At 42.6% G+C, this 1,153,433-nt stretch overlaps 4 protein-coding genes, 2 long non-coding RNA genes and 1 pseudogene across 18 annotated transcripts; 3 read left to right on the top strand and 4 right to left on the bottom strand.

Moving 5' to 3' along the window:
• Positions 1–133,972: 133,972 nt before the first annotated feature.
• LOC125113049 (uncharacterized) lies at positions 133,973–148,321 on the bottom strand. The gene is made up of 3 exons (XR_007131316.1): positions 148,090–148,321; positions 134,833–135,064; positions 133,973–134,196 (listed from the first exon to the last, which is right to left on the bottom strand). It is a non-coding gene; the product is annotated as an uncharacterized LOC125113049 (long non-coding RNA).
• A 75,056-nt stretch (positions 148,322–223,377) lies between these two features.
• Positions 223,378–242,732, top strand: LOC125112438 (M-phase phosphoprotein 6-like; annotated as a pseudogene).
• Positions 242,733–341,425: 98,693 nt separating this feature from the next.
• LYPLAL1 (lysophospholipase like 1) lies at positions 341,426–411,829 on the bottom strand. 3 transcript variants are annotated; one of them, XM_047755016.1, is made up of 6 exons: positions 411,703–411,828; positions 407,639–407,738; positions 390,848–391,017; positions 381,192–381,307; positions 380,300–380,416; positions 341,426–341,915 (listed from the first exon to the last, which is right to left on the bottom strand). In XM_047755016.1, the coding sequence occupies exons 1-6, from the start codon at positions 411,794–411,796 to the stop codon at positions 341,850–341,852; spliced, it is 663 nt and encodes a 220-aa protein (XP_047610972.1). In that variant the 5' UTR covers positions 411,797–411,828; the 3' UTR covers positions 341,426–341,849. The 3 variants fall into 3 exon arrangements, with proteins under 3 accessions (XP_047610972.1, XP_047610970.1, XP_047610971.1); XM_047755014.1 differs by lacking the exon at positions 341,426–341,915 and adding an exon at positions 344,083–344,401 and having other exon boundaries at positions 411,703–411,829; XM_047755015.1 differs by lacking the exon at positions 341,426–341,915 and having other exon boundaries at positions 379,907–380,416.
• Positions 411,830–411,894: 65 nt separating this feature from the next.
• LOC125112663 (uncharacterized) lies at positions 411,895–825,039 on the top strand. Of its 8 annotated transcripts, none has more exons than XR_007131216.1 (16): positions 411,895–411,984; positions 413,317–413,410; positions 522,142–522,255; positions 553,601–553,682; positions 590,998–591,112; positions 620,503–620,636; positions 648,330–648,406; positions 667,539–667,631; positions 686,146–686,484; positions 702,577–702,687; positions 752,686–752,841; positions 762,522–762,681; positions 763,024–763,172; positions 781,615–781,694; positions 823,797–823,892; positions 824,917–825,039. It is a non-coding gene; the product is annotated as an uncharacterized LOC125112663 (long non-coding RNA). The 8 variants fall into 8 exon arrangements; XR_007131213.1 differs by lacking the exon at positions 763,024–763,172 and adding an exon at positions 585,664–585,823; XR_007131211.1 differs by lacking the exon at positions 763,024–763,172.
• Positions 825,040–975,942: 150,903 nt separating this feature from the next.
• On the bottom strand, positions 975,943–1,060,913 carry TGFB2 (transforming growth factor beta 2). Of its 3 annotated transcripts, none has more exons than XM_047754924.1 (8): positions 1,059,830–1,060,913; positions 1,044,816–1,044,899; positions 1,005,545–1,005,708; positions 983,916–984,048; positions 983,686–983,796; positions 982,024–982,201; positions 980,434–980,587; positions 975,943–977,186 (listed from the first exon to the last, which is right to left on the bottom strand). In XM_047754924.1, the coding sequence occupies exons 1-8, from the start codon at positions 1,060,173–1,060,175 to the stop codon at positions 977,028–977,030; spliced, it is 1,329 nt and encodes a 442-aa protein (XP_047610880.1). In that variant the 5' UTR covers positions 1,060,176–1,060,913; the 3' UTR covers positions 975,943–977,027. The 3 variants fall into 3 exon arrangements, with proteins under 3 accessions (XP_047610880.1, XP_047610882.1, XP_047610881.1); XM_047754926.1 differs by having other exon boundaries at positions 982,024–982,086; XM_047754925.1 differs by lacking the exon at positions 1,044,816–1,044,899.
• LOC125112437 (translation initiation factor IF-2-like) lies at positions 1,060,789–1,063,053 on the top strand. The gene is made up of 3 exons (XM_047754624.1): positions 1,060,789–1,061,278; positions 1,062,431–1,062,576; positions 1,062,800–1,063,053. Exons 1-2 carry the CDS (start codon positions 1,060,789–1,060,791, stop codon positions 1,062,493–1,062,495), a joined length of 555 nt encoding a protein of 184 aa, XP_047610580.1. The 3' UTR covers positions 1,062,496–1,062,576; positions 1,062,800–1,063,053.
• Positions 1,063,054–1,075,127: 12,074 nt separating this feature from the next.
• Positions 1,075,128–1,113,101, bottom strand: RRP15 (ribosomal RNA processing 15 homolog). 2 transcript variants are annotated; one of them, XM_047754945.1, is made up of 5 exons: positions 1,112,924–1,113,101; positions 1,101,074–1,101,348; positions 1,098,563–1,098,660; positions 1,095,743–1,095,944; positions 1,075,128–1,076,530 (listed from the first exon to the last, which is right to left on the bottom strand). In XM_047754945.1, exons 1-5 carry the CDS (start codon positions 1,113,066–1,113,068, stop codon positions 1,076,387–1,076,389), a joined length of 864 nt encoding a protein of 287 aa, XP_047610901.1. In that variant the 5' UTR covers positions 1,113,069–1,113,101; the 3' UTR covers positions 1,075,128–1,076,386. The 2 variants fall into 2 exon arrangements, with proteins under 2 accessions (XP_047610901.1, XP_047610902.1); XM_047754946.1 differs by lacking the exon at positions 1,075,128–1,076,530 and adding an exon at positions 1,095,173–1,095,454.
• Between the last annotated feature and the right edge of the window lie 40,332 nt (positions 1,113,102–1,153,433).

The following is a 1,153,433-nucleotide window of genomic DNA, read 5'->3' as shown; positions in this document are numbered from 1 at the left end:
CACTTTGTCTCAGAGAAGTTAGTCAACATATAAATGGAGATGAAATTATATCTTCATATAAAGATAACTGTACTATTTAACTGAGTTAATATGGTGACAGTGAAAGAGTTAATACATGTATGAAGCACTTAGAAAAGTGGCTGGCACAACACAGGCGCTTAATAAACATGAGGTGCTATTACGAATCAGGTGGGCAGTAAAATAAATGTTTGTATTTGCACCAGGATCACTGGGGAGAGGGTGGAGTGTGTAGTAGATGCAGATTCTTGAGCCTCCACCTCAGAGTGTTTAACTTCGCAGAACTGGATGGAGCTTGGAATTCTGCAGTTTTAACAAGAACTCTGGGTAATTTGGATGCAGGATGTTCATGCTTGAAGGAGCTCCGGTATGTTGAATACAGAAGCAACACTGAGGAGGTGGGATAAGACTTTGTTCAGGGATGGAGTCAGGAGAGGCTTCAGTCACTCCACATGGTATGAATTCTGGGTTTTGAGGGATGCATAGGAGTTCAACAGGCAGAGAGAACATGTAGAAAGACAGAGTTATGGATCACTGTGATAATTTTTGGAGCATTGGTTTTTCCATGCTGTTGGCAGTGGTTAAAGTGTTGGGTGATTGAAGGAAAGCTGTAGGGGATGAAGTTATAGAAAGAAGAATAATTTCTGGAGAGCACCTGGCCATAATTAAAGAATTTCAGTGCATAAGTGGGTCAGAATGTTTTCTGATATCATTTGGATGAAAATGAGGGATTGAATAGATGTTTACTTGTGCAAATAGTTCTGGTGGTGATAAATAGAAACAGTCATCACTGGGACAGTTAATCTTCATGTCAAATTCTGTTCCAAAAACCAGTGCTGAGCTGATTAGGAAGAATTTTTAGGAAGAATTCAGCTTAGACCTTGGTAGTTGGGGATATTTAGACTTAGCAACAAGTTAAAATAAGGATGTAAGGTTTCTTCTTCTTCCTCTGGTGGACATCTTCAAATCAAGTAGGCTTTCACCCGTCTGTGATTTTTAAAAAATGCTTTGGATATTTTAGATATTTTAGATTGGGATATTTTAACCTTTGAGGAATAATGACATAGTGCCACAAAACCCCTTTTACTCCATAAAATGAGAAGGGATCGTGGGGAACACAAATGCCCTTGTCTTCCCTTTTTGTCAGTCCCAATGCAATGATGAATACCGTAGAGGAGGCCGTGGTCTTATATTACAGATAAACAAATGAATTCCAGGCAGAATAGGTGACTTCTTGCATTGTGTTAGATCAGGAAGATTTCATGAGTGAAACTGAGGAGGAAGACAGTTCCACGAAGATGTGGCTCCACATTGCTTTATGGTAGAATGACAGTTTTTGGTAACTGGTGAATTCCATCAATCTCCTGATCCAATGGGGGAGACTTACTGGCGATGTAGTGTTGGTGAGGCAAGGAGAAGAAGCTAATATAGTAGCTGGAAACCAACTCACTGGCATAGAAATTCAGGAGTCAGCTTTCCTTTTTTTTCTTTTTAAAAATCCTCATGCTTCTAAAGTTCTATAGATATTGTTTATTTATTACAGTTTAGAAGAAACTTTGTTTCTGCTGATTAGAAGCTGCTCTAAAAAAGAGTTACGCAGTCAAACCAAATCCTCATCAGATTTCACTGCAATGAGAAGACTTTCCCCACCGTGGGCTGCTTCATTTTTACTCTATCACCTTTTAGCAAGAACCGTATCTACTTGGTGCAAAAATGGATACTTGGTAAAGGGAAAAGAAGGCCTATTCTGTGCACAGGGCAAGTGAATGGGAACTTGCTTAAAAACCCTTCAGGAGACACTCTGGAATATCTTTTGGCAACAGTTTCCCTTTAGGTACAGCAGCCAGAAGGTAGTATCAGAAACAGGCAAAAGGTCTTTGGGCACCTGGATCTGTCTGAGGGAGCCTGTGTGTAGACTCAGGAAGGACAGAGTGAATAGTGGGCCGTGATGGGTGGTCAAATCCTTTGAAACACAGTAGCCCTATTGTATATCTAAAAGCTATTAAATTCAAAGCAATCCGTGGCTTGGATGCTTTCGTAAATATACAGGAGCCCTTAAGCAAATAAGAAATTACGACTGCTTTTATTTATTTTTTTCCCTTAAGGGAAGGAGAGAGAAAAGAGATGAAACAAACAAAAAGCACCCAGAGCGCTTTCTTTTGCAACTCTAACGTCTTTTCCTTCTGACGTTGTTTTTTAAAGTGGCAGTGGTCCTGTGCGAATGAATATGTATTTTTATCCCTGAAAACAGACGCCTGCTGTCTGATGCGGGCTTCTCTTCGCTGTTTGATTGGCAGAGCTTTCTGTCTCACTCCCATTAGAGGAGAAATACTGTTCAGATTTCCACACAAGATACTACCAGTGGAATCAACAGTATCATTCTCATGATAAAGTGGATGCTTAAGATTAAGGTTTTATTTAAGTTTGCTGCTTTCCAAGCTTTTCCTGCTGAGCATACAGAAGCACAGTGTCTGCAGAGATTCTGTGGTAACATTGTTACTAGGAGAACTCAACACACATAGCAATCACCTTTTTCGGGAGATGGGGTGTCAAACCCAGAAGGTTTGGGTAAGACAAAGAGAAATGATAGGAACGGCAGGGGGCGCTCTAAGACAGGCTGCGGTGCAGCAAGCCGGCTGCACAGTGTGAAGGCAGAGGCTGTCAGAACAGTTACTTGGCTTCCACGCATCCCCTTTCCTTTCCCCTTTTAAACATAGGGAAGGAAAAAGAAAAGAATCATCCCCCAGAAAACAAAGGGCTCCCGGGACAGAATAGATGCAGCTGAAAACCTTAAAATTTTTTTTTAGGGGACCTGAAAGAGAGGAGCCTTGATGGTCCCCTTCTAGCTGTCAGATGCTTTGCAGCTGTCCTGGGCTAGGGTCTCCTCCTTCTCCAGCCGCACCCCTTCCTCCCCGCCCCCGCCCCCGTTTTGATCTTCTCTGATTTCGTCGGCTCGGAAAGCACCATAGGCTTCCTTTGGGAAGAACCCTGGCCCGCACTGACGTCATCGGCTCTGCAGCAGCAACATTTCAGTGCGTTACCTGGGTAGTGCTGACTCAAGCACGGCTCCTCTCTCCTGTGCTAAGGGGTGTCCCTTTCAACACCTCCCCCCGCTTTTTTTGCTAAAGGATGTGAAATTCTTAGAGCAGCTGAAGTCAGGACACCTAGTTCTTAGCTCCCCTCTACTCCTGGTGGGGATGGGGCTCCCTTAACCTTCCTTGGGCTCTTGTTCTTCATTTGTAAAGTGAAAGAATTGGACTAAATGGTCCCTAAGTGCTAAGGTTATGTCTGCTTGTAAATTAAGTGAGAGGCCAAGGCAGTAAACCAAAGAAATCAACCGCAAAGCATGATTTTTTAGTGCAAAGTTTTGAGGTCATCCAAACCAAAGGTTTTTTGGTTTTTTTCGTTTTGTTTTGTTTTGTTTTAATTTATCTTCTGGGGTCTGAAGGACATGACTATAGGTCCTCAATGTTTTCCTTCTATCTCTATGGGGGATCAGTCAACAGACTCATTGACCTTTTTACTCTGTGGTCGACACAGAGATGAGCAGATTAGGTGATTATATCTTAATGGGCAGTTTTTCTTTTTGCTAATGGCTTATTTATGAGTTAACAGCAATTTCTTCATTAAGCAAACCCAACAAAGATATTGCTCAGTAAACAGACGTATTATACTGCATTTGCTCTTGTGTTCTCAGAACAAACTTTAAATATACTTTTGGGGGGATGATCCAATTTAATTGGCCCTAATGAGAACCAGGTTTCTCACTAGGATGAAAAGGAAAACATCACTGTGTATCCCACTCATTGGGCTCAGTGACTAAGAGGGGGCCCCAATATGGCAGAGATATGGAATGTAGATATTCATCTTAAAATGACACGTCCTTCCGTTATGTTCAAGCAAAGGGTGCAAAGACACTGAGAGACAGCCTTTGATGAGAGATTTAGCAATGATTTTCTCAGTCCATGACTGATGGAAACTTCTCAGCTCTCCTAGGAGCTCTCTACGCAGTAGGTGTCGATTTTGTAAAATTAAAAAAAAAAAGTGTATGATGCTTCAGGAGAAGGCCAAGACGTCACTTCCATACAGATAAGCATTTTCTCTTTCACTCAGGAAAAGGAATGCCCCACAGTCTCATTCTAGAAGGTCAGTGTGGCCCATTTCCCCTTAAATATCCATGCCAACAATTAGATAAGTTCCTGGAGGGCACATGTTGAAATCTCTTTGTCCCGTTAGTGCCTGGTTTGCATGGGGGCTTTTGCAGTCAGAGGCGTTCAAAGACAGTTGCTGAGCTGAGAGTTGACATTCATCTTTTCCTCTTTAATGCATCATTACAGCTACAGAAACCAACCAACCAAAAAAAAAAAAAAAAAGTCCTTGCATGAAGTCATACCTTGGATCATCCAAGGTGCTGAGTCCATTTCCAGTTCTGACAAGTGGATGCTCAGCACCAGCTTGATCCAGGCTGCTGGGAATGGGCTGCACTGACGGGGAGCAGAGACTGGGAATCGCTTGGATGGTGAAGCATGAGTGTGCTCAGCACCAGCCCTCGAGTTCGGTGCAAAAGCCTTTGGTTACTCCTTAGACCTGGCTTTCTGAGTTTCCAAAGGTATTGACTTCTATTAATATTAATGTCCTTTTCGATGTGGGGTGCTTCCGCAAACGAGGTTGGTGCTGGGACAGTGCGGAATGTGGTTTTGTAGCATCACTGACTCAGGATGAGTAGCCGTGTGGCACAGCGTTTAGGTGGGTCAGAACCACATGGGATTTTATTTCTAATCACATGTGCTGGCTGCATTTGGGAGGAAGGGCTTTTTTGGTGGTGGTGGTGAAGCTCTCGGCACTGGAGTAGGAAGTCCAGTGTATGGTGTGGTTGGTATCTCTGTCCGGTTATTGTTTCATCTCCCTGAACCCTTGATGCTTCAACTATAAAATGGGATCTCTTGAGATGTTTGAGAATTAGGTGAGACTGTATAGGTAGACTTACTAGCATACAGTAGGCACATTCAATATAAGGCTATTTCTGTTTTGAAATATGCCCTAGAAAGCCCTCTTCTTCCCAAGTATGTTTCCAAGGAGCTACTAAAAAGTGTACTGGTTTTAGATGAAGACTGAGGCTCTCTGGAATTACTGGGACAGAAATACTACTCATTTAGAAAAAAAAAAGGATGAAATTCCTTTGTGCCCTCAAACTTTTGATTCTCTGCCTCTTCCTCTCTTGTCCTTGCACTGCTCTCCTCAGAAATCCAGAGTCCAAATTATGTTTCTACTCTACCTAGTTTCCTTAAGAGTCTTTTTTTTTATACTTTTATAAAGAATAGTATTTAATGTGCTAATGTTCCTGAGAATATTTAATTATTAGCAGATAACTAATCTCCCCACGAAGAAATAAGACATAGAATGGGAATTTCAAGCCTTGGCCAACATGTGGAGATACGCTTTTTTTTCAGGGTGTTAGAAGCTTTCCCGAAATCAAATTCATTGCTGGTAGCTAAAGCATGAGACAGATCATCTATGAAGTCATCAGAGCTTTAAGACTAAGTAATTTGGAGTTCCTGTTATGGCTCGGTGGATAAAGAACATGACATAGTATCCTTGAGGATGAGGGTTCGATCCCTGGCCTCGCTCGGTGGGTTAAGGATCTGGCATTGCCATAAGCTGCAGCGTAGGTCACAGATGCAGCTTGGATCTGGTATTGCCATGGCTGTGGCTAGGCCTCAGCCACAGCTCTTATTCGACCCCTAGCTTGGGAACCTCCATAAGCAGCAGCTGCAGCCCTAAAAATAAAGAAAAATAAGATTAAATAATTTGTCACACTAGTTATTTATCTAGAAAGTCCATAAGGGAAGAAATATGTATAGTCATTCTTTTTTTTTTCTCTCTCTCTCCTTTTTTTTTTTTTGGCTTTTTTAGGGCTGCACTGGAGGCATATGGCAATTCCCAGGCTAGGGGTCGAATCGGAGGTACAGTTGCCAGCCTATGCCATGGCCATAGCAGCATGGGATCCTAGTCGAGTCTGCAACCTACACCACAGCTCATGGCAATGCCAGATCCTTAACCCACTGAGGAGGCCAGGGATCGAACTCACATCTTCATGGATACTAGTTGGATTTATTATCACTGAGCCATGATGGGAACTCCCTTTTCTCTGTTTTTAAGTGAGAGATTGCTATAGGCAAAGAACTTTTGGCTGGAAAGTCAAGGCCTGAGGCACCATCTTTGTGCAGGGAGCTCACAGTCCAGGGTTAGACAGAACAGTGAGGAATCACAATGCAATGATAACCTGGAAGTCAAGTGGACGTGGTCAAAAGGAAGGTTGTGGAGGGCCAGCACTGAAGCCCCGGCCTTCAGAAAGCTCTCTGCTTCCCCCTGGGGGGACAGGGCCACACTGGCCACGCCAAGTATCTCCTGCACAGCTGAGAATTTCCTGCAGGGCCCTGTATTTGTCAGTGACAAAGGACTGAGTCTATCTTTTTAAGATGTGATCTGGCCAGAATAATTTTTATGCAAGAAATGCTCTCAAAGCACAAACACAATTATAGAGTCAGGGAGATCATCCACGTGACCTCTGTTTAACCTTGGGGCTAGGTATGATTTTCAACTTTTTCATGGCCTGGGCGAACAGGGGAAAAGTCTTCTATTTCCATTCCTATATCCTCCATCATACTAATTGCAGGAAGAAGGCTTCTGAAGTCCACCATTAAAAGCAGTAGAGAAACTCTATCCATGACATGAAACACTACACCAAGCCTATGTAAAATTGAGTTACAGGCTCACAGGATTGCGGCCATTATTTGAAGTTGTCAGCTGTGCTATTGTGGGTGAACTCTTCTGAAAGCATGCTTTTTTCCCCCTAAGCGGTAAAGCTGTTTCTGTAGCCTTATTTTATTTGGTGACTATGCCGTGCTTAAATATAGTTTGTGGGTGAAATTCTTATAAGTTGGCATTTGTCCTTGATATGGTTTTGTGCTAGGAAACCTCAGTTCAAGAAAAGCGCTCGCTTGGAACTCCAGCACACACTGCTTCCTCAGGGCATGCACTGTAGGCTGTCACCATGGGACTTTCTGACACCATAAAGAAGCCATGCAAATAGGAAGGAACACAGGAAAGCTGAGCACCATAGGATCCACTTGGCTCCAGGTCTTTAGTCCGTCAATTTTAAATTCATGAACTTCCTTGTAAAGTACTGTGAAAAATATTTATTTCTTCTGACCAGGCAGATACTGAGTGGATCTGACGAAGGAAGTTTATCACTCAAGTAATCTTACATACATAGGAACCTCCTAGAGTTTACATTGCAGTCGTTATCAAATGTTTCTTATTTTGTGTATTTCAGTTAATATATGTTAAACATTACACAGACTTAAACTTTGTATTTCAGTACATGATTGTGAGCTATACAGTCTGGACTGGAGATGTTACAGTTGCCCAAGTGTGAATGGAAGAGTGATATCATGGTAAGAAACACATACACATTAGATTACAACCTTATGGGGGTATTTTCTTTGTGGTTGCATGGCTCTGTGGAGTCATCAGCTTTGTGTTCAGATCACTACATGAGAAGACAAAGGCAATAACGTTTGTAATTGGATGACTTTTTCTGTTGCCTTCAAATAAAGCCCAAAGCTGAGGACAGAGATCTGTTAAGAATTTCACATTCTAAAAATGGAAACCAACAGTTGGGAACATAAACCTCCTTTAGGGCTTCTAGATGCTGGTAATTCCATCTGCGGCTCTACCATCTTGTGTTTCCCAAATCATCCTGGTAAAATACATCATCTCCACTTCTGTTCTATTGGTGAGAATTAGTTTCCTGGTTAGCCTAGCTGCAGCCAGGCCTAGCCTAGCCTGTCTGAGAAATGTAGAGGAGAACATGGAAATCTTTGAGAATCAGTAGTTATTGCAATAATTAACATCTTTGGAGGTACACTGACTTCCTGCACATTTTCAAAATCAAGGGAGTGAGGGCTCTAAGGATTCACTGATGGAGACTGAGGGTAACTGAGAAAATGAAAGCCTGCCCCTGATAGGTCACTGGCTTAGGTGATACTTATTGAAGTACCCCTTGTAGATAAGCATAGGAAAGACAATTAATGAAGAGTGATGGCAAGACAAAGAGAGGAGATAGTGTTGGAGTCCACACCTACATGGGTTAGAAGGCCGAAAATGTAGGGGAAAGATGTGGGATCTTCTCAGGGGCCAGATGGACTCTGAAAAACGTTGTTGTCTGAAGCCTCCTCCCCATTCCTCCCTCAAGAGGATGGGCCACGAGGGACGGGGCATCAAGAAGCTGTGGGCTGTTCTGCTGGGTCTGAGAGCTGTGAGCAATTGGAAGATGTAGAGCCAGGGCCAGAATTCCCAGCGCAGGGAACTGTGCAGTGTGGATGGACTTGCAGCTGTTCTAAAGAACTTTCTCTTGTCTTATGAAAGAGCAGTATTGAATGTTTGATCACTCAGAGGGCTTGGAAGCTGGTCAGCAACAGGCATATGTGCGGCAGAACCCAACAGAGAGAAAATCGTGATGGAGAGAAGATGGCAGTTGAGTAAGAGACAGAGGTTTCTTCCTTCCAACCTTCAACATCAGGAGAGTAAAACCTTGGGGAGGGTGGCGGAGGAGAGATGCCAAATCCAGAATACACTTCCATCTACTCTAAGGAGAAGGGCTGGGGGAGAAAGAAAAGAGCAGATCTTGCCTTTGTCTCCCCAAGTGATGATGGATGAGAAGTTCTGAGTTTGAAATTCAGCTGAATCCGAAAAGGAAAACAAAGGAAAAAACCAGAATCTTCTGAAGTTTGGGGGGCTAGAAGGAGCGCTTCTGCAGAGCAGGGTTGAATGCAATGGCAGGAAAATAAAGAAAAACAATTTCAAGTGGAAACTCCCACTGAGAGGAGCCTATTCAATAAACTAGTTATATATGGACAAGAGCCTACCAAGGGACTTGTTAATGATGCTCCTGTTTCTGATGGGTGAGACCAAGGACTTGAATCTGATTCAAAGTCTGAGAGACAGAGGTCTTGGAGTCAAGGTGAGATGGGGTTGGACCCATGTTATTATGGGTGGTGAGAGCTGGAAGGGAACTCCGTGCACCCTAACTCATTCCACTCATCATTCACATGAACAAACTTGGGACCAGAGTTGGCACCTGGTTGGCTTAAGTTCAAATTGCTGCTAATAACAGAGATTGGTATCTTGACAATCTTTGAAGTATTATTAAAATTAATTTAATTCTGAAAAATTCTTAAAAAATTTAATTTAAATTAAAAAATTTCTTAAAAATTTCCATTATTATCTTAAATTTGGACTACTTTTTCATTTTATTCCAGACAGTGGAATATTATCCAGGGAAGTTAGTGCATTTCTGGGCATCATTGTTAGTGTTAGATGATATTATGAAGAGAAATCTTTAAACATTTTGTTTAAGTATAGTTGATTCACAATGCTGTGTTAGTTTCTGCTCTACAGCAAAGTGATTCAGTTATACATATACACATATCTGTTCTCATATAGGTTATCACAGAATATTGAGTAGATTTCCCAGCTAGAGAGTAGGTCCCCACTGATCATACGTTCCATGTATAATAGTGTGCATATGCCAATACCAAGCTTCCAATCCATCCCCCTCTTCCCTCTTTGATAACCATAAGTTTGTTTTTGAAGTCTGTTAGTCTCTTTCTTTTTTATAAGTTCATTTTTTTTAGATTCCACATATAAGTGATATCATAGGATATTTGTCTCTTACTTCACTTAGTATGATAATTTCTAAGTTCATCCATGTTGCTACAAATGGCATTATTTCACTCTTTTTGATAGCTAAATAATATTCCACCATATATATATATATATATATATATATATATATATATATATATATATACACCACATCTTTACCCAGTCCTCTGTCAATGGACATTTAGGTTGCTTCCATGTCTTGGCTATTGTAAATAGTGCTGCAGTGAACATTGTAGTGCATGCGTCTTTTCAAATTATGGTTTTTCTCTGGATAGATGTCCAGGAGTGCGGTTGCTGGATTATATTGTAGTTCTATGTTTGGTTTTTTGAGGAACCTCCACAGACTTTTCCATAGTGGTTGTACCAATTTACAGTCCCATCAAGAGTCCCTTTTCTCCACACCCTCTCCTGCATTTATTATTTGTAGATTTTTTTGATGATGGCCATTCTAACTGGTGTGAGGTGATACCTTATGGTAGTTTTGATTGGCATTTCTCTAATTATTAGCAGTGTTGAGCTATTTTTTCATGTTCTTTTTGGCCATTTGTATGTCTTCAAGAGGAATTTTATGTACTGACTGCCATATCCTTCTGTGTTCCTCCAGATAGGAAGTCTCATGTATCCTAGGAGGACTATTTTTTGCAACAATTTGTATCACCATCTAAAGTACCATATACATTCAGACAAACCCACCTTGATTCTCAGCATCTTATCTCCTCATGCATAGCATCTTTATGCATAATTGTCAAAACCTGGAAGCAACCAAATGTCCTTCAACAGGTAAATGGATCAATCAACTGTGTCATATTATTCAGAGCTAAAAAACTATCGAGCCATGAAATGATATGGAAGTTCCATAAATCATATTGCTATGTGAAAGAAGCCCATCTGAAAAGGTTATATTTTGTGATTCCAACTGTATGACATTCTGGAAAATGTAGATCTATAGAGAAAGTAATGATAGCAGTGGCTTCCAAGGGCTAGGGGATGGAGAAGGAGAAATAGGTGAGTACAGAGAATTTTAGGGCAGTGAAAATATTCTGTATGACCCTGTAAGGGTGGATACATGTCATTATAAATTGGTCTAGACTCACATAGGTGCAACACCAAGACCATAGCACTTTCAGTGTTGATGAGTCAGTGTAGATTTATCAGTTGTGACAAAGGTGCCTCTCTGCAGGAATGTTGATGGCGGGAGAGGCCTGTGCATGTGTGAGGGCAGGAAGCATATGGGAAATGTCTGTACTTTCTTTTTTTTTTAATTTATTTTTTATTGTTATTTCCCCCAACACACTTTTTTCCCCCACTGTACAGCATGGGGACCCAGTTACACATATATGTATACATAACTTTTTATCCCATTGTCGTGCTGTGTTGTAAGTATTTAGACGTACTTTCTTTTCAATTTTGCCATGAACCTAAAAGTACTCTAAAAAGTTCTAAAACACACACACACACACACACACACACACACACACACACACACACACACACACACACACACATAAAGTAACAGGTTGTATAATTATTATGATAAAAATACTCATGGAACAATTACCCAAATTGAGAAATGGTATCTAGTCTAAGCTCTAGAAATCCGCAAGATATTTTTCTAAGTGGTCTTTCCATGACCACTATCCTGAAATATACAGCAATCTTTTTTCTTTCCCTTTACAGTTTTATCACAAATGTTTCTTAGCGTCACAGTTTAAATCTGTCCAGCTATAGATTTTTTTATGTTTATCCTATTTGGGATTCACTGGTGCTGTTGAATCTATGGATCCATAGCTTTTATCAAGTCTGGCAATTTCTCAGGATTCACTGGTGGCTTTGAATCTATGGAACCAGTAGGTTTTATCAAGTCTGGCAATTTCTCAGCCCTTATCCTCTCAAATATGGCCTCTGCTGCACCTCACTTTGCCTTGTGGTTGAAGTTTTCCAAAAGTATAAACAGGTGCAAATGCACGAAATTGCCAGTGCTTTTTAAAAAGTTCACGCAGTATGGGTTGGTGAGACAGGCAGGCATTTTGACCTCACAGTCTGACATTACGAGCCCTAGGAGACCTGCAGGGTGGGGTTTGGCTGAAGCAGGAATGCTGGTCTCTCTGCTGTTACAGCCGCAAAGCTGGTGAGGGGCCAAGCTCACTGCCCGATATCAACCTTTCAACAGACTCAACTGTTCTTTGCTTATTGCCACGGGGATGTTTCCCTGGGGTAAATTATATGCTATTCTCAAGTTTGGGGATTCTTGAAGATCTTGGCTATTTGTCTGGGTTCTCAAGAGCTGACTGTATTTTCTTAGTCACTCCCAGTTCAGGCTACTGTTTGTCATATGTCACAAAGGAGACATTTCTCCCTGTCTGGACCATACCTGTCTGTCTATCCAGCCCCTCCTGAAATATGTAATGAGCCACTTCTGGAGAGCAGGGAAAACACAGGACTTGAGGTGAGGAAACCAGATGTGGGTCTTGGCTCCACAACTGACCCAGTCTGTGAACTTGGGAAGGACACTCTACTTCGCGGAATCTAAATTTCTTTATCATTAACATCACCGTTATAATAAATACCTTCCTCATAGAGCAGCAAAAATACCTGAATGAGATAAGACATAGAAAAGTGCTTTCTAAACTGTACAATTATTACAAATGCAATGTGATATTAATGGCAATCAATTTAGAAAACTGAGACTACAGAATTTGCCTATCTTATATTCTCTTTGTAGATAAAAATTGGATTGGTTGTTTTGGAGTTTCTGCTGTGGCACAGTGGGTTCAGAACCTGGCATTGCCTCTATAGCAGCTCAGGTCACTGCTGAGGCTTGGGTTTGATCCCTGGCCTGGGAAATTTCATATGCTGGGGGTACGGCCCCAAAAAGTGGTTGTTTTAGTCTAAAGTTTTCTTATAACTTTCATAGCAGATTGAATAGTAATTCAGCCATTTTTAAATTAGAGAATTATTACTAAGCTTTCAAAATAGCATCTTGAACAGAAGTCATCAATCTTCATTATAATAAACCAAACAAGATTGTGTCTTAGGGCATTAGTGTACATGACATCATCTGTCACTTGCTTGTGTATTCACTCATTCCCCAACAAACTGCTGGAATCGTGGTGGCTGTCATGGAGGATACAGCAGGAATGAGGCAATATTCTCCAGGTCTTACTGCTTACTAGCTGGGAGGCTGGGACACAGGAATCAATTAGCAGTGAGTGATGGTTACCAAGTATTCAAAGACTGCTCAATTCATATAGTTATTTAAAAACATTAGAGAGCATCTTTTAAAAAATTGGCTTATAGCATTTCGTGTTCTACGATACTATACTTTGCCTTGTGTCTACACTGCAAGGCACTCACCACCTAAGGTTTAGTTTCCATCTGTCACCAAACTGTTGACCCCCTTTACCCAGTTCACCCTCCCAGCCTCTCTTAACCAGACCCCGTTCTCTGTGTCTATGTGTTTGTTTTGTTAATTTTATTTATTTACTTATGTATTTTTATATATTTCCCATGTGAGTGAAATCACATGGTATTTGTCTATCACCATTTGAATTATTTCACTTGGTAGCATATCCTCCAGGCCTATCCATGCTGTCACAATTGGCAAGATTTCATCCTTTGCTGTCACTGCATTGTATTGCATGGTGTACACACACACATACACACACACACACACTTTCTTTCTCGATTCATTCGTCCCTGGGCACTTAGGTTGTTTCAGTATCTTGGCTATTGTAAATAATACTGCAGTGAACATAAGGGTGCATATATCTTTCGAATTAGTGTTTTTTTGCTTTTTTCAGGTAAATATCCAGAGGTGGGGAATAGCCAGATAAAAATAGTAGTTTAATTCTTAATTTTTTTAGGCCTTTCCATGCTGTTTCTGTAGTAGCTATACCAGTTTCCGTTCTTACCAATATATGAGGGTTTCCTTTTCTCCACGTTCTAGAGACACCTTTTTTTTTTTTTTTTTTCAGGCCCGCGCATGGACGTTCCCAGGCTAGGAGTTGATTTGGAGCTACAGCTGCTGGCCTACACCACAGCCACAGCAACACCAGGTCCAAATTTCATCTGTGACCTATGCTGGAGTTCACAGAAACGCCACATCCTTGATCCACTAGGCAAGGCCAGGGGTCGAACCTGAGTCTTCATGGATGCTAGTCGGGTTCATTTCTGCTGGGAACTCCTAAAGAACATCTTTTTCTCCAAGCTTTCTGTACATTTAAAAAATATCACCTTAATTTTACATCTCGATTCAGAAATCTAAGCAACCAATAGACACCATTCATAATTTATTCTAGGTCTTCTTGCATTTCTGGTACTGTTTCTCCACAGAGCTTTAATATCTGAAGAAGCAGCAAACTTTTCTGTCCATTAAGTAAATTCCATTTTAATGGAATTCCTCAACCTCCCCTCTTTATTTTTTAGTTTTGAGACTGTAGCTTGAATTCTAATTTTTGTGTGCAATGTCGCACAGCTGGAAGGAGAGCAGTTCTAAGCATCTAGACTTTTGGAGCCAAAGAGGACCGCCTCTTCACAGCCACCACCAGGGTGGGAAGGGTTAATGAATTATCTGGCTCCTTGCTCAGCGTCTGGGGGTAACCTAAGTCTATTGGAACCTCACAGATCCGTACTCAGGTTGTCCATCATTTATATTTCTGCTGCCTGAAACAATGTCCTTAAAACGAAAGGAGCCTTCTTGGCAAAAACAGAAACCTACTGTTTGGATGAACTTGAGAAGCCTTTGGTTTGCTTGAACAAAATAAATATTTTTGTGGAAGAGTAAATTTCAGGTCTGAGGAGGACCGAGGTAGGGCTGGCTCCATGGCGTGTTAAGCCAAGATATTCAGGACAATGGAAATAGATGGCTCCGTAGGAGGGGAAGGAAGCGAGAGGGAAGCTCTGAATGAGATCATTGCTTAAAGAAAGTACGGTTTGGCCCAAGGAACCAGAGTTATGCTCCCTAGGTAGATCTAAGAATTGGATTTGCGGGCAGCTGTGGTTCACTTCGCAGAGGATAATCCTGACTGGAGTCACCGTTCGAGTTTTGCTTCCAGCAAATACCAATTTTACATGTTTAGCCAGTTAAAAGGCTGTCTGTATATAGAGTATATAGGTGAAAAATATTTTAAGAAGGCTTATTGCCAAAAATGGGAAGAAGAGAGAACTAAAATTTATGATATCCTTGCTCTATGCCAAGTATTGAGCAAACATTATTTTATTTGCTCCTCTGAGTTATCTTATTATTACTGTCTTACGGAGGAAGAACCTGAGGTCGAGTGAGGTTAAGTAAGTTCCTAAAGGAGACAGAACAAAGAAACAACAAACCTAAAATTCGAATCCCAGTTTGTCTGCTTCTAAAATCTAGGTTTTCCTGAGTATAGGAATTGGCTTTCCAATAAAATCTAGGTTGTCCTGAGTATAGGAATTAGCTTTCCAATAAAATCTAGGTTTTCCTGAGTATAGGAATTGGCTTTCCAATAAAATCTAGGTTTTCCTGAGTATAGGAATTGGCTTTCCAATAAAATCTAGGTTGTCCTGAGTATAGGAATTGGCTTTCCAATAAAATCTAGGTTTTCCTGAGTATAGGAATTGGCTTTCCAATAAAATCTAGGTTTTCCTGAGTATAGGAATTGGCTTTCCAATAAAATCTAGGTTTTCCTGAGTATAGGAATTGGCTTTCCAATAAAATCTAGGTTTTCCTGAGTATAGGAATTGGCTTTCCAAAGCCTGTTTTATCGAGGATTGTGCCCTCCACGCTCTGTCATGCTACTTGCTGTCCTTTACCAGGCACTACAAGATGCATTTGGCATTTATCATTTGTCATCACAAAATCATGAACACGAGTTTTATTATTCTTATTTTAGAAGGAAATTGAAAGATGGGCAGGTTAAGTTGTACTCAAAGGAATGTATTGGGTAGAAGTGATATCCTGGTTTTATCCTAATTTGTCTCCCTCTGAAGGCCTTGTTGACTTTTGTTTTCTATTTTTTTAGTGAATTATTTAATTAATTAATTAATTTATTTTAATGATTTTTATTTTTTCCATTATAGCTGGTTTATAGTGTTCTGTAAATTTTTTACTATACAGCAAGGTGACCCAGTCGCACGCACACACACACACACACACACACACATATATATACACATTCTTTTTGCTCACATTATCATGCTCCATCATAAGTGACTAGATATAGTTCCCGGTGTTATACACCAGGATCTCATTGCTTATCCATTCCAAAGGCAATAGTTTGCATCTATGAACCCCAAATTCCCAGTCCATCCCACTCCCTCCCCCTCCCCCTTGTCAACCACCAGTCTGTTTTCCATGTCCATGAGTTTCTTTTCTGTGGAAAGGTTCATTTGCGCCCTATTGATTAATTATTTTAAATATAGTGATTCTAGATACAGTGACTCTTCTGGATTGAATGACCTTGCACAATAAGATTTTGGGCTCTTATCAGCCATGAGTCCCTGTGCTTATATGGTTGTCAGGAAGATAAGAAAGGAGAAGAGGCATTTCAGCTGTCTCTCTCATTCTCTCTCTCTCTCCCCTCTCTCTCTCTCTCTCTATCTCTAATCTGCCATCAAGTAGCAACACAGCAACTATTCCCTAACTGTTCATCCCTAAATTGAAAGTATAGTTGATTTTTAAAAATTCTTAAAAAAATTCTTAATAGGCTCAAAAAAACCCCCCAATAACCTATCAATAAATGGACTCAGGAGTAAAACGAGGGATGAGACCAGAGGCTGAATGGACCCAAAACTTGTCTTTTTCCAGATGAGTTTAGTTTCTTCCTCCCAGTTGCTAATGTGTGACTGAGAATCAGGGCTTCCACTTTTTAACACCAGATCCCACAGTCTTTTAATAAAATTTAATTTAATATTACTGTTCCTTTAAGAAACTTGTATTGGGAGTTCCTGTCATGGCGCAGTGGAAACGAATCTGACTAGGAACCATGAGGTTTCAGGATCGATCCCTGGCCTTGCTCAGTGGGTTAAGGATCCGACATGGCCTGTGAGCTGTGGTGTAGGTTGCCGACACGGCTCAGATCTTGCATTGCTGTGGCTGTGGTGTAGGCTAGCAGCTGCAGCTCCGATTAGACCCCTAGCCTGGGAACCTCCATATGCCACGGGTGCAGCCATAAAAGGACAAAAGACAAAAAAAAAAAAAAAAAAAGGAAAAAAAAGAAAAGAAAAGAAAAGAAAAGAAAAGAAAAAAAGAAAAAAGAAATAAAAGAAAAGAAGCACATATTGGGAGCTTGTTATATGCTGGATGCTGTTGATATACAGCTTTGGAAGACTCAGTCTCTGTCCTCAAAGAGCTCACAGGTTAGTGGTATATAAACTTAAATTATGTAGGATGCCTTCCTTCCTAATTCAAAACTCCAAAAATTCAAGGGCCACAGTGTACAGCCAGTCAGAGATGTCTTCCAAACTCTTGTCTCTGGTACTCAACTGAATTGAAGCTCAACTTTAGAGTTTAACTAGTCAAAAAAGAGCCTTAATCCAAATCACTGAGTTGTTCCTGTCAGAGAGAAGTTATCCTATTCTGAAGCTCATTACAATCAAGCCTGAATTCTTTCCTTCCCTCGTACAAAATCTATTTTATTTTATTTATTTAGGGTTGCATTTGTGGCATATGGCGGTTACCAGGCTGGGGCTGAATCAGAGCTGCAGCTGCTGGCCTACACCATAGCTCACAGCAATGCTGGATCCTTAACCCACTGAGCCACTACAGGAACTCCACAAAATCTATTTTAATGTAACCAAAATACTGATGGGGAAATTCCTCTATATAGATGTATTCCAGCTAAGAAATGCAGTAGGAATTATAGAATTATGTAGTGGTCTTATTTGGGTTTTGCTTCAAATGACTATACTGTAAAAACAAAGAATTGCAGTAAAAAAAAATAACAACCCACAATTAAAAGCAACTCAAATGGTCAATGAATGGGTGAACAGATCAACAAATAGTGCTACAATCTTACAGTGGAATGGTGTTCAGCAATAAAATGGAATGAAAAATTATTGATTCACTCAAAAATGTAGCAATCTTAGAAAAATTATGTACAATGAAATAAACCAGTCTTTCCTCCCCCTCCTCCAAAAAAGTACAAATGGTATTATTTCATTTATGTAAGATTTTAGAAAGTACAAACAAATCTGTATTAACAGAAAGTAGGTAAGTGGTTTCTTGGGGATGGGGGTGGGTTCCTGGGAAAAGGTCAAGGGATAGATTACAAAGGGTCACACGCAAACATTTGGTGATAAGATATATATATATATATATATATATATATATATATATATATACATATATGTATACTTTTTTTTTCTTTTTTTTTAAGGCCACAGCCACAGCATGTGGAGGTTCCCAGGCTAGGGGTCAAATAGAAGCTGTAGCTGCCTGCCTGCACCACAGCCACAGCAACGCAGGATGCCAGCTGCATCTATGACCGACATACACCACAGCTTGCGGCAATGCTGGATCCTTAACCCACTGAGCAACGCCAGGGATCGAACCCGCAACCTCATGGATACTAGTCAGATTCATTTCAGCTGCGCCACAACGGGAACTCTGGGAGTGATAGATATATTTAGTATCTTGCTTGTGGTGATGGTTTCATGGATGTGTCTGTTTTTCTACTCTTTTCTCTGAAGAAGAAGGATCCCTAAGATTTCACTCTATTTCACATTCGTGTGCCTGGATCTTATTATTTCCATGCTTGTGTCATGGGATAGCTCTTGGTCAAATGACTCTTGTTTGGAAATGCCAAAAAGATGTTTCTAGTCCTCTCCTAGGGGATTCCATCAGTTCTCATTTAATGGAAGTATAAAAACAAGAGGACATAAATCCTACATCCACGACCCCCCTACTATAACCCACTCACCTGCCTACCTTTAACTCCCATTGCTCTTACAAGAAGGGCAAGGAACGAACAGGTCAGCCAACATGTGGACTTTATAATCCCCGCTGCTTGAACATTGTAAAAGACTCAGTGTAACTTTGGCAAGCTGGTTAGAGCTCCGCAACTATCCCTTTGATTGCAAAATACACAGGAGCTTGCTCTTGACTGGAGTATTGTTTTTCCATACACAAATGGCTTTTCTTTGCAAAAAGTGCTCAGGGCAAATGTCCAACACCAACCGAATTCCCATGGTTTTGTACCCACTGTTCTTCCCTATGAGGGAGAAACGTTTAGTGTACAAAACCAGGCACCATTCGAGGATTTCTCATACTACCACTGCCAACCTGGCTGCAGCATCGTTCTTAGTAAAGTGACCTTTGTGTGAGAGTAAGTTGCAACTATTTTACTCCTGCATTTTCTTTTATAAATACATCTTATCTTTTCCTTCCCCTCAGGCTCAAGCTGTTCAATCTAATAGACCCGAATTGTATTCTTTTCTATTAGCTGACATTTTCTAAGTTCACCACTACTGGCACAGTTATCTGTTTTAGGTATGGAATTGTCCACAGTAATTCCTACAATGCACAAGCCGAAGTGGCTCTTTGGAATTATCCTTGGATATTGTTTAATCCCAGGGTTTAACTCCAGTCCTTAGCAGGCTGTGGTGGTAGGGGTGGCGATGATATTTATATATTTCTGAGCTTTTTTTTTTTTTTTTTTTTTCCCAGTCCTACTGTGGTCTCAACTCTGGTATGTTTCAGGAAGATAGCGGAAAACCTTCTTGCTGAATATCACCAAGGATTCTTGCTGAATATCACCAAGGGTTATGTCTGCTAGGAGATGGGTCTTTGCAGTATGATCCTGTGTTGTCATCCGTCATTATTTTTCTGGGCATGGAGATAAATTTACTCAGAGTAGTCACTTGGAAAAGGATCTTATCTTGAAAAGCATTATGTGAATAAAGACAACCTAACCTGGCACCCCTCCAAAAAGTGTTCCTCTACTCTGATTTTCAACCCCAGAAAATGTTTCTCCTTGGAATTAGTGTTCCAGGAAGAACAGAAATTCAAGTTCTGAACAAATGATTCTTTCTGAAATCAAGATATCATAGTTTTGAGTAATTCTCAAAATATTTGATGTGTATGTATCCCGTCCTCACATAATTATGTTATTTGAAGAAACGGTAATGATCTCCCACTGTATTTCCTGTGGTGGTACTGCTCCTGGAAGAGTCTTGGCCCCAGTGTCTCACATTCTTATGTCCAAAAGGAAGATGTCCTTTAAAAAAAAGACCCAAACAAGACGTGAGCAGCATGTAGGCTTCACCTAATATCTTCATGTAAATGCAACCCAAGAGGTAGATGCATGGAACCTTTCCATTTCAGTGATCTTTGGTGAATAAGCCTGGCCCAATTTTTTTTTTTTTTTAAAGACTATCAAATTCAGACTTAACATTTTCTAGGTAGAGAATTATATGCTCCATAATTTATCTGGTATCTTTTCAAGAACCTGATGGATTCAGGAAGATAATTGCTAAAGGATTCATGAACTGTAGGAGATGTTTAGGCTCGTTGACTTGGAATTTACATTTGACTTAAGCGGGTAATTGTAAGTACACCGACTTTAGAATAGTCCAAATTTTCCTAGTTGATATCTATTAATCTAGAGGTCCCCAGAACTTAAGTTTTCCTCAAAATGCTCCTTGGTCTCATTTCATCCATATATAACATATGACAGTGTGGATATCAGTATTTTCAAAATGTCTATATAGTGCCAAGTGATTAATTATGAGATAATGTATATTTTCACAGCTTCTAAAGGCAGGTAGGCTATGAGCATATGGCTGCTCTTGAGCTTGAAAGTAGGGAGTTCCTGTTGTGGCTCAGTGGTAATGAACCTGACTAGTATCCCTGAGGATACTGGCTCGAACCCTGGCCTCCCTCGGTGGTTGAAGGATCTGTCATTGCTGTGAGCTGCAGTGTAGGCCTGGATCTGGTGTTGCTGTGGCTGTGGTGTAGACTGGCAACTGCAGCTCTGATTAGACCCCTAGCCTGGGAATTTCCATATGCCACAGGTAAGGCTCTAAAAAGAAAAAAAAAAAAGAAAGAAAGAAAGAAAGAAAGAAGAAAGAAAGAAAGAAAGAAAGAAAGAAAGAAAGAAGAAAGAAAGAAAGAAAGAAAGAAATACCCGTGTGTATGAGAAGGATCCTCTGTATTGCCTAATGACTATAAAGAAATGATTTAACTCACCACTAAACTGTAGTACAGATGAAAATTTTATCATGAGGTTTGTGAGAGTGGTAATAACAAGTGGTAGAATATTCTTAAAAGAGTGTGGCTAAATTCTTAGGATGGACTTACATACTTGGTTAATTTAAGAGGTGAACTGATGGTGTGATTCTCAGCTGGGCAAGTCTGCCCTGCAGGAACTCTTTGGCCTTTGACAATGTCTGGAAGCATTTTTGGTTTTGTCACAACTGGGAGGTCCACTGCTATCTAGTGGGTAGAGATCCAGGATACTGCTAAACATCCTGCAATGCACAGGACAGCTTCCCTTCCCCAACAGAGAACTGCCTTGTCCAAATATCAATAAAACCAAGAATGAAAAACAGCCCTGGCCCTTTTGGAGACATGACCACAAGAAGCTCTATTGTCTAATGGGCTAAGTATTGGACTGGGCATTCAGAGTTCTACATGTGGGTGCTCATTAATAGCCCAGAAAATTTGTGGAAGGGCAGCCTACCTTATTCAGTTTGTTGTATATAAAAATGAGAATTTATTTGCCACTTTTGCCTTATGAAGTTGAGATAGCCATGTTGGGATAATCCTACTGAGGTAACTGAGACAGAGAGGAAGGTGGAGTGAAATGACGAGTCTGCACGAGCCCTGCTGTGGATGGTGGTGCTCTCTCGCGGGCAGGGGAGCGGAGAGATGCATTGGTCACCCTCAGTCAGGTGCAGGTCAGTAATCACCTGCATCTTCTCTCGGTGAAACCTGGACCCAGCAATTGGTAATTGCTCCAGCATTCTTCTTTCTGACAGCTCACTCGGTCGCCAGGGTTGCGATCATGCAGGGATTAGGTCTTGAGTTTTCCATCCTTTTTTGGGGATTTTGTGGGAGGAAGGAGTTCCCTGTGTGTTCACGTCTTGGCATGCCCTGCGGATTAAGACCACACGCTATTGTTTTGCTATCTGTAGACGAGTGCAAGCATCTTGCTGTGGCATTCTGATGGGATCAGCCACACAGTGTGGGGCTGGTAATTGGTGCTTAGCGTATGGAACACATTGAAGAAACTCTGGTCCAATGATGCGTGTTTGAAATTGATTTTCCTTTATAGCTGGACGTTGAGGTTTAAAAATAGCCTGTCTCAGCTTTTGCACAAGTAGGAGTACTGAATGAAGATCCAGTATCCAAATTTCTTTTTCTCATACAGTTTCCCCCTTTTCTGGGTCCAGAATGAAAACACAGGCTTTTAGCCCTTTGGGGGGCTGCAGGTTAGCTATGCAGCATTCTCCATTACACCCCAATTTTTATTGCATGTACAAAAGGCTAGACAGACAGTTCAGAGACAAGCTCGTTATTGTTTTTAAAATGAAGGTCAGAAATCACCCCAAGCCTTAATCCTTCCATGTAAAACAGGAAGTTTAAACTTTTGATTCAAAGACAAAATTTTGCTAAGAAACGTCCCCTTCTTGTCCCACTCTTTCAAAGGCCCCAGCCACATACGCTTGGGCTGCTGACTCTCCTAGGCTCCCAAACATTTCTTATTCCCACACAGATGGAGAAACTGTTTGCTTGAAGGCACTGCTTTCCGATAACAAAAGGTACAAATACATTTGGACTCCTTCTAAATCACACAATTTAAGCTGTATTTTTTCTCTCATTTCTGTGGTCTTAGGTATCCTATTCTAGTCTGCTAAATTGTTTGATTTAGTTTCCACTCTTTGGCTGATTCATTTATGTGAAATGTTTTAAGCAGCAAAAGCGCACAAAGCCCTAATCTGCTCTGTTCTGAGCAGATAATGACTATAGCATGATGGCTCTGCCCCTCCTCTCTTGTACAGCTGCTCAGGATGTTCCAGGTTTGCATTTTTTCCTTGGAGCTTCTTTTTCATTCATCCTTCCTAAGACCTTTCCTATTAAAATACTAGTAAGTGAGCATAAATTGGAAGGGAAAAACCAGTGGCTGCCAACATTCTTACTTTATATCCCATGCATTTGGATGTGGAAACACCCCCCGCCCCCTTTATTTTCTTTCTTCTTTCCTCCTTGGTAAGAATGCTAGATATTTCTGGAAATGGACCACGATGTCCTGGGGAAGCCTCCTCATTATATAGGTAACTTTTGAGTAGTTTAGAAATCTTGTTGCCCCACTACAGTCTAAGACATTCTTCTTTAACATTTAAAATAGTTGAAAAACAGTTTAAGTCTTTCTGTATTTTTATGTGATTACATAATTTATAACACGTGTTAAAATGTTTTTCCTCATTTATTTGCTATCTCCTGCACTTTCCTGCAGCCCCAGAGATGTCTCTGCCACCAGGTCAAGCTTTCCCAGACTTTTACAAATGTAGTTATATATAGTCTTGCCTCTTTTCCCTTCCTTCTGGATGAACTACTTATTAGGTAAATCAACCTTGTCTCTTGGGTGTCTTTCTCATGTTCTGCTGGAGCATTTTCCCTTACATTCTTCATAGCAAAGGAGGTTATAAAAGTCGAACACAAAAGCAAGGATCTATCTTTCTTGGAAGGTGGGTGAGGGAGGAGGAGGTGAGAAAGATGACAAGCATATAACTTAAAATATATATTTATATATTTACTCCCTGTCACATGCAGGAGTTATAAATTGGAACAATATGGTTCTTGATCACTGAGCACAATTGAAACTCAGAAATAAGAAGAACTCCCTCCCCTCTTAGAAATCGGTGGCTTAATTCGCAATCCCTCACCATTCCCCATTTCCCTGGTATCTCAAACTTATCTGCCACTGCCCTTATGTCTGTGCCCTTCAATGGCAGAATGTTGGGGTTTACAAATAGAAATCACCATCACCTTCCAGCCAGACAGCTTCATTCTCTAGCAAGGGTGATTTCATTTGTTTCAGTTTCTTATTTTCAAATGCGAAGAGGATCACATCACCCTTGCTTTTGCTTGACACGCTTTGTTTTCTGTTGCCTTTGGAGGGAGGATGCCCCACTGCATCACCCTGCATTGAGATCCTCTGCCATAAACTGCTGTCTTGCTTCCACCCCATGTCCCCATCAGATTATGCTCTCCAGCCACAGCACATTTTTTTCAGTCTGGATTTTCATGGTCCCTCGTCCCGCCGAGACGTTCCACACCTCACTGCCTCTGGTGAAACATCCTTCCTGTCCCATGCTGCTTTATGTGGCCAGTTCCTGTCCTTGCTTCAAATCTTGAATTAGACTTTATTTCCTCTAGGAAGCTCTCCTTAATCCTTCTGGATTGGAGTAAGTGGCTCTGTGATGAGGCATTTCTTCAGTCCTCTCCACTTGTCACGCTGCTGGTTCTTTGGCTTGTAAAATTCAAACGCTCCATTGTTTTTCTCAATGTTCTATTCCATCCACATCGTGTGGCATGAATTAGGCCCTCAGCACACATTTGTTGAAAGCTATTGAAGGAAGGAGCTAATGTTTGTGGAGCAGCTTCTGCGCATGGCTCATCATGCTAAGAAAGGTATTTATCAACTTATAAAGTTCCTTCCCTGGGGTGACTCTGAACACTCTCCCTAGCGTCGTGGGTGAAGCTGTCGCTCTGCCCCACACTCTCATCTGACATTCCCATTGTGAGCTATGAATACAGATGCTAAAGTTCTTATCTCTTACCACCTGTCAAGTTTGTCCTTAGTGCTTTACATGAGCTACCTTATTTAATTCCCATTCTGGGAGTTCTTGTTGTGGTGCAGCGGAAACAAATCTGACTAGGAACCATGAGGTTGAGGGTTCGATCCCTGGCCTCCCTCAAAGGGTTAAGGATCCGGCATTGCCGTGAGCTATGGTGCAGGTAGCAGATGCAGCTTGGATCTGGCATTGCTGTGGCTGCGGTGTAGGCTGGCACCTCTATATGCCATGGGTGCGGCCCTAAAAAGACAAAAAGATAAAAAAATAAAAATTCCCACTCTAATTTTTTGGGGGCAGCCCTCGAACCTGAAACATATGGAAGTTCTCAGGCTAGGGGTCAAATCAGAGCTGCAACTGAGGCATATGCCACAGTCACAAGCAATGCTGGATCTGACCTGTGTCTGTGACCTACACCACAGCTCTCGGCAATGCCAGATCCTTAGCCCACTGAGAGGGGCCAGGATTTAAATAGAATCCTCATGGATACTAGTCCATGAGGTTCGTTTCTGCTGAGCCATGGCAGGAACTCCCCCCACCCTAAATATTTATTGTTTAGTAATTTGTGAAGTAGGTACTGTTATTATCACTTTGTTTTTGGAAGAGCAAGTTGAAGCTACAACTTCACTCACTACATAGTAAGTTGTGAAGCCAGGCTCCAAGCTCAGGAGTTTTGAGTCTACTCTGCTAAAGTGCTTTTAGTGAACTGAAATGGTGAGATAACTTGGGCCGTTATGGTGAATATGATGATAATCATAAAACCTTATCATTATACATATATTACAACCATATCTCATTTGCTCCTTGGAACCATATTTTGAGTTATCTAAACTGGGTTTTACTTTTCCCCTTCGACTGCTGGTGAAACCTGAGGACAAAATAGTCCAATGGTTATACTCAGTCAGCTAATGAGAAAGAATGGAGTTCTGGAACCCCGCTGTCTGGACTAGTTAAATATTTTCACTGGTGCTCTGTGGCCTTGAGAATAGGCACTGAATTTTTAACAAGGTGATCATGGCTCACGCTACCCCTTCTAGATTCAGCTTCCACCAACTTTCCCCGGGGACCTTACCTTCAACCAGACGAGACTGTCATTTTTTCATACACCTAATACATATTCAGAACTTACCTCTGGATTTACACCTCTGTTTTGACACTCAAACAAGGAAGATTAGCTGGATGGCAGATTCTTAAAAAGAAGGAGGTACTGCCCAGATTAATTTAGACAAATGAGAGTTTACACGTTGTGATTAGTAAAATGGGACCACTGTAGCATTTCTGCTTTCTGATGCCAGGCCTCCGCCAAATCATCATAGCCTGATCATTTCCCATCTTTCAATTTGTGGTTTATTTACCCCGATGGTCACACGCTTGCAAGTGACAGATGGACAGTAACTGTGGGGAATCAGGGAGTGAAAAGAGCCTGTTTCTTCAGTCAATAATTGAAACATCCTAACCGCTCAGACACATTAATAGACAACATCTGCTAAAATCAAAAGAAAGAGTGGAAAACAGGATATGAGGCTTTGGGGATTAGAATGAAGGGCATCCACATGGACAGAATTCCCATGACGTGGGGCCTGAGGCCAAGCGACTCGGTGAGGCAAAACACAAACAGCCGAGAAGAAACTATTGAACTGGCACAGAATTAATTTTAGTCGTTTTTCAGCAGTCTCTTTCAGCCGCAGAGATAATAGAGAGAGACAAAATGATTTTGAGTCAAAAAGGAGCGTCAACTGGTCCTCAGGGAATGAAGTTTAAAAAGCTAGAGTATAAGTCTTTTGATTTTGCTTTTGAAAGTCGAAAGGGAAGTAAAAGAGACCCCTTGAAATGTCTTAAAGAAGTACCGTTGAAAAGCATGATGGCCTTTCCACAATCTTCAGGTGACTTCTAAAGAAACGAAAATCAGTTAATGCGGGTTGTTTATACTTAGTTCTGAGGAAAATCATACCCTCCGGAAAGCAAGCCATGGTGTCTTAAATGTTCTTCAACCAAAAGCCATTGCAGCGCCAACTTTTATTTAGACTCTGTGAGGACCAAGACTCTTCATGACCTTGGCCGGGATGAAAGACGGGAAAATGGCGGCTGCCCCGGAGAGTCGATTCTGTGAGGCAGAAGAATGCGTGTACTTCTGGAAATATATCATTTTACCCGTGATCATTTAGAGATTTTTTTTTTTTTTTTAAGAGGGGTCTTTCACAGTTCCAGAGGCAAGGTAATCTTGTTTAGAAGAACAAGTTATGACTTATCTGAGGATCAGCAAGATTTTTTTTGGTAAAGGACCGGAGAGTAAGTATGTCTGGCTTTTGTGAATTATATGGTTTCCATGGTAACCACTCTATTTTGCCTTTGTATCGTGAATGCAGTCAGTGAACAAGCATGCCTCTTTTCCAGTCAAACTTCATTTATAAATATAGGCAGTAGACCGAATTTAAGGACCATAGATTGCTGTTCCCTGAATTAAGCTAAACATGGCCCCATATTTGATGTGAAAAAGCAAGGTTTTGTTTTTTTTTCCCCCACTAAATTCTGAGCAAGTTTCAATAATGACTTCAGCTTTTCTATTTGAATATATTGGTTTAAGTGGCTGCACAGCATAAAACAGTCAAAAAATTTTCTTTCTGATTATAAATGGTGGAAATTATAAAATGTTACTAGAGGTTGCTTTTTCCTTTGACTTTTAAACCTGTGCCAAAACCTCACTCTCATGTCTTCATGTTGAGTGGAATCCAGTGTGAGGCAGGCTAATCTTGGACACAATTCAAGAGGCGTAAGGACCAAATGGGCCAACGATACCTCATTATAAGGTGGCATTACTTATGGCGCGTGGACCTCAAGAGTGTTTTTGAACAAGTTTGCTAACGTAGAGGGCTGTGTATTTTTCTTTTTTTTTTTTTCCCCCAGAGGGATAAACCTGAGGAACACATTATTTTTTTTCCTTTCAAATGTCTTGGAGTAGAAAAAAAGAATAGACTCTGTTGTATTTCTGAATCTACTTCCAGCCTATACTGCTTGGATTCCACCCACATGGGCAATAGAGCACTTTCGTCTCTGTAGCTGAGCGATCACCTCTTATTTTTATTTTACCCCGAGGGATGGGATTAACCCTGCCCATTGCCCTCCTCAACTCGTGCAAAGGAGCTGGGCCTCCAGATGCTTTTAGGAGAACAGTAACTCATTAAGCCATTCCCGGTGAGCTTCCTGAAGCAGGTGTACTTATGTTGGTGTGTCTGCTGCCATAGAAGTCTCGTCTGAATTTAGAGCAGCTTTCCCTAGAGAGGAGCGTAGTTTTGAAAGCACTGGAAAGAGGGAGGTTTTTTTTTATTCCTCTCTCTCTCTTTCATTCTCTTTCTTCTCTCATGACTCTCCAGGGCCTGATAACATACGATCATTCTGCATCATTAATCACTTCTTCATTTCCAATGAAGAAACTATTATATAAGAAAGATAGCGAGGGCAGCAGTAACAGGTCATTTGTTTTGCCTCTCAGGCTCCACCATCAGCGTTGTAAAAGTCTTCATTAATATTTCCATTTGGAATTTGAACTGCGTGGGCTTTCTCGGTTCCTTTGAAGTGAACATTCTGAGATCAGAGCAACATTAAGCAATGGTTTTGAACACAAAGCTGCATTGCTGGCTGTGGCTCCCTCACGGTTTCCACGAGGATGGCCCTGGAGATTGTTCTGCCCGTGGCTGCCTCCCCCCAGGTAGGTTCCGACACGGCTGCGTGGCACACTCACCATCCAGCATCTGTCCAGTTGCGGACTTATTTTCCCAAGCTCTGTGGTCCAGGGCAAAATGCATTTGTAGGTGATAACAGCCATGAGGCTTGTGCTCCTGCTCTGCCTAGGATTCACTCATGCTTCTCATTTTATTATTATGGCTAAGAGTTCAAATCACGAGAGAACTGGAGGAGATAATAAACACTCGTGTCCAAATCCTCATTTTGTCTGATCCTCTTTGACTCAGTTCGACAAGATTACAGAATACACGCTGTGAAGATGGGTAACGTCCTGGGACGAAACAGTGCTCTGTTTCCTCTGGAGCCGCTTAACGATGGTACTTTCTCAGATAATAAAGAAACATTTCCTTTCCTTTTCTTCTTCCTCTCACTGCTTTGGCTCTACTGGTCCTTGATGGGAGGAGAGACACAGATATAAAGGGAAAAGATTGCTGGAGCGCCCATGAATGTTTATCCCTTCAAATCGGCACCCCGTAGAAACTTCCTCTGTGCATGTCTCTTGGCTCTTCAGTGGAAAACATATATCTTATAATTTGCCCATGTAGGAGTTACTCTGTCACGGACTTTCTGGGCTGATGGCCATGCCACTGTGCAGAGTTTTGGCATTGTGTCCTGAATTTGGCTCTGATGACTCACAGGAATGCCCCAGGGCCTAGGATAATCCAGGCCTCCTGGAAAGCAGGCATTTCAGTGAAAGGCTAGCAGGAAGCTGCAGCGTCAGGGATCTAGTCCCATCAGTGGATAATGGGCCGACTCTCTCTCCCCGGGGCTGCAGAGCCGTCATCTCCAAAGACAGGGGTGACAGGAACATGGCCAAAAAGAACTTTTCAGAAACTCGGCCTCAGAGTTAGTGACTTAGGGGAGGAGGGAGATTGCCAGTTTCACTGGAAGAGGAATTTTCTTTGTTGAGAGTTTGGGTAAGGGTCACATCCTGGATTACCCTTGATTACTCATTCTTGTTTGTATGCCCATAAAGTCAAAACTGCCTAATTTTCATCCTATCTTGGTAATATGTGATGTCGCAGTTAGTGGGTAGAGGAAAAGCTGCTTTTATCACAGCAAAGCATGGCAGCAGAAAGCTGTTAAATACTCAAACCCCCCTTCCTGTGGACCATGGCTATGCAACACTCAAGGTGGAGTTCCCATTGTGGCTCAGCAGTATTCATGAGGATGGGGGTTTGCTCCCTGGCCTTGCTCAGTGGGTTAAGGATCTGGCATTGCCATGAGCTGTGGTGTAGGTCGCAGATGTGGCTCAGATCTGGCGTGGCTGTGGCTGTGGTGTAGGCCGGCAGCTGCAGCTCCGATTTGACTCCTAGCCTCGGAAACTCCATATGCCTCAGGTGCAGCCCTAAAAAAAAAAAAAAAAAAAAAGAACGCTAAAGGCACAGACTAACAAGACTACAAAGGAAATAAAAACCAAGATTGAGCTCTAATTCTTCCTGCTGTAGTCGTCTTTTCCCGTTCTTTCCCTCTATTTACTTCTCTTCTTTGTATGAAACTCTTTCTTTGTAGAGCTCTGTTTCTTTTGTGCTTCATTTTTTTTTTGGTATAAACTTTTAATTTTGGAACCATTGCAGAAAAATTGCAAAGGTAATAAGGAATTCCTACGTCCTATCCTCGGCTTTGCCTAATTTCGCATCTATGTAAATATGTAATCATAGTATATTTGTCAAAACTAATAAATTAGCCTTGGTGCATCACTATTAATTAGATTACAGAATTAATTCAGATTGCATCAGTTTTTCCACTAATGTCCTATTTAATTCCAGGATCGAATCCAGGCTATCGTATTGCATTTGGTATACTTCTCATCCCAGCTGAGGATATAGCTGTGCTTTTTGGTTGGGAAAAACCCAGTCTGTTTCTCTATAAAAAGAATTTACTGTATTTACCGTATCTCTTCTCAAGACATGTGCCAAAAGCATCAGGATTTGTTTTTGCCCCAATTTAATGCCTTCTAACAACTCTCTCATATTTTTCCATGTGCAGATGTGTCTTTTTTTTTTTTTTTTCGTACACCTTGCTCTCCATTCTGTTTCAAACCCAATGGAGATCAAAATTAAGATACCACATTTCCTGCTGAGAAAAGCAGTCACGTGGAGAAGTGAGATCAGCTCCAGAGGCGCTGCAGGCCTGGAGTATTTAAAGATGTGCTACGTTGGGACAGGAAAAAGTGCAAATGGTTGTTGGTTAACAAGTATTCATTATGGCCTTGCAGTGCACACAGAGCTCATGAAAGCCGGCATCACCGATTTGTAAATGCCAAGGCTGGTCAGAGGCGTAGAGAGACCTCCTTTATCCCAGTTCTTTTTATGGAATTGCAAATGGGGGGCAGGGGGAGCAGAGAAGGACCGGTCTTGACCAAGTTCCAATGGAGAGTAAAAGCTAGAATCCACTTCTTTGGTCCTTTGGTCCTGTGCTTCTTAGGTCATTTCTGGCAAGAAAAGCCCTGTTATACAATGCTATGGGGTAAGTATTTGACAGGTTAATTAAGTCATTGAAAGCAGAGAATCATTAAAAGTGATGGCATGTATATTTTAACATCAACATTTTATTTTATCATGAAAACATATAAGTGAACACATAATAAATGGCTTAAAAACATTCATGGCCAAGGATAATTTATTTTTTTCTGTGTATGAGTCCAGGAATTAGAGCTCATGTTGTCTTCATTTGATTAGCCAAGATTTCCAGTTGGATTTCTACGTAAAAACACTGAAACTAAAACTAAACACTAAAACACTAAACACTAAAACGAAAACACTTAAAAAAATGATGTTAAAATAAATTCAACTGGTATAAGATTTTCATATTTGAAAACAAGACAAGCTACCTACACACTGAAAGTGATCAGCTGCCTGTGGGTATCCGTCAGCTCACCTGACAGAGAAAAGAGAGTGTGGATCCAACTGGGAAGTCATTTTGATGGAAAATTAGCTAAGAAATAAATCGAGAGTTCCAAACTGTGTCTCAAAACCTGCACTAGGGCTTTGAGCGCCCCACTAGTCCACAGACATCCTTGCTGTCCCTGATTTTTCTTCTGCACTTATTCACTCCATCACATTGTGGTTTGTCAGAAGCTGTCTTACTCTATTTCTTTTTTGTTTGTTTGTTTTTTAAGTTTACTTTTATTAGAGGATAGTTGATCTGCAGTGTTGTGTCAATTTCTGCTGTTCAGCAAAGTGACCCAGTCATACATGCAGACACATTCTTTTTCTCATACCATCTTCCGTCATGTTCTACCCCAAGAGACTGCATATAGTTCTCTGCTGTATACAGGAGGACTTAATGTAAACATGCTTCATTTTTACCTAGAATCTTTTTGTGACTTGAAGCAAACAAGACTTATACTTTTATTGTATACCTGCCCAGCATTGAGCTTAGAGGTGGGCAAAGGGGAGTCACTGAAAATGTACTTAGCAAGTTCAGTTGAATTTGATGCTGACGCCTTTTGAGATCACCCAAGGGCCCACGCGCCTCTTTTGCCCACCGTCAGAGGAGCCACGTGGGTGCTCTTTGAAGAGTTAGCCCCATAAGGGGGCACATTAGAGAATAAACTAGAGAGGACACCACTATAGCAGGGTCCAAGTGGCTACTCATCAGTAAGGAGATCAAGGACCACTTGAGGGTATGTTGTGCATCCTCACGTGTCTGGAGAACGTTCTGAACTTGATGTACAGGCTTTGAGCCTCTGAAGAGAAACTCCCTGACAGTGAAGATTGCTCAGTCCTAGACCTGACTACCAAAACAACTTCAGGGAGTCCTTTCCCACAGACCTTGATAGCAGGATGGATTCATCTCTGTCAGGCATCCCTGAGCTACAAGGTCCCCCGTTCTCCACTTGATTCAAGCATCCAAGGCAAAGGCACAGCTCTTGTCTTGCGGGAGCTCTGCGGGAAGGCAGGCTCTACGACCTCCTAGAAGAGAGCGTGTCGGTGCTTTATCCCTCAGACCTTGAGAAGACCTTCTTTTATCCAGTGGCAACTCTCTGGCTAGACCCTAAGTTTATTTCCTTTTGTGGGTTCTCTGCGGACACAGAGCCTATTTATTTAATCTAATCACTTACTGCTTTCAGAAGAGAAATCTCCACGGATGGAAAGATTGTGCTCAGGGCATGCGCTCTCTTCTGGAGGTAAAACGCCTCTGTCTGGTTCCTTCAACCTTTCCTTGTGGGAACTGTTTCTCATCCCTTTGCTCTTCTCTTGCCAAAACAGGGGGTGGGAGGCAGCAGATTACTTCATGCTGGGGCAGGAGGAGTCCCTGCTGATATGTGGGTGACACATATGACGCCAACAATCGAACTTCAGTGACAACGCAGCTCTTGGATCATTCAGGGTGTGGTGGAGGGTAAGACGAAGGAGACCGAGCAGGTTGCAACACTTAGGAAATGTCTTACTCGAGTCTCTTTAAAAGACTTTAAAATGTGCTGTTCTGTAGTCTTACGACAGTGTTTTTTTTTTAAATAGTTCAATATGGTTTAAATATGATACTATTCCTCCACTTTGAAAAACTCAGACTTTTCTCCTGGGTATAAAATGTTCCCAACACTGAGCACAGTATCATAAAAATACAGTTCGAAGAAAAAAATAAAAAATAAAAGCATGCTGATGCTGTAAAAAGTAGTCATTTTCTTGGAAGTGGGGTCTTTTTGAATTCTCACAGTGGTAAACTGAAGAAAAAAATTGACTTTTTTTTTTTTTCCTTTGCTCTTGTAAAGTTAGTTGACTTTCTTGTCTTCGTTTTCCTAAATGGAATACTTTGGATGGAACACACAGTGAGTTCTCACCACCAGGCCCTTGTCATCCGCATGCCCAGTCTTGTATTCTGGAACTCTTTAGGTCACAAGTCCTAATGGGAATGTGGAAAAAGAAAGTGGCCAAATGCTCAACCTTTAAAGTAGTTACCTAGAAAGAGTTTTCCCATTTCTTTAAATTTCTAAGAAATCATGGCTATTATTTCTTCAAGCGTCAAACGTATTTGCCACTTCTTGCTGCTCAATTCAATAATGAAAAATCCCCATAGGAGAGAAGGGATTGGTTCTTAGATTTCTTTTTTTTTTTTCTTTCTACTGCCGCACCTGAGGTATGTGGAAGTTCCTGGGCTGGGGTGGAATTGGAGCTGCTGCTGAGGCCTACATCACAGCCACAGCACTGCCAGATCCTTAACCCACTGAGCGAGGCCAGGGATTGAACCCACATCCTCACCAACACTATGTCAGGTTCTTAACACGATGAGCTGCAATGGGAACTCCCTTAGATATTTTAAAAAGACTCGGGGGAATATGCCTATGTAAAATGCTGCAGATTACAAATTGATGAAATACTTCAAGGTCAGGCATTGATGTCATCTTTTAATCTCAGAGTTGACTTCCTTGTGGTTGGCCGTCTCTCTTTAGAAGAGCCTGCGGAAACCAAAAACAAGTCAGAAAGTTGGTGTCATAGCAGGTGCCATTGTTGAGGCTGAACGTTTATACCGGAGCTCTCCAAACCAGCTGTTAGTATTTCTAAATTTCTAAACCAGCTGAGTTACTCTGAAGGAAAAGGGCTGGCTAGGTCTTGGTGGAATGATAAGCAGAATCTCAGATCTCGAAGTTTTGAGGATGAGCTAGTCCACTGGTATAATCCTGACTATGAAGTGAGTTAGTGGTTATTTATCCGTCCACTTTATTTGGAGAGTGGTCTTATTCCCCCCCCCCCCCCCGCCAAGCTTTCTCATCTTCAGGCTGAATTGTCCCAATTTATTGTTATTTCTCCCAACACAATTTTTTTTTCCCACTGTACAGCATGGGGACCCAGTTACACCTACATGTATACATAATTTTTACTCCCATTGTCATGCTCCGTTGTAAGTATCTAGACATAGTTCTCAGTGCTACACAGTAGGACCCCACTGTTAATCTATTCCAAAAGCAATAGTGTGCATCCATTAACCCCAAGCTCCCGATCCATCCCCGCCCCCCTTGGCAACCACAAGTCTGTTCTCCAAGTCTGTGAGTTTCTTTTCTGTGGAAAGGTTCATTTGTGCTGTATATTAGACACCAGATATGAGTGATATCATGTGGTATTTGTCTTTCTCTTTCTACACTATCGTTATTTCGATTCTTTCTCATCTAGATTCCTCTCCTTTGGAACCACTTTAGTTTGGTGAGGTTCCTCTCAAACTGTGACTTACTAAGAATGCTACCCTTTGCTGTGCATTTAAATATCTCTATATAGATTTTTTTCCTTTACCCAAAGACCACACTTTAATTTTTCTTTATAACTCATTGTAACTCAGGGCCAGTGGATAACGGGGAGGAACCCTACCTGCTGGCTGAGTTCGGCTTCTAGTAACACCTGCGAAAAAGCAACCCAGCCACCTAGGCAAGACTTGTTCTTTCTTTATGGCACTAGGAAACCTAGTGCGACATCATGGATGTCCACCAGAATGCATGGCTTTGAACATTTGAAGGGAATCTGAATTCTTTCTTCAAGATCGAGTCGCTTGATAGTTGGCGCATGCAACTTCCTTTTTTATGAGGAAAATGGATTTAAAATCTTGGAGAAAAGATTCCAAGAAATCTTTGTGGACAAGAAATTGCTCCTGGAAAACAATATTCTGATGACCAAAGCGTAAATGAATCAGGATCACGTGGGTTGCATTTCTGCTCAAGCACACACGGTTCAAGCGTGAATGGAAAAGTGGTTACGTCTTGTGAGCTTCACAGTTTTCTCTCTTTCTGAGCCTCTGAGCTTCTCCCCTTACATCTGGGAAGGACGAGGGAGGGTTTGAGAGCTTCACAAAACCTCAGCTACACCTGGCTTTCTTCTTGCCACCACTGAAGGCTTTATGGATGAATTTTTATGACATAAATAAATGTAGCTCTGGAAAACTAATAAACAGTCCCTGCTTTACCAGGTGGGTCGAATGTCAAAAGAGCCCAGTCTGAGGTTTTCTTGATTTTTGTTTCTTGTTTCTCTATTTGTCCAGCTTTCAGATTTCCCTGGACACTTAAAATCTCTCTGTCCTCACATACTCCCAAGTATAATTAAATCAACCCTGCTATTTCCTTGAATAACTTATAATTCTAAAAAAGTACATTCTTCCTTGATAAGGAGGCAGGGAAAAAAACTCATTAATTTTAATGATCTCTTTTGCACCTGGGAAGGGAGGTGAGCCACAGATAGAAGTCATTGCAGGCTCTTAGACGTTGTGTCGCCCCCTGATTTTCAGAGCTGGGTTGTAACACTCTCTGGATGGCCAGACCAGCCCATCCTGACTTCGAGGGGGCCCTCGGTAATTAATAATTAAGAATGTCTTGTGGTTAGTCCAACTCAAATTTTCTATTTTTTATTTAAAAAATTTTTTTTAATAGTTGATGGAAGATGTTCTGTCAATTGCTGCTGTACAGCAAAGTGACCCAGTTATACACACATACATTCTTTTTCTCGTATTGTCTTCTGTCTTCTTCTTTTACAAGTGATTGGATATAGTTCCCTGTGCTATACAGCAGGTCCAACTAAAATTTTAGCAATAGGTCCCCCAGTTATTGGCTTCCTATCTTTTCTAAATCTCAGTAGAGCTGAGTTTCTGTCTTCTGGTCAACATTCCAGTGAACACATTTCCCTGCTTGTCCCCATTATTCTTTTTTAAATTTATTGTTTTAATTACAGTTCATTTACAATGTTATGCCAATTTCTGCTGTACAGCAAAGCGACCCAGTCATACATATATATACATTTCTGTTCATATATTACCTTCCATCATGTTCTATCCCGAGGGACTGCATAGACCAGAGACAGTTCCCTGTTCTCTACAGTAGGACCTCATTGCTTTCCCCGTCATCGTCAAGATTTCTGCCTTGGAACCTTAATCCTTTGGGTGACCAGGTGCTTATCTGGTAGCCTGTACCCCAGGGCCTGCATTTATTGCTTCAGAACCAAGGTCAGCACACTTAGGCCTCCCAGAAGCTGTCCTCAGTGTGCGTGACATCCATTCGTTGCCTCCCACTTGTAAATTCTCAGTCCTCCACTCCCCCCTCAAGTCCTGCTTTATTCATTTTGATTCACGGACTTGTTTTCTATTTAATTTGTTTATTCACTCAGTGTATATCAACTGCCTATCTAGTTATTCCAACGAGACTGGTGTGGTGTGAACAAAGTAGCATGTAACCAGGTGCACAGCAGGGTGGCGGGCGGCATTGTCGGCGAGGGAAAGAGCCCTGGTCCTGATTCTGGATGGATGTAGCACAATGAAAAGGGCAGAGGGAATCCTTGCCCTCAGAGAGCTTGTCCTGGAGTTGTTAGATGATGCTTTTCACTTGGAAGTTTTGGTCAAATTACAGATTCACAGATTCTTTCCCTGGAAATTCTAAAGTGGTTGATCTAAAGAAGGACTTGCAAATTTGCCCATTAACAAGCCTTCCCGGTAATTCCTATCTTCACCAGGTTTGGAAAACTCTGCAGCATGGACGATACAAAGGCTCTAATTGTGAACAGTTCCATCTGACTGGATGTAAGGTGTGGGATGGGAGTTGATGAAAGATCAGTTTGAAAGTAAGCAGGAGCCGTATCACAGGAGAACTTGGATGGCAGCTAAGGAGCCTAGGCTTTATCTAAAAGCTGTGGGAGGCAGTGAAGGGTTTTTTAGAGGGTGACTATAGGACAATTTTTCAAAGTCTCCTCTTTGGCATTTGAATGGTCAGGAGAGCAGCAGGGATGGGAGGAGGGAGATGAAATCAGGATAGACAAAGATGATATCCATAGGTACTGAGCTTCCTGTACAGGTTTGGGATGGAGATATGAATTCCAAGTCACTTCAATACACATAGTAATTGAATAAGCTAGGCAATTTGCATCTTTTCAATCTCTTTTTTCCAACACATGTATCGATCTCCTGGTTTCCTAGCTAGCTATCCATGTGTGATTTTGTCTCAAACCAAAAAGGAAGGTAGTTATTCCCTACATTAGCTGTTCTTAACTTAAATCCAAACCCTGAAACCCCCTTGCCTATAATGCCTGCCCTCCACCCTGCTTTTCATCTGGTTAAATCCTATTTTGTTCACACCACACCCCCTATCATTAGAGTAACCCAAGAGGCAGTTGATAAGCATGGAATGAATAAACAAATTAAAGAAGACAAGTCAGTGAGCCAAATGCATGGAGCAGGACATTTGAGGCGGGGGCAGGGACAGGATTGAGAGTTTACAAGTGGTAAGTAATAAAGAGAGGTCGACAAATAGATTTTGTCTCAAACCTGGGACCTTGTGCCCCTTTTCAGGTCCCCGGATCCGGCCTAATTTTCTGGGTCTGCGTGAACTCCTGCTCCAGGCTTCCCCGTCTTAACTAGTGAACTGGCTGGGAGCTTGATCCTCAACAGGCATCCCGTGCAGGCGAACAGGATGCTCTTTTCCCATCTTATCCCATCTGCTTGGTCGTATTTCTCTGGGGGCTGGAATCCTTTCTTACTCATCTAAACCTCTGTGGTTTCCTGCAGAAAAATGGAGTTAGGCTGCCTTCGTGGTAGGAAGTGTCACCTACCTCTGCCTGATTAGTAGCTAGAAGAGTCTAGACCAAAATGTCCTTTAGGGTTTTGAATTTAGGGTCAGAACAGGTAATTTGGGAAAGACTACCTGCCTGCTCCACCTCTTTCCTGTGACCGGACCTGTAAAGCCAGACTGTTGCTTCAGAAGCACAATTTCTATTGATGTCATGGTTTTTAATAGTCATAATGATAATAATAATGATAATAATAATAGGAACTAGAGTGTTGCAAGCAGCAAACTATATGATTATTATTTTTCTCACTGTCTCTTTAAACCAGATCTGTGGGTGAGTTTATCCCTTCTTTTTGGTTGAAATCCTGACCAGCCTCCAGAAAACTTTTCAGACACTTTTAAATGATAAAAAGCCCACAAGTCACTTTCAGCCCCAAGACACACAGCGGAAATTTGCTGTCCAGTTTCCTAGTTAGCGTGGCAATGCCAAAACCTAGTATTGCTTTGGTTTGGAAAGCCTCGAAGGTGAGGGAGGTTCTTTTTTTTTTAATTTAAAAACTTTTTTCTTTATTGTTATTTCCCCAATACAACTTTTTTCCCACTGCACAGCAAGGTGACCCAGTTACACATACATACGCACATTCTATTTTCTCCCATTGTCATGCTCCATTACAAGTGATTAGACAATAGTTCCGATCACTACAGAGCAGGATCTCATTGCTAATCCATTCCAAAGGCAATAGTCTGCATCTATTTACCTCAAGCTCCCAGTCCATCCCGCTCCCTACCCCTTCCCCTTGGCAACCACAAGTCTATTCTCCAAGTCCATGAGTTTCTTTTCTGTGGAAAGGTTCATTTGTTCCATATATTAAATTCCAGATATAAGTGATATGGTATTTGTCTTTCTCTTTCTGACTTACTTCACTCAGTATGAGTCTCCAGTTCCATCCATGTTGCTGCAAATGGCATTGTTTCGTTCTTTTTTATGGCTGAGTAGTATACCATTGTGTATATATACCATATCTTCCTAATCCAATCATCTGTCAATGGACACTTGGGTTGTTTCCATGTCTTGGCTGTTGTGAATAGAGCTGCAATGAACATGCAGCTGCATGTGCCTTTTTTAAGGAAAGTTTTGTCTGGATATATGCCCTAGAGTGGGATCTATACATAGAACTCTATACATGAGTTCTATGTATAGATTTCTAAGGTACCTCCATGCTGTTCTCCATAGTGGCTGTACCAATTTACATTCCTATCAACAGTGCAGGAGGGTTCCCTTTTCTCCCCACCCCCTCCAGATTTGTTATTTGTGGACTTATTAATGATGGCCATTCTGACTTGGGTGAGGTGGTATCTCGTGGTAGTTTTGATTTGCATTTCTCTCAGGGGACAACTAGCAAGCTCTCTGCGTGGCCTCCTTTGCACTCCTTTCTATAGGACTGAGATGTAGGGCAGATGGTCTTACTTTGCCCCCGGCACCATACAAACACTTTTTAGGGTGTTTATTCCTTTCTAACTTTTATACCCTTGAGGTGGGTGATAGGCTAAGGCTGACCTAGCCAGTTGCAGAACCTAGGCAGTCCGATCTCTCACTGTGGGCTGTGGGAGTTCAAATTCTTGGCGTCTAGAGGTCTGTCTTGGTCATTCTGCCTTAGCAAAAACTAAGTGCGAAAGTGCCACCGATGAGAAAGGTTCTGCTCACAGGGTGATTTTGGCCAGTGCTAATACTTTACACAGTACTTTTACATATATTAATTTCATTTGTTTTGTAGCAGTTCCATGAAATAAGCAGGACAGAAATGGTGATGGCCAGGTAGGTTAACTGGGGTCTGTGAGCCTGGAAGATAGTCATGATGGAATTTGAGTTGAAACCCAAGTTTTGGGCTTTAGGCTGTTTTAGATTTGGCTTTTGGAAATGGAAATACAATGTTTTAAAAATGGGCCCAGGAGTTCCTGTTGCGGCGCAGTGGAAAGGAATCTGACTAGGAACCACGAGGCTGCGGGTTCAACGGCCTCGCTCAGTGGGTTAAGGATCCTGCGTTGCTGTGGCTGTGATGTAGACAGCAGCTGCAGATCTGATTCAGCCCCTAGCCTGGGAACCTCCATATGCTGTGGATGCAGCCCTAAAAAAAAAGCAAAAAAAAAAAAAAAAGAAAGGAGGGGCCCAGATCCAGCTTTACTCATTACTATATTGTGACTTGTACATAAATTTCTTAACCTTTCTGATCCTTCATCTCCAAGAATAAAATAGACTCAATACCGTGTATATCCATGATTTTGGTGAAGCAGTGCTCAGGGTCTTGTTGCATGCAAGTCTGAGTGGCACCTGAGATTCTGAACCTCTGACAAGCCCCCAGATGAAGATGCTGCTGCTGGTTTGGAGGCCAACCAGGAGCAGCAAGGGTCTCATTAATTCACACCACAAGATTGGTACACGGTAGACATTCAATAAATAGCAGTTTCCTTCTCCTTCCTCAGTAGTCCATCTGCTCTGCTTCCCATTGGATTTTAGGATCCACTGTAAATTGACTCAGAAGGTCCCTTTGTGGCTTGGTGGTAACAATCCCGGCTGGTATCAATGAGGACTCAGGTTTGATTCCTGGCCTTAGTCAGTGGGTTAAGGATGCTGTGTTGCCATGAGCTGTAGCATAGGTTGCAGATGTGGCTCGGATCCTGTGTTGCTGGGGCTGTGGTGTAGGCCGGCAGCCGCAACTCTGATTCAACCCCTAGCCTGGGAACTTCCATAAGCCACACTTCTGGCCCTAGAATGAAAAAAAAAAAAAAAAAAAAAGACTCGTTATTTTGAAGAGTCGGGGATAACATGGAATACATTTTAAAAAGACCCCCTCACAGACCCCCTCTTACCATCCTCTGTGAAGGCAGTTGAGAGCAGAATGCACTAGTGAAAGAATATTCTAGCTTTCAGCAATATGGCACCGGCATTGTTAATGTGAGAAAAATTACCCGGATCAGAGGGGACGCCTGACTCCAGGTTCCCAATTACTTTGTCTTCACTGAGCTAATACGTAGAAGACTTGCCAGAAAAGTGTGAAAGATGTTTTTTGAGAGTTATTTTAAAGAAATGAGATAGTTGTAACAAGCCTGGACAAGGCTCGTGGCCACTCCACATGATGGTCTAAAGCCATAATCCAGCTGTAGTTTGCACAGTAATTTTTCCATTATGATCTACTGAGAAGGGAAGGACAAAAATATCTTCAAACCCCAAACCTGACTTCCACTCCTGAGCACATCTGCTGGCTCTCTGGCATGGCAGCATATTGGCATTTGTCTAAGCTCATTAATCTTTAAGAAGGTGTAAAGAAATAGTGGAAAAAACTTTCTTGCCAGCGAAGGGCTGAAAATCAGGCCTTTAGCGTTCAGTGCCTTGGCCTGATAATCAAGCAACATCTTAAAGTGTCTCCAATTGCAAAGATAAGCCTATGGGGGGAGGGGGGCATTTCTTGGATCGCTTTTCTAAATTTATTTGTGATACTTGGCATTTCCTCCTGAGTGAAGACACCCATGCTAACACCGTGAGCATCTCAGCTACCAAACTAGCCTGGGATGAAGTCACATGAATTGCTTCCCTGTGGACAAAATCAGAGGGGACGCTTCCACTTCCCCAGGTGGCCGTGCGTGGTCTGTGGCTTGCGGTGTGTAGGAGGGAAATTGACGTACTGGACACAAGCAGTGGAAAAAGGAACCAAGAGGGATAAAATTGTTTGTGGTATAGGAAGGCACTTTTTGTTTATTAATAGAAGAGATGAGAATACGCAGCAATTTTCTTGCAAAAGTTACAGAAATTTATAGAAGCTGGAAGAGTACAACAGAAGAATTTGTTGTCCCTGCAGTGTTTTTTCATTACCAATAAATGCAGACCATAATGACATGTTTACTGTTTTTTTCCATTGCAAAAGTAATACTTATAAAACAATATTTGGAAATATAGAAAGTCGGTGGAAATATATCCATAATTTTGGCATTTAAAGGCAACTGGGTTGAACATGTTGTAATGTTTCTTTCTGGCCTTTCCTTGTGAAAAAGAAAGGAAAAGAAAATTTGGTTTCTGAAAATGTTTTTGACCAGACCGTGTGGGTTGATAGCCTCAGACCCATCAAGAAATGAGGTAATTGGCTTCTCCATCATAAGATAGTGCTACTTTGCCCGAAGTTACCAAGAAAGGTTAACTTTCAACAAAGAGATTCTTTTTTTTTTTTCAGTTTTATTTTATTTTTTTTAAGTTTTAATTTTTTCCTGGGATATTTGATTTACCTTGTTCTGTCCATTTCTGCTGTACAGCAACAAAGAGATGTTTTTTTAAAAAATAGATTATAGTTGATTTACAGTGTTGTGTCCATTTCTGCTGTACAGTATAGTGACCCACAGTGTACATAGATGTACATATACATTCTTTTTCCTGTATTGCCTTCCATCACAGTCTATCCCTAGAGCCTGGAAATAGTTCCCTGTGCTGTACAGGACCCCATTGCTGGGATGGATGGGGAGCTAGGGCTTAGTAGAAACAGAGAGATTCTTAATGTCTTACATCGCTTGCCAAACAGGGTGCCTCTTTTAGAGGGTCTTTGTGATTTATGGACAAATACTCTGCGCTCTCTCTAGCGTGTGCTATTGGTCCCTCTTTGAAAACAGCCTTCCTAAGGTCTCCTCTCTTGGGGTGACCCAGTCGCCCACCTCCCCTGCTGAGTGTCAGGCGCTCTCCCTCTACACATGACTCAGGAAGAACCTCCTCCCTCCTGACCAGACACACAAATTCTTGGAAGGGTCTTAATTTGAACTCGTGAGTGAAAGCAAACCTGTAATTTTCAAGAATTAAAGAACTGGTAATCCCTGGCCTCTGGCTTGTAAGCACCCCTCCTTCCTTCCTGCAATGTGAGCTTTATAAACAACAAGGTCACCTTTAAGAAAAGTCTGCGTTTATGGTTTTTATTTTCTGCAGAAAAAAGGCAGATGTCCTCTTGAAGTGTCAGCTATTGCATGCTTCATTGCTCTGCTTTTGCATGTCAGTCAAAAGTCAGCTGGGCATATTTGTGTGTCTCTTTCTGGGTGCTTCAGTCTATCCCATTGATTTATGTCTCTGTCCCTCTGCTCAACCACGCCGTCTTGATTACTTTAGCTATAGGGTCATTTGGAAATTGGACATGCTCATTCTTTCTACTTTATTCTTTTTCAAATCTCTTTTAAGCAATTCTAGTTCCTTTGCCTTTTCCTATAAATTTTAGAATAGTCTTATCTATGGCTAGAATAGTTTTATCTATATCTGCAACAAATCTTGCTGGGATGTTTATAGGAGCTGTCTATCTTTATTTCAACTTTGGGGAAAAACCACGGGCTTCTTTAGTATTTTATTATGATTTCATGATTATTATATATGAAGACGCTTAAGTCTCTCCATTTATTTAGGTCTTCTTTGAAGTCTTCCATTTGTATTTGTAGTTCTCAGTGTATAAGCTCTGTGCATTTTTTTTTTAAGCTTTATACTAACTATTTGGTAGAATTCTCCAGCAAATCCCACTGAGCCTCGAGTTTTTTGGTGGTGGTGGGGAGGAGTCTTCAAATTAAAAGTTTAGCCTGTCGTAGGACTCTTCACATTATCTAATTTCATATCAGGTGAGTTGTCATAAGTTGTGTTTCCTGAGAAATCCATCCATTTACTAATTGTCAAGTTTAAATGTGTAGAGTTTTGGGAAGAATTCCCTTCTTATCTTTTAGATGTCTTCCATCTGTCTTCTTTTCAGTGATACCTTCTTTTCTTCTTGTTATGGTGATTTATACCTTGTTTTTTTTTCAGTCTTGATAAAGAAAAGCTTTTTGTCAATTTTGCTGACTTATTTTCAATGAGCCAGGTTTTTATTTTTGCGTGTGTGTGTTCCATTTCTATCCTCATTATATTCATATTTTTATTTTTAAATTTTTCAAATTTTTTTTTGTCTTTTCTAGGACCGCACCCGTGGCATATGGAGGTTCCCAGGCTAGGGGTCCAATCAGAGCTGTCCCTGCCAGCCTACGCCAGAGTCCTGGCAACATGGGATCCAAGCCGCATCTGCAACCTACACCACAGCTCATGGAAACACCAGATCCTTAACCCACTGAGCGAGGCCAAGGATTGAACCCGAAACCTCATGGTTCCTAGATGGATTCGTTAACCACTGAGCCACAACGGGAACACCTATATTCATATTTAAAAAAAATCATTGTGGAGTTCCTGTTGTGGCTGACTGGAAACGAATCTGACTAGTATCCATGAGGACACAGGTTTGACCCCTCGCTCAGTGGATTAAGGATCTGGCATTGCCATGAGCTATGGTGTAAGTCACAGGGGCGGCTCGGATCCTGCGTTGCTGGGGCTGTGGCTGTGGTGTAGGCCGGCCGCTGTAGCTCCAATTTGGCCCCTAGCCTGGGAACCTCCATATGCTGTGTGAGCAGCCATAAAAAGACGTAAAAATAAATAAAAAAATAAAAAAAGTTGAATTTTGTTTTGGCAGGGAGTTAAGTGACTTGCAGCTTGACCTGATCCCTGTGAGGCTTGTTTTACGATTTCTTGGGGGGAGTCTAGAGAATGTCTTCCTTTAGGGCCAGTTTAGGGCCATGCTTCTCCTTATGAAGCATGTCCCTGCGGGTGGCTTTAGTGTATGTCGGGTGCCCAGCAAGTTCTCTCCATCCTTACCCATCGCAGCTGAATCTTAGAGCTTCACCTTGTGCAAGCATAGCTCAATATTCAACAAAGGACTCAAGCCACCCTCTCTGGGTCTGAGCTCCTCCTCTCTGCTGCCCTGCCCCTCCCATTTCAGCTCTCTCAGCCTCCTAGAATTCTGACCTCTCTTTCCTAAATTCAGTGTTCTGCTTGGGTTTAAACCCTTTGTGGCAGTCTAGGACACAGCTGACTTCAGCCAGAAAGCCATGTTGATTGCAGGACTTATTTCTCTCTCTGTTTTCAGAACTCACTGTCTTGGGCTCTATTTCCCAGTGTCTGAAAATACCTGTTTCATATATTTTACCCAGTTTTCCAGTTATTTACAGCAAGGGGACCATTTGGTCCTAGTTAAGCAGTCACATGCGGAAGTGAGAGTCCCTAACTCTGCGCCAAAAATGTTTAGATTTATTGAGAACAATTGATGTTTCTTTCTTCAGCTTCTTGTAGATCTTTGGAGGGGCTTCCATTCATTTCTTCTCAAATACATCCACGAATCACTTGGACTATTTTAACATGATGTACAAATGTCACTCCTCCTTTGCTCACCATCATCAGCTTTCTTTCCCTAAACGAGCAGGACATGTTTTTCTGAGGCTACGGCTTTAGTAGGTAGGGCAGAACATTCCATTGTTCTCCCCTCATTGCAGGGGAATAAAATCCTAAGAATGGGCAGCATGACAAGACCTAATGTTGCCCAGCAGATCCCTTGGCACCTTGGAGCCTCTTTCCCCAACCCCCTTCTCTTTGCCATGGGTCGGGGAGGGTCATGAATAAAGGGCCCTTTCACTCACATCTTACCTGCCATGAGCTTGCCTGACAAGTTGAAACTGCCTTTCTCTCCATAATAAAATTCTCCAAAAAGTTTCACCAAGGATATATCAGTGGGTGTTTAAAAAATACTTTTATCAATCAGCTTCCTAATTACATGGTAAGATCTCAGTATTCATCCAAAAGGGACGTGAGCCAAGATGTTTTAAGGAAACATGGAGGGGGAAAAAAAAATCTCTCTTTTCATGAGCTCTTCAGAAAACATTTCCCCCTATTTGTCAGGGATGTCAGGGTCCACAGGTGGAAGTGGATGCCCAGGCTCGGTTCAAGCTTCCAGGAGTGACAACAAACGGAAGGTCTTTCCTCTTTTTCTCCATCAACCCTACACTTTTGAATTTTCTCTTACTTAGAAAAACCGGAATTCTGGAATTGATAAAGTGTTACAATTTGAATTATATATTGTCATTGAAAGAGGTATGTTGTAACTAATGATTTTTTTTTTTGTAAATCAGTTTAAGATAACTTAAGAAGGGAGTTCCCGTTGTGGCTAGGGGAAACGAATCTGACTGGTATCCATGAGGACGTGGGTTCGATCCCTGGCCTTGCTCAGTGGGTTAAAGATCTGACGTTGCTGGGAACTGTGGTGTAGGTCACAGACATAGCTCCGATCCCAAGTTGCTGTGGCTGTGACGCAGGCCGGCAGCTACAGCTCCGATTGGACCCCTAGCCTGGGAACCTCCATATGCCTCGGATGCAGCCCTAAAAAGACAAAAAAAAAAAAAAAAAGGTTGCTTAAGAAGGGCCTCGCACTCAATATTATATTACAGGGTAAGAAGGTTACATGCAGTGTGAAGAAAAATTTCTTTTGATTTTCTGAGGAAGGTTACATCTCTGTAACCAGTTACAGTTTATACCAATTTCAGAGCAGACAATTGAGGCTCTCCGGGGGCAGCAGTCATGCCCTTTGACTGGGGCGTCTCGACTGGCCCTTCATGAGGGCGTCTCTTGATTTCACAGCTTCTCTCTGTGATTCTCTCCAGCCCTTGACCCTCGGCGAGGACAGCAGACAACGCCCATGGCCTTGCAGAACTCCAGCCACATGGACGCAAACCCTTTTCTCAGGCCTCTGAGTGCATTTTGAGCCCTCAAAGTCCAGGGACTCCTGATCCTCTCTCTGGGGATATTTTCAGGATCATGTAAGTAGGGCTGGCGAGGGATTATGCTGGAGTCAGCCATGGCCCCATCCTTTCACCTCGCCTCTATTTTTAGGTGCCCTCATTCCCTTGGTGATCTCATCTTTTGTCGTGGCTTTAAAAAGCATCCCGGTGCCGGCAGCTCCCTGGTTTATATCCAGGGAAGTAATTGGAAAGTTTAGAGTGAAAAAAAATGGTGCCATTCAAGGCAGGCTTAAAGGATCAGCTCAGAATTTCCGCTCTGACTCCACAGCTTATTCAACCCTCTACCTAGATGTCCAGTAGGCAGCTCAGACACAGTGTGTCCCACACGGAGCTCCCTCTCTTACCTGTGCTCCCTGCTTTCTGCTGGTTTCCATATCTCAGCCAATGGCCACTGCCTCCTCCCGGAAGGTCAGGCCCAAAATCTTGGAGTCGTTTCTGATCTTGTCTTCATCTCATATCATGTGTTCAAACTATCTAAATAGTTAAAGATCTGTCCACTCAATACTGTTTGTCTCTACCTTTTCTATATACATCCAGAATCTGATCACTTATCATTGCTAGGCCGCCAGGGATTTCCAGTAAATATTGGCTGATTGGATGATATGCATGGCTGGCTGGCTGGAAGGGAACGGCCGAGGCCTGCTAAGCGTGGGGACTCTAGAGCCCCCAAAGCGTCTCTTAAGGATGGAAGCAATTGCTTGTTTGTTGGGTTGAATTCTCACTCCATATTTTGAGCTATATGTGGTCATTCCCTGAAAGACAGTTGGAGTGACTCCTTATTTACTTCTTGGCCAGCAGAGCAGTTTTGTTCCCTTTCCCAAACATCCAGTTTTTCAAAGAAGATTCATTACTTGCCAGATTCTCCCCACCTCCTTCATTCTCTCCCCCTCTACCCTCTGAGGACAGTTTGGGTCTCAAAAGTGATTTTCTACACCTGCGTGATGACTAATCAGAGTATGGACCAGGAGATGGGGAAGAAGTGACAGAAAGATGAGAAAAAGGAGTTAGCTAGTGAGGCGAAGAGGCGCTGCTCAATAAGGCAATACGGGAGAAAGAAAGAGTCGAGAAGATAAAAGCTGAGTGGACAGAGATGGAGAGGGAGCATGCGGAGAGCGTCCAGAGGCAATGCGGTTGAGAATGCCAAGAAGAGAGAAGCAGATATGAGAAGGGTTGCCAGAGCACATGGATTGACTCAAATTTAATATCATTTAAGAAATCGGAGTAAAGAATGTAGTTCTATTTTTTTTTTCTACAGTGGTCCCTGAAAAGGTCACCACACAAACCGCAACTCTTTGCCCTTGATAGGGTAGGAATAATAGAGCACTATTAACTGCTCTGTCACTGTGGAAAGTCCTCCAGGAAGAAGGACAAATTGCCAGCTGCTATGCTGAGATTTCAATATCACCTGCTTTCATTTGTTATTATTGCTGCATGAGTATTTTAAAGGGAAATTTTATATTTCAAAGATTTTTAATTTTTAAAGTTGTATTGAAGTACAATTGATTTACAATGTTGTGATAATTTCTGCTGGACCACAAAGCAGTTCAGCTATACATGTGCATACATTCATTCCTTTTCAGATTCTTTTTGAAGACAGCCATCTCTAGTAGGAACTGCTAGCCTGATAACATTTTAACTAGTTTTGCTTTGGAAGGGAAGAATGTTACTGGATTGGAGGGTGTAGGAGGGTAGCCCATAATGGAGAAACATCACTCAGAAGCACCCGGAGGCAGGTAAATCACCGATAGAAGGCAAAATACATGCATTGTTGTTGCAATGAAGAGCAAACTATGGTTGGTCAGGGCACCACAGTTAGCATTTCAGTAGAGAAGGAATACCTGGTCAAGATTTTCCATCCTCCCATTTCTGGGTCCTGTGGGGTTAGACGTTCTTTTCCTCCAAGGGAGATGTTTCTGCCAGGGGCACAGCAGGAGCCTCGTTTCTACAGCTCCTGGCTGGAGACTTTGGGTTTCTTGTTCTCGGGGACCAACAGGCAAGAAGTGGAGCCACCATCTTGGCAGAGTCACAGGCTTTGATCAGGCCAGGAGGCAGAGTTGCAAGAAAGAAGAGTGTGACTTCCAAGCGAGTCCACTTAGGCGTCTATTGTACTTGCCCAGTTGTGATGGTAGATGGCCAAGTGCCACAGACTCACCTGAGAAGGACAGGGGACCCAGGGGCCCAGATCCCTCAGAGACAAGGCTCTAGTGCATGCCACCAGAATAGCCAGACACCAGCCAAGATCCTGCCTGGGATGAAGAAGACCTAGACTGGACGATGGAGAAGAGAGATGATGAGTACCAGCTGCAGCACGACCAGGGGCAGGGGTGGGGGCTGTGGTTCATCCCAGTGACTTTCATCTTGGTTTTCCCAGGAAGTGATGCTTGGTTAGAATGGAGGAACAACTGCTTCCTGAACGTATATGAAGACGTGGCTCCAAGTGGCACCAGGAATAGATTGTGATGGACCTGGAGATGTGTACCCCAAACCCTGCTCTGGGAAGGATGTGTCTCTGGCTGTTATCCTCAACAGAGATCCTACAGTTCTCAGCCCCTTCAGAGATGGTCTCAGCTGCAGAGAGCTCCCTTACCTAAGGTCACCCCCTCCCTTCCGTGGGGGACAATGACCAATGGAGGTAGGGGTGTAAAGGCCCATCCATTTCAACTCTGAGTGAGATAACCCAGGCTCCGGGGCTCCCTGTGGGGTTGGCTAAGGCTGTCAGGTCTGTATCACAACCTGTATTCCTTTGGCTCAATCCTTCTTCCCCCCACCCCAGCCTCCCTTCCACAGGTGTTGATCCTAAGGGAACACTCTGTATCCTGCTTACTAAGCTCTACCTCAAGTCTGCTGCTGGACCACCTAACCAATAACAGTGCTGTATGGCTGAGGGGATTTTTGTGGAGTTAAAACTAGGACAAGGGAATGAAAGCCTGGGAATTCTTTATTTTTAATTTTATTTTTAGCAGATGCAGTATTCTGAGAAAGGGATTAACATGATTAAACATGGTGGCCAAGAAATATGATTCTTGTTGCTATGTTGGAAGACCTGGACGTGTAAGAGGCTAAAATATAAACCAGACTGGGAATCTGTTTCGGGAGTCTAAGAATGAAATCCACAGGCTAACGGAGGGCTGTAGTTGGAGGGAAATACTTAGGCTATTTTTCAAAAGAGAATTGGAAAGATTTGGCGTTGACCTGGATGTGAGGGTGCAGATGAGCCGGCTGGAAGAAATATTGATTCCAAAGCTGAGAGCAGAGGTTGTCTGAGAAGGCCGCTGATGGGAACAGACAAATGCAAAAGGGTTTAATGAAGAGGACAATACCCTCAAGTTTTAACATCTCAAAATGTTGACATGATGCTTACGTGGGCATTTCTTTGTGTTGGGCGCCACCTTAATTATCCGGCCAGATGGAGGTACCCCGTGTACAGAGGGGCAAGGTGGTACCAGCACTAGGCATCATGCCCACAGCTGAGTGGAGGCTGAGATCTAGCCTGGATGGGGCTGTGTCTGCTATAGAGGAGGGGTGTCTTTCTGATCCACGCAAATATGTTGCATGAGCTAGTCAGGGCCCTGGCTATTGTCTTGAAATCAGAGATAGATATACTGTGATGTCTGACAAAATGCATGAGTTTGATTTAGGTTAGAGGTGGAGAGTTCATGGAGAAAAAGCTTTAAGAGATTATGTTTCCTAAGGGTCTGAGATTAGGCAAGTCACTTAAACCTTCCGAGTGTCATCTTCCTTATGTGTGTGGCAGGATGGTTTGCGTCTCTCTACTTGTACTCCCCGCCCCCAGGTTCTTCATACCTAGCGATGACAACCAAAGGAGATGTTTGGCAAGGCAGAGAAAAGAAGTAGAGATTCTAAGCCCAATAAAATGCAAGACTTAACGCCAAGAAATGATTCAGTTTAGCTGTGAAAGTTCTTACCTTACAGATACTTTACTCTAAACCTGGATAAGTCCATTTCCTTCACCCCCTTCTTGCATGTGCAGGATTTAATTGTCCTGGAATATGCAGAGGGAAAAACCAAATGGGGTGCAGAAGTCCCACTGGCCTTCAAGAGGATGAAGTGGGACTCTAGGGAGCCAAGACACGGCACGTATGGGTCAAGAGTGCAGCTCTGTCACTGTGGATCTGAGGGCTAACTGAGAGGTGGGTACCAGCCAGTCAGCATTGCTTGTGGTTCACAGCGAGATTGATGAAATGCGCCTTATCTCCGTGGCTCTGGGGTTGGGCTGGTTGTAAGGCAGGAATGTGCCTCAGAGACCAGCAGGGTCTAAAGTGTTCAGAATGAGGCTCCATGTTGGCTTCACTGTTCCATGGACACACTAGTGGTTCTTTTTGAAAAAGACTTTAACTTTTAATCAATATTCTATCCCTCAATCCTCTCCTCTAGGCAACCTGTGATCTTATTTCTATGCCTATAATTTTGCCTTTTTCAGAACGCCATATAAGTGGAATCATGCATTTACAGGCTTTTGTGTCTTAACTTCTTTCATTCAGCATAGATTATTTTGTTGTGAATGATTGTGCTGTTGCATGTAGCAATAGCTCAGTCCTTTCTTAAATGATGAGTATTTTCCCATGGTGAGGATGTACCACAATTTCTTTATCAATTTATCAGTTGATGTGCATTTTTTTTTTTTTACAACTCTTGGCTCTCACAGATAAAACTACATAAACATCAAAAAAATTTATTGAGGTAATAATGGTTTATAACATTATGTAAGTTTCATGCGTATGGCATTGTATTTCTACTTCTGTCTGGCACCAAAGATTGTTTCTCTCTGATCCCCTTTAAGCATTTTTCACCTCCCCTCCCCCCTGAAAACCCTTTTCTTGTGGTAACTACTACTCTGCTCTCTGTGTTTGTGTTTTTGCTGGGTTTGGTTTGTTCATTTATTTTTAATATATTTCACATAGGAGTGAGATCATATGGCATTTTTCTTTCTTCATCTGACTTATTTCATTTAGCATAATACCCTTGGGGTCTACCCATATTGCAAATGGCAGATTTCATCTTTTTTGTGGCTAAGAATGTGTGTTTGTATGTGTATATACATCTATCTATCTATCTCTATATAGCTATATGAATATATATCTATATTGTTAATTGAACCACTGAGCGATAAAAGAGATGTGGTATATACACACATGCATACATATAGATGTGTGTGTGTATGTATCACATCTTCTTTATCGACCAGTGGTTCTTGTTCAAGAAAGAGGCGTGCCCTGGTACTTCCTGAGGGCGGACAGTTGGAGCACAGCCTGGCCCCTCCAGACCCCTTGCTCCGATGCATAGCTTTACTTGAACGCTGCTGTTCTGTTTTACCCTGTTCCTGAATATCCTATCCTTGTTGGATCCTGTCCGTTGGATCCTGTCCGTTAATAAGTGCCGGCCATCGGCAATTAAATTAATTTGGATCACTTGAATAGCGGCCTGGTGTGTCTTGTGCATAGTTGATGCCCTCAAAATGTCAGCTGTCTTTACCCTTTCCTCCCTTTGAATTTCAACATCGCATTTTCTTCGCTTGTCTCACTTTTCCCCTCAGAGATTCTGACTTTTCTTGCTAAGCAGATATAGGAACCTCCTACGCTCCCCAGCCCCTTCCTCTCTCACCCCCTTTTCTCTCCCTCCCTCCCTCTCCTCTTCTTTCTTCTCTTTCTCCTTCATCCTCGTTCTCTCCTTGTCCACTTCCTCTTCCTTTTTCTTGTAGGTATGAGATTCACTGCCTAGGACTTAGGTCGTCTTGTTGGGGAGGGGATATAATACATCAACAGTCATAGTTTAAAAATATCAGTAAGCACATACATGTCAAATACTGGACGTGATACCCACACTGTCATCTTAATTACTATCACATCTCGCTCAGGTAAGAATGTCGTCTTGTGTCTTGGAGTTGAGGGAAATGAGGCAGAGGAGCGGCAGTAACTCGCTCAGGGTCTCACGACTAAGAAGCGATGGTATCAGGATTTGAATCCGGGTCTGTATGCCTCCAAGCCACTTGTTCTAAGGCCAGGCCATTTTGAAACCTGGGCTCAGCCTTCTGTCCTGGTTGACCAGACATGGCGGGGTGTGGGAGGGTGCGAGGAGGAGAGGGGTCTAGAATGATTTCCAGGTTTCTGATTTGGGTGGTCTCTTGGACAGTGAGTGGAGTGGTAACTTACCCAGGATACCCTGACTCTAGAAACAGTCCCAGCCTCTAATTAACATCAAGATAATTTTTTTTTAGGTTAATAATGAGATGTTGACTGGAGTTATGGGAGTTCTTGTTTTAATCCTTTATTTGGTTTTGCTCACAATAGTCAAGCGAAATTGTGAATAAGAGACCTCCTATTAATTTGAAACTGTCTTCAATGCAAAGCAGTCAAACTATTAAGCTAATGAATGAGCAGAGTTCCTGTTACCTTTCTATTCCTGCCCCCAGAGTCTTTTTCCCCGACGGTCACCAGGTATCATGTTCTAGCAGTGAAAGCTATTAGGCAGTGGTTACAGAAAGTCTGAAAAGCAGAAAAGTCAAGCACACTGGAGGAGCCCTGGCCGATTAAGGAGAGAGAAGTCTGGTTCTGATTACTGATAATTATAGATAAGCTGGAGCCGACAGTCATTTTCTGACCACAAACTCAAATCAATCAATTAAAAACTGCATGTAGCTGCACCACGGCTAATCAGTACCAGGCACTTCAGGATGATCCATTAAGTCCTAGTTTCACCGTGTCGTGGTTGCTGTGTTCCATCTGCTACTCCGACAGTAGATCAAATACACACCTCATTTTATACTCTCCGACTAATCAAGAATGCTGTTAGCAGGGTTAGCCTTCCATCCATTTACTGAAATCACCCGCCTGGTGATTGAGTCATCACTTCCTTTTTCCAAGCCCAGCATGCAAACCTAAGAAAACGTGTTAACTAACGAGGAGAAGCAGTCGTAACTGAAGCATTTTACTCATTGTGTTACCTACTCATGAAACTGATGAAGGAAGGACTTTCTCGGAGGTGGGGGGCTGGGACAGTGGGGGATAGAGAAGCTAGGGTGCAGAAGCTGCAGTTGATGTTTCAACTAAGTCTCATAAAAGGGAGTTATTGGGGGGACATGAAATCTAGCTTCCAAATAAGTTGCATGGAAGAGAGATAGTAATTCTTGGTTACTCCAGGTGCATGGAGTTCCAAGGAAACAGATTTCAGTACAACCTAAGGAAGAAGGCTTTTATTCTGAGGTTGCACATGGGTAGCCTGGATGTTAAAACCTGCTAGCAGATGTGGCTCGTTGTACCCACAGAGTGTTTAAAACAAAATTGGAATTAGTTGCCAACATTTAATGATCAGGGATTGGCCTAAGACTTTGGCTTTTTTTTTTTTTTTTTTTTTTAATTTGAAAGATTCAGCAACATGGACCCGAAACTCCCCCTCCCTCAGATGGAGGCTGTTTCCTTTGGAAAGGGCTCGTGTTTTCCACTTCACCACATCTCCACCATTCGCTTTGGACCTACCTCAGCCTCCTCCACTCATTTATGTTACTTCCTGACTCTTGCAGCTTTTTTGAGTTTGTGACCCTTACTAAATATTGAAGCACCATGGGGAAGAACACTTGCTGGAGATAGGCTTTTCGGTGTGTCCTTGGATGAAAGCCACCAGCCCCCTGCCCTGGCTGCCATGCTTTAGAAGGCCTGTGTTGGTTCTCTTCCAACTGTGTGTCACCCCATGGGAAGACTGGTCCATAGGGTCAGAGGGACAAGTCCTCCTAGTCCATAGTCCTCTGGACACTCACTGTTCACTCAGACACCCAAGGCCACCAGAGGCTCCTCCATGTTGGTCCTCCTGAAGACGGACACACACTTAATTGTGAGAGGTGAGCAAGAGGGGATGTTGTGAAGACGCATTTAGTGTGTGGATATGTGACTCACCAGTCCATAGACATGCATGCGAGACCCTGCCAATGCAGGACAAGATTGAAGGTGAGGAAAGAAGGTGAGCTGAAGCCTTCTCCATTCCTTCCCAGGGCTTGCTCTGAACTCATATTTTTTGATATCAAAATGTAATTCATTTACTGTGTTTCAGGTGTCCAGCAAAGTGAGTGATTCAGTTATACATATATGTATCTATATCTATTCTCTTTTTTGGGCTACACCTGCAGTATAATTCCCAGGTTAGGGGTCAAATCGGAGCTGCAGCTGCCAGCCTACGCCACAGCCACAGCAAGGCCAGATCCTTAACCCATTGAGCAAGGCCAGGGATTGAACCCACATCCTCTTGGATACTAGCTGGGTTCGTTACTGCTAAGCCACAACAGTAGATATAGGGAACTCCCTATATCTAGTCTTCCTTGGATTCTTTTCCTTTATAGATTTTTACAAGATATTGAATATTATTCCATGTGCTATAGAGTAGGTCCTTATTGTTTATCTCATGTATGTATAGTAGTGTTATATGTTAACCCCCAAAATCCTAATTTGAACTCATATTTTCAAATGCTGTGTCCCTAAAATTCTCTTATGTTCTATCAGTGGCATGAATCCTATGGTAGGGAAAATTCTGAGTAGAGGGTGTCCTCAAGAGGGGTTAGTACATACCATTTTAAAATATGATAGCTTTTCTTGGCATGAAGAAGTGAAAGAAGAAACATTATGTCTTAGAGTGACTCCAGGCCACTTTTATTAGTTCTTTTATTATTTATGAAGCATTAAGTCATAGGATGTGGTACTGCACTGGCTACTCCGAGACCTATGGTCTTTAAACCCAGAGAGAATGGTATTTTCTCTCTTTTGAGCATTACTGCTTAATTCTCATGGCTTTTCTCTACTTTATCAGATTATGGGCACCTAGACTGAGCATGCTTTCCTGGTTAGTCTAACTCGCTTTTGGGCCCCCCCCCACTATTTTGATCAACTATATTTTTGTTTTAGAACTAGAAGAACCATCTGCTAAAGCAGCCAGGGGTTTGCATGGTTCCCATTGCTTCTTGGCTTTAAAGAGGCAACCAGTCTCATCACTCCAATTGTTTGCCAGATGTATATGGGTTTCCCATCCAAAGGCCATCACAGATCTGCAGTGTCACCATAGTGCATGCCTCCTCCCATGAGAGAACTTAATTTTGGTCACTTCTGCATCATCCCTCAGGTTATATAAGAAACACATTATCCTTCAAGAGGGGGAGGGGAGAAAAACCATAAAAAACCTGGGCAACTGGGCAAACAGATTTGATTACAGTTGTTTTTATCAAAATTCACTTCTAGCAAAAAGGGGATGAATGAACTGATCAGTTACTAACTCAGTCAACTCCTGTCAAACTGGTTGGGCTCATAATCATAGCCCTGGGCCATCAAGGTTACACCATTGCTTCCAACTTCCAAGGAGGAGAGCCATGGTCCCAGTGCTTCAAAAAATGCCCCGTTTCAATCCTTTGCCTTTATCTCTGATCATTTTGGCTGTGCTTAAAATCACCACACCATCAAGTAAACGTCAGTATCTGGACCCAAATCACAGAGTTGTAGAAACGTTAATAGCAAATGGACTCTCATCACTTTCCATAATTAGCGGAATGGAAAACAGATATCCACAAGCCATTTCTTTGCCAACTTATCCTTGTCATCTAGGTTGACCTCAGGAAGAAAATACAACCCTGCCTATGGCAGTATTGGCTTATCCATTTGTTGAAAGGACTGAAACTTGTTATGGACACATAGTTTGTGTTTGGACGTTTACCATAAGCCATTCCTGAAAGAGACATTTCTTTTCCACCTCAAATTAAAAAATATATTATATATATATATATATATGTGTGTGTGTGTGTGGGTGTGGGTGTGGGTGTGGGTGTATATAAATAGCTATTATTTTTCTTATTCATTTTCATTCTAAAAGATGATATATTTACCAAATATGTTAGAAATCACTCCAAGTATCATTGCATTATTTTGCAGAGACAGGAAATGACTCTTAAAATCACAAAAGGTGGTGCTACCATCCCCCTGAGTTTTATCAATTCTCAACCTGGGTGGTACATTGGAATCTGGGAAGTTAAAAAAAAAAAAAAAAAAAGATGCTTATCTCTAGGCTTCCAACCCAGAAAGTCTGATTTTATTGGTCTGGGTGTGGTGTGGGCATGAGCAGTTTTAAAAGCTCCCCGAGATGATTCTAAAGTTCAGCAACATCTGAGAATCACTGATCTAGTGTAGCTTGATCCGTCTCAAACTTTCATGTATATACAGCCTGTTAAACTCAGATCTCTGGTCTGCACTCATGGCCATTCTGATCTCCAGGGCTGAGTGGGACTCGGAAACTTTCCTTTCACACCAGATTCCAGGGGATGCTATCTGTGGTGAAACTTTGAGCAGCACAGGTATAGCCCCTCATCTCTCTCTCTCTCTCCTGCATCCAGAGCAGGCGAAGATCGTGGAGGAAGACGAGCTGTCAAACGGGTTCGCCAGCGTCTTTTAAAGGATAATCCAGCTCCTATAAGGGGACGCTTCAAATATGTTAGATTGTATTGGAGAAGGTGCCAAGCCAGGGAACAAGCTCCTGAAACCCTGTGGGATTGTTCTAATATCTGCAGTGTCAACACAAAGCTTAATGTATGTTGGAAGAAAACTGGGAATGAACAAAAGGAGAAAAATCTGATCAAATGGACTCCAAATTGTCAAAATGCTTTCTAACCCAACAACAACTAGGAACAGAGGAAGAAAAAAGGATGAGATTATGAGGGACCTGAGACAAGGACCTTTTTTTTTTTGTTGTTGTTGTTTTTAGGGCCTCACACTCAGCGGCATGTGAAAGTTCCCAGGGTAGGGGTCAAATCGGAACTGCAGCTATAGGCCTAAGCCACAGCCACAGCAATACCAGATCTGAGTCGCATCTGTGACCTACACCACAGCTCATGATAATGCTGATCCTTAACCCACTGAGGGAGGCTAGGGATCAAACCTCATGGATTCTAGTCAGGTTCATTACCACTGAGCCACAACGGGAACTCTCCAGGGACATTTTTATTACAGGGGAACATCTGAATTTTTTCTACGTGTACTTACACCTGGATTCTGCATCTAGAAAGATGTCAGTTTGAATTTTTTTTTTTTTTTTTAGATTATGAGTTTTGTGACCTGATGGGGTGACCACCTATCAGTTTGTTCAGGACTTTCCTGGTTTTGACACTGACAGTCCTACCTCTTAGAAAACCTGTCACTCCTTTGCCTGCCAGAATGGTTGGTCAACCCTAAAATGAGCAGGTGATTTCATTTATCTGTAGCTCATTCTCTTTGCCTCTAAACTATGGATAGCAATGCTTGTCTCAAAGAGTTGTTGAGAGCATTAAAAGCAATAAAGCATAAAGCACACAGCACATCTCTGGCTCATAGGAGAAACTGAAAAATATTGGCTTCAAGGAATAACTTTTTCCTGGCTTCATAACAGGGAGACTTTAGACGAAATACTGTGACAGTTGCTTTCAGAAGCACCTGTTTTGGTCTGACGAACTGCTTGGTGATGACAAGGAATAATGTTTTTCTAGACTGAAGGACAGTTCTGAACATTTCCTGGTTCCCCCTTAAAGTCCTCTCGTGGTGAATTTGGGGTCTTTATTGAATAAGATATGTTATGAATCCAAAATTTAAGTTTCTAGAAGTTCTCCGAGGAGCCTATGCACACAGTAGCCTTCCTGAAGAAAGCTGGTAGGAGAAATTCAGACTTCAAGCGGATGGATGTTGCGGTGTTTGTCCCCACTCTGAGGATCCTTCCTATTATTCATCGCAGGATTTCCTCCCCGGATGGACTTCCTCTTGTAGCAGCTTTGTGCCTTGATGCACGTACTCTCTGTGCTGTCCCCTGTGGCACCACAGTCCGCATGTGACTATCAACCCTTTGGGTGTGGCTATGGCAACTGAGGAATAGGATTTTAAACTTTGTTTAACTTCAGTTAATTTAAGTTTGGATTGCCTTCCTGTGATTAGTGGTTGGATTGGAGGGATGGGGCTTCTAGTAATATTTGATAGAGCTTGTGGTAGATGATTAACAGAGAAACTAAGGACGAGTGAACATGGAGACGTGATAATTCTATTTTAATTAGAATGGGGAAGGAACTATTTCTGAAATTTTGTAACTCAAATGACAAATATTTGTTGACCCAAAGGACACCTGTAAACAACTTTTCAGACTGGTTGTCATGTGTCCCAGTAGCATGGGTGAAAGACATCTAGAAGAGGCTGGAAGCCAGCGAGTGCGAGTTCTAGTTTTGGGTCGGGTCTGAGCCAACCTTCTGTGGCTCCTTGGGCAAACCACTTAATTGCCCTGGGTCATTTTTCTCTGGGGTTCTTTAAAATCCCAACATCTTTTGAAAAGAAGGGCACCTGCACATTGTAACTTTTTTTTTTTTTTTCAGCCATTCTGATTCCAGCATTGTTGAAAGAGTAGGGACAGAGGGAAATTTACAGGCAGATAAATCTTGTCTCTGGAGAGAACATGGGCTGCCATAACTCAAATCCATAAACATCCAGTCTTTATCTACTCTGAACACCATCCCATAAAGAATGGATAAAATACATTCTCTGTTCTTTTATTAGTTATAACCTGGTTGGGGAGGGAGGTAAGTAAGACAGCTCGACATGATCCAAAGCAGAATGAAATAAATGTGCAGTAAACGTACACATATCATGGGATGAGGCTGCAAAGAAGGACAGTTTTTCTTTCATCGGGATTTGGGCAGCCGAGTGGCACTTGGCCACTCAGGCTGAAAGAAGGGTCTGGTGCTGTCACCAGAGAAAGAAATGAAAGGCTTGACCAAACCAGCTGGTTTAAGGGCACAGAGCATGTGTGCGTGGTAGTGTTTTATTTTTTATCACACAGAAACAATTCAAATTGTATATTTCTGGAGAACAAACAGAACCGCAACTTCTGCTCATTATTTGCACAGCTCACCTCTTTTATTGTTGGTAATTCCAGCACATTCTGTCAACCTACGTGCCACTCCCTTCCCAAACGCTTCTCTGCGAGAAGGGCATTCTAGGTGAGGGAAAGCGGTGAGAAAAAACAGGGCGATATGAGTGATGATTTCTGGCATGTATGCTTGATGATGCAATTTTCACTCACCAGAGCCATTTTGAGGACCTGTGGCGAAGGCTATAATGGGATTTTACCTGTATTTGATCTTGCTACCCCAAGTCAGCTGCTAATTAGACGGCGTATTTATCTTGGTCTAAGTGCCTACTGACGCTCCGGTGCCCACACACAAAACGCCGATGCAAACAACGTCAACCAAGGCTCCTGTGCCTTCTGGTGGCTTTCCAGACCTCCCGCACACAATTTTCTTAATTATATCTTCCACCAGCCCCAGCTGTACCACTGGAGCAGCTGCTGCTATTCCTACATAAATATTTCCTGTTCTTCTTAGCAACAATTAAACCCAGCTTTTACCAAACCTTTGACATCTGAGGCGCACACCGGTGGTGGTGCAACAGTTGCTTTTTGTCCTTGTAAACTGAGCAGCGATGAACTCTAGTCTATTCTTACTAAAGTCCTTTGTCTTGAAACAGAAGCGCCTCAGCTGATATGTCTGTAATCTTTTGGTTACGCACAGTGAAAACGGTCCTCTTAGAAAATCACTCCCAGGGACGTTCTGCCCTTCAGGCCACGTAGAAACAGGTGGGCTCTGTGCCAACCGAAATGTGTCAGCTCTAGGATGGGGGTGTTCATGGGCTCTGTGCCAACCGATGTGTGTCAGCTCTAGGATGGGGGTGTTCATGGGCTAGCTTCCAGGAGCCTGGAGCTCGTGAGGCCATGCAGAGCCTTCTTCCAACCTCTGCCTTTCCAGCAGACCCTGATGGCCTGAGCATTGGTTTTCACACCTGGCTTCTCTCAGGAGTCACCTGGATGGTTTTAAAAAATGCTGATGCCTGGACCCACACCAAGAGACCTGATTTAATTGGTGGTGGAAATGACCACAGGTTTTCAGAGGCTTAAGAAGCCTCCAGGTGGAGTTCCTGTTGTGGCTCACCTGTTACGAACCCGACTGGTATCCATGAGGATGCAGGTTCGATCCCTGGCCCTGCTCAGTGGGTTAAGGATCTGGCATTGCTGTGAGCTGTGGTGTAGGCTGCAGATATGGCTTGGATCTGGTGTGGCTGTGGCTGTGGTGTAGGCCGGCAGCTGCAGCTCCTATTCAAACCCTAGCCTGGGAATTTCCATGGGTCATGGGTGTGGCCCTAAAAAGCAAAACATTAAAAAATAAAAATAAAACTTGAAAAAGCCTCCAGGTGATTCTAATGGCCACAAAAGATGAAATCTGCTGGCCAAAACTTGAACTCCCCCCATTCCTCCCTCTGGTCTCTTTGGATACATTTTTCCCCCCTGTAGCTGTTCCCTTGATGGGCAGCAAGACCAAGGCAGAAGAGACTGGGCTCACACTTGAGCTGGTGGCTTGGCTCTGCTTCTAAGAGCAGAACCAGCCAGAGGAAAGACTGTAGCTGGTCATGTTGCCTAACCTTCAACCTGAACCCCCGGCCCCGCCTTTGCTTTGACTTCTCAGACACGCATTCCTGCCCCCCAAGAACTTACCAAAGAAGCACGTTTGATTCAAAGAGACTCCCAAGGTGGCAGAGAAGGCAATGTCTCCCCAGTTCCCAAGCGAGGCTGCCACCATTTAATCCTGAACAAACCCCTGGAAGAGTGTGTTGCTTGGCGGGCAGCATCATTTCTGTACAGGCTGAGCCAAGCTGGGGCACTGCCTGCAGGACCGAGTAGCCTTCGTGGGACACATCGGGGCCTTTTCTCGGCAGTCTCGCCGTCCCTTCTCAGAGGCTTTCTTGTTGTGCTTTGCAGGCAGCTTTTGGTGGGGCTCTCCTTGTCTCCTTACCAACCTGGAGACAGTGTGTCCCGTGAGGCGTGTGAATGCGGATGATGTACCCCCATTTCCGGTGGCCCCAGGCAAGCTCTGTTCGTCCCCGTCTCCCAGGCTAACCGGCAGCCCTTGAAATGTTTGCTCGGAGAAGGAAAGGTCCACTGGTTGCAGAAGGGCCATTCTCACAGTGGCAGCTCATCCATCATTTTCCCTTTGTTCCATTTACCATAAGCACATTCAATTCCCCCTTTAATTAAGAAGCCGAAAAGCACACGATGAGGCAGAAATACAGCCAGCGTGAACCTGGGTAAAAGTCTCTATGCCCTTGACAACAAGGGCACCTTGAGAATTTGGTTTTGCTGGGCCGTCCCACATGGGGGAGGCAGGACGGCAGGTGCAAACTGCCGGACCTAAGGGTGGTCCCTCTCTCCTGGAGTCTGAGCTCCCAGTCAGTCAGCAGCACTGACTGAACCCCCACACATGGTGGAGCCGTGGAAAGCTCTAGGAGACATCAACAATGCGTGCCTTGGGGTGCACCCTGACTCCTCGGAGCCAGCGTGTGAGGGTGTGTGGGTGTGTGTTCTTCCTGAAACATATATGAGGTGATACTGATACCAGAAAGATGATACCTGAATCCGGGTTCTTGTTCACAGCAGTTGAAGAGGGAACTCTCTGAACACACAGACAACAAGCAAGCAAAGTCTTTATTAAAGGAAAACAAAAAGTTCCCAGGGCTTCTGGGGGCGTAGAAGAGCCCCCTTCTCTATTGTCCAATAGGGATTTTTATCTCTTAAAGATGGGGGGGCACCAACGTGGGGTCCAGAGAGATGTGGTCTTCTCCCATTGGCCTTGCCCAGTGACCTATATCAATCCTTGTCCAATAGGGGTCTTAGGGGTGAAAATGTCCCGTCAGTCTCATGGTTTTTTTTGTCCTTTTCTTCTTGTAAACGGAGTCACAGGAGATTGGGGATTACTGTCCATCTGGGTGTAGGTACACTCCCTACAGTAAACAGGGACTGTGGGGATGTTTCTCCCTGGAGCCCTTAAGCCACACATATTCATCAGTGGCCACATCAAAGAATGCATCCAAGCCCAAGCTCCTTCGCTGACTCCCTGAGTTAGAATTCTGACTCAGTACCATAAGCCTCATGAATCCACTGATTCAGCAGCTTTTGAGTCTCTACTAGTGCCAGTCGCTGCTAGATTCTGAGAGAGAAACAGAAATGAACCGGACAGGCTTTAGACCCACAGACCTTACAGTAGAGCAAAATAGGGAAAGACAAGTCAGATATAGTGGAAGCCTCGTCCTTCACTGTGCCATGTTCTGGGCACTTGACATTCTTTAGTTCATTGAAATCTCACAGTAACCCTTTGAAGTGGATGCTTTCCACGTACCCCCTTCTTCCCAGTTGAGAGCTTGAGGGGTTTGAGGCTGAGAGGTTGAGAGCCTTAACCGAGGTCGCCAGCCCCTAAGTGGTGGACGTGGGCCTGACCTTCTTTCTTCTATTAGTGCTTCCATCCATTCCTTCCTAAGAGCATCATCGGGGAGGCAGAGAGAATCGAAGGGCCTGAGGAGGAGGGAGACACTGCCTCCAGGTTCCAGGGATTATGGAAGACCTTGTTACAGATGGATACCCCCGAACAAAAACTCTCCTTCCTTGTTGATGAGGTAACCCTAGAAATGCCTAGTGTGAAACAAGAGGGGTCTTGAAAAAAGAGAGGGAAAGAATGAAGAAGGAGGTAAGAGCGAAAATAAGAAATTTGAGAGAGACACAGTGCGTTGACAGCGAGCTGGTGCATCTGTCAGCTGTGCGCTCCCCCACTGGTGTTACTTAAGCATTCCTAAATGGGTGTTTCCCCCTTACCCACTACAACCCACTCTTAATCTTTATATCAATTTACCAAACACTCTAATGATAAGACTGATGGTGAAACCTCTTTCCTGAGTGCCCTGCAGAAGCCTGGGGGAATGTTTTGGATGCCTGCTCTGTCTCAGATCTTTGAAGACAGACTCAGGAACTCCCCACCAGGGAGGTGCCCCACCCTGCCTTCAGGAGCACACAGCCCTATCCCAGGGCAAAGAAAGGCACCTGGAGGTCTTCAAGGTGAATTCCCGGCCATCCACTACTGCCATGTGGAAAACGTAGAATCCCTTCTTGGTTGCGTTCCTTGGTTTGGCTTGGAGTCACAGTGTCTTTTCATGACCCTTGTGCAAGTTAAAAAATAAAAATTATTTGAGCAGACGTTTCCATTTAGATTAGCCAAGAAGATCCAAACCCTCTATTACCTGCCCCCGACCCCATCCCATTTTTCTTAGAGTAAACTCAAAGCCTTCACAGAGGCAGACCTGCCCAACAGGCTTGGCATCTGCTCCCTGTTACCTTGAAGCCCTGCATCATCAGCTTTCCGATCTCATCTGGCATTGCTCTGCTCTGGATCTCAGGATCCAGGTATACTGGCCTCCTTTCCATTCCATGCACATGCCAGGCATATTCTTTTCTCAGGGCCTTCACACTAGTTGTTCCCTCTCCTGCAGTGTTTGTTCTCCAAATGTCAATGTGACTCTTTCAGTCCTCACACCTTCTTTGGGGGGTGGGGGTAGAGGGGGTTCCCCGATTGCTTCATTTAAAATTGCAATTTCCCTCCCTCCTATTCCCTTTCTGTGATTTAGTCTTCAAGGGCACTCATCCCCTTCTAATAAACGAATAATCTATTTTTTCCCTTATTTTTTCCTTTCAAACTCTTACTCTTAAAATGTAAGCTTCATGAGGGAAAATCATAGGTGTCTTAATCATGGCTGGGTGTCCAGTATAGTTTCAAACACGATGAATGTTCAATAAATATGAACAAAAAATCTTTACCTGATCTTAAAGATAGAGCCGGAGTTCCTATTGTGGCTCGGCAGGTTAAGAACCCGACTAGTATCCATGAGGATGTGGGTTTGCTCCCCGGCCTTGTTCAGTAGGTTAAGGATTTGGCATTGCCTGTGAGCTGTGGTGTAGGTTGCCGATGCATCTCAGATCTGGTGTTGCTGGGTCTGTAGCATAGGCTGGCAGCTGTAGCGCCCAGACTCCTAGCCTGGGAACTTTCATATGCCTCAGGTGCAGTCCTAAAAAGAAAAAAAAGAAAAATGGAGCCAAGTCAGCCCAGTAGCAATGAGCATATCTAGCATTCAGAACTTGGTTTCTAACATTATCCTCCATTATCCATTAAAAAGAACCAGGGCTCTTTGGAGAAATGGTCGATTCTAGGACTTGGAAGGAAATATAGCTGGACCTCTCTATTGACATCCGCAGATTCAATAAACTACAGATTCACAATTAGTTGAATCCTCTAATTAGTATAGTTGAATCAACTATACTAATTACTGTACATGAGGAACTGTAGCATCCACAGATTTGGGCAACCAAGGAGGGGTGTGGGGAAGTCCTAGAACCAATGTCCCATGGGCACCGAGGGATAACAGTTTACAAGATGAGCCTGGAGTCTCTTGTCGTGCCAGAAAGTAAGGCAGTACTTAAAACACAAAAAACAAACCTGCAAATAAACAAACAAACCAAAAGACCCCTACATTGATGGGGGTGTGTCAAAGAGACACAGAAACCAGTTGATAGGGTTCCCAATGGCCAAAGCTGGAACCATTGGAGCAACAAAATAAATACAGTAGTAGTGAATTATAGCCCAAAGTATAAAATACATGTATGTGAGTCCACACTGATATAAGTAATGCGGAATAAATAAATAAGAGAAAAGACAAACCCTTGCAGAAGAAGTGCATGTTTATGTAGGTATTCTATCATCGAGGCGGGAGACCATCAGTTCCTGCGCTTTAACTGTCGGCTGGACGGAGTGATTGCCTTTGAAAGAAGACGGTATTGGGAGGGGAGAGAGAGGGAGGGCGAGAGAAAGAGCGAGAAGACAGCGGAAAGTTCTGCCCCCCAACCCCTGACAAATGCGACTTGAGCCTGATATTCAAGGTCAAGGTCAAGGTCAGCAGTGACACATGGCCATGAGCATGGGTGGCCTTTTCTAGGAGATGATGAAAACGGCACTTCACCTCTCTAATCTTCTTCCCCCAAACTCAGAACCCGTCTAATCGTGAGAAAAAAATTCGACAAATCCTGATCGAGGGACATTCTATGAAATTTGGGAGCAGTCCTCTCAAAACTAGCAAGGTCCTCAAAAGGAGAGCCTGGGAAGACTCGGCAACGAAATCTAACGTGGTGCCCTGGCTGGGATCCGGGACAGAAAATGACGAAGGAAAACAAAAGCAGTCTGAATCACCCGTGGACTTCGTTATAGGACGGTATCGACATTGGTCCCTGTTCCAACAAATGTACCACATGATTGGAAGGCATTACTAACAGAGGAACCTGGGTGTGTGCGATCTTTGTGAGTCTTCTGAAAAATCCAAAACAGTTCTAAAAAAATAAAGTCTGTTAAAAGAACAGAGCCAAGTTCAAATTAGGTAGGAAGCCAGAAAACCATTATTATATCTTGAATGTGTCAGCTCCAGTTGGAAAAATGCCAGCTTTCTGAGCATGATTACACGGTCAGCTCTGTGAATCTCCTGATAGCAAACTCCTTTTCAATTTAGAAATGAGGTAAATGGTCATTTTCCCTCCCACCACCTTTTTTCCCCTTGCTCTTTGTATTGTAGCCTTGAGGAACTTTTTATACCGCTCCTATTTTCCAACGAAGGCAATAATGAATAATTCTCCTTTTTATTTCTCAGACTTGGTATTAGGTACTTTCCTCTGATAATTTTTATTTTATTAATAATTTATCGTAAAATTGTTTTTTGTCTCTTGTATATAAAATTGGAGGTGGGTCTTCGTCTTCCCTGGGGGCAGGCTGACTCTAGGGAAACTTGCAGTCTATGCCTGTGTATAATTTTAACCTAACATGTTCAGTATAAATTGCCTATACGCTCTCCCTAGGTGAAATTTGTTCTTATAGAGAATAATAATGCAATGACTCGCTGTGTCATAGTTTTGCTCCAGTGTCCACATTTTCCTCTGGAATGAAATTCATCAATAGAAAACTGAGTATGTACTAATAATTAGTCTGTTATGTTTTAGATGCTGAAAAAATTCCCATCCAAACAAAGTCTTTGGCTTTGGTTTCTCAGCATGTGGCTGTGACTCAGTTGTTCTCCTTTGATCTCCTATCTTTAGTACTTTATTTTTTCTGGGAGAAAAAAAGTGTAACAGGATTGGCTTCCTTCAGGTTTCATCTTTTTTTTAACCATGTATTTTAACTACACCTGAGACTGCCAACCTTGGGCTTGTTCGGCTTTTCCGGGGTGTGAAAACAATGTAAAATAAAAATACTGGAATTCAAGGGCAAAATCCAGTGGGGGCCCCACTCCCTGCACTTCCAAACTATGTGACCTCTGCCAGGGGATTTCACTGCTTCAAACCTTGGTGTCTTAGCTTGAAAAATGATGCCTGTACTGTCTCTCATGCCCACATTCCGTGTTTGATTAGGAAGAAAATAAGATAAAAGATGCAAAAATTTCACACAGACCACAGGCACAAAGTAAAGGCAAATAATCCGAAGTAGAAATATTTTCGTTTATCAATATGTTGCCTTGTCTTACAGCTTTTCTAATATAACTTTTGGTTCTTTGTAACTGACCTAAAACACTGTATCTGCTGTGCCCAGGCTTTTATTTCACCTTCCCTCCACGGCTGGCCCTTCTCCAACCTCTGGTTAGCTTTTCCTTGAAGATCTACTTTTCCCTGATTTTTTTTTTTTTTCCCCTGCCCATCAATGCTTTCCATTCAGCAGACACACTAAGGAAATTTCTTTCTTGGTTTAGATATTGATTTCACTTTTCTGAGCTTTGGTCTCCACATCCATTGAATGGGGGTAAGAATAAGGCCCACCATGTTGGGTTGTTTGGGGCTTTGAGATGGTATATTTGAGGGGAGAGTCTCATAGGCAAATATTTGTGGAATAAATGAATGGATTTCCTTCAGTGGATTTGCAGGTACCCTGTGCCCTCTGGGCAGCTCGTTGTCCTGGTTCTGATGGTGAATCCCACTCTTCACCACCTCAAGAGGGGCCATGGCCAGAGCCTGCTACACGGGCATGCAAGGAGACCACGTGGATGATGGTGAGAAAATAAAATCTATCATCTAGAGCAGTTCCTGATCAAATGCTTTCCTTTTTTGGGGGGAGGGGGTCAAGCCTGGGTCAGCTCTGTCAGAAAGAGCATGTTGTAAAAATTCGGAATTGAAGTAAGGGAAACTGTGGGAAATTGTGTGCATCCCCCCTCCCCCCTCCGCCCATCCCAGCTTCTAACTGCGTACAGCCTATGTCACTGATCTGATGGGGGTGACTCAGGCTCCTGAGCTCTGCCTCTGCTGTGGATACGACGTGGGTGTGTCCTTTCAGCATCATCAGGAGAAGGGCCGAGCTCTGGGGAACTTTTCTATTAAACCTCCAATCAAAAGATCTTTCAATAACGGTCAAAGTCAGACTTGTGGAGTTCCTGCTGTGGCACAGTGGGTTAAGAATCCAACTGCAGCAGTTCGGTCACTGGGGAGGCATGGGTTCAATTCCCAGCCTGAGGGCAGTGAGTTAAAAGGATCCTGCATTGCTGAAGCTGTGGCGGAGGTCACAGCTGCAGGTTGGATTCAGTCCCTGGCCTGGAAACTTCCACATACCTTAGGTGAGGCCATAAAAAAAAAAAAAAAAAAAGTAAGACTTGTGTGTGGTAGCCCAGCCCCAGAGTTAAATGTGGGCCAAAAGTCACTGTGAACAGCAGGAAGGAACGGAGAGAGTGGCTGGAAGGAAGGAGAGAAGGAATGGTGACTTAACCTTTTCTGAGTGTGTGGCATGTGCCAAACACTAGACTAGGTCCTCCCAACCTGTTACTTTGGGGCTTATCCTCAGTATCTCAGCACTAAATTCCATCTCATCGGGATTGTTTCTTTGATTTCCTCATATGTTGCATCTGACTGTCTACCTACAGAAATACAAGGGGAGTTCTTTTAGGCTGTTGCGATGTTTTCCCTAAGCACTCTATGGAGACAAAGCCCAGGACACCTACAGAAGGGACTCGGTAAGCCCACGAGGACAAGGGAGAGGATGCCTAGCTGTTGCCATGATGGAGTCCAGGGCTCTGACCCCATGGAGTCTGCCTAGGCTCTCCCCCGCACAGTGGGACCTCAAAATGCTATTGCTTCCTTTTAAGGATTTATTATGATGAGGGAGATCTCTAGGGATCCTAGGAAATGCTTCTAAAGGGAAGTCTTCTTCTTGTCTGGACTTTTTTTTTTAAAGTATAGTTGATTTACAATGTTGTGCCAATTTCTCTCTACAGCAAAGTGATTCAGTCATACGCACATATACATTCTTCTTTAAAATATCATTTTCCATCACGGTCTATCCCAGGAAATTGGATATAGTCCCCTGTGCTGTGTATCTGTTGTAAATGTCAGAGTTTGCCTCTATGAACCCCAAAGACTTTTTCAGTATTGGCTCTTTTCATGATCCCTGCCTTTCCTGGGGTCGGGAGGAAGACCTCTCATCTCCGGTGATTTTTGAAGCTCTCATCCTCTCTGGAGAACGTGCAGTCCCCAGATTTACTCCCATGTCACTATGGATTGGTGACCCAAGCCTTTGGTCAGATCTTATTCTCCCACATCTTTTCACATCGCCACAGTTCGTGGGCACCCATGTGGCTAATTTTAGATCTCCTTGAGGTGGGGAGACTCTGGGACATGCCTCAGTGCCTGTATGGTATTTGTGTTACGTGTATGTTTCATTTATTTCTCTGGAAAACTCCATGCTTATCCAACAGGTGCCATAAATCTCTTCCAGAATGTCACAGCTTGGGTTAAGTTCAGGGCTATTAGACTGCAAGGGCTGTGTTAGCTCAATCAGACTCTGTCTTGGTTCCTTCTGTGCCATCCCTGCTAGGAGTGCATTGCAATTGAAAACTGTGGCCTGCCTTTCAATATTCTCTTAGTTTTCTGGCTGCATCTTTGGGACTCTGGGATGCAACAGGGAGCAATAAATAGCTAACATCAACCTCCTCGGCAGTATCTGAACGGGTAGAGTTTGAGGACGTTTGAAAAGGCTCATTCAAGCAGCATGTGACCCAGAGATACCTGGAAAAGAACTTTTAGTAATATTTCTGAATTAGATTGCAAAGCTCAATATTCGCTAAGCCGAAAGTCTTCTTTCTTCCTCCCTCCTTCTTCCTTCCTTCCTCTTTCTTTCTTTCTTTCTTTCTTTCTTTCTTTCTTTCTTTCTTTCTTTCTTTCTTTCTTTCTTTCTTTCTTTCTTTCTTTCTTTCTTTCTTTCTTTCTTCCTTCCTTCCTTCCTTCCTTCCTTCCTTCCTTCCTTCCTTCCTTCCTTCCTTCCTTTCTTCCTTCCTTTCTTCCTTCCTTCAGTTTAACAGAGAGAACGTCAAAGCATCCACCAGCCAAAAGGTGGCACTCGTCATCCACTATTCAGTTCCTTCCCAAGCGAGACCATCTCTACGTGTTCTTCTGTTCCTTCTATTAGTTGTTTCATAATAAAATATTATACCCTCATCCTCTCCTGGTAAAACACAGCAATAAAACCGAACTTATTCTCTGGGCTGATCCGTGTTTTGATATATGCCAATCCTTATCCCTCTGGGTGGACAATGCATAAAGTAAACTGTTTGTATTTTCAGTGGAGCTTGGCTTATAGCTCGGCGTATCTATATGACTGTGCCCTAGAACTGAGCACCTTTATTATAAAATCATCTCTGACCAGATCCAAGATTTTAATTTGTCTCCAGAGGTTGCCTCTCTCAATTTCATAAACCGTGAAAACACAGCTGGAGCAATTTACAGACTGTGGAAAAAGTCTTGAGTATTTTAGCTGAAGTACTAATTCAAGGATCACGCTTTGTTATTTCCTGTTTCATTGTTGTTTGTAAAACCAGTTAATGGGCAATGGGCTGTTTCAAATTTGCCAAGTCCCGCCATACTGTTGTGTGCACCTCCTGGCGGGGCATGGGGCATGGCATGAATTGGGCGCGAGCGTGACAGAAAAACAGCATTGATTTGAGAATGAACTAGAGAACGCATCCGTGAGAGTGAAATCAGAGCAACGATGTGGAAAGAGCTGGGCTTGTGTTTCTTGAGTTATATGAATGTGAGGCCAAGGCTTTTAAACAATCAAATCTTCCTCTGTTATAATATTCACCAACCCCAAATATTTTTTTCGGATATATTTTCAGAATCTGCACTGGGCTAGTCACTACAGAGGCAAGGAATCTTTTGCAGCCTCCTGACTTATGAGAAGCAACGACATAGAGACGGAGGGAGAGCAGTGTGCCAGCACAGGGGAAAAATATAAAGCAAAAAGATGAACTCCAGGGATGCCCCACTCACCTAGAATTTGGAAATCTAGAAACCTCAGGTATCTAGGACACAGGCACAACAGCAGACATAAGTTAACAGAGTTCCGGGACACTGGTGAAAAGCATTACCATAACCTGTGAGCATTTTTCTCTACAGGAATAAAGCCTATAAGGGTTTGAGGACTTTCATGCCTGGTGTAATACACATTAGGTACTCAGTAAATATTTCTGAAATAGATGGTCAGTGGAGACAAGCAGAACCTGAGGAGGGCAGGCTTACTGAACTCGATGCGGTGAAAGGATGCTATGAACGGACCAGGCAGTGGAGGGGACGATTGCCTTGAACTCCCGAATCGTCTCTAAAGCCACTCCTAGAATAGCATGATTAAACAATGCAGGGTTTCCATATAAACATTACTTGTTGACAAAACATGGAATTAATTTAGAATGTCCTGTTCCTTAAGATTGCAATGTATGTGATACGGAGGGTCAAGATTCGAAACAACTCTTGCTGTTAAAAGCACATGCTCTAATTATTTATTTTGAATCCTTATGATCGGTCAGGAACTGAACTTGATTCTCAAATACAGTGGTAAACAAGGTATCTGAAATGTTCACTTGCATTATCTATTTTGTATTTTTATGGTGCAAAAAAGAGACAATACATTTTATTAGAGTTCCCTTCATGGCTCAGTGGTTAACGAACCCAACTAGGATCCATGAGGATGTGGGTTCCATCCCTGGCCTCCCTCAGTGGGTTAGGGATCCAGCATTGCTGCGAGCTGTGGTGTAGGTCGCAGATGTGGCTTGGATCTGTCATTGCTGTGGCTGTGGTGCAGGCCATCAGCTGTAGCTCCAATTTGACCCCTAGCCTGAGAACTTCCATATGCCAAGGGTGTGGCCCTTAAAAAAAAATCAAAAACCAAAAATACATTTTATTATATGTATGAAGAGCAAGTGGCTTTGAGAAGAATTGATCCAGAATACTTACAGCTCTAGATCAAGTCCTCTGCAAAACAGTGATCAGAGGAACATATGCAGTGCTACATCAAGCTTGATTTTGATTTTTTTCAATTAAAATTTTTAATTGAAGTATTGTGGGTTTACAATGTACTATTAATGTCAGGTGTATAACAAAGTGATTCCGTTATCCATATATACATATATTCTTTTTCAGATTCTTTTCCGTTACAGATTATTACAAGATGTTGAATATAGTTTCCTGTGCTATGGTAGAAGTTTGTTGCTAATCTACTTTATATATAGTAGTTTGTATCTGCTAATTCCAAACTCCTAATTTATCCCTCCTTCCTTCTGCTTTGGTAACCACAGATTGTCTTCCATACCTGTGAATTCGTTTCTGATTTATAAACAAGTTCATTCGTATCGTTTTTAAGATTTCACAAGTAAGTAATATTATACGATATTTGTCTTTCTCTGACTTACTTCACTTAGTACAATATTCTCTAGGTCCATCCATGTTGCTGCAAATGGTATTATTTCATTCTTTTTTATGGCTGAGTAATATTCCACTGTATATATATATATATATATGTACCACATCTTCTTTATCCATTCCTCTGTTGATGGACATTTAGGTTTCTTCCTGTGTCTTGGCTGTTGTAAACAGTGCTTCAGGCTTGACTTATTATATGGATTTGTCTCTACTGGCAGGCTTTCATAGACCTTTCTTAGAGGGTGTGATCTCCACTAAAATAAGAGAGAAATTAGGCAAAATGCTAAGAAGCCATGCCCCTCATCTCTCTTATAGTATAGAAGAGCTGCTTTATGAAAATTATCTTGTCTTTCAGTTAGCTTATGACCCCAGCAGATATTGTGATTTCTAGGACTCTCTAGGTTGGGTGAAAGATCTCATGGGACTTGGTGTGAGGAGGATGAGTGCCATTGATTAAAGTAATGAAGTGAGGTGACTTTAGTTCCCCTAATCCAAAATGTTTTCTCACCAAGATCTAGGAAATATTTCTAGAAAGGCCCATGTGGTTAGGTTGGAACAGATATTCAGTAGTTTGCTTTACCTCTTTAAATGTTTAAGAACAAGACTTCAAATAGTGTTCCAATTTTATCAACATACTCAACCATTGATTTCCCCAATCATCTTAGCAATACTCTTAGCACACTTGTAGTGTTCTTTATTATTTCCCTTGACTTTTAGAGGTAAAATTAAGTTGTCACTCAAAGGATTTGCACATTCAGCTTCAGCCCACATTAAGTCACAGAGCAAGCGCAGGACAATGTGTACCTTTAGATCTTTCACTGCTAGGGCCCAGCTCTCCTGAGATTCTACAAAATCTATACATTTGCTAACTCTAATTTCACAGCTTCCAAACTAGAAGACGATCCTTGGTGCCTTGAGTTGGTTTCTTAAGTGTAGATTTTTCTCATCTTTATAGGCTGACGTTGAGTTTTCAGAGTGTTCTCTAAGTGGAAAAGTCTGGGTTTCTCCAACATCAACTCATTCTTGTGTTGCAGAAATGAAAGAACATGCTGCTTATCTAAATTTTTAACTTTCCCATCAGTTTTCATAGTGATTTTAGGATCTAGCCTCATCTCAGGACAACTCCTATAGTAAAGGGATTAGTAGTTTCTGCACTGCTGTTCTAGGTCATGCCTCATTTCCAGCTGTTCCAACTCAGAGAGATTCAAGAAAGAAATGCCCCTATTCATGCCACCAAACTAAACTCTTGAGTACAACTTATTTTCTCTCTACAAAGTTTTTTTTTTTTTTCTTTTTCTTTCCCCATTGACCATGCTAAGTTCAGACAGACGGAAAGCTCACTCTGGCTTCTATTTTGAACATACATTATTGTCCCCAAAGATGAATGAAGTTCCAAAGCTAGAAGAATCCTAAGCCAAACGTGTTTAAAATAAGTCTACTTCTAAAATGTTCACATATTGATTTGAAAACCTAAATAGAAAATTATTTCTGGATTACTTATTCTATTGGTGGGACAATTAAGAGTCAACTGTATGTATTTTTCTGAACCACTAGTCCACCCACACTGTCCAGATTGTTTTTAAAACTATGGAAATTTCCATCCAGGTTGCATTTTCTTTGCTTGCTTCTGTCAACATTTCTTTTGCCCAAAGTTTCTTTTGTGGTTCAATTTTTTCCATCTTTTTAATATAGACGGTTGATCCCAGCTGTAATTGTGCATGGTTATATACTGACAACCCACAGAAACAAACATCAACAAACAAAGTCTTTTGATAGGGTGATGTCATCACAATTGGAGTTTCAAAAGCAAATACCAGCGAGCAACTTGGACACCTGTGTCAGCTCTTTTTAAGTCCTCCCTCCCCTCACCCTCGATGATGAAAGAATTATCTTTACTGAAGGTGGAATGCTCTGTTGACACCAGCTCGCCTAGTCCCAACCCTGGAAGATCAATTTCATGTCAACTTGTTTAGATTGATACTGAGGCCACCTGGGCTTCAGCTGTCAGGAAACCCAGCGCTTTGCTTAAGCAGCAGGCAGCTATCAAAATAGGGAGGGGAGGGCAAGAGAGAAAGAGAGGGAGAGAGGGAGAGACAGAGTGTGAGGGTGTCTGGCTTACTATTGGCACACATTAGGGCTGGAGAACTCTCTCAGGTCGGCTAATGTTGCCATTACCATTCGTCAGGTGTACAATCAACCTGGAGAATAAGGATAATGGAGCCTTTGTAGGTTTCTGGATCAACATCCCAAACAATGCCACCGCTGTTCACGGGTTAGAGCCACAGCTCCCTGACCCTTCTTTCCTCTCTTCTCAAATAAACCCCTACTCCTCCTGCCTCCCAGGAGCATTACATCAATCGGCATATTCACTTTTCCTCAGTACGACCGCTGGTTATGTGACACCGTGAGAGTCCCCGTCTTAATAGCTGCTGTATAGAAACAGCTGCTGGAATGATTTTTCATGTTGTTCAACCTTGTGTCCAGCATCAGAAGATGGAGACTTTGTGCATTTTTGGAGAGACGTTTCTCTTTTGTTTTACATTTATTTATTGACGAGAAAAAGTGAATGTCATTCACTGTGAAAGAAAGAAGGAAAGAAAGAAAGAAGGAAAGAAAGAAGGAAAGAAAGAATAAAAGAGTAAAAGAAAGAAAGAAAGAAAAAAGAAAGAAGTGGGGGGTTCTTTTGAAGTTTGTATAACAGTCTTTTTATTCTTTTATTTTACGACATTTTTTGGTAGCTAAAATCTTTTAAAAATTATTTATTTTTTATTAAAGTACAGTTGATTGACAATGTTTCTTCAATTTCAGTTGTACAACAAAGTGACCCAACCACACCCAGCTCCCTGTGCTGTACAGGAGGGCCCCATGGCCCATCCATTCCAAATATAACAGTTTACACCCCCAAACCCCAAAATATATAACAGTCTTTTTCATCACTTTCATTTTAGCATTAAAAATGGCGCCTGTCATGTCTGCTTCCATGATGAAAAGCCAGAGGGCAAATTGAGCTTGGCTGTGACGGTTCCTTGGGCTGCCTCTGCCGTGGACTTCCTCAGGAGGCTCTGCTCAGTGGTATTTCTTCATCCCATTCCATCTTCTACCCTGGCTCCATCTTCTCCTTCCTTTTGCCTCTCACACGTCCCTCCCACCCTTTTTAAACCATGATGCCAAATCTAGAACTCCCCTGGAGGGATTTATTTTCCTCTCTAATAGTCCAGGGGAAGAAAATGGAAGTAACTAAAATAGTAGCATCCAATAAAGAAAATCTACCTTCTTGCTCACTGTAGCCAAGACTCTCACATGGCAAGTCTGGGAATATGATTATAGATTTCCAACACTCAAAAATTTGAACCAACATTGGACTGACAAATGGACAGTGGACACCAAATTACGTCCTTCAGTTTTTCTGTATTGTAGCCCAGGAAGAATTTTCCAGAGCCCTCAAACCCTTGTTTGGAAAATACATGTAATATAGTTGAAGTTTTTCCAACACCAGGAAGAACCGATGACTTCTTGGCAGGGCTTCATTTCCAGAACATGCACTTTTGCCTCCACCTAATTTTTTTTGCAAAGGGGATTGGTTCATTCAAGGGAGGCTAGCATGGTGTAGGTTTTTAATAGTGCCACTTCCCCAAGCCTTTCCTCAGGGCTTGGAAGGTTTATAAAGAGGTAGTCGAAGTCTTTTCTTACACACTTAGACATCATTTACCAACAAATATCTTAAGATGTAACTCATTGACTTAAGTTAATGGCACATCTTCTTTGTGTCTAAGACAAGAGAGAAAACTTGGAGGTGCTGCATCCCATAGGGTGTGTTGTGTGTATGTGTGACTTGTGTTTGAATCCACCACTGTTTGGGTTTAAAGACAAACACTCCTAGTATTTTGTGGTTCTAATTGTTTTATCATGGAAAGATATTTTGGGCCCATTTCTGGGAGGCTCAAAGCAATGTATCTCCACTGGAGAACACTTTATCACACCCATTTTACAGCAGGACCCAGCAGCAAATTAAAATTTTTTCACAAAGGATTTGGTCAACGTAGCCAACAAGGTCCCTTTGAGGCAGCCACCTTATGAAATGTGTAAATTAGCAACTGATGTTGAACATTGGAATAAAATATGTGAGAAACTCAATGTGGGCATTCCCTGGCGGCTCAGCAGGTGATGGGATCTGACGTTGTCACTGCGGTGGTACAGCTTTGATGCCTGGTCTGGGAGTTTGCATAAGCGTGAACAAAAAAAAAAAAAAAAAAGGAAATTCAATCTTCAGTATACCCAGATAGTCACTTCATGAACACAATTGTTGAATGCTGGTCATGTTTATTTAACAATGGGAAAAAAAATGTCTCATAAACTAGAAATCTAATTCTGATGTTGTCTTACAGTAACCCCCTAGTTCTTAGATATGGGATATGTGGAATTTTTTTTTAATGTATTAGTTGCTGCATAAGAAGGAAGATTCAAAATATAGCAACTCCTTGGGTACTTGTTCACCATGCATATGTGAGTGGACAAAAGAGCAAGAGCTAGGAAGAGGCGGAAAGGAGGCTGGGGGGTGGCAGTGGCAGGTGGAGAACAAGAGGGAGGGAGAGACTGGTTCATTATTCAAAGCCTTGGGAGTCCCTTGGTGGTTCATTTGCTGTGAGGAGCCAGAAAACAAATCCATCCTCAACTTTCTTCATCCTGGAAAATTTTTGAAAGCTGAGGTTTCTCTGCTGACTGTGCATATGTCCTTTTATCATGTGTTTGGTTTTTCAACATCAAGGCATTTCAGCAAGAGGAAAACAGTTACTTGCAATTAATAAACCATCCTGCCATTACTCTTTGTTCGTAACCATGTGAATGCTTCTGTCTGGACGGACAGTAGAGAGCTTACCCATTAAACAGCTCTCTCCACCAGCTTCCCAAAGCTGTTTCTGCTCCTCCCTGTGTTTTCAGCTCTGCCCTGACACTAAGGGTGTGTCTGCTGACGGCCAGGTCTGCAGAAAGGCACCTGCGTGAACACACCGCATCTCAGGTTCATTCACCAACGGAGACTAAAGATCATTCTTTCCAAGGCCCTGTGAAGAGTTTCAACTTTGATGCCTGTAGATTAGGTGACTTATTTTCACGAGTTTTAATGGCTATCTCCTTGTGTAAAGTAGAGGGATGGTGTGCAAAGAAACATTCATTGATTTTAGTGCCCTGAGGGCTTATTTGGAAAACAGCTGGTCCCCTGCAAATTGCCTTGGTCGTTTGAGTCTGTGTTGGAAGCTTAAGGCCTAAGCAGACATAGAATGAATTGTAAGTCCCTTGAGGGCAGCAGTGAATCTTTCTCATCTTTGTGTTTCCCATGATTGAAAACAGGGATGTGCTTGGCCATGATGTCTAAACATAGACATAGTGTAAATAGAGAGATAACACAAACCGGTACATTCAAGCTGGGCTGCCATCACCTAAAGAGAATGAATATGCTCTTTCCCATTCCTTTGTAAAAAATTTTTTTTCCTTTTACGGTCACACCCGTGGCATACGGAGTTTCCCAGGCTAAGGGTTGAATCAAAGCTGTAGCTGCCGGCCTACACCACAGCCACAGCAATGCCAGATCTAAGCTGCATCTGCAACCTATGCCACAGCTGGTGGCAACGCTGGATCCTTAACCCATTGGGTGAGGACAGGGATTGAATCCACAACTTCATGGACACTATATTGGACTCCTAACCTGCTCAGCCTCAGCAGGAACTCCTCTTTGCTGTTCTTTTGTCTACTTCCTTTGAGCCCTTCCCATACATTTGAAACCAGCAGGTCAACACCCAACTTTCCTTCCTTTCTATTATCCTGGGGAAAATGCTCAAGAACTAAACTAGTAGAAAACACACATGAACATCAACCTGGATGCGTACTGAAAGCACAACTCAAACTCTGAAAAGTTCTGCCGGTAACTTACCTGGTTTGTTAAGTTAAACACTGGCTATTTCTCTAGGATGTCCAAAGAATATTTATTTGTGGGAGACAGGCATTTTCCTAGCACAGCCTAACCAACAAAATTCCCAAACAAAAGAAATTTGTGATTATTATAAAAAGTTCAGGAGTTCCTGTCATGGCCCAGCAGGAACAAATCCAACTAGGAACCATGAGGTTTCAGGTTCAACCCCTGGTCTCGCTCAGTGGGTTAAGGATCCCGGCATTGCCGTGAGCTGTGGTGTAGGTCACAGATGCGGCTCAGATCTGGTGTTGCTGTGGCTGTGGTGTAGGCCAGCATCTGTAGCTCTGATTAGACCCCTAGCATGGGAACCTCCATAAGCCGAGGGTGTGGGCCTTAAAAAAAATAAGACAAAAAGACAAAAAAAAAAGTTCAGCAAATATAAAAATGTATAAATATGACAACAAAAATTACCCATGCTCCATCCACGTATAAATCACCACTGAAAGAGCATGCTGTGTATTTTTGCAGGTTTATTCTACAGATAACATATGAATGTCTATCCATCCTTCATCAGCATCTATCTCTATATAGCATATTACGCACATGGTTTTTTAACTTCATTTTCCCCTAAACATTACAGATGTTTGCCTCACCATTTAATGGCTTTCTAAACAGTCCAGTAAATGAACATATGTAATTAACTTAACCAATTCCCTACTCGTAGACATCTAGGTGGTTTCCAATACTAATATGATTTTCATACTTTTAAAACATTGAAAATGACACTGGAGCACACAAACAGGAATACAGAAAGTTATCCTGGCTGAATCACAGCCTCAACATCTATTTATAATTTGACATGACACTTATATATTAAAAAAGTGAAAATATTATAATAACTGAAAACTTAGGAAGAGCTTCCATGTAAATTGGCAGATTTATTGTACATAATCAAAAGTATAGCTTACTCACTATGACCTATAAACAAGTCATTAAGTACTTTTATAAAAGTATAATTAGCAAATTTATAAGTGAGGTAAGAACAGAGAAAGAGCATTAATTAATTGGGGCCCAAGCATGCAGGAAATATTTGGGAAGTCAAGCTAGAAATCATAGCCTTTGTGTCTATATTCAGACATGTAGAAGTCTGGTCCAAGCGTTTTAGTTTTTATCATTGCCATTAAAATTAATTTTAGGGGCATATTGGTATTTTTTTTTTAATGTTCTCTATTTGGTGTTTTTTAGCTTGACAATGTTTTTTAGCTTGCAAATGTTCATAAATTTTGCAGTAAATGTTATAATACAAAATGAAGGTGTAAAATGTAAAACTAAATTTCCCAGGGCCACCATGTATGGTTGAGGATGTTGTGCACTGCACAAGAGCACCACACTAATAGGGTTCCAAACATACTACAGGTAGTGAAAATTTTCCTACTTATTGCAATGATTTTTCTAGCAGGTGGAAGTATATTATAAGGACACCCCAACAGATAGGAATAAAGGGTCTTGAATAAGGAACATCTTTCTCCAATGGACAGCATCTCTGTTTTTTTCTCCAAACTCAGGTCCCCTTGGCCTGCTAATATATTGCTCAATCAATATGGAAATTCTTCTGGTCAACCGATGCAGTTCTAAATCATTCTTTTTAATGGACGATAAATATCTCATATACAGCTTATATGAAGAAGTTCAAAGACATAATGGGATGTAGTAGCTACTGATAATTGGTGTTTCCAACAACCACATATATTAAATCATAAGAATTTTAATGTTTGCCATATAATTCAGTTGGCTCTTTCTATAATTGATGCCTATTCATGGCAGAGGGAGACATTGCAGCTTCCTAAAATACTTTCTAAACCCTCAGAGAATGAGTAAATTGTGTTCAAGATTGTTATAGCATTGAGTATTTCTTCCACGTTCTTTGAAACATTCATCTATTGCTTATATAGGTGATGCTGCTTCATTATAATAAATTAAACTACGTTTTCATGCAGGGATTTACTGCTTCCAAGACACCTTCCCGTAATTTTGGTATTTGCTCTTCAAAATTACAACACTGTGAGGCAGGAGGTGTTAGACTCCTAATTTTCCCATTCGGGAGGTGGTGGCCTACTTAGGAAGGCAGATGTCTTGCCCAAGACACTGAGGTCCTATAAAGACAGAGAGTCAGGGTGGATACTCAGTTAGTGGTCTTTACATGACTCCACTGCTCTAGAAGGTGAGGTTGATCAGAATCCACCACTTTCTGCTCACCATAGTTGAACAGGGTTTTGCTCTGCTTTGGGTACCATAAAATATGTCAGGGCAGCTATGGGGTCAATGTCCTTTCCTTTGTTAGAATAGTCCCCTGGACACAGTTTTCATTTCTTCCTCCAGATTTCTCAGATGCTATAGGAACACACTAGTCCTGACTCTTCTCCCTAGGCCACCAATGTCCTTCCCCACCACATACTCAGACACACACACACACACACACACACACACACACACACACAAAGGCTAAATGAATCCATCAATGATATTAACTACTGAAATGCAATCTCATAGCATAACAGACCGTTACTTAACGTTAATCAGCAATGCACCCTGGTTCTTCACATCTTTCCATTGTGCATCTCTTGTTCTTGTCTAGACCAAGTTCATAGCTGTGGTTCTTTAGGGCTATGAGCATGCCACAGTTTAAAGATTTTTTTTCATTAACATTTAAAAATAATTTCCTATTGGGAGTTCACATTGTGGTGCAGTGAAAATAAATCCGACTAAAACCATGAGGTTGTGGGTTTGATCCCTGACCTCGCTCAGTGGGTTAAGGATCGGCATGCCATGAGCTGTGGTGTAGGTTGCAGACATGGGTTGGATCCTGTGTTGTAGGATCCAAGCTGTGGTGTAGGCTGTGGTGTAGGCTGACAGCTGTAGCTCCGATTCAAACCCCTAGCCTGGGAATCTCCATATGCTGCAGGTGAGGCCCTACAAAGCAAAGAAAAAAAAAATTCTTATTGTTGGACACAACTTTAAAGAAGCCACATTGTTTCAGCTTCTTGAAGGGAGGAGAAGGTAGAATCAAACCATTTCTTTACGATGGCTCTTTCAGGTCACGTTATTTTGCCAACATCTGAAAGATACCACCACCAACAAAAAGCAAAGCATTTCCCTTCTTAAATGAAATAGTGCACAGTTGGAGCTCTTTGTCAGGAGCTGGTAGGTCAGGTAACTGCACTCATTTACATTTTAGCATTACAGGCAAAAGAATAATGAACCGGTTAGACCCTATGAAGTAGACCATGGCAATCTGCAAGGATCAACCAATTAATTAGTGATTCCCATCCATTACAGTTTTATTCTTTGCCTTGGAAGCTCTTTATTTCAGCCTTTAAAAGTTCCAGAGCAGGGCTGTTCATTCAGCTTTCTGAATGGCTGAATAGAACAATAAGATTGTGTAACCACTGGGACGAGTCAGTGCCTCCTTCAAGGGGATAATGTAGCTATAGAAAGGCCTTTTCATCTTTTAGCAAGGGCCCATTATTCCTATGTATCTCTCTTCTATGCTTTATGAAAAGGTTTGTACAGTAAATAATGACTGACTGTGTAGTAGTTCTTTCTTCTTTTGCCAAGCTCTTTTTAGCTTTGGCAGCAATTTTGTTTTCCCTGTCATCATCTAATGTCTATTTATTTTACATTGCTACAAAGCCAGTGAAATTCCCTTATAAATCCCAGGTCATGAAGACGAAGCTGCAACCCGATTCCTTTTATTAAATGTCTCCAGTGTCCTCTGCTTTTTCTAATTAGGTTCAAAGTGGTCAGTGGCTTGCAAAGGCTCTGGGCAGGAATCAAATCTGTTTGAACAATGCATTCCTAAAGGCCGTGCATAATGGATGTTTGGATTTAATTAGAAGACAGGTATCAAAAGTCAGACACTCTCGGGATGCGCTGGGGTCGTCACCACCAGGGCCTTTTCCTAACCCAGCAGCAGCATCGCAGGGTTGCCCTCCCTCTGTTCCTCCCTCCCACGTGCATACGATTGGCAGTAGGGGTTTAGAGCTTGGGGCCATTACTCACCACTGGTTTTCCCGAGCTGGCAGTTTTTCTTTTGTCAGCACTGCCACAGCATGAAGGTGAGAACAAGAGACTCTGAAACTGAAAGGGAAAAGATAAAAGGAGAAGTGTGCCGAAGAAAAGAGAGGCCCTTTGACGGCTCTGTCAACCCAATTTTTCCCTCTTCTCAGCTGCAGGCATGTTCTGAGGATAGATGGGCACAGGCACAGCTGGTACCGGAGAGCAGCTGTGGTTTCCATCTGGGTACCATTTAGCAGCAGATAGATTTTTCAGGCCCAAGTCTCCTCCCATCGTTGTGGTTAGAGAGGGAAAGTGAGCGGCCCCGTCGCGTTTTCTTCCACCTCAGACGCTATGGTTCCAAACCCTCGCCTCTCTCTCTGGTTGGCTCGTTATCAAAGAGAGAAGAAGGATTTGATGGTGAGGTGAGTGGATGGGGGGGGTGGGCTGATGAGAGCTGGAGGAACTTGGCACCAAGCATCTCATGGAACACATTACCTATTGAGCTCTCCGACCCATACTTCTCATAACGTTGCTCATTACCACCCCCCGCCCCCCCAACCAGGGGGCCATCAGGAAAGACGGCGCTTCTCTGAGGAGGAGGTGTGTCAGCGTGCCTGCTTGCACGGTGCTAAACAATGGGTTGAAATGTGGAAAATTCAATACGTTGACCACCATGCTTTTTCGGTTGGGCTGGGCTAAGAGCCTAGATTGGGTCACTTCTCTTTACCTCTAGGACAGAGTTGACATGAAATGCCAGGACAGCCATCTTGGCCAAGAGGATTCTTCTGAACAAAAATCTTGGAAAATACTGTATATTTGAAAAGTTTTTGTAAAACAGACTCTTTTTTTTTCTGCTTTTTTTCTTTTTAGGGCCATACCCACAGCATATGGAAGTTCCCAGGCTAGGAGCAGAATCAGATCTGTAGGTGCCGGCCTACACCACAGCCACAGCTACTACACCACAGCTCACGGAAATGCTGGACCTTTAACCCACTGAGCGAGGCAGGGATCGAACCCACATCCTCATGGATACTAGTTGGGTTCATTACTGCTGAGTCATGAAGTAGACTGTTTGATTAAAAGTGTCCAAAAATCCCATCTGCTAATATTTCAAAATATGGACCTTGATGTTTTTCAACTAGTTGAATCAGTGTGCCGTGGGCACGGACTCAATTCATGACTATTTTGGAGTGGATTTACTCTACACATGGCTGTTCTGCAACTCGTCCACCCCTGTGACGGGGGCATCTTCGGGGATCAAACAGGAGGCTGATTTCATGCTTTTAGAAGATTTGGGGGTGCTGGGGTGATTTTTCATGACGTGAAATGCTTCTTTTCAAGGAGGCAGCCCCTATGGGGTGCTAATGGCCCCAGTTCTTTTATGTCATTTGAGACCAGAGGTGTTTCATAAGCATTCACAAGAATTAGCAAACGTGACCCAGAGAGAGATTGCGATATCTTTTCTGGCAAACCAAGTGTCTTTTTTCTTGCCAACATGGACATTTTCCAGCGTTGGCCCCGGCTCTTTGGCTTTCCTAGTGTACTCAAGGTCACTGTTTCTCTCCCTGAGGAGAAACCATCGCTGAGAAGCACAGTCAAAGTTGATTTTATCTTGCCCTGATTTTATTATTGCCCTTTTACCTTCAGAAGTGCAGAATGCATTTTAGAACATGTTCATAAGTATGATGAAAGCATACTTGACGCTAAGCTGGAGTTTAGAAGGAAGAACTCAATGGGTGGGACGGGGTGGGGTGCTGTTGGTGGGATGAGGCGTGTGAGGGCCGTATGCAAATGGACATGAAATGCAAGCCACAAGTGCCATTTTACATTTTGTAGCAGCCATGCTAAAATTATAAAAAGAAACTGATGTAATTAATTTAAATAATTTATTTTATTTAGCCTTATATAACCCAAATAATATCACTTGGATGTGTAATTCATATAACAATTACTTTTTAACATTTTTTAAGAAGTATAGTTCATTTACAATATTGTGCCATTTTTTGCTGTAGAGCAAACTGACTCAGTCATATATATATTCTTTTTAAAAAATATTTTTATTTTTTCCATTATAATTGGTTTGCAGTGTTCTGTCAATTCTCTGCTGTACAGCAAAGTGACCCAATCACACACACATATATATATATTCCTTTTCTCACATTATCCTCCATCATGTCCCATCACAAGTGATTAGCTATAGTCCCCTGTGCTCTACAGCAGGACCTCATTGCTTATCTACTCCAATTGCAAGAGTTGCATCTATTAACCCCAAACTCCCAGTCCATCCCACTCCTTCCCCCTCCCCCTTGGCAACCACAAGTCTGTTCTCCAAGTCCATGAGCATGTAACAATTATTAATGAGCTATTTTATCTTTTTTATGTACTCAATCTTCAAAATGAGGTGTCTTTTATATTCACAGTACATCTCAACTTGAACTTGCCATATTTCAAGTGCTCAATAGTGAGGTGAGGTCAATAGCTACTATATTGGACGGAGTGGATCTGAAGGAAACAGACAAAGAAGGAACTAGTTTATATTGACCATTTCTATATACAAGGCACTGTGATAGCGATGAATGTACATCATGGCCAGCCTTCACACCCCCTTGTGAAGTGACTGTTATCTTAATTTTATGAATTAGTTTAGTGTTCAAACGGGAGTCCTTGTGGAGTGATAGGGGGCTTTTATTCATCACTCTAGGACAATAGGGTTACCCTGGGACTGTCCCAGGCAAACTGGCATGAACAAGCAACAAGGGAGAGTGAATTAACTAATTTGCCCAAGATCGCATGTGGAAGCACAACCTAAGATTTAAAGCCTGATCTCTTTGTCTCAAAAGCCCACGCTTTAAATGTGCTTCTGGCATCCTTCTGGAATCCTCCCTTGATGGTTTGGTTAACCATGCAAAGTTGGAAGCGTTGCTTTCAAAATTTGCTGGCAGCATAGCATGGTTCTCCATGAAGCACAAAAGACTCAGCTGGTTTCTGTTCTTAGAAAGGTCCCTCCTAAGGAAGCAGAACATGCACAGAGGCTGACTACATACCTTTCCTTTTTAGATGTTAATTATGACCACGCTTAGTAATTAGATGAGCAGCTAGCTTAGACCCCCAAGCTGTGTCTCTCTGGTGGCAGGTGTGGGAAGAGGGTTTTGCAGATCTTTAGCAATTTTCCCTGAAATGCTCTGGTTGACTAAGTTCTTGCCCCATTGGGAAACATGTCATTGGAATCTGTTCACAGGCATGAAAGAGGGCAAGAAATGGAAGCATTTGACTACTTTCTCCAGCTCCCCCTAGATCTCCAGAAAAATGGAATTTTGCCTCCAGTGTAAATGAGTGGGTCCTCTGATCCTTGATTGGTGTTTCTCTATTTTCTTGTCTGTTCCTGACATGACCTTTTTCTCAGAAATCCATACATTGTCCCCTTTAAGTGATAGCTAGAATGAATGAGGGCTGCAGAAAATCACAACACGGCAGGAAAAAGATCTGGGAATACTGCTGATAATGAGAGCTAGCACTTACTGAGAGATTACTGTGTGCCAAACACTGCTTGAATTGCTTTATATTTATTAACTAATTTCATCCTAACAATTAGACCAGGAGATAGATATCAATGATTACCCTATTTTTACAGATAAGGGAGCCCACTCAAAGACTTGTCCAAAGTCATATGGCTACTTAGCGCCAGAGCTTGGTTTCAAACCTTTGTTTGGCTGATTACAAAACACTCATCTGACACTGAGTGAAAATCAAACCCACCTGCTTTCCCAAGACCATTACCTGGAAATAGTCCATAGCGTGCTTTTGCCATGTTGTCTATTAAATCTCTGTTGTCCTGTGATTTCCTGAAAAACATGTTATTAGAAAATTGAATGAAAAAAGTAACTTTGGGGTTTGTATTTCCTTAATGGTACCAGTTCTTGAGAGACGCTGTGGACACATTCTGGGCATTGGTAAACACCTTTCTATCCTGAGGGTTGAGTAGCGTCTGGCTTGCGTCTCAGTATGGCTGGCAATCTCATTTAGGAGAGAAGATTAGCTCCCTTTCTCTCTGTCTGTCTCCCTCTCCACTTCTTTCTAATTTTCTGTACTTGAACATTTTAGAGGTTGATGAGCAGTGCCATTTTTCTTCTCATTTACCTTCTCCTAGTAAGAAGGTAGATTATCTAAGTTGTATGATTATAGATGTTGACCACATTACTCAATTAGCTGCTGACAAGTGGGATAACAAAATAAGGTCCCTTATTAAAAAATACATCCATTTTCCTCCTGCATTTGCTGTCAGGCTTCAGGAGGATGCCCAGGTAAAGCCACACATCAGCGTGGTCTCTGCTTCCCTGTTCTGGAATAGTACCTTCTTGGACCCTTTGGAGCACAAAGGAGAGATGTGAGCAGAATGTCATACACTGGAGTTATTGTTTATGTTGGACATATTTCAGAACTGCTTGTGACTTTAATGTGAGTGGTTTGGTACTGAGTTTTATATTCTAATTGACATTTAAAAAAAAAAAAAAAAAGGTCTTTCCCAAAGGTTGAATTAGCCAAGGGTCTTATCTGTTCTTTCTGTTAATTGTTGATAATGAGCATAAAACACAATGGCAGACACTGACCAAACTCTCAGATTGTCCCCAGCTACAAAAGGGCTGGGTCTTCATTAGATGGTAAAAGTAGAAGATTAGATCCACTGACAAGCAAAAGCTATCAGGGCGGTTCCAAGTTATGCTCCTTAACGGCATGAGGTGGGTCTGCAAAATGTCATTGACAAGTACCCCCCGAAATAATCTTCCTCATGTTCAGTCTTTGTAGGAACCCAAGAGCTGGGGCGGGGGGGGGGGGAATAAAATAAAAATTGCATTTACAGGCCTGGAAAAAATAGGGGATTATTATCTCCCTCTTAAAACCAGCTTCTGAACCTGAAGTTGTATTTCTTCCAGACTAATGTTTTACTTTATCTTTGATCATTATAAATTATTCTTTTTTATTTCTTACTTTTTAGAGTCCTAGTTGAAAAAGTAGCTTGGCAGGCTGTTCCACAGGAGATTAAATGGACCTATTTACTGAAAAATACTCAAAAGTAAAAAATCTAAAGTGCCTCCCACTGCACTCATCGGAACCCCCCAAGTTCCCTGCATGGAACTGTCTGTGTGGAATTATGGGCAGAATCAAGTAGCCACCTCTGGCTTCAGCCTCAGCTTTCCACATCTCTTAGCGCCAAATACATTTGCTTACTCAGATTTTTGCTTGAATCATACTGTTTTTTTTTTTTCCCCTTTTTTCTTTTTGGGTGATCCCAATTAGTGAGATGGTTGGGGCACTTAAAGGAAGGGGGTCTGAGAAAAACCCATGAAAGCTGGGGCAGAAGGAAGGCAGCCAGACCTTTAGGCCTTTCAGGTGAGGAGAGGTGACTTTTCCACAGCGGAGGTGACATCAAAAACAGATGTCTTTTGCAATAGGAATGCATGGGTGTATTATCATTGACTGATAATTTTTTTAATAATTTGAAGTATAGATTTACAATGTTACTTCAATTTCTGCTGTACAGCAAAGTGACCCAGTCACATATATATACATTTTCATATATGTGTGTACATTCATATGTATCTATTCTTATATATGTATATACATATATATTCTTATATATGTATATATGTGTCCGTGTGTGTGTGTGTGTGTGTGTGTGTGTGTACACATTCTTTTTTTTTTGTTTTTTTAGGCTGCAGTCATGGCATATTGAGGTTCCCAGGCTAGGAATCAAATCAGAGCTTATAGCTGCCAGCCTACACCACAGCCACAGCAATGCAAGATCTGAGCCTCCTCTGTGACCTACACCACAGCTCTGGCAACACCAGATCCTTAGCCCACTGAACGAGGCCAGGGATTGAACCTGTGTCCTCATGGATACTAGTCGGGTTCATCAACTACTGAGCCCCAACGGGAGCGCCCATATTCTTTTTTTCATACTATCTTCCAGCATGTTCTAACCCAAGAGATTGGACATAGTTCCCTGTGCTGTACAATTGGTTGAATCATGTCAGTGAGAGAAAATTCCTTTTAGAGTCAGCGGGGGTCCCAGTGGGCTCTTAGAAACATGACAGGTCTTCTGGGAGACTGGATCAGAGCTGGGGACCTTTCTCCTCTGGTTTTCTCAGTAGTTTTTCATGCCATACTTTTCTGAGGCATCGTAGCCTAATCTGGAACTCTCAGCAGGAAGCTTGGTGACTCACTGTTAGTAGTAATGATACCAATAAGTAAATTACTAACAATAGTAAGAATCAGTAACACTTAGGGTTTTATGGTTTACAAAGCATTTCCTCATCCAGGACAATGACCGCTCTGTCGCAACGAGCGGCTCTGGAGACCTCTCTCAGTGCCCTCTTTCTTGGATCAAAGGAGGAGATTTGTCAGCCCCTGGGAGTGACAGTGAAGTGAAACTCCAAGGGCTGTAGCCTGGCCACCCCAGAGAGCACAGGCGGGAAGAGGCAGGGATGAAGGGAGAGCAGAGGGTTTGGTGCCATTATGTGGAGGGGCTTTGTATCTTCCCCCATGTATTTTTAACTGAACCCTTGGGACTTGGGGAGGTGGTTGGATGATCACATGCTCATTGAATGCTGTATTGTGTTTGAAACATAAAGCGGCTCCATAAAAAGTTTGTATTGTGAAATGTCACGTTTTTGGCATGTATCATATTTGTCAAATGAGGTTATGTAAGCGTAGCTTTCCAGCATGGCCTCCCCTTCTCTAGCACTGGAGAAAAGTTTCATAGAGGAGAGCCTGAGCCATCTGAAGCCACATTGTGCTCAGATTCCAAAGTTGTAAAGAAAAAAACCAGCCCAAAAGAAAATATTTGAAAAGAGAAATGACTACATACTAGAACACATATTAAGACCTATGGCATGTGCTTATGTCTTGGGACTATCAGGAATTGGGAGAGTGAGGGGTCATAAGTCATGGCAAATCCAGGTAGGGAACTGGTCAAGCTATTTATGTGTCTTAAAGATGGAGCATCGGTTGGTTAATTGCATTCTTCTCTCCACCCCCTGCCCCCCAGCATCCCGACCCCCAAGTCATTCAATTGTTTGTTGCATACGTAAATCTTCCAGCCAAAGCTTTGGTGGTGAATAAGGGGATGGATGGAATAATTGATGTAGAATCCCAAACTGAAAACAAAATCTGGTTCTGATTTGGGAAACCAGCACCTGTTGGCTGGCTTGTGTTGAGTTTAGAGAAAATAGGATTAGAATAAAGTGAGAAGTGTCACGACAGGGCATCTATAAGATTCCACAGCCCATGTCTCCTCACCTGCCGTGCAAAGAGAATATTGAGTTATTCTTGATTGCACAGTTCCTAAAATGGCATGGAATAGAGATGAACTCTCCGGCTTGTTCCCTGGGTTAACTCCACATACCTCCACTAGTCAGAATGATCTGGGAGCCACGAGAAAGGGCGGTCTGCAACAGATCTTGCTCTTTAATTGCAGTAACTCTTAATGATGGCTAATGATTTCCACAAATCTGACCCGAGCTACGGTCTGACCCTCCCAGGTACTAACCTGGATGCTCATTCTCCTGTATTTATCCTCATTCTTTGGGCTTAACCACTGATAGGTGGGCTTCCTCTCCGCTCTCATTCCCTTAACCACCCTAGGTTGCCCTTCTCCAGTCTCTGACTCTCAATAAGCTGAGTCTTTCTCTTCTAGTGGGAACTTGAACTCTGCTATTACAGATCTGTCACTTCATCCCCTCCTTCCACTGTAATGGAAAAGAGAGGAAACAAAGAAGGCAGGCATCAATTTCAATGATAAGCAAAGAAAGTTATAATAAAAAACATCTCCTTTCTGAATGCAGTTATTCAGTCTGTTTGTTTATTGCTTGAATAATAATAAACAAGGACTAGTTGATTAGCTATGATGATGGGACCATGTCATGTTTTTTGGACACTTTATAAAAACTGAAGTTGGGCCCAATCTAATAGACAGGAGAGAGTCAACATATTTAGTCAAAACCAGGCACAAGATAGATAAATACCCAAACCACAACAATGCACACTGAGAAAGGTGGATTCGGGTTACTGCTGTGGGTTGGAGCAAGATCAATAGTAATGAAACAATGCTTCCCAGCAGACGACCAGCTTGAGATATGTTTTAAAAGGAGTGGTGCAATTTGTCGAATACAAGGTCTCGTGCACAAGCTAAAAATCGATTCCACATTCTTAGTGCTTTTTACAGGGTGTTTGCTCTAAAAGTGGTAGAGTGTATTTATTTTTGGGCAAAATTCAGTTTAAACGTGGGAATAATTGAAAACATCATTTTGAATGACGTGGCTCTAAAAACCGAATTAAAAAAATGTTGACAATCCTTCTGAGTCCCTGCCATTGCTTTGCTGCAAGGGTACTTTTGAGACTAAAATTTCTTTTGTTTCTGAGACACACTTTACAGTTCCTTTTAAAAGTCTGCATTGTGTTGACCTAAGTCACGATTACCTTCAACTCCTAAGCCCATAAACCAGTCAACAAATTCCTGACTCTGCCTTCTAAATGCTTACAGTTAACTTGGACCAGGATGAGGACACACCCATGCAGAAACTTACTGAATATCTAGATGCCCAGCCATTCACAGTATCAGGGGACACATAAGAATGCTGCCTTTTTTTAGTTCCAAAAAGAACTTGTGTTGTCCTAGCCATTCACTCTTGTTTGCCAGGAAAAATTCCAGGGTAGAGTTTTGCCTCAGTGGATCTGGAACATAAATTAAGTGGCCGTCGTATTAATAATGTCCCCGCCTACTTCCTGGCAAGACTTCCTGAAGTCCTTACCTAAATTCTCTCCCTTCTAGAAGCCCGAGAGCTGGAGTACTCAGGAGTCTTGCAATTACCCACTCAGGAAAGACCCAACTCTCCTCACAGCTAGGACCTCTTTTTCTCCTAGAGTTGCCCTGACCAAATGAGTCCAGCTTGTGCTCCCTTCTTGCGGGCTCTTAAATTCTTCCATCTCTTCACCTGCACTGACATCTTTATCTGTTCTTACCTGGATTATTCAAATTACCTTCAAAGGGGATTCTTTCCTCTTTCAAATCCATTACCCACACTGTTCTCCAAGTTTAAATGCCAGCCTGTTTAAGAGCCATCAAGGACTCCTTATCACCTTCAGAATGTGTATCGGACTCTTGAGCAAAGAATGTAAGCTCCTTTATGCTCTGGTCTTTCCTCAATCTCACCTCTACTTTGGTGATGTATCTTCATATTCTCTTTCATAAAGCCAGGTGGCACAAATGCTCTTGTCCCTAAAAGGGTCATGTTCTTAAACCTCTATGTCTTGAACTGAACCCTCTTCCTTAAAATGCTTCCCGGAGTTCCCGTTGTGGCAAAGCAGAGGCGAATCTGACTGGCATCCATGAGGTTGCGGGTTCAATCTCTGGCCTTGCTCAGTGTGTCGGGGATCCGGCTTTGCCATGAGCTGTGGTGTAGGTTGCAGATGTGGCTCGGATCCCGTGTTGCTGTGGCTGTGGTGTGAGCCAGCCACTGCAGCTGATTCGACCCCTAGCCTGGGAACTTCCGTGTGCCGCGGGTGTGGCCCTAAAAAGCAAAAGCAAAAAAACAAAAACAAAAAACAAAAACCTCTTCCTCAGTTCCCTGCCCATCTTGTCTAATCTCCCCTAATTGTCCTTGACTAATCAACTCAAGCCTGCCATCCTGTGGGGCACCTCCCCGTACATCCCAGGGAAGTGTGTGCTCATCTTGCATGCTCTCCTCTGCGCTCACTCAGTGGTCCATCTACCATCTAATATCACATTTTCAGGCTGTTATTAACTGTTCATCTCTTACCTGTGTCTTCCTAGGCACTTCAACTGGCTTAACAAGAGACCCTGGGTCTTGTCAGCCTCGTTATCCACACTGCCTACCTAGCACTTGGCACAGTGACATACAAGGTCGTAGAGAAATAGGTCGTGTGTAAGCTGAGGCTTTGCCAGTTTCCAGCAAAGAGAAAATTTGCCCACGTTTACACCTTCTGCTGGATGAAGCCAAGCCTCCTCTGGCATTGGGCATAGGTCACGGGAGCCAGGTTCTCACAGTCCCACGCTGGTTTGAAAGACTGGAGCCAGCCATTAAGGTCCTGTCTTGAGCCCATAATGATCTTTGAATTTCCACAGGCTTCAAAGATCTTCACTGAATATTACCAGTGACTTGATTAGTGCTTTACAATGTTCAAAATAACATCTTTCATAAATAATATCTCTCTTTCATTCTTGCTTCAAACATATGAGAGCAATTGAGCTGATATGTTTATAATTCACATTTTCGAGATGACAAAGGGGAGGCTCAGAGAGTTATTTAACCGGCTAGAGGCCACGGAGTTGGTAAATGAGGACATAGAGCTACTCTGTTGGGGTGAGATATTTGTTTTCCATGCTTAAAATGATGTATGTTTATTATCTCGTGGTTTCCGTGGGTCAGGAGTCCACGTATGCGTTAATCGAGTCCTCTGCCTTGGGTCTCATGAGGCCGAAGTCAAGGTGTCAACCAAGTTGTAATCGCGCTGGACCCCAAAATTCCTTTCCATGTTCATTCATGTTGTTGGAAGAACTGCTTTTTGTTTGTTTTTTGTGGCTATAGGAAATGAGGTCCCATTTTCTTGCTTGCTGTTCACTGAAGGTTGTTGTCAGCAACTAGAAGCCACCCTCCTGTTATAGCCACATGGACTTCTGTGTACGTAGAAGTGTGCGTGGCTGTGTACTTCTTCAAACCCAATAGGGGAAGCTCTCTTCTGGTCTTACAGTGGATTCTTATAGAATAACATCTAATCAGTGGAGCTGTTATCCCATCCTAGTCACAGGTCCCGCCCTCACTCAAGGGAAAGGGGTTATAAAATTATATTGGATATATATGCCAAGGGGCAGGAAACTTGGAGGGCCCCCTTAGACCTCTGCCTGCTAGACACCCCCTTTCATCATTACATGAAAATGCCGAGACTCCATGGAACTGTCAGTATCCTGGTCATAGGATATGCCACTAAAAATGTTGCCATCTGCTCTGTGGTTTCACTTGGGATCATTTATGCTGAAAGAAGAATGATCATGTGTACTGTGGGCAATTTTTTTGTTCTGGGTAAAATGGAATCCATGACCTGTGACATGGACAGAGACAGAGACCGTTTTTACTCTTCTGGGTCTAAGAACACCTCAACTGGGTGTTCCAGGCAGTTCCTAAGGCCAGGAATAGGCAAAGACAGAACCTCGTTTTTTCAGTTTTCTTTGCGCAGATCTTAGCTGGGAAAATCCCAGAGGTCATGGCGAGGCTGCTGGCTGGGATAGAGACCTCTGCGAGATTGACAGTTAAGGGTGTTGAGCCTAAATGGGGTTGTATCATCTTAGGAGACTGAGTTGGGTCCAGAGTCCTCTAAGTACCTTGGCTTTGCAGGTCTTTGGTCTTGCGTCCTGGATGGGAATTAGCTGGGCATTTACCCATTTGCCCTTGGACAATTTGTGCCTTTAGCTCTTCTGGGTAAAACGTGTCTATTTTTTGCTTTTCAGATGTCACTTTTTAAAAGAGTCCTTTTCAGGGTATGTTGCTGTTTTTTTTTTTCTTTGTTTGTTTGTTTGTTTTCTGGTCTAGTGAAGAGAAAGAGTGGTCACATGGACCTTTGGGATGGCCTCCTTGATTTGACCATATAGATCCAAAAGTATGGAATAGAGGGAGAGCTGCTTCTCTTTCTGGCACTCAACGAACACATTTTTGCTTACAAAAAGCCAGAGCAGCTATTGTTTAATTTCTTTCATTAGGAAACTCACCAAATGTTTGGCCCTCAGTTCTCTCCTCCTTTGAGCCAGCTGGAAAACAGCACAAGCTGCAAGGCAACACTAACCCACTAAATTAGTCACACAAAAAAAGCTGTGTATGTGAAGTCTCTCCTTACCCAGTTCTTGCCATTTGCTCCTTTGATTCCACCTTAACGAGGTCTTACTTACTTTCTTAGAAAAACGGAGCCTTTTGAGAATTTGTTTTAGTTTATACGCACCAAGAGACCAAGTGATATGGATATGCCGCATGTCTAAGCCTCTGATAATTGATTGACACTGTGTCCAGTATGCAGGTTCCTCGGGGCGAAGCAGATCCCATAGGGAAACTCTGGAAATCTAGGATCAGGATAGTTTTGACCCAGTGTGGGTTATTAACCTAGGCACTCTCTACTAAGAAACAGCTTATTGAGAAAATCCATTATAATTGTAAATAAGATGAACAGCTAATATTTATTGTTGACTAACTCTGCTGTGGGATCTGCCCTGCAGTTTTTACGCATTACTTCATTTAAACCCCATGGCCTCTATGAAGTAAGGACTATGGTTTCCCAAATCTTCTGTTAAATGCTGCTATTTATATTACCTAAGGGAATAAGCTTGTGAAGTATGCACATGACTTGAAAAGTCAAACACATTTCTGGTGTGATATTTATAAAATATTCTTATCTACTCATTATAGAAGGTCTTTGAATGTTTTATTAGCTACAATGTACACACTGTGAGCTACAGAATCATTCCATAGTTGGCTGGAACAGTCTGTTAATGCGTCCATTTCTAATTCCTACATCTATCAGTAAGTCTGGTCCTTTCCAAACCCATCGAACATTCTTCTGTTCTCAACCAACCATCAGAGGGATTTCCATAGTCACAGGTGTGGAGAGTTGGGAAGGAGTCAGAGTCTCTGGTTCAGTATTTCTCGGAAGAATTCCTGCCAAGAGTGTTCAAACAGATGGTCATTCAGCCTCCATGAAATAATAGAGTCTCTTTCATTAGAAGGTCCTTCTTGGTCTTAAGCTGAAGTTTCCCCTTCCATAGAGCAGTCGTAAGTGTCCTTACAATCCCCAGCCTGAACTTTCGGCTCTTCTGTTATTAAATATTCTAAGGATAGATACCAATCCATCTGCCCCCCACTATGGTCCCCTGTTTCAATTGTCCGATGCATCTTCATCACTAAAAAAGTGTCTCAAAGCTCATGTTCCCCTGATGGCTTATCAGTGACAGCTGTGTTTACACGGAGGCATGCACATTGTATCGCATAAGCTCCTTTAAACACATTTAGAATGTAGGTGTCTTTTTGTTTTTGTTTGTTTTTACCATTTAACTTTGGCCATTTACAGTAAGTTGAGTGGGCCTGGTCTTGAAGCTAATGATGGAAACAAAGATGGGATCAGAGGGTGGAGAAGTGGCTGGGGGATAACAATGCCCAGGAGGTGAAGCGCTGGAACCCAAGGATTGGGGTGTCTGTTATGTAACTTGGAAGACGTCTATTGCATCGCCCAATTTTCGCAAAACAAATGGCTAATTCTCAGTCACGGGTGATGACAGCAGGATTGCTTCAACAAATGAACTGGACTGGGCACCGCCTGCAGCCCCACAGCTTCTTGCTCCCCTACAGGGAGGGCTCACGCAGCTGGATTTGTGTTGTGCAATGACTTGGTAGATTCAGGGAGAAGAAAACTGGTGAATTCCATCAGGAGTTTCCCAGAGGTCACGTTCAGGCCTATGTAATAGCTGGGAGTGCCATCCAGTCACGTACACCGCACTTGTGTTGAGTTCGCAAGGACTGGGTTGTCAAAATACATTCCTTATTATTTCGTACCAACCCATCTCATGGAGGAAGAACTCACATCTCACAGGCATGTGGCAGAAGTGCCCGTGTATGCGGTGGGGGATGGTGGGGGGAAGTTCATTAGAAAATTCCTCATGCTCTGCCTCCTCTGAGGTTTACAGATGGTATTTCCAACCTAAACCACTACCCTTTGTAGATATTTAAAGAAGCATAAACCAGTGAGAAGCTATTGTGCCTTACCTTTTCAATGTAAAACATTTGTATTAGAAGAAGAAGGAAAAAAAAAAAAAAAAGCATCTGTAAGAGGAGCAGAGCTTCCAAGAGTGAAATCATCGTCCCAGCACACAAAGCCAGTTGGGCGTGTTTGTATTCAGAGCACTTGTGCCTGTCAGTGTCCTTAGTTCACGTGTGGGTGAACCCTGCCTGGGCGTTTTACTGCAGTTCTTTATATGCATTTTAAACTCCATCAAAACTTCACTGAACGACTCAACCTCAGGCAGATGTACTCAAGGATCTGTGAGGAAACGGACAGCACTTTTTGAAAATCCCATCCTGTTTTGCAGGCGGCCCAGGGTGGCCGGATTTGTGCGGCTCTCATGTGTGAGTGTCGTGTTCTAGGTGGACCTTGATTTGAGGAAGAACAGACCAGCTCATTGGATGATTAATGTTCAGTTCCAGGAATGAGAGAATTCCAGCCCAAATGCATCACGTCCTCACTTGCTGGACTGAAATTTTTTTAAAAAGGACTGATCCTTTTGTCTGATCACAGAACTGCCTTGCGTACACCAGCATAGGAAGCCCCTGAGGAATCTTAGGAATTAGGCAAGGAAACTTATGAACCCTAGAGTGTTAGGAATTCTATTTATTAGACAAAGATTTGTGGCTCTTACCCATCTCTTAAGGACTAATATAGTGTGGTGGAAATCTTTAAGTGTGGTGAGGAAGAGGCCCAGGAACATTTCTCAGGTGCCAGGTGTAGAACTTCAGAACCTCAGCTTAGGTGGGTTCAGCCCAGGTTTTAATGTAGTGAATCCGGAGGTTCTCCATATACTCTCAGCATACCGTCGTATATTTGTAATTGATGGTTTGATATGCATGGATGTTGTTTTCTTGGCAAGGCTACGAGTTACTGGAGGGTGAGCATGAGTGGCGTCTTCTCATTTCCCCAGTTTTAGCCGTGGATGACTTGGCTGTCCCTGGCATTGAGGAGTTTGGGGCTAGGAAGTTAGAGTCGCTTCCCAGATCTCTGAAGGTGTATGTTAGCTAAAGCTAGCAGCTATTCTGAAGATGCTGGGCCATTTCCTCAGAACAAGGGTAAAAAATGAGTTTCCAGATACGTATCTTTATTCGAGTAGACTCTGAACATTAAAGAGAAAAAAAAAAAAAAACCCTCAAAAACAAGAGAAAGGAAGGGAGAGAAGAAAAGGAAATGAAAGAGAAGATACTCTTTGGTGCCTGGGAAGGAGGCAATTTTCCTGAGAACCGGGGAGTATGAGTTCTTAAAAGAAAACAAAAAAACAAAAACTATCCCACTTGATGGTCTCCTATTCCTCACAGTTTTCCAGAAGTACACCTCCAATGGAAAATGACACACAAAACTTGGGATTAAAAGTAGCTCTTTTTTTTTTTTATTATTTTATTTCTGTCTTTTGAGGGCCGCACCTGCGGCATACAAAGGTTCCCAAGCTAGGGGTCGAATTGGAGCTGTAACCACCGCCTACACCACAGCCACAGCCACGCCAGATCCGAGCCTACACGATAGCTCACTGAAACACTGGATCCTTAACCCAATGCTCAAGGCCAGGGGTCGAACCCGCAACCTCATGGTTCCTAGTCAGATTTGTTTCCACTGAGCCATGACGAGACTTCAAAAGGAGCTCTTTCTCAGATTTCCCTGGAAGCTCAGCAGGTTAAGAATCTGGCATGGCCACGGCTGTGGCTCCGGTCACTGCTATGGCATGGGTTTGATCCCTGGCCCAGGAACTTCTACATGCCAGGGGTGTGGCCAAAAAATAAATAAATAAAATATATAACTAGCTCTTTCTCTCTCTCCAAGAGTGAAGGAACCTCCTGGGAGAAAATGTAAGGCTCCCCTGAAACCCACTTGTGCTCAGGACCTTGTCTGCCAGCAACTTGAGTAGTATTTGAAACTCAGTAATTTATATACAGAACAGACACCAGATACCTTTTTTTTTTTCCTTTCTGAAAATAGCAAATAATTTGGAATGGAATTCCAGGCCCAAGTGTAACCAGCACAGAAGCCATTAGATGCCGCCCGAGGCAAAAAAAGAGCCCATTGGAAAGGAATGGCCTCTGTGGACCCCATGACCTCCTCCTGTTCCCAGAGTTTCTTGCATCCATGTGAATAATGAGTGAATTTGAGACCACTATCCACCAGGGCATAGATCTGTCTGCTTTTTATATTCTTCATTCGCTATTTCCATATGGTGAAGTAATTCTTCAAACATTTAGCCCTGGTATATTCACGGGCCATTCTGGGTGGGAAGGGAATGTTAGGTTTATAAAACAGCGGGTAGGAGTTCCGGTCATGGCTCAGCAGAAACGAACCTGCCTAGGATCCGTGAGGACACAGGTTTGATCCCTGGCCTCCTCAATGGGTTAAGGATCCAGTGTTGCTGTGAGCTGTGGTGTAGGCCAGTGGCTACAGCTCCGATTCTAACCTCAGCCTGAGAACCTCCATATGCCACAGGTGTGGTCCTAAAAAGACAAAACAAAACAAAAAAGCCGATAACAGAGTCTTGCACTGGGCTTGAACACAATGCAATTGTCCAAAATTGATAAAAGCGCATGAGATAAGCTTGGTTGACATTGTCCAATTCAAAGTCAAGGCTGCCCTAATCACTGAAGCTGGTGCAGGAGTCTGTAGATGTGTGCATGATAGAACAGAGACCATGCTCCTTGTAATTTGGGTGTAAGCTGTTCATATAATTTCTCCCCCAGTAAAGAGTAGAACTGCCTAGATGTTCCTTCAAAGGGAGCTGGGTGGGACCCAGAGGCTTCTGTGCTTTTGCAGTCTCAGGGCAAAGAGGTCGGTTTCCCAGATCACCAGACCCCAGCAGAAGCCAACTCTACACCTAGAACAGAATCAGAAAAAATAGAAACAGCCCGCCTTTGTCACTGCAGCCGCACTGCTGAACTTCACGGGCAAAGAGGATCATCCCAGTCATCAAAAGCCTCTTCCAATAAATTAGATTTATGGACACTTTCAGTACTGTTAATATCTCAAAGTGGTAGTGCACTGATCTTTTCTATTCTCCTCAGAAAATGCAAAGTTGTGAAGCCAGTATGTTCTAGTACTGGTCAATTACCAGGTGAAATAGCTTTGCCGCGGTAGTCTTCATGCCATCATGCAAAGAGGAAACCCATGGGGGCGGGGAGGGGATGTAAATATGATTTCCATCCTTCAGGAAGTGGCTTTTGCCACTGTGTTATCCAACTGCATTTAATTATTAAGGTTTCTTTGGCTCATGACATTGGCTGGGGTTTAGGGCAGAACAATCTAGCTAGAGTCAGATTCCATTCTTCTGAAACTTAGTTTCTCGGGATTTTTATGCTGTTTGGGGATGGGATTAACCTCTCCAAGGTTGGAATTTGCCTGCTTTGGATAAACTAACACTTCCAGCGGGGTTTTTATAATTTATCCAATGCCACCCCTGGAAGCATGGGCGGGGACGGTGTGCACTGAAAAGCCAGGCGGGGCTACGTATGGTTTAAAAGAACAGAGTTAGGAAGGGTTGAATGACTGGTCTCAAGCCATAGAATCCATCTATCTTTGAGATAATAAAGGAAACCAGGCTTTTCAAATTTTCCCTTTTGGTAAATGCTGACCTGATTGGACAGAGCAGGAAGAGGTGAGGCCAGAGGGTGGATTGCAAGGGATGTGAGCTTTGGATCGAGAAAGCAGTCATATGGCCGAGTAGCAGGACCTCTCTAGGCTTTATACAAATGGACAACCAAGGCCTGTTCTGAAGGGCCCCAGAAATCTAAAGCCTGAGGGCAGAGCTTGGAAACTCGAACTCATCAGAGCTACGAGACGGTGATGGGTTGCAGCTTGGCTCCAGTTGTGCTCATAGCTGTTCTTGCTGATATGGCTCATGGGTTTTAACTCAGCCAACCTTGTGGTAACCTGGATCCAGGGCCCTTTGAGAGGCTTCTAAAAGTCTCTGATCTCACTTCTATGTGGAATCTAATATATGGCACAAATGAACCTACCTACAGGAAAGAAACAAACTCTTGGACATGGAGAATGGACGTGTGGTTGCCAAGGAGGAGGGAGAGGGAGTGGGTGGACTGGAGGGAGTTTGGGGTTAGTAGATGCAAACTGTTGCGTTTGGAGTGGATAAGCAATGAGATCCTGCTGTAGAGCACAGGGGACCCTATCTAGTCACTTGTGGTGGAACATGACGCCAGGTAATATGAGAAAAAGAATGTGTATGTGTGTGTGTGTGTGTATAAATATAAAACTGGGTCACATTGCTATACAGCAGAAATTGACAGAACATGGTAAATAAAGTATAATAATTTTTTTTTTTAAGTCTCTGACCTAACCCTGTTGAGATTGACTTCCTATGTGCTTCTGAAGGAAGAGGGTTTTGGCTTACAAAGATCACCCTAAAACAACCATGCAGGAGAAAAAAACCAAAAAACAAAAAAACTGCTAAAACCTGAAGATTCTGATTGCCACTGGGTTGAGGAGGATTTTTTTTTGCTCTCAACCTCTTGGCAGAAGCAAGTAGAGGAAGGCCAGCCATAGCCTTCTCGTGTCATTTCCAGCCTCTTTGTCACTGGGGCCATGATTTCATTGGGAGCTCATTTGCTCTGGCCAGAAAGTACCTGGGTGGTCTCTTAGGTTGAAATAGTTAATACGATAATGTGATAGTATATTTGAGAGTAACTGATGAATTGGGTGGGTCTCTTGCACCTTTTCATTTTCTCTGACTTCTATTTTTCCCATCCTCCCTAAATAGCATTTAGGGTTTCAGTGAGGATCTTAAATCTGATGCTCGAGATAGGCAGATTTCTCTTTCCCATTTAATTCTACCCGATTAGGGTGGGAACTGATGTCTAATGTTTCCTATGCGCTTGTGTGCAGGGACTCTGTAAATTATAATGACCCAGGTTCCACCAAGCAGGAAGGAGGCTGAAAGATTTTTCAGGCTTCTATGGGTGAGAAATTAAGCCAAGGAGATAATATTATATATACATATTTTTTCTTTTTTTCTTTTCTTTTCTTCTTCTTTTTTTGTGGGGGTGGGGCTGTCCTACAGTATGTGGAGTTCCTGGGCCAGGGATCAGATCCAGCTGCAGCAGTCCTAGATCCCTAACCCACTGTGCCAGGCTGGCTGGGGTGGAACCTGCGTCTCGTTGCTGCAGAGAGGCTGCTAGTCCCACTGTGTCACAGTGGGAACTCTGATACTATTTTATATTTATATGTATTTATTTTTATCCTTACGGTAAACACAAGTTTGCATTCGAGGGGGGTGGATCTGTTTACTTATGCCCCCTTTCCCCTCAGGGTCATGTGATAAAAGCGCCATTGCAGGCCTGTGTGGAGGGGCGGGAGTGACTAGGACAGGAGCTGAACCCTGAAATGATGAATCTTGGCGCTTCTATAGCAGTGGGTATACAGGTGTCTTTAATTCTCTCCTGGGAGAAGGACAGAAATGTTTGCTCTCTGGTGTAAGCAAATCTTCTCGGCAGAGAGAAGGGAAAGGCCTCTAGGGTGTTACGACCTCTTGGAAGGAGGGGACATAGATAGCTCCAGGGAGATCCATTCACACGTCTCTCCTGGGTAATTTATTCTTTAACCTTAACTTATTTGCTCTTCCTTTATCCTTTAACCCAGATTGCTTGGCGAGCCTTCAACATGCAGAAACAGGAAAATCTCCACGTTGTTTCCTGACAGCAGGGAACTCAACGAGGAGCCAGCCAGTGCCATGGATTTAGAGGCCGGCAGAAACTCAGACAGAGGTCAGGGCCCGAAAGAACAGGACTAGAGGTCACTGAGGCCAGGGAAAGATTGTTTTCTCTCTGTCTGTTGGGCGTGGGTGGTATTAATAAAGTTAGTGGCCTGTTGGAAAATATATTGCCCTAGACTGGGAGGATAAGGAGAAGAGAATTACCTGGTAACTGCTGCCAGTGATGGCAGAGGTCGCCTGGTGTGGTTAATGGAGAGACTGCAGGATGACCAATTAAAGGATGGGAAAGAAGAACTCCCATTGTGGCTCAGTGGAAATGAATCCGACTAGTATCTATGAGGATGCGGGTTCCATCCCTGGCCTCGCTCAGTGGGTTAAGGACCTGGCATTGCTGTGACTGTGGTGTAGGCCAGCAGCTGCAGCTCCGATTGGACCCCTAGCCTGGGAACTTCCTAATGCCACAGGTGCAAGAAGAAGGGAAAGAAAGGTAGGATTTATTAATTTATTATAACAACAATATGCTAGATACTGCATTATATAAAATACCTACAACCCCGTTTTGCTGTTAAGAAAACTGAGGTCTATCCTGATAAACAACCTTCAGCATATAGAGGAACAGAAGATGACAGAGCTAGAATTCTAAGCCAAGCCTGCCTGGATCCGAACTCTGGGTCTGGGTTCTGGCTCTGTCCCACACTACCTGTGTAACCCGACACACATCACTTAACCTATCTGAGCCCTTGGTTTCCTCATCTGTGAAATACAAGTAAATAAAAACCACAAATTGGTCTGTTTTTGGTTAGGCTGCTTGCAAATCAGGCAATGTACTTGCAAATGTTTTTTAAAGGAATATGATCCATGAATTCTCATTTTTATTATTAATGAAATCCAGTAAACTATTGTTATGATTTTAGCATTTTGGAAGTTAAACTGTTTCAAATTTTTTACCATTATAGCTAATGTCCTAATGAGCATTTTAGCTCACATGGCTTTTTTCCTCCTCCTGTTTAATTAGTTTCTTATATGTGGACAAACTGAGATCCAGAGGGAGTAAGGGACGGGTTGCAATTCCACAGTCGGTTGGTTTTCCCACATTACTTAAAATTGTGTTCTTACTGTGGGATTAGACATTATTCTGTTTAGGAGGTTACTGAAAAGATTTCATCTTTAGCCATCGCTCTGTATACCTCTAACTTCTAGGTAAGTGGGTAAAATCAATTCTATTTCAAAATTGGGGTGGATGGGTGTTATTCAGCATCATATTGGAATAAGGAGGAAGAGGATTCCTGAGGGGGTCCATCTGAACCCATGGAATAGTGACGCTGGTCTTTGCTGCGCTGTATTAATATTCTTGGCTGTAGAAAAAAAAATTAATTCTTAAGTGATGCAGTTTAAATGGCCTGGGAAGCCCCAGGAGAGATGGGCGTGGAACATGCCAGGGAGAACTTTTCATAAATTAAGAGAGCGCGAATATTTCGTCACGTGGTGGGATTTCTGTCAGGCCTGCTGCGTAATTTGTTTCAGCTCACTCTTCTGGCACCCAGTTGCCTCTTCCTCCCCGTCTCTAGGGGCTACAAGGAATCCAGTTTTCCAAAACCATGTGCACTTGCCTCAGAGTCATCCCAAGGCCCCAGTGAAAAAGCAAAGTCCAGAGTGGTTCTCTTTTGGGTTTTAAAAGAGGATGCAGCCCAGTTTTCGAAGTGCTTACCTTCTGCTGTGGCCTGAAATCGGGATCCTGGGGCATAGCATTGCAAGGACTTGTTTTCTTGTTTATAGAAATGGATTTTGGAGTTCCCATCATGGCGCAGTGGTTAATGAATCCGACTAGGAACCATGAGGTTGCAGGTTCGATCCCTGCCCTTGCTGAGTGGGTTAACGATCCGGCGTTGCCATGAGCTGTGGTGTGGGTCGCAGATGCAGCTCGGATCCTGCGTTGCTGTGGCTCCGGCATAGGCTGGCAGGTACAGCTCCGATTGGACCCCTAGCCTGGGAACCTCCATATGCAGCAGGAGCAGCCCAAGAAATGGCAAAAAGACAAAAAAACAAAAAAAGAAATGGATTTTGCAGGAGCAGAAGGCCATGTGCCGTGCAGGTGCCTGATGACATGCCATGGGCACTCCTACATGTAAAACCCTGAAGACAAAGGCCGGGCCCCTTCGATGTGTGTGAGTGTGGGCATGGGCCTTAGGGTTTTTAATATTTTTAACTTTCGATTGAATTCTGATGTCCTACGTTACTACCGAAGCTCCATATGCCAGCTAATTAAGAAAAAACGAGACAGAACTATGTAGGTCTACTTCGGATTCTCCCCCCCAAAAATTTCAGCCAACGGCTAGAAGTGTAATTGTGCCGATGGTGATAAAACCCACCTTCCCTTATCAAGACTCCCAAGACTCTTGGGGACCTGGGCCTGCTTCTTTCTCCGGTACCAGCTCTCACCACTTCCCTACTTCCCTCTGCTCACCTTCCAGCCGCCTCCTTGCTGTTCCTCACAACCTCTGCTCTTCCCACATTTGGAATTCTCTTTGCTATTCCTTTTCCTTGCTAACCAAGAAGGTCATGGCTCAGTAGGGCCTTCTTTAGAGAGGCCACCACAGCAAGCTGGCCCAACCTCTCCCAGCTACTCCCTGTCCCATTACCTGATTCGTTTTCTTTCTAGTGCTGACCATTGCGTGACCTTATTTTATGCATCTGTTTAAGGTTCATTATCTCTCTCTTCTACCAGAATGTTACTCCATGAAGGCCGGGCCCTTGTTTGACTCACTGCTATACCCACAGTGTCTGAAACAGTCCCTGCACACAGAGGATTCACATTTATTCACTTGAATAAATGAATAAGTAGAAAGAAAGATGAATGAGGTTGAAGGAGAAACAGTCAGAGCTATTTTCAGTGACATTATTTCAAGGCTATTTTATTGCACTGATGAAAATGGTTCTCGCTAGCCTAACTGACTAATTTCTTTTCCTCTTAATTGCTGAGATAATTGTTGAATTAATCCCATCTCCACTCTTTTTTTTTTTTTTTTGACACCATTAGACTGAACGAACCCAGGCTGAGGAGTGTTTCCTTTCCCGACTAGGACTGGTCTGTTTTATTTATAAATGTTGTTTATTTATTTTGCAGATGTACTTTTTATTGGATTTTATATTTTTGAGTTAACTGCTTAATCTAGATCTTTTTCTGTTGGCATCCAAAGTCAACATATGTGTAGGTTTGGACATACAAGTTTGGGAGAAGTTGCTCAGGACAGCTGAACCTCTCTGCATAACAAGTGGGGACTCAGGGAGTTCCCATTGTGGCTCAGTGGTTACAAACCTGACTAGTATCCATGAGGATGTGGGTTCAATCCCTGGCCCTCCTCATTGGTTAAGGATCTGGTGATACTTGGCTGTGGTATAGGCCAGCACAGTGGCTCTGGATGTTCCAGACAGAAAGTGATTCCAATTAGTTCATGGCTGTGGCCTAGGCACCAGGAGGCTGGCTGCTGCCACACCACTGTGGTCCCTTCTGCTGCCATAGTAACTGCCTCTGGATACCCAGAAGACTTGACATCCGTCACTGGCCTCCTGCACATGCCAGCAAAAGGGCTTCTCAGGAGTTACTTCTCTGTGACCTGGTTTGCCAGCAGGACTTTGGCATGAAAATAGGAAATGGATTCTTATCTAAATCTTGGACTAATGCACGCATCTAAATGTAGAACCTAATTCATTGGTTGCTAAGGAGCCTGGGAAATGTTGATTTCAGTTCACTAACCTCTATAGAACCAGGAAAGAGGGCTGAATGGAGGCTGAGAAAAGTGTCGGCTACACTCTCTTGACTTTTATTTTGTTTTTATGTAGTTCCCAGCCTAGGGGTCGAATCAGAGCTGTAGCTGCCAGCATACACCACAGCTCATGGCAACACCAGATCCTTAACTCACTGAGCAAGGCCAGGAATCAAACCTGCATCCTTAGGGGTACCAGTCAGATTCTTAACCTGCTGAGCCACGAGGGGAACTCCCTCTCTTGACTTTTAAATGCCATCTGCCTTTCCACTCCTCACCCTGCTGCAGCCCACCTCCAAGGCTCCAGATTAGTGTCCCGCGCCTGTCCTAGTGCCCACCAATGTCCTGTACAGTCACCACAGCAGAAATAAGGGTTATTTCTCCCTGAAGGAGTAACATGGCAGATCAACAGAAAACTTAGGTATTTGGAAAGATGTATAAACCTCATTTTGTCACCAGAAGAGCAGAAAACATATTTGGAATGTGATCATTCATGAATAGGGTTGGTCCTATTAGCTAGTTTAAAGCTTCTAGAAAAATCCATGTTTTCCCTCTGGAGAGACTTGAAAGCTATAACGAGCTCAGTGGAAACCTTTTACTCAAGAGGAGGCTCTAAAGGTAGGACTTGGAATTCAGAAATATGCTAAATGTTGCAGAATGCACGCTGCTCTGTCCTCTCTGAAAAAAAAAAAAAAAAGAAAAGAAAAAAATCATGCTGATTCTGCAGTTGAGTGTGGCCTGAAAGAGAGCTTGTCCATGTGGAGGACACAAGCCGCATCCTTAACCACTTTTCCCTTTGCACAGCCTCATTCTGCAGGAGGCCACAAGTACAGCATGTTAATTCAAACTTTTCAAAACCATGAAACCACCACGTATCTCAATACCCGCGCACGGACTCTCATTTGCCTCCTCTGTGTTAACAGAGAAACATTTGGTTTTAAACAAGACTTTATTTAAGGGGAAAAAGAGTATAGGATTACATTTGAAAATGTAATTACTGAAAAGATAAACCATATGTCGCAGTCTTTGTTTTACCTTCTCACTGGGGCCTGCCTTTGAGAGTTCATTGGGGGGTGTATGGAAATTCTAATTCTTCTGCCACCAAGCTGGATAAGCCCAGCGTAGCTTGCTCACCCGTCCTATGTGTTCACATTTTGACGTCGTTACTGCCAAAATATCTTATAGTCCAGTGAGACAGTCTTCCTGAAAAAGAGCACAAAATACTGGCTCAGAGATATGCGTCTGAGGGTCTTTCCTGCCCCTCGCCCTGCCCCCTGCCACCTCCTCAGGACATTGGCTAACAGGCGGTGGTGATAAGGATATAGAGTCTAGGGGCTGTGGGTAGGGGACATGGTGGGAATAAATAAAGAATAAAAACTGTGTTTTCTGGTTCCTCTTACTTTTTTATTTTTTAAGGGCTGCAGAGCAGCACATGGAAGTTCCCAGACTAGGGGTTGAACCAGAGCTGCCGCCACTGGCCTATCCCACAGCCACAGCCACAGCAACACTGGATCCTTAACCCACTGAGCGAGCGTGGCCAGGGATCAAATCCTCATCCTCACGGATACTAATCAGGTTCATTTCCGCTGAGCCACAATGGGAACTCGTGGGTTCTCTTACTTCGGGTTGAGTGGGTCACATCCATGCCACAGTACAATTAGGAACAGAGGGTAAGTAGCCAGGCTGGGTCCGCACGGATCCCTTAGAGGTCAGTCCAGATTTTTTACAGCGGATACTTCTCACTCTCGGTAAGCAGAATTAATAACCCTCTCTCAAAGGAAGAATAGACAAGGGTCAACTCTGATATTAATTTCTGCTTGTCATGAAGTTCCCTGAGTTAATTTGGATAAGCACAATTCTGGGGTTGTTTTTGATGTAAAGGCAATTACCCCAAATGTTTGAGGTTGGTAAGGGCTACTCTTCTTCCCCATCTCTGCTACAAGGTTGTAATGAAAGCAAGCTTCTGAAAAATGTTATCATAGATCCAGACATTTTATTTTTTTCTGTTTAGGGCTGCACCTATGGACATTCCCAGGCAGGGGGTCAAATCGGAGCTGCAGCTGCCAGCCTACACCACAGCCACAGCCACACCAGATCCAAGCTGTGTCTGTGACCTACACCTCAGCTCATGGCAACACCGGATCCTTAACCCACTGAGCAAGGTCAGGGATCAAACCTGTATCTTCATGATACTAGTTGGGTTTGTTAACAGCTGAGCCATGATGGGAACTCCAACGGACATTTTTAAACAAAAAAAAATTTTTTTAAATGGTCACATCCATGGCACATAGGAGCCCCCAGGCCAGGGATTGAATCTGAGCCACAACTTCGACCTACGCCACAGCTGCAGCATTGCTAGATCCTTTGACCCACTGTGCCGAGCTGGGGATTGAACCTGCACCTCTGCAGTGACCTGAGCTGCTATAGTTGGATTCTTAACCCACTGTGCCACATCAGGAACTTCTTTTTAAACAAACTTTTATGAGCAAGCAAGCAAAAGACAACCTGTTCTGTAAGCTCCGTGCGGTACAGTTCTTCTTTTGTTTACTCTGATCAATATCTTGCAAGAAAGTTTACCCCAAGGAAAGCTAGACAGCCTTTTTGAAGCAGCCATCTGTTCCCCGTTTTGCAACGAGATGAAATCCTTGAAAATCAGTGGTTGGAGATAGGTCTATTGAAAGGAAAATTGTGGAAGACTTTTAGATAGACCAAAAGATTACCAGGTGTTTTTAGTAGAGAGCTATGTTTAGAGTGTATTCTTTGGGGTTCTTTGCTTTTCTGGGGTTTCTGCCAGTCATTGTTTTGAGCTCTCCCATAACTCTGTAGATTTAAGCTGTAGAAAGCTGATCATGCAAATAATTCTTGTCTGTACCCATTCAAAGACCGTCTGTCCGGTGGAGATTCAATTGACTTTCATTTTCTATAGTAGAAGAAGCCAGCTTTGCGCTTATAAAGAAAATTCATTTTATAACCAGTGGACTTATATATTTATATATTTATCTGGTCTTTGAGGTTTCCTTTGAACAAATTGTAACTTCTATTCCAGTTTCATCATTATTTAATGAATCAAATGAAATCTTCAATACATGTTCATTTTATATCATAGAGTCCTGATTTTAACTATTTAAAAAAAATGTATCTGCACCACTATCCTGAGAGCTGGTAAAATTCTTATGTACAGTTCACCAGAGAGTAAGGAGTGAATTCAAAATATTTCATCCACTTTCCAATGTACATAGCTTCAATACCTTTAATTAATAAAATATTTCACCCCATCTCAAATATATTTAAATTTCACTGATAAGCATCCAATTGTAACATTCATTCATCCAAATACTGACTCTAAGAATCTGATATGTATTATGTTGATTATCAAAGTCTCAGAGGTTGTTCAAGATATGAATAATGGCAGTACTTTTAGTACACACATGTAGCCTTTCTGATACAATGCCAGTTGGTTTTTCCAGAGTGCAGATTTTCAGTTGGAGGAAGTGACTGTCCTTAGAGCTGAAGCTTAAGTTCAATGGCGTATTTAAAATGTCATAATAAGGAGTTCCCACTGTGGCTCAGCAGTAGCGAACCTGACTAGTATCCATGAGGATGTGGGTTCAATCCCTGGCCTCACTCAGTGGGTTAAAGACCCGGCGTTGCCGTGAGCCGTGGTGTGGGTCACAGACAGGGCTCAGATCCCGCATTGCTGTAGCTGTGGCATAGGCCAGCAGCTGCAGCTCCAATTCGACCCTTAGCCTGGGGACTTCCATATGCCACACGTGTGGCCCTAAAAAATTTTAAAAATAATTTAAAGAAAAGCAAAAAAGAAAAGAGAATGTATATGCTGAAATATTTTAACATAAGCTACAAACATCACAACACTGCCCTTTAAAGACATTAAGAAAAACCCTCAAAGTGGAATGTTTCACATTCTGTAGCACAAAACACAAAGTAATTTGGCACTTACATTGTTAGAAAATGAAAAGTTGGTGAAATTTCAGGGTCATATTCATATTCATATTCACAGAAATCTGCAGAAAAAAATGTGCGTATTGAACTTTAATATAAGTATGTGTTTTTTTGAAGAGGGAAAGGAAAGAATTATACTAAGTAGGTAGTAATTTACATATAATAACAGTGCTTTGCATTTATATATACCACTGCTAACCATTTCAAAGTGAATTTGTGACCTGGCAACAGCGGACCCAGAACAGCTAAACAGTAGAATTTCAGGCCAATTCTGTTGAAAGGGTAAAAGCAATTCCTTCTTCAATGGAACATCTGTAATGTGGGGTAGGAAACATTTAAAGGAAAGGTCACTCGAGTAATGGGCAGACGACTCAGCTCACAAAGTAACCCATCTGAAAACCAGGAGAGTTTCCCTCTAAAAGTCATAGGACAGAGCCCCCTTGAGTTTGAGAGGGCCCTAACCTCTTACAGGTTTAACGTTGCGTGGAATTGTGCAATAAAATACCAGGAACAGGAGTAACATGCAAAAGCAGGACATGTTCTGCTGCACATCTTAGCACAGTTGAAGCCAAAATCCCGTGTCTTAAGATGGAAACCTGGAACCGGTGCAGAGACTTGAGGACTGAGCCCTCTTAGGAGGGAAGCAATCAGACCAGCTTGATTCAGTGAGAATCGCAGCCACATACGATTTGGATTGGAGACAGCATTGAGACAACAGAAACAGGAAATAGGGCAAAAATATTTCTCCTGACAGCTTGGCCAAGGGACTGATACACTAGAGAAGGGATTTGATTAATTTCTACATTGTTCTTATATCTGCAAGTGATTTGTAATTTGCTGTACGCTTTTTATGCTTGAGCTGTTAAAAGCTCATGTTATTCCAGGGTATAGTTTTGGTTTACGTAAATTTTTAGAAAGTAGTCAAGTTAAAGAAACAAAACCTTAAGTTAAAATAAATCTCCTTGGGTTATGTTAAGAAGTATTGAAATCAGGAGAACTGAATGGACAATTATAGTTTCTATTTTCATAGATCTATCAAGTATCCTTTATAAAAACTGATGAGAACACGGCTGTTTCATTGGATCCGTCAACTCTCATTTAACTCTTTTTTACCTCTGTCCATTTGCTGTTGCCACCTAAAGAATGTTGCTTGCCATCTGGATCTACGAGGACTGAGTCATTGGCCACTGCAGTCTTTGACCTTCAACGCACCCCGAAAGGAGTTCAGGACTGAGATCAGAAATGAGACACTCTGGGAAAACTGGCTGAACAGGCCTTCTGAGAGATATTTTCAGTAGAAAATTTTATAAACCACATTTCATACATTTTCTCATACTTAGAAAAAGCACCAGTCATTGAATAAGATATCTGTTCCTCACGACTTGCGGCGAATTTCTACCGAGATGTGAGCTTGACTGCATGTACACCTTCTCTGAAATCACACAGATGCCGTCACCCCCCTTACCTCTTCGGAGGAGCTCTCAGAGCTCTCTGAAATGCTGTCTCCTGGGCTGTAGTCCTCAGTAAGTCCCCAAATAAAACTGAAACTCATAGCTCTCACATTGTGCGTTTTTATCTCAGTTGTCACTATGAATCCGCCTTTGTCTAAAAATCACATTCTTGACTCCAGTGGCACCTCTCCCCCTTCCCCTCCCTCAAACACTAGGGGAACTTTTGCTCATCCTCCCACACTTGGCTGACCATTCAATTCTCGATGGACACTGTCACTGATCCATACTGCATGCTGCCCTGTGCATAAGCCTATCATTATATTGCCACTTTTTTTTTTTTTTTTTTTTTGACCTGCATCTGCAGCATATGGAAGTTCTAAAGCTAAGGGTAGAATCAGAGCTGCAGCTGCAGGCTTACACCATAGCCACAGCAATGCCAGATCCGAGCTGTGTCTGTGACCTACATCGCAGTTTGTGGCAATGCCAGATTCTTAACCACTAAGCTGGGCCAGGCAGGGATCAAACTCACATCCTCATAGATACTGTTTGGATTCTTAACCCACCGAGCCACAGCGGGAACTCTGTATTGCCTCCTTTTATCTTGTATTTCCGTCTCTCTCTTCCCAACCTAACCGTGGACTCTCTGTGGGCAGGTACCATATCTTATCTATCTCTGTGTCCTTTGCACCTTGTACCGTGTATCCAGCACATAGTAAGTGTTCAACAAACACTGAGGGGAAGACCGAAGGATTGAACTGCAATTGAGTGTTTATCAAACTCAATAAGTCTACATTACTAAGAGAAAACAAAGGCCAGACCCAGCTGCCTTTTTCTGGCCTTGTGTTAAGATAATGTTTTTAAATTTTTTTTCTCACTTGTTAAAGTTGTACTGAAGTATAGTTGATTTGCAATGTCGTGATAATTTCTGTTGTCAACAGAGTGATTCAGTGATACACGTACACACCTCCCTTCCTTTTCAGATTCTTTCTTCACGTCAGTCCTCATGGAATATGGGGTAGAGTTCTCTGGCTCCGCAGTAGGGTCCGCTGGCCAGTCGTCCATATACCTCGGTGCCTGTACGCCCGTCTGTGTTAGGATGATCTTCTACAAGACACTTCGAAAAGGTGTGTAACGTGTCATCAACCTTATCTCCAATGTGTAAAGTAGCTGTGATTACTAGGGACTAACTGTAAGTGTCAAGTCGAAACCAGCAGGTGAAGGGTCCTGGGTTTCCTGAACACTTCTTTTTTTTTTTTTTGTCTTTTTGCCATTTCTAGGGCCGCTCCCCCAGCATATGGAGGTTCCCAGGCGAGGGGTCTAATCGGAGCTGTAGCCACCGGCCTACGCCAGAGCCACAGCAACGCGTCTGCAACCTACACCACAGCTCACGGCAATGCTGGATCGTTAACCCACTGAGCAAGGCCAGGGATTGAACCCGCAACCTCATGGTTCCTAGTCGGATTCGTTAACCACTGCGCCACGACGGGAACTCCCCTGAACACTTCTTAACCTAAATGCCAATTTTGAACATTTGGTTCAGGTTGAGAGAGAATCCAGGGCAAGGCCTGGGCCCCGGGGGGCTCAGAGGCGGGGAGAGCTGGGCTATCTGAAGGTTACACCTTTCCAAATGTGGACTGAGAAAAAAATCCCAAGAAAAGGAAATGATAAGGAAACTTGTTTTTTTTCTGTTTGGGTTCTGGTTAGAAAAACAAATTTCCTGGCGGTATTTAATGTTGACCTGCCATCATATGGGTTTAGGGCCAATGGTCTATTACCTGACCTGTAAAGCACAAGCTAAGGTATTAACAGGATGCTCACCAGCATCCTGGGGTGTCTGACCGAAACATGCGAATTCCCACTGGAGGGGCAGGTGTCAACGCTGATGATACACTCCAGCCGAACACAAACATACTAATCACGGTTTATGTAACACACAGAGAAACAAATATCCATGAGGCAGACTTGTTGGGTAAATAACATATAATGAGTATGCTTAAAATGTTTAAAGAAAAATGAGCCCACTTTGGTTAGGTAGGACTCAGCAAATCTGTGGCAAAAATCTGAACTATATTATATCCAAGGCTAGCTGCATAATTTGCATGGTCCAGTGCATAATGAAAATGCAAGGCTCCTTGTTCAAACACCAGGGGGAAAAATGTCATTAAAAGCATGAAACTTAAAAGCTTTTTCTTTGCAAACAGTTTGTTACTCCTAATGCATAATAGAGATAATGGCGATGCCTGAGTAGCAGCCCAAGCTTACAATGTGCAATGGTAGATCGGTGTCACAGTTTTCAATAAATTATACTTTACTAGTGTGGTATCTTGATTAATCACAAAGTTGTTCTGCAAATGTACTAGGTCATCAAAATTTATACTTTTAGAAATTTCCTTTGCAATCGATGTACTTGAAAGCAGTGTCAGTGCTCTTGGTCAATGCAAGTTTGCCAATAATTTCTGCATATTCAATTTTAAGACGAATTTTTTTCTGTTGAGGCAACTGTTATTGGGGCTGTTAATAGTATTTTATAGACTGACAACATGGCAATAAATTATCTAGAGCTGATAACTCTTAAGGAATAACTTTTTAAAAAAGAATTAGGAGTTCCCGTCGTGGCGCAGTGGTTAACGAATCCGACTAGGAACCATGAGGTTGCGGGTTTGGTCCCTGCCCTTGCTCAGTGGGTTAACGATCCGGCGTTGCCAGTGAGCTGTGGTGTAGGTTGCAGACACGGTTCGGATCCCGCGTTGCTGTGGCTCTGGCGTAGGCCGGGTAGGCCGGTGGCTACAGCTCTGATTCAACCCCTAGCCTGGGAACCTCCATATGCCGAGGGAGCGGCCCAAGAAATAGCAACAACAACAAAAAAGACAAAAGGCAAAAAAAAAAGAATTAACTTTTTATACACATCACGTAAGTCCGAATTTAAATTTAGATGTAAATTTATACGGCGGCATTTTATTGTTTTCTCTAACATTGCCTGTAACTTGCAGAGGTCATATGAAAAACCAAAAGTGGCTACAAGATTGACATACCATTTGGAATGTTTGTTTCTCCACTCTATTACAACATACACAATTACAAGGGGAAAATAATTTTTAACATGTCTTTCCTTGTTCACAGTATCCGAAGCTTCATGTGAGAATAAGATTCTTTTTTAATTACATTTAACTCCTATATCTAAGTTTGTGGAGATTTGCTTTGCAGTGCTGTAGAGGTTTTCAAAATCAGAGATTCTGCATCCTTTGAAGCATTTTAACGATTCGCAAGCATGGTTTTTTGCAGTGTCCCTGTGCATAGCCATGTTCTCTAAGCATTTACTTATAAAGCGGACAGCTTGAGCATCGGTCTTTCCTATTCTAGTCCTCAGACTGCAGAGTTAGGTTTGGTACAGATGCTGTAAGGACAGTGTTTGGGGGTGAATGGGCAAACCGACCTCTCACCTCTGGTCGTGGGTCAGCCACTCTGCAGAGCCCCTACCCTCGGCCTGGGCCATGGCCATGGCCTTGGCTGGCACCCCTGAGGCTTCTGCCCTTGTCCACTCTACCAGAGGAACCAAGTCTGCACACAAATGTGCTGATGCCTGGCGTATCTCTTCTGCTCATGCTTCCTTCCCCATCAGACTGCATGGGGAAGGGCAAAATCATACAGAATTTCAAGTCGGAAAGCATTAGACAAAGTGCTTGGCTCTTCTGAGAGCAGGACCCTCAACAGCTGTCCTGGTTGTCCTCCCAGAAAGCTTACCCTGATTACATAATTTCATTTTATTCTCCCAGCCCCCTCCCAGTAAATCTATTCTCCAGTGAATATTGGAAAACCCATATAGAGAATATAATTGGTTAGCTTACATTCAAACAAGGTAGTAACCAAAAAAAAAAAGGGTAGAACCTGGACTGTTTGACTCTAAGCTTGAGGTTGTTTTAGACTGTCAAGGCTGTAGTTCCACAGGCATGTCAAAAAGTGCATATGTTTCCTTAGCTTACATTTTGGGTGTTCACCAAAGCTCCCTTCAATTTAATACTGATTCTATTAATGAGAAATGAAAAACAGACATGCTATGGATTCGACTTAACCCTACGTGTAGCACTGAAAAAAAAATCTCACAGATGATGAAACTCAAAGCGTGATTTATTGTTCTCTATGGTGGCCTTGCATCACAGTCAATACTATTAAAAAAAAAATCTGCAAAAATGAATGTGGATATCTGTGTCGTTGTGGGCGTGTTATACCCTGTGAAGAGGTAATCGCTTACTCAGATGAGATGATGTTTTTGATATTTCTGTATGTCTTGTATGGTCTTTAGATGCATATGGAATTGATAGGGATGGAGTAGACACAGGTAGCTGTAGAAGTCCTGATAAAGGACCATATTTAAAGAGGGAAACTTAGGGGACATTGGGAGATCTCTGTAAGTAAATAAATTGCTCAAAAAAGCCATCAGAACAAGGTAGATTTCCTTCCTTAGTGGAGCCTTGAGAATTGCCTCAGGTCATTGGGTGGGGATGGGATGAGGCCTACATTCAGATTCAGACCAAGGGCAAGAGTTTGAGGACCAGCCTTCTGTGGATTTGAATACACCTTACCGGATACTAAGGAGGAGCTACTACTCCCAGAAAGGAAGAGGTGGGCTTTTACAACCCCCACTCCCTTTGGAGGATAAAACCGTAGCCCACTGGATCTTCAGGGCAGAGATTCTGTGCCTGCCCTCTTGCATCTCTCACAAGCGTCCTATCCTAATAAATCCATTTCTTGCGTATATCGCTTTGTCTCTTGCTGAATTCCTTCTGCAGGGAGACATGAAGAACCTGAACCCCAGTGAGTCCAGACACAGGGTGAGTGATTCTAATTTAAAACTTTGGGTTCAAGTCCCAATCTGTGTTCTGGCTGGGTTCAGGATGTTAGTGCTGTTGGTTTCAGAATGATCCTGAGTGTTGCCTGGTAATTACTTACAACAGATTAATAAGGCTGGTCCACAACCAGTTTCCAAGGAGATTCGTTCCTCGTCCTCCTGTGGGATCTCTCCCCACTTCTTGCTCTTCCCGTCACTGTCTGAAACTCACTGAACCTGGAGTTGAGACCAAGAGCAAACTTACAGGAGAATTTTTGAATCTTATTCTTCATGAGGATTTGAAAGAAAGGTACATTAGAACTGGGCTTTGAGAAGCTGGATGATTGAAATGATATCCTAACGGCACTGTGGGAGGCTTTGGACATCGCTAAGTCAACCCAGTTGGATGAAGGGTAAACTAAACTCATTCTTTCCAGTGTCTTGTCTATCAGGAAAGAAAACATAAGGGCTACGTCTTCATTTTTAATATGCTATGATAAACACAGGAAAGGGAACAGCATTCACTCTGTTTAATATTCCATGAAGGTATTTGAGCAAGGGCATGTTTTATTGTCTGAGGATATAACAAATGTCTTTGTCATTTCCCAATAACAAAACATGTCAAGAAATGATCATTGCTTGGGAAAGTAGAGTTTAAAGAGCATGCTTTTGCTAAGAAATCACAGAATGTAACATAATATGGTGTGACTATGGTAAACAAACCATTATATCTATGCATGGAATCTGAACCAAAAGAGAAACATACAGTATTTTGCTTTGCTTGGGACGCCACCCCACACTCGCACACTCACGTGAGCACACACGCTCACACGCATGTACGCACACATCTCACGCATCCACACCACATCATGCTTAAAGATCAAGGATGTATTGCTTGATGGCCCAGAGACTATAGACCAGTGGAAACGCAGTTTAATTGGGTAAACTCTGCCCTATTTTCCTCTGCTGAGTCTAGATATATATACACCATACTCCAGGGGTGGAATTTAGAAGACGTCTGTATATGGAGCCTCTTTGCGCAAACCCTAGAGTAGAGTAGGAGTCGATAGCATTGACTGTGCCGTTGAAGTGAATATCAAAAGCCCCACCTCCCTTCCAGCCCCCGCATATGCCCTTACACCAACTTTCCTACTTAGAATCTTCAGGCTTGATGTCTCCATGCTTATCTCAAAATGTGCCACTTCCCTTCCCCTCAGTCTTGGAGAGGAGGTAAACCATACAGTGGTTTTTACACAGTAAGTATACAATCAGTGTGTATCATGGAAACCCATGAAACGTTTTCCTGAAAAGCAAATTATTTCTTCCTACAACATTTACTCTTTAATGGATACCGAAGCAGAGACCTAAAGAGGTCTCTGAATAGATTCAGGTATTCTTGACTTGCCTTGAGAATTTCTGAGGCACCAGCTCATTCATTCTGATGTGCTGTCCTCAGAGGCCAGGTCTACCTGCTTTAAGGTCTGAGTGAGCTGTGTAGGGGTGTGTGTGTGTGTGTGTGTTGGGGAGGGCAGAAAGCATTCTCAGCAGGTCTGACAGCATTTTCGAAATGTTATTACTGTTGGCAAAGTCTTATCTTAGATGAGGTGGTAAATTAGCAAGCTGCCATGGAGAAGTATGATTTTGTAAAATTAGATGGGGTATAAAGGAACACAATTAATTCCAGACCCTCAGGCAAGAGAGACGAAGTAACTGGAGTCTTTGTTCTCTCAGATTATCAGCTCTACCATCTTTTCTTCTGAGTCATTGCAGACACTCTCTGGCTGTCAGTTGAAATGCCAGGTATTCACTTGCAACGGGGACAAGGCCACCCTAGGATTACATTTTGTTGTCTTTAGGGGGAAAATGTGAATCACCCTCCAGGGGTCTGTTTCCTCCCATTAACCCTAAATCCCAGCATCACAACTTGTTACAAATGACCAAAGATTGATTACCGGCTCCAAAGTAGCCAGTTAAGATCCACAGTGAAACACCCAAGAAGCCCATCAATCTGAAAATATACTTTAGGCACATGAAGGGTCTTGAATTTTTATTTTTTATTTTTTTTGTTGTTGTTTATTGTTTGTTTTTTTAGGGCCACACCTGCAGCATATGGCAGTTTCCAGGCTAGGGGGCAAATCGGATCTGCAGCCGCCAACCTATGCCACAGCCACAGCAACCAGGGATCTGAGCCGTGTCTGTGACCTACACCACAGCCCATGGCAACGTTGGATCCTTAACCCACTGATTGGGACCAGAGGTCAAACCCACATCCTCATGGATACTAGTCAGGTTCATTACCTTTGAGCCACAAAGGGAATTCCAAGAGTCTTGAATTTTAAGGGATATTACTGGAAAGATTTTAGAGAGATGGAGATTGAGAAAAGCCCTCTTTGTTTTTGTACAAACCCTCAGACTGAGAAAGAGAGAGGTGATAAAACAAACATGGACGAATAGGCAACAGAGGAGTACAAATTCATCCCACATTCCATGGGCCAATGCAATGCGAGGACCTCAAGGGAACTAGTCTATGGACCATGCAAGATCTGCCTTCCATTTGCTACTGGATCTCAGTTCTCTTTGCATCTTCAGAGAAGTGAGTTCCCACTTCATTCAACCATCAATCTCCAAAGTGCTATGCAGTAAGGCAAGATCACCTCAAGAAGATGCCATAGTCCACACTGATTTTCATTCTTCCCCAAAACAACTTAAGATAGAAACCCAATTGAATTAAGAATTAGAAGGACTTACCTAACTTAGGATAAAAATCTCTAGTTGCATCGATGTTGCTGCAGATGCCATTATTTTGTTCTTTTTTATGGCTGAGTAGTATTCCATTGTGTGTGTGCACGTGCGTGCGTGTGTGCGTGTGTGTGTGTGTGTGTATAGTTCTTTTTTATGGCTGAGTAATATATATGTGTGTGTGTGTGTGTATACCACATCTTCCTAATCCATTCATCTGTCACTGGGCATTTAGGTTGTTTCCAAATGAGATCTTACTGTACAGAACAGGGAACCATATCCAGTCTCTTGGGATGGATCATGATGGAAGATAGTATGAGAAAAAGAAGGCATATACATATATGTATGACTGGGACACTATGCTGTACAGCAGAAATTGGCACAACTTTGTAAATCAACTGTATTTAATTAAAACAAGAAAACGTACGAGAGTGAAAACAATGGGGCTTAGAGGTTAAGCACAGTTCAGCCTCTCACACAGAACGATAAAAAATGCCCTTTTCAGAAATGTGGTAGAAAATATCCTCAGAGGCACTTGTTAAGAAGAAAAAAAAAAGAAGAAGAAGAAGAAGAAGAAGAAGAAAAGGACTTTGTCTTTAGGCAGAACCTTTCTGCGGAGAGGGAAGATTTACAACTCTCTTAATCTAATTCATAACATACATGGGAGTCACCAATATGATATCTCAACACATGGCCTCCACGCACATTAGCCAACCGTTTACTCATTTAAGAAATATTGATGGAGTGCCTACAGTATGCCAGACAGTGCTCTGAGCACTGAGGATGTGGCTTTGGGCTCCTCTTTGGGGAGAAACATGAAATAAATGAGTAAACAGTGATGGGAGTTAGTTATTTTATTTTGAGTGATGAGGGAAAGACTTTCCAAGGAGGAGAACTTGATTGAATTTCAAGGACAAGCCAGACAAGAGAAGATCTGGGAAAATGGCATTCCAGGCAGAGGAATAGCCTAGTTGGAGGCACTGAGGCAAAAGCAAGTTTGGTGTGTTTAGGGCACAGAGTCAGCGGCAGAGTAGGAAAGGGAGTGAGAAGCAGATACAGTGGGCCAGAACATAGCCAGCCTGATGGGCCATGGCTGGAATTTTGAATTTAATTTTCTTGCAACGGGAAGTCCTTGGAGGATGACAATTGGGAATTTTGTGATGTGTTGGAAATATACCAGTCTTACTGCTCTGTAAGTAAGAGGTTCCAGGGGCAAGGGAGGAACGCAGAGAAAGAAAAGTATTAAAGTGTTTCATGGAAAAACTATCCAGGTCCTAGATTACAGAAGCGATAACAGGAAACACTTATAAAAGGTGTACCATGTGCTAAAGCACTGTTGTAAGCATTTTCCGTGTGGCAACTCACAGAATCATCATCGCAATCCTATCACTAATCCATTTCACAGGGGGGAGCACGGAGGCACAGGAATTTTGAAAGGCTTGTCCATAGCAGTTAAGAGGCAGAGCTGGAATGCAAATACAGATAGTCTGGCTTCAGAGTCAGTGCTTTCAACCACCCCTCCGTTATGGTAGACACAGAGGAAATAGAGAAACTTCAATTAGTGTATTCGTTTCCTGTTGCTGCTATAATAAATTGCCACAGCTTTAGTGGCTTCTTCATCGTGTTTACTACCCTACAGTTGTGTAGGGCAGAAGTCTGAAGTTGATTTTATTGAGCCAAAATCAAGGTGTTGGCAGGCCCGCCTTCCTCGTGGAGGCTCTAGGGGAGAATTCATTTTCTTGCATATTTCAGTATCTAGAGGCTGACTTCATAGGTTGGCTTGTGGCCCTTTTCTCCCTGTACTTCCATTGTCACTTCATCACCTTTTCCCTCTCTCTGATCTGACCCTCTCTTATGAGGATATGACCTCGGGAGACATTACCTTGAATCTACCAGATAATCTAGTATAATCTCCCCACTCAAGACTGCAAGGTTCCCTTTCCATGTCCTCGAACATAGTCACAGATTCTAGAGATGAGACTCTGGAAATCATTCTTCAGCCTGCCCTCGACAAGTGCAGCATCCATCGCAAAGCAGTGCCACCAAGCCTTTGCTGACCGATGGTCTGAGTGGAATGAGAGAAGGACTCATGAATCAAGGATATCTCTGAAGTGTTTTTGGTTTGGGCATCTGGCTGGATGATATTACCATTGATCAAGATGAACAAAAGCCTAGGAAAGAAGCCATTTCATAGGGGTAAATTGAAGAGTTTGCTTTTGTTCATGATCAGTTTGTGCTGCTAAGTTGAGATCTCAAGCAGTTGGTTACATGACAGTCATCACACACATTTTAAGTGTCATGGAGGGGACAAGGCTAGAGACATAAGTTTAGGAATTGGCTTTTTTTTTTTTTTGGTTTGTTTGTTTACTGAAACCACAACATGGGTTAGATAATCAGGAAAGAAGGTGCTGCTAGATAAGAAGAGAGATCCAAAGTCTAGTCCTTGTGACACTTACTCCTAACAGATATTTAGGTGTTAAGCAGAGGAATAGAAGACAGTGAAAGAGGCAAACGAAATGGCATGGAAGGTGAGAAGGAGGTCAAGAAAGTGCAGGTATGGAGAATTTAAGAGAAGAGTGTGATGGAGAATAAGCGTCCGCGAAAATCCATTCTCTTCTTCTTCCGCAGAGTTAGAACAGTACTTGGGCAAATGCCTACCCTTTGAAAAATTGTATTTGCAAGCACCTGTTGCACTGAGGTATGGCCATGTGCTAAATGCCTCAAGTGGAACGTGAGCAGAAAGGCATATGCCATTTCTAGGCTGTTTCCTCATCACATTGCACGTGCACTCTCCCGTGCTCTGTCTCCAGATTCCGTCATGTAGATAACAACAGTGCCCTAAGGATGGTAGGGAAAGAAGATGGAAAGATGGAGGAGAGCAGCTCAGACTGGGACTGTTGATGAGAGAGAAATGAAGACTTTATAGTTTAAGAGGTACTACTCTTAAGGCTCTTTGATCTTTAAGACACTGTATTGTTTGCCCAACTGTATCTTAGTTAACTCAGACATCGGCACTACGAGTGGGGTTCTTCCCAACTTAACCAATATACATGGCGTTGGCTTAGTGGTCAGGCACCAGGTGGCCTGGAGATGCCAGCAAGCCTATAACCTTTATAATGCTGTGGCAAAACAGTTGATAAAGCTGTATCCTGCAATAAATTGTATGGCCCATGTCCACTGAGGCTGTGGGTTAAACAGAAGCAATAAAAAGCCAGAATTTTAGTGTGTGTTTCCAAGTCTTTGCTGCTTTAGCAAGGCATTTCAAAGAAGATACAATCTCAGAAAAAAAAAGTGGCTCATTTGAAAACAGAAAAGAAATAGACAGTGTCTAGAAATTTGGAGTCTCTCATTTTAGGAAAAGCCAACTCTTTATATACCTCAAATAGAAGAGTCATTATATGTAACCTTAAAAAAATTTAAGCCCATCAAGGGGACATAGGATGGACAAGGAACAGACCAAGGGTGTGGCCTTTCCAACCAGACTTGTGGTTCAGAAGACCTCAAAGTAGCTGTCATTCAAGTGAGCAAGAGGCATGTGTCACAAGTGGAAATAGTGAAGTAGGAATTAGAAATATGTCCAAAAACGTACTTTAGGTAGTTTGCTGACACATGAAACCAAATGGAAGCAAAAATATCTAAAGTCTATTATTAATTTTTTAAGGGAATTGTATTGTCAAAGAAATGGAAATTGAAGCTTTAGCCAATTCACAGAATGAAAAAACTGCACCAGCAGGAAATACCGTATAAATGCTGTATAGTCGCCAAGAGAACATAGCTCGCAACATCTATTTTAGATGTGGCCTTGAAGGATAATGGGCTAACAAGAACTTACCAGAATTTTGAAAATGCAACCATAGATTAGTGGAACAGAATAGAGAGCGCAGAGATAAACCCACATATATACGACCAATTAATTTATAACAAAGGAGCCACGAATATACATACAATGGGGAAAGGGCAGTCTCTTCAATAAATGGTGTTGGGAAAACTGGGCAGCACATAAAAGAAGAATTAAACCAAACAACTATCTTATATCATACACAAAAACTAACTCAAAGTGGATTAAGGAGTTAAATAAGATTCCAAACCATAAAACTCCTCGAAGAAAACATAAGCAGTGAACTTCTTGACATTGGTCTTGGCGATCATTTTTTGGATTCGACACCAAAATCAAAAGCAATGAAGGCAGGGATTCCCTGGTGGCTCAGTGGGTTAAAGATCTGGTGTTCACTTCTGTGGCTGGAGTCACTGCTGTGGTGTGGGTTCAGTCCCTGGCCTGGGAACTTCCACTTGCCATGGGTGTAGCTGAAAAAAAAAAAAGTAGCTAAAGCAGAGATAAACATGTGGGACTACATCAAACCAAAAATTTCCTTCACAGAAAAAGGAATCACCATCAAAATGAAAAGGCAACCTACTGAATGGGAGAAAATATTTGCAAATCTTATATCTGATAAGGGGTTAATAACCCAGAACAAATAAAGAACTTAATGCAAGTCAGTAGCAAAAAAAAAAAAAAAACCCATAAACAATCCAATTTAAAAATGGGCGAGGATCTGAATAGACATTTTTTTCAAAGACACACAGAATAGTCAATAGACACATGAAAAGTTGCTCAACATCATCTCACATCTGTTAGAAAGGCTATTCTCAAAGAGATAAGTGTTGGTGAGGATGTGGAGAAAAGGAACCTCTTGGTTGCTGTTGATGGGAATCTAAATTGGTGCAGCTCCTACAGCAAACAGGGTGGCGGTCCCTCAAAAACATTAGGAGCTGGACTACCTATGATCTGACCCTCTCATTTCTGGTTATACAGGCAAAAGAAATGAAAATAGCTTATCAAAGAGTCATCTGCCCTCAAGTTCTTTGTAGTGTTGTTCACAGTAGCTAAGATCTGGAAACAATCTAAATGTCTACCAACAATAAGTGGATGTATACAAAAGATGTGGCATGTGTCTACAATGGATTATTATTCAGCCCTGAAAAAGTAAGGAATCATGGCATTTGTGACAACATGGGGGACGCTTCAGGGCATGATGCCAAGTGAAGCAAGTCAGACAGAGACAAATACTGCATCGTATCCCTTATATGTGTAATCTTAAAAAAAAAAATCAAACTCATAGAAACAGAGCAAAATGGAGGTTTTCCAGGGGCTGAAGGATGGAGGAAATAGGGAGAAGAAGTTGGCAAAAGGGCACACACACATTTGGGGCTATAAAATGAACAAGGTTGGGAGCTGATCTAAAACATGGTGACTGGCGGATAACACTGTATTGTGTCATGGAAATTTTCTTCTTTGTAAGGAAGTAGAATTGAAATGTTTTCTCTCACACACATATAGATAAATGTTGTGTTGATGATATGGTAACGAAATGGGGAGAATCCTTTCACACTCTATCCATCTATCAGGTCACCAAGATGTACACTTTAGATATCTTACCATTTTATTTGTCAATGACAGCTCAATAAGTCTGAAATCAACACGGAGAGAACTTACCAGGGTTCAGTGTTGGGGAGGATGAAAAACGTGATCATGCACGTTCCTCTTTGTGAGCAGAACGAGTGTGAACAAAGAGATTATCTCTGACCAGAACAGGGAGACTTCAAAGTCCTACCCGTCAGAACTCTATACTTCCCATAGACCAGCAACTGGTATCTATTCCCATTCTTGCCATTTAATTATTTTTCTATGTTTTTATTTTGAAATATCTTTATTTTTTATTTAATTCAAAACAATTTTTTAAATTAATTTTTGTTTTATATTGGGGTATAGTTGATTGACAATTTTGTGTTCGTTTCAGGTGTACAGCAAAATGATTTAGTTATATCTATACATATATCTATTCTTTGTCAGATTCTTTTCCCAAAGAGGTTATTATCGAATATTAAGCAGAGTTCCCTTTACTAATCAATGGAGGTCCTTGTTGATTATCTATTTTATATATAGTAGCATGGATATGTTAATACCAAACATCTGATTTATCCCTCCCCTCCCCTTTTCCCCTTGGGTAACCATACATTTCTTTTCCAAGTCTATGAGTCTGTTTCCATTTTGTAAATAAGTTCATTTGTATCATTTTTTAGATTCCACATATAAGTGATATCATATGATATTTGTCTTTCTCCATCTGATTTACTTCTTTAGTATGATAATCTCTAGGCCCATCCATGTTGCTGAAAATGGCATTATTTCATTCTTTTTTATGGCTCCTATTTCACTGTGCATATGTACCACATCTTCTTTATCCATTCCTCTGTGGATGGACACCTAGATTGCTTCCATGTCTTGGCTATTGTAAATAGTGCTGCTGTGAACATTGGGGTGCATGTATCTTCTTGAATTATTAATGTCTAACCATGAGCTAGAGGATTTAAACTAAGATGAATAGCACAATATCTGAAATAAAAAAATACACTCAAGGAGTCAATAGCAGGATAATTGAGGCAGAAAAATTAAATAATTTTACAATTACCAAAAAGCTGCAAGAATGTCAGGTTCTTTTATACCTCTTGCCCAGCTCCCCCCAAAGTTAATATTTTGCATAGTCATAGTACAATGATCAAACCTAAGAAATTAACAACATATGAAGTAAACTAGAGACTTTATTTAGGATTTCATCAGTTTTTCCACTGATGTCTTTTTGTTTGTTTGGGATTCAATCTGGAATCCTACATCGCACTTGGTTGTCATGTCTTATTTATTATCCTCATAATGTGTGACGGTTCCTCAGTGTTTTCTTCTCTTTCATGACCTTGACCCCCCTATGAAGTACTGTTCAGTAATTTTGTAGATTTTTCTTCTATTTGGATTTGTCCAATGTTTTCTCATAATTAGATTGAGGTTACACATTTTTCACCAGAATGCCACAGAAGTGGCACTTAACCATGGCACCTTACATGGTTAAGATGGTATCTGATGGGTTTCTCCACTGTAAAGCTGCCACACTTGCCTTTATAAATAAATATTTTCTTAAAATTTTTTTTTTACTTTATTTTTTAGCCATTCCGGGGCCAGGGATTGAATGTGAGTCACAGCTTGAACCTGTATCACAGCTGTGGCAGCACCAGATCCACAACCCACTGCAAATGGCCAGGGATCAAACCTGCAGTTCTGCAGTGACCCAAACCACTGCACTTAGGTCTTTAATTCATTGTGCCACAGTGGGAACTGCCACCAATACATGTCTTGAAGAAATATTTTGAGATTGTACAACCAGGTAGCAAAAGAAGAAGTCTCAAAGAGTCTAAGCATAAAGAGGATTTGAGATGCGTTTACTTGCTTGAAGATGGAGGGGTGAACATGACAAGGATTGCAACTGACCTCTGTAAGCCAGCAAGAAGAGGAAACCTTTCTGCAACTGTAAGGAATTGGATTCAGCCAATAACCATGTTCGATTGATAGCAGATTCTTCCCTGGAGTCTCCAGATGAAAGCTCAGCCCAGCTGGCACCTTGATGAGATATGAGCATAGGTGTATCCACTAATACATACTATTCCACTAATACATACTATTTTAATTATGGGATATGTATCTTGAATTTCTGGGATAATCATCATGTGATTATGGCATATTAACCTTTTACTATATTGCTGGACTTTTAAAATGAATATTCTTGTTGTGGATTTTTAGGTTTATGTTCATGAAGGGTATTGGCCTAGAGTAAGTTTTACAGTAAGTTTTGACATGAGATAGTGTTAGTTCTTTAACTTTCTTATTTTTCAAAACTCTTTTTGCTAGTCTAATTTTCTTTGGCTTTTTGTATACATCTAGAATAAGTGTGACAATATCTATAAAAAACCTGCTGGGATTTTGACTGAGAATGCATTGAATCCATAGAATGATTTGATCCGAAGTAATACCTTAGCTATCAATATTGACTCCTCCCCTTTATAAACAAGTTCTCTCTCTCCATTTATGCAGATCTTGTTTGATTTTGATAAATGCTTTGTACTTTTTAGCAGTCAGGTCTTGCACATTTTAAAACAGATTTGTACCTAGGAATTTCATGTTTTTGGTGCTATCGTAAAAAGGTACTTTTTTTGAACTTCAAATTCTCACTGTTTATTGTTGATTTATTGAGATACAACTGATTTGTATCTCAATTGACCTTGTTTATTGACCTTGTTTCCTGGAACCTAATTATTAGTTCTATTACCTTCCTTAGATTCTATGTGGACAGTCACTTTGTCGGTGACTCGAGGCCATTTTCTTTTCCTTTTTTTCTAATCTGTATACACTTTATTTTTTTTTATTTCATTGATTTTATTGCACTGATTAGGACATCTAATATAATGCTGAATGGGTTCAGTGAGAGAGGATATCCCTGCCTTGTTTCTTATATTGAGAAAACATCCTGATGTTGGAAACGGGTTTTATTTTGTTTTATGGATGCTCTTTATCAAGTGTGTTTCTCTTATGGTTCTAGTTTGCTGCGATTTAAAAATCATTAATGTGTTGAATTTTGTCAGATAGTTTTCTTCTATCTACTGAAATGGTAGTATAGTTTTTCTCACTTAGTCTGTTAAAATAGTGAATAATATTGGTGGATATTTCACGTGTTGAATCAGTCTTGTTATCCTGGCTAAACACCATTTGAGCATGACATTGCATCTTTTTTATATGTTGCTGGATTTTGTTTGCTAATATTTTACTGAGGAATTTGTGTGTATTTTCATGAGCGATATTGACTTGTAGTTCACTTCTTTTATAATGATTTGTTTGGTTTTGATATTAGGGTAACAATGCTCACATTAAGTGAGCTGAGGAGTTCTTCCCCTTCTATTTTCAGGTAGAGATTTTTCATAATTTGTATTATTTTTTCCTTAGATTTTTGATAGAATTATCTAGTAAAATCATCCAAGCTTGAAGTTTTCTTTGTGTAAAGGTTTGTAATTTAAACTCAATTTCTTCTTTTTTTTAATTGAAATATAGTTGATTTATAATGCTAATTTCTGCTGTTTGGCAAAGTGATTCAGTTTTTTATAATATATATTATAAATTATATATTAATTATAAATATATATTTATATATAATATATTAATATATAAGCATGTGCTATAAATATACATATTATGATATATATTTTTTCCATTATGGTTTATCACAGGATATTGAGTATAGTTCCCTGTGCTATACAGTAGGATCTTGTTGTTTATTCATTCCCTATAGCATATTTTGCATTTGCTAATCCCAGTCCATCCTTACTCCACTCCTACCCCCTTGGCAATCATAAGGCTGTTCTCTATGTCTGTGAGTCGGCTTCTGTTTCATAGATAGGTTCATTTGTGTTATATTTTAGATTCCACATATAAGTGATGTCATATGGTGTTTGTCTTTCTCTTTCTAACTTAACTTCATTTAGTATAATAATCTCTAGGTGCATCCATGTTGCTGCGAATGGCATTATTTCATTCTTCTTTATGGCTGAGTAGTATTATGTTGTATATATATATATATATATATACCACATCTTTGTCCATTCATCTGTTCATGGACATTTAGGTGGTTTCCATGTCTTGGCTACTATAAATAGTGCTACTGTGAATTCAGGGGTGCATGTATCTTTTTGAATCATAATTTTTTTTGGATATATGCCCAGGAGTGGGATTGCTGTATCATATGGTACTTCTATTTTTAGTTTTTTGAAGACCCTCCATACTGTTTTCCACAAAATCAATTTCTGTAATAGATGTTTCTTATTATTTACTTCTTCTTGTATAAATATCTATAGTTTGTGTCTTTCAAGGAATAAGTCAGTTCCACTTCAATTCCAATTCAATTTATAAATCATTGAATTTGGGGGGCATAGAATTGGTTGTAGCATTTCATTATTTTTTTGTTTATGGGATCATGAGTGATATCTCTCTTTCTTGATATAGGAAAATTGTAATCACAGCTTTCTCAGCAGCCAGCAGATGTTGTTACATTGCAGGTCAATTTTTTTTCAGCTTAAAGTATTTTAAAATTTCTCCAGATCTTCTATCTGAATCATGGGTTATCTAGACATGTTTTTTAAATTTCTAAACACTTAGGGATTTTTTTCATATATCTTTCTGTTATTGGTATCTAGTTTAATCCTTTATGATCCAAGGACATACTTTTTTGGATTTCTATTATTTTAAATTCATTAACATTTGTTTTATGGCCAGAATATAGTCAATTTTGCTGATGAGTCTGTGTGAAATGAAAAATAAAAAGTGTATATTTTACTGTTGTTGTCAGTGCTGAGTTTTACACAGCTTCAAACTGAGCATCCTTGTACAGTCTTTATTGCTTAGCATAATCTGCCTTCTCCGGTAGAGAGAATTATAAAGACAAAACTGTGTGCTTTTTGGTAAAGGCTAAAGTTAGTGGATGAAACAAGCACCCTTACTGAAGGAATACTATAATGTAGAGCAAAGGAAAGATCCTCCTTTCAAAACAGCCTTCCCTAGTAGATAGAGTCTGATGGTCAGGTTTTGCCTACTTTCTACCCAGATTCAAGCTCTGCTTCTTCCCATAACCAGGGATAGTCAACCCCAGCCTGACCCCAGCCATTGCACAGAGCCTTGGGATCAGTTCTGACCAAAGCTGATGGTAGGATTAAAGTGATTTGATTCTTCACTGATTCTGAGCTCCAGGTCTTCCTTATTGTTGTCACACAGTACTTCCAGCAACTTTAAGTTCCACCCCGAGGCCCACTTGGCTGAGCATTTATGATCACAGGGCACGACAAGAGGACCCCAGCTACTGCAGAGGGGGCTTCCCACGCAGAGACTGCGACGTCTTGAGTCAAGCAGTTAACTTGGCAAAGCCCTCGCTACTTGAAAAACTAGCAACATCTCTGAAGAGCAGATGGAATTTCCGAGTAATACATCTGGGAAAGCTGTAAGCACAGGAATATATCTGTTTCCATTGTTATAGAAGATAAACAGGACCAGACTCAAGACACTGTGGGAAAAAGAACAGTTCTTGCTTGCTTACTGTTTACTGCTTTTCTGGAGGGAGAAATAAGCATGGACGTGTCACACGTGAGGACAACATCGGTGTACAGGACAGTCGTCTCCGATACGTCCTGGGAGGAATTAAAAACAAGGCTGCCTCGACATGGCAGAAGAATGCTCAGCTGATTACCTATTTATTTATTCATTCATTTTTGGCCACATTGTATCAAATTCAAGAACATCAGAAAATTCACATTTAACTTTGCATTTTGGCTTTTGCAGCCCTTCTGTATGAAAATGTGGTGACTGTCCTTTTGGATGTTAGTCTGGTTATGGATGATTTTGGGACATGCTAGCTTTTCCACAAAAAAACCCTATTGGATTGATTCACAGTAGATTTATCTAAGGCTTTCTTAGAGCAGCTGATATTTTCAACCCACGCACTGTCTTGGAAATCATTTGCTACTTGCTATTTGAAGAAATATTTCCTTTATTTGCTTGAAAATGACTGGTCTGACTGGTTTTTTTGACTGAATAAACTGGACGTTTTGGCATGTTGAGGAAGTCAGAGGTTGCCAAACAATCTAGAAGAGCAAAATTATATTTTCCTTCTGGGGTAAAATTATGACTTTTTACCAATTTACCAATTTAAAAACTTCGGTCTCCAAGTGACCTTTTGAGCCAGGAGCCATCCGACAAACGGAGATATTAGTTTCCATTGGACTTTTTTCAATGGTCCGGTGAGAGAGAGTGAGCCTTCCTCTCTGTTAACCCTGCAGGGTTCACACTGGCCAAGTCCAGACTGAAGACATATTCGTCCTGTCTGACTGGAGAACACACACTGTATCAGTGGCTTTCGAGGTGATGGATGGGCATCTGATATGCTATTTGTTTCTCCAGACAATCCCAGCACCTACTTTCCACCCAGCATCAAATAATCAAGGATCCACAAGTTGAGGGGTGCCAATTATTCAATTGATGGATTTGTGTTAAACCCTAGGACCAGTACAGCCTAATGAATCAGCCAGTGGAAGCATGCCCCAATTAGAGACAGAGCTCCTGGCTGCCAACAAAACCACATGCTGTTCCCCTTGCTTGAGCAGCTGGGCTTTGGGCAAAGGCCTCATAAAACTCAGGGACAGCTAGAACTGTGAGCAGTGTGTGCTCGAAGGCTCTTATGATGTTACCTCCCCCTCCTTAAACTCTGTTCAGCGTTTGTGACCCCCTGCTTGTCCTGGCCACAGATTCAGAAGAGATGAAAGCCAGTGGGCTTTTCACCAGCAGGGTAAATAAATGAGGACTCAACTTAGAGAAGGGCTGCCCTCTCTTCTGCTTTCTGCACCACTGCTGGGCATTCATCAGTAAATTGAAAGAGAGTATGAATGACACAGAAAATAGGATGACCCGTCTCGGCCAACAGGGCTACCTTTCAATGCGTGGAAAGGTTTGTATGCAAGATGCCACGAGAGAGGAAACACTTCTCGAATAGACCCAAATGATCTGTCCTATGGCGCTGAACCTTTTAAAAATATACATCCATATATTTACTTATTTGTGGGGAATGCTAAAACCACAAAGTTCCTGTTTGCTCTGTTTCTTAGGGATAAAGTTATTCTGTGGTCAGCGATACCTAAGACCATCAGGCACGCACACTGCAGATCTGAAGAAGGTCTATTTACTCGCGCTTCCAGGAAAAATATTGACAAGGCAGTAAAAATACTTTCCTTGATTACTCAACCTCGTATTTTAAACCTAAAATTACAGGAACTTTTCTCTTTTAGTCATTTATTTTTAGCTTCTCTATTTTTCCACCTTTGTGGGGGAGGGTGTTCTGGCTTACCTTTTAAAACACGGTCTATTTATACTGACTCTGAAAGTTGAGGAACCCCAAACCCTTTAAAGCATAGTCACTCTTTCCTTCTGACTAGTTTTCGGGGTACTTGGGGACAAGTGCATCTTAGCTTCTGGAGATAAATGGATAAAGGAGAGTTTATTCCAGGGCTGAAAGAAACTTCAGAATGTCTGCTAGTGGGGGGTTTCAGGCAAGCGAGCATGTCTGTCAACCATTCCTTATGTCCCTCCCTTTGAGCCAAGGTCAGGCATAGTTACAAATCTAGGAGGGTGGAGTTAAATCTGACTCCATCAATATCAACACACAAAGGGATTCCACTTGACTCCATCATGGTGCTCCAGAAACAAGGGGTCCAGACTAGTCTGTCTCCCCTGACCCCTTGCTGCAATATTCCCAACCCCATTGTCTCTACATCTTACCCTGTTCCATTTTCATTCACTGCACTACCCGGAATTGTACCATGTATTTGTTTGGTTATTGATGTGTTGTCCGTGTTCACCAGATTTTAAACTACAGGAGGGTGAGGGGCTTCTCACTGCATCCCCTCCATGTGGAGAGGGCTGGGGATAGATGCTTTGCTGTAAAGGTTCAAGAATGCTTTTATTCTTCAAAGGATAAGTCTGAGTTTTTCAGGTGATTTGCATTAAAAAAAAACTCACCTAGTTTTTCATTCATAACCGTCAATGCTGTCTCTCTCTCATGTCCCATTGACAGAGATTCATCTTTTCTCCCAAGATCTAAAAGGTCCATGGACTTGTCAGAGTTTGAGAAAACCACGCATAGAAACTCTTGTCAATAATGCCGAGTTCTGCCTTTGAATCCTTGCTGAAAATACCCAGATCATTTTCAGAGTGAATGAATGAATTTGCCTATCTTGGAAGCTTTGGCTGAGTATTCTCAAGGGTTAAATTCTGTTTTTGTTTTTGTTTTTTTTTTTAGCACTTCCCCCGGGTCCCCTGTGGTACTACTGCTGCTTCAACTTGTCAGTGTGTATTTGATGTATCATTGCATTTGCTTATTTTATGCTCCACCATAAAAATATGTATACTTCTGAGGGAGTGCCGTCTAGAACATACAGATGACTTTGACAAAGATAAAAGATCAGTTGGGTCATCTGGTGATGAAACACAACTGCTCGATCCTGGACTGAATAACTGATGCTCAGCAGAGAAAGACATTTGTTGGATTAGGAGGGAAAGGGTTGTTACCTAGCACTGGGAGCCCCGAAGAAATGCTTTCCTAATAAAATATGTCCATGCGTCTTTCACTATTGGAGACATAGGCGCATTGTGGATTAGTCATCTGAAAGTTTTATGCCCCAAATCACAGGATTTTAAGTCTGCACAAGGCCAGCAAGGCTGGCCTGTTTTCTTCCTATTTGGCAGTGTACTGCTGGGCCATCCCCCTCACCGATAATTGACTAAGCTTGGAGAATGCTAAGCCTGGGCAACATACTTAGAAACGTAAATCCCTGGAAGCAAGAATTAAATGCAAACATATAGTTCATTCCCATGATAGAGAGATGTCTGTGTGGTTACTGTTATTGGGGATATCTGTCCAGCTACTCTGATGTGTAGTAAACATGATAAAGAGATGACAATTCTTAGATAAGCATGAGGGATATTTGTTGAGCATTTACTATGTGACAAAGGCACAAAATGCATTCAAAATGCTCCAAAGCCCTTTCTTACTTCTCATAATATCTGAGATAGATACTCTCATCATCTCCATTTAAAACAGGGGGAACAGGGATTTCCCCACTGTGGCTCAGTGGGTTAGGAACCCAACTCATGTGCGTGAGGATATGTGCTCGATCCCTGGCCTCACTCAGTGGGTTAAGGATACAGTGTTTCCACAAGCTGCAGAGTAGGTTGAGGATGCATTTTGGATCTGGCGTTGCCATGGCTGTGGCTGTGGCTGGCAGCTTGCAGCTCCGAATTGACCTTCCGTAAGCCAGGGGTGTGGCCCTAAAAAGACAAAACACACACACACACACACACACACACACACACACACACCCAAAACAAAAAAACCAACAACAAACCAGCAAATGGGGGAACAAAGATGCAAAGAAGTTAATTTCTCTGTGGTCACCAGGACTTGAACCCAAAGGGCTTTTTTTCAGAGCCCACGGAAGGACGTTTCCAGTCCTGACGGTGACTGAGCGATGTTTGTACAGCCTGCGAAGTATCTTCCCCAAGTGAGTCATTCTCATTCAGCTTCGAAGATTTGGCCACTTCTCTATTTTCGATTCCACAAATATTGTAATTTCCACGAGAAACCTCAGAGGTCCCATTTCTGGCTCAGGAGAGGGTTAACACACACTCCACCCAAGAGTCTCTGGTACTGGGCTCCATTCATTTTCCAAAATGTAGCCTGTTCCGTTGATTAGTCTGCTCCATGTCATTAAAGCAAAGCAGACCCACACCCGGACAGTTAGTGGGACCCCAGCCATGTGGTGTTGCAGTGACCCTGACCACACTTGCCCCTCAAGCTCTAGGTCTTGATCAATTCCTAGAACCCGAAGCTCTGGCATAGTGGTCTCTGACAAAAACAAACGAGGGTGTTTTGGTGGCTTACTTACAAGAAATCAAGGGCTCTCTTCTGATATCTCTCTCTCTCTTTTTTAAGGGCCACACCTACAGCATAAGGAAGTTCCCAGGCTAGGGGTTGAATCAGATCTGCAGCTGCCAGCCTACACCACAGCCACAGCCACAGCCACACAGGATCCAAGCCTCATCTACGACCTACACCACAGCTCACAGCAGCACGTGATCCTTAACCCACTGAGCAGAGCCAGGGATCAAACTCACATTTTCATGGATGCCAGTCAGATTCATTACCGCTGAGCCACAACCAGAACTCGGTGATACGTCTCTTGATATCCATTTACCAAGTTTTTTTTTTTTTTCCACACAGTTTCCAGGAGAAAATGAGTGGGGATTTTAAAGTAGACACATTTATTTGCCAGGCAGAGAAAAGCTGCACACATCCTAGGACGTAAGGAATGCTGGGATGGGACCTCGGCCCCAGTGCTCCCTCATGCCTCTGCCTGGTTGCATGAGAGCTTCATGCCTATGGGATCACTGGCTTCTGCTTTGGGAATCCGCATGCAGACATCTCTTGAAGAGGTAACCCAGGAAGCTGCTGTCAGTCTTCAACGCTATTTCGTGATTCAGTTGATCCTAGAAGAAATAGGTCATTGGATCAGTCAGAGTTCATCAGGAGAGATGGGGGGAGAGAAAAAGGACCTCGGAGGAACCGAGCCGATGGAAAAGACCTGGTAGATTTGGCCATTGGAGACCCTGGTGGTGCTGAGGAGGGCGTCACACACTTGCTGGAAAGAAGTCTTCAGACCCTGGCTTTGGAGCCCTCCCATTGGGCTTCCACCCTCCTCAGCATTAAGCCTATTTGAGTTATGACTTTTAACAAGTGCCCGTAGGAAGCCGGACCTGAAATTCTGTTAAATTCAAAGCAAAGCTGGGCCTGAAATTTTATTTAATTTAAAGTGACAGGTGGGGGTGGATGGGGGGTTTGCAGTTGGCATATGCACACTGAGGTATATGGAATGATTGGCCAGTGGGAATCTGCTGTAGAGTACAGAGAACTCTACCCAATATTCTGTGAAAATTTATGTGGAAAAAAAATATGGAAGAGAACAAATGTGTATATATGTATTACCGAATCACTTATGTTCATTAGGCTGAATGCGAAAAACCACAAGCCAAAGAGGGCATAGTATATCATTGCATTTTATGAAATTCTAGAAAAGGCAAAAACTGTCTTATAGTGCTGGAAACTATGTGAACATAAGACTCAACTATGTTGTTGCATCAATCTGCATTTCTTTTGAGAAAGGGTTCTTTTTTTTCTCTCTCTCTCTCTCTCTCTCTCTTTTTTTTTTTTTTCCATTGCATAGAGCAGGAAACTCCAACTTGAAGAGTTGAGTGATTTTTTCCTGAAGGTCTCAGCTTCCAAGTAGCCCATCCAGGACTTCACATAAGATCTTCAGCATCTGAGATTACTTCTCATGATGTTGCTCTTGGTGCTGAACTGAAAGGAAGAGAAAACACTCACTGCACGTGGGTAGATATTAAACATAGGAAGAAGGCACTGCAGGCACAAGGAAGAATATATTCTGATACTTGATATGAGGGTGATTCTTTGACTTAGCACTGGCATCTGATACAGCCAAGCCAGTCCAAATTCTTTACCTGGGTTTTCCAACTGGGAATAAGGAAAAGGGTAAAACCTTTTCTGTTGTTAAAAGCTGCAGCACGTGAAGCCTAGGACTGGCCAGGGGCTGTATTTCCCTGCAATTTGGAACAAATTTGGACTAAAAGAGAGGGAAGCCAACCTACGGGGGAAAAAAAAAATGAAAGCTTAAAAAACAAAATGAAAGAAAATCCCAGCTGTTTTGAAACTTTGGCTCCATTTTTTTTCTTTTTAGGGCCACACCTGCATTATACAGAGGTGCCTAAGCTGGGGGGCGCATCAGAGCTACAGTTGCCAGCCTACATCACAGCCACAGCAATGCCAGATCTGAGTCCTGTCTATGACCTACATTGCAGCTCATGCAACGCCGGATCCTGAACCCACTGAGCAGGGCTAGGGATTGAACCTGTGTTCCTCATGGGTACTAGTTGGTTTCCTTTGCAGCTGAGCCACAACAGGAATTCCTTCATTTGTTTTTGAGGGGCTAACAGCATCTGTATCATTCCAATGAATTGGTTACTTAACCCTTCATTTGATAACCTGAGATGTTTCAGTATCAACCAGTAAATTCCCTCTAAATGAATTTGAGTTAGGTTTCTGTCACTTGCAATCAGAAGAACCTTGCCTAACACATGGTGCTTAAAAGGATTTAAGTGCAACATTAATTGCATAATGTTGCCACATCTTGTAAAAAAAAAAAAAGGTAATATTCATAGTAACTCTAGTTAAATATACTGCACAAGTATTGTGCCAAGAAGAATGACAGCGCTGTATTTACCTTTTCAGACAGTCTTTGTTTCCATTTGGCATATACAGAGGTTGAAATATTAACAGTGGATCTCAGGAGAGAAACCCAGCTTTGTAAGGTCTTTGGGTGATAAAATATATTATATAAATAATCTGTGTTCAAGATCAGCACATTCTATACATTTTTTTGCCTGCTGGGAGTTACTCATTTTTATGGAATACAACCTGGCCCACTGTAATAAATGTGAGTAAAACTGCCAGGGGATCCCTTTTTTCTCATTTTCATATCATATGCAGGTAGTGAATAATGTCTTGTGTATTTGAGGATCCCACTTTCAGAAGCAGAACACTTGCACATGGGAAAGACCGGAGCGGGTAAATCTCCTTTTAAGAAGAAAACAGGCCAACAGCAAAAAGAAGTCCTTCTGAACTCCTGCAAAGACATCCTCCCTTTTTATGAGGACCAGTTCCCAAGAATGCTATCAGCACCCCAACCCCCGCACCCCCAAGAGCACTCAAGGAGCAGTAGAAATTAGCACTTGGTTAAAGTTTCTCTTGGCTTGGCTTTGTTACTCTGACTCTTCTTCCTGCTTTTGGTTTCTCCTTTGTCTGCTTTTTCCTCTGTTACTGTTTCCCTTCCTTCCCATTTCCCCGGGGGCTTAACTGAGGGTAACGCCAAGTGCCCTTTCCTCCTCCTTTGCGCCTCTGTGAATTGGAGAGGGCCTGACCTCATGGCCGTCCCCATGCAGGGGGTGGGTTCCGTAGTTTCCAGTTTGAACTTCATGCTTCAGCGTGTCCGGATGCTCAGAGGAAGAATGTACGAGAAACAGGGGATAATTGAATTACAGATTTCTGTTGTGTTCGGGATGTTAGCTCTTGCACACATGTAGCAATTCTGGATTGCTTAAGAGGTCCCTGGTGTGTTTTTGGCAAATGGAGACCTTTACATGGGCCCGGCTCAGGTCCAAGGGACATGCATGGCGCTGGGTTTACTTAACTACTCATCTGCCTGCATTTTCTTCCAATTCCTTAGAAAGGCAATTGAAAAGGAGAAGAGAGAAAGAAAATGGGTGTAGGCCTCAATGGCCAAAAGAATTCCTTTGAGATAAATCCCAAGACGAGCTTCAAGATTAAAAAGCTAAGACATTCCTCAATGGAATACTTGCAGGAAATAAGATCCTCATCCAGGCAGCTTTCTTTAAAAAACAAAACAAAAAGGACTGACACATGGACATGTGTGTGTCTGTTCACGTGTGTGTATGTTTGATTTCATATTGTGAGCTGAATAGTGACCTATAATGACTTTCAGATTTGCTTAGCATGAGGGACAGAGGAAAAATTATCTAGGAGAGAGGCTGCCCTCATTAGCGATATACATTGGTCTCATTTAGGAAGCATCTGTGAGGTGTAAAGAATGAAAAAATAAAACTGACAGGAAAAAAATTAAAAATTCTTCTTTCTTTAGAGCATATTTTAAAGGTACAAATAGAAAATGTCATGCTTAGTATTAATTACGAACAGCCAGGGTGAGAATTTGGAGTTCCAAACTGAGAGAAGAAAGAGGGGGGGAAGAGAACGCAACTTGAAGCCACACAGATCGGCATCCTGGGGGATCCAAGCCCCTTCTTTCTCTCCAGTGGGAACCCTGTCTGCCTTCAGTCCTTTGGGGTTCCCAGAGGACAGGTGCACAGCCCCCCACCCTGGTGCTGGAAAGCGTTATGTCCACCTAGGGCTCGCTGCTCCTGGTGCTCTCTAAAAGGAGTGGTCCCCTCTCTCTCCTAGATGATGTATCAAGGACAGCAGCTGGCACGTCAAACTCTAAATAAAAAAGGATCAAGAATAGTAATGGGATTTGGTGTTAAATGAGGAGGAGATGATGGGATGAACAGCCCTCCGAAGCTGAGAAAGGGGCCTTTCTTGTTCTATCCTCTGGTTTAAAGATAGTGTTGCAACCACCAGATCCATGGTCAGGGTACAGTCTTAGAAGAGGATAGAATGTTTCAAAGCTGGATAGTCCACGGAAGGTTTGAAGGAGAAAAGGAAAATGAAGGTAGGGGATGCTTGAGTGTCATCTGGTTTAAGTGGTATTTTTTCCCAAACACCTCGCTGACTGACATTGAAGAAATGCGGGTGTTTTGGGGGAAGGGCTCAAGTGTGAGACATAATTTTGATTGTGAAGCCCTTCAAGGATGGATGGTGCTAAGTGGATTGTGAACCATCCAGATATTGGCTTTCAGCATCTGCAGATCAAGGGAAAGAAGGTGCCATTGCATTACAGAAAAAAATGGTAGAAGAGGAGAAAAGAAAACATGAAGCCGAAAAGAAGTTCAACAAAGGAGCTGAATAAAGACCCATCAAAATCTGCCTATGTTTCGAGCCCTCTCTGCTATCATTCATATTGTGACTATGATAAAATGTTTCTTTGTTTCATATAAATTCTTTTTTTCTAATATTTCCTAGGATACTGATGACTCCATAAGGGTGGGGCCATGCGCTGTATGCCTCTTGTATTCTGTTATGGCATTGCTCTCAACCTGATGCCAGGAGCAAAACAAGGACTCCACAAACACTCATTTACGGAGGACCAGAGATGCCTAAAGGACCAAGCTGCAAAGTAGAAAAAGCTAGGCACATCAATGATGCATTTTAGAGAAACCGCTGTTTCATCTTTACCCTATTTTTTCAAGGGAATTTTTCTTCAATGTAAATTTGGCTGTTACAGTTATTAAAAAGTGAGACAAAGAGGTGAAACTCATGCAACATTTTAGGGAAAGTGATTCTTCAGAGCCACCTTGCCCTCACACTTGCTTTGGGGGCTCTTCCTTCAGAACAAAAATCATAAGCTCAAGACACAACCAGGCACCCATAGGGTTGAGACAAAACTCTGCCAAAAGGGAGACGTCAGGCAAGGGATTCATGGGGCCGCCACTTTATCGTCACTTGATGTTTAATAAAGCCACATGGCACTGGTCTAAACTGTGCTGAGAGGAAGGGCTAGTTCAGTGTGATGTGGTTCTGAAAACACCAACTCTGACAAGTGGTAGAAAATTGTTTAATTCGCAAAAGATGACTGAAGCACCAGATCTGGGCAAATAAAGAAAGTGGACGTTGCCCCTTGACTCGATAGTTACATGAGCCTTTCTCATCAGTCTCCAGGAACTTTACGGAGCAGTCAGATTTCCTGGCGGGGGGTCAGGGGTGGGGCAGGTTTATGGGAGCCACAGGGAAAAAAGGGTGTTGGAGTTTTCTCTCTCTCCGTTTCTTCCCTCTACCTGTCTGTATGGTTGTACTGAGCTTGTTCTGAAGTCCTCCGTGCAAAAGGCCGAGATGATCAAATGTGATATTCACGTAAGATTGTGGCACTCAGCCTCACGTTGGGGAGTATACAGGGCTTCAGTGTTCCTTAAGAAATTACCTCTTGGTGTAGCAATTAGCCCCCTTCTGTGAAGGTCCAGTGTTTCCTTGGGCTCCTGCCAGTGCTAACAGCTATGGCTTAGCATTCTTTTTAATGGGCTGCGATTACTGCTGAGAGCAGGGAAACATAAAATATTCACACTTAAGCATCTTTTACCCTCCTTTGAACGTTAGATTATGTTGAAAATATAACTGACTTTTCATTCTTAAACCTGATATTTGCTTAGAATTCCACAGGACCCATGAAAACGTTTCAGTAAGTGGTTTCTGTTGATTTATTAACCCCCAGGAAAGCTTCATGGAAATCCCTTGCTGCCAAATATTGAATATGTTTTATGCACCCTTACAAAAGTCTTGTTTACCAGTTTGATGGCTTTCCCACCTTTTAGAGAAGAGAGATGATTTGGAGCATGACCTAACGTGAGTCCCATTTTTCTCTTCTGTGCCATCTGTTGGGGAAAGAGAGGGCAGAAACTTCAAACCATCTGTCTGTGATGTGCAGTAAGGTTGCACTGGTCTCTTCTTAAAAACCTATTCACAGAGTTCCCATCATGGCTCAGTGGTTAACAAATCTGACTAGGAACCATGAGGTTGCGGGTTCGACCCCTGGCCTTGCTCAGTGGGTTAAGGATCCGGCATTGCCGTGAGCTGTAATGTAGGTTGCAGACGTGGCTCAGATCCCGTGTTGCTGTGGCTGTGGCGTAGGCCAGTGACTACAGCTCCAATTCGACCCCTAGCCTGGGAACCTCCATATGTCGTGGAAGCGGCCCAAGAAATGGCAAAAAGACAAAAAAAAAAAAAATTCACTATTATCTTCGCTTAAATTACTTTGCATTTTCTTGGTATTATCTGTTGATGGGATGTTCTAATGAGATAAATGATGTGGAAATATTGGTAATAGGTACCTTACCAATATTAGCCTCTGTTCTCTGTACAGTAGATATATATATATATGTGGAATGCAATATATATGTATATATGCACCACACATCCTGTATACACACTATATATGTATAGATTTACATTCATATACTACATATATCTTGTACAGCATATATGCTATGTATACTTCATATACCATCTATATTATGTACAGCATACATGCTACATATACTTTATATACTATATGTACTATGTACAGCATATATGCTATGTATACTTCATATACTGTACATACATAGGATATACACAGTGCATATATATATACACTACATGTTATGTATAATATATGCACTGCATATATACTCTACAGAGAATAGGGAAAAATAACTAATGTACATATATGTATAAAATATATGTACATATCCTGTGTATACACACACACCATGTATACATATATGCATATATATGTGTACATATATGTGTGGTCATTTTGGTGCCTGCTTTATGGAGTAATAGAGCTATAAATTGATTTTAAGAAGTTATATGAACACATTCCATGATTTCAGATGATTAAAAGGCTAAATCTGTTAAGACTAATCTGTTTTCTTCTTTGTTATCTCTAGAGACGGCTCTCAGATAGACTTTTAATTATGCAAGTAACCTAAGCCCTCTTAACCATGGAAGCATTTTCCTCACCATTAAATAAATAGCAGTACTAACTAACCACATGATAATTTCTCATAAGTGAAATATGTTTAACTTTCTAACATTCGTTTTTTCTGTTTCAATTTGTTTCCTAATCTTTGTATTTCTCCAACAGGACTTACAGCATTAAACATGTATAGATTGATTGATACTGAGTTTTACTCGGTTCTTATTATTTTATGTGCTAATATCGCCTCTGGAGTACGTTCCAATGTTTAGTTAATCTGACAGCTAAAAAAGTCTTCCTTATGAATTACTGGATTATTTTCTCATTTAGCATAAATCCTTTTCTTCTTACCATTTATTACATTTGCAAGTAAGAACAAAAATCATGTTGACCTCTTCCCTTTTTAATCATAAGATTTAGATATTACTTAAATTCAAATGCATCTTTTTTTGTTGTGTGCAAGTGTAGCATCTTTTAGAATTTCTTCAATGAAATGGAACGATTTCAGCCCTCTAACACAGAGATTGACAAACTGTGGACCACAGTGCAGGTCCACCACTGCTTGTTTTTGTAAATAAAGTTTTATTGGAAACAATCATATTCATTCATTTATATATTATCTATGGCTGCTTTTGTACTTCAAAAGCAGAGCTGAGTAATTGTGACAAATTCCATGACCCACAAAGCCAAAAATAGTTACTAAATAGCCTTTACAAAAAAAGCTTGCCAACTCCTGCAGGTAGATGGACATTTAGCACTATTAATTATGCTGCTATGGAAACAAGCATTCACATAGTATTGTTAGCTGTATAAATGTTATCACATCTAATCACGGAAAAATTTCCATATGCATTTGAGTATTCCATAGCAAACATGTTTCTATTTCATTGCCTGTTTTAAAGATAAATATCTGCAGACCTGGAATCTGCCAACCTCTCCTTGACTCCAAAGTTCTTTTGTCTTTTCTTTGGGTTATAGAAATATCACAGTTTACATGATGATTAAAAACATGGTTCTTGGGGGAGGGGGGGTGGCTCATAAGTCATGATTCAAAGCAGAGTGTGTCACCTGCTAGGTACCCAGGGAAGAATGTCTGATCTTGAGTGTGTCACTTGAACATCTTATTTCTTCATTTAGAAAATAAAAGTAATGAGGATATTCATCTCATGTGTTTAATGTGAGGATTAAGTAAAAAATGTTATAGTGGGTTCAGAGATTACACCAGAGCACATGATGTATGCCCCATAGTGGTTTTTTTGGTGAAGTAAATGTGCAATAAAAGTAAATGTACAATAACAATAATAATTTGATCATGTAGTAGATTATATTTTATATGGGACATATAACCCTTAGTCTTGTTCCCAAATCCCTGACTCTGATCACTTCTTTGACTCGTAATGAAGCTTAGCAGTTCATTCTGAACCATAACGATATGATGTGAGGCAAAGCAGAACTCCAGGTTTATTTATGTTTCTTAATTAGCCTCCCTCACTGAGCCCCTCTGTCTCCAAGCACAATTAAAATGTTCTGTATTTCTCTAACACACCAAACATTTCTCAGTCCCAAAGCATCCTAGAATCTCAAACTGATGAAATGATTAAGGGCCATGAACATCCCAGAGGTGCTGATGGTGGTATATAAACCTCAGGGCTTATCAAGAACGCTCACATTCACGTTGCCCCAGGGGCAATCCAGGGCACTGATCCTTGGCACTCTGCTCAAACACTGTCAGGCAGACTCTTATCCCTGCAGCAGTTTTTGTTGTTTTTACTTACACTGGGCATTTTTACCTCTTACACAAGCTTGCCTTCGTATCTCAACTTTTACCATTAGAAAGTCATTTATTCAAGGAGTTTCTTTCCACTCTCTATACAATAGTCAAGTAACTCATTTTTGGAGCAAAACTTTCTCCCCAGTGAAAAATAATTTCTCCTTCCTTTGAAGTCTGCCTTTGGCTCACTACAGATCCATAGCCTTTGTCACATATTACCTTATAGTTATTTGCATAGTAATCTGAATTGCTTGTCCACCCTCTCCCCATACCTGTCAAGAGACCTGGCTGCATCACCCTCTCTATGCCCCAGAGTGCACCTGCACACAGGCACTTCTCAGGACAGTCAGACCCTGAAAACTACTTGTTTGCTTTCCACAAGACCACGTCTCTTTAAAAATAGGGTTTATAAGAATTCTATTACCAATGAATAAAAGCTATGAGATGCTAATCAAATAGTCTTTTCTGCTGTGGAATGGATGTCTGTGTGCCCCCTCCCAAAATTTATTGTGGAAACCTTCATCCTTATTGTGATGGTATTTGGAGGTGGGGCTTCGGGAAGGGAATTGTTAAGTCGTGGGGCCTCGTGATGGGATTAACGTCCTTATAAAAGAGGAAGGGACAAGATCTTTCTTTTCCTACTCAGTGAGCATATAGCAAGAAGCCATCCATTTGCAAATCGGGAAGAAGACTCTTATCAGGAAGTGAATCTGCTGAGGCCTTGATGCTAGACCTCCCAGTGTCCAAAACTATGAGAAATAAATGCCTTTTGTTATAGCAGCTAGAACTGGCTAAGAGCCTCTTTAACTGAATATTTACTTTTTTAGCAGATACTGTTGGTTGACTATCTCTGTGCCCAATCCTGATCTCCTTCTCTCTTGCCTACTTCCACCTATAAAAGCTGCTCAAAATATTGCTTTGTCTTTGCAGCCTTTTTTTTTTTTTTTTTTTTGTGCAGCTAGATGTAGCCATGTGACAGATCTGGGCAGAATGTCAAAGCAGTCTCATCTGAGAGAGCTTTTGATTTTCTAATTAAGTGGATGAATGCCCCTGGTCCAGACTCTTTCCTCTTTCCGGACCTGAACATAGACCTAAGGCTTGGAGCTCACTCTTCTTTCATGTTTCCCTTTTTTTTTTTTTTTTTTTTTGGCCATGCCCTCTGCATGCAGACATTCCCAGGCCAGGGATCGAACCTATGCCACAACTATAACCAAAGCCTCAGCAGTGACAACCCCCCATGCCTCTGTGTGGAGGATGGTGAATGGACAGAAAGAGCCTGGGTCCTTAATGACATTGCCAAGCTACTGAACCTACTTCTGTAACCAGTTACCCCAGACTTCATGTTATATTGGGCAGTGAACCTCTTTCAATTTGTTTAGGACATTTAAGTGTATTCAGTGCTGTTTACAGCCAAATGTTTTCCTACCTGTTCAATAGATGATGACAAAATTGGCAAGAGTTTGGCTATTAGAATTAATTATAATTAAAATTAATGATTCCAACTGATGAGAATTAACATCTCAATTGCCCGCATTAATTTGAATCACCCTATCCATTCACAGAATGCTGGTTTTTCCTCTCGCCTACTTGACATGCAAAGATTTTATCTGTTTGGAGTTCCTGTCATGGCTCAGCAGCTTGAGGATTGGATGTCCTCTCTGTGAGGATGCGGGTTTGACCCCTGGCTTCACTCAGTGGGTTAAGGATCTGGCATGGAAGTAAGTTGCTATGTAGATGCAGCTTGGATCTAGTGTTGTCGTGGCTGTGGTGTAGGCCACAGCTGCAAAGGCGGCTGTTAAAATAAAGAAAGAAAAAAGGTTTTGTCTTTCAGATTCAGATTAAAAGAGAAACAGCACCTTCATTGCCTTTTTTTCTTCTACTTAGTGTGGAAGAAGGCTCATTCCTGGTTACCATAGCTCAACCAGGAGACATCAAATGGAAGAAAGGTATGATTTATATGAAAAAGAATGAAAATAAAAATCACACCCCACTTAGAGGAAGAGCCTGGGACCGAGTCAAAATAGCCTGAGATGAAAGCGTAGCAACTTTGCCCATTTTAAGCACTGCCTGGAATTCTGACTGATGGGATATTCTGGAAGAAGCCTTAAGCAAATAAGTATGCTAAGAGGAACACTGAAGTTGTTTCATACTGCGGCGGTTTTCATCTTTGGGCATGAACTAGCAATTATTTTCATAGGGAGTGGGGGGAGAAGTAGCCAGGGGATTTCTGGGCCGGTAATGGGCTTCTGTGGTGTGTGCTGAGGATTGAATGTTAGACCACAAGATTACAGGACTATCCATCCCTTCTGACCAGTGCAGATTCGAATCCACATTCCAGCCCCCATGTGTCATCTTAGCTGGAGTCTTTGGAGGAGGCTTTATCTTGCAGCTCAGTCTTTGGAATAAATAGGTATTGGCCATTGTCTTAGAGGTTGAATGACTCCATGGCTTCGGGGGATGGCGGCACAGAAGATGCCTTTCAAGTCTAAGGTCTAGCTCTCTCAGGTAACTGCAAAGCCAAAACAGATTGAAAAAGTAAAAAATAAAAAAACAGAAATAAAAACAAAAACAACCCAGAGTCTCTGTGACTGAGAAGAAATGATAAAGCATCCAGGAAAGTTCAAAAATAGCGAATTCCCACGAAGCGGGGGTCTTGTCGCATCAGTCATGCATCTTCCGATGTTCTTTGGCTGGGAACCAAAGCTGAGCTGTCCAGTCTGTCCTCTTTCGTGGGGGGGGGGGGCGCAGCTTTCTTGAAACTGAAACCACCGTGAGTAGGTTTCGTCCCAGTGCCTCGTGCCCAGAATGGTGGTAAAATTGTCCATATTGAAGAATGAAGAGGAACAAACCCCTCAAGTTCCTGGGTGAACCTCTTAATCTCTCATTACATTCTCCTTTTATTTCAGACAGAGTCTCTCTTTTTTGCCCCTAAACCCATGTATGACTTCTGTGCCACCTAATTCCTCTTTATCTTTCCATGGCAGGTACAGGATATTAAAAATAATAATGTCATTCTGCGGTTTACTGGTTTCAAAAGGAGGTTTTTCTGCAGCTCACGCATTTGCTGGGCATTTGATTGGGAGAAGATCTTTTAGGTGAAGTCCTGTACGTATCATAATTTCCTTACACAGCGGTGCCAGAGTAACCTTCCTGGAGTGTGATTTTTGCTGCGCCATAAATGGTTTCTCCTGTCGGTGGCGTGTCGTTCCCTTCTGCAGTTTGGCCAGCTCTGACTTGAACTTAGCCTTGCTCTCTCCTGACTCTTCTTCTTCTTCTTGAACTAGTTACTAAGGCTCAGTCAAACTTGGTGTCGGGATCATTCTTCCAGACTTCCATGTCATTCTGCCTTTGCATTCCTTTGCTTGTCCCCCAACTTTGAGATGACCTTGTCAGCTTCCTGTGTGTCCATCTGGTTTGCACGTCACGGTGTAAAGGAGAAAATGTCATCCTGTAAGAAACCTGCGATGGTCACAGGGCAGATCTGATATCTTCCTCTTCTAAACTCCTGGTGTTCCCTTTGTACCACAATTAGTTCATTCTTCACTGACTGCCTTTGATTAAGCTCTTTGAAGACGTACCTTCATTAATTCAAGGTGCGGTTCTTGAGCGCCCTCTCTGTTTCAGTGACTGTTGTAGGGAAAGGGCATACTGCAGCCAGCAAAACAGATGTGAGCCCTAGACTCATGAAACTCCAGGGTACCCCTTTTATTAGGCTGAACTCCTTGAAGATATCTATTCCACCTTTTCATTTTATATAAGTCAGTGCTTTGAACTTGGAAAGTAATTACTAATTTGTTTTAAATAAGTAAACCCATGGTTTCCAACACTCTCAGACACAATGCCCCCTTATAGCCAATATTTCACATGTGCTTTTTTTTTCTGTTCTTTTTAGGGCTGCATCTGGAAGTTCCCAGGCTAAGGGCTGAATCAGAGCTTCAGCTGCAGGCCTACGCCACAGCCGCAGCAATACTGGATTGGGGAGTTCCCACTGTGGCGCAGTAGAAATGAATCCAACTAGGAACCATGAGGTTGCGTGTTCGATCCCTGGCCTCACTCAGTGGGTTAAGGATCGGGCGTTGCCATAAGCTGTGATGTAGTCGCAGACACAGCTCGGATCTGGTGTTGCTGTGGCTCTGGAGTAGGCCGGCAGCAGCAGCTCCGATTTGACCCCTAACCTGGGAACCTCCGTATTCTGCGGGTGCGGCCCTGAAAAGACAAAAGACAAAAAATATATGTGTGTGTGTGCTTGTGGCAGTGCTGGCTCCTTCACCCACTGGACAAGACCAGGGATCGAACCCGCATTCTCATGGACCCTACATTGGGTGCTTAACCCATCGAGCCACAACGGGCACTCCTGTCACATGCTTTTCACTGTGCTGAAAGAAAAGTAACAAATGATATCTATCTACACACATAATTCAAAAACACTAATATAGGGAGTTCCCGTCGTGGCGCAGTGGTTAACGAATCCGACTAGGAACCATGAGGTTGCGGGTTCGGTCCCTGCCCTTGCTCAGTGGGTTAACGATCCGGCGTTGCTGTGAGCTGTGGTGTAGGTTGCAGACGCCACTCGGATCCCGAGTTGCTGTGGCTCTGGCGTAGGCTGGCGGCTACGGCTCCGATTCGACCCCTAGCCTGGGAACCTCCATATGCCGTGGGAGCGGCCCAAAGAAATAGCAAAGAGACAAAAAGACAGAAAAAAAAACCAAAAAACAAACAAAAAAACCTCTAATATAATCTCCATGTAAATATCACAAAAAGAACAAAATAAAAGAAAAGCAATTTATGACAACATGCTTTCATTATGTAACGCTTGCACAGGGCTACTTAGAAGATAGTCCAATGAGTGAGTCTGGATTCTCAGTGAGTAAAAAGATAAAAAAGTCTGCCCTGTATGAAAAGCAGGAAAATGAAATAGCAGAGGTCTGAGTGACACTAAAATGAAAACCAGTGTTTGGATAGGTTGTAATGACTTCGATTCATTCGTGTATAAGGGAGAGAGAAATAACCTTAATTGAAGCTGGGATAACATGCCAAGGAAAACTGCAGAGCAACAGAGTAGAGAACGGGGAAGTGTGACAGTCTGACAAATGAGTTAGATCTCACTTGTAAGAGGGGGGTCAAGATAATTTATACGGAACGACCTAAGGCAGAGTCGTGACAGAGTAGCACAGAAAACATATCTTCTAGCTTAAATTCCTGCCACGTGTTGGGGAATACTTTCAGTTTCTGCTATTTATTAAGACTTGAAGGCTAAATATTTTGGCAGGTGGTAGGGAGAAGAGGAGGGATTAAGAAAAGAAAAGGGTAATACACACAGGAGGCTGTAGAAGACTGTTTTATGATCTGTTTCTTGGGGAAGTATAAGAGGAAAATCAGAATTAATAGGCAACTCACCTCTGCTTCCAGTCACGGTTGAGGAGCTAGTCCTGGAATAGCCTTCCGGCTGTCAACAGCGCATATCTGAACAAATGTGTTCTGATGTTGGATGAGAGCCAGTGCGATTCCCGAGAGATGGGAAAAAAGTAAGGCGTGTCATCTGATTGCTTTAGGTTTTGGTCTCAAGCCGGGTTCTGGACTATGGCACAGTCAAGCTGGGTTCTGAACCACAGCACGGGGAGGCACAGCCTCCAAGGAGCCCAGCCATCTTGCTGAACCTGGGCCTGAGATCAGAGCTCAAGGAGGCTGAGAGAGATAGAATGTGCAGGGCAGAGACCCAGACAGAAAGGAGAAGTCCAGAGAAAGTGCCAGAAATTTTGCACACAAGTCCCCTTGAATCTTGGACTGAATTCCATGAGGCTGGATAAAAGCATCTACTGGGAAAAGAGAAGTCCCCAGGAGCTATAGGGTGAGCAACTACTAGTGCATGTGCAAGCTTGATGACAGTTTGAATTTGGTCTAATCAGAGTGGAAGGACCTCATTAAACATGTGCAGTATTTAGGAGAGGTCCCGGAAAAGCCACACCCTAGAGTAGGGCCAAACCAGGTACTTAAGGTTTGACCCAGTAAAACTGAATCTCAAGACTCCAAAGACCTAAGCTAATCCACGTGTAATTTAACTACTGCAGGAGCAAAAATTCCACACTCTTGAAAGGAAGACAGCAAAACGAAGAACATTGACATTATAACATTCACATCATTCCAAATAAAATCAAAGTGTACTCAACGTGAAAAAGCAGATTCCCAGTTTCCCTCTTGATCATCTGAAAGGTCTAATAAATGTGTAATTTGGGGTCCCAGGAAAAGAGACTGGGAGAATAGAAGAATGCCTGAAGAACATTAAATCATGTTTTAAAAAAATTCCCAACTTGATGAAAGTTATTAATATACAGGTTCAAGACATCAAATGAACTCCAAATGGTAGAAACACAAAGAAAACTGCAAAGGGGCACCTTATAATACAATTCCTGGAAACTGATGGGAAAGAGAAAAATCTCAAAGGCAGCCAGAGGGAAAAAAGACATTTTCTGTACCAGGAAACAGAGATAAAAATTACCACTGACTTTATGAGAAACAATGCAAACCAGAGGACAGGAATGATATTTTGAAAATACTGAACAAAGCAAAACAAAATTCTTGTCAGTGAAGAAGATGCAAACAGTTACATTTAGAATGGATAAGCAATGAGTTCCTACTCTGCAGTACAGGGACCCATACTAATCTCTGGGGGTAGATCATGATGAAAGAAAGCACGAGAAAGTGAATGTATATATATGTATGGCTGGGTCATTAAGCGGTAGAGCAGAAATTGGCACCACACTGTAAATCAACTATACGCTAATAAAAATAAAATTGTAAAAAAGAATCCTAGAGCAGCAAACACATCCTTCAAAAAAAAAAAAAAAAAGAAAAAGAAAAAAGAAATAGATATTTTCACCCAAACAAAAGCTGAGAGATTTTGTTCTCTAACTTTTATAAGAAATGTTAAAGGATGTTCTTATGTCTAAAGGAGAAATGTACCATGATCAGATCTACATGAAGGAGTTAAGGGCTTTGGAAATAGCAAGTATTAGGCAAATATGAAAGATATTTTCTAATTTTTCCAATTACTCCAAATACGAGTGACTGTTTAAAGCAACGTAAGTAACAATGTAGTGTGGAGTTTATAATATGCACAGAAGTGAAACATAAATTACAAAGGATTGGAGGGGAAAATGGGAAAATACGACTCTAAACTTCTTATGTAACTCATAAAGTGAGTATGACATTATTTGAAAGTAGACTGTGATGAGATGCACATTTCATGTAAAACATAATTTTCTAACAAAACAACTGGCTCAATAAAATACTGCATTTCTCAGAAAAAAAGGCAACCCAAACAAAATAAATATGCATTTTTTCACAATGTTGTTTTATTACTGAGTTACTGTATATACATGAGTAATAGCATGAAACATTTCTCAAATAAGCTTTAACACATAGTACAATTAAAGTTTTTCATGGAACACTGCACTAACTTAGTAATATTTAGTTCTAATTTGTTAAAACAGTTAGTATCAAGTTTATTGGATGTTTTTAAGTGTATTTACAGTGACCATTGCAATAGTATGATAACTGTACATTGTAGTAACGGTGAGATAGTGCTGGAACTCTTTCCAAGTAAGCAGGCAGTTGGAAATGCCCTAGTAAGTAATTTAGCTTATTTCCAAAGAGGCAGGTTTAGAATTCATAACTTTGTAATTAGGCTGATTAAATTCTTTGGCCTCTGTCCTTCCTTCCTTTCTCAGGTAAATGCAAATGTTGACCAACCTGTCTCATTCCAAGAAATAAAATCCCACTCAATCACTAATGAAAAGTCACTCAGCTCTTTATATCTCATCTTTTGGGCTTAGTCATTTAAGCGGAATATATGCCTAAATCAGTATTATTACATTTAACCCAAGCCAACAACTGGAAAGAACAAGGAAAATGCTTGGTGACAAAGGTGATTTTAAAATAAAAATTTGTTTATTGATAATTTCTATTAAAATTCCTTTTACTTTAAGTTGCATCTCAAGGATGTCTCATTTAACTTCATCAAGAACTCTGAAACATAAACACATCATTTGGCAACCTTTTAATTTTGGCGTTGAATTTGTCACTAATTTGTCATTAGTTGAATGAAATAACTCTACAACCCTATCATATAGTGAACAAAATATTTGTAAGCAGCTTCGTTTGAGAGCCATCACAAATGCAGGAAAAAATTATTAGTACATCAGATAAATTTTTAATAACTTTGCCTTGACACAGGTTTCTAAATAATTTGTCTAAATAATTTGTTTGCTTTTTTGTTTGTTTTGTTGTTGCTTTTTAGGGCCAGACCCTTGGCATATGGAAGTTCTCAGAGGTAGGGGTAGAATTGGAGCTATAGCTGCCAGCCTATGCCACAGCTCACAGTAATGCCAGATCCTTAACCCACTGAGCATGGCCAAGGATCGGACCCACATCCTCATGGATTCTAGTGAGGTTTGTTAACTGCTGAGCCAGGAAGGGAACTCCAAAGGATTAGTTTTAATTTTATCAACTTAAGGTTGATCAAAACATCTATTCATTTGTGAAACGTTTCACCAACATCCTTGTCTACTGGTTCTCTATGAAAAATAGAATGAAGTGCTAACACATCCTGATACTTAAAACTGTTTATAAAACCTTGTTGGTGATAAATCATAGCTGGTCTATCTATGGTACCAAAAATTATGTTGGAAATGAGGGTTTTTTTCTGTTCAGTATTTTAAAACTTATTTCAACTATTGACATCCTTTTTTTGGTCTTCTATCAGTAATTTTGAAAATAATAGTTTCTCACAACTTTTCTTTCCTTGCAAATCTGTGAGCAATAAATCTTTATTTTCTTACAGGATACTTTCATGTACTTGTCCAAAATTTGCTTGTTGCAAGTTCGTTACAAGGCTAATTTTTCAATACTATTGGTCATCTCATCATGACTTCTTGAAATAGCAACATTGCTTAATAAAAAAGTAAAACATCACTATTCTAGTAAATTCTTATACTGCTAGTAAGATTAGCTTTTCTCTAGTAGTGTATAGATTAACACATTTTATAATCACTTGTACTATTTTCTAAGATTTGTTCTTTTTTGATTAAAAGACTATTTATGAACATCCCAGAGACAAGATAACCTGGAGATGCGGCATATCTTTAACAATTTTATTAAGATGTTCTGTTGTAAAATGTGTCTTTGATCTTAAATGATTTTGTTGCTTCATTCAAAAAAAAAAGCACATAAGACTTGAGGCACAATGATGACTTTTATGGGTAAAACTATAAAACTCAATTTAAAATAGTCAGCTGGATATTGTTGTCACTTTCCTTTATACTTCATATTTTGAAATAAGATCTAAATAAATTTGTATTCTACATATATTCAATCAATAGAACAACTAGTGATACAGACTAATACAAGAGTTTTGTGTTAGAAGCACAAATCCTATGACCTGCGTTTCTTTTCATTGTGCTATTTTCCAAAATATTGAGAAAAATCTTTGTAAAGTAACAAAATACAGTCATCTCTTAGTTTACACAGTAGTTGCATTTTTGGAAAAGGTAATGCATATAGCAACTGTTAAATAAATTCTTTAATTTATATGTCTAAAGAATTCAGGTCAAATTCAGGTATTATAGCAGTTAAAAACATATTTTTTTTAACCTGCAGAATGTGGAACAATTATTTGTCATTTAGCACCACCTAGAACTAAACCAGTTAGTTGCAAGACATCGGACACCTCTGGTCCCTTCTTACCCAATGCTAAAAACTTCTCAAACCTTGTCTCAACCAAAACACCACGGCAAATTTCAGCAATGTCCTCTAACGTTCCTTAGAAACTTCTTTGAAGGACCCTGGGGTAGAAGAGGAGTTGTGAACTGACTATGGGCAAGCCTTTAAGGTTATAGGTGCAGGCTGCGTATTTCAGACGCTGCCCGTAAACACCTGGTGGAGGAAGCAGAGATCTGAAATCCAGTCTGCGCTCCATCCTGCCTGGAGGAAGAGGCAGGCACCTTTTTCTTTCCGAAAAGTGCAGCTTTCCCTTGCCAGGCAATGATCCTGAGAGCTCACTTTTCCTTATTTGTACAAAGGCACCAGAAAAGCAAATAATATACCAAACGGTCAATCAGGAGACTCCCACATCTCATTCAATATTTCAAATAAGCGAGCAAACAAAAGGGAAAAGAAGAAAGAAAAAGCAATTCTCAAGATGGAAAAAATGATAACGCCTAACATTTTATTTCCACATTATCATAATTGCAGATAACTGTGTATTATAGCTTCTGATGGATCATTTCAGAGGCATGGAGGTCTGCGAATGAAGTCGCATTTCACCATCTTTAGCATGGACTCAGAGCTCTGACCTTTACTCATTTGTACTATTATCATATCTGGTTTTCTAGCAAAAAATCAACACATCATTTACTGACCGTTGATAGTTTCTTTGTCCTAAACTGGGATTAAGCATGAAGATGAACCTTTTCAAATATGTAAATAGATTGTGTTTTGTAATCATTCTCTATTAAGGGCACCACATATGTTCTATTTCTGTTTTTGACTCTGATATTCGTGCTGATTACACTCTCTATGAAATCCTAATTTGCAGCAAGGGTGGAGAACCTCTGAGCTGGAGGGATGGGACTGAGTAAAACAGTGAGCCTGGAGTGGAGAATTACATGCATCTGGTGTCTCCTCCAAATGGCAAGCATGGTGGTTGCAGAAAATTGGAACGAGTGTGGCTCCACCTGGGTTAGTGAGGCATTGCCACACGACGAGGGAAAGCATCATGGTGACGAAGTGTATTTTCGACTATTGTTTTCTGAGTTATCACTGCCACTGAAAAATAATAGCAGCGAGCCACAAGGAAAGTTTTATTTGGCTGATGTGCCCACCCAGACCCAACTCTGAACACTACTAGACATTGTTGGTAACTTGGCCACAAAATATCTCCTGTCCGTGACCTTGAATACATAGGATTGCCACTCTGTGGTGCCTGGGTCCAGGCAGGACACAGATTTGGCAGAGCCTCTACCGGGCTCCTCCTTCTACCTGGCTAATTTCCTCTGGTCCAGCCTCTCTCCCAGTTCTCCTCCCAACAATGAACCATAGGTACCACTTTCTCTGAAGAACCTGCTCACTGCCTCTGCTCCAGACTCCTGCAGTCACTTTGTCACTTTGTCTCTTAGCCAGAAAACACAGTGGTGGGGAAATGGGTAATTGTTCCAAGTTGCAATTCAGGAAGGTAAAGGGGTAACTCTTTCTTGAATGGGTTCCTTGCCTTTTGAAGCCCCGAGTCAGAACCTCGAGGACTATTATGTGTTGCTAGGCAGAGAGAAGCCTCAAGCGCCAACAAGTACTGAAGTGTGTAGAGTCTAACCTCAGAGAGACTTGAATTTGAATCTTAACCCTTTCCCTACCTGCAGGAACCGGCCTTCCTAAGTCGCAACTTCCCCAGGACCTGAAGCCAAGGCCTCAGACATCCTTCAGACAGGTGAGAACCACATCAGACTCCCAGGTACACAGACCTCAAGCAGAACAAGTAAAAACATCCCAGGAGAAGAAGCGTGCTGTGACTTTATGAAGTTGTCGGGAACTAATGTCATAACTCAAATTCAGGCTTTTCTTATTTAAGCTTTTAAAGTGGAATTGACATCCTTGTAGTTGTGGTTCCTTATTGGATTTAAATTTAATAGTGCTTTGGGGGGCAGGGGGCATGGCATGGAACCCGATATACTCTACTGCCGTGAAAGCAGGTCTGTGGTCTGTATTTCTTGGTCCGAGGGTGCGCGCGGCAGAAAAGCCCTGATCAGCGCATCCATGTTTAGGACAATAAATGCATTGTGATGATTCTGCTTCTTAGACGAAGGCAGATTATTTTGCTAATTGTCTGGCCCCAAGGATCACCTGATGCTAATCATCTGACACAGGACCCCTGGCAGCTCTCAGCCTTGCTGTAGGGTGATGGAACCAGGGTTGGACCCCGGCTTTCTCCTTCCCCCGGCCCCACACTTGTGTGTGGTTTGGGGTTGCTTTTATGAGAGAGATTTTCTTTCAGGAAAATATGGTGAACTGAAAAGTCCATTGTATCTTCCATAACCCAGGGAGAGGGGTTTCAAATCTCCTTAGCCTGGGAGGTGAGGGTGGGTTGAAGGCTAACAAAGGAAGCCATTTTAAGCTTGATGAGCTGAGAGAAGCAAGACTATTTGAAGCTCTGGAAAAATCCCAGAAGGTGACTTTCCCCTTTTAATATCCATGTGTGACTAGACTCTAAGAGCCAGTTTGATCTGTGTGTTCCCAGTGGGTACAGGTCTTAAAGGCTGCTACTGTTAGCAGCTAAGTGCCTTTTGCTCACCTTCTTGATTCCCAGCCAGCAAGCAATGTGGCTTTACATGTGGGACAGGTTTATGGACGGTGCTAGAATAATCTCTACAATCACCTAATTAAACATAATGTCAGCTTAGAGTGCAAACACATTCTGAAAAATCTAACACTAATTCTGAAATGGGACAAGAATTTTTTTTTTTTTTTGCTTTTCATAACAACATATTCCAAAGCTTTACATTTTTCATGACAAATTCTCCTCTGATATTTTCCTAAGGTTCTAGAGTAATTTCCAAAGCATTCAAAGAAATCTGGGGCTTCCCACCTCTTGCCACCAGCTCCCTGCTTCTTCCTCTGCCCTGGAATAATATCATGCCATCCTAACTCTTGGGGAAGATCTCTCTCTGAACCACTGCTGGGAACCTGGAGTGTATTGATTATTTTTGCACAGGGGCATTAAGATATCTCAACATTTTTGCACAGGGGCATGAAGATATCTCAACATTGAAGAGGCAGGCTTCAGCCCCTTTTAAAGATTTTTGAGAGTGCAAATTGTGGAAACGCAAGAGCTATATTTCTTTAAATAAACCCCCTCCTGGTTCTTCTGAAGATGGTTGTGGTTCTCTAAGAAGCAGTAACTTCTGCCTCGAGGGAATGGTGCACCGAAACCCTCCCCACCCTCACTCTCCAGCAAGTATCCAGTCGGGTGGGTGGGTGGGGCTGCCGTGGCAATGGCACAGATTAGGTAATACCCCCCATTAGACTGCAGATGTGTGAACTAGTTTAAAACTTTTATTAGGGCTTTTATTAGCCTCCGAGGCAGTCCCAGCCTCTTTACAGTTGCCAACGTAGCCAGTCGCTCACAAGTTATAACAAATTAGGAATACCTAATGCTTAAGCTATTCTTACGCTTTGGGGGCAAAAAAATCCCAAACAAATCATAGCCTTCCTTGCGAATCCACTCTCCCTCTTAGAAATTGCACTTACAGGCAGAATGGCACTTGAGCCAGAATTTCCTTATGGTTTTGTGGTTCAATTCTCTTAAGCACATAAAACCCAAGACCCTTTATCATTTTCTGCCTGCCCAAAGTCTGCGTCTCTTGAGTCTTTGATAGTTTTCCAAAGTCCTTTTTTTCCCCCTTTTTATTGCTTATATTACTTAAGTGACCCTAATACTTCTGTGAGTGCTGGATTGGCATTTCTGAAAGCTGACATTGCCTTCTGTTCCCCAGAATAGGTCTGGTGAAGCCGAAGCTCCCCACCTTCCTTCTGCTTGGTGGGGGTGGAGTGGGGGCGGGGAGCCCCCTTACTTAGGGAGCTATGGCAGCCTGGTCCTTGGCTGCCAAGTTTTTATTACAAGCCAGTGAAAAGTGTACCAGGCTGTCTAGCTCCTTCATCTGAGAAAGCTATTACTCTCCTCACATTTAGACTGACTGACAGAGGCGGGAAGAAGCACAGAACAGCTTCCCTTCCTCGTGTTAATGGTGTGCGTCCAAATGAGTGTGTCCATTTGTTAGTCTGCAGACTTTTCCCTTGAAGTTTCAGTCCAGACACCAAAGTGAGATTGCTGTGCACTAACAGCTGCACTGCCCGTAGCCTCTGAGCAGATGAAGAGATAGGACATGAAAATGAAAATAATTTGTAGAATTCCTGTAACATTTTATTTAAACTTCCTACAGATGTCTTTTTTTTACCCTTATAATTTTTTAAAAATTGTATTGAAGTATAGTTGATTTACAGCATTGTGTTAATTTCTGCTACACAGCACAGTGACTCAGTTACACATACATATATATGTGTGTATGTATATATATATATCCTTTTTCATATTATTGTCCATTATGGTTTATCACAGGATAGTGTAGCTCCCTGTGCTATACAGTAGGACCTTGTTGATACCCATCCTGTATATAATAGTTTGCATCTGCTAATCCCAGACTCCCCACCCCACTCCCCCTTGGCAACCTCAAGTCTGTTCTTTATATCTGTAAGTCTGTTTTTGTTTTGTTATATTGATTTGTGTCATATTTTATATGGTATTTGTCTTTCTCTTTCTGACTTACTTCACTTCGTACAATAATCTCTAGGTCCGGAATCCATGTTGCTACAAGTGGCATTATTTAGTTCTTTTTAATGGCTGAGTCATTTGTGTGTGTGTGTGTGTGTGTGTGTGTGTCTATGCCATATCTTCTTTATCCATTCATCTGTTGACGGACATCTAGATTTTTTCATGTCCTGGCTATTGTAAATAGTGCTGCTATGAATATAGGGGTGCCTGGATCATTTTGAATTGCAGTTTTGTCTGGGTGGATGCCCAGGAGTGGGATGTGGGATTGTTGAATCACATGGCAACTCCATTTTCAGTTTTTTGAGGAACCCCCAAAGTGTTTTCCATAGTGTCTGTACCAATTTACATTCCCACTAACAGTGTAGGGGGGTTCCCTTTTCTCCACACCCTCTCCAGCCTTGTTATTTGTGGACTTAGTAATGATGACCATTCTGACTGGTGTGAGATGGTACCTCATTGTAGTTTTGACTTGCGTTTCTCTAATAATTACTGATGATGAACCTCTTTTTTTGTGCCAGTTGGCAATGTGAATGTCTTTGGAGGAATGCTATTTAGGTCTTTTGACCATTTTTCAACAAGGTTTTGTTGTTGTTGTTGTTGTTGTTGTTGTTGTTGTCATTATTGAATTGTATGAGCTGTTTGTACATTTTGGAAAGTAAGCCCTTGTCTGTCACATCATTGGCAAATATTTTCTCCCAGTCTGCAGGTTGTCTTTTGATTTTGTTTATGGTTTCCTTTGCTGTGCAAAAACTTATGTTTGATTAGGTCCCATGTGTTTACAGATTACAGATCTCTTAATGCGATGTGCAAGGCATCTGTGTAAAGATCACCTGCATTGTTCATAAACAATAATCAAAGCTATTAACTCAATTTCGTATACTTAATAATTTTGCCTGTTTTTTCGGTCAGTTTCTGTTTGACTTCCTGCCATCATGGTTACTTCCTGTAGTAACAGTCACACATCGGGGAATAGCTTAAATTGAAAAATTATGCAGACATTGAACCATTTGCATCTCAACCCCTTTATGTCATAGGTAAAATTGAGACCCAGAAGACAAAAAATTTTAATGGCAGTTCTGTTTCTGCCACCTCCTCACCGTTCGGCCTCTGGTAAAACCTGTAGCCCCTCTCAAACTCTGGGGCCTCCACTGTGAAAAGGAGGCAATATTAACAAGGGTAAAACTGTTTTGCTGGTTAAGTAAACAGCAGGTGAAGGGTCTGGTACAGAGGAGAGGCTCACCACACCTCTATCTGCCTTCTCCTTTCCTAAGGTCTCACTGGGTGGTTATTGGGGTGTCTGGAACCAGAACCCAGGATTCCTGCCTTGCAACCCAGGGCTCTTCCCATTCTGGTTTCCTAATGAGACCTATTAGGAAACTACCTGGTCGTATAGGGGCTGCTTCTCCCTAGGCCATTTGTTGGGAAGATGGTGTGAATGAAAAGCTGAGATATATCACAAGCCCTGACCACCATGGTGGCCGAAACAGAGGAGGGCCATTCTTTGCAACGGGGAGGAGCTGTTGGTAGCTTCAGGATCCACAGCTGGAGGTCCCTTTGAGTTTCCAGAACTACACTATGCAAGGCGACAATGTGTCGGCTGTGATTAAGCAGTAAACATCCCTTTCTAGCAGGCTTCCTGTCTAGGGCTTGCCTTTCCTAATAGATTTTGGGTGGTCTTGACATTTGAATGCATTCATTATGCTCATGGAAATTGATGGCGACTTCAGTCTACTTTGAATTCTCCTGGGGAGTTTCCTGAAATCATTTCTTCAGAGGAATGGTCTGGTCTTCCGGAGGACCAATGCTTTTTGGTCTCAAATGTTTACAAGTTTCTATTAACTAAAATAAGTGCCTTCCCAGCTTAGTTTCTCCAGTCCTTTTTGACACCTGACCTGACAGTCCTTCAGCACATGGTACCTTTGGTTTAAGTCAGTGAGGATGCTTGCCTTTGACAGTCACTTTTCTTTTTGGCCTCTTCCTTTAATGAGATTTTACTGGTTCAGTCAACACACTCTCCAATCTGCTGTCATGATATTCCTGGTTCACTTTACTCTCTCAGCACAGTGTGATGGTTGTCACGTTAGAAGTAACATGCTAATATCATGTTTGTGTGGGTTAGCTTCGACAAATGAGCCAGATGCTTAATGGAACTTAAAGAACCCAGTAATCAGAGGATCAGTTTCATGGAGGGAAGTAGATTCCACAGGTCACCAAAGATGCCCCTGAATCTTGGTGTGACATTGGGGAGGGTGCTGTGCGTGGACTTCAAGCTAAGGAGGTTACTTAACTTTAACTTTATTTACTTTTGAGTCAGGTGGGCTTGGGGTACATATATGTAAATTGCAAAAATTTATAAAACTTATTTAGAGTTTTGTCTAAAACAGGAAAGAAAAAAAAAAGAGGACAGACTCTTAGCTCATTTGCAGTGGAAAAAAACAGTTGTCAGCGAAAGGCTGGTTATTCCATCTAGATTTTCCTAGCTTCAAATATAATGAAAGAAAAACAGACCAACTAATACTACGTTTATTTGGATAGGTGAGCTCAGTGATCAGATGTCAGCTCTGCAAAGTTATCATTCAGCCTAGAAACCCAATTTAATTATTTGCCATTAATTCTCCTACTTTGTTTTGGAAAAAGATGACTATATCAGTTTTACTTAGAGTCTCCAGTTGAAAATGTACGTTTTCCTTCTGCTGGTGACTCAGATACCCTTTTCGACGATTGCTAATGTCTTTTGGGGGGTTTTCATGCAGGTAAGCCCAATGTCAAATAAAGACATGATTTAAAAAGAATTAGCAATTATTAGAGTTTAAAATATAGGTTTTTTTCTGGGGGTTAGGGATAAACTAGGAATGTGGGATTAACATATACACACTACTATATATAAAATAGATAACCAACAAGGACCTACTGTAGAGCACAGGGAAATCTACTCTAGATTCTGCAATAAACTTTATAAGAAAATAATTTGAAAAAGAATGTTAATATGTATATATGTAACTGAATCACTTTTCTGTACACCTGAAAATAACACACCACTGTAAATCAACCGTACTTTAATAATTCTTTTTTTTTTTTCCATTTTAGGGCTGAACCTGCAGCTTATGGAGGTTCCTAGGCTAGAGGTTGAATTGGAGCTGTCGCTGACGGCCTACACCACAGCCATGCAGGATCCAAGCCACGTCTTCGACCTACACCACAGCTCACAGCAACACCAGATCCTTAACCCACTGAGCAAGGCTAGGGATCGAACCTGCAACCTCATGGATACTAGTCAGATTCATTTCCGCTGTGCCACAACAGGAACGCCTAATAAAATTATTTTTTAAAAGAGGACGAGACAGCAGAATACACACTCTTTCTGTCATGTGGGGCCCAGTGAGAAGGCAGTCATATGCAAGCCAGGAAGAAAGCACTGACCTGGAACCAAGTCAGCTGGCACCATGACCTTGTACTTGCTGGCCTCCAGAGCTGTAGGAAAATAAATGTCTTTTGTTTAAAAAAATATATATATGTATATGTATGTATATATTCAATCTTAATTTAAACTTAACTTTGAAGACAAAACTGACATTTTGGAAAAACCTAAATCTTTTGAGGGAAATAAACTTATAAAGCAGTCCAATGTGCATGATATGAAGTCAAGAAGAAAAAAAAAAATCCCCAAGTCCCTAAAATAATACTAGTTTTTATGTCAATTTTTCTTTAAAATCAACCTCTTTTTTTGACTGTTTTATTGAAAATTCTACAGACAGTAGCTTATTTTTCCACCAACCTAAGCACCTGAGACTTTTGGCTGATGGATAGAAGACCAATAAAATTGCCTATAAAATGAAACTTTATATCATAACGTAAACAATATTTGTAGAATATACTCCAGCATTTACTTTTTTTGAAAAGCAAAAAATCTCAGTGTTTGTATGTGTATATTCATTACATCACAATGGAAAATGTAATAACCTGATTCTGAATAATGATAACACTTGCTCCAGTGTCATGTTTTTAGGACATTTTTATACACACTAATCAATAAATCTAAACTGAGGAAACACTGATCTCACTTAGCATAAAGTTTTTCTGAACCTAATATGAAGGAAATAGAGTAATATTTTACTGGAACATGTGTTATTAGCTTCATTTTCAAATGCCATGGTAAAATTGTTTTTCTGACTATACAACCTAAAATAATAGGGCCAGCAGGTGTGGCTGATATTATTTGGTACATTTGTCAAGGTTCTCCAAAAAAATAGAACTAATAGGATGAGAGAGAGAGATTTATTCTAGAAAATAGGAATTGGCTTATATGCTTATGGAGGCCAGGAAATCCCAAGATTGGCCATCAGCAAGCTTCAAATATCATGGAAACCCAAGAAAGCTGGTGGTGTGAGTCCCTCTGAGTCAGCCTGAGAATGAGGGGAGCCCATTGGGTAAGTCCTGGTCCAAATCCGAAGGCCCAAGAACCAGGAGTGCTGGTGTCCCATGGCAGGAGAAGAGGAAAATCCCAGCACAGGTGGAGAGAGAGAATTCACCCCTTCTCCGCCTTTTTCATCAGGCCACCAGCAGATTGGGTTGCCCACCAGCTTTGGTGAAGGTGCCCTCCTTTATCAGTCTACTGATTGAAATGATGGTGTCTTCCAGGAACACTCGCAGACAGACTCAGAAATAGTGTTTTAGCGGTCATCTGGGCATCCCTTAGCCCAGGCCAGTCGAGGCATAAAAGTAACCATTACATCTTTTATCTAGTGTGCCCCACACGCCCCCCCTCAGGGTTTCTGCCAGGAGTGGTATTCCTTCAGAGGTCTGGGCGGCTTCAGCCTTACCCCCTTTATACTTTGCTCAGTATCACCTTCTCAGATGTCCACAAGCATCCCAATCAAAATGACACACTTGGAGTTCACATCGTGGCTCAGCAGTAACAAATCCGACTAGCATCCATAAGGATGTGGGTTTGATCCCTGGCCTCGCTCAGTGGGCTAAGGATCCGGCATTGCCGTGAGCTGTGGTCTAGGTCACAGACAAGGCTTGGCTCTCCTAGCCTGGAACTTCCGTGTTCTTCAGGTGTGTTCCCCAAAAGACTAAAATAAAATAAAATAAAATAAAATGACACTCTTGCCATCCAGCATCTTTCACTTCTTTTAGTCTAAGTCATTTTTCTCTAAGGCACTTATCACTTCAAAATCCCATGTAATCGCAATATGTATTATGTCCATTCTCCGCCGCCTCACAGGAGATGATAAAATTCATGATGGGAAGGATCTTTTTCCCCATTACTATATTACCAATGCCTATAACCCTATGTATAGTAGGAGCAAAGTAAATACTATCATATCCATGAACAAATACATGAATAAACAGGTGTAGATTACTTTCTCTGCGTAGTTGTTGTAGTTAATTCCTTAAAAGTTTTCTTAGAGGAATTTTAGCATTTCATAAAAATAATAGACCTGCCACAACTGCTGCTTATGCTGATGACTATGAATATCATGATCATTTAAAGAAAAATCCCAAAGATAGAGAGTAAGAGAAGCCAGTAATAGAACAAGGCAAATTTGCTGAGGATCATAGGATTCTTCTCAACCATAAAAAAAAAAAATCAATAAGTACTATTATTCTGCCAAGTATGACAGAACCAGAGTTGTAAGAATTTGACTCATTCAGCACAAGGAAATTGATGTGGAGACTTTAAAAAGAAAGACTTAGTGGAAATGGGATTTGTTACTTATCCGCCAATATCCTCCACTGGAGTGACTGAATTTTCCAAGGCACACACTGACATGTGTTGTGGGCACTGGCCTCCTTCTAAGGTAATGGAAACCAGGTAGAAGCACAGTCGCTTGCCGTGTGGATTTGGAATTGATCAAGACTTGACGGGAAACAAAAGGCGTTGTCCCTGTGGCTCAGTGAGGATGAGGCCATGGTCTCTGCGAGGATGTGGCTTCGATCCCTAGAATGATGCCTCTTAAGGATTTGGTGTCGCTGTGGCGTAGGTTGCAGCTGCAGATCTGATTCCATGCTGGACCGTCCATCTGTCACAGGGGTGGCTGTAAAAAGAAGAAGAAGAAGAAAAAAACACGCTTGAAGGAGACAATGGAAAGTGGGCTCCCATCAGAGGAGCGTGGAGATGATGCTCGCTTTTCTCCTTTTCTCTCTCTCTTCACACCAATTTCTCCCTCGGTCCAGTTCTACCTATTCTCTGGCTCCCTCCATGTTTGAGCCCCAAAGGGAAAACATAATATTGTTTTTGCAATTTTAATGAGTGTGGTTTTTTGTCCTTGCTTAAGATGAATATTTGTTGAGGAAGAAAAAGCTAAAATCGGCATTTGGAAAAAATATTACGGAACGGTAAAAGAAATTAAGCAGTGGAAATGATGGCTAAGGGGGGAGCAGGGCAGAGGAACTTGACTTTTACAGCTATCATATCCTACCTGCCAGCCCTGAACCATTGTTTCGTTAGTTCTGCCGTATTAGATGTTCAAATAAGGAGCTGGAACGTGTTCAGGAGGGAAAAAAGTATTGCAATCCTATCACTAGCATGTGCCAAAATGTTGCATGTGCTGCAAACCCCGTATTGCAATACCTGCAACAATTTCTCCATCAGAATAAAGTTGCGTTGTTGTCATGGCACTCGGCGTGTTTAGTGAGCATTCTGTTTACATTAGACCAAATGCCAGGACCCCAAAATGTGATAAATGACATGGACAAGAGGGGTAGGTACTGGTTTTCACTGGACTATTGAGTATTACAAGGCAATCTGTTCTGTTTATGTCTAAGGACTGAGTCCTCTAAAATAAGATCCACGTTTTGTTTGTTTTAGGTTTGGGGGTGTCTACTTACTTAAATACCTTCTCCCCTCTTCTTTGCCAGCATTCCCTCCTTTAAATCCCTCTTCCATGTAGCAAGACATTTATACCGGAAAAAAAAAAAGGACCTACTTCGACCATAGCTTTAATTTTAAACACATTTGTGGGTTTCCCAGATAATAAAAGAAATGGGAGCTTTTTTCACACTACTAAGAATTCCGTACAAGTAATCCCACTATAATAAGTGTGGCTTCTACACAGTGGGTTTCACAAGAAATCAGAAAGAGTTGGGTAAATAGCCCTGGAAATTCCGCCTCTCTGTGTCTTTGTCTCTGTCACACAATTTTACATGTAGTATTTCACTTTACCTTTTCTACGTTAGTGAAACTGCTTCGTCATTAATTCCCTTATAGTGTAGGAATGGGTTTAGAGACGCTAAATAATTGACACAGATCTATAGCTAATACAAGGCAGAGATGGAATTCAAACTCAAGTCTACCTGACTTCAAGGTCAATGTCTGTTCAGGAAAGGGAGCACCTATGTGATACGGCTGTAAGGGAAGCAAAGGCGTGTGCATCTTGATGGGCTGTCCCAAAGGAGAAGCCTTCCCCTGGTTTATTTTTAGAATGTCCCATGTCACCACTTCGCTGACTCCCTACTTGCCAAGCACCACCAGCTCAAAGACCACGCCCTCCTTCCTTCCTGTTTTCACCTTTCAGCTGCACAGATTTTATTCGGCTCTGTGTGAAAGTTACTTGCTGCAACAACGTTCCCACAAGTCGTGGTGTGTGCAGCAAAGGAGGGGTTTCACCCTACTTATTTCTCATTTCCTTCAGGGCAAAGCCTGGTTCGGTGCACATCGTAGGTGTGCAATAGATATTAAAAAATGAAATGGCCTTTCTACCTGAGTGCGGAAAGCCAGGGCTGTGAATCTCTTAAGTCCTGTGACATCTGTATTAGCATAAAAGATAGAAGAAACCAAGTTCTTGGCGTTGCAGTTTAGTCTGCTCCAGCCAAACATAGAAAGCTGTCATGTGAATATTTTTGAACCTCAAAAACAATTTTGGTTGGAGTCAGGGAGGGAGGGAGGGCGGGGGTGGTTCTTATTTCCCCCACACCAGTCCACCCATCCCTTATTAGAACATGTAATTCCAACAGTGCTGACTGTCTTAAATTTTGCGAACAGAGTGTACTCTGGGCACTGTTTGGTACTCACAGTGCCTCTTTAAGATGCTTACTTGGAGCTTGTAATTAAATTAAAGGACCAGCAGCTGCTGAAAAAAAAAAAAAAAAAAAAAACAAAAGTGTAGCCTGGAGGCCATGTTTATGAGTTTCTCAGGCAAGGGGTAGTCATGTCAGAACTACTATTGTTGTGAGTCTGGATGTTTCCAGTGAAGTTTGCACGAATCATTTGCTTAGCCCTCATTCAGTCATGCCACTTGATTGCAGCCATTTCCTCTTGAATTGGCAAAAACAACTCTACAAAGGAAAGCGTTTCATAAGAAAAGTCGTAGGCTTTTGGTTTATAAACCCTAGCCCTGGACTCAGGGGCCAGCTCTGGTTCCAATGGCCCGAGGAGGACCACAACAAATCCTTGAGCCTCTGTGAGCAGAAAGCGTGCTTCTTCTTTTCTTGGTTTCCTTATTAGAGTATTTGAATAAATCATAGGTAGAGGACTAGCTGCCCTGGTTTGCCTAGGACTGTCCTAGTTTTAGCCCTGAAAAACCTCATATATTTTGTGAAAAAAACCTCAGTCTTTTTTTTTCTTTTTCTTTTTTTCTTTTCTTTTCTTTTTTTAGGGCCACACCCACAGCCTATGGAGGTTCCCAGGCTAGGGGCTGAATCAGAGCTGCAGCTGCCGGCTTACACCACAGCCACAGTCACACAGGATCCGAGCCACGTCTGTGACCTACAACACAGCTCACAGCAACACCAGGAACCTGCATCTTCATGGATACTAGTCAGGTTCGCTACCACTGAGCCACAACAGGAATATTCCCTAAAACCTCTCAGCTCTGATTATACTGGGGGCAGTGGTCACCCCAGCATTAAGTGGCTCATCAATGCTGTTAACCAAGAAACTCACTTTCTGGCATCAGTTTATTATCTAGGAGGTTTTGGACTCTGGTGCTCAAATCACAAATCAGTGGTTAAGTCCTCGTGTATTTATGCTAAAAATTGGTCATGGAATCCCCAGTGGGTCCGTGAACATCCTTTGCTCCAGACCTTCCAAACGTGTGTGCCCAGGTGTAGGTGGTGACACACTGGTGTGCTACCGATGAGCCCAGATGAACTGAGATAATGATTTCCTCAGCCCTTGGACTGGCAGGGCAGGCTCTCAGGTGCCTTTAGCCCTCAGGTGTCTCCCTCCGCACATGAGCTGTCTTTTCGCTTTGTGAGCTCTACAAAATAATGCCCTTTTATATGTGTGCCAGAATGAGAAAAAGGTCACGAAGAAATGTTTAAATCCAACCCATTAATTTTAGGGATGAAGCCCAACTTTGGTCATTTCCATTCAATTCAAGCTGGTCCCAAGCTGAGGCCAAACTGTGTTCAATTTGCTTTGTGTTCAGGTGGCTTCAAGCTGACTTAGATCACTGCCCGGGAGAACCGAGGTAGTGAGTGGTAAGTGATAGAATCAGCAAGCAAATGGCCTGTGCTGCACTCTATGCCTTTGCACCAAAGACACACAACTGGCTAAACGAGGACAAAAATAAACAATTACTTGAAGAATATCAATAGACATTCCTACATTGCTTCACAGACCTATGTTTTCCGTAAACATACACCCTCTAAGTCTGAATTACCTTTAAGTTCAAGTTACCTGTCTAACCCTTCCATCCCACCCTTGACTTTGTACAGATGCAAAGTTCTAATTTCAAAAATCGACACGTTTGTAAATGTGAAGACAGCTAAGTGAGAATTGTATACTTAAAATTCCAAGGCCCAAGATGACGGGCATCGCACTTTTACTTATTTATTCTGTAAAGGCTAGTTCAAGTTCAAAATGGAGAAAGGATTCAGGGAGAAAGGCAACATGCTTGTGAAAGTACTAGTTTCGAATCCGTGATGTCCTCGCCGTTCCTCCGAGGCAGTGAGTGGAGAAGGGACAGATTTTGTGTATAAAGCTGGGCCTTTACAGATCAGAAGTTTACATGATGCCAAACTCAAACCCTGCCCCAATTCTGGCTCTTGGATTGCTTAATACATTCGTGGCTATGTTCCAGTTCCCAGTGGTTGGAGTTCCACATCACACAGTCACTGTCCCATCTGGTGCTAATTGGCACCCTTGTTGGTAGTTTCCAAAAGCAGAACAGGAAAAATACAAAGGACTATCTTTCTATCCTTAGACGCTAGAAGCTCAGGACAGGCAGTCCTCAATTTAAAAGGAGCTGTGGAGTAAACTATTGTATGTAAATCAGTTGTTTCAAACTCAGAACAAATTTTTCTAATAAAGTCACGTCTCATGATTAGTTCCCCAGGTCATCCCAGTTCACAAAACTCTCTCTGACCCGAACGCAGTCAATACACAGCATTCATCTTCCTAACGTAGAACCATCATGGGTGAACCAAGAAATGGGGATGGTGGTGAAACCAACGCCACCTTTGGCGGCAGAAAGCCAGGCTGTACTCTCATCAACCCTGTGCCTTTGGACAATTCCCAGAAATCCTCTTAGCCCTAAGATTCTTTAACTTGATAAGGAGAGGAGGGCAGGTAATCAAAGTTGTTTTCCATCCTTCACTGGGTGGTTATTGCAAAGATCGAATAAGACAACATATATGAAGCCATTTGAAAATGAGTTCACCTTCCCCTCAAATAACAGAACCACAGGTTCCCCTTCCGTTTCCTTGCTAAACCTCATCAGTAGCAGGGGTGAAGGGCTCCTGCCTGTTCAAGTTTCTCCATATGGTCCCAATCTGGAGGGAAGGGGTTGAGAGATTGGAAGATGACGCAGAAGTAGAAACAGAGCCTACTGAGGAATGAGACAAGAGCCTGGCTCCTTCGTAGAGAAGACCTTCTATTCCATGGGCATCCTCAAAGATCATTTGTTGGTCCAGGCTTCTCTCGGTCACCTCCATGTTTTCTTCCTAGAACCCTGTGGATTGGCCTCCTGGTTTCATTGTCAACACCAGTTGCTTCTGAACATCAGAACTTTCTCCTCAATTTTACCAAGGACAACATCCTTCTTAAAGTTTCATGGTGAATGTGATTACTTCATCATGAGAGAAGGGAAATAGAAATACAAAAGCCTCACTCCTCTATTCTATGTATCTTTCTATAATTGTACTAAGACCAATGAAAAATAAGACCTCTCATACATGCTAACTTTATATTTTTGTCATCTAATAACACATGTCTTATCTATATTTAAAAGAAGGAGCAGACCTGGGGAATTTCATCTCAACATGTGATGCTGGAGCTGCGAGAACAACAGGCTTGCACCTTGCATAGGGACTGCATACAAAACCAGCAAGGCATTGCTGAGGCTCAGGAGCCTGAGAAACAAGGTGGACTGCCTGGAGGAAGGGGGAGGGAGGGGTATTCTGGGGTGAGACGATTGCCCTTTCCTGATCTCCTTAGTTTCCTCCCTGTGCCAAAAAGAAGGAGATGCCATCACAAGGGGACCCGGTGTGCCATTGACTGTAACTGCAGAACTTTGCTCCCTTTGACCACTTCCTGTTCTGTTTTCATCCTAGTGATCCACTGTCTGGTCATCCTCTTGTCTTTCCTGCAAGGAGCCCCGCATCATCCTCTGCCCTTGTCTACAATCATGCCAAGAAATCTTGTCCCCTCAGTTCCTTCAACTACCAATAAACTTGCCCTTCATCTCCCTACCTCTTCTTCAGACACCTTATTTGCCTTCTATGGTTCAGTTTAATCTAACAAATACCCATTACTCCATTAAAAGGATGACATTAAGACATAGTTTCTATCATCAGGGAACTGTCACAATGGAGGAACAGCGTGATACACAGCAGGGGACATGAAAGTCCGTTCTAAGGACACAGAGGAAGAATGATGAATTCCAGAGAATATATGGATTTTCAGGTGGAGGGGGTATCAAGGCAGTCATCGAAGAGGCTGGGTTTCAAATGATATAGAATTCAAAGGGGAGAGGACCTTTGAAATAAAAAGAAGACACCCTTGAGAAAACTCCAGTGTAATTATCACATGTAATAAAAGATCACAAATTAATAAGCCCACCACCCCTCCCCAGGAATCTGTGCATTATTTTATCCCAGGACAAGTGAAAGAGAATCTTTAGGCTCCCAAGGAAAATCTCTTATAACATAGGAGTGGCAGAAACAGTTGGGCCACGTGAACGAAATCTCTCTTTTTGACTTCAGTATTTGGACACAAGCCCCTAGAAGCCTCTAGAAGCAACCCATTAAAGCAGAGCTCATGAAGAAAAACTGCACATCAAGAGTGTATCTCAGCCATGCCTGGATCACTACCAAAGCAGCCCTACAGTCAAGAATACTGGCTCATGCTAATAAATTCTCTGCTAACCCCCCCAGTGGAAAGGTTGTAATCATGTGGTTCTATTTAATGCGAGTATAAACAGAGGCCATCTCATTCTAATTTAGAAGAAGAGGAAAGTTAGGATCGGGGGTTCTCAGAAGGGCAGTGACTCAGACTCTGAGCCATTAGCTCAAGAGCGAGCCTGTGTTGACATGTGCAAATTGGGTGTCTGTTTGGACTTGACTGGTCAAGGAAACAGCCAGGTTAGGTTTAAAAAAAAAAAAAAAAGGAAACAATAGCTGGGACAGTCAAGAAATAGTCAAGCTGATGGTTTGACAGATGATTATTCTGTCCGTTTCGGTCTGTCACTTCTGTCAAGTAAATCACACCCGTTAAAACAGATGAACTTCACATTCAATAGACTCTTGGTGGAGGTCACCCCCCTCATCTCATTCATGTGGCAACTCCAAACTTCCCATTTGGCTCTTTCTCCTCTACTTACTTATTCTTCTATTTTTCTTCCTTATTCTGGTTCTCATTTTTGCTTGCATTCCTGCTTCCTTCACTTCCCGCCATGTTTTTCTTTATCCATTCCTAAAAGAAAACAAAAAATTGTGCAACCTTTTACTCTTCTGAAGCTGAGTGTAGTGTCGCTTCTTGTTTTTAAGGAGCCACATTTGGAAATCCATCCAGGAATTTACATTTTCAAGCTGATAGAAATACATGTATACCCATTTACGTTCAAGGAGAGAGCAGTTTGACAGTTCTTAAATTTCCGGCTTGATTTTCATTTGTACGGAATGCCTAAAGGTAATTTACTGACACTATTAAGGAATCAGAAGGTCTAGGCTTATTCTTTCTCATTTGGTTTCCCTGAGGACTCATGGTGCTATTCAAAGGGCCCTGGACCTGAAGTCAGATTTCTGCTCTGCCTATTCCACCACTCCTGGGTCTCACTCTCATTGTTGAACATCCGATGACCGGTCTACTTGATGTCTAACTTTGTGACCCACTAAGGTTGTGATTCTCCAAGGCTTCTGTAGAATAAATAACATCCTGGGGCATTTAGACACTATTTCTTTATGCATGCTTAATGCCATTTTTGACTTCACTATAAACAGAATCTTAAATATCATGCTAAAAGCATTCTTTTCTCTAGTTGGAGAAATAACTAATGTACAGCCTAGATTTCTCAAGACCTCTCCTTCTTGCAGATAGCCCAGGGTATGATAATGTTAAACACTTAAAAAGTTGTCACTATTTCATGTCTGTTTATGTGGACATAAGACCTCCCTAAACCTTTGGAAATTCTTGCCCTGCAGGCGCTCTTACCCTGCATTCTAACGTGGCCACAGAGTTGGATCTCATGGTGCTGAGCAGAGCAGTTCTTAAGCTGAGCTTGCTGCTGCTCTCCTTGGCATGACAGGTACATTGCTGTTCTGCCAGCCTTGGCATTTTTGCTTGTTGTTCAGCAGTATTTCACTGGCATTTGCTAATGCTGAGCTGGGTATAAAAGCCTGTGTCAGATGCTGATTCCACTGCCAGATACCTTGTCTCTGTTATTGATCCAAAAGCATGGCATTTCCTCCCAACTGACCATCCTCAAGACTATTGACAAGGCATGGTAGACACAGTGCTGGCTCTGCTGGACACCACACTGGTGTCTTCAGGGCGCCAACCCTGTGTAACGACCTATGTAAAACTGGTGGAGAGTGACTTTCCTTTTCTGTTCAGTTCTGCTACAGGGATCCCAAAGCGGATCTGTTTAGGTCACAGATTCAAACAACGATTTTTGCATTTTCTGAGAACTGCGGTAATATCCTGACAAAGCTCAACTGGGGTTAAGAAGGGGCTAAATCTCAGACTCACTGTGTTCAGAATTATCTTCCACATCCAATGACTAAGGCTCTCTGACTGAGTCACTATATCATGTCTGGATTGTCCTTCCCTGGGACCAGCTCCCTTCCAGATTTCTCAGTCTTCAGCAAATAGATTTCCAGAGGCTGACACTGCCCTTTTTCCAGATGTCCCCAGGCACATCTGAATCTCTTTTAGTCTCAAGCTGAGTTCGTTATTATAGTTGCATAAAAAGCTGGATAGTGTTCAATTCCTGACTGTATTTTCTGATTCCCTTGAAGATGTCTACTCCACCTTCCCATGCAGTTCATCCTGATGAGGACCCTAAAGCAGCTTGTTCATAAGCTTTTTCCTGGTTTGCTGTATCTGGTCTCTCCTTTGGAGTTGTAACCTTCTTGAAGACAGATCTTGCTTTCCTCTTTTAGGTCCTCTGCTATGTTTTGCAGAGGGCTGCTCACATACTAGGATTTTGATTAGGAAAGAGATATGCAAGAATATCACTGAGGCTTTTGTAATATTAAGTTAATTTTTCCTCCTTGCACCACAAAGGCTCTCTGTTCTAAGGATACTGGGACTTGTCTCCTCAATCCCAAAGAACCAGATCTCATAGTTAGGTAAAGTATAGAGAGAAGTTGGGTTTTCTTCTTCAGCTTTGACTCACTGGACTGTATTTTGGTGGTTTAAAATACAGAATAACACACTGGCAAAGAATCCTAAGGAGGTAAGCAGGAGGAACTGGGAAGATTGTAATTACACAGAATTTTAGGGGACTGGAACACTTGGGCTTAATGTTATGGTTAATTGCAGGTTAGTCAGAAAATCATTCTTAATGCAGGTTAGTCAGAAAATCATTCTTATTTCAAAACTTTTCAAATAATCCTTATAAAATGCCTGCAGCAAAATTCCATGTAGAAAACACAGCCACGTCTTTCTTTGATCTCTGAGGATTCTTAGAACCTGTAGGTCCATATTAAGACATATACTTTCTTTTTTTTAATTGATACATCACTACTTCTAATTTTCAGACCCCATTTAAGTGTCACCGATTTCTTCAGTGCTACCCCTCATGTTTCTTTCTGCTCTCAGGTCCCCACCCTCCTCTGGTTCGGAAGAGTACCACAGCCTTCATGTGACTTTACTAACCCGACACTTTCGATGATTGACAGCTGGTTACATTGTAGAATGCTTCCGATTTGGGTTGTTCTGATGACTTTTTCATGATTGGATTCAAGTTATGCCTCTTTGTCGAGCTATCACAGAAGTGACACTGTGTTCTCACGGCATGATTTAGTAATAGGTGCCCGTGATTTCAATTTGGCCCATTACCAGGAATGTTCACTTTGATTATTTGATGAAAATGGTGTTTATAAGTCTCTCAACTGTATAGCTACTCTTTTCTCCATTCGTAGTTAATGCATCTTTTGTGGAGGGAGGAAATAGGTTGAAACCATGTAAACATCCTATTCTTTTGTTTTTAAATTTACTTTATTGAAGTTTAGATGATTTGCAATGCTGTGTTAATTTCTGCTCCATGGCAAAGCAATTCATTTATACATATGTGTACATATATATATATATATATTATTTTCCATTATGGTTTATCACAGGATATAGAATATAATTCTCTGTGATATAAAGTAGGCTCTTGTAGTTTATCCATTCTCTATATAATATTTTGCATCTGCTAATTTCAAATTCCCAATCCATCCCTTTTCCAGCGCTCGCCCACCCCCTGGCAACCGCAACTCTGTTCTCTGTGTCTGTGAGAACATATATTTTCATTTTTGTGTTAGGGGGCAAAGATGATGCCGGACATTGGCCTTTGCCTGAACCGGTCACTATATATTTCTAAGCCATTGCTTTAGATAAATCTTTGATCTTGTTAATTTTTTAAATGATTTTCTTCTTCATTGTCACAGTCTCCAAATTAGACTTGTAATATTTTTATGGTTAAAAACTATGCCTACAGGAAAATATCACCCCAAATTTCTCCCTCTATTCAGATATAATTCTTTTTAACATATTTCAGTTCTGGGCTTGTTTTGTTCCTGTGTTTCCAATTATTTTTTTTTTCCCTATACATACCCATTTAAATTAATCTTGGCATCAACATATCTGCAAGTGACAAAAACATTGAAACTTCACGGAAGAATGAAAACTGTATGGTTTTTAAAAAGCCCCCCTCAGTAACCCTGCCAACTAAACACCGTCACTTACCATCTAGTTCTATAGGCATGAAATCACTAGCCACTTTGGTCGTTGAGCTTCTGACACCTCCTGAAAGGAGTTCAGGGTGGAGGTCAGGAATGAGGCACGCTGTGCTCTGGGACCAACTGGCAGAACCAGGCTTTAGGTGGTTAAGTATTTTCAGGATGTGGGTTTTGTTTTTTTCAGTTGACAGCTCCCATTCCTCAATACCATCCTTTTTTATTAGATTCTGTCTTTTATTAGATTTCTACTTTTCCTGATGTTTTAAAGGAGATTGTGTATGGTAAAGCCACTGATAGAATATTCTTCAAGGGGGCTTTGGAGGAGTGACATCATGTATGCTTGTAGGATCAAACTGTAAAGAGTTGCCCTCAATCTCCCTTACAGCACAGGGAACCAAGTTTCCTCTCTAAATCCAAATATGGCGGCTTCTTCTCTAAAGAAATGGAATGAGCCATTTAGGAAAGTGCCTAGAGTGCAGGCTGACATCTCAGATTTCAGATCTTCTCCTTACGTTCTTACAGGGATAAAGAATTTGACAGTGTTTCCTCCCACTCTCGCACAGGAAAGCCAATCCATTACATCCTCTGCTCTGTCTCATGCTTGGGAACTAGGTATATTTTCTTTCGAGAGATGCTGAAGGAGAAAGAGAAGCAACAGCAGAGGAAATCCTTATTAGCCAAGCAGTTATTTCTTAAACATGAAAGGGCAAGTAAGAAACAAGAGATACATGAGAACAAATGGCGTGAAAGGGAAAGGTTAAAAAAAAAAAAAACAAACAGAAACTGATTACAGAGAAACAATATACTATTCAGGTAAACAAAAGCAACACAAATATAATTAGAGTACTTTGAAATTTTATTACATCCACAAAACATGTATAGGATCCTCTTAAAAAGTCTGAGGACAAGATAGTCCTAAGGAGTAATAATATGAATATCCAAATGAAAAGCAAAACTCAAGTTTCATGGAAAACAAAGCTAAGGGAGTCACCCAGTACATAAAACAAAAGTGGCTGAAAAAGAAAAAGCATGAGAAAAAAATATAAAAAACATAAAAGACCTTTGCTATTTCCAGATGAAATAACTGGGAATATAGAAAATCCAAAAGAAACTACAAAGAAACTGTGAAAGGGAGTTCCCGTTGTGGCTCAGCAGAAATGAATCTGACTGGCATCCATGAGGGTGCAGATTCGATCCCTTGGCCTCAATCAGCGGGTTAAGGATCTGGTGTTGCAGTGAGCTGTGGTGTAGGTCTCAGAGGCAGCTCGGATCCTGCATTGCTGTAGCTGTGGTGTAGGCTGGCGGCTACAGCTCTGATTCCACCCCTAGCCTGGGAACCTCCATATGCTGCGGGTGTTGACCCTAAAAAGACCAAAAAAAAAAAAAAAAAACCAAAAAAAAACCCCAACAACAAAAAAAAAAGAAAGAAAGAAAAGAAACTATGAAGAATAACACGTGAAGCTAGCCTGAAGCTAGTCTGAACACTGGACGTAGACTCAATATACACAATTCAAATATTTTATACACTAGCGAAAAATAAATGAAAAATAAAATCGAAAATTTGCCATATTTAATAGCAGTGAAAATTATCCAATACCTTCGGGGTAAATCTAAGGCAAAACCTACAAAACATTGCTGGGAGAAAATAAATATGTCTAAAAAAAGTGGAGCTTTATAAAGGGCCGCACCATATGCATGGAAGTCTTTTTTTTTTTTATGATCTCAAGTCCATCCAAATTGAATTGTAGTTTGAATGCAATCCCGATCAAACAGTGGCCTGACAGTTCGTGGAAATTGACAAGCTAGTTTTAAAATACATAGGGAACCATGAAAAAACTTAAACTCACCAAGACAATTTTGAAAAAAGTTAAAAGGAAAATATGGCAGCACTTATCAGATTATATGGTTCATAGTAAAAACGGTGATTAAGCACTATTGGGACAAGGCTGGGCTAGTAGATCAATAGGAAAGAATGGAGAGTCCTGAAGAGACTCATGCATATAAAGACACATGATTTACAGCGAAAGTGCTACTGCCCTTCAGGGGAGAGAGTAAACTTTTCAATAAAAATGGTTGTGGGGCACTTACATATTTTATGGGAAAAATGAACTTGACTTTTGTCTTGTATCACACACAAAAATTAATTTGTGATAGATTTTAAACCTAAACAGGAAAGGTGAAAATAAATAAATAAATAGAGCTTTCAGGTGAAAGCCTCTTCTCCTATAGGAGAATATCCCCATAAACTTGGGGGTAGGGAAATGGCTCTTAATAAGAACACACAAAAGCACTCATCGTAAATGAAAAGTAGAGAACTTGGATTTTGTAAAAAATTTAAAACTTCTATGCATATAAAAAACCCGTAGAGGGAGTTCCTGTCGTGGCGCAGTGGTTAACGAATCCGACTAGGAACCATGCGGTAACGGGTTCGGTCCCTGCCCTTGCTCAGTGGGTTAACGATCCGGCGTTGCCAGTGAGCTGTGGTATAGGTTGCAGATGCGGCTCGGATCCTGCGTTGCTGTGGCTCTGGCATAGGCCACAACGCCTAGCCTGGGAACCTCCATATGCCGCGGGAGCGGCCCAAGAAATAGCAACAACAACAAAAAAGACAAAAGACAAAAAACAGACAAACAAACAAACAAAAAACCCGTAGAGTTAAAGGACAAGGCACAGAATGCAAGAAGACAGTCAGGATACATACATCTAAAAAGCACTGGGTGTCCAGAATGTATAAAATGTCCTACATAAAAATGAGAAAACATATATAGCTCAATATTAAAATCGACCAATGATTTGAGCAGACATTTCATAAAAGAGGCTATCAGAAGGCCCACAAGCATAAGAAAAAAAAGTGTTCCGTGCCATGACTCATCAGAAAAATGCAAATTAAAACCATAATGGAATGCCATTTTACACCCACCAGCATGGCTAAGATTAAAAAGACTGACAGTGACACATGTCGGTGAGGTCCTGGAGTAACTGGAATCCTCGTTCGTTGCTGGTGGGAGTGTGCACTGGTGCAGTCACTTTGGAAAAATGTTTACCAGTTTCTAATGAAGTTAAATATAGTGAGCCAGCAATTGCATTTAGAGACATATCCCTTTAAAAAAAAAAAAAAAAAAAGCACAGGTATCTATCAACAGCCATGGATAAGAATGATCACATCTGCATTTTGCAAAATAGCCTCAAACTGGGAACCATCCACTCTGTTCATCAACAGGAAGACAAAGAGGTAAATTGTGGAGCACGGAATATTCTACAGCAATTAAACAAAGAACCAATTGTTGACATTCCCAATCATGTGGCTGACTCTCACAGACCTCGTGTTGAGTGAAAGAAGCCAGACAAAAGAGTCTGTGCTGTATTATTCCATTTACATAAGGTTCGAGAACAGGCCAAACTAATTAATGATACCTTGAGTAATGAGGGTATTGGTGTTTGAGAGGCTGGAAGCGTTCCATGTCTCATCTGTGTGGTTATGTGCATATATATGTAGATCCACTTGAGATCAGTTTACTTTAAGATCTGTTTACTTTATGGTACATACGGTTAAACAAAATAAAAATTAAAGAACACAAAACCAAGAGACTAATTCAGGTGGTCCCAAAGGAACTATATATGACATGAAAAAAAATTAGAGAAAATGGGAGAAGATTATATTTTAAAATATCGCAAGAGACTTCCTGGAATATTTAGACAGAAGGAGCTCACCAATGGCAGAGCAAGGTGGCTTTAATATATACAGATTTTATGTGAATATATTGATTAAGATGAATTATATATAATGTTCTGATTAAATTATAGTGCATCAAGGATAAAAGAATGTTTGTAAAATCTCTGGTAAGGAAAAAAAAGCCATATGTAAACCAGTTAGGATCAGACTGATACTGGACTTTTCAAAAACAACCGAATATTACATGACAAGGAAGCGATGTTGCATCAGTGTTCTGAGAAAACATACCAACCAGGTGTGAGAGCAGAATAAAGGTATCTTCTGACAGTGAGGAAAGGTAGTATTGACTTTTTTTTTTTTTTTTTTGGCCAGGTCTGTCACATGTGGAAGTTCCCAGGCCAGGGATCGAACCTGCGCCCCACAGCAGCCTGAGCCACCTCGGTCACAACGCTAGATCCCCAACCCACTGCCTGCAGGAGAACTCCTGTATAGATCTTGTAATGATGCTTTTTCAGGAAGTTAGAAGTTGTGCCATTACTCAAGCAACTGGAGGGAAACTACAAGGAATGGAAGATGAGAGATTTAGAGAATAGTGGACCCAACACAGAAAAGAGAAGGCAAGTCTCCAGGCGAGCATCGTAAGTCAGACCTAGGGAGAGCCCTGCAGCTTGCGCCGGAGGATAAATGATACATACACGCCACTCCTGGTAACACAGGTGAGCAACAGGGACCTGTGCCCAATATCTTACAATGACCTGTAATAGAAAATAATCTGAAAAAGAATACGCTCAGACACGTGTGTATAATTAAATCCCTCCACTGTACACCTAAAACTGACACGACATTGTAAATTAATTATACCTCAATTTAAAAAAAGAATCCCCCCCCCAGAAAAAAATCCATGAAGGAGGTTTCTGGTGGGCGGGGAGGGAAAAGGAATTACAAGCAGTCAAAGGTATAAATGAAGGGATAATCACAGAAAACGAGGACCGCTAGAAACTCTAAGGGAAACGGAATCCCTAGTAGAAAGCTATGATCCCAATACTACAAAATTAGAAGCACAATTGAAAAAGTACGATACACAGATTCCATTTAACCTTGCTGCTCATGCATGTTTTACTTGAAAGGGTGTCTACTGGGAGGAATGCTGGACACACAGGAAAGGAAATATTATTCCAGCACAAAATTAGACCCATGGTAAAAAAAAAAAAAATAGTTTTTTTTTCCCCCCAAATTCAACTTGTAACATGTGCAGAGCAGGAAAGTCTTACTTATTGTTGAAGGCAAGAATATGAATGTTCACAATGCTGGCGACACAAATATCAAAAGAGATTTGGCAGAACGGGGCCGAAATTCTTCAGGGAGAAAGTTGAGATACTGATGAAAATTGATGGAAATGTATATAGATACATTGTTTATGATGTTTATTTTTTAGTGGCGTAGAGTTGATTCACAATGTTGCGTTTATTTCTGAGCCAAGGCAAAGTGACAGAGTCCTACACATACATACACATTCTTTTTCTTATTCTTCTCCATCATGGTTTATCTCAGGATATTGACCATAGATAGCTGCCTGTGCTCTTCAGTAAGACCTGTTGTTTATCCATTTTCTCTGTGGTAGTTTTTTTTTTTTTTTTAATTATCGTTGACTTACAATGTTGTGCCAATTTCTGCTGTACGGAAAAGCGACCCAGTCATAGATATATGTGTACCTTCTTTTTCTCCTACTATTTATTTATTTATTTAGTTTGCCTTTTCAGGGCCGCACCCTCAGCATATGGAAGTTCGAAGGCTAGGGGTCGAATGAGAGCTGCAGCTGCTGGTCTACACCACAGCCACAGCAACACCAGATCTGAACCGCGTCTGTGACCTTTACTGCTGCTCATGGCAACACCAGATCCTCAACCCACGGAGCGAGGCCGGGGATTGAACCTGCGTCCTCATGGATACGAGTCAGGTTGGTTTCTGCTGAGCCACGACGGGAAGTCCCTCATATCATTTTCCATCATGGTCTATCCCAAGTGCCTGGATATAGATCCCTGTGCTGTGCAGAAGGACCTCCTTGCCCATCCATTCTAAGTGTCACGGTTTGCCTCCACTCACCCCAACTCCCCATCCATCCTCCTCCCTCCCCCTCGCCCTTGGCAACCACGCATCTGCTCTCTATGTCCTTGAGTCTTTTTCTGTTTTGTTGATAGGTTCCTTTGTGCTAGATATATACTTTTTTAAATCACAAAGGTAAACAATAATGTATTTTAACATAATAAAATTGCTATCAAACGTTGAAATACGGAGTTCCTGTCGTGGCGCAGTGGTTAACGAATCCGACTAGGAACCATGAGGTTGCGGGTTCGATCCCCACCCTTGCTCAGTGGGTTGACGATCCGGCGTTTCCATGAGCTGTGGTGTAGGTTGTAGACGCGGCTCGGATCCCGCGTTGCTGTGGCTCTGGCGTAGGCCGGTGGCTACAGCTCCGATTCAACCCCTAGCCTGGGAACCTCCATATGCCGCGGGAGCGGCCCAAAGAAATAGCAGCAACAACAACAAAAGACAAAAGACAAAAGACAAAAAAAAACAACGAAAAACGTTGAAATACGTCGTCAGAATGAAGGTGTATAAATTCAGTCTAGCGGACAACGCTCACGGCATAAACAAACAGAGGTTACAAAGCCGTTTAGAGTGAGGACAACAGCTGCCAGGAACATGGAATATTTCTGTGAACGTCCCTCTAGACGTGGGACGGGGGTTGATGAGAGCAGCTGTTGCTTTTTCCATTCTGAGCCCTTTTTTTGTGACTTGCTCTGTGGCCATTTACCTAGTGTTATTTTATTTAAAAAATTAAAAGAAAGATGTAATGACCATTTGCCATGGGGTCCCCTGCCTAAGTATTCATTCTCTGCTTCCTTATAGGAAGTCCCCTGATTTTTCACCCCTGCACAGGTTCCCGAGTGTTAGAGGAGGGGGTCTAGCCTCACATATGCCATCGCGTGCACCCAGTGCTGGGTTGGGGACCAAGAATGTGGCCCTGACGAGGCCCGTGAGACGTGAGAACCCTGCCTGGGGGGTCTGTCTGGGGAGGAATGTCCCTTTCGCCTCTGACAGCCCCTGGAGGGAAGCTGTCTTCAGGCTGGATGTGAACAGCCCCAGGAGCCACGGACAGCCCCCGTTGTGACCAGGAGGCCTCCAAAGGAGGCGGCACGGCAGGATTGGGGAGGAGCAGTGGAAAAAGCTTTCTGGGAATCTCTGCAGAGTCACTGTTGGAAGCGTCCCCCGAGGGCAGCCCTACCCCTGGAATATTTGCCATGTGGGCGGTTACATTTTATTTTCAAAGCCAGTGTAAGTCAGGTTTTCTGTTGCTGACAACCAAAAGAGCTCGAAAAGACAAGAAAATAAAAGAAGAAAGGAACATTTGAGAGCTTTCATCAAACAATTAACAGGAGAGAAGTTTTTATAGAATTTTATGGATGACAAAGCATATCCATTTGATCTTCACAGAATCCTTGTGAGGGAGGAATATATATATATAGTCTTTTTAGGGCCACACCCGCAGCATATGGAAATCCTCAGGCTAGGGGTTGAATTGGAGCTACAGCTGCCAGCCTACACCACAGCCCTGGCAACACCAGATCCGAGGTTCATCTGTGACCTACACCACAGCTCACGGCAACCACCACTGGATCCTTAACCCAGTGAGCAAGGCCAAGGATCGAACCCAAGTCCTCATGGATACTGGTTGGGTTCCTTACCTCTGAGCCATAGTGGGAACTCCCTGAGGAATTGTTGTTCATGTGTTACAAGTGCAAAAATTAAACAAAGTAGTCAGATGACCTGCTCGAGTTCCCTTGATTATGGGTGACAAGATGGGACTCTGAGCCCTGTGCTTTTATCAGATCACCACACTGCAGGTACAGACACATGAACCACTGGAATCGAACAGAAAGAAAGCCCAGAAATAGATCCATGCATATGTGGAACTTTAATGGGGGCAGATGTGGCCTGACATTTAAGTGAAGAAAAGAGGGATTATTCAATAAAAGGAGCTGGAAAAATTGGTTGTCATTTGGAAAAAAAAAAAAATGAATTTGGAGTCCACCCTTACACCATACCCAAAAATCAACTCCAGATGGATTAGAGATTTAAATGTCAAAAGCAAATTTGAAAACACTCAGTAGAAAAATATAGGTGGATATCTTTCTGACCTTGGGGTAGGGAAGTGTTTCTTAAACAGCCACAAAAAGTGCAAACCAGAAAAGATTTATGATTTTGTCTTTATTAAAATTAAGACATTCTGTTCATCAGAGGAAGGTGAAACAGCAAGCTATAAACTAAGAGAAAATCATTTGTAACACATAACTGTCAATAAACTGATTCTTTAGTATCAAGAATATGTAGACTCCTACACGAAGGAAAATTCAAACAGCTCAGTAGAAAGATTTTAAAATGAAAGACCCTATGGGAGCAGACACATCACAGAAGGAGAAAAATATATATTTGAAAACACATTCAGGAGACTTAGCATTTAATAGCAATAAAGAGTAGCAAATCCAGATAGCGAAAATCAAGACAAGGCTCTAATAGACACCATTTTATGCCCAACTTATTGACAAGACTTGGGGATTTTATTTATTTATTTTTTTTGGGGGAGGGGGGTCTGCACTTGTAACATGTGGAATTCTCCAGCCAGGGCTCAAACCCATGCACAGCTATAACCAGAGCTATAGCAGTGACAACACCAGATCCTTAACCCCCTGAGCCACAAGGGAAATCTGAGAATTAGGAATTTAAACTAGACCAAAAGTTGGAGAGTTTATGGATCAACCAGATTTCTTACATATTGCTGGTATAAACCGGTTAATCACTCTGGAAAACTACTTGGCATTATTATTATTGTTGTTGTTATCGTTATTATTTGCTTTTTTAGGGCCATGCCTGCAGCATATGGAAGTTCCCAGGCTAGAGGTCAAATCAGAGCTGCAGCTGCCGGCCTTCACCACAGCCGCGCAACGCGGGATCTAAGCCCTGTCTGCAACCTATGCCACAGCTCACGGCAACACCGGATCCTTAACCCACTGAGTAAGGCCAGGGACCAAACCCACATGCTCATGGATACTAGTTGGGTTCGTTACCACTGAGCCACAAGGAGAACTCCCAGCATTATTTTTAATGTTGAATATTTACCTACCCTATGACCCAAGAGTTTCCCAGGCATTTACAAAAGAAAATTCTTACATTTGTTCACCAGGAGATACATACAGAAAATGTTCATAATGGCACTATTTGTGATAGCAAGAACAGATAATAAATGACTATGCATAGGGAAATAAATATTTTGGAATACATTACACCAGTGAAAATGAATGAACCACAACTATGTAGTAATATGACGCCGAGTAAGTTCTCAGATGACCACAGCATGATATTCTTATAAACGTTCAAAGATTACTAAAATTAAACAATACAATTTTTAAGCAAACATACATGTACTAAAATCTTTCTTTCTTTTTTTTTTTTTTTTGATCTTTTTATGGCCACACGTGGCACATGGAGGTTCCCAGGCTAGGGGCTGAATCGGAGCTGTAGCTGCTGTCCTACACCACAGCCACAGCAACGCCAGATCGGAGCCGCACCTGAGACCTACACCACAGCTCATGGCAACTGAGCTCAGCTGGATCCTTAACCCACCGAGTGAGGCCTGGGATCGAACCTGTGCCCTCATGGATGCTCGTCAGATTCATTCACTGAGCCATGATGGGAACTCCCTAAAATCATTCTTACAAAGGAACAAAAAATGATAAAAACACACAATTCAGCATGTCGGACCAGTGCCGCAGGGTCGTGGGCCAGGAGCGCATGGCAGAAGTAGATGGAAATATTGCTCAGTCTCTAACTGTCAGATTGTGTGGTTGATCTCGTCACTAACTAGGCAAAAGCAAATGGATAAACAGGAGTAAGTGAAGAAAGAGTCATGCACAGGGCTGAAATGACAGTGCATCAGAAATCAAGTTTTCTCATCCATGAAGGGGGGTTCATAGTCATTTCTCCCCTAGAGCCGTCACGAGGACGGAATTCCCTGGAGCAGTTCCTGGCGCAGAGTGACTTTTATATTCGCATTTGGAAAAAGTAGAAAGGGAGGGATAAAGAAAGGAAGAAGAAGGAGAAAGGAAGGTGGGAAAGTCTTATGAACAATTCAGTTCTGGGCACTTGAAGTCCATATTGGGAGGGGGGAGGAAGAGGGATGGACGGGGGGGTTTGGTTGGGGGTTGGTAGATGCAGAGTATGACATTTAGGATCGAGACGCAATGAGGTCCTGCTGTACAGCACAGGGAACTATATCCAGTCTCTTGGGATAGATCATGATGGAAGCTAGGAGGAGAAAAAGAATGTATATAAAGGTATGATGGGGTCACCACACTGTAGAGCAGAAATTGACACAACACTGTAAACCAATGATACTTTAATTTTTAAAAAGTGAAAAAAAAAAAAGAGTCCCACACACGTAGGTATGAAAGAGTGCCAGAAGGTGGGCTTAATCAGGAAAATTCTCTAGAGGAGGTGAATTTTGAAAGCATTCCTTTAAACATAAAAGTGTTGCTAAAATATAAATACACCAGTGGATTGCTTTCCTAGTGCATGGGTTAAAGTCCCAGTTTCTATTTTCAGAGTGGAACTTAGTTGCCACGATAATAGGAGGTGACATGTGTTTGATTTTCCTCCTTCAAGTTGTGGAAGAATCCTATAAACTCCTCTATAAATAACCATGTCGAGGCCGAAAGGTTTCCTGTAACTTCCAGCCTGAAGCCAGTAACCTCTGATGGCAGGCTGAGTGGCGGCTGAATCAGCAGGGTGGCAGCCTCCACCAGGGAGTTCCCTCTCCTCCATCCGGGCTGGATCAGGCAGGAGTGTCCTCAGGGTGGTGCAGGAACAGCCAAGACACTGGAAACGCTCCACGCAGTACCTAAGAGCACTGGAGTCCACGAATAAAGCTGCACCTCTTGTAACCAAGCAGGGCCCTGTGGGGTCCTGGGCACAAAAGCCCTTCTGTGGCCCCCATTTCTTGTTCTTAGGAGATGGGCCTCTTTCAGCCTCCACAACCTTCCCTGAGTCTCAAGGGGCAGGTTCAGACAGTTGCTGATCAGGGAAGGGCGGGGATGCCGAGACCAACCAGGGGGGAGCAGTCAAGAAATCACGGTGCAGGAGTTCCTGTTGTGGCTCAATGGTCAGGAACCTGACTAGCATCCACGAGCACATGGGTTCCATCCCTGGCCTCACTCAGTGGGTTAAGGATCTGGTGTTGCTGTGAGCTATGGTGTAGGTCACAGATGTGGCTTAGACCCCTCGTTGCTGTGGCTGGAGGATTGGGAGGTGGAGCGGGAAGGCCGTGTGTCCTGGGGGCTGGCGTTGAATTGCTACTGGGTCTGGGCTGCGTACAGAACGCATGGTTTGGACCGCAAGATAAATGGACAGAAGTTTTCAGCTTCTTCACCTTGGCCCCCGAGCTGCCTTTGCCCTTTGCCTTCTCTTCCTGCTTCCTTCGCTTTCTTTTCCATTGTTCACCTTCTTCTTGGCGTCTATGGAGCAGGCTCAAGAAGGAAGGAGAGTCAGGGGGCTGGCTCTTTGCCCACCTTTTGGTTTTTTTACTGTCCACATTACTCCCTTCAGGTCACGAAGGGCTATCACTCTAAAAAAACAGAAAAACAAAAGCCCCCCAAACTCCCATAAACCTACGTCCCACAACAAACGAAGGTCCAAGTCGGGAGAAACATATGAATATTTTTTAACTTATACTTTTTTACCTCCTGACAGGTATCTACTTAAAAATGTTTCATTTGAATACACAGACATTAAAACATACAGAAATTATCGGGCTCCTTTGGTCAGGCCATCAGAATTGAAAATGCTTTCTCAAGTTTGTGTACTTCCGCTCGCCAGTTCCATTTGATCCAGGAATATTCTTTTCCTGCTCAGCCTTTCCAGCAACCTAATTTATGGAAAGACCAACTAAGAGTTACAAATAGAAACTTGCCATTTAAAAAAAAAAATCACACTATAGGCACAAAGTCTTTCCCCAAATCAAAAGTAAGGCAGAATGGGAGTCAGAGATAAAGGCATTTCAAGTTCATGTGAAAAACCAAAGTCCTGTGTCTTACTGTTCATTTGCCACAGGATTTCTTTTCTTTTCTTTTCTTTTCATACTGCACCGTAAAAAGCATATTGTGATTTGGTATAAGAGGCATGTTCCCACGTGTACTTTTAACACTTTCAATGTGCTTTGGATTCTGCCTAAGTGAATTTTAGTTTGTCCATAATTGGAAACCAGCTTAAAAAAAAAAAAAAAAAAAGAGTGGATAATCCAGACTGTGTTTTCTATGGTTTTTGTGACTCTCACTGTCTCGGGCAGTGAAATTCTGGAGACAGGGGCGGGAGTTCTGCAGAGGCTTAGTCCCACATCCCCAAAGCCCCTCTTCTCCCCACGTGCACATTACAGTATCTGCTTTATTAATCAGAGGGGAGTCTATCAGGAAGGATTTAGGGGGGATATTTATGGCGTCTGTAAGCACAATGGCCTTGCCTTGTGTGATGGCAGCTATTCTCTTGAGGAGATAAAAGGCCACAGCCGGTAAGGGAACAGACCAGGAACCCTTTCAGAATTTCAAAACAGAAGGCCTTGCTGAAGAGGGGTTTTAAACAGCCTTTGCTTTTATTTCATTCCTAATAGGATGAACAGGTGTGGGAGTCAATTCGAGAGGGATACCGAAATGACCGTGGAACAAGGGGCTGACGGATTGGGATGGCTGGGAAGAGCCGGGGATTTTCAAACTTCCTATGAAGCGGGTAGCGTCAGCTCTTTCCACCTGCAGACACCGAGGCATCAGAATCCTAAGTCAAGGCAAAAGAGGAGGGAGTGTGCTGGGCACACTCGGTATGAAGTTATGACATCCTCCTAGCTGAACAAAATAAAAACCACTCGGAAGTTCACTTACGATGCCGTGGGTTAAGGATCAGGTATTGCTGCAGCTGTGGCACAGGCTGAAACTGTGGCTCAGGTGCAGAAAAAGAAAAAGAAAACTGCTCTGTGACACGTGTTTGATGTGAGCACACACGTGTACGCGTGGTCTGACGTGTCTGGGGAAGTTAGGGTTTTACTATTTCTTGAACTCATAGGCTGAGTATCTTAAACATATTATCACCTGGACGAAAGGATGAAATATAATGGTTACCTAATTTTTTTAAAAAAATTTAAAGTCCTCACATTCAATTTGAAGAACTATTAAAATGACTTAGGACACATTAAGGCACTGTGAAATGTGAAGATGAATAGACATATTAGAGGTGATTAATTGCATTAACATATGAGTGCTGGCATGTATATTTGTATCGTCGTCGCACTGTGGCTCTGTACAGGTTCTTACGCATGGAGAACCCTCACTAAATATTTGTCCAATGACTAGATAAAAAGTAGTTACGCTTATTAAAGTGGCTGCAAAATATCTGAACCAGAGAGGACAGAAACATAAGAGAATAATCTTGCTTTATGAATAAAGTATACTATTTTATTTTATTTTATTTTCCCACTGTACATGAATAAAGTATAGATCCACTAGGTGTTCGATTTTCCACTTGTTCATTTTTCAGCACAAACTTTTGGGGAGATTGCATAGCATTATTTTAAATAATTCCTCTTAGAAGCCCATTGAGTCAGCTTTTCTGCTGACAGGTTAGATGTGTTTTACAGCTGGGTGGTGTTCAGTTCTCTGAATTCCGGACCCAAGGAAGAAAATGCTCGGCCTGTAGAATATCTGACCTATAGATTGCTCATTCTCTCAGTGAGTCAATCTTTGAAGTCCAAAGACAAAAGTCATCATTTGTCACACAGCGTTCCTGTAGTCATAAAGACAGATGCTCCAGCCCCTTTCCAAAATTATCACACTGACTGGCAGTGGGAGAGACCGACCCAGCCGTGGTGACTTTATGACACAGGGCTCTTTCCTTCTGGCCTATGCTGTGCATGGACAGGCAGGAAGAAACTACTTAAAAGTCAGTGAACGGGGCTGAGTCAATCCAGCCCACAGCAGTCAAAGCCTGAAGCGCCACCTGACTCTGAGGAGATGCAGGTGGGACAGGCAGGGCTCTTTCCTCCTGGGGAGCGATTTCATGAGAAGTCCTGACTTCAATAAAACAGAGTCTGTCTATTGCTTTATTGGGCAATGAAAGTTCCCATCATACTGATCAAAGGCTGAGGATTTGGTACATGTGGGAATGCTTTAATATCTCACCTGTGGTTGAGAGAGATGTGTGTTTCCAAATGCTAATTTCTTTTCCTGTGAAGCCAGGTGTTCAAAAAGAGCTCAGGCAAGAGGCAACTTTTTCCCCCCTGTAAAAATGTGGATTCGATTCAATCCAATTCAATTCCAAAACATTTTATTTAATTTGTGTTCCTTAAGTAAACAGAATATTATCCTGGGGAAATAAAGGAGGTAGCAACCCAAATAAGACAAGAGGGAAGAGGGGATGGAAGGAAGGAAGGGAGAAGGGAAAAGGAGGAGGAAGGAAAGATGCTAAGAGACTTTTGTGCTAATTCACAGACCAGCATCCTTTTGGTCCTCATAGCAGGCTTTATTTAATCATCCTAAAGAGGAGGAAAATGCAACCCAGGGAGATTGTGACTAACATAGTGAGGTAATCATTGTTCATCTATTTTTGTGTCCAGTGTCTGAATTTCTTTCTATATTTTGGGAATCACTCACTCTCTCATTACTCAGTCCATAGTAATGGGGAGAAAGTAGGTAAAACCTTCTTGCTTTTGAAGGCACTATGGACAACAGCCAAGTCATAGATGTGCCCTAAGGGTCCATCCACAGATGAATGGGTAAAAAGAGTTGTTATACACACACACACACACACACACACACACACACAAAATAGGATATTACTCAGCCATAAAAAATGAAATAAAACCATTTGCAGCCACATGGATGGACCTTGAGATTGTCCTACTATGTGAAAGTAAGTCAGGTAGAAAAAGACAAGTATCATGTGATGTCACTTCTATGTGGAATCTAAAAAAATGAATGAAATGAACTTATTTATGAAACAAAAACTGAAACACAGACTCTAAAAATAAACATATGGTTGCCAAAGGGGAAAGGGGATATAATTGGGAGTTTGGGATTAACATATGCCCACTACTATATGTAAGATGAACTACAGGGATTTACTGTATAGCACAGGAAATGACACTCAATATCTTGTAATAACGTATAATAGAAAAGAATCTGAAAAAGAGAATATATAGATATACTTATATAGATAGATACATATATGTAGGTATAAGTGAATGACTACTGTACACGTGAAACTAACACAACGTTGTAAATCAACTGTTCTTCAATTAGAAAAAATATTCTCGCTATTGGAACAGAAGCTACTAGATGCTGACTTTCCCCCACTTTGCTAGGCTCATTGGCAGCTATGGCCAAGATTCTAATACTCAGAGGCATCAGTTCTAGAGTTTCTCTCAGAAGTTCCTGAGAGAGGAGAAGGAGAAGTGAGCCCTTCCTCTCCGGCAACGAGATTCGTCTGTGTGTATGTGTCTGTCTGTCTGTCTCCGTCTCTCTCTTTTCTGTCTCTTTTTCTCGCTGGCTCCAGGAACAGAGCAGAAGACTCTAATGCTTGGTGGTGTCTGCCGGATGCTCTTCACTAAACTTTGTCTGAGACTTGATTTGGGGTCTTTCCAAGAAGCTATTTTGCCTTGATTCTCTGGCCCTTACAATACTTTTTTTTTCTAAAGCTATCCAATACCTTTTTTTTTTTTTTTTAAAAAAAAAAAAGCTTGGGAGTTCCCATCGTGGTGCAGTGGTTAACGAATCCGACTAGGAACCATGAGGTTGCGGGTTCGGTCCCTGCCCTTGCTCAGTGGGTTAAGGATCCGGCGTTGCTGTGAGCTGGGGTGTAGGTTGCAGACGTGGCTCGGATCCCGCGTTGCTGTGGCTCTGGTGTAGGCCAGCAGCTACAGCTCCGATTGGACCCCTAGCCTGGGAACCTCCATATGCCGCGGGAGTGGCCCAAGAAATAGCAACAACAACAACAACAACAACAACAAAAAGACAAAAGACAAAAAAAAAAAGCTTTATGAGAGTATTTTGACTATTTAGTCGTATGTGAGAAATAATAGGACTATTTAGCATACGTGAGAGTAGAGAAGAGTATAACAAGCCGCCATATATCAACTACCTTCTTGAATGGTTATCAACCCAGGGATTCCTTCTGTGGCTCAGTGGGTTAAGAACCCAACTCGTATCCATGAGGATGTGGGTTTGACCCCTGGCAACACTCAGTAGGTCAAACACCCGGTGTTGCCATGAGCTGCCATAGGCTGCGGCATAGGTCACAGATGCAGCTCGGATCCCGTATTTTTGCAGCTGTGGTGTAGGTTGGCAGCTGCAGCTCCAGTTTGACCCCTGGCCTGGGAACTCCCATGGGCCACGGGTGTGGCCCTCAAAAGAAAATAAAAAAATAAATACCTAAGTAGTTAGCAGCACGTGGGTGATCTCCATCCCTACTCACATCCACCCTCTCCCGGATTATTTCAAACAAGTCTCAGACCGCGTATCTAAAACGTTTTCAGTCTTTATCTCTAAAATATATTCTTTCAAAAATTACCACCATACCATTATCCAACTACTAATAATTGTTCTTTGATGTCATTAAGTATCTGTATCCAAATTTCTCTGATCGTGCTATAATTTTGAGAAGCTTACAATATCTTCAAAGCAGAATTTTAAAAAAGTTCTTTTAGGAGTTCCTGTTGTGGCGAAGTGGAAATGGATCCGACTAGTACCCATGAGGAGGCGGGTTCAATCCCTGGCCCCTCTCAGTGGGTTAAGGATCTGGCTGAGCTCAGTGGCTGTGAGCTGTGGTGTGGGTCGCAGACATGGCTCAGATCCCGCGTTGAGGTGACTGGCGAAGGCCGGCAGCTGCAGCTCCGATTCGACCCCTAGCCTGGGAAGTTCCATGTGCCACGGGGGGGGGGGGGGGCTATTAAGCAAAAATAAATAAATAGATAAAAATAAAAAATTAAATTAAATTGAAAAATTACTTTAAATCTCAGTTTATAAATTCAGTCTCCCTCCTACCCTTTCTTTTTTAAATTTGCAGCGAAGAAGACATGTTGTCTGTCTGCAGTGTTTCCCACGGCTGAGATTTGCTAACCGAATCCTTTTGCTTCATGCATGACATCCTCTGCCTATTCGCTAGATCTAGAGGCTCAATCAGACTCAGCTTGGGTATATTTGACGAGTCTACGTCATGGGCAGCACTGCGAACCTCTACTAAGACACATAATGTCTTTTGTGATGTCAGCAGGGATTGATTATCGTTGCTTAGATACATTATTTCATTGGAAGTAGCAAAACAGAGATGTGACAATTCCGTCATTCATTTGAAATTTTTTTTTTTAGCTGGAGTCCTTCTAGAAAGAGAAAATCCTTCTCATCAATTATTTAGTTTCCTTGAAATATATGGTGTAAGAAAGTCAGAACCAATGCTTAAGTTTTTTATTCATCGATTTTCAAGATAATTTAATAGTTCCCTAGTCAAAAGCGATCAATTGCTTTTTTTATTTCTTTAGTCACTATGAACTGAGAAAGTGAAATATATTGATGTCTTTCAATCTATTGCATTAGGACTGAGGTTTAAATTGACCCATCTTTGACCTATGGGACAGCTTCTGAATCCTTTTGACATAGACTTAGTAGATTTTGATAGTGTCCTTTTTCTGTGTACAAGGTAATTCAGGCTCATTTTGTTCAATTCCTTCCCAGATCTGACATCAGCCATTTCTTCGGGGACATCCTCTTGGACTGACATTTGTTTTTAGACATTTTCAATGGACAGAAGTAATGAATATTTTTTTCTCTATTTTTTTTTTCTTCTTTAGGGCCGCATCTGCAGCATGTGGAAGTTCCCAGGGTAGGGGTCAGATCAGAGCTGCAGCTGCCAGTTTACACCACAGCCACAGCAACACCGGATCTGAGCTGTGTCTGCAACCTACACTGAAGGTCACGGCAACGCTGGATCCTTAACTCACTGAGCAAGGCCAGGAATTGACCCCTCATCCTCACGGATATTACATCAGGTTCTTAACCCACTGAGCCACAACGGGAACTCCTAGTGAATATTTTTTAAAGATAAAATTATCATGAAGTCATTAATATTTCCAATTTAAATTCAAGACTAAAGGGTTTCTGCTTCATCTAATTTAATTTACATCTGTTTCTTCTTTTTCTATATTCAAAATACTGAATTTCCAATGAATGAAAAGCAGCACTGCTACTAATACAGTTACTGAAAAGAATTTGTCTGGGGTGTGTGTGTGTGTGTGTGTGTGTGTGTGTGTGTGTGTGTACAAATACCCTTGCTCTCTTTCTTAAATAAATGTGTGAGCTAAAAATTGGCCCTTGCCATCTGCCTCCACACCGATTGAATTGGGAGCCACTGGAGCTGCCAACCCTCAACACCCTCAAAAGGAGCTCAGGGTGGAGATCAGGGGTGAGGCGCTCTGTGCTCTGGGAAAACTGGCAGAACAGGTCTTCCGATAGATATTTTCAGGAGAAGATTTTATGAGCCCAATTTTTGCATCACCTCATGTGTAGAAAAGCACCGAAATCCTTCATGGCGACGTCTGCTCCTCGTGAGTAGCAGTGACCTTCCTGGGACTGGCAGCAACCTTCTGCAAAATGTGTGTTTGTTTGCATGGACCTGCCCCTTCACCAAATCACAGATATACCGACCTCCCCTCCCATCCCTTGGGAGCGGTTTCTCCGAGCTCTCTGAAAGGCTGCCTCTCAGGCTGTAGACCCCATTGTGCCCCAAATAAAACTTGACTCTCAACTTTGAGGTTGTGCTTATTTTTAAGGCAACACATGTTAGCTTCCAATACACACTTTCTCGACTTGGTTTTCATCAGCTAACCAGCTATTCTGGAGATCACAGCACGGCGATACGTCTAAATATAGTCCCTGTTCCTTTCTAGGCTTCATAATACTCCATTGTGTGGATGTCCTACAGCTTATTCACCCAGGCCCCTAGTGATGGATGTTCATTTGTTTTGAGTCTTTTATTTTTATAAATAGAGCCACAATAGCTAGCCATGTGCATACTTCTTTGTATATTTTTGCCACTGAATCTCTTGAATAGGTTTCAAAAAAATAGAATTTCTGGACCAAAGGATAAATGCATATGTAGTTTTACTACAAGCTGTTAAATTTATCTCTGTGGAGATCATACCTTAATCACTTAGAGCAGAAATGTAGTTCATACATTATCTAATTCTTGAATTTTTGACAATCTGACAGGCAAGAAGTCATATCTTGGAGTAGTTTTGTTTCCATTCCTGTTGTCATGAGCATGTTTGAGCATCTTTCCATTTGTTAAGAACCATACTCATATCCTTCCCTGTGAACTGTCTGTTCACACCCCTTGATTTTTCTTCTATTGGGATTTTGTTCATTTTCTTCTCTCTTTCCAGATCTTCATCTGTGAAGGTTAATAGCTCTTTCTCTGTTGCAAAAGTTGCAAAAATTTGTTTCAAGTTTTTCACTTTATTTGCCCATGGTGTTTCTTTTAACCCTATAAAAAAATGTTTTCTTTGAAAACTTCTGCATACTCAGATATTGCACCAATCTTTTCTCTTTTTGCATCTTAACTTTCAGAAATAGTGAAATTATCCACTTCTGTAGAAAAATTAATCTATGTCACCTTTCAGTACTAGTACATTCTAGATTTTCTTCACTTATATCTTTGATATATTTCACTTTTATCCTGATATGATGTGAAGGAGAGATACAATTTTATGCTTTTTAAAAAATATGGCTACTCAGTTTATCCTAAAATGCTTTATTAAAACTGATTTGAGATCCTGCCCTTATTTTGTACTAAATTTGTTTGCATTCAAATCATTTTCAAAAATTTATATTTTTATAACTGGTCTGTTGATCTTTTCACCCACTCATATCACACAGTTTTAATCATAATGGCTTTATAATGTATTTTAATATATAGTATTGCTCTCTCCTTCCATTGCTGTCTTTGCAGTTATTTCTGGATATTTTTACTTTGTTTCTTTTTCATTCAAATGATTTTGGAATCAGCTAGTGTGATGATATTTATATTGGTATCATGTTAGCTTACAATTTAACTTAGGGAACATTAATATCTTTATAACATTGAGCCTTCCTTCTAATAATATGTCTATTTGCTCAAGTCTACTTTTGTGTTTTTTCGTGTTACAGAGTTTTCATCATAAAAGTGCTGACATTCCTTTCTAAGTTTGATCTATCTCTCTCATTATTATAAATGGAATTGTCTTTTCTACTATATAGTGTAAGCAGCCTTTTTTTTTTTCTTTTTTTTCTTTTTGCCATTTCCAGAGCCGCTCCCACAGCATAGGGAGGTTCCCAGGCTAGGGGTCCAATCGGAGCTGTAGCTGCCGGCCGATAACAGAGCCACAGCAATGAGGGATCTGAGCCACGTCTGCAAGCTACACCACAGCTCACAGCAATGCCGGATCCTTAACCCACTGAGCAAGGCCAGGGATCGAACCCGCAACCTCATGGTTCCTGCTCAAATTCGTTAACTACTGAGCCACAACAGGAACTCCTAAATAGCCTTTTTGAATATATGTGTGGATTATTATCTTTTATGTTGATCCTGTAGCTTATTTTTAAAAATAAATTTTCCTATTGTTTGCTGTGGCTTTCTTCTTTATTATTTTGCCTTTTCCAAAATCATGTCATCTGCTTTCTATGAGTGTGAAAATGATCATTGATCTTTTATTATTATTATCATTAAGATAACATTGGAAACTAAACCCATCAAAGAGATGCACATTAAAAGCTAATAACTTTTCAGTGAATAAATTAATGCTGAATTTTATCTAATAGCTGCCATTTATTTTTCTCTCAAAGAAGAAACTGTCTTTGTTTAGGAAAACATCTTGAAAAGCCATTGAAGTAGAAAGGTCTAACGTGTTGAGAAAGGGAGAAGAAAACAGAATGTTCCTGGGTCCTTGATGACATCCCCGAGTCACTAGACCATGCCTGGAATCCCCTTGGAGTTCAGTTTTTAAATTTTCTTACTGTTCAAGATATGTTTGATTGGAATTTTTATTTCTCGTGTGGATGAAGAACGCCGCCTGCCAGATCAGATTCACTTTGCTGTACACCTGGCACTAATGCAATACTGTAAGTCGAATATACTCCAATAAAATTTAACAAAAAAAAAAAAAAAAGAAAAAAAGAGACTTCCTGTTATGGTGCAGAGGATTAATGATCCGGCTTGTCTCTGTAGAGGGGCTGGTTCAGCGACTGTGGCATAGGTCACAGCTCAGGCTCAGATTCAATCCATGGCCCAGGAACTTCCATATGGGGCAGGTATAGCCAAAACAGAGGGAAAAAAGCCCAAATTCATTAACTTAAGATGTCTGGGTCTTCTTAATTGACAACAATCTTTTGATGTTCCTATTACCTGGTTTTTGTTGCAAAACTCCCGTGCGTCCTGGCTCCTCCCTGACCGCTTCAGAGCCGTCCCTCAGGGTAATCTGAGAGGCTGCCTTCCCGGCTTAAGTCTTTAGTCTTGTCAGCCAAATAAAACATAATTCTCAACTTTTAGGTTATGCTTTTTTTTTTCAGTAGACTCTTGCCTCAAAAAGGATGACATCATAGCTCCACGAACCATCCCCTGGGGGTCCTAGGCTCAAAGCAACATGACATCATTCTCAGAGAGGGGAAAGACCCCCTCCGAATCCCCTCTCCTAGCTTCATCCAACAGTAGAACAAGCCTGCCTCCCTCCTCCCACCATCACTGTGTCTCAACAGTCAGGTGACACTAGCAGAGAGAAAGACATCCCTTCAGCATTCTTCTTTCCTAAAGGAGCCTCCTCTTTTCCTGCAAGCGCTTCCAGGATTTGTAATTTTATATCTATTTGTTTATTTTTTCATTGTCTGTTTCACTCCAGTTGACTCTAATCACCCTGACAGCAATGATGCCGCATCTCTTGTGCCCCCAGGAATACCCAGTGCCTACCAGGTAGAGCCTGGTACACAATAGCTGCTCACTAATTATCTTCCATAGCAAAGAGCAAAAGCAACAAGAGGCAAATGCTTTCTCCCAGCATAAGGGGTAATGAAATCCAGACAAGCTGGACCATTATTTTAGGTCCAAAGCCCTGCTTTCTTATTCTATGCAGAACAGCATCCCATTTGGTTATAACGGTAGGATTGCTAAGAGTGCCACTGATTAGGTCGTGGCTGTAGAGGGGCTCCCTAGCCCCTCCCTCTCTCGATGGCAAGTCAGCCCTCTTCCAATCTCCATTCAGACTGCAGATCTTCTCATCAGTTGGCACGTTGATCTATCACCGAAACATCGGGGAGAGCTAAATTAATCCTCAGCTAAACTGGGATAGTGCCGATAAGTCAGCCTTAAGAGTCGAATAACACAGAGTTGCTGGGGGGAGGGCATTGTTTTCAGACAGAGTGAGGAGGCATAATCTTCAGCGAGGAGGCTTCAGTAACGACAAGAGCGTAATGGATTTTTTAAAATTGTTTTCATTTATGTTTGGCTTTTTAGGGCCACACCCACAGCACATGGAAATTCTCAGGCTAGGGGTCGAATCAGAGCTACAATTGCAGGCCTACAGCACAGCCACAGCAATCGATCCTTAACCCACTGAGCAAGGCCAGGTATCAAACCTGCATTATCATGGACACTAGTCTGGTTTGTTTCCACTGGGCCACAGTGAGAACTCCCAACAAGAGGGTAATTTTAAAGAAAAGTGTTAGCTTGAGGAGTCCAACAGTTATGCTTGCACCAAAGAAACTCCGAGGTGAGCGCTTTGTCTTCTTTCTCACCCGCACAAGCAGAAGCCAAGCTCCGCCTCTGGATGCTTAGGCCGAGGTTTACTACTCCAAGCCTCGAGCTTATCCAGGGAAGCTCAAGCGTTCCAAAAGCCTTTTATGGGATTCACCAGAATAAACAGCATCTTAAATGTATGTTCTCAGAGGTCAAGCCTCTGACCCAAATCTGAGCATTGAAAGAATTGCTTCGCTCTAATCATTCTGCTTGTTCCCCGACTTCCCACAAACAATTTATTCCAGAATGTAAAACTTGAATAAATAATCTTTTATCACTTGCAGTTTTGTGGTCATTTAGAAAATACAGGAGCACCCTGTTTTAATTTAAAACTAAGTGATAAGAATAAGCCTTTTAATGGGTTTTCTAGATAATAGTAAGATTAAAAACAACAACAAAAAACCCACCCCTCTGACTGAAAGATATTTTGCAGTAATTTTTTTTCTTTTTACATGGCATTTTAGAATCCTAATAGAAGTATTTCTGGGATTTTTTTTTTTTCTTGCTTTTTAGGGCTGCACCTATGACACAAGGAAGTTCCTAGTCTAGGAGTGAAATCAGAGCTGTAGCTGCCAGCCTACACCACAGCCACAGCAATGAGGGATCTGAGTCGTGTCTGTGACCTACACCACAGCTCATGGCAATACCAGATCCTTAAGCCACTAGTGAGGCCAGGGATCGAACCCATGTCCTCATGGATACTAGTCAGGTTCATTACTGCTGAACTACTACAGGAACTCCATGAGTAACTGATTTAAAGGGGACCTCGTTGATGAAACCAATGTGTCCTTAGTGTGTTTGTCCCACAAACTTTTGATGAGTTCAGTTGCAGATAACAGAAGCCACTCAACTAAGTTCACCAGAAAGACATTTAATACGTGGGATTAGGGGCTTACAACATAGAAAGTTCTGGAAGCCAGCGCTCTAGGACAATACCCATATAGCTAAAGCCTGGAAACTGGGACTCCAGTTGCCACAGAAAATACAGGTGCATTTATAACTATGCTGGTGGCAAGAGCATGGCTCTACTACACAATCCTGTGATTTTCAAACCTCACTTGGGTGGGTGGGCTTCTTAGAAGCTGGTTCAAGAGTGGACCTTGGCTCCAAGAGAGCCTGCAAAACTACCCTAACATTGTCTTTCTGGCCTCCACCAGAATGTGGTTTTCTGTAAGAAGGATTTATTTAAGAGAGTTAAGCAAGTCAGATGCGTAGTGACCAGTGTACCCTCTGACCCTTCCCCAGACACACAATGAATAAAAACCCATTTCTGTCTTTAAGGAGCTCACAGCCTAGGAAGCAAACCCCAAACTCATGAACACAGGCTACTGCCATGCTGCTCATTGCACTTTAGAGACAGGTGCTAACAGGGCTCCCGAGGAGCCATATTTTGCATCTGGGTTTTGATGAAACATGTGAAAAAGAAAGTTAAAGCGCTTACCTTTAAAGGGAGGAATATTCTATTATTAAACATAAGCCCTTCAAACAGCCAAGAGAATTAAGGGAAGACAAAGTGATGGCTCCTTTCATCCACAAGCCCAAAGAGACCCTGAGACTGCATGTGTGGTCCTCCTGCTTCCCCTTCAGGAGACACCCAGGGCCACCTCTTCACCCACTCAAAGGAGCAGAATGGGTTACTTGGCTGTGGTTAGTCATCAGGGCCCTGGCAGAGCAGACTGGCACACGGAAAGCTTGGGCTGAATTTACCGTCAGTCCTTTGACTCACAAAGCCCCCACCTCCTCCCGCCCCCAGTCTGAACCCACAGTCCTGTTCAAAGATGTTTCCTCTTCTTTTTGACTTACCTTCTGAATTCATTTAGGAAAAATGTACCAAGATCCTTTGAATCCTCCAGGAATGTTGAACTCGGTGAAAAGTGGTGTGGTTGAGAAAGCAAATAATGTGCCGAAAGACGCTCATTGGAAGTGGCTGGGGACATCAAAGAGATGGATGAATCTGCATTTCAAAAAGCTGGCAGGGGGGCAGCATTTCAGCTTACCTCATATCCAGCTCTCATATCCATCCTGCTTCTAAAGTGGTATTCACTGCCAGTGATGTTTCTTCTTTCCCATCAGGATAGAATACTCATATAGCTAACCCCGGGAAAGAGATGATGGTACTGTCTTCTTAAATCAAAGCAGTTCAGTGCAATGTGTGCCTTTTGTGAACGACAGAACACAGTTGCTAACAATGGGGGAACCCCCTCTCTGATTCAGGCACCATGCTTCAGCACTTCACATGTATTACTTCACTTAATCGTCATAGCATGAAGTTCCCGTCATGGCTCACTGGTAACAAAACCAACTAGCAGGCATGAGAATGCAGGTTCGATCCCTGACCTCACCTAGTGGGTTAAGGATCCCATGTTGCGGTGAGCTGTGGTGAAGGTTGCAGACGTGGCTCAGATCTGGTTTGCTGTGCCCGTGGTGTGGGCTGGCAGCTGTAGCTCCCAGCCTGGGAACTTCCATATGCTACAGGTGTGGCCGTAAAAAAAAAAAAAAAAAAATGAATACCAAGGTATGGACCATTAAAAGGGTTGAGAGTGGAATTATAGCTTCCACTAGTTGGACACCAATGTCTGTCCTTTAATGAGACCTAATTTACAATAGTATTTTGAGTCACTGCGTCAACTAAGCCTCTAAATCTTTTTCACACCAATGGCCACTAAGCCACAAACCAAAGGACGATCACCAGAAAGGCATGGATGGGAAGGAATGTAGGTTTTTGAGGCTTTCCTCCCTCGTTTTAGCAACTCATGTTAATGTTACCTATTCATTCATTAATTTCCTAACTTTTCATCCCACAGGCATTTACTAAATACTTAAATCTGCCCAGTTACGCATAACATACTTGGGTGGCCTGAATGTGGAAGAATTATGAGACATTACTCCCTGCCTTCAAGAAATCCACGATCCAGCTAGGGAGGGATACAATATCTACAAGACAAGGGTACGTTCTCAAAGCATCAAAGAATTGAGGCAGAGCCCCTGGGTTCTAGAGAGGATGTTGGTTGAAGCCAGTCCCATCACCTCCCCAACCTCCATTTCCTCACCTGAATAGTGAGACATTTGGATTTTGGAGGTTCGTTCTGGTTCTAAGGACAAGCTTAAGGGCAGGAATTATACTTCATGTGTCGGTGAATTTTCTATTAAACTATACAAGGTTAACCTGGACTGTCACTCCACTCTCTGCTATGGCTTATTCAGCTTGGGGAACAAAAGATACCACAAGGCAATCCCAAAATAGGCATGAGAGTTTTGACTTCAGTTGTCGCTATGTGATGGTCCAAAGATTTGCTTGTGTGGTCTTGATGCTCAAGCAAAGAGATGATATGATCACTCTCACGCCCGCCATGGTGGGGCACGGGGAGCGGGATCCAAAGAACAAAGCAGGTGCATGTACACTGCTTTCTGTTTTTCCTCAAGGCTCCTATCCTGTCTCTCTTGAGGTCTTTCCATCCCTGGATGGACAATTTGGAGTGTCCACCTTGGCAACTCAAGAAATATTGATTTACCTTCCCACATGTGTAAAATAGGCTCAATGCTAGAAATAGCATCGTCTCCCTGATAAAGCCAGATTTCAGCGGAGGCAAACACGTGTGTGCGCACACTCACACACACACATATGTAGATCCATATACATACACACACACAAGGTTAGTGGATTGTCACCCTGCTAGACTAGTCTTTACCTAGCTATTGATCCATACATAAGAAGGCTGCAATAAAACTATTGGCAGGATAATGTGGCAGGTGGAGTGAAATTAAAAAGGTACCTGCAGTTGGGAAGTTGAGTTTGAGAAAGTGGCTTGTGTGTGAAAATGGGAAGGTAATAGCTAACGAATTTTATGTTGACATAAGAGGGAACCCATGCGGGATCTTCAGCCACCCTAAACATACGACATATACAATTAGTTGTGCCCAAGTCCCAAATCCTTTTTGGACTGTAAGCTGCTGTAGGTCAGGGACTGTGCTTCTAAAGCTGCAATGGAAAAACACAGGAAGCAGGAAGACTGGCAAAGAGCTGGTCCCCCTCTGGTGGGGTGGTGCAAGGCTGGTCCTTTACGCTTTTAACGAGGAGATGTGCTGTTGCAGAAAATAAAAACTATTGTAAGCGATGGTTAAAATGGCTACTTGAAATTTACAAAGCCTTGGTTTTGAAAACAACTTAGACCTTAGGAGTTGTGGTTCCCTGGTAAAACTTGACTCCCACCAGCGTCCATGTGAGACCAAGAAATAAAAGCTCATGAAATTTTGGAAACACTTATGCAAATGGCATTTCGATGAGTTAACCGTAAGCAGATCAGGAACACATGGATTGAATCTTCCACAGAGAACCCATTGGCTTAAAAAAGCGAAGGTCCAGTGTTGTTGACATCATGGAGTTTGGGTTTTGCTGAGCCCTCTATCTTTGGAAAGTCAGTTTAAGACTGTCATCAGATGTATGCAGCTGTGGGTTTTGCTCAGATCTGCTTTATGGTTTTATGGCTTTCAAAGTGAAGCCAAAAGTCTTCCAACAGTCATGGCAAGATGAAGATCTGGAAATTTTTGAGAGCATGTTCCCAGGCAGACTGATCACGGCCACAGCCTTTTATAGCTGGTACCTGCCTAAGGGCCAAAGTTACAAGAAAGCTAATTTGGGATTTTGTGTTGAGAGACAGTCCTGGGTCACACACTTTGATGGAATATTCTAAATGGGAAAATTGGCCATTTCTGGTTTTCCTACACATTCAAAAGACAATTAAGATGGAAAATAAAACTTTCAAACATTCCTGAGCTCGTGAATGCTGTTTTGCAGCTCAGAACAAGAAAGGGTCATGGAAAAAGAGTGAAGCAGAACTTGTTGGTTGATGAGCATCTCCTATAACCATCATTTTCTAACATGGGCGAGGGCACCGGTGACAACCAAATTCACTGTCATCTTCCTGCAGGGAGGTCGAGGGGAGGAAGGAAAGGTTGGGCAACTTCCAGGTTTACCTTCTTAAGCTGCAGAGCAACTTGGGTGGGAATAATGCATCTCACATTCCGGAACGCAAAGCTCAGTTCACAGGGTGCTGCATCTGCAGCATTCCTTGTGCAAAGTATCTGCGCAAAAAATTCAAACCCTCACATGCAAAACAACCTGACATTTTCAGAAGAGGTGACTCGTGGGTTCCTGTTTATGTTATGTCTCTAAGATCACATCTTTTTGGACATCTTACAGATCTGACCATACTTAACATTTATTAATGGAAGAAAAGCTCTTCCATTTGAGCTCAGCACTTTTACACTAGAAGAGATGGATGCAAAAGCTACAAATTGTTGTATAAGCATCAGCTTTGGCAACATCAATGAAGGGGATTTTAATTTATTCTTAATTTTTTTTTTTTTTTTTTTGGCGGCACCCATGGCATGTGGAAGTTCCTGGGTCAGGGATCGAATCCAAGCCACAGCTGCAACCTACACCACGGAGGCAGCAAGGCCTTGTCCTTACCTCGCTGTGCCATGACAGGAGGTCCAAGAAGACTTTTATTAACAAGACGAGGAAGGTCAAGAGATCCGTAGGACCAAGTGGGAAACCTTAAAAAAACTTGAGGGTGTTTTAACACTGATTTTCGTAAGACTAATGATTATGTAAACCAGGGTGCATGTTATTAGAATGGGATTGGGAGGTGGTTGAGTGATCGCAGTCTGATTCACCTTTTTGGTTCTTTCTAGACATACTGCGTTGGCAAGATAAATAGCCCCTCTAAGACTTACTTTTCTTTCATAAAAGGATGCAAAAGAACCCGCTTGATGGAGTTGCCGTGGCAATGAAATGAAGTAAAATACTAAAGGTCTCAGTCATCTTGGACTTTACTGCTGCTCATCTCGATAATTCCGTGGCTCCTATTACCGAAACAATGGTGACAAGAGCTAATGAAACGAACTTCCATGACAAAAGCCAACCCTGAGTCATGCCTTTGTTTTCTCACTATGAACCTGCTCTAATGTGAGTGGTAACTTTGCAAGGGACAGAACTGGAAGCTGAGAGCTCCCTAGGAGGGCGAAGCGAGAGGAACCATTTCTATGTGTAAAAAGGGCTAATGACAGGAGGTCCCTGGTGGCTCAGCAGGTTGAGGATCCTGCCTTGTCACTGTTACGTCTCAGGTCACTGCTGTGATGCCAGTCTGATCCCTGGCCAGGGAAATTCCATGTGTAGAGGTTGGGGCCAAAAAAAAAAAAAGAAATACTAATGACATAACTTGCTAGGGACCAGAATCCTTTATAAAATCTCTCTCTTAGGTCAGCGCCATCGGGTGGTTGGGTCAGAAGCGTAGATGCGTGCGGATGTCATCGCCGTGTTTCATCTCTTGCCTCAGCTTCTCTGCAGACGAGCCAAGATCACCCACGGCTCCAGGAAAAGAGTGTAAAGCCCCACTTAGGAGACTCGGGGCTCAGTTATGTGGGGCTCATTTGTCTACACTGAGCTTCTTGTGATGTTTCTTGTAAGATGTGGATCTTACAACGTTACAGAAACAGAAAAGCCATTTTTAGCTGTTCTTTAAAGTGACTGATCCGCTGGAATAAAAATGCTTCCGTAATGAATGTGGACCTCAGGGGCTACAGAATTCTCCGGAAATGGTAAGCCTTTTCTTTAACTGTCTCAATTGGAAATTTTTCTTCTTTGTGGGCTGCCTGAATACAGGCAAGAAAGAAGACGGCTGAGGTGTAAAGACCTAATTAGACAGGAGATGGCATCTTTGTATGAAGGATCAAAATGGTAGAGGAACGAACCACAGGATAAATGCATCCTGATCACCAGAAGTATGGATGCTGCAAGCACCGTGAATTCGGCTCTCCCTGTGCTGAGCCCTATACTGAAGGCTCTGTGTGTGTGTGCCTCCCTGATCCTACAAAGAAATCAGTGACGTAGGTGCAGTGGTTACTGTCTGCATTCTACAAGGGAAGTGACTGAGGATTAACGAGGTGAGATGACTTAAGTCTAGCAAAGGGGACAGACATTAGACTAAGAGTCACACAGAAAAATAGGATTTTAAACTGTATCGGCTTTACAGCTAAAGCCAGGAAAGCACAGAAATGAAAAATCAGGATACGGGCCTTTCACTGCTTGTGTTTGAATCTTAGCTCAGCCACTTATTAGCTATGAACTCGGGTTAGGTCCCTTAAACAGTCTGTGGCTCAGTTTTCTCATCTATACCATGGGGTGATACTGGTAACAGTTGTGTGGATTAAAGGAGCCAATACATTGAAGTGCTTAGAAGAATACTTGGCCTATAATCAGCCCTCAAGGTATATTAGCTGTATGACCTTGGCGCAGTTACTTGAGACAAAACAGGTCAAGTAACTGTGTCAAGGTCACATTACTGGCTGCAGGGAATGAAGGCTTGAACTTGTCCGTGTTGGTTCCAAGGCCTGCTCTCTCGTTACGCTCCTACGGAAGCATCAGCCCTAACCAAGGGGACAGGAGGTCCTTCCAGACAAAGCAGGCCGTAGGGTCAGGCTATGGTGAAGAAGCATAGCGAGCCGAGCTCCACATGTCTGGCTGTTGGTTTCTGCTGCTCTGCATGGAAGTAGCGACGGCGTCAGTACACGGATGTCTCCTGGACACGCAGGCGGGCTGTCCTCCTCTGACCATCCTGCATTGTTCCACTCCTGGCGGGGTCCAGAGATAACAGGGAGGCCCCAAAGACACCCAGTTCACCATGATTATGAGCAACTGATGCGACAGGCAGAGGGCTGGTGGGACGTGGTCTAAGTCTTCCAACTGCTGCTGAAACCTGGCCTCTGCCCACCAGGGCTGAAGAGACTGTGTGGAGACAGAGCTTTGGGTGAAGGAGAGAAGGATGGCTTTACTGTTTTGCCAGGTAAAGGAGGGTCACAGCAGACTTGTGCTCAAAACTGTACCCCCTTGGGAGAGGGTAGGGGGTGGTTTTGGAGTTTGGGGAGTGGAAGATAGGAACACAGATAAGGATCAGGATAGAGGCGAGCTTGCACTGTTTCTCAAAGCTGGTGTTTAGGGACCTCGGGACTGGCTCTGTGGTCCTCCTTCTTTCTGGAATGGAGAATGCTTTGTCAAGGAGTTAACATTTTCCACTTATTGGAGGTTTTATTTCTGAATAAAGGCTCAGAGAGATTGTTCTGTATATTCCTTGAGGAGGAACCAGGACCCTGCCCCAAGTCTGCACCATTGTTTCTTGACTGTTCCTTCCTGGTCTCTGCCTCCCCTCCCTTCTCTAATTAGCATCTGTTTCAACTGGCCCTTTGGAACTCAGGGAAGGTCATGGAGGCTGAATCTGATTCCCTAAAATCAGAAAACGAGGCCAACAGAACCCTGTCCAATCACACATCCAGCTCTCTCCCAAAGTCTCAGATATCAACTGACTACTTTCGCGACCAAATTTAGGTGACCTTAACCCTTCTGAAATATTTCAGAAAGTTTTATATCAGAACCCTTGTATATTTGACTTTGCTTTCAGAGTACTGCATGGTCAATCTAAATGCTCAACGCTAAGTTTATAGTTTTCCTAAATGAGATGAGTGATTAAATGAAAATTATCTGGAATGAAATTCTTTTACATGACTGTCTTTCTTCCTAAATTTTCAGGAATAAAATTTTCCTTCATATAATTTCTTCCAATAAATCCAGTGCTTTGTATAGTGATCCTAGTTTTTTTTTTTTTTTCAGTATAAATAAAATAGACTTTAGAGTATATTAGCTTTAGGATAGGATTTATTAGGATAGTATTTATCTTTCACTTAAAAGTGGCTAAAGTATCTGAGGGAGGGAGGGGGAGAGAAAGGGGAATTTAGGGACAGAAAATCTCTATTTTCCGTTGCCTTATTTTTCACCACCTTTTAAGTATGGTGTCTTAGTAATGGCATTTAAACTCTCTGAGGTTTGGATTTTCATCTGTAACTTTCTTTGGTATCCTTTCAGGGTGCTTGTGAGACATAATACCTAAAAAGTTTCTTCAGGAATGCTATGTGATTGTGAAAAGAACGGCAATTCCTAATGTGTGCTGAGCCACTGCTTTTACAGGTACAGTGGAACGAGGTCCTTTCGGTGGACACTTAAGACTCAATCTCAGTCTTTGGAGAATGACATGGAGCTTTAATGCGCTAAGTTCTAACAGCTTTATAAATCCCAATAAGACTTTCACGTATACATTTGATACTTGCTTCTCCTCAAAACACGAGCCCTGCCACAGCCACACCACACACTGCCACACTCTTCACGGAGCGGACGAGGGCAACAAGGACATAGCACAAAGTTGCCTGGCAACAATGCCCTGGGGTGAGGGTGCGGCTATTTGGGGAGCGGGGGGGCGGGGATGAGGGGGGATGAGGGCCAGCGAAGTGCTTTTCGTTGGTATGAGCAGAAAATGGAAATGTCCAGCAATGCTCTGTGAAGAAGGAGGGCTTGCCCGTGGGTTCATGGTAATGGTATGATGGGTGCCAGAGCCGGGAGTAAAAAGAGGAAGGATGAGTAGAGAATGATGGTTCTAGGGGGACCAAGCTCTCTGAGTCCCGGCGTGAAGGCAGGAGCTCTTGGGATGGCTCTTTCTCCGAGTACCAGCTGGGGGTTTCCTGATTTGTGAGCTTGCTTGTTCCTTCATGGGTTCTTGTGGGAAAGAGGGGCAACGTGCAAGCCCATGGATTTTCACTTTGAAGACTCCAAGCAAATTATTACTCATTGAATAAGTGAATGACTAAAGATGACTCATGCTTGCTGTATATACACCAGAATTTGTAAGTTGCTAGAATTTCCTCAGGTCTATAACTCTATCCTACTAAGGAGTCTGAGTGCCAGGATCAGGTATCTGCTGTCTTTGTGGACACTCAGATAGGGGGCACACCATCCTGCTTCCACAGCCACGGCCTCAGTTTCCTCCAGAAGTAAAATAACTATTTGTGCATTTTAGGTGTTGTCTAAAATTGATTATGGCCTTTTTTCTTTCTTTCTTTTTAGGGCCTCATCTGTGGCATATGGACATTCCCAGGTTAGGGGTCTCATCAGAGCTGTGGCTGCCAGCCTACACCACATCCACAGCAACACCAGATCAAGCTGCATCTGCAACCTACAGCACAGCTCATGGCAACACCAGATCTTTAACTCGCTGAGCAGGGCCGGGGATTGAATCCAGATCCTCATGGATCCTAGTCGGATTCCTAACCCACTGAGCCTCAATAGGAACTCCCAATTATGTCTTTTAATTTTTGCCCTTTCATAATGAATTCCTTTTAAATTTACTCCTGTTTTATTTTTTGACTCTTATATATATAATTGCTAGGCTTTTACCATTTTGATGACTCAAGTTTTTTCTAGGACTTCCCACGGTGGTGCAACAGGATCAGAGGCATCTCTGGAGCACTGGGACAAAGGTTAGATCCCCAGCCTGGCACAGAGGGTTAAGGATCCTGTGCTGCAGTGGCTGAAAAAGAAAAAAATTTTTTTTCTCTCTGTCTGATCACCAACTTCTCTTCTTCTTGACAAAGGGAATAGGGGAGGTAAATGAGGCTATGAGTTCTTGTCTTAACGTAAGATAGCTCTTGCATCCTGTGTGTGACATTGGTTTTACTACACTGTCCTGCTGCCTTTGGATAAATCTTGTTATCTTTCAGGAAGGAAACAGACATAAAGGTAAAATACAAAGGTTTCGATTCTCTAGAACAGGAACTGGCTAATTATGGCCCATAAGTCAAATCCAGTCTGCTGTATGTTTTTACAAGTAAATCTTTATTGTGACACAGCCATGCCTACATTAATATAGGATCTAAGGCTGTTTTTGCACTTCGGTGGCAGAGTTGAATCGTTGCACTGCAGTCTCAGAAACCTTAAAGTTTTACTCTTTGTCCCTTTACAGAAAAACATACTTGAGAATGTGGAAGTAAAACTATTTCCAAAATGGAAATCTGATCGCTTATTTGGGGGAAAAAAATGGAACACGGACATTTCTAAGAGGTCAGTCGGAACAGGTTGTACTACTTCATTGAACGATTGCTTCGAAACTCAGGGCAAACGGACCACTTTAGGAAAGACTCTATTTCATAGTCTCATCCTTGGAGGGCACAATGAAGTCTTTGCTGGTGAAACAGCAGTACCCAAAACACAAGTGATTACTTGACGAATATTAGTAAAACATACCAGTATAAAGTTAGTAATCTTTTGACTTTTCAGGGGGTTCCCATTCTTCCTAAATCCCTCCTTTACTTACTTTGTTCTGAGTCATCCTCTACATCTATCTCATCTTAAAATTCCCCCATGCCTCTCTTCTGTCATCCTCCTCCGCTTCTTATTTATTCCTCCTCCTCTTCTGTTTTGTCGTGCATACACTCATGACAGGAAATACTCATATGTCTTCCATTACAAGAAGTTCTCAAGATGTTTTTTTGGATGGTCTTAAGGATGACTCTTTAGAGGCAGGGCTTAAGTCTAACTTTTAGCCACAGGTTATGGTGTCATTCATTTAAGTCTGGCATAAACACTGCTTGCTTTCGATAGCAAAAATACCTTAAAGGCAACAGCCTCGTGAAATATCTACTCAAGTTTTCAGGACATGGTGTAGCTTCTTTAAATGCTTGGACGTGGCAGAACTGGCTCTGAGTGGATTTGACACCACGCTGTCCCCCGGGGTTGGTAGGAAGCATCCTCGACTTGTTCACATACGTTCTGATGTTCTTAGAGAGATGTCACCAACTTTCACCCTGAAAAACATGATAGGCCCCTGCCTTGAAGAGCTGAAAATCCGTTTTGTAGTCGTGCTGTTTAACTCCGACAATTCTGCAGCTGGATTGATTAAATGGCCCAAAGAGTTCGTAAATTGGACTGAATTCTTTATTTTAAAATTATTATGAAAAGTTTACACTCTGTCCACCCAAAATTGTGAAATATTTCAGATAATATTGGGAGGTATTTCTGGTTTATTGGTCATGTCAAATGGCCAAGCAAATTGTTTGCTTCTCACTCAAATTTTTATTTAAAAATCCAAATTTCACAACCGATCCAGATTTCCCAAAGAGTGTTTGTTCAAAGTGGATTTCATTTAGACATACTTGACGTATTTCTAAATTAAAAGAACTAACCTGCAAGCATCAAAAATTCAGAATACATTTAGATGACTCTGCTGTTTTGAGAAAGCATACTACATCTACTTATATGAAATCCCACATTACAATTAATTCCCAAAGCTTAGAAACCCAGCATTTATCTAAAAGGATTTTGTAGTTAGGGAAAAAAAATGCCACAGTAAGGGAAAATACATGGTTCTAATTACTCTGCTTTTTTTTTTTTCTTTTCTGAAATGTGTTTTTCCATGATATTTCAATATTTCTTTTGCAGGTGGTCAGCAATTTTATTAACAATTGGCAAAGCTACTCCTACAAAGGCAACATTACCAAATTATAAAGCAAGTCATTGAAGAGGAAAAATTAGGCACTGGGTAAACTTCTCATGGGATTTGCGAAATGATCAATCTTCGAACTGTTCTGAGCTGAACTGTAGATTATAATTTTAAGAGGAGTGGGTGGGTGATTTCTACTTTCTAAGAACAACTTCCAACTCCAGTTGCGGAGCTTATGGACATTGAGAATACCCTTGATTTTGTAAAGCAACTATTGCCTTTGCTCAGGATTACAAAAGAGTAAAGGATGCAATCAAAATAGAGTGCCAATTATTAGCAAAGTGACCAACAGGAAGAGTCCAGGCAGGACTGGACAGAGAACTCACATTTGAGTGACCAGGGAGGTGTGTCTAAAATTCTAGGACCTTTGTCAGATGCCGTCATCGCTGAGATTGCATTGATTCAGAATCGGATTTACAAATTTAGAGAAAATAAACACACCATTTATAGAACATTGGAGGTTTTGTTTGCAAATTTTTACCCGCAATGTATACCCATACCGTGAAAGACCCTTCATAAAACATGACACAGGGCAGTTCCTTAGAACTGCAGCCCTCAAGCAGCCCAGGTTCAAACAATGGCCTTTGTTATAGATGCATAATAGGCCCATTTCCTTAGCTTGTCCAAAAAAAGGAACACCAAAGACCAGGGCCTTCATGGCTTGCAATTGAGAAAACTGTTTGCAAAGTTACAAACAGAAATAAACAAATTTAATCTAGAAGCATACTAGAAAGATTATTCACTATGTCTACATGAGATTTATGCTAGAAATACAAGAATGGATCATCAGAAGAAAATCAGTGTAAACTATCACCATAATAGAATGGAAAGAAAAACACCATGATAAGCTCAATTGGTTCAGGAACTTTTTCTGAAAAATTTTAATACATTTTTACGATGGCAGCTCTGAGACAATTAGAAAGAGAGGAGACATTTTCCCTTTTTCCATACAAGGTAAACAACATAGAAAAAAATTCCAGGATATATTACGAATTTTTAAAAAGGAAACTCAAAGCACTTTCTGTATTTATTACACCACTATACTTGATGTATGAAAGGAGAAACTGGAAAATATTTATGCAGGTACTAGTATTTGCTTATACTGGCATAAAGAAACGTTTGAAGAATACATATATCAAAAAAATATGAAAATGTTTACCTATAGGAACAAGGAGGAAATGGAGAGGGGGAAAAAAATGGGAGAGGCAATGAAGTTTTTCACTGTGTATTATTTTGTGTGTCTTTGGGATCTTGCAAACACGTTACCAACTCAAGAATAAATGTAAATAAAAATTCAATGTGCCTTTTATCATATTAAAAAAAGAAAAAAAAAGAGAAAGCTGCAACTTTCACAGAATGTTTTCCCCAAGTTTCTATTTCGCCCGTGGAAGTTTTAAAATGTCAAGGGTACTGGTTCAGCCCCCACATGATGATGGTGACAGACACTGTGGCGCTGCCACTGCGACCACTGCTTCATAAAACCCAAACCGTAGACGAGAGGGCTCGCCCATGGAGAAGAATTCCCAACAGCCTTTGCGACCACACTGTCCTCAAGGAGGGGAAGAGTCCCCTCCCCTTTAAGTGTGGACTGTGCATTGTGACTTCCTTCCGAAAGTCTGGAACGGAGGAAAGAGGGTAGCTTGACAGTGGCGTAACCTGGCGAGCACTACCTCAGCCAGGTGAGCTGGTTACTATTACTGATGCTGACAACTCCTGATGAGGGTCCCTCCCTTCGGAATGGTGTGCGGCAAACAGACTTCACCTCTCTTGCCTTCCTCCTAAAAACCCACACCCCGGTCTCATCGTGAGGATAAACATCAGACAAATCCCCGTCAGGGACATTCTACAAAATACCTGACCAAGACGTCGCAAAACTACCAAGGTCAACAGAAACAAGAAAAGACAGAGAAACTGCCATAGCCAAGACGAGCCTAAAATGACATGATGACTAATTCATGAACAGAACAGAAAAAGGACATTGGCAGAAAACTAAAGGAATCTGGGAGTTCCCGGTGCGGCTCAGTGGAAAGGAATCCGACTCGTATCCATGAGGATGTGGGTTCGATCCCTGGCCCCGCTCAGTGGGTCGGGGATCTAGTGTTGCTACAAGCTGTGGTGTAGGTCACAGACATGGCTCAGATCTGGCGTTGCTGGGACTGTTGGTGTAAGCTGGCAACTCCGATTCCACCCCTAGCCTGGGAACTTTGATATGCCGTGGGTGCAGCCCTAAAAAGACCAAAAAAAAAAAAAAAAGCAAAGAAAAAGAAAAAAAAAAGAGAGATCTGAATAAAACATAAACTCGATTAATAATAATGTATCATATCTGTTCCTTAGTTGTGACTAACGTACTATACTAATGTGAGAGGTTTATGACGGGGAAACTCATGTGAAACACACAGGATCTCTCTGTACTATCATCTCAACTTCTCTATAAATCTCAACTATTCCCAGAAAAAGTTGATTTTAAAAAAGATCGGAATGAATCAGAGCAAAAGCCACCAGTTCCAAATGGATAATATTGCGCAAAAGTCCTAAAAGTTCTGAGAAGGATATTCAGTTCATTCATTTCTATGGATAAATTGATACAGTTTCTTTACATCAGAGAACTTCAGCCTGCTGAAGGGCTTTTTGGGATTTTGTGGTAATGAAGAATTTTGTACATTCCATATTTTATTTTTCATAGCTGCATATAAAATTAGATTAAGAAGCTACTTTTGAATTGTTCTAGTGGATACTTATTTTATAGAAATGAACCTTTATTTTTCTTATCAGCCTATCTTTATGAATATACAAAGCTACACAGCTGGTAAACTGCAGAATTAGGATTAAAAATTAGACCAGTCCTTTTCCATTATATCATATGCTTTCTACCCTCAAGTTATTATTGTTATAATTCGGTAATTACTTAAATACTCTTTATGGTCACAGGAAGATTCCAGTCTATGTTTAATTGTACTAAAAGTCTTAGAACACTGTAAAACAGCTATAATGGAAAAAATAAATATCATTAAAAAATAAATTAAAATCTTTGAAGTAATGGAAACCCAAATATTTTCAACACTAGTTTCTTCCTCTGTTTTCCCTTTGAATTTTCTATTTTATTTTATTTTATTTTTTATTTTGCCTTTTCTAGGGCCACTCCCATGGCATATGGAGGTTCCCAGGCTAGGGGTCGAACGCCAGAGCCACAGCAACACCAGATCTGAGCCATATCTGCGACCTACACCACAGCTCACAGCAATGCTGGATCCTTAACCCATTGAGCAAAGCCAGGGATCGAACCCTCCACCTCATGGTTCCTAGTCGGATTCATTAAACACTGTGCCACGACGGGAACTCTGAAGTTTCTATTTTAAATAAGGAAATACATGTACACAGTGAAAATTTCAACTAATACCAAAAGATTTATAATGAAAACCAATAACCCCTGCCTATCATTTCTTACCTCCCTGTCCTGTCTTCTGAAAGAGCTCACTTTAAACTATTAGCTTCCTGTTCCTTCTAGCAGTTGCTTCCACATTTCTCAATAATGGGTTTATACTGCTATTGCTTGATTTAAATATTTTAGATAGCACCTAAAAATGACAATATTTTATTAGATAGGCATTTAACCTTATCACCAGCCTTCTAGTCTTTCCTTCTATTCTTTCAATCTCCATAGCACTAATTTTAGTAAATTCAGCAGTGGGTGTAATTGTGGGCTGAATTGTGCCCCCCTAAAAAATATGCAGAAGTCCTAACTCCTGGTCCCAGAGAAGGTGACTTTGTTTGGAAATCATCTTTTCAGCTATAACTCCACTAAGATGAGGTCATGAGAGTGAACCTAGTCCCAAATGACTGGTATCCTTACAAGAAGAGGGAAACCGCATATGAAGATACAGTCTTCAGAGGGATGGTCATGTGACCACAGAAGCAAGAGATGGGACTCCTGCAGCTGAAAGCGGAGGAAGACCAAGGATGGCCGGCCACCGTCCAAGCCAGGGCAAGGAGAGGAAGGGTTGGATTCAGCTTCAAAGAATGCACTGTCCTGCTCACATCTGGACTTTGGAGGTCTAGCCTCTGGACCTGTGAGATAAGTTTCTGTTGTCTTACGTCACCCAATTGGCGGTACTTTGCGACAGCAGCTCTAAGGACCCTAATTCAGCTGCTTGGCTCCTTTCCCTCTGCTGATTGACCTAAGGTTTTCACTTACAAAATTTCTGTGCACGTCCTTTTTCAGACGTTCCACCGGACCACCTGGTCCCTCAGGTTCTCCCGTTCTTCATACAGACTTCTCTTCCAGAAGTTTCTGCCCCCTTGCTTTGATCCGGAGAGTTAGCCTCCTACACCTGCTTCACAATCCTCTCCCTAGTTTTCTCCACTTTTTTTTATTGAAACCCCTGTTTCCTGGTCGTCTTTTTTTTTTTTTTTTTAATCCTCATTTTGCTGGCTCATGTCTTCCAGCGACGTCCTGATAAACCATAATGGGAGGCAAAAGAGTTTTGAGGGCATTGAGCATTGGGGTTGCTGGTGAGCAGACTCTTGGTGTTCGCATTCTGTTTCTTCATATATGACCTATTTTTATGTTTTCACTTTTAAAACCCTCAGGATACTCCTGGCATACTGCAGTATTGGCATGTTGAGCTTCCTTATGGCTTTTTTCCTTTCGTGCGTTGGATACTTCAAACACCCATTCTGCCTGGAGATGAGTAGCCCCTAATTCTGGATCCCAGTGTTTTCTTGTGCTGCTAATATTCCTGTGGGTAGCACCCTTGTCTGCTGTATCCTCACTGCCTGGCACACTCTTCCGTATACTTGGCATTCGATTAAATTGTTGGATGAATGAAGGAATGAAGAAAGGAATGATGGGCGTTCCCGCTGTGGCCTCTCTGCAGCACCAGGATGCAGGCTCAATCCCCAGCTGACACAGTGGGTTAAGGATCCAGCCTCACTGCAGCTTTGGTGTGGTTTGCAAATACTGCTCGAATCCAGTCCCCGGCCTGGGAATTCCATATGTTGCTGGGCAGCCAAAAAAAGGGGAAAAAAAAAACATAAAAGAAAGAAAGAAAGAAAGAAAGAAAGAAAGAAAGGAAAGATGGTGACTGCCTTTGAAATGGTCCCTCAGATATCTCTATAGGTTAAAAGAAAAATGTACTTCCACTGGAAGGGAAGAGAGCTGATGTGTCAGTCACCTTCTTCTAAAACGGGTAGCAGCATCTCACCTTACAGTGGAAGAAACTAGGGCTCAGGGTGTTGGACACCGTGGAGCCAGAACTTGGGTCGACTTGCTTTCATCGGTTCATTTATCCAACTACTATTGTCACGGCTCCATTCTGTGGCAGTTGTGCGCCAAAGCTGTTTTAAGTCCCAAACCCATGACTTTTCCTCCATGTCTCGTCTCAGAACAGTGCAAGTAATGAGAAATCGAATAGCCAAGAAAATATAGCTTGGGGCACCCATGAAGAGACACAAACACAATCGCGTACTGACAGTTACTGTAAAACTAAGGAGTGACGGTAGAACTGGAATGCAGTGATGGTGGGAGACGTTGCGAGGGCCTTTGGAGGGGGTCTGGCCATTCTCAGACCTTCCCTACGCGCTGCTGCATCCATCCTGCCCTCTCGGAGGCACTCAGCAATGTTTCCGGGCACTTTGAAGATGCTAAGAAGTTTTAGGAAAGAAAAAATTGTATCTGTGGTATTTAACTCCCTGTTTCCCACGTGCTTGTGTTCACAGAACTCCCTTTTTTATTTACATACGGCAATTTGTGTTGCACAAGAAGCTGATTTCCCAAAAGACACTTTGGAAAGTCCTCTTTCACCAAGGGGTTGCCTAATGCAGTTAGAATGTAAGTTTGTGAGAGCAGAAATGGTTTCCAGCGCCTGGCACACTCCTTGTGCACCATCAGAGCTCAGTAACTGGTGAATGAATGAATATGGGAATTGTGAACACCTGGGAGGGGCTAACAGATATAAGTGGGGTTTGTTTTTGTTGCTTTGCTTGCTTCTTTTAAAGGACAGGAAGCCCCCCGGAGCTCTTCAAACGACAAATAGGTGATTGCTTACTTATCCTCCCCCCAGGACACGCAAAGAGAATGAGATTAAATACCTCTTTGTTTGGTAACCTTTCTCTCAGGCCTCAGTGATTTCAATTACCCAAATAAACAGGGGCTTCTCTTTCCCTACCAAAGGATATTATGGGTTATCTGATTCTTAAAACATTGCTTTAAAAGGAGCTTATCCCAAATGGATTGAGTCTGGAAGGTGTTTTGTTTATCTGGCACAGGGCACAGCTGGCAGTTAGCAAGCTCGAATAAAAGAAGATGAAGATCCCTTATCTGGGTGGAATTTAATTACAAACAAAGAAGAAGATGGCTACTATTTTAGGATACTTTCCTTTCCATAAGGAAGAGGATATGAAATCTTTGCAGACTCCAAAATTCAGAGATATTCTATACCACATTATTATTCCCAAAGGTAGTTTTTTTTCCCCTACAACCTTCGATTTTTTTTTTTTTTTTAGTAATTTTTTCTTCGACACATGAGTTCCATTAGCTGATTCAGTTACATTCTGCCCAGTATCTCTATCTAGTTCATTTTGACAACACCAAGAGCTGGAACTCTAAGCCAACAATTCCAAAAATAGTTTCTTTGAAAACAAAGATGCAATCACAATTAGATTGGATTGAAAAGCTCCCTGGATAATGTCTTATGAGGTTCCTTTAAAAAAAAAAAACAAAAAACAAATGTAATGAGCCAACTCATCATACCAGAAGTCTCAAGAAGTAAACCACAAAAATGCATTTATCTCTTTGGTTGTACTTAATGTAAATTCTTAGCATGGAGACTTCATTTGGGTCTGTCTTTCCTGTGCATCTCGCATGTCTTGGTAACACTGGACTTAAATGCAGACTCCCAAGGGACACGCTTCTCATCTCCTATCACCATTCGAGAGAGAAGTAATAGCACTCTTTGAGATAGGACCTCCCAATCAGGGAAGGGTCTGTATAAACTTGAGGAAGGATATGGATTCTTCGTGACGATTTTAAAGGCATTTGGAGGCACCTTCTTTTCATTCCCTCTGAGCAAAAACAGCAGACAGTTACACATTTATGGCGTTTTCACCATGTGTCAGGTATCCTGCTATGCGTGTAATTTGCAGTGTATTGTTTAGTTTTGATTATAATCCTGTGAGGTATGTACTGTTATTTTCACGATTTTACAGATAGAGAAGAAGTGATAGTAAAAAGGGAAGCTTGCCAAAAGTCATAGAATTCGAGTCAGGAGTTAGGTGCAAGCTGAGATGAAAAACTACCTAGTGAAATTGGGTTTAACGCCAAAATGCATACCTATCACATGACCCAGAGTACTGCTTTTCACCTTAGAATTTGGGGGGATAAATCTTTTCCTTCACTTTTTCTGATTTTGCTCTTTGATCCACACTACCCAGTAGCCCTACTTGCCTGTATCCCCAAGCAATCCTGAAGTGCAGAAATCAAGAAATTCTTCAACATCAAACCAAAGAGAAGTCACAAATTAAACATCGCTTTTTAGAAACTGCCACTGAACTCCCCAGCACCCCCAAAGCATGTACATTGCACAAAGAATCCCAACAGAGAATCCCATCTGCTTCCTAAACTTAAAATAGATTTTCATTGGCAACTAGCATACAAGAAAAACAATTATTTGATTTTGTTTTTCAGTAGGGTTTACAAGTAATATAATTGTAATGCTGCTTAGTTTTCCAGTGAAGACACTGGAATGGGGAGCGGAGGAAGGAACACCTGAAAAATAGCTTGGGATCTCACAGCGTGAGTCTGTAGAAGCTCGAATGTGGAGTTCCCATCGTGGCATAGTGGTTAACGAATCCGACTAGGAACCATGAGGTTGCGGGTTCGGTCCCTGCCCTTGCTCAGTGGGTTAACGATCCGGCGTTGCCATGAGCTGTGGTGTAGGTTGCAGACGCGGCTCGGATCCTGCGTTGCTGTGGCTCTGGCGTAGGCTAGTGGCTACAGCTCCGATTGGACCCCTAGCCTGGCAACCTCCATATGCCGCGGGAGCGGCCCAAAGAAATAGCAATAAAAAAAAAAGAAAAAAAAAACCTCGAATGTCAGGTGACATGGTTAGACTTAACCCTTACTGGATAAAAAGGCAGTTAGCAGAAAATATTTATAACTAACCCAATCCATTTCATGGTTAAAGATAGAATGTATCTTTTTTATTTGCAATTCCTTCTCCAGCATGATAATTTTCTGTATTTTTTACTCTTAACCGTATAAAGAGTTTCTGACAAAATAGTTAGGTTCACCTCATTTGACGCAATAGATAAGTTTTTGAAAAAGATGCAGTGAATGTGACATTGACCTATTAAAATGTAGAGAGGGATTTTTATATCACAGAACATTAAACAGAAAAGTGGTACAAATAGAGCATTGTTTCATGTCAAAGTATACAAACATTTCTTTTATAAAGTGAATGTGGGAGAGAGTGCTGGCTAGTCATCAAAACAGAGTTGGACTCAGGAGTTCCCTGGTGCACCATGGGTTAAGGATCTGCTGTTGTCACTGTAGCAGCTTGGGTCACAGTTGCAGTGGAGGTTCAGTCCCTAGCCCAGGAACTTCTGCATCCTTTGGGCATAGCCAAAATAAAAAAATAAACAGACTCAGACACGTTTGCTGCTAGGACTGGACTGTGACTGAGTTCTGGTCGATGGATTGAGAACAAAAGAGGTGTGGGCTACTTCCAGGTCTGGCTCACTGAAGCCTCAGGCTCAGCCTCGATGCCCGTTCTGCTGGCTGGACGCAGATACCAAGAAAGCCTGAAGTCATAGAAAAGCCACACTATTGAAGAGCTCAAGTCCTCGACGAACCACATCGAAGAAACCCATCTCGCTAAAAGAACCAGAAGAACAAGAAGTAAACACCATTATGCACAAGTGCAGAATTAACATAGCAGTTAGTCCACGTTAATCAATCAAAGTATAATTTCACCCCTTTTCAGTCATCCAGTTGCAAAACCTCGGTGTTTACTTCTCTTTTCTTTTTTCCTTTTTTCATTTTTTTGGCCGCTCTGCAGCACATGGAGTTCCTGAGCCAGGGACCAGATCCAAGCTGGTTGTGACCTACACCACAGCTGCAGCAATGCCGGATGTTTAACCCACTGTACCGGGCCAGGGATCAAAACGGTGTCCCAGGGCTCCAGAGATACTGCTGACCCCATTATGCCACAGCAGGAACTCCCTTTAAAGTTTTTTTGAAAAGTCTTATCTTTGCAGTTCTGCTCACATTGATTTCTTCCTTTATGTTCCAGTTGCCACCTCAAGGTCAGCCTTTACTGCCCATATTTTAAGTATAAAATAGTATTTCCAAGCCATTCTGGTGCCTTAAGTTTCTTTAAACCACTCTATCCGTCATCTTACCAGCACATTTAAACATTGCTCTCCTCATTGCACACTGACATTCAACCTCTTCAAAACTTTCTATTCTCAAAGGAAAAAATTCAAATGATTCTGTAGAGAATTCTCTTAGAGCCATACTACTTTTCCAAACATTTCTCATCAGTCTCTAACTGAATCCTCCCTATCCGACCACTGTTATCCGCATATGCCAGTTGTTTGTTCTCACATTTTTCCCTTCAGCTGGAATATTATTTTGCCTAATTTCTGAAAGCCTTAAATAACATTTACATTCCATCTCAAATTCAGTCTTCTCCACAAACTCTTTAAGATCCCCCTTCTGGAAAGTTTTTTTCTCCTCTGAACTCTTCTAAGAACTGATGGGTTTTTTTTTTTTACTGTATATTGTATATTTCTTTTTAATTTTTATTTTAAAATTTTATTTATTTATTTATTCATTTACTTTTGCTTTTTAGGGCTACACCTGCGGCATATGGAGGTTGCCAGGCTAGGGGTCTAATAGGAGCTATAGCTGCCAGCCAACCCCACAGCCACAGTGATGCCAGATCTGAGCCGCATCTGTGACCTACACCACAGCTCACGGCAACACCAGATCCTTAACCCGCCAGGTGAGGCCAGGGATCGAAACTGTGTCCTCATGGATACTAGTTGGATTCATTTCTGCTGCTCCACAACGGGATGTCTTGTTCATTGTATGTTTATGAGACACTTCCTTGACTTGTTAATCACCTTCTGCTTCATTGTGCAAAACAGGGTACCATCTTCAAGGTAGGACTTTGTTTGTGTAACAGTGTGTCTCATATGCTTCAACACAAACTCTTCATGTGTTTTCAACTCACAAGCCTAGTCATTTCTGCAGGGCACCCACAGCCAGTTTCCATATGGCTGGTTTAAGAGGAATTCTGGCACCATCCCCAAGTTTCTTCTCTCAGATAATCCAGATCTTGGCGTTGAGTCTAGGCTACCTGTCTAAGATGCAATCTTCAATCTGACGTATGTCATTAACCTCTCAGCATCAAAGAAAAACCTGAATATAGTTCCCTCCATGTCTTCAAGGCAGTTCCTCTTCAGCAGACTCCAAGATAATATACTCATGGTTATGTGGAGGTGACACAAAGACCCCATCTGCCTAAGGCATCTTTCTCCCTTACAGCAATAGATATAACCATTTGCCATATATATATTCATATATTATTTTGCCAAAATTAATAAAGTCAGCTCCAAATGTGAATCTCTTTCTAGAGATATGGATGCAATATAGATTTTCCTTTTTTTTTTTCTTTTTACACCCACACCTGCAGCATTCAACCAGGTCAGGGGTTGAATCAGAGCTGCAGCTGCAGCCTACACCACAGCCACGGCAACAGGGAGTCCAAGCGATATCTGAAACCCACACTACAGTTTACAGCAAGGCCAGACCCTTAACTCACAGAGCCGTGCCAGGGACAGAACCCGCATCCTCACAGAGACAACGTCTGCTACTTAACCCACTGAGCCACAATGGGCATGCCTGTGTTTTTTAATTAATATTTTCATAAATAAAAACCAAAGAAATCTCTCCCATCTACACAGTAGCTAGTTACCCTAACAAACATACTCACAAAATCACTTGGATATCATGTTTACTCGTTCCTTATTCCTTTAATGTTACTATGAGTGTATAAATCATATTTCTTATTTATTAAGCACTAACCGTGTCCCAGTTAATGTTACATATATCGTCTCTAATCTTTATTATAACTCCCTGCAGCAGACAACCTAGGTGTTTACTCAAAAGCCATTTTCTGGTCTGATTTTTCCTACTAATAGAATCCCCAATTTTTAATTTTTGTTTTTTAGAACCCCACATTTGCTTGGGAAGAAAATGTGTCCTGATTCAGACAATAAATCACCATTTCTCTGAAACATTGTAAGGATCTGGGCGGTTTCTTGTCTTCAGAGCCTCCAGAGGGGTCGCGAAACACAGTTCCGGCTGATAAGACAACAGCAGAAATCCCAGCGTCTCTGGAAAAGGTTTTCATTTGCTGATAAAAGAAGACAGACACTTGTTGCTTCTTTTTTTTTTTTTTTTTCCTTCGATTGCCTTGCATGGACTGTGCTATCTGGAATTGTAGGAGCTATTTTCCAACTGTGAGGGGCCATCATTAAGAAAGATTAAAATATTGTGGGCTTGTCAGCTCTTGCTCCCCAAGTTTGTGACCATCTGTAAATTCTGCCTCCAGACTCAGTTGTATTTGAGAGAGTCCTTTAAGGTCATTCAGATTTTCTGTTACTTGCAGCCGAAAACACTCTCCACTGATTTGCCTTATAAGATGAGTATCATTAACCCCTTTCACTGATAAGAAAACAGAGGTTCAAAGAATAGGGTGTAGTAGCAAATGCCATTTTTTTCTTCATTTAAGATATAGAGTTATGCATCTACCATGTCCTTGGCCTGGGGCCCACTGCTAGGAATAGACAAATTAGACACACTCCTATAAGCATGGATAATACAATCTAAGGCCAGGACAGAGTTTCATCATAAATAAAAAATTGTTTTAAATTTCATTTTCCTTCCTCTACATCCTAAAACATCAGCCCCCAAATATCGAAATGGTCATTCGAGCTTGATTTTAGAAAAGCACAATCTCTGTGGAAAAAAGGAACCTTGAGTATTGCCAAAGATGAGGAGCTCCTGGCCAGAAAACAAAACCAGACAAGTGTGTTCAGTTGCTAAGCTTATTAACCTAACCAGTGACACACAGTCTACCCAAACTTAATGAAATCGTCGAGTTGTTTGACTTTGGTGGGTACATACCTGAACCACGGAGATAAACTTGCTTCAAATCCTGTGATCTATTTTTCTAAGCGTTCGTGCCAAGCATAATGGCTCCAATTTCCATCTCAGTTTCAAAGCTTTTCTTTCTTGAATAGGACACAAACTGTTGCTTTAAGTTTTCGTAAATTAAAATCAGTTAAGAGTGCCTGGCCCCAAAGCAGTGGTTTGCCTAGTAACTGATTTCCCCTTTTTAAAAGGTGGGCTTCTTCCTGATGTCTAAATGCACTGTAACCTTTGAAGAAAAGGGAGGTCTCAGATCTCAAGCTTATTGGGTTGCAGCTGGCACCTGTGCTGGGGACACGCATAGAGCTTGTGAATGTCATCGGCTATAATGAAAGCAAGCAGGGCCGTGTGGGTTCCTGAGCACACAAGCCTTTCTGTGTCCCCCATCTCTTGTTTTCAGGGAGTAAGTTTCAGGCTCCATGAGCCTCTACTCAAGGGAGGGAGAGGATGCAGAGACGAGGGCAGAGCAGTTAAGCTGCAATAGTGCAGCTTTGGAGCAGAGTCCTGGTCCCTCCGCAGGAACTAAAACCCCCAACAAGTGGACAATGTTAATGAAGCATTCTTTATTCAGGAAAGAAGCCCACCAACCCACTGAACACCAGCTTCGAAAGCAATGCAAGATTGCCTCTACCCTGGGCATTACCTGGGGCCCTATGTTTCACTCCCCACACTATAAAACCACTTCCCAATCTCTCCTAAGGGGGATGCAGTCTTCGAGGCATTAGCCTGCTGGGACCCCCTTTGCCTGGCAAAGCAATAAAGCTACTTTTTCTCCTTCACCCCACACTCTGTCTCCACATTTCTATTCAGCCCCAGTGAGCAGAGGCCAAGTTCTGGCAACAGTAGGTCTGTCAGAAAAAAGAGGCTGAAGGGACAGTGTTTTATTCTAGGAAGATCACTGAGGCTGTCCACCTTTCAGCTCCTCGACCCAACAGACCGAACACCTCTCACCACCTAAATGTGGCCTTGGCGCCATCCTTCCATCTTCAAGGGTTATTAGAAGGGATTGAAGCAAGTGATCCTTCACGAGTAGGAATCGAGGCAGCCGCTGAGCCTCCCTGGAGGTGCTGTGATCAACTGGCCTCAGAAGGTCTTTGATGCAGCTTCGCATACTGTGTGTGAGCTTTCTGCTCAGTCATTTCCGCTGCACGTCGGTAGCACAGCGTGAAGTCGGCTATGAGAAACAAGGTTTATTGCTGCCTTGCAAACATTTATTGGGTACTATCTAAAGCATGGTGTCAAGTTATAGTAATGCGCTGTTCCGGAAAACTTTTTGAGAACTGAAGTGTTTCAGAAAATGGTCCTTTGAGAATTCTTCTGTTTCAGAAATGAAAAGTACACACACACACACACACACACACAGAGGCACATTCACATATTCTTTGATTCCTTGGTAGCAGTATACCATTTTTCTTTCAAGAGAAACATCTATTCCAAGATGGATTGTTCTTGAACTTTTCAAGTACTATGCCTTGGAGAGCAAATATCCAGATTTGCCACTTGCTGGAGAGGTTATTTGCCTGTATTTCTCCCAGGTCAGTGACATGACACACATTTTAATTAACCACCGAGAGAATTTGTTTGGCATTGTTCTTTACTCAATCCAGCTCAAGTGCCTCCTCTTGTTCACAAGAAAATAGTCTGATATCAACTCCATGCGGATTTTTTTTTTTTTAATGTCACAAGAGAAGACGAGAAGCTTCTTTTAATCATTGTGATGGAATCGTATACGGTGACATCCGATTACGGCTGTGCGGGTCCTCTCCTGCCCCACAAGCTCTGGAGAACACCTTATGTAGGGAGGTGCTCGGGAAATGTTTGTTGAGGAAGTCGGTGAGGATGAAATAGGTGTATAAAAGGTGAAAAATACTATTAGTCTATGTATCTGCTTCTGGTTTGACATTAAGAGTCTACCAATTGACATGCAGTTGTTTTTCACAAACAACAAAGCGCTACACCCGATGTAGTGATGAAAACGTAGGAGGGACTTAATCCCCGAGGTCTAGGAGGACTGAGTTGGGCTGAAAAAGGAACAAACAAGGAACGCCAAAGACAACCTCGCGCCCCCCGACTTTCCGATTTGATTTCTTGCAGCTTTCGACTTGGAGAACTGCTTCCTGCTCCCACGACGCACCTGCTCGTCCTGACTCCCGCCTCATCCTCAGACAGGCTCGCGGTGGCACCGGCACGTCCTCTCTCCTCTTCCTGTCTTCCTGTCCCACGTTACCGTCCTAATTCCAGATTCTCAGTTAACCTTGAGATTCCGAACCCCCACCTCCGGCTTTCCTGTCCATTTGTGTGTGTGTGTTTCTAAATGTAAGATCATCGGCACATTGTAAAACGCCAGAGACGTTTTTGATTGTTATTGTTATTATTACATTATTCCTGTTATTATGAGGATGCTTGCTATTCTACTTTGCAAGAAAAATAAGTGATCAACCGAAGAGACCTTCTTCTGTAGCACTAAAATATTTAAAGATGATAAGGAACAAGACAATGTTCGCTTTCTTTGTAAAATGACTGAGTGGAATGGCCTAGATGCCTTGCAACTCTCCTGAAGGGGGACTACTTGTTCGGACGTTAGTTATATCACTAATAACTCATCTACAGTGTTATGAGCTAAATTACATCTGCTCTACATTCACACGCTGGAGCCCTGACTCTCAACGTGATGATTTTCGGTGATGGGAGCTTTGGTGGGTCGTTGGGATGGATGAGATCGTGAGGGTGGGATCTTCAAGAAAGGACGGGCACCCCTCCTAGAAGAGACCCCAGCAAGCTTGGGCTCCGCCCCAGCTGTGTGGGGATGCGGAGTGAAGGTGGCTGTCTACAAGCCAGGAAGGAGCCCTCACTGGAGCCCTACTGCGTTGGCATCTTGACTGTGGGCTTCCAGCCTCTAGAGCGGTGAGGAAATAAATTTCCATTGATTAACCCACTCAGTGTGTGGTATTTTGTGATGGCAGCCATGGTGGACTAAGATGTACAACTATACAGAGTCCATTAGAGGTAGTTTCTCGTAGGCAGGAAAACTACATTTTTATTTTTAATTTTTAAATTTTTTAAAATTTTTTAATTTTTTGTCTTTTTTGGGCCCCACCCGTGGCATCTGGAAATTCCCAGGCTAGGGGTCGAATCAGAGCTGTAGCCGCCGGCCTACACCACAGCCACAGCAACGCGGGATCCAAGCCGCGTCTGCAACCTACACCACAGCTCACGGCAACGCTGGATCTTTAACCCTCTGCGTGAGGCCAGGGATGGAACCTGCATCCTCATGGATACCAGCCGGGTTTGTCACTGCTGAGCTACAACAGGCAACTCCAAGCCTATGTGGTTTTTTTTTGGTTTGGGTTTTGGTTTTGGTTTTTTAGAGCCATACCCGCAGCATATGGAGGTTCCCAGGCTAGGGGGTCTAATCCAAGCTGTAGCTGCCCGCCTACACCAGAGCCATAGCAAAGCCAGATCCCAGCCACGTCTGCAACCTACAGCTCACAGCAACACCGGAATCTTAACCCACTGAGCGAGGCCAGGGATCGAACCCACAACCTCGTGGTTCCTAGTCGAATACTTTTCCCCTGGGCCACTACACAAACTCCTCCAAGACTATGTTTTTAAATGAGTGATGGACACCTCTCACTTTGTGGAAGATAAATCCAAAACTGAGGTTCTTATACTTCAGACAATAAAAACAAAGGGCTTGGTTCAGCAGCCTCATAACAACTTTCTGCTCCCTCCTTGCTCCTTCAACTCTTCTCCACGCACTGTATCCAGTCGCATGGGTGGAAAGGTAAATCTGGATCATATTTATTTTGCTATTCCACTTAAAACCCCTCCCTGGTAACCCACTGCCCTAAAGCATAGTGTGCTATTGCAGTCGATGCATCTGAAATCCTCTCTCTTTCCTCCAAGACTTTGCATAAACTACTTACTCCTCTTGTAATCCCAGATCCCTCACTGCCACCCACAATCAACCAATTCCACTCGGTCTTCAGAGTTCAACCAGGACGTCACATCTTCTTCGAGAAACTCCCTTGGTTTTCTCAATGTTATAACCATTCCCTTTCGGCTCTTATGTTGTAAGCGGCTGTCCCCCTGCCTGTCTCTGTCACTGTATAGCAATGTCTGAGGAGGTCAGGGCTCTGTCTTCCCAATAACTGGCCTGTGTGTGCACTCAAGTTTTCATTGAGAAATTGAGGAAATGGGTCATTTACTTTCTGGATCTTTCTCCTACTAGCGTTATTATGATGCACGGCCACAAGTTCAAGACTGGTCCTGGCACCTGAGGATTGCACCTCTCTAAGGGTCACGAGAGGTGACCCTTAGATTTCAGGGCCCCTCTGCTGTCTTCCGATCCTTTCAGATATAAGCACAGTGTGAGGCGCTATGAACTCTGACATAAACGTGGGAGGCAGGAAAGGAACAGATTCCAGGAAATCCGTCGGGTGCTTCTGCTGCTATCCCTCATTCTCAGGACAGGAGAAGTGTTGCCTAAGGTTTTTGGCTCTCTCCATTTTTGCTTCTTTCCCCTTATCATAATTAGATGAGAGGAATATCAATTAACAACTCCCAGCACTCCTTAATCTTAGTAATTTTTGATGCATGCTCTACAACAGAAAGTTCCAAGTGTTCTTTCATGAGCCTTTTCGCTTGGCTCCTGACAGAGCGTTCCTTTAGATGGTACCGTGATAAGGACAACCCAACTCTTTTCTAAACCGTTTTAGTAGAAACTCCCTAGAAGACAACCTACCCGGCCAAGATCGATTGACTCATCGACTTTAATGTTTATGAAATTTTATAATGTTATGTTTGATGCAAAGGCTTATTTTAGGGGAAAATGCACGTTTCAAAAACTGATCATGTTTAGACAAACTAATTCTAGTTTTAAACATGATACTGAAAAGCAAAACAAAACAAAGCCATCAATTTTTATTTAAGATGGTGGGCAATTTGCTTTCTTTTTGTCTGGGATCTGATTCAAATGCCTCAATTCAGCTTATTGCAGAACTAACTAAACTAAAACTCAAAGGAAAAAATTTTTTAATGATTTTTATTTCAATGACATCATTATAGAAAATGTTGGCATTTCATATTTTCCAAACAGAAACTTGGAAATAACAGAATACAAGTTAAAATTTAAAAGTTGAAATGAATCCAATTCTCTATTTTTCTTTCCATTTTTTTCTAACCAACCTTTTTATTGCAGCTTTTGCTTTGCATAATAATATATGATGAATAGTCCAGGAAAGACCCAGTGGGTACATTTCTCTTAGAAATAAGCTTCACTGTAATAGAAGGCCAAGTTCTAGGGCAGCATGCTTATATAATCCTGTAAGATTTTCCTTATTGCTGAACAATAGACCACCCTAGGCATTTGTGAAATATGTAAATCATAGAGGCACTGGTCTCCAGAAAATTGAAAACACAAATTATCCTGTTCAAATGCATCCTTATTTCTACAGAAACAGTATCAATTCCAAACACACATCCTTCTAGCAAAGTACTAGCAGTATTATCTTGGTATACTGAAGCTACATATTAAACATTTTAGTACTTATCTATTTAATTACTCCAAATCCTTATACACATAGGTTCGAACTGGGGACTTTAAAATATGTTGCTGGCCTATCTTTTTTTTTTTTTTTTTGTCTTTGTTGTTGTTGTTGCTATTTCTTGGGCCGCTCCCGCGGCATATGGAGGTTCCCAGGCTAGGGGTTGAATCGGAGCTGTAGCCACCGGCCTACGCCAGAGCCACAGCAACGCGGGATCTGAGCCGCGTCTGCAACCTACACCACATCTCACGGCAACGCCGGATCGTTAACCCACTGAGCAAGGGCAGGGACCGAACCTGCAACCTCATGGTTCCTAGTCGGATTCGTTAACCACTGCGCCACGACGGGAACTCCTGGCCTATCTTCTAAAAGAATTTTCAGAAGCTATAAATCTCCTTGTAATTTTGTTTGACATGTAAAATATTTCAGTGTAACTTAGAACAATGGCCAAAGATAGAATTCTCATTGTAAATATTACCATTATAAAATAATTCTATACGTGGATTACAAAAACTAAAATGCATTTTTGTAAATAAAGATCAAGCAGAAAAAGGAAGATTTATTGGAAATGTGTCTCTTTAGAGATGTATTAGGGTTTCTCTCACTCAATTATTCTGTGAATTTGGGGGTGATGTGATTGTTATCAGAAGGAGGCAAGGTGAAGTGGAAATGAATAACAAACAGAAGATAAGGCACTGGGCCATTAAAAGTGGGTGCCCATAAAAGGTTATCAATTATTTTTTGTTAAAAACATTATTTATAAGAGCATCCAGAGTGCATTTCTATTAAAGTATGCCAAATCTAATAAATACAGAGGAGAGATAAGTAAGATCAAAAGTTGATGCATGAGAGCAAATTTTGGATACAAACCAACGAAAGCATCTCTCTTATGAGTCTGAAGAAATAATTAAGAAAAGAGAAACTGTTTCACCAACTACATAGTTCTTTTATTTCAAAATATAATGTTGACCTGTAAGAAATAATTATGAATCTTTTTATTTCCTTAAAATCATGCAAATTTTGCAACAGAGGCATGAGATGAATGAACGTATTTATCAAGCAATATGATTCAGTATGGGTGAGAATTCCTTTTCTTTGGTACACAGGGATGATTATGATTTTGTAAGGGGACCAGGGAGTAAGAGAACCTGGCTGATGCTGTGAATCCCAGAAAGTTCTCAGACATCGGTTTTAAAGAAGAGTAAACATGGAATTTGAGGACCTAGAAATTGTGTCTCTTAACACCATTCATCACTGTATACTCCTAGGAAAGTCTCTCTAGATCTCCAGGGGTTCAAATAGAATTTATTGGTCTATGCATCCAGAAAATTTAGAGGTAGAGTGAGCAGGAACCAGGGTTGATGTGATTTAATGCCAGCTGGGTTCAGGAAACTACCCTAAGTGTCAAGATCTGAGCTCTCTCTGGATGACTTTTGGAAACCCTTTCATCTTCCTGTAGCCTACTTTTCTCATTTACGAACTCTAGATATCATTTTTATGTTTGTCTCCCAGATCTATTGAGCAAACAAAATAAGGCCTAGACACACATAGAGCAAAAACCAACCTTAGAAATTGCCTAATCCAACCCTTAAGAGGTCATTGATGAGGAAATGAAGAATTAGGTGACAAATCAAATAATAAATTAAATTCTAAGGATTACTGAAGGCTTCTAATTTTCAATCCACTGCTTTGCAGTCTTTGCAAATATGACACTCTGTAGTGGAGAATGCTGCTATTAAATCTGTTACAGATGTTGCTTCTGTCACCCTTTCCTGTCGCATAACCTATTCAGAGAGGCTGCCTATAGCAAATGTCAGTTCTATGGGGTAGCTTACTCTTTACTCTTTGGAATTAATCTACCTAACATATTAGACCTTGAGTTTAGCGTAAGAACTCAGATTAGCCTGCTGCTGCTGAGTGTTACCTAACATTAGCTTTCAGTTTCTTCTAGCAGACCTTCATAAATCCAGGGATATTTCTAAGAGTAGGGTTTAGTAACATCTTTTAAGAAGTAGGACTTTAGTCCTAACATCTTTAAGAAGGAGCTTCTGTTGTGGCCCAGTGGAAATGAGTCTGACTAGCATCCATGAGGATGCAGGTTCGATCCCTGGCCTTGCTCAGTGGGTTAAGGATCCAGTATTGCTGTGAGCTGTGGTGTAGGTCATAGATGCGGCTTGAATCCTGTGTTGCTGTGGCCGTGAAGTAGGCCAGTAGCCAGCTCCCATTCAATCCCTAGCCTGGGAATTTCCATATGCCATGGATGCGGCTTTAAAAAGACAATAAATAAATAAAAATTTTAAAAAGAAGTGGGACTTAACACAGCAAATTAAATCACAACTGTGGGACATTCTACAGACGGAATTGCCCAGGAAATAAAAAATGGAAATACTAATATTTGCATGGTACCTATAATTTATAAAGAAGTATTTTCACAATACTTTCTAAGATTTCATTTTATTCATTTCCTTATTTATGCTTTCACATTATTCTCTAATGGCCAAAAGTGCCCTCCTGGTTCTAGGCACACAAAGAGAATATGATACAATCTGTTCTCTCAGAGCTTATAGTTTATTGCACATTTAGAAGCTTTTGGTCTATAGGACCATTTGAAACTCAGATACTCCATGAAAAAAAAAAGTACATTCATGTCTTTAGAGTTTTGCTGTGACTCTAAATGATCCATGGGTTATCTCCCCAGCAAAGCTACACTTAGAGGTTCTAGGGAGTATGGACTTGCATTTCTAGAGCGCAACACTGTACTGTAAATAGGGCAGGTGTTATGATTATTATTATTTTAGAGAAGAATAAACTAAAATTCACAGAAATAGCAAAGACACACTGGGGCATAGGGCTCATAAGTGAAAAGAATCCCACTGACCCTATTTTCATTTTTTTTTTTTAATTTTAGAAAATAGACTCATGATAAAATAAAAACAAACAGAAAACCCACATATATCAAATACTTCAGAAAGATGCAAAATGGGAACTGCTAGTTCTCATTTCTGACGCCATCCTACAACCCAGCTTCACTAACAGGTAATCATTATTTATATTTTCTGTTTATAAAGCAAACATGCATACATGAATGTGGTCATACACACTATTCTGAAATGGATTTATTTGCTTAAACATTTTCCCATATTTATGCACATGTATCTACTTCACTCCTTTTCATGAATGTGCCATAATTTATTTAACCAGTTCCCTCTTAAAGGAAGCTAGGGTGCTACCCTGCTTTTTTTTGTCTTTTTTTTTTTAATTTTAGGGCAGCACCTGCGGCATATAGAAATTCCTAGGCTAGGGGTCTAATTGGAGCTGCAGCTACAGGCCTACACCCCAGTCACAGCAATGCAGGATCTGAGCTGTGCCTGCAACCTCCACCGCAGCTCACGGCAACACCAGATCCTTAACCCACTGAATGAGGCCAGGGATTGAACCTGCATTCTCATGGATACTAGGTGGGTTCATTTTCACTGAGCCATGACGGGAGACTCTGCTTTTAAATCCATGCTCTTTTCATTCCGCTTGAAATGGAATAAAATCTCAGTTTCTTTGCACAAAAATAAAAACTGGTTCCACCTCTGCTTTAGTCTCCAAATAGCTAAATCTTGGATAATTCTTTTGTTTCCCCCCAGCAGTCCTCATACCGTGAACAATAAATAATGTCCACTGTCTAAATAGACGTGTCCACATCTAACTCACCTGCAGAGAGACAAGTTTTAAACTTGGTCTACACAAGCTAAGCAGTTTTAACCAGACAATATTGTTTGTTTCCAGAAATGTCTCGGTCCATATTTAAAAGATTTTGGTTGCATATGACAAGAAACAAATCTGTCTCACTTAAGTCAAGAAAATAAATATACTAGTAGGAATGGGTCTGTCACAGCATCTGAAAAGTAAATGACCTCCAGGCATTTCCATTAAAGTGATTCACCTGGAACAACCCAGACTTCATATCTGCTGGCTCCAGAGTTCACATTCTTGGGGCAGGACTGGTTGCTATCCTAGAGCTCTCTCTGGACAACCAGTTCTCTCCAGAAGATGGGAACACACTGTCCTAACACAGAGCTCCGTGTTTCAACCAGGAAGCTGGGCCATAGTACACAGTAGGCTGTTCCTAGGTCAAGTACGCTTGGCCAGTACAAATACCAAATACCCATCCTCATGGCAGATGGGATAGGATGTGCTGACAAATCTCAAGCTGCCATCTCAACCAAGGAGGTGGTGGTTCTCATCTCAGTTTTGTTTTCTTTGTTTTTTGTTTTTTGTTTTTTTGTTTTTTTTTTTTTGTTTGTTTTTTTCCTTTTCAGGGCTGCAACTTCAGCATATAGAAGTTCCCAGGCTAGGGGTAGAATCGGAGCTGCAGCTGGCAGCCTACGCCACAGCCACAGCAATGCCAGATCTGAGCTGCGTCTGTGACTCATCTCAATTTTAACACCTGGCTTTAACATCTAATTCAAGAGCTGGTGTTCAGGAGTTCCCATTGTGGCTCAGCAGGTAAAGAACCCAAATAGTATCCATGAGGATGTGGGTTCAATCGCTGCCCTCAATCAGGGGGTTAAATATCTGGCGTTGCCGTGAGCTGTGGTGTAGGTTGCAGATGCAGCTTGGATCTGGTGTTGTTCTGACTGTGGTGTAGGCTGGCCCCTGCAGCTCAGATTAGACCCCCTAGCCTAGAAATTTCCATATAAGGCATGTGCAGCCCTGGGGCGGAAAAAAAAAAGATTTAGTGTTCATTTATTACTTGCATAAGCTCTTATGCCCCTCAGTCATGAAGTCTAGAAATGACGGAGGAATTCTAATGAGCTACTAGTTATATGGCCACCACAGATTTTCCCATTCTAAGGTCAATACACCTCAGAAGGAAATAAATAGGCTTATGATCTACTTCACCTGTTGGCTGCTATTTTTCTCATAGGTAAATATTCCCTCTATAATAGTACATAGAGATTCATTTGTTTTATTTTATGATTGACTATACATGGGCTTCAAAAATACGAAAAAGCCATGAAGGTCATGAAAATAGTTATATGAGAGTCCTCAAACCAAGAGATTTTAGTAAAGATTAACCTATTAAGTATCTGTTGAAAATGAGTTTAATGTTTTTTGACAAATAAAGTTGTGGCACTAAAATTTTATTTGAGGGCATTTAAAAGTATGTCATTTTGTACCTATGATCACATGATTACACTATGTAACTTGTAAGACTTAAAAATATATTCAGCCTAGATTCTGGAGAATTAATTTCAAAAATAACCAAAATAAAATTTATATTTTATGACTAATAGTCTTTTCCTATGATAGAAAGCTAGAACCCAAGTTTGAAAATATTTCTGGGTTTGACATAAATTCTTCTGAATTGGGTACAGAATGACTTCTAAATTTAAGATTATTAAAATTTTAAAATTAGAATCTCAAAAACATTTAAATTAAAATTGAATGTTAATTTAATTTTAAATCAAATTTAGACAAAATATTTTTTTAATCTTTAGAAGTTCTAGTTTATTTATTTTTTTCATTTTTTTATTACTCGAATGAATTTATCACATCTGTAATTGTGTAATGATCGTAACAATCTGATTTCACAGGATTTCCATCCCACAGCCCAAGCACAGCCCCCCACCCCCCAAACTGTCTCCTCCGGAGACCATAAGTTTTTCAATGTCTGTGAGTCAGCATCTGTTCTGCAAAGAAGTTCAGTATGTCCTTTTTTCAGATTCCCCATATCAGTGAAAGCATTGGATGTTGGCGTCTCATTGTATGGCTGACTTCACTTAGCATGATAGTTTCTAGGTCCATCCATGTTGCTAAAAATGCTGGTATTTCATTCTTTTTGATGGCCGAGTAATATTCCATTGTGTATATGTACCACACCTTCTGGATCCACTCCTCTGTTGATGGACATTTAGGTTGTTTCCCTGTCTTGGCTATTGTAAATAGTGCTGCAATGAACACTGGAGGACATGTGTCTTTGTGAGTCATGGTTTTCTCTGGATAGATGCCTAGGAGTGGGATTGTTGGATCAAATAGTAGTTCTATGTTTAGTTTTCTGAGGAATCTCCATACTGCTTTCCACAATGGTTGCACCAATTTACAATTCCACCAACAGTGTAGTAGCGTTCCTTTTTCTCCACACCCTCTCCAGCACTTATTGTTTGTAGACTTTTGGATGATGGCCATTCTGGCTGGTGTAAGGTGGTACTTCAGAGTGGTTTTGATTTGCATTTCTCTAATAATGAATGACACTGAACATCTTTTCATGTGTTTCTCGGCCATCTGTATGTCTTCTTTGGAGCATTGTCTGTTTAGATCTTCTGCTCCTTTTTGGATGGGGTTGTTTGTTTTTTTGGTATGGAGCTGCAGAACTTGTTTATAAATTTTGGAGATTAATCCCTTGTCAGTCGTTTCACTTGCAAAGATTTTCTCCCATTCTGTGGGTTGTCTTTTTATGTTGTTTAGGGTTTCCTTTGCAGTGCAGAAACTTTGAAGTTTGAGTAGGTCCCCTTTATTTATTTTTCTTTTTATTGTCAATACTCTGATAGGTGGATCTGAGAAGATGTTGCTGTTGTTTATGTCAGAGAGTGTTTGGCGTATGTTTTCCTCTAAGAGTTTTATAGTGTCTGGTCTTCTTCTAGGACTTTAATCCATTTGGAGTTTATTTTTGTGTATGGTGTTAGGGAGTGTTCTAATTTCATTCTTTTCCATGTGGCTGTCCAGTTTTCCCAGCACCACTTATTGAACAAGCTGTTCTTTCTCCATTGTATAGTCTTGCTTCCTTTGTCATAGATTAGTTGGCTGTAAGTGCATGGGTTTAATTCTGGGCTTTCTATCCTGTTCCACTGATCTATATGTCTGTCTTTGTGCCAGTACCATGCAGTTTTGATGACTGTTGCTTTGTAGTATAGTCTGAAGTCCGGGAGCCTGATTCCTCCAGCTCCATTTTTCTTTTTCAGGATGTCTTTGGCTATTCTGGGTCTTTTGTACTCCCAAACAAACTTTAAAATATTTTGTTCAAGTTCTGTGAAAAGACCTGTACTCTGAAAACTACAAGCCGCTGATGAAAGAAATCAAAGATGACACAAATAGATGGAAAGATATACCATGCTCGTGGACTGGAAGAGTTAATATTATCAAAATGACTATACTACCCAAGGCAATCTACAGATTGAATGCAATCCCTATCAAATTACCAAGGACATTTTTCACAGAACTTGAATAAACAAAATATTTTAAGTTCTAAATTTTTACTTTAAGTGCTTTTTTGAAATCTCAACCTTTCTCGTAACTAAACATACTCTGTCGGGTCTACTAGTAACGATTATTAAAATATTGATATGGAATGATAAGAATTATGTTCTTGTCATATTCCAAAAATATTGAGCTATTCTGGTTCCAAATTTATTCAAGTCATTTATTCTAAGCTTTATTATGATCTGAAAGTAAAGTAAATAATTTCTTGGAACATTTATGTCAAGATTATTTCATTTTTACATGACTTTAGCAAGTATAACTGAGTCTTGGAGGCCAGAAAAGCAATGCATTAAATTAGGGCCTTCACATTTTTTCAAGCAAAGGAAAAACTAAGTGCATGGTACTAGTGACTTGAAAATCCACCTTTAATATATCTTCCACTTATCTGAATACAGCCAGAAGGGAAATAATGACACTCAATATTTTCAATTATATTATGTAAGAATTGTGAAGATATTCTTTCCTGGATAATTTCAACAACAATAGTGAAGAGAAGAGAATACACATGAATCCTGCCCTTAAGTAGAGTTGGGATGAGGTCAAGGAAAATCAATTTACCGCTTCATAGATAAGGAGCATTAGACCCAAAATCTTAATATCTGTTGTGTAAATTGAGAGAAGGTGTCCCTCTGACATTTCCCTACAGTCTGAACCCTGGAAGACATGTTGAGAAATTAGATGGATGGATATAAATTAATTTATACAGGGCCTTAAAGGGTTAATAATACTCTGCAGGTATTGTGTAGTTAGGTATGTTAGCATGTAATATCATGAAGACATTACAAGCCACATAACTATTTGAGGGAGAACCATAAAAAATTAGAGATGTTTTGAATAAACGAGTAATACTGAGTGGAGTTCCCATTATGTCTCAGCAGGTTAAGAACCCAACATAGTGTCTGCAAGGATGCAGGTTTGATCCCTGGCCTCACTCAGTGGGTTAAGGATCCAGTGTTACCACGAGTTGTGGTATAGGTTGCAGACACGGCTCAGATCCCCGAGCGGCTGTGGCTGTGGTGTAGGCCTGCAGCTGCAGCTGCAGCTCCAGTTCAACCCCTAGCCCGGGAGCTTTCCTAGGTGAAGCCATAAAAAGAAAATAAATAAATAAACAAAAGAGTAATAGTGAGTACTAATGAACATATTCCTTGACAGAAATAAAATGTCAATACATATCTATAAAATCTAATGTTTCATTAGCAGAGGAGTCAATTTCACACTTGAAAATGTGTCATCGGCATTGTTAGTTAAGATCTGATGTTCCAGAAGCGTTCAAGGAGAGAGGCGATTGTAGCAGACACCTTGGGGAGTATTTGCCATGTTTGACACCTCTCCCACAACCTACACAGATACACAGACCCCTGAAATCGTGTGTTTTCCAGGAGACTGTGTTTCTAGTCATAGCTGATTGGAATAGGAAACTCACCAGTCCTGAACCATTTTATTTTTTTATTTTTATTTTTTGGCCACATCCACTGCCTTTAGAAGGTCCGGGGCTAAGGATCAAACCCAAGCCTCAGCAATGACAATGCCAAATCCTTAACTGCTAGGCCACTGGGGAACTCCCTGGACCATTTTAGGCATCCTTTCCCTCTCTTTAGGCTTTGGAAGTGGGGAAAAGAGCACTAGACCCTACTCATGCTTTGAAGTGGGAGCACTCCAGAGCTGCGAGGTAACATGCTATACTTTATACTTGGAGAGGCAGAGGAATACGTCTACAGAGAAATATGAATGAAGCAGGGGTATGGAGAGAAGCAAAACCAGAGAGAGAGAAAGAGAGATAGAGTCTAAGAGAGGGCTTTCTGTGATTCCTGCTAGTATTTTTAGGCCATTCTCAGGCTAAACTACGCTTCCTGTCTTTGGGATCTGGGATAAATACTGCATTCTTAAAGTAATTTTTTTTTCTCTTATTTCATGGTCTTGTCCAGAAACTCTGGTCCATATGAGAACACATTACATTTTTTTTTCACTCAATAAGTATTTTCCAAATGCTTACTATGTCCAGGGTACTGTTCTCTGTGCAGGAACAAGGAACAAAGTGGATGGTAGACAACAGTGAGCTCAGAATCTGAAAAGTAGAAATTATCATTATTTGTTGTCTCTTTTGTTTAGGGTCACACCCATGGCATATGGAACTTCCCAGGCTAGTGGTTGAATGGGAACTGTAGCTGTCAGCCACAATCTGAGCCGTGTCTGCAACCTACACCACAGCTCACACCAACGCTGGATTCTTAACCCACTGAGCAAGGCCAGGGATCGAACCCACATCCTCATGATACCAGTGGGGTGTGTTACTGCTGAGCCACCACGGGAATCCCAGAAAGGTAGAAATTCATATGGTAATTAGTAGAGATGCACAATACCTGCTGTGGGCATAACGGTGAGACCTGACCTGGTCTAAGGGTATTGGCAAAGCTTTCTATGAGGAGGTGATGTTTAGGCTGAGACTGATGGATAAAAATTTGGAAGCAACATGCTTTACTGGTGTGTGAATTAGAAGCCAGCCAACCTTGCTTTCCGATTATAAATATCAAACGCTGTTTGGAAGGAAGCGTATTAAACTCAGACATTTTCACAGGTGATGTGTACAACTGGAAGAACAAAGAAGGAAAAAACAATGTGGAAATATCATTTCGAATGAAAGCGAGGAGCAATGGACGTATTTCTCGACCCCATCGCCCAGGGATCCACAATTCCAAGCATTTAAAACTTTCTTTCAAACCCAGAGGCTAAAGTAACATTTACGATGCTGAACACAACTTAGCAAAAACAATCTGACCTCGGCAAGTTATTATCTCTTTATGTTGGAGGAAAGGAAATTACAGAAAACTGAAGCGCACCGCATGGGATAGAGAGCAAGAATTACATTGATTTTTGTCTTTAGGGAAACTGGCTTCCACTTGATTAATCAGCGAATCAAATGTCTCTGTTTAATTTTAGCTTTCTTATCAACTCCAAACAAGACCATTTAGAGCACACCATCTGTGTAAACACGGCCGCTATAGGTGAGGCGAGACAGCTTCCTCGGCACAGGAGTCTTTGCTTAATTTCTTTCAAGTGTGGCTCTGCTAAGGAACACAGATCAAAAAGCACAGCTAACAAACATAATAGTTTAACCAACAAGACACATTTTAAAATGCTAGTTTAGGATGGATCATGAGCTAGGTAAGTACGGCAGAGGGTGTCAGCGGGCACAGCTGAATGAAGGTCCCAGCACAAGAAGGACTGCGAAAGAGTGTTGCTTTTGGACAGAGGTGCAATAAGGGGCAGAGAGTGGGGGAAAGAGACGGGGGACACAAGCAGGAGCCAGAGCATGTAGGGCTCTGAGGCCATAATAAAAACTTGGAAGTTTATCCTAAAAGCCGTCAAAATGTTTACAGAAGAGAAACGATATGATCAGATGTGCCTTTTAAGACAGTGGATTAGAGGGAAGGGAGGTAGGAATTTTTGTTAGCAAGTGATGGCTCTAGTTTGCATGGCTTGGACTAGGCGCCTCGGGACGGTTAAACTAGAGAAAGGGCAGGGGGAGGGTGGGTTTGAAGACTTGAGAGGTGGAATTTATTGACTTGGGGAGTAAGATGTCCCAAGAAGAGAGGAAGATTCGGCGTGGATGGCCGGGTTTGTGGGCCACGCCATTTGCTTTGCTTGGAAACAGGGAGCAGGCTTGGGTCAAATTCACTTTTGTTCATATCAACCTTGAATGAGACATCGGAAAGGAGAGGCCAAGGAGGCGGATCTGGAGCTCGAGAAACAACCTTGGGTACAATTCTGAAATTTGAAGCTTCCTGGTATGTAGAGAATACATGAAAACACGGCGAAGCTTATGTGGAAAGTGAGAGGAGAACTGGAGGAGAGAGACCCAAGCTGCTTCGAGCTTGAAGGGGCCGGTTAAGGAGGAGCTAATACAAGAGCCTGGAAAGAAACAACCAGAGACCCTGAAAAGGGCTGCGGGGAGAAATTGTGTTGGATGCCCCCAAATATTTTGTGGGGCAAATTTCTAAATAATCCTCAGCCACCAGTCATCCACACAGCTAATTTGGTGGAGGAGACATACTAGAATATAAATATGCATTCTCTTCCTGCAAAACTCTTTCTGCTCTGCAATAATCGAATAGCCATTCTCCAGTGGGTCTACTCCACTCTTTGGCAGTGAAAGGGTATAACATTTTGGAAGAATGGAAATGCTAACTGATGACTGGCAGAAGAGATAGGCTTCAGAAATCTCAGTTTGCACTTGGAGCTACAGAAGTGTATCCAGGAGGCTCTGCAATCTCCCCTCCACCTGCCAGTTGTCCAATGGGATTGGGAGAAGAGAACCTAATTCTAGGAAGAGAGTTCGGGAACCCCTAGGATTGGAGTCCACCTGGCCACTAGAGGGCTCCAGCCACACAGGTGATGGTGTGTTGCAGAGTACACAGGGCTTACAATGGTGCATTTCAAAGGCTATCTGTGAAACTGATGTATTTTTGTACATTTCAGTCACACAATAGAGTTAGTGTTAGAAACACTGACTGAGAAAAAAAATAGATGAAGTGATTATGTTTCCCTCTGCTTGGAGGTCTTTTCCCAACTGCATATAATTTACCCAGGTTGGCAACCTACAAAATTCTTTGTTAGCAAATTATAGTGTACAATTACTTCTTAACTCTGTTTGTCTTTGTTTCTTTACCCTCTTGTCCCTGTGAACGATTTCGTTCTTCTTTCCTTCCTCCTGAAGCTTGCAAAGAGAAAAAAGAAAGGAAACGAGAGCAGAATTTGGGAAGCTCTCTTTCCACCGTGTCTACCACAGACGCTTTCCTAGTGCTTCTTAATACATGCGGACAAAATGCAAAGTTTTTTGCACAGGCCCAAAGCAGGACTCATGCTCCAATGACGGAACACAACTTTTTAAAGTCAGCTATGCTGTCACCGTATATCGCCCTCAATTCCTCAAGACTAGGCCAACCATTCTAGAATGGACCAGATTTAGAACCCACCTACTTCAGGCTTTTAAAACATGTTTTGAGGGGCCTTGAGACCCAAACTCAGGCTCAGGACTGGAGGAAAGGTAAGAGGCAAACAAAGAGTTTAACCTCCTCACTCCACGTCTGGGCTATGCCTACTAGACTAACACTATAGGATCCTTGGGTGTACGTGTTCGATTCTGGCTGCATAATTCTCTTTTTCTAAGAAAGGTGGATTCTCTAAGCATGGAGGGAGATAAGAGCTTCTTTCTGCTTTCTTTTTGAAATGAGTTGGTTCTACTTTGGAGCAAAAGTATTTAAAATCCCCAGCAGATCTCTAGAGGGTGTCTTTACTACCAGCTCACAGTTTTACTGACACCTCCCCTTCCCCCATTTTCTAGGAATTATAGGGGAGAGCAAACTCACTGGTCAAGTTGTCAGCCAGATATTATTGTCTAGATAATTCGAGGCAAGTAGAATTTCCTCTGGACCTGTTGTACATCCAGTACCTCCAGTGGGCAGAGACAGTTACTATATAGCCTCTTTCCTTGTCTTTTAGTGATGGAACAGAATCATCCTAATTGCATCAGAATGCTATCTGGTCTGGATGAGCGCTCTCTCTTTCTCCAAATATGTGTGTATATTATATATATATAAATCTGATGGATTTCTTCTAATTTTATCCATTCTGGGTCATTTAGGACTTCCACATATGTCATTTCTGTACATATACTGTGGTACAAAAATAATCATAAAATACAAACAGAGTACAGGTCTTGAAGTGATTCGTGTTTATTAAGCTTCTTCTTCTTCTCCTTCATCTTCCTCTTTTTTTTTTTTTTTTTTTTGTCCACACCCACAGCAAGTGGAAGTTCCTGGGCCAGGGATCAAATCCACATCACAGTTGCAACCCAAGCTGCAACTGCAGCTATGCTGGATCCTTAACCCCCTCTGTGCCACATGGTAACTTCCTAAGCTTCTTACTAAATGTGCTATTACACTATAATTGATGTGCTTTTAAAACTTTACAAAAATGTGTTTCAAATACTTTTTTGACAAAAGATCATAATTGGACAGGTCACCTGATTCTGGATTTGACTCTGCATTTTGCTTTGATCACCTGACACCACCTTTGATCTGAGAAGATTTTGAAATAAACTAGAATGCCGAAAGCAAAGAATCAAACATCTGCCCCTAAAAGCTACTGCTGAGATGCCTCCCAAGTGCTGCCTGATTACCGACAGAATCCCTATTTATTCAAACACAGTTTGAGAGGCACCAAGGGGGGGAATATTTTGTGTAACTGACACCGTGGGTGGATAGTCCTTGCTAATTATAAAACCAACACAAACATTTTTAACTTGGGAAGACCATTGGCTCTCGAGTCTTGTTTATCCACAAAAAAACGTTGCCCTTGGGCTCATGGGACTCTAAGAAAGATTTCACGTCCCCGCCTTCTCTTTTACTTCCCACTTTTCCATACGTGAATCATGGGAGAGTTTGGAGGTATCAGTACAGACAAAGGTGGCGGTTGCTGTTTGTTACTCTGGTCTCACTTCTGTATGGAGTTTTTGTTAGTTTTTAAGTGAAACTTGTTCCTGGGAGATGGGTGGGCTGTGTAGGGGAGGGAAACAGTAGGAAAGAAGAGGGGAAATTTGGCAGGGGGCTTGGTGAACGACCACCCCAAGAAGCCTTTCTATTTGAAGAACACGCTGCAGTCCTAACAGAAAATGAATCCCATGTAAACAAGAATGACAACAGAAATCACTTCTCTTCTTATTAATGTCCAAAGCCACACGGTCCGTCTGTTGCTGTATCTATTCTCAGGCAAGCTCACCTGGAATATTCCACTGGCTTACTGTGCCAAAACATAGTCTGACAAAAAGCATAGTGATTTGGCCAGCTGAACACACACTACCACAAGAACCGATACAGACGGAACAGTAATAAACTCTGGAGTTATGTTTTTCATAATTTTCTGTGTTTCTATGAAATGTTATGCATGGGTCTCTCTGTTAGTTCCAGTTTAATGGTGTGGTGATCTACCGACAGAGGAGATCTGCTTGCCATGTGGTTATAGGCATCTGCGGAATATCAGGAAATGTAATCCGAGGATTTGCCAAGAACTCCATCGGAGATGCCGTGTGCATTTTTCTGCGTTGAGAACACCACCTGAAGTGTACTGACCTGCAATAGCACAACAATGCATTCGAATGGAGGAGCACAATCACCAGCCCAGGTAACTGAAGGGTTTTAAGCAAACGGCTCTACTTCTCACTTACCACAATTTCACGACAACTTCTTACATTCCACTGTCCAGACTTTGACATCTCAACTCGAACTCCCTGTAAATTTGATTCTTTTCATAGCTCAGAACGCGAGGGGCTGACTTGCGTTTCAGGTAAAGTATAAATTGGGGAAAAGTACAGCTAACCCTTGAAAGGCAGGGGTAAAGGGCTATGACCCCCCCCCCCCCCGCACACACACACAGTTGAAAATCTGAGTATAACTTTAGCCCCCCCCCCAAAAAAAAACCACTTACTGCTACTATAACATCGCTAACAGTAGTCTAAGTACTGAGTGGAAGCCTTACCCATAACATAGGCAATTAACACATATTTTGTATGTTATGTGATGATATATTATAGTCTTACAATAAAGTAAGCTAGGGAAAAAATGTTATGTAGAAAATCGCAAGGTAGAGAAAATGCATGTGTTGATACTGTACTATTTTTATCAATACCCGTAAGTTTACATCGTCTGTTTACAAGATGAATTGTCCTTCATCCTACATCGACATTGTCTTATATGATACCAAACGCTGTAGCTATTATACATATTCCTAACGCTAGACATCAAGAGTGCTAAATAATGTGAAAAAGAAACATTTATTTACAGGTATAATAATTGATAACATAGAATAGCATGAACAGTGAAGAGGCAGTGAAGTGATGGCTTTAGGTAGCCTAGTATAATTGCTAAGACTACTTCCCAGGAGCCTAGGTTATACTCTCGTGAATGAACTAGTATAAAATTGTTGTGGCATACAGCATTACACTCATAGTCATAAGACAGCATTGGAAATATTGTCAAGTCAAAAATAACACCCCCCGATGACAGACTGATAATGCAATTTCTCTCATTACAGGAGAGAGGCATATGGTATGGAAATGTAATTCTTTGAAAGGAAAGTTATGAAACAGTAAGAAAGCTAGCACATTGTTAATTTTATATTAAATATCACTCACCTTATGCCTATGTAAGTATAGACTAGTATTGAGATATATTCAATGCTTCATGATGTCCTTAGCTTTTTCTTAACTTTTTTTGATATTCTAGGCGATAAGGTTTTTTCGAGAGATTTTTCTTCAAATTGTTGCCAATCTCAAAAATTGTTTGCAATATATGAATTGAAAAAAAATCCACATGTAAGTGAACCCATGCAGTTCAAAGCTATGTTGTTGAAGGGCCAATTGTTTATTATTAAAAAACGAGGGAATAGTCTGTAGTGGGAATGATGTGTCAATCAAATTTTCCTAAACCAGAGGGCAATGTTATACCAGTCTGGGAATTGAGACTCTGTCTATATGGGACCAAAGATTGAAGTGTTTTTGTTTAATTTAGTCCTGAGTCCAGATAATTTTCCTAGATATAAAAGGTAAGAAGCACGTATATGATTTACAGTTTTCACAATACTACCATAAGGTTCAAAGTCAATATGACCTGAGCAGCAAAAATATTGCGTTGGACTAGGCATTTTTATGTCAGTTTTGCTTAGAGGTTGCCACATATTTGAAATAAATATATATTTTTGCATGTATATGTTTCCTATCTCTCTTTTGCTGTGTTATTTATCTGCAGCTATGCATAAACACGACGTTACACAATAACGATTTAAAAGGGAGATTTAGGGCGTGCCAAGGGGCAAGCACATCGTTGGATGGAATGGGGGCCAGACTAAATTGTCCATGAACTTTCTGCAGGTGAGGTTCATGCAAAGGAGACTTGACTCAGAAACCAAGAAACACATAGAAAAGGAAGAAAACCATTGGTGAAGAGAACTGGTGCTGGGATTTGCCGGAGCTTAAAGAGAGGTTTCCTAATAGAAGAGTTTCTCATTATGTGACGATCTCGGTGGAAGAATGTCATTCAGAGGATTTAACCCTGACGTTGGGAAATTCACACTGCCGATGAATGCTCTTCACAAAGCAGAAGTTGAAGACAAAGCGCTGGGGCTGGATGTGTCAGATGAAGAAATGGCCAGAAGATATGAGACCTTGGTGGGGACAACGGGGAAGAAATGGGCTAAAAAAAAAGACCAGAGACAATGCCAATTATGAAGATGAAATTGACGACACAAAACCCATGAAAGGAGAGATATTCTTAAAGCTCCAAGATTAAAATGGGTGCCTGAAGACGTGGCTCAGGGCTGCCTCGTGAGGGCACATTTTGGAACTCATTCTATTGGTCTCTCTGAGTTATTAATGTTGGTTATTTGTCAGGAAATGCATAATTTTGAAAACATGCTATTCGAGGAACAGATGCGTGATGGGTGTTATACACCCTTTGCCAAACGGTATTTATCAAGAATGGATTTTTAACCCTTGATCTTAAAACCTACATACGTACATGGTTGCTTCCTAAAGAATTTTTTAGTTTAAATTGCCCTTAGGTTTATAGTCACCTTAAAATTGTTAATCCTGTCAAGCTATTTTGTACATAAACTTTAGAATCAAATGTCCTGAGAATTTGTTATATGTAAATTCATCAAGAACAAACATCCCTCTCTAGGCCAAAGTATTTCCAAGCTACCATATCATTGTCAGTGTGTGGAATTATGGGGGGTTTTTTTTGTTTGTTTGTTTAAAGCCTTTAAATCATGTTTAAAAATATTTGTTCTGTAATAAACATCTGTTTTCCATATAAAAATAAAAGTGAAATTTAGTTGTATATATAATTTTCTGCTGGTCTGATTTATTTCAGCTCTGGGTACTGTCAGATAGTTGGTGGTTTGAAGTACTGCTGACCCTTGAACAGCACGCATTTGAATTATGCCGCAGCCCTTGTGCGCGGCTCTTTCCCCCAGTGGTAAGGAGGACAGGACCGCCAGACCCAGGATGCTTGAATACGGGGATGTGGAATCATGGGTGCAAAAGACCTGGGTATGCGTTGCCCGTGGATTTTCACCTGAACAGAAGGTCCGTGCCAGTAACCGCCCCTGAGTTGCTCAAGAGTGGATTGTCTCTGGGTTTTTTGTTTTTCACACAAGGCAACTCTGGAAACGATTTGAAATGAGGACGCTCTTTCCTTCACCGAGACGCCGAGGAGCGGACTCTGCCGCAGGCATCATTATCTAGGCGTTTCTCCACCAACTCTTTGCTGGCCCCGCAGGAACTTGCCTTCCCTCTGAAGGGAAAACGTGTCACGTAGAGTCAGATCCTCCCCCGACTTAGGGCAAACCTTCTGCGAAACTGTGAGGGAGGCCACATACCTTCAAATGGCCTCCCTTCCTTGTACCCCTTCCGTGCGTCAAACCCCTCCCTGCCCGGCGTCAGGATCATCACTTGTCAGAAAGGAAAGGTGGAGTTCCCGTGTGGTGCAGTGGCTTCAGGACCTGGTGTTGTCACCGCTGTGGCTTGAGTTGCAGTTGTGGTGCGGGCTTCATCCCTGGCCCTGGAACTTTCACATGCTGTGGGCACAGCCAAACAAATAACAAGACTGTGAAATATCTGTATTCATTTTTTACTTCTTTGACCTTTTCAAGGGAGGTTTCATATCCAAGTGCAGTGCTCGTGGAGTGAAAGCCTAAGCGGCCTGTGATCAAATCCACTTATTGGAATCTGACCTCTTTGAGACGTCATGGCAGGTCTGCTCAGAGCTTCTCCTGGAGAACCTGCTACAGGGAATGTGGTTGGTTGATGGCCTCCCAATGCCTTTGGATCCAGCACCAACTGGTGCCAAGGCCACGCTCCCCTGGGGCTGCTCCAGTCAGTAATTAATTGTCCATGGCAGGGCGAAGGGCGCTGCCCATTCCTGCCTGACCCAGGAATCTTCCAACAAGCATCAGGCTGGCTGAGACTGTGTCAGGACTGCGGTGTCCTCTGAGCGCTCCCTACTCAATCCTCCCTTCCCTCTCCTCCTTGCACAGTGTCCAGCCTACCTTGCGGTCAGAAGCTTCTGCATGCTCACTCCTGCTCTCTTTACTTCTCACAAGTATTGTCTCAATGAATCTCTTGGACAGCCACTTCTTTGAGGACCTAAATGGCAGCATTTTAACCCCCATGGATAAAAGAAGGCTAGAAACGGGACGACATCACAGAGTGTTTTGAAGGGTTAAGTGAATACTGTAGGTGACATTTCGGGCACAGTCGTGGTGCCGTTGTCAGTGTCCAGGCCCGCATACCCTCTCCTGCCACAGCCTCTGGGATGGCCACGGCCAGCCCGGGCCTGCCAGCCCCGTGCACGCTTCGCCATGTGGTGACTGCTCTCTGAACCCTGTGGGCAGGGACATTCTTTCCCCCCTTCCAAGCTCCTTTCAAAGCCAACGGTAGGCTTTTCCGTGGACGTGTAGCACTCTGGCAGAACTGGCACGCCCGAAATATTTCCTGACCTATACAGCAGATGCTTCCATTAACCTTGTCTCTAATCATTATGTGTCTAAACAAACAATGAATAGGGATTTAAATGGACTCCGCACCCCACTCACCACGAATATACAGTAGGGCTCACCAGCCAAGGAACCTTCCCGTGTAGAGACCCGGAAGCTGGTGTGTTTGATGAAGAGCATGGCTGCTCCTGGAGTCTTTACTTGTGTTATATGCTATAGTCACACGTCCTATAATAGAGCATGTGATACAGTATAATTATACCATAAAGTGGAATTTTATAAAGTATACTTTATGTAAAGTATATAACAGTGTAAGAGTATTATATATAGTATAATATAGTATAGTATATTATTATAATGTTATATATAAAATTTATATTATTATATATATAAATGGTGCCTGGTGTGTTTGATGAAGGGTACTGCTGCTCCTGGAGTTTATATGGATATAGATAAAACATACTATATTAATCCTATATTGTTATATAATATATATTCTATAATATACTAATAAAATATATGAGTACATAGCTATCATCATATTCTTTAACGTAATATGTTATAACTATGTATTTGATGTTACATAGTAATAAGTGTGATAAGAACTGTATATTACATTGTGTGTGTGAATATATATGCTGTTTGGTTTTTTTCTTTTTTCTTTTCTTTTTTTTTTTTTGCTATTTCTTTGGGCCGCTCCAGCGGCATATGGAGGTTCCCAGGCCAGGGGTCGAATCGGAGCTGTAGCCACCGGCCTATGCCAGAGCCATAGCAACGCGGGATCCGAGCCGCATCTGCGACCTACACCACAGCTCACGGCAACGCCGGATCGTTAACCCACTGAGCAAGGGCAGGGACCGAACCCACAACCTCATGGTTCCTAGTTGGATTCATTAACCACTGCGCCACGACGGGAACTCCCTGCTGTTTGGTTTTGAATGTTTTTTAGGCGGTAGAAACAACAGCATGGAAGGCGAAGCAACATAGGACGGAAAATGCAGTCCCGCCCACCCTGGAATCCTAATAGTAACTCAGACACACACTTCCCGACACCCAACAGACAGCCTCCTAAGCCCATCGTGAAGGTCCTCAGGCTTGTAGTAGCTTCAGAGCTGTACGACCCCCACTCCCCCGCATTGGGGTACAGCTAATCACAGCAGAAACTGCTGGAAGCCTTGGAAGAGGACGGCTGACTGTCCTGGGCAGGGGAGGGTCTGTGCAGTGCTCCTCGGGTCTCCCCCTCTTTCCCCGCCTCCTGCCCTGGAGGATAATTCTTGCGGTGTCCTTTGCCTAAGATGATCCAGCCATCAATCTCAGGCGGTGCCATTGACAAAGAGTTGATCAAAAGTTTAGAGAAGAGTGAATTAGAGCTTAAAACAAGAGTTCAAATGGTCCCTGGTAACATTTTTTTTTAACAGAAGTCCTTATGTCACTAATGTTACAGCCAGACTTAAAGTAAAGACAGACACGCATACGATATATATTGGGATACTCAAATGAAATGTATTCTGCGTGGCTAGCTGGCCAGCAATCAAACCTGGAAGTGGTTTGAATGAACAATTTGTGTTCCCTTCAGGAGATCCATATTTAACGGGGCACAAGGTTTCCTGCTCGGGAAGGTGATTCACTGAGCATTGGTTTGTCAGAACTGCTTAGGGCAGTTTGTTTAGAATTCAAAAGTCCTGTCAGTTTTCATTTGAAACAGCTTATCTTCATTTCCCTCAGCCTCCCCCGAGCCTCCCTGACTCTGGGTCTGCGTTGGCTGAAACGCCCTCGCACATGCGCTTGACTCTTCAGATGCCACCACCTCACTGCTTGTCCCTGTGTCTCACCCCCTCCCGTCTTGGCGGATATAACATGGCCTGACTTCCTGTCCTTCCTGACTCCATTCAACCACCACTCCCTGGAGCAGTTTCATCGGACCCTTCTAGCCTGAATCCAAGACCGCATGTGGGCAGCAAAGCATGGCCAAGTCCTGCTCAAGCCCCGTTTTTGTGAAGAACGTTTTGTTAGAACACAGCCATCTCCCTCCATCAGTGTGTACGTTGCTTATTTCTGCTTTCTGGCGGCGACGGCAGAGCTGAGTAGTGAAGACAGAGGCTATGTGGTTAGGAAAACTGAAATATTTACTCTCTGGTTCTTTACCCATAATATATGCCACCTGTGGCCCATAATTTTCTGGGTGTCTTTGAGTTTGGAAATTTAACATGCAAAAATGAACATCTGTATTGGAGACCAGGAGATGAAGATTTGGGTTACTAATATTTTTATGTTGTAGCTTTTTTAAATAAAAGGGAAATTACTCCTTTTAAAAATACAGATTTATAAGGAAGTAACTGACACTATTTTAGGGAATTACCTGGTGTAGAACCAGCTACATATTAATTAAAGAAGAAGAAGTTGCTAGCTTATTTCTACAGGCAACTATACCTTTTCTATTAAGTGAGGGATATCTGGGGACATTTTAAAACTTGTTTCAATATACATGTTTATGGTGGCAAAATATAGACAATGTAATACAGAAATATAGAATTTACCTTTTTAGGGGGGCTGTGCCCACGGCATGCAGAATTTCCTGGGCTAGGGAATTAAAACCTGATCCACAGCAGTGACAATACTGGATCCCTAACACACTGAGCCGTCAGGGAACTCCTAAAATTTGCCGTTTTAACCATTTTTAAACGTATAGTTCAGTGACGTTAAGTACTTTCACGTCTGGTGTGCAGTAATCACCACCATCCATCTTTAGAAGAGTCTTTCTCTTTCAGGACAGAAACTCTGTACCCATCAGACACTGAGTCCTCATTGTCCCACCCGCCAGCCTTTGGCAACCACCCATCTACCTTCCGTCTCTATGAATTCGACTACTCAAAGTACTGCATAGAAGTAGAATCATAAAGTATTTATCCTTTTATGACTGACTTATTTCCCTCACCATAATATTCTCAAGTTTCATCCATTTGTCCGAATTTCCTTCCCTTCAAGGTTGAATAATATTCCATTGTAGGTAAAAATACACCATATTTTTAATACCCATGTATCCACGGGTGGACTTGAGGCTTGCTCCCATTTTGGCTATTGTGAGTACTGCTGCTAAGAATGTTTATTGGATCCCCCCCTCTTTCAGTCCTTTCGAGTACATACCCGGATGTGGAATTGCTGGATCATATGGTGATTCTAGTCTTAATTTTTTTTGAAAAGTGTACATTCTGTTTTCTACAACGGCTGTACCATTTCACATTGCCACCAGCAATGCACAGGATGTCAGTCTCCATATCCTTGCTGATACTTACCTTTGTTTGTTCTGTTAAAAGCCAGCCCGGAGAGTGTGAAAAGTCATTATGGATTTGATTTGCATTTCCCCAAGGATTAGAGATGGTGAGCATCCTGTCATATGTTTATTGTCCATTCGTCTTTCGCCTTTAGGGGAATATTATTCAAGTCCTTTGCCCATTTTTTAATCCATTTGTGGTTTTTTTGGTTGTTGTTGTTATCGTTGAATTGTTGGAGTCTTGTTTCCGTTTTGTTTTGTTGGCCATATCCAGTGCATGCGGAAGTTCCTAGGTCATGGGTGGAACCCCAGCCACAGCAGCAACCTGAGCCACTGCAGTGACATGGCCCGATCCTTAACGCACAGCAGCATGAGGGAACTCCCAGGAGTTCTTTGTATATTCTGGATAAAAGCCCTTTATTTTATATACAAATTGCAAATACTTTCACTGATTCTTCCATTTTCCTTTTCATTCTATTGATAGAGTCCTCTGATGCAAAGACGCTTTTAATTTGGATGTAATCCAATGTACCTATATTTTTCTTTTGTTGCCTGTGCTTTGGATGTCTTAATGATAAATCACGCCCAAACCCAACATCCTGAAGTTTTCCCCCTATGTTTTCTTCTAAGATTTTTATGATTTCAGCTCTTACGTTTAGGTCTCTGATTCTGTGTGTGCTAATTTTTGTATATGGTATAAGGCAAGAATCTAACTTCATTCATTTGCATGCGGATATCCAGTTTTCCCAGCACTATTTTTTGAAAAGATTGTCCTTTCCTCATCGAAGCTCCCTGGCACCCTCGTCAAAAATCATTTGCCCGAATACCTGAGCATTTATTTCCGGGTTCTCTGTTTGATTCCATTGGTCCATATTTCTGTCTTTATGCCAGTACAACACTGTTTTTTCTAACTATAGTTTGTAATTTTGGAATCCGAAAGCGTGGGACCTCCAGTTTGGTTCTTCTTTTCAAGCTTGTTTTGGCTATTCAAAGTTCCTTGAAATTCCATGTGAACTTTATTTAGGACGGATTTTTTTTTTTTTTTTCTCTGAAATAGCCTCAGGTCTGTTATAATTTTCTGAGAGAATATTGGCTGCGTGAACCAGCATCTTCCTTCTCTTTCCCACTGTGTGGCTAGAGCATTTTCTTTGTTCTACTCTTTTTCTTGCCCAGCAAGATTAAAGACTTTTTTATTGGCCTACAGTGTATTTCACATGTCTGGCCAGGTCTAACCTAGGTTGGTGGACAGCTGAGAAAAGATTGGCTTCCCTGTCCTTGGTCAGGCGCTTCTCAGTTGGGCCAATGGTGCGCCTTGGAAGGTTTTGTCTTCTGTCTCTGCGGAGACACCATTGCCCTAAGGCACCCACATCTCTGTGTGCTGCTGAATGGGTCACGAGAAACTCCTGCTCGTGGCTGATGCAAACATGCTCATGAGGATAACAATGCTTGCGTGGAACTGGCAGAAATACAGCTGGAAAACATAAAGATTCGGCTTCTCTCTGCCAACTGGATTTTAATGAGCAAACCACAGAAGTTTGGACTATTTAAATAAAATAGAACAAATGGAAGAAAAATCCAATATCCTTACCAAAAAGAAAAAAAAATAATAACCTCATGTGATTTGTAATCTGCAGGACTGTAAAAACCAATGTTATATTTGAGAGGAAAAAAAGTGGAAACATTTCTTGGATATGCACAGCAGACAGTATTTGGAGTTTTAGTATTTGACCCAATAAACTCTATTATTAAAAATTTGCAGGCAGAAATCTCTTCCTTTTTCCTTTTGGAGGTTTGGTTTGGTTTTATTTTTTTAGCTGTCTTCCAAAAGGAATTCCAACTTTTTTTTTTTTTTTTGACAATTTTATCATTTCTGACTTAAGCCTGTTGCAAATCTCTTTGAAACAACTAGGCCCAAGGGTGGCTCAGGCAGCTGCCTGAATTCCACGCAAATGTAAAAAGTTTCTTCCATTTTAAGTGCTACACTTTGCTGTAATAGAATCCAGATGCTTAAACCATTCAAAGATTACCTTTTACAGTGTGAACAGAAGCATGAATGTAAGTGTTATGTTAAAATGTAGTTAGATTCCAATTGTTACTAAGCTTTTCGAGTGTAACTTCTGAAGGAGAGTTGAGGCAGAGAAGCCCGGGGAAAAGGGAGCTGGGGGAAAAAAATAAAAAAGGTGCCTGGGAATATGTTCTCATGCAATCACTGGAGAGAGACCCGAGTAGATTGAGCTGCTGCAGAGTATACATGATTAACAGCAAAAGACACCAGGAGGCTCCTTTTGAGACTGGGGCAATAACTCAGCAAGCGCGAGGCAGGCTTCTTCTCTCATCTGATTCAAAGGGAACTCGCAGTGTGAGGTGAGAGGGATCCCCACCACTCAGCACTCTGTCAGCTACTCTAACGGAGCTTTGCTTCCCAGCGGGCTGACAAGGGAGGGACGTTTTCTGTTGCTTCTTCCACTTGGATGTGTAGCGTAGGTGAGCTCTCAAAGTCTTGTTTCGTATCATTTAATTGGTTGTCGATACACGGGCAACCAATCCTGCTTTTGCTTTCTCCTCGAGGTCCAGTGATGCTCTACACGCACCAGTTTTCACCAGCCCCCAGCAGTCATGTCGGCATAAGTGACTCACCTTCTGCCTGTTGATGATACCACCGCTTATCCATGGGAGAGCCAAGGTAAATGTTTCCAGGGTACCCCTTGCTCAATGATTTTTGTCTTTAGGACAATGTGGGGAGTTCTGCTTGCAAATTCTTAACGATCCGTCTGTGAAGGGTAGAGCTAATTACTTTCTTAGGAAAAAAGTGGGTGAGAATGATTTTTATCGTTTTATATTTTCAGGCATCCTTAAAGGACACTTTTCCCTCCACACTGTGAGGGAAATGGTTTTGGATACCTCGGAATGGAGCGTTCACATGAGAAACCAAAGATGGGAGTTCCTGCTGTGGCTCAGGGGGTTAAGAACCCAATGCTGTCTCTCTGAGGATGCAGGTTCAAACCATGGCCTTGTTCAGTACGGTAAGGATTTGGCCTTGTTGCAGAGGTGTCTTGGATCCAGGGTTGCTGTGGCTGTGGCGTAGCCCTCAGCCGCAGCTCTGATTCGATCCCTAGTCCAGGAATTTCCAGATACCCCAAGTGCAGCCAAAAAGAAAAAGGGAAGAAAGAAAGAAAGAAAGAAAGAAAGAAAGAAAGAAAGAGAGAGAGAGAGAGAGAGAGAAAGAAAGAAAGGAAGGAAGGAAGGAAGGAAGGAAGGAAGGAAGGAAGGAAGGAAGGGAGAAAGAAAGAAAAAGGAACCAAAGATGAAGACTCCTATTAAAGGTCAAAAAATGTTGCCTTCTGAATTGAGAGCTTTTGCTGAGAATCTTGGTTTCTTCATCTGGAAACCAAGACCTTGTAGGGACCCGAAGAGTTAGGGTCTGTGAAGCCTCCGTCTTTTTAGAGCCGTTGAGTTGTGACTCCATGTAACGCCATCTGCAATTCAGAACTGGAAGGAGGGGGAGGAATTAAACCTGCATTTGTGGATCAACATCCTTCTGTCCAAAACGACTGTTCTAGGGGTTCTGCAGTGGATATTTGTGGTCTGGAGAAATGAAGTCCCATGCCCAGGATGATATAGCCGGAAACTAACAGAACAATTATCAGCCTAATTACGTGCATGAAAGGGACGATTGTATGGGGAGGAATTATAGCTGGTACTTCTCATTGCTGGAAGCCTGACAGAGAGGCCAAGACAGCGTGGGCTACTGATTCAGGGCAACCACATTTATGGACTTCTCTCTATTTGAAATGTTTGTTTGGAAAAGTTAGCGCAGGCTCCCTTCATCCGAGCAGAAGCCCCTCTCCTGAGGTAGTTATGTTTGGAGAAGCCCAGAAGGGATCGGTGTTAGAAATTATCGCTTCCATGAGCTCCATACAGTCAAGACATTCCGTCACTAAAACACAGATCTGAAAGACTGTTCACTTTCTTAGAAATGTAATTCTAGCTTCAGACTCAGGACTCTTCATAATCGGTCCCCAAACCAATTTCCACATCTCAGCTCCAGCCTCCTTTCTGCCTTTGGTGCTTGGTGGTGCCTGGCGAAGATCAATGCTTTCTTCTGTGCTAAGACAGAAAGTTTTAACCTGTGGGGGTCCGCGACTTCCTACGGAGAAGAAGTATAATACCACTTTCTCGTCCCAGTTTTGGAGGGCTTTTCTGAATATAGGGCAATGAACAAGTGCATCAGAATGACTGGAAGAAAGGGAGATGAAGAGAATGGCCACCTGCATCGAACCGGGGTTTGGAATCAGAACGCGAGAAGGTCAGCATTCATGGGGCTTGGAGTGAGAGGGATGGAGGAAACAGAAGTGACCGTGGGGTGAATTCTTCTCAGGCAGGAGAACAGGAGCGTCCTCAGGTCGTAGGAAGGGGCAGACATGCCCAACTCAGAGGATTTGGAAGAGTTGCTGTGGACAAGATACTCAGATCTTCTGCATGGTTCTTTAAGAGCCGTAAGTCAAGGTGCAAATGCTCCTGGCGAGCTTCTTGCAAAGTGACTCATCCCAGGACTGACCCCAGTGAGTCACCCGGCCATGGGGCCACACTTGCCGCTGCTTATGCTTTTCCTTTGCGTGAAATAACCATCTTTTTTTTTTCCTCCCAGGCAATAGTCTGCTTCCCCTCCAAGGCCAAGTTCAAATGTTATTTCTTTGGAGTAGTTCCCATTGCCACATTCTACCTCATTTCAAGGAATCAGTTCTCCCCAAGCACTCCGGATGCACTTTTAAAAATTGCTTCAGGGATTTCCCATTGGGGCTCAGCAGAAATGAATCTGACTAGCCTCCATCAGGTTACAGGTTCGATCCCGGGCTTCGCTCAGGGGGTTAAGGATCTGGCATTGCCGCGAGCTGTGGTGTCGGTTACAGGTGTGGCTCAGATCCCGAGTTGCTGTGGCTGCAGTATAGGCCGGCAGATACAGCTCCAATTTGACCCCGGGCCTGGGACCCTCCATATGCCACAGGTGCAGCCCTAAAACCACAAAAATAAAAATAAAAAAATAAAAATAAAAATTCCTTCAGTTATAGGCCTCATTACAGTCTGGTGCATTGCACATGGAGACACACTTGTCTTCAAACACCTTGGCCTGATCAGGTCTGTATTCCTAGTGTCTCACCTGTACCTTGCTTGTTGCATTTGCATAGGACGTGTTGCCCTGAATGGAATCAGTCCAGTCTGGTCTGAGGACCAGTCTGTACTGTACACTGGTCTTGATACACTAACACACAAGGATTAAAATATTTCAGTCAACTAGAATATAGAATGTTTGCAGAATTCTACTCTATTTTTTTCTTCACTATATGCACAAGAAGACAGAAGGCTGATGTGACAGTTTATACGTCTGAAGTCATCTTTTTATTGTCTCCATTTCATACACGTCTGAGTCTGTTATTTGGGATGGTTGTGTAGCAAAAACAAAAAGAACATTTTAAAATATTGCCCTGTGTTATTTGCTTTTACTATTAAGGAGATTTGTTATGCCCACTCTTGTTTAAAGTTAAATGAGCCTGCTTAAATCCTTGAGGGGCTTAAGTGGAACATAAATAAAGAAAGAAGAAACGCGCACTCTCTGTTCTTGTGGAAAAAAATGATGTTTTGTAGTGACAGGTTTGTGACATAAAACAAAGTGATTCACCAGGTCATTATCATTTTTCTACGCAAGCTCTGCTTGTGCTTCAGTGATACAGGCACTTCAGAATCGCTGCGGTTTGAATTGCGCCCACGATGGCTTCAATTCTGCTCTTCATTTTGGATGATCGAAAACTGTCTTCGGGATCCCAGCCGACACCACCATACACCAGACCGCAGCACAGCAGGTTTCACCCCACTGTGTCTTGCTGACAAAGCCCTTGGCCCTCTCTGTTTTGCCTTGGAGGCACACTCCTGGCCCATGTGACTCAGAGGCCTGACCATCTCTAGGTCTGGGAGTAAATCTGAATTGGAGGTGTCAGTAATAATTGGCTTCGGCATGTGGTCCCATTCTGGACAAGGAGGCATGGGATACTCTTCTGGAGAGTAGGACTTGAGTAAGAGTTCCTATACTGAAAATAAAAATGATGAAAAGGAAGGAGCTATCTGTACCTATTGCAGTGCTTCGTTTTTTGTTGTTGTTGTTTTTTAATGGCTGCACCCAGGCCATGGAATCTGAGCCTCAGCTGCCACCTATGCCACCACCGTGGCAATGATGGATCTTTTTAACTCCCTGGGCCAAGCCTGGGATCACCTCTGCATCGACCAGAGCCGCTGTAGTTGGATGCTTAACCCACTGAGCCACAGTGGGAATTCCCTGGTGCTTAGTTCTTAAGTTTGAAACAGCCAAAGAATGCAGTTGACACGCTGAGGATGACATGACGAAAGATGGAAAGAAACGGCATATTTGGTATTTGAGCACAAAAGTATGTAGTTCTAGGATCACTCCACCTCCTTTAATGTTAACTGAGGTGAAGAATATACTTTAAAAGCCTTGTGAGATGAAGAATGTACATCATTTCTAGGACAGATGACATAGGCTTTCATTTTTTAATTATTTGCTGCCGAAGATAAGTTAGCTGATTTAGAGGAAGAAGGACATGGGAGAAGCAGAAAGATGTAGTTCTTATCTCAGCTTATAATTTAATTGGAAAGAGTAAATCCACACAGGAAATGACTGAAGAAAGATTATAAAGTCGTCAATCAAGTAGAGGACACTGTCTTTGTCCATCTGAACACTTTGTTCATCTCTTGGTGTCCACGGCTTCCTCGTCAGACGAATACTTTCAAATAAGCAAAGAAAAACACACAAGCTCACCAAAGAAAACAATTATATTTTAAACCCCCCCATGCTAAGAACCCTGGAAGGATGCATAATTAAATATGACACTCAGCATGTTTTTTCATGAAATTAAGCTCTCAGAGTCAGCATGACATATATACTCCAGCCCAGGGTCGACTTGTCTAACGTCCACAAAGCAAAATGTCTGTCAAATAATCTCCTGTTTCAAATGTTATCATCAATTTAACTTAAAAAATAAACCAAATTTATTGAAGTTGTTATCCTATGTACATGCTACTAAAGTCATCACCAAGTGATCAGAAGTAGTTTTATAGAGAGAGAGAGATAGATATATATATAGTCTGTTTTTAGGGCTGCGTCTGCAGCATATGGAAGTTCCCAGGCTCGGGGTCGAATTGGAGCTGCAGCCACTGGCCTACGTGTGCCATGACCACAGACGTGCCAGAGCTGAGCCTGGTCTTCGACCTACACCACAGCTCATGGCAACGCCAGATCGTTAACCCACTGAGTGGGGCCAGGGATTGAACCTGCATCTTCATGGATACTAGTCGGGCTCGTTACCACTGAGCCACACAGGGGAACTCCTATGTTTGTTTCCCATTTTCCTGAAGTAAAGATATTCATGAACAAAGGAGCCCTACCGTCCTCTTTACCTGAAGAAGCTGAAGAGCCTATCATTGCCCAACTTGGGGTTATCTCTCCTCAACCATGCATGAAGCCCATTCTTATAAGGTCCTTCTGGTACCTTCTCTGTAGGAAATTTGTACTTTCCCACCCAGTGAGATCAAGCTTGGTACATAACTTGATTTGGCCAATGGAATATGAGCAGCCATGGCACGGACCTCTTCCCAGCTGAAGCTTTAGAGCAAGTACCGTAGTCCCACTGATTTTCTTTTTCTCTCTGTCGTGAGAATGGGATGTGCCAGGGTGGGGTCTCTTCTTTAGCCTGGGTCCCAGAGGAAGACACGTGACCTGACACATGACAGGTTATGTGAACAGGAAATACACGTTCGTCATCAAAAGAACTTAAATTTCAGGGTCGGTTGTTACCAAAACATAACAATGAAAAGTGATGAAGGCAGTTGATGTTTATGGGGAATCTTTCTGATTTGTCCACGATTATCTATTTTTCCGTTACCATGCACCATTTTCCTTATTTCTAACTCTTTTTCAATATCAGATTTATTGTTTCTCAAGCTGCGGCACATCACAGACATGTAAATATATGCTATTCTTTGCAGTATTTTTGGTAAGCTTTTCTTTCTTCTTCCTGGCAGGTGAGTGAGTTTTACAGCTATTATCTTTATTCAACAGGATCTAAGTTAGTGAGAAATTTGTTACACGGTCAGACACATCCCTCCATCATAGTGCCATTTGGTAGATTCAGCCTGCAGCCAAAATGTCTAGAGGACGCCTTTTTAGTTGGAAAATTAACTCACCTGCATTGAGATACGTGCACGAGCACAAAGTCAAAAATCTGGAATAAAATTTAAAATGTAGCCCGTCGTCTTGCTATCTTTTATCTTCATACGCCCAACCTCCAGACACTGAAGTTTAACGTTATCATCATGGATGGCCTGAGCTATAATGACGGAAAGTTTATAGCTTCACTAAATCACAGCGTAGGCTCCCAAGGAAGCCATCAAGACAAAGATAACAATTTTCTAAAAATAGGGGGGAATTTTTAAGTCAAAATTTCACTACTGTCCTGGGAGGTGTTGGCCCTGATTCACATTTATCATGGTCACATCTGCGCTTATGACTTGCTCGATAGTCCTTTTATGACTCAACATGAAAGGAATTTTTGTTTTGTGGAACACTGACAAGAAAAGCGAAGAGGGGGTCTGTCCTGGCACCATTCCCAGGTCTGAACTTTGTGGGGGTGTCTGGGGAAGAGCTGTTATTAATTGACATTGACAGTCAACTGACACAGGTCGACTCCCGGTGATCCAAGGGTGTTTATTCAAGTCCCAGGCAACTCACGTTCTCCTCCTCCTCTTGCATGAAGCCTTCCCTTGAGTCATTTTTGCTCTTTATTAAACAAGCCTACCAGAAAAGCAGAAAGCATCTGCCAAACTTCGTGAAGCAGCTCCAGCAATAAGTTAGCATGGAGGATGATGGATCATTGAGATTTGAAAATAGTAAATTAATTTCCTGCATCGCAGTGTATGGATCATTAAGACTTGGCTGAAAAATCCCTCAGAGAGCCAGCTGACCTCCTTCCACCTCGTCCAACTAATGGTCACTCACTTGTCCTCGAAGATAAGGTTCCAGGAGCTCCTTTCTGGGAGTCTTTCTAAACTCTTTGTCAACTGATATGTTCTTCTTCTCGCCTGTCTAAGGACCTGGTACACACCTTTGTCATAATTTTACTACGGAACTGCTGTATGGTTATGCCTTGTTTTCAAATATGGGGCATATACTGAGACACAATTTTAAAAATTCAGATATCTGATGCAACTTTGGTAGATGCAAGTTGTTACATTTAGAATGGATAAGCAATGAGATCCTACTGTAAAGCACAGGGAACTAAATCCAATCTCTTGGGGTACAATAGGATGGAAAATATTATGAGAAAAATGAATGTATATATATGTGTGACTAGGTCACTATGCTGTACCACAGAAATTGGCACAACACTGTAAATCAACTATACTCTAATAAGTTTTTTTTTAATTTCCATAAAACCCAGGAAAATAATCCAAATGGGGTGTTTAAACAGTTTTTGATACAGAAGCACATAGTTTAACTTACTTTTTCAACTACTTACCTGTCAGTTGGTTATAGTGGTTTCATAGAGATGTAACTGAAATAGGTTACATGACTTGGTAAAGTTCATAGAAATGATATCCTGATTAACTCAGAAACCTAATATACTTTATGTGACTCCAATACAAATTCATGTATGAATCAATATATGAGTAGACACCATATTTGTCCATGAAAAAAGAAAGTGATTCTTCTGTAAAAGTGCCATATTTGCCTCTTTTATTTAAGTTCCAGTATGTGTGTTTGTGTGTTCAGCAAATATTTATTGAATCTCCCTTCTGTATCTGGCATATTTCAGAGTTTACATATTATTAAGGGAAAATGAACAAAAACGTAATCACCAAATCAGGATCTCTGAAGTCCATACAAGCTGCAAGATGAACTAAAGAGAGGCTGGCAAGCTGTGGCTGCTTCAGAGATACCAATCAAGGAAGTATAGCCTATGGCTATATTTATATGTACCTCTGATTCACTCTGCTGTCCACTTGAAACTAATATCACATTGTAAGTCAACCATTCTCCAATAAAATTAAATTTAAAAGAAAAAAAATTTTTCAGGAAGATACAGTCTCAGGAAGTCACGTTTCAGTTGGTCCTGGAATGATACAAGAGCTGGATAGAAAGAGACTCGATCAGAAGTAGAGGCAAAAATCAAAGCTGGGGAACAATGTAGGAGGAATTGGAAAGGAGAGGGATGGTGGGAGTAAGGTGCTTCTGGCTGCAAGTAACAACACCAGTTAAACACTAAGAAGTAGTTACTATAAAACTGAAAAAAAGACAGGATTAAATTACATAGGTCATTTTCATTTTTAATAGCTCCTTTAACCAAGGTGAAGAAAAAGGCAAGGATACTTTTGATATGTGTTATTTAACCTCTGTCTCCCAAATATTATTATAGCAACTTGTAAGCAATATAAAAAATTACAATTGGAAATTTTACCATGTATGGCAACATGGATGGAACCTGAGGACACTCTGCTAAATGAAATAAGCTGGAGAGAGAGAGAGACAGACAGACAAATACTACAGCGCATCACTTATAAATGGGATCTTTTAAAAAATGTCAAACTCAGGAATGGAGTAGGACAATGGTTGCCAGGGTCTTGGCGTGGCAGAAATTAGGAGAGATTGATGAAGGGGACAAAGGTGACTGGGGTCTGAGGATCTAACGTAAAGCATGGTGGTTATAGCAGATACACCTGAATTATATCATTGACATGTGCTGGGAGAGTAGAGCTTATCTGTTCTCACCCACATCATTAATAGTTATAGCAACAATAGTGATAATGATAATAAATCTGTGAAATGATGGCTCTGTTAATTACCAAGATGCTAGACAACGGGAACCCCTTCACAAAGTAAAAATATATCAAATCACCATGAGGGACATTTGAAATATCCTACAGTTTTGTCAATTATACCTTAAAAAGGCTGAAAAATGATCAGTTGAATATTTTGCGTACTTTTTCTTTTTACAGATATTGTCTTCAAAATACAGTGTGTACTCGCTAGATTTCACATGCTAAGTAGTAGCACATGACCAGTGGCTATTGTCCTGGACAGCACAAGGATAGATTAGGAATTACAAAGAGATGAGAGAGGAAGCAGGGAGTAGGTTATCCTGGCAGTGGTCCTGGAAGGAACAGGGGTGTCTTGGACTCTCAGGAAATCAGTGACTATGCAGGGATGTCAGTGACAGAGATACATACTTTTTGGATATAAAGGCATTTAGGCTTGCTCTGATGTCTGCCATTTACCAGCTGTATAATTTTGAAAAAATAGCCTCTTAAAGATTAGGTTGCTCCTTTGTCAGGTATGAATCATAACTCCTCCTCCTCCTGACAATGGGATGAGATAATTCACGGAAAACATTTATCAGAGTTCTTAGAACAGACTGAGTTCTTTAAAACATATAAAAGTGGTTTAAATGAAGTAGTATAAGACCTCAGAAGAGGCAGAGAGTATTTCTCAAGGTAGTCATCAAAGAGAGTCATTTTTAAGTGGAATCTTAAAGGAAAGGCAGACCCGATATAGGGGTCTGACAGACCTGACAGAGGCAGGGGCCCCATAAGGAGGTACCAAGGTAGGAAATATCAAGGTACATGTGGAAAATGGGAAGTGAATTTGACCCAAATGCAGGTTGACTCTAGGAGACCAATGAAAGATATGAATGAAAAGGGAGATGGCTTAGAAGACTTGGAGTCTCAGCTAAAAGGTTAACTTATATTGTACAGGTAGTGAGAAGTTTTGTCCTATTTTAATCAGAGGAGTGACTTCAAAGTGGTATTTTAGAAAATCAACCAGTTCAGTAGAGTTCAGGAGAGACTAAAGAAAGGAAACATTAGATTCAGGAGAGCTAATCAAGAGACTGTTGTGACTGTCCAGGCATGAGATAGTAAAGGAATGAGATAGAAAGGTGAATGTAACAAAGATTCCAGAGAAACCTTACATCACTACATTGTTTTTTATTCCTTTGTACAGACTTCTTTGGAGAAGTCTGATTCTGCCTATACAACACCATGTTCGTCATTGTTTTTAAAAGAATATGTAGTACACATCTACAGTGGAATACTACTCAGCCCTAAAAAAGAATGAAATAATGCCATGGACCTAGAGACTCTCAAACTAAGTGAAGTAAGTCAGAAAGAGAAAGTCAAAAACCATGTGATATCACTCTTAAGTGGAATCTAAACTGTGACAAGAATGAATTTATCTATGAAACAGAAACAGACTCACAGACATAGAGAACAGACTTGTGGTTGCCAAGGGGAAGGAGAGTGAGAGAGTGATGGAGTGGGAGTTTGGGATTAGCCAATGAGAACTATTATATATAGAATCGATAAACAACAATGTCCTGCTGTATTGCACAGGAAACTTTATTTATTTTGTGATAAACCATAATGGGAAAGATACGAAAAACCATATATATATATACACACACACATATATGTATGTGTGTATACTTATATACATATGTACATCATTTTATAAAAGCAATACATGTGTATACAATGTATATATGTATAAAACTGAATCACTTTGCTATACAGTAGAGATTAACCCAACGTTGTAAATCAATGACTTCAAGAAAATAAAATTTTTGACAAGTTAAAGGCTACACAGACTAACAAACTTATCTAATGCAAGTACGAAATATATGGACAAAAAAAGATTTTAAAATAAGATTCATCCTACACTGTTGGGAAATCAATTATCCACATAAGTTAATCATCCAGGTCACTGAAAAATTTTCTCCTTGCGTACCCAGTACTTTAAAAACTTTATTTTGGCTGTCTGCATGTCTAGTTTAATACGTTATGTAGCGACTGGCTATTAAGTGAGTTGCATGGAAAACTCGTGTGTGTGTGTGTGTGTGTGTGTGTGTGTGTGTGTGTGTGTGTACGTGTTGACTTATTTTAATGGAAAGAGGGAGCTTAGATCAGAAATAGCCTGCTATTTTCTTGCTGTGTGACCCGAGACCAGCTGCTTTACATCTCTGGGTATCAGAATGAGGAGAGTGAAATTCTATTAATCTGTCAAAACAGAAGAAAAAGAAGTTTCAAGGGGATTAACATTTCACTTTGGTTTCACTCCGTATATTACTAGTTTGAGAAAACTGGCCAAAACAGAGGAACAAAACATGCATTCTTATCTCTCCAAATGAAGGAGAGATTAACTGTTTTAGGAAGGTATGATTTACTTCTCAGAAACATAAAAATTGACACCGAAGGACTGCACTTGCCAAAACAGAATGGTTTTAAAAATCAGAGCTTCTCGCCAAGTTCAATCCCTCTAAGATTCAAGTTCTCTTTTCCCTTCCCTGTTGTCATAAATAATGTGAATAATAATCTTCCCTTAATAACACCTTTTCTTCTGGAGCTATTTCGTGTTGCTATTGGAAAAGCAAGCTTTCCAGTTTCTAAGAAATAAGGCTTTCTGAGAAAGCTCCTTGGACGTCTTGGACATCAAACCCACTTCTGCTGTGCATCTATTTTACAAGTATGTTGCTAAATTGAGTGTGAAGGGCCCCAAAGCCTGGATTTAAAAGCTGAGGGAAAATGCACATTAAAGCACATTCCTGCCTCCTTCCAGCTCTCAGCCCCGCGTCGCAGCCTGAGACGTGCGGCAAACTGGACGCGTGAAGATACGTTCATGCCCTAACGAAGAAAGCTATGCGAATAGGGTGGTTTGAAAGAAAGGTCAGCTTTAAAATTTCTCCCCAGATAGACTCTTCCAGTGAAGAGAAAAACATCTGCCAGATCAATCCAACCACCAGGGACCAGGGAGAGGTCTGAAAGCATGACGGTCCCCGTGTAAGACAAGGCTTTGGTCACCTACCAGCCTGTTCTCTAATTTAACAGATCAGTGAGCTGATGACGGTAAACTTGGGAAGCAAGTGGACCCTTTGCCCGTTTCCACCTGTATCTGAGAATTATCCTCACCTCCCTCCCGTGTGCATGCACCTGCGTGCTGCACATAGTCCATATCGAGCTGTTTGGGGAGAAATGGACGTCTTTTTTGTGCCCAGAGAGAAAAGAAATGGGCAGTTGAATTTTTGAGGCTTATGATTAGAACATTTTCTTCTCTTTTATCATAAATTCTCATTTTGTATTCAGATCATCCTTTGCTTCCCTGCTATGGGCATCAGAAAAAAAGGAAGGTAAGAGAAAGTTCGTCCCCAGCCAAGAAGGCTGCCCAGACCTGGTACTGGTGTGTTGTTTTCTCCATCAGAGCCCTCTCCTCTGTCCATGACGGCTCATGTTCTTAAAAACTGGCTCACCATGTGCAGATGGGGCTGGTTTTATTAGCAGTGGTGTGAATCTACGCAGTAAAGTCCCTTTGTATTTCCCTTTCTTTTCCTTTTTTTTTTTTGGTCTTTTTGTCTTTTCTAGGGCTGCACCCATAGCATCTGGAGGTTCCCAGGCTAGGGGTCGAACCTGAGCTGAAGCCACCAGCCTGCACCACAGCCACAGCAATGGCAGATCCGAGCCGTGTCTGCAACCTACACCACAGCTCACAGCAATGCCGGATCCTTAACCCACTGAGCAAGGCCAGGGATCAAACCCTCATCCTCATGGATACTAGTCAAATTCGTTACCACTGAGCCACAGTGGGAACTCCAATCCTTTATTATCAATTTTCATTGCTTTAATAAATAAAATTTACTCTTAGCCTAGGACTTCACTTGATTTTTATTATGATTTTGTCATTCATGGAATGTATGTCTTCCTACAGGGGCAGATGTTTGTCAAATGACTACCATTGTTGTGAGAATAAGCTTCAATAAATGATTTGAACGTGAGCCTCAAGATTCAAAGTGCTATGTATCTGAAGAGAAAAACTGCAAACTCCATCAAGAGAAGGTCTAACCAATGAATTCTGCACTAAGGAGTTCCCACTGTGGTGCAGTGGGTTAAGAACCTGACTGCAGGTTCTCAGGTCACTGTGGAAGCGTGGGTTTGATCCCCAGCCCAGTGTGGCCACAGCTGTGGCATAGGTCCCAGCTGCAGCTCTGATTCAGTCCTTGGCCTGGCAACTTCCATATGCTGTGGGTGAAGCCATAAAGAAAAAGAAAAGAAAAGCAAAAGAAATCCTGCAAGAAGCAAGGATAACTAAAAATATTACCAAGAAAGTCTCATCGTGTAAGTTTTCCAGCTCTGTTCTAAGAGCCCGTTAAGTCTGGAAAGGCTTTAGATAGGCTTCCAAGATTCTAAACTTGAACCTGGTAGGGTGTGCAGTTTGCTTGGTGCAATGCAAGTCCTTAGAGTTCCATCCCATTATCAGGAATACTCTTTGGGAATTTCTTATAGGTGGAGACACAGGTTGACAATCCCGAGTTTTCCCAAGATTGTTTTGCACATTTTTGGATGCCACAAAAGACTGAATTGAGATTCCTAAGACCTTGGGAAAACTGGGGTGGCTGACCCTCCGAGGGAGGAAATTTTGATGCAGCTGCTCTGTGTAGATACCCACACACTTACACATCATATAACGGGGTGTCATGCCCGGTTCCCGTCCCATGGCCTTTTCATAACCAGCCCTTTTATGTGCTATGTGCAAAGTTTGAAATAAAGCCGTCTTTGACCACCAAGCCGCAGAAATGATGGTTTTGATTCCAGGTGTGTCAGGCAATAGCAAACTCTGGACTTGCATTTTTTCTTTACAATCAGTTTATATCCCTCAGTGACATTTTCATTGCTTGTGTGTCTGTTTGCAGATTTTTTTTTCCCTGCTTAAGTACATGGATGTTATTTGTTATGCACTCCATGTTTATTTTAAGGAACTGGATCATTAAATCCACATTCCATGTTTTAGAAAATGACCTTCAAGTAGAAAATGGGCTGAGGGCTGTTATTTTTAAGAAGAAAGGAAAGCTTTGTGAAAGACCAAGACTGGGGGAATTTTGCAGTATCTGCTTCTGTTCCTTCCATTGTTCACAAAATCTGCTCCTCTGATCTCCAAAGCAGGGCTTGTTTTAGGCTCTAAAAGAGCTCAAGCCCCCATATAATGAGGCTGATGTAACTCGGGGAATAAAAAGGGGATAAATCCCTGACATCAGAAAACACAGTTCGCTTTGTCTGCCCTTTAAGAGTTTAAGACCACGGCGATGCTGTAAGGTGCAGAGGCTTTGGCTGCACTGCTGAGGCCAGCACAATGCTTTCCAGTGATCTTGGGACACCGACCGCATGATGGTAAATCAGCCAGAAATGTAAATGGGAGCCCAGCACATCTCTTTATTATATTAAAAGTGAGTTGAATGGCCAGGAATGTGTTTGGCTTTTTTGCTTTCTTGAGTAAGACATAAGACGGCTCCGGCTGGGAAATCCGTTACGGGCGGCCTTCCGCGGTGCTCAGAACGTGGGCTTTGGGCTTTGGCTTTTGTCTCCTATCTTTCTTTCGGGCCACTGAGGCACCACCTCTATCAGTCGAATCCTCACCTTGGAACGACGGGAAGGGAGGCCCTTCCTGACACAGCCACGGAACCTTGTTGCTGTGCTCAACCAGCGATCTTTTCCTATTAACCAGAGCCTGAGATGGGATATGCTCAGAGGACCAGCCGCATCTCGGGGACCACGGGAGCTCCGGTTCCTGAGGATCGTGATCTCTGCGCTTCTCTGCAGCCGCAGGACTGTGTTAGAGTCTAGCTGCTACCTGGCAATAAATATGGAATGGGATGCACCTCGCTTCCTTCTATTCTGTTATTTCGTTGCCTTCCTGTGTGCGTATGCAGACGGAATTGGCAGCTGGTCCTTTAAAAAATTAAACCAACCGGTCAAATGCATGGATAAAAGTTGGACTCTCTGATCTCCCCAATTCCAGGGAAAGCCCATCTGACTGTAGGAATATGCTTTTCTTTGGGGAAAAGTAAGCAGATCATTAATATTTGCTTTGGGAATTCACAGTCCCGATGTGCAGCAGATGTTTGGGAGAAAGGAGGGGCCATGCTCTTCCCAGGGGGGAAGCAAGCACATCCCTCTGGTTTTGTGCTAAAGGGGCCCTGAAGCCTCCCCACTCCCATGACATTTGTGCCTCAGGCATCACCTTGCCAGGTACTTCCTGAAATACAGCATTTAGGAAGCACCCATTGTGTCTGGAACTATACCTGTGTGCGTGTGTATATGAAAGGATGCTAAAAAAAATACAATCTGTCTGCGGCCACAGAGTCCCCTTAAAGGAAAAGACGTATAAGCATCTGTGCAATGAGCCTATGGACAAAGCAAGCTGGTTTAATTGCAAACTGGGAGCGAAAAAATAGAGCTGGGGAGCATGACGCGAACCACACTATAATTGCTGCTAAAAATGTTGATCCACCCCGCCCACCCTTGGCTTAGCCTGGCGCCAAAGGGATGGTGTTACCCATAAAAATTAACTCAGGTCAGCGACAGCTTCCCCGGAGAAGCAGCAGATGAATTTATCCTGGCCACTACATCCTGAGGGGGGGTCCTAGACCACGGAGGTCACAGGGCATCTTCTGAAGCCTTGCTCTTGGCACAAGTCCTGACCCAGCCCACACACTCTCTGTGAGGGTCTCTCAGGGATAACGTGTTCACTGGGGGCTTAATGTAATTTTTTTTTTGCTTTTTTAGTGCCACACCCGCGGCCTATGGACGTTCCCAGGATTGGGGTTGAATTGGCGCCGCAGCTGCAATCCTACGCCACAGCCACAGCACCTTTAACTCACTGAGAGAGGCCGGGGACCGAGCCACATCCTCATGGATACCATACTAGTCGGGATCGTAGCCCACTGAGCCACGACGGGCTTGATGTAAATTTTAAGGGGTTTGGAAGACACATAATTATGATTCCCTGCCCTCAACTGGTTCATAGCCGACCCTTCCCTGGCGAGAGCAGGATCTGAATCCGAGAGGCGGGCAGGAGGCTTATTAGGGAGCCCTGGAGAATTCCACCTGCGAAGCATGAGGACAGCAGAGCGAGGACTGGGCTGAAGGAGCGGAAGAACTGCTCTGAGCTGCAGCACAGGTCTCAGCCAGTCAATTCTTTGGGCTCCGGAGCTGGGTTAGCCATGCAGGGTTTTCCCATAGTGGAGTCGGACTGCCAGGACTTAATATCTGCCATGCAGCCTGTTGTTGGAGTCAAGTCATCTCCAGAAAGGGATCCTGACCTTGACCAAGGCGAGCTTCTTAGTCCAAAGGAAGTCCCAGAGAGGGACTCAGCGGAGAGCTGTCAGCCGGCAGTGCTGGGGGAGTGATTCTAACTTTCGTAGGAGTTCAGAGGCTGAGGATGAACATAAGGACAGGGAGCTCCTGCTGTGGCTCAGCAGGTTAAGAATCTGACTCGTATCCATGAGGATGTAGGTTCAATCCCTGGTCTCACCCAGTGGGTTAAGGATATGGTGTTGCCATGAGCTGTGGCTCAGGTAGCAGATGTGGCTCCGATCTGGCATTGCTGTGGCTGTGGTGTAGGCTGGCAGCTACAGCTCCAATTTGACCCTTAGTCTGGGAACTTCCATATGCCACAGGTGCAGACCTAAAAAGACAAAGAAAAGAAAGAAGGATGGAAGGAAGGAAGGAAGGAAGGAAGGAAGGAAGGAAGGAAGGAAGGAAGGAAGGAAGGACGAAAACAAGGCCAGGCGTGCTCAGCAGATGCTGCATACATCAGGCAGTGCCAGGGAGCTAGTCTGGAAAATGAGAAATCTGGGATAGTTCACAACAAGATGGGAGAACTTAGGGAAATGTTAAATTTCGGGTGAACAACAATGAATGAATGGACAAAGGCAGTGATAAGCTTAGCTTGTTGGTGGCATTTAATAAAATGGCGTAAGAGAAGGGTGTATATTCATGGAGTAGTTAAGGAATGAGATTGCCTCAGTGAAATGGGGCAGAAGAAGGCAACCTGGAGAATCTCGGCAGAAACACAGCGATTTCTATTATTCTTTTACAACTTCATTGAAATATACTCTACCTACAATCAAATGTGCCCATTTTAAGTAGACAGTTCAAGGAGTTTTGACAAATGGACGCAGCCATGCAACTCTCCCTCAAGATGCGCAGAGCTTCTCTCATTCCCATGCCTGCTTCACTGTAGATCAACTTTGCTGGGATATAACTTCTTATCAATGAAATCATACAATAAGCAATCTTTTGTGTCTGGATTGTTTTCATTGAATTTTTTTTTTCTGACTAGATGCCACTGTTTTATGGAAACACAATGGATGTTTGTATGTTTACCCTGAAACCTGTGACCTGGGTAAATTGACTTATTAGTAATAGTAGTTTTTTCGGGAGATGCTTGGAATTTTCTGTGTGCATATTCATGCCTCTTGCGGATAAAAGCAGTTTTACTTATTCTTTTCCACGGGTGCTTTTTACTTCTTTTTCTTACACTGTGACATCGTCTAGGACTTCCAGTGCAATGCCGAGTAGAATTTGGTGACAGCAGACATCACCGACCGCTCTTTATCCTAGGTTGACACATTCAACTTTAAATACAATGTTAACGGTAGTTTTTTTACTTCTCTTCCTAATTCGCTGAGAGGTTTTCTACCAGGAATTTGTCTTGTATTTTGTCACCGGCTTTTTTTTTTTCTGTACCTTTTGAGATGATCCTGTGGGTTATCTTTATTCTGTTGATCAAGTGAATTGCATAGATTAATTTTCAAACGTTAACCCTCCTTTGAATTTTCAAGCCATGAGACTTTGAACCTGCTTGGTCATGATGCCTTAAAATTTTTATATAGGGTTGGATTCTACTTGCTAATAGTCACCATCCTGATATGAACTTTTGAATCTGTATTCAGGAGGCCTGTGGATCTCCAGTGTTCCTATTCTTTGTATCAGATTATGCCAGCTCCCTTATGAAAAGGTTTATGTAAGATGGCTATTATTTATTTCTTAAACTTCTGATAGTTCTGCCAGTGAAAGCACCACGGCCTGAATTTGCCCTTGTGGAAACAGTACTAATAAAATTAAAAGTTTTATTATGTAAATTTTCTATTTCTCCTCAGGTCACTTTGATAAGGAATATGTTCCTTTCATCTAAATTGTTGAATCAGAGTTTCCGTTGTGGCTCAGCGGGTTAAAAACCCAACATAGTGTCCGAGAAGATGCAGGTTCGATCCCTGGCTTCCCTCAGTGGGTTAAGGATCCAGCATTGCTATTGCTGTGGCTGTAGTGTAGGCTGGCACCTGCAGCCCCGGTCCGACCCCTGGCCTGGGAACTTCCAGATGCTGCAGGTGAGGCAGTAAAAAGAAAAACAATTGTTTAATCTACTGACTTAAAATTTTTCTTTACATTCCTCATTTAATGCTTGTCATATCTGCAGTATTATTCCCTATTTTGTCAAGAATATTGGTGCGTTGTCTCTCTTTGTTTTTGTTAATTGGCCTAGCCCGAAGTTTAGCCAATGTTATTGATTTCGTTTCATTAATTTTCTCTCCTATGTTCTGTTCTCTAGTTGATTCACCTCTTTTATATTTACTTTTGCTTCATTTAGATTTAACTTAGCTTTCTTTTCCTCGTCTCTTAGGTTGAGACTTAAATAACGAAGTTTGACCTTTTTTTGAAAAATAGAATTACTGAAATGTACTTTCCCTCTAAAGTACATACTCATTCCCAAAGGCGATCCCCAGACGTCTGGAGTCGCTATGACCCTTTTGAGGGTCTGCAAGGTTCAAACAGTGTTCATGACCATGTTGTGAAAGTGACTTTTCTTCTGACCGGAGTGACGCTGAAGCCATGGGTACCTTCGGATCCGAGAGAGCAGAGGCATCAAACTGCAAGGGCAGACACTGCCGTCGCTAGAGCCCTGCATGCACAGCAAACAACACGCCCGTTTCGCTTAAAGATGCTTTGGATGAAGAAGTAACAATCAACACCTTTATTAAATATCTGCCTTGGACTTTTGAAGTGAAATTTTTATTTTGGAATACTTTCATTTACAGAAAAATGACCAAGATAGTACAAAGTCCCCATGTACCTCCCATGCTATTACTATGACCATGATCTGTTACATAGGGACTATATAGTATTCTATAGAATAAGAGCATTGATAATAGGAGTTCCCATCGCATCTCAGCAGAAATGTCTCTGACTAGCATCCACGAGGATGCAGGTTCAATCTCTGGCCTCGCTCCGTGGGTTAAGGATCCAGCATTGCCGTGAGCTGTGATGTAGGTCCCTTCGGATCCCACGTTGCTGTGGCTGTGGTGTAGGCTGGCAGCTACAGCTCTGATGCAACCCCTACCCTGGGAACCTCCGTATGCCACGGGTGTGGCCCTAAAAAGATTTTTAAAATAACATTAATAATATATGATATGTAATACCTAATAATTATTGTTGTTCCCCCTGGACAGTATACATGTAGAGTAATTTCAGAAATCGCAACCTGTATCCCTATGGGAAAGCATACCCAGTGCTTGAGTACGTGCAGCTTCTGCTGCCCCACGTCTTTGCCTCTAACTGGCAGTTAGCCTTTCTAAGAGCGGACAGGAGTGTCTCCTATTGTCTTAATGTGCATTTCTCTAATGACTCATAAATATTGAACATTTTAAATTTGTATGTCTTCTTTAAGTGAGATGTCAATTCAAATCTTTTGTCCCTTTTATTAATTGGGTTGCTTGCTTTCTTATTGTTGAGTTTCTGTCGTTCTGATATTCTTTGTGGTGAAACAGAAAGCTCGTATAAAACACTGCTGCTGCCTATTAAAGTGCAGTGATTATTTCAAGGCAAAGCACTCGTGTGATTGAGTTGCAAGCTGAACAAGCTTTTTTTTTTTTTCCAGAGAACACCAGTTTTACTTGGGAAAAAAACATAACTCACCAAAAATTTTGCAAATTGGACGTTACTGACTCAAAAATTAATGATGAGAACATATGATTTCTAGAAATCAACTGATATTTTTGCTGCCGAAGAGAACATATGAACTTGCAAGTGAAAAATCAGAATTTTGGAAAACTGCCACAATGGACTTAAAAACATCTTTCTTTTGTTGACATTGGTAGTGATAACAAATGGAATTTCTGATAGACTGAAATATAATGAATCAACATTCTGAAGAGCCGCTTAATTCAGTGAACGGGTATTTTGCAAGTGATTCAATGTATAATTTAACAAAAGTATATACAGATAAAATAGGTTAATGGATTTTAATGTAATTAGTATAAGAAATATTCATCAATATGGCTTCAGATTTCATATTGCAATTCATCTTAAAAAAAAAAACCCTATTACTTCTCCAGTTCTGGCATACTGTCAAATAAAAATATTCACAATTTCTGTAAAGGCCTTAAAACACCACATCATTTTCTAACTACAAGTCTTTGTGAGGCTGCACTTTCTTCATATCTTTTCATTAAAATAGCCTATGGCAACAGATTGACTGCAGAAGCAGATATAAGATTGAGCTCTGTTCTCATAAGCAAAACATTAAGGAGTTTGTGAAAAGTTAAACAGTGTCATTTTTATTAATTTTCTGGAAGATATAGTTATCCTTATAAAAAGTTATGTTAATAGGCAATGGATTTGTTATTTAATTTTCAAATTAATGTGTATTTTTAAAATCTTGTTTTAATTTCTTATAGGATAATTATTGACAGATAATGTCTTAAATGCCTTAATGTCTTAAAACTATTGTTTCATAAATTTGGTCCAGTTTTCTAGTTGCTTAGAGCAAAAGGGCTACCAAATCCTCCATCATGGTTGAGCTCAGAAACCAACATTTAGTTTCAACACTGTATGAAATACAGAGCAGTTGAATGTTTTGAGAAAAACAATGGTATGAGAAATATTGTATTTGAGAAGGGTCTGTATTGAGAAAGACAGCATTCGGTTTATAATTTACTAAAACCTAAAGTGTTCTACCCAAGTAGAATTAGAAGTTAAAAAGTTCTGAAATCTTGGAGTTCCCATCGTGGCTCAGTGGTTAACGAATCCAACTAGGAACCATGAGGTTGCCAGTTCAGTCCCTGGCCTCTCTCAGTGGGTTAAGGATCCGGCGTTGCCGTGAGCTGTGGTGTAGGTTGCAGACGCGGCTTGGATCCTGAGTTGCTGTGGCTCTGGCGTTCGACCCCTAGCCTGGGAAACTCCATTTGCCATGGGAGTGGCCCTAGAAATGGCAGGAAAAAAAAAAAAAAAAGATTAAAAAAAAAAGTTCTGAAGGCTTAAGAGTTCCCAGTGTGGCTCAGCAGAAACAGATCTGACTGGCATCCATGAGGATACAAGTTCAATCCCTGGCCTTGCTCAGTGAGTTAAGGATCTGCTGGTGCCATGAGCTATGGTGTAGGTCACAGATGCCGCTCAGATGCAGTGTTGCTGTGGCTGTGGTGTAGGCTGGTGGCTACAGCTCCGATATGACCCCTTGCCTGGGAACCTCCATATGCCAGGGGTGTGGCCCTCAAAAGACAAAATAAAAAGTTATGAGATCTCCCACAAAGCTCTAACCAAGTAGAATCTGGAAGTGACTTTTTACCATCTGTATGAGAGACCGGCTCATTATAGAAAATATGGCCCAACTCCAGTCATGGAAAATGTCCTATTGCCAATAGCAGATTCATAGATGATGCATCTAAAATTTGTCTCTTTAATTCTCTTATTAACTGCTTTATGAGTGTTATGGTCTATGCTTTTTTTTTATTTTTTTATTTTCCCAGTGTACAACAAGGGGGTCAGGTTATCCTTACATGTATACATTACAATTACATTTTTCCCCCAGCCTTTCTTCTGTTGCAACATGAGTCTCTAGACAAAGTTCTCAATGCTATTCAGCAGGATCTCCTTGTAAATCTATTCTAAGTTGTGTCTGATAAGCCCAAGCTCCCGATCCCTCCCACTCCCTCCCCCTCCCATCAGGCAGCCACAAGTCTCTTCTCCAAGTCCATGATTTTCTTTTCTGAGGAGATGTTCATTTGTGCTGGATATTAGATTCCAGTTATAAGTGATATCATATGGTATTTGTCTTTGTCTTTCTGGCTCATTTCACTCAGTATGAGATTCTCTAGTTCCATCTATGTTGCTGCAAATGGCATTATGTCATTCTTTTTTATGGCTGAGTAGTATTCCATTGTGTATATATACCACATCTTCCGGTCTATGCTTTTAAGAAGAGTTCTATCTTCTGTTTTGTCTCAAAAGATTAGGGATGAATTTAGGAATAAAAAAGAAAATAAAAGCATGATTTTCTAGTGTGCCAGAGTTAGCAGCAACTTTTTTTTTTTTTTTTAGCAGCAACTTTTTGATAAGCTTATATTTCTTTCCAGGAACAGTAACCACTAACAAAGCGGACAAGCTGGGAATAAAGAAACCAACATTCACATTCTCTATGAAGCAACTGGTTATTAAGACACGTAAACCTGTAGCTTTCATGACAGTTTTAGCACTAGGCTGGAAATTAGATTGGGACTCACCAGAGTGGCCTAATGACACTGTATAGAGGGACTTCTCTTTGACTACGTATCTTCAATGATTCTTTTGCTCTCTCTCTTTTTTTTTTTTTTGTCTTTTTAGGGCTGCACCTGCAGCATAGGGAGGTTCCCAGGCTAGCGGTTAAATCGGAGCTGTAGCCACCAGCCTGTGCCACAGCCACAGCAATGCCAGATCTGAGCTGTGTCTGTGACCTACACCACGGCTCAAGGCAACGCTGAATCCTCAACTCACTAAGCAAGGCCAGGGATCAAACTCGCAACCTCATGGTTCCTAGTCAGATTCGTTTCCACTGCGCCACGACGGGAACTCCTGCTCTCTCTTCTTTATAACTTCCTTCCCCGTCTTCTGTACCACTTGGACCGCGGGTGAGAATAGACCTTCACATCTGAACCATTAGCTATAGGTAAGTTCTTTCAACAGCTGAAGATCTGCAAATATAAAAGTCCTGAGAGACAACGTGCATGTCTGTCTACTACATTTGTCTTATCTAATCTAATAACCGTCAGGTATATTACTTCTGAAGGTATCACCAAAGGCATTTGCTAGATGCTCCATAGCAATACCAATCAGTGGCTATGTCATAACAGAATCTGCACAAACCGATACCCTAGCAAGGTCTTGGGGGCCTTCGGTAGACACAGTAGAGGCTGAACAAGGGTCCTATCTCTTTCTTTCCTACCTGCAGTTTGTTTGTGGTCCACGGCAAAGGAATACATACTTGAGAAAATGGCCCCTGACCTACTGGGCCCCTCACCCTCCTGAAGAAGCCCTGCCAGGGATCAGTTTCCACTGCCCAATGCCAGAAGATGGGTCAGGCTCATCACTTTCACCCCACTTAGCTGAACTGCAGATGTTATTCACACTCATCACAGTTCCAGCCCTTTGACAAAAGTTCCAGAGTATCTTGGCTCCGTAAAAATCGTGTATCATCGAGTTCCCGGGGTTAAGCGCATGCTCCTTAGGAAAGCATTTCCCTCTGTCTGTCTGCTTGATGAGCTGTTTGGAGACCTCCTACCTCCACATTTCAGTGGCAGCCTGCCTTACCTGGTCCCCCTGCTGCCGGACACCCCTCCCTGGGCTCTCCCTCCTCCCCAAGGTGCTCCCTCGCTTTGCTCTGCTCACCTCTCCCCACTTTCTTATCTTTTGGCAACTTTCAACATTTCCTCGAGTCCGGTGCCTCGAGTCTGGTGGAATGTTGCTTTTTTCTCCCCCAAGCACAGATTGTGAGGAGCAGAAAGAGGAGGCAGTGCAGCTTCACACAGTTTTATTATTTCCTGCCCTCAGTCCCAATCCCAAAGGCTGAAGATTATTTCCAAATGCGCCCTGCAGCCAATCCCATCATTACATGGATATTAGGTCCTACAACCCAGGATTGTGGCTTAGGCATCTCTGTGCCCCATGAGACCATGTGTGGGTTAAGTTTTGACATTGAAAAAAAAAATAACAACCTTGTAGAACTGATTGAAAACATATACAGTGTGTCCAGGCGTGCATGCAGATCTCAGCTCCTGCCTTCCTAGATTTGAACAGAAAACATCAGCATCTGATGCTCCCCATAAAAAAGTTACTTAAAAAATGGAAACATGGAGAAGCAAGTTCTAGCCACATCAATTAGTCTGAAGGATTGTCAGCTTGCATGGAGAAATTCCGCCATGGAAAATGATTTGGTTTTGATACGCAGCGGAACCTCCCTCTCGCGCTAGTCTTGGGGGTCCTGCTGGGAACAGAGTGGAGATAAAGGGATTCTAACATCATGAGAGCCCCTCACCATTCCCCCATCCCATGTTGGTTTAGAGATGAAAGCACAACAACCTACAAAGTGAGAGGTTTGAATAAAACCAATGAGACGATTAAGATCAGGGATGAAGGGCGTTTCCTAATCTAAGTTTGAAAGATGTCACGTGAAGTTCCCGGATGTGCCATAGTATTCTAGGACTCATGCTGGCACGGTCTTCCTTCTCCCCGTTTGGTTGTCATGTTGCTCTCTTCACACACACACACACACACACACACACACTCTTTCCTTTTCTTGCCATCCTGGAGGAGCTATCTCTGACTCCTGCAGGGTGGGCTTAGTTGTTCCTATTTTGTGCTTCTTTAACCTTACGTCCACACCTCTCCTGTAACATTTATGCCATCACAGTGCCCAGGTCCGACTCTTCTCCCTGTTGTAAAGGTTTTATGAAGCCAGAGGTCACATCTTACTACGCTCTTAACACACAGGAGGCTTCAGTAGCCTGCTGAGCCGAATGAACTATGCAACTGTCATCACTCCAGGAAGAATTTCTCTGGGAAAACGTTCAAGAGAACCAAAGGTTACAGCCAGGGGTCTCACTTGGTCAACGGTTTTTCTCTGGGTCAATGTTCAGTCAAGCGGTGGTGAGTCAGGCAGACCTCGTTTCATCTTTTTCCTGTACCGAGCCTCCCCAAACCTCAGTTTTCTCATTGATTAAGTAGAAATAATGATTTTCACTCCCCAATAGACTGCTATGAGGCTAAAAGGAAAAAATTCGTATAAAGTACAGTCGCCTTCAATGATGGCAGAGGGGATGATTGTAGATCTCACCCTCATTTTTAGAGACGATGCCCTTGCTCCATCACCAGGACACGAATATTCCACAAAGTGAGGGGTTGTGTATGTTTTCATTCCCAGCCATTAGAGGCAGTGCCTCGCAAGTGCCTGGCCTATAGCAGGAGCTCCGTCAGTCCCTCTTGAATGAATATGTGAACCCAGGAGTGGTGATGGATTGTATAGCTTCTTGCACGCTGGTTCTTCTGAACATTTGTACCGCAGCTGGATGGGTGTTTAACACAGTACTGGACTGCACAGTAATCAAATCTGAAGATTTTATACCCTGAAATGTTTGGCTGATTGACCTGATGGGGAGAGTGGATCTGGACTCAAGAAGAATGAAAGGGAGCATGAAAGAGATTTTTTATTTTTAAAGAAGGGGTGAAAGGTATGGGCTCTCTTGAAAACCTGTCAGACTTGGAGGAAACCATGTGTTGAAGTGACCCCAGAAAGCAGAGGGGGTATGAATGACCTTCAGAGACTCCTTTCAGCACCCACGATTCACGAAGGAGATTTACAGACCTGGGAGGGGGGCCCCACCCAAGCCTGGGCTTGCCGCTTGCTTCTCCCCCACGTAGGCCAATCTTCTCACTTCATTCACTAGGACAGCTCCTTCCAACACATCCTGCCCCATCCCTCTGCAGCTGGAAGCTTCTCCCTGGCCCACGGCCTAGAGGGAGTGGCTGGCATCTGGGAGGTGGGATGTGGCCCACTTGCACATAAAGGCGACAGCTGAGCAAGGCACACCCCAGGAGCAGGGCCAGGTTTGTTTTACAGGCTTGCCTCCCATTGAAATTTGACTTTTCCCTCTTGTCCTAAGTGGCCAGTTGACCTGGGGACCCCGCAGGATCACAGGAAGCACATATTTGCTACAAAGTCTCTTGGGAGACCCACAGAGCCCTCAGACGAGCAATGATACAGAGTTCTTATTTTATTTTTTCCAAGGGAATAAGAATCCCTCTCTGCCAAAAGGCTTATTTTAGGCTTTGCTTCCAGCTGCTCCCAGGGATGGAAGCTCAAGAGCCTGGTAATTTTTTTTTTAACTTTACTATATGCATCAAGGGAAAACAGAACCCTTTTGTGGGGAAAAAAATACGGGCAAGATGCTCCATGCCACTAACTGACCTGTCTCCTCTACCAAACTAGGCTTCAAGGGTCAAGTCGAATCCATTCAGTCTTGGCGGGGTGACAGGACATCTGAGAGGAGAGGGTAATAGGTTCTTTGCATCATCCTAGCCACACCCCTTGCTTAGAAAAAAATCAATTATGCTGTGCAAATATTTTGTGTATCACCACATCCATTGGCAGCCAGATTTCCTTTTTTTTTTTTTTTTTTTGCTGCAAATAGAAGGAAAAACAAAAACTGGCAGAGCACGGGGTGGGAAGGGTATTAGTGTCACCTCTGATGGGGAGCAAAGGTTGAATCCTGGTCATCGTGGAAGCTCTGGGATATGTTCTCCCTTCTTACAGATGTCAGTGACCAAGTGTGCAAGGTCAAGGATGCCAACTCGAATAGCACCCGTACTCGATTTTATTCTGAGAAGCCTGGGCAGAGAAACTCACCCAGAAATAGGTCTGAAAGAAAGGGGGAAAGTGGTAACAAGGTCAAACACAAAGGAAGATTCCTGAAAAGTCATGGTTAATAAGAAAGAAAATGACAGTGTGAATGCATGTGGGAAAAGTATAAAGACACAGGAGGATGAAAGAGGGAAAATGATGAACAAGAGGCAAAATCATTGTTTGAGGTGTTTTGCGATTTAAAAATACATCTTAACAGTTTGGAGATACCTTAGAAATCTATACATAGAACTTTCATACGACCCCACAATCCCACTCTTGGGCATCTATCCGGACAAAACTCTACTTAAAAGAGACACATGCACCCGCATGTTCATTGCAGCACTATTCACAATAGCCAGGACATGGAAACAACCCAAATGTCCATCAACAGAGGATTGGATTCAGAAGATGTGGTATATATACACAATGGAATACTACTCAGCCATAAAAAAGAATGACATAATGCCATTTGCAGCAACATAGATGGAACTAGAGAATCTCATACTGAGTGAAATGAGCCAGAAAGACAAAGACAAATACCATATGATATCACTTATAACTGGAATCTAATATCCAGCACAAATGAACATCTCCTCAGAAAAGAAAATTATGGACTTGGAGAAAAGACTTGTGGCTGCCTGATGGGAGAGAGAGGGAGTGGGAGGGATCGGGAGCTTGGGCTTATCAGACACAACTTAGAATAGATTTACAAGGAGATCCGGCTGAGTAGCATTGAGAACTTTGTCTAGATACTCATGTTGCAACAGAACAAACGGTGGGGGGAAAAAAATGTAATTGTAATGTATACATGTAAGGATAATTTGATCCCCTTGCTGTACAGTGGGAAAATTTAAAAAAAATTACTAATATTTATAACTATGTAGTGTAGGCCAAGTAATAGACATATAAATCAGTGAAATAAAATAAGAAGCCCTGAAATAGCTCCAAAAAATAAAAAAAAAATTAAAAAAAAATAAATAAAAATACATCATAGCTACAATAAAATAAATAAATAAAAGTTTGTCGGGAGTTCCTGTTGTGGCTTGGATGGCTGTGAACCCAACTAGTATCCTTGAGGATGTGGGTTCGATCCCTGGCCTCGCTCAGTGGGTTAAGGATCCTGTGTGGCAGTGGTTCTGGCGTAGGCCGGCGCTACAGCTCTGGTTAGACCGCTAGCCTGGGAACTTCCATATGGCACAGGAGCGGCTTCAGAAAAGGCAAAAAGACAAAAAAAAAAAAAACAGATAATGATTCTGTAAGAACCAAGTGGAAGGGTTTGGAAGACAGCCACGATTTTGCTTTGGGAAGTAGCAAAATAGGGGCCTCTGGGGCCTGCTGAGGCCCTGTCTTTCCAGTGCTGTGTTCCTTTCCCTCCCCCTTTGCTTCTTTTGAGCACCAGGGACCACCCTCTGCATTTGGAGGAAGCAGAGGAAGGGCAGCTGAAGGGAAATGAATGGGATTCTGCCCCACCCCCGCCTAACCCACCCATCCCCCCTCCCCACCTAGGAGGGCTCAAGAGCCGGAGGTCAAGCTCGAGTTTCTCTGGGGTTCGCATCTAAGCTGAGCTTAGAAAGGTGTTTTCAGCAGCATACAGGTACACACATTCTCTTGATATGAAATTATAGTTCAGAATGCTTTAATTATATTTCAGGAGGAGTTGCGGTATAAATTAAAAACAAAATCATGGCGCGCCCTTATGGCTCAGCAGGTGAAGCACCTGGCTTAACCTGCATTGGTTCTGGTTACAGCTGTAGTGTGGGTTCCATCCCTGGCGCAGGGAATGTCCACAGACCATGGGTACTGCCAAACAAACAAACAAACAAACAAAAACAAAACAAAGACCTACTAATCATGGGCAGCCAAGGTTCCAGGGCAAAGAAGGCAGAAAATGGAATCAGCCTCTTGCCGCATTTTCCTTCGGCCTATGCTCAGCCACGGCGCTGCTAACCTCACTCATTTGCACACTGCATTAATATTCTAAGACGCAGTGTGGTAGTACGTGGAGAAATAAGGGGTGCTCGTCCTCGTGAGACATGCAAATAGGTGACTACACAGACATACAAATAGGTGATGCCACACAGACATGCAAATAGGTGATGCCACATACGTGTGCGTTTTCCCCGAGGTGTTCTGTGTAAAGACACCTTGTAATCTATGCTGCTATGGATATAAAGGGAAATACGCCTGTTTATGAAGTGGAGTTTGAGTTTTCCAAGTCAGGGCTGTAAAGAAGACTCTCACGTCTGTCCATTGTCATGACGAAAAACACCGTGAGAACGATGACATGTGACTAGAGCTTTGAAGCACATCAGGCAGAGATACGGGAAGAATTTTGATGGGCAGACGATGTTAAGAAGAGAACATCTCAGGGGAAAAGAGTTTCACTAATAAAAGACACTGAAGGAGGAAGGTCCGATGGGTATAAAGAGTACAGTGGACTCTTTTCTTTACGGTGTAGAGAAAAGGGACTTCCAGAAATTCATCAAAGGAAGGACTGACTGGGTTTCTGAGTCAATTCCTCAGAGCAGGTGAAATAGAAGGAAACACTGATTTTATTCTGGAAACTCTTTTGTCAGTAGGAGGTTCCGGAAAGACAAAAGCAGTCTGGTTCAGGCAGAAATATGATCAATTTGTCCTAGCCACACGGAGGGGAAGATTAGGATGGGCGTTGAAGCTGTAATATTCTGGAGAAAATGGGAATTGGAAACGGATGCCAAGAAGGTGGTTAGGCCATTGATGAAAGCAGGGAACCATCTATGGGGTGGACCAATTGGAAGCCATAGCAGGAAGAATTCTGGTAAAGTACCTTTACCATAGATGAAAAAGGAGAAAACCTGCGGAAAGAGTCTCACTGCGTGTGAGAAGGACAGGTCGGATAGATGAGAGAGCTCACAATGGCGTCACTTCGCAAAAGTCAAAGGAGGAGCCAGGTGCAGGCAGGGAGTGGGCTCACAGTGTCAGGTACCATGAAGAGCTGAAACTGGGTGTGGACGGAGGACGGGAATCTAAGGGTCCCCTGGCTGGATGGCTAAATGACAGGCAGCTACCCTGAGGCAGAGGCCAGACACCGAAGATGAGGGAGCTCCCTCTAGGAGTGAAAGAAAAGCTTAAGATGACTCCTAATTGATATCCAGACTTAAAGAGTGGGATCTTATAAAATTTCTAGATTCGTCAACCAAAAAAGACGCTGCTTCTATAACAGCTGTGATTGTTGACTGGTTTAAGGAAAAGTGCACTGAAAAAAAAAAAATTGAAACAAGGATGATGTCGGTCTAAAACATTTTCTAAAATATTTTTTTAAAATATCCCTGCTATTTTTCCCCTGCCTGACTTTAATTTAAAACGTTGCTTCAGTAAAACTAATCTACTAAACGACATGAAATGTTCCTTACAGAGAAATTGTCAAGGTTCACATTTCAATCAACTCTTTATTGCAATGGCTTATGAATCCACCTAATTTAGATTTTGTTTTAAAATAAATTAGATTCATTTTTATTATAAATTCTACATAAATCTAAAGCAAATAGCTTGTCATTCATGCTCAGACCTATAAAAACAGGCTCTTGTAAGTCCACCTAATAGAAAAAAAAAAAAGAAATGATAAGTGTATTTTTTAACAATGGTTCTTTGTGAACCTTGTTTTCATTAGGTTTTTAATAATAAAAAGGCCAGTTGGTTCAGGATAGAGGGGTATAATAAATGCAGCACATTAAAACAATATAAAACATGCATTACCAAACTGTCTAATACTGAATCTGATGATTTATCAAGTTGACTCAGAATAATAAACTCTACGTGGAGGGAAAAAAAAGGAAATAAAATTGGATTTTTTTCTAAATAATCCCATAATAATCTTGCTTATGGGATTCTCCACATCAGTAGAGTCTAAGGAGGGAAAAAAAATTGATAAAATTCAGAGTTGAGGCGTTCCCACCATGGTGCAGTGGGTTAAGGATCCAATTGCAGCAGCTTGGGTTGCTGCAAAGTACAGGTCTGATCCCCTGCTCGACACAGTGGGTTAAAGGATCCAGCTTTGCTGCAGCTGTGGCATAGGCTGCAGCTGCAGCTTGGATTCAGTCTGTAGCCTGGGAACTTCCATATGGCATGGGGATGGCCATAAAAGGAAAAAACATGTTCAGAGTTGATGGAATTTCTGAAAGTCTGCATACCTCAAGTATGTGTGTTCTAGAACTAGCACATATCATAGGTTGTTAAAAGTAATAGAATATGGGACTATGTATTCAGATTAATTCTTTCCTCTCTCTGAAGTCTTTGAGTTTTTCCGTGAAAAATACATCAAACAAATGGCTATCTATTGTTAACAGAAAAAACCAAAGGAATAATAATAATAATAATAATAATAATAATAATAATAATAATAATAATAATAAAGCTGTATCTTAGATGTATATTGATTGTCTGCAGGTTTTGTGATGAACTCATAATTCCTGCCTTTGGAATATAAATGTGGGTAGGTAGATTGGGCACATGGAACCTTTGCAAATAGCACCCTACAAGTTAAGATAATGCTGAGTTCAGACAAAGACTTCTGCCACTCAGCTGAAGCCCCAGGATCGGGGAGTGGGGTAGAAAAAAGCTGTTAATAACAGGTAAGAAATCAATTGGATAACTCGTATCCATCCCCATCCTGCTACCAAACAAACAGAAATTTCAAGTTTATATAAGTAAAGACGGAGGTAGAAAGATCTAAGTTCCACTTGTGGTTCTACTGATGACTTTTCAGACCCATGTTGAGCTGTGATTCTCTTTGTGCTCCCGTCTCAGCTTCATCTTCCCAGTATCACAAGCTTACTCTAAGTGTCAGGAGGAAACTCATTAAAGTTGCTAAAAGGAATAGATGTATTAAATGCCTGCTGACTCAACTCCAAGAGCAAGGAAGAACTCAGGGGAAAGGAAGAGACTGTGGATTTTAATGGGGAGAAAGGGAAAAAGGAACTGGAAAGGCGTCCGTGTCCTCTGTTCTCCAACACACCTCCATTGGTATCCCACTCTCTTCATTGGTTGGTTGTGTTCACCACACTTACACTGGAGAAATTCTTAATTCTTGTATAAGAACAGAAGGTAGATCTAACTTAAAGAGGTTTGACTCATAGGTGAGATCTGGAAGAGACTCTGGTACTGTAATACTGAAAGATCTACTTCCAGGATTTTCAAATAATCAATAGTGAGCTACTAAATCTGTTACAAAGAGACTTCAGTGAATACTGTAGCCGTTTTCCGTCACTCCGGTGAGACACATGACTTCAGCTATTAGTTACAGGATATCCTGTACCTATTGTTGTAAGCTATGTGTTCTGTTTACTGAAGTGTGTTCATTTTTATTGTAAGATAAATTGCCACATGCTATACATTTTTTCAACACAAAATACTCATGATGAAGGGTTAGGTTTCTCACGTGTACACTCTTGAGAATCCTGGAGAGAAACTCTCAGAATCGTGGAGAAAAAAATGGTACAGTTGTAAATTCCAGCATTGGAAAGGGAGGAACTGGTTAATGATACAAAAAGCCAATGGGGAGAAAGCCCACGACCCTTCCAAAACATGGTGCAAAAACGCGGTGGGGGTTTGGGTTGGTCAGGTTCCCCAAGCTAGCCTTTAGATATTTGGATAAAATTAAGTATTTTTTTCTCCCTAATTTTTCAATCCTGATGTATTTTCAGGGAAATTTAATCCATATGTTTCTCATTCATTTACTCCAACTCATCAAATGTTGTTTTGTAAGAAAGACTATTCTTTGCCCAAGGTTTTCCAAACAGTCTTAAGAGGGCCTCTAAACTAGAAATGTGGGTAGGCACACGTGGTGTCCATTGCCAGACCTCAATTTTCTTGAACCCCGTGTTAAGGAGAAGCTCTATTTTTAAACCTGGCAACCTCTAGACACTATTCAGCTGCTGACTCAGTGTGAAACAACAATTAAATGTTATTTGTATGAATTGTGGATGCAAAATCTTTTATTTTCTAACAATATATGGAAAAGGATTCAATTCTTATTAATAACTAAGAGAACAACATCGTGTTTCACTTTTTCCTAAAACGTCCCTGCGGTTCCCTGAAATGTTCCTTGTGTCTCATCATCCTATGAGATAGACGAGGAAGTTATAGCCACTTCCACAGTATACTTGAAGGAACCGAAGCCCAGAGAATCAAGGAAGCATCCTCATATCACAGAGGGATGTCACCGCAGAAGAGGGCTTGGAACCTAGTCCTGCTGGCTCTCAATTATTGGTTCCTTGGACAAAGAGTGATATCGGTGTCTTTCCATAGCTTACACTAGGATACACAATATCACACTTCAGAGAAGTATGGGTGACGGAGTGTATGAAACTCAATGTGAGTGTCCCCAGGGGTCTCATTAGTGCCAGGGCCAAAGTACAAGCCTCCTTTTCCCAGGGTACCTCTGACCTCGATGTGGGGTCAGGCAGCTTCAATCACAACCGAGTAAAGTTAATTTATAGGCATTTACTTATACCTACAGATTTGGTCTCATCAATCCACGTTGGTCTGATTGGGTCTCGTTAGTTTCTTCACACATTTACGGCAAAGACTATTGAAAAGATGAAGATGCTGCTCAGTGATATTAAACATGATTATGTCCAAGATAGCATTCGATTTTCAAAACACTGAGAGACCAATAAGTGTTTGTCCCCATCTTATAAATAAAGAATCTAAGATAGGGAGTTATTCAATTTTCCACATTCAGAGCAGCGTGCGTATGTGTTACATCTTCTGGAATTATCTTCAGTATTAGCGATGATATTGATGATGAAGACAATGACCGTGGTAGTAACCACTAAATGGCTTTTTTACCATATGCCACCTCCATGGTCTCGATTAGATGTCACAAAAAAATATTGAAAGAAATATGTTTAACTTTTAACAGGCTCAGGGGTGTTAGATATTATATCTGTTAGGAGTCTATTTGCTACAAGGGACAATAACCAAACCCAAACTGACATAAGCAAAAAAGAGAATGTTTTGATTCCTGCAACTGAAAAACCCCTGGACAAGGCTGGCTCTATGTGTGTTTTCATTCTGCGTGACAAAGAATATCATCAGACCTGCGATTGCCTCCCTATTTCTTCTTTCTTCTTTTTCTCGATTGTTGGTCTTATTCCCAACTCCCATATGCAGAAAAGATGATAACCCAAAGTTCTAGAACTTTTCTTGCTTCAACTGTATGCCCTTATCCCTGATCCGTACTGGCTGTGCCGGGTCACGTGTTCCTCCCTGAACAAGCTCCCAAATGGTATTTCTGGTTTAAGCCTGGGTTTCTTGTTCAAAGGGTAGAACAGTCTCTGTCCAAACACTGAGAATGAGGAAGGAGTAGTCCTTCAAGAAAGTTTTGGGGGACTTTACAAAAATAATAATGAGGGCAAAGGGATTTTAGGAACCCAGATAACTACAACTGTCCGCTGTTAGGAGCCAAGTACAAGGTCAAACAGCTCGCAGGTGACCAAGCTGAACTCCCACTCATGTCTTTTTAATGCCCAGGTCCATTCTCTAACCCAGGAGTTGGTGAATTTTTTCTGTAAACAGCAAGTTAATAAAGAGCTCAGGTTTGTAAGTCACAAAGTATGTGATGGAACTGCCAAAGCTGGCCATTATGATGTAAAATCAGCCACAGACAGCACAGAAACAAATGGACATGGCTGTGTTCATAAAACTTTATCAAAAAAGCGAAGGATCAGATTTGGTCCATGTCCTACCATGTGCTGATCCATACACCCCGCTTTTCATGATCTTTTTTTAAAAATAAATTTTACTTTTTGTTTGTTTGTCCTTTCCTTCTTAGGGCCACACCTGCAGCATATAAAAGAGACCCTAGGGAACCCTCTGATCTCTTCCCCCGCAGGTGTAAGACTGCCATCTATGAAACAGGAAGTGGTGGTTCTCGCTAGATACCAAATCTCTTAGTGCCTTGACCATGGACTTCCCAGGCTTCAGAATTGTGAGAAATAAGTTTCTGCTGTTAATAGGCCACCCAGTTGATGATATTCTGTTGTACCTGCCAAAAAGACTGAGACGGTGAAACTGGGAGGTTTCACTGTTTGCCCAGTACATTATGGTTAGTAAGTAGTAGCAACAGAGTTAAACCTTGGTATGCTTATTCATAAAATCCAAACTTTTTAAAACAATTTGACTATGAAGCTATCATTCCTATGCCTCTAAAATTAGCTGGCAAAGCCTGTGCAGCTCTTGGCTGAGAGACGTTGGATCCTTGATGAAAGGGGATATCATAGGACATCAAAGACACATTTTGTTCATCTAACACTTGTGCCAAGAGCCTACATTCCTTTGCTAACATTGTTCCCTCTGCTAAGAATATCTTTGTTGGTCTGCCTAGTGGAAACCCAGGCATCTGTCAAAGTCATGATCAAACATCATCGTCTTTGTGAAGCCTTTCTCTTTTTTATTGATGTGTAGTTGATTTATAATATTATCATAGGTTTAGGTGTACAACAGAGTGATTCAATATTTTTATAGATTATACTTCATTTAAGGTTATTACCAAAGATTGGCTATATTCCCTGTGCTATAAAATATATCCTTGTAGCTTATTTATTTTAGACGTGGTAGTTTGTACCTCTTAATCCCTGATCCCTAGCTGGCCCCCACCCTCTTTCCCCTCCTTTCATCAAAAAGACCACAAATAACAAATGTTAGTGAGAATAGGGAGGAGGGGGGACCCTATGATGCTCTTGGGGGAAAGGTGAATTGGTGCAGCTGCTGTGGAAGACAATATGGAAGTTATTCAAAAACTAAAAATAGAGCGACCATTCGAAGCCTTTCTGACGTCACCGCTTCTCCCTGATTTTATGGTCCACTTTTCTCTGTCTCTGCTCCACACTGAATATTCTTCTGAGGTAGGGTCCACACTTACTTGGTGGTGTTTATTTGGGGCACATCAGTCTCTCTCAGTAAGATACAAGCTTTGTTAATATCGAGGGACCTGCTCATTGGCAACTATATTTGAAACTTCTCCACAGATGGTTGGTGGTAAAAATGCAAGTGAATGAGTAAACATGTAAATTAATCATAATAGTACAAATGATAATGGGGAAGAGGAAAAAGTGAGTTTTTAGTTCTTGGTGCAGCTTATTTTAAAATTCTGTGCTGCCACGCAAAGACCTAAATGCCTTACTTGATTTCAGACCATAATAAAGAAACAGTTTATAATTCGATACTAAAAATTGCTAGGAATATAAGTAATTTTGCTTCTTTACAAAAATTACTGCTTTCAACTACATATCACTTTCAATTCCTCAAAAGCTCTGGTGCTTTTTTCTCAGACCAGTTAAAAGGAAAGCTAAAGTTGATGTGTGTGACAATATAGCTGAGACAAATTTTTTGTATGTAAATGAGAAAATCTTGTATTCTAAGTGATGGAATGTGGTGACTTTGTGAAATGTTCCCTGGATCTTTCACTTTTGTAGTTACCTTAATAAATAATTCAGAAAAGGGAACACTCCTACACTGTTGGTGGGAATGTAAACTGGTACAGCCACTATGGAGGACAGTTTGGAGATACCTTAGAAATCTATACATAGAACTTCCATACAACCCCACAATCCCACTCTTGGGCATCTATCTGGACAAAACTCTACTTAAAAGAGACACGTGCACCCACATGTTCATTGCAGCACTATTCACAATAGCCAGGACATGGAAACAACCCAAATGTCCATCGACAGATGATTGGATTCGGAAGATGTGGTATGTATACACAATGGAATACTACTCAGCCATAAAAAAGAATGACATAATGCCATTTGCAGCAACACGGATGGAGCTAGAGAACCTCATACTGAGTGAAATGAGCCAGAAAGACAAAGACAAATACCATATGATATCACTTATAACTGGAATCTAATATCCAGCACAAATGAACATCTCCTCAGAAAAGAAAATCATGGACTTGGAGAAGAGACTTGTGGCTGCCTGATGGGAGGGGGAGGGAGTGGGAGGGATCGGGAGCTTGGGCTTAATCAGACACAACTTAGAATAGATTTACAAGGAGATCCTGCTGAATAGCATTGAGAACTTTGTCTAGAGACTCATGTTGCAACAGAAGAAAGGGTGGGGGAAAAAATGTAATTGTAATGTATACATGTAAGGATAACCTGACCCCCTTGCTGTACAGTGGGAAAAATAAAATAAAATAAAATAAAATAAAATTAAATTAAAAAAAAACAAGAAAACTTAGAAAAAATAAATAAATAATTCAGCAGTTCTTACCTTATGAAGTAGAACATATATAGGCCCATACACCATATATACTATATGCCATAGGTAACTTAAGCCAGTGGGTGTGAACGGAGGGGATAGTATCAGTGGAAGTGACTCAGGATACTCTAATATACACACACACAAGTTTAGACAAAGCTGTGAACTGAAAATAGAGTTGACGCAGAAAAACAAGAGCTAATCAAAAATCAGATTATGGAGAGTTCCCAATGTGGCTCAGCGGGTTGCAAACCTGGCTCGTATCCATGAGGATGCAGGTTCAATCCCTGAAGCTTTAGGTTCAGCCAACTGACTTGATTCAGCCAGTGAGTGGAACAAGGGCAGAAGTGGTAGTTGCCAGTTCTCTGTGTTTCCACTTGTCCCTTGTTATGCATCTGCCGTTGCCACGAGACACATACGTCGTGGCTAGGTTACCATCGGATGATGAGAAGCACGCGGGGCAGACCCAGATGCCACCTGAAAAGTGGGGCTGTGCCTAACGGAGACCAACTTAGATCAGCTGATCCCCAGCTGAGCAGGAGATGTATAAGCCCGAGTTACCATTATTGTACTGAGTTTGGGGAGGCTTGTGGCAGCATTATTGCAGCAATAACCTGTGAATGCACATGGCGATCCTAAATCACAAGATGAAAATCCTCCCGTGGCTTCCAGCAATGATTGTCGCTGTGACATTTGGAAATCATCCGAAGAACTTCAATCCCCTAGCCAATGCTGAGATTCCTGTACTACCAAGTGGTCTCCACATCCTGCCAGACTAAATGGACCCCCGGCCCTATAGCCTACTGGAAAGAGTACACAGTACAAGCCAAGAGGATGAAAGTAACTCTTAGCGGATGTGCTGATGCATACGTTTAGATGATGGAAACTAGCTGAGAAGCCATCGCAAAGGCAGGAAATTGCTAATGTGTGACTTTTTGAGCAGCTTTGGGAGCCAAGAAGTAGAAACAAAAACTGCATTCTGAAAACAATGCCTGTTGCCTCAGAGCCAGAGAGAACTTTGGTCATGCAGTGAGCTTCTCCCATGGTGGGTCCCTGGTGACAGATGCTAATGCAGAGTGGGGACACAGAGACATACGAGTGGCCAAAGCCGGCAACCTCCCTTCCCCCTCCTGTTGAGAAAGCAAAAACCACTTTGTCTCTTGCAGAAAAGCAACCATTTCATTGAATGTGTGTGTTCTTGGGGGGCTTCTTGTTAACATAGCACACACGTTAATCACACACTGGTTGGTATTTCTAACATATCAATCATGTAATAGCTTCACTACTTACATGGAAGATAAAACGAGAGATAGGTTGAGCTGTATCTGGTGTTCAACACAGGAGCCATGGAAATGGTTCACAGTTGGATTTAAACATTCGCACTAGAAGCAATTAGCATATAAACAACGGATGCGGAAATTGTGGTCTTATTCTTTTTGTTTTACACAGAACGTGAATATTTTACAAAGTTGGGTCTCTGTTCACATTTAAAATATCTTGTGTTGGTGTAGCAGCATTAAATCCATTGTCTGCAGTCTCTCACCCTTACTCTATAGGTTATGTCAACATGAAATTCCTGAAAGTCATGTCAATGAAACATGAAATTAATTTTGTGTGGCTTCCTAGCTTTTGCCAAAACAGCAGTCATGTCTTTAAAGTGGTTACTTAAAATGCAGCTATGTTCTGTCTATGGAAAGTTTAATTTTGCTCTTAGGACTCGGTCCCTTCATTATTTCTCCACACACAACTGAAGGATATCAAAACCTACATGTTTTGCAGCATTTTGCACCCGAGAGGTCTCTATGTCCATTCCCGAGTGGGGGCCTCCTGTTAAATCTAACATTTATCTGCTGGCTCCTGCTATAGAAGGGCAACTTCATGCTTTTTATGAAGAGCGAAAGAAGGTCAAAGGTACAGGCATAAATCAGAGGAAGTGAGGGTGAAGGGGAGACTGCCAGGAATGCTTTGCTGGGGGATAGTCAGCCCGCTTGAACACGGCAGGTCCTATAGTTTCCTGTGGGAGTGAAAACCTTTGAAGCTTAAGTTCTTGTTATGTGCCATCCCAGCTGACTGAAGGGGGAGCACCTTGGACATTGAACTTCCCCCGGACACCAATCCCTTCCTCCCACTTCCCTTATCAGAGTTGGCTGGGAAAAATGGGTGACATGCTAGGCACGAAGGTTGACTGAACATTCCGGAGAAACCAAGTCGTGTCCTCAGGGAAATGCATAATAAAAAGGCAAAATAGAGGTGGCCGTCTAGAAGGCTTCATTCACTCAAGAAGGAAAGGGGTTTAATTAAATCATCATCATCCTCATCTAAAAATGTTCACATGTGTGTTTGATTAATGGCATCACACGTCAGGACCAGGGGAAAAAGTTTGAGCCAGAAAGAAGAGGTTTCTCAGAAATCCTACTCATGCGTTGTCATTGCTATGTGCGCGACAAAAATTCGGTCATGATGCGGACCGCCGTATTTTATTATTCATGAGTCAAGTAACATTTATTGGGGGGATAGTATGGATGAGGAATTATGCTAAGACTATCACATTCAGGATAGTATCTGTGTGTCACCTTGTCCCTATCATAAGAACAGTTCTAATTTAAGTAAGTATAATTACGGATGTTTCTGGGGTAACAGCTGCTAAATGCGGAACTAGGACCATACCTGGATTTGTTTCCTCCTGTTACAGGTCACGGTGATGGTCAGATCAAAAATCAAGACTGCAAAGGAAATGCTGAACCACAGACAAGGAGGGGGGAAAAAAATGAGAGAATAAAATTGTGCAGGAGAAAAAGCTTATCAATCAGCTGTAGTGGAAAAAAAATAAAAATCATTATACAAAAAATAAAATAAAATAAAAGCTCCATTTCAAGTTAGTTTTCACCAGAAAGAAAAAAAAAAAAGAATAAGCTTATCAAATAACTTCTGCCTGGTTCCCAAAATGATTTAAGGTGATATATAAAAATATACGTCAAATAAAAAATAAAATTAATTTTATAGTAGTAAGAAATTATCAATTGATAGAAAGATAGAAAAGAATGTGCTTTTTGACAAATAATAAACCATACAACACAGAAATGGTTTTGTAGGAGTTCCCATGTGGCGCAGCAGAAACGAATCCGACTAGGAACCATGAGGTTGCGGGTTCGATCCCCAGCCTCGCTCAGTGGGTTAAGGATCCAGTATTGACATGAGCTGTGGTGTAGGTCGCAGACTGGGCTCAGATCCCGTGTTGCTGTGGCTGTGGCGTAGGCCAGTGCCTACGGCTCCTATTCGACCCCTAGCCTGAGAGCCTCCATATGCTGTGGGTAGGGCCCTAAAAAGACAAAAAAAAAAAAAAAAAAAAAAAAGAACGGTTTTGCAATCTCAGTCAATTCCAAGTCCTCAGACATGGGCTGGTGGGAAGAAGCAAATACCAAAGAATAATTCCGGTGTTGGCAAATGATGATGTTGGCACCAGGAGACCATGTGGCCTGCCATCCTGGTAGAACTTCCTTAATGTGGTTTGATTTCTGTAGGAATTGTGGCCCGAGTTAGGGCTGGTTCCATTTACAAGGGTGTGAATATTGCACTGTCGTTTATGTCCTTGTCAAACCTAAAAGGATTTTTGAGATGTTACTTACGTTCCGAATGATGCCTTAATCAAGCAAGAGAAAAAAGAAAGCAAAAGTGTTTATGAGGAGAAAATGACCATTCTTCCATCACGTAGTTGGAGGGATGAGGACAGTATCGGCGTAAAGAGAAAAGAATCTCTTTGTGAAGATGAGAATCGGGATGTAGGAGGACTAAGTCCAGACTGGAAGATACCAGGGGCTAGCAAGAAAATCTTTCCCCAGGGGCAGATCAGCTCAGAAGGCTGGACAGTGGAGAAGACAGCTTGGCAAAATGTTTCTGGGCAGGTAACAAGTGCCTACAAAAGACTGGCTGGATCAGAGATGTCTGTAAAGTATGGCCAGCCCATGGGACAGGAACCAGAGTGGACTCTAGAAAGAAACAAGGAAATAATCAGTAAGAGCTCCAGCTTGTCTAGGTGGAGTGGGAGGGCAGGCATATTAGGCAAAACATGTCACGCATAACAAGAAAGACCTTTAAAACACCTACGTATAGATACATACACACCAGAGGAAGAATAGATACTCGTCTTAGAAGTGTGATTTCTAGATTAAAAATGGAGTTTCCCTATCCCTAGGAGAATGAGTATCACCAACAACAGAGTACAACCGCTCTCCCTTATTGACAATTTCAGTGACCCATGGTCAACCACAGTCCAAAAATATTAAATGAAAAGTTCCAGAAATCAACAACTCATAAGTTTTACATTGCACACCATTCCAACTAGTGTGATGACATCCCACCATCCTGCTCCATCCTGCCTCCAGGGAGTGAGTCACCCCTTTGTCCTGGGTACCTTGCCCATTAGTCAATTAGCCCCCTCGGTTATCAGATCAAATGTCTCAGTATCTCAGTGCTTGTGTTCAAGCAACATTTATTTTAGGTAATAACAGCCTCAAAGTGCACGAGCAGTGATGCTGGTAACTAAGAGATGCCAAAGAGAAGCTGGAAAGTGAAAAGCACAAAGTTCTTAACCGAAGAAAAGAAAAAAGTCAAAATGCATGCTGAGATGGTTAAAATTTGCAGTAAGAACTTCTTTTTCGTCACGGTTTTGAGGTGACAAAAAAAAGAAATTCAGGCTAGTTTTGCTGTCACACCTCAAACTGCTGAAGATACAGCCACAGTGTGTTAAGGGCTTGGTTAAGACAGAAAAGGCATTAAATTTGTACTATACAGGAGTTCCCACTGTGGCTCAGTGGTTAACTCCAACTAGGAACCACGATGTTGCGGGTTTGATCCCTGGCCTTGCTCAGTGGGTTAAGGATCCGGCATTGCCATGAGCTGTGGTGTAGGTCACAGATGTAGCTCGGATTTGGCGTTGCTGTGGCTCTGGCGTAGGCCAGTGGCTACAGCTCCGATTAAACCCCTAGCCTGGGAACATCCATATGCTGCAGATGCAGCCCTAGAAAAGACACACACACACACACACACAATTTGTACAATACATTTTGAGAGAAAGCAACTTTTCTTTCTCACATAAATTTCATTATAGTCTATCTAGGATGCAATTGTTCTAGTTTATTTTTAGGTTTAGCCAAGTTCTTATGGTGCCTAATTTATGAATTACACTTTATCAGAGGTGTGCATGTATAGGAAAAAAATAGAATACACATCGATAGTACTATCTGAGGTTTCTGGCATTCTCTTGGGGTCTAGGAAGATATGCCCTGCAGAAAAGGGGGGATTACAGTGTTCCCTTTGTCTGGGAGCCCAAGACCCCCTTTGTCACACCAAGTAGAGTGTGAAATTAACTTCATGAAATCCATGGCCAGTCCCCCAGACCCTCCAAGCACCCCGTGCACAGTACTGCCTCTGACGGTCTGAGCTTCTCCTCGACCCTCATGTGCTTCACTTCTTTAGGGCCTCAGCTGTCTTCTGGTCTCACCTCGCCTTATCCGGCTTTCTCAATTCACTTGCAGCCATGCTAACTGCTTGGGCCAAGATAACACGTTAACTATTGATAATGGTGAGTTTTGTAGGATGAGCTGCACTCTCTAACACCTGTGGAAGGTGAAAGCCTTTCTCCATCTCTCAACCGTGACCGCACTGCACCCGGGAATGGGGAGGGGAGACAGTGACCGGGGTCTAGGCAGGGTCAGCTAATGGACAGTACTTCAACAGGGCTCTTTCGTCTTGGTTCTACTTTTCAACATGGTCTGTGCTGATTTGCCATTTTCCTTCTTCTCCAATTGGGCTGTTGCCGTCCCATGGGGAGTCAGAGTGGTACCCAGAGGAAAGCAGACGTGGAGCAGAAAGCTTAAGGGATGCAAGGAACGCGTCTTCCTCTGGACACCTTTTTAAAAGCTCATCTTTCTTATTTGTTTTTATTGAAGCATGGTTGATTTTCAATGTTGTGTCAATTTCTACTGTGCAGCACTGTGACCCAGATACATAGATTCCTCTTCGTTTATTTCGCATATTATCATCCCTCATGGTCTATCCCAAGAGATTGGACATAGTTCCCTGTGCTGGGCAGGAGGACCCCATTGTTTATCCACTCTAAATGTCATAGTTTGCGTCTAACTCTAAACTCTCAGCCCATCCCACTCTCTCCCACTTCCACTTTGGCAACCACGAGTCCATTCTCTATGTCCGTGAGTCTGCTTCCGTATTGCAGATAGGTTTATTTGTGCTGTATTTTAGATTCCACACATAAATGACATCATATAGTATTTGTCTTTCCCTTCCTGACTTACTTTACTTAATATGAGAATCTCTAGTTACATCCATGTTGCAGCAAATGGCATTATTTCATTCTTTTTTATGGCTGAGTAGTATTCCATTGTGTATATGTACCACATCTTCTTAATCCATTCATCTGTCAATGGGCATTTAGGTTGTTTCCATGTTTTGGATATTCAGTATTGTGAATCGTGCTGCTATGAACATATGGGTGCAAGTATTTTTTGAATTATGGTTTTGTCCAGATATGTGCCCAGGAGTGGGACTGCTGGGTCATATGGCAGTTCTGCATTTAGTTTTCTGAGGTAGCTCCATGCTGTTCTCCACAGTGGTTGTACCAATTTACATTCCCATCAACAGTGCAGGAGGGCTCCCTTCTCTCCACCTCCTCTCCAGCATTTGTTTTTGTGGACTTATTAACGATGGTCATTCTGACCAGTGTGAGGTGGTACCTCATTGTAGTTTTGATTTGTGTTTCTCTAATAATTGGTGATGTCGAGCATTTTTCCGCGTGCCTACTGGCCATCCACATGTCTTCTTTGGAGAAATGTCTATTTAGGTCTTCTGCCCATTTTTCAATTATGTTGTTTGGTTCTCTGTTGTTGAATTGTTTGAGTTATTTGTATATTTGGGAGATTAAGCCCTTGTGGGTTGCATTATTTGCAACTATTTTCTCCCATTCTGAAAGTTATCTTCTCTTTTTGTAATGGTTTCCTAAAGGCTTGCTTTCCCCTTTGCTTCTTCTCACTGTGAAAATGGTAAGACCTTGAGGACCTAAGCTTTGTGGGCTCACGCTCAAGGAAAGAGGTCACAGAAGCTACTTAATCTGCTTTGCTCTAACAGGCAAAAGGAATTCTCCAGAAACACAGGGGCTTAAGCCACTGACCTGCATCAGGAATCCCAGAAAGGGTGAAATAAGTCAGACAGAGACAGACAGATACTGCATGATGGCACTTAGATGTGGGATCTAAGAAGACAGCCCGCTAGGGAGCACAGCAAAAAAGCAGCAGACTCATAGGCATGGACAGCCAACTAGTGGTTACCAGTGGGGGAACACAGGGTAGGAGGTAAAGAGGTACAAACTATTAGGCATAAAACAAACTACAATGATCTGTTATATGACATGGGGCGTATAGTCAATATTTTAAAATAACTGTAAATGGTATATGACCTTTAAAAATTTGAATCACTGTATTGTACGCCTGTAACATGTAAAATTGTACATCAGCTCTTCTTCAATAGACTATAAAAGGATCCCAGAAAGGAGCTGGGGACCACATCCTATAGTAATAACCATTTCTGGGCTTACAATGGGCAACTGGAAAAGGATTTATATTTTGGGGGTCCCAGCCATCTCACTCCCTTTGACCTGAGAGCATAACTAATACGTCACCCTTCTCTGCCAGTACTGAGAAATGTTCACCGTAACCCAAAGAAAAACTCACTGCCTATTTCTGTCTTTAACAAAGGCCTTTTTATTTGAACTACCCCAGCCCCCAAACAAAACAAAACAAAGGAGGGATTTCAGGTTAGCAGATTTGGTGATTTGGGAAGCAGAAAGCCTTTAAAACTCCCAAATTACATCATTCAGGTACTTCTTACTTTACCTACCAAAAAAAAAAAAAAAAAGCCAGCCTGGATGGACATACCTTTTGGATGGCGTGTCACTTCCCACATCTCCCCCCCACATCTATAATCCCAAACGTCACGCAGGATTAGTCCGAAGAGAGGGCAACCATCACCACTGAGGCCAACGCCTCTGCTAAAAGCACGCAGATTAACAATCCACACTCAGTGAGCTGAGGGGACGGCTGATTTGATTCATTCGGGATTAAATGAGAATCCAGTCTGTTTCTCATCAGGGAGGCGAGGTGAGAAACAGAGTGATGAAGGGGAAAAAATGTGCACGCGGTGGCTTAAGGGATCTGTCCTCCTTTACAAGCTACAACCCATTGTTTCTGTTCTTTTCACGAGTTCTTGAACTCTTCAAAACTCTCAGAGGAACAGCTCCATATAAGTACATAATCATATCTGATTGCTATGGCCATGACTGTGAAGCCCACCGCGAGAGTCGTCATGAGTCAAGAGAAGATGGTGATGCTTTTCTTAGCAAGGAAATCGTCCAGCTATCAAGGAGTGTGTGGTTTAGACAATGTCCCAAAAATGTCCTTTTTCAGGAGCTATGACTTAATGTTGTTGTAAAGAGCTTAAAAAAAAAAAATACAGAGGGTGGGGGTAGGGGGTGAGTGAATCTATATGACAAATCTTGTAGTACAAGTGTTTGTGGTTAACCGAGAAACACATTATGAGTCAAACCTTTGGAAAGAGGTGAGTAATTAAAGACAAATGCTATGACATAATCATTTACACACAGCAGAAAGATTTTAGATTAAATCTGGCCTGACCCACTGCTCGGCAAGTGTTATCATGGATTCTTGAGAAGTATTCATTTATTTACTTTCTAATTTGGCCCATATGTTTTATTGAAAACAAAAAATGTTGTATTTCCCGGAGGAAATAGCCTGAGTCCGGTGATGGTTAATAAGGCTGGTGTATTTGAGAACAGACCTCCTGTGTGAACCTACAAACCCAAGGAGCAGCAGGTCTGCTTGAAAACACCGCATCTGAAAAAAACCCAAGGAGCTTCCCTCTAAGCACTTTTGCTAAAATAAATCCTTATATTTAGGAAGGTTGCTACGTGTCCTGCTAGATAATTCAGAAAAACGCCCATTAAACCAATCATTTTACCATGATAATGAAAGTCACATTGACTGAATTTTTTTTTTTTTGCTTTGTTACTCTTCAACCTGCCTCCAAACACACACACCCCCACCCCCCTACACACACACGTTTTGGCCCCAACCTGTTTTCAGTCTCCTCAATATCAGCCTGATGTCGAGAAACCAGTTTTCGGAGCAAGAACAGAATCTGGTCGTCTTAATCCCAGCGCTATAATGGAAAACATGCCCTGTAACTCCAGGAGATGGCTTCATGGTTTTCCAAAGGCTATTAAATTTTAGCTGCTGCTTTTATTAAATGCAGGAAACAGGAGTGGGGAAGGGGAAGGGATGACGAGAGGGCCTGCATCTCTACCTTTTGTTCTTTTTACTCGGGGAGATGTGGAATTGTTAAGGTCATGCAGGTTTTTCCACAGAAGGAAAGAAAGGCAGTGTCTGTGCCCAGTTCCTCTCGGCATCTTGGAAACCATGGACGCCCTCGTCGCCCTAAAAGAGAAAAAAACTTAGACGTCAGGGCCCTTAACCCACAAGTCACAGCACGAGGATTAGACCTTAGGACCTGCTGCACGCCCTGCCCTTACAGTAGAATTATTTCCTAGAAAAAACAAGAAGGCCACATTCTGTCCGACCCCAATTCGGCCGGGTAGCCCGAATGGCCATTTCTGCAGAAACACATATTCAGAGTTGGGGGTTGAAAAAAAAAAAAAAGATGCAACAACAAAAAATAAACTTAAAGAAATAAGATAAAATAACATAGAAAAGTAAGTTGGTGGCAAAGACGACATGCTTCACCGGCCAGTTCCCGTGTCCTTGGAAACTCTGCCGATCTGTCCAAACTTGACGGGTGTTCAGAAAGGTGAGGAGGCTTAAGTCACAGCCTCTGTTCCAGGGTGGTGGCAGGTATGCGGGTGTGTGTCTGTGTGTACACAGGCGGGGGTACACGGCTTCGCCAAAGCTGAAAACATATCTCCATCAATACTGTTATGTGGGGGAAGAAAAGCCACCATGGGAATCGAGTCCACTTTTCCCTAGGGCTCTCGGGATTGTTTTTGCCTTTGCTCTCATCCTTTCTAAATCTCGTCCACTATCATTGAGGCTCATTTTATATGTTGTTGAAGAAACACCAGCTCCATGGGAACCGTGGTCCTCCCTGCCCCTGGGCCACTTTGGTACCTGTTTAGGTCGGAGCAGCGCTAACAAAGGCCAGAGTCAAGGCCGTGTGCTCTCCAGAGAAGTGGGCAGGAATTTCCTGACACCACATGACACAGGCAGGGCTCTGCCCGTTTCAGCTCTGGCCAACCTCACAGGGCAGACAGATGGCCAGTGATGCTTCGCGTTTGCCCTTGGGTCTCCATGCCCTGGCCCTCACCTCTCCCAAAGCCAACTCCCTGGTAGAAGACAACGAAGCTTCTCGAGAAAGCAGGACTGTTGTCAGGCCATCAGCACAAGGGTCTGCGTCCCCCTCATCTCTCCTATTTTTCCCTCCTCCCCACAAGGTGTTCTACCCCAGGTTTTTTTTTTTTTCAATGCACCTTCTAATTCCATGACTGGCCAACCCTTAGTCCATGTGTTGTCACCTGCAGCTTCTGATGTCACACTCTGTGACTTTTCCCCAAATGTTCCTGTTTCAGGAAAGGAAAATCAGCCTTCTGGGTACATTAAACCATCAGGTTAGGTCTCAAGTTAGGTTTGTTTAGCTAAATAGTTGTCCTTGCTTATAGGAGTTAATGAATAAAACAAGGTCTGGATTTCACTAGTATCTTTGAACTTTACGTCTTGCATTTCACACCAGGAGCCAATTTCACGCTGAACTTTCCTATTTTAACACCTAAGATCAAAGGAAAAAAAGCCTTGTTTCAACAAACTAGCATGTAGAATGCAGCATTAAAATCTAAAACTGAGGCTAACTTCAGCTTTTCTGGTTTTCCCTTGCAGCAATGTTTATGTGTTTGATTTTTAATTTGAACATGTATCTCATAAGACCTCAGAAACGGCAGAATACTGAATACCTGGGACAGAAAACAGGATCCGTGAGAAAGGGGAAAATTACACATAGGAACCCTAAGGCTCCTGATGTGTTGGGTTTTTTCCAGCTATAATACAATTTAAACTTGGAGAAAACCTATGTAAACTATCGCCTTTTTTATTTCTTAGAAGTTTCAAGTAAACAATTTTGCTTTGGTTTGCTTGATTTGGGGAAGAATGCTTAAAAGTGTAAAAGGCGTAAGAATCATTTGCAAGAAAGGAAAAATACATTCCATGACATATAGCCTAATGTTATCTGATTGCAAAATCACGGCTCGAGGGTTTTGACACCTCGAGAAGTTATTCACCTCATTGTCCTCAAGAATGAGTTTGTTTCTATTGGGAACATCTGTTGATCTAGTGAAGCCAGCATCTTCATCATGATGCTGCAGCCCCTACTCTTTTTAGAATCAGAATGGATACATTTATCAACGGAGCTAATGAGAGAGGCCAGAGGTTGGGGTTTAGACGGGCGTGTTTAAATGACTAATACATTGTGCAATGGGGGGGCAGGGTATGAGGTTTCCCCTGTGGAGAAACATCAGTGAAGGGAAACTTGGCCATAGTGGTGCCAGGAGAAGTCACGCTGCAGAGTGAGGTGAATTCGAACGGAGTGAAGAACTCAGGGAAATGCTTTCTCTGCGGATATTTCTAGGCCAGTACAGGAAGAGTCGGAAAAGATTGGCTCTTTTATGTTCCTGCAGCATCCCCTAGAATTGGCCCTTTGTCACCAGGCGGCATCTTTGGCTGGTCTCCAGCGGTCTTCAGCAGCCCCAGAACCAGTCTCATGGAGTTCACCCCCATATGCCTGGGTGAGGCCCTAAAAGATCAAAAAAGAAAAAAGAAAATAAAAAAGGACAAAATGGGAAGCATCCTCAAGGGTTCACTGGCCCAAAACACGTACCATCTTCCCATGGAAAGGAAGGGTCCCCTGCACTGATGGTGGGTGAATATCCTGGCCAACCTACCTGCCAGCCTTCAAATCTGCCCTCTGGGAATATGTCCCTGTCCCTTTTCCCAGGATGCCCTAGGGGTTCTCCACTTCCTCTTGGTGAGTGTTTGAGGACATGGTGATCTCATCGGGGAATGAGTAACCCTAGGACTTCCTTCATTTGCTCTGTCTTACTCTAAACACACAATTCCCTGAGGACCTTGGTCAAATTTTAATCTATTTTATGCACTCAACTCAAGGACTAGTAAGCAAAACTAGAGTTATTGTGGGTTGTAGTCTTTGAGCCTGGAATTTGGCATGGGAATTTCTCTTTCGTGACCAAAGACTTTGGTTCTCTTGTTATGGGCAAGTATTTATGAAGTATATGCTGGGGAGTAGAAACACATCCGTGAATAACATGCAGTCCTTATTTTAGACAATCTTACAGCAGAGTGAAGAGGGATTAGGCTGGGAGTTCTCGTCACGGCACAGTGGAAACAAATCTGACTAGGAACCACGGGGTTGCGGGTTCGATCCCTGGCCTTGCTCAGTGGCTTAAGGATCCAGGGTTGCCATGAGCTGCGGTGTAGTTTGCAGATGCGGCTTGAATCTTGCATTGCTCTGGCTGTGGTGTAGGTCAGCAGCTATAGCTCCAATTGGACCCTCAGCCTGGGAACCTCCATATGCCATGGGTGCAGCCCTGAAAAAAAGCAAAAAAAAAGGAGGGATTAGGATGGAAGAAAAATGAGCATGTAGGGTCTTTTAACTTGAATAGTTTGGGTTGCAATGAAAAAGGGTGACTCTGAGGTCTGTATGAGGTGGTTTGAGGATGCTTCAGTCTCGGTGAGGTGGGGGGACTTCCTAGTGAAGTGAACTTGAGCTGACAGTAAGACAAGGGGAATGAGGGGCGTTCCAGGGGATGGAAAGTCAGAGAAGTATGGCAGGTATTAATTGCTCTGCAGAACTGGGCAAAAGGAAGGGAGGGATCTACTTTTTTAACTCAAAGGAAAATGAGCTCAAATTCATAAACATCAGATTAGCCAAATATTCACGATCTCCGCCTTGCAATCCCTCATTTTTCTGAGTTTGCTAAAACTCCAAAGGCTCACACAGTCCAACAGGAGGTCAACACTCTGACCTAATCACCCAAGAGTGATGAGCCTGGGGTGAGGTCAGTCTGTTACTGCTTTTGCTTCTTGCTACCACTTGGTGACACTGTTGACAATTGGACCTACACTCCACAAAGATGATGCTGTACCAGGGACCTGCTGCTATGGCTCTTGAAGGTTGAAGAATCCACGGCTCAGAATCCGTCTTGCGGGGTGAAGGATGCCCAGGCTCAAGCTCTTAACCCTTGGTCTTTGGGTCCCCTAGAGTCATTCCCTGAGATGACAGCTCCAGCAGGAGCATGAGGTCAGGACTGAAACAAGCATGGATCTCCTGCAGATTTAAAACCTCTGATCCCTTTCCTTTTTTCCCTAAGGGGTCAGACAGCTTTTCTTTTTCAATCCTGGAAATAGGTGAGTTCTTTTTACCTACGCTTCCCTGGACAATTAGAACCAGTACCTACATCCTCACGGCTACCTCGTCTTCTCCAGAATATGAGTCTATAGAGCTCTGTCTATGCTACCCCCCCCCCTTTGGATTGAAAGCACTACACTCAGTGCCTGAAGATTCTTTACTCGTCTAAAGATGAGCCAAGTGACCTCCAAGTATCACTTTCAGAAGAGAAAAAAAAAATCCAAGTTAAATATTCAGCAGGACAAGTCTACTACAGAAACATTATAGGAACTGAAAACAGTTTGTGTGACTAGAACATAAGGGTTTGGGGGGAGGGCAGTACAAATGAGGTGGTGAAAACAAGAGCCTAGTACCTGGGAAGAACCTTGGTGCCATGCTGAGGGGGTTGAGCTTACTTCTGAAGGCAGTGGAGCGTCCATGGAAGAGTTAAGTGAGGTGGCATGAAGCATCTGAATTTTAGAAAGTTGCTCTTGTGCTGGTGAGGAAGGCTGACGGAAGAGGGTGAGCCTGTAATAATTTAGTAAGAAATTGTACCATGACTTCAATTTTGCTAGTACCCGTCTTCATCAACTGAGCCACTGGCTGTGATCAGAATGTGTAAAAGCATTTACTCCTAAAGACTGGTCTTATTGGATCTTTGAGATGGCTCTCTCTTAGGACCGACCACACTGAATATAGCTTGTCATTAAATGGGCCCATAATGGAGCTTTTTATATCAGAAGTTTTCTTAAAATATTTATCCATCTCTATTTGTTATTAAATATCTTCTTCTGAAATAAAAGAAGGAATTTAAATTATTTCATCAGCTATTAAGGATCAGATTGCTCATCCCTAAGTTTTTGAAGACAGAAACCCCAACTCTGGAATTTGTTTATTTCTAAATTTTTGCTCTTTCCTCATTTCTCTCTGACATTCTGCCAATATCTGCTAATACTTTTGTGATATTTGTAATTACCAGAACTCCCAATAGTTCATATCTTGGAACTAGAGATGGGTGAAACCAGCTGTATTGGGGGCTTGGTGAACATCTGGAACTATTTTTCAAACCGTGTTTGGGGGTCAAGGAAAACCAAAACATATTTTCATATTTTACCAAGACCTTTTTTTCCACCTCAATTTTAAAATGATGACTATTTTAAGGGAAATTTAATCCATATGTTACTAAATTCCTTACACTTACCTCATCAAAATTTGGTTCTATAAGAGCTATTTGATGTGCAAAAAGCCTTGGGAGTTATTTTATGAGTTTTTTAAGGAGGATTTTTTTTTCTTAGAAACAGGAAGTCAAATTTGCTAGGTGAAGATTGACTCAAGTGTACCTTTTGCCAACTGTAAATTGTCTAATCAGCCAAAAGACCTGAATTTCATGCCGAATTTTGACTGGTCACAAAATTTATGTGACTCCTGGTGATGTTAACATTAATATTTTTTTCCTTTGCGTTTTCACATCATCTTAACGTTTCTCGCCAGGTACTAATTTCTACAATAAGACTGTCATGCTTTTAAAACAGAAAAAAAAAAAATCATTCTCAGTTTTCATTTAAATTTGAGAGTCCTAATACTACCCCAAATTTCTACATTTCTCATTTATGCTCAGATTTGCTTATGTTACCCACCAGTAAAGTTCATAGGATTCACCCCCCCCCCAAAAAAAACCCCAAAAAACACAGGCTATTAAAAAGTATAGTAACTCTCCTTTCTACTACTCAGATACTTCTCTTAAGTCATTTGCATCAGAATAACCTAGAGTAGTTTTTAAAAATGAAAAGTCCAAGCCCTCTTTCCAAACCTGCTGAGTCAAAAATCTCTGCTTCCAATGAATCAATAAAGATCAGCTAGACCAAAGCCAAAAATATATCAAGTGAAATATTGAATGTGTAAACTCTCAGAAAAAACCATGAGATGCTATGAAAACTCATTCTTCTAACATTTACTGAGTATTTGCTATATCCATGGAAATCAGGGAAACAAGCATTACTGAGTGTTGGCTCTACAGCAAGCTTTATACAAATGGATGATCCTGCTCAAACTTACCAGATGCTTACAGAGTGGAGGTTTGGGTTCCTTCTTTTCAATTTTACATATGGGGAGAGAGTGCGGCCAAGAGAATTAGTGGCCTTCTTAGTACTTACTCTCTCCTTCTTCTGGAGGAACAAATCAGAGCTTGTCTCTGCATGGCCATATTTCCTAGCCGTCCCCCTTGGTGGGTCGGTGGGCAGGGCCTTGTCCCACAATTGGCCAATTTTAAATGGCGGTAAGGAGACGCTGGGCAGGGCTCCTGGGAAAGCTGGTTCAGAGAAGGCATTTCTCTTTCGCCCCAGCATTTTCCGCTGAGCCTTCCACGTTCCTGCTGGAATTTGGGAGCGGAGCAGCCATCTTGGGATGGCACCTCAGCCAAGGTGAGAACCATCCACCCTCTCAGGAGGGCTTTCTCAGGTGAGACGAATAAAACCCGCATGTGTTTGATGCAGAGCCTGACACAATTGTAACTGATAGCCCTAGGTTGGGTAGTTTGTCTCTGATGACTCACAACCTGCCTAGAGAGATAGAAAGTGACCCCTTTCCCTGGATCCAAGCATGTGCTCTTTTATTCCTACAATTTTTTGGTATGCCATTGGTTTTCCAAGGGTCAAGGTGCAAGGCCTTATTATACTACATGGTCTGAAGGGCTTAAACCTGAAGGAGATGGAAAGACAAGCCCTGCCTTCCAAAAATTTACACACAGGCAGGCAAGCTGAGGCATGGCCAAAATTGCCTACAATACTAAATGGAAGAAGAGATGCTGGAAGAGAAAGGAGAGACCAGTGAAGCGTGACTCTACTATTATTCTTATCAATAGTCATTTATTTGAAAGACCAGCTGCAGCAGCGGTGGTAGTCATGGTGATAAGATTTCACCTTAGGATGCTATTAATTCCCAGATTCCTTTCCAGCGCTCTTGAGGATGCAAGACTTAACCACGAGAAGAACTGTTGTCTGTTTCTTCATGTAGAAATTCAACCCCATGCTACCTGAAGACAGGCACTTTGCTTAGATGCAGAACTAAGCCCCAGGAGTGCTGGAAACATGGAGAAGGTTCCAACAAAAATGCTTTAGAAAGAGGTGGAGAGCGCCTTGCTGCTTCGCCTTCCTGATAGCTGTCTTGAAGCTGTGCACAGGAAATGTGCAACAGACCCCCCTTCTCTGAGCCAGGCCAGAGTCCGCCTGGGCGTGGCCTCCCCCAGGAGTGTGCCTGCAGAAGCATGCAGCTGCTCATTGCAAGGAGCCTTCACTGAAACCTCACCACCCCCAGTTGCAAACATGACATGACCATTGTTTTGTCTTTTGTCTCGTTTTGAGCTGGGAAGAGGAAAGACGAGGCAGGCCTAGACAGCCCGGGGTAAAGGATGCTAAAAAACAGAGATAGGGCTAGTAGGGGCCCTGACAAAATGTCAAAGAGAAGGTTATCCACGAACTCCCAGGTGAACTCTTGGGCCTCTCAACAGATCTTGTCCCCAACCCCAGAAGCCCAGCGTTCTCCTACTGCCTGGACCACTGCAGCGTGTTCTTCCCCTCAGCTTCCCAGTGCACCTTCGCCAAACTTTCCAAGGCCCTAGCATTAATCCTTCCCCTTTCCTCTCCCATCACACGCCTCTTCCTTTTATAGCAGCTCGGCAGATGTTCAGAAAGCAAAATGCTGAAGCTTACCTGCCCTAAAGGAACAACAATGGACGATTCTGTTCTAACCTTCCAAGAGGTGGCTCTGTTCACCAAATGTATATTTTTCATTGGATATACTTCGAGGTATTTTGGGGGGAAGAATTTTTTGAGCAGGAAAATTGCCATTGTTCAGTATTTATTTAGTCAATTCCATTTTTAGTTGAAGGTTACATGAAATATGGGAAAGTTCAAAATCCACAGTACCAGGCACAACGTAGGTGTTCAAAAAACGTTGACTGTGTCGTGTGTCCATTCAGACTCTTACCATTCATGTCCGGTGGCCTTGTGGTATCATAACAATCCATCTCTCCAACTGTGAGACAGGTCATAATTACTTAAATCTTTTATCCTATTTAAAATCTGTACTAAGTGCCTACCCTATCCAAAACACCTTGCAAGGTTCTGCGTGCAAGAGACTGATAGAAAGATGAAAAAAAGCGTGGCACCCACAATTAAAGGGACTTGCCGTAGAGCAGAGAAAGCAGACTCGTGCAAATGATAACGAAGATGAGGATTGGTGTGGGGGGTGAGGACAAGAAACTCCCACTGCGGTACACTTGTAACAGGCCAGACTCCTAGTTCCAAACTACAGCGTCGGAGTTACTGATAAATGCCATTCTAGAAGAAGAGATTGATGGTCAATCTGGGATCTATACATTGTAGCGTCATGTTCACACATCATCATTTTTTTTCCAGTACCATTGTTACCTCTCAGAACTTTTTAAATTCTAGGAGATGAGAGCTCCCACTGTGGCTCAGCAGTAATGAACCCGACTAGTATCCATGAGGATGAGGGTTCGATCCCTGGCCTTGATGCGTGGGTTAAGGATCCAGCATTGCCGTGAGCTGTGGTGTAGGTCACAGACGTGGCTCGGATCCCACGTTGCTGTGGCTGTGGCTGTGGTGTAGGGTGGCAGCTACAGTTCCGATTCCATCCCTAGCCTGGGAACTTCCATATGCCGCGCGGGCACAGCCTTAAAAAGACAAAAAATAAAATAAAAAAACATAACTCTGGGAAAGAGATGCCTCTTCCAGTCCATTTCTTCTGCTCTGCTATTGACAAGGATTGTGGCCAAGCACAAAGGCCTATGTAGCAAATCGAGGTCCCAGCCCGCGGAGGAAGAAGCAACTCAGACTGGAAATAAGTAACTCAGACTGCAGTAGTTGGTCCTGGCAGATGAGACGGTGGGGTGGCCAGCCCATAATGACGAAGCCGAAGTGACAGTAACAGCCAAGCCCCAAACAGCCAAGGCTGGTGTTGAATACCTCTTGCTCAGGGACTGTGCGAAATGTTTTCCCTCCATCAGCATATTTCTTATTTCCCAGGGATCCTTAGACCTCAGAACTAGTCTCTTTAAGGAGAAAATGAAGACTTAACTTTCCCAAGGTAACCCAGAGAAAAGGTGGCCAAACTGAGATACCAACTCAGCATTTTCTGCCACCAAAATCCAGTCTCTTAACCACGTTCCTATATTGTTATCATGTTTTCCAGCGGGGGCAAGGGATATAGAGCCATGGAAATATGAAAAGCATGAAGAGGAGTGTTTTTTCACTTCGCTTTCCTTTTTTTTTGGCCAAATGTTCCCATCATTTCCTTTTCTCTTCACCCCATAATTCACATGCTGGCCTTTGCTTTTAGTCATTTGGTGGCTCTGAGTCATAGCGAGCTTTGAAGTCCGGGCTTGAACAAAGCAAGATAAGGAAGGACTCCACCAGCCTCAAAGCATTCCCGGCTTGTTTACTTCATTCGCAGGCCTTGGTCTTTCGGTCTTTTGTTCCTGCTTCCAGGATACTTGAGTGTTGGCTTGTGACAAGTGTTCCAACTCAAATCTGCCATTCAGAGCCCCAGGCATCTGTGTGGGCCTTTATACGTGAGGAGGCACCCGTTCTTGGAAAGCAAGAGAAAAAAAATCGGTTTGGGCGATCAGGTAGTGATCTCTGCCACACCCCTGCCTTGTTCAGGAGCGATTTGGAATTCCCATTTTAAAATCACTTTCAAAACCAGGTTTTGATCCTTTAAGAAAAATAAGGGGTGTCATATCTTTCGGAGGGGAAATGTATTATCAAAAATTTCATTTCCAGGGCGTTCCCAATGTGGCTCAGTAGTTAATGGATCTGACTAGGATCCATGAGGAGGCGGGTTCAATCCCTGGCCTTGCTCCGTGGGTTAAGGATCCAGCGTTGCCGTGAGCTGTGGTGTAGGTGGCAGACGTGCTTGGATCCCATGTTGCGGTGGCTGTGGTGTAGGCCAGCAGCTGCAGCTCGGATTTGACCCCTAGACTGGGAACTTCCATATGCCGCAAGTTTGGCCCTAAAAAGCCAAAAAAAAAATTTCATTTCCAGCTCATCAACTAATGTATTCACTGAGCTTGACCTTCGTATTAACGAAGGTTCTCCAGAGGAAAGGAACCAATAGGATCTATCTCCTCTCTACCGTGTAGATATATAAAATGAAAAGAGTTATATAAAACATATATATGATGTGTGTGTACATATATACATATATGTACATGTGAGAGAGAAAGAGATTTATTAAAAGCAATTGGCTTATGGAATTAGGGAGGCAGACAAACCTCAAGATCTGCATCTGGCCAGTTGGCAGGTGGAAACCAAGCAGAGTCAATGGTACAGGTGCAGTCTCAGTGCAAAGGTCTGAGATTAGACCTAATGTAGTTCCGGTCTGAGTCCAACAGACTCAAGGATGAGGAAGGGCTGCAGTTTCTTTTTAAGTCCAAGACTGGGGGGTGGGAGTGGGGTGGGGGAACCATGTTCCAGCTTGGAAGCAGTCAGGCATAAGGAATCTCTCTTAGTCAACCTTAGCGTTTCATTTAGGCCTTCACCTGATCAGATGAGGCCCACCCACATTAGGGAGCGTCATCTGATTTACTCAGTCTACTGATGCAAAGATTAATCTCATCCAGAAACACCTTCACAGACACCCAGAATAAGACGTGGCCAAATATCTGGGTACTTTGTGGCCTAGTTAAGTCGAAGCATAAAATTACTCACGACATCCCTCAAAAACTTTCAGTCACATGTAAATGTATTTTTCTAACCAGGTAAATATTTGCCAAAATGAAAAACCCCAAAAGATGCAATGCATTTGCTGAAATCAATTTCCAAAGCATTTTTCCAGCATTTTGCGGGGCTTTGGACTCTCAGGGTCTCCACTACAAAAGGCAACCTTCACATGTCTGCATTTATATGTTCTGCATGACTGCCATAAACTCAGCTACATGTACAGAGCTCACTAGAAAGTACTAGCAATAGCTAGGACTCTAGGAGTATCCAAAGATTAGGTTACTCTTCATGGACAGAAATAACCTGACCCAATACAATATCTCTAATCTAGACATGGGTGAAAGATAACCACCAACGACCCTAGGTCAAAGCAGAAAATACCGTGTAAACAGAGTGACATTATGCTAGGACAGTGATGGTCGTGGTGGTGACAGTGTGTAGTTGAAGATAAGAGGTTGTCGTTGCCAAGAAGATGTATCAGTCTCCATTTCTACCTCAATGATGATTTCCTCTCAGCTGAGGAATCAGCCTTGTATTTCCGTCATGTTCTGACAGCATCTGGTGCAGAGGCCAGCACATAGTGCTCAATAAATTTGGTGTGTAAATTTTAGGTTTTACAACCAGTACCTAAAGCCCTAAGTGGTACATTCTGCATTAACTTGAATGCATCAGTTAAAATAAGCACAGTTCCCATCATGGCTCAGCAATAACAAACCCGGCTAGCATCCATGAGGACACGGGTTCGATCCCTGGCCTCGTACAGTGGGTTAAGGAGCCAGCATTGCCACAAGCTGCAGGGTAGGTGGAAGATGTGGCTGAAATTTGGTATTGCTGTGGCTGCGGCAGCTCCAATTGAACCTCTAGCCTGAGAACTTTCATATGCCATAGGGGTGGCCCTAAAAAGCAAAAAAACTAAATAAAAAATAAATGAAATAAGCACAGTTATTTTAGTGTTTCACATCAGCAATCATGGCATTCTTGATAACTGAGGGAAGTCTCTGAAGACACCACCCAATTTTCTGCCCAAATATATATATATATATATATTTTTTTTTTTTTAACTGTTTAGGGCCAAACACGCAGCCTATGGAAGTTCCCAGGCTAGGGGTCTAATCAGAGCTGTAGCCACCGGCCTACACCACAGCCATAGCAACGCCAGATCCAAGCCGCATCTGTGACCTACACCAGAGCTCACAGCAACACCAGGTCCTTAACCCACTGAGCAAAGCAGGAATTGAACCCACAACCTCATGGTTCCTAGTTCATTAACTGCCGAGCCATGAAGGGAACTCCCAAACATCTTTTCTAGATAAATGGAGAGGCTTGAGGAAGAGGCAATTTTATTTCATTATCATATCTCTTTTCTAACTTCTGCGTAACTTTATGCCTCAGGCTAAAGACCCATGAGAAAAACCCCTTACATGCTTCTTACCCCAGTTAGCACTCCACACCCCACTGGAGAGGGTTCTTACTTCTTTGTTTAATTACCTATGATTCTTGTCAAATCTCATCACCTGGCATTCCTGGTCCTCTAATATTTTTTCCTTTCACTATCTCTTTTTTTATTTTTTGTATTTTTTAGGGCCACACCCACAGCATATGAAGTTTCCCACGCTAGGGGTCTAACCAGAGCTGCAGCTGCCAGCCTACACCACAGCCACAGCAATGCAGGATTCAAGCCACATCTGCGACCTACACCACAGCTCATGGCAATGCCAGATCCTTAGCCCACTGAGTGAGGCCAGGAATCGAACCAGCAACCTCATGGTTCCTAGTCGGATTCGTTTCCCCTGCACCAAGACCAGAACTCTCTATCGCTTTTTATAGGCCATATAGCTCCCATCTTTAGAACAGAAATTCTGCCCCTTCCCATTTCCAATTAACTGAGCCAGAGTCCAAGTAAAAACACACCCTCGTCCCCTCGGTGACAGGGCACCAGTCAGCTTTGTAGATTGCAGGATATGTCAAACTAGTGAGTAATGTCTGGGAACTTGTGCTGATTTGTCTCCTGTTCCAGGCCAGTTCTGCATTCTCACAAGTTCTCAGAGTGTTTCTCCTTTGGGGACATCCGACACTGCAGTTTCGGAAACCTGCAGTACCATGTCAGGCCGAGCCTCTTCCCTGATGGGACAAATGAAAATTCGTTTTGCTGTTCCTTCTTCTGACTGGTTCCTTGTGTTTTGACCTTGTGTAGACCAGTCTTCAATCCCCTTTAAGGTCTGGGCAGATCATTTGACACCTCAGCGCCGTGCTTGGTGCTTTCATGGCAATCCGGGGTCTGGAACCTTCCCTAGGCTCCACCGCCGTCACTCGGTGACTCCTAGGATGTCTGCCTCATGAACTTTCACTAGAAAATTTAGAATTTAAGGCGTTCCCATTGTGGTTCAGTGGTTAACAAATTGGACTAGGGATCATGAGGTTGCAGGTTCGATCCTTGGCTTCCATCAGTGGGTTAAGGATCCAGCGTTGCCGTGAGCTGTGGTGTAGGTCACAGATGCAGCTCAAATCCCGTGTTGCTGTGGCTCTGGTTAGACCCCTAGCCTGGGAACCTCCATATGCCTCAGAAGCAGCCCTAGAAAAGACAAAAAAAAAAAAAGACAATTTAGAATGTAATTGTATCTGACTTTATATTTTTGGACTCCTGCTTCCTTGTCTAAACTGCTAATTTGCTAAAGGTATGGGCTGTGTTTTGCGCTTTTTCGGCATCCTCCTCGAAGCACCTCATATCCAGTCTGAACAACCTAACAGTCACTTACGAAATAGGCGCCAGGGTGATGAGATCACACACATTGCTTCTGATGACACAGCAGATCTGACACTTTCAAGCGAATGCTTTCCTTGGTGAGCATGCCACCCAGGGAGGCTCCCCACCCATGCCGATGACGTTACCAAGGCTCAACATGACTATCAATACCTCTCTCTGTTTGAACGTGTGTCAGAATCTGTGACGCTTATTTCATGCCTGATATCCATCTAGCATCGTGCTATAAGCAGGACCCTGTTTTCAAAGTGTACCTCTGCAATTGTTAGGATGCAATTCCTGAGCACGGATGTTTGTCATCGTATGTAGAAGATATGAAAACAGGTGTGAATACTGATGGCATAAAGCAAAACGGGGCAGGAACCATCCGTGAGGGGCAAGGAACTGAAGGACAGGGGACTGAGCGCTGAGCCAGCAAAAAGGTCCCCTGCCACTTCAGTGTCTATAACTCCTCATCCTATAGTCCTAGGAAGCAACTAAAACCTAGGGCTGGGAATCCAAGAGATGACGGCACTAGATGATACCACCTGGCCCTCCAGCAAGTCATGCCCCAGGGTGAGAAATGATTTGCAACACAACTCTGTCTCCAAACAAAAGACACTGACGGCCAAATGAGCCAATCGGGCATCCAGGGACCTCACTCACACTGGCCTGGCATCAAAGTTTTGCCTGTTCATCTCTATGCCTCATCTGGGCCTCTGTGGCCTCCTTTGTAAAGGGAAGTAACATAAACCAGGTGAAAGGTTCTCAAGGAAATGATGGGAATATGCAGAGGCTGTAAACTTTCTGTGAGCTTTTGAAACCGGGCATGGTCCTGTGGGCTCCTGGGCACAAAAGCCTTTCTGTGTCCCCCATTTCTTGTTTTTAGGAAAACGTGGGCCTCATTCAGCCTCCACAACCTTCCCTGAGTCCCAAGGGGCAGGTTCGGACAGTTGCTGATCAGGGAAGGGAGGGGATGCAGAGACCAGGGAGGAGGAGTCAAGAAACAACAGTACAGCCTTGGGGCAGGGTCCTGGTTCCCTCTCGAGAAATACATGTAATGATACAGGCATCGTACACACCGAAGAGAAAAGCAGTATTCCTTATGCTTCTTTTAGAAATGAATGCTTTGAAACTGAACAGCTTAGAGTCCTTCCTTGTCCTTCTCCCTGGCTTAATTGTACCCTAAACACAATAAAGTTACGCAGAAGTTAGAAGAGATATGACGATGAAACAAAACAGCAAAGGTGCTTCTTCCTCAAGCCTCTCCATTTATCTAACCCTAAACACAATCACCCGTAAACTAAAGATAGGGTGCCCTGAGCATAATCGCCTGCGTGTTAAAGGTGATTAGCACGTGATGTTTTTCAGGAACGTTCCTAGTCTGTTCTGATCTCCGATCAATATGTCCTTTTCACAGGTGCAGTTATTCTGGGCAATAACCCAGAAGACCACCAACCTGCTCATGTCAAATAGATCTCCTGATGCCAGCGCTGATGACTCAGATTCCCCCAAAGAAAGAAGAAGGATCAGGAATCAATCCTGATTCCTATCTGCAAATCTGTGTTTCTCCTTTTTACTATAAAACTCCGCTTAATTTCTTCTGATGGGGGGGCACAGTCTTTAGGGCATTAGCTGGCTATGGCCCCCTCTGCTTGGCAAAGCGATAAAAGCTCTCTTTCTCCTTTACCCAAAACTCTGTCTCTATATTGCAAGTCGGCACTGGCAGACAGAGGCCGAATTCCAGCAACAATTTCAGTGACACAAGCAAGTTATATGCTACAGGTTCTATGGCCACAGCACGGCATCTGAGGGTTGCTGAGCTGTATCACTGCTGAGTCCCTTTCCAGTCTGCACGTTCTGGGCCCTGCACACAGCTCAAGAGGGGGAGCCGCCAACGCCCTTGGGTGACAGAAACAGCTATTTGCATGCAGTAGATGGTCTATCCCAGGGCCAGAAAGTGTTGGGAAGTCCAGGACCCTGGGCCTGGGCCTGCGTCATGTCATCATGTCTTCTGTCACCCTATTTGATTTCTCCCCGAGTACTCGTGACTCTTAAATTATTCATTTGTTTACCTTTGAATTGTGCATTTTCCCCACCAGGGAAATGGTCAAAAATGAGGCTGAAATTCATTTGTTGTTGGAATAGGCTAAGGGCCTTGGTCTGAATTCTGTGCTCTAAGACAAGTGAAGGCATTAAACCTCTTACCACCCCAGAAGGACTCTTTGCAAGCGTTAATGTAGGACATTTAATCGGAATGGATTGAAATTCAGGGATAGAAACAAGTCAGTTAGTGGTTATCTTAACCACTCTCAGCTGAAGGAAATGCAAATGAAACAGGAAGGAACCCGAAAGATGGGTGGACCTGCATTTAAGAGGGAGAATCATTCTACACGGTATCTGTAATCCTCCATGCAGGAGAAGAACCGGAAAGAGAATGGACATGTATGCGGGTATCGCTGAATCCCTGTGTGTACAGCAGAAATCACCACAAGCTTGCAAATGAACTATACTTCAATAAAGCTTCAAAAATGAAAAAAAAAAAAAAAAGTGAGAACTATTGAGCCATCCTGGGGACAAAGGAAGAATATGCAGCCTTAGTACTGGCCACTCTTCTGCCACCATCTCCCCCTTGTCATACCTGTGGTACCTTCTCAGTAGAATCCCTATCCTCAAACCAAACACACACACACACACACACACACACACACACACGCTTGTTTCTTTGCTTTTGTTTATCCCTATTTTGTAGTTTTTCTCCTCCAAAAAAAAATATGGATTATTGGGGAATGAAAAACAAATTTGAAAAGAGAAAATGAGAGGCCACTTTGTGCTAATGATAAAAAGAGAAGCATCTAATACACACCAAGAAGAGAATATGAGAGTGTTAAATTGTGTATTAAAAAATAAGGGAGTTCCCATCATGGCTCAGCGGTTAACGAACCCGACTAGGATCCATGAGGATTCAAGTTCAATCCCTGGCCTCACTCTGTGGGTTAAGGACCCAGCATTGCCATGGGCTGTGGTGTGGGTTGCAGACGTGGCTCAGATCTTGCATTGTTAGGCAAGATCTGAGGCTGGGTTGTAGGCCAGCAGCTGTAGCTCCAATTTGACCCCTAGCCTGAGAACTTCCACATGCTGCAGGTGTGTTCCTAAAAAGCAAAAATAAATAAATAAATAAGATAAAAAGAAAAGAGTATAGACATTTAGAAGGGATATACAACAAGGTTCTACCACACAGAACAGGGAAATACATTGAGTATTCTGGGATATATATGTGTAACTAAGTCACTTTGCTGCACAGCAGAAATTGGCACAACACTGTAAATCAACTCCAATTTTTTTTTTTTGAAAAAGAGAAGAGTAGGAGTTCCCGTCGTGGCGCAGTGGTTAACGAGTCCTACTAGGAACCATGAGGTTGCGGGTTCGGTCCCTGCCCTTGCTCAGTGGGTTAACGATCCGGCGTTGCCGTGAGCTGTGGTGTAGGTAGAAGACGCGGCTCGGATCCCGCATTGCTGTGGCTCTGGCATAGGCCGGTGGCTACAGCTCTGATTGGACCCCTAGCCTGGGAACCTCCATATGCCGCGGGAGCGGCCCAAGAAATAGCAACAACAACAACAACAAAGACAAAAAAAAAAAAAAAAGAGAGAAGCGTATAGATGAATTTTTTTTTGGAGAGTTTTAAACCTTGAAGGAATTTTACTGAACAAGTTATGGTATCCTGCCTCGGCAGTAACTGAAGTTATGATAGACATTCATTTATAAATCAGAAATAATGAAAGTACTTGCCTGTTTCCACATTCCCTGAAACACTACAAGATTAATGAGAGGCATAATGCATTTGAAATCGTTTTGGCATTTTTGGAGAATTATTCACTGAAATGTATTTTAAAAGGAAGGAGCATGCTCTCAATGGAACACAAATAAACCTGCATTTTCCCTCACATTCTATAATCACCATTGCCCTGTATAATGTCACAAAGCTTTCATTTGAAATGGTTCTTATTTCTGGATATATGGGAATTTAGAAAGCTCAGCTATCCTCACTTCTATGTTTATAAATCACATGTAATCTCATTATTCTATCCTGTACTTACATGATCTTCTACCTGTTTTCCTAGACTACTGTGAACGCTTTAGGGAAGAGGACATGTGTATTTAGTTTCATATCCCTGGTGCCTTGAGTAAATAAGATGTTTAATAAATGGGGCTAATGAATAAAAACATTCATGCAATACAAATCATGCTGTGACATTTCATTGTAGAAGAATGAATAATGTTGACCTATCCTTGGAAAGGCCAGTAAAATATGAATATTCTTGAAAAGAGGAAATAAATAATTAAATAGCTAAAAGATCATTTGCACCACTGGCTTATTCTCAGAAATAGTACAAAATTTTAGGTAGGAGTTCCTGCTATGGTGCAGTGGGTTAAGAAGCTGAGTGTAGCAGCTTGTGTCACTGCAGAGGCCGGGTTCAATCCCTGGCCCAGCTCAGTGGGTTAAAGGTTCCAGCATTGCGGCAGCTGCGGGTGCAGGTTGCAAACGCAGCCCGGACTCAGTCCCTGGCCTGGAACTTCCGTATGCTGCATGTGCAGCCATAACAAAAAAAATTATATAAAAACTTAAAAATATTGGGTTTGGAGTTCTCGTCATGGCACAGCAGAGACAAATCGGACTAGGAACTATGAGGTTGTGAGTTGGATCCCTGGCCTCGCTCAGTGGGTTAAGGATCTGGCCTTGCGGTGAGCTGTGGTGCAGGCTGCAGATGCAGTTTGGATCTGGTGTTGCTGTGGCTCTGGCGTAGGCCAGCAGCTGTAGCTCTAATTGGATCCCTAGCCTGGGAACCTCCCTATGCCGCAGGTGCGGCCCTAAAAAGAAAAAAATAAATAAAAAAGAAAAAAAAGTAATAAAATTATTACCCCCCCAAAAATAAAAAATATATAAAAATTAGGTTAAAGAATACCATAGGTTCACAAAATCCCTTGTCTTCTTTCTTCTTGTATAAATCTTTTTTTCCACCTGTTCACAGATAAGTTTAAAAAGTTTAATGTTTACATAGGAAAGGGAAATTTTATGTGAGAAATAATCATATGCGATAGAATACTCTTATTCCTTCACGTAGGTAACCTGAAAGATAAGAGTAATTAACAGTTTTCCTTGTGATAATATGTATATATGTACTCAAGGATAAAGATTCTATCTCGTATATAGCTATTTTATGTATCTATATAGTTTTTTTTACTTTAGATTTATTTTGAATATATATGATACTTATTATATGGAATATTATTTAGATGCAAGTAAATAAGGATTCACAAAAGGTGGTGGGAAATGACCACTTTTCCCCTCTGTGTTCTGAACCCTTGATAGCCTCCGCACATGTGGCTCTGGTCCTCGTGTTTTCCCATCTACACTCAGGCCAGCTCGAGAAAGAGCAGCGCACTGACTGCAGCAGGTCGAGAACCAGCTCTACAGTCAGATGTTCCTGGACTCGAATTGCTCCCACTTCACTCTTTTGAGGTCACGAGTCCTTGGACAAATCGCTCCCCGCTTCCGAGTCTCACTTTCACCATCCGCCCAATGGGGATGACGCCCCGCCCCCCGCCCCCCTTCCCACCTGCCATCTATTAAGGGCTCAGTAAATACCAGTAGGCATGCTCTTACTTCCGCACATTTAAATCTCTTTCAAAAATACACAGAAATCTCTTTGAATGCATTACTTCATGTGATACCTTCCTTTTTTTAAACCTTCCGGTATGGTTTCCAAAACCACACATATGCAACCACGCACAGCTCATATTACTAAGATGCAATAACCTGTCACAGCGTTTTTCTCATCCTGGTAGGTTGACGCTCAAGTTGGCGGCCTCCAACTGGTTATCTGTTGAAACACTTTATCCTTTCATAAGCGTGAATCCAGAGGCACTGAGTAATGCACAATAAAATTAGTTTGGGGAGAAAGGAACCAAGTTTGAAGGAAAATAAAAAAAAAAAAAAACGGAGGGGGGGCAGATAAGCACAGTAAAATAATCTCCAATGACTTCATTGTGAAGTAATGACTTTTACCAAATAACTGCATTGTAGTTTTATCTTTCCAACCAAGATTGTGTTAATGCTCTAAAATTAAATCTCTTGTGAAAGTTATCTGGAATTTCTCAACAAGTTTTTAAAGGGGTTTTATTTTTTCATTGGAGGTCATGCCTCAAGAATTTGTAGGAATTCCGCCTGGAAAGTAATAATCAGTGGAAACTGGCAGTCAAAGCTAATTTATATTACTCTTCCAGATAAAAATTCCTTCCGTCTTAGACCTGCATTTCAAAAAAGATTATTATCACTCTGGAGAGAATACATCAGTGTAGAAAAAGAAAAAGAAAAAAAAAAAAAAGGAATGACCTCAAAGATGTCTTTGCTGCCTCTGTGCAACTCCAGGTCTGCTTCTTTTTAAAACTCCCTCTTTAATCCTCTCTTTTGAAATGTTTTGAGGCGATTCAAAGCAGGAGGACTCCTCAAAGGATGTTTCCTCCTCTGCCTGTGTGGGAGTTCGTGGCACCTCTTGGGTGGTGGGAGAAAGGAGGACACAGGAGGAGCTGTGATGGAGAGAGCGGTTCAGCCTCCGGGCCGAGAGGAGGGAGGTGTTCTTCCGACAGCAATATCTTCCCATTCCCTTAGTGGCTAAAGAGACGGGTCCTTCCCGAGTCAGATGCTCTGTGCTTCTTTTGGCCATGCTTGCATGTTCGCATGCAGGACACATGCATGAGGGAGCATATGCTTAATGGAAAAGTCTCAGCAATGTGAAGTAACAGGCTGAAATGCGAACGTCAAGGCCTCCATGTATTAGCTCCTCCACTTACCTGTTAATGAACCCCTCGGGGTCTTAGTTTCCATATCTATAAAATGGGTTTCATAGAGGTGTTTGGAGGCCACTGGATGTGACATGTAAATCATTCAGCTCAGCAGTTGGTTAGTACCCAAAAAAGTTTGCTGGAAAAACAAATGAGTCGATACATAATTACTAATTATTCCCTCTCAACCTCTCCATCCCATCCAGAGAACCTGAGGTATTATTAATCCAATGTAGAACACGTGTCTGTTCAGAGATCCAAAGTACAGAAACACTGAAACTCTCTGAGGGTGACTCTGAAAATTGAAGCCCCCAGATATGTTTGAATCAGTACCAGTTAAGATCCACAAAAGAAGTATGACAAAAATCATAATCTGTATGACCAGAGCTGGCATTCAGAAGCCGCACTCATTTCTCAAGCCCAGAACCCTAAACCTATGAGACAAAGAGTCCCTTTTAAGGGCCATTTTTTATTTATAGGATTTCAATTTGAGATAGCCCCAAACATGCATAGTATCAAAACCAAATGGCCTGCCTTTTCTATCAATCCCAGATATATGTCATGAATGGGTCAGATCCACCAAACTTCCAGCAATCAACAGACCAAAACTGAACCGAGGAAGCATTTCATTGACTAAGAATTCAATCACTCTTATTGAAATATTTCAGCAGTTAAACCGAAATCTGCTAGCATCATACATATAATTTGTACAATTCCAAAAAGCATATATTTGGGACAAGGCCATTGTTAATTCTATGTGGTTTTTCAGTGGGTAGGTAATTCTTTAACAGTAGAAACAGAAGACTGAGTTGGTTCCAATTGTGAGCTCACTCCTAAGGTCAGAACTGAAAGCTGAAAGAGAAGCAGAGTCCAAAATCAACACCAGTTTGGACTATAAAGCATTTCTCTCTGAGGGTGCCCGGGTTGATATGAAGGAATTCCACCTCAAACAAGGAGAGCTCAAACTCATTTTTCCCAGTTATTAGTGGGCTTGTCTAGTGTCTGTCTGTTCACGTTGGTCCATTCCCTTCCCCCTCAAATCCATTTTCCTAAGACCCTGGCTTAAGACCCGCTTGAACCCAGAGTTCTCCTGACTCGTTGCACTTTAGTTGCTGGAGAAGTGCAAGTCGGAGAGTTATAAAGTATCTGTAGGAACAGTCACTAACGTGGTTGGCCAGAAAATCTCAGCAAGAGAGCCAAAAAGTTTAATTTGTAGTAACCTATGATTTCTCAGTAAATATTAACTAATGTGGGAAGTATGCATGGATTTACTTCTCTAGGCTGTTTGAACCTTTTAAATCATAACTTTTTTAAAACAAAAAATTTAAGCAAGACCTGAAAAAGTGACTCATAAAGGAAGGGTGTTTGGTTTGCGTCCCTTGTCTCCTCCAGGCTACCAGTCTTCAGGGTGATGTTTTTCTTTCACGAGCTTGTCCTTTTCATGGATGTGCCTGATTGATGGATAACTCCCTCTGCAGGTGTCTCCAAGCCCCCGAGTCCCCCTTTGGTTAAGTGCCCAAGCAAACCAACCACCGTGCACCAAAGCGCTCACCTTCCTTGACCTCAGTCCCGTCTGCCAACGGGATACTCATTCACACCAAGACTGAAGACTTAACCATTGACCCAGGTGCAACTCCCAGGAGCCCCTGCACAGAGAAATGGCTCAGACATGAACCAGAAAGCAGAAACCCACCTGTCTCCTAACCACAGAAGTCATCATCTTAGCCCAGCTCACAAAAGCTCCGCTGATCTGTAAATAGCTGTGTGGACTAGATGCTCTGATGTTATTCTTTCTTTATGATGGATTCATGTATTTAGTCACAGATTTTCAGAATGCCAGATGCTGTCCACCTCCTATCCCATGGACCCAGAACTACTTTGAAATTTAGAAAATTCCCAACATGTGTACATTCATCTAGTATTTATCAGCTGTTGACTTAATACCAACTTTATGCCAACTGGAGAACTAAGGGAAAGGGCACACTAAAAAAGGGAAAAAGCAAGAAGGTCTCCATGATATATTGCAGAAAATGAACAGGTCACTGTGACTGGAACTTGGCATCCACTCATTGGAGAAAAAACATATCAAGTGGGGACTGGAAAGCTGGGGAGATTTGTGGGGAGGTGCTGAGAGGACCCATTGCAAAGATCTTCAAAATACCATTGATTCTGTTTTTTATTTTTATTTTTTTTCTGTTGTGGGGGGGTCGCTTTTTTTTAAAAAGTTATTGAAATGTAGTTGATTTACAGTGTTGTGTTACTTTTGGGTATACAGCAAAGTGGTTCAGTTTTACATACATATATAATTATTTTTTAAGATTATTTTCCAATATAGGGTATTATAAGATATTGAGTCTATTTCCTTACACTATACAATAGGTTCTGGTTGCATATTTGCTTTATTTATAGTACTGTGTATATTTTAATCCCAAACTCCCGATTTCTCTCCACCCCTTTCCCCTTTGGTAACCAAAAGTTTGTTTTCTATGTCTGTGAGTTTATTTCTACTTTTTATTTATTTTTACTTATTTATATTTTGGGGTTTTTTGTTTGTTTGTTTGTTTGTTTTAGGGCTGCACCCAAGGCATATGGAGGTTCCCAGGCTAGGGGTCACATCGGAGCTACAACTGCTGGCCTATGCCACAGCCACAGCCATGCAGGATCCAAGCCACATCTGCGACCTACACCACAACTCACGGCAACGGCAGATCCTTAACCCACTGAACGAGGCCAGGGATTGAACCCGCATCCTCATGGTTCCTAGTCAGATTCATTTCCCCTGCACCACAAGAGGAACTCCTACTTCTGCTTTTTAAATGAGCCCACTTGTATCATATCCCACATATGAGTGATATCATATGATATTTGTCTTTGTCTGACCGACTTCACTCAGGATGATAATCTTTAGGTCTACCCATGTTGCTGAAAAAGGCACCATTGATTCCTTTTTAGGCTGAGGAATGTCATATAAAGTGCCATTGATCTTGGACGTGATCCCGCAGACCAAAGAACACTAAAGGCAGCATATGCGACGTGCGATGTGCAACGAGCATTAGCCGCAGTGTGGAGAACAGCTCTAGGGAGGGACCAGCCCTGACAAGGAAGCTAAATGCAAAGCCTTGGCATGTGGAGGCCCTGAGTCAAGGGCTGTGAGGAGAAGCTGAAGAGAATGGGACAGGTTAAGGAACTTGGGTAAAATTAACGTGGCCTCATGCCATTCTTCTTTTGCAACAGACACGTACTCTGGTAGTGGATGTAGCTCAAAACAAAAAGGTTTCCAAACTAGGGGTTGGGAATCCCTCTTACATACAGAATTTGTAATGATAGCCAGGGATTTATCTTGTATCTCTTTATGAAGGCACGACTTCAGAGCTAAACTCGCATCACATCAAATCAAGCAAGCCCACAATGGATGTTGCTGTGTGGATGAGGGGATGGTACCAAGATAAAAGATACAATCTCTGGAGCTCCTGTCATGGCTCAGCGGTTAACAAACCCGACTAGTATCCATGAGGATGCTGGTTCGATCCCCGGCCTTGTTCAATAAGTTAAGGATCTGGCATTGCCGTGAGCTATGGTGTAGGTCACAGACATGGCTTCTGGCATTGCTGAGGGTCTGGCATAGGCTGGCAGCTGTAGCTCCTATTTGACGCTTAGCCTGGGAACTTGCATTTACTGTAGTGCTAAAAAGCAAAAAAATAAAATAAAATAAAATAAATACAAGCTCTGCCTTTACATATTTTATAAACTAATTCCATGGTTCTCAATGGTTACGTGTTGTGAACAATCGTGAGGTGAGCCACAATGAAAGGTTTTAAATGATAATATAAAAGCAGCATGTGTACATGATGACAAATGTTAAAATAGCATTTTTGAGCTCTTTCTTTGAGTCTTGCATTGCATGGATTAGCTCATATAATCCTTAGACAGGAGAAGAAGGTACTACTTCCTCCAATCTTTTGAATTAAGCTATAGGGGTGTAGAAAAGTTAAGAAACCTATCTGCAATCCCACAGCTAGAAGTGGGAGGGCCAATGCGTACTCACCAGGTCTGTAGTGGATGCTGTGGTGTGCTGCCCAGAGCTTCTTTGGGGACCAAAGAAGGCACCATTTCCTCAAGAGCAGGGAAGGAGTGTTGATGAGGCATGACTCAGTCCCTCTGGGAAGAGTCCTTCCCTGCAAGAAGCTGCCTCACCCAAGCCTCCCACCAGCAGGAGTGGGCGTGGGGTACGAACTGGTCTTGGCTGGCAAGATCTGAGAGGATCACCCCAGCTCCTGAGCACTCAGGGTTGATTGTAGGTTCTGTGGCAATGGCGTTGCAGTTCAGCTTTCCCCTTTGCACAGCATTTCTTTTCTCCCTTTCACAAAGAGATTGATCCCAAAAACAGGCTGCAATAATTCTCTTCATGATCTAGGAACATGAGCTGGGAGAAAGCTTGACTCCAAAGCCTGTGTGCTCAGCTCCCAAGCCAGGCAATAGAAGAGTCATCACAAATAATTTGAGCCAAATATGAAGGGAGGGGAGATTTTTGAAAGACCGAGATCCGATGCTTCAGGCACAAGGAGTAATGGAAAGAAATGCAAGTATACTTGAGGAATAATGACGCAATGCATCTGACAAGAGCAGGAGGTTCCTGTAGTTGTCAGAGGTGGGTAATGGGGGTTGTGCTCAGGCTGCTTCTCAGATGCCAGAGTCAGGAGCTTCTTTCTTGCTTTCTTCTTGAGAAGAACAGAAGAGTGATACGATGTAATCAGTATTCTAAGAACATAAATCAGGCATCTGGACAGCATGGAATAGAACAGGAGTGCCAGGTGCCAGTGATATTTTGTGTTCAAAATCCACAAGAATTGTTGGCTAACTGAACAGGGAAGCCAGACAAAAGTAGGAGTCATGGAGTCTTTGAAAGCTTCAAGTCTGGGTGAATGGGAGAAAATTCAGGTGCCCTCCAGGGAGATGGGTCATTTGCCTACCCAGGGATGTCTTCACGGCAGAGTTAATATGGATGTAAATGGCCAAGTCTTAGGACATCACCCTCCCATCAAATAGTTCGGGGACTCTTTCCTCTTTTATGACATGTTACTTGATTAGTCTTCTCTAGCATGTTCTCCTTTTCAACGTTAGTCTCAAGAAGATGACAATGAGAAAACAGTTACGTTGCTCTGGGGATAATCTGCCGTTTGGGTATTTCTCCAAGAATCAGTGTCACAGAGTGCTGGGCATGTGAGCCTTGGAGACTGAAGGAGCAGGGAGGACAGGACAGAGGTTGTACCTTCTGTAACACAAGGCGAGCGTTCATCTTATTTTCCAAGGGCATCTTTTCTTTACTTCAAACCTTAGGTTCTTATTAACCTTGGCTGCCAAATTTGAAAGGCCGGCTGTTTTCATAGATAATAATTTCATTCCGGATATATTATCTATTAAGAGACCCACACTATTAGTTTCTATATAAGCACATGTCTAGTGGCTTGGTCATAATCAGTTACTAATCACTTGGTGAAATCTAGTAGGAAAGACATTATACAAAAACACTTTTGTGTTTTATCATCAGCCTTCCCAAGACAAGTTCTTGCTGGCTTTTGGCCGCAGGAAACAAGATGTTTTATTTCAACGTGAATTTCCTGATTCCAAATTTAAATAACAAAATATGTGACGATGATTTGTACCAAACTGCAGAACTGGGGGGATGGGTAAACAGAGATGGGGGAAGAGAGACTATATTTTCAACTGTGATCTGGAGGTGCAATAATTAGAATTGTAAGCTTGGATAACATGATGGTTTTATTCGAATCTCTTTAAAGCCACAATGAAACCATTATTTGGGGGAAATACTCTACACCTTTCCATTTTTACTCCCTCACCCACTTCGTCCCTTCCTTCCTTTCTTTCCTTCCTTCTTCCTTCCTTCCTTCCTTTCCTTTCCTTTCTTTTCTTTTTTTCCCTCTTCAGCTTCTATATAGTTTGCTCAGACCAGAAATGTCAAAACTCTGTGGAGAACAGCTGTTCTCATTTTTGGCTCCTCTGCTGAGGAAGTGTTCAGAATGTCCTCAAGGAACATGTCTCCTGTGTGCTGTCCTATTACAGATGTAAACTAGGAGACTTTTTTTTTCTTTTTTTTTTAAATATCCTGAGAAAGAAACAGTGGCAATGGAGCTAAGTTCTCTCTTAGGTACCATATGGAAATTATTCGGGGCCAGAATTCCAAGATGGCAGCTCTCAAGAGGTCCCCATGCAATGAGCCACTAGGATATTAACTAGATATTCACAACCCAGGCCTTTTGGGTGGAGTCAGACAAGACTGGATGACTCTTATTTCAGGAAGCCTCCTCTGAAACCCCTTCTGCCTGTCTAGGTCCATCGTCTTATGGGTGCTCAAGTACCCTTGCCTCTCTCTCAACACACTCACTACAAAACGCATCTTTTTATAATGGCCCCGTGAAGTGTCCTCCCTCGCCCACCACCCGTAGATGAGGAGCAGAAGATGGGTCATGTTTAATGGTATAACCACCGCGTCTGGCACAGTGTGCAGTACATCTAAGTGTTCGGTGAATATCCCAAGGATGCAGTCAGTTGTAAATCGAGCTGGATGCATCTGGAAGAGCCTTGAGAAGGTGTAACAGACAGGCTGTGATGGGGAAGGGAAGAGGGCAGAGGGGTCTCAGTTCTACTTTTGGCGGGCTGGAGGTTCTGAGAGCAGAGTTCCCTGCGGGTTCACAGGGCACCAGCAGAGGAGGGTAGTGTCAGTGCCCCAAAGGTTGCCCAGATAGGTAGAGAGAGAGCTCTTCGGCTTGTTCTAAACCCCTTGATGGGCTCCCAGGTAGGGTGGGTAGGACTCAACAATTCCTATTGTTCCCACTGGGGGACATGACATTGCTGAGAGACTGAGATTGCCAGAGCGTACTACAAAGATTGGTGGAAAGCATTCTACTGTGGTAGACTTCTGGGTAGACTCTGGCCTGGGGGCCAAGCTAGAGTCACAGGGAGATCTCGGTAGCTGCTCCCAGCATTCCCAGGAAAGCAGGGGGGGATGGCTGGGCCCCAATTAACTTGGATTTAGGGATCAGAGAGCAGCAGCACAGGGAGGTGTTGGGAAGAGAAAGGCATTGCTGCGAAAGCAAAGGAGCAAGAGGCCAGTTTCCGACCCTGCTTCTGTCTCCGCTATAGACCTGCAGCTTCTTATAAAGAGGAAGGAGGTCAGAAGATCCCGTGCTCCTAAGCACCTGGCATATGTAGACGATTTCAATTTTACTATAACTAGTCCTGGGAAAAACCAGCAAAAGCACTGCTTTTTTTTTTTTTTTTTTACTTTATTTGCCAATCTTGTTACCAGTGGTTGGAGCCTTTTGATGACAATGAAAGTGCTTTTCTATGAAACAAAAAAGCTACATTTTCCTTGTGCATAAGAATGGAGCGTGAGGAAATCTGTAATCCTGCAACAGGTTTTTAACTTATCATCTATTCAAACACACACACACACACACACACACACACACACATATACACATACACGTATATATCAAGACTTGGCTTAGCTTGGAAGATAAACAGAGATGTAAACGCTAGAGGAGAGATTTTATCTTTGAGTAGAAGTAGGATGAATTGGTAACATGTAATTTAATTATCGCCACCTCCACTCCCACCAAGGGTCAGGAGATCTGAACATTAGGGAAAAGATGCGTTAATACTTCACCCATGAAATATGGTGAGCGTTATTATTCTAAGAGAAGAATCATTAGGGAAACCAAAAGATAAATGTTCCCAGAATAGTGAAGGACAGCGAATATGGAGTGAAGACCGAAAGCTGACACTTACTTTCACATATACGTGCACTACTTAACTACCGTACATCCAAATCATCCACACAAATAAACAGAAATAAATGTTTTCCTCCACATCTAAGGAAGCCCAGAAGATTGAAACATAACCTGACAAGATCTGGATTAGAGATCATTTGGTCTTGTACAATATAAGGTGCTGAGAATGTACGTAAGCAGCAAAAATTATTTGAGTATTTTCTTTTTCTTTTTTTTTCTGACACCATCATAATAAATAATATATGCAGTAAATAATATATAAATAATATAGATAATAATATATAAAGTGCTATCTAGCACTGGCTGCATGCCAAGTACTATTTTATTTATTTATTTATTTATTTGTCATTGCAAACACTTTCTACAACTTGACTCCGCTGATCAGCAGCTGTATGAAGTAGAATTCCTCACAGTACAGATAAGGAACGAAAGAAAAGGGTATTAAGCAACCTGATTGAGGTTTTACAGCCAGTAAGTAGCAGATGTGGGATCTGAGTCCAGGTTCTCTGCTACCCTAGCCTATGCGCTTAGTTTCTACACCATGGTGCTCTGTGAATGGAACAAATCCAGGAAATTTTTAGGAGCACCTACCATGGGCCAGGTGCTATGGAGAATACAAAGGTAACTCATGCAGGTATGGTCACAGGTAGGATGGAAGCTCTAGAAGCACACTAGGGGAAGAGAATATAAAAGAACTAGAATTCACAGTCCTTGTGCTTAAGGATCTGACAGATGAATAGCAAAGAAAACTTGGCAAGAAAGCTAGTTCGAGAAAATAATATATCACATGTATAAAAATCTATATGCCACGGGCTGAAGCTTGTAGGAATGCTCAGAAAGAAGTATTGTGTTGAGTGCACAGCCTTTGGTTCAAATATAGAATCACTCTCCATCCTGGGCCACGTTTGCTTAGCTGGTTTTCCTTCTTTTTACTTTTTTGAGCTCCTGGTATTGTCAAGAGTTTTCAAGTGCATTGTTTTCCTTAATGTTCACAGTAACTCATGTCATCCTCACTTTATGAATGAAGAGAATATAGTTCAGAGAAGTTAAACAAACATTCCCAAGATGACACAATTAAGTGACCCAACTTGGGTTTAAATCCAAGAAAGTCTCTCTGATCCGAGAGCCACTTGGTCACCCTATTTCACTGTGGAGAAACATGTCTATTCATCAAGTGTTCTTTAATTGAATGAGAAGTGGTATCTTGTGACCCAGACTCTTCCTTCCCAGACAACCCTTTGGTTTAGTGAGTGCTGCAGAGGAGCCTGACTCTGCCCCAATAATGCCAGGCTAAGAGATGCCAACCTACAGGAAAGGACAGGTCACCCTGACTTTCCTGCTAGAACTCATCAGAATGCTCAAGCGGTTGTCTTGGTAATCATACTCCAATGACATAAATAAATAACAGCTGGGCATGTCTGGGACCCTGTTGTGCCCTGTTGTGCTTGTTTCTTCCCGTAGTACCTACCAAAATCTCTCCACAGAGCCGCCAATGTATGGTAAGAATTCGAATATATCACCCTTGATAATTTACAGCATGCTATACCGCACTCTGCAATTTTCAAAATAATTTCGCATTGCATCGTCTCGTGTGATCTCAGCACACCTCTCGCGGGATTTCCTGGTTCTCAGATCACTGTGATTGGGCGGTGGTCAGACTAAGTTACAATCAGGTTTCAGCATGAAGCAGGTACTCTGATGCTTAGCGAATTTTTCTTTGCCACCCCCTTCTTCTCTCTAACCTTGTGCCCTTAGAAATATATCGCAGTCACACACCCTCAGGTGCTGTATAGCCCAAGGAGGGTTCAAACAGCCAAAGAAAACCGAAAGATAATGCGGGTCAACAGTCTGACACACCCCGCTTGGAAGGAAACCCGCCTAAGTTTATCACCCTTTAAGAGATTAACGTTTTCTGACCCAATTCAAGCAAAACGATTTAGAGAGCATGCCTCTTGGCATTAAACAACAAATGCAATGTTTGAAAGGCCAAAGTTGACTTGAAAGCTTAATGCTAAAATTCTCACAACTTAACAATGAACGAAAATTTTAAAATCTTCTCTGGGACCCAATGGCACTGGCATCTGTGCATCAAGGGGTAACGATGGATTTCATCTTAAGATATATTCTGTGGATCAGTTAACTCTCTGTTAAATGATTGCAGTTACCATTGTGGCCACGCAGGTTAAGAACTCGACCAGTATCCTAGGATGTGGGTTTGATCCCCGGATTCCTTCAGTGGGTTAAGGATCCCGCGTTGCTTGTGGGCAGTTGCAGGTTGCAGATGCTGCTCAGATCTGGCACTGCTGTGGCTGAGGTGTAGGCCAGCAGTGGCAGCTCCAATTCGGCCCCTAGGCTGGGAACTTCCATATACGGCAGGTGTGACCCTAAAATAATACTACTACTAAGAATGTAATGATAATACAATTTAAAAATAAAAAAAAAATAGAATAAATTTTTTACAGCTAGGGGAGGTGTGGGAAGCAAGTCTTTGTCCTTCTTCCTCATTTCCATCCCTGCCTCTGTGAGAAAGGACTATTATGATGTCCGCAAGCACCAAAGGTGAGGCCACCAGCATCTCCACAGAAATTCTAAGGTCACAGATCCAAACCTCACACCTGGGAACTAACCTTGCTCAGCAAGTGTGTAGTGGACATGCTTTGCTAGTGCATCCTGCCATTCAACCTAAAAGATGATACCGTGGGCTCTGCTCTCACTTTGGGTCCTCCTTCCTCACAGTCTCCTAAATTTAATTCTTTTGCAGATGTATTCAATGAAGAAGGTGAATGGAAAAGAAAAAAAAAAGTAGAAGAAAACCACTACTGGGAAGGATCCAAAGACGAGGTGGTGGGCCATGAAAATCCGGATGAGCAGCCAGAGCTGTTACCACACAGAGAAGGGCAGGCAAAGCTTTATGGAGCAAAACATTAGCTGTTTTCCTGGAGCTAAAAGTTGGCTGAGTAGAGAAAGTAAAGCCTGGTTTTCAGGATTCTCCATGGTGCTCCACCTCCTGAGGGGAGGGGTATCACGTGACTTGTTGGGACCAATAGGATGCAGCAGAGCCCCACACAGTCCCAGGCTGAAAGAGGCCTGGCAGTCTGGTTTTCACTCAGGAAAGGGATCGTTAGATACAGTGTGCTTGCTGTGCAAAAGGGAGCTGCAAACTTCAGAGAGGAGTTTTAAGCAAAAACACTTTTGAGGTTTTTTTCCCCTTTGGGTATTTGACTGACTCTAGCAAGCCAGGAATACCATCATGATGAAATGGTAACTGTTGACCTATCATATGAGTAAGGAGGATATGCTGTTTGCTTTGAAAGGGTAAACAGTTGGGTTCTAACCACAGCTAAAATGCAGCTAATGTTATGCTTGTGATGAACATATCAAAATATGTCATTGGGGGAGTTCCCTTGTGGCTCAGTGGGTTAAGGACCTGGCATTGTCCCTTCAGTGGCTCAGGTCACTGCTGTGGAGTGGGTCTTCTCATCTCCTGTGGTTCCAGGAACCAGGCCTTGGGCTTATTAAACCAAGAGATGAATCTGACCCAGGTCTCCATCCCCTGGTTAGTGGGATGCATAGAGACGTATGTTACCCATTGTGTCCTTGCTCTTCTCATATCTGAAGGAGATAAAATTGACCTTGGCTCCTGGTAACTCAATGAGTAAGGCACTACCTACAGATCACAAAGGCAGCAATATAACCTTTTAGGAGAAAAAACATAGGACTATACAAGGTCGTCTGACAGTTAAACGATCCTTCTGTTCCCAAACCTTTTTGTCTCTCTTCTGCCCAAAGTCTACAAAGGCAATTGTCAATCACTACAAAAGCACTTTCTAAAAAGTTTTAAAAAGTTGTGTTTTAATTTTGAACTACTGTATCTTTGATTTTATTTTAACTACAATACAAGGTGTAGAATGGAAAATGCAAGTAGCACAGAACAGCCAATAATAATAAGTGAATTTTCTTCCCTGTCCATCCTTTTCCACACCTGGGTCCTTACTCAGACAAACGCCTTCCACAAATCTCTCCCCCTCTCTGCCTTTAACTCCATGTGTTTAAATATACATGCACTGCTGTTTTTCATCTGATGATTTTAGGCGCGGATTTCGATCTCTCTCCTAACTCTCCTCAACGTTCTCTCTCAACCACGTTATACCAGGATTTATAGCGTATCAGTCGTCGGAGTTACATCACTAATGACATGACAAAGAGCAATGCATTGTCATCACTTCTTGTGAGGTCGTACTGGATTCTGCTTAAGAGCACTGACTCTGGAATCAGACCGGAAACAAATACAATAGTGTACGTCAACTATACTCTAATAAATGTTATTTTTTTAAAAAGAAACCATCACTTCAAATCCTGGAAAAGCAGATATGCACCTGTCTAAGTGAGCTGTCATAAGGAGATCAGGGATGATCACATGATAATAGCATCTATTTAATGAGTAACCAGTTCAAGTATTTTGCTAAATTTTAAAAGCATCCTCTCTTGAGCACCAAAAAGCTTTATGGAATCAGTATTATCTACATGTTTACATATGGAGATGAGGCTCAGGAAAGTTATAAGGCTTGGTGAACGTCCAAAAGGAGTTTAGACAACTGTCTGAACATCTCTAAAGCCCACATATTTCGTATGACAGTAGTGAGTGATGAAAATAACATCCATTTTTACACTTAAAAAAATTCTTGGTGACTTGTCTTGGGAACGATCTGTCTCAATAGTTTCTATTCTATTCTGCCACCTCACCTCAGGGCAAGAAGTTAAGATGTTTAGTACTTTCGTAACCAGATTTTCAAATACTTTGAGCCTTCCTAAAGGTGCAAGCCTATCTGTAATTTCTTCTCTCTCATTTTTCTTTTATTTTATCCGACGTGATGTTAGTAAATGTCTATGGACGTTTTTGAGTCTTTTCTTACATCTCTGATAAAATTCGACTTAGAAAATCTTCATTCTAAGTCACATCTTATCAGAGATGTAAGAAGTCTAAATCTCACTGTGAAAAATCCCCTTGACTTCGGTTTTCTCTACACAGTTGAGAATTCTGTTTATGACAGGATGGCTAGGCTACGATTAAACATCCTATAAAGAAATTCGACTTGTCAAAACTGGCTTGTTAAATAAGCTTGGAACCATGATGTGAATAACAAACTCGATCTGAACTTGGACAGCAAACTTCAGTTTTATGGGTCTTCCAATGACCTCATTGTTTTTATAAATGAGTACATCAGGTTTCCTCATCAATCAGGAAAGCCCTGCGCTCTGTGTGTCCCATGACTCAGAAAACACACAAATGTCTCCCAGGCTGAAAGATAAGCAGGCTCTGGAGTTCCTCCATCCAAGGCCCCTAAGAGATGGTCTTCAAAGCGACATCGTCTCAAAGCTGGGTCCTGACCGGGGGACCGTGTCTGCCTCTCAGTGCCTCTCGGCAGCAGATCCATTACCGCCCAGTGAGCCTCCTTCCTTTCCTTTCGGGAAGGTGCTGCGGGAATGGGCCTGGAGTCCTGTAGGAGCTCTGGTAATACCATGAAATCCTCTCCCCATCAGGGATGCCCCACCACCCGCCATCCTATCCCTCGTACGCTTGGTATATTGCTTAGATCCAAGGATGTCATCCCACCAGCATTGGCTCCCGGCACAAGGCCTCCATTCTCTTTCCTGGGCTGTCTCGAGAAAAGGCAGTCACGTGAGAGCACTCCTGAAACGGGATTCTTGGAAAGGCCCGACCGGCCAGATTCTCCTTTAGGACTGTACTTCCTATTTATGCCCTTGACCAAGACTTCTCAGTCTTGGAGTGCTTTTCCCATCACTTCTTACCCCCACCTTGGATCTTTAGCAACATCTGGAGATATTTTTGAGAATGCCCTTTGGACCACACTAGTGGCATCAGCGGGTAGAGGCCCTCGGGATGCAGTTAAACCTCCTCCAGGGCCCAGAAAGGCCCCTGGCATCACAGTGCAGAGGCTGGAAAGCCCAGCTTCGGGCTCAGAGGCAGGCAGACAAAAGAGTGTCAGGCTTTCCTTCCCAACCCATAAAACACTTATTAAGTGCTTTGTAGGTGATGAAGCTCGTGCTTACTATCAAGGGAGATAAAAAAGGATGGGACTGAATTTAGAAAGTGAAACAAGTATGGTAGACAAGGGTCCCTGAGTTCAAACCCCAGCTCTGTCACTTAGGAGCTGTGTGAACTTGGGCCAGTACCGGGTCCTCTTTGCAGGTCATTTTCTCGCCTGTAAAAATTCCACCACCACTAGTCCGTACAGGATAAGCTTGTTGTGATGACTACATGAATTATTAGACAGAGAAGAGCTTTGAACAGCCTGCCCCACTAAGCTCTTTCTGTTTCCCGTCTATCTTCCTACCACGTAGGATGGAGTCCCTTGGGTTAAAGAGGCCCATTCCCCTACAGACCGGGTGAGACCTGGCAGCAATGCAGTTTATGGAGAAGAGCCTAGGGTTAGATTAGGTTCTAGTTCTGACTTTCTTTGTAGCATTGGCAAAAGAACTCACGCATCCTAGGCCTCTGTCTCCTTATGGGCAAAACGGGGGCATTGGCACCTGCCAAATCATAAGGTCACCGGGAAGGTAAAAGGAGATAATAAATATGAAAACAGTTGGAAAACTTGTTACCGCCGATGTGAACTCTGGGTGCCTGCTATTTCATGGTATATAGGCTACATCTTTCTTCATCCCTGCATCTCTTCCAAAACTAAAACAAAACCAAACACCGAACAAAACAAAACACACATACACACACAAAACCACCACTGGGAGGGTAGGGGGAACAAAGCAAAACATTGTTTTCTTGAAAATAGGAGCACTGGAAGACTTTAACTTATTCAAAGTCCCTAAATTTGTTCCTGGATAGAGGCCAGAAAATGGAAATAATGGTCAAAAGGTTGCGAAAATATTGTTTAAAAACACAATGATAATTTTCCGGTTTTAAAACATGAAGTGAGATAAAATGTATGGATTATCGAAGCCCATTTACGAAACGCCTTTGGGTGTGCAGTGGTCGGAACATGAGTCCTTTGTCGGGTGACCGTCGCCCACGGAGAAATCAAGTTGCATCAAGCAAGTGTATGAGGCTCTGTTTTCTCTTTTGTTTTCCAGTTTCTGAGCCTAAAACCTGCGTTTCCCCCAAATCTCTTGGTTCGGACTGAACTTGCTGATCCTAGCGTGACGTCCTGCCTGGAACCCACTGTGCTCAGCTCACTTCCCATTCGAGTCAACTGTGTGGACTGAGACCGGGGTTTAGGCAAGTGATTTCCAAACCCTCAGCCTCACGCTCTCTTTCTCTCCCTCCGCCTAAGCGACGCTGTTTCCCGTGATCTGTGATCAAGGGAACACTTCAGCTACACCCCATTTACAGCACCAAAATTTACGGACCAAAAATCAATGAACACTCTCAACTCCAGGTGAAAGGAGCTGTCAAAATGCATCACAATGGACACGCGTCCACCTCGTAAAGTGCTCAATGGAAATTCCAGAGGAAAGGAGCCTGACCCCTTGTAAAATTAATTGTTCCAATTGGGGATTACGGAGGATTAGGTGGGAGGAAGTCTTAGGCTACGCTCTGCTGTCCCGGTGCTGCCAGGCTAGAAAGAGCCTCCATCCCCAAGGGCCAAGGCCCTTCTCAGATGCAAGGTTTATTTTCACCAAATCTTTTTTTTTTTAAATTGTTTATTATAGTCGATTTACAATGTTCTGTCAATTTCTGCTGTACAGCAAAGTGGTCCAGCCATATACATATCTATCTATATGTCTTCTTTTTCCCATATTCTCTGCCATCACATTCCATCACAAGTAATTGGATATAGTTCCCTGTGCTGTACAGCAGGACCTCATTGCTTATCCACTCCCAATGCAAGAGTTTGCATCTATGATCCCTAAACTCCTGGTCCATCCCTTTTCCTCCACCTTCCCCTTGGCAACCACACGTCCGTTCTCCATATCCATGAGTTTTTTCCTTTTCTGTAGATAGGTTCATTTGTGCTGTATGTTAGATTCCACATAGAAGTGTTATCATCATATGGTACTTGTCTTTCTCTTCCTGCTTACTTCACTTAACGCAAGAGTCTCTAGTTCACCAGATCTCTTATATGCACCACTGAAGCCCTCCAATTTGCCTGCTCATCAGAGCCCATTTGCCTTGAGAACTGGACAAGAACAAATATGGTATTGATTTTGTAAGTCCATGGTGCCACTTGGTATCAGTGTGATAAAAGTCACTCATCACCAACCGCACCCTCACTCAGGACAAGAACTGGGGTGCAACCCCTCAGTTTCTTAACTGAGCTCCAGTAGGTCTTTAGAAGGCCGCTGCATCCTGGACGTGTCCTCTGGGGCACTGGTCCCCCTATTCCTCCCTGTCTTTCTTTCTTTTGCAACTTGATCCATCTAGTGTTATGTAAACAGGGGCAGGAGTGAAATTCCCATCCAAGACGCAGCATGATCCCCACTCAGAACAAAACCCACATCTCTATTTGTCATTTCCCTCACTGGCCTTGAACCTGTCTCATTACATGTGTGCAAACGGGGGCATTTCCACGTGGTCCCACCCCCTGGGGCAAGAAGCTATGCCACGTGATCTAAGTCCACAGTGACCTCTCAGAGTTTCCATGAAGGTACTGGATGGGTTTTCCACTCAATTTATCCTCTGGCTGACTCAATTCTACCTCTCAGACAATGAATGCTTTTATTAAGAGAATGTTCTTGGCTTTTAAATCTTTTTTTTTTTTTTTGGAGTCCACAGCAAATGTAAAAATTGATTTCCTTCACTGCTTTTTTTTAATTCCAAATAATGCTCTGTGTACTGCTGCTGCCCCAAGGAGCAGGAAGGACATAATTTACCAGATGTGAGGCTATTAGGCCTTCATTTCCTGAAGCAATGAATTAGCAACTCTTTTTCCCTGTCACAGAAAATTGTCACCAAAATTGTCCAAGACACAAAGGCTAGTCCAATTAATGTTTTGTTTCTTCAGGAGGGCCCAGCTGAAAGATGAATTGACGGAATGAGGGCAAATTGGGTAAGAAAATACTCAGCTCCAGGGGGGGGGGGATGCAATAAACATTATTTTAAGTATTCCATATCATAAATGTTTCAAAAATTATGTAAAGATTATTCTTTTCTACTAGTCAAGATGAAAGATCACAGGGGATATCTTTAATTTTGCTTGCTCCAATTCTCTGATGGAAAACCCCTAATTTCTCTTTTTAAAAAGTAGCAGAAAATAGCAGCAGAAAGCTAAAGTTCAAGGATGCAACATTTTGTTTCAGTTGGATTAGAGTCTTGGAGGCAAAGAGTAAAGCTAGTTTCTAGAATCCTGAACCTTAAGATGAGTTTTGTCTTTTTCATATTGCTTTACATTTATTTTCAATGTTCCCTTTATGTATTATATTTCATTTTATATTAATATTTTAAATATTTGCGATGGTTAATAACTTGAGAAGCAGCTTACTTTTTTTTTATTTGCCCTTGGCTTACCTTAGGAGATAGGATATTCTTGACCTATTTTATGGAAATATCCATAAGATCTATGATAGATTCATAATTTGCTTTTAGAAGAAAATGTTCTCTGAAAGGGACTTGGCTGCTTTCATTTACTAATGGAAAAATCTACTGAACATCTGTTGAGAAAACTAGAGATGAGTTAATACATCTCTCTTGTCCATGTTTCTGAATATATAGAAAATCACAGATGCTTTTCCCTTGTTTGTGCATCTGGTGAATAATCAGGTCTAATCCACATGGGATTCACATTGGACACACATTAAGAGTCCTTTTGCCCTTGAGGAACTCGGGACACAATGGGGAGATTGGAAGGATGTCCCTGAAACTTGGGGAGAATGATTAGCAGGCAGCCTGCCAGGACAGCCGAGCCATTGCAGAGGAGCCGACGCTGGAGTCAAGGGCTTTGAAATAGAGGAAAGCTTGCTGTGGGCAAGGGCGGTCAGGAAAGCCCGGCCTTCCTTTTGCTGAGAAATTCTCCACAAATGATGGTGAGGAGAGCGGGTAGAGGCAGAGAAGGCCACTGGGGTCCAAAGAGAGAACCTATGTTGAAAACCCTGTTTGTTTTCTCGGTTTGTTTGTTCGTTTTTGTCTTTTTAGGGCCACACCCAGGACATGCGGAAGTTCCCAGGCTAGGGGGTGGAAGTGGAGCTACAGCTGCTGGCCTATGCCACAGCCACAGCAATGCAGGATCCGAATCGTGTCTGCCACCTATACCACAGCTCATGGCAACGACAGATCCTTAACCCACTGAGCGAGGCCAGGGATGGAACCCATGTCCTCATGGAGACTAGTCAGGTTCATTACCATGCAGCCATGACGGGAACTCCCTGAAAACCATTTTTGAACATCCCAGAATTTTCCCTTAGATTTATGTGAAGAGTTTCATGCGACTGAAGGGGCGATAGAAGTGATTGAGGAAAAATAACTTATTGATGAGATAATCCCTAAGAAAGAAAAGTATATTAAAAGTCATAATGACTATTAAAAGCCTGATATAAGAGGAGGACCCGTGTGAACTTTTCGCATCCTTATGGATCATCTCACATGATAATGTCAGGAAAATCCATGGCTTTGCCTCTGCTCGGGGAGACCGCGTATCCTTGAAAGGTGACACAGGAAATAGAACCTACCTCCTGAGACGTGCTGAAGTCATTGGTCACTTAGGTCCTAAAACACAGAAATCCATGTCTGTCACTCTTCAACTTTTCCTCAGCTAAATGGTGAGAACCATTATTTCCTATTTTATAAATCTTGGGTCTTTTCATGTGCCCCACTCGCACTCAGGGATGGATAAGCCGGGCTGCTGGTCCCCTAGGAAGCCCGTATGTTTGCCTTCTTATGCGTTTGTGGGCGTGCTGTTTTCAGCGCTTAAAATCATTGACTCCACCATCCCACTTCTTTGCCTTTTCAATCAAAATCCTTCCATTTTCTAGTTCCCTTTTCTAGATCTGGCTCAAATCCCACACCCAAGTTCTTCCCCATCTCAGTCAGTCAGCAGTCCTTATAAAACATTCAAAACGCACAGAAAGCGGGGTGGCGGGGATGGGGGAACGCATTGCTCTCGGTCACAGAGAAACTGTTCTGTTTGAGAAGAAAGAACATACGAGGGAAGGATACTTTGGAACTCATGGTCTCTGGCACATCATGAGCCCCAAGTAAGAGCCTAAGTGCTGAAGGAATTAGGTTTGTTAGTTTAGAATTGAAAACGCCCCACCTCTGAAGTCATTAGTCACTTAATTCTATCATACCAGTAAACTGAGTCTTCCTAAGCTGCCGTCATCAGGTGCCTAAGAAAAACACATATAAATCAAAGTCAACACACTTTTATTTATTTATTCAGCGTTTAGGGGGAAAATGATATCAGAACGTGGGTCCTGATTATGAATGAAGTATATTGAAAAAGTCTTACATCAAAAAGTGTGTGTTGGCAGTTTCACATGACATCATATGATAGATACAAGAAGGATTTTATGTTGATACAAACTACTATTTTATTGCAGTTGTATCAAATAAGCTAAGCCTCCTCTTACCGACTTCAGCAAATGTTTACCTTTGCTAGGCAATTACTTAACTTCCCAATTATCCAGAAAATGAGCTCATGCGGAGAGCAAAATATACTAAATAATCCAAACACACAGTATTAAAAATCAGAGAACGCTGCTCTTTGTTTGTTTGCTTGTTAATATTGCATAAGGAGGTACAGACTTGTCCTTGGGCATTTCGTTCATTACAAAGCTTCTCTTTTTCTTTGAAACCAGCTGTACACTCTGCCCTTGTAATCCTGCCACCCATTTCGATGCAAGTTTTCAATGGCCAGGGTCTTTAAACCCTAGGAATATGAGGGAAAGTGCAGCGTATCCTCTTCTCACCTGTTTGGACCATCCGGAATTGACTTGTACCCATCATTGTCCTTTGTGGGAGAATGGATGCCTGTCCTGAGCTGGGCCTCCTGCCTGGGATTCTATTACAGCTCTTGGCGGAATTTTCGCTCCTTAGAACATCGCTAAAGCAATCAGTACTATTGTTCTTGATCGGATTACTTGAACAAGGTCACGTTAGATGTAGCCTCTCTCACGAATCCCTTCTTCCAATGTATCTGAGGATGTAAGCAGAACCTATACTCAAAGACAGGCATCAAAGCATTGGAGTGAGAGGCGGGGCTCCAGTCTTCCCTCATGTTTAGGAATCAGGGTAAATGTTTTCATGGGGTGAGATCCATTCCGGCTTCCTCGACCAATAACGCATCTGCTAGGCACCTAAGCTCCTGACAATAGATTTGTATCCTCTTGATGCTTTGAACATGTTCTCTTTTTCTTCAACATTTTTTTTCTTTTCTTTTTTTCTAGTTAGTTAGTTAGTTTTAGGGCCATACCTGCGGCATATGGATGTTCCGGCTAGGGGTTGAATTGGAGCTGCAGCTGCCAGCCTACACCCCAGCCACAGCAACACCAAATCCAAGCCACATCTGTGACCTACCCTGCAGCTGCGGCCACGACAGATCCTTAACCCACTAAGCGAGGCCAGGATAGAACCCGCATCCTCACAGATACCATATCGAGTTCTTACCCCACTGAATCTCAGGGGGAACTCTTCATCTTCAGCATTTTGACTGTGCTGTATATACATGGGGATCTCTTTGTATGTACCCTATTTGAGATTCATCGAGCTTCTTAGATCTATTAATAAATACTTTTACATAACGGTTGGGACATTTTCGGCCATTATTTCTTCAAGTCTTTGTTCTGTTTCTTTCTCCTCCCACTGGGACTCCTCGTTACACGAGGCTTGCGATGCTTTGTGGCCACAGATCTCTGAAACGCTGTTTAATTTATTAAACCTTTTTTCTCTCTGTTCTGCAGACTGGATAATCTCTATGGTTTTGTCTTCAAGTTCACTGATGGATTATTTTTTCATTCATCTCAAATCTGCTGCAGAGCACACCTCTTGACGGTTTCATTTTGGCAACTGCGTTTTCCATTGTAGAGTTTTCATCTGGTACTTTTAATGGCTCTGACTCCTTTATCAACACTCCCTGTCAGCATGTTCTCTATTGGTTCTTTAATATGCTCTTTGAATAGCTTAGAGCTACTTACTCTGACGACATCTTGGGTCTAAATCTAACTCATAGGACTTCTCAGAGTCCGTTTTCACTGACTGCCTTTTTTCCACTCTGAGTATAGCTCACCCTTTTCTGCACGTTTGCATGTCTCACAATTTTTTCATTGAACGTCAGACACTTTGGATAATATAACAGCTCCGGTTCTCATGTTCTTTCTCCTGAGGGCGTTTTTATCCTCAGTGGTTTCTTTTTGAACTTCCTTTTAAATTAAATTGTATTTCATGAACTCACCTAGGCTTCATCAGCAGCAACTATCAACCCTGTGGTGTGTGTGGCTACTGTCGCTGCAGAGATTTTTTTTAATGTTTAATTCCACCTGCCAGAGCAGTTTCCTAGACGTAACCCTTGTGTCTGCAGAGCTACGTGGTCAGTCAGTGACGGGTCACAAAGTGGTGCTCAGACACCGCGAGTCTGTGTAAGGCTTCTACTCTCTGCTGGTGGATCTGGGTTAGGCTGATGGGGTTCATTCCAAATCTGGGCAGGTTTTTCAAGTCTGCCCCAGATTCCTTTCTGCGGGGCTCTCAGGTCTCCATTTAAATGCACAGCTGCCAGCCACGGATGTGTGGACGGCTCACCAAAGCCCTCCGTGGCCACCTCACCTCCAGGCTCCCCCTGTCCCGTGCTCCGATCATCCGCTCACATCCCCACAGGGGCTTCCACCTCAGGTCAGGAGACGGCAGGCTTTGCTCATTCGCAGAGGGTGTGGATTTTCCTCCGTCCCCTCGAAAGAAAGGCAGCCTCCGAAGTTCCCATTGTGGCTCAGCGGTAACGAACCATGAGGACGCAGGTTGGATCCCTGGCCTCACTCAGTGGGTTAAGGATCCCACGTTGCCATGAGCTGTGTAGGTTGCAGGTGCAACTCCACCTGGGCCCCTAGCCTAGGAACCTCCGTATGTTGCATGTGTGGCCCTAAAAAGCCTAAATAAATACATACATAAATAGGCAGCCTCCTCCAAGAGCAAAGCTGCTGGTTTTCACAGACTGCTTCGGTAGATTTCCAGATCACTAGAATGATTGTTTTTGTCAAACTGGTTCAGCTTTAGAGTGGTTTGGGAAGAGGGGATTTGCTGGGCTCTTCATTCCTCTGCACTCGAAGGTCTGCCTCCCTCCTGACACTCAAACGTGCCCTTCTTAAGAGACTTTAAAGGTTTACCTTTGTTTCCCTGGGGCGCTGGGCACCATTTCTTGGCAGGGAGCCACCCGTTACGATGCGGGGACAAATGGTCAAGTCAGGCCCTTGTGATCTTAGTATGAGTCTAGCAGGGGAAGAAAGGGACGAGCGTTTCATTTTCATAAAATGTTAAAGACAAGACGTAGCCAGTTGATTCCCCGTTCCTAAATTACGTGCATGGCCTTTTCGTCGCCAATATTTTTCAAAGGTTTTTAATGCCCAGTCTCAGAAAGCCAAAGAGGAAAAAGATGATCAGAGTCCTAGTTAAGAATATTGAAAAGGCCTCAGGAAAGAGGCCTTCAGAAGAGAAACACTTTACCAAGCAGGAATCAGTGTGTTAAATTCAACCCCGCTCATGCGGTGGGGATTAGCAAGGGTTAATGCTCAAGAGAAAACACCTCGTGTTTCCACTGTTTTATTTTTTTTATTAGGGTACAGTTGATTTGCAGTGTTGACTCAATTTCTGCTGTCCAGCATAGTGACCCAATCATACACAGATATACTCTTTTTCTCACATTATCTGCTGTCAGGTGCCATCCCAGGAGACTGGGTAGAGTTCCCTGTGCTATACAGTGAGACCTCACTGCTTATCCATTCTAAATGGAATAGTTTGCATCTACCAACCCCACCCCCACCCCCGTTTTTTGAAAAGTCGACAGAATCTTTATAACACATAACACGTCATTTGAAAGTGACTAATCCATGAACCAAGAGCAGCCCCAAGTCCATCAAGACAAGGGGAGCTTTTCTTTTTTTGTTTGTTTTTACTTATTGTGCCCCTGCTCAGCTTCCCTTGCAGAGTGAAGTGCATGCTTCAGTTTAATGCTGTTTCTCTTCCATCTGGTCTCTGCCAGTGACTTGAGGGGCGTCTAATTTCATCTCTGTGTTCCATGTTCCATCAGCCACATCAAAGCTTGAGATCTATACTCTATTGGGCTTAAACCCTCAACCAAGCATTATTAGACAAGACTCTAAGATTTTTTTTTTTGAATCATATATACATTTGCCACTTCAGGAAGGTAATAGCTTGGCACCATCATGACTTTCAGTTACATCTCCAGCTTTCTTTATGCTTGAAAATAAAATTGGCCAGAACACATTTACAAAACGATGGCTTCTCCACCAGAGAGATTTTCCGCCTCTTCACATATTTATAATCATGATTCATGATTATCATCAAGATGCCTTGTAAAAAGGAAAAATTCAGCTTAAATCAGCTTCAATCTCTGGGGAATAAAAAAAAAAATTGAATGGGGGAGGTAGGATGTGTTCCAGTCATCTCTTAGGTTGACATATTTATGAAACAAAATAATTATGCCCTAAAGTTAGCATAGAGTGATTGGCCTGGAGGTAAAGGCCTAAGAAAACTCTTTTAAAAGTGGCCACTAAAATGTCCTTGTGTGGAAGCGTAGTCAAGATATTAATCAGAGTTTTGGTCCCTGCTCACTTTTCCCCTCTGAGTAAGAAAGCCGAGGTGACCAGCCTTCTGTGATGCTGGGCCTGACACTCTATTTCCACTACCTGCAAAGTCTGCAATCGGAATCATCTGCAAAGAGTGAATCACCATGTTCAGATTTTTTTCTTGGCATGTCTTCATTCTGCGTTTCGCTATTCCTCCAAAGCATTTTCCTCTTCGATGTTGACAAAATAGCTCATGCTACGTACATAAAAGCAGGTCGTTTGACTGAAGCTTTGCTTCTAATTCCCAAAGCCCCCAGCAGCATCTCCTCTGTCTCCCCCACCTTCAACCCCAAGAAAAAAAGAGAAGTTTCTCAGATTCTACTGCCTTTGCCTTCCAATTTCTGATCCTCTCTCTCCTCTGCCAATAATCTCCAGGCTCTCCATTAAGATAATGCTGAGCAGACAGCACCTTTCCTTCCCTGGAAAACTTTGGAAGAGACTTCTGGTCATAGATTGTCACAGACACAGAGTTGATTAAGTCACCTATTGACAGTCAGCCAAAGGGGATTTAATCACGATGGAAGTCATTAGGTTGGGAATACACAATGGCTTCACAGGCAGCTTGGACCACAAACGCTGCTACTGAGGCCCAGGGGCATAAAGTCAATAAACCCTCTGCACTTGGCCTAGCACTTCACGCAGGAGAGGCTGTGCATTTAATAAACCTTTAATTAACGAACGGTTGAATGAAGTGTTCAGGTGATTAAAAAATAATGTAGATTCCCAGGGAGCTATACTCAATAACTAGTGATTACCTATAAGGGAAAAGAGTCTGTAAAAAGAATATATATATCCATCCATCCATACATACGTGTATAACTGAATTACTTTGCTGTACAGCTGAAACTAACACAACAGTGTAAATCAAGTATACTTCAATGAAAATAAATAAAAATTGAATTTGAAAAAAAGAATAATGAAGCTTCCTTGCATGTGAAATTCTGATGGTTTTCTTGGAATAAGGTAGAAAAACACCTGCCTCTTCAAAGGAGTCTGGACTAGAAATCTTTTAAAAAAATATTTTGGGGAGTTCCTGCTGTGGTGCAGTGGGTTAAGAATCCAACTACAGTGGCTCCGGTCACTGCCAAGTGTGGGTTTGATCCTTGGCTCTTGCAGAGGGTTAAAAGGATCCTGCGCTGCCAGAGCTGTGGCTTAGGTTGCAGCTGTAGCTTGGACTATGCCGTGAGCGCAGCTATAAAAAAGAAATCTTTGCTTTTTACGTATCAGTTCATATAAATTTTTGCTCAAAAACTTAACAGTTCTTTCCCATTTCCTTTAGAGTCAAAGCACGTACAACAGCCTGTAGGACACAACAGGACTGACCTGGTCCTTCGCTTCCTCACCTTTCTGACTTCAGTTTCCTCCTTTTTCTCGCTGCCTTCCTCCACCCACCTCAGCCTCCTCGGAATCTCTCGGATGCCTCGATGCGGTGCTCCCTGTTCAGTCTGCTTGGATCTTCTTCATGGAGATGCTCAGGGCTCGCTCCTCACCTCCTTTGAGTGTCGCCTGGACAGAGAAACGACCTTAACCACGCTATTTAATACCTACCCCCACGGACCCCCTTACACTTTGCTTTTTTTTTTTTTCCTAGCACTTACTATCTCCTACTGGAGCTCAAATTTTGCCTACTTCTCATGTTTTTGTCATCCCCTGGGACCTGCCTCCACCCTCATACTAGAATATAAGCTCTAGGAGGGCCGGAATTTTTGCAAGTGTCATGACTATAACAATGCTGGGGACATAATAGGTGCTTAGTAATATGTTTGTCAAATGAATTGCTATTTATTGAGTGAGCGTTTTGGGGCCAGTCACACTGTATCAGGAGTTGGAACTAGTCTGCTGTGTTTCAATTGTTCCTAGGTCTGGCTACATATAAAAAAATCACATGGAACCCTTGTTAAAATAGACTCCTGGCTCCCACTACAAAAAAAATTTCTGTTTAAATAATTTAGAAAGGGATTCAGAAATATATGTGGGTATCCCAGATGACTCTGAGGGAGCCCACGTTTCAGAGCCCCAGGTGGGGGAAAGAGCATGAATGTGGAGTCATATTCATGTAATGTCCATCTAGCTTCAAAATGTATTAACTATTAACTAATTATTTATGTCTAATTGATTTATTAACTGTCCCTTTATTGACTGATTTTTGTTAATTCGATCAACAAATCTATTAATTTATCTACTAATTTATTTCCTCTTTAAAATGTATTAACTGGCCAGGTGATCTTGGGCGAATGTCTTGTTGAAAATGATTCCCTTGGAGCCTGTTGTCTCGTCTGTTAAATGGGAGTAAATATTTAGTGAATGAATGATTGGATGAATGGATGGGTGAGAGCCCCCAAAAGGATATCGTATAGCACAAGGTAAGGGGGTAGTACGACGCCTGGAACATGAGGCATTGAAAGGGTATTACATTTCCTAGTTGCTTCTCGCAAGTAAACAGAGGCACATCTTGTCCACATTTCTGCCGTCTTGCCTTGGCAAAGGCTGAGCTTGCGGAGGCTTCATTAAGCTTGAACTGTTTAATCTCTGTACTCAACTAGATAAGGGTTGACTAAGGCTGGCAGGTTAGTTGTTGTTATTGACCACGGCCAGGTCTTCTCTGTCGTTAGCTCTTCACAGACCAGCCTACGTTTGTGCGATGGGTACATTCTGGTATCAGTAAGTAAGTGGTACGTTGTTGGGGTGTTAATGAATGGCTGTGTTTGAAAGGATCCTGTGTTCTCTTGACTTAGATGGCGTCACTCCAGATGATTCCTCTCAGAGTTTAGAAAACACACAAAAAAGAACGCATGCTCTGGTTTAAGAAGACATGCCAAGGTCAATGAGTGCTCGTAGGTAATTTCACAAAAATTGGTTTTCCTGCAACTTTGAAGTTTCTTTTCAAAGAATAATTGGGGTAGTGTTTTCCAGGATTAAGTAATTCATCCATAAATTTACTTTGATCCTTCTCTGATACAGCCAAGAATATAGACCCTTTTCACAGAATTGTTTATCTTATACACACTTTCAATTATATTCTAATACTTGCATATGCAATTTATTTAACAACTAGGAACTGCTTTGCAAAAAATTATATTTGCCATTTTACAATAGACTATTATATATCTATTGCACCATAACATTTACTGGTTTATGACTCATCTCTTTAAAAACTCTTTGATGTAGGAATAGGTATTGTGTTCTTCATTTCAAGGATTCTATGAGACCTGGACTCCAGATCTCTACATAAGAAGAATGTAATAAGACTTTATGGTTTGAGTGATTGGCTTGCTGTGTTTAATTCATGTAATCAGGAAAGGAATATTAGCTAGAAAATCATAGAAAGGGCTATGTAAATCCCAGGGCCACACCCATGCAGAGCCAGCCTGCCAGGCATCCTTTTGCCTAATTTATTGCTATTAACACTCTTTTTTTCCCCACACCCAAAGCACATGGATATCCCTGGGCCAGGGAATGAATCTGAGCTGCAGCTGCAACCTACACCACAGCCAAGACAATGCCAGATCTTTAACCCACTGTGCCAGGCTGGGCATCGAACCCACACCACTGCAGAGACAATGCCAGATCCTTAAACTGCTGTGCCACACTCTTTAAGAACAAAATGCGTAAAATTAACAAAGGTCAATCGAAACATCCAATATGAACTTTTAACACAAAGACAACTGGCTGCTTAAGAAAAATAGTGTTTAATGTGCTTGCCCAAGCCAACAATAAATTATATACATTTAAAAATGCTGTTGGCAAAGTAACAGGCGTCAGGCACTGAAATCCTAATTGGCACTTCTGTTTTGGCTCCGTGACCGGTTTTACATCAGGGACTTATTTGCCAGGTTTTTTTCCTCGGCGTTGTTGTAATCATTTGCTCTAGTAGGATCTAAATGGAATGGCATGCAGGCAACGCTTGTGGTTCCCTCCAGGCGCTCCTGCAGGCATTGTACAGCACCGAGGAAAACCGTGGATGGCACTGAAGTGGTTCCCACGGCGGCGACCTTTTAAAAAACAGAACAGGAGCAAACAACCTCGAAACGGCCAGGTTCGCCGAATCCCACCCACACCCCGCAGGCTGCCAGCGTGTCACCCCAACCGAACATTCATATCCAATGTGACACTGGACCTGAAGGCAACAGGGCCAGCCTGGGTCAACCATCAGCTGAGGATAAATTCTACTTCAGAGAGTTGATGAAGTTACTTGGCGAAAGTTGGTCCATATACTTAACGTTTGCCTTTGCAATGCAGATCTACGTTCAATAAAGACCAACTAATCAAAAGCTTTTTTTTTTTTTAATGATTTTTGTTTCTTCCATTATAGGTGGTTTACAGTGTTCTGTCAATTTTCACAGATACACCTACATATATACATTCTTTTTCTCACATTATCCTCCATCATGGTTCTAGCTGCTTATAAAAGACTTGGCAGGAAAAAAATATATTTCCAACTGACCAGAAACTCTGTCAGATCGACTCTGGGGGAAAAAAAAAAAACGTGGTGATGTACCTAGATCTTTCTCTTTCCACCCAATTTCTCTTTCTGATATCATTGCCAATAATAAATGCTCTGCTGTTGACCCTTTTGGCAGTAACCTGTGTTGTAGATTTGCATGTAGGCTGGTTCTTGAAAGATTCTAGCTCTGGAGATATATATGGCAGTGATTAAAAAAAATAAAAATATGGAAGACAACTCAATGAAATGAAGTAGTTGATATACATAAATGATCATTTTCACTTAAAAACTGAAATATGTGAAAAGTAATGATTATAACTAAAACAAGTTTGAATAATTAAATCAGTGCCTTTGTAAGTTTTTTTTTTTTTTTTTGGTCTTTTTTGTCTTTTTAGGGCCGTACCCGCAGCATATGGAGGTTCCCAGGCTAAGAGTCTAATTGGAGCTGTAGCTGCCGGCCTACACCACAGCCACAGCAACTCGGGATCCGAGCCACGTTCTCGACCTACACCACAGCTCACGGCGACGCCAGATCCTTAACCCACAGAGCGAGGCCAGGGATCGAACCCGCAATCTCATGGTTCCTAGTTGGATTTGTTAACCACTGAGCCACGAAGGGAACTCCCCTGCCCTCATAATTTTTCAAGAATATTACCAATTTATAGTTTATTCTAACTTAAATCTTAGAAATTATTCCACTACCATGCCTCCACCGCTACTCCCATCTTTTTCCTCCTAACTTAGTCGCTAATATCATAGTAACTTCCTGGCAGTTTCCCTGGATCAACTCCAGGAAATGAAGCCAACTAACTATAATAATTCTTGAATTTTTGCCCCTGTCCTGGGGTCCTAGCTAGCAACACAACCCCAGACCCTCCCCATTGATAGCTGAGCTTGAACAGACAATCACTCCTGAGTGGTGACGAATCACCAGCAGGAGGATGGGGAATTGAGATTTTACTGCTGGACCATAACTGATCTATAGGCTCATCCCGGGCATTTCAATAATTACGGAGATGTGTAACTGGGGAACTCCCTTGTTAGCTCAGGGGTTAACGAACCTGGCCAGGATTCATGACGATGCGGGTTTGATCCCTCACCTCACTCGGTAGATTAAGGATCCCGCATTGCCGTGAGCTGTGGTGTGGGTCGAAGACACAGCTTGGATCCCACATTGCTGTGGCTGTGGTGTAGGCTGGCGGCTACAGCTCTGATTCTGTGCCTGTCCTGGGAACTTCCATATACCTCAGGTGTGGCTTTAAAAAAAAGCAAAAAAAAGGTAACTGCATTTTTTTGAACCTTACTTATGTCATGGTGGGGTTTGATGGCAAATAGTTTCTTAATTTTTCATCTTCTCTAATGAAAAGACAATGCTATTCCTTTTCCTCAAAATATACTTGTTACTTCGCTCCATCAATTCTAATATAATGTATTCTCTTTTCCCTCGCTTTCTGTATTTGTATAGCCTTTTTGACATTTTCTTCATTATCCAAGAATTCCTGAAGGGAACATGTTTTCATTTCTAAGCTTCGTGGCTTGAAATCTGAATTACTTTACATGGAAGAGAATGACCTTTTAATTATTATTATTATTATTTTTTTTTGTCTTTTGTTGTAGTTGTTGTTGTTGTTGCTGCTGTTGCTATTTCTTGGGCCGCTCCCGCGGCATATGGAGGTTCCCAGGCTAGGGGTCGAATCGGAGCTGTAGCCACCGGCCTACGCCAGAGCCACAGCAACACGGGATCCGAGCCGCGTCTGCAACCTACACCACAGCTCATGGCAACGCCGGACCGTTAACCCACTGAGCAAGGGCAGGGACTGAACCCGCAACCTCATGGTTCCTAGTCGGATTCGTTAACCATTGCGCCACGACGGGAACTCCCCTTTTAATTATTTTAATGATGATGATCAAAGAATGTGGTCCACAGAATCTCATTTTTTAAAGTAAAACTTTAAAGTTTTCTTTCTGAACAAGAACATGCATGATTTCCACAAATATTCCATGGATATTCAAGGAAATGCATTCTCCATCTGACAATATAAGCCTTTTTCCATGTTCATACAAGGATTAAATGAAGTTGTTTATTGTATTATTCAACGCCTCTACGTCAGCACTATTTGGAACCTATTAAGTATCTCCAGTTTGGGGAAAGATATACTTTATTTTTTATCAAGTTTTTCTTGGACTTCAAATTATTTTGCTTTAACTGTTTTGCTGTAGTGATGCCTGGTGCTCCTAAGTTCTATTATCATGCACTTTATTAGCGCCTTTATTTGATTATTCCTTTTAACTCTTGCTGAATATTTCAGTTTCCACTCATTGTTTCTCTTTGTATTTGCCTGGTATCTCTCTCACGCTTCCTCTAGTGTAACCTTTTTTTTCACTTTATTTTAACAATACTCCTTCTCGGGGCGCACATGGATATGACGTTCCTTTTAATACCAATCTGACTGTCTCTAATGTTTAATCGGGGAATTCAAACCGATTACACTTATCATAATGATTGATTGATAACTTTATCATTTAATTTTTTCCTTCTTTTTCATTATAAAAATCAGCAAATAAGCTTGAAATGTCTATTTCCAAGTTTCCTTGAAATAACATTAATGTGTTTCTGTCCTGAGTTTAATAATTACATGCTCCAAATGGAGCATTTCAAAGAATAAAACCAAATATACTTTTACTCATGTGTCAGGAGATGTGTAGATGAATATTCACATTAATGGTGTTTATAGTAGCAATACAAACACACACACACACAAATTCCTAACAACACACAAGTCCATCAACATTAGAATGGATAAACAGGAAATTTTGACATTATGGAGTATTACACAGGAATGAATTACATTCCATAATGTGAATGAATCCTAAAAACATTCATGAAGGAGGCCGCCAACTAGACGATCATATTTTTACAAAGGCGAAGCCACATACTGTATCCACGCATGCAAGAGTGTGTGTGTGTGTGTAGTTTGCTTTTTAAAGAGGAAGAGAAGGATAGAAACCCAGAAACCTGGTGATAGTGATGTCTTTTGGTGGGAAGGAAAGGAAATAAAATAGGTGAGAATACCTGTTTTATTGTGGGTATACATAAGTTGTTGGTGATCATCTAGTTATTTGGCTGGGTGACGGTTTTTTTTTTTTTTAATTTCAATATCTTCATTTTAAGTTCAAAAGTTAAAATACCCAGCACTAGTCTCTAGCCCAGGCTGGTTCATGTTTCGTGATGCAAGTTCCTGGCTTATTTGACTTTGTTGCTGAAAGCAGGGCAGGGAAGGCAGGTCTGGCCTTTGTTCCATAAAGAGATAGCACCCGTTTGCACAGCGGAACATTATGCAACCATGAAAATGAATATAAACACACATACACTGCAGAAAATGAGAGCAGGACTGATTGAACGATAGTCCTAACATGTTATGTGACAAAACCACTCTCTTGAACAGTACGTGAAGGAGCCCATGTTATTTTTTTAAAGACACACATATACATATTTGTGTGTGTTTGTGACTTTATGCAAGAGAATCAATGTATGCTCAAGGTTGTTATTTGTAGACGTGGGATTCGTGGCCTCTGTGCTTATCTGTGGTGGGTAAAGGCTCTGTAGTGAACATATGTAATATCATTTTCTTAATAAGTGTGTCACTTTTATTTTTTTTTAATTTTTTTTTTAGTTTTTGCTTTGTAGGGCCGTACTTGAGACACATGGAAGTTCCCGGGCTAGGGGTCGAATCAGAGCTATGTCTGCCAGCCTACACCACAGCCACAGCAATGCTGGATCTGAGCCACTTTTTGTGACCTACACCATAGCCCATGGCAATGCTGGTCCTTAACCCACTGAGCAAGACCAGGAATTGAATCTGCATCCTCATGGATACCAGTCAGGTTCATTACTGCTGAGCCACAGCGAGAACTCCAAGAAACGTGTTACTTTTAGATGTTGAACTCATCATTAAATACTCCTCTATAGCAAGAAAAATATCCACTTTTACCATAGCTTTCAAGCCCTGAAGCAACTACAAGAGAGAACACTCCTCATTGAACGCACTCTCCGTGCAAAAATCAACCAAGCCCACAAGCGGCTGAGATAATTGTCCCAACCTTCTCAAAATCCATGAGCCACCATGACACAGCGTCAGCAACTGTCAGCATTAACGTCTCTGCAGTTTTAGTTTCTTGCATTTTTTTTACAATGTGGGGGTCCTCTTCTGAGAAGGTATGTTCTGAATGGAAAGAAAATGAAGATACGTAGGTCAGCGCCTAAACCTGAAGCTATGTGCGAGTTTGGATTTTAAAACCTGCCACTCTCATTTCACGGAGAGCCAGGTGTGGGAAACAGATCCTCCTGCCTCAGTCTATAAAGCGAACCTCATCACAGAGTGTGTCGGAGCCCAGAGGTTTATTATAAAATGATATGTTTTCAAAGAGCTGCTCAGAGTCTTTTAACACTGAATTTGTCAGAGGCCCTCGTGGACATCTAACAGAGGCTTTCCACTTGGAGCATCTGACTCTCAAACGTCGATGGCTCATATGCTAAGTGATTGGAAACTTGGGAACCGTGAAGTAATACTTTTCTCTGATTTGGAAAATGTGACTCTTTAACAAGGAAACTTGAGACGCGTATTAAGAAATACTTTGAGAGGTGGGAGAGTGTTTTCTTTACAGGGAGACTATCATTTAGTCCAGTAATATCACTTTTTCGAAGATTAAAAAAAAATCTCCGAAACTGACTTCATGTTAACCAGAGGTTTTATTTTTAACCCTCTCTACACATTCCCTCTTTTCTCACCAAGATTGCTTGTGACTTCTCCTAAAAATCACATAAGCACTCCATGCCTGAGGCTCTCATAGAAGACTTCTAACGTGGGTCATTTGATTTTTGGCCTTCGGAAATAAATCACATGCCAGAAGCTGGATTACTATCATGCCATATTCTTGAATAAACATAGTGCTTCTCCTGGGCTGAGGCTGCTGCCAATGTTTATAATTTTGCATACATTTGAACCCAGATGCAACAAGCTGGTTATACGGAGCTTTCCTGGTTACCAATCGCATTATAAACCACAGAAAGCAGGCAAACTGGAAGAAGCAAAGCCTAGCTTTGGTTTATAGCCCTCCTCCACTGTCGGTCCAATGGCCTCTAACTGCACCTTGAGCTGGATCATAAGAGAAAGAGCTATTGCTTTTGGATTTAAGAAGTATGCAGTGCTGGGCATTCTTAACACACTGGAGGAACAGCTGGGCCACCCAGCATGATCTTAAACCTGCACCATAAATAACAGATCACAAATGAGAACTTTCCTGAGTAAGGGAACTTACGAATTTCACTGGACAGATGTTTCTTTATAAGATTTTTACATTGCACTTTTCTCTGTACTAAATAAAGCCACATTTCTTTAGTTTGGAATCTAGTATTCATTCTTCAGGGGCAAAGACCAAACAAGAAGGAATTAACATTGACCATCCAGGCAGAGAAAGACAAATACTGTATGATATCACTTGTATGTGGAATCTCAAAAACGACAACAAACTAGTGACCACAATAAAAAAGAAGCAGACTCGCACATACAGCGTACAAACTAGTGGTTACCAGTGGGGAGAGGGAAGGCGGGGAAGGATGGGGGAGAGAATTACCAGGTACAAACTGTTAGGTATAAAATAAGCTACAGGGATACATTGTATGATGTGGGGAATATAGCCAACATTTTATAATAATTTATAATGCAATGTTTTAAAATAACAATATTTTATAATAACACAGGGAATATAGCCAACATTTATCATACACGGAGTTTAATCTTTAAAAATTGTGAATCACTATACTGGGCATCTGTGACTTATAGAATGGTGCACAGCAACCATACTTCAATAAAGAAACACTGACTAACTGTCATGTCCTAGAAATGGTGACACGTTATCGCAAAAATTTGCTGTTGCTTAACAAGCCATGACCAACACTAGCAAAAATCATCTTGAACAACTATTGTACGGTACATAGTACTAGGTGCTTTTTTAAATACATCTAATTTAATACTCAAGATAATCCTGCCAGAGGAAAAGCAAGTTCAAAGACGATGGTTCGTCGGGCTTACATTCAAATCCTGATGGATCTAGAGTTCTAATCCGGATGTGCCTTCCCCCGACGTTTCTGGTTTTTCTGCTACATGTTGTTCCCTTACCTTATGGAAAATGGGAATCTGGGTTAAATCTACTCATATGTTAGACATTAGTTCTAAAGGGAGGGAGTTGTGGCGTCAGAGCCGTGGCAGCAACACAGGATGCCTAGGGGTAAGCAGCGCTTTGCAGGAAAGAGCTCTCAGCAGGAGGGCCTTCTGTTTCATCACCTTAGCAAGGCTATATTTTAGCTAACCTCTGGCCCAAATGCACCTTTCTTATCTTTTTTTAAAAAAATTTTTTTATTGTTATTTCCCCAATACGATTTTTTTTCTACTGTACAGCATGGTGACCCAGTGACACATACATGTACACATTCTATTTTCTTACATTATCAGGCTCCATCATAAGCAACGAGACATAGTTCCCAGTGCTACGCAGCAGGATCTCATTGCTAATCCATTCCAAAGGCAATAGTCTGCATCTATTAACCCCAAGCTCCCAGTCCATCCCACTCCCTCCCCCTGCCCCTCGGCAACCGCAAATCTATTGATCACACAAATCCTTGCCTAACCTGTTGGTTCTTTCCTTAGATCTAAGAAAAAGAAATGAAGAAAAAGTAATTAACAGATGACCAGAGATTTTCTGCAGCTTCCCCTTTGGCATCAATGAGATAGCTCTCATCTCATTTGCTCCAAGCTGGGACAACGGCGTGGGGAGGGTGCTCATGTTCAGGGAAGCAGTAAATAATATCCTTCTCCTCCCTTCTCATGTTCAGATACATTTGAGAAATCAGACCCAGATGGAGATGAAAATGTCAGCTTTGTTACTGACAAAACAATTGGATGACATGGCTTTGAATGGGTTGATGAAAGGGCCTTCCTTTTCCATGTCAAGTCTAATCTTAGGCCAGCCTGCCTACAGAAACATCCAGAGCTAGAGAATAGGATTTCTGCCTCTCCTTGATCTGGAGTTTGCTGCCTTCACTGGACTGGTTATACTCAGTTGAGAAATATGAACCATGAATCCCATCTACAAATCAGATAACTCAATTTTCTTTCAAGAGCGAGTAAGAGATGAGGCAAGCAACCGGCCTGCTAAGGAAGATTTCTAGAGAATCAGGAGGCAAGATTCAAAACAGCTCTCTCCTAAAATCCTCCAGCATCTTTGCTTCCTAACCTTTAAACCTAAAAGAAACCAGAGGTATAGCTGTGGTGCCCCCTCCCTGGAACCCCCTTGCCACGCACACCCAGAGGAGCTTCCCTCGTGATAGTTCAGCTTTTACCCTCAGCAAGCCCTAGTCCCTCTTTTGTTTATCCGCCTCAGTCCATGGAGTGCAGTTTAGATTTTGCCACCACAAGGTGCTGACATGGGTCAAATTCCATACTAATCAAATCAACTCCAAATATATATGATGGAATATTACTCAGCTATAAAAAAGAATGAAATCATGCCATGTGCAGCAACACGGATGGACAGAGAGATGACCACACTAAGTGAAGTCAGACAGAGAAAGACAAGCATCATATGATATCCTATACATGGAATCTAAAAAAAGAATACAAATGGATTTAAGTGGAAAATAGAAACAGAGTCACACACTTTGAAAACAAACTTGTGGTTACCAAAGGGGACAGATGAGGTGCGGGGAGGGATGGACTGGGGGTTTGGGACTGGCAGGTGCACATGGAGGTCTATGGAAGGACTGGCCAATGGGGACCTGTCATAGAGCACAGGGAACTCTCCCCAGTATTCTGTGATCATCTCTGTGGGAAAAGAGTCTGAAAGAGAATGGGTGTGTGTCCATGTAGAACTGAATCTCTTTGGTGTACAGCAGAAATGATCCCAACATTGTAAATAAGCTATAGTTCAATACAAGTTTAAAAATTGAAACAAAATCAACTCCAAGCCAGGTTCTCTCACAGGATACAAATTTTCTTCTTACTCTATTTCTTACTCAAAATCATGTTGAGACCTGTAGCTCAACACAGCTTACCAGAGCAAATGCATAAACAAAATGACACAAAACAGATCCTCCGGTTTGTAAATAGTGAATCAATGGAGAGATACCTCAACTTTGATTAAAGGGTCCCCTTCATTATCCAATCCAGGGAATAATTAAGGTTAAAAATTCCCTTGTTCTGAGTTAAAATGCAGTAAAATGGAAGTTCACAGTCATTAAACTCGGAAAAACCATCCTCCTCAATTTATCATTGTCACTTCAAGGCCAAGGTCGACTTGTGATTCCTTCAATAACTGTTGCTCAGAATGGCTGAAATTCCTTCAGGATCCAGAAGTTGAGCAGAGCAGTCTAAAACACCATGAGAGGCTTATCTTCTCTACCCCTTCTGATGCTTCCACATTGTAACTTGATTCCTCCTTTTGACCCTGTAAATCTGAAACTGTCCTAGCATGCTGAAGATGAGCATCTGAAACTAAATGAATAGATGAGTGAGGGGGTGAGTGATAAATGGGCCTATATCATGGTGGCTACCGTGGCTTCTGGCTGTGGGATTGTAGCAACAATAAAACCCAACTCTCCAGGACCTTTTCTAGGTGGATCGCTGGAGGAGCCCCTTTGGCACATTCCTCACTGCAAGAGCTATGGATACGAGGGGTCGAATCCAAGTTGCAGCTGCCGGCCTACACCACAGCCACAGCAACCCGGGATCCGAGTCGCGTCTGCCACTGACACCACAGTTCACAGCAATGCCAGATTCTTAACCCACTGAGCAAGGCCAGGGATTGAACCTGCATCCTCATGGATACTAGTCGGGTTTGTTAGCACTGAGCCACAATGGGAACTCTGGTATTTCTTTACAAAGGACTCTTACGCTAGTGATTAAGAAACAGAGGAGTGCATTTCACTTACAGGATTTTTTAAAGTTACTGTTGCTTTAAGTATAATTCTCTACCATCTAGCAATAAGCTCTTAAAACAAAAGGTGGCTATGATTTCAAATTCCAATTTCGTGACAGCTTTTCCAATTTAAATCTATCTCATTCTCTGAGTAGGATAAAAATAACCATGCAACATATGCAAAGCATCTATGGGAAAAAAAAAGTTACGAAGAAGGAATCATGATCATCCAAAGTCACATACTGAGAATTAAGAAACAATTTCTCACTTTTACTTTGCCTCGCAGGTCAGGGATCCCACCCTTGCTGTGCAGAGACAACGCCGAATCCTTAACCCCTGTGTGGACTTCCCACTGGAGGCTTGTTGATCAACACTTTCCAATTATCTCAGATAAGACTACCCAGTGTTCTAAATTCTTGGAGGTCAACTCACGGTTTTCTCTCTGTACCTAGTAAGTATTACTTGAACTACTGATAGAATTTCATTGGAAAAGGATACAATTTAAGAACATACCTTTGCAAAACTCACTTTGGGGAATCTGGCTTCCAGAAATTAAAATCAGAGAGCAAAAATTATTTCCACCGAATCTCCATCTTGATATTCTAGTTCTATTTATGTTTTAATGATATTTTAAAATATCTTCTCCAAATAAAAAGGAGAATTAGTCCACATGCAAATAGATTTAAGGATCAATAGATACCCCAATATAAGCATTTGGGTCATAAATACATATTTTTAATTCAATGCATTTCATAGAAAATCTTCTAAAATTGTGTAAGGAGTTGCTGTCGTGGCTCAGTGATTAACGAACACAACTTACCATCCACGAGGACGCAGGTTTGGTCCCTGGCCTCCCTCGGTGGGTTAAGGATCTGGCATTGCCTTGAGCTGTGGTATAGGCTGAAGACATGGCTCAGATCCTGCGTTGCAGTGGCTGTGGCATAGGCCAGGGCTGCAGCTCTGATTCAACCCCTAGTCTGGGATCCTCCATATGCTGCGAGTGCAGCCCTAAAAAGACAAAACAAAATAAAATAAAATAAAATTGTGTAAAATCCTAGGTCTATAATTATGTCATGGACAATTTCATTTTAAATTTGTACCTTGATAATTCTAAGAGCTTTTCATGCTTGCTTAAAAACATGTAGTCTCAATATGCACACATTTATAAATTCTTTTTCCTCTGGGCTGTTTCCAAGGTTCAATGCACTAATTTACTTGCTTGCTGTACTTAGGTCCAGAAAGACAAACAAGGGAACTAGTATGATGTATATATGCATACATGCGTGTTATGTGTGTATCTTTCAGGAGTGGTTCTTTCACAGCTGCATTAGGAAAACTGTACAATCACACAACCACAGGGCAGTAGGCTACAAAATCCAGTTTTTAATTTTTCCATGTGTTTTCTAACTAGGACCTCCAGATTTCAGATCACATCAGATTGCCTCTCCCATCTGGAGTCACTGTTGCACCAATATTTAATGACAGTGGAAATCCTGTGGTCCCTTCTTTGTCCCAGTTAAAAATGTTTCATCTTAAGGAGTCTTTTGCAAATCCATTGATCGCTGTTCATTGAATAGGGGAAAATCCAACGATCGCATCAAAATGAGCAACCAAACAGATTCAATTGCAATTACTGGGTTAAATGCCTGTAGGGAAAACACTGTAACTTAACTGCATTTCAGGATTAAACATCAAGAGTTAAAATATAAAAAAGTATGGTGTATTCTAGAAGCATACTTGAGGAACTGCCAAGATTTCCATTATAATCCTTCCCTGTCAGGAGTTTATATTCTGTCGCATTTAGTTCGGCTATAAATTGGAATATAATAGCGAAACCTCACTTTTAAGTTTAGACCTTATCATTTTAAAACCATCAGATGTGCTAACATGAGAAAACACACACACGTATTGCGACTCGCACATCCACTTCTATGACAAAATCCTTTCTCTGTACCCCAGCAACGTGCCCCTTTCCTAAAGGGAATTTCTCTGCCCTCTTGGCCAACTCCCCAAGGGATCTTCACATGTCCGGCCTCCCCAGCTACTTCTGGATTCCTATCTACTCAACAGTCTGCTCCTTTATTAGCTCAGCAAACATACACTGAGCACTTGCTATGTGGCAGGAACTATGTTGGATGCTGGAAATACCAGCAGGCCATGTGGGTGGCAGAGGCCACGGCCATAGTAAGGACATGCTTGGTCTTTTTCCATAGAGCCCATATCCAAACCAATTTATTTTAGGGTTACCTAATCTGTAAACTAGAGAGAATGATACACTTCCTGACACAATGCCTGACACATCGCAATGAGAGATATTGTTACCTGACAGTCTTTGGGCTGGACAGGGTCCTGAGCAGTTAGGACAGACAAATAAAAAAAATAATTAAAGAAAATTCTCCCAATATACAGATTTCCTGGGATAGACCCTCGTCAGGATTTACTGTACACAGATTTGAAATTTTTCTCAACAGAGTTCCCATTGCGGTGAGGCGGAAACGAATCCGACTAGGAACCATGGGGTTGTGGCTTCAATACCTGGCCTCGGCTCAGTGGGTTAAGGATCTGGTGTTGCCGTGAGCTGTGGTGTAGGTTGTAGATGCGACTTGGATCTGATGTTGCTGTGGCTGTGGTGTAGGCTGGAAGCTCTAGCTCCAATTGGATCCCTAGCCTGGGAACATTCATATGCCGTGGGTGTGGCCCAAAAAAGCGGAAAAAGAGAGAGAGAGAGAGAGAGAGGGAGAGAGAGAGAGAGAGAGAGAGAGAGGGGAGAGAGAGAGAGAGAGAGAGAGAGGAGAGAGAGAGAGAGAGAGAGAGAGAGAGAGAGAAAGAAAGAAAGAAAGAAAGAAAGAAAGAAAGAAAGAAAGAAAGAAAGAAGAGAAAAAAAAAAGAGAAAGAAAAAAAAGAGAAAGAAAGAAAGGGAAAGAAAGATAGATTGATTTTCCCCAGGTTCATTCACTCTATACCCAGGGTAATATCTGGCATATTCTTCTTTCTCTTCTCTAGTTCATACAGACAATGTACCAAACATATTTACCTAAACAGGGGTAGTGAGATTCTGTGTTTATTTTCATACTCGAATTGTCTTCTTTTATATTAAGCTTATGGCTTAAATGGTTAAAAGAAAATTTTAAATAAGACTAGATTTATACTGTTCTTTACCTGTGATGGTATAAGTGAAATAAGGCACTACTTTTGTTGTTGTTGTCATTGTTACTGTTTGGCCCGCAGCAGATGGAGGTTCCCAGGCGAGGGGTCGAATCAGAGCTTTAGCTGCTGGCCTACACCACAGCCACAGCAACGTGGGATCCAAACTGTGTCTGTGACCTGCACCACAGCTCACGGCAACATGGGATCCTTAACCCACTAAGCGAGGCCAGGGATCGACCATGCATCCTCATGGTTCCTAGTAGGTTTCATTTCCAGTTTCCTCTGCGTCATGAGACGGGAACTCCAAGGCACGTAAAGTTTTTAGAAATCATCTTGCCCGCACCTCTCATTGTGAAGTTGAGGGAACTAAGACAGAGAGATTGAGTGATTTGCCAAAAGCCGTGCAAACAGTTAAGGACAAGTCTAGAAGCTGAGTCTGTAGCATCTCATACATACACGTATTCACTCATTTTCCATCCATTCATTATTTCATTCATTCAATAAGTATATACGGGACAACTTGTATGTGCCAATGATTGTGTTAAATGCTGGGGATAAAGTGGCAAATGAGACAGCTCTGCCCTCCCGAGTGTACACTGGGGAGGGCGGGTAGGTAGGAAGAAGGACATTCAAACAAGGAATTCTAACACAGGGGAAGCTGAAGAAGAGGTACAGGGTCCCGACAGAAAGCCCAGGGGAAACCCAACTCCGTCTTCATAGCCCAGAAAGCTTCCTGGAGGAAGAGAAGTCTAAGCCGAAAACTGAAAAACAGAACAGACGAAAACCAGACAAAGAGAGAAAGCAGAGGTAAGAGTAGGAGAGATTTTATGATCCAACTAGACCCAGCAGCCAAAGAGAAACTAATATAATTCTCTGTACAAAATGAAGACATCATTATTGCTCTGAGATAATGCCATATGTTGTAATTACTAATACCGCCTCTTGTCATGAAGCTTAGTATCACATTACCCACTAAAATGTGTTGACAAAATCTTTGTTAACTGTTGGAAACATCTCCCTACCATGTTTTTCTCCCACACACAGGGTCTGAGTCTTTGTTAAGAACCACAGACAGGTCAATATGATCCCCTAAATAATGTTACTTGAAAAAAGAGAATTTTCTGTTATACCGAGAAGATACTAAATATTTAAACAATGAAATATGAAGCATATATAATCCATATTTTATTCTGCTGATTGATTTAATACAATAGCTCACTTAAAATTGTCTCAACCTCATTCTGCAGTAGAGAATTTCCAAAAAGTGTGCTTGTTCATTTGTGCTGACCTGACTTGTTATGCTGCTTAAGAGTCAACAGAGTTAAGGAATATTGCTTATTAATTCCCTTGACTATCAAAATATGCAGTTAACAGCACTAGTTTCTTGTTGGCTTTTTCTAGGAACCCATACAGTCCTAAGGCGTTGAAGCAAAAAGGTTAAAAACTATTCTCTTAGATTCAAATAAGATTAAAAATTTCTTCCTCATATCCAAGTGGCATTTAACTCATCTGAAAATGCATAAAAAGCTCAAGTGGATTATTAAACTGTAATTAAGTCCATTATTTGAGTATTTTACACTTTTTTTAACTCGGGAAGCTCTAGGGTGTATAAAAAGAATTGTTAGAGGGTTAACGGAATGAATGGCCTGTTTTGGTAGAGACACAGAAAGCAAAACATTTTAGTTCATTAGGAGAGACTTTTGCCGAGAGGGGTTTGATAAAGGTTTTCAATGAACGAACGTCTGAAACTGTAAGCGAAGGTATAATATGAACACAAGGGCCGATGTAGACAGCTCAAAGCATGCAGGTATTTTAAGAGAACTCGTCACACAAAATAGAGGCACCCGAGGAGTTCCCGCTATGCCGCAGCAGGTTAAGGAGCCACACAAGTCACTGGTGGATCAGGTCATCAGGTCGCATTCAATCCCTGGCCCGAGAACTTCCATCTGGCGCAGGTGTGGCCATTGAAACAACACAGAGGCGCCCTCCCTTGCTTGGAGATAATGGCAATGCTATAATTGCTATTGCTTCCTGCGCCGCGCATTTCAGGGTCCCACTGTTCAATAAAATGTGTGGAACAAAACTGTGGTTACTGCTGAAAACTGTCTCACCCCATCTTCTCCCCACAGGAAACCACATCTTCTCACATGCAACACCCCTAGACAGTAAGAGCGGTCCCCTGCCTGAAGGAATCCTGCCCTGCTGGATGGAGAGAAGCCAGACACACATGGTAGCGGATGACTTCACTTCAGTTACCCCACACGGGACCCATATCGTGCACATTTTCCTTTCTGATTTTTCATGTCCATATGTTTGTTTGGCTGGAGATCAAGTTGCATTACATGCTCCTATTATCCCAGTGTATAACCATTTTATTTATAGGCCACTCACATAAGAACTAATTTCTCTGATAGAAAGACTGCTAATGCTTATTGAAGCTCGCGATAATGAAAACAATCTTGTTGGCACTCCAGACAAATGCCGCACCTTAAAGCCACACGACTGGTCCTTTCCTCTGATAATGGACCTTCGCAGTGTCAACCCATTCCTCTTGGCTCCCTACACAAGCGCATCAAAGGTAAGACAAGAACTTTATGAAATGCTGGCCACTTATGTAAAATTCATACAAAACAAGCTCGCTGTACTTCATCTCCAGACTGGCTTTACGAAGTCTTCCTGACGCCAAGACTGTGCTTGAATTCAGAGGCTTACATACATAATGAATATGTCTTAGAAACCATGTAGGAAGTAGGCAATTTTGTTTTTTAATGCCCTCTGGACGTGTTCACATATGTAGAAGTGGCAAGCCTGGTTCCTGGGCTACTCGGTAGAAGCATTTTTGGTTAAGTCACCCACTCCAAGGGCTGAATGTAAAATAGATTGTTGGAAGTATTAAAAGCAGATTGATGTGTCAAGGCAGATCCCGGCCTATTTTCCCCCACTGATCCTCAGGTAATTAGATGATGCTCTGTAAACAAAGGCTTGGCTTGACAACCTCACTTTCTCTTTCAGCGTGGTCTGGTAGCAATCAAAGACGCCTCAGCGCTAACCTTTAGAAAGTGTATGCTCTCAGTGAAAGAAGTTTTCTGTTTCAAGAATGTCACCTTCCTGTTTCAGATGTTTACCCTGTTGCTTACAGACGTAGCCACGAGCAAGTGCCCCAGTTGGTGTGGAATTTAACGGTGTGGTTATATCGGCAAAGTGTCTCGTTAGCCACCTGAAACCACATGTTCAGCAGGCAAACCTGAATGAGAGGTTAATTAAATGAATCCTTTCTTTTTCTCAAGACATCTTGGTCAAAGTGAGTTATGATGTATGAAAATGAGACATCTCACATTACCCAAGAACTACACAGAAAGCCAGGGGGAAAAATTAATACTTAAAAAACATGATTCTGAGCGACTTTGATCTCTGTCATGTTTTTGCTTTCATCCAGCAGAAGAACAGAGAAATGAGTCATCTTCAACGTTTAATGGAAACATAATAACCCTTATTCTGCCTCCAACTCAGAGGCTGCATATATATATATATATATATATATATATATATATATATATACACACACACATATATATATATATACACACACACACATATATATATATATACACACACATATATATATATATACACACACACACACACACACACACATTGGTTGCAGCTATGCCTTCTCTTAGGGGCTTCACAACGTGGTCTCAATAAACGTTTCTAAGTGATAAAAATACCAGTTTGGTATTCAAAAGTTAAGTTTTACAAAGGAACCCAATAAAAGATATGTCAAAATTAGTAAGAATTCTGCAGGAGAGAAATGACCGCTGTCCTCAGTGTTGCATAGCAGTAGGTAGGAAAGAAAACCCCTTGGTGTTATGCACAGTTACGCAGAAGCAATTGTGTGCAGGTTTCTAGTGTTATAACGTTCAATATGTTGTAATTTTAAATTTATATCATTTCTGACTATCTTTAGTTTATGCTTGGTGCATAAAGAAATGGGGAACTCTATACTTAGAATTCTTTGAATATTGTTTGCTTTTTAGGGAAAGAATTATTATGTAAGGAAGTTATAGGGGTAGATTTAGACTTTTTTAGACTCATCGATAATCTAATCACTGCAGCATACAATTCTATCTATTAAATAGAAGCTCTGGTATGTTATTCCTTTATTTTCTAAAGTTACAAACAATTTTGATTTGAAGCAAAAACATTTTGATTTAGGAATAGTCACAGTTATAGTAAAAGCAACAACAATATATTGGTATTTTCGTTGTTCCAGGCTGTGTATTGGGAACTTAATAAACACCCATATATCAATTCATCTTCAAAACAATCTTTTAAGCTTATATATCTGCCATATATGTAAGAGAACCCAGGACCAGAGTGTTTAGTGAACTTGGCTGAACATAGCAAATCCGCAGCATGGTTAAACCCTAGTTTAACTGACCCCAGATGTGATAGTCTTTCTACTGTATTATTTACTGCTTTCTCCACAAACATGTCACCTCTCTTCTTCAAAATGCCCATCACAGGAGTTCCCTGGTGGCACAGTGGGTTCAGGATCCCATGTTGTCACTGCAGGAGCTCAGGTCGCTGCTGTGGCATGGGTTCAATCCCTGGCCCAGGAACTACTGTGTGTTGCAAAAGTTCTTGCTGCCCCCCCCCGCCCCCCGCCAAAAGCGCCTGTCACAGCCTGTTCTCCTTCTCTATGGCAGTGACAGTCATTCATCTGGAAAGCATTTTCCATTGTTATCTTTGATTGCATATTATTATAGTTTTCAAAAATGACGGCAGGCATTCCCTGGTGGTCTGGTGGAATAGGGATCTGGCATTGTCACTGCTTTGTCACGGATTCAGTTCCTGGCCCTGGGAACGTCCATGGGCCTTGGGGGTAGCTAAACAAATGATGGTAAAATGACATAACCTCTAGCATCTTAGCCACTTTTGTGTCCTGTTCCGTAGCGTTCAGCCCATTCACTGGGTTGTGCGAGCGCAACCTCCAGAACGTTTTCATCATGCGAAGCTGAGTATAGAGCCATGAAGCAACAACTCCTCGTAAGCCTCGCCCTCATTCCTGGGGAAAGCACCATCCTATTTATTTCCGAGTCTGGCCACTCCGGATTGCACTTACGAGGAATCGTACAGTATCTGCCGTCTTGTGACCGACTTACTTTCTTAGCGTCATGTGCTCAGGGGCTATTCACGTGGTCTTGTGTGTCAGAGACTCCTTCCTTTCTAAAGCTGAATGCTCTGCCACTGGACATACACACTCTATTTTGCTACTCATCCATTAATGGACAGTGGGGTTATTTCACCTTTTTGGTTATTGTGAATATTGCTGCTGTGAACACGAAGGTACAAATATCTCTTTGAGATTCTGTTTTCAACTCTTCTGTATTCATACCCAGAAGGGGAATTGCTGGATCATAAAGTAAGTCTATTATTAATGTTCTGAGGAACTATCATACCGTTTCCACAGCAGCTGCACCATTTTACGCTGACACCAAGTGTACATAAAGGTTACAATGTCTCCACATCCTTGCCAACAATTGCCTTCTTTTTTAAAAAGTTTTATAGCAGCCATCCTAATGGGTGTGAGGTGATGGCTCATTGCAGTTTTGATTGTATTGTTCTAATGACTAGTGGTGCTAGGCATATTTTCATAATGCTTCTTGGTCATCTGTATATCGTCCTTGGAGTAATGCCTACTTCAGTCAGTCCTTTGTCCATTTTTCAATCCTTTTTGTTGTTGTTGAGTGGTAGTTTTTTGATAGTCTGGATGTTAACCTTTTATCGGATATATGGTTTGCAAATATTTTCTCCCATTCCATCGGTTGCCTTTTCACTCTGTTGATTGCATCATTCAATGCATGGGAGTCTTTAATTTTGATATAGTCCAGTTTATCTATATTTACAGTTTTGCCTTTACTTTTGGTGTCATAGTCAAGAAATCATTGCCAAATGAAATGTCATGAAGGTTTCCTCCATGTTTTCTTCTAAGAATTGCATAGTTCAGCTCTTATGTTTAGGTTTTTAATACGTTTTGGGCTAATTTTTTTTTTTACTTCCATATAAATTGTACTTTTGTTTTTAAAAATGAGTCATTTTTATTACGTAGTTACAATGGTTGTCACAAAGGTCAGTATCTTAGAGTGTTCTTAAGGATGTTTTATTCTCATTTTTTGTAGTTATATTGAAGTCGAGTTGATTTACAATATTGTGATAATTTCTGCTGTACACCCAAGTGATTCAGTTATACAAATACACACATCCTCTTTCAGATTCTTTCCCCATATAGATGAGCACAGAATATTGGATAGAATTTTCTGTGTTAGACAGCAGATCTCCATGGGTCAGTCATTCCATATAACTCAGTGCGCGTATGCCAGTCCCAAACCCCCAGTCCACCATTCCCCCACCCCAAGTTAGTTTTTATGATTTAAGATAAGGGTCCAACTTCATATTATACTGTTTTTCAAAAAATGTCTGTGTGTGTTTAAATGAACTGTAATGAGGCTGTTTGAGCTTGGGCGTTACCGGAGTTAGCAAAGATGACTTAGATCTGAAGGAAAAAAAATACCACTTTATTCCAAATCGATGTAAGCAGTGTCTCCCTCAAAGCTCACAGATTTTAGATGATACAGGTAATATCTGCTTATCTGAAAGGAAAACTTTTGTTTCTGAAAACAAACCTATTATGACAGAGAGGAAATAAAAATTTAGAATTTCAAGAGAAAATTTGTCCCCTGAAAGCCAACACCCAGTTTTATGGAAATAACTGTGGGAGAAACATTTCAAATATATGTGTACGTGTGTGCGCGTGTGTGTGTGCATGTGTGTGTGTGTGTGTGTATACATATATATCTAAAGAGACTCTACAGTCTTGTGAAAATCTGGCGCTAGGTATTCTCTATGTATGTGTTATGAGGAACATCAGAAAAATCTCTCTTTTTGAAAGAGTTTAGTATTTTTTTTTCTTTTTTTTTTAGGGCCACACCCATGGCACATGCAAGTTCCCAGGCTAGGCGTCCCCACGTAGCTGCCGCTGCCAGCCGACACCACAGCCACAGCCACAGCAACGCCAGATCCGAGCTGCATCTGTGACCTCCACTGCAGCTCACGGCAACGCTGGATCCTTAACCCACGGAGCGAGGCCAGGGATCGAACCTGCAACCTTGTCAGGTTTGTTACCAGTTGAGCCACAAGGGGAACTCCGAAAGGGCTTAATATTTACTGAGAGGCAGTGAGTATATGGGACATAGAAACAATTACGCATACAGATTTACTGACTATTGTCTGACGTAGCCCCTGCCCTTATGAAAACATGCATGTAGCCGCCCGTAGACACCAATGTTCAACACGAACGGGAAGCGGGCCCAGCGAGTCCGCCGAGAGACTGGCGCAGACAGACCGTCAGCTGGTTGTTCTTCCCAGACAGAGTTTTCCCACACGTTTAAAAAAACGATGACCCTTTTTATTTGTATGTTTTCTTGCTTCGGTGGACAATGAAAAAATAAAGGTTTAATAATGAACATTTTCCATCAATTACCAGTGACCTCTGTCCTCTAAGAAACCTATATACATACGCCCACACACCAACATACCTATACACACATGCAGGCAATGCATGCACTATACAGAACATGCATGCTGCAGAGATGTGTGTGTGTATTAAAATGCATGCTTGTCTGAATATATCTGTATATTCAAGCTAATCTCTTCTTGAAAGAAAATACAAATTTTTAGTCCGGAGAAAGACTAAACAAAGATGCCGTGGGTTTGGACAGCTTCACATCCTTGCATCGTTTCTGAGTTCGGACGGTGAGTCCCTTGCTTACGAGCAGAGGGTTTGATGTTTTCAACCTTCTCCTCTCACACGGTTTAAACAACGCTTCCTACGTTCCCGTCATCTGGATCTCATCCTCATGCGTGCAAGACATTCACCCACGCAGCCCTCCATCTGTACAAAGCTGTTAAGGGATCTTAAGGATGATTTACTTAAAATTCCAAGCATTTCAATATACTGGCAAGAGGGACTAATTTAAAAGTAGAATTATATTTCCTTAGAAATGCCTTATACAAGTTGGCTGTCCTTGTTAGTAGTTTTATGAGCAATTTTCAAGGATTTCTATAACTAAATTTTGACAAGTAGCTTTTCTTTCTTTCTTTTTTTTTAAGGGCCTCTACAGTGACTTCTGAATCAGAACCATGTCCATGTGGGTGGGTGGCGACGTGGGACGCTGTGAGTCTGGCATCGAGACTCGCCCTGGCGTGGTTTGCCCACAGAACTCAGCTTTGCAGCTCGAGCTGCCTGCGTGAAAACAACTTCCCACCAGTGCCCTAAAGATCTTCGTTTGCACTCATTAGTGGGGATTTAAACTGAACAAATGTAGGTCTCGGCTGAACATTTAGGTAACACTTTAGATAACATTAAAAACCAACGGAGGTAACAGAATACGGTCAAAGGAGACACGGACGGAGACAGATTATTACACTTGGGGACCGGAGGGTCCCTGCGGAACTTTAATTGTAATTACGCTGAAGATTTTTTAATGACATGAGCTCAACTTTGTGCACATTTGACGCATACTTTGCTTTTAGACATCACTGAAAACGTACGGTCAGGACAATATAATCCCTGCTGAACCCATCTTCTCTTGACCAATGCACTGACATGGCTAAACCCATCAAAGAGCAGCAAGAACCTAACTTGGTCGTTATTAAGTGGCTTCTTACTCTGTATCCGCTTCCTCTCCTTCCAACTTCTTCCTTCCCTGCAGAATCCAATTTTGTTTGGGTATCTGGTCTCCACAAATAATGTTCTCAGAAGGTGATCCGATCCCATTCCCAGCTCTAGGCAATGGACCCAGATTTCAGCAAATCACAAGAACCCCAGTTCTTTCTATTTCCTTGCCAGTGAGTGGTTTAGAGATGGACATGTGACCCAAGTCTGGCCAGTAACATGTGACAGGGAGTCTTCTGGGGACCGTTAGGGAAGGCGCTCACTCCTAAGACACTATATATGGAAAATAATGCCATTTGCAGCAACACAGATAGACCTAGAGATTTATCATACTGAGTCAAGTCGGTCAACGACAAATGCCATACAGAACCACTTATATGTGGAACCTAATTAAAAAGGACACAAAAGAATTTATTTATAGAACAGAAATGAACTCACGGATTTCAAAACCAATCTTAGGGTGACCGACCATAGGTGAAATCGTGGCTGGGAGGGGAGAACTGGGAGAGTGGGGATAACACTACACACGACTGTATCAAGTAGATGATTCACGAGAACCTACCGTAGAGCACAGGAAAACCTACTCAATCGTTTGTAATCACGCATCTGGGAAAAAGGAATGGATCTATTTACACGTATGACTGATTCACTTTGCTGTACACTTGAAACTCCTGCAACATTATAAGTCAACTCTACTCTAGTAACATTAAACTTAAAAAAAGAAAGAACCAGAAAAAAGGTGTGTTTAAAAAAAAATTTTATAGTTGATTTATAATGTTCTGTCAATTTCCGCACAGCGACGCAGGTATACATTTATATACGTTCTCTTTTTTTCCACATTATCCTCCATCATGTTCCAGTGATTATAGTTCCCTGTGCTACTTACAGAAGGATCTCACCGCTTATCTAAGAAGGTGGTTTTTCTTCATCTTCTTGATGATGTTGCATTTGAATGCAATGCCTGGAACTGGAGGCCATCACTTGACCAGACCACAGTCAGCCCTCTTAAGGGGGGGAGGGTATGCCAAGAGATGAAATGAACCTGGTCCCTCCCAGCCTGGCTGCCTGGTGGAGGGTCCTTGGCTTAGAGTCGGCCCAGCCTCTGGACTTCTTATTATCTGAAGTAATACATTATGTCTTTACTCAGTTGAAGAGTCTGCTCTAGGTGCCCCATCTTTGGAAATCCTAATGCCCAATGTGATGATATTAGGAGGTGGGGCCTTTGGGAGGTGACATGGTTGAGGGAGGAGCTCTCATGAATGGGATCAATGACCCTAAGGGCCATTAGAGGGCCCCAGAGAGCTCCCTCGTCCGTTCCATCATGTGAGGACATAGTGAGACGCCCTCACAACCGGAAGAGGACCTTGACCAGAGCCTGACCATGCTGCCCCCTTGATCTTGGACTTCTAGCCTTCAGAACGGTGAGAAATACATGTCATTCTTCCTAAGCCACCCAGTCTGTGGTATTTTGTTACAACAGCCCAAATGGACTAAGGCAGAATCTGTGTTTTCTATTACATGCTGTTCCAAAGCATCCAAACTGATAAAATGTCCTTTTAAAAGAGACATTCAGCAATAAGTTATTATTTAGTTAAACATACACTGTTCCCTTTGAAGAAAAGCATTTTATGGGGAAAGAGCGATATAATAACATTCTCTCTTTTCTTCTTCAAGGTGTCAAAATCCAAGGATTATTTTTTAATGTCATTCCTCAACCAATTATTTTCATTGCCAAGTCCTATACAATCAAAAAAACATTCCTGTGGCACTTTTCCAGAACTATAATGTACAGCACAAGTTTCCATTTAAAGTATGAGTTTCTTCTCAAGGCGGGGGGCACACTCAATTTAAGGGAGAGTGGCTGTTCAAAGTCCAGGACTACAAAATTCTCAACGCTATAATTGACCAGAATGAATAAAAAGATGCAAAAATAGCATTGCAAATGTGAGTATTTAAAAGGAGGGAGAAGCCCAAATTCATTTCCCAAACTGAGGACTATTAGCCAGGAAAAATATAATTTAGGTCTGAGTCAAACATACCCCAGGCATTAACAGCCGACTTCTGTTTTTGAGAGAGTAAAGCAGGGCGGTAGGAAGGAAGTGAAGGTGATGCTGAAGAGTCTTCTGATCTTCTCTGAGCTGGACTGAGGTCTCCTCTAGGGGAGCACAGATGTGCCCCTAGAAGGCAAGCCTCTTCAGGGCAGGGATTTTTGTCTGTGGTGTTAACCACTGTATCCTGGCATTTACAAGCATGTTCAACTAATGCTCACGGACTTAACAAATACACCGTCCGTCATCTTGACGGACTGGGGCCCCAACATAGGGGTGGCAACAAGTTTGGAAAGAGCAGATGTGCTTTTCTCCACTTATTTACCCGGCGGAAAGACAAAAGAGGTGGTATAAAATTCACATTAGAACATGTATGCACTGTTAAAGTCTGAGTAGAGTTTGTTACTCAGGGAACAAAGGAACTGAGGGACGGGCAACTGGGCCATCGTAACATGGGGACGTGGTTCTGACTTCTACAGTTTGCAGGTGCATGGTTCTGAAAACTGGGATGGAAGGAAAAGGTAGTGGGAGATATCTGGAAAGACTCTGTCGCCTGAAAGAAAGACAGCCAAGCGATGAACTCTCTCTCATGCCACGCCGTCTCGTTCATCTGGCCCCGAACGCTGGGGTGTGCGGATGCTCTGTTTGGTTTGCTGGCAGCCATTTTGTGACCATAGGAAGACAAGTGTCAGGAAAAAGGCCAATATGCTGGGGATGGCAGAGCCAACAGATAGAAAAGCCTGGCTCCTAAATGACAGCACTGGACAGCTAGACCAAACCAGGGGGCACGTCTCCAACTTTTCTTTTTTTTTTTTTTGTCTTTTTAGGGCCACACTCATGGCATATGGAGGTTCCCAGTATAGGGGTCCAATCGGAGCTGTAGCCGCCAGCCTACACCACAGCCACAGCAATGCCAGATCCGAGCCTCGTCTGCGACCTATACCACAGTTCATGGCAACACCAGATGCTAAACCCACTGAGCCGAGGCCATATATCAATCCCACAACCTCATGGTTCCTAGTCAGATTCATTAACCACTGAGCCACAGTGGGAACTCCTCCAACTTTTCTTCGTGAGATTCATAACTGTTTTCACTGTTTAAGTCATAGCTGATCAGGATGTCTGCCCAAGTCACCCCTGTGCTGATAATTTTAACTTTTAATACATTTCAGAAAAGGCAAAAGTATTCCATCATCATACATTATCTCTCATTCAAGTTAAGAAGTTTATGAATTCAGGAGTTCCCACTGTGGCTCTGCAGTAATGATCCTGACTGGTATCCATGAGGATGCGGGTTTGATCCCTGGCCTTGCTCAGTGGGTTAAGGATCCAGCGTTGCCATGAGCTGCGGTGTAGGTCACAAACACAGCTTTGGAGCTGGTGTTGCTATGGCTGTGGTGCAGGCTGGCAGCTACAGCTCTGATATGGCCCCTAGCCTGGGAACTTCCAGATGTCACAGGTATGGCCCTAAAAAGATAAAACAACAACAACAACAAAGCTAAGTTTATGAATTCATCTGACCACGCAAGAAAAAATTGGCAGACTAAAATAAGGCTGTGTTAATGATAATAGGGCTTCAATAAAAGGGGCACATATTAACGTTTCAGAGATGGACTCAACAGAACCCTAGGACTAGATTTGGGAAGGTCAAGATGAAGAGGTCAGTAGAAATGATTCCATTATTCCCTGCTTGTGGGTCTGGGAGAAAGCTGCACACTTAGCTCTAAGATGAACATGAGGGAGGGAGGCCCGACGAGGGCAAAGGAGGATCAGAACAGCTAACGCTGGAGCTGATGATCAGGAGATGATGTCAGTGAGAAGACAGCATCTGCAAGGAAAATCTGGTCTGATGTTCAGAAGCAAGATGAGTGTTTCAGTGGCAAATATGTAAATCAGACACCTAGAGGGAATGTTTGACCATTTCCATGGTGTAAAGACTCTTACTATCGCCAGTTTCAAGCTATCAGCTTGCAACCTTTCCGTAAACCTCACAGTTGGGAGCCAGTAAAAGCTGGCTTCACGACCACTCAGGAGAGGAATTCCTGTTGTGGCTAAGTGGATTAAGAACGCGGTATAGTGTCCATAAGGATATGGGTTCAATCCCTGACTTCACTCACTGGGTTAAGGATCGTGTTGCTACAAGCTGCAGCATGGGGCGCAGATGAGGCTCGGATCCAGGGTTACCATGGCTGTGATGTAGGCCAGCTCCGACTGGACCCCTAGCCTGGAACCTCCATATGCCATGGGTGTTGGCCATAGAAAGAAAGAAGGAAGGAAGGAAAGAAAGAAGCAACTCGGGAATAGAATAATCACTTTTCCTGGGATCAGAAGTACATATATGAAGTCATTCCATATCTTTATATATGCATGTGTCTTTATAGAACATAAATACATATTAAGTTCTATATAGTGTAGAGTACCTAACATAGAATGTACATTAAGTGTGCATATATCTGCTGAGGGTCTGGGAACAGCAATCAGACACTGAATGGCTCTACTCAGTGTCCAGCTCTTGGTTTCCCAACTGCATGTTTCACTAAATTGGAACCAGGAATCTTTGGAGCAGTGACCGGCTCAGTGGCTTGGGCAAGAAAAGTGCACATGCACCTGATACAGCTTTGTAAGCTATGAAATCATGCGGTGTTCAAAGAATGGGAGAGACCGGGGAAGGGAACACTAACGCCAACTCAAAAAGGCTCCAACTGACCCGTTCTGCGACAATTTCAGTACCAAAAAGAAAGGGCCACATCATATTAAAACCCACTGAATAAAACAGGAAGCTAAAAGTTGGTGCAGATATAAAGCAAATAAACAATTTAAAGCTTTGATGAGGAGACTATACAGTCATAGTCTCAAAGTAACTCCTCACAAAATACGTCCTAACTGCAAAAAGAAAGAGAGTGACTTTATAGCGGCTAATCTTTAAGTCACAATACTGATGAAATGATTGGAATGAACATTTCTAAATGGGATAAACCGAATCCATGAGCCGCCTGAGAGGAGGAGCACGTGCTGCCACGCCTACACTTCCGCACACGAGGAATGAACCCAGATATAACTGCGAGGAAACATCAGAATAATTCAGGTTACAAAACTAACTGGCCTGTCACGGTCTAACTTCACTTAGTGGGACAATCTCTAGGTCCGTCCTTTGCTGCAAATGGCATTATTTCATTCTTTACAGTGGCTGAGTACAGACAGACGTCATCTCACTTATATGGGGAATCTAAAAAAAAAAAAAAGGGGGGGACACAAATGAACTTAACTGCCAAACAGAAACAGACCCACAGACTTTGTAAAACGCATGGTTACCAAAGGGGACAGGTGGTGCGGAGGGATGGACTCGGGGTTTGGGATTGGCAGGTGCACACTGAGGTACACGGAGTGACTGGCCAACAGGGACGTGCTGTCTAGCACAGGGAACTCTACCCAATATTCTGTGATCATCTATGTGGGAAGAGAATCTGAAAGAGAATGCATGTGTGTCCATGCAGAACTGGGCCACTTGGGTGTAAAGCAGAACTGATTACAACACTGTAAGTCAACTTACTTCAATAAAACCTTAACGAATGAAAAAAAATAATAACAACTGTCCTAAAAGCTTCAAGAGTATCAAAGCGAAAGACATCAAGGGAAGACTAAGAAACTACGCCAGAGCAGAGGCGATTAAAGAGACACAACAGCTAAATGTAATGTGTGACCTAGTGTGGATTTTTTGGTGTAAAAGTTATAACTGAACACTTGGTGAAACTTGAATGGGGGGTCTAATCTAATAGTGATTCAATAGTAATCATTCTTGTTTTGAGTTTCTCAATTGTTACGGCTGCACCGTGGATCTGTAGAATGTTCTTGTCTGTAGAAAATAGTATTCAGGATGACGGGGCGTTCTGTTGACTGCTTACTCTCTCAATGAGTTCAGGAAAAAAACAGTTCTTTGTTCTGCACTTGCAACTGCTTTTCATATAAATTTGAAATTGTTTTAAAATACACACTGATCTATTTTACCTTCCCACTTGTCATAACTCCACCATAAGACACTAAATTAGTTTTACACGTTGACTACTTCAAATCTTTTAAATTAAAACTACGCCACAGTCACAGCCACGCCTGATCTGTGTTGCATGTGCAACCTATACTGCAACTCACGGCAATGCTGGATCTTTAACTCACCTAGTGAGGCCAGGGATCAAACCTGCATCCTCCTGGATACTATGTTGGGTCCTTAGCCCACCAAGCCACAATAGGAACTCCTCAAACTATTCTTTATATAACATTTTAAACTTTTGTTCCTACCTAATACAATTCTTTCTATTTACTCTTACATCTACCATCGAAAGTAGCTTGGACACTGTCTGCTCCATTGCATGACCAGAGAAAATGGGGCAGAAATAGTTTAGTAATGAATAGTCACTAAAAGACAGGTAACTGTTGATTATCTAGGTCATGTGAGACACGGCACAAAATACCATCACATGCATTTCAGAGTTGTCAGCAGCAAGGCTGGGCCAGGGTTTCAATTCAAAGGACATTTTAACTACTTGTTATCCCAACAGGCTTCACCCCAGCTGCCATCGTTATTCAGGTGACAGTGGCCACCTGGAGTGCCGTGTTGAGAAAGGTGAAGAAACTACCTGGCGTCTCCGAGAGTCCCCAGCCTGAGGATCTGCGTCTGCTGGGGCTTGGGCGGAGAGCAGAATGCATGCTGCATATTTGCCGCCATCTGGATTGCAAAATGCCGTCTTCCTAAAAATTAAATCTAACCTCAGGGAAAACGCCTTTTAACGAAAGAACCACTTCCCTGGATTTCTATAAATTCAAAAGAACACCTAAAGCAATCTAAGAGTGAAACGAAGCCAGCCGGAAATGGAATGTCTGATATCGTCCAGTGACTGCTTTCTGTGTCAGTTTTACGTCTATCGCTGGGCACCGCACTGGGCACTGAAGAGGAAAGACTACGTAGCCCTGGCCCTTGAGTTCGCAATTTAGAGTTGGTGGGACCGGCACATAAAGGATAAGCACAGAAACACGGAGAACAGGTCAGCCTCTTCTGCCAAAGACACCAGGGCCACCCAAAACCTGTGTCTTAGACATTAAGAGTTTGTCAGCTGAAGGAAGAAGAGGATTCCAAGTAGAGGGAATAATATACTCAAGGTAAAGCCGTGAAAACATCTGGTGTGTCTACGGAATTTGGGTGTGGCAGAAACATCTGTGTGTGTGTGTGTGTGTGTGTGTGCATGTGCACTGTGACATGGGAGAGGGAAAGGCAGGGGATGAAGCCGAAATAGGCACAGACTAGATTGTAAAGGGATGTAACTGCTTGGCTAAAATTTATTTATTTACTTATTCTTTTAGGGCCGCACCTGTGGCATGTGGAGGTTCCCAGACTCGGGGTCGAAGTAGAGCCAAAGCCGCCGGCCTGAGCCAGAGCCACAGCAACACTGGCTCCGAGTCACATCGGCGACCTACACCACAGCTCACGGCAACACCGGATCCTCAAGCCACTGAGTGAGGCCCGGGAATCGAACCTGCATCCTCATGGATATGAGTCGGGTTCTTCACTCGCTGAGCCACAGTGGGGACTCCTAAAATTTCATTTTTTTCTGAAGACAGTGGTGAGCCAGCCCAGATGGGAGGGTTGAGAGGCAGTAGGGAAGGCCAGTAACTCGGATGGTTCTGCTGGTGTGCTGGAGAAGGAAGCGACGAAGGAGACCAGAGGCAGACCGTGTAATGAAGTGTAATGAGAACAGAACCAAGGCGGAGGCCATGAGGATGGTTTAGAGGCCAAGTGGAAAGACGTTTCTTTGATGCAACATCAAAAGGATTTGTTCACAGGCATGATGAAAGGATCGGGGTGGGGGGGTGACACAAAGACATTATTATGTGGCCGAAAGTTCATTTAAAACAGATCACAACAGAAGGGCCTTCCGGAGCAGACCAAGAGAGCAATGACGCTGCACTGCTGTGCCGGGCTCCTTTTCCTTTATCTCAGAACAAATCCATTTTATAGATGAGGGAACAGAACCTCGGGAAATGAGGCTTTTTCCCCAAATCATATTTGGCAAGTGTGAAAACTCTGCGATATTCTGAGGATAGGAACTGTGAGAACATTTTGCGGTGTTGTGAGGATATGAACTGTGTCGGGGGCTGTGTGACACCCAGGTGAGACGCTCCTGCAGGAGGTATAAGCGGGGGTGGAGAGCAGTGATGAGAGCCTGGGGCCAGACAGGTGGCTATGGGGCCAGCATTCCCAAGCCACATATGTGGAAGATCACCCAGAAAGAGAATGAAGAGAAAAACAGAATGAAAAGGAGCCTTCACATTAAAGGGAGTAGCAAGAAGAAAAAAAAAAAAAATGAAGGAAACAGAGAAACCATAGTCCAAAGATACTAAAAAACCAGGCTGGAAGGTTCAAGTTTCCAGAATCAGGGGTTAATCAAGGCATCACATTCTATAAAGACATCGAGTAAGATAAGGACTGAAGCAGGTTATGGGGCTCAGAAATTAGAACTCTGAGAGAAATGGTTAATTGGCTTTAAAAACTCTTAAATCTGCACCATTATGAAACATGAGGCCGAGCCTGTTATTGAGGCAGAGGGAGGGACCACTACGCGCATTTAGCAAAACAGTAAAATGGAGCCAAAGGCAGCATGAATATCAAATGTCTGCAAAGGAAAGGAAATGGCTCTGAATCTGACGTTTGAAATGTAGGTGAGTATTTCACGGCCTTTCTGAGTATTACCACCATGGCTCTATGGACCAGGGCAAAGGCTTCCTCGGGATTCCAAGTACGTCACCAACCACCTCTGGATCTCAGTTTCCACGTGTAAAATGATAATTTCTGGATTCCCTCCAGCCAGAGAAATTCCTGATGCTGTGGCAGAACCAAGACAGCGTCAAAACAGCTGCCCTGAAGCCCACTCGACATTTCGCAGGCTAATTAAGAAGAAACTTTTTTTTTTAAAGGATTTCAGCTACTATTTGAAATTGATACATTTTTCATTCGCCATTTAAAAATCTTGTTTTTAAGTTGAACTAGAGATTTATTACTGTTGAAGTGAAATTTTTAGAGAGAGCCATTTATTTGCCTCTGCCGATTGCATGCTGTGATCTTTGGTTTTGACACTTCTCTCTGGTTATAGGACAGAGAAATGAGCTTAATACCTAGTGCCCAAGGGAAAGACGTCTGTCTCTCACAGACATTTCAAATTCAATAATTTCATTGGCAAAAGAAAACAGACCAGGAATGGCCAAAATTACTATGTCAAGTATTAATACGTCAAGTGTTCCTCTAGTTTCAAATGGACAAGCCACCAACTGACTAGAAAAAACTGAAGTTCTCTTGTGGCGCAGAGGGTTGACGCTCTGGTAGTATTGCTGCAGTGGCATGGGTCGCTGCTGTGGTGTGGGTTCGATCCCCGGCCCAGGAACTTCCACATGGTGCAGGCAGTGCCAAACAATAACAACAACACAAAACAAAACAAAGAGCTGGGAAGAAAGAGGGAAAGAGAAAATTAAAACAGAGATTTTTTTTTAATTCAAGTAATACTATGTCCTTAAGAGTAGGTAGTGAAATACCAGAATAAATCAAAACCAAAAAAAGTATTAATTTGCTACAATAACAAAAAATGAAGTAACAAGCTATTTTGAAATAATCTCTAATAGGAATTTAAAATAGAATGCAAGCACATTAAACTTTCTCATCACTTCTTAAAAAAAAAAGAAAAAAAGAAAGATCCCAGAGGCTCTGAACTAAAAACTATTGGCAAAAACACAGGTCTCTTATGGGCATTTTGCCCAAAATATGATTTCTTCAAAACAGGATGTCCACTATTCATCATAGACCCATTAATTCTATTCCCAGTATAAAAATCACATATGGCTTTCGTAACCAGTCCAAGACAAAGGCCTAAATAAAATCACAAAGGTAATGCACGTAATAACTTGAGGGGAGCATAAAAAATACATCTATTTTCAGACAATAGCTTATCTTTTTGTAAAATTCCACTCATATTTCAAACTAAATTTCACGCTCATTTTCTGAAAGACTGAAGTATGAAAAAGGAAAGAACGAAGGCTTTGCAGAATTTGAGGGAAGTCCTGGGGATATCGCAGCGAACACGCTCAACAAACCGTCCGGTCAACTGGGCAGTAAATGGTGTTCCAGCTTATTCTCCCTTAATGAGGAGCAATTGGGGTGGGGGTGGGGGGCAAGTGAAGGCTAAGGAACGGGATCAAGACAGCTCCCCAACTGGTACCCTGTTTACTGCTAATTCTCCTCCAGTAGAAGGACCTCGGTCAATCTCAGCCTCGGGCCCCCCTTTTAGAATAACGGATACTAACATTCGTTCTGTATGGACAGAAGGATCCTTCCTCCTTCTGACAACAGGTGCAGAGACACATACCTGCCTCGAGTGTGAAGGAAGGGAGATTCACAATCCCTACGGGGAGAGGCCCGGCTAATCTTTAGACTGTTCTCTGGTGGATGGATGGCATCATGCAGGGTGCTCCTCAAGAGGCAACACGACAGCCGCATCTACGCCGCCAGCCCTGCATCCACTGGGGTGGCGTAGAAGGCCTCAGAGCACACTGGGTCCTACCTGCCTTAAGGGCACTTTGGACCCTTCAGAAAACTGCCTGGAGACGATTTCCGGTTGGAAGCCACAGAGAGGGCACTGACTGGCACTCAGGGACAGGCTTTCGAAGTCCTAGATGGAGTTTACAAGGCTGGTGAGGTCGACCCCCTGAAGAGTGAGAAACAGACTCCGACAACCCAAATTGTTGCAGGCCACCGATATGCCTCTCAAAACTGAAATGCGACAGCATGGAGTCTCCCCCCTGCGCCCCCATACCCCTGAGATCCGCCCCTCCTCCTTTCACAGACCTCAGCTGGTGTAAGGGACAGCTTAGGGCCAGGGTGACATGGCTCTGTTCTCCAAAGGGATGAAAAATCGCAATCCATCCCCAGGGAATGTGGGGAAGAGAAGGGGTTCACACTTTTGTGGATCTGGCGGATACTGGCACCCGAGTTCCAGCCGACTGGTCCCTCCAGGGAGGGTTATGCCCAAATTTGACTGCTCGGCTTGGGCAAGAGTTCACAGCAAGGAGGTAGATGTGAACCCGGGAGTGGAGCCCTCGGGGGGGACTCAGTGTCTTGTCCTCTGGGTCCCGCTGCTGAATGTGTGACTGGTATTCATGTTTGACATGCTTACGCTGTAAGCGCCCGCGAGGTCCCAGAGCCATTCTCCTGCTTGGGAGGAGCTGCACGGAGGGAGGTGCTGGCGCTGCCAGGCCCTCCACCGTTGAGGACCCTTCGGGCCACAAGCCTCTGTGACAGACGATGCTGCCAGTTGCAGCCTCTGGCAATCGGAGGTGGCCTCCTTTGGACTCACTCACCGCCTCCTTGCCACAGCTCCCAGCTGGACCTCTTTTGAAAAAGCAGCTGTCAGCTTACTCTTGGGCTCTTGTTGAAACGGAGTGCCCGTCCCCTGGAGGAACTGTGATTCTCTGGCCTGGTATTTCCCTTTTGGGATGGATCGACTCAGACTCAATGACTAACAACGTGAAAAGGATCCAGTCATGGAAATGGCACATTGAAGACTGCAGCCGGCCTGGCCCCAGCGGCGCCTTGGCTCTACATGAAAAAATGGCAGCTCTTCCACCTCAACACCTGCAGCATAGCTGCTGGTGCAGGGCCGTTGAGTCACAGAGGTTCCCTTAACGCCTGGGCCTGCTTCAGCGGTGGCTGGCTGAGCTGAAACCTGATGGTGGCCACTGGTCAGATGCAACTGTTTGGGCTCAGGGCCAGCGACTCAGAACTGAAAGTGGACAGGGTCTTTCTGCTCAGTGGGCAAGACTCAAGGTCGCCCTCATAGCTCTGGCAAACACAACACTGGATCAACCTCATTATATTTTTACTGACTCTTGAGTTGTTGTCATGGCCTGATTATTTGGACTGTCACTTGGCGAACCACAGACTGGAAGATTAAAGACAGCCCCCCCTCCCTTTGGCTCTGCTAACCCAGGAAATAAACAGTGGCTGCTGATTGAACCATCTGAGTCACTTATGTAGAGGGACCCACTTTTCTGCTGAAACTGACTGGAGTCAAGCTGCTGGTCGAGACTGGACGGCCAGACTGCCAGCACTGCTTACTTAAGCCATCAGCAGACTAGACACGGTGACACATCAACCATTATACTGGATACAAAGCAAAGGAGCCAGTGTATTTGATATACGGCCTGCCGTTGCATGCCAAACTTTTGAGTCCTGACGAAAGTTGACCCAGTTGTCTGGCAGTGAAGGCAACCACACTGCCTGGGGCATTGCCCATGCTTGCTCCTGACACACTAATTACATCTGACTTTTGACCTCTTCTTGGGGTTGTAAGTGGTGCCTCACTGCGTATTAATACTTTCTCAGGTTATGTGTCACTGTTCCAGTCTGATAAGCTGACAGGGGCCACACTACTGTGGCTCATAAAATGAATCTGTATTGTATTTTTGGCTTTTATTTCTGGAATGCTTCCCATTCAACAATGCAGAGCCTTTTGTTGCAAAATGATTCAACAGCGAGCTGGCAGTCAGGTATTGGATGGGCTGCACACAGTCCCTACAACTCACTGGGGTTTGGTATCGTTGAGCATTGGGTCTTTCTCACCAAAAACTGACTCAACAGATGTCTGGATCTACCCGTTTTACTTTCTCCTAGACCACACACCCTGGTAAGGTGGTTAGGTCAATAAATACAGCTGTCCTCAGAAAGGGGTCCTTAGCTGTTTTCTGGGCAAGGGTCAGAATAAAATGCTGGGAGATTATGTAAAGCTCTTTCAAAGCCTTGCGATTCCTCCTGACCATTAAGGCCAGGGCTCCGGTGGAGGCTGCACTGTCCTGGACTGTGCCTTGCAGGCCCAGATGGAGTCTGAGCAATTGCCCTTGCAACACCTGGATGAATGCTTTGGTCGGTACAGAAACTCAAGGAGAAGGACAGCTGGCCTCCTGAGGCACATCCTTACCAGGCCATGGAAATTGTTCAGCTGGATGGGACCAGGCCCTTGGTGGGCGCAGCTGGGACCAGGGCTGCAGTGTGGCTGGTGCTTAGAGCTCTGATCATAGCAGCTTAATTCAGTGCTGGATGGAACAAACGGACCTGATCTGGTTGCAGCTAAGTGGCAGAGTTGACCAACATGACAGACGACACACGCAATGACGCACGCGAGGACCTGCACCTTAGCCTCAGAGCGGGAACACGCTGCGGCCGCCCTTCCCTGGGAAAGGCTGTATGCGCGTATAGCCACAGAGACGTGTTTCTACAGGCAGATGTGAAGCAGAACCAAACATACATAACAGTACACTGGTTCTCTGTAAATATAATTTTGGTTTTTCATGTGTTAAAATCACACACAAAGTCTTGTGCACCAGCTGTCTTTGTGTCTCACATAATCTGAATTTTCCTGAAATGTGTGCAAGGCACTGGTAATTCTGTTCTCTTATCATACCTCAAGAAATTCCTATGACGTGAAAATAACAGGGAGTTCGCATCGTGGCTCAGCGCATGAGGACACGGGTTCCATCCCTGGCTTCGCTCAGTGGGTTAAGCGCTGCCCCAAGCTGTGGTGTAGGTCGCAGACGCAGCTCGGATCTGGTGTTGCTGTGGCTGTGGCGAGGCTGGCAGCTGCAGTTCCAATTCACGGCCTAGCCTGGGACCCTCCATATGCCAGAGGTGCGGCCCTAAAAGAACAAAACAGCAAAGTGCCACCCCTGTACATCCACGAGAACGGATAAAACGGAAAAGACCGGCCATGCCGAGTCCTGACAGCGACCTGGAGCCTAAGCGGAGCCCCAGGCCTGGAGCAGACCAGTCCTCTGGTCTCACAGAAAGAGGGCTCCACCGGGAACCTGAAGGCTTCCAGCCTCCACTCTCGAGGCTTTGGGGGAGTCTTTAATCCTCCTATCCCTGGGATCAAATACCAGTAACACCCAGTCAGTCTACTTCCTCAAGGCCCTGTGAGGATGGGCAGAGACAACGCGAAACCACACGACACACGGGACGGGGGGGAGGGGGGGCACTGAAAACCACATAAACACGAACACCCCGCTGGGAAGGTGGTTTAAAGAAGGTGACGATGAAGACAAAATACTATCATGTGAAACCTTTTCAGGATTTCCCACTGCCTTTACTCAAGCTGGTTTAATTGCTTAGTACTCAATTACTTAAAAGGTTTCCAAGTATTTATGAACATGTATCTGACAAATCACGCACAGACGCTTGCCTTAATTAATGTTTGCCATGACCTGGAGCATACTACTCCCCGCGGTGCGAATAAGCCCGTAACCTGCTGATGTGTCTCACTATTTTCGCTTATTTATCAAATTAGACTCTGGCCGTAAAAGTCACTTTTCAACAAGACACTACATGTCTGTGAACAAATCCGTCCCGATTCCGTCACTCTGGGAGCTTTGTGAGAATCCAGGACTTCAGCTTCTCTAGCTCTGCTTTGCTTAACTCGTGCTGCACGCCTGGGAGGCTATGAAACCTCGTGCTCACCCCCAGAGACATCAACGTGGAGTTTGTCTCCTCGCCCCAGGCATGAAGAACTAGCTCATCTGCGGTACCATGACACTGGAACAACTCAGGGAGCAGGCCGTCACTCTGCTGGAGCGCCTAGGGAGGACAAGAGAAAGAGGGAAGCGTCTCAGACCCCCAGTGAGACCAGCATCCTCGGCAGTCTGAGAGGCCGAAAGACGCCAGGGGAACCCACGCCTCAATACTCCGGGGGAAAGGGGCCGCGGTGGTGCCGTCTGAGGAACTCGCCGGAGGGCCGGGTCCCCGTGAGCCACAGCGGACGTGACCTGCACCCACACGCAGAGGACCGGCTCGAGGCGGCCGAAGCACTTCCCGCAGAGACCGTGGGTCTTGGGAAGACACACCTCTTTCGCATGGAGTGGAAAGAGGGAGGCGCGCAGGGCTAAGGGATGATGCAGGGGAAAAATGACATGTCTGGTCGCATCGCTGCACCTGCTGGTTCCACTGCTGGTAACGAGGCTGCGACACTCTAATGCGCCATATTCATAAATTAGGACATTGCTGCAGAACAGGTACTGGCTGTGTAACTGATTCTCTGGTTTGATGATGCTCATGACATAACAAACCAACCTAGCTGAATCATCTATATTTTTAATATGCATAAAAGATACATGATTTCCACACACATTTTTTTTATCCTACCCCTTTGACACTTTGCTGAACCAAATTCTTTGCTGAAACATGACTGACTGGCTGGTGTTAATCAATAAAACTAATTTGGTCATCAGTTCCCAGAAATGCCCTGTGTAGCAGTGGTTAATCAATGTTGTTTTACTTGCAATGTGTCAGTGTCTAATGGTTTTCCTTTCTTTTCTTTTTTTATTCTGCTTTGCTTTTAAAATCTGGAACTTACCTGGTAAACAGCAGATGCGGTATTCAGAAAACTAGAAAGGGCAAATACTCCTGCTACATCTTGATGATTTCTAAATGCTAAATGCATCGCCATGCATCCTCCCATAGAAAATCCTCCTACAAGAAGCAAAAGTTCACTTATCAGACATAGCAGAATATGTGTTAACAATAATTTAGAACAAGATATAGCTATGCCAGGTTTCCATAAATATTTGGAGACCTAAAAGAGATAAATGCTAAAAAGAAAATTTAGTTTACTTTAGAGCTCATGGAGAAAGACCTGCCATGAATAAATAGCACTGTTCTATCTATGTCATCACTGGTAAAATAATCTGTCATAAGAGGGGCTAGAAGCGAACAAAGATACCTTGGTCGTCGAGTAAAAATATTCATCGTAATTCAAAATATGAGTCATGGCACAAGTGTTATTTATTTAAACCCCTAATGTCGACTTATATTTTGTTTATACTTATTGGAGTCCTCACACTGGAACTACAATTAATAACATACACCTTTTTGCCTTCTTTGCCAAGCTACAAGCTCCATAAGGACTGTATTTCTAGTGTTTGCCGTATCATAGATGCTCAGGGATCTTTGAATTAGGAAGGAGGACCAAAAATTTGATGAGCCAGTTAAAATATCTTTGTATTATAATATTATTTTGAAAACAGCCTTGTGATGGTATAATTAAAACATACATATCCATATGTACTTTCAAAAAAAGAATTTGGGCAAGTTCCTGTCGCGGCGCAGGATGGTCCCGACGAGTGTCCGTGAGGACGTGGGTTCAATCCCTGCTTCACTCAGTGGGTCGGGGATCCGGCGTTGCCATGAGCTGTGGTGTAGGTCACAGAGGTGGCTCGGATCCCGCGCTACTGTGGCTGTGGTGTAGGCCGGCAGCCACCGCTCCAATTCAACCCCTGGCCTGAGAACTTCCACATGCCTCGGGGGTGGCCCTAAAAAGCAAAATAGATAAATAAAGTAAATAAAGAGTTTGGCAGAGAACAATTTACTCACTTGACAAACTTTTACTGCATTTTATGTGCCAAATACGGTCACTGGAGTGACACTGGCCACTGGAGACGTGCAGGTTAAAATCCACGGACCCTTCTGTTCGAGGGAAAACAGATACGTGACAGGAGGGGGCGGCAGGAACATGCCCTGGCACGGCACAGGGGGAGCCCTACAGACGTACGGGAGTCAGCCAGACTCAGGGCCACCCTCCCCAGCCTGAGTGAGAGTTAAAGGACATCTGATTTAAAAGAAACCCGTATGTTACAGATAACAAGGCTGTAGGTAGGAACACAGTTTTCATTGGCTGGAGAAATTTGAGATCTTCAATTACATCTTTGCCAAATGTACCTGAGGAACATAATAAATGTGACTGACTAATGAAACGTTTAATTTTATTACATCCCACCTATAGTTCAATTATGTTTACTCACACGTGGCTGGGGAGTATCATATTGGACAATGAAGTACGTGCAGAAAATCTAAGCTGTCCCAGTGACTGAAAAATAGCTTCTAAATCCATACATGGAACACCAGTGAAATCAATGGTTTCTAAAAAATAAGGCTGTGATTTCCTGCTGTGGTGCACTAGGATCGGGGGCGTCTTTGTAGCACTGGGACGCAAGTTCGAGCGACCCCTGGCCCAGCACAGTGGGTTAGGGATCCAGCAGGGCCACAGCTGTGGCGTAGGGGTGGCAACTGTGGCCGGCTCGCATCTCATCCCTGGCCCAGGAACTCCACATGCTGCAGGGCGGCCAAAAAAGAAAAAAAAAAAACAAAAAACAAAACAATAACGCTGTGGCTGAGATTAGTAAATGCGATCTTTTAATGTGATAAAGATTCTTTTCTGAATCACACCAAAGGGAAAACATGAACAGAAATAGATGGGTAAGCAAAAATACATTTAGCAAATTATTTTAAAAGCCCCCTTACTGAGAAAATGCTACCCGTTAAAGGCACCCACCCCATCACTTCATTTTGACTGACTCGGGTAACCTACTCATTTTATGTGCTTTCAGAGCCCCTTGATGGGACCAGCCTGACAGCAGCAACAACACAACTGAAAAAGAAAACACTTTTCCACACACAAAATATTGCGAACAACAACAAAAATGCACCCTACAGACATTTCGCCTCATGATCAATTTCTCATAATGTACAGTGGAGAGAAATGTCTTCATCGAAAACTTATTCCTTGGAGGTTTAATCGAAGTCAAATGTCTACGTGGAGCCTTGTGAGACAGTCTGCATTTCCTCAGCAGCCGTCTCTGACAACACAATCGCCTCTTACACTGTGGACACCAGTGTGAAAAGGGACTTGAATAGGAGAAAAATTAACACAAAGGACTAGTTATTTGAATTCAATTTCCATGTAAGTGTCTGAAATGCAATATAAAATATACTGTTCAATAAGTAAATGCCAAATAGTAAACTCATTGTAGGTAATAGTTATAATGTATATTTATAGTTGCTGGTAAAGTATTAAAATGTCATGAGTTAACATTGCAACATACATTAACAAGCTGAATAAAACATGTTAAAAAATAATAAACCTAGCTTTTATGAACTCTTTAAATTAAACAGAAACAATGTATAAAAACTATACTGCGAAAACTAAGCTAATCTATCTGAAAACAAAATCCAGAGGGAGAAAAAAAAATTTACAATTAATGTTTACAATTAATTGAATAGGATTTTAAAACTGCAATAAAATCCACCCTCCTTCTAAGTTTCAAGAGTTCCTCCATGTAATGACTATATAATTATTCTTCAGACTGAACTGTGATAAAGTCTCAAAAGACTTGGGAATATATAAATTATGCCCTTCATGTTTGTAGATTTTCTCTCATACACCATTTATAGGACAAACAAAATATTTATCATTTTCTAAGGCAAACTTTTAAAACAGTAGTCCCAAGCCTTTAAAGTTCTGATAACTGTTGTTGAAAAAATGTAGTTATTTAATTAAAACATACCTATGTGAAAAGAAAGTAAAAGAATGCTATTCTCAAGTTTTAGTTCCATGAGCTTCAGCAGAAATCTCATATAATGTCAGAAAAGGGAGCCTGGAAATTGTGGAGCTAGGTTTCATCTTGGTAATTCCATCTATCCCTTCATTTTAACTTTAAATCTTATTATAACATTAATATGTTAATACATGCCCATTGTATAAAGTGTTTCCACCATGCAGACCAAAAAAAAAAAAAGAAACTGGGTTATTCAAAAATCTCACTACTCATACGATTTTGACGTTTTAAAAAATTCATTTTAACACTTAAGCTCACTCTACACACACAATTTTATACCTTACTCTCTTTCTGTAATACTGATTTGAATGTCTTAAAACAGTTTTACAAAACTCTGGAATTATTTTTTATTCATCGAACATATATGACACATACCAAGTACCTTCTAAATGTGTATATATAGTATATAGTGGTTACATAATACTCAATTGTATTAATGGACCACTATTCCCTTAACCCTTTTCCTCAGGATGGGTATTTAGAGCATCCATGTAAATCACTCAGGCATAATTCCAGACATGCTTGATTCTCCCTGCTTCAAACATCTGATAATATGCTCGTATTATCAAAATTCTTATAATCTGGTCATTATCGTTTGTCAGGTTCTATACATCCTAGATCAAAGTTAAACCTAAATTATGTCAGTTTTCTCTTAATAACAAATTATCACCACCTAGTGGCTGAAAAAGGAATCTCACTGTGGTGCAGAGTTTTTGACTATCGTCAGTGGATCTGGGTTCTAGTCTTAACTCTTATTTTTTAGCCAATAATCTCTTTGAATTTTGGTTTCTTCTTATCTGAAATGAGAATAATAATATCCTATTTTACCCACTACAAGGGTCAATAAAGATACTGTAGACAACAATCTGTATAATTTACACAGTATAAAACTATATTCTTAATAATTTTCTCAGAAGACAGGATTTGAATCCAGGTTTCAACAAGAGCTATGCTGCCAAACTCAGAAAGTAAATTAAAAGTCACTATTTGATCGCCCCTGCTGCTCCTAGCTTTTATCATACCCTTTGTAGAATCTTGTGTGGTGTAAATATATAAAAATAAACTCTTATGTCTTAATATGCTTCAGGTACAGAGGGAAGGTTCACAAGCACCTCGAAGGAACGTGTTTTTCTCATCCCACATCTCCTGCACAGCAGACTCCGCCCAGCTCCGCCTATCTAGCCAAAGGTTATTTTTCCCATGAAGAAAGTATATGTCTATTGAGGAGAACGACAAGGCAAAGACTTTGTTTTCGTAGCGAACACGTGCAGGTGACCACAATGTCCTCAAGCGGAATTGTACTCAAACCTCGTGTTCCCGAGTCTTGAAAAACTGTCCACGTTAGTCTTTGGCCATCCTGCCCTTCTCCTGGCCCCCACGCAGGCCAGCTTCCACAGGGGGGTCACTGCAGTCCTCCTAATGCACATTCGATGGCGTCACTGTGCATATAGTTCAACAACCCCAGGAGCTGAAGCGCACGCCAAACTCGTACATCCTGAGAGACGCAGACGTGGCCCTTGCTTGCTTTCGGGAATGTATTCCTGCTATTTACCCATCATATCCTCACTCCTTCTGTAAAGCTCAACTGGAAGTTCTCTCTTCCAAGAAGCGGCTCCCAGCTCCCACAGCATTTGCTTGGTCTCTCCTCACTGCCCACACTGCACACTCTGTAAATACTTTTACAGTGATCCCTGGATTGTATCAGAACACTCTTTCGCTCTCTCCCTCATGAAACTGTAAAGCTTTTGGTAGTTCTGTGTGTGTGTGTGTGCTCTACCATTTAAAATTATTATCAACGATCCGGAGATTAAATGTATTATGAAAAGTCCCCGTTTTGGACCCAAGCTGGGAAGACTATGTAGGATGGGTGGGATATCATATACTATAAAAACATTATTTTCAAAACTGAGTTTAATATAATTAAATGCCACTAAGCAAAACAGACCACAGAATTTTTTTTTTTTTGGTCCTTTTTTTAGGGCCACACCCACGGCATATGGAGGTTCCCAGGCTAGGGGTCAAATTGGAGCTGCAGCCACAGCAATGCCAGATCCAAGTCGCATCTGCGATCTACACCACAGCTCACGGCAAGGCTGGATCATGAACCCGCTAAGTGAGGCCAGGGATTGAACTTGCAACCTCATGGTTCCTAGTCGGATTCGTTGCCACTGCACCATGGCGGGAACTCCAAGAATAGCTTTGTTTACAAAGTTATATTGGTTGCAATTACAATCTCAGAGACAAGGGTTCCATGAGAACATAATGTGTGACATTAAATCTGAAATTTTATCACATGTTAAACAAAATCAATAAGGATATAACAATTTTGTACTATCATCTCTGTGTTTTTTCCTTTTTAATCTTCTAAGTTTTCTAGTCTTTCCTCTTGTAATTCATTAAAAAAATAACCTAACCTCACTATATTGTTTGTATTTAGCATCTTAAGTGAACTGTTCTTTTAATAAAAATCGTTCAGCCTCTCAAATGGATTTTTCTTTGACTTCCCACTGAATCTTTCCTTCATTGTTACAAATAACATCTGAATCTCATCTGACTTAAAAGGTACTATAATAGACACTTTACAAAAGAATAAAACTAGTAGGAAAATATGTAGAGTATTTAACAACAGCAAGAAAAACTTTTCAACACAACATGCCAGGCCCATTTCTAAGCATTTCACATGAATTGACCAACTGAATTATCACACCTCCATAAGATAAGTACTATTTATTATCTTCCAAGCAGAGAGGTTAAGGAGACTCATATAACTACAGAACAGTGAATCTAAGAGTAGAAACTGACACAAAACAGTGCCTCTAGGAGCAGAAACCTTCAGTTTGAGCTGGAGCCCAGGTTCTTAACGTTCACTATACTGCCATCGGCTGCATTAGTGAATCTGCAATTATGACAGTCATAACTCAGGAAATGCAGGTACAAATATTCAAATACAGTAATAATACTGCTTGCTTCATGTGCCACATTTACAAATACATGAGAAGTTTATTAGATAAGTGAGACAAAAAAAAAAAAAAACAATTGCATGAGAAAATCCCTATAAGACTAGAATGCTATTTCCTCTGTGCATCCATAGCTAACCTATGAAAAGCATCTAGCAACAAAAAAGGAGGTGGGATAAGCAATGATTTTCCATAATAAAAGAAGGTCAAGAATCACAGGTTTGGTGTACATGTTTAACGCTGCAGAACTGTTGCTGAAGAGTCATCTTCACTTATTGGTTAAATAACTAATAACACAGGTAACAAGGAGGACCAACCTTGGAGCTGTACTTTTACGGTCTCTTTCATATCACAAGCTAGGAAAGAGGCTTTATAGAAGTTAATAAGCTCTTCTCACAAATTCTAGAAAAATACCTTTTCTTTCCCAATTTTTTATATTCATATAAGAGCATATAAATACCCTATGATGTAGGTTTTGTAGTAAATTTCGAATTTTAAAATAGTTTATAACCGTTCCATAAAGAAACTTCATTGTAAGTTCAATGGCGCTTTGATAAAATACTGACCACATTACTGATTGCTTTATAAATAAGATCATCTTTTAACAAGGTTCTCTTGGTATGTCAGAAAAGAATTAAAACCGTCCATGATATGGGAGAAAGTAAATTCCAGATGAATCAAATAACACTTGAAAAATCATATTATAGAAAAGTCAACAGAAAATCTATTTGAATATTTATTCAAGTTCAAATGAAATACTTTCTTAATCTGAGAAATTATTTGGAAAAAAAATAGACAACTAAAAATAGCTTTTCTTGTGTCAAAACCTAACAAAAGGAAAATAAATTCAGTGCAAGTTAATTACCACTTTTGTTTATTTTTAGCAAAGGTTTTTCAAGACAACACTATTCAGGGAGAACTATAATAAGACAGACTTTCTAATATAGGGGGTAGACATACCAATTAGCAGTTTTTCTATAAAAGGCATTTGATAATTAAGAGTTTTACAAATATTCAATTAAATGGAAGAATCATGGGCTTCGAAGTGAAGCAAACCTAGATTCAAAATTCTTATCGGCTCTCTGACCTTAGAACAATCCACAGCCTCTTTTCAAAGATGAATAAAACAGCAGATGAGGAACAGGGCAAGGAGCAGAGATGAGAGAAGAGGGAAGCAGATGAGCGGATACAGTTCAACAGGATGCATTCTTGATGTCTTTATTCTTTGTCTTTCTGGGCACATTAAAAGTACTAATCTGTATATTTTCTACTTTTTAATGTATGAAGCTTTTATAGTTTTATTTTAAAGCAATTTCTTACATTAATCTTCACCATCTCATTGCCCTATAATCATAAATTCAGTAACTGGTGTTCCTACACCTGACTTCGTATCTCTTCACTTACCCCTTCTGCCAGGTTCATTTTCCTAAAGCACATTTCCAATTAACTATATGATTCAAAGACTCTCTTTTATCATCTCTCCCCAATTACCTATAGAATAAAGGAAAAAGGGGAACCAGAAAGAATTTACTGAGAGTGTAAAATGAGCCAAACAGCTTATATAGAGAGTTTCCCAGCAAAACAGACATTGTATTATTATCCCCACTTTACAGAGACGGTAGCAGAAATTTAGTGTGGGTCAATGAAGAAAGGAACCAGCCAGGCAGTGGTGGACCTTAGATGTGACGTAGCTTTATCACTATACCATTCTGCATTTCAGGCCATCAGTCTAGCCTTCAGGATCAGGAGGTAGCTTCCATCATATAACAGACTTGCTGCTAAAGCCATCCAGACAAAAACAACTAGCACTACTTTTTCTACTTCCCCTTGCCATTCATTTCATTCTCCACATCTAGTCCTCTGCCACAGTTACAATTTTATTTATTTGCACACTTCAACATTTCAAATGTCTCTGACACTTTCTTCTATCAAAGGCGTCTCCAATAGCCCAAACAGTTATGGCCGCTTCTTCATCTCAATTCCTGAGGTTCTCAATTACGTAAACTATTTATTAATTTACTGGTCAGGTCATGCCATTCATTGCACATGTTCTGCTAGTGCTAGGCGCTGTGAGGGATGGGCCCTGAGAAATACAAGTCAATCTGCGTGACCATTCCCTGTGAGGAGCTGTCGGTGACACTGCTTCTAGGGCCCTCATCAAGGCCAGCTGACGTCACAGGTACCATTCGAAGAACCTCGCAGCTCTCCTGGGTTGGAAGCCATGGTGGCACATCTGTGAGTCCCTTCGAGAAACTAACTTATTGCCTGACACACAGGAGAAACGTAGCAAACATTCGCTAAACGACGAAAGGACGACTCTGGCATACAGTCACACATTTTGAACTTTACCTTGGAACTCGCATAACCCGCTAGACTGAGTAGGGTGCCCTTTGCTATGCTCCTTCCGGTACCCCCATCATGTCATCTATGTCCCTTTCTTACTCGGGCTCCAGGGTGAAATACAGAGTTAAACACGGATGAGGAAACAGAGGCCCACGAAGGTGATGTGATCAGGCTGGAAGGCGCACAGTTTTTGAGTAAGAAAGTCCATGTGGAAGCAGGACAGAAAAGAATGGATTCTGACCATCAGGTCATGTTGCTTCTCAACTCGATGACTAGCTCAGTACCTCAATAAACACAAAATGTTATTCATCTGCCCCAGTCCTGTCAACACAGGATTTCAGTGTGGATTATAATGTTATCTTAAAACATGATGGAGATATCGGATTTGCTTTATAATTTCATCATTAAATACAACTCATTATCAGTTAAATAGTTATTTGGAAGTAATTATTATTATTTTTTGTCTTTTTGCCATTTCTTGAGCTGCTCCCGCGGCATATGGAGGTTCCCAGGCGAGGGGTCGAATCGGAGCTGTAGCCACCGGCCTACACTAGAGCCACAGCAACGCCGGATTGTTAACCCACTGAGCAAGGGCAGGGATCGAACCTGTAACCTCATGGTTCCTAGTCGGATTCATTAACCACTGTGCCACGACGGGAACTCCTGGAAATAATTCTTTAACAAAAATCCATCCTGTATCATTCACATTCTATAGAGCCCATTTTATTTTTGTATGAATTACAGACATGGAGATTTTCATAGTTTATGTATTTAATGATTACAGAAAAAGAAAAGGGTATAAGCAGACTTCAGCTTACATAAAGGCATGCTCTAAGCCCTTGGAAAGAGAGATTGTGAAAGACCTTTTTGACAAAAGTTTATAAATACCTATTTCTATGATATTAACTCTGAAGAGATCACTTTTCATGAATTTTATGTTATATTTTGGCTATGTACTCTAACTTATCTTAATTATGGTAATAATAATTTAAACATATTCTTAAAAATTAAGCTAAAATGTTTTAAAAATTGGAATGAGTAATTTCTTAACTGAAAATTAAACTAGAAAGAAAAATTTAACCACCATGGATATCTTAAAGTATGTTATTATTAAAAAGAAAATCATATAAAGTTTCATGAGCAGTTGCTTATAATGCTACTATCCTTAAAACCCTTAATATGCAAAGTTTATCTGAAACTATGCATGGGTAGAATGATATACAAAGTGCTTCTAAATAATGTTCCAAGTAAAATTCCATGTACAGAATTAAACAAAAGTGAAAAAATATATTTAAACTGCCAACATAGAAAGATCTTACCTATTAATATCCTGTTCTTCCTGATGCCACTTTTGACTTCATCATTAATCAAATCCGTAAGCACCTGACATGTTACATCAATAGATTCAAGGTGTTCGGGGCAGTCATTAGATATTTTAAATCTGTCAAACCATACGTTGGAGATTCCACCTTTCAAAGGAGTATATGGCCTGTTTAAAAACAAAAAAGATAAAGAATTACATAGATGTTTCAATTTCTAAAACAATAGTTTTAAATCACTGTAATTCTTCCAATTGTTAAAAGTTGAAGAATTCATATGAAATATATTCCCCTAACTCTTCTATACTTACACTGGCCCCATTAACATTTACTTATGCCAGTTCATCATCTTTATTCTTTCAATCTTGTAAATGTCATAAATTCTCCAAAAAAAATCCCCATAAAAGGGTTAACTATATATTGTGTGTGTGCATTATATTTTTTGCTCAGCTTATTTATTTATTTATTTTGGCCACACCCACAGCATGTGCAAGTGCCCAGGTCAGGGATCAAACACAAGCCATAGCAGCAACCTGGCCGCTGCAGTGACAACTCTGGATCCTTAACCCACTCTGCCACAAGGGAACTCCTCCATTCAATCTGAATGATTAATCAAGTCTACTATTTTTAAATAATTTCTCCCTTTATGTATTTATATTTTAATCCTTTTTTTAAAAAAAGTATAAGGATCCATATTTAAGGATTCACAGCCAAATGAATAATGTTTGTCTATGCAAAAAGTCAATACCTCAGGAGTAGAAAAAATGATTTACCAAAATGCTTTTAAAAGGTGGGTAGTTTGTGGTACAAAAGAATGAAGGCTCAGTTAGTAATTTGAAGCTTTTCTTGATTACATCCAGGTAGAGTAGCCTTAGAATAGGGGTCTTTGGGTGTTTTTTTTTTTTTTAATCAAGAGTTGGAACTATGTTATTTTTAAATCTTCTCAGGAACCATAATGGGAGGGTTTAATGGGATACAAACGCTCTTTGGAAGTGCTTATCACACAGACAGTCCCACTGTTGGCAGCATCTGGGTTTCACACTGGCTCCCTGTTTTGGACTTACACAACATTTTTCTGTGATAAGATGCTCTGAACTGGGTGTCCTGTTGGACAAGATTGATCTTATAAGATGCTTTACATTTAGGTATGAAGTGGGATCATTACAGCATTAGTGAACACGGCTCTCGATGCTCTATTAGTTTAAGTACATACATGTGCACGTGTGTGTGTGTGTGTGTGTGTGTGTGTGTGTATCCTGAGGTGTTCCAAATATGCTGTTGTAATCAATTCCAACGGGGTTAAGGTCCTGGTTCAAGTCCTAGGTGGGCAAAGGTAAACAGAGCGAATGGGAACACTGAACGTTTCCTGTGGCAAACACGGACAAGTCCATGGGGACATATGAGCCACACAAGGAAAGCAATGGTTTTCCAAAGCAATGGTTTTCCAAAGGAGAGGTCAGTAAGGGATGTAGCTTTTTTTTTTTTTCCACTTTGCAAATCTTGCTTTGTCCTTATGTGAAAGTGAAAAACAGGTTTTATGTTACAGGTAACAAAGCTGCTAAAAACAGAGGCTCAAGAGTATCCACTATTACGAAAGAAATCTCAACCAGTGATGACCACAGATGCAGCGTTTCTCGGAGACCACTATCTTCACTACTCCGTCCATCTCAAGTCTAGCTCTATACTCTCAGCCTCCGGAGTCAGTGACATAAAAGCACAAAATGCACAGCCAGAACAAAAAACCAGAGGGCTGGAAGACACCACTTGAGATCTGAATGTGCTTCCCTGCATACTATTTCGTGAAAAAAACAAGTGGAGGCCCAGCAAACCCAAGGACTGGAAATACTCAGTTCTCACCTTCTCACCCACTGTGCCAAAAGGACTCAGCAGTCTGTGCAGACCCGACCTTGGGAAATATCCGTTCATTAGGACTGATGGGTGGGGCCGAAGGAACAGGGGATTACACAGCCTTGCTCTGCACTGGTCATTACAATTCAAAATAAATGGATATCCATGTGAAGAGCCTCAAAGTTAAGAGAAACGGAAAGAAAGCTGGAAACAGGAATTTTCCCCAACTCAGATTTAACAAGAACTCATCTACAGGGAATCTTTCATTTCCTAAAATATAATCATGTTATCAACATTACTTTGCAACATATTTTCTAAAATTCGAATGCATATTTTGAATATCTCTATAAATCAGTATGTAAAAACCCTAGCATTTTCTCCCAGTTTATGCACGTAACATGAAGTCTTGGCTAGTGTGTGTGCATGTGTGTGTTGATGTTTCTCATACAAGTTCTGCTTATTTTTTTGGCTCACCTCTCCCTCCGCTCCTTGCTCACTCCCTCACACACCGTGCCCTTCACACTACTACGGACGTTAATGATCTGGAATACATCCTGAGGTGTTTTTCTGGCACCTGCATTAAAACATGTTTCTTCGCATTACATTTTAGAGCACCATTTGCTTTTCAAAAACGAAATAACCCTCTTTGGTTGTCTTCTGTGCATCACGCTTTTCTCCTCTAACGTACTTCATGGAAATCCTTTCATTTGATAGAGTTCTTACCCCTCTTTTTAAAGAGCTATATGATATCTTACCATAAAGATGCCCCACACTTTAATCCGCCATTCATCTGATAATGGGCATTTATCTGGTACCCAGGTTTTGGGCCACTAAGTACAATTCTGCATTAAATACATGTGCATACTTGTTCTTAAGTGCTGGGCCTTTTATTCCTAAGGAACAGAGTCTGAGAAATGGGACTACTGGATTAAATACTTTTTATCTTCATGCCTATTTCAGAGGTGCTTCCACAGAGGCTATAAAAAAATTCAGCTTTCTACAAGAAAGGTACGAGAACATCCCTTTGCCAACAGCTCTAATGCTCGGTACTACCATATTTTAAAAGAGCACCACTTAAGGGCATCAACTATGGCTTTAAAAGCAACTTTACCGAGGTGTAATTTACATATATGAATGTACAATTTGAAATATACATAGTTCAAAGACTTCTGACAATGGACCTCCAGAGCATGCCTCCACAGGGATCTTCTGAATGAAAACCTCTAATACACAACACTCGTGCAAACACCTGAATTAGACTGATACTCTTCTGACTTCTTTCTACTTCCTTTTTCATTTTATTCGATTTCTCTCAGTGTTTTCTTGTCTGTCTACGCACTTAGGCTAAAATATGAATCATTCTGGGAACTCAGTCATTAACAGAAAATGACCCTCAACGTTTTGCCCTTGACCGTGCCATGCTTTAGAGATAGATGTGCATTGAACCTAAGTTTTACTAATATAGTAGCTTCTTGTTTTCTCAATTTTCTAAGACAAAATTAAAATTCTGTTCAAAGGATTTTCTGGGAAAATGTGATGGGACAAAGAATAATTCAATATTTTTTTTGTTAAGGAAACATAATCAAGAATGCATAATTCTCCTAAGATGTTAGAATAACCTTTCGATGAAGCATAAAAGTAAGACTGTCTTTTTAAAGGGGCCAAACAAATGGGCACACATGTTATACTCATTCACCGTCTTCCTCACATCAATCACTATATTAGCTGGTGTAAAACAGCTCAGACGTTGCCACAATAAACAAATATGTTTGGCAGAGAACAGCTGCGTGGCTCCTCAATCAATCAATGGATCAATCAATCAAACCATGACACACTGGTAAAATAGTAAGCTGGAATAAACGTCCAAGGTTTAAAAAAAGAAAAAGAGTTGACATTCAGTTTGACACTGAGTTTTGTTCCCTAAAAATCCTAAAATCAAAAGGTCATGCAGAACGTTTCAGACAGCATCCCCTGGCCCCAGGCTCCCTCTCTGTCCTCATCTCACACACACACACACACACACACACACACACACACACACACACACCCAGCATTCACAGGGTTCTAGTCACGCAACGCTCCCTGTTCTTTAGGGCAATTGCACTCTTGATCCAGAGACTTGGCACCGGACACGCCCTCTACCTGGAATGCCCCCGCACAGGGATACCCCCAGTGCCAAGCACAAACAAGCTGAAGGATGAATATCAATGATCATTTGGGATTGGGAAGGATGTTTTTGTCAGATAAAAGAACACAACACCGAAAATTACTGTATTTTGCTCTGAATATCTTTTGCCTTTAATTCTTATAAAATGCCAGAATTTCCAGAAAAAGGTCACATTTTTCTTTTACTGATTTTTTAAAAGAACATGTTTCTAAGGAAACAAGACTAAGAGATATTTCAATGTACTATCTAAAATGTTTACCAAAGAAGTAAACTATCTCTTCAAACAGTATTTTTTAGGAGGGTTCCTTGCCAGCGAGGTGTATCTGTGGCACAGATGGACTGTTAACAGGAGAAAGATCTCCTGATATCATGTTTCAGATATGAATCCCAAGCAATGGAGTACAGAGAAACCCCTCATTACTAAACATAAATCAAAAGTGTCTAACACTGTTTCAGAATATATGTTCAATAAAAAATATAAACATGCCCTTCATGCAGAAAAATTGGGAATTAAAAAGTGGAGGCAGGAGTTCCTGTCGTGGCTCAATGGTTAACAAATCTGACTGGGAACCATGAGGTTTTGGGTTCGATTCCTGGCCTTGCTCAGTGCGTTAAAGATCCGGTGTTGCCATGAGCTGTGGTGTAGGTCACAGAAGCAGCTCGGATCCCGCATTGCTGTGTCTGTGGTGTAAGCCGGCAGCTGCAGCTCTGATTTGACCCCTAGCCTGAGAACCTCCATATGCTGCCAGTGCGGCCCTAGAAAAAAAGACAAAAAAGACAAAAAAAGTGGAGGCACTAGCAACTGACTCTTACGACTTTTAGAATGTTTCAAAACACCAAGGAGGTATATCATCATATAAATTATTAACAGCTTGTTAAAAAATTATTATTATCATTAAAAGGGAAAGTCTATTAGTAAACCCAAACCGAGAAAACCTCTAATTACAAATACAGCTAAAGCACGTCACAAAATAAAAATCTTTACTGAGAACTTCAATTAAATATAGTCTAAATTACGTAATAAAAAAATGAAGCAATATTTTCCATTTAAATCAATACAGCAACTAATTGCTGACTTTTACTTAATATGCCCCTAACTCAGCTGATTAAAAACATTTATTAAATAGGGCTGAGAAAAGGAATCCTTTATAGACGATTCAGAATTTAATCAAAATATTCTGATATGCTGTAATAGGCCACAACTGGGTAAATATAATGCACTATTGTTCTCTCCGTAAGTTCTTTAAAATGGCTATGACTGTGGAAAGCAAAAATATAACTTGGTCTGATAAGGGTTTTAATGTATGTTAATAAAACACATATGACAAGTACAAAGTGGGGAGGATAAAGGAAACTGTATGGTTGTAAGGCTTCTACATTTTGTGTAAAGTGGCAAAAAACTAAATAGGTGAGAGGTGTGATGTATCTTAAACTCCCTAGAGCATTCAGGAAAAATGAATAAATAAAGAGTATTAATTTTCTTAAATTAAAAAAAAAAAGATGGGAAACGGAAAAAGTGAAACAAAAAGCAATAAATTCAAACATATCAATAGTTACATTAAATGCAAATGGTCTAAACAAATCACTTAAAAGACAGAAACTGTCAGACTGGTGAAAAGAAAAACAAAGCCTAAATAATGCTGTCTACAAGAAGCCACCTAAAAAATGATACAGCTGTTAAAAGTAAAAAGATGAAAAAAGAAGATATGCTATATAAACAGTAAACATATAAAAATGGTAAAAAATAATATCGACTATATTATTATTATAGAAAGTACACTTCAAAACATGAACCTTTGAGGAAAAGGAGCCATTAGTGAGGAAGACAATAATCCTACACGAGAATGTACCTAGTACAGCTTAAAAAACATGAAGAGAAAACTGACAGAAGAGCTAAAGGGAGACGTGGACCCATCTACGATTATATTTGGAGATAATAATACCTATTCTCCAGTAACCAATAGAAGGCTTAGAATCACTAAGAAAGTACAAAAATTGAGTACCACCTTGAGCCCTGGACATTTACAGAACTCTATACCCAAAGGGCACAGAGTAACAGTCACCAAGAGAGGCCATGCGCAAGACCAATACTGCTACCAGTGAGCATCAAACGACTGAAATTGTACAGAATACCGGCAGCAAAAGAATGAAATCAGAAATCAAAAGCACTAAGAGATCTAGAAGAGCCCCAAATATTGGAAAATTAATAGCATTTTTCTAAACAACTTATGGGTTAAAGAAGTTCACAGACCTGTTTTCCATTTCTGGCCAGAACAGTGTCTTTCATCCCATATGCTCTTGTTACAGTGTGACTCTGCCACTTACATCAAGAGGTAGAGTCCAAGTCTCTCCCTTGGAATCTGAGAGGTCTTTTGAATAGAGAAGAGATAGCACTATGTAATGTCTAAGACTAGGTCTTAAAAGGCTATCCAGCTTCCTTCTGGTTCTCCTTCGGGCATCTGCTCTTGCACTCAGCCTCCATGCTGCCAGGAAGCCCAAGACATCCAATAGTGGAAACTCGTGGAGGTGTCTTAGTAACAAGACCAAAGGAAGGTCTCAGCTGTGGTATCCAGTACTGAGTGCCAGATAGGAGTCCAGTCCCTAGCAGTCAAGTCACCAGTCATCCCCAGCCGTCAAGTTTTCTCAGCAGAGGCCCCAATGATCACAGAACAGAATCAAAACATTAGCACTGTGCCCTTTCTAAATTTCTAACCCACAGATCTGTCACCATAATAAAACTCGTGTTTGGAGTGATTTGTCACCCAAGAATAACAATGGGAACATAGAGATTAGAAAATATTTCTATATAAATAATACTAAAAATACAAAAGAGAAAATTAGTAGGAATTGGCTAAGGCAGTAATTAGTAAGAATTTTGGAGCTTCAATGTAAATTGGAGGAAGGAAATAATAAATATACGAGTAAATATAAATGCCACAGAAAACAAACGAGGCAGCAAAATAACACAGCCAAAGCTGGTTCTATGTAAAGATTAATAAAATTAATAACCCCTTGGCAAGACAGAGCCAGGGAAAAAAGAGAAAAAGATATACACTATTAATATCAGTAATGAAATAAAAGATATCAACACAAATCCTAAAGGCATTAAAAGGGAATATCACAAACAACTTTATGTCAGTAAATTTGGTGAATAGATAAATGTTACAAATTCCATGAGAAATACAAATGATCACAACTATAACAAAAAGAAACAAAATCTGAATACACTCATTACAGGGAAGAAATCAAATTTATTATCAAAACTTTCACAGAAGAAAACTTTCCGGTCCAGATAATTTCAGTAGTGAATTTTATGAACATTGAAGGAAGAAATAACATCAACGCAGATAATTAGAGAAGGTAACATTTCCTAACACATTTTAAGAGACAGTATAGATAACAAAACTTTATAAAGACATTAAAGAAATCTACAGATCAATATCGCTCATGAACACAGATGTAAAATTTCTCAAGGAAAGACTACAAACCAAATTCAGCTACATATAAAAAGGATAATGCATTATGATCGAGTGGGGTTTATGCCAGGAATGAAAGGTTGGTTTGATATTTGAAAAGTCCACCAAGGTAACAATTCACCATGTTAACAAAATGAAAGATAAAAACCATCTGCGATTATTTCAAAAAATACAGAAAAAGCATGTAACCAATTCATAAAGAAAACTCCCAGCTAATTAGGCAGACATAATTTCCTTAATAAAAGGCAAATAAAAAAAACCCTATAACATTATACTTAATGGTGAATACTGAACACTTCCCTTCTAATAGTACACAGGAAAGTATTCCTGGGTTCTGGTAGACACTTTATGAGAAGTTCAGACACGCACAATAAGGCCAGACAATAAAATAAAGGTAAGACTGGGAAGGAGAAAAAAACACTGCTTTTGTACATAGCTAATGTGATTGGGTACACAAAAATCAAGGAATCTACTAAGTAACTACTAGAAATAAGTGAATTTTGGAGGACAGCAAGGTATAAAAACAAGATACAACTATGAATTGTGCTTGAATGTACTTGTAACAATAAAATTAGAAAATTAAAAAAAAAATTCCACTTACACCATGAAAAGACAGAAACTATTTGTGAATAATGTAGTAAAAGACCTCTATACTGAAAACTCTCAATCACTGCTGAGAGAAATAAGTAAAAATCTAAATAAATGGTGACACACCATGTGCAGGGATTGGAAGACATCGATTTTCTTCGCTCCTCTCCCCTCCCTTTTCTTTTCTTTCTTTTTTAATGCTGCTCCAGGGGCATATGGAAGCTCCCCAGCCAGAAATTGAATCTGAGCCACCCGATCCTTTTTTTAACCCACTGTGCAGCGCTGGGGATCCAACCCGCGCACCTCTGGGCAGTGACCCAAGCCACTGGAGCTAGATTTTTAACCCACCCTGCCCCAGGAAGAACTCCCAAAGACCTTAATTTTCTGTAAATGGAACTGCTACCGATTACAGGCAATTCTAATCAAAATCCAAACAGGTGTGTTTTACAAAACTGAGAAGTGGATTCTAAAATTTACATATAGATGGAAAAAACCTAGAGTGAAAAATGTTGAAAAAGAAATGATACCACTCAATTTTAAAATTCCCTACAAAGCTACATGCATCAAAACAGTTTTCTACTAGCATAAAATCAGACAAACAGACCAATGAAATAGAATAGAGTCTAGCTAAGAATCCACTAAAATATGGTCACAAAAAGACTTATACAAAAGGACTTAGAGCAGAGATATTCATTACTTTGAAAAACTGGGAATAAGGCAAATGTCTATCAACGGTAGAATGGATAAATAAATGTGTGCTATATTCATACATGACATCTACTCAGGACTTTTTAAATGAACTATTGATAAACAGATAAACACTATGTTGAGTGAAAGAAGCAAGACACAAAAGATTAAATTATTCTATTTAATTGAAATTCAAGAACAGGCAAAATTATACTACAGGATTGAAATCAGAACAATAATAACCTACGTATGGTAGGAATCGGTTGGAATGGGACCTCAGAAAATTTTCTAAGGTGATGGGAATGTGCTCTATAATTGACGTAGTTAAACAAGTGCATATATTCATAAAAACTGATGGAACTGCATGCTTAAGATGTTCGCATTTCACTGTAAACTTTGCTTTTATGGAATGACATTAGGACTTCTGTTCACACGATGTCATTAAACCAGACAGGGACAAGATATTTGAATTCATTTAACTAACAAACAACAACAACACACTATATGCAAAAAACCCCATATCTATCTATCCATATGTATGTATATCTAATAAATCAACAAGTAAAAGACAGACAACCAAATAAAAACATGGGCAAACAATCTGAGTGGACATTTCTTTTGAAGATACCCAAATGCCCAACAAACATATGAAAGGATACTCAACATCATTAGTATCAGAAGACACACATTTTTAAAAAAACACTAGATATCACTACACAGCCGCTACAGACTGGCTAAAGTTAAAAAGACTGACAATGGAAATGGTTTATGTGGATGTGAAATGAATGGACCCGTGAAGTGTTGCTGGTAAGAGTGTCGACTGTTCTAACCTCGGTGGCAGTGTGTTTGGCGTTCCATACCAAAGCCAACACAGCTAAACTTGCTTAAGCATCTCATTCTTATTCATTTCCAAAAACATCTAGCATGGGTGACATTATAAAACAGCAAGCATCACTTCAGTGATAGGAGACTAGATATATTCTAGGACAAAACTGTGGTGAACAGGCCACTTCATCGCACATTCCAATTAGTGGTCTCAATGGAAAGATTTAAAAAGCCACATGATTTTCTTCAGTATACTCTCGTAACAATACTCTAGATAGTGAATGATATACTACATTGGAGAAAAACTTACAGGTTCACAGTTGATGACAGAAAAAAACAGGAGAGATAATAAATACTCTGAATTTGAACAATGTCAGAGGAACTGTGGCTCAAACTGTCAGAGCATGAAACCGTGATGCATTTTTTAAAAGGTTGTTCAAATTAACTTTAGTCAAGTACCAATTACATTAAAAAGGGTGACAGTTAAGGCAGGCATGTATCTACCACATGCCTCCTGATGCTACTTAAAAGATAGCAAACAAAGGAGATGACATTCTTTCTAAGGGCAGCACAAGGAACATGTCACGACGGATCTAAGGCAGCAGCTACTTGGCACTACCAAATGAAGCCATATTATGGTACAAAAGCAAGGTCAGTAAATCAGTGCCCAAACTCCTTGCCTCAACAGAGGAGACTGTTTGGCATATCCGTCAGAGATCTTGAAAAAGCAGAGTACACTATAAATGCCAGAGTATGCTAATAAAATACTATCAAGCGGCCTTCTAAAGTCTGGAAACCAAACTAAAAACCAGAGGCTTGAGAGCACAGCCGACTTCCTCAATTCGGGATTTACTGGTTAAAAGGGGTCCATGATGCTTTACATACCGCAAGTCGCTGATCTCATGCTCACTGTGGATTGATCCTATTATTGGGCCAAGTCCTAAAATACGTAAATGCCCCCCCTTAGGAACTACGCTTATGTCATCTACTACAAAACACTTCTTAAAAACACAGTTAAAATATCAGTATTAATATATAAACACCCACCATGACACATTCCTAGTACTTTATTTTAAATTATATCAAATTCTGGGGAAGGGAGTGGGAGGGACTGGGAGTACGGGGCATTTGGAGTGGATAAGCAACGAGATCCTGCTGTACAGCCCAAGGAACTATATCTGATCATCTGTGATGGAACAAGATGGAGGATCATGTGATAAAAAGAATGTGTACACGCATGTACAACTGGGTCACTCTGCTGTACAGCACACATCGACCGAACACTGTAAATCAACTATGATAAATACTTCAAAAATTCTCTAAGATATTTGCTCAATATTCAATGTCTTCTGTTTGTCAGGTTCTGTGCGAAGTACATACGGTAACGGAATCCCCACGTGTAGGGTTACAGAAATGACTGTGAGCGAAACTGCCCCAGAAATTCAGTCTAGCACCAGGCAGGAAAACAATGAGCTAGTAAGGACACAATATGCTAAGCAACACGTCTCCCAACTGAGCTCCACTTAACTGCCTCGTAGGATTAACCAAAACTGTTTATTCCCCTGTCTGATGCACGTGGCTGCCTAAACGCTTCATTCCAGCAGAGCCGCACATTCCTCCTCCTACAAATTGAGCTTTAATGCCGTTTATGTCGACTAAGAGTCAGCTAAGCTTGTTTCCAAATTTGCTTATGTCAGTTTCACTTTCCATGGTGATAAAATATTATTTAATATTACATAATTTAAATATTGACATGTGACTCTAAAGGTCAGCTGAGTATGCTCCCCAAGTTATTCATGTCACTTGCATTTTTTTCCTTGCCATATTTCAAACATTTTTAAAACATCGATGTATAAGTGTAAAAGATTTTCTGTTCCTATGAACACTAAGTTGAACGATAAAAGCTAAAGTGTTTTGGAGAGATCAGTAAAGATTAGTCACTAAACCCAAGACCTATCAAATGTAACGTAGGTATGCAGTAGTCAATCATTAAAGCCTGAAACCACAACAAAAAAAACCAGGGTTCTGCATTCAGACTGCTGTGCTATCCTTGTCAGTACGGTTGCGGCAATATCAGCTAAGAGGGCATCTATTTACTTGACACGTAAATTACACGTAAACCCAAAGGAAGAGGTGATTAATTCTTGAAGGAGGCTGGTGAGAGGTGGAGAGATGAAAAGACTTTTTGCATGGAAGATGACGGGGAATTGTGCCTTAAATGGCTAAGACAATCTCGAGCACATGAGTAATGAAGACATTTAAAAACGTCTGTCCTACAAAAATGTTTTAAAAGGTCTATTTCAAATTAACCCATATTTTTAAAGTGAGGAGCTCCAAAATTCTGATGAAGAAAAACGACATAGAGAGCCAAAGCACACTCAAAAATCTGTTTCAGAATTCAAGTCGGAAGGAAGAGTCTGTATTTTTAATGTTTTTTTACAAAAATGCCAGTTAATTTGAATATGAATGATTAGCAGACACTTTGAACCCCTCTATATCAGAAGTGGTATTCCTTAAGTGCAAATTATGAGCTCTATCTCACATTTACTCAACCGGAATCTAAGAGAGTGCAACCTAAAAATCCATAGTTTAATAAATTTCCCAGGTGAATCTTATTGTGAACAGTAGGTTTTGAAAACAATTGCCTTCTAGTTTAAAACTCCAGTTTCCTAATTGTAACATAAAAAAAAAAAAAAAAGTCCTTCTAATTGGATGCTACTTCATAAACATCCTGCCAGCATTCTAAATTTAAAATGCCCCAATGAGGAGTTCCTGTCCTGGCTCAGTGGTTAACGAATCCGACTAGGAACCATGAGGTTGCGGGTTCGACCCCTGGCCTTACTCAGTGGTTAAGGATCCGGTGTTGCCGTGAGCTGTGGTGTAGGTCGGCTTGGATCTGGCCTTGCTATGGCTCTAGCATAGGCTGGTGGCTACAGCTCTGATTAGACCCCTAGCCTGGGAACCTCCATATGCCGACCGAGGGTGCAGCCCTAGAAAAGGCAAAAAGACCAAAAAAAAAAAAAAAAATGCCCTAGTGAAACACACTGCACGTTCAATCACTGCAGACATATCTCCTCTTAGATTCCCTACCTAGCATCATCACTCTCCCGCTTCCCTAAGCTTTGTTTCCTCCCGGTGTCTGTCCTGCGAATCTCTGCTGAGTTGACTGCTTGTCTTACATTTTCATCACGGTGTCCTAGTTCAGGCTTTTATGATTGTTAAACCAGCAGACCTCACCTTTGGTTACATGAATTCACACCAGAATGAAGCTTTTAAAATTTAAAAATCTTTCTGCTTTGGCCACGAGGCGAGCACTTTCCAACCCCAAACCAAGTCAAGTTCTTTTGGGATAACAACTAGGTAGATTTATAGATAAAATATAGGACACTGGTTAAATTTTAATCTCAGATAAATGATAATTTTTTCATATAAGTATGCCTCCAACATTGCGTTTTAATTACTAGATAAATCTGGCAACCCTATTCTCAGGCATCTGTAATATTTTAATTGCTGACATGTATGTACAGGATCAGCAGGTAAAATATATTTTCCAATGTGAGCTGGAGTCTGAAAGTTACTGCTCTAAACAAAGGGTCAGCCAAATTTTTCTGTGAAAGTGACACTAAATATTTTAAAATCAAATAATTTCTGTGGCAACTAGTGAACTCCCTTTGAAGATAGTATGTAAATGAAGGACTGTGGCTGTGTTCCAATAAAACTTTATTTATAAACATAGGTGGTTGGCTATATTGAACCCACAGGACAAAGTTTATGGACCCCTAGTCTAGACTGTCAGATCTCTTTAGATTTCCAAATCTGTCATTTGACACAGTCCCTGTATTTCTCAGGCTTACATCATCTGAGAATTGGGCAGTGTCTCTCCATCTCCATTAAAATGAAACTGCTAACCCCTAATGCTTAAGAATACACCCAGAAAAACAGTTCTGGAAAATTTCCTCAAGGATTATCAGTAATTAATTCTTGGGATATTTCTACATCCTGCCCACAAGGACAGCATAGACTACTATAAATAACTAACATTCACGGAATGCTTATTTTATGTCAGACTTCCTGCTGAAGAATTTATGTACACAATATGTTCAACTCTTACAACTCCGAGGTAGATACACTTATCATCTACATTTTACTACTCAAGAAATTCGGATACCATCAGAGAGGCGAAATACCTTGCTCAAAATATTAAAGCACTGACTAGAGAAATCAGAATTCATACACAGATCTGCCTAATCCAAAAACTGAATTCTTAAGTCTTGTATCACAATAATTCCATGGATCTTCAATCTCCTATTTAATAACATATATTTTGGGTGGTTCCCTGACCTACTGGTCTAACAACATACAGCAAAAAAGATGATGAGTATTATACTACTGGGTCTTAGTCTACCTTTACTGGATAAAATCTGAGGGTCCCCAAATCCAAAAAGTTAATCACTGCAAATAATTTTCGTGAACTAGTCCAATCTATTAACTTCAGATGTGAAAATTAAGACACAGAACTGATAACTTCTTCATTAATGACCCTTGTAGCTTTATTTTAATTAAGAATGAGATTACCTATTTCTAAGGTTTCAGTTTTCTTCTTTAACTGAGGTACGAGTTTCTCAAAGATTCCACGTTGTATAGTACATACAAGATTTTTGATTCACACTAATTACAAGGAATAATAAGGGAATTTATTGCTTATTTACTACAATATTTGTCACTTTGGCTATGTATCACATATGCTTTACTTTTATTAATACATGATACAGTGAAATATAAATGGCATTCAATATTACATAACTGTAATTACATAACTGTAATATTACATAACTGTAACGTCAAAAATATTTCCAAAGCATCTATCTATTAACTCATCTTAAAATTAATTGACGAATTAGTAGTCTGTTTCTGTTTTGATACAATTCTATATTTTTCTCTTTCATCGTATATCTTTAAGAGGCTGTTAAATTATAAAGTAGATATCACTGTAAAGGCAACAATTAGTTTTGTCATCAAGAAAACATATTTTAAAAATATTGATTGTATAAGAAAAAAAATCACACATCTCTATCTAGCTATTATCTATCTCTTTTTTCTAACCTAAATATGTTAAATAATAACAAATAATTCAAACTGTTCCACTTTTGGAAAACAATTTGGAAAAGTTAATCCTCTAAACAAAAAGAAATTGACTTTAAGCCTTCTAAGTACTTTCTAGGAATTTTTCCTGAGGGAAAATAAGAAATAAGATGAACAGGCATGCATAGCGATAAACAGAGGATAAAAACTAAAATGGGCTACAACAGGAAAATGAACAAAAGAATGTAAATGTCACTTTGATAATTTCATTTTGATTGCATATTGAAATGTTAGTATTTTGGATATACTGGAATAAATAAAATATATTGTTAAAAATGGAGTTCCCGTCGTGGCGCAGTGGTTAACGAATCCGACTAGGAACCATGAGGTTGCGGGTTCGGTCCCTGCCCTTGCTCAGGGGGTTAACGATCCGGCGTTGCCGTGAGCTGTGGTGTAGGTTGCAGACGAGGCTCGGATCCCGAGTTGCTGTGGCTCTGGCGTAGGCCGGTGGCTGCAGCTCCGATTCGACCCCTGGCCTGGGAGCCTCCACATGCCGCAGGGGCGGCCCAAGAAATAGCAACAATAACAACAACAACAACAACAAAAAGACAAAAAAAAAAATTAATGTGACTTGTTTCTTTTTCCTTTTTTAAATGTGGTAGCAAAAAATTTAAATGTATATACGAACTTATAGTTCCATTGATTAGCACTGGTCTAAAATGTTTGATGATCTGTCCAAATAGCTACTGACTGAAAATATATAATTGAAAGTTACTCTGAATTGGGTAAAGACCTTCAATGCTTTTATATTTTACTAAATCACACCAGCACCTACAAATAATGCTTCATTCAGAGCACATGGAGATTTCCAGACTCAGAAATGTCTCCAGCCAAAGTCTGAGATACACTGGTCCAGAACTCATACTGCAATTGGTGCGGACATGAAAGTCATAAGCTGAAAAATACTAATTCCTAGAAGCATGTTTCCAGTGCTCTTCCGCTCAATTTTGTCAGCCCAGTACACTTCCATTTAGGCAGAACTGAACTTACTTTCTCATCCTCATGGGAAAACCACTGTCTCAAAGTCAGTTGCCCTAAAAACCAATAGCGAATAACAAACTCCTCTGATACTTTCAATGACATTCAATTTATCGCATAAAAATAACCCATTGGCTGTTAGCTGTTTTATCTGCACTACCGAACTACTAAATTCCTCTAAAATTATATTGAAATAGTAACTTTTTTGAATCTTAAATCTTGTAACAAAATCACCACTTTACTGTTCTACCTGTTAGTCTATCAACTGAGGTAAGTAAGTTTTTAACAGCGGATATAAGAAAGTCCTTGAAGTAGTTCCCTTTACACTTCTCCTTAGGACCGAGTGAGTAGAAAGATAAAGCAAAACATTTGCCTGAACACATAGTGTGCTAATAAGAACAAATGAAGAGCAGGTAATGGGCAATCTTGGGTTACACAGCTGAGCACATTATTTCCCCCCCACAAAAAGATACTAGCAAACCCCAGTTCAAAAGGCCATGGAGATGCTAATTTAATCATTATAAAAAGCAGTTTTGACTTTCAAACTATACCAATCTTATGATCGTGCATTTTGCTCAACACATCTACAGGCTCTATAAATATTAAGTAGTCAATTCCGTATTCCTAGTCTGGTTTACTGATTCAAAAAGCTTAAAATTATTTCTAAATCCTCTGAAGTGCAGCAAGAATGCCACAAAACTCTTTTCCAGAGATTCTGAACTCTTGTTTAAATAAATTGTTAGAAAGAGTATGCTCATTGGATTTATTAGTTTCTTTACGGGATGAAGCGGAAAAGAGGTTGAAAGATGAGCAATCTGTAGGGCCAGAGGAAACCGTCCTGTAAACTGCGCCTGGGACAAAGTTTAAGCTAAGCACTTCAGGGAGTGCTTTACAAAGAACACATTTCTCACCTGGCAAAATTTGGTCTAATAGAGTAATTGCCAAAAAAAAAAAAAAAGTTCTGGGAAAAACAAGACCTCCCTCTAAAATATTTTAAATACAGAATTAAGCTGCAAAACCATCTAGCTGGTACATTTATATATTCTATGCCACAGAGGAGTGATTTAAATTACTGCATACCTGGGAGGAGCCGTTGGATAAATAACTTTTATGTGCTGGAATGTTAAATCTTGATTTAAAACTTGCTTGATCCATGTTCTCAGTCCTTGTCCAGAATCACCTGATAAATCACAAAATCTAGATTAAGTTAAAACATTTCTGATAATACAGTGTATGTAAAAGCAGTCTATAATCTTCATGTCACATAGAGGCAGCAACAAGGAATTAAAAAAAAGTCTCCGTAACTAAAGCTAACGGATATAGAAACTGATTTATCAATGTGAACTAAATGATCAGGCATCAGTCGTTAAAAATAACTTTATTTTACTTCTGACTTCATTCACTGATCACTTAAAAAACTTGCTTAAACCACAGTTTTGAGTTTCCTTATTTGTTTAAAGGATATAACAGGAACAAATAAATAAACGAAGCTGATTTTTCTAAAAGAGAATTTCTTACCATATCTGATTTTAAATATTGTCATTTCTTATTTCATTCTTAAAAACAGTATATTCCTAAAGTGCTTATATACTTTTGTAGTTGGAACAACCTGGAACAGTTTTCTTGGTTAAAACAATAAATTCCTTCAAAAGGTGTATTCAGCATACTTGTATTTTTAATATGAAGAAATGAGAATTTTGATAACATGTTTACATAATCTAAAATGACTGTACACCTCAAGGTTGGAAAACAACCTAAACTCATGCAGGAATTAATGTATGTATACTTCCATTCAAATGGAAGGGAATCTAGGTTCATTTTATGTAGTCCTAAAGAGAAAATTTTGAAGGTAACACCTCTAATTTTTTTAGCCAGTCAGTTCATTAATTCAGTAATTTAAATGTAAGATGCAAAGGTAAGAGGCCTAGTGCTTCAAAGTTTTGTCACATTCAGGCCAAGCTAAGGATTCAGGGATAACTTCACTAGAATATACACTCTGCAAGGAAAGGTTCATTTTGTGTTTCAGCCAGAGAGTTATTTGTTCATCGAATGCCTACACCAGGACTGACACAAACTAAGCATCTGTCCACATCTAAATAGTAACATTTGCAGCAACATGGATGGAACTAGAGACTCCCATACTGAGTGAAGTAAGTCAGAAAGAGAAAGACAAATACCATAGGATATCACTTATACCTGGAATCTAATATACGGCACAAAGGAACCTTTCCACAGAAAAGAAAATCATGGACTTGGAGAATAGACTTGTGGTTGCCTAGGGCAAGAGGGAGGGAGTGGGATGGACTGGGAGCTTGGGGTTAATAGATGCAGACTATTGCCTTTGGAATGGATTAGCAATGAGATCCTGCTGTGTAGCACTGGGAACTATTGTCTGGTCACTTATGATGGCGCATGATAATGGGAGGAAAAAGAACGTGTACATGTGTAACTGGGTCACCATGCTGTACAGTCGGAAAAAAAATTTGTATTGGGGAAATAATTATTAAAAAAAATAGTTAAAAAAATCCAAACCATCTGTCCACATCTCGCTTTGTCCTCCTTAGTCATTGAACGGTGCAAAATAAACCACAAAGAGCATATAAAGGCAGAAAGAACCAGGAGAATGTTTCAAGGGGGAAGCTGAATGCTGACAGTTCCCATGAGAGGACGAATGAAAAATATCTATTATATTCAGCAATACAGAGGTTACTGGTGATTTTAGTAAGAGCCAACTCAGCGCATTGGGGGGAAAGCACGGTTCGGGCCTGAGTGAACCTTAGAGCTTAGTGTAGAATACAATGATTGCCACTGAAAGAGAGCCACAGTGTCTTCATGGAGCCTATAACAAATGAATTGATCCAATCTGAGAAGCTGGACAAAGCTAATTAAGCTATCACTTGTTTTTATCATCCTGAAAGGAGGTACTTCTTTGACATTTTAGTAGTTGGAGATGCGCAAACTAACTTGGCTTTAAGTAACTGACATTCCCATATGGTGTTCTATGGCTTCCATAACCTAGAAAAGAAACTCAAGGCTTTTAAGAATAAAAAACAAACAAAATCTGCCTCTAAACATGCTTTTTCAACTGTGAAGAGCAAAACTGAATGTTATAAAACAATATGCACCCATCCACTTGCAAAGGCCACTCTTTAAAAAGCCAGCACCTGGAGTTCCCGTCGTGGTGCAGTGGTTAACGAATCCGACTAGGAACCATGAGGTTGCGGGTTCGATCCCTGGCCTCGCTCAGTGGGTTAAGGATCTGGTGTTGCCGTGAGCTGTGGTGGAGGTTGCAGATGCAGCTCGGATCCCGAGTTGCTGTGGCTCTGGTGTAGGCCGGTGGCTACAGCTCCGATTCAACCCCTGGCCTGGGAAACTCCATATGCCGCGGGAGCGGCCTAAGAGATGGCAAAAAGACAAAAAAATAAAAATAAAAAGCCAGCACCTTATTCCAAGAGTATGATAAAACTCTTAAAATTAGTGTGTCCATACCTGGATTGAGCAGAAGCCTAACAAAAGCACATTTTTATAGTCTAAAATCACACTCCTAATAAATTTGGTGTACTACAATGGAGCTCAAAATATAGAGGAATGGCATTGTTCCTGCATAATTGGCAGAATTCTTCAGATAAACTCTTTGCGCAAAGTACAAGGGGAAAAATATATAACTCTGGGTCTGAGACAAACAGTTACAAATTTTAAAATGTCAGTAATTTGAAAATGAAGATTATGAATCGGGACTTTAAGCAAAGTGGTCCAGAGGAAAAAAGACTGGGAGTATTTCCTCAAGGTATTGTGAAATAATTTATTTATTCAAAGGACTATGATCCTGGGGAATTTCTGGGTGCTTATAAACACCCTTGGAGCCCAGATGGTATTAATATTAGTCTCCAAGTTATAAGCATTGCTGTCACCTCAGACATCCCAACTTCATATTTCATCAGTCAAGTCTCTCCCTTTAAACATCTTTGGCCCGTCTGTTCCCTCTTTCCAAAATGACGCATCCTAGTTCAGTTTTTCACCTGAACCCCCCAGAGCGCTGACTTTGGAGTTAGAGATCTGAGTTCTAATAATACCAGTTCCAACCCCACCCACAGGAACTGCCAAGTGACCTTGGACAAACTGTCCAACCCACCCAGGCTCATTTTTAAAATAAGACCACTTCCAGGTCTCCACCCTGTACCTTTACCAGCCCCTCCACTATCCAATCACTACTCTCTTTAAAGCCACACAGGCCCAGCTCAAAGACCACTTCCTCTGTCAAACCGAACAAGCTCATCTTCCAAAAACCTCAATGATGCCTACCCAGAGTTTTTCCCTTACAGTTCTCCTGGCAGTAATCCATGCTCTATCTTGTGATCTCCCATCCGCTGCTGACTCAAACTAAATGAATTTTTGTTGTTTTTAACTTTAGGTAGGCCCTCTGAGAACAAGGCTGCATCTCTTGTCTTCAAAAAACATGTCCCAAGAACTTACCCTGGTCCCCGCACTATGGATGCCAACGTTAAAACAAGGGTCCTTACTCTTAAAGAAGTGGTGAAGTGGGGAAGACAAAGAAAAGTCATTACTGGTAAGTGTGAGAAGCGCTATGGACAATTAGGCAGCCAGTTAATGAAGGCAGTGAAAGGACTCAGAGTTGACTCTGCGCATTCTCTTGGGGGCTGAAAGACAAGAGAGCAAAGAGGAAGGATGAAGGAGAAAGCCCCTCCAGCCCTGGCACGGTGCCTCAAGAAAAGAGATACTAATCCAAGACAGGTGCAAACTCTAATCACTAAAAGCTGACTCTGAAAAGTACCAAATTTGTCTCTAGCAGTTGGCTTGCCTTTCTACCTCGCTCGTTTAAACTTAAGGGAGAGGAACGGGGCGTAGCAAGGATAGCAATGGACAGAGGGCTCGGGGATGGGACATCAGGGCAGGAAGCAAAGACGGTGGGCAGTGACCACACGACAAGAGAAAGACTAGTGGGGACGGCCAGGACCTCGAGTTCCCAGCCACGGGGCTGGCGAGAGGACAGTCACCCTCCCTCGGAGTCCAACGTGCCCTACGGGGACCCAGCGCTTCCTCCACTGGGGCAACCCTGGGGAAACCGGGGCGGGGGGGGGACCGTTTCCGTGCTGCCGTAACCAGGACGGAAAACTGTAATCCACCTGAGCCGTGCAGGAAGATCAGAGAGGCGCTGTGCCTCCCAGCCGGCGACACGATGCAGCGCTGCAGGCGCACGGAGCCCGATGCAGCCGCCATGACGACGGCCAGAACCGGAGCGTGGCGACCCCGCCCCTACGCCGCCCCGCGGGCTCGCGCACGTCGGCACGCAGGGGCGCGCCTGGAGACGCGCATGCGCGGCGGGGCCACGCTGGCCGGCCTCGGGGCCGGGTCCCTGGCGATTCAGGCCTTTTGCTAAGAGTTGTGACGTGCACGTGACCCCATTGGTAAGGCTGAAGGATCTCCTTATTTACTGTAGGATTTTTGACGGCAATCCTAACCGTTAGGATTGCTTTTTTATTTGTAAAAATATTGGTGTTATGTTGAAAATGTAACAGAACGTAGCCTTTTATATACAGGATAAGACAGCCATAATAACTCTGTGTAGTTTTTGTAGATAATTTGCTCAGAAAAATCTGAGCTAAAGCGGTACCATACAAAAAAGAAGGGCTGTTAATGTGGAGAAATTAGAGCCCTTGTGAATTGCCGAGGAGCATGCAAAATGGTAGAGCAGCTGTGGGAAAAGTTTGATGGGTCTTCAGAAGTGAAACAGAATTACCATATGATCCAGCAGTTCTGCTTGTAGGTATACCCACAAAAGAATGAAAGCAGGAGCTCAGACGCTTGGACACCTGTGTTTATAGCAGCATCATTCACAATAGCTAAAAGGTGGAAGAAGCAAACCAAATATCCATGGATGGCTAAATGGAAAATAAAATGGGGATTACACATACAGCAGAAAATTATTCAGCCGTAAAAAGGAATGAAATTCTGATACATGCTACAACACAGATGAACCTTAAAATATGCTGGATACAAAAGACACATATTGTATGATCCCACCTATATGAAGTATCTAGAATAGGCAAATTCATAAAGGCAGAGTAGTAGGTTACCAAGGGCTTAGGGGGAAGGGGAATGGGGAGATGTTATTGAATGGATACAGACTTTCTCTTTGGGATGATGAAAAATTCCTAGAAATAGTGGTGATGATGCAACATTGTGAATGTACCTAATGCCACTGAAACTATACACTTAAATGTGGTCAAAATGGTAATTTTTTATGTATATTTTATTACATTAAAAAAAAAAGAAAAGAAAGCGAGGGAAAGGAATTACTTTCTATATAAAGGCCTGACCAAAGACATCTTCCAGTACTGAGGGCTGCAGACCCAGGAGGTAGTTCATTCGTCGTGAAAAATTCAACACAGTAGAACTCTAAGTGCCATTAAATGCCAGCCTTCCATTCCTTGTAGTCTGCACTGTAGTTAAGCAATTGCAACTTATTTTTTGTATGTTCAAGTTGATCGCGCTACCCCCAGGTGACTAAACTGTCTATTGTCACTGGTCAGTTGCTGAGATTAGCTCTGTGCCATCAGTTAAACCACTGATCTCTGTGGCAATGGCCCTACATGCCATTAGATCAAAAAAGAACACTGAATCAGAAAGGCTCTAGATCTAGGGCTGAGGGTACGGAGAACGGAGTCCTTGGGCAGGGGGGTGCTGGGCTGGGCTCATTTTGGATACACACAACTCTCAAATAATACTTTTATTTCTAGACCAGCCTTTCCCGCATGAATTCTTGACAACTTTCAAGATCCAGATGGGAAGAGGGCAGTGCTATAGGAGGGGAGACCACTGGTGACACGCCAGGTAAGGCTTTGAGATCTACTCTTAGAGCTTCATTTACTGCCAGAAATACTTTGCTGTGCACTACCCCTGTTGTGTTTTTGAAACAGAAATTAAAAAAAAAAAAATCAGGATTATAGTTAAGTTATGATGATGGTTATTGCTAATTGTAATAATAATAATAAACACCTGACATTCTTTGGGACCTACTCGGTGTCAAGCCCTGTCATAAGTAAATTCCCATAAAACTGTGTGCTATTATTATCTATTTTTGCCAGTGAGGCTCAGGGGGTAGAGAAATGGCTCAAGGTCATTCTGCCAGTTATTTGTAGATCCTGGACTCACATGTTGATTTTGACTCCAAAATCCAGGTCCTTAATTGTTACACATTAGTTCACAAAAATTAGGATATGTTCCAGCTCTTTTTTTTTTTTTTTGTCTTTTTGCTATTTCTTGGGCCGCTCCTGCGGCATATGGAGGTTCCCAGGCTAGGGGTCGAATCGGAGCTGTAGCCACCGGCCTACACCAGAGCCACAGCAACGCGGGATCCGAGCTGCGTCTGCAACCTACACCACAGCTCACGGCAATGCCGGATGGTTAACCCACTGAGCAAGGCCAGGGACCGAACCCGCAACCTCATGGTTCCTAGTCAGATTCGTTAACCACTGCGCCACAACGGGAACTCCTTTTTTTTTTTTTTTTTTTTTTTGAGACTTAAGACTGTAGCCCTTTAGAGTGTCTATTGATTAGGAGTCCCTGTGTTTCTTCAGATTCCCTGTCTCCTGGTATTAAGGTTTGCTCCTCTATCTTGAATGAGTACCACTTTGAGCAGGTAGATAAGCAGTACCTCAAGGCAGGGATTCTGAGTTTCACCTAGAACTTGAGCTTTCCCAGACTTAAGGCCATTATAGGAATAAGCCAGATTCTTACAAACCTAATTAAATTACTCCTAAAAAAAAAGTTGCAGTGATTTCAATGCTTAGCTATTGTTGCTTTTCTTTTCATCTTTATTTATAGAATAAACAGAAGGTTTTAGATTTCTATATTTAGAGATGCCATCTGGTAGGCAAACTACTGAACAAAAATGTTTTGTTACTTTCATGTTACTTTGCTTTGTAACTTTCATGGTCCTTTCATGCATTACTTTGAAATGTAATTAAGTTTCAGGATGGTTGCTTGCTTCTTTTGTGGTGGATCTTTTGCCCTCTTGAATTTGAGGGAAAGAGTTACTCCTGGAAGATAGCTGTTCATACATTCTTTCTCTTTGCCTGTTTCTTCTCCTTCCTCTTCTTCTTCTCCTTCTTTTCCTTCTTCTTCTTCATTTGCTTTCAGCCAATCTAAAGCCCATTATTATTATTATTATTTTAGGCAAGAAATAGATTTATTAGGATAGGATGCTTGTGAGAGATGCAAGCAGGCAGGCGAGGAAGCTCTGCCTCAAGGATCCAGAGGGCTACAGTTTTATCATCGAAGGGGCTATAAGCCCATTATTGATGCACTCTCTCTTGGTAGCTTCCGTTCAGTATTTAAACCGAAAGTATTTCAGAAAAACAAGTAAATAAAATAACAGCAAACAGCAATAACCCTTCCTTTTTGCAGTGTTTCAGTGTCTATTGTGATCTAAACACATAAACGGTAAGGTCAGAATTGAGTTTGCTGTGACACGATGTGTTTAGAAATCCTTTAAGACCTACTTGTTGGCTTTAAAAAAGCAATTGAAGGATTGTCCATTTAGAGGAGTATATTTGGTACGTTCAAATGATCACAGTTAGATGGAATCACTTCAGTCATGCAGACAACACGCAGTTACGCCTTTGTTGTTTTCCACCTTCTTGAGCATCAGCTCTTATCCTGTCCATTGGCTGGTTTTTATTTGCCAAGTGTTCAGTGGGACAGAGAAACACACACACATTAACACATGACACAGAATGTGTAATACATACACGCGCATACACAGAAACACATACATATTAACAACATGTATGCATTGGACAAAATGTCTCCGTGTTAGGTAATTTTTAAAATTTTATAAATTAATAGTTCCTTTATACCTTTCCTTTATCCATTTATGAAAGAAAAATTGAGAAAAAAATCCTAAAAGTCCTGGTTCTTATAAAACAGCAAAATAAAACTCTTTACAAAGGAATGTTATATGAGCGTATAAACTTTAGTATAGCCATTGCCTCAGTTCTGGGCACCTTACGTTTTCTCAGGTCAGCCCTTCTCGATGTAGATGTGGGAAGTTTCCCTGCTTTCCCCCACTACCTCTGCTAGAGATGCATGGCAACCATGGGGTCTCTTCAGAGCAGACGGGTCACCTGGGGCCTTGTGGGCCAGGCTGAGGCAGCATGGGGACAAGGGATGACATGAGCTACTCAAACACGGACTGAATGCAGTCTCCAGACATGGGCCGTTGTCATTCCTGCTGGACTGTTAACCAGAGTGCAGGCCCTCGGGGGGGACCGTAGAGATTCCTCCCTTTACCTCGGGCTGGGTGTTCAGTGTGTGTGACTGGGCACAGGAATAGTGTTTTTCGTTTTGTTTTTTGCTTTCTTTTTTAGGGCCACGCTTAAGACATACGGAAGTTCCCAGCTAGGGGTTGAATTGGAGCTACAGCTGCCCGCCTGTGCTTCAGCCACAGCAACACAGGACCCAAGCCTGGTCTGCAACCTACACCACAGCTCATGGCAATGCTGGATCCTTAACCCACTGAACGAGGCCAGGGATCAAATCTGCATCCTCGTGGATACTGGTCGGGTTCGTTATCTCTGAGCCATAACAGGAACTCCCTGGAAAAGTGTCCTTTATGTTATCAAGTGACTCCTCTTCATGGAAGGGGTCGTCTCCCTTTTAAGCACGTCCCATGACCAGTTCTCATATTCCCAAGCTACTTTCTGGAAAACCTCCTAGTCAGCTGCCTCCAAGTCTTCACATGAGTCCTGGGAATCTCTCCTTTGATCTTTGCAATGTCTGTGGATTCTGGAATCCATTCTTTGCTCTTCTATAACAGAGCTTGGTGGCTCTTCAAATTCAGAGCAAGAATTATGAGAAGCTCCTGACCAGATTCTGTTCCCTTGATGGCAGGGAGGGCTCAATCTTCAAACCTTCCCAAGGACTGAGAGGAAGTTGTTGTAGTCTGCACATCTAATCTATAAAAAAGTGAAAAGCAGGAAGTATAAGTTCCTTATCAATACAGCCTGAACATCTGTATCCTGCCCCATTCATTTAAGAGAAAATGAAGTGTATATGTAAGTGGAACAGCATGCAATGAGAAGAATATTGAAATGATACTGTTTCACCTTCAAGTAACAAGCTGTGTAATATTAAACAGGCCATTCAGTCTCTTTGGGCTAGTTTCTCCAAATATGAATCAAGGGAGCAGGGCTTGATAAGCTCTCAAGTTCTGTGATTCTAGGAGCAAGAATTTTCGTATGTGACACGTGCCACTTTTCTAAATATACCTCTGATATTTAATTCTGATTTTAATATTATGGCTCAAAACTCTTAATTGTACTGCACAAAAGTTTGTTTTGCAGTATCAGAAATAGCTGCAAGTATAATTCTTCTCCTTTGTGTGGCTGATTTTAGTACCTTTACTCTGTGTTGCTACTCTTTTCCTGGCACTGTCTAAAAGCCAGGGAAAAAGAGAGTTAAAATGGATCTTTTAAAAAGGTAATCAAATCATATGAAATCAATCTTTGCAATTTAAAAAGTAAGCATAATTTATTCTGAGGTGGACTGTTTTCTGTCTATCTGTATCATTGACTGATGGAAAATATTTTAGGTAAATGTATGACAGTGGGTTTTCTAATGCCATATCTGTATTTTATTAAGAAAATAAAAAGTCTTTGTAAAATTCTCCTTAGTTCATATTCTGAAGGCAAATATTCTCCCTTTGTCTCACTACACTTTCAGAGAATTTTTTATAAAATGCTGGCAAAATGTCTTTAAGAGGAAATTTTCTTTGCATAGGTTCAAAATAAATGTAAGTGTATCTATCCCAAAATAATTGAAAGCAGGGTCTTGAAGAGCTATTTACACTCCTGTATTTTCAGGAGTACTATTCAGAATCGTCACGAGATAGAAGCAGCCCAAAGGTCTATCAAAAGATGATCGGATAGACAGTATGGTATATAATACAACGGACTATTAATCAGCCTTAAAAAGGAAGGGGATCTTGTCACATGCGACATCATCAGTGAATGTTGAGGCCATTATGCTAAATGACATGAACTGTCACAAGAGGACACATGCTGTCTGAGTGCATTTGTATGAGGTACCTAGTGTAGTCAGATGCTTAGAAACAGGAAGTCGAACGGCGGTCACCTGGGACTGGGGCAAGGGGGGGAGAAGAAGAGTTGTTGTCTAATGAGTTCAGAGTTGAAAGATGCAAAAGTACTGGGGATCTGTTTCACAACAATGCAACTCTACTTAACACTTGTGAACGGTGCCCTTGAAAATGTGTAAGGTGGTAAGCTTTATATCCTGTGCTTTCTAGCATGATAGGTAATTAGCCACAAGTGACCAAATAGGATTTGAAGGCAGTGGTTATTCAGAGCCTTAATTTGGCACTCATTACACATTTGCGTTTCTATATATTTGTTTGGTTTGCCTTCACAGAGCTTAAGAGAATAAAGGGATTCACAGGTGAAAAGAAATGTTTTTATTAAACAGTTTCAAAAATATAACCCCACACACAATCCCAAACTAACTTAGGCAAAATTGTCAGCGTTCTGTGGTAGAAATGCAATGGCTTTGAGATATGATTCCTAAATTTTAATACTTCTCCTAGCTCTGTGATTTACTAAATCGTAGTTTCTTAAGTGCAAGATAAGATGTATTTTACTTATTTTGGTATCTTCCTGAAATACGCAGAATAGCATCATAACTATTCCTTGTTGGAATTGAGGTCTGCTCTTAATTGACTTATGTTTTGAAGAAAAAGTGTGTAATAAGAGGGAAGCTCTACACATCTTCGTGCATCTACTTGCCATTGGTCATATTGTCAGTAGCCAGAAAGAGCCAGAGAGGTGGACAGACCACGAACTGGAGGAGGACAGACAGGGCCAGGATCACACTCTTAGGACCGGTTTCCAGCGTCACTGGGAAAGAAGAATGTTTTGAAAAACACAAAGCACATTGTCAGGAAATCATGTCGTGGATATCAGGCCAAACTAGGACATGACCCTGAGTGAAAAGAAGAACTAGGTTATAAGGATGAGGTAAAGAACAAACCATAATTCAGGAAGGACCGTTGCTTAACATGAGGCATGTATGATTGGAGCACAGAGGCCAGCCAGCCATTGAAGAGAGGATGTGGCCCTGTGAGAAGGCGATTAAACTGATGGTGGTGATGGGCAGCAAGAGGGCCTGGTCTCCTCGAAGATCCAGCTTCACCTTATGGGCTGTCTCGAGGGAGAGACGCACACTCAGAGACAGACACACAGCAATGCACTTTGGTGTTTTTCTGGATCGACTGAAGGACTCCCTAGAAACTTTGAATCTCGCATTTGACTACGCTTGTATGTTTTTGAAAGCAACAACATAAAGATAGTATATTTTTGAAAGCAACAACATATAAGATTAAGGGCGACAAGATCATTCCAGTTCCCAACAAACAAGGCTTATGAGAAGCTCCATGCTTTATATCCTCAGCTAAACCAAAGGAGCACTGTTCGCCTGGTACCAGTTATTGTATCATCCAGCTTGGTAGGAGAACAACAATTAACTTCTATGGTGATGTTTCCAAAATTGTTGCATCATATGCTCCATCAGTAAAAGTTTTTAGTGCATCTCTATTATATAAATGTATTTATTTATAAATTGTGTGAATACATTATTTGGTAATAGATTAAATGCATATGAAATATAAAGTCAAAATTTGAAAGCTTGGGATAAAAATAAGATATAAACAAGTTTTAATATCTTCTTTCCACATTCCAAAGGACTCTCTTGTCCCAATGCCCTGTTAGGAAACAACTTTTCTTGAGGATGACGCTTGCACATCTGAGCATGGCAACAATAGGGAATTAGGTCATTTTTATGGGAATGCCTCACTTTAAGAAAGCGTGATATATATCTCAAGGTCTAAATTTACGAGATATATTAAACATGGTATAATTTCACTTTCAGTGAGTCTGTTTCTTTGAGCGTTTTGAAGGCAGATTAGATTGTTTTCCATCGTTGTATTTCCAGTGCCTAGACAATAAAAGGATTCTTCACAGAGTTATTTTTATTTTTTCTGAAGATGCCTTTATATCTAATATAAAGTTTGACTTACCAAACCAGTTTTCAAAAAACTTTTCGGGACACACCTGTGTGCGTGTTTCATGTTTATTTCTGGAGGCAGCCATCTACTCTTTTCATCATGTGGCATAGCAAGACTTCTCCCAGTGTGCTGTGCCACCTGGACCCCTTTGCCTCTGCCTCTCTGATCTCTCAGCCAGGAGTCACTCTCCCCCTCCTTTCCTTGCCTGTTCACTCTTCAGATCTCAAGTCTATCTCCTCGTCCTTTGTCAAGTCGTTGTTGAATCCAGAGCCCCTTAGACCTGCCCCTTGAGCAGGCATGGTCACCACTAACGCAGCATGCAAACAGTGGACCTTAGACTTTTCTGGCTCTCCCACTTCCTGCTCCCCTACTCTGGTCCTAAAAACAATAATACCAACAAAAATAAAGCGCTTCCGTTTAATGTTGGCACCGTGGCATGCCCTTTGCAATGATGCTGTCCCTGGAAGGCAGGCTCTAGTTGAATGTTTCTGTGTGTGCCACTTAGTTTTTTTTCCCCATACTCTCCCTTAGTTTATATTTACGTGGTTATTATTGAATATCTAATAGACAAAAGATGTTAAAAAATATCATCCTCTACAGCTGTGTCAATAGGAAAAGGACAAGATGCGAATAAGCCATCTCCTTAGTAATTTACATTAAAAAAAAAACACACTAAACATCAGCTTTTTGAACTCTCAGTGGCAAAAAACTCAACTTCTTGCTTCAATTTATGCTAGTGATGGTCTTTGAAAAACTGTTTATCTGGGTAGTTCATGTCTTTCTTCTAACAATTTGTATATTCTTCTTGCCAGCATTGAAGTCTAAGTGGAAAAACATTAATAATATTTTGTTTATGTAGACAAGTGGGTTGACGCTAATAAAAATGTTGATTCATGTCTTGCTTCTCAGTGAGAAATGCCACCCATGAAGTCTGCTGGCACTTGCTCCTAATAATAACAATATAATTTCATGAAAGCCAGAAAAAGTACGTACCTTCACTTGCAAAAGTGTGAATTATTTATTTTGCTTAACAAAAAATGTAAAGTACATCGATGCTCAACGTTAGCTTAAAAACAGTTTCACAGCAAATTTTACCTAGATTCTGTAAGATATCAGAAAACTTCTCATATCTTAACATAGGCGGTAAGCAGACACCTCCTTTTCTACATAGCATAAACATAATATTTAAAATCTAAAAACAGTTTAAAACATGAAAAGATAAATAATAACCAGGTTTCATTGGGTTTATTTCTTGCTTAAAAAAAAAGAGATTCACATACGCTATATAGATTTCACTCTTCCTCTTCCCCATAAGCAGTGTCCTATTTATGTGGGTTTTCTTTGACACTGTGCAGGTGGAATTGATAGACAAAAAAGTGTGCTTCATGGCGATGAAAGTCCCTGCCGCCCTTGTCAGAGCATGGTTCTATTCAGTCACATGGTTACCATCTGGAAGCCACTTGGCGTAATAGCTACCACCAATTTGTTGCTTATTCAGGGGAGACATACCAGAATGGACTCGAGGAGGTGCCGTCCGTGTCTCCTTCCACACACACACACAGACTCAAATCTCATCGTTGTCTTTAAGCCCTTCTTTAGACCAGGGGGAAGCTCGAACTCTCAATAAATATGTTCCTGTCTTAAAATAAACGTCCAGAAAACATAAAAATGCACTGCAAGTGATGTCTCTTGATTATTTCAGTTACACACAGGACGTGGTTTTCATTTTGACCCATGACCCCGGTCATAAACACAAAGTACCTGCGTTTGTTTCCCCTACAAATTGTGCATATTGTGCAAAGCACCAAGTTTCCCCCATAGCATCATTAAGGGGGCTTGTTCATTTCCGAGTAAGGAATCAGAGGAGAAAAATATAGTATGTGGCATGAAACATTCAGCCAGACTCTTTGTACTCAGTGGCGAGCATTTCCTAACTGTATTCCACAGGTGTCTAAGGCATTTTCCGTAAGGTTAATCCAAGAAGCTTCTCTAGGGATGTCATCTAAACGCTTCATGTGAGCTTAAAACAAAACAAAACAAAACAAAAAAAAACACGCACACAAATACTGTAAAGAACCAACTATATATTTTTCTTTTTATAGTAGTCTACATCAGAAGTTAGAAAAATGTGGTTCTCTATATTCAAGGGTTATGCCAATTATTTTGGGATCTGAAGCTTTAAATGAAGTCCTCCGAAGGGTGAATGTTAATTTGTGGCTCTGGCTGTTGCTCTCTGAAGTTGTCGTTGTTTAGAATTATTGTCTCTCTTGACCTGTGGTTGACAACATCCTTTCCTCAAAAGGTGTCACCCCAGCCCACGTGACTGTAGTCCAAGTTGTTCTGCTGAGGTGTCCTGCTCACCTCCCACGTGTTTTGAAGAAGTGCTTTCTTGTATCCTTAGGAGTGTTTTTGTCAGGCCTTTGCTGTCTTGCCCTTAATTCACTTAAGCTCGCTTAAGCCTTTTGGTTATTTTGTACCAAGTCCCATGAGGTAGTATTGTGATGGCCATCATTTGAATTCAGGCGGAGGAAAACATCTCATTGTAAGTGGTACAAAGTCAGTGGTTACTCACGTATCCACATGTGTCATGTTCTCATATTAATAGTAAATCGTCCAGTGTTCACCACTTCCAAATATGAACCATCTGAGTCTTCAGTGTGTATATGTAAGTAAATACACACACACATGTGTGTATGTTTATATGTACATGCAGACAGACACATGTAGATATAAAATAGTCCTCTCTTCCAGAGTGAAATCACTTAACCAAGTTAGTTAAAATGTCAGCAGCACTGGTAGATTGCCTGCTATACCTTGAACACTAAAGCAAAGGGAGTTGACAGGTCTGTGTTCTTAAAGAATTTATGGTGCCTTTCTATAGCTCAGAGTATAGAGGCAGTTGTGATGAGAAAAAAAACAAAAATCTTAAAGCCAATCTGCTTACTATTTAGAACCTACTACAACTAACCAAAATCCTTCTTGTTTTACCATTCCAGTGGATGTAGTGGTAAAGCTGAGCGGTAACTGGGGGTTGTAATACTGATATTAGTAATAGGGACGGAGAAATAGGAAATAGATTCGTTCCTGGAAACCGTCTGTCATTTGTAGAAGCTGCATTTGTTTGGGAGCCAAACCATCCAGTGATGCGCTTTCTTGAATTGTGGGACATAAAACACAGCATGTGACGCAGCGCGTGTAACTGATGTCTTCAGCTGCGTTCTGTAAAACAGACTCAAGCAGTTTGGGGAACTTGAGAAAAGTCCCTTTTCAGTGGCTTCCTCATGTAATTCCCCATGTTAAAACCTGTTATCAGAACTCCCTCAAGTTATCCTCGTTCTCATCAATTGGCGCATGATTTAGATTCCCCAGTGGTACTGCTCCCAGTCTTAGGCGTGCTTTTTCTCAACTAGTATTTATATTCTCGTCTTCCTTTACTACTATAGTATTGTCAGATTATTTTTGAGTTGACTCCATTGAGGGCGTTTATTCAGCCAAATGACAGAGTATTCATAACACACTGTGCTCAGTACTGTTGGTGAATGAAAGATATATCAGACTTGGTCCTACCCTTAGGAGTTTACATTTTATAGGGAGGCTACAGGTGTACATACCTCTCATGTGAGGTAAGTCCTGGCACCTCTTATGAAGGTTACAGATAGAAGTTGAACAAGTGCGGAGGAGAGAGAGTATAGTTCTAGCTACTGGAAAACCAGGGAAGGTGCATACAGAAGAGATGATCACAGTTCTTTAAATATTATGATCAAAATTCTCTGCCACGGGACTCTGATAGCGTCTAGAAGGCTTCGGAGAGGGTCTTGAGCTGTTCTGTCTCCTCTCTTTTCACTGAAGTTCAGTGTTTCTTTCTGGGAAGGACGTCCCCCTGACAGTGCACCTGCTCAACTCGCTTCCCCTGCTTCCCCTGTTCTGGCTCCATCAGGTTGATTCCCAGTCCATGAGTAAAGAGGATTCTTCTCATGATAAAGCTGGGCCCTCTTGCTATGATGGAAGTAGTATTCCTGTGACTTAGCAGGCCTGTGTCACCTTGGCATGGTAAACTTAGACCGCATGTTTGCTGATGACGGGCTGAATGAATGATGAGGGAGGGAGGGAGGATGAGGGCATGGCCATCAGATAGGAGACAAACCAGCCCAAGGAAAACAGCTGGATCCTGACTTCACTGTTGGATGTAAATTACAAGCGCGCCCTTAGCTCCACTCTTTCATCTGTTATAGTTGCGCGCGATAAATGTTTGTTGGATGTGACGTTCCTCAAAATCTCCAATTCGTGCCTTCATGCGCCTGTATTTACAGGGTTAGGGAACGGCTCAGTCTCCCGGTAAAAGGAATAATCCTGTTTCACTACTGGATAAATAGATCATTATGCAGTGTTTCCAACAGCTTTCCTCGAAATGACCCCTTTGAGGTTCAAAAAGGAACAGAAAGTGATTAGATTTTATAAATGTTATGCCACTTCTTATTACATATAGTATTCAATAAAAAGAAACTCCCACAAGCCCATTCCGTGGGTCCCATGGCTCTAATACTATAAAGTCTCATTCTTCCAACATCTACATTTTGGCCTTTGTTTGTCAAAAGTGGGGCGGAGGTAAAAGTATTCTTTTTGCCAGTTTATGTGATGCCATAAAGCAGCATTTTTCATTTTTCAACACTTATTAGCTCAGCTCCCCAGCTGTGTAGCACCACGCCCTGGTGTGAAATTGAGAGGGAGAACTCTGACAAGTTTATATTGGCTTAAATTTATAGCTTTTCTTTGGGGTGGGGGAAGGGTTTTTTTTTTTTAAGACATTATGCTTGTGTGATTTTTTTATATCACAAAACTTCTATAACACGGAATAATAGATTATGAGAGTGGCTTCCATGTTTGGCTTCCCTAAACATGTTAACAGCTATGTAGTTAGAGAAAAAGTGAAGTAGGAAGTTATTTAGTTAGTTAATGATCTGCTTGACCCATTTACTCTAGGTGTATTTATATCCTGCAATATATATATATATATACACACACACACATAGCCCAGTGTCTCCCATGACAAATATGCTGAAGATGTGAGCCAATTGAAAAAAATAGAAGCTCGAGCTCCACTTAAAGAGTTAGATTTTGCTGTAATTACTCTTCTAATCACTTCCAATCTCTATTTCCCTTGTTTTTTGGAGAGCAATTTCCAAAGGAAAGACTTTAAATTGATTTCACAGAAGCCTTGGTAGGGCCAGCAGGAAATGGGTTAAAACAATTACTGTAGCGTGATGCAGCGCATTAAAATGAAATGATTGATGACAAGCTAAAAATTTCAAGATAAACAAACTTAATCCCTGGCTTTTTCTTTCCTGCTCTCACACACACCCAAACACGTGACAAACAAGGGGGAGATTCTTAAAGCATTTTTAAGATCCGACTTGAGTGAGACAGGACATGAGTAAACTCAGATAAAGCGTTTTATATTTATGTTGTGTGAAAACACTTTAAAAATCAACACAGAATCAGGCTTGCAGTTTTCTATGAAGTAATGCTTACACTGGGAGGTAGCGTGGAAGAAGAGCCTTTCTAAACCCTATCCTGAAAAATGTGCCCGGACTCTCCAGGCCATGGCCGGTGGTGGTGGGGGTGGGGGATCTAGGCATTAAGACTTGGAAAATGCTCCCCACTGGCACAGACAGTGAATAAGTCCTTCATGTGCAGTCAAAGTACACCCCGGGCACAGCTTTAATTGGCTTCATAACTTTGTTTGCATGTGCAAAATGCAAAATAATTGTAAATCTTTTAAATTAATCTTGAAACCCCAGGGCCATCTTCAGTTAGGTGAGTCCTTTGAAACCTAATCCTGCTTGTTTTCAGATGGAAAGCCAGGACACTGGACATTTCAGTTTCAGCAAACATTTGTAAGAGTGACATTAATTTTGATGCCAAGTGAAAATATTCTTCCATAGAAATAAGTGAGGCATCTTTAGGAGAGCTCACCGAAGCTGGAATTCCATCGTGTAGCCATGGTCACCTGAGGTTTGAGGAAACTGCAGCAGCAGGTAGATGAGCCTGGGAGGCGGCCCCCCAAAGTGAGGGAGAGACACCTCTCGGAGCAGAGGGAATTGCTTCTGCAAAGAGGAAGAAGCGGTTTCACAGATGTCATGTGGTTCTTTGGAAGACAGAAGAAAATAGGAACCATCTCTCAAGAAAAACCACATGGGCAAAAGGTTTACCTTGGTCTTCTCAACCAGCTGTTATATGCAAAAAATATTGTAACGTGGGAAGACACAAAGGACAAGCTAGCTTCTAGAAACATGTTGGGTCAGAGTTGATACTTCTTTTTAAATAGAGGAGTGACATGGTCATTTAGTATTAGCTCTGGCAGTAGAAATAACTTAAGGAGCAATATATTGGGTAGATTAAAAGAGGCTGTAGATAGGGACTCATTTTAAGTCTTTTTCAAGGGACTTGGGAGAGACAGGATTACCTGAATTTAGGCAGTGGTTTTGAGGATGGCTCTGAGGGCAGATTGGAAAGGCCAAATGGATTAGGATTAGTTACCCAATGGATTTGGAGATGAGTTATAGGAAATAGTCTAAAAAGATGATCTCCATACACTGTTGGTGGGAAAGTAAATTTATGTAACCACTATGGAGAGCAGTATGGAGGTTCCTTTAAAAACTAAATATAAAACTACCATATGATCCAGCAATCCCACTCCTGGGCATCTGTCCGGAGAAAACCATAATTCCAAAAGATACATGTACCCCACAGTTCCTTGTGGCCCTATTTACAATAGCCAGGACATGGATGCAACCTAAATGTCCATCAACAGAGGAATGAATAAAGAAGATGTGGTACATATGTACAATGGAATATTACTCACCCCTAAAAAAGACTGAAATCATGCCATTTGTGGCAATATGGATGGACCTAGAGATGATCATACTAAGTGAAGTCAGTCAGACAAAGCAAGACAAATATCCTATGATTTCACTTATATGTAGTTAGAAACTTTCCTTTAGAAAGTTTACCTGTAGAGTCAGGAAGGAGACAGAGTTTTAAAAGGGGGTATTTTTGAATGTGAGGATGATCTGAGCATAATTATAAATGGACTATAGAAGCCAGGGGAAAGAGAACTGAAACAGCAGCTTGAACAAGGACTGAAAGATGTTGGAAGAGGAAGGGAACAAGAGCCTTGCGGGATAAGGGTGCTCTTTCCCTAAGATTAGAATGATTGTAGGCAAATAGGAGTGTGGGGATACTGAAGCCAAGCAAGACTGTACCTTATAATGACCATTTTCTAAGATCGAAGGACTGGGAAAAAGGTTGAGGACTTAAGAAAAATCCATGAAAAGGAACTTGGGTAAGCCTGGGGAAGAACTGCTAAGCAGCTATAAATGCATACAGAAAATTTCAAAGAACTAATCTACACCATCATCAAATTTGTACCAGTAGCTACTGAAAAGAAACAGAAGAAATAAGCAATTTATTGATCTTGTGTTGGAGTTGGCAAGGTGGGGGCCGGGTCAAGGTGAGATGGGGCCGTTCGTTCCAGTGATGATGAGGCTGTGGTACCATACAGGGTGAGTGGGGATAGCATCGAGCCACGAACGGGAAGGTAGACTGGAAAAATAACAAGAGGATAAAGCCTTCGGGCCTCCAATAAGGTCTCTAAGCCAATGTCGTGAGAAGGAGGGGACGTGAGAGATGGAAGGGTGGGAAGTTACATATAATAAAGAACGTTGAGAGTAATGATTGCAGAGGTGGAATATTATTATGTAGAGTAGTATGAGAAGACTCTGCAAGAATATAGGACTGAGCAGGATCTTTAAGAATGGGTAGAGTGGTGTTTTTTTGGTCTGTTTGTTTTTGTTTTCAGGGCCGCAGGTTATGGAAGTTCCCAGGCTAGGGGTTGAACTGGAGCTACAGCTGCCAGCCTACACCACAGCCACAGCCATGTGGGATCCGAGCCACGTCTGCGACCTACAGTGCTGCTCACGGCAAGGCCAGATCATTCACCCACTGAGCGGTGCCAGGGATGGAACCCGCATCCTCATGAATACTAGTCGGGTTTGTCACCACTGAGCCACACCGGGAACTCCCAGGAATGGGTAGAGTTTCGTGGTGGAGGAGGGAGGGCATTCTGTGCCCCAAATCATGGAAGAACTGGAGACGGGTGGAAAGAGTACTCATGGGGCCTGGAGAAGGGGGAGGTTGGCTAGGAAGGAAGCAGTGGGAGCCTTGCTTGCTGTACTGGAGTGGACAAGAAAAAGTGAGATCCATCCGTAAATCAAGCCACATTATGGAAGGGTTCGAAAACCGCTTACAGGAGTAGCCCTTTTATCTAATGGGCAACCAGGAACCACAACAAAATAGTAAAAGCATGGGAAGGCCAGGAACTGAGGAAGGTGTTAGGCACTTTGCGCCCCTGGAGACTGTAGCAGGGATTCCAGAGGGGAGGGGAGCCTGCCCAGAAGTGTCATCCAGGTGGCTCGGCTGCCGCCTGGAGCACTGACGCACGCGGAGGCAGCTTCCGTGCAGAGGTGAAAGGCTTTGAGGACGAAGTGGATGCAGGAAACGTGCAGAAGCGCGAGGTGGTTCTCACGTTCTGGGCCAGGATGCTAGAAAATAAGCCTACCGCTGAGGGGCGTGGGGACCCGCGGGAGCAGGGGCCTGCGGGAGCGGGGAGGGAGGGGCTGTGTGCAGAGCGGAGTTTTCCGCCCCAGGTGGTCCGCCCCGGGGCTTCCTGTTTGTTCGGTGAAGAAATAAGGTTCTGAAGAAGCCCCAGGATGTCAAAGCCTCGTGCACATACTTATCATCATACTGGCTTTATTAAAACTGACATGGGCCGGGCACTGTTGTGAGAGGGCCGTAGCCGGCATCACCCTGGCAGGAAGGAGTCAGACGTTGGGTGGCTCCTTGTGTCACTTGGAGCAAAGGCTTCTGGTGAACAGGCTCCCTTCATGATGGCTGAGCTCCAATTAAAAAACCTTTAAGGGAGGATTATATGAAAAAGACTGTTTAATCACACCTTGATTTTTTTTTTTTTTCAGTCCCAGCTGCACGGGGGTAACAGGCACCATGCCGGGAGCACTACCTTTGATTGAAAAGCATAAAAATTTTTACAGGCTTTTTTTTCCCCCTATTTAGTTAAAATTTGGGGTCTCTTCTGTGTTACACTTGGGTAATAATCTAGGACAAAATAGTCAAAAGTGCATAAATGGACCCAGTTGAAATAAGTTGAAAAAAATCATCTTTGATGGTCCCTAGTTATTTAGGTGGTGGAAAAATGTGGATTAATGAATATTTTAAATAAACTTTACTATGTAATAGGTTTAAAACCGGGCTAGATAGATCAGTAGGAACTAAGAGTTATGAAAATATTATTGAAATGGTTGTTTGATGGCAGAAATATGACAGTATTTTATTATGTTTTCGGAATGCATTTTTTTCAAAAATATTTCCTTTTTTTAAAATAGAAGGGTTCTTTTAATAGTAGGCTGTTTTATAATTATATGGAGGTATGCTACACCAGGGAAAAAAGTCCCCCAACTCTGAGTAGACTTTGTTCTCATTACTGGACTATCATCAAAAGTGAAAAAAAAATTGATGCCGGTAATAACTTGTATTTTCTCCATTTGGAACGCAGTTAACAGACTTCCCCCCATACACACATAGAGTGCGATTTACAGGATTTTTAACTCAGTTCTAGATTTAGAGTCTCTGATTCTTCAGTGAATTCTAAACCCATTAAGAGATCTTTTCAATTCTTTATAGAATAAGCAATAATTAATAAGTAATAGTTCCCTAGGGCCGTTGTAAGAAATGACCATAAACTTGCTTAAAAAGGCGAAAAGTGTGTTTTCTCATAGCTCTGAGAGCTCAAAGTCTGAAATCGAAGTGTAGGCAGGGCCATCCTCCTCCTGAAGGCGCTGGGGCACCGTTCTTCCTTGATTCTTACCGCGATTTGAGGCCATCTTGGTGTCTCTGCCTCTCTGGTCACATGGCCTTTGTTCCTGTATCTCTGTCTCCTCTGGGTGTCTCCATGCCCAAATCTCTCTCCTTTTGTTTGTAAGGACCCCAGTCACTGGGTTTAGTGGCCCCCCCCCAGAATCCACGAGGATTTTATCTCAAGATCCTTCACTCATGACATCTGCAAAGACCCCTTTTCCACATAAAGCCATGTTCTGAAGGTCCAGATAGACACACGTGAATTTTTCTGGGGGGAGGGATAATATTCAACCCACTGTAAGTGGGGAGAATCATGTCTCAGCCTTGTGTTATTTCACATCTTAAAAGCTGTCAGCCAGACCAGCTGTAGAGGGGAGGGCCTGCTGGGATGAGTGGCCAAAAATGTGGAGGCCTCAGGATACAGCACAGGAAGTGCTCTGGCAGGGGAGCCATCCCTTGGGGCTTGCACGTTCCATGATGGAATTATCGGATGGAACCACCGCAGGATCCCTGGCCTTGCGTAAGTCTTCCAAGGTCTCCTGACTCTTCCGTACGTGGGAACATAATCAGCAGCTTTGACTCGGATGTCTAAACTGAATTCCCTGCATATTAGACTAGACCCAAGACGGGGAAAACGAGGAGCAATGCAGTCAAGCTGTCTCTGCACTGGTATCATTTGTTTCTTAGCAAATGCTGATAGCAGCCCCGTACACCTGTGTAAACTGTTTTCTCCTTGAGACTCACACATGCCAGTGAGGTAGGCAAGTCCATCACAGGCCTGTAAAAGAACAGGTTGCTCCATCAGTGAATTCAGCAAGTGTTTTGTGAGCCCGTGTTTGGCTCTAGGCTCTGGCTAGGAGATCCCTGAAGCACAAAGTGTGGCGGTTTATAGCCACTGGTCCAGTGCTGTTAATTACATTGTCTACCTTGCATAGTTGTGGTTGTGACATGGGGATTCTGGGCTGAAATCTCAGTTCCAACATTTACCTCTCTGAGCCTCAGATAATTTACATGCAGAATGAGGACAAGGAGGAGTTCCCGTCATGGCGCAGTGGGTAACGAATCTGACTGGGAAACATGAGGTTGTGGGTTCTATCCCTGGCCTCATTCAGTGGGTTAAGGATCCAGTGTTGCCATGAGCTGTGGTGTAGGTCCTAGACTTGGCTCGGATCCTGCATTGCTGTGGCTGTGGTGTAGGCTGGCAGCTACAGCTCTGATTAGACCCCAAGTCTGGGAACCTCCATATGCTGTGGGAGTGGCCCTAGAAAAGACAAAAAGACAAAAAAAAAAAAAGAATGAGGACAAGGAGCAGAAGAAGGAGGCGGGATGGGGAGGCGGAGGAGAAGAAGAACTCCTTCATAGGCTTGTGATCAAGATTACATCTGTTTACACCAGCAAGTATTTAGAGCAGTGGCGGACACATAGCAAGCATTTAATAATGTTCAATTACTATTACTACTCTACACACAGTACCTTAGTTGAGAAAGTGTGTATATAATCCCCAACCTTAGAGAGGTTATTGTTATTGATACAAGCATGCTTGCGTGGTGCTCAGAATTTGTTAGAATCTTCCTACAGTTCTTCATAACCCCTTCCGTGTGGGTTAGAAAAATGGACTTTGCGTGAAGGTAGGTGATGTGTTTAGTGCCTTGAGTTAATGGCAGAATTGTGCCCTCAAACCTGGGTTATCTGATATGTCGTCTTAAATGTTGTTAAATGAATGACCCAAGTTGGTGGGTCATTCAGCACCTCTGTCCCAGCTCAGTCATGTGGAAAACTGAACGGAGAAATACCCTGTGTAGTGGAAAGTATACTGGTTTGAGTCATAAAACTTGCATTTGAGTCTCTTTTCTGCCATTTGAGCTAGAAAATGATGTCCATGTTTCTGCAAAGCATCCTGACTCTTCATGAGATGAAGCCTCACTCCTCAAGGCCACCCACTGGACATGTTCCACGCCATAGAGCTCCGAGCTGGAACAGGCAGAGCCCTTCTGCATTTGCTGAGTCTGTATTTTCTGGAAAACAACAGTCTGGCTCATGAAGCAAATGTGTTTCTATAACATGGTTGCTGTGTATTCTGGAGACGTCCCCTGTTTACTCTTGTTGATGCAACAGGGGTGGGGCTTTTAAGTGTTGAGACTCTGAAAACTTAATGTGAGTGGACTTAGGCAGGTGCCTGAAGCAGACCACCCGTCATATTTATTTTGCAGGTAAAACAGATTCACTCGAAGGGCTTTGAACTTGCTTGATAGTGAAGAACTCAGGGTTCATTTAAGTGTGTGAGGAGTTACTCTGAAATATTCCTAATGAAATAGGTGCATGTTTTTGGAAAGATCTTTTCCTTTTGTCATTTTTTTTCTGTATGTTTAGGATTTGCTTTGAAGAGATATCCTACCTTGTGGAGGGAAAGAGAATCCTCTGTTCTTTTTAAAATGAACCTGAACGGGACTTTAAGCCGTGTTCAAGGTCATCCTTCAGAAGACCTTCTGCTTTGTCATCTGTCCTGTGTCTCTTTGCCACACCTAGCGACCAGGATCTGTCTTATGCCCATGACTCTTAGTCCGTTGAGATGCTCGTCCATGTAACTTGCAGGAGACGCTCCCATTAGAGACCGGCGTGATTCCGGGGCGTGTAGCAGGCATTCACAGTGCGCTTGATGACTTGACGTGTGTGTTTGTCTCAGTGACAGGTGATTATGGGTCTTCTTTCCCTTATAACTTGACCTCTTCTCCTGACTATTGAGATCAAAGTTCCTCATGTCTTATTGGGAACAAGCAGAGCATCAGGAAGCTGCCTCCAAGAGACGGATCTGACACTGTCGCCCTCTTGTTGATGACAAGGAGGTGTCACAATGAGAGCTGTCCTGCCTCGGTCTGAGAAGACAGTAAGTGCACCTCATCATTGCTCTTTGCAGAGGACTAGAGTACAGAGTGCCTGTCGGCACCCCCTCTGACTGTACAGCCCCCTTAAACCTAAGGAGTGACTTTTCCCAGCCCCAACCCTGGAACCTGTCTTCTCCCAGGACTGTGACTTCGGGCTGGTGAGAATGACTTGGGCCATATTCCTTTCATCCTGATAAATCTCATGTAACTTGGGCCAGCATCAAGGCACGTGAGAAATTTGTTGCTTCTACTTTCTAGTGTGTCCATAGGGAAGAATGTATTAATTTATGCTTCCCTAAAATCATAATTTTATCTGTGCTCTATATGGAATCTTCAGTTCCACTTACATATTTATTCCTTTGTCTGAGATTCTCTATAGCTCTTAGACTTCCCACACTGAGAACCCAAGTCTTCTGGGCGACAGCTCACACTAAGATTTAACTAGTGCTGCCAACTCTAAGAATGACATCTGTGACTGGGGTGTAGTGGGTATGAGAGCAGCTAAGCAACCGCTGCTCAGGAAAAGGCTATCCGATCATAACTTCAGAGTGGCTTTAAAAACCCAGAATTACTGAAGCACAGCATTCATGTTTTTTTCTTAGACGTCTTCTTTTATTATGGCAGCACACTCATCTCTTTCTCTCTTGAACTCAGAACTTTGGTATCACCTTTTCTTGCCAGGCAGTTTAGCCTAGTGGCCAAGAGTGCAGACTTTAGAACCACATTGCCTGCATTTGAACCCAAGCACTACCAGTTGCTAATTGTGTGACCATGGGCAAATTACTTGTTTTGGTGCCTCATTTTTCTTATCTGTAAAATGGACCCAATAGCGGTCCTAATAAATAGTGGTTAACATGAGGATTAAAGAAAGAAATCTGTAGAAAGTAAAACCTGGCGTGCCGTAAGTACTCCGTACACTGGGGCCGTTATTAGTCACTATTACCAGTGGGCCCTTCACCCCCGCCGCTACAAGAAGATCCCTACTTCAAAGTATGACACATACGCAGAATTGGGGGTTCCCGTGGGATTCTCAACAAACCAAACTCAGGAGCAAAGGCAAAGTTTAGGTCTCAAGAGATTTCAGAATAGAAACCATCCTTCATGTTCCTAATATTCACCATAAATTAAAAAGGGGGAGGAATTGAGGTGCCTCTCGGTCAGTGGTTCTCAAACTCTGCAAACCAGAACCTCTTGGTGAGCTTATTAATATATGAGAGAGTCAGCCTACTGAGTCAGTGTTGGGCGAAGTGGAGCCCAATGAAGTGTGTTTACATGACGTCTCAGAAGAGCGAGTGGCGTAAACAGCCCACAGATTACATGTGGGGAAAGGTCTGCTAGATTTTGGTAAGGTGCCCCTTTCCTCTTGTACATTCATTCAGCATGTGTTTCTAATACATACTCAGTGCAAAAAAAAAATGCTGCTTGGCGCTCTGGGGGATCCAAGATGAATTAAAAACATTTTCACAAAACAAAAATATAGAGAAATATGTCACATAAAAATCTTTTACTTTCGAAAGGAAGTGGATGATGAATCCTGCATGTTATTTATAGCTGAGCCATGTCCTTAAAGAAAAGAACTTGATCAGTTGCGTGAACATAGGAAATGACCCTACGAACTCCAAAGGGAGAGACACATCCAAGCATCCTTTTTTTTTTGGCTTGTTAGGGCCGCACCTGCAGTATATGGAAGTTCCCACGCTAGGGGGGAAGTTGGAGCTGCCGCTGCTGGCCTACACCACAGCCACAGCAGCACAAGATCGGAGCCACATCTGCGACCTACACCACAGCTCACAGCAATGCTGGATCTTTAACCCACTGAGGGAGGCAAGGGATTGAACCCACATCCTCATGGATCCTAGTCAGATTTGTTACCACTGAGCCACAACGGGAACTCCCAAGAATCTTAATTTAAGAACATGAATCATAATAACCTAAGAAAATGGGCCTTGACTAAACCACACAGCTCCGAACGTTCTCTATGGTAGAGAGATGAGGACGTAAATAAGAAGGTTTAGAATACTTGGAGTTCCCACTGTGGCTCGTTGCTAAGGAACCCGACTAGGGTCCATGAGGAAGCGGGTTGGGTCTCTGGCCTTGCTCAGTGGGTTAAAGGATGCAGTGTTGCCATGCGCTGTGATGTAGGTAGAAGATGTGGCTTGGATCCCATGTTGTTGTAGCTGTGGTGTAGGCCGGCAGCTGCAGCTCTAATTTGACCCCTAGCGTGGGAACCTCCATATGCCACAGGTGCAGCCCTAAAATAGAATACTTACCAAAGCTGACTCTAAATTATGTTATTTTCTTTCTTCACTTTTAACTGTCGAGCCTTGATTTGCTCTCAGTTTATAGCCATTAAGAGCTTTATTTCTGTGTGCATGTAAGTTATGCCCTTAAACTCAAAACCAGGCAAATCCTGAGGAGACAGTGTTATATAACTGCCTACGGCAGTAAGACTAGCTTTTCTTTATTCTTGGTGGCCTCATTTTATTTTTATTTTTTTATTACTCAATGAATTTATTACATTTGTAGTTGTACAATGATCATCGCAATCCAATTTTATAGGATTTCCATCCCACAACTCTAGTGCATCCCCCCACCCCCCAAACTGTCTCCTTTGGAGACCATAAGTTTTTCTTTTCATTATTCTTGGTGGCCTCACTTTAAAGGTCACGGTAGAATAAGCTTTAAAAATTTGTTTCTCCTCTTAGATTCCCAGCTCTTTGATAACGGTCTTATTCACCCTTATAACCTGTGTGGTGGCAAATCACTGAATTTCAAGTTCCTGGCCTTAACAAGCCTGTGAACCACATACATCAGGCATTTTGCCAGTAGAGACCACAACAGTATCTAATTTAATTTTGACCTTGAAGTGGAGATTCAGGGAGTTCCTGCTGTGGAGCAGCAGAAACAAATCCACTTAGCATCCATGAGGATGCAGGTTTGATCCCTGGCCTTGCTCAGTGGGTTAAAGATCCAGCGTTGCCGTGAGCTGTGGTGTAGGTTGCACATGCGGCTCGGATCCCAGGTTGCTATGGCTGTGGTGTAGGCCGGCAGCTACAGCTCTGATTTGACCCCTAGCCTGGGAACTTCCATGTGTCGTGGGTGTGGCCCTAAAAAGGAAAAAAAAACAAAAATGAAAAAGAAATGGAGATTCAGAGACCTAAGAGAGTTGTCCAAGGAAAAGCAGCCGAGTAGTCACAGGCCAAGAACTGTGCCTCGGATCCAGTATTACCAGCCCAGGATTCAGTAAACCTGGACAAAACTTTCATGGAAAAAGATGCATGCATCCATATGTTCATGCACTATTCACAATAGCCAAGATATGGAAACAACCTAAATGTCCATCGACAGATGAATGGATTAAGGAGATGGGATATATACACAATGAAGTGCTACTCAGCCATAGAAGAGAACAAAATAATGCCATTTGCAGCAACATGGATGGAACTAGGGACTCTCATACTAAATGAAGTCAGTCAGAAAGAGAAAGACAAAGACCATGTGATAGCACTTGTATCAGTTATCTAATATATGGGACAAATGAACCTACCTATAGAAAAGAAACAAACTCACGGACATGAAGAACAGACTGGTGGTTGCCAAGGGGGAGGGGAAGGAGAGTGGGATGGACTGGGAGTTTGGGGTTAGTAGATGCAAACTATTGCAGTTGGAGTGGATAAGCAATGAAGTCTTGCTGTTTAGCGCAGGGAGCTGTATCTAATCACGTGTTACAGAACATGATGGAGGATAATATGAGAAAAAAGAATGTATATGTCTGCATCACTGGGTCGCTTTACTGTACAGCAGAAATTGACAGAACAATTGTAAATCAACTATCATAAAAAACAGAATTAAAAATTTATTTATTGGTTGATTTTCTTTCTCCTCTTCTTCTTTTTTTTTGGCTGCACCTGCGTCATATGGAAGTTCCTGGGCCAGGAATCAAACCTGCAGCACAGCAGCAGCCTGAGCTGCAGCAGTGGCAACACTGGGTCCTTCACTCACTGCACCACAGTTTATTGAAGTTTATTGAAGTTACTCTACAATATCATTTAAGTTACAGGTGTACAATATGGTGAGTCATGATTTTTAAAGATTCTATTCCATTTACAGTTATTATAAAACTGCAGCTGTATTCCCCATGTTGTACAATATGTCCTTGTAACTTATTTTATACCTAATATTTTGTACCTCTTACTACTCCATTTTTATGTTGCTCTCCCCCCTTCCCTGTCCCCACTGGTAGCCACTAGTGGGTTTCCCTATACGTGGGACTCTGCTTCTTTTTTTAAATTTATTATTATATTCACTAGTTTGTTGTATTTTTTAGACACCACATTGATATCATACAGTATTTGTTTTTCTTTGTCTGGCGGGGTTCGTTTTGACAGGTCAGCGGGCTCCAGACTTATTTTTGATTATATCTTTATTGGTAAATCAAAACAAAGGGCATTTTGAGCCTGGTCTTCCAGTGTCTGGGTATTTAGCTCTAGAATCTATACATGGAGTCTTCAACTAGTTATTGTTCACATTGTACATGTCATAGGAAAATGGAAAGGAGGAGGATACAAATGAATAATACATAGAAGTCCTAGGAATTTCTTCCTCTCCCCACTTTGGAGTGAGGCCATGCAGATGTTTATTTTAATAGGGCAGAATGATTTATGTAAACGGGGACATGAAAAGTCCTTAATGATTATAAATGGGGGGGACACACTTCCATCCCTAGCGCCTCATTTCCTCCACACCTCGGTCCAGGAACGTTTATTAAATGAATGGCTCAGAACCCATTTCCGCATGGTTTTCTTTCACTGCATTTTTTTCTTGATCCATTTTTTTCCCCCACTCTCGTTAGATAAAAGAAAAGCTCAGGACGTTTGCATATGAAACTCAGAAGGTAGATTTGATGCTCAGCATTGGAAGGCGTACTTTTTTTCCCCTTCACATACCACACATATCTGTTTCATCTCTCTTTAATTCCAGAGAATGTTGATGAAAGAGAGCTGTTTTTCTCCCTAGGAATTTCCTTCAGATTATTCTTTTTTCAGTCGACTAATCCTGTTTTTAAGTTTCCTCTACAGAAAATAACATATATCTCATAGCCAGAGGATTTTATTTCTCCTTTTCAAGGCGTGCAGAAGAAAAGGAATGCCTCTAGACCTGAGATGTTTTTCCCACAGGAGTCTTTACAGGTATCAGGGAGGAAGTGGGGTTCGGTGATGAAGGAGGGAGCAGGGCTGGGGGCGGGGGAAGCCCAATCAGCCTAAGCAGATGATCTCTGAGGTAGTCCAGAGTGCAGAGGCCTCCATAAAGACTTTCCCCACAGGGAGATGGGCCTCTGACAGCTGGTGGAAAGGCCGGTGCAGAAGGAGGAACAGGAGGTGTGGCTGCTAATTTCCCAAACTGAGATGTCAGCCAGTAGTTTAGTTAAGTTTAGTTTTTGCTTTTTAGGTCCCCACCCATTTTATTTTGTTTTGTTTTGTTGTATTTTTTTGCTTTTTAGGCCCACACCATGGCATATGGAGCTTCCCAGGCTAGGGGTCTCATCGGAGCCACAGCCCCCTGCCTACACCACAGCCACAGCAACGTGGGATCCAAGCCGCGTCTGCATTCTACACCACAGCTCACGGCAACGCCAGATCCTTAACCCGCTGAACGAGGCCAGGGATCGATCCCGCATCCTCCTGGATACCAGTCGGATTCGTTTCTGCTGCACCGCAGCGGGAACTCCCAGCCATTTTAATGAGAACAGTAAGACCCTCACGGGACAGGAGGCTAATGGCAGAGATACTAGCTGAATATCTGGACAGAATATCTGTCATGAGAGACTCGGGCGTAGACCCTGAAGTGTACGTTTCCCCAGGCTGGTGGAGAAAGGAGACTCACGTGTGCCCATGGGTCCCAAGCAGCTGGGGCTCGGTGGGAAGACGGGGTGGCCAGCACGATGACCGTCTCTCTACGAAGAACACAGGTAACTTTACACTTGTTCAACTCCTACCCTGGAGAGAGTCCGCTGCAGGTCTCTCTCTCCTCTCTAAATACACACTCGCGTGGGTGTGCGCGTCGTGAGAAACACGCAACTGCGCCGCTTGAGCCTCTTGTGCTGCCGGGGGCGAAGGCCTTCTCTCCTGACTCCCTGGACGAGCAGCGCCCCCCGGCGGCTGGACCCTTCCTTCCTCCTGCGTAAACAGCAAGCTGACTGGGTGTCAGCCGTCCCGACGCACACAGGGTTTGCACCATCAAAGGCTTCTTCTAGTCTCTAAAATAAAAGTGACAAGAAATAGAGTGAACCATCTCAATAATTCCTCCCAGCTGCGAGGTGTGGCGCGCGGCGCCGTCCCAGGCTGCGTGTGCCCGATCCAGTTAAGAACACGCTCACTCGTTATGGACTTTGAGTAGTAAAGGAGGCCCCAAGATTTCTGGGTTCAGGTTCTCGTTGTTTACCAACGAAAATAAAAGAGCCCACCGAAACCGTTCGTGAGGCTTTGTGCTTCAAATCATTCATACCAAACATGTTGATGAGTTAAGTATAAATGAATCAGAAACATATGGTTCACATTTTTGTCGAAATCCCCAAGGTATATTAAGGGAATTAAAGGGAAACGTGTTAGGCCAAACACATTTAAGAATTTGACAAAACCAAAATCCACCAAAACAGTTGAACATTTTCTGGTGAGTCTGTTCCAGTTTATTCTTCTTTAATAGTGGATTTTCTCAATTGCTTTAAATTCACATTTTGATGTGATGTGATAGATTGATAAATAAGTATATTACAGTGCATTTATCCATTTGCTTCCTTACATTAAACCCAGGTAATGAAGTTTATCTCAGCTAATGATGCTACAGTTAGACAGAGTTCAAATGTGTGGAAAGCTCTCGGGAGTTTGAATCTATTACAAAGAGGCTCAACTGTGAAATGGTGAAGTCAAAGTCATATAATGTATTGAGTTGAAATCATTTCAGGTACTTTAAATATTGTAATTCAGCATGAGTATGTAGTGTTGTTTAAGGTACTGTCTCTAGGTGTTTGGGGGCCAGGGAAATTTTAAAACGTGAATAAACCAGACATGGATCATGCTCTCAAGGAATATGCAAGTCCTTCTCTGTGTTACAACGTCATGAACTCAGAGGTGTGGTATTGCTTATTGCACAGCTTAAAGCAATATTGTAGGGTTTCTTTGTAAAGTCACTCTTCTAAAGTGGGGAAGAGTCTGTCACCCCAAAGAAACATGGGCAGAGGTGAAAAAAATCTCATACAGTAAATACTCATGTAATTTAGCATATGCCAGAAGATAATCTTATCTTATTTTAAAAATACATGGAATTATCCTCTATATGAAATTCTTTTTTTTTTTTTTGTCTTTTTGCTATTTCTTTGGGCCACTCCTGTGGCACATGGAGGTTCCCAGGCTAGGAGTCGAATCGGAGCTGCAGCCACCAGCCTACGCCAGAGCCACAGCAACTCGGGATCCGAGCCTCGTCTGCAACCTACACCACAGCTCACAGCAACACCGGATCGTTAACCCACTGAGCAAGGGCAGGGACTGAACCCGCAACCTCATGGTTCCTAGTCGGATTCGTTAACCACTGCGCCACGACGGGAACTCCTGAAATTCTTAAAGATAGTCTGACTTTTTAATTAAATTATCATCTGAGTGAACGAGAAGATTGGATTAATAGATGGTTGTTGTTGTTGTTGTTGTTGTTGGCATGTTAGAGCCCTCCTGAAAGTCTCTAATTTCACTAAAGAATATTATGTCAAAGTGAATACATAATGAAGAGAGGGCAACTTCTCATGTGTTTCCTACGATTAGTGTAAAGTCACTCAGAACCATGTTTTTTATGCAAGCAATAAAAAGACAGAAGAGGATTCCACGCTTCAGGTGTCAGAAATTAATACAAGGTAACTCCAAAAAAGCATCTCAATAAGCTATATTTTTTATTTAAACTTAGGAAAGTGTATCCACTGAGGCAGTTACCTCCATATAAAAATATAGTTGTCATGGTGTTTATAATTTCCAGACTTATAGATACCTTGGAGAGACATTTTCCTTCTTACCTCATTTTTTCTTTTTTTTTCTGAAAAGGCAGCATCTTCAGCTGACAATATCCATCAATTTGTGATCCTTGATAGAGGAAACTCTATCTGGGTTTGCTTTGGAGAAGGCTTTGGTAACGGAGGGGCCCTGCCATAAGATGGTGTCTAGACAGACAGGGTCCCTGAAATAGATGTTCTGATCGAGTCCAATCCCACTGGAGAGATGGCCGTGTGATGGAGGCATCGTTATGGCTGGCAGCTGGGAGCAGGTGTATACAGGTGTATCCTAGGTGTATACGAGGAGGTTAGGGAGCAGCTCCAGTGCTGTGGGCAGCCCTAAGGAGGAGAGCGGCATGGCCCAGAGCCCACAGTCTGAACTCTTGATTGGCGGTGGGAATCAGGCAGAGTGTTGGGTTTTTTCCATTGTGAGTATGTCTTCAGCTACTACGCATGTCCTCTGAGGGCCTTCTGGAGCTGACGCTTCGTTAGGGCAGTGAGGGCAGTTAACTGTGTAGGAGACACTGGGGGCTCTCCAAAGAGCATGGCTAACTCTGATTCTGGCTTGTCTGGCATCAGTACTGAGCTCTCAGCGGTGGGGATGAGCAAGCCCAGGGGCTGAAGCTTCAAGAGGCTTTGGTTCTTGATAGAGATGCCCTTCTGGGTGTTCTCAGTTAGGGAGACCTGTGGGAATCATTGCAAGCAGAAGAGCTGCGGTGGGCATAGGACCGGGACAGTGGTGCAAATAGTGGCCCGATCATAATTTCAAACTTGAGGTCCAGTTTCATCCCAGGAAAGTGGCAGGGAATTCAGATAGGAATAGAGTATTGGGAGAGTAGTGCGAAGTGGCTGTGAAATTTGATCCATCTCAAAATTGTCTGATTCTCCCGATTGAAGACACTACAACATTGAACACCAACTCAGAGACAATTCTGAAACATTTTCAGAAAGCCATTTCATTGAGAACACAATCTAAAAAACAAAAACAGGAGTTCCCGTCGTGGCTCAGTGGTTAATGAATCTGACTAGAAACCATGAGGTTGCGGGTTTGATCCCTGGCCTTGCTCAGTGGGTTAAGGATCTGGCTTTGTGTGAGCTGTGGTGTAGGTCACAGACGTGGCTTGGATCCCATGTTGCTGTGACTCTGGCGTAGGCCGGCAGCTGCAGCTCCGATTGGACCCCTAGCCTGGGAACCTCCATATGCCACAGGTGCGGCCCTAGAAAAGGCAAGAAAGACTAAAAAAATAAAAAAACAAAAACAAAAAAACCCCAGTGGTTTTAAAAAAGGGAGGGAGTAACAGAAAGATTTAAAAGTTATTACTAGACTAACCTGCCTGAATAATGAGGCCACTTCATTATAGTGTTGTCTGTACGTGTATTCTTACCCATTTCACTGAAGAGTCTGGGAGGAAATAGACCATAGAGTGTATCTTAAAGCTGTCTTAAGTAATTTAAAACTTAAATGCAAAGGGATGCAAACACAGTTAGCTAATGGAAACAACAGGAAGAAAGACTATTTCTGAGGTTGGATCCCACAGATAGGGTGTAAAAAAATGTTTTGTTTTGTTTTGTTTTTGCCCTATGTGTCTCTATATAGTTTAGCCTGACCAGCAGCTGAATCCCATGTTCCATCTCAGTAAAGTCACGGTACTTGGGATGTGAAATGATCAGCCAGTCACTTTAGCCCTCTCTCTCTCTCTGTGGCGTCATTCAATTGCTCCGTTATGTTGGGACCTCTTGAAGTGAGTGTGGAGGTGTACTTCACTTGAAGGGAACACGTTTTTGGCTTCGGATTAAGGAGCATAAATAGAACATCGGAAGATTTACTTTGCAGTGAAGGTGCTGAAATGAGTTGACAAAGAGTTGGTGAATGTACCTGCTTCTTCTGTTTTGTGTACCAGCAGCATCTGACTGTGGGCGTCTCCCCCTTTCCCGAGTGAATGTTCTTCCAGCGTGTGTCTGTTCAAGTCATGTCCTCCAGGTCATTCCTGGAGTGAATTCCTACGCTTCTTCCAAAGAAGATTTTCCTAACCCTGCCTTCCACCTCGTAGTTAGATACACCTTTGTTCTCATTACATGGTTTTCACACTCTCAACAGTGCAATTTCGTATGAATATAACCCTTTCTGTTCATTTGGCTGCACAACATAGTAATCAAGAGACCCTGGCCACCAGACGGCCTGCATTCAAATCACAGTGACTGGAAAAAAGCAGATCACTAAATGTGAATTTATTGAAATAAAGTTTAAATAGACTAAAAACAAAATGCAAACAATTCAGAGTGACTGGCTCTGTGATTGGGCAAGTCTCTCAAATCTTGGGACCTTGTGTTCTCCCTTACAAGATGGAGATGATAATAGAAGTTAACTTACAGGCTTTTTGTAAGGAATAAATGAATTAATGTACAGGTAAAGGACGTGGATTTGTCTATATTTATTCTTATCATGTACTCACAGAAGTTAATACGTAATATTTGTATAATTTTTGAATTTCATAATTTATTGCTATAAATATTGCTGAAAATCCTAATTATACACCTATACTTTCTGCACTATATTCCTAAGGCATAAACAGGGAGCCTGGTAATACATAGTTAATACTACAGAAAGATAATTTTAATAGTACAAGTTAAAAAAAAAAACAAAAACAAAAAGAGAGACCTGGAGGCTATCCTAGTAAACAAATTAACCAGAAAATTGTCAGACCTTCAGCACACTCTGCCTGGGCTCCTCCTTTGATTTTTAAATTCTCAACCTTTAGAAACATAATGTTTACTTCTGGTTTGAATTTTGACTAATCTAACCTGGCATAAGAGCCCTAAACAAGCTCAAATCTCAACTAATTTTTTCTTCATTTCCTCTAAAACATGTGGAATATGTTTACTTTATTGTTTTAAAGGCTTGTTTTATTGATCCTTTTATATGATCCTTTTGCTACAAAGGGTTTTGATATAGCAGAACAGTATGCTATCAATCGAGTCATGATAATGATGTATTACTAAGACCTGGTGTATTTTTTGCCTTATCTGTTTCGAGCCTTTTCACTGCTGTTTTAATTTCCACCATCGCACTTGACAACATCTTGCCAGTTATTCCAGGAAGTGGGTTTCCAGTGCCGGCCCCCTCCTCTTGTCATGGTACTCCCCCCTTCAAGGAATTAACCATCAGTGGGGTTGGTATTCATGTCATTTTTTTTTCTCCTGTCTTTAATTTCTCACTTGGTATTTTGTCAGGAGAACAGCTTTCTACCTATATTCCTTTATTCTGAAAATGTATTTCAAGAGCCCATTATGTTTCACTGAAATATTTTCCTGTGGTTTGGCATATAATCCTTTTACTCGTGGCTAAAGCTAAAAATCTCTTGCCCTGCTTCTACTTATTTTTACATATGGTACCTCCAAGTCCCTTGTACTTGATTTCTATATATTTTGAAGGCTTTCTGCGTATAAAAGTTTTATAACCCTTTCCCCACTTTACTGTAGTGGCCTGTATTATTCTTACTCTGGTTAGCTTTAACTGGAAACATTTTCAGTCGCCGAATCTTTAACAGTTTCTTAAATATATTTCATCTTTGTGTAGTAGGCTTTCCACAAGTCCTCAGAAAACCAGATCTGGGTCTTTTGTCTTTCTTTCAAAGCCAGTTCTCTAATTTTTCCCATCACATTTGGATCTGGCTCTTGAACACATATTTAGTTATTTTTTGAATGTTTTCCTAAAAGTTGGGTAAAATATATTTTTGTTTCCCTTTTTCCTTGTAGTTTCTTGACCTCATATACTTTTTACATAATACGAAATTGGGCCTCGGAAACCTGCATTTTCTCAGTCTAGCTGTTACCTGGCTTTGCGAAATGCTTTTTTTACGAAGCAGAGATACGTGGGCTCATCTTTTCTCAGATAATTTATAGTACAAAAAAAATCATAGCATGCTAAATTAAAGCATTATATTCCTGTGAGGGACTTGGGAGGCCCATGACTATGGAAAATTTCCCAAATAATTAGGAGAGGAGATCAGATTTAGGCTAAGAGAAAACAGAAAGCCAAGGAAGAATATAACTAAAGAACTTAAAAAAAAAAAACAGTAAAGATTCTTGTACTTCACTAGAAAGATCTCTGAATTAAAAGAAAAAGTAAAATAACAACGACAACAACAACGAATGTGTTTCTTGACGTCATCATCCTGGTACTTCGCTGGTCATGGGGGTTGCTCTGCTATTTCATTATTTTGCTCCTGCAAAAGTCACGTGGCATAAACTTGCCTTCCTCCTCCTCTCTGTCCCTCCTCCTCCGCTGCCATTTTAGTATCTATTACATGTGGGCACCTTGTGCACCTTATTTCATTTAAACTTCACTATAATCTTCAGATTCGTCGTTATTGTTCCATTTTTCACATGAGGAGATTGAGACTTCTGAGGTTAATTTCTCAAACTGAGTCAGCTGGAAACTGGTTTGGGACAAACACTAAGATATATGTCCACAGATACCTTCTATTCTCTTTCATGCTTCAACAGCAATAAAATAATGTTAAGTGGAAAATTCTGCGAAAAGTCAGAGAGATAGGTAAAAGCCCCAAACTGATAAGCCATACAAGTATTGGTTCTAGTTTAGTATTGAAAGGGCTTATTAATGGTCAGAGGTGTGGTATTCAGGAAGTTACTTTTTTTGGAGCCTGTTTGCACAAAGACACACGCATTGCCATAAAAAAGGCTCTCAGTGTGGCGAGAGTCTTTGTGCAATGACTTGCATAAAGTTCCTCCAGTGAGCAGCTGCGGGCCAGAGGTTATATTTCATCTTCGTATCCTCCAATTTAGAAAGTGATCCGATGTTCTCCAATAGGTATTTAATAAAACTCAAACAAATTGATGAGTGAACAAGACAAGATGAATCAAAGAATGAAGAATTAAAGTCATGGAACAAAACACACAGGCGTCCTGAACACCGACAGCTGGTCTTGAACTTGGCACATGAGTCAGCATTGTTGAATGAATCCAGAAGCTCTGGAAGCCTCCTTTTAGCCAGGTATCCACCCATCTGCTGGTGACTTTTTTGGCCACTAGAGTGGGAATTTAGCCACCCTTCCTGTCGTGCCTTGCATTGCCTTGATGGCTCGCTCTTTGAGTCCCTCCGATACTTCTGCAGCCTTTGAGAACAGAGGGAGAGGGCAACTAAGGGAAGGCAGGGACTCAGCAATGTCAGTGCTGGTCCCACCTCTGCAGTCACAGCTCCCGGGGGACAGTGCTTGTGACCCCACCCCCAGGCCTTGGGGAGGGAGGAAACCGCCATGGGCGCTCGGCGCGGCGGGCCAGTACTGTTGTACCATTCAGGGGAAACCGGCACAGAAAGACCCTCAGTGTTCTCTAGGCCATGGCTGCAGTGGGCTCTGCTGAGAGGCGGGTGGGGCAGAGCCTTGCTCGGTCTGGTCTCTGCAGCCAGACCACCTAGGCTTGACTCCTACCTGTGAGCAGTATGACACTGGGCTAGTTATTTAATGGTGCTTCTGTTCCTTTGTCTATGAGAGGTGGCCCATAATAGTGTCTACCACATAGTGTTTGAGGATCGAAGGAGCGCGCACGCATGCGAGTGGTGTGTGTGTGTTGTGTGCGTGTCCGTCTGTCTGTCTTCGCCACTAGGTGCAGCTAAAAGAGTGCCTGGCACTTATTAGGTACTAATGCGTTGGCTGTTGTTATTCTTACCATGAGGCAGCTATTTGTTTAATGGGGAGGAGGACTCGAATGGGATTTAGGGGCAGGACCCATTTGACATAGCAAAGAGTCAGGGTGGAGACCCCATCCTTCCTGTCGCGCCTTGCATTGCCTTGATGGCTCGCACTTGTGTTACCCCAAAGTGATGCCAGGTGCAGGCACGCTCAGCGTGTGCTGGGGCTGGGAGGGGGCGGACATTCAAGACCAGGGAGCAGGGCGGGTCCCAGGCATGGCTGCCCGGGGCTGACTTTCTCAATAGGCTCACTCAGCGGCTGGAGAGGGAAGAGGGCTGGTGAGTTTCCAGATGTGTGTCAGGAAGAGGAGGAAGGAAAATAACGACCTAGCAACCTGATGTGAGGATCATGACAGGGACGTGAACTGCGATAAAAGCTGTAAGAGCCCACAAAATAATAATAAACAGTCCAGCACCATTTGTCCTCAGCCCTGGATCACAAACCACCGTTCTGTTCAAACAAGTTGTTAGGGGAAGATGTGGAGAATTAAAACATGGAAAACTCCACAGCCAATAATGATCCTATTAGAATTTTTTCAAAACTGCCTCTCTGCACTTGAACCGTATCTACCTCGCACAAATAAGGGGAAAATGTTGCAGTCTTGCTTGATCAATTCAGACAGCCAAACTGGATTACTCATTTTTGTATGATTACTTGATCCAAAAAAATCCACTCGGAGCCTTGAATTATCTAGTTTAGCTGTCTAACTTGATCAGATTAATCAAAGCCAATGAAATTTTCCTTTTGAATTCCATCCAGTTCTGATTTTTCTATTCAGTTATTTTCTACATCTCAAGCTGAAAATAACAGTCCAATCAAAGGGAATTAAACCAATCTTGGATGATTTAGTGATGTATAAGTCATCATCTTTATATGATGATTTAAAAAAAAAGTCTGTGTTCCTATTTGAAATTGCTCCAGACAGCCAGTCCCCTAGATGCACCACGTTCATGAAATCTGTGCAGCAAGAAGTCTTTTCTCTTGCTCAGTCCTATTCTGGCAAGCCTGGGTCGGCTGTTTGCTGTTAGGACTACGAGTTGCAGGACAGTGGCTGGGGCAGTTGCTTTATGACACCGGTAAAATATTTTCCAGAGTCACCTTTGCTTTTGTCTTGAACCTTTTCCTTCCTTCCTCTCTCCTCTGTCTCTTCCTTTTCTCTGATTTCTCTCTTTGTTTCCCTGATTTACAAAGAGCTCCCCTGCACCTCATTTTATGCCCTCCCAGAGGCTTTAAGTTGGAGTTAAGATGCAGTGCTGATAACCAAAGATAGTGGAAAAATCCAGTGTCCTAGCAGGAACTGCACTCACACAGGCTCTAGGAACACCTAAACAGTGGCCAGTTTATCTTTGGAGCTTGTCTGTCTCTCTATACCCTTCTCCTGTAGGATGCCCAGTGTCCAGTGTTGGGCAGCCTGAGATGTTCTGCCCCATCCACATTGCCTCTAACTTCAGCCCATCCCACCCCACCCTTTGCCTGAAGTGCTTTGCTTAGAACATTCCTTTCTGTTACTTCATAAAACACCTCTTCCCTCAATGTAAATATTCATCTAAGAGGAAAACAGACTGGTTGAGAAAAAAAAAATCTGTGTGCTCTGAGAATACAGCTCCTTCTCTGCTCTCTCTTGACCCAGGCAGCATCACCCTTCAGGGGCTCTTTGTATAACCTCTCACTGGTCCCCTTGCTCCTGTTTTTGGCTCCCTGAGATCGCTTCTCTTTGCAGCCACCAGAGTGGGTTTCTAGAGCCTAAGTCAAGTGGTTATTCCTCTACTCAAGATCCTTCTTGGCTCCGCAGTTTGTTCAGAATAAAAGCCAACATCCTCACCTGCAGCGGCCATGCCTCGGGCCGGGCGGTGCACTGGTTGAAGCTTCCGCATCAGGCATCTTTCATCTCCTTTCTTGCAGGTCTTCTCAGAGAGGCTTCCCCCCAAAGGGCAATCTCAACGCTCCCCGTCTTCCCACCTGCTTCCCTTTCCTTTCCCAGCTGCAGCACACCCTATTTTATACTTAGTTATGTCGTTCAGTGTCTATCTCACCCTACTAGAATATCAACTCCAGAGAGCATGGATTCTGTCTTTACCTCCACATCCTACACCCCCACCCCGCACTTATATCCCTGGTGCACAGAAAAGTATTTGACACTTCCTAAGTATTTTAAAAGTATTGGTTGAATGAGCAATTACGTAATCAATTTACAAATGCGTTGGCATAGAGACAACTGAGTAAGTAGCAATTTTTAGAGGGATGCTCATTGATACTTTGAGGATACATTTCTCTAGACATGCTTTTCTAGATAAGCACTTTCTTAAGGTAATAAATAGGCGTTGAATAAAAGAGTGAATGGCTATTTCTCTTCTCAATTCCCGCTTATCTTTTTTCTCCCCTGTGTAGGCCTGCGAGAGCAAAGGGTAGCAATTTGCTGTCTTCGGTTCTAAAAGATGCTTTATGTCATGTAGTGCTGCAGTCAGTCTGATTACTGTCTGTATTTTATAGTTATATTCTTATAGCTCACATCTCTTATAGATGTCCATCTAACATGGGTTAATGCTGATCTTTACAGGAAAACTTAAAATGACCGAATACATAATTCGTAGATTTAATAACACCTACATAACCGAGGCAACTGCATCCATCCATCCCTCAGTTGAAGCTTTGCCTGAATTCGTGCTCCTCACTTCTGCCCATTTGAGGAAGCACATGCCTGCACAGCTTGAAGCATTTAACATCTTTCAGATTAAACTCTGGAACCTCATAGCGTGTAAGCCGTGCCTGGTTAATCAGAGGAGCTGAAGTTCTTATTTTCTGCCCTTCAACATTAAAACCTAGGTAAGATTATCCTTTCTTTTTTCACATTGTCTCATCAAAGCAGAACTCTCAGAGCATGAGACAGTATGGCTAGGGCAGCGAATTGAAAAAAATAGAAAAAGCCACAGCCAAAAACACTGCAGTGTTTTCCTGTGGCTGTGTCATGATAGAGCCCAACCAAGCTGCCTCCTGTCTAGATTCCTGTCTTAAAATTCAAAAGGAGGATCTGAACAACCTTGAGGTCTTCTCCATCAGTGGCCAGCGTTGTCGGAGAGAGTCCTCACCACTGGCCGGTTTTTCCCCTGGGTGAACAAGCCGACAGGAGGTGCTCTGGAGTCTGGATATTGCACTGTTTGTTACCCAGGAGCCCAGTGGGACTTTCTGGAGCCTCCACAAGCATCCTGCGTCCACTTGTAGCCTCTGTGGCCTGATTCTCTTCACCACTCTCCATGTTTATCTCCTGCCGATTCCATCCAGAGTCCTGTTCTGTGCCGATGGCCCTTCTCCAGCCCTGGCTGCTCACACTGCTTCAGCCCGGGACGCGCTGTTCCCCTTGCCCCACCCCCATCTTCACCCTCTGTTCCCCCCTCCCCTAGTTTTAGCAGCTTCTACTAAAATACACTTTTAACTTTCACCTCCTCTGAGATGCCTTCCCCGGAGAAACCAGTCCACATGATCTCTCTCTCCCACTTGCGTTATTGGTCATTCACCCTTTGAGAGCTTCCCTTGTACCAGGTCCTGCTGGAACTAATGGGGAGATAGAGGTGTGTAAGGAGCAACTCACCGTCAGTGATGAGCAAAGAGAAAGGGAGGCAACTCTGCGTGCTCTGGGACTGCTCAAGCAGCGTCACAGTCTGCCCTGCAGGTCTTCCTAAGCTTTACCCAGATTTGCCAGTTTTAACATTGTGTTATTTTCGCTCTCTTTCCTTCTTGCTTTCTTCCTCCCTCTTCCTTCCTTCCTTCTTTCTCTCTTGCTTCCTTCTTTCCTTCCTCTTTCTTTCTTGCTTGCTTGCTTCCTTCCTTCCTCTTCCTTCCTTGCTTCTTTCTGTCTTTCTTGTGTGAGTGGGTTGATACTCTTCAGTACCATGGCCTTCTACTCTTCAGTACTCTGTGTATTTCCAGAGAACCACATTCCATTTCTCATATAACCACATTAATGTATCCAATTTAGAAAATGTACAAATGGTATAGTGTATACTCCCACCCTTTGCCCTTTTCACTTCCTGTATTTATGGAAATAATCCCCTCTTGCTTCACCCAGGTCATCCTCATTCTCTTTTTGCAGCTGTATATGCCTACGCTGCTGTCACAGTATGTTCAACCACTCTCCTATGTTTGAACATTGAGGTAGTTTCCAGTATTTTGCAATTACAGATAATGAGGCAATGAATGCTTTCTTACATATATCTTCATATTAATCAGAGTAAATTCCAGGAAGTGGGATTGCTGTGCCAATACATATGCAGTTTTGTTAAATATTGCCAAATCCATCCCCCACATATGCAGGTTTGTTAAATATTGCCAAATCCGTCCCCTACCCGCACCCCTACCAAAGAGTTGTAACATTTTGCCTTCCCATTAGCCACGTTGGAGCGGATCTTGCCACTAATGTACTATAAGCTTTTGTAGTCGTGACCATGCAGTAGATAAAATAAGTTATCTCACGGAGTTTTAATGTGCATTTCTGCTCCAATGAAGAAAATGGAACATCTTTCATTCATTTACAGCTATGTTTTGGTTAATTGTATCTGTATAGTTTTGCTCTTTTCCTGTAGTGTTTATAACATATCTTTTCCTTAGTTTTTCAAAGCTTTTTATATATGAGGGGGCATTAGTATTTTTCTGATTTTTGTTGCAAATTTCTTTCTGTTTTCATTTGTCTTCGATTTTGCTGAGGATAATTTCTTTCTTTCTTTTTTTTTTTTTCGCCGTATGGGCGTTTTAAAAACACTTTTGTATAGTCAAATTTAGCAATCTTCTTTTATTTAATCTAGATTTTGAGCCATGGTTAGAAAGTTTTCCTCTATACCAAGATTAATAAAGAAGAATCACCTGTATTTCCTTCTTATACATTTATGGTTTCATTTATTACTCTAAATCACAGATACATTTGGAGATTATTCTTGATTATGGTGTGAGGGATAAATCCAATTTCATCTTTTTTGAAATGACTGCCTACTTGTCCCAGCACCATTTTTTTTAAAAGGTCATCTTTGCCCATTGATTTAACATAATACCTTTCACATAGCAAATGTTCATACATGTGTAATAAAAGAGCAAGAGAGATTCTATTTCTAGGCGTTATATTCTATTTAACTGGTCTGTTTATTCATGAACCAATACCATATTCATTTAATTATAAAGCTATGTTAATTTAATTTAGTAATCATTAGTCGCATGTGGCTAAGTTTAAATTTAAAAATCCAGTTCATGAATTACACTAGCTACATTTTAAGTGTTCATTTAGCCTTATGTGGCTAGTAGCCACTGTATTGCATAGCACAGATACAGAAAATTTCCAACATCACAGTAAAATTCTATTGGGCAGTGCTGTTAAAGAGGCTTTTGTAATATGTCCTAATGTCTGGTATGGAGAGTTCTCCCTCATCTCTCTTCCTTTTAAATGTTTTTCCTGCCTATTCATATGTGCTTTTTACTTTTTCATATGAATTTTATGATCACCTTGCCTAGCTCAAGGAAAAATCCCATTGATATTTTATTAGAATAACATTCACTTATAAATTAACTTCAGAAGAACTTATTACAGTTGATGATGTTGAATTGTACTGTGCAACGACAAGGCAGGACCTTCCTTCCATTTGTTCATGAGTGTTTTTGGTCCTTCAGAAGTGTTTTATCACTTTCTTCATGTTAGTTTTACACATTTTTGTAAGTTCATTTCTCAAAATTTTATTTATATGTGAATGTTTTAAATGGAGTTTTCTCTTCTATTATATCTTCTATCTAGTGTACAAGGATTTATTGTCTGCATGTTTATCTTCTATGACTCAATTATTTTGTTGTTTTAGTTTTATTATCCATTTTGTAGCTATGCTCTCATGTTATCTGCAAATAGTTTTTCCCCAGTTTTTGTTTCTAGTTGTTTTCTCTTATCTAATTGTATTGGCTAATACTTCTAGTACCATTGTTAAATAGTAATAGAGACAGTGAGTATCCTTATTTTTCCCCTCAACTTAAGAGTAATACCTCCAGTTTTTGTTTTTTACTTTTCTTCTTAAGAGTATGCTGGTTTTAGGAAAGAGGCATATACATTCTTTCATGTAAAGGAACTAGCCAATCAATCCTATTTTATTAAGAATGGATATTGAATGTTATTTAAGGCTTTTTCAGCATCCATGAAGATATTTCTGTTTTTCTCCTTAGATCTATTAATTTGGTAGATTAAATTATTACATGTCCTAATGTGAAACAATTTTTACACTTTTGATATAAATCTCATAATTTGGTTATGGTGTATATTATTTTCTTAATATGGTATTTTGAGTCTTGGTAAAAATCTCATTTATTATTTTACATTGACATTAATAAGTGTATTGATCTTTAATTTTCACTTTTGTGCTGTTTTACTAGGTTTAGCTATTGGCCTTAGATTTGTTTTGTAAAAATAATTCAGAAGTTTTATTTCATTTTCTATGCTCTGAAATAATTTATGTAGTATTGTAACTGTCTGGTGGTCAACAATTTTATAAATCTGACATTTTACTATATTTATAAGCTAACAAGTTAGCCTGTTACTATCTCGTGGATACTTAGAAGACATGGGGTTCTTGGGTCAGAGACAAAGGACTTTACTGGTCAAAGCAGCTGCTCGAGTTTCGTTTTCCCATTGGCCCCATACAGGTCCCACAGGGCAATGCTGGTGGACCGAGATGGTTGCCTGCAATCACCTGGGTTGCATTACAGGAGAGGAACACTGAGCTTGGCAGAGCCACTGCTTTTAGAGTAAGCAGTGACAAGCCTGTTCTTTGTCTATAAGAACTTACTTCTTCCATCAAGGCTGGTCCCTTGAAACACAATCACGAGAAATGGCCCAAGTAAAGAGTGGTCAGAGTGTTGTTTTCTTGGCACACCCTGCAAGAAAATGCAGGGAAGCTTAGGGTCTGTGGCACATTGTTTTGCCCAGTACTTTTCTCTTAAATGGTTGGCACAGTTTTCTTAGGAAGATTCCAGCTGATCCTGTTACATTTTTGTGAAGTCATTCTTTGATAACTTTACTTCTTCTATGCAAATTGACCTTATTAAGCTTTCCTTGCATCCTGGACATAATTTCCATAAGCTGTATTTTCCTAAGAAATTTTCCATTTCATCTAGGTTTTTAAGTTTATTTACAGCGAGATGTAAAAAAATAGTTAGCCATGATGTTTTACCTTCTTTCTCTATTGAGAATTTTTTCCCTAGGTAATTGCTTACTTTGTCTATTGATATTCTCATATCAAATGATTTGCGTATTTTGTTTATTTTTCCCCAAACGATCCAGATTTTTATTTGTTAATCTACTTTTTTCCCCGTGTCTTTATCATTTCATTAATTTCTGCTTTATCATTATTGCTTCTTCTCTCAATCTTTCTTTGGTTACTTTGTTTTGTCCTCCCTAATTTTTTGAGCTAAGAGTTTATTTCATTTATTTTCATTCTTTCATATTATTGTTATAGATGTTTAAGGTGATACATTTTGCCCTCATTGCTTTTTAAATCATACCCTATAGATTCTGATATGTTGTAATTTTATCCTCATTATTTTTCAAAAAAATCTATAATTTCTATTTTTATTTCCCTCTTTACTCAAAGGTCTTTTTTTTTTTAATCCTTTTAGGGCTGCACCTGTGGCATATGGAGGTTCCCAGGCTAGGGGTTGAATTGGAGCCTACGCCAGAGCCACAGCAACGCCAGATCTGAGCCTCGTCTGCGCCCTACACCACAGCTCACGGCAATGCCGGATCCTTAACCCACTGAGCGAGGCCAGGGATCGAACCCGCAACCTCATGGTTCCTAGTCAGATCCGCTTCTGCTGCATCACAATAGGAACTCCCTCTTAAGTCTTTATAGTAGGTTTTAAAATTTCCAGTTTAGGTCCTTCCTATTTTGAATTTGTTTCTCATTTTTAATTTTAAGATTAGAGTGTTGTTAGTGATATTTTTATTTTATGAATTTTCAGATGTTTCTGTGATCTGAGACGTAATCAGTATTTATGAATCTTTTCTGTGTCATTGAGAAGAAGGGATATTTGCATCATCAGGGGAAGAAGACATGTTCTTTGTATATCAATAGAATCTGCCTCATTATGTTGTTTAAATTTCTTAATTTGTGTTCACTTGACCTGTCATATCTTGGGAGTGATGCATTAAAGTCTTCTATGATTTGTGTTTCTGTTTCTTCTTGCCTTTTTTTTTTTTAATACTTTGCTCGTCCCTTAGCCTTTTGGAATCGCGTTAAGTATCACTTTTCTATATTATAGAGGTCAGTTTTACCAAATGAGTCAAATTGAAAACATTTTTCTTTCTTTTTTGTGTGCTTGTGTTCTTAGGGCCGTAGCCATGGCATATGGAGTTTCCCAGGCTAGTGGTCAAGTTGGAGCTGTAGCTGCTGGCCTGCACCACAGCCACAGCAACACGAGACCCAAGCTGTGTATGCAACCTACACCACAGCTCACGGCAATGCTGGATCCCTAACCCACTGATCAAGGCCAGGGGTCGAACCCAAGTTCTCTTGGTCACCAGTCAGAATCTGTTACCTCTGAGCCATGATGGGAACTTTGGAAAGATTTTTCTTTTACTAGGTGAGTTAATTTTTTTTAACTCAGTCAATTCACGAGTCAGTTCACATTTATTGATTTGACTTGATAATGTTTAGATTGCAACTCCTGTTATATAAGTAAGTTAGTTTTAATTTCAGCATGTGTTATATTGTACACTTTCTTTATGAAGGGTATCTTCTTTTATCTTTTTAAATTTTTAAGAAGGCTTCTGTCTTGTGGTCCTAATGGGTACGTTTGTATCCATACCTTTTATAGTGCACTTACTCCCCATTTTATGATCTAGTTCATAAATTTTAAGTTATGTCTTTGACTCTGGCTTACTGCTTATGCAAAAATCAGTGATCATATTCTACTTGCTGTTGTATTAAAACATGTAACAGTTTCATGCTATTCTTGTACCCATGGAATCATCCTTGTTTTAGTTCGAGATCTGTGGTTATACATATTCAATTTTCACTTTCAGTCCTTTTGCAGAAGTTCTCTAATCATCTTTGAGTTAGATTAAGTCTTTCCTCCCGTAGATTTCTCAGAAAGAAAAACTCTTAAAAAGAGTTTGAGAATAAAGTATTACCTGAGCTTTTACACGTTTGAATTATTTTCTGTCTCTGTGATACTCGATGAGTTCTGTGATAAATGAAACTATCCTTGGTTCACGTTTTCTTATCTTGAACTTCTAGAAGTGCTGTATCATTATTGATATGTTTTGCATGTTGCTCTTGACATGAAATCACTGTCTTATAATATGTAACACAGTTCTACCTGGATGGTGCCCTTGGCCTTCCCATGACTGTACCCAGACACCCCTGGGCTGTGCAACTTCCCAGACTTTCTGTACTGCACCTGTGGGCTTCCACTCGGGTTGTTGGAGTGTCCTGACTTGGCGCTTTGGTTACTGTGCACTGGGCGCCTTCCCAAAGATACCCCAACGTTAACTACCCGCCTGTGTGACTGAACATTGCCTGATTCAAGGTTCCTGATTACTGCGTTCCCATTTGCCAGTATCTCCTGTACTCTCAGCCCTGTCTTCTGATATCAGCAATTCCTTCTGGCCATGATGTCTTCTGCGCACTCATCTATCTTTGCTGTGTCTCCACCAGATCAGCAGCCTCTGTATGTTCCCCCACGTGCTCACTGTCCTCCCCCGGCATGAACACATGTGGTCCGTTCTGGCTGCATCTGTGCATGTACCATCATTCCTCCTGTGACCAGCCATGCCATATATGAGACAGCAGTGATTGGTGTTCATTCATGCACCCCCCAAATATTAATTTAATTTAATTTATTTTGGCCATACCTGTGGCATATGGAAGTTCCCAGGCCAGGGACTGAATCCAAGCCACAGCTGCAGCCTGTGCCACAGCTGTGGCAATGTTGGATCCTTAACCCACTTCCCCAGTTTGGGGATCAATCCTGAACCTGAGCAGTGACCCTAGCTGCCACAGAGACTATGCCAGATCCTTAACTCACTGTGCCACAGCGGGAACTCTGACAAATGTTTATTAATGTTAAAGTAATGCACAGCCTGTATTAGATGCTCTGGTATCCAGACTCATGATGCCTGTCCTGACTGAGTTTCCATCTAGTAGGGGTTTCAAATAAATTAACAAGAAATGTCTTTAATGAGAGGAGTTACTGTGTGCAATAAGAATTCAAAAAAGGATTCCAAGAGGAGGTGGTATTTATCTAAAACCCAAAAGGTGAAAATGAGGATTGGGGAAAAAACAGTAGAAGCAAGGCCATTTGGGATTGAGTTTATCGTAGGCTCAACAGCATGAGAAAACAGATATGTTTGGGGAACTTAGGAAGTCAGTACAAAGGGTTAGGAGGTATAAAGGATGAAGGGATGATTAAAGTATTTCCATGACTTTCCTATTGCGCTCGTCTTTTTCACTGAATAAATTAATATCTGAAATGTTTGTTTTTATCTCGTGTCACTTTGGGCTTTCATCTGTGGAACCTCTAGAACCCTTGGCTTGGCTTGACATCATGGGTTGCAGAACAGAGCTTACCCTTGTTTTTAAGACATAAATCAATAACTGCTCCTTTGTTAGAGGAAGTTTTTGTTTTCTTCATTAGAAAAATGCTTCATAAACCTCGAACATCTTTATTGATTTTGTCCAAATTCTCTACTTGAACAAACAGGACCTCAGTTTGGTCCCTGGAAGCTGGGCTGGACACAGGCTGGTGTGTTCCCAGCCAGTGGGTGCAAGAGCAAGTTGCTCAGACAGATCCAAGGATGGAACTTAAAACAAAAGGCAGGAAGGCAGTTTTAAGGGCTCAACCATAAGAGGCAAGGCCAAGGGGCAGAACCCACCACTTTATCCAAGAATTAGACTTTTGGATACGAGTCAAGTGAGTAGTAGTCTAGAATCAGGGATTTGGACAAAGGAATGGGAGTGGATCCTGGACAGAGTCCATGAAATGTTGGAGTCGCCCCAGGGACATTTTTATAGGGCACATATGGTCTCAGCTGTGAGTGAGGAAGGAGCTATTAAGGGCTAAGCTAGTCCTTAAGGAGGGCTCAGTCTTTTGGGGGGTAAACACATGTGAGAACAAAAAAGTTACAATGCAACCTGAGAAGTTTTATAATCAAAACATGTGCCAGTGGGGGCAAGCTTAGAATTTTAATGAAGACTTCATAGAAGTGGCATTTGGGAGGTTGGTAGGGATTGGACGCTTGGGCAAAGGTAAGGAAAAGTCTAAGAAGAGCATATAACACAGGCCTGGGTTGGTGTAAAAAAGAGCATCGTGTTGCATTTAAAAGATCAGTGGCTAGACTGTAGAACCTGGCCTATGTGGAGTACGCCAAAAGCATGCGAGGACCTCTTAGTACAGACTAGTAAAGTTGGAGTAATTTTGAAACAGGTAGGGCTGGGATTCAGGAAGTTACCCTACTGTTGGCATCATCAGGTTTGTTTGATGCTATCTGAGCTGGCATCACCATGTTGAAGAATCTGACCTGTTGGAGAGAACATAGCAGAACACTAGTCTTTAAGGCAACAGGACTCGTTCCAGACCCTAACAGTCTGATACTTGCAAAAGGTGTAACTGGCTTCTGCATGATCAGTTCTTAACCTGGGCGGGGCTGCCTCTTTGGAGTGAAAAATCTTTAGAACCCATGGCCTCATAGGATCTGAACAGGCTGTGCTTCTATTAATTAGTCTGCCGTTTCAGCATAAGAAATCCAGACTTTATCCTTCGCGTAACCGGGAATCTTTAAAGAATTTTGAGACGTGACCAAATACAATATTTATTTTTGGAAGATGACTCTGGTGGTGATATGGAAACTTGGAATTGTATCAGGAAGCTCTTTGTCTTACACTAAGCTATGCAGTTGTGGTTTGAGTTGAGTCAGTGACAATAGGGGGTTCCTTTATGAATTATTTGTCCTTAAAAAAATGTGGCTTAAACTTTTTGAAAATGCAGTTTCATTATATGTATTCGTTTACAGACACATTCAACTTCACGTGTAACTGGAAAGCTATATTATTTATATGCATAACCATCCTTCTCCTAACCTGTATTAGAATCCTTCTGTTAATTGGCTGATCCCCTGGACTACCATTAGTGTCTATTTTTAAAATGTAAGACTTGACTCTGTTAGCTCATGAAAGGATATTGAACCTTAAGCTATCAAGTTTTGTTTGTTTGTTTGTTTGTTTTTAGCATGGATTGCGTCAGGTAATACATTTGGAATGAGGGTTAAAAGGTAGATGTGTCAAGATCCTGATCCCTAGGTAACAGCAAAGGGGAACACTTAGGCTCCCAGGTAGGAGATTAAGATTACTGAGAATAAAGATTTCTGGCTACTTCAATATCTTGACCAATTGGTACAATAAGGAAAAAAACCAAAAACAAACTAAAAACCAAACCTTTTAGCCAAAATAAAGTTTGAGCAAATTGGGTATCATGAGATGATTTGGAACGCTTTTGTTAAGCGCACATGCAGAAATTCCAACAGTGAGTGCTAATGGACTCCTAGAAGCGCTTCACAAGCATTGTATTTGTACTAGATAATTCACAGGAGAGAGAGGCAGTGAGCTAAGCCCGGTGTTAATTTCAAGCCACCTCCCTCTTTGTTTAAAGGAAACTCATGCTGCTTTATGGAATGGTCACATTTGGCGGTATTCTGTGTATTTCTTTAATTTCCATTCCTCCCAAATGTCAGGTAGCTTTATCTAAACTAAGGCACACAGCCTTTCCTTTCTTCGTCTTTTGTTTTTGTTATGGATCACACTTGGATGCTGGGAAATGTTGGATAATGTTGGTAAACACATCACATTTGACGTCTTTTTCCTTTTTGCTGTAGGTACACATTATTAAAGGACACTGACTATTCTCTTTCCAGCCCGCTGTGCAGACAGGGTTTTTTAATTCTCTACTTCCTCTCAAGAATGAAACATTTTCATATACTCCCAAATGGAAAAAAAAAAAATCTGCATAAATTCAAAGGGTGGGGTATCAGCCGAAACTGTATCTACATGGAGCCTCTGACTCAAACATGTCAAAACAAGCAAAATCCATTTTGTTGCCCATAAAAACCTGGAAAATAAACACATCTCTAAGAGTGAAATGAAGAGTCCAAGTGAAAGTAAAAATATTACAGTCATTGATTTTGAAGCAGCCACGATGCTTAAAGGAACTTGGAGGGATTTTTGTTTTATTTAAGGATAGCAGCAAAAAGCTAAAAGCATTCAGGAGTGTTTCGGGGAAGCAGAAAGTTAATCACTGTGGTGACTTACCTAGTACAGGGCCATTGGCTACTGTAAAACCTTGGAACATCATTTCTGTACTTGTGTAGTTCCCTACAATGTAAATCCCACTTTCCAAGGTAGAATCCCTTCCTGCTGGGACCAGACATTTAATTTGGTTTCTTGAAATCATATGCACCTGGGAAAGATTGTGGTTTAGCCCTGCAAGCCAACGGGTGCGATGCCTCCCGTTCTCAGAGTGGACTGTGGCAGAGCTGTTAATAGCAGCTTCCTGAATCTCTAGCTTCCTTATTTTGGCAGACACATCAGCTTCCCGGGTGGGCCGGTTGGGAGTGTGATTCTGGGAGTCATTCCTGGAACTTAGCCTAAAGTCTGTTTCCTTGGCCTTTAGATGATTCTGTGAGCCACCCAAATCTCATAATAAAACCCTTTCTGCTTGAAGTAAGTGCAGTGGATTCTGTTATCACAACCAAGAATATTAGTATATCTGATAATTGCTCCTGTAGGATTGACAACACTGGCAGCCAGTGTCAACTGGGAGCAAACCAAATCATATAATAACAAGAGCAGAGGCATGAAGGGAATTGTTTTTAAAGGAGACAGAGATCTAACTAGTTTGGACTGTATTAGTTTCATCTTGTATGGCCAACAATATTATTTGAGCATGAATGATAATGTCTTTTATTAATTTGGTGTAAATTTGGTGATGTAGAGTGCTGATCTTGAAAATATTTTATTATAGAGATATTCTGACATTAATATTTTGATAGTGGCATCTTTTTTTTAAAATAGTAATAATTTCTACCTATATTGCTTCCTGACATATTGTGATTAGAGCCTGAGATATTATACATCTGTATAGAGAATAAAATACTCATTGGGCATAGTAAAAAACCCAAACTACTTAGATGTTTTATTCTACCTTGGACCTCCTGAATCTGAAATTCTGAGATTAATGCCCAGGACACTGAATTTTTAACAACGTTGCATGGTCATTCTTAAGTATATTAACATACTAGGCCCAGTGTTTGAGAATACTGAGAAAAACGTATTTTTAGAAATGCTAATAAATCTGTAATTGTTAAAATTTATTAATAAATTCACCACCTGGTTTTTAGTTCAATGACCTTCACTCTAAAAGTTAACTATTGCATATCAAAAAGATGTTTTTCCTCAGAGATGAGATTTTAATAGCTTTCTTTTTTTTTTTTTTTTTGTCTTTTGTTGTTGTTGTTGTTGTTGCTATTTCTTGGGCCGCTCCCGTGGCATATGGAGGTTCCCAGGCTAGGGGTTGAATCGGAGCTGTAGCCACCGGCCTACGCCAGAGACACAGCAACGCGGGATCCGAGCCGCGTCTGCAACCTACACCACAGCTCACGGCCACGCCGGATCGTTAACCCACTGAGCAAGGGCAGGGACCGAACCCGCAACCTCATGGTTCCTAGTCGGATTCGTTAACCACTGCGCCACGACGGGAACTCCTTTAATAGCTTTCTTAACTGTCTTTTAAAATTCACAGCCAGTGGTTTAAATATTCAAAACAAACAAAAATTCAACTTGCACCCGGTCATCTCTTCCTAACCAGTTTTGGGTCTTTTCCTGGTCAGTATAAGAGGAAAAATTATCCAGAGGAAACTGGAGCAATTTCTCAGTCTCTTCCATCTAATTGAACATTTATTGAACACTTACTGTATACTAGGCATGATGCGAGGCTCTAGACATGAAGTGAAAAAAATGAAATAAAGGACCGAATGGACGCAAGGCCGGACAGATTTGATGCAAGGTGTGAAGGGCCGTGACAGTGTCTGCACATGCTGTGTAGGAGCGTAGACCAGTGACTCTCATGTTTGACCACATACTGGAATCACTTGGGATGCTTTGGAAAAAACCCCGATGCTTGGATCCCAATTTCAGAGTGCCTCGTGTGTTATTCTGAGATTTTAAAAATCTCTCTGGGCCGCAGGATTTTAAAAATCTCCCTGCCAATTGTAATGTGCAGCTCAGTTGAGAGTCAGAGCTGGCAGTAGGCTCCTGGAGGAGGTTCGACCTTGCGACAGCCCTCAAAGTAGATAAAGCAGGTGTCACAGACCCTCAGTTGATCCTTCTCACAGTCTCTGAGGCTTAGCCATTTGTTGGGTTTCTTGTACCAGATTAACAAAGCTAAATCAAATAAAAAAGAAAGCCTTAAGAGGGTTACCCCTCCAAATATCTTTACAGAGTACAAAGCAGTTTCAGATTCTTGATCTCATTTGACTCTGTCAGCAACACCGTAGGGAGTAAAAGAACATTGGAGGGGCTGTGTTCAGAAACGTGACAGTGAAGTTGCTATGCATGGGAGGGAATTCTGCTACCTAGATGTCACTGTGCAAGATTGGGAGTTTTTCCAGCAGTGTTCGTATGCTTGGGATAAGTCAAGAAATTCAAGTTAAAATACTTTGGACTTGAGTCAAAAAAAAAAAAAAGTAGAGACATCTGGAGAAAAGAGTGATGCAAGGCTATATACTTGGGTGGAGGTCAAAGAAAAGGCAAGGGATTCAGTGGCCAAAAAGCGAGCGAAAGGGGTTGGTGGGCCATATGCTACCATGACTCGGCAGTGACAGTGAGCACTTGGGAAAATCAACAGGTCACGTTGAAAACAGCACATTCTGAGAAATGATGACAGATCCATTTATTTGCAACTTGGATATAACCCACAAAAATGAACAAAGGAGGCTGCTGAAAGAAATTGTTCTACAGGAAGAGCCCTCAGAAAATGCAAACTCAGGCTTGACTTATCGAACAGCATGCTCTTAGTTTAAAGATAAATTAAAAAATCTAAAGTCTCGCTGTTGGTGCAGGCATTTTGCATAAGTCCTTTAAACTCCCTGTTCGTGGATAAGAAATATATTTTTTTCCTCAGCAAAGTAGGGGTTAGCTTTGTTTAGTATAACTTGTTTATGTCCTAAAGTAACCAGTCTCCTTTAAAAACAAAAAACAAAAAACAAAAAAAAAAACCAGGCTGCAGAGTCATGCTCAGTCATTCACCCAGGGAGAGCTGGAATTGCCTAATTAAAAGCAGATGGTCCAAGGGTGGTACCCTTAGTGCACGTTTAGCTTCCCCCCCTTGCAAGTTCATATGGAGATGAATGGAATGTGCAAAGTGGAACATGTGGAGTTCCCTTGTGGTGCATTGGGTTAAGGGTCCAGCGTTGTTACTGCAGTGGCTCAGGTCATTGCAATCCCTAGGCTCAGAATTTCCATATGTCATGTGCGTGCCCCCCCTCCCCAAAGTGGGACATACTTATATGTCAGGAAAACAGAATTATTCTGGGTAGAAAAATAATTTTCTATAATTCTCCCTGCAACCTATGTGGCCAGAGGAAAATGGAAGCCACAATTTCTTTCTTTCTTCTTTATCTCACTAACAAAGTATCTATTCTGGTTTCTTTCTGGTTTCTTTCAGTCAGCATAGTTATTTAAAGATTCTCCACAAGTCAGACAAATGCCAACTCTGTTTCTTTTAATGCTTTGTTTCTTATTGACTGTTTTCCATTATTTAAAGATATGTTCACCTTTGTCTCAGCTTCAGCTCCAGGGTACAACAGTAGCGTGAAAAGAAAGACGACACTGGCTGCAAAAGAAGACTGTATCATAAGAATAGTACTTGCTTATGGAACATTTTTCCTTGATACTGCAGTTTAGTTTAGAGGAGTCATGATGGGGACTTTAAAGTCATCTCTTGAATCTCTCTGAGTCTTTCATAGCTTCTGTGCTTTCCCAACATTTCCTCTAAAATTTGCATTTATTCTTTTAAAAAATAGTTTTATTGCATTAGCATGTATCCTACTTTAGCCTGTTTTATATTTTTCCCAATAAGGCATCCTACTGTATCTGGTCTTTTCGGCCTTGTTTTTGTATTCAGTATTATGTTTCTCTGATTCATCTGTGTTATTGCATGTAGTTCTAGTTCTTCCATTGTTGTTGTTGTATGATATTCACATATGTGATAGATTGCAATTTTCTATCTATTTTTTTCTTTTGGACACTGAGTGACCTTCAGTTTCCTGATACTATAAATAAAGACTGCCTCTATAAACATTTTTGCCCAGTCACCTGATATTCATGAGCAAGAGATTCTCTAGGACATAAATGTAACTGTGGAATCCTTGGGTTGGAGCATATGTGGTGCTCAACTTTGGAAGATAATGTGAAGCAAGTTACCAATTTACACCCCCAAAGCAATGTATACAAATACCCTCAACACTTGGTATGGGCACACTTCCTCATATGTGCCCATCTATTGAATATAAGATTTCTCATTCTGGTGTTAATATTTATTTCCTTGATCCCTAATGAGGTTCAGCATCTTTTCATGTATTTAGCCATTTCTTTCTTTCTTTCTTCTTTTTTTGCTTTTTATGGTCACACCCGTGGCATATGGAAATTCCCGGGCCAGGGGTTGAATTGCAGCTGCAGCTGTGGCCTACACCACAGCCACATCAATGCTGGATCCAAGCCACATCTGCAGCCTATGCTGCAGCTTCTGGCAATTTTGGATCCTTAACTCACTGAATGAGACCATGGATCAAACCCACATCCTCACAAGAGACATCAGGTCCTTAATTCACTGAGCCTATTTAGCCATTTTTTATTGGTGAAATGTGTGTTTATATCAGTTTTTCTTCTGCCTTTCTAGTTTATTAATATTATTAATTTATAGGAATTCTTTATGGATTTTGGACTCCAGTTCGTTATCAAGAAAAGAATATGTTTGGCAAATATTTTCTCTCAGCTTGTGGCTAGTTTTTTTTTTTTCCTTCTAATGTATGATAATCTTTTGATGAACATGTGTACAGTATTTCAGTGTAGTTAATTTTATCATATTTTTAATTTTAAGATTAGTGAATTTGTATATAAAAAGCCTTTCTTTAGCAAAATATGGAGAAAAATGATTGTATATTTTCGACTAAATGCTTTACCTTTTACATTGAATTTTTTGACCTACCTAGAATTATTTTCCATTTTTTTCCTTTATGGATAATGATTTGTCATCGTACCATTTACTGAAGCATCCCACCTTTCCCTGCAATATGTATCTCTCATGTATCAACAGTTCCTGAATATTCACTTGGCCCATCTTCCTATTCTTTGATTGGCAGATTTATCTCTCTTTGCCCCCGTGTCTTACTTTATAGTTTTACAGTAATATGTCTAAGAATCTAATGCAGAAGTTTGCTTACCTTCTTCTTTTGTTTCAGAATGTCTTGGCTATTCTTGATCTTTTACTCATCCACATACATTTTAGAATTAACTTGTCTAATTCCATTTGATTCTACTCTGTATTTGGCGATAATTAATATTTTTACAGTCCTAAGTCTTTCCATCTCCAATTGGTATCTCCCCACTGTTTTTAAAAATATATGTCTAATAGATTTTTGTCATTTTTTTGCATGCAGGTCTTGCATATCTTTTATTCGGTTATTCTGAGGTATCATATGGTTTTCATTGCTGTTAGGAATGTGGTCACCTTTTCAAATTACACTTCCTACCTCTTGAGGTTATGTACAAATAAAATTGATTTTTTTTTTTTTTGCTTATTGATCTTGTTGTTAACTTTCTTCCTAAGCTCTCATGATTTCTCATAATTTGTGGATTCTTTAAGATTTTGAAAGCACACAATTATATCATTTAAATATCATGATAATTTTGTTTTCCTTTCTAATTTCTTTGCATTTTCTTACATTATGAGCTGATGAGGACCTCCAGGAAAATGGTGAATAAAACTTGTGATATAGCATATACTTATCATGATTCTAAAGGGAATTTTCCCAGTGCTTTCCCAAACTGAATGATGTCTTAGTTTCAGCAGACACATTTTCTAAAATGAAAGAGTCTCTTCCATTCTTGTTTGGATTGAGGTATCATTGTGCATATAAGTTTAAATTTTATAAACTTTTCTTTATAGAGGATATAATATGTTTGATTTTTTTGTTTGTTATTTGGTGAATGGCATGTATTGATTTCTGATATAAAGCATCTTGCAAATTTGCAATAAAGCTCAACTTGGTTAATGGTACTTGTCTTTTTGAGTGTTGCTGAATTCAGTTTGGTAGTTTGTTATAGAAGTTTAAATCTCTTTGTGATTGAGAAAAAGTCAGAATTGTCTTTCCTATTGTGTTTATTATCCTTCAGGTACAAAGGAGATGCTTGACTCATAGGACGAGTTGGGGAACAGTCCCTCGTTTCCTGTGTTCTAGAGGAGTTGCTGCGCAATAGATGACCTGCTTTTTGAATGTCAGTCGAAACCTCTGAGTGTGGTGCTTTCTTTGTAGGAAGAGTTTCAACTCCTGACTCAACTTCTTTAATATGCATAGGAGTTTATCGGGTCTTAGTTCCTTTCTTGAGCCCATTTGGTAAGGTATTTGTTTTTAGGAATTGACTCTTTTTATCTAAATTTTTAAATATATTGGCTTTGCATTATTGATTTTGTTTTCTTAGTTTTAAAATCCCTATCATTTTGTGACATACCCCTGTTTTCACTCCTTTGCTTGGTCAGTATTAGCAGAAGTCTATTTTATTAATTATTTCAAGTAACCGACTTTTAGTTTATTGTTACTCCCTGGCATACGGTTTTCTGTTCATTGATGGCCATTAGTATAGTTATTCTACCAATTTTTTCCTTGACCTCTTAACCTGGCAGGACACTAATTTCCAGAATTTATTTCAAAAATAAGCATTTTCAGGCTATAAATTTTCCTCAAAATACAATTTTTGTTGCATTCCAAGTTTTGATGATTTCATTTTCATTTATTTTTAAGATTTCATAATTTCCATCATGATTTCTTTTTTTAAAAAAGAGTGAATGATTCTTCAATGCACATTTCAAAAAATTATGGATACAGAGGATTTTTAAACATTATCTTTTATTTACTGAGTCCTAATTTAGTGGAATTGGAATTGTGGTCAGAGAATGCATTCTGTCTGATAGCGATTCTTTGAAATTTCCTGGGGCTTGCTTTACAGCCCGGTGGTGTGCCCGTTTTCCCATTCTGTTCCTATTTGGAGGCATAAATGGGGAGCTAGGCTCATCTCTCACTGTAGAGACACAGGGCTATCTATTCGGTCTGGTCTGTAGAATATGGGCACATGTCTTAAGCTTAGCCGGTAAGATTCTTTTGCCTGTGACTTTGAATAACACAGGAATGGGGTCAGAGATGTTCCCAGCCATTACAGAGTTGTTGAGAGGCCGGTGAGGTGGCAGCAAGAATCTAGGAGCAGTAGAATCAGCTCCTGTGTCATAAATGGACTCACGTGCATGTAACTGGCTTCCCTTAGTTTTCTGCTAGAGCCTTTCACTTGAGTCTCTATTTATTGATGTCTTGCTAAATCATTTCTTTTCTCTTTAATTTAACCAAAGTCAGTTTCTCTTGTTTAAAACTGAGAACCTGCCAAATGTAAAAAAGTAGTGCTTCCGGGGGAATTACAGTATATTAATTTGTTTTATTTCACTTAACCTTACAATCCTTTCCTCAGTAGGCATTACTTATTTTCCTCATTTACCAGGTAAAGAAACTCAGGCTTCAAGAGTTAATTTTATTTTATTTTTTTGTCTTGTTGCAATTTCTTGGGCCATTCCTGCAGCATATGGAGGTTCCCAGGCTAGGGGTCCAATCGGAGCTGTAGCCACCGGCCTATGCCACAGCCACAGCAACGCAGGACCCGAGTCGTGTCTGTGACCTACACCACAGCTCACAGCAACGCCGGATCCTTAACCCACTGAGCAAGGCCAGGGATCGAGCCCGCAACCTCATGGTTCCTAGTCGGATTCATTAACCACTGCGCCACCCGACGAGAACTCTAGGCTTCAAGAGTTTAAATGGTTAGCCCACACCATCCTGCTTGTATCAGCTTTACCTGATTCTTGAACTGCTGCTCTTAACCCTTCCAACGAGTCAATGGATCATTTTTAAGTTTTTTTAACTGACTCTTAAAGCCTATAAACTGAAAGAATCAATACAAATTGACAAAGAATAGCTTAGGTATGGAGCCGTCCAAGACTAGATGCTGCAAATATTCATGGATTCTTAAATTTTAATTGGGAAAAAGTACTTCATCCAGGCTTAAAAAAAAAAAAAAAAAAAAAAACCCAAAAAACAAAAAAACAGGCTGTGAGATAATCTTTTAAAAACTGACTTTCTCCTAGTCATCCACCTTACCCCACACCCCAACTCTGCAAATTTGCCACACGTGCCTTGGCAGCATAAACACAGAGACCAGTGACTTAACGTCTTTCATCATCTCTCTGGCCTAACAGAAGGGTCCTTTTAGGTCATGGGCACTTTTCCTCCTGTAGGTTTATTGAGAGTTTGTGTGTTCATGCTCATTAAGTAACTTCTAGCAACCTTGGCTGAATAAATTGGTAAAAGGCTGAACTTATAGTCAGCATTGCTTCATAACACACACACGCAGAGCTCATAATATATGTGACAGTTGACTCACTTAAATCACCCAATTAATTTTTTGTAGTCTTGTGTAAATATAATAAAGTAGCTATAGAAATGAAAGATGTTTTCAAGTTAAATTTGACTCCACTGAACTCGTAGAATCAGAATTAACTTATATTTCATTTTAGGTGATTTTACAGAAAGTAGTTTTAAAGACAGAATTTTCTCAAAAGATTGAAGTTGTTTCTGCCCTCATTTTTCTTAATTGCTTTCATGAAAAGCCTACGGATTTTATAATCTATTAATTTGCAGTGGAAAACTGTACTCTTTTGTTGATGTAGAAAGTTTACTGTACCAATAATGCATGTGTGTGTGTGTTTAATATGTGTGGGTGTATATATATAATATATATATATAAATGATCTTAACCTCGTCTAGTTCCGTAATGTAGTTGATATCGAATCACCCATTACTGGCATTTTTAGTTATTTCTTGGCTTTTCCCATAGCAGATGCTTCAGAAGTGCCTTAAGTTGTACCTTCAAGCTTTAGAGAAATAGAGTTATGAAGACATTTTGACGAGAACATTTTGACAAGGAGTAATTTAGCTACGTATTAATTATTTGCATTCATCTTTCTTCTTGGTTGATGGCGACATGGACTGTGCCATGGCAATTCATAGCCTGTCAGAAGAGAGGAACAACCGGGGTCCCACAAATGATAGCCAGGGGCCAGAGCACGTTAAACTCTTCTCTGTCAACAGGGGTTTGTTTTTTGAGAGTAGAGTGATTATATAGAATTAAGGGACAAGTGTTCATTTTAGCTGTGGCAGACCAGTTGCATTATTCTGGTAAATAATTGTGACCGCAAGAGCCATGAAAATTAGGCACACAAAATATAAATCTGTAGAAACAGAGGGAGAAGTGTCACAGGAGTGACTTAGGGAGATTCATTTTGAGATGAAAGTCAAGAATTCCTCCTTCTCTGATATTCCCTCTGGGAGAAAAGGGACAGTTTGTTGGACTTGTCTGTAGTGTAGCTCAAATCCATCCCAAATGAGAGGAGAGTGGAGTAGATAAGGGCAGCAGGTAGATATGCAAAAGAGGAAAATGAAAGGATCTTTATTTTTTTCCCCCTTAAAAATGGTCTCTAAAGGGAACTGATTACTTAGTTCATTATTTCACTCTGGCTTAAACTCTGTTTATTGCAGATGCATGAAATAATTAATTAGCTGTTCTCTGGCTCATGTCAGCAGCCAAATTAGTCAAGTGGGAGAGGGGTAGCAGAGATTGCTGACATATTTATGTGAAAATAACTGAAGAAAGAAAGGATACACGGGGCTTTAAACATTATCTTTTATTTACTGAGTTCTCATTGAGTGGAATCAGAATTGTGGTCAGAGAATGCATTCTGTTCGATTGCGATTCTTTATGCACCTAATCGTTTTATGTATTGAACTGATACGTTATGTGACATATTCATCACTAAAGTCCCTACCCTAGCAAATGATTGACACACCTCTCCACGTTCTGTGTTTTCCCGTCATATGCCACTGATAATTCACCCGAGTTGGGCGAGTTGGTTATCAAAATGTGCCTCTTCTTTTGGTTTTTGAAGAATGTTCTCACTCAAAAGCTAACCTTTATTTAAAAGTACTCTTTTCTAATTAATGCTAAAAAAAAAGTTATGAGCTTCTTAGGTAATCAGGGATTTAAAAATAACTAATTCTACATTTTCTCTCTCCATCTGCTGCTGTTTATCATTATTTAAGTTTGACTGCTTTGGCAGTACAGCTAGTATTTCAACAGCATTTTCCCCTAACGCTGAATAATAACTCATAGCTGAGAGATGTCATAAGGCATGGTGGTAGCTGTTTGCCTCAGTCAGCATCACTTTCCACAAAACCTTCAGAATGTTAAACACCTGGTCTTCATTTTCATTCTTGTTCCTACTCATAGATAGCATGGACTAGCGTCTCAGAGTATTCACTGCAGTGGCACCGTCTTTCCATCGATTCTTCTCCCTGGAGTACGCTGAGACCTTTGTGCTGGACCGTTGTCTTCTGTGTTCTAATAGGTGGTAGATAGAAAGGGCTCTGATACTGAGACTCCATTGGGGCTTTTGGTGTTTCCTCTGTTTATTAGATGAAGACGGGAGGTTCTATGGAGAAATTATTGCAAAGAAAAGGGCACTTTTCCTCCGTTACTAATTACTTAGAAACTTTTATTGGTTGAATTCGTAAGCCCACACTTTTGGATCAGATAGTAAGTATATGTGTATGTGTATATATATATATATATATATATATATACACACACACACACACAAGTATATAACTTAATATATATTAAATCTCTATCTACATTTGTAAATGAAATAAACACATTTAGGTATACATATACCTTTTAATATAGATGTGTGTGTCCTTTAAATAATCTCAATAAACAAATCTTGTTTACATGCATCTTTTTTCAAAAGTGTATATTATAGTATTCCTTTGTTAACTCTCAATTAAAACTTTTTGCGTGTTAAGCAACTTTCTGAGCACTGACGTTTATAGCAGCAGGAAAAAAAAGTACTCCAAAAAACCAAATCTGTCCTCCTGGAGTGGAATTATACAGGAAAAGGGCAGACAATAAACAAGTAAGCAAGTGTGTGGATACTGTGTCAGAGCTAATAAGTGCTGTGAAAAGAAAAAAATAAGAATAAAACAGGGTCAGGGCAATGGGGTGTGTATGTTGATTTCTATTTTATGTTGTGTTGCCAGGGAAGTTAAATTCTGACCAGAGTCCTAAGGAAACATAGGGACTAAAGGAATGAAGACTCTGAGGTCCGATCTGGCTTTGCAAGTCAAGGAAGGAGAAGCAGGCTAATGTGGGTGTGATGAAGGGAGCTACGAGGGGCTGCAGTAAGAGATGAGGCTAAAGAAGTATTAAGGGGCTAGGTGTGGGCTCATAGAGGGGAATGGGTTTTATGCTTGATGAGATGGGAAACCCTTGAGAGTGACAGGACCTGATGTAAATTTTAAGACAAGCATGCTGGCTGGCTACACTGGGGGGGAAGAGTGGTGAAAGCATTATGCATTGAGTTTGAGAGACCATAGTCCATAAAAATACTCTGTGGTCTACACCACTTCTGTGTGTACAAGAAAGCAAGAGCCAAAGTTTTGGGCATAATATTGAAGTTTTGTTTAATTCTTATTTAGACACCTTTTACTGATTTTTCACATACATGGTGAAAATAGCAGGTTGTTGGTTCAAAAATGAGGTATGACTATGAATTTAACCAGGAACGAATAAATCGAACATTCATCTGCATCTTTTGCTACCATAGGGAATTAGGCAGTCTAGAATATGTATCTGAAAGTATAAAGTTAGAGAGATAAGTAGCTGTCCAAGCCTTTCCTCCTGTTTCATGCTCAAATTTAAGTCATGACTAAGCACAAACAGATTTTATTTTTGCACGAATTAGTTTCTGTGATCACTCTTCATCCGTAAACATGGAACAGTACTAGCTACCATACGAACACATAGCCAAGCCCACAGACAGGGAAATCTCTAAGTCTAAATGCCAGAAATTAGTGGACATCTCGAATCCAAAAGGAACCTTGAGTGATGCCCAAAAGATTATCAGCCCTGTGTCTCTTCAGGGTAGGGCATTGGAAGAGAAATCCCTGAAAACAGACCCCAGGCAAGTGCAAAGAAATGTTGCTGGCTTGCCAGGCCAAAGGCAGAATGATAAGTCATTTCATGAGAGAAAAATCAAGAACTCAAGTTTGTGTCAAAAGCAAGTGTGTGGTCAAAACTTATAGTAACTACATGAAGCAGAAATAGCAAGCTTTGAAATTCGTAAAAAGCTTGGAAGAGATCAGAAGAATCTTTTGGACTGATGCTTAAGGAAACAAACAGAAAAAAACCAATAAAACTCATTCACTCTGTAAAGACAATTCTGTACCCTGGATGCATGGAACACACACACACACACACACAATTACCGCCAAAGATGATCTCTTTCTGTGTGTGTGTAATTATATATAAATATATGTGTACATGTACATATATAGTACATATAATATATATGTAATTTATTTTTTACAAAGACATAATCTTTGCAATGAGTTAACAGAGGCAACTAAGCAATTGCCCACTGAAGATGATATTTAAAATGTATTTGTACATATATATGTACTTTTTTGGTACAAAGAGATGATTTCGAGGGAGTCAGCAGAGGCAAGCATGGCAATAAGATATTGATAAACAGTGATAATAGAATAATTTAAAAGATATTAATAGGTATATTTATAGTTCTTTAAATGTAAAATGATTAAAGTAGTTAAAGAAGAAATAGTAACCTAATGTAATGACAGGTTATAAATGCTAAGGAATTTTTTTAAAAAAAGAACAAAATGACCTACTAGAAATAAAAATATAGTCATTGCAGAAAAAAAAAAAACACCCTGCATGGATGTGTAAAATTGTATAACTAAAGAAAGAATTAATTCCCACACTTCTGAAGAATCATTGGAATGCAACATAGACACAAAATACAAATACATTTAAATTACGAAGAAGTCAGGAGATGCAGAAAATAACATGATAAGGTTCAAGATACTTTTTTTTAGGAAAAACTTTCAGGGAGTGGAGAGAGAATTTGATGAAGGACAATATTCAAGAAATATAGATAGAGAATTATTTGGAATTGAAGAAAGACTTGAATTCTCAGATTGCAGAAGCAAGTTATTTCCCAAGTAGGACAAACGAAAATCCACAAAGAGACACAACACAGTTGACTTTGGTGCAGGATGCCAACTTCAAAGAGAAAATCTTACAGACAATAAAAAGGAAAGTAGAGTTAACAATTATAATGATGACAACTTCCCATAAACAATGAGAGGAGAAAGAAGACACTGGAATGACATCTTTAGAATTCTGAGGAAAGCAAAATGTTAACCTAGAACTCTCTATACAATTAAACGATTAGTTAAGAGTGAAAGGGAAAAAAAGAATTTAGAAATTCTCAAAGGGAGTTCCCATCGTGGTATAGCGGAAACAAATCACAACTGGGAACCATGAGGTTGCAGGTTCGATCCCTGGCCTCGCTCAGTGGATTAAGAATCTGGCATTGCCGTGAGCTGCGGTGTAGGTTGCAGAGGCAGCTCGGATCCTGCGTTGCTGTGGCTGTGGTGTAGGCCGGCAACTGTAGCTCCCATTTGACCCCTAGCCTGGGAACCTCCATATGCCGTGGGTGCAGCCCTAAAAAAACAAAAAGACAAAAAAAAAATCTCAAAGAATGAGCAAGCTTCCAACTCATACTCATAAAACTTTGTTGGATGATCTTCCCTGTTAGGAACATTAGCAAGATTAAACCCAAGGAGAAAGAATGCACTGCACGAAGCACGGGTAAGTTTGAAATATTTGTAAACAAGTTGGTAAATATAAATATGCGTGGCTGTAAAACACCATTTTAGTGATTATTTTGAGAGGGTTTTAAAAACAAATTAGAAACATAATGACAAAATTCCACACCCTTTCATGATAAAAAAAAAACAAAAAAAAACAGAAAAAGACAGAAACAAAAAACCTCAGAAAACAAGAACCAGAAATGAACTTCATCAGCCTAATAAAAGATGGCAACAAAAGACCCATGACTGACATTATTCTTAGTGTTGAGACTCCAGGCACTTTCTCCTAGAGATTAGGAATGAGACAAGAGTGTCCACTTGTACCACTTCTATTCTGCATTGTATTGGAGGTTCTACTCATGGCAGTTAGTAAAGAAAAAGACATGTGAAGCATCTTGATGGGAAAGTAAGAAGTAAAATTGTCTCTATTTGCGGGTGACATTTTCTTGTACATATAAAACAACATTAGGACGAATAACCAAGTTCAGCAAGGCTGAAGCAAACAAGACCAGAATACAAAACTCAATTGTATTTCTATACAGTAGCAATGAGCAATCCAAAGATGAAATGACGCAAAACATTCCATTTGCAGTAGAATCAAAATTCATGAAATAGGACTCAATTTAACAACAGAACTGTAGAACATATTTGGAAAACTACAAAACAGTGCCAAGTTAAAAACACCTAAACAAATAGCAAGACATTCCATGTGCGTGGATTGGAAGACAGTATTATTGAGATAACAATATTTTCAAAATGATACATCTAGACTTACTGCAGTTCCTGTCAAACTCCCTTCTGAATTCTTTGCAAACATCGACAAGTTGGTCCTAAAATTCATATGGACATTCAGGGGACCAAAAATAGTAAAAATAATCTTGAAGAACATGGTAGGAGGACTCAGACTTCCCAGTTTCAAGACATGCAATAAAGCAGTATTGATCAAGAGAGTACGGTACTAACATAAGGACAGGACAGTGGGATAGAACACATAATAAAACAGAACCATGCATTTACAGTCAACTAATTTTCAGCTAGTGGGCCAAGACCCTTCAATTAGGCAAGAATAATCTTTTTAATAAATGGTAATGGGTTAACTGGACAGCCTCATTAAAAAAAATGAGTTTGTATCCTTACTTATTCCATATTTAAAAGTTAATTCAAAACAGATCAAAGATCTAAATGTAGAATTTAAAACTATAAAATTCATAGCTCATATTTGATAATGGGTTCTTAGGTATGACATACAAGCAACCAGCAACCAAATAAAAATTATATGAATTGGACTGCATCAAAGTTAAAACTTTTGTGTTTCAAGGACACTACCAAACAAGTGAACAATACGGCCCACAGAATGGAAGAAAATATGAAACCCTAATGAAGGACTTGTATCTAGAATTTACAGAGGACTCTTACAAGTCTATCATAAAAAGCAAAATAATTACCCTGTTAAAAATGGGCAAAGGATCCAAATAGAGATTTCGCCAAAGAAGAAATAAAAATGACTAAGTAGATGAAAAGATGCCCAAAATCATTAGTTATCTGGTAAATGCAAGTCAATATCAAAATGAAATACTACTTCATACCTGCTAGGAAGACTGTAATCAAAAAGACAAATAGTTTCAAGTGTTGGAGAAGTTGTGGTAAGAAAGTTAGCTGCTACTGGGAATATAAGATGGTTTGTCTGCTTTTGAAAAGAGTCTCCGTTCCTTAAAAGGCAAAACAGAGTTACATGTGAACCAGCAATTCCACTTCCACTTAGATGTATACCTAAGAGAAAGGAAGACATATGTCCACAGAAAAACTTGTACACAGATGTTCACAGCATTCTTCATAGGAGCCAAAAAGTAGAAATCAGCTTAAGTGCCCATCAACTTTTTTTGTTTTTTGGCTGAATAACGAATAAAGTGGGATGTATCCAGAGAGTGGGATGTTATTAAGCAGAAAGAAAGGAAGAGAAAGGAAAGAAAGTTAGTTAGTTAGTTCTAATATGTGCTACAACCTGGATAAATCTTGAAAACCTCATGCAAAGTGAAAGACACAAAGAACCAAATGTTGTGTAATTTTATTTAGAAGGAATGTTGGATATCTTTTGGGGGGGGATACTATGTTCTAAAATGTGTTGTGATGGTTGCAGAGCTCTGTAAATACATACATCTATTAAAAACACTTGAATTGTGTGCTTTACATGGGCAATTGCATGATAGATAGATATGTCTGTGGAAAATAGTAATTGAATTCTACACATTAACTGGAAGATATGAGGGGAAAGATTTTATAAAAATAATTTTGTTCCCTAGAGAAACAGGAAAATTCATACTGATTAATTTTAGACTATTAATTGAAGCATACATGATAAAATTTTGAGAGCAACAGCTAAAGAAGGGAAACAGTATTTAACATAAACCAGTAGAGGGAAGTAAAAGAAATAACTGGAGCTGAATTAATAGTAGCTCTCAAGAAAACAAAAAGCAAAGAAAAACATCATCCTTCCAAATATATAAGTATTTCACGAAGTTTAAACTTGTCTTTTAAAAAAATAGGAATTCTGATATTAAATAAATAGCAAAAAATATTTTCTAGAGGAGAACTTTTTAAAGCATAATGGCCCAGAAAAGCTGAAGGTGAAAGGATGGGAAACAGTCTCTCAGGGAAATGCTAACTTGAAAGAAAAACGGGTATCGCCGTGTTAATGATAGATTTTTAAGGCTTAAAGCAGCCTCACAAATAAATGTGGTGATAAAAGCAATTAGTAATAAAAGCGATCTCTTTCTAGAAAAATAGACTTATCTTAAGGGTCTGTACAGCTAGAAAATTGTCTTAAAATATAAAAAAAGAGTAGTACAGGCTATTAAAGGGAAGATAGTAGAAGATTTCAAGGAAATCTTGGAAACTGATAGAACAAGCAAATAAAAATTAGTAAAGTCAGAAGCGATTCGAACAATATAGTTAACACATTCACTCCAGTGAACATGTACAGAACCACGGATCATTTGGCAATCCACCGTTTGTCAAAGCTCACCCACCTGTGCTTGTAAAATATAAAGAACCTAAACAGATTTTGGAACACAAGGGAAAACCCTACAAAGGCCAGTCAGTGTTCATGGATCAAATGAAATAAAAATAGAAATAAAAAAATGTAGCCTTACTCCCTTTCCTATGTTCAGACATCAGAAGACACAAGTCTAAATGATTTATGGGTGAAATAAATTTGAAAGGCAATCATTCAATATTTAATACTGCATGCCAATGAAAACACTATATACCAAAACTTGTGAAGTACTGCTGAAAACAATGCATTGATTTATACCCGTAGGTATTTATATTAGAAAGGAAAATATACTAAAAGGAAGCTAAGATTAATTTCAAGTATAAACAAAAATTTAAACAGTAAATTCATATAAAGTAGAAGGAAGGTGAAATAACTTCATTCGATTAGATAATCAACATCAGTAGCACCTCTGATAATTTTGGAAGTGATCATAGCATAGGACACGTAAACAGGCCTTGGGGTATTCTCCAAATTTCCAGAGTTTTCTTTATTACACACAGGCAAAAATGAAATCATACTTTATTGCTGAAATTCACGTGGGAAAAAAGAAGAGGCACAAAAAGACCAAATTATCACCCACAGTCAAGAAGGATATATCAGAAATTGATGTTATTGCTATCAGTATCATTGAAATTACATCTGTCCTTTAAAATTGGGCTTCATATTGATCAATTGATGTATACAGATTAGTTTCCTTAACACACCATAATGAACAATATTTGAAATAGTATAAATCATAACTGCACTGAGAAAAACCAGTCATGTTGTGAAGGCAGAACAAAACACAGACTGTGATGCGTTTTGTTTAGCATTATAAAATATATTTAAAAATGGCAATTTCTACATACAATATATAATAGAGTTTGAATAATTATTATAACACTTGTCATCAGTCATTGTAAGGCACTAATAATGGCCTCGTAAACATCACTGTTTCTCTTTTACTCACTGCATTTTCCTTATTATCCATCTACTTTTTACTTTATCATACAAACCATGCCGATCAATCATAAATTTACCTTAATGTAGCAATGTAGCGCAGTTCTTTTCCTAACTGACCTTTTTTTTTTTTTTTCACAAGCACACTTTGTGACATAATGCATGAGAATGTACTATGTTATAAATAACTTAGTTCTGCAAATAAATAAAGCATGACATTGTGTATCTGGAAGACAGCTGATATATTTTTAAATTATTTGGCTATTTCCTATATGTCATGCTGTACTAAACATCATGGGATTTGGTTGCAGAAGACTTTTATCCTAGCTCGACCCCTTTCTAGCTCTATGATCCCAAGAAAGGGAAAAAAAAAAAAAAATCTGTGAGCCCTTGTTCCTAATCTGTAAAACAGGGTGTTGCCTCACAGGACTATAATGAGAATTAAATTACGTCATGTACATGAAAGTCACTTCAGAACTGTCAAGTGGTTTGTAATGCTGTCACTATCATCAAGATATTGGATAGAGTTGGTTGGTTTTTCAGCTGCTAATTGATCGAGTAAAATCACAGCATTTGATTCGTCATCAGTTCTAAACACCAAAAGGATATGGAAATCCCAAGACAGAAAATGAAACAGCCTAACTTGGAGTTTTGTGACCTAACTTCATTCTGTGATTCCCAAGATGATATGAAGGAAAATGCCAGAAACAGATCCACAAACTGCGCGGGAGACATGGAGTAAACACGAAGCAAAACCAGGCTTGAGTCAGAGCAGGTGATGGAAAAATGAGAGGAGCTTAGGACGGAGAACCCGGAGACCCCAGGTGGGCTCCCTCCATGGAGCGTGGTGCACAGAGTCGTACGTGACTTGGGGGAACATGTGTGGGTCATCTCTGGACCCAGGGCACACAGGGGGCTTGCGCTGGATTGAGCGCTACGCCTGCCTTTGTAATAATGCGTGCAGCTGAGTGGTGCCTTGCATGTAGGCTCTCTAACAAGCTCTGCAGACACATCACTGCAGCTTTTAGAGGAGAATGTTAAAACCCACTTTGGAGAGAGAAATCTTAGCCTCCTGTGACAAGGTAAATGTTTGAGGTTTGCACAGTGCATTGGAATAGAACAAAGACATCCTGAGAGTCCTCTTGAAATGAATCTGGTGTATGACTTGCTTTGTATTAATATTAAAACCAATCTCTGTTTAAATCTGGCTGAGAAATTCAACAAACATTTACAAAGCACTTACTACATGTGAGACAGTATGCAAGGTATGAGTATACAGAACTGAGTACCAGCTAGTCCCCGCATAAAAGGAATTCGTATTTGAGGCATCCATTCATAACTTGCAAAATATCTAAGCATGGCCACAGTGGTGTAAATAAATGTTCAGTGAGCATGAGACAGAGTCATTTGGGTGGAGTAATTGCACACGTCTTCATAGAGTGAATGGCAATGGAGTGGTTAATTGGATGTTTACAGAGGTATAAGGGGAAGAGTGAAGACAGGAGGAGTAGCTTAAGTAAGTGTACGGGTATGTGAAAGCTTAGGACAGATTTGCAAACTAGCAGACCATCCGGGATTAGTAAGTAGTCTGGATTAACTAGATTATAAAGCATATACGTATGGCTCTCTAGGTACATACGAAGCCTGAGAGACAGGGATGGTCGTGGGAATCAAGCAAGGTGAGAAGGGTAGGCAGAGGTCAGGTTGTGAACACCTGGAAACTGAACAGGATTCTGTTTTCTCTTCTGCAGAAAGTGGGGCGGGGGGGCAGAGGTGAAGTGAACGTAATTCTGGAGCCCGTGTCAGTGGCTTAAGGTGGGAAGGAGAAGCGTAGAGCAGCCGCATGGCTGTTATACCGAATGAACTGATGGGCCTTGGGAACAGATGATGGCAGGTATTTGAGATGTCGGATGCATCTTATCTCTAAATAAATCCTGAAGGGTAGGGAAGAGGAAGGCTGACGGTGGCTCTAAGCCTGAGTGGGAGATGGGATGTTATTAACCTAAGGAAAGACGCACACAAGGACATTCGGGCATAAGACGAGGAGGAAGATGTGGACTTAGATTCTGGTATTTTAAGTTGCTTATGCACCTTTAAAGAGAAGATCAATTCTGAAGGATACTGTGAGCAAAAGAATGTGTGCATGTATGTGTGACTGGGTCTCTTTACTGTACAGGAGCCAAATGGCAGAGCACTGTAAACCGACTATAATGGAAAAGATAAAAATCGTTTTTTTAAAAAAAGATCAGTATGAAGTTAGAAGTTAATGTTGACTTAGCTAGAAGAGACCCATGTCTGTCCCTAAGATCTCTGGGTCCTCAAGTGTGAGTAGAAAATGGAGCACCACGTACTATTATGTTAAATATTTTAAAGTTATAAATCACACCCCAGATTGTTAAATAAGATACAGTCTAACCTCCTCTCATGGCAAAATTGCCTTCATATCAACCTCGACAGCCAGGTTTGAATGAGAATTCTGTGCTAAAATGTCGTGGCAGTAGCTTGGGAAGACTCCATTGCTGCCCGCCCCCCCCAACCGCCACACAGGCCTCAGGTGCATGTCTGAGAAGCCCCAACCTACAGGCTCAAGCCCTGTCCACACCCTCACTGCCTGCAACACCCCTTCCCCAAACCACCACTCCTTGGCCACCTCTAGGATGTTGGGATACAATTTACACATCAGGAGTATAACCCAAATTCTGGAAGACAGGGAAGCTCTGGAAGCAGACTCAGTGAGATTCAGATAAGAAACTCTGAGTTCCTGGGCACCCAGAGTGAGGTTTGGATGGGAGGGTCTCGGCTCCGGGCGAACACATCCTCTTGGGCCCACAGACTGCTCCGCTTGTGGAGGGCAGAGCTAGTGTCTACAGCCTGACTTGCAGGAGAGGGCTCCTCTTGACCTCGTCGAAAGGCAGTAATGAGAAGATGCTCCTAGGAAGGTGGAATTGGAAGTCTGATACACTCTAGGGAAGGAAATAGAGCGATTTGAAAAAGGAGGGAGATGGAGCTATAGAACCTATGCTTAGGAGGTGGAGAGTACAGTACCCGGGGGAGGAGCTGCGAGGGGAGGAGGTGGGGGAGCACGTGCAGCATCCTTTCAAGAAGTCCATCGGAAGAAAGGACACACTGGAGGAAGAGCCGCCAAAGGATGGAAAATAGAGGCCATTTTCTAAAATTTATTTAAACATTTTAAAAACATTTCTATAAGAGTAGAGGTCAGTTTTTCTTGTTAAAATGACTTGTGGCAATTGTGAAAAATCACCAAAACGAGATTCAAAACTGAGTACGTTTAGAACAAGGAGTTTAGCTAATTAAGTCTAGATTTGTAAACACAAGAGGGTGAAAATATAAATGAGGCCAGAGGTATCCATTATTATTATTATTACTATTATTATTTATGAAAAAAGGCTCTACTGAACCGAGTTCATGCCAACTTTAATGAACACGGTTTGGAGATAGGAGAGCGTTTCTCTGAAGGATGGAGTTAATGGCATTGCAGTCAATATCTGAACCGTTGATTGTCTTAATGCTGTTTTGTTTAAGTTTATGTATAAATCAAGGATGTCTCTGCTTCTGGGAAGGAAGGACGGAGTGCGTGTGCTCTCTCAACCTGGAGCTCTTCTAAGGGAAGAAGAGAAAAATAAAAATTACACCTTGGCATTGGGCAGCTACAGCCTCACTTCAGGGTGTTGGGTGGAACAAACACAAACGTGTAAGTAGCAAAAGACACCGTTGAATTATTAAGGGCACATTCGAAGTATTTTTGTGATAAAGAAAATAGAGGGAGTTCCTATCGTGGCATAGCGGTAACAAACCCGACTAGTATCCATGAGAACGCGGGATCGATCCCTGACCTTGTTCATTGGGTTAAGGATCCAGCGTTGCCGTGAGCTGTGGTGTAGGTCGCAGATGCAGCTCGGATCCCACGTCGCTATGGCTCTGGTGTAGGCCGGCAGCTGCAGCTCCAATTTGACCGCTAGCCTGGGAACTTCCCTATGCCACAAGTGTGGCCCCCGCCCAAAAAAAGACCAACATAAATAAATAAATAAAACTACAATTATTTTTTAAAAAGAAAGAAAGTAGATGAGTGTAGCTGGGCCAGAAGTTCAAAGGTCCTAGGATTTTAGCCTTGTTTTGTTCCTAGACTGTAAACCTGGAAAAGATACTCAATTCATGGCCTTAGTTTTTTCATTTAGCATGTTGAACTCTGGGATTTCCCTCCCCAAAGCCCTAGAACTTCTTGTTCATACAGTTTTTTTCTTAGGTAAAAATAATTAAAATGATGAAAGCAGCATTGGCTGAAAGAGGCTGGGGGGCCCTAGGGCTCTGCTGCCCACTTAAACATCTCTTTCCATTTCTGACTCTCTTTGGAAATATTGCTAAGTGTCTCTCTGTTGCACAGTTGGAAAATATTTGAACTAGATAATCTCTAAGATCCATTCCAGCTATAAAATCCTACGACTCTCCTAAGTCAGGTACAACTTTGCAGAGGAGGTGGAGCAGGAGTGGGACTTTGAAGTGGGGCCATACATTTGGATTAAGGGGTAGGAAGAAGGAAGATATTTAAAACAGGAAGAGGAGCATAATAAAAATAATAAAAGAAATAAGGACGGGAATAATACTGGTTTCCTTGGCAGAGGATGTGTGGAATAATAAGGAGACTTTTCTAACTAAACTGTAGGGATTGTAACGCAGAGCAGTGGGAAATAAAATTTAAGTACAGAGCACTTGCTTTTCATATAAGAGAAATGTTATTCCTGGAGACTTTGTCTAACTTAAAACTCAAATAATTCAAAACAAACTTTCCCGAAGGGGGAATGCGTTTTTGGAACTTACAAATTCATAATTATCTTACTGTATGTTTGCTTTGAAGTTCCTTTGTACCTTTTCTTTATTATTTTGCTGAGGGCCCTTTCCGAAAGTACTGGTGGTAATTGTTTGCTCTGTGTCTAGTGGCTCATCCCATCTTCCTTCCATGCCAAAGTTACTGATTCGGGGTTTGTTTTCAGCACTAGCTTTGGCAGCATAGTTTAATGAACTTGGATAGCATTGTGAAAGGCTATAAAAAATGAGATTTGAAATGATATAACAATAGTGTTTCCTTAGGTCATAAAACCAAAAGTCACTTTCAGAAATTCAAATGCACGCGGTCCAGAGTCGTTCTCGTCATCCTGACAAAGCGCGGCGGTTGTGTTTCTTTTCACCCGTGTGTCGTAGGTGGGGGCAGATCCCATCCACACAGTTAGTAATTAACTCAGTTTTCAAATTAGGCAATTCTCAAAGAAATAAGTACACTGAATGTGTCCTCAGTTCAAATTAGGCACAGCCCTTTCTTTAATCCCACAGTTGCAAGTTTTTCCTAATTCCGAATCCCATTTATATGCATTGTGAAACTGGCCGCAGGGGCTGTTTGCACTTTATCTCTGTGACCCCTGGGGCATCTTTGCAGTGTGCCTTTCAAGAAATAGATGTTGAAGTCTGCTTTGGCTAAATGAAACTGAGTTGTGTTCCCAGCAGCTCACAGTGGGAAGAGGTGGGACTAGGGAGTGGAAATTCATAGTTTAGGTTCTCAGAACTCAGGGAACTGGCTACAAGCTACACACAAAGGAAGCCCTGGATAAACGCCTGTGATTGCTAGATTCGGGGGTGGGGGTGGGCATTTCTACTCCCACCTTACCCACTGCTGGCTCCTGATAAGCTCTAAGGGAGTAGTGAGACATCCAGTGACTGACAACTGAATAGGAGTCAAGAAAGATGTGTGTCTTGGACAGAGAGCACAGGGGGCTTGGTGCTCGGTTAGGCTGGGGTGACATATGGGGAAGAAAAAGCATCCAGAGGCCAGGATGAGTGTAGCCAAGAAGAAAGGTGAAGCAGAGTGTAGCGCAGAGCATGCAGCTGCAGGCAAATTGCGGACGAAAGCCCAACGAGATGGAGCGCTGCCTGTGCGATGCCAGGAGTCTAGGCGCAGAGTGGAAAAATCAGATCAATCACGGGGATGATGCAAAGCATCCAGATGTGGGCTGTCATCAGGGCCGTCACCAAGGGGTGTGTGAGGTTAAGGCAAATCACGGTCTTCCTGCCCCCCCCCCATACATTTTGATTCAGTTGCAATCATGCTGAAAGAGAGGTTTAAATAGCTCTAAGTCGTAAAAGGGCTGCATACATTCAGCCTGTGAGAGGTTTGTGTTAAAGATGGGGCATAGTTACTGCTCTTTTCCTTAGTGGCTTCAAATCATTAGGTTCTAGTGACAGAATTGTAAATGAGAAATAATCCAGGAGTTCCTATTGTGGCTCAGCAGGTTAAGACCCCGACATAGTGTCTGTGAGGATGTGGGTTCGATCCTTGGCCTTGCTCAGTGGCTTAAGGATCCAGTGTTACCACAAGCGGCCGCATAGGTCACAGATGCAGCTAGGATCCGGCGTTGCGGTGGCTGTAGTGTAGGCTGGCAGCTGCAGCTCTGATGTGACCTCTGGCCTAGGGACTTCCACATGCTGCAGATGCCGCTGTAAAAAGAAAGAAAAAGAATCAAATAGTTCATTTTTAAAGATAAATTTGTGTATCTAGTTCTTTAAATCCTTTTTTGAAAGAAAATTAAATAAGTTCTACCTGGTACTTAATATGGCAGCAGAAGTATAGGAAGGCAGCTATACATGAATTGAATGATCTGGCATTACTTAGCATAGACCTATGCAATGCGATATTTAAAAATAAATTCTTAGGTCAAACTTAGGGCAAAACAAGTGTGTCCTCAGAAATGAGGCTGCAGGGTCTTTTTTTGAGAGGATCTGTGACATGTTGAACTTCTTCCTAAGGCCAAAGGCTGTGACTTACATGCCCCTTAGAGGGCATAACAGCATGTTTTGTTTGGCCAGAGTATGATTCTGAATGCACAGTAGCAGAAAAGGAAAAGACCTTCGGCCTTTCGGTTTGGCCACAAGATCACGGGCAGTCAGCATTTATTGCCAGGTCAGACCTTAGCTTCTCGAGCCAAACTATCAAGCAAATGGTTCAAGAGGGAATAAGGGCTAGGATTTTAGACTGGGTTCAGAAACACTTGATGGGATCTTTGAGCAAAACAGAAAGACTGACCTGCGGAGCAGCTCGGGCCAGGATGGGTTGCTACGTTCACAGGGTTCCAGGCGAGTCAGCATCAGCAGGGAGAGATGAGGACTGGACCGTCTCGCCTTCAAGGATTGCATAACTCTACCGTCGTTTTTCTCTCTCCGACCCTGGGGGAAAACGCTACTCCTGTTTTTCTCACTCATCAAACATGTCTTTCCCCAGTGCCTGCTTTGCTCCGTGCCCGGCACTCTGCCGTTCCAGGTGGTGGGGACACAGCAGTGAAGCCAGGTGACTCCTTGGCCTTACATTCTAGAGAGGAAGACAGGCAATAGACAGAAAAGCATCTATGTATGATTTGTCTCATTTTTGTTCATTTTCAGAAAGAAAAGTCAAGGCAAGTTAAAGGGAGGGGAATGGAGGAGGCTTCCAGAAAACTGCCCATTGAGTTAGGGGGGGCAAAAAAGTTGAGTACCTTGGTATGTACCATTCAGATTATCTTCTAGAACCTCTTTCTAGTCCATTCAACTTTTTAGCCTTCTGAGGCCTTTCTAGACACAGCGGGAGAGAAAGATACAGCTTAATTAAAACCCTGTTTTGCATTGAAATCAGAGCTGGATAAAAGAGGAATTACTAGCTTTGGTCTAGGTGATTTGAAACATAGGAAAGACAACCAGTGCTTTTTCTTAATATTAAAAAATTGAAATACAGGGAGTTCCCCTCTGTGGCTCAGTGGGTTAAGAATCCAGCTGCAGTGGCTTGGGCTGCGGCAAAAGTGTGGTTCTGTCCCCTGCCTGGCACAGAGGGTTAAGGAATCCAGTGTTAGTGCACCTGTGGTGGAGATCACAGCTGCAGCTTGGATTCAGTCCCTGGCCCAAGAACTTCCATATGCCATGGATGCAGCCATTAAAAAAAAGAAAGAAAGAAAGAAAGAAATAGAAAAAAATTGAGGTGTAATTCACACACCGTAACATTCGTCCTTTCAAAGTGTATACATTTCCATGTTTTTTTAGCATATTTACAAGATGGTACAACCATCATCACTAATTCCCAAAATTTTCATTCCCCTCAAAAGAAACTGTGTCCATTAGCACACCTCTCCTCCCCAAAGTCCCTGAAAACTATTCATCAGTTTTCTGTCTCTATGGATTTACCTGTTCTGGAGATCTCTTATAAATGGAACATATGTAAATGATTTCTTTCACTTGGTGTAAAGTCCATCCATGTTGTGCATATATCAGTGCTTCATTTCATTTTATGAATTTTATTCCATTGTATGGAAATACTGTATTTAGTTTATCCATTCATCAGTTGGACATTTGAGTTGTTCCCACTTTTTTACTATTATGCGTAATGCTGATATTAAAAATTTGTGTTCAAGTTCTTATTGGCCACATGCTTTTAGTTCTCTTGGGCACCTACCTAGGAGTGGAATTGCAGACATATGGGAACTCTGTGTAACTTTTTGAGGAACTGCCAGATGGTTTCCAGAGCAGTTGCAGCATTTACATTCCCAGCAGCAAATACAAAACTTTAAGATTTCTCTGTATCTTCCTCAACATTTGCTATTATATGTCTTTTGATTACAGCCTTTCTAGTAGGTGTGAAGTGGCATCTCATTGTGTGTGTGGTTTTGTTTTGTTGTTGTCTTTTTAGGGCCATGCCCGTGGTATATGGAAGTTCCCAGGCTAGGGGTTGAATCAAAGCTGTAGCTGCCAGTCTACACCACAGCCACAGCAACATGGAAACCAAGCTGTGTCTGCGACCTACACCGCAGCTCACTGTGATGCCAGATCCTTAACCCACTGAGTGAGGCCAGGGGTCGAACCCACGTCCTCATGAGTACTAGTGGGGATCGTTACCACTGAGACATGACGGGAACTCCCTCATTGTGGTTTTGATTTGCATTTTCTTTCTGAATGTTAAATGATATTGGTCATCTTTTCAAGTGCTTATTTGTCATTTATATTTCTTCTTTGGAGAGAAGTCTGTTCAAATCATTTGCCCATTTTTGAATTAGATTGTCTTTAATTGTTGAGATATAAGATTTCTTTATATGTTTCATACACTCTGTAGAAATCATACATTCTTATCAGATAGATGACTTGAAATATGTTCTCCCATTCTGTGGGTGCAGCTAGTCAATTCTGATGGATATACAAGTTGGGAGATATTTGTGGCCTCTTAAAGTATAAGATTAGCAATCCTCTCTGACTAATTGGCTTTGGGTATGTACATTCTTAGCCTATTCTTCCACTTTATATCAGATGAGTGTATCTTCTATGTGTTTGTTGCTCTGGCTACTGCAGTTGAGATTTGTGAAATCCTATTTAGGTATATATCCTGTTATGGCCTGTGTCCTGGTCATGAGTATGGGAAACCTTTAGGGGTCACCAAATTTATTTATTTATTAAATTTAATTTTATTGGAGTATGGTTGATTTACAATGTTGTATTAGTTTCAGGTTTCAGCAAAGCAAATCAGTCACACATATAAATATGTCCATTCTTTTTTCCCATATAGGTTATTATAAACTATTGAGTAGATTTTCCTGTGCTAACCAGTAGGTTCTCATTAATCATTTATTTTGTATAACAGTGTGTATATTTTATTCCCACCCTTCCAATTCTTCCTTCCCTCACAAGGATTTCACCTGTGGTAACCATAAGTTTGGTTTTGAAATCTGTGAGATTTTTTTTTGTTTGTTTTAATAAGTCCCTTTGTATCATTGTTTATTAGATTGCACATGTAAGTGATATCATATGATATTTGTCTATCTCTGACTTACTTCACTCAATATGTTAGTCTCTAGATTCATCCATGTTGCTGCAAATGGCGTTATTTTGTTCTTTTTAAGGCTGAGTAATATTCCATTGTATACATGTACCATGTTGCTGCAAATGGCATTATTTTGTTCTTTTTAAGGCTGAGTAATATTCCATTGTATATATGTACCACATCTTCTTTATCCATTCCTTTGTCAGTGGACATTTAGGTTGCTTCCATGTCTTGGCTATTGTCAATAGTGCTGCAGTGAACCTCAGGGTGCATGTATCTTTTTGAATTATGGTTTTCTCTGGATATATGCCCAGGAGTGAAATTGCTGGATTGTATGGTAGTTCTATGTTTAGTTTTTTAAGGAGGTTCCTTAAGAGCCATCCCATGTAAATAAGAATGGTGACATTAGTCAATAGTGTCCCTGAAGACATAAGACATGGAGGAGCTAAAGACAGGGGAAGGGCCTGGAGAAGAGAGAAGGGAGCAGAAATAAGGACGAACACATTTCCTTACAATTTTGCTGAGGATCCGGCTCTGACTTTTCTTTGGCCATAAATGAGATGTGCCAGTCGACGCTTGTGTATACACGATGCTTCCCTGCCACACTTACAGTACGGGGTAGAGGAGAGTGATGATGCTCGCTTGGTACCTTTCAAAATTTATTTGGCGAGAGAGAGTTAAAAGATGTAATAATATATTTAGCTTGTGGAGAAAAGCTTTTTCTTAAAGGTGCAGAGAGAGCCATCTTCTCCATCTCATTGTCTTGTTTCAGATTAATAAAGGAGCATGTGTACAGCAAGCGATTGCGTCTGTAATCCGACCTACTAAGGAAAGTCACTGGGTTCTTTAAGACAACTGTATCTAAAGTATCATAGTTGAAAACAAAGCCACCTCCCCCCCAGGGGAAAAAAAAAACATCCGTTGATTGACGATTTCTAAATCATTAGGTTGTGTGTGTTCCATAAGAGTGCTTCTGACCCTGTACTCGCTGGATTAATCTGTATCCCTGTGTTGTTAAAAACACCACTTCAATCCAGTGCATAAGAGAGTCAAGCTGGGAGTCAGTTTCATGCAAATAATACAGCTTCTGTATTATTTTAAAAATCATACTTTTAAACCAAATACATTCCAAAGAGATAATTGTGTCTATAATAAGTACTCTAAAAAACATAGGGAATGTTGTTAGTAAGTAAAATCCTGCCTTAAATAAGTGGTATTATTGAGGGAAAAAAAACCCTGTCTCCAATCAGAACTTTTTTTTTTTTGTCTTTTTGCCATTTCTTGGGCCGCTCCCGCAGCATATGGAGGTTCCCAGGCAAGGGATCTAATCGGAGCTGTAGCCACCGGCATATGCCAGAGCCCCAGCAACGTGGGATCCGAGCCGCGTCTGCAACCTACACCACAGCTCACAGCAATGCTGGATCCTTAACCCACTGAGCAAGGCCAGGGATCGAACCTGCAACCTCATGGTTCCTAGTTGGATTCGTTAACCACTGAGCCATGACAGGAACTCCAGAACATTTTTTTTTTTTTTTTTTGGTAAGGAAAATGACAGGACTATACTGGTTTCATGAAAGAGATGGAGAAATCCGGGTGGAAAGGGAAGGTTCTATAGAACTGACCCAGTACAACAGGGGGAATCACGAACGTCTCCCTGGACTCCTTTTGTTGGATAACGCCCCACTGGCAAGTACACTTAGCCAAAGTGAACAGATTATTAGCCAGTTTTGGTTTTTTTTAAATGAACTTTGGCACTGGGTGAAATTCATGGGAAAGACAGGCCAGCTTTACTCATGTGGCTGGGTGGACTGGCCCAGCTCACAGCTGCCAAGTGTTTCTGTTCAGATTGTTGGCCATCTAGCTCGAGAGCCCCTGGATGGGAACCTGTGTCATCTCCGTGTCCTGTCCCGGGCCTGGCACCCTTTTGGCGCTCTCGAAATCTGTGAATAATGTCTGCCTACACAGCTGAGAGAAATGCGTCATCTTCTCAATTGGGACATGTCATCGCTTCCGTGCCCTCCGTACGGCGCACGCCGGCCATGGGGGGCTTAAATGAAAGTGCACTTGTGCTTCTCAAAATGTCCCCAAAAAGAGACGTGGGGTTTGGAGGCAACCCCCTCTCCACCTCTCACAAGAGCAGCTCAGAGACAAGAGTGCTACAGTTCTGTGTTGAACTTGAATTTGCAGTCGGTTCCAAGGCACAATAATGCCTTCTCTTGGTTGTTTTTTTCTTTTCACATTACAGTACTTCATTATTGCCACAGGGGGAACTGTTGGCTTAATTTTGCTTTAGAGACACTGCTGCTGAAATTATTAAACTAATGATTTATGCCCCCAGTGATACAGCAATCTCTTGTGCTTAAAATGGTTACTATGTTTTGTTTACTGTTTATAACTACCAGTGGTTATGCCACGAAAAGCCCCTGCCAGCTTGCAGGGTTTATTTATCCCTGTGGATCTTTAGAAACCACTGATTAATATAGAAAAAATTTGAATGGTTTATATTTTTAAAAATCCCATAAGCTATGAATTAAACCACTGTGCTGTGCTCTATAGGAGGAAAATTTCAGTGAGAATAAACAATGGATGTCAAAACCTCCTGCCTCTCGTATTTGCTTCTGGTTGTATCAAAGTGGAAAGTAGGAGTGCTTTTCAGGAATACCGTACTGTGACTCCATCAGCTTTGGCCTCTGAGATCAGCAGCATTTCCCCTTGGGTGCCGCACATTTTACCATATTAAGGAACCAATTTGCTGAGAGAAATGTTGCACATGTTTAAAGGCCGTTAAGTTTGATGGCTGGCAGAACGCTCCCATTTGGCCCCGAGGCCGGACCTTGGTGAAAGAAGGCTTTACTACCAGCCCGCATTTTTGTTTTGTTTTGTTTTGAAGTTTGCTTTTTGTCACCAAAGGATGACACAAGGCAGATGAACCTTGGGGCAGGGAGGGCTGTGATTTGTGAGTGTTGATTTGTTTAAAATGGCAAAACGGTTCTTCCACAATGTGTAAGTCTTGACCCTGTTGCCTGCCCAAGAGAAAGAGAGAAAACATGGCTGTCGGTTTGGGCAGTTTCAGCCCAATCCTCCACCTTCAGTCTTAGGCATCACTTGCGGGTACTTCCATTGCACCTTTCTGCGGGCTCCTGAAGGAGCTCCATCAGTCCATCTGGCTTTGTTTCTGCTGCAGGATAGCCTGTCCATCTCCCCTACCCCACCCCTGCCGTCTGCTCCGTGTCCCCAGTCCTTCAGTCATGGGCTGGCTCTGATGTTCACCCAGCACCTTTATTCTGTGGTCTGACATGGTCCCTTCGAACCATGGCGTGCTCTTCCCTGAGGCGCCCCACACACCAAGCCAGGCCATGGTCCCTCGGGGCTGGGAACAAGGACCAAACGTTTTTCAGTCGGGCGGTGGTGTCTGTAAATACGACGAACGTGGACCATCCTGACTTGAGCAAATTAATTTGTAAGCAAGAAAGAGAACAAGGCCCTGAGTATGGGAACAAAGCAGCAGTCATAATGTGAACATCTGTGTACAGCTTTATCCTCGGATATTCCCTGGGCACAGAACTTTCCATACCAAAATGCAGTCAGACGTTTAAGAGAAAGATAAGTTGGTCATTGAAACACCACACCAGGGAGTAATAAGAACTCTTTCATTCTTCCTCATAACGCACTCTTTTCCTTCATGAAGATGCAAATTTTAGCCATAAAAATAGTCACAATATTATAACCCATGTGAATATGGAAAACATATTATCCAAGTGGCAATTTTAATTGGAAATAGTTACCTAATCTCATACGTAAATGTCTTCATTCAGGATGTATTTTCAGTTGCTCTTAGAATTACTCTCCTTCTTGAATTAGCAAAATAAAATGAAAGAAATAGGAATTCTGATGCAATATACTCCAAAGAATTTTTATAAATTTCATGTTTGATTTTTATTTTAACACCACATTTAGGAAACTAAATCCTATATAGCTTATCGTCAGTGTTTTGCTGATCTTTTTTTTTTTTTTTTTAACTTCAAAATGTGATTTAATTACAAATTATTTTTAAGTCACAGAAACCTGAGTACCAGTGTGGTATGTGATCTGAAATTTTATACAAGCACAAAACAGATTAAATATAAAACTTAATAAGCATAACAGGCAAAAAAAAAAAATCTGTAATGTGTAGGATTTCTAGCATGAAAAATTCCAGGCTTCAGCAGATGTGAAGATTAGATTTCTCAGAGTGAATCAACAGAATACATTTTGAAGTATCCCTAGTGAAGAAGAGTGAAAATAACTTGAAAATCAAATGCTTTTTTACAGAGAAATCAGTGACCAACAAGTATGTTAACAACAAAAAAAATTGTTATTATTTTTTAACATTATTTATGATATGTTTTCAGTCTACAGAATTGTAACATTTTCTAAGAGCATTCATTTGTAAAATTACTGGAAACATAATAGTCATATTATCTTTTGAATTTCTTTGTACCCTAACAGCTTCTCCTGTTTCTCTACGGCCCCTTTAGTTTGAAGGTAGAATGTGCAATGTAAAGACGTCAGAGAGAAGTTTATAGCAGTACAGCTTATCTCAGGAAACAAGAAATATCTTAAATAAACAACCTAGCTTTCTACCTAAAGGGACTAGAGAAAGAAGGACAAAACCCAGAGTTAGTAGAAGGAAAGAAATCATAAAGATCAAAGCAGAAGTAAATGAGATAGAGACAAATAAAACTGTAGAAAAGATCAATGACACTAAAAGCTGGTTCTTTGAAAAGATCAATAAACCTGATAAACTGTTAGCCAGACTCAAGGGAGAAAGCCCAAATCAATAAAAGTAGAAATGGAAAAGGAGAAATTACAGCCAACAGCACAGAAATAAAAAAGACCACTAAGAGATTACTACAATCAACTATATGCCAATAAAATGGACAACATGGAAGAAATAGAAAAATTCTTAGAAAGATACAATCCCCCCAGACTGAACCAGAAAAAATAGAAAATATGAATAGGCCAGTTACAAGTACTGAAAATGAGTCTGTGATTAAAAAAAAAAAAAAAAATCTAACAAACAAAAGTCCAGGGCTAGATGGCTTTGTAGGCAAATTTTATGAAACGTTTAGAGAGGAGCTAACACCTATCCTTATGAAACTATTCCAAAAAAGTTCAGAGGAAGGTGCACTTCCAGAGTCATTCTGTGAGGCCACCATCACCCTGTTACCAAAACCAGACAAAGATGCCACAAAATAAAAAAAATTACAGTCCAGTATCACTGATGAATGTAGATGCAAAATTTTTCAAGAAAATACTAGCAAAGCAAATTCAATAATATGTTAAAAGGATCATACACCATGATCAAGTGGGATTTATCCCAGGGACCCAAGGATTTTTCAATATATGCAAATCACATTAACAAATTGAAGAATACAAATCATATGATCATCTCAATAGATGCAGAAAAAAAAGCTTTTGATAAAATTCAACACCCATTTATGATAAAAACATTCCAGAAAGTGGGCATAGAGGGAACATACCTCAATATAATAAGGGTCATATATGACAAACCCACAGCTAATATCATACTCAATGGTGAAAAGCTGAAAGCATATCTGCTAAGATCAGGAACAAGATAGGAATGTCCACTCTCACCACTTTTATTTAACATAGTCCTGGAAGTCCTAGCCACAGCAATCAGAGAAGAAAAAGAAATAAAAGGAATCAAATTTGGGAAAGAAGAAGTAAAACTATCACCATTTGCAGATGACATATAGTATTCATAGAAGATCCTGTAGACACTTCCAGAAAACTATTAGAGCTTATCAATGAATTCAGTAAAGTTGAAAGATAGAAAGTTAATGCATAGAAATTTCTTGCACTTTGTTACACTAAACATGAAAGATCAGAAAGAGAAATTAAGGAAACAATCCTATTTAACATCACATCAGAAAAGATATAATATCTAGAACTAATATCTACCTAAGGAGGCACAGGAACTGTACTCCAAAAACCGTAAGATTCTGAGGAAAGAAATCAAAGACGACACAAGTTGATGGAAAGATATACCATGTTCTCAGATTGTAAGAATTAATATTGTCAAAATGACTACACTACCCAAGGAAATCTACGGGTTCAGTGCAATCCCTACCAAATTTCCAATGGCATTTTTTTTTTTTCTTTCTAGGGCAGCACTCATGGCATATGGAGGTTCCCAGGCAAAGGGTCAAATCGAAGCTATAGCTGCCTGACCCACTGAGTGAGGCCAGGGGCTTAACCTGCATCCTCATGGATACTAGTTGGATATGTTTCTGCTGTACCATAATGGAAACTCCCCAATGGCATTTTTCATAAAACTGGAACAAAAAAAAAATTAATGTGTATGGAAATGCAAAAGACCTTGAATAGCCAAAGCCATCTTGAGAAAGAAAAATAGAGCTGGAGGAATCAGGTTCCCTCACTTCAGACTATTACAAAGCTGTAGTCATCAAAACAGGATGGTACTGGCACAAAAACAGAAGTATGGATCAGTGAAACAGGATAAAAAGCCTAAAAATAAACCCACCCATGCGCATATGATCGGTTAGTCTACTGCAAAGGAGGCAAGAGTGTATGATGAACAAAAGACAGTCTCTTCAGTAAGTGGTGCTGGGAAAACTGGGCAGCTACAATCAAAAGAATGAAATTAGAACATTCTCTAACACCATACCTAAAAATAAACTCAAAATGGGTTAAAACCCTAAATGTAAAACCAAGGTGCTATAAAACTCCTAGAAGAAAACCTAGGCAGAAACTCTGACATAAATCACAACAATGTCTTTTTTGACCTGCCTCCTAGAGGAATGGAAATAAAAATAAACAAATGGGACCTAATTAGGCTTAAAAGCTCTTGTACAGTAAAGAAAACCATAAACAAAATTAAAAGACAAACTGCAGAATGGGAAAAAATATTTGCAAATAATACAGCCCACGAGGACTTAATCTCCCAAGTATCCAAAGAGCTCATAGAGCTCAATATCAAAAAACAAGCAACCCAATAAAAAAAAATGGGCAAAAAAATCTGAATCGACATTTCTCCAAAGAAGGCATGCAGACGGGCAGCAGGCACGTGAAAAAATGCTCAACATGGAAAATTATTAGAGAAACGCAAATCAAAACTACAATGAGGTATCACCTCACACCAGTCAGAGTGGCCATCATCAAGAAGTCTACAAATAACCAGTGCTGGAGAGGGTGTGGAGTAAAGAGAATCCTGCTACACGGTGGGGAATGTAATTGGCACAGCCAGTATGGAAGCTCCTTAAAAAACTAAAAATAGAGCTACCATATGATCCTGCAGTCCCACTCCTGGGCATATATCCAGAGAAAACCATAGTTTGAAAAAATACATGCATCCTAGTGTTTATTGCAGCAATGACTAGAATAGCCAAGACATGGAAGCAAACTCAGTGTCTATCAACAGAGGAATGGATAAAGAAGATAGGAGACACACAGACATAGACATGTACACGATGGAAAAATACTCAGTCATAAAATAGAATTTAATAATTCCTTTTGTAGCAACAGAGGTGGTCCTAGAGATTATCATATTAAGGGAAGTTTACCAGACAGAGAAATACAAATATCATATGATATCTTTTATATGTGAAATCAAGGAAAAAAATGATACAGATAAACTTGAAAAATAACCACAGACTTATGGTTGCCAAAGGAGAAAGAGCAACGGAGGGATAAATTAGGAGTTTTGAATTAAAGTATATGCAATACTATATGTAAAACAGATAACTAACAAGGACCTACTGTATAGTATAAGGAACTATATTCAATGTTTTGTAATAACCTATAAGGGAAAAGAATCTGAAAAAGAATATATCATATATAAAGAATATTATATATATATGTAATATATATATATTTACTGAGTCACTTTGCTGTACACCTGAAACTAAGTCAACATTGTAAATCCATTACACTTCAATAAAAAAATTAATGGTCAGAGATGTTAAGTAATATAAGGTACAAAATTCTTATAATGTTTCCCTTTGGAAATATTCTTGTTAATATTTGGTAAATATTCTTCTAGGATTTTTTCCTTAACATCTATGACTCTTTTCTTATTCTAAAATTATTATTTAAAAATCAGATTACTATTTCAGTAGTATTATTGGATGTTATAGCATTCTACAGCTTGCTTTAAAAGACAGATTTTCACTGGGTCCTGAATACTCTTCCATTTTCCATTATGTCCTATAAGCTTATTTCATTATTTTTAAAGACTGTAATAGTCCATTGTAAGGAATATTCTATAATTTTATTCACAAATTGATGAATATTTATGTCGAATTTCTCACTCTTAGAAACATTTTGGTGAGCATACTTGTATATGTATTTTGGGGCTCATGGGCACCTTTATTTTGTAGGATGAATTCCTTAGAAGTGAGACTCCTGGGTTAAAATACATACGATGTGAACAGCTACTGCCTGGTTACCCTAGTAAAGGGCTGTAAAAATTCACACTTTTCTCATTAGTGGGTATAATTTATAAAAATTCTGATGGTAAAAATGTATTGTTGTTGTAATATGTGCTTCTATAATTACTAGTGAGTTTAAACATTTTTTATATGTTCTTGAAGGTCCTTTCATCATTTTAAAATTAGGTTTTCTTTGATATGATTTACAAATAGTTCTTTTAGGATTTCCCATCATTGCTCAGCAGAAACGAATCTGACTAGCATCCAATGAGGATGCAGGTTCAATCCCTGGTCTCACTCAGTGGGTTAAGGATCCGGCCATTGCCGTGAGCTGTGGTGTAGGTCAGCAGCTACAGTGCCGATTCAACTCCTAGCCTGGGAACCTCCATATGCCATGGGTGTGGCCCTAAAGAGACAAAATAAATAAATAAATAAATAAATAAATAAATAAATAAAGTTATTTATATTTTAGGAGCATTAATGCTTTGTCTTATTTATTGCAGTTCTTCTCTTGTTTATTTTTCCGGGCACCCCCTGGCCCGGACTGACACATAAAATCAATCACCGCTGTAGCCAGGCCAGCCTCCGGATAAGTGTCTTTCCCAGTTTCATATATAGAAGACGAATTAAATATGAAATGAATGACGGATTTTGTGGAGACTGTCCTGGTATAGGCTGGCGTTTGGGGGGTTACCGAGAATAAGAACTTACTCAACAGAGAGAACTTATGCGTAAAAGAGACTAAGTGAGAAAGTCACAGTGCTCGGAGTGTCCCCAAAGAGCTATAATTTCCTGTAACGTGTATCCTCAGAGGTAAAATGAAAAGAAGCTATGTCAGCAGGAAAACTAGATAATTTACACCAGCAATAAAAATTCCTTTATTTTATATTTTGTGGTAGCTCAAAATATCTCCTATCTGGGTAGCAGCTGAACTTAGATCTACTATTCATTCTACACAGGTGTTTTAACAATGTTTTAGACTAAATCATTTTGATATTTTAGATGAAAAGAATTGTAAAAACAAACTCACCAGTACTACCACTCACATGCTCCCCTTCATCTTTCCTAACATATTTCTCACTGGTATTTCACCAAAGCAAATTTAACCTAAAAAACAGACAAACCAGCAATTATTTTTACACATTTCAAAAATATGTTGTTAGTTAAATAGAAAAAAAGACTGAAATTGTTCTAGTGGCAAATTTTCCTAAGTCTGTTAAGTAGTGTGAATGCTTAGGAGGACAGCATAAAGCAGTGTTTTTTTTTTTTTCTTTTTTATCATTCATAATGCATTCCTTTCAAAAATATTTAATCCCTTTAATTTATCTTTATAAAATCCACAGTTTGATATGAATAATGATGACTGTCCATTGGGCTTTTCACTAAAGTATCCGCAGGCAGAGCTCTTTGCGACCTGGGTTGTCTTATAACTTTGCAAATATGCTCCTTAAAACTTTTAATTGAAAAGCATCATAAAAATAGACCTGGCAACAGAAACTCATTTTCAAAAATTTGCTCTTGAACACTAAAAGTACCTTATCCAGTGAGGCTTTCAGGATAATATCTTTTATGTATTTTCTTTCCCTAAACGAGTTCCTGTACTTTAGATTATAGGACTGTTATGGTCCCTAAGGCAAATCTCTGATCTATCAATGTCTGCCCTTAAAAACCTCAGGACATAACAAATCAAATTCATGTCATCATTATAGCTTTAGCCCTTGCCTTCTCATTTTCCAGTCCACTCTTTTGTGTTGTTTTTGTTTTTAAGTGTGTGCTAAGCCTTTCGGGTACAACACCGGAGATTTCTGCCCTTTTTGAGAGATTTCGTATTTGCGTTGTATCACTGCTTTTTAGAATTCTGAAAAGCAAGCCATCCTTAAAGAACTTTTCAAATGAAGTTAAGAATTCAGCTTTATCACAGTGCAGCCATCTAAACATCATTCCACTAGTGACTCAAATAAACACATGAAATAATAGGGCCAACCCTTTGCCGATGATTCCTTGGGAGTAGGTGATCACTTAGGAGTGGCTGATGAGGAGTGAATGATTAGGAAGAACTACTGAGATGATGTGAACCAGTGAGACCACACTACGGGGAAGAGAGGATCCCTGAGGGATTCAGGTGCCACACTCTTGCGTCACCATTTCTACAAGAACTGTTGCCAGTGTCCCAGACGATTGCTGTGTGTTCTGCATCCTCCAAGCAGAAATTCACTGGTCGTATTTACATTTAAATGGTTAGCGGGAAAAAAACAGCCTTCAGAGGGTTAGGGCCATAGCACATATGCCCCTCAGATTTGAAATAAAGAACGCTGACTCGGATATAAAATAAAAGTACTGCGTGTCAGGTCGGCCACTGTGCCAGTGGGGAAGGGAGAGCGGTGTTGACTCTTCTTTAACTGAGACAGCAGATTTCACTGGTCATTATTAGGGCATTGGGAGAGCGGTGTTTTGGTTTTTATTCCCTATACTAGGGAGTTCTGCATGGTTTGCTCTCTGGGCTAATGAGTATTATGCTGGGCAATGTTAGAGTAACAAACAAATTCGCAGCGGCTTAATCCACAAAGGTTTTTTTCTTTCTTTTTTTTCTTTCTTTTTTTTTTTTGTCTTTTTGCCTTTTCTAGGGCTGCACCCATGGCATATGGAGATTCCCAGGCTAGGGGTCCAATCAGAGCTGTAGCCATCGGCCTACACCACAGCCACAGCCATGCCAGATCCGAGCCACGTCTGCGACCTACACCAGAGCTCACGTCAATGAAGGATCCTTCACCCACTGAGCGAGGCCAAGGATCGAACCCGCAACCTCATGGTTCCTAGTGGGAAGCGTTAACCACAGCACCACGAAGGGCACTCCAAGGTTTCTTTCTCATGGATGAAAATCCTGATGCACCTTAAGGTGCTTTCTTCATGCGGCAGCTTCACCAGAGCTCATGGCCTTGAGCTCAGCGAAAGAAGAGACCTGGATAGGCCCGGAAGGGGCATCCATCACTTTCTCTCATGCTTGGGCCAGATCATGGCTATCTGGTCTCAATTAATAGCAAAGAAGACAGCAAATAAATGTAGGGACCATATCTGGTCTGTTGTGTGGAATGTTTGGTAAAGACTAAATGTCTCCACCACAGCCATAGCCTAGAATTAGGGAGTAGGATGATGTGCTCAGTTTATATAGCCTTGGGGGAAGCAGACTCAGTTGAGTGTATTTATTGATATCTGTTCTCCAGCTCATTACAAGGCGTAAGGTGATCATAATAACGGCTCTCCCCGAGGACTCCAGAAACCATTCTAAGCACTGTACTTGCATCATCTCATGCAATTCGCATCGATGCCCTTATGACAGGCCTTATTATTCCCTTGATTGTACAGGTGGGGAAACTGGCAGGAGAGGCTAAATGACTTCCTGAAGGTTACATGGTGATTAAGTGGTAGAGCCAGTTTGTTGTGTTTTGTTTTATGTTTCATTTTTGGCTGCCCCACAGCATACGGAGTTCCTGGGACAGGGATCAGATCTGAGGCTCAGTTCCGAGCTGCAGTTACAGCCTGATCCTTTACCCCACTGTGCTGGGCAGGCCAGGGAGTGAAAGAACCTGCATCCTGGTGCTGCAGAAATGCCTCCTATCCCATTGTGCCACAGTGGGAACTCCTAGGGCCAGTTTTGAATCTAAGACGTCTGGCCCCAGACCGAGGTGCTTTGCTTTTGTGTTTTAAGGCGAAGAGCCATACAAAACCACTAAAAAAGTAAGAAAAGCACATGAGCGCAGGTCAGAGCTTTATTTTCACTAAAAGATCATATATCTGCAATTAACAGTATCTCATAGAAACAGCAGATGAATAGACAGATTGGTGTGGGTGGCAACTAGCTGGGGAATGAAGAATATTCAAAGTGTTTCTACCATTAACTACCATCTCTCCAAATAAGAGCTGGATTCAAAAAGGAACTCAAAACCAGATTTTTTTCATGAGAATGAACCATTTCCTTAAGTATTTTATATTCGTGCTTCACACCTTAAATTACCTCTAATGTCATCAGAGAATGGACCATTCAGCCTTGGAAATGGCCTGTTGATACTCTCAGAGTTATTCTTGAGTAGAACAAACTGAAAAGTGGTATGAAAAATCTCTCGCCTTTGTCTTCTGCCTTTCTCTCCTCATCAACTTATCTTTGCATACAGCTTCAGTTTCCTATCAGGTGTCAAATTTTCATCTATTTTAACAGTCCAGTCTTGGACTGGACACTAATTTCTAACTTTTCAAATCTTTTTTTTTTTAACTCAGTTAAAATTTCATAATGAGTTTCTATAGTGATGCTTCTTTCTTCAAAGGGAATAAAAAGTGTGATTGAGGTTACTACTATCTGTTAAGAATTATAATTTTCTTTTAAAAGCACTGGGAGCTCCACCACCATATTACTTTGACTTAAACACTTTCTAAGAGAATGTATTTTCTCTCAATACAGCATCATAAAGTCTATTAAATAGGATAATATAAATACAGCTTTTCTATAAAAATGAAAATTTCTGCTTTTACTCTGGACCAATTAAGTCTATGCTGTGATTTGAGCCATGCTTCCTATGCATGGCTTTGTCCAATCTTAAATGTTTATTTTTATCCCCTAGCATCTCACTACATCATGTTTCAATGTAAACAATGAAGATTTGTTTCCCTCTGTTGGAATTCCTAAATAACAGTTCTGCATATTACAGCTTTAAAGATGTGTCATGGCAGCTGCAAATAACTTTTAAAAAGAAACTTTGTGCAGCAAACTATCATATTTCATCTACACTCTGGCAAATGGTGCTTGCTTTTTGGCCCCAATTCAGCCTTCTTTTGCAAACCAACTTCCTGCAGCATGAGAATATACATTTTCCTGGGCCAAATATTTCAAAGTGGACACCAATTTGGGACTCCTAGCATTTTCCAGCTCTCCAGCTTTTGGACATATGAGCATTGAAAATGCTAGATTTCTACTCTTGATGCCAAACATTTAGGCTTTGGAGGCTGAAAAGTCAGAAGTCTCAATTTTAGCTTATAATGCCAGAAGCAAACTGTCCTTTTGAGACAATTACTCTCTGGCAGTGGGTCCGCACACAACACCTCCTTTTCAGGCAATTTCTATGTCATCTGCTCAACACCCCCAGGATGGTCCGTTACTTTTAGCTCCGGACTGGAAATTGGATAATAGGAACGGGGTGGGGAGGATTGTGAGCTTGGGCAGCATGGATAATGGATAAAAGGGAAACTAACTAAATTTTGCTTTTTCAGTTTTTATTCCCTTTGTCTTTCTCAGCCAATGTGTAATTTCCTTTTTTTTTTTTTTTTTTTTTACTTCTACATCTTTGGAAGATAGGGACATAGTTACCCTTCCATTCAGCCATCTCCCTCATTTTAAAGGCTTTAAAAATATAGTGAAATGGCCTAGAGAGCAAGTTACTTTGGGGAAGGCAATTTCAGACAGGGTAGTCAGGGAGAGTCTCCCTGAGGGGGTGACATTTGAAGTAAGACCTGGATGACTGCAAGGAAGAACGTTAAGAACGAAAAGTTATGTGGGAAAAGCACTCCCGGCCTTGGGGATAGCTCCTGCAGAGGCCCCTCATACAAAGGAGGAATGAGCTTGGTGTATTTCTGCAGCACAAAGTCCAGTGTGGCAGATAGTTGTATTTTATTCATCCAGTGGACAGTTCCTTTCTCACCTGCTTCTTCACAATACGGGGTTTGAAAATTAGATTGTAGCTTTCCCAGTGCCGCTTATTACCAAGGTTGGTCTTATCCTACTTTGAAGCAGTGCGACTTAAAATCTATTTGTGGGTAATGAGACATAGGAAACTCTTCTGGAAAAGCTTTTACTTTTGAAATAAAGAGACAGATAAACTTCTCTTCCTTCCTTTGTCTTCCTGCCTAGAATGCAGATGTGAAGGATGGCATGACATCAGCCGCATTGTAACCATGAGGTGGTAAGCCTGAGGATTAAGATCCAGCAGGCTAAGGATGGTAGAATAGAAACGTAGAATTAGCCTGGGCCCTTGATTCCATGGACTTTTGGACCAATTATGAGTTTTCCTATTTCTGGGATTTGGGTCAATAAAGTATAAATGTCCTCATGGTTTAAGACATTGTCAGATATTCTATTGCTTGCAGCTAAAAGCATTCCCAGTCATTTCTAATAGTAGAGGTAATAGAATTGTGACGAATAGTGAATGTACACAGGGCAGAGGAATCGGAAGGGGCCAGGTCATACAGACCCCGTAGAGTATGTTAAAGAATTTGGCTTTGATTCTGATAGGGAAACTTAGAGCAGAAAAGTCTTGTTTTCAGAATTATGTCTTTTTTAATGAAAACATTTCTGATGTGTGAAGGATAGACCACAGGGAGATAAAAGAAGAGGCAGGAGGCAAGTTAGGAAGCTGTTGTGATAGTCACAGGAAAATGGGAACAGAGAAGTGATGATGGTGGCAGCAGTGGAGACTGAGATGAATTTAGATTCAGTTTATGTTGTGCAGGTGGAGCAAAGCAGGCTTCCTCTGGCTCTGTGTATGGAAGTGAGGGAAGGTGGGTGAAGGAAGGTGACTCCTCGCCTGCCCGCCTGAGAAACGTGTCACCCAGCGCTGCCATTGACTGAGACGGCGGAAAGAGGAGCCGGTTTCAGGGATAGGTAGTGACCAGGGCAGTGGAGAGTTGCATTTGATACATTAACGTGGAGATACTTAGTACACATCTGAGTGGAGGCTGATGGGATGGATACCTAAATTTTCAAATTTGTAATTCCTTCATTTTCAATAGAAAATTAGAAAAAAAAAATTCTAAATGTTTTTGTGACTACTATGAATCTTCAGTAAATTTTGTAATAATACTAGAAAGAGCGATGGGTTTAAATGTTTCGAGCGCTTTCCTGACTTTTCAGCGATTCTCTATTTTCTTAGCAAGTTGTCAGTAACTGGATTGGGATTTGAGGGAGAGGGCAATTCTTTGAGGGCTGCTGTCCGTTTATCTATTGCTGTGCTGTTTTCAAATGGAATCATCTTATGTGATTTCTTCGTGTGCCTCAGTGTTTAATTCGTTGCTCAAATCCTCTTGTTTTCCATTCTGGTTTTGGTTTTCTCCTATTATTTCTTTAGCTTTACTGTGATTTTGTATTTTGGGCTGTTCAGGAACATTCTCCAATATTGTAAAACTTTTTGGAGGAATTATTCCTTTTCTACAAGCTAAGCTATACAGATCTTTAGATCATATACTTCTTTGTCTAGAAGTAAAACCTGGCAGGGTTTATCATTATCTCTGGATTAGGAAATGTGTAGTTTTATCTGCTACCAGGCAGAAAATATATCTTTTCCTCTGAGACCAATGTCAATACAGTCGTGTTCTCCTCTATTGACCTTTATTGAAAATAAGAATTAGAAATGTCTACAGTTGTAATCTGGTCTAGTCTGTTTATTTTGAGGGGGAGAAGATTTAGGTGGGGGCAGGAGAGATTATTTGTCCATGATCACACACCTAGTTAGGGACTCTGTCTGGCTCATTCCCAGCAGTGTCCATTGTATTTTGCTGATTTTCCCAGAAAAATTAAAAAAAAAATGCTTTTTATTTAAAAGTTAAAGTGGAATTGTTTCCTAGATATCAAAATACAAGACTTTTTTTTTTCTCCATTATCCTCGATTGTTTACAGTTTTTACATTTTAGAAGGATAACTTTGAAAGCCAAGACTTCAGAAATGGAAACATGAGCCCATGGAGATGGGACAGCAGTTTGGAGACTGTTCCTAAAAGCTAATGACGTGCTTTGGTTCTAGCAGTGGAGATGTAGACAAATATAAAGAAAACAAGAAATGTTTAGTAGGTACTTAATACACAGATTAATTTTCCCACCATGGCACATAGCACAGAGGCTAGCACAAAGCAGTTTCTTAATACATCGTGTTAAATGGAAAAGCAAATTCAATGTGGAAATAGAGGAAAAGAAGAAACTTAAAGGATTCCTAGGTTTCTGACTTGGATCACTGTGTGGGTATTTGTGTGATAATAAAAGAAATGCAGGAGGTAATACATGTTTCCGGGGAAAGAAACACATTAGGTTTGGGGATGTGCTGCCTTTGAAGTGCTCCTAAGACATCAGGTGTCTGGCAGGAAGTTAGACGAGGCTCTCGGAACAGAGATGCGGATTTGGGACTGACGAGCATTTTCGTCGATAACTCAGTCCAGTGGGAACAGACAATGTGCAGAGTGAGAGGAAACGTAAGACGACAGGCACCCCAGGTTCACGCTTTTTCTCCAAGCTTTTTGCGATGCAGTTGCTTTTGCCTGGAGCCGCCTCTTCCAGATAACCCATGACCTCCCCCTCACCTCCTGTCTGTCTTTGTTCAGATGTCGGCTCCCTGAGATGTACCATGACAGCCTGTTTCTGCTCCACCCCCTCATAGCACTTGCCTCTACTACTCTTCTTTATTTCCCCCCATAATTCTTAAGACTATCTAATATTTTGTTTGTTTATTTGTTTTTGCCAAGATATTTTTAATTGAAAACAATCAAACGTATTTTTGTCACTTTGCAAAATGTTTCCTAATAACCTTTCTGTGGTTCCTGTTCTATCTTACAACAGATAAGGGATCTGGAGTTAATCCAAGCCTCCCTAAACATGTATTCAGATAGAATGAGAAGCACTGTCTCTTATTTTCTATCCTTATTTTGATCCTGAAATCCACTCCTAAGCTTAGAAGTAAGTAAGTGGAATAGCAAACAGTATACTACCTATTTTATTATTTTTTTAAATTTTATTTTTGGAGGGGGTGCATATATCTTTTTGAATTAGTGGGGTTTTTTAAATTAAAGTATAGTTGATTCGCAGTGTTAGGTCGATTTCTGCTGTACAGCATGGTGACCAGTCATACATGTGTGTATACAGTCTTTTTCTCATACTATGTTCCATCATGTGTGTATCCCAAGAAATTAAATGTAGTTTCCTGTGCTGTACAGTAGGATCTCATTGCTTACCCATTCTAAATGTAACAGTTCGCACCTATTTTAAATATTTTATTTCTTTTTTGTTTGTTTTGCCTATCTGTTTCCCCCCACTACAAAGTGCTTTCAGGAAAGCAGGATTTTGGTTTCTCCTGCTTTGTTTATTGCTGCAAACCTGGTCTCTGTAACAGTATTGGGAACATAGAAAGTGCTCAATGTGTATTTACTGTGTCAATGAAGAGCCTGGGAAATCCCAACTAATGCAGGGGGCATTTAGATTAAGCAAAGGTCAAAGCAAAAACTGAGGTCAGACCCTATAGACGCTAATGCCACAGAGGATTGAGGAGGAAGGGTTTCAAGTTGAAAATGTGGTCAAAGCTCTCCGAAGAACATCAAGGAGATAATAAGAAAGAAAAAACCCTGGAATTTCAGTTTGATAAAAGCAATAACCTATTTTAACTTAAGGGGGAAAAAAGTCCCTAGGCATCATGCCTTCAGGCTTGTCATGCGTGTAAGGACTTCTGCGGAAGGCTGGTTCTCACAATGAAGCCGGAAGTAAAGGAAAGCTACAAGGGCATCTGTTCCCATGAGATTTTTCAGACTTGAATCACAAACGAAAGGAAGTTGGGATAGTTCGGATAAAGTTCAGATACTTATCTGAACTTTGGGGCTGGGGATTTAAACCAAGCTGAATACAGTATACAACAGTTCATCTCCCCAAGACTGCAATTGCATTCGAGAGCACGGGCGGTAATGGCATCCACACCACATATCTGGGGATTAACCTTTCATATTTGGTCTTTAGAATAAAGTTGAATCGGAGAAAATAACATAGATTGTGTGCTCTCCTTGTCTTTGTGAGAGACGAAATTAAATAATCATGTGAATCTGTGTTTGCCCACTGTTTAATGAACTAAGATGTTTAGGTACATATTAGTTTTATAGTAACATTCCAGTGGAATTTGAAAGCAATACCAAAGATACTAAGACAACATTGAGAATAACTGTCAGTCTCTCCCAGGTATAGATCAATGAGTGTTTTGATTGTAATACAAAATAATAGCTCACTGTTTATTTTCATAGACCTAAGAGACATTTTTAAGACCATTTTCACTGAAGTATAGTTCATTTACAAGGTTGTTTTAGTTTCAGGTATACAGCAAAGTGATTCAGATACACACACACACACACACACATATGTATATATACACACACACACATATATGTATATATATATATGTCTGATTCTTTTCTGTCTTAAGTATTTATAAGATACAGAATATTGTCGAATATGAGAATTGAATACTGTTCCCTGTGCTATCCAGTCAGTACCTGTGGTTCATATGGTTTATATATGGAATAGTGGGTAGATATTAACCCAAATCCTAATGTATCTCCCCACTCCTTGCTATCCCCTTTGGTAACCTTAAGTTTGTTTTCTTAGAAGACATTCTTTTTTGACCTACACCAAAAAACACGGCCATAAAATCGTATGTTGGGTTGCATCTCAACTTGATGCCGGAAAACAGAATAATTCCTTTCTGTTTATATAATGTTTTGCTGAATTTGGTATGTGTTTCAAAGCAGTCAACAAAGAGTGCACATGCCCAAAACAGCCCAAAGGGAAATTTATTTATACATGGTATACCATTATACATGGTATAAATCAGAATTGGGTGGATTTCACTGCCTTTTTGGTTTGGCTAACACCTTAAACCAGTTCTCCAATATCTTGATGTAGCAAAATTTGAAATATATATTGCACAGAACAATTATCTCCTTCTTTGTAAACTGATGTGCATTTAACAAGAAATAGAATCTGTAAATCCTCATGCTTTTATAGGCAACGCATCATCATACCTCATGAAACCTATCCACTGTCCAGAAAGTCAACAGGTCCAGTTTTCTTAAAAAGCGGACTTTAAAAGGAAGACTCACAACTGAAACCTTAACTTCTACATGTATGAAACACTCAAACCTAAATCGATTCCTAGGGCATTAGGCACTAAGAACTGGATTCTGTTACAGAAGACCTAGAAAAGACATCCTCAAAAATGGGGTTACTCTCTTTTCTTCATTCATCTCTAAGAAGCTTTTTGTCTTGGTTCTCAAGGAGCTGACATCTCAGAGAATTTTATTACAGACAATTTAAACAATTAGGATGGCGGACCATGGCATGATTCTGTTCTGATGGAAGAGAGGAGCCTTTGGTACAGTGCAGTTTGTCCCCAGGAGGTCAGAGTTCCATTTCAGAGGATCTTGGGGGCGGGGGTTGTGGGGGGAGGCATACAAGGAAAGGATAAGGAGAGGCCTGGAAAAGAAGAGGCTGGCAGAAAGGAGGCTGTGTAAATCAGCTGAGAAAAGAACACAAGGTTGGGGCTACTTCTAATTAATTATGATGTGTTTCTAGGATTTTTTTTTTCTTTCTTTTCTTTTTTTTTTTTTTTGAAGTGCTTGTTAGGAAATAAGGGCTAAAAAAGTGTAGGGGCTTGAGAGATTCAGTCAAGTGATTTAGGACATTATGAATAATTAATTTGTAACCTTTTGTGTTAAGGTTTTAAAATATTTTTGAGTGATGACAAGAAGATTGCTGTTAAACCCGCACTTGGGGGTAGTTATACAGCTGTATTTAGTTAAGACATGGACCTGGGATTTTACTGAGCATACATGTCTGAGGATTAAGGATTAAAGAATGTCACTAATGTAAATGCAGAAAAGACCTTTAGGGTTAGTCGAAGACCTGAACTGCATATTTCTCCTAAAGTATTCCAAATAGTCTGATAGCTCTGTTTTATAGCTACATAGTGTAGTGATACTCAACAGCCAGAGTTAGTTGTTGTTGATCGTATTTATGAGACATACTTAAATATAACTGTCACATGTTCCAGCTCTGCCTTTCAGTAACTCTGATTTATACAGCTGTTCTTTCTATGTTGTGGTCTGTCACATTCAGCTGTGACACGTCCTCCAGAAACGACGAAGGACCAAGGAAAGGAAATAGGAAAAATGAAGAGGTCAGCATGATGGGGTGGAGATGTAATCATCATTGAAAGTTGATTTCTAAACTGTGGTTCCACTTTCATCTCTTTAATTGACTGCTTTCATTCATTATGTGTAGACTACCCATCAAAACTTGATGAGGTATTCGATAAAATTAGTTACTAGGTATTGGATAAAATCATCCCAAGCTATTTTTCTTGCTGACCAGTTTTGTAAGCGAAACATGAACTTATTTGACCTTTCCTAGACCAAGGTAGAAGAAAATATTATATTTAATGCTCAAAACTCTAATGACATACCAGTTTTAATTAAACACCCCCAAACTAATATTAACACCAAATAAATTCTCAGATCACATTAATTTGAAAAGCATTTGGATTAGTTTCTGTTATATTTCTGAGAGTTTTAAGAATCCTTAGTTCATATAAGCAGTTAATCTTCTTTAAGCCAATAAAATAGAGCTCTTTTACAAATTAATTTTAGTAACACCATCCACAGGTAGAAAATGCCGCACATATGCATAAATACACGTGAACGTGCAGACACAAACAGAAACCTTCATGCTTCTGTAGTCACAAATCAGGTGCAATAGCACAAAACTCACTCGTTATAAAAGAAGTTGGATCCAAATTACATTTGTGACAGATGGAATAATTTAAAGTTACCTGCTCCGGTTGCTGAAGTTTTTTGGGTTTTGTTTTTTTTAATATTTGTAGAGAAAACTCTTTAAGATTTTTCATTTGTCTGTGTTTTAAAATAACCTGTCCCCCTTTTGTTTTTCTTCTGATCAGAATTGTCTTCCTGAAGTTCATCTTTTAAAGCGCTGACCTAGATAAGAGCTTTTGGAGGATCAAGAACACTTACATCTCAGAGGCACAGCGAAAGAACGCAAGTTTCTCTTCGCAGGGCTTTTGTTTCCTAAGGCCAGAATTTTTACAATACCTATAAGCCTTTTGAGATAAATAGGCAGGTTAATTGTTTAAAAAGTTAGGTGGACTGCATTTCTGGTTTTGCAAAGATTTGTAAAGATACAGACAGTTGCTTTTAATTCTTCAAATAATTGGGTTGCAACTTAAATGACATCATAGGCTGTTCCACCCTTCCAACCACATTATCTTTAATTTGCTTTTTTTATTTCAAGGAGAAGATTTCCAACTAAGATGGAAATCAAGAGATTTCTATGTTCTGGGTTTAGAGCTGTTTGTCTTTGGAATGTTTTAGTAAATCCTTCCACAGAGGCTTTAGAAGGACTCTTCCTCTGGGTACATAGTTTTATTTTAACTTAAGGGAGAAGACCTAAAAGTTTCTGTTAGGCTCTGAATATCACCCATTAATCTGGCAACTACTAAAAGGCAAACCCTTTTAAATATCTTGTCAGTTTTTGGCCAGGAAAAACAGTAAACATTTTTGACAGTATTAAATAACCCCTTAGACTCAAGACGCACCCAAGAAGGGTGCAAAAAAATACTTTATTTTCCTCTCTCTACTGGGAACTACAAACGGAGATCCAGGAGAGCTGACTTTTGGTGAGAAATCTCACCCCGTGCAACACATATCAGAGAAGCGATGTAGCACACAGTACAGTCCTGGGTGGGGTCAGCGAAAGAGCAGGAGAAACTCTGCGGGACCAAGATGGCGTCTGTCATGCTAACTGCCGTACACCTATATGTGTGTGCTTCGTGCCTGTGTCTTTTAGCATTCTATGAGTACTCTCTCTTCGGTAAACTTGTTTTCTAAAATTAATAGTTGCCCTGTTTTTATTTGCCTACTTTTCTGTGTATTTTTAAATGACACCCTCATCCTAATAGCAGTTGTCTTCATCTCTTTGCAGTGCATTCAGAGTAGGCAATGCCTCTACCAGTGTTATCGTGGAGGTTTATTATGGGAGGATTCTGATCTGCTCCAATAGGAATTAGCTGCCTTCTGTCTGTCCTAGCACAGAGCTGTTTCCTGGGATTCCTTTTCACTCTCCCGTATTGGAGCTTCCATTTCTTGTATCCATGTATACTTTATTCTTGGTTACTTTTTTAAAATGATTTTTAATTTTTCCATTATAGTTGGTTTACAGTGTTCTGTCAATTTCTATTGTACAGCAAAGGGACCCAATCATACATATATATATTCTTTTTCTCACATTATCCTCCGTCATGCTCCATCACACATGACTAGATAGAGTTCCCTGTGCTATACAACAGGATCTCATTGCTTACCCACTGCAGATACAATAGTTTGCATCTACTAACCCCAGACTCCCAGTCCATCCCACTCCCTCCCTCTCCTCCTTGGCGACCACAAGTCTGCTTTCCAAGCCCATGAGTTTTTTTTTCTATGGAAAGGTTCCTTTGTGCCATATATTAGATTCCAGATATAAGTGATATCCTGTGGTATTTGTCTTTCTCTTTCTGACTTACTTCACTTAGTATGAGAGTCTCTAGTTCCATCCATGTTCTCATTTTAGCAGATAACATTCTCTGGTTAATTCCTGAGAAAAATTGCAGTAGATGTAAACGTTTTGAGAAAGGTCAAAAGAGCTTTTGTCTGGTGTAAAGATGTCTTTATTTTATTATCACACTTAAGTTTTAGCTGAACTAGCTCTGGAATTCAAGGTCAGAAAATATTTTTCCTTCAGAGTTTTAGAAACCTCCTTCAGTCATCTCTAGTTTTTAGTAATGTTGATCCCAATCCTTAAAACAGCCAGATTCCTGGAGTTCCCGTCGTGGCACAGTGGTTGACGAATCCGACTAGGAACCATGAGGTTGCGGGTTCGGTCCCTGCCCTTGCTCAGTGGGTTGACGATCCGGCGTTGCCGTGAGCTGTGGTGTAGGTTGCAGACGCGGCTCGGATCCCGCGTTGCTGTGGCTCTGGCGTAGGCTGGTGGCTACAGCTTCGATTCGACCCCTAGCCTGGGAACTTCCATATGCCGCGGGAGCGGCCCAAGAAATAGCAACAACAACAACAACAAAAGACAAAAGACAAAAAAAAAAAAAAACAGTCAGATTCCTAATATTGTGAGAACCACTGTAACATCTGTCTGTAACGTCTGTCTCCGGTATAGAATTTCATGGGTTCTACTCTTTATGCTCAGTGTACTGGAAAACAGCGATGCTGTGCCTCATTGTGGGCACATTCGAAATCCTTGTCCCTCCGTTTCAGAGTATTTGGAATCATTCCAATGACAAGCAGTTTTCTCATTTGTTCTGTCTGGAAGGTGCTTGCTGCTCTTGTCTTTTCTTTTTCTCTTTATTGTCCATCTCTGACTCATTGTTCTACTTTCTGTGAATACCTTTACCTCTATCTTCCCTGTGTTTTATTGAGTTTTTTCTAAATTTGCTGTCGAGTTTTACTTTCTAAAAGGTTTAAATTTTTTTCTCTGACAGTTTCTTTCTTTCTTTTTTCTTTTTAGGGCTGCACCTGCGGCATATGGAAATTATCAGGCCAGGGGTCCAATCGGAGCTGCATCTGCTGGCCTACACCACAGCCACAGCAACGCAGGATCCGAGCCGTGTCTGTGACCTGCACCACAGCTCATGGCAACACTGGATCCTTAACCCACTGAGCAAGGCCAGGGATCAAACCCATGTCCTCATGGATACTAGTTGGGTTCGTTCACCCCTGAGTCATGATGGGAATTCCTCTGGATACAGTATATTTCACTTGATCTCCCTCTTAAAGATAGTAATGATATTCAGGTTTTGGACTCTTTATTTTTTTGAATTGACATATGATTCACACAACACAAAACCACCATTTAAAAGTATAAAATTCAGTACTTTTGGGTATATTCAAAAGGTTGTATAGACACTATTAATTCCAGAAGATTTTCAAAATCCCCCAAAGATACCCCAGGCCTGTTAGCAGTCACTTTCCATCTCCCCTTCCCGCAGCTGCTGGCAACCCATATCCTTTCTACCCCTTTGGATTTAGCTGTTCTGGACATTTCATATCACTGGAATCATGCAATATGTGGCCTTTTGTATTTGGCCATTTTCATTTAGCATAATATTTAAGGTTCATTCAAGTTGTAGCATGTATCTTTACTACATTATTTATGGCTAAAAAATATTCCATGGTGCAGATATTTCACTTTTGTTCCTTCTGGGGATGCACAATTGGATTTTTCTACATTTTTGGCTATTAAAAAATGCTACTATTGATATTTGTATATTTTTATATTAATATATTTTTTAGTTACCTTAGTACATACCTAGGAGTAGAATTGCTTGATTATTTGGCAACATCACATGTGAACCTGGGAGAATTGTCAAACCTTTCCTGAAAGACGCCATATCCTCCTGGTGTCAGTGCTGACAGCTCCAACATTTTGGTATTTTTTTCTTCAAAAAAATATAATCCTCTGACATTAATTTCGAGAGATGTTCTCAGTCATTATTGCTTAAAATATTTATTTTTGTTCATTTATCTCTTTATTCCCTACCCTACATATAATGCACATGTTTAGTTGTCCAACAGCTCTTTGATACTTTTTCATTTTTTTAAATCACCTTTTCTTTGCTTTTCAGTTCTGCAGTTTCTTATCGACCTTTCTTCACATATTCGTCCATACTCATGCCCTCTCTAGTAATGAGTTTATCACAGGCATTCTTCGTTTCTGTTACAGTATTTATGGTATCTAGTATTTCTCTTTGATTCTTTCTTAGAGGTCCCATTTTTCTGCTTACATTACCTATTTGTTCTTGTATGCCATTTACGTTTTCCGTTAGTGAACAATACACCAGTATGCCAATAGCTCTTAGCATATGAATCATAGTTATTTTATTATTTATTTATTTATTTTGTCTTTTTGCCTTTTCTTGGGCTGCTCCCGCGGCATATGGAGGTTCCCAGGCTAGGGGTCGAATTGGAGCTGTAGCTGCCGCCTACACCAGAGCCATAGCAACGTGGGATCTGAGCCGCGTCTGCCACCTACACCACAGCTCGTGGCAACACCAGATCCTTAACCCACTGAGCAAGGCCAGGGATCGAACCTGCAACTTCATGGTTCCTAGTCGGATTCGCCAACCACTGCGCCACGATGGGAACTCCCATAGTTATTTTAAATTGATGATCTGAAAATTCCAGCATCCCTGCCTTATTTAAGTCTGTTTCTGATGTTCGATCTATCTGTTTAACCTGTTTTGTTTTGTTTTGTTTTGTTTGTTTGTTTGTTTTACCTTTAATGTGTCTCTTAATTTTGTCTTACAGCTGAACTGATGTATTGGGTAGAAAGGGCTGCGGTAAATAGGCCTTCAGTAATAAGTGTTAATTTGTGGAGGAAGAGGAGGTATTCTATGGAACAGTCCTATGATGAAGTTTCACTTTGGGTGATCCTATGCCTCTGGACTATGGACTTGAGCAGTGCTTCTCAATACCTCCACCCTTGGGACAGGATGGCTAGAATGGGCTAGAATTGGGTATTTATCTTCCCTCAGGGAAAACTGGGAATAACCATGGCTGAGCCTTTCTTTTCCCCCACATAGAAGGATAGAACAGGCTGGTGTGGGATATTTTTTTTCCACCAGGTGATTAGACTCTGAAAAACCCCAGTAGGTTAGGCTCTGGTAACGTGATGTCACTTGAGCACACACGCTGTTGTAGGAACAGATGGTCTGGTCTGTTTCACAGTCGTTAGCTTTCCCCTCCTCCTACCTGTACCCTAAGGGGGTTCTTCTCCAGTGGTCGTTGTGAGGGCCTGGTTGAGCTCCCGGAGGTAAAGTTATAACTGGGTACCTCTGGAATTTTTAATTCTCTAACTTGTCACACTGAGCTTTCAAATATTCAGATTTTCCTACCTCAGTACTGGTTCCTAGGGTTTTCTGCTTGTGAGGTTCTGCTCAGGAAAGTTGTGATGCTTTGAATTTGGTGTCCCGTTCTGCAACTTGGCAGGCAGTGGTTTTCCCTGTGACCTTACTTCTCTGAGGGATCTAAGATTAGTCGTTGATATTTTAGTTTGTTTATCTTTTTGTTTGTTATTAGGATAGCGTGATTGTTACCAAGCCCTAGCTCCTGCTGCTTGCTACACTGGGGGCAATAAAATATTCCAGACAGGAATTGTTGGGGCAAGGAATAGCCACTTTATTCAGAAAGCTGACAGACAGAGAAGATGGTGGACTAGTGTCCCAAAGAACCATCTTTCCTGGGTTTGGATGCTGGTTTCTTTGATAGAACAAAGAGGGGACAGAGAGGAGGTAAAGTTAAAAAAAAGGCAGTAAGTTGTTGCAAATATTTCCTGGTTCTGGCCAGACTCTGGAGGGGATGCATTAATTTCTTCTTTCCTGCAGTCATTCACAGGTGGGCCTGGAAGGATGTTTCCTGTGACCTAAACAAAGCATTTGAGTTTAAGGCTCAGGCCAGTGAGGCAGGCTTCCCAAAGATGGACTATTGTGGATACTTTAAGCTGTTGCCAACATCTCTTTAGTGACTAACTTGTAGCAGAAGCAGGAGAATAAAGATTAAAGCAAAAGAAGCAGAGACAGTGTGGAATCAGATTTGTTCATCCCAATTATATGGTACCTCCCAAGATTCTTAGATGCTAGACCAGAAACCAGAAGTCTCTCTTTTTATGAAAACTCACACTTTCAGTATGTCATCTGGGTCCAAGATCATGGATAGGAAGACAATATTTTCAAGCCGTCTTCCCAGCTTGATCTCTGTATCAAAGCAGTCCCGCTCAAAATTCCAGCAGTTTTCTTGCTTGTTGTTGTTGTTGTTTGTCAACAAACTTATTCTTAAATTTATATGGAGGGACAAAAGACCCAGAATGGCCAATAGAGTGTTAAAAGAGAAGAATAGTTGCAAGGCGGACAAGATGACTTATAAAGCTACGGTGATCAAGACAGTATAGTTTCTTGAGAGGATAGACAAATAGACCAATGGAACACAATAGAGCGTGTAGAGATAACATAAATATAGTCAACTAGTATTTAAAACAAAGGAGCAAAGACAATACATTGGAGAATATGTAGTCTTTTCAATAAATGGTGCTGAGCAGCTGGACATACACACATAAAACAAACAAACAAAAAAATGATTCTAAACACAGACCATATACCTTTCACAAAAATTAACTCAGAATGGATCGTAGACCTTATAAAACTCAAACATATAGAAATGATAGATGACAGTATAGGAGAAAATCTGGATGGGCGAGAGGATTGTGACAACTTTTTAGATACAACACCAGAGGTCTGCTTCTTGGGAAGAATAATTGAATAACTCTGATTGGTTAAAATTTAAAAATTATGCTCTGCAAATACACTGTTGAAAGAATGAGACAAGCCATACGCTGGGAGAATGAGAGTATATTTGTAAAATGTTTATCTGATAAAGGACTGTTATTCAAATTATTCAAAGAACTCTTAAAAGTCAACAATAAGAAAATGCAAAGCCTGATTAAAAATGCACTAAAGACCTGAACAGACCTTATCATAAATGATAGAGAGATAGGCAAGTAAGCATAGGAAAAAGAGCTCCATGTCATTAGTCATCAGGGAAATGCAAATTAAAACAGCAGTGAAATCTGTCTGCCTACCTGTGAGAATGGATAAATCCAGAACACTGACAGCGCTCAATGCTGGTGAAGACAGCACTTATTACTGATGGCAATGAAAAATGGCGCATCATTTTGGAGGAGAGTTTGGTGCTTTCTTTAAAAATAAAAATAAAAAACAAAAAGACATATTCAAACCTTACTGTCCCTCAGTCGTACGTCATGGTATTTGCTGAAGAATTGAAAATTATGTTCACACCAATATCTGCATAGTGATGTTTATAGCAGCTTCATTCATAATTGCCAAACTCGGAAGTAACCAACATATCCTTCAGTAGATGAATAGATAAATGACTGTGGTACCTCTAGATAATGGAATATTATTCAGTGCTAAAAAGGAATGAACCATCATTTTAGATAATATTCTAGATAATGGAATATTATTCAGTGCTAAAAAGGAATGAACCATCATTTTAGATAATATTCTAGATAATGGAATATTATTCAGTGCTAAAAAGGAATGAACCATCATTTTCCCATAAAAAATGGGAAAACTCCCATTGTGGCTCAGTGGTAACGAACTCAGCCAGTATCCGTGAGGATGCAGGTTCAATCCCTGGCCTTGCTCTGGGTAAGGATCCATTGTTGCTGTGAGCTGTGGTGTAGGTCATAGACACAGCTTGGGTTTGGCATTGCTGTGGCTATGGTGTAGGCTGGCAGCTGCAGTTCCGATTTGACCCCTAGCCTGGGAACATCCATATGCCAAGGGTGTGGCTCTAAAAAAAAAAAAAGTTGAAAAATTTTAAATGCATATTCACTAAGTGCATGAAGCTAAACTGAAAAAGCTGCATGCTGCATGATTTCAAATATTTGACATTCTGGAAAAGGCAGAATATGGAGACAATTAAAAAAAAATATGGTTCCCAAGTATTGGGAGAGCGGAAGGAATGAATAGGAGGAACAGAGATGTAGGGCATTGAAACTACTCTGTACAAGTATAATACTACTGGACCTATGCAATTATAAATTTATCAAATTCATAGAATGTACAACTCCGAGAGTAAGCCCTCATGTCAACCGTGGACTTTGGATGATACTCATGTCTCAGTTTAGGTCATCATTTGTAACAAATACGAGTCTCTGGTGGGAGATGTTGACAACTGAGAACGGCTATTACGTGCGTGGGCCTGGGGTATATGCGGAACCAACCTCTGTATCGCTATTCAATTTTACTGAGCCTAAACTGCTCTAGTATAAATTATGTTAAAAATCTCATCTTGATTTTTTTTTTTTTTACTTTTGGCTTCTATTTTTGCTTCATGTTAAATGTTTAGTCTTTGTAAAGAAATTATTCTTTCATTTATGTCTTTGCGCATATCAGTTTATTTCTAATTCTTTGTTAGACTCCTCTGCATCAGCTTCATCTGAGATAAAATATTTCATCCTTGATTTTGGATTTCCATTTCAATTGAACTTCTTTTCATTTCTTGACGCGTTTTGGGTTTTCAGTCAGCTTGTTTGTTGTGAGATGTCTTCTCTTCTGTCTCTGAGGTTCTGTCTGGCACCTTGGTGACCACCTTCTCTCAGCTCCCTGTGTTCCAGGTTCAAGTGAGGTACTATGTAGGCAGTTTAGGACACCCCCCTGGGGTATCAGTTGTGTTAAAAATTCAGTTGCCATGGCAGCGGGCCCTATGCCGGTCTGGGCTGGCTGCTCTCTGTGTCGCCTGGGTCTTAGAAATACAGCCTATTAGACGCTGTAGCCTCAGGCAGTGGTCCCTGCCTTTAGTTTTGGTCCTCTTTGTGTAACGTGGGGAACATACTTGAGTTCCTCGATACAAACCGTGACCCTTATTTGGAGGTCCTGCCTTGCACACAGACTTTTGAGTAAGTCTCCTTTTACCCCCTCACAGCCAGATTCTCAGCTGTCACTTCCAACTTCCGGACCTGAGGACCTGATCCCTCACGTGGCCCTCCGACCTCATCAGCGTTTCTAGTTCACGAAGACGTGTGCCTTTTCTTTGAGCCGCCCTCCTTTTTTTTTTTTTTTTTTCTCCCGGTTTTTTCTATTTCATTAACTCTTGCGTTGTGTTCCGAATGAAGAAAGCGAGTCAAAGCATGAATTCCATATACTGTCTTTACCCCACTTCCTTTGACTGGCTATTAACAATTATTTGAACGCCTAACCTCTCGCTCATCATTTTCCTCCACATGTTTGTAATGTTTCTTGAATCCTTGACTCTGTCAAGTGCTTACCCACCTGAAGGTATGAACAGTTTCCTCCACCCACAATGCTCTCGTCCAAGCTCTTCACGTGGCTGACATTTCATCTTCCAGCTTGAGTCACCCTGCCAGAGAGTCCGTCCTTGGCCACACAACATAAGCGGCTCTTCCTCCTCTTCCCCGTCATCATGGGTATAATCACCAGCATCGTAATCATCATTATTTTTAGCCTTAGAACCCTGTTAGGTGTCCTCCAAGCATTCTTTTAAGATTTATTTATTTACTGGTTTCTTGACCGGCTGTATGACCATGTCCCCATCAGAAGGTTAGTTGTGTAGAGGGCCTGGCCACGAAAGCTGTGAGGTTCAGCCACTGCCTGGCATTTGTTGAGTGAATTATAAAATGCATCTTTCTGGGAATGAGGTATGTAATGGCTAAACAGGAATCCAGTTTATATACACAGAATTTGTAAGCACCTCAATTGCTAAAACATTCTCTTTTTTCTGCCCATGCATATAATGGGTGAACTAAACTCTATATCAGTGAAGTCGATAGATAACATGTGGTAAACAGATCTACATGTATAGGTTACAAGTCAGGCACAATTATTGAAAGTTTATTTAGAATTATCATAAGAAATAAGTCTTTCCCACCAAAGGTAATTCTTGGAGTTATTTCTGTTGCTGTCTTCTTTATTTGCTTCAGGTCTTCAGAAACATTTTAATTTTTCTCAGCACAAAGACTATACTTTGAAAGCTGGTGATGGACAATTATTGTAAGATTTACTTTGAGCTGAGAAGCAAAATTTTAGATACTTAGTCGCTGAAGCACAGCACCTAGATGTGATTAAAAACCTCCAGTGACTAATTCCCCTGTGACATTCCTAAGCTATTCTTTTACTTCAGGAATATTTTGGAACTTCTTAAAGGTTTAGACCGAGACTGAACATGAATAGCTGCTTGGAACTTTAGTTCCTAAGGGCTTCCGTAGGAACGAGTTAGATTTTTAGATTCAGGTAAGTGAATAGTTAAGAATTACTCAGTAGCTGTTGACAAACATAATTGATGGAAACTGTGGTTATACCTTCTGTGTTCTATTTTCTTATCAAAATATGTGAATTAGAACTTGAATTGTATGGTTTGGAATAAACATGCAGTTGAATTAGGAAATTTAATTAAATGTGAAGTAGTGGGGAAATTGTGAATGGGGAGGTAAAAAAGAACCCAAACCCTTACACTCTTGTATTGTTTACTAAAACCTGCCAAATTGTGAGTCCCTGTATGCCCTGTGATGAAGCACAATGTGAAAATTCAGCTTCTGTCTTCGTCATCTATTCATATACACTATATTAGCTTGGGACGTTAAAGAAATATTTTAGTAACACCGCAAGAATTGCAGCCAACAATCCTTTCCGGGTTATGTGCAAAGTAAACAGTGACTAGGAAGAAAACTTATTCAGTAAGAGGACTTTTAATTTTAAAACTATAAATTTCACTGTGGGGAGAGGAAAGGAAACGGAATTGCTAGGCTGTTAATGAATCCTGGTTTTGTTAGGGAGAGTGTCTTTTCACCCAGAGGTTCTGCTGCAAATCTTTTAGCATGTTAAGATCATAGAAAAAAATAATGAGAATTATTCTAATTTGGGCACAGATACTAAAATAATTGTTTGTGGACTGGAGAAGAGATAGTTGGAAACCAAGAGAAGAATTTTTTTTTTTTTTTTTTTTTGAAGACAGACGTTTCAGTCCCTTGCTATGATGAAGAGGAGGAGCCAGTGGACAGATTTTGCACAGAGAGATGTTGTAATAGAAGAACTGGGCTTTTTTGTTGTTGTTGTTGTTGTTGTTGTTGTTGTTGTTGCTATTTCTTGGGCCGCTCCCGCGGCATATGGAGGTTCCCAGGCTAGGGGTTGAATCGGAGCTGTAGCCACCGGCCTACGCCAGAGCCACAGCAACGCGGGATCCGAGCCGAGTCTGCAACCTACACCACAGCTCACGGCAACGCCGGATCGTTAACCCACTGAGCAAGGGCAGGGACCGAACCCGCAACCTCATGGTTCCTAGTCGGATTCTTTAACCACTGCGCCACGACGGGAACTCCCCAGAACTGGGCTTTTTAATGTTCAGGATTATTTTGTTCATATTTTCCCAAGATAATCGTATGTCTTCATGCCCTCTCATAGTTTCTCTGGGTCATTTCTGATTCAGGTTGTAACTAATCTAAGGGTTAAATAAAATGTAAATCAAATGGCACATCATATAGACATTGAGATTGCTCCTGGAATCCTACAATTTTACGCATTGCTGGAATCCTTTTTGTAAGAAATTGCATTTTCCACCACAGACCATTACATTTTGAGAAACACTTTAGAACAAAAACCGTAGCAGAGTTTATATAGAGAGTTCATCACCTTCCCTCCCCACGATCGCAATACCGCACAGCTCAGTGGGCTCGTGCCTGTCCTCAAAATGGTAACAGCCAAAAAATAGCTGTCAAGTGGATATAGTAACTTGTAAATTATATTAATGTTTATTTTGTCCATTAAACATAACTCTCAGGGTAAGTCAGTACAACCCTCAAGAGTTAAATGCATTATGTTTCAAATAAAACACAGTAAGCACTTAATCTGTGTTTACAATTATTAACAGCACTCTGTGGCAGCATTCTGTCGTACTGACTACATAAAAGAAGCAATAGTAAATCCTGGATTAAACGTATGAGTAATTCACATGTCTCTGAAGCTCAAAAAGCAAAGCCAGAAATGTTTTATATGGGCCTCAGTTCTAATCATTGGAAAAGTTTAATGTTTTGTGTATGGCTGTAGAATTTCCAAATTGTTCGAAATGCTAAGTCTCATTAGAAATATTTAAACATCATAGAACATGAACCTTTATTTTATGCGACATGTGTTTCAGCCACAAAATTACTTAAAAATGTACATGGATATATATTCTATATGTGATTATCCTATTCTTAGTGAATGAGCCTGGACTTTTATCCATTTACATGAAGCCGTGGGTTAATCATAAAACACTACACTTTTGAGTCCAAATTAATTTCACTGCAAATTGTCATACTCCTAAAATGTACATTAAAGTAAATGTGTAGCCATTTGGTTGACTTTTCAAGTGAAAGAAATGATAAATCACTTATTGTATCTCCAAACCAAAAGCAAAACAATCAAAACACATTGAGTTGAGGCCACCTTTTTGACCTGGGAGGGTAGTGGGAGAGGACTCATGCTATATTTTAACACAAAGCTTGAATTTTTTACTTCAACAGAAATACACATGCCTAAAAATAGAAAACTTGCATCATATTGCATGTAGATATTCCTCTGAACACTTGTATGTATTCTCTCTTCATTTGCTTATTAATTTAGTAACATCTAATATCGTAGGACACCTGACACCCATAAAAATCAAAATCAAAAGATGATCTCTAGCGTCTGGTAATGGTACAGGACCTTATATCAAACTAATCTCTCTTCCCCCGCCCCCCTTTGGCTGCACCTGCAGCATGCAGGAGTTCCCAGGCCAGGGACAGAACCCACACCATAGTGGCACCCTGAGCCACAGCAGTGACCTGGGCCACAGCAGTGACAATGTCGGATCCCTAACTGCTAGGCCACCAGGGAACCCCTCAGACTAATCTCAATGACAATACTGATAGACTCTGGTCAAAACAAAATGAAATAAATAAAAACAGTTCTTTAAGGGCATGGGAGAATGGCTAAAGGAGGCGGAAACTTGAATGAATTTCCCTTGTGGTGCAGTGGATTAAAGGAGTGAACATTGTCACTGCAGTGGCCTGGGTTCAATCCCTGGCCCAGGAACTTCCATATGCCACAGGTACACCAAAAGAAAAAATAAAAAATAAAAAAAGAAAGCAGAAAAAAGCAAGCAAGCAAGCAGCACCTTGAAGGAAGGGTTTCATCCTGAGTGAGAGTTATGTTTGACCCGTTTCTCACTGAGGACACTCCCAGTCTGTGCTGTGTAGGAAGGATTGCAATCCATAAGAATGTGGCATTCTGACTGGCCAACTAGTGAGAAATTGGAATTGGGAGCTTCCCCAATAGCTGGGAACTGAGAGGAGAAAATCCCTGCCAAGAGGGATTCATAAAGGAGAGAGAGCCAAAGATCTACAAGTGAATTCCCTCGAGGTTTCATCTTGACCCCTGAGCAGTGAGTGCGTGGCTGGTACTGCAAGGAGCTGAGAGCAAAAAGAACGGCTGGATGATTGAAACGAGCCAGCCGAGACGTCAGGGGCCACGGACAGCAGGGAACTGGTTTTAGGTAAACGTCTTACCGAGTTAGAGAGACTTAGAAACGCTTCACGCTTTTACAAAGGGTTCTATGCTTTGGGGGGTGAGAATAACGTTTATTTTACTTTTAGAATCTTTTACTAGGAGCAAGGGAAATACTGATACATACTCCCTATCCGAAAAGAAAACAAGCTTCGTCAGAATTAAGATGACACACCAGTAATTCAAGCAGGAAAATAAAATGAAACACTGCACAGAATGATTAAAGCATCCATAGTCTCTAAAAAGTGCTGTACATGTAGTGTAAAGTCAAAAATTACTAGACATGTAAAGAAGCAGAAAATGCAACCTATAGTCAGGTATTTGTAGCCCCATCTGCTTGTGTGTACAGAGCATCCTCTGCAGTTTACTTAGGATTTTAGTTAAGAACTGTAAGAACTAATGAGTGTATTTTGCGAAGGTACAGGCCACGGTAAGTACAAAAACAAACCAAAAAAACCCCCAAATCCCTGCCTTCCAGTAGCTCACGATCTACTGGGAAAACCATCTATACAGAAATACGCTTTTGGGGTATCTCAGCAAAGCGGCAGAGCCGGCTGCTCCATGTTCTCATTCCTCCACAGGCGGATCCAAAACCAAGCAGAAGCGCTCAGAAGCACCCTTGTCAGAACACTGGGAGAGAGACGTTGACAGCCACCAACCGAATGCTGAACAAAGGCGGAGGAAACTGGAAAATGGTAGGAAAGCCTTGTTGTATCTTCACCCGCTCCTGCCCGGTCCCCTTCCTGGCCCGGCAGCCCCATTCCCAGTGTGGGAGCAGGGTCCCCGGCTCAGGACGGTGCACGGCTGACCTCACTTGCCAATCATTAGGTATGTCCATTCTCGCCTATCTAGGGCCTCTCCAAAGGGCTGACACAAGACCGTTTGCCTGACTCAGAACGCAGGCCAGAAAAGCAGGGTGCACTGCTGGAAAAAAAAAAAGCAGTAAGGGAGGTCACCACCCATAGGTGCTGGTGGCATAAGATGCCAGGGGCAGATTTCCCGTAAGCCACCAAAGGCCTAGAGGAAAGCTGGGGGAGGTTCTTTAGGGGAATTAGGACATTCAAAAGCACCCTTGTGTAAAGGGGAATTTGGAAAGCCACACGCATGATCAGGGCAAGACACACGCTCCGAATAGAGCAGGCAAACCCTGAGTTTTCCCCTTGGCCTGGTCCCTGGGCTTCGTGTAAGCCTGGCTAAGTGTGGAAACAGCGACAGCGTCCCTCTCTAGTGATGCTTAGGATTTTTTTGTCCTTAGTCTGTTTCCTAATTCAGCTAAAATATTTAGCGGAATCCAAAATTAAATCCACAAAATAATTGTCTATATTAAAAGAAATCTAGCTTCTATCTCTGTACTTCCTACCACATTTCCTGCTTGTTTTAACCACTTTTTCAAAAAAAAAAAATGTCATTTATCTCACCATATAGGTTTGTTGTCAGTTTCTGCATTTCCAACCCAGAGGATACAATGCATGCTTTTCTCCATCTTTCTTCTTTTCATTCTGTAATACTTCTTTGCAATAATTCCATAGTAGCAGATCCGTATTGATAGCTGTATGGTACTCCATTGGGTACCACAATTTATTCTAATCCGCCCCCTATAGAAGGATATTGGAATTGTTTTTCCGTCTGTTTTTTTACTATAAAATATCCTGCAGTGATATCAGTTTGTTGATTGTAACCAATGTGCAATAAAAGCCATTGATAAAGGGAAGAGGGTGTGAAGCCCTTAGGACCCATCTGTACTGTCTCTGCAATTCTGCAAATCTAAATCTGTTAGCACATTTTTAAAGTTTCTTTAAAAATAAGAAAAATAGGAGTTCCCATGGTGGTGCAGCAGAAACGAATCCGATTAGGAACCAGGAGATTGCGGGTTCGATCCCTGGCCTCGATCAGTGGGTTAAGGATCCAGCATTGCCATGAGCTGTGGTGTCGGTCACAGACGTGCCTCAGATCCCTAGTTGCTATGGCAGCTATGGTAGGCTGGCAGCTGCAGCTCTCATTTCACCCCTAACCTGGGAACCTCCATACACCGTGGGTGCGGCCCTCAAAAGACGAAAACAAAATAAATGAATAAATAAATAAAGGGATCTTAGTATTTTAAGTAGCTTAATTTTTTAAAAAATGAAATGTAGATATATTTCTATTAATCCATCAGGAGTCACATACATGGTCATTTTGGTGTTCTCAGTGAACCTAGAATACAACATAGCCACTTCTATATTTAGAATCAACTGTTCTTTTACATGAGTGACTGTTCAGGTTGAACTCATATATATAATAAGCATGTATAATATATAGATAACATATGCATATAATGTATATAATATCCATATATAGTGCATTGAGATATATACATAGAACTCTTTGAATTTTTAAAAATGGATGAGTATGGAGTTCTCGTCGTGGCGCAGTGGTTGACGAATCCGACTAGGAACCATGAGGTTGCGGGTTCGGTCCCTGCCCTTTCTCAGTGGGTTAACGATCCGGCGTTGCCGTCAGCTGTGGTGTAGGTTGCAGACGCGGCTTGGATCCTGCGTTGCTGTGGCTCTGGCGTAGGCCGGTGGCTACAGCTCCAATTCAACCCCTGGCCTGGGAACCTCCATATGCCGCGGGAGCGGCCCAAAGAAATAGCAACAACAACAACAAAAGACAAAAGACCAAAAAAAAAAAAAAAAAGGATGAGTATCTAATTTTCATCAAATGGCTTTTCTCCTTTTAAGGATATGATTTTTATATCTATTAATATAATGGATTACAGGAGTTCCCCTTGTAGCTCAGCAGCAATGAACCCAACTAGTATCCGTGAGGTTTCGGGTTCGATCCCTGGCCTCGCTCAGTGGGATAAAGATCTGGTGTTGCTGTGAGCTGTGGTGTAGGTCACAGATGTGGCTCATATCCCTCGTTGCTGTGGCTTTGGCATAGGCCAGTAGCTATAGCGCCGATTCAACCCCTAGAGAACTTCCATATGCCTCGGGCGTGGCCCTAAAAAGACAAAAATAAAAACAAACAAACAAACAAAAAGCAGATGACATTAATGGTGTCTTTTTTCAGATCACTGAAGTGAACACTTCTTGCATGTAATGTGTTATTTTTGATGTGCTCCTTGCTACTGTTTGCTGATATTTAAGATTTTTCACTGACGCACAGCAGATTGGTTTGCAGTTTCCTTTCTCAGCACAGTCTCTGACAGGTCTTTGGAATCAGTGTCCCGTTTTCCTCTTTCTCTACCCTCTGGAGTCGTTTTAAGTAGAACGGGGACTTTTCTATTCCTTAACGGTGAGCTACAATGTCCCTGAGACCTTCTGGGGCGTGTGCTTCTCACTCCTCATAGTTCATCTTTCGTAACAGTTGGAGACTGTTGAAACTTTCTGCCTCAACTGGAGACTATTTTGGCAAAAGCTGTGCTTCTCAAAAACCAAACATTTCCTCTCGCAGTGCATCTCTCTTCTCACCTAAGCTGGAAGCTCTTGGAGGGCATATTCCAATAACAATTTTAGAGTACCCATCTGGTGTCCGACACGTCAGTTCAATTCCAGCAATAATAATATATTACACAAACCACCTGGACTTAGACAGACCCCACCAGCAAAGGCGCTCAGTCTTATAATACCGCCTCCACTGGAGATGCCAGCTCCAAGTCAGGTCCTCAAGTCTACCTGAAATTCTGACCAGCTGCCTTTCCTGCAGCATCCGCAGGTTCTGTAACTCCCCTTCAGTTCTGGTATTTTTCTAGAACTACTCACAGAATTCCTTGAAAGCACTACGCTTATTGGTAGTGTTCTGTTCTAAAGAATATGCCCACATGAAAGATGGAGCTGGGCTCAGAACTTCCGTGCCTTCTGCAGGCACCGCCACCCCCTCCCCCAGCAGCACACCCATGCCCACACCCCGGAAGCTCTGCCAGCCTCCTCCTTACAGCGTTTTTGTCTGGAGGTGCCTTACGGAGGCGCCATTACATCGCCGGCCACAGGATTAAACACCAGCTCCTGAGAGATGGGAATGTCTCTTGTTATCATAATGAGCCCCACCCTAAGGTACCCGAGTTTATACTGACAAGGCGAGGCAAGGAGGTGGGCCGGGAGTGAGGCTTCTAGGCTTCTAATCAGGGGCTTGGTACCATTTCGAGGTGGCCAGCCCCTCCCTCTCTAGAAACTAAGAGCCCTCCGTGTGCCTCATCCTCTCAGTACAAATTCAGGTAAGGTTCCTCATGCCTAACAAAAGACATTTCCATCTCTCAGGAAACTCTCTGGGTGTCAGGAGCTCTGTGCCAAGAACCTGGGACAAAGACCAGGAACCTTTATTTTATGAGACCCCTGGGAGAATACTGTGCATTTCTTTAGTGCCCCGCTCGAGTTAGGCCTAGGTGTAGGTAGGTGTACAATCTTTATCTATTAAGTTATTGGATACAAGAGTGAATGAACTGTATTTGTTCCAGTTAGTAAGGCTGTGCTTTCTTTCGGGAAGGAAAGCCAACCCGGCCTTTGGGCCTGTTACTTGGTGATGCTAATGCGTTACATTCCCTTCAGCTCCCCCACCCCCACCCCCCGCCCTGAAAGTGCTGGCTGCCCAAAGCCTTGCAATCCAAAGACCTGAAATCCTGATTTAAAAAATGCCAGTGTGATCTTTTGATCAAAGCTTTCCTTGTAGGGTATCAAGTCTCCCCTTACCTGAATGCATGAATCTTGAGTTGCCTCAAGTAGGAGAACCTCTGAGAGATGGTCCAAACATCAGTTTTCTTCGTTGCTTTTTTAATGACACAGGTACATTTTGAGAGTTTTTAATTGCATTTCCCCTAAAGGTTGTAAAGTGTGTGTGTGTGTGTGTGTGTGTGTGTGTGTGTGTGTAATCTCTCACTCATCCTGGTGGGAAACGTTCTAGTGCTCAGATGGAACCACTTGAGACTAGCAACCAATTGAACTTGACAGTCATACCTGATACTCTGTTCATCCTCAACATTTTAATCATCTGGATTTTGTAATTCTGTTGTGTTTTGTAGGAAAGCAACTGTGTTATGTGAGAGATGAAACTTTGCAGTTTTCTCATGTTTAATTTTTTTTAGGTCTGTCCTGGAGAATTTTTCCAGCTGGATGACTAATGCAGAGGGATTTTTCTCTTCCATTGCTATCATCCCTTATGTGAATTATTAATATATGTTTTTATTTATAATTCATTACCTTTAAAAGAGAGTCATGGATGAGCAAAGACCCAGCTGCACTTGGGCTCATCAAATGTCCTTAACTGTTTTTTGGAGTTTGAGCATTTTCCCAACATGTTTCCACGAACATTCTCCCTTTATTTACAATCCCTTGTGTGTCTAAGGGAAATGGAAGCCTTATGTTTCTTTTTCACTTATACTTAACTCATCAGAATGTTTTGCAAAGCAATTTAAATGTCCAAGAAGATTTTTATTACTGATTTTCTTAGAAACATAAAGTCTTATTTTGCCAATAGTAGAAGAGAAAAAAACCTATATGTGAACCCAAGGACTAATGTTTGCTTCAGAACTTAAAACCGATAAAAGTTTGAGTGGGTTTTGAACTTGGCAAATCCTGCCCTAAATCACTTATAGGAAATCTTCATTCATTAACTACAAAAGAGCAATTTCATGTGTGGACTGGTAATTGCAAGCCTCACTGCCGATTTGCTTTTGTTTGTATCCTGCTGTGACCCAAATTATTGTATTTTAGAAAACAAGAATTAGAGGTATAAGCCACAGGGGCATATTAGAGAGTGAGTTTATCAGATAACCTGGAATGAAAAAGATTGAAATTTTAGTTTGTGAAGGAACAGTAAGAAACTGAATTTCTCTGTGCCTTTAACAGAGTTTTCCATGCTAATTAATGAAAAGAATAAGATGGGAGTTACAGATGTTTATTTAAAAGTTCAAGGTGCTTTTCAAATCTTTCAGTAGCTTTTATATAGGTACTGCATAGACTAACTCAGATTAACTTAGGCTGGGCATTACAGTAAGCCAGTTAAGGCTCCAATTTAGCAATAATGTGAATAGATCGACTTCCTATGTTGGGGAGTAAAGCAGAGATTGATCCTGAGCTTGGGAGGAGTGGGTTGGGGACGTTGATATTGTATGAAATACTATCCATTGACCCTTGACCGTCTCCAAAATAGTGAAGCTGATTTTGACTTATTAAGCAAGGTACCTCAATAGAGGGCTCTTCTTTCTTTCACAACTTTTGAGGTTTGGGTTTTTGGTAAGGCTAGATGTTATGACATCATAGAACACAAAGTCCTATATCTGATTTCAAATCCTGACTCATGTGTTTAACCAGTCTGCACTGATGTTCCCGTCTGTAAATAGGAAAAATCATCACCTTCCCAGGGTTGCTGTGTAGAGTCTAGTGTAAGATCTGAAAATTGGCAGGTGCTCAGTGAATGCAAGTTCTCTGATGGCACGAGAGCTCCAGGCAGGTGGTGGTGTTCAAGCCTCAGTGAGCTTCTTACCTGGTGGAAGTATCGTAACAATGGCCTCAGCATCCGGGCACCCAGACTCGGTTTCAAGGCTCCTTCCAACACCAATCCATTTCTTTGTGATTCCCTTTCACCCAGGAATGTGTCCATAACTATTTTAAGTATGTGTGCCCTAGACTGGCACAGCATCATTTTGACGTACGAGTCATAATCTAACAACCTCTAAAGTCAATTGAGAAACTCCATTTGTTGGTTTGACGGAGGGGAACGCTGGGGGAGGTCCGTGTTTTAGCGAGCCCTGAAAAGAATGCAGAAGGAGGTTAGGGAGCAGCATCCTTCTCTGAAAAGCACAGTTCGAGTACTCCAGTGCTGGTAGGAGAGGATTGTACTTGAGTGAGAAACTTTTGTTTGTTTCTTGGCTGGGGTTTTATAAAGCATGAGTGCATTAAAAATGAAACACAACAACTTTCTTTATAAAGCCATAGAAATGGAATGGACCCTCCGAAGAACCTCCAGCACTGATCATTTTGCACACCTCTGCTCCCTACCCCTCTTTCCCTCCAGGACAGGCTTTGCAGGTCGGGCAGTCTTTTCTGACCACTGAGCTCTTATTAAGCCTCAAAGTGCTTTACAATGAACACTCATTTTGTGACGTTGCTGTAGTTCTCTGGGTGCACACAAGTGGACTTTTGTTATTAATCTAGGCCATTCGTTCATGCATGATCTGTTCCAAGTCACACATTGATCAGCTTCATCCCCAGCATCATTAGAAAAACAAATTTAAGTCGCTAGCTTTCTTTATTATAAAAATTGTCAAAGGGGAAATTCTACAAAGAAATTCACTTTGGGTAATTGGCATCGTTTATTCAAATTGGCTGCCACTGCTAGTATGTACCATAAAGATACTAACCTGATCAGAAAAATCCTGGATCGGTCTTGACAGGTATCCACTTGCTAACAAAAAAAATGTATATGTACTTTCTTGTTTGTGTTAAAATGAGAATTTCTTTGTCATGATACTTGTTACATAAGATACGAATCAACATGTCGCTGATTTACTGTGTTGAGTTTTAAAAGTTTGATAAAAAAAGATCATCTACTTGTTACACATGGAAAATAGGGAGAAACAATGAAGAAGAAAAAACATTTAACTACTTGAAAATTTAAAACTCAGTACCTCAAAAAGACCAAAATCAAAGTTTAAAGAGAAACAGCCCTGACATAGATCTTTATACTATTTAACTAAAAACTAGAAATAGGCTTGTTTAATGAGTCTCACTTACCAGTCAGGAAGATGAAACTTAATACCCCACAGAGAAATGGGCCGCAAACATGGGTGGAAGATTCATAAAATAAGTGATAGAAGATGATTTAAGATAATAAGGGATTTAAGATGTTCTGCTTCTTTAGGAAAATCATTTCCAATTGAATGAACATGAGATTCATTCGTTCATATGTCCAATCAATAAATTAATATATATATATAGTAGTCCTGCCTGTGTCTGCAAGTGTGTAGGCAACCAGAGGCTGCAGAGCCTGGTGCAAGGACGGTCGTGTTAAAAGCCACTTGGGGGACTGTGTGTCAAAAAGCTTTAAAAGTTCAGTCCTCAGTGTTTAAAATCTAAACATGTCTCCTTAGAAATGGTATAACAAAGGGAGTTCCTGTCGTGGCGCAGTGGTTAACGAATCTGACTAGGAACCATGAGGTTGCGGGTTCGGTCCCTGCCCTTGCTTAGTGGGTTAACAATCCGGCGTTGCTGTGAGCTGTGGTGTAGGTTGCAGACACGGCTCAGATCCTGCGTTGCTGTGGCTGTGGCGTAGGCCGGTGGCTACAGCTCCGATTGGACCCCTAGCCTGGGAACCTCCATATGCCGTGGGAGCGGCCCAAGAAATAGCTAACAAGACAAAAAAAAAGAAAAAAAAAAGAAAAAAAAAGAAATGGTATAACAAACGGCATTCACACCAGTACTTTTTATAATGAAAATTTAAACTATCTAAATGCCCAATAATAAATGCTTTGACATTGTACACTCATGGAATGAAAGGTTGTAGAAGCTACTTGGTTACAGAGATGATGATAACAATACAGGTTTAAATGAAATAAATACCAGGTTAAAAAGGCTTATTACAGCTGACATTTACTGCCTACTTGCTACAGGCCAGATACTTATTTCTCTCTTTTAATCTCCAAAATGACTGCATGAAGTCTGTGCTATGGCTTAGCACCATTTTGCAGATGAGCAAACTGAGGCTCAGTGAAGTTAGGTAACTTGCCCCGAGGCACACATGTAGAAGGAGACAGAGTCAGAGCTCCACTGTAGAATCAGCCAGGAGAGCCTGCATGCTGACAGTTTTCCAACCCTGTCTCCACTCCCTTGTGTAACCATCAACAAAACTCCCTGTGTACGTTTCCTAAAACTAAATGTAAATAGAGAAAAGAGTGAAAGGCATCACGCAGGGCTGCTAACCATGCTTATCTCCCGCGTCAAAGTTTTTTAACTTCTTTCTGCATCTTTGCAAAAATTCTAACATGAATATGTGTCTCACTTTTCTATTTAAGAAAAATAGGAAATATAAAGAGAACCGTATAATTCCACCGTGACATATTTTGATACCTTTGTAATTCTCCATGCCACAGGCTCCTGCTTCACCTTTAGTTCTGGGGGGAGAAGGAATCGTGTTTTCCATCTCTCCGAATAGAATGGAGTCAAGGTGACAGCAGGGGTGTAGAGGTGGGCAGACCCAGGCAGGGCAGGGGTTTCCATCGCAGCTATCTGTTTGTCATTAGGAGTTGTTTTTCTTTCCCCTAAGACCTAGATCTCTTTTAATGATCAGTCCACTGAGTCCATAACTGACAAGTTGAGCAGCAGAGTAAATGCAGCCTGCTGGTACTGTAATGAGGAAGGATTAGGATCTGAAGCAGCATTCTCCCTTCCGTGGAAAAATGCACCAATTAGTATTAATGAATCCCTGCTTGTAGGAGGCAGCCAGGTCTCCAGTTTTCCTAAAAGATGAGAATGACTTAATTTCGGCCAAGATATTTTGTTCCCTTCTTCTTCTTCTTATTGTGTTTGTATTATTTTCTAATGAGGTCTTTGCATATAAGGAGTGTCTGAAATTTTTAGGCATAACCTTTAGAAACAATGATTAAGATAATTTCTGATTAAGAGTAGGTTTAAGTTTCCTACATTGAATACAAAGGTACCGAGGCTGAAAACGAGGAGGGATTTGTTTGTTTGTTTCTGTTTTGGTGACGTATCTGAAATCACCTGGGTGCTTTTATTTTCCTAGCTTGGTCGAAGGTGAATTTTGCCTTAATTGAGAGATACTGTTTGTCAAGGAAGGTTGACATAGTCGTGATTGTTCATTTGTGGTGTGTGATATAAATTTTATAAGCCTTTTGGAAGGTTATTTTGGCATTTTTGTCAAAAAGCCTTAAATGTGTTTGTACTGTTTATGCAATAAAAGCATTTCTAGAAATATATCCTAAGGAAATAATGATAAACATACAGAGATTCATAGTTACAATATAGAAAGTTGGAAATCACCTAAAATGTACAATTAGAAGTTTCTGTTGGAGGTAGGAATTTTTTCTTTCATGTTCACTGCAGCCCACAGGTGGAAAGAAAATCCATTATGAACAAATCTATTATCTTGTTCATAATAGTTAATAAATATTTTTAGATAAATACGTAAATAATATGCAATGATTAAAAGTCATTTTCTCTGAAAGTATTTAAGAGAAGTTAAAAAGCTTAGTGAAAAGGCAGGAAAGTTTTGTATGTACAGTATGATACTAAGCTTATTGAAAAGCGAATGTATTTTGGAAAAGTAAAGAAGAAACGACAAACAGTGGTTTCCTCTGGGAAACAGGACCAGGAAAAGAAGAGGAGAAAAAGGTTTTACTTTCAATGTATAACTTTTTGTATTGTTGATACTTGATCCATGCATATTCTGTTTAATTTTTTTTTTTTTGGCCTTTTGTCTTTTTAGGGCCACACCTGCAGCATATGGAGATTCCCAGGCTAGGCGTCAACTCAGAACTGTAGCTGCCAGCCCACGCCACAGCCACAGCAACCTGGGATCAGAGCCGAGACCCATAGCTCATGGCAAACGCTGGATCCTTAACCCACTGAACAAGCCAGGGATCAAACCTGCATCCTCATGGATGCTAGTCAGATTCATTTCCCCTAAGCCACAATGAGAGCTCCCTGTTTAATTTTTAAAAGCAAACTGAAAGTGGATGTTGTATTTTATCAACATCAAAAACTTTTTCTGCATCTGTTGAGATGATCATATTCTTCAATTTGTTAATACAGTGTATCACATTGATTGATTTGCAGGTATTGAAAAATGCTTGCATCCTGGGAGAAATCCCACTTGATCATGGTGTATGATCCTTTTAATGTACTATCGGATTCAGTTTGCTAGTATGTTGTTGAAGATTTTTGCAACTCTGTTCATCAGTGATATTGGCCTATAATTTTCTTTTTATGTGTTATCTTTGTCTGGTGTGGCTATCAGGATGATGGCGGCTTCACAGAAAGAGTTTGGTAGTGTTCCTTCCTCTGCAGTTTTTTAGAATAATTTGAGAAGAATAGATGTTAACTCTTTTCTAAATGTTTGGTAGCATCCACCTGTGTATATGTGTGTTTTTCCCTCTGTGTAATATTTGAAGATTAAAAGCCTGATTCTGAAGCCCTACGCTAACTTATATTTTTCTGCTTTGTAGAATCACTGTAGAATATTTCTTCATTATGCTTTTTTCCGGTAGTTTCCAACTTTCTCAATGAGCATTACTATATCGTAGTAGCACTTAAAAGATATAAAATAAATAAGAAGATAGAATAAGTGGAGACAAATATCTTTCATACAGAGCAAGTTACCTGAGCCATGGGTTGTAATTTCTGGGGGGAAGGGTGGGGGAGCAGCACAAAGGAAAGAGGACAGGTTTGTACTTGAGACTGTGATGTCTCGATAATGAAAATTAATAGAGTAAGCTATTGAAAACAACAAGGTATGAGAAATCTCTGGTGGCTCTGTTGGAGGGTGGCCAGTAGACTAATGGGGAGACGTTGGAAGAGAAAGTTTTGTGGCTTGATTCAGACTGGTACCTCTCCATCTCTGGTGGGTCAGCAGCTCTTGAGGAACTCGGAGCTCCTTGTCATGGGCTGGAACAGACCTGCTAGAGTCAGGACGGAGGACTGAAGAAGGATAGAGATGGGTGCAAAAAGATTTCATTATATATAAAAAACATTTTTAATCATCCCTCTGTCATGGACGCTTAGGTTGCTTCCATGTCGTGGCTGTTGTAAATAGTGCAACAATGAACCCTGAGGTGCATGAGTCTTTTCAAATTCCGGTTTTCTCCAGATAGACGCCCAGCAGTAGGACTGTGGGATCATATGGCAGTTTTCTGTTGCTGGGAATGTAAATTGGTGCAGCCACTGTGGAGAACAGTATGGAGGTTCCTGAAAAAACTCAAACCTAGTATTTTAAAACGGAACCAGCTGTCTTCCGGAAGATAGGATCCTCTGCCTTCCTTTCTCTTAATTAATGCAGAAAAGATGTAATGAGTCTTCGAAGCTGGAAGGCTGGAGTCTCCTTCCTTCTCCTCCGTTGCTCCCACCCACTGCCTCTCTGCAACCTCGCCACATCCTGTATCTCAGTCCAGCCTCACAGCACATTCCAGCTTCCTTCTCTGCTGCCCTTCTCCACAGTGTATGCTTCTGTCCCCCGCACCGCTCTGTGACCCCTGAAAACATTACGTGATGCAGTGACATGTGATGCCCTTAGACAGATTCTTTCTTCTGCCTGAAATGAACTTTGCTGCTTGTCCAGCGGATACAATTTACTTCTCCCTCGAGATCTCTGCCACACGTATCACTTCTCTGAAGTCTTCCCAGACTTACGCTTCCAGAAGAGTGAAGTACTCCTTCACACATATTCTACAGAGTCCTGTCATAATTCACATGGCCTTGTGCTCTCCGTGCTCCCTTCACGTCTTTGTCTTCCATGGTTGCATGCAAACAGGGAGCCAGTTAATCTGAGAAGCTTTCCAAGAATACAAAGGAAAAGGAAAAAAAGATGAAAGTCATGAAAAAAGACGGGAAAAGATATGAAGGACAGAGGACCGGCATCTAGTGTGAGGATTACAGGTTTTCCAGAATAAGAAGTCCAAATAATTGGGACAGAAGACACAACATAATTAAAGAACGTTTGTGGAGCTAAAAAATATTTATGAAATCTGAAAGCTTCAGAGCATTCTAGGTGAAACTAATTTAAAACAAAGAATTTTCATGTTATTTGGGTAGAAATATAAGACAGCATGGAGAAACAAACAATCAGTCTGGCTTTTAATTTTTAATTGCCATATTTTTAATTTTTTGAGGGGGCAGTTTGGTGATAGAAGCATTTTATTCACAGCCAGTCAGTCTTCATATGTGAAAGCAGTAGAAAAATATCATCAGTTGTATAAGGGTTCAGAAAAGAAACTTCTCATGAACATTTTGAAAACTTATCTCTGCTGCAAGTGAAAACAATGCTCCAGGTAGGAGGAGTAACATTATAAGAGGCCTGTCAACCAACAGGACTGTCACCAACCATGACAAATTGTCACGGCAGGAGCTCTAATAACAGTTTGTATCCCTGGATCACAAATGACTGAATTTACTGAAAAATGAATCAGGAAAGAAATTTACAGATTGGTGATGCCTTTCATTCTTGGACCTGAGCCAAGATTAAACCCAAACACTTTCATTGCACGTTCTCTACCTTATCATGGAATAAACGGGTGATTTGACACCTTCATCCCTGCTGTGACAGGAACCTCCCTTGGCAGAATGTATGTCTAAATTTAAAGTTTCAATTAAAAAATTATATATATATATATATTTTTTTTTCTGGTCGCACCCATGGCATATGGAAGCTGGAAGTTAGGCCAGGGAGTGAACCTGCACCTCACCAATGACCCAAGATGCTGCAGGGATGACATTGGATCCTTCCCCCACTGTACTACAGGAGGAACTCCTCAATTAAATGTTATTATTAAACAGCATGATGGCTGTTTTTTAATGCTGTGGCAGAGGTTGTATTGCTCACCAAATCTGCATTAATCTCTTTTTAGTCGCACAGCTAGACTATTCCCAGGCTCCCTAGCATTTGCTTTGGCCACATGACTGGGTTTCAACAATAGAATTCGAGCAGAAGTAATACATAGCAGTTCTGATTCTTTTCCATGTAAAGCATATGCCGTCTTTGCTTCTTTTGCTCACTCATGGGCTGAATGGAGAAGAATCCAAGAATATAGATGAAGACAGAGCCTCAAGATGTAAGACAACTTTGTTCTAGAATGACTGCAAAACAGAGTCCCTCATTAAACTGCGTTGAGCCACTGAAATTTCCTAAAGCTGTCTTATCCTTACAGACACAAGTACCTACCAGAACAAGTAGAAGTAAGGTTTCGAACAGGCATTATGGTTGCGTTTTTCTGTTTGATAATGTTCTTTCCACTTGTTATTTGTATTCCTTTTATGAGAATAATTTAAATGAGAAATTCTTGGGTGTTACATATAATCATCAGTTATGCTGGTCTTACGATATCACAAATGTTCCAGGCTTGAGCTGTTTGACGTATGTCTTGGTCATTCTTCAAGGCTCTTATCACAGAGCTAAGCATATGACAGGAGTTTAGTAGATGACATTAATTTATCTTACATGAATCCATAGGGAAGATTTATATTTTCTGGATCTAGATCCTGAAACAGTAGACCCCAGCTTCCGAAGATGCCAAGCCTCCCTTCATCGGTAATGGGAAATGTTGAGTGCTCGCTTTTGTAAAACACAGTTGTGGCTGGAACTATGGTGGAAACAAAACAAGGTTTGTACTGTCAGGATGCTTAGTGCAACCAACAGAGAGAGACAAATAAGCAAATGAACACATACCATTTCAGGGAGTGATCACTTCTTTGGGAAAAATAAAGCCACGTTGAGGGAGGAAGGACCCATTCAGTGAGAGAAGGGGACCGTTTGTGGCAGGAGTGATGTCTGAGCAGAGGCTGGAGAGATGCTGAGGACTACATCCTGTGGATTATGCTGGGAGGATGGCTCGGGGAGGAAGGGAGCAGCCCCTATAAAGTCCCTGAGGCAGAAAGGAGGTTGGACTGTACAAAGAGCTGAGTGAGCTCCAGCATAAGTTATAAAAACAATGGGAGGAGATGGTATCAGAGACGCAGTGACTCATGGAACATAGCAAAACGTTTGGACGGTATGACAGTTTCTTTACACATAAGACTTCATTTGATTGTCACAGCCAACCTAAAAGATGTTAGTACTTTGATAGTTTCAAACAAGGAGGACTAGGTTGTAGGATGTACGTATCATCTCCCAAAGAATGCAACAAAAAGACCCAGAATCTGCATTATATCCTCATTCTGGTCGTCTCCAAATCCTGCTGTTCAGGTAACCTCCCAGAAACTCTGCCTCCAGAATGCCTCAAGCCCTTGAGTGTGCCTAAATGTGTGTGAGGCCTCCCGTGTTCAGGATTCCAAGCCCTCCTCTTTTCCCGAAGCCTCTGGTCCAGAGCCATCCCTCCTCTTTGACAAAAATCAGAAGTTCCTCCTTCACACAAGAAAATGCAAGAAGCCTGCTGTGAATCAGTGATACTCAGTTTCTTCGCTTTTATCACTAGAGTATTCTTGGGATTTGGGGAATTTTCCATAGTAACTTAAAAATTTACATTTTTGCTTGCGTGATATATATGCATATGTGTGTATACCGGACCTCTTTGTGAATTTAGGTTCATCATTGTCTGACCTCCTTGTGAATTTGGTGTCTACGATGGCATTTATTTCTAGGATTTTTATGGTGCTCAAGACGGGCTGGGCTATTTTACTGTTGAGCTCCTGGAGGTGGGGCAATGAGTGACAACCAGCACTCAAATGATGGTTACTAGCAAATAAAGGTTAAACAATATTAAGGAAATATGCGGGAATGGATGATTTTCAGTATTTTAAGCTGGAAAAGTGTGGGGAGCACAGAGCCTTCCTAGGATAGCCATGGTCTTCCAGGAATGCTTACTAGGAGGTAACTTATGCCATGGAATTTAATTTCCGCAAAAATGACACCATTTGGCCTATTAAATAGCTGTTCATTTGAGTTGTATTGGTCCCGAAATTTTACTTATGTAAGTTGGTTTTAGAGCTTTATCCTACTCTCACACTAGTAATTTATACCTACTTTATGGTTTAATTTATATACTTTATGTATTAAGGAAGCATTTGATCAAAATAATTTAAATTCAAATTGGGTTCTGCAGAAACATTTTCCCTGAAAAGGGACTCAGTTGTATCTCGAATTTGAGAAATATTGATTTAAAATGTACATCACAGGAGTTCCCATTGTGGCACAGTCGAAAATGAATCTGACCAGGATCCATGAGGATGTTGGTTCAATCCCTGGCCTCGCTCAGTGGGTTAAGGATCTGGCATTGCCGTGAGCTATTGTGTAGGTCACAGATGTGGCTCAGATCCTGTGTTGCTGTGGCTGTGGTTGGCAGCTGTAGCTCCGACTGGATCCCTAGCCTGGGAACTTCTTTTTGCCACAAGTGTGGCCCTGAAAGGGAAAAAAACATGTACATCACACATAAAGGAAAGAAAAGTTAATTTTTTGGGTAACTCTGTAGCGTCAGGACTATAATCCCAACATTTAGAAAATTAGTTACTTTAATACAGATGAATTAATTTAACTGCAAGGGTAGATAACTATTGGAAGCAATTTAAATTTTCATCATCACAGGATTAATTGAATGAGAAACATTATATAATTGAATATGTTTTACACGTCAAAAATAATACTGTAGTTACATTTTATTGACTCAGAAAAATGTTCACCATATATTGTTAGGTGAAAAATCTACACAACAAAAATGGACATAAAGGTTAATCCTGTTTTTATAAAAATATGTATTTGTGTTATATGTATGTGAAAATGGATGTATATGAAAAGCCCTGAGGAAACATATGACTTGGGTTTTCTCTTATTTACTTAATTTTTTGGTACACCCGTGGCGTGTAGAACTTCCAAGGCTAGGGCTTGAACCCTGGTGACCCTTGCTGCTGCAGTGACAATGCCCGATCCTTAACCTGCTGAGCCACAGGTGAACTCCACCAGGAGTTTTAGAGGGGTCTTCTCGGGGCCATGGGATTATGAGATTTGACTTTTTTTCCTTTTGTAGTTTACCTGTATTTTTCTAACTTTCCCACACTGATCAGGAACTGCTTTTGCAGTTAAAAATGATTTCAAATTTAAAATGTAGTGTAAGTGTTCTAAAAACTTAGCCAAAATAACCATTCCATTTTAGAAAGAGGCCTCAAGGAGAACTTTCATCAGATTATGTACAAAAGATTAAAGAGAGGGTGAGGCAAAAGATGGTTTGCAGATTTTGATAATTCTTCGAGAAATATGAAATAATATCAGAAGTAGTCATTGGAAAAAACAGAATGGGGCTCCACAAAACCACACCTGGGAGTAACTTACTTAAACACTAAAATGTGGACCTTTTCATACAGTCTGGGATGTAATTCTACTCTTTTATCTTCTCTAAATGAAAATAACAGAAAGTACCAGAGTAGGGTTGCAATTTTCTACTAAGAATGAAAGGCATTATTTTTTGAAAGCATGAACTTTTACAGTTATTTCGTGATAACTCATGGTCATAAAAAGGAAAATGCTCATCTTTTATATATTTCATCATTTTGAGAAATAAAACTACATGTCTAAATTGAAAGAAGAATGTTTGAAATGACTATCTATTTTCCCTCATTATTCCTGTTAAAACTTTATGAAGTATAGAAAACTTTAAAATATAAGCCAGAACATCTCTATTTTTGCCATTCAGGAAAATTGTTATTAACGTTCTAATGCATTTAGTTTGGGTTATGTTCATTTTTACCTACTTTTGAAAATATTTGGATTTAGCAAACATACTGTTTTATAAACTAATTCTGATTTACAATATCCTCAGGACATGGTTCTGTATCAGAAAAGTCTTAGAAAATAAAAATGTTATTTCATAGTAATCTTTTATTAAATAATTTTCAGACTGTTCTGTTTTCGTTTCAGTTTTACTACCATAAACAGTACAGAGAGGATCAAGTTTGCACATGGACGTTTGAGCATCTCTTTGTTGTCTTAGGATAAATTCCAGAATTGGGTTCCTGGGTCAATATAGTAGACAGTTTAAAGATGTGTACACATATTATCACTCTTGTTTTCCTTCTGGAAGACGATATCTGCTAACACACCCATCCTTGTTGAATGCATACCGTTTTTTCCCAGCCCATGCAGGGAGACACCCTGGAGAGTCTACCTTAATTTCGACATCCTTTTGTACTTAGTATTCAGACCCGAAGAGGAAACGGGAGAGCCATAATACTCATCTGTTCTCACAAAGCTTCATCACTGGTCAGAAAGAACGACTGAGATGCCGCAGAGGAGGCATCTTCCCGCCTCAGTCTTGCAGATGGGTAGAAGTCACGTTTGACAGTTACCAGAGCTGACAGCTCCTGCATGATACCATTTCTGAAGAAAATGGAACACAGGGCAGGGACCCTCTATCCCTTTGCCTTTGACAGAGTTATTTTCCAGAGTACAACACACATCCCAGGATATGCTATTGAACTAAGAAATAAAGACCCCCAAAGCCTGGAAACCATTTAATTGCTTTTCAAGCATTTCTGGAAGGGCTTGCAGACCCTTGCCAGGAGAGAAATCCCCTGATGCGCGAGATGAGGGAGCTGCTAGTAACGGGGGGTGGGGGGTGGGGGGAAAGCCATTGTGAAAGCTAAGTATCGGCTTGGGATGCCAGAGCTAAAACGCTCAGTGTGGCAGGTCCACCTTTATATTAAATTATAAATATTTACAGTTTCCTTTTCTTCTAAGAAGTGGAAATAGTTTCAGGCTTGTTTGTGTCTTTGTTCATTTTTCATGTTGACTAGGAGACAAAGGGCTCCATTCCCTGAAGGTGGCCCCCACCCCACCTCTGGGGGTGTCCTAAAGAGATGCCTACATTGTAACATCTTTACACCGAGCTACAGCTCATATGTCTGGTACATCCCGGGAATAACTGGACTCCAGCCTTGCTTGTCTACACCTAAAGCACAGCGTTGTGCGGGTTGTGGGACAACGGATGTGTGCCCTTCTCTGCAGCTGCTCTTAAAATCTTCCACGTGTTTTGGCTGATGCCAGTCTCTGTTTCTAATGTTTTCCCCACAGACCTACAGCTCCATGGGCCTGTGTCTGTCTTCCTTATTCACTGTCCCATCTGCCGCACAACAGTCCTTTGAACTGGCGCTGTGCAAGATCGCATGCTTTCCCACCGTCTTACCGTCGCAGGGAATTCATTTGGGTCTTTAACCTTTGCCAATTCGATCGCCAAAAATGGAACTCATTGTGCGATGCTGGTAAAATTGGACACAAACTCATTTGTTTATTTTTCTTTTGTAATTTGCCTCTTTGTGTCCTTTGCATATTTTTCAATTAAGTACTCCTTTTTTTCCTGTTGATGCGAAAGAATTATGCTTTTGAGTAAAAGGAGGATAGTAACCCTTTGTCTACCATATAGTTTATAAATATTGCATCCCTCATAAATTATGTATAGTGCTTTTATTATAGAGAGAATTTTATTTAATTTCTCAAAAGCATTGTTTTCCTTTGTGGTTTTTGCTTTATGACTAGAAGGCCCTTTTCTACAAGGTGTCAGTTCTTTTCTTATTTTTTTTTAATGGCTTCATTTTAAAACTAACCCGACCCACTGTTATTAAACCCAATGTTTAATAACATTGTTTCAAGAGCTTTAATTTTTTTGCCTCCAGTAATGTATTTTGTGCAGTTGAATTTTTAGATGTCCAAGCTCACCAATCTGCACATGTCCTGATTTGCAGACTCCATGCTGGAAAGTCTTTTTATTGGCTCTAAATTCAAAAGAGGGAAACCCTAAAAAATATCACTGCATCCCCACTTGACTTCCTCCTTGCCAGGAGTCACTTCACAGAAGCCTGGAGAAATAAAGCTGACTTTTTCAAATAGTTTTTCTCAAAGGGTGTGAAGAAAGTGTTTAACTCTGAATGACATGAAGAAAGCTTCCTAGAAATACTCTCTGGATAGTTTCTCTTTGCCCCAAAACTTCATACTCATAGTGGCAGCTAAAAATAGCTACCACAATTGTTCTCATTCAAATAATCCTTCTACTCACTATGTAACCTATCCCTGCTCCTCTGAGTCCAGGCACTGGAGAATCAAATTTCCACTCTGCCTCTCACTCTCACCAGCTATCTGGAGAATTAGTCTGCTATCCAGATTTCAGCATGACAAAGAGCTCGAAAATTGACCTAGCAGTCCGGAATCCTTTCCTTTTAGAAAGTAGATAGAAAGTCCCAGTTTCTGATCCTGCACACACGAAGCTTGGAAGTTGCCACTCTGTCCTGACAAGTAAAAAGCTAAAGAGGCTGAAAAAGCAACGACTCTTCTTGGATCCAAAAGAGAGGGGTGGATGTGGAGTTAACTACTACCCCCAAGGTTGCAGAGATGGATGAATAAATACAGGGCATCCAGGCTTTCCAGACAGAGACTCAAGCAGAAACTACTGCAGGAATCAAAAACCTGGGTGCTAACTGATGGATTGCTGGAGGCTCAACTTGGACAACCCCAAGTTAAAAACTCCAGGGAGGAAGTTCTGCTGAGGCACAATGGGAACCGCAGCATTTCTGGAGCACCAGATAGGATCCCCAGCCCTGTACAGTGGGTTAAAGGATTTGGCATTGCTGCAGCTGCAGCGTAGGTTGCAACTGCATCTACTGAGGCCCAGCCCAGGGACTCCATGTGCCCAGGAACTGATGCCTAGCCCAGGCCATGGGGGTGGGGTGGGGGGTGGAGTGGGGATGAGGGTGTTTTGCCAAAAAATAAAATAAGCTAAAATCCAGGGAGGTCCGGTAGAGAAGAGCACACACAGGATTGTTAGATTTACCTCCTGAAGCTCCACCAGATTCCCACAGTAAATACTGGAGGAAAATCTCCAAGCACTTCCTGCAGGGGGAGGAGGAAAAGAACCATTTTGAAACAAACCAGAGGCTGCCCTCAGGGGACACTGGTTAACCCTGTTGGGTTATTAGTACCGGAGCCTAACTCACCTGGGGGAAGGGAAATAACCCATCTCCAGCCCACTCTCGCCATCTCGTGCCCATCAAGGGAGGAGAAAAAATTGAGCAGCTCTTGTGCAGTTCCCAGACCAGAGGGCACAGGCTTACTAGAGGCTCAGATCTGATTGGTGTAGACCTCTAGAACTGCTTCCTTCTCACCTGATCATGACAGGTACTTAATACCACCCTATTTATAGCTGTTCCTTTTACCCGGTACCTTAGGTCTGGCTATCAAGAAGAAATCACAATGCATCTCAAAAAGCAGAAAACACAATTTAAGGAGGCAAAGCAAGCGTAGAACTAGGCGTGGCACAGATGATGGAATTATCAGATGAGGAATTTAAAGTAACTATGATTAATAATCTGATAACATAGACAGCAGGCAGGAACAGGTGGGCAGGAGTTCCTGTTGTGGCTCAGTGGGTTAAGAACCTACCTGGTATCCATGAGGATGTGGTTCAGTCCCTGGAGTTTCTTAGTGGGTTAAGGATCCGGCATTGCCACAAGCTGCAGTGTAAGTCACAGATGCAGCTCAGATCCTGCACTGCTGTGGCCGTGGTGTAGGCTGGCAGCTGCAGCTCCAATTTGACTCCCAGCCTGGGAACTTCCGTGTGCCACAGGTGTGACCCTAAAAAGACAAACAACAACAACAACAACAACAACAGGAGGGCAGTGTAAGCAGAGAGAAGAGAAATCCTCAGAAAGAAAAGGGAGGGGTATGTTGAGAAGCAGGAAGTCTGCAGATAGCAATTTAGTAGTAATGTCTGGTGCCATCACAAAGGAAAGTTGCTGTTCCTACACAGCAGGTGATGGTGCTTTAATGCCTTTGATGAGCAATGGTAGCACTCATAAACTCTGCATATTAAATTATTAGATAAAGCCTCTTTAATTCTGCTTCTTGTACAATGTTGCTCATTACTCTACTCCCAAAGGGAGACTTTGATGATAAATTTATTCATGTGATTTATAAGCTTTTCTGAGTTTGTTGCATTTGGAAGTGAGTTTATGGATGGCCAAGCCCCAGCTAACTCATGTAGCACCTTTGATCAAATTTTGAAAAAATTTCGCCTCATATAGGTGGATGCCAGGTGAATTCCTGAGTGCGTGTGTTGAGTACAGCAGTGAGATTTGAGTCTCCAGGCCAGGTTCCCTTATTCAGGGCACACCCTAAACAGTTGCACAGTGGCAAGGCTCTTGATGCCTCCTATTTATGTGTAGAACATGAAGTTGAAAAGTGGCAGCATGGTGGGCAACCATTGAATTTATGAAGCCACCATGCTAATTTCTTGAGCTGGATGAAGCATGGTTCTGATCAAAATTTGGGGTGTTCTTTTTTATTGAAGGAGAGTTGATTTACAAAGTTGTGTTAGTTTTAGATATACAGTAAGATGATGGAATTCATATATATAATATATATATATATATATATATATATATATATATATACACACACACACACACACACGTAACTTTTTCAGAATCGCCTCCATTTTAGATTATTAGGTAAGATACAGAATATAGGTCCCGGTGCTGTTGTTAATTATCTGTTTTGTGTAGAGTAGTATGTCTCTGTTAATCCCAAACTCCTAATTTATCCCTATCCCCCTCTGCCTTTGGTAGCCATAAGATTATTTTTTTAGGTCTGTGAGTCTGTTTCTCAGATAAGTTCATTTGTACAACTGTTTTAGATTCCACATATAAGTGACATCATATAATATTTGTCTTTCTCTGACTCACTTCACTTAGTATGTTAATCTCTAGGTCCATCCATGTTGCTACAAATGGCATTATTTCCTTTTTAATGGCTGAGTAATATTCCATTGTATATGTGTACCACTTCTTCTTTTTTAATTTTAATGATTGTTTTATTTTTTTCCACTATAGCTGATTTGCTACTGTACAGCAAGGTGTCAATTTTCTACTGTACAGCAAGGTGATCCAGTCACACATAAATATATACATTCATGTACCACATGTTCTTAAATCCTTTCCTCTGTTAATGGACACATAGGTTGCTTCCAGGTTTTAGCTATTGTAAATATTGCTGCTGTGAACATTGGGGTGCATGTGTCTTTTCTAATTAGGGTTTTCTTCTTTTCTGGATATATGCCCAGGAGTGGGATTGCTGGATCATATGATGACTCTATTTCTACTTTTTTAAGGAACCTCCATACTGTCCTCCATAGTGGCGGCACCAGTTTACATTCCCACCAACAGCGTAGGAGGGTTTCTTTTTATCCGCACTGTCTCCAGCGCTTATTATTAGTAAACCTTTTGATGATGTCCATTATGACTGGTGTGAGGTGATTCCTCACTGTCGTTTGGATTTGCATTTCGCTAATAATTATTGGTGTTGAGTATCTTTTCATGTCCCTGTTAGCCATCTATACATCTTCCGAAATAGAAGGCTGATGCTTCGAATGAATTAAATTATCATTTCAAAGAAACAAGCTATGCCACTTGGGTCCTCCTCTTCTTCAAGCACATAATTTTTTTAAAAAAAGAAGTTTATGGTTAATGTAGTATAACTTTTGTTTTATTTCACCTATATCAAAACAATTTTTGATAAGCTTTTATATTGGTAGACTGAAAAAGTCTATTTTTAATCAGCACTATGTGAAATACAGCTCTATTCATATTTTAAAGTACAGGAAGAAAGGCAATAAAAATATCATATGCTCACTCTCTAAGGGATATGCCTAGAGCACTGTATTTATACAAGTATCTGGGGAGAGGACGCTCCTAAGACTGATGGAAAAAACCGACTAACCTGGTGCCCAGGGTCTGTCTGCTGAGTTCCCTTCATTTAGCATGAATTTCCTTGAGGCCTGATTGCTACCATCTATCTTTGGTTTGTGATGTACTAGACTTTGTTTTTCAGAACCATGTAGTCCAAACACTTGGTAAGTCCTTGTGGAAACACGATACTGTCCATCCTCCAATCTCCTAATTCTTATCTATGGATTTGTTGATGGGACAGAAAAAAAACATGGAGTCAGGTGGGCCAGACACAAAAGAGAACTGCGGGGCCCAGGCCACCTGGGCACTTGGCGGGGGATCTGGCCGTGGAAGGCACTGCGCGTTCGATGAACTCAGTCATGGTGAGCCAGCTCAAGGGCTTTCTTGCTTGATCATGGTAGGACTCAGTGGGCTTTTGTGCACCCAGATGATGAGAGCCACGCCGGTGCCTCTGACCAAGGGGACCTCCCCCTGGGCCTCCCTTTTGGTCCTAACCTTCCCCTGCTCTTCAGCGTGTTCATGGCTGTCTGCAGGTCCTCTTAGGTAACGCACAGGTCCTTGAACCCTGGCTGATGTCTACGGCGGAACTACTGGTTAGCAGTGCCTGATTAGTTCCGTTCCCTACGCCTCGGTAAGGATGAAGTCATCCTCACGCAAGGTAGAAGGGACTCTTCCAAACTTGTCGTTGCACGCGATTATATTTCATAAGCTTTCTGTGCTCAAGGCCTTTATATCGAGATAATCATTGATTGGCCCGTGTTCCCCTCGTCCTCAGGTTGGTTGTCTTTGAGAGGGTTTGCATCAGATTCACTTCTTGGAAAGGTGTTGTGTTTGAGTATCTGTGCTAGTTGAGACAGTCACACAGAGATAGAGATCAGAGGATAATTTAGTAGAAGAATATTGACCTCAGTATCAGAGGACATGATGTCTGAATCTGGCTGACTCTGTACCGTGAGAAAGACCTTTGATTTCTCTCTTTCCGTTGCTTCATGTATAAAGGGAGGAAAAGAATGCTTGCCTTACCCACTTCAGAGGCCTGTTCTTAGAACCTTAAATGTGAAAGTACTTTTGCAAACTATAAAGCCCTCTTGAAATGCATGGTTTTCTTATTAGGAGGAGGCCCTGCGACCTCCCTACCTGAGGGAGCCTTTAACAGAACCTCCCTGCCCCCACCCATCACGGGCACTTCTGCTGCTCTGTTTAGAGAAATGCAATTTATGGCGGCACAGATACAGACCCGGATCACGGGGTCACTGCTGTGTTTCCATTACAAACACTCCGACTTCAGGCTTCAGCCCTTTCCGCATGCTGAACTTCATCGGAGTCCCATGTGTTGAGAGCCTTCTGGAAGAGACCCAACAATTACAGAGACGCACACCACACAGCCTTGGCCTGAGTGTAATTTCAGCCTGAACTTCCTGGGGATTGTTATGGGGTCCCATCCTGCAATCTTTCAACATGAGAAATTCTCTTGGGCATGGAAGGTTTGGAAATTCTCCAAGATTGACGAGTACCGCTTCTAGGATTGAACATCAGGGAGGACCCTTTAGCCAGAATGGACCTTAAATCTCCTTTCATGAGCCTGCTGCTTTGCTGTGTCTGTGTGGCCTTCTACTTAAAATGAATAAGCAAAGATATTGTTTGAAGGACAGTGGTTTCTTTGCTCCTGGGAATGATTTCTCCCTTGCCCCCTGTCTGCCCTGCCCGCACCCCCCCCCCCGCCCAGTGCTGGTTGATGGTAGTTGAATAAATGGATCCAAATGGATTTTGCAGAAATCGTCAAAGAGCCATGACAGCACGGCCTCTTCTGTACAGTAAGTACAGTATGAGTAGTTGCCATTTAGAGAGGACAAGACCCCACGTCAATTACTGATGCTTTAGCTCCTCCTTGGTCAGCCAGCCACAGCTGCGCAGTGTAATCTAGCACGCGGCACGGGCCCATGGAGAATGTGGGGCACACCTTACACAGTATTCTGCCAAGTGCAAGCGTTAGCCCTGGTGTGGAATGAATAATGGAAGTGGGATCTCATCTGCCAGTCAGGTTGCCATGAACCTGTGTCTTTTGTCACAGCCTTGTCCAGTGTCTCCAAGTGGTAATTTTGCCCATGAGTTCAGAGTAGACATGCAGGGACCCAGGGAAAGGCTGGCAATGAAACCGAGATCAGTGCTGTTTGTTTCTTCCCCTGTGGTGACCCTAGAGCTGCCCTTATACTGACAGACGGCTTGGAGGAGCCGGGCTGGGGTCCTGGTCCATCCTCTGCATATCGGTACCCTTCATCTTTTCAAGATGCTGATTGCAGATAGTGATGTGTCTCTGCCTACCATAGGTACTTTCCTTTCCTTTTCTTTTTCTTTCTTTATGTTATAAAATCAGGTTCTCCTTTAAAAAAGCAGTAAGTCAATAATTCCTATGGGAAAAGGAAGCAATTACATTAAACAAAATCCACAAAAAAACCCACAGCTGACCCTGACTTAGGGGTTCTTCAGGAGACCTCTGTTCAGGCAGGGGTGGGTGGGTAACTCGATTCCATAGGCCAAAGTTTGGCAGAATTTCTGTGTAGGACCAGGGCCAGATGGCAACTGTTTTTGGCTTTGTGGTCCATAAGAGCTTCTGCCACAGAGGCTTAACTCTTCACTATAGCCCAAAGGCAAAATAAACAATACTTAAATAAATTGGCATGGCTCGATCCCAATAAAACTTTGTTTACAAAAATAGACAGTGAGCCAGATTTGCCCCACAAAACTTTGGTTCATGGATTTCTGTTTAGGTCGCTGTGCGTTTTCTGTTTAGGTCACATACGTGAAGAGTGAAAAATTCAGCAGATGACCATTAGTGCCTGTTATGTGCTGTTGTAGATACAAAACTGAGATAAGACCCTGTTTCTTGCACTTGCATTACCCTGTTCTGGCATCCAGCAGGGTGGGATCTGGTCTCTGTCTATCAGTGTCTTACTCCGCCTGCTTTTGCCTTTCATCACGCCCCCCCTCCCATGTTTTTCTCCCACTCCAACCACCCGATGGACCTTGAGAGCAGAAAATGGTCCTTTTATCCCTAAAACAGACAACAGGTTCACATCTAGCTTCAGCTCACACTGTGTGAGAGGCACTCTCACATGCCTTATCTTTAATCTGCAAAACAATCCAGTGAAATAAGTGCCATTACTCCCCCTTCACAGATGAGACAATATAGGCTCGGAAAAACTAAGTCACGTCCCCCGTGGATTCTGCGCTAGTTGGTGGTGGGAGCTAGAGTCCAATCCAGACCACAAGAACATGACCACAGATGTCCTACATGACAGGCTTCCTTTGAAAATAAATAGTTTATTTTGAACAAGAAGAGAAAAGATAGGAAACATCTTCAGTCCAAATGAGGGAGCTGGGAAGAGAGTGGCTGGGTATCCAAGACCACTTTGAGGGTGGGGTTTTGTTTTGTTTTGTTTTGTTTTAACATTAACATTGTGGCCATGTGCTGGAAAGGACATACATTCTTCATTCTTTTTTCATTACTTGAAAACTGTTGCAACCATTATGCAAAACCAATAAAGGAAAAACTTTAAAAAAAAAATGTCACTTGGCAGGCATTGCCCAGCTGAGGAATAGAACGGGTCTCACGGGAGAACAATATGCATTTTGTAAAATTTCTTAAGAGACAATTTATGGTTTTGAGAAAACAAAACAGGAAATTGAATTAAAAGGAGAAACATATTTAAATAATGCTCAAGTAATGACATAACCAGCTAAAGTCCAACAATCACAACCCAGAGTCAGGCATTGTCAGCTGCAAGAATTTTCTGGCCTTGGTTGGTAGTGTCCAAAGTGAAGAGAGATGTTTTTATTATTGGTACAGCATCACAACTTTGGAATAGATGAAAACTAATTTCTTAAATTGGAAATTTGGCCCTGAATACAAAGCTCCTGGCATATCTTTACTGGAAACAGAAATATGACCTTCCTCCTTATGTCATGAATTTTAGTTTCTGTTTCTGGGTTGGCAGATTTTGACCCTGGAATGAATTTAGGGTATGTCAAGTGGATGTTCTTTTTTTCTATTACCCCATGCCCAGTACCCCTTGGAGAGTAAGACATTTTTAAACATTCATTACAAGAAAGCAGGGTTTCTATAAGGAAGAAAGAAAATTAAGAAGCATTACCTACCATCGGCAGCAAATAGACACACGGTGTTTTTTTGTTGTTGTTGCATCAAATAAAAAAAAGCTTCAAGACAAGAAAGTTGATTCCCAATTTAAACCAGTATACTCATCTACAACCTTCTTCTATTAATTGTGTTTGTTTTTCCCAAGATCCTTGAAAGGCAGGAGGTAAAGGAGAGAAACTGTGGACACTTAAGTAAGTTTAAATTCTAGATCTTTCTCTAAACAGTTCTCAAAGAGGGTCCTTTTTCTTCACTAGCTGTAAAATAATACTGTCATATGTGAAGACGAAGATTTTTACACACTTCACATTTTCTTTCCTGTATCCCACAATATAATCGTATGAGTTAGATTAGAGTATAGCCTCTGTTTTATTTGCAGTTGGAATGTGAATACTTTATATACATGTATATAGTCATAGGCAGGTCCTTAACTTCTATCCTAATCTGCTTCAAATGGGGATCCAAAACCTGGGCTGTCATTTAAGTGTGATGACAATGGAACTCACCCAGTCTCAGAAGAAAAAAATAATGATGTGCTGGATTCTGTTCTTCGTGGTCACGAAGTCATGAGGTTGGCTTTATAAACACCTGTGCCTTTTCTCAGTCTGTCTCAATGGCACACATCTTTGTAGTGCTTGGCCAGGTCCGGCAGTTTAGCCAAAGGCAGCTAATCACATCACGTGGTCATTGAGCTCTCCAGGAAGTCCCCTAAACTCTCTTCTCTGGCAGAGATAAAATCACTTAGAGCAAGAGCTCTGTTTCTGTACCCTAGCTCCTGGCACATACTGTATCATAAGAAAAAGTGTCCGCTAAGAAAATCGGGAAGATGAGCAGAAATTAAACATGGCTTACTTTATTTTTACAAAGGCTTATGTGGCATAGTAGAATATCGGCAAGGTGGCAGGTGTAATTCCTCCCTGTGTAGGCATGCCACATCACTTGCCTTGATCAACAGAAGTGATGGTGTGTGAACTCAAGCCTCAGGAGGTCTTGCAACTTCTCTTCTTATACTTGGGAACCTACCCACGAGCCCAGACTATCCTGGTGGAGACCAGTCCTCGACTGTTACCACCCATCTCCAGAGATGTCAGTGAGACTGACTTAGCCCTTAACACCCTGACGTGGTCACTGACTGCAGCTTCATACATGACTCTAGGTAACAGAAGCAGAAGAACTGCCTGGCTGAGCCCAGCCCAGATGGCTGGAACCCTGAGTAGTGTGCAAAGAAAATGGTCACTCCTGTAATTTGCTAAGTTTGGGGGTTGTTTTTTATCTAGCACTAGATAACTGATACCTCTGAGCTTTGGAAAGCTCAGTGTTTTCATCTGTCACACCCTTATAGTGAATAAAAACAGGTAATTTAATAATAAGAAACCAACTAAACAACACCCATTTGAACATGGGTTCTTAGAGCTGAACACATCTCCATCACATGAGGGAGGTTCTTCAGGAGTAATCAGCAGAGACACTCTGTTCTTATTTTGTTTCTTTTTCTTAGAGGAGTCAGTGATATGAAACCATATTTGCAGGTCAACCTACGGTCATTTCTTCACAGACTGAGGACATGTGTTTTGTTAGATCTGTGTTTTATATTATTTGATAATACATTAAGTGAAAAGAAATCTACTGATACTGTTTTTCTTTGGAATTTGATTTACAACAATAATAGTTCCACGATAATAAACTTGGGTTTGAGGAGTGGTCATTAGGGTAGAGTGAAAACAAAGTAAAACTATGGGAGAAAAAGTCCCTCTGCCCATTAATGTATGGAGAGCTTAGACCACTGACGAGTGTGTGAGTCTAGGAGGAGAGAAGTTGGAACTAACTTCATATTGACCTCGTGAAGGAAGAGGTCATGAGTAGTAACCAAACCCTGGAAGGCAGAGGGTCTTGTCTAGGGGGAAAAAGGGGTCCCACCTTTTACAAGGCTTATAGTTTTCCTCAGCCAGACTGCTGAGCAGCAGGTAATCACTCTCTTATTATAAAATCATTGCCAACTTAATATTAAATATAGTGCAATTACTGTATACTTGGCAGTGAGAGAAGCACTTGATGCACATTGTCTCAATGTCACAGCAATTTTCTGATGGGGGAAGTATGGTGGCTATTTTGTAGATAAGGAAACTGAGGCTAAGGAAGATTGAGTAACTTGCTACAGGTGAGTAAGGAATTGGTTGAGAATCCAGACCCAGGATGTCTCAGCCCAGAACACCCTCACTTCGAAACAACACTAGATTGTTATATTCCTAGAGACAGGTGTGTGATGAGAGACCCTGGGGGAGAAAAACACCTAAAGAGCCACGACATCCATTCTTTATAGAATTGCAGGGCATTTTACCTAAAAGCTGTTTTACCCATATCCTTATCATTCATGCCACCTAAATCATCTCAGATGAACGTGTAACTTCTCATGAGGAAGACACTAATTCTTCTGTACTTTTTTTTTTTTTTCAAATTAGGAAGGGGAAGACTTCCCTGAAAACCCCCCTTTTTTTTTTTCTTTCCCTTCCTAAACCAAAACAATTATTATTTGCAGTTAGGATTTGCCATTGTGTAGAAATATTTTTTGTTCATTGTGTAGACTGTAATCAAGATTGAAACAAATTCAAAAATCTGTCCCAAGGATATTACTGAAAAGTACCAACAGATTTAAATTCTCTAATAATGCTGTACTACCCTTAGCTATGTTTTCTACTTCCAGTGAAATTGGGAAGATTCTATATCTGAGAAAGCATATTCAGAAAATAAACCCCCTTCCTCAACTATCTCCACTAAATATCTCTATATTATACCAGATGTGCATAATTCTTTTTATAATTTGACTGCAAGTCACAGTATTCAATTACAAACCTCTGGAATATAGAAGCACATAAATATGGATTGTTACAGATGGCAGACGAAATGAACTGAGTGGAAAAGCTTTCCAAACCTCTGTTTATGCAACACCAAACAAAGTTTTGATATCAAATCAGTTTAGGGTTTATAACTGAAGGTGAAATTTGGGTAGTTTTGAGAGGTTTGCATTTCTTTTTTTTTTTTCACAAAGACAGGAAAGGATTCCAATCCAAAAACTATTAATTGAAGTGCTTGTACCCCATAATTGAGATGCTGATGCTCCAACTGGAAGCAAATCTCTGTTGTAAGTGATCCTACGCTGTAGGAGGAGTAGGATCTATGCTGTTAATTAATTGGTTTAGGATGCCCTTGTAACAAGCCTTTGGCATCTACTGTCATTTTTCTTTTCAATCGTTCACTTGGTACAAATACAGACACCTAGGGATCGGAAGAAAGGATGGAATATGCAGCTGGGGGCGATTGGGAAAGCTTGCAACCTGTGATGAAGTAACATCTCCAGAACTGAAATGAACCAGACAGCCACTCATGCTGTGACCACTTCCAGTTGTCTTAATATAATGAGATCATCGAAAAGGGGGCTTTCAGTACCAGGTACACTTGACAACCCTGCCTTTGCAGAACTGGCCAACCCAGCTCCTCAGCTTCCCAGTTACTGTGCCAGCCGGCTTTTCAATGATCATTCTCTCAGGTTTTGTTTCAGTTGGCATCATCTGTGATCATGATAAATGCAACAGTTAATATTCTTATCAGATAGGAGAAGCTGTTTTGGGAAAATCTTTCATATGTATATATATGTGTGTGTATATAGATGTGTGTGTGTGTGTATGTGTGTGTATATATAGTTTACTCTTTGGTGGTTGTTGGTAAGGTAGGAAGCACAAGATGCAGTCTGAAACTGCACTCTGTCTGTTCCAGGTGGCTAGGGTGTGAAACCTGGGAGAAAGAAGATGAAAGTACGAGACGCCGGGTGTTCTGGGCCGTGTGGATGCTGAAATGTACAGAACACATTGTTTACAGCATCTCGAGGCCGTGAATCAGCCATGATTACAGCTGGCTGGGGCAGAGCTGAAAAGGCAACGGCATCAAAACCCAGCTCATTAAAAAAAAAAAAAATTATTTTCACTGCCTGTGGACAAAATTACTGACTGGCATGCTAAACCTATTAAATATGTATTTTGCAAATTTCGAAATGAGGAAAAATGCTATGTAAAAAAATTTTTACAGATGCCGAATGATTGTAAATGTGGTTAAAGATGTGGGCCTCACTCCAACTTTGTTCTTTCGTGGGTTGCTATTAGCTTACATTTGAAATCTCTGTTGGCCACGTATCCCGCATTGTTCTTCCAAATGTAATCATTTCTCTCTTTTATCTGATCTCCTACAGTCTCTCTGTTTTCATCAATATCTGACAGCAATTCCCAAAGATCCAATATAGTCCACTCTAATATCCTTATGTGTACTCTTTTCTCTCTTTGAAATCTAATACCTTAGCAGTGAAATAATTTATTGTGCTTTATTTAGACTTTGATTTTTTGCATGTGTTTTGATACTATCCTTTTGAAAAGAGTTATTTGGAAATTTAAACCAACTGTTCACCAACAGTTATGAAAGCATGATTAAGAAATTTTCTCTCTTTTTAAATCCCTTTTTGTAAACCTTCATTTTTTTCAGAATGCTATGGTGAATGCCACCGAGTCCATGGGGACAGTAATGAGAAAATGAAGATGGATGCTTCTTGGAGCTCAGCTAACGGGTAAGCCATACGGAAGATCCAGGGAGCCAGGGATGTCAGTGACCATTCTGGTTTTCTCAAAAACCATTAGGTGATACGGTTGTCCCAACCTGGGGATGCTTAATTGATTGAACTTGACCTTCTGGTGAAACAACAGTGGTACCAACACACTCGCCTAAAAAATAAGTGGGAACCATGCGTGGTTCCACATTGTATGTACTGTATTTCTGTTTGTCTTGAGCCCTAAAGAAATGCATTTTGTGAGCACTATTGGAGAAGAAGTTTTTATGGGTACATTACAGTCTAATATGTGCATTGTTAAATTAAAGGGAAACTTGTTCCAGAGAAGTAGTTGGCAGAAAACTATAAATCTTAATGGATAGGAAAATATGCCTTTCAATAAAAGGACAGAAAGAAACAGACATGGGAAGCAAGCAAGCAAGAAACCCTGTGAAGGACTCCTCAGAAAAATCAGGCCTTGGAGCAGCATCGAGAATATTCATCCTTTTTCCGTGTTTATGATCACTCTGCTTACATATTGCCCTGCGCCTCTTTGCTCTTCCCTTCTATTTGAGAAAATTGTCCCTTGGCTCTGCCAAAAATTTGAGGCAAGAATGAAAAATGTTTTGCTTCATTGCTAACCTGTGAAAATGTGTTTTTTTGCCAGTGTTGTGATGGTTGGGATTTTTTTTTTTTCTTTCTTTCTCACATGGCTCTCATCCTGGCTGGATAGGCCTTGATGTGCAAATAAAATTCCATCCTAAATAAGTAAACTATGTTTCTTGGTGAGAGGCTGAAAAAAAAAACCCTATTCCTTATTCTTCTGCTCACGCAAGAAAAACTCTCCACTGGTGTTACCGAAGTTCAAGTCTCACCACCAGAGTGGATAAGCAAAGGGAATATCAGGGGAAGCAGGCTCGGGTCCTTCTTCAAGCAAGACGTGACAAGTGGAATGAAGTAGCCTCTCTGGGTACTTCTTGCCACCGGAGGCATCTTTAAGATATTTGCAGGATACTCACCCTGTTGATACAGTGTGGTCTGCAGAGACATTTCTGCACCACCTAGATGTGAGTGATCATACTCCCTCATTCAGTAGAAACGTATTCAGTGACTTAGGAGCTTTGGAAGCAAAGTAGAGAGAACAAACTGTCCACAGAGTTAGCTGTCTTCAAGGAGCTATCTAATTTGCATAATGGTCAGCACTTTTAATTAACTGTTCAACCAACCATTTATTTGACACTGTTGCTTGAACCTGCATGCATCCTGTACCACAGTTTTGTTAGTGGTCACATTCAAAGACTCGATCCCAAGTCTCAAGAAACTGTCAAAAACTTTGTGAAAAACATCAAAGCCAACACATACAGTGTGTTCTAATTTCCCCTGTTGCTGGGAGAGAGTGAGTGCTCCAGATCTGCCACCTTTGAACTTGGTATCTGGAGTTCTCTGGTGGCCTAGCGGGTTAAGGGTCCAGCATTGTCACTGCTGTCATTCGGGTTCGATCTCTAGCCCGGGAATTTCTGCATGCCAAAGGCATGGCCAGAACACAAAAAAGAATTTGGTATCATCTTGATTCGATGTCAGCTTTTCTCGTGTACTTACCTAAGCTTTACAAAATTCAGTTATTTTTCTCTATCATTTGGTTCATGTCATAAATTCAAAATCCCTTCAATTCAAAAATGTTGAAGCACCAGATACTTGCTATAATAATTACTCTGGAGATGGAAAGGAAAGCAATCTTGGTTTTTATACACTGAAGATTAGTTCCCGAAGGACAAAGCTAGCCTTAAATGTGTATTTTTAACAGCAGAGAACTCTCCTAACCTGGGGACCAGAGATAGATTTGTTATGTGAGCACTAATTTAAGTTAGACATAGGACAGATGGATGCAACCAGGGCTGAGTCGTCTAAGGATAAAATTCAGTAAATAAGAATGTGATGGTAATGCTTGAAGAAAGGCTATTCTGAAGATACAGAGTATTGTGGAAAAAATAAACCCGGATCAAAATATCTTTTATAGCATTTGACAGGCAGCTGTGGAATGCTCTTCCTGATTACGTGTGGATTAGGTGTCCCTCCTGAAAACTGTCATGGTGCCACATGCATGTCCTGGTCTAGCCTTCACCACGTGGAACTGTAGTTGCCTGTCTTGATGTCAGCATCTCCCACTAGACTGCATACAATGACACATCAGTGATATCTAACTGATTCTGGCTGTGCCCGTAGTAGGTACTCAATATTTTGTTCATTTTGAATTAACTCAAGAACAAAGGCTCTGGCCAGATGTTTAATTATCATTCAGTTGACTTTTATAGCTGCTTCTTTAACTCTGGTCAAGGACTCCAAGATTATTATGACAGCAAATGTGTACTAGACTTTAAAAAGTCCTAGTAAGGTGTACAACTAAAAAAAAAGTTTATTATGGCCAAGTATAGGCTTTAAAATCAGACAGTACTTAATCTTTGAAGTTAGTACTTCCATTGGCTCTAACTCATCTTCACCTCGTAGACTTGTCACTTGAAGGGCCTTGTGAAGTCATCTTAAAATTGAGACATCAAGGCATAAATTCAAGATGTTTGCCACATTTGAGGCAAAGGGAATGAACCAAACATTGGCAGGGAGGAAATGTCATCTCTGGTCCCTTGTAAACTGCTGACTTACCAAGATACATCCAAGGATTAAAATCAAAACACTTTCAACAGGGTTTTATTTAGTGGTCACATTCTTGAATATTTCCTCCTGACACTGTGTTATCCTCAATCAAACACAGAACAGGGTCTCAAAGATGGTTGTTGTTTTTCTTCCTGTGAGATTGTCGAACAGTTTTTGCTCAAGTTGGAGTAGCACGACTTATTTTTCCCTTAAACTTTCTGATAAAGGAAAAAAAAATATTCCAGCCTAGAATTTCTTTTATCTTCCTTCCAATGAAAGTGGTGCATAAAGAAAGGAAGAATAAAGAACAGTTTGTGTATTTATTTATGCACAAAGAATTTGTTGAGTATCTCCTATCATGTGTGAGGGAGCATACAAAAAAGAAATGACAGAAGGATTACAACTGGATTCTCTTTACAGGTTCACAATCTGATGGATAATACATATTTATTCAACACCCTCTGTGTGTTAGACATAAGGCTAGGCACCAAGAATACGGTAGTGACTGACATGCAGATTCCTGCCCTCATGGAGCTTACATTCACATTGATGAGACAGACAGTGAATGATTGAATGCAAAAGGTGATTAAATGCATCATCAGTGAAGAAGGTGATTAACTCAGAAGAAGACGAAGAGGGAGCCAGTTGTGATAGAGAATGACAGTTTATCATCGCAGAAGGTGTGATGTTGAGGACTCTTGTAACTGAGTAACACTTAGGCAGTACCTGAAGCATAGTTGTCAGCCGTGCACAGGAAGAGTTGAGGAAAAGATGCTGCAGGCAGAAAGAATTGCTAATACTAAGGGCTAAAGGTGTGATTCATTTCAGTTCAGTTCACATCCTTGTTTTGAAAACTTTCTGAAACCCTCCAGGCAAAGTAGCAAGGGCTCTTACCTTTCCCAGTATTGATTACATTGTAAATCCTGCTCTGATCTATTCGACATTATGTTAGAATTACTTGTATCTATGCTTGACTTCCCATTAGGCTGAGTTTTCATTCACTGTTGCTCCTCTGGATCTGTTGCAACACTTGGTGTATGTGTCACAATGCTTTCGTTTTTTCTCCTTCTTCCTTCCTCTATCAGGTTGGAACACATACCAGGTGAGAATATGAAAAGACTGCAGACTCTCTTGCATAATACCAGTTGAATATTTAATCGAGGCGGTGTGAAGAAATGTTCTCACTGACCCCATACATACAAAAAATGTTCTCATCGGGGCAGAATGGGTTTCTTTTCTTTTCTACTCTTTTCCTATTTAAAAAACAAAAACGAAAACCTGTAATAACCCATGCCATTGTAGTAGGGAGCCTTTGGGAGCAGAACTGACAACCAGCCAGAAAAGGTGAGACCACAGGGTAGAGAAGTAAAAAGGACATAGAGTAAATGAAAGAATGGAAAAAGGCGATAAATGGGAGCAAAACTTCTCTGTTTATCTTTAAATGATAGGAAGATATTTAAGAATGGAGAACTGAGATGCTTGAAGTCAAAAGAGAGTCTGGGCAATTACCTACATCCCCAACTGGTCTTGAGAATTTTTTTATGAGTTAAAATATGATCCCAATGTGTGAAGTTGTACAGTACTATGTATTTTCCTAGAAATTGTGTGTTTTGTTTACTAACAGTGAATATGCTGAACCACAGGTAGCCCTCCCCTCACACATCAATTATTGGAGTAGAATGATGTATTTGTAAATAGTAGGGGTTTGATAATTTATCAGTGAATCTTAAATAAAAACTCAAAGCCAAAGCTGTCTAGCTACTGTTATAATTCTCTTGGATTGTTTGAAATAAAATTAGCTTTATCAGTCCAGGCTCCTGTGACCGGAAGGAGGGAACGAAGACCAGCATAATTCTATAATGAAACAAAATACTTAAACAAAGAATTAGCTGGTTTGGTGAAAAGTTGTACATTTTAAAAGTATGCAGTGGGGAAATGCAAACTGTCTAGAAAAAAAAAACTGTGAGAAAAAAATATTTAGGATGTCTCAAGGGGATTTTAACGGGCGGGAAGGTATAGTACAAATTTTAAGAAAGTCCGCAATGAATAAAATAATATATTGCACTTTGCCAGGGTTACTTTTCTGAAAAGTACCATGACTAACACATTTTATTTTGTAAGATCTATGTCCCACGGCAAATTTATGAAAGCCAATAAAAATGACATTATGTTTTTAAGCATCTTATGTAAAAACTCAAGAAGCTCTGCTTCCAAAACAAACTGAATTATTTAAAAATGAAAATAATACTGCAGTTGGTACTTCATATTACACATATAGCCTAAATCACGCTGCAGTACCAGTCACTTCCAAATACTGGTGGGTAACCCAAGGCTTATTCCTCACTCACGGGGTGCGGGTGCGGGGGGGGCAGTTACTTCTTGTAATTGCCAAGTAGCTCCTATTGTTCTAACCCTGGGGTAGGTAATACTTGTAAACATTGGGCAAAAGTCAACTTATTCCTGAAGACCTGTGAAAATGGAAAACTAGAAAAAAACTGGAGAGGCGTCAACACCTAGGAGAAAAGAACACTGGGTGAGCTTCTAAGATTTTAAATACTCCCAGGCCGAAGTCTCCAGTGTACAAGCTCTGTAGAGCCAAAAGGGAGATAGAAAATCATCAGACTGCTGGTTTCAAGAGCCAAACTTCAAACAATGTAGCAAAGGCTAAAAGAATGGAGGTGGGAGTTTGCTGTGTCCAGTACAGGGGAGAGAGAATTTGCAGTTTGAGTTCCTGCCGATTTAACTTTCTGCTACAAAATGAGTAATGCTCTTTGAAGGAAATAACATAATCCAGAATTGCCCTAATAAAAAAGTTCACCATCTCCAGAAAGAAAGTTTAAATTTTAAATTAGCCGGCAAGGATTTGAAAACAGCTATTACAACTTACCAAAAAATATAAAGAAACTACGTCCACAACTAGTGAAAAAGAATAAAATCCTAACAAAGAACTATAAACCATGTAAACAAATCAGTGTCACTTCTAGAACTGAAAAATAAAATATCTGGAATTAAAAAAAAAAATCACTGGATGGGCTTAAACTGAGGAAAAAAGAACAACTTTTTTTTTTTTTTTCAAAGAATAAGCTAAGGCTTAGGGCACAGTGGGACAATTTTGAAAGGCCTAACATGTATGTAATGGGAACCCCATAAAAAGAGGAGATGATAGTAGAAAAAAATTTAGGAAACAGTTACTGAAATTAACTAATAAAAATTTTTAAAAATTCATTAAGATTCAAAAAGTTCTGTGGATGAAGGATAATGTGAGAAAAAGAATGAGCATATATGTATATAGATATGTATATATAAAGAATGTGTGTGTGTATAGATATAGATATATAGATAACCAGGTCACTTTGCTGCACAGCAGAAATTGACAAAACATTGTAAATCAACTATAATGGAAAAATAAAAATCTTAAAAAATGTGAATGAGAAAGACATATATGCAAAGAAAATCAACTATACGTATCAAAGTCGAACTGCTAAAAGCAAAGGTCAAGAGAAAAATCTTGAAAGCAGACAGAGGGGAGAAAACCACAATGCATGCGGGGAACTACAATTTGATTAAAATTGCTTGTGACTTCTCAAAAGTCACAGTGAAGGCCAGACAAGAGTGGAACAATAGTTCTAAGAGCTGCATCGAAAAAAACCTCTCAATACAGAACTTTAAATCAAGTAAAAATATGCTTCAGGAATGTATTATGCCTCCAGAAAGCTGAAAAAAAAAAAGAGTGAAATCAAAACAAAAACATTTTCAGATAAAATGAAATTCAGAGAATTTTTTGCCGGCAGACCTACATTATAAAAAGTGCGAAACGGAATTCTTCAGGATGGGAAAAAAAAAAAAAAATGATGCCAGAAGGGAACCCGAGTCTTTAGGAAGAAAAGAAGAGCCCTGGGCATCAGAAATACAAAGTCAAATTTAACAGATGTTTTCCTCTTACTTAAAAAAATACATACAATTTTTAAAGTAAAAATTATAATTTATTGTGGAGTTCTGCAGTGTATATGGATATAATACATGGACAAATTTAGTGTAAAGGACAAAGAAAGTGATAAATGCGCATCTATAATTGCAAACCTCCTACATGTTATGGGAAGTAATACAATATTAATACTAAGATTCTGAAAAGTCAAGAATTTATATTGTAATCTTTTAAAAACTAAAACTTCATGTTGAAAAGATACCGATAAAATACAATGGATAAATTAAAATTGAATTCTAAAAATATTCATTTAATCTAGAAGAATGTAGAAAAGGAGGAACTGAGAATAAATATTGAGAGGATAGGCAGAACACAAATAGCAAAATGGTAGACCGAAGTCCAGCTGTCTCAAAACTGATATTAAGTGTAGATGATGCAGGCACTCCAGTTAAAAAGCATTGTCATGTTAGATTTTTTTAAAAGACCCAGCTGCATTCTGTTTATAAGATAGGTTCTTTAAAATGTAAAGCACAGATAAGTTGAAAGCAAATAAGGCTAGAGTGACTCTATCAACATCAACAAATACGTCAGGATAAGAAATTCCCAGAGACAGAGGGATATTTCATAATGATAAAAGGGCCAATATATCAAGAAGACATATACGTCCACCTCATAACAGATCTTCAAAATACATAGAATAAAACTTGACAGAATTAAAGGGAGAAATAGAAAAATCCACCATTACAGTGAAAGGTTCTCAATACCCTTCTCTAAGCCATCAATAGAACAACTTAAGAAAAAAAGATACTGCAGATCCAGAAAGGTTCAAAGAACCTCATCATCAGCCACCTTGACCTAACTGGTATTCACAAAAGAGTCTGTCCAACAGCTGGAGAAGGTACTTTTTTCCAAGTACACATGGAACATTAAGTGCTTGTATTGAAAAAGAAGGGTCTGATATTAAGGACCCCAGGAGTCCTTAAGCCCTCTCCACCTTAGGAAGCCGGACAAAAAATAATGCAAATGCCGAAGTGGTCGAAAGAAGGAAATACTGAATACAAGAGTAAAATAACCTGAAGTAGTTGATGAAATACAACAAAGACCAAAGACCCGAGAAAAAATGGCCCAAGTTCCCGTATAAATACGGCGGTAAGTGCCTGACTGGCTCCAGACGTGTTGAGACAAAGTGAGTTGGAGACCGGTGTCCTGCGGTACCCACCGGGGGCAGCAGTCACACTTTAATTCCAAAGTGTGACTTATTTCAGACAGGAAGGTCCTGCCTAAGATCCTTTCTGCAAGGGGAACACCAGGCCCCAAAGGTTTTTCTGGCGAATTGTCTTCCTCTCTCTCATGAGCTTTGTCGGACATTCAGGTGACTTTCCTGGAACGCATTCCCAGGGCACAACAATGCAGGCGATGTTATGTCTCCCATCTCCACAGCAGACCTCCTGGCTCACTCGGGAGGGCAAGAGAGAACTGAATTTCCTCTCTGTGACCTCATCACTTCTATTCACAATTTATGGCCAGAACCCACCCTCTGCCTTCACCCACCTTCAAGGGATGGCAAAGCAGCGTTTTTAGTGTTTTCAGGGATAAGAAACACGCAGCAGGATGTCGTGAACGTGGAGTTCTGTCTCTGACCCGGAACTGCTGTCTCTAACCATCGTTGTCCATCGTCAGCAGGTAGGACCAGTGAAGCAGAATTTTCTGCAGAGGTCGTTTATGCGGAGTGAACTCCGAAATTTGTATGTTCACGTTTTCCAATCAACTTTCTCAGTTTTTTCGTTTTTGTAAAACTCAACAAAATCCCCCCTCTTTTAAAACAATGGTCCTGTTACTTAAGGGCATCTCTTGTGCTGGCTTTGAACTTTGAAGTCTTTTTTAAAAAAAATCTATGCCTTCCCTTCTCCCAGCGACCTGCCCTGTTGCACCGTCTTATTCTGTGGTGGCGAAGGCAGGGTGGGCAGCGGTTGTCTTTGCCCTGTCCGTCTGTTTAGGGAACCAGATGAAATCAAATCTTGGTATGCAGATACAATTTTTTTTTCAAGCTACACGTTGGCTGGTGGGTTCTGTTAGGAAAGCGCAACAAGAGCCTCAGTTGAAAGGTGGGCTCTGAAAAGGCTGTGGGACAAGCCACTGTTTGCCGCAAGTACAACACACGGAGAGAAGGCATTGTAATCACGTATGTGCCGGAGTTGCCTTTTGTGATTTGATAACTTAAAGTCTTTGGTCTAAGAAAAATAAAGCTGTGCACTGAGTCATCAGCCCAAAGGCAGCACGTGACAGCACTCTAAGGGCCGCGGGGGAGGTGGGTTGAACAAGGCAGTGCGGATAGTGTCCACTAGAGGGCGGAGTGCGGAGGGAGGACGCCGGGCAGGGACTTGGAGTCAGACAGTCGGCCCCCGTTTCACCTGGAGCGGCATTACTACCTGGTGCCAGCGATTCCAGCTCTGTAAGCTCCACGTCTTCCTCTCCAAAATAGTGATAACTGTGCTTTCTTTGGAAGGCTCTTACGGGCATTAACTGTGTCTGCGTCTGGGACACAGGGAAGGCGCAGTATCTCTAGGGACTGTGATTGTCAAGGATTCAGAAGTTATCAGTGCTTTGGTGGGTGAATTCAGAAAGCGATTGCCGGGAAGGTGTCTTAGAGTCATTGGGACCTTCTCGTGGTTGCATTTTGCTTCGGTTCGTGTCACATGCATGGGCATAGCCAGAAGCAAACGAGGACGGTTACAGTATACTTTGTGTAGTTTTTCCCTATTTCTAATTTATGGACGTTTTTAATGTACACACACACACATACACACCCCTCCTTTTTTCCTTTCTCTGTGGTGGTTAGTGCATGACTGACTTGAGACTTGTTGAGGCAAAGCGAGACGGAGAATGAAGTCCTGAAATAAACAGTGTGAGCATCAGTAATACTTTAATTTCCATGTTCCCTGGTTATGCAAGCCCACTGCGCTGGAATTTCAACAGAACCTTGAACCATCACCAACTTTCGTTGTCCTCACACTTCACGCGGTAGTAATTGGGCCCTCCCTCCTGCTGCTGCCGGTGCTGGCACTTCTGTTGTTGCCTCTCCTTCGCTTTCATTCACTTGCTTTAATTCTTTTTGGCAGCTGCAAGAGCTGGATGCCAAACTCCTGTGTTTGTCACAGCAGAGCCCTGACTCCCACTCTTGCAGCGTAGTGGGCTGAACGAAGCCTCTCACTCTTAAAGAGAGTGGCCTGGATGAGCTCTCTGGGTCACCAAGACTCTCCTTCTCCTAAGTTGACGTTGAGAGCAGGTGCTCCAGGCTTAGGTACAACCGAGTTTAAATCCTGGCCCTTCTTCTCATTGTTAGAGCACATTGGCCAAACTCCTTCATCTATGGAAGCGTCAGCTTTCTCATTTCTAAACTGAGGATGAAAAGCGTGTTTACCTCCAAGGGTTGTTTGGGATTAAATGAACTAGTGTAGGTGATTTTCCGGGAAGGTATCAAGCCCTCAGTCAGGGGACCCGCTGTCCCCTTCAGTTTACCTCTAGGTGCAATGCTGCTTATGGCAGATCTCGAGAGCTCTGGGAGCATTCAGCACAGTCCAGGGCTTCATTCCCACATGTGTGGTGCACCTGTTTCCTGCATCTATAGAACCAGGTACCACAAACTGGATGGCCCAAGACAACAGACATTTTTTTCTCATAGTTTTGGAACCCAGAAGTTTGAAATCAAGATATTGGCCAGGCCACGCTCCCTCTGAAATCTGTAGGCTCCTCCTCCTTTGCTTCTTTCTAGCTTCTGGCGTTTGCCAGACATCGTTGGCTTCTAGATGTATCATTCCAAGATCTTCCTCTGTTGTCATTCGGCTGTCTAGCCCAGGTGTGTCTGTCTCTTCTCATGGCACTCTCCTCTCTGCGTGTCTTCCTTCTACTCTTCTTAGAAGGTTTGTCAAATTGCATTAAAGGCCCCCCCATCTGGGATGTCCTCATCTAAACTAACAACGCTTGCAATGACCTTATCTCCAAGCAAGGTCACCGTCTGAGGTTCTCAGGGTTAGGACATAGCATTTCCGGGGGACACGAAGCAATCATAACATGTGAATTCTTTTTGTTTTTACCATTTCCCGTTGTTGTGTGCAACTGTTCGTGCCTCGTGGTAAGGGGGTGCTGTCAGGATCTGGGCATGGGAGAGGCTGCGAGGGACTTCTGATTGGCTCAGCCAGAGAGGACTGTGGGAATGACGGGGTTAGGACCAGACGTCGCCAGACGGTCATTCTTTTTTTTTTTTTTTTTTTTAACTTTTATTGGAGTATAGTTGACTCACAATGATGTATTAGCTTCAGCAGCATTATTTAGAATAGCCAAGACATGGAAGCAATCTCAATGTCCTTTGACGGCAGAGTGGATAGAAGACGTGGTGCAGGTATACAGTGGACTATTCGCCATAACAAAGAATGAAGTGAGGCCATTTGCCACGACGTGGATGGACCTACAGACAGTTGTTCTTAAACTTGACATTGGCAGGGATTAGGGTGTTTCCAAAATAATGATACCTAGGTCCTGCCATCAGTGATCCTTATTAAATCGGTTTGAGGCAAAATCCAGGCAGTAGGAGTTTTTCAAACCCCTCAGGTGACTACTATATGCCCGCAGGTCTGAGAACCACTGAACTAGAAGAACTCAAAGCTTATGGTGGCAGCTTTTCTACTTGATTGGATTAAAACTAATTGAAAGAATAGGACTTATTTTCTTTTCCACAATCCTTGGAGCCAGATGTATTTTGGAATTCATATTTAGGATTTTTTTTTTTTCAGAATTTAAAAAGGTAATAGGGAGCATACAGATTATATAATGTAAGCCTCCCAGCATTAGGGGGTGTCTGTACAGCACCCCTTAATATAAAACAATATTTTTGCAGTGAAACATGTAAATATTCACATTATAAAGAGGCCTATGTTAATTCAGGTCGGATTTTGCTGCCAGTGGGTAACTGGTACTAAATTTAGAAAAAAAAAAATTGAGTTTTCTGTTCTTTATGGAGTCTAGACCTGAGGATAAGGGATTGTGAAACCCAGTGTCATAGGGCTTGAGTGCATCAACACTGTATACCTGACTGAAGAGGCCTTGGGTAGAAGTAATGTGTAAAAAAAGAGTCCTGATATTTGGCCAGAAAGCTCAGCCCTCATCACCCAGCTCTTTCCATCAGAACCTATGCCTGGAAACTCTTCAGGTTAACTGAGTTATTTGCATGTGTTCCCTCAAAGCAACAGAGAAAGGCAGTTTTGATTTCTGGCTGCTGCCTCATAGGGAAGCTGTCCTGGGTTGATTAGAGGCCCCTTTAAAATGCATGTCTTTCCTGGAACCTCTGGAAATGGAGCAAGTGCAGGTGGAATGTGTTGAGATGAGGCCACTTTGGAAGACGTTGGGCCCTTAATCTAAAATGATCGATACCTTATAAGAAGAGGAGGAGCCACAGAGACAGGCAGGCACCTAAGGAGGGCACTGTGGAGACACGGGGAGACGGCCATCTCCCTAGACGCGGAGCGCAGAGCCCTGCAACCTCAAGCCAAGATACCAAGAGCTCAGAGCAAGGAATGGGGCCGACCGCCCCTAGAGCCGCTGGAGAGAGAGCGAGGGCCATCTGAGGCCTGGATGTTGGACTTCTCAGCTCCAGAACTGTGAGAAAATAAATTTCTGTGGTTTTAAGTCATGGGATGTGGGGTGCTTTGCCACTGTAGTCCTGGGAAACTGGCAGAGAACCCTAAAGGTAGCCCTTCCAAGAGAAAGACATTGTATCCTGTCTCGTGTTGGATAAGGTTCTTCACTCTTATTCCGTGATGAGCTGTGCAGTGAGCGTGGTCTCACGGATCACAGTGCAGTTAATATCATCGCTCTATTTATCTATGTACCTATACATATACATGCCTGAGAGGGAGAGAAGTGGGAGTAAATCTCCCTCCATAGGAAAAAAGAAAAATGAGGCTCACTAGGACACGGCGATATTTTTTACTACAAGGAATGTTTTTTTTAAAAGTTGAATTTCACGTAGCTTCTAACTGATGTGAAGTGAGGAAGAAGGTCAGAAAAATACCCAGGTGCCCAAGAAATGAATTTATTCCACACATACTTACTTGATCTCTATGGGCAAGTCACCAGGACAGGTGATAGCCAGTGCAGAACGATTAAAAGGGGGAATAGATAAATACAGCAGGCGTTCCTGTTGTGTTGCAGTAGAAACGAACCCAACGAGTTTCCACAAGGATGCGGGTTCGATCCCTGGCTTTGCTCCATGGGTCAAGGATCCGATGTTGCCGTGAGCTATGGTGTAGGTCGCAGACACATCTCAGATCTGCGTTGCTGTGGCTGTGGTGTAGGTCAGTGGCTATAGCTCCAATTCGACCCCTAGCCTGGGAATTTCCATATGCCACGGGTGAGACCCTAAAAAAAAAAAAAGCAAAAAGTAAATAAATAAATTAGAGAAAAAAGCTCTCTCTCCTGGTCAGGATGAGCTATCTCAGGAAAATTGCCCAAATGAATTGACTAATAGAGAGGTATGGAAATGGGAATTAGGTTAAGGAAGGGAAGTCTGGTGATAGTTTTATTTTCAGAGACGTAAGCCAAAGCGACCGAGTTGGGTCTGTTTGAGCTTCCCTTCCTTCCACCTGCACCTCCCCCAGTACGTACACACCTCACTTCACATCCTGAGCTCAGCAGCAGCACCCCGCAGTCCAGGGCTCCCCGCAGGTCCCCGCTGCCTTCTCTCTGCAAGAGACAGAGGGCGTCACAGTCAGGCAAAATAAATCCGGGAACCTGAGCGGAGTGGGGTGCAGCGGGAGGGGATTTTCTGTCAAGCACAGGATGCATCCTGAGAGCAAGCAGCCCCAAGAAACCAGAGCCTAATTTTGACCCTTGAGGCCCTCACTGTCCGTTTTCAGACAAGGAATATATGCATTAAAAAGAGACTTAATGCTTCCAATAGATAAACATCAAGAACCTGCTGTGTAGTCAAGGCACTAATACTCAATGTCTTGTAGTAACCTGTAATGGAAAAGAATCTGAAAAATTATTTCTATATATGTATAACTGAATCACTTTGCTATGTACTTGAAACTAACACAACCTTGTAAATTCATTATACTCAATAAAAAAAAAAAATCTGTAAAAAAAGAATGCTTCCAAAGCCACACAATGCCATGTATTTAAACAGTGCATGGCAGTTGTGCAAGCATTCCCCATGTGTTATTGAATGTGATGCTGATAAGGTAGGTCAAGCTAATCTTATCAAAATCCATTTTATTTGTGAGGAAAGGTAGGCGACGCGCCCATAGCCAGCACATGGCACCTAGGTTTGGCACCCGGTCTGGTGACTCGGAGTCCAGGGCTTTCCCCACTGTCCAGCAATCCCTCTGTGTGCACTGCAGTGTATTGTAGTGGGGGGGGGTGCAGGGTGAGCACTGCAGCCTGGGATTTAAGAGGCTGGACTTCAGAATCAGATGGAACTGACCTAGGTTTGCCAAAGAAGTGTCCCTGAACTACCTGGGTGACTTTGAGCAAGTTGTTTAATTCAATTCAGCTGTTTTCTCAGCTGCCCAGTGAGGTTTCTTCTGTTTCCAACCAAGGATGCTGGTGAGGATAAATGGGCCAATAGCCACAAAGGTCTTGACTCAAGGATTGGAAGATGATCTCCATGATTTAAAAATAACCCCAAAACCTTTTAGAGCTACTGAGAGTATCTGAAGGAATGAAGTGGTCTCACGACCAGCTGGGATGTGGTGCAGCAGGAAGCCCTCTGCTCCTCCCTCCATGGCTTCTCTTACTAGATACTTACCTTCAGCGTGGCCTCAGTGGGTACTCACTTTCCCGCTTTATCATCCCATTTAGAGTGAGGAGGCTTGTGGAATAAAATGTATAGGTATAGGCATCTCTCTGTAGTTATCGAACTCTTGTTCTGGTCATCACCAAAATTGGTATCATGTTTCCATGACCCGTTGATGATAATTCTTCCACGCAGAGTTAGGGTGGAACCCCACCTTGATCCCCACAATTTATGAGACTATACTTTTGTTGTCAGTAACTCTGCCTGAAACTCAAGGTTTGACCTTTATTTGGGTGAAGGTTAATCTCTAATTCCTGATGATGCAAGTTATCACAGACGATGCCACTCACTCCCAGGCAATAATAAATAAACATCACCTTGGAAAATGATTTCCCCAAATATTAATTGCAAAGGAGAAACGGAACTTAGTGAAAGGAAGGGAGCTGTTCAAAGGTCAGGAGTGTTCTTGGTCTAGTTGATAAAATCATCAACCTGTAAAAAAAGTCACCGTCAGGGGATGCCCAAGGGTAATTGCTTTGGGCTTAAAAAAAAGTGAAACTATCGATGGAAAAAATGCAAAAATACAATGCTTACATAGTTGATAAAGATGCAAAATAAAATGGTTTTGGGCTAGCTACCAACGTATTTTTTTGAAAGATGAAGACAGACAATTAATAGGAATGTGGTGTGTGTGTGTCTGTGTGTGTGTGCGTGCTCGGAGGAGATGTAACCAGTGCAGGAGGAATTGTGAAATTGTGATGTGGTTCAGCAGAACAAGGGTGAGATACAGTCAGGTAAGATAAGAAGTCGTTTAGTCAGTGGAGTGGAGCATAAAAGAAACATAATCCCTAGATTCAACACTGTTTCCGAAGGAAGGGAGGAAACTTGGGGAGGAGAGAGTTATGAGGGTCACAGGACCTCTGACAAATAGAAGAATGGAAAGGTAATGACACATTACTGTAGGATAATCTCTGTCCTCACCTTTCAATACAGGGAGGAGAGACTTGTATTGAATTACTGGGATGCAAGTCTTGGAGAATTTAGAGACAGTGATGTCTGTGGCTGTAGTCGGCCTGCAGGACATCTTTGGGCAGATGAGAGTAAGGCACCTCTTCTGGGTGGTGTGCCCTTGGCACAGGCTTGTCTTGGATAGTCCTTGGCATCTTTTTGCAAAGAGGAGAGGAAGGTGCCTTTCCTCAGGACAGGCACAGTTCCACACCAGGCAGGGCACGTGGCTTGGAGAGCGGAGTGTGGGATGGGTTGCCCTCTGCTTGGACCCCCTCAGTCAGGCACTTTGGTGCAGCACACAGTCCACACAACCGTATGTGGTAGCTTGGACGTGTGTGATTTTTATTTTATTTTATTTTATTTTTATTTTTTCCGTTATGTTTATGTGTTCTGTCAATTTCTACTGTATAGCAAAGGGACCCAGGCATGCATATACATACATATTTCTTTTTCTCACATTATCTTCCGTCATGTTACATCCCCATAAATGACTAGATATAGTTCCTTGTGCTATACAGCAGAACCTCATTGCTTATCCACTCCAAATGCAACAGTTTGAATCTGTTAACCCCAGACTCCCAGTCCATCCCACTCCCTCTGCCTCCCCCACCCCATTGGCAACCACAAGTCTGTTCTTCCAGTCTATGAGTTTCTTTTCCGTGGAAAAGTTCGTTTGTGCTGTGTATTAGATGCCATGTATTATTTTTAGTCACATCAAGTGATGCAGAAGTAAAGCTCCTGCCTCCTTGAGTAAAAGAGACTTATTAGGAGCATCATCTGTGTACCCAAAATCGAACAGACCAAAGTTCTGAAACAGTTTTTTCTACCAACTGCGTCCACAATTATATTTAGCTTATTCATTGACTTAGCAATCTTTCTCGATCTCTGTTCCCCATAAGAGAAAAAGGTTAAATATTTCTGATGGGTAAATCTAAATGAATGATGCATGTAATGATTAATTTTATGTGTTGTGTGGCTGGGTTATGGTGCCCCATTGTTAGATCACACACTCATCTTAGATGTTGCTGTGAAGAAATTTTTGTCAATGAACATTTGAATCAGTAGACAATTAGTAAAGTAGATCACCCTCTATAGTCTAGGTGGACCTCACCCAGTCAATTGGAGACTTTAGGAGCAAAGACCAGTGCTTCCTGTGAGAGATGGAGTGTGACTCAACACTGCAATATGGAGCTCCTGCCTGGGTTTGCAGCCCCCTGGTCTGCCCTACGAATGTCCCCCACAATCATGTGAAACAATTCCTTAAAATCTTCCTGTCTATTTCTCTCTTTGTTTCTCTTTGCCCCGTGCCCCTGTCCCTCTCTATTGATATAGATATAAATATCCTATTGATACCCTATTGGTTATCTTTCTCTGGGGATCCTTGACTAACACAATTCTTTGCTCAGAAGGCAAAACATCTATCATTTTAGGCCCTAGTCATTGCAGTTGGGATTCAGAGCCCTGGCCGAAGACATGACTGCTTTAGCCAAGGGTCTAGCTCACTTATCAAATATAAGTAGGCTTTTATTTCCAGAAAGCAGAAAGGAAGATTGCATTCTGACCTGTCTGCATCCTGGGTGAAGGGTGGACTAAAACATCATTCTCTACCTTTTCTTTTCATTTTTTTTTTAACTTGGAAGAACTGGTCATGACATATGAGCAAGACGAAGGTTCCAGTACACGCCATAGACTAGGATGAGCTAATCCTTCTTAAAATGTGTGGCAGGTTTTCTTTTTGCTTTTTCCAGTCTATGTGGCATAGGTCATGCATGTGATGTTTTCGGGTCCCTGTAGGGGTCTGGTCCTAGGCAGGTGTGGGAGGGCACATGCCTTCCACATACCTGGAAGCAAAATGTGAGGGATCTTGATGATTCAGTGCCCTTGAGCAGTCAAGGGATCTGGAATATAAGGAAAAAGACCCTATTTAGTAGTCAATAAATATACCATCATGGCTGGATTAATTTAAAATGCGAAGGAGGAGGGTGACCTCTGCTTGCCCTTGTAAATGGAGGTTCAATGTAAGGTCCTCTGGGAACAAAGTGGCCAGGCCTCCCAGAGAACTGGATACAGTAGTTCAGGATAAATACATTTTTTAGCCTTAGTGATAAGCAAGAACTCTGGCGGCCACTCCCTCATTAATTGCTCAGTCTTTGCTTCCCAATTTACTTTCTGTATGTGTATATTCCCAAGGATATTATGTGAATTCATACTCCTAAAAGATCCAGGGGGTTCAGCCACTGATAATCCAGGAGAATGAAAAAGTTTCCCATGCTGTCATTTCCTCTCACCTAATAAGTTATGGGCCAGCTTTTGCAGTTGACTTTGTTTGGTACCCAGTCAGCTATGGACCAGTGATGTGGGGACCTACATGTAGAGAGCATCTCAGAAGGTCAATTTGGATGTGGCAGACACTCAGAACCTTATAGAAAATGCATCATAATGATGTAAGCTAACTTCTATATGTATGTGGCCCTAAGCAGTCTGATTATGAGCATACCAAGGCTGCCACCTCCATGGAACTGTTTCAGGTTGAATTAAACCTTATTTCTAAGAGCTCTCTCTGCACAAGCCCTTTTCCTCAGATGGCTCTGCTGTGGTTAATGAGGCTTAGACTTTGTTTTCTGGTACCCAGTCTTCCAAGGGAGAATCAGCTTCCAAGCCAAAGCCAGAAATGGAAGACATGTCTCTAGTAATGTACGCCTATGGAACCTTTCCTATCATCTTTATTCTGGCTAGCTCAGTGATGCTAGGTATAACAGTGGGGTCCTAGCTCATGGCATGCGGGGTACCAGGCCTGATCTGTGGGAACTGGGAACCTAGATGATGCTAGAGCTACCCTGTCTCCATCCAGAGACACAGGGTTGAGTCCTGCTGCACTTCCCTGACTTTCTCTGGGCCATACTTTGCCATTTCTTCTGGAAAATTAAATAAGATGAGGATATCTGAGGGGAGGAAAAAAGTAGCATCCTTATGGTAAGGAGGCACTGCCAGATTTGCTGATGCTGAATTACACAGCATGATCTTTCTCAAGTTTATCTGAGGCATCCCAAGAAACAGTGAGTGCTGTGTAGACCTACAATTGCCTTTATTTATAATGCAAAATATAAGACTTTAATTAATGAGGACTGTTACTGCCACCCCGAACCATACTGGGAAAATATTTGTAGTAAATAATATACAGGTGAACAATATCCATTTAACTTCACTTGTACTGTAAAAATAATATAGCATACATGAGTACATATATAACATATGTAGATATAATATATACATAATAAAAAATTGTAAAAGATATCAAAATTTCTTTAACCTATAAAACAGTCTTTCATTTATTGAAACGCAGGATCCTTGATGCAAATGATGATGCGCTGGCGTGGTGTAGCCAAGATGGGCCAGATGAAAAGATAGCTGAATACTCAGCCGACAGTTAGAAAAGGAAACATCACGTATTCAGGGGTATACGTCTCTCAGCATTTTTATTATCTCTCAGCATTTTTATTACTTTTTGTAGTTTACAAATGAGAAAAGTGAAGTTTAAAAGAGTTGAATGACAAGTCCCACATGTATAATCTACAAACACGTATTGACTACCTGGTGTGTGTCAGTCCCAAGGGCTTCCACCATCACGGAGCTTATACTCCATGGAGTAAGGGAGACCAAACAACGAAAAAGTAAACAGATAAATGTGTAATAGGTTTCACAGTTATCATAACTGCTATATACAAAGAAATTTAGAGCAGTACACCTGCTAAAGGATTGCACAGTATGGATTAATAAAATTTTTATGGCCACACCCATAGCATATGAAAGTTCCCAGGCCAAGGATTGAACCCACGCCTCTACCACAACCCGAGCTGCTGTGGTCATGTTCTTAACCCACTGTGCCCCAGTGGGAACTCCAGTGTGGTTTAGAATTGATCACAAATAATATTATGTTGAATAATTTGAAACTAAATTATAGATAATTAAAAAAACAAACAAACTGGTGAAAGAGCATTGCATGTAGAAGCTAATGTCAAGGACAAATGCCCTAAAATGGAAAGAGCTCGTTGTGTTAAAGGAAGAATAAGAAAGCCCTGGTGACTGGAGCTTTGAGAAACAGTAACTGGAGATGAAGATGGAGAAGTAGTTATCTCTCTACTATCACAGAAGACCTTATGCTGAAGTGTTCGGAGGAGGCGACACTGGGCAGTTCAGAATTTAAGAATGACATAATTTGTCTTATACTTTGGAGGGTCACAGTGACTTTTGTGAAGAGATTAGGATGTGGAATGACAAGCAGGAAAATGGTAAAACAATAGACAATAAAACACTATTGCTGTTGTCCAGGTAAGAGAATAGGAACAGATAAGAGGAGATGAGAAATGGCTGGATTCAGGATATATTTTGAAAATAGAGCAAACAGATGGCTGGGTGTGTGTGAAAGAGAAAAATCAAAGATGACTTCTGGATTTTTAGCTCAAGGAATTAGATGAATGGTTCTCCCATTTCCCAAGATGGGGAAAATTGCAGAAACAGGTGTGTGGAGAGGGAGAATCCAGTTTTGTGTACTCTAAGTGTGAGATGCTTATCAGATATCCAAGTTGAGTGTTGAAAAGGCATTTAGGAAATTTATTCCAGCACTCAAGGGAGAGATCAGATCTGGGAGTCATTGACACATGTGCCACATAAAGAAGAAAGCAGTCCTTAAGACTCAGAATTTAACTAAAGCAGGAAATTGGAGCACAAGATGACTAGAGAGGTAACTAGTAGAAATATAAGCTCCCACTCTGTCACACCTGTTCCCTCTTCTTCAAGACATCTTGGAGAGATCAAGAGGGATGAGACTTTCAGGCTCCTGCCCCCTTAATCATTAAAGAATTCCAGATGTCTGGATATTTGGGGGGCATTCAGGATGGAGGTACTTAGGCTATGATTGTAAAAGCCAATTTAGGACATCTGTAGCTACATACTTAGGCTTCTTATAAAAGGAATATTATAAATGTTCAATAAACTAAATGTTTCAGTTAAGGTGCTTTGAGCAAAATTCATCTAGGTAGACAGGGCCTCTAAGTTGAAATATTAGCTAACTGGAGATAGGAGTCTGAATCCCAGAAGACAAATCAAGGTCAGAATGTGAACTGGGGAACTATTTATGTAGAAGCTGGAACTGAGATTCCCACATAGATCTGGGGAAGAGTGGATGAAGAAAGAAAACAGAATGATGACCTTTGTGGAGATATGTGGGTCTAGCAACGAGAAACAGCAAGAAGACAGAGAAAACATCAAAGAAGACGACAAATATGGAGAATGTAATTTCAGTAAAGTCAAGAGAGAAAGGACTTGACATTCTATAGCAATGGCTTTGCTGTGATAAATATTTTCTGCAGTGGAGCCCTACATGTTCCTGAATAATATAAGGTTTTATTATGCTCATTTTTCTGTGTTTGCTGGCAAAGTGCAGTATAAGGCTACACCTTTAGATAACATTTTCACAATAAGCGCTAAAGCACATTTTCTGGTTTAGCTTCAGCGTAGGACTTGCTGAGGTGGAAAGAGAACTCAGAGGCCAAATGCCATTTCTGGTGACCTTCATAATAGTGCAGAAATGGCACCCACCCTACAGATTCCATGCAAGAGATTTAAAATAGAAACTCAGAAAGTTAGAACTCACATCGAGCCTCCACCCTTTTCTCATCTTCCTTTGTTTTCATTTGCTTGTTCCTGGGAGCCCTTGATCTAAGGAGGGTTCCCGTTCTTCCTGGCCAACCCCTGAACCCTGGCATCCTTCCCAGTGCTGAATAGTAGTCAGAATCCCTTCAGCAGAGAGATGAACAAAATATAGAGAGGACAAACATGGACGGCTCTTTGGTATCCTTGGCTCACACTTGTAAATAAAGCCACCGTTAGATACACATGGAATCATTTGGCTAACGACATCAGTCCTGATGTCCTGAAACTCTCCAGAGTTTTCTCCTCAAATCAATCTTTAAGGTTTCTGTTTTTTGATGAAGATGTCTTTGTGTGGAAAGAGAGAGAGAGAAAAGAGAGAAGGAAGGAAGAGAAGAAAGAAAGGAAAAAGAGAAATGCCATTTTTAATTTAGAAAAAGTGTTTTCCAAACCACAAGTAACTTTTAGCTGTTTTTGCTCTTCAAAAAATTAGACTTCAGTTTATTGCCACGTGTGTAAAAATAGTAACAGTACATTATTCATGTTAAAGTGAATTGAATTGTTAATGATATGATTTGATTACTCTCTCACTGAAATTTTCTGTTCTTCCACTACCCCACACCCAACCCTTGCAGAAGGAAGCATGATAGAACAACCAGAAAATGCTGGGGGAAGAGATTCGTGGGATATGGAGCATGGCCGACTTCACGCCATGGGGGAGTGAGGCCCTGGCTATCTTCCATCTCCTTTTCTGGCCATTTGGAAATTTCTGTTTCCAACACAGCCCTGGCAACATCCCCATGTTCCCTTTGGCGACTCAGAGTCCACATGTAGATATCCGGCCTTTAAATTGCCACTGTAGGCAACTCACGATCAAGCAAGTGAAATTAAGAGACTCCCTTTGCCTTCAGTTTCTGGCTCACTTATACATTAACTTAATTAGATTGACGTCTACCTGCACTTCAAAGCAGGTAGTTCGCAGACGTAGATCAAGTCAATAATCAATATCTATTCCTTCCCTTTTTCTTTCTTCTTTTTTGGCCGCCCCCATGGCATATGCAAGTTCCCAGGCCAGGGATCCAATCTGAACCACAGCTGCAACAGCGATGGCGATGCTGGAGTCCCCCTGTGCCACAGTGGGAACTCCGTTATTTCCTTTCTTTTTCCCCAAGCCCTTTCAAAAAAAATTTTTTTTTCCTCAGAGTCCTGCTACAGGCGTTAAAAAAGTAGAGCCCACCCTAGTGATTTTCAGGTAAAGTGACGCATGTTATTGAGTGTGATATTTGTGGGGACAACGAATCATGCTATTCCTAGGGGAGAATACACTGGAACGCCACCATTCTTGACTTGGACTGCTCTCTTTTTTTTTTTTTTTTTCCTCTTCATAAATCTTAGAAAGAGCTTGACTAACAGCAAAAAAGGTTAGTAGTTTAACTGTGGCCTTAGAATATTTAAAAACCTAACTCAAGGAAAATTGCATCTTTTTATGTTCAGTTTTCCTATCCAAGACCCTAGTATGACTTTCCATTAATTCAAGTCTAATTTGGTGTTGTTCCATATGCTTTTATATAGTTTTAAAATTTCTTGTTTTATTTATTCTAGTTATTTTGTGTGTGTGTTCCTCTCATAAGTGGGAGATTCTGTTCAATGATATTTAATTATTATTTTTATAGAGAATGCAAACTGAGTAGTCCTCTTTATACCCTACCTTTCTTATTATTTTTACAAGTTTCTCCATTGGTGTTTAAAAAATCAAAATTTGGGGTGCTAGCTATGCTCATTGCTAATGGAATTCTGTTGCTTGCCATCCCTGTAAGCAGAGAGCTAGTGAAATTATGCAGTTGTGTAGCTACACACAAACACACACACATCGATTATTGCAATGAAGCAAATTACATGAAGTTTTTAGTTTCCCATATAAAATATATTTACACTGTATTGTAGTCTACTAAGTGCATAATAGCATTGTCTAAAAAAAGTACATACTGAATTTAAAAATACTTTATTGCAAAAGAAATGCTGACCATCACCTGAGCCTTCAGCAAATCCTAGTTAGAAAGATCACTGATCACAGATGACTGTAACAAATAAAGTACAATGAAGAAGCTTGAAATGTGAGAATTACCAAAATGTGACAGAGACATGAACGGAGCAAATGCTATGGGGATAATGGAGCCAATAGACCTGCTTGAGTGCAGTCTTGCCACAAACCTTCCATCTGTAAAAAAATGCAATATCTGTGAGGCTCAGTAAAGCGAGGCGCAATGAAACAAGGCATGCCTCTGTTCTCTTAACAACCTTCCAGTATATCGTACAGCAGTGCCAGCTGCTGTCGCTGTGCGTAGTACGTTACATCTCTAGTACTTACTGGTCTTAGAACTGGAAGTGTGTACCTTCTGACCAGCTTCCTCCAATTCCCCATTCCCCCACCCTCTGCCTTTGATAACCACAAGTCTGATCTCTGTTTCTCTGATTTTGGTCTTTGGTTTCGTCGACTCCACATGTAAGTGAAGTCATACGATATTTGTCTCTCTCCAGCTTATATCACTTAGTTGAATGCCTTTGAGTTTCATCCATGTTGTCACAGTGGGATTACTCAGCCATAAACAGCAAGAAAATCCTAAAATTGATGATGGATGCATTTCTTTATAAGTGGATAAAGAAATTGCTATATATATATGTATACACACATATATGTATCCATTTGTCCATTGATACAGAAGTGACGTACATACATATGTATGGATATTTGTATATTTATTTGCTACCCTCAGCCTTGACTACGAATTAATCCCCTTGTTTGCGCATAGCATGAGTATGGGCTTTGTTCTGGGAACAATCAGCTCTCTGGACCCTCCTCTCATTTTGGGCACCACTGAGCTGCACAACTTTCAGGAGAGGTTGTCCCCAGCCATTCTGGTCGATGGGGCTAAAAGACACTCCACAGAGGGTGTGGCTGTGATTCAGCTCCTTGCCCAGGCAGGAGAAGTAGGGACTACTCCAGGCTACTGTCAGTTTTCCAAATACAACCTCCGGTTGGGAGGGACCAGGAGCTGCCTTCAGCCTTGGCTTTGAGTTAATCCCTCAGGCCATGTGTAGCGTGGGAATACTGTGTGCCTGGTGCTGGCTTTGCTCTGGGGGTAGTCGGCTCTACTCACTCATCTCACCCACCTTTGTCTCAAGTGCCCACTGGACCACACAGTTTTCCGGAGTTGTTGCCAGCCCTTCCGGTCCTATGGGCTGAAAGATGCTTTTCAGAGCAAGTGGGGCTCCTTGCTTGGGCATGGGCAAATCGGGGGCTCGGGCTGGTGAACTGCACATTTGAGGATCCAGATCAGGCACTTCTACACCCCGCTGAGTTTCCCGGTCAGAGTATGTCCTGACTTGGTTTTGAAGATGAGCAGATCTGCTAGTTGGGATTACCACTCAGGTACTATAGACATGAGGTTGGTTTGCCAAGACCTGTACGCTGGTTGTTGTTGCAAACACCTCCCCCCTTTTCTGTCTCAGTCCCTTGCAGTCCCCATGGTGTGAGATTGGGGTGGGGGCTCCAGCAAAGCAGTCCACAATGTTGGGGCCAGGGGCTGGTCATCTCCCCAGCTCTCTTTTTCCCACAGGAGGAATCAGAGGTCAGGTAGACCTCTCGATACGGTGCTGTACTTGCTGGCAGAGGGGGCAAAGTTGTCAGCAGGTAGCCTCTTCATTTACTCTCTTAATGTCATCTGGTTTGGTCTCCCTGGTGCAGGGGATGACTCAGCCTTACCTGCCCTGCTCTCAGATTCTCTCAGCGGTGTCTCCTTAAATAGCTGTTAATTGTGGTTTTTGTGGGGGGAGCAAAGTCAGGAATGACCTGTGTTACCATCCTGGTGCCATCCTTTTAACTTCTTTGAACTATAATTCTCTGTTAATAATGATAATAATAATAAATGGCTTTTTAATGTATGAGAACCTAAACTACATGACAACAGGCACAGGAAGAAAATTGAATTTCCCCGTTGAAACCTTTTTATATTTGTGGAAATTTTAAAGTGTGACATATGAAATAGTGTAGTATTTATTTCAAGTAGAGTGTGGTTTAGAATTTTAATCTCTAGAGCAACCAGAAAAATAATGAAAAGAGATGTTGCTAGAAAAGTCAATACAATAAGTGAAAGCAAATATTAAAACTATTCAGTTAACCTAAAATACAAAGACATAGTTTGAAAATAAAAGGATGAGAAAAGACATGTCAACAGTAAGCATAAGACAGCTAATGCATGTTATATTTATATTGGAAGCAGTGTACAGGCACACCTTAAAGACGTTGGCGGTTCAGTTCCAGACCATTGCAATAAGGTGAATATAGCAATAAAGCAAGTCACACACATTTTTTAGTTTCTGAGCTCATATAAAAGTTATATTTACACTGTACTATAGTCTATTAAGTATAATAGCATACATCTATATGTACACACCTTAATTTAAAACAATGCTCTTAGAAAAATGATGCCAGCGGACTTGCTCAACATAAAGTCGCCATAAACCCTTCATTTCTAAAAAGTGCAAAATCTGCAAAGTGTAAGAAAGCAAAGCACAATAAAATGAAGTATGCCTGTATTTCAGAACAAGAAATCGAAGCTGAAATAAAAGGAAACATTTCAGAATGGTAAAAGGGTTAGTCATTCGTAACGAATACTGTAACAATCCTAAATGCATATGTGCTTAATAACAGATGTACAAAAATACGTAAAGCAAAACCAATAGAATAAAAGGGAAAAATAGATGAACTCACAGTCTGGGCTGGAGATTTTTACAACCCCCTGTCGAGTAACTGATAGAAAGCCTAAACAACAACAAAAGATAGAAAACCTCAAATCGATTACATACATTTTTTTGTAGTAAGAAAAAGAACTTTCCACCAAGAAAGGGATATCAGGGCCCTTTCATATGTTCACCAGTGAATTCCATCAAAATTTAAGCAGAAAATAAAACCAACTTGCTCAAAAACTTAAAAAAAAAAAAAAAGCATGTGAAAACTCTCAATCAACTTGACCTACGAGGCATTTTAGGATGTTGTACTCAGCAGTTAGAAAGTACTTCCCCTTGGCAAGTGAACATGGTGCATCAGCCAAGACGTCATTGAAATAGCATTGAAATGAATATCCTTTCTGACCGTGATGGAATCAAATTAAAAAATCAATATTAGGAGTTCCCATGATGATGCAGTGGAAACGAATCTGACTAGGAACCATGAGGTTGCAAGTTTGATCCCTGGCCTCGCTCAGTGGGTTAAGGATCCGGCAATGCCCTGAGCTGTGGTGTAGGTTGCAGACACGGCTTGGATCCCACGTTGCTGTGGCTGTGGTGTAGGCCGGTGGCTGCAGCTCCAATTTGACCCCTAGCCTGGGAACCTCCATATGCCACAAGTGTGGCCCTGAAAAGACATATGAAATCACACAAAAAAATCAATATTAATGAACTATTTATAAATCCCCAAGATATTTCTAAATTCACATTTGTCAATTTAGAAAAACCACATTTTTAGAAAACCTCATTTCTAAATAACATGAGTTGAAAGGAAGCAAAAAAGAGGAATCATAAAAAATTCAAATAAAATAGTAATTAAAACAAAAAATACAGTTCTGTGCCGTGCAAAGAAGTGCTTTAGAAGAAATTTATAGGAAAAAATAGCTATTATAAAGGAAAAAAAGAGTATCAATGACCCAGTTTTCCAGCTTAAGAAACTAGAAAAATCTATGAAAAATGAAAAAAAGAATAAATTATACCTGAAGTAAGTAGAAAGATGGAAGTATAAAAACAAACAAATAAATAAATTAGTTAATTGATTTCTAAACATAAGTGAGATAGGCAACAGAAAGAAAACTAACAAGCTGATTAAAAAATTTATGTGGAGTTCCTATTGTGGCTCAGTGATAACAAGCCTGACCGGTATCCGTGAGATTGTGGGTTCAATCCCTGGCCTTGCTCAGTGGGTTAAGGATCTGGTGTTGCCGTGAGCTGTGGTATAGGTCACAGACGTGACCTGGATCCTGCATTGCTGTGGCTCAGATCCCAAACTGCTGTGGCTGTGGTGTAGGCCGGTAGCTGCGGCTCTGATTCGACCCCTAGAATAGCCAAAACAATTTTGAAAAAGAGAAGCCTGATTTCCACACTTACTACAAAACTTTGACAATAAAAGCAATGTTTTATTGAAAAAAATGACAAAAAAGATTGGAACAGAATTAATAGCCTAAAAATTGACCCAGAGACATGTGGTCGATTTGTGATTGACTAGGATATCACAGTCCTTCAACAGATAGTACTGCACATCCGTATCGGGTGAAGAAGACTGTATGCCTACTTAACTCTATAGGACAGATTTAACTAGAAATGGTGTGATGGTTGCTCTCCTGTGTCAGCTTGATGATGCCCAGATATTTGGTGAAATACGATTCTGGGTGTGCTGTGGGGGTGTATCTGGATGAAATTACTATTTGAATTGTTAATCTCAATAAAATAAATTGCGTTCCACGCTGTGGGTGGGCTTCATCCAGTCCACGAAGGCCAGAATTGAACAAGTGGCTGAATAAGGGAGAATTTGCTCTACCTGCATGATTATTTTCAAGTCGGGACATGAGTTTCTTGCCTCTGGACTCAAACTTGGACTGAAACTTATACCATTGGCTCTCCTGGTCCTCAGGCTTTTGGGCTCAGACTGGTACTATGTCGTTGATGCTTCTGTGTCTCCAGCTTGACAATTACTCATCTTGGGACTTCTCAGCCTCCATAATTGTGTAAACTAATGCCTTATAATCTATCTCCTTATGTAGAGAGAACAAGATGTATATCTTAATCTCTCTCTATCTTATTGATTGTGTTTCACTGGAAAACCCAGACTAATACAAATGGGTCCCAGACCTAAATGTAAAGCTAAAATGTTAAACATTTTAGTAGAAACCATTGGCTAAAATCTTTATGTTCTTGGGGTAAACATACGTTCCTTAAACAGGATTAATAATAATGATAATGATAAAATAATAGCATAAACTATATAAGCAAAAATTGAAACATTCAACTTTATCATGATTAAAACTTTACTATCAAAAGATACTAAGAAAATTAGAATACAAACCATGGATGGTGAGAAATTATTTGTAATATCTATCTGATAAAAGATTTCCACTCAGGATATAATACTCAACAGTAAGTACATAACCATCTCCGTTTAAACTATGCACAAAATATTTGAACACTTTATAAACAGAATCATAGGAATAAGCACATGAAAAGATGTTAAACATTTAACAGTGACTCAACATGACTGAGTCAGTAGTCATTAGGGTAACAAAAAGCACAGTGAGATAGCATTTCATATTCCTTAGACTGGCTAGAATTGAAAGGTTATGTTCAAGGGTGATGCAGTGAAGCATCTGGAACTCTCACACACTGCTAAAGAGTGTTACAAAATGATAAAACATTTGGAAAACTTTCTTATAAAGTTCCACATGTATCTGTGGCTTATAGATTCCATTTCCAAGGGGAATGGATGCTTATATACCCATACAACCCAGTGATTTATTCCAAGAGATGAACACATACACACATCAAAAGACCTTGTCCATGAATGTTCATAGGAGTTTTATTCATAAACGTTTCAAATTAAAAGTAACCCAAATATCCATTGACAGGTTAATAAATAAACACATTGTGATACAGAAACACGACAGAATACAATCCAACGACAAAAATGTATCAACTGCTAATACTTGCAGAAATAAGGAGGAATCTCACCAGTATTATGTTGGGCAAGAGAAAGCAAATATAAAATAGGCAACATTAATCCATGGTGATAGAGATCAGGGCAGCACACCCCTATGGTGGGCAATTTTTTTTTATAATGATTTTCATTTTTCCCATTATAGCTGATTTAGAGTGTTCTGTCAATTTTCTACTGCACAGTGAGGTGACCCAGTCACACATACATGTATACATTCTTTTTTCTCACATTATCATGCTCCATCCCAAGTGACCAGTGCTCTACTGCAGGATCCCATTGCCCATCCATTCCAGAGGCAATCGTTTGCTGATGGGCAAATTAACTGTAAAGGGGCACAGGCGAAATTTATAGAATATTCAGAATGTTCTGCACTTTAGTTAGATCATTAATTATATGAATATATGCATTTATCAAAATTCACTGAACTGTACACTTTAAATGGTCTGATTTTTTTCCCAGGAAAATTATGCTTCCATAAAATTATTTTTTAAAAAATTGGATCACTTCCTCAACAATGTAGTCTCATGGGGCTTTTTGGGGGGGCAGGAGGAGTGGGGCATTTGCATATGAGTGCAGCTTTCTACTGCTCTATGTCTACTTTGTATCACCAAAAACCAGAAAGGTAGCTTCTTTGACTAATGTTTGCTGGCTTTAAAGATGTAATTTGTTGCCAGTGCATTAATGGGTATTTCGTTCTGAATGAACCCATTGTCTTTTGATGAGAGTATTGCAATCTAATTGGAATAAGTGAAAAAAGATCCTCAGGTTTTGGGGGTAAGTAATTTGTTCCACTAAACATACCAGGAGAACCTTAAGGACAACAGTTGCACATACGGCCTCATTTACTTCTCAGTAGAGCAGTAAGTCTAATAAAAGAGGAAGGAGATACACATTTATTGAGCACCAACTATGTGTCTGATCCTTATATTTATGATCTCATGACAATTCTAGAAGGTAGGAGTCATGGTGTCATCCACGTCAAAAAGGGGAAACCAAGCCTGAGTCCAGTATGAATAGTAAGAGGCAGACTGTGACTCAAAGGCTATGCTTCTGATCTATGTAGTGAATCTTAGAATGTGGTCAAAAGAAGGTCTGCGTCATACAGATATTCGACTCACCCCAAGACCCACTAGTAAGACTCTCTAGGGATGGAGCTTGGAAGCCTGCATTTTTGGCTGATTCTTTAGGTGATTTCTAGTTATCTCTAAAATTTAAGAACTATAGTTACAGATAGTAGGCAAGGCATAGTCAACACTCCGCAGAAGTCCTCTGATTAGCAACTGACTGCACAATGTTCATTGTTTTCCATGTGAACTTTAGGTGGACCTAATTGTTCCTCTTTCAGTCCAACTTTATATATCCAGGATTTCTCAAACTTGGATTCATAAATGCTCTTCTTTGGTTTTCGTTCTTTACCGTATGTGTATATTACTTGAAACAGTTAAAAGCAAAGAATTTTTTTTTTCGTTATGAAACAAGCTCCCAGCAATGATATTAAAAGCAAATGACCTCTATAATCCAATATGTCTAAAGAGACAAAGGTCATTTCTCAGGAGTTGCTGTTGTCCACTGTTTTTCTTTTTCTTTTTTGTCGTTTTATGGCTGCACCAGCCACATATGGAGGTTCCCGGCTAGGGGTCTCATTGGAGCTGTAGCTGCAGGCCAGCACTACAGCCACAGCAACTCGAGATCTGAGCTGTGTCTGCAACCTACACCACAGCTCACAGCAACGCTGGATCCTTAACCCACTGAGAGAAGCCAGGAATCAAACCTGCATTCTTATGGATACTAGTTGGGTTTGTTACTGCTGAACCATGATGGGAACTCCTCCACTGTTTTTCATTGTTATGAATTTTTTTGATTTTCATAGTTTGGCTCCAGATTTTATCCCAGTTCATAACCAGAAGGGTTATTTAAGGGTTTGCACCTTTTCATATAGGATTTACCTTATTCTGTTCCACATGGAAGACTGCAAAAGAGCAAACAAACATTGGATTGCAAGCATTTTTGTTCATCCTTACCTAATAAAATAGTTGTAAGGTTTCTTAAACATTAATTTATTCCTCTTTTTCATAGCCTTGCAGATAGTTAGTAAACTTGCTGGCCTGCTGCATTTTTATCATGCTCATCTAACCTAAAAAATTTTTTCCATCATTCCATCTCCTTTGGCCCAAAGCACCATGTCTACAGGAAACACAAAAACAAGCAGCAACATTTGGACACAAGTACTTCTCCCATCCTTTGATCTCACTTTCACAGTACATCTCCACCCTTTTGGTGCAAGAATGTTCTAAATGGATTCAATGTAAATCATCTGCTTGTTTATCTCACCACTGGATCTGGAGTGTAAAAGGAAACTGTTTAATGTACAGGTTATATCTTAATAGTGAGGAAAAGTATTGAGCCTGAAAATTCTCCAGATTGTTCTAGAAAAAAACCATTAAGACGAAATGATTAGTTGATGTTTTACTTCCTACAATGAATTCCTCTTTGTGTGTGTGTTTAAATAAAAGAAAAAAAACTAATAGTGCTTAAGAAAATCGTGTTTGTAAATAACCCGGACCTAAATGCTTGACTTGGATGAGAAATTTACACCCAAAGAAGATAATGATCAGTCCAGTTTTAAATGTTGTTTTTCTAAAAGGCTAGAGCATTTGATACTTATGTAGTAGCAAGTTTTAAAGGTTCCTTTGCCAAATCCAGTGGGCATTGTATAATTCTACTGTCATTCCAAAATATCTCCCAGTGGCTAAGTTAGTTCCTAAGACCTGTAACATATTTGTTTTGGGATCATAAGTTCTACAAAAGCTGTGTTCAGCAAAGTCTCTATGGTCTATAATAACAGAGCTTTTGAACTGGGTTTCAGGAGACTTCCAGGCTCTAGAATCTCTCTCGAGTCCATTTATGCTTTAAACATTAAACTCCAAATCTCTCCATACCTGACGTGGACACAATAATGGTTGTTGCAGCCTCCCTAGGAAATTCATAAGATTGAATTGTTATTCAGGTGAAGAACTTTGAGATGGAAGAAGGCAGTTTCTAGATAAAGATGTCTTTATGATTTAAGCGAGGTTCTGCTTTACGGATGGAGTGTCTGTCCCCCTGTTGAAAAGGTCACCGGAGGGGCTCCCAGGCCTGTGGAATGACAACCATCTAAGCCTCCCTGTTGCACAGCTCTCGTCCTGATACCATTGTTGCCTGTTTCCTGGCTCTCCACCGGCAGAAGCCTGCAACGTTGAGCAACCTTCTGGCTTTTGGAGAAGAACTAAGTGCATACTTGCCTATATTCCAAAACCAAGATGACGTATACTTCCAATCGAGCAGATGTGGTCAGCCGTTGATTGGACCCAGAGGAGGAGAAATTAAATGCATCCAAAACAACAGTGAGTAGGAAGTAGGGGGGAGCAAAGGTGATTAGATGCACAGTGTCTCTGATTTGGGGTCATTGTGTTTCCTTTCCTCTGACTCCTCCAAGTTTCCCCCTCTTTCTCTGTAAGGAGACTTTCCAAGTCCTTTTCTCTCCTAGGCTTTCTTTGCTTGGTCATAAGCATAGGTGTGTCCAGGACAGCAAATCTTTCTCATTACCTTCCAAGCACTCACAGTCGAGCTGGAATTTTGAATGATGCCCAATAAGTATTGCCAATTTCCATAATTCAGAGACATATATCCATTAAGAGGCTGTCCAGGCCCCATGGCGTTTCTCTCTCCGCTCCCAGGTGCTCCCTGTCTATTTGCCATTTCATGAAAGTCATAGAACTGTAGAATGATGAAGTTGGAAGGGGATGTGGCATCCTCAGTCCAGACACCTTCTTTGTCTCACCCCATTTGAAATCCCCTTCCATGCCATCTCTGCAGAATTTCATTCAGCCTCAGCTCAGACAACTCCAAGCACTGGGAGTTCACACCCTTCTAAGACATGTTTGTCCAGCTCTAATGATGAAAACGTTCTTTTTCATCTTGAGCCAGAATCTGCATTCCTATGATTTCTCCCCTCATTCTTAGTTTTCCCTCTAGAGCAGCATGGAATAAATATAATTGTCCTTTCACACTCAATTTCTCCTAATTCTCCCCTCATCTGGATTAAGCAGCCTCAGTTCTTCCATTATCTCTCTGTGCAAAGTCCAGTGTGTTGTCCAGTTTGGCCCACTTGACTTAAATGGAACTTGTAGTCAGCCGAACGGCCTTTGTCTTTTCCAAATACATCGCTGTAATCCACTTTCCTCAAGGGACACCTTAGCCAGATGATTTTTTTTTTTTTTGAGGCTGTGTGAGAGGGCTTTATATTTGTTGGATCGATCGTTCTATCTATCTATCTATCTATCTATCTATCTATCTATCTATCTATCTATCTTATTTTTTGCTTTTTAGGGCCCCATCCGAGGCATATGGAGGTCCCAGGCTAGGGGTCCAATTGGAGAGGAATCCAGGCTACGTCTGCAACCTAAACCACAGCTCACGGCAACGCCAGATCCCTGACCCACTGAGGGAGGCCAGAGTCCAAACCCTTATCCTGATGGATTCTCATCGGATTCATTTCCACTGCACCACAGCGGGAGCTCTGTCTCTGTATATGTTTTCAATTGCCTGGTGAGAATGTGGGAAAAACAAAAACAAAAAACAACCAGGACCCCTGCTCTTGTGAGTGAAGCTCTCCTTTGAGGGAGTGGAGCAGCAGCTGTCAGTATGTCTGCAAATTCCTGCAAATCCTTTTCCTACACACTGGCCACAGGCGAGCTTTCCTCTCTCAGCCAGCAACCAGCCATCTCTTTGTCTCCTTGGGCTGTCAGAGCCCATGTTGCCTGGCTCATGGCAAAAGCTTTTGTGGGAATTAGCGCTTACCTTGGGGCAGCCTTTAACCAATGATGATTGAATACACTGGAGTATCAATACCCCATCTCTCTTGTACTTAATGCACCCACCTCTGATGTGCAGCCTCTACTGCTTAAAGCCCCTCTCCATGGTTAAGTTGCAAGAGCCTCCCTGCCAGGTAACATCTAACATGTACCTGCTTAGCCTCCCGGTATGCGTGTGTGTGTGTGTGTGTGTAACTATATAGAATAATCAATAATTGTTAAATTATTATTTAATTATCTATTCTTTCACCATTTGTGTGTGCTCCTTTATTATATACATTTGTGTATGCTCCTTTATTATATATATTTTTTGGTCTTTTGAAATAATCTATTTCTTCTTTGGATTGATCTCTTCATTATGTCAGTTCTGCACTGACAGAAGAATATGTGGTATAGAAAGTTCTTTCTTCAACCAGTGCTTTAAACCACAGTGATATGGATGCCTTTTTCATTTGAAGCTTGTTCTCCTGAATAGGGAATTTAGAGCAAAAGTAGAATTAAGAAACTCTGCCTTTTTACTGATAACTCTGCTAATATTATATGTCTATGCCCTTCGTATTAAAGCTTCTTCACATATTCTTTTGCTCTGAATGCAATTTTAAAAGGCGTTTTTCACTCTTGGTACCACTTGCTACAAACTGAAGCCATTCTGGAATATATCATTCTCGACTATTTTTTTTTTAACCATTTGGTAGGTAAAAAGTCCATCCAGGCAAAAATCAAAGCAGCGTCAGGTGTTTATCAGGATGAGGTGGCAGGAACCTGTGTAGCTATTTGAAGTTCTCTATTTCTGCTTGCACATGCTCTGTATTAAGAAAGCAGTCTGTATCCTCCTTCTGACTGAAGAGTTTATAGACAACTTTGATGAAAATAACGTCTGTATTCCTACAGCGAATGCTTTCTATCAGCATATGAAATGTCTTTCATTTTCCACAATGCTCACATCCTTGGGCGGGGTTTGCAAGCAGGGGAAGGCAGTGTTGTTCCTTTATTCATCTAACAGAGTCTTCTGGATTAACTTAGGTAGACTGTTTCCTCCTCATGTGCTGGACCCGGGTCCATCACGTATGTTCTTATTCTTACCATGAGTAGATCAAACCTGAAGCCTCGCATTTGGCGCCCAGGCATTTTTTCCTACTATTTAATTCAGTGAATCTGAATGTGCCCTCTCTGGCTATTCTTCTTTTTAGACCAGATTGCTTCTTTTTTTAATCAGTGGGCTCAAAGCAAACCACCTACTTCGACTGCTTTTTTACAGTGTAGTGAAGGTATAAATATAAATATATAAATGAACATATACACACAGGAATAAATAGATGCCTTGTATCTGTAATCTCTGTTGTATCCAGATGAGTACTTTCCTCTTTTTCCAATCAGATTTTAATTTTATAGAATTTTAAGCCTCAAAAATACTTCAGATAAAGTCTAACCTAACCTAATGTGTTTCTCCACGCATTCCCCCATGCACTGGGGTATTTAGCCTGCCAGCAAAAGAAGCAGGGACACAAAGAGTGCACGCACGTGCTCACCTCTTGCGCTTTTGTGACCACATCACCACTCTCGGATGCTCTTGACCTGTCGGAAGTGCACGTGTTTTGTTTCCAAGAAATATGGCCATTTTGCAGTTTATTCTTCTACCTAACAAAGGGCAGCGTTTGCTGCACTGATACTGAAAATCATTAAGCAATTCCCAAATTCAGTTAAAATATTTCTTTTCAGTATTTTCATTCCCCAGTTGTTCAAACTTGTCAAAATGCATCTTTTAAAATGTTCATCAACTCACTTTGAAAAATTCTCTCCAGACTAAACCCAGTGTCAGTGAGTGGCAGCAGGTGCTCCAGATGGTGGCTTATGAATGTCTCTGGGGGCCATGAAAGCACATCAAACCCAAGAGAGATGAGTTTTTAGTTGGGAGGGGGGTGACGGAGAAATTTCAGGCAGAGGCAGCCTTTGTGTTGCGTTTGCAAGGTAGATGGAATGGACCTTTAATGTTCATGCCCTGGTTTGGATAGGACCCCAGAGAGCTGAGCCAACTAGAGGCCACTGACTAAATTCCAACACCGTAATTAGGCTGAGAAGAAGATACTTGTGGGGTTTGTTTTTCAGGTGACCTGAGACACTATATATGCGTGGGTTTCTCTCTTGATCTCAGTCGCATGTGTCTTTTTGTTTTCAACTGATGAGTGAAATAACTGACAACCACCAAAGTTAAGCTATTTCTCGCATACTGGATATTTTTCTGAAATACTCTGCACGTGTTTCTTTCCATCTATTTGACACAATAGAGTGTTTTTCCATCTAAAACCTATTTTTAGTGCATCCCTTTATTAAACCATGTTCATTGTCTGCTTTGGGTAACTATGTATTTTTAACATATAGTTGGTTTAAAGCAGAAGAAAGATTTTTTTTTTTATCCACTCAGATATTGCTAGTAAAGCAACTAATATAGAGGCGCGTAGGTATAAATGGTGGGGGAAAAATACAACCCCTCCTGTAAGAGAAACATCTAATACTGTGTGAAGAGATTTCAGCCACTCTCAGGGAGGTTGTGAACAGCACTGGTTTTGTTTCATTCTTGGGGGGGAAGGCAGGGGGACGTGGATAAAGAGGGGAGAGAATAATGTCCTTTTTTTCCTACTTGGTTGTGAGACTGTCATCAACATTGGCTTTCATCCTGGAGAATCATCTTTTCTAGCAACTGAATGGAAGGAGGATTCGTGAGTGATTTCAGCAATTTCCAAACTAGAGCTGACCAAGTTTTTTCTGCTTCCTGACACATCGGCAAATCATGTTTATGAGTCCTTATGTGATTCATTGAGCCATTTGGGGAGGGTCAGAGGGCAAGGGTGCCATTTACCCGAGCAGGTCTGCACTGGAGAAGGCGAGGCCAGAGGGAGGAGAGACCCTCGTTATGCTGGGCGGGTTCTGGGGGCCAGCTCTCAGCCTGCCTCACTGTGTTAGCCTCCCACGGGGGGTTGCTAGCACAAAGCAGTGAGCTGCAGGTGTTCTGTGCTCTACAGAGTCTTCAAAGATCAGCCTCCAATGTTTCTGTTACTATAAAGAGGATTAAAGGGATTTAAAAACGTAGCTGGCCCGTCCAACTGCTTGCATGTTTGCCAACATTTGCCAAGAGGGAGGAAAAAAGGGTGGGGTCTCTCGGCCGCAAGTTCTGGTCGTTGGGGGAAATATACTTTTCAGGTTTCTTTTTTTCTCTTCTCCTTTTTTTTTTTTTTTAAATAGATTGGCTGTGGAACTGTAGCACTTTCAACTGGAACTCATTAAGAATTCATGGGGCAGAAAATGTAAGGCGTTCTGGAAACAGGGACTTTGAAAGGCCAGAAGTGTGCTATAAATAAACTGCCGCTGATATTCATCTTTTTTTTTTTTTCTGGTGGTTAAATACACTTATTACACCAGAAAGCTAATGTGGAGTAAACCAGGTGATTTTTGACCTGAAAACCCATTTTTCGTGGAGAAGCACGGTGACATTTATGGACTGACTCACCGCATCCAGATACCGTAACAGCCGTTACACATTCTCCAAAAGCACTTTTGCCTTCCTGGTCTGGGCTGCGGATACTGACAGCCGTCGCCTGCAGGTGAAAGTATGAAGGCCAGGCATCTGGAATCATGGTTAAGACACTGCTGTTACTACTTAACGGTTAATGGTTTTGAACATCAAATTCCAATTTCTTTGCTTTCAGCTTTGCTCTGGTTCCATCATCTGCCTTTAATGGTTCTGGTTCCTCTATGGAGATCATTGGTTTTCAGCAAGGTCCAGTGAAGAGGCAGAGAACTGAGTTAGCTGTGTCGTCTTAGGTAAGTCAGATAACCTCTCTGGGCTAGCTTCCTTATTGATCAAATAAGCATAATAATACATTGCTGTATCTACCTCCTAAGAGTTGGCATTTGAAAAATAGGGATACGGCTAAAACTAAAGGAGAGTTGCTTGTTTGTGTTTATAGATAAGATATGAAAACGCTCACAAACACACACACGCACACGTGCACACACAAAACCAGTTCTCCCATTCCCATTACACCATGTCTCCAATTTCTAGGGTAATACTGTAAATGTTTGGTTGTATGAAGGGGGTTGATTTCTGAGGACACTGCAGAAACCTTTGATTTGAATATGTCATACTGTGTAACGTTTGTGATAGGAATTCCTAACCTGGGTTTGTGGACACTGCAGACCCAAAGATGGCCTTAGAAGTCCACACCCCCAGAAACTGAATCTGAACATTTAGTGTGCACTGCAAGCATTTTTCTGGAAAGATGATTCTTGAAGGAGTTTTCAAGCCTTGAAAATACTTAAGAAGCATTATTCTGTAAGCCCTAGGACTGTAGGGTGGTAGGTGAAAAAATAGACTCTCTCCCTAAAAAGAGCTCTTTTCCCTCCAAAGAGATAGACAACTCTTGGTTTTTCTCATGGTTCTTCTTCTTAACCTCTCTTTCCTCCTTCTCATCAGCTTTGGGTGATGCTCATTATGCGTTAGCTGTTGTTCTACTATGCTGACACCCATGTAGCATCTTGATAGGCAAGGGAGATGTGGGAGGAGATTTTGCCCATGATTAACTTGCTTTTGAGTAACTTGAGATCTGATATGGACCCATCAGAAACAATGATGAGATTATGTGGAAAGTTCTCAGAGAAATGATGACAGATCATTTTGCGTGTGTTCTCAGATTGAGGAGTGATCCATGGGAATTGAGATAGGAAAAGTGGATGAAGAGAAGCTGGGCAACCCATCAGGAGATTGCAGGAGAAATGAGTTGGCTTCAGGTTGAGAAGCATCTAGAAGTAAGTTTAGCCAGGCAGTTCAAAGCAAGGCTGTGGTGATTCTCGAATATCCTATGGAGTTCAGCTTTAACCTGGAGGTGATCCTTCAGTGACTTTGAGAAGAAAAATGACATAATGAAAACACTATTTTCAAAGCATTAATTTGACAGTGATGAGCAGCAGGGAGTCGTGTGAGGAGGGGTTGGAGCTGGACAGCAAAGCTGGGGCTGTGGCAGTCATCAAGGTCAGAGGCAAGGCCGGCCTGCAGAAGGTGTTGCAGGGGTGCATTGTGTCCACCTTATTCGCTTGGTTGCTACAGTTTCTGCTTCTAACCACAGTTGGCCTTGGCTGCTAAACCTCTCTGACCCTGAAAAATTCCTTCCTGTCTTCCAACAGAGGAAGGAAGGCGGAAAGGAAGGAAGAGAACGAGGAAGGGAGGGAGGGAATTGTTGGAGCAGGCAGATGGGGGTGGGCAGACTGGGTTCTAATCCACAGAGCTAGTGTCAGGGTAAGAAGGCAGAAGGGCTAAGGTTGTTCATTTGGACTCAGTTTAGGAATAACTTTTTTGGAAAGAACCAACATGACTGCAGGAGTGACTTTTTGCTCCTGTTTACACAAGAAAGGGCCATAAGATGCCAAGAAAGAGGCATTTACTCTTCTAATTGAGTTTCATGTTCCCCTAAAAAGGTAGCTTTCACTAGCTTTCAAACTTGTTTGACCAACACTCCATGATAAAATAAATCTAGACTGTTCCCATTATGTCTCAGTGGGTTAAGAACCCAACATAGTCTCGGTGAGGATGTGGGTTTGATTCCTGGCCTTGATGATTGGGTTAAGGATCTGGCATTGCTGTGAGCTGCGATGTCGGTCACAGATGCAGCTTGGATCCTGTGTTGTCATGGCTGTGGTGTAGGCTGCAGCTGCAGCTCTGATTCAGCTCCTAGCCAGGGAGCTTCCATATGCAACAGGTGCGGCCATTATAAAAAAAGATATTACAATTGAACACACACATATACAAATACAAACATAATTGAAATACAAGTTATGTAGAACATTCCTATACATTCTGATACTTTTCTATTCTACTCATGTATGTATGTATGCATTTTTTACAAAAGATTATTGTGACTCACTAATCAACTAGCGGATCCACAACCTGCCCCTCATAGACTCCTAACAGCCAGGGACTCAGCTCCAAGATCAGGAGACCCACAGATGCATTCTGCTTCTGCTTCCCACCCACCAGCCCCACTCAGCCTTTCTTCTCCCTGGAGATTCAAGAACTGAGAATAAATGGAGATAGCTGTGCCAGGAAGCTTAGACCTCAGCGACAGAACCTGGTCTTAGATTCAGTGCCAGCACCCAACCCTATGGCAGTGCTGGCCAGTCTCTCGCTAGGTGGTTCTCACTTGGTACATGAAGCCCACCCACGAAGAGCCATCAACTAGGTGTGCTCCCTAATGAGACCAAATCCAGACACAATGGCCATGATCGGTGCAGACATTTTAATGTCTTGAGCTGGTTCCTTATATTATCGTTGGCTCTGGTGGACCAAGGCACACAGAGTAACATTCTTTACCTGCAGTTAGCTGTAATTTCAGACTAGGTGGAATTCTTTCCTACCTTTGAAACCACAAAATAAAATCAAAGAAATCGGATCTTTTGCAAACTATGGCTCTGCATTTGATGAGGAAGGGTAGAAGGTAAGCACATGGCCTCAGGTTGGAAATAACATTTTACGTGTCTGATTTTGATCATGAGGCCAAATTACCTGGGCGCACGGTGGTCATTAAAGCCTCCTGTCTAGAAGCCCTCGTGCGTGTATACACGTACCTGCAGTTTAGCATTCTGGCTCGGTGGCAAGGAGAACATCAAAGCCGAGGAGGAAAAGTGAACTCACGCAATGAAAATCAATCTGGTTGAAGGGAATTGGGTCTGGCTATGAACTAAGCTAGTTATCAATATCCTGCAGGGAAAAATGCAGAGTATCAGTTCTAGGAGCCATAAATCAAAATAGTGGGTACAATTATTCCTACGTATGTGCCCACCTGTTTTGCAAAAAAGGCAAAAGTTGTGAGGCTAACTCTGGTGAGTGAACTCTAGTGTTTTTTCAGTGGTCAATCTTCTTTTAAGAACAGTGACCCACTGGTAACCTGACCTTCACCATTTCCCTGGAAATTGAAGTTTCTATTGGAGGCAGTCTTGAGTGTTTTCGTGGGCCCCTGGTTTCCTTTACAGTCTGAGGATCGGGTGGATGGGTCATCTGCTCAGTTTCCAGTTAAAGCCCCCCACCCTAAGTCAAATGGTTCTAAAACTTTGGTACATTAATCCCCAGAAGGAAGTCAACAGATGAGTTTCAGAATTATATGGAAAATTTCGTGTGTATGTAGGGGCATGGATTTTCCTAGGAAGAGGGCCATGCCTTTCATTGGTCTGCCAAAAAAATCTGTGAAAAAGTTGAAGACTCGCTGTGCCAGAATATCATCAGCACCTAGAGGTGGTAAAGTAATAGAATCATCAGACTCCGTCTTCGGGGACTACTCAAACCACAGCTCAGAAAGTGGAAACACCACAGGGAAAGTGGCTGCAGTCAGAGCAGTGCAGGCGTAGCCTGGGCCATGCTTCTGGTTTCAGCGTCAGCCGCCTTCCCTCTGCCCCGTGGTTAGGCGTCACATGGCAAAGATCTTAGAACATGAGGGACCTAATGTACAAAAGGGACTATCATGGAAGGGACACCTCTGCTCTAGGAGATCAACTCAAAACTCATGTTCAACGGACAGCGGTGCATGCCCATGAGATAACATCCGAGTTTTAGTTTTGGACACCTAGCTGAGTCTCCATTCAGTAGAGCACCCCTTCCCAACTATTCACAATCAGTGGCGTTCACTTTCCTACGCGGCTCTCGTCGTTCTAGAATGGCATCCAAGGCTTCCAGGACCTGCTTCTTGGCATCCCTCCATTCTCCCCTGACATTCCCTGCTTCCTTTATGCCCTACCTGAGTGATGCTCTGGGGGCTCTGGAATGCCCCTTCAAGCCTAAGCAGGTGTTTTCTTATCTGCTTAGAGTGTTAGCTGTTGATGGATCTCAGATCAGTTCTTTTCCAGGAATCCCTCAGTTGTAGAGGGCTTCCTTTCCTAGGTTATACCCCCTGCCTTGCCTAGGTTACACCCCCTGTCCTGGGGCAGCCCACATCCGCTGACTGGTCGATGCAGTGGTGCAAAGGCCTGGACCATTTGAATCAATTTGAGATGACTCTGAAGGACCATCCCAGCTCTAGATTGGCCAAGGACTCTGTGCTTGTGCCACTGCTTCTTAGCTGAGCTTCTCGGCCCAGTCCTGCTCCCTCACTCTTCTAGGTGATAGTCCCAGGATGCTGTTCAGTGGCCCCCCTGCTTGCAGCCCTTTGCCATAGGGTCTGTTTCCCAGGGAACCAGATCTAAGACTCCTAGTGGCGTGCAACTGTTATAATTCCCTGGACATCTCTTATTCTTTCATTCCTCCTCATTGTGTTTGTTCTGCCTGACTGCATTCTGTTACCTAGATAACATCTAGGCCACCAAGACCCCGTGGCTTGTCTCAGACACTGTCTCCTACAGAAAGTCTTTCTGGAAGGCTGCCTGTGCTTCAAGGGTGCTTCCCTGGGCTCCTGCTCCCCACTCTGCAATAGGCACTGCCGGGTGACACTGATGTTATCTGTCTCTTCAACTCGATCTGAGGCTCCGAGCACTCAGGCTTTGTAGCTAATTCAGTCGGTCTCATTCATCTGACCTTGCTTCCAGAAGACACTCAATATTGCCCTATTAATCTGATTTCTGAGTGTAGAGTCCAGATTCTGCGTTTCTCTAATCCATTGAGGTCGGTACAGAGGCCTCGGCTGGCCCAGCAGTCGGTGGTGGTTACAAAGATGTGGTACATTTAGGGACAGTGTGGGCTGCTCTATACCAGGAGGTAAAGCTTTTGGGAACACTCAGTCAAGGTCCCGCAAACCTGTAGGAAACTATTGAGCCACGTCTATTGAGCAATGGGACCAGACATGGGAATATGATGAGTACCTGATGAGAAAGAGAACCAGAGGTAGAAGCCATGTTTGGGGGCGTATGGGTCCCAGAAGCAGCAGGATTTAATCATAGGGTCCTTCAGGAATCTCAGAAACTCTCACCTAAGGAATCCCTAAATGACTGGAAAGCTGACCTGGAAGACCTCAAACATTTACCTAAGATGGCAGCACCTCATAATACATGTCATTCTCCTGACATCCAGCCATTCACCCCCGAACCCCTAAAGTTCACTGTGATCATTATCCTCTAAGATGGCTTTTGCGCCTCCTCTTCATGTTCTGCCGCATTCAAATGTATAGATCTGCTAAACAAATAGAATATCCTGGCGTGTGATGGAGCACGATTTCCAGGGCCAGGTCACAAAAGTCTTTTCATTGTAGTTTCTGCCTTCCCATGTCTTGCGTAGGCCTGAGTAGGCCTGTTGGGAGGAAGCAAGCTGACATGTTGTGAAAACACACAACCTGCCCTGTGTTGAGGTCCGTATGGCAGGACCCCAAGCCACTGCTGCATTGCAAGTCACATGAATGTGCCATCCTGCAAGTGACTTCTTCAAATGCCCTGACCCCGGCCAACTTCGTGGCTGAATCCTTCGTGGCTGAATCCTTTAGAGAGACCCTGAGCCACATCCATCCAGCTCAGCCATTCTTAAATTCCCAGGTTTTAAGCTGGTCCGTTGCCCAGCAATAGATACCTAACACATCTATTGAGTAAAGTGACACTTACCTCTGTCCTATGCTTTCGTTTCACCTTCAAACAAAGCTATGAATCGCCAAATATAATGCTATATATTTTGTGGAGTGTTTTAAAATAATTTTAAAATAATTTTGTTCGCTTTTTGTGATGACTCTATTATAGATGTATATAATTAGCCTTATTTATACGTAGCAGAGAGCTAAGGCTCAGAGAAGTGAAACCATGTAACCATATGTAGAAGGCGAATAAATTAGAATTTGCACCCAGTTCTCACTGACCAGGAATCTCATATTCTCCCTGCTCAGGTGTAGTTTCAAAGGACGGAGGAAACCAAAAGATCAGGACCAGAAGGCTGTAGTGCTCCGTGGTTGCAATAACAATAGGTTCTTACCTTCCTGCACATGTACAACTATTTTATACATTGATTGATTGATTGATTGATTTGTCTTTTTGCTATTTCTTTGGGCCGCTCCCGTGGCATATGGAGGTTCCCAGGCTAGGGGCCGAACCGGAGCTGTAGCCATTGGCCTACACCAGAGCCACAGCAACGCGGGATCCGAGCTGCGTCTGCAACCTACACCACAGCTCACGGCAACGCCGGATCGTTAACCCACCGAGCAAGGGCAGGGACCGAACCCGCAACCTCATGGTTCCTACTCGGATTCATTAACCACTGCGCCACGACGGGAACTCCTTTCTTTTTTTTGGGGGGGGGGTACATTGATTTAAAGTATGACACTGTTACGGCATCTATTTTCTTTTATGTTTCAATTTATCTTTCCAGAATTCCCTTTGTGGGCAAAAATATCAGGTGAAAAAAATATTGATTCTCGCTATAGTAAGGGGGTAGGCCCTGAGGAAGTCAGTGTGAAGAGTGTTATTATGTGTTTTGTCGGGTATTTAGGCAGCAGGATAGTCTTCATCACGTCACACGATCAGGAAGTCACATGGAACAGTTGTTGCAAACATCTAGATACCTGACCATAATATTGCCATAAAAATGAAATCCACATTAGGACACAGACCATATTTCATTGTGCCTAATGCCTAATTCCATGGATATGGTAGATACTTAACATTTGTGGACTATTATGTTAGAGTCTGCTTTATAAAACAGACCTTTACCCTTAAACCAAGATAAAGACTGTCACTACAATATTTCCATGCATATTTTCTGCTATACAGAAAGAAATGCAAGAAACTAAAAAATAATTCAAACAGGAATACATTTATTCATGAAGATTATTCGAATCTTATGCAATGGTATAGTGAATGGTGTCTGAAGTCTGAATCCTGTTATTTTTAGTCACATTAAAGATAAAGTTTTGGGAGTTCCCATCATGGCTCAGTGGAAATGAATCTGACTAGCATCCATGAGGATGCAGGTTCGAACCCCGGCCTTGCTCAGTGGGTTGAGGATCCGGCGTTGCCATGAGCTGTGGTGAGGTTGCAGACGTGACTCAGATCTGGCATTGTGTGGCTGTGGCATAGGCTGGCAGCTGCAGCTCTGATTCAGCCCCTAGCCTGGGAACTTCCATATGCCACAGGTGCAGCCCTAAGAAGACACACACACAAAAAAAGTTTTGAAAGGTAGAGGATACTGCAAGAAAAAGAATGTGAGTGTGTGTGTGTGTGTGTGTGCACACACTTTGCAGAAATTGACAGAACATTGTAAATCAACTGTAATGAAAAATAAATTTTAAAAGGTAGTACAGCCAGCTATTCCTCTGTCTTTTTATGCCATGGCTTACATGGCATTGTTTTTCAGACCTCATAGTGGATGAACGTACTTTTCTCATTTCTTCTCTGTCAACATTTAGTTATCCTGGGTAGTGTTATCATTTTGATTAAGATAAATATTTCACGAGGAGTGTGTAACAAATTAAATTGTGATCCCCATGAAATCATACTTGTTTGCTGTCTGAACACTTGATAATTATGTGGTTTTAAGTACAAGCTTCAATGTTTCCTGATAGGTAAGTGTAGAGAAATTCGTGGATTTTAGATTGCCTGTTTAAATGTTTTAATAATGCTAATTGCTTCTCCATTCTTCTGCCCTATAGTCTATCATATGTCAAATTCTATTAGGAATAGAGGGATTTTTCTGTTGAGAAGAAAATAAAACAGATTTCTTTAATGTTTCATTCCAACACAAAATGCTATCACTCTATGTGACAACGATGAAATGCTTCTACTCTTCTTTGAGGAATTTCAGTTCCTACAATTTCCTGCAGAACCAGGACCTACTGAGAGGATCCCATTCACTGAAAAATAAGTCAACAGGAAATTTCAACAAAAGAACCAGTGTTCAATGCTTAAACAGATTATTAGGAAGACAATGGGCGGTTCTGTGCTAATAATTGCTTGATTTCTGGGCTTTCTGGAAAAAAAAATATTCCAGACCATGTTTTATGTAGTTAGATGGAGAGTCTGAAGAGGTCACTTTCCCCACTTAGATCACTTACTCTTCTTCCATTTCGAAGAGAAAGACTTGGAGCCAAACGGCCCTAGTTAAAATTCTGGCTCTGCCTCTCACTAGCAGCATGATTTCCAGTGAGCTGCCTGACTTCTCTGTGACTGAGTGCTTATCAGTAAAATGAGGTCACTTATCTATTTACCGCCACAGGCCTGTGGTTAGGATTCAGTGAGTCGAGGCATGCAACATACTTAGAACAGAACCTGACACCGGATAGACAACAAGGTCCTGCTGTGTAGCACAGAGAACTATGTCCAACATCCTAGAATAAACCATATGAAAAAGAATCTGAAAAAGAATAGAGTTATATATGTATAATGGAACCGCTTGGTTGACACTAACCCAACATTGTAAATCAACTATTCTTCAATAAACTAAATTTTTTTTTAAAAAGAACCTGACACAGAGTAAGAGCTCAGGAAAATTGAGCTTCCATTCATTCATTCATTCATTCATTCATTCCACAGTAATGTCATTTGTCATTGTCGTTTGGCAGTTCCAGTCCAGTGTCTGTACCTCAGGGATCTCTTTCACAGAAGGTATCTTCTTTCACTACATATGGTCACATGTGGGTTTCACATTGCCATCGGGGGTCCCATAGGAAAGAGCAAGTTCTTATAATTTAAATTGTAAATTAATCTACTAATTAAAATTCTAATTCCCATAGAATTGCTCAAGAGGTCATGGGAAATTTTTACTTCATGTCGTCTTTGCAGCAGCTGCTGCTCGTGGCCAGCTAGCCTTCTCACATGTAGGAGAAGCAACTCTGCATTGGAGCTGAGAGGCGTAGGAGGGGTAGCTTTGTCCACTCCTTCCATGTGGCAGAATCTACCCATGTAATGACACTCTTGGCCTCTCTCGACCCTTACTCACTTAAATGTGGAATGGTTGGGTTTCTAGAGTGAAATGGACACATGCAATATTTCGCGTGTGTTTACATTACACTTGATATTTGAAATCTGCTATAAGCACATTGTCTCCTTCCCCACTCACTCACCTAGGCTGTGGGTAGCAAGTCCAGCTCAAAGGACCACAGCAAGATTGTCTCATTTCACAGAAGAAAAAATGGCAGAGGCTCACAGCTTGCTCAAGACCATACACCAGATGCCCTAGTAATGCATTAAAATCAAGCTTCTTGGCTTCTGAGTTTAAGGGTGTTCTGCAAATGGTAGATTATTGTATTCATTTGTATGGAAAAAGCCCTCCGACCACTCATTCACCTTATTCTCCACAAGCCTGTTTTCATAACTGTGAAATGGGGATATGCATAGGGAATGTGAAATCAGAAGAGATCATCCGTGGTGCTTAGCAGTTAGTGCTGGATAGAAAATACTCAGTTACTGTACAGCAGAAATTGGCACAACATTGTGAATCAAGTATACTCTAATAAAACTTTTTCTGGAAATTCAGAAGGAAAAAACACTCAGTTAATGTTTGTCATTACTATGATGGTTATCTTTCTTACTCAGGCCAGCCAGAGAAAAATGCCATATACAAAGAAATATTGCCACCAAAGAACATAGTCGCTCCAGAGAACCAGAGAATGGGTGGGTTTACTGACCTGTTAAGTACCTGTTTGACGTCAGGAAATGGAGCTGTAATCTTAAACTGAACCATGTTCAAAGTCTTTTTAACTGTTAAATTTCATCTTGCAGACAAGGGGAAGCCATTGATATTTTGATGTTAAAATGTGAGGATTTGGTTTAAGAAAGATAATTCTGGCCAGCCAGATAAAGTATAATATATCTTAAAGCTCATATAACTGATTAAATTTGAAATGATTAGATGCTATTCAAAAGAAACATTTTGGATACTTGATAATCAGTATTTTTAAATCTTTTTAAATTTATTTTTTATTGGATTTACAATGTTGTATTAGTTTCAGGTGTTCAGGAGAGTAATTCATTTATACAACACATACGTATGTCTGTAAAATTTATACACACACATATATGTGTATGTCTCTCTCTCTCTATATATATACGTATACACACACACACATATATATATATTCTTTTTCAGGTTCTTTTCCATTATAGATATTACAAGGTATTGAATATAGTTCCCTGTGTTATACAGTAGGTCCTTGTTGTTTATCTATTTTTTATATAGTAGTGTGTATATGTTAATTCCAAACTCCTAAATTATCCCTTCCTGACTCCTTTCCCCTTTGGTAACCAAGTTTGTTTTCTATGTTTGTGAGTTTGTTTCTGTTTTATAAATAAGTTCATTTGTATGGCTTTTTAAGATTGCACATATAAGTGATATTGTATATACATCTTTCTCTGTTTGACTTAACTTAGTATGATAATCAATCGATCATCCATGTTGCTGAAAATGGCATGCTTTCATTCTTTTTAATGAGTGAGTAATATTCCATTTTGTATATATGTACCACATCTTCTTTATCTATTCTTCTGTCAGTGGACATTTAGGTTGCTTCCATGTCTTGGCTATTATAAATTGGGGTGCATGTATCTTTTCAAATTAGAGTTTTTGTCTTTTCTGGGTATATGCCCATGTGTGATATTGCTGAGTCATATAATAGTTCTATGTTTAGTTTTTTAAGGAAGCTTCATAATGTTCTTCTTAGTGTCTGCACCAATTTACATCCCCACCAGCAGTGTAGGAGTGTTCCCTTTTCTTGATACTTTCTCTAGCATTGTTTTGTAGACTTTTTGATGATGGTCATTCTGACCAGTGTGAGGTAATACCTCATTGTAGTTTCGGTGTGCATTTCTGTAATAACTAGTGATATTGAACATCCTTTCATGTACCTGTTGGTCATCTGTACATCTTCTTTGGAGAAATGTCTATTGAGATCTTCTGCCTACTTTTGATTGGGTTTTTTTTTTATATATATATTGAACTGTACAAGCTGTTTGTATATTTTGGAAATTAATCCCTTGTTGGTAACATCATTTGCAAATATTTTCTCCCATTCTGTAGGTTGTCTTTTTGTTTTGTTGGTGGTTTCCTTTGCTGTGCAAAAACTTTTAAGTTTAATTAGAGATTTGTCCTAGGGATGCAAGGATTTTTCAGTGTTTACCAATCAATCATTGTGATACACCACATTAACAAATTGAAGAATAAAAACCATATGGTTATCTCAATAGATGCGGAAAAAGCTCTTGATCAAAAATATAACATCCATTTATGATAAAAACCCTCCAGAAAGTGGGCACAGAGGGAATATACCCCAACACAATAAAGGTCATATATGACAAACCCACAGCTAACATCATTCTCAGTGGTGAAAAGCTGAAAACCTTTCCATCTGAAATCAGAAATAAGACAAGGATGCCCTCTCTCAACTCTTTTTTCAATACAGTTTTAGAAGTCCTAACCACAGCAATCAGAGAAGAAAAATTACTAAAGGGAATATAACATATAAAGGAAGAAGTAAAACATCACTGTTCACAGACAACACGATACTAAACATAAAAAATTCTAAAGATGCCACCAGAAAACTACTAGAGCTCATCAATTCATTTGACAAGGTTGCAGGATACAAAATTAATATATAGAAATCTGTTGCATTTCTATACACTAACAACAAAATATCAGAAGGAGAAATTATGGAAGCAATCCCATTTACCATCACATCAAAAAGAATAAAATGCCTAGGAATAAACCTATCTAAGGAGGCAAAATACCTGTACTCCAAAAACTGTAAGATGCTGATGAAAGAAAATGAAGACAAAACAAACAGATAGAAAGATACACCATTTTCTTGGATTGGGAGAATCAATCAGTATCGTTAAAATGACCATACTACCCAGGGCAATATACAGATTCAATGCAGTCTTTATCAAATCACCCATGGCATTTTTCGCAGAAGTAGAAAAAAATATGTTTTAATTTGTGAAGAAACACAAAAGACCCCAAATAGCCAAAACAATCTTGAGAAACATGAATGGAGCTATTGGAATCACACTCCCTGACTTCAGACTATACCACAAAGCTATAATAATCAAAACACTGTGGCAATGGTACAAAAACAGACACGTAGGTCAATGGAATAGGTTAGAAAGGACAGAAATAAACCCAGGTACTTATGGTCAGTTAATCTGTGACAAAGGAGGCAAGAATATGTAATGGAGAAAAGGTAGTCTCATCAAAAGCAGTGCTAGGAAAACTGGACAGCTACGTGTAAAATAATGAAATTAGAACATTCTCTAACATCCTATACAAAAAATAAACTCAAAATGGATTAAAGACCCAAATATAAGACTGGATATTATAAATCCCCTAGAGGAAAACAGGCAGAAGATACTTTGACATAAATCATAGATTTTTTTTTCTTTTTTTGATCTATCAAATAGAGTAAACGAAACAAAAGCAAAAATAAATAGATGGGGCCTAATTAAATTTATAATCAATATTTTAAAAAACAGCACTTCTAAAAATGTCTAATAGGTGCAGATGTTGTTTAATACACTGCGATTTGGGTGATTTAAATTTTTCTTTTTAATTCCTAAAAGATGAATGATGGCATATTGTGTGTTCATTTTTGTTCTCAAATAGTCAGCACTATAGTTGTAGAATCCCTGAAAAAATAATGAAAAGCCTTAACAATTTATTCTACAGGGAAAAGTTTGTGTATGCATTAAAACTATTGAATTGCTTTGGAATTAGTGCAATTAGATTGAACCGAGTTTTTATTTTGTTGTTGATTTTCCTTTCATTTTGTGGACTTCTGAGAGGGCAAAAACATAGTTGATTATACATGAGTTATTTCTTCCAAGGCCCTGGTGTGTTGACAGATACCTGTAATTGGTGTTCAACCACATTTCTTTGTTGCCTTTGGGTGACAGATCCTGGCATGTAGAAGTCACCAAATTAAGAAGCAGCTCTCTGCAGCAGCTTCAAACCTGTCAAGCAAACTATTAAGACACTTTTCTTTCTTTACAAAATGTTGCAAGAGTCAAGAGATATGATTTTGCTCAAGTATTTAAGCAGAGAATGCCATCATTATCATCATCACTATCACCACCATCATCATCACCATCATCATCACCCTACTCCTCCTCATCCTCATCACTATCATTATCATCTTCATCATCATCATCGTCACCCTCACATCATCACTATCATCACCCTGACCATCACTATCAGCATCATCCTCGCCCTCACCACCCTCATCATCATCACCACCACCACCATCATCATCACCATCATGATCATCATCACCCTCCTCTTCCTCAACATCATCACCCTCATCATCATTACCACCATCATCACCCTCCTCTTCCTCAACATCATCACCACTATCATTATCATCTTCTTCATCATCATCACCCTCACATCATCACTATCATCACCCTGATCATCACTGTCATCATCTTCATCATCATCATCATCATCACCCACATCATCACTATCATCATCATCACCACTATCATCATCTTCTTCATCATCATCACCCTCATCATCATCATCATCACCACCACCATCATCATCACCATCATGATCATCACCCTCCTCTTCCTCAACATCATCACCACTATCATTATCATCTTCTTCATCATCATCATCCTCACCCACATCATCACTATCATCACCCTGATCATCACTGTCATCATCTTCATCATCATCATCATCATCACCCACATCATCACTATCATCATCATCACCCTCATCACCCTCATCATCATCATCATTACCCTCATCATCATCATCACCATCATGATCATCACTCTCCTCTTCCTCAACATCATCACCCTCATCATCATCATCATTACCCTCATCATCATCATCACCATCATGATCATCACCCTCCTCTTCCTCAACATCATCACCCTCATCATCATCATCATTACCCTCATCATCATCATCACCACCACCATCATCATCACCATCATGATCATCATCACCCTCCTCTTCCTCAACATCATCACCACTATCATTATCATCTTCTTCATCATCATCACCCTCACATCATCACTATCATCACCCTGATCATCACTGTCGTCATCATCATCATCATCATCATCACCCTCATCACCATCATCACCACCATCATCATCATCACCCTCACATCATTATTATCATCACCCTCATCATCATTACCACCATCATCCCCTCCTCTTTCTCAACATCATCACCACTATCATTGTCATCTTCTTCATCATCATCATCACCCACATCATCACTATCATCATCACCCTCCTCACCCTCATCATCACTGTGATCATCATCATCATCATCGCCATCATTATATTTACTTTGAGGGAATGTCAAGTTTGCTTTTGCATTTGTGTTTGATCATCATCATCATCATCATCATCATCATCACCGCCATCATTATATTTACTTTGAGGGAATGTCAAGTTTGCTTTTGCATTTGTGTTTGATCATCATCATCATCATCATCATCATCACCGCCATCATTATATTTACTTTGAGGGAATGTCAAGTTTGCTTTTGCATTTGTGTTTGAGTCAGTCTGGTTTTATTTTGTAAACTTCTCAGAATTAGTGTTCAACCCCTGGGATAAAGTCAACTCCACCGATTGAACTCTGTCTGTTTCAGGCTACACTGTCAAGACATTTGTCAGTTTTGAGGAGTCATAAACATTCATTAATAATCATTACTACCTTAAAATACAGATTTTTTTTCTTCTCCTTTAGTTTTTCTTTATTTTCTAAAAATTCTATAAGAAGTCAAAAAACCCATCATCATTTAGAACCCAGCAACTTTTGGAAGGCTTTCTCAGATATGGGAAATTTTCTGTTTATTTTCATTTATTTTTTATTTTTTGTTTTTCTAGGGCTGCACCCGTGGCATATGGAAGTTCTCAGGCTAGGGGTCAAATTGGAGCTGCAGCTGCCAGCCTACACCACAGCCACAGCAGTGCAGGATCCAAGCCTCATCTGTGACCTACACCACAGCTCATGGCAATGCTGGATCCTTAACCCACTGAGCGAGGCCAGAGTTGGAACCTGCGTCCTCGTGGATACTAGTTGTGTTGGTTACTGCTGAGCTCTGACAGGAACTCCCAGTTTTCTCTGTTTAAATGCCATTTCACTAAAGGAAAAGCCAGACACTACGCCTTCAAGCTCTCTTCCACCGGGGTGCAGGCAGGCTCTTCTACTCAGATGTACCCACACAACATTTTAATCTGCAAGGTAATAAAGGAGATGCTCCCTTGAATTGAAATGATTTTTCCAGCAGTAGTGGCAGAAGTCCTAAAGGAACATCCCTGGCCCAGCATCTGCTTGGTAAGCTGTAGGTCCAGCCCTGATAGTGGCAGCAGTGGTCACCACTGGAGCTGCTTGCTTGTGTCATTGGGGTATGCACTTGATTGCTGAGCCTTCAAGCCAAATCCTCTGATCATCCCAGACACCCTTTGAGCTATTCTGTATCATTTTGTACATTTATTTTCTGTTAAAAATAGCTAAAATGGATTTTCTTGTTTGTAACCAAGTACCCTGGTATGTGTGCTTGTTTACATGGAAGTACACCAGCATCTTTTACAATACAATGCAGTTGCCACCAGCACCACCACTTCTCTCTTCTTTGTCATCACCCTCATCGTTATTTCATTTATTCATTCATTTGATTAGAAAATATATGTAATGAATGCCTTCTGTGCATGAAGCCACACCCTAGACCTTGACAATAAAGACTTGGTCTCAGCCATCTTTGGGTGTACAATCTGTAGTCCATCTGCCCACGCTTACATGGGTGCCCACCTTTAAAACACATCGCTATACACCTCTGTTCATGCTCGTGTCACATAAACTGTGCTCACTGCTTTATATGACATATTAGTCCCTCATTCTTTCATAGCTTCAGAAACTGTGGGAGCACCAATAAGATGATACTCTAACACAAGGAAAATGAAAATTTATTACATTTCTGAAAAAATACCACAGTGATATCTTTATGATTAAGGATAAAAAGCTTTGCAGCAAGCAGAGTTAATTACTTTGTGTATATTGAGTAGCTAGTTTATACCTAGCAATGTGTTCGTTGTTTGGAAAAGGGAGATAAATTCAAAACCCAAGTTACTACTTTTGTCCTTACCTTTGCACTAGAATTGAAAAGACAAGATGTGCAAGCATTAAACTACCAGAAAAGAAACTTAGGTACAGCAGAGTAGAACTCTGCAGGCTAAGGATAACACATGGTAAAATATTAATTGTGTTACCCATTAAAAAAATGCAACATGAGGTAGAGAGTGACGCAATAAATGCGGGCTGGAAAAATCAGAGGCATTTTCACCATGACATGGATTTAAGCTATTCCTTGGCAGTGACAGTGTGGGTTTAAGTTCTGGTTCAGGCACCTGGTTATTGTGTCACCTTGGACAAGTTACTTAACTTTTCTGGTTTCAGTGTTCTCGTGGACAAGATGGGGTAGTAATTGTGTCTGCTTCCAACATTGTTGTGAGGGTTAAATGATTTAATATGCATATAATATATTCCCAGTTGTACATACTGATAGTACATTTTAGCTGTGAGTAGTTCATTTTCGCTTTTAGTATTGCTGGTGCATAATGGATCTTGGCTATTAGTATTGCCTTGAATGGTAAAAAAAAAAGGGGGGGCTATTTTAGGGAGGTGAAAAAGTAGGTAATAAAAATGTAAATCAGCTATAATAGAAAAAGTGAAAATCTTAAAAAAAGAGAAAAAAATGGGATAGGACTGAGCATCATACCAACGTGGTAAACTTGCCTGTACTATCAGAAATCGCATGGCCCCAAATTTGTGTCTTTAAGCAATAACGGATTACTTCATTATATCTGCATCAGCAATTGCACTCGCCTTCTCCCTTATTAAATTCATTATTTTATTTCATACATGATTGTTTTTATTAAACGAATTGCTGTGATTTATTCCTAGTGGCAAACTGCTTATATAGAATTTTCTACTCTTTTGTGAATCATAGTGGATGGCATAATCTCACATTCTTCTTCTGCCACTTAGGTGGCATTACTCTTTCTTTAATGGCTTCTCTGAGATGCCTCTAATCAATAGAAGGAAATGTGAGCACATAATATACAGAGCTTGTGGTGTAGATATATAGTTTGTAGTGGAGATCGCTGCTCTGTCTCTTTGATAACCTCTTTATTTAGTAAAACAAAACAAAACAAAAACCACACTGATTGCACATGGAATTGATGCTCAGCTATTCTCACACCATGAACTCATAACTTGGTGTCACAGATGAAACACAAAACTGAGACCTGATACAAGGGGTTCAGATGTGGCTTATAACTTAAGATCTAAGTCTCACCAATGAGAGTCTTAATGGAATTTGGGAAAGGAGAAAACACAGTCTTGTTGCCAATAGCGTATAAGCTTAGAGCTCCTGGTTGCCTCTTCTTTTACCTCTTGGGGACAACCTGCCAAAGAATGCGCATGGATGAGAACAGATAAGAATAAAGAAATGTTGATGACATCATCTGTCATTCATATCCATTTGCAAGGCTGGGCTTTTCAATTATATGACCAAATAAACTCTCCTTTTTTGCTGAAGCAAGTTTAAGTTTGTTTCCTATCTTTTGTAACTAGTAGAATTTTCAGGTGTGATTCGTGGCTCTTTTGGCATATGAAATGGCAGTTATTCTAATGACCAATTGATCTAGTGTCTCGATCATAAATTCTTAGGTGGCAAAATATCATAATCATTTTTATGGTTACTTCCTGGAACAATTCCAAGTATATATAGTAATTCAGTCAACATTTGTTTAAATAACCCAAGAATTAAGACTCAAAAGAAACTGAATGGAAGAAATAACGCATGTATTATTGAGCATCCACTTTGTGTCATTCGCTCCACTGGTAGCTCAGAAGCCCAATGAACAGACAGAGTTTCTCTTGTCACATAAACACACGTTCTAGTGAAGAGATGCTTGACAAACAAGGAGACGAAAATGACTAAGTGTAGCTTTAGATATTGTGAGGTGCTACAGAGACAAATGACACAGGAGGAGGCTGGGCAAGGGAGGGGTGGGATTTGGGCTGAGCAGAACTGGAAGGTCTTTCTGAGAGCTGACAGTTGCACAGAGACTCAAGGCAGGCGTGGAAACGAACATTTCAGACAGAACAACAACATGTTCAAAAATGCTGAGAGGGGAATGAGCTCGACAGTCTCAAGAACACACGATGTGGGGGGTCTCCTGCCCTAAGTTAGCACGCTCATGTGTGTTGACTCAGTTTGCGTGTGCCCTTGTGAACTGCGAAGGGAGGGAAGATGGAAGGAGGCCGGTGTCAAAAAAGCTACTTGATTTAGCAAAAGATGACTATTGTGCTTCTCATTTTCATACTTGGCATACACATGGCTGTGAGGAGAATAAAGGTGTGTTACACCTTTGTTGACGTGAGTGTCTGTCATTGCCTTTCTACTCTCGAACTGATAAGAATGTGGCCTCAGAAGGAAAAATGAATGGAAGAGATCCTTAGGCTTCCTTTTATGAGATTGAAGAATATGAAATAATTTGTCAAAGTTAGGTAACTTGTTACTGTTGAGCTAAATATTAGATTTTGATTAGGGATAATTTCTCAGGCACACCTTTCACGTGGCATTTCATTGACTGTCTCAGTACATTTTACTCATCTTCCTCTTTGTAGAGAGTGGAGGTTGAATAGGAGGTAATGGCATGATTGGACAATGTGACAAAAAGCAAAACACGAGACAAACCCTAACACTTTATTTTTTTAATGATTTTTATTTGTTCCATTATAGTTGGTTTACAGTGTTCTGTCCATTTTCTGCTGTATAGCAAGGTGACCCAGTCACACATACATGTATACATTCTTTTTTCTCACATTATCATGCTCCATCATAAGTGACTAGATGTAGTCCCCAGTGCTAATACAGCAGGATCTCATGGCTTATCCATTCCAAATGCAATAGTTTGCATCTATAAACCCCAGACTCCCAGTCCACCCCACTCCCTCCCCCTCCCCCCGGGGCAGCCACAAGTCTGTTCTCCAAGTCCGGGAGTTTCTTTTCTGTGGAAGATGCATTTGTGCCATATATCAGATTCCAGATATGAGTGATATCGTATGGTATTTGTCTTTCTCCTTCTGACTTACTTCACTCAGTATGAGAGTCTCTAGTTCCATCCATGTTGCTGCAAATGGCATTATTTTGTTCGTTTTATGGCTGAGTAGTATTCCATTGTGTATATATACCACATCTTTTTAATCCATTCATCTCTTGATGGACATTTAGGTTGTTTCCATGATTTGGCTACTGCGAACATGCTGTAATGAACATACAGGTGCGGACTTTCAAGGAAAGTTTTGTCCAGATATATGTCCAAGAGTGGGGTTGCTGGGTCATACAGTAGTTGTTTCTATTAGACTTTCAGTGCATTTTATGGCTTTGAGTCACAGCAGGTTTCTTGAATAACTGCACTTTTCTTGGCTGTCACTTTTTAGTCCCTCAGTCCACAGCCTAGCATGTGATGTTGCTGATTTTTTTAGAATCAGATGAATGAATATAAGTATATCTCAGTATTAACACATGATTCAATCAATGCTGATAATTATCAAGTCTTGGAATGTAATGGATATATAAGCACAGTGTAAAAAGAGTATTTGACAGTTATTAATTTTAATAACTTTTTAGGATTAAACACCCACTGTCTCCATTCATATTATTACACATACTATAACGAAGAGTACATATTCATTATACATGTAAAGTTGTCCTTACTCTGTAGAAATTCATCGTCAAGCCAGATGAGCCAGTTCTTAAGGTATTTATTGTCTCAGTTCAACCCACTCTCCTGTGCTCACTCTTTGATGCCAGTGCTGGGACTCTAAGCCACCTTTCCGCTTTGCCAGCTGCTCCCTAGCAGGCTCTGTTGTTAGGGGATGTTAGACAAGGCATCCAGGGCTGGAGAAAGGAGAGGTCAGAGATTCTCGTTTACTTCCTGTTTCTGATCTTGCATCCCATTCCTGGTCAGTTGTTACTGTAGCAACATTTCTTCCTTCCGGAAGCAGAGGTTCTTTTAAGTCACAATAACTGTTTCTAGTTTGCAGTTTTCCCAGCACTCCCAGAATCCGCCTCATCATGCCTCTTCTGAGACATGAGTATCTTTGGGCAGGAGCCCCTCCTCCGAGGTCTGTGTGTCAGCTCCCCCAGGGCTTCTTTTCTAAGGAAAGGGTATGAGGAGCTGCTCCCTGCAGCCGTCCACTTTGCGGTTTCTTAGTGTTCATTTTATGCCTTTCTGGTTTTCAATACCTGTGCAAGAGCTGTTTGCCTAGGCATTTTAAGATCTACATATATAAAACAACACGCATAAGAACAAGAGACCTGTGAGGAAAGATAAGTCAGTGCATGATTGGGAGAATAATTTTTTGCTAAAACATATACAAATGTGTGTTTGATAATAATATTTTAATAAAATGGTTTCTAGTTCTAAGTATTATAATCCATCTTGCAAGTTTTCATATGTGTACCAGAGAGCATGAAATGGATTATCAGGAACATTTAGTGAGCTGCTGATGCATTCATGCTGTTTTCTAGGAAATGTCAAAAATCTGTGTTGCTTCCCAATGTATGGAAGCCATTTTCACTTGGCGTGTGCCTCTCTCTGAAAAGATTTAAAACGGTTTTGATTTGACTTGCTGGGTGAAGAGAACACAGCTTAGAAGAAGAATACGCACAAGCAATTAGAATATAGGGATTTTATTTGTTTATTTTGTATTTTTCTGGATTTAAGAATATCATAAGTGGCATGCATTTTTTATCAATGGAAATAAAATATCATTTTAATGAAAATCAGTGAAGAAACAAAAAACTGAAAGATGGAAAAGGGAAATAAGGGAAGAAAGGGGGAGAGTTTGATCAGTTTAGTCTGGCAACAAACAGAAACTACAGGAAACACAGAAAAGTGTCATCCGCATTAGGAAAAGAGAAGAATGGACCAGATCAGAAGACAGCAGTCAACTGAATTCTGTGACGGGCCACTTCTCACGAGAAGAATCTGGAAGTGTCTTTCAAAAGCTCACATGAATGTATTTATAGTTTGAGGTTTGATGCAATTTAGGGGGGTTTAAACCAATGTGTTTCGTTTCCCTACTGAGTCATGTTCCCTCACAACCTTTGCCACTAAGGCTAAGGCCATGTCTTACCACCTACAGCCAAGGCGAGGTCATCAGTAGCCTTTGGTGTCAGCACTGACCTTTGGAATGTGCCAGATGTCCTTCCGGGAGAGAAGAGGATTCTTGAGCATCTTTAGATTCCTTCGTGGCTTGGTTTAATCACCGAGTTTTACACAGAGAAATCTGCGCCAAAGAGAAAATGTGTGATTAGTGGAAAGTGATTTGTGGTAAGAAGGGAGTTACATGTGGAATATCGAAGCATTGTTTTATCTTTGCTTTCTCTTTCTGAAAATGGAAATCCAAAGTGGGGCCACGGTAGATATAGTCAAATTAACAAGGAGGAGCTCAATCACAGAGGTGAGAGTGTAATAAAACATGTGAAGCTCTCAAACCATGGAGCTGTCTCCTCACCAGGAGAAAAATAGCACGACTGGTAGCTAGTGGTATCTGGGGAGATGAGCCCCATACAGCATCCTGGTTCCTCATGGAATGTGGGCGTTAGAAGAACCTTAGAAGGCCCTGTTTGCCCCATGAAGGAGAGCAGAGAGGCACGGTGGACAAGCAGGGGCCTAAGGAAAAAAGAGGCAGCCATGTATTAGGGAATCAATGGCCAAGACCAGGGTCTGGGACCAAAGTCTGCTGAGTGGGTGCCAGCATGTCAGGCAGGACCAGTTTTGCTTCCGCCATCTCCAGCCCAGGGGACCAACCAGAATCGCCGTGTCACTCCAACAGTGGGAAGGTCCAAGTCTACAGCTTCTGGCCTTTTCCACAACTGAGGAACAGGGCCCATGCAGCTTTCCCACTGATACCAAGCATCTTCCTCCAAGAGGAGCAGTGAGTGGAAGAGGACATTTGAAGCACTGAAATCCAATTATCGCATAGAGCATATTTATGAAATTGGATAGCATTTCTTGGTCCCTATCAATAATAAGAGGGAGGAAGATTAGAGTTAGAGAAATGTGCAGAAATTAAATTTCCTTTGCATACCTAAGAGTAATGTGATTTTTTTTTACCTCACTACAATGGTATGCAGCTGGACTCCATAAAATGCTTACGTTCCTCATTGTCAGTAACTGAGCCATAATGTTTACAAGACCTCAAGGTAAATAATTGATCAGGTAGTATTTACTGTTGGCTGCATTCTCTTTAAATAATTCTTAACAAGTTTCCCATACCTAGAAGGAGAAACGGTCAGATAAGTGGCTCTTGTTAATAGCAAGTTGTCTACTTAGGTTTACTTTGAACTGCTGAGACTAGAATTCCCTGGTGGTGCAGCAGGGTTAGGATTCGGTGTTGTCACTGTTGCGGCATGGGTTTGACCCCTGCCTGAGAACTTTCACAAGTTGGGGGTACAGACCAAAAAAAAAAAAAAAGGGAATAAGAAGAATTGTTAAGACCATAAGTGAAAGCTTTAGCGGCCCCTCCCATATTCTGCCTATTAGAGGTTTCCTTGTTTAGTCATGTCTGTCTTTGTTAAGTTCCCAAGTCTTTCAAGGAGCTGTTTAGTGGCTGTTGTGGCTGTGGCTATCAGAATTGAACTATTAACATGAATGTGGCTTAATGCTTTCATGCTTTAACAAACATTTTAAAAACTAGTGATACAGTGCATGTTCCTGTTTTTACAACATGTCATAAGGCTCACCGCAATGAAAAGCGAACTCGATCCCTACCAAGAGTCAGTCAAAAGAAGGGTAATTGAGTTAGCCTTCTCATGACTTAACCTGGCATGTCCATATTAACAAATTGGCCTTACTGGTGTAGTCACGCATTGTCCCCAGGACGTGGGGTAGAGATTTAATAAAATGAAGCAGACAGAATGAGATTAATGACTAACACATGAGTAGTTGTTTATGCCAATTGTTTGGTGTCGTGAAAAAGAGCCTGGAACATAGACTCAGATGATCTGAACTTGAGTCCCTGCTTTTCCAGTTTGTGTCTGTGTGTGTGACTTGGGGAAGTCACTTCTTCTCTCCCTTTGTCCAGTGGGACCCTGGAAGTCATTCCTCGCAGGACTGATGGAATAATGTAACCCACGATTGGCGAGCACGGGCTCTGCCCTGCTTTCAGACATTTCATAAGCCTTCCCGGCTTCCCACTCATCACATCCTCCATCGGGAGGCAAGCAGTTCCATTGCTCAAGGGGGAAACAGAAGCTCTCTTCATTTCTCTAGAACATCGATGAGCAGTTCCTGCTGGGACTTTACACATTCTATCAATCAAATGCTACTCTTTGCTGTCGAGCCTCCTCTTGCTCACATGATCACATGCCCAGTTCGGAGGAATGGCATGGCCACGTACTGAGAACCTCAGCCTTCTCTTCATCAGTCACTAGGAAAGGGTCTATTCACAGAACATGGGAAAACAAGAAGAAATAAAAAATAATGAAAAAAAAAAACACAGAGGGAAAGGTTGTTTATCTCTTTGAGTTGGAAAGTATGAGACCATCTAGATTTCATAAGACTCTTTTCTTTTTACCAGACCTGATCCTTCAAATATCTTTTTTTTTTCTTTTTTCTTTTTAGGGCATGTGGAAGTTCCCAGGCTAGGGGTTGAATTGGAGCTACAGCTCCTGACCCACACCACAGCCACAGCAAATGCAGAATCTGAGCTGCACCTTCCACCTACACCTCAGCTCATGGCAACGCCGGATCGCCAACCTTCTGAATGAAGCCAGGGATCGAACCCACATCCTCATGGATACTAGTCGTATTTGTTTCCTGTCCACTGAGACACAAGGGGAGCTCCGTCTTCAGATATCTTACAGGCAATACCCCTTCTCCGGTCCCCCCCCCTCCTTCTCAAAACCGCCTCCCTCAAGACTTTAATTATGCAGTTTTCTTTCTCAAATCCCCAAGAGGGTTTCCAGTTCTCCCTTGAATCAGGTTAAAACCTTCCGATTATTGATAATGAATGTTAACCCTCTTACCTCCTAGGTTCTGATTTCCTGCTGGAGATTGAAGTACCCCCATGGGGAAAGTCACTTAATCATCCTCCCGTACCTGTCGTATCTCTTTCTGTCTCAGGCACTTTCAAGCTGTTCCCACTGCCCGGAATGACCTCTCTCATCCTCTATCAACTAAAATTCTGCTCCGGGCTGATTATCTCTAAAACCTTCCTCCGATTACCCCCTTTCTTCACTCAGTTCCTCGATTACCCCCTTTCTTCACTCAGTTCCTGTACATTCAGTCATATATGTTTATTCCTGTATTTCTTCGATTATGGTATTCTGTGGATTTTGCCACTTATATTGTGAATGAGAAACTCAGAGAGATGCATCAAAATAGCAGAGACCCCTGCTCTCTAAAGCTCACAAAAATTCCCAGGACAGAAAAAGTCAGCTTTAAAAACCTGCCAGGGAGTTCCTGTTGTGACTCAGCAGGTTAAGAACCCAACTAGCCTCCATGAGGACGCAGGTTTGATCCCTGGCCTCGCCCAGTGGGTTAAGAATCTGGCGTTGCCATGAGCTACAGCATAGGTCGAAGGTGCAGCTTGGATTTGGCATTGCTGCTCTGTGGTGTTGGCTCAACCCCTAGTCTGGGAACTTCTGTTCGCTGCAGGTGCAGCCCTAAAAAGAAAAAAAATAAAGATCCTGTGGGAAACAGAAATGAAGTAACATTTATGATCAAGCCCTCGGGAGACCTGATTGTATAACATGATGTGATTTTTTCTAGTTTCAGTAGGTTGTTGTCTTTACAACATAGGTTAAAGCAATGCCCTGAATCTTTCCACTCTCACCTACCCTGTTCCTCTTGTGGCTGGAAATGTCGGTTGTGAGATATCTGATTTAAGACTAGGCGCTGAGAATTGAAACATTTCCAACTATATACTCAATTTATAGTCAAAGTTGGAATGAACTTCTGATGAAATGAACCCTGAGCTGAATATCATTTCCAAAAAAGCAAGGCCAACCATTTTTTTGTTTTTCTTTAAAATCCAGTGAGAACTTCTGAACAGAAACCAACCCTATATTTTTGAAAGCCACTGAACCAGAATTAAACTAGAGCATCAGAAGAGTTTCTGAAATAAACTTGAACCAAATTGATATTTTATTAGATCCAAGTCCTTGGTTAAGATAAAGTGTGTGGTCATGTAACGGAGCAAAGTTAAATGGCCCACCCGGAGATTAACTATGTGGCTTCTCACTCATTAGTACCATGTTTTAAAACGGAAACAACTTTGATGGCTTTTTACAAACCACTACAATTTACGCGCAGGCTCATTTCTCTAGGAAGGAAGGTTGGAATCAAAAAAAAAAAAAAAGTTCAGTGATTGAACAATGTCAGAGAAGAGTTGGGATGTTTCAAACACTGTTTTCCTTTGGGTTCTGCCTGAGAAGGAACAGGCAGACTCAAAGCTACAGCCTAATTCTTACAAACTCATTAACTTTGGGAATGCTTGACGTTATTGATGTGGATAATTACCAGTGACAGAGGCTGTTGGGAATTCTCACTCTATTTATTAAATGAGTAAAGCTGTTAAGGAAAGCTCTAGTGATTTTTACTTACACATATAGTTAAATCAATGCTGATTCTTTTTCCTCTAAGAACAACTCAAAAAGGGAGTAGCGTTTTCCCCCAGATGAGCTGATGGATGCTATATCTCCACCAGAAGCTTAAATACTTCCCCCAATTGACTGGCCTACATATGTCAGATTTTATGACTTTATTCCTATTGCCTGTGGCTCAGTGACCTGGAACCATGACCAAGTTTAACTAGAGAAAGGTCTAGGTATGCCCTTGGCTTTGCTACAGGATTCCAGCCCAGAGACCTCTCTGGAGGCTTCTGTGTGGCTGTGAATTACATTGGATTTACCTAGATGCCTAGGACAAGTGAGTATTTTTGTCTTACTTCTTAGAAGCTCTCACTTTAGGAATTTTAAATACTAGAGCTTTATTCTCAGGTCTTTTTCTTCACATATGATAGAAAAGCAAAGATTTTAAAAAGATATTTATTCATGGGGAAAAAAAAAAAAACCCAGCCAGGTTGCTCTAATGAAACAAAGTGTGTCTGTGTGTGTGTGTGTTTCTCCAGAACATTTCATTTCGAGGTATAACATAGAGAGGATAACTCCATTTTAAGTAATAAATCCCTTGAAACTAAAACTCTTTTCAGGTAGTCCTTAATTATTTGAAGTGGACAAGAAGTAAGCTTTTATTTGTCATTTTTTCTGTAGATACCCAGTGTATCAGTTTTCACCTGGTCATTGTTAGGCTGTTTTGCCAAATGTGTCTATAAATTCCCTGTAGAAAAGTTGCTATACTTTTATGACAGAAAAGGAACATTATTTAATCCTGAATGTTTTGTCCTAAAATCAGCATTAATCAATTCGCTGAGCATTTGTATTCCTTTGTTGTCCCAGTAGATCACAAGTCTAGGTAACTGCGTTGTAGAATGTGTTACTTTTTCTTCTAGTGTTCATATATGGTACATTTCTAATCCTGCACGGTGGTTCACTCACAGTGTTTTCCGTGGTTCAGGAGCCTGGGACACCATCCTGAGCCTATAATCCACTTGCATGCAGAGCGTGTTACGTGTGGCTCAGGTGCGCTCCCGTCGGAGTGCTGTGGCGTCAGGGGTTCCCAAAGAAAGTCACCAGCACAAAAATACCTGTCCTTCCTTCATATCTCCTGCACTCTGCGTCTGTAACGCTCAGGGGTAGATTCTCTGTTGCTTGAGAAGAGAGGTCCATTTTCCATCTGTATGGGAGCCCACCTGTTCAGTGCCTTGCATGCTTACCTGGTTTTCTTCTGCGTCTTTGCAACTCACCTGTGGACACAGAGGTCAATACATCACTACACAGAAAGGCGCTAAGGAGATCTAGGTCAACAGGATGCAACATCCAATTTTTTTTCTGCTTCGGATGTGCATATTCCACCTATACACTCTAAGCCAGCTATTTGGGGGACATAATTCCTAGCCTAACAAGAAGCACGCCAAAGCCAAAGCAAATTTGAGGTTGCAAAGAGTATTTGCTCAGATAAAGGGCTTTCTTCCCGAAAGCTCTGTTTTTACTCATATGGCCTGACCTCTCCGTCTGAGATTCAGTTCTCCGTTGTCTCATCTCCAAATTTGTAACATCAGACACCCAAGAGTGGCGCCATTAGCACTTGCTGTCATCTTCAGCATTGACCTGGTGCTGCACAATACGCCCACACCGAGAGAGAGCATTGCAACCTGGTATCCACCCGCCACTTGGCGTTCCTGTGAATCTTACGACACTGTCTCTCCTCCTCCTCCCATCTATCTCTTCTCTGACCTTTGATTTACACCTTTATACGGGGGCCCCCGCCTCGCTCTGGACCTCTGTGTCCACCTTGCTCATTAGTTTCTGAGACCTGCCGAGATGGCGTATCCCTCTCTTCCACCCCCTCCGCTTCACCCTCTGTCTCTAGGCCCCAAGCGCCTTATTCTAAATTCATCATGCGTTTTTGGAGTAGTCAGAACAAGGAGGAAGACATCCAGTTATAACAGTCCTACTGAGTGAGTGAGACATCGGTCTCATTGGAATGTTTGAGAAGAGTGCAGTTGGTAACATAAATATATCTGTCCTTGATAGAATTTCAGGTGTAACGACAAAAGCGGGAGGGATTTGGACCTCCAGAGAGGATTCCTTGGAGGGCAGAAGACTGAATCTTACTTAAACCCCAGGGCCTCACCCTTGCTTTCAGATCAGCCCTTGGCCCTCGGCCCTCGGCACTCTTCGCCCCCATCCTGTGCCGGAAAAACGAACATGGGATCCTGTGAGGGTTCTCTGTGCAGAGTGTCCGGGTTTTGATTTTTAGAAACTACAGTATACTACTCTTGGGAAAAGGGACTGACCACTCAAACATCTGTCAGCGATTTGGCACTTGGGGTAGAATTTCCATTTTGTTTGATAGCCAGGAGAAGACGTAGCTTTCACACCCGGGATAGGTGGAACGATATGAAGGGGTTTGGAAAGGAAATCTGAGGCAACTAACGGTAAGCTTAACCTGCTTTGAAACTTTGCAGAGGGTTGGCTTCAGGTGTGGTGATAAAGTGTTACTACACGTTATCATCATTCGGAATCTACACGAGTCAGTGGTTGAGGGAGCAGACTCTCACCAGCATTGTGGAGAAAACTACAGCATAGTCATGGCAATGGGAAAGAGTTTGCTATTTTTGCTTTAATCGATCCAATTTTCAGCAACATTATTATGACCGGTCTACCCCCAACGGATGTATGTGGACTAGTGTACGCCATCAAACTGTACGTAGGGTTTTACAGGACTAATGTATTCTAAAATAAAGGTACTGGTTTTACAATGAAGATTTCTTTTTGAATGTGAATCATTCCTCCCTAATTTATCTCTTGCAACAAAAAATACGAAATTTTAGATACAGGGTCTTTGAAGAGTGTAACTCATATTTCTTTTCTGCTTCGATTTCACATATATTTGAGATCCTAAATGAGCTGCAGGCCAATGCAATCATAGAAGTATTTTAGGAGACCGAAGAACGAAAGTGTCTTCTTGATTTTCCACTTGACCTTATCGACCACACTTAACCTTTCTGTTGGAACTTCCTCCATCTGCAAAAGTTCCGCATAATTATACCACTTTATTATCTCATCAGTATGCAGGAATTTGAAGTTCTTCTGGAAATAAGAGAATCATAAACTCTAGGGCTTACTATCTCCCAAAACAGGGTGGTGAGCTTCTGTTACGGTTGCCTGGGGTTGGGGGGGTGGCAAATGCCTGACATTATTGGAGCTCTCCCCACCACCATGGCCAACCACACTTGTGGATGCGGTCACTCTTTATCAGAAAGCTAGGATTTAGCCTCAGAACCTTCCGTGTCCACGTAGCATTCTAGGCAGCCTCTGGAAAATCAGCACTCTGGGTCTTTACAGCTCAGGGCGTGATCTGAAGACCAACAGCCTTGCCCAAGAGCTTGTGAGAAACGTAGAATCTCGGGTCCTGTCCCAGATCTGCTGAGCCAGAGTCATCCTTAAACAAGATCACCAGGCAGTCGAAATGTGCTTTGAATTTCGAGAAGCAGTTTGTGTATGAAATATTTGTTCCATTTTTTAACCCTTTCGTTGTTGGGTTGTCAACGTGTCCGCAGCATTAAATGGATGTCTTCTTCTAACTGGGGGCTCTTTGCTTGGACAGGAGTTGGGGGCCATCCCCAAAGACCTCCATGGCCTCTGAATTTAATTGTGATAAAAAGAAAACAGCAAAAGGACCCGAATTAGTTGTCCCCACTGGAACTCTTCCGCCTTCCCGGACGTTGTTGCCCGAGTGGGGTAAGTGACAGCTCTCACACTCGTTGTCATAGAAGGACTTGAACTTGACACAGTTTGGCTGCCTCTGTTATGTACAGAAACATTAATGGCTAAATCAAAAACATCTTTTTAAAAAATTTAATTCTGTTGCAAGATGAATTATGATCTAAACTTAGCTCCACATGGAATTAAAACGGGGGTGTTTCTTCTCAAACCGTCAGTTTGTTTATGCAGTGGCTTCGGCCCTGAGCCGTATCACCTTCAAAGAGAAAAGCAGATCTGGCTCAGAGCTGCCAGTTCACATGAAGCAACCCTCGGTGCTGGGATGCTCCAGGCCCCGATTTGTTTGTGTGGTGTAAACTTATATAGTAACGCATCCGTAATACATACCCGACATCTTCCGTGAACTGAAAGAGTCCAGTGGCTTAACAACCTTTGCAGGGCCAACAGCTCTTTGGACCAAATTTCCAGTTCTTGCATAAATTACTTGTTGGGCTTCATAGCGCATTTTCGGATAGTCCGGGAATTTTCTGAGAGTGCAAGGGTGTTTCAGATTCTCGGGAGATGCCTCTGGGCTCTCCTCATTGTCAGCCTGGGATAACCTCGCTTCTCGCCGTGATTGTCGGTTACAGTGATGAGACAGCGACTGCTCTGTTGCATCTGTTTGATGTGGCGTAGGCACAAGTGTAAGTGAAAGACATATTTATTCTCTGCTGTGAAATAAATAATCCCCTTTGCATTCAAAATCATCCTTTTTGTCACTGGCCTCCCTCCTTCCACATATCTGGGTGCTGAGCCCCACAAATCATTGTACCAGTTTTCTCCAGGATTATCCACCAGTCATGGCAGCAACATCAACACTTGCAATTTTTTTTTTAATTTTTAAAATTAAAAAAAAATTTTTTTGGGGGGGAACCGCATATGTGGCATATGGAAAGTCCCAGGCTAGGGGTCGAATCGAAACTGTAGCTGCCGGTCTACACCACAGCCATAGCAACATGGGATCCAAGCCGAGTCTGAGACCTGTACCACAGCTCACAGCAACACCGAATCCTTAACTCACAGAGCGAGGCCAGGACTTGAACCCACATCCTCGTGGATGCTAGTTGGGTTCGTTACCCCCGAGCCACAGCAGAACTCCAACACTTGCACACTTTTGAAAGAAGCTTCTTGAATACAGATCACAGTGTAGGGAGCAAGTGAGGACACACCCCCCTCGTTACAACCAGGGTGACCTGACGGGACTTGATCCCGTAGAAAACACTAGAAGCGTTTAGGGGATAAGAACAAGAAATGCAGTGTCCTTCCTCAGACATTCTCTTTGGGATCATTAAATTTGTTTCTAATACAGGGGAAAGCATACAGGTGTTTATAAAGTTTTTTTCTTTTAACACCTGTAGCAGGGGCAAAGGCACAAAGTCAAAACAGTGCTTCAGCTGGCCGGATTGTAAATTTTAGGACATTTGGGCACTGATATTAACGGCCAGATCCCTTCTCTGAGCAACTCCTCCGTTTCCCCAGTAGAACACGGCAACATGGATAGCAAGCACATGTTCACTAACCGCCCCCCGCCCCATTTTTCTCAGCTTGGTTTGATTTAGAGAATGAGAATTCTAACCCCCTGTTTCATTAAAAAGCAGTTACAGTTGAAAAATAAATGGATTAAGGTCTACCTTGTTCTACTAACAATCAAGAGAGGAAAAAGTGGCTCGCTGTTGCATTTTCAGGATGTTGTGCTGGCCACGAGTTTGCAGATTTTGTTTTTTCCAAAGCATTTTCTGATGACAAAACAGTGACTGTCAATAATTCACTCTCTCTTTTAATGTTGAAAAGGAAAGGACAAAAGCCTATTGTACTGGTAGGTTATCTCAGGTATTTTGCCCAAGAAGAACGTTCTTTAAAATCTTGCAAAGCCAAACTTCATTTGGGGGTTCGGGTTATTTGGAGCCTGGATATCTTAAAGTCATGTACATGAGAACTGGGACAAGGATGGAGCAGCAATCATTTTCAAATATTGCTCCACTCAGAGTAGCCCACTTGTCTGTAAGCTTCACGGCAGTGGGCATCTCACCATTGTTGTTCATGCCCTAATCCTCATTACTTAGCACAGTATCTGGCATAATATTATATTCACAACAAAAATCGAGTGAATGAATCAATGAAGAAAAATTAATTAATCAGTGGCTGAGTCCAGGTTTAAGGTTTACCACAGGGATCAGCAGACACTTTCCATGAAGGGCTAAATGATAAATATTTTTGGTTTTCCACCATGTGGTCTCCATCACAATGAGGCACCTCGCCATTGTAGCAAAAGCATCCACAGACAGTATAGAAACAAATATGCATGGAGTGTTCCAATAAAACTTTATTGACAAAAACAGCCATTGGGCTGTATTTGGCCCCTGGACCATGATTAGCAAATCTGTGGCTTCTGGGGTACAGTGTCTTGAGGCCTTGTGTCACTTACCCTAACCTTGACTTTATTTCCTTTCTCTCCATCTTCATACATTGCATATATTCCCTCATAAATTCCTTAACACTTATTGAGTAAAGATCAGGTGTAGGGCTCTGGAGAATATCTAAATCTATAAAACATGCTTCCTAACTTCAAGAACCTTTCCATACAATAGCCCCTCTTCCATACCCATTAATCAAATAAGTCAGTCCTCACTCCAGAGTCAGAGTAAGAAAAAGTCAGGGTTACACCAACGGGTAAATCTCCATTGATTAAGAAAAAAATTATCAAATTTGAGGAAGGATTTACCTCCTAACATGTGTTAACATGTTTTCTTTCTTTTTGAAAATTTTAAGTGGACTTTCTATTGAAGTGTAAAATCCATATATAAGTTGGCTGCGATCATATGTATAAATTATAAGAATTTTCAACAAAAAGTAGCACCTACATCAAGAAGTATAATGCTATTAGCATCCCCAGAGTTCTTCAGACATCACACTGCATCCCTCCTGCCCACCCCAGGTTAGCCATCACCATGACCTCTACTGCAGAGCCGACCTAAGACCTGCATCTCTCTAGATGCCCCCAGAAAATCCGTGTATTACAGAATTTGGCTTTGAAGCTATAATCACTTCTTTTGGCCCATGTATTTCAGTTGAGAATGCCTTCCATTTTCGTGGAAGCTAGGTAGATTCTGCAACATATACCAAAGCAAACGACACATCCTCATTTCAGGCTGTGTATGTTTCAAAACAAGCAGGAAAGAAGCTCCTCCCTCTGGTTGGGCTGCGAATGCTGGCACAGTGTGACTCGTGATGCCAGGGCTTGCCACACAGTTCACAGGTTACCCTGTCACCATTCTGTATGCTCATCGTCTACTCCAAGTTTCCTCTTGAGTGACACCACGGATGTGTAAATATTTAAATATCTGTCACTTTGGCTGTTTCTTCTTAATCGTGTTTATCCCAGGGGCGTCTGTTAGCCTGGTGACTTTATTTGTTAGCGCTGCGTAGAAGGGTCTCCACTCTCTCCCCCCGCCTCATCCAGGGCCCACAGCCGTCCATGCAAAGGCCGGGGCAGGCCTCCCACTCGGCTTCCTGGGACGGACACGAGCGACATGACTCCTGCTCTCGAGTTTGGGCTTTTAAGACTGGCTCAGATGTGATGAACACGGAACTACTATGACCCTCCTAATTGTGTCTCTTCTCGGATTTCCATAAGGTTGGGAGGCTTTTGGTCTTTTGTGAGGGTTGCGGGTGAGCGGGAGCTCAGAGCAGACATGCGTTCCTCCCATTCTTCCCAGGAACTGGAACGATCAGAACTGTCGCTGACGACGCCAAACAAGCCAACCTTAGGTTGTATCATCAGCACCTTGGCAGGCAAGCCTTTGCGTTTTCCACCTGTCCAGGGGCCTCCGGTTACCAACAGCCTGAGTTTCAGACCCGCACTCCTAAACAGAGAGCGAGCGTGGGTGACTCGATGTTGTTATTCATAGCGTTTCTGCCTCCAGGTCAAAAGTGCATTGGAGGCAGGATAAGGAGACCGCAGAAGAGCCTCTGTTATATTTTATGGGTAGTGACCATCTAAAAAATGAAACAAACCAGAATAGCAAAATAGACTCCTAGAGAACGAACTAGGGCTTAAGAAGGAAGAGGGACGGAAGGAAGGGTAACATAAGGGTAGGGGATTGAAATAAATAAGTTGCAGGGATAGGCTGTACAGCACAAGGAATACAGCCAGTGTTTTATGATAACTTTACATGCAGTATAATCAAGAAGCATACTGAATCACTATGTTGTACTCCTGAAATTAATATACTATTGTAAATCAACTGTAGGTCAAGAAAACATTTTTCATTAAAAGTTAAAAAAAAACAATGAGTATGTTATTTTTTCTTTTTGAAAAATTTTAACACGTTTTAAAAATCATAGTTGATTTACAGTGTTGTGCCCATTTCTGCTGGGCAGCATAGTGACCCAGTCCTATATAGAAATTGACAGAGCACTGTAACCCAACTGTAATGGAAAAAAATAGAAATCATTTGAAAAAAGAAATAGTATGTTATTTGACTGGAAACAAAACGTTATGTCACCAGTTAATATTAACAGAGCATATACGCGCTAATTAACAGTGACTGAAAAACACACCACAAAAATCAAAACACAGAGTTCCCGTCGTGGCTCAGGGGTTAACAAATCCGACGAGGAACCATGAGGTTGCGGGTTCGATCTCTGGCCTTGCTCAGTGGGTAAAGGATCAGGCATTGCCGTGAGCTGTGGTGTAGGTCACGCACACGGCTCGGATCCCGTGTTGCTGTGGCTCTGGTGTAGGCCGGTGGCTGCAGCTCCGAATAGACCTCTAGCCTGGGAACCTCCATATGCCGCAGGTGTGGCCGTAAAAAGACAAAAAAAAAAAATCAAAGCACAGCAAAATTGGAATGTTAGGAGATTGTCTATCTGGGCTCACCCAGTTCTCTTACTGTAAGTTGTAGGATAAGTTATACAGATTTTGCCTGTGTAGATTATAGTCCATTGCTTTGCTTGATTCTGATTTGCAGATGGAATGAATTAAAATATCTTCCAAGTACAACTAATACATATAGAGTTGGGGTCTGGGCTGGAACCCCAAATGCCATCTCCTTGATCTGTCTGGAGGCCTGGGAGGTCGCCAGCATGAATCTGTGTGTGAAGAACCCGGGTGTGGTCTGAAGGGGATTTATCCAGAGGAAGGGCCTCCAGGGAGGGAGTCTGAGTCCGCAGGGTCACTGAGCCCAGCGACCACAGTTTTCTTTGTTGCTCAGCAAAGCCGCATGAAATGCTCGGCCAGAATGAAGAAATGAAGAGACCTGCTTCCACTCACACCTTCATGAGGCGTTACGCGTGCAGGCAGACCTCTTTTACAGGATTAAATGGGAAAGGAGAACTCAGGGCATTTTAGGGTCTCTCACAGTGGCATTTTGACATTTTCTGAGCTCCTGAGACAGGAACCAGACTGCGTCGCAGTGGCACCGAGAAGGCCTCGTAGAGGCGTCGTCACCACGCGGTGGCCTTGGAATCACAATGTCATCTGACCCCAAAGAGAGCGCATAGACGCAAAGGCCCAGGTTGGACTCAGCAGGTGGTAGAGTTAGAGTCAGAGGAAGGTTGCTTAAGCACTTCAGCCACACCACAGGAGGCCCTAGGAAATAATGGCTTGGGGCATTTGGCAGTTGCCTTTCGGTCTCGAAACAGAGGACAAGTGTGAGCCAGAGCAATCTTACTTCATTGGTAAATAATTTAATGTGATACATCTCAGAGCTTCCATAGCTTCATCCCAGTGACACTCCTGACATGCATCCCTACAGCCGAGAGATCATCAAGCCAAGAGATCGGAGAGGGAAGCCACTGGATTTCTTAAGAGCTTCCTTTCCTAACGAAATACAAGGCTATCTCTCCGTAATGATTTGCAATTAAAATCATTTAGGTAATTATGCTGAATGAATAATGTATCTCTTCATCTCCAGGCATCTTGCATGAGTCAGAAAGAAAACCTTCTTGTGTCTGTGGGCGTGAACCCCCCTTCCCCACCTTTCCTTTGTCTGTTGCCCCTCCCAGGAACAAGAGGTTCCCTTGATGCAGGTGGATGAGTCAGAGCCCCTGGTGGCTATTCGGAGATGCGGTGAAGGGGGGCCTTGTCTGGTAGATCAGATGGCCGCGGGTTAGCTCTGTGTTTATAAGCTTGTGTCCCCCCACGTGACTGTTAGACAAGCCTATTCACCTGTTAACCTCTACGCTCTGGGCCTGAAAAATCGCGGTCAGAAACTCTCCAGGCAGCACTTGATGTGTGGAACCAGATTTGTCTTGGCTCCTCTTGGCTTGTCTTGGTGTTGTCAGCCCCTGCCTTTTCCAGCCCCCCTTCCCTCATCACGACCCCAGGACACCAGGATCCAGCAAGCCACCAGGGGCTTGTTTTCACTTAAAAGACATAGAAGGAGAACAGAAAAGAGAAGCAAAGCATATTCTGCTCCCCTGAGTCCTGCTGAATGATTTCATGAGGCCTCTTTCGTATGCTCTTAGGCCCCCGTCGCTCTTTCTGAGACTTGAAGCTCTAAGCCGCTGCCTCTGGCCAATGGGTACTGCAAAATGTGCAAAATCCGTTTTAAGTGTGTGCTCACTCCCGTTCCCACTGCAGAAAGAGCCTTTCTAAAGGGACCCGAAGTGTTCCTTTCCAAAACACTGGGCCCCAGATGTTCTCAGGGGCCAAGAGCCGTTGCCTGGATTCAAAGGCGAACCAGTGCTTTTATGGGGCTGCGTAGTGGCAGGTGTCCAGCACGATGCATGTGGTGAAGTTCACTGTACTGTGATTTATAAAATGTCCCCAATAAAACTCAAAAAATGAAAAATGAAAAATCTGGTCCTTATTTACCCTACACTGAAAAAAAAGCACCATAATGCATTTCTAAGAATGCTTAATTTTATGTGTGTGCGATCATAATCTCTTAAACCCTTGCTAGCGTTTTTCCAGAAGCCTTTTCTCCCTTAAAAGGTCCCAAACCTTTTCCCCACCCTGATTGTCACAAACAAAAAGGAATGAATATTTTCTGCTATTAGAAGCCTGAAGGGCATTTAACTATGTGAAATCTGAAAGGGAAATCTGAAACCTGACTTTTTTTTCTTTTTATTCTGACTTTCTAAGAAAAGACAAGAGTGGGTCACATGTAAATTAATATTAGAAATCAATCAACACAGTTGGGAAGGAAGGACAAAGGAAATTCCATTTACCTTTTTCCTTGTTTTTAAATATAAATCACTAGATATGATTTTTAAAGAATAGGTATATATCCGTCCATAGGACACTGGAACTATTTTTGTATCATCGCCTCTCCTGGGCTTTCCAGTGACAGTAACGTGGCCCTGATAGAGACTTTGGGTCAGGGCAGAGGCAGAACGAGGGGCCACAGATACCCCACTGGGTCTCCTCTGTGAGCAGCTCAGTTCCCTGGAGGGGCTCTAGCTTTACAGAGAACACCCAACAGCTGAGCAATTTACTATTAACTTACCATCAGACTGAAGAAGCTGGAGCTTTGGACATCCTCAGGGAAAAGATGCATGTCATAGGCTTTCCCTCACCAATTCAAAATCAGACCTGTTTTTTTTTTTTTATTTTTTGGTCTTTTTGTCTAGGGCTGCACCCACAGCATATGGAGGTTCCCAAGCTAGGGGTCCAATCGGAGCTGTAGCCGCCGGCTTACACCACAGCCACAGCAACGCAGGATCTGAGCCTCGTCTGTGACCTACACCACAGCTCACGGCAATGCCGGATCCTTAACCCATTGAGCAAGGCCAGGGATCGAACCCACAACCTCATGGATCCTAGTCGGATTCATTAACCACTGAGCCATGACAGGAACTCCAGACCTGGGTGTTGTTAAATGGTAGGTGTGATGTATTGACTTCAGTTGTGTTAAACATACAGAGTGTCCCATACTTTGGGGGGATGTGGAGCCATTTGAAACAAAATGTCTAATTCAGGCCGCTACCTAGCACAGGTGAGAGAAAGCCATCCATGGTCATTGCAAAGATTCTTGTAAGATACATCTAGGACAGTTGTTCTCAATGGGAGCACTCTTGCCCCAGAGGGGACGTTTGGTAATATCTGGAGATGGTCCGATGACCACACCCTGGGGTTGTCACTGGCGTCTAGTGGGTAGGGGTCAGGGAGGCTGCTGGACTTCATTCAATACGCAGAACGGCCCCTCACAACAAAGAACTGTCTGCCCCAAATGTCAATACTGCAGCTGTTGAGAAACGCTGCTCCAGGAGGAGAAAATGTCCCTTAGCACAATAGTGTCAGTGTTCTTTTTTTTTTTTTTTTTTTTTGCAAGGTACAGGGTCAAAGTCATGTTAAGCAATCCCTTTTCTCAAATGAGCTTAGAAGGCTGCCTCTAAGACCAGAAAAGTGATTGGTAAATGTCCATGCCGTGTCTTCAGTAACTAGGGGAGAATCAGCTCAGCTCTCCACAATGGAGAGACTGAAGGAGCAGCAGACCGCTCGCTGCCACTGTTGCCCAGGGGGCCAGAACCCTCCCCTTGCCATCAGGAGTCAAGCGCTGTCTGGGGTTTTCAGGCAAAAGCCCAAGGGCTTCCGTTGGCAGAGGTAAAGAAGAAAACAACAAGAGGAGAAAATGTGTTAGAAAATTTCCTAACGGGAGGGAGAGGGGTTGACACAAGAGTAGAGACTTCCTGGGTCTTTGGGAGGATGAAATAGGGAGAGACATCTGGAAACTGGGACACAGCCCTTGGGAGCTTCCCTCTTGAGTCACTCTTGTTGAAGGCCTGAGTTTCCAAGGCTGCTTTCCCTGTCTGTTAGTAGAGAACAAATTATATTAGATGGCAATCTCTCTTTGTCCTACTTTGTGCTGGCTTTGAGATAGAACTGCTCTTGCAGTGCAAGCACTTCTGCATGTCCACGACTGAAGGAAACCAGCAAGGTAGGGAGATTCTTGAGAAAAGAGTGTGACCATCTGCCTGCGTCAGTGCAGGGGCCTCTGTCCTAGTCTCTTGAGCAGTGACTAAGGCTCTTGGCAGAGATGGTAGGACCGTAGGACCAGCAGACCAGTGATAGCAGGTCATGGCCCTTCCGGAGAAGCAGTACAACCCATTTCTCTCATTTCTGATCGGCCTCCCCCGCCGTAAACACCCCCCCAACAAGAGGAAAACGAGCCAGGGTCGGGCCACTTTGTCATCCCTGTCTGATTAGTATAAATGTATTCTATAGGAAATAAAAAGTGGACCTGGTCACAGGCATCACAAGCTCCCAACACAGGCTTCAGAAGGGCTTTTATGACAGGTAAACACTTTGTATTAACACCATCTCATTATTATTACTTAGTTCCTGTTCCTTCAAAACTATTTTAGTCAACTTGGTCATTCATATAAAAAGTTCCAAACCCTCATAGAGCACAAATTTCTTTATTTTCCCAATAGTCCCTTTGGAATCCTAGTATTTCAAGCCGAAAGGGAATTTGGAGACGGTATAATAGTAGGAAAATCTTTCACATATGAGGTCACAAGCATAGGCCCTGAAAATCAAGGGCAACGCTGAGTCATCTTGTCTTTTTAGATCCTGACATTGTGATGTGTCCGTTTTCCCACCTCAGGATAAATCTCTCATAAGAGAAGTGATATAATCAACTTCGCTTTCAGATCAGTGAAACTGTCATTATCCTTAGGTGTTTTCCCCCAGATGAAACATTGAACTTCGTTATACTTGTTGTGGTCAACACCAACGCTATGTCATCATTTGTGGGCCTCCGGTTTCTTGCACTGATTCATCAAAACTGAATTAATTGAAGCCAGCACCTCCAGCTCAGCAAGGAAGTTAGGGAAGGTCTCTTACTATTCTCTAAACATATCACACCTAAGACATTTTTCTCTTGGACTAGATTTACACACTTGGCATTCAAACCACCTGTGACTACTTTTAGTAGACTCCAGAGCAAGTTTAAAACATTTCCAAGTGTTTCAAAGCAGACGTACTCCTAGCCTACATTAAATATCTGCAGTTATCAACCAGTCCAGAAGAAATAAATGCTACAGTATGCAAAATGGAAGGAAAAAAATGCCAACAGAGGTCATTGTTTTGGCAATTCATAGAACCAGAAGAAAGCTGGACAATTCACGTAGCACATCGTCGTGTCTTTAGGCGAGGGGGTCCTAAATCGTCTCCCCAAAACATTCAGCTGCTTCCTAGATGACCTGTTTCAACAAACAGCACTTGGCACCAATTCCAGAGAAGGAACTGTTTATAATATTCATTGTAGCTCACACTCTTGACACATTTAGCATTCTGAACAATTATATCTGCAACTCACATATAATAGAAATAGCAAAACAAGATCGCCGACAAAATGCAGCCACCTGTCAACTTTGAAATAACGTGTGGCCCTCAGTTTAGGATTTGTGCACGTATGATGTACAGAGAACAGGGGCTCATTGGAAATAGTCGCAGCTGCAGATCACCTGATGAGTACAGAAATTAATACTCTCTAGGGGGTTTGGGTAAAACATGCACAAAAGTCAGCAAAACAAAGTTCTCAAAAACAATGTCCTTCTACTCCATCTATTATGGATCTTATTTCATTTATTGTGCAGCTAATGTAATGCCTTATTTCTAACAGACTTGTTTTTAAGTATGTTGATACTTTAGTTAGTGCTGAATGTTTTAATCACCTTAATATACCCCTACGTCATGAGCAGTTATATCACACAAGTAGGCAGAATCATTACAAGGATGTGTATGCTGGGAAATTGGGAGGGCATTTCAGAATTAGGTAGGTTACTTTTAAAAGATGCTTTCGTTGATTAAAAAAGTTGCAGTGTAATTATTGAGCCCATCTGATTTACCAATTTCAATTCATTTGCTTTTATATTTATTTTAAAATATTTCATACTTTCTGAAATAAACTTCGTTGACTTTAAAGTTCTAAATTAAGCCCTTTGTATATGTGTGACACCCAAACACATTTGTCCAGGGTTAATTCTTGTACCTGATTCTTGGGGATAAATAGAATCATACGAAGGTCCGAAGAGGAAATAGAATAGTGGTGCAGGCATCTTGAATTGGTTGATGTAAACTTCAGATCCACCCTTGCACAGCACAGGGGCAATGGGAAGAGTACAAGCCTCAGTGAAGTTACAATTCTAAATTTTCAAAACAGAATTTGAACCTTGCCAACCAAAAGAACTAATGAAGTAAGGCATGGGTGCGTGGACCGATTGGGCTTCAAGAAAAAAACCACATTTTCTTGTTTTTCTGGCCACAACTGCCTTTATCTTATTTACATTTGACTACAAACAAGTCCACGTTTTATCTGTCAGTTTGCTAATCAGATATTGCCACTTCAAGCCAGATGAAGATAGAACAGTTCAATGCATTAAAAACATTTGCTGCACTGAAGATGTATCAAAAATATAATCATTCTGTTTTAACATTTGTTTCCCCCAATTCCATGTTGATGTGTCTTAATGTCCATGGCAGATGATAAAGTTGTGTCTGTCTACTATTTAAGCTTAAGTTTTTATTGCTTTTTTCCAAAGTGTTTAAAAGAGCCAAGTATATTAAGACACGGTGCTTGGCTCGGCTTTTAAGAGTGACCTCACATTGTATTTGTATTAAACCTAAAGATAGATTCCAGCATCAATCATCCACTAATAAAGATAATTACTTTACCTTGTAGCAGTCGAAGGTGTAATCCCAATTAGGTTTTGTTTTCCTATTTCTTGAAGAGCTAGTAATATCAGTCAGCATATAAGTCTGCCTTCTGGCTTCCTAAGCTAAGCTTTCAGGGGTGCCTTCTCAGCATCTTTCTGCACGCCCTTCTTTTCATCACTCATTACCTCTCCTGAACCCCGGCGGAGCTTAGGCACCTGGTAGCTGAGGACAGGAAGCTAAGAACCACCCCCCCATATAAATTAAAGGTAAAAACTATGATCGCATGTGGAATTTTCCAGAAGCTGCCAGCTTCCACTGTCTTTTCAGTTTTGGATAGGCATATCTTCAAGACAGTTGGAAACAGCAAAGTAAAGAAATGTTTCTCGGGTCATTCATACCAAGCAAGTCAAAGTAAGATGTGATGAAGATCCATTTAGTATAAAGTCACTAGCCACACTAGATAGGTGAGGTCCTTAAATTAATTGGGGACCGTTATCAGATAAATTAGCTAACTGCCTAATTTCTCACTTACCTAGTGTTCCTCAGACTAGGCTGCTTAAATAGAATTTCCATCATGCGTCCGTCTTTGCTTTTTACAGCGTCAGGGGGCGAAACATTTTAATATCTCCTTCCTTTTGCCTTAATGACTAAGGGTTTCCCGTATGACAACAGCATTTTCTACCTAGATGCAAGCAGGTGACTTCATGTTTACGACCGTGAGGTTTTAGTGACACTTGTGCTTTTTAAAAGGAGGAAGGAACCTGAATGTTTACTAAGGACGTAGTGTGGTCTAGAGACCCGTGATCTTCATATACTATGTCATTTGTCTCTTGTCACCACCCTCTAAGGCCGACTTTTCGCAGATGAATAAACTGAAGATGAGAGAGACCCAATTGTAAGAGCACATCCAGGCCTGCCTTTCAAACTTAGGGTTTACTGTCGATATTAAAGCCTGAGGTTTCTCCATCTGGGTTCCTTTCCTTTTAATTCAATCAGTAATTCCACTGCTTTTTGGAATTACTTTACAATGCTTTTTGATGTACCTCCAGCTTACAAAAGCGATTTTTTATACGTGCATTTATTTATTCAAAGCCTGTTTATCACATTATACCCATGATACCCCAGGCGCTGTGTTAGATGTTGAGGAATCTAACTAAATAGCCCCATTTCTACGTGTAAGTCTTCATTCTGGGGAAGCCGGCACGTGATCGGATGGCTGCGGCGAGGCGCCTGCGCAGAAGCTCGTACCTGCGGAAAGGCAGCCTTGGCTCCATTGGGGAGTGTCAGTGCTTCACGTCCACGTCCGTGTTGGATTACTGACTTTATGAGAAGTGCTGAGACAGCTCCCTGGATACTCCTGGACCTCTCATCTCAGCTCTTTCCCCCCATAATGTGCTCTACCAACTGTTGGCTTCCTTTCCCGAGGAAATAGCAGCCATGAGCCAACTCTGTGGCTAGAAATCAGCCTCTATTTCCTTCGCTTTGATTTCCTGTATATCTTCAGGCTGCTCGCTTTACCTCTCTTTGCTTTGGTTAATTATTTTCACAATACAGGTAATAGCTACCTTAGCGACTGCTGTAGGGCTTAATTAATGTTTATAACATCTTTGAAAATGCAGCATTGAAGCTACTAAGTAAGTGCAAATTATTAGCTTTATTAGCCTCATCATTCTCATCCGTCTATTTCACAGAGAGCCAAAGGCAATCTCCAAGAGGTGAATCATGGGGCTTGTCCTCAGGCCTGGCTCCATCTTCTAAGCTTGATTGCTTGATCTGAGAGTCTGACCTTAATTGCAAGCAATTAGAAAGAGAGAGCGATTGAAATAAGTTGTCTGCCCCTGAAAAGACAAATCATCTGCTGCTTCCACTTCCTTGACTCTGTTTCTGCTGCTGGTGGCCCCAGCTTTCTCCTGATCCTCACCAGCCGTGTCTGTGTGTACGGGATGTGTAGACACTCTCCTTAGCAGCTGACCTGGATCCCTGGAAGCCACACATCATTTCATCCCCCTAATTGGGTAAAGCTGGGGCCTGAGACAAGGACAGTGCGTCATAGATTCAAACTCAAAGTGTGAAGGAGCCCATCCTTGGTTTAGCAGTTGAGGCTGTACCCGTGTGCATAAGGCTATTGGGAAAGAGAAAAGTTACAGTAAGACGCATAAACGTTATTTTGAATATAGTTATTTACTTACTGATTACTAAAGTTATTTGACCTGTTTCAATCTGTTTTTTTCTGAAAGAATGATGATTATTGCAAAAATGAAGATTTTTTTTTTTCTTTTTACAACTGCCCCTGTGGCATATGGAAGTTACTGGGCGAGGGGTTGAGTTGGAGCTGCCTCTGTGACGTATGCCACAGCGTGTGACAGCGCTGGATCCGTAACTGACTAAGGCCAGGGATCAAACCCACATCCTCACAGAGACAACCTGCTGAGGCACAACAGGAACTCCCAGATATTTTAAATAGTGGGGGGAAAAAAAGCCTTTCCTTGTGCTTTTTTTTCCCTGGACAACTCATCTATTCTTCACATCCCCTAAAATTCTTCCTCATTTAGGAAAACCCACTACATCATTCTAGCCTGTGATGAATTTCCCTCCCCTGACTATCTGATAGACCTTGTCGACATCATTTATTGGGTAATTATTTGCTGCCCTCTGACCATCTCCTCTTGTTCTCATTGACAACTTTTTCGGATGTTTATGTCTTCTTTTCTTGGTTGCATTCCACAGCCCTCGAGGGTAGTAAGAAGGGGTATTTCTCTGTGCACCCTCTGAGATGCCTGAGTTATTTTAGGTCATTTAGAAATGACCTTCGTGTCTTTTTCTTCTCTTCAGCCAACTTTATCTTTTAAAAACACAGCTTAGGAGTTCACTGCTGTGGCTCAGGTCACCGCTGTGGTATGGGTTTGCTCCCTGGCCCCAGAACGTCCACCTGCTGCAGGTGCTTCCAAAGAAAAAACAAACAAAACAAAACACAGCTTAAACCACAGCACTCCATTATTTAAAATCCTTCGCTAACTTACCATTGCACCAAAAATAAAATCCAACTTCTAACCCTGACCTGCAAGATTCTGCATGTCCTGGCCCCTGCCTACCTCATCAACCTCATCTCAGGCCAAGTACTTACAAAGTCTAGTCACCTGGAGTTCTTTCAGTTTCTCAAGAGCCCAAATGTTTATGTCTTCCAGGATCTTCACCCACACAGATGACCTTGCTATGAAGGTTTCTCTGCTCCTCACATAGCCAGTTCCTTCCCACCCTTCAAATCACTGATTTGACATCCTTTCTTCTGATGGGTTTTCTCTGATAACCGTACTGAAGGCCAGTGTCTACCGTCAGATATCCCTTATTGCAGTACCTTGCTCTTTTCTGTGTTATCAGTTGCCAGAGTTTTAAACTGCTAATCGCGTACTAAGGTCATAGACAGAACATGCTGACTTAGATTCAACAGAACAATTTTAATGTTCACATTCAATTAATGTGGTAAATTGCAGTGTTTTGCTTTTTAGTGCTTAAAATAGACTTCTAAAGTTCAATTTTTCTCTATGATAAAAATGTATAAATTTAAAGCATCTATACTTAGTTTATACTTTGTACAAATACAGACACATGTGAATACCCAGTGATGCCCACGGGGGTGTTCCCAGCCTCTCTCTTGTCCCCAGCCCCAAAGCAGAGAACCATTTGCTCACTTAAGTCACCTCTGTTCCCTATGCCCACACCCACCCACACTCCCAAGGAGAGGCTGGTTCTGAGCAGATAAATGAAAAAGACAACACCATGGAGGTGAAGCCCAGCCGACTTGGCCCTTCGATCGTAATGAACCACTGCGTGCAAAGCTTAGCTACTTCATCTCAGGACATACTTGAGTCTGTTCCTTAAAAAACTTTGAGGGAGAGACATGCCTGCAGCCTGTGGGAACTGCCAGATGACCAGAGGAAGCATGCTTGTCACTTTGTCCAGCATCACATGTCCTGGGAATGCCACATGCTTCAGATGCTCCTTGGACCACAAGCTACGGTTCTCCAGGTGCAGAATGAACATGAGGCGTTTTATACATGCTTTGGAGAAACCCCCAGAGGGGAAATAATCTACCTTGTGATTTCAAAAATAGACAAAATGTCCTGTTTTAGAAAAAGTCACACAGTAGACAGTATGTCAGCATGGAGGAAAGAAGGATATTGAGTTTAAAAGCTTTCAAGTGTTGATATTCCACATGGAAGCATTTAAATCTCTCTTAGTCGCTTTGGACTTAAGGACAAGTAGAGCCTCTCTTGTTGGACAGAAGGGTTTCTTCAGCTTGATAGCACTGGAGCATCAGGCATTTATGATGAGCACCAAGGGGAGAGGCTAAGAAAGAGTTAGTGAGGAAGGCAGGCCAGGACGGACCAATATTCAAGCCTAAGTAGCTGTGCAATTGTTGCTAAATATCAGTGGGACAGTTGGTATGAATGGAAAGGCCACCAAGGATCTATCACTATTTATTTATAATCTCTTGAGTTTCCTCTTTAACTTCCCCCATTATTCCCATGTTTTGTGCCTTTTTTTTTTTTTTTCAAAAAAGAAATGCAACAAAATTTTGTCAGAGGAAGGACTCTGCTTTCTTGCCAATAAAAAGAAAACTCTTAGCCTTCTCCAGACCATTTCATTAATGGTGAAATACAGAATAATACATTAATTTGAACCTAGTTTTTTTTTTGTCTTTTTGTCTTTTTTGTTGTTGTTGTTGTTGTTATTTCTTGGGCCGCTCCCGCGGCATATGGAGGTTCCCAGGCTAGGGGTCGAATCGGAGCTGTAGCCACCGGCCTACGCCAGAGCCACAGCAGCATGGGATCCGAGCCTCATCTGCAACCTACACCACAGCTCACGGCAACGCCGGATCGTTAACCCACCGAGCAAGGGCAGGGACGGAACCCGCAACCTCATGGTTCCTAGTTGGATTCGTTAACCACTGCGCCACGACGGGAACTCCAGAACCTAGTATTTTTAATGTACAATGATGACATTGCTGATCAGAAGTTCCTAAGCCTGCAAAACTTAAATACTAAGACTAGTTTATTAATAGGATAAACCTTCTAGTAATTTTCATATCTCAGTCATTTATTGCTTTCTACCACAAAAGGCTAAATATAGTATTTCCTTACTTCCAGAGGAAAAAGCGGTGAATAAGTCTCAGACCACACATGAAGAATAGTTTTGCTGTGGTTTTTAGGTATATTCCCACATTTAATGATAAAAACAGAAAGCAATTTAAGAACATTTTCCATGTGTGTCCAAAATGGAAGACACAGCATCCTCTTTATAAAAGAGTCAGCAATCATTGATGTCTGAAATGAGCCATTACTCCATATTTATATGTACAGGCGCTTGCGGGTGTCCAAGCACACAAACACACACTCGTTGAGTCTACTAGAAATCATACATTGTTTTTATTGGGGCCGATTTTCAAATGCAGTATGTTCCTATAGGAGGAATTGCTTTCCCCATGGTTTCTGCATACACATTGGCTCAAGGCAGCCCTTTAAATTCTCCCAAAGGAAACACAGAAAACTGACCGAACAACACAGGTGCATAAAATCCGGCGAATTCTCCAAGACTGTGTACAACATAAGAAAAAAAACTCTGAAGTAGTTATTGCATCAGCATTTTCCTAATGCTGCAAATGCAGTTCACCAAGTGGGAAATATCTAGGAAAGACTGGAGCGAGCCAGGCAGTTCTTTCTTGGGGGTGGTTATCAATTCTCTCGCGCGCTTTTCTGAAAAATGCAGATTATTTTTAAGGCCCACTAGACGTACACGTTTTGACTATCAATTCAGTGTCTACACCAGAAACAATTCACTAGTTTGATGGGACAAGAATTTCAGTGTCCTCATCCCCTTTTCCATTCAACACCCCTCCACTCTCACCACCACTAGTGCATGAAGCCTGTCGATACAGTTGTTTTAAGATTGTTCCATCGTTGACAAGGTGAAGCAAAATATTACATGACGGTGTGTCAGAAGTGGTTTTGACTGTGGCCGCACCTCTCAAAGATACAGTTATTTGTTCTGGGTTTTTTGGCCGCAAGTCTCTTTATTTGTGTTGATAACCGAGGCACAAGTAAGAGAGTGCAAAGGACAAACAGCTCTCCAGGAGGATTTTTCTAAGAATTTCAACCAAAAAGCCAAAAAAGTATTGCAGAAATCAGGTTCAAAAGAAACACGGGAGAGAGCGATGATAGCATGTTCTGGAGAAACGGTTCAGGGCGGGGATCATCTACCGACTGCAGCAAAATCGGGTAGGAAGCTGAGGAATGGTTGTGTGCGTTGTGCAAGGGAGCAAATCGATTGTAAATGGGGGTCCTTCCCTGGCGGTTTTAGGAAGCGCGCGGGCTGATTGAGATGGTTTACCCATCTGGCCACTTTTCCATGAAATGATTCTAGCAGCTTTCAAGATGTAAGAGGTGATGTATTATTTTTGTGTGGAAGCAAACTCTGATTTCTTAGGGAGAGTGTAGGTTAGGAAAGTGACCGCCCATGTTTTCTTTCTTCATCTTCTTTTCCAGATGTCTTTTGCATTTGTGTTCTGTTGCTCAAGTGAACTGGCATAGAGTGTTGCAAATTTTTGCCCCCAGGATAACATGCCGTGTTTATGGAAACCCTAAAGCACTTGCAGACCTCAGAGTGCCACAGGTGCATCAAAATCTAGTTAGGAAGGAAGAAGCATGGTCAGTAAATAATTATTCGTTGGGCTCTGTCTAGGACACTGTTTTGTATTTGCCTGGTCATAGGAAATGTTGCTGCTTATAGAAAATGTTCCTCTTCCTCCTGTAAGGCAGAAAATTTAACAGTCACAGGATTACATAAGTTCAAGTGAGGCCAAGATGGAACCAAAGTTTGGTCAGTTTAATTTTTGGCTACTCTTCAATTTAGTTTAAACCACAGTTATCGCTGAACCGTTCAGTGGCGTAACTCATTCTACCGAAGAATGTTGTCTCCCCTTGCCACACAAGTAGAGCTGCCGGACCTTCCCAGAAATGGGGGTGCTCCGGGGAGTACCCTGGGCAGGGTCAAGGCCTAGAATAACGCGCTTCTGCCGTGAAATGTGCCTCTGGAACGAAGGCGGAGAGCTTTGGACCCGTTTCCTCAAAATGAGTCTCCTTAAAATGTAATTAGTCTATGACTTTATTAAATTTGTACTTGAGTTTAAAAGCTGCAGTTATGCATTTTCCTATATGAAAAAAAAATGTTTCTTATGTTGGTAAAACATAATCGTATGTCCCTAGTGGTCTAGAAAGAACTCTTTGAAGTCCTGGGCCTGGAAAGGAGCAAAATACCTAAGCTCTAAATTTCACGTATATTTAAAACATCCAGAATAGCAGAAAAGAAGAGATCGGTTGCATTTTAAACTCTTCTTCAGTTTGGTCAACGGTACCGAGATATCATTTGACTTGCATGTACTCAGCATTTATTGGGAAGTGACTGGGCTACAGGAGGTGGGGGGAGGAGTTCTTGGTCAGATATTCCTGCCCTGGAGCAACGTATAAACATGTGTATTCTTAGAAGCTTTTTTAACATGGGATACTATGCTGATATATTTGTAACTTGATTAAATATTCTAGCAAACAAATGTCACAAACTTAGATAGTGTTCTCATGGCACAAAAATGTAGACATTTACGATGTGTTGTTTTATGCTTTCAGCGGATTGTTCCAAGTAATGGCTCTGTGAGGGTAGCTGTGGTGAGTTAGCGTGGAGCAGAGGGTGAGGCTCTTTCCTATTCTTCCCACCCCAATAAGCTAACTCTGCCTTGCTACCCAGGCTGGTCTGCGAGGTTTATTTCCAGGAGATGTTTTCCCTTGACTAATTCGCGCTTACTGTTTTAAATGCTAAGCACCTAAAACAAGTATCCTGCCCAAGTGCCTGTCACATAGCATGCTCTCAATAAATAGTTACAGAAAGGAGAAAGGAAGGAGAAAAGGATGAGAGGAAGAGAGGGAGAGAGTGTTCCATATTATATGTATTTTGTGACCACACTGGGCATTGTAAGTATAGCTCAAACAGTCACAGGTCCCACCCTCTGTTGTTAGGTGACACATTCTTCTTAAGGTGACCAGAACAACTTATAACTAGTAAGTCAGTCATCATTATAAAGAGCAGATCCCAACAAATATCTACCTGCCTGGGGTCAGATACTAAGCTCTTTGAGGCTGAAAGTTTAAGAATTTTGTGGTAAATTTTTATTTGGCTGTGACCAGAGTATGCAGAAGTTCCTGGGCCAGGGTTCAGACTCAAGCCACAGCAGTGACCCAAGCCACTGCCATGACAATGCTGAAGTGTTAACCCACTGAGCCACCAGGGAACTCTTGTGGTAAATTGTTAGACCAGCAGAGATTACCGACTATTTCAGATGGCCTCCAAAGACATATTTTAAGAGGGCAAGAGGTTACCTGTCCAAGCTTACCTTGCTGAAAGACAGAATTGGAAATAATGAAGTGTGTGTTTGTTATAAAGATCTTAAACTGTTTAAAGTCAGATCATCACTGCTCTTTCTGAGCTGCAATAGTAGTGGAGTGTATTTTAACAGACTTTGCTTCTGATGCTAAGGATAACACGGGATTGTGGTTTGAAATCTGAATACCGCAGAAAAAGAGGGGGTGAATTAGAGAACCCCAATTTCGTAGTCTCTTGCTCCTCCTAGCCTATGAATCACCCTGTGATAATTGCTATAGGATGTAGTTCTGGAGGGACATGCACCTGAGCATCGGATCATTCTAGAGCTGTGCTGCCCTGTCTGCTAGCCATTAGCTACATGTGGCCGTGTAAATTTAAATTAATTAAAATTGAATAAAATAAAAATTTTAGTTCCTCTTTGACTCTAACCACTTACCAAGTGCTCAGGAGCTGCATGTGCCTAGTGCCTACCACATTGGACGGCAGAAAATAATGTTTCCATCATTGCAGGACATTTTACCGGATAGCTCAGATCTAAACACCTTCACTTTTGCAAAAAAAGTATCTAGCTGCCCAAGCCAGCCTACTGTGTTTTATTTCTGCTCCAAGGCTGATGACTTTATTTTTTTCATTGTTATTTTTTTAAATTGAAGTATAACTGATGGACAGTATTATATTTTAGTTTCAGGTGTACAGCAAAGCGATTGTTATATATGCATACATGAATATATATGTATATTCACATATACACATTTACACATATATGTATATATCATGTATACACATTCTTTTACAGATTCTTTTCCCTTATAGGATGTTATAATATATTGAGTGTGTACGTTCCTGTGCTGTACAGCAGGTCCCTGTTGCTTGCTTAGTCTATACATAGTAGTGTGCACATGTTAATCCCCATCTTCCAATTTACCCCTTCCCTGCCCTTTCCCATTTGGGAACCGTAATGTTTTCTATGTCTGTGGGTCTATTTCTGTTCTGTAAATAAGTTCATTTCTATTTGGTTTTAGATGCCCTGTAAGTGATATCATATGATATTTGTCGTTGTCTAGTTTATGTCACTTAGTTTGAGAATCTCTAGGTCCATCCATGTTGCTAAAAATGGCATCATTGCCCTCTTTTCTGTGGCTGAGTAATATTTCATTGTATGTATGCACCATGTTTTCTTTATCCATTCATTTGTTGATGAACATTTAACTTGCTTCCATGTCTTGGCCATTGTAAATAGTGCTGCAATGAACTACTTATTTTTTCAAATTAGTTTTCTTCGGTATATGCTCGAGAGTGAGATGGCAGGATCATATGCTAACTCTGGTTTTAGTTTTTTTTTTTGTCTTGTCGTCGTTGTTGTTGTTTTGTCTTTTTCAGGCTGCACCCATGCCATGTGGAGGTTCCCAGGCTAGGGGTCAAGTTGGAGCTGTAGCCGATGGCCTACACCACAGCCACAGCAACGCCAGATCTGAGCTGAGTCTGTGACCTACACCACAGCTCACGGCAACGCTGGATCCTTGGCCCACTGAGCGAGGCAAGGGATGGAACCCGCGTCCTTGTGGATCCTAGTCAGATTCATTTCTGCTGAGCCATGATGGGGACTCCCTGTTTTTAGTTTTTTAAGGAACCCCCATACTGTTCTCCATAGTGGCTGTGGCACTTGATGTCCCCACCAGCAGTGGAGGAGGGCTCCTTTTCCTTCACACCTCTCCAGCTTTTATTATTTTATAGACTTTGAAATTAGGAGTTAGAGAAGCATCTGGAGTTTGTAGTTCAGTCTAATTAGATTATACATTTCCTATATTGCTAATTAGTAAAGAGTGTCTGCAGTAATGACATTGAGAAGCAGCCACTTAAATTCTTAGGATAACTGTATGATCAAAAAGAGTCTCGGAGCTGAAAAAAAATGGCTGTGTTTTTCAGCATCTTAGGCAGTTCACAGTCACCAAAACGACCACCAAGAGAACTAAACAACTAAGTTGGGATGACCTGAGGATTTTACAATGCCTTTTTTATAGATGGTCCTGAAACACACAGGGGAAATATTTCCAGGACTCTGACCTTGGGGTCCATATTGACCAATTATGGGGCTTAGTCAGTTGTCAAAGAAGTAACTCATCCAGTGTCCTTGCTGCCACCGTCTGTAAGTGTCCAAGGTATAGTATGTCTGCCTTTCTAATCTTTTAAATGGAAATTTTCACTACTGCTAACTCTCCCTTCCCCACCCCTTCCCCACCACTGAAAATTGGGCTGAACTGGGAAACGATGTTAAATACATGTATTCTTTGCACCTCAAGAGCCGTGTTTGGATCTGACGGTGCCATTATGAGAAAGAACCCTGGGTTTCTGAACTTAGAGTGATCATATCCTTTATGGAACATTAGCAAGATGCAATCTCTAGTTCTCTTAGTTTGAGTTGAGTGGACTTGAGGTTCTACATAGAAAGATAAATTATGTTAAGCAAGGGTTCCTCAGGAATTTTGTATGAAAATAAGTAAATGCATGTGTTAGAGCAGCCATTGGATGATGGATAACTTTTTAGTTGTGACTAATTCCAAATTTGGTGGAACATCTCTCCACAGTCTGACATATTATTTTTTTACATCGTGGCTCTGGTAGATTGGCCAAATTTGCACTTATCTTAAGGCTTTTCCCAGACTCTACCCCGTGGCCAGAGCTGATCAGTCTAAAGATGAACACCAGATCTAGGCACGATCAAATGCAGTATAAAAGTCAAAAACGTGATCACTGCAGTCGTTCAGAATAAAAGAATGTAAGATTAGGAGCAAGGAAGCCCAAGCCTAGTCATAACTCTGTCAGTTTCTTCAGCTTTGGACAAGTCACTTTATCCCTCTGGACCTAAGTTTCTTCATATGTAAAAAGGAGGGCTTGGTGCTAAAATATCGTTATATCTCAGTGTATTTTCCATGTCATGTTAATGACTGTCATGCAAGGAAAAAAATTATATGGTTCAGATCTGTGTGTTTTTTATTTTTATTTTTTTATTTTCCCACTGTACAGCAAGGGGGTCAGGTTATCCTTACATGTATACATTACAATTACATTTTTCCCCCAGCCTTTCTTCTATTGCAACATGAGTATCCAGACAAAGTTCTGTGTTCACTGAAGTCCCTTGGCACTGAAACGTCTCAAAACATGTACTGTATTAACATGCACGGTGCATCTTCTGGAGACCTACATACGCAATCCTTCTTTAATTTCTTTGCTATTAGGTTATTTTCTTCCCAAGGAGCCTTTCACAAGGCAAGGTTTCCATGGAACATGTTTTGAAAAATGTAGGGTAAGCTCTTCTCTGAGATCCTTTGATGCTCCAAGATCCCATGGCTTTCATGGTCCCCACTTTCACTGGCTCAGTGGCCCGGCCCGGCCGGAAAGAACGCATTGCATGTCGGGTCTACATAGTTTGAAATCAGTCCCTCCCTTCAGTCGGAAATCTTGTGAGGCACCCAGATGTGTGGCTTGCACGGTGCCAAACAGGCAGCTTGACTGGGTTTTTGTTCCAATCAGGCGAGCCTGTTGGCATGGAGTGGACAGAGTGCTGATTCCTGGGCCTTTTCCATTAGCCACGCAGCAGCTGCAGCCCGGGGCTGAACTGTAAGTCTGAGCTGGGCCTGTGTCCAGTAGCACTGAAGAATATGGAAAGGGAAGACTGGGTAATATATTCCCTTTTAGGATCCGAAGGACAGCAAGCTACTGCCTCTCCTTAACTATAGGAATCCTCGAGCTTTTCCCTGGGATTCCAACATTTGAAGAAAATTTGAAAGATCATCTCATCTGGCTACTCAGTGGATCCTTCCCTTTGTCGCTGTGTTAGACGTTTTCACTAAGAAAATGCACTAACTATAAAGCCAATTAGAGTCCCCATAAAGATCTGATAGGAAGAAAAGGCTCCTTTATTAGGGATTAAAATGGGACTCTACAGATTTCGTCTGTTGGTTTAGTTCTGTCTTCTAGGGTCATTCAGAAGGAGCCTCAACCCATCTCACACGACAACCCTGAAAACCAGTAGGGGGTCACCCCGCAGTTCTGAAGATCAGATAAAATGCCAAGGAGACTGCGTTGAACCTGCTCAATAGCATGACAGGCAAACTCAAATGTTTATATTGAGCGTGTTTACAGCCTCCCAGTACCATCTTCTCTCAAAGTTGGGGTACACAGTTTACCTAAGTCACTGCATACCTGTAGCTGCAGCTAAAAATAGATAGTCAGTATATGCCACGTATGTAACATAATGCTTTCCTTAGCATGTGAGTAAATATTATCATTGACCTTGAGCAGCAAGATAGGCATCCCCAAATACATAGGCAGCAGCTGGAGTAAGATCATACACTGGCCGTGAATTATTGTCTGAAGGTGAACCATATAATAAACTCGGTGATGGTCAGTGGGCGAAGCCCTCAGAGGAAAGCCTAGCAGGGGTTTATCCAGAGAGCTGTTTGATCTCTTGCCAACTTGGTCACAGATATCGATTACAGAAAATTCTCTGAGATGTGCATATCATTAACTTAGTAACATAATATTTTGGTCTCTATGGTGTTCCTTGAGTGTATAAATGTAGCTAACATGTGTTTCTGCCAATGAGAGAGATTTTTTTTAAGTGAATCACCATAAAATTTGGGGAAGGGGTTTAAAGAGCTTTAAAATATTTCAACTTCAGAAAAGAGACAGGCATTAATCAATCCTTTTGAAGCTTTTTCATGAATCACTTTATATCCTAATGGACTTGGAACAATAAAACCCTGGAATGCCTATAGTTAAATTGCCACACTGCTCATTTGACTAAAACTTTCCTCAAGACCCAAAATGTCAGCAAAAGAGCAAGTTAAACCTTTCCATCATCTGGAGTTCCAGTTGTGGCTCAGCAGGTTAAGGACCCGACATAGTCTCTGTGAGGATGTGGGTTCGATCCCTGGCCTTGCTCAGTGGGTTAAGGATCCGGTGTTGCCGGAGCTGTGGTGTTAGGTCAAAGATGCAGCTCAGATCTGGTGTTGCTGTGGCTGTGGTGTAGGCCAGCAGCTGCAGCTCCAATCAACCCCTAGCCTGGAAACTTCCATATGCCACAGATGTGGCTCTAAAAAGAAGAAAAAATAATTCTAGAATCTTTGGTTTAACTGATTGTGTTATTTCTTCTGTTCAGAGGAGAATTGAGTGTATTTTGAGCATGTCCTGAGGGAAACTTAGGCCTCATGAGTCTTCCCATTTCAGTCTGTTTAAGAGATCATCTTTCAGAGTTCTCTGGTGGCTCAGCAAGTTAAGGATACAGCACTGTCACTTCTGTGGCTGGGTTGCAGCTGTGTCACAGGCTTGATCCTTGGCCCAGGAACTTCTTCGTGTCACAAACATGGCCTAAAAAAATAAAGTAAAAAAAGTAAGATCATCTTTCTCCAGATAGATGCCCAGGAGTGGGATTGCTGAATCGTATGGCAGTTCTGTTTTTAATTATTTAAGGAACTTCTATGCTTTTTTACTGTTTTCCACAGTGGTTGCACCAATTTACACTCCCACCAAGAGTGTCAGAGGGTTCCCTTTTCTCCACACCCGCTCCAGCCTTTATTGTTTGTAGACTTTTTGATGATGGCCATTCTGACTGGTGTGAGGTGATACTTCGTTGTAGTTTTGATTTGCATTTCTCTAATAATTAGCGATGTTGAGCATCTTTTCATGTGCTTTTGGGAGATCTGTCTGTCTTTGGAGAAATGTCTGTTTTGATCTTCTGCCCATTTTTTTGGTTGGATTGTTTGTGTACTTGATATAGAGCCACATGAACTGTTTGTATATTTTTGGAGATGAACCCTTTGTCGGTCACTTTGTTTGCAAATATTTTCTCCCATTCTTTGGGTTGTCTTTTCATTCTGTTTCTGGCTTCCTTTGCTGTGCAAAAAGTTCTACGTTTAATTGGGTCCATTTAATTGGGTCCCGTTTGGTTTGTTGTTGTTGTTGTTGTTTTCATTACTCTAGGAGGTGGATCCAAAAAAATATTGCTGAGGTTTGTGTCCAAGAGTGTTTTCCTCTAAGTTTTATTGTATCCAGCCTTCCGTTTAGGTCTTTAATACATTTTGAGTTTACTTCTGTGTAGAGAATGTTCTAATTTCATTTTTTTACATGTTTTCCCGGCACCATTTATTGAAGACACTGTCTTTTCTCCACTGTATACTCTCTAGCAACCCTAATCCTGGGCATCTATCCAAGAAAACCATAATTTGAAAAGATACATGCATCCCAGAGTTCCTTGCAGCCCTATTTACAATAGCCAAGACATGAACAACTGAAATGTCCCAACAAAAAGTGTTTCCCTTGTGATGAGAACTCTTAGGATTTATTTTCTCAAAAACTTTCACATATAACATACAGCAGTGTTAATTATCTTAATTGTGTTATATATTATTATTAGCACCAAGTCCTGACAAGCCATCGAATCATATTGTTTGTTGTATGCCTAGTACTTATGTATCTTAAACTGGAATTCTGTACCTTTTGACCTCCTTCATCCAATCCCCTCTCCCCCAGGCCCCCATCTCAGGTAACCACAAATCTGATGTCTTTTTTATGATTTTGCTGGTTTATTTGTTTGACTTTGCAATATAACTGACCTACTTTCTGTGTTAGTTCATGGTACACAGCATAGTGATTCAGTATTTCTTTTTCTTTCTTTCTTTTTTTTTTTTTTTTTTGGTCTTTTCATCTTTTTAGGGCCGCACTTGCGGCACATGGAGGTTCCCAGGCTAGGGGTCTCATCGGAGCTGTAGCCACCAGCCTCCACCACAGCCGCAGCAACGCCAGATCCGAGCCTTGTCTGCAACCTACACCACAGCTCATGGCAACGCCAGATCCTTAACCCCCTGAGCAAGGCCAGGGATCAAACCTGCAACCTCATGGTTCCTAGTTGGATTCGTTAACCACTGCACCGCGACGGGAACTCCCTGATTCAGTATTTCTATACCTTTCAAAATGTCACTATGATAAATCTAGTTGCTCTCTGGATGTGCGTTTTTCTGGAGTTCCCGTCATGGCTTAGTGGTTAACAAACCCATCTGGCATCCATGAGGATGTGAGTTCGATCCCTGGCCTCAATCAGTGGGTCGAGGATCTGGCGTTGCTGTGAGCTGAGGTGTAGGTTGCAGATGTGGCTCAGATCTGGCATTGCTGTGGCTGTGGTGTAGGCCGGCAGCTCCAGCTCCAATTTGAACCCTAGCCTGGGAACTTCCATATGCCTCAGGTGCAGCGCTAAAAAGACCAAAAAAAAAAAAAAAAGATATGCATTTTCAGTATCCTTTTTTGTACCTAACACAAGCTTCACTTCACAGTTACCTTCTGGTTGATGGATTACCTCTACTTGTGGCCCTACCCTTCCTTTTCGTTCAGCCTGGTGGCGGCACAGGGAAACTGTGGATGGTTGGGAAACGAGAGCAACCACCTGTCCCGCTGGAGTCCTGAAATCAGGGGCGGGGGGTGAGGGTGAGAAGGAAGAGGAGGCTTTTAACCAAGCCTCAGGCAATTCCATTTCCTGTGAAGAGAATCACAGACAGAGCAGACAGCACCTTCAGCCTCAGTCACAACAGTGGCGCTCTGATGTGTTCCTTTTGTTTCTTTTTGCTTTTTCGGACCATGAGCAGTGGAGGAAGAACTTTGGACAGATTTCTACGCTTCCCACCCTCTGACACCTGTAGAAAATCGTCATTCTAGTCCAGAGGTGAGCCGTGACTCAAAGAGGGCCTGACCCAAGGTACATGTGTGTGGGAGCTTTGGGATACATGCCTCAATTTTCCTTTTTTGCAGATTTCCCTACTCTCCCATAATCGTTAACTTAAATTCTTATTTATGAGGTGGAGTCTCAATGAAATGCCATCTTCCAGGCCTGTGTTTAAGAGAATTGACGTAAATGGTACTACTTGAAATTGCAAAACATGTCTTCTATTGAATTCTGTTTTGTATTAGAGAAGAGAGAAGATTCTGTGGTAAAGTTAAAAATTTGATCAGACCTTGATCAGACTTTTAGGAAAATTAGCTGGTTTGGGGTGAAGTATCCGTGTAATTCTCTAATTTGCCTTTTCACCACTTGCCTTTCTTCCACCTTCACTGATCTATACTCCTTCAACCCTTCCAATTGTCTCACTGCATAACCCTATTTTGAGATTGCTTCCTTCCCTTTAAATCCCAGGCCCCGCCCATACACACTATCCAACCAGACCTTCAATGGGACTCAGCACTCAACAGTCATTTGTTGTTTTTTTGTTTGTTTGTTTTGTTTTTTGTATGTTTAGGGCTGCACCCTGAGGCATATGGAAGCTCCCAGGGTAGTGCTCGAATCAGAGCTGTAGCTGCCGGCCTACCCCACAGCCATAGCAATTCGGGATCTGAGCTGTGTTTGCAACCTACACCACAGCTCACGGCAACGCCGGATCCTTAACCCACTAAGCGAGGCCAGGGATCAAACCTGTGTCCTCATGGACGCTAGCCAGATTCCTTTCCACGGAGCCACGACAGGAGCTCCTCAACAGTTCTTTCAACCTGTTCCTCCGTAAACCTTAGCCAAATTCCGCTGAGGATTCTTACTCTTGATTCAGTCAAATCATTCTCTACTTCATTCCCTATCCCTAAACTGCTAAACATAACTGCTTCACGCTGGAGATACATATGCCACCACATGTATCGACTCCCCATGCTCCTAAACCATCAGCACAGCCCAGCAGTCCTTCACTAGTCCTCTGGCCGTTCTCTTTCCCCATTTTTTCTCTGTAACATTTATAATCCTTCGTGCGCTTCTCGGAGTGGAAACGTCGCACGTCTCCTTCCTTGACAAGTGATGAGAGGTTCTTTTGTACTCTAGAGCTTAAATCCTTAAATCCATGGCTTAGACACCTACAAGGTTGTGTTTCCTCCTGTCCATGGCAGGATTTCCCTTTCTGATTTCCTCAGCCTGGGTTCCAAAGAAAAATGGACCCCTGCCTTTGCTTAGGCCCCATCTTTCCATCTGTACACCTGCATCCTTCCCAATCTCTTTAAAACTGAGGACAGCCATTGGGTATCTCCTCTCCTTTGTTTTCACTCCATCATCTCGGCTTCTCCTTTCTCCATCACTTATAAATACCCTCAAAAGTCATTATAAAATATAAACTCATAAATTTTGTGTCCACCTCAAGACAACTTAAGCTTCTCATCGTAAGTTCTTCTCAACTTACAAGAACAGTCTACCCTGTTTCCCCTTTTAGCTTCTTTTCTTTTCAGTTTACTTTTTAAAAACACTCTATTCAAGTGCACCTATGGAAAGTACTCAAATCCTAAAGTGTACAGCTTGATGAATTTTCATAAACAAATCTCCACCGACATGGAGAAGTGCCTTTTGTTGCTAGTGCTAAGTCACTACGACTCAGCTTTCAACCTCTTTAAAATAATTATTTTTAATTTTTTTTAATTATGAAAAGCAATATAAATAGAGAAACGTGAACAAAATATAAATGTCTAATCTGAGGAAGCATTATAAAGTGAATTACTGTGTAAAGAATCCAGGTAAAGAACTGAGATACTGACGGCTCCCCAGAAACAATTCAGACCCACTTCACACTCACCTGTCCTAGTCACAAGCCATCTAGGGGACTCAATGCCCCTGGCTTTTGCAATAACCGCTTTTTGCTTGTCTTTGTAGTATTACTGCATATGTATTCACCCATAAATTATATAGTTTAATCTTGTTCTTTTTATAAGTTGAATCATGTGCTGCATGTATTAGGGAACTGATTTCCTTTGCTCAGTAAAAAATGATGTTTAAAGATTTATCTCTTGGGGTAAAGTATTCATGATTTTTTTTTTTCCGTGCAGTGTCTTATAATTCTAAGCACATATTTCTTCTTCTATTTTTCTTTCTTTTTATGGCTGCACCTGCAGCATATGGAAGTTCCCAGGCTAGGGGTCAAGTCAGAGCTGCAGCCACAGCCACAGCAATGCCGGACGCAAGCCGCCTCTGCGACCTATGCCCCAGCTTGTGGCAACGCTGGATTCTTAACCCGGGGATCATACCCCCCCTCCTCGTGGACACTCTGTTGGCTTAGTCCTGCTGAGCCACAATGGGAACTCTTAAGCACACATGTCTATAGGGTACAGAACTGGGAGTAAAATTGCTAAGGCATGAGTATATACATTTTTTAATCTACTGGAAAATGGTAACTGTTTCCCAGTGGACTGATCAGCTAACGTTGCCCCAGCAGAATGGGTGGCTCCACATTCTTACCAGCTGACATTCTCAGATTTTTCTTTGGTTATTGTTTAGCCACTCTAATTGGCGTTTAATTTCTTGTGAAGGCTGTGTCTCTGGTCCTTCTCTGTGTTTCATAGGTTTGCTCTTTGTTGTACATCTTTTGCTTATAGTTTTGTTTTACGTCTTTGTATATTCCAGATACGATTCCTTTGTTGGTCATGTGTATGGAGTACGCGACTTTCTGTGGTTTCCCATTTCATTTTCTTTATATCCTTTGCTAAGCACATTTTTCATATTTTTAATATCATAAATGTATTCAATTTTTCTTTATGGTCTGTAGGTTTTGTATCTTGTTTAGGATATCATTTTCTGGCCACATATCATGAAAACTATCCCTGGTATTATCTTGTAAAAGAATTCTTGTTTTATTTTTATGTTTGGATTTATAATCCCCTTATAGTTCTCTGTTGCACATGCATGAAACAGATTCCAATTTCTCTTGTTTTACGTGATAAGGCATGACTTCATTATTTTCCAGATGGCTTCCCCTTGTTCAAGTACCATTTATTAGATCATCTATCCTTTTTTCCCACTGATACATGATACATATTCTATACTCCATCTTTACTCTATACTGAATCCCTATGCATTTAAATTTATTTCTGGAATTCCATTTCTCTGTCTCCTCATGTGCCAGCACGCTCTTGTTTAATTGCTGAAAATTTTAATAATTTTAAAATATCTGGGAGTTCCATTGTGGCAGAGTGGAAACAAATCTGACTGGTATCCATGAGGATGTGGGTTCAATCCCTGACCTTGCTCAGTGGGTTGGGGATCCGGCGTTGCCATGAGCTGTGGTGTATGTTGCAGATGCTGCTCAGATCTGGCCTTAACTGTGGCTGTGGTGTAAGCCGGCAGCTGCAGCTCTGATTTGGCCCCTAGCCCAGGAACCTCCCTCTATATGCTGCAGGTATGGCCCTAAAAAAAAAAAAAAATGTATATGTATATATCCATTGGGCTATCTCTTCAAATATACTCTTCATTTCTAAAATTTTTCCTTCTAAATTTTTATATGAATTTTAAAATTAGTTTCACAGGAAAAGTATTTTGTTATTTTTATTGGAATCAAGTTATATTTATCTATTCATTTAGGGAGAACTTACAATTTTATGTTAGGGTTTCCCATCCGAGAACATAATGCACTTCTCTATTTGTCTAAGACTTCCTTTCTCCGTAGGCAGCATTTTAACATTTTCCTCATATAGACTTTGGGCCTTTCTCGTTGAGCATATTTCTGAGCATTACCTTACTACTTTTCTTTCTTAAAGAGACGAATTACACAGTATAACAATTAAAACCACAGCCTGTGAATTAAGACTCCTACACTCCAAATGTCGGTTTGCCCCTTGTGAACTGTATCAACACAAGTGAGTCACTTAAGCTCTCTCTTTGCGTCCACTCTCTCATCTGTAAAAACACAGTTACTATGAGGATGAAATGAAGTTGGCCTATATAAAGCGCTTAGAATAGTGCCTAGCACATAATATTCAGTCGTCATCAATAATAGCATTCAATCAATATTGGCTCTTATTATTGCTGTTGTAGGTTACTTTTTCTTCCTTCCTTCCTTCCTTCCTTCCTTTCTTTCTTTTAGGGCTGCAGCCATGGCATATGGAGGTTCCCAGGCTAGGGGGCCAAATTGGAGCTGTAGACACTGGCCTACACCACAGCCACAGCAACACCAGATCTGAGCTCATCTATGACCTAAACCACAGCTCACAGCAAGGCCAGATCCTTAACCCACTGAGCAAGGCCAAGGATCGAACCCACGTCCTCATGGATACTAGTCAGATTTGTTTCTGCTGAGCCACTATGGGAACTCCAATGATTGTCTTTTCTTTTAAGTCTTCTAGTTCTTTCTTGTTGATATAAACAGAAACTATTGGTTTCTGTATCCATTGTGTACCTATCCAGCTTATTAAATTCTCTTACTGTCTTCAATCATATTTTCAAATGCTTTTCTAAGTATATAATCATATCAGCTTCAGGTAATATTTCCTTTTCAATTTTTATATTCAGATTTCTTTCTCTTTTCTATTTACGTTGACCAATACTTCCAGGAAAATATTTAAAACTTTAAAATATGGAAATAAAAATCACAGTCTTTCTTCTCTTAGACTCTGAGAGTGCAGTTTCTCTTGGCAATCTGCTTATAGTTCTGAGCGGACTTTTTTCACACCCTTTGCTGGATCTTCTTCCCATGGATGTTCTTGAATGTGGGAACCTCTCAGCTTTCCTTGACCACTGCTTCTCACTATACATATCCTTGAATAATCTTATCCAAATTTCAATTAATATTTATAATATAATGGCTCATGCATTTCCGTCCTAGTTATACTCCCTATGACTTTTAAAAATTTGTATTAAATTATAGTCGATTTACAGTCTTGTGTCAATTTCTGCTGTACAGCGTAGTGACTAGTCATAAATACATATATATGTACATATATACACACGCACACACATACACACACATATGTATATACATTATTTTTCTCATACTGTCTTCCAACATGTTGGTTCCCAAGAGACTGGATATAGTTCTCTGTGCTGTATGTAAAACTTTATTGCTTCCGCATTCTCAATGTAATAGTTTGTATCTACTAGTCCCTTCCATCCCACTCCCTTCCCCCTCCCCCGTACAACTTTAGATCTAAATATCCAGCTACCCATTGTCATTTCCATCGTAATTTCATAAGTACTTAAAATCAACATGTTCAAAATTGAATCATCCTTACACACATGCGCGCACACACACACACACACACACACACACACTTTTCTTTATGGCAACCGCATAAATATGGTAACTAGAGCTAGAAACATAGGTTTTATCCTCCATGCATCCTTTCTCCCATAGTTTAAACCCCATTAGCCACTCAGTTCTGTAGCTCTTACCCTTCAAGGTCATGCCTTCTCCTCCTGCTGAAGTTTTCATTTCCTTTTTCTGGTACAATCGCCGTAGGCTTTACTCCTCTGGAGGCAGACTCTCTGTCACAGTGTGCTTGGAATGTAGAGTTTTCCCAGGATGAAGAAAACCAGGAAAGTCCCAGGCAGATGGGGCTGTGTTGGTCACCCTACAGCCCAGTCTTCAATATCATCCTCTTTTAGCGACGAAAGCCAAACGCATGTTATGGACTTTCTCCCCAGGAAGAGTATGCGGGCATATATCTTTTGCATATGGTTGTAGGAGTTTAACAGATCCTCTGGATCTATAGGTTAAATGATCACAATTTTGAAAGCTTCAAATTTGAATTTTTACTCATCCTCCAAATGGCTACCAGAAGGAGCTATCTAAAAATCCGATAATGTTATTTTCCTTCTAAATGTGTTGTGATGGCTTCCCACTCCCTACAGGGTGAGCTGCACTCTGTAGTGACGTTCTGTAGCACACATAAAAGACCCAATTATCCCTCCATGCCCTGTATCCATTCGTTCCAGGCCCCCTCATGGATACAAAATCTGGATGCTCAAGTCCCAGTACCGGCATAGAACCTGTACACATCCTCCCATATACTTTAAATGATTTCTAGATTACTCATCACACAAATGCTATGTAAATAGTCACCAGTGCACGGCTAGTTCATGTTTTGGGTTTTGGAAATTTATAGAATTAAGAAAAAAATGTTTTTGAACTTTGGTTGATGGAATCTGCAGATGCAGAGCCCCCAAATGTGGAGAGTGATTGTATTTTGTGACCTGGGACCTGTCTTCATTTATCAATATACTGCCTAGGACTCGGTTGCTCATACCCACTCTTGTCATAGCGAATGACTGACCGTTTCCTGCAGGCGCCAAGCAGCTCCGCGCCCAAGTGTTTCAGACCCTGTTCACCCTGTTGAGTGTGATACCTCCCTCACCATTACCGTAGTTCCTTTAAAATACTTACTCCTTCTTAGGAAACTAATTCAGGGACCTTCCCTTCCCTGAAACAGTCCCCTCTCAAATCCTCCTGATCATTTAATTGTGCCTCTTTCAGTTTCATCCCTGGAGTTGGTGCACAGTGGTTATAACACTTACCATCTACGGAAAATTAACTTTTATAAGCCTTTCCTCTGAATACATCAAGATCGTGGAGCAGGGCAGTATTGTTATCGTATCTGCTGTATATCACTAGCACCAAACACAGTGCCTAACACATTCCAGACAAGCAATAAATAATTATTGGGGGAGTTCCTGTCGTGGCTCAATGGAAACAAACATGACTAGCATCCATGAGGATGCAAGTTTGATTCCTGGCCTTGCTCAGTGGGTAAAGGATCCGGTGTTGCTGTGAGCTGTGGTGTAGGTTGCAGATGCAGACGTGGCTCAGATCCCAAGTTGCTGTGGTTGTGGTGAAGGCCGGCAGCTGCAGCTCTGATTTGACCCTTAGCCTGGGAACTCTCATATGCCTCGGGTGACCCTAAAAAAAAAAACACAAACAAACAAAAAAAAAGAAATAATTGTTGAAAAAAAGGAGTGAACAAAACTGGCAGGAATACAAGAATCATCTTACTCTTGGAAAGGCGATTAATAGCAATAATCTATACTTCATTACTTTAAATCGTGTGTACCTTTAATTATGATTGTGTGAATTAACTAAATGTAATTTTCTCATTAACATAGTGGCCTGTGACACCCTCTGCCTCTGTTTTCAGCATTCTACATTTTAGGAAGGAAACATGCAATAATGAATTCAAACTGGTGCTTTAAATATTGCAGTCGAGCCTTCCCTAGAGGTTTCATACTAGACTGGCTCAGAAAGCCTATCCAGAGTAATTTGTGAGAGACTGGGAAGCTCATAGCAAGAAAAAAAGAAAGTCATTTCCAGAACTAAAGAATTGCATTATTCGGGGATATAACAGTCATCTTTGCAATAATTTTCTGAGTTTCCTACTTTGTCAGAATTTAAATCCTTAGCTAGGAATTGATCAGAGTGTTTTTATCATTTTGGAACATCCTTTTTGTACCATTTAAAAAGCAAAGTAAATTCACGTAGGTGAAAATGCCTAAATTTGTGTGTAACTTTAACCAAAATCACACCACTCTTATTGGGTTCCATGATTTCCAATGCATTGCTAACATGCAATTCATCAAATGCAAATAAAACTAAATTTGCAACTTTATAATTTGGATGAGCTCACAGTTTACTCTAGTTTCATTCTAGGGGGGACTGTTAGGCTTCACTAATGAGCTCTATATGCTGGTTGCTCTTTGTTGTTTGCGTACACCTCCAAAATGCTAACAAACAAAGTTGGAAAGTAAAACAGCTAATTAACTGCTCCGTTTTATTCCATGATGAGACATGCCTTGCTGCAGGTGAGGGCTGGCAGCACGCAGGGTGACGACTTGGCTGTCCAGGGGGTCGTTGGGAAATATTACTGCTCATCAGAGTGGGAAGCAGCTGAGGAATGAGTGATCTTAAGAAAGAATTGAGGACTTCCTTGGTGGCTCCGTGGGTTAAGGATCCAGTGCTGTCACTGCTGTGGTCTGGGTTTGATCCCTGGCCCCAGGAACTTCTGCATTCCATGAGCATGGCCAAAAAAAAGCAAAGGAAATAGAAAGAGTTGAAAGGAAATTAGCTGCTCTATGGCAAATGCAGGTAAGCAAGATACAGATGAAGAAACCCTTGTAGGAAAGCCCCATGTCAAGAAGCAAGAAGAGCTTTGGGATCAAGGGCCCGAGAAGTCTGATAGGTAGAAGGAGGACTGAGTCACGTCAAGACTAAAGTCATTCATTCGAATGTTAGTTGACGGAAACTCAGTCTTTACTCCCTTTGTGTCGTCACAAACTCGGAAATCGCAGGGAGAGTGTGCTGGGTAACCCACTGCCTATGTCCAAGTTGCACTATCTGCTTGGGCAGATGTCAAGAGGTCAGCCTGCAATGGGAGGGGGCCGGGGATGGGTTCACCCTCCTCCTCTCCCTGCTCACTTCCCACTGTTGTGCTCACTCTTCTAGGCTCTTCAGTTCTGCTGCAGCAGAAGGGAAACGAGAACAAAGAATAGGCTGATCTCTTCTTGAGCTAGAGGGCTTCAAGTGCTCTATCGGGCAGCTGGTTAAAATGTCGCTCGAGTTCCCATGGGGGCTCAGGGGCTGTTAAGTCAGGGTTCTGTTAAGAACCCGACTAGTATCCATGAGGATGCAGGTTTGATTCCTGGCCTTGCTCAGTGGGTTAAGGATCTGGCGTTGCTGTTTGAACTGTAGTGTAGGTCGTAGACAAGGCTTGGATCCCGTGTTGCTGTGGCTGTGGTATAGGCCGGCAGCTGTAGCTCCAATTCGACCTCTAGCCTGAGAACTTCCATATGCTGCTGGTATGACAGTAAAAAGAAAAAAAAAAAAAGGCATCCTGAAGTTCTCCTGTGGCACAGTCGGTAAAGGATCTGGCACTGTCACTACAGTGGCTTGGGTCATTGCTATGGTATGGGTTTGATCCATGGCCTAGGAACTTCTATATGCCAGGGATGTGGAATAAAAAAAAAAAAATGCACACTAAAATATTGTCCTGGAGGATAATTTTGGCTAACCTTCTCTCATGGGTGAATTCTGTGGACTCTGAGAATTCTGCCCTTCTGCTGACCCAGGAAGTGATATCTCCACTGTGGGTGATCACCAGCCACTCTCACTTTCTGTCTGAGGATACCCTGTTCAGGCTGATGCCTGTCTCCTTGCCAACCATGTTGATTAGGAACCACACAGGATCTGTCTCCCGTGTCCCTGCCTTTCTCCAACAGGGGAGCATTTATGGCTTCCTTGCCCAGACAGACTCTGAGAGGAAGCCTGATTGCCACACTGTCATACTGTTGATTCCACCAATGGAATAGCTGGCTGGTAGAACACAGACTCGATTCTACGCTGAATTCATCTTTCTTGTACATAAATCAGACAGCAGTCTTGTGTCTCCCAGCACAACACAGCACAACACAGCATGTGCCACAACCCTGAGTACACCCACTGAAGCCCTTTCTCTGTGCTTAAGGCAAAAGGCCGCACCTGCCATGTCTCCTTTGCAGAGGGAAGATAAAGACTGGTATAGCAGCTGGTTCTCTCTGCTATAACGTCTCCTTAAATCTTCTCTCTGCCCCATCTTTATATTCTTGAATGTGTTGAAGCTTCCAGAAAAATGTCACGGATTCTGGGGGGTCGTTCCTTCATTAATCTGCCTGCAGTGAGAGGTGATCTGTCTGACACCCACTTTGGTGTCCTGATTGCCATCAGGAAGCCTTCCAGTCTACCTCCCTGGTCTTTATCTTTCTGTAACCAGCAGCTCTAAAGCCTGATTGCATATTAGAATCACCAGCAAAGTTTTTAAAAATATGGATGTTGGCCACACCCCTCCCTCAGCCAGATTCTGATTTATTTGGTCCAGGTGAACATTTGTATCTTTAATAAAGCTCTTGATGATTTTAATGTGCAAACGGGGATGAGAAGGACCGATACAAGCAAATGACAACAACTTTGGATGGAGTGGTTCTGTATCAGTTTTTTTCCTCTATATTTATGGACACAACTCTTAGGCTAATTGTTCTCGAAATTATTCCTAATAATAAATTAATTTTTAAAAAAATCTCCCAAGTGAATTTTATCAAGGACTTGCTGTATTTATACAAGGATTAGTTTTTGTACCAATTTTAACTCTGATGGTCAACATGCTTTTAACTATTTTCAGTCAACCAAAGTGGAAATCACATTATTAGTTGTTGATCAGTTGTATTTATCAGTACATAGTAGGGCTCCCATGTTTGAATATTTCTTCTCTGTGGAGTATTTACATATACATTTCCTCATAATTTGGAGCATTTTAAAGCAATGCAAAAAATACCTCAAGGAGAGAAGGAAAGCTGAAGAGATCAATAATAAATAATTTGTTATTTTTTTTTTAAAAAAAAAAGCTCATCCAAAGCAAGAAATGTACATAAAATGAGTGAAAGAAACGCATTTCTATCAGTTTTATCATGTTTAAAGTACATTTTCCAAAGAGAGTAAACTGGTCTTCTGACATTCGCATTCCTGGAAGTCTTTGAGATTTTTCATAAAATTTTTCCTGTGTTGAAAATCAGAAGGCTCTCATGTACAGAGCTGAGCCCAATTGTCTAGTATTAGCCCACCTTAGAGCCAAGTGCCTTTAATGGCCGATTTTAACTTTAAAGGAAAAAGAAACCTATTGATGATTGTTTTTCTGAACAGTGTTGATATTCTCAGGCTTCATTAAAACCAAAAAATAAATTCAATACGCCAATTCTCTGCCTCCTGGGGCAAAACCCTTTTAAACCAGCAATTCTGCTTCTAGGAATTCATCCTACAGATGCAATCAAGCATCTCCCACAAAAATGGTCAACTAATATTTGGCATGGGAGGCAATTATTCTCAAAAGGGAAATAATAGTCTCTTTAATAGACGGTACTGGGAAAACTGAATAACTGCATGCAGAAAAAGGAATGTGGACCCCTGTCTTACTACCACTCACGAAAATTAACTTAAAATGGATTCATGATGTAAATGAAGACCTGAAATTGTAAAACTCCCACTAATAAAGGCAGGGAAACATATCCTTCAGAATGACCTTGGCAGTAATATTTTGGTTGTAAAACCAAAACCACAGGCGACGAAGGCAAAAATAAATAAATGGGACTACATCAAATTCTAAAAACTTCTACACAGCAAAGGAAATCATCAATGAAATGAAGAGGCAACTTACAGAGTGGGAGAAATATTTGCAAATCATATATCTGATGTGAAGCTAATATCCAACATATATAAAGAATTCACACAACCCAATAACAACACGACAAAACCCCAAACAATCCAATTAAAAAATGGACAGAGGAATTATTTGTGCGTGACAGGAAGCATCTTATACCTGTTGCAGCAAACCTGTGGGCTCAAATGGTTATCAAAATCCACTAGAACATTCCTTAGCAATGAAGAAGAGAAATCCATTTCAACTGGGCAGTCATGGGTTTGACTTAGGTAGGAGGCTAAAGGGAAAATGTTTTTCTAAGAAGCATTCAAAGGTGTTTGCCCAGTCTTAAATGTGAAATTGATCTTGATTACAAAAACTTCAGATTCTTAAAACATAGATTCTTTTATAGGAATAGAAGTAATAATGACAACACGTTATTCTAATTGCCTCAGAAAAGATTGTTTCTCTACTTCCCAGGATACGGTTTATTACATGGTTTGTGTTTAATAAGCATTTGCTGAAACTATGACCAAAACACTATCTTTGACTTTTTTATTGAAGTATAATTGATTTGCAATGTTGCATTCATTTCTGGTATGTATAGCAAAGTGATTCAATTATTAATGTAAATGTATATATTCTTACTCATATTATTTTCCACTATGGTTTATTAGAGGATATTGGCTATAGTTCCCTGTGTGATATCATAGGTCCTTGTTGTTTGTCTAGTTTATATATAGTAGTTTGTATCTGTTAATCCCAGACTCCTAATTTATCTTTCTCCCCTCTTTCATCTTTGGTAACCATAAGTTTGTTTCCTGTGTCTGTGAGTCTGAAAATACCATCTTTGGAATAGGAAAAAAATGTTGATTTTTTGGGGTGTTTTAGAGTTCGATCCTTCTCCTTATAAGACCTCCTCCTCAGTCAGTTCTGTGTGAAATGTAGCAGTGGGGATAATAACTTTATTAAGGAGGAGATATATTGGGGAAGGTAAATCTGAATCATTAAGAAAAATTTCTCAACAAACAAATAAAAGCATCCATATAGGAAGAGAAGAGATAAAACTGTCACTGTATGCAGATGACATGATATTATATGTAGAAAACCCTAAGGACTCAACCCAAAAACTACTTGAACTGATTAATAAATTCAGCAAAGTAGCAGTATATAAGATTAACATTCAGAAGTCAATCGCATTTCTGTATACCAGCAATGAAATATTAGAAAAGGAATACAAAAATACAATACCTTTTAAAATTGTACCTCAAAAAATCAAATACCTCGGAATACACCTGACCAAGGAGGTAAAGGACTTACATGCTGAGAACTATAAAACTTTAATCAAAGAAATTCAAGAAGATGTAAAGAAATGGAAAGATATTCCATGTTCATGGATGGGAAAAATCAATATTGTAAAAATGGCCATACTACCCAAGGCAATCTACAGATTCAATGCAATCTCCATCAAATTACCTATGACATTTTTCACAGAACTAGAACAAACAATCCAAACATTTATATGGAACAACAAAAGGCCCAGAATTGCCAAAGCAATCCTGAGAAACAAAAACCAAGCAGGAGGCATAACTCCCCCAGACTTCAAAAAATATTACAAAGCCACAGTCATCAAAACAGTGTGGTACTGGTATCAAAACAGACAGACAAACCAATGGAACAGAATAGAGAACCAGGAAATAAACCCTGACACCTATGGTCAATTAATCTTTGACAAGGGAGGCAAGAACATAAAATGGGAAAAAGAAAGTCTATTCAGCAAGCATTGCTGGGAAACCTGGACAGCTGCATACAAAGCAATGAGACTAGAACACACCCTCACACCATGCACAAAAATAAACTCAAAATGGCTGAAAGACTTAAATATACGACAGGACACCATCAAACTCCTAGAAGAAAACATAGGCAAAACCCTCTCTGACATCAACCTCATGAATATTTTCTCAGGTCAGTCTCCCAAAGCAATAGAAATAAGAGCAAAATAAACCAATGGGACCTAATCAAACTGAAAAACTTTTGCACAGCAAAGGAAACCCAAAAGAAAACAAAAAGACAACTTACAGAATGGGAGAAAATAGTTTCAAATGATGCAACCGACAAGGGCTTAATCTCTAGAATATATAAGCAACTTATACAACTCAACAACAAAAAAGCCAATCAACCAATGAAAAAATGAGCAAAAGACCTGAATAGACTGTTCTCCAAGGAAGATATACAGATGGCCAACAAACACATGAAAAAATGCTCAACATCGCTGATTATAAGAGAAATGCAAATCAAAACTACGAGATACCACCTCACACCAGTCAGAATGGCCATCATTCATAAATCCACAAATAACAAGTGCTGGAGGGGCTGTGGAGAAAAGGGAACCCTCCTGCACTGTTGGTGGGAATGTAAACTGGTATAGCCACTATGGAGGACAGTTTGGAGATACCTTAGAAATCTATACATAGAACTTCCATATGATCCTGCAATCCCACTCTTGGGCATATATCTGGACAAAACTCTGCTTAAAAGAGACACATGCACCCGCATGTTCATTGCAGCACTATTCACAATAGTCAGGACATGGAAACAACCCAAATGTCCATCAACAGATGATTGGATTAGGAAGATGTGTATATACACAATGGAATACTACTCAGCCATAAAAAGGAATGACATAATGCCATTTGCAGCAACATGGATGGAACTAGAGACTCTCATACCGAGTGAAATGAGTCAGAAAGGCAAAGACAGATACCATATGATATCACTTATAACTGGAATCTAATATCCAGCACAAATGAACATCTCCACAGAAAAGAAAATCATGGACTTGGAGAATAGACTTGTGGCTTCCCTATGGGAGAGGTAGGGAGCGGGAGGGATCGGGAGCTTGGGGTTATCAGATACAACTTAGAATAGATTTACAAGGAGATCCTGCTGAGTAGCATTGAGAACTATGTCTAGATACTCATATTGCAACAGAACAAAGGGTGGGGAAAAAAGTGTATACATGTAAGAGTAACTTGATCCCCATGCTGCACAGTGGGGGAAAAATAAATAAATAAATAAATAAAAAGAAAAATTTCTCTTGACATCCTTTTAAAATTTTTAACAGAAAATGTGAACTTTACTGATCCTATGATTATCGAAATATTCTGACCCAGGGCTAAATAATTGGTAAAATGTCCTTACAATCTTTCTTTTGTTTTCTTTCTTTCTTTCTTTCTTTCTTTCTTTTTTTTTTTTTTTTTTGCATATGAGAAACACCGTGATCGTGATCGACTGTTCCACTGTTCCAGACTGTTCTTAGTTGTTAAGCTTTTGGGCCACCACCTCCCATGAAAAGTTGTACGGCCCATCCTGTCATCCTGGTTTCTGTGTCCCTTCAGTTCAGAGGCATTGGAAGGGTGTGGTTTTCCCAGTAAATCCTTCTTTGGACTAAACTCACTGTGTCGTTTTCACAGCCAAAAGCTCTGTAATAATAATTCTTGTTTGGAACAATTTTGGTCCACTTGAGTCACAGTGTTGCAATTTCTCCAAAAAGTGCAGAATCAAAGCCATTCTTATGGAACATTTAAGGAAGAGCTTTTCAGCTTTTATGCTGAATGGGATTTAATTGAATAAGCCGAACAGAAACAAGAGACCATGCAATATTATAGTTCGCAGGCCAAGCAGAATGGCAGATCCCCCCATGGTGGCTCCGTTCCCTCTGCTCCTTCTCTTCCTTGCCCTGTCTTCTCCTCTCTCTCTCCCTGTTTCCTTCTTCCCTTCCTTCTCATGTTTCCTCTGTGTTTGCTTTTTCCTTCTTCCTTGGCTTCTCACCCCCTTTCCCTTCAGGTAATCTACTTCTCTTTCCTCTCTCTCTCTCTCCCTTCCCAGCCAGTCCCTCAGCCTTTCTGCCAGGGCTTCTCCGGAGGGATGGGTTAGCTGACACAGCAGGTAGGAGTCTCGGCGACTGAGCTTGATTAGGCAAGATTCAGAATTGAGACGAAAACAGGAAGGGAAAAGGAAGAGATCCAGAGCTGGGCACCTTCTCACAGAGCACAAGCTGGCGGGACACAGCATGAGGACGATCACGCTTGCATGGACAGGGGGTGTGTGCACCACCCTTTTGGGGCTGCAGGCCCAGGGGGTGCCTTTCCCACCCCTCTTCCTTACTCTATTGCGAGGCCTCTTCCATGCTTTCCTCCTCGCATTCCTTTATTCTGTTTTCCTCATGAACAGGGTGAAAATTAAAAAGATTTGGGTACGGAAAGGCTCTCTCACCTCCTTACTTTCTGACTTTTTCTTCTCGCGTGGTTATTGCATCAGCATTACTGAATGCACTTGAGGTATGAGGCTCAAGTAAATGCCTCGGAGACCTCAGGCAAAGAAGGAGACAGACAGGTAAGCACGTTAGAGTCGGATGTGATCTGTGGAATGAAAGGTACCATCCAAATGCTGTGGCAAGACCCGAAGGCAGTTATCTGCTCATGGAACGCTTCTAGGAACAGGGAGAGAAGGGAATTCCAAGAGAGGACAAAGGGAATTCCCAGAGACCCCCAGACCTCTGGAGGGCAGGCCCAGCCTGGCTGGAGGAATCTCAGTCCCTGTTGTTGAAGGTCTTTGTAAGGATCTTGAACTTGATTCTCTAGGCCAGTGCCAGCACAGACCAATCAGGTATCCACTCGAGACAAAAGGACCGAATGGCAGGGAGCCATCAGGTGGGGTGTTAGCTCTTGACCAGCCTCTGGTAGCATTAGTTACTGCTTCACATACTGAATTTTATCCTCAATTTTTGTCCCAGTATTAAAAAAGTTTCTGAAAAGTTGCTCTATGTAATACCAAACAATTGATGGATTGCCAATAATGTTGGAGATATAGTCTTATTTGCACTTTTAAAGATTAGCCTGGCAGTGCTGTTTATATCTTTGACAGGGCAGGACAGAAGGGAGGAAAAAAATCATTGAAAAGGCTACTCATTGAGAACTATGTCTAGATACTTACATCGCAACACGACAATGGGAGGAAAAATTCTGTATACATGTATGTGTAACTTTGTCCCCATGCTGTACAGTGGAAACCAAAACCAAAACAAAAAAAACAGCTACTGTATCCGTCCAGACCCCATAGTCCAGCTACCAAAACATTGCTGGGGACTTGAACTATATCAGGGCAATGAACGTGGAAAGAATATATTCTCAAGATGGTTAGGAAGTAGATGCTGATGGATCAGTGATTATTTTGATGTAGATATTGAAGGGAACGAAGGAATGAAATAATCAGTAAATATTATACAAGGACGGATGGGACACAGCGCCATCTCGGTATGGAGTAACTCCTAAGTATGTGAATCTTAAATAAATCTCATGTCTCTATATTCCAGCCTAGATAAACATCCCAGTGTTTGTAAAATGCTAGATTTGATAGTTCCTCTGAGAAACACAGATTTTTAAAAAATTGTGTGCCTTGAATATCAGCATGTCAATAGGCCTGGCATTAATAAAACAACTTAGCTTTAAAGGTGAAAAGCATAGCTTATTCGTTGCTATGAATATGCTTGTGCCTGCAGCAGTGATCTTTATTTTGAGGCTGTCGGGTCTGGTCTTTACCTCACAGTCCATACCTGCAGTTCTCTAGCCTTGACTGCATCCAAAGTTTATTCCAAATAGGATACAGAATAGCTAGGTAATTTGCCTGAATGGTGCATGTAATGAGCCGAATTGTGTCCTCTCTAAATTCATGTGTTGAAATTTTAACTCCTAATACCTCTGCCATGTGACTGCATTTGGAGACAGGGCCTTTCACATGATGATTAAGTTTGCTTGTTTGTTTTGCTTTGCTTTTTAGGGCCGCACCTGCGACACATGCAAGTTCCCAGGCTAGGGGTCAGATCAGAGCTGCAGCTGCCAGCCTATACCACAGCTCACAGCAACAGAGTCAAGCCGTGTCTGAAACCTACACCACAGCTCACAGCAGTGCCGGATCTTTAACCCACAGAGCAAGGCCAGGGATCGATCCTGTGTCCTCACAGAGACGAGTCACGTTCGCTTCCACTTAGCTGCAATGGGAACCCCTAAAATGATGATTAAGTCAAAATGAAGGCAGATGGGTAGCCTTACCTTAATATAACTGGGGTCCTCATAAGAGGAAATCTGGACATGGATAGTTACAGAGGGAAAACCACATGAAGACACAGGACGATGGTTATGTATAAGCCACGGGGCGGAGCCGGCTCCCACCGCCTGTTCTTGGACTTTAAGCACTGGGACTATGAGAAAGTAAATGCCTCTGGCCACGTGCTTGATTATGGCAGCTCTCGCAAACTCATACCATATCTGACTCAGAGACGGTCAAGACTAGACTGGGACTCTGGCTAGTCTGACCCCCAAATCTGAGCCCCCTTCCCGACCCACCCCAAGAGGAGAAAACGATTGGCAGAATCGTCCTGGCTCTGACTCTTTAGCTAAAGGGTGTGTCCTGCCAAGAACTTCCCCCAGTAGATGAGCTGCTGAATTAGACTGATTATGATCTCTTAGTTTATGATGACAGTGATTAGACCAGAAAGGTTTAAAACTACTATACTATATTAGGGGAAGAAAAATAAAATTTTGTGACGATGTCCCAAAGCTTTTGAACCCTGGCTTCCACAGATGATTGGGAACTTACTCAAGGCTAAGAATGGTATTCTTGGATTGCCCAAGTGATAAAGAGAAAAAAAACCCCACTGTATTTGATGCAGATAAAGCTTTGCAACGAACTGAAAGAAGAAAGGAACTGGCTAAGTTAAATATGAGCGTCAACCACATCAGTTTGGCTCAGCTGAGGTTCTTCTATAGAGTGAATGTCATATTTCTTATATAGACTCAGGGTTGTGCATTCTTTCATAATGATATGATAGTTCTCCCTAACACGGGCAGTTGCTAATCCAACACCAATGACAGTAGCGTCACAAATCAACTTAGTTGCTCTGTTCAGAGCTTCTAAATCTTTCCTTTGCAATATGTGAACTTCCTATAACCTAGGATTCATGAAACAGAACCATATGTGACCTCCATACTTTCCCCATTTTCAGAACCCTATCCTACCGAAATCATTCTTGTATAAAAGCTGCCCAAGAAGTATCAGGTAAATTATGTTACACGGATGGTTTTGCCTTTAGTCTGTGTGAACATTTATTATTTAGTCACTTATTAAAGGATGCAGCGTGTTCATTATATCATATCATAAATTTCTCAACACGTTTGATCTCTGACAATGATCTGCCCTGTGAAGAATCCATGTATTTTATCATGATTCCCAGTGATAATTTTAACATTTTATTTCTCTCTCTCTTTTTGTTAAAGTATGTTTGAAGTCTTTGCTAAAATTCTTCCTCCCCCCCCCCATCCCCACTGCCTACTCTAAGCTCTTATCACGCATCCTTATAGGCTTTGCAACAGTCCCTCAGGCTGTTTTTCTGCCTTGGGTTGCTTCCCCATCCAGTTCACCCTACACGTTGATGCCAGATTCATAATCCTGAACAAGATCTTCGATGGCGTTCACGCTCCCCCATGGAAAACCTGCGTGGTTTCCCATTAACTAGCTACAGGGTAAAGGGTCCAAATTGCTGAGTTACCCATAATCCGGCCCCCCTCAATCTTCCAAACTTTCTGGCCTTACCTTCTCGCACTTCCCCACCGTAGGCTAAACTGATTTTCTGAACTCTCACAGAGCTTCTCACCTCTATCATCTTTCCTATCGTCAATCACACAGAGTTTGCAGCCGTCGCTCATTATCCAACATCTTTGACTCGGTGCCCTAGCACCTTAAATGTTCTTCATTAAATTTTATCATTGATAAAATCATCACTGTCAAGGTTGTTTGCTTCTCTGCCTATCCTCCCAAAGGTTAATGGAAATTATTATTTCTATTACTTTCAACAGATATTTTAAAGTACAGAGGACACGAGTGCATATAAGACGTGATCCCTCCCCTCGAGCTGCTCACCTCTAGAAGACAGATGAAAGAGGACAAAGGTACACAGGGCACAAGACGAAAATTCTAGTCTGAAGGGATGAACCAAGGGCCGTGGGGCAAAGGCTTGTGTGGCCAAGGAGTTTGGGGGGTGGGGAGGTAGTTGTCATCCGACAGAAAGTCTTGGAATGACACTGGAACTGGACTTTGGAGGATAAAGATAATCTTAGGCAGAGAAGAGGCTTTGCAGTTGAAATGCCAGTGCTTTCACGTTGATCCCTCTGTCCTTACGAAATAATCACTGAAAAAGGCTCTGAGAAGATTCTTATTTGGTCCAACCAGGAACCTCCAGATTTCCTCTGTTACAAAAGAATGTTTATATTAACTTCTCAGGTCGGGCCATTTCCATCCCTACTTGGTTGGAAGAATTTGAGACATGTGCACACTCTGAGGTTAAAATTCTGATGTCGCTGGGGTAATTCTTTTCCAACCCAAAGCAGGCAGGTGATGGCATCGCAGATACTCCCCAGAGTCTTTCTGTGGAGGTGTTCCGGCTTCTTCAGCCTCTTGGCCTTCTGGAGCCCCAGTGCTAGTCCTTCAAAGAGCCTACATTTCACAGACCCAATGCTGTGTTTTCCTGCACGTGGGCTTTAAAACTCAACACGGGGTTTGCCATCCCTGAGACTCGTTCAGTTTAACTCCTACTCAGTGCTCTGCTTTGAAGGTTTTTGTCTCTACATTTGGGTGATTTTTCTTTCTGGCTTTCAAACTGAAAGAGATATGTAATTTTGCCATCTTTTATCCAACATTTTTGTGTGAGTTTACTCAGAAGAGAGGATCCTTCCATCAGCTCAGCCTGCCCTATTAATTGGAAATACAAAGATTTATTTTAGGCTTGTTGCCTTAGGATTATTTCCTAGAAGGAAAACAACGCAAGGTCGGGTAGCAAGCACGTTTCTAGTAGCATGGAATGTTGTTTTAGGTTCCTGAGGGAGATCCATGACAAGAAAAATACCAGGACCATCCATTCGATAGGATATTTTGTTTAGCCAACTTGTGCACAAACAGGTAAACATCCTGATTGGTATTGAAAAGAAATCAACATTTTCATTCTTGTTCTCTCCAGGAGCAAAACCCCATAACTTTCTTAGTCGCTCTAGCAGTATCTTAGCAACACTCAAGGCCTACAAAATTTTCCCCACAAAAAGATGGCATACCTCCTGATGTCCTGCAGCTTTTACTTTCATCTGGGTGTCAGTAAAGTCTTTTCGTTGTTGTTTTTTGTGTTTTTAGGGCCGCACCTGTGACCTATGGAAGTTCCCAGGCTAGGGGTCAAATCAGAGCTGCAGCTGCTGGCCTACACCAGAGCCACAGCAACAGGGCATCTGAGCCACATCTTCGACCTACACCACAGCTCACAGCAATGCTGGATCCTTAACCCACTGAGCGAGGCCAGGGATCAAACCCGCATCCTCATGGATACTAGTCAGGTTCATTCCTGCTGAGCCACAATGGGAACATCTGGGCGTCAGTAAATGTTTTCTGTAAAGGTCCAGAGAGTAAATATTACAGCTTTGTGGGTCACTATTACCTGTTGAAACCACTTAATTCTGCTCAATTATAGGACAAAAGCAGCCACGAACAATACATAAATGAATGCGCATGGCTGTGTTCCAGTCAAACTGTATTTACAAATACAGGTGACTTGGCAGATGGGCCAGAGTTTGCTGACCCTGCCGTACTTCGAGAAATAAGGAAACGGCATGCGTGTGTGTGTGTGTGTGTGTGTGTGTGTGTGTATGCCTGAGTTCTCCAGGGAAGCAGAGCCAATAAGAGAGAGAGAGATGGTTATAGAAATAGAGAGATTTTAAGGAATTGGCTCCCATGACTGTGAGGTCTGGTATACGTGGGCTGTCTGACAGGCTGGAAGTTCAGGTAATAGCTGCTGTCTCAGTCTTGAGTCCAGCATCCATTCGGCAGACCCGCAGGCTGGAAACTCCAGTGATGAGTGATGCCGCAGTCATGGGACGTAAGCCTCCCACTCTGGAAACCCTCCGCTTCTGTGCTTAAGGTCTTTAACGATGGATGAGGCCTGCCCATTATGCCTGTTTTTAAAGAAACTTTTTTGTTTTCTTGTTTTTGGTTTTTTGCGAGTTGATACCTCACTTTTCAGTAAAAGGGGAGGTGAGATGAGTGAAGGGGGAGTAGGAAAAAGAGGTAAAGAGAGGGAGCTTGGAACAGAGGGATCAGAGACCCCGCCCCACAAGAGGATTAAGGGAAGAAGACTTCAGGTGTGTGTTGAAGATGAAAAGAAGGTACTTACTGTGTGTTATGTCATGATAAAGCCAGAAGGATGGGCTAGGTGTGGGGGGAGCATAGAGCCAACCTCGAGCTTCCAGACTTTCCACGGGCTCTCCCACTGGTGCACTGCCTCTTGGAGCAGAGGATACTGGCAAGTCCAGAGGGAGGGCAGCACTCAGGAGCAGAGCTTCTGCATGCCAAGGTCACTTATTTGCTTGTTTGTTTGTGTCACAGATTCTCTGCCTTCGTATTCCCATAAGGAGAAAATTCCCAATGAGAAAAAAATGTATCTTTGGAGAGTCAGGAACAAATTGGAATGGACACTGATCTCAATAGCAGACGCTGGCAGGGGCGAAATTATTTTTCAAACACTTTTGCTCCTCCTGGTAAAGTAGTTAGTGTTGTATTTTCATGCTAGAAGGAAAAAGTGATGAAAAGTTTTTAAACCCAAAGAAACAAAACCCTTGATTTGCGTCCAAATTTTCTGCAAAACAGGATCCCACATGGCCAGGGCTGGTCTTAGGAGATCTGAAACGAATCGGATGGTGCAGTTTTTAGGTTTGGCTTTGGTGTTTTTCCTCATTTCCGTTAGGATTTTGCTTCTCAGGATACAGATCAGCCTTGCTCCGGGCGTTTGGGGCGGGGGGTGGGGGTGGGGGAGAAAACCCATTTCGTAACATTTTTAGTATCTGTGGTTCCAAACTCAGCAGATGGCCAGCCTGGCTATCAGCACAGTCTGCCGTGTAGGGTGTGTGTGTGAGCCGTGTGGAGAGGTGGCGATCGTGGAACCGGGCAGGGGTAGGGGGGGCGGGCCCAGAGCACACCCACAGTCCCAATGGGTACCACGCCACCACGCTGGCCAGACCACACCACAGAGCATCACACCAAGCTAGGCTCCAAGCCGTTTCCCAATGCTAGAAAGTAATAGACGATTGCTACCAGTTTTCCACTGCTCACGCCTGAAAAGGCCAGCCATTCCAACCCCATCTTTCTTAGAGGGGGGAATTCTAAAGCAGGATAAAGGGAATTTTCTCAGTGAGGGTGTTGTTCCATGCCCTCCCGAATTCAAAGAGAAAACTGTCTCATTAAAATGACTTCTGGCTTTGCCTAGGGGAATTTCAGCCTTCAACAGTTCAGTCCCCTGGAGTTAGAACTTTCATGCATTTCTTTTTTTATTGGGGAGACCTTATGATTGGTTTTACAAGCAAAATAAACAGCTTAGGAACAAATGAAAGACTTTTTTATTTCTCTTTTAACTGTAAATTCAAGAGCTTGAAATGAATTTGGCAAATAACCCATGTTACCGAAAGGCTGTGGCCGAAAGGCAAGATTTCCAAAAATTCTTGAAAATCCAAGTAATACCGGGAATAAATCCCAAATTCAACTTGTTGAGCCTTGTGTCTCTCTTAGAACACTTTTTTCCCCCCTCCCTTTAAGGAAAAAAAAAAAGAAAGAAAACAGAGAAATCAATCAGAGCACTCCTGTAGCTCCTGCCCTGCTGTCTCTTTGCCCCGGAGAGCAGAGCTGTGCCCTGACCTGGCTGCTCGCCACACAGCCAGAGGGAGCCAGGCAATCGTGTGCTTCCCGGTGAGCTGAGGAAGAAGCTCCCCCCAGGAGGAGCCACGGCCTCCTAAATGCACTTCCAGGCTACATGTGTCTAAATCGACTCGGTATACATCTCAGATTTCTTTCTTTCTTTCTTTTTTAAGTCATCCTTGAATTTTTGATCTGAACTTTTGGGATTTTAACAAACTTCCTTTTGACCTTTTACTTAATCTTGAATTATTTAGGAGCGTCCCCCCTGTGGCTCATCAGGCTAAGGACCTGACTTTGTCTCTGTGAGGAGGTAGGTTCCATCCCTGGCCTTGCTCAGTGGGTTAAGGATCCCGCGTTGCCATGAGCTGCAGTGTAGGTCACAGATGCAGCTCGGATCTGGCATTGCTGTGGCTGTGGTGCAGGCCGGCAGCTATAGCTCCAATCTGACCCCGGGCCTGGGAACTTCCATATGCTGCAGGTGCATCCATAAAAAGAAAGAAAAAAAATTAACCATCTTGAATTATTTAAAACTAATATTGAAATAAGAAAAATATAAACCAAACAAAATACTACTAAATACAGGGCAGATGATGCTAACATGGCCTTTTACCTAAAGACTTAGCTCAAACTGTGTAAAGATTCTGCCTCAATCTGTTCCCATCAAGATTATCGGCTCTATCTTTATGGAATGGTTACATTCATTGAATGACACTACCTGTCGGGCCTTGCAAAAGTGCTTATCTTTTACATGCCTTTACTTTGATGTCTCCAAAGAGAGGTCCATGCTCCCCGAGCTGAGAGAATCGGAGCCCCAGAGATGAGTCAGCTTCCTCGGGGCTCGACGAGGGAGCAGGTTGTTGCACCCAGATTTGTCGGCTTCTCCCGTCCATGCTCCCTTCCATGTTTCCTTCTGCAGCATGAATTTCTACAGAGTATCTTCCATCCCTCACTTGTCCACAATAAGAATTAGGTTTTATAGGAGTTCCCTTTGTGGCTCAGCGCTTAACAAACCCAACTAGGATCCATGAGGATACGGGTTTGATTCCTGGTCTTGCTCAGTGGGTTAAGGGTCGGTGGTATAGGTCGCAGACGCAGCTCGGATCTGGCGTTGCTGTGGCTGTGATGTAGGCTGGCCGCGATAGCTCCGATTTGACCCCTAGCTGGGAACCTCCGTGTGCAGTGTGTGTGGCCCTAAAATAGCAAAAGAATAAAAATAAAAATAAAAATAAAGAAATAGGTTTTATTATTCTCTATGCTGCATTTAACAAAAATGCCTAGCACTTCATCGATAGTCAGTAAATTGGCCGAGATCATACATTTGTTATCTCAGATATTTGTTTGGCATCGTAAACAAGCTGAACAATTCTGCTCTAGCTAAAGAGGATGTCACGGGGTTTACGGGCATTAGCTCAGCTAGCGGGCGCATTATCTGACGGCTGGCATGTCAAAGTCCACGTGATAATCAGCGGCTTTAGCAGTAGTCATGGTAACCATCTCCATCGCATTTTCCTAAATCGCAGTTGTGGATCTTTTCCACTAAGTACTTCGTATTCATTTTTACCAATTAACTTTGAAACAATTACAGCGATCAGACGGAATTATTATTCCCCACATGGCAGTTGAGTAAGTTTTAGAGATATAAAATAACTTGCCTCAAATCATGGTCATAAAAAATCCTAGCCATGCTCTTACCATCCCCGCTGTAGGAGAGAAATGAATACTACTCTATCCAGTGCATCTGATGGCCACTCAGATATGGTGCCAGGATGCTTAGAGCCTGGGCCAGCGGCAAGAAGGGCTGTCAACACGATGAATCTTCAGGAAAGGCCTTGTTAATGATGAAACATAGCATGGAGTTTCTTTGCTAATGGCAAGACTTGAATGAAATCCCCTCCTGAGAGCCTGCGCCATGCACCAATCATGAGCCACGCCTGAGAGCCCAAGGCATCAGCACAAGGAGCATGCAGGATTTTTGTTTTTAGCAGCCAGGGAACCCCTTTCAAAAATCTAACCACGTAGGGCAAAACAATATCAATATTATTATTTGAAATATCTCTATATATTTTGTCACATCGCAGGACTTGCCAATTTACCCTATCAATGCATTGCCTTTTTATATTCTTGGTGGCCACATGGTCATACTATCTGATATTTGATAGTAAGAAAAGACAACAAAAAACACCATTATGAATTGGGGGCAGTCTGCTCCAGTACAGTAAAGGTTTCTGATGCATTTTAGAAAGTCAAGAAATAGACTTTTAGAAAGTAAAGGAATGATATCAGGATACTGTGGAAGTCTTGCTGTCCGTACAGAATTTTCTCCCAGTGTGTTAATAGTTCATGGCACATAGTCATAGCAGCAGAATGCAAAGCACACCGCACCAGCTGAAGGCAGCCAAGCCGGGAGAAATTGAACAGGCTCCCCAGTGCCCAGTCGCCCCCATTTATTTCCTCCTGGCTCAGTTCTAAGAAGGGTTTACTGTATGGGTTTCCCTGATTTATGTGCCTTTTTCCCCTTGTCTCTATAACCCAGCAGCCTTCTTCACAGTCTTGTCCTTAGCATTCCCGCCATCACGCTCCCTTCTGTCTTATTTCTAAGAAAAGTTCAGTATTCCCCATGGCGTTTATTCAATATCCATTTATTGTTAAACTGTCCTTCTATTTTTACTCGTATTATCATTATTTCTGTAAATAATTTGTTGCAAAGGTGCATAGGTTTTGACTGGCCACTCCCATTGTCTCAAAAAGGGAGCAGTTCTGTAAAACAAAAGGGTGTTTTTCTGGACTGTGTGGACCACGTTATGGGAGAGATACTTGCACATCCAGCAGCATCAACAAGCTGGGTCATAGCGGGAGAAGCATGACGAATGCAAAAGAATGGTCTTGAGCAAAGGAAGTGGTGCTCAGGTTCTTTACCCAGAGGAGTCCCGCCTGAGCATCTGCTTGGGACCCGATGCAAGCAGGTCAGAAGTGAGCATATGCAAATGATTGAGTCACTCCCTTCTGTTTGCTCTCCTGAAAATTAGAGCTAATGACCCTGCTTCCTTGGTAGGTTGACTAGGACTAATGGAATAACAGGTTATGCATCGATCATAGTATATAGCACCTCTGGAGTACTTCCTGAGGGTTCATTCCTTTCTTCTCTCGTAATCCGATGATGCATACAATAGGTAATAGGGCTTTGGGGCTTGGGACCATTCCTCTCTTTACTAGCTACTCAGTGACAGCAAGACAGAACGTTCATGGCCACGGGGGCATCCGAACAGAGAAACATGGCGAAAGGGCAACACTAAAATGTTAAACGTATAAAAATCTAGGGCTGTCAGAGCCTGAGAAATCGTCCTATTTCTGATGACATCATAGCATATTATGGCAATGGCCTTGAATCAAAAAAGCATTTTATGGTGTTCAAAAATATTCTCTCTCTGAAGGTGGGGAAATAGGTAATCCACTTACTCGACAAAAGAGTTACTGTTTTTCAGTTTTGATGTATGAAATAGATGACTAAGCAGAGGACACACCTCATTATAGATATAAAAATATACATATTATATATTATAATACACTGTATAAGATACTGTGTATTATATTTTGAAGAGCTGTACCACTCTATAGCTCAGGATCTCTTCTTTTTCAAAAAATAACTGAGAATTCCACAACTGATACTGAAGAATGACTCCAGAGTTCAAGTGAAATCATGTGGAATAGAGAGTAGATAGCAATTATGCTCGCTTCTTCCCCAGAAGAGGCCGGGAAAAGGAAGCTGATTTACGTGACAGCAGGAGTGACTTTGACGAGATAGAGAAAATTAATGACAGCTTTTGGGCTGGCAGTTTCCTGGAACCAGCAGTGAAGATCATAGTTTTTTCTCTTTCTACTGTGAATAGCTCACTCAATACGGTCCCTTGGTATTGTAAAATGAAAACTGCATGAAGACTGCTGTGGGCACCAGCTAAGGACTGCATGCCCACTCCCTCAATGGCGGCAGCGGCGAGGGACTGCACAGCAGTGATTAAGAGTTTGGATGTAAATAAGCCTTAAAAGATATGTGCAGATTCAAGCTTGGCTACTTCAGCTGATTGCTTAATTCTCTTCCCTTTTGCAAAACAGGATTAACATTTGCCTATCTCCTTGCGCTGTTTTAAAGCTTATATTGAAAGCACAAATGTGTGCAGTTGACAAAGTGCCTGGCACAAAGTAGGAACTCAGTAAATGGTTGTTACATAAATTATAAACTCTTACACCTACACACGCATGTGTATATTAAACCTCACACTGTGAGGGACTGATAGTGAATGAATCTGTGTTTATTATGTTTCGCTTTTTCATCTTTTTCTTTGTTTTATAGTTACCTGAAACCTTTAAGGGAAACTAAGCACAAGGATAAGTAAAACATCATCCCTTAGTAGCATATCATGAGCACTAATAATGATGAATGGCTCTGTATGTTACAATATTTTTAAATAGACAATTATATATCATAAAAGATACTTTTCAGATTTATAACATCATGTGAAAAGTAAATTTAATATCAAGTCATGTAAGAGCATAAATAACACTTTGAAGTTGTATTTTACTTTCTTATTAATTTTTATTAAAGTATAGTTGATTTAAGGTATTGTGCCAATTTCTGCAGTACAACAAAGTGACCCAGTCATACATACACACACATATATATATATATATATATACACACTTTTTCTCATACTATCTTCCATCGTGTTCTGTCCCAAGAGATTAGATATAGTCCCCTGTGCTGCACAGTAGCACCTCATTGCTTATCCTTTTTTTTTTGGGTATGGCCGCATCTGTGGCATATGGACATTCCCCCCAGGCTAGGGATGGAATCAGCTGGCCACAGCCACAGCCACAGCCATGCTGTAACTGAGCTGCATCTGTGACCCAAGCCACAGCTTGCAACAATGCTGGATCCTTAACCCACTGAGTGAGGCTAGGGATCAAACTCAGTCTCACGGACACCATGTCAGGCTTTTAACCTGCTGAGTCACAATGGGAACTCCAGCTCATCCATTCCAAATGTAATAGTTTGCATCTGCCAACCCCAAACCCCCTGTCCATCCCACTCCCTCCCCCCTCCCCCTTGGCAACCACAAGTAAAGGTTTGCATTTGAAAAAGCTACACGATGGGATGGTTATGAGTGAAAGAATGTATGTGTGTGTGTGTCTGGGTTACTACCCTGTACGGCAGAAACTGACACAACACTCTAAATCAGCTATCCTCTAATAAAGATAAAAAACTATATTATGTTTCATCTTTCTAATTTTCTGCAATATACTATCATCTTTGGCTAGGTATTTCTCCATGGCCTGTGCACAAGACTCTTCAGTGTATTTTGATTTAATTTTGACATTTCAACTGGCCGCCTCATTGTAAAAATCTAGAAAATGAAATGAATAGCCAGCTTTCCTTTCAGATCTCTTATTTCAATACAGATTACTGGGTTTTTCCTGAGACACCATCTGTCATACCTTGAAATCTGTGGCTTCCAACTTAATTCTGTAGGGCACTTTGGCCTCATCATTTGACAACTCCCAAAGCATAACACCTGTTTAACGATTAACTGAGTATTAACAAATGTCGAAAAATGTATCTGGCTCTTTAACGTTTCTAGTGCTCCTGGTAAAAGAATCTCATGGAATAAACTCTTGTCGTCTCATGAAGCACAATTTTAAAATTTTCCTAAATAAGATATCTAGTGAATATTATTTGGAATCACAATAATGTCATTTCTACTGCCGTCACTGCAACAGAATACCTTTTATAATTAAAAGGCATGCAGTCATGCTTGGGCAAAATGGAATAAGAAATTAAATTGTCCCCCGGTGGAGGTATAATAGAGCGTGCTTGGTTGCTCTGGGGGAGGGAAAAATGTTTGGACCATGTTCATGGGGAAAGAGGAAAAACCCAGTAAATACTTTGTTTTTCGTCACTCATCTTAATGCCGGTTGTGAATCTGAAATAATGTCAAGTGCCATTTCGTGAAGGTACATCAAATGACATTTTATCCTTTTTTTAGCTCTAGAGAAATGGGTTTAAGGATGAGGAATGGCTGACTTGAGCAAACAGATTAAAAATAGCCCATTGCCTAAACCTTGAGTAACCCAAATTTAAAAAGCACACAGGCCTTCACATGTAAAAACCGAAGTGTTTTCGGCTCTTGAGAAGAAAGGTTGTGACCTGGCTTCTAGCCTGTCTCCATTCTTGACCTCCTTTCTTCTAGTTCAAAGAGATTAAATCCATTTTCCTGGGCCAGGCATGGATGAGAACACCATGGACACTTTGGCTTTGAGACAGAGAAGGAAGAGATGGAGAAAAGGGACCATGAGCTCATAGGTCTTCTCCATCCCTGCAGCCTGGACTTGTGCCATTCCATCCCACACAACCCCAACGCCAGCCACCCCAGCTCTCTCGCTGTTCCCCAAACGCGCCGAACATTTAACTAAGTGCGAGTGCATCTCTGCACCTCCTGTGCTCCCTGTGATACCACCACTCCCCTGTCTAAACTCCTCCTCATCTGTCAGGAAGGTTCAACCCCTCTGAAACCTTCCCCAGTTCGTCAGCAGAGCTAATCAGTCTTTCCTGTTGGCTCTCATATCACTTCGTTTATTCCCATTCGTATTCCATTTGATTGAAATGTGTCTCTTTTTCTTAAACAGCTCTGCCTTTTAGTCCCAGCTTTTCTGGAGGGGAAGGATCTGAGTCCTGCTCCTCTTTTTTGCCTGGTCCCTTACAGATAGCCCGCACATCATAAAGACCTGTATGCCCAAGCTGCAGGTAGATAGAAATGGTGATATATAGTCAGAGATGGACATAAGCAGAGAGGGACAAAAATACAGATAGAAATAGTGATAGAAATCTAGACCTGATTCTTCGAGGAATTAAAAGGCAAACTCCAATAGGCTGACCCTATATCTTTTATCACTCTGAGATCTGAAACTGAGATAAGTGGGACAATGGAATGGTAACTGAATTTACAGCTATATTTCCTAAACACCATGCACATTGGTAAGTGTTTGGGGGTGGGAAGCTACAATGTTTCCATGGACTTAGTTTTCATTCATTTGATTAAATGTGGTTAATTTAAATTTGGTCTTTGAAACTGAGTTCTGAGTCCTGACTAGGAAGTACAGAATGTAGTTGAATAAAGTGTAAACCATAGTGAATTCTCTTAAAGGGAAGAAAGGCTGTTTTCAAATGACGTGGTAGAGGCCTTAGTTATACTAAACTGGATAGAATAGGACTTTCATTACAATAATGTCGGCTATACATTCCAGGAAGACACTGGGCTTCATAAATAATTGAGAAATAAAAGAAAGAAGTCTACCCCCCCTCCCTTTCCATATAAATCCACCTGCTATAGATACCAACAAATGAACAAATGAAGATCTGGGAGTCTCTTCTGGTATGAGGGTCAAACACATGATGTAAAAGCAGATCAGACTCACCAAATACCTGTTACGATGGAGAAGGCTATTGAGAATGAAGAAGTAAGATGTCTTCAACACTCAACACCAGCTCACCAAAGAACATAACCCAGATGAGCTAATCTGCAAGACTGGAGTAAAAATGAGCTAATACTGTTAGGGGATTGTATGCAAACTATGGCAAGAGATCAGTAACAGTTGAGAGAAGAAGGGGAAAAAACTCCTCAGCTGCTAACAATAAAGCAGCAGCAAATTTGCAAAATGCATTAACTGTTTCAGTAACTGGTAGGATAGTGCAGGAACACTGGCTAGATTGACCATACCACTGTACTTACCGCGGTATATCATTCTCCCTTTTTTCCTCTCTTTCTTTCTTGCCTTGGGGGTTGACGGGTGTAGAAGGGCCAGTGAAGGAGGGAGGATTTTTCTCATTCTCCATGCAGCCGACTTGCAAATGCTATCTCCATCATGATAAAAAGGCATGCGTAACATTATTCAGACAGGCACTTGAACTGACAACACATTTTATATATTACCCAGAATGCTGAAGAAGAAAATTTGCAAAAACTTAGTATTCGTTTCTAAAAGCATGAAGTTGGCCTCATCAGCTAAGAAATTGAATTTGCAAGCTGTTAAATGTCAGAGATGACCCCTGGGAGTTTTTGAGGTGGGATGATGTGGTGAAGGGCAGGCTTCAGGTCATGTTTTATACAAGAAGTTTAATTGTTCTGGCTGGAAGGAGAAGTGACTCATTGAGTTGAAGTGGTCTCTATCTCCCAACACAGATTTCAAATGGGGGAGGATAGTGTAGCAATAATATCTTAAAAAGAATTGGACTAGCTCACTTCAGTCTTTTAACTACTTCCATACAGATTCATTTGTTTTGGACACAAAAGTTGATAGCAGGCCAATGATAGCAAAAAACAGTGTCTTTGTCACCCCTTTTGAACCCATACAAACCTTTTCACTGCGTTTAAACCCAGCTCTTTTTTTGCCAAAGAAAATTGCATGCTATTCAGCCGCTTCTAAGCTTTTATTGAAGAACGTTAAATGGTTTATAGTTATAAAGAATTGTAAAGTCATCATGACACCAAGTTTGGGGTATGGTATTTTCCAGTCGTGTTTTGATTATTCTCTCAGAAACTTTCGTCGCTCTCAAGTATGAGTATTTTTGATTTGACATCAGAAGATCATTCATGGTAGTTTCTTAGCCATAAAAATTTATATTCTGGGTCCCTTTATCACCTTAAAGGTCTACAACTAGCTGGGGATATCTAATCACAGCATTTACCAGTTACCACCATTCTCTTCACCCACTCTTCGTAGCCACTGATACTCATAAAGCTGAAGTTTAAATTTAAGTTACCTTCTTATTGTTCAATAAACCTTGTTTCTCTGAAGAACAACTTATTGCTAGAAGAAGGTTGTCATAACTTACAGTAACCACTGTCTCTTCAGTCCTTACCCGCAACAGAGTAATTACAGTATTCAAAAGGCAGATGGAAACAAGTGTTCTCAAGAAAGGAAAATAACCATCTCTAGGAGAATTAGTATCAACAAAAACAAAACAAAACAAACAAATAAATAAAAAGCTGACCTACAGTTCCCTTTGTGGCTCAGCGGTTAATGTATCTACTAGTATCCATGAGGACATGGGTTCTATCCTCACTCAGTGGGTTAAGGATCCGGCGTTACTGTGAGCTGTGGTGTAGGTTGCAGACGCAGCTCAGATATGGCATTGCTGTGGTGTAGGTCAGCAGCTGTGGCTACAATTCAGCCCCTAGCTTGGCAACTTTCATATGCCATGGGTGGCGGCCCTAAAAAAGCCAAAAAAAAAAGCACCTGACCTAGACAATGGAGTTACACTGAGGGAAAAGCAGAAGTCAGCTAGGGAAACGGAGGGTAAGTGTTACACCCAAAACAGTAGATACAGAAGTTCTGTGCTGAGAAATCACTTGTGGGTTGGTTAAGAGAGGTTTCATAAAATACAAGATCAGAAAAGCATACTGGGCTGAAATTGTAGAGGATCTCAATTCGTCAGGTTAAGTTTGGATTTGATTCAACCCATAATGATAAAGTTAAGGTAATCAAAACGTGGTAGATATGTTTAGAATAGTCTAGAAATTCAGGAGGCCATTTTAACTGCCCAGATCTAAGGCAAGACAATAGAAGTGGAAAGAAAGGAGTCAAATTTTCCAGAAATCATGAAGGCAGAATTTATAAGATCTCGTAATGGATTAAAATGAGGAGTAATATGGGAATTGAAAGAGTCAAATATCTGTTAATCTTTTGCAGTGGAAAAGTAAAATAATGGGTTTCTTTTTGGTCAAGATGAACTTGAGGCACCTGTGGTTCACTTATATGGAACCCTGATAAAAGAAGTTGGAGCATTAAATCTAAAATTCAGGAGAGATCAAAGCTAAAGGACTGGAATCTGGAGTCAACATTGTGAATATAATCATGGAAGTCTGGAAAAAGTGTGAGCTCAAAACCCAAAACAGGGAGAAGTCTTTTTTAAATATTGAAATATAATACAGGAAAAGAAAAACCTGCAAATAAGAATTGGCTGTTATAACAAAGGAAAAGCTAACACAACCATCACTCAGGTCAAAGCACAGTAAAGCATCTAAGCAGCTCTTGCATGCCCTCTTCCAGCCACTATTGCTTCACTCTTTCCAGAGCTGCTACCATCCTCGTCATTGGTTTGTTACCATAGGTGCCACTATTGTTTTTGTTTGTTTTAGCATGTCACTCTTAAATATAAGTGGATGGCCAAAGATTATTAGATATTTGAGAAAAAAAACTTAACATGAACAATATATGTGTGTATGTATTTATGTAGGTTCTTTTATATACACATAAATACGCATATATACAAGTCCATAGTTTTTAATGCAACTATGAAGCAAGAACGGGATGCGATAAAAAGGAAAATTGCGAATTAAAAAGAAGACCTTAGAAATTAAAAATATATTAGGAGATATAAAAATTGTAAAAAAAAGAGCTAAACATTAAAGTACAAGATCCATAAGAAAAGAAAACAACAGATGAAAATATGAAAGTCAGAAAAAAAAATGAGATTGATCCAGGAAGCCAATATATGACTAATTAAAACTTTAGGGAGTTAAAGATTCAAAAACAGGAAGCATGTATAAAGAATAATTAAAGGAAATTTTCTAAAATTGAAGAACACGAAGTCCTGGATTTAAAAAGTCTGACACAATGTTCAAAGGTGAAAGAAAAAAATTTATAGTAAGGTACACCATTGAAAAAATTTACCAACATTGTACACAAAGAGACTTTTTAAAAATTTATTGTTATGTAGTTGATTGACAATGTTGTATTAGCTTTAGGTTTATAAGAAAGGAGAAAAAATTTAATTTTTAAAAGATTTTTCATAAAGATTTTAGGATTAGAATGGGTTCAGTCTTCTCAAAAGCAACAACAAAAATTGGAAATAATGGAGAAACGTCTCTCAAACCCTGAGGGAAAATGTTTTCCAAACTGAAATTCTCTACTCCACTAAACCATCATGTCAAGTAGGATGAAGGATGAAGTTTTCAATATGATGATTTAAAAAAAAATGTATCTCCTACATACTTTTTTCTTTTATAAAACTACTGGTGGATATGCCCTATCAATAGTAATAATGGCCACCACTTTCACAGATTGTGCACTTTTCTCAGTGCTTCACATATTTCATTTTATTTGTCACAACTATTACGATAGAGAATACTACTATTGTCCTAATGAGGATACTGGAGACTAGAGAAATGAAGAAATATGCTCAAGATCAAATGCATTTTAATCATTTAATAAGGTGAAAATAGCAGGATGCAAGCCCAGGAAGTCTGTCTCTAGAATGAGGGAGTAACCGGTGAGAGAAATGCAAGAATCGGGGCACGAAATTCAGCGCAATGGAAAGATGAAGAGAGCTAACAGGATGTGTACATGTGTGAGCAGAAAGGCCGGAACTGCTGATGAGGCTCATGGGAAGCACGAGTGCCACCCCACGACAGGCGTTAGTCATGATGGGCTAGGAGCACAGGAAGGGCCTTGCAGTATTTATCACATCACTATCTGGGAGTCCCTGCACCCTTGAGACATGAATTCCTGTGCTCCTTTTCCATTTTGGTTTTATAGTAACAAGGACCTAGTGAGCATAGGCAAGCTGCCAGGTTTTGGGGTCTCTCAGTTTATAAACCTTGTTTATCACAAAGTCATATTTTGATTACATGACTAAGTTCCATTCCTCAGTGCAGCTGTAGCCCATTAATCTATAATTTGCAGGTTTATTTACAGTAAAAATTCTAGGTACATCCTGTTGAAAGCATTCCTAGATTGATAATCAATATATACTGTGGTTCCTGAAGAACCTTCATATATCATGTAGCTGCATTTATATTTCAGGCATTATTTCAAGGTTTTTCTGACAAAGGTCATGTTTGCCTCAGGTGTTCCTGAGGAGGGAGGTGAAAGCTATAAACCAACTGTTAACCCTTTCTTTCCCGAGCAGCCTAGAGAGTAACTAGGACAAATTAAGACAGAAGGACTGAGGGCTCAAAGATATATAGTCTTTAGAGAAAAATAATGTAACTGAAAGATTGCTTGATTCATTTGAAGATAATGAAAGAAGATTGAAATTTCTGGCAGATTACTTGATTTGTGTGAAGATAGCGAAAGATGTTTTAAATTTCTGGCAGGAAGTTGGTGTTAAATTAGTGAGTAGAACATGGAACAGGAAGCAAGCCAAAAGTATAGGCAATTATTAACTCCAAGAAAAAAAAAGAAGATACATTACTAAGTGTATATGATCCGAATACACCTCTTGTATCTGCTGTAAATAGTATTTAAGTTCTCACACAAATATTGATATAATAAAATCTGTCCTGTTGGGAAGATGACAGGTGGGGAAATATGGGTATAAATGGAATCAGAAATCTCATGCCTCAGTTTTCAGAGTGGGGATCTGATAGATATCAAAAGCTTAACTGGGTTTGATAGATGCAAACTGTTCCATTTAGAATGGATAAGCAATGGAGTCCTACTCTACAGCACAGGGAACTATGTCCAGTCTCTTGCGTTGGAACATGATGGATGATAGCATTAAAAAAAAAAGAATTTACATATATGTGTGACTGGATCACTTTACTCTACAGCAGAAGTTGAAGGAACATTATAAATCAACTATAGTTTAATAATTTTTTAGAAAAATAAATGTCCATGTAAACAAATGTGCCTAATTTAAAACTATAGAGATAAATACCAAAGGAAACATCCCAAATAGTCAAAGGTAGCTGCCTTTGATAAGCAGTAAATATCCAGGACCTACTGGGACATAGCAAAGTACTGTTTTACATTATGAGACTTATAATACTATTTTTCTTTTCTTAGCCTATGTATAACTATTAACTTGATAAAATGAAATTTTGCTTTTTTAAGGGTTGATGTCACAGGAGTTCCCGCTGTGGTTCAGCAGCACCAGTGACATCTCGGGAGCCCTGGGACACAGATTCCATCCCCAGCCCAGCACAGTGGGTTCAGCATCTGGTGTTGCTGCAGCTGCAGCTTAAGTCACAACTGCAGCTGGGATCTGATTCCTGGTCTGGGAACTCCAGATGCCTCAGGGTGGCCAAAAAAAATTAATGTCATTAAATTTGCATTTCATAAAATGAATTTTAAAAACCTGAAAAAAAAGACTGAAGAAAGAATATAATCAACATGAAAAGGGAAGAAGTAATTCTTAAAAAAAAAATTGAGACTTGGACCACGGAATAGTGGAACTCAAATTGTAAGAGGTTGAGAATTGAATAAAAATGTGAATATTTAGGAATGAAGAGCGGGGCACATAGGTATTCAGTTACTATTTGTTTCTATAAGTAAGTAAGACACATGGGAGGAGAGAATGTCTAAATGGCAGCATGTAAGATTAAAAAGGAATTTTTAAATGATAGAGAAGATTATATTATTTGTGAAAAAAGCAGAAAGTTTGGAAATACACAAAAAAGTGAATTATTTATCAAGGTAACCAATGAGTGGTTTCACAGGATCCAGATAAAAACTCCCAATTCATTCAGGCATATACCATTCCTGTGTGCAAAGCAGAGGGCTGTAGGGTGACTGTAAAATACAAATGAGAATAAAATGCCATCTCTGATCTTTAATTTCTCACAATCTTAAAAAATATTCACAGCCCGATTGAGGGAGAAGGCAGTGTAAATTCCCCATATTTGCACTGAAGGGGTAGTTTATTTTCTCTTTGCTAAACTAGAGCATAACATCACAAAGATCTGGGAACACTGCATTAATCGGGCCACTACCTGCCTGGTATTTATTTCAATGCTGCAGATGATTTCATGGACAAAATAAAAGTTTCTCTTTCTGTGGCCCTCCTCAAAGATTAAAAATGTGCACAAAACTATTCACAATAGCCAAGACATGGAAACAACCCAAATGTCCATCGACAGAAGATTGGATTAGGAAGATATGGTATATATAAACAATGGAATACTACTTGGCCATTAAAAAGAATGAAATAATGCCATTTGCAGCAACATGGATGGAACTAGAAACTCTCATACTGAGTGAAGTCAGAAAGAGAAAGGCAAATACCATATGATATCAGTTATATCTGGAATATAATATATGGCACAAATGAACCTTTCCACAGAAAAGAAAATCATGGACTTGGAGAATAGAATTGTGGTTGCCAAGGGGGAGGGGGAGGGAGTGGGATGGACTGGGAGCTTGGGGTTCATAGATGCAGACTATTGCCTTTGGAATGGATTAGCAATGAGATCCTGCTGTGTAGCACTGGGAACTATGTCTAGTCATTTATGACGGAGCATGATAATGTGAGAAAAAAGAATGTATACATGTATGTGTAACTGGGTCACTTTGCTGTGCAGTGGGAAAAAAATATATATTGGGGAAATAACAATTTAAAAAAATGTGCACAAGAGAGTCTAAGTTTCCCCCTCTTATGCCTCCTCCTTCATGTCTTTCTTCCCAGTATTTCTCTTCTCCACACTAAATTATTCCTGGACAAAAGAAGAATCGGTGTAGAGGAATAATAGCCAGAATTGTCATCATCTCATTCCCAGCACTTCAATTCCAAAAAAAAGGCTGTAGTCAGCCCCTTTCAAGAAGTATTATAGTGTACAAAGCATGTCAGTTCTAGAGTTTACGGCAGATACTTAAGGTTAGAGTGTGAATTCCTGGGTTTTGATAATATCTTTGTCATGACTTCAGTTGTCACTTGTTTGCTGATGACGCCCCAATGTGTCTCTTTAGTTATCGGTTTCCCCCTGGACTCCTGCAAACTCCACCTGGAAGAAGCATCTGTTCTCCATCTCCGAGGCAGTGGTTCTCACACATGCTCATCACAAGAGTCCCTCAAAGGGGCAGAGTCCCAGCTGGAATCAGGAAATGTGATCACAGAAGCCAGGTCAGAGTGATGTGCCTGTTGGCTTCAAAGACGGAGGACAGGGGCCATGAGCCAAAGGATGTGAGCAGCCTCTAGAAGCTGGACAAGGCAAAGATTCTCTGCCAGAGACTCTGAAAGGAACAGAGCTCCGCCGACATCTGCGTTAGCCCAGTGAGACCCTTTTTGGACATCTGGACTAGAGAATGGTAAGATAGTAAATTTTTTGTTGTTTTAAGCTACTAAGTTGGTGGCGATTTGTTATGACGTCAAAAAGAAGGTAATACGCAGGATGTCTGAGCAGAGCAAAGGTAGGACAATGGTTTGTGGAGGAGAAAGTGCCAACAGATAGCAGAAATAGGGCAAAAGGGCCAGGTTCTGGCAGAGAGTGATGCGGCTGGTAGGATGCCTTGCTCTTTGCTGTGTTTGTTTGTTCATTTGTTTCTATTCCAGGTGTGGCATATGGAAGTTCCTGGCCTAGGGGTCAAATAGGAGCTGCAGCTGCAATCTATGCCACAGCCACAGCAACGCCAAATCTGAGCGGTGTCTGTGACAACCTACACTGCACCTCATGACAATGCTGGATCCTTAACCCACTGAGCGAGGCCAGGGATGGAACCTGCATCCTCGTGGACACTATATCAGGTTCTTAACCTGCTATGCCACTGTGGGAACTCCATGCTGTTTTTCTTTTAACTTACAGCTATACTTATTGACTATCTTCTATTTGTAAGGTGCATTTAAGATCTTTCACAGATTAAAAAAGAGACTTTGGTGTTTTAAGGAATTTATAGTCTAAATACAGAGATAATGCATAAATGTGTCTTTTGTTCATTCAAGGTTATGTAATAAATATAATAGTTCAGAAATTGTGTGAGGTATGGGAAGTGAAGAAGAAATAAGACTTGGTGCCTGAGTTCCCGTCGTGGCTCAGTGGTTAATGAACCTCACTATTATCCATGGGGATGCGGGTTCCATCCCTGGCCTCACTCGGTGGGTTAAGGTTCTGGTGTTGAGCTGTGGTGTAGGTCACAGATGCGGCTCAGATCCCGAGTTGCTGTGGCTGTGGCGTAGGCCAGTGGCTTCAGCTCCTACTTGACCCCTAGCCTGGGAACTTCCATATGCTGCAGGTGTGGCTCTAAAATGACAAAAAAAAAAATGGTGCCAAATATTAAATAACAAAATAACATAAAGTGCATCAGAACATCCCAAGAGGATGTAGGATCAGGATTTGCTAAAGTAGAATCAGCATTATGAGACAGAGAACTGAAATAAGCCAAGGCAAAAGGGCGTGGAAACCCAAGGCAAGGCCACGGGCCTCGTAATAAAGAAGCAAACCAGTTGGTGTCTTGGAAATGTTGGTTGAACATTGGCATTGGAACTGTGTCTTTTAAGTGTTTATTTTTTTTTTTTTAAGGCCCCACCTGCGGCATATGGAAGTTCCCAGGCTAGGGGTCACATTGGAGCTGCAGCTGTGACCTCTGCCGCAGCTTGAGGCAAAGCCTGATCCTTAACCCACTGAGTGAGGCCAGGGATGGAAGCCACATCCTCACAGACACTGTGTTGGCTTCTTAACCTGCTGAGCTGCGGCGGGAACACTGAGTCTTTTAAGCTTTGATGATGTTGATCTCAGGCATCAAATGGTGAAAAGATACGGAATATAAATTTGTCCACTGGATATGAGTGAACTGGAGAAACAAGAAAGCAAACCAGTTAATCAAGAACTTTCTGTGTTTTTGTACATGAGACGAGAGGAATCAAAATTTCATAATAGCAATAAACCTAGAAAGGAAGGGAGAAACAGTCTTGGCAAGAAATTATTTTCTTGTCTCTGAGATAAATTTTATAAGACTCTAATAAAGGATTTTATAAGGATATTTATTTATATTTTTGGAAGACTTGCAGACTTTTTTATTTTGCATGGTGGTTCATTTCACATTCTCCAAATGGATCCTCCATTTGATGTTTCTCTGAACAAGAATATCATAAAAGCCCAGCACTAGTAGATGATCTTATGCGAATAAGCATGGGTTCACTGTTAAAGGAGAGGAAGTGTTCTATTTCTTATCTTCGTTCTGCTTTTCTCAAGAGAATGTTCTCTTGCCTCCTTGTGGTCCTCTAAAATCACTAGTGTGTGTGTGTGTGTGTGTGTGTGTGTGGTGTGTGTGTGTGTGTGTGAGAGAGAGAGAGAGAGAGAGATTCAGAGAGAGACAGGGAAGGGAGACCAAGAAATAAATACGATGGAGATAATAAGACAGAGGGTCAGAACTGAACCACGGAGGGAGAGATTGACCACAAACACCGTGAATTCTAGAGGAAAAGGGACAGCGGTCTGATAGCACAAAGTGAGAGGTATTTATAAAATGATTTTTGCCCCCAAAATATATAGTGATTGAAGTATATGTACATGGTATTATATCATCTTAAAACAATAATTAAGAGATGGCCCCTCTAAAGACGCACATACTAGGATTTGTAGGTTTTCTAGATTTCCAGCTGTGGCACAGTGGGTTAAGGGCCTAGCGTTGCCATAGTTGTGGGGTAGGTCACAACTGCTGCTCAGATTCAATCCCTGGCCAGGGAACTTCCATATGCCACAGGTGCGGCCAAAAAATAAATAAATAAAAAATGAAAATTTCAGGTTTTCCTCAGCCACATGTTCCGTGGTCCGTATTTCCTCCTCCATCCCATTCCATAAGCATCACCCCCACATCCCGCCAGAATCTCACTAACTGCTGTGTGTTTTAGTCAAATGCGATCTCTAAAGAAAACATCACTCCTCCTCCCATGTATTTTTCCTTTATTCTCACACTACTCCCACACTCACTATACTTCTGGCACCAGATATGTGTGTCTGTTCCCCACCACCCCCCCGCCCCCAAGCAGTTCTGCAGCACCAGCTGGACGTCCTGTCATTTAACTCAGTTCTGACACTGTCTCCCTGGAGATAACATCACGTCCAACAGGTTGAAGGCCTAGTCCCAGAATACTGCCCCTCTCCCTTCAGATGCCAACCTCAAGTTCATGTCGTCGCCTGTGTGTCAACCTCATGCGCTATCTAAATGGATGGTTCCTATGACTCCACCTCAAGTGTGATTAATTTGCTAGATCAGCTCCGAGTACGTAGGAAAACTCTTTACCAGTTTATTAGAAGAGGATATGATAAAGGATACAGTTGCTCCCAGATGCACCAGACGCACAGAACAAGAAAGTGGGAAGGGCAAGGAGTTTCAGGCCTCCTCCATGTGCACCACCTCCCAGCACCTCCACGTCTCACCAAAATGGAGCTCTCTATACTTGTGAGATTTTTATGGAGCTTCCCCCATGCAGGCATGATCAGTCATTAATTCCATTTCTAGCTCCTCTCCTCTCTCTGGAGAGTGGGAGGTAAGGCTGAAAGCTCCAAGCTTCTAATCACAGCTTGACCTTTCTCATGACCTACCCCCATCTAGGAGCCCACCAAGGATCACCTCATTAAACTAAGACACTCCCATCACCCAGTAAATTTCAAAGGATTTAGGAACTCCGTGTCAGACACTGAGGTCCAAAGCCAAATATTAGGAGTTCCCATTGTGGCTCAGTGGATTAAGAACCTGATTAGTATCCACGAGGATGCAGGTTCGATCCCTGACCTCGCTCAGTGGGTTAAGGATCTGGCGTTGCCCTGAACTGTGGTGTAGGTAGCAGACACAGCCCAGATTCCATGTTGCAGCTTCCATTCCACCCCTATCCCGGGAACTTCCATGTGTCCCAGGTGCAGCCATAAAAAGAAAAAGGAAAAAAACCCCAAATACTAGAAACAAAGATGCTCCTATGCTCTTATCACAAGAAATTACAAGGGGTTTAGGAGCTCTGTACCAGGAGCCCAGGGCGGAGACCAATATATGTGTCCTCTATTATTTCATAGGACCCTTTACACTCAGTTACTGTGTATTTTTCTGTATTTATTCTCTGCATATTTTTAAATAAGCCTCTTTAATAACAGCTTTAGACTTACAGAAAATTATGAAACTACCAAGAGCATCTAATGTTGATACAGCCCATTTGTCACAATACATGAATCAATAGTGATCCACTGTGATGAACCAGAGTCCGCCCTTGATTCAGACATCCTCAGTTTTTACCTAACATCCCCCTGCTGTTCCTGATCCCATCCAGAACACCATCCCACTCTGAGCTGTCACATCTCCCAGGGCTCCTCTTGACTGTGACAGTTCCTCTGACTTGTTTTTGATGAGCTTGACAGCTTCAAGGCGTACTGGTCAGGTATTTTGTAGAATGTCTTCAAATGGGATTGTCTGATGATTTTCTCCATGATTAGATGGGGGTTCAGACAGCAGAGGAAAGTTCCGTTTTCATCACATAATATCCAGCGCACATACTGTCAACATGGCTTATCCCTTGGCTATCACTTTGACCACCTGGCTGGTCTGGAAGTAAAGCTACCTTCCCGTCTTCTCATATTGTCCTCTTTGGAAGGAAGTCGCCCTGTGCAGCCCACAATTAAGGGGGAGGGAGTGATACTCTGGCTCCTTGAGGGCTGAGTATCTACAGAAATTACTTGGGATCTTTTCGCATAGGGTATGTTTCTGTTTTCCCTATTTATTTTTTCAGTCATTTATTTATATCCGTATGGACTCTTGAACATTTGTGCCTTAGGTTTTGACCTAAATCCACACAGCTGTTCTGCCCTAGAGTCTTACCTCATTCAGGTGGAAGACACTTTGTCCTTTCTAGAAAATCACAACTTACATATGACTCTAGGTGAAAAACTTGAGCAATTCCGAAAGTGGCATATTGCCCTAAAGGAAAACTCAGTTGAGGAGGGTAGATGAAGTTGAAGGACTTGTTATTTATGTGGGTGCCAGGCATCCAATTATTCTTTGCTCCCTTGGACTTTATTGCTTCAGCTGTAAAAACAAACCAATTACTTTGTGTTCTCATTTTGCTGTTTCTTTCTTTCTTTATTTTATTTTTATTGTTGGCTGCACTCACGGCAAGGGGAAGTTCCCTGGCCAGGGGTGGAATCCACACCACAGCAGTGATCTGAGCCGCTGCATTGACAATGCTGGGTCCTTAACACCCTGAGCCACATGGGAACTCCATAATTTTGCTATTGCTTTTAAGTGATTCAATTTTTAGAAAGTCCACTCTATTCATTAATGATTTGTATGCTTGTATTTTCCCAAGGGAACATATTCCTCTGTTCTATAAAGAAGATACTCATTTATTAAGGGAGTGAGACATCTCAGCATTCAAAAGCACAGGAGTTTCCTTGTGGCACAGCAGGTTAAAAATCTGGCATTGTCACTACAGTGGCTCTGGTTGCTGCTTTGGCACAGATTCAATCCCTGGCCCAGGAACTTCCTCTTGCTGCAGGTGTGGCCAAAAAAAAAAAAAAAAAAATAAGAAGCAGAACCATAGAGATACTAGGAGTAATAGTCTCATTCATTCACCCATAACTGTTCTGAATTGTTATGCCGGTATAAGAAATATGCTAGGCAGGGGCTTCTTTAAGGTTCCAAGGGCTTATGCTTCGAGTCCTGTTACCCTTAAAAAGAAGATTACCTTGGTGTTTATCCTTAGGTATGTTGCATTGTGTTGATGTATGGCTATCTGCCGGGCTATTACAAAAAAAAAAAAAAAGTGCCAAGAGTTAAATGAGTACTCTTGTAACTGTTGAATTTATATCTATGAATGTATTTGCTTAAGACCTGTAGAGTATCTGGGTGAATTCGGGTGCATTAACCTTAATTCTGGTAGGAGAGAAACCCTGGGCTGTCCCATCGAAGTGGGCATGTCACTAGAAGGCAGCTGCTTGCTGAGGCAGCCAGACTGGCTGCTTCTGCCTCTTTTCTTGACTTCTGGATGCTCAGGTATACCATCTTGCCTTTCCTCTCTGTTCAATACAGTCCTCACCTCTAAAATGAAGCCCTTGGCTACTGTCTTGGTACCTACTCCACTTCTTTGCTCAGGTCCCTCTTCAGGGACCACTGTGAGAGTGAAGATCCTATAGCCTGGCCATCAAGACTTGGAATATCTGCTTTTGTGCCCTCTGATTCCAACCTTTCTAAGCCTTGTGGATGGAGTCAACTCTCATGTTTCCTCTTAATTTAGTCTATTGTTACTGTTCATGCTAATGAACCAGATGTTCTTTGGTTCATATGTATGTAATTCTTTGGTTCATCATGATGATACCTGCAAAAAAAAGGATTTCTAGTCACACCTCTTGCCACAAGCTCTATTATTGGATCCAACTTAAGATTTTTCTCTCTTTCTCTCTTTACTCTCATTCTGTGGATGTGCCTCTAACCACACACACACACACACACACACACATACACACACACACACACACACTTCCTTGGTGCCCTAGGATGTGATCTATAATAACAACATTGGTAGCAGTGGGAAAAAAAAAAATGGATGGAAAGAATCCTTTTTCTTCTCATCCCTCAGTGTGGGAACTGGTTTCTCAGGTAACCTTCCTGTTTGTGGGCCTGTTTTTCCTGTTGGAAATTAAGCTCAATCTCCCATTATTCTTTATGTGCCGAAAGACTCCCCTCCAACACAAATGTAGGCTAGTATCTTTCCCTCCAGAGTTCAGAAAGTGAAGGTAGAGAGGCGAGAGGAACAAAGGAGAAAATCGCCTAAAAAACTCTCCTAGACACCTATCAAGAAAACTACAAAAGCTTCTAAAAGTTAAGTACAAGAAACCTTTAAAAAAAAAACCCAGTATGTGACTGGCATTTTTGCCTTGGAGTTTACGAAGATAAACAGAACATAGAACCTACTTTCAAGGTGCTCATGGTCTCCTGGGAGAGCTGGCCCCATGAAACTGAAATACAATCAGAGTAAGGGCTGTAGCTTGAAAAATGTATGTGATTGTGTAGAAATTGAAGGATCTAAAGCAAGAAATTCTTTGTCCAACTGCCAGAGTCCCAGGGCTGCTTGTCTATGTGTTTTCAGGAAAAAAGAGACCACAAAGTATCATGGAAAAAATTGGGGTTTTGGTTTGAATCTTAGCTCTGCCATAATCTGAGTAACTGTGGGAAAGTTACTTAAAGTTTCTAAGCTTCCATTTTCTTATCTGTGAAATAAGGATAATGATACCCCATTTGCATCTTACACAGTTATTATGAAGATTAAATTAGAAAATGTAAACAAACCATCTAAAATCATTTCTGAGACCAAGTTGGAGGTTCATAAATATTTGTTCAATTTAAAGGGATCATTTAAACCAGTGCTCAGAATGAATTTTCTCATAGAAATATTAATATATTTTGTGGTTGGTTAAAAAGGGGAGTTATTATAGCAAATTCATGCCCATTAAGTATGCCTTACATAGACTTATTGAATGGATTAAGTACATTAAAACTATTGTTAATGTTTTATATGGTTACTGTATATCCAATTTCTAAACACACAACTTAGAAATAAGTTTTTGAAAGATAAAATATCTCTGACTTGCATATATTTAAAGATTGCCTTAAAGTATGACGTCTTCCTTTGGGGCAGTATTATTGCATTTAAAGGAAATTGCCTCTACATTTTCTTTTAAAGATGCATAGTCCATAGAAAAACAGAAAAAAAATATGTTGAAAGTTACAGAGGATTCTTATCATATCACATAAGATAGCATATAAAGGTATTACTAATTCTTCAGACTAGCAACATATTTTAAAATTTTTATAATTAATTTTTTCCTCTATACTCCTCATGCCAGACACCAATTTAAATGTCAAATTGGTACTGTTCTTATTCCTCTTTTATAGATGAGAAAATTGAGGTTAAACTTGCCGTTAAGTACCAATGCTATTTAGTAAAAGATTTGCAATACTAAACTCAAGCATTTTATCAGAGTCTGTGTAGTTCATCACTGCAGTGAATAGCCCTGACAAAGGAAAGATGAATTAGAGTTGTCTCTATCTCATTATTTTCTAGGGCCTTGCACATACAACAGAAGAACATGGTGGGATGAAATATGTTGTTTCTTCAAGTTCATACTCTTGTTAGTTTTAGAAAACAAATGATAGGATATTTGTTTTCCACCAGGAGTTGTGTTTAGAAAACTATCTGTCAATATGAGCAAAACAGGTAGCTGATAGTTTTTCAGCCCCGCCACTGAGAATCCTTGTTGGCATCTGCCCTGAGTGGTTAGACTGGTGGGCATCATCTGCACAGTGTAGACCATCTGCCGGGTAGAGAGGACTTCCGTAGTTTCTCAATGAAGGAGAAAAATATATTCCTCCCCTCACATAGCTTAAAGTCTAAGTAAGAAAACAGAATATCTGCACAAGCGTCTGAGGAACTCTAATCCAAAACCTATCTGCAGTATAATTTAAAGATGTAGAAATGGGCTTATGCTGTGATTTCTCAAAAATTACTGCCAAAAATGAAAAGCAAACCGAAGAAGTAAAACTGTCTTTCTTCGAAGACTACTTGATTGTCTATTTTCTGTAGATGGAATCTACAGAAAAACTACTTGACCTAATAAGTAAAAAATTAAAGGCATTAACATTGGGGGGGGAAAAAAGTAAAGTTGTGTTTATTCACAGGCAACATACCCATCTATAGAGAAAATCTGATGTTACCTACAAAAAAGTAACTGAAACTAATGAATAAGTATACCGAGTTTTCTAGATGCAAGATCAATGTACGTGTATGGATTAGAAACAAACACTTGGGAACTGAAACTCTAAAAAAGGCTCCTCACAATGGCTTCTTCAGACTGGAGTGGAATATCGGCTCTTCTGGTCCAGCCTGAGGAGTTTCATATTTGCCAGCCTCCATAATCATGTGAGCCAATGCCTTATAATATATCTCTTTCCTTGTATTCCAATCCTATTTGTTCAGTTTCTTTGAAGAAACCTGACAAATACAGAGAGAGCCACCTTGGTCATGAGTCAGAAGCCTTCGTACTGTTAAGGTGTCTATAGACTCAATATAATCCCAATTAAATTGCTGGCAGGAATTTTTTGGCAGAAATGAATTAGCTCATTATCAAGGTCATGTAAAATGCAAATACCTAGCATATCCAAAACAGTGTTGGAAAAGAATGGTTGGAGGAAGAAAACTACCTGACTTCAAGGCTAATAAAGCTGTTGTAATCAAGGTAGTGTGGCTTAGCTGTAGAGATAGCGCCATGGAGCAATTAGATCAAAGGCACAGAATAGATTCTAGAAATAGACCCAAATATATATATAGACAGGAGATGTTTGGTAGAGGCTCAAAGGCAGTCCACTGAGGAACTCATGCTATTTTTTAAAAATTGGGCTTGACAATTGGATATACCTAAGGAAAAAAATAACTTCCATACACACCACACACGATATATAAAAATTAACTCAAAATGGACAATAGAACGAAATGTAAAGCTTAAATCTGTAAAACTTCTAGAGGAAAACATAAGGAAAATGTTTTTGTGACCTTGGGTTAAGCATATGTCTTAAACATGACAGCTAAATTGAAATTCATAAAGTTTTTAAAAATAAATTGATCTTGATCGAAATTTAAAACATCTACTCCTTGACAGACACTCTTAAGAGGATGAAGAGATAAGCCACAGAGAAAATATTTTCAGAGCCTATAACTGATAAAGGACTTGTATCTAGGATATATGGAGAACTTTCAAAACTCAATAATAAAAAAATCAAAAGCTTGATTTAAAAAATTGCCAAACAAATTGAACAGACACTTTTCCAAAGAGGGTATATGGATGGCAAATGAGCACATGAAAATAGACTCAGCATCACTAGTCATGAAAGAAATGCCAGTTAAACCTGTAATGAGTAATCATTGCACCTTATCTAGGAAGGCGAAAACTGGAAAGACTGTCCACACACCCCATATGTTGGTGAGAGTGTGAAGGAATTGGATTTCTCACTCGTTTGCTGGTGGGAATTTAAAATGGTATAACCACTTTGAAAAACATTTTAACAATTTCTAGAAACTTGAAACACACCTACATTGTGATCCCAGCATTCCACCCTTAGGATTTACTCGAGAGAAATGAAAATATATGTTCATGCAAAGACTTATACGCAAATGTTTATTTGTAATGATCAAAACGAAAAACAACCTGTCTATCAAAAGGTGAATTTATAAATAACTCGTGGGAGTTCCTGTTGTGGCTCAGTGGGTTAAGGACCCAACGTTGTCTTTATGAGGATGCGGGTTTGATCCTTGGTCTCTCTCAGTGGGTTAAGGATCTGGTGTTGCTGTGGCTGTGATGCAGTTCGCAACTGCAGCTCCAACTTGACCTCTGGACTGAGAATTTCTATATGCTGCAGGTGCGGCTGAAAAAATATACATGTGTATACCATATATATATATATATATATGGTATACACATACAGTTGAATATTACTCAACAATAAAAATAAGCCAACTGTTGATGCATAAGCTACAAGCTGACCCTAAAAATAATTATTCTGACTGGAAGGAACCAGAAAAAAAAAGAGTATGTAATGTATGATTCCATTTATACAAATTTCTGGAAAATGCAAACATTCTAAATATATGTGGCTTACTGCTTGGTTCATTATACCTTACTAATTTTCTTTTTAATTTCTAAAAGAATGATGACTATCTCTTCATACTGCAGTAGAATAATCTCTAGGCTATATTGTTAAATTAAAAAAAAAAAATCAAGGTTGGAGTTCCTGTTGTAGCTCAGCAGTAACAGACCCAATTAGTAGCCATAAGGATTTGGCCTCACTCAGTGGGTTAAGGATCCGGCAATGCTGTGAGCTGTGGTGTAGTTTGCAGATGTGGCTCGAATCTGGCATTGCTGTGGCTGTGGTGTAGGCCAGCAGCTGCAGCTCAGATTCAACCCCTAGCCTGGAAACTTCCATATGCTGCGGGTGTGGCCCTAAAAACCAAAAAAAAAACCAAAAACAAAAAAACAAAACAAGGTTGGAGAACATATACAGAGTACACCACTATTCAAGAAGAGAGATAAGAAGGGGCATAAAAAGTATACATAAACTCTTAAAAATTGGGTGGTTAACTATGGAGGGAGTATGAGCTGGGAAAAACAACTATTGCTCAACACTTGCATATATGCTGTTGTAGTTACCAAATAGTAAGAGTAAACATAGAAGCAGGCACCTGAGTAACAGAGTGGCGAAAACTGGGTATGTAAAGGAGAGGAAACAAATCTTCACCAGACTCCGGGATGCCAAGAGATACAGGAACAACAAATTTATACAGGGAAGAAAGTGTGACCCAGAAATTTTACATCAGCTCAGATTTTCTTCAAAAGACGTAGATCCTCAGACATGCAGGAACTCAGTGAATGCCAAGCATGTCTTGATAAACATCCTTGAAGATAAATTCCTGCTCTCTAAGGTTAAGATAAAGAATTCAAGATTGGAGAAGCCCTAACAAAAATACTGTTAGTGAGCAATGGATGACTGCTTTTTATATTGGACCTAAGTGAATGTGGAAATATAGATTCAGAGCTGGATATAAATTTTATAATATTTTTTTTCTTTTTAGGGCCGCACCTGTGACATATGGAAGTTCCCAGGCTAGGGGTTGAATCAGAGCTGCAGCTGCCAGCCTACACCACAGCCACAGCAGTGCTAGATCTGAGCCATGTCTATGACCTACACTGCAGCTCATAGGAATGTTGGACCCTTAACCTACTGAGCAGGTCCAGGGATTGAACCTTCCTCCTCATGGATACTAGTCGGATTCATTACTGCTCAGCTACAATGGGAACTCTAGAATTTTACAAATCTTGATAAGGAATATCTAATGATATAGTGGAATGAACATGGGTGTTGAAAGTCTAAGAGCATGAGTCGCTTTCATTCATCAGGGATTGATAAATATCATATAAGGCTGAAATTTGTAATTAAGCATTAATGGCCAAAGCCATTTAATGTTTTTCAGACAAGTTTGAAAATCTGAATAATGTCTTAGGAATTCTGCTTACTGATGTGAAGAAACAACATTAAAAATTTCATTGATTTATTTTCACTGTTTTTTCATTAAGTTTGAGTAATAGTAAATCTAGCATTTTCCATGAAAATAGCATGCATGTGCTTTTGTGTAGAATTGCCTATCTTTCTATCTACCCATCCAATTATCTACCTACCTACCTACCCACCTGTCCTTCTATCTATTTGCATGGATCTATTTAGGATGATGTTTACCAGAGAGTAACAGTGGTTATTTTGGCGTGGAGGAATTTGGGTAATTGTATTTCCCCTCTATCCATTGCATTTTTTGTGTTATATATTTGTATGATGAATGCAAACAATTTTTATAAAAAGTAAGATTTGGAAAGGTGCAATGAAATTGATCAATAAACAAACCAGATATGTCAAACAGTAGAGGAATTGGTAAGTATAACAGACAGAAATATGGCTTCCAAGATTCCTAGGTTGACTCTTAACTCCCAATGTGACTGTATCAAGACAGGGATTTTAGGAAGTTAGGGTTAAACACGGTCCTAAGTGTGGGGCCCTAATCCAGTAGGATTGGTGTCCTATGAAGAAGAAGAGGTTAACAGGAACATGCGTACAGAGTGGAAAGGCCACGTGAGGGTATGGTAAGAGGTCTTACTAGAAACCAGCTGGACCAGGACCTTGATCTTGGACTTGGAGCCTCCAAGACTGTGAGAAAACCAAATTCTGTTGTTTAAGAAGGTCCCATCAGGGTTCAGTGGTTAACGAACCCAAATAGTATCCATAAGGGCGTGGGTTTGGTCCCTGGCCTCACTCAGTGGGTTAAGGATCTGGCGTTGCCATGAGCTGTGGTGTAGGTCGCAGACATGGCTCGGATCTGGCGTGGCTGTGGCTGTGGTGTAGGCTGGCAGTTGCAGCTCCGATTCAACCCCTAGCATGGGAACCTCCGTATGCCATGGGTGCAGCCCTAAAAAGACAAAAGAAAAACAAAGTTCTGTTGTTTGAGCTATCCAATGCATGGTATTTTGTTATGGAAACCCTAACAGACTAATACAGTGAGTAAATTCATTTTTATGCTGCTATTAAAAACAATAATTCATATCTATACACACACACACACACCCCTAAAAAGTTTTTGATTCAATATTAAGTGACAAAAGCATATTTTATTATAATACACACATAATGTGATTCAACTTCTATTTTAAAGAAAAAAGCAAAACATAATGAATTCTGTGTGTACATGTTTGTATAAAGGAATACATATCAGAGTATTGACATTGGTTTCCTCAGGGATGGAACTATTAGGGAAAATAGCCACCAATTTTTTTACCTTATGCATTTCTATATTGCTTGAAATGTTACAATAAGCATGTAATTCTTTTGTGATTAAGACAAAAATAAGATTAATGAGAACTCATATGTTGAAAACTAACACAAAATGTGCTTCATCAGTGTTTGTGTGATTTATGCAGAATGACTTCTATTTGTCATGTATCCACCAGCACTCTGTCCAGGATCCTAAAATCTTTCTGTGGAGCTGTTCTTTTTCTCATTCATCCAAATAACATAACAATTTCTCTCCTTGTCTTTCTGGCAATAATTCTCCGTGGACATAATCACTTCTTTGTTTTCAAACAGTGACTTTCCTCTATATTCATTCGTGTAAGACCTGTGCATACCCACCCATGCATGTGTCCTGACCTGCATTTAAGTGGCAAAATAGGTGAATTGCCAGAGCCTCTGGTGTGCGTTGTATTCTACATGCTGCCTAATTGTGGGTAGTAATTAATATTCAACAGCGGTAAATGTAATTTAATCTGGGAAATTCAAGGAGTAAACTATTATTGAGAGATACTTTTCTCTTTCTCAAGACAAAGGTCCCAGTCTAGAGAACTGGTAACTCACCTAAACTCATTTTGATGAAACAGTTAGAAAAACGCTCCAGATTGAATGGTTGCCTGTGCAAGGCGAGATGGAATTTATCAAGTAAAACAGGAGCAGGGGTCACAGGGCCAAGAATGAAAAACAAATGCAAATCTAGGAGCTGTTATTTTAAAACCAAAGAAAAGTAGGTTACATGAGCCACTTCCATTTTAAAACGTTACCCTTTTGGTGGTGTGGGGGAAACCTTTGCCCACTTGTCCTTTTTTTTTGCTAAAGATGCTGTTTTTCCACGGAGGCAAAGAGTAATATTTGAGGAAGAGGTTTTACAGATGCAATTACAGCAAGACACTAAAGCTCAGGTTTGCACGTGGGTAAACACGTGCTTTCTCACCCAGAGAAAAGTTTAGCTTGGCAGCCTTTGCTACAAAGCATGACTCTGATCCTCGAGGAAGCCAAGACTACAGAAACCCAAGTCATCTCCAAAAATAACACCAAACCGAGAGCCTTGAAACTCCTCACACTGCTCGTGCTGGGAATGATGATGCTCCAGGACCCACTAAGCTATGAGGATGCCCCACACTCTTTGCGCATTAAGACTTCGCTTTAGGAGCGCCCGTTGTGGCTCAGACGAGGTGACAAATGTGACTGGGACCCATAAGGATGTGGGTTCGCTCTCTGGCCTCGCTCAGTGGGTTAAGGATCTTGTGTTGCCATGAGCTGTGGTGTAGGGCACAGATGTGGCTCAGACCCTGCGTTGCTGTGGCTGTGGCACAAGCCAGAGGCTGCAATTCTGATTCAACCCCGAGCCTGTGAACTTCCATATGTGTGCAGATACATACATGTGTACTGACCTGCATGTAAGTGGCAAAATAGGTGAGTCGCCAGAGCCTCTGTTGTGTGTTTTATTCTTCATGCTGCCTAATTGTGGGTAGTAATTAATATTCAGCAGCTGTAAACATAATTTACCACAGGTGCAGCCCTAAAAAGAGAAAAAACCCACAAAATTTCACATGGGCATCTCAACTTTTAGAAGCAGCTGTATTTTGCAATTGAGTTTTCAGAGTTGGTTGTTAAATTTAAATATTTCTGGAGGCTTCTAGAAAAAAAATAGAATAGATTTGAAAACTTAACTAGACAAAGATTTCTAGGACAAATAATTAATAAATTGAACTTCCTCAAAATCTATAACCTTTTCTGTTTATCCAACAACACCCAGTGTGGAAGGAGGTTCCTCAAAAAATTAAAAAGAGAACTACCACATGATTCAGCAAGTCCACTTCTTGGTATTGATCCAGAGGAAATGAAGGAAGTTCCCATTGTGGCGCAGCAGAAATGCATCCAGCTAGTATCCATGAGGATGCAGGTTCAATCCCTGGCCTCCCTCAGTGGGTTAAGACTCTGGCCTTGCCATGAGCTGTGGTGTAGGTCAAAGTCGCGGCTTGGATCCCATGTTGCTGTGGCCGTGGCTGTGGCGAAGGCTGGCAGCTGTAACTCCGATTGGATCCCTAGCCTGAGAACTTTCATATGCTGCAGGTGCAGCCCTAAAAAAAAAGAAAAGGAAAAAAAAGGAACAATAAGAAACCTGAATGCATAGATACAAAGAACACACCGTGGTGGTTGCCAGAGACAGAGGGGTGAGGGGTGGGTGAAACAGGTGAGGATGGTCTGAAGGTACGAGCTCGCAGCTCTAAGATAAAACAGTCCCGGGGGTGGAATGTGCAGCGCGGGGACTCTGGTTAATAATACTGTGCTGTGTATTTGAGAGTTGCTCAGAGAGTCAATCTTAAAAATGAATAATCAAAGTTAGTAAGATACTGTTTTCCTTGCAGAATCTTATTCTCTTTTTCATGACTGTTTGGATTTTTCTCATACTGTCAAGAAATAGAAGGAAAAACTACCCTACCTATCAAGAAGAGCCCGTTTTCTTTGTTCTGGCTTTTGTAGAAGAGAGTGGCCGGGGACTTCATTCGCCCTCTGGATAATTGTATATTCTTTAGTCGCACAATAGGGGACCTTAGATACTAAAGAGTTGATGACAGTGTAACGTTAAGGCCTGGTAACGTCATCAGACTGCACAAGGCCAGGGAGGAGGCGGTCCTCCTGTACGATTCATTTTTCTTGGCCTCGTGTTCTGCAGTGAGCATTTGGGTGGCAAAGAAGGGGACAGTCCTAGACTCAGAAACCTTTAAGCAGCCAGCTAAGTCCAGCTGCTGGGGTTGCTCCCGGAGGCCAGTGGCCTCAGCAGAGCAGCAGGGAAGAAAGCCTCTTGTGGGGTCTTTTGTGAGCCAGCTCTGCTGTTATTGCCTCACATTAACTTTTATAAGCAGCCTGGGATTGGCAGGACCAGGCCCCCCCCCGCAGGGTGGACCTCCTTTCCCCATGGTGGCTTTCCTTGCCAGTGATGGGAACCACTGACTAAAAGCTGACAAGGAAGCGACTTCATTATGGCTGAAACATTTGTTGACTCCCATGAGTGACTCCAATTTGACTCCGCAGGAGCCGATGCCTTCATCTCTCTAACTAAGACCTGACACGTCCATGGGGTCCAGCGGGAGGACAGGTGAACTGCTTTGGCTATTGTGCGTGCTGTGGCTGGAGCCCGCTCAGGTCAGTGGTGGGGCTAGGACTGGGGGGGCGGTGGGTCTTTTTTTTGGTCCTGCAGTCTCAACCTGGGCCAAGTGCGCCTTCATATCCCCACCCCCAGACCCCACCAGTCACACTATAGATTTCGGCAAGTAGAAGACTTTTCCCTTAAAGAGAAACTGGGGAATAGATATCTGTGGACCTTTGATGAATATTTTTCAACAAACTCCTTGGTCTGCAGAAGCCTCTCATCTTCCCTACATAGAAATCCCTGGCAGACCCTGAGGACTAGTATTCAGATCTGCAGACTCGTTTGTGTTGGAATTGAAAGCAGAATTGAGAATGACGTAGCTGGTGTGCAGCAGGCAGACTTATGACACCACCAGGGTTTTTGGCAGGTTGGGAAAGTGCTGTCTGGGGAATCTTAGCACTGGGGACCTGGTGAGCTGGACAGAGCGTAGCAAAAATCGGACAGGCACGTGAAAGGAAGCCCCGAGCGTATGCCCTGTGATACATGAAGCGCTCTTTCTTCTGGCCAAATAGAAGGTCTCCCCGCAAAATCAGACCTTAGAAAAGTCAATTTCACATGTGAGTTAGGTCCCGCGGTCTCTTCCGTATGTGAGTTCACCTGCGTGATCTTTTCCAGAATTATGGTTCCTTTTCCAGGGTAAAGCTTAGAATTTTGAAGTATCGACAATAACCTGACACACCCTGTCTCTACCTTTGTGAATAGCTTGAGGTCCTGGGGCACAAGGGTGAGAACCATTGGTTTAAGCACACAAACTGAGTTGTGAAAAGAGGGGGAGGCAGCTCGCAGACTCTGGGGGACAGGAGCTGCTTTTCAGGTCAGAGAAATCCCAGCCCCAGGCGCGGTTCCTGCTGCAAAGAGGTGGTTGATTCATGGGTGCTGGGCCTCAGCTTAAGCTAAGTTCTTTTAACTGGAAATCCATCCCTTTTTGCATCAGTTAAATCAGGAATAATAGCATTACCCGCCATGCAAATTTGTCATAAGCATTTCATAGGAAAGAACTTGGTAAACTCCAAAGGATACTATGGACCTGTCAGGGGTGGTGGTGGTGAACGGGCTGGAGAGTAACGCGACGATGACGATACTCTTCCAAAGAGTTTCACGACAGACTGTGGGTCCCAGATGTGCCAGCTACTCCGTTTGGCGTGTGTAAGAGAGAGATGTGCCTGCCAGTGTGGGGGCTGGGAGAGAGGAGAGAAGGTAGTGGAATGGAATGGAATGGAATGGGGTAGAATGCACCTACCCAGACCTGTGCTGGCGTCACCACTGTTTCCACAGTTGAGTTTCCACCATCAAGAGTGCCAGGTGCCAGGACGTTGGGTCTGGCCAGGACAACAGTGGGGGACGTGCCTGCTGGTCGTGGTTCTCCTTTGGGGAATGAAAACTGCAGCTTCCAGAATTGCCGATCAATGACATTTTGATCATCTCCCAGTTTGTTCCCCCCTTTCCCATCGTTTGAAACTTTCTGTATTTGCATGTTTTATTTCCAAAATGCAGACCCCATTCCTGGAGAAAACAATGCCTCGTGTTGGGTGAGTGGCTTTCATGCAGTTAGTGCCCATGAGAAATGCCGAATGGTTATTCCTTCTCTTTGCACCAGTTTGGCCTGAGTAGAGCTACGTGCTAATCCTGAACTCTAGCAATTCACTGAACTAGGAAAATTTAAGATTTTCTTTTTCCTTTCTCTTCTGTGTAAATGTCCCTCCTCCCCAACTCACAGGTGTTTACATAAACAGCCATCAGGCACTGATTGCTTTATATGCCAATGTAAAAACTGAAAATGGAAAGCCAGTTTTCTAGGAAAATAGAATCTCTTATAGTAACTCACTCTGAAGCTTTCAAATAACTTTGCGGCGACTCTGAAGTAGATAAGACCAGTGTACTATTCATTTTATTCAGGGGGAGAAACAGAGGTCTTAGTATTTAAGTAGCAACTTAAAAGCAAAATAGTGTCAATTGGGAAAATTTAAACTAAAGTCCATACATTCGGAGTAGCAACACCATTAGCTCTCTGCTTAAGCATTTGGCTTCCTGCAAAATAGGAGTCAAAAATAAGGCAAGTCTTGCAGGAAAGGCTGCATTAGTGCTTATCACCAGGCATTGATGGAATGCAGCAACATTAGGCACCCTTTCGGGGGCTGTAATAAATTAAAAAAAAAAATTTAGGTTAGGGAGTTCCCATTCTGGCTCAGCAGTAACGAACCCGACTAGTTTCCAAGAGGATGTGGGTTTGATCCTCCACCTTCCTCAGTGCGTTAAGGATCCGGCGTTGCCCCGAGCTGTGCTGGAGGTTGCAGGCGTGGATTGGATCCCACATTGCTGTGGCTGTGGTATAGGCTGGCAGCTACAGCTCCAATGTGACCCCTAGCTTGGGAACTTCCCCATACTGCAAGTGTGGCCCTAAAAAGCAAAACAAACAAACAAACAAACAAACAAATAAAAGTTTTAAAAAGCTACTAGAATAAAATAATATAGTTCCGCATGGCTATGGAGTCTCAGATTTGCTAACCATATTGCATAATAGGAAAAGAACTAACTAGAAAATGTGAAAGAACAAAACTGAATGGAATATCAGTTTGCATTGTTCTAGGCTTAAAGTTACCAAAGTTGAGCCTTGGGCTCCGAGATAAGAAAACTGATGTACAGAAAATCACAGATGACCAGGAACATCATAAAACACCAGCCAAAAGATTTACTGGAGTGCTTACAGTTTTTAAAAAGTTTTATTTTAGTTTAGTATTGAGAATCAGATTTTATAAGAAACAGTAACAATCGATTTAAGACAGGCTACGCAGCATTATGAGAAGTAGAAGATTGTAAATGAAAAGAAATGAATTGAATACATGAACTAAAGTATTGCCAAGTTATCCTTTGAAAGCAGAATAACTGATTAAGATCATTATGGAGTTCCTGTTGTGGCTCAGCGGGTTAAGGAACTGACGTAGTGCCTGTGAGGATGCGAGTTCGATTCCCTGGCCTCACTCAGTGGATTAGCAGCAGGTCCGATTTGACCCCTAGCCTGGGAACTTCTATGTGTTGCAGGTGCAGCTATAAAAAGAATTTTTTTAAGTTCTTGTAAGCTCTTGCCACACGTAGGTAATGGTTTATCCCCAGGATAATTGTGAGGTAGATTTGAAAAAGAACTAGAAGTGGCCCACCTCTGTGATATTTAAAAAGCACTCGGTAAATAATTAACTCATTCTAGACTTTCTTCTTTCCACAAAATGAATGGCATCTTTTCAAGGGCAGTTTATTACAGCTCTTGCCGAATAAGCTCTACCTATGAAGAATCTCTAAAATATGGAGTATTGGGGGGCACCTGGTCCAGGGCCTTGAGCCTGCAGGTGAATACAGGCAAGCATCATATCCTCAGAAACAAAACCAATCAGCATCATGGTTAGCAACTTCAGCTCAAGCATCACTGGTTCCCCTGATAATAAAGGTATTACTCACCTGATATTTGTGAAAAAGGGATACAGTTGTGAGAAATGACACAAGTTGTAAGATTGTAAGTACCTAAGATTTTAACATCGCACACACACACACACACACACACACACACACACCCATATAAAGGACTTCATTTTTTCCCAAAGTCCTGCAAAGGATTGAATTATTATTCATAGAAACGTCTAGAGCAAGTATAGAATTTCTCTTCCTCCCCAGTCAGGCCTTAATTTGGTTGTTTTAATTCCTTCATTTTCAGACTCGAGTTTCAGGTCCCTACAGGAGCTGCCACTTCTCGGCGTAAAACGCTGATAAAGAAAGCCAGGTTGTTTGGGAACTGCCTCGTATAGATCGTGTCAAACCACTGTCTTTTACGCATTTAGCTTTTTAATGGACTTTGCACGCAGCCACACTGCCTTCCAGTAAGCAGACACAGTTCCCAGGGATTGTCAAAAGACGCCTGTCTCCAGAGCAGATCTAATCCAGTTGGTGCCATTGAAAAACCTTAAATGGCAGCTTTCAGCTTATGTGCAAAAACCCTCTTGGTTCAGGTTACATTTTAATCCCAGTTGCTATATCAGCTTTATGGCAGGAGAGGTGGGGGTGGGCATGGGAGGGGGCTGTTTGGGGCTAAGCTTTAGTTTTCCTCCTCTGTTATGTAAATTATTAACTTGGGCAGAATCCCCTAATGGGAGGTAGTATCTAAGTCTGGCAGGCAGGCCGGCTGGGGGCCCAAACGCCTCGCCACTTATTCCTGAAAAAGAGCTGGAATGTACATATAGATTTCAAGCTGACCATTCTTGCTTTGATGAAGAGAGAAGGCCACAGCCTGGGACAGAGAGACAAGTTTATTTGTGCATCTTTTTCCAACACTTCCTGGAAAAATTAAGTCCCTTAGACACTTTTTTTAAAAATTATTTTCACTTTTTCCATTATAGTTGGTTTACAGTGTTCTGTCAATTTTCTGCTGTACCGCAAGGTGACCCAGTCACACATACATGTATACATTCTTTTTTCTCATATTATCATGCTCTGTCACAAGTAACCAGACATAGTTCCCTGGGCTCTACAGCAGGATCTCAATGCTTATCCATTCCAAATGCAATAGTTTGCATCTAGTAACTCAGACTCCCCAGTCCTTCCTACTCCCTCCACCTCCTGCTTGGCAACCACAAGTCTGTTTTCCAAGTCCCTGAGTTTCTTTTCTGTGGAAAGGTTTATTTGTGCTATATATTCGATTCCAGATATAAGTGATATCATGTAGTGACTTACTTCACTCAGGGTGAGAGTCTCTAGTTCCATCCATGTTGCTACAAATGGCATTATGTCATTCTTTTTTATGGCTGAGTAGTATTCCATTGTGTATATACACCACATCTTCCTGATCCAATCATCTGCCCTTGGACACACCTACAGATCTCTATGACGCAAGGCAAAATTATCACCATAGTGGTGACACTTTAGCCTTAAGTGACTTTCCAAAGTAAACGATGTAGCTGTGTCACTTTTTTTTTTATATTGGGCTTACTGTCATTGGATAAAAGATCATTCAGATTCTCAGGTCTCCATCCTGCTGTACACTCTGTGTGTATGTGTCTGTCTGCATGTGTAAGAACATCTTACCAATCGCCTGGAGTCTGTTCCAGTTCATTCTCCACATAGGATTTGGTCAGCTCCTTTTTGCCCGTGAATGTGAATAAAGGACAGGTGCAGGGAGCGCCGCCCCCGGACCAGAGCATGCGCCCTGCTCCATGGAGAGTGCCTCATTTAATACGCACAGTAAGTCTTATTAGTCTCACTTTACAGACGAGTAAAGCTCAGGCTCAGACCACCTCAGCGGTGCCATCCAGATCAGGCGGCTAAAGAATGACCCGGCCTGCACTTGGTCACAGCTTCCCCCTCCTTAGACCACATTGCCTCGGGGAAGCTCCCCCCTTGTGATGTAAGCACCTCTCAAAAGGTCTAACTCCTAACACCATCATGTGGGGGGTTAGGATGTCAACATATGGATTGGGGGGGGGGGGAAGCACAAACATTCAGGTCCGAGCACAGTCAAGCCTGGGCTTTGCCCACGTGTGAAGAATCTTATTGTTTTCCTCAAAGGGCTGGTAATGGGTGGAGCTCAGGTAATCCTTTTAAAATGCGGGCCTGTATCTCCCACCCTCTTCAGACTCTCCTTTACAAATCAGGAGTAGCCTCATACCTTCGTTAGTTATGGCTCCTTCCACCACCACCAGCAGCAACCGAAGCGAATAACCCTTAAAAAAAAATACACCAGCAGATCTTTCTCAAAAAGAGTCTTGTCATGAAGACCTCTCAAAAAAGCGTTTCCAGCCCAGCATCCTCATCTGCACAATTGAACTGGAGTTTGTCAGCCTCACTTCTTAGCACGGCCCCCAGGTAAACAGAAAGTCAAACGTGAGAGGGTCTCCTGACACAGTGGTCAAAGGTTGTGCAGTTACCAGGACAGTTTCCCTAGAGAAATGGGGTATTTTCTAATAGACTCACAGAAATAAGCCAGCTTTTGTCAGCTTCCCAACAAACCAATGGAAACCACCAAGTTTAAGAGCAAAGACAGCTCGTATGACAGTAAGTCCGACATGACGGGGACCCCCTCCCCCCAGTTGGAGTAACTCTTTCTAATCTTAGCTTAAAAGAAGCTGCCAGAGTGAGGCTATTTGTATAACCCACAAGAAGCCCTCCCACTCCCACATCCTTTAACTGCATGAGGTCTGGAAAAGTTGAAACGATTTCTAAGTGTTCCATCAAAACCAGTGCTTATCACTCAGGTTTGGCAAGACGCCTGTGTTTAGCTCCCAGTTCATCTCCGTGTTGCTGAGGCTCTCTCCTGGGAGGAGGGGAGGCTTTGGGGCGGAGGGGACATGAGCTCACTGCCCTGCAGGAAGGTGTCCGTGCGGCAAACAGAGGACTGGATTAACCCTTGGCATTGCAAAGGTGTCCAGGAAAATAACTCAGCTGGAACCAGTATCTGAACATTTATGGGGACAGAGCGCTCAGAATCTTGGAAATGCCTTAAAGGCCCAAGTCCATGGAACTAATTAGTAAGTAGGGAGGGATCAGCTGTCGTGTTCCCATTGGACAGAACAGTCAGTTAACGGCGCCTCCTTGACTTAAAACTAGCTGTTTACTCAAATATTGTTGATAGGAAAGGATGCCAGGCCGTCTCATACCATGTTCACTTCTGGGTTCAGTCCACACCGGTTCTGTTTGACGTGCATGTGACTTTGAATGAGATGCAGATTCTCTCTGAATTGCAATTTACATCCTGAGGAATTTCAAACTATCTTTCTCATGGCCTTATGGGAAGAGTTTGAAAAAGGAACAAAGTTCCATAATGTATGTTGAGTACGCACGTGCCGAGGTGGGTTCTATGTAATCGTTACTTCTGTTTCCGAATGGTACTCCTAGTGGCCGTGGCCCTCGGAAGCCCGTGGTGAAGGCCGATGGAAAAGGTCTGAGGTCCTTGGAGTTCCCGTCGTGGTGCAGCAGAAACGAATCCAACGAGGAACCATGAGGTTGCGGGTCGGATCCCTGGCCTCCCTCGGTGGGTTAAAGATCCGGCGTTGCCGTGAGCTGTGTGTAGGTTGCAGATATGACTCAGAGCCTTCATTGCTGTGGCTGTGGTGTAGGCCAACAGCTGTTGCTCTGATTCGACCCCTAGCCTGGGAGCCTCCATATGCCACAGCAGGTGTGGCCCTAAAAAGCAGAAAAAGAAAGAAAAGTCTGAGGTCCTGTAGGACAGGAGCAGATAAAAGGGAGTTACCTAAGTGAACAGTGAGAAGGTCAGGACCTAGAACCCAAACCTGCATCCTTGCTGAGTCCACGCCCAGTAGGAAGGGGGTAGAGGCGGCAGGAAGATAAAGGCCCAGGAGCTCCCAGCTCCAGACGCCTCCTCGGAACTGGCCACACCGCCTGACCCCCCAGGGCTGCTGACCCATTTGTCTGCCCTGGACCCACCTGTGTGAGGGACTCCAGGCCAGCATTTGCTCAGCTGTGTCCTTCACCTAAGCCACGCGTGTATCTTTTGATGCTTGGTGAGAGTTGAGGGAGAACCCAGCAACAGGCCCCTTTTTGTTGCCATCATCTTCAAAGCCAGTCTGCATTTTCTCAGATCCCAGATTCCACCGTCTTCCAGTCCCAAAGGTGGTGCATAAAAATGACTTCTCGAATCAGGAATAACCCCTCAAACAAAAACTACATGTTACTTACTAAAGCCTCACAGAGCCCTGTTGATTCAAATCCCTCCGAACACCCCAGAGAATAATTCATCTTAATACAGTATTTTCTGAAGAGGTATTATTAAGAGAAAACATTATGGAATTTATTTTTATGTAAAAAAAAAATCACTAGCGGGGAGTTCCCATCATGGCTCAGTGGTTAACAAATCTGACTAGGAACCATGAGGTTGCAGGTTCGATCCCTGGCCTTGCTCAGTGGGTTAAGGATCCAGCATTGCCGTCAGTTGTGGTGTAGGTCGAAGACCCGGCTCAGCTCCTGTGTTGCTGTGGCTGTAGTGTAGGCCCGCAGCTACAGCTCCGATTAGACCCTCACCCTGGGAACCTCCATATGCCACGGGTGCAGCCCTAGAAAAGACCCCCCCCCCCAAAAAATCACTAGCGAAGTGAACTTATGTGTCTTAAAATGTCATCATGAGAATTTCCTCAGGACGCTCAGAGTCACCAGTTTACATGGGGGTATTTTTCTCTCAGCAGCTCAAGTAGCAGAAGAAAATACTTTCCTTTTCTCATGTTTTCGTATCCCGATGTCGATGCTACTAACAGAAAGAGAAAACGTCTCCCACTGTGTTGGGCAGAACAACATCCCCTTAGAAATGTCCGCTCCCTGAAACCTGGAACCTGTGAATATGCTATATCTCAGATGGCGCGAGGGACCCTGTTGGTGCAATTTGGGTTGTGTACTTAAAATGGAGATCATCTGGGGTTCAGCAGGTGGCCCAAGCAAGCAAAAGAAGAACTTTCTCCTGCTGGCGTCAGAGAGATGCAGCTTCCGGAAAGGCAGGAGAGGCGGGGCTCTGGGGAGCCCACCAAGGTGCCCTGTCGGAGGTCTCCAGGCACTGTTGCTGACTTTGAGGATGGAAGAAGGGACCCATGAACCAAGGATGGCTCTAGGGTGACCCCTGCCTGATAGGCAGCTGGGAAAGAGGGACCTCAGTTCTACAACCACCCGGAATTGGATTCTGCCAACATCTTGAATGATCCTGGAAGTGGATTCTTCCCAGAGCCTCCTAATAAGAGTCCAGCCAGGTGATGTCTTAATTTTGAGCTTGGGAGACTTTGAGTAGAGGACGCCATCAAGGCCACTCAGACCTCTGACCTACAGAACCAGATACTAATTTTTAAGCTACTACTGTGTGATCATCTGTTATAGCAGCCATCAACTAATATTTCCACTCAGCACTTTCTTCTTTCCATAAAGTGGCACAAGTGAAGTCAGCAGCCCACACACTTGGGGAATTTGCAGTTCTCTTTGGAGCAGAAGACTGGCAAGTCTTCATTTGGAGTGAGAAGTAGAGAGAAAAGGATATTCACCTGCCCACCTCTTCCCTGAAGCACTCTCAAAGATGGTCCATTAAGCAGATCAAGGATCAATGCATTTTAAAAAGGAATTCCTAAAAGTCCACTTTGGGAATTGTTAGATAATCCCAGGACAGATGAAATAGACAATGTTATGACTGTGATTCCACATTTTGAAGGAGAGCTACTGTTAAAAACACAGGTAGTACCTTGAGAGGTAAGCGTGGCTATTTCAACTGAATTGAATTGCAGCCTGTGTTTATCTGACATCAAGGAAGATTCTACTAGGATGCATTTCCAGTGTTTTTTCTGAACACATCAGTCATTTGGGGGAGATAGAAAAAAAAAACAAAACAGGGAGGCTTTTATAACACAGGGATCAAAAGGGGATATGTTTTCTTTCTGTATATAAAATATAACTGATGTAATGAAGATACCTACAGTCATGCCATTAAATGAACAGTTAGCCCCACATGCGCAGAGAGTAGGCTACTAAGGGAAGAATTACGTAGAGTTGAGAAAGTTAACTAACCCAAAAGACTTCACTTTGCAATAATATGGTTTTGATTACACCCTTTTGATGATGCAGCCGGTGGAGACTCTGGCTCATCCCTTAGGAGGGGCAGAAATGAGTCCCCCAAGAAGTCACTTGTTAGGGAAAAGAAGCTACCAGTTAGAGTAACAATTTGCTAGATACCGTCTGCAAAGTAGCCAAACGATTACTTGAAACACAGAGGAAATCTTGGTTGGGGGTTGAGAAAGCAGCCTTGACTGAGTACAGACCCAGACCATGAGTTCCTTCTTCCTCATTCCCTCATGAAAACAAGAAAGGACAACAGAGCCAAATCCAGGAGAGTAGGAATTGTGACACTCGCAGCATCTGGCGTGAATGTGGTCTTTCCTAAGCTCTGTATGGGCAGCCTTGCAGGCAGAAGCCCTTGGAGGTAGCTCTGCCTGAGGTTTACCTGACTTCACTGTGGGCATATTTCTTGGTACAACATATGCTCTACATTTTTAGACCTTGTATATCCACAAGAAACAGATGCTTCTTGAAATTACAGACATGGAGATTTATTTTGTTCAAGTCAACAAGGTGAAATAAAAACATAGAGCATTTTGGGTGAAGTCTTTAAAATTTTCCATCACACCATCTGCATTCCCATTCAGTCCCCAGATTACTTGGGAAAACAGCAAGATTTCACTTTCAGGCCAAAGTTACTCAAAATCAATTACTTAAACACTTCCCCAGTGGGGATTATCTGAACTTGCAAGAACATGTGTGTCTTTTAAACTTACCATTTCTTTTCTTCTTTATATTTAAAAACATCTGAAAGAGCTCAAACGTTTAGAAAAGTACTGCGAATAAGTTACTGAACAGCGTTGTAACTACTATGCAACTATATTAAAATTCACCTTTTTTTGGTCAAATTCGTCGTCAGATCATCCGACATAAGAATTGCTGCAGGGATCGGATTGGTCTCAGACATTGAATAGACACGTTCATTTTATATTTTAAAAAAGTATAAAATTTATAGGTTTGGGTTCAGCAATAACTTGGTCTTCTCTGTGACTCCTTCTTTCTAGAGCAATCACTGTGAGTTGGTTCTGTTTTCTAAGAAGAAAGGAAGAGAAGCTTTCCTGGAGATTCCTATAATGTGGTCTCTTGGAATTAGATACTCAGTATTACATCTTTGTCTCCTTGATCCTCCCTACATCAAACATTATCTTCTTTTACTGAAAATGAATCATTCCTCTTCTCCCACACCCTCCTCCCCTCGTAATGAGATAGTCACGGCTAAGACTGCTAAGAGCTGTACTACATCCCTGCCCATCCTGACGCCAGCAAAGGCTCGCCCCTACTCTCCCTGGCTTTCCTTTGCTGTCTCCCCTTAACGAGCCCCTCCATCATCCTCTCCTCCCTGTAATCGTCACCCACAAACAGATCCTCACTGTCAGCGGGCCCATCAATTCCCCAAGAGTGTCTCCCTTCCACTCCCGGGCCCCATTTTTCTTCTTATCGCCACCATTTCTAAGCACGCTTTGAATTCCTAGTTGCCAAAGAATATCCCAGATAGACCCTTAAAAACAACTAAGGGAAGGAAGGCCTTTCTTGAATGAGGCTCAAACGTCCTCTGAAAAATACACACTACTGTTTGGGAGTGGTAGCTTGTTTCTGTCAATGTCTGGCTGCCTTGGCCCACTGGGCCCGGAGAGAGCTAGCATACTCTGTCACTGAGTACCTCTTTTGTGTAGGCATTTTACAAAAGAGCAAAGCAGATTCCTGACACTTCTATGAATTATAAAAAAAAAAAATAATAAGGAAAGAAAATTGCTTTAAAAATTAAGTAGCTTCCCAGAAATATCATCAGAAACTGACTCCCAGTCTAGCTACCTCTTAAGGATGCATTCTGCTGTATGATAATAGCTTCCAAGTTGCTGACAGCCCCATGGTCTTCACCTCAAAGAAAGGGTTGACTAGATAGCTTCATCCCTCATAAAAGGCAGTAAACTCTTCTCTCTTCCACAGCCACAGACAAGAGGACAGGACAGGCGTCTTATAGTTCAAGTTCTTGCTCACAGGTCAGACTGCAGGGGTGATAAAATAATCTCTAACTCTTCGAAAAACTTGAGAGGCAAAATCTATGCAGACTTTGTTTTTCTTTTTAGGGCTGCACCTGCAGCATATGGAAGTTCCTGGGCTAGGAGTTGAATCAGAGCTGCAGCTGAGCCCTATGCCACAGCCACAGCAACCTTAACCTACTGAACAAGGCCAGGGATCAAACCCACATCCTCTTGGGTACTAGTCGGGTTCTTCACCTGCCGAACCACAACAGGAACTCCCGACTTCCATTTTTTTATTTTGATAGCAGCACTTCTTCAGTGGGCACATGTGGTGAGTTGCAGTTCGTAGATGGTCAATTCCAATGCCTTGAAGAGTTATTTCATAGATGAAAAGACATTTTAAGATGAGTTGATGTTAAGATAGCTTGAGTCAGAACGTGCCTCGGATCTACTGAGATAAAGACTTAAACCCTTCTCCGAAGATCCGAAGATGGGTTTTAACCAATCAATGCCTATGGACAGTAAGGGTCAACATTCAAGAGGTCAGGACATCAGTGGCGGCTCCTGGTTGGTCTTCTGAGACCACTGACCAGTATGAGAGAGGGGAGAGGCATTCTCCCAGGCTCTCAACTTCAGTTCAGGTCTTCTACTGCAAGCCATGATTGGGATAGGAGAATGGATAACATAAAATCAAGATCTCTTTTTAAGAAAGTTTCTATTGCACAGTGTGGTGAACTTTGTGAAAAGTTCACTTTAGAGTCATTTTTGTTGAGGCAAAGTGTTGGGTCATGTCTCATTTCCCCCAAACTAGTACACATCCCTCTCAGCCTCTGAAGCTGAAGGAATTGAATGCTGAGACACATTTTTATAGCTGTTTTCTTTAGGATAGTGAAGGAGTCTTGGAATTTAACATCTCCCTGAAGCTGAAAACGTTAAAGGCCCACTCTGTCCTCCAAAATCAAAATCATCTGCTCAGGGGGGATTGAGACTCTTCCTGGGGAAAGGACAACCTTTAAAGGTTTCCATCTTCGCTGCTCATCTGAAATAATGTAGGATTTATGGTTTCATACTCCGTGCAAGTAGGAAAGTCTCCTATTAGACAGCAGGTTATCCTCATAGCTTTTGTGAGCATCGGTGGAAGGGTGGAGGGTTGGTAGGAGAGATCCAGATGTGCGCGGAAACAGATGTGCTCGCCTCGCCTGTGGAACCAGAGCTCTGCAGCCGTGGGTGTAGAGTTGGTTTTTGCACCCCTGGTCCCTTGAATTTTTTTTAAGGTGATTATTAAATGGCTGTTATCCTTTTAAGAGTCTTTGCCCCTTTCAATTCATGGATGTTGCTTGTCTATTATTTTGGATTATGCAGATTTTCCTTCAGGCATCATATAAGAGCCATTTCCATACTGTTGTTTGTTGGTACTTTTCCCTTTAAACTTCTTCCTTGGTGTGTGTGTAGGGCGGGGTGGTGGTGGGGGGAATTAAAGCCATAATTATCTCTGCCCCAAAGAATGTCAAATATATTACCTAGGACTTGTCAAGTAGCATGTAATGAAGCTTCAAGGGCTAGTTTGTTTCTCCCCTTCCTTTCACAACAAACAGTGCATCTACAGAGCAAAGTGAAGTGACTGATGAAAGCAGTGTTTCTGTCCGTGTCAGACAAAGACTTACATTGACTGGCTACCTCAATCTGGTCCCTGGGTTGATATCCCAAGTTCTTGTATCTCTTAGCCGATAAATAATACAAGAAACTAAGCAGTTTTCAGAGACACTAGAAAACTCAAAATGAAGCATAGGATCAAGCTTTGTCTTCTCATTCACTTTTACAGTTTTCCAATGGAAACGCTCTAGAAGAATGCGTGGTCTATAAACATGATTAAGACTGGATAGATCTAGGAGTCCCCTTGTGTCTCAGTGGGTTAAGGATCTAGTGTTGTCACTGCAGTGGCTCAGGTTGCTGCTGTGATGTGCATTCCATGCCTGGCCTGGGAACTTCGGCATGTTGTAGGCGTGACCAAAAAAAGAAAAAAAGAAGAGATAGATCCAGAATGCTACAGTATCATCCTCAAGAATGCTTAGAGAAGCATAAGGTAACCCCCCATAAGATAAGCTAAATGCCATCTACATTTATCCTATTTTTATATAATTATTTTTTTAAGTCTCACAAAATTAACATTAACAATAACTTGGATGAAAAGAACTAAACACCAAATTCATCATCCTAAAATACCCATCATTTTTTTCTCCTTCCTAGGCTCACCTAGTTTAGGTCTACATTTTTGAAATGTCCCAAAGCATTATGCATATAGACTATCATAGTTGAATTTTCACTAAACTTATACGAAGGTTTTACTGTTTCTTTAGACTTTATAATGGTCATTAAAAATAGTTCCATTGAGTTGATGTAACATAATGTACGTAACTATTGTTGAACGTTTACCAGCTGCATGACCCTCGGCAGGTTACATTAACTTTACGTGCCCCAGTTACCTCATCTGTAAAATGGTAGTAATAATACTGACGTCATGGGGTTATTGTGGAAGACTAAATGAGCTAATGCATATAAAGCATTTCAAACAGTGTCTGGCACTTAAGAAGACTCAATATATATTCACTTTTAAAAATTACTTTTACTGAAAATGTATAACTTCCTCAGTGAACATCTTCATTCAAAAAATGTCTCTCCCTTCCCTCCCATCCCAACCCCTTCCCACCCCTGCTCCTCCCCGCTTCTTCCCTCCCCCTCAGCTACTTCTTTAAAATAAGTTCCCAAGAATGAGATCCCAAGGTCAAATAATTTTTCCTGGAGTTCCCTCTGTGGTGCAGTGGTTAAGGATCCAACATTATCTCTGCAGTGGCTCCGGTCACCGCTAAAGTGTGGGTTCTATCCCTGGCCCAGCACAGTGGGTTAAGGATTTGGCATTGTCACATCTGTGGCGTAGGTCATAGATGTAGCTCAGATTCTATACTTGGCCCAGGAACTTCCATATGCAGTGGTGCAGCCAAAAAAAAAAAAGTTTTTCCCATGGAGCTAAAAGTTCTTTATGCAGATTGGATCATATTTATAAAAATTGTCAAAAGGCATCTATAAATTATCTACTTCAGCCTGGTGGTGTGTAGAATACTGCACCATGCAAGTTAAACTCACTTGGTCTTTGACTGTTATATTCTAAAACAATGCAGTGAGAGACATATGTAAAAATCCTGCTGGTTCAAACATGGACCAAAATGAGCTTTATAAGTACAATATAAGGCCATATATGGTGTGCCACTTGAGCATTGCTAGCTTCAGGTTTTTGAAACTGTGAATAAAGGACTATGTTATCTAAAAAAAAAAAAGTGTTATGTAAGCAAATGACTCTGAAGATTGAATCAACTCTAATAGCTAATAAGGGACAAGTTAAAGAAATGAGTTGACTAAACAGTCGGCAGCAAAAAAAATCAGGATTTGACCTTGATGGCTCAACCTCAGGCACACAGAAGTGAGAGAGACAACCAGTGCGTTGACGTGCGAATTGGTCAGGAACATCCATTTGTCCAGGCAGGTGCTTCAACATAAAGAAACAAGGAAAGTCACAAGAAAGTATAAAAGAAAAATCCTTGCTCTAAAATGTGATGTTTCCAAGAATCAATTAGTGAGTTTCCTATCAAACCAGTAGTGCCCCACCACACACACCCAGAATTTCTTTCCCTCTGTGCTTTAGTTAATAGTGGTCCCCTTATCTCAGATTCCCTCCCCCCAAACATGTCCCCCCAAATGAACATCCTATCTCCAAAACTCTGCCCCCCTCACAAAGCCTCCCTCGCCAGTCCCAGGACTAACATTAATTTGACAATTACTCGTGCCCATATGAAGGCAAAAGAGCAGCTGAGCTGTAATCCGCAGGAGATAAAGGAATAGAGGGCTGAGAAGAATGCCTTGGAAAATTCTGACATGGTGGGATGGGCCAGAAAGGGGACGTGAAACAGGCAAAGGGGAGAGGACTGGGATGGAAATCTAAAAGGCAAGAGCATTTTCAAAGAAGGGGTTTATAAATGGAACGGGGATTGGAGTCCAACTCACTCTAGAACCCTTATTCATTGTCCTTCTCTCCGTTGAGGCGTTCTTTCTACCCTGTGGCTGTTCGAGTTCCCTTATAAAGTCAAAGACCTCATCGCTCCTGAAGCCAGTCACAACCCCTCCATGTACTACAGACATAAAGGTCTCTTCCGTGTTTCCCAATGATTTTTCCCCTCTTTTAAGTATCAAGACAAAAAGCACTGACTCTATTTTTTTCTAATGTTGAGAGAATTAAGAACTTTTTCCAGAGTATCGTAAAGGGTCAGTGACAAGGATACTTTTGTGCCCTAAAAAAGAATTCCACTGTGGGCATTCCATAATAAAATGGGCTTTTGTGCTTTTCATAGATTACAGTTCTTTTATACAATGGGCTTGTCTAAGTTTCTTCCTGTTTTCCAATCAGTTAAATTTAGAACGATTGTTTCCATCTCTTCTGAGATATGATGTCTAGGAAAGTAAGTGCCTACATGGGCCACCAGGGCCCGGCAAGTCTGAGAACTCCGTCGGAGCCGTGGTGGTGCCCAGCCCAGGGGCTTTCCCACCGACGCCAAAGAGCCTTTGCCCTCGTGGTCGTCAGCCTGCCATTCTGTAACGGCAACTCCAGGTTTACAGCCAACCTTAACACAAACACCCTCCATTTTAATACAAGCCCACTTATTTTTAGGGACAACCTGTTTTTCCTTTATATAACTTTTGTAATTAAACAATTTGTGGCGTTCCTATTGTGGCTCAGGGGTAATGAACCTGACTAGTATCCATGAGGATGCAGGGTCAATCCTGGCCCCACTCAGTGGGTTAAGGATCCGGTGTTGCTGTGAGCTGTGGTGTAGGTGGCAGACATGGTGCAGATCCTGTGTTACTATGGCTGTGGTGTGGACTTGGAAGCTACACCTCAGATTCAACCCCTGGCCCAGGAACTTTCATATGCCGTAGGTGCAGCCCTAAAAAGCAAAAACAAAACAAAACCCCTAAAAACAAAAAACCAATTTGTGATTATTGTAATAAAATGGGAATTACATTTAAACACCACCATCAGCATTTTGGAATATGTCGTTTTAGATTTTATCAATATTTATAAATGGATTATATATTTTCATTTAAATATATATTATACACTTTATATGTCTTTTTAGTTAAGATTGATGCATACCATTTTATGGCTTTGAAACTTTTATCTTTCCATGTCAAGGAGAATCCTTCGCTATTTGATGGCCACATGGTTTTCAGTTCCATAGTTGAGTCGCAATTTATGTACCTAAGACTACCTGGGACCTGGGACCCTTTGCTGTGGTGGCTGGGCTGCTAGGCTTGCAGCTGGGCAAACATTTCTTTCAGCAACAAAACACAAAGAAACTATAAGGGACTAAAAATAACTGCATGCACAGTACAGTTGGAGTAAATTATGGGCAACAAGATACAAAAAGACTAAAAAGGAATTGCCACTTCTCAAGAGCAAAAGCAGGGTCCTGGGAGCAAAACAGGGTACTTACATGTGCCCATGTACTCAGCACCACCAAAGGGGTAGCCAAACCACCTAAGCCATCCCTCTGCCCCGACCTCTGGACCCACCCCCTACCATCACCCCATGTAAGGAACCAGCTAGTCTCTGCTTAAGGAGCCAGCAAGGGAGCAAGAGAAACTGTTGCTTGTTTTCGCTCCTCCCTGCTGCAGCAGGAGCCCCAATAAAGCTTTGCCTAAATTTTCTTATCTGGCCTCTTATCAATTTCTGTTGAAAAAGAGAGGTCGAGAACTCTGGTTGGTAACTTACCTAGTTACATTAATTACACAAAGAGGCCATTCGACTGATGTCCTGGTAGCCTAAGTAAGCAAACCAAAATCTAAGCCTATAAACACCTCATGCTACAGAAATACAAAAGCCAAAGACAGCCAATCACAAACAGACAACTAGGCTTTATAGCAGCCAATCAAGTAACTTACTTTCTTTGCTTTTGGACTTCCTCTGTATAATGCTTTTCTCCTGGTTGCTGTGGGCTCCTTGCTCCTAATCACCTTTGGTTTGGCACTGCCCGATTCAAATCAATTTTTGCTCAGGTATATTCTTAAAATTTGTAATATCCCTCAGGTTATTGTCTAAGCTGTAAGAAGTCTTTTAAATAATGCCACATTGAATTATTAGCATACTTATTAGCCCATCTGATTCCATCTCTGCCACTTACCCCTGTGCATTCTTAAGTGATCTGCTCAGCCTCTTTGATCTCATCTGTAGAATGGGAATAATACCAATACTTTCCTCACAGGGTTGATTCTGGAAATTAAGTATGTCAAGTGCTTACAAGAGTGCTTTTCACAGAGCAAAACCTTAGAATTAAATCCTGTTATCTTTTTTCAACTTGATGCTAAATTTTGAGCAAGCACAGTTGTTGTATCTTAGAATGTTGTAAGTTTAAGTTCTGGGCATCCAGGAAAAAAAATAATAAAGGATTTCTAGAAAGACTTCTAACGTTAATTAGTTACAGAGGTCACTATTTGGTAGCAGTTAAACAAGCTCTTTTGAAGACTCGTTGTAATCTGGACTCTTTGGTCAGTTTTATGCCTGTGGGATTTGAGACAGATATTGGAGCTTCTGAATAGGCTGTGGTTTTCTCAAGGCATTGGTCTGGGCACCTTGAGATGACTGGAGACTGGCCTTTTCCTGCTCCTGTGCCTGAATTAATATGGCCTGAGATAGGAAGTCATTCTGCTTTCCTGTGTGTCAGCCAGTGCCATACTAAGTCCCTTGTGAATACAAAAATCTCTGCGAGTTGTGATCACTTTGTCCAATGACTGGAAAATTACCACAGGAACAAGGACCAAACAATGATTTCAGAAGGAAAGACGCAAAATCATCTCTTAACCACATGGGATCCTACATGGCAGCCTACACAGATTGTTGCTTGTTGATTTGAACTTGACTTTTTGAGATGTTGGCTGGAAAATTATAGTGAAACATAACCAAGTCTTGAAGAAATCCCTGGATTGGCATCCACCTCTATTTGATTCGGGAACTCCTTGCTCCATCCTCCGTCAAGATTACACAGAAGTATGGAGAATACTTGTCAGTTTATAATTCTGCTGATGAAAAAAAATTGGTGAAAATAGAGGTAAATGAGTATGGATGGGTGTAATAACTTTGTCCTCCTTATAGCTTTTTGGCTATAGAAAAAATTACTCAGCTTTACCTAGAAAAAAATACAGAAACTTGTTTTGTTATACATTCAATAACTTGTCTTAAAATATACTCTGGCAGCATTTGATATTCTAATGAAAAGCTTATAATTGTTCTCATGCATGAAGCATTCAACTGAGAAAAGGCCTACACTGTCCAGCAGTTTTTGATTTACCATTGCTGCAAGGGTGGCACTGTTGATACCCTTGAGTAAGATTCAGGCAACAGAGGAGACAGAGAAAAGAACAGTCCTGCCCTGGGTTGGTGGGGAGGGGGGTGCATAAAGCATTGCAGCCACCACCCCCCCCACAAAAAAAAGATGGAAAAATTTCGCATGAGTATTCTAGATGCAAGGCCTTGAGGTTCCTTGTGGTTCAAGGTTAAAGTTCTTGAAATGCGTCAGATGTAGGCTGAATTGCAGCAGAGCATACATTTGCCAGTAGGGCCGCCAAACTCTGCCCCAGAACCCAAAATTTAAAAAGGGAAGTAGTCTCCTTAAATGGCTGCCTGCAAAGACTGTTTTGGTCTCCATGCTGGATGGGATAGTGCTTAGATTCTGTTCCCAGTAGATCTGGGGTCTGGATGGACATTCTCTAACTTCGTTCCCATGGAGCACCCATGATTTGGTGCTGGTGGCCCAGAGCTCTTGCAGTTCACTCACTCGTTTATAAGCAACTCTTCTAGGAGTTTACACTGGAAATATAACAATGAAATAAACACCCCAGCCTTGTGAGGGAGACATGTATGTAATAGATTAGAATGCAGGACAATAAATCAACCATAGACGTCTTCTCAAGTTGATACCAAGGTCACAAACAAGAAAACTTAATAGATAAAGTGAGAATTGACCAGGTGCTGCAAGAGAAGAAGAATTTTCTGAGTGGAGACATTGGCACCTCCATGCAAAGGCCTGAAAGAACCTGTTGTGTTCAGAAATGGTGAGGATTTGGGGAAGGATCATGCTGAAGAGATAGAAGCACTAGATGACGCTGGCGATTTAGGTCAGTTCAGAAGGACTTGACTTATTCTACAGTCAATGCAGTTTTTAAAGAGATATTTCTTTAATTCGGCCAATCAATGGCACAAATTTTCCTTTGATATCAGGTGTTGCCAAGTCTGGAAAAATCAAGCCCTCCCTTCAGCATGAAATGGAGAAAAATGTGTTTGTTCCTTTACCCCCTTTCTCACCCCTCTCCTTGGGCCCCTGGGTCCCTCTTTATGTCTCTGAGCCCAAGGTTTCAACCACCTGTGTTTCCAGGCCTGCTGGGTGTGGCCAAAATATGCCGGCCCATTCCTTTTTTCATCGAACTCTGCTTTCCCCTAGCTGATTGGCCAACTCTTTTCTGTTTGAAGGTTCTGCTCTATTCAAAGATTGTGTTTGAGGTTATGCTCGCCCTCTCAGCTAACATATTTTGCATATATTTTGAGGTCCTCAGTCACAGGACCCTACTGAGTAAGGCAGGTATTTCAGGCCCTGTAGAATCTACAGGAGGAAGAATTTATTGGATGGAAGGATTACAAGATTCCTTTAATCCCAGGAGGCCCGAAGTGTCTCATTCCAACTACCGCTAAAGCCATTGCTGGAGAGAACACTGTGTAAAGGAGAGGCGCATACAGGGAACTCTGGAAAAGGGAGGATCTTTCTCTTACAGTGACTTGGGTAATTGTCTCTGTCACATAGAGATCGTGAGTCCTAATTGCTTTCTCTAAGCACCATGGCATGTATGTGTATTACATAGGAATCAAAATACGATTGGGTCTTAAGGTATCAGATCCACCAATTCTCCAAGGGTTAGCTCTACAAATTATACCTACTGGTAACCTGAAGGCCTGTTACCAGAAGGCCAGTTTCTCATATCCGGCCACTGCTGCCCAGTTTAGTTGTCAAGGGTCAGTTGTATTTGTTCCCACCCTCGTTTATACCAATATGCATTTTAATTAAATTTACATAAACTTGTAGAATATAAGTACACGTCAAGATCATACACTTTTGAAATTTAAATTGAATACTTTGGAAAGACCATAAAAGTGAATGAGTTAAGAAAACACTGAAAGAAGAAGACAAGGCTGTTAAATTAGAAGGGGCAAGGCAATTTAAAGATTGGGGCTCAAAATGTAAAACTCTTACCCAATAGACATGGTTTGGAGACTACTCTGCATTTATGTGAATACCTATGATCCCATCTCTTCCTAGTGTTTGTACAGTGATTTGAAACATTAAAGAGAATTTTATCACCTCCATGTTTCATTTAAAATGTGATCTGAGACTGATGAAACATTTTTCCAACCCGATTTTTATTAGATATTCTATTCAGAAATGTACTATATGCAAAACCATCTGGCAGTCTTTTTTTTAAATGCATATTATTGAGCCTGGAGCCCTCTGGAGAGTCTGATTGGAGGTCTGGATTGAGGTCCAGGAATCTGGGTTTTTAAAAAGCTCCCCAGGTAATTCTGATAACAGAAGTTGGAAACACGAGATTTGGCACTCCTGTCTGATGATAAATTTCAACCAATTTGAGCTTTCTCATTTCTAGCAACATGTCTGCAGGGGGGAAAAAAGGCAAAATACATTGTTGGACACAGCATTTCACTCTCCCAAAGCAGGTTGCTTTTGATATTAGCTTTTGAAGTTTTCACTCAATCACATTTTTCTATAATCAAAAACAAGGACATTTTAGAGTTAAGATTCAAAGAGCTTCTATGAGGACAGTGAGTAAAACATTCACAACTCCATTATTTTAAAGTTATTTGGCATTAATTTAGGAGTAAAAATACATTTCATTGATGGAAAAATAGCCAAATACTGTAAATATATCAGAGTAGTCAGTATTCTTTTACAAATCACAGTTTCACCAGGTCATTGGCTTCTGCTCTAACACATCAGAGTCTAGATCCTAGTCCTGGGAAATTCTGGAGTCTTGGAGCTTTGGGATGTTGTTTGTTCAATTCTCTTCTTCCAGGAATAGTGACTTTTACAATAATCCCAGGGGGTCGTGTATCTAATGTTTATTCAGTTCGGTATTTGTGTTACCATGTCAAGGATCTACCTTCTTGCTGATTCCCATGATCTTGCTTGAAAACACCTTCTGGGGAGTTCCTTTCGTGGCGCAGTGGTTGACAAATCCGACTAGGAACCATGAGGTTGCGGGTTCGGTCCCTGCCCTTGCTCAGTGGGTTGACGATCCGGCGTTGCCGTGAGCTGTGGTGTAGGTTGCAGACGCGGCTCGGATCCCGCGTTGCTGTGACTCTGGTGTAGGCCGGTGGCTACAGCTCCGATTGAACCCCTAGCATGGGAACTTCCATGTGCTGTGGGAGCGGCCCAAGAGGTAGCAAAAAGACAAAAAAAAAAAAAAAAAACACCTTCTGGGATCTTACAAACCATCCTAAAGTCTATTCTAGAACTTTCCTGTAATCTAATCTCATTTTGTGTTCTTGGTTCACAACAAAACTAGAAAAACAACATTTTGTAACTCATATTATATCCCCCTGTACACTCAGAGAGTCTCAGTAATATACAAACAACATTATTATATACTAGTAAGATCAAGGGATGGTCCAGGTAATCTGATTTAGAAGATGATTTTGAAAACCAAAAAACTAGGTAATCTAGTTTAACACTCCAATAAATAGATAGATGATAGGTAGGTGGATAGATACAGATACGGATATAGATATATATTTCAATTTTGCATTAAAGTTCAGAAGGAAAATCAATTCCCATGTGCCTTTGCTAGAAGTCTGATTATGTGTTCTCCCAAACTCAAAGAGTTACTTCTCATAAACCCATCGCTGTTTTCTCCCACAGTATTCTTCTTCCAGAAGAAATGTTTTTATTGCCCTCTTACTAGGCTATCTGTAAGCCCAGACATGCGTTTTTGGAATAAGTATTGAACTGGGTCCTACAGGGTAGATGTGGGTAAGGATGGAGTGGGTGGAAATTTCTGATTATGTTTACTTTATTAGCTCTTCATTGCAACCAGTGTGTGTGTGTGTGTGTGTGTGTGTGTGGTGTGTCTGTTTAATTAAATGTAGTGTCTTTTGTAGAACGCTTGAAATTTTAGGGCATATTTGAGAATGCTTTTTTCTTTGCTGTACCATTGACTTTTAAGTCACATAGATGACTGTGAAATTCTTATTAAGTTATTCAACATTCTCGCAAATTGTTAGTCTTCCTAGTTTATTGATATAATCAGGGTCTATCTAACCCACATCATGAGTCTACAGAGTTCACTGCTGGGTCCTTGACCTTGACTGTCTCAGCTGACTCTATGCTTATGTGGAACATGTAGACATTTGTCTTTGTCTAGGCCGTTCTTTTTACATTTATTGATTGATTTATTGATTGATTGATTTACTGGCCACACCTGTGGCATGTAGAAGTTCTGGGCTCAGGGGCTGCATCAAAGCTGCAGTTATTCCCTATGCCACAGCCATGGCAACACCAGATTTGAGCTACATCTGTGACCTATACTGGAGCTTGCAGCAATGCTGGATCCTTAACCCACTGGGCATGACCAGGGATGGAACCCACATCCTCAAGAGACAATATCAGCTCCTTAACCTGCTGAGCCACAACAAGAACTTCTAGACTACTCTTTTGTGATAGGAACTGTTTCATGCTATGTGAGTCATCCCTGGCCAGACCCACCCCATATGGCTGCTCCTTCTGAACCACTGTGTACAAGGAAGATGCTAGCATCTGGATGTCTCTTTAAGCTTTTCCTATAGATGGGGCAGGGTCACACCTCTATTCTCATTTTGCCCAACTGGGGACTCTTGGGCAAAGGGAAAAAGAGACACAAGGCTACTTCTCGGGGACTCATCCCAACTTCCAACTGTATTATCAATCTTCTGCTCCCTTCCTTCCTCTCTTCAGCACATGGAACCTTTATACATCCTAAGAACCAAAACAAACAAATGAACGAACAAATGAAAACGAATGATTTCCAAAAAATTGATCATTTTATACCCAATTACCCTTGGGCAAATTCTTTAAATAGCCCCCCAAGCCCAAATTTTTAGAACTTTTACATTTTTGATTGAGCTTGAAATTTTTATTTTGAAGCTCAAAAGTCATAGATTGGCTTTCTTTATGTATTTGTTTTGTGCCATGTCTTTCCTGAAGAAATGAAGGCAGGATGCTTAATTCTTGATTTGAGTAAAGTTGAGAGTTGGGGGCAGCCTGTCAACTGGTTGAGGTTGGAAGGTACAAGTATCAAAAATATTAGAGAGAAGGCACGTTCTTTAGGACAAAAGCAAAAGATTACAATTAAAAAAATTATCTTACCACATCCGTATGCAAAGAAACCGTGACATGCTTCTGAACATCCTGCCAAGAAACTTTTAGTGTTTTAAACAATAGTAAATAAAAGCTATGACATAACACAGAGGCTACAAATTCAATGCATTCAAGTACATTTGACCATAGGGCAGGCAAGCACAGAACAAAGAGCTTCTCAAAAATACCCAAGAACTTCGCTTTTGTACCTAGCCCCTGTCAACTGGAACTCACTAATTTCTGAGATGCTTCTAATTTTCCACTGACAATAAAAATTTTTATTTTAGTAAGCAACCCATGAAATACAAATAGAAGTCAGAATGAGTTCAGCAGGATGGCAAGCCTCGTTACACAGAGCTTTGAAGCCTCTTGCAATAACATTAGAGGAACTAATGAAATGGGAGCTGGGAAAGCTTGCAAAATGCACCTGGTGAGCGAGCCCACAATCTCCCTCGCGCTCTCTCTCATATTATAAAAATGAGCAGGCTTAGTTCTCTTGCCAAAGGCAGCTTCCCCCCACTTATCCTGTTACGTTAACATTTGTGCTGGCTCTCATTTTCTGCCTGGTCTCCAGAGTGGGGTTGCCACAGTGAAACTTGGAGGTGGTCTTTCGTTGGTCACACTGCCCCCCTTCCGCCTCACCTGGACTGCCCCTGCCTTGTCCCCATTCTCACATCCATGGACGTGAAGTTCGACTGGACTCTTTGGCCCAACATAGTGTGATCTTTTCAACTGAGCATTTCTTTGGGGAGGAGGAAAGGGAATGAAATGAGACCAGGAGGGAGAGACTGTTGCGGCACACTCCATAGTGTGAGTGGGTTTTTTGTTTTTTTGTTTTTTTGTTTTTTAAGCTGTAAATTTGGAAACCACAGTTCTGGCTGACATTTGGTAATGGGGCAGAAGGTTACAGTCAAGGGAGCAGCTCCACCTCCTCCAGCCCTCCCTCCGCTGAGTCTCCTGGGTTCTGCTCTTTTCACACTATTTTCCATTCCAGTGACCGGCAAAGAGCGTGAATAAGTAGCCACCACCTGAGGCGCTTTGAATAAAATCAGTGCCTGGCACCTTACAAAGGAGGACAGAACGTTCCATAGGCTTTATTAGCTCTCAGCGTTTGGGGTGCAGGTCTTCAGGGGGAGGAGGCAGGGGGAGTGGGATAGGCAGAGAAGGCAAGGGAAGCCCTGAATATCGTCTAAGGCATTGTAGGACTTTCAGTGATTTTGCACTGGCCTGGGAAATTATGCTCTGGACTGTGGGCTGCATTGGAATAAATGCCTTGGATGTCTTGAGGTTAAAATGAATAGATAAAAAAGGAAGAATAAATCAGTAGTCATTTCATTCTTCTGGAACCATCGTACTGCCGTTTTCATGAGTTAAAATGACTTAGTGAAAACGAGACAGGGAAGACTGAGCTCGATGGGGAGTAAGAGAGACTTCAAGTCACTTGGAGTGACGAGACTTCTCTGGTCCTTTTTTCAGAACCCAGTCACGTGGAAAACCTTCTCACCACTTGGCACATTTGTACTTTCCTACTGATGACTTTGGCCAAATTTCTCTGCAGTGTCTCAATAGGCATACTCTCTCCGTTCTTAATGTATAATGTCAGATTTCATCTCTCCTTAATACCTTCTCAAATAAAAGATAAACCACTTGATCATCCAGCTCCAAATAGCTCCTAAAGCAGGTAAGGTGCAGTTAATAACCCACCCTCTAGCTGGCTTTTATGCATCTCTATCAGAGCAGGTTATGCCCAGAGGGATACTGCCATTTTGACCTAATTGCAGATGATGAAAAAATACAGGATTTACAAATACTTCAGAGATGTTTTTCAACATTCAGAATTTCCTTATTACACTGCTTCTTGAAAGTCAAAATTTAAAGGAAAGATATTTGGCTTTTACTGTCTAACTAACTTCGCTTGGTATGATAGTTTCTAGGGCAATCCATGTTGCTGCATGTGGCATTATTTCATTCTTTTTAATGGCTAAGTAATATTCCATATACATATGTACCACATCTTTTTTATACATTCCTCTGTTGATGGACATTTAGGTTGCTTCCACATCTTGGCTATTGTGAATAGTGCCACAAAGAATGTTGGAGTGCTTGTATCTTTTCGAGTTATGCTTTTCTCCAGATAGATGCCCAGGAGTGGGGCTGCTGGATCACATCATATGATATCACTTATACATGCAATCTTAAAAAAAAAAAAGCATACAAATGAACTTATTTGCAGAATAGAAACAGACTCACAGACTTTGTAAAACTTATGGTTACCAAGGGGGACAGGTGGCAGCAGGTGGGGACGGAGGCGCTGAGGGATGGACTGGGGTTGGGATTGGCATATGCACACTGAGGCATTTGGAATGATTGGTCAATGGGGACCTGCTATATAGCACAGAAAACTCTCCTGTATCACAGTATTCTGCGATAATATATGTGGGAAAAGAATCTGAGAGAGAATGGACATGTATAAATGTATGATTGAATCATTTTATTGTAGAGCAGATAGATATTATCACAATATTGTAAGTCAACTATGCTTCAATAAAACTTTGAAAAAAGTTAAAGGAAGTAATTAAGTAATTTATGATGTTATTGTCGTTTTTATAAAATGAAGCGTAAAGAAAGTGCTTCTTTTTTTTATGGACACACCCATGGCATATGAAAGTTCCCAGGCCAGGGACTGAATTCAAGCCATAGCTGCAAACTGTGCCTCAGCTGTAGCAACACTGGATCCTCTTAACCCACTCTGCCGGGCTGGGGATCAAGCCCATACCGCTGCAGTGACTTGAGTCCCTGCAGTTGGATCCTTAACCTGCTGTGCCACAGTAGGAACTCCAGAAAGCACTTCTTTATAAAGAATACTGTGAGCTTCTAAATGTGGGTGGAATGATGGAATTAGAAAATCTCCACTGTGCAAGAATCAAGAAAGGTTACTAAGACTACTCGACTGAATGTTGTTAGGGGACAAAACCATCTCATGATATCAAATATCATTCCATATAAAGGAATCATATTTGACATCAAATATGTCAAAGGAAAGGGAAAATATGTCTTTTTAATTAAAATATCTGATAGCCCCATGTGATCATACAATCAAATTTAGCGTCATTAATAGGACCCCTTGGCAATATAAAGGCCATAGCATCATCTGTGGACCGTTTTTGCTGAAGATGTTTAACTGAAGCATAAAGAAGCCCTTAGACCTCACATCCAGTTAATGGAAACAAAGGGGATGGTCACAAGTTAAACTCCACCACAAAGAAATAAGCAGACAGCGCTAGAATGTGGGACACTGTACAAGATAATTGGTTATTGTCTCTTCAAAAAGTCAAAGAAGGAAAAACAGGCCGAAGGGCTGTTCTAATATAAAAACGCTAAAGAAATATAATCAAATCCCACATATAAAGTTTGATCGGATTGGATGTCAGGGGGGAAAATGCTATAAACAAGGTGTGGTTGACAATTTAAAATTTTGGACTAGGGAGGAGCTCTTGGATGATGCTGAGGAAATGTTAATTTTCTTAGGTGTGATAAGGGTCCTGAGCTTATATAGGAACGTGTCTTGTGTTTTGGAGAGACGCACTAATATGCCTGGGGGGGGGGAGCTTACAATACCCACGATGAGTGTACAAATCGTTCACACAAGGCTGGGATACGGGCTGTCACCACACTCCTCTTTCAGCTTCTCTGTACGTTTGAAAAGGATTTCAAAGTAAAAGTTTGTGGGAGCAGGGGTGGCACAAAGGAGGAAGAGAGCCTTCAGTAGAGTGTTCCTGCCCACCTTTCTGTGGGGCACATCTTCGTCTCATCTAAACCCTCCTAGAGGAGACACTTGGCCTCTTAAAGATTTACTTACAATATTTCAGTTGGCTGTATAGTCTCTGTGGGTTCTTCTTAAGTGAGTAATCCTTATGAAGTCCATCTTTATGGACATGTATTTCCACCTGGCCATCTAATAGGCATTGTCAGGAACAAAGACCCAGTTCTGAAATCAGCCTTCTCGCCCTGGCTTATTTACAGATCCACATCTTCGAGTGAAACGGCAGGTAGAATCTTCGAGAGTATTCCTCAGAATAAAAATCTGTCTTTGACACAGCTTCCTCAATAAGCCCTTAAATACTTTTTAATTCTAAACTTGTTCTTACTTGGCAGTGCTGCTTCACCAAGACTCTCTGAACCTTGGTATTTTTATTTACAAACGGCAATGATGTTGGCTGCCTTGCTTGTCTCCTGTGGTTGCTGTTGATCAAATCAGAGATTCCCAAGTGTGCTCTGAAACCTGCCCAGGGCACACACATTGAATGGCTATTTAATCAGATGCCTCAATAATACTATGCCGCGTTTCTCATTCTACACTGTCCCACTTCTACCACATTCATCCTGTGTCACCCTTTGAGAGTTTCCTGGAATTTAAATCTATATCTCTATGAAGTCTGCCGAAGTCTTCTCATTTCTCCTTTCTCCTCCGTGACAGTGTTCATCATTTTTGTACTCCCTTCATATTTCTGGCGTGTCCTCACAATGTCCCCTAGAAACGAATAGTTATTTTTGTGTCTATTCCTGAGTTAAGAAAGAGCGGGCAGGGTTTCCCACCTTGCCCCGGGGTCACGGAATGCCGTGGTGGTGGCGCTGGTTCTAGGAGCTCCTGGATCCCCTTTGTGCTGCAGGCTGGGCTGCCTGCCTTCACTACATCTGCACAAATCAGCAAGTTGGTCTTACAGCTTTTCCAAGATCACTTGCGATTTCGTCAGGGGCAGGGTGGGGACCTGCCATGACATTCCTTTTTAAAGCAGCTGGATTGGATCTCCGGGGGCCCTGTTGCCAAAGTCTGTCCCTTCCTTGCCGTGTGTTGTGCAATTGTCTCTCCTCAGCCCCACACCCAGACACCAGCTGGGCAGGGGGGAGGAGTGGAAAGAGGGTGGAGGGTATGGAACTCAGGCCAAGAGGGTGTCAATTAACAAAACCAAGTGGCCCAACCACTGTACCTTAGAAGAAAACATCTTCAACTGAAGATGTTAAAGGTGACGAACTAGATCCCTTTCAAAGAAGCCTTTCTGCAAACACTCTGTTGGACTCATCTCGATTTGAAGGTTATGGTATAGCTCCTCTCCTTATAATTTGCAAGCTGATTTATTTTAAAAACGTGTTTGCCGTTATCTCAACAAGGAGTTTAGGTATATAGGCCTTGGTTTAACTGATTATAGATAGAGTTTCTTGTCTCTTGTCAAAAAAGGTCAATAAAGGTTTCTTGATGGTGATGGTGACGATGATGACAACTAACTTTGTGCAATATTTTACTATTCCACACTGTTGTGATGAAAGTTCCCAAATTTGGTGTTACTTACAGAGTAGACTTCTTAGAACCATATTGCTACAATGACAATACCTGTGATTTGTGGTTGACTTATTAGACCGTGGTTGAACTATTGGAACAGACGCATGTTCCGTATTACTCACGTTTGTAACTTGAACCCGAGTTTGCAAAGAATTATTTTATCTTTGTAAAGATCACCTTTCCCCCTCCTTTCTGATCGATTTCAAAGTGCATCACGTCCTTCGGATGTCTCTGGCTCATTCCAAATCCTGTATCAAGCAAATAATCGTTGGAATGTAACTTAACCTTCAAAAAGGAAAATGTCCCTTTTGTATAACAATTTGTACTTTTCCTAATGTAAGTCCCCAGTTCCAATGAGTCTGTTTTATAAAGATTTATAATATTGGCTTTTGATAAAGTTAAACCATTTGTATCACTGAGAACTTACATCTGGCCACATGCAGTTTCACTTAAACTGTAGGCTTTCCTTGCTGGTCTCAGAATTCTGAAGTATGAACCAGGCTATCCATCAAAAGAACAAATAATGGGCAGGAAAATCATTATATGCCTCAGAAATCCAAGTCCAATAATAATCATGACCTCATGTATGTGTCAAACAAATCTTGTTTGTCTTTGTCATTTGTTAAACAGATGTTTTGATTTGCATGGACAGTCTCAACTGCCTCTCATTCAATTATTTTAATAACTAAATTAGACTTAATCACTATAATTTTGTAAATTGTTCATATAAATTAATTTTTGAGTTAAAAGTCCCTGTCAAACAGTATCTCCACATTTTGACCTAAAAAAAAAAAAAAGAGAATTGTCATATTAAAACTTGTTTGTAGAAGTTCCCGTTGTGGCTCAGTGGTTACAAACCCAACCAGTATCCACAAAGACATGGGTTTGATCCCCGGCTTTGCTCAGTGGGTTAAGGATCTGGGGTTGCCTTGAGCTGTGGTGTACGTTGGAGATGTGGCTCGGATCACACTGTGCCTGTGGTGTAGGCCAGCAGCTGCCGCTCTAATCTGATCCCTAGCCTGGGAACTTACATATGCCTCAGGTGCAGCCCTTTAAAAAACAACAACAACAACAACAAAAAAAAAACTTGTTTGCAAAGCAAGTCCAGCTTCATTTTAACTTCCAGTATGAATATTCCTCTCCCTTGTCAGACCCAGTGAGAGGTCTTACCTCACACCCCCACACACATAGCAGAGGAGGATATAAGTTCTCTTAGCTTTAGATAAATTTGTTCAGAGTTAAGGTCTCCGAGGATTATCTGAATGGATAGTTGAGAACACTAGGGCTTTCCTGGGACCTGCTATTTACATTGTAAGGAAAATCATGCTTTACTTAGTGTAAGACCAGCCCTGCTAGTTTAACAGAGTCCCTAAGTCAGAGTGGCCCCATCACCTCACCTGTGGCCAACATTGCTCTTAGATCTGACTCCTTCCCATGAAGCCCAGGCACACCCTTAGAACTCTTGTTGGCATGGTTCTGCTGACAGCCTGAGGGTCACACGCAAGATAAAATTTATTTTCCTTTTCATTGGGAGGGTAAGGTCCAGTAAGAACAATCAGTTTAAATTCCTGATATCTGGCCAAGAAAAACTAAGATAGCACCCAAAGAGATTTAGTAACTTGACTGAGTGTCCTTTCCAATGTTGGAAGGAATGAAGAAGGGCGGGGCTCTGTCCACTAGGCTAGCTCAGGTTGACTGTAGAATCTGGGGTTATCTTGACTCAGTACAGGTCAATCAACAAAAGTAGAGTAAAACTTAGACTACTTTGGATACTAAGCCATGACAATCCTCTCTAGTTGAAATGTTCCCATCCTTTGCTTCAGGAAGAAATGGGCCAGCCATCATACAACTGGTCAGTGTGAGGAACTTGGTAACAAAACGAATGGCAGTCTTAAGTTATATCCTGAGGCTATAACAAAAATTTTCCACCAAACCTTTACCTGCTGTCATCAGTTCCTGACTACCTAGTTTCTCTGAGCTTTCCTCTCCTGTATCACACAGTAAGTTAACCTTTCTAAGCATCCTTTCGCCCCTCACTTCTAGACTCTAAAACTTACACGAGCCTTGTTGTTAATACATAAAATTCAGACTCCTTAACCTGACCTTCAAGACAGTTCACCATGCAACCTGAACACTCTTTCCTCTCTTCCTCGAAAAACTCCTCTATCTTTGCTCTTTCTGCCAACTGTCCTATACACCATCTTCCAGATGCACCTTTTATTTTTTTACGTAAATGCTCTCACGTGCTCCAGTCGTCATACCTGAAAGGCCTTCCTAACTTCTTTCTTTTCACATGCTCTCCATCACTTAAAGTCCACATCAAGTCCCACCTTGATCACAAAGCCTTCCTAGGTCATCACAGGTCACAAAGATTTCTCTCACAATACTCAGTGTGCTGATGGGTTGTGCCTAATTTTTTTGTGCCATTTTCCAGGGATCCAGGAAGTTCTATCATTGCCAGGGGCACTGACTCTGGAGGGAGGACAAAATTGAGTAGTTATAGACCTAGGGATAAAAATCCATGTCTCTTGCAACTCGGACTTGCATCCAATGAAAGAATTTGAACTCTGCTTTCTTTCAAGGGTAGGGCTGTTGTTCCCCCTGCAAAGAGGAAAACTGTACTGAAATTATGCTTAATAGGAATCTATATAGGCTCAATGTACCAACTAGGGCCACAAGTAATACATGTGTAGAACGAGGGTGTTTTAACTGCTATAATCATGCCACTTGGAAAGTTCTATGATAATCCAGGACCCTGCAAATAAACAGAGCATGAGCCACCATGACACTCTTTAGTTTAGTACTCTTTTGTCTTCTTCACCCTGTTGTTTGAGAATTTATCATATGCCCATGTTGTCTGTCATTGAATATTTCCTGGCAAGAATATCATAAGAATAATCTGGATGCATGTCTGTCTGTTCAGTGTCTTTGGTAGTAAGCGCAAAGGACTAACTCCATCTAATTAAGTGAAGGAATAGTTGTCGGAAGGGTAGGGAGTAGGGCACATCACAGGAAAGATATCACAAAAAACAAACTCGAAAAGAAACCAGGGCAACTCTGACACCTGTTCTTTCTTTTTTTTAACTAACATTTCTAAAAATTATAGTGGATTTACAGTGTCATGCCAACTGAGATTCTCTCTACACAGCAAAAATTCTTACTAGTCTTCTCTGGGCCCCACCAACAGGGGTGAGATAGCGCCCATCATCTTTATTTAATCCTTGTTTCACCCCATTTTGCAACACCAAAGAGAAAATATCCAGTTGGAGCACCATAGATCACATACTTGGCCCTGAATATTTTGATCGACAATCTCACCAAGAATGCACTCAGTGGCAGAGAAATCACGCTCCAGAGTCAAATCTGGGTTCTCTTGTTAGAATGACAGAGAATGGATACTGGGCCAGAAACGTACTAGCAAATGAGCATCACAGTTTTTCCAAGTTTCTAACTGAAGGAGCTGACAAGCTACTAGAATGACATTGACCAAGAGAAAGACCTAATCGTACTTTCGGACTTGTTAATATAATTTCTTTGGGATCTGCTGAGACAGTCATTTTTTTCTTTGGGCTGAGAGAATGCCCTGCTGACCTGCAGGAAGCCTTTTTCCGAGCCTGTTTCTGAGCTCTTTGAAGCTCTTTCTAGCTATCTCTGCTTGCGTGTAACCCAGCTCGACTTCCAGTTGCCTTTTCTTTCTCTGTATCTGGACTTACCATTCCCCTTCCATTAACCTTTTAGTCCATCGGCTTCTTGTGTCTGTCATCAGCTGAAGGAGATGCTGATTATGTTGGGAGCCTCTGGAAAAGGGGATGAGACAGAGAAGCACCAGAAGATAAGGAGACCAACAAGAAAAAGATTAAAAACCTCTCAGCACTAAGTACACTGAGGGCAGAGTTGTGCTGCGAACCTTCGCAATTGTTGGCTTTGGACGGGGGAGGATGAATCAGTTTAGATAACTCAGGAATGGGCTTGAACCTTTGCCCAGACCTCAGAGTGAACCACTGAAAAAACTTTTAAGTTTTCCCAAATTAAGACATTGAGAGAAACATTGAAAGTGACTTTCCCTTTCTCTCCCATCTCCAAATCCCTAGGGGAGAGTTGGGACCACAAGGCAATTTATTAATAATAACGGATTCAATTTTCAGTCCCCTCTGACCATTTTGATGTGTCAGAAATGCTTTACAAATGTCAAGTACTGCAGTTAATCTCCTGAAAAAAGGGAGGGAGAAAAGGTTTGCCAGCTGTAGATTTCAGTGATTTCATTGAGTTAAGAGTTTTGTTATTATTTTCAGCTTTAGGACGTGTTTCCCCGGAAAGTCAGTCAACCCTGCACTATTTATTGAGGGCTTATTATTTGCCAAGCACTGTGCTTGGCACTGGGAATACAGGGTGAGGCATATAAACCATGGTGCTGCTCTACTAGAAATGTTCGAACACCAGCCTAACTTAATGTGTAATCATACTTGGATTCATTGTCTCAAATATCCAGCCCCTGACTATACTACAGAACCTTTTATCCTCTCTGTATTTGTGATCCAGTAGACACGGTGGTGCAGTGAGGAGATGATTATGAAGTCTCAGTGGTTATATATTTTTTGCATTAACCCATTTATGACCCAGTTCTTCTTTTCCTTCAGTACCAGAAACTATCGTTATTACTGTTATCACTATTAGAATTCGTGTGTGTGTGTGACATCTTCAGCTTTTCACCCTCATTTGACTTGAGAGTCAGCATACTGAATGTATCCATCTCGACCTGCCCTCCCAGAATTAAAATACTTTTGAAAGCTATGTGAAGGATCTGGAAAAATTTCCAGACCCCCGATGATGACTTCTGGCAGTTGGTGCTTCTACCTCTCATTTTCTAGTCCAGTGTTGTATGCAAACAACTAGCTATTGTTCAGTCAATCCAACTACTCACTTTCTTCCAGACTCTGCTCGGATACTATTTCTATCACCACCTATCGTATCCCATTCAGAAGGGGAAACGCCTCTACAAACTGCTACCAAATGTGAGGAAGCTTACAGTCCTAGCTTAAGAAGCAACTTTCTGTAGGTCAGAAGTCCAGGCATGGCCCAACCGATTCTTCTGTTCAGTGTTTCAGACAGCTAATGCCAAGTGCTGGCCAGGGCTTAAATCTTATCAGAGGCTTTGTTGGCAGAATTCTGTTCCTTAGAGTTAGAAAACTGGGATTAGAAGATTCATCCCCCAGAGTCACCTGCTATTCCTCATCACAGCACCTCCTCGGCAAATGGCGGTTTCCTTCTTCAAGGCCAACTAAAGATCATTTGCTGTCCCTTCTCTCTCTGACAGGTTGACCTTTCATTAAAGCACTCATCTAATTAGATGAGACTCATCCAGGAAAATATCCTCTTCCATTAGCTTTCCATTAACAGTCAGCTGATTAAGGACTTCAGTTGCATGTATGAAACTCCTTCAACCCAGCCTTCTGGTCTAATCTAATCCTAGGAAAAATACTCCATCAGTTACCCAGGTCCTAGCAGCACGCGAGGAGAAGGGATTATGTGAGGTGGGAGTCTTTGGAATCATCTTAAAATCCTACTTTTACTGCAAGTGGGTTTTGACAGACAGGATTTTCCAAATAGACACTGGGTGAAAATACAACGTGAGACAACAGAGGTACAGGAAGATTATGGAATATGGCTGCAAGAGTGTCCCGTGTATAATTCACCGCTTTCCAATTTCTCTTCCTCCTTCTCCACAACTTCCCCCTTAATTCTTGTCCTTACTCCATTCTGTTTTCTACTCTCTTGGCAGAATTATTTTTCCTAGATATGGATCTTCTCAAGTGACTTTCTGCTTGCAATACTTCAGTGATTCCATCTGATCTCCGATTTGAAGTGCAAATTCCCAAGTATGGCATTCAGAATATGGCCCTTCTAAACTTGAGTTCAGCTTTATTCCAAGACGGTAAATTTTGTGTGTCACTTTGAATGAGCCATAAGTGCCTAGATAGTTGGTCATACATTATTTTGGATGTTTCCATGAAGAATAATTTGAATGAGACATTTTCAAAACCGTTTAATTGAGACATGATTGCCATAAAAAGCTGTACGTATTTAATGTATAGAAACTGATGAGTTTGGAGATAAATATATCCATAAATGATCGCCACAGTTTATGCCAAAAACATATACATCACCTCCAAAAGTTTCCACCCTTATTCTTTATTTATTATATTTTTTATGGTAAAAATACTTAGCATCAGATCTACCCTCAGCAAATTTTAAATACGCAATGAAGGATTGGTAACTGTGGAAGCTATGCTGTACAGTAGATCTCTAGGACTTATTCGTCCTGTGTAATGAAACTTACTCTCTCTCGACTAACCCCCATTTTTCCTCTGCTGGCCCCTGACAACCACCATTCTCCTTTCTGCCCCTCTGTTGGACTATTTTAGCTTCCCTGTGTAAGTGGTATTGTGTAGCATGTGTCCTTGTATATCAGGCTTATTTCACTAAGATTTACCTTTAAATTGGTAGACGTTGAGTAAAGCAGACATTGTATTAGCCTTCTGTAATACATGTGGGCCACATCCGATCAGTTGAAGGACCGAATGGAACAAAAGACCGACCTCCCCCAAGCAAGAGGAAATTCTGCCAGCAGAATTCAGTTCAGACATTCAGGCTTCAGTTGCGATGTTGACTCAGCCCTTTCCAGGTCTCCAGCTTTATAGCCCTTGGAGTGAGATGTAACACTGACTCTTGTTTGGATCAACAGCCTTTAGACTTGAACTGCGGCATCAGCTTTTCTTTAGGTCTCCAGATGACCAGCCCACCCTGCAGATTTTATACTTGAGTCAATTCCTTAAAACAATCTCTCTGTATATACCTATTTGTTCCGCTTTTCTCAAGAGCCTTGAACATACAATCCCCAACTAACTCATTCAACCATCCGAGCCCTGAAAAACCTTAATTCCTCTGGCCTCAGTACCTGTGTGGATACTTCTTCCTCTATCTGGAAGTGCTTTCCATTTCCTCTTTCCTTTGTCTTTGTCTATTTATTGCTACTCATCACTCAAGATTCAGCTCAGGTGTCATAATGTAGGAAAATTTATCTGACTACCCCATCTAACTCCCCTCTCTAGGGAAAATTATTTATCATGCTGCATCATAGCCATTTACTTTAAACTGTAACTGTAAACTCATTTTAGAAAATTGCAAAGCATATTCTTCATATCCCTGACCATATTATATCCTTAATAAACAGTGGACTTAGCAGATATTTAATAAATGGAGAGATGAATTAATTGATGGAAGACATTTTCGAGGAATTCCAATTAATCCAGAAGGAGTGAAAGTATAAGGAAGAGTGAATATCACACCTAAATTTGGAAAAGGAGACAGGTACTAGTGGAGGAAGAGAAATATTTTCTTGCTGAAAATTTGGACGTGCAGCTGAGCCGAGCCATTGCAAAGTTTTGAACAGGGGAAATGTAAACGATCACCTTTGCTTTGAGAGCAATTTCTCAGAGAGAAGTTTCTCTGACTCTAGAGTGGGTGATCCATGAAAGTGGGAGGTCCATTCAAATAAAGAGATTCTTGAAATAATCCAGGAGAAAAATAATGAGGATACGACATCCAAACAGATGGGGCACATGTGAGGAAGATTTTGTGTCATGCTAGGTGATAGAGGGTAAGAGGGCGAAGAAGGGGAAAATAACTTCAAGGCTCTTGACTTGAAAACTGTATAGAAGTAATGTCACTGAGATGGACCACAGGAGGAAAAGCACAACTATCGAGAACTAGCTACAAGAGTAAACTGAACTCACTTCTGACCTTCTGTGATGTTCAGGAATCTTTCGTTTTAATGGTCAGTCTCAGTGCTGCATGGTAATTACTTCCTGAATCTGTTATTTTGTGCCATTTCTTTTAGCGGAAGAAGTTAGATTTCTGAGGACAAGGTTCGTCATCACATGCATAGGACTTTCTTTCATTTATTGACATACGTCAATGTGCTTTCTCTCTGTGCTCAGCACTGGTTTATTGGGAGATGCCAGGGAATAAAACAGGTCGAACAATTAAGGCGAAACTTCAGCACTCTAGGATTTATGCCCGACTTCCCTTTAGTCACTCTGAGCCTTTACAAAAAATTACCATTGACTTTGTGTTGCTCCTGTTTTATGTCCTGCAATAATCCTGGAGGCAAGGAAATAATATGGACCTAGGTAACAGCTGGGAAAGTGGAGACAAGGAAGACCATAAAGCCAGTGAAATATAAGAGCTCATAAAAGTGTCCTGTCTCAGTACCAGATAGTAGAGCATATGCACCAGAATCTCTTCTGACTTTTAAGTCCAATGGTTTTTTCACTTATGACTCTTTTCTTAGCAAAGTGCTTTCTCTTAGATAATATAAGAGAGTAAACTTCTGTCACTCTCCTTTCTGAATTTCTCATCAGTGGAGTCCAAAACCGAGATTCTTACTCTTTGGGGAGATTTATCCTTAAGAGAGCCAGATTCCATCCAAAACACCATCGAGTATGTCAGAAGTCTTGATGTAGGATTTAGAAAATGGACTTGCCCCTAATTTCACTTCATTGAATGTATTCATGTTAACTCAGTGTTTCTGCTTGTTGACAGCTGAGGCTCCTGTTGCCAAGATCTTTGCAAATGGCCTGGATCTTTGGCTCAAGAATCAGTTCAAATTAGAGAGCCCGGGGCTGTTTTCAAAGACAAATGTGATTGGATAACATTGAGTCATATTGGGCAGTGGGGGGTTCAGCCCAAGGATGAGGGCATCGTTGAGCTCATATGACGAATGGTCAAGCGGCCGCTCCTCAGCTGTCAGTGCTTCCTTGTCTGAGCCGTCCAGGTGTAACCTGCCTTCTGCCTCGCTGGTTATATGCAGAGCTGATCTGGGAGAAGGGAATCTGGACGGGAAGGAAAAGTGGTAGGCTGCACATAATCCCTTCTGGGAGAGGCAACGGAGCTCCAGATGCTGGAGAAGTTCTCTGCTTCCCAGATTACCTACTGATCCTTTGAATTGGCACTAGATAAGTACGAACTCTGAATTGAATTCATTTTGAGAAATTCAGCAAAACCATGTTGTCTTTTCCCCGTTACAAAGTGAGAAGGAGTACCATTCCAATAAGAAAATAAACAGCCACGTGATCAGTCTCCATTCTTAGGTACTGCACTAAAAATCACACAAAGAGGTTGCCAATAAAAGTGCGATGGGACCATCCTATGGGCATCGTTGGACCCCACTACATAATAAAGTCTGGTGTGCTATGAAAAAATAAGAGTCCCCATTGGTTCTTCACGTTCTCTTTCCTCCTGTTATTTGCTTGGTGGTTGGGAAACATACTGCATGTCTACCTTGGTGAGTAATTCCTTGATGAACTAAATAGCATAAAGCATGGTCCTGCTTCCAATATGGTTGCCAAAACAGTGTTAGCGCTCCTCTAGTATAAGCGCTTGTCTGCCGGATAGCCAGTGGACACTTCCCATGACTTAATATTGTCCCTCTTCAAACCTGCACTTCCTCTCTCTTAAAAAAAAAAAAAAAAAAAAAAAAGAACAAAGCGAAAAGACCCTTGCTGGTCATTCACACCCAGGCTCGCTCCCTTCCACTCACCCCCCTCTCAAATCAATATACCCTCCTCAGTCTCCCTAATCTGGTATCTTATCTCCATTGCCCACCTCCCAGTTTTCGTTCAGGCATTTACCATTGCTCCCTTGAATTCCACAACCAGCTCCTAACGGGTCTCCTTCCAAACTCGCCCTTTTCTAAGCCATTCTTTAATGACTGTTAGAGGAAGATTTCACAACAGATGTATCATCTCTCTCCTTGAAACCCTTCCGTGATTCCTCATTATTCTGTTAATAATGAAGCCCTAACTTCCCAGCTTGACATTGGTACAGTCCTGCCTCCCTCTGTAGCGTCACTTATCACTATCCTGACTCATAGCAATGAAGTTCTTCGGCTTCATCCATACTCTCTCCCTCTTCCCCCACCTCATCCCTTTAGTCTTTGAGATATAGTTAACATATCTCTTATGAGAATCTTCTGTCAGCCACCAAAACTATATTAGAAAACCTGTTTCTGTGTTTCCAAAGCACTCATTGCACCTCTATATGACAGTACCTTAAAAAAATTGTTTGTGATATGTATTTTGCCAATTTTCCCCCACAAGATTGTAAGTTACTTGAAGGCAACGGAAAAGTCTCATGTGATAACAACCTCCAAACCAAAGCAGTGAGTCTGATATGAGGCTTATACTCAATTCATGTTTCTTCAATGAGTAAATTAATGTTAAGCCAGTGGCCTGTGCCAGACCCTGGACAAGCAGACAGGCATACAACACAATAAGCCAGGACTGAGAGATGGTACATTTTTTGATGTGTAATTCATGTAACTTTTAAAATTTTCTTTTGGCACTTGAGCTAATACAGTGGTTCTCCAAGTGTAATCTATAAAAACCCAAGAGTCCCTAAGACCATTTCAGGGGACCTAAAAGTTCAAATTCTTTTCTTATAAGAATCCAGAGACAGAGGTTACAAAAAGTTCTCAGTCCATGGCACCCTTAGTGTTTCAAAAATTTATCCATAGTATTTCTCGGCCAAAAGAAATACTTAGAAGTCTATATATTAAATAGTTAGGTTGAAATAACTCAATAAGCATCCATGTCCTAAAAGCTTAGTAACTGAAAAAGTAATGCAGATAAATGGTGTTTTCATTTTACTCTTGAATAACCATAATTGTTTATTAATAGGATAGGTGTACCTTTTGGGAGCAACTTTCACACCTTGAATCAAATGGAATACTGTTATCCTCACTTATTAGTCCACGTTAATTATTATCACAGGAAGCACCGAAAAATCAAATTTCAAAAATATATTATCGTAACAAGGACTGTTGCAAACATCTACTTGGAAACTGAACTACCCTGAGCTAGTATTTGGCACAGTATGCAACCGATTTTGGTTATTGCTGAGTTTCCCTTGAAATGCTAAGATCGCTGTCAGCATCCCTCGAGTTTACTATGGCATTGTGGTGGAGCTCGGTTCATGGACTGGGAACCACAGTACTAGGATGTTGTTTGCCTTTTTCATCAGGTTGGCGTTTGCGCTGCTGGTGTAAAAGCAAGTATGAGCAAATTGCAGGACCTTAGCACAAATCAAGGTCATGGCAATGAACCGTACTACCAGTCATGTTCTTTACTGGCGTTGACTGCAGTTTTCAAACAAAATTCAATTTCACTTTGCAGCGTCCTTGAGGAAGCGACAGATATTATTAACCGTGCTAAATCCCAGCCCTTGAGTACAGGTCTTCTGAACATTCTGTGTGACAAAAGGGAAAGTGTGTATAAAGCATTTCTGCTGCACATTAAATGCAATGTTGTCTCCTGGAAACCCTCATGTTGTTTGAGTGGAACTAGTCACTTTTTTCATGGAACATGATTTTCATTTGTCAGAGTGACTCAACCAATGGTCATTTAGGGTTGACTATTTGGAAAGCATTTTCTTGAAATTGAACAAAGTGAAGTTGTCACATCAAGAACAATGGACAATATTTATTGCCAGTGATAAAATTTGAAGCTTTCCAATGAAAATCAGATTTTGAAAGACCTGTATCCACAACTGTGAACTTGACAGTTTCCCGATGCTTAAGGACTTTCCTGATGAGATTGGTGGTAATTTTGATAAATGTTATTGTTTTGATATTATATCATGATTTGTGTCAACATTTGGAAGTTCTTCATAATTTAGTGAACCAGTATTTTCCAAAGGCCAGTGCATCATATTACAAAAATGTGCATAAATAAAAGATCCATTCAAAGTATAAGATAGAACAAAGAATACTTAGGACAATAGAAACAAATAACAAGAGACAGATTAAAACCTAACCATACCAAAATTATATCAAATGTATAATGATTTAAATACCCCAATTAAAAGGCACACTTGTCCTAACCTGAACTTATGTTGGTGGTATCTATCTAATTTTGCCCATTGATGAGTATAATAAATTGATAGCTCATTGGTTTTTTTTTTATTTCTTAAAGTCTTTTTGAAGCATAGTTGATTTACAGCATTGTGTCATTTTCTGCTGTGTGCAAAGTGGCCCAATTATACATGTATGTATACATTGCCTTTCTCTCTTTCTTTCTCTTTTTTTGTGTTTTTAAGGATGCACCGAGGTATATGGAAGTTCCCAAGCTGGGGGTCGAGTCAGAGCTGTAGCTGTTGGCCTATGCCACAGCCACAGCATCGCCAGATCCAGGCCTTGTCTGTGAGCTACACCACAGCTCACGGCAATGCGGGATCCTTAACCCACTGAGCAAGGCCAGGAATCGAACTCATATCCTCATGGGTACTAGTTGGGTTCCTTATTGCTGAGCCACAGCAGAAACTCCAACATTCCCTTTGTTATGTTATCTTCCATCATGCTCTACCCCAAGAGACTGGATATGGTTCCCTTGCTGTGCAGTAGGACCTCATTGTTTATCCATTCTAAATGTAATAATAGCTCATTGATTTTGACCTGTAATTTCTAATTAATTGTAAGACTGAACACCTTTCCATGTACTTTTTTAGATATTGTCTTAAATCAGCTTCTTGGGAAAGAGAGTCTGACACAGAAGGTTGAATGCAACACTTTTTTTGGAGAGTGGTCTTGAGAAGCCTGAGTGTAAAAAAGTGAATAAGGCAAGACTGGACAGAGGGAAAAGTGCACTTGCAATTGATGGCTCAGTGGATTTTGTGGGAGCCGAAGCTGAGATGGAGATCATGGTTGTCCTCAGTGGAAGGTCGTGGGTCAGGTCTTTGTACTTCCACACCAGCCAGTTACTGGCTACTGGCTACTGGCCACTTTAGTAGAGTGTTGTCTTGGGCAGGGCAGGTCCCCATAGTTGAGGGCAATTCCCCCAAAGTTAATCAGCTGTGAACTCTCTTCAGACAGTATTTGCATCTACCAGGAGATAAATGCGTTGACCTCATAGAGGAGGTAGTGCCTTAATCTATTTATCTGTTTTTACACCAGCACATCATATAGAAAATGAAACAATACGATAAAAGTCTCATTCCCCTTGTGCCACTCCTCCTACTGAGGTAAACATTTTTAACTTCTTTTGCCAATTATTGTTACATTTACATATATTTATCCAAATCAGCTATCCCCACCCTTTTTCATGCTGAGCCTGCTGTCAAGCCCTGCTCTGCTAGGACCATTCTCTGAATAACCTTGGGGAGGGAACCATTCCTCGAGGAGGTCACCAAACAGGGCGTCAGCTGTTTCAGACTGACAAATCAATGTTTTGAGGTTCACTTATAACTCTTCTTTGTCTCTTGTTCTGCTTTTGGTTTGTTTGTGCTGTTTTTACTTTTGTTGATGGAGACAAGATGGCCTGTTTTATCTTTAAACTCTTTCATTAAGCTTTTATCTCTTCTATGCTGTTTTTAATTGCTATGGGTCCTTTTTGTTTTGTCTCTGTGCTGTGTTCTGCTTGTATTACAGCATCCTACGGTTTATGAAGTCAGCATCTTCTCTCTCTAACAACTGAATAGTTTATGTGAAGTATTTTCCTCCCTTCAAAGGTTATACCACACTGCTGTCTTGTGTTAACATTTTTTAACCTCTGTTTTTAATTTTAGAAATCTCCAAATACCTGTTGGTCATTGATTTTCTGGTGTATTTTGAAGTGGCCTTTAAGGAGCTGATGGAAGTATGGGTGAAGCTTGTCACCTGTGCCCTTCATGTAGGTTGGTCTTGCTGGTGTACTTTGTTACAGAACCTGCAACTGAGTGCCATTAGTGGTTTCCTCCTGGGATTGTCAGTTTCACCAGGGAGATTCTTTCACTGGTCTGACTGGAAGGTATAATCCTGGCTACTGGTTTTGAGATCTGGGTGGAAGTTTGAAATTCCTTAAAACTTGAATGTAGATTTTTAATTATTCCCCATGTTATTTATTTATTTTTATTTATAGGCCACACTTGTGGCATAGGGAAGTTCCTGGGCCAGGGATCTAATCTCAGCCACAGCTGCAACCTACATCACAGCTACAGCAATGCTGGATCCTAAACGCACTGCACTGGGCTGGGATCAAACCCATGCCTCAACAGTGACCCAAGCTGCTGCAGAGGCAAGGCCAGATCCTTAACCCACTGCACTACAGTGGGAAATCCAGTCCCCGTGTTTTTAGTGTAGTATACCAGCCCTCAACTAGGTTGGTGTCCCTATGCCTGTTTTCTGTCTTCAGATTATCAACCTATTTCCTCTTCTTGGTTGAAGGGAGCTGGTTGCTTTATAGCACAGAGTGAAAGAGGATAATGGTGCATCTGCCTGCTTTTATTTATTTATTTATTTATTTTTGGCCTTTTTGCTATTTCTTTGCGCCGCTCCCGCGGCATATGGAGGTTCCCAGGCTAGGGGTCTAATCGGAGCTGTAGCCACTGGCCTACGCCAGAGCCACAGCAACGCAGGATCCGAGCCACATCTGCAACCTACACCACAGCTCATGGCAACGCCGGATCGTTAACCCACTGAGCAAGGCCAGGGACCGAACCCGCAACCTCATGGTTCCCAGTCGGATTCGTTAACCACTGCGCCACAACGGGAACTCCCTGCCTACTTTTAAACAGCACTTCACCTCCACATCAGCTTCACAGGTGTCTGGAGTCAACAGTTCATATGCTTTTGGGGTCTCTCTTACTGTTGACTCTTGTCTATGATTTTTGTTCTTGTAGATTTAGACCCAAACACATATGTGCACATACATGGACACACCATACCACACACACACACGTACTACAACAAAACAACATGTATTGCTCATTTAATGGGTCTGAAAATATATTCAACATTTATTTTAAACAAAAGTCCTCCAAACCTTTGTATTGGTTTTTATTACAATTTTCATGTATTATCTTCAGAGAACATGATGTGTATGAATTTTGAGCCTTGGAATTTGTAGAAGCTTTGTTTGTGGTTAGTACCTGGCCAATTTTAGGCTTATACACATAAAAGAATTCATATTTACCATTTGTTGTGTGTAAACTATTTCTCTCTCTTAATTAGCCTATTGGCCATATTTTTCAAATTTTCTGTATTTTTACTCATTTACAGATTATCTAAATTTGAAGTAGTTATATTTAAATCTGAAACTAAAATTATTGAATTTTTTGCTTTTCATTAATAGTGTTAGTTGTTGCTTTATGTATTTTGAGGCTACATTGGTGAATATATGGTCCCTGATAGTTATAACCCCTTAAGTTATCATTGTTACTGGTGTATGGTTTCTGTTTCTCTTTTGTTATTTTCCACTTTAAATTTTATTTTTTCCTGGTATTAAAACTGTTATTTGACTTTCTTTTGATTTTTTTTTTCTTTTGGTCTGCTTATCATTTCTCATCTTTATTTCTAGTCTTTTTATATCCTGTGTTTTTTGTGTATCTTTAGTAGTGAAAATATTATAATCTCATATTTTAATATTGTAATTGCCTGATATTGCAATCTATTGTTTGGTTATTTTTATTCCCTTTCAATATTACAATAGACATGATATCAACTACTTCCGAACTCATTTAGTATTTTCTCTTTGTCATCCATTTTATATTCAGTTTCTTCTTTCTGGCTTTCCATTGGAAATATTGAATTTCTTTATTTTGTCTGAAGGTTTTATTACAGTTTGATTCTTCTCGTAGTTACTCCAAATATATGAACACTCTTAGTTGTAATTATTTCTCTTTCTCAATTTCTGTCTTCTCTCTAAAGAAGGCGCATGCACTAGCGTAATGTATAAACATCCCTCAGTTCCCTTCACCTAGAATTTTAGTTCTGAATTATTATAGTCAGTATTGAATTCTACTGATTTTACTAATATTTTCATGCCTTTCCTTGTGTCATCTTTCTGGATTTATGTCATCATCTGGTAAGACTCATTTCTCTGAAGTGTTTTACAGTAGATCTTTGTGTAAGAAACACTCTAAATTTATATCTATGGAGAAGCTCTTTATTTCATACTTGAACTTAAAAATAGTTTCTGGTGTATAAAATTATAGTTTCAGATTGTCTCTTAAACATTTTGCATATTTTTTTGTAGTCCTACCTCAATATGTTGTAAAGAAAATCCGTAAATCAGTTAAAAAAAAAAAAAAGAAAGAAAAGTCTGGTGTCTGATCTGATTCTTGTTCCTTTGTGATCTTATTTTTATTCAGTAAGTTTTAATTTTTTTATTTTGTATTTTTTCCTAAAACCTAACCCCTGGCAACCACTGGTCTTTTTACTGTTTCCATGGTTTTGCCTTTTCCAGAATGTCAAACAGTTGAAATCATCTAGTATAGAGCCTTTTCAGCTTGGCTTCTTTCACTTAGTAAGTAATGTGCGTTTAAAGTTCCTTCATGTCTTGTCATGGCATGATAGCTCCTTTCTTGATGGTGCTACATAATATTTCATTATCGGGGTGGTTCACGTTTTATTTACTCTTTCACCTGTTGAAGGGTATCTTGGTCCTTCCAAGCTTGGGCAATCATCCAAATAGTTATTTCTTTAAAACCTCCCATCCCTATTTCAAATTGCTGTAGCTTTCCATTTCTCTTGAGAATATGTACTATGCTTGGCTTCAATTAGCTTTTGGCCTAATACATTTATGTGGTCCTCTAGTGTAGACGGTTCAAAGCATTACCTTACTTTTATAGCAGGTAACTTATAAAATTTCTTATTATTCACTTAGAACTCATATTTCTCTGGAAGCATCAACTCCCTGGGTTAATAGGATGCCCAACGAGAGAAATTAAATCCTAAACCCCGACTCCGCCTTTACTGCAACGTTTAATGGAGGTAGGGAGATTTGCTGCCGAATGGAGAACATTGGTATTAAACTTAGGCTGAACCGTTGCCCATTTGGCGCCCTCCCAACCAGTTAATCCTGCCCCTCAGTTGGACTCCCGATTCCATCACCCTGAGCCCTGCACTTACCTAAGAGCTCTTTTCCTTGATTGTAATAACCAACGTCCTTAAATAAGCGGGGAGAGGAAAGTAATGTTCTAGCTCGTCTTCGTGCAGCCATTAGCTCCCCACCTCAATCACCTCTAGATGCACCTGCATGCTGCCTCCAGCAGCACAGAGCTGCTGCGAAACTGCTGCATGCTGGCTTTGCAGTGATGGAATGGACAATGACCCTGTCGGTACGATGTTGTAGAGAGAAAAGAGCACAATGCAAAGAGTCTTCCCAACTCACCCTCTTATCGAATATAACCCTTATCTTCTCTAAACCCTTGTTCTCTCCTACATCGAAATCTATCCATCTCTCTTTCCAGGAGTTTCTCAGCTTGGTGGCATTATTTTCTCACACCAATCAAATTCACCTCTCTCCCACGTTTAGTATATTCAGGACTGGATTTGGGAAAGGAGGGAAAAGCCTGTGTTATTGAGATGTCTCGTTGGGAATGGAAAGTCTCCATAACAGTCTTAGATGAGTGATACCTTAGAAATAACAAAAGTCACAGCTCCTAATCATAGTCGTGGGCATCAAGAGTACTACATCTTCGTTCAGGAAAAACAAATCTTTAGATGTTCTGGATGATGGAAATGCTTTAGAAAGTAAACTGCTTCCACAAACTTAGGGAGGTGTGATTGCAGCCAATTTCATGAGAGACCACAGGAGGCGTTGAGAAAATCCCCCCTAAAGTATCACTTTGAAAATATCATCTAAGCAACAATAAGAAGTCCTTTAGGGAGTTCCCGTCGTGGCGCGGTGGTTAACGAATCCGACTAGGAACCATGAGGTTGCGGGTTCGGTCCCTGCCCTTGCTCGGTGGGTTAACTATCCGGCGTTGCCGTGAGCTGTGGTGTAGGTTGCAGACACGGCTCGGATCCCGTGTTGCTGTGGCTCTGGCGTAGGCTGGAGGCTACAGCTCCGATTCGACCCCTAGCCTGGGAACCTCCATATGCTGCGGGAGTGGCCCTAGAAATGGGAAAAAGACAAAAAAAAAAAAAGAAGAAGAAGAAGTCCTTTAACTTTCAACATCATTTAGGACAAACATAAAAGAAGTAGAGGGATGGGAACATGAAGAGGTTACGTTTTGTTCATTTAATAAGCAGGTGTTGTCACACGCCAACACTATATTAGACACTAGGACGACCAATATGGGTAAAATATAGTGAATTTGTAGTTTAATATGAATCTAGAATTAAAATAAATGTGCAGTAATAAAGGGAGGCACAGAGTGCCCTGAGAACAAGCCGAAAAGAGTCTCTAATTCTTGTCATTGAAGTCGTAGAGTGGTTAAAAGGACCCTCTGGAAAGAGCCGTGGACCATGTAAGAGCTCAGGCCACATGGGGACAGTGAGTCACACGATGTGGCCGAAGGCAGGGTTCATGGGGGGTGCGGAAGCACCTCCACGGGAAGTCAGAGGACAAACTTAGATGCCATCATAAGGAAGTCACATGGAACTTCTAGCGCAAGGTACAGGAAGCCTGAATGTTGGTTTAAGATAACCTCTTTCAGATGACCTAAATATGCCAGCTTATTCCAGTGCTGCCACAACTCCGCCTCTTTAAAAGCCTCTGAGAAACTCCTGGACGCGCTGAGCATCTTGAAGAGGTTAGCAAGGTAGCTAGCGTGCTGTCAGCATACGCGCTGGGCTGACAAGCAGAGCCGCGCTTCCTAATCCTGTCTGATTCACCCACTCAGCCAGCTGTGTGGCCATGGACATGTGGTGAAAGACCTCCGGGTCTGTTACTTAAATGCAGGGCTATTTTAGCTCATGTGAAGTTAGGTGAGTCAAAGGAGATCGTCCAGTATGTGTTCAATAAATGCAAACACTTTAAAGAGATAACCTTTGAGTATATTACTTATAGCCTGAAACAATAGTTTAAAATCAAAAGGAGGATTTCCTCCTTAGCTAAAACATGTCTTTTTTTAATTTGAGTACAGTTGATTTATAGTGTTGTGTCAGTTTCTGCTGTACAGTATAGTGACCCAATCGTTTATATCTATATCTGTATCTATCTCTCTATACAGATCTATATATATATAGAGAGAGAGAGAGGTAATTTTTTTTTTCTTTTTTGGTTACGTTTGTGGCATGTAGAAGTTCCTGGGCCAGGGATCAACCCACAACACAATAGTGACCCTGTACGATCCTTAACCAATAGGTCACCAGGGAACTCCTAAATTATATCTTTATTCTCTTTTATAGAGGTGATACACACGCTATTTTCATCTTTTAAACTATATAACAAAGGGGGAATTTTCAGTTCTTACAAGTTGAAGGTTGGAACGAGAATGTCACAGGTCATGGAAAATGGAAGATTTGGAAATTGCAGGTATTATATAAAAGAGTAGCAGAGGCTGCTAGTGATCCTCAGCCTCTCTTGTCTTAGGACGATGCTCTGGCCAGGAGAATATTAGTTGAACTGATGTGTGCTCTTTCAAGCCATCAAACCCTCCGTGCACTTTTCTTATCTTCTTTTTTTAAATTTTATTTTGTTCAAGTATAGTCGATTTACAATGTTGTCTTAGCTTCTGGTGTGCAACAAAGTGATTTAGTTACACATATATAAAAGTATGCATCTGCTAACCCCAAGCCCCAGTCCATCCTTCCTCCCCCTTGGCAACCACAAGTCTGTTCTCTATGTCTGTGAGTCTGTTTCTGTTTCATAGATAGGTTTATTTGTGTCATATTTTAGATTCTACATGGAGCATATTTTCAGGAATGAGTTTGACACATGGGAGACAGACACTCAGCACTAACTCTTGCTGATATAGTGAATCTATATATTTTATTATAAAATACCAAGTTGTTCTAAACAAAAGGGGCAAGGATGTTGCTGCTGGGTTAAAGAGTAACTTACACGACTGTTTCTTAAGTGTTTTCAAAGTAGCAGCACTTTAATTCAATCCCTACAATATTTTCTTTTTCAGAGGGCAGGACGTGAGTGCATCTCCTTTTCGGATAACTGAGGGTCAAAGATAGAGTCAGAAGCTAAATCAAGATCTTCCCCAGGCCCAAATGTAGACCATTGCCTGAGTTCTTTCCTAATGCTTTTTCCTTTGGAAAATCTTAAGCCAAAGGACCTTTTCATAGAAACTTATTAGAATTCTCTTCGTGGTTAGGGGAATCTAGCAATGAAAGCTGTGTTGTCCTGGTTTCCGAAGGCTCTGGGAGAGGAGTTATTCTGTGGACAAAATGCATGCAGCTGTCAGAGGAGTGTGCTGGGGAACAGGCCAACAATTTTACAGTTCAAGACCAGATGTGATTGAACGTGTCGACAAAGTGCAGGATCACAGGGTCAACTGCCGATTTTCCAGATCAATTTTTAAACTGTCTCTGCTGATTAGGGCAATGGAAATATCCATACATTTCATGGGGAAGGGAATGATCAGGGAACAGAAGCTAACATAATTCATCCCAGCTTAGAAAAATTGTCCATGAGGTATTCTGCTTGATTCATCTCTCTCTTTTTTTTTCCCCTTCTGCATATTTGAAAACATTTTGGAGGGGAACTGTGGGAAATCGTCTTCCCCAGAACACTGGCAGACCTTTCTTAATTCCATTAATGGAAGCTTGGTGCCAGGTCAAAATGCTTTGTTAAATATTATCCTAACGGGTGCCTTTATTTCCAGCATTCCATTGGCACGGCGTTTAGAACCTGAGTCTCTGCAAACATGATTAAAGGAAAGGAGTTACTAGTTTTTCCTCTCTTCTGGCTGTTATCTGGGAAGCTCTGAACTCAGAGGAGTTGCCGAGTGGGGGTGTCCTGCATGAAAGAAGATGGGAAGGTAAGTTTCAGCTTCTTTTTTTCCCCCAGCATTATTGCAAAGAGCTCTGGTTCTGGATAGTTTCCCATTCTCATTCTTTTCAAAATGAGGAATCCTGAAAGTCAGCCTATAGTATAAGATTACTCAAATTCCAGTCTTCTTTCCAGAAAATTGACAGGATGTACTTTGCATTGCTAAGTAGGCATAAGCTGTTGCTTCCTCGAAACCTTGAATACACATCGCTGTTTCCGTACCATCCAGTAATCTCACATGGTTTTCATCTCTGTTGTGGGCACCTAGGGGAAAGTGGTACCAAAAAACTGGATTTACTCGTCCTGGAAAGACTGGATGAGACCCAAACTGGCTCCCAGGGAGAAGAATCAAACACATTAAATGTGAATTCCTTCTATTTCTTTTATGAAAGAAGGTTTCCTAGGGGGAACAGGAAGGTCGTAGAATATATAGCTCTTCTGAAGTTCTACTAGGATGCCAGGGGTGCTCTTGCTTAATTATTTCATTCCACTTATAATCAGCACCAGCTTTATTCATTTGGACAGCAGATGCAAAATAACGGTTAGTTTTAACATTTTTTTAAAAAATTACATCTCTTCTTCAGCATCTCAATTTACTGGAGGTATTCTCACTTACGATTTAGTCCTTTATGAGCAAATAGGAATGCGTCTCTAATGCAAATAGCAGTTCTCATCACACATTTGGGTCCTTGTGTCTGTGCCACTGGCCTGAAGGGCCTCAGTTACTGCCCGTGCAAGGCTGGTGTGCAAGGTAAAGAGAGTTCAGGCATCACTTGGCGTTAAGCTCCCATCCTTACCTGGAAAAATACCTCTTCCCAGACAGCCTGACATACCTCCCTTTCGGGGAATGTAAACAATGTTTAGAAAAGGGTTTAACACACACAACACAGTATCCAAAACCATGGGGTTCGCAGTGTACAATATGAAACTGAGAATTTCACCACACCCCAGGTTTGTGCATCTTACTTAATCCAGACTGATACATACACAGCCAGGTATCATCGGATGTGATAAATATCATAGTATTGGGATGAAAGAGGACCCCCAGGGCCAGCCCCTCATCCTGAGGATGTCGGGATTCCTAACACAAGAGGTGCATTTATTTATTTTTATTTATTTATTTTCTTTTTAGGGCTGCAGGTGTGGCAGATGAAGTTCCCAGGCCAGGGGCTGAATCAGAGCCGCAGCTGCCAGTCTACACCACGGCCACCGCAACACGGGATCTGAGCTGCATCTTATACCTACACTGTAACACCCGACCCTTAATCCACCAAACAAGGCTACGGATTGGACGTGCATTCTCACATATACTATGTCAGGCTCTTAACCTTCTGAGCCACAGTGGGAACCCCCGTAAGAGGTGCCTTTGAATGAGTTCCTAGGTGATAACTAGTAGTTTGCCCAGCAGAGAGGGAGAGCATGGTGTATCTGTCCCAGTGATCTTTGCCTTTGTACAGTTCCCCCCATGAAGACCCCCGTGTTCTTTCCCCGTGCCTAATCCCCTCCCATTAAGCATGGGTAGAACTTGTGAGTCGTCTGATTGTACCGTATAGCAAACAGGATTTTGCAGCTGTAATCAAGGTCTCTTATCAGCTGTGTTAGCAAAAGGCCGATTACTAGGATGGGCCGGATTTAATCAAAGGAGCCTTTTTTTTTAAAAATTAAATTTTTTAAAATTTAAAATTTTTGGCCCCATGCATGGTATGCAGAAGTTTCAAGGCTAGGGATCAAACCTGTGTCACAGCTGTAACAGAACTACAGCAGCGACAACATCTGATCCTTAACCCGCTGAGCCACAAGGGAACTCCGTCTTTATTTTTCTTTTTTTAAAAATTGAACTATAGCTGTACAATATTACATATGGTACAGGTATACAATATAGTGATTCACAATTTTTAAAGGTTATATTCCAGTGGTAGTTATTATAAAATATAGGCTCTGTCCCCTGTGTTTTACAATATATCCTTGTAGCGTATATCATGCCTCATAACCTGTACCCCTCACTCTCTTCCCCTTCTATTGCCCCTCCCTCCCGCCCCCTGCTAGTAACCACCTGTTTCTTCCCTTTTCATGTGTGTCTGCTTTTGTCAGTGGTTCTATCCACTAGTTTGTTGTGTTTTTAAGACTCCACCTATAAGTGATATCATGCAGTATTTGTGTTTCTCTGTCTGAAAAGAGACTGGGTCCATTCTGAAGTCAGAGAGTTTGGAGGTGGATGAGGGCCTGTGAAGGGGGCCGTGCGACAGGGATAATAGCAGCAGGACCAGGGGGAGCTGGGCCTCCAGCTACAGGGAAATTAATCCCGCCCACAGCCTGAGGGACCTTGACAGTGGATTTTCCGCAGTGCAGCCTCCAGCTGAGGGTGTCACCCTGGATTCAGCCTCATGAGACATCATGCAAAGAACCTGGCCCTGCGGACTGCGCTTCTGGCCTTCGTGAATTAATGCAGTTGCTGCTTTAACTGCTGAGCCACAAAGGATGGTTTTAAACCCCTACAGCATAGGAAACAAATACCGAAGGGAACCCTACAGAGAGGGAGTAGCTCAGCTGGCCTTGTGGGTGAGAGGACATGTGGAAGAGGGTGGGCTGGCCAGTGAGGCGCCCCATATTGAGGAATGACAGGTAGTGAGATGAGAAAGTCAACTTGGAGCTGCTTTCAGAAAGGCCTGTCTGTGCTGAGAAGCGTGAAGCAGGGGCATGAGCAGGTGGCCAATGAAATCTAGGTGCAGAAAGGTACGCGGTAGAGGCATGCAAAGAAATGGAGGGAGGTAGTCCCCCAAACAGCGAGACTGATGAGGAAATTATTGTAATAGTCAACCTGATGTTTTGGCCCATTTGCTTTCACATTTATGTTCAATATGATAGAATCGTGGACTTTCCAGCTGGATGAAACCTCAAGGAATCATCGGCTGATATGAAAACCTCACTACACACAGAGAAAACATCCAGTTGCTCAAATGAAAATAAGTCAGTCTAGGGAGTTCCCTGGTGGTGCAGTGGATTGAGGATCAGGCGTGGTCATTGCTGTGATGCAGGTTCAGTCCTTGGCCCAGGAACTTCCACAAGCCGCAGGCATGGCCAAAAAGAAAAAATATAAATAAATGAAATGCATAATTTAAAAAAAAAAAAGAAGGGAGTATAAGCAAAATTGCATGAGCTCTAATGTTTGTCGACTTCTTCTTGTGTGTGTATCTAAGTTCTGTGTTCACAGCAGAGTCATCTGGTTGATTCATGGCACTAGTTTAAGGTAAGGAGCTAAGTGTGCTCCAAGGTTGAGATGGCTCATTCATTTGCCTAGGCTCCTGCCTTCAGACAAGCAAGACCTTGTTATCCCCATGAAGTCACAGAGATGCAAGAGGCCACATAACCTCTTCCAGGTAATCAGCAGGGGAGGGGCAGACTGGACTTCCATTCTTCAGACCCCTCTTTTTTCCATTATTCCATTGATGGCAAGCCCGGCAGATGATAGCGCTGGAGAAGCTGAGAGACACGTGAGCCTCAGGAGCAAGGTCACGGTAGAAATTATGTGGACTGGGGATCCCCAGATGGGTCTGGGAATGACGTCGGCCACAATAAGCATTCTGTGCCGAAGTCTTTCTTACCCTGATTCAAGTGTTTAGAGTCTACTGTGCGATTTTATCAAATAAGAAAACAGCTCCCTTTTTCAAGTGGAATGGTGCGCCAGCTTTGATTCAGTCCCAGTAGTCTTACAAAGCGGACTTAGGTTCACACTTAAAGGACCATGTCCCGTTGTTTTCATTAGCCCAGCGTTAAGATGTAATTGTGTCTAGAGCCTTGGTAGGGCTGATGCACCTGCTGTTATTGTCCCGAGAAACCCAGATGTTGTGTATTAATATCATGGTGACCATTACAGGTGTGATTGCTTGTAGCAGTTTTTCTCTCTTGGAGCTAATCTTTTAAAAAAAGAGAGAGAAAGAGAAAGAAAGAAAGAGAGAGAGAGAGAGAAAGGAAGGAAGAGAGGAAAGAGAGAGAAAGAAAGGAAAGAAAGAGAGAGAGAGGGAGGGAGGGAGGGGAGGAGGAAAAGAGAAGGAGAGAAGGCAAGGAAAGAAAACCAAAACAAAAACAAGCTGCTTCATTATTTTAGGTACTTCCCTAGAGGGACCGTTTGCCTCAGCCCTCAGGTGCCATCCGAAAGGCTGCGTGCGGGTTGGAACTGAGCAGGGCAGCCCGTCCACAGGGCTTCTTGCTGGCTTCCCTTGGAGTCGCCGGCAACACGGTGCAGAGCAGGGAGGGATGGTCTCCACGTGGGAGGCAGTGATAGGGATCAGCATCCTTAAACTCTAGCCAAACTGTGTTCACCTCTGAAAATAATACATCTCAGGTTTCTATTTGTATTGAAATCTTTCGAGGATTCCAGAGAAACAGCCCAGCCTCAGTGCTTCTGTTCCATGAGGAATTGAGCATCTTTGCCCTGGAAGGACCCTGCATCCTGTGCGCAGCCCGTGGTGGCTGAAGGAGCACAAGAAAGGGTGAAGGGTGACACATCAGGCCCAGGCGCCGGTCGGTGGCCATTTCAACCGGGGGGGGGGAGAATTATTTTCCTCTGTGTTCCGCTTCTCCACCTGCCTTTCTCTTTCCTTCTCTGTTCGGACGTGAGCTAGAGCCCACTCCCCGCAGGCCTGCGATGCAGGTGTAGGGGTACCACAGACACCCCCTCTAGCTGTGTCCCATTTTCCGGAGGCACTAAGAGCCAATCAGCGTTGCTGGGTTTTCCCAGGTGAGGCTAAAGAATGTCTCACAGAAGCTCCAGAAACTTTAGAAAGGCTTCTCTTTGGTTCGGCGTGCTCTTCCTGGGGGTGGCTTACAGGCTTTATAAAAGGAATCCACATCTTGGAGCAGATTCCAACATGAGGCAAAACAGTCAGCTCCAATCCAGCCTGACCCTAACACAGCGTTACATCATCGTGAACTTGGGAATTGGCTGTTTACATGTTTAGGCTTAATCATATTTTAACCCCAACCCATTGGCCACACACAGGAAAAGCTCCCAGTTGCCTCCTTGCAAGCGTGGTTTGCAGGAAGGGCTGGCTCTGCCTTTGAGCCCCTGTGCCTCGGCGGTGATGACTGGCTCTCCCTGGCCGGCTCTGACCTTAGCACTGGGCTAGGTTCTGCCAAGATCCCACAAAGCTGTGGTCCCACCGGCTTTGTGCTGAGATGCTGTAAGCTCACCACTGGCATTGCACAGAAAGAACCACACCCAGGAAGGAGCAGGTCCAGAGTTTCTTCCCATCCAGAGGGGAGACGAGGCATCAGAAACCCTCAGATAGAAGAGGGCGGGGCGGGGGGGGGGGGGGGGAGGCAGGGGAACCTCGGCCCAAGGGGCCAATGCTCGGTTTACCCTTTAATGTCTCACGTTGCGGCATCTGTCGGAAGCCTTATCCACTCCCCCCTGCTTCCACCCTCTGCTTGCTGTTGTGTAGTTCTATGACTTCCTGTGTCACTGTGTCATTGGGCTTTCATGGCTTTTTCCTCCACTGGACTTTAAGCATCTTGAGGGCAGTGAGTAGACTGCTTTATCCAATCAAGAACTATTTATTGAGCTCCTACTATACATAGAAGATACTTTTACAGACAGTGGAGACAAGGCAAAGTGAATAAGGTAGTGAACAAGGCAAAGAAGACCCATGCCCTGGGGAAACTTAACTTCTGGAGAGAGGGAGACAAGCTTACAGACGTGCTTCTCAATATTTGTGTCTGTGTTCCCAGATCCCAACACTGTGTTTAGCATGTAATCAATGTGAAAAAGTATATCTAAATATCTTTTGAATAAGTGAAAGGACCTGTTACCTCAAGATGTGTGAAGAATGAGCTGCCTTTGCAAGGTGGATTAAGAGCTTCCTTTTTTTTTTCCAGAATACTCTTAGGAAGCACTGTGGTCTTTACACCTATATGCTGAGTATTGAAGGACCCACTGCGGCTCCCGTTTTGCTCACCCTGCCCAATAGGCATATCAGAGAGGGCAGTGCAGACCCCGTGGACAGGTTATTTTCAGTGACACAAATGGTGCCGTGGATGGCATGGGAATGACAAAGAGCCCGGCAAATGTCACAGCAGGCACTGTTCCATGTTGCTGGGTTTACTCGCATTCTAGATCTGGGCTCCCGACGGAATGTTCCCAACCCATCTAGTGGAATTTGAGGTTTGGCATACCAGCTCTCGGAATCCCTGTGCCATCATCTCCTGATGTAATGGGTGTCTGCGTCCTGCCAGCATCCTCTCCTTTTAGAATCTACCCCTTGCTTCCGTGGATGGGGTCCAGATGGGACTCTTAATACCATATGACTCTCTTGTCACAGAGTTGGTTGGGGGGGAGGGGACTGACTCAAGAGGGGAAACAAGGAATCTTTTTAGAGAATCATATGGTTTCTGGAGGAGTCAGAGTATTTTTTTTCTCTGGCTCATGATTTGTAGAGAGATGTAAACATTGAACAAGCAGAATTTATACTGCAATCCAATGAAATTATTTTTTGTTTTCCACTAGCCTTTTCAAATTCTATCTGACCTAGATAAAAGTTCCTGTAAGCCAATTTTCTGAGTTTACTTAGATCCTCAAGTCACTTTAAGTCACAAGTATAGTCCACTTCAGAAATTACAATGTCACATCCAAGATATTAATGCAACCTTTGAACTTGATTGACATCAAAGAGTTTCCCATCCCCTGACTTAGGACTGCTTCAGGCTGGGAGGCAGCTGGGAAGCCTCCACATCCTAACTGGTTTCTGATCCCTTTGGAATCAGAGTTATGGGTGGAGACAGAGGAATGTTAAGGAGGGAGGGAGGGAGATTCACACTTAAAGTGCCCCTCTCCGAAGCTGGCTTCATGCGCTCTGGATGGCAACCTCTAAAACCATCCCTGCCTCTTGCTAGTGCTTTCATGGGCTCTTTGGATGTTCCCATTACTGGAAACCTACTTCCTGCAGCTCCCCTGACCCACTAGAATGGATTTCCTGTGAGTTCTTCTGCAGCCCCGGAGAACATACAGTTGGCTTCCAGTTTCATGTTCCTAAGATGCCCTCCAGCCCATCCTGGCTCTTCTCCCATCAGGCCAACCTCTCGTCTTTCAGAAACACACATCTCTTTCTCTCAGCAAACCTTGAGCTGTGGGCTGATCCCAAAACAGCTCCTCCATCCTGTGTTCGTGGTTAGCTGTGACTCAGATGTCACCGCTCTACATGCCCCAACTCAGAGTGGTCCCATAGGTGGGTCTTCCGTAGGCTCGACGCTCAAGAGGTAGCACACATGAGGCACTCGGGGCAGAGAGAGGGCTTCGGAGAGGAGTTCTCACCCGAAAAATCTCTTTTTTTAACAAATCCTTCCTCTCTCTCCTTTCAGATCCCCACCCCCATGTACTGCCACCCTTTTCAAACTCTTCCTTCTGTCAGGAGAACCCAGGAGCACTGGAACTAGCCCTTCCACCTTTGCCTTGCAAATACAGCACAGGATGAGCTGGCTCTGGAATTTCACCTTTATTTTACCTTCGTGACTCCCTGGAAACATCAGTTTAAACACTCTCCAGATGAGGCATGGCCTCGAGATACCGGGGCCCCTCTGGAGAGAACCTGTCTGGGAAGGCAGAGGCCAAACAGCTCAGAGATAGAGGGGAAACTTGATGACACTTTCCGGAGAGGGAGCCAGACTTGGCACCAGTGCTGCCTCTGTGACCGCCCATAGAATCACCCTTGTTAGCCTCTGCCGGTTTGCATTTGGTTTCTGTTTACTGGAAAGTCTCCTTCCTAAGACCTCAATCCCCTTTCCGGTAACCAACGAGCCAGGCAGACGTGCCCATCCATTCCTGGAAGTTATCCCAGGCTTCCCTCTTCCCTCTCCGTCCCGCCAGGGTTTCTTCTCAGGGAGTACTTCTCCCATCCCCTGCCCTGCCCTCAGACCCTCATGTACTAGAAAGACGACATTCTCCTTGACACGCTTGCACAGAGTGGGTGCACACACGCCTGCAAAGAGTGAAACAGGTGCCCGCCAGGTGGCCGCGTGATAGGAACAGGCAGCACTTATCTCAGCGGCAGCAGGTCCTTCCATGTAGAGTTAATGGGCTGCTTGAGGGATGAAAGTTGAGGCCACGGACTCTTGTCTGGGAGAAGAGCATTAAGACAGGAGGAACCATATTATTTTTCATTAAAAATGGGGAAGGAGTTCCTATCGTGGCTCAGTGGTTAACGAATCTAACTGGCATCCATGAGGACGCAGGTTTGATTCCCGGCCTTGCTCAGTGGGATAAGGATCAGCATCACTGTTAGATGTGGTGTAGGTGGCAGATGCAGCTCGGATCCTGCGTTGCTGTGGCTGTGGTGTAGGACGGCAGCTACAGCTCCAATTGGACCCCTAGCCTGGGAACCTCCATGTGCCACAAATGTGGCCCTAAAAAAAAAAAAAAAAAAAAAGAAAAGAAAAGAAAAAAAATGGGGCTGGAGAAGTTCCTGTGTGGCTCAGCAGGTTAAGTATCCAGCATTGTTACTGCAGTGGCTTGGGTTTGATCCCTGGCCTGGGAACTTCTGAGTGCCATCAAAAAATAAAAATTAAAGCAACAACAACAAGACAAAAAAATAATAATAATAAAATTAAAAATAAAATAAAATAAAACAAAATAGAAGGAGTTCCCGTCGTGGCGCAGTGGTTAACGAATCCGACTAGGAACCATGAGGTTGCGGGTTTGGTCCCTGCACTTGCTCAGTGGGTTAACGATCCGGCGTTGCCGTGAGCTGTGGTGCAGGTTGCAGACGCGGCTCGGATCCCGCGTTGCTGTGGCTCTGGCGTAGGCCGGTGGCTACAGCTCCGATTGGACCCCTAGCCTGGGAACCTCCATATGCCGCGGGAGCGGCCCAAAGAAATAGCAACAACAACAACAAGACAAAAAAATAAAAAATAAAATAATAAAAAAAATAAAATAAAAAAATTAAAAAAATAAAAATTAAAAAATGAATGAGCGTTTTTAAAAATGGAGCAGGAATCTACAAGTTGGCTGCTGAGGAAAGTGACTAAAAGAGAGAGAACGCCCCAAAGCCCTGGGAGGTGTACTGGGGTGGGTGCGGACTCTCCGCAGAGTGGACGACGGGAATTTAAGCCGTCTTCTTCGTCAGCGCAAAAGCGGCCGCTGATGTTGGAAGAGGAGATGAGGCAGGCAGCAGCCACTGAGGCTCTGTCCTTTTCCAGTGTTCACAGCGTCTGCCTCTCAGGGCCCCATTCAAGTGTCGTTTCCTCCATCAACTCACGCCCGCCCGGGGTTCAGCCCGAGAAGGAATCCTGTGGTGGCATCCTGCAAGGTTCCACGCACAGGAGCCCTTGTGGGACATTGCAGGTGGCCTGATGCAGTAAGTGCGACATTCCGCTCTGCATCACTCTAAATTAAAAATACAATTTTATGAAAAGAACCTTTCGCCAAGGATGGGTTGGTTTATAAAGTGCCATCGTGGCCCATCCTCCTTGAATGGAGCGTGGATTCCTTTTATTATTTCCTGCAAAGGGAAACCTGAACTTTCCCCAGGCCCAAGGGGGCATGACAATCCCTCCCATCTGAGCGTGCTACTAGCCTATATTAATATCTGAAAGATGACCGGACATTCCGAGAGCCCCTCCCATTGATGTCAAAATAAAAATACAAAGTTGCTCTTTTTTTTTTTTTTTTTTCTCTTTCAGGAAAGAACTCCCCATTTCACCTTCCTAAGCAGTGGAGGAAGGGGATCAGAAACAGCAAGTGCTGATGAAAACTCCACTTCCAAATACATTCCATGGCTTATTTGTGGAGGGAAATGCTTTTTACCTTTTGAACTTTCAGATACCTGGCAACAGCAAATGGGTAAGCCTCTTTTTTTATTTTTTTCCTTTTTAATTAAACAGGAAAAAATACCACACCCTGGCTTGGCTGGTAACCCAGGGCAGGGGTTGGGTGGCTCTTCCTGAAGACTCGCTCTGCACACATGTGTGGCTGGAGGCGACGGTAATGGCGACGGTCTTGGTATCTTCCTAGAAACCACAGCCGCTGGGGTTTCTGGAAGGGGGTGGTGGTGACGAGAAGTGTAACGGTTCGTTTCTCTGTGTACCATAACCTTGCACCTTCTTGCCTATAAATCAGAACCATTTGAAAATTCACCACATCCTTTTTCTGTCCGGGCCTGTGAAACTGCTTCCTTTAATCCAGCAGATAGATGCCTGTGGTTTCAGAGCCCTGGGATGTTCCGTTCCATGTGCCACATGCGTGTGGTTAGTTAATGACCTGGGTGTCTGCTGAGGTTTGCGACCACGGATTGTTGCAAAGCTCTACCTGACTTCTTTCTTCTGCTGGAGAAGGTGAGAACATTCTTAGTGTATTAGTCATTCGGGGTTGGTTTTTTTTTCTTTTTTTTTTTAAATACACAGGAAATGTTTCTCTCCAAGAGCACATAGTTTGGCCAATCGCAGTTTCCTAGGTTCAGAGCAATTTTACCACCTATCAGGAGTTTTCCAAGATAAAGTTTGTAGTAGCACAGTGTTCACAGTGGAAATGTCACCAAGTTGCCTAAACTCAAGGCATGCTTTGGCGTTTCGGTCACTCTGCAAATATTTATTGAGCAGAGTTCATTGGGGTCAATAGGATGAACTGCAGGGTTGTTTTTCCTCATCCCTAGAACTTACCCACGACCCACAGAAAGTCACACAGGCACTATTTTGTTGCTAAAAGAGGAATCTGACTATTGAATGTGGACTGAAGTACAGGCTGTATCACTCTTCTTATATTTAAGGGTAGATGGTTGGATGGCAGCAAATTTGGACCCAAGAGCCAGGTGGCTGCCGTTTGGTGCTGAAATTTACCCGTTGGCACTGAAACGTTCCACTGCACACGCCAGGCTCCCAGTGTTAATGAGTTCACAAACAAGACCACGTCCAGTCTTTCTAATTCGTCATCTGTCACTTGGAACCTGACTGTGGAGCCTATCACACAGGAAATTCACATCTGAGTCTATCTTCATAATCAAAAATGTCGATTAGAGAGCAGAGAGTAGAGGAAAGAACTGTCACAATTGACACAAAGCCTGTCAACTTGTTCCTGGGTGAAAATGGGTTAGTTCTCGGTGATGATGCTCATGTATCAAGCTGGCTGTGCTAGGGTACCCGGTTATTCAAGGAGGTCTCTTCTCCGTACTGCCGGGAAGGGATGCAGTAGATGTAATTAACATCTGCAATCCGTGGACTTTATGTGGAGGAGATCGTAGACCATCGGAGCGGGGCTCATCTAGTCCATCGAAAGGCACTAGGAACAGGCTCGGGATTTCCCTCTGGAAGAAGAAATACCACCTGTGAGACAGAGCATCAGTTCCTGCCCTTGGGCTTCTACCCTGCCCATCCCGCCGTGTGCCGTACAGATTTGACGCTGGTCTAGACAACGCTACAACCATAAAATCCATTCATTTCCTTGCACATTGTCTCTCTTGCACATGTGCACGATAGATAGAGAGATAGATAGATATTAATGTTAACATATTATGTAACATATAATTAATATCAATTATTAGTACATAGATATATATTACTATATTTTCTACCGGTCATTACCCTCATTGATAGCAATCCATCACTTCATCATTGACCTAGACATAATAAACAGCCAGCTTGATTTTTTTTTTTTCCTGAATCAAGTATCAGAAGAGAGTATGTAAGATTAGCAGTGGCTTTCAGGCATGTCTGCAGCACAACTATGTGTACTTTTCAGTCTGTTCACAGCAGAGGAGTGAGAGCTCTCTTACTAAGACCTAAGTGAGATCCCCTCACTCCGCTATTTAAAACTCTCTGTGATTTCCTCTTCTTCTCACAGTCAGTGTCAAGGTTTGCATGTCCGCCTACAGGGCTCCATGAGCTCGGGTCCCAGCTTCCTTGGACCACCTCGTCTCTCCTCTCCCTCTTGGTCTGTGTTCCAGCCACACTGGTTTTCCTGTTCCTTAAGGAGGCCGGGCACCCTCCATATTCAGGGCCAAGGCTCCATTCCCTATTCGTGATTTTCATTCTTCATCACACTCTGCCTACTTATCATGATCCCTATTTACTGCTGTGTTCAAAATCTCTCTCCTCCCGAGTGTAAAGTCCCATGAGAGCAGGGGCTTTTTCTGTTTTGTTCACTGGCTATATGTATCCCCGGGACAGGCACAAATTAGGCACATCTCCTGATATTTGTGGAATGAATGATGGTTGGATGAGTTTAATTCAGTGGTGACATCAACCGAATATGTGAGTGGATGTTATTTAGATAAAACAATCTATTTACTGAATTTTAATTTTCTGCCAGGTGTTTTCCCCAGGCAGAGATACTGTTTCAAAGGGCACTGACCTCTGGTCAGATTTTTTTCAGTCTTCTTCCTCCAGAATATTTCTGCAGCCGTGGCCATCTTGGTTACCTCTTCTGTGTTGAGAAGGTCACTTCTCTTAACTCACGTGATGCTGCACTTTGCAGCCAGTAAGATCTAGCTCTAGAGTTGCCCCTCCTATGAATTCCTCCCCGATTCTCCCAGCATCTCTTGAACGCCTCATAGCACGCGTCACCTCTGCTCTTCACACGATACGTAGCATCAGCGGTCCTCTTCTCAACTACACATCTATATGCCAGTGGATTCCAGGGCATAGAAACCGTGCCCTACATATGCCTAACTCCCTGTGGCAGCTAGCATGGTGGCACACAATGGCAGTTTTCCACTGCCCATCTGTGGGAGAAATAAGCAGCTTACTTAGTCATATGTCTGGCCAGTGAAATAAAGGAATCAGAGGAAAAGGAACCAAGATACTGAGAAAAAAACTGAGAGACAGAGAGAGGAGAGCCAAGGCAAGTGTGTTCTTCACACCATGACCAGCTCAGCCTCAGCTTCATGGCACCCTAGGTTATCACACCGTGCCCCAAGGTGAGGGCCCAGCAAGGAATGAAATCCAGGGCTTGTTGGGTGGATGAAGGGTCCCTCTGACTAGATGGCCTCCTTTCATCTCTGTGCTGGTATAAGCGGGAAGAAACAGGAGAAGGAAAGCCAAATTTGCTTTTGTTTCTCGTATCCATCCTTACTTTTCACCATTTACCACCATTTAGTATATATTTACCAGTGTATCGACTCTCTTTCCAACTGGAATATAAGGTCTATGGCAATAGGGGCTTAGTCTTTGTTCACCATGAATCCCTCATTGCCTAACCTAATGTCTCGTACACATAAGTGCTCCTAAGTACTTGTCGAATGAATGAAATAGCTTCATTATTTCACGAATCACTACCATTTTAAATCCACTAACAAACTACATAGCCTACCCATTCCTCATACTTTCCATATGAGGAATAAAGTGGCATCAGTTTCTATCTTGTCATGTTTGTTCCTTTTCTCAAACGAAGCCAATATTTTCCTTCCACAAGTCTGGTTGGGCAGTTGCTTTATTCAGTCACAACTCTCTTCTCTCATCATACAACTGCACCCCTTAGACACTTCACTTGGCAGGACCGTGAATCAGGACCATACTGGCCTCCACACATGCAGACGCAGATGTCATGTCCTGCACATTTCCAGCCCTTGACCAAAGCGACCCAATATTCTTAGAGAAATTCTTAATTTTTTAAAAAATGTTTAAAATGCAATTAACAAAAAGAACTTTAAGCCAAGTTCTGGAGGTGGATGGTGGCAATTGCAACAAGCATGTGCATGTATTAAATGTTATTGAACTGTTCACTTAAAAATAGTTAAAATGGTTGATTTTATGTTGTGTGTAGTTTACTGCAATTAAGAAGTACATTTTTAAAAAGTGATGCCTGCTCCCACGTTGACCAGCTGGAAAGTCAGTCAGTAAGACTCACTCCTCAAGGTGAACAAGAAGCAAATCTGCCTTTGCTTCCTTTTCTCTGTGCTGGAGTTCACGCTCCTTTCTCCATCTTGACCCCAACCTGAGATATAGACACAGTCTTAAAGGAATGATTGAATTTTTGAAAGCAACTCTCTGTGTTTCTACAATTAGAGTTCCCATGTTGCATATGTTTATTTTCCAAATACTCTTAAAGAAAGAGCACTGCTTCATATCACATTCATGGTCAGGAAAATTAGTGTATAGTAGACTGTGGAACAGCCCATAATTTTACACTGAATGCCATCATCTGAGGGAATCTTCCACCATTATTTATTAGTTCCTACGTTTGTTGCTTTTTCAAAGCTTAGAAATACGGGTGAAATTTAAAACAGCTTAATTAAACTTCAGATATGTGGTTCTGATAAGCCTGGCATGGAGCCACGGCATTCCAAGATTCTCAAATAGCATAATCTAATTAATTTTTTTTCTAGAACACAGAGGTCATAAACACACAGTAATCTGAACACTCAGTGTCCTGCCAGCTGGCATCTTCTCATTTCCAGTTTCCCTGCACTGTAATTTTGCTCCCATTTGTGAGAAACTGTGGATTTCTCCACCTTGATAGATTGTATTAAGTTACATGCTATTCAGTTGAGGGTTTTTTTTAATGAACTAATTACATGTTAGTTAATAATAGCACATTGCATCCACAGTCAACTGTTGAATATCCCTTTTAAAGAAACTACTTCAATCTTGAGGTAGGAATGTCTGGGAGCGGAATTGACCTGTGAAAACAATTTAATCACCCTGCAGTGAGTTACTGTGTGATAACTAAATGTGTATGTATTGGATATCAGTGTTATTAGAAATAACAGCCTCAACAACAAAAAACCACACTTATGAAACATGAAATTTAATTTTTCCTACTAAAATAATGGTTTTCACCACTGTGGTCCATGCTTGATTTTATCAGTGAAGAGTAATTTAAAAAGAGTGAAGCATGCTGGGTAGACCCATGGCCGACGTCCAATCCAAAGTTCTGCCTATGGAAGTGGGGGAGGGGCTGCCCTCTATGATGTTCAGCATAAGTAAGCTCCTAATTCTTCCACATCCAGTTCTGGATGCTCTCTCCTCACTATGCACAGATCTCGCAGTCAATGATGATCTTGCCTTGAAGGCAGCGTCTGTCTTTCCAGATGTGCTGGTTCTGGCTGGACCTCTTTGTTTTTAAATCTATTCCTAACCCCCCTTTGTTCTGCTTTACTCTGCGGGGGACTGACCCCTACAGGCTGGGTTTCCCAGGTTCCTAAGTCAAATGGTTTCCCTCTTGACTCCACCCTTCAGAAAGAAACTGGGGAGATTGGAGGGTCCAAAGAGGGGAGGGAAGGCCAGGGCACCTCCTTCTCTGCCTCCCGTGGCATCTCCGGCAGCAGCTGCATCTCATCTGCCCACCAAATAGGCTCCCCATCCTCCCTGCCTCCAGCTCACAGGTGGCCGCATCTTCTAGCCTTTGCCAATCTGATTGGCCTCATCGTCTCAATAGACTTCTTGGCTGCTCTATCTCCAGTATAACCAGTTCCCTGCATTAAGTTCCTACTGTTCTAACTATTCAGTGGTTTTTATTTCCTGGATGACCATGACTGATATCCCAGACTCGAAATCACAAATCCCCTGAGGCTCTATCTATTTTTCATTCATTTCAGATGCATTTTTCTCAGCATTTTTATGACATCATTTTGATACAAAATTGCATAAAATATTTTTCTGCCTCCTTTAAAGAACATTTTGGATTTGAGAGAAAAGAGAGCAAGGACGGGGAAAGAGCAGCTCTTTATAAGGCTCCATACTCACTTCTACCTAACGGTCTGTATCCCGGAGTTCCACTTTTCCTGCACAGCAGGGCACACATTTTGGGTGAGGTCATACACACCCAGGGGTATGATGTCATCTTGCACATTGTGTTACAAACAGGTTTAATAATACATTGTTGTATCTTAAACCATGAGCTGGAATGCTCTGGTCCAGCAGCCAAACCCAGGATGCATCTGGCAGACCTGTTAGTCAACGACCCCAAGAGCTCAGTACATTTCTCCCTATTGAGATGGAACAGAAATGACTCTTACAGATTTAAGGCTCAGTTTTATAACACAGCAATGATGTCATCACTGTTTTTTTTTTTTCTTCGTGTCTCTCTCTTTTTTTTTTTTTTCTCAGCCTCTTTATATCTCCTTCCCTTCTCCTCCCCAGGAGGAGTGCTTCTCTAAACTTACCTGAGCCCAAGTAGCTTAAAAGAGGTATATACATATACTGGAAATTGGCATTTTTCATAGGCTGAGTGATCTGGAATCTTTCCTACCACTGGCCACCCAAGGGCTTAACAGCTCCTAAGAAGGACAGCACATCCTATACTGAAGGAACCTAGTCCATTGTGGGAGATATAAGACCCAGAAAGTGGTTTTAAAAAAATGCCCCCCCACCCCCGTAGGTTTCCTTAATTTCTGGACAACTACGTTTCAATCTAGAAGCTACAGAATCATCTTAGACTTCTCTGTTCCCCCTTCATTTCTATCCCATCACTTTTTATTTGCAGTCTTCCTGATGATTGCCTCATCCCACCACCAAACATCTGATGTCCTAGCCTCATTCATCATTTCTTGGATTCTCCAGGAAAGTTCTCACCTCCCTTTTGTTGGTGGTGGTGTTCTTCCTTTCTGCTTTCACTGCTTGGGGAAAAAAATCTGATTTATTGTCCAAAAAAAAAAAAATCTTCACCAGCATTGCTTTCTCTGGAAACATCTCAGATCACACACAAGAGGGAAGAAATAATTTTGGAATGTAGAAATCAGACAAGTGGATGGTAAAAGATTTAGACACCCAAAGAGTAGAAGTACTAAGCCAGCCATAGAGGAAACTGAGAACAAACCCAGATTCACATTACATAATCCCCAAAACCTCAAAATGTGGCCTTATCAAGTACCTTGAGAAGTAGGACTAAAGGGGGTAGTTTTTTTATAAAGTGGTTGAAAGTATTTTTTTTAAGAAATGAGGAAAGGGGAGGGAGCAGGATGGACAGGCAGTTCCGAGTGTGGGGATGCAGACTGTTACACTTGGAATGGGTGGGCAGTGGAGCCCCGCCGTACAGCACAGGGAGCTGTGTGTGATTGGGTGACTTTGCTCTACAACAGAAGTTGAAGAAACATTGTAAGTCAACTATACTTTGATAAACATAAATAATAATTTTTTTAATTTTTAAAAATTAAAAATAAAATGTGCATTGTGGCTCAAGGGCCCCTAAAAAATAAAATCAATAAAATAAAATTTAGTTGAAAAAGAAAGAAACGAGCACATCACCTCTTCCCTAGTTCACTATGCCAGCATGCCCCCCATCTCCAGTTTATCATCTAGAAAAGCACAAAACTTGGGACCTTAAGTAGCAGCAGGCACAGTGGATTGTGCAGACAGATATCTTACTGAAGAAAGCAATCCCATGTACACTGAGAGCTACCACCCTCCACTCTCTGTGTCCACCTGCTCCCACCATGCTGGCTGCCAGGCAGAATATTGAAAAAAATATCCTGTGAGAAACATTGCTTTGCCAAAAAGCTATAAAGATATGGACAGGGAAGATGTGCCATTAAAGCCAGCCCGCCAAATCACTCTACAGTGAAACTGACAATTAACAGTCCCCGTTCATGCACTTAGAACAGCAGATCAACTCATGATTGCCCTACCCCTAAGTATAAAAATCACTGGAGATTTGAGAGGCGCCTCCAACACGGAATATGCAGAACAGCAAAGAACACACGTGCCTGCCTATACCCCCTTCCCCTCACATACAGCAACTTGGCTGAGACAAGCGTTTGCAGTGAAAGGGGAATGTTGGTATTTACAAGTTTTTATTAATATTATCAAGGAGATAACATATAAATGCAACTATATAATAAGAATCACAAATTTTTACAAAATGAAGAAGTTGTGAATCAAAGAGGAAATATGAACATAATGGGACCAGTAACGAGTAGCCCCAAATCCAAAAAACAGGAGTTCCAGAAACACTAGAGAAATGGAAGGGAGGAAAATGTCAATAGAATTACTCAAGAAAAGTTCCTGAAGGAGGAGATCACCAAAAATAGACCCATCTGAAGCCAAGATTTTGGGAAATTTCAACAAACAGAATCCTAAAAGTTTACTAAAAAAAAAAAAAATTTCATGCAAAGGATCAGGAATCAGAATAACTTTGGACTTCTTGGGAACCCCGAAGGTGAAAGGCACCAAAGCAATGTCTTCAAGATTCTGAAGGAGAATGAGTTCCAATCTAGATGTCTAGACCCGGATAAACCATCAATCAGATATGAGGGTAAAATAAAGATGTTATCCAGTCTTCCATGTCTCAGAAGCTCACCTCCTGATTCCTCGCACATGGAAAACTACTTCGGCATGTGCTCCTCCAGAGATTGTTAACTAGAGAAGACATGGGTCCTGGCAGAGAGGAGGCCAACAGAGGAGAGGGGCAGAGAGAATCTTCAGGACGGCTGTGTAAGGAGATTCGAGGATGGAGCTGTGCACCGATCGTCTGGTTTGGGAGAGATCCTGGAAGATGGACATGAATGGCAATTGAATGGCCCTGAATCTCTTAAGGAAAGATAGATACAAATGATGACATGATTGGGGTTGAACTGGTGATAAATACATATAAAATGAAGTAAATTTAACACTGAGAAAAGGAGTTCCCACCATGGGGTGATGGGATCACCAGTGTCTATGGAGCACGGAGACGTAGGTTTGATCCCCAAACTCCATATGCCGGGGGGCAGCCAAAAAAAAAGAAAAAAGGAAAAAGAAAAGTATGAATTCTAGGGAAAATAAAAAGCGGTCAGAAAGGAAAAGTACCCACATTGTATATGATGGAGCTATGAATCTGTGAATAGTTTTCATGGCCATGATAACAGGATCTTGGCCTTAACCAAAAACAGCATAATTATACTGAGAAGACGGAGGCTGTCAGGGTCCTGTGTATGATGAAAGGAGATAGAGTTAGACCTTCATCCATAAGGGAAAGTCACCAGACAAACCTAAGACTGAAAAATCAAGACGTAACGATACAAGCCTGCCTCTTAGAGACACAGAGATAAGTGATGTACAATAATCTATTAAAAGAGGTAACATGGAGTTCCCGTCGTGGCGCAGTGGTTAACAAATCTGACTAGGAACCATGAGGTTGCGGGTTCAGTCCCTGCACTTGCTCAGTGGGTTAACGATCCGGCGTTGCCGTGAGCTGTGGTGTAGGTTGCAGACGCAGCTCGGATCCCGCGTTGCTGTGGCTCTGGCGTAGGCTGGTGGCTACAGCTCCGATTGGACCCCTAGCCTGGGAACCTCCATATGCCGCGGAAGCGGCCCAAAGAAATAGCAAAAAGACAAAAAAAAAAAAGAGAGGTGACAGTGGTTGCCTCTGGGGAAAGAAAAATTGCAGGATAAGACCTACAAAATTCTGAACTTAAAAAAAAATTTTTAGGAGTTCCCTTCATGGCGCAGCAGAAACTAATCCGACTAGGAACCACGAGGACGAGGGTTTGATCCCTGGCCTCTTTCAGTGGGTTAAGGATTTGGCGTTGCCGTGAGCTGTGGTGTAGGTTGCAGACACGGCTCGGATCTGGTGTTGCTGTGGCTCTGGCTGTGGTGTAGGCTGGCAGAAACAGCTCTGATTATACCCCCAGCCTGTTCCTTCATTTGCAATGAGTGCGGCCCTCAAAAGATTAAAAAAAAAAAAAATTAGGAGTTCCCATCATGCCTCAGCGGTAATGACCCTGATTAGTATCCACAAGGACATGGGTTCAATCCCTGGCCTCAATCAGTGGGTTAAGGATCCAGTGTTGTGGTGAGCTGCGGTGTGCATTGCAGCTGCAGCTCGGATTTGATCCCTAGACTGGGAACTTCCATATGCCTTGGGCGTGGCCCTAAAAAAGGCAAAAAAAAAATTACAAATCTTAAAAAAATATGTCAGTATTTACATCATGTGATTTATAGTACTGATTTAAAAAAAAACACACACACACAATAACTCATAGCTCATTTCTCTTTTAGTGACGTGCCCTGCAGGACTAGGGTCCCAGGAGTCATGCTGGGTTATGGCTGCCTGTGCTTCTATCATCCAGTTGATCAAGAGCTCTTTTAGGGCAGACACTTCTCTTATTTGTGTCTGCTTCCTTGCTTAGCAGGATGCTGGACACAGAATTGGCTGTCCGTACATATTGATGAAAAGGTTGTTACAGAACTATTGGCCCTCATTCTACCATGTGGTTTTATAGAAACCACGTGTTAAGTTCTCTTCAAACGAAAGACCACCAAATATTTGAATACAGTTGCCATACCGGCTCTTGAGTCTCCTTAAGACTAAAAAGTCCCCATGCACCTACTGTGGGTGGGTCATTTTTGGTAAAGTCCTCTCACCGTTTTGGTCATAGACTTTCACTTAGCTCTAATTAGACTTCATCTCTCCCAAGTACTGTATTAAATGTTACACTGTGCTATGTGACCTGTGCAGATCAAATAGGACCCCCCTCCCTTAATCTAGATCCCATATGTCTGCTGATGCGACCTGAAATCACGTTACACTTGCTATAACCCACCTTTTCCTGTTTCCGTATATTGAGCTTATGGTCTTCTATAAATCCTTGAGTCTTTTTCTAATTCACTCCTGGCAGTGTTCCTCCCTGCCATTTTCTATGTGTGTTGATGTTGGGTTCAAAGAGAGGACTCTGTATTTTTCCTTTCTATATATTTTTAGACTCCTGTTCAGTCTGTTGAGATGGTCATATTAAGATCCTGTGACCCAGTGTAACTCACTTTCCCAACTTCTCATGATCTGCAGGTTGGATCAACGCACTTTTATACGTCAAGTCATCGATTACACGCTGAGCAGGTTAAAGGTGATGATCAAAGCCCTCCGCGTTTAAAGGCTCCCCCTTGGGCTTACAGCATCTCCCTACCTGGCCATTCCACTCACTGCAAAGCCCCTTAACAGTTTCGATCGTTCGGATGATGTGCATTCACTTTGTCTACAAATATATCCTGAGCATCTTTTGTCAAATTCCCTGTCCAAGTAACACAACTCTTAACAAAACCCAACAGCATTTATTGTGTATGTGCCAGGCACCATGCTTCAGAAGAAATAATGTTGGGTTATATGCTGAAGCTCATGAAGTCTTAACAACAATTCCTGTAGCTGCTGTGTTTTTTCATCTGCCAATCTAGTCATACTGTCTTTCTGCTGCATAGTTTTGTCAAACAGATTGTATATTTATGCTTTTTCTCAAAGAGAAATGCTCCCCCCACCACCAAATCCTGCAGTCTTTTGGATTTAACGTTTTTGATACAAACGTCCCAAATAAATTAAATCACATAATCCTTTTCCTCAAGGATCACACATGGTTCAGAGGAACACAGTTGGATATCATTGTACTGAACTTTCAGTCCAGCTTTTCTGGATCTTTTCACTAACTTGCCGTGTGCTTCACTTATTGAGGACTTGAGGGTACTTCGTCTGCTCCATGTAAACGATGTATCTCCTCCTGTAAACTCTACCCCTCCCACCTTCCTATTTTCTATGCCGTATATTCCGAAAGGATCGCTGTTACCCTCAGGAGAGCACTTTCTCTCCCATCTGAAAAATCCAGATTTTCCTAACCATCCTCTACGAGTTGCTGTCACACAGAGCCTTGTACTGTTACTAAGACAGCTTTCCCTCAGCAAGACTCAAGGTTCTTTAAGGCCAAAGTCTCCTTCATGTTTTAAATTCAGAATTTTATGTATTGCAATAACTTACTCATAGTAGATGCTTCATATAAGCTCTGTGGACTGGCTCATATCCTAAATCTCTGCACCGATTTTTCCTACGGGTGCTTTATAGGAGATGTTATTGAAGATAATGTGGATTTGGGGTGCTTCCCAATACGTCCCTGGGCATGTGGAATCCTGAATGGGAGAAATGGTACTTCTGAAGAGCAGTCCATCCCAGTAGGATGCTGGCTTTCTAAGCTTCTGAATTAGAAGGGGAGGGGAGGGAGTGGGATGGGCGGGGAGTTTGGGGTTAACAGATGCAAACTATTGCATTTGGAGAGGATAAGCAGTGAGGTCCTGCTGTAGAACAGGGAACTGTGTCTAGTCACTTATGATGGAACATGATGAGGATAATGTGAGAAAAAGAATGTGTGTATATGTATATATAATATATATTATATATTGTATGTACATATATGTATATAATGTGTGTGCGTGTGTGTGTGTATGTGTGACTGGGTCATTTTGCTGTACAGTAGAAGTTGACAGAACACTGTCAGCCGATTATAATGGAAAAAATAAAAATCATTAATTAAAAAGAAGAAAGAAGAAGTGGACTTCAAGACTTGAACCAGGAGTCTGAGCCTTTTTGACGATATGGTCTTCCCGTCTGACCGAGGAGCGGTGATGAGAAGACCGTACCTCTGGACACGGCCCCGTTGAGCCGGAGGACACGTGAGCCTGGAGGCTGAGGTGCCTGGACCTGAGTCATTCCTCCACCTGCACAGGTAGCCTGGAGCTCCGGTCCCCAGATTACTCATGAGCAATAGTCCGGTCCCTTCAAGGAGATGATTTGCCACAGGAGTCCTAAGCCGGAGATGGAGTGGAATCACATCCATGGGCTCTTCAAAATAATGAATTGTTTGCTTGCATTTCAGCTGCGAGTGGTTAGATTGGCCTCCTTTTAGATTCAGCAAACATCTCAAACTGGTTTCCCAGGGCTTTTGATCTTCTATAACCCAAGTATGTTTCGCTAAGCACTATCCCCTTAATTTTTACAACCCACACATACTTTATAGGAAATGTTGCTCACAAGTGTTGTGACTCATTTACATGATAAATCATCCAAATATTGTTTGGGAGGGGTGTTTTGATGTCCAAGAAGTCCTTTCAAGCATTTTTAGAAGCTGTCTTTCTTAAAAACAGGAAGCTGCATTTGGCCAAGAACAAACAAACAGAGAGCTCGGGAGGCAGGAGGTTGCTTGAAACTCCCAACCCACGAGGTTGAGTGGGTTCGAAACTTGGCACCACACCTTTTCCTCATCCTTTTGTTTCATGTGGTTCCTTGTTTTCCTCCCCAAAATAAACTCTGAAAGTCAGGCTCAGAGGCTGGGGGAAAGAGCAAACAGGAAGCAAAAATAAACAACAAATGGAGGGGAAATGTAAGCCAGGCGTTATTCACCGCGCGTCTTTCAGAGAAGCCAGTGACCTTGCACACCAGGAAACCGAGGCACGGGAGATGACTTTCTCTCGAGGTCCCCATGCAAATTCGATCCCAGCCAAGCCACTGAGACAGCCTTCTTTTTTCTTGCTCGCTTAGGCCCTTACCCTCAGTCCTCGGCCCTCCCACTTCAGACAGGACACGGGGTTTATGCCCTACGTTCAAAAGATGAGCCTATTCCAAATCTGAGATCAGATATAAATCGACAAGCGCCGCCGCATCCACAAAGCTGGAAAGCACCTCATCTTGTGTTTTCAACTCTGCCAAAGAAAAGGGCCCTGCACGGTTTTGATTCTGCTCAGGTCTTGGAAGAGTTTGCAGGGGCGTGTGTGGGAGCCGGCGGTGTGTGTGGGCAGCTCTGAACAGCCCTGCGCCTTTCCACGGGCAAAACATTGTTGGCTCCTAGCACCGCCTTTCCCGAGGACTGGCAGATTCCTTTGCCTGGTGCTTTGGTTCCCAGAGGTAGGCATCTCTGCAATTTCGGTCCACTTCCAACTATTTTGAACAAAATGCAAAGCGCTCCCTGGCCTGCGTTTCTGAGGCAGCTGGTGCCAGAAACCTATCTGCATTTTTTCCCTTTTATATCCTAATTCTGAGCTTAGTTTTCTTTTTACATCTTTCCCTAGAATCCCAGGGAAAGGGGGAAGGCAGCCTCCAACAACAACAACGAAAAGCTCTTCAGCCCAAGTTAACCAACCTGAAAACGTGGAATCATTTCAGTAAAGCGTTTAGATCCACATTGCCTGGCATTTCTAAGTCATAGGACCATGAAGCTGCAAAACACTTCGTCTTTTCTCCATCTCATCCTTCCTTCCAAATCAAATGAGGGCTGAACTTTATCTTTTGAAAAACATCATAAAGCACGTAATTCATCTCTTCTCTCAAGCTGCCTCTGAGACACTCAAAAATTCCACCACGTTTTAAAATGATCACATATGCATATGGAATTTACATTAGAACTGTAAAGGGCATGGTTGTACCCAGTTCAATTGCTATAACATGTTTCCACCTGTTGCCACTTATAACAAACTCAATACGCTCCCGGTCCTAAAATTATTGGGTAATTTATTTATACCCGGACTTCTTGGAGAAGCTAGAGAGGCAAAGATAACAGGAGGCAAGTATGTTTTGCTCTCTGTGGTTTTTCAGCGTAAATGTAAAGGACAAAGCCAAATGCTATGCATACGTCAAGAGAAGGCTTGGTTTTTAAAGATTTTTTAAAAGCTGTGAAAATGCCTCTGAAAGGGGTAAAGATTTGTATTCCCTTTATCTTTCTTTTCCTCCCTCCCTTTGAAGGAGGCCTAAGCATCTCCGTCAAGGCTGTTTCTCTATTGGAAAAGTAATAACGGAACCGTGCAGCAGGCATGTGTAGAGGGTGGGACCGCAGTCGGGGGAGTTTGGGCTAATAAAAACCCTGCAGTTTGGCAGAGTGGAAGCAGAAACAGACAGAGGCCATGAATAAGGAGGGGGAGCCATGCAGAAGGAAAGCTGTAATCAGTCAAATGGGATCTGCTTAGGAAGGGATTCTATCGCAGAAGCCCATCTGGACCCAGAACAAAAACATGAACCTACAAAACGAAAGCACAAAGCTGCTGGTGTGGACCAACCCTCGGTAGTCACTGTGGTTCCCTCCAGCTCCCACGAGATTCTCAGGATCCCTCCCCAAGGGTTTTTATGGTTCCATTAAATGTCTGCATGTTTAAAGCACATGATACTGCCTGGGCAGATCTGAAAGACAGAGGTGCTGGCGAGCGGGAGGGGCGATCGATATTGCACTGGCATTTCTTAGACCCCATACTCATCATCTGAGATTAGTATGACTTGCTAAAATTTAGGAGGTGGTAGAATGTGCTTTGCAAATAAATGTACTGCATTAAAATCATAAGTTTAGGTAATAATACAAATCCTAATTTTTTGCCACACCTAGAGGCATGCAGAAGTTCCACAGCCAGGGGTCGAACCCACACCACAGCAGTTACCAGAGCCACAGCCATATCAGGGCTGGATCCTGAACTCATTGAACCACCAGGGAACTCCTACAGATTCTAATTTTAAATTGTAATCAAACCAAATAATATTGATTTTTTTTCCTAGTTAATTTGTAAGCCATTCTTTCCTATCCAACTGGAAATATTCAGTGTAGGGATGGAAAGACAACTCTTTCTTTCTCTTCCAAATTGTCATCTACAACAGACAGCTATTATCTCAAAAAGAGTTTGTTACCTCCCTCGCCAAGCCAGCATTTATTCTAACTTCCCTTTTTCTGTCCATGGAATTACAGTCCTCTCAGTAACTCCAACTGGGCACCTCGAAACAAACTCTGACACTCCTTTTCTGTTTCTCTCCCATCACATCCAGTCACCCTACAGATGCTGGCGCATCTTGCTCTTTGGTGCCTTTAACAGCTGTTCTTTCCTTTTTCTGTTTGTTTGTTTGGGTGTTTTTTGTTCTTTGTTGTTCTTTGTCTGTTTGGCCGTGCTGGCAGCATGCGGAAGTTCCCTAGCCAGAGATACAACCTGCATCACAGCAATGACCCAAGCCATGGCAGTGACAGTAACAGTGCTGGATCTTTTAACCACTGGGCCACCAGGGAACTCCTCTTCCCATTTTAATGGCCCATGTCAGCATCCTAGCTCAGCCCTAATCATATCAAACCTCATCTCTTGTAGTATTTGTTTCTTGACTGGGATCTCTGTTTCCAGTCTTTTCCTCATCTAATCAAACTGACTATCATAGCCGAGTTAAACCTTCATGATGCCTCTTTGCATAATTAATGCAGAATTTTGAGCATGGCGGTTACTGTAGATACATATTTATATATATTCTATAAATGATTATTAACATATATGTTGTATAAATGATTATTAATATTTGATTCAAGAGCTTTTGATAACTACTCTATTGCCCATTAAGGAAAGTGCCCATCCTTACCTTTGGCATTAGATGCCAACAATTACTTTGTTCCTCTTATTGTTTCTAAACCTCAAGTCCCACTGCTCCTTTCTTTGAAAAGACCCGTTGAGTCAAATTGGTCTATCCACCGTTCCCCAAGCAACATCCCCCATTCCCTTTCCACATGTTGACTCCCTCAGTGCCCTGTGTCCAGAAGTCCTTCATGTTCTACTCATGGACCTCAGCCATACCCATTCTGTCTGTCTGAGACTGACTGCCGCCTTCTCTGGACCATTACGTTAAACTGTCACATCACATGACCTTTCCTGATGTTGGCTATCTTTTGTTTCTCAAACCATCCTGATATAATAAGGGTGTTGAAAATTCATTTTCTGTTATCACCTCTTGATTAATTAAAAATGATATCCGTATAATATTTCACTTAAAATATGACTTTTCATTGAGAATGGATAAGCAGTGAAGTCCTACTGTACAGCATAGGGGACTATATCCCGTCTCTAGGGGTAGACCATGATGGAGGATAGTAGGAGAAAAAGAATGTATAGGTATATATGTATGACTGGGTATGCTATGCAGTAGACATTGACTTGACACTGAAAATCAACTATACCCTCATAAGAAATAAATTTTAAAAAATAAAATACTGTTGATCAAAAAATAAATAAAAAGATACCTTTTGCCAGAAATAAACTAGAGGATTAACATTTGAGAAGCATCTACGAAGTGCTAAGTTCTCTGCTGGTGCTTTGGACCCAGCCACCTCTATCATTCTCATGCCAACGCCGAGAATCCTCTTAGCAGTAAAACATACCATCCACTTAACAATCTAGGAAGCTGAGATTTAACCAGTAGGAAAATTTCCAAAACTCACAGTCATAAGCACCACTATCAGGACACAAGCAAGGATTTATAGAGATAATTAAATAAAATAATGCGCAGGCCTGGAATAGACGATACCCTTAATGCGTGCTAAGTAATACTAACGTGTCTAGAGACTATTTGGAGGGACGTACCTCATTTCCTCCAGAGAAACAAGCTGTGGGCCACTAGCCAAAGTGCCTGGGAGTCTTTGTGGAGTTTCTCCGCAAAGGTATATGCTCTTAGGAGATCTTGGGTGATTCATGGGGAGATAAGCGGGGAGTTTGTGAGGAGAGACAGAATGAATTGGAGGAGCAAGACAGAGAGTTGATTTTTCTCTTCCCCACCTTCCTGTAACAGAGGGAGATGCCTGAGCTGGGGGGTTGGTGGTGGCAAGACATACAAGGAAGATTCAAGAGACTTTGGTGGATTCTGGACCCTTCAAAACCCAGGATCGATGTTCGGGCAGCCTTGGAAAAGTCTATGGAATCTCTAAAAATCAATAATCCAAAAGTTAGCCCCTGATGTTCCTGCCAGCTTGTTCTTTCCACAGTCTTTCTTTTGGGGGAAGAACGTGGAGTCATTTGGACCCTTCAACTCCCATCCGATAAGCCAATCAGTCAGGTTATCTTTTCGGCTCCCCCTCCCGCATCTGCCTAGAGTTTGGCCAACTCCAAGGAGTCGTTGAAGCCAGAAGGATGACAGTAACCTCCTTTTAGGTTTTTCCTGAATTATTTCAATAGCCTCCTAACTAGTGTCCTTGCTTCTGCCCTTGTCTCCCTACAATTTATTCTCAGCCCAGCAGCCACAGGGAGCCTGTTACAACATAAAGTAGACTGCACCATTGCCCTTCTGAAAACCTCTGGTGGCTGCCACATCACTCTGAGTGGAAGTCTGTATCATAACCCACAAGGTCCCCAGTGATCCCAGACCACATTGCCTCTGCAACTGCATCTCTTAACACCATTTTCCAGCCACGCTGGCCTCCTCACTCTTCCTCAAATTTATTTTTCTATTCCTATATCAATATCATCTCCATAAAACATTAACTTAATGAGGGGTCCCCGTTGTGGCTCAGCGGAAACGAACCCAACTAGGAACCATGAGGATGCGGGTTCCATCCCTGGCCTCACTCAGTGGGTTAAGGATCTGGCATTGCCATAAACTGTGGTGTAGGTTGCAGATGCGGCTCGGATCTGGCATTGCTGTGACTGTGGTGTAGGCTGGCAGCTACAGCTCTGATTTGACCATTAGCCTGGGAACCTCCATATGCTATGTATGCAGCCCTAAAAAGACAAAAAAAAAAGTAAGTTAATGAAAGTGCAGAAGGATATATCAGGATATCTTAAAATGTCAAGTCACTTAATAAAATTTTAAAGTTCTCTCTCTGCTTCTGATATTCTTTTTATTCGTGGATCCAAGTCTCTGGGACTAGCCTCATATTTCTATCTTTTTGTATTTTTTTCTCCGTATTTCTATCTTTTTGTATTTTTTCAGGCTATGAAGTTACGTCTCAGTAGTAATCATCCTTATCATCATTAACTATATTATTTGAGTTAAAAAATCAAAAAATTTTAGTTGCTGAACATCTGCTTCGTGCTTTTCCTGAATGTTCACTCTAGCAGCTCCTTTTCAATATCTCCCAGCAGCCCTCGTCCAGCCAGGTTCTACAGGTTGACGTTTGTCCTTTTCGCTCATTTCTGGATTCCCTCAGAGACAGGACGTCTGGGGGAATACTGGGGTTAGCCCACAGGTGGCCACGCCCCCTCCTGGAGGCAGGTGCCATTGCATCAGCAGGTCGTCAGCTCTCGTTGACTGCCTCAAATCCCCTCTGTCCCCCCCTCCCCAGGCTCCTCCTGCTCCCACACCTCACAGGTCTCAAAGACTTACCCTTCCTTTCAGGTCCTCAGGGGGACAGAGAGGTGTAAATGGAAGCTCCTGTAAACGACTGTTGGCTTTCCCCCCAGGATCTCTGGATCCAGGTGAGTTCTCAACATAATTTATACCCATCACCTTGTGATTCTCACTGCAGGGCTCTCTGACAAAAGGCCTCAGCGCTTGTCCAGACCAAAGGGAATATCAGATCAGTTCTTCGATCTCTTCTTCTATGAACTTGGCTGAGTCCGAAGCCATTCTCTCCCGCAGCATCTGCCGATCTGCTATGTGCAGAAGCTGATTAGTGTGAACATGTGGGTGTTGATAAAAGTAAAGGAGAGTTGAGACTCATTTAAGCTCTGAGTCTGCCCTGGATTCCAACTAGAAAGTTTAGGTTCAGATAGGTGTGTTCAAAGTGACTGGTGGGAGTTCTAGTCGTGGCTTAGTGGGTTAATGAACCAACTAGTACCCATGAGGATGCAGGTTTGATCCCTGGCCTCATTCAGTGGGTTAAGGATCTGGCATTGCCATGAGCCGTGGTGTAGGTCGCAGATGTGGCTCGGATCTGGTGTGGCTGTGGCTGTGGCTGTGGTGTAGGCAGGCAGCTATAGCTCTGATTGGACCCCTAACCTGGGAACGTCCATATGCCGTGGGTGTGGCCACAAAAAGAAAAAATAAAAGTACCTGACAGACATCCCAGTGGAGACTTTGAGGAGGCAATTGGATCTACTAGGTGATTGGATTGAATATTTGTGTGCATACCCTCCCATCCTGCAAATTCGTATGCTGAAACCTAACCCCAGTGTGATGGTATTTGGAGGTGAGGCCATTCAGAAGCAATTAAGTCATGGGGTTGGAGCCTTTGTGATGGGATTAGTGACCTTATAAGGAGATATGAGAGAGCTTGTTTCCCTTCTCTCCTTGCCATGCAAGGATACAGTAGAAAGGATCCACCTACAAGCAGGGATGCAGGCCCGCATCAGACACCAGATCTGTAGGCACCCTGATCTTGGATATTCCAGCCTCCCCAGACTCTGAGGAATAAATGCCTATTGTTTAAGCCCCCCAGTCTATGGAGTTTGTTTTGGCAGTCTGAACGGACTGGGGCGTTAGGGCTTAGTTGAGAGATCTGGGGGAAAGCTACAAATTTGAGAGAATTCATGATAACCAAAGTCACGAATTCATCTTCAGGGTGGTGGGGGTGTGGGTAGAGGGAGAAGGAGAAAGGACCCTGGGTTTGACCTTGAGGAACTCCGGCGTGTGAGGATGCGATCAATGCCCGTTGGTTGAGGTCGGATGCCAAGAAAGAGCAGCCGGAGTAGGAGGGAAGATGAGAGCACAGTGAGTCACAGAAGCCAGGGAAGACGAGCACCTCAAGGTGGAAGGCACCTTCAACCTTGTCGACAACGGTGTCAGATGCTATTGAGAGAACAAGTAAAGAGAGGGATGGACAATGTCCATCAGATTTAGTAACCCAACAGAGATAGTGGTGGTATCAAGAGTTGTTTTAAAGAACCTGAAATCAGTGAAAAGAGATAATGCATGTAAGCAACTCCTAGTATTTCATTTTACTGAAGTCTATGTCTGAGATAAGGTATGATTAGAGCCTACTTAGGAATCAAACTCAAGAAGGACATAAATGGGTTGTTAAAACTGGAGCCAGAAACTTGACATCTCATTTGTCCCTTTTGCTTTCCAATTTCTCACATGTTTAACTATCTCAAACACTGAACCCATTGACACATTAGTTTTGTCCAAGGTTTTCCTACATTTGGAGTTTTAGGTAGAATGACTTGGGTATGTTTTTCTTTTAAAATAGGATTTGATTATTTTTCCATTTTAGTTTGATGATGTCACCAATTTTAAGGAGTTGATTTTTTTCTCATTTTCTCCTCCTAAGCCTTTTTATTTCCTTACTGTCTCCGTGGACATCCTGGTGTTTATGATTGAGGCGGTGATTCATATTCTTCCAGTAGAGTAGGTGCCGAAAGACTTCACATTGTCTTTCTCTACAGGGCGCTAAAAACTAACACATTTCAAGGCGTTTGTTGGAACAGCTGGTCAACACAGGGGGAAAGGGTACTGATTCCTATAGAAGGATAACTCTCTAGGACCCAAAGAAAATCTACAGCTTAAGTTTTCATAATGGATGAAAGGGTCTTTCATAAAGGGTCTAGCAGATACCTTCTGATGTTCTATGTTCCAATGAAATTGAAATAGGCACTCTGTGTTGGTGTCCAACTTAGTTGTACTGAGGTTCTAACAAATGTTATGTTTACTTTAAAATAATAAATCCAAGTCTTGACTTCCCGTGCCTCCGTATGGGCACAGCCACACTGCAGGAATCTATGAGAGTGAAAAGAAAATGAAAATTGTTTCGGTAGAGAAACCATGTCGCTAGTAACAACATGTTTACAAATAATAATGGACCAGCCCTATCACCTTAAGGGTTGTCATGGTGACCATGGTACCAAGAGTAGCAGTGGGGGAGGGAAGAGGAGGGGGTGGGGATGCGTCCGGGAAACGTAGAAAAGAGCTTTGCAAAGTGTTGCCTTGATTCAGCACCAATTGGGGAGTGACCAATGCAAGTAGCTAGGATCTGAACTTTCTGTCAGAAGCACAAGATTCCATCTGAAGCACTGAAGGAACTGGTGATCTTTGCCTATGTCTATGTTCCATTAAAAAAGGGAGAATTTTGGAGTTTCCATCATGGCTCAGTGGTTAACAACCTGACTAGCGTCCGTGAGGACACAGGTTCAATCCCTGGCCTTGCTCAGTGGGTTAAGGATCCAGCCTTGCCATGGCTGTGGTGTAGGCCGGCAGCTGTAGCTCTGATTTGACCTCTAGCCTGGGAACCTCCATGTGTGTCGGGTGTGGCCCTAATAAAAGGAGGGGGGGGGGTAGATTTCAAAAATACCTTCCATGAGGTTAGACAGGGTGTGTGGAGTCAGAATAGAATCAGATGACAGGAGTCCTTTGGCGTCAGAATGGTCAGGAGGCAGGCTGTCTGGTTTCAGTACCCAGTAAGTCACTGAGGTGATATTTCAGGGGGACCACCCAGCTCTCTGCTACTGCTTTCTCAAAGAAAAAACTGGCCCCACAGAAGGAGTAGATCTTTGTGTTCGTGTTGGCTCTTTTTGATCCATTCAGACATTTCTGATTAGTCTAAGTGGGGAGATCATTAATCTAAGTGGTAAAAGCCGTTGGGAGTCTCACACTGAAAAATTTAGCCCAGAGACCCAGAAATGGTAGGTGGACCTTGGGAGGTGTTTAAACTGAAAGAAAACATAGAGGTAAAGCTGAGGCTTCCTCTTGGGCTATTTGCTATTAATGAGCTTGCAAAGAGATTCCTTCTGCAGAAAGAAGCCATGGAACGGATATGCAGAGAGAGCCAAAAATTAGTATGTGGTCCCAGGGAGAGAGGTGTGGAAGACTCCTGATGGCTGTCTTATGGCAGGTGCAGGGTCCATAAGTCTTTATTTCCATGGGACACCATTTGAATTTTCAATATATCCTTCTTTATTTAAGTCTTGATTAAAGCACCAGCTTGCGACGTCATATGAGGCGCTCAGCAGCAAAAACAATAGCCAAGACTTATCCCACTTTCGTTACCTCCTTGTCATTGTCCTGAGCATTTACATGGATTGTCTCACTTACCTTTCGAACAGAATTATGAGGTAGGGAGTTCCCATTGTGGCTCAGTGATAATGAACCCGACTCGTAGCCATGAGGGTGCAGATTCAATCCCTGTCCTTGCTCAGTGGGTTAAGGATCCAGCATTGCCGTGAGGTGTGGTGTAGGTCGCAGACACAGCTTGGATCCTGCGTTACTGTGGCTGTGCTGTAGGCTGGAAGCTATAGCTCCTGTTTGACCCCTAGTCTGGGAACTTCCATATACCACATGTGTGGCCTTAAAAATGAGAAAGAAAAAAAGAATTATGAGGTAGGTTTCATCATTTCCCCGATTTATAGATGATAATGCTGTGCGTTGGTCCAATTAGCAAGTGAGGGGCTAGATTTCAATGCAAGTAGTTTTACTCCAGGGACGACTTTCTTTTTCGCCTTTTTTTTTTTTTTTTTTTTTTTTTTGCTTTTTAGGGCTACAGATGTGGCACATGGAAGTTTCCAGACTAGAGGTCGAATTTCGAATTCAGAGCTACAGCTGCCGGCCTACGCCACAACCACAGCAATGCCAGGTCTGAGCCACATCTGCAACATACACCACAGCTCACAGCAATGCCAGATCCTTTAACCCACTGAGCAAGGTCAGGGATCGAACCTGCGTCCTCATGGCTACTACTCAGGTTCTTTACTGCTGAGCCACGATAGGAACTCCAGGGCCCACTTTCTAAACCACCAGCTTGGCCGTTGTGCCAATCTCATCAAGCCTCACTGTCATCTATAATAGGTAGAAATAGTATTGACCTGACATCATTAAATCTGACGGTACACATCCAGGTATTCTGTAAACCTCACCGTGGCGTGTATTAAGATTCTGTTTTGCTTTGGTTTGATCCTAGTTTAACCATGCTTCCCTCTTGATCATTCATCCACTGACGCATTCATCCGGATAATTTTCAAATGTTTTATTGAAAATAAATGTATATTATATCTCCGAGTTCCCATCATGGTGCAGTGGTTGACGAACCTGACGAGGAATCCTGAAGTTGCAGGTTCGATCCCTGGCCTTGCTCAGTGGGTTAAGGGTCCAGTGTTGCCGTGAGCTGTGGTGTAGGTCGCAGACGCAGCTCGGATCTGGGGTTGCTGTGGCTCTGGCGTGGGCCCGCGGCTGTAGGTAGCTCCGATTGGACCCGTAGCCTGGGAACCTCCATAGGCCGCGGGTGCGGCCCTAGAAAAGACAAAAATAAATAAAACAAACAATTATATCTTTCTACCAGCACTACATCCCCTCTCCCAGCTTTCGACGAGTGATGGCAATCGTGATTATGGTGAATATACTCATCACCAAGTCAGAGCTGTCACGATGTGCGTCCCGTTTAGCAAATAATTATTAAAATAATTGAAGCCTACATTGCACGGGGATGTGATTAATGTCGAGAAGTTCTAGCTTGTTAGTCAAATTAGCAAAAAAAATGACCGTTCCCCAGGACACTGTACCTGATTCGTACACCTGAAACTACTCAGTTTAAAAACCAGTAACAGACTTTGTTTGGATAGGCCTAAGGTTTTTTTTTTAACTACTCAGTGAATTTTATCACATGTATAGTTGTACAACAATCATCACAACCCAGTTTTACAGCATTTCCATCTCAAACCCCCAGCACCTAAGTTTTAACATTAATTTGATAGCTCCTCTTTCAAAAAAAAAAAAAAATTACTTTGAAAGATATTTCTTTCTAGTGAGCTTATACTCGGTACAGTATATAATCTACTAGTTTTATACCAGCTTTACTTTCCTAACAAATTGTTTAGAAAGCATAGAATCCAAGCAAAGGTAGATAAATCAGCTCAATGCCTATTTGGAACTCCTAACACACTCTTTGGGGGATGAGCTGCTTATGACCCTCAATCCAGTACTTCAGATCCATGACTAATACCGGATAATCACTAAAAATCCTTTCTGTCTTAGGTAACACCATTTCCAGGTCCCTTGCTTGCTGCTCATGTCCCTCTGATAACACATTCTTTTTTTGTGTATGTGCAATGAGGTTGACTCGTTTTGGGGGGTGGGGGGGTTGCCTACAGCATGTGGAGGTTTCTGGGCCAGGGATCAGACCCGCACGGCCGCAGTGGCCTTGGCTGCTCCAGTGACAATGTGGGATCCCTAACCTACCGCGCCACAAGAGAGCTCCTGGCTGACTCATTTTTAACGCAGCTAGTTAACGCGGCTTGCCTCCTTGCGACTCTACCAGGAAGCTATAAGCTCGTTTCCCTGACTGAACTAGGTGGTTCGCAGATGTCCTCTACCGCACATTTGCAATCTCCTGAGTGGCCACAGTGACTCTGTAAATGCCCCGTTTGGTAGTTTATAACCCAGGCAAAATTATCCTCAGCTGAGACCTGCTAATTAGAATATTAACTAGGGGGTTTGGAGGTACAGCCCACATCAAAGTAGTCTGAACAAGAAATAGAACCTATCCCTTTGTGTGCACTCTAGGCTAGTTTTCAGGCAGTTTGTTCAGGGCATGGCCGTGCTTTTCTGTTGGATGCTCCGTGAGCTTCTCCGTGAGCTGGCTTCACCCTCCGACGGTCTTTCTTCGAGATTAGCAAAATGGCTGCAGCAGTTCCAGGCACCGCCTTTGCAAAATACACAGCCCAGAACAACTCCCCATGAAACCAAAGTCCTGTGCATTTGTTGTGAAGTCGGATTGACTTGGGCGTGGGTTCCTGAACATTTCTGAGCCCATCATTGTGGACCCAAAGGGGTTGAGACGAGGTTGGTGAGCCCACCCCAACTGGAGCACACCACTGGAAGACAATATGGGTCAAGCCCATGGAAACTATATGGGTGCTACATGATTGTGGGGGCCAGTGTAATGATTGCTGGGGAGACAACAATCTGTCTCCCTCTTACTTAATGCCATCCATTTATACCCTGTTTCTGTACATATGCTTTCAAAAATTCTCAAGTCCATAAATTCCGTGAAATCGCTCCAAAAAGAGAGACAAGTAATTCTCACCTAGTTAGTGAACCCAACTCTGAGTCTCGGATTTGTGTGTGAAAGGTAGTCCCGTACATCAGACCCAGGGGCATCCTTCACCGTCCTGCAAAGTATCCTAAAATGTTTCGGATCCCTCTTATATAGCACTTCAGATATACTCAGCTTTGTTTACTTTTTTTTTTTTTTTTTGGTCTTTCTATCATCACATCATGCTCTTGGTGGGATTCCAGCAACATCATGCAGGTGCAATCTGGCACCACCTCACCATCCCCCTGCCAGTGGCTTCCCTATCGATGCTGAGATGTGGGGCACCGTGGGTCTTTATTTGGCACGAATGTATGCACCACGCAGAATGCAAAATTTTTGAACTCCAAAGGGCAAACTTTTGACTGCAAGGAGACAAGAACTAGTGCAAAGGTCTTCTGTCTCCCTCCATCCCACCACCTCCCCAAGGCACACAGACAAGACATATGTTATATGGCTTTGCCTGAGGACAATTCTGTGTGATAAAATAAATACAAATACTTAGCCACAGCCAGCTCAAAACCGTAACCCTATATTGGCTCTCCCTTCTTACTTGATTGGTGCCTTTGCTCTCAACCCTGTTCCCAAGGTTCACCCATCTTAATAAAGAAATGGTAATACACGTTTCATGTGCCTTTGTTTCTGGAAAACACAGGCCAAGGTAATATGTAATATATCCTGGCACTTGCGTTAACAAAAGTTAGTTGAGACCTGGATAAAGGAAATAAAACTTCCATTTGGAAAAGAGGGCAATGTGAAACATGCAGAAATCACCACTCCATGGCACATATCATAATCGCCTGGCCATAAATAACAAGGACAACCTGCCCTGGCAACAGAAGGCATTCCTTGGTCAACTACTCAGAACGGCCCTGGTTCTGACCTATGAATGGACTTCCCTTGTCCTTTGTCTTCCATGGAGATAGACTTTGGAAAGGATGCAATTTCTGGGGCCTGACCACTTGAGCAGCCCACTTCCTGTTGATGTGATTCCTGAACCCTTGGGATTATCTCAGGGTTTGAGAAATACAGGCTCTTTTGGCCAGTCATAGGGTTTTCTTGGCAGGACAGCGCACTTAAAAATTTAGTAGGCTGCTGGTCTATTTGCTTTGGGTCTGTGTGCTTGTGATCAATTCCATGAGCAAGTATCAAAGCCAACTCCCTTGTCAGTTCACAGCTATATGAAACCAGGCAATTTTATCTCCTAGAAACTTATCTCTCTTCTCTTCCCATTTCACAGGCCCCCTTTTAATGGCTGCAACCATATTCTTGACCTGTGCCTTGAGGCAATGTGAAAAATTACTTTGAGCAAGGCCGTCCTAATAATCTATTTCTTAGATTTAGACTACTCCGTATCTGTATCTTCACAGCCTGACTGTTCCCTTTGTCGAGCAAAGAATGCATAGCAGGAGGAGCCAGGGGGAAGCCTGGTCTCAGTCGTATTTCCTTCTAAATTTCCCCAGCTCCCTGCCTCTGGTGTCACCAGCCTTGACTTGAGGTCGAATATCATGGCATTTCTGTCCTTGCAAGAGTCCAGATTAGGCTGTGGACCTTCTGGCAATACATCACCCTAACTCTTCTTTTTCTCTTCCATGTCATACGTGGTCCATGAGTCCGTTTGTTAAAGTGCATCCCAATTTGGAAAGCTGCTCCCCGCATCCCTCCCAGCTGGTAGATCATCCAGTCATTCCACCACCATCTTCTCTGTAGGTTTCATAATTATTTCTTAATGTCTTAACTTGATTTACCATGTCTCATGGGCTCTGGTCCACCTCCTCTGTTCCGAGCCCCCTCCCTCCACTTTGCTCCCTGTGCACAGAAGTCACACTGGCTCCCTAGCTTTTTATTCCTTGCAAGGACCAGGCATGCTTCTGCCTCCAGGCACCCTGGAATCTCTGCCCTCCTTCAACATCCTGATCATCCTAAAATAACAGCACACGTCACTCCTACCCTTTCTCCTGCTTTATTTTTCTGGAATAACTAGTCACTACCTAACTTTCTTTTTGGTCCTTTTTTCTAAAGCTTATCTCCGTGCATTAGGATGTAGGACCACCATAGGGCCACAGGTCCCTTGCTGTGCACAGTGCTTGACAGAGTGGGTGCTCAGTAAACACTCTGTCAGACCCGCTGCCTGCAGCCTCGGCCTGTCTCTTTCGTGCAGGGCGTTTCTGCAGACTGGGAGAAAAAGCCCAACAAGGACTCGTGCCACAGCGAAGTGCATGAAGAAGTAAGCGGGGTCTCTAGGAGGAAATACAGAAAGATAATTCATCTCAGATGGGAGGAGGGCTATCCTTTCCCTTGTAATTAGAGGGAAAAAGAAATAATGGGGGAGTTCCCACCGCGACTTAGTGGAAACGAACCTAAGGATGTGAGTTCGATCCCTGGCCTCTCTGAATGGGTTAAGGAGCTGGCATTGCCGTGAGGTGTGGCATAGCTTGCAGATGAGGCTCGGATCTGGCATTGCTGTGATGTAGGCTGTCAGCTCCGATTCAACCCTAGCCCTGGAACGTCCAAGTGCAGCACTTGTGCGCCCCTACCAAAAAAAAGGAAAGAAAGAAAAAAGAGAGAGAAAGAAAAAAAGAAAGAAAGGAAGGAAGGAAGAGAAGTGGCTGGTGGTTACAGGAAGGCCCTAGCTGATGGAGAACCCATCCCAGAGCACATACCATCTCTGTGGAGTAGGAAATTGGTACGTTAGATTATCTTTTGAAAAGGGGGGATGATGGCTTAGGACGTTTGAGGAACATGGAGATTTGAAATGTGCAGAAGGAGGAAGGAAGCTGAAAAGATATGGAAAGAGGCAGAATTGTTTGTGGAGCACTGCTTTCAGGTTTCCTATTTTGTCGTGTGTTTTCCTTTCAAAGGGATGACATCCTTATCGATTGGTTCATCTCTAATAAGGGTGGCTAAGAGTGCATTGTGGGAAGCAGGGTCTTGGAGCTGAGTCCTGGAACCTTCCTGAGTCCCTGCTCAACCACGCGTGTAGGGCGTGTAGATGTGTGTAGGTGCACGTGTATGGGTCTGGGTGATCTTTTCATGCACTCAGCATTGCACATCCCACACGCTCTTCTAGACACCTGTTCCTCCATCATCACACAGACATTTTCAGACTTTTTTTTTTTTTGGTTGTGCCCGTGGCACGTGGAAGTTCTCAGGCCAGGGATGGAACCCACACATTGCAGCCAACCAATCCTTAACCCAGTGCACTACAAGAGAACTCCTCAGAGAAACATTTTGAACTGTGACATAAAAGTCTTTATCATCCCCTTGGGAGAAAGTTCCACTTCGGCAGCTTAGACAGCAGCTCGTGCCGTTACTTCATGTATCACTGAATTTTGGCCCTGCTCGTGCACGGATGTGAGTGGAAATGGAGCAGGTACTGATAATGAACACGATGTCAAATGGAATCATTCGGTACTCGGAGGCTCCAGAGTGCTGGCCTTGTATGCGCATTAGCAAGTGTGTGTGTTCAAACGTGAAAAAAAAAAAAAGAACTAAATGAAAAGATGTAAGTAAAATTTTGGAAATAGGAAAGGCTATGCATACTGGTTTAAAGAATTTCAGCTTCAAGCTTAAAATCAGAACAAGGAAGAGAGAAGAGTGGGGTGGCATTTGTTCTTTCTTTCTTAGGACACTGATTCTGCGCCTTCACGTGTCTGAGATACTCCACACGTATTTAAACTGTTTTTCCACTGCTTTCGCCTTCCCTTTACTAGACAGATCCCTCCAGCCGCCTGACAAAACCTTTGAATTCTAATTTCGATGACAGACTCCTGCCCTTGAGACAGAAAGACCCCGCATCTTGAGCTTTCAGATGTCCCCAAGAGGGTTGGTACATGGGCCCTGAGCCCAGATGGCTGGGTGCAGCGGATGAGCTCGTGGCCGTCATGGCTGCGCTTTTCCCAATCTTGACTCCAACCATAGGGGAGGCCAACCCCAATGAGCTGTTTCTTTAAACTGAGAAGACCCAACTTGCAGCTTGGACAGGAGTGGCGGTCTAAACATCATTATTCTATGCCTATCCTGATTCTGCCCCCACTTCCCTTCTGAATTGATTGGTGCTCGTTATTTTGCGAGATCGAGCAAGAAGTATCCACAGGGGAGAGTCTGTGTCTTTCCACTTTAGCTACAAGTCACTGAACAAAATGACAGAATGTGAGAACAGGCAACTCCCCTGGTTATATTTTGGTCAGATTTCCATGCGCTTTACTAACGTCCTTTAATTAATGGAGTAACTAAATACGGTTTATTCCAAGTTGCCTAATAAAAGAAATACGAGAAGATGCCACCGTTGGCCAGTTCAGAGTGAAAGGACTACCCTGTTAGTACAGCCACCAAAGGGGAGGCTGTTCTTCCTCGGAGGACATGAGACAAGAAATAAGAGGAGGAGTTCCCACTGTGGTGCAAAGGGTTTAGACGCCAACTGCAGTGGCTCAGGTCACTGCAGAGGTGTGGGTTCGATCCCCTGCCTGGAGCAGTGGGTTAAGGATCTGGCATTGCTGCAGCTGTGGCTTGGATTCGATCCCTGGCCCTGGGGAACTTCCAAACTGACTTGGACCACCGCTGATCTTCCGAAAAGAAATAGCTTTGCTCTGACAAATGCAGTGTCGGTTATCTTAACACATGAATAAATCCTTGAAGATCTGGCAATGGTTATATTGACAAATGATCTTTCATGTTATTACTTATATATTTTACCCAAAACACACAGGCATAGGGACTTCAGTACACAAAATACACAAACAAGATGCCTGCATTCTTCCACAGCACCTCTCCCACTTAGTTTTTCGACAGAGAGGTATCAGATACATGGATATTTCTCCTATGGATTTGTTCTTTGCGGAGTAGTGGCTGTTAGAAAGGGAATTGGAAGCGGCAGGTAACTAGGTGATGCACAAAATATTTGACTTTTTATTAAGTTAATTGATTCAGTGGGCATTTAATGAGCACTTACTCTGTGTCAGGCACTCTGCCGAAACCTACATAATCAAGATATATATTGTAAGAATCCAATGTTGCCGTGAGCTGTGGTGTAGGTCGCAGATGCGGCTCAAATCCTGAATCGCTGTGGCTGTAGTGTAAGCCGGCAGCTGCAGCTCCTGTTAGACCCCAAGCCTGGGAACCTCTATATGCCATGGGTGTGGCCCCAGAAAAAGACCAAAAAGACAAATATAGTAATATAAATATAGTTGGGGAGTTCCCTGGTGGTGCAGTGGGTTAAGGATCCATCTTTGTCACTGCAGTGGCTTGGGTCACTGCTGTGGTGTGGGTTCGATCCCTGTCCTGGGAACGTCTCCCTGCCACGGACACGGCCAGAAAAACAATGTGGTTGAGTCAGGCTTGTCAGTCAGCAGCCACAGTTCAGCATGACGAGTGCCGTGGCAGTGGTGGCAATGGTAGAATCAGAATGTCGGCAGGGTCCTTCGGGTCAACGGCAAAGGAGGAGACGCAGCATTTACAGCTGGCGGGGCTCCCAGGGACCACAGGATTGACCTTGGAAGGAGCAGAGGCAGTCGATTTGACTGAGGAAGAGGGTCCTTCGGGACAAAGAGTAGCATGAAGAAGGGAGTGAAAGTGAGAGGCTGGGCCACGGGGTTCGGACTCCGATTGGAGGTTTGGGGAAGGTGCTCTGGGGAACCGGTGGGGGATGGGGGTAGAGATTTAGAATTTCCTAAAGAAAAGGCAAAAAAAGGTTTCTGAGAAAACAAATTCTACGGGGAATGTTAGCACACTTCCTTTTGGCTCCGCTTCTAAATTCCTAACAAAAAATAAGGTGGGACCCAGCTGCACAGGTAGTATTATTCCCTCTGCTTTAAGACATAAAAACTGACAGAGGGGTTTTCTGACTCTCTGCATATCTGTCATTATCCCCACTTTCCAGATGAGGGGGCTAAGGGGGCAGAGAAGTTAATGCAGCCCATTTTCCACGGACAAAAATAACTATTTGTTAAGTATTCAGCACTGTAATAAAAAATATTTTATTTGGTGAGCGTACCGTCTGTCTTGACTTTCTCTCTCCTAATAAAACCTGAGCGACTGAAAAATCTCAACTTAATTTGCAACATTTAGACACAGAATAAATAGACCCACCACTCAAGTTTAAAATGTTTCACTCCCTCCCCACCCCAACTCAAACATTTTCAGCATCTCCTGCAAAAATATGACCCTGAGTTTTTCATTGTTGACTCGAAGACGTAGGACATTTCATATCGGCAGCAATTGAAAGAATGCTATTCACGTTAACCACAAGAGGCTTAAGAGCGAGGGCGGACTGCTGCATCCGCATTCTTGGAGACCTCTGATAGCAAGAAGGCTGTTCTGCTGCCTGATGGCGGCAGGGGTCCGAGGGCCGTCTCGGGGGGCCAGCAGGCGGGGAGCTGAGTCATGGGGTGGTGCCAGAGCTTCTGGACTCATCCAGGACTTTGGGAAGAAGGAACTCAGCGCCCACGGGGAATGAGATCAGCTGCTTTTAAGGACAATCTGACTGTCAGGTTCAATGAGCAACCCACATCAGGCATCACTAAAAAGAAGGCAAAGCAGAAGGACACGTGGTTTCTGTGTTATCGCTGAAACATGGGCTGCACAGGACACAACTTGGAGACGTATTTTCCCAAAGGCCTTCCAAGGAAACGCATAGTGCTTGTTTTCCACAAATTCGCTTCGTTTTAGGAGTCTATGATTTCCAAATGATGTTACCTTCCCTCCAAATGTGAATTTATTCCAGGGCGTCCTGCCTCATGTGACCGGCAGAAATTAAAATTGTCTCCTCTGTAAGAGTCATATTTTCTTGTTCACATTTTTAGAAAACAATTTAATGGGCTATTTTACTGTCTTTAAAGACCTGTAGGTTTTTTAGGAAGCACTTGAACCATGTGTCCTGGGTTCTTTGTTTATACTGTGCATCAACAAGTGAATATCAAGTAATTGATCAAGTTGTGAGTGATTCCTCTGCAGGTTGCTAAAAGAAAGAAAAGCATGAGCTATCAATGTTTTAATCTATATTACATCGAAGAGCTTTATCTAGACAACCACCCAAATTTTATTGAACATTATTTTCATTAAGTTGATCAAAGCAATTTGTGCTGTATAGACACAGAAAAACTTTAGGGGACCACAAAGCATATTACTCATCCAGGAAGTGACATACGACCTGAGGGTGAGCTTCAAAAACACAGCACAGGAAAACAAAAATAATCACAAGCTCAGTGATGCAACACTTTCTAAGGTTAAGGCCAAGCTTAAAAATTTTATAATTGCCTTATGTGGAATCTACAAATGAATGACATAAACTTATTTACCAAACAGAAATAGACTGACAGACATAGAAAAAAAAAAGCTTATCGTTACCAAAGGGGAAAGAGGCAGGAGAGGAATAAATTAGGAGTTTGTGATTAAAATGTACACGAGGAGTTCCCGTCATGGCACAGCAGAAACGATTCTGACTAGGAACCATGAGGTTTTGGGTTCGATCCCTGGTCTCGCTCAGTGGGTTAAGGATCTAGCATTGTGGTGAGCTGTGACGCAGGTCACAGATGCGGCTCGGATCCTGCATTGCTGGGGCTGTGGTGTAGGCCAGAAGCTGTGGCTCTAATTCAACCCCTGTCCTGGGAACCTCCATCTGCTGCAGGTGTGGCCATAAATAGCAAAAAAAAAAAGCAGAAAACCAACAAGGACCTACTATATAGTATAAAGAACTATACTCAAGCTTGTAATAACCTATAATGGAAAAGAATCTAAAAAAGAATCCAGGGAGTTCCCGTCGTGGCTCAGGGGTTAATGAATCTGACTAAGAACCATGAGGTTGTGGGTTTGATTCCTGGCCTTGCTCAGTGGGTTAAGGATCCGGCATTGCCGTGAGCTGTGGTGTAGGTCGCAGACTCGGTTCAGATCCTATGTTGCTGTGGCTGTGGTGTAGGCGGGTGGCTACAGCTCTGATTAGACCCTCACCCATATGCCACGGGTGCAGCCCTAGAAAGACAAAAGACAAAAAAAAAAGAAGAATACATATATACATATATATGTACAAAACTGAATCACTTTGTTGTACACCTGAAATTAATACATTCTAAGTCAACAGCCTATCAATAAAAGTTTACTAATTTTATGAAGTCTGTGTCTAAATGAAAGTATTGTGAAACGAATCCCTCATTGGGACCGCGAGGCTGCCATGCGTACAAAATGAATGGTTTCACTGCAGGGCAACTCCAAAGAAAAAGACGGAAATGAAATCCCTTTCTCTCCTTTCTCCCCAAAGAGAATTTGCACGAGCAGAGTCCCCGCTCTGTCACCAATTACCCTAGTTCCCTCCAGTCTTCAGCCCCAGGAAGCCTCACACCTCCCCTTTGGGTCCAGGAGCGTTGTTGCCAACATGTCCTGAAGATCAGCCCTTGGAAAGCAGCCTGCCAACCAAACCGCTGGTAGTTATGGCAACCTGACTTACACCTGCCCTTTGGGGCCTCCTCGCACTGGCTCTCCAGCTCACTTGGCCTGACATCCTGGCTGGCCTCAGATTGACAATGACAGTTCGCACATCTCAGGCCCAGTATTTCTCAATTTACAAATCCTTTTTTTTTTTTTTTTTTTTTTTTAACAGCTGCATGTGCAACATATGGAAGTTCCTGGGCTAGGGGTCGAATCAGAATTGCAGCTGCCAGCCTCCCTATGCCACAGCCACAGAAACGTAAGAATCAAGCTGCCTGTGCTGCAGCTTGTGGCAATGCCAGTTCCCTAACCCATTGAGCAAGGCCAGGGATTGAACCTGCATCCTCATGGATAGCCACAATAGGAACTCCAAGACACAGATTCTTTTTTAAAGAATTTTTTTTAAATTGTCATTTCCCCAATATTTTTTTCCTACTGTACAGCATGGTGACCCAGTGACACATATATGTACACATTCTATTTTCGCACATTATCATGCTCCATCATAAGTGACCAGACGTAGTTCCCAGTGCTACACAGCAGGATCTTAGTGCTAATCCATTCCACAGTTTGCATCTATTAACCCCAAGCTCCCCATCCATCCCACTCCCTCCCCCTCCCCCTTGACAACCACAAGTCTATTCTCCAAGTCCATGATTTTCTTTTCTGTGGAAAGGTTCATTTGTGCCTTATATTAGATTCCAGATATAAGTGATATCCTATGGTATTTGTCTTTCTCTTTCTGACTTACTTCACTCAGTATGAGAGTCTCTAGTTCCATCCATGTTGAACTAGATGGAATGGCATTATGTCACTCTTTTTTATGGCTGAGTATATTCCATTGTGTATGTATACCACATCTTCCTAATCCAATCATCTGTAGATGGACATTTGGGTTGTTTCCATGTCTTGGCTACTGTGAATAGAGCTGCAATGAACATGCGGGTGCATGTGTCTTTTTTAAGGAAAGTTTTGTCTGGATATATGCCTAAGAGTGGGATTGCTGGGTCATATGGTGGTTCTCTGTATAGTTTTCTAAGGTACCTCCATACTGATCTCCATAGTGGTTGTATCAGCTTACATTCCCACCAACAGTACAGGAGGGTTCCCTTTTCTCCACACCCCCTCCAGCATTTGTTATTTGTGGACTTATTGATGATGGCCATTCTGACTGGTGTGATGTGGTATCTCGTGGTAGTTTTTATTTGCATTTCTCTAATAATCAGTGATATCGAGCATTTTTTCATGTGCTTGTTGGCCACCTGCATATCTTCCTTTGAGAATGGTCTATTCAGGTCTTTTGCCCATTTTTCAGTTGGGTTGTTGGCTTTTTGGCTGTTGAGTTGTATACGTTGTTTGTATATTCTAGAAGTTAAGCCCTTGTCAGTTGTATCATTTGAAACTATTTTCTCACGTTCTGTAAGTTGTCTTTTTGTTTTCTTTTTGGTTGCCTTTGCTGTGCAAAGCTTGTCAGTTTGATTAGGTCCCATTGGTTTATTTCTGCTTTTATTTCTGTTGCTTTGGGAGACTGACCTGAGAAAATATTCATAAGGTTGATGTCAGAGAATGTTTTGCCTATGTTCTCTTCCAGGAGTTTGATGGTGTCCTGTCGTATATTTAAGTCTTTCAGCCATTTTGAGTTTATTTTTGTGCATGGTGTGAGGGTGTGTTCTAATTTCATTAATTTGCATGCAGCTGTCCAGGTTTCCCGGCAATACTTGCTGAAAAGACTGTCTTCTTTCCATTTTATGTTCTTGCCTCCCTTGTCAAAGATTAATTGACCAAAGGTGTCTGGGTTTATTTCTGGATTCTCTATTCTGTTCCATTGGTCTGTATCCAAGACATAGATTCTTAATCCCACCTGTACCACAAATAGCATTTGGTTGATGCATGTTCCAAATCTCTGACTCCCGCACAGATTAATTATATGCTTCATAGTTAAGATACTTTTGTTAACATACTTCTTATCAACAGAATGGTACCTCTGAATGGTCATTTTAAGGATTAAGTTAAATCATATATTTTCATGCATAGGGTTAGGAATATGGTAAGAAGACCTATTTAATAAAAGGAGGTTTCATGGCTTATGACATGCAAGATACATGAGATTATGAAAGATAGCCTCAGCTGAATTTGTTTACTTTAATAGTACCTAATGATTGAGCTTTCTGGTGGCACAATGGGTTAAGAATCTGGTGTTGTCACTGCAGAGGCTCAGGTTGCTGCTGAGATACAGGTTTGATCCCTGGCCCAGGAATTTTCATATCCTGCAGACACAGAAAAAAAAAATTCAGGCTAGGAGTTCCCTGGTCCCTCAGTGTGTTAAAGAACCAGCATTGTCATTGATGTGAGATGGGTTGAACTGCTGCATGCTGAGACCACAGGGGGAAAAAAAATACCAATGACACCTCACGATAATGTTATTTTGTAACTTGGAGTTCCCTGGTGGCTCAGGGGTTGGGGACCCTGCACTGTCACTGCTGTGGCTCAGGTCACTGCTGTAGTTTAGGTTCAATCCCTACCCTGGGAACTTCTGCATGCCACACACAGCCAAAAAAAAAAAAAAAAAAAAGAGGACTTGCCTTAAAGGGGAACATTTGAAAAATAAATAAATAAATAAATAATTTTTTTAAAAAAAAGGGAGTTCCTGTCATGGCGCAGCAGAAACAAATCCGACTAGGAACCATGAGGATTCAGGTTCGATCCCTGGCCCCCCTCAGTGGGTTAAGGATCCAGCGTGGCTGTGAGCTGTGGTGTAGGTCAAAGATGTGGCTTGGATCCCGAGTTGCTGTGGCTCTGGCGTAGGCTGGCAGCTACAGCTCCGATTCGATTGTGCACTGTGGGTAAAGGATCTGACACTGTCACTGCAGCTGCTTGGGTCACTGCTGTAGTGTGGGTTCCATCCCTGGTCCAGGAAATTCAACATGCCATAGGTGCAGCCAAAGGGGGGAAAAAAAAAAAAGATTATGGATGGAACTTAATCCATACCCATGTGTCTTCCTTATGAATAGAATTAACTTAGTTCTATTAATTAGCCAATACAGCAGCAATGATGGCTATATTAAAATGTCTTCACCTGCTATGTTAAAATGTTTTAAAAAATCCAAAATGTGCTTGCTATGCATATTAGCATCCCTTAAAAATGCTCTCATTATATCCATGTGTTAGAGGAGACGCATTTGAAAGGATCTTTCAAATGACCCTTTCTTCATCTTGAGAATCTTGCTCTTCACACGAATTGAAAGAGCGCATCCGTATTCTCAGCGTCAGATCTGTAGCGAGCAACTGCGAAAAGATGTGGCCACTCCTGCGTTTATGTTTAAGGACTGAATTTGGAGGCACCGATACTTTGATTCTTCCCCCAAGGGCCAGCTTCTCATTCCTTCTTTCTTGTAGCTCCAACACCCATCCTATCTGGAATCTCCATGTGCACAAACAGAATTTTTCAGAGAAAAACATCATTAGCCATGGTTGGAGATTCCTAGCGCCAAGTCACAATCTCGGCAACAGTTTTTTCTAAACAACAGATGTGCACTCTGCCGTCTTTCAGCAAGGGTGTGTTCATCATAAACTTATAATTATCTGCAGGTTATCAGATGTCCTCCTGGAGCAGGGCGGCTCTGGAAGCATGTGCACGAGCTAATGGCTTCTGAATTCTCTGCTCACTGTTTCCTTTAAGCACATGGAGCATCTCGCAGGAGAACGCAAACAAAGCCCCTGGGCTTCTCAGCAAGCCTGTCAACTCAGCCTCTAGTCAGAGGTCGCACACTAGCCACTGAGTGGGAATCTGGTCCCCAGATGGTTTTCGTTTACCGGGTACAGCGTTGGAACTTGCTTGGCCTTCTCTGCACATTATTGCTTTTAAAATCTGGCTGCTTGCAAAAATCAACAAGGAAGCTTTTAATAAATATTCAGGCCTGAGCCCTGGATGTAGATAATCTAATTGAATCGGTCTCGAATAGGACCTGGGCATCTGAATGTTTTTCAAGCTCTGCAGGTGATTTTTTAGGCCAACCACAGTGGAGAATCACTGCCATCGCTCTTTCGGGACTGACAGGTGCATACACAAGGGGCTCTGGCGTAAACAGGAGCGTAAACTGGGGCCAGGTCTCTACCATCGAGGCAGCGCTAACAGAGAAAGGTCCCAGGGCCAAGTCAGACAAAGAAGGATACTTATCAAAGGTGACTTGAAGACTAGAAAGCCAGAATTAGGGAAGCAGAGACAAGACAGGGACCCAAATGATAAGAAAAAAGGGCTGAAAAGGTAAGGTTGATAGCAGCAGTGGTTAGGACTGAGATATAAGCAAAGAGTATTAGTTGTTTCCATGTTCTAGGAAGACGTGCTACAGGGTACCCCTGCCTAGAATTCATGGAAATCGTCTGGATCCGAATCAAGGAAACACATGCGAGACAATAGTTCACCATCAGCAGCAACAAAAATCAGAGTACTGGTTCCCATCAGAGGCCTTGGTCTTCTGAACGGCTGCCTGTGAGGCTTGCACGTTGGTGCCAAAAGTGGTAGTGAGTCAGAATGACACGGCAGAAGTGACAAGTGTTTGAGTTAGTGGATAACATATCCCCAGGTAGCTAAATGAGTCAAGGGGACAACCAGTCCAATGGAATCCCTGTACCTAATGTCTAGACCTTAGCAACACCCTGAAGTTCTTTCTAGAAGAAGAGAAGGCATTGGTTGGTTGATATTACTCGTGATATGTGGTTGTATTCATTACCTATTGCCCCTTAACAAAGTACCCTAAAACTCTGCAACTTAAAATGATACATATCAGGTCACAACGTCTCTGGGGAGCAAGGATCCAGGAGTAGCTTAGGCAGGTAGTTCCGTCTTAGCGTATCTCAAAAGACTGTGCTCAAACGTGTTGGCCAGGACTGTGGTCCTCTGAAGGCCAGACTGCTGCCAAGGTCACTCCTGTGGCCATGGATAGAAGCCCCACTGCCTGACCACGTGGGCCTCTTCATCAAAGTTGCAACCTGGCTCCTGGCTTCTCCTAAAGAAAGACAGATGGAGACAGACAAAGAGAAAGAGAAAGCAGGACAAAGAATTTTGATACCACCACCACTGTCTGACGTATTCTATTTGTCACAGGCCAACCCTGGTCCGATGTGAGAGGGTGACACCAGGGAATACACAGCAGGAGGTAGGGCTCGTTGATGGCCATCTTGGATACTGGCAGCCCCAGTGGTTGTTGCTCTTATCCTTAGCTGTAATTTATTGGGTCTCTCAGAAACATCCCTGTCACACCAATGAAGTGGGATTCCTGGGAAATTGAGTGATTTGAATAAGGTCACATTTTTTATTTATTATTTATGTATTTATTTATTTATTTTGCTTTTTAGGGCCATACCTGTGGCATATGGAAGTTCCCAGGGTAGGGGTCGAATCTGAGCTACCAGCCTACACCACCGCCATAGCAATGAGGGATCTGCGCTGCGTCTGCGACGTACACCCCTGCTCACGACAACGCTGGATCCTTAACCCACTGAGTGAGGCCAGGGATCAAACCCATGTCCTTATGGATACTAGTCGGGTTCGTGACCACTGAGCCACAACAGGAATCCGCAGGTCACATTTTTTAGTGAGTTGTTCTTAGTTGCTGGAGTTTTCATGGGCATGGTGACTTGGAACTCACTGCCCGTCCATAAATCTTCTTTTATTACTCAGTGGCAGTTCTTCAAAACTTCGGTGGAATAAGACGTGAACTGAAAGGTTTTTCTCGATGTGTTTAGATCTGGCCGGCATACCTGGCTTAAGCCAAAGTATTTATAAGAAAATGTCCTTGGGATGAGATCAGCTCGATTAAATCTTTTGTTCCTGTTTAATTATATGAGACAAACCATATACTCTTGGCTCCATTGATTCAGAACAAGGCCTCCAGCTTAAAAAACTCACTCAGTCACCTGTCTTAATGAGGTTTCCAAGTAGAGTTTAATGCTATTCCAGCTCTGAGCAGACTAATATATTCATGTGTAGGTCAATAATAATAAATAATAAATTATAGAACAAGGACATTTAGAAAAAGAGGTATATTTAGAAAATTGATGAGAACTAGAGAGAAGCAAGGACATTTTTTTTTTTTTAATGGTCGCCCGTGCATCATATGGAAGTTCCCAGGCCAGGGACTGAATTTGAGCTGCCGTTGCGGCAACACCATATACTTTAACCTGCTGCACCATGCCAGGGATTGAACCCACACTTCCACAGCGACCCAAGCCACTGGAGTTGGATTATTAACCCAACTGGATTCTTAACCCAAGCCACGGGAGTTGGGAGTTGGGTGCTTAACTGTGCCATGGTGGGAACTCCAAAATTTTTAAAATAGAATATAAAAGAAGGTATGTGTAAGGATGCTACGGACTACATCCTTGTGTTTCTCTCCACCCCCGCCCCCCGCCCCGACTTCTTATGCTGAAATCCCAACCCCCACTGTGATGGTATGAGCAAGTGCAGCCTTTGGGAGGTGTTAAGTCATGAGCATTGAGTCCTCATGAATGGGATTAGTGCCTTCTTGAGAAGAGACACAAGAGCGATCCTTCTTGATCTCTGTGCCCCCCTCTCCTCTCTTTCTCTGAGAACACAACCATCTCCAAAACAAAGGCAAGTTCTCACCAGATACCAGATCTGCCAACGCCTTGACCTTGAACGATCAGCTTCCAGAACTGTTCCTTAATCACCCTGCCTATGATGCTCTGTTCTAGCAGCCCAAACTAAGACAAGAGGGAATGATGATGCAGCCAGGGTCCAAATGGCACGTTCTGCAGACCTGCTGGTTGGCCTCCAGTCCCAGGTACTCCTGCCATTATTAGTATGTGAATCTTATTTTAGGACACATTCTTTTCTAAGTCTTTTTTATTCAATTTTTTATTAGGAAAGACATTCACATAACATACACATTTTTACGTGTCCCAGCCATTTTATTCCCATCTTGTGAGAATTTTTGCGTGTCTTGCATCTGGATACTTAATGTAAATATAAGTCAATACATATTCTATATCAGGCTCTAATGTTTTCTCTTTCTCAACTGGGAACATGCTATACACACTATGTAGAACCTAAGTTTTTCTATTAACAATATTTCTTGGAGAGATTTCTATGTCAGGACACAAAGAGCCTTCTTGTTCTTTTTTCACAGCTTAATAGTATTCCATTTAGGTTATCTAAAATCTTTTGCTACATAAGCACTGCTTAAAGGAATGGCCTCATGTCTGTGCCATTTTACACATCAGGGTGAGCATATGCATAGGGTAACTATTTTAGAAGTAGAATTGCTGAGTTAACGTGTGTGTGCATTTATAATTTTGACAGAGTTTGCCAAATTGCTTCCTTAGAAGTGGTAATTATTTATATGCCCCCTAGCACTTTATGCAAGTGCCTGCTCACCCACAGTCTTGCCAGTACAGTTGGATCTGATATGTGGAAAATGTTATCTGAATCTAGTTTCACTTTGTGTTTATTTTACTGAGTGAGTTTGAGTATCTTTTCCCATTTTAGAAGCCATTTTAGTTGCATTTCCCTGAAGTTTCAATTTATATATTTTGCTTCTTTTTTTTTTTTTAACCTTTTAGGGCTGCACCTGCAGCCTATGGAGGTTCCCAGGCTAGGGGTGGGATGAGAGCTGTAGCCTCCAGCCTAAGGCCACAGCAACAGCAACATTAGATCAAGCTGTGTCTGTAACCTACACCACAGCTCACAGCAACACCGGATTCTTAACCCACTGAGCAAGGCCAGGGATCACACCTGTGTCCTCATGGATACTAGTCAGATTCGTTTCCACTGAGCCATGACAGGAACTCCATATTTTGCAATTTTTAAACTAAATTATTGATTGTCTTCTTGATGATTTGCAGAAGCTTTTTCTATATTACAGAAATTAGTCCTTTGAGAAATGTTTCAAACATTTTTCTCTCTTTTTTTTTTGTCTTTTTGCCTTTTCTGGGGCCACTCCCACTGCTTATGGAGGTTCCCAGGCTAGGGATTGAATTGGAACTACAGTTGCCAGCCTACACCACAGCTCACAGCAACACTGGATCCTTAACCCACTGAGCAAGGCCAGGGATCGAACCTGCAACCTCATGGTTCCTAGTTGGATTCATTAACCACTGAGCCACGATGGGAACTCCTCAAACATTTAACTCTATTTTCATCTTTCCTCTGACTTTACCTGTGGCATTTTTCTATTTTTTCTCCTTTTTCTTTTTTTATGTAGTTACATCTATCAATCTTTTTTTTAAAAGCTTCTGTGTTTTGTGTCACAACCACTCCATATGTGTACATCACACCATTTATCAACCAGTTGCCTTTCCTACAACTACAAGACTCAGAGAAGATGAATCTTTAAGTCAAAACTACAAAAAGCAAAGTGTGGTTCAAAGCCCAAGATACTCACAGGGGAAAAAAAAAAAAATATATATATATATATATATATATATATCAAATTTTAAAGAACTTAAAAATAAGCAGCAGTAGTTTTTCTTGTTTTGTCTGTTGATGATCCGTGGGTGCCTTCTCTAATTCCATTTTTGGCTGGATCACTGGCCAGGTCAAAAAAGAAAAAGAGGGAGAAAAGAGGGGGGAAAAACCTCAAGCAAGAAGAAAGCAAGCCTACCTTGCCCTCTGAAGGTGTGGTGTGAACAAATGAATCAGGCAGATTTGGAGAAGGGGAGGCAGCCAGGGTCTATGGCCAAGGCTCCCCTTACCTAGGCAACAGTTGGTAGGCAGCATTTGTGGCAGTGGCTAAAATCTCTTCCAGGGCTTGGCTGGGACAGTATCTGCTGAATAACTAGGCCAGTCCTAGAGCCAAGATCCACAGCTCAGCTGCCGTTGCTGCTGCTGAAGAAGGCTCAAAACTCATTTTTTGCTGAGTCAAATCTCTCTTCGGGGATTTGGAAAACAAATGAGGCTCTGAAAAGTGGAAATTCTTCTGGATCATTCTTTGGGAAACAATGCAGTGAGTCTCTTTGTTATTTATTTTTTCTTAAATAATAAATTCAGTCAAAGGTAAAGACCCACTTTCCTGAGGGATCTGGGACCAACTTACCCTGGAAGAAATTTCTCTACTTGTCGGCAAAAACAACAGGACCGGAGAAATGAACGATTGAGGAGAAGAAGAACACAGAGAAAGAAAAGCTATATGTTTGAATATGAAAGACAGATGCAGACAGTTTTCCATGCCAGCTCGTCTGCTGTGTATAAATAGGAGGAGCTCAAGGTAAACTACCAAGAAAATGACTCATCTGGGCAAGAATAAGGAAAGAGATCAAGTGTTCCTGAGTTATTAGTGACTTGAAATTACGCCCTTGTGCAGAGAAGCTTCAAAGCTGCATTCTCTAAGATTTGACCTCTGGTGAAAGCGTGACCCCAGCCATGACGCTACGTAACCAGAGCCAGGCTATCCCAGGGAACGTTAATATGTCTAGCCCACATACATTTTTCACGTTTTTTTTTTAAAGATGAAGAAAACAACCTTAAGCCTTTCCTAAAGTGCTCTAACGAAATTATGCCTTATTGGAAAAAGTTAATTCTCCTCTCTGCCACCTCACCACTAACTCAGCAAAAATTTGATTCCTAGTATGTGGGAAGCACCATAACAGGCTGTCAGAGGGAATTCAAAGAGGCGTGAGGAAGGAATTGGGGGGAATGGGGATAACGTATACACAGTATTCTGTAAAATAGATGATTACCCAGAGCGCACTGTATAGCACGGGGGCATCGACTCAATAGTTTGTAATAACCCACGTGGAAAAAAGAACGGATATACTTTATATGTAAGACTGATTCACTTTGCTGTACACCTGAAACCAGTACATTGTAAGTCAACTATCCTCCAATAAAACTTAAAAACAAAAGAGATATGAGGAAGGGTTCCCTTCCTCCAAGTATTTATAACGTAAAAGGCATGTGTAGGACCTGACGAAGATGAAGACAAAGATGAGAAGAAGGAGGGGGAGGGAGGAGAAGAAGAGAAAAAAGAGGAGGAACTACCGTGTGTTCCAGCAATCCCACCCCTGGCACGTAACTGGAGAAGAGCATAATTCAAAAAGATGTTCATTGTAGCACCATGTCCAGTAGCCAAGACGTGGAAACAACCTGCATATCCATCGACAGAGGAATGGATAAAGATGGTGAGGTACAGATCTACAGTGCAATATTACTCAGCCATAAAAAAAGAGTGAAATAATGCCCTTTGCAGCAACATGGATGCACCTAGATGTTATAAGTGAGGTTAGGCAGACAGTGAAAGACGGATATCATATGATATCACTTATAAGTGGAATCTAAAAAAAAGGATACAATGAACTCATTTGCAGAATAGAAACAGACTCACAGACTTTGAAAAATTTATGGTTACCAAAGGGCCAGGTGGGGGAAGGAGGGATGGACCGGGGGTGTGGGATTGGCAGGTGCACACGGAGGTATATGGAATGATTAGCCAGTGAGGACCTGCTGTACAGCACAGGGAACTCTAATCAATATTCTGTGATAACCTAGGTGGGGAAAGAATCTGAGAGAGAATGGATGTGTGTTTATGTATAACTGAATCACTTGGGTGCACAGCAGAAATTATCACAACCTTGTACATCAAAAACTATACTTCAATAAAACTTTTTAAAAAATGGAAAAAGTATAAAGTAAAATTAAATATATATATAACTCCCCCCCCCCAAAAAAAAGAGATTAAGAGTAGGAGGAAAAATATGAGATATCAAAAGTTCTAGCACTTATCACTGAGATGATGCAACTACATTGTATTGAAACATAATTACACGTCATGAAACTCAAGGTCAAAACTAAAATCAAGGCATATTTTACAGGCACCAGCAGAGACCCTGGATCAAACTGGCTCATAGGCACATGACATTTGTTCACAAAGGATCCCATTTAAGAAGATCCCGTTCTTTTCTTCTCATCTTCGATTCTTATTAATGTCACGGATACCATGAGTCATGATGATTTCACAACCTAAACAATTTGGTTCTGATTTTAATATATGTCTCCAGAGTTGTCTCTTTTCTGGATATGTCACTTGTGGCTAGACATTTGATACTATGCGTTAACTCGACTACAGGGTTTCTGCTTACTTGTAGCAAATAGTGCCTCAGGCTTTTATTTCCTGCATAGATCGTTTTCTTTTGGCTTCTGATGCCTCATGCCTTCTATTTATTCCCTGTTCCCTAAGGTTCTCTTGGTTTCCCCACGACTCTGCTGTCCACTGACTTCCTCTCATAACAAACTTCTCGAGAAGGATTGGCTCCGCCATTTCCTTAACAGTAAAGAAGAGATATATTCGGGGATCAGGGGCCACCAGCCAAAATATACATTGCTACCTTTGTATCAGGTGCTTCTGTAGCCAGATCATCGAATTGCCTATGATCAGAACAGTGAACACATGTGGTGAGAAGAATTTCAGCAGAGGCAGAAGGCACCACCAGCAGCTTTCTGAAACGGAGCTGTGAGCATGATGTATTTAGAGATGAAAGGGACCTACCTGCTTGGAGAGTTTTCCTAAGAAACAGTGGACTGTTCGCTCACGGGGCTCCATGTGCTCTAAGTGTAGTTATAGACCTCTTTCCTATGTCATGTCCCCTACTGGGATGAAGTGTTATTTTGACTGACTTGTCGAATGCTGTGGCTTTAAGAGGGGATTGTGATGTCAGTGCATCCACTCTTACAGCTGAGTCATCAGACATTTACGGACCAAGTCAACTTACTTGGTCACATCTGGGAGTAAACCTAGAATCTGTGGATTCCCTTTACAGTGGCTTTCCACTGTCCAGTCTCTCTACTGTATGTGATCTTAAGGTAGCAATTCAAATAAAGTGCAGTGTAGTTTTCTTTCTTTCTTTCTTTCTTTTTTTTTTTTTTTTTTTTGCTGGGAGGAGGGGACATGTATTTATTTATTAATGAGCATTTATTTAAGGCACCTCAGATACAGACAAGGTTGGTGATGACATGCGGTAATGAATAGCTAAGGTTAGGTCTTATGGAAGTCATTCTTTGCCATCAAAAGTCTGAAAATCCAGGGGTTCCTCTTGTGGCACAGTGGAAATGAATCTGACTCGCATCCATGAGGATGCAGGTTCCATCCCTGGCCTCACTCAGTGGGATAAGGATCCAGTGTTGCCGTGAGCTGTGATGTAGGTTGCAGATGTGGCTCAGATCTGGTGTGGCTGTGGCTGTGGCATAGGCTGGTGGCTACAGCTCTAATTCGACCCCCAGCCTGGGAACCTCCGTATCCCATGGGAACAGCCCTAAAAGACAAAAAAAAAAAAGTCTAAAAATCCCTCGTTAGTGGTGGCAACACTCATAGCTGTGAAAAGCTAACTCGGAATGTAGAACAATAATTGATCGGTACACAATAAACATGATTGGAGTTCACAGAAGAGGCAGGACCCTTCCAGACAGACTGAGTAGGCCATATTTCACGGAGAATGTAATGTTTTCGTCCAGTATGCAAATTAAAAGATTAAATGTTTGTCAAGTGTCGACGGCATGCAACGCCCTTCGCTGAATTCTGTGTGGAATTGAAGAAAGTTTATGTCACAGTCCTGTCTGTAGGGCAGCTTTCTATAGATAGTTTTCCACTGGCTTTCCTAAGTTTTTTCTGCCTTTAATCAATCATCAGCCAAAGACATCAGCTATTTGACTGCTTATAAAAATTTAACTTGAACACAAACAAAATAATTTCTCAGTGCTAAGAACAGAATAATATGTTGCCGAGGACGTCTCAATTTGCCGTGAACCATAAACATAGGCTTCAAGGGACAGGAGGAGCCTGGATCATTTCCTCCGCTGATTTCAGAACCACCTTAGCTGCCTGTGGTGAGCTGAGTGAGCATTTACTCTTGGGGGCATCAGAAAGAAGCCATCATAAGCAAGTTATGACAAACAACCTGGAGCGGGGGAAGTGAGGAAGAAGAGTAGACTAACCCTGAAAACCCTGACTACAAACACGTGGAGAAAAAATGTACCCTATGAATCGTGATTGGCTAATGGGTGTGATTACATATAAATTTAGATCTCTAAATTGAAACCAGCCCCTCTGCAGTTTGACAGAAGCAGATAACACTTCCTGAAAAGTAAAGTGAGAGTCGGAGCTTTAAAACATGGGAGGTTAGGACCAAATGCTTTTATTGAATTAAGAAAGAAAATTTTCAGTTTAATTTTTGAATTCAATAAAAGCAAGCCTTCTAACTTCTTTGAAATGAATATCATTTTTGTAAGCCAGGAATCTGGCATTCTCTGTACCTGGCATCTGGCGCTGCCTGGATTGGGAGAAGAAGCAGCTATTCTGTAGACAGGCTGCTTTCCACATATTACTGCAAGCTAGTAAAAGCCCCTTCAATTGGTAAAAATACCAACTTGCTGTGGAGATGAATTGGGTTTGGAAAATTCTCCTTTGGTCTGAGGAATGATACTAAACCATCTAAAGCTGCTTCGAATTTATATTTAATCTCTAGGATTAAATGCATGCATTTACCATCAGGAGGATTTAGCCAATTCCCCCAACTGTCCATCACCCATCATCCAGCATCACAGCCTCTACAGAAGCACAATGGCTTCAAAAACCCAAACTCTACCTCAGCCCCTCCATCAGGTAGCTCTGAACATAGTAGGGGCTCAGCACTGTTCCTGGACTAAACAAGGAATGGAAAGCAATACAATGGGTTTGCTTCTTTGAACATTTCCTCTGGTAACTTTCCAGACCAAGCAAGAGACCCTAATGCTTTTATTTGGAACCAGGGTTTCTTATCCTCTGCACAACTGATATTTTGGCCAGATAATTCTTTGCTGGGGGCATGGGGGGAGGGTGTCGGGTGGGGACCGGGGTGTCTTGTGCATAATAGAATGTTTCGGAACCTCCGTGGGCTCTGCTCACTAGATACCAGTAGTCTGCACCGCACCAAAGGTATGGCAGCCAAAGCAAACGTCTGCTGGGGGAGCAAAGTTGCCTCCATTCGAAAGGCACGGGTCTCGATAGTTTGAATGTCAGGCATGGCGAGGAATCAGGAGAAGACTGGGGCCCTATTCACAGTCATTCTCACCCACGGCCTTGGGAAATCTATATATGGTTAATCAATGGAATCCATTATAACTGAGACCAAACGTACAGACTTTCTCCTTAAAACAACCTCAGCACTCTGCTAAATACATCAGACGCGTGATTACGTTGAATTTTTGCAACCATTTTATGCACCCAATTTGCTGATGAAGAAGTAAAGATTTGGGAATAAAGTCTATCAAAGGCTACGTGGATCTCCAGTGATTCAACCCAATTCTTCTTGACTAAAGGACAGGCTCTCCATCGCGTTAGTATCCCTTTTGATCCAGTTAGGTGGAGTCTGGTACCGTCCTGGACTACCCCTCATTCTAGATGCAATTCCCTGGTCATAACAGACACCAGTTAGGAATACGGTGACTCAGTGACAATGCATTCCTATTACAGGAAAAGACATTTTGAGGGCTATGATTTACTGAAGGTGAGTCATTAGAGACATAACTATAAAGAGAGAAAAAAAAAATCTGTATTTTACAGGGACATGGAATAAATGTCTACCATGATTCCATCTGGGATGACACGCCAGGTTACAGAGCCTATCAGAAGAAAAACATTGGAGCAGAACAGTAGGATAACAGTGGAACTTTCTCCAGGAAAAGGTGAAATGAATCCACAGGAAAAGGAGTTCTGTCGCTTTCATGTTTGACACTCATACAACTGTGCTAAAGAAAACATTTCTGGCATATTTTTAGCCTTATTATGGAAAGTGGACCCTGCTGGGTCACATGGACAAGCTTCCAATCCAATAAGAGTCAGAAATGCAAAAGAAAAATACCCTGGGAAAGTTTCCTCCCGCTAGGACATGGCAGGGAATACATTGCATTCCCTTGTCCAGCCTATAATTAAGATGAAAGGCATATTCCTATCCAATTTACCATCCGCTGGCATGGTTAACATTCCAGCCTGGCTTCCCTAGCCCAGTTCGCCTAATGCAACACATTTTTAGGGAAAGAAAAGAAGAAAAAAAAAAAAGTAAAACACATTTTACTCTCAAGTGTTTCACAGGATGAGCTCTTTCAACGTCAACTATATTTAACTCTGTTAAAAGAAAACATTTTTGAATTTTGACCATTTCTTGCAGGAACTGAAGTATAAGGCTGCCTGTCTTTAGAATCCCCCTGTCCTGTGTGCTTAATACCGCCTGTTTTGCTGAGGCCGTTGCCTGTGATGGGTCGGCTTCAAATGGTTTGGACAGTGCGTTATGTGTCCAGAAGGTCAGATGTTTGCCTCAGCCTCTTGGGGCATCCGAACTCGGCCAAGAAACCTTTGAGAAGAAGGCTGTTTTTTTCACCAACTCTGATACTTTTGAAATCCACCCAGGCTGCAAATGGCATGAGAACAGCCTTTTTTTTTTTTTTTTTCATAAAAGTTTCCCCCTTCAAGTCCAGGCAGTCAAATAATAAGCATATCTAGATGGAGATTTATCTAAATTTATCTAGACTGAGACTTTCTGAAATGTATGTAAATTTCTATAATTGCATATCTATAATTATATAATTACATTCATTTCTACGTAAATTAAATGGTGGAATTTATACACACACACATATAAAAACTTCTGAGTTCTGTTTTCTTTTAATCTTCCAGAAGGATGATCAGTGGACTTTCACCCATAAGGTAACATTTTAAAACAGAAATTGCTTCACTCGTAACTAACATTGTCTGAAACACAGTTACAGTATAATTACTCACCTGATAGGGCTCTGCAGTCAAAGCACAGACTCATAGAACATTCTGTGTCTAAAGAAATCATCTTTGGGGGGGGGCTTCGCAACTTCTGGGTCTGATCAAATGAAATCATTTCCCGGGTAGCTACATTCCATCACCGCAAGGAGAATTCACTTCCAATGAACAATTGAATGGTTACCAATTTTCCTAAATGACAAAAGAAGACCTAAGGTTTAAAGGCCAGACTCGCCCAGAGGTGTAAGTACAGGAGATGCACCTTCTCCATGTGTGTGGGTACCAAGCTTATTAACTGCAGGCCCAGTAATTGCATCTTCCAGATGTGTCCAATCCTGTACGTAAACTCACTGCCTGGAGCCTTTTGAACAAACAAGCCCTTTTTTTTCGGGGTGCGGGGCAGGGGAAGGGAAGTCTAACAGACAGCTGGGTTTCCCCAGCACTCCTGGGCCCTGCTAGTCATTTGGCTACAGTTTTGCTTCTTTTGAAAAGTCTTCTCCTGCCTGGATCACCCCATTCCAGCTCACCCTTGAATGAGTCATGAGGCTGCTGTTCACACCCGGCGTCGAACTTTCTGCAAAGCCTGTGATACTGTGGTCCTGCTCAGAGACCACCAGACTTAAACTCTGCCCTGAGTAGCTAGGAGTTCCCAGACTTCCGTCTTCCCAAAGACGGCTTCAGTGGCTGATCAGTCATCAGTGTTCTTAGTCCCCCCCAATTTTTTTTTCTTTTTAGGGCCACACCTGTGGCATGTGGAAGTTCTGGAGCTGGGAGTGGAGTCAGAGCTACAGCTTCAGACCTACACCACAGCTCATGGCACCACCAGATCCTTAACCCACTGAGCGGGGCCAGGGCTTGAACCTGCATCCTCACGGATACTAGGTTGAGTTCTTAACCCACTGAGCCACAACAGGGACTCCAGTGTTCTTACTTTTAAATGCTCCTCTTTGTAATTCTGACCAGTGAGCTGTGACACAGCAAGAAATGAAGAAGGATTTGTTTCACCTCAAGACATGATTCCTCAAATGACCGCATCCTGTTAGAGGTAAACGTAGCTGTTTAATAGGTTAATTACATGAGAAACAGAGCGATTAAAAGAAAATAGGAGACAGCTAGCCATTCCTTTTAGTAATTAGTAGACTAGAGCAAAGTTATTTGTCATGGCAGTTATTAAGCTTGAGCTGCTGCTTAAGCAAAGAAATCCTACCTTGCCTAACCGTTAGCACCAGCTAAAGGTTAGTACTGGCATGGTTGAGGGGCTCAGGGTAACACAATAAGTAATAAGCCACAGATTTGTCTAAAATCCGTTCAATCCTTCTGCACCCGGCATGCACTCCATAGCTCCTACTGGCTCCAACACAAACCCCTGGAAGAAAATTCCTTTTTGTTTAGGCTCATTGCTTCTAAAGTATGCAGAGCTGTTAACTTGCAGCAGGAGAACAATGGATGTTCTCACTGGCTCCTGGAGATAAGACTCGAATTCAAAAAGGTCCCTTTTAGTATGAATGGTATCTAGGCTGGACTCCTGCCAGCCACAGCGAGTTGAATGTATGCAGGTGGATTTGGCTGGCCTGTCCGAAGTCTTACCTACAGCCCCTTGGAGTGTTCGGCCACCCAACCACAGAGCGATTGCAGTGGCTTCAGGAATGAGGTGAACGGTGATCAAAGCGAGGCCCTCCTAGTGTTTCAGAGCCCAGACCATCCCAAAGCGTTCCATCAGGGGCCAGACCACCCTCTCGGCAGCAACGTTAGGAGACCAGAAAAACTGATGGTGGTTGAATGAGGTCAACTGGAAGGAGCCCTTCCAACCTTGCAGTGCTGTGAAATGGCCTTATTCCAAGTAATTTCTCAGCATTCGGAGAAAATTATGGCTTCTGAATTAACTCAAAAAAGAGTTCCAAAATGATGCTTGGCTCTCAGCTGGATGTTACAGAAAGAGAAAAGGTGAGATCTGTCTTAAAGGGTCACAGAGCCAAATACGAATAGGAGTAATCGTGATGGTAGTTGTAATAATAATAATAATATCAATAGTATCAATAATATAATAGTAATAGAGACTCCAAAGTCATTCCTCTCTTTTTCTTGTGACCCAGTGAAATTCACTTTTCTTTAGAGCAACCTACCCCGTGTTTTAGTTAAGCTAATCTCCGAGTCAATTTTCCTTCTCTTGGAGAAAAAAAAAAAAATTAACTAGGCTACAGCAGCCAATTGAAGCTGAAGATGTTTTGTGACAGGCTGAGTTTTGGAGAAGAAAATCTGGAAAAAACAAACACTAGATAATCTAGACAAAGATAATTCGGAGCTGATGTTCCTTGGTAGAAAATGCCATTGACTTTGATGCTGATGCTGGAAGCGCGCAAAATAAACTTTTCCTAACTGTACGCCACTGTACTGGGAATGTTATCTTTTTGAAGGAAAAAAAAAGGCATCAGAGAGTTAGCAGGATGAAGACATGGAAATACAATAGGAACAAGCTCCAGAAAGTGACTTCTGTCAACATTAAAGGACATTTTTTTTTTTGCTGTATACACAGTTTACACTTAGTTTCCTCATTGAAAAGCTTAAAAAGCTGCCTTGATTCTCAAAGCTTTGTGCCTAGCAGAGTATTTGGCTCTTACCACGGAGACATTGTGTTTCCAGTGAGTTTTGCTTTTCAAAAGGCGGGAAGGTATTAGTGCTTGTCTTCAGACTGGCTGGACATATATTCGAAACAGCCAAGATTTTTGATGAAACTGTAGATAAGAAAAGAAAGGGAGAATTAAGCTTACCCAAAGAGATAGAAAAAAAATCAAGGCATTCAAGCATCCAAAAAGTTCTAAGAACAAAGATGAATCTGGCAGTGGAAGAAAACGGATCCTTCCAACCTAAGACGAGACCCATCAGGGCTGGCAGTGCATCATTTTTTTTTTTCCCCCCTTTGGGTTGAGGTGGGGCAGGCTCAGGCTGAAGGTGGGGTGAAAAGTGAGATACCCCCAGGCCATGCCAAGGTGGGGCTATTCCCAGATATCTGTCCACAAGAGTTCTGTGCCAGGGAGGAGAATGCCCGTCAGAGTCTGGGAACCAGAAGGCAGACGCAGAGCCTGGAAAGTAGGTCACACCGTGAGTCAGGCTGGAGAGGCTGAGCAGGAAACAGGCACGGAATGAGCAAAGGTGGGTGACCAGAGAGTCAGAGAGGAAACACAGGGTTGCTAGACCGGCAGCAGGATAACACAGGAACTCACCCCAACCTACCCGCCTGCCAAAAGCTTCGGTGCTACAGCTTCTCTACCAGCCAGGACCAGGTGGATAGCAGACGCTCCGTTGGATGCAGTTTATGTGATTTCCCCAAATGAGACCCAAGGCCAAAATCACCTAATAGGTTTCATATGCCGTGTTCATTATTCATTGAACAAATAGGTATCAAGTTCCCACTGTGTACCAAGCCCGGGGCTGGGTGCCGGGGGCCACAGCCTGGGGGGGAAAACTGGCTTAGGCTCACCCAGTCATGACTGTGCATATTAATCAGTCTGTAACCAACGGGCGACGGAGAACACTGTGTTATACATATTTTTTAAGGTTGCTTTTATTTTTTTAATTGCTCAATAACTTGGCCAGAGAATTTGAGATGAATTTGACGGTGAACCTGGCAGCTTAGATGTAACAGAACTCAGTGAAACATGAAACACCCATGATCTATAGAAAACACAGGATGAGAAGTAGAGGGAGCCGCATTCTTCCTGCCTCCCCGCACTCCCCTACTCCCGTTATTTGAGGAGTAAAAAAATAAACAATCTCACGCAGCAAAAGTAGGAAAATGGTATCTTCTCCATTGAATCATTTCAATGAAGGCACACATGGAGCCGAGGGCCATTTAGGTTTTGTTCTTGTCCATCTGTAATGACATTCATCCACTTATCTTTGTTTAAAAATATGCTTGAAGCATCACTTAGAGAGAAGGTGAGGATTAAGTATGACCATCATTGATTTACCCATTATCTTGAAGGAAGATTAAGATCATGGTCTAGAATCCAGATTTCCTCTTTTTTGCCTGCACCTGTAGCACGCAGAAGTTCCCAGGCCAGGGATCGAACCTGCACCACAGCAGTGATCACACCACATCCCTAACCTGCTGTGCCACCAGGGAACTCCCCAGATGTACTTTTTCACTCATCTTGGAATCTGGAGCACATCCCTTCAAATCTTTGTAATTCCCTTGGCCATAAAAGGTGAATTATAATAGATTCAACCTCTTAGGGTTGTTAGGAGGTTTACATTCATATATGCAAAGGGCTTTGGATACGCTTTGTCACATATTTCGTCATCCAAAGTGCTAGCTGTGACTGGTGATGCAGGACTTTACGTGCTGGAACATAACCATGAACAAGGAAGATGTAGTCCCTGCCAAGAAGTTTCCATTCCAGGGACAGAGACAGACAAGTCAACAGATAAATTAAATAGTTAGACATTTGGATGCTCGGTAGGATGGACAAGAAAGGAAAGACGAGAGCAGGAGAGGACTGTGGCATTATCTAGGGTCGTCAGGGAGCACCTCTGCGAGAGCGCTGTGTGTGTCGTCCTGAAGGATGAGAAGACAGTGGTGCGAGGACAAGGGTGGAGTGTTTGGCCCAAAAGAACGTGTTCGGTAGGTTCCAGGAATGGATGAGGGTCTAAGTCATCAGATCACATGAGTGTAGGGAAGAAAGAGCTATGCTGCCGAGGTCCTACCAGGAATCCGTGATAAGTTTGGAAACTTTAAAGTCATATGGGTTCTTGTGAAAGGTGTGTTAGATTTCTAATCCAATAATGGCTTGGTTTTGGTTTTGGTTTTGGTTTTGGTTTTTTTTGTTTGTTTGTTTGTTTTTTGCTTTTTAGAGCCGCACCCGCAGCATATGGAGATTCCCAGGGTCAAATCAGAGCCACAGCTGCTGGCCTGTGCCTCAGCCACAGCAACGCAGGATGCAAACTGCATCTGTGAGCCATACCATAGCCCATGGCAACGCCAGAATCCTTAACCCACTGAGCGAGGCCAGGGATTGAACCCGCAACCTCATGATTCCTAGTCGGGTTCGTTTCTGCTGCGCTATGATGGGAATTCCGAACAATGGGTTTTAAAATCCTGCATCCAGTCATTCCGCCAATCTGGCTGTCACCACCAGAGCCCAGGATCATCTTGCCTGGAAGACTTTCAAAACGATGTCTTGCCTACGCTCCTGTTCCCCAACAAGGAGCTAAATCCCCATAAGGCAAGAAAGGCTTCTTAAAATGTCAACACCCCAATTAAAAACCCTCCGCTGGTTTCCCACTGCACTGCAAAGGATGTGCACGCTCTTTCTTGAAGTCTCTGAGGTCCTCCAGGATCCGGCCCCTGCTGTCCTACCCTCACACTCTTCCCTGGGTTACTCAGTCACGTTCTGCTGCTTGAAAGGGGGCAGGCTTCCGCTCGCCTCTGTTGTTCTTGGGGTTCCCACTGCCTGGAATATGCTTCCCCCAGATATTCTGTATGCCTGGCTTGTCTCGCTTATGGTTATATGCTCAAGTTTCATTGTCTGCCACTGAGCCCAAAGTGGCCTCCCACCCCGACCTCCTCCACGGATGTCCTAAATTACACTCTGATTTTTTTCCCCTTCATTGAAGGTATAGCTAGCTGGATAACCTTCTTTTGTTTTTTATTTTAATCTGTCTACCTCTGTAGGATATAAGCACCTAGACAGACAATATTTTACATGTCATCTTGATCCCTGTCACTGTGCTTTTTTTTTTTTGGCTTTTTAGGACTGCACCTGCAGCATATGGAAGTGCCCAGGATAGGGGTTGAGTTGAGCTGCATCTGCTGGCCTACACCACAGCCACAGCCACAGCAATGCCAGATCTTTAACCCACTGAACCACTGAGCAAGGCCAGGGATCAAACCCGCATCCTCAGGAAATAACTAGTCAGGTTTGTAACCCACTGAGCCACAATGGGAACGCCCTCCAGGAGCAATTTTAGTTTTCAAGTTTCATTACTTAAGAAATACATTTTGAAAGGCCATAGGTAATAGAGAGTGATGCCTCTGATGGGTTGGGGGCAAAATAAATTGAAAATCTTTTGGGAAGGAGTCCCCATTCCAGAGCCATGAAGAACATCCATAATTCACAGGAAGAGGTCAAAATATCAAGATTAACAGGCGTTGGAAAGAAAGTGATTTCAACCCTTCTGGAGGCCTTTGAGGGGTTCAAGACCTACCTACCTTCAGTAGAGGAAGTAACTGCCAATGTGGTGGACATGGCAAGGAACTAGACCCAGAAGAGCCTAAAAATGAGACTGAATTGGTGTGATCTCATGATAAAACTGGAACGGATGAAGAGTTCCTTGTCATGGACGAGCAAAGAAGGGGGTTTCTGGAAATGGACTCTACGCTCGGTGAAGATGTTGTGAAGATTGTTGCCAACAAAGGATTTAGAATATGATATAAACTTAGCTGATAAAGCAGAGGCAAGATTGGAGAGGACTGATTCCAACTTTGGAAGACGTTCTGCTGTAAAATGCTATCAAACAGCATTTCCTGCTAAGTCACAAAGGAAGGGCCAGTTAGTTGATGCGGTGACCTTCATGGTCTTATTTTAAGAAATTGCCACAGACCCTTAGCCTTCAGCAAGCACAACCCAGATCAGTCAGCAGCCAGCAATGTCGAGGCGAGACCCTTCACCAACAAAAAGATGATGAGTTGCTGAAGGATCGGTTGATGGTTAGCAGATTCCAGAAGTGAACTATTTTAATTCAGGTATGTGCATTGTTTCTTCAGACATAATGCAATTTCACTTTTAATAGACTACACTATAGGATCAACATAATTTTATATGTCCTAGGAAAGCAAACACTACGTGTGACTCACTTTGTTGCAGTATTCACTTTATTGTGATGACTTGAGGCTGGTCCTGCGGAAGTAGGTAGCCCCGGGTTATTGCCTCCTCACTTACTTAGAAGGTATTATTGCTCAAGGTCACACCACTTATATTGACGGGTTTTGTTCTGAACTACCTTTCCTTGGAAGATATAGATGCTCTCTCTATTTAGTGCAGTTTTACTTGGCAGATTTATCTAGAGTCATAAACACAATATCTCCTTCTAGGAAAAAGTTGAGCAAGTTTGCTAGCGATCCCTTTAAAAGACGGTGTTTTTGTAATCTGAGCATTCCTCGGCTAGAATATAAATCGACTGCATTGACCTGGGCTGCTCTGCCATCCCATGAGGCTCGAAGGACAAGAAAACTTATAAAAACATGAAGCTCATGCTGTTTGCTGTGTTGTGAGTGATAATATGCATTGTCTCTGACTCATGTGTCTCATGTCCTCTGCCAGCATCCATGAACCTGGCAGGCACCTTGTTATCTTGAAAGCAGGGTAGAATCTCAGATGCTTTACAGTTTTGACACAGGAAAGGCCATGTGGAAGTCTCCTCTTATTTTCTATAAAGACTGTAATTTATTAAAAGGCCTGACTAGTTATTTTGTAGCGAAGGCCCATTCATAGTCCCTATTCCAAAAGTGAAAATGGAATATCTTATTTGTATTTGTGTCCTCTATGCCCAGCAAGTAAGTTCTGTTGAATGAATGATTACACAGGTGAAGGTAAAATACTCAAATCAGAGCCAAGCAGCAATCCACTAAATTTAATAAAAGAACGAATTAATTATGAACCATTTCATCCCTTCAGTATTTTCATTAGACTGCAGTAGCGTTATCATTACATTTAACCTAACAATATTCAACTGTGTGGGTTTGCTCAAAGACAAAAATCAGCCTAGCAGTGCAAAACATTTTCGGCTATTCCAAGCCCAGGGAGTCCATACCCCAGAGTGAGCCTAAAAGGAGAAAAATTTGAATCTGTACGCCTTCAACTGTCCCCATTCATGAAGATCAACTCTCTTCTACAAGTGAGATTTTTCTAAATCGAGACAAATTTTTAAGAAAATAACAGGCTTTCAGCTAACAGTTGAGGCCCAGGGAAAGTCTAGCAATAGAGGCCTGTAAGCCATGTCTAAATACTTAAAAGTTATGGATCAAGTTAACAAAGAGTTAGGTGAAAAAAAGAATCTATCCTCTGAACCTTGAAAATTATACCTTCATATTGACAAAAGTGAAAAAATAAATGTGAGTAAAGCTGTGGTTTTTATATGATTTAGAGTTGGCCAAACATCAAAGTCCATGGAATTTAATTATTATTATGCACATGGGGATATCCTGTTTATGGACTGGTGGTGCCTGGATGAGTAATAAGGCAAAGATATAAACAATAGACAAAGTATTATGCATTTATCCCATAAAAATATGTCACTCTTTTCTTTGTTTCAGCAAAGTCACTCGTTACATTGTTACAAACAATAGTATTCCAAAATTTTTGTTTCAATCTAACAGTGTTTTAGCACAAAATAAAATATAAACAAATGCTACATACATAAAAATGTAGGAGTTCCCTGGTGGCTCAGTGGCTTCGGATCCAGAGTTGTCACTGCTGTGGCACAGGCTCTATCCCTGGCTTGGGAACTTCCACATGATGCAGGTGTGGCAAAAAATAAAATAAAATAAAATAATTTTTAAAAAAGTAAATTACAGTAAATGTAAAGGAGTTCCTGCTGTGGTGCAATGGAGAGTGGCAGTGTCCCTGCAACGTGAGGACACAGGTTCAATCCCAGCCTTACGGAGTAGGTCACAGTTGCAGCTTGGATGTGATCCCTTGCCTGGGATGGAGTGGCCAAAATAAACAAATAAATAAATAAATAAATGTGAAAAAAGGAAAGAAATGTATTTTTATATATGTTTTCAAGGTTATCCTTCTAAAATATTAAAAAGTATCCATCGAGGAGTTCCCGTTGTGGCTCAGCAGTAATGAACCTGACTAGAATCCATGAGGATGCAGGTTGGATCCCTGGCCTCGCCCTGCGGGTTAAGGATCCGTCTTTGCCATGAACTGTGGTGCAAGTCGCAGATGCGGATGTGGCATTGCTGGGGCTGTGGTGCAGGCCGGCAGCTGCAGCTCCCACTGGACCCCCAGCCTGGGAACTTCCATATGCCATGGATGCAGCCCTAAAAAGATCCCCCCAAAAAAGGATCCATTAAAATTAAAAGACGTGATATAAACTGTAATTCATGCTTATCGGAAATCTAAACCAAAGTATTTAAGTAAAACTGGAAAGGTTTGAAAATGTCATTGTCATCAGTTTTTGAATGAAAAGACTACTCGCATTTCCAGCACTCGGTATGCATTTAGCTGCCCGTGCAAAGAATTGCAGTCACATTTGATGCACCTTATCCCTAGATGTACACTTGACGAATTTAACAGCAAAATGAATACTCAGTCGTGTGAACACATCTCTCACCTAATGCGCCCGTGGTTGACAGTAGCACGCTTATTCTTAAATAGCTCCAGAACCATAAATGGGGACAGGAAGGGAAGCTCAGAACTCCGGGAGACAGTACTTCTTTATGCAAGAGTCCCTCATGTGTGTGTCTTTGGAGAGAAAGAAGGGTTCCCACCCAGCCAGGATCTCCACAGCAAGCTCTCCCTTAGCTCACTCTACCCCCAGTGGGGCAGTGTCCTTTCCGCCTTCCTCTCACCTCTGAGTCTGGCTCATGTTTCCTGTCCCATCGCTTCTCGGCCTTTTGGCTAAGATCAAGTGTTGTCTTTCCTGTCCCGCTCCAGGGCTGGAGCCTTGAAAATGCAGAATGTGTAATTTCATTAATTCTGCCTACAAGCTAAATGCCCCAATGTTCACATTTACAACTGTCATTGTGCAATAGAAAAAGGAAAGGTAAGATGCACACTAATAGTTTAAAATTTTAAATTTCCTTACTTGAGATGCTGTTGAAGAGCACATTAAAAACACCATTCCAAGTCGATAGAGAGAGAGACTAGAGGAGGAAGGAAACAAATATCTTCGTATGTATCTTTCATAGCACTTTTCCCCTTCTTTTTGTAAGGGAGACATTTTTATTTTGCACTCAGCCCCATACATTTTGTGGCCAGCTCTGGTTATGGATCATGCTGGACCAGCACTGAGCCCTGGGTCCCAAGTGGCAGAAACAGTCATATATTTTTTCTTTACTTAAAAAAATAAAACTTTGTGACTTTCTCTCACCCAAGTCTAAGGGCGGATCTGAGGAAGGTCCTCAAACGCAAATCAGCTCTTGTTGCTGCGCATGGCAAGCAGCAGCAGCGTTTTCCAGAGCTAGAGGAAAACTTGGCTCTGATGCTCATATTATGAGAAGGTAGAAGGATGCACAACAAAATGAGACACAATAGGATTTTACCATTTTCTTTTTTCTTTCTTTCTTTTTTTTTTTTTTTGTTTATTTTTAGGGCCACACCCATGGCATATGGAAGTTCCCAGGCTAGGGGTCGAATCAGAGCTATAGCTGCTGGCCAACACCACAGCCACAATGCTGGATCCAAGCCGAGTCTGCGACCTACGCCGCAGCTCACCGCAACGCTGGATCCTCAACCCACTGAGTGGGACCAGGGATCGTCGACCCTGCATCCTTATGGATCCTAGTCAGGTTCATTACTGCTGAGCCACAATGGGAACTCCGATTTTACCATTTTCCTTTTTCCTCTGATTTAGAATCTCACCTCTTGTAAGCTGGACTCCCTTATAGAAAATCTTATTTGATTGCATTGGACGTTGGTAGGCTTTTTGAAACACGTATGTGTACATGAGCCCAGCCACTAAAGTTCTATGAACATTTTTTTGCTTCTGTTATTGGACTCTGTTTTGGACGTTAGTAAGATGGGCACTTCTCTAAGGATGTATATAATGCCTTTATATTTCCAATGACATATAACATAGTGACTTTTATTAAACACTCAGCACTGAACATTAACTCGTTGAATTAATGTTAAGTTTATTTTAGTGTCACGCATATTGACTATATTTAATTCTGAAAAGTTTTGGATTTTAGAACACACCACCCCTGATGAGATCAAATGCTTCTAAATCATGGAAGTGTGGATAGGTCACAAATACTTGGGAATTGTATCTTTATCTCAACACCATACCCTCGCTACCATCCCCCAAAAAGTCCCTGAAAAAAATCTCAAGTGGAAAAACAGTCCACTCAGAAGGCAGCTGAATCTTTGGCTGCAAGGCTCCCTGGGCAATCGTTGAGCCCTGGAAATTAAATTTGACTCGCCTTCCTCTAAATGTGTCTCTGACACCTAAGGCATTGCTGAAGTTAAGTAACAGTTAAGTGGGGATATCTCATTGGTTGCATTTTTAAAAATATACCATTGTTCTTGCCTCAGCTTCTCTATCAATACCAGCAAAAAGCCACCTACCACCTCCTTTTCATTCCTTGAAAATACATTCTCTCACTTCCCCCACATATGTTTCCGTCAACTTGACCCACAGGATTAATTTCAAGTTTACCTTTTTAGGATTTCCAGGGAATGTGTGAAAGGATCTGGCCCTGCTCTTCGGGACATCTGCTCAAATTCCAGGCAGAATGGACAGAGAGGCTCCTTTCCCGAAAGGTGACGTGGCAGCACTTTTTTTTAAAAGACACCAATCCTTGGATGGACACAGAGCTGCATCCTCCGCTCAACCAGCATTACAATGCTCTCCCCTCAGAGGAAGGCTCCACCAGTTCAAAATCACATTGCGATTCATCCTGCTTCAAGGCTCAGTTGTGCATCTGCCATTGTTGTCAAAGGAACGTGACTTCCTCCTTGTATTCCCATTAGAGGAATAATGGAAGGCGTTTGGCTTCTTGGCCATTTGCACTCCAGCTTTTCACAAGCTCTTAAGGGAAATGAGAGCAAATGATGGATGACATATTAAAGGAGACAGATGATGAGTCAATGAGAACGTCAGCTAGGTTTTCATACTCTACAGGGCATGGTAAATGCGGTGTTTGGTTTGCATTTTTTTAAAAAGCACATCCATCTGGTGAGGTTCAGAAATTGATGCATGAACCTCCAGGCACCATGCTGACGTTTTTGAGGTCAGGCTGATGAAATTGAATGGGACTTCAGATTTAGTGTTAAGAGCCATGAGGGCCAAACTTACACTCTTTAAATCTGTCACGTTTAGCAACTATCAGCAGAAAAATGAACTTTCAGTTGTCTCGTTGAGACAATTAACTTGTTTTCACTGCCCCAGAATACCTTCCTCCCTCCAAGCAGCCAAACAGTATCTACTCTGCAGCCTTCTCTGCAAAACACGGCAGCCCAGAGCAATCTTCCCTCTTCCACACGTCTATTGTTTGATTTCTACAGTAATAGAAATTAATCTTCAAGCCTTGTTTTGATTCTTATCTTATTTAGATTGCTTGACACTTTTAACCATTTAACTTCTTGTATATTCATGTTTCGTCTCCTCCACCAAATTGTGAGTTCTTCAAGGGACCTAACAAAATCTACCCTACTAGTTCAATAACTTAGTGTTATCTGACATTCATGTATTTTGTATTTATATGTTTGTTTGTTTATAATCTTCCTCAATGGAATTTAAGCTTTAAGAAGGCATTGACTTTGTCTTCCATCTCTGTATTTTCAGAAGCATCAAGAACAGTGCTTGGCATTATTTGTAATAGGCAAGATATGGAAACATCCTAAAGGTCCATACAACCATCCACAGAGTGAATAAAGAAGATGTGGTATGTACATATTGAAATGCTACTCGGTTATAAAAAAGAATGGAGTGATGCCATTTCCAGCAACATGGATGAACCTAGGGATTTTGTCATATTAAGTGAAGTCAGAAAGGTAAATATCATATGATAGCATTTGTATGTGGAATCTAAAAAAAAAGGATATAAATGAACTTATTTACAAAACAGAAACAGATTCACAGACATAAAAAACAAACTTATGGTTACCAAAGGGGGCCGGGGGGAGGGATAAATCAGGAGTTTGGGGGATTATCAGATACACACTACTACATATAAAATAGACCACAAAGTCTTCCTGCAGAACACAGGGAACTATATTCAACATCCTATAATCACCATAATGAAAAAGAAAAAATAAACAGAAACAGTGCCTGACAAATAGTAGGGGTTCAATAGATTTGTTAAATGGGTAAATGAATAATGAGTGAATTACTAACTTGTGTTTTCCCCTTTAATTTAAATCATAAAGCGTTTGCTTTAACAGAGTGTACAGCATTAAGAACCTGCTGTTAAAAGGTTAAAAGTCTAGGCTTTGTAGTCACACGGGTGCAGATTCAAATCTGCTTTCTTGCTTACTGTGATGCTCTGGCTCTCTGATATTAGGCAAACCACTAAACTCCTCTGTGTCTCAGATTTATCTCCTTTATGATGAAGATAACTATATGTCCTTCATAAAGTTGATGTATTAAATAGGATTTGGTCAATACAATTCTTGACATGTAATAACTGCTCAACTGTTCATTGTACAAACCTGTACGGATTATTACAATGCTAAGAGGATGGCAGTGAAAAACAAAATGAAACAAAAAAACTAATAATTAATTCTTCTATTATAATTAGATACTCTCTGGCAACAAGTTTTCTCCTGAACATACCTACTGTGATTTTTTTTTTTTTTTTTTTTGCCTTTTAGTGTCCCACCCACAGCATATGGAAGTTCCCAGGCTAGGGGTCGAATCGAAGCTACAGCTGCCGGCCTACACCACAGCCACACAGGATCCGAGCTTCACTGGAGATGTCCACCACAGCTCACAGCAACGCCGGATCCTTAACCCACTGAGCGAGGCCAGGGATTGAACCCACAACCTCAAGGTTCCTAGTTGGATTCGTTTCTGCTGCGCCACGATGGGAACTCCCCCACTGTGATTTTTCAGGTGGATCATTCAAACATGAGTTCAATGCCAGGTAGAATCATCAGAAAAACCAGAACTATAAGAGGTGTATTTCGTGACACCAATTAGATGAACTGGAATGCCACTGGTGGTAAACTGAAGTTATGGTATTAAGGCAAATATCTGGACCAATTGACGTATTAAGAGTGCAGGATTATTAAACAGAGTGGCATGACATACCTATTCAGAGCATCAAGCAGATCAAGGGTGAGAACCAAGTAAGAAACAGAGGTAATGAAGACATTAAGGGGGAAGCACTGGGAAGACCAGAGGACCAAATACAGGAAGAAAAATAAAGATCAAGAGAGAAGAATATAAATACTTATCACGTCAGAATGCCAACACAGTCAGCGACGTCTACACAGACAGAAGACCACTTATCTGATGCAATGGATATTTCTCAATCCAAAAATGTCATGTAAAGTAAAACAAACAAGGTTTTACAATTATATATTTACCTAAAACCTTATTTTGAAATTTTATTCTAACCAAAACGTATTAATGTACCAGTCTTTGAAATAGAACTAAGGCCTCGTGCATATAGATCTATTGTCTATTAACCTGCTTATTCTTTCTCGTATAAACCACATACTGCGTTTATAATCTATGGGCTGTGATTCCAAGTTTGGCTTTCTTCAAAGGGAAGCAAGAGTTTTGAGTTAAATACCAAATAATTTATGAATTTTTGAAGATTTTTAAAAATTTGTTTCCCAACCTTTGTTTCACATTCACCAACTGATTGGAAGTGTTTTACCCACCAGTTTTTTTTCAAGTCTTTCTGAAACTTGACATTCAGATTTCACCAAAACAACAATTCTCTATCTTTTGTAGTTTATTTCATGAGGTTGCATAAAAGTTCATTAAATTGTATCACCACCTAAATGAGTATAACTTGTATAAACTCAAGTTTGGGAAGAAACAAGACTAAATCTTGGTAACTATGGGGCAGGAGTCCATGGAGTTGACTGTATACTCTAGATAACTTACTAGCTGTGAACTTTGGCACACCTTGGCCTTAACAGGAGGAGGAAGTGTGTCAGTTTATCTAACAAGTTGGTTAAATCAATGCCTGTTAACAAGTCTTCTGTTCTACCTGGGGATGTGCACGTTGGTTGATTTTCCCTTGAAAATAAAATAATTTAAAAAGGAAATATGTATCGAGAACTTGCTGATTTCCAGGCACCATCTTTAGTTGTTTTTTTGTTTGTTTGTTTTTTTAATTTAAGCCTCACAATTGCCTTATGAAATGGGTATAGCCTTGTCATTTGACAGTGAAATAGATGCAAATTCAGGAGAATCAGAGCCAGGACTGACACCCAGGCCTTCTAATGGCTGAGTCACGGTCCTTTCTCTCCAGGAGAGGAAGTTGATGGAGAGTCTGTCAACAGGACCAGGCAAGCAGGAGCTGGAAGTGCGTGCTTCTGTGTTTCTCTGCATTTTTCTCACATAAAGCTAATAGCTAAAAGGCTGGGTTTTCTTCCATACCCAAGGAAAAACTAATTTGCTTTTCTTATATTTGTACAATTGAAGATGATTTTCAAAAATCTCATCCTAGACTGCTGTACTCCTGTAGTCTGAAATAAAGTAAAATAACGAGCCTTGATGGAAAGCAGTTGAGGAAGGCATTTGCTATTGCAATTTTTAAAAATCACCCTGGGCTTACCCATAACGAGTTTCCACAGAGACCATCATCTTTAGTACTGAAGGAAAATATACATTTTCTTTTAAAATGTCTCCTGTGACTTAATTGACATTTTTAATATTTTACCTTGAAAAGTTTCAAATTAACACAAAGTTAAAAAGAATAAGGTAGTGACTCCTATGCCCTAATCACCGAGGTTCAGTAATTGCCCACTCATGGCCATCTTTCAACTACCCTTCACCCACGACCCTCCTCTTGGATGGTTGTGACGCAAATAGGCATCGTATTATTTTATTTGTAAATATTCTAGCATGTTTCTCCAAAAGATGGAGACTTTAAAAAATAATACTCAAAGTGGAAGTTCCCACATGGCACAGTGAGTTAAGGATCCGGGGTGGCCACGGCTGTGGCACAGGTTGCAGCTGTGGTGCGGGTTCAGTCCTTGGCCTGGGAACTTCCACGTGTTGTGGGTATGGTAAGAAAAGAAAAATAAATAAATAAATAAATATGGAATTGCAGCTAAAAAACTGATAATGCTTTAATATCCAATGTCCAATTATTGCCGCCCAGTCATAATGCTAATACGAACATCGAAAATATACTTCCAAAATATTTTTCAAAGTTTAAAGAATGTTTGGCAGCTCCGTCTTTAAGCTCCGTCCCACGTGGCGTGTACGAGGACACCCCTGTGCCTTCGGTCCTCAGCTCTTCTCTGTAAGGATGTGCCACCAACGCTGTGCAGAGTCAGTGCCACGTGGTTCATTTTCCTTTCCAGTTTGAAGGATTCCTTTTCAGTTTTGCTGAAGGATTATGTAAGCCGTGCGTACGTTTCAATGTCAGATCTACAACATGAGGTCGCTGAAGAGACGCTGAGTTTCTGTCCCTGGGAACTTCACCTCATTCTCTACGCCCCTCTAAGAAACCAATCTTTAAATGTTTGTTTTTCCTTCGATTTTTAAAAGATAAGCAAATACATATATGGACTTTTGTAGGCCCCCATTTTAGCTACATGATGGCTACATTACATGCATTTCTCTAGTCTGTATATTTTATTGAATGTATTCTAGAGATTCCACCACAGTAAAATATTGAAGTCTGACATATTCAATTTACAGCATAAGACTCTTCGTGTGGATGTTTTATCACTTTTAAACAAGTCCCCTATTGCTTTAATGAATAGTGACATTCAAAAAAAATTATACAAATTTTGCACTTTTTTGAAGGTTCTTAATAAATCATGACTTTTTTTGAACCATCCAAATTTTTTTTTTGGCTTTTTAGGGCCGCACCCACAGTGTATGGAGGTTCCCAGGCTAGGGGTCCAATCGGAGCTATAGCTGCCGGCCTACACCACAGCCACAGCAACGCAGGATCCGAGCCACGTCTTCGACCTACACCACAGCTCATGGCAAGGCTGGATCCTTAACTCACTGAGCGTGGCCAGGGATCAAACCCAAAACTTCATGGCTCCTAGTCCAATTCATTTCTGCTGAGCCATGATGTGAACTCCCCAGCCACGACAGGAACTCCCCCCAAATTTTATATATTTTATACATATATGCATTATATGAACACACATATATAATGTGTGTGTGTATATATATATATGCATACCCATGTAGTTCATATATACTATCATGGCTAAAAAGACATAGAAAGGTTTCAGAATTTGCTTATCTATTTATATGAAAGGGTGAGAATATCAGCATCTTAGTTTTGTTCCTGAACTGCCTTTCTTTCTCCAAAAAAAACTTCTGATTTGAGGCCTAAGTAAATTCCAACATGGATAATATAAAATGAGAAATTTTAAAAATATGATTGAAACCTTTTGAGGAAAAAGTAAATTTATTACTTTTTGCATATTTTCAACTGCTATTGTCTTTTCTAGGCTTAGATCTGAAAGAAACTGCTGTTGCTGCTGTAACAATAAAGGCAAAGGAATTTGAGACCAGGCTCTGAGGTTTGCCGTGTGTTTTGGTAGCATTTACCTCTGCTCTCCTCACTCTCTTATAATTATATTCATTTTTTTAAAAGCAAGCAGAATACTTATTAAAAATTTCTATCGTACGTGAATTTCTAAATGAATTACCAATGCGTTTCCATGACAGCCAAATTTGTGTTCCTAGCTTCTTTTTTTTTTTTTTTTGGTATTTTTTTTAGGGCTGCACCCTCAGCATATGTAAGTTCCCAGGCTAAGGGTCAAATGGGAGCTGTAGCTGCTGGCCTACACCACAGCCACAGCAATGATGGATCCTTAACCCACTGAGCGAGGCCAGGGATGGAACCCGCATCCCCTCATGGATACTAGACAGATTCATAACCCGCCGAGCCACAATGGGAACTCCCTGTGTTCCTAGCTTCTTATGCATGTTGTTTTGGAGCTAATGCTTTTATTCCCAGCAGAAATAAATACATCCTTATTAACAATACACGCTGCAATCTCAAATTGAGTCCAGCAAATGGCTTTTCTTTGAACTTCTTATCTTGAAAGAATTCCGTGTTCACCGAAAGTGGCAGGAATATCGACCAAGTTGGTCTCACACACCCTTCGACCTGTACTTTCAGTGGACATCTCGCAAAACAGTAGTAAAATATTACAACCGGGAGAATGAAAATGGCACAATCTAGGAAGCTTACTCAAATTTCCTAAGTTTTACAAGCACTCGTGTGTGGTGGTGGGGGGACGGGGCGCCGTACACGCCAGTGTATCTACGTATTGGGTGTGATTTTATCACGTGGGTAGATTCATGTAGCCGTCACTGCGGATCCAGACACAAAAATCAATATCCTTTTGTTACCCCTGCACAGCCACACCTCTATCCTTCCTTGTCTGACCTTTGTCAAGCATTTCCAACTCTACAGAGACCACCTCTCTAATTTTTGTCATTTCTGGAATGTTGGTAAATGAGATTTTATAAAGCAGCATTTTGAGGCTGGTTTTTTAAAACTCAGCCTTATTTCCTTTAGACGGACCCCAGCTTTTGCCCGTCCTGCTAGATAGCAATCTTGTTATGGTCGCATCACAGGTTTTTGTTTTTTTTTGTTTTTTTTTTTCCTGTCACTTGTTGAAATACATTTGGGTTGTTTCCAGTTCGAGGCTATTACCAATAAAGCTTCTATGAACATTCATGTACAGGTTTTTGTGTGAAAATTAGTTTTCATTTCTCTGGGATAAATGCCCAGAGCTACAATGGCTAAATTGTGCAGTAAGTGCACGGTGCATTTTTAAAGAAACTGCCACACTATTTTCTAGAGTGACTGTGACATTTTCATTCCCACCAGCATGTAGGCGATCTGCTTTCTGCATTCCCAGCAGCATTTGGCGCTGTCACTGCTTCTTATTTTAAGGGCTGATAGGATGGAGTGATGCCATGGTTTTAATTTTCATCACCTGGATGGTAAATCATGTTGAACGCCTTGTCATGTGTTGGGTGACCATCTGTAGGTCCTTCTCTGTGAAATATGAAATCCTTTGCTCATTCCCTGATTGATTATTCATGTTATTACTGTTGAGTTTGGGGAGTTCTTTACAGATTCTAGACATAAGACCTTTATTGGATATGTGGTTAGCAAAGGTTTTCTCCCAATATATAGCTTCATCTTTTTCTTTTCCTTTTTTTTTTTTTTTTTGGCTTTTGTCTTTTTAAGGGCCACACCCAAGGCATGTGGAGCTTCCCAGGCTAGGGGTTGAATTGGAGCTACAGCTGCCAGCCTACACCACAGCCACAGCAATGCAAGATCCGAGCCATGTCTGCAACCTACACCACAGCTCACGGCAATGCCGGATCCTTAACCCACAGAGCGAGGCCAGGGATCGAACCCGAAACCTCATGGTTCCTAGTCGGATTCGTTTCCGCTGCGCCACAATGGGAACTCCAGCTTCATCTTTTTTATTCTCCTCACAGGGTCTTCCAGAGAGTTAAAGTTCTTAATTTTGATGAGGTCTAATTTATCAGTTTTACTTTTTTATGGATTTTACTTTATTTGGTGTCAAGTCTAAAAACGCTTCACCTAGCTCTAGGTACCAAAGATTTTCTTCTGTTTTTTTCCCCCAAAAGTTGTAGTGCGTTTACATTTAACATCGAAGTCCCCATGACATGTTTTGAGTTAATTTTATGTAAGGCATAAAGTTTCAGTTAAGATTCATGTACACCTTTTTTTTTTAACCCTCAGAGTGAAAGGTCAGAAATATATGCCTAGAGTTGGAAAGTAGAAACCAAAGTGAAATTCTCCAAAGCTTGGTGCCTTTTGAATATCCAGAAATGAAGATAACATATAGATGATGGTTTTTTGAATGACTCAAACAAATCATCTAGCTGTTTTGCCACTTTCTAGTCATGGCCCTAATATCATCTAGACCTAGGAGAAATGCCTATAGGGATGACTAGTTAAACATTTAAGCTAGCTGCAGTCTTGTCTAGCCCGATGGTAGGAAATGCTGACAGTTAAAAAAAGCCTACTTTGGGAGTTCTCATTGTGGCTCAGCAGAAATAAACCTGATTAGTATCCGTGAGAATGCAAGTTTGATCCCTGGCCTCGCTCAGTGGGTTAAGGATCTGGCGTTACCCCAAGCTGAGGCATAGTTTGCAGATGCAGCTTGGATCCATTGTCCCTGTGACTGGGGCTAAGCCTCAACTACATATGCCGTGGATATGGCTGTAAAAAGAAAAAAAAAATCACACTTCTCAGAAAATTGTGTTTTCCAGTTCCCTATTCTTCATGACAAACCAAGTAGCTCTTATTCCAAGTTGTAACTCTAGGGATGTCGTCTAGATTCTGGATATTAAACCAAAGACTTAATTATAATCTTATTATACACAGGGGATATTTCTAACAAGCAAAGGTCAATGCCATCGACCTTTGATGAAGTCTTTTTGGCTTCCCTCATGTAAACAACAGATTGCATTATGTGGACTCCCCCACTGAGAAAACACCCGCGATGCTTGGTGAGGCGGGACGCTGCTGGAGAAGGGGCGAAGGCGCTGGAGGAAAGTGTACAAACACACGTTTTCCTTTTATGACAATTTTCGACAGTTAAGAAGCATTTAGTGGCGTGATCTAACTCGGTCCAAAGTGCCTTGTAAAACTAGGGTGAGAGAAAGTTAACTACACTCGGTGGGAGCTGATGTTTCCTCTGGTGATGGGTCTCGTCCTGAAAGAAGAGAAAACAAGGCAAAGGGACCCAGAGACAAGAGACCGTTTCTCTTGAAAAATAAAGAACACCAGGAAATGAAGCGAATATCTGGTCCTCATTTGGGTGAGAGGTTGGGATTCAGGAAGATCTCTTCTGGCTCATGTTTGAGAATTTCAAGGAGGTTTGCCCTTTCTTAGAAAAGAACATAAGAAATGTGTTTGGAACATGGAGCTTCGCGTTTAAAATAACAACAACAACAACAACAACAATAATAAGCTGTTCTGTTGTGAAAGTCTGTTTAACCCTTTGCTGTGTTTTGAGACACACGAGCCCCAGTCTCGGAAATGCAGGTTATAATTTAGATTGTCTCATTCACAGAAGACATCTCTCCAGCAATTAAATCCAGCCTAAGGAAAACTACGGTGAAACACTATCACTTGGGCTTTGATTCAAATTAAGAATATAAATAAGGAGTTCCCGGAGTTCCTGCTGTGGCTCAACAGAAATAAACCCCCAACTAGTATCCATGAGGATTTGGGTTCGACTCCTGGCCTTGCTCAGTAGGTTAAGGGTCAGGCATTACTGTGAGCTGTGGTGTAGCTCGCAGCTGCAACTCGGATCTGGTATTGCTGTGGCTGTGGCGTAGGCTGGTCGCTGCAGCCCCTACTAGACCCCGAACCTAGGAACTTCCATGTACCACAAGTGTGGCCATAAAAAGGAAAGAAAAGAAAAGAAAATAGTAAAACCCTATGAGGTGTTTTGAAGATGAATTTCATTTCTACTATTATTAGCAAGGCCAATCTCCAAATGTTGTGTGATTGTTATGGACCAAAAGCCATGAACTGGGGATGGGAGATGGGTTATATGAGTCACTACTACCAGGGTATAGATGATTGCTACCCACTCTTGGGAATGCATATTATCTATACATTTCAGCCAGTAGACATAACTAAACATCACTTGTTCGGGCTTTTCTGCTACTTACTTACTCCCCATGGAGAATGCACATAAAGTGCCCAAGATGGTCTATCGTGATAGAGTATATTTTCCAAAATAGATAAAATAGTATCTTCTATTCCATATTCGCTTCTGACCCCCACATTTTATATCCAGAGATGGGGTCTAGGTTTCCTCCTCATTAAACTGGATGTGGTGTGGCTGCGTGGTGGTCCTGAGGCCGTGTGACCTCCAGGGCTGGGTCACAAAAGGCAGACAACAGAAGCTTTTGATTTGTTAGAATTCTTGCTCTGGTCACTTTCAGCAGCCCTGTGTCTATCAGAACGTCCTGAGGCCACCACGATGGAAGGAAGTCCAAACAAACCTGTGTGGGGAGACCTCGTGATCTTTGGGCTCTCAGAATCCATGAAGTAGGTGCCTGGCCAGCCCCCAACCTCTTTAGCCTCCCTCATCCCTGCTTCAGGTGCTCCAGACAACACCTGCAATCACATGAGAGACCCCCAAGCCAGAATCACCAGAGATTATAATTACACAGTATTATTTTAAGACACTAAATTTGGCGGCGATTTATTATATGTCAGTAATCAGAGCACCTGTTGACGTGTGCATTTAATCGAGCAGCTTGTTGATGTGGTGAATGAGAAACTTTGAACCAGTATGTAGAAAGGAGATTATGGATTCGATTCTTCATGTCCTTTCTCTGACCTTTATTAAAGGTTTTTTCTTTGACCAAGAGACTTCAGGTCGTTTCTCTGACCCTTTTTTTTTAGGGCCACGCCCACGGCATATAGAGGTTCCCAGGCTAGGAGTCCAATCGGAGCTGCAGCTGCCGGTCTACACCCCAGCCACGGCAATGCGGGATCCAAGCCTTGTCCGTGACCTACACCACAGCTCATGGCAACGCTGGATCTTTAACCCACGGAGCGAGGCCAGGGATCGAACAGGCAAGCTCATGGTTCCTAGTCGGATTTGTTTCCGCTGTGCCACGTCGGGAACTCCTCTCTGAGCCTTTATTAAAACCCTGTCTTTCTTCCTTGTTCTGCTGTTGCTACACGCTTCCTCCGTGAGAGGAATAGGGGCTCGTTTTATCGTCCCCGCCCCTCCCTCTTCAGCTCCGCGAATTGTTTCATCGCTGAGGCCCCTCTCAAGTCCCTCATCCTCTTAGCCCTCAGGGACCTTCCCAAACTTCTCTCCCCTTCTGGTGACATTCACTTGTTATCTCAAGTCCATCTCGTGTGTGTGCATGTGTGTGAACCCACGTAGCCTCCCCGAGTAGACTGTAAATTCTTTGTCCTAGCATTTTAGTTTATATGCCTCTATATCCCATTGAACTGTAGCAGAGTGCTTGACAAAACCCCATGATTAATTTATTGGATACACCATTTTGATGGCTGTGATACTGTGACATCATAAGAAATATACATTTGGGAGTTCCCATCTTGGCTCAGCAGAAACAAACCCGACTGGTACCCATGAGGCCTCGTTCAGCAGGCTAAGGAGCCGGCGTTGCTCTGAGCTTTGGTGTTGGTTGCAGATGCAGCTTAGATCCCGTGCTACCGTTGGCTGTGGTGTAGGCCGGCAGCTGCAGTTCCTATTCCACCCCTAGCCTGGGAACTTCCGTATGCTGCAGGTGTGGCCCTAAAAAGCGAAAAAAAAAATATATATATATATATATATATAAATTTTTAAAAAGGAAATATATATTTGGCCTTTGTTCCCATTCCTGGCACAGAGCTACTAAAACTCTTGGAATTTCCTGCAATAAATCGAAAAGGTGTCTTTTGTTATGGTAATGGAATGGCTTCGGAAAGCACCTAAAGATGGGAGTTGGTTGCCAGTGGAGTCCACAGTATACTGTGAGGTTGAAAGTTTCAGTTTTACTGATCATCTCCCTGAGACGCGAGAGGGCTCTGAGATTTGAGTTCCATCACTAGCCAATGATTTAATCAGTCAAGCTTGTGTACGGAATTCTCCATAACCCAAAGGACATAGCCCAGCGAGGCTCCAGGTTGGTGAATGCATGGAAGTCCTGGGAGAGAAGGCACTCTAGACAGGGCGTCTCTTCCATCTGGTTGTTCTTGAGTTACATCCTTCTATTATAAAACAACAATCTAGTAGGTAAAATGTTTCTCCAGGTTCTGCGAGCTGCTCCACAAAATTAATTGAAGGCAAGGAGGGACTGTGAAAATATCTGATTTATAGCTGAAAGGTCAGAAGCACAGGTGACAACCTGGACTTGTGATCGGCATCTGAAGGGGATTGCAGCCTTGTGGGCCTGAATGAACCCTTAACCTCCAAGATCTGGCAATATCCCCAGGTTGATACTGAGTTGGGTTGCAGGGCACCCAGCTGGCGCTGGATATTTATTTGCATGGTGGAATAGAAAAAACACACACATCAGAACTGGTGTCAGAATCATAACCACCAATTGCTTTTTTCTAACATCAAAATAGATGCTCACCAATCAACTTGACCCGGTCATTTGAAAAGACAGATTTCCATGCATAAATCTGTCCATTTATAAAGTCAAAATAACACATTGAAAAATTATAATGTGGGAGTTCCCGTTGTAGCTCAGCAGGTTACAAGCCTGATTAGTATTGCTCAGTGGGCAAAGGATGTGAGCTGTGGTGTAGGTTGCAGGTGCAGTTCAGATCCCGCATCGGTGTGGCAGTCGCAGCTCTGATTCAACCCTTAACCTTAACACACGAGTGTCACAGGTGTGGTCCTAAAAAAAGCAAAATAATAATAATAATAATAATATTTCCTGAGTTTTTTTCTCATAAATATGCAAATCATTATGATAAATGTAAAATCAGTATAATATTCTTGTATTTTCATGGTCCACCACTATACTGCTGGTTAAGAAGCTCAGTCTTTGATCTAATGAAAAAAATATGATTGAGGCTGTAGACATATTTTCTCTTGTTAAAGGCTCTTATTACTAAGATGATTCCGATGCTCAAAAACTTTATCTCGTTTAGGTTACACATGACATGGAAATTAAAATTCGATTTAAATCTATCCCTTCAAATTTAAGTTGGTTATTTTAATTTGAGTCAATACACAAAAGTCATACATTATTTTCTCATATGAATCTCTTGACCACACAAGATAATCAAAGCAAGCATGCTGTGTTTTGTTGTATAATAGCTTCAAACCCACATAATTAAGTTTGAAAAGAACAACCACTCAAACTGGTTACTGGTTGATCAGTAGACAAAAGCGCTCCAGGACGCTTGAATTTTTCCCTTTTCAACTAGCTGATTTTGTATTGTTTGAGCCAATCTAAGACTGAGCCTCATCAAAGCATATTTGAAAAAAACCTTCCGCTGACATGCTCAGTCTTTGACTTGGTGCCTGGGACAGCAACCGCAACCAGGTAGAATGACCCTCATGACCGGAGTGCCCCACTCAGGACCGCATGCTGCCCTGTGAGCCTGGAGTCATTCTTGGAGGGGCAAAGAGAAGCTCAGCTCCAGATGGAAAGCAAAAGTCAGTGACTAGGAGAATGAAAGGTCCTCAGGGCAAAGGCTTAGTCACACTCAATGTCAACAATCTAGGAGCCAAAAACCAAGTCATATTAGCAAATAAAAAAGGAAGTGAGCAGTAATAGAAAGTTATAACAGCCCCACCAGTTTGGTATTTTCTTCCACTGGAGTCCATGTGATATTTAAATAGGTTGCTTATGATAGCTATTTATAGATGCTGTTATAAAGAATTGTGTGAGTTTACATACACATAAATAAATACACAGTTGTAATCACTTAGGACAAATAAAAATTCAAAACAAGAACCAAAGAATTCATACTTTCATCTCATGTTTGTATAGGCTTTCATGAATTGGAGTGTTGGCAATGATGTTGAAAAAGCCATATGACCACCCAGAACTAGAAACATCACTGCCCATCCATGTCAATGTCCAGTGTTCTCCCTTTCGGTGACTGTGTACATTATCCATTTGTAGTCACCTATCTCATCCTCTGCTTATCAAAGGCCTCCAAGTTGTGTCAAAGGGAAAAACAGTCATTAGTTTTTAATCAGTGATCAACAGAGGGACCTAAGGTGTATAGCTCGTCCTACAAGATCTGAAATGGTTGCTCATTCCAAACCCCTTTAAGTAGACATGTAGCACTACAAAGATATCAGACAGGTTCACTGTTTACCTTTGAGGACCCCATTGAGCACCTAGTCCAGGCGAATTAAACTGAACCAAACTGAATTAAACTGAATTGAACCACATTGAAGACATCAACAAGACAAATGGTGGAGAACATTTCATAGCTGCCTACCCGCAAATAACTTCAGGTTGCAATGTCAACATAGCATTATTATTCAAAACCAGCAGCAAAGCAACATTCCCAGGGTACAAGAACAGCAACAAGAATGTCGTCCATCCAAAAATGGTTTGCTGAAATCCTACCATTAATGTATCAGTCCAGACCCTTTCGCTTCCAAGTACCATAAAACCTTGAATCAACTTAGCTCAAGACCCAATCCCCATTCTCACCAAAAGCAAGCTAGATATTGATGGGAAGCCTGATTCACATACTCATCCCTGGCACTGAGCAGAAGTGTGGTTCCATACCCTAAGGAAGGTTGGTGTGAACCGTATATGCTTATAACATACACACGCATTCACAAACGCAGGCCATTTGAGCCGTACAGTTAAGGCTAGTCTCAGGTATGGTGAGATTAGCTGGAAGTGAGTCACAAAGGCAGAGAGAGCTGTCTATCCATCTTTCAGTTCTTTCAGAGGGCTAACTTTATCCTTTTCCACTGCATAGAATTTTCTTCTCTGGGGCCAAAATGATTGCCTGGGCACTTAACTTTCATACTCACCTGTTTTAGCACCTCCGGCAGAAAGAACAATTCTCTCCCTCCATCTCTATGTTGATTTCAAGAAAGGACTTTGAACTTAGTGGGCTCAAGCACAGAAGCCTTGAGCTAATCTCTACTGCCAAGGAGAGGAAGCATCGATAATCAGCCCATATGGTTCACATGCCCATTCCTGGCATGGAGTCAGAGAAGAAGCCTTTCCCAAAGTGAGAGATTTAAAGACACACACACATACCTGTAGCATTTGGCTAGTACAATTAGTCCTTTATAACTGTGAAATAATTATTGATCCTCTCCCTAGGTGTTTTCTTTTAAGATAAAGCAAATAAACACTACTGGGAAGCATGTTATTAATTTTGAAACCCTTTCCTATGAATGAGTTTATTGAATATTTTATCCTGGATAGATGACAAGGAAATATGACACCATCGGGCAGTGGTAATAGAAATTAATGAAAAGGCCAAGAATGGGGGTTGGGGGTGAGGCAATTAGATGGTGCCAAGGATAAAATTCACCATGTTTGCAGTTTTGCCCCCAGCATAATTTCGCCCTTCAATTCAAAGAAGCAACTCTTAGTTAAATATAAACAATGAGTTGCAAACTTTTTCAAGACACAAAATAAAGAAGTGTTGGGACTTGTAGATGAAGAATGCAAAGAAAAAGACCACAGCTAATATGCTCAGAGGCTGTGCATGTGAGAACTTCTGAAATCCTATCCAGGTATTGAATCTGATTTTGCAAAAATGGCATCGCTAATTATTTTTTAACATTTTCCCTCAAAGCCACATTTGGAACCTAAGGGCAATTAATTTGTCCAGGAAATGTATCATACTGTAGTGATAAAGTAGTGACTATGTTTAGTTAAATTCTCAAACCTAGCAAGCAATTTACAAGGAAATGAATGTCAAGTGTACAGATGGCTCCTGGAATCCCCAGCTTCTGAGCCTGTCTGCATTCAAGCCAGTCTTCCAGATGAGATTTTATTGGAAAACAGACAAATTTTTTTTTTTAAAATCTCAAGTGAGAGATTCTACAGCCTCTTCTAAATTCATAACCACAGAAGTAAATCAATGAAATATAGTGAAAGAAAATAATAACTAACAGCTACCTATACCACCAGGGTAACTGACTGGGACCAGCATGGACAGAAGGTTCTAGTGGAACACGGGGCTTTGGAGCGAGGCAGACCTAATTTAAACCTTACTTTCCCTGAATATTAGGCAGCCAATCATAGGCAATCTACTTAAATTCTCTTTCAGTCCCAGTGGCCTCATAAGAGTGCACGAATAATGGATTAAATTTGATAACCTGTAAACCGTCGTCGTGTTAATGGAGTAGATGTTCATAGGAAAAGGTGGCACCGTTACTGATAAAATTGTCTGAAAGGTTCCCCTGGGAGACCTTTGATGGGCTTTAGGGGAAGCCCGCGTCCCCGTGTCACGGTCACAGTGGAGAAATCATCTCTTGCAATCCAACGGGCCAGAACCTCAAAAGCAAGTAGACAAATGCCAGGCCTAGATGGAGAAGCTGCTTCTGTAGAACTTATAAACAGTTGGCATGAGTGAGAGGTTCTTTGTGACTTTCACTGGCCGCCGATTTGCCTCCTCACTCTGCTTTAGGCCACCCTCCGTGCTATGAGAAAGAGGATTCCACTGTGTGTGCTTGGGAACTCAGTGAGACCTCACACCCCCCTAAGGCACCCCCCGAAAAAAAGCATTATCTAGATACCATAAATCACAAACCACTTCTGGAATATTTTAAGGACCCCTTAGCCATTACACAGGTCTAGGCAGCATAGAAGAAGGTGATTTAATGACAACTTTGATTATGTAATACTTCTAATGACTTTCATGACAGTTCAAAGTCGGGTTCCATTAGCTAGCCCTACAAAAACGATATCTCCCTGTCTAATGGCAGAGTGACAAGGAATTGTTTCACACTAAAGACTTATGGCCTTCTTTTTTAATGCATTCAAAATGGGGAACTCACGGCGTAGATGGTATTTCATTCCCTGTTACACAGGCCTGACACTGAACCCTAATATTTTTTAGGGCAGTAAAAAGCAAACAACCAACCAATAGCATAAGCAGACACCAACAATTAAACAATCTTCATACTTATTTTCACCAACCCTGAGGTTCTAATCCATTTAACTCTGCTTTCTCCCACTGTCCTCTAAAACCCTTTTTATTTTGATTTTGTTTTATTTATTTATTTGTCTTTATAGGGCCACAGCCATGGCATGTGGAACTTCCCAAACTAGGGGCTGAATCAGAGCTATGGCTTCGGGCCTCCACCACAGCCAGAGCAATGCAGCTACACCACAGCTCTGTGACCTACACCACAGCTCATGGCAACGCCAGATCCTTAACCCCCTGAGCGAGGCCAGGGATCGAACCCACATCCTCAAGGATACCAGTTGGATTCGTTTCTGCAGTGCCACAACAGGAATTCCCCAAACCCTTATTAAAAGTATGTGTTGCATGTACCATGGGAAAACAAAAGAGGCTTCCAGCACACAGGCTCAGCAGTACCCCTCTGGATCGTGGGGCTGCTGACTACAGTGGTGAAGGAAGGTCAACTTCAGGTTTCATCTCCTCAATGTTTTAGTGTTCAAGAAAATAATGCTCAGGCAATTAGTCCTCTCCCCACCCCCAGCCCCAAGTACAAGGTCAGTTTGACACTCTGAATGGTTAAATCATCCTTGGCAAAGAGTCTGGACTTGGCAGAAGCTCCATAATGAGAAATTCAGATGACTGGTATCATTTGCAACGTGAGTGTTCTGTGTTTAATCCAGCCCGGCTTTGTTTTTGTAAGGAACAGCTCTGGCTTAAAAGAAGCCATGAGCATATTGCAGATTGTCACTGCTTTGACATTAGATGTGGTCCTTACCTTTAAGGGCGCCTTTTAGCATTAAACTCTACGCAGAAATAAGCAGTGCCGGCCTTCTCGAGTCCTTCTGCTGCCTGGTACCCCGAGGATTCCCTCTGCTTCTTGCTCTGGTTATGAAAAATGCAGAACTTTCTCTAAGGGAGAGGTTGGGTTTCATTGAGGAAAACAGAAAACTCATTGGCTCCCCTACCCTCTGTCTTCTGGATTTTCAACTATCCCTTAAATGATAAAAATACAGATTTTCAGAGGGTTTTGATCAGATTAAGATTTGCAGGCTCTCCAGCAATTTGTCTGCTGGGTCAATACACACACAAAAATAATTGTCAAAGATCTCATGACCAGGCTTTACAGTACACATCATTGGATTCACCCAGGTCCATGTGACTTTAAGCCTGAGCTTTTTTTATACACTCTTCTTATCAGTTGAGGGGGGACAGGAAAACCATCATTTTTTCCCAAGTTGATCATTATATGAAAATTGTCCAGTCAGTTCAAAAAAAATATTGCCTTCAATCTTAATTAAATCCCTTTACTCTCCTAATTCTTTCAAACTTGCTTAAAGTCAACAGAGAAATATAACAAATTATACAGAGTGAGAAATTTTGTAATAAGAGGATTTCATAAGTAGAATATACTTTTTGTTTTTCATTTTAGTTGTATTGCCAAAAATGTTATGAGAAGTCCAGGGAATCTTAGATTTAACTCTGCCACTATAAGGGAGGAGAAATTTTCTTCTATCCTCTTGGATCCTGTCACTGGGGTCTGCAAATTAAACTCCTGGCAGCAGATTAACAGGAGAAAATGTACATGTTTCTTTATTGGTTTTAATATTTTTATATGCACTTGACGTCGCAGAAAAGAAGTGAAAACTCAGAGAAGCGGTTAGACTTGGATGTTCATATACCATCTTGATATAGGGTGATAAATTTTGGAGCAGTGACTAGATGAGTAGAAAGGGATCTTTTGGGTTTGGGGGACAGTGAATTGTGGGAAGGTAAATACGGGGAAACAAATGGAAAGTAAGAGTTATTTTAGTAAGGTTTATTTGTGCGGACTAATCTCAGTGCTGATTTTCCAGCTTCCTCGTGGCCATAAAACTCTTCTGGAGAAGGGATTTAGGATAGTCCTCATTTCTCAGAAGTTTCTGCTTTTAGTCAGATAAGGGAAGTTCCCATATGTCTTCTTTATACCTCAGCAGATTCTCAAATGCCTTCAGTTCAAAATAATCCATATATCAAAGGGACATATCTTGGTGTGATGTGTTCTAATCCCCTCACTACTATAATTCCTCAGGATATTTGTCAGTCAATTCATGTCTCTGGGATTCCATTTCTACACCAATGGATTAAAGACATTGGCATAAATTCCTAAATTTTTTCATCCTTTGATTTTCTTTTTTTTTTTTCTGGATGGTCATTGTGGGTTTCATTTGCAAAAGCTCCACAATTCAGTTATGCGCTATACAGCTGTAATCACTCTTAGCAAAAAAAAAAAAAAGTGCAAATTTAACACCAAAGAGAATGGACTGATACAGTTTCCCTAAATTTACTCATCTATTCAAAACTGTATTGAGCATGTGGTATGGACACAGAAAGATGGGTAAGAAAAATGCAGTCAGGTCCAAAGATGAGACTCCTTTACATGGAAAGGATCCAGCAAGGGTAAATAGAACACTGTTTGAAGGCAAGTTGAAAGCTTGGAGGGTTTCTCAGGATCTAATACATTAATTCTAGTCTCCTGATGTGCTGCTTTCCCCCCCCAGTTTAGTGACACTTCTGGGGATGGTAGAAAGTTAAACTGAGTCATATGTTTCTCTATATCCAAGGACTGCATCCTATGATCAAGTTCTACCCAACACCTTGGCCCCTTTGACCCTGAAGGACTTAATAAAGGACCCAAGAGAGTCCCTCAAAAAGAATGTGTCTGTAGCGTCCCTCCAGTTTCTTGTAGGCAGAACTGGGGAGGAGAGAACGCCAGACCCAGCTTCAGGGGAGATGTGCAGATCCAAAAGGCAGCAGCAGTGGGTCCTTGGCAGGTTCCTTGGATGCTCTTAATGAAGAGCGATGACTTTGTAAAATGAGGACCGGTGTGATTCTTCCACCAAAAGATCAACCGAATGGAGGACGCCCTTTCGTGAAAGAGCAAAGGGAACTTGTTTTCAAAGTACTGGCCACACACCAGAGAGGAAAAGTTAGCTGTAAGGTCCTGTTATGCAGGCATTCCCAGCTCTATTTATATTCCACAATGACAGAAAATGCATCTGTCTAATGCTGGAAAGACACTCGAGAACTTAATTATCTGAATCCCCTCTCCAGTGGTTGAATAAGAAGGGCGTATCCTCGCATTACTACTCCCTGAACGCCAACCAAGACCTGGTCAGAAGGCAGTAGGTCTGCTTGGGGAGCCAACAGGAAGCTTTCCCCAACGTGAGCCAGTTGGATGGGGATGAAGCTTGCTTCAGCTGGAAGTCATTTGTACTTTTCCTCAGACTAATCAGAATCAGTGGCTTATAAGAGCAACCAAAGGTGATCTCGCTACTCTGAGCTGGTGTAGGTGCTCAAGCCCAGCTGCTACAATATTTAAGGGAAGTACCTGGAGTTGTCTCATTTGTGTGATGAAGAACAGGGTCAGAAAGGAAGAACTGCCCACAGAGTGGAAAAATGAGCATTCGAGGCGTGGTACATTTCCAAAAGGTCGTCAGCGCTTTCCAAAATTCCACTAGGAAGACTGGGTAAGGATGGGTGGGGGCTCCGCCACATCAGAAGATTTCCTTTGGGTTACCTAGTCAAACAGGTTCACCAAGATTGTGTCTACGCAGCAAGGAAACTGGGAGGAGGGAAAAATTTCTATCAGTTGGGCAAACAGTTACTCCAACCTTGGATCACAAAAAGTCTAGGAAGTTACCAGCTATTCAAGATAAGTGATTAAGTCACCAAACACATTTCTAAAAGGTGTTCCATGAGTTTGGGGGTGGGAGGAGAGCCCTTGGTTTGCTAAATGTCTCTCGGGCAGGGGCATCCTTCTTGAACGTGTTTGGGTTGTCACTCAGTAACTTGATGTTTGCACTTTCTCAGAGTTTGGAAGGAGTGGTGCTGGCTGGTACTGACTCCTCCCTGGAAATCATATCTCGAGTGGTTCCAACAGTCCAATGACATGGGGATTTGCTCCGCCTTCTAAGGGAAGGTAATCTAATGCTGGCTTTTCCCACAGAGAGAATTGATGCTTTGCTCCATAACGTTTACCTGTAACATAGGCACTGAGACGTGTGAACAGTGATCATTTCAGAGCAGACAGGTGCACCACCAGGGAGGGGGGCAGGACTGTCCAAGAGCAAAGACCACTGGCCTGGGAGGCAGACGTGACTGAAGAAATAGAATCATACATAGAAACCGCACCACCACCCCCTCGTCAGACAGGTCCCAAGAGTAAATGTATACAGACCTTCACAAATATTCAAGAAATTCTGCAGTCTATCATGCCGGCTCGATACAGGGTTTTGGTTACTTTATTTTTTAAAAATTTTCAGGGTATCACCTTTGAGCCAAGCATATTTGTTGGGTAAACTATACCTGCCATTATGGAGTTCGAGGGAGAAGAGACAGATACTCCCTAAGCGTGAAGAGCTCCGTAACTGAGGACGATGAACGGAGGACAACAGAATAAAAGAAGATAGCTAGAAACATCATTGGGAAGAATCGAAATTTGGAGCTTTGTTGTCTTTAAATACTTTGCTCCTTGGGAGTCCCCACTGCGGCTCAGCAGTAATGAACCTGACTAGTATCCATGAGGAGGCAGGTTGGATCCTCGGCCTCACTCAGTGGGTTAAGAATCCAGCGTTGTCATGAGCTGTGGCGTAGGTTGCAGATGCGGCTCGGATCCTGAGTTGCAGTGGCTGTGGTGTGGGCCGGCTACAGCAGCTCCCATTCTACCCCTGGCCTGGGAACTTCCATATGCAGCGGGTGTGGTCCCCAAAAGCAAAAAAAAAAAAAAAAAAAAAAAAGAGGAAGTAAGTAAGAAAGAAAACACCTTGATCCAAATAGTCTCTGCTGTTTGCTGGAAAAAATCAGTTTAATCCAATGTTTGCCAGGCTAGCCTTTTGAGAAAATTCAGCCAGGCCGAGACAGGTGCCCTCTGAGCCCAGGTCCCCTGCCTTCCTGGGTCCCTCCACGCTCCTGTGTTCCAGGCCAAACTGTTCCTGGCAGAGAAGCCTGAGTCTCTCACGCATCACATCTTGAAATATGCAACCTGGGAATTTAGCAAAACAGGTCCCCTTAGGCAAACTGCCAGTAATACTGCTGTGACTGGAAGGAGGAAAGCAAGGGAAAGAAGAACCAGGAACGAGGAAGAGAACAAAGAAGACGGAAGGAGGAGGAGAAGGGGAAGCAAAGAGCAGGAGAAAGGAGCTCCCTGGGGAGGAGGCAAAGGAGGGGATGGAGGAGGGAAGGGGCAGGGGAGGAGAAAGAGAGAAAGAACTGCGGAGAAAAAGGAAAAGAAGGCCTGGGGGAGGAGAGGGGGAGGGGGAGGGAGAAGCGGGGAGGGGAGAAGAAGAGAGAAAAGTTGGAGAGGGAGGGAAGAAGACTCTAAAATTTAAAAAAAAAAAAAGGCCTGGCCGACGTTATCTGCTTGTTCACATTAACTTTGACGCTATACCACGGGAAACAAACCGAAAGGAAAAAAGAAAAAAAGAAAAAAAATAGGGTGTGTACAATTCTAGGGAGAAAAAAAAAGAAGTTTCTTCCTTCTGAAAGGTGAAGGTTTAAATTACTCCCAGAACAGCTGCTCTACATACCCAGCACTACCTTCCCATGGGAAAGCCAGCTCGTGTGCCCTGAAAACACAGAGACCACCGGAGGGCAAACAAAACCCGAGAAGGACAAGGAAGTGACCTGAATTTGGCTTTTTCAGGTAACAGAAATCATGTTATCTCTGATCATGCAAACTGGCCTTTTTTTTTTTTTTTTTTTGTAGAGCAGTCTTTCCAAACCCTTTTTTCTGCTGTCTTCCAAGTAAGATATAAACACGTAGTTTGTTACCAAGACCAAGCTCCTATTGCCTGTCACACAATAGGCCACTAAATTGAGAAACCAAGTTTGGGACCAAGGGAAAGAGACTTTTTCGGGAAGACCAGCAGATGGAGAAGGTGGGGGACTAGTGTCCCGAAGAATCATCCTACCCAGTGAGAAGTCAGAGTTCTATACCGAAAGAGGAGGGAGTGTGGGTGGTTCTTGCACATTTCTTGGTGCTGGAATCCTTTGTTCTTGCAGGTGTGCGTTTCCTGTAAACCTCCCAAAAGACAAAGATTATTCTCTGTTCTGCAATTTTTATCTCTATAGGAACGGAAAAGTGTTACACTTTTAAAAGTCAGAGCCTTGAGAATGGGCTATCCTGTATAATTCAGGCTTTAGGCAACATTCTTTTACGAAAAGGACAGAGCCAGCCTAACTAAGCATAGGCAACAGAGCACAAGGGTTAGAGCTAAAGGAATAGATCCAATATGGAGTCAGGTTTGTTCTTCTCTGTTATAGGCTGTTTGCTGACTGTATTTTATTTTATTTTACTTTTTTTCTTTTCACGGCCACACATGCGCATGTGGAAGTTCCCAGGCTGGAGGTTGAATCAGAGCCGTAGCTGCCAGCCTACACCAGAGCCACAGCAATGCCAGAGCCAAGCCACATCTTCCCTTCCACGGCTCAGGGCAACACCAGATCCTTAACCCACTGAGCAAGGCCAGGGTTCAAACCTGCATCCTCATGGACACCAGTCGGGTTTGTTTCTGCTGAGCCACAACAGGAATTCCTGCCTGTATTCTAAAGCCAGTTTTGTGCTATTGGGTATACTTTTGTTACTGTATAGGAAATATTATTAAATACCCTCGTTCGATAGTTATATAGTTTTACAGACGTGTGTTTGTGAGGCTAGAGCAGCAAACAATTCTAGCAACATCCCCTTGATTGTAACTGAGTGAGTGTTCATTTCAGCTTAATTTTAATTCACATGGTCTTTACTGAAGAACTCACCTTCCAATGATCAGCTTCTGGTAGTTACTCACATACCCAGAATACTGTTGAGTCTGGCCTCACGGTATGTCCTGCTTTTATTGGCCTACTCAGCTAGAGGTACATAAAAGTGAAAAATGTCTTGAAAAATGTCTTGAAAAAATTTTTTGGCTGCCCAGGAACCATTATCAAGGCCGATTACCCTGATGTTTCAGTGAACGCATAGCCTTTGATGCGAAGTACGTTTAAACACGAGTAAGGTCAGTGGTCTTTTCACAACGTGGGCCCCTCTCCTGGCAAAGTTAAGCTCAAAATTATTTTGTTGAATTTTCAATTTTCAATATACTCATTTGACTTGACTCTGTGCCACTGAAAATATATTAGGAATAAATCAGTTGATTGTTTGACATTATCATTCACATACTTCCCCAAACTCCCCACCAAAAAGAAAAAAGAGAAAAATAATTCTTTTGTTGAATATTTCATTTTTAAAATCATCCGTGTTGGCTTCTGCAAGACATGGGCTTGGATTGGCATGCAATGCAAGCAAAAGCAGAAGTCTGGGTAAATTGCTATTGTGCAATAATACATATTTGTGTGTGTTTGTGTATAAATGTCTGTTTACATACACATGAAATGTTATACAACATTGAAGCACAAACTAATCCTTGGCACCTATAATTTAGAGTAATGTTCCAACTGAAAAGTTTCCAATTCCTTCATTTCACTTGTCTCTTCCTTTTAAGTCAAAACTTACTTTTGCTCCCTGCAGGGGATCGTAATTCATGATCTGCTATTTGTGTCTCAACACTTCTTGGACACTTCAAGGGAATTGTTTTGTTGGACCTTGATACCACAAAAGGCGTAATAATGAAAATAGAGTTGAATTTATTCATTCTCAATGAATGAGACACTGGAGAGCACTTTGTGCTCTAGGATAAGAATGCTCTTCCCACACCTGGAGAAACAGGAATCCCTCTACCAACCTCTTATCTTTTCTGCATATTTATTTCCTCGGGTGAAGGGACCACAAGCTGGCTTCCACAGTGAGCTACGACTCACTGTGAAGTAACAGCCAGCAATATGAGGTGTTATACAGTACATGGTGTGCCAGGAAAGCCCACTTCTAATTCACAGACGTTAAGACAAGTCTCAGAGGAAGGTGTGAGTTCCTATGGACCCTTTCCCTGTCCTGGAGACCTACCATGAAGGATAGACAGACAGACAGACAGACAGACAGACAGAAGTTAGATAGATAGATAGATAGATAGATAGATAGATAGATAGATAGATAGATACTAGATAGATAGACAGACAGACAGACAGAAGATAGATAGATAGACAGACAGACAGACAGATGATAGATGATAGGTAGATAGAAAATCTAAAGATATGAATAGCTTTGCTGCCAATGAACTATTATGCCACTGAAGGGTATACATATGTGTGGATGTTTACCAGCCTCCTTAGCCTTACCCACTGGATGCCAATGGTACCTCCTCTGCTGTAACAACTCACATTGTCTACAGATGTTGCTGAAACTCATCCTTGAATGGGGAAAATATTGTCTTCAGATGAGAAGCCCTGGCCTGAAGGTCAAAGGCCAAATCATTTACCTGACTTCCCTGAGTTGCCACAAGCTAAACCGAGGCTCTCCACCTACTTCATCTCCCTCCTTCTCCTCCGCTCACCTCCGACACAAAGCCAGGTCCTTTCGTGCCTTAGCTCTTCTTCCACCATGCGTGCATGGCCATCCGCCAGCTTCTGCAGGTAACACCCTCTCCTTTTCATCCCACACCAAACCTCAATTGTCACCTCTTCCCAGGGTCTCTACGTTCATTTGGCACCTACTGATTTTATTTGATATGTTTCATCTTGCTCAGTACCGGCTGTGTCTGTTCACAAACCTATTTTACCTGCCCTTCCTGTACCATTAACTTCTAAAAAACAGAAATGTAGTTTATTCACCTTTGTCTCTCCATAGTTGATAATATGGAATCTAGCCCATCAGGGGTGTTTCATAAGTATTTTGTTTATTTATTTATTTTTGCTTATTTTTTTTTTTAGGGCCACACCCTTGGTATACGGAAGTTCCCAGGCTAGGGGTCAAATTGGAGCTGCAGCTGCTGGCCTAGGCCACAGCCACAGCAGTGCCAGATCCAAGCTGCATCTGCAATCTACACCACAGCTCATGGCAACACGGGATCCTTAACCCACTGAGTGAGGCCAGGGATCGAACCCACATCCTCATGGTTCCTAGTCAGGCTCGTTTCTGCTGAGCCACGATGGGAACGTCACTCATTACATATTTTGAAACAAATGTGACGCTTGTATGTTCTCCTAAGTCCCCTCTGCGTGGTAAGTAATTTATTCCACAAAGTATGTGCTGAATTTCCCTTTACCCACCGAAATAGTCTCCTCTCAATTGTCATTGGGACGGAGCCCTTTGTGTCAGCTAAAGGAAACCTAATCCTCTCTTGGGCAGTGCATGTTTGGGACACAGGGGAGTCTCCATCCCAGAAGCCCACTGCTCGGGCAGGAAACCAGGATTACACCCACAAGCCCTGCAGACAGCTTCCCTGGGTTCGGCTTTGTCTTAGTGGTTTTCTTCTTATTATTATTACTATTGGTAAAAGGAGAATGTTGATGGCATCCGCGTCCAAGCATGATTTTTAGATTAAGTGAATTAATAAATCTCAAGCATGTGAGACTATCTGCTGAAAATTGGCTAGATTGGTAAATGGCTACACTCACGTAAGACTCCATGGAAATAATGCCTTTTTAACGTGGTAAGACTCTTAAGGAAGGCTGGTGACAGCAGGGGTTTTAGGATCTCCAACATCATTCGTATACGAATATGAGCCACCTCATATTTTAGACCTGGGGCCGTCCCACGTCGACCGTAGTACAGGTGCCAGGAAATACCGCCCCTGTTTCTTCCACACCTTCTTCTTGTGCAGATTCAGACAAGGAACAGATATGCCTAAGGCTAACATACGGAGCCTCCCCCATGTGTACTTTCCACATGCATCTCTACCTGGAGAGAGACGGGGTACGGACCCGCACCTGTGCGTACGTAGTCCTTGAAGTTCTCACCTTCAGTGCACGTACTTACATGCCCCTTGCCCTCCCCCTGAAGGTCAGGAAGAAGTTGGCCTCTGGCAGGAGCTGCTGGGCAAGTTCGATGCCAGGCATCTCAGCATTTAGAGGTGTCTCCTCTTTGGGCTCTGGAAGAGCAGTGGGTGAACTGCGCTGGCCCAGTTTTACAAGCGAGTCCTTCCAGTTATCCTCCAAACCCTGAGGGTTCGTCGAGGTAGAGCACATAACTCAGACTGACGGCTATGTGTCCTGTTTCTATCATTTTCCTGGTCTGTTTCAGGGGGGAACACCTATCAGCAAGGATAGTTGTGATGCAACTTATTCCAGGGTGCTGCTCACGCTCATTTTACTGTGTATTGTTTCTAGAAGCAGTGCCTCCTACAGTGTCTTTACTTCATAAATGTCCTTCATGTTATCTTTCTTCAGAGAGTTTCAGTCTTTGTGTAGAAAAGCAACGCCGGTTTGGATGGACGTTAGTAGATCCGGAATGCTCAGTGGTCTCAGGGGCTGCAGTAGAAAGTCACGTGGTCAGCAACATCACCTGCCCCCCAATAATTACATCAGGGAGGGCTGTAGGACACAGAATGGCCCGAACAAAATTGCTGAACTGGGAGTCAACCCTTGAGTCCGATGAGGCTTCTAAGTATCTGTATCACCATGTGCAAGTTACTTTGCTTCCCTGCATGAGTTTTGTCATTTTTCAAATGGGATTAATAGTAACATCCACTCTATTTTGCTTGCTTATTTTAAAAACCAAATAAGATACCATATGTAAAAGCTCACGAGGCTTTACAGTTTTAAATATTACTGTGACTCTCGGTTCTGAAACAACCTGGCAGCAGAAAAGTAAAGCTGCTAAAATTTTCTATGACATAGTTTTGAGCCTGCAGAAGTTTTCTCAACTTAGATTTGCCATGTGCAGGGCCTAGTTCCATATGACAGACCCCCACGCCAAGCCTTGGCGTCACAAAGAAAGGACACACGTTGTCTTGAGCTTATAGACTGATAGGAAGAAACACACACACACACACACACACACACACACACAACAATTACGTTGAGTTGTGTGAAGAACCGTAACAGAGACAGTGCAGGATGTGCAACAGTAACACAAAGACAGAAGCACCTAATATCCCGATTTGTCCTGTCCTTAGCCATGCATGTATACACACAACTCCAGAATGTCCTGGTTGATGGGCTTTCAGGCTCTCTTCCTGGAGCTGGGTGAAAATATACTCGCGCTGAGCTCAGAGTTCAGATGGACCGTGTTCCGAGGCTATACTTAATAGGCAATACTGATCCCAGCAGAGCTTGCATAACAGCGTTTTGAAAACATGTCTTGGTTTAGAATCAAAATGGATGACTCTATCTTGACTCCGAAGGTTTCAGATTTTAGATTTATTTGCTGAACATTTACTATGTCCCAGACACGGAACTGGATGTTTTCACTGCATTATCACATTTAAAAGCTAAATAAAGATGGAGGTAGTTTTAATTTAATCCCATTATAAGCTTCTGTTCTCCATCATGAAGCCGCTTCTATATCCTGGCTCACGGCCCATACTCACACTACTTTGCTGGAATTCTGTTGAAGAAGAAATCTGTTCTAACCAAAATATTCCAAATAATGTAGCTGCCAGCCTGTGAAGGAAACTAAACTCTCTTTGGTAAATGGATTTTTTTTTTTTTGAGTAACTGGCCTTGAGTACCCACACAATGTAACTTTTCTTTATAAACGTGTACCTGCTCGTGGTTGAGTCAGCACATTTGTAAATGGAAGATGGGGGGTTGTTGGTATAGAAGTCTGGGGGCGCCGCCATAGCCAAGGACTGTAAATTAATGGCTTCAATAGCAGAAAGGTATCGACGCGTGATTCTGAAGGCTAAAAGTTCAAGACCGAAGTGTCGGCAGCCACGGCTCCTGCTAACAGCAGGTCCCATGCTCCTCCCTACCTTCTGGTGGTTTGCTGGCAACCGCTGGTGCTCCTCGGCCTGCGGAGCCATCCCCTGCATCTCTGCCTTCATCTTCACATGTTCTCCCTGCGTACGTGGCTGTCTCCAAATTGCCTATTTTTCTAAACCTAAGGACATCAGTCACACTGGATGAAGGCTCATCCTAATAACCTAATGTTTCTTTAATGATTTTTTTTCCATTATAGTTGGTTTACAGTGTTCTTTGTTTTTTAATGATTTTGATTTTTTTTCCATTATAGTTGGTTTACCGTGTTCTGTCCATTTCTACTGTTCAGCAAAGTGACCTAGTCTCACACACACACACACACACACACACACACACACACACACATTCTTTTTCTCACATTATCCTCCATCATGCTCCACCATAAGTGACTAGACATAGTTCCCAGTGCTCTACAGCAGGATCTCATTGCTTATCCATTCCAAAGGCAATAGTCTGCATCTCTGAACCCCAAATTCCCAGTCCATCCTGCTCCCTTCCCCTCCCCCTTGGCAACTACAAGTCTGTTCTCCACGTCCATGAGTTTCTTTTCTGTGGAAGGTTCCTTTGTGCCATGGGTTAGAGTCCAGATCTAATAACCTGTGATAACTTGACTGCCTCTGTAAAGATCCGACTCCAGGTGAAGTCACATTCAGAGGTACCGGAGGTCAAGATTTCTGCACATAAATTGTGAAGCCACGCAAGGCAATTCCGAAGAGTTGGTAAGGATGGTGCCTTCTCAGTACTGACCCTGGACAGGATTCAGGGGTGGTTCAAGACAGAGGCAAATTAAAGAGCTAAAACACGCTTCTTGGAGAGGGCTGCTATTGCTGAAGGCAAACCCCCTGGAGAAAATGTTAATACCTTTTTAATTTCAATTTACCAATTCGATTAAAATTAGTTGTGATCACTCAACTACTTTCACACTTCACACCTGAGTAGGGACAGCAAATGGCAGCCAACCCTAGGAAACCGTAGCTGCACAATCACATGAGTGTGTGTGTGTGTGTGTGTGTGTGTGTGTGTGTGCTTGTTAACTTTTTACAGGAAACATATTTACATTCAAATAAAGCTTTGCCAAATGGTCACCCAATATTTATTTTCTCACTGACACCTTTTTTCGCATAATTGTAAGGTCTTTTGCAAACGTACCAAATATTAGATTTGCCTAACACTTAAAATGGATTCCACTGTAACTTCACATTTACTATCTTATTTTTCTGCTAACACTATGAGATAGGGCACAGGGTATTATAATCTTTAATTAATTGGTAAAAAAAAGAAGCTCCAATAAAGATAAATTGTGTATCTCCCATGACAGAACTTGCTGGGGAGAAACCGGGGCTCCAGCCAGGAATCCTGCCACTTAATGCAAACAAAACACAGCAGTAAACTTCCTGGGAGATAGAGATGTGCACAAACCACGCTAAAGCGCCCAGCTCTGACATTAAAACCAAACTGTCTGTTTGCTTTCACCTCACACCTTCCTCACTCTGACCTGAGTACTTACGAGTGAGAAGCAACCTACAGAGAAGTCATGCTGCAGATTTTTTTTTTTTCATCATATTGAAGATTTTGATGAAAGAATTTCTCCCACGCCAGAAGGAATTCATTTCAGCACAATACAGCTCAGGGATGAGACTCAGTGGCCTTTGCTTTTTTAGGTAGTAACAGACCTTTCTTACTTTAGTATATGAAGCAAATTTCCTGGATAAGATAACCTATGACACGTTACGATACCAATGCCCAAGGCCAAGGTCAGCGGTTTTCACCACACAAGAAGAAGAAGAACCTCTGAATTGTGTTGCTCAGAAATCTGACGGCACTTGGGTGGAAAGCATGTTTCATTTTAAAAAGATCTGTGCCTTTATCATCTATTAGTGACCTGAGCCTAACTTCATTCACAGTCACTGACCATCTCAGTTGGTCTCCAAAATGATTCACCAAGTTTGTCATTACATACTTTGTGGATTCTGTACCCAATCCCAGCACCTCTCCTGCATTTTCCTCCACCAGCTGGACACGGCCCCAAACGTCCTGCCATTTGTTCTCCTGCGACTCAAAACCAAACTCACCATCTTCCATCTAAACCAACTTCCCCTCCTACATGCATTTTTGACAGACGTTCTATCATTTTCTTGACACCTCCTGCTTCAAAACATCGTCATTTTTTTTACCTTTACTTCTGTCTTGACCCCCGACTTTAAACACTCCCAGGTACTGGCAATCCTTTCTTCCTGGTGGTTCTCAGGGACGGGGTCTCAGTTCAGGCTTGTGTCCTCTGATTCCTCCAAGAGCATAATGGCCTCCTACCAGCGCCCCCTGTGGGCTGGGCCTCTAGGAACAAGTCCCAGGTCGTTCACGATTTATCCAAAATCACACCGCCACCCACCTCGGCAGACCCTTCTCCCTACACCATAGGTGATATTCGGTTCTCCACAACTCCTGAAGCCTGCAGACCTGCTCTCTTTCCATGATAAATAAGGTGGGACAACTCTCTCATCAGGCACATTTTTTTTTTTTATCAGCCTCGTCCAGCTCCCTAAGAGATTATCAATCCAAACATGAGCTTTTCTGATGGTTAGAGCACAGGACTCACATCCTAACGAACCTCACAGAATGTTTTCAAGCGACATCTCCTCAAACTCATGGCTTTTCTCTGCACTTAGCAACCTCTCAGAACCTCAAAATGATATTTATAGCCTCTTTGGTTATTACAGCTTATTGTGGTTGAAAACAAAAGATTTTTCACAACATCGTTAATCAACTATACTTCAAAAAGAAGGCTTTTAGGTTTATTTCTAGTTATGGAATTAATACCTTCTGTACAAATCTGGAAAACATAGGGTTTTTTCATTAGTATCTTAAAAGAGAATAATGGGTGGAAAAGCATGCTTCTATCTCTTAACATTTTCTATGGAAAAAGCACTTAAAACCACAAGATACAAGGTTTCATTTTTCAAAGGTGACAGCATTTCCTTTAAAGTGCCTAAGAGAAAAAATTTCACCCTGAGGACAGACCGGGGAAAGAAGAAAAAAAAAAAAAAACCAAAAACCTAGTCCTGAAGATAACAGTAGTCGCACAACCATATTAGTTTTCTATTGCTACTGCAATAAATTACCATAAACTTAGTGGCTTCCCATAACACAGCTCATTCCCTTACAGTGCTGGAGGTCAGGAGCCCAAAACGGGTCTCGCTGGGCTGAAATCAGTGTTGGCAAAGTGGTGTCCTGCCTGGAGACCACAGAGGAGAATCCATTTCATCGCTTTTTCCAGTTTCCAGCCATCATCTTCAAGTGTAGCATTTTTACACCTCTGTCTCCCTCCTTTTCCTGTCTCTTTCCCCTCCAAGGACTCTCATGATTACGCTGGGCTCATCTGGAGAGTCCAGGATAATCTACCACTACGGTCTGTGTGGTGTCATGGGTACCTTAGAAGTTTGTTGAAATTCCTCATTGGGTGATAAAACACATAGCTAGGCAGGGCCACCTTCTCTGTGGTTGATTTAAGAACAAAAGCAAAATTAAAACCGTAGGAGTTCCCATCCTGGCGCAGTGGGTAACGAACCCGACCAGTATCCATGAGGACGTGGGTTTGATCCCTGGTCTCACTCAGTGGGTTAGGGATCTGGGTTGCTGTGGCTGTGGTGTAGGCCGGAAGCTGCAGCTCTGATTCGACCCGTAGCCTGGGAATTTCCACATGCCTAGGGTCTGGCCCTAAAAAGACAAAAAAAAAAAAAAAAGAAAACTATGTACTTTATGTATAATTTACATGCTGATTTTTTTAATCCATGTGTTCTTTTTAAATTTTATGTATTTTTTTAAAAATTTTCTTTTCTATTATAGTTGCTGTATCCACATGTTCTTAATATGCTAAAGTGGAGAGCAGCAAAAGCAGAGGGAATCCGCTCTGTAGCAGAACTGAGATTGAAACCCTTGCACAAGGCTTTAAAAAGGCTATTAATTCAACGTTGTGTCCGGCCCTGAAAACAGCCAAGCCAACTCTGCCTTATTATCAGCCCCTAAGAAGTATGAGGCTTCCATGTCTCGGTTTTGCCCAGAGCCCCCGTCCTAACTGGTTGTACTCCTCAGCTAAGCTTTGATGTTTCCCTTCTGACTTCTTCCACTCTCTGCCATGGTTTTTTATCTTTCCTCTTATTTCCTTTTTTTGGCTACACCGCAGCATGTGGACGTTCCCAGACCAGGGATCAAACCCACACCACCGCGGTGTGACTAGAGCCACAGCAGTGACAACACCAGGTCCCTAACCCACTGAGCCACCAGGGAACTCCCTCCGCCTTCTTGAACTTGCCCTTTTGTGCCAGTGCTTGACATGGTCTCTCCACCTCGTCTCCTTACTTAATTCTGGGTTTCCTCTCAGCCCCAGGAAGTCATCTGCTTCCGACCTTTTCTGGGTCCTGAGCTACAGGAGCCCTTCCCTGTGCACCATTCCCTGGAATCTGTGGGTGGGAATCAGTCATAAACGTCCTTTCTGACGTTTAGTTGAAAATTGAGTCACGTTTTTGCTTTTGCAGGGAGTCCTTTCGGGAAAATGCCAGACACAGGACCAACTTCAACTACAGTGGTCCTTCATTATCCACAAGGCATTGGTTCCAGGACCCCCAGAGATACCAACAGCGATCCCAGGAGGCTCACATCCCTTTACGTAACCTGTGGGAATATGGCCAGCCCTCTGGTTTCCACATCTACTTGGATTCAGAAGACTGACTGTGCTTCAAAAAGGCCATGGGACCGCTTTTATTTTAATTTTATTTTTTTTATTTTTTTGTCTTTTTGCCATTTCTAGAGCCGCTCCCACGGCATATGGAGGTTCCCAGGCTAGGGGTCCAATTGGAGCTGTAGCCTCTGGCCTACACCAGAGCCACAGCCACTCAGGATCCGAGGAGCATCTGCAACCTACACCACAGCTCACGGCAATGCCGGATCGTTAGCCCACTGAGCAAAGGGCAGGGACCGGACCCGCAACCTCATGGTTCCTAGTCGGATTCGTTAACTACTGCGCCACGACGGGAACTCCCATGGGACTGCTTTTAGCGATAGTTTCTTCCCCCTCCCCCCGCCACTTGATGAACTTTTCGGATGGCCTACGATATGCACCACTCTGTACCAAACCGCATCTGTCTCCACCTACCAGCCAGGTGGTAGAGAGAGTGGCCGGAGTGAATTTTTTAAGAACGGCCTGTCAAATATCTTAGCCATTTACATAGGAAGGTTCCCGCCTTCTACCGTCAGAAGTTCATTCTCTGAGTCCTGTGGAAAATGGGTCCACAGGATAAAACCACAGCTGGGGACTCGAGAAGCTGGGGACAGACAGGCAGGAAAACCAAAGGAGCTAGCAAACCACACGTAAAGAAGGTCAGACTCCACAGGGAAAAGAGAGCCGAGTCAAAGCTCAGAAGAAAAATCCACCAATTTGTCTGCTACGATGGATGACAACACTGAAAACAGAATTCAGAACAACCACAATAATCAGAATGGAAACTCATAGGTTCTTGCCTAGGGACTGCGCTAAATAGTTCACAGGCTGATTTTCGGGATAATTTTCATACAGACAGAGTGAGCCCCAGATACTGTTAGTATCCCCATCTCACAGGCGAGGCAGGTGAGGCTTGGATAGATTTAAGGCACAAAGCCAGGAAGTGTCAAAGCCCCAATGTGAAATCAGGATTCAGAGTCAGTTCTGTCTGCCGCAGCAGTCAGAGCTCGTAACCAGCACATCACCCTTCAGGGGGTGAGAAGTGCCGGGGGGATGGGGGAACTGCTCTGGGACTTTGGCCACAGGTAGGGCCTACTCGGGTGATAGTGACCTATTACAGGGATGAGGTGGCTCAGGTTAAAGGCTCAAGACGGGACTGGCTTCTTTGAAGATTCCCTATGAAAATGCAAAACACTCAGGATTAGCCAAGCTCTAACCAGCTGTGGGTTAACAGTGTAGCAGGAATGACATACCTCATTAGAAGAGGTCTGATGGGGTGTTCCCCTTATGGTTCAGAGGAAACAACTCTGACTTGGAACCATGAGGCTGCAGGTTCGATTCCTGGCCTTGCTCAGTGGGTTAAGGATCCAGCGTTGCCATGAGCTGTGGTGTAGGTCGCAGACACGGCTCAGAACCTGCACTGCTGTGGCTGTGGTGGGCAGCTATAGCTCCGATTGGACCCCTAGCCTGGGAACCTCCATATGCCACAGGTGCAGCCCTAAAAAGGAAAAAAAAAAAATTCTGATGAGAAGAGGAATCAAGACAGATACCTAGATATTTCTAGAAAGGTGCCTAGAGAGGAAACTAGAGAAAGAAAGTTCCCATCACGAGGCTGAAGCACTCAGATCAGCAGCCATACTGTATCTGGTTTAAGCTGCCAGTTCCTCCCATAGGTAGGTGGCTATTAAATATGAAGAGAGGAAAGAGAAAAGCCGGGGCAGGGGGCAAGCTTGAGACTTTGAGAGCACTTTTATTCAACGAGTAGATTATTACTCTGGGGATTGGGGATTAATGGTCTTTAAGGCCCTGGACACTGCAATGGGTCCTGAAGAAACTGATGGCTGTGGATCCTTGGCCGTGTCAGAGTGGAGAGCAAATGAGCAAAGAAACAAGGGCCACCAAGCAGCTGGTTGTAGCATCAGCTTCCGGGGGTGGGGGGGTGGAGAAGGATTGGAAAGCTCTCGGAGGCGGCAACTATCGCGAGATAATGAATGGCACCCTCTGGGATGGAGACAGACTCACTGACAGTTCTGATCTCGAGGCTGGTGCCTTGAACACCGAGGGAGAAGGTGAAGCAGAGCACCACCGGTTCCAGGCTCGTGTGTGTCGGCTGCCACTGTGTGCGTGTCAGGCTCGTTCCATCGTGGACGTCCAGATGACTGCGGACGTCTATACGTCCTGATAGGGATCAGGATCCGGGCAGCGTCCTCTTGCCACTAAGGACTGCTCCCTTATCTGAGCAGCACCCACACGAGCACACGGTCTGTCCTGCCAGATGGAGTACATTTTTCACGTAATGCGTTTGGCAGGAAAAGAAAATCTATTTTCAGCTGACTGTTCATTTTTCACGACGTGCATTACAAAAGCACGGGTAGAGCCCAATTTATTTATAAGTGGACTTAAAACACTTTAAAATACAATGAAGCCATTGGGCTAAATGCTGACTCTTGGGAGTTGGGTTCCTGTACGGGAGAGCGGGATTTCATCTCTCCCGACCGACCTTCAAAATGTACAAAACAGGCAGGATTCGGGTTGAAGGAGAACAGACTCAGTGGGGTCCTAACCCACGGAACGGAGAGACCACACAGCCGAGGGGTTGGAACTTATTAGTGGGGATGGATGAGCCGCTCTGTGGTTTCGGCTGAAGCGCCTGGGACTGCTTCTCGAATGTTTTAAATTTGATAATATATATATACATAGGCAAACACACACACATATATTAAAAGAGCCAGCGTGTTTGCCAAAAGCTTTCCCCCGTCTCCACTCTTCAGCCCATATGGATTTTCAATGTTTGTAATCCATACGTCTCTGATGTGTTCACACGAGGCCCTCTGAGGACTGGCTCATGAAAGATTGGCCTCCGAGGAAATTTCTAGACAAACTTCTGCCCTAAAAGCTGCCACTCGCTGCCCAAGCTCACGTCCCAACCCTTTGCCTTACTCTTCTCTGAGTGACGTGGAGTAAACAGAAAAGCAGGAATTTGGAGGTCAGACTTTGATTCACTTTAAGTCTCTCCTTGGAGCAGTGCAGCTCTGGACAAGCCATCTAGCCTCTCTATGTCTCTTTCTTTTCTCGTTCGAGAGCTGGGACGCAGGCGCTGAGGACTCTAATCTAGTGGCCCTTCTAGTTCTGAGTCTAGAACACCAATGTTCCCAACCAACGGAATTTCAGTAACTCCTGGGTTTGCTCCTAACCCAAAGCCGCTTCTTTATGCGTGTAGGGAATTACTGAAGGAACCAACCCCAGTAAGAAGCCTCATGTCCCAGGTAGGCAGCACTTCACTCTGGTTCCTGGAAGGGGGATGATAAAAGGAAAAGGCGGTAACCAGCTGGCCAGTGAAGGGACAGGCGACCTAACCCTCCAAGCTTCCCATCTCAGCCTGTTTGAAGCTGAAAGCAGCAAGGAAGAAATGCCAGAGGGAGGAGGTGGGCAACAAACGTGAAGCCGGTGATGCTCATTCTTGGCTGCATTATGGAAACCCTGCATGGACCAGGAGCTTTAGAAATACAGCCTGCAGAACTCCTGCTGCCATGCGGGCTGTCTGCTTTAGGGAGAACAAGTGCAATGCCAGGGTTTAGACTTAGGGCACTGATCTCAGAGAGGTTCAGGTTCAAATCCATTTACTTTACCCCCTACTAGCTAGCAGGACTTAGAATTGTAACTTAAAGATGCTTCGAAAAACAAGATGGGAGTTCCCGCTGTGGCTCAGCAGATTAAGAACCTGACATCTTGTGGGTGAGGATGCAGGTTCCATTCTCTGGCCTTGTTCAGTGGTGTAGGTTGTAAATGTGGCTCAGATTCCTCATGGCTGTGGCTGTAGTGTAGGCTGACAACTACCGCTCTGATTTGACCCCTAGCCTGGGAACTTCCATATGCTGTAGGTACAGCAATTAAAAAAATTAAAATTAAAAAAAAGAAAAAACAAAAAAAACCCACAGAAGATGGAGAATGAAAATATGGAGGCCAGCTCAGTTCAGGAGATTGGCCCAACATACTCTCTGGGGAAAGCTCAGATGCTCTCAGCAGGTGCCTAAAGCTGCAGATCTGGGACTGACCTCTGTCTGGGTCTCCTGGCTGCTTCCTGACCCGCCCAGCGAAACCAAGCTGTGAGGTGCATTTAGGGCAGGTTTGAAGTCACAAGAAACAACTTGCAAGAGAGAAAGGAAAACAGAGGACAGGTCATGCAACTCCTTTCCCCTTAGTGGCTGGGAAAGCCGAGCCAAGGGGCTGATGTAATTCACAGGAAATTCAGATCCCTGCAAGCACCCCTGGACGATGCTCTTCTGCTCGCTTCTCCCTTGGCTTTCCAGCCGCCAGCACCAGAGGCTGGGGAACCCGGAGAAGGGCAGGCGAGGGTAGATAACCAGGTCTAGAGCAGAGCCCTTGCCTCTCGGCCTCCATGAGGTCTGCAGAGCAGCCATGGTTCCCTCGGCCGTTTGTGGATTTCACGGACTGCGAAATATCCAGAAAGCACACGCGAGGGCGTAGAGAAGCGGGCTGGAATCTCTGCCCAATCGGTCGTGGCTTGTATGCATTCCTCTCTGAAGCTTCAGGAAAGCAGGATGAGGCAGGGGAGGGGCGAGAACAAAGTGTCTTGCCGCTAGGAACTAGGGGGTCCCCAGTTCACCCTGTTAACATCAAAAAAGCTTTGCTTTTCTCGGTTGGAGGCCATCTCCTGACATTGTATTTGGGGGAAGAAAAAAGATGCAGCTAACCATCATCATCCATTTTTCAGAAAAGGCTCTTGGGGACCGTGCAGCCGTGTTCCACAAGGCTGGTTCCCTGGCAGCGGCCCTTGGCGGGGACGTGGGAGCCCGTGGGGGGGTGCCTTCCACCCTCGAAGCCGCAGGGGAGGGACTGGCAGCAGAGGCCGCAGCAGGCCTGCAGCAGCAGCAGCAGCAGCAGCAGCAGCAGCAGCAGCAGCAGCAGCGGGAGGCTGGTCCCAGCGCAGACCCCAGGCCAGCGAAGCCCGGGAGGCAGAGCTACAGACGACAAGGGCGGTGGAAAGATTTCCGTCTGTCTGCGAAGGGTTGAGGGGGAGCCTCCCAGAGGGCAGGGAAAAGAGCTCAATTACTCACCGCCCTCGGCCGCTCTGACTGATTTCTGCCTTCGCTCCTTTTCTTTAATTGATTATAAACTAACCAGAAATCCCCAGGGAGCCCTCAGCCTCTGCTGAGGTAGCTGTTGGGTTGGGGCACCGTCACAACCCGAGGATTTTGTGGCTGAAAGGTATAGCGAGTGACCCGGGGCTGGCCGGCTGTGTGACGCACTCCAGCATACATCGGATGACTCATAGAAGTCAGATGGAAAAGACCCATTAGGTCATTTTTTCCATCTCGCAGCCATTGCAGGTTTGCTCTCTGCCAAGGTGGGATTATATTCAAATATTTGGTCCAGTCTCGTTTGAACGGATTCGAGTAATAGGGCTCCCACAACCTCCCCTGGGACCTTAATTCCACAGGATCATTGATCTCAGTCTTCGGAAAATGTTCCTGAGGTTCGCTTTAAATTTTCCTTTGCTCAATTTCATCCCATTAATCCTACTTATTACCCCTCAGGCCACCCTAAATAATATCCCTTCTTCTTTCATGTTGACAGTCCTCCAATCCCGGGGTGGGGGGCGGGGGGCAGATACAAAAATGTCTTCTTGGCTGGGCTCGCGGCCCTGAGTATAAAATGAAGACTAGAAGTATTCTGAATAATAGCTTACCGTGTTGGGGAGACGATGTGTGTCTGATGAGAAAGCGTTTTCCAGATTGCCCAAGAATTGTTCAGACAATCAATGGCAGGTGTTTCTGGGTCTGACTTTACATTCGAAAGAGTCTGAGCAGGACAGCAGCAAAGGAGAGAGCCCGGGACCTGTCCTACTGTCCCCTAACGTGGATAATGGGCCACTGTCCTCGTAGCCTTGGGGGAGATGATTCTGTATAATCCTCTGATTATTTTTCTCCTGAGGGCAGGAATCACTTCAAAGAGCAAACATCTACCTGAGTCAACTTCTCTGAGCATAAATGTCCCTCCCCCTGGCCCGGGTCGTGGCAGACGTGACAGCTGGGGTGTCAGCCGCAACCCGAGTGGCCGCCAGGGTGGGAAGCTGCCGCCAGGGTGGGGCTACTGACAATACAAATTCTCGGGGTCCATCTCAGACCCACTGTGATTCAGAATCGATGTCCAAAGCCTAGCGACCTACGTTTTTAACAACTTTCATAACATTTGAAAGGCACGGACCTTGGGGTAACTCTAATCCCATGGCATTTGAGAACATCTTGGATGAAACTGGGGAACCTCAGCTTTTGCATCTGAAGTGCAAGTTTGGCTGGCGATGAGACAGAAGTCAGGAGTCAGGGAGGGAGTCAGGGAGGAATTCAGTCCACAACTGAGAGCAGGAGTTGGCACTGTGGCTCGGGGCGTTAAGAACCCAACACGGTGTCTGTGGGGTACGGGTTCCATCTCTGGCCTTGCCCAGTGTGTTACGGATCCAGTGTTGCTGCCAGCTGCAGCCTAGCTCACAGATGCAGCTCAGATCTGGCGTGACTGTGGCTGTGGTGTAGGCTGGAAGCGGCAGCTCTGATTTGACCCCTCGCCTGGGAACTTCCATATTTGCACATGAGGGCTTAAAAAGGAAAAAAAAGAAAAGAAAAAGAAAGAAGAGAAAAAAAGAAAAAGACTGAGAGCCAAGTGGAGAGGGCGAGCAATTATTGTTAGAAACCAAAGTGCAGCATGCAGGGTCTGAACGTATTGGCTAATCAGGGCATGGCCATTAACTGGATAGAAGGTCTGGCTGCACCCTGGCCTGTTTGAATGGGGGTCTATGCTAGAATTGCCCACTTTTTCACTTGTTGTTTGCGGGTTAAGGCAAATGCATCGTACAGGTGTCCCTTGCTTTACTGCACTTTGCTGCATGGCGCCTCACAGACAGTGAGTCTTTGACAAAGTGAAGGTTTGTGGCCAGTCTCTCGGCGCCATGTTTTCAACAACATTTGCTGACATCGTATCTCCGTGTCAGCACCTGATCATTTTGGAGATATTTCCGATGTTTTCATTATTATTGTCTTTGTTGTGGTGCTGTGAGATTAGTGATCTTTGATTCGTTTCTATTGCAACTGTTTTGGGGAGCCCCACACAAGGCGCTCACAGAAGACAGCAAGTGGACTCCGTTGTTGACAGCACAGAATTTAGACTGTGACACTCAAGGTTATATTAGTTGATATGATAATATAATTATGAAATTAGTTGATATAATAATAATTGACAATCAACAATGTATTCGTTGATAAGGCAGAGACAGGGTTTGAGAGCACTGACGGAACTTTTGAAAGAAGTTCCGCTGAGGGTGAAATGGTACGAATCACCACTGCGTATTACAGAGGGCAGGGCAGGCCAAGATTTCACAGGACGCCAGAAAAGTACCAGCCATTAAAGGCAAAAAAAAGTTGATTACTAAGCTACCGGCAAGTACCGCTATAAATACCATTATAAGAGCTAAAATAAAAAGACCATTTCAAATTTGAACAAAGATGTAAAGTGACTGGAACTCTCCCATCTTTCTGGGGGCATAGAAAGTGGTACAGCCTCTTTGGAACCAGTTTGACAGTTTCTTAAAGCTAAACCTCAGACATCTGTAAATGGCCCCTCAGCTCTACTTCTCGGTATTTACCCCAGAGAAAGGAAACATAGCCACCTGAATATATACATATGTACATGAGCATTCGTGTCACAAATTCATGTGTATTACTTAAAAACTGAAAACAAATGTCCAAAAAGCAAATGGATACCACAAACTGTGGTCTATTCGTCTAGTGAAATACCACCCAACAAGGAAAAGACCTGAATCATTGATGCAGCCCACAGCATAGACAAAGTTCCAAGCTATTGTATGTTCAAAAGTCAGACACAAACAAGGACATACTAAGTGACTCCATTTTTAGGAAGTTCTGAAGGAGGAAGATCTGATCTTAAATTAGAATCTGAATGGGATCAATGGATGGTTAGGGGCAAGGACTAGCAGTTTACCGGAGAAAAGACAGAGGAAATTTTTGAGGAAATGGAAATGCCTTTTATCTTGATTGGGTTCGTGGTTACACCATAGTGTGAAAGTGTCAAAACCCATGAAACTATTAATTTTAAAAGGCTGTATTTATGAAATTCCCATGGTATTCGAAAGGTTAAGAACCCGAAATAGTCTCCCTGATGATGCGGGTTCGATCCCTGGCCTCCCTCAGTGCGCTGGAACTAGCATTGCTGAAAGCTGCAGCTGCTCATACCTGGCTAGAGCCCCCACTGCTTTTCAGCGTGCCTGTTCCACCTGTGCTCCCATTTTCCATGGCTTTTGTTGGAAACTTCTGGGTCTCCCTGCAGTACAGCACAGGGAACTATGCCTAGTCACTTGTGACAGAACATGCAGATAATGTGAGAAAAAGAATATATATATATATATGCCTGGGGTCACTTGGCTGTACAGTAGAAATTGACCCAACACTGCAAATCAACTGTAATAACAAAATTAAAATCTTTTGAAAAAAGAAAAGAAACTTCTGGATCTTTTTTCTTCCTTACCTGGGCCCCAGGGCGTGGCTCTAAATCAGATTCTTGTTACCTGAAAACTGGGTTTGCTTCCAGGTGGCTGTCAAGCCAAGACACTATCAAGTCAAAGATTGGGAGAAGGATTTGTCACTTGCAGCAAATAAGAAGAACACCAGGATCTTTCCCAAAGCAGCCTCTCCCCGAACAGCACCTCGGGGAAGTTTCAAGCGGAGGGCACGGGGATATTCATGAAGGTGTTCGCGCCGTAGGCAGGGTCCAAGTTGAAGTCACACGAGTCAGAAATTCTCGAGCAACATCCTCACCCCTTAGGTTCCAGTAGATGTGGTGCTGGAGAGCTTCTGGCTAAACTTGAAACAGAACTCGGAGAGTTTACCATGACACGTTATCTTTGCTGCTGTTTGTTCTCTTGGCTGATGACAGTGGTTTTTTTCCTGAAGGTCATTAATAACTGAGACCTGTTCCTGGGCAAGCACCGTGACCAGGCTTAGCTCACAAAATGACTGAGGCCAAAGATGGCTTCTCTTAGGTCAAGAAACCCACGCCTGGTTCTCTTTCTCTGGAGAGCCCTTACCCTGTCTGCATTCCTTCCAAGAGCTTTGCTGGCTTTGGGCCTCTCTCAAATGCAGACATCATTTTAGGCTGATCTGGGAGATGGCTCTTGCAAAAGGCAGAGTTCCTGCCTCTCAGAGCCTTTCCCGTTCAAGGGGAGGCCACAAGACAGGATAAAAATAAAGACAGGAATATTTGCAGGAAATAAACTAAATGTCTAAGAAGGAGAACTATGTGTAATATACAAATAAATATATACATATACAATATATCTCAAGAGGCGCTATTGGATTTGTATCTTCTTCTTCCTCACCCCCCCACCCCAAACACATACACACACACAAAGACATAAAGCTGAGCTGAACGTCTGAAAGTTAATACAGCATATTAAATAGAAAAAAAGAACCTATCCTAAAGAGCCTCTTGGTGATACAGTTTGTCAGCCTCGGTATTTATTTGGAGGCTGTCTTATGTTCCAGGAATTAGACCAGGTGCTTTCCCACACATCATCTCTCAACCATCCCCCGAGGTAGGCACGACCTTCCCCCCAGCGTGCACGAGGAAACGGAGATGCACAGAGATTTAAAAAAAGACCTGCCCGGAGCCACCACATTCAATAAATGACCAAATCAGGCCTGAGCGTCTGTCCTTCTTTCTGACTCCCAGGGATAATTGCCCCAGACTTTTTCTGTCAGGCTGCAAGAGAAGATGTTCGTGACCATTTAAGAACAAGACATTTTATAACTGAGAGGGTATTATTTTTTAGCCTCTGCTTACAGCAAACCGAAACAATGTGTGTGATTGTTGGAGAGGAGAATCTACCCAATGTAACCAGCTGAGGAGGCAGAACTCCTAAGGTGGGGCCGTATTTATATCGTAAATGAGCTAGCAGTTCCTCGTGCGTGTCCTCTCAACCTTCCCTCTGCTGCAGCTTCTCGTTTCAAGCCCCACTCTCTGACAGGCAGCCCTTAGGAACCGTCCCTAAAAGGCCATCTGTGTCCCAAAGAGCTGAAACCTCCCTCTGGTCATGGGGACACATCCCTCTCTCTTCCAGGCAGGAGGTGTATCCAGGTGAAGTGTTGCTCAACTTTTTGTCCTGATTCCTGAGATGAAGGTGGGATCTGGCAGGTGCACGGATTGTCCTCTTGGATTTAAGGGGAAGTTGGCCCCTGCTCACGGAAGCCCCCCTCCCACCTAAAAGGGTTCTTGTCAACCTAGGGAGGGCCTGAGCCTGGGGCAGGTGTGCTTGACCAAATCAGAGATTTCATAATGCTTTTATTTCTCTGGGAACACCAGCTCCTTATGATGTATAAATCATTCTTTTGTTTGACATCTGAATTTCAATCACGCAAGTACAATTTGCTTCAGAGACTCTATGGTCAACTCCATAAAGAATGTTTACCAGTGACTGACCCATCGTAGATGTTTCTGATGATTTTTCTAGACGTAAGTTTCCAGAGAAATCCGAATCACGGCAATTAAGCATTAAAGGAGCGTATTATTAAAGGAACTACTGGTTACTCTATAATACTATAAAAGCACTTAGAGATATAAAATCATATTGTGCCTAATTGATTTTATGTGTAAATACAAATTTTTTTTAGATCTCGGACCGCCTTAAAGTGAAATTATCACCCTTGATGGCCTGGTACCAACGAGAACGCTATACCAGATTTACTCTGGGGCGTCTTTGTCATGGCCCATTATGATTTTGACTTGGCCGGCCACACTGAGATGGAAAACATACCCAGGACCAGAGCTGAACGTTTATTCACGTGGGACAAGAGAAGGCACAAGTGTTGAACACATACGCTAAGACCTGCCAACAGCTTTCACTTACAAGTTTCTGAAAGGATGGGATTTCACCCTGGACTGGGTAAAGAGAAAGGGGCCAGGCCAGATTTTCTTCTCTAATGTAAACGTGTGGCTTCCAGGAATTCCAACAGGAGCCACCCCCATGATTCTGAGGTCAAAACCCACAACTCAGGGACTCCTGTGACAGCAAAGCCAGGTGAGAGTGAGTGCTTTCACTTTCTGGAAGTTGTTTGAGTTTTGGAAGACAAGACCCCCACAGACACTCAGGAATCTTGGGATTCTTAAGACAAATCAAGCTTCTCAAATTCAAGATTCATCTAATTACATAATTTGAAAAGAACCCAAGGGATTTTTTCCTTTTTTTTTTTTTTTGCATTTTTTTCCCCATCTCCTTCTGCTTAAACACCCAAGGATGCCAGAAGTTAAAAGAATTTCTTCCAGGAATGAAGATTCTTCCATTCTTCCTCTTCTCTGTCTTGTAACCAATTCCTTATTCCATGCCCCAACGGCCAACTTCCAAGGTTTCCCTGGATGTTGTTGATTTCACCCTGCTTAGATAAACAAACATGGTACCTCATTATACGGCCCATTCCGTTGGACATCATTTTCTGCAAATGGCTTGCATTAAGGTCCAAATCGACCATCTGGAATCTGGAACACGCTCTCCTACAGGGCCTCTCCTTCTAGGCCAGATCTGGCCTGAGCTGGAGAAACAAAATCAACTGTACCAGAGCTATTTCAGCCCAGATTTTTCCTCTTCTCTGGAAAATTCGGGGAACTGGAGGCACCATTCCCCACTGACCCAATGCAGGAAATTATGACTGTCAATGATAGCGTGAACTCACAGACGATGTCTGAACTGGGATTAACACACACTAATGCTTGGTGGGCTAGTGTGGTCCAAATTCAATAGCTACAATTTATTAAAAGAAAGGGCCATTGGGGAGGAAAAGACTGAGGAGCCCAGGCAACTAACTGAGCAGTGTTTGAACTTTTCCCTCCAACAAGGGTCTGTTTTTCTGAAAATCCAGCTCTCTCAAATTAGTTGGGTCATCGTTCCTCGGGAATTTTATTTCTCCACGGGGAGAATTTCCAACACACACTATTACTTCTTTTCATCCCTAATTGTGATGCCCTCTGCTAATTGAAAGCTTGGCCTTGTGGTTTCCAAAACACTAATTTGTGATGGTAAAATCTTTACCCATCATAAATTCTTTCATTGTTCAGCAAGGATGTAAAATAATTAATTGGTTATTTGGCAGATGAGTTCAGCATTTGCAGGATCTGTTTTATAAGAAATTTTATTGATGAAAATGTGTCTAAAGCTTTAGCAATGCACTTGGCTTTAGCGTTTGGCAGCAAGGAGACCAAAATCTCAAAGCCAAAAACCTCCCTCGGGCACAAGGCAAAGTACAACTTTGCATCTAAATCCCTGCTGTAGGTCACTGGGGGTCTCCTTTTACAGACAATTGGCAGAAGGTTTCAGTGGCTGTTTTATGATCCGTTTTGATTTTGTGTGTGAGCAAAGCGCACATTTCGACCGTGAGACATACCCACGTTTTACCGCGTTGCCCTTAAATGATTTTTCAAGACGTTCACATTAACTCTTAAAATTGACAAAAATAAATAGAGGCACCATAAATGTTTAAAGTTGAAGTCACAGACATCATATGTAACTTACTTATTGTTCAGCTGTTGGGAAAGGGGGTGAGAGGCGTTGTTTTCAGACAGAGAGAAAACAAATGCTCCAGGGCATTGTCACGGATATACTTGGCTGTCCTGACGCTGCCATTCTTAGGGAATTAAATTGGGTCTATATGACACCCATCCAACCGGCCAGGTCCAATAAACATCTCAAAAGAAAATCTCTGAAGCTGACTCGTTACTGATGAATGAACAAAAAGAGCCAAGCTCGTATTGCAGCTGAGAGTAGATGCATGGCCACTGACCGTCTTCTTCCTTTGTCAGCCCTTCGGTGCTACGTACAAAGCCGGCTCAGAGGGACGCTATGAAAGTGCCCCTTTACTGAGTTTCTGCTTTCAATAAGCCCTCCATTCTGTTTCAGACAGAACATCAAGACAGGCAAAAGGGATACGAGCAAGTGCTTGCTCCCCGAAGGGGGGCCACTGGCCGTAACAATATGTGTGGGTGATAAAAGCTTCCAGAGTAAAGTGGCTCTTGGCAAATGCCAAGGTCCTCTTCAAAATTAGCCTGATGTAGGGAAAATGCTGCTGGGAAACAGCACATTCAAAAACTGCAAACGAGGAGTTCCCATTGTGGCACAGCAGAAACGAATTCGACTAGGAACCATGAGGTTGCGGGTTCGATCCCTGGCCTCCCTCAATGGGTTAAGGATCCGGCATTGCCTCGAGCTGTTGTGTTAGGTCACAGACGTGGCTTGGATCCTGCATGGCTGTGGCTGGGGTGTAGGCTGGCAGCTGCAGCTCTGATCTGACCCCTAGCCTTGGAATCTCCATATGCCGCAGGTACGGCCCTAAAACACAGAAAAAAAGATAAAAATGAAAATAAAATACAAGAAATGAAATGAAAAAATTAAGTCTCAGGAAAGGAAAAAATTAATTTGGAAAAAGCACTATTTCTGTTGTTGCCGTTACAATACATAGTGTTTACACACTTACGGAGCACCTTCTATGATACCAGAAGTAAGGGTCGTGGGTCCTCCTGTTCTCACTCTTTAAATATTTTACTGTTATAATCCTTCAGCTGCTCTCTTATCCCTAAACACACAAGAGCCTTGCTGTCTTACAGCTTATAAACTCTAGCACTGTGTGCTTTTTACTCTCTTCGTTAAGAAGTTTCTAAGCTTAAGATAATTCTCCTAGGGGCTGGGTCAGATATGCTCTATTTTCAGGTCGATGGTGTGACAGTGGGGGGGTGGGATGGGGGGGACAGATTCATCAACCATGAGTGACCTGATGGCCACACTCCAGTGAGTCTAATATACATAATTAAATCTAAACACTGTAAAAGTGAATGAAGGAATTGTTTTTAAGGTAGAATCTGGGTGGCAAAGTCAAAGGTTATGGGGGGGGCTGGAATGATAGAGATGGGTTTTTAAAAAAGAAAAAAAAATGAGTTGTATTAGTCAGGGTTCTCCAGAGCAACAGAACCCACCAACGGGATAGGTAAAGAGGTAGAGAAAAAGAATATTAGGATAGAAAGACAGACTGTATATGGTAGATCGATTGATAAGATAGATGATAGATAATATCTCTGTGTGTATACATATATTATATATATATGATACATTATCTACTTATCTATGTATATATGTATCTGTCTTCCAAAATAGATAGAAATCTATTTTAAGGGAAGAGATTTATTGTAAGGAATTGACTCACCCAGTAACGGGGGCTGGCAAGTCTGGAGTCTGTATGGGCAGGCTGGCAAGCTGGAAACCCAAGCGGGATTTCCAGGTTACAGTGCTAAGGTCAAATTCCCTCTCCGAACAGCCGATTTTTGCTGTCACAGCCCTCATCTGATTTGATGAGGCCAGTTTACATGACCGAGGGTCATCTCTCTCACTTAATGTCAGCTAGGGGTGAATGTTAGCCACATTTAAAGATACCTTCCCAGCAACATGCAGTGCTTGACCCAACCCTTGGGCACCAGAGCTTAGCCAAGTTGACACAAAACATCAACCATCACAGCAGTATTTCTTCTTCTTTTTTTTGGTTTCACATGGCACCTGCAGCCTACGGAAATTTCCAGGCTAGAAGTCACATCGGAGCTGCAGCTGCAGGCCTATGCCTCAGCCCTGGCAACACCAGATCCGAGCCATGTCTGTGACCTACACCCTAGCAAGGCCAGGGATCGAACCGGCACTCTCTTGGACACCATAGCATGGTCTTAACCTGCTGAGCCACAGGGGGACCTCCAGCTGTCGCAGAAGCACTGAGGGGGCTTTTTAAATGCAGTTAAAGAAGAAGAAAGACTGTGAACGAAGAGCAGAAAGTCCCTGCCTTTTTGCACAGTTCGAGTGGAAGAGTCAGAGGTGTGAGTCAGCTGTGCTGTAACCAGTCGTCCTGGTTGAGGCCTTTGAAGGGAAGAGATCTGAGTTAAATTAAGGTTTTGCTCCAGGAAACACTCCGCCAAGGACTGTGGGTTCAGGAAATCACTCTTCTTCTTTCCATCAGTCTCAAAGACAGGTTCTGTTTCTGCTGTGTGGCCCCTGGGGGAATTCTCTGGGGTGTATTAACCACCTCTGACCAATGGCTCCCTCACTGCGTCTAAGGGAGGGAACCGCAGGGCTATGGCTGTGCCTGGACCCACACGCATGAATCACTCTAATGAAGCGGAGCCAGTCATCCTTGTCAAATCAATGGGCAATCAACGCTGAACTGTCAGAACAAAGGAGTTGGACGGGGTCTCTCACACTTCAGGGAGCAAATGGACTTGACTGGTTCATGTAGGAAAGAACTTTGAAATGTGCTCTGTCTTAGTCATGGGCTGTGGACGGTGTTTTCCTTGTAAAGTCCTCTGCACAGAGGACGTTTCCAGAAATGCAGGAGGCGTGTGGGCAAAATGACACTAGTCCCTGAGTTCATTGCCGCGCTGACTTTTCTATGAGTAAAATATTATAAAGTCAAATAATCTCTTTGGGGCATTTGAGGTGCAGGAAGTGAGTCATAGAAAGAACCTCCTGCAGCCTCTAGATGTTGGCAAACCTTAAAAAAAAAAAATTAATTAGTGGGAAGGTAAACTTCAAATATCTGAGTTAATATTATTTTGAAAAGCAATATCATTTATGACTTTCTTGTTCTTTCCAGTATAATGACTTCAAAGTATTTCTTAATCCAGTTCTTTTGTGAAGGTGTTATTTTTTTCTTAATACACGAGAATAAAATGAAGTCATGTGCATGGAAAGTAAGCTGCTACAGCTAAACAAACTATTGTAATGTAATTACTTCATGTTTTGTCGGTATTTGCTTGTTAGCGAAAGAATGAAGAAGGAATTTTCTACTAAAGCAATCGAAAGCAAATAGTAACATTTTAAAATGTGTGTTTGTCCAGATATATACCCAGGAGTGGGATGCTGGATTGCATGGTAGTTCCATCTTTAGTTTTTTGAGGAAGCCTCATCGTGCTTTCCATAGTGGTCGCACCAATTTACGTTCCCACCAACAGGGTAGGAATTTTCCCTTTTCTCCACATCCCCTCTGGCATTTGTTATTTGTAGACTTTTTAATGATGGCCATGCTGACTAGTGTGAGGTGGTAGCTCACTGTAGTTTTGATTTGCCTTTCTCAATAATTAGCGATTTGGGCATCTTTTCATGTGCCCCCTGGCCATCTATACGTCTTCTTTGGAGAAATGTAACCCCAAACTCCCAGTTTCTCCCACTCCCTCCCCTCCCCCTTGGCGACCACAAGTCTATTCTCCACGTCTGTGAGTCTGTTTCTGTTTCATAGATAGGTTCGTTTGTGTCATATTTTAGATTCCACCTATAAGTGATATCATATGGTATTTGTCCTCTTTCTGACCTACTTCACTCAGTATGAGGATCTCTAGTTGCATCCATGTTGCTGCAAATGGCATTATTTTGTTCTTTCTTATGGCTGCATAGTATTCCACTGTGTATATGTACCACATCTTCTTAATCCAATCATCTGTCCATGGACATTTAGGTTGTTTCCATGGTCATTACCAAGGGGGAAGGGGAAGGGAGGGAGATGGACTGGGAGTTTGAAGTTAGTAGATGCAAACTATCACATTTAGAATAGATAAACAACGAGGTCCTACTGTACAGCACAGGGAACCATATATAATCTCCTAGGATAGACCATGATGGAAAATAATATTTAAAAAAAGAATGTGCATATATATATATATATGACTGAATCATTTTGCTATCCAGCAGAAGTTGGTACAACATTGTAAATAACTATAATTTAATAAAAATTTTTAAAAATTGAAATGGATGTGCCCTGCATTATCCTCTCTCCTTTGCGCATGTGGAGTGTACTTCAAAATTTCAAAATTAAAAACTTAAATTAACTTTCCTCATGAGGAGGACAGCCGGATATTCTAAAGTCCTGGGATTTTATCCCCAAGGGAGTGTTTGATACAGTTGGGGGGGGGTGTTTGTTTTTGTTTTGTTTTGTTTTGTTTTGTTGCATAGGGACAGAAAGAATCCATCTTGTAAATACCCCTTATGCTCGTCTGGGTTCTCCAGAGACACTGCACCGAAAGGATGCGGGGATATAAACGAGAGATGCAGTGTCAGGAACTGGCTTTATGGAAGCGGAGAAGCCTTGGTAATTGACAAGCTGGAGACCCAGGAGAGTCAATGGAAACTCCAGTCCAAGGGCAGGAAAAGCCTGACATCCCAACTCAGAGAGTCAGGCACAAAGGGTGAGTTTCTGTTTGCTCCGCCTTTTGTTCTATTCAGGCCTTCAATGGACTGCGTGAGGTTCACCCATTAGGGAGGGGGCCACGTTCTTTGCTCAGTCTGCGACTCAGATGCAGTCTCGTCCAGAAACACCCTCAGACATATCCAGAGGGTTTGAGGAAACATCTGGGCACCCAGCAGCCCGGTCGGCTTGGCACGTAAAATTAACCCTCACACTTCCCTTACCATCACAACACACACAAACACACACACACACACACGACACAAACACACACAGAGACACCACACAGCATGGTGGGGGCTTACAGACAACCAGAGGAGCTAGGCTTTTAACAAGAAACTAGAACACAATACACTAAGTACTGAGCTTGAAGCAGCATGAGATAGGTCAGAGCCACACAGAAGGAACCCCCTCCTCAGACCTGGGGACAGAGGAGGCGGCGGGGAAGAAAGGCATCTCACAATAAATCCAGCTGAAGCCAAGGCTTGAGTAGGAAAAGGGTTTAGTTTCACAAACATTCTAGCGGAGTAGGAAGCGTAGAAAGGAAAAAACTTCTAGGTAGGAATAAAAGCCTAGGAGTTCCTGCTGCGGCTGGGAGGGTTAGGGACTCAGTGTTTTCTCTGTGAGGATGTAGGTTGATCCCTGGCCTCCCTCAGAAGGTTAAGGATCCAGCTTTGCCATAAGCTGTGGCATAGGTCGCAGATGCGGCTGGGATCCAGTGTGGCCATGGTAGTGAGGTAGGTCAAAGCTGCAGCTCCAGTCGGACCCCTGGCTCTGGGAAACGTCCGTATGCCTGCAGGTGCAGCTTAAGAATAAATAAATATAAGCCTGCACAAAACAAAACCACCTGCAAGTTAAGGGGAGGGGCGCATCAAAAGACCGTGGTGCCTGCGGTGGAGAGGGTCAAGGGCTACAGCTGGAGGGCAAAGCCGGGGCCAGATCCAGACGGCTCTGCCAGACAGATTTAAGAGTCTGCGTTTATTCTCGTGGCCACAGAAAGCCACAGAAAGCTTTTGAGCAGGCAAGTGGCACCATCAGATTTACACTGCAGACAGATCACTCAGGCTAACCTGCGAAGCATGGAGCCGAGGGGAACGCGGCCAGCAACTGTTTTAGCAATTAGGTGGCATGATGTCACTGAGAAAATGGAGAGCAAGTAAGTGAATGAATTCTAGCGCTATTTAGGAGGTGAAGTCGCCGGGACAGGATGATTTATTGAACGGGGGGATGAGAAGGAAGCAGAACACACAGGAGGGGAGCGGCTCATTGTGTCGCTGAAGGCTCCTCAACTTACCTTTGTCTGGTGGTTTCCCCCTGGTCGGTTTCAGGTTATGCGTTTTCGGCAGGAATAGGACACAAGTGATCTGCGTCTTTCATCAGGAGCCACGTGATCTCAGTCATTTTCGTGATATTGACTCAGGGAAGGCAGCAAGTCTTTCCAGTCTAAAGGCACCCCCCTTTTAACCTGCTAATTAATACATAGGTACCCCTTTTAACCTGCTAATTAATATGTAGCCACGGCAAGATGTTCTGAGACGAAGTAACCGACCACCCCAACAAACGCAATAGCTTTAGTATTGTTAGTCTCTAGCGAGGATTCCTGCCCAAATACATTATCCTTATGATGGCTGCAAAATAGTAATTTTCTATTTCTGTCTTTCCTTCTAAAATGTATTAGTTATCGGACAGTCAATAGAATACAAAGTAAATAAATAAAGCTTCGTCTTCACTTTATTAGTTGTTTTGCAGCGTCGCCTTGGATTCTTGATTATCTCATTCAAGGGACTACAATTCGTTACGATGAGCAATCATTCTGATACTCAACGTTTCCCTGACTTCACTGGCGGAAGCCCCTTTAAGCAGAGGCTTTAATGACATTTTCATATGGACCGCTTTCGGATTTTCTCCCACAAAAAGATGTTTCAGACTAATGTTTACTTTCCCTGCTTCAGGCCTGGGACCAGCTATTTCCCCACTGAATCCTATTTCCTTTAAGAAAGAAATAGTGGCGTGCAGAAACCCAGATCGGAGTACATTTTTGACTGTGAGATGCTCAGGTTCTTTGAAAATGTACTGAGGTCTGGGGAAAAGGTGCATGCATCCGGAGAGAATTTGCATTGGCTTTGGTTAAGAATCTAGACAGGTGAATCGTAGATGCAGGAAATTTCCACTGGCTTTTGTTAAGAATCTAGAACAGGTAATCATAGACTGAGAAGGGGAACTCGGTTTTAGGGGAACTCAGTTTCACTCTGTTTTAAATACAACCAGTTTCTGGGAGTCTGAGGTTAAGAGCGCTAAACTATTGCATCTGGAGTGAATAAGCCATGAGATCCTGTTGTATAGCACAGCGAACTATATCTAGTCGCTTGTGATGGAACATGCTAAGGACATGGAGGACATGATAAGGACATGTCAAGGACAGACTATAGCTTATTATCATCTGGATAAGGTGAGAAAAAGAGGATAATGTGAGAAAAAAGAATACATATGTGTGTGTGTGTGTGTGTGTGACTGGGTCACTTTGCTGTACAGTAGAAATGGACAGAACACAGTAAACCGACCATAATGAAAATAAAAAAACCCTTATAAATAAATAAATACAACCAGTTCCTTCAAGGAGAGCTTCAAAGCTCTCAGTGTACTGCCCAGCCCTCTTGGCAAAATTTCTGAGCCACTCTTCTGGGCACTGGGTGGAATGGTAGCCAGCGGTCTTGACGGCTTCCTCTGCTCTCAGATCCCTGTGCAACTTTGAGCAAACTGAGGTGAGGCCCATTGGGGCCCCAGAATTCCCCACACACCACATCTGAGGCAGAGCCTCTATCCTATGAGCAGGAGCTGGGTGGAGGAAGGTAGCTCCAGGCTCCCCAGGCATTCCATCTCTTCTTCTCAGGGTTGAAGGGAATAAGAAAGCTATCAACTGGGCTCTTCTTGGGGAGACATCATGTGTCTTGATGGGGAGCTGAGGGCACAGGGAGCCAGGGAAGCCTGTGCTTTGGGGCACATCTGCCCAGTGTGAGGCTTCCATCAAGTTGAGCTTGGGAAAGAGGAGAGAGAGAGAGACAGTCATGGTTCAAATGCCACAGACTCTTGCTGTTTTTAATGAGTTTAGTAGATTTTCTTGAATAAATGTTTCTTCATTTGCTATTGTTTTAGGACAATTCCCAAAGACTTAGATGGTTAGGATGGATAGATAGATAAATAGATAGATGGTTGCAAAATGGAAATTTTCCATTTCTGCCTTGCCTTCTAAGTGTATTAGTTATCTGACAGTCAATCAAATACCAAGTAAATAAATAAAGCTTCTTCTTCACTTTATTATTTGTTTTTCAGTATCAACTTGGATTCTTGATTTTCTTATTCAAGGGACTACAATTCATTACTATGGTGAATCATTTTGATGCTCGGGTTATGCATTTTTGGCAGGAATCTGACATAGGTGACCTGCATCTTTCATCAAGAGACATGTGATCTCAGCTGGTCATAGAAAGATAGAAAGATAGAGACTAGAGAATAAATATAAATAGACATACATATATAGTTTTCACCAATCATGCTCGTTTCATTGGAGAGTGGGTCCCAAAATTGTTTTGCTTTTGATGGCTCATGCTACCATCCCTGAACTGGAGCTCCCATATTCCTTTTAATTTTTCTTTTGTATGTTTGACATAGAAAAGTCATAAAGTTGTATAATCAAATCTATTCATATTCTCTTATTTCTTTTCCTGGTTTTATGCTTGGAAATTCATCCCCATCCAGAAATCCGACATATATTCACCTCTTTTAGTTTTCCTAATTTGACACCTAATTTCTAGCACACTCAAAATGTATCTTAATAGAAGACATATGACCGCTACAAAAATTATTTTTTTTCTAAATAGTAAATATCCTAACACAATTTATTGAATGATCTATTCTCTCAATTTTCATTACCTCTTTATAATTTATTGAGTTGCTACATATGTTATTGGTCTGTCTATACTTTTACATATACCACACCGTATGAAAATTTTCTTTTTATACTATATTTTAAAATCTAAAGCCCTCGTTATTCTAATTTTTCAAAATTATCTTAGCCGTCAGGTGAATTTAGAATTATTTTGCTAATGCATAACATTCCAATACAGAATGACATAGCCCTTACATTAATTTGGAAAAGCCAACACTTCTGCAACATTGTGTTCCATAAAAGAACATGACATGTCTTTCCATTAATTTAACTCATCCTTTAATACTCTCAGAAGATCTGCAATTTTCTTCCTGAAAGTCAGTATATTTATTGTTGGAGTTACTCTTAATTTTTAAAATTGTTTTGCTTTTGATGGCTAACGCACATAAGTTTTTTCCACCATGTCATATGATTATGTTTGAGGAAACTACCCATATTTGTAACTGTATCCTGTCTGTCCATCTTAATGACCTCTGAATAAATTTCACAGCTTTTCAGTTGGTTTTCTTGGGATGTTGAGCAGTGAAGTCAAATTATCTACAAATAATCATTTCCTACCTTTCCTGCTGCCATTTATCTTCAAGGACAAAGTATAGAGCTTATTAGCATCTTATTTGCAATGTTGAATATAGAATTGAGGGATTTTGCAGATACCTGAAATCCAAAATCCCTTTATCTAAAAGCGCCAAAGAAATGTTAAGTGGTTACATTGTTGGAATTGTGGGTGCACTGCCATGTGGTCCCCAGCAAATCAGCTTTGGTGTGCAAACACAGACCCTCACAAAGTCAAAGAGCAAATCCTTCCTGCAGTGTTCCCTTCAGCAGCAGCAGAAGGCAGATGGAAATCACTATTATGCAAATCTAGTTTTTCAAAGCTTTGATGCACATTGTCTAAGCATCTGCAACAAAAATTGAAGGTCCACCTGGCCTTCGGATGTCCCTTCCTCCTGCCAAAAACTATGGCTCTGTGCTTGGGGTATAGAACTCTGCTCGGCAGCAGCCAGAGTCAAAAGTAATTAGAAAGACAGACTAACTGGAAACAAGGTATCAGCCATATTGCAGGATCAAGTAATACCTTTGTTGAATACCTGGATTTGAAGAGCCAGAGGCCTTTCTTCACTCCTAGGCTTAGTACAATACTGTGCTGATGCATGAGCCCTCTCTAGTCAGGCAAAGCTGTCTTCGAACCCCGGCTACCACTCACTGGCTATGTGACCCAGCACAGTGTCCCCATGCTGGTTAAGACTGGGTTTGATCCTCACCCAAAGTATCAGGGGCATAAACCAGACAAGCCTATGTCTCTCTCATCGAAAAGCCTGGACTTAGTCATCCAGGGAGTGATGTGGAGGTTCAGCCCCACAGTGGCTTCAGGACATTACTGTCCCTAGAATGTGGGTCAAGAGGCCATCTAGGGTCTCAGACATCAGATCTGCCTTTCCAGACGGACAGAAAAAAAATAAATAAATAAAGCAAAGGAAGAGGGCAACTGGCTTTTAAGGAAGGCTCCCTGAAGCTGCACCGCAATGCTTTCATTTGCATGGTGGGTGAAATATGTCACCTGCCAGATCAGTAAACAAAGGACATGGCCAGCCAGCCAGCAGCCACGGCACCCACTCCCAAGGGTGCAGCCTAGAAAAGCAAGATACTGGCCCCTGACAGCAAAGGAATGATTTCAATGAGCCCAGACTCTTGCATCTTCCCATATATAGAAGAGCATTAAATTCATTAGGTTGAGACGTCTGACTTTAATTAATCTTTCGATGTTCCACTGACTACCTGGTTTTTGTAGCCAAACTCCTATACATCCGGGTTCCTCCCTTACCTTTTCAGAGACTGATCTGAAAAGCTGTCTTCTGGGCTTCAGACTCCATGGCCAGCCACGGCCAGCCAAGAAGAAAACCCAATTGTTCCAGAAGCACATGCCTTGGCCAGAATCCTCCAAATCACAGAATTCCAGAGAAACCTGCTAAGACACAGAGAAGAAGCCTAGGACACGGAAACATAATGGATAAATTAACTCTGTTTTCAGTAATACACCTTTCAGTTATGAAATGGAACATCCAAAGGAAATGGACATTGCTTTTAAAAATGATCAGATGCGATTCGTAAACTCCTCAAAATTCTACCTATGTCCAAGGTACTGAATAAATGAAAATAATAAATAAATGTTTGATGATGACAATGATGATAGTCTAACAAACACATATTTGTCAGACACACACATATGTGTGCATACGTATGTGTGTATATACATATATATATATATGTTTAACCTGCACATAAAGAGTTGTTCCATAAAGTATTTCAAAATCCTTAATGTATTTGTGTGAATACAGTTCCAAGCATCAGTTCCTTTGTATCAAATAGGACTGGTCCAAAAAGCCATACTGATACAGGACGCCTTTTTCATGGATGGATGACCTCCTGGATGTCTCTAGCCCAGAAAACCAGTTGTTTTTCTCCAAATCAGTGGAATTCCTGGTGAAAAAATTAAATTTTTCCTCCCATCCTATGGTTAATCTGCCACTCTACAATGACCACTTAGTGTACAGTGTTTGGTGAAGATGCTTGAAGCTGTATTGGAAAACGGAGGCCCACTAGGAAATATAAAACACAAATTACACTCAAAGATAAGAGAACGTGGCAAAAATAAATTGTGCAGAGTCAAAAGCAAAGAAACAACAGAAAATCACAATGTCATTAAATGCTTGAACAACATGTAAAGTAAATATAATTTCCCATTTATTCATACGGCGATGCAATACTTTAAAAAAAAAACTCCCTATTTTTAGTAAAATAAGCAACAAGAAGAAACACAGGCTAGATGGCTCACTGAAAGGAGGATATAGTAAAACACAGAAGATAAATAAAATGGGACCGTGACATCCACAGCTTATCAGAGTTGCAGTGAGGGCACAAAGCTCTATCAAAAGATCCTTACGGAGTTCCCGTCGTGGCGCAGTGGTTAACGAATCTGACTAGGAACCATGAGGTTGCGGGTTCGATCCCTGCCCTTGCTCAGTGGGTCAAGGTTCCGGCGTTGCCATGAGCTGTGGTGTAGGTCGCAGACGTGGCTCGGATCCTGTGTTGCTGTGGCTCTGGCGTAGGCTGGCAGCTACAGCTCCGATTCGATCCCTAGCCCGGGAACCTCCATATGCCGCAAGAGCGGCCCAAGAAATGGCAAAAAGACAAAAAATAAAATAAAATAAAATAAAATAAATAAATACATAAAAAGAAATGATCTATCGCTATCATATGACCCAGCAATTCCACTCCTGGCATATATTCAAAAAAAAAAAAAGATCCTTACAATGACTAGGACATGCCCCGAGGGACTGGAAAGCCCCATACAACCAACATCCAGGAACTGATAACGGAGAGAACAAAGAGGGGGAAAAAAAAGGCAAAGAAAAGAACTTCAGACTGTGGAGAGAATGAGTAAATCAGTGACTGGAAAAGTGTATCCATGAATAAATGAATCATGAAGTGGTCAGTTAGTACCTAACCCTGATCTAGCACCTATAAGAAGCTCTACCTGGAGAACCACGTTCAGTTTCCTACCTGATCTGTGACTGGCAGTCAAGGCTCACCCACACCTGCAGAGTCCCATACTAGTCAGCGGGTTTGCCATCCCTGTCCCCATGTAGAGGGCTGTTTATGCCATCTATGTGACCAAACTTCTTCTTTGTTTCTTTTTCATTTGCAAGCAATAAGAAATTTACTGTTGGGGAGTTCCCGTTGTGGCTCAGCCTACCCAACTCTGACTAGCATCCATGAGGACACAGGTTCAATTCCTGGACTTGCTCAGTGGATTAAGGATCTGGTGTTGCTGTGAGCTGTGGTGTAGGTCACCGACGCAGCTTGGATCTGGCGTGGCTGTGGCTGTGGCTGTGGTATAGACCAGCAGCTAAAGCTCTGATTCAACCCCTGGCCTGGGAACTTCTATATGCCTTGGGTGTGGCCCTAAAGAGACAGACAGACAGACAGACTGAAAGAAGGAAAGAAAGAAACTTACTGTTGGTTACCGTAGAACAAACAAAATCTGGAACAAAAGAGAAGCAGATTCAGAGGTCTAGTATGGGTCCAAGTCCAGGCGTAGTGGGTTTGAGGAAGGGAAAGAGAAACCGGAAACCACACTATAGAAAAGTGTTTTGAGTCATTTGCTTTGAGCTGAGCAGAGACCTAGGACTAACGGGGGAAACGTTTTTATTTTATTTTTTTTAGTGGAAGAAAACGTAAGTTTTATGCAGTAAGGAAGATGCATTAGAGAGGGGGAAATAGCGCAGGAAGGGAGAACTGCTAAAATAATGACCTTGAGCTGCTAAGAGGGAGAGGGTTCCAAGAAGACGAGAGCTCTTCTGGTGCTTCGTGTTGGCTCCATGCAATAGTAAGTGAGGTCTGAGCATAGGGAGTGGGGAGGAGGTATTAAAGATTTGAAGAAGGGGGCACAAAATCATTATCTAGAAGAGTGCAAGAGAGCAAATGGGATAGGCAACTCCAGTACGATGGCCACCTGGGGCATCCAGTTCCACTTAACACTCATGGTCGTGAATTTAACATGAGACCGGCCAACAGAGTTGCACCGTTTTTCTCGTCCTCATTTAATGAAGCAGGGGATACAGACGTGTGATAGGCAGAGTGTTGTAATTACCCGGGTTTGAGATTTTTGCCAAGTTGAGTATGGTGAAGAAACGGAGGGCAGGGCTAGGGGGCTGGAATTGGCAGAGACATCACAGGGTAGAGAATGAGTGACTGCCAAGGACCTGCTGTAGAGCACAGGGGAATCTACTCAATAGTGTGTAATAACCTCTGTGTGAAAAAAGAATGGACATAAACGTGTGTACCAGATTCACTTTACTGTACACTTGAATACAGCTAAGTTTCTTCGCCCTCCAAGAACCAACTTTTGTCCCCTTGGGGGTGATATCTCTCCTGTTGAGGATGCCTGCTGGAGGGTAAGGGCTGCTGTTATATTACACTAAACTTACAAATGACTCTTAGAACCGACCCTTCTACCTTTCCTGTTTACTCCTCATTGCAGCACAAATACACCACCACGCACCAAGTGCTGCTGCAAGTAAACAAGATCGGTTAAGGGTTTTACAACCATCCTTCATTCACCACCAGGAATTTGATCATCATTTTAAAAGCAGAAAGTTTTAATGCCCAGGCATCTGCATATCGACTTTCCTTTTGTTCCTTCTCTAGTCAACCACAATGGTTCTCAAATTTTAATGAACAGAAGATTTTCTGTGCAGGATTGCACACACAGTATCATATGTACCCTCCATTATGCGTTAGTGGAGGGCTTTTGCAAGCGTAATTTTAGCTCTACTCAATTTTCACCTTGCTTGCAGATCTTAGAACCTAACCATTGTATAATTAAACACAACTCCGTGCATTCGTCAGACCCTAACGTGGTCCGTATTCAGTTCTGGACAGCAGTTTTAAGAGAAAGAATGGCAAACTAAATTAATGCTTTTCTAGAAGATCACAACCATAGCATGAGAGAGAAAAAAAAAAAAATGATTACATTAACTGGGGAGAGTTAGCCCGGGAAAAGAATGCTAAGAGAAGCCCCAGTAACTGTCCTCAAGTATTTGAATAACTAGCAAGAAGGATTAAGCATTAATACACACCAGTCAGAAGCTCAGATGCTGGTTTGAACCCTTTGATCTTGGGAAGATAACATAACCAACCTCTGCTTGCATTTCCTTATCTAAAAACTTGGGATGTTAATAGCATTTACTTTATTATGTGACCATATTACCCATGGGGTTACGAGGTGACGTAAGTTAACATATCGATAAAGTGCTAAGAATAGTGGCTATTAGTAAGATCCACTCTCCCAGTGTTAGTTTGAGGAAATCGTTAACAGTCCTGAGATACTGATTGCTAACTTTAGAGAGGACTTTTCCCAGTACACTGATCACTCCTGTGTTGGAAGCAATGAAGCAGGAACTAGTTGGGTATTTGTCCGTTATTCTGGAAAGCAGAAGGGATCATACGCTGGGGGGTAATCTCTTAAGACACTGTCAGGTCCAGGACTCAGTGTGTGTGTAAAACCACGTAATTACCTCCAAGCCTAAGCTACTTGAACACTTGGTTCTGAGGGAAGTTGTTTGCAAACTTGACCCATAAACAAAATCCCACACACCAGGGGCCTGAAACATCTTCCCTATGCGGTCGGCGATGTGTCTTCATTCCTGTTCAACCACAAGGCCGAGCCCATTGGCTCCCTGAGTGCTGGGGCCGAGTGATCAACCCCCTTGGTCCTTGCACTGAAAATCCTTTGTTAGTCACCCCATGCGTGAATGACTGCCAGTTCCCGCTGAAAATATGTCCCGACCTTAGATGGACTGTGTTTTCCTTGGTGCTAACAATGGAGAGCCTTCACTGCTGAGAAACGGACAGTATATCAAAATTCTTGTTGTGATACAGCTACCCAAATGTTAATACAGCATATTAAAAACTACAGACCAAACAGCTTTATTTGAAAACACATCCATGCTTCCAGATATCTGCGGGGCTGGCAATTATTCCTACTTCATTTGCAGGACTGATTTGATTGGCCATCCATGAGTCACATGCGCATGGCCCCAGACATACATTTTATAAATCCAGATTGACCACTCTTAATCCACGGCCTTTTCTTAACTTTTTATTAATTGTTGTTGTTGTTGTTTCACCTTTCTTTAGTACTGACCATCCTTATTGCCTCCTTCTCCTTAAAAGTCTCTTTTCTCCTGACTCAGTGACTCGCAAATCTTCTTACGCACTCAGCGTTTTAAATGCACCATGTCTGTTTTGTCTGTTTCCACCTCTCCTTACCCCCCCACCCCGAGGGGTGCTGTTCTTAGGGTTCTGCTCTTTCCACTCTTCTCCTTGTGAATTTATCTCTTTTTCTTAATCCCAAATACCCATCCCTCTCAGGCTGTCCAAAGAACACACTCCAGAGTGGCAGCCACACAAGAGGAACCCAATAAATCCTCAGTGGAAAATGTGGAAAATTCTCATATTTATGTAGACTTAGTGAATATCCCTTGAGCAACCTGACACTGCTGATTCTTCCTAGAGGGGCGTCGAGTCAGATGACCTGGGTCGCAAACGTTCTTAGCATCACAGTGTACGTAGTGAAAAGCGTTCCGTGGGGGCCACTGTGAGTGCCTCACACGACCGTATTCATGCTTCCAGCGCCCTTCCAGTTTGCCACGGCACCAAGGACAAAGTCATGGGGATGTGAGAGGAATAAAGGCGTTCTTATTCTTGTTATTTTTTTGCCTAGCCCATACCTCCACATGGGATCAGGCTTACAGATGAAAGAAGTATGGAGTGGTTTTTTTCCTCGGGGCTCATCAAAAAAGTCTTTGACCAAAAATATATCACCTTCTGGGCCAACCTCAGAGTGAAACTCACAAGTTAGTGTTGGGACTAAAACATCAAGCGCTCAGCCTGAAATGTCATCAGGGAAGTGACATACTAAACCAGGGTGGGCCTTTCAGTCCTTGCTACCAATTAAGCTGCATTCAACAACACTCCAATTCTTCTACAGGCTTTCGTACGTCGTGTCTTGCTTTTCAGTCCTGAAGCTGTCACTCTAGGCCAGGTCCCATCAGGGCTAGCAGGTGGGTCTGTGCAGGTTGAACACTGAACATCTCTAGGGGGGACCATTGCCAGGGACCACACAGCAGTCCTCACTACCCAATCAGCTTTTCCTTCTCTCATTCCCATCCTATTAAAAAAAGAGAAAGAAAAGATTCACCCCTTAGTACGATTTCTGTAGAGGATATTACAAACGATACCTGGTCTTTCTAAAGGAAATTTCATAATATAATATTGGTCCTCCCATCTCTCAAATTCTCTCTCTGTCTGTCTGTCTTTTTTTTTTTTGTTCCTGTCTTTTTGTCTTTTTAGGGCTGCACCCACAGAATATGGAGGTTCCCAGGATAGGGGTCTAATCAGAGCTGTAGCCGCCAGCCTACCTCAGAGCCACAGCAACACCAGATCCAAGCTGCATCTGCAACCTACACCACAGCTCATGGCAACGCCGGATCCTTAGCCCACTGAGCAAGGCCAGGGGTCGAACCCGCGTCCTCATGGTTTCTAGTTGGATTCGTTTCTGCTGCGCCACGAGGGGACTCCCATCCCGAAGTTCTAATTACTGTTCACCCACTGGCCTAACATTGAATACAGTGACACTTTATCACGCTGTTACTTCAATCAAAACTTTGATCCTCCAACCAAAATTTTCTTTTCTTCTTTTTTTTTTCCAATTCTTTGCCATCCTCAAACCTAGCCTAAATTCTGAGTTCCATGAACTCGTCTCAGATTCGTCTAGCTCAATTTTCTCTCTCCTCTGAACTCTTCTAACAAATATCCCTTCGTTTGGCTCATGTCCTTTGCAGAATTAATTTCGTATTACATCATTTCTTTTAAAGAGATTGTAAATTTCTCAGTGATGGGAATAAGATCTACTCTTATTTGTGTATCTTTCATTAAAAACCAGATGATTTCTCATTTTTGAGAAAATTCAGGAAGCTTAGGCACTTGTGAGCACCTTTCTCGGTGTATATGTGTTATCATTCAATCAATGCTTTCTCAAAAGAGAGCAATATATACAACAAACGCATTGACCAAGTCACTGGAGGAAATATGAAAACACTGAACACGCAGTAGGTAACATCCAGTTGAAGGTGGATGCTGAATGGATGAATTGACTATAGATAATCTGCTGCTTGGAAACAACCTAAATGTCCATGGACAGATGAATGGATTAAGAAGATATGGTACATATACACAATGGAATAGTATTCAGCCATAAAAAAGAACAAAATATGCCATTTACAGCAACATGGGTGTAATTAGAGATTCTCATACAAAGTGAAGTCAGAAAGAGAAAGACAAATATAACATGATATCACTTATGTGTGGAATCTAAAATATGGCACAAATGAGCCTATTTCTAGAACAGAAACAGACTTCCAGACCTGGAAAACAGATTTGTGGTTGCCAAAGGGGAGGGAGTAGGATGGACAAAGAGTTTGAGATTAATACTATTACATTTAGAATGGATAAGCAATGAGGTCCTGCTGTATAGCACAGGGAACTGTATCTAATCACTTGTGACAGAAAAAAGATGGAAAACGGTGTGTAAAAAAGACTGTATTACATGTATGACTGGGTCACTTTGCTATACAGCAGAAATGGACAGAACATTGTTAATCAACTGTAATTTAAATTTTTTTTAATAAAAAAATAAAAGAAAAGAAGAACGTTTGCTGCTAGGAGAGCGGTATTACTGAGTTGCTAAACTGGGCAAGTCAGAGAGACAGGGGAAGAACTTACTGGAAAAATATTTGTTGGGTACCTACTATGTGCAAGTACTTGGTGAGGCCCTTACAAGACAGGACAGGAACAGGATAGCCGTAATGAATTACAAATAGGGCCTATGACAAAACATGCTCTAGAGTTTCATGGGCTCTCAATCAATGGCTCTTTTTTGCGTTTAGCCAAACCATGTATTTGGATATTGACAATCATCACTGAAAACATTAGACCGTTTAAGCCAATTTCATACACTTCTTAAGGGTTTAGACTAAACGTTGCACTATAACAACATCAAGAACAAAAAGCAACAACTTGATTGCAATTCAGAAGTTTCTAGTTTACGAGGGCTGAAAGAAACCACCCCCTCCAAGAAAGGAGTCAAAGGTGCCAAGCATGGAAAAACGGCCGCTCTTATCTTAGTTCCGATTCAGACCAGCCATGAGACCATGGAAGGGGCGCCCAACCTCTCCCAGCCACGTCTCTCTCTCTCTCTCTCTGGATGCGGAAACTGGACCAAATAATTTCAAAGACAACTTCTAATGTTCTGGGACTCAGTCACTGCTCTGGGATGGAATTTAGTACAGGCTCCTCTGTCTCAGATCCTACCTCTCTGGAGTGAAAGGGGAGCCAAAAAGTCCTCCTCGAAGATGAGATTTCCCAGGAAGTCAGGGTTGAGTGAATCCACCAAGGGCAGAAGACTGGCCTTTCTCCTCTAGAATCTGCATCCCTCTATTGAGTTTGCAGTGAGCATTTGAGTAGCCAGAGGTAAGAACATGTACACATCTTCTTTCTCCAGCCTTACAGTGGTACCAAGGTGCCCTCTGGCTAGAGGTCAAAGAAGACAAAAAAGAGTTTATAGCACTCGTCATCTCCCTTAAGGTGTCTTCTTTGAGCCCTTAGCAGGAAAGACATAGATGGCCTGGCACATCTACGAGCCCTCACCAATGTCCATGTTGAAGGCTCTATAGGAATTCTGAACCCAAGGGTAGCACTTTGGCTCAATGAGGCTATAGGCCATGTCCCCATATAATGTTCCTGTATTTGAAAAACAGCAATGCAAAAACTGAAACTTCTGCTCTTGGGTTGGCAGCAAAATTGTGGGAAAAGTTTTAGATGAAAGGAAACTCAGTGAATATTGGTCTTTTGGCTCTGCCTTTTCATAAAAGGCAAAAATGACTCTTCCCTTAATGAAGGTTGGCTGGGGGAAGCTTAGAAGATTCACTGATTTGGTTTCATTCTAGTTGGCTTATCTAAACCAGATCCAAATGATCTAAGACTTTTGGGGTTATAAAATGGGACTGGAATTCTTAGGGCAGACGTGTAAACTTTCCAAGGCTCCCCATTTCTTGTCATCCTTTCAGCAAAGTGGTGCCAGCAAAAACCAGCTAATAGAATCTCATGATCCAAAATTAATTTGGAAAAAAAAATAAGCAGCCAGAATTTTTTCAACCTAAAAAACAGGGTGGCAATTTAGGTTGGATCTGCATTTTCGGCAACGTTTCACGTCCATTTTGCCTTTGTATTTGTATATTCACTCACATCTATTTTTTTTTTTTTTGACAAACACGGTTTGTATCTGTTTAAGGTATATGGCATGATGTTTTGATATATGTACATATTGCGAGATGATGCACGCAGTGAGATTAATTGATATTCGTCCCCCATCAAGTTGACCTTCACTGAGGTCAGTTTTGTAGACCTGGGGGCCTATCTAACCTGATTCATGGGCACCAACAAGGCTGGGAGAGTCTTAGGGTCCAATCAGTGTCCCCAGAGGGTCACCCAGGCTTCAACCTGAAAGCAGAGAGCTTCCTTCTTCCACTCTTCTCTAGGACGAGGGAGAAGAAACTGAAAAGAAAAGAGTATTTTCAAAAATAAGACTTAGCTTTTAGTAAGCTAGAGAAGGATTAACTTCTACCATGGAGCATATTCCCTGACTCCAATTCAAAATCTCCCTTTCCTTCTCTAAACTATAATATTGGCCAGAGATTTTGCTCTTAGACTTGGTAATGCAACTCTTTTTGTCCGTGAATAGAAACAGGTCAATTCGAGTTTGTGTGGAGCAATGTGAAGCTTAGATGGTTGAAAGTCAAATGCAACGGACACACCATGCATTACATTATAGTTGCTATGATTTACCAACAGCGAAGAGTGCTTACCTTTAAAGTATGTCAGAATCATTTCGTAATTCAATGGTTAATGTTTTTAAATTTCTGAAGAGAAACATGGTTTTATTTTTGCTTTTTGAAATAACGACAATTTAAAGCCAGCTATTGCATTAATTTCCAGTTTAGGTTTTTACAAAATATTTCAGCTCTGGTAACAAATGAAGACGTGCAAATTTGATGAAATTCTGATTTCGTGTTTTGAAAAGCTTACATGTGAAATAGTGTGATTTATATTACCCCCCAAAATTAAAAAATCAAAACAGGTAAAAATGTAACTTTTTTCTTGACACACACAATAGCTTTTTATTACATTAAAATAGCATTTAAATGTTATGTACTTAAATTAATCTTAAAATAAGCATCCTGATTTGCCTAGGATCTAGCTACATTTTAGACACATCTTAGTTATTATCTAGATCAAATACAAAAGTGTCTCCTTTAAGGGAATAAGTAAAACTATACTTTAGTTCTTTGAACATCCAGTTCTATCAAATTCATGCTCATACCTTTAACCACGCACATACACATGTGTAAACACACACACACACACACACACACACACCAATCAAGAAAACTCAAATAAGAGTTTACCATTCTAACTGGCTTAAACTTAGTATTCTCTGATCTAATACAGCTGTGATATGAAGAAATATTCTCAAGATATAATTCCAAAATATGTAGAGAAAAATACAAAGAAACAAAAATTATAAATCTACTCATGTATTGGAATCTCAGAATTTCTTGGTCTACAGTACAAAGAGGTGGTTTGCCACCTATTTCTTGTTTAGTTCTCATTTTAACTCATCCTTTAGTTATCTAGGGTGTATTGGGGGGCAGTTTTTGTGGCAGTCAACCTGATGAGTGTCTGTTTGGCTACTTGTAAAATTCTAAGATTAGTTTAATTTTGGCAAAGACACTGTGGGTATTGTGCCATGTTTGGTTGTTTCAGAAAAGATGCCTGAGGTCACTTAAGACCACTGTGCCTTGTTTTGATTTTATGATAAGTATTCTTTCCTCCTTATAGTGGTTCGAGTCTCCATTTATAATCAAAGCTTTTATTTATTTATTTTTATTTATTTTACTATGTCTAGATACTTACAACGCAGCATGACATGGGAGAAAAAATTATGTATACATATATGTGTAGCTGGGTCCCCATGCTGTACAGTGGGAAAAAAATATGTGTTGGGGGAAATATAATTGAAGCTTTTAAATGTTTATCGAGGAGTTCCTGTTGTGGCTTAGGCGCCAACGAACCCAACAAGTATCCATAAGGTTGCAGGTTCGATGCCTGGCCCTGCTCACTGGGTTAAGGATCTGGCATTGGCCCGAGCTGTGCTCGGACCCCTCATTGCTACGGCTGTAGTGTAGGCCGGCAGCTGCAGCTCTGATTCGACCCCTAGCCTGAGGAACTCCCACATGCCGCAGATGTGGCCCAAAAAAGAAAAAAGGTTTATCAATATATTTTATTGTGTGAATCTCTATTTACTAGTACAAGCTGGGAAAGAGCAAATCTATTAATATCAGATCATTTTTTATATCTGGGAAGTTTATTTTTTTTTTCCTAAATGGGAAGACTTTTATTCAGGACTCAAGTCTTCATGAATTGCCCTTCATATGTGCTAACAATTCTCTCATATTTTTGTCTTGAGAGCTTGTTTGGAGGTTCTAGCAGGGGGATGCGGCTATTTGTATACTCTTGACCAAAGAACATGCCTCCCCTATCCGGGATGTTCATTCTCTTCTCCCGAGTGTGCAGCTTCAAGAAGGATGCACGTGGAGCAGTGAGGAAAGAAGGGGACACCTGCCTAGCCAGCTGCATCAGCCTGATCAACCCTGGGGATCTATGGTGTGACAGATGTCACAGCCAGATGCCCCCACATCCTCATATTTTTATCCTTATGGCACCAATTTCTTCCAGTTCTGGGATTTTTTTTTTTTTTTTTTTTTGCCAATGTACGGTCTATCTCATTCATCAAATTTTCTATAATGAGTCTGCTTTTTCGTATTTTAAAACACAGTTTACTTTGATTACTGTTTTGTATCCTCATGGAGAACACGATGTTCTCAGAATATTTCTTCTACGTCATGAAATGAATCTTTTCATTTTCCCTAAATAACGAATGCTTTGTGCAGCTCATGCTGCAAAAGATGTTCTCGTGTTTATTTTTCTGTTTATTCAGAATAAATAACATATAGAAAATAAATAAATGGTGTGACACCCATGTCTAATATTCTTCTCATATATAAGAGAGATACTCATGTCTGGTATTGGAAGACAGTACGTTTAAAGGAAGTAATCTCACCAATGCCTAGATGCTATAGCCATTTCCGCTGCAAGAACCTGTAGCTGGGGAGTCAACAGTTGTCCAACGGACGGTAAACAAATAGCAGACCAGAGGTGACCACGCTTCTTATCATTCAACCGTACAAATAGAATCTGTTCCGTAGACCCATTTGAATCCAAGAATAAGCAGAAAAGGAAGGATAAAGAGTGCCTGGTGCCATAGAATGGAGACCACTATGCCCTTCCTGGCCTTTGCCCCTAAGTACAGAGACATTTTTCCTTGATTTTTCTGAAGCTTAAACATCAAGCCCTCTCACTTCCACAAGACCCTTTCAAGGCTCGTGAAGACCTCTAATAATGTGTTTTTTTTGGGGGGGGGATTTTTTTTTTTACGGCCACACCACGGCATATAGAAGTTCCCAGGCTAGGGATGGAATTGGAGTTACAGCTGCCGGCCTCCACCACAGCCACAGCAACACAGGATACAAGCCACTTGCGTGACCTACACAAAAGCTCACAGCAACGCTGGGTGGGGATCCTTAACCCACTGAGCCGAGCCAGGATGGAGCCCGCATCCTCATGGACACTGGTCATGTTCATTCCCGCTGAGCTACGATGGGAACTCCTCTAACAATGTATTTGACGTGTTCTAATTTGTTTGCAAAATTTACGAAACTCAGCTGTATCACCCACTCTATTTTTTCCCTTCCGTCAGGTGACAATGAGGTACTCAGAGGCATTTTTGAGTTTTGGAAAAGAAGAAAGTGAGTTTAAAATCAATTTAGGTTGCTATTAGCGAAATGTATTTGTGCAGCTCCCAGACACTTACCTGCGCAGTGAAATTATTTCTATTCATGCTGGTTCAGGAATAGGTCCAAGAGTATTCCTCCTGGTCACGGTAATGATTCACCCCAAGTTGTGACCAAAAGATGCAGGACCACAACAGGAACACACAGCAAAGCACTCAGCACAAGAAGTGTGCGGGCAGCAGAGGAGACATGAGGATTAAAAGGGATGGAATTCAAAACGCATCTATGGAAGCCTCTCCTCTAATCACGCAAACAGGAAACAAACATTTTCCCAAAGTTGGCAGCAATTCTAAAAGCTAACATTATGAATGAGTTGTGAATCTGAAAGGGGTGTCATTAAAATGTCATTATTAAAAATAATTTTGGGAATCCCTGCTGTGGCACAGCTGGTTAAGAATCCTACCACAGTGGCTTGGGTTGCTGTGGAGGCACGGGTTCAATCCCTAGCCAGCACAGTGGGTTAAAGGATCCAGTGTTGCCACAGCTGCAGCATAGGTCAAAGCTGTGGCTCAGATTCAGGGAAACTTCCATGTGCCATGGGTGTGGCCATAAAAAACTTCAAATTTTTTAAAAGTTAATTTTAAAAATAAATAAAAATAGTTTAGGATCGACCATGAAAGAGGAAAGACTGAATTATCTTTCTATGTCTGGCATAGAAAAAAGTATTACTGGAGTCCCCTGTCGTGGTGCAGTGGAAAGGAATCCAACTAGGAACCATGAGGTTTCAGGTTCGATCCCTGGCCTCACTCAGTGGGTTAAGGATCCGGCATTGCCGTGAACTGTGGTGTAAGTTGCAGACGTGGCTCAGATACCACGTTGTTGTGGCTCTGGCATAGGCCTGTGGCTACAGCTCCGATTAGACCCCTAGCCTGGGAGCCTCCATATGCCGCAGGTGTGGCCCTAATAAGACAAAAAGACCAAAAAAAAAAAAGGGAAAAAGAAAAAAGTATTATTAAATTATTATTTAAAGAGGCACTCACTGATTATGCAGCCAAAGATTAATTTCAATGAATGACTGTTAGTTATTTCTAAAAATCATGTTCTTTTAAATATTTTTATTGTGTTTTTTTATTTTTAAAAAACATTTTTAACTTGTGGTCATTTCTTTTCTCATTCTAAATAAATACTCATCTTCACACCAAAATATTCTGTTTCTAGTCTTGCATTATTTTTCTGTAAGAGAATCGTAATATTTTATAACTTTCAGGTCCACTAAACCTGGATTCATGTCTGATTTCTGATTCACTGGAAAAGAGTTTGTGTAACTTCTGTCCCTGGACCCCCATTTTATGGTCAGTCTTGTACCCAACTTCCCCTCCCCTCATGTCTCAGTCCTAAAATGGCTCACTCCCAGGGCTACGTTTGTAGCCAAAACTGAACTCACCATCTTTCTTCTCAAGCCTGCTCTTTCTTTTGTGTTTGATTTTGGGCAATGACGTTGCCATCCTTTGAGTCACCTTAAGTCATAAACCTCAGGTCTCCGTCTCATGGACACTTACGTCTCATCAATCACCAGCCCCGTTACCCTTCACTCCCCACTGTCTTCTCTCCAGCCACTGCTTTTGCGTGCAGTTTCAATAACGACTGCTTGAGATAACACATGTTTTCAACTGCTCGGCTTCATTCCCTCCTCCACACTAGCTGCCAGGATAAACCAATGTAAACCCATGCATTCTTGCTCTTTCGTGGTGCCCTTTCAAATTCAGGATAAGTTCCAAATGCCTCGGATGGAATAGTAGGTCTTCAGGTTATGAACCTGTCCACCCACCAGCCTCCTCCTCAGCCACGCCCCTCTTCCCACCCCGGGGTCCCCTGCCTGCTGCACTTCAGGCTGCTGCTCCCAGCACATTCGTTTCCTGCTTCCACCCCTTGCTTTCCCCTCTGTCTGAACGTTCTCTATCCCTAAGCCCCTGCAGCCACTCAGCCCTCCCCAGTCCTGCCCAGACAGCACTCTGAGCCTCTCCTGACTCCTGCAAAGGGAGGTCATCAGTCCGTTTTCCACACTGACTTGGGACTTTCAGTCCAAAACGTTGGCATTGCGCACACATTATTGTGAGCGCTTGAGGGCATGCCTTTCTTTCTCAGTAGACAACGGGATCTTCAAAGTCATAAAAGATTGATCTCAGTTGATATTGGCAGGAATCAGGTTAATCCACCCCAAAATATGATACTTCGGCGTAAGGATTGTTTTGAACTGAAGGCGATTAAGAAGTAGCAGATAGAGAAATTGCTCTCTGCTTCCCTCCACCTGCTGGAAACAGGACAGAAATTCCCCTTTGGGAAGGTACCCCCTCCCCAGGGCCAGGAAGAGAAAAACCCTTTTCTTTGGACCCAAAATGTCAGCACTGAGACGGGCCTGCACAGACAAACCTCACCAACACAGCCCTTATCTTCCATTAGCTCCCCCTATAGATTGACCTTTCCGCTGCCTGCTCCCCACCCCCGGAAGCTCAAACCCCTTTGTTCCGAAGGTACACAGGCCCCCAAGTCTAACCTCTTTGGATACCCATTTGTTTTCTACGAGGCCTTCATGCAGATGAAAATATTAAAATATTAACACAAAGATGTACGTTTTTTTCTCCTGTGAATCTTCCTTTCATCCGCTTCATTCACAAGCTCCAGTTACTGAAGCTGAGAGGGTAGAGAGTTTTTCCTCCCCTGCAATATTCAGGAAACTGTGCTGAGTTATGTAAATGATGTTAAGTACATATTTTATGATGTGTACATTGAGGTTAAGCAGACAGTCGATGATCATGGATTAGAATAAGGCTAATGGGCTCACTGAGGGGGAACCTGGTCCACAGCCCCATTAACCTCAGACTGAGCTAACCTACTGAATTGGACCAAGCCAGGACCACTAATTATGAATGCGAGTGTGACTGGCTTCTGATCTAAGCAACACGGTACCACTTTGAACCCAGATTACATCACCACATTGCCTGAACACCACGCAACTTGCAAATAAGCCTCACATTATTCAAAGAGGCCAAGCTGCCGTTACCTCTGAAATTGCCATTATCACAGGAAATGTGGAGTTCTTTTCCCTAACCTCAAGTCAGTAACTTCCTCAAACTCTCGGGGGTTTAGAGAAGCTGACACTCATTTTTGCCATTGGGTTTTCCTCAATGTTAACAATCTCTATTTACTTTAAAAGCAAATGTACTCCATATGTTCCAGAATCATTTGTACTAAAATGACCACATGGGAGTCATAAATAAATATCACATATACATATGTATAAACGTTTTTAGATGTGGAAGAGACGGCTTTTGTCTTGAAAATGAGCAGTTCTCATTTTGATCTCCGAGAAGGAAAAAAGAAGCTGTGCATTCATTCTCTCCCTGTTTTGGCTACACATTCTATACAGAATCTCAGCACTGGGAAGGTGTCCTCCCATTGAACTTGAGTCATTATAGCAAATCCTTCTGAGTACAGTCGAACCACAAGTTAATTTAGGAAGGAGGAGTTCAATCTCCTCGTCTCATGTCTTTAGCCCCTCTGACGACCAAGGGATTAAATCTTCTGCACCCTAATTCAAAGGCAGGAACCGTATATTTGGCCCAAAAGTAGTGAGTCTCTGTTCTTCTGACTCGTGCTGCTGGGTGGGTTAGTTGACTTTGGAGAAGCAGTCTGCTCTGAGATTCAGTTTGTTCAGTGATACAAGAATGGTGCAGCCTCTTCCACTTTGATCTTTTTAAAGTATGAATTGAGAGAATAAACGTTCTTTACAAAGGCACTAGTCCAGGGAATTTCCATCTCTTTTGTATGGCTTCTATTACATTGACATCATCATCACCACCATCATCATCACAATCATCATTATCACAATCATCACCACCATCAACATCATCACCATCATCATGACCATCATCACCACCACCATCATCATATCATCATCATCACCATCATCACCATCATCACCATCATCATGTCATCAACATCACCATCATCATGACCATCACCACCAGCACCATCATCATGACCATCATCATGACCATCATCACCATCATCATATCATCATCATCACCATCATGACCATCATCATGTCATCAACATCACCATCATCATCATGACCATCATCACCACCACCATCATCATATCATCATCATCACCATCATCACCATCATCATATCATCATCGTCACCATCATCAATCACCATCATCATCATGACCATCATCACCACCACTATCATCATATCATCATCATCACCATCATGACCATCATCATCATGACCATCATCACATCATCATCATCATCATGACCATCATCATGACCATCATCATCATATCATCATCACATCATCATCACATCATCATCACCATCATCATCGTGACCATCATCATGTCATCAACATCACCATCATCATCATGACCATCATATCATCATCATCACCATCATCACCATCATCATCATGACCATCATCATGTCATCAACATCACCATCATCATGACCATCATATCATCATCGTCACCATCATCATCATCGTCACCATCATCATCACCATCATCATCATCACCATCATCACCATCATCATCATGACCATCATCATGACCATCATCATCATATCATCATCATGACCATCATCATCATATCATCATCGTCACCATCATCATATCATCATCGTCACCATCATCACCATCACCATCATCACCATCACCATCATCATCATCACCATCATCATCGTCATCACCATCATCATGCTCAGTGAGGCTTTGTGGATGAAATGTTAGACTGAGGAAAGGTGAGCACTTTAGCTTCCAGGAGGATGGTTTTGTTACACAAGCAACAGCATAAAGTCCCTAACAGTTGTAAAGCGAGGACCCAGGAGACTACTGCTCACACACTGCCCCTGATATGGACTAATCTTATTATCTCTCAGCAGAGAATAATGGATCCAGACTTTGTGAGGCCTCATCTTTCTCCTGCCCCACAGCATACCCCCATCTGTTCATGCTAGCCCAGCAGAAAGCTACTGGAGCCTTCTGCCTTTTTTTGTTGCTGGTGATTGAACCACACCAATTTCCAGATCGACAAATTATACTTGACATCTCCTAGATTTTTTTAAAGATATCAAAAATTCAGCCTATCAAAATGCACTCTTGATTCTCTCCCAAATTCTAGTCTTCCCCATGTTTTCCATCCCAGAAAATGTTACCACCACTCACCTCCTTAATAGCAAAACCCAGCAGTTATACAGAGTTCCCTCTATTTCATCACCTATATCCAATCTCTAGATCCTGTTGTTTAACCCCCTGTGTAACTCTAATGTATTTGCAGCATCCAGGAAGGAGCCCCATATGCTATATGTCTAGATATTTAAACTCTATAATAAAAATGAACAAGCTGTTAGGTAAGATAGATCCATTCTCCTACCTTGACAAATACACCTCCACAATGACCCAGCAAGAAGGGTTCACATGAAAAATTCTTCATCTCCTTGCCATTCCTTGTCCTTAATTAGGGACTCAGGAAGAGCTGGCCTTCACACCCTCATGATCCCATCCCAACTGCAAGGGACCTTGTGGACACACACGGGCACTCAGGAGGCATGTCTATGTTCTACAAATTTTCTTTACAACACCTACACATAGCTGCCCCTTGGCTGCCCTGGAGCCTAGGGCCATACATCCTGTATATTCTGGGGACACACTGGAAAGAAGCCAACACAGGCCCTGGAAGAAGACATAGGGCCATTTGGACCAAGGATTCCAGGGCTCAGTATACCAGAATATAGTCTGGAAAGGGGTGGGCATGGGGTCTCAGGAGGTTGGCAGAAATAGGCCCAAATGAAGCCCTGTAAAGTGAGAGGCTTAGAGCAGGGCTCCCTTGCCTAAGCCTAGGAATAATATTATTCAGTTCTTTCTGCTCACCGTCCATTCCCTCCACTGCCACTATGCTAGGTTCTTGCCTGGACTCCTCTGTGATCATCAGCTTTTGCCTCCCTTCAGTACATTCTCCATCTTATGGACAAAAGGATTTCATGTTTTAGAGATTCAAATATCTCTTGGCCTCCAGTCTTTTGTGGGTCAAATTAATAACTCTTACAGTGTAGATACCCTCTTAACATGGTCTACAAAGATACTCCATGATGTGGCATTGACCTCTTTCCCTCTTTCATTGCTCCTGGTGTCTTCTCAGGCCCTTTTACTCATCTCCCTCCCACCATGGGTGCCTGTGGATGAAATACCCTTCTCTTCCTTCTCCTCTGTGTCAAGTTACTTCTACTTGGCCTTCAGGTCTTAGCTCCCCAGGATAACCTTTCCAGACTTCCTCTTATCTCATCATATCACCCATCATGGCCTCCTTGGGCTAGCAGGGCACTAACTCCCCATGGCCACCACCAACACCCACATCTCTAGTGAGGACGTCGCTACCTCCTAAGGTCGAGAAGGACATTAAGTGAAATGATACATGTAAAACACTTAAAACAGGGCTTGGCATCATAACTTTATGCACAACCTCCCTAACTCCATCCTCAGCACACACAAGACTGTAAACTCCATCAGGACAGGTATTATGTCTGACTTTCTCAACACCCACCTGATGGGGTGATTCACAGCAATCTGCTGTCAAGCCAGGTTTCCCTATTATACAATTATGTTATTGAGCCATATTTGCGGAATGAATAGAGGAAGAGTTCCTGGCCCAGGTTTAAGTATCCTTACATCAGAATGAGATGCTGATTTGTAGGTGGTTGAGAAGCCCAGTACCCAGCACAGCACAGATACATTTTGGGTCTTTCCAAAATATTTGGTTCAAAAAATATCTGACTGAATGAATGAGCGTTTGTGGTTGACATCAGCACACAGTCAAACTTCCATGCCTTGACAGTGCAACCCTGACGGCAAAAAACAAAACTGGCTTAGTCCTGGGCCATCCCTGTCCTGTCATCCATTTGACAAAATGATGTCGACAGAAGCAGAGGCAGTAGGTTTGTTGTGTTTAAAGATGATAAAACACTGAAGGTGTGTGGGAGGAGCTAATAGAGTAAGTGCTGGAAAAATGACTCACCTTGATTTGCAAAAATGATGCAAAATGATCTCATAAAAGCAAAAGTAGGGCTTTCACTTTGATATAAATTGTTCCTTTTTGTTGCTGCTATTGTTGTGTGCCATCCTCGCTCTCTAATTTTATGTAAACGTGTATGTGTACAGAGAGAGACAAACATGTACACACTTCTATTTTTAGAGGAGCCATCACTCAGAAAATACTAGTGTATAATCTATTTTTTTCCAGTTAACACCACATCATGAAATCTTCTTTTGATACATCATTTTCCAACACCACAATAGGCATTCTGTAATTTATTTCACCTTTATAAATAAATTTTGTTATTTTGGACGTCGTTGCTATGAACGTTCCTATAACTAAAAGCCCAAACCATTAATTCTTTAAGAAAACTCCTAAAATGGGATTGCTGCCATATATCTTGCTAACTTGCCTTTCCAAAAAGCCATATCAATTTTCTTTCCCACCAGCAAGGGTTCCTATTCTCCTCCTTGGCCGAAATTCTTGGTTTCATTTTTGTGCTAATCTTTGTCCAAGTAATGGTCACAGATGGTATCTCCACTGTGCTAACTTACTTTCTGTATTATATGTGAGACTGAACTGTTTCTTATATTTTATCAGCTATTTGTACTCCCTCTGACAAAAAGGAATTTGAAAAATATAAGGTTTTACATTTGTTTCTCCAAAACTCAATAATATAATAGTCAAATTGGGAAACTTGGCTTGACAGCAGATTGCATGAAAAGGAAAATTTTAAAAATGCGAGAGAAATGTGATAGCTGTCTTTAAATATTTGAACCATTAACATATAGAAAAAGAATCATGTTTAGTTTACATTTTTTCTGAAGGGAAAAAAGTAGGGCAAGCAGATGGAAAACTCAGGAAAGCAGATTTTAGCTCATCTTAAGAAAGAACTTTTCAACTGCCTCAGCTATACAAAGGTGGGAATGGATTGTTCCAGAAAGTGAGATCCCGCTGCTAAAGGAGTCTGAGCATAAATAACATTACCAGGAAGTCATAGAAAGAAGGGCTTTCAGTACTGGGTTAAGTGGATAACTCTGAATGTCTCTTCAAACTTGATGATTCTTTGCTTCTGTGAACATGAGCTCAAAGTAATTTCTTTAAAATAAATATTACTACCCATTTATTTATTATCTTTTTTTTTAATGGTCACACCCACAGCATATGAAAGTTCCTGGGCCAGGGATTGAATCCAACCTGCAGCTGTGACCTATGCTGTAGTTGTCGCAGTGTTGGATCCTTTGACCCAGTGCACTGGACTAGGGATCGAACCTGTGCCTCAGAGATGATCTGAGCTGCTGCCGTCAGCTTCTTAATCCACTGTGCCACAGTGGGAACTCCTCCGCTTAGTTAATATCAATTACCAAGAAAATGACAATGGAAGTGACTTTTTTTTTTTAAGTGCCATTTTAATTTTTATTTTTTGGCCACACGTGGCATGTGGAATTTCCCAGGCCAGGGATCAAACCCGTGCCACAGCAGTCTCCAGAGCCACTGCAGTGACAAAGCTGGATACCTAACCTGCTGAGCCACCAGGGAACTCCTAAAATTGCCATTTCTATAGCATCTAATGAAAAGATGTTACAGCGGTTTGGGTTTGGGTTTTTTTTTTTTTTCTTTACTCTTCTAATTACAAAAACTTAAACTCAATTTTATTTAGATTTTTATCTACTTAACCTCAAATATGTTTATATTATACTATAAACAAAATTACCGAGGGTGTTAAACTTTAAATCATTAAATTGCAGGAACAGTTCAATAATAGTCTAACAGAAATGAAAAGGGTTGTTTAGGTAACAGACCTGCTAGAATTTGGGAACCCTTTGTTGACATTTGGCTTAAGTAACACCGTCCCTTAAAAGTAATAGAACCAACGAATGAGGAAATTTAATGAAAACTAGCTAATCTATAGATCGTTTCCCTGAATCAGGTGTGCCGCCCATGGTGAGTACCAGGTTTCTAGTTGTGGAGGATGGGCTGAGTTGGAAATCTACAGGCAAGAAGATGAAAATCAGGAAACACTGTCATCCTGTATTCACTGGGTTCCCTCTCCTTTCTGCTTCTGGTTCACAGGGTAAAGGAACATCTGTACCCCTTCCAATCGCTTCCAAGTTCATAGAACACATCTTATGCCAGCCCAGAGGGGTGTAATCACTCCATGGAGGCAGCCCTCTTGGCCGCATTCAGCTGGAGAAATCAGCCTTCAACTTTGGTTTATAAGAGCAGGCATCACATTGAGCACAGGGATTCTGAATCAATTAGTCAGATCTAAAGCTCTAATTCATCATAATACGCTAATAAACAAGGCATGCTGTGGTATATGCATCAACGCCCAACTCTTTCCAATATTCCACTCCGGTTTTTTTCTGTGTGTGTGCGCATGTGTGTTTTTAAGCCCAGCTTGGTAAGTGATACCAGCCTACGTTGTGTTATACGATCTTGCTGATACTGCAGATAAAATATAGCTGCTATTTATTTGGGTAATTTAATATGGTAGAAAGACTTTGAGAAAATTACCCTGTTCACATGCTATTTCAGGGTAACAGAGACCCACCCTGATCCAGAGAAATCAAGTTAAACTGGGCCCGGTGTTTTCCATTCTGTTTTGTAGCAACGTGTTTCTGGGCTATGTTTAACCCCAAGAAAGCTGACAGCGCTGACCAGGTCAGGGAAGAAAGCCCGCAAATGGACTGGATGTAAAATAGGACCCACTTCTAGCATCAGTGCCGTGTGTATTTTTGTCATTTATGGTTTTCCTACTCCCGTTGCCAATTTAGGGAACTAATAGCTTCTCTTAGGAACGCTTTCTTTCTAAAATTATGTGGGCTGGGGGAAGGGTGGGAGTGGTGAGACTTTATCTGAGCTTCTTCACTTGTCTTACGATGGAGGTGCTTCCAACCACTGTCACGAAATTCCAGGTGGAGTTCCCGTTGTGGCTGTGGCGCAGCAGAAATGAATCTGACTAGCATCCATGAGGACGTAAGTTCGATCCCTGGCCTCACTCAGTGGGTTAAGGATCCAGCGTTGCCGTGAGCTATGGTGTACATACTAGATGCAGCTTGGATCCCGTGTTGCTATGGCTGTGGCGTAGGCCGGCAGCTACAGCTCCGGTTTGACCCCTAGCCTGGGAACCTCCATGTGCTGCGGGCGCAGCCCTCAAAAGACAGACAGACAGAAGAAAGGAAGGAAGGAAGGAAGGAGGGAGGGAGGGAGGGAGGGAGGGAGGGAAGGAAGGAAGGAAGGAAGGAAGGAAGGAAGGAAGGAAAAGAAAGAGAGAAAGAAAGAAAAGAAAGAAAGAAAGAAAGAAAGAAAGAAAGAAAGAAAGAAAGAAAGAAAGAAAGAAAGAAAGAAAGAAAGAAAGAGAGAAAGAAAGAAAGAAAAAGAGAAAGAAAGAAATTCCAGGTGGTAGAAGAATTTAGATGCATCCATAAGAGCTTTTCTGCCTTGTCTAGCAGAGTCTAATGAACCGAACTAAGTGTTCGGGAGTAAAAAAAATGGCAAAGAGATAGGCAAACAGGGCTAGCTGAACTTTTTCCCAAATGCTGCACTTGCGCACTTTCATGCCTCTGTAAATGCAATTCTCTTTGCCAGGAATGTCAGTCAAAACCTTTGGGGAGAGAGTTGCAGATCTCCACTGGTTCTAATCTACATAAAGAAAAGAGAGCTATATCATTATCCCCTGGAGAATTTTCCAAATTTTTGTGCCTTTTCCCTCTATACTGCCTGCTCACTCCCACTGGGAACCATGTGGGCTTTTTTTTGTTGTTTTTCGGCTGTGCGCGTGGCATGAGGAAGAGGCCAGGGATCAAACCCACACCACAGCAGTGACCTGAGCCACTGCAATGACAATGCCAGATCCTCAACCTGCTGAGCCACCAGGGAACTCTGGAATCACAGTTTATAAAGTACCAAGCAAATATGACTGGGTTGACGGTTCTACCCCTTTGATGGAAAGAAAGGTAAGTGAAATGCTGCATATTTGCAGTCACTCCAACTAACTCCTCGCTTCTTTCTTTTTTTCCATCTACCCTTCTTTCCTAGTATTTCTGATGGAATTCTCTCTGCCAGAACCTCTGCTGAGCCCTGGAGATGGGGAAATAAATCAGACTTCATTCCTACGGGTCTCATGAAGATCTAGTTAGGGAAGCAAAAACAGACATACAGAATCCACTTAGCGGGGGAAGAAATAGAGGTACGGTGCTTCACGGACATGGTCTAATTATGACTTGAGTAAAACATACTATAAAAGCCCAAAGCGGCAAACGACAGGGGCAAATGCGTGGAGATGGACTTCTGTTCATATCGTCTGATTGGCCTGCTGAACTCAAAACTTACACAGCATCTCGGAGTGCCTCCAGTGCTTCTTCATTCCTTCTTGGGGTCCTGGGCCAGGCTGCCCCGCCCCTTCCTGAGCTGGAATGCCACCCAGTGGACATGAGATCTGGCTTCCTGAGAGGATGCCAAGAGGCAGCTCTTAACCACCGAGAACTTCAGGAAAATTAACTCCCCAGAGGCTGAACCTTGACCAATGAGGAACAAGAGAGCAGAGGAAACTCAGCACAGAAGCCCTCTCTCCGTTGTCCTCGCCCTGCGTGGGCTGTGCGTGCGTGGACTGCTCTGAGGTGCGGTTCTCTTTGCAAACGCAGCGCAAAGGTCTTCCCCGTGGGGTGAGGGAACACCCCCGTGTATCTTGGCAACTTATGGTGAAGCCACGGCCAGTGGAGGCGTCTCTAACATCACCAGCTTCCCACCTTTCCTCATCTTTGGCGCCTTTTCCCCACAAGGCCAGCATCCTTGGTCCTCCGACCCGCTCTTACCTGCCTTTGAACTCAACTTCTTGCCAGTCAGGGCACAGTTTACATGACTTTTCAGATTATTCCCTTTGGAAGTGCACGATAATTCTAACTGTTGTTTGAAGTTTTATGTATGCATACTTAAACTTTATTCTGTGCCTTTAATTTTTTTCTTTTTTGACCACACCCCTGCCATGCAGAAGTTCCCCGGGGGTGGGGGTGGGAGGGGCAAGGATCAAACCAACACCACCGCAGTGACCTAAGCCACAGTGGTGACAATGCTAGATCCTTAACCTGCGGTGCCACCAGGGAACTCCTATTCAGTATCTTTCTTGACATCTGTCTAAAATCTTCCAATAGCCACAAGCCAATCAAGCTGGAAAGACAAATTTTCTAAACTTGCCACAAATACCCACAGTTCAAAGACAGCAGATGTGTGATGAAAATAAAAAGTCCAAATACAACCTCCACCACACACCCTCATCCTGCCAGAGAGATATTTGACAAGTTCACTGCTCTATCCCCAGAACCTAGAACACTTGCAGCAAAATCAACATCTGTCAAAAAAGTGAACAAGTAAATCAATGGGCAGAACTCTACTTAAAATTCATGCAAACCTACTCGGGATCTGGAGCGTGTCTCAATCCTAACAAACCTTAAAAGGTGCAGCTTAAATGCTACCCCTCCAGGAAGAATTTCTTGGGCTCCTTCCCATCCCTGTCATTCTCCATCCTTTGAATTCCGTTAAGTTTTATCTGCCATCTCTTGTGCCATTTATCACTTTCTACTTAGAAGCACCCTTATACTCATACTTATGTCTTTGAGTTCTAGTTCATCTTCCTGTTCTTTGGTGCACCCAGCACAATGCCTGGCCAACTTTCATGTTGTCAAACAGGAAGCTTGTGTGTGTGTGTGTGTGTGTGTGTGTGTGTGTGTGTGTGTGTGTGTGTGTGTGTGTGTGTGGATTATGGGTCGTAAAACCAATTCCAACCATTACCTTTGGAAATACCATAATTATCCCAATCAAAAGAAAATGCACAGATAACTGGAAATTAGTCCTGATAATACCCTAAGCAACAGGACACATTTTTCCTCATCCGCTCAGCAACAGCTTCCTAAGTCATGTCATCCATCGTAGAGGTTTGAGGGGGGAGAATATTATTACATCAATATCTTATTTCCCCAGAGTAAGCGCCATAGGCCTTTATCTGCGGATTTATCTTCCACCATGCACACACTTAAGACAAATCGAATTATTATCATTACTTATTAAAGGAAAACACAGGATTTCCCCCTCATACATTTCTTCTGGTTGACCCCACATTTGCTTTGAGTGCGTTGCCCTAACACTCACTCTGATTTTCCTCTAAACCTCTGGATCATAATTCAACCAGATCATTAGCAATTTTCTTTCCTTATTGCATGATTTCTGTCTGCCCCTGGGTGGCTTTATTTTAATTAGGGGGAAAAAAAGTCGAATGGAAAAGTTTCAATTGTAAATACACGGAGGTTCTGTTGGCAAATATGAGTTTGGCAGCAGAAAGGCCCGTGGTCGGCGTAGCTGCACTTTATTGGCTCAAAAACAAGAACAATTTCGAAGGAAATTAGTATAGTTCTTTTTTTTTAAAGTGACACTTTTCTCCATCCAGGTAGATTACACTACTTCCTGTTATTTTATGATACTGATATTTCACTTATACATTTTCTCCAGCTCCCATAAAATTTTCCATCTGGAGTATACTTTTCTAATCCCTTTGTAAGCCTCTGGATGTAGTTTCTCCTTGTCTTTCTTCCCCTCTCTCTCTCTTTTCTTTTCTTTCCTTTTTTTTTTTTTGTGTGTGTGTGTGTGTGTGTGTGTGTGTGTGTGTGTGTGTGTCGGTCTCCAGCAAACTTTATCAGATACCAGAGAACCTGAGTTTATCTCTTAAGTAAGGAGTTTATCCACTCACAGAAAGCTCCCCATGCAGTCCTGGAGGGCAGACGGCACGGGTGGAAACCAACTGCTAAAGCTCCCTGTGCCTGAAACCTTAGCTCATGCCTTGAACGGCTTACAACTAAAATCCTTGAAAATTAAGACTCCCAGGGATTCCAGCCGATAGGCATTTTTCCGCACTGGAGCTGAAGGACCCAGAGCAGACAGAGTGTCTTTCAAAGGGGAGGAACAGCAGTTGGCTGGGGTCTGTAGGAAAAGAAAAATAAAGTGAATGTTCTTGAAAGGCTTAAATAGGACCCAGCAGGTGTCTTTCTCTCCCAGTGGACCTATAAAGTTCTCCCAGGCTGAGGCCAGGCAGAGGCAAAGAAGGAGCCAGAACAAAGGCTGGAGCATCACGTGGATCAAGTTACGCACTGATTACGACGCAGGCAATGTGATTTTATTGCTGATGGAACAAAACTGGGAAACGTTTCTTTCTTTATGGACATGGTTTCCTGTTTCTGGAAAACAGGGTGTTGCTTCTTTCATTCCCCCAACATGGCAGGTCAGTTGGCTTCCCCTTGGTCCTCTCTGTTTAGTGGCCGTGCAGTGGTTTCACTTCCCACACTGGACAGACCCTTGTCCTCCACCCTCCTTCTTCCTGGTGGCCCCATTCCAGTAGTTTTGCCATGACTTCTGGAATTTTACTAGCATCCCAGGAATGTTTGTTTAAAGAAAAACATGGGAATGATAATGAACAATGAGTGTTGACTGGAACTTCGGAGGAGGAAAGCTGGGGATGAAGACGGAATTCTAAAAGGTGAATTGCTTCCTCTGTCCAAACAAAGGCGAAGAGGGACAGGTGGCTGATGGTGTGATCACATCCAGTGCGCATGGAGAGGGCTCTTGAGCCTTTGGCATAGAAAGGTAAGTGATGCCCAAGACCCTCTTGTAGGGAAGATGGTGTGGCATTAAGGACCAGTAATATCTCCCTCTTCCTTCTCAGTATTTTGGAGTCCAATTCCATGGTGAGGATTCAGGCTGTCTGCTTCACTCTACAGGCTTAGATAATTATTTAGATAATTCATACCGAAGAAAAGCTACCGGGGAAGAGTTCCCACTGTGGCTCAGCAGGTTAAGAAACCAACATCATGTCCATGAGAACATGGGTTCCATCCCTTGCCTCACTCAGGTGCACAAGGACCCGGTAGTGCTGTAAACTGTGGCATAGGTACCAGATGAGGCTTGGATCCAGCATTGTTGTGCCTGTGGCATAGGCCTCAGCTGCAGTTCCAATTCGACCCTTAGCCCTGGGAACGTCCATATGCCATGAACAGAAAAAGAAAAAGAAAAAACTGCTGGGGGCAAAAACTTCACTGTGTTTCCATTCAAAGTATACCTTGATGGTTCGCCTTTCCAAATCAAATTCAAAAGACTGCCTGGCATCTTAAAGACTTTGTTTCATATTTGACCAGTGAAACAATGAAGGAGTAAATGAGAAAACTATGGGCTTCTATCTCCTTCTGTCCTTTGCCTAAATCAAGAGCACCTCAGCATCTGAATGGAAATATTTTGTATTGAACATTTTATGTATCTCCTCCAAATATTTTACACAAAAGTCTAAGAGTTGTCAGCTGTTTAGAGACTCAGGGTCTACTTTTTCTTTTTTTTTCTTTTTTTTCTTTTTTTGGCCATGCTCATGGCCTGCAGAAGTTCCCAGGCCAGGCATCAAACCTGTGCCAAAGCAATAACCAGAGCTATAGCAATGACAACACAAGATACTTAACCCACTGAGCCACCAGGGAACTCCTCTGGGTCTACTTTTTTGCCACTGATTCTTACCAAGGCAAAACTACCTCTTGAAATTATGGTGCTGGCCAAGGAATCACCCAGTCTTCGGTTGCAAAAAATATCAAAATTGAGTTTTTTTCTAGGGACTGAAATTATCTCTTGGAGAAAAGTTTCAGGTGGAATTAGCTGGAGAACAACTTACTAAAAGGGGGCTATGAGCCCCCTGTTGAAAACATCCTTTAGGAAAACAGCATATTCATCTCTTAGAATTCCAATAATGACTTATTTATTAATTTAAAGACATTTTTATCATTGCTCTGAAGAGTGGTTATATCTGACGTCTGATTTTTGCCAACTTTTCATTCCCCCGTTTAAAAGTTACCGATTTTTCTGGCTTTCTCTGCAAAAATAATGCAAGTGAGCAAATATCAGCAGATGCACGAGGAACACAGGCCAGTTTTATTTTGCACGGCCCCTCCTAAGGTGCTGATTTACATCTGTTCTCCCCGATGCTCTCAGGAATTCTTATCCACACATCTCGCTTATTACTCTAATTTGTCAACCTTTCACTTCCAAATGATGCATAACTAGGGAAGATTTTTTCCCCCTCTCTTTGCATCCAAATTATCACAGAAACACGTTTGCTAGCTCTGAGATGCAAGAAATCCAACCACCAAGGAAAAGATGAGGTCCAAGTTCAGGAGGCAAGAATGGCAAAGTTCCCTGAGACTGATTTTCTACCTGAACTGAGTAATCAGCGGACCGCATCTGGCCAGTGAGTTTTCAGTGGGGGCGGAGGGGTTAATAATGCTCTTAGAGCTGTTCCCGTTGTGGCTCAGCTGTAAGGAACCCATCTAGTATCCACGAGGTTTCGGGTTTGATCCCGGCCTCCCTCAGTGGGTTAAGGATCCAGTGTTGCCATGAGCTGTGGTGGAGGTCACAGACTCCACTCAGATCCCACAAGGCTGTGGCTGTGGTGTAGGCCGGCAGCTGTAGCTCCAATTCGACCCCTAGCCTGCGAACGTCCATATGCCATGCGTGTGGCCCTAAAAAGACAAAAAAGTCAAATTAACACTTCTAGAGAGCGGTAGGAGGAAAAAACCAATCAAGAAGCTGGGTTTGTCTGTTTTAATTGTGGTAAAACCAACAGAATACAAAATGTACTATTTTAACCACTTTTTGAGTGTACAGTGGAGAAATGTTTAGTATAAGGAGTTCTCGGGTGACCTGCTGGTAAAGAATCAGTGTTGTCACTACTAGGGCTCCCGTTGCTTCTGTGGTGGGGGTTCCACCCCTGGCCCAGGAACTTCCACAGGCCTTGGCACAGAAAAAAAAAAAATAGCGTTAGGTATAGTCCATCGTTGCTCAACAGATGTCCAGAATTTTTTCTCACCCATCAAACAGCTTCCCTCCTCCTTGCCCCTGGTAGCCAAGATTCTGCTTTCTCTTTCTCTGAACTTGACCTGTGTACAACCCTCACGTAAGTGGAATCATACAGTATTTTCCATTGTGACGTGCTCATTTCACTTTGCATAAGTGGATCCTCAGACTCATTCATGTTAAAACACAGTAGACTCTCCTTCCTTTTAAGGAAGCCAGTGTTCCTCTGTGTGCACGGAACACTTGTTGTTTATCCATTCATCCCTGGGAAAGCTGTTTGTTTTTACTGACAGATTTTTGCAAAGATGCTTTCTAATCTCTTGTTACCATGTAGACACATTGTCTCCTTCCCCTAAAATAAGTGATATTTTTAGATCAGATAGGGAAAATGGGAAATGATGGCTTAGGCTGGGTTTCCCATGAAATGATCCAGCCTGACCCAATCAGTACATAAATATTTAGATTTTTAAAAATTTAGATATCCAAATGATTATATTCTACCCCCATTTGATCTGAATAAAAAGTGGTTAGAGGGAGTTCCCGTGGTGGCTCCGTGGAAATGAACCCAACCAGGATCCATGAGGATGCGGGTTCAATCCCTGGCCTCATTCAGTGGGTCAAAGATCCAGTGTTGCCTTGAGCTGTGGTGTAGGTTGCAGATGCGGCTTGGATCTGGAATTGCTGTGGCTGTTGTGTAGGCCGGCAGATACAGCTCCGATTAGACCCCTAACCTGGGAAACTCCATATGCCATGGATGCAGCCTTCAAAAGACAAAATAATAATTAAAAAGAAAACAAGAAAGAAAGTGCTTAGAATCTAAAGTTTTATTTGTAGGTCAAACTCAAAGTCCATGCTTTTGGAAATTCAGGCTGTAATGCTATAGAGTTCGCTGGGGATGTCAATCCTTAAAGGAAAACGTACCTTTTACGAGTCCATTAACTCAGCCCTGGTCCATCTCTGCAGTGCCCAGAGCAAGCCCCTTATAAATGCACTCTCTTGTGGCAGCTAATAGGCCTAAGAAAAGGAGCCATTTCTTTCTTTTCCACCTAATCTATTAGCCGAGTTACATCATAAGAGTGATAAGGGGCCTGGAGGTGGAAATTCATTTGGAGCGAATCCTTTCAGGGTTATCAGGTAAAATACAGGACACCCGAGTTAAATTTGCATCTAGTGCAGGTATGTTCCGTGTGACATTTGGAACATGCTTATGCTGAAACGGTCTTCATTTGGTCTTCTGAAATTCATATTTTAAACGGGCATCCTCTATCTTTATTTGCTAAATCAGACAACACTTGGTGATCCCTCATCCGCAGGAACTTGAACTTCAAGAGGCGCACAGTGGTGACAATCAAATGAAGTGTCTTAACACTAGGGGGCGCTGCAAGAAACTGAGACAGGCTGTGATCAGAATTACTTCAAGGTCTGGCATCCTGGGTTAGAAGAGGGCCTTCCCTCCCTGCCACAGGCCACAGTGCCAGTGAGGACCAGGTAGGGATGGGCCTGACCCAGTAGGGACAGGGCAAGGCCAAGCAGGCCAGGATGCTGGTGACCAGGAGACCCCCAGGCCACCAGCCAGAGCAACAGAAGCAGTGACGAAGTCCACCAGCAGCTGATCAGACACTGGCCTTTGCAACCACAGTGAAAGAATTGTACCAGCTTCCAAGAAAGGACATCCGAGCCTCCCAGATACTCTGCTAAAGAGGGGAGAGTGGCTGTTTGGGAGCGCTAACAAATTCTGGGGTTGGGGGCTTGTTTCAAAACCTCTCTTTAATCCCATTGCCTTGGCCCCTGTGTTGGCCACCCCCCGCCTCCCCCAACACACACACACACACACACACACACACACACACTCTCCCAGAGTGAGGTTCGCAAAAGCCAACGCTAACTAGGCTTCTACAGAGCAGAAACTATCATCTGCCTCCCCCACCAGCTCCCCAAAGCAGCTGACCCCAGGGCCGCCTGGCCCTCAGCATCTTCCCTTCCACTGTGGGCGCCTCCACCAACTCAGACACTTCACTGTGCTCCCCAGCCTTTCAGGTACAAAGGGAAGTACTCCAAAGTTAAGGAGACATCAGTGATTCCAAAAATCATAAAGCCAGTCAATGCCAAAAAATATATCTACACGGAACATACTGTTCTATTTTTGAGGCACTTTCCTTTCTGAATCCTTAAGAGAAATGTGGGACTCGTAAGTAACAGAGTGTAAAAGTCAACCGCCTCTTCGCATCCTTTCCCGGGCTTCAGACTTCATTCCCCTTCTCTGTTCAGGAAGCTGGAGTGTGTGGACACCAGGCACTAAGGGTCTGAGATGTCATCCAGGCATGACACAGGTCTTTCTTTAGAAGACACCGACTCCACGGTAAATGCTTCTGATGAGTGAAGCATTTCTACAGGCTCCAGACACTTACCTGTTCTGGGTCACTCGGATCAGAGCAAGAAAATACGAAAATAATCTTCAGCTCACCCAGGGATCCGAGTCACCTCCTATGTGCAAAAAAAACCCTGGGCTTTAGTTTCTTTGAACCGAGCAGGAACCCTGGGGGGGGCTATTCCAAAGAAAGTTGCTCTCGCAACCATTCCTGACATTTTTTCTTCTTGGGAACAAAACCGAAAAGAGTGAATTGAATTGGGACCTAGAAAGTACATAAACAGCTAACTGAAGCCTGACTCAGCTCTCCCGGGGAGCATCTAGAATTGATGGTGACAGAGCAGAGAGCCATTGCCCTGGGAGGTTCTAAGTGGGAAGCGTCTCTTAGGCTGGTCTGCTTCGGGTGCCTGACCTTGCTGATGTTGATGCGTAGAGACGCCGGGGAAAACAAATTCGCAAACACACTAGAGCACTGGCAGTTTGCACATTTATTCAAAAAGATGCCCAGAGCATGGAAATGTACAAAAGCTTGACGCTCCTGGTGAAGGAAAGCAAAGTCTACTCCCAGTACCTTGGGCTGCGTGTCCAGTCTCTGCACGGCGCTTCGTGGATGACGAAACGGTTTGGCAAACATGTTCTCCTGTGATTCTCAGATTTCCCATCACCTGTCCCTTAACCCTGCCCTCTCACCTCCCCAAACCCCCAGCCACCTTCCTCACTCCTCTTCGTTCCCAGCGAACTGAAATTCTCTGAATTGTGGTCACACTTGAGGCTTTCTGGTCTCCCTGGCCAGTAAGAGGCAGTTTCTTCTTTGCAAAACCCTCTTTCCTCACACATTCATTTAACCTTGGAAGTCTCAGCTTAAAGTGCAAGAAAGCTTTATCTGCGGCTTTGGGCTCCTGCTCTGGGCCCCACCGGCTCCTGCGTGTCCTCTAAAGTAGACTCAAGGCACTTGATTATGGTGACGGGTTTAATGGCCTGTCTTCTCCATGCAGCTTTAAATTCTGTGAAAGCAGAACTCATGCCCAGCACTGAAAACAGTGCCTGCTGCAGGGGCCTAGAAACCGTTCTTAGAAGGACAAATGAAGTGACTTCCCCACAGGGTCACGGAGAGATGGAGGCCATCCCTGGAACCAGAATTCAGTCTCCGATTCCAGCAAATGGCCAGTGGTTCGTGTGGTTGGACTGATTTATGTGTTTTCAAGATGAAAGAGAACAGGAACCAAGTCAGAGGATGTTCTAAGTGACTAGAACGAGACGTCTCGGTAAATATTAATCAATGAAATGTTAAAATTCACTTGACAAACCTTGGCTCCCTCCCCACACTGTTCACGGTTTACTAAAGTCAGACTCTTAACCTTACCCTAGTGGAAACTGGAGCTCCACCATGAAAGACACAGCAGGTAATTTAAACACGAGCCATAAGGTGCCTTAAAAAAGTGTCCAACTGGGAGTTCCTGTTGTGGTTCGGCAGGTTAAGAACCTGACTAGTATCCATGAGGATGTGGGTTTGATCCCTGGTTTCACTCAGTGGGTTAAGGATCCGGCATTGCTACAGCTTTGGTGTAGGTCCAAGATGTGGCTCAAATCTGGTGTTAGCTGTGGTGTAGGCCAGCGGCTTGTCGCTCCAATTGGATCCCTAGCCTGGGAACTTCCACATGCTGCCGGTGAAACCCTAAAAAACAAACTAAAAACAAGTGTCCACTGGAACTCTGCTATCATCCCCCCCCACCCCCAATTAAGCCGCTTTGCTGTGAAATTCGAAGATGTTGCAGCTGGCTCACATGTGTATGAACTTGTGAGTTCATCCTTAACAAGGAAAAAAATATTTCTGATGTGGTCTCATCAAGGATTGGACCAAATTAGCACCTTCTACCCATATCCAGGTCAGCCTTAACTTGTGTATCTGTCTGAGGATGTTACATCATCTTTTAAAATATTGAACTCTTTCCTGTTTGCTGTAATTTTGTGTTCAGTTAGAGGAGCATTCAAACCCTCGTTCTCAAATAAATGTTCCCGATGGGTTTCTTTTTTCCACCTTGGAACAGAAGCAAATGACATACATCTGACATCCACCACTCTCATTTCTTTTTTAGTCAATCCAGTTAAGTCACTGGCTTCATTGCTTTCACCCACTGACATCGCTGGCTGTTTCGGCTGAGTACCCAAAGGGGAGAGTTACAGCACTCCGAGCAGATGTGCTGACATTAATTTTTTTTTTTTTGCAATTCACAAACCAGAGCATTGCTTATGATCACAAAATCCGCAGGCTTGCAAATACACTCAGCTCAACCAGAAGCAACCTTAAGTCTTTTTTTAAAATTCAAAACAGAAACTTCTCGAAAGATAATTTCATGACTTTTGGGGGGAACTTCAAGCTCTAGATCTTCTTGTTTCCTTGGGAGGGAGGAAGATTGCATTTCACTCCCAAAATGGGAAAAAGGAGAGAAATGTTTTTGTCCTTTCTTTCATTCACTCCCTAAGAGAGAAAGAGTGAGTTATCAGATGGGCAAGAATGGAAGAGGGAACGGAATATACCTACCGAGGCCCTTCCAGCAGAGTCGAGCATGCTCTCCATCCCTGCTCCTTTGCGTGGCAAGAAACCCCAGGCAGGATTTGCCCCTGCCAGGCACAGAGTTTGCCCCTTACCAGACTCTGAGCTGTCAAAAAACTGGTTCAACTTATGGGGAAACAATAGGAAACCGGTTTACAGCTTCCTTCTTCAGACGCCAATCTGCAATTTCCAATCCAAAAGCTGGTATGCATTTATCTTATCTTATTCATGTGTCTATCTGGTTAATAAGACAGAGGAAGACCAGGGCAGGATTAATTACGAAATCTCAACAAGTGTCCGATTTTCTCTTTCCTCTCAGAACCCTTGGCTGGTTTTGTTGCTTATGTCTCCTGCCACCAGGAAAAGTGCAGGCATTTGTAATCTTCGCTACGAGTATGAATCCCTGCTGCGTACAAGATTCGTGACCTTGGGCTAAACAAATTAGCGTCTCTCTCCACCTCCATTCGCTCACTTCAGAACAGGACCAAAAAGAGTTACCTCCTTCGGCTTTTACGAGAATGCAATGAGTTAATTATACGCAGCTTTTAGCACAGTATCTGGCATGGAGGGGTCTTGGTTTGAATCCTAGCTCTGTCACTTGCACATGTTAAGATGTTTCCCCAAAGTGCCCATAAAGATAAAGCTCAGCGGAGAACAGAGGGTGTTATCCGCCCAAAGCCTTAAGGTTTATCAGAGGAGAGAGTGCATTATCTAAAATAAGCAAGTGACCGTCTATAGCAAAACAGAAACAGACGCACAGATATAGAAAACAAACTTGGTGGTTCCCAGTGGGAAGAGGGGAGCAGGGGAGGGGCAAGATAGGGGTGGGGGATTAAGCGATACAAACTACTGTGCATAACAGATAAGCAACAAGGATGTATCACATGGCACAGGAAATTATAGCCATTATCTTGTAATAACCTTTAATGGAGATTAAGGAAGATTCTATTTCCCGGGGGAAAAAAAAAAAATACTGGTTCACGATGCCATACACATGAAACTAACATATTGTGAATCAACTATGCTTCAATAAAAACTAAGGAAATAAAGAATAATAGTAAAATAAACATCTCAGGTGTTTAGATTCACCAAATAGGGTTCAGCTGTCCCTGTCTTTCTTCCTGGCAGAGGGGCGGTCCCTCCCCATACACACTGCTGAGAAAGGTGTGGCTAAGAAGCTCCTATTTACCGTCAAGCCGAAAGAAAAAGGACGTGGCCACCCATTCCCGTGGTAACAGAACAGAGAGCTATGGTCTTCCCGTCAAGCCAGCAGCAGAGTCTTTTGAAAACCTCACCAGGAGGGTGGCTGATTTTCAGCTCTCCTGAGCAAATCCAAGTGCGTTCCATGCGGAGATAAAGAACTCACATTGGCCAAGTGGGCCACTGTGTTTGAACAAACACCTTTGAAAGGTGAAGATAGTCTTTGAATTTTTTCTGCTCCTAGAAACTGAAACTAGGGCTGTTTGGGATTTCTTTATCCTGCCCTCTTGTACAATTTCCTTTTCACTCTCGACTTCATTTTCTTCTCCTTGTCATCACTTCATCATCTGTGGACTGTAGAAGCTCTTCTTTGCTGCTGCTATTTCAAGCTTCCTGCTTATCCGGGGACTGATACGGGTTGCTTCCTTGCTCTGTGGTCTCAGCATCAGGTTGGAAATCCCTAGACATCCTGGAGCCACACTGCTGAATCCCAGGAGAGCTAATGGGGTCTTTTTTCGGTCCTGAGGTGTTTGCAGTTTCTTCTCTGAGGTTCAAGCAGGAAAAACCAACAAGGTAGTTCATCTGATTAGGGCTCTCAGAGCGCCTTTATCCTGACAAAATATTATATCCTCTTCATGGAAGCTGGGGGCGGGGCCCTGTAGCTTTCTTTTTGTGATTGTTGTTTTTTTGGTTTTTGGCCTTTTCTTGAGCCGCTCCGTGGCATATGGAGGTTCCCAGGCTAGGGGCTGAATCAGAGCTGGAGCCACCGGCCTCCACCACAGCCACAGCAACGCAGGATCCGAGCCCGAGTCTGCGACCCATATCACAGCTCACAGCAACACCAGATCCTTAACCCACTGAGCAAGGGCAGGGATGGAACCCGCAACCTCATGGTTCCTAGTCAGATTCGTTTCCCCTGCGCCATGACGGGAACTCTAATTTTAATGTGAATTTGAACCCAGAGCCAATCCTATCCACATGGCGACTGGGGAGCTGCTTAAGACCCTTTAGACTTTAGTCTTAGATCCTCGCCTGCTCTTTGATGCCTGAAATCACTTCTGTAGAGGAGAGAGGCCTTTAGTTGTCAAGGAAAGATGAGAGTCAACATGAAAATGCAACTGTTTAGTAGAGAAACATCCCGATTGAGACGGTAGTTCTCCGTCTGGTTTATTTCCACCTCCGGAACCTAGAGGATCTGACAGATGCCTCTATGACAGGCGCTCTCAGGGGCGGTCGCTAGGCTGAGGAGCAGAAGGGTTTGAGAATCACTGATTCTTTTGCAAAGAATAGGATTTGATAGAGGGATAGACACGGGGGGGAAAGAGCCCCAGGATCGGGGAGTCAAGAGCACTGATGATAAACTTCAGCCTGCCCACACTTGACCCGGTCAAGTGCCAAAAGCAAGACCTCTCGTGTGTGGTGCTAGAGCACTGCCGAGGCACCCTTGCTATGCACCACGGGTACTCCCCGGTCACACTTCTGTACTGATTCTTCCAAACCAGTGCCCTTATATCTACTCTTAAGTGGCTCTGACAAAGCCGGGAGTGCGCAGCGCCCCCTGCCTTCTGCAATGTATAACAAGCCCCGCGGTCTCTGCAGGACCAATAGAGAACCGGCGAAGCACCGGGTGTGAGGTACAGTCAGTAAATAAGAAGGTATGAAGACAGGAACCTAGTCACTGTACCAAAGGAGAGATTTCACGCATGCCTAATTCTTCTACCTTCTCTCTCAGGTACCAATGTACTATTTTTAAGAAGAAGAAATGGAGGGAATTCCTGTTGTGGCTCATTGGGTTAAGAACCTGCCTAGTATCCATGAGGATGTGGGTTCCACCCCTGGTCTCCTTCAGTAGGTGAAGGATCCAGGGTTGCCACAAGCTGCGGCGAAGGTCACAGATGCAGCTCAGATCCAGCATCACTGTGGCTGTGGCGTAGGCGGTGGCTGCAGCTCCCATTCTACCTTTAACCCGGGATCTTCCATATGCCACGAGTGTGGGCCTAAAAAAGAAGAAAAAGGAGAAGGAGCAGTGGAAAGGGGAACGTGGAGCATTTAAATAACTTGACTGCACAGCCACTGACTCCAAAAGCCTTCAGTCTTTCTATATCATCACATTATCCCCTCTTTTTCATATCCCGCAAAAATCTTCAAGATCCACAGGTAAATTTCCCAGCTACTGGACAAATGGACAATCCTAGACCAATTGCTGGGGCGGGGTTCTTTTCCAGTGGTGACCTATTTGGAAGCAGTCCTGGGACTTCAAGCTGGGGACCCTAACATGATAATCAAGTCTATTAAGTGTGACTCAGAGGTGAAATGATAAAGTACTCATGAAACAGACAAAAGCGCTTGCTCATGCCATAGACTTAAAGGATGGAGATAGGACCACCACTCTCTAGGCGTGAATTTGGGTCAGAATTTTAAAGCTAGACAAGATCCCACTTTGCCTGTCAACCTCCCCAAGGAAAAGCTGGATTTCAAGTATCGTCTTCAGCAGGGATTCTTAAAGCGTGATCCTCAGAGGGGTGGTGGCAACAGACCCTAGGGATTTGTTGGAAATGCAAATCCTGGGAGTTCCCACTGTGGTGCAGCAGGTTAAGGAGTGGGCATTGTCTCTGCAGTGGCTTGGGTTGCTGCAGAGGCATGGGTTCAATCTCTGGCTTGGGGACTTCCATATGCCATGGGTACAGCCAAAAAGAAAAAAAAAAAAGGAAATGGAAATCTTCCAACCAAACCCAGACTTTGTGAACCCCAAACTCTGAGGGTAGAGCCTGGCAATCAGTGTTTTAACAGGTGCTTCTAAAGCACATCCAAATTTGAGAACCACTGGCTTTTCCCTCCTGTACCTTGGATAATGCCATCCATCCTTCACTGGCCCAAACCATCAGCTAAGCCACAACAATCTGGCCATCTCCAGCTGTACTAGACTTGGTAGGACTAGAAAATAATCTTTTCTACCCCCAAGGAGTTACAGACAGATGTGAAGCAAATACCAAACAATTCACATTATCTCACCATACATACCATCCTGCATCGTACAATTTAGACTCTTGGGAAGAAGCGTGTGGCTCTCACATATGGTGAGCAGAGATCGGCCACTTACTTCTGGTGTGCAGAGAAAACGCATATACTCACACAGCACTGCAAACGCCAAAGGTCTGGGGGTTACTAAAAAGCCATGGCAGGCAAACGGCTGGCGTGAGGCTAATCCCTTAGCAATGGGGTGGCTCTTGGAGAGAAGCACAAAGGCCACAAAACCAAGAATCACAAACAGGTCCAGATTGTCCATGTAATTGCCTTTGGCTGGAAACCAAAGGCTTTCGTGCTCAGCATGGAAAGTCCTCTCACTCACACGCCCACTCAGACTTGTGCCCACAGAGAGGGATCTCCCCACCAAAGGATTCCAAGCTCGGGGTCTGAGCAGATGGCTGCGCTGACCTGTCAGCTGTAGTAGGTAAGACAGTTGTGTTTGGGGCTTGGCCCAGGCGGGAAGATGGGAGTGTCACACTTGATCGGCAGACACCTGGCCGTCGATGAGCCATTGGCCGAGTGCCTCCTGTATGCAGAACACTTATTGGACATAGGAGGGATAAACAGTAGCCACTTCTTAACTTTTGAGAAGTCAAAACAATGCCATAGAAATGCCAAAAGACAACAAATGAACAATGAAAAAGCCCCAGAGCAGAACCAGGTAAATACAGACAGCGCTGTCTGAACGGAGCAGTTATCTAAGGAGTGACTGGACCCAGATGCTGAGAGCAAAGGAAAACGCAACTCGAGTATGGAGGATGAGCAGAGCGCAAAGCTCTAATACAAGAAAGGGAACATGGGATGGAGCGTGGCCGGAGGCAGGAGGGGAAGAGCATAACGAAGACGGGGAGCCTCGGTTTGTCTGAGGGTAAAAACAGAGGCCACGTGGAACAGAGGCCTGGGGAAGGCAGGGGGCTTGAGATCTGTGGCCTAGGAACTTCACTCGGCGGCATCTTGAAAGTTTATATTTAGGAATCACTGCGGAATTCGGGGAAGAATAATGCCAAAGTAGCAGCTATGCCTCAGGACAAATTCCTTTTTGATGCACAGCAGTGCTGAGAGCAGGGGGTTCCCCATCTCGTTCTGTGCTTGTGGAGTTAGAGGCAGAGGCGAGATTTAAAAAGATACAGCACAGGGGACGATGGAGAGGAGGCAACGGAGGAGTAGCCAGCACTCAGGGCTGGGGTAGGTTTTCTCAACACTGGCCGTGATGTGGAATCACAAACATCCAACCGAATCAAGGGAATTCACAGTTCAACTCTGATCTCTCCAAGCTGACAAGACATTGGCACTTTTATTTTATTTGTGTTTTTATGTCCACACCTGTGGCCTATGGGGTTAAGGGTCGAATCAGGGCTGCAGTTGCAGGCCTGCACCACAGCCGCTGCGACCCTGGATCCCAGCCACGTCAATGACCTAAGCTGCAGCTTGTGGCCACGCCAGATCCTTAACCCACTAAGCAAGGCCGGGAATCGAACCTGCATCCTCACAGAGATCATCAGGTCCTTAACGGGGAACTCCGACACTGGCACTTTTCAAAACCTCTTCCAACATTTTGATTCTACAGCCATAGTTAAAAGCGACTAGTCTAAAATACTGGTTCCAGGAGTTCCCATTGTGGCTCAGTGGTTAACAAACCTGACCAGTATGTATGAGGATGGGGTTTCAAACCCTGGCCTCGCTCAGTGGGTCAGGGACCCAGTGTTTCCATGAGCGTGGTGTAGACTGTAGATGTGGCTCGAATCCCACATGGCTGTGGCTGTGGCGTAGACCAGCAGCTGCAGCTCCTATTCAGCCCCTAGCCTGGGAACCTCCATATGCCATGGGTTCAGCCCTAAAAAGACAAAACATAATTAATTAATTAAAATTGGTTTTAAAACATGAAAAATCTCAAAAAAATATTTAACCCCTGAAGCATTCATATTCTAAAATCCTGCTTAAGTCGTTCTTAGTTAAGTAAGTGGTAATAGCAACAGGTTACTGATCACTTGCAGTATGAAAAGTTGGCCAATCAGCCACCATGACCGCTGTGCCGGTCAGACTCTGGCTGGTCCTCACTGTCACGGGTGATGCTTGGCAGGTTTCTCCAACACCACTTTCATTGATTTTATGAAAGCTTTCATATTTTGCAAAACTTACCAAGCCACTCCGTATGTACATGGAATTGTAAAGAACTGACAGTGAGAGACAGACAGACAAGGATGGAGCAGCAGTGATGGAAACCAGAGTCCAGGGTGACTTCCTGAGAGACCGTGGCAAGGGTTTCTTTGCTACGTGGTCAATTCATTAGTAAATACTTGCATGTTGTGATTATTCTTGCTCCCCAGACATATGTCGTAACTTCCGAGGCCCACACAGTTCGTTTTCTGAGGCAAATGTACTTACATCCTCATATGTCTTGTAGTATTTGCCTTGCCGAATATATATTTCTTTATTCTCTTGTTGATTTCATCAGACATATCTTTTTGTTATGACCTTTGTTTTTGTTCATTTCCTGATCTGTTTTTTAAGTGAAACTTAGAAACACAGATCTGACCAATTCACCTCCCAGTTCAAAACATTTTAGGAGTTCCCGTTGTGGCACAGAGGAAATGAATCTGACTAGGGACCATGAGGTTGCGGGTTTGATCCCTGGCCTTTCTCAGTGGGTTAAGGATCCAGCATTGCTGTGAGCTGTGGCATAGGTCACAGATGCAGCTCAGATCCAGCATTGCTGTGGCTGTGGCGTAGGCCGGCAGCCGCGGCTCCTATTAAACCCCTAGCCTGGGAACCTCCATATGCCATGGGTGCAGCACAAAAAAAAAAAAAAAATTAGTGGTTTCTCATTGCTTTTAGGATAAAGACCAAAATTCCTAGTAGGGTCTTAGGGACAGATGATGAATAAAGAAATCATGGCATATACATTTGTCCCTTCGTTTCCCTAGGGGGTTGGCTCCAGGACTCCTGTGGATACCAACATTCCTGGGTGCTCAAGTCCCTTATATAAAATGGCCCTATGTATGCACAAAGGAGGAAACCAGGGCTGGCTGTATATACAACGGGATATTATTCAGCCATGAGAATGAGGAGGTCCTGCCACTGGCAACAACATGGATGAGGCTGAGGGCATCATGCTGGGCGAGTAAGTCTGACAGAGAAAGACGGAAACTGTGTGAGTCCACTTATGTGTGGAAGGTAAAAACAAAACAAAACCTCACGCATAAAGAGATCAGAGGAATTCCCTTCTTGGCGCAGTGGAAACGAACCCAACTAGTATCCATGAGGATGAGGGTTCCATCTGTTTCGACCCCTAGCCTGGGAACCTCCCTATGCCGCAGGTGCAGCCCTAAAAAGGGAAAAAAAGAACCTGACGTAAGTGTCCTTGAGGATGCAGGTTCAATCCCTGGCCTCACTCAGTGAGTTAAGGATCTGGTATTGCTGTGGCTGTCGTATGGGCCACAGATACAACTCTGATTCAACCCCTAGCCCAGGAACTTCTGTATGCCACTGGTGCGGCTGTAAAAAAAAAAAAAAAAAAAAAAAAAAAAGACCATTTTGGGCTTCCTGGTGGCCCAGCACTTAGGGATCAGTATTGTCACTGCTGTGGCATGGGTTCGATCCTCCAGCATGGAAATTTCCACGAGCCGTGGGTGTGGCCAAAAAATAAAATAAAATGTCACATTTTTTTCTTTGCCAAATATGTTTTTAATGCCTCTCCCCTGCTAACCTGTTGTGACCCCCGCCTGCCATTTCCCACTTTCCATCAAACCTCCAGTATTCAAACTGGCTCTTAAAATGTGGTGTCAGGGCTTGACCAAATCTGCTATGAATTGCCAATAGATCTTGCTACGTTTTTTGAATTCTAAAGTCTGAACCCAGGTGACCTCTTTTCTCTTAGGGACAGGGGACAATATCTGTTTCCTCTGAGGACACGATAATGTACACTTTGTAGAAGATGAGCAAAGCCCGGAAATGTAGAAAGAAGCAGAAAAACGGGCCCGCATCTGGACTCTCAGAGGGAGTCGGCCTGAGAGTCCTCGGCCATCCTCGTCCTGCCCCAGGATCTGGCAGGGGCCCTCCGGGCTGCTCCGACTTGTAAACAAGCCAAGCAGTGCCTGTGGCTTCTGCCCTCCTGTGTGGAAGTGGCTTTGCCCAGAGGGAGGCGTGGTTCCCCCTGCTAAGTTCCTTCAGGTCTCTGCTCAAATAGCCCCTTATCAGAGACCCCGTCCCTAAGCAGCTCCTGATAAAACAGCACCCCACCCACCCCTCCCCAGCACTCCGTGCCCTCTCACCTGCTTTTCTTGACTTCTGAGCACTTAGCACTATCCATTGTGTGTGTGTGTGTGTGTGTGTGTGTGTGTGTATTACTGGCACGTGATCTGGCTCCTCCACAGAGTAGAAGCTCCGTGAGAGCAGGGACTTGGCTTTTATAATAGCAGGCAAGTGGCCAGCCCTCCGTAAATATTTGTTACCCAAACGGGGATGAATAGATCTGTTGCCATTTGCATCACCACACCTCCTTTCCAAACGGGTTGGCCTGTCTGTGCTCCTCCACTGGTTTCGAGCCTGCCTGGAAGTCTGGGCTGGATTCGCACCGCCTGCAGAGTTAGGTGCTCCAGATCAGCAAATGGGCTTATCACGAATAGAGTTGACCTTCGGTGCAGGTCTTAATGCAAAATATTCACTGTTCTCTGCATCTTCCTGTCGGAAGCGAGGCTCAGGAGCTTTACAATAGAAAGAACCAGAGAAATCAGCAACCAGAGTGGCAACACCCAGTACTGAGCCCTCAAGGGCAACAGGCTTATTTCCACGCGTCTTTTCCGGAATTCCTGAGCACACCCCACCCTCCACCCGAGCCTTCATTCTTCCCCCTGCACACTTCCAGCTCTTGGCCACTTCACTTTAAAACTAATCTTTAACCAAACCTTCTCCACTAATAAACACTGTAATGATGCTGTGGACAATGGGGATGCCATAGGCGACGTCATGCTCTTGCTCTGAACAGACCTCCGCTGGCGGATGCAGCTTAGGCAACACACTACCGACCCTCGGGTAGAGTGCAGCGTGCCAGGTGCTAAGGGAACCAATAACAGTTTGTGTTACAAAGTAATTCCCTAGGCCGCGGAAAACACTCAAGAAACATGTGTTGGTGTTTCGTTATTGAGCTCTTTGGGTTCTGTAGTCACACGCTGATTCAGTTCTTCTTCTGTTCATTTTTATGCTAAATCCGAGACATGTTTTATTTAAAAAAAACCCTTTATTACAACCCAATGAAAATAACGAGTGGCACAAACTGGGACTAAAAGCAAACGCAGATAATATAAGAAGTAGACGAAGATTTCATCTGAAGGCATAAAATAACTGGGAAACTGGTTCACTCCCACCAAAAAGAACCTTCTGGGGGCTGCAGCCACCCAAAAGAAGTAAAATACTATCTGTTCCCCTCGTATAGTCGCATTCTGTAATTCAGACTCAACTTATTTAGACCACGTGATCATTCAAACACGCCTGGGTTGGACGGAATTCTTGCCCTACGTGTGTTTTAATAAGTTTTTGAGGGGACGACGAATGGTTTAAATGAGAGTTGAAGCGAATAGTTAACCTACTTAAGGGAACGTGGCAGACAGTGCTGGCTGCCTACCCAGTGTGCATTCTTTTACTCCTCGTTACTAACAGAGCCCAGATTCTGTTTAGGGCAGCAGTTCAGCCCAGGAAAAGCAGTCACCTTCCCAGAATCTTTGCAGATCCAGATGGCTGTATCACCCAGCACGGGACAAGGAGATAAAGTGGAAGGGGATGAGATTGTTTTCTAATGAAAAGGGCCAGAGTCAGCTGGCCTGCATCTCTTGCCCTCTCCTCTCCTCCCTTTCACTCAGTCTTGAAGGTAGATGGGCTCCCTGGAGGTCAAAGCCGTCATCTTGCAACCATGAGTATGCAAACCGCATGCTCAGAATTGTGGGATTGGAAGCTAGAAAAAGCCTGTGCCCTCAGTGGCTTCTTTGAGTGCCTACATCAGCCCCAAACCTCCACTTTAATGCCACAAAAGTGTACCACAGTACCTGGTTTCTGTTATATGCAGCCCAAAGCCAGCCTAACTGACAAAAGAAACTTCCCAAGGCCCCATCAATGGGCAATTTGTTACAGATATTATAGGCACACCACAAATGATTCTTACTTTGTATCTGGTTGTATGGTTTAGTCTTTAGCCTTCTATTAGCCTGGTTCTTGACACTATTTTTTTTTGGGGGGGGGATCTTTTTTTTAGGGCCACACCCACAGCATATGGAGGTTCCCAGGCTAGGGGTCGAATCAGAGCTACGGCTGCCAACCTACAATACAGCCACAGCAACTCGGGATCCAAGCTGCATCTGTGAACTACACCAGGGTTTACGGAAATGCCAGATCCTTAACCCACTGAGCAAGGCCAAGGATCAAAGCTACATCTTCACGGATACTTGTCAGGTTACTGCTGAACCACAATAGGAACTCCTAAGGATCATTTCTTAGATATCTATTAAAATCTTTGATGCAGGCAACTGAGGAAAGAGGTATATATCTTAATGTGTAAGAATCCATAGTCAGAGAAACCCGGCTTGAATCCTGTCTCCACCCCTTTCAAGCTTTCTGACCTGGGACCCATGACTTTGTCTCTTCTCTCTCTGCCCATCATCCCAGAAATTCTTTGCTACTGCCTTCATCCCAGCCCTTGCCACCCCACTCTTAAATCACTCATTTACTTGTCTTTCTCCTTAACTTTACTGCAAACATTTTGAAATAAGGGAGAGCATCTTAAATGATTCTCGTCCCAAGACCTGGCATGGTGCCTGCCACCTTGAGACTAGTCAATAAGGATTTGCTGAACGCATGAGTAAACCATTCTGAAACCATAACTGATGACTCAGCTTTCCAAATATAGTATCTTCCTACAAAGGGAGTTTAGGAAACCTAGAATTTGAAGCTATGAGATGTGACCCGAATGTGGCCATCATGAGAAATTAGAAAGAATAGCCATCGGAAAGTGTTGCATCTGGAATGCAAAGGGAATATGCCCTCTTAATCCCTCATTCACCACTTCGTGGGGATCTCAGTGGCTACTCAGTGGAATTCTATGTCAGTTGGAAACAAAATAATCCCTTGGTCCATTGCATTCCTCAGACTTGGCTTGCTTCCTTCTCATCTGCTGAGGACTCCCTGTACCCTGGACTGGATGGAGTGGAGAGGGTAGAAGCGCCTCTCCATGCATCTAACTGCTGTGGTAGCTGCGTGGAGCTGGGGCCCTCTGCACCTGGGCCTTCAGAAGGGAAGTGGGGCAGATCTGCTGGCCCAGTGAGTGGATGGCTTCTCTGAAATAAGAATCCACATGCCACCATGAGTCAGAGACTCCACAACACAGATGGAAGGCCTACTTGATTTAAAAACAAAAAACCAAAATCCCAAACTCCTCTAGGAACTGTGCAGGGGAGAGCTCTCCAATAATAATACTCAAGATTTTTTTTTGGTTTGTTTTGTTGCTTTTTGAGGCTGCACCTGTGGCATATGGAGGTTCCCAGGGGTCAAATTGGAGCTGTTGCCACTGGCCTACACCACAACCACAGCAAATCAGGATCTAAACCTCATCTGCGACCTACACCACAGCTCACACTGACACCAGATCCTTAACCCACTGAGCAAGGCCAGGGATTGAACCCCTATCTTCATGGATAATAGCCAGGTTTGTTTCCACTAAGCCACAACAAGAACTATGATGGATACCCAGCATTTTGATTGAGAGCTTTTGATACTGGGCGCTGTGCAAATCACACCCCAGGTCCTATCTCTTAACACCCTTAAGACATGGGCACTGCTACTATTCCATTCACAGATGAAGACACTGAGACCCAGAAAGATGAAGCAACCTGTCGGAGATTATTCAGGTAGAGGATGTCAGCCTCTGGGTTTAACCTTTGGTCGTGCTTCCAAAGTCCCTGCCTTTGAGTATTCTGATCAGCTCCCCTGAAGAGCTGATTAAAAGGAAAGATACTCACCATGTACACGCAGATATGCATACCCACTCATACCCATGTGTGCTCACACTCACATACATGCATATGTTCACACACATATCCACACACACACACACACACACACATGCGCGCACACATGCACAGCCCCACACAGAGCAGACCAGGGCTGCCCTTCTCTTCCTCCTCCTCCCCCTCCTCGACCTCACAGAGGTCCTTGGAATTAGCCAAGGACTCTTCCTTACAGAAAATACAAGGTGCTTAAGGCTTCTGCGAAGATGGAGGTCCCATTGTGGTGCAACAGGATCAGCTGTGTATCTGCAGCACCAGGACGCTGGTTCGATCCCAGCCCCTGGCACAGAAGGTTAAAAGACCTGGCATTGCTGCAGCTGTGGTGCAGATCTGATCCCCGGCCTGGGAACTCCACAGGCTGTAGGGTGGCCAAAACTTTTTTAAAGAAGGGGGGAAAAAAGTTTCTGCAAAGAGCAGAGGGCTAAAAATAGTAGGCAATGAGGTTCTTGTGCAGGGCTTTTGAAATGATCGGTTAAGTTATCTTATTAGGACCTCCTAAAAACACTTCTTAATCTAAGGAGGTTGTTTGCTTGGTTGGTTTGGTTAAAAGTCAAAAGAATGAAGACAGAGACCTGACCTTCTATTTCAGGCTTAAAAAAAAAAAAAATCCCATCTTATTCTGTGGAATTTCCCCCCCCCCCCCATCTTTTTGATCCAAATAGAACGGACTCTTTTTGTTACACGTGATGTCAGCGACGGTGAGAAGATCATGCCGAGAGAGCTTCTATTTGAAGTGGTTCAATTAAAAGATGAGTCGCAGTCTCAATACGCTTTTCCAGGTTCTGAGGCATTTTCCACCTTTTTTTTTTCTTTCCCACAGCCAACACGAGGAAAACGGACGGCGGGTCAGGTAACGTAAGCAACAGACTGCGAGATGATGGCCAAAAATGTAACCACCCAATTGGCTCCAAAGGAAAATATTCATTTAAGTGACACATGTTAATAGTATTGAATTCAAAACATTTGTTTGGACATCCAGATGTTGGAAAGTGCCATATCCTGATTAGCTGAAATATTCTCGGTTCTTTCAGATCTTCCTTCCTTCTTTTGATTACAAGTCAAGTTTCAGGGAAATTCTTTCCCACTACTGTCCACTGATCACATCGCCCAAGCATTTAAAAATCTCTCTTGTTTCCTATAAGAAGAAGTGGAAAGCACAACCACAAATATTTGTGTAAATGTCACCGTGTATTATTGGAAGCTTTGTTCAGGCAGCTGGAGACTTCACAGGCAGCAAGTTCCCCTAGAGCTGAACTGCTCTCCGTCTCTTCCTACGTGAGCCACGGAGCCTGCACCCCAGACACACCCACACACACTCAGGCGCTCTCTGTCTCACTTTCCCTAAAGAGGGAATGATTTCCACTTCTTGTTGCCTCTCTCTGCAATCTTTAGATAGAGGGTATCTGATCATTACCAGTGGTTTAAAGTCAAGGGGAAGAGGCCAGGCCAGAGAGTTCTCTTCCACAGAAAGCAGGGGAAAAAAAAAAAAAAAAACCCGCAGAAGGAAGAGGACCCGTTCAGCATCCAAGCCTGTCATTCACCGAAAAGGAAGACCCGAGCATGAGGCGCTAAGATTCAAAGTTAACTCTTTCCTGGAAGGCTCGGAAGCGGAGGCCCGGAGTTTCATTTTTACAGAATTAGATCATAAATGGGACCCAGCTCGCTGTTCAGTCATTTGTCACCAAATAGCAAGAATGTGGTGTCCTAACACGGAAAGAATGTCATGCCCTAAACGTTTATTTCTGGCCGTGTCTTTCCCAGCCTTGCGATCAAAACTTGGGCTGATAGATAAGCATAGGTCGCGGACCCCTTCCGCTCCCCACCCCTCACCTCCCTGAAAGACTGCACCCTGCCCGCCCAGCCTGGCACATCCAACCCCCCATATTTTAGCCTGGCTGGGGCTGCTGTGATCTTTGACCTCGGGTATGTTTATACAGTCTTCCTTGCACTTTCTCACACCCACCCCTCCCTCCCCTAGAATCAAGAAGCAGCCTCTGCTGGCTTCCTTTGTCGTGTGATGTTTCTATGAAACAGACTCGGTCTTTTACTAACTGAGGGAACCTTGGCCACTTCTCCAAGCCTGTCACTGCTCATGGCTGTTTCTCGTGGGAGGCACCTGTGCGAGGGAAGAGGGAGCCCCTGGATTCTCCAGCCTGCAGGTGCTGGCCTCGATTATCCTGTAGTATTATGGAGCGAAGGTTCCAGCAAATCCTGAGAAGGGGCAGCCAGCGGGGGGGGGGGGGGGGGGGGGGGGGGGGGGGTCAGAGGAGCATGAAACAGTGATGTCAGAGCACCCAGCTGGGGAGCGTTTGGAGAAAGAGTGAAACCAACTGAGTCACACGCTGCTGCGTCTCACCTGGAAGAGGTCTGAAAGGGGACCATCAATCTGGGTCACGAGCATCGTCTTGGTGAGTTTGGCAAGAGCATCTTTAGAAAGAGAAGAAAACCTGATCGGAGAGCCTCCAAGATCAAGTGAAGGAAGGAAAGAAGGTCATGCGTGGAAAAACTCAAAAAACCAGGAATTTTGCTCTAAAGAAAGGAACTAGAGCAGGGTAGGCAGCAGGAAACCCTAACATAAAGGAATGATGTTGGGTTTATTTTTTAAGGAGGATGACATAACACAGTATGTTTTCATAGGAATGAGAAATAATCTAGGGGCATTCCTGTTGTGGCACGGCAGAAGAGAATCCTACTAATATCCGTGAAGATGTGGCTTCCATCCCTGGCCTCGCTCAGTGGGTGAAGGATCCAGCATGGCCATGAGCTGTGGTGTAGGTCACAGATGCGGCTCAGACCCCACGTTGCTGTGGCTGTGGCGTAGGCGGGTGGCTACAGCTCTGATTGGACCCCTAGCCTGGAAACCTCCATATGCCACAGGTGCAGCCCTAAAAAGCAAAACAAAACAAAATAATCTAGTAGAAAAGGAAAAATTGATAAAGTGAGACAAAGACTAAATCTACCACGTTTGAAATTGATACCCATCTGTGAAGGGGCATCAGAACACCTTCTGTCCTATGTAGGGCTGATCTCTACCTGGTCAGGGTAACATACTTAGGCATCGTGCCCAGGTAACAGCTCAGTGGATACAGCATAGAAGCAGGGTCGATATCCCACCAATACACACCGGCACGAACACAGAAGTTGCCTGTGGTCACTGCCTCTTCTGATTGTTAGATGCAATTCCGGTTTCCAATATTCTGATGGCCATCCCGGCTCAGAATTCTTCAGGAGAATCATAATTTTTGCACATAATCGTTGTTTACATAATCCAAATTTCTTAAGACTCTGCTCTTCTATAGACATCACCCACACAATCATAAAACAATTAGATTTATTTATTTATTTATTTTATTTTATGGCTTTTGAGGGCCACATCCACGGCATATGGACGTTCCCAGGCTAGGAGCTGAATCGGAGCTGCAGCTGCAGGCCTACCCCGCAGCCACAGCAACGCTGGATCCCTGACCCACTGATCGAGGCCAGGGATCAAACCTGCATCCTCCTGGCTACTAGTCAGATTTGCTCCTGCTGTGCCACAATGGGAACTCCCTAAAACAATTATATTTAAAACAGTAGGCACAGCTTAGCACGCTGTGAGTCCTGGCTGCTTGGAGCCAAAACACATCTCTCTCTTCCTCTAGGTACATTTTGATTCATCATTCTGAGTTGCTCGATGTGGGCATTTTTAGACATCTTCGGCCATCTCCAAGTAGGATGACATCTCACACACAAGCCATTGTGTTTGTGGGTTCCTTCACCTAACCTGCGGGTGATGCAGGCACAGAGCAAATCGGCTTCTGCCCTTGTAAGGATAGACGGACGGTCTCAAGGAGCCCAACCACAATGAGGATTTCCGCAGAGTTCATGACATTGGACCTGCTGGAAGCGCAGCCACCACGGGCTGCATTCCTAAGATGCAAAATGCCTTTGGAGGAAATTCCAGGATCATCTCCAAATTCCCAGGTCTAGAGACGAAATCAAAAATTAATTAGACGGCGTCCTCAAAATCCTATTAGTAATATATAAAGAATAATGCCAGATTTCCTTTAAGATGTTTTCCATGCAGCTTTGTCTCATTCTATTTTATGCGGTGGAACATACAAATTTCGTGTAAAAGGGGGGAAACTGGAGTACGTTCCTGAGCTCTGTAAAGGCAGTCACGCTGACATCCGCGTATCCCACCAAATGGCACCAGGCAGGTGCTGGATGGGTTAGTGAGTGAATGAATGAATGAATGAGAGGTCAGGGTGACCTCCCACAGTGTCTGTGGTTTTTCTACCGCATAATTTCTTCTTCTTGTGTCTCAGCCCTAAGTAATTCAAGTTCAATTTCTCAGGCCCGATTTAGTGAACAAAGCCTTTAATGATAACTTCAATGTTTATAACTCACTACCAGAGGAAGAGTTGGGGTATTTTTTGTTGTGTTAGTCATTTCTTGTTTTCTGTCTTTTCTCTCTGCTTTTACTAAGACATCTATACTTGCTTAGCCATCGGGCCATTCATTCATTCATATACTGACTACCGTGAGCTGGATCAGTGTCCTTCCTGCAGGAATTCTCAAGGGGGAGAAGGGGCCACAATTCTGTGAGCTCACTGGCTGAAGGCTGAGGCCATGACAGAGCACAGGGTTATTTTAATAAGAGCTCACTTCTCCATCATCCCAGTCACTGTCTGAATCCTGAATCCTGTTGCTTTAACTTTGAAAGTATCTCTTTCGTGTTCATCAGCAAAGGAACTGACCAGTAGCTGTAGCGTCATTAGACAACCCTCATGAGGGCAAAGGCTCCTTCATCTTCTCCAGGCTTCACACAAAGATACGGAAAGCTACATGCTGACCTGGAAAGAAAGACTTCTGCTCCTGATCCTGACAGCTCCGGGGTCTCTCCAAAAGTCAGGACCCCCCTAAACTTCAGTTTCCTTGAATATAAAATAGTATCACTGGAGCTAATCGTCCTAAGATCTTTTCTAAGATCCAATGACGGTGATTATTTAATACTAAAGAAATGTTCATTACTCAGCTAGAAGGAATCTGGCACCTAACAGTATATTTTGAAGGAAGTGCAGTTTAATAGTGAAGTTTGACCTCTAAAGTACCCTGAAGAACCAGGGACAGGCTTTTAGATGCAAATATCCACTTTAATACAAATGACATAAATTTAAGAGCTCTTGAGGGGCTGCTATGAAATAAAAAGGATACCACTTTTGCTAAACATTGCACCCAATTTTCCTAAGCCAGAGACAAACAAGTACTTAAATCTGGTCAGTCTTTTTTTTTTTTTTAATCTGATCTTCCTATTCTGGGAAAGTCAAGGCAGCAAGTACTAGCAAATGAGCCCTGGACTCAGAGCACAAACCCTTGCCCCCAGGTCCTGCTCCAGTAGTAACAGCTGGTGACACTAGGCATTTCCCTGGCTCTGCTTTCTTCCCCATGAAATTAAATAGTCAGAGCCAGCGACTACAGAAAGTCCACCCAGTTCCAGGGCAACCTGCTTTCACAAGGTCTGTAACGCTAGCATGGTCACATACTCCCGAAAAAATCCTGAGATTTCAGAAGTCCTCTATAGCATAAATTCAGCAACTGGAGATACTTAATACTCCAGAAACCTGTAATTCCAATTTCAGTCTAAATTACAGCAAACTCATAGCTTCGTGTTACCATGGAAAACCAGGAGGCAGGTCAATTCATTTGGTAATTAAGCCACCTATGGCTGCATGGAACTAGCTAGACCCTACATGGGCCCTGGATCGATAGAGCAGAGACTCAGTGCTCAGGAAACACGAGAGGTGCCTGCAAGATACAATTCATTCGTTCCTTCGCAATTCTGAGCCCAACAGTAACAGTGCCAGACACTTTCTGTTCCAGGCTAAAAAAACTGAAATGTGTTTTGACAGATAGTGTTGTGGATACGCATCGGGGCAAGGCATGCATTTTAGGAAAATTGTCTGGCAGCTGCTCTCATTGGAGTTGGGAGTCGGGAGAGATAGAAAAGAGGAAACAAGAAGAGGTTGTTGCCAGAGAATCCTTGAGGCACAAGGATGTTTATTGCATAATTATTGCTATTAAGTATGAAGTAAGAAATCACTGGCAGGACTGATCGCAGAGGCCATTTGGAATAGTCCATCCTCATTAAAATACATTTGCCAGTGAAACTACTGTGTGTGATACCATAAGGGGAGATACGCATCATCACAGAACGCCAATACTAGTTTACGTCCCTAAGATAAACTATGGACCGTGGGTGATTATGATGTGTCACGGTAGGGTCACCAAATGTCAGGGTTAGGGTTAGGGTTAGGGTTAGGGGCTAGGGGGTGGGGGTAGCATGCTGGTGGGGAGTGTGGATAATCGGAACAGGCTATACATGTGTGGAGGAGGGGATATATGGGAAATATCTGTACCTTCCTCTCAATTTTGCTATGAACCTAAAACTGTTCTTAAAAAAATAAAATCTATTAAAAAATATTTTTCCAGGAGTTTGTAATAACTTGAGGAAGTTTTTATTTTATCAAGTTAAATAAAAAGGTGTAAGACCAAAAATATATATGCATAGATATGTACACATATATACGTATGTATATGTATATATGCATACCTCTAAAATACACATAGAGGAGTTCCCTGGTGGCTCAGCAGGTTAAGGATCCAGCATTGTCACAGCTGTGGCTTGGATTCGAGCCCTGGCCTGGGAACTTCTACATGCTGCAGGCGTGGCCAAAAAATAATAGTAAATAAAATAAAACACATCAAAAAGTAGCTTTAAAATAAAGCATACAGCTCTTTCTAATGAGGGAGACTATAGGTGATGTTTGTGCTGATGTTTCCCTATTTTCCATAACTTTTACCATGCATATAGAATGATATTGTAAATAGCAAGAAATAGTATGTTCCAAAGACATTCCAATAAGGGGCGATGGTGACTTGAGATCTAGTTTCAGCCATGAGAGTGAAAAAGCAGGTGGAAGAGGTGCTTTTGGAATCCCAGGATTCTTCAACTGCTTTCTCCCTCTTGACCAATGATGTGACTCCTGTCTGGCACTAGGGCTTCGTCCTTCCCTGTGTGAGGGGAGTTTAAGACCATCGGCCCTGGAGTCAGACCCCTGGGGTTGGAGCTCTGTTTTGCCACCGACTAGCTTTGCAGCCTTGGGCAAGTCACCCTCTGGGCCTCAGTCTCCTCATCTTTAAAATGGGATTAGTAATCCCAAGTGCCTAAAACTGGTGAAAGGACTCAATGAGGTACTACCTTTAACTATTGAGTAACAGGCTTTCTACACAGCAAGGACTCAATAGAGTTTAATTGCTATTTTTATGATTATGATTGGTCCTGTCCTCCCTCTAAGCAGAGATCAAGAGGAAAAGGAAGCTGGTGAACTAGTTTCCTCCATCTCTGGGGTCACTGGAGATAGAGAGCACCCAGGCAAATAGGCTATCACTCATATCTGGAATCTAACATGTGGCACAGATGAACCTATCTACAGGGAAACAAAAACAAAAAACCTCATGGACTTGGAGAAGAGACTTGTAGTTGCCAAGGGGGAGGCAGTGGGAGTGGGATGGATTGGGAGTTGGGGGTTAGTAGATACAAACTATTGCACTGAGATCCTGCTGTGGCGCACAGGGAGCTCTTCTCTAGTCACTTGTGATGGAACAGGATGGAGGATAATGGGAGGAAAAGAACATACGTATTGCTTTATGTGTATATAACATGTACATATGACTGGGTCCCTTTGCTCTACAGCAGAAATTGACAGAACATTGTAAATCAACTGTAAGAAAAAAATTAAAAAAGAAAAAGAAAACCACTATCCTCCAGAGTGGCTTATGGGTACATGCCACAAGTGAAGACCCTTGCCTTGTCCTCAACATGGATCCAGTCATGCGCCTCTGTTCTTGGCTGGGGTGGTGCCCGGACTTCAGCTCTCTAATACCTCCTGAAGCACAGGGATGGTGCGCCCCCCCATCCTTCCACGTTATAAACGGACTGTACACACAGCCCTGGCAGCACCCTGCGACCCTGCTCCTGCCCAGCCTTACCCCCCAAGCTGTTACTGGGCTGCACGCGTGTTTGCCACGAAAAGGCAGAGCCGCAGCGTGGCTTTAGCGATCTTCCCAAAGATGCCAAAAGGAAGGGCAATGCCTTCCCCTTGGGACCATCTTGCGTGACAACGTGTGCTCCAGGAATTAAAACAGAAGCTTTGTTTATTGTAAATGGGAAAACCGGCCAAAAGGAAGTAGTGCCTTTGCACTGTGATTTTTCTGCATCGTAAAGTGTTCTTCATTATGCGTGATTACGAAACAGAGGCATTTCTTTTGTTATTGCTGAAGAATTGTGGAGCTATCATCCCAAATATATGACGGACCTTCATCTACCCCAAGGAGCAAGTCCATTCCTTTTCAACTGCTGTTTCAAATTCTTCTCTTCCGCTACCCCATTCTCCCGCCCTTGCTTCTCTCCATGTGAACCTATGTTGGAGAGGCAGGAAGGACAATCAAATAGAATATCGAATGATAACAGCAATCCATTTTAAAATGTCTAAATAAAATCCCCTATGTGCATGTAAATCCCCTATTTGCATATGTAGGCAAATATTCAGACTACTTACATAGGACCGTGGTTAAATTCTGCTTCTCCGAGTCAATACATAAAGAAACGTATTGAAAGAGAAACCAGAAAAACTACCCAGGGTACAGTAACAGCTGGGCAATTGCAGAGCTGAGAACAGAAGACGGGAGCCCTCCTGGCCTATTCTATTTCATTATTTCTCCACATTATCCCCTTCCGAGCAAAGATAACACCCAACCTTTCTTGGAAAGCAGCTCGTTTTTCAGGCTATGTTTCTTTTGGAGTTGTTCTGGAGACAACAACATCATTAGAATTTGAGGCGAGGGACAGACATAATGTCTCTCTGGTTGCTATTAGTGCTTCTTTCCAGTTAGCAACTAGAAGGTGTTGATCAAACAATAGCTCCCCAGCCAACCCTAAAACCGGATGTACCCAAATGACTTTGCACTGGAGCATTAAAACTTGAGGGTCTGGCTAAAGCTTGACCACCTGTGGTATTGACCTTAGCCCTTAGCAGAGCCATGGAGGAGTGGGCTTACTGTGCCGAGGAGCCCAACATACGCATGACCAAAAGGTTCATATACGGCGTTTACGGCATGCTGGAGAGAGTCACTCCACGTGACATTACCGAATTCATGACCTGAAGCAACTCTGATCCAATGTCCTAGGCCGTCAGATTCCGTGGTAATCTACTGGATAATTATTCTCACAACCGCTCGTGTGCTCCGTTTTGCAAACTTAGAATATAATCCAGGCATGAAAACATGGGAAAGCATTCAGATACGAATGGCTGAAATAACTACAAGGAAATCTCGCTGCACACAAACGAGTTATGTTGACATGGAAGACTATCTCCCCATCAGTCTGAGTAAACTATTACATAACAGCTAAGCTATAATAAAATCCTGATTCCAAATCAAATAAGTCTCCCAGACTTCTCAAATGAGTCACCAACAGCTTTATAAACATACAAAATACTTGACAAGGAAGTCTCTGATAATTTTTTAGTAATTATGTCTGCAAATTGCTCCTTGCTGACATCACCATCCCAAATGGTTTCCCATAAGTTTGCATTTGCCTCTTCACATCTGTTCATTAATCACCCATGCTTTGAATACTTCTATCATTATTAGGTAATTCGCAGGGTCTAAAAGATTCCACAGCCCCCTCCTCGGTGGAATTTTTAATTAGAGGAATAGGTATGATCAAAGCCGGGGTAGAATCCTGGTCTCATGCTCCTTGCAGTATTTTCTTTTAACTGCAGATACGCAATATTGACGTACTTTTATCCTAAGATCCCGTTTCACAAACAAAGATGACACAACTTCTAAACATCACCAAGAAAATGTGAAGAAGAAAGGCAGGGGCAGGGTTGGGGGGGGGAGGTCACTGAATTGACATATTTTGTGTTAAAAGACATTTCGAAGCCCTGGCGTCATCTCTCTTAGTGTTGGACATGAGATTTAAAACTCTGCTCTGACATGTGATTCACGGACCAGCCCTGAGCCAAATACGAGTGTCAGAGACTGGGTTCCGCATACTGGATTGTCTGGCAGAGACGGCGGGAGGGAGGGAGCACCGCTGCTTTAGAACAAAGAAAACGTGGTCACGGGAGTTCCCGTTGCCGCTCAGTGGGTTAAGGACCCGAACAGTATCCGTGAGGATACAGGTTCGATCCCTGGCCCTGCTCAGTGCATTAGGATCCAGCATTGCTGTGAGCCGGTGTGCTCAGGTCGCACGTTGCTGTGGTTGTGGCGTGGGCCAGTAGCTGCAGCTCTGATTGGATCCCTAGCCCCGGAACGTACATATGCCGCAGGTGCAGCCCTTAAAAAAAAGAAAAGGAAAAGAAAAAGCAGTCACAGCCTGGGCACATGGGATCCTCCTGGGAGTGAGGACGACGTGGCAGAAAATTACAGTCTAAGACCCAAGAAAGTGGTTGGGAACAAGAGGACTCCTTGGTCTAAACTAGGCCATTAGAATGGATGTGACCCAGAATAAACTAAGTCCTTGATCTCTCTCTGTAACTGTAGTCATCCAGTGATAAACACTGGCTCCCTGGAAGCCTGAGAAAGTACAATATTTAGAGGAGTTCAAAATGTGTCTAAATGGAATTTGGATTTCTCCCTAGATGACCTGTGTGGCTGGCATGCCAGAAGCTTGCCACTGGAATGCCACTGGAATGAAGATGGTTGAACAAGCAAAGGAATAAGCACAGTCCTTCCTGTTGAGAACAAAATTGCTGTCTTCCACAGGCCTGAAGCCCTAAGTTTACTGTTTAGGATAAATACGCGGGAAAGAAGCTTCCGATGGGAAAATGGAAATGCTGAGCACAGGTTTCAGCTTGATACAAGAGAAAAGATTTTTATCACTAATGCTCTCCATCACAGTCATAGACTGACAAGCAAAGTGGTATTTCCTAACAGGAAGGGCTCCAGGAGAAGGCGTGCATAAGCGTCCCGTGATTCATTCAGTCAGTCAGTCATTTATTTCTGGCAAGGTATTAATGGAGTGTCTATTAAGCGTCAGGTGCTGATAATGCAGAGATTAATAACATGTAGTCCCAGGAGCTCCCCTTGTGGCGCAGAGGAAACGAACCCGCCTAGTGTCCGTGAGGATGCGGGTTCACGCAGCGGGTTAAGGATCCGGCATTGCCTTGAGCTGTGGTGTAGATTGCAGATTTGGCTCAGATCCCGCGTTGCTGTGGCTGGTGGTGTAGGCCAGCAGCTGTAGCTCCAATTCGACCCCTAGCCTGGGAACTTCCATATGCCTTGGGTGCAGCCCTAAAAAGCAAATAATAATAATAATAAGATGTCATCCCTGACATCCAGGAGTTCACAGAAAAGTGGGTGAGCCACTCCGCCACCCAGATAATTAGCACACAATATCATCAGTGAGGAGCTGTTAACCAGACCCAGGTCTGGGCCACACACTGGATCTGATTTTAGAAGGAGCCAGAGAAATACAGGACCTCTGGTTGGTTGCTTTTCTGTGCTTGCAAACAAACTTTCAGATCCACTGGTTGTGTTACTGGAAGGAAAAATGATGCCTACCCCTTTAACTTAAAGAGAAGCAGCAAGTTGGAATAATAGGAGGAGAATAGTAGAACAAGCCGTGCTGCCAAAAAAGTGAATCAGTAAGAGGAAAAAGATAAAGGAAAAAGAAAGTAACATTAGTACACCCTTGGATATCACGCTTTCTACCCAAAAAGCTTGTTCTCCCTCTTCCTCTGATCCAAGAAGCTTTTTCTCATCACTGATTAGGAGACTCTCTGACTTTAGAAACTCGCACTAAGAAAAGTCACACACACACACACACACACACACTCACACACACATACGAGCCTGTTTCAGTAAGCTAACTATAACGATGATTTAAAAATTAACAGTCCGAGAGCCTATGTCAAGAAACTAGTTTTCAGACCTAAAGAAAAGAAGAAATATTCACAGGAAAGAATTCATGCTGAAATAGAACGAAGGCCAATGACTTATTTGATACAGGATCCTAGGATGAGGAAACCAAGGGAACCACGAACCGTGATTGTCAATTATTTTGAGGAACTAGGAAGGACATGAAAGGTGACAGAAAAATGTGTTTCTGGACCAAGCTCACCGTGGCTTCACCAAATTAAGCAAGAAGTAGTAACTTCTTTCCTCTTGTGACAGCTGAGAACATGGTCTGGGAAGGACATTTGACTCATGATGCCCTGGTGGGGAAGATGAAGAAACTCGGACTGAAATGACCAGTTGGTTGGTGACTTTATAACCGTTCGAATGACTGTCCCCTAAGAGGGGTGACTAGAGAGAGCCCTTAGCCTGGAAGGAGGGTTCTCACTGCAAGCCACACCCGCCCTGTCCAGATTAACATATTTACCACGAAATTAACTGAAAATGCTGCTTTTTGAGTTGGCTGATTCCATAATTAGATAACAGGAAACCAAGAGGGAGACCCGATTGGTTAGTTGCGAGAATTCTGTTCCAAGAGAAACCGGGTCGATCTGAAACAATGAGTCAACTAATGAGGGGAACAGTAATACCTCTAAAGAGAAAAGTCTGTATCTGATCTAAAAAAAAAAAAAAAAAAATCCAATTTCAAAAGTAAAAAAAAGTGGAGACATGTGGTTGAAGAGGAGAAAACTTGAAAATAACTGGGGTTACATCATGATCTACCGTCACTGCTGAACGATGGCGTGAAATCTCAGTACAATTCAGAGCGGGATTGAGACGGTAGTGCAAAAACGAAGGGGGAGAAATGGAAAGGATGCAGCTTTCAGTCCAACGCAAAGAATTTTCGGACCCTCAGAGCTGCTGAAAAGTGTCGTGGGTTTCTGAAGGAGGGTCAGTGCGCACTGGAGAAATTTTTCTTTTGTGACTCTGCATAGATCTGTGCTCTTCCGGTCAGTAGCCACAAACTACATGTGACCGTTGCGTTGAAGTGTGGCTGGTGCAAATTAAGATGTGCTTTCATTGTAAAAGACCTTGAATCTTCAAGACTTGGTATGAAAAGAAATGAATGTAAAATAATATCTCACGAATAACTTTGTAATGATGACATGCTGAGGTCATCATGTTTGGGACATATGGAGTTAAATAAAATAGTATTAAAATTAAGTGTACCTGTCTTCTTTTTCCTTCATTACGTATGTGGCTTGGTTTTCGGCCCACTGTTTTTTGTTGGTTGGTTTGTTTGCTCCCTTGTTTATGTTTTGCTTTTTAGGGCCACCCCTGCGGCATATGGAAGGTCCCAGGCTAGGGGTTAAATCAGAGCTGTAGCTGCCAGCCGACGCCACAGCCACAGCAACGACAGATCCGAGCCACATCTGTGGCCTATGCCACAGCTCACAGCAACAACGAATCCGTAACCAACTGGCTGAGGCCAGAGATCAAACCCACATCCTCATGGATCCTAGTCAGGTTCTTAACCTGCTCAGCCCCAGTGGGAAGTCCTCACATTGTATTTTGAGTGGACAGTGCTGGTGTAGTAACAGAAGCTGTACAATCGTGTGGTGTGTGGAGAGCCTTTTTAACACATTGCATAAGGACTGGGCCCTTATCTCAAAGTCCTTCAGAGTCTGAATTTCATGCTGTAGGTTAAAGAACTACCAGTAAAAGCTGAAAAGTAATTAAAGCTTCATCGTTAAATTGCAAGTGCTTTTCTAGCAACAACCGTTTGTTGATTTAAGAACCCTGCTTGGGTTAAGACCATTTGTGGAAGAAGCTAAATGGCGATGACTCATCACCCAAGTGTCTTTGAATTCTTGGCATTTTCTAATGGGCCCATCACGTTGATCAGCCATCATGCTGATAACTATAGGCACAGAATCTTAGACTAACAAATTATGATCCTCTAAAATAAGCACTTAATAAATCATCACACACCAGAATTTTCTAATTCTTATCTCCTACAGCATCTTACGGATGTGAGGCTTAGGAGTTTAAGTAAAGAGATGAATGAAAGAGCTTCAGAAGAGAGCAAAACAGGTCAGCTTGAGTATTTCCTCTGTGCATTAAGGAAAACTGAAGGGAGCAAGTACAGTCCACAGTCATCAATTGCTTATGCAATTGCTTAAACATGGATGTGCTTCACATTCAAGATCGGACTGTTCATCTCCTTAACGAGATTATTGGAATGACCTTGAAGTCAGTCTGCAAGTCCCTGCCATGGAGCGTGAACTTTGTACGTGGATCTGGGAGGCTCTAGGTAGATGCTTGCTGCATGTAGAGATTTCTGTTAAGGGTCACTGAGTGGGGAGACTCGTTCATTTTCAGACAGGCGTGGAATTTTCCGCTAAGCCCAGGGTGCAAGAGAGAAGTGGATTCGAATTCAGGTCACTACACCTTCTAATGGCCACCTTTCTCCCTACAGAATCAATAAGCCCTTCAAGGAATTCTGAATCTCGCTAAGGAGCTCATCATCATGGGTTATAGGCTATTTAGAGCTGGAAGAGCTGACCCTGACTCCAATCCTGACCGCTTGAAATTCACCTGTATCCTACCACGTGGGCGTCCTGGGCCATTGTGAAGCCTTAGCATTTTGTGGTTGCGTGAGGATTAGTGATCAACCTGGACTTAAAATGCTCTGTTCTTTAGTGACCTGAATCACCGATGATCTAAAAATCCTGACAAACTATTAGGATTCCAAAGCTCTGCAGAGGCTGCTTATGTAACAGCTATTCCTCTTGTTTTATAGGCCTGGGGCTTAATAGGAAGCTAATCATGGGCATTTAAAAGTCAAATGACAAGAGTCATTAAGAATAGCCATGAAGGATGATGTAAGGGCATCTCCATTTCAGGCTGGAGAGAGCACAGAAATGTTTTACCTCCTGGATCATAGATAAAAATAGCGGCCTACGGCTGCCAGGTACTTTACATGAGTCTCTCATTTCAATCCCCACAGTCACTTTATGAGATGGGTGCCGTGTTATTCCGTTTACCCTGAGGAATCTAAGGCAAGGAGAGGTCTGGGGACCTGTCAGATGTTACGGTCGGTTGCTGGGGCTGGAACCCCATTCTACCCTGATCTGACTCCAAAGCCTGCTCTCTGGGCTGGCCTGGGGAGGCTGAAACTGTCTCAGATGAGCCCTCGCTTAGATCTCCGTAAACTGAAAAGAGTTACTCCCCTAGGGTAGGAGGGATGGATTCTGAGAAGAAGGCAGGATCCTCGGAAGGGGAGTTGCCAAGACACCGCTTGGACCCTGGACCCTCGGGGAAGGCTGTGTCTAGAAAGTTCCTGATGATAAAGGATCTTGCTCCGAAGAATCCCAGCAAGGCAACTAAAAACAAACAAAAACGTCACTTAAGATCAGGGCTAAGAAATATCAGCCACACAATTGCAGGAACAGTTCACTCCCTAACTCCACCACAGGGAAAAGATAAACCAGTGCCTCGTATTTCCCGTTGCAGCGTGTCTCTTTTGTACCCTTAATTGCTCTGTTGCTCCAGTGGCACTTTGGGCAGATGAAAACCCCTCACGAACTTGCTGTCTCTGCTTTCTGATCGAAATTTAGTCAGAAAAATGAAGGACTCTGGTCACCATTGGCCGGGGGCGGGGGGGGGGGGATGCAAACTCATCACCGTTAAAATTGAGCGTCCTTAGCCTATAACAATACTGGGTCAGAAATGTCCTCCTGGAGCAAGAGAAACCCGAGCAAAAACCAAAAAAAAAACAAGAATGAAGGAGGCGCTTCTCTCCGAGAGACCAGCAGGGAGAACTCGAGGGAAGCAGGACGCTCTCTCTGCTTGTCCTTGTCTGTGTCAACGGGGTTCTGCAGGAGTCCAGCTCTGAAAGCAGTCCCGAGGGAGGAGGAGAGGGGGGAAAAGAGGGCCGACGGAGTCCCCTCGGAAGCAGGTGGAGCAAGAGTGTGACACACCAAAGGGGGCCAAGCCACCAGAGCCGAGCTAAGAAAATGCCAGGCGCCCGGACTCTCAGCCGTGCCCTTCCTCCGCTTCAATATCTGACCTTGAGGAGGAGTGAGCACCCAGCTGGGGAGGAGGAGAAAGACCTGGAAGAGGAGACTGCATCCAGGTGCTGTGAGCCAAGAGGGGCAGTCAGATACGCAGAACAGTGGCTTCTATGTCAACCAGAGGACAGAGGGTCAGTGGGAACCCCCCCAGTCAAGAGGACAGCTGGGAGTCCCCTTAGAAGATGTCCACAGGGGGTTCCCGTTGTGGCTCAGTGGGAATGAACCGGACTAGGATCCATGAAGATGTGGGTTCCATCACTGGCCCCACTCCGTGGGTTAAGGATGCAGCAACCATGAGCTGTGGTGTAGGTCACAGAGGAGGCTCCGGAGTTGCTGTGGCTCCGATTCAACCCCTAACCTGGAGGTTTCCATGTGGCGTGGGTGGGCCCCTAAAAACACGAACAAAAAATATGTCTGCAGACGGTTTCAAAGCCAGAAGGATAGTATTTTGTGCAAATCACAGTTCTAGGCACCATGAAAAGAAAAGTCCCAGAAAAGAGAAGTGGAAGGGAAAGAAACGGTGAGAGGATGCCTGGCGGAAAGGCTGAAGGCCCCGAGGGTAGGAAGCCAGAAGGCACACATCCTGACCTTGAGACTTTATCTTTGCCCAGCCTCTGCCAGCCAGCTTGTAGTCAACTAGCAGATGCAGAGGGACAAGACGTGTGAATTTGTCTCCCAACCGTAAATCAGCCAGTGGCTGGAATGGAGACAAGGTGAGAGTGGGGGTTGCTTGCTCCAAGTCGTCTTCAGCAGGAAAATGTTAACGCCTATCACAGGATCTCCAAGAGACTGATATGAATAAGAAGAGCAATTTGCTTGAAAGGCAGGGCCGTCAATGACACACACAATGCAAGTGAGATATCCCAAAGATCTCATTTAACTGAGTTAAATGCCTGCCATTTGCACGCCACTAAGGAAGAGCAAGCAACAAAGCCAGCTGGTAAAAGAAAAAAAAAGTACGATTTGGAAAAAGAAGACAATTCCATATTTAATACTGTGTAGAGGGAATGAACTCATTAAGGCTGCATCAAAATGATGGATAAATCAGTACCATTATTATTATTTATTAATAACAGCAGTATGGAACCCGATGTCACGGTGGCTGAGGTCAGCCTCAAATGAGTGACTCACACACATGGCTGATCTACATAAAAAGCATGTGCTAAGATTGCCATCTGGTATAACAATCTACATCACAAGACTCCACATTTCCTGTTACCCAGGGTAAGTAAATTTCAAGCATGAGGGAAAATTTTAGCAACTTTCTCCAAGTACCTTTGCTGAGAGACTAATGCGGCTTTACCCAGAGAGAAGGGAAGGGAAATTATGAGGTAAAGGTTATTCTCTCTTTCACTCCAACCCGCCCCCCCGCCCCCAAGACCTCCCCTTCCCCGGGAGCAATTCCACCTTTGCAATTCTGGCTCCTATCATTTAAAAAAATCAAACTTGCCTGATGAATCTCTAACAAAGGCACTGCAGGCATCCTGGAAGACAAATATTTGAAACATTAAAAATGGGTGGTGCTCATTTGAAACTCTTTTTCCCTTCCTCCCTCTCCCTATTCATTTTTCTTTGGTTTTCTTTTCTTTCTTTTTTTGTTTGGCTTTTTCCTTGAATGAAGATATCACCATGTGTCATGGACTCACCCACGGCGACCCGTGACCCCTGAAGGTTGCTTTGGCATTTTGTGTTTCCAAGAGAGACATCCGCATGTGACATTGTTCTCATACAAAATAAATTTTGATTTGTTTCAAAGATCTGTCTACCCATCAAGACGTTATTTCTGTTATTGCTAGAACTGCCTGCTTTTCCATGAAAGGCAGGTAAGGAAGCCTCACTGGACATTCCGCTGTGGCATCTTAGGAGTGCTGTGAACCAGGTTTGATCCCCTGTTTGGCACAGTGGGTTAGGATCCGGCATTGCACAATTGCACCTTAGGTTGAGACTGCAGCTGGGATCTAATCCCTGACCTAGGAACTCCATACGCCTTAGGTCAAAAATGGGGGGGAAAATGAAGCTCCGGCTTTCCAAAATTGCCTGCATGACCTCTCCAGGTGCTTCATTTCAACACCCGTCTACCTCCAGGGTCCACAGAAGCCCTCAGGGAACATTTTAGAGCTTGGGACCAGCCAGCATCGCTACACCTGGTTTGTTTTTTCAGATTCTCTTTTGCTATTTAATTTTATCTTTTTTCTTCAAATTTCCACAAATTTGGAATTTTGCCATTGCGAGTATAAAATTCAGATTACAATCCATTCTAGGTAACAGAATTCTCTCTTTTTACCATCTGTAACAAAGAGTGTTGTGTTATACAAATTCAAAGTATAACCAAAGAGATTTAATAAAACTAGGAGGAAAAGCAAATAAAGAATTTACAGCAACCTCTGCTTGCAAAGCCATGACTACACTTCCTAACAGCAGAAATCCCTGGAGTTCCCGTTGTGGCTCAGCAGTAACGAACCCAACTGGTATCCATGAGGATGCAGGTTTGATCCCTGGCCTTGCTCAGTGGGTTAAGGATCTGGCATTGCCGTGAACTGTGGTGTAGGCCAGCAGCTGCAGCTATGATTCAGCCTCTAGCCTGGGAACTTCCATATGCTGCAGGTGTGGCCCTAAAAAGGGAAAAAAAAAAAAAATCCCTTTGCACAGTATTTTATAGAGCAGGAATCGACAAGCTTTTTCTGTGTGCAAATTAGTCAGGAAAGGTTTTAGGCTTTGTAGGCCAAAAAGCAAAAGAGAGGATATTATGTTGGTATTTATACAACCAAAGAGAAGACACATTTCCGTAAAATCTTCATTGACAAAATTTTAAATCTAATAATAATCATCACCTGCAATCCTTTTGTAATACAGACCTTCGAATGAGAAGAAAGGGATTCTTGCATCTTGCACCTGGGGAGTGGTGACATTTTTCATATCTGGGTTTCAAATTAGCGGTCCCTGTTAGCGGGTTGACACACATGTTCCTTGGTGCCCTTCTTAGCTCACTGGCTGTACAGAAACAGAGAGCAGACTGAATCTGACCTATTGTTTGCCAAACAATAGTCTTGGGTGCTCAAGCAAGCGAAAGGCTTTCACACCTCCTATCTCATTTGTGCTTCACAATAATTCTATGAGAAATCCAGTTGGGGACATTCTGCCCACATTATGAGTGAAGTTCCTAAAAGGTCCACAGGCGGCTTCCTGAGGGAATACGGCTGGTAAACACTGGAACCGGGGCTTTGAGGTCCACTTCCTAACTCTTCATGCGTTGCAGTTTGAACACACACTAAGTCTTTGCTTTCCTCGATATGCCAAGGGCAATAGTCAAATTAAACCTCTGACAATATCTCAAGATAACATTGATATTACTCCAAAGGTGTTTGAAATCCCATCTTTTGAAGTGTCTATCAGAACATCTTCAATGGTGGTCCATCTAGAGGAGAGATTTGGCTTTTGCAAAGAGCGCCACATTTTTGACGCCAAGTCTCAAAAACAAAAGCTCTGTCTGAGACACAAACAAAGTTTGGCTGTAATTAAGGAGACTTTTTCTCTGGACTGACCTCAAAAACCAATTCCGAAGATAATATCCAAGCAGAAACATCTGCTCTTGGAGTTCCCGCTGCGGTGCAGTGGGTTAATGATCCGGGGGTGCCACAGCTGTGGTGTGGGTCACAGATGCGGCTGGGATTTGATCCTTGGCCCAGGAACTTCCACATGCCTTGGGTTTGGCCGAAAATTGGGGGCAGCAGAGAAGAAAAGAAAGAAAGAAACACCTACTCTTGTTTGAAAAAAGCAAAGCCATTTTCACCTGATTAATGAATACCTTCTCAGTTGATTACACTTTTTTAAAATTAGAAGAGGCTTTTGAGACAATTTTTTTTTCTAACTTTCCTCATTTAAAAATGATGAAGAAGGAAACAGATTTAGAAAGATTTCGTTGAAGAAAAACACTTAATTTGAATGATAAAATCTAGTATTCGGTTTTAAAACCCCTCTCTTGGCAGTAATAAACATGGAATGAATTTCTCTCCAGTATACACATTATAAAGAAAACTGGGTATAGTGACATCAGATTGGCAAGAATAAGCTTTCAACCCTAAAATGATTGGGAATTTTGGTGTTTTTAGGGTGAGCTACTGGTTCAGATGACTGCTCTAAAACTCTGCCAGCCCCCAAACGCCATCATACTATGTAACAATGGATGGGGTCAAAGTCACATTTGTAGCTAATAACAGCTATTAATTGAGCACCTCTTGTGTGCCCTGCAGAGTACTCAGTTTTTAGCCTCTATAATCCTCACAACAATCCTATATTGTGCATAGTATTATGCCCATTTTATAGATGAAGGAAACTGCTTAGATTTGCCTACTATCATATTTATAACTAGAGGAAGATATGAGATTCCAATCTAATGAGTTAGTTGGGGGTCAATCAGAGAAGCGAAATCCCCAGAAGTGATAAAGATAGATAGATAGATAGATAGATAGATAGATAGATAGATAGAGCTTATATATATATATATATATATATATTTGATCCTGCCCAATTATAGGAACTGACCATATGGTTTACGTGCTACTGAGCCTGAAGTCAGAAGGGCAGGTTTTCAGGAAAGGAAAGACAGACATGAAGTAGGGGAGAGTAAGGACAAACTACATCCATGGGAATAAGCTGGACTCTATGAGGATGAACTGGAGCCGATGTGAGCCTCTCACTGCCTCTAAACTCCCATTTCCAATGATGCATGTAACCTGCAGAAGAGCTGATACATGTCCGCCACAAAATTGCATGTGAGCTTGTCAACTTCTCAACTTCCAGTTTAATGAAACCATTGCTGTATCCATTCTCTTGGGGAGCTAAGACCTCTAGAGCTGACCCAGTGTAATCAACATGCCACCAGATGACTGGGTAAACCCATCAGGGAGTGGCGCCATATTGGGAGCTCATCATTATTCTCTGCTGCTGGCAGGACATATCTTCAGCATTGGCTGAAGGCAAATCGGCCTTAGTGCGTAGGAGTCTGTGTTGTTGAGCCCATGTGTAATCTCCACCCTTACTTCTCTGCCCACTTTGTTCATAGAGACAACTGGGCAAGGATCGAGGTAGCTGAGAAGAGAGCTTGACTGGTGTTCATGAGACGGATCAACTTGTGCACCTGATGATTAAGAACCTTCTCTGTTTGGGCTGCTCTCTGATGCACATTCACAGGTAGCCACCCACATTCTTCTTCCCAAGACCTCTTTGTCACTAATTTTCCAGTTGGGCTCCTTCCCAGTCCCTGACCATCTAATCAAACCCATAGCTGTAGCCCATGAATCGCTGTGTATCCACACCCCTTACCCTCTCTCCTTCTAAGCAAAAGGAACAACCAAGTCCACTGCTTGAAGATCTTTGCCTTCCTACTGTCTCTAGGGCCACCCTAGAGTGGACTATTGGACCGTAACCATCTTCTTTGGGGGTAGTGCCAGCCCATGGCTCAAAACTACCCCGAAAAATAAACCAGAGCTAAATGATCCCTTCCTCTGAGAATAGGGAACCTCCACAGGGCCATATGTTTGTTTGAGAAGGAAGACGTCCTAAGCAGAAGGATACCCCATGAGCATCGGTGCCTCGGCACAGGCAACTCACTTTTGCCTCCAGAATCTACTTCCCTTGATCTCGTTTACATTGTTTCCAGTTCCTAACGAAATGCTTCTAGGCACAGAGCTTTCTGACCCAAACATGTGGGTCTCCATAAGCCGTGAACTTAACTGTTGCGCTGCACTGCTTTTGGAGTTCATGACAAAGAGACACTATTATATTTGGTACAGAAAAAAAAAAAAAAACCCAGGTAACCATCCTTCTTTACAACATCACTGCAGTCATTCATTATGTTAACACTGTTGATTTCAAGTATAAAGCAGATTTAATGGAAGAGCTAAACCCAAGTAAACCCGCAGAAAATGATAATGGAGAATAGCTGATTATTTACACTCCTGGAGATGATAACCTGTGACCAGTAACTACACAGGAGAAAAGATCTCTGAAATTATATATAATTTAAGTTCTAAACATCTGTTTAAGTAAACAGGTGTTTCTCAAAGGTTTTCTGTTAGTGATGCGTTCCCACTGCAAAAGAGCAAAGTAACCAAACTCTTCTTAACGTTGGTTTTCTTCTTGGGCTTTCTAAAATAAAACATCGTACAAACATGGTAATTACTCAAAGATCTAACTTTCTTCCACCATCAACCTTAAAACATTCTGATTTATATTTTTTTGGTCATTTTTTTTTTAGGGCCGCACCTATGGCATGTGGAGGTTCCCAGGCTGGGGGTCAAATCAGAGCTGTAGCCCCCAGCCTACACCACAGCCACAGCAACTTGGGATCTGAGCCAAATCTGCGACCTACACCACAGCTCACCACAACGCCAGATCCTTAACCCACTGAGTGAGGCCAGGGATTGAACCCATGTCCTCATGGATGCTAGCTGGGTTCATTAACTGTTGAGCCACGACAGGAACTCCTCTGCTTCATATTTTAACAACCATATTAAACTACAACGACCAGATTTGCTGGATTGTCCTACTAAGGGCTTCTAATTTGATCCAGGCAAATGTGATTCCTGAATCTATGAAGGAGGAGAAAGTAAAAGGAAAGAGAAGCATTTCCTTCATAAATCCTTGGGAGTGGGGGTAGGGTGGGAGCAAGAAATTATCTTAAAAAACGGCATGCAAAGAGGACATTGTAAAAGCATAGTTTTGATGTTAATGCTACTTTTTCACCCATAATGGACCAAAGAAAGATTCCACAGACACTAAAAGATGGTGCACCTATGAGTAAAGCGATGCTAGGCAGGTCAACATTCCACAAATAATAATAAGATGGAGTGATTTTCTTTCAAAGAGCTCTCCAGGTTGCATTTACAAAGATTACAATATTAAAAGGAGAGAGAGAGAGAGATCTCGGGAAATTTGAGCAAGGATTTTCCTTCTAGTCTGTGAGTGAGTTTTCCTCTCCGGGCTTCACGATGGTGGCTGAGGCCTGCAACTCTTAGCACAGCTACGCTGCTTTTGGCCCCCTGGGAATTCTCTAGTTTTTCCTGGGGTGACTGTTCCGAACGGGCTACTATTTGACAGAAATGGGAAATGATGTTTCAAATGCAATCACTATCAAGGCTTTAAAAAAAAACCAGGGAAGTGGTGACAAGGATAATCCAAGAACCGTAGGTCCGGTCAAATGCAAGAATAATTGATGAATTGCAGTTGAGCCAGAGAGCATTAATGCTTGGCTTTTATGGATCCTCAAATTTAGGGAGGCTTCTTGTTGAACTCTAACAAATACTAAAGGGAGTCTATGCCCCGGGGATACCCACCAGCTCCCAGTTCTGGGAGGCCAGCCTGCACCTAACATTCTTCCTTCAGTTGAGATGCAAAGTAGACCATCCACACAAATTAATGGAGAGGTGATTTTAGATGTTGGGGGATGAGACATGCCGGTGGGATAAGGACAGGAAAGAAGAGATGGAGCCAGAAGGAGGCATAATTCTCATGTGGGCAGGCCCACCCTGCCTCCAGTCAGACCCATCATTCTATCCCCCACCCTGAAGAAGATGCTTTAACCACAGTCACGGGTCACAGCACCAACTCTTTCATTCCCACGGCAAAGAGCGTTTGCAAACGATGCTCCCCACAAGTGAAGTTTGTTGGGAAAGCTTCTTTTTTCTTTTCACATATGGCAGCATTTATTCTTCAAAGTTTTCCTCTTTGGCTCACGGGCTCCTTGGTGAAGCAGCTGGTCTTGTGTGGCCTAATTGTGAGATGATCTGTTGTGTGTTTCAGTAGCATTGTTTATTTGTACAGTGGTTCGGTGGAATTTATAAACTGCATAATATTGTTCTAGACTGTTTTCTTTTTATTAAGAAGCCACATCTTCTCCCGCATTCATGACCAGGATGAGCATGAGGCAGAGCACTCAAGATATATATTTTTATCCCGACTTCCTCTGCTAATTAATGACATTAAGCCAGAAAACTCTTGCATTTCCATGGAAAGATGGAAGCAGAGCATGGAAAAGAGAACTGGAGTGATGAATCAAGTGGAAATCAATCTTTGTTTTGCATACAAGAGCTTGTTAACAAATGCTCCAATGTAACTAATCCAAGCTGGAAGTTGTGTCTAATTAGTCCTAGCTGTTCTCAGCAAAATTGAGACAAATCATGGAGAGTCTTTTAGAAAAGACCTCTTTGGCTCTTCTTGGGCTGTCCTAGAGAAACCCCCAGCAAATGGGCCCAGGGACATGTCACCCGTTCTTGAATGATGAAATATTTCCAGGGCTGCCAGGCCTATAAAAAGGTCTAAGAGCAGGGTGACCTTCTCATTTCGTGCCCTTTATTAAAAAGAAGGTTCGTGTGGGAGGCTATTGTCGTCATCGTTTTTCAATAAGAATATTTCTGAATAGGGAGTTCCCGTCCCGGCTCAGTGGAAACGAATCTGACCGGCATCCATGAGGATGCAGGTTCAATCCCTGGCCTTGCTCAGTGAGTTAAGGACCCAGCGTTGCACTGAGCTGTGGGGTAGTTCACAGACGTGGCTCAGATCCTGCATGGCTGTGGCTGTGGGTGTAGACTGGCAGCTGCAGCTCCCACTGGACCCCTAGCCTGGGAACCTCCATGCCATGGGGGCTGCCCTGAAGAGAAAAAAAATTCTAAATGAAGTATGAATTGAATTTTCAAGAGATTTTGAAAATAAAAAAACAAAGGGATAATTCCAGGATCTGGGATGGGATTTGAACCCTGACAGTGGCAAGATGTGTTCAAACTGAAGAGAAAGGCTTGAGGCAGAATGGGCGTGTCACAGGGATAAGCCGGTGAGCTATTGGTCAGGCGGTTTCCAGGGCGCTGCTTTGGCGAAGGAGTCATGGACCAGAGGCTGGCCCTTTGCCTGTGCAGTCCTGCAGCTGGACCTTATTGAGAACCTCAGATGCGGTCAGAATCTAGAAGAGAGATCCACACACCAAGTTCACAGGAGACGGATGTGTAAACCCAAAGGTTCGAATTCATTATGGGGGCTATTGTGTCCAGGGCCTGTGTGCTTGACCCGCCCAGCGGGGACATGCCCTTGCACATAGCCGGGAAGCTGGGTCGTTCAGGTGAATGTGGCTTTGCTGGTGCGGAACTGAAACGGGGGGGGGGTAGTCTTGAAGATCATGTCATCTAAGCAAATATAAGGTGCAATGAAGTCCCCATCATCTCACAGGGAACACCACGCTAGACATCTGTCTTTCCCAGGCTCAGCCACTTCAGTCCACTTGATAAGACAGCATAAATCATCAATTCTGTTATCCCTTTTCTTCTGCACTTCGAATCCTTCTTTAAAAGTCTTGATTGTAACTAATTGGTTTTTTTTTTTTTCTTTTTACAGCTGCACCTGCAGCATGTGAAAGTTCCCAGGCTAGGGGTCAAGTCGGAACTGTGGCTGAGATCTACGCCACAGCCACGGCAACACCAGATCCGAGCCACCCCTGCAACCTACGCAGCAGCGTGCAGTGACACTGGATCCTTGACCCACTGAGAGAGGCTACGGAGCAAACCCGCATTCTCACAGACACTGTGTCGGGTTCTTAACCCCCGAACCACAAAGGGAACTCCATGCACCCGTTATCAGATGGCTATTTTTGTGGATGCCAGAAGATTTGCTGTTCACTTCAGGACAGGCTTGATTAATTTCTTTAAATCTCTAGGAGCTTCTTTTTTAACCCCATTGCTAGTTTCTTGGGGAACCCTTGCTTTCACTCCAGGGGAATTTTGGGGTTCACTCACTCACTGAAGATGTATTCATAGCCCTGGAGTATGTTGAACGTTAAGTTGTTGGGTTGGGTAGAGTTAAAGGCACAAAAGGAAGAGGAGGTGAGCCTGCTGTCAGGGGACCTCAAATCCAATTAGGGAGAGAAGCTACAGATCAATTCAGAAGAACATCGAAGGGCAGCACACGGCTTAGTTGTGAGTTCCCACTGCGGCTCAGCATGTTAAGAACCTGGCAGAGGCTGTGAGGATGCAGGTTTGGTACCCAGCCGGCTCAGTGGGTTAAGGATCCAACGTGGCTTGGGTCACAGAGGCAGCGCGGATCCAGTGTTGCCATGGCCGTGGTGTAGGCCTGCAGCTGCAGCTGCAAGAACTTCCATATGCCACAGGTGTGGCAGTAAAAAGAAAACGAAAATGAAAATGAAAACAATAGAACATGGCTTAGTGCCAAACACATTGTGGGAGTTCAAAGAAGGGAGAAAAAAGGATTTTTTTTAATGGAAGAAGTAGATTTTAGGAGCAACACTGCGTAAATTCCATCTTAGGTTAAGGCAGGCTTTCTCACTACAGACACTAATGCCAAAGTCGGGGGGCTGTTCTGTGCCTTGTAGGATGTCCAGTACTCTTCCTGGCCTCTAGCCAGTATGTTGGTGATATCCCCTCAAAATCTCCAGACATCATCCCATAGCCCCTGGGGGGCAAAATCACCCTGGCTGTAACCCTCAGGGTTGAAGCAGCCAGTGAGCTCAGTGAAAGATCCCCTTTTTTTTTTTTTTTTGGTCTTTTTAGGGCTGCCCCTCTGGCATATGGAAGTTCCCAGGCTAGGGGTCGAATCAGAGCTGTAGCCACCGGCCTACACCACAGCCACAGCCACACACAAGAACCAAACCATCTGCAACCTACACCATAGCTCACAGCAATGCCAGATCCTTAACCCACTGAGCGAGGCCAGGGATCGAACCTGCGTCCTCATGGATACTAGTCAGATTCATTTCCGCTGAGCCATGAGGGGAACTCCTGAATGATTCTTTTGACCCTTTGAGATGGGTGAGGGGTGCTAGGGAGAGAAGCTGGGGCTGAAGATGCAGAGTGGAGGGCTAGTGGGGAGAGTTGAAGGAAAGACACGGGCCTGAGACTGACTGGAGTTTCGAAAATGCCTAAAAATTCATGCCTTTATTTTGAATTGCTGAGATTTTTCAGGATATACAATACTCCTTTTTCTCCTTCTGCTTCTGCTTCTTCTTCCTTTCCTTCTCCTTCTCCTTCAAATCAGAGCCACAGCTGCCAGCCTACGCCCATAGCCACAGCAACTCAGGATCTGAACCACATCTGCAACCTACACCGCAGCTTGCAGCAAGGCCAGATCCTTAACCCACTGAGCAAAGCCAGGGATCAAATCCGCATCGTCACGGATACTAGTAGGGTTCTCAACCCACGGAGCCACAATGGGAACATCTACAGTTCTCCTTTGAAAGAACTCTAAATAAAGGGAGAGGTTGGCTAGGTACAACTAATTATCTCAGAAGACATCTAAATAACATGTAGGAACAAATATGATTATAGGCCTGACACCAGACCTAGTGGTTTTTTTAGGGGCAGACAGTTCCCTTTTTACTGTATATGATTTTGCTTGAGAACTTGAGATCTAAAGTGAGTGCTGAAATGCCACTTGGTATAAACAATGTCATCACCATCCATCGTACAATCCCCTTTCCAGGGCCGCACATGAGCATAAGGCTTCATGATCATCAATAGCCATTAGTTTTCCCCAGTATGGGGGTTCCTCAGAAAACAAAATATTAGAACTACCATGTGATCCAATAATTTCACCCTTGGGTGTATATCCAGACAAAACTATAAGTCCAAAAGATCAATGCACCCCTATGTTCACTGCAGCACTACTCACAATAGCCAAGACGTGGAAACAACCTAAATGTCCATGGACAGATGACTAGATTAAGAAGATGAGATACATATATATAACGGAATACTACTCAGCCATAAAAAAGAATGAAATCATGCCATTTGCAGCAACTTGGCTGTAACTAGAAATTCTCACACTAAATGAAGTAAAACTGAAAGAGAGAGACACATACCATATGATATCCCCTATATGTGGAATCTAAAATATGGCACAAGTGAACCTATCTATGAAACAGAAACAGACTCACGGGCATAGAGAACAGACTTGTGGTTGTCAAGAAGGATGGGGAGGGAGATGGACTGGGAGCAGGACTGGGAGCTCGGGGTTAGTAGATGCAAACTCTGACATTTAGAATGGGTAAGCCGTGAGGTCCTACGGTCCAGCGCAGGGAACTACATCCAGTCTCTTGGGATAGACCATGATGGACGATAATAAAGAAAGGGAATGTATACATATGAATCACTGCGTCATTTTGCTGTACAGCAGAAATGGCCATAACATTGTAAATCAACTCTACTTTAGTAAAAAAAAAAAGAAAAGAAAAGAAATAGCCACTAGTTTTCCTGAAATGCCAAATGCAACAAGCCAGCTTGGAGGAAGAAATGGTTATCTCTGCACAAGTGGTGACTTTGCCCGGGACCCTGGAGGGGGACCAAGGAAAGACCCACTGGAAGGGGACCTGCTGCTCTAGCAGGCCTCTCAGTATTCTGTGGCGCTTTCAGCAGGGTCACTGTCTCCCGGGTTCATTTTGTAATAATTCCAGCAGGAAGTGAGGAGGCCCAGTGAGTCATATGCAGAAACACATCCTTAAAAAAAAAAAAAAAAAAAAACTGAATTGACCTTTCCAACTCATTCAGACGTAACACCGTTTTTAAAGGCTGCTTGCTTTAAATTCACCCTAACGCAGGTGCTGTGGGGAAATGCGGTTGGCTGTTGGTTGAAGGGCATCTGTTGGCCTAGAGGGTGGTGGCCTGGGGCATCAGGGGGCAGGGAGGAGGGCGGTCCCTTCAGAGAGGAGACGGGATGGCTCTGAACCCTTTACCAGCCTCACTGAGTTAGTTTCAATGCTTTGTATTTCACTCTCTGTCTGGAGTCCAGCGCGGCGGGAGCAGCAGGGCAGAAACAACGCTGATTCAGAAGGGCTGGTTGCCAGAAACAGAAAGACGGGAAGGATTCTGTGTTGAGAGGGCAAAAGCTGGACATGGCGAGGCCTGTTCACCGTGCAGGCAGGGAAAGTCATCAGAATCTCCTGAATCAAAAGACCAGAGTGGACATCGGCACGGCTGACTTTCCTCTCTCCGATTTCCAGGTTTCTGGTCAGGCTTCAGCTGGAAATGCCACCGTGGGGAACTGTTCTAACACAATTCAGTCTCCCTCCTCCACGCGCAGAGAAAACCATTTGGAGGCCGTGGTTCTTGGAAGCTCGTAGGCCAGTGTTCAGGATCCTTTTTATGTTGGCCCAGCCCTTTTATCCGTCCCTTCCTTTTCGCCCTCTCCTTGCACAGCCGTTACCATGTACTTCCTTTATGAAAAGAAACCGCTCGCATTGTGACATCCACGAGAATAGCTCTGAAGCCTATTCTTAGATGGATATATAAGGAATTTACTCACCACCCCCTTCAGGATTAAGGAGCATTAACCTTTGGAACACAGTCCCCTTATGCATGTCAGGGTATTTTTAAGAATGGGAAAACCCGGGATACAGATAAACAACAAGGCTTCCAAAGGGGGGTTATTTTTAGATCTGAGATTCTGAAATATATAAGGCTACAGACACTAAAATGGTTCTCACCCTAGTGGGTGCGCTCCTCCCATCACCTCCACAGACTGATGTCCCCTTGCTCTGTGGCCTTTGTGTGCTCGCGAACACACACACACACACACACACACCCTCAGACCTCTTCATAAAACCCTACTGCCACAATCCCTAGTTTTGATCATAACCCAAACGATGATGAAGGTTCAAATATTTAACCATTCCCTGCAGATAAGAGACCATTCCTGCTAAGGCTACCCCTGCAATACATGGATTAAAAAGTGCCTGGGTTGCAGCAAGTTTATCCCTAAGTATTTGACTAGTAATGATTTCTCCAAACCAGTCTTGAACTCTGAGGGTGTCCTAGGGAAACGCTGTGGCTGTTATCCTTCCTGCGGTTGCAATGAAACACCACTCTTTGGAAAATGGACAGAGAGTCCATTGAAAAGCTTTTTCCCATAAAATCTTCCTTAGGTGACATGACATATCAAATCTGCAGTGGAAAAGAAAGGAGTAACACTGGAAGTTCACCCCATTTGTGCTGATCTAGAACAGTCTTTTGGGATTCCACACGGGACATCCAGAATCACATTCTCGTTCCCAAGCTGTGAATCTCCCTGAAACACAGAGGATGCTTTCATGGACCTTTGGTTTTCCACCGATCTAGAACACATGGCATCTCCTAAAGGACTAATGGGCTCTAGGAGGCATGGCACTGTTGGCTCACTGTTAAAGACCCTGATGCCCTTGGGAAAGTGCAGCAGCCATGTGGGCCTGGCACCTGGGGGGAACTCCTTTCCCTAGTTAATCTTACCCAAACTGTCTGAGTCCGCTCATGTCCCAGAGTTTCATTACGCTAATGATGTTTAAAATCTTAATCAACAGATACAATATCTGGGATTTGTTTCAATATAATCCAGTGAGAGAAAAGGGAAAGCGGGTTGTGATGTAGATAAAATAGTTGCAGCTGAATAAAGGGTACGGGGTGGGGGACGGGTATTTGTACTGTTCTTGCTACTTTTGTGAATGTTTGAAATTTTCCATCATTTAAAGTTTTATGCATTCATTCATCCATCTTTCTTCCTTTCTTCCTTTTTCTTTCTTCCTTTCTTCCTCTTTCTTGCTCTTTCTTTCTTTCTTTCTTTCTCTTCCCTTCCTTCTTTCCTTCCTTCAACTTTTTGCTTTTTATTATTTTCAGGCCACATGTGAGGCATGTGGAAGTTCCCAGGCTAGGGGTCAATCGGAGCTGCAGCTGCCAGCCTGCACCACAGCCACAGCAACGCGGGATCTGAGCCACGTCTGTAACCTATACCACAGCTCACGGCAATGCTGGATCCTGATCCCACTGAATGAGGCCAGGGATTGAATTTGATCCTCATGGATACGAGTCGGGTTCATAACCCACCACAACGGGAACTCCCTCATTCATTTATTTTCCATCTCAACTCTCTGACTCTTTCAGAAAAGTACAGGTTCCCAGTTGAATTCATTAGCAATGTAGTTTGGGGGCCATATAAAACAGCGTAAACCATAAGACACTCAGGGCCCCGAATCCTGACTTCATTACTTATTGATCGAGTGCTTTCAGGGGAAAATTCCTTCATCTCCCTGCATTTAGGATGGTACAATTAAAATTGAAGGTAATAATGCCTACTTTGTCAAAATTATTGTGAAGATTAAACAAGTTATATCCAAAACAAGTTATATACAGTTAAGGCTGTAGGTGATTAATACATTCGTTTTATTTTTCAACAAAACCAGTGATGGAATATAAAATGCTGAGTTCGTTGTAGACTCTGAAGGAACAGAACAAGGATTTATCTAGGCATATAGTCAACCTACTGATATTAAACATCTTTTGTGTGCTTTGAACTGTGCTGGACACAGCACAGAGTAATGTAGGACCATTGCTTTTAGCATAGCAGTAGCCGAGATAGAAATTTATACCACCAGTTGGGGAAAAGCCAAAACAGGGGGAATATAAGGGGAACCCTGGAAACCCTGGACAGGACATTTTGAGCTCAGCCCAGAAGGGGTCACTGAGTGGTTAATCAGGCACTCAAATAGGGCATCTTTCTGACCACTAAGCCCTGCTCCACAGCCTCCCAGCACATCCAGCCAAGCTCCCAGCCAATCCATTGCCTCTCCTGGCCATATCCTAGGTAACCAACAGACAGCCACGGAAACGGAGCATACACAGTGGAAGGAAACCAGAACAAATAACCTCTGGCATTTCCACTCATTTCAGGACAGTACATCTGAATTGTTAATAAACAGAGAACAGAACTGCTGCAAGGAACAGAGCAGACCGGAGGGTCCCGCCTGAGGCCCTGGGGCAAGGGTTTGGTAACAGGGTGAGACAATGGGAACACTGGCGTCCTGGGCAGGCTGTGAGGGGTCATTGCCGGGCCCCTGGGGCATCAGAAGGCAGCCTCTTGCAGGCTTTGCCTAGGGTCAGGGGACAAAGAAGGCTTGAAAAGTGAAAAAAGAGATCGCTGGGGTAGTGGTGCACAGGAACAGACAGTGTCCAAAGCATTTGCCCCTCCTGTTTTCTGTTGGCACTAGAAATGCCAGCCTAAAATGTTACCGTAACTTAATGAGTCTCTTTTAGGAAGCAGTGCAGAGTGAGTCATCTCAAAACTATGCATGAGGCTGAACACCCTGCTCGGATTCTGTGAAGCTTCTCGACTGGCTCTTGCTGGGTCTGGTTTGGAATCCCATTTCTGTGGCGAGGAAGGATCTGAGCCACGTACAGACAAGGTCACCTTGGCTGCCAAGGGCTCAGCGAACTCCTTTTATTCCCGTCCATCCCCAGGGGAATTTCGGGAGAAGGGGAGTTGCCAGAAACCTGGATGACACGGGTCCTCTTTTCAAAAGAAAGAAAACGTGTTCAGAACAAGAGGCCGTGCAGATGACAGGGACAGATGAAAGGGAAACAGATGGTTGGCTCAGAGCGAGGGGGCTTGGGACAACTGGACCAAATCTCCCGCATCCCCTCTCCTCTGGGGTCAGTGCTGCTGCTGCTCTCGCCAAGCTGAAAATTTGGCCACCTGCCTAAGGACACTCCAGAGATGTCCCTTAAGGCTTCGTCCCCTCGCCTCGTGGCTCTTTGGAAAGGCAGCAGCCAAAACCAAGGCCCACACCAGACGGCAACCCTAGCAAAACTGTTGCACGACCGTATCACATAAAGGCCTGAGTTTGTTTCGTCCCCACCAAATTCCATGGGGTAGGCTGTGCCAACTAGCTAGCCCTGGGGTGTTAATATTGTTGAATGATTTTGCCTTTTGAATAAAAATTCTTTGTATCATAGTCATATGTATTTACTACATGAAGATTATAAGGCAAAAGAATAACTCAGAGAAATAAGAACTATGATCCCACCCTTTGGACCTAAGAACTGTTAGCATTTGGCTGCATTTCTCTGCTGAACTGATCTGGAGACAGCTGCCTGCTTTTCTCTCAGCTCTTCCACTTGAAACCTATGTGACTTTTTGAAAATTGAAGGATAGATGTTCCCGTTGCTGCTCAGCGGAAATGAACCTGACTAGTATCCTTGAGGATGTGGGTTCAATCCCTGGCCTCGCTCAGTGGATAAGGGATCCGGCATTGCCATCAGCTGTGGTGTAGGTCACAGAAGGTTGCAGACACAGCTCGGATCCCGAGTTGCTGTGGCTGTGGTCAAGGCCAGCAGCTGCAACTCCAATTCAGTCCCTAGCCTGGGAACCTTCATATGCTGCAGGAACGGCCCTAAAAGGCAAAAAATAATAATAATAAAATAAAATAAAATTGAACTATATTGTTGCTGTACAATATTACAAGTTACAGGTGTACAATATACAGAGTCACAATTTCTAAAGTTTATACTCCATTTATCGTTATTATAAAATACCAAACATATTCCTTGGGCTGTACAATGTATCCTTGCAGCTTATTTCATACCTAAGAGTTTGTACCCCTCACTTCCCTACCCCCTCTATTGCGCCTCCCCCCTCCCAACTATTGTTCTCTATATCTGTCTGCTTCCTTTTTTTGCTATATTCACTAGTTTTTTGTATTTTTTAGATTCCACATATAAGAAATAACATACAATATTCATCTTTCTCTGTCTGACTTACTTCACTTAGAATAATGCCCTCCAAATGCTGCAAATGGCAAAATTCTGCCCTTTTTTGTGGCCAAGTAGTAGTCCATGGTGTATCTATACCACATCCTCTTTATCCGTTGATCTGCTGATGACCACTTAGGCTGCTTCCATGTCTTGGCTACTGTAAATAAGGCTGCTATTAACCCTATGGTGCATGTATCGCTTTGAATGAGTGTTTTTGGTTTTTTCAGATGTGTACCCAGAAATGAAATTGCTGGGTCATGTAGAGACATATGTGACTCTAGCCAATCTATTTAACCACATATTAACCCATGCTCCTTATCTGAAAAAAAAAAAAAAAAGAAGAAGGGGTACGAAAACAAAATCCTTCTCACAAGGTCACTGTAAAAATTCGTCTCCAGAAAGGTTGTGCCACAGCAAAAAGATAACAGATCGGAGCTCAGTAAGGGAAAGGAGAAGAGCAGAAGGAGGGGAAAAGTCTACCTGGCAACTTAAGCTAAGGGAACTCCTGTGACTGAGTACAAACTTAATTGTGAGTCCACTGGCAGTCAGAATAAAATGCGTTGTATTTTCTCACAAGCTCATTAAAGAGAGCTTCCTGCTACATCAAGGAAAGACATTTTCTATTAGCCGTTGACTCTCAAGAGGTGTAGTCATACAGCTTTTTATGTACAGAACCATAAAGAACATATTAGGGGTTATATTTTAAATATTTACCCAAAGCACAGCAATTCCTCAGGCAACCCCCCCCCCATCTTCTCTTGATGCTCGCCCAGTGCAGAATCATTTGCCTTGAAAACTGAATAATGTTTGTAAAAACAAGCCTAAGTCACTCCACATACAACAGATTTCCCTTGGAGTAACTCTGTGTCATAACTCTGTGTCGTTTAATGTTGCATTTCATTTTGCGACTATAGATAAGTCCTACCTACACTGTTTCTTGACAGAGTTGGGAAAGAAGACAGTTCAACTGGGTAAATGTGAAAGATCTTAACTGGCCTTACTCAGTGATTCATAACCCAGGCAGCATCCAACTGGGCAGCCATAGAAAGGAGCTCCAAAGGGGGTGCCATTCAAGAGGGTTTTATAGCCCAAAGCAGGAACAAGGAAGTTATTCTGGGCAGAAGCAGACTGGTTAGCGCAAGATTACTTTCCTCATATGGAGCGAAGGGAAATCTTGGCGCTCCATCAGGTAAATTGTGCTGAGCAAGCAGACACGGAGGGGCGGAACTACGCCTTTCTTTGCCGAGAGAGCTGAGTATAGAAACTAAGTGAAGTTTTGGTTTGCTGACGTGGAGCTTAGCCTGTGAGATTCCGTCTCAGACTCAACAGAGATACTGCATGAATTCATTCCCCTCGAGAAGAAAACATGAATTAAAAACGAGCGCTTAACCTAGTATGTTGATTATGGGATTGGAAAAAAATAAGTTTTTCCAAAGCTTGAAAAAGAGTCAGAAAGACGAGATGGCACTGAGCTCATTACACATGGCTGAGAATCATGTAAAGCTCATCGCACGCTGCTTACATACCAAAACCTGACAACCACGAAAAAAACCCGATTGTGTCTTATCTATGTTATCTTTGAACTAAGTCCCCCACTGCCTCTATAACAGTTTGTTTTTCCCTAGAGTCCCTGCACTTTGAACACTTGAAAACATTACTGTTGCATTTGAAAATGACTTCTCACATTTAGATTTTGTCTTAACTCAAATGGCTCAATGAATGCATTTCTATGATGAAGGCAGTATAGATAAAAACCGGTCAGTGGCCAGAACCAGACCCCTAGAACGAGAGACATTTCCAAAAGCATCCACAGAACAGGCTTCTGTTTTGAACAGCTGGCTTATTTTGCAAGAGGTCACAGAAATCTCAAGATAGCATTTTCTGTGTGTGTGAGGCTTGTTGAGTAAGCGTTAACAAGATTCGTCTTAGGAAATGACGTCACAGCTCGACCAAGAGTGAGGCTGGTTTACCAATAATTTGTGCACGTCCCAGATTTTCTGATGGTGGTTGGTGGTCATGGAAAGGGAAGCAGGAAGGTGCTTTTTAGCAGGGTACCTCCATGAGGCGAGGGTCCCTTTCAGGCTGCCTGTGGTGGCACTGGAGGTGACAGGGTCTTACACGACTCTACTCTTCCAAGACAATCACTGAGTTTTGCAGGCTCAGCTGTCGCTGGGCCAGGTCCAGGTGTTGTCCACCACACTAGCACCCAGGCCACTTGACCTTGAGGATATTTAGGCAGAAGAAAAATGGTGAAATAATAGAAAAGCCCAGCATACAAATTGAGGAAGAACTTTTTGCTCTAGGCTTCCATGGCTGACTCCAATTGGTTCCCTTTATTGGTAAAGTTTTTCTTTGTGGGTTTTCTTTCTGGTCTACTGAAGACTTGACCAATAACCCATGGAATGTGTCAGCTCTAATTGCCTGTGTGGATTGGCACAAGTCATGCCTCAAAATTGGAATGTTGTCACATATAACATAGTCCTGCAAAGGGATAAATGTGGCCTGGAAAATGTTTTATCCAAACATTCCTTAAAAGCAATTGTGTTCTGCTATGGGAAGGGGCAGACAAACTTCACAGAACCAGCTGAGCCAATTCCCAGGATGCCAGAGCTTCAACACATGTCAGGACACTGCTACCCCCCCCCCCCCAAAAAAAAAACCCCACAGATTTCCTCTTCCCTTCAAGGACACAAGACAATGGCCAATTGCACTCTGGGGGTACTCTGGCAGCATAGTCAGGGCAGCTTTCCAAAAGAAGTGGGTAATTGGAGAATTGCGAAGACAGACAAAGGATCTACAGACACGGGCTCGCTTTGGGGGTGAACTTCCTAATTGATGAACTCCTTACACAAGTGTTGCCTGATGGGCAGGTAATAGCCGTCAAGCAAGCCTCGTTGGAACAAGCTTGGGGAAAGCAAGGATGCTGTCTTCAGGGGAAGATTTGCCATGAGGAAAGATGCTATGGGATAAGAACATGATGCAATTAGGGAGATGAAGAAAGGACATCGAAATCTTGAGCACCTGCTGTGTACCAGGCACTGTGCGTAGGCATTTTCATCAATTTTATCTCAGGACTCTAAAGGTCAAGCACTCACATTCTCCTGCAGAGTCTGCTTTCTTTAGAAATAAATTGTAGCAACCTGGTTCCCCTGAACCAATTAAGCAGTAAATATCAGGCCACATAGACAAATCAGTTCTTTGCTTGCTTATTCACTCCATTTCCCTCTCCACCTGGCAGACAGGTGCTGGGGAGGAAAACAGATGCTTGAACCAAAAACCATAACAGAGTCAGGAAAACCTTCATTGTCTATGCCATAAGCCCAGACGATATTTCTCTGGCCTCGGAAAACATTCCTCATTAAAGGCACACATGCACACACCAAAGCATCATTGGAAAACAAAACAAAAGCAAAGAACTATGTTGTTTGTCATTATGTTGTCACTTTATGCTATTATCTATGTTATGTTAGCTACTTAAGACAAGTCAACTAGCTGACTGATGTAATTTTTGGAAAAATTAGCAACATTGAGTTGCTCTTTTTATCATGAGAGATTGAGTTGATTGGAGAACAACAGCAAAGCCAGAACTGGGTATCAGTTTGGGAGAAGCAATCAAGAGCTGCCATCAGGGAAGGACTGTTTATAAGAGAAACTCTCAAGAAAGTTCCCATAGAAAAACTCAGGCTCACAGGAAATGTCTAGTTGAAATGATGGATCACAAACCAGCCCACTTACCAAACTTCCATTCCAACCTCCCTCGGCCACCATCGTGTGAAGGAGAAATTCTCCTTTTCGTCCTGGATACGTCTTTTTTGGGAAATGACAAACTGTGGTCTTCTAAAACATTTCATGTTTTGATACTTGACATTTTCCCAAGAGACCAAACTTTATCCTCACCACTCCATGGATGGGAGATAAAGATGCTTCTTCTTCTTTTTTTTAAGATGCTTCTTCTTTTTAAAGACGATGCTTTTGGAGAGCTAGACCAATAAGCAAGCATCTTCTTACAGAGGATGGCGCTGAGACAGTCAGATCCCTGGAGGTGTGAGTGGGAGTCTATTACCAGATGACATTATTGATACCCATCTTTTGACTGATAGCTTCTCACATATCTGTTGTGTCTGGAAATGCTCTCATTGAAAGGGTCCCATTTTTATGAACATTTTCTCATACATTAATATCCATTTGTTTAGAAGGTGTAGTTGACCATTGAAGGATGTGGGGGTTGGGGCATCAACCCTCCCCAGAGCCAAAAATCCACATATAATCTTACAGTCAGCCTTCCCATATCCATGGATTCAGCCAACTGCAGATTAAATAACTCTGTAGTATTTACTAATGAAAAAAATATCCATGTATAAACCCTGTTGTTCAAGGGTCAATTGTAATTGACAAATACTGGCATGGGACGGCACTGGATTTCCTTGGAAGAGATTTTCTTTTTTTTACTATAAAATTCTCTTTCTGTCTCAAAAATGATCTGATTTAGTTGGTCTGGGATGGACATAGAAATCGCTAATTTTAATATCCCTCCAGATGACTCTGTTTTGTACCTGGCTGGAGACCACTGCGGGTAGATGAAGTGCCCATCCATAAGGGAGTGTGAACTTTGGCTCCACACACAACTGTAGACTTTTCAAAATGTCTTACAAAGGAGGCTGTGTAACAGAGTTTGGTCTCATTGGCCCAAATATTTTTCTACTATTGGCAGAAATGTCTAGCCATTAGCAGATTGGTAAAACCCATTTTGTATACAGTTTTTATTTCCTTAAATTTCCCCAGGGATCACTATTCATTCTCCTCTGCACTTCTTTTTTTTTTTTTGTCTTTTTGCTATTTCTTGGGCCGCTCCCTCGGCATATGGAGGTTCCCAGGCTAGGGGTCGAATCGGAGCTGTAGCCACCGGCCTACGCCAGAGCCACAGCAACGCGGGATCCGAGCCGCGTCTGCAAACTACACCACAGCTCACGGCAACGCCTGATCGTTAACCCACTGAGCAAGGGCAGGGATCGAACCCGCAACCTCATGGTTCCTAGTCGGATTTGTTAACCACTGCGCCACGACGGGAACTCCTGCACTTCTGATTTAAACTGTTGTAGGTTAAGTTGTGTTCCCCCCTTGTTAAAAGGAGATGTTTGGACCCAGAGATAAACAGGCACAGGGGGAAGATGAGGTGGGGAGACAGAGGGAGAAGATGGCCATCCATAAACCAAGAAGAGAGGGGAGGCTTGGGATAGATCCTTCATCACAGCCTTCAGAAAGAACCAGCCCTACCGATGCCTTGATTTTGAACTTCCAGCCTCCAGAACTCTAGGAATAATTTATGTTGTTGAGCCACCCAGGGCGTGATGCTTGGTTTCAGCAGCTCTAGTCAATGAATACATAAATGTTCGTCAACACGTGGTGGTCCAGCCCTCATCTACCTTCCTAATAAACCTAGACCTTCTCCTATGTAATTATTTCCCCAGTGTAAGCAGCCTTGCTGGAGGGTAACTCCTTATTGCTACAATCGCCACAGAATCCAAGGGAACCAGGTTCCTCCTCTATAACCCCATGTTCTAAGCCTAGAAATTGTCACACGACCTAAGTTCAGACAACTGGATGCTCTCTTCTAGGACTTTCCATCTTGAGGGAGGTGGAGGAAGTGTCAGGACCATTCTCAGAGCCGCCACAGCAACAGCAGTGGCTGGCTCTGCAGCACCTCCACTGGTGATTCCCAGAATGTCAGGTTGGTTCCTCCTTCCTGTCTGCAGTCCCTCCAGGGTTTCCTTGATTCCTGCCAACCCTCAAGTCTGGTCTCCCCAAATGAGTCCTGTTGATTCTGTGAGCCTCACAGGAGTTTACCAACAGACGACTTTTTGACCTACAATAAGCAAGTGGTAGTGATGATTCTGCGGATGATCGTGTTGCTGGCAGCAAAAGGAATGATAATGATAATTTGGTTCACTGTTTCTTTCACTCCAAGCTGTGAGGTTCTGGGGTGCAGACCTAGTTACCGTTCACTGGAAAGAAGGATTATCAATGGTGAAATGTGCATCCGAAGCCCTCTTTCCTGAGTCTCCACCTGCAGAAGCATCATGGTCTCTGACTTTGTTCATCATGAAGAGCAGTTATCAATTCCTTTATGTGAACTGGCAGAGTTGGGTTCTCCCTCACACAGGGGTTATAGCCCAGTTGCATCACATCTCTTATTGGCAAATGAAAGGCTTTGCTCTGGGGAGAAAGCGTTGGGGAAGTAAGGGCTCGCCCTTCTCTCTGACTGCTAAGATGAGCCAAACAACTGGCTGCCAACGCTGCCTCTGCTGGAGATGGGAAACCAACGCTCAGCATTTGCAGCAAGGAAGGTGCTGCAGGAGAGAGGATCATAGCATCTTCTTTGGGGTTTCACGGGAGTGAGATCCCTGCTGGAACATAACCTACTGAAGGCAGAGACTTGACCTGTTTCGTTCACTTTTGTGACCCTAAAACCTAAAACAAAATCTGGTACGTAGGATTACTTGTTGAATAAATTATAGTGAATGAAGAGATGCATCAAGCTTACTGGTATAATCATAGAAAGATACATGAGGGGATCCTACTAATTGGAAAAAAAAAAGAATTTATGAAAGACTTTGTAGAGCACCTCATCTAATCCTTTTGTTTTATTGAAGGGGACACTGGAAATGATTTCTCTGGGTCCCAGAGAGGGTTGGGGCTCTAATCCCTTCTCATGCCTTTCTTCAATTTTTGCTAGGAGCTAAGTTGTATGGCAGGTGCTGAGAACACAAGATAAATGAGGACAGACCCAGAAAAGGAAATGTAGGATGGGGGTGGCTCGCTGTTCTGAAGGAGACCCCCAGGGATGGGATGTGACCATTCCCAACACCCCACACAGCAGGGCAGAGACAGAATACAAAGAACCACTTCTTCCAGTCACATCATTTATGCAACCAGCATTTTGGTTTTTCAAGACTGAGGCTTGAAAGAGAACAGCACAGTGGGACCCCTCCTTTGACTCTTTTCCTTGAACATAAGCCTGGTTGACCAATGTGTTCTGATTTCTCACTACATTTGTTTAGTCGCTTTGGTGTCATACACAGACACAAAGCTCTTGACCCAATGAGATCCGTGTAACTCGGTCCCTTTCCTGTCCCCCTCTCTGATCCCCTCCCCTCTCCCACATTTATTGTGTTCCGAGTGTTCATTGGTCTCACGCTTCCAGATGTCTAATCCAGAGGAAATAAATCAAAATCCATCCTAGCACTTCTGGTAGGAATTGTTTCCTGCCCTACACCACCCAACAGTACGTTCAACGGTTGCCGAAACTCAGCCACTGACCACGGGTGATGAATAGAAACATGGAGACAGAGTTTGGGGTGAAGGAGAAAAAAATAGCTTTATTGCTTTGCCAGGCAAAGGACGCTACGGCAGGCTAATGCCCTAAAGACCGTACCCTCCCTTGAGAGAGATTAGGAAGTGGTTTTATAGTTTGGGCGTAGAAAATAGGGCCCCAGCTAAGGATCAGGGTAGATGCACGCTTTCAGTCTTCTTCTCAATTGGCATTTAGTGGCCCCAGGACTGGTTCTGGGGGTCCTCCTCGTTGGCTCTCATTTGTTGCAGGTTTTAGTTCTGCAGAAGAACTCAAAGATACTGCTACATATAATCCTAAAAGAGGAACCAGGACCCTGCCCCAAGGCTGCACCATCTTGACTGCTCCTCCCTGGTCTCAGCATCCCCTCCCTTTCCTGATCAGCAACTACTGTTTGAACCTGCCCTTGGGATCTCTGGGAAGGTTGTGGAGGCTGAAGCTTATTCCCTAAAAGCAAGAGATGGGGGACACAGAAAGACTTGTGCCCAGGAGCCCCACAGAGCCCTGCTTGGTTTCAAAATTAAAATAAAGTTTAAAAATCTATTTATCTATCTAATCTCCTTGGAGAAAATCCTGCTGAAATAATTCCTCATGGTTGACTGTAAGAGCCCGTATCCTGGGTTTGCCAGATGTCCCTGGCTTCCTCTAGGTCCACCATGCCACCTTCTGACTGTGTTTGACCTTTGTAGGAAGCTGAATGTAGCCAGTGGCTCGTGGAGACACCAGGACCAGGGGAAGATGGACACACTCAGGGATACGAAATTTGCTATTTCATGGAACGAAGAACCACCACTTGATTTCATATTCTCCTCGGTTTCCTGTACTGTTTTAATTTTGTTTCAAATGAAGAAATTAGTGTTACACCCATGTTTGGGGACAAGCCAAGTTACATGACTTCACATCTCCTTTGGAGCTGGACTGGATTACATAACTTCTGAACTTGTTTGCTCCCAGCACCCTGAAATTTGGGATTTTCTATAGGAATCAGCTTGGAGACTCAGGCCTAAGGAGTGTGTATTCATCTCTAGGGCTGACAGACCTTTATGATGTCACCGGAGTCACACATCTGTGTGCTTCCAGGTGCCCTGGTATCTCCTGGAGAGAAAAACCCCACTTTGAGGGAAGAGCCTGAGAAATTATACAGGGCGTTTTCTTGACCACTGATCTCTGGACGTGCTGTTTAATTATGTCTGTCCTCTTACGCTGAACGATTTTCCTAGTTTTGAACACACAGCACCGTCTCCCTTGGTACATTCTGTTCCTTTTATTAGGTCTCTGCCCAATGACAGGAACACATGCACATCTTCTCCAAAGAGCCATTACTTGCTGAAATAAAGAAACACACTACAAAGCATTTCAGTGAAATAAAGACAGAGTCACAGTCAGGGGGTGGGCGTGGGGGACCCAGGGCAATGCTTTTCTTTAAAAAAGGTAAGTGAAGAGCATGCCTTTTGCAAGTTCAGGTAAACTTATTCATATCCATTGATATAACTGCCTAATATTTATATTAACCATGTCTCCAATCTCATAGGATGTTTCAAAAGAGGTATAAAAATAATGCCTCTATTGATTCTGACCCAGAATGTCAGTAAAACCAACATCCTTTTTTCCCTTTTGTTCAGCACATAAGAGGTGATTTACTAGATTATCAACACAGAGATGGGATCTAGTTTTTGCTAGAATTACAAGGGGACTGTCTGATAGAAAAAAATTGGCATGTGTTAGCTTAAAGCCCAGAGGCCCGTTTGCAGTGAAGCTCTTAAGGCTCAAAACGTCCCAGCTTCTTACTTTTATGAGCCCTTTCAAAGACTCTGAGTCTAACTTTCTATTTTTTTTTTTTTTTTTTTTGTCTTTGACTTTTCTAGGGCCGCACCTGTGGCATATGGAGGTTCTCAGGTTAGGGGTTGAATCAGAGCTGTAGCCGCCGGCCTACACCACAACCACAGCCATGCCAGATCAGAGCCACGTCTGCGACCTACACCACAGCTCACGGCAACGCCGGATCGCAGGATCCTTAACCCACTGAGCGAGGCCAGGGATCGAACCCACAACCTCATGGTTCCTCATCAGATTCACTAACCACTGCACCACGAGGGGAACTCCTGTATTTGTTATTTTGATGTTAAAAAAAAAACAACCCTCCCTTATATAAGCTTCCTGAACACAAAACCTGGATCCACCCTTCTAGGACTTGTTGATAAAGGGAGCACAGCTTATCGCCAGAGAGAAAATAGTGTCTTCTCAAGACCAGTGACTCAAAGGAGCACAGTAAGTGTTCTGGCTTTTTCCTTCCCTTCAACACAGTATGGACAGAAGATATTGGTACCACGGTCCAACTACCCTAGAAATGGACTGGCTTGTCTCAGTAGTGCTTGGCTGATAGGTAACCATTAATTTTGCATTTGATATTCACATTTTCATGACCACACCTGTCAATCAGCTCCAACTATGAGGCTGATCCCTAGTGAACTGGCAACATTCAACAAACTATGACCTACAAAAACAGTGTCATAAGCTTTGATGCGGTATTGTTCCATCATAGGTTAATTACAGAAACAAAAGCTGGTAAGACAGCCTATGAGAATAGCTGAGGCTTTAAACAGAGCTGCTTTCAAATTCGACACCAGAGCTGTCTAAGTGAGATAAAAAGAACTTCTGTTTCCGCATCTAAGGAGTTTAGGGGTCACCACTCTGTTGTAACAACTAGTAAAAAGCTGAACAGACAAATAAATAAATACTGGGCCAATCTTCAGAGGAAGACAAAGGATCAACCACGGCCCCCAAGATTGGAGAGACAGATAGGAAAAGAGTCATCACTGCTTACTGGAGCAGAGACGCACAAGCAGAAACCACTGCAAGAACCGGTACTGGGGTAGGAAAACCTAAATGGTAATGGATGGATTGCCGGAAGCTCACTGTGGACAGCTCCACCAGATTCCTACAGTAAATACCAGAGAAAAATCTAGTCCTCCCTGTAGGAGGAGGGAGGCAAAGGAACTATTATGAAATACATCTGAGCACAGCCCTCCAGAGAAACTAGTTAACCAGAGGCTAACTTGCTGGAGGATTGTCAGAGGCTAACTGCTGACAATGAGGAAGAGAGATACCCAATTCCAGCCCACTCTAGCTATTCCACCCCAACGAATGGAGGAGAAAAACCGAGCCACTCTTGCAAAGTTCACAGTCCAGAGGCAGAGGCTCGCTAAAAGACTGAGACCTGGATTTCCAGGGGTGGCTCAGCAGTAATGAACCTGACTGGTATCAGTGAAGATGGATGTACAATTTCTGGCCTCGCTCAGTGGGTCAGGGATCCAGTCTTGCTGTGAGCTGTGGTGTAGGTAGCAGATGCAACTCAGATCTGGTGTTGCTGTGGCTGAGATGTAGGTGGCCCTTGCATAGGCTGGCAGCTGCAGCTCCAAGTCGACCCCTAGCCTGGGTACTTACATATGTCGAGGGTGCAGCTCCAAAAGACCAAAAAAAAAAAAAAAGGACTAAGACCCAATCATAGACCGATGGAGAATGCTTCCACCTCCCCTCTCACCCCCATGTTACTAAGGCCTATTTATAATAGTTGCTTTTACCCAGCACATCATGTCCAGCTATCAAAAAAAGAAAAAATTACAAGGCCTACCATAAGGCATTTGAAGAGACAGAGCAAGAAGCATCAGAACCAGGCATGGCTGGGATACTGGAATTACCAGACCTGGCATTTAAAGCAACTATGATGAATACGTTAAGGGCTCTAGCAGATAAAATAGACTACATGCAAGGACAGATGGGCAATGTAACCTGAGAGAGAGACATTCTAAGCAAGAACTGAAAAGAAATGCTAGAGAAACAGAACACAAGATATGAATGAGAGCCCCAGATGGAATTTTAAATTTTCCAGTAATTGTACTAAACAAGTATAAAGAAACAGGTGAAATGATTTCGATAATATACTTTATTTAATGCCATATATCCAAAATAGTATTATTTAGACATGTAATCAATATAAAAAAGTAATGAGACATTTTTATATTCTTTTTTGTACTAAGTCTTCAAAATCTGCTGGGTATGTTACACTTTGGAATATCTCAGTTCAGAGTCGCCATATTTCAATTGCTTGAAAGCCCCGCATGGCGAGTAGCTGGTGTATTGGAGTTCTGGTCCCTCCTCTTACAAACCAGGTGATCTCGGATATGTAATTTAATCATTCTGAGTCTGCTCACTTCCATGTAAAATGGAGTTCTAGCAAAAAGAAAAGAAAGAAAGAAGGAAGGAAGGAAGGAAGGAAGGAAGGAAGGAAGGAAAGAAAGAAAGAAAGAAAGAAAGAAAGAAAGAAAGAAAGAAAGAAAGAAAGAAAGAAAGAGAAAGAAAGAAAGATCCCTCCATCATAGGGTAAAACGCGAAGTTAGGTGGGTTAACAGAGAACAGTACCTGCTGTGAATGCCCAGTAAATAGAGGTTCTCATCACCATCGTCAGGAGAAGGGGATTCAATGAGCCACCTGGTCTCTGTTACTTCAAACTTCAGTCGGTGGCCTTAAGCCAAGCTTCCCCCAAACATTTCCCCATGGTTTGAAACCATTTCAGGTCAGTCATGTAACCAAAAGGCTAACAAATGGAGCGACAGAATATTCTCGGGAATAACGGATGGCTTGATTTATTTACAAGACTAGGGTCTGGAGGGTGTCCACATTCAATTTCATGACGAAGAAGTGTGGTCCCGGGTTACAGTCTGAATGCACATCGCAAAGCTCCTCGCAACAGGACAGAGAAGCCGAACACAGCGCAGGTGGGAAGTATTGTTAAGACTACAATTTACTGATCACCGTGGGCCAAACACCTAAGTATTTTTCATAGGTTCATCACTGAACAATAACAAGGGCACGAAACTAAACACGTAAAGCTCTATAAAGCAGGTAGTTTCATCCATTTTTATTTTACTTTAGGTCACACCCACAGCATGCAGAAGTTCCCGGCCCCGGGATCGAACCTGAGTCACAGCAGTGAAGCCACTCCCTAACTGCTAGGCCACCGGGTAGCGCTCTCATTTTAAAGCTAAGGAAACAGAGGCTCAGAGTGGCTAACAAATTTGTCAAGGTTGAATAGCTCTTAGGTGACTTTTTGTTACCCTACGCTCCTCTCCTGTCCTCAATGTCAAATAAAGGCCACGGGAGCTGGAGTGAGAGGCCTGGTCCTGGCCCTCTGCAGAGAAGCACGGACTAACGGCTTGAACGTGAAACATCTCCTCTACCTGGGACTCGAATGTAAAAGACAAAACTCAGATGGTAGAAGCAGGGAACCGTTTTCTATTCTACCTAGATGCCCGAATGGCTGCTGCGTTTCTATGGACTGTTTAGACCACAGGCACAAACTCGTTCTTTTATTAGATAAAGCAAGACAACTAGACTGAGCCACAACTACTTTTTATTATTATTAGTTCTAGGTATCAAGAGACTGGCAACATGCTTGCAAAGTCTGGTCCTGTAGAGGGAACAGCCAAGCAAAGTTTGCAGGAATAGGGGTTTTTTGGTGCAGCGCTCCAGGAGAAATAGAGAAGCAGCTGCTTGCAAAGACCAACCCCAAAGAGCACGTGGCTCTTGTTCTCTCTGGCTGGCTCAGCCACTATCCAAGTTATGGGGCTAGTGGGGATACTCTCTTAGACCAGTCCTTTTGGCCTTGGGGTTGGCAGAACATCGGACCGGAAAGCCAAAGCCTGGATCAAACATCTCTCTGCATTTTTTTTTCTGGTAGACAGTCAAGCTGGATGGAAACTCATTCTCAAACAATTACCAAATCGCCATAAACAAGGGAATAAAAAAGATTGCATGGGGCTTTCTTCAGGCCTGGATAGATACATCCTGGCCCCGGGGTGACAAGGCCTGACATCTCTGGAGTGAATCTCTTGAGAAAAACAAACAAACAAACAAAAAAACAAAAAAACACAGCCTCCAAGATGGTAGGACTTTGCTAGCCTGAGATCACGTTCCTGGCAGCAGAAGTGTTCTCTGTCTTCCATGATGATACCAGGACAGGAAAAACACATCCACGTAGAATTGAAATAATTTATTTACCACTAGAGCACCACAAAAACAGACATACATCGTGTTAAAATACAGCGAAATCAGTCATCAAAATACAAAACAGCTATTCTTAGGTTCCATTTTTCAAAAAAAAAAAAAAAAAGTCATGCCAACCATAAAATTGTACTGCTGTTTAACACATAAAAACCGAGGCCCCACCCCACCCGCATACTAACATTTTCCCCTATTCCCTCCCATTTCCCTCCCCTCCCAAGGCAATATTTACTTATGGGAAATAAAGACCTTCTAGAACCCTCAAACTAAAAAAAAAAAAAAAAAAAAGATTCAAGAGATCTTAAAATAGAGCATTTAAAATATTATCAGTGCATTCATGAGGAAAGACAAAATAATACAAAACAAAATGTCATTCTATCTGAGAGGAAAATACGGCAGAAATAAAAGTGATTTACATAGAATTCAGAGAAAAGTGGAAGAGGAAAAAAAAAAGTCAACACACTCAAATCTGGGATTGGGTTACATCCAACCCAAGGGTCGTTTGTTATCCTGGCAACACATCTCTGGCTTTTCCAGTTTTCAAACAAATCCAATTTGTCACTTTAATTATGGACAGGAAATTTCAAAAAAAAAAAAAAGAAGTCTACTTATCAAACAACTTCACTCTGCACTCACACTTCACTGTGCTGCTCTTTAGGTAAAACTGCAAATACTCCATTGTCTTAATGATTATTTTTTTTTTTAGCCTAAAGCTAAATAAGAGACAACTGACAAACTGACACATCCTACAAACCCTGACATAAGGTCACCTCCTCTACAAAAATATGGCCACCCATGTGTTTTTAACGCCATCAATTCTAGCCTCTGATTTGATAACCCTCATTCAGAGGAAAGAGCTTTTTGATCATGGCAAAATTGGCCTTTGGCCTTTTCAACTTTCAAAGAACATCCATAAAAACCTTAATGTCAGTGAAATAAACTAAATGACTGATGCTGACCTGGGCTTTTTTCCTTCCTTAAAAAAAACAAACAAAAAAACCCAAAACCAACCAAAATGTACATCTTTCCATTTCCCCCAAACACTAAAAACTCCACTAGAGAAAAAGATGTTTCCAATGAACTGTCTGCTCTTTTGTAACAGTAGAATGCTGTGAAGATACTGATTAAACCAAGTGGGGGAACCTTTCTTAACCCCAGTCACCAGGATGCTGAGTTCCAGTCAGATCCTTAAGCCCTTGCTAAAACTAAAACATTTCACCTCAATTATCTATATATCTATAATCCCCAATTTTCCTAAAAGAGAAGATGGTTACTGTCTCAATTGATTAGTAATGATGCTTAGAAATGAAGGAAAACTACCTCTTTTTATAAAAGAAAAAAAAAAAAACACCAAGTGTGGACTCAGGTAGCTTATGTCATAATAATGGACATTGCCAAAGCGCAAGTGGAGAAAATACCATGGAACATGTATTCGTAGTGCAAGTCGAAATATAGGGGCTTTGCTCAAAAGTACTGGCCAGCTAAAGGAAACACACAATTCTGAGCGATCATTAAAAAGAGCCCAAATTTAAGCCCATCCTAAATCAGAGTTGACATTAGTAGAGAACATTCAAAATATGGTAAAAATTTACACATTACACATAAAGTAGTTCATGTTTTGATTTAATAGTTTTCCAAAGAGATCTGCAGATGTGTTTCCAATTAGACTGGCTTCTAGACCCATCTACTGTAATAATATAGGTATGGTTACATACACAGAAAAGGAGGAAAACCTAGAGCAGAGCTAGACAGCCGTACTTTAAGGTCTGAAGTTTGGCCAGTACAAAACGTATCAAGATATTTCAACATTTCACTGGTTTACTAAACTGACAAGGAACAATTTACAATTAAAAAGAAAAAAAAAAAACCTTACAGACTTATTCTGACTGAACGTTTCCTTTATTAACAGGCTTTTCAGTTTTGAACCTTACAAGAAGCTTCCTCGGGCAGCTGGTACATAGCGTGTGTTTGCAGGCTCTTTCTCTGAATGCAGACTTGCATGGTCATATAATATCTCCCTTGCATTTTTCATCTCGTTCATATGACCTCCTTTTTTTTTTTTTCTTTTTTTTTCCCTGGCTCGATTGAGTTCAAGTTCCTTAAGCCATCCATGAGTTTCTGGCAAAGTATTTGGTCTCCACTTTATACACCTGTTTTATTTTCCAAGGGCAATGAAATGTTCATTATGTAGTAACACACAATAAATAACTCACTGTTAACTCTAAGAATCAGAAGGGTGCCCACTGCATAGCGATAAAGAAAGATCAAGTGAGGCGTGGGATAAAAACGGTATGTACAGCAACTCCACTTAACGGGATTTTCCTGTTTTGTTTTGTTTTTTTCTTTCACATAATTAACACTAACAAATTCTTCCAGTGTTTATTTTTTTTTCTTAAAAAAAAAAAAAAAGGTTTTGCTTCTTGTCTCTTTCACTTACAGAGCAGGTAAAGTATAGAATAAAGCCTTCAACTTTGTTTGTTGGTTTGTTTTTGTGCCAGACGCCGGTTTGAACAAACAGAATGCAAACTTCCCAAGTGTTTGAACTAGTACCGCTTTTTCAAAATAAAAAAAATTTTTAACACGGATGAAGCAAGGCTTTCTTGTATTTTCTTGTTACACATGTTGCCACTGCCGCCGCCATCATCAACATCATCATCGTGTGATTATCGGCTTGTCACTTGTCCAAGGATCTTAGCTGCATTTGCAAGACTTGACGATCATGTTAGAAAGCTGCTCGATCTTGGGCGTTTTGCCGATGTAGTAGAGGATGGTGAGCGGTTCTAAATCCTGGGACACGCAGCAAGGGGAAGCAGAAGCTTCTGGGTTTATGGTGTTATATAAGCTGAGAACCTGAAAGGACATAGGAGAAGAAAGAAAACATAGGAGAAGACCAAAAAAAAAAAAAAGGAGGCCATGATTTTTTTTTTAAAGTACCATCCCATGGTGTTATCTGATCAGTCCCGACACTGGGTAGGCAATCTAGGCATCTACCTCTATGACTCCCCGAATTCATCATTTTCCCACAGAATCCTTTCCGCATGCATTGTCACTAGATCATTCTGTAAACGTCAGATTGGATGAAATGGTCCATTCAACAGATTTTAGAGCTTTTCCAATGAGTCTTGACTTCGGTCACCGCTTTGCTGCACCCGCTTCCCAGGCCCTCAGTAAATTTGGTCCAAGTACCAAACTTGGCATTTGGTCTCGTGTCTACACTTCTTTGTACCCGAAGTTGTTTCCTGAGCAGCTGTTTTCAATTCCCACCTGGGTTAAGAGTTCCCTTGAGGTCAGGGACTCTAGACATCTCTCTCTCTCTCTTTCTCTCTCTCTTTTTTTTAATCTTATAGCCCTGGTAACTCTTCTCTGGACAAAATAAGACTTATGTGCTGGGGGCAGAAATGGATCCAGGCATAGGCAGAACAACATATTTTGCTGAAGTGCTCACTGGGGCTGGGCTTTCATCCACCCTTAGTTAGAGCAAAAGACACCTTTCTGCAGGGTGAAATCTTTCTACGCTAAGTGTCTTCTCAGGCCAATTTAATGTCACCTATATTTTCATTCAAAAGAAAAAAAGGTAGAAGTATTTTCATGGGTCATTCCTTTCTAAATCTAATCACACCCCAGGAGCAATCTCTATTCTTAATTATTTACTTTGTTACATTTTGCTTAAAACAACAACAACAATAATAATAATAGTATAATAAACCCTCCGTTTAGTTTTTTCCATGCGGCAAATGGTAGTGGCTAAGTTAGAGCAGATAGCCAGTCTGAAAACAGAATGAAAAGAAGTTTCTACAGTTAGTCCTGGGCTTTTAACCTCATCCTATGTCAAAGGCCTATGTGAGTTCCACCAATGGAAGGGTGGAGCTTCCCCAGTGATAAAGAGACTTTTCCGAGGATGCCGTCCATGCGTCAGTGACCTTTTCCTCGAGGTGCATGGCCATTTTTTCAGCCCGAGACAGAAGAGTTCTTCAGCCCAGCAACACTGACTACTTTATTAAGCTGCCTCTGGCTTTTTGGGTAACTGTCCAAACCACATATTTGTGACCATGATAGCTATCCTTCCTCTCTCCTTGAAAAACAAGCATGGTCTCAGCCTCCACACACTCCCTCTGTGTATCGGGGAGGAGAATTATGTTTCTCCTTGGCCACGGAGGCTCGCCCACATTACAGCTACTGTTGCCACAGCCCAGATGAGGCAGCTGGGGCCAGAGGGCTCAGACAAAGGGACAGGCATGAGCAAGTGTCCTTCACGTGGCCAGGCACACGTTCAGCCCGGAGGGCCAAAATCTCCAGGGAAGCAGCCAAAGGAAGGGGAGCCATACCTGTCCGTGAAAAGTTTCGCATACGCTTAGCATTTACACATAAACAGACTTCACGCTCCAGGAACCCAGGACTCTTCAGGTGAATGAAGGGGAAACTGTATCATACAGATTGTCGAAAATAATTGATATCCCCCAAGCTCTGGAAATCAGCGGAATGCATTATGCGATCTTTTTGGCAGCAGATTCATTTTCCTACCCTGCAGTGAAGGCAAGGTTTCTAATGCTCCTTTAATAAGGAGATTTACAGAGGCCTAACCCCAATGTGGAGCCACATGTTAGGAATTCACTTCTTAAGACGGAATGAATGAAAGCCTGGTTATAAAATGGGGAGACCTCCTTCCAGCCTTCGGTTTGTCACCCACTGTTTGATCTGGGGCAAGTCGTCTACATGATCTAGATTTCCATTTCTTTACCCAAAAATGGAAGGTGTGGACAAAGCGAGCTTAGGCAGTCCTTCCCATCTCTAAAACCCTACATGACGAGGCACCAGGAAGAGGCCGATATTGGACAAACGTCGTTATTACGTAGAAAAAAATCTTTGCGAAGCTGGGCTGGGAACACATAGCATCCACGCCAGCACGTGCCTTCTGAACCAGCCTTCTCGCCTCCTCACTGAAGGAACTGAAAATACTCCGACTCTCCTTTCCTTTAGGTTACATTCAAAAAGACTCAGAGATACGGATTTTCAAATCCCTGTCACATGGCTTCAGCTTTATGTCCTTTGCCGCCACTCTGGAGTGTGACATTATTTTAAGGATAAGGTTTCATACAGACACTCCTTCTGACTGATGAGAAACTGAGGTTCAGAGAAATTAAATGATTTTATAACTGTCACACACTGGTGAACCACACGGCCAAAGGGTCCGCTGAAGTCTTCAACGTGGCTTCTAGCATGAGTCCCTGATGGCAGGGATAACAGATCCCTGTTTTATTTTTTATTTTTTTGTTTTTACAGCCACACCACCAGCATGTGGAAGTTCCCAGGCTAGGGGCTGTCTTAGAGCCACAGCTGCCAGCCTACACCACAGCCACGGCAACACAGGATCCAAGCTGCATCTGCGACCTACGGAACGAGGCCAGGTCTTGAACCTGCATCCTCAGGAACGCTGTGTCAGGTTCTTAACCTGCTGAGCCCCAGTGGGAACTCTCAGGTTCTTGTTTTAGATGGAGACCTGGGTAACTGCACATCTTGGGACATGACACAAAGTGCTATCTCCATCCTACCTACTTTGGCTTATAGCTGCTGAGACGACAAAACAAAAGAGACTCCCAAACCATCCTCAAGTTGCTTATAATCTAACTGAGAAGGCCAGACCTGCTGTCTGATTCATCAGCATTGCTCTTTTTTTTAAGGTCCACTCCTGCAGCATACTGAAGTTCCTGGACTAGGGGTCCAATCAGAGTGGCAGCTACTGGCCTACACCACAGTCACAGCAATGCTGGATCCAAGCTGCATCTACCACCTGCACCACAGCTCACAGCAACACCGGATCCTTAACTCACTGAGCAAGGCCAGGGATCGAACCTTTATCCTCATGGATACCAGCCAGATTCTTAACCAGCTAAGCTACAGTGGGAACTCCCCAGTGTTGCTTTCTGAGTTTACCTATGGCCTACATTTCCCCCCTCATCATTCCAAAGGTTTTCTTTAGCACGCGTCCGTGTGTGATGGCAAAAGGGCGCCAGGCTCTTTAGGATTCATTGGGAAATACTGTCAGCAGGTACATATTAGCAGGCCCACCACAGAAGAGATGAGTGAGCCCCATACTTACCCTGCTATGCTGGGTGTCTGAGCTCCACAGGTACGGGCACGCCCCGGCACAGAAGTTGGCATTGTACCCTTTAGGCTCATGTATCCATTTCCACCCAAGATCCCTCTTGAAATCAATGTAAAGTGGACGCAGGCAGCAATTATCCTGCACATTTCTGACAAAAGAAAGAGCAGTGGAGATTTTAAAGCTCATGTCCACCCTCTGCCCCTCATCCCAAACCAGAAAAATGACTCATTCATTTATTCAACAAATATCTATGAGCCAATGCCAGGGGCCAAGTGGTGACGGGTGTACTGCCCTCTCAAGTGGCATTCCTGATGGGGTGTATGGGGATTCGCAGTACTGCGTTCCCTGAGGAGTTCTGCTCCTTGACCCCCTTGTCTGTGACCTTGAAAATCAAACCCTTCTCTTGAATGAGGAGAGGTAAGCCTAGAGGTGGGGAGACCAAGCCCCTCCCAACCAGCACTGCCTGGTTTGGCCACCCAGCCCCTACCGCCTTTTCAAACACAAAACGGATGAAGCACAACAGCCATTCAGAGAACTATCTAAGGCATTTTCTTCTGAGACTAAATCCTTTATTTCATTTCCTGTTCCTTGATCTAGGAATGAAGCTGAGATCAAGAAACACAGAGTCTTGCTTAGAGCAACCAGCAGCTCTGGCAACCAAAAAAAAACACCCGGTGTCTTGTGAGCACTTTGTCAGGGGGGGAACCCCTCACTGCCCCACAGCTCGCGACATAAAGAAAGAGCCCCCCCTTGCAAGGCTCCATAAGAACCTTCACCCTCGCCCTCCCGAGCTCGTGTGGGGCCGGGAAATAAACCCCGCTGTCCTGGCGCCCTCACACGCTGCAGCAGAAGCCTCGGCAAGTAGCGGTCTGCTGTTTCTGTCCCCGCTGTGACCGTGAAGGCCACCATGGGCCCTCTGAGGGGGGCTCAGGCTCCTGCAGATGCTGAGGCTCCAAACAAGGGAGCCACCATCTTGCACCGTGGGGAAACTCATTTTTGCTCGGGGTCAGGGGTCAGGCGTGGGGGTGGGCAGACACCTCCTTTTCTCCTTCAGCTTCAAAGTGCTTCATTCAGAAGGATTTGGGGGGAAAACTCCAGGGGGCCTGTTGTCTCCCTTCATGGCTGGTTCAAGGCTAACGAAGCCACAACCACACCACAGACACAACTGTTTTAAGCCTCCGGGAAGCGCGATGTTATGAAATGACAGTGGCTCTACTTTTGGATTCCTGCCTTTAAGCGATGAGAACAGTTCAAGTCAATTTTGCCTTTTTTTTTTTGTCTTTTGTCTTTTGAGGGCCGTACCCACGGCACATGGAGGTTCCCAGGCTAGGGGCCCAATCGGAGCTGTAGCTGCCGGCCTACGTCACAGCCACAGCAACGCCAGATCCTTAACCCGCTGAGCGAGGCCAGGGATCGAACCCGCAACCTCATCGTTCCTAGTTGGATTCATTAACCACTGAGCCACGATGGGAACTCCCACAGTTCAACTCAAATTTTTTTTTTTTTTTTTTGGTCAAAGAAAGAGGGAAGGCAGTACAAGACGTAACAGACACAATTACTTCCTTGGATTTGGATTTCTTTTACCTAAAGCAATAGGCTGCATCCAAAGCACGCTTCTTCCGCCGGTTGGACTGTTGTGACTCAAGTCTGTAGGAGGGCAACAACATTAGCAGGAGATGTGGGGTCTTCCCACTGTTTTTTTTCCTAGTGGACTTTATAGTTTTCTGATCACCACTGGTATATGTGGAGGTGCCATCAATACCTTGAAAAAATGCATTTGGGTAATAAATATTTAGCTTTACCTTCATCAAATAGAATCAGCCATAGTTTTTTTTTTTTTTTTTTAATCGTCACCAATAGCAGCGACGACCACCACAGCAGCAGCAGCAGCTGGTTAGGGTCGTGCCCCACGGGAAGGGCTGGGACCAAGTGCAGGTGACAGCGAGCTTCTAAACGGGGCCCTTGTCAGAAGGCAGTTCGGTGTGGAAGGCAGGGCTGGTCGGGTATGTAAGTCACTACAGAAGAAGTCTCTGACCTCTAGTCCAAGGGCAACCGAAGGCAGGTTATTTGAGTCCATCCTTGGTTTAGGCTGTGCTCAGCCCCTCGACGACTCAACACCCGGCCATAGGACGGGCCTTGACCCATTGCCGGTTCGCCCTGATCCTAGGACTGCTCAACTCAAAAGGCTTTCCTAATGAACGTGAACTGAGACTTCCACTCAACAGCAGGGACTGAGGTTCAAGTGACACAGAACGCACCCTGACCTAATGCTATTTGGGGAAGAAAGGGCTTTTTCATTGCTTTTATGGCATCCTCAACACTTCCCTGATTCCATCTGAGATGGAGAAACTCGAGCTCCCCAAAGTAGGCTCAGGAGCCTGCCAGTTTAAGCATTTAGTCTCCACACTCTAGAGAATCAGGCCGAGGTCAGAGAGGGAAAGAGACCTCTAGGCCACGGGGAGTATTTTTCCAAGAGCAAGAGCCCCTGGGGCCTTCTGCAGTGGACGGAGGTTCCAAGTGGGTTGAGCCCGGGAAGCGCAATCAGTTCCCTAAGCTGGGGGTTCAGAGCCAGCGCTGCACCAGCAAATGGTGACACCCCCTCCCCGCCCCCCACCCCCATCATCCAATGACTTGTCATCTGACGCAGGAGGTGACTCCTGGCATCTCCTCGTTCTCCTTGACTTTTGCCTCATTCACTAAGAGGTGAGCAAGAAGGTGGGGTAAACCCAGTCATGTGCTTCTAAACAGTTAGGGAGTCTGAGAAGGGAGTCCCTTGGAAACCTAGAGCGCCCACTCCAACAGGTGGCGTCTAGCCACACAGGTAGGCTGTGGGGGAGGGGTCGCCCTCTTGTGACATACAGTTGTGGGGTCCTGACGCTGGGTTTGGAGGGTGATCAACGGATGCCCTTGAAGGCACGTGATCTCCTTCTTCTCGAACATGAGCGTGGGGGTGGGGGGGTGGGATCGTGCCTTGCTTAAATGAAGAAGAAAGGGCTTCACAAGCTCTTTAAGGGTCTGAAGGTTGGGAGTCTGTCAGTTAGGACTTGGGAGTCATCACTGGACACCCAACACTACAAACCGGGAACCAACCCCTTTCTTCCAGTCCTTTCTGCCTTCCAATATCTTTCCCCAACCGTATCTTTGCCCAAACAAATGAAACGCCCCCCGGCCTCCCCCAGCAAGCCGCCCTCACCTCCCCGAAGCCCCCTTCCCTCCCCGCACCGCGCAGGACCACGTTTCAGTTACCTGCAAATCGCGCTTCTAGTTCCTCACTTTTATTGGGGATGATGTAATTGTTGGACGGTACAAAGGTGCAGCAGGGACAGTGTAAGCTTATCTTAAATCCCAGGTTCCTGTCTGGAAAACATCAAGTCACGGAGGTCATTTGTCTGCGCCTCTCATCCCCCTACGTCTGCAGTCAAGGTGCAATAAGGGAGGATCCGGGGACATTTAAGGGGGAAACAGGGCGTGGTCACCTTTATGGTGGAGCCATTCGTGAACCGCGTCCGTTACGTCGAAGGAGAGCCATTCGCCTTCTGCTCTCGTTTTCACGACTTTGCTGTCGATGTAGCGCTGGGTTGGAGACGTTAAATCTTTGGATTTGAGAATCTAGAGGAGGAGAGGGTGAGAGAGCTCAGCTGGCACATGGACAGAGGACTCAACCAAAACCACTACCAGTACTGCAATTCATTACCGAAATTTAGTCCCAGCCCAGTCTCTCCGCGCCTATTGCCATCTCAACGGCATGGCCGCCTGCACACGAAACATAACAGCAGGCCATTTGCCGTGAAAAACTGAGCCACTAAATCAATTGTGTGTTAGGATAAAGGTGGCAGGAACCAGAAAGCCGAGTATCTAAAAAAAAGGCGGGGGGGGGGGGGGGAACAGGAATTATTTTCCTTTGCTGACACGAGCTTTGCAAGATTTCAGCCACAAATCCTACCTATGAAGCTAATGGTTTTGTCGTTCTGCCTGTTTCATGCGGGGAGCCAGGATGAGAGAAGAGACAGGTGGATGGGTCCAGTTTAAAGGGCTCGTGCTCACCCTTGGAAGGATCTGAATGATAATCTTCGTCTCACGAACCTGGGAAGAATTCCGTGGTGGCTCAGAAGGTTATGAACACGACTAGTATCCATGAGGACTGGGGTTCGATCCCTGGCCTCGCTCAGTGTGTTAAGGATCCCTAGCCTGGGAACTTCCACATGCCACAGGTGTGGCCCTAGAAAGGGGTGGGGGGAAGCAGAGAACTAACCCTAGTTCCCTACATTGACTGACATTAAAATTTGCGGCAGGTCTCAGTTTTTGAGGTAGGTCTCTCGCTGGGATTTTTGCTCTCCCTGTGACTTGTTAGGATTTACAGCGCTCTTCGGTATCCCGCAGACTAAGAGCAAATGTGGGCAGGAGCAGTCTGGAACCACGTGGAAAGAGAGCCTGGAAGGAAATCAGCCAGAATGTGGCGAGTTTGGAAGGATGCATTTATTTCAAATAAGTTAAGAGCCACTGCTGTTGTGTTCTTGGGTTTCTATAGGCAGTGAGCATTTTAGGGGCTTTTTCCCCTTTAATTCTGTCTTTAAATGATGATGTTTTATGCAGCAGTCAAACCACGATCCTAACTCTCCAAGAACTATATTAAGTCCCGACCCAAACCCCAGATCCTGCCTTTTCTCAGTCTTCCGGGCTCCTGTCCCTTCATCCTCCCTTGCTGACCTTGAGTCTAACTGTGCTGTGGTCACTGAATATAGAGGTGTTGGGTCTTTCCAACAAGTTCGTAAGTGTCCCCAGGACAGGGATCCTTTCTTCACTTTGAGAACATTTCAAAGCAAAGCACTCGATTTAATCACTGTCTATTCAATGACTATTGGCATCTCTAGAAGACTGACTTATTCTCCTTCAAACCACGGAAAATTAGCCTGCATAATCTTCCTGCTCATTTTAAAATGCCCCCCCCCCACTTTTAGGGGGGGACAGCCTACATCACAGCCACAGTAATGCTGGATCCAAGCTGAATGTACAACCTACATTACCGCTTGCGGCAACCCCGGATCCTTAACCCACTGAGCAGGGCCAGGGATCAAACCCGAATCCTCATGGATCCTAGTCAGGTTTCTTTCCACCGGGCCACAATGGGAACTCCAAAATACACCTTCTGTCCATGTGCGTACATTTTTTGTTTCAAGTAGTTCGACAACAAACACTTCTTAGATAGAGTATTTGCCATTACAGTAGACTTCTTTTTTCTGGATTAAATATAGGCCAGCAAAAAGAAAAAAAATCACACAGTTGGATTTTGGGCGCCCTCATGAATTTTAGACAAATGCTACACAGCTGCCCCTGCCCCTGAGATCCAGCAAACCCCACTAAGTGAGGACAGTCTAGAGAGAACCATGAGGCTACCCTAGGCAAGAGATGCCCTTTGTGAATCAAAGGGAGAAAATAAACATGACACGAAGGCTGAGCACATGGGCTCTGAGCTTGGCACACATTATCTCATTTAATTTAACCTGGAAAACATTCCCACCAGGCAGATGAAGGAAACTGAACCTCAGAGAGGTTAAGTAACTTGCCCAAGGCCTCTCAGCAAGTGAGCGAATCAATGCAATTCCCAAGTCACTGTTCCCACTTCCAAGCTGGGTTTTTGAAGCCTAAAGAGTCTAAGGGTCAGAGTTGGATCGTGATTTACCCTCCCTCCCTTCCAGATGGCAGAACACACTCGAGGACAGAGACACGTGTTTCTAGTAAGAGTATCATAAATGCTGGTTCAAGATGAAAATACAACACGTGGAATATATAGATGGTTAATGCCGACATAAACCTCTAATTTTCAAGACACGACTGAACAGTGGCCAATCCTCTGGAAACCAAACCTTGCCTTAAAAACACGCCCAGTTGGGCAAGTAAGACACCACTTATCCAATTCAGAATAAACAGGAGAATTAACCTAATGTTGGCTCTCCACGGTAAAACAATAGTTGAGAGGACATTTTCAGGCATTTCCATCTGCCTCATTGGCTAAAAACTAGTAACATCCCCCAAATCCACTTCCCATCCCATTTCCAGGGGAAATGTCTTCCCCTAGCTGACTTCCTATAAGGATGCCTTATTTCATAATGATTCGTATATTTGCTTTACTCCTAATTGGCACAGTGTGTATCTCATTCATCTTTATATCCCTAATGCAAAGAGACACTGTCTAGAACAAAGCATTGCGTTCATTGTTGAATTAATTACATAGGATGAATATAAATCAGATATCAGATGTCTACAATATCTCTGAGATACTCGTGCATTTAACTCATATCTTAAGATACCGTATATACACCTAGGTGTCCATATATATGAAAGTGTACATATACATGTGTGTGTAGACATATGTGTGTGTGTACACTCACACACAATCTTGCTAAAAACAGAATTTTTTTGAAAAGTCATCAGCACACTGACCAAATGGCAGGAAAAAATACCTACTGACAAGTCTGTGGCAATTCTTCATCTCATAGAGAAGAAGTAAATCTAGACTGTGTGGCTTTCAAAGCAGATGGGGGGGCAAAGAGATTCTGAAATTTCTTTCTTTTTAAATCTTACTCGTGTGCAGTTCCCACTGTGGCTCAGTGGTAACGCATCCGACTCATATCCATGAGGATGTGGGTTCAATCCCTGGCCTGGCTCAGAGAACTACGGATCCGGCGTTGCTGTGAGCTGTGGTGTGGGTCACAGACATGGCTCAGATCTAGCATTGCTGTGGCGGTGGCGTAGGCCAGCAGCTGTAGCTCCGACTGGACCCTTCTGGCCTGAGAACCTCCATATGATGCGGGTGCGACCCTAAAAAGAAAAAAAAAAAAAAGTCCTATGAGTAGATAAGAGCTTCCTCAGCCACAGAAACACTGGTAGATTCTGACCCTGGCAACTTATCCCATTCTTGGGAGAAAGGTCCTTCGCGTCTTTGCACTGGTTCAGGAATGGGCCAACAGAAACCAGCCAAGAAAAGACAGCCAGGGAGCGAGAGGATTCTGAAGACCGAGAAGGGACTTTGGTCTGGCAGGGGTGTTGTCTTGGACTTTCGGGCCCAGGAGCTCTTAAACCCACTTGTTGCAACTTGACTCCATCCTCTCTGATCCCGTCCTCAGTGGAAACAGGAGACAGCTGCTTTCCATCACTCGGAGAATATCCCTCGTATTCTCGGAGACTATCATTAAGTTCCCTCAGCACGCTCAGTCTCCCTTCTCTAGGCTAAATAAGCCCAGGTCCTTTAGCCCATGTTTAGAGGGGCAGTTTCCCAAACCTTTAATCACTTGGGTTGTCAACAAGGATGGAAGATGCTAAATAAAAGCCATCCTCCTACAGCTTCACGGTTTCGTCTCAGAACTGCCTAGGAGAGCTTCTAATCACAGCTCAAAGTCTCGAATCTTAACTTGAAAGGCATGTTCTAAGAATAGGCGCAGCCTCCCTAAACAGGGACCACTGCTCATCTCCGTCATCACCCATGCGGTAAGGGAAGAAAAGCAACCTGCTGCTCTGATCGATTAGAACTTTCTTACGTTCAAGAGCGGACACCAAAGTGACCGCACCGGCCAACTTCCATTCTGTTTTAGCCTCTGCTCTTCTCTCTCTCCAGCCTCCCCATGACAAGTGAATCGAATGTTAACAGTCACGGATGGGCAGCTGGGTTGTTTTTTGTTTTTGTTTTTTTCTAGAGCCACTGTCGCTTCTAAATTCCTTTCTACATCCTAATATGACAAAGATAAATTAGTTGAATGGTAAAAGCTCTCTTAATTGGCCTCCATTTTACTGGCCAGATTAAGCAGTTGTCTTCATTTGTTCCATAGTCTGCATTAGCTGATGCCCACAGCACCCTGGGGCTCAGGGCTGGAAAATGACTCTCTCATAAGTTCCGAGGACTTCAGGTCTTACCAGTTGACTTGCATGCTTAGCAAGTAGCAACTGTATATGTTTTTAAATCTGTTTATGATCTCTGGACTTGATACTGTAATTCAAGTTCAACAGTCTAGAAACCGATGGCATACAGGACCAAGCACCAAGCTTCTCTAAGTACCAAGCCGAATGCCTTAGGAAGTCTTCATAAAGACAATTGCTTAAAAAAAAAAATTTTTTTTAACAGTTGGGGAGCTCCTGCTGTGGCACGGTGGGTTAAAGAATCTGACTGCAGCAGCTGGGGTCGCTGCAGAGGTGCAAGTTTGATCACCAGCCCAGTGCCATGGGTTCAAGGATCCAGCATCGCAGAAACTGCAATTCAGGTCACAGCTGCGGCTCAGATTCGATCCCTGGCCCCGAAACTTCCATATGCCATGGATGCAGGCATAAAAACAAACAAACAAACAAACAAACAAACAAACCCCTCATCATGTACATTGTGTGTGATATATATGTGTGTGTGTGCATAAAGTTAAAATATAAGGTTAGCCTCTCTTTCGCTTGTGTTTTTATAATCCCCTGCTTTAAATGACTTTTTTCTTTAACTCGTCCTGATTGAATTAGAAGAGAGCTTCTAATATATTCAAAATGAGATTGAGCTGTCTCTTGCTTTGCTACCACCCACAGCGATGCTTGAATGGCACCTTCAGTACGTTATTGATATATACACATTATCTGTAATAGGTGTAAAATACCCACATGTCACCTCTGGCAAAGCTCTCATTCTTCCCCTGAATTACCAAACTCCCTACATAAAAGAATCCATTCATCTCTGCCACTGGAAACCAGCCAATCAGGGAGCGGAGTGAGGCAAAAGTCACTGATGTTACCCAATAGTTTAGGGGCAAAAAAAAAAAAGAAAAAGAAAAGAAAAAAGTCTAGATGCAAAATTAGAGCCAGAGGAAATCTTAGTCTTAAAGGAATAATGCTATAAATCAGCTCAGGATTTGGCTTAGACCCCAAGGGCGACACCTCTTCCGCTCCTAGGAGACACTGCAAAGAGTTACTAGGAAGCATTGGGAATTCTATTTTTCTTTCCATATTCAGACACCAACAAGAGCTACAGAAGAACCAAGGGGTCCATTCAATCAGACGTCTAATGGAAAGAGAACTGTGTAACAAGAGTAGAGAAAAACTGACACCAGCTAACTAGTATGGGCCCATCTCGGCTTTTTAATGTACTTAAATGTTTAAATGTATTTCCAAGTTTTAAATGTTTGCCCCGAAGGGAGGAGGGGATGCCGAAGTAAACCCTTCACTCTGCTGCCTCTGAGGACCATTCTCCTCCATCTGCCCAACCTCAAGTCATGGACCAGCATCATGAAACCCTAATGCCAGAGATGGACGTAGGGACCATGTTTCCATCCAATGCAGTTCATGCTCTACCATCTCTGTCTTTGTCAGAAGACCGCTCATGACCGTGAACTTGCTACTTTTTGAGAAAGATCATCCCACGCTGGGTCCCATGCCAGGTGGAACTTTTGTCTTTATCTTGGACTTAAAATTTCCATCAGCTAGCCTTCTTAGTCATAGTACCATGGCCTCATCTTCATGCCATGATTTTGGCTTTTCGAATATGGAAACTTTTCCACATCTGTCCATCTTCACAAAACCCTGGAAGGTGGATATCATCGCCCTTATTATCTAACTACTCCAGCCAAAGGACAAGAAGCCTAGAGGACTCACGTTGGTTACCAAAGCCCTGAAGGAAAAGCCCAGGCTAACATCTTATCCTGTGCATACCAATGGATTGTCCAGCACTGCGCAGATGTTGTTTTCTGGAACAAGATGTAAAATTCTATTTCTCCCCGATGTCAGCCCCTAATCACAACAAGGGGCCTCCCTCAACTTCATCCTTCAAGACAAGGTCAGAGGTGCTTCTCCATTCTTGTCACTCCTCTTGTCAACGACCCTCTTAACATCAGCTCTTCAACAGACTCCAGGCACAGCCTAGCAGAATGTGGCGAATCCACAGAATACACCAAACATGGGGAGGCAGTGACTCTTGCAGCCTTTGTTCTGGTCACTATTTTTAATGCAAACACTTTTTTTTTTTCCTTTTTAGGGCTGCACCTGCAGCATATGGAGGTTCCCAGGCTAGGGGTTGAATGGGAACTGCAACTGCCAGCCTATGCCACAGCCGCAGCAACATGGGATGTGAACTTCGTCTCTGACCTACACCACAGCTCACAGCAATGCCTGTAGCGTGTGGAAGTTCCTGGGCCAGGGATCAAGCCTGTGCCAAGGAGCAACCCAAGCTGCTGCAGTGACAAACAACACTGGATCTTTAACCTGCTGCATTACAAGAGAACTTCTATTTTCAGTTTGTTAAGGAAACTCCATACCATTTTCTACAGTGGTGGCACCACCTTCCATGGCCACCCACGGTGCAGGAGGGTTCCCTTTTCTCTATATCCGCTCCAGTATTTGTAACCTGTAGATTTTTGATGACGGCCATTTATTTAGACTTGTTGAGATGGTACAACACTGTCATATTGATTTGCATTTTTCTCTAATTATCAGAGATGTGAGCATCTTTTCACGTGCACATGGCCGTCTTATGAGACCACTGGCCATAGAAGATTATAGGCCCACCCTACTTCGGTATCATCTTGTTTTAACTTAACTAATTACATCTGCAACAAGCCTATTTCCAAAGAAGGTCACATCCTGAGATGCTGAGGGTCAGCACTTCCACGTATGGGGGAACACGATTCAGCCCCTAACGGCAGGTGTTCATACATTACACGGGCTTTTGCGCATGTTCAGATGCTCCACCTGACTCTTCAGAGTAACAAAATATGCCCTTTCTTATTCTTCCACAGAGCCTTTTCCACCGCAGCTGGCACAGTCCCTCCATGGTAAATTTTTCCTTTTTTTTTTTAGGGCTGCACCTGTGACATATGGAAGTTCCCAGGCTAGGGATCGAATCAGAGCTGCAGCTGCCGGCGTACACCCCAGCCACAGCCATGACAGATCTGAGCCACGTCTGCAACCTACACCACAGCTCATGGCAATCCCAGATCCTTAACCCATGGAGCGAGGCTAGGGATCGAACCCACGTCCTCGTGGATACTGTTCTACTGTTCGGATCTGTTGCTGTTGAGCTATGACAGGAACTCCTCCATGGTAAATTATTATTGACTAATGGACTTCATTAGAAAGACATGTATGATCAATTGACAAGCCCCTGAACGGTCAGGCTTTTATAGGGATAAAAACTACTTTTCGGAAGGCTACACCTACATGAACATACACCGCACAGAGACTTCACAGACAGACAGACATCTGTATCCACACACCCATATTTCTTCCTATTTGTCTATCTTTCTACCCATCCATCCATCCATGATGACAAAGAATCATCAAAGTAAACAATTTCATACCCTATTTTACCCTTTCTCCTTAATATATTCCATTGTAAGAATGAAAATGAAGGAGAAAAAGCAAGAAAGTGGAATTTCTAAGGAATAAAAAGTGGCGTCTTAGACTCAGAACCTGGTCAATGGCTCCCCTTCCACTGAGTAGAAGCGCAGCTCTGTCCCTGTTCACCTGCAGCCTCCCTGAACCACGCTGGCTCACTCTGGGGCGTGAAACACACGGACACACTGCACGCTTCTCCTTCGGAAGGTGGCCTGACGGACCCAGCTCCCATCTTGGTTCTCCCGCCCCTGTGTCCTGTAATTGCCACAGTGCCTTTGGGACTGCATCTATCCAGAAGGTTGTAAGGACTGTACCCCTCACATAAGCGTCCAGAGAGCCTGCATGCTCAACTGCTAAGGAGCACACATCAGCCTCAACACAAGACGCACGTAAAAACAGTCTCTTTAGAGCTCAGCCATCTATATTATTATGTCCCCATATTAACTCCCTTTACAGGACAAAGTAACGCACCTCCTTCGTTCCTATATTACACAGATCCCTGTGCAATTAGAATAAAGTATAGCATCCAGAGGTCGTGAATGACCTTTATGGAAATGACACCAGCAAGCTACACACACACACACACACACACACACACACACACACACACACACACACACACACACACAGAGGAAAGCCTTTCCTCTGTGATGACACCACCTCATAATTCCCTTCCTTTTTCTCCTCCTCCACACGCAGGCCTTTGTGCTGAAGGCACATGCGCATAAACAAGCAAATGCCTCCTCCACAGGCCAGTCCTCTTTGTAAGCGGCAGGTCTCTGAGATGCCAAAGCTCACCTGCCTGCCCAGGACCATCGGATACAGGTCCTGTCGCGGCAGAGCGCACGATTCAACCAGACCAAGGTCACAGCCATGGGGCAAGCGAAAGAGGTTTGTGCCCAGCAACAGGCGATGATGGAATCTGAAGGGAAAATGAACTCAAGACCACACAGCTCAGCCCTAGGGATGTGCGTCATTACCTTGGGGGGGAGGGGTCTCCCCGATAAATTGTCGTGCTCTCTGCGGCCACGTCTTCTGATTTTCTCATGGATCTCCCCTTCCCAGTCTGCTCGGACTGGACACGAACACACAAACAGGGAGAGCACACTTTCAACCCCCCTTTCCTTCCTGCTAATAACATATGGAACCGGTACTGTAATTCAAGTCCCTGCTTCCATTATGCTGAGCGCTTTAATTTAGGGGGTGTGACTCTACCATAATGAGTCTAAAAAAATAAAGAACCTGGTTTTGCTACAGTGTTTATAGGCTACCCAAGAATATCAGTTTCAGTCGCTTATTCTATATGTGTATAGATTTTCTAACTTAGATGGTTATTATGCCTTAGCCAAAGTAGCTCCGAATAAAAAACAGAAAATGGGTGGACAGCAACTTTCTTTCTTCCTGAACAGCTACATGGATATTTTGAAATCAAATCTAGCAACCTTTCAAAGACAAATGAATGAGGTTTCGCAAGTGTCCCCGCGGGATGGCACACACTTATTCTGCAACGTTCCTTGCACCTGACTGTGAAAGGATTCTTCAAAGTATTCAAAGACATGTACTGAGCATCCTCTGGGTACCAGTGCTGTTCAGGGAGTTTATTTCCAGATGTGGAGATGAAGATGCAGACAGAGAAGATCACGTACAGCACGTGACCGCAGGTGGGAGAGAAACAGGGCAGGGAGTGTCGGGAAGAGGGACCTGGAGATGTCAGACCCAGGGACCAGGAAGGTCTCGGAGCAGGTGACATTCAGGGAAGAGCTGGAAGGATCAAGAAAGCGAGCCTTCTGGAAAGTGGCAGAATACTGGGTGGAAGGAAGAGCACGGCCATCGGCTTTAGGAGGGGGTGAGGCCGGGGGGGGGGCACGGTTTGAGGAGCAGAAGAGGGGCCAGGAAGGGGGAAGCCCCAGAGGGGAGGAAGTCATGGCCAGGGGACAAGTAACCAATGAGTCAGGCACAGTAAGGCTTTGACGTCCACGCAGGGTGAGTAAGGAGCCACTACAAGGATCTGAACGGCGGATCTGGATCTGACCAACTCTTGGCGGGGTCACCCTCACTGCCATGTTGTAAACAGCCTCTAAGGGGGCCAGGGTGCAAACGGGAGGCGACTGCAAAAGCCCAAGCAAGGGGTAAGTACCCCCCAGGATGAGGGTCATTGCTGCAGTGGTGTGAGAACTGGAGGAGTGTGTGTGTGTGTGTGTGTGTGTGTGTGTGTGTGTGTGTGTGTATGTGTGTGTGTGTGTGTGTCTTTTTAGGGCTGCATGTGCAGCATATGGAGGCTCCCAGGCTAGGGGTCTAATCGAAGCTGCAGCTGCCGGCCTGCACCACAGCCACAGCAACGCCAGATCTGAACCGCATCCATGACCTACACCACAGCTCAGGGCAATGCCGGATTCTTAACCCACTGAGCGGGGCAAGGGATCGAACCTGCATCCTCATAGGTACTAGTAGGGTTCATTGCCACTGAGCCACAGTGGGAACTCCCTAGGAACATCAACTTTACTTTTTATTGTCCTCTTCGCTAGAACTTTGGTGATTTTCAAAAATCAACAGTATCTTACAGAAATCCAGATCTGTCCCCACTGAAGAAATTCTCAGTGTTTGTAGGCGCTGCACACAGTTCTAGAACAAAAGTGCCCCCCAGTATTCTGATGACTGTTGCTATCAGGAAATCAACATACATCCCTCCTTGGAGTGAACTGTGCCCTTGTGGAGTTATGGGAAAGTTAGCATACATTTACACGATGAAAATCAAACTCTTCAAATCAGTCAGGAAGCAGGCATCACGCCTGTCTGTGTGGTGGTGAAGCAGGGAGAGGTTCTCAGGGGCCGGAGGATGAGGTAAAAAGATGTGCACGCTGGGGTCAGGCCCTGTAGTCATTTCTTCAAAAAGCAAAGCCCAAGCCGCATCACAGCCTCCAGCCCACGGTGGCGTTTTGATAAAGCGAACACACAGAGTGCTAACACCACGGCCAGTCCGTATCCGCCTGCTGACACGGGGAAACCGGGTCAGATGAGACCTCGCCCACCCAGGCGAGGTGAATGACACCACTGACACCATCACGAAGTCGTTTTGCAACCGCAGACCCACCCCGGGGGAGATATGGACCACGCTCCAAATGACGAGCAAAACCCTGATGCTAATAATCCACTCTGTATGCATCCAGCGTCCAGACCCTCACAGCAGCTCATCAGACAGGAGCTGTTATCCCCATTTGATGATGAAAAACCGAGGCTCAGACGGATGAGTGATGGGTAAGACACTGGAAAGCTAATGAATAAAAAAGGTGGGAGCGCCCACTGTGGCGCAGTGGGATCAGAGGCATCGCCACAGCACCAGGGACACAGGTTCGATCCCTGGCCTGGCATGGTGGGTTAAAGGATCCGGCAGCTGCAGCCCGGATCTGATCCTTGGCCTGGGAGCTCCATATGCCTCTCCTTTCCCACTCTGAGCTGAATGAGACCCCCCCACATGCAGAATGAGCTGAGCATATTATTTAAGGAGGCCCTGAGGCTAAGTCCTGGGACCAGCACCGCATACCCAGAGCCCACAGTGCTAGGGGCTAAGGTGAGTTTGCACTGTAAAGAGATTTTGAGCAGACTGTAAATTTAAGAGATTGTTTCTGATAAAAGTTCAAAGTCAGTGCTTTGGAAATAATAATAATAATAATAATAATAGTAACCATTGCTATTGTGCTAGCAGTTTCTGCGCCTTCTTCTCTCTAGGTCTTAAAAAAAAATCCTTGCTAAGTACGTTCATCCACCTCTTACCGAGACAGAAACCATCTCAGGATGTGATTTCTCAGACTCCCTAAAGAGGCAACGCCACACCAGGAACCCACACCAGCCCAACTGCAAAGCCTGGCTCCTCCCACCAACAGAGCAAAGAGGTCAAGAGCATGGCCTCTGGGGCCAGACTGCCTGGGTTCAAATCCTGCCTCTGCCTCTTTCTAGCTGCATGGCCTGGGCAAGTTTCTGAACGTCTCTGTGTCTGTGCCTCAGTTTTCTCATTTGTAAAATGAAGATAATAAGAGTATCCACTTCACAGGGTTATTATAAAGACTACATGTACCTTTTTTTTTTTTTTTGGCTGCACTTGAGACACATGGAAGTTCCCAGGCCCGGGACTGAACCTGCGCCACAGCAGTGACAGTGCTGGATCCTAACCCGCTGCGCCAAAGAGAACTCCTCCATCAGTCTTTATACAGCACTGAAAATCCGGCCCAGCACACAGGAAGCACCATGTGTTAGAGACAATTATCGCCACGGTTACCGAGTCACATTGGGCAAAAAGAAAGAGGATGATCAGTCACAGTTGCAGGATTATTAGCCTTTCTTTGAATACCGTGGGGAGAGATGCTGGCCTGCACCACCGCGGGGGTCCCGTCTGCTCACAAGGTTCACGGATTCTGGGTCACGTCATAACCTAATGCAAATGACGACGTTCCAATTTCCTCACGAGGCGAGCGTGTCATTCGATCAGTTTGCAAGTGCCGGAGATATTAATAGCCTTGTGCAGACAAAGTGTTTATTATACCTCCTGGCTTTTTTTTTTAAGTGGGTTACTATACCGTGTGTGTCTCCGACGTGGCGCCAGAGTTAGGATCAGTATTAAGGGGATTGGATGCTGTAAAATTCTGGACAAGAGGAGCACAGTATAACTTTTTTTTTCAGTAGCACTTTTTGCAAGTCTGATTTAACAGACAGTCGGGTTTTCTGGCTGACCTCTTTATATTTTACACACCCTTGGGCAATATGAGCAATGAAAGCTGAACTCTGTGTGTGTACGTGTGCGCACACGGGATCACACACATGCACACGCGTGTGTCTGGGGTTAGGAAAAAGGTGTCATTTCCATTAACCCCATTAGTGCTGCGGTCCTTGCCATGATAGGAACCTCAGCCTTCATTCTGCAGCTCTAGGGCCGTTGACCTTGAATGCTGACTGTACACCCTTAGGGGGTGCGTAGTTTAAAAGCTTTTACAGAGATGAAATGCACTGTCCATCAAAAGTGGCTGGTGATTCACTTCTCTGCACTAAAATCCTTGGGTACTTATTTTTGCTCTGTAAACATCCATTCACCCTTTCTCCCCAAATCTGAAATCATTTCATCTATATTCTACAGCTTAAAGCCAAAGACAAGTGGATATACACATCCTGAGCTATTAATAGCCTGGGATTTAGCTACTGCTTTGTATTTCCTGGCATCACACTTGGCCAACCTGTTACTGTCCACATGCAAATCCAACAGGACATTAAAATCCAAGGATTAAAGAAGGAGGTCAGAAGAGCAGGAGACCAGACGTTCTTTAACTTTGGTTCATCAAAAGTCAGAGTGGTCTGCAGAGGGGAGAGTTCCCTTGTCACAGCAAAGGTGACTTCAACGGAAGCTGGACGCCTCCCCTCTATAAACATAAACAATGCCATTGCTCTTCTTGAGGCCGTGGCCAAGAAACTCGAGCTTGCTTGGAAATCCACTGAGCTTGTTTCATCAGCAGACTCTCTTCTACCAAGCTATCTGACACCAATATTTGGGCCACACACACCAGCCCCATGGGAGAAGGTGACATTTTTCTCCTGATGGTTTATGAGGTATGGACCCAGGATGTGACATACCACCTCCTAGAGAGCTATTTTGCATGATTTTCTAGTGGCCTGAGCTAATAAATGGATCTAAAAATAATCTGGCAACTGACTTGGGCAAGTACTTCTGTAGAGGGCTCTTCCTCTTCGAGGAATCAAAGTCTTAGATGTCAAAATCTGAGAGAGGCCAAGAAAGGAGGGAACTAACATATGTTGACTACCACTCTCCATCCAGCAGCTAAAGACATTGCTTTGTTCTCCCTTACATAAACAGCAAGTGAACTGGCATGATTAAAAAAATGTAGGCATCCCTGTCGTGGCTCAGGGGTTAACAAACCCGTCTAGTATCCATAGGTTGTGGGTTCGGTCCCTGGCCTCACTCACTGGGTTAAGGATCCAGTGTTGCCATGAGCTGTGGTGTAGGTCGAAGACGCGGCTCGGATCCCAAGTTGCTGTGGCTCTGGTGTAGGCCGGTGCCTACAGCTCCAATTTGACGCCTCGCCTGGGAACCTCCATATGCCACACCGGCCCTAAAAAGTCAAAAGCCGAAAAACAAAAAACAAGGCAGCTTGGATCACAAGGCCCACACCACTGACCACTACACCGTGCTGTCTCACACCGTGCTGTCTCAATAAGGATGACTCGTGAACTAGCGACAGCAAGGAAACACCATAGGAATTAACTGAATCTGGGCCCACTTCAATCTGAGGCATTCAGATACTCCTGCTATAAATATTGCTGGGCTCAGAGAAATCTCCTGATGCAGGCAGAGGGTCCAGCCCCATGGAGTTACCTGCCTGCCCACTCAGCAAGCCAACCAAGATGGCAGAGTGCCATCTTTCTGAAGGAATGAGTTCAGAAGCATTCCTCTGGAGTCTCCAGATTTTGCTATCCGAGTCCCTTGGGTATGCCTCAGTGAGGAGAAAGACTGCACTGCTGAGACACCATTTGGAGTCTGTTCCTCCACTAGACCCCAGGCAACCGGAAGGTGCAGGCTGAGTCTGATTCCTCTCTAGATGACTGGCACCAGTTATGCTGCCAACAGCAGGAGATGTTCAGTTTGCTGACCATGACCCTACGGAGCAGATTGGGCGGTGGATTCAAAAGGGCTGCAACTTCTTGGACATTCCTCCCTCAAGAGACGGGGTCTATTGCTTTCCCCTTTGAACCTGGGCCAGTACTTTACCGGATCAATAGAATAGGGTGAAAGTGCGGCTCTGATGGTTCTGGTCCTCGTCACTTGGTTCCCTGAACCTCACGTAAAATGCCTGACAACTCTTCTGGGACGACCAGGTAGATACATCCTAAAACTATCTAGAGAGGAGGAGTGACTCAGTCAAGCCATCCAAGCTCCAAGTTCAGGGGCAAACTCATCATGGATCCTCCAGATCCGCTCCATGGCCCCCTTGACCTCCATCAAGTGTCCCCAGTCAAAGCCACAGGGTTTTGAAAAACAGCCCAACCAAGCCCCACCCAAGTCTTTGACCCCTAAAAATCTATAAAATAATTGATATTGAGGCCATGAAATTTGCGGGTAGTTTGGTATCCAGGGACTGGATCACTGAATCAGTTAGAAAGGTACAAATCTCAGTATCCTCTAAGTGGGAAAGTTAGACGTGAGAAGTGTGAAAAGAGTGTAAACTGGTGAGCAGAATCTAGAACTAGCTGACAGCTCCAAGGCCCTCTGAGGTCAACACCCCTAAATGTAAGCATGCTATGGTGGTCCCCGGTGGCCAAAAGGGCATGGGTGCCCTTAAGTAAGTTATTCATGTCTTGGGGCTTCACTTCCTTGCCTGTAAAAATTATGGGGGCTTACCCCCCTCCAAGATGGCAGACCCCCTTGCTCTCATTGGCAATGTTCTACTGAAGAAGATTCCCTTTCCCCGTTCTTTCTCCCTCGTAACTCTGGGAATGATTTTAATCATAAATACAAGCACGACGTAATCATAAAAAGATGCGTTCCATTTTCCAAATGGGCCAAAACGCTACGTTAAATATTGTAGGTTCAAACATATTCCCAGAGCCCTGGAGCTTTCGCTGAGCGTATTCCAATAAAGGCTGCCTTTGGCGTCAATCTCTAAAAAGATGGTAAGGGTCACTCCTATTTGGAAAAATTGCAGTTTCTGTCTCTTTTTTCCCCCCTCTCTTGCCCTTCGCATCACGGGGCTCCATCCCGTTCCTCTGCCGGGCGATGCTGGTGTCCTTCGGAAGTCAGAGCACGGTCACACCCGCACATGCTCTTCAGAGTCTGTGATCATAACAGAAGTCAGAGGGAGCAGGAGGACATCAGGTTTTATATTACCACCATTCATCACCGTTCTGACAGGCTATTCTGTAGAGAGAAGAATGAGCGTCCCCTTGCCAAACTAAACATGATTTCCACAGAAGCTTGGGTGTCCCGACTCTCACAGGCAGGGAGAGTCAGCAGATGCAACGCCAGCCCTGGACAAGGCGGCCTGGGAACTCGCTCACAGAAAGGCTATCTTAGGGCTTTCCAGCCTGGAAGAGTCTGCCCGTGTGCATTTTATGGGACGGAATGACCCCCAACGCTTAGGCCATGCCTCCCATTGGTGATTCCCAAAGGAGAAGGATCATAGCTGCACAAGAGGAGAGCTTTGCCAAACTCTATCCATCCAGAGGCAAGGCTTTTCCTCTCCAGGAAGAATCAGAATCTTCCTGGAGAGGAAAGGGACAAGGGACAGGTCTTACAGAGGCTTCCCCAGGGCTTTTGCGGGTGGGGGAGTAATTCTTATACCCACAGAAGCACGCGCACCTACACACGCACAGGTGCCTGCTCGCGCATGCGCGCACACGCTCGCCCCACCTTGCCACCGCCTCTTCCCACCCCACCCCCCCCCGCTTAAAATCAATGTCCCGAGAAATCCTAATAAATCGATTCCTTGTCATCTTTCCTCTGTCCCTCTAGGAAGCAGATTGTCAACCACGTGTCAAGAAATACTAGAAACTTCAGAGGCTCTGTGCTTCTGAATAGATGAGCTCTCCAAATAGCTAAAGATCTGCCCACTGAAGCACCAAGCATTTCATTTTTCAAAATAACATTTCAGCCTTGAGATGTAAAACTCTCTGGCCCTTACCGGACGTGTTCAGTTTCCTGAGTATAGGTTAGCCTCACCGGCAAGATTCAAAGCTGTTACCCCAAGCATCCCTTTCTGACCTCGGACTGGAAGAGGGGGTTTATCCCTAAAAGCTGCAGAGACTTCCAAATGCACTAACAGCAAATGAAAAGTTGGAGAAGGACAAGCCACAAACGGAACTCCCAAATAAAGAGGCCACAAACAGATGTCCGAAGCCAGGGAGGGTGCCAGAAAGACAAGTCCAAACAGGATTGGCTGGGTTAACTATAAACAGGATAAGAGTTAGGAAAACTGTTCACAACAGGCATTGCATTCTCTGACCTGACCTTCTGGGCTGGCCATCAGTGGGGTGCATGTGTAACCATCTCAAGTCTAAAAGGGCATCTCGGGAGTTCCCTGGTGGCTCAGCAGGTTGAGGACCCAGCATTGCCGCTGCTGTGGTGCAGGTTCAGTCCCTGACCAGGGAGCTTCTGCATGCCATGGGCATGGCCAAAAATGAACTAAAATAAAATAAAGGGGCGTCTCCTCTTGTCAGAGGTCTTGCCTCCAGCCTTCCTTCTAATCCAGGCTTCGAGTTTCCTGTGGTCCTAGAGAGGGCCAGTGGCTGCCTTTCCGGTGAGTCAGCTGTGTGTGTGAGCACTGCGCCTTCTGATAGGGCGCTCTGGGATCTCTCTGACTTACTTCCTGGACCTTGGCTGGGTTTCAGGAGGTTAGACTGCTGCAGAGCTGAGCTCCAGATAACAGCTCCAAGGAGTTGTTATTCTTCCTTATTTTCCTCTAAAACTACCTCCTTCCAGATTCCCGTGTTCAGTGACATTGAACAAGCTCAAGGTCACGTTCTCCATACAAGGAGCTTCCACCTTTTCCATCGGGGGACTTGAATCGGACCCGAGCTGGCCGCTTGTGTCATGGGGTAGCCAGTGCTGCAGGAACCTCTGGGAAGAAGTTGCTAAGGTCCTCTAAATGACCTGCCTCAGGGGACAGATCCCCTCCCAGAGATGAGATGGCCTCTGAGAGGAAGACAGAGCATCAGGAATCAGCTCTCAGAGGCCACGCCTCAGAGCATAAGGTCGGAAGCCAAAGAATAACAGTGACTTAGCAGCTTACGTTACAGGCAACAAAAGCTAAGAGATCTTGCCTTCAATTAACTGAAGGCATGTAACTGAAACAGGGCCAGAGAGCACAATCCATCTGTACAGAGAGCTCTGTAAGAGAGATTTACTTGAAAAAAGAAGGGAAAAGAGGGTGTGGAATCATGTTTTTGTTTTGATGTTTCAAATCTCCTCGCAATACATCTGGTTACCTTTGATCAAGCTGTGTTTTCAGAGAACTTGGTCTTGGCTTTCCCTTCAAATACCACTCCACCCTCTGGCCAGCCTAGTTTCTCCCTGTTTTCTTCTATGCTGGCTGATCTATTGAGGCGAAGAGGTAGAGAAAGATGGGCTACAAAGAGCAAATACGGTGAGCAGCGAGCACTTGGGAGTCAGAGCTTGAATCCCAGCCCTGCCCCCTCTGAGCTGTATGACCCTGGCCAAGGGACCTAATTTCTCTGTGACTCAGCATCTTTCTCTGTTAAAAAGGAGAACGAATACAGTTATAAGAAGACTATTTTAAATGGGCGAAGGGGGTCAAAAGGGACCAACTTCCACTTGTAAGATGATTAAGTTTGGGGATGACTACAGTGAGCATCTAACTGTACTGGAGCACCTAACAATACCGCGGCATCTCTTTGGAAGTTAAGAGAGCAAATTTTCGATTTTAAAGTTCTCACCATGGAGGGGTGGGAGGGATGGGGGTGGGGAATGTGTAACTGCGTGAAGGGATGGATGTTAACTAATCTTATTGTGGTGAGATCTTTCTGCAGTATATACATACATCAAATCCTGTGTTGCATATCTTAAACTAATGCAATGCCGTGTCTATTCTATCTCAATAAATCTGAAAAAAAAATCATGTCTCATTATGCAAACTTCATGATAGAACTGTGACTACTAACTGAGACATAGCTACGGAGGGCTTAGAAAAGGGGCTGGTACACAGAAAGCCGACTTTGTCGGATGCTCTCAGAACACATGTTAAAATATGAAAGGCTCAGAGTTCCCAGAATCTGTATCCATGAAGATGGGTTCGAGCCCTGGCCTTGTTCCATAGTTTAAGGATCCAGCATTGTCAAGAACTTCAGCATAGGTCAAAGATGTGGCTTGGATCCAGTGTTGCTGGGGCTTCGGCGTAGGCCGGCAGCTGCAGCTCCCATTCAACCCCTAGCCTGGGAACTTCCATGCACTTCAGGTGAGGCCATAAAAATAAAATAAGATTAAAAAAAATTTAAAAGTCTCCAGGGATAGGTCTTCGAGGATCCATTTTAATAAGGAAGAATGTCTTTCCATGAACACACATGTAAACTAGCACTTGGAAACTGAACAACTTTAAACTCATTCTCTGAGATTTCATACACAATGTTCCATTTGTACGGGAATTTTTCCATTTTCATCATACATGCAAAGTCTTTTCCAAATTACCCAAATGTCTACAATTCAGGACAATGAAAGTTTTCTGCATACAGATGTCAATTTCTTTCTTTTCCTCAAGTGGGTCTGCTTTTTTTTTTTTTTGGTCTTCTTTGGGCCACACCCACGGCACATGGAAGTTCCTGGACTAGAGGTCAAAGTGGAGCTGCAACCGTCACCTATACCCCAGTTCACAGCAACACTGGATCCTTAACCCACTGAGTGGTGCCAGGGATCGAACCTGCATCCTCATGGTTACTAGTCTGGTTCGTTACCGCTGAGCCACGACAGGAACTCTGTGAGCCCGATTTTTAGTCATATTGTCTCACATGCCTCCTCCATAACACTGGGGTTTGCCGTTGATCCTGCTTAGTCTCTCTCTACACACCTTCCCTGGAGGGCCACCCTCTGCCCTAGTCTTTCGTCACCTCCTGCCACTGGACACCATTGCTTTGGTGCCCTCGACAGGCCCCTTCAGAGAAGACCTTTGCACAGGTCATGGCTTCTTTCAAGAATGACCATCCCTCATGGTGTTGTAGCAGCTATTTCTTGAGGCTCCACCCAAATGTCAAGTCCCCAGTGACATGTGCCCAACTCTGCCCTCCACATACACTGTTCACAGGACACTCGGACACATTCCCTGCAAACTGGTCCGCTGCTCTCACCAGACCCCGGGCTTTTAAAGGAGTGATTTCATGTGCATCAGAATCCCCTAGAGATCTTGTTAAAAATGGAGGTTCTGATCTACCCTCTGTGCACTCTGCTTCAGTCTGTCTGGGGTGAGGCCTGGGAGTCTGTATTTCTCCCAGCTCCTAGGTAATGCGGATGCTACTGCCTCCTAGCCCACATCAATAGCAAGCTGTTAAGAACATCCCTCAGATCTTGGTAACTTGGCATCATAATCTTCACCATCATCATCACCACCATCATCACCACCATCACCATCGCCATCATCATCATCATCAGCATCATCACCATCATCACCACCATCATTATCATCATCATCATCATCAGCATCATCACCACCATCATTATCATCACCACCATCATCACCACCATCATTATCATCACCACCATCATCACCACCATCATCATCAGCAGCAGCAGCATCATCACCACCATCATTATCATCACCACCATCATTACCACCATCATCACCATCATCACCACCATCATTATCATCACCACCATCATCACCACCACCATCATCACCACCATCATCACCACCATCATCACCATCATCACCACCATCATCATCATCATCATCATCATCAGCATCATCACCACCATCATTATCATCACCACCATCATCACCACCATCATTATCATCACCACCATCATCACCACCATCATCATCAGCAGCAGCAGCATCATCACCACCATCATTATCATCACCACCATCATCACCACCATCATCACCATCATCACCACCATCATTATCATCACCACCATCATCACCACCACCATCATCACCACCATCATCACCACCATCATCACCATCATCACCACCATCATCATCATCATCATCATCATCAGCATCATCACCACCATCATTATCATCACCACCATCATCACCACCATCATTATCATCACCACCATCATCACCACCATCATTATCATCACCACCATCATCACCATCATCACCACCATCATCACCACCATCATCACCATCATCACCACCATCATTATCATCACCACCATCATCACCACCATCATCATCATCAGCAGCAGCATCATCACCATCATCACCACCATCATTATCATCACCACCATCATCACCACCATCATCATCAGCAGCAGCAGCATCATCAGCATCATCACCATCATCATTATTATCACCACCATCATCACTACCATCATCATCATCATTATCAGCATCATCACCATCATCACCATCATCATTATCATCACCGACATCATCGCCACCAGCACCATCATCATCACCACCATCAGCAGCAGCAGCAGCAGCAGCAGCATCTTTTGACGCAGCCGCCTGGCAGCTGTGCTTAGGGAGATGAGATGTCATGGCTGCCTGAAATAACAGAGGACAGAGGTGAACAGAGGATGTGAAGCTGGTGGGGGCTAGCTAGGAAAGGGGGGTAGCGTCAGAGAGGAAAAGGAGGCAGGATGAGACTAGTGAAGAGCCAGGAGGTGGTGAAGAGAGGAAGAGAAGAGAGAGAAGACAATAGGAAGGAAGTGATGCGGGAAGAAAAGGAGAAAGGGGTGGCTGCTGGATGGGAAAAGGCAAGTCGCTGACATCTCTCCTTGGGGTGGGATTGATCCTATGCCATCTGACTTTCCAGAGCAGAGGGTGCACTTCTGCACTGGAGCCCTCCCAAGGGTGGGCATTCCAGCCACTCATGCTCAGAGCTGCCCCGCTTCACGAAAGGCTCTTCCAGATACCCAGGATGAGCTGTCACTGTACGAGGAATAACCACCGAGGGTCTATCTCTTGATGGTGGGTGCAGAAAGCGGTGTATGTCAGTTCAGATGAGCTCTGTCTTAGGAAGTCCTTCACCCTAGGACCTCAAACCGCATGTCCAATCAAGCAACGCAAAGCAAAGTTACCTGATACAGTTCGATCCGTTGTTCAGCCACTCTGGCTTTTGGGTTTTGTAAACGAAAGACTCTGAACTCTGCCTTCACCAAATTGGAAGCATTCTTCTCCATCGCTGAGACGTCAAATCGGACAATTCTGAAGTAGGGTCTGTAGAAAGTGGGCGGGATGGCATCTGTAAAAAGTTAGGGCAGTCATTGAAGATGATAAAATCCATTGTTCTCTCTAAAAAAAAAAAAAAAAAAGACCACGCAGCACGAGACAGTCTTAAGAAACCATACGGGAATTATCTACAGAAATGATTTCGTCGCCAATGACCAATTTAATATCACTAACAATTTCACCAAGAAAAAAAAAAAACACATATGCATTTGGTTACAGGAATAGCAGATTAATAGGGATTAGCAAACCACTTCCAACTCCATTTGCCGGCACAACGTTAACCCTATCCTTTGAAAGTTGACGGACTGGTGGAAAATCTTAGATGGTTATGAACTGGAACAAGTTCATGACAGTTGATGCCTGGACAGAGCTGTTAAGCTTGCATACACTTTAATCACATATGCCAAGAAAATAGCTCCTAACGGCAAGCAGTTCGCCCATGTATTTTTTTCCCTTGAAATGTTGGCATCCAGACACTCTGCTCTATCCAGGTTCATGTACTGCATCTTTTCTGGCTTTCACACACATATGACCAAATACACCCTAGTCAAGTTAGGGTGAGGACATTTGAATAAAAATACACTCATACTGGTTATATCCAGACCAGTCTTAGAATTCTTTATTCAGCATAAATGCCCATTGGTGGAAGAGAATCCTAGATAATGAAGAGAAAGAATCAACCCAGATTCCTTCTGGTCGGAGCCAGGAAAAATACAGAGATGCAGAGAGCACACAATAATTTCAAGTTCATGGGCTGCTGGAATTCTGCTGTTGTTTTGTAGCAATATTTCCCTTGCCTTTGAACATGCAACTGGAGCCTCTATCAAACCCAAGCAAGTTCTAATTCTATCCCCATGCTTCCTAGACAACACCCACTCATCAAGCACCTGCACTGAGCAGGCCACTTGTTATAGGTTTTCTGCAATACTCTCTTTTGTTATTTTTTTTTTGCAATACTCATTTCTGTAACACTCTTCCAAATCTCCTGCAAGGAGTTCCTGTTGTGGGACAGCGGAAACGAACCTGACTAGTTTCCATGAGGATGCTGGTTCAATCCCTGACTTCACTTAGTGCAGCAGGGACCTATATTTCCGTGAGCTGTGGTGTAGGTCACAGACATGGCTCGAATCCTGCTTTGCTGTGGCTGTGGTAGGCCGGCAGCTATAGCTCTGATTCGACCCCTAGCCTGGGAACTTCCATAAGCCGTGGGTGAGGCCCTAAAAAGAAAAAAAAGAAAAAAAAAAAAAAGAAACCTCCTGCAAGCGTACTTTTATTATTCTGGAATGTTCCACGCAACTCCGGCGGTTCCATTATGCTATACCCTCTCCTCAGTTGCGTCGCTTCATTACAACATAATCATTCAGCTTTTATGCCTCCTTAGAAATGTTTTTATTACGTCGTTATTAATGTTTGTTTATTTTGTTTCCCCCCCATGAAGTTTTAAGAATCTTGCCAACCGCCCATATTTTCCAGGTCCTTCTTTTTCCCCACCAACCTAGGACCGGGCTCTGCTCACACCGGGTTCACCAAATACCCACTGTTTGCACAGTTGGTCATCAACCCACTGTTTGAAAGACTCAGGCATCTGGCTATTGGCAAGACTAGCTTCTTATTGAATAAATGAACCATCCTGCTGATCTTAAAATAGAAATAAATACCTTTTGCGATTTCCTGGGAAATCCATGCCCCCATGATTGCACAAAAAAAAAATAAAATGCTAGGAACGCACCAACACTTCTTCATCTTAGGAACACTGCACTCTTTTTCCTCATATAGGCTTTTCTCCAGGCCTTTCCCATGTCCCTGTGACTCTCAGAAAGCAGCTCATGCAGGAGCTCCCATTGTGGCGCATTGGGTTAAGTATCCGAGAGGATGCAGGTTCGATCCCTGGCCTTGCTCAGTTGGTTAAGGATCCAGCGTTGCCGTGAGCTGTGGTGTAGCTCGAAGATGCAGCTCGGATCTGGCGTGGCTGTGGCTGTGGTGTAGGCCGGCGGCTACAGCTCCGATTCGACCCCTAGCCTGGGAACCTCCATATACTGCAGGTGCAGCCCTAAATAGACAAAAGAAAGAAAGAAAGCCAGCAGCTCATGGGGAAGAGGTGAATTTCAAACCCCGCTCTGCTCGATGACACTTCCCAAGTGACTATGTGGATTGAGGCTTTGTAGCTCAGAGGTCTCAGAAACACATCAACAAACAAACCCTCTGCAACCTAAAGCGTCCAGGTTTCAGAGGGAAGAAAATGTTCTTGCACACATGGGCACATGGGCATGGCCCAGGGCGCGACTTCTGGGAGCTACCTGGTGGATAGCTTCAGGTGGGCAAACTTCCGCACAGGCACGAAGGCTTGGGGAGCTCCCTGGCCCGGCCGTGGGCAAAGGGGCTGCAGGAAGAACTGCCACTTCCCTGCACTGGCCCAGGCTCCCTCCAGGTGGCTGCACAGGCGGGCCTCGCCTGACCCACTCCGCTGAGAATAGGCCGGGTGCCCGGGCATCGAGGCCTGGGGCTGGGGCCAGGCTCCCTGGCTTCTCGCATGCTCTCGTCCGGCCAGGACCTTCCACAGGCCTATGGCTGCATATTCATCTTCCCGTGGCTTCCCCGTCACATGGCAGAAGCTTTGAATGTGCTTTGGAGAAGTGTCCCAAACGGGCAAAGCTGCTCCGGTGCGTCTCCCGTCCTTAGGCAGAGCAAACACCGCCTGCCAGGCGTGTCCCCCTCCTCTCGGTGGACCCCTGCAGGCCCGTTCTACTCCCACAGACACCGCCTCGTGCACCCCCACCCGCCCCAATCTTATCCTTCCATCGAGTTTGTAAATAAGTGCTCTTGAGATTTATTTTTATTCTCTTTTGTGTTTATTAAACTTTGAACAATTTTTTCCCCCTCCTGGTCTTCTGCCCAATTACCCGCTTGCTTTTTATGGCCACTTTGGACCCGGAGGTCAATTTTGTTTCTCCCTCTTCTAAGCAAATGGTCCAATGATCCCGTCCGAGGCTTTCGAGCTCTGAAGGGGTGTTTGCAAATATTTACGGGAGAAGCTGGATGGTTAAGTGCGTGGCTCTGCTCCGCTCCCTGTCCCGGGCCCACGGCCCTCCTCCCCTTGGGCCATTATAACCCCTTCGGCTGTTTCAACTGCCTGATAACACCATCCATGTACTGGGCTCTTGTTTTAGGAGTCAAAGCAGTTGATGCAGGAGGTGACATGATGGGCAGCGCCCCCAGCACCTCGGCCCTGGTCTTGGGAAGGGACCAGGACCAGGACACAGTAGCGTTTCCCGGGCTCCTGCTCCAGCATCCCGGAAAGCGAGCTCACTGGATAAAGACCAGGGACTAAGGAACTGACGACCACTTCTAAGAGTCCATCCCAGCTGCCCCACCCCACCCCACCCCCGGCAATGTCATCTGCTACGAGTCCCCAGCCCCCTGGCTGGTGGAGGAACTTGAGTGACTTGCCAAATACTTCTGCACTGGGAGTGGGGGGAGCCCAGCACATTGCTCGCATAGCCTGTGAGCCCTGCCCTTACCTCATAAAAGCTTTCGGACGTGAGGTGCAGAGACGTGGGTCCCTCCACACCCAGCCTTGAGGCCGAGCCTCGTTTCTTGGGCTCTGGGCACCGGGCAGCCCGGTAGTTATTTCATGGTTTGAGCAACCCGGATCCACCCACCTGGCCTCAGAGGGCATGCAGCTTTTCCCTCCGCCTTCTCCAAGAACCCACTTTCCCCTCTGGAAGGGGAGGTCTTTCTAAAGGCCTCTGGAATTCCAATCCGGTTCTTCTCCCATGGCCAGCTCGCCAGGGACCTTGGCTGGACCTTCAGTAATTTGTCCATGCTCATCCTGGCTGGCTCACTCCTCTCCGCTTTTTTTTTTTTTCTTCAGGGCTGCACCCATGCCATAAGGAGGTTCCCAGGCTAGGGGTCGAATCGGAGCTGCGGATGCCACTGGTCTACACTACAGCCACAGCAACATGAGATCTGAGCCGCCTCTGTGACCTATACCACAGCTCACAGCAACACCGGATCTTTGACCCACTGAGTGAGGCCAGGGATCACACCCACGTCCTCATGGACACTAGTCAGGTTCATTACCGCAGAGCCGCAATAGCATGGCCTCTCCTCTCCACTTCTGACCCACTTTTTCAGGTTCCATCAGATGTGTCTTCCTCCAGCTCTGTGGATCTCAGACCACCAGGCTGGTCCTGCTCCCCAACACTGTCTCACGTGCCTTCCTCTTGTGGAAAAGCTTGCACGTGGGAGGTTCCAGAATGTCACCCAGCAATGGGATTCCACTCACCGCAGCCCTGGCCACCCACCTCTGCTAAATCCCATTTGGTGGAACGGGCGGAGGGAAAAGAGAAAAGGAGGCAATCTAGCTACTGAGTAACAAAGAGGCCGTGTGGAATGCCCAGTGATGGCATGGCATCCCGAGCTGCTTTTACAGGCATTATATTTGGACTTGTCATCTGTTCCAAATAACATATTAGCTCATATAAAAATTACCTCTATTATTTTTTGCCTCTTTTTTTTTTAAGGTCACCCTTGCAGCATATGTAGGTTCCCAGGCTAGGTAGCGGTCGAATTGGAGCTGCAGCTGCCTGCTCACGCCACAGCCACAGCAACGCCAGATCCTTAACCCACTAAGCGAGGCCAGGGATGGAACTGCCATCCTCATGGATCCTCGCTGGTTCGTAACCCCTGAGCCACAGCAAGAACTCCCTATTAGCTCATTCTAAATTATCTTCTCCCTGTGCGAGCAGGAATCTTCGCTTAGAGTTCATTGGGTCCCTACAGCCCAGGGATGGCTTTGTGGGCACATGACCAGGGTGGCTGCACTGGGTCCCAAACTCAGAGAAGCCTGACACTTGAGTTGGATGTTCTGTGATCACCACCTTGAAACCTGGGTCATTTCCTCTTGGCATTTAGGCTTCGTCGACGAAGTCTGATGGGACCACAGGGCATACGGGGGCAGGGGGGGGACCTCACTCTCATGGTTTTCCCCCTCCCATCACCCCCCCCCAGGACTGGGGCTTGGCCCCCCCGCCCCTCGCCCCTGGGAAAAGCGGCATCAGGCACGCACACCTGAACCATCTCGGGGCCGGGCGTGGGGGCAGCTGGTTCTCTGAGGCTGCGACGCCCTCAGAGGCAGCTCGGCTGGACCAAGTTGCTGGCCCTGCTCAGCCAGCTGCAGTTAGAGGATCTGAAGGCAGGGGGGCCCATGAGGCCCCTTGAACTTTAACCCCAAAGCAAAAAGTCCTAGCTACGGGCAACGGGGCCAGCATTTGTTTTTTCTGAGCCGGTATCTTCATCTGATCAACAAAGAGGTAAACCATTTTCCCCCTCCTATGCACTGACCCAGACTGTCAGGACCACACAAATGAGCAGAAGGGGTGTCTGAGCACTGGCTCTAGCTCAAACGTCCCCCCAACATGTCCCTTTCCTCTCCCCCCCTTTCTTTTTTCCCCCTCTTTTAAAATTATAGTTGATTTACAAGGTTGCACCAATTTCTGCTGTACAACAAAGGGACCCCATCACACACACACATATATACGTATATATATTCCCTTTCTTGTCTTATCTTCCATCGTGTTCTATCCCAAGAGACTGGATAGAGGTCCCTGTGCTGTACAGCAGGACCTCACTGCTTCTCCATTCTCCATGTCATAGTTTACACCTACCAACCCCAAACTCCCCACCCATCCCACTTCTCCCTGGGCAACCACAAGTCCCTTCCAGTTACCTGAACTTTAAATACAAGCTAGTTTCTCTTTAAGGGGAGAAGTTGTTAAGAGGCTTACAGAGAAGCCCAGGCCCTTGCGGTTTGGTGTGGACAAGAAGATCCTGAATAGCAGGGTTTCTCAAGAGTGGGTGTGGGCTAGGGCCCAAGCTCTGCATTTAACCAGCTCCTTAGGCAACTCTTCTGTGCCCTAGCGTCTGAGGACTGCTGATATAAACCACGGAAGAAAAGAAATCCACAAAGGAAGACCGAAAGACAGAGGAGCAGCTACAATGGACGGATTTTTATCTTTTGCAAGCACTGATCACTGTCTAACACGCTCTAAAATTGACTAAATAATCTATTGTTTATTATCACCTGTCTCCTGTTGCTAAGACGTAAATGCCATAGGGGAATCTTTGTCTATTTTGTTCAATTAAGTATCTAAACTATTCAGGAAAGTACACAGAACATAATAGCAGCTCAAGAAATATTTTGGAATGGTTACAAAAACAACAAGGAGCATCTAAACTTTGGCTCCCACATTACACGCAGAAAAGACTAAGACAGAAGAAACGGCAGCAACACAAGAGCTCCGGGGCTCTTATAACGGACAAATAAATCCCTCTGTGATAGGTGCCACCTTGACTGCTCTTTCCTTCTTTTTCTTTTTCTGGCTGCACCTGTGGCATATGGAAGTTCCCAGGCTAGGGGTCAAATCCGAGCTGCAGCTGCCAGGCTACACCACAGCCACAGCAATGCAGGATGCTTAATCCACCGATCAAGGCCAGCGATCGAACCCACATCCCTACAGACACCATGTCAGGTTCTTAACCCACTGAGTCACAGAGGGAACACCTAAGAAGGTGTTTTTCATCCCCATTTCACAGATCAGGAAATTAAAAACACGGAGAGTGACATAACTCCTGGCTAAGGTCAAGGAGAAGCTGGTCTGTCAATCCAAAGCTCTGGCTTTTCATCCCAATAGTCTGCTTTTTGTGCAAAGGAGCTCCTGATGGGGGCTGAATCCCACCCCTGGTGGAAATCCCAAGATCCTCCATGGAGCATCGTTGCAAAAATGGGCACCAAGAAGTAGCTTCTGCACCGCTACGGATCTGTCTGACCTGTCAGTACAGCTCGAGAAAATTTTTTTTGACCACACCCTCAGCATGCAGAAGTTCCTGGGCCAGGGATCAAACCCATGCCACAGCTGTAACCTAAGTCAGAGCGGTGACAACACTGGATCCTTAACCCACTGCGTGACCAGGGAACCTCAAAGCTGGAGAAACTTTAATGCAAGGCCCGGTATTTTTGCCGAGACTCATGAAAAGAGCAGCCCTGATTTGGAGACCTTGGGCTTGCTGAGGGGCCGAGCTTCCCTATGAGAGACCCTTGGCTAAACTCCGGGGCTCCCAGGGTCTTTCAGGCCTTCTTCTGGATGTGCCTGGTGTCTCTGTCTGCAGTAGCACCCACTGGCTTTAATCCCAAGCTTCACAAAGGAACAGAACAGATGTCGCTCCCTTTTCTAGAAACGACTACACTTGCCCTGCAGCTCGACAGCAATGGGCACGGAGTTCTGACAGCCCCTAACGAGGGGAGTGGCCCCTTATTCCTGACAGGCCCGGCTTCGAGGGAAAGAGTTGGGGTTCATTAGCCACCCCAGGAGCACGGCCAGACATGCAACCCTCCGAATGGTTGGAGGGCCAGAAACCTGCTTCCATGCGTGTGTGCACAGATGCAGCCAGTGAAAAACCAAGACAAGTGTGTCTGGGGGTTTTTCTCAAATGTGTCTTGGCACACGGGATAAGGATTTGATATCACTACCACATCCCAGGCCCTGCTGACATTCAGGTCACAGCAACTGAGCACAAAATGACTGAAGCATCAACAGCGCATCAGCAGTGGTTTCTGATTTTCTCGCAGCCCGCGCTCCTGCTACACGTAACACAGCACCGGGCATCTGGGATGGAAAGTGGGGCACCTCCGAGAGGGGACGGCGTCAGACCTGACGTGCTGCTGGCACTTGTGAGTCTGAGTGTGTCAGCATCAGCAAATGGGACCTGGCCCTGCTCCCTGCTATCTGAGATTCTGCGCGCTGTCAGCAGGCATGCCTGGGCCCCTTCTTAAAGGGGGCCAGAAAAAAAAAAAAAAGGAAAATCACGGTGGTTGGTTTGCTTGGACTGTGACAGACATGCGGTCTCTCATGTCTACTCCACAGTTTCCAGCACCCTCGTAAAACCCCGCCTACAGGGACCACACCTATTTCATTTTGATTCCTCGACTCTTCTCATCACGCACAGGACTGTGGATGGAGAGGGTGTCTGGACCTACCTTTTTTGGCAAGTGGACACTGATGGGTCCCCTTTCCAATAATGGTAGGAGTCCATCCCCCCACGTGAACCAGACAAGCGAAGCCACTCTTGTCTGCCACTGTCTCATTCTTTTTTTTTTTTTTTGTCTTTTGTCCTTTTTTTCCTCTAGGACCACACCCACAGCATATGGAGGTTCCCAGGCTAGGGGTTGAATTGGAGCTGTGGCCACCGGCCTACACCACAACCGCAGCAACACGGATACAAGCCACGTCTGCAAGCACAGCTCACGCCAACGCCGGATCCTTAACCCACTGAGCAAGGCCAAGGATCAAACCCTCAACCTCATGGTTCTAGTTGGATTCATTTCTGCTACACCAAGATGGGAACTCCTCTTTTTTTTTTTTTTTTTTTTGCCTTTTTAGGGCTGCACCGCAGCATATGGAGGTTCCCAGGCTAGGTGTCGAATCAGAGCTGTAACTGCCGGCCTACACCACAGCCACATCAATGTGGGATCCAAGTCTCATCTGCGACCTATACCACAGCTCACGGCGACACCGGATCCTCAACCCACTGAATGAGGCCAGGGATCGAATCTGCATCCTCATGGATACTAGTCAGATTCGTTACCACGGAGCCACAATGGGAACTCCCAGTCTCATTCTTTAAAGCACATAAAACTCTTTTTTTTTTTCCCTCTCTCCCTCATTATCTTCTCTCTTTCTTTTGCTCCATTTCCTTTCTCTTTTCTTACTTCTCTTCAATCTATAAAATGAGGGCAACAGAGTCACGATTTGGGTCCACTAATGGCCTTCCAAGCGCCCAATGCTCTCACGATATAGTGATCCATACAGTTATTCCAGAACCCAGCCACGGCTCCCAACACGGTCCGCGGAAAAGAAGGCAACACATGCTGATTCCGCTAACACATTCCGCTTGGCGTCTGAGGATCTCCCCCTCATCTCTTAATGGATTAGCAGCACGCTTTCTTTCTAATCTCTTTTTACAGACAGAGAAACGAGTAAAAGCCTTCCAGGATGACACCAGCCACTGGCAACATCAAGATGAAAATGCACGGTCTTGGATGTTCTGGCTCCGCCCTGAAGAGAGCCTGCTGATCTCAGAACAAACAAACTTCAGCAGTGCCCTTTCCAGAAACTACTGCACTTTCCCTGCAGCTCTCTGATGACACGTGTGGACTGTCTGACAGGCTTAATGGGTGTCGTGGCTCCTCATTAGCCTGAAAATCTCTCTCTCATCTTTCTAAAATTACAGCACTGATGCATACAATGGTTTTCGTGGGTCTTGCCAGGCCAGCTCATCTCTGCCTTGTCTGTAAGCTTCTTGCCTGGGGCCTAACTTCTTTGTCAGGCAGTCGCCTGCTTACTTTGAGGCCTCTGCCCTGAAGCTAAACGAAGAAGCAACAGGGCACACCCTGCTAGGATGGCATGCTATTTACCAACTTAACCAAGTGGCACAGGTCATTGCTGCTCACGTATTAAATCCATGCCTGGGGAGTGAGTCCAGGCAGAGAGGAATAGACGGTCTGGATCATCTCGTTTGAAAAGGAAAAAGCAAATACAGCGAAGGTTCACTCTCTCGGAAACTCTGCGTTGCACTTAGAAATGACAGCACAGAAGGGGGTGGCCGGGGACTTACCACGTGCTCTCTCCCACCTATTGCAGTTTTCGTACAAGCCAAGCCAAGCCACACTCTCCCAGAATTCCTTCTAGTGCCAGAGAACTCAAAACCCGGGCACGAGACCTCCGGCCGGTCTCCGACAGCTCCGCAGGCACAAAGAGCTTTTCCCTACCTTGGGCTGAGATTCACATACCCACAAGGCTGACCCACTGGGTCTGGATCTGCCACACAAGACCATTTATTCCCTGTCCACTTGACCCGCCTCAGCACGTGTGACGCCAGACCTCAGAGCTCCTTGCCCCCATTGCTTTCCTTTTCTCAGCAAACATTCCTCTTTTCTTTTATTATTTGTCATGAGCGCCTTTTTTAGGTTCGTGGATGGTCTCCTCTTTGCTTTGATTTTAAAACTGCAACCCTTAAATCTGAACAGAATTCTCAAGGCAGACTAGAGTAGAACTATCACCTTCCTTATTGTGGAACTGATACTTTTATTAATGCATCCCAACAGTGAATTATTCTCATTGTCTCTCTCTCATTCTCTCTTTCTCTTTTCAATCTTTGTACTCGTATCCTATTTTCTATGAGTTTCGAATGCATAATAAGTTAGAAGTCTTCGGTCTTCTCCATACAAATTATTTATCAGGAGTCACTATCTTATATTTTACACCTTGAGGCTCCTTTTGTGTGTGCATTTTACAACACAGCCCTATTCAACATGTACTTTTTGATCTGACTCATTTCAAATACTGCTGAGAGAGACTCGAAGTCTGATTTGGTGAACCCGGGCACTGCCTTGTGAAACAAAATTGCAGAGGACAGAGTCTTACAATCAGAATTGTTCTTTCTGTGGAATGCCAGTCCTGATTCTCGACTAGAAAGATGGCAGGGGGTAAGACCTGCTCTGAAGGAATTTTTAGTTATCAGATATCCTTATTAGCTTTTCCGTAGATGGTCACTCAGTACTGTACAAAGAATATTAGTGTTTCAAAGGATGGTGCTTCTTAGGGTTGGTAGATGTATTCACTAAGGGCGTGTGCTCTTCCCCCATCCTGTTTGTACTGGCAACAGAGCTGTGGGCAATTAAGATATGGGAACATACAGGAATTATAGGAATTCAGATGAACTGTGGCATGACCCAGTTCTGGAATGGAGCCGCAGGTGTTATGCTTGTTTTAAGAATTTGTGTTCATTTGGGCACTAAGCAGCTTTCTGTTCAAGGTTGGGCCACCATTTGCGACGGGAGGAAAAAAAAAAACAGTCTTTAAAAGAATCTCCACGACAGAATTAGACCATGGCTAAGTACTTGGAAATGTTTGAGTGTGTCTTATTTTTATGTAATTATCTGAGAGCCAAGATCTACGTTTAGCTTCAATCTCATGACTTTGGTGTCTAGAGGCTTAAAATGATTTTAGTTTGCTCTTAGGGACCCTGGGTGAGAAAACTGACTAAATAACAGCCACCAAGATCTCCAAAGAGTGAATCCAACTGGTCCCAAGTTACTTTATACCCCAGCAAAGAGGGAAGGTGCTGTAATTTTGAGAATGGAAGAAGAATTCTCAAGGAAAAAAATGAGTTTCTTCTCTTTGGGGAAGCTTTCCCTCTGTCTCTGATTATCCTTCGAAGCCTTCAGAAGTCTTACCGACAAAGGTCAAAACTCAGGTGCTTTCTGAAGCTGTCTCTGCTCTCTTTTCTCACAGGTTGTGTAGACAACACAGGGCAAATAATGCCTTCATTTAGTTCTAAGCCAGAGGCTCTCCTACACTTCTTAAAAAGCATTTACTAAGTCCGCTTTAAAGAAGAGCCCTTTGAATAAGCCAGGGCTTCTTCAACATATTAGGATGAAAGCAAAGAGAACAAACTCCCAGGGGGCCACAGTGACGTACATACACAGACAGAACCAGAAGAGAATACACAGTAAACCAAGGCAAAGAGATGCAACCATCATGAGGTTTACCTGCAGGTACTTCAGGATGCTCTAAAATCACAGGAGTAACTCTCACCAGGTGAGTTACCATGTGGCCCTTGACACACCATATTCTGTTTCTTGTCATATTGCATTGGTTTCATTCGGCTATTTTTAAAGCCTCAACCACATATCTGAGGGCTTTTCACGTGTCAGAGAGCCAATGCCATTCTCTCATCAGAATACATTAATTGAGCTTTCAAATGTGCAAGAGAAACAGAGGTTCCTGGAGAAGAAGACATGCCTCGCACAGCAGAGCGCCCACGTGACACTGTCCCGAGAACCTTCACACCTTCACCGCCAGAGGAGATATGACCAGGAAAACTCGATAACTCCTCTCAGTTCCCAGCAAGGCCTCCTCGACACCCCAAGAATCCAAGAATTCTCTTTATCAGAGAGCAAGTCGTGTGGTTGCTTGGCGAGAGCACTGGATTAGAAGTCCCTGGGGGCCAGCAAGAGGCCTGCATGCATCAATTTACCTCATCGGGGACCTCCCTTTTAGCCCCTCCTGACCAGGCTGCATGCTGGTCCAGCCCTGGGAGGACCGGTCCTGGGAGCACTGGCTCTATACTGGAGGGAGGAGTCTTTATAAGTCTCAGGAGCACAGGGGCTGAATTTGTGGTCCTCTCCCTCCCCAAGGACCCCCAGCCCACAACAAGTGCTCAATAAATATTCAAAGAAAAAGGAGACAAAGGCTTTTCTCAAACAGCGAAGTCACAGGATGATGACCAAAGGAAATCACAAGCCCTGACACCCTCTTCGGACTCTGCGATTCCCAGTGGCCTTCCACATCCATTACTTCATCTGAGCCTGATGACTCTAACCTGGGTAGTGTGAGCTCCATTCTACTGTTAAGGAAACCACAGTTCAGAAGCCACATGGTTTTACTTAAATGAGTCCGAGGACTTCGCAGGGTGAACCTCTGACACCAGGCTTGGGACCTACTCCTCCTCTCCCCACCCCATCCCCAGTAAGATATAAAGCAGCCAATGAAGCAGCACAATTTCTGTGCATGTGAATTCTCAAGTGAAGGCACAGAGGCTGGGAAGACCAACTCTGAGCGCTTCGTGGTACTAAAGAGCTAAGCAACATTGAAATAAACACACTGTCTCTCCCCCTGGCTCAGATGCTCTGGGGAGCGCCGTTTTCCTTGTTATTGCAAAGATCCATGCTAGCGCCAAGAGCCGAAGCATCTTCCTCTGAATGCCCAGCAGCCTGAGGGGGACAGTGCTCAGAAGGGACCACGATGGGGAAAGTGATGTACCTGCAGGCAGCTACCTTAGGATGACGACAGACAGCGACCTTCCCTGGGACTGGGACTTTGAGAGATTTGAGAAGGAGGGAGCGGGGTCCCCCTGTGGCAGCAGGGGATTAAGAGATCTTAGGACATCTCTTTTTTCCACGGCGGGCGAGGGCAAGACAGGACCACAGGCAGCCATGTGGGGCACAAGAAAAGCCTGGAGGTTTTGGGCTGTTAGCCTCCGTGACAAAATCACTTTTTGGTGTACACAGTGGGTGTGCAATTGCCCAGCAGTTGACTGCACCTTTTTTTTTTTTTTTTTTTTTTGCCATTTCTTGGGCTGTTCCCGCGGCACATAGAAGTTCCCAGGCTAGGGGTCGAATTGGAGCTGTAGCCGCCGGCCTACACCAGAGCCACAGCAACGTGGGATCCGAGCCGCGTCTGCAACCTGCACCACAGCTCATGGCAACGCCGGATCCTTAACCCACTGAGCAAGTCCAGGGATCGAGCCTGCAACCTCATCGTTCCTGGTCAGATTTGTTAACCACTGAGCCACGACAGGAACACCTGACTGCACTTTTTAAATGTGCCCTCTGGATGCAGGGGTGGACTGTCACCTCTCATCCCACAAGATGGCCTCACAGAAGTCACTCTGCCTTGAACAGGCCATCAACACAGCCTGAACACAGAGGGATTTTTACAAATGCCAGCTGATCCCATTGCTGCTGCTGCTGCTGCTGCTGCTTTTTGGAAACCAATCAATCAGACATTAACTCCTCCTTGTTCACTGGAGGAAGGAAGCTGGGGGCTCTCGGAGGCAATAAGCCTTCTCCATAGCTCTGCGATAATCATGCACCCGTCTAAGCGCACGTCCATTGCTCTGAGCACCCAGAGTCCTCGAAAGAGACCTTCTGATCTCGAGGAGGACAGACACGTAGTTTTGGTCTCAATGGACCTTCAGGCTGTGTTTGTGTCCATGAAGGATAACACTGATGGGGAGGCTACTGAGGGAGGGGCCGGAGGCTGTGCAGACAGACAATCCCATTTCGTGGCATATCTGGCCACTTAACCTATCTCACAGAAGAATCCCGGAGTCCTGAAAGCCTTTGAGGAGTCTCACATGTACCTATGCGGTCGACGCAAAGTCAGTCCTATTTCTGCAGCCTCATTCAGACCAGCGCTCCTCCTGAGTCTTGTGCGAGTCAAGGGAGTGAAAAGGGCAGGTGGCAGCAGGTGGCAGAGACCACTGACCTGTGGCCTGCAGAGGGGCTTAAAAGGCCCGGTATGGGAACACAGGACCTGAGCCCCAACAGGACGGGGCGGTACGACCTCCCTGCATGTCTCACTGCGGACATCGGCGAGCTCTCCAGGCCTCAGTTCCTTTGCACCGAAAAGAGTGGGTTTGGACGGAACTCTGAGGCTGGGAGACTCACCTGCTATGATGGAGGGAACCGGGATTCATGGTTAGAAAGCTTGGCTGCTTTTTTTCCAGCAACAGAGACATCACGCCACTAAGCAAGCCCACTTTTTTATTTTCTTTTTAGGGCTGCACCCACAGCATATGGAGGTTCCCAGGCTAGGGGTCGAATTGGAGCTGTAGCCGCCGGCCTACGCCATAGTCACGGTGACGCAGGATCCAAGCCACATCTGCGACCTGCACCACAGCTCATGGCCATGCCAGATCCTTAACCCCCTGAGCAAGGCCAGGGATCGAACCCGCATCCTCACAGTCACTATGTCAGGTTCTTCACCCACTAGGCCATGATGGGAGCTCCAGCAAGCCCACTTTTATTCACGGCCACCCTTTTCCCGCTTTTAACCTCTCACCAGTGAAACGTCTTGACAATCTTCAAATACCTCAAAGAGACAACTTCAAAACACATCTTTTGATACCCTGGGACCCCCCTCCCCCGGACATACCCAGCTTCGCAGGTACGTTGCCGTCTCCCCCTTCCCATCACAGTGGACCCCGCCTGAGACGTCAACACACTGTCTCATTTCGCATCGCCAAACATGCCAAGGTGGACACACCGCCACGCCCACGCCACATGACTCGTTCACGTAGAAACCCTTTACTTGGGCAAATTCTACTCATTCTTGAAGGTCCAACCTCATTCCCCCCCACCCCCTTTCAGAAGAATTTCCAGTTCTTCCGGAGCCGAAGCCCTCCCTCCCTTCTTTATGCCTGAGAGCACTTCGCCCCGTGTGTATGAAAGTCATCTCTCTGGATGTTTACCTGACAGGTGGCAGCGAGGCTCAGATGCATGCCTGGACCTTGAAAGTGGGGCCAAGTGAACTCTTGCCTCCAGAATCGCTAGGAGGGTTAACGACTACAGCCATGAGTCTGAACGCAGTGAGCGCTCAAGAAATGTATGTTTATCCTGTTAACAGACCTCTGGGTCAGAAGGGGAAAGGCTGCCCCTATTCTCAGAGTCTGGGGCCCATAAGATGCTCTTTACTGGGAAAAAGATAAGGCCACCTATGCCAAAACTGCTGTGGTGTCTGAAACCCCGTGGGCGGGAGGCATTTCCTCTGCCTTAGAGAATCAGACGCACTGGCCAAATCCTTGGACCTCCTCTCAGATTACAACCATCAGCATCAGGAACCTGTGGGTACACGGAAGCCTAATTCAGTAGGACACGTCTTCGAAAACCGCTCCTGGATTCACTCACCCTGCTGGATCACTCACTTCACACCAGGTGTACAAGCAGACTTTGGGTGGTTCTACTATTAAAAGTACCCACATCTGGAGTTCCTGCTGTGGCTCAGTGGTAATGAACCCAACTAGTATCCATGAGGATGAGGGTTCGATCCCTGGCCTTGCTCAGGGGATTAAGGATCTGGCATTGTCAGGAGCTGTGGTGTAGGTCGCAGATGTGGCTCCGATCCCACGTTGCTGTGGCTGGGGTGTAGGCCAGTGGCTGGGGTGTAGGCCAACAGCTGTAGCTCCGATTCGACCCCTAGCCTGGGAACCTCCATATGCCTCGGTATGACATGCAATTTAAAATGTGCTTTCGTGGCTATAATCTCATTTTTAACCTTAGTAACATCTCATCTAAAGGCTCTTATACAAGGGTTGCCTATTGACAGTGCCCACTATGAGCTGGAAAATTCCTACCACCCACCGCTCTGCTGTCAAATGAAGAGGCTGAGGTTCCCCCTCTCCTGCCTCCCCATCCTCAGCTCCTCACCAGCCAAGGGCATGTTCTGTGTGTGATTTGCTACTTCCTGATCCAAGCTGACTGCGGCAGCTAAGTGAGCAGGCTGGTCTTGGTCCTGACATGTGGTTATATTAAAATCCTTCAATAAAAAGTCTCAAACTTCAAGGCTAAAGGGATGAAGGGTTTATACTCAAGACTATCACTTCTCAGTAGGAGCTCCCATGTGCCTCTGAAGCTGTGCTGTCTTGAACCCCTCTGTGCCCTGGGAGCTGGTGACCACTTCACAGGCCTCTAGTCCGGCTCCAATATGATGATGTCTGTGAAAGGGCTTTCTGAAATGCAGAGTGACTCAGAAGTGCCAGGTGGCACTTAATCTTATTTAATATCTTTTTAAATTGAAGTATAATCGACTTGCAAGACGATATTAGTTTCGAATGCACAGCACAGAGTGATTCAATATTTTTATACAATATGCAAAATGATCCCCACAGTAAGTCTCATTACACCTGTCACCACACAAAGTTATGATAACTGACAATATTCCCCGTGCTGGATGTTATATCCCTGTGACTTAGAGCGTTTATAACTGGTCGTCTGTACCTCTTCATCTCTCTCGACTATTTCACTTAGCTCCCCCCATGCCCCAGCAGTCACCTGTTTGTTGTCTTTATGTTTCAGTTTGTTTTGTTGTTTGTTCATTTGTTCTGATTTTCAGACGCCATGTATAGTGAAATGGTGTTTCTCTTTCCCTGTCTGATTTATTTCACTTAATGTCATACCCTAGGTCCACCCATGTTGTCCAAATGGCAAGATTCCACTCTTTTTTATGGCTGAGTAATATTCCCTTTGTGTCTATGTACCACATCTTTATCCATTCATCTACTGATAGACACTTAGGTTGCTTCCTGATCTTGGATATTGTGAACAGTGCTGCTAGCAACATGGGGGTGCAATTATCTTTTTGTATGAGTGTTTTCATTTTCTCTGGATAAGTACCCAGAAGGGAAACTGCTGGATCACATGGTAGTTTTATTTTTAATTTTTGGAGGAATCTCCATACTGTTTTCTATAAACTAGTTGTACCCCACAATTTACGCTCTCACCAATTGTGTACAGGAGTCCCTTTTCTCCATATCCTCGCCAACACTTGTTATTTGCTGTCTTTTTTTTTTTTTCTGGCTACGCCCACAGCATATGGAAGTTCCTAGGCCAGGGATTGAACCCAAGCCCCAGCTGCAGCCAATACCACAGCTGCGGTGCTATGCCTGGCCAGGGATCAAACCCACACCTCCACAGTGACCCAAGCTGCTGCAGCTAGTTCTTAGCCCCACAGCAGGAACTCCCTATTTGCTGTCTTTTGATGACAGTCATCCTGACAATGTCACCAAAGAAGAGTGAGGTCATTCAAAGATGACAAGCATCTGCTTGCACAAGCTTATCTGACGCCCCGGAAACAACTTTTGAGGTTGCGCTCCCACTTTGCAGATAAGGAAACTGAGGCTCAGAGCTTGCAACCAGAAAGCACTGGTTATTGGCTCATCAGCTCCAACTCCTCACACCTAACAGGTGTTCATCCCACTCACCACATCACCTCAAACCTGGGAAGGGACATGCGGGTTACAAGGGGAGCTGTGAGATCTCGGGGTTACAGTTCCGGGAAACACACCTGCCCAGGACCTCAACATACACACAGGCAGCCTCCGAAGCACCTGCAAATAACCCTCATTTGTGTCCCTGGCTGCCCTGAGCCCCCAGAGGCCATCCTTCAATGCATTTGAACCACCTTTTCTCAACAGATTTGAGTTTTGCCTTCTGTCCCTTTTCAGCCAGACCCTAAGGAAGCAAAGGACTGTCCACGGCCCCTGAGCGTCAGGAAAAGGAGGTAAAGCAGAAGCACAGGAGGCACTGCCTGGAGAGTCAGCCTCTCGATACGTAAGATGCCAATAATAACAGCGGCAGCTCAGAGCCCGACCAGCTTCATCTCCTTGAAGCCTCGCAAAGACTCAACAAGGCAGACACGCCTTTCATTTCCATGTTGCCAACAAGCAGACCAAGGCTTAGGGGATGACCTAAAATCCAAGATCACATGGCCAATAAGTGGTGGCGCCAGAGTGGAAGGGACGTGGGATGGGCTCCCTTTAGTACTTCTCCTCAAAAGGTAAGAGGGACCCATTTATGCACGGTCTTGTGTCCAACCCGCAGCAGAGCAGTTAACATACTTGCTTTTCTTAGCATTGCAAATAGATCACATACCCACTAGTACTGTTTCCATCTCAAGGCGTTGTGCTTCCCTACCAACATACGTATCAGTTTAACTATCCACGTGAAAACGATGATAACTTCTAACCCAATAAGATGATAAATGACAATCCACTGTCATAAAACTAAGACACATACCCAGTGCATTCAAAACACTTGGGTTATATGCCAGTCCTTTTTTCTTTTTCCATTTTTCTTTCATGATCCATGGTGTTCCGGAAGAGGAAGGCGAGACCCTGTGAATCACTTTATATTATTTACATAAACCTTAAACAAACCGTCCCTGTATCTCTATCTCATCGCTGTCGAACTGTCACACTGACACCAGGTCACCATGCGTGGCCAACTCTGTGAGGCCAAAAGGAAGAGAGGGGTGGCAGGAAGGCATTCTTTGTCATTTCACCGTTTGGGGGAGGCTCCAGAACGTGGCACTTGTTTTGTCTGTATGTGTTTACGCTCCAGCTCTCTGGGTGGGGAGATCCAAAAGCAAGAAGGGTTCTTACTTGAAACTGTGTTTCACAGGAAGTTCTTCAGAAGCTTGTGGTTAATTTCATGGCACTGTCTAACTCCTTGAAACTTGACTCATAAGACCTATCACCAAATCTCCCAAATCCTCTGACATGGAGCTGTGTTAAAATTCTTCAGTAAAAAACTCCCAGACCCTGTGGTTAAAGGGATAAGTGGTTTATGCGAGGGCTCCCACTCCTTAGTAAGAATCCCTACCGCTTAGGAAGCCAAGAGGAGCCTGTGGGACACGGGGGGCCTGTGACGTCCTCCCCCTGTCATCTGTTTTCCCATCAAAAAGAAAAGGGGCCTCTGGAGGATGAATTAGCAATCTCGTTACTGTTATTTCAAATGGCTTTGTGCTTTTCTTAATGTAGATTCAAGTTTACGAGAGATGATACTTTTTTTTTTTTTTTAAAGGCAATGCTTTGCAGCCTCACAGTTTCCATCTTCCTCAAAGATCATTTACAAATCCAGGAAGATTATACATCAACAAAACAGCCGTTTAGATCCTGTCTAAATGTGGCTGTATTTGTGCTCATTGGCTTCCAATTAAAGCTCTGTTTACAGCATCAATCCAGAGCTTCCCGAACCATCCCAGCGTGGAATCCACAGGCTTAAGGCTCTATCACATTGGTTTCTTTCCTCCTTGGGAACTGCCTTTCCTTTTGCTTTGCATTCTTCCTTGAAACCGTTCCTTACCATTTAGTGTTTGGCTCAAAAAAAACCATTTGCTTACAAGAAGAATCGAAAAACAATTCACAATAAGCAGGCTTGTGTCATATGACAACCTCCTCGCCCCCGTAAAGGTTTATTTTCAAAACCTGAAATGAGGGGCAGTTCCCATTGTGGCTCGGCGGTAACAAACCCAACTCGTATCCATGAGGACGCAGGTTCGATCCCTGGCCTTGTTCAGAGGGTTAAGGAGCTGGCGCTGCTGTGGCCGTGGTGCAGGCCGGCAGCTGCAACTCCAATTCAACCCCTAGCTTGGGAACTTCCATATCCCATGGGTGCGGCCCTAAAGAGAAACACAATTGAGAGGAGGCATCAAAAGAGAAAAAGCACATCATGGCTGTACATCCCACCAGGGTGTGAAAAAGAAAACCCGTTAAAGAAGCAAGCTCCTGGAGCTCCCGCTATGGGGCGGTGGGTTAAGAACCCAACTGAAGTGGCTTGGGTCGCTTCAGAGGCTCAGGTCACTCGCTGGCCCAGTGCCGTGCACTAAAGGATCCAATGCAGTTGCACCTGCCGCTGGGATTGAGTTCCTAGCCTGGGAATTTTGTATGCCATGGGTGCAGGCATTTAAAAAAAAAAAAAATGAAGATTCGCGCTCCCTGGGGGACTAAGCGTGGTATTTAAAGATGATCTTAGCCTTATGTTGGGAGCAGGAGATGCTAATCTTTATTGCCTTTTCCTAATCCTGACTCCTCTCCTTACACACTGGCTATTTACCTACAGGCAAGGACCGCCACACTCTTTGGCTTCAACGTTTGGTTGAAGGTCTATTTTTGTCCAGACTCATCCATTTGCACACATAACACCATGCAACCCCCTGTCTGTCAACAGTACATCCACTAAGAATGGGGGGAGAAATCCGAAGGATGAAAACTCATATGAATATGGAAAAAATAACATCACAAGGAAACGTCCCACAAAGAAATACTAGTCCCAGGCGGCTGTACCCAGGAATCTCTCTACTTTCAGGAACTGTGCCATCCCCACCCATGCAGCCTGTTCCAGAGAAACAAACAGGGAGGAAGCCCAACTCATCTGCGCGAGGAATACAACCTTGATCTTGAAACCAAATCCGAGAAGGGAGTTCGTAGACCAAATTCACTCATGACATAAAACCCACTCATCCAAACAGTAGCCACACCAAGCCCTCTTGTGTGTGTGTGTGTGTGTGTGTGTGTGTGTGTGTGTATATATATATATATATATATATATATATATATATATATATAAAGAAGAAATACTAGGAAATCATGATGAACTTTGGATGCAGCTCCTGTGACGAGCGTCCCATCCAGGACACGGTAGCACTGTGAAGCCAGTAGAGAAAAACTCTGAATTTCCACAGAGAAAAAGCCTGAGCGCCTACGTCAATGTGGACGTGAAACCAAATGCTTAAAATCAGTCCCTTCCCCGAGACGTGGGCCCCCGCCCCGTCTGCATGTGAACCTGGAGTGGCCTTCTCTCCAATGACGGTGACCGTCCTGCCACCCCACCGACGACACTAAGCAAAGAGCTTCATTGCACACCGTCCAGCTTCGGCTACAAATACAGCTTTCTGGGGGAGATCCGACCCAAGCATCCCCCCCCGCCCCAAGGCAAGGGAGCGGTAGGGAAGAGGGGTTCTCACAAGCCTCCTGCCACCCAGAAGGGCAAGCTGGTTCTTCCATGAATATTTCCAGCCTCATTGGAAGACACAGCCCCGAGCACTTGGGGGTGGGGGTGTTCTAATGCTCTGGCTTCATTTTCACCCAAACACTGGGATGCAAAAAAAAAAAAAAAAAAATGCCTTCTATGCTGAGGGTCCCGGGGGCAGCCCCATCCTGGAAGAGCAGGAAGAGCTGGAGGCAGGCTTCACCGCCTCTCCCGCTCACCCTGGGGCTCCTGTCGCTATTTACCCTCGGATGAAGTGAGTGACGATGAAAGTAAAATACGCTTCATTACCTGTGTGCGGCTCTGACAACGGCTGAGCTCTCCAATTTGGAAATAACTCTCCCCTGTTCCAGCCTATGGCTGCCCCTCTGTGTGTGTGGACACACACAGACACCCCCCCTCCAACACGCGCACACCCCCACTCACAGTCCTATTGACGTTATCTCTTTTACCAGCTCCGTTTAGTGACATACAGGGTTCAAGACAGACCTGGAACAGGGCCTCCAGCCCCTTCTCTTTAGAAAGAGCACAGAGAGCCGCGCTGGTCCAGAGTTTTCAGATGGGGTTTTGTTTGTCATCTTGGCGCTGGTGCCTGATGACGACATCGTGTTGTTAACAAGAGGGGGTTGACGGGTTGAGGCTCGGCAGACCCAGATTCGGCTCTGGCTTTGCCTCGGATCAGCTGGCCTTCGGCCCCTCTCTTAACCTTTTCAGGCCTCGGTTTCCTCGTCTGTAAAATGGGAGGGTGGCTGGAAGGTCAGAGGAAGTGGGAACCCACCGAGGCTCCAGGGCCACCTCACCCCTTGCTCCAAACCAGCTTTGACTAACGGGAAAATAAAGACAGGTCTGGAGCAGAAATAACTAAGAGCACTAGGGCAGCCCGCCGAGCTCTCTAAACTGCATTTCCCCACCTATAAGAACGGAACAGGGGAGCGTCTACTGCCTCGAGTGCTGAGGAAGAAAGAGGATCATGAAAGCAAGAGCACCAGCACGCCGCCTGGTACATGCTGCCCGCGCACCCAGCACCCACGCCGCGTGGCCCCTGCTGCTGTCTCCCAGATTCTACATTGCCCGCACGGGGGCTTGGGGCTGGCAGACCTGCGTGCGCCTTCCCAGCTCCCTGCTCCTTCGGCGACTCCTCTGGGCACCGCGCGCCCTTTCCCAGCAGCCTGACCCACCCCCACACCGGGCAGCTCTGCTCTTCATCTCCAGATGGAGTGAAAATCTGGTAAATATTACACTTGCAAGGTAACAGGTCTGGAATGCTCGGCATCCTAGGCGGAGCACGGTCGCTTCTTGGCCTGTGGATGCATACAGGCTGCAGCCCGGGGCCCAGCTACATTTGGCTGCTTTGTGCAATTCAAATAAAGATCTTAAAAATCCTCCAGCTCTATAAACATTTGTACTGTTTGCTAATCAAAGGGGTTCTTTTAAAAAAAGGAAAAAAAAAAAAGCCATCTGAAGAGGAGCTGGCATTCTTCTCCGTTTGGACCCAAAGAAGCACTGCGTCGTCTGCACCACATAGGTTTCTGATACATAAACAATCTCTCCGTTGTGGACCAGGTGGATTCAGCTTTCGGGACAGACTGCCTTCCGCCAAACGAACAGGCCTAAGCAATTTTCATTCCGGGGTGTGTGCCCTTAACCGTGACAACCGCGCTGCTGCTTCTGTGTCCTGGGATCCACTCAAGCTTCACTGAATGGCAGTGAGTAATGAGGACAGTGGCAACTTTGGCCGAGGGAGTGTCCTGGCACTTGCACTTATTAGCCATTGATCTGGGCAGTGATGTCATCTCTCTCTGTGCCTTGGTTTCCTCCTGTGCGATGGAGAAAATAATACCACCTACCTATTGCCAGGATCAAATGAATTATTATCCCTAAAGTGTTTAGGCGAATCCCCGGGGTAGAAAATGCCCTACATAGATAAAGTAACGATAATTACGTGGTTGCTATTGTTGTTATGGACCTAATACCAAGTGTGAATAAAAGAAACCGGATCTAGATCCTTAGCAAAAGGTAAAAGGTCCCCCCAGCCCCACCCCCACCCGTAGAAGAAGTTAAGTGTGTTTCAACACATTTAGGTCTCCCTTTCTCTGTTAACTAGAAGCCCATAGAGGAAAGTGGTAGAACCAGATTATATCACAGCCTGTGACTTAAACTTTGACCTTCGCTGATTCAGACGTCAGGCCTGAACGTCCCAACTTCCCTCAGTTAAGAGAACAACAACAAAAAAGATACCGTTTTCTTTTCTTTTTAGGGCCAAACCTGCAGCATGGAAATTCCCAGGCTAGGCATCGAATTGGAGCTGCAGCTGCCGGTCTAAACCACAGCCACGGCAACACCAGATCTGAGCTGCCTCTGCGATCTACACGGCACCTTGCGGCAATGGTGGATCCGTAACCCTCTGAGCGAGGCCAGGATCGAACCCGCATCCCCACAGACACTTTGTCAGGTTCTTAAGCTGCTGAGCCACAGTGGGAACTCGAAGGTTGCCATTTTCAAATGGCTTCCTCTTACTCTCCAAATAAAATATCTAACCTCAGCACTTTTAAATAAAACCTCTTGCCACATGGAAACCTGGAGAAAAAAATACAAAAGCTGACCTTGAGCCTTCAGCGGGGACAAAGGAAGGTACCACATTTTCCTAAGGATCCAGAACATGTAGGTGTGACTGGGTCACCATGCTGTACAGTAGAAAACTGACAGAACACTGTAAACCAGCTATAATGGAAAAAAATAAAAATCATTATATTAAAAAAAGAAAAGAAAATAGAGCCCATTCTCTTGGTCTTTGACAACTGCAGGTAAGAATGAGGGCAGCGTCCCTGGTAGGTGATGGGAGGTCACATTCCAGGGACTTCGGGATGACAGGTGACTCTGCTGGCTTCGCTGGCCCAGGAAGGTGCCACTTCCACAGGTCACGGCCAAGTCCAAGCAGCCAGATGGCGAAGGCTGTCTGTCCTTTGCTCACCTGTCTGTCTGTCACCCTCCTCTCCTCTCCTCCCCTCTGGCCTCCCTGCGTACCCACACTCCAGCCACTGCCTCGGGTCCCCTCAGTGTAAACAAGGAGAACCAAGCAGGTGACAGGGGGGTGGGGGGCTCTTCTCAGCAGGAGAAGTCACCTCACAGAGGACACAGGAGGAAGCCAGCATGGTCTCCGAAAGAGGGAGAGTGAGGTTTCTCACTGTCAGGCTTTCTGGGACCTCAGGCCACGCCCTCGGGAGGTCCCTGACACCCAGGACCCTGGGCCGAGTTTCTCCCTGGCTCAGCCCCCCAAGGTACAGGACAGGACAGGTGGCCAGGGCTCAGGCGTGGGGCCAGCTCTCCGACACAGGGGCACAGCGTGGGACTCTGTGTTCCTGGGACAAGAAGGAGCACAAGCCTCTCTCAATGCAGAGGCGATGAGGGGGAGGAGGGCAGCAAACCCACTGAATCCAGGGCTGGGGGGTGGGCTGGGGGGGGTGTCCCTGTGGTTAACCGCATTTTACTGGGCTTTTTTATTGCGTGCAGTCGTACTGAAAGAGACATGACTCAGACACACGGTCTCCGAAGCCACCAAGGCGCCGCGTCCTAACGGGACCGCGGTGACAGAAACCCAGGGCAGCTGTACACGCTGCACAAAGCTTTGGTCTCGGCCCAGACGGCACTGCCTTCCGTCCTCTCACAGCTCGGGGAGCTCTTGAGTTCCCCACCTCCCTCTGCACACTGAGGCCGTGGCTCGCCCCTGCTCGGGGACCCCCACGGGCCCCTTCTGTGAAAAGTTGCTTTCATTAACCCATCGCCTTGTCTTTGTGTTACCACTGGCTTGGCTTGTAAGTACCGCTCAGCCACCTCTTATTGTTGTGTTTTGTGTAAGCCCCTGGGTGTCCACACCTGTCGTCACAAATAGGCCACAAGCCACGTGAGGGCAGGGCAGCTGTAACGATAACAAGAAAAAGAGTAAAAAAGAACAGTAACAGAAGCAACATGAGTTTTGAGGAGCAAAGGTCATCTGTCACCTGCCCCCCCCATGATTATGCCCCCCTTCTTTTATTAATGTGAAGGGCCACACCCATGGCATATGGAGGTTCCCAGGCTAGGGGGCAAATCGGAGCAACAGCTGCCAGCCTGCACCACAGCCACAGCAACGCAGGATCTTTAACCCACGGAGAGAAGCCGCGGATCGAACCCACATCCTCATGGACACGAGTCGGGTTCTTAACCCACTGAGCCACAGCGGGAACTCCCGATGATCCCATTTTGATGGGAGCTAAGAAACTGAGGCGCAAAGGAGGAGCGTGGCCAATTCGATGTGACGTAACCAGAAACACGGTCCCTCCACGTGGACCCCTGTCACGTGACCCCAGTGCCTTCCTCCAGGCTGCAGGGACCGCCCCTTCCAGGAGGCATCCAGCCACCAGCTCCTCATTTTCTACCCAACGGTGTGACCCAGGCAGCCAGCCCTGGTCCTCAGTTACGTGGAACCCATCACTGTTTCTCACACCCTCGTTTTCAGGGACGATCTAGGCAGGGATTAAAGAGAAATAACAAGGGAGAAAGATGCACCCGGTAGGGGCAGAGGCAGTGGCGAACGCCCGTAGTCCTTTTAGGCAAGTTCCGAGAAGACACAGAGATGTCGCTCTGCCCGGCTGGCTTGTACCAGTTTTTAAACGAAGCCTTCAACGCAATTTTCCTCTAATGGAAACCGGTACTGCTTTCCATTGTTACCCAGACTTTTGAAAATGTATATCACTGGCTCATCTCAACGTACGGCAACTTGATGCTAAAAATGTGGGCTGCAATGTCTGGTCTTCTGTCATTCTCAAAGGCAAAAGTGAGAAAGTGAAAGTCTTCACCGAGAACCGGGAAAGGAATGAATGAATAAAAACACGTATCCACTCCCTACCCCACGCAAGGTCTTCTCATGTGGTAATTTCTTTAAAAACATTTTTGGCTGTGTCTGTGGTATGCAGAAGTTCCCAGGCCAGGGACAGAACCCATGCCATAGCAGGGACCCAAGCCACAGCAGTGGCACACCAGGTCCTTAAGCCTCTAAGCCACCAAGGGACTCCTAATTTCTTTCTTTCTTTCTTTCTTTCTTTTTTTTTAAGTATGAAGAAGCATATTTTAAAAAATGAATTCTCATTTTATTTTATTTATTTATTTTTTTGTCTTTTTAGGGCCGCACCCTTCGCATATGGATGCTCCCAGGCTAGGGGTTGAACTGGAGCTGCAGCTGCCGGCCTACACCACAGCCACAGCCACGCCAGATCTGAGCCGCATCTGCGACCCACACCTCAGCCCACAGCAATGCCAGATCCTTAACCCACTGAGTGAGGCCAGGGATCGAACCCCTATCCTCCTGGATATTACGTCAGGTTCTTTACCTGCTGAGCCACAGAGGGAGCTCCAGCAAGCCCCCGTTTATGAGCATCCTTTTCTCTCTCTTAAGCTCTCCCCAGTGAAATTTCCTGTGCTGTATTTCCTATGATATCACAGACACTTAATAGTGTGACACTTCAGAGTCATCTTTGGCTCATGTGTGAGTCACTTTCTTGGCTTATCAACAGAGGCTGGGATCAAAAAAAAAAAAAAAAAAAAAAACACCAAAGGTTGACATCCTCGCAAAGCTGAAAGGACCACCGTCTGTTATAACAAAGCAAGAGAAACAGAGAGGCCCATTATATGAACCCGTCTGTCTAGACAGATGACTAAACAGGGGTCCCTCCAGGGTTAGACTTGAATTTCCTCTGCTCAGCCTGTTAGATATTTAGCAATAAAAAAAAAAAAATGCTGAAAGGCTGTAGTAGTAATCCAAGCCCTCCTACACGACCCAGAGAGTAGTTTAAGAGTCATTCTGGTGCAGCCTGCATATGTTAAAGTTTCAAGCAGAAATGAGATCAAGACAAGAAGAGTCCTCAGAATCCTTGTGCTGTCTGGCTGAGGGAACACAGGCAGCGACTGTCCCTTTGGAATACCAGGGACAGTGGGTCCAGCTCGCAGAGGGAGCAGAGGCTAATCCAGGAGTCCCCGTGGCAAGAAGGCATCAAAGTCGGGCTGGACTTCCACCTGGGCTGGCAAGGAGCTTCTCTCCTGCTCTTCCTGGGCCCTGGGATCCTTCCTCACTTAAAACCTGGAAAATGCTACTGAGAGTGAAGAAAAAAAAAAACAACCATATCCCTTCATCAAGGCTGAGATAAACAGAGGTGGGTGATAACGAGACTTTTTTTATCCCTTTTAATACTGCTCTGCTTGGTGTACAAAAAGTTCCCCCAGGTGAGAATTAGGAGCAGACTAACAGACCAAGCGGCCTCATGGAGAAGCACAAAAGACCAGTGGACTCAGCCCCTGCTCGTTTCTTAAAAAGTGCTACCACTATGCAAGGTGCAATGTCTATTATGGTCCATCTTTGCCTTGGTACCATTCTGATCTTGTAATAGGCATTAAAGGATTAATGCAATAGTTTGAGTAAGAACTCCGATATACTTGCCTGCCAAAAAAAAAAAAAAAGAAGAAGAAGAAAGTTGTTCCTATCCAGGGGACAGAATGAAAACCACCAGGATTTTACATCGCACACACCAGTGATGACCCAGTGTGGACAAGTGAGTCACCTTAGGTTGCACCATACTTCGTCCAGGTTCATGTAAGACACTATTCCTGTTCCTCAAACAGGGAACAGAGAGAACAGAGATGAGCTAACTCGGAAGCCGCTGCCTAATTCCAAACCAGTAAAGCCCTGGGGATCTGCTGCCTGCCTTGAATTTCCATAGATTTTTTTAGGAGAGCATCACTGGACTTAAAAGAAATAAAGAGGAGTTCCCCTTGTGGCTCAACAATAATGAACCCGACTAGCATCCATGAGGATTCGGGTTCCATCCCTGGCCTTGCTCAGTAGGTTAAGGATCCCGCGTTGCCGTGAGCTGCGGAGCTGTAGTGTAGGTTGCAGGTGTGGCTCGGATCCCACCTTGCTGTGGCTGTGGTGTGGGCCGGCAGTGGCAGCTCTGATTCCGCCCCTAGCCTGGGAACTTCCATATGTGGTGGGTACGGCCCTAAAAAGAAAGAATAGGAAAAAAGAAAGGTATCCAAACATACCTTTTCCCCTTTTTCAGAAAAGAAGGACCTCCTTAAAACACAGTTACATATTATTTTCACCCGGTGAATTCTCCTTTTCTGACACCTCAACTTGTCTCCCCAGATCATCTTGTTTCTTTTTCAGTTTATCATCTTAGGGGAGTGGCTGGAGCCAGAGAGACCAAGTTCGAGTTCTGGTTCTGCCCCTTGTCCGTTATGCTACTGTAGGAAAATGACCTGAAGTCTGTAAGCCTCAGTTCCCTGATCTGTACAGGGCAGAGTGACAAGTGCATTCATCCGACAGGGCCGAGAGAAAGATGAGCTCAGTGCTGACACAAGCATTCAATAGCTGACAGTGACTGGTCTCATTATTATTCATTTTCTTATTACTAAGGACGGAATCCACCTACCCTCTTCATCTAGCAACACCCCTGCCCAGATATACACATTTTCTTTTCTGATTTTTTTTTTTTTTTTTTAGCTGCACTTGTGACATATGGAAGTTCCCGGGCCAGGGATCAAATCTGAGCCACAACAACCACTATGGAAAACAGCATGGAGGTACCTCAGAAAACTAAATAGAGAACCACCATATGACCCAGCAATCCCACTCCTGGGCATGTATCCAGATAAAACTTTCACTGAAAAAGATACATGCACCCATATGTTCGCAGTAGCACTCTTCACAATAGCCAAGATGTGGAAACAATGGAAATGTCCATCAACAGATGAATGGAGTAAGAAGACCTGGTATATATACACAATGGAATACTACTCGGTCATCAAAAAGAATGAAATTAATGCCATTTACAGCAACATGGATGGAACAAGAGACTCTCATACTAAGTAAAGTGAGTCAGAAAGACAAGTACCATAGGATATCACTTATATCTGGAATCTAATATATGGCACAAATGAACCTTTCACAGGAAAAAAATGTCAGGGACACGGAGAACAGACTCGTGGTTGCCAGGGGGAGGGGGAGGGAGTGGGATGGACTCAGAGTTTGGGGTTAATAGATGCCAACTATTGCCTTTGGAGTGAATAAGCAATGAGATCCAGCACAGGGAACTCTATCTAGTCACTTGTGATGGCACATGATGGAGGATAATGTGAGGAAAAGAATATGTGTGTGTATGTATGACTGGGTCACTTTGCTGTCCAGTAGAAAGTGACAGAACACTGTCAATCAACTATAAGGGAAAAAATAAACATCTCTAAAAAAAAAAAAAAAAAATCTGAGCCATAGCTGCAACCTATGCCACAGCTGCTGCAACACCAGGTCCTTAACCTACTGCGCCGAGCTGGGAATTGAGCCCATGCTACCACAGAGACAACGCCAGATCCTTAACTTGGTGCACCACAGCAGGAACTCCTATGCCTTTTCTTCATGCAGAAACTCGTTCATATGCTAACACAGATAGCCAGACCAAAAAACAAAAAACAAAAACAAAACAAGCAAACAAACAAACAAAAACCCATAGTAGCAAAAGCTACATAAACCCCCAAAACAGAGGTTCTCAAATCTGGCTGCACATTCGAATCCCCTGGGGAGCTTTTTGAAACCAAAGCTGCCAGGTCCCATCCTAGAACAGCTGAATCCGAATTTCTGGAGGTGGACCCCAGCCTGAAGGTGTGTGAAATCTCTCCCAGGGGATTCTCATCACAGTGAGTGGCGAGTCTCAGCGCCACAGCTTCTGAGGAGAACACAGCCCTGGGGTCGGTGGTTTCTAGAAGGGCCGTGGTACCAGCGTGCCTGTGGGTGAGCTGGTTGTGGTGCTCCCCCTGCGTAGTTGTTATTCTCTCGCTAAGGGTCACACTCGAGCAAACCATCCTTGAAGCCACAGTGGCTGCGGTTCCGCAGGGAGCTCCCCTCCTGCTCCCCTGAATTCGCACAAGCATCGAGGTAAGTGGCAGCCTTGAGAAAACAAGCAGTGCCGACAGGAAAATAGAGAAGCAACCCCTGCTGCGGAGGCGAACACATACGAGTCAGCTCCACTTCAGAGCAGAGATCCCATCCAACGGGAGATTAGAAAAATATGGTCTGACCGTTTAGATTTCACAAGGATCCAAAACCAATTTAGAGTCCAGTCGGCGAACAAAGTTCACATTCAGCAAAACAGCTCCAGCAGTTGCATCATACACATAACAGGGCAATTCAGAAATACAGATGTCCAGCCATGTGCAAAACAATGCTTTCATTTTTTTTTTTTTTCCTGCTCTTTCCCACCGCTGACCCCAACAGCAGGATGCAGAAGCTCAGCATCTGCTGCTGCTAAGAACAGGCTGCAGAGATGATGCTGAACTTGGGAGCACGGAGGTACCCAGCATGCTCCGAGGCGGTCAGAGCAGAAGCGTGGCTGCCCCGGGTTGACAGCCCGCACGCAGGAGATGCCCCAGGCCGGGTGGGGTCATTCTCGGGTTTTCTCACTGGACTCTGCAGGAAGGACCCCGAGTCTAAGCCAGCTACCTGATGGGTCCTTGTCAGAAGATGAAGGTTCAGGTTAAACAGAGTTCTAGGGAGCCGCAGGGCACATGATGTTTAAACCCCTACACTGGCATGGAACTCACACAGGAGCGCTAAGAAATAGGAAAGTCAAGGTCCCTTTAGCAAACAGGGAAGCATCTAAAGATGTATAGTTTTGTGGAAACTTAGCCTGGATCCTGGCTGCAAAGAGCCTTTACCAGACATGGCCGGGCATGTCAGGACTGTGGTGGCAACCTGAGCCCCTAGGGCTACAGGAGGTGACTACATGTTTTGGAGGTAAGCCTGAGCTTCCCTGGCACACAGATATTTCATGTAACACGTCAGGACTAGCTTCTGAAACCTAGCTCAACCAACTGTGCCTCTGACACCAAAGAGACACCTCTGTTGGGGGGACAGGTCATCTATAAAAACGGAGGAGAACACCGATGTGTCTTATAAAGCCAAGCTAACTATTCAGCAAACGGCCATCATAAAGCGCCTCAAAATTCCGCAGATAGAGCAATGGGGTGAACCCGATCACGCCACACCCACAACATAGGAAGTTTTTTGTTTGGTTGGTTGGTTTTGCTTTTTAGGGCCGCACCTGCAGCGTATGGAGGTTCCGGGGCTAGGAGTCGAATCGGAGTGACAGCCACAGAGGATCTGAGCCACATCTGCCACCTACACCACCGCTCATGGCAATGGCCCAGCTCAAGGCAACGCTGGCTCCCCGACCCACGGAGCGAGGCCAGGGATCGAACCTGCAACCTCATGGTTGCTAGTCGGATTCCTTTCCGCGGCACCACCGTGGGAACTCCAACACAGGAAGTAATCCAGATGGATGAAGTCTCCCTCTTTTCCGCACACTCCTCCACCTGCGCTGTGGCAGACTGACCGTATCATCCGTTCCAAAGGTGGTCTCTGTCCTTCTCCCTGGGCCTGCCATCCCATGGACCCATTCTTGTGCCCCCTCCTGTCCTAGGAAATCGGGCTTAGCCAATGGACTGCCAGTGGGCAACATGGCCCCCTCCCCTGAGGTCCAGGCAGGAGGTCAGCATGCCCAGGTTAGACCTGCTCCCTCAGCCTTGGGCCCACAGTGACGCAGTCAACCCACAGATCCAGAGAAGGGAGCAGGAGCTTGGTCTTGATGCTGCTCCCTGGAGGTGAAGAAAAAAGCTCTTGTGACCTTGAGCTTGTATGATAAGGCCATACTCCTGAGTCCCGTTCTCCCACAGCACATCATGGGGCAATAACTGTCTATGCCACCATGTCTTCTGAATGTACCAACCTGAATGACAAACCCTTGATCTCATGACCTTGCCCTGCTCTCAAGCCTCAGAATTTCAAAGTGAGTCTCCTGTCGGAACACACCCATTTTTTTTCTTTCTTTCTTTTTTTTCCTAGGGCCGCGCCTGAGGCATATGGAGGTTCCCAGGGTAGGGGTTGAATTGGACCTATAGCCACCAGCCTATGCCACAGCCACAGCAACTTGCGACCCGAGCTGCATCCGCAACCGACACCACAGCTCACGGCAACGCTGGATTCTTAACCCACTGAGCAGTGCCAGGGATTGAATCTGCATCCTCATGGATCCTAGTCAGATAGGCTTCTGCTGAGCCACAGCGGGAACTCTCACACCCACATTTTGCAAAGACTGCGTACACTAAGTGCTCCAGCTGTTTCATGATCATCAAGATGGGAGTCAGGCGAGGGCACAGAGGAAGAACGTGCCATGAAAGGGCAAATCTTCTCCTTCCAGAAAAAAAGAAGCAGTTTCCTACTGCTCCTGGGTGACTGCCAAACTACCATCTCCAAAGTCATCTTTTTAAGCAGCGAATACCACCTCCTCCACGAAGCCCTCCATGACCTCTCTAAAACAGGTTCAGCAACTCCTCTGACCCCTCAGACCCTAACTTATCATCAACCCTGTGGCCTCAGTTTCTCAGCTTTGGTCAATTGGTCTGGTCTGCCTGACCTCCTCCTCACTGAGCTGGAGACTCCTCAAGACACGGCTCTGCTCCATTCCTCCACCCACCTGCGGACCTCAGCCAGCACCTGGCACACGGTAGATTCGATAGATACCTCCTGTCCAGATGGATGAAGGAATCAAGGCTTTACATCCCAGTGTAAAGTCTTGCTGTTCAAAACTGAAAAGTTAGAAAGCAAACTCTCGTCCAACAGAAATGCTTTTTGTCTGATAAGAGACACAGTTTTCCAAATTCCCTGGCTTATGACTTCATTCCACAGTTTAGGCAAAGACTCTAGGCACAGCTGGACAGATCCAAAGATTCTTCCGAGCCCCAGGCTCCACGTCACACAGGGGGAGGCAGACTGTCCTTCTCCCAGGCCAGCCGCGGTGCCCTGAGTTTAATGCCTGGGGTCCCTGGCCACTGAATCGAGGGTGGCTGTGACGAGGAGCCACAGCAAGCACGACCCCAACAGCTGCCGTTCCACCCTTGTCAGCACAAGACGGGAGAGCCAAGAGGTTATGCTCATCCACGCAATGGTGCACAGAGAGCTTCTTCCCAGAAAGGAAGCGGGTGGATGCCAATAGCTCCAAAGAATTCATTGAAAACGATCGAGAAAAAGCCCAAACATCTTCTACACACAGAACCCACCTGCAGCCTCCCCGCAAACCCATCTGCCAGCAAAAGAGCCCGTACAGGGCACAGGGCTGCTGGAAATTCTTGGTGCTGTTTCAGCTGGGAATGCAGCCGCCAGGAGCCTTTCCAACGCATGACAAAGACAGACTCCTGGGACTTCCTGTTCCAGCCTCGGTCCCCTGTGCTCCATTCTCAATGCCACCGCCCGGTTAAAACCACTCATCTCCTCATTTTATTCAAGGAAAAGCCACAGGCTTTCTGATGGCCTCCCAGGCACTACCTGACTGTCGTTCTCCCTCTGAGCTCAGCTCCTAGGATGCTTTTGTGAATCCTTGAGCAGCTCGGGCCAGAAATGCTCTTCGTCACGTGGTCCCAGGCTGTCCTCTGACCTCCTTCAACTCTCTGCTTAAATGTCACCCTCTTAATCAGCCCTTCCACACCCAGCCCACTTAAAATGGCAACTCATGGTCATGGATAAGCAATGAGGTCCTGCTGTACAGCACCGGGAACTCGATCCAGTCTCTCGGGATAGACCACGATGGAAGATAATACAAGAAGGGGAATGTGTGTGTGTGTGTGTGTGAGAGACCAGGGCGCTTTGCTGTCCAGCAGAAATTGGCACAATACCGTAAATCAGCTATACATGAATAAAGAAACATGCTACTCACGTTCCCATCCCCCAATGCCACGCTTCTTTTCTCCCCTACAACACTGATCAAATGTGAGCATTTTTTACATCCAGTGTGTAGCTTTCTTCTCCAAAAGGTGGAGCTCCCTAGGGGCAAAGTTTCCTGCTGTTTGATTCACTGAAGGCACCACGAGTGGTCTAGACGGACGCCTGCTCCAGAGCAGCCCCCGAGCACCGTGGAGTCGGTGAGTGTATCATCAGCAGGGCTCGTCTTCACTTTGCAGTCCTCCCATGATCTCCGTGTGCTTTTGGCATTTCCCTTAAAGCCAGATCTACATTTGCGGTGAATGTAGAGCCCTTTCAGTGGGAGGCGGGTGGGAGGTAGAATGAATACCACCAGTCATTCTTTCCACATTTTCAATAGTAAATGCTTTTGTCCCCCCATCGATTAAATCTGCCAAGTGAGAAGCGGTCTCGTCATATCAGTCTCTTAAACTCGGTGTTTTCTAGTGGTTACTAAGCCTGAGGAGTACGATCCTAGGGTGGTTACAGAGCAACCACTGGAGGTGGTTCCCCTCTTCCTCTGGTGTTAGTTGACTGTTACATTTGCCCTTCGCCACCCTGCCAACAAGCTGGTTCTCAAACTGGCAGAAATAACTGGGAACCACTCTGGGCACAGGGCAATCTCCGGGCAAGTTTATTCCAAAAAATTGGGGTTTTGTTTTGTTGTATTTAGTGATACAGACCATGTAGGAGAACGGGTTGTTTCTGTAGTTCGATGGTCAAAACCCCTCCAGAGGTTTCAAAATACCCATGCGAAATGGTTGGACTCAAAACACCGATGGTTCCAAAAAACCTCCACATATCAGGAGGTCCAGCGTGGCACAGAGAAAATACCAAGTGATTGATTATTAAGTTTTTCTTTCTAATATCTGGGTCAGATTTTCACCTGCTCTCTCGTACCTTCGGTGGAGAAAAACACTATCTGGAAAGAGCACGCTGCAGAGCCTTGGAGCTGCGTCTGGCTGAGACCGTAGCGTTTACATCCCCCTGTTGGCCAGACCCTAACCCCATGGAATGTCTCCGAATAGGATTCAGGCCATGAAGAGGTCAGCAGTGCTTCGACCAATCACCACCTCGGTGATTTCCGTGTTATACACTGACACAGACATGGCCAGTTACATGGCGCGCACACATCATACATTCATTTTGAAACGCCCCTTCCCGAGCCACAGCTGCGGGTGCTCACCCCCACGTGCAACCTGCAGACCAGCAGCCACACCCCGCCCCCGTGGGAGCATTCACCTGCTCGCACGCTCACGTGGCGGATGGTGAGCAGGGCATATGTAGGGCAGACATCTGCTCTACCGGAAGATCTGTAAGCATCTGGGGACACAGCAAACGCAGGGTGAGAACTCAGCCATGCTGTGGATTCAGGGTCTCACCCTGGAGGGACCACGGGGTCAGACGATGGCCCTGCTGGATCCAAATCCTTCCTGCTGAAGGACTTTGAGTAAACAGATGGGCAGAAGGGGACATCCGAGCCTCAGCCTAGTGAGGTCAGACTCACCTGCGCTGCCTCTTAAAGGCTCAGACTCTTTGATGCCCCTCACCCACCCCCACCCCAGTGATTCTGCCTCTGCAGGTGTGAGAAAGGCTGGAAATCTGCTTTCTGTGACCCTTTGGGACATACACATGCAGGCCATCCTTTGAGAAGCCCATGTTTAAATCTGTTTTGTTTTTAGGGCCGCACCTGTGACATATGGAGGTTTCTGGGCTGGGGTCAAATTGGAGCTGCAGCTGCAGCCTACACCACAGCCATGGCAACACCTGATCTGAGCCACATCAGCAATCTACGCTGCAGCTTCCAGTAACACTGGATCCTTAACCCACAGATGGAGGCCAGAGATCGAACCTGTATCCTCCCGGACACTAGCTGTGTTCTTAACCTTCTGAGCCAGAACGGGAACTCCCAATCTTTACATTTTAATCAAGCCCATTGAAAGCATCATACTCAGTAAATACTCACAAAAGAAACAAAGGAAGCTGAGGTCACCTTCGTGACTTTTAACCCATTTCCTTCAGAGACTTCTTTCCCGCTGCCCTTCTGGATTCTTACAGCTTAGATGACATCTGGACTCTTACACCCAACCTGCCCCTAACCTCCATCTGGGGGGACAGCGAACGGAAAGGAAGAGAAATGATGCTGCAGCCACGTGGGCTGCGAGGAGCAGGGACCCTTTCTTCCTCCAGGGGACTTTACATCTAGCGTTGGCGCTGCCAGTCCCAGCATCAGTGTCAGGACACGCCGTGATCACTCCAGCCAGGGTGGAGACAGAGCGAGGAAAGCCAGAGGCGCCACGGGCCCCGCGCACTCGCTGCGGCCACTCCTGACATCTCCCTGGAGTGGAGAGGCGGTTCACGCAAGGTGACAGGGACGGCCCTGGAGCTGCTTGGCACAGGCCGGCCTCCACTTAACGAGTGTTCAGAATCACACTCAGCATGGAGAAATTTCACCCTGACCCTGGATGTCTGCCCCCTGGCACCCGCTCACTTACATTTTTACTCAATTACTATTTCTAAGAACAGAGACCAAAAAAAAAAAAAAAAAAGAAAGAAAGAAAGAAAGAAAGAAAAGAAAAAAATTGCAGAGCCCCACTGCTCAGCAGTCTTGCCTGGAAGGTCTGGAAGGGTCGGCGGGGTTTTCTCCCAGGCGGGAAGCTGGGTGGGGCGCGAGAGCCTCCCACCGTCCGGAAAGCCATGCACTGGCTCCTCTTCCTCACCCTCCCGGGCCCTCCTGGTTTTCCCAGGCTCGGGAGGAGCAGGGTGGGTTCCCAGTGTTTTCTCACCAAAGAAAGAGGGAAATGCACAGCCATTCAACGACCGGCAGTAACCCCAAGTGGGAAGGCGTGTCGGGGGGCCCAGAGCTGGGGAAGGCCGCTCTCCCCGCCCACCGGCTTGTGAGGATGAAAGAGGAAAGGGAAATTGATCCGCCTTGTAGGAAGATTATCCGAGAGGATGCGAAAATGCATGGGGCGGGAATCCGAAGGGAAAGCAAAAAGAAGACCAACAAAAAGAAAAAAGAAAAAAGGTTGGGGTCTCCATGGTGGAGGGCGTGGGGACCAGGCCTGAAGTCAGACTTGGGCGCTGGCCCCTCTCAGGGCTCGAGGGCCAAGGCCAAGGCCAAGGCCGCTAGCGCTCCCAGCCCACCATCTCCTGAGAAGCGGGGTGCTGCTCCTGGCCCTGCCCCGGCGCCCAGGGGGAGGTTTAGGAGGACGAGGCTTAAGCACCAGGGCCGTGGGGGCCAGTCAACAAGGGCTCTCCTTCTCTCATCCCCTGCCCCCGTCTTTTCCAAAAGGCTGGTGAGGAAAAAAAACAAAAAACAAATCACACAATTAACTCTTTGCTTTAGACAGTGAAATACAACAGAAACGTAGAGCTGGAAACCTAACTATAATCCGTCTCACAAAAGGGAGCTTTAAAAGCACAGATTAGATGCTCCACTCTTTGTTGTTGGGTTTTTTTTTTTCTTTTTTTTTTGGTCTGTTTGTCTTTTTTAGGGCCACACCCACAGCACAAGGAGGTTCCCAGGCCAGGGGTAGAATCAGAGCTGTAGCTACCGGCCTACGCCACAGCCACAGCCACAGCCACACCAGATTCGAGCCGTGTCTGCGATCTACACCACAGCTCACGGCAATACCGGATCCTTAACCCACTGAGCGAGGCCAGGGATTGAACCCACATCCTTATGGATGCCAGTTGGGTTCACTAACCACTGAGCTATGATGGGAACGCCCAATGTTTCACTCTTTTTATTCCCCTGGTAGCTTCTAGTCATTCCGAGGCTTTCTGTACTATCTGTACTATAATAAATGTATATTCTCAATAGAATCAGGTTTTCTTTTCTTTTTTTGATATCTTGATTTTATTTATTTTATTTTTTTGTCTTTTTAGGGCCGCACCAAGGTGTATGGAGGTTCCCAGGCTAGGGGTCCAATCGGAGCTGCAGCTGCCAGCCTACACCGCCGCTCACGAGAATGAGAGGCCAGGGATGGAACCCGAGTCCTTTGGGATACTAAGTAGGGTTCACTACCACTGAGCCACAACCACAACTCCTTTTTTTGGGGGTGGGGAGAAGCCCAGTCTAGGCCACTGTACACCGTCAATAAGCTATTTCATTTCCTGATTCCTTGATTCCTGAGAAGCAAGGTGAGGCATGGTAACGGCACGGGAGGAGAGCCCAGGACATTAGACAGCTACTGGGTGACAGAATAAACACATGTCTTTTGTCCTTAATTGGCCTTATTCAGGCCTCCCCCGATCGTGAGAACTAGGAACACGCACTCTTCCTCAGGGGCTCCAAAATGCAGCGTCGACCACCTCCAGAGTGACAGTCCACAGCCTCACGGCCTCTGCAAGGATCAGGGAACAGCCTGCACCAGAGGCCTCGCGTGTCAGCATCGTCCAAGACCTGTTCTCTGCTGCGGTCTCACTGCCCAGCATCCAATAAAAGATGGGCCTCCATAAAGGTTGGCGGAAATGAGGGAGGTTCCAAATTAGGAAGGGTGAGACCTCCGGCTTGGGTGGCTCTTAGGAGCCTGCACCTGTTCGGAGGGCCAGGGCGAAGCAGCATGAGCACGTGGTAAGCTCCCAGGGCCAGGACCCGGGCGCCTTGACTGTGACCCCCCCATCGCTCATGCAGCCCACGAACAGCAAGATGCAGGGCACAGATCACAGCAACGGCAAACGTGTCCCAAAGGCCTCCCGCCACAACCTCAAAGGAGAGAACATCCAGTTCCAGCAATGGCTCTGGGCCGGAAACAGGAACATGGATTCAAGTAAGATGCCCCCCCAAAAGGACCCTTGGCATTCTGACTAGGTTGTTCCACCCTCCAGAGAGCACCCTCTCGGGGGGCCGAGAGGTCCACGTGTCAAATGACCCTGGAACCCCTGGAGCGCTCCCCCCAAGTGCCCACACCCCCTCCTTCCCCCACACCGCAGTCACGTCAGCGTTGGGCTCCCAGGCCTTCATGAGGGTTTCTCATCTAAACTCTGACTACAAAACCGGGGGCCCCTGTGGGATGGCGCAGCGACAAGGCTGCCCTGGGGGAGTCTGTCTAGCCTCTGCCAAGGTCCCCCCAGCAGACAAACACTCACGATGGACTGGCTACGTCAAATGAGGTATAAAGCAGACGAGTGTACTCACCAAGGTACCCACAGAGCACCTGGGACTGTCTGGAGCACAAGCTGCCCACTGAGCCAGAGGGTGTTGTAACAACTGGGCAGACAGCTAGGAGTTTTAAAAAGCACAGTCATTAGCTATTTGACCGAGGCCAGGCCTCGTACAGAGCTATACAAAGATGCAACGTCGAAGAGGGTCTCGCTACATGTACTTATGGCTCCCCGGAAACGGAAGGTCCCCACGACTCAGGGCCAGGGGACCGGCAGGCAGGGTCTAGGGGGATGTGGATTCTCGCCCCGGATTTTTTTCTTATCCCTTCACCAGCAGTCAGGCTCGTGAATTCAGTGTTCCCTTGAACGCGTTCTAGGGTGAAGATAACCATGTACAATTTACATACCAAAATGGGGAGTTCCCGGGGGGCTCAGAGGTAATGAATCTGACTAGGATCCATGGGGTTGCGGGTTTGATCCCTGGCCTCACTCAGTGGGTAAAGGATCCAGCGTTGCCATGAGCTGTGGTGGAGGTCACAGACGTGGCTGTGGTGTAGGCTGGCAGGCGCAGCTCCGATTCGACCCCTAGCTTGGGAATGTCCATATGCCATGGGTGCAGCCCTAAAACGACGAAAAGAAAAAAAAAAACCAAAATGGTGAAATAAATACTTGACCTATATTAAAGGTGAATAGGAAAGGCCTTAACCTTTTTCACAAAAGAGAGCCTCCCTATCAAGAAGAAAACTCTGTTTTTTGTTTGGTTGGCCTCAAGTTCAGTTTTCTTAAAATCACCTGTTATCATTTCTCAGCTACCCATGAAAACTCAAAAATCCCAGTGTATATGGGCTCGAGGTGGGTGAGCTACCTTGAAAAACCTAGGGTTCCTTGGAATGGATTAAACCTATCTTCCGTGATAGTTACGGCATCCTGAAGTTTTGAACTTTGCTTCCTTTAAAAAGGAATGGCACAGAGAACGCTACCCGATATTCTGGGATCATCTGTGTGGGAAAAGAATCTCAAAGAGAATGGATGTGTGTCCATGCAGAACTGGGTCACTTTGCTGCATAGCAGACCTGATAATTCCATCACACTTTAAAAAATGAAAAACAAACAAATAAATAAAGTAACAGCAGCCCCTGCACCTTGTCTGTTGCCCATCATATTCTTATAAAAGAAGCTACACCAAAAAAGACCTTCGGTTGCAAAGAAAACATTGCTGGGTGTTCCAAGGCTATGCTCTCTGCTGTAGGGTCCGTAAACACTGGACCACCCCCCCGCCCCCCCGCCCCCGTTGCTGGTTCCCTCGGAATCCCGGGACAAGTGTTTTGCTTTTACCCAAGCCTCTGTCCCTATAAACGAAACTCTCATCATGCTCCCTGGGGGTTTTTGGAAGGGTGACACAAGATATTTAAAAGACGCTGACACATAAAAGTGATCAAGGAACCCTGTACGATTGGTGACCTAACTCACTTGCTGGATGAATCCCTGATGGCTTTCTGAGGCTGCATGAATAGCTTTCTTTCCCAGCTCCTGACACCCCATCAAGATCCATGCACTGTCCATTCATCTAGGGCGTGTCTTTGAAGAATGGCCCCTTTTCACCCCGGACAGGAAAACTTCCTTGGACAAAGACAAAGGCCTTCTGGATCCAACCCCTACCCATCCCTCCCCTCCCCTACCCTCTTTTTTTTTTTTTTTTTGCAGGGGCAGATTTGTACCTTCATCTCCCAATTTGAAAACACATAAGGAAGACCTTCCAGGCCCTGAAGCTCACCATCTCCGACACTCAGCCCACTAACAAGCCCCCAGGGATGCGGATGCACCACACCTGCCAGTCGGCACCCTCTTGAACCGAGATGCTAGGATCTGCATGGCCTGAATGGCCCGGAAGACGACGGCCCAACACCCAGGTCTTGGGAAGTCACAGCTACCAAGCTGCCACCACATGCTGTGACCAGTAGACATCTGCTCACACGTGTTCTTCCCACCAAGCAACCATGTTGTTTATTTTGAGAGCCCTCGCCCCGGCCTCGCAGACAGAAAATTCTCTCACATCCCTCGTCCGCAAAGACAGGAAGCTCCAGATGGGGTATAAACAGTCTGTCCAAGGGGCTCAGTCCAATCCGACCTCTACAAAGAGATGCTGAAATGTCACTGAAATCAAGATCTCCAGGAACAGACCCCGAGACAGGCAGAGACAGGGTGTCGCCTTGGCTGGCCGTAGTTTCTCTTCCAGCCATGGCCCTGTGCACTGCTTGGGGGGATTTTATTCCTTTTCCTGGGAAACAGCTCCTTCTTCAGGCCAGTGGATGCTGTGGTGCTAAAGAGGGATGATTTTCCTAATAGGATCCAGACCCTGGATCACCCCAGGTCACCCAGGTCGACGACGCCTGTGTGGCAACAAGGCAAGCCAACCACTGTCATCTGTCATGTCCAACCCGCGGTGCTCAGGTGGCGTCTTTGGTTTACTTTCCTTCTGCTATAACGTTACAGGATTAAAATCCCTGCGTTCCTCCCTCTGCCCCCTTTTTGGGTTCATCTGGGTTTTGTTTGTTTGCTTTGTTTGTTTTTAAGCAGGGCCAAGGGACCGGGTGCTCTGAGGCTGATCCAGCGCCTCAGAAGTTTAAGACCATGATTTAAAAAAAAAATAGAAGTTAAGCCTGTGAGTTGGATGGAGATAGAAGTGATATTATGAGTGATGCGTTAAGCCAAAGAAAGTAACTGTTAGTTTAAAAATCAGGTTTCAACCAGCTGTGTGTTCGAAGTCACACTCCGGTGTGGATAAACGTTCTCCCATCAGTGGGGTTTGGGGTATGTGCGCAATGCTTTTGAAAACGTGAAAACCTATGAAACATCTGAGCCGTTAATGGTCATAGAAGAACAATCATTTTTTGGATGTACTTGGGTGCCCGCTCGTTGATAACAGGGGATGATGGCTCACAAAAGTCCTAAGACAGAAACGGTCCTGGAATTAAAATTTTGCTTGGGTCATTGACAAAATAGCTCTGAGACGCCGAAGCTCATTTTACAAGTGCTGAGACTCATCTCCGCCTGGGGTGACACAGCTAAGACAGAAAGTGACAAAGCCAAAAGACACAGCGTTTCCCGAGTGTGTGTCTAAACGCTCTGCTTGAAAGTCACCTGGCCAGCTCCGCAAAGATGCGGGTTTTCAGGTGCTCACCTTAAAAGTGCTCAATGATAATCTAAACAGAGGGGAGGCGGCAACGGCTCGGGGTCTGCAGAGAGCATTGTAGGTGATTCTTTTGGGAAAATTCAAGAACCACTGGTTCTTGGATTTATAACTTCATAACTCAGAGGTTAGAGAGGCCTTTTCCAAATGTTCATCAGACCTCAGAACAACCCAACCAGGTGGATCAAGGCAACACTACCTTCTCATAAGAGCTGCCTGTTCTGAGTAAGCAGTGGTCCAGTGGTACGTAACAGCATCCCTTCTCTGAGATGGAGAGAAAGCCATTCTCGCTGCAACGATAGCTTAGAGGGAATGAAATGTAACGAAAAATGCTCCAGTGAACCCCACATCAAATCGGTCCCTGCCTCAACCCCTTCTCAGCAGCCCCCCCCCCCGGCCCCCGCCAAGGTCTCTCTTGTGATTACAGCTTTTCTGTTAAGTGGGCACTGTCACTCCCTCCCAGCACCAGACTTTAGCCAGTTTCTCCTCCAAGAATCCCCAGCAAGCGTTACTGGGAAAGGGCAAACGGCTGATCCCCCACGTATAAAAACTCGGGGGTCAGCTGGGCTCAAGACCCTCCTTCTACAATCCGGGTCTGACTGCCAAAGAATTAACAAAATTAGATCTGACCCTGGACACATCATTTCATTCTTGATGGTCATGTTTTCTGACAGTGGAATTCTTCTGAAATATATCCTTCTCCCTGGCCAACCAGCAGCTACCATCTCATCCCACAGAGGAGACACAAGCACAAGCAGAGGAGGTGACACAGTGGCCATGCGGGGCTGGGCTCACAGGTCTGACCAGGGACCCCCCCCCCGCCCCCCGTACCTCACTTACCAGTCTGAGGCTGGATGCTACCAGAAAGTCCAAATCAATGACCAAGTTATGCATCAGATCAAAATGACGAGTCAACAGCCAACCCTAAGGTAAGGGTACGAACCACTGCCCTAGAACCGGACGCAACAGCCTTGATTCACCTTGTATTCTGCCCGGCTGCTTGCAGGTGAGCGCGCCTACCCCTGCTTCCCTCTCCTTAGCGTCCAGAGCCCTGGATGTGGAAACCAGGCCCTGCCAGACCTTCGAGGGACCATTCCTCTACGAAAGCATCCATCTTCTGCTCAGTCCTCAGTGTGTGATTTTTTTTTTTTCTCTCTCCTAAGGTAGAATCACAATACGTCATCCACTTTTGGGAGGGGGGATGGCCTTTCTCAGCCAGAATCTTAATTATAAGAGTTCATTTTAAAGCAAGAAGACACAGCACCGATGGCATGCTCATTAAGTTGTCAAAGCAAAAGTGAAAATGAGATGAAGTCCATGGATAAGGAAATAAATGACCCAGTAAGAATATGGCCTGCGCTGTGAGGGAGGGACTGGGGGGTCTGGGATGGCATATGCACGCGGAGGCAGGTGGAGTGATTGGCCAAGGGGGACCTGCTGCCTAGCACAGAGAACTCTACCCAATATTCTGCGATCCTCTGTGTGGGAAAAGAATCTGAAAGAGAATGAGTGTGTGTCCATGCATAACTGAATCCCTCTGCTATACAACAGAAACGATGCCAACCTTGTAACTCAACTATCGGCCACTAAGACTTTTTTAAAAAAGAAAAAAAAGCAAGAATAACATCCCCCCATGGAAGGACTGACATGGTTACCGCGACATATGATCTAGAAGGAATAATCCTGATGAGTTGGGTCTAAGAAGTGTTGAATTACCAATCCTGAGACAACGCCAAAGCTGAAAAATTAGGTTATATTTTCCAGCAAATTCCCATGAAGGGGCAAGACTATATTTCAGCGCTCTTCAAATGCATTAAAACCAAACCAAACCAAACACTGCCTTCCCTTTCAGATGTGCTTCCTCAGAGATCGGCAAAGACCAGTGGACCTGGGACTGGTTCAGTATCTTTCTCAAAACCAAACTCTGCGTTCTCGTTTACGGGATGAAGTGACAAATAAGCACTCTGACCACAGCCTGAAGTTATGAATGAGCAGCGATGTGTGAACTCGCTTGTCAGGGCAGATGTGGTGCGTGTGTCAGCGTGGTGTGGGTTGGACAGAGGAAGGCAGATGAACAGAGCCAGAGGCCAAGTCACAACAGTTTTCTTCTTTCCTTCCTTAAGACGACAGAGACGCGCCAGCACTTCCCATTTCCGGAAACAAACAGTATCTCCCCCCAAAAAGCAGCCTCGCTCTCCAGGAGCTGCCCCCGACTCTCCTTCTGGAAACACCGCGTCTCGTCTTCGGGAAGGTCCTGCTCCCTAAATACCAACACAGAGGCCGCAGGCAAGGCCGGAGGTAGAGCAACCCTCTCTCTGCGGACAGAGACATGTGAGCAGGCCAGGAGGAGCGCCAGCAGCTGCCGGGGGGGGGGGGGGGGGGGGAGGCTGGAAATGCATCTGAACTATTTTCAGAAGGTCTGGGCTTTGCAACATCCAGAAAGCATTTTCCATGTGCTTGAAGTTCCCCAAGTTGTTGTGATTAAAGCAACATCTAAGCCCCGCATTTCTGACTTATCAGGCAGAACCAAATCCAAGGGCTCAGTTTTGAGAATGAAGGGATGGGGCTGGTCCCCAAAGAATAGCTTTCTGGGCATCGCGAGGCTTTCTCTTCCTCGAACAGATGCTACATCCAGGCAGCTCAATTCCTCCCAGACAGCCGGGCTTTCTCACACCAAGGAAGGGGTTTAACTCGGTCCCAGGCAGACCGCATTTTGCCCTGTTAAAGGGCTTCTGTCCTCTGAGATCACCTCCTAAAGTTTCAATTCCTCCTCAAACCCTTTGTAGTGGCTCCCCCACCACCCTCTTCCTTTCCTCCCATCTGTCCTCCCCACAAAGGCATGTTGTTGCTAAGTCTGTGCTTAAATGAATGGCCCATCAGCTAAGAAAGGGCCAGGGCAGGTGCCCGGTCCTGGAAGTAACATGAGGGCTCCCCAGGTCTAATGCAGCTGCCTGCCCTGGCTCAGCCCGGATCTCACGCAGGAGGTGATGAGCGACCAGGGACCCAGGAGGAGGGCCCGACCCAGCCCAGAAGCATGGGACCCAGAGGCCCCTCCTGCTCGGCAGCCTTTTACAAATAACATTCTTCCCGCCCGCGCCCCCCCCCCTCCCCCGCCGCTTTGCTGGACTTCAGCCTTTCTGGCCCAGAAAGATAAAAAGGTGAGTGCTATGCAACTCATTCATATATTTAGAGAGATCAGTTAAAATAATTCAAACATGTTCCCCTAAAAATGGATATGCCCTTTGAAACAAGATGTTAAAAAAAAAAAAAAATCAAAACTGGACACTAAGGCACTGAGCAGGCACAGCAAGAAACTCTGGCTGGAGGAATACAGGAGGCGGACCTCCTGCTTCTGGTGCTACATATTATCAGGTAGAGGCTCTTGTTTTTTCAACAAGGAGAGTCGGGGGCAGCTCCCGGAGGGCAAGGCTGCTTTTCTGGCCCTGGGAACTTCTGCAGGAATCGAACCCGCGCCGCAGTAGCGACCCAAGCCACAGCAGTGACAGTGACAATGCCGGATCCTTAGCCGGCTGAGCCACATGGAACTTAGAGCCTCTTAAAGTTTTCTGAGGGCAGATAACACGCCCCCGCTTGCTCCTTTTCAGTGTGCTCCCAGGACACGAGTCTGCCAGGCGCACATGTACTGCCTGTCCTCCGTTCCACAAATATGTGCGCAGAATGTGATTTCACACGTTTTCCATATTTTAGTACCTCTATAATACCGATGCTCTCTTATCATCAGTGGCATGTTATACTCGATGGGCAATGATATTCCTTTCCTAGTCGCATATAACATAGAGGGGCCTCACAAAATCAGCGGTGTTTGAGAATTCATCGAGGAGCTGCCGCTGTGCAAAGCGAGCCTATTTAAGTGCCAGAAGCAGCTGCACGAGGCGTCTCTTTGCACACGTCATCATCAGGCCTTTACAGCCCTAGGGGGTAGGTATTATCTTCTTCACTCTTACAAGAAACTAAGATTAGCTTCAGAGAAGGGGCTTCAACCCAGCCATAAAGCCAGTGATGGCAGAGCCAAGATCGGAATTCAGCAGTGAGCAACTGACGAGGCGGTTTTAATAACCTGCACCGGGAGAGCCAAGCTGCTAACTCAAACAAGACCACGTTTTAACAACTGCCACAGGCCTGGCGCAGGACTTATCTTTGAAGCCGCCTCTTCCCTTTCAGCCTGAGAGTCTGCCGGTGCAGTTCCCTTTTATTTGCCCTCCTCCTTGTACCATTTGGGTCTGTCTGACTCTCCAGTCTGTGCTCCCTGGTCAACACCACCCTGTCTTCCCCAATAAATGAATCTGTGGCAGGAGACAAGACGAAGCCCCAAGCCATCGAATGCATCAAGAATTCTGCAAAGAAAACAGGGGCATTGCAAGATCAAGGCCAGGAGACTGGGTGAATCACAATTTTTCGATCAACCAAGTGCAGAGATAAAAGTGGAACGTGTCAGAAACCCAGGCTTGTATGAAAAGCTTCAAAAGTATATGTCCTTCGGGAGGAAGAGAAGGCAGAGCTTCCAGGAATGTGAGTCCTGCCAGAAGACAACGGTCCCCCAAATCCTTCATGGATGTGTCCAGTCATCTTGCCCGGAGGGCAAGGAAAGTCACGCTCTCCATTCCCCGGTCTTTATTTAGGGCCACTATTATCTGCGGTACCCCAAAGTCTGACTTTTGGTAAGAGATCACTGAGGGCAATAGCTCTATCCACGACCTTGAAGGTCCCGGGGAACACGGAAGGACCGGCTAGCTTCCCTTGTAAAATTAAATAAGTGCACCCATGTGAAATATTTCATATGCGCCCCGAGAGGCTTAGCTTCCTCATCATCATCATCAGCGCCCTTCTTTTCACGCTTATCCGCAAAACCGGAAACAGGAAGTGGATGGTTCTGGGAAGGCTCCTGCTGCCTTCAGCCCTGGGACAGGATCCATCGGGCACATCTTCCCTGAGGACACCCGGGATCCCCCTCTCTCCACATCTCCTGGTCCTAACGCTCTGAATTCAGATCCTCCTTCTTTCTGGTGATTCCACCTTATTCTCTAAAGGGAAACGCTCATTCCTGTATTAAGCACTGATTGAGCAAAACAGTTCGCTGTAAAAGGACACAGATTAAGTCAGACGGGGTTCCTGTTCAGAGGCGGTTCGCCAACCAATGAAGAAGACAGGTCAGGACACAGCGAAAGAAAAGAGGTTGAGCTAGAGATGAGTATCACTATTGTGAGCGTGCAGAGGAAGAGCTAATTAAACGGGACGAGGAAAACGACAGGAGCGTTCACCAGGGGACGCAACCCTGACTAAACCTGGAAGGACGTTGAAAGGTGTTAAAAGATGGATCGCCAAGTGGAAGGCACGACATAAACAGAGGCCTGGAGGAATGGAAATAAATGATCCCTTTGGGTCCAGACAAAGGGGGTGATCTGGCTGGAGCACAGTTTTCACGGGGCGGATTTGGGAGGGGGCGCCAAGCAAGGGGGAGGGGCCGTCGAGCAAAGAGGAGGGGCCAGACCCTGAAATGTCTTGCTTGGATCTGCTCTACAGTATCCGAATCATACTGAAAAAGCCTACATTCTCAAGGCCGTCCTGCATGAGGACTAGACTGTGCTCAGCGTGGTGGATCACCAGCCCCGCGGAGTCTCTGTCCCCAGAGAGGCAAAGGTCATGCAAGGACCAATGGGAGTGAGCCAGGGAAACAGATCCACGGAGGGGAGGCTGGTGGGAGCATCACTTCCCATCACATTCGAAGAGCTCTAAAATATCTTTTTATGTATGTATTGCTTTTTAGGGCAGCAGTGCCACAGAGGGAAGTTCCTGGGCTAGGGGTCAAATCTGAGCGGCAGCTGCCGGCCTACACCACAGCTCACAGCCACGCCGGATCCTTAACCTGCTGAGCGAGGGCAGGGATCGAACCCGCATCCTCTGGGATAATAGTCGAGTTCATTACTGCTGAGCCACAACAGGATCTCCCTAAAATACCTCTTTGTACTATCTCATGCATAATAGGTGGCACACTACAGCCATTGTCAGTGATCCTTCTCTCTTAGTGGTGCATGAAGTAAGAGTGCACCTTAAAAATCAACGGTGCACCAAACACCACAGCTGCCACGCAAAAAAGGCCTACTAAGTGCCGGAAGCAGAGGGTGGGGCTTCTTGACACAGGTTCTGGTCAGTCCTTTGCAACCCTCGGAAGCCGGCATCTCCATCATTACAAGAGAAGAAAAGCAGGCTTGGTTCAGCGAAGTTCACCACCATACAAGCGGATGTTCCAGAAGAGAGAGGAACGGAAGGCAATTCAGAGACTGTGGGGAAGAAGTCAAGGGGGAGCTTTATGCAGAAGTGAAGCCACCAAGCCAATCCAGGAAGCAAGGCGTCGGTCTCAGGGCAGTGGAGTTTGACTTCCGGGTATCAGAGGTTAGAAAGGAAACAAAATAAATGATACGAATTTCTCCCAAAGGCATGATGGAAATGAGCTTTTCAGTCTAAACAAACCCATCAAAGAAGCCCCAGCATGTGATTACATGTGAAATACCTGGAGAACACAGAATTCTTCGGTTAAAAACTAGCTCTGTTTAAAGCATATTAACAAAACAAAGGCACACCATGTGGTTTCAGAATGCCCATGGAAACATTTGTTTATCTCGGCCAGAGGCACAGTTCGTGGAGCTGTTCAGAATCTGCAAAGTGGATACACCCTTCAGCAGAAAGGCTGCCTAAGGAGAGGGAGCCCATCCAAACCGGAAATGCTCCATCAGGAGAGCTGACTTGGCTCTTTCCAGAGTTCCGCCCTGCAGCCTCTCTGCTCCCAGCTCACCTTCATTCTGAACCTGTAAAGGGCTGGGAATGGCGGCAGGGAGGGAGGGAGGGGACTCCCAGAGTCGCGCCTCGATGGTGGACTTGCACACCTCTCCCGGGACCAGGCTCTTTCACCTTATTTTCCCTAACCCTCTAAAAAGGCTGCCTGAAGTGTGTTGTAATCTCTGGGCAAAGGCCTAGGAGTCGTGACCTCCTCTGCTCTAACCCAGATTCGATATGGGATCAACAGTGAGTCACTAGCCTTTTTTCCCATCTCAGTTTCCTCTAGGAAAAATGATCTGTCATCCTTTCCTATCTTTGTATGAAAGATGCTGCGACTAGGTTACATCAGCATCTCTGCACCAGGGAGAAGGCGTCATTCAAAGGGTGCAGCTCCTTCGGTCGACCCTAGGGGTCGCTGTGGAGACACACAGGGCTCCCTGAGCCTCTGCCAGGTCAGCTGGTCCCCATCGCCCCTCCTGCTTCACCAAGCCCAGCCTCCATCCGGTGGGGACTCCTCGGGAGAGGCTTGAAGCCGACGGACTAGCCTTTCTTGGCAACAAAGACGGCCCAACTGCTTCAGTTATGACCGGTACATATCTTTGAGGGTTTTTCCTAGTATTTGGAAAGAAAAGAGAGGATATCCTAGCCGAGAACATGGCCTAAGTTAAATGCAACCACAATTAGGCACTAGACTTAGCATAAGGGGTGATATGAGGGAATTCGAGTTTGGTCTGCTGTGGATTCACAACTCACTCGTCATGGAAGTCCGGGGAAGGGGTTCAAGTCTGTCTTGAACCTCTCTCTCTCCCTCTTCCTCACACATTCCACACAAAGAAGCTTCAAAAACAAAACCCCTATCACTTCGCTGAACACCTGAAACTGACGCAATATTGTACATCAACCGTAATTTTTTAAAAAAGAAAGAAACAGAAATTCCTGCACATCAAGCAAAAATATCACTATGTTCCAGCAACTGCTAGTATTTTCCTTCATTGGGCAACTGGCCAAGAGTCCAGCCACGGGTCTACGGAAAGATAGATCCAGGAATAGACTGTTAAGTCACAGTCCCCCCAAACCACAGTGCTCTTGGTAGCCATTCCACATTCTACAATTTCACTAGGAAAACTCCAGAGGAACCAGAAGGAGAGATTGCTCGGTATTGGGTATTCAGTGTTTAGCATTTATGTGAAACCGTTGCAAGGGAACCTCACTGTGATGTCTCAGGCCGTGTGCTTTAGTGTCTCTAATTCAACATGATGGAGACACCTATGTGATTATTCACTTCCTCTGGCGGCCGACCTTGCAGACACCTCCTGAACGTGAGCTGCGTATTCTCCTTGCAAAGAAAGTCTGCGAAAATTCCTCACTTCTCTTTCTCTGTCCTGATACACAGCACCTTGCTGCTGACTGAGATGAAAGGGTGGGGCAGCAGCATTACTTAGGCTAAATGAATGGGAGGTTTTGATGCCTCTAATTTAGGCTCTTTAGGAGCCTCATTATAACGTGTACACCATACAAGCGAGTCGAAGTCATACCCCCACTTCTTTAAGAAAGCTTTCTGATTATCTTTCTCTTCGATTTTACTGTCCTTTTGACCATCGAGAGGTTTTTCTCTGCGGGTTATTACTTTTGAGATGGTACTACTGGCAGAATTCCGTAACCCCCAATAAATCCCGGGGTTACCGGGCCTCTCCACGTGGGGATCAGTGACATTTGGGGCTGGATAATTCTTTGATGTATGGGGTGGGGGGAGAGGGGGCCTGCTCTGTGCATTCTCCAGTGGTTAGCAACGTGCCCCCTCCCCCAGTCATGACAACCAGAAATGTCTCTGGAGACATGTGCCTTCCGGGGGGGGGGGGGTGTGAGCACAATCACCACGACAGCAGCCTGATGTGTGGCAATGGAAAAGCGAGGGCAAAGGAAGAAAATGAAACTTTTTGTCTCTTCCCTTTTTTTGACCGTCCACGCTCCTACATAGTTTCATCGTTAATCATTTGGATTCTTACTCTATTAAGTGCAGTCACACGTTCTAAAGGTCTAAAGCCTGGTACAGTGTCGTTGGAATAGATGTGCCTCGAAGTTCAAATGGATGGTCCAAAGGACGAGAAGTCCACTAATGCCCCCTGGGTAAAGGATGGGTAAACCTGAGCCTAACGCCACTTTGAGCCTTCAACTAACAGCCTGTGAAAAGATCAATATGAATAAATTCGAAACTAATCAGACCCCCTTCTTCAAATGTTGACACAGTGTTATTTATATCCCATAAATACCTTCTCGACTAGAATTCGTCCTAGGAGATTGGCACCTGGCCAGTTCTATTCATATTTACTAGATTTATATAGTGCCCTGGGCCAAGGATAATATTTAAAACAAAATATGCCTGAAGGCATATACAATATCTCTTATATTTTTACTTTTAGAACTCTGCATGGCTAAAAATATTTAGTCTGAACTATATAAAGTGTCCCACAAAGGACTATCAACAATCTGTAATGATATATAGCTCATCGAGTATAATTAGAGCATATTTGTAATATTTGAGCTGAAGTCACTCCCTGAACGCTAATCAGCTGGTGGTTAAAAAAAAAAAAAATTAACCAGTGATCTTCCTCATGCCTTCATCTCTGATGCTTATGACCCTCCAAGGGTTCACTTCAAGAAATGACAGGCACACTCCCTCGGCACAGCCACTGCAGTAAGGTTCGAGTTAAAAGTCAGGAGGAAAAGTCCGTGTATAAAGCCAATGCTGTACTTTCAATGTGCCCTTTAAAAATATGGTGGAGTGATTTTTTTTTTCTTTGGAAGGCTTCACTATATTCCAGTATAACTAGAAAGTGCTGGAAAATCAGTTAACCTACTTTCTATAAAATTATCCACAGTCCTAGCACAGTAGTATCAGATCTGCTATTAAGAAGGCTTTCTACTCCTCAGCTTCCTTCAAGGCTTTAAGGAACCTGTATTCTGTGCAAGAAAACTGAGAGCATGTATTTCGGCTGCACCGATCAGAGGCTTTCATTTCCTGGGCACCTGGGAGAGGATGCAGAAAGGAATCCACACACCAATTTTAGATGCCAACCTCTGAAATCCTAACAACGTGAGCATTTTTCCAATTTGGTGAGGATTATGATCCTGGATTGGACAGTCTCGGTTCTTCAGACTCAAGAGTGCTCGCAAGAGCAAAGCCTGAACACCCTCTTGGGTAACTTGCCCTGTTCACACCTATCTGATGAAGAGATGAGACCTCTTCTGTGCTATGACAGCGCTGGCAGTTCATCAGGGCTCTTGTAGGTAAACACTGAAAGAGCAGCTGGCTCAGGGTCTACAGAACATACCTGCCAGCCTGCCCCAATTCCATGAGAAGAGATGCACGTGCTGGAGAAAAAGCAAACGGACTCAGCTCAGCTCCCTGTTGGGTCTCAAGGTTTTGGACAAACTACGATGACTTTCTTTCCTAACTTCGCCTGGGCTCCACCCCAGGTAGAAAACTTCACTCCCCGTCCCCACCCCCCATCACCGGGATGGAGAGCATTCATCACCACTGTTGAGGACAGTGTCCTAACAACAGTAATAAAATCCTCCTGCTTGCCCGGATCTCCTGCCTCGGCTCTGCTCTGTTCTGCAATAAGAGGAGAGGCTTCCTCAAAACAGAGGTGGCCTGGGGAGGCTGGGGTTCGGATACTTGAGCTGACAATCTGGGACCATCAGGTCAGGCAACTACGGCTTGTCCAGCCAAATATAAATTATTAAAAAAAAAAAAAGCACCCCCCCTAGGATAAAATGGCCATATTATCTCTGTAGCAAGACACAGAGACTCTGTGAAGGCAGCCAGCGAGTATATAGGGCAAGGAAAGGCGAGGGGAGGCGGAGAGAAATGGGCAACCAATGAAAAGTGGACGACTTGGGATTTGGAATCAGCGAAGGTTGGAGCCTCCCCCCCACCCCCACCCCTTCCTCCTGGTATTTAACCCTCTCAGGTATCAATAGACGCTGCTGCTTCTTTCCTTTTTTCTTTTTTAAAGAACTTGGAAGCAATTCTGAGTTAACCGCCCCCTTCCCTTCCCCCCAAGGAACCCCACAATCAATCATCGCACTCCCCTTGCTACTATATGCCAGCTGGTTCTGGGGACACTGTCCTCAGAGAAGCCAGTTTAAAAAAAAAAAAAAAAAAATCGGCTGTCTTCTACGCTGAGGTTTAGGAATGCAACCAAGTGACTGCAGGGAGCTCCAGAGCGAGCAAGACGAACGATAAATGCCTAAGAAAAAGGATCTGCTACACCGGTGACTGGAAGTAGGCAGGTTTGAGTGAACTCTGAAAAATAACGTGAAGGAAAACCCCTTTTCAACGTCGTCAGAAACGAAGCTGCCCCTTCTACCAGCCCAGGTGAAATCAAAAGGCGACGTAGTTACACGATCTCGCCTTGGGGGAGGGGGTGTAAACACCTCGCCAAGGCAGTCGGTTCAAGAACTGAGTGGTAGGAGGCAGGTTTCTGGACGGAGCTCCAACTCGGGTTTTGTCTTGGCGATGCTGACATTTTTCGGGGAGTTAGAGACAATGGAGAAGGCTCGGGGAATCAGCTGATAGGTCGGCACGGAAAGGGGCGCCTTCCGGAGAGGCTAGTTTTGAGCCACTTTTTTCTTTAACCCTTCGGGCACCAGATCGGCGGGCTCCAAGCCAATCGGAGCCAAGAAAACAAACCCACCGAGGCTTCCCGGTGTGACTCTGCCCCCGGGAGCGCCTCGGGTTTGACAGAGGAGGGCTGACTCCGAGCTGGTGGCCGAGTCGAGAACTCCAGGGAGGAGAAAAAGGGAATAATACCGCCTTATAGAGGACGGGGCGTGGGGGGAAGGGACACATGGAGAAAATAAAGTCGCACGTCCACGTTTGAAAGCCTAACGTCCTCAAGCACACGACTGACAAGGAGGCGGGTGGGACGGAGGACGGGAGCAGGGGAAAGCGCGAGCGGGCGCCGGGAGAGGGCAGGGCGATCCCTGGAGTGGCGGCGGTTCTGGAAGCATCGGGCAGCGCTAAGCCCCGGGGAACGGCAGCGAGGAGCAGTACTTACTTTCCGAGGGGAAGAAGGGCGGCATGTCGATTTTGTAAACCTCCTTGGCGTAGTATTCCTCGTCGCTGCGCTCGCGCTCGCAGGCGGCCGCCCTCCGGCTCGCCTTCTCCTGGAGCAAGTCCCTGGTGCTGTTGTAGATGGAAATCACCTCAGGGGGGACCTCCTCGGGTTCGGGGTAGTCTTCTGGGGGGCTGGTGAGCTTCAGCTTGCTCAGGATCTGCCCGCGGATCGCCTCGATCCTCTTGCGCATGAACTGGTCCATGTCGAGCGTGCTGCAGGTAGACAGGCTGAGCGCGACCGTGACCAGATGCAGGAGTAGAAAAGCGCTCAGCACACAGTAGTGCATTTTTTTTTTAAAGGTGGAAAAAATTTTTTTAAAAAGTAAAAAAAAAAAAAATGCAAGAGAAAAAAAAAACAACAACAACTCTCAAAGTACCGGTCGGGTAGATTTTTTTTTTTTAATGCGAAACTTTTGCAAACAATCGAGAGTCAATGTCCGAAAGAAAAAGGTATCTTGCCTGAATTCCTTTCAAAAGAAAAAGCGAGTCGTTGCCCAAGTGGAAATATTAATACGCGATGGGCAGGGGGAACCCTCACTTGGGGGAGTCAGCAAAAGTTTTCTTGGAGCGACGAGACCGGGGGAAAAAAAAGAGACGAGTGGCTATTAGGCAGAAATAAATTTAGGAGGAGGCAACGGAGTTCAGTGTGTCAGTTTCGGGTGCGGAGTGGCGGATCTGAACTCGGCTCCTCCGGCCAAAAGGGAAGATGAAAAGGCCCCGGGGCTGGCGGCGGGCGCGCCGGCGGGAGGGGCGCGGGGAGCGCTGTCAGGGGGCCGCCGAGGCCGCCTCCAGTTTATAGATCGGAGGACGCAGCGGCGCGGCCCTGCCTTCCACGGCGGCGCCGAGAGCAGGAGCCGCAGCAGCTCCGGAGCGGAGGAGCGCACACGTGTGTGAGTGTGTATGTGTGTGTGTGTGAGCGTGAGCGCGCGCCCGAGTGCGCGCGCGGGGGGCGAGCCCGGCCCGCGGCGGGGAGGCGGGGGCGCTCGGCGGGGTCCGGCGGGGGCCGCGGAGGAGGCCGCGCAGGGAGGCGGCGAGGATCCTGCTCCCGGAGCTGCGCGCCGACCCGCCCGGTCACTCCACGTTGCCGCCGCCGCTGGCGGACGCGCCGGCCTCCAGCTCCCTCCTTCTGCTCCTCCTTCTCCTCTCGCTCCAAACGCCAACCCGGCAACAGACGATCGGCCGCCGCCGCCGTCGCTTTCACCCCCAGCGGACGCGCCGAGCGGGCAGCTTTATGCCTACGGGGGTGGCCAAGGGGATCCCGTGGAGCCCACCCGTCCCGACCCTCGCCTGCCTTCTCGCCCACTCGGACTCTCTCGCTTAGGGTGGGAGGCACTTGGCGGCCGGCAGCAGGTCCTCGCCTTGCTCCGTTCTGCAGCCAGGCAGCCCCTCGGTTGGTCCCCGAAGCCTCCCTAGACCGTTATCCTAGGTGGTTCTCCATCCCTCTTCTCCCCAGGCCTCCTCCTTCCGTCTCTATCTCTCGCTGCCTCTCTCTTGGTCTCTGAATCCCTGCCTCTCTCTCTCTCTCTCTCTCTCTGCCTCTCTCTTCTCTCGTCTCCTCTCTCTCTCTCTTTCTCTCTCTCTCTCCCCCCTCTCTCCTCGGAGCGTCTTGGAGCTCCCCTTGGAGCAGACCTTCTGCTGCCAGCAGATAACATCACGATCCTGCCTGGGAGGACAGATTTATAAGTTCTCCCTGAACCACGTGTTTGCCTTCAACAAAGTGACGTGCTAGGATTACAGTCAGAAGTCCTCTCGTTTACTTAGACCACGAGCTCTCGCTGCACCGTTGAGGGGGTGTGGAAATGAGGACGGCTGCGGGGAAGGGACGGAGGAGGTGGAGTGTGCGCCCTGACAGCGGTGATTTATGGCATTTGCTTTATATAGTCATTTTGGACCCGTCGGGTGAAGGACAAGCGAGCAAGCCTCCCATTTTTACTGAGTGTGGCTCCCTCACAGCCTCCCAGATGGAGTCCCCTGCTCTAGAATGGAAGTCTTACCTCCTGTTGTGCACACGCCCGCTCTCTCCCTCCTCCCTGTCTCTCTGCAAGTGAGCACCAAGCAGTGGATTCGGCGCCGGGGCAGCCCTGACACAGGGCACCCACTCTCCGCTGTCCTTTCGGTGGATCGTGTTCTCAAAGTCCACAGCCCCGGGCTGCTCTGGAACTCATCGTCCTGCGCTTTGCTGTTTACAGCCTAGGCCCCCACTGGAGTGTGGAAGGGCGAAAAAGAGAACTCTATATTTTGTACCTGCAGAATGAAGCGGGTTTGTTTATGTTACTGTTTGAATGGAGAGCCTCTGAATTGGCTGCTGCCCGAGTCCCTGCTGGGCATGGCTCTGTCCTCACCTTCCCCAGCTAGACTTCAGCAAGCAACTTCATTCTTTCCACAGCATATATCCAGGAAGCAGCAATTGCTAGTGTTTGATGTTGCTGTCACACCCGCCTCCTAACTGGGCATTTTGTTTCCACCTAGTCCAAAGGAGCGGAACACAAAAATAAGTCTCGCCCCTGTTCACTTTTCCCTTTTTCTTTTCTTTTCCCTTTAGTTACTCAAAGGCAACATTTTCATTTCCTCATGACTGCAGCCACACCGACGAGACAGATGATTTAAACTGGAGACCGTGGACGTTTCCCCCAGACGCAAAGCCATCGTAGGATCGTCCAGTTCAGGCGTCCCTTTTATTATAGAAAGGTCACCAGGAACTTTCTCTAACTTTCAGAATTTAAAGTTTACGTCTGTATGGGGCCTATATCATTAGTCGGGAGGGGGCCGAATATTTATAATAGCGTAACTAACACATAGTATACTTAGGAATTGAGGTAGATTGATAGATGCATATATATATATATATATGGTCCTTTAATCTTCACAACAACACTATAAACGAGGTATTATTATTATCTCTATTTTTCAGATGAGACTGCAGTACAGAGAGGTTGAGTACCTGTTCTCTCAAGACCAGAGGAAGAGGCAGAGCTGGCTTTTGCAGTCAGGATCCACTGTCTGCACTTACCCACGACGTATTTCTAGGAAGCAGTGCTACCAGACTAAGTCTGACAAACAGTTCTGCGGTGACATTAAGTTTGGAGATACAGGTACTTTATTGCCTATCATCAGCGTCAAGATTCTGAGAACCTTAACAGAAAATAAACGTTTCATTCTTTTTTTTTTTCATGTTCCATTCTTTTAACCCAGCATATGCTGAACTCCCTTGAACACTGATTTCCACCCCCCACACTAAAACACGTGGGAAATCTCCAGAATAAAGGAAGCGCTCCGCCCACTTCTGAATGATGCTGAAAATTATGTGTAAAATCAGCATGAGCACGTTCCTTTCCCTGAGGCCAGTTTCAGATAGAAGCAACCGGAAAGCAGTTAGACAACCAGCTACCATTCCAGCAACCAAAGCAAAATGCAATCCAGGGAGTTCCCATTGTGGCTCAGCGGGGAACAAACCTGACTAGTATCCCTGAGGATGTGGGTTCGATCTGTGGCCTCCTTCAGGGGGTTACGGATCGGGTGTTGCCATGAGCTGTGGCGCAGGTCGCAGAGGCATCTCCAGTTCAACCCTTAGCCTGGGAACTCGCATATGTCACAGGTGCAGCCCTAAAAAGAAAAAAAAATGTAAATGTATATATATATAGTCCAAAGGCACTACTATGGGGCTAGTAGTTTCCCCAAGCTGTCATCCCTTTGCGTGGAGTCTGAGAACTGCGACAGAGCTCCACACGACGGGGGAAAGTGAGTGTCTTTACACCTGGCCAATCATGGAACGTAAAGCAGGAGCTGCCAACTAGAGCTGCTGCGGGGAGATGTGGCTTTGGAGCGTGGCTTGTTACCTCGGTCGCCCTTCAAACCAGGGAGACGGACCTTCTTGAGATAAATGCAGAGGCACCCGAGGTTAAGTGGGTTCAGATTAGAGTGGGGCCAAAGCAGCAACGGGCCAGCCACATCACCTCCGGGAAGACAATTTAAGCCATACATCTTCCTGACAGCCACCCCTCCCCAACCCAAACGCACACACTGTGGCCCAGGATCTGTTCTTGGTTGAACGCTTACTCTACAATCCCTCCCACTCCCGGCCTGCTCCAAAGAGGCTACTTGTAATTTCCCAAAGCCCACGAAGGTGGGACGGGGAGGGTGGGTAAAGTCTGGTATGGCTGAGGATAGGCACTTGATTATCGCCGGACAGAAGGAGCCCCTTCCTGCCTCTCAGGTGGGCAGTCCTTTGAAGATGTACCAGGTAAGCCTTCAAGAGCAGTCTCCCGGGCTTGTCATAACTCAATGCTAAGAGGGTGGTTACCCACAAAGACCATCTAGATGGCCTCAAGGAGGCAGGCGAGCCTCGTGGTAAACAGGACGGGATCCAGATTCCAGGTTTCTTGGGTTCCAATATCTGTCACTTTCTGGTTGGCAATCCTGGCTAAGTTACCCAGACACTTGGTGTTAGTTTATCTGTGACATGGGGCGGACACATGGTACCCACAGCACCGTGAGGATTAACTCACACAAGATACCCTGAGAGCTTCTGGCCTTGAGCAGGTGCTCATTGAATGGTACCTACCATCTTTGCATCCTCTCACGTCTTCAGTCTTCATCGTTGTCCGCGCTTTCTCAGGTGTAAAGAGAAGGAAGAAGCCAGGAAAGGTGCTGATTAGCATTTGCTCCATGGTTATGCCTCTCAGCAGCTTCTCTACGCACATGCTCACTGGTGTTGCACTTCTGCTTTTTAGGGCCACAGCCACAGCACACGGACGCTCCCAGGCTAGGGGATGCGCACCGGTATTTTAAAGTATTTTAAACATTATGATATTTGGCCCCTACTCATCATAGGAAGAAAGGACAACAAAATACACTTTTGGTATTTTATTTAACACCCTAAAATGGGGTTGCTTTCCAGATCAGAGTGGTGGAGAGGGTACAGATGTGTCCACCGCTAGCCTGTCTCTGCTCATTAATGGTCTGTTCACTTAACTCCTGTGGAATTCCTGCAAGAGGCTAAACAAATGTTTGATATCAAAACAGCTGCTCACCCCTGTCCGGAGTTTTACCCCTAAAGATCACAGACAAGAGTTTATGATCTAATAGGCCCTTCCTAACTCTAATGAAACAACAGCTTCATTTGTAACCCTTCTGAAAGCTTTGCACAGTTGTTTCAAGCCTTAAAAACCAAGAGGTGGGGAAGAGAAAGCTACAGAGCTCCCATAATAGATGACATTTTACTCTTAAGGGTTACACTTGAGAAACGCCAAATCACCCTTTAATGTGAAAACATACCCAAAGCCTTTGAAGTTCTCTCTTATAATTGTGCCTTTGATACCACAATTCAGAAACAATGTTTGGTCCGTAATAATTGCTGTCTCGGGTTCTGTATGCAGTTTTCTGCAAGTTTCTGCTCTCGGAATAAGGAGCCAGAGAGGTTAGTGATTTCCCCAAGAAAAACCCACTACTGTTTCCGTTCTGCATCTCTAGGTTTATCCAAGAAAGGAGTGATAAGGAGAAAAGGAGGGAACAGGGACCAGGAGGTGGCGGCGGCCTGAAAGAGAGCATCAGGTGGTAAAAGATAAAGGGATGCGCTTAGGGGACAGAAGAAGGCAGCACAGAACAAGATCAGCAAGCAGTGAGATTTTAAAGGATAAGCTGCTCACGCTTTGGTGATTCTCCGGAGGAACACTGACCTTAGCCTTGGAACTCTGATTAGGTGGCCCTGGGCCCTTCCACCTCTACATTTTCAGCTCCAGGAGACTTCCAACAGGGGGGCAGCCTCCGGAAGCCTGGGAACCATCATCCCCAGGGCCCACCGAAATCAAGCGGCGCCTCTGGTTTCTTACCCCTGGACAAATTCCGCCACTGAAATAGCACTTGGTGACGGATAGGAATCAATAGCACTTAATGACAGATATAAACAAGTGAAAATTATGGGGACAGTTGTCATCCAGCAAAATATGGACACGTGCTTGATAAAATGCTACTGCAGATGAAAACAAGCCAGCGGCAGGGTTCTCCTGAGTTTTTAGGGCAGGGTCTGCCACTTGCCTTTACCGAACTTCTACTCCTGCCTCACGGACCCCGCCAGCCCAGCAGTCCCCAGACACGTCCCAAAGCAAGAGATCAGAATGAGGCTACTGGGAGAAAGGAAGAGAGAGAGAGAGAGAGAGACAGAGACTTTTAACCAAGTTAAAAGTAAAAGATGAGGAAGGAAAAGAAAGGGCAAATGATAAGAGAAAAACACAAGGGAAATGAGTGCGACGACATCAAGTGGAATTTCTATCTTCTTAAGATACCGTCTTTAAATGAGTTTGCCATCATTTCAATGGACTTCACAGATTGTGCAAAATTCTTAATGTGCAAACTTCCATTAGCAAAGTTACCAACTTCTATTTTAAGGAAACCTGCCTTTCTGCTGCCACCATAACCCTGCAATTAAAAAAGAAGAAGAAAAAGAAAATAAAATAAAAAGAGGCAACAGTAATTGCACATACAAAGAAAACCTGTTACGTCGTGGGTTTTTTTTTATGTTAGAAGGAAAAAATAGTAAATACATATTTACTATTAAAAGCAAAATGTAAGTATATTTTAATAAATATTTTAAAAAGCAAAGCCATACCGGTAGTTATGATTCATAAAGCAAGAGACTAAAGGCCACAAATGTTTCCCGATGTTTGCTTCAAGTCTTAGAAAAAAAAAAGGTAGTTCTTATATCGAGGGTGACCGTGTCATTGATCACAGAAAGCTGAGTACTTTCAAGAGTGAAGAGGATGTTTATTCATCAATAATTAGGACAGTGGGTGTGACCCAGGACTGCCCCAAACGGTTACCCTGAAATGAAGCCACCTTAAAACATGAATTGGTAACAAAGCATCAGTTAAACGTTCGCCTTCTCTTGGTCGTGATAGTGATGCATGTTGCTTAGTTCCAAGGCTTTCTTTTTTCTTTGCCTGCGCTGCAGGTTCTAATGACCACTATCAGAGCTAGGCTTCCGTGTACAATTTTAGCATATTCATATCAACATGCAACCTCCTCTAAACAAGGCCCCTGAGAGGCGCCGGGTCAGGGCTCTTTGGAGCTCCGTGAAAGCCCGTCTCCCACACGGAAAGGAAGAAGAAGATGAAGATGATAATACCCTGGGATTAACAAGTATTTCTTGTCTTCTGGGCAAGGCCAAATCCATTTTTAAATGTTGGAACGTGAACAACAGATAAAGAATCTGAAAAGTAAAAATAAAGTGTCCTCTTCCCAGTTGAGGGTACAGAAAACTAGAACAGAATGTGCCTGTCGTTTGCTACTGCCCATCCCCTAATACCACGGACCTTTCACATGCTGGTCTTGCCTGTGTAGTAAACAGTAAACGCAGCACAAGACCAGCAAAACCTGGGGATTTAACGTCACCTAATTGAAAGGCTGTGTTAACTTGAAAATTTTTTGTGATCAAGATTCAATTTCTGGTTTCTTTCTGGATTTTTTTCAGTTACACCTCTGTGTCAAGTACAAAGGCAGTATCTTTCCAGTTCCTATAGCAAATGGCAAAGCTGTTTATCACAAGCCAAAGAAATAAGTCCAGAAATGGGAGTGTGTGTGTTGTGACTCAAAGTGACTTCAGCAATACACAAAAATGATTTTGCCCACCTGGTTTTGGGGAATAACCAGTTTTGGGGTTTGTTTGTTTGTTCGAAAGGGTTATTTGTGAATTAATTAAGGTCACGAAACAACTGCCAGTTACAAGGTCAACCTGGTTATTTGACGAGTTGTAACAATTAAATGGCGTCAATACCCCAGTTGTACTGCTTGTTCAGAAACTAATGGAGGGGGGGGAAATCAGTTAATTCAATGATAGCCTAAATGATGACACCTAGAGGAGAGAAGTGGTATGTCTTCCAACTTGCTATTTGGAGAAAACCAACTCGCTCAATTTTCTCTGGGTACTTTCATCACAGCCTAGTAAAAATACAGTGTCATTTTGCTATAAAACCTTTTCTTTAAAAACTGTAATTAAGTTTCGCCTCAAGAATACTTTCCATTGATTTGTTATTTCCCCCCCCCCCAGTGGGAAAAAAAAATCAAGTCATTTAGGAAGTATAATTTGAATATCTAAATTCTTAATAGCAAAAATGTCAGCACTTACACTTTTGTGAGTCATCTAATGTCATTAGGTAACAACCAGCAGCTATGGGCAATATGCTGGATTTTAGTATAAAAGGAGCAATAGCCATGTCCCAATAGATAAAATTGTTGGATGCCACTCCAATAGTTTGTTGTTCCATTTCTACAGCATCCAGACAATAGCAAAGTTCTAACTCTCAGATATACTCAAACGAGATCTCTAATACATCCTCTAGTAGTACACTGTATGATAAACTGACAGCAGCAACCAAAATAAAGCCTTTACATAAACTGCTAATGCCAAGAGGACATCACTTTCTGATAAAGGTGTATCTAGCCCTACTTCCCACTGGCAGAGTAAATGAGACTAAAAAAATGCAAGATGCCTATTTTCCCCAAAGTGCAATTTCTAGAATCTCATTTCCTGTAAGACCATACTAATTTCTAGAATCTCGTTTTCTCTAACACGTTAAGATCATCTAAAGAGCGAGGCAGCAGAGCTGTTGTGTTGAAGAGCTCTATGACGGAGCTTGGACTTGGCTTATGAGCTGTGAACTTGGGCGAGTTATTTAACCTATTACCTATTTCCACAACTACATGCTGAGGACAGTGATGCTCGGTTATGAGGCGACTGTACGAGTTAAGGGCATCATAAACCACTGAATGGTCTCTGGTACAAGAGAATTACTGCATGTTTGCTGCTCTTAGCACTTGTTCCAACTCGTATCCGATTGGCTGACGGGACTGCCTTCATACGCTCCTCAACTGCACCCACCCGGCCAGGTCACCCCTTCGCAACTGCCACCAAGATGGGATTTAGAGTTTTGGGTTCTTGAGCCTTTTGGACCAGAGCTGAAGCGGGCAGTAAATGTTTTAATCTGTCATTATCTTCAGGATCTTTGTGCTCAGCGTGAGACTTGTCTTTTCAGACCGTCCAAACTAATTTTCCTTAAAAAAGGTGTCATATGCTTACATCCATCCAATCAATGTTTGACATTTGAAAAGCTTCCTTCCACTCTCTGTAACGTCTTTCACCTCACACTTGCAGTGCACAAACTGCTGCCGTGTATTTCCCCGTGTTCACAGCCACATTAAATGGTGGCACCGAGGTGGACGTGCCGCGGTTGACCTCTGTGTCCTCGCAACACCGAATGTGTAGGTTGTTTGGCGTTTATCGTTACTAAGAATAATTCTCTGATACTGGTGCACGCAGCCCCCCCTTTTTTTTTTTTTTTGTAACTGGGATCTTTTCCTGAGGATGGTTTCTAGAAGGAGAGTAACTGGGTCTCAATACTGCCTCCGCCAGACTTTAAACTCTTGTGGGGGGAGCTCTTTATCAAGAACATGTTCAATTACATAGGTCAGAAATGAATGACCCATCTACCGGCAAGTCACCTAACTTTCCAAACGCAGAGAAGTTTCTCGAGCCTCTCCCTCCAAGAGCAGGTGCGGGGCTCCAGTGCACCCATTATTCCAAAGCTTTTACAATATGGACAAACGTATCCCTACACCCGAGGTACATGCTGGCCTCACAAAGTTGTAAGACGTGTGCAAGGACGCTTGGCGTAACAGGAGTCCAAACTGAACTGTGAACTCAGTTCTGGGTCCAAAATTTTGCCTTGTCATCCAACAATGAGTACTGCTATTTCTAGCAATGTGTCACGTCAAAGCCATTTATCCTTAAAGTGTTCTCGGGAGGACCAAGGCATGACAGTTGTGTCATGCAATAGTTATCCCTGTGACTCCTACCATCTGCAGAGACGGATAATGTCACCTTGAGCCTTTCGGACTAGAGCTTGTTTATAATACACTGGAGAGAGCCCAAGTGTCACGTGGAAACAGCGCGGATGTGACGTTCGGTTCGACTCAGCATTTCGCGGTAACTGCCGCGTCTGGCTGCCCTGCTGGTGTTGGGAGCGCCGACAGCGATCCGCTGTTGATGGACACTGCAGGGAGGGGGCACATTTTTACCCAAGACTGGAGTCTGGTGCTGCCGGCGCGAAGAGGCAACTGTCTAGTAGCCCCGGGGTGAATCGACAGCTGCAAGGCCGCCCACGTGCGCGGACCCACACTCTCAGCTGCCTCGCCATTCAGAGCCCCAGTTGGTCTTGACGCCACACAGACTTGGTGTTCTTGCTTTGATGTTTATGAACCGACTGCATGAAAGATGCAGGGTCATGGTTCAGGGGTTAGAGAAACGGTTATTTATACAAATGCGGTTAACACCTCATCATTTTAAACTGGCTGTGCTAATAATGCTCATCAGGCTCTTTGTTTTCTGGAGGTTTTCTTTTGTTCTGCTTTTTTTTCTCCCAAATCTGCAACATACATTTGCTCTAGCAGGAGGTCGAGTGTGTGCTGCTGGAACAGACTGGGGCTGCTGGAAAACTGGGGAGCCCTGCCACTGAAGGCCCTTGGCAGGAAACCTCCTAAATAAGGGGGCTCAGAAGCCCCAGCACTGAGACTCGCTGACCTGGATGGCATCTGCTATCTGTTGCTCTGGTGTATCCTTTTTTGTACATCACCAATCTACTCTTTCAGAGTCCAGCAAAATGAGATTTCAAGTGCTCATTTTGAAAGCTGCAGAGGATAATACTGAAGCATCAAATGCCACATGTGACGTATGCACAGTGGCTTAAGATGTAAGGATGATAGTTACACCTCAGGAAAGAATTATAAAATAACTTAATATATCTTTTAAAAAACACAAATAGTGAAAAAGAAGTCAATAAGAATTTGTTAAAATCACACCAGTATTTTATTTGTATCTACTTACATTCTATCTGTAAACGCTTTATGGAAGAATTCAAGAGAGACATGCGATTTCAAAATTTACTGATGTTTTATTAGGACCAGATATATGTTCTGTGACTTTATTCTCTTCACAGGTAGACAAACCACCACGAGCCACAAGAAGCTTTACTTGAAATAACCAAGTAAAGTGAAAGATTCCTTTTCTTTGTATCCTAGCCGCACGGGCAATGCTCAGTGACCACCTGTGCTTCTGTATTATAGAGCAGTGGAGACAGAAAATACTCCCTTCATCACAGAAAGCCGGGTGGACAATAGTGATGGAGAGACTACCACAATAAGGAGTCAGGCCCACTCCTCTAACAGATATCCTTATTTAACTCCTCAAATGAAAACTAAAGAGCATTTAACAGAAAGTGAAATACGGACTCCTGCTCCAGTGGGGATGGGGGGCGGTGAGTGAGGTGAGCCGTGTCAGACCAAGGCTGTTAACAAAACAAATCATTCTGGAAGTTCCCTTGTGGCACAGTGGGTTAAGGATCCGGCATGATCACTGCAGTGGCCTGGGGTGCTGCTGTGGCACGGGTTTGATCCTGGCCAGAGAACTTCCCATATGCTGCAGGTGCGGCCAAAAAACAAAAGCATATTTTGTAACTTTGTCTCTGAAGACACCTCTTCTGAGCACAAAAGCCCTACATCATAACTCCCTGAAATAATACTCAGGAGACCGGATGAAAAATATTACTGTGGTTCTAAGCTAGAAAACACCCTTTAGAAGAGAATCCAAACTTATTTAAGAATCACTGGAAGACAGCTACAACCTACAACATGCCGAGGGGATTCATTACAGCTCTTGATACTTCGTTAACCACCAGGCACTGTTCTAAAGGTCTGGTCTCCTACCTCAAACACCATTTTATTCCCACATCTATTCATACGTCCTCCCGACTGATATATTTCATCACGTTTCAGAAAAGCTCAGCCACCAAAAAATTCACCGGACCTACGTCTGCTCCAATAGTCAGTAAGATGCAGCAGGTCAAAATTCAGACTCCTGCTTCCTTGGGGGAAGAATGCGAGAGCTCTTTGCAGGTGTGCAGGAGTTCTCGCTCCTGGTTCCAAAATGCGTTCTAAAGGCACTTCACCTCAAGGAGACCTCGTGCTCAAAATATCTGCAGGGCTTCACGGACTACCCACCTGTCACTCGCACGCTGATCCTGATCGATGAACTCCAGGGAAGAGGAGAAGAAACTGCTTCCCTCAACTGAAAGTCTTTTCCGAATAAAAGTGAAGTGAGCAAATTAACCCTATCACAGCCCTAGACAAGCTTCATTATTCTAGGACCTCTGTTACGATACTACATAGACTCTATTATAATAGTATTTAAATGTGCCCTTTAAGGTTCCACTATAATAAGTTTTCAAAAGGTTATCTTTTAACATTTTTTTTTTTAAACAAATATTCATTGTCAATACCTGGCTGATTTCAAGTGCTCATCCAAAGTGCCACATGAGTCAAATCATACAATGGACACTTACTGCAGGAACTTTTTGATTTTTACAGGAGTAAAATCATCCCTGATTTTGTCATAAAAATATCACCACTCAAATAACTCCAGCGGAGTTCCTGGAGCAGGTGCTCAATAAAAGCCAGAGAAATGTCTCACGTAACTTTCTCTTTCCATCAGGAAAAGTTAAGCCAGGAAACAATGGGAGCTAAAGTCATTTCATATCTAAGTTGAAAATGTACACGTTGCTGTTTTATACACTGTGGCGGACTGAAGTTTGGCCCCTCCCTCCCAATGCCTATGCAGAAGCCCTGTTCTGCCCGAAGTGAGAGAGGACGGGGGTCACGAGGGTGGAGCCCTCATGAATGGGTTCGGCGCCCTCATAAAAGAAGCTCTGAGAAAGATCGGCTCTCTTCCCCAAGTAAAGACGCAGAAAGAAGTCAGCTGTCCACAGCCCAGGAAGAGGGTACTCAGGAGACGGCACATCTGCCGGCAGCCTGATGCTGGGCCTCCCGGCCTCCAGAACCAGGAGAAAGAAATGGGTGCAGCTTTAGCCCTCAGTCCATGGTATCTGACATAGCAGCCTGGACTCAGACAGACAGACAGACAGATAGACACTTCCTTAAGAAATCACAAATGTTAAAAAAAAAAAAAAAACTACTGATTTTTCAAATGTTTGTTTTAAAGTGAAATTCATGAGGCGCAAACATATCAATAGTCCAAGCACAAGAGCGGTACTCTGTGGTCATTAAAAGGAATGAGAAAAATAAAACTTCTGTCCCGTTTCACTTTTGTGTCCTTACATTAATAAAAACTGATAACAAAATAACAAAAGTAAGTAAGCAAATACAGGAAGGAAAAAAGTTATCCGGACGATGCGGAAGTGTCAACTTACTGATCTGATCTCCTAGCTCGTCTAAAGAGATAGCTATGCTCTATGAAGAGGACTTCACAGGCATTTTCTGAAGCCTGACAGTTTCTTTTAACTCGTTGACAGCACAATTTTTGCCTTCAGTTTGTTCTGTTCACACTTCAGCCTTAGGACTTCTCTGCTGTTACATGCTGGACTAGGACATCTTCGGGCATCTCAAAGCTGCAGTGAAATGGCTTTATAGGTAAGTACTGTATTCACATACCCCAAAGACCACCAGCAAGAGCGGCAGGATTAGTTTTTCGGCAGCCACTGGATATTAAGTATGTTTAGATGCGCATAACAAAGTGATGAAAAAACCCTGAAAGTACAATCCTTTTCACCCACTTATCATGAAAAACAAAATTATTTGAAAGGATTGGATTTACTCTCAAAGAAACCTTCCAGAACCTCCTACTGAGTCATCTGAGCTTCTAGGTACTAAAAGTGAGCCTTTGAACTGTTGTATCCAAAGTGTCTCCAAGATATATTTTCAATGAATAAAATAATGCCTGATCTATGTAGAGTCTAGGTAACTTGAAAAATAAATGCAATACTCTAAGCTAAAGCACTAAACCACTGTGATGATTCTAAGTTATCGTCAGTCTACATGTATTATTAACTTTGTGGGAATTCAATGCCTAAAACCAAAAAATAAGCAATATACTTAACTATGCTAATACTGAGAACACTCACCCCAGCCATCCAAACATCCAGAGAAGGAAATCAGGTAATACCTAAATACTGGTTACCATTTTCCACTGTTCTTTGTAGAAATAAAAATAAACCTTTTTTTTATGACTATTACCCTAAACAGCTACGAAAAATAAAACCCTAATATTCTTATATTTAGATACACTGGAGGGGGTATATGGGAATGCTGTTCCTTTTCTCTTCCCTCCTTAAAAAACCCAAAGATAATATTGGAAGAAAACAAAAATGCAGAATGATTTACCTGACGGATGTCAGAAGAGTTTAAATGCTGTAGGTAAAATAGGGTAGAGATGACAGAGCTAGATTATTTAAAAATCCACCTAAAGATACAACACACTTAGTTTCTAAAATAATATGCTAATCCTTAGATTCATATAGGGTAGTGTTTTGTTTAAATATTTGATAGCCAATATGCAGAAATACTAAAACATATAAAACATCCCATCTTTATGATAAAAATTACTTCATGTAATTTATATATGCTTTACAGCCTTCTAACATAAGTGATACATTTTTTTATAGTGGTAACTCAATTTTATTTTATTTTACTTATTTATTTTTGCTTCTTAGGGCCACACCTGTGGCATATGGAGGTTCCCAGGCTAGGGGTCAAATCCGAGCTGTAGCCGCCGGCCTGCACCACAGCCACAGCTACGTGGGATCTGAGCCACATCTGCGACCTACACCACAGCCCATGGCCACACCAGATCCTTAACCCACTGAGCAAGGCCAGGGATTGAACCTGCATCCTCATGGATATTAGTCAGATTTGTTAACCACTGAGCCCTGACGGGAACTCCTCGATTTTATTTTAAAATAATTTCTGAAAGAAGAAAATCTGCAAATATTCTCTTCCTTACTTTCAGTTTGAAAATCTTGGCTTTTTCTAAATTAAATCAAGGACTGTTCGAGTATATGTTTGAAAACAACTGTTTTACTAAAGGAGAAGTTATTTACTTCTACCACCCGAGGGATTCTTCAGAAGCACATCAGTTTCAAAACCTTAATGTGATTCGGAAACAGATTAATAGCAAAAAAAAATTCAGTAAAATTTTTAATTCTGAGAAAAAAATTGCTTTTCTTCAAAATTATCTACATGTTCGGTTTTACTGAAATAGCTCTCTGGGTTAACTTATATTGAGATGCTGTGTTAGGCTTAAGGAGTATTTGTGACATTTACTTATATGACACTGAACACAACAGCAGTTCTATAATTAAAAAAGACACTACATTTCAAAAATTTGTCCAAATACAAAAACGCATTTTGAGCTCTGCTGGTTTAATCATTTGATATCTTAGATGTGTACCATCCTTTAGCATAGTAACAAATACCAGGCCGCAGACTAATTTAACTCTGGTTACACGATATCTGCAAGACTCAAATGGGTCTGCAAATATAAACATCTCTCCTCCTGCAGAGTTTGAGGGGGGGATTATCCTTCGATACAGAACAGAGGCAAAAGCATGTGCAAGTGGATAGTAGGAGGGCACTATTTTCATTATGGAAAAGATGAAGAAAAAAGGGTGGCTCCTTTCAAAAAAGAATAGATCATTTTTATTAAATAATTCCCTACAAACTTTGCATCTTAGGCCCAGTTTCACAGAAATTCTGGAGTGATATTAAATAGTCCTGCTTTTTCTTCTTTTTCTGTTTAACGTCTAGATTCTAAAAGTCATCCAATTTAATCATCTTTAAGGCAACTATAAGGAATCAATTCTCCAATCAGATGCAATATACTGACGCAGACTGCCTGCTGCCTATCATTTCACTGTCAGTCGGTCCACAAAAAAGAACCTAAGCTAACTTAAATGTTTAGGAAAACAAACAAAAAAACAACAAAAAAAGAAGCCAGTACATTGTCAAATATGTTTCCTAAGAAATCATGTCTCGCTGCGTAAGTTAAATAGGAGAATTTCCACCACAGTAAGTTCTCATACCAAAATAACCCAACACTTAAATAAATCTGTCCAATAATATAAAAGCAGAGATTTGATGTTTCTAAATCATATTTGCCATAATATCTAAAAATAAAATCATCAACCCAAATGAGAAACACTATAAACATTTTGCTACACAGGTTTTCTCAACAGCTCATTAAAACAAACACCAACCCTCCCCACCAAGTTGAAAGGCTGAAAAATACTAACTTCAAGGAGCGTTCATTTTAATTATGTATTAGCATTGCATTTCTACAAACACTGGCGATTCTGAGATAAAATACCAATATCCATGACCAATATGAAAACTGACAATGAACCTGGCAAAATGAGTATCTCAAGAAGAAATGTTTCTTTTTACAAATGTTCTGAGGAACAATGAGTAAACTATACCAGGCCTGAGAGAGAGTAATTTAACAAGGTTTATACGAAAACGGGAAATACCGAAGTTGCTAACAGTGAGTCTCTTGGCTTCCTTACAAATGGTATCTTCATATAAATCCCCCAAGGTATCTTCATAAAAATCCCCCAACTTTCGGAGCCCAAAGTAGTTTTCTGGGAAGAGTAAACCGTGAACTGTGTTACGTGTCCGAGTCACTGTCAGGTCCTGGCCTGCTGTCCTCTGGTCCATCACTCTCTCTGTCCCAGTCTCTCATGGTTGCTCCCAGCATGAAATCATCACGCAGGATGGTCCATCCCGGGCCCTCTTCGGCTTTCACCTCAGTCTGAGGAAAATTACAGCATCGAAACGTTCGAGAGTCAATTTCAGCACAAGCACATTTTAAGAATCCGAGCTACAAAACAAACTTGTCAACACTTAGTTTTACAACAGGAGTGAAACCGAGACAAATTATAGATGAACTCCGTTTGTACACGACAGCTGTATACGCGCACGAATATACAGCACTGTGTTAGTAACGTAGTTCAGCCTCAGAAGAGCATGGAAGCAGAACGCTTTTTTTTTTTTTTTTTTTGCAGTGTGAGAGAAACAGAGTAAAATCTAGGTTTGACGTCAATTTTTAAAGTCTTCTGACGGTCAAAACAGACATACAAAATACTGTTTAGCATTCAGTGATAACTTACTAGAAAATGTTTGATAAATTACTTTAATACAAACAGAATTTAATAAAGGCCTTAACCTCAAGATAAATTAAAGGAGGGAATATGAAAGTAACATGATACTGTGCTAGGTTTTTATATATGTTATCTCATTTAACATTTGATAAAAATTTGAACCAAATGTTCTTTATTTAGGTTATGATTTCACTGCCTTCCCAAATCATGTAATCAAAAGACTAATCACATGCTAAAACCATGAATAACTGAAACAGGCAATAAACATACTAGGTAGTCAATTCATTTTGTTTATTCATGGGATTTACATAAGGCTAGGTAAGACAGGCTGAGACCCACAGCCTTTTACTTCATGGTACAACAGTACCACCTTGTGGCACTAACTAAGTAATGCAGGATGCTGGGTCTAAACTGTCCTTCCTTCCACAAATATTTACGGAGAGCTGCATATCAGGTACTGTTCTTTGTGTTGGAAATACAGTGATGCACAAAACAAAGTCCCTGTTCTTCCCGGAGCTAACAGTCTGCGCTTTTCTGTTTACTCCATTCTCAGAAATACAACACTGGGAAAATCTCTAAGAAGAACCCATGACATTGGTTAGAAAATAGTGTTATCTTTATTGGGAGCCATTAATCAGATAAAAAGCAATTATTAAGAGAAAAACATTAAAGACATTTGCTGGGTTAAGAGATTATTTATCTAATTCCGGTGAAGCAAACTTTTACTTAAAAAAAAAATATATATATATATACCTCTGAAACAGTCACATGATTAAAAGAAAAAAAAAAAAAGGATGTCATTACAAACAGGAAAAACGTCCTATTGGCTTACTCCTCAGGGCTTGTGCTGAAACAGAAACAGAATCTGAAGACCAGACAGCATATAAATGTGAGCAAAGATTTCAGAACTTAGTAAATCAAAGGGTACACTTTGTACTATAATTTAACCAGCATAAAGAAACAAAAAAACATCTGTGCTAGTTCAAAACCAACAGTAAAACCATTCCAGTGCTTTTCACCACACAGTGATAGAGAGCAACAGAGGAGAAAGGCAATTTATAACGCTGCTCATTGAGAATGCTAACACCTCTCCATGCTCAGGCTACAGGATCCAACCTACATTCCTACAACCATTTCTGCTTCTAGCAGATTAAGTTACTTAACTGGATAAAAGGCCATTTTTCCTGATTCAATCCATGTCTTCTTTGCCAATCTCCTTACCTGACTTAAAGAAGAGAGATCTGTTCCCCAAGAACAGAGATCCACTTAGAACCAATACTAAGAACACCTCTCCCGCCAAATTAATTATTCAAAGTTTTCAATTAAATTCTAAAAAGTGTCTGCTTCCTGGTACAGGCATACACAAACTCCCGACCAGGAAAGACTTAAGGTGACATCAACATCTGTGTCTACGCATGAGGACCCACAACCTCAATGGTCAGTCTCCATGTCTAAACAGCCACACCCAATGTCCCATCCTCGTGTTACAGCCCAGAGCAGGCCGATGCCACGAGACTGAGCTCCACGCAGACCTGCTCCGACCTGACAGCTCACTGTGACCGCCACCTTCTGCTGCAGGGACCACGGGCGGGGGCAAAGGGAAGATGAGGCCAGAACCATAGCAGGCAGTTCAGAAAGAAAGACAGGGACACCAGTGGCCCAGAGAAAAGGAGTCATCAGTTAAAATGTTGGGACCGCCTGTGAGCCATGCCTGTCCTGAAAGACAGTTAAGTGAACATGTGTTTTGGGCAAAGAGAAAAATAATAGAATAAATTCAACATTTCTCTTAGGTGTCCAATTTGAAGACAAAGAAGTAATACAAAGCTTTGTTGGGGGGTTGCGCTCTGGTTTCAAGCAGTCACAAGATCTAATCTACGTCAATGGGTCTCAAAGTGCGGCCCCCAGACCAGCATCGGCACTGGTGTTACTTAGGAATTCAAAATCTCGGGCCCCTTCCAGACCCACTGAACCAGAAACTGGTAGATTTTAATCTGTGTTAATAAGCCAATCACTGCTTCTGATGCTCGCTAAAGCCCAAGAACCACCAGACAGAAGGACAAATATTTCTTCATGAGTTTCTGTTCATAGCTGTACAACCAAGTACACTTTATGGCTAAGAGAGAAGCTGCATTTTACAGGATGAAGCAACAGTACGGAGAAAAAACAGCCAAGAGGAAATTTAGTACTGACAAGAGTAGGTTAACAGATCTTAACAACAGGTCTTTCCCACAGGATCTCTCAAGACGGCACTGCAAGGAGGAAACTTGGTTTTAAAGGCAACAGAATGGTCCTTCAACCTCTACAGCCCCACATGCTGAAGAAACACATAGCCATAAAAAGGCAGAGGGTCCATGTTACACAATAGTCCTGCTTAACTGCAAAACAAGCAACAACAGAAGGTGATTTGTTGTTTGAAAGACATAACCCACAAGGACAAGAGCCAAAGAGAAAAAGTAACTCAGCTTGAGAAGGTGGAAGCCGACGGCTGGAGGAAACTGCCCAGGGAAACCCAGGGAGCTGAGTGCTAGGCCTGCAGTTGTCAGCAGACACCTGAGCCGGTTCACACTGCAGCATCTGCAGGGGCAAAACCCCAAACCTGGCAGCTCTGGGTACTTCTAAAAGTGAGGGTAGGCACAGAGGGACCAAAATAAAGAGAACAGGGTGAAAGTGATGCTGAGAAACAATTAGCTCTCTAGACTCACTTCCCACTCCCTCAGCAGAAGACTCGAGGTTTAACCTCTGGAGAGGTAATGGGCTACACAGATACCAGGCATAGTACCAAAGCCAGGGGGTTAAGTTACACCCCCCCCCCCAAATAATGAGTCCCTGCCTTCTTCTGACATTGGGCTCCCAAAGTGCTGATAGGCAGATCTTTTTTCTCCAGGCAGGAGATCAGGAATACTCGACAGAATACCCGACCAGTTATTAATAAATAACCCAGGGAGAGAAGGCTCCACTAAAGCTCGCATGTCACATGGATCCTACCCACATATTCAGAGCTTCCAATTAACTTTTTAGGATTATTTGTTCTAATCAGGAATAGATGACTAAGGTTTCCCAGAAAGAAGAGAAAGAAAGAAAAGAAAGAAGAGTGATGATAATACAAACACAAACATTTAAAAAGGAACGTGCAAGAAAAAGAAGCTATTCAAATAAAAGAAAATTGAGGGGAAAACACCAGCAGTATTCTTGAAAAGTAAGGATATTACATTGCATCCACAAAATGAGAACAGCTGCCATTTTAAAAAGAAACATTAAAAGAATAACAAAGATCATGAATTACAAACATGATGGTGGAAACAAAAAAAAAAATACAAGGGTGAAAAGATAAAGCTAAGGAAATTATGCAGAAAATTGGGTAAAAAGAAAAAAAGTGATAGAAAACAAAAGAAAAAGAGGACCGGTTCAGGAGGTTTAATATATACATAACAGGTCTATAGATAAAGAAATGCAAAAATGAAGAGGAGGAAAATTAATGAAATACCTCAAGAAAATATCCCCAAAGTGAAGGACACACATTTCCAGAGTGAAAAGAGCCCACATGAATGTCCAAAACCAAAATGAAAAATAAAGCCACATCTAGGGACACCATGTACAATTTTTAGAACAACGGGTACTAAAGGACTACCCTGTGAGCTCCCACAAGGAAACACGTAAGCTACATCCATACAGATGATAGGAGTCAGAGTAAGATTCCTACCTTCCTACAGCAACACCGGAAGCGAAAAAGCAATAGATGAACGTTTTCAAGGTGCTAAAGGAAGAGAATTCCCTGTTTAACATGTAATACCCAGACGCACTGTTATTCGAGCGTGCGGAGAGGACGGGAGCGCTCTCAGACGCAGCAAACTGGACTTCCAGTGAAGCCTTCCTCAGGAAACTACGAGAAGGTCCTCCACGGAGAGGCGGAGTGAATCAAGGCGCGAAAGACGCAAGAAAGAACCGACCAGGCAGGGATCCTGCGCAGGAAAGAGGGGCGCACAGCCACGGTGGGATGGGAGTGCACGGAGGAGACTCCAGGGCAGGGACGACGACCCCTCTGGCAGGAGGAGGTGGAAGTGGGGCCGTGGCTTCAGGGAAGGATGCTGAGAGCTGTCGGCACCCCAATGACTGCCACAGTCCCGTCACTTTAACCTGACAAAGCCCTGGAGGGTGTGCTTTACCGAAACAGGGGGAGCAGACCAAGAAGCACACATGTGAGACCCAGGAAAGAGGGAGTCCAAGCCGGGAGCTCCTGCAAGGAGCACAAGACACTTATATCCCAGGACGACGGCTGTCCCGTGGCCCGAGAGGGCCATCGGCCCAGAACAAGGAAAGCAGGGCTCCAGGAGAGAATGGCTCCAAGAAAGCCGCCATAACAGACGCACCACCTGAGGCCATGTGATTTTGAAAAACTACATAAACTACGGAAGTTAAATATGAAAGTCAAGGCATTAATTTTAGGAAAAACAAACAGGAAACATAACTAAAGGATGTTACAACTTGCAGCTGTAAGTAACAGTTGTATAAGCGTAATGATTATATGTTGAATTACTGAATTAACAAAAAATTCTACACTAACTGCATTGAGAGGTCAGAAGAGAGGAAACAGACTTGTGCTAAGAGGATGAAGCTCTGCCTACCGTAATGGAAAGCCAATAAATAACACCTCAAACTGAGGAATCCCAAGATACGGCTATGTGATGGCAGGAACAGAGATGCACAAATGCCAGCGCAGTGGGGCAGAGAAGTTCGCTGGATAGTGAATGTTCTGGAAAAATGTGGTCTTTTAAACTAGATTAATTTAAAAAGAAAAAAAGAGGGCAACGAGAATGGAGAAAACAAACCATTCCTCAATCCACAAATCCCAGGCCTCCCCGTCTATCTTCCTGAAATCTCTCTCCCAAGAAACCTTTTTAGTTTTGTTAATAATGACTCTGTTTTCCTGCTTAACTTATTCAATGAAAAAAAGTTATACTACGAAGCTATTATGTGGCAGACCCATGATATATAATGTTGCTTTGCTTCTAATTCTCTTAAGACTGCTAGCTAGGCAGCTACAATCTCCCTCAACTTTTACAAGGAAACTGAGGCACAAAGAAGTGAAACAACCTAAATAAGTTCAGGGTTACTAAACAGCTGCGCTCACACTGAAGCCCACATCCATTTAATTTCAAAGTCCACATTCTTACCCCAATTCTACACTGCTGCAAAGTAATAAACATGAATACTATATATTACTGAGACATCTGTTATAACCTAAAAATTACACAGCAAAATGAGTACTAAAATACAGTGAAAACAACTGCATATGCTTTACGGTAAATTTCTATGAAAGTTGGAACTGGGGCTAATTATCTCCATAAAGATGATTTACCATTAAATATAACAAAGCTTCCTAAATACTTGGAGCACCCACAAAAAAAAAAAAAAAAAAAAAAGTGGATCAGAGATTAAGAAAAGGAGAGCCTGAGGCCAATTCCAAATGCATCATTTATTGGAAAGTCTTGTCTAGGGTGATCCCTAGACAGATTTCACCAAATGTTAAGACATCATGAGAATCCAAGGCTTTTGTTTGTAAAATAGAAGTAGTGGCAATTTGATACATTATGTTTACAGGAGGAATAAAAACCAAGAGAGTTCTGGATTTGAATCACTGTTAACCACTGAGGACAACACTACAACGGAGGAAGCTCAGACAGAGGTCCAGGACTGGCCAGAGAGTAAAGGTACTTCCCATTCTTAACCTTGACATAAGTATAATGTAGGAGACGGATAACCCTTCTGGACACGCGGGGCACAGGTATTTACCGCCATCAGATGGACGTTGTGTTGACATCAAGTATAGGCTGGAATGATCAAAACTGAGCAGCTTATCAAGTCTGTCAGGGTTACCGCAGGCTGCAAGGGTCCAACGACCTAGAGCACCCTACAAGACAACTCTCTCTGCCTACATCAGCTGAAAAATAAAACTGACCTAAATGCAAAAACTTAATGAAAACCATATGATGCAAGGAAACAAAAGAGTCCCCACCCTCACTGGCCTGGTTTTATACAAATATTTAATCAAGATCATACAGAAGCAGTCTGTGTTGATTCTGAAGATGAAGACAACCCTTAAAAATGTTAATCAGCTTCCATTTCAAGGTTCAAACATACACTGGCAGCCATGGAGAAGAAAACTGAAAACAGAGGTTCGGAATTATTCATTAGTCTAATACCAAATAATTAAGAGCTTAACCTCATTTCAATTTTGAAGGGGGAAAATTAAAGTCAAATCCTCAAAAAATAAACATTATAATCATATCTATATTTAGCAATCAGCAATAGTTATTTCATTGCTTTCCCTAAGAAGAACGTTCTGTTTTCATTTTAATTTAGTTTCACCTAAATTAAAAAAGGTTCATACTACTGGCTAAAATTCATCTTAATACTTTTCTGGTTGCAAATTTTTATAAGCTAATTACAGCTGTAGTCAGTAATCTCTCCTTCTTCTGTGAATGGAAAATCAAAAGGGAGCCCGTAGTGCTAAGAGAGCTACAGCGGGGCTGAGAGACCATCAAGGCAGTGGGACTTAGCACACCTCCCAGCCGGGATGGAATCTGACCTTGTGACCTGATGACGGCATCCAGAACGTCTGCCACAAGCTCAGGAGCGCACAGCCTACCTGCTTATTGGACCCCTACCCTAAAACGACTCACGATTCCTTAAGGACAAATCTTTTCTGACTTGAGTCAGACCCAATCACATTCTTGCCGAGTGCCTTTTAACAACCTTGTGGGGTTTTTTGTCTTGATAAGCCCCTGACTCCCTCTACTCCCTGGAACACTCTTTTGGGATTACTGAAATCTGAATCTCCCAAACTGCAATCCTGAAGCCCCCCAAAATACTCTTCTCTTATTCACAACCTCCCGGGTTGGTTGGTTGGTTGGTTGGTTTTTTCTTTTCCCTGTGGCTAACCTAGTATCAATCTTATCTAAAAGTTCTACCTGTGAAATGCAGGGTATAGCAGAAATCTCTTTATATTAAAAAAAAGTATTCTGGTAGAAGTCAACAGAAGTAAAACACAGCCCCAAATCTTTAGAATCTGAATAAGAACATCAGTGATTTTTCTAATCGTGCAAGACGGTAACATCTCACCCAAGAATTGAAAATTTAATTATAAAGGATGCAAATGTTCAATCTAAAATACATGAATTCCAATGAAAAACGTACTGATTCAAGATTATATGGAAGATCCCATATCTAAACAAACTCAACTTTTCTCTGATTTTCCAACAATTCTCAATAAGCAATTTCTGGTTGTTTTGATCAACTTGTGCCTTGTTTTAGTTTGTCCAACTGTTTCATTGGGATGACAGTCCACTTGGGCTTCCTTTTTGTTAACTATTTTTAGAATTTTCTAAAGGAGTTCAACGAGTTTCATGGTTCTGCAATGTTGCACTTTAGCAGTGTTGTATCCTACCTCCTCCTTAACAGTTTTGAGAAATGAGATTTTAAAACGAGTCATTCTCCAAGTGCGACTACACACCCTGTGAAGGAGGTGTGAGACCAGGAACACGCAGAAAGCTGCCTCGCTCACACGCACTGTTCACACGCACTGCCACAGGCGACACCGTGGCCCACTAGTCAGCCCCCTTCTTTCCAGCTCGTCTACATGATATTATGGAGATAGCTTTCTGTTCTGCTTTTGAAAACATACCTCACTTTTTTAAGCACCCAGACACTAGTGGCTGAAAAGGGGTTTTGAGCCATAAGGACTGGGTTTTGATCCAGAGTCTGCCAATTATTATCAGTGAGACCTGGGGCGAGTCATTTCATCTGACTTTGGGCTTCTCGTCTCTAAAATGGGAATTCTGGTCCTTCTTAAAATTCAGAATTGTAGAAAAGCACCTTCCATAGTACCTGGCACAAAGCAAACAATATAAGGCACCACCAGCTCCCCCGCCCCCAATCCCATCCCGACTCATGATGGCTGCAGTCATCACGTCTACACGGAAGCCCCACCTCGGGACATCCGTGATTGTCCAATGACGTTCTGTACGCCACTCACAAAGAGGAGAACCTTCGAATAATACGAAAGCGTCCATTCAGAAACCAACCCTCCCTTCGTAAGGAGTATCTTGTAAGTAACGTAAGTAGTTCCACCACAGCTTGAAGTGGGGGATGAGAGAAAACTGGCCACATTCCTAGGTCCTCAAATCTAGCTTTATTATTTTTTAAGAAGTATGCATTACTAGAGCAGACACACCTCAAATGAGAGAATGTTCCAAATCTAAACACAATTTTTATTCAATGATTGGATAATTTTCGTATTAGTAGTAATTCAGCAGTGCTGAAGTTCCCATCGTGGCTCAGTGGAAACGAATCTGACTAGTATCCAGGAGGACACAGGTTCGATCCCTGGCCTTGCTCAGTGGGTTAAGGATCCAGTGTTGCCGTGAGCTCTGGTGTAGGTTGCAGACATGGCTCAGATCTGGCATTGCCACTGCTGTGGCGTAGACTGGCGGCTACTGCCCCCAATTTGACCCCTAGCCTGGGAACCTCCATGTGCCACAGGTATAGCCCTAAAAAGACAGAAAAACAAATAATTCAGAAGCATTAACAACAATTTGCTCTCAAACTACTTTCCAATTTTAGAGTCATCTTTGACTACTATCTGTTAGGAAAAATAAGAACTGAACATAAGAAACTCATTCTAATAATGACATGCAACATAAAATATTAAAAACTGCCAAGATTCCTATAGACCTTACTATGTGCCAAACGCTGTTCTACTTCTGAGCACTTCACATATACTAACTCATTTGACCACTACAGCATCTCTACGCGGTGGTTCTTACTCCTGGATGAGCGTCTTAGAGCAGAGATCTGGGGAAAGCAACCCCATGGGCAGCAAACGGCAGACGGAGCATTCTGAGCCCAGGTGGTCTGGCTCTAGAGTCTGCTTTCTGCCACGATACCTAACACGGCATCCATCGCATACACGTTCTCAGCTGCCTACAGCACAAAAATGATCTTTAGGGGGAAACAGTAAAACGTTCTTTTGATTTTTCAAAAAATGCACCATAAGTGCAAACACATGGTACAGGACACGTTCTGTGCAGGACAATTAAAAAAAAAAAAGACCTCGTTCTCACCGATGAAAATCCTACGCAGGCAGCCACTTTGCCAACTTCGAAGAGAACATTTCTTCAATGAGGGCCGGAAGATGCATAGCTCTGCTATTAATTTTTATCTAAAAGTAACTAAAGATTTCCACAGCAGCTCCATAATTGTATTCTCCACTCAGTCCCATATCTCCCACGTCAAATGCGCTGCGTTAGCACACTGCCAAAAAAGCTCCCTTCGATTACAGCTGCTGTTCAAGTGAGAAACTGTCCTCCATTAGGATAAACGGTGTATTTTAACAGACGTGAGTACAGAGAGAAGCTGGCTTTAAACTGTTCCCTCAACTGCACTGTGTACAATCCCGCTCATTCTCATTTCAAACTTGGAGTCTCTCTTTTGTCTAAACTCTAATCTATTTAGGCATTTTCTGTAAACAAACATTAAGTTGAATTATTTACAGTCAGCATTCCACCCATGCCTGGTAGAGCTGCTTCACGGGAGAGGAAAAGGCGGAAAAGGCGTGAGGACGCAGGGGTGGCTCTAGACAGCATCCTTCTCCTCCCCCCACCCCCCAGGCCTCCCCACCCCCAACTCCTTCCAAGAACTGAGCCTGAACGCTGCTGGGGGCATCTGGGCACCTGTGTGAGGAGTCCCTCCAGCCCCAGGCTTTCTGCTTCCAGGGCGGGAATTCAGTAGGTCTGGGAACCAGCAGGAACAGAGAGTTTTAAAAGTCCACAGCAATTCAGAGTCCAGGCCTAAGGTACCAAGATACCCGAGAAGACGAAGAGATTCCCACTGCGAAACACCCTGCTGTGAAGAAAAGACATGGTTGTCGTTTATGAGAAAATAACTGAGAAACAAAGGCCCTAACTTCTCTCTATGGTTGACACTTAAAAGTGCTTATGTCACAAAAATGAGACACCCCCCCCAAAAAAAACCCTAGTCTCTTCCAGTAACTTCCTCTTGATTTTGAGGAAATCACTAAGGAAACTGCTTCCTAACGGAAACTGGCTAACCCTTTCCCTTACTACAAAATTATTATGGTGGTTTCATATAACTAAAGCTGAAATTGATATATTGGCCATTTCAAATAAATGAAAACCTTGCAGAAAGTCTGTAATTCAAGCGTGTTAAGTGACAGTCAATGATCTCCTAACAGCAAGCAGCCAGTATACTCTCCTTAGCCAGGCACAGACTGAAAATGCATCACCCTTGCCTCGGGCTACTTGTGAGGAGACAGGCACTGAAATTCCAAGAAGTCTGGCTGAATTTTAGTCAACTTTTCACGACAAGAGCAAAAGGACTAATCACAACTTTGAAAGGTAAGGGGAAAGGAACAGCTCTACATTATTAAAACCCTGATTGTTCAACATGTTGTGAAAACAGACCACACTCTGGCCGGCGGTGGATTCTGAGGGGGGGGGGGGGGGGGCACGCACTAGTCCCTTAACGACTGAAACAAATCTCTGATGAAAAGCTTTCTCATGCAAAAGTAAGTTTTTGTTTATTTAAACAGAGTGTTTATTTATTTTTTGTTTATTTAATCTTAAAAAAAAAATCACTCAGGGTCAACAGGAGGCTGGCAGTGCCACGCACTGGTATGTGGCTGCTCCGGGCTGGGCTGCGTATACCGGGTCCAAGGGAGGGATCTGCCGTTTCTGGATTAGAGAATTCCTTCCAAATAGCTGACAATTACCTCTTTAAACCTACAGACGCCGACATTTCTAAGTACCCCGTCCCCCTTCCCCAACTGGGGAAACAGGCTAGTCGTTCTTGGGGTTCCAAGAGGGACCCTATGGACACAGACGGCTGGCATCATCAGCTCTGGCACAGGGCTCTCCTCGCGCTGGAGTCCCGGCCCACCTGCTCCTCAGTGTCCTGCTTCCTGCCCTCAGCCGGTGCCTCTGCCACACGGGAAGTTTACCTGATGGTATGTGCCAGCATCCGCCTCCCATCTGACCACAGCCTGGGCAGATGCTGCCTCCAAGTCGTGGCCTCTCGGGGTGTCATGCGGTGAAAGCCGCCCCAGGGCTGAACCTCCCTCGCTGTCAGCCTCACCGCCACCCCACTTCCGAGCTCTCCTCAGTCCCTCTGAATCATGTCAGTCCCAGATCAAGGTGACCTCAAAACTGCCTCTCAAATCTGGTTCCTCTTTTCCACTCCCCCCCCCACCCCCTACAAGCCTAGTGCGCCCCCTCTTGAGCCTCCCCTCTGCTTTGATTAGAGCAACGGCCTCCCACTGGCTGTTCTGACACAGGCACAGCCTTCTTGCTCTTAAAAATAATCGAATCTGATCCGATCACTCACCTGATGAAAAATGACCACTGGCTCCAAAGGCCTAAGGAATAAAGTCCAAATTCCTTAACAGAAGGTATGAGACTTAAAATTTGATCCCAACTTCCTCAGAATCCCTTTTTCCAGCTCCCCACCCATCAGCAAACACCCTATATTCCAACCTCTATGGAAGGAGAAAAGAGAAAAGAAAACTATAAAGAATGTGAGAAACTGGACATCTGTCAGGCTTTCCCCCTCAAACCAGTACAGTGATGGGCAGTTCTTTTTTTCCTTTTCAACTGCTTAAGTGTGCCTTGAAAAGAAGGAAAAATTAGATGCAATGGCTCCTTTTCCTTGAATTATTACGAGTGAAAACGTTACCAATTACAGCCTCGTTCTCTCATGTTTATTTCCTTTCTTTTAGGCATTTCCAGAGACCCTGTCTCCATACAGGCTGGCTTCAGCAATACTGAAATACTGTTCTCACTTGCGACTCTCTTGACTAAGCTCTTTGGCTTGTTGAGAAGTCATCACTCACTGGGGCTCACTCCCCTGCTATCATCTGAATTCATCATCCAATGAAAAATGCCTCTTCAGATGCTCAAAGCACCTGTACCTACAGACTGGGCTGGTCCCACGGATGAAACAGGGTCTCCACTACACCTGCTTCGTGACATTTTAAAATCAAAGCTAAGGTTCTTCTATTTCTCCAAAGCACATTCCTACTGAGAACCATATTTTCTATGAACATTATCACATCATCATTTTTCCAACCTTAAGACTTTCTAACTTCATGAGCTAACATCTGTGCTACCCGCAACACATACTCAAATAATCTTTCGAATAGTTTCTCTTGTTTCTATATGAACTATTTGGTGGGCTGATTCATTCAAAGAACCAAATCGCTACTGAATTTGACATTCAATACTTTATCCCAATTTTCCATATTTTGGCTAAGAATCAGTCTTTTCTTAAGCTTTCTCACTTCTACTGACAATGCTCCTTTTCATAGCCTGCCTCAAGAAAATATAAAATAAAAAATAAAAGTAAACCAAGTCCCCTACACTGATTTGACAAGATCTGTGACGTGATACAACAGGGAAGAGAGAAAACAATGGGCATTACTGAGAAGTGGGTAATGGGTGACAAGCTTCTGCCCATGAGCTCTGCAACAAGAGGGATTTAAACAAGAGAAAAAAGTAAAGCGTGGAATTTGTGAATGCCACGGTATAATGTTTTCATCTTTGTTAAAGTGACGTGTCCTTTGTACAGGTGACCTGGCCTCACATGATGAGAGAGATGCAAGATTATTATTAACAAAATATCAAACCATATATAGGTAACCGAAGACACAGCTTGGTTTTCAGAGATGAAAATACTTGGAAAAATAATTGCCCTAAGTGCTAGTGAAGGCTTTTCTTAATTACAAATATTAGCTATTATCTCTCCTGAAATGAGCCCATCAAGTATCTTTTTGTTTTACTTAGCAGTGCCCAGGCTCAGCTCCAAGGAATAAAGTATAGTAATTAATGACTCAAATGTAATTTAATATATCAGTGTGACATCTTTTAAAATACTTACAAGTCATTTCAAAATCCCTTTCCTTACAAATGATCTTTAAAAAGCAATTACATCTCTTCTGCCCTAAGGAAGGCTTTCTAACCTTAGTTTCCAAGTACTTTACTCCAGAAATAATGACTATACACAACAAAAATAGGAGAGAAAAAGATGGGGGGGGGGAACCTAAGGGCAACAATATTGTCCAAGTCAGCAGGATCAGAGGATTAAAAATGTCTTAATAAACAGCTCATGATAGGAAGGCAGTTTTTGGAAAATATCAAAAAGTACTCCAATCCAGGCACAAATAGCCTCAAAGATGATCATGGTTTTAAATGAAAAGCAGACTTTAAACAGCTGAAGTTGTAGTTCACAAAGCTAGTAAATGTAAAAACATAAAGTGGAACGAGTCAGTGTAGATGCACGGAGCACAGACAGATGTCACCCTTAAAACAGACTGATAACTCAGAGAGATGTGACCTGTACGGAAATGAATTCGTAATTCTAGTTATCAAATTAAAAAACAAAAACCAACAGACTAGTCAAAGCTTTGAAAAAGCATTCTTTAAAATAAACTTTTAATAAATTTTCTTATTTTCTAAGAAACAATGCTAAACACACATGTGCCAGAGCATGAACCTAAAGATCCAAAGACACTCAAAGAAACAGAGACAACGGATGACAGAGACTGTTTCTAAAGAAGATGCAAACCCAGAGAAACAGAGGTGCCTCTATCTTCTTTACATGGACGTTTTTCCTCTTTATAAGGCTAAAATTTTAATAAGCATGCTTATAAGTATTTTTAAAATACTTCACCTCAAAACATTAAAAGTGTCTATTATCAAATATTTAAAAGCTTATTGTTTGTACAATACTTCATAAGCAAGGTAAGACCACCAATAATTCCATTAAAACAATAGGAAACTACAATAAGAGTAACCTTTTTGCTTTTAAAATAAAAAGAAGGCTTCCAAATAAACATCAGACATGCATTCATCTCCAATTCTTACAGAAAGCCCATGAAAATTAAAATAAAGGTATAAAAGTTACATACAAGGAAACAATACAGACAAGAAAATAACAGTAGACACAATACGTCAACACATTTTGAGGGGGTGAAAACTAGATAAGTAGTAGCAACCAATTAACAGAGAAAAAATAAGCTGATGTTTAAATGAAAAACAGTGGCGCCCTGCTCAGGAACTGGAGGCCGTAGGCAGAAGTAGGGGTAAAGGATGGAATAAAAACAGAAGACTGGCTGACAGTCTGTAGGAGAAGCCCTTAAACCCTGGGGTCTCCTCCCAGCTTACAGAGGCAGGCGACTTCCCTAAAATGCGCAGGGAGCTCACTCCCTGAAGTTACGAAACCCGAGAGGTTCTGGACTCTGGAACCCTGGTTAACACAGATGGCTAACGACTGCATGCCAGAGCCCAAGACGGGTCCTCTATTCTGCTCCAAGGATGCTGGCAGCAAGTTCTTACCCAACACGCAGGCGGCAGACTGCTTACTGTCTTCTCTAGAAAAGACGGAAGGTACCGGAAGAAAGGCCTACAGAAACTGACGTTTGGACATTCCATGACCAAAGAATCAACTCTCTTGATTCTTCTACAGCTGAGCGCACCAACCAGCAAACTGGGCTCCCTCTGGAATGTTCAATCTACTCTCGAGTTCTTGACTCTTAAACATGAATGGACAGTGAGGATCACCATGTACTAAGGAAAATCTCCAACGAGCAAGTCTGAGGCCAAAACAAACAGCACAAATGAGCTCAGGAGAGATTAAAACAACGCAGAGGAAAAGAAAAGTTTAAGATGCCTGTAATTAATTACCCAAAGAGAACAGAGAGTGCGCTCGTGAAATAACAACAGGCCCCCAAGAAAAAAATAAAAGAACAAAATTTTTTTCTTCAAAATTAAAAAATATAAAGTCATATATTTTAAAAATTAAATGTAATTTTAGAAATCAAATTCTAGAAATCAAAGAGCTTCTCCAGAAAGGAGTCAGGGAGACAGAAAATTAGAGGAAAAAAATTACAAAAGTAAAAGGATTGATCCAGATCTAATAACCAATTAGCAAAAATTCCAGAAAAAGACAGAAAAAAAAGGACAAACATAATCAAAGCTATTAAATCAAATAAACAGTGGGTCTAGAAGTGAGGAATGCAAACTTCTCAGTGGGTTGACGGAGCCACCACGGGTCCAGAACAAGGAACAGGCCACCGACGGCATTTCACTGCAAAGTTTCAGGACAGCAGAGATAAAGGGACAACCCAAAAGGTTCCAAAGACTAAAGAATCGGAAATGAGGACAGCACCGGACCTCTTGCTGGCAAGAAAGAAGACAATTAAACAGTAACTTCAAATTTCTGAGGGAAAATTATTTCTAACATGCATGTCTGTATTACATTAGTTTGCCACGGCTGCCCTAATTTCACTTCCACCAACTGGGGGGCTTAACTCAATAGCAACTGATTCTCTCCCGGTTCACAACCCGGCAAGGCCCCCCTTCCTGAGGCTGCGCCTCCTGTTGGCTGTCGGCCTCCTTTGAGTCATGGCTGTCACCCCACCTCTGCCTCTGGTAAATGTCACCTCATCAAAATGAGGAAGAAAGCTAAGAGAAAATGAGACATTTAGCCCAGGAAACAGAGGCTACTGCGTAGGAAAGAGGCAAAGGGAATTCCCAGAATGGTGATAAAGTAAAAAAAAAAAAAAAAAAAAAAGACAGCGCATACATACCAGGTTTAAAAAAAAAAAAAAAAATCCGTCTAGATTGTAGCAGGGTGACCATGAAGAAAAGAGTACTCAGAAGGGTTTAGCAGTTCTTTTGAAGAGCGTAGATGGTGCATAAAACTAAGCAAATGGAAAAAAAAGGCAACTGAAAAACAACAACTGTAAAAAATTAACATTATCGTACACTACTTTGCTCAGCAGTGATCAGCGTTTACACGGAATACTGATTTAGCCAAACACATGACTCTGCTACATCAGAAGGCACAAGTATGAGATGCTGGAAGTGAAGGAAGGGTAAGAATGCAGTTCTCTATCTTCCATGATACCTAATACTGATGACAAAGTGACAAAATACTATTTAAAAGGGGAGGTAAAGAGTAGAAGATCACAGCTCTTTGACCTTGGAGGGGACAAAACAAGGGGTGTCGGTGGGGAAAGGCCCTGGCTCTTTTATTTAGCTGTAGTTCACTTTTGAAACTGTGCTCCTATTGCTTTGAAAAGGACATTTAGGAGTTCCTGTCATGGCCTAGCAGAAACGCATCCGACTAGGAACCATAAGGTTGAGGGTTCCATCCCTGGCCTCGCTCGGTGGGTTAAGGATCTGGCATTGCCGTGAGTTGTGGTGTAGGTCGCAGATGCAGCTCGGATCCTGCATTGCTGTAGCTGTGGTGTAGGCCGGCAGTTATAGCTCCGATTTGACCCCTAGCCTGGGAACCTCCACATGCTGTGGGTGTGGATTTAAAAAGCCAAAGAAAAGAGAAAAGAACATTTTAAAAAAAATTAATGCAGAAAAAAAGAAAAGCTTCTGAGAAAAGTAACTTGTTCAGGGCGGTAACACAGTTAAGAAACATTTGTCACAATATCAAAGTTTCTTAAATCTGGCAGGAGTATGGAAATTCTTGAAATGGGTTCTTAAAAATAAACTCCCACGTCAAGTATTCCTATGGAGTCAAAAGCCAACCAACCAACCAACCAACCACACATACACACACCACCCAAAGCACTCTTTAGGGTATGCGGACTTTAAAGGATCCACCCTCTGTGTTGGATTATTACAACCCGGCTTTGCTTACTATATAAAACTACTGGCTCTTTTTTGTTTTTGAATGTTAATGTCACAAGCACGGATAACCAGTATAACCGAGTAAAGCGGTTAAAGATATAATGAAGGCATTTCCAGACTGGTATCCTGACAGATGGCTGCCAGTGAATCCAATTTCTATGTCGATGGACTCTACTTTTAAAGCTTTCACAGCATTAGGAATATGACATGAAAAGCCTGTATTCTAAATACCATAAAGCCCGGAAAACAGACAATGAACAACTTCCATAAAAGCTCTCCTGTCAGACTGCATGAAGAAAGAAGCATCTCTTAGAAAATTCGTAGCAGCAAGGGATAAGGACAAGGTGGAATAAGAGAAAAAAAGGGAAATCTTATCCTCTACTCAATCAAAATCCTCCTTTATCCAGTTCATGAATGTATGACTCCTTTCTGAACAGGGTTTTGGCACCCCAAATCTATTCCCACCTTGGCCCTCCCTCCTTCTCTTCAATTGCCTTAAAAGTCCACCTATTTCAAGTAACCCATAGAGACTTACTAATCTAGTCCTAAATGAAAAATAATGATTACTATCAAATTCTCCTCACAAACAGGGATAACCACTGAATTTACAGTCTATTATAACCTAGTTTAACAGATGGAAACAGTCTAGACATACAGACTAAGAATCTGTATGCTGTCATGTTAACCTTGTTTATTATTTACTTAATGTGTCCACCTGAATTCTAAGACTTTAAAAGATAGAAGGATAGCACTTTGGACAATGAGGTAGATGTTTTCCAAAAATATAAAATCAAAATGAAAATATCTGTGAAAGAAAGAAATGTGCCAGGGTTATCACTGGTGTGGGGTAGATAGTTCTAGAAACAAATTACTTTCAAGCAAAGCCTCTTTGGTTTAAACCTCAAGGTCAAGCAGTTTTTGACCTTGTGGCAGATTAAGACCCCTCCTGTGATCACTGAAGTAGAAAAAAAGAGGGTCAAGGGCGAAAGAGCAAATGGTAACAAAGAAAACACAACAATGCCATTGAAAGAACCCTTCCTCTATTTTAATAACTCCTGAAAAAAATAATCCCAAAACAAAACAAATGCCTCTATTAAAAGTTACTTTGAAGCCAACGAGGAAAAGGGGGGAGGTCCTTTTCCATCTCCCCATTAGCTCTCTTCATCCAATGCTGCTGGATCTTTCTCCAGTCCTTACAGGAAAATACAGCACTAGCGAGAACACAGCCTGTTTACCATTACTTCCGGCAAACACTTTAAAATGGCAGCACTACATTTACATAAACAGACAAAATCTGAACCCTTTGATATTCAAGAGCTTAGAAAAACGTTTGTCAAAATTAGGTAAAATGGCAACCTAATCAAGAACTTGAAAAACACTTCAACCCTAGGCTAGCGTGAAATTCTTAAATGCTCTTCTTGCCAGAGTTTCTATTACTTCCCCAAAATACAAACATAAAACTTATGACAGAAACTCTCATTTCCTGACTGAAGTATTCTTTGTTGGCAACAGAAACCAAGCCATCAGAGACAACTATGTGCTTTGCTTTAATGTAAACAACAAAACCATGGCTCTTTTGAGAGCTACCTCATGTTTCAAAACCTGATACATTAAAAAGAAAGCTATTGGGGTTCAAAGGTTAAAGGGCAGGAGAAGCAAAGTTTCATGCCAAAGATCCTGACAAGGATTTATGTGCATCTGCCAACCAGCCAAGTACCATCAAAGCTGCCTCAGCACAAGGATGCATTCTCACCATATTTCCCAAAGCTCCAATTCTTCATTTACAAAATTACACACCATCAACTATTACCGCTGAGGGTAACAGTCTCAACTGAAGCTGTATCCCTCGCTCAGGCTTCAATTCTACAAAATGTACAAAAAGCAGAATTTGAGATACAACAGAGTCTGCTCTGTCTCTAAAAACTTTACCCCATTCTACTGGTTCCTGGGTCCTAACAGCTAGGCCATGACATCTCTAATCGGCACTTCTATGCTGAATAAATCTTCATACTGACTTATATTAGGCAGTGAGCATGGAGAAATTTTAATAAAACATGGAAAACAAACAAACAAAATTCCTCCGGTATGCTTTTTCATCTCAAACTCTGGGAGCTTGAGTCGGATGCACTGAATCCTACAGCAAAGTCTTACCTGTTTGGCCTTTGAGTTCTTCCCGGTGGAACTTTTCTCATTTGGGGCGCCATCCACCCCTCTCAGAACACTGATGAAATCTTTCTTGGAGACGGCTGACAGCAACTTAGCATGCTTTCTAATAGAGCCGCCTGCTTCTTTAACCTTCTCATCAACATTCTTCTGATGCTTCTGAACAGCATTAAATAACTGCACCACGCCCCTAGAGAATATAAGTGACCAGAACAATATAGTCAGCTAATAATTACACTGGAATACAAATTCGGAGGAGAGGAACGATGCATTTTTACTGCTCAGAAAAAGAGGCAAGCACGAACAGGCACGCAAGTGAAGAGTGCTGAATAAATGCGAAAAGTGAATACATTTCAAAGAACGAAAATAAATTCCAAAATAGAAAATAAATATCAGTAGTTTACTTGATATTTTTTTCCGCTTGGGTCTTTCTAAATTAACTTTTGTACAATCAGAACTAAGAATCAGAACTAAGCTGTTTTAACATGAGTATCTACTTCTCAAAATACACTCATGTACTGGCTGAAGGAAACAGCATATGGGCACAGCCTTTATGTACAGGTAGCTCTCTCCCTCCAGGAAAGATTTTCTGGCTCTCAATGTCATCTGTAAATGGGGAAAGAACAATACTCAAGAAGCTTAAAAGGTATTCAGCTATATCATCTGCAACTCTTATAACAGAAAATTTATTGTAGTTTTGTCATGGCTCAACAGAAACAAATCTGACTAGCCTCCATGAAGACATGGGTTCAATCCCTGGCCTCACTCAGTGGGTTAAGGATCCGGCGTTACCGTGAGCTGTGGTGTAGGTCACAGACGTGGCCTGGATCCCATGTTGCTGTGGCTGTGGTGTAGGCTGGTGGCTACAGCTCCGATTCAACCCCTAGCCTGGGAACCTCTATATGCCTCGGGTTCGGCCATAAAAAGACCAAAAGAAAAGAAAGAAAATGTATTAAAATACTGTGTTATACAGTTAAGCTCACTGAAAGAGAAATTCTGAAGACGAAGACCAGTCACGCCTGTTAAAAGTGACCATGAGCCACACGCAGCTGGGGAAATGCGTGAAACACGGACAGTACCAACTGCAACGTGCGCCAAGTTTAAAACCACGCTGGACTTTGAAGACTTAGTATGAAAAAGAGAATTTCAAAATCTCATTAATAATTGTTTTATATTGATTACATGTTGATGTAATCTGAATCTATTAAATTTGTTGAAATGAATTTCACTTTTTGTTTTTACTTTCTCCAGTGTGGCTCTAAGAAAATTTCACCTCACACAGGTGCTCACGTACATCTCCCTACCAGACAGCCCTGACTCGGAGCATCCCCGCCGCTCCAGCTCTAGGACTCTATGATCTCCTGGCGTTCCTGCTGTAACAGGCATCAGCAGAGGCAATCCGCCACAGGCCCCAAGCCCCCCTGCACGTCCCTGCTGGGCCTTTGAGGACGCAGGGCCCTGACTGCTCCGTAGCCAGGCCATTTCTCAGGGCTGTGTGTGCAGTACGCAACCTTGAGAGATGAGGTCATGTCTCCCCCAGACAAAGAGCAGACTTGTTACCATTCACCATAAAAGCAATGCGTTACAGGAGGTACAGAGGCCTCTCCTGCAATACAACCCACTGCACGCACAGGCCCCCTCCTAGGGCACCTGTGCTGCCCCCATGGGCCACTGAGAACCAGGGGGAAGGTGAAGTCTGGCTGCTGCTTCTGCCATGAGTAACAAAGTCCTTTGTCTCTGACCCAGAAGTCTCTTGTTTTCTGCCAGCATCCAAGAAACCTTAACAAGCTTGCTTACTCATTTATAAGGAGGGTTAAATTCCATAGCCTTTGCAGCAGAGCTGGGACCAAGGCGAGGAAAGCGAGATGCCCAGGGTACCCCATCGCAGGAGGCACCAGTCCTGCACTCTTCTAAGTTCTGCATAGATATTTATTCATTTAATTCTCAGGGAAACCCTAGAGGGTAGGTATAATATTCTCCTGTTTTTAGGGACACAGAAACTGAGACAGAGAGAACTTAAGTAAACGCCCAGGGACACACGGCTGGGTCAGTGCCGAGAGAGGTTAGCAGTCCTGCTCTACCACTCACACTCCCACCTACCTGGCCTCACTGTCACCATGTAACACCAGACAGGTTGTGGCTGTGGGTAACTAGGAGGTTAAAGGTAATTCCACTAATATAACTGCTATTTCCTTTAAGCAGCACCTCAAATGGTCTCTCCTCTGTGGCGCCTTCCCCAGATCCCCGACACAACCTCCATCGTATGTTCCCAACTCCCAGGGAATGCCTTTCTTCTCAAAGAGACCACAACTCCTACAGAAAAGTGAGCAAGGATCACACAGCAACCACTGGAGTCTATTTATCTTTATCTTTGGACACAGAGGGCATCAAATCAATGTTTGGTGCCAATGCTACAAAGTACAGAGTAAAAGGGCGGCATGAAGCTGTGATAATGTGAAATTTCTTATGCTATAAAGATGGTGCAAGGTAACAAAAATAATCATCTGGTGCCATGAATTTCGACAAGCATCATAAGAGAAACACAGTGAGAGGTCTGATGATGCCGTTCTTGTGACTATAAAATACAAAATGATCTGCAATGGGTTCATACCAAATATACACTTAGCACATCACATTCTTGCCCCTGAGACTCCAAAATCTGTGGCTGAATTCAGCATTAAACAGGCAGGCTTAGAGGGAAATCTCTCGGCTCTGAGAAGTGAGAGCTTAAGAATCAAATCTAGTCAGGAACAGATCACTACAAAGCTTTAGTTACTCATTTGTTGGAGGGCAAAAGCACCATCTTACCTCGTTGCAATTCTCTGAAGATTTCGCTCTGGTTCTTTGTCTTGGACAACATCTGGCTTTACTCTGCACATCATTTCCCACTCCCGCTTCTTATCAAGCTGTGTTATAAATATTGTTACGTGAAAGAGTATTAGGCATTTTTGAAAGTGCAGCCTACTTTGATATGATACTCTGTGAAAGGACAAAGGTAATAAATCATTCTGGCTTAGTTTGTCACGGGGACTTTCAGAAACCCACACTTTTAGGGGATCGGCTCTGGGAGCCTGTGGTTAGCACTCAGCGTGTCATGTGAGAGGCACAGAGTTTCCGGCAGGCTCTCTGACAGCAGGGGCCTGGCGAGCCGCCAGCACGCAGAGCAGGCAGGACCAGGACAGACAGGGTGTGAGGGAGCTGCGAGGACCTGCTGCCCCCATCACAGAGCGCCAGAGGCAGGGCAGCAGGACTCCAAACTACCCTCTTCCTTAACCACAGGTTTACACACTGTTCCTCTGTGTTTTTAGAAACTGACTTCCTCGGCAGTCAAAATTAAGAATGTGTATCAGTTTTTAAAAGATCAGCATCATACTCAGATATACTCCGTTAATGCAGTGACTATTTTTCTTTTCCCTCATAACACATCTGATCAATATCCTTGCCATACATGGTGTATCAGTCACAAACCACAGCACACGGATTCTTTGCTGTAATGCAGCAAGAGAGGGGGGTCAGGAAATAAAAAAATCCCAGAGACCACATCATCTAATTCAAAATTGTTTTCAGGGAGTACCGTGGTCTCAGGTTCTTGATTTCATACACTGCTTCTCCAGGCCCCCTGCTCAGGCCAGCATATCACCAAATATCAAATATGCTAAACATGATGAATTAGTCACCAAGAAGCCACTGAGCATCAAAACCATTAATAAGAACGAGTGGGGAGAGAGTCTCCTTTTCTCCCTTCTTTTCTCCATTCATCTAAGTTCTCAGTTTGTATTAATGAAAATGTCTAATCGCATGAAAACTAAATCTTTGCTCTTGCTATTAGGATCACTCTGATTCCTTTCTAAAAGAACAGACTCTTCCCCAGATCAGATAATTTATTATAACGATGATGATATTCCTGATCAAATTATGTCAGAAATAGAAAATCTTACTTTTAAGGTTACAGCAGTCAATTCTTAATGATCTATTATACTCAAGGGAGAAAACGCATGCATGATCCCCAAATATCTTTTAACTTTGAAATGTATTTTTATACTTAGTATTAGAAACAAATAATCAGTATGCTAGTAGCCAATAATATTTAACACTGGGGAACAATGATAATTTACAAAGACGCTCCCGGAAATAGTTGCTAAGAGCTGCTGTGTCATGTTTCTGGTACCAACACACGTGCCTTCCTGCAGGATGTGCACGGCATCATTTCTAGCACTCAGCGCTCTAGCCTACTGCAGAGGGAGAGACTTCTTTCTGTTGGCTTCAAAATGGTGTTCCCTCCCTGGAACACTGAGACTAGAAGTCATTAAGGATTCTGATTATTTGTAAGGCCCCTTCTAGCAGTCGCCAGATAAAAAAACATGCAAATTTGCAGTTGAGAAGCTCTCAGTAAGACTGAGAGACAAAATTTATCTCAGATAAAGTACAATGAGAATATCGAATTAATAACAGAATACATTCTATTTCCAAGAGCAGCACTTGAGGTGCTCCATCTCCCTAGAGCCTTTCTTACAGAGCAACCAGTGCGCCAGGAACAAAGAAAACACTCGTCTTCAACAAGGTAAGGGGAGGATGAGCGTTAGAGGAGGTCAATGCAAATTCTAATCTACTTTTTTTTCACTGTTACCTATAAAGTACTTCTTGGGAATTAGTATTTTTATACTGTCAGTATGACAGAAAGTCATTTTTCTTTCATTAAAAAACAGTACCGATTTCAAACATTTTAGATATAGAACTACTTCATCGAGGGATATAAAACCTCTTACCATTGCTTTATCTTTGAGGTACACAACAGCACACTTATGTCCAACTTTCGGCCTTTAGTTAGCAGACTGGCCTAGTCCAACTTCTACCATCAGTGGCTTAACAAAAAGTTGTAATCAATTCAGATTTATCTAGCAGTGAAAATTTGTTTTCAGACCTGCAACTAACCCCTGATAGTGACATCTTCACAGATCTATATTATAAAATAGGTTTCAAACCAAAACTGACATGATTCTATTAGCTCAGAATAAATAAAGTTAATATCTAGACAGTTAAGCTGAATAAAACATTCAGATCCAGGAGTCATGGCCACATGTACAACTACCTGATTATAAAAGGATCCATTTCCTCAGATTTTACATTTCTACTGCTTTTGCTTAGACAAATAAGAAGTGAGCGTGATCAATGGAATGATTTAGACTGGGTTATCCACCCCAACATCAAAGGCAAGTTACAGACTGGAATGTTAATCGGACAAACACTGCAAGGGACACCTGGGTACAGACAAGAACCAGACTAGACAGTCTACTCTACAGAACAACTGGGAGGACATACCTGCTTTCTTTTCTCTAGTCTCTCTTGCTTTAACCTTTCTTTTTCCTTTTCCAGTTCTTTGTTTTTGACCAGAATGGTGGGTTTGCTTTTAGGAATTTTCTTGTTAAGGATTTTAGCCATGGCATCTGCCCAGCCCGCACTGGTTCCGACACCAGCTTCTGCAGCATCTTCACTGTCATTGTCACAGGGTTCAGCTTCATCTTCGTTGTCAGCTTCTACTGCTTCATCATCAGAAGAAAAGCGATCATCTCCTGATCCACAGCTTCCTACAGAACCTAAGAGGGGACACAGATTAGACTTCAACACTGGAGGCGGGGCTCAGAAGGGCCAACGCAGGGCCCCGGGCACCCTTCCTAAAGCCAGCTGTTCTCCATCCGTGTCCAGTCTAGGAAGAGGGGACTTTCCCGAGTACCACAGCTGCAGTAACATGAGAGTGGCAGGCCCTCCGTTTTACTGCCATCCACCCCAAAGACCTGGCCCAGCCACATGGACAGGGGCGGCTGCAGTGGCTTCAGCACCCAGAACCCAGGGAACGAAATAAACCCAACAGCCCCACCACACCCTGCTGTCAAGGGGGTGACAGATGCTGACATGGGGCCAGTGCAGGGTGTATTCAAATCTTTGGCTTTCATTGTGTCCTTAAACTACTTGAAGAGACTAATAAGATTATTTTTAAAACAACCAACAACACAAAACTTTGATCTATCAAGAAAATAGTATGTTTCCAAGGTACCAAGAAGCAGAGTAAGTTCTCTGAGGGCTTTGGCCCACATGTTTAAGATTCTGAATTTGTGTGCAGAAAAATCTGAAAACCAACCTCTTCTTACAGAATTTGCACAGAACATTAATAAGTTGGGTGTTTTAACATTTTTGAGAAAACAATCGAAAGATGTGTGGTGTGCCCAAGATCTGACTGCACTGCTCTGTGACACAGGAAATACCAAGTACTGAGCTGAGGATTCGCATACTGCTGAATCTTACCATGCAGACCCACCAAAAAGCAGCAAATACAAGTTACCAGCAAACCACTTCGTCATGTGAGATTCAAAAGGCTGGGGTCAGAGGATGCGCCAAAACAACAATTCAGGTGGTGGCCCTGCTTGAAAATCACCTTGTCAAGAAGCTCTGGGTCCCTTTCAGTTCTGCAGCCTTGCTTAACGTCTCAAGTTCATTCTGCTTCACCAACAGCACAGTCTGTGCTGTGCAACTATATGACCCAGAGCCCTGAGAAGAGCTTCTGCTCTGTTCATCAGAAATCTATGGAACTTATTAGGAAATACTTCAAAAGAGAAAACCATCTAACAGCTTAGTAACCTGGAATAGGTCTTAACACCCAGAAGAAAGGAGACCAAAAAAGGCCGAGAAGTTTCCAAAGAGGAGGACAACTCAGTGATAAGCCAACAACTGCTGCTGAGCAGCAACATCTTTGAGTAACAAATGCACGTTCTTTGGTCAACCCCAGAACCAGCTGACTCCCCAAGATTAAGACAGAAAATGCCATTACCTTCAACTTTTTTCTATCAAAGTAGTTCTACTAAATAACACTATTAGTAATTTAAGCAAAATTTTACATGCTGACTTGTATTAAGATAAAACACTGTTTAATGTAACGGCAAGAGAGAAAGAAAGGCCTAGTCTCACAGGTTTCCTGCTGCCCCTACGTAACTCGACTCCAATGTCTTCCATCCAGAGCAGAAGCTTCACCAAAACCTGGAGGACTGAAACGCAGCATGCAGCCTCACAGCACTGCGTTTCAGGGCGTCTGCTCTGGGCCTCCGACCCTCAGCAAAGCTGAGCGTCCTCACAGACCCTCTGCTTCTACCTATGCCAAGTCCACCGACTGTTTGTTCTTGTTACCTTGAAATAACCTCGTCTTCAATTCCCAGCCCCCACTTCTTCTTTAAATTATTTCCCCAAAAATGTGCATATTCTGCTTTTAAATATCCTTTCAGCCATCTCCCCAGTTAAAAACAAAAAACAAAAAACAAAAACACACCAGCTTACAGCTATGACCAAAGAAAGGAACTGAATGTATGGCTGGCTGTTCAATTCTGAGTGATTCTCTCTAACCTCCTGACTTTAAGCTATGAATTAAACTGATGATAAGACTCAACTTTTAGCTAGTCAGCATCGGACTTGCCGTTCTGCTATTACTTTCATGTAATACCTTTATTTTTTGAGTGCTGAGGATGCATGAAATAAAAGGATGGAAAACCAAATATTTAACACATTTCAAACAAACGTCTGCAGCATATTAGTACCAGCAAGTAAAATAAATAAAACAAAACATTTTATGCATATGTAAAAATAAGCCTCAAGCACAGGGGTAAAAACGAAGCATCTTCAAAAAATTAACAGAGCAATACATAAAATTAGAGTTGAACACAGAGAGCAAAGTAATACATTTTTTAAAAGCAGCACAATCTTAAAACATAAAGCATGTTAATGGTATCGAAATATTAAAGGAAATGATAAAGAACCAAGAAATCACTAATAATTCCATTGCCCCAATGGGCTGCATATTTCTTAATAATGAGAGAATTTTTTTTCAAAAGAGTAATTCATTTGTCCATATCTAATCAGAAGTCTCCTCCGCCTCCTGTAAGGCGGGTCGATGTAAGAAATCTGAGAACACGACTAGGGGCTGACGTGCAGATCTGGGTGGCGGATGAACTCTGGTAACAGAGTTCTCACAGAAGATTAAAAAAAGTATCTAAATTGTGCCAAAGGCTGAAAGCACGGTCATTCGATTCAATGAAACTCTGAATGTCTACCATACACCAGATTCCAGAGTCACACAATTTCCCCCAGAAGCAACCTCCCTCCTGGGATCACTGGTCCCTGCCAAGGGTGATGAGAATGTAGTTAGCCATGCTAATATCACACGTTTTACTCCTCAGAGTCAGTGGCACTAGGCAGGTACTAATAACAAACTAAACGACTCTTTGAAAAGCGCTTCTTCTTCGTAAGTATTTATCTAAACGTAAAGAGGCGCAACGGTTTAAAAGTCTGTGTCTCGGAAGAACCCCGGGGGTGATTTAAAAGCAGAGGCCTTTACCAGCTCCAAAAACGACAACACTGACATCTAGTGTTTTGTCCTGACGAAGTCACACACAAAATGCAGTGATTCCACATTTTTCACTTGCACTGTAAAGACAGCCCAAGGCTTTATGGCTGTAAAAGCCACCCCGACCCTCCATTTCTAAACCTTGGCTATTTTTCGTTGGTGTGTTTCTCACCCAGCCTGCCCCCCACAACATGCACGTTATGGACACAATAAACCCACAAAATATTATAATACCATTTCATACAGCCTGCACGGAGCCCTAGCTCAAAAGTTTTTTTAAATCATGCATCCATCACCAATAAAAAGGATATTTTACATAATTTAAAATGCCAGTGTAATGAGGTCTTCCAGCATACTAGAGAACAGGATTTACTTCTAGGATGCCAAAGGTAATCACTATTCAAATCAGAAAATAGAAAAGTCCTTAAAAATGTACTATACCCTCTGAAGACGCAAGTTTTGAATTTCCCACTAACTGACACTGAATAGAAGTGAGGTGGATGTCCCCAGGGTTCTAAGGGCACCAGATGAGCGACAAATTCCTTGCAAGTCCTGGGTGTTATTTTATCTTATTTTATTTATTTTTTGTTTTTTAAGGCCGCACCTGCTATGGCATATGGAGGTTCCCAGGCTAGGGGTCGAACTGGAGCTGCAGCTGCCAGCCCGCAGCACAGCTCATGGCAACGCGGGATCCTTAACCCACTGAGGGAGGCCAGGGATCAAAACAGCAACCTCATGGTTACTAGTTGGATTCATTTCTAATGAGCCACAATGGGAACTCTCTGTGTGTTATTTTAAATATTAGGTCTAATTTTGCATTCTATTTTAAAAATCTGGAAATTAAAGAAGAGCTACAAAGAACGGTTATTAGAAATGGTAAGGAAAGGTTCCAACAGAACCTTCTGTGTTCATGGAAATGCTCTACCATCAGAGCTGCCCACTGACCGCCAGCAACAAGGCCCTACTGAGTGCTTCCAATGTGGCTTGTACAACTAAGTTACCAAATTTTTAATTTCATTCAGTTTTAATTACATTTAAGCGGCTGGTAGCTACCACACTGGGCAGAGCAGGGTTAGACCTTGAGGTGATGAGGTAGACAGAGGCATTTCTCATGTCCTGCTGCCGTTTCCCCAAACTTCCACTGGCCCTTCAAACTTGCCACCTGTCCCTGATCCCAGATAAGGTTAGCCGCTGGCAGAAAAGTGAGCCATTCTCCTTCGTCTTTGGAAGACTCACAGTCCTTCAATATTTACCAAGTACTCATGAGTGATGATGAGGGAAGGGGGAATGAAAAACAAAATTCTAGGTTTTCTCCTTGAAGAAGTCGAATGTTTACTTAGTAGGATAAATCAGTTAAACAAATGTAAAAGTTTAAGTGTTCTTCTAAAAGGAAAACAATGAAGAAAATGGTAACTGTTTAGGGGTGTCTTTTACAAAGATGATTTTCAAGTTGTTCCTTGAAGGTAAAGCAAGAGTTTTAATGACAAGAGAAGGGAAAAGGCCAAGATTCTACAACCCCAGCCACCTCCAAGAGGCAGAGGGCAAGATCACTCAACAGAGAACCAAAAACATCCTCGTTTTCAGTCAATGCTCTGTATTTAACTTAAAATTAAAACTGTTGCTGTAATCATCATGACTGACATTTCAGGCAAAAGAAACCAGCACGGCCAAAGGCACGGGGATGTTGAACAAGGTAAGATATTTATCACAAGATCTGAAACTGGAGATTTAGGGACTGGATGGTAAGAGTTGGGCATGACCAAGCTGGTTGGTTTATATAAAAAAGAGAGCTGATTTATACAAAACAGCTGGTCTGATTTATGATCCAGGAAATAAAGTAAACATCGAGCCCAAATTAAAAACAAGCAGCATAAAAGTTCTGCCCTACAGGAGTGTGCTTCCAGAAGGGGCCAAGCTGCTAGGGCCTTTTTCTCCTGCCACTTCCCTTACTTTGAGAAAAGTCTCTCTACTGCATTAAGGTTGTTCTTGTAAAATACAAACATTAGCACTTCCCCTAGGGTGCAGTGGGTTAAGGACCCGTTGCTGTCACTGCAGAGGCTCAGATCACTGCTGTGGTGTGCGTTTGATTCCTGGCCCATGAACTTCCGCCTGCCCCTGGTGTCGCCAAATAAATAAATAAATAAAATAAACAAAATAAAATAAAACACAAATATCATCTGGGAGCATTAAAGGCTATTGATTAACCCTGATCTTACTTCACGCCTTCAGAATTCACTCTAAATCAACAGAATTCTCAGAGTTCCCCTTGTGGCTCGGCAGTAATGAAACCGACTAGGATCCATGAGGACGTTTGTTCAATCCCTGGCTTCGCTCAGTGGGTTAAGGATCCGGCATTGCTGTGAGCTGTGATGTAGGTCACAGATATGGCTCAGATCCGCTGTTGCTGTGGTCGTGATGGAGGCCAGCAGCTGCAGCTCCGATTCAACCCCTAGTCTGGGAACCTCCACATGCTGTGGGTGCAGCCCTAAAAAGACCAAAAAAAAAAAAAAAAGAATTCTCATAAAGACTTGACTGAGATCAGCTAGAAGAGTAAGGACACAGAACTCAGGCTGCCTGATTCAATCTAACTCCATCTACACAAATCAGTGTGATTTTTCTGAATATTTTTTAATTCTCTACTTTAAATTCCTCTTCTGTAAAAATGGCAATGAAACAGTAGCTACTTCATCGGGGTTTTGTGATAATTAAATGAGTTAATATACACAAAGTTCTTAAGAGTGCCAAACCCATAGTAAACATTTCCGTGTTAGTTACATGCCCCCCACACACACAGGCAGGCGTGCAATGCACACACAGATGACACACACTATGAGGGTATAAATGCGGCCATGGAGGAGAATAAAAGAAACAAGGAAGGAGAAGCTCCGGTGCCTGGAGTCCACAGGACCCGTGAGGTACTGAACAGGAAGCTTCAGATAACCAGCACTGGGGTTTAAGAGCTCAGAGCAAAATTAGGCAGACTTGGCACTATGTCCAGCTACCAGCATAATCCAAGCAAGGTACTTAACCCCTCTGCTCAGTTTCTTTTAGTAAAACACGGATTAAAACTAGTACCCACTTCACTGGGTTGTTACGTTGGGTGGTCAAAGAGGTAACACAGGAAAAGCACTTAGCACAAAATAGATGATGGTAACCAGAGGGTTGATAAGGACACTGAGAACCTGGGAGTGGCGGGGCGGGGCGGGGGGGACCACGACCAAAAGCTTTTAAAAGGATGCCAAAAGGTGGGGCGGGGGATTTACTTCCGTTATAATTCTACCCAGTCTCGGTGGCAGCCTGTAACCCATGTGTCCAGGAGCCACCTTTATTTCCGAAGTGGTCTCTCTGTCCTGCAGCTCCCCAAGCCCTCTAAACTAACAATGAATACCACTAACCAGCCACCATGCGTTTAGGGTTAGGTATTATTGATAACACTTCTTACACATTATCATTTTATTCCTCACGACACTCTCTATACGTCACTTTTGTTATTTACAAAGGGAATGGTTCAGAAGCTTAGAAAAGTTAAAATGTCCAAAGTCACAAAGTTAACAGGGTGGGGGGAAGGGGCTGTTCACTTCTAAGGCACTAAAAAGCTTTGCATCAAACATGCAGCTCAGACTAATGTATACCCAATGTAGAAAGTATTCACAAAACAGTTCTTTATTGAATGTGTATATTAACTCATTTAATTATGAGTTTAAAAATGAGTTAATATACACAAAGTTCTTAAGAGTGTCAAACCCACAGTAAACATTATTGCTTGAATTAAAAACAAATTTCTCCCTAAGCTGCAGTTAACCAGAATAGCCGCTGCCCAAGAACACACACCCCCTGGTTAAGCAGCGTGCCTGGAAACCACAGCTCCCACTCTGGGTGTAAAGGCATCTGTTTGGCCCAGGCCACACGATCTTTCTTTCCTGCTGATTAGGATTAAACTTAGCATATTCAAAATTGATGCTTGAAAATTTTTTAAAAAAGCATTTACCCCTGAAAAGAAAGTCATCCCGGGTCTCCACAAAAATAACCAAAACTACAAGGAACGTTCTAGCAGGGGACACTGTCGGATGTGATTACAGTGAGCTATCTGGGCAGGCCAGAGCAGCCGGAGCCGGGAGCGAGTCTGTTTCCTGAGTCTGTCCTATAAATGCCTAAACCACTCCAGGAGGTCTATGATATACTTCATTTCTTAGGCATGTTCCTTTGCTATTTTCAGTAACTTAAACGATGAAGGAGACTATAAGCAACAGTCCGACGAAAAGCACATCTGCTAGGTTATTACATCCTAAATGCTGCTTTGCAGTTTATCAAAAATGGAGGGGGAGCCCCTAGGATCTTCTAATCTGGATTGTGATCCAGTCTTGTGTTAGAAGCATACAGCCATTTTTCAAAGATGCGGCCAGAACAATTCCGAAACCATGAAATTACCATTCCTCCTGCCAGTTTCTAGGCCTACGGGCACCTCTGTGTGTGTGTGGGGGGGGGGGGGTCAGACACACTGCACATCATGGCGCTAGACCAAGGCTTGTGTCACTTGGGTTGATCTATTGACGACAGGGCTTTTTTTTTTTTTTTTTTAAAGACTATAAGCTCAAAAAGCAGCATCAGTTCAGTAAATCAGAATGGCTCAATGATAACTCAGAGGTAGAGGTTATCATACTCCTCTTTATAATACTTGATATCATCAACCAGTGTTTTTATTTTTTCACCGGAGTTGATTTCCTGTGTTTTCTGTTTAGGCTACAAACTTAAAAGAGGCAAGCATACATTGCATCTAAACCTCCAACAACGTATTAATTCAACAAATCTGAGTAGTTCAAAGTTAACTCACACAGGGTGCCATCCTCTCCTTTAAAATGCGTGATGTTAATCTATTACTAAAATGCTGACTGTAGCATCTTACCTGCCACATTATCTCTGATTTCAAACTATATAACCAAATTTCAAACTCTACTGAAGAATACAATTTACCAAAACCTCAGTCTGATTCATTTTGCTATTATTCAAGTTTACATTACATAAAACTGTTCATCTCAGTGATAACTGGTACATGAGAAAAAAAGTGTAAAGATCACTTTAAGAGAAGTTTCCAATTTATAATAAATAGACACTGAGCACTACACCATACTTCAGGATTTATGCCAAATTCTGAGACAAGGCTTTCAAAGGCTGTCCTCACAGAACTGGGAAACTTCCAAAAAGTCTCACAAATAATACTTAGGAGTTTTACACTCATAAAAGCCTAATTTCCTATCTTTCTTTTGCAGTGTGTCAAAAATAATTAAAGCCAGAAGATTAAAAAATAAAGTTCAAACAACACATGGGTTATATTTGTGTATTTTCTATGAAATTTAAGTGGCATCTTGCTAAAGGAATTTGCTTTCAAATGTTGATATAAAGCACGTCCCTATCAACTTTTACCATCCAATCAAAATTCAAAGATAAGTCTCAATTTCCTGATAAAATGAGCTGGAATTCTTTAATAATAAGTCTATAATTAGCACACTGATCCCTCCTGCGTCTGAAGTCAGCTCCTATCTTCAGCCTTCGTGGTTTCTCAATATCTATTCTCTGAAAACTTTTGATAACTTAATACTTCTGCCAAGGCCACATGTAAACATGTGCCTGAACTAGAAATGCTGTTTTCATGGGTCACCTTTCCAGAAATACCTGATTTCACAAGAGGAAAAAATCAATTTCTTATAGTAAATAGCAAATTCTGAGTTAAATCCAAGGAAAATGTTCCATCTCATTACCAAGGGACCTACATTACTTTGAATTTATTAAACAAAAGGGCCTTTATTATTTATCTCTATTAAACGGAAACATTCTAAATCTTGAAAGAAAAAGCAGATAGAGACAACTAAGTAGAAATCTAAAGGATACAGAGAAGCTTGTTAAGAGAAAGTTAAGAAAAAACAGGACGCAAGGAGAACAACATGAGCACAGCTGGGAGGGAGGAGCTAATGTGCTCAAGAACCAGGAGGTGGGGAGTTCCCACTGTGGCTCAGTGGGTTATGAACCTGACTAGCATCCATGAGGATTGGGGTTAGATCCCTGGCCTCATTCAGTGGGTTAAGGATCCAGCGCTGCCGTGACCCGTGGTGTAGGCCGGCAGCTGCAGCCCTGAATCAACACCTAGCCTGGGAATTTCCATACGCACTGGGTCTGGCCCTAAAAGACCAAATACATATATGGCTACATTATTATCATTACCTAAATCCTCTAAGAGTATGGTACGCTCAAAATTTATGGTTTATATGGAAGGTAGTGTCTGGAAAATTGAATGCTTTCCCTTCTGAAAAACATTTCAAGTGGGCAACCTGTCTTCACTGTACTTTCCCAGTGCAATCTCTAATAGAGTTCTGTAACTGTCTAGCATCCTATGGCAGTCATCATACAGTTAGAGTAGTATCTGTGTCATTCTCTTGCTTAAAAGGTCTCAATGGCTCCACACTGCCTACAAACAGGGACTCCAATCTCCTCCATACAGTACACAAGGCCCTTACAATCCGGCTTTATCCTCTGCTCCCAGGTTCAGTAACTCCTCGGAGCAGCTAGAACCTCAGCCAACATTTCATTGTGACCTAACTGGCCATGCATGTTAGGAGACTATATGCCACTGCATGTGCTTTTCCCTGTGTTTCTCTCCAACCCAGGCTGAGAAAATTATTCATTCTTCTAAAGCCTAGATGAAATGACTATTTACTCAGCAAAAAAACTTACCTAGTGCCAAATGAGTAAGAAAGGCCCTCTGAAAATAAAGATAAGTAAGACAGAGTTGAGAACTTATATCTCTAAGGAGAAAGACATGTTAAAATAAAGTAAAAAGATAGTATATCATGAGTAATATGTATAAGATAGAAGGAAGCAACGCCGGGGGGGGGGGGGATCCCTATAGGATATGGATCTCGCTGTCTTCATCCTTCCCATTTTTAATTGGACCAGGGTCATGACAGTTACCTTTTACCTGCCTCTTAATAATAGTCAGTACATTGTATTACAGTGCTGTGTTTAATCTATATTCCCTAAGACTATCATTTCAGAGCAGGAATACACTCATCCTTTGTACCCTCAACACGTGGAGGATGACCAGAACATAACAGAACTGTTCACTGAACTGAACTGAAATATAAGGTTTCTAAATTAGCCAAAAGCCTTCTTAACTCAAAAGGTAACTGCACTCTAATAGCAAGAGAATTTTAGAACCGAATCATATTTACAACTATGCACTGAGAAGTCAGTATACCTCTAACCTGAAATTACCTACTACTTGAATAGAGAAATCTAATCATCACCTAAATATGTAAGCAGTACTGATATTCTGCTCCAAGTGCAGTAACGTTTCTTTCTCACAACCCCACATGAACTAGTCTATTGAGTTCAAAAAGTATCGGACGATGTTCTAATTTCTGCTCAACAGTTTCTTTTCTTTAACTCCTTTGGCAGGAGATAAGGACTCTAATTACCTAGAGACTGAAATAGCCTATGACAGTTTCTTCTCGGTCCTGGAAGTCAAGGTTATGCACTCATTTACTTAAATATCCACAAAGGATCCACTATACCGCAGGCACTTTTCTAGGCACTGGGGAGAGGGCAGTCTTATGGAACTTATTTTCCAGCTGGGAGAGAGATATAGCAAATATATGTCAGAAGGTTTGAGAAATGCTGAGAAAAATAAAGCAGGGTAATGAGTCAAAAAGAGAAGGCAGAGAGACCTGGAAAAGAGCAGTGGTGTAGATTAGATATAGGGCAGTCAGGGACACGTCTCAAGGATATGGCATTGAATCAAGAAAGTGAAGGAAGTGAGAGAGCCATGCAAGCACCTAAAAGCATTCTAGGCAGTGAAACCAAAGTGCTGGATCCCCCTGGTGTGGGAGCTATGCATAATGCGTAAAACAAACCACAGGGTATCAACGTGACTAGATTCCAGTTAGTGGCTAATACGGAGCAGAGAGGCAGATGATGAGAGAGGTGCCTGAACTTCACCATACAGGCTAAGCGTTTTGGATGTTATTGAGATGGGAAGCTACTGGATAGTCTTGAGCCCTAACTGACATGACCCGAGGTACATTATGAAAGAAGAGCTCTGGCTGTTACAAAGCTCTACCTGGTCCAAAGGAGCAATTACTGAGCAGTAGTAGAAGGTCAGGGATTGTCTGAGATACCTTGTTACCAAAGAAGCTAGTGCCAAGAGTGATAATAAAGTAGCATGAACACATCACGGTTGAAGGCCTCAAAATATATTTCCTTCCTTTAACTATCTAACGTCTCTGAGAGTTATCAACTACTACTTTTATTTATTCTACTTGAACCACCTACTCTTCTTTCTTTACTATCTCATCTCTAACTCCCAAACAGACGCACGCACTAACCGCACAAGAATATGCCACCCGACTTTCTCTTTCGGCCTTTTGCTCCTTGCTCCCTAGAGAAGCTATTTCATTCTTTTAATTTCAAATATACTCCTTCCTTTCGCTTTTTGCCACTTTTCTTTTCTTTCTTTTTTTTTTTTTTTTTGCTGCCATAAACACTTTCATCTGAATCCATTTTAACGACGATGAAAATGCCCATTAAAAGAATTTGTCAGCTTTAACACGCGATAGCGACCTTTTCCTGAACACCACTTTCCCAAGCCTTCTCACGGTGCCAGAGTCGCCCGTTGGACGTCTCCAGAGATAAAATTCGGGCAGCTAGCAGCAAATCCCCTCGCATCCTCTGCTTCCCGCAAACTCAGCCAGGCCTTACCTCTGAGCAGCCAAAGTTCAACCCTAGTACGTTACCTCCGTTATCGGCAGTGTCTTTGTCCTTATCGTCCAGCTCCGATGCTACAGCCGCGGCGACGACTTTCATCTTCTTCTTCTTCTTCACTGAGTTTTTCAGCTTTTTCCCCGCACTCACACGTGAGTCCCGAACGGCCGCAGCCATGTTTCCTCACCGGAAGTGTCCGTGAGAGTTGCGTCCCGCGGTAACAAAAAGAACTTCCGCATCTAGTTCCCGCGATATGAGGTTCCGGGGCGGGGCCATCTAGCCTGGAGTTCCTGGCCGGGAGCATCAAAATGTGGATAGGAGAGAGGAGTGAGTGACTTCACGTGCTGTCAGCTCCAGAAAATTTAAAAGAAAAAAAAAAATTTTTTTTTTTTTTTGAAGAAAGAGTTCTTGCTCTGGCGCGTCTCTGAAGCGCCAGGACACAGGTTCAATCCTGGTGACTGGGTTAAATGATCTGGCCTTTGCTACTACAGCTGTGGCGTAGATCACAACCGTGGCATGAACCTGAACCCTGGCCCAGGAACTCCCTATGCTATGGGGCAGCCAAAAAAGAAAAAAAAATAAAATATAATATAAATAATACAATGCGTGCACTTTGAGCACGACAGAATTAAACTGGAAATCAATATTAGAAAGATAAGTGGAAAATGTAAAAATATGTGAAGATTAAACAGCGCAGTTTTAAAATTACATGAGCTAAAGAATAAATCTTAAAATTTAAAATATTTAGAACTAAATGAAAATGGAAAACATGTCACCAAGGATGATAATGGGGGCTAAATCCATAATAAAGTGCTGAGACTAGAGGATGACAAAAGCAGATGAGTGGGAGCAGGCGGATGGGAAGATGTGGTTTTAAAAAAAGAAGCAGAGTTCCCTGTTGTGGCTCAGTGGTAAGAACCCAACTAGTATCCATGAGGACTGGAGTTCGATCCCTGGCCTCGCTCAGTGTGTTAAGGATTCGTGTTGCTGTGGCAGTAGTGTAGTCTGGCAGCTACAGCTCTGATGGGACCCCAGGCCTGGGAACTTCCATATGCCGGCAAGGTGTGGTCCTGCAAATACAGAGGGAAAAAAAAAAAAAAAAAAAGCATAAGCAAGACTGGCAAAGAGGAACATGAAGACTGCATGGGCTACTGTAGGTGTAACAGGAAAAAAAAATAACAGCCTCCCTAGGAGAGACTTCTGAGGCCCCAAGTTTTAGTTGAACAGGATGTGAAAGGAATCCTGAAGGAAGAGGTTGAGGATGTGGAGAAGTTGCTGATGACATCATACATCAGGGGTTTGAGAAGACAGGGAGTGGAGAGTGGAGCAGATTGGAGATTTTCACAAGTGTCTGGGTGAAAAATGGAGGATCCGGAGGCTTCAGGGGAGGCCTGGGGGAAACAGGAGATGCAGCGAAGTAATGACGGAGTTCATTGATGACAGCCAGTGAAAGGTGAGCATAATTCAGATATAGCTCAGAGTCATGCTTTGGGAGTGATGGGCTCACTGAGCAGCTGTGAAATCCTGTCGCAACCTGGGGAAGGGGTGGTCCCGCCTGGGAAGGTGGTCTGATGGCCTGAGGGTGACACTTTTTCACACAGTCAGGACATTCTTTTGGTTCTGCCTTGGAGTAACTCCTTGTTCCAAGTCCCCCAAGATGTTTCTCTTCACCCCTGTGTAGCTTGAAAGTATTCTCTCTTCCCAGCATCTCTGGGACACCTAATCTCTCAGATTGAATTCATGATTTTACAAAGACTTAAAGAGCAACAGATTTCAAACAGTTGATTTATCATCTTAGAAATCTCAGGGCCAATAAAATACAAAGGCTTAGTTATCTGCTTGCATCTGGAAAGAAGGGAGGAGTTTAGAGAAGAAAGCATGAATTAATGTTTCAAAATTATTATCCAGCCTCACCATACAGAAAATATTTTGCTCAGGCAAATTTAATTGAAAACCTTCCTTACTATAAAGAAACTTTATAGCACCTGCTGGGATCTGAAATTATCTTACGTATTTTTTGTTTTATTCAGTCCAAAAATATTTTAGTGGAACTTTTTATATGCCAGACACTATCCTAGGTTCTTAAGACACAGCTAAGAAGAAGACAAACTAGGACACTGTTTTGTTTTTGTTTTTGTTTTTGTTTTTGGCGGTGCTCCCAGCATACAGAAGTTCCTAAGCCAGGGACTGAACCCACACCAAAACAGTGACCCAAGCCACACTGGTGACAGGGCAGGATCCTTAAACCACTGAGCCACCAGGGAACTCCAAAGGACATTCTTCTTAATGGAGATTGTATTCTTATGAGACTGAGTGAACAAAAATCCTATCAACCAATCCAGAAAAAAAAAAAAAAAGGAAAATGTCTGGTAATGATCCTTTAATGGACCACTTCATGGAATTCTTCCCATAAATACTGCCATTTGTCCCTTTTCTAGAACTTTTTTTTCGGTCATTTTTTTTTTTTTAGGGCCACCTCCCGGGGGCATGTAGAAGTTCCCAGGCTAGGGGTCAGATCAGAGCTGCAGCTCCCAGCCTACACCACAGCAACAACAGATCTGAGCTGTGTCTTGTGACTTAACACCACAGCTCACAGCAACATGGAACCTTAACCAACCTGGCGAGGCCAGGATCGAACCCACATCCTCATGGATGCTAGTCAGGTACATTTCCACTTTGCCATGATGGGAACTCCTGCAACAGAATTTATGGTTAGCTTCACCTCCAAAGGAGAAGGTGTCGCCACAAAGCTCATGATTTTCTAGTGACTTGTGGCCAGATGTCGAGGTCCTGATCCAGACGCCAACGTGTGGCTCTAGGTTGAAATGGGGGACGTGGCTTGGCCTCTCTGTAGGTCCACCAATAGATATTTTTGGAAGGAGTTTTAGTAAATCGTTCCTGGGATATTATTGATCTTAAGGAAGTCTTGGTGTTTTTACCAAAGAAAAGAGTTTTCGTCTCAGTGTCAGCATGATTTCCTGGGCTGTCGTTGTGTAAGGGTCACAAAGCTAAACCTAGATCGTTAGAATGGCTTTGAACCAGAAGCAAGTCCCGAATGGCTCCATCCTTTCGATTCTTTAATGTGAGGAATGGTAATAGAATCCCTGGGCTGGAATCTCACGGTTAGAAAACCAAGAAGTCATATGCTTGCTTCACTTTGAACATCCGTGGATGACCTGTGTCTCACTCACAGGAAAACCAACAGGAATGCAATTGCGTATTTTTTAATTTTGTAATGGGGTTAGGTAATGGCCCCATTATGTTTCGCCTCACCTAGTAAAGGATCTGTCTAATTAGTGGATGGAGTCACAGGAAGCTATGACCTTTTGTTCCTCCTTTTACTAATGGAAAAGGCCTTACACTGTGTGAGGATGGGCGTAATGAGATTGAGCCTGAAACCCACTAAATAGGGTAATAAATATATTCCGACACCGGTTGATTTTTCGGTGAGATAACCAGAAGACCATTCTGTTGACTTCAGCAAGGGCTCGGATTGTGGCAGACTCATCAAGGATTTTGTCCTTTAAACTTGGGATTCCTCCCTGAAGTTCCTTGATAAAGGGGGATCAGTGGGAACGTGGGGACTTCTTCTAGTAAATCTGCCCCAGGAAAGACAGGTCGAGAGTCCAAAAGGGCATCTGTGGCCTGAGCGTCCCTTCCAAAGCAAATGCAAACATTATCCTTCGCAGACAGTTCCACGGTCAACCTTAGTAAACGAGTTAGGAATTAGAGTGATAAGCAGTACGTAAGAAGCAAAGGCACCCGAATCTGGAAAAGGATACAAGCCAGTGAAATCCGATGAGTATGAACAGGAAGACCTGCTCTGCTGGTTCTTCCCCAGGCCTTGGGTAGGGTCAAGTAGAGCAGTGAACGTGGTCAGGGAAAAGGTGCATTGCGAGTTTGTCCACACTGCTCGTGCTCCACTTGCTAATAGCTCTCGAATCTACCAGGTTCTTTCTATCCGACTGCTGCCTTTCTGTCTTAGTCCATTTTCCCTCCAGGAGACTTTTTTTTTTTTTGTCTTTTTAGGGCCGCACCCACAGCATATGGGGGTTCCCAGACGAGGGGTCAAATCGGAGCTGCAGCTGCCAGCCTACACCACAGCCACAGCAACACAGGATCCGAGCCGCGTCTATGACCTACACCACAGCTCATGGCAATGCCGGGTCCTTAACCCACTGAGCAAGGCCGGGGATCAAACCCGCATCCTCATGGGTGCTAGTTGGGTTCATTGCTGCTGAGCCACAACAGGATCTCCTCCAGTGAACTTTTGCCAGTGGCCTCGCAGTTGGTCTCCCTGCGTGGATTCATCAGATAGTGATTTCTTCCAAATGCAGGTCAGGTGACAGTGATCTCCTATACTTCCTTACGTGACCTGCATGACCCTGCAATAGCCTAATGGCCTGTGACTCAATCCCAGAAGGTTGTCCCCCAAGGGGCCTTTTGTATCTGGAGACATTTCGGGCATCACACTGGGTATACGTTGGCATCTAGCAAATATGCTTCTAAACATCCACAAAGCACAGGACAGAACTCCACGTCACAGGATTTTCTAGCTTCAAGTGTCAACAGTGCTGGGGTTGTAAACCCAGACGGAGCGCCTGCCCATCCTTTTCCCTCAGTCAGACCACTCTCCTCCTGACTTCCCCTCCAGGCATGCTAAATTTCTTGGTCTCACAATTTTTCCATTCTTCCTCTTTCTTCCACATCGCATCCTAGAAATGGATTCGCACCTGCTTGTCTGCTAGGTGGTTAATCCATGAGATATAAGTAGAGACGTAGAAGAGGAAAGGGGAAAAGAGACAGGTGGGCAACACAAAAGAAACACTCATGGTTCATCATTTCTCTCTTTTCCTCGTCAGAAGCCCCTGGAATGTCAGGCTGGTTTTTTAATGAGTCCCTTTGGCCACCCTGTTAATGGCAAAGAGCATTCAATTTTACACGGAGGTTGTAACAGAGGAAAACTTCCACGGCAGAAGGAAGCCTTTAAAGCTATGTTTCATCTTCACAACTACAGGCATAAATCGCAGTAAATGAGATCTCTCCTGCTCGGCGTGAAGGTTCTGATGGTTTTATAAATCCCGTGATATGCCTTTGCTGTTAACCGTAGTTGACTTTTGGAAGCAGGGTCAGGAAAGTTAGCAAAGTGGAAATTATACAAGCAGGGTTTTTTTTCCCCCTTAAATGTTTGACTGAGAGTTCTTTAGGAAACAGAAATACTAACTCAACAAGATACATGCACCCCCCAAAATGGAGCATATATGTAATGGAATATGACTCAGCCATAAAATAATGAAATGTTGCCATTTGCAGCTACATAGGTGGATGTGGAGCGTGCTATGCTGAATGAGTCACGCAGAGAAAGACAAATACTGGATGATATCACTTCTACCTGGAATCTAAAAAGACACAACAAATGAATGAATAAAGCAACAAAGAAGCAGACTCAGGGAGATGGAGAACAAACTCGTGGTTACCGGGGCGGGGGGGGGGGCAACATAATTGTGAGGGGTGCAATGTACCAACTGTTGGATGTGACACAGGCTCAAGGATGAATTGTACAACAGGGGGAATATAGCCAATATTTTGTAATGACTGTAAATGAAAAGCAAGCTTTAAAAATCATACGAAAAATGTAAGACTTTAAAAAAGAGTTCTTTTGGGGAAAAACATTAAAGCAGCTATGTATAGAGTATGTGAGTAATAGTTTCAAGAAAATACACACACGCACACATATACATGCCGTGTCACTCGCAATGCCTTTTGAATAATTATATACAAAAGGCGACAATCAATTCTGGCTTTTGTCATATTAACCTAACCCTGGACAGGTCATGAGCATTGGAAATGTGATGCAAGGTGATCTACCATTCATAACTCCAGATTCTTCTCTTTTTCGGTCACAGTGGTGAGTTGTGGATGTTACACATGGTAGTGATTGTGTGTTTTGCCAAAACTGACATGGTTATGATTCTCTGACCTTAAACTGATGACTACTGCCAGGGCGTCTTGTCCAAAAAGACCTTAAGCATCAACCCTCCAGGAAACAATGACATAGTGCCTGGGGCTAGGCTAGCAGAAGCTGCCAGATTCATTCTCCCTCCATTCGAGGAGTGCAAGTGCCAAACCTAAGCACTAAATACAATCAAGCAGTTATGTTGCCTGTTCCTCTGGCCATAAAGAGCATGGCTAGGTAAGTTGTGATACCTGGTTGACTTTTAGAAGCTGAGAGGGAGCTGAGCCCAAACCAGGACCATTATTGGAGAAAGATATGGGAGCAGAGCCAAGGACCTTTTTCTTCCTCTTTATTTTTCTATTTTAAATTTGGGGCTATAAGGAGGAATTAGTAGAAGATCAGAATCAATTCTAAGGAACTAGAGCAAAAATCGAGCCTCGCTTACTGGCATCATTGACCAAGACCAGTTTGAGAAAGGACATCCAGACTCCCCCACGGTGATTCTCTGCACTTAAGGCAGCCTGTTCAGGAGAAAATGAGAGATCCCAGAACTGATTCCTCTCCAGGGGGCTGCTGGGGGCCACTGGGAAGAAGGAAGCTGGCCAAGTCCCTATTTACCTTCTGATTAGTTTCTAAGGCTGCCAAAGTATCACATACTGGGGGCTTAAAAATAACAGAAATGGGTTCCCATTGTGGCTCAGCAGGTTAAGAACCTGACATAATCTCCATGAGGGTGTGGATTTGATCCCTGGCCTCACTCAGTGGATTAAGCATCCAATGTTGCTGCAAGCTTCGGTGTGGGTCGCAGATGCAGCTCGGATCTGGTGTGGCTGTGGCTGTGGTGTAGGCCAGCAGCTGCAGCGGCAATTTGACCCCAGCCTGGGAACGTCCATATGCCACAGCTGCGACAGTAAAAAGAAAAAAAAAAAAAAAAACAGAAATGTGTTCTTTCATTGTTGTGAGATTAGAAATTCAAAATTAAGGTGTCAGCAGGTTTGGTTCCTTTTACGTGCTCTGAGGGAGACCCCTGTTTGTGCATCTTTCCTGGCTTGTGCTGGTTGCCTGCCATCCTACTGCTCCTCAGCTCGAACCTACATCCCTCCAACCTCTGCCTCCGTCATCACGTGGGCTTCTTCTCTGTGTCTCTGAATCTCTCTCTAAGGACCCCAGGTACTGGATCTAGGGCCTACTCTAATCCAGTATAACTCATCTTGATTCCAGTCTGCCAAGACCTTATCATTATTATTATTATTATTAATTATTTATGGCCACTCCCACAGGATACAGAAGTTCCCAGACCAGGGATTGAATCTGAGCCACAGATGCCAGATCCTTTAACCCACTGCACAGGTCTTGGGATGAAACCCGCACCCCTGCATGTGACCCAAACCACTGCAGTCAGATTCTTAACCCACTGTGCCACAGTGGGAACTCCAAGGAAACTTTTCCACACAAAACAGATTTTTAATCATCACCTTTTCTTCAACTGTCTTTTACTAAAACAAGAGATCTATTTTTATTTTATTTTATTTTATTTTTGTCTTTTTGTCATTTCTTGGACTGCTCCCTCGACATATGGAGGTTCCCAGGCTAGGGGTCTAATGAGAGCTGTAGCCACCGGCCTACGCCAGAGCCACAGCAACGTGGGATCCGAGCCGCATCTGCGACCTACACCACAGCTCACAGCAATGCCAGATCCTTAACCCAAGGAGGGAGGTCAGGGATCGAACCTGCAACCTCATGGTTCCTGGTCGGATTCGTTAACCACTGCACCACAACGGGAACTCCTAAAACAAGAGATCTTAAGAGGAAAAAACACAAGAAACTCACATTAAAATTGTGAACTGGCGATGGGCCCTTGTCATCTGCCTCTACACGGATTGAATCATGAGCCACTGCAGATGCCCACCCTCAACACCCGCTGAGAGGAGACCTCTGTGCTTTGGGAAAACTGGAAGAACAAGACTTCAGACAGATATTTTCAGGAGATTTTATGAGTCCAGTTCTTGCATTTCCTCCTATTTAGAAAAGCACTGAAATCCTTCATGGTGACATCTGCTCCTCGTGACTAGCAGTGACCTCCACGAGACTAGAAGCAAACTTCTGTAAAAAAATGTGTTTGATTTCATGTACCTCCCCTTCCCCCAAATCACATATATACTGACATGCCTCCTACCTCTTTGGAGCGGTTTCTCCGAGATCTCTGAAATGCTGCCTCTCAGGCTACAGTCCTCATTTTGCCCCAAATAAAACTTTACTCTCTATTTTCAGGTTGTGCATATTTTTAGGTCCACAAGATTGACCCCCAAAGCACCAGACTCCTTAAAAATATTCTCATTTGCCTGCCTCCGTGTAACATTTGTGTTGTGTTACATTTCCTGCTCCACAATAAATCTTGTTACTCTTTCAACGTCCAGACCTAGCGCTCTATGTACCTGAGCAGGTGCAAATACCAATGCCATTGGCTAGAAGGGTGGCTGTTTCTAAATCGAGGACTTAACAACTCTCTGTCCCTGAAGATCATTCTAGAACACCATGAAATGCACAGCTGCGTCTAAAACCAGAAGAAGTATTCTGTGTCCCCAGGGGTCAGCTCTGCTTTAGAAAGAGGGGTTACCTCCATATCTCAGGGGAGGCCATTCAGGGACTCCTGCTCGCATTCTTTATTTGCACGTGCTAGCCTTTTTTTATTGCAAATAGGGCTCTAAATCTTACTTTAGAAATGGATATTGCACTGTGTGCGGGTGCCTGTTGGAGAGATGCTATCAATAATGTTAGTTATGAAAACCTGATCATAAGTGTTTTTAGTCCATTAGCCATTTCACTTTATTTATGTCCCCTTTCAGGCAGGATTTGAAGCCAATATTCAAAAGATGAAGTTTGGATGAAGAGCAACACAAGAGGGTATAAAACACTGTCACATCTTTTCATGCTAGGAATTATTTCTTCCTTATATTATTTCTTTAAACAGCTCCTAAAAGTAAGTAACCTCTGGGGGAATAAAAAATGCAGAAGGAAGAACAGGGCCAAGCATAGGTATTATTTAATATCTGTCTATCTATCTATCTGTCTGTCTGTCTATCATCTATTATCATCTATCTATCTATCTATCCCCTTTCCATCCTTACATTTAATTACCCTTAATGAATGTTACCCAATTTTAAAAATCACTTATTATGTCCCCAGTAAATGTACCTACAGGCATTTTTGAACACATTTTGCGCCATTTCTGCTCCTAACAGAAATCCAGCTCATGATTTATTAATAAAGTCCTGTTTGCTCTTATTTGCTGCTTTATCTTCCAAAGAGTGTGCCGTGTGAACAATTGAACCTGCAAGGAGAGAAGGTTTCTGTGCCTTTTCCTGATGTACACTGCCTGTCAACTGTTGAGATTGCAAGAGTTACCAATTTCATATATCCCCTAGGCCACTGCCTGATCCTGCCACAGAGAGAGGCGTGTGGAAGTGCCAGCCCAGGGACTCTGCTCCAAGCTTCACCCCAGCATAGGTAGCAGGGCCCTGGTGATCAAGTCCAGAGATTGGCTCCCATTTCACAGTGCCCAGGGAGAGCAGGAGAGGAAACAAGCCTGGCGGAGTTGGGGGGGGGCGGGGGCGTCTTGAATAATCTGACTTTCTTTTATAGTAAAACCCATCATAACATCAAGGCATAGAAAAATGATTTTCTCCAGGAGGTTAAGAGGCATTTGAGGGTCTTCTAAGAATAGAATCCAATGTTAGCCTAATGTCCAAAATCAGTAAGCGGTGCTGTAACTTGTTGTCAGAAACCCCTCATTTGTGCCCCGCATGCTTGGTAGTGAGTCCCTGACTTTGTTGTTAATTTCCACTCGTGGCAATGCAGACACGGTGTTTTCAAGCCTGGCACAGACCCAAATGAAGGCGACCAGGAGCTCCTTGAGTCACCTAGTCCTTCTCTGTGGAATCATTTCTAATTGAATGTTAAGATCAAAGTTTAAGTTTATAAGAGAGAAAAACAAGTGCAGATAAATAGTTATTCTCTGACACCCTTATGAAAATTCATGACCTGCCATTTTATCAGAGACCTTAGGAGAATTTTAATTGTGAAGACCGCGGAGCTATTAAATGGCTAGTACACTTCAGTCTCTTGATAAGAAGTGAGTTAAATAATTGTCCTGTTTAACTTGTGCTTGTTAACCTTTCAGGTCAACTAGTTTGAACATACGTTTAATGAAATCCTGGAGCCAGAATTTATGATACTGCTGCTGAATGTTAAATTGGACAATTTACATAAGCAGGACATTAACCTTCTGAGCACTAAATAGCATTTTAGCGCTTAGCCGCTGGGGACAATCAGGGACCTGTTTTATATATTTGTGATTAGCTTGCCCGGAAACTCTCATGATGACCAATTGGCCTTCCAAGTTTAGCAGCATAATTAAATGAATGGACTCAGCCTAAGTAAATTATCAGTGCTGTGTACAGTATATCATTATAGTCCGAAGGAAAAAAAAAGATATGAATAATTTAATAATACATTACTAATTTATCAATGCTAAGTGACTTCGAGGAGGCTCTTTGTAGTTCATTGTTTTCAATTTGATATTTGATTTACTGCTCATGTGATTAAAATTGAACCTATTTCATTTCTGTCCAGAAATATGTAGAAGCAGTCGATGTGATTTGATTTTTTGGGGAGGTGAGAGACATAGTCTTTTCTGCTTTGGTGTTATTACAAAATACCTATATGCTGTGCACTGATTAGCAGGTAAACTAGTCATTTGTCCCATTCAGATGTACCCAGTTTTTATTCCTTGGTAGCCTTCCTGAGGGGAGGGCAAGAAGCCCTGAGTTGTTCATAAGCTCAGGTTGCAGCAGAGATGCGATTATCATTATGGCTTGGCAGGGGTCAAGTGCCAGAGAAAGCAATTTGCACTTGACCTAGGAATGCTCCTGCTGATTGTGGGCAATCAATCTATTGGGCAGACTGCACAGGAGTTGCATTCTCTAAAGTCAGTCTAATAGTCGGGTGTACTGATGGCCAAATACCTACCTGGGGAAATAGTATATTCCCCTGAAATCACCTGGGGACCTTCTAAAATAAGCCTCGCTCAGATCTTTTTATTTTCGAAGCATATGGAAGTTCCCAGGCCAGGGATTGAACCCAAGCCTCTGCAGCGACCTGTGGCCCTCAGCTTTGTCAACACTGGATCCTTACCCCGAAGCACGACAGTGGGAACTCCCTGGCCCAGATCATAATTCTTATCTGTGACAGTTGGAGGCTCTTCCTTACATTCCTGAGAAGTCCTGGGTTTTTAGGTCCTCTGCATCCCTCTGTCTCTCCCTTAATCTCACTCTCATTCTCCTCCTCTCTTTTTCTCCAGAGACCCTCTGAATGTTGCACTCAGCCCTTTCACTGGCTTCCCCTCTGCTGTGTTGTGGTTCTGATGATACCTGGTCTGGTGGCTCACTGCTGAGCTCCCATCTCTCGCTCATCTCGGCTCTCATCCATTCCTCTCTCCTTGTCACCTTCTTCAAAAGAACGAGACTGTTTCTACCTTGCAAGGCCCCTCTCGTGTTTACCTTCTACCCCCAAGAAGCACCCAAATACTTCCCCAAACAAAGATTTTCCCCTTTGGGGAAAGCATAAATACTTCCACATCTAGTTGCAAAGCAATAGGAATTTGGTGCGAAGTGAAGTGGATTTCTGGCAAATATTTGGGTGACATGCCTGATGTAGCAGGTAGGCTATCCATGGTACGTCCTCCGTTTCTGACTACGTGGCCTCCTAATCGGAACCAGAGCCTGCTTCGCCAAACAACAACAGCAAAAAGCAATAATTCCTTGCCTTTTGCACTTCATAGAGTGCTTTGCTGGATGTATAGTATCTCATATCACCCACAGGAAACCGTGAGATACTATTATACCAATAAATGAAATTGTAGCTACAAGATTAATATCTTATACAAACCCTGCTAGTTTGTGACAAAGCCAAATTTAAATTTTTTGTCTGTATCCAAGTCCACTGCTTCTAGACTAATGTGGCCCATATGTTCTCATCATGGCTCAGGTCCACAAATGTGGTTTGTGCATCTATGATTTTTTATGAATATTAAAATATATTTAAGTAATTTATGTACATTTAAAAAATAATTAGAACAATACAGATGACTACCTAGTAAAAAGTAGCCTTTCTCTTTTCTCTGAATCACAGTTAACCCTCTCCAGAGACAATACCCAGATCTTATCGATTTTGCCAGTGATCTTCTGTTTTGCATAAATTTGTATGCCTTTATTTTAAGATCCATTTGGTAACATAATGGTCTTACTCGTCAGAACCTGGATTTTTCACCCAGCAATATGTCTTGGTGACTGATCTATATTAGCATATATGAATCCATTTAATTTCTTTTAAGGTTGCATAGTACCATACTGTATGTGTTTGTCATAATTTATTTATCACTCTTGTTCCATCCAAATTTTTTGTTTTGTTCTATTACAAACAATTTAAAAATCTTTGTAATACGTTGTTGTATTTGACTTTAAGTATGTCAGGAATTTTATTTTCTTATTTGAAAAGAACCGTCTCTGGTACCATTCCTGGCCATGCCATGGTTACTCGGCTTGGCACCGAAACTTCCCATTGCAGAAAGCGGGCTTTCCTGTTAAGATAGGTTCCATTTTGCTCTTTGTTGACTTCATTCCATCTTTCCAAACTAAGCTATCTTTGGGTTTGATAACCAGAATTAGGAATATAGCAGAACATTAGGGAGTTAACTGACAAAGATGATCGGGCCAAGGTAGAGTTAAGTGGGCATCATAGAAAAAGGCTCTGGACTCTGGACTAAGGCAGACCTGGATTCAAGTGGTAGCTCTACTGATTACTAGCTGCATAATGGGGACAGGTTACCTAGGCCCTCAGTCTGCTTTTGTTTCTTTTCTTTGTGGCTAATAAGAGCACTGACAGTCACACAACTGTAGGGAACAAAATTACATAATGGTTGTAAATGCACAGTTTTTGGACTCACAGTAAGCAGTCAAAAAAGAATCTTAACTATCATCAGCTATTAATATTAGTTAAACTTTACAAAATAATATTGTATTTGGACTATATTAACTAGATAGCAGAGTCACTTCTAGAGAAAAGTAGATTGTTCATTTTTAATTTAAAACTGCTTACATCAAGCTATTATTTTACACCTGGTTCTTGGTCAGAATAACTGCCAGACAATCCTTTGGACTTTGTTTAGAACTGTCTTATAAGTAGATGTGGTCCACGTTTTAGCGACTACTAAACACACATTGTTGGGTGAGAAAAGTATTACTGTTCAGATGAGTATTTTCAACGGAGACCTTATATTAAAATATTTTATAGGTAGGAATTCTTATTTCCTTGCTCTGTTGCTGGCTTCCTGTTGTTATTAATTTTACATTGTTCTATAATATGAAAGAACTCAAGTATGGGATTAACAGTATACAAAATAAAAATAAGGATTTATTGTATAGCACAAGGAACTATATTAAATATCTTATAATAACCTATGTTCAAAAAGAATATATATAATATATATAACTGAATCACTTTGCTGTATACCTGGAACTAACACAGTATTATAAATCGACTATAGTTGAATTAAAAAAATAAGAGAATTCAATAGAAAGCAGTTTGGCTATATAAGCAAATATTAGGTGTGCATCCCTTTGAACCCAGTGATTCTACTTCTAGAAATGTGTGTTAACAGAGATATTTGGAAAAGTCTACAAATACTGTCTGTCATATTTTTATTCTATTTTTCTGCTAATAAAAAAGTAATAGAGAAGGAAGGAAAGAAAGAAAGAAAGAAAGGAAGGAAGGAAGGAAGGAAGGAAGAAAGAAAAAGACAAACTCAAAGGAGTGTTTGTCCTTCACTAGTTTGGGAAGCCCCAGGCCCCGTTTATTACATCATCGGAGCAAAGTCAAGGAAAGATCGAATCAAGTTGCTTGTCTGTGATGTTTAGCCTGACGGGAAAACTGGAATCCCTCCTCTGGAATTCTCTGAGAGGACCACTCAGATCAAAAACCCTCTGGGAACCACGACTGAAGATGGTATGAAAAGAAAAATAATGTGCATATATGTATGACTGGGTCACTTTGCTATACGACAGAAATGGCAGGAACATTGTAAATCAACTATACTTTAATTAAAAAAAATTAAAGCCCCTCTGGGACATTTGCTTGACCCTGGCATTGTATCATCCCTCCGCAGAATCTGCACCTTCGCCTCCAGACGTTCCAGCAAGGGCCGTCTGGGGGCAGCTTGGCGCAGTGAAGACAAAAGCCTTTGTACTTGGAGTCAGAGGACCTGACCTGGCGTGTTTTCGGCTGGCTGCTTTGCACCCTGTTTCTTCCGTCTGCTTCTTCATCTGTCAAGTTTTATTAAAATACTGACCCTGCTGACCTCACAGGAGCAGAGGAGGTGATGGAAGGCTTGGTGAATCACCAAACGTGAGAAAATTTTAGTCATTATTTTATTGTGATTGTTATTGAGACTGGAAATATCGGTCAGAGGGGCAGAGACAGTATCCAAGGCCAGCAAAAGATGTCTTATCTTGGAGTACCCGTCGTGGCTCAGCGGTCGTGAACCCAACGAGCATCCATCAGGACGCGGGTTCGATCTCTGGCCTCGCTTGGGGGTTAAGGATCTGACGTTGCCATGAGCTGTGGTGTAAGTCACAGATTTGGCTTAGCTACAACGTTGCTGTGGCTGTGGCTGTAGGCCGGCAGCTGGGAACTTGACCCCTAGCCTGGGAACTTCCATGTGCCGAGAGTGTGGCCCTAAAAAGAAAAAGAAAAAGTCTTATCTTGGCAGAGAAACACCTTCCTTTCATTTTTGGAATTAGCTAGCCCTTTTGTAATACTTCTCATTCTATTCAGCAAACCCTTGACTGGTGTTTTCAGACCTCCTAGAGCTTTTCTATGGGGAGAACTTACTCCAGGGTTCAGTTTGAATTTATACGTGTGTGTGTGTGTGTGTGTGTGTGTGTGTGTAACAGTATTGCTGAATGGTTTTCTCACCTTTATTACCACTCAAGTAGTAGACTTTCAGTCAACACAGCTAAAGCTGTAAAAATTTGATTTCTTTCTTTTCAAATCTTTTTTCATCTCCTTCCTAGTGTGTCTCCCAGGGGTCTCCAACAAATGCACTCCTTATTCTGGAAAGGCAGCATCACTAGAATAATAGTCGTATCAAGAATGAAATGAGGGGAGATCCCATCATGGCTCAGCAGAAACGAATCTGACTAGGAACCACGAGGCTGTGCTCAGTGGGTTAAGGATCCAGCATTGCTGTGAGCTGTGGTGTAGGTCACAGACATGGCTCGGATCTGGTGTTGCTGTGGCTGTGGTGTAGGCCTGCGGCTGTCGTTCCGATGAGACCCCTAGCCTGGGAACCTCCATGTGCTGCAGGTGCAGCCCTAAAAGAATGAAACCGGGGTTCCTGCCATGGCACAGTGAGTTAATGATCCAGCTTGTCTCTGTGGAGGCACCAATTTGACCCTGGCCCGGCCCAGTGGGGTAAGAATCTAGCGTTGCTGCAGCCATGGTGTAATTCGCATTCTCAGATTTGATCTCTGGTCCAGGAGCTTCCATATGCCATGAGGGCAGCCAATAAAGAAAAAAGAAAAAGAAAAAAAGAGTGGAATGAGAAGCGTTCCCAGGTGGCTCAGTGCAGTACCGTCACTGCATTGGCTCTGACTCAGTCCCTGGCCCGGGAACTTCTACGTGCCACACGCATGGCCAGAAACAAAAACAAAACAAAACGAACACAAAAATGAAAGGAGAGAAGTACCTGGCTGCAAAGAAACCCTATGACCTTAATTCTTCTCTCGAGGCTGAACAGCTGTGGTTTCTGGATGAGCTGATAGTTTGGATTAACTAAACTGACGATCCTCTCTGATATGTTTGATACTCAAGAGTTAAAGGTGTCACAGATTCTCTTTTTCTCCTCATTTGTCTAAAGTGCTCAGTGTCAGAGTAATTTCTGGTCAAGAGATGTAGTAGGAAGGTATTTCTATCTTTGTGTCCACCTCTCCTCTGGGGCGCATCTTCTCTTGAGAATGTATCGGTACATTAAAGTTTTTGGGTGGTTAGGAATGGTGAATAACTGTTGGTTATTACTAAGAGATAACTGGCAATTATTGGTTATTACCAAGGCAGATCTTGGGGTAGCAATACTGATTTTGGAGTCTGTAGTGCTCCCTAGAAGTTGCCATGTTCATCCATTTAGATAGAATTGCTTTTTTTTTTTTTTAAGCAAATAACTTTTACTTTTATTTTTTAAATTACTCTGAATTTTATTACATTTATAGTTGTGCAACGATCTTCGCAAGCCAATTTTGTAGCATTTCCATCCCACACTCCCAGCACAATCCCCCCCGCTCCAACCTGTCTCCTTTGGAAACCATAAATTTTTCAAATCTCTGAGTCAGTATCTGTTCTGCAAAGCAGTTCATTGTGTCCTTTTCTCTGTAACTGTGTTGCTCGCCAGGCTCTAGAGGAACATTAGCTTCAAGATATTTTTCAAATGATGCAAAGGATTTCATGGCCTTTTTCTTCTTGGCCGGTATAATCTTAGCTAAAGTTGCTTTTTGCTTTGTTTTGTGTGTGTCTGTGTGTGTGTAGTATTTTTTGGGGGGACCATGCTTGTGGCACGCAGAATTTCCTGGCTCAATGATCAAACTGGTGCCACAGCAGTGACACTGCCAGATCCTAACCACCAGGTCACCAGGGAACTCCTAAAGCTTTTCGATAAGCATTCAACACCTTCATAAGCAAATTTCCTTGTCTCCTCTCTATTGTGCTTCCACATTTCCTGTATTTTCTTTCTTTCCTTGGCTTGGGATAAATTATTTAGTTGGCAAGGATAACCTTAAATTATTCCCAATCAACACTTGGCTAGACATATATACAGACAGATTTTTTTTTTTTTTTTGTCTATAAGGACACATTCAAAGAATTTGAAAAATGAAAGTGTTAGGGTAGCCATCTGAAAAGATTTGAAACATCCTTTCAACTTTAGTACAACCATCCCCGAGTTTGCAAGGAATGTGCTTCCTGTTAACTGAAGGAAAAGAAATTTCTCTGACATTTTTTTCCACTCAGCCCTCTTCGAGATAATTCCTTTCATTGCTTTGGTAAGTCAATCACACTAACAGGTACCAGTGATTCTGTGCCTGCCTTGGGCTAAATAGAGCAGGTGACAAAAACGCTTTCAGGTTGTCAGGTATTAATGTAAAATACCCCTAGACCTCACTGCTTATTCATCTTCATCTAGTTGACTAATGCTTTTCCCATGTTGTTACATGTTGGTAAATTAAAGAAACCTTCTGGACAGTTCTGTCAACAGTTTACTGAAAGCTACCTCATTAGTGAAGCTGAGCTGTCACATGAGTGTAATTTCATCCCATTGAATTATCACTCAAAACTCTGAAGTGCTGGGTTTTTATACACTGGGTAGAACATGTGCTGCTAACACTGTCATGTTTCCAGTTGATGAGAGAGGAAACCAGCAGCAAATATGCAGGCTCCCCTCACCCCAGCCCCACCGACTCCCCTTCCCCAGTGTAATAATACTAATGTCAACTCCTGAGCAGAATACTATTTTTCACTGTAGATCAAAAACAACCCTATGGAACATTTTCTCTCCAGTATAAGAAGTAAAGCATGGATGCTGACTGCTACCCCTTTTATTTCTTTGTCCATTAACAAAAGGACTCACTGAAACAGATGCCAGTCTGCAGGAGGAATGCAGCTTTCAGAGGCTAGGTGTAGGGTTTCTTTAATATTAGTGGAACGTGTTATCGTTAGAGATTACTTGTGACCTGCTATAGGTGGTGTTGTGTTTCATTAAGAGCAAAATGGCACATGAAAGTCATTATTTTGCTTCAGTTGTTTTTTGTTTTGTTTTGTTCTATTTTGTTTTTTAGGGCTTCAGCTGCTTATGGAATTTCCCAGGCTAGGAGTAGAATCGGAGCTGTGCAACCTACACCACAGCCACAGCACTGTGGGCTCTGAGCAGCATCTGCAACTCACACGACAGCTGATGGCAACACCGGATCCTTAACCACTGAGCAGCGAGGCCAGGGATTGAGCCCGCATTCTCGTGGGCACTAGTCAGGTTCATAAACTGCTGAGCTGCAATGGGAACTTCCTTTTGGTTTTACCTTTATTGTGATTTTTACACAATAAAAATTCCGAGGGGAGTTGTATTAAAGGAAGGCTAAGAGCTGATTATAAGAAATGCATCAGGCTGCAGGAGCCTTTTGTTAAGCTTTCCTTTTCAGAACACATCCGTGACTCTTTCCTTAGTGATTCAGGTCACTGGGAGGATATGGTCAAGGTGTGAGTTTTTAATTGTTGTGACTTGCCAAGTTGATCAGCCTAACTTGTAGACATTGAGGAAAGTCTCTTTAATAGCTAAAGACAAACAGCCAAAATATAGATCAGCAGATCTAAAAAAAATTAGCATGACATATCACAGATACACTGGTGAGACATCTATCATTGTCATAAAAACTTCCTATGGGATGTGTCCTGTACTTGGCATTTTACATGGATTCATTTTTTCTTTTTAAAATTAAATTTTTTTTTCCTAGGGCTGTACCAGTGGCATATGGAGGTTCCCAGGCTAGGGGTCCAGTTGGAGCTGTAGCCGACAGCCTACACCAGAGCCATAGCAACGCAGGATCTGAGCCGCATCTGCAACCTACACCACAGCTCACGGCAACACTGGATCCTCAACCCACTGAGCAAGGCCACAGACCGAACCCGCAACCTCATGGTTCCTAGTTGGATTCGTTAACCACTGAGCCACGACGGGAACGCCCCTAAAATTTTTTAATTTTTTAATTAAAGTATAGTTGATTTGCTATGTTTCTTCATTTTCTGTTGTACAGCAAAGTGACTTGGTTATACACAGTTCCCTGTGCTGTCCAGCAGGACTCCACTGGCCATCCGTTTCAAATTAAACAGGTTGTGGATGAGTTTTTTCATTCATTTCTCTTAACAATAGTGTTTGGCATATATACATCTTGGCTGCATCTGTGGTTTGTGGAAGTTCCCTGGGCCAGGTATCGAAACTGCGCACAGCAGTGACCCAAGCCACTGCAATGACAATGCCAGATCCTTAACCCCCTGCACCACAAAAGAACCCTTGTTTGACTCGATTCTTTTTTTTTTTTTTTTAGGGCCACATTATGTTTATTTATTTATTTTAATTATTTTTTATTTAATGTATTTTTTAGAATACAGTTGACTTACAAAGTTGTGTCAATTTCAGGCATTCAGCAAAGTGAATCAGTTATGCATACACGGATATCCAGTCCTTTTCAGGCTCTTTTCCCATATAGGTTACCACACAGGTTGTTCGGCTCAGATCAGATCACCGCCTTAGAGTTGAGGAAGGGGCAACGTCTCGAAGTAGAAGGTACGGTTAGCTAGCTCACAAAGGGCAGAACCCTAATGCCAACCCAGCAGGCACACCCCTAACATCTGTGCAGCGCTATGGTAACAGGTGTGAAGTCCCAGAGTCAGAGCCTGTAAGTACTGGATGTTCGAACTTGTGGCTACGGTTCTCCACGATAGTAAAGAGTTCTGTTGTGTGCGTTTGGCCTTCCGGTCACGGGAAGGAACGCTGCAGAGTCGTGCCCTTTTTTCCTATTCTGTCCGAGTAGATTAGCTATGGCCCTAGAGTGGGACTTGTGTACATAGTGATGCAGGTCATGGAATAATGAAATAGGATCCTGTAGCTTGCGGAGGCCTGGCTAGTGCCCCCGTGACAGTGAGCTTGAACTTACCTACTTGCTGTGCTTTTATGGTCGGGAAGATTATAAATTATATGGCTGCTTTCTTAGCCCTCTTACCTTCTTCCACCCTCCCTCCACTGACCCTCCATGTACCTGTCAGGCTTCACCAAAGATGCACTAAATTCTAAATGGTGGAAAACTAACTCTGCATAACGGTGGGTGAAAAAGGCCAGGGAGCCTCGTATTCCTATTCAGACAGCAGCCGACTTCACCGGAGAGATAAAAAGGGAAAAGCCTGGGAGAAAAAGAATCACATAAAGAACACATATTTTCATACTCATTTTTCCCTCTAAAAGAGGAGCAATGGGACCAGAATCAAACTAACGCATGTGTATTTTTTCTGCTAGTTCTACTGATGGAAATAACATTTCTACTGATGGAATAAAGCCCATAAGCAATCTCCAAGATTGCTGTAGATATAGAACTCGCATTGATTTCCACAGCTATTTTATATGGGAGAAACCTTTTGATAATTATACTGTATCTGGGAAACCTTGTTTGGGAAGCAGAAAAGATGGTGGAGAGAAATTGGGTCAAGAATAGAGAGCTTGAGTCTTGCCACTTTTTTTTTTTTTTTAATCTTTTTAGGGCCACATCCATGGCATATGGAAATTCCCAGGCTAGGGCTTGAATCTGAGCTGTAGCTGTTGGCCTACACCACAGCCACAGCAACACCAGATCCGAGCTGCATCTGGCAACCACAGCTCGTGGCAATGCCGGATCCTTAACCCACTGAGCGAGGATCAAACCTGTGTCCTCATGGATACTAGCTGGGTTCATTACTGCTGAACCACAACAGAACTCCAGCGTCCCCATCACTACTGATTTGTGTTACATAATATTTGGGAGATTAAAATTAGGAGGGCTCAGAATTCCCTTTCAATTCTAAAATTGTAAGTCAGCTTCACCATCTCATGATTATTTGGGAGCAAACACAAGCTTGCCTATTCACCACTGAGACCGTGTTAAAATATGGTCTTCTCAAAGTGCAGTCTCCAGACCAGCAGCATCAACATCACTTATTAAAAATGCAAAGGCTTAGCACCACCTTGTCACCAAGCCCAAGCTTCTATTGCTCACCGCACGATAAGCCAATAAATCGAGAGAAGAGTCGTTGGGGTAAGGAATGGTGACGTTATTCAGAAAGCCAGCAGACTGAGAAGATGGTGGACCAGTGTCCCAAAGAACCAGCTTCCCTGGTTAGAATTCAGGCTTATTTTATATTATAAGGGGAGAGGGTAAGACCTGGTTCCCGCGGAGATGTGTTCATTTCTCCCTTCCTGTATCCATTTCCAGGTGGGCCCTGGTCAGGAGTTTGCTTGTGAACGAAACAGGGTATTTTAGCTCGTGACCTGGGAAGCAGTGTTCCCAAATCTGGGAACTTCTTTCCCAGCTCGCCTCCATCCTTGAGACCATTCATTATTTCCCATCTCACTATCACCATTGCACTTTGTACACATTTCTAACTTTGCTCGTGTACATTTTTGATCACTCTTTGATATTCAGTGTTGCTTATTTATTTACAGAAGAGTTAAAACAATGGTTGTTTTATTAATCTCTGTATTTCTACAGTGTCTAGTATGATACAGATACACTGTCAGCCCCCAATAAATGTTGATTCCGTGAACAAAGACTGACTCACATTCAACCAAGTTATGATGTAAGCACTGTTGATTCTCAAAGAGTAATTTGTTTACACATTCTTCTCCATGTAAAGAGGAGGATTTTACCTCTAAATAGCACCACATCTTATAGGAGCTCTAAGCTTCATAGCCACAAGAAGGATTCTAAAAAATCATAGGAAGAGTTTGTATCTATTTTAAACTCGAAAGTTCATGAATAGGATACAACATTGTATCCTTGATAAGTATGAAACAGTTAAGCAAAATCTTAATCATAAATAAAGGAAGCTTGTACAATGAAATGATGCAGTTCACTTATTATGTAGTTGCATATCAAATGGCACTGGAACAAAAATTCCTTGCCAAATATTTAATTTTATAACATGATGTTGAAATAAGGGACTTCCAGTTCTTTTAAATAAATGTTATTACTTCAAACTGAGAAACAAAATTCAGGCTTGCTTTCAATCCAACAAATATTTTTGGAATGTCTATTATGTGTTAGATGCCATTCTAGGTACTTGGCATATAGCAGTGACCACACCTTCTGTCCTTAAAACTTAGGTGCAATCTCTATTCATTTGCTATGGGAGGTATTGGAGGAAAGAAGTTAGCTTTTTGAATAAGTTAATAAATATAATGCTTGCATTTTCTGACATTATTTAGTCACGTGATGATCTGGATTTCATGTGAAAGAATACACTTAGTAAGGGAAGAAGACAAATTCTTTTTGTATTCTTTCCAAACATTTAAGACTGAATAGTTTATAAGCTGGTTCCTGGAGTGCTTCAATAACGGTTTGGTCAATTCCCAATTAGAATGATTTTCTGTTTTACTTTCAAATTCACTATTTTGCTTGCATATAATCACTGCTCATTGCATATAATCACTGCTCATAGTTATGAACAGCAATCTAGCTATATATTTAGGTGATATTGTTCAAGTTTTAATTTTGTATTTTTAAATAAACTCAGAATTTGTTTGAGGATAGGGAAAAATAAGCAGAAAAAAAAAAACCAACTTACCTCTGGTCATTAGTGTAAATCCAGTTGTCTGTACATTATCAGGAATCAGTCGCTTTTCAGAAAGAGCTTTTAATTGCTTCATCTAAGTAATGTGGGCAGTGGCATACGTGTTTTATTTTAGGGTCTATCTAGCCCCCTCAGAAAATGTAATGGACCTAATTTTCATTTAGTATAGGTCTGTGCAGTTCCTAAAACATCTAAATGGCTATTAATTTAATCAGGTAATTTCACTATAGCTCTAGAAAAGGCCACCAGCTAGTTGTCACGCAATGATTATGAGGATGACATTTCTATCCCATGATGCCAGAGGCAGACTTTGATACATCATTTTCCTTTTGAAGGTTAAACTCAGATAACCTGCCTTTGGCATTTAATTAGCTACATATTAAACACTCTTTTAATAATAAAATGATTAAAAATTTTATTGCTTCTCAAATGAGGCCCTTTTAGATCGATTTAATGACTTGGTTAGAGCGCTATAGTTTGTGAACCAAACCTTACTTAGGCCAGTATGTAGTAATGATATGCTTTATAGCTTGCAAAATCTGTATTTTATTCAAATGATGGCCATAATCATTTTGGATAAAACTTATAATGCTTTCTTCTGTATTTTTAAGTCTAACTGTTAAATGTCATTGGAAAATAACCAGAAACCCCTTAATTCAAAATTTCTGGAAATTATCAAGTTCAAGATGAGTAAAGAGACCATGAGACCTGTTTAATGTGCTGAATCGTACACACTAACTGTTTACCCTTTGAAAACTCATTCGTCATCATTGAATACCTGCAAAAATAATGAAGCTATTGTAGAAATGACGGAGAAAGGTGTGTAGACTGCAAATCCCCGTCCATATTTTCACTTAATATTTGCTCTTCAGTGAAAACGGTCACCAGGAGACTCTTCATTGTTCATATTTAGTGTGAATTGGGAGGGAGGGGGGCAGTTAAAATATCTGTAAAATAGGTTGATGAGACTGCAAGCCATCGCACAAGAACATGGAGTAGGTATCGTCCGAATAAAAGTGACCATTGTCCTTTTACTCTTTTTTCAAATTTTTGTTTAATTTCGCATTTATTGTATTATTTATAGAGGCACGGGTTTTAAGTGCCCAGTCCAATGACATTTGAATAAAGGACACAGTATTACAGCTACCACCTCCATCGAGCTGTGGGACAATTCCTTTATCAGGTACACATTCCCCCGCCTCTTCCGGGCAGCTTTCAGGCCTGCCCAGCTGTTCTGCATTCTGTCACCAGAACTTAGTTTCGATTGTTTTAGAACATCATGTAGATGTAATCCCATGGGGGCATATGCTTCTTTCGCTTGTCACCTTATCTTTGAGATTTAGTCAAGTTTTTCTCTGATCGGAGTTTGTTTCTTTTTATGGTTGTATTTACTTCCCTTTGTGAGACTACATCACGATCATTTACCCATGCACCTGTTGATGGACGTTGGGGATGTTTTCTTGGGATAATATCAATCTCCATCTCTTGGGTTGCTGTGAGAACGGAATGAGCTAGATATTGCAAAGCCAGGCGTAGAGTACCTGACCCCTGGCAGTCCTCGGTACGTGTCTGGTGAGTAGTTAGCGCTGAGTCTCTACATCTCATTGCTGTGAATTCCTGCTTTGGGTTGAGTTGGTTTTCTCTCTGGAGGATTGCTAGGGAGCCCTCGTGATTTGGTCTGGTTTAAGGGAGAGGCTTATTATAAACACAGATGCTTCCTATCAGGCTGGCTTTCTTGGTCCCAAGCTCCTTTCTCAGAGCAGGGATGCTGTTCTCCAGCTTTCTCTGGGCTCGGATCAAGTTGCTTCAGCAGATCAGCATCTCTTTCTCAACCCAACTCTACTTGCGGCAAGCTATAAATCAGCTTTGGAAAACACGGTTTGCTCCAAGTCTAGGAGTGAAAAAAACGGTCTGACTTCCTCACCGTGCCTGTCATGCCTCTTTCCAGGACAAAGCTAGGTTGATTTGCCTTTCCAGAGCAACATGAATGCCACTAATGCAATTGCATTGATAAACTTCTTCAGTCAACAAACATTCCCAGCCAGGGACTTGGGCACTGGTAAGTTACAAGCCAAATGCGTATTTAATCAATTAGTTCTTTTTTTTTTAAGTTTTCAGAGTGATGTCTGTGAATTGAAGATGTTTATTCAATTTAATATGAATTTTTTCTATTGAAGTCTGATGACTGATTTGATTTGTATATATGGTTTAGAGTTCCAAATAAAATTTCAGTTACTTTTTGGTGTTAACGCTGGGATTGATTAACTAAATTATAATACCTATATTAATATAAAATGGAATATGGTACAGGCATTATAAAAAGCCTTGGGAATATATGTATAGATATTTAAAGATGTTCACCACAGTATATTCCTTTTTTTAGCCACGCCTGTGGCATGCAAAAATTTTGGGACCAGGAATCAAACCCATACCACAGCAGTGACCTCAGCCACAGCAGTGACAATGCCACATCCTTAACCCACTGAGACACCAGGGAACGCCTTACAATGTAGTCTTAACTGAAAAAAAAGACAAATTACAAAATAGTATTTACAACACAGGCCCAAGATTTCAGAGATATATCAGAATGACTAGGCACCAAGCTATTAATGATTACTGAGGTAAGGTGATAGTAAATGGGAAGTTTTTATTTTTTTGCATTTTTCTTCATTTGAATTTTTGTGTGTTCATTTTATGAAATGAAAACTACACTTATGGAGGATGTCGAATCAAGCTATAAAGCACAAAAACAATGGATATTGTAGCTAGCCATGGATTATTTCAGTTGATATACTTATCAATATTTAGTTGGTGTATTTATCTGAGAGATTTTTTTCTATTTAAAAAATCGAGGGAGTTCCTATTGTGGCTCAGCAATAATGAACTCGACTAGTATCCGTGAAGACGTGGGTTCGATCCCTGGCCTTGATCAGTGGGTTAAGGATCTGATATTGCTGTGAGCTGTGGTCTGGGTCACAGACTTGGCTCAGATCTGGCATTGCTCTGGCTGTGACATAGACTGGCGGCAGTTCGAATTCAACCCCTAGCCTGGGAACTTCCATATGATGTGGGTTCAGCCCTAAACCAAAACCAAAAAAAAAAAATCTCTGATTTGAACTTGGGTCTTGCTGACTCCAAAGCCCCAGCTTTGTCTAATGCACTGCCCTCTTTTCATGTTTGCTGATGTCCTATGGATCCAAGCAAGTCAAGGCCAAGTCTAGAGTCAATCTAGATGTAGACCTAATAAGAGTCTGCATGCTGGCAGGTGTGATTCACTGGGGGCCATAACTATACAATCCACAGAACCACAGAGGTGTCAGAGAAAAGTAATTTAAATGGTTGAGTAAACGAGATGGGAGAAAATTATCTGTTATAAGAAAGTTGTCCAAATTTCCCCTCGGAAAAGGAATGCGAGGACAGTAATATAGAAAAATAAATCTGAAAAATGTGTTTGTTTGTTTTTTAGGGCCACACTCACAGCACATGGAAATTCCCAGGCTAGGGGTCCCATCGGAGCTGTAGCCGCCAGCCTACACCACAGCTCACAGCAATGCTGGATCCTTAACCCATGGAGCGAGGCCAAGGATCAAACCCGCAAGCTCATGGTTCCTAGTCGGATTCATTTTTGCTGAGCCACTATGGGAACTCTCAAATCTGAATGTTTTAATCACAGCTAGAATTACTGTAGCGAAGTCACTGTTTGAAACTCAATCGAAATACATTTCGAGACAATTTCTTTAAATTATGATTTATACATCATATCTAAATAATTAAGGTTTGGGAGTCAGTATTTTATGGGAAAGCACTGCTATGAAATAATATTGATCAAGGACGAATGTAAACAAATGTATGTATGTTAGAACTGTAAATGGGGTTTGGGATCAGCAATGGTTTTCAAAAAGTAACCAGAATCACTCTGGGGCACTCGGAGGTGTATGTGTCTTGGGCTCCATACCTAGGGATTTACCAAGTGGAGAGAACACGTTTTCTTGAAAGTTGGTCTTGTGCTAACCCACATTCCTTCCTTCTCTAAACTTCTAAATGCTTCTGAATTCTTCAGAAGAAAGCTAGACCTTTATTATTGTGTAAAAGCATACAGTTTTGTCCTAGGAGGGACTGGTGTCACATCTTGGTTTACTTGCCTACTGACTGTGTAAACATTGACAAGGTAACGCATTCTTTTTCAGCAACTCCTCACAGCATCCCTGTGCTTTATCTGGAAAATGGGGATAAAAATACCGGTGCCCCAGGGGGCTTTGCAGGGTTCTGAAAGGGATTAAAGGAAACGATGCATGTAAAGTCCTTAGCTGGGGTCTTCTATGCAGTACGAGCTCAGTATCCGGTAGCATGATTGCTGTTACCAACTGTCTTTAGTTTTCCAGTTGGTGACTTGACTCCTTGATGAGCTTTGGTGAAGCAGGATACCACCCGCTCCTGTGCTCTTGCAGTTTTGACATTGATAAGAAAAACAAGATGATTTATTATCGAGGGAATATAATCTTTTCACTTGGGCTTGAAAATTTCATCAAAGTAGAACGATGTGTGCCTAATTGGAAGGTAGCGTATAGGACCCAGGGAATAATGACGGTAAAGATAATAATAACACTTATTATCATTTACTGGGATCCCGCTAAATGCCAGGTATTTTCTATATCATGCTCGGTTAGGAGTCTGCTATTATTTTTGTTTGACAGATGAAGAAACCGAAGCTTGAAGAGGTTAAGTTACCCGCCCACAGCTGGCTTTTAAGAAGAGTCAGATAGAGACTTGATAAATCTGCTGAGTCAGGCACAGACTTGATAATCTAGTTCAATCATTATTTTGTCTCTTCATATGTTTTATTGCAAGAATGAGAGAGTAAGTGAAAGAAAGATAGAATGAATAATAATGAAGATAATGAGACAGAACAGGTTTAGGACATGAGCCATGAGATTCCTAACTCGTTATTCAATTAAAAAGGAAAACATACACACAACCTTTTCCAAGCAAAGGGGGGATCTTCAGATGGACCAGTGGATTATTTGGAACTGCTCAATGTTAAAATTGTCATCACTAAGAGATGTTCTTTTATCCTTTTCTCTCAAATAGGCATACTTGTCCAGCGGCTTGCTTATTCTTGCAGCTAATTGGTCCATGTTAACAGTGTCTTAATAGGGACGCTTTGGGCAGCTGAGAAAAAGACATGATAAAGGGGCTTAGGGAGGCGAGGAGAGTGTCATTTCCTATAATTTTCTACGTGTCCTTTTCTTTCTCTGGCTTTTGGGTGAGTCACTGGTGTTTCACAAGGTAACTGCTACTGGTAACCCTACTTTGTCAGTGAAACCTGTTGTGCTAAAACCTTCCAACTTATCTTCAGTTGAAAACCTGCAGCATTTTCCTTCTTTAGTGCAGCTGCAGGGTTTCCTTGTTTTTTTGCCTCTATTTCTCTTGCTATGTTCTCACCGAGTAAGATTTCTTTGAGGTCAGTCTTCACACTGCTCCTGCTGAAACTGACTTTCTTCCCTTGTTTTTGCTTCCCCGCTGCAGAGGCCTAGTCTCTTCCTGACAGTTTTATGATTTGGGGCGGGGGGTGGGGCAGGGGGAGTTTTAGTTCTTCCAAAGTCTCTGTACTCTCTGAGGGCATCCAGAAGGTAGAACAGACTCCGGATCCTGGCTGCATATCTCAGTTGGAGCGAAGAAGAGCGAGGGATGGGGAGCCAAGGGGGGATTTTTTTCTTTATCCGGGATTTCGCAGGACTCATTTCTGTCCTTTGCTGGACAGGAAGGAAGCCTCTAAAAGCGCTTGGACCAAGAGGTACATATTTTTTCTTTCCAGACTAAATACTTAACTCTTAGGGGACAGACATCGCGGCGAAAGTCGTCCCCAAACACAAGCTCTTGTGCTGGGAATGTCCTGCCCGTGGTGTTGACCTTCCTGCAGGCTCACGTGCTCCCAGCCCCAGAGAGCAAAGCGCCCCTCTGCATAAGGGTTGAGATTGCTTCCCAGCTGTGGCCATAACAGGGGCATCGATCCTCATCTGTTCCCCACCGCTGAATTCTCGCATTTGAAACACACAGTGCACCCTCTGACACGGCAACACCGGTGGGACCTGGCTTCTGGAAGTAAGATTGAACGGCTGTTAGAAGGGGTGATGGCTCTCACCCAACACTGGGCAGGGAAACCACGGTAACGAAGTAACACAGAATCACAGAAGAGGTAGACCCGGAGGGCTCCTTAGATGTCACGCTGGCCAACCTCTTGGCTTTGCAGGTGAGGAAACTCAGGTCCAAAGATGTTAATTGACTCATCCAAGGTCATATCATGAAAAACTGTCCTTAGGTTGTTCAGGTCACTCTTAGACAAAACATTTTTCCCAAGGTTTCTTTTTTATATTTTATTGGCGTACAATTGATTTACCGTGTTGCCTTAGGTTCAGGTTTACAGCAAAGTGAATCAGTTTTACATATATATATTATTTTTTCCCATATAGATTATTATGGAACATTGAGTTTTCCAAAAGTTCAGAGTTACTAGGGCATCAGCTTTAGTAGTTTGAAATGCTTCCCTTTACAAGTCATTCCGTTGGCAGTGTGCAGCGGGAACCTATGACAAACATGTTCCATGTGTTACAGGTGATTGAAAAAGGGGAAGGAGGAAGTTCCCGTTGTGGCTCAGGGTAATAAGCCCGACTGGTTCCCATGAGGATGCAGGTTCCATCTCTGGCCTCGCTCAGTGCGATAAGGATTCGGCATTGCCATGAGCTGTGGTGTAGGTGGCAGACGCGGCTCAGATCTGGTGTGGCTGTGGCTGTGATGTAGGCTGGCAGCTGTAGCTCTGATTTGACCCCTAGCCTGGGAATTTCCATATGCCTTGGTGTGGCCCTAAAAAAGGGGTGGGGGGAGGCTCCCACATTTAATATCTACACTTTAAATTGAAGATTTAAGAGATATAAATAGCAAAAGGAAAAATGAAATGCTTGATGTATGTAGAACAAATGAAATGCTTGATGTATGTAGAACAAATGAAATGCTTGATGTATGCATGTGAATGCTAAGTATAGAGAGAATTCTATGGAGCAAGTGTCTTGAGCTTTATCTTAAAGAAACCGAAGCCCATGTATTTGTGTCGATATGTAGAGACCGGTAAGTTACTAGGGATTATAAATTAAAAGTGGTAAGTAACAGTGTATACTTTGTGTTCCATACTCGCCACATGTAAATTTTCCTGGACTTTTCAGCAGCCACCATCCGCATCGGTGAAACTACGCTACGACAGCCCGTGAAAAATTCCATCTGGCTCTCTGAAGCACAGCTTCCTCTCCTGATCCTCCTCCCTTTCTTTATTTCTATTATCAAGCGGTCAGATTAGACGATCCTTAAGGTTCCTACAAATTTCCACCTTCAATGTTCCCTTGATTAGTGAGTGACCAAAACCAAAAGCAAAACACTCCAGATATTCTGGTAGGTTTACATTTGCATCTGAGAAAACTCCTGAGGCCTAGCAATAGTTTTAAATTATTGCTTTTTTCTTTTTCTTTTTGGCTATGCCCGCAGCATGTGAAAGTTGCCAGGCTATAGGAGCAACCTGAGCCACAGCACTGACAACGTTGCATCCTTAGCCTGCTGAACAAGAAGGGAACTCCTATTTTTTGGGTGTGGGGGGGTGCACAGGTGTGGCATATGGAGGTTCCCAGGCTGGGGGTCAAATCGAAACTACAGCTGCCAGCCATGTCACAGCCATGTCAGATCCAAGCTGCTTCTGCAACTTGTACTGCAGCTTGCAGCAACACTTGAGCCTTAACCCACTGAGTGGGGCTAAGGATTGACCCCGCATCCTCATGGTTACTAGTCAGGTTTGTTCCCACGGAACCGTGATGGGAACTCGCAGGAACTCCTATTTTCTGAGTGGTAATATACCACGGAGAATTTTCTGTGAAATTTTCTTGGTAGAACAATTGGCTTTATAGAGCTGTGCACTGTGGACCTTGGAGTTCCAGGACAGATTCGGGATAATTACCATGAATTCCCCCCCAGGTAGAGCAAAATTAGGATCAGAAAAATCAAACCCAAACTGTACAGTAGGTACAACAGTTTAACAAAAGTAACACATATTTAACAATTCTTTTCAAACTGATGAGTCCCTTTGGTAATTGTCAGGGGTAAATAAACACTCATTGTCCACATGAATATTTCCAAGTTGCTGCTAAAAAACTGTTTCTAAGGGTTCAGTAGCAACAGCTCCCACCGAAAAGCTCTGAGCCAACAATGATCACTTAAATAGTACTTGTGGGGACGGCAAAGCTCGCACTTGTGGAGCCAGGTACCAGTGTCTCAGCTATGCTGAAACAGCCTTGCCAATGCAGCTTTAGCCAGTAATAAGAACTAATGCTATTGAGTTGCGAACCATGGACCAGGAACTAAATGATTGCACATCTTATTTAATACTCCCAATAATCTGATGAAGTAGATACTGTTACTATCCCCATTATTCAGATGAAGAAACTGAATATCAGAAGGTTAAATAGTTTGCCTACGACACAAACTAAACAGCTGAGGTCTGAAACAAGTTACGTTGACCTCACGGGCTATATGCTCATCCCTATGGAGTGTTATCTCCTAGCTTGCAAGAGTCTAGAAGACAAATGCTTTTTAAGTTGCTTTGATAAATATACTTACACAGGAAGAGGATGAGCGTGCAAACTGAGTAGTCTGTGTGATCGAGGTGGAGGTTTGGGGTGGGGGGGATTGTTCGTTTTTACTGACTTTAGCTAATGGTATTTATTTATTCATTGTACATAGACACACATCCATTCTCTTTCAGATCCTTTTCCCGCGTAGGTGATCACAGAATATTGGGTGGAGCTCCCTGTGCTGCGTAGCAGGTCCCCTTTAGCCAGTCATTCCACACACCTCAGGGTGCATATGCCAATCCCAAACCCCTTGTCCATTCCTCCCACCCCCAACCTGTCCCCTTTGAGAACCCTAAGTTTTTCAAAGTCGACGAGTCAGTTCCTTTGCTGCAAAGTTCATTCATATCCTTTTAAAAAAAGATTCCACATATAAGTGATACCCTATGATGCTAGTCTTCCCCTGGCTAACTTCACTTCATATGCTAGTTTCGAGGCCCATCCACATTGCTGCAAATGGTGTTATTTCATTCCTTGAATTCGAATCTTCCCATGATTTGGGCCAAAGGCATGTCATGCAGGTCTGGGTCTGAATCAGTGACCGCAGAGACGGTGGTCAGGGTTAGCGACGCTAAGCGGGCATCTTTCCTTCAGCACCGTCACCTGCAGACACAGGGCTGCACCAACCTACTGGGCTCTGAACAGTCAGCTCAGAAGCCGTTTCATTATTTAACTCCCTCATCTGCAGGGTCACTTGAACGACGGTTCTGAACCCCGTGCTTTAGGATCTGTGGACTATCAAGGCATTTCCCAGACTAAATCTGAAGCGGTGCTGTTTAATAATGTATACGGCTGGCTTCCCCCCTTCTCCGCGTGCTTAAAAATAATGAAGAGAGCACCGCCCTCTCTGAGAATGTTACAGGCCAATTTATGAGTCTAATTCTCTGTTTGGTCATCTGAAATCCCTTCTTTGAGCAGCTTTCTGCCTTGAACAGGCATTTCTTCAAAAGCAATTCCTCCTCGCCTTCCTGTTCCATAAATATTTCGGCTTGAGGGGAAAAAAAAAAAGTGTCCTTCAAACAAGTTTGTTTCTTTCAGGGCTACTTTCCTCTGTGACTGCCTCGGCGGTGACTTCCCAGGGTTCTCTGTTATCATCTTCTCAGCGTTCAATTCATTACCCCTGTTCATTATTCAATTTGTTGGGCTTTGAGCACCTGAATAATTGAAAGCTATGCAAGTATTATAAATTATAGTCTCCACGTTCCTAATCCCCATTTTAGAGTTTATAGCTTCACTGTAAAAATTCACTGCGTTGGAACCTTACACACAAGGTCTTATACTGAAAACAAGTTAATTTATAAATACATTTTTTTCTTCCCTAAATTCGATATTTATCAAATCTTACATTTTTTTCTGTTATGATTTTTAGGATGTTTACTGCCGCAGCACAAGACCAGTGAAAAGAATGATTTACATGTTCACGGATGCCTTTTTTTTTTTTTTTTGCAACGAATATCAATGGAGGGACTATTTGTTTGACAGTGGGAGGCGTGGCCAGGTTAGCCTATTCTCTTTGAGAAGGAAAGGCCCAGCAGGCTTTGCCGCCCTTTAAATGATGACCTCCACCTCCCAATGGCACTCCCTAAGCGAAATAAACAAAATCCCCCCCAAAATCAGATCCTCTGGAGCCTCCGTAGCCTCTGCTCCTTGATTCTTTCTGGTCCACTAGGGCCTGTAAGACTGGAAGATTCCCTTAGCTTCCTAGAGGCGGGGGTAGCCCAGTTCTTTGCTGTGCAAATAAATATGAGAATAAATATTTCCAAGGAGCTGAAGAAGAAGTAAAAGAGCACAGGAGAGGCCTAAGAGACGGACGCCCCGGCTCGTAGATGTCTGAGCGGGAAGGCAGGCTGCAGACTCGGGTCTTGTGGTTGCAAATCTAGTGTGGTTTTTAATTTCATCAGCCCTGCCACTGCGTTGCGAAATCGATTAATTCATTGCTTGGCTTTACCACAATAAAAATAGCTCCACTGTTTTTCTTTTTCTTCTCATCATTATACCAGCAATCCCTACCCTTCACCTCATCAAAGCTGAAACGATGGATGAAGGTAGAAAGCAGAAAATGAAAATCACCAGGAAACAAATTTTGACATTACTTCAGCGAGTATTTCTGAAGCGCATATTCTGTACCACTGGGCCTGGGTAAAGAGAAGCAGCTCATGCAGATGTGGTTCCTGTTGTCAGCATAAAACTGGGGAAAGACACAAGAAATAGGCAAGAAAGCACTTGCATGAGTATAATATTTTTATGAAGGTTGAGAACAGAATCGTGATAACAAATCAACAGGAGAGGTCCTACTTACGTGCAGCTATTAGAAAGGATCTCCCCAGGAAGTGGTATTTATCGCAGGGAAGAGCCTTCCAAACCGTCTTCTATGACTGTACATTTTTATTTTTTCCAAAAACGCATATATGCATATCATTTTACAACTTGCCTTTTCGATATAACCATGTTAAATTACTCCTTCAAGTAAATTAGTGTAGTTGAGAGTATTATATTATATGAATATATCATAATTTAAAAAATCAATCATCTATTGATGGCTATTGATGCTTTTTTCTTACTTTCCCATGCATTGGGAACAATGGGCTTCCTTTGAACTATCCCTTGGGACATATTTACTATTATTTCTTAGTGTAAATATATAGGAAGAGGATTTCCAAGTCAAAGAGTGTACACGCTGAAAGTTTTGACACGTTGTCAAAATATTAGGTGAAAACTTGTACTGATTTATCCTCTCTGCCACATCGTGCTCAAGTAGAGGCAGAAGAGAAGAACGATTTGGGAGGGTGGCTTTGGCGTTTGCTTGCCTGAGTTCAAGTCTTGGGTCCCACATTTGTGAGCTGTGGATGACTTTGGACAAGTACTGTCCCCATGCCACCCCACCACCAGGGTCTCAGTTTCCTCATCTAAAATGCGGGCATAATAGTTTAATGGGATTGTGGTGAAGATGAAATGCCATAGCTCATATTCAGCATGGAACAAAGTACATGGTATACATTAAATGCTCAATAAAAATGTTATTACCATTATTTACCCCATACACTTGTGAGTGCTGGATATTATCATTTTTCTACATTTTTAACATTTTTGGGGGTTTTGTTTTGTCTTTTTGCCTTTTCTAGGGCCGCTCCCACGGCATATGGAGGTTCCTAGGCTAGGGGTTAAATTGGAGATGTACCCGCTGGCCTACGCCCAGAGCCACAGCAACATGGGATCCGAGCCGCATCTGCAACCTACATCACAGCTCACGGCAATGCCAGATCCTCAACCCACTGAGCTAGGCCAGGGATCGAACCCGAAACCTCATGATTCCCAGTTGGATTCGTTAACCACTGAGCCACAATGGGAACTCCTACATTTTTAACATTTTAATTATAAAAATAATTCACGCTTACTATAAAGACTGTCTTCAGCCATGTGGCCTTCCAGGATAGGATAGGATCGTGGCATAATTATTCCTCTTCCATCTGCTATTCGGCTTCTGAGAGAACCACTTAAAACTTTTTAAATTGCCACTGTGACTTTTTTTTTTTTTGGTCGTTTTAGGGCTGCCTATGGAGATTCCCAGGCTAGGGGTCACATCAGAGCTACAGCTGCTGGCCTATGACAAAGCCATAGCAGCACCACTGGATCTGAGCTGCATCTGTGACCTACACCACAGCTCACAGCAACACTGGATCCTTAACCCACTGAGCGACGCCAGGGATCGAACCTGCATCCTCATGGATACCAGTCAGATTCATTTCTGCTTTAAATTAAATGCTACATCTGACATTCGCAAATATCAATTTTATTTTTCTTTTTAAATTTTTGTCTGCATCTGTAGCATGTTGAAGTTCCCAGACCGGGAATTGAACCCATGCCATAGCTTTGATCTGCACCACGGCTGCAGCAACGCAGGCAACGCAGGATCCCTAACCCACTGCACCACAGAGGAACTTCTCATAAATGTCGATTTTACACAAAATCTCCAGATAGACCGTTGTAAAAGAAGAGGATTTCATGCATCTCCTGTGTATACCTGATTTTTGTCAGTTTATTTTCCAGTTCTTTGATTTTCCAGTCCATCTAAAAATGGTGTTTTAAGGAGTTCCTTGGTAGCTTGGTGGGTTAAGGGTCCAGGATTGTTACTACTGTGGCTTGGGTTGCTGCTGTGGTGAGAGTTTGATCCCTGACTTAGGGACTTCCACATGCCACGGAAATGACCAAAAATAAATAAATATAGTATTTCAATCAGAATGTAACATCACGCTTCTCTAGTCACATTTGCCTCCTCCCTAAAATCCACTCATTAGATAACGGCACTAGTTATCATTCTACTCTTTTTTGTTCTTACAAACTACGTCCTGCAATTTGTCATTGAATTTTTTTTGGCCATGCCCATGGCATGTGGAAATTCCTAGACCAGGTATGAAGCCCATGCACAGCAGCGACCTGAGTCAGTGCAGTGACAATGCCTGCTCTTTAAGCCAGTGTGCCACGAGGGAATTCCCATCATTTAACTTTTTTTTTTTTTTTTTTTTAAGGACCGCACCTGCATATGAAAGCAACACTGGATCTGAGCCATGTCTGCGACCTACACCACAGCTCATGGCAACGCCAGATCCTTAACCCACTGAGCGAAGCCAAGGATGGAACCTGAGGCCTCATGGATACTAGTCAGATTCATTTCCACTGAGCCATGACCAGAACTCGGTGAACGCTCTTGACCATAGTGTAAAAAACTGATCACCATCCAAATGAGTGTAGCCATTTATATTCCCACCAGCAGTGAAGAAGAGACTTCCTGAGTTAGATCATTGCAAAACAATTCATCAAACTCAGGAAATCAGGCGACCAACTCAATATTATGCATGTATTGCAAACAAGGTACCTGAACTAGGCACTGATGAAAGACAAAGAAATATAAGAGAGTCTGGGTAGAACATATATGCATGGTGAGATTCTTTGCAGACAAATATATGATCGATTACATGCCACGTATTTTCTAGGCGGTAGGAATACCAAAGGGTAAGATTTGGCTGGAAAAGTAAGAAAAGTGGTGGGAAGGAATTGGACAGCATCTCAGGAAAAATGCCAGTGCCGTGAATATTCCTTTTGCTATTCTTCCTCTTGGATCTTCTGTTCAATGCTGCTTATTTACCACCTTGACGGATTTTCTAATTTGCTAAGGAGGGCAACTCAGAGATGGAAATATTTCATAAATGTTGATAGATGGCTTGATGACACAAAGATTTCATTATTGTTTTGGTAAATTCCAAGATCTCAGACAAAATATATATGTAAGGAAATCAGCTTCTCATGATTCTAAATGCACTTTAGAAAAAGACAGTTTTCTATGTGTAGATGTTGGTTTGCTTGAGAGCGAGAATTGTTATAAGAAGATATAAAAGCTACTTATGTTTTATGGGACTTCTGCATCAATCTCCTATCTATAACATGATCGGGTGACATAAATTTTAGCAGCTTGTTTCTGTTTCACCTGCTGTGGAACCAGCGCTGTCCTGCAGCAATATCCAGGAGTGGAATTGAGCTATTTGCTGGTGTCATAAATAAGAAAGGACGTCACGGCTGTTTTCATTTGACTGAGCAGTAATGGAGTTAATTATACTTTCCGTCTCTTTGTTTTTGATCTGTGTTTCCAAAGTCATCTAAGCTTTGGGGAGTTCTCAGATTTTAACTCTTCCCTTGTCTGATTGGATTTCATAGGTTGGAGATTTTGTTGCTATCAAGGACTACTTTCTTTAAATTTCTACCTTTCGTTCACAACTGTGTGGATTGAGTTTCACACTAACTCTCCTTCAAAGACGTAAGAGAACTGGCATTATTTTGTACTAGACATGTAATTTGGGGGGGGTGTCCTTTTCTTTTGATGTGTTTTTGGTATGTCATTTGTAATATGATCATTTTACATAAATTATCTCTGGAGCAGGAAGGATTTTTGGTTGCGACAGACCAACCAAACAGCAGAAATAAGTTAATTTTTCAAGTGTGAACTAGATATCCAGTGAGGTAGTCTGTCATAGATATAGAATTTTTTTCAGCATTTTTGCCTAGATTAGGAACCAGGGTTGAAATAAAGCAGAATGTCCATGATTTTTCTATCGGATCATCATCTATTGAGTTGAGAGATAAAAAGGGTATAAATACACATATACGTATACATATATAAATATTTGGAGACATCAGCTTACTTTTTCATCTTTATAATTATTTGTCTGTATCTATATATTTTGAAATACTGGGATTATTAAATCACTACAGATACTTCTGTTTTAATTCACTATCCTTTTAATGTTTTGTTTACTTACATAGTTTCTCTTTAATTGGTTTCCTAAAGAAGAAAACCAAGGAAAAAATCGTTTGCACATTTTATGCAATACATATAACAATACATACTGAAATGTCTGACCATAAGGAGATTTTAATTGTTTCGCTTGGGTAACCTGGATATCACACACAGAAAAAGCAGCACATTGCATTCGCAACTATACATACACATAGCAGACCTTACAATCATGAAATACATTCAGTTTCTAATGTTATGGTCTAATTTGATTTAAAATGTGGCTTTGCCCTTAACAGGTACAGCTCTTCTTTGGTGACATTCTCTTGGTAATGGACAGCTTCATGCAATAGCTTCCTAATCTGTCTTACAGCTCTGAATTTGTGCTCCAAATGATTTGAACCCTTCCTGAGCCGCTTACTTTTATTCGCTTTAAAAGTAGTTAAGAAATCCTGACAAAATTATTTTATCTTGTCTTCTGTCTCCTCCATGAGGTGACTTTTACTATGGTATTTCCATGATTGCCCTCAATTTTATGAAGATTTTATGAGTCAGTTCTTTTTTTCATCATGAGAGGAAATAGGTTAAATGCCAGAGAAGTATGTTAAAAATCGGGCAGGGAGTCATGGAAGAATTTCGTTGAGAGTCCACTCTGAGCTATAAAAAGATGTTTTAATTTGGGGCCTGAGATTTTCTTATGGAAAATACACATAATTATTTTTGTTGGCAGGAATGTGTGGAAGTTGGAATGGTATTTATCAGTTGTCAAGGATTTTTCACATGCTTGTGGAGGATACATTTTTTTACTCTCTGGGTACTGGGGTATGACACCCCACCTCCAGTAGAATTCTTTTATTTTTAGGGTTTGTGTAGGAATCTCTTGTGGTGACCTGATCACGCAGACCCAAGTCCTGCGATGACAAAATCACTTGGCAAACGAATAGGCAGGTCATTGGGGAGAGATTCTGTCCCTTGTCATAGGACATACCTATTTAATGACAACCTTCAAAAAAGAAAAAGCAGATTGAATCTGTGTATTGTTCTCGTGGATTGGCTTGATCTGAACACGGTCATGATTAAATTGGATGTGCTAGTCAAGAGTCAAGGAAAAAAAAAATACACTGACACCTCCATCAGAGTGGAATTGAAAAGAGAGAACGAACTGATGCCCTCAGGCCCCTCTGTAGCTGCTGAGTTTCGTCCTCGGGTTCACGTGCTCTACTGGGGAAGAGGGGGGGTGTGCTCCTGCTTTCATAACCATGGGATTCCACCCAAGTCACCACGACGTTTGACACCTCTTCAGCATTTAGACAAAAATGCACAGCCTCGAATCCCAGGGTGCTGGTTTTCTGACTTGTTTCGGAAGCACTTAGAAGGAGAGGCTGTCTTCGTGCCTTGGATGAAAGCTACGAAACCTTCATGCTGCAAAGTGGGCTGAAGGAAGCCCCAGCCTTTTCCCAGGGAAGGTCAAATTTCCTTCTCTTTGAAATCTTTCAGGCTCCCAAACCAGTTTGCATATTGCGTTTCCCAGAACTGTTTTCAACCACCTGGAGCGGCTGAGCATGAAGAACACTGTTCTTCATGCCTTTAGCTACAAATTGGTAAAGCAAATAGGCTCCAGGGGCCTGGCGAGGCGGGGCGCACCCCTCACAACCCGTCTGTTTATTGCTGAGGAAGTTCTGATCAAGTTTATGGTGTTAAAGACTCCAACATATCAACTCCATTGAAGAGCAGGACAAGCCATTGTAAATAGGAACCATCAAAGCATTAGCCATTTCAATGAAATGAAGCAAATCAATTGTTTCTTAGAAAGGTGCCTTTCAGATCTCCTCGCTCAGGTTCTGAGTTGCTCTATCAAGTTCACAGGAAAACAACTTGTGCTAATGGGATTTTTTTTAGCTCAGGATCTTGGAAGGTCAGTGACTTGGCCAATAAACCATGATTTCCTGAATCTGTGGCAAAACCATCACCTCGCTGCCTTAAAACCACTTAAAACAATTCAGGGGCATATTAGCATTGGGATAAAAACGGAATAGCTCAAATAATTGCAGCTGCTCGGGTTGTGACTTTGCTTCTATCAATCAGTTGCCTTTTATTTACTATGGCATTAATTGGTTTTTTTCCCCAAAATGTGTTCTGGCTTATTAAAATTGATATATGTGTCAGATGCATGTAGACAGAGAGGCAGTATTTTTTGAAATCAAAACATCTTGGGCTGATCTCTTGGAAGTTTGTGTTCTGGAAAAGAATTTCAGCCACAAAAAAGGATGCTACATGTGATTCCTGTGTAAACCAGCAAGGTAGTAATTAGTGTATCAAAGTCTGATTATTTCTTTTAACTCATTAATTGAGTGCCTTACTGAACTGGATCCTCTCCCATGTTCTCACTGAATGTACATATTATCAGCCTCTGTATTCTGTGGCTTCTAAAGACCAGGGGTAAGTCTTTGTTTCTCCTTAGGACCCAGCAATGTGCCTGGCATAGAACAGGTCCTCAAAATCTTTGTGTTGGCCCTAAATGTATGTACTTAGCTTTTTTAAAAAAATTAACTTCTGGCTGAGAATTGGAGTTCAAGATATTTAATCATTTGGTCAAGCCAAAAACAGAGGGATAGGCTACAGAATGTTTTTTTCCATGCGGTCATGCCAACATTCCGGAGTGTCATTTTTTTGTTTGGTTGGTTTTTTTAATGGCCTCACAGGGACATATGGAAATTTCTGGGCCAAGGATTGAACCTGAGCCATAGCTGCAGCCACGCCAGATCCTGTAAGCCACACTGCCAGGCCAGGAATCGTACCTGTGCCTCTGCAGTGACCCAAGCTGCGGCAGACGGAGTCTTCACCCACAGCAGGAACTCCTTTAGTGTTTTGGAAGTCAATGCTATGTTTAAATTGAGAAGGAACTGAAATGAGAGGAGCATATTATGCCCAAACATTCCATTTGTCTTTAAAAAGTTATTCAGCCTTTAGGCAGAAGGTTGGGGTATTTGTTTGAGGTGGGCTATGTAGGAACTGAAACTAGATAATGAAAAACAGATTTTACTCATAGTCAAAGACTTAACTCTCTTACTGGACGTTAGTTTTGTGCACAATCTACCAATATGAATAGGTAAGGAGGTGGGTAGGTAGATACATATGTACACAGACAAATATAATTTTTTTCC

The sequence above is a fragment of the Phacochoerus africanus genome, chromosome 12 (genome assembly GCF_016906955.1).
Source record: "Phacochoerus africanus isolate WHEZ1 chromosome 12, ROS_Pafr_v1, whole genome shotgun sequence".
NCBI classification, from domain to species: domain Eukaryota; kingdom Metazoa; phylum Chordata; class Mammalia; order Artiodactyla; family Suidae; genus Phacochoerus; species Phacochoerus africanus.
This window is presented reverse-complemented; position numbering and strand designations above follow the sequence as displayed.

Bases quoted from the DNA above. Each gene is read 5' to 3' on its own strand.
- LYPLAL1 (XM_047755014.1), bottom strand. From the start codon at position 411,796: ATGGCGGCTGCATCGGGCTCCGTGCGCCTGCAGCGCTGCATCGTGTCG. The intron at 381,308-390,847 runs GTAAGATCTTTC...TGCTTCTTGTAG, and splicing joins GAAGAACAGGATATTAATAG to GAGGATTTTCTATGGGAGGA. The intron at 344,402-380,299 runs GTGAGCACGAGG...GTTTTTTAAAAG, and splicing joins CCACGTTGATGTCTCTGGGG to GTCGCCGCCGTGGGAACCAC.
- TGFB2 (XM_047754924.1), bottom strand. From the start codon at position 1,060,175: ATGCACTACTGTGTGCTGAGCGCTTTTCTACTCCTGCATCTGGTCACG. The intron at 1,005,709-1,044,815 runs GTGAGTACACTC...AACTTTTTACAG, and splicing joins GGTGCTCTGTGGGTACCTTG to ATGCCATCCCGCCCACTTTC. The intron at 980,588-982,023 runs GTAAAAGAAATC...TTCTTTTGTCAG, and splicing joins GATGCAGCCTATTGCTTTAG to AAATGTGCAGGATAATTGCT.
- LOC125112437 (XM_047754624.1), top strand. From the start codon at position 1,060,789: ATGTGTGTGTGTGTGAGCGTGAGCGCGCGCCCGAGTGCGCGCGCGGGG. The intron at 1,061,279-1,062,430 runs GTTGGTCCCCGA...TTTTCCCTTTAG, and splicing joins TGCAGCCAGGCAGCCCCTCG to TTACTCAAAGGCAACATTTT.
- RRP15 (XM_047754945.1), bottom strand. From the start codon at position 1,113,068: ATGGCTGCGGCCGTTCGGGACTCACGTGTGAGTGCGGGGAAAAAGCTG. The intron at 1,101,349-1,112,923 runs GTAACGTACTAG...GTCCCCTCTTAG, and splicing joins AGACACTGCCGATAACGGAG to GTTCTGTAGGAAGCTGTGGA. The intron at 1,098,661-1,101,073 runs GTATGTCCTCCC...TTTATAACACAG, and splicing joins GACTAGAGAAAAGAAAGCAG to CTTGATAAGAAGCGGGAGTG.